The 1,128,108-nt window shown below is 33.1% G+C and overlaps 7 protein-coding genes across 23 annotated transcripts; 4 read left to right on the top strand and 3 right to left on the bottom strand.

Moving 5' to 3' along the window:
- Positions 1–6,980: 6,980 nt before the first annotated feature.
- tank (EI24 domain-containing protein tank) lies at positions 6,981–8,678 on the top strand. The gene has a single exon (XM_035361591.2). It carries the CDS (start codon positions 7,079–7,081, stop codon positions 7,979–7,981), a length of 903 nt encoding a protein of 300 aa, XP_035217482.1. The 5' UTR covers positions 6,981–7,078; the 3' UTR covers positions 7,982–8,678.
- Positions 8,679–34,158: 25,480 nt separating this feature from the next.
- Positions 34,159–35,216, bottom strand: Gas41 (YEATS domain-containing protein 4 Gas41). Its single transcript, XM_035361592.2, has one exon. It carries the CDS (start codon positions 35,046–35,048, stop codon positions 34,326–34,328), a length of 723 nt encoding a protein of 240 aa, XP_035217483.1. The 5' UTR covers positions 35,049–35,216; the 3' UTR covers positions 34,159–34,325.
- A 121,457-nt stretch (positions 35,217–156,673) lies between these two features.
- LOC118191457 (coiled-coil domain-containing protein AGAP005037-like) lies at positions 156,674–926,217 on the top strand. 8 transcript variants are annotated; one of them, XM_085811561.1, is made up of 34 exons: positions 156,675–156,839; positions 298,954–299,040; positions 476,457–476,510; positions 522,070–522,328; positions 562,175–562,338; positions 576,261–576,326; positions 587,720–587,755; positions 664,235–664,270; positions 682,798–682,943; positions 731,282–731,486; positions 732,877–732,918; positions 755,945–756,143; positions 759,209–759,353; positions 784,746–784,854; positions 788,222–788,320; positions 788,932–789,078; positions 795,407–795,734; positions 798,383–798,510; positions 815,175–815,228; positions 820,409–820,459; positions 824,907–824,990; positions 839,278–839,340; positions 842,338–842,394; positions 846,318–846,407; positions 848,474–848,628; positions 849,469–849,584; positions 852,417–852,547; positions 852,845–852,920; positions 861,368–861,451; positions 871,435–871,540; positions 884,920–884,969; positions 890,387–890,426; positions 906,124–906,993; positions 913,249–926,217. In XM_085811561.1, the coding sequence occupies exons 4-34, from the start codon at positions 522,072–522,074 to the stop codon at positions 913,639–913,641; spliced, it is 4,527 nt and encodes a 1,508-aa protein (XP_085667687.1). In that variant the 5' UTR covers positions 156,675–156,839; positions 298,954–299,040; positions 476,457–476,510; positions 522,070–522,071; the 3' UTR covers positions 913,642–926,217. The 8 variants fall into 8 exon arrangements, with proteins under 8 accessions (XP_085667688.1, XP_085667687.1, XP_085667685.1 ...); XM_085811559.1 differs by having other exon boundaries at positions 795,404–795,734; XM_085811560.1 differs by lacking the exon at positions 156,675–156,839 and adding an exon at positions 186,047–186,168 and having other exon boundaries at positions 795,404–795,734.
- On the top strand, positions 227,803–228,729 carry LOC118201362 (histone-lysine N-methyltransferase SETMAR-like). The gene has a single exon (XM_035373457.2). It carries the CDS (start codon positions 227,803–227,805, stop codon positions 228,727–228,729), a length of 927 nt encoding a protein of 308 aa, XP_035229348.2.
- On the bottom strand, positions 849,844–993,642 carry LOC118191423 (GDP-fucose protein O-fucosyltransferase 3-like). 6 transcript variants are annotated; one of them, XR_015039684.1, is made up of 9 exons: positions 993,406–993,642; positions 993,255–993,300; positions 980,472–980,614; positions 963,240–963,365; positions 960,013–960,290; positions 948,792–948,966; positions 943,509–944,032; positions 888,956–888,998; positions 886,537–886,618 (listed from the first exon to the last, which is right to left on the bottom strand). XR_015039684.1 is itself a non-coding variant. In XM_035362240.2 (8 exons), exons 1-7 carry the CDS (start codon positions 993,523–993,525, stop codon positions 943,517–943,519), a joined length of 1,404 nt encoding a protein of 467 aa, XP_035218131.1. In that variant the 5' UTR covers positions 993,526–993,642; the 3' UTR covers positions 849,844–852,540; positions 943,509–943,516. The 6 variants fall into 6 exon arrangements, 5 of the variants coding, with proteins under 5 accessions (XP_035218131.1, XP_035218124.1, XP_035218136.1 ...); XM_035362240.2 differs by lacking the exons at positions 886,537–886,618; positions 888,956–888,998 and adding an exon at positions 849,844–852,540; XM_035362233.2 differs by lacking the exons at positions 886,537–886,618; positions 888,956–888,998 and adding an exon at positions 941,041–941,319.
- A 5,317-nt stretch (positions 993,643–998,959) lies between these two features.
- Positions 998,960–1,037,114, top strand: LOC118191396 (RNA-binding protein 48). 5 transcript variants are annotated; one of them, XR_015039682.1, is made up of 7 exons: positions 998,960–999,142; positions 1,014,800–1,014,990; positions 1,018,658–1,018,800; positions 1,021,167–1,021,549; positions 1,022,820–1,022,875; positions 1,023,436–1,023,505; positions 1,036,744–1,037,114. XR_015039682.1 is itself a non-coding variant. In XM_035362201.2 (5 exons), exons 1-5 carry the CDS (start codon positions 999,029–999,031, stop codon positions 1,022,868–1,022,870), a joined length of 882 nt encoding a protein of 293 aa, XP_035218092.1. In that variant the 5' UTR covers positions 998,961–999,028; the 3' UTR covers positions 1,022,871–1,023,050. The 5 variants fall into 5 exon arrangements, 1 of the variants encoding a protein (XP_035218092.1); XR_015039681.1 differs by having other exon boundaries at positions 998,961–999,142; positions 1,022,820–1,022,953; XR_015039680.1 differs by having other exon boundaries at positions 998,961–999,142; positions 1,022,820–1,022,963.
- Positions 1,037,115–1,045,084: 7,970 nt separating this feature from the next.
- Positions 1,045,085–1,082,497, bottom strand: LOC118195510 (uncharacterized). The gene is made up of 2 exons (XM_035366838.2): positions 1,082,329–1,082,497; positions 1,045,085–1,047,288 (listed from the first exon to the last, which is right to left on the bottom strand). The coding sequence occupies exons 1-2, from the start codon at positions 1,082,416–1,082,418 to the stop codon at positions 1,046,407–1,046,409; spliced, it is 972 nt and encodes a 323-aa protein (XP_035222729.1). The 5' UTR covers positions 1,082,419–1,082,497; the 3' UTR covers positions 1,045,085–1,046,406.
- Positions 1,082,498–1,128,108: the final 45,611 nt, after the last annotated feature.

Here is a 1,128,108-nt window from a genome sequence, read left to right as displayed (position 1 = left end):
ATGACAAGAGTCGTAATATAATTAAAATTAAACATTAATAACATAACGTAACTTCTACAATGACAATCACAAAATAGTCATAATTTTAATGGGACGGATCTACAGTCAGTTACAAAAGTATTCGAACACCGGAACTCATTCAGAACATATACTTTTCAGGTCAGAAACAAAATGGTGGCTCATGTAATCTTGGTTAGGTGGTAAACAAACAAACTGGTTCAATCTTGGTTAGGTGTGGAAAAAACAATATGGTTACTCTAACCTATCTTGGTGAGGTGGGAAACAAAATGGTTGCTTAAACCAGTCTTGGTTCGAGAAGAGTGAAATCCCCAGTCAATCTTGGTGAGGAGAGAAAACACAAACTGGTCGCTCCAACCCGTCTTGGTTCGATTAGAGAGAAAAAACAAAATGGTTTCCCCAGTCAATCTTGGTGAGGAGCGAAACGAAATGGCTACTCGAACCCGTCTTGGTTCGAGAAGACAGAAAAAAAAACCTAGTCAATCTTGGTGAAGTGGGAAACAAAATGGTCGCTCAAATCATCTAGTTTTCAGAGGAGAGAAAACACAAAATGGTCGCCCCAGTCAATCTTGGTAAAGTGGGAAACAAAATGGCTTCTCTAATCCATCTTGGTTCGAGAAGAGTGAAAGCACAAAATGGTCTCCCCAGTCAATCTTGGTGCGGAGAGAAAACACAAAATGGTCGCTCAAACCTGTCTTGGTTCGAGAATAGAGAAAAAAAGAAACCCAGTCCATCTTGGGGAAGTGGGAAGCAAAATGGTTGCTCCAACCCAAGGTCCGTAGAAAGAACAGGTTAGCTCACTTGGAGTAAACAAACGAAAAGCCAGCGACTCGTTCGGCTGTGACGTCACTGAAGTTCGCTGTAGCATCTCCTAATAGTAGTTTCGTATTTCCTTTTCAAATATTTTCTGTTTTTCATCGGAAAGTAAAAATTCTAATATTTGGAGTTTAAACTTAACTACCTAAAATATTATTTACTATATAGAATAAGTTTTAATTACGAAAAGTTCCCTCAGTAATTTATTGTTTCACCAAAAATCTTCCAAACTTCCTTACAGAATTTCCTATTCAAGATTCAGCTGTTTATACCGTTACTCATTTTAGCTTCAACAGACTGAAAACCCACATTTCACAAGAACTGGAAAATATGTAGTGTAGTCAGAGCTTAAATTGTGCCGGCTCCGGTACCTTTCAGTTCATGGGATAAATTATAATTCTAGCCGGAGCGCATCGGAGCTCTACATAAGAAGGCTCCGGCACTTCTTTTATGTAATTAACGGAACTACAATTTCAGTAGAAATTTAATCTCAAAAATTTTATTTTTAGCAGCAATAAAATTATATTAAAAATCGCTTATTAAATGTTAATTTACCTCTTTACATTTTATTGAATTATTTTAATAAATAATAATCAATTATTAATTAATGGTTATATAATAATTAATAAATATTAATTGCTAATATTAATTAAATAATTATTTATTAATTTTATAATAATTAATTTTTAAATGATAAATGATTTTATTTATTTACTCTTGTTCCTCTTTACTAACGGCCTTTCATAGGTTTCCGGCACTTCTAATTTTAGAAATTAAGCCTTGAGTGTAGCGATATAGAAGAAATTCGAATTAAGAATATTTATTCTCTAAAGCTGTACAAACTTGTCCCTAATGTTTGGAATCTAATTTGGCTGAAATTTAAATTAATTTTATTTTGCTAAAGCCTACTTTCGGTCCAATTGTTTCTGCAGTACTTGTTTCATTTAGAAATCTTAGTTTACTTGTGGCTTTTTTTTTTTTTTCAGATGAACTCGCATGAACTTTTCCTGTAATATATGATTAATTTTAATAGATTAAAAAAAAAGAAATTGCATAAAATTATAAGTCGCTAGATTCTAAAACTTGTTTGTAATTTCTTGATGTAAAGCAGCAACAAGAAACATAAACAAATGAACTATTCAAGCTATAACTGAAAGGAAGTGTAATACTTAATCAGCAGACTCTTTAAAATCAGCAGTTGCATTATGTAATTCTATATAAAAATGGAGACTTAATTTTAATTTAAATCTTAATTCTTTGAATTTTACTTTTTAGCAAAAATAAAAAATAAAAATTTCCAAAAGTATTCAGATAGAAGATGTTAACTTTTTATATAAAAAATGAGTAAAAGATATTAAAAGAATAGTTGCATATCCTCTATTATGTTTTGTTATTAATATTGTATATTTAGAATTTTATCTCTTAGGTTTCTATATTTTTTTCACTTATGTATTGTTTAATTTATAAAAATAATAACGAAATGAAACACGTAGTCATTTTCTGGATTGTCATCCTCATTTTTTATTTCAGAGAAGTAAATACCAGATATTAATAGGTGGTGTGGTGTTTGTGATTATGGCAAAGCCTCGAGGGCTATGCGCCTGAAGGGAGAAATGCCTTCGTGGAGAACTTTCTAAGGGAAAATGGCTCGTATACACGTTACACATGGGGAAACCACGAAAACGCCCATGCAGCCAGCCCGTTCGCGGGATTCGAACCTCGGACCGAACTACCAGTGTTCAGCGACTTTACCGCTCGTCCGCTGGTGGGCAGATATTAATATGACTGAATGCTGTATGTGTTTGTTTTGGTATCAAAAAAGAAATATGTTTATATAATAACTTAAATATTACATTTCATTTAGCATATTCAGTTTAACCATTCTATGAATGAAAAAAAAATTAGAGTTATCAGTTTAGTTGTGGAAAAATATTATTCATACACAAATAAATACACTCATAAATACATTATGCAGTTTATCTTAACGTCATTTGACTGTCATCGTACTTTCTGTGAACACATGGAAAAAGGGTGAATGTTTATTTAATATGATGACCTGTGTACAATATCCCCACAGACATAATGATTACATTCGTAGATACTAGCAAAATATAATTCTGCAGGTAAATTTATATAATTAAATGCAAAAGTCAAAATTGGTACTAAATTTTAAACACTACATTCAACAAAATCTTAGTAAATATGGATCTTAATTTTATAAATGAAATTTTGTATGAAATATATCATGGTGCACTGTATAGTAATGGAATGCAAATTTTAAAACTATAATAAATAAAATATTTGCTTAAGTTATATTATTCATTCATAATACAAATCATAACAAATTATAAGTACAGATAGAAAATGAAATTTTATATTTTACAAGAATTTTAGCATATTTGTTTTTTAAACGTTTCTAAATTTTGATTGCATTTAAATGCATGCTGTGTATTACTCTGTTTTCAAATAATATGAAAGAAAAGAGCCTTATTAATTAGAAAATTAATATTGCTGAAGGAACTGCTTTACTATCTTTGCAAAATTACTGTAACTAAATTATCCAGAACTAATAGTCTTAAGTATAATAATACAACTTAATTTGCTCGCCAAATGAATTGTGGACTTCTATATTGCTTTCTGTACTCTGCGGTGTTGTTAGTCCTTCTTATTACTTATATGTACCCCGTGTATTAATGATATTATATTTCTGGCATGTACCATATTAACAGTACAATAGGCTCAAATTCTAAGTAATTGACAAGGCTCATCAGCTGAACACTGGTGGTTTGACTTCAATTCCTGGAGAAAAGGCTGGTTGCATGGCCATTTTTCCATGTGTAACACTAGTTAATGCAGTGAGCTACATACACATAATTTAAAACTATTCAAGCATATTTATATGCATCTGTCACAATTCACAACAATATTCAAAACCGTTGGCATTTAAATACACCTAATAAAATGCATAGAAGTTTCTACATATATTAATGAATAAATTAATTTAAGTAACCCGAAAATTCAAAATAAATTGCATCAAATCAAAAAACACTATAAGTTTCTATACCTATGAAATAATACATTTTGCTGATTATTTTTTATTTTGCCTGCATTATTGGTGCATAATGCAATCGCGCAGTGCGTACCAACCATTATGCTACATAAATTTAATTATATTTGAGAGGAAAAAAAAGAGAAACGAATGAGTTTCAACCATAGATATAGTAATCTATGGTTTCCACATTCGCGGACAAGCTTACATTCAGCTTGAATCAATGCAAAAATCTTTGTTGATCTGAGCAGAGAAAACTTCAATGACGTCACAGCCAATAGACAGCGAGAACGTATTTTCGTTTGTTTACCCCAAGTGAGCTAACCTGTTCTTTCTACGGACCTTGGCTCCAACCCATCTTGGTTCGAGAAGAGGAAAGCATAAAATGGTTGGTGAGTTGGGAAACAAAATGGTTGCTCTGACCCATCTTGCTTCGAGAAGAGAGAAAAAAATAAACCCAGTCAATCTTGGTGAAGTGGGAAACAAAATGGTCTTTCCAACCCATCTCGGTTAGGGAAGAGAGAAAACAAAATGTTCTATCCAACCCATTTTGGTTGCCTATTTCCAAACCCTACCCCACTTTTCGAATTTTTGACGTCATGGAAAAATGGACTAGTTTCGCCTAAGGCTATTATGAAGAGATCTATTTCTAGTAGCTCTAGGTGAAGGTGAGACTAGTCGATATTTCCGTGACGTCAAAAATTCGAAAAGTGGGGTAGGGTTTGGAAATACGCTAGTAGAAACGATCGCCTTTGCTTGTGACGTCACAAATCGGTGGAGCCAACGAGATAAATACTGTTATATGAAGTCGTTGGCTTTAAGCAAGATGGTTGAAAATATTCTGCCACGCAATTTTCTGTACAAAATAATTAAAATATCGTCGATTGCTTCTGAAACTTTTCATTGCGAAGTTAAATCAATTATAGAAAATTATAAAGATTTCACTACCTGGTTGAAATAAATACAAGCACATGTTGCATATTGTGCAAAAATATCGATGTGGAATATTACTTAATAAGTTGTAAATAAGATGAAGAAAGAAATATGTGATAAACATATGAGCCCAAATGCAATCTTTACATAAAACTATGCGTATCAGAAAAATAAAAAAGTATTTCTTAAAAAATACATAACCTAAAAAGGTACTCTAAAAATAGAGAGAAAACAAATAGCAGAGCAAAAATGCTTTTTATTGGAATTACAAACTATAGCTATTTTTTTAACGACAGTATCGCGAAGCACGATCTCCTGATGACGACAATACTCACGGTTGCCAGAACTTATCTAAACTATATATTATATTATTATTATTTTTATTAACATATTTTAATAAAAAATATTTACACCAATTATATATGTAAAAAGAAGTCAGCACATTTTATTATATGGAAAAAATATTCTATAATAATAACCAATGCAGAATTTTATTCAAAGTCAACTTTACTAACTTGCATTCGTATATTATTATATATTCAGATAACTTCTGATGGCCGCTAATGACATTTTTCTATCTTGGAGACATAGTCTTTTTATTCTTCTGTCATCAATAGATGTGGTGCACCTTTTTCGGCCTTTTCCTTCTTTGTTTTTTATTGAATTTGTCTCCTGATATCGTAAACAAAACTTTCGGACTCCAGATGTAGTCACTGAACCATAGTTGTTAAATTTTGTATTTAATAACTGATCACTCTTAAATGTACTGTCTATACAAGAAATACTCATCAAACAGCGTGAATTTATGGTATTTACAACGAGTATATTCAGTTTATTCGCATATAATTTTTAATGTTAACAACGGATATAATCAGATCATATGTATTTTGAATATTACACTTTAAAATCAAAAGAATGCAAGCACTGAAATAAGAAAACACTCGATTCATTGTAACACTTTCGGTCATTTTCAGCTGAATTAAAAACTATATATATTTGAATTCTCTTTATCTACACAATATGCCATAAACATTAATCCTAATATTAATACGTAATAAAAATCGCGAAAATGAAATGTCAGGGATTAATCCAACTCAGTAAACGAAAGCACTACGTGATTTTCTACTATAACGCCATATATTTATAACTGCGGAACAAATGCAAATTAAAACGTAAACAACATACGCTCACATGCGCGAACATGGACCTTATAAACATATATACAGTGGCGGCCAAAACTGTGGACACTTGGAAATTTTTATGTTTTTGAACTTTGTATGCTTATTGAAAATGTAACGTTTCGCAAAATGCAAACTTGTATTCTCTTCATTTTAAAGAGAATTTATTACTGAATTCAATACAAAACACAAAATTCAATTATTTGCAATACAAAAAAAGTTATATGTACTTTAATATAAATAAAAAACACAGTTATGAAGTGGTTTCTAAAGTCTAGCTTTCCTGGCCAATCATTGTTCTTGTTCTGAGAACCAATCAAATGTTAGTAACTGCCAGTAGAAGCTGACAGCATGTTTACACTTGAAACAATTCATTATTTTGCTTTGTTCTGTAGAAGGAGGACCTGTTTTTCATACACTGCAATTACAAGTAGGAATTTTTGTAAAAAATTTTTAATATTTAGTCAAGAAGCAATGACATGAAATAAAAGAGTAGATTGGACACCTAGAAAGAGATGTAATATTATTGTGTTACGAGAAAGTGGTCTTTCCTATCTGAAATTGCAAGACAGGTGGGTGGTTCAGGGACTACATCTGGTGTCCGAAAGTTTTGTTTACGATATCAGGAGACAAATTCAATAAAAAACAAAGAAGGAAAAGGCCGAAAAAGGTGCACCACATCTATTGATGACAGAAGAATAAAAAGACTATGTCTCCAAGATAGAAAAATGTCATCAGCGGCCATCAGAAGTGATCTGAATGATGCTGGTGTTTCTGTCAGTTCAAGATCAATCAGGAGAAGATTAACAGATGTTGCACTGAGAGGTAGAATCCAACGAAAAAAGCCTTATCTGAATTTTCAGCAACGGGAAAAAAAAAAAAAAAAAAAAAAACTACTGTGGGCAAAGGAACACATTAATTGGTTAGATGATACTCCGTGGTCGTTAGACAAGACTCATCCTCACTTCATTTCAATTCATATCATGCGTAATTCTTTCCTGTCTTCTGTCCTACTTGCTGTAGTAGAGTGTGGAATAATGCATAAGTTTTTTAGTTGTGTATGTTAGCAATAAAATTCTGAATTATGGAGGCCGCTAAGACTATTATATTTTTAATGTTACGTGGTGTGAAAGATTCTATGTGTAATATTGTAATAGCTTTCTGGAATTTGCGAAAGGGTAGTAAAAATTATTCAACAAAATCTGTTGCAAAGCAGACGAGAGAGGACAAAAGTGGCAATGTTTTGGATATTTTAATGCAGTGTGTTATGTTTGGTGTTTTATTTTGTGCTGCGAATTGGTTATTTGAATATTGCATTCTTAATTTCTCTGGCCGATATTTTGGACTGTTTTTAGATATGGATGAAATTAAAGCGCTATGGTGGTTACCAAAACTTATGTACTTAATGTTCTTCATATGTTGGATTGTGCCGTTATTTTTTATTAGCAGACTATTAAATTATTCTTGGTATCAAGAAATTGCAGATTTAACGTATGAAGATACTCGAATGAAAAAAGAAACCCCTTTTAGCTTTACGTATTCTGTGAGTGATCAAGCGTTAAGTGCTTTCGTTCAACTTTTATTTTTCACACAAGCGTACGTTGTGTACTTGTTACCCATACCTAAAGTACTTCAGTATTTTATATCAAATTTACACATGTCACTTTTATATTCCTTGTATGCTTTTGAATACAAATGGGTACATATGAGATGGCCTCTTAAAAAGCGCCTCTTCTATATTGACGCAAAGTGGCCCTACTTTATAGGGTATGGATTGCCTTTAGCTCTAGTGTCATCATGTGCAAGTTCATATCTTAACAGTGTATGCATATTTTCTGCTTTGTTTCCTATCTATGTTGTAAGCAGTGCTATTACATTTGACAGTGAAGTGCAGAATTACAGTCAGCCTCTTCGGTCATTTACCGTTGTGCATAGGGTAGCAAACGCAGTTTCTGCATTCATCGCAGGACGTGTACATAAAGAATAGATAGCCATATATTTGTATGTTGTATTTAAATTGTCAAGTTTCTCATTATGTATTTTATTACTACATTTTAGCCTAATACGAAAACTCCGGACTGGATTTTTTTTGCCGTTTTTTCTAACTTCTAACTTTAAATTTGTTATTGAAAAAAAATGAAAGTGAAACATTTTTTGAATGTTTTTACATTTGTTTGAAAAGCTATTTTTTTTTTCTGTGAATGTCATGATATAAATTTTAGTAACTATAATTAACTGTATCTTTTTGAGTTGATTTAAAATTCTTCTATATGAAAACAATTCTGTACGCATTGCCATATTTCTATCTGATTACATGTAAATTATAAAATTGCATTCATAATATATATGCTATAAACTTTATTTTTAAAGTTCAGCTTATCACTGTCATCAATGTGTAATCTGATATATTGCAGTATGCACGATCTTAGTTAATAACCTCAGTAATTAAGAACATTTTGTAATAATTAAATATTTAAGCATACTAGAAGTGTTAAATAAACTAGGTTCCTTCATCCTAACTGCAGTACTTTATGAATTACTTTAAAGAAAAACCTTCAAAATTGTGGAAAACCTGTCATATCCTGTAGAAGTTGACTGTTTGTGAAGTATATAATATTATGTAAACATTTATGTGACTATTAACAGTCAAGTAACATGCAATAAAGTATCTGAATTTCTATAAATTTGTCTTTTATGATATAAGCAAAAGTGTAATATTAGTTCTCGCTGTCATTATTTCGAGAAGCAAGTAACTGATATAAAATCTATATTAAACAATTATTTCATTCTCTCATAAAGTGTTCTAGCTTCTACAGTCCTAAAAAAATTGTTTTAACATACTTCGGGTTGGATCCTAGCAGATCCCACACTCTTGGCACCAATGATTTTGGTTATGGCACATATCGATGTGTACATAGACAAAGTCAAGGTAGTGTACGATGCCAAGTTTGTGTAATTCTCTGATGTTTTTTTAAGTGAAAATAGGTCGATGTGTACATGGATACTGAGTTTGTGCAATTCTTTGACTTGTTTGTTATTTTCAAGTTGGCAATTTTGAGAAATGTGCGAAGCAGTGTGCACTTTCCGAGATTTTTTGCCAAGGGTGTGGGCTCTCCTAGTATTTTATCCATATTTTGAAGTAATACGGTGCAAAGTCTGAAATCCCGGGATCCAATATTTGAACCACCATCCAAAAAATGAGTAAATAAACTGATGTAAAAGAATCTAAGCATGAAGAATATTGATTAAAATACCTGCTTCCTTAATGATATGAACCTTGTGTGGGGTAAATGTGATTTTTCTCAACTAACTGATATTCCTGCATGTTGCATTGAAACATAAGTTAGGAACAGTTTCATTGGCACTTTGGCCAATGAAAGGAACCTTGTATTGATGTTAGCCAGGGTCACACTTTCAGGCTTTGAACGGTTGTGGGGGATTATAATTTTCTCTCTGACCTAAACAATAAAGGATATCCTAATGTTGCTTTGTATAAATATCTTACTAGATTTAAATAGATGATCTAAAATTTAGAATTGTTAAAACCCCAGCAGTTCCTAATCTTGGAGTTGTATATAGTATCGGGTCAGTCCATAAATTTTTGCACATTTTTTTGCTAAATTTTTAAATATAAAAAAACACAAATTAACAATTTAATCAATTATATATTTTCCTCCATTATCTACAATGTCTTGCCATCTTACAGGCAGCTTATTTATGCCATTGCTGTACAAAGACTGGTTTTGATATGAAAAACTTGAAAGTTCATTGTGTACATCCTGTTTAAAATTTAATTTTTGGAAGCACTTCCGCAGAGGATCCGTTAAATGTAAACATCGTCAAAATTGGCGATAACAGTTCAAAGTTGGTAACCCGGCGAATTCGGTGGTCGTAGGTAGCAACCTGATTCTTCAAACGCTTAGACAACGAATCTGTTCTCGTATGTTCTGTGCGTGCTCCGTTTTGCCGCTGGCTGGTGGTGCATCACTACCGGATGAGCAGGTGAAATTGCGGTGGAGGGGGGGGCTTATTGATAATTGGTAACACGCCTGTTTAGAGTAGTATGACTGTGTTCTTAATAATTAAAAGACTAAACACTCAGAACCATAGGGTACCCGAGCCCTAAAACATGATTAACGTGGTCCGCAATAATATAAGGTTTTAACTAAAGTTTTTATTTTTATTACTCTTATTTTTATCTAAAATAATAGGAATTACATCACTTTTCATGCTTAAAAATTTGACATATTTTTAATGTATCTTAGCAATTACCTTTCAGAAGATGCTAGGTGTTTATATATGATAGATGATTAGAATGAAATAAAGAAGTAATAATGAATAAAAAAAAGTATTATTGGTTCTCTGAGATGAGATTTAAAAAAAAAAAAAAAAAAAAAATTAGATTTTTTATTGGTCATCAAAGTTAGTAAACCACTGCTTTGAGTAATTAATCAAAGTTTGACTTTTGAAAGATAACAAAATGTATAATGTTCTTATAGTTTTATTTACAATGCTACTCTAAAGGATTTGAATATTATTGAAGATTCTTGGCAATGTCCAGTTTATTGTGAAAAAGACAGTTGTTTCAAAATAAAATATTTTAAGCTATCAGCAAGTAAATTCAAAAAATAACTTTGAAAATTGCTTGCATAAAATGGAAATTTGAAATGTATCATTCTGTAATGAATCCATTAATCAATTATATGTACAGTAGCACTTAACATATGAAACACAATTTTGGGAATATTGACAAGCAAAGCACTTAATGAAAAAGACACTTTTAAATGTACTAAAATATTAGTATCTGTTATGAACAACAGAGAATATATGTAATGAATAATACCATGACCAAATACCTATATAAACAAAACAAAATTAAGTATTCTCATCCTCCACACTTGAAAAAGTAATCCTGCTGTGCAACATTTAATGAATTTCTGATTGCATGATATTGCAAGCATTTTTTTAGATTTTTCCTACTAGTGCTTAAGACCATTGAATACTGGTAGTTTGATGTGTGTTCATATCATGGTTAAAGGGCTGGCTGCATGGTTGATTTTTCTAGTTTTCCTCATATGTAATGCAAATACAAGCCAGTTTCCCTTAGAATGTTCATAAAGGCATCCTTCTTCAGGTTAACAGCTGGTATGCTTTGCCATATTCAAATAACCTAAACTTTCCTTCAGATTATACATTGAAAGGTTATATCTGTAGTAAGCAGGACAATGATCATTCAGCTTCTATCCACGTGGAAGGAGTATATTTAAAACATGTCAGAACCATGGGATTCATAACAAAATCGACCATTAATCTTGAACATTTTATCAACTGTGCCATTTTTCTTACGTTATGGGTTTCACTAACAAGATATTCATACTTTTGTTCAAGTTCACAAGCAGTTCAGCAATACAGTTGCTGGATACTGGTAGTTTGACCCTAGTTTGAATCTTCAGTACTCAAAAGTACTTCAGTACTTGGGCCATCACACTGTCATGGCTCCTAAAGCTATTACTGCTTGGCATAATACAGTCAAAAGTCGTTAATTCGGACACCCATAATCCGGAATGATCTATAATCCGGACCTCAAAGCTACAAACTTTCTGCGCATGCGTCGCGTTTACGCATGCGCACAGGCGTTTATGAGAGCGCGTAAGACTCTTACGGCTGCGAATATGTTTCTGCGCATGCGCGTTTAATGTGTAACGAAGTAATAGGCTAAGCTAAAGTTATCTAATTCAGTTAATGTTGCAGATTGCGTTGTTCCTTAATCTTCGAATTGGATCCGGCTTATTATTTTTTGCAGACTGTTAGAGCAATTTTATAAAAGTAAGCTTGAACTTTTGATTATGTCAAATTGAATTTCCGATATATATTTACTACAAAGCGAAAGTATGTTTTGAAATCCGAAATCTGTTTATCAATTTCACGCTGCTCTGCGGCAGAGGGGGGGGGGGGCAGAAACGTCATTATTAAATTATGATAGATTAGAAAGATTATGTCAAATAGAATTTTTGATATATATTTACTAATATGTAATTTGTATCTACAAAGCGAAAGTATGTTTTGAAATCCGAAATCTGTTTATCAATTTCACGCCGCGGATTGGAAGTTGATCTGTCAGCACTATCCTTATCTTCAGGGCAGATGTTTTTATTTTATTTGGTTTATAATTCCGTACTAAGTGTAGTATTTCATCTCCGTCTTTGATATGATTTAAATCAAGTTCCTCGTCATTATAATTCGCTTCCGATAGTGAAGTAAGTGACCCAGAGGTTATTGAAAACGAAAACATTTCGATTGACAAATTAGTCGGTATTCTCAACACAGCAATTATAGGACTTGGACAGCGGAACTTTGTAACTAAACAAGAAATTATGTCTGTTTAATAGAATTAAAGAGAAAGTATTATCACATGAAACAAAGCAACTTACATTGAAGGAAATGTTTAATAAAGTAAACAAATAAATATTAAGCTTTTTCTTTTTGTAAATTTTGATACCCTTTAGTTCATAATTGTTCTTTATTTCATAAATTACGGTTTCATATTTTTAATTTTGTAATTTCTGCATGCCATCTTACCAGATTTAAACTGATGATCTATAATCCGGAAAAATCGATAATCCGGAATCGCCGAAGTCCCGACGAGTCCGGATTAACGACTTTTGACTGTATAAGCAAAGCATTTACGACTCATTTATGATACAACATTCTGAGAAGTGTTTCATCTGCCTTTCTCATACACCTGAATGCATCATTCAGAAGAAAATGATGTTGCTGCGTTTAATTTCGTCAGGCCTGATGAAAGGTCTAGAATGCTGCAAGTGCTGGTTTTTTCCCACATCTGTTTTAAGGAGAAATAATTTCAGCGATATCCTGGAACTAGAATTATCCTAGTTTACATATGAATTTGTCAACAGCATATGCTATTTCCTAAAAATTAATGAAAATATTGCTTTTTTCATTCTCATTTTAGATATTCTAAAATGCAGTAATGTATACAGCTTTGATTTATGTCCATTTTAAGGTAAATTTGCTGATCATTTCTTATAAATTTCCAAACATCTTTTTAGAGATGGACTTTCTTCTTTCCAAAGTGAAATGTGTGTCAATACAATTTATTTCAAATGACTATGGCATGACATCTAGTCTTCACTTTGGCATTCATGTTTGTTTCATTATTTTACGGAGACATTGCTATTTATTTTTAAGTGTTTTTAATGTGTTATTGAAAATATTTGTAATATACGCATTTACAAAACTTTGCACTGACCAGAGATATAAAGTTAGTCTTCAGTTAAGACTTGTTTAGGATTGTGTAAAGTTGAACAATTACTTTGTTTATATAAGTTGAATAGGAGACTGTTGTTTTATGATTTTTTTTTTTTGTAATGTTGGATAGTTTCCACAGGCTTTGGGAATTTTCTTCATTTGATTATCTCTATGTAGTTGAATAGAAAAATATTTTGAAATTATCAAAATAAATAAGTTATCTGTTTTGGAGATTAATTTTGATAACCAGCATTTTGTAACAGCATCATGTTCTTAGCATATGCTAAGAATATCGTCAAAAAAAGTCAACCAACGTGCGCAGATCAGTGATAAATTTTACTACTTTTTGTTATTCCCATGTATATGTAGTTATATAATGATTTGAACAACTGTAATTTTGGAACACTGAGAAACAACTGCTTCAAGTGATTGTTAGACTGTAACTAAATTACTTCAAGTTGCAAATGTGGTCTCACGGCTTCATAGTTTATATTGCAAGGCATGCTGAAAATTTCTAGTTACATTTGAATTGCATTGAAATCTGTGTTTAAACTCAAAATCAGACTCAAAATGCAGGTTTCTTTTTCAGGCTATCTTCATAACTATTGCATTTTGACATTTAAATTGTTCATATGACAAAGAAATGTGAAAAATGCTAAGTTGAAAACCATGCTGTATCAATATAAATTATATCCTGTGACTAATCACTTACTAGTCCTGTGAAAATTTGCAAATATGACTCTGATTTTTTGTGATTGCTTTCTAAATTAATTGATGCTATATATTTTAAAATTTCACACTTTACAGAACAATGAGTTAATCAGTTGCCAAACTTCTCGAAAACACATCTTGCACTAAGCCATCTTACTTTTGTTTTGTGTAATACAGCACATGCAAGTATTCAGATTTTAAGGACTTAAGTAAATCTCGTAATTCCCTGTGGGTACATCAACAAGATTGAATACTATTCCCAAGCCTCATGGTTACATCAAGCACAGATTTAATGTTCAATGGAAATTTAAACAGACCACTTGAAAATAGTTAAAATTTCCACGTTCAAAAAAAAAAAAAAAAAAAAAAAAAAAAGATTACCTTTCTTCATTTCGTTACATTATCAGTAATTCTCGCTTTCTGGGGAATTTTCAGCGGGAGATCTAAATCTTGTTATACTTATCTGTGTTCATGATGTAACAAAGTCGATGAGCACAGTATACATGTCAATGAAGTGAGATAACAGATATCTATGTGAACTCATGTTATGCACAAATCACGTGATATTCCTTTACGTTTTATTTATACAAATACAGTATACATTGTATAGCCAAAACAAAAATGAATGTATATTTACAATATACATTATGTATTGCATAGTAAAATCCTAAATATATTTTGATAATTTTCTGAATAGAATAATATATATCTGTATAGAAGCTTTAAACAGGTAGCTGTTCACTGGCCATAGTTTGTCCATCCTTGAACTCAACTTTCGGATTTGATAGAGTGAGATTGTGACTACATTTTCAGTAACTTATTTGATAAAATTATGATTTGAAAATTCAAAATAGATTTAAAATCAGAAGATGAATTTAAAAGAAATACTGTGCCTAAATATATTATTAATAATAATTAATGAGCCCACCAGCGGCTGAGCGGTAAAAGATGCTGAACACTGGTAGTTCGATCCTGGGTTCAAGTCCCGGCGAACGGGCTGGCTGCATGTGCGTTTTCGTGATTTCCCCATGTGTAACGTGGATACGAGCCAGTTTCCCTTAAAAAGACCTCTACAGGGCATCCCTCCCTTTCCGTGGAGTGCCTAAGGGCGGAGCACGTAATAAGAAAAAAATAAAAATAATTAATAACAAAAAATTAAGTAATCATATAATAAATATATGCAATATTACACTTACATGATAATTTATACAAAACTATTCCTACATGATTTTTCAATGAAATTTTTTTCTTATTCATTGATCACTCAGCATAGCTCTCCAATAACAATAACCGAACTCAGGTTAGGGTTTGAGGGTTAGTTAAGGAATATTTTGAGTTTAAAATTGCTGGTGGCATGTATCCGTTTGGTTTGGTGTATTTTAATTATGTCAAAGCATGCAAAAAATATCTGCGTAAGAGAAGGTGTGCCTTTGAGGAGAACTTTATAAGGGATTTTTGGCTTTGCATTCCTGTAACATATTGAAGCACTGTGAAAACACCCATGCAATTAGCTGTCTTTTTTTAGATTAGGACCTAAATCAAACTACCAGAATTCAGTCACAGAACATCAGTTGGAAAGTAATGAATCATAGTATGCTTGTTAGAGTTACATGCAAAAAAGTTAAATTCTGCCCTTACTGTTTCTGAGGTTAGCATGATTGTTAATAAAAATAGTGGATATGTTAGTTTTTATTTTATGACACATGCACACACTTATTTATGCATGCATAAGTAAGTCAGAGCAGAATATAATTTATTCCTATACAAACTTTATTTTTTACCTAGTCAAACAGTTGCAATAGTTTATATTTCAATGAAAACATTGTTTATTTCATTTATGTGATGAGAAGTTATTTTCACTCATACTTTGGAAAGCATTTTGAAATTATGTAATGAAGGTACAAGTAGTAAAAGTGCCTTTTTGTTTTTCTTGTGTTTTGACAATTTCCCAAGAAACTGCACTGTTAAAAACAGGAATAATATTTTCTAATTTTATATTCTTAAAGCATATTTAAAGAAAGATATGAATTTCACTAAGTTATTTTTCAACAAATTGATAACTTTGCCATGAAAGACTCATTATTTGCTGTGATCTGCAAATATGATCTGGTTCTGTTTTAAATGGAGAAGACATGTATGTATCACCAAAATAGCTAATGAACAGTCAATTACGATCAACGCATTTCGCGGAAATTCGTTAACAGGCTGTTTTTTTATTACAAACAGGAAATGGCATACTGCAAGACAGAGGGAATATGGAGTTAGGGGATCTATGGGAACATAATATCCAGTCCTTTCATTGCTATTAACGATTTTCAGTTTACGGTTTGTATTACGATTAACCTTTTTAAATATCTTGTAACGTAACTGTACACCGCTAAACTCATGGCCGATTAGCCGTTGACGAGCTTGGCGAGTAAATACGCTTCGCCGCCAACGGATCCTCTCCGGAAGAAAACCCTAATTTTTTTCCCAGTAAAAAATTTTATAAGGCACAAAATAAGTGAAAATCACTTGGGGGCAATATCTGGGGAGTAAGCAGGATGTGGCAAAAGCTCCCAATTAAATTCACTAATTTTTTGCAGCATTGTTTGAGCCGTATGCAGTCTAGCGTTATCATGATGATACAACACTTTCTTGATATTCACCAATCGTGGCCGGATTTTGATCAATTCTGAGTTTAGACGGCAAAGTTGTTCACTATAAACTTCTGAATTAATTGTTTGATTTGCTTCTAACAGTTCAAAACGTCCTGAACGGGGTTCATCATCAATGCTGCTTTTTCCAACTAAACTTATGAACTTAAAATAAATTTTGTGTTTCAATAAATGGATTAAATATGAATTTATTTAACAAAGGGAGCTTAACACCTTTTGAACGGGATTTTTTTAAAAAAAGTTTATTTTTAAGAATATAGTTTGTTTTTCTTTGATGTTTGGACACGTTAAACTTTCATCCTTGCGACTGCTTTTACAAAAAGAATTTTGGAAAATTGATAATATATTGTATTTTTTAATTTTTTTTTTTTTAATGAAGCTTCTGAGTACACTTCTCACATCTCACATCTTTAAAAATGTGATTTTGGCAACAATTTTCCTGTCTTATTGTTGTTGATAGATTTTTGATGAAATTGCATCATTTTGAATAGTTTTATTCTTTTAAAAATATGGGTTTGGCAACAATTTTTCATTGTATTTCTTATGTCACTGTTTTTAAGAGATTGTCATATTTCATCATCATTTATATATATATAATACATTTTTATTGATTTGTTTTTGATAAAGTTTTTCTGCAGAGTAAAATTCTGCATGGAATTTTATGTTTTTTGAGTTGCTTTTATGTTATTTTTTGCTTATTTCACTGTTTGTAGGTTACTGAAAAGTTTTGCATGATTTTTTTTTTTTTCAACGGAAAGTTGGTTAATTTTTTTATTAAGGTAATTAATATTTGTATTAAGGGATATAGCTTATTTCATTGTAATTTTTTCCTCTTGAAAATATAAAATATCATTAATTATACTTTTCTTTTAAGAATTTTTTTTTTTTTTTGGTATTCTTTTATTTTATTTATTACTCATTTCACTGTTTTTAAGATGTTCAAAAGTTTTGAGTGATTTTTTTTAGGAAACAAAGTTCTTAACCTCCATTATACCATTTAAGTTCTTAAGATTTTGCAAAGGGAAGTTGGTTAATTTATTTATTAGGATAACTAATATTTGTATTAAGAGATATTGCTTATTTCATTGTAATTTTGTTATACGTAATAACTTTTTTTTTTATGAAGTAGTTCTGCAGAGTAAAATTCTACGCAGTTTTTAAATTTAACATTTGGTGTTCCCTTCAGCCATTTTTCCAGTACATTTAAAAGCTAGGTGAAGGCTGGCAGCGAAGCTGCTAGTATCACTATAAAAAGAACTAAATAGCAAAATTTCTTATTTAACTGTTCACAAACTTTCAGATCATTTTCAAATAAGGCATATATTCTGAAAGTTAGATTATAATATTTAAATTTTTCATAAAAAGAAACAACTTTCTGTGAATTTTTTACTTTTCATAGTAATGTAATCCATAAAAAGGTAAATGAATCTGGTATGATGAAAGTAATTCTTTGTTGTATGTTCTACTGTGCACAAATCATTGACATACAATCATATTTCCAGAAATTAAATCAGTTAGTATTTTATTTAATTCAATAGTACACTATATTATGTTGGAGTTTGAAACTTATTAACCATTCTTTATTATTTAAGTTAACAATATGTATCAGATGTGCAAGCTCATTTGCTTTAGCTTTTATAATAGGTCTGCTGAACAGTTGGTTTCTTTGCTCATCTAAACTTTAACCTTTTGTGCATAATTATAGAGTTTGGTCTAAATTTTATGGCTGCTGTTCTCATAAATTTTGTCTTAGAAAGTTTTTCTATACTCCGTGATTCCAAGGCAAAATCTTGGTTTCAGAGATTTTAAGTATTATGAGGTAATCTTTAGTTGTTATTTCTGATTTAGATCAGCTATATTGTACTTTTGCTTCAAAGGTTGATGTTTTCATATTTCCCATGTTGAGTCTTATTTTACAAAGCATTGCTATAATGGAACTATCTGGGATAATTTTCTTAGAAAAAGTTTTAATTGCACAAAATGGACTTAAGATCATAGTTAGATAAATTACAGAAACACACATTTATGACTTGATAAGTACTTTTATGGAAAGGACTTTTGTTTTGGAACAACATGTGAACAACATTATGAGAATTCTGCTTGCATACCTAGGTTACCATGTATATTTGCAGGTGCTAGAAGCTGTGGTTTTGATAATTAAGGTGTTAAGGAAAAGCTGTGGTTGTCTTCGAATTCTGTGTTGCACTACTAAATAAGGCAGGTTTGCAGAGAGATCGGTAATAAATTAGACAGCACTATTTATTTTGATCAAGCTTGTAGTATGCACGAATCATTATTGATGAAAATGAGTGGATAGTAATGCCACATATTTTAAAAGCTTTCAAAAACAGACATACCCACTTCCTCCTTAAAAAAAAAAAAAAAAAAAAAAAAAAAAAAAAATCTGGGTGCTGTTTAGATTACTTGAAGTTATAAAAAGAAGTCTATGTTAATAAAATTTAATATTGCTTCATAATTTGAATTGATAAAGATTCAGTGTATCAGTTGTAGTAATTTAATGTAAAAATTTTCAACCTTTGTATGTTTTATATATAGTGTGATCTGTTGGTATTTTAAATTTTAACCTTGTAAAATTTTTACTTTGCTGATATTTATTCTTGAATATATATTTTCATGTGTAAACTATACATCTGAAGGCCAAGTAGGGAATTGTGGTTTACTAAATGTATGACAAAATGCCAACAAGTTTAAGTATTTATTGGCAAATTTTGTTGATTAAATGCAGCTGTTATATAACAAATCTATGATGTTCAATACAGTTAATTACATATATTTATTCTTTGATATATTTTTAGTGCTAATACTCAACTGGTATTTTTTGTACAAAAATGATTTAAGGAGCATGCTAAAATAAGTTTTGTATTTCTGATTCTGTTAATATTAATATAAATTTAAAAAGTAAATTAATTTTTGAAAAATATTATATGTTGAAATATGATTTTTATACTTATCTAGTGTTCCATTAGGGCATTTTCAACAAACTTTTTATTAGACACTGAAGTTTCTTTTTATGAGAATAATTGAAAATATTTGCATGTTTTTATGCTTGGGAAAATTATCATTTAAAAAAAAATTATAATATTTCTGTTTAAGTAACTTTATTAGGAAACAAGTTTAAAAAAAAAATTTTTTTTTTTTGGGGGGGGGGAGTTATTGCAATTGCCTTTTTATGTTGTCGTCTCAGATGTGGTCAAGAAGGGGAGCATGATATTAATTAAGGGGGGAGTAAACGGGTGTGCTAGAAACGGGTTTTTAGTTTTTGAATATCGACATCTCAGGAAATAAATTAAAAAATTTCTTGTGTAATATTTTTCCTCTTCATTTCACAGAGAGCTTAGACCAGAGGTGTTTTCAGTAAAAACTAGAATGAAGCTACATAGAGAGCTCTCATTTGCTCTTTACTGTAAGTCAGTAGTTTACAAAATGTGTACATGGATGTTAGGGTGTTTCATTTTTCAAAAGATGAGAATTTCATATGACTTGGCTTATGCACCGAATCTCAGTGATGTAAAAGCTGTATATCCCAAATTTCAAGAAGATTGGATAGTATTTAGATGTTGCACACATTGATCACTATTATCTCAAACTGGTGAAATTTCTAATATTGAACCGCTTTGTACTAATGGGCTTCTCATGTATTAAAAAATTTCCGTATCTTCAGCTACCATTTAGCGAGCTTGGATGATCAACAGAAGTAAAATGGCAAAGAAAATCCTCCTTTTGGCCATTGGGATAGTAAACTGTTGCTCTCAGTTGCCCATTGGAGTGTTAAAACAGACACTCCAATGACAGACATAGCTGCAATTCTAGTGACTAGTAAAGATTTTGAGCATTTATTTGGCATACTTGTTGCCCTGAAAGGAACTGGTGAGCAGATGGTTGAAACAGTTCTTCGGGAAATGTACCAAATTGGGGTATGTATGTCTTTTGATAATACAGGACTGATCCAAGGGGCATGTACCAGAATTGAAAGGGAATTTGGATGAACATTATTCTGGTTGGCTTGCCGTCATCACACACATGAACTAATACTGAAAGGCATGTTGTGGCATACCATCAAATGGTCCTGACATCCATATTTTTCAGAAGTTCCAAAGTCTGTGGTCTTAGCTTGATAAGAAGTCATGTATGAGAGTGCTGGATGAAGTCCTGTTCATGTTGTTTTAGAAGAAGAATGACTGAAAATGGTTAACTACATCCAAAATATCCCAAAAGATGGAAATCTTCCAAAAGAAGACTAAACAGTTATTACAACTCTCATTCGTGTACCTAGAAGGTTGGTCTTAAAACAACTTAAATTTCAGGATCCCAGAGGGGTCTGCATCAAGCAAGGTGGATGGACGGTAAAGGCAATATATGCACTTAAAATTGTTTTCTTCACTAAACAGTTGAATATTCCTCATTTTCGACAACCGACATTTATCGGAATCCCCCATAAATACTCCTAACTTCTGCCAGCCAATTTTTTAAGTTTCAAAGTATGACTTCTTCATTTACACTGGCCTGGGCCGCATCTACACAATCTTCCTGCAGTCCCTTATCAAGGTATTCCTGCGAAGCACTGTATGTTATGTCTTCCCTAACCGGGATTATTTGAGGTGCCTGTAATAGCGGGATATAATTCCTGCTGAAACAGGCATATCAAAAGTATCAAAGTATCATTTCTTCTAGTTCCTGTTTTCTTGGCTCCTGGGTGTGCAGTTTCCAGCCCCTATTGGAAGACGTTTTGCGATGTGTGCAATCCGGTGATAAGTTCCGTGGTTCCAGTCTACAAGATGACTTTTCTCAAAAGAAGCTACAATGGGAGTGACTGCCGTGGGCGGCATCCATGTTCTTCATGAAGGCAGCATTTAACATAAGTTAGCGGCAATGTTTTTCTAATCTGTGATTCTTCGTGTTTAACTACAGTGAGCGGCGTTAGGCCAGTTTTAAGTGCTCTCAAGGATTTAATTTAATTTTCAGGTGCGTTCTTGACCATTAAGCATGGACTTATTGATAGTGTAGCTAATTTCATTAAAGCCGCATAATTTCTGTTTAGGATATGTTTTTTCACGTATTGAATGCCAGTATTTTGGAGATCAGGTAAAATATTATTTAATATATGAAATTCTTTTGATAATGATTGTTATATTATAATTTCTAAGTTTCTGATATTGTTTAAATTTATTCATTATGTTTTTATTTATATATATTGTTAATAAATTAGTTAAGTTTAAAACCTTTTTATTGTCTTTAATATCTGCACAGCACATAACCTTAGGGAGCTTCTATTGCTACTGCTGCTAAATGTTTAATTTTACAACTTTAAACTTTGCTTTTGCATCAAGAATTTCTGATTCTGGAGCTGCCAAAGGATCTACAAAGTGAAAGCATGTTTCGATCTACCGCTTCCGATAGTGAAGAAAGTGACGGAGAGTTTATTGAAAATGAAAAAATTTCGATTGACAAGTTAGTCGGTATTCTCGACACAGCAATTACAGGATCTGAACAAGAAATTATATCTGTTTATAGAGTTAAAGAGAAAGAAGTACAGTCAAAAGTCGTTAATCCGGACTCGTCGGGACTTCGGCGATTCCGGATTATAGATCATCAGTTTAAATCTCGTAAGATGGCATGCAGAAATTCTAAAATTAAGAATATGAAACCTTAATTTATGAAATAAAGAACAATTCTAATCTAAAGGGTATCAAAATTTACAAAAAAAAAAAAAAAAAAAAAAAAAGCTTAATATTTGTTTACTTTATTAAACATTTCTTTCAATGTAAGTTGTTTTAAGTTGCTTCGTTTTATGTGATAATACTTTCTCTTTAATTCTATAAACAGACACAATTTCTTGTTCAGTTACAAAGTTCTGCTGTTCAAGTCCCGTTAATTGTTGGGCCGAGAATACCGACTAGCTTGTCAATCAAAATTTTTTCGTTTTCACTAACCTCTCTGTCACATTCTTCATGTCTTTATCCATGTTCTGCAGCAATTCCACTTTTTGTTTGATGGACATCGAAACATACTTTCATTTTGTATGATCTTTTGGGAGCTCCAGAATCGGAAATTCTATTTGACATAATCGAAAGTTCAAGTTTACTTTTATAAAATTGCTTTTACTGTCTGCAAAAAAAAAAAAAAAAAAATAATAATAAGCCGGATCCAATTCGAAGATTAAGGAACAACGCAATCATCAACATTAACTGAAATAGATAATTAGATAATTTTAGATTATACTGTCCATTATACATAAAACGCGCACGCGAAAACGTATTCTGCACTTGCACACACGCATATGCGAAGTGGTAAAAGGTCTTACGCGCACGTGTAAACGCCTATGCGCATGTGTCAACGCGGCGCATAAAGTTTTTAGCTTTGAGGTCCGAATTAACGACTTTTGACTGTATTAGCACAAAAATGAAGCAACTTAAACAACATTTACTGAAAGAAATGTTTAATAAAGTAAACAAATAAATTTTAAGCTTTTTTTTTTTTTTTTTTTTGTAAATTTTGATACCTTTTAGATCATAATTGCTCTTTATTTCATAAATTGTAGTATCATATTTTTAATTATATAATTTCTGCATGCGATCTTACCAGATTTAAATTGATGATCTATAATCTGGAATCGCTGAAGTCCCGACGAGTCCGGATTAAAGATTTTGTACTGTATAACTTTAAATCACCAAGACTCGGTGAGTTGATGGCTTTTCAAGGATGGAAAGGCATGCATCAGAAGTTAGAATCAGTTTTTGAGGATTACTTGTAACTAAAATAACATTTTACAGAATCAAAAGAATTGCTGAAATTAATGTTCAGTTTGAAAAATAGAAGTGCACCAGACCATGAGCAATAAAAGCTGCTGAATACTGGTAGTTCAGTCTGGGTTTTGAGTCTCAGCAAACATGCTGGCTGAATAAGCCTTTTTGTGGTTTTCCCCATGCATACTGTGAATATGAGCCAGTTTCCTGTACAAATTCATCTACAGGGCACCATTTTGCCATGTAGTACCTGGTGGTGAACCACATAATAAAACAAAAAGTGTACCAGAACCTTTCTTATTTAGGATTACGATTTATCCCCAAAACTGAGGACCAATACAATTTAAGCTGTGATTTTTTTTTATCTGCACATAAATAATGAAGATGCCAGAGAAATATTTAGAGTTAAAAAAAAAATTCTTTTAAAACTTTGTCTGCTGTATCATAGTAAAGAATTTGAATTTAACATCTGAGAAAACTTATCAACAGAGATCAACCCTGAAAAAAATATTTTGTAAAATTCATTTTTAAACAAGTGGCAGTAGCAATAACAGTTCGTGGAACATTTCCTTTAACATTTATATAGAAATTATTCTAAGATAATACATATCAAAGTTTTTATTATTGTATTTCTTGAAATAAAGAAAGGTTAATATGTAACATAATCTGACAGAGAACATTATGTATTTCTCACAGCAGTCATCTCCCAAGATGACCACCGCAGAAAGTGATTTGTATTTCTGAAAAAGTAATTAAAAATAATTGTTTTACAGTTTGAAACTTCTGACTGCAGACTTACTCTTGAAATAAGAGTTTACTATTACAGTTTTTTTAAGAATTAAAAATATAAGATATTTCTACAAAACTGTTTTTTCTTAAATAAAAATATTATGTAATGTTATCAGATCATAAACTTTAATATAACAGCTGCTATGTGAAAGTTAATTCCAGTTCTAAAAGTTTAATTTTTATTTTTAAGCACTAGAAGTGCTATTAGTGTCGAAAGCACTTTTTCTCTGAATGACTGAAAAGCAATAAGTGCAGTTCTGAAAAATAGTTCTCCAATTTATTCTGATTGTTTGAAATAAAAATGCATTCAAATCATGAGATGCATAATTAAAAATATTAAAATTTTTAAGAAGTGATGCAGGCTTTGGCTCATTAAAATGATTATGTACTTTCTTTTTTATGTTTTTATGATAACTTTTAGGCAGATGGCTGCTTGAATGGCTAGTTTTCAAATACAGTACAAAGTCCATAATCCGGACCTCAAAGCAACAAACTTACCCATGCATGCTTCCAATAGTGAAGAAAGTGACAGAGAAATTACTGAAAACGAAAAAGTTTCGATTGACAAGTTAGTCGGTATTCTCGACACGGCAACTACAGTACTTGAACGGTGGAACTTTGTAACTCAACAAGAAATTATGTCTGTTTATAGATTAAAGAGAAAGTATTAGTACAAAAAACGAAGCAACTTAAACAACTTACATTGAAAGAAATGTTTAATAAACAAATAAATATTAAGCTTTTTTTTTGTAAATTTTGATACCCTTTAGATCATAATTGCTCTTTATTTCATAAATTATGGTTTCATATTTTTAATTGTATAATTCCTGCATGCCATCTTACCAGATTTAAATTGATGATCTATAATCCGGAATCGCATGGCAACCACTAACACTATTGGGAATTTTAAAGATACGTTCTTTTTAATTATGATTTTGCTATTATGTGGAATAAGTTTGAAGAAAGTGTTGCTTAATAATAAACTAAAACAAAACAAAAAATAAAATGTTTTAACATATTGCATAAAAAACTTTACAAATCCTCTGGTGTGACATTAAAATCTGGATTCTTTTAGATTTACGTTTTTCCTTCAGCATTTTATATAGAAAATGGTGTAAAGAGAAAAATGTCAAAATATAAAAATACAGGTATATATCACCATTAAAATAAAACGGAAAGAAACTGTATAGAGAGGTCCTTATGATTTGTGAGCAAAATTGTGACAGAATTTTATTTATCATCTTTTAAATTTTATTTTAAAAAAAAGAGGATGGTGCCCACACACAAAAGAAATAGAGTTAAAACTTTTCCATTTGATGCACGTAGATTTTTATATAGCTTATTAGACATAATTTGATAGGGTGCTTCCATGCTTGTAACAGGATTTAATTTCTAAAATCTGAAGTAAAGGAGCCCTATGGAAGGCCATCAGGGAGAATGGAAAAAATAAATTAATAAAATAACCAGGCCCTGATGAATTATTAAATAAATAAATCAAAATTCAATAAATTATAAAGATGTAAATAAAAATTTATTTATATCTTTATAATTTATCTTGACTGGACCACAAGTATGAATACTGCTCACTTGTGGTCCAGTCGTAAACACAAAGGGGGGGATGACAGTGACACTAGAGAAAGGCAACACTGTGCACTTCAGATATGTGGGAAAATGTCAGGGTAATTTAAACATTTAACTTCTTTTCATTTACTTTTATAAAGAGGAAAATTTAATTATTTGCATGACTGCAATTTTATACTTGAAATTGTATTATTGAAAGATAAACTATCAAGTCAAAAAAAATATTGAAAGATAAACTATCAAATTAAAAAAAAAAAAAAAAAAAAAGCATAAAAAGTCAAATGCATTTTTTTTGTTTGTTTTTTTTTTTTGTTAAGGGCATAGTGGTAAAAAGACATATTTGTTATATCTGATTCTGTACTGTAAATATTTTTTTGCATTTTGAATGCTATTTTATATGAATATGAAGTATCTGAGAAATACTTTTAAATAAAGTTAATTTTTATTGACATGTTCCATCTGATACACCCTCTTTTTAGAATTCAACAGAAGTTGATTAGCAGTTTTTGAAATTTATAGTATGTTTACATTGTACACATATACATTTCTCATACTTGTCACTTGCAATGTTAAACATCTCTAGAAAAAAATCAATGTGGGAATCCAGAAAATGATTTTAAACGATGCTAAGTTCAACCACCTCATCCACCACCATGAGCGCAAACACACATGTGCCATTTGGACCAAATTATTCTCAAAATAGGGTGGAAAGATGGGGATTTTCTTTCTCTCGAGCATATAAATTCTTTCTTTCCGGAGGTCTTCATGTGACCTTTGATATCACAGCAAGTAATAACACCACTTCTATGAGTCTGTGTTTTGGCAGAATGCCAGCCAAGGTTGCATTTGAGATGGTCAACTATACTAAGCATTGTTGTGTCATAGTGTTTCAAAACAATCCCATTGTTTAAAGGCAAATTAACATTATGCTCATATCCTGCACCAAAAATAAAAGTTGTGAGTAAAAATTAAGGAGGTTGGCTGATCAGATGCCTTAATTAAAAAGTAATTACAGAAAATGTTAATGTTTAATACTATCATGTGGATGAAACACTTATTCAATATTTAGTTAAGTGTATGGCAAACATGTATTCAGCACTTATTAAGGTAAGAAAGGTTAATAAAAAATATGAGTTATATCTTCTTTCTTCCAACAGTAAAACCATCTTAAGAGATTATCGAATTTAATCTTCAAATTAGCTCAGTTTTTGTTCTAGTAAGGAATAAACTATTATAATGTGACAGAATAAAAGAAATCAAATGAATTATTTAGTGATATTTGGGAAAATTTTATTAATAATAATATAGAATTTGAATGAGATTTCAACACGGGATGTTATCATTTATTGGCAAGAATAGATACTGATAGTTAATAAGCTGACAATCAGTTTGTTCTAATATTTACTAAGAAAGATAAATAAGATATCCAACGCTAGCCTTCGATAAAAGTATATGTGCGAATTCATTTATTCAGGACTCAAATAAGCCTTAAGAATATGCAAAAATTTAAAGTACAATAAATAACTAAATTAATACAATTCAGGCTTAAATGCTTCAGTTTGTGATAGAAGCAAGACAAAATTTAGCGGAAAACAATCTCATGATAATAGCCAATAATGTATAGTGGACGTTAAGCTAGGCTTAAATTATAATTAACTGATTTCAAGAAGTTTCAGTTAATACAGCAGATTGCCTTGTTCCTTAACTTTCTGATTAGAACCAGCTTATTATTTTTTGCAAGCTGTTATTATTACAGCAGTTTTATGAAAACTAAAGTTTGAACTTTCAATTATGTCTAAAAGAATTTCTAATTTTGGAGCTGCAAAATGATTTACAAAGTGAAAGCATGTTTTGATGTCCATTAAACAAAGTGGAATTGCTACAGAAAAACGGATAAAGGTATAGCCGTCTCAAAATTATGCGAGGAGTATGGCATTGGAAAGTAACTGTATATGACATTAGAAAACAGAAAAAGAATTTTTTTTTTTTTTTTTTTTTGTGATTGCAACACTGCACTCGCAATGAATAAGAGAAAAATTATTCGTTATGCTAGAAGTGAGTAACATGACAAAGCAATGATTGAATGGGTCAGACAACATCTCAGCGAGGGCGTGCCATTAACGGATATGGTGGTAATGGCTCAAGCCAAAATATTTCATGAAGAAATGAACTTCAAAACTGAGTGCACATATTCGGCAGGTTAGTTAACTAAATTAAAAAATTGCCATGGCATAAGGCAATTAAAAATTTCAGGTGAAAGATGCTGAACTATTTGCAGATGAATTCATTGAACCCATTAATAGTGAAAAGTTAACGCTGATGAAACTGGTCTTTTCTGCCAATCTGTACCGTGAAATACCTTGGCAACCTCTACAGAAAAGGCTCCAACTGTTGTCAAAGATTCCAAAGCGGCACTAACAATTTTAGCATGCAGGAATGCATAAGTGTAAACTTTTTGAATTGGAAAAAATATACATATACAAACTCGAGCATTTAAAGGAGTAAAGAATTTCCCCATCATGTATCGTGAAAATAAAACAGCATGATTTACCTGATGATGCAAAAATTTTCCTGACTGTAGATAACTGTTCGCCTGATATTTCACTTAAAATTTCAGTCAAAGATAATGTATCCATATTATTCTTTCATCCAAATTGTACATCCACCAATCAGTCTATGGATATCGTAATAGTGCACATGCTGAAATGCAAATATAAAGTAATGTTTATAAAATCTATGCTAAATTTCTTGAATAATGGCAAGACTGCTCAAGAATTTTTGAAACATTTTAGCATAAAAGCTGCTATGTGGAGCATCTCAAGATCATGGGAGGATGTGTCCATGCTTGGCATAATTTAAGGCCAGCTACTATATTTCATGGTGAGGATGATGAAGATTATAGTCGCTAATTTGAAGGGTTTGGATATCGCAAATCAAAGGTGAAATTTTCATTTAATGGATTTTGTAAAGAAATGTGGAGAAGCAGTTATAAATGAAAATGATATAACAGAAATTTTTCATTGTGATGACAATGCCATAATCATCAATCAATTAATGGACAGCAAAATCTACTAAAGTATGGTTTTAGATCCAGAAAATACTGCTATCGATAGTGAAGAAAGTGACAGAGAGGTTATTGAAAACGAAAAAATTTCGATTGATAAGATAGTCAGAATTTTCGATACAGCACTTGAACAAAATGGAATTTCATAACTGAACACAAAATTATGTGTGTCTATAGAATTGAAGAGAAAGTATTAGCACAAAAATATAAGCAACTTTAACAACTTACACTGAAAGAAATGTTTAATAAAGTAAACAGATAAATATTAAGCCTTTTTTTTTTGTAAATTTTGACACCCTTTAGATCATAAATGCTTCATTACTTCATGAATCACGATGTCATATTTTTAATTTTTACATGCCATCTTGCTAGATTTAAACTGATGATCTAATCTCTGGTAAAATCCCAAATCTAGAATCGCCCAAGTCTCGGATTTTATACTGTATATATAATGTTTAACAAGGGCAATGCTGAATTTGTGCAATTCATTATTTTTTAAAGCAAAAAAACAGATTGCTGGGAAGAACTGTTATTCTCCCGACAAACACAGTAAGCTTTCATTAAAAAAAAATTGCAGAAATGCATAAAGTTGGCATCAACTACAGGTTTTTCTGACATGATATAAATAGGCTTCAATATTAGGTGACTGGTACCCTATTAGCAGAAAAGCACCCCATTCTGTTTATGTAACAATTTTTATACGGATTTTTGCTAACAACATAACCTAATTATATTATAATGGAAAAGCTTTAGTATGCAATCATTTGAACCAAATAAAAAAAGGTAGGTTAGCGTATACTTAAGTGTGCCGCTTGGATTATTGATAAGTTGTTTCATTTATGATAGACTGAAGGGAAAAGACTTGTAAGGGCTTGTTTATATTAGGCCAAATTTATGCAAAGGGCCAGTATACAGATTATAGTTCAGATAATTTTAGGAAGTTTTTGGATGCTGTTAAGGAATTTTGTGTGCCACAAACCGAAGACACGGAAATTTCTAAATAAGGTAAGTGGATATTTCCTTTGTGTAGTGCTTAAATGCTGTAATATGAATTTCCTTTTTTTTTTTTTTTTTTTGTCATTTCATTGTTTGGTATTCAAAATGTAGTTTATCGAGATTATATATTTTTTGTTTGACTCTAGCATAGACTTGGCTGCTCCTTTGACTTTAAGTGAAAATAGATTGACGTGTACATGGACAAAGTCAAGGGAGTGCACAATGGCAAGTTTGTGCAATTCTCTGATGTTATTTTAAGTGAAAATAGGTCGATGTGTACATGGATACTGAGTTTGTGCAATTCTTTGACGTTATTTTGGCTTGTGTAGTGGCGATTTTTGCACAAAAAATCACCGCTACACAAAGCCAAACTAACAAATTAAAGAATTGCACAAACTTGGTTCCATGTACTGCCAATAATCGCCAATGGACACCTGTAAATATATTTTTACCAGAAGGTACAGATCTTGAGTTTCATAGGGGGAGAGAATGACTTTATAATAATTATTCGAGAAATAAACATAAATTTCAAAATAATTACCATACAAAAAACAATTTTATTTTATATTTATTTTATTTTTATATTCATTTTTATTTTATAAATCAGTTTTTATAATTATGGTTAAAACCTAACAGGGTTTTTCCTGTTAATTTTGCATTTATTATGAAAACATTTTGAAAGATAATTTGCAACTTTTTGCTTCAGTGACATCAAAAACTAACATTATGTCTGGAATTCATCCTTAAATGCTTTCTGCAATACAAAATAACAGTAACCTGATAATGTTGAATAGTTTATATTTATCAGAATCTGTTTAGTTCATTTATGTGTTGTTTAAAAAAAATTATTTTCCATTTTCTTACTTAATACTACCGAAAATTCTTTGTCTTTTCACATACTGGTGATGAATGTACTTTCTCTCTCTAACTAAATTTGCTTTTATCGGTTTCAACAATTTTACCTCATTCACCAAGCTGCACACATTTCGCTTTCCATACAGTTCCCCGAGAACTCTTAAATACAGTCTTTGCAATCAACTCATGATACATGAACTAAAACTATACTTTTTAATAATAATACAGGAAGGAATTTTTAATAATATGTCACAAGTTAAAAGTAAGATTTTTGCACATCTTAGCTTACTGTTGCAGATCAAAGATATTACATGCACAGATACTGAAGCACAGCATATCATGTTTCTTGACTTTATATACAATATTTATCAATAATGTCATAAAAGATAAAAATTTTTCTAGAATCATGTTCCTGTAGCAAAATTTGTAAAAGCATTACTTCATTTAAAAGGGCATATCCTAATATAAAATCCATCAGCAGGCTTTTCTTTGCATATACAGTGGCTCCCAAAAGTGTTCGTAAACTTATGATTTTCATTGAAATAGGGCTCTACCCATTAATTAAAAGTAAACTTTCTGAATGAGATTGTAATAATAAGTTCTATAATCTATTCATAACAAAATTACATGAAATGTTTTTAAAATATAGCAAAACTTTAATTTTAGGAATTAATAATGAAAAAATGAAAACATTTTGTCTCGCAAAAGTCTTCATACACTCAAATATTTTTGGATAAAATCAAAATTAGAATTATCATTCGCCACTTTTTTAAATTTTTGCATTGTGGTGTCATTTAAAAAAATCGTTTGCTTTAATTTTTTATTGTTTACTTCATAATATTCTATTTATTATTGAAAAATGCAATGGTAAAGAAATTACAAACAGCATTCGAAAACTGATAATGTTTCACGATAGCAGTGGTAAATCAATTCGAAATATCGCTAAATTAGTTAATTTACTCCATTCTACAGTGCAGTACGTGATAAAATGTTTTAAAGAAAATCGGATTGAAAACAAGGTAAGAAAAGTTCGACCGATAAAGTTAACTAAATGTGATAAGAGATTTATTATTAGAAAATTTGTGAAAAACCCACGTTTGAGTGCTGTAAAAGTTTCTGCAGAATTTAATGCAAAATTTTTTCTTCAATTTCACTTGAAACTGTTTGATGAGTTCTCGGAGAAGCTGGATTACATAGCCTTTCTGCTCGTAATAAATTTTTTGTTAGCGAGAAAAACAGAAAGCTTAGGCTTTCATTCGCAAAATCAATGATAAATACACCCGAAACGTACTGGAATAATGTCCTATTTGCTGACGAAAGCAAATTTAACATTTTTGATTCGGATGGTAGAATAACTGTATGGGGAAGAAAAAATGAGGAACTTCATTCTAAGAACTTAGTTGGAACAGTTAAGCATGGCGGAGGTGTTCTTGTGTGTGTGTGTGTGGGGGGGTGCATGGCAAGATTAGGACTAGGTAATTTGGTATTTATTGATGACGTAATGAATCATTCTCTTTATTTAAATGTTTTAAGAGACAATTTAAAATTATCAGCCCAAAATTTGGGTATCGGAAACAACTGTATTTTTAATCATGATAACGATCCTAAGCATATGACTCCCAACTTTTGCCTGCGGTGTCTCTATAATTGCCACAGGTTTTTAAAATACCACCACAGTTGCCAGATTTAAACCCCATAGAACACATTTGGAAAGAATTGGAGGTTAAAGTACGAAAACACGACATCAGACATCAAAACGAAAAGCGAACTCAAAACAGTCAGGATGGAAGAATGGATGAACATTGATACAGAAAGTAAAAAAAAAAAAAAAAAAAAAAAAAAAACTAGTAAAATCTATTCCCAGACATTTAAAAGCTGTTGTGGATGCTAAAGGATATCCTACTAATATTAATTTAACAAAAAATGAAAATATTTACTAATATGCCAAGATTTTTTTGAAGTGTACGAAGACTTTTGTAAGATAAAATGTTGGTCATTTTTTGATTATTAATTTCTTAAAAATAAAGTTTCGCTATTTTTTAAAAATATTTCATGTTATTTTGTTAGGAACAGATTACAGATCTTATTGTTAAAATCTCATTCACAATGTTTACTTTTAATTAATGGATGGATAGAGCCCTATTTCAATGAAAATCATAAGTGTACGAACATTTTTGGTAGCCACTGTGTATATATATATATATATATATATATGTGTGTGTGTGTGTGTGTGTGTAAGATATAACAAAATACATGGCTGCTTTAAAAATAATTGGCTACCTCAAAATTAACTATTCTAGATTTGGCGCTCTTCCCCTAAATTCTGTTTTCCCAAATTCGAGATATTTCCATGTTATATTTCATAGCTTGGAAAAGGTAACTACAACTAAAATTAACCAATCATAGCTTTTCTCAACAATTGCATTTATTTTGGTATAAATACCATTTGTGAGTTAATTACATAATTCTTTTCCTAGCTCCTGCCACACTATCAACTCTTTTGCCTGCCTGCTGACAGTGTGTTGCTCAGCCTCTACTAGCTATTCGCCATTATTTAAAATGTAACTGCATATCTAAATTTATGAAGCATATTTAGTATCAGTCTTCTATCAGTTCTGAAGATATGTGCTATGAAATTCGTCATCCAAAAATATATTATGTTTAACTATCAAGCTGGTCGTACTTCTTCCAAAATTCCTTTGGGTCATTCCACTACATAGCAATTTCCAATAATCTATGCAGCAGTATTTTCGTATATGACTAGAACATGAATTGTTTTTACCTCATACCAAAAGTAAAATATTACACACACACACACACATATATATATATATAAACAGTCTCTTTGAGTTTCCAATTGATCAAACATTATGTTGTATCTGTAGCAATTTCAAATTATTTAAAATACACTGATATTTTTTAACAAAATACTTAAATTTAGCATAATATATAGCACAATAACTAATTAAATGATCACTTATTCAAATGTACTAATATAAATCCATATTCAATAATATAATTACACAATTGTAAAATAATAATGGAAACCTATATTCATTATCCAGTTAAAGTCAGGAAATCAGGAAACATTTGCAATGCAAACTGGGGTGGGAGGTAGGAATCAAATTAATGAAACCAAAAAAATGACTGTATGTCAAAGCTTTATCTTTTAATTTTCAGTGCGATTATAAAGCACATTCAGCCTATTGGAATTATATGCACAAAATTATAAATCAGTTCAACACAGATCCTACAACGAGCACATATGCACATTCCATCAAACTGAAACAACTGGCTCTGAATGCTAGGCATACAAGGTCAACCAAAAATTAACCAAAGGACTTTTTAATGCTGAAAAAATATATCATTTAAGAACAAGTTTTATTATAAATTTATGACTGTGGGTAAGCTCCATAGAAATGTACCTGAAAAAATATCAAAATATACTATGAATGAAATACATAGTATACTGTACCAGTCAAATTATATGATGGATTTATTTGATACAAAAACATAATAAAAGTATGTTACAAATTGAAAATTACTGTCCTGATAACATACTATAAAATATAAAGCAAATACATAAACTAAAAAACAAGATTACATAATGGAACACGATATGCCTATTAATATAAGACTAAAAAATCAACTTGAAACTTGCGATTTAAGCTTTGCGATATTTTCTTTTGTATCAGCAAGTCTAGCTTTCAATTCTGCAATTTCCTGTTTAACTTTCTTCTTAGCATTTAAGATTTTTTGCAAATCTTGAATTTTTTTCTCTTCATAATCGGTTTTATGCTGAGGAAAACTAGATGTACACAACTTTGGGTGTGACAGAAGTCTGTGCATTTTCACAGTTGGATCCATGAATACCAGTTCATCGTAAGACTCCGAATTTACAGGCACAGTTCCCATTTTCACATTTCCATCTTTTTCTCTGTCAAACAACTTTAAAAAATGATAGATAGTAACGGGTCTTTCGTTACTATCTTGAAAGAATATTTTTATCACGATTTCAAACTCACCCCATCCCGTTTCTGTGATAGAATATGGAGGAGCATGAAACACTCGATTTGGGTCCGAGTAACTTTCGTGTAATTTGAAATGTACTCGCTTTACATATACAGACATATCATCGTTATCATAAGGTTTCAGGTAAACAGTCCACTGATGTGTATGACCGTCATCTTCTCTCTTTTTGCCCAGATACCATGCTACATTTCCGTACACTATAGGTTTTACTACTTGCACTCCTTTCAAACGGCCACCGGCTTCAGCACCCGCAGCCTGTTTGCTACTTGGTCCTCCAATTTTACCAGTAGGATTTCGAGGTTGGACAGCATTAGAAATTATCTGCTTTGGTTCCATTAATGCGTATTTATTTTCAGCAAATCAAAATAGCATATTATAAAACACAGAGCAAATGATTTCCATACCCCATATAACTCTCACTAGTTAACAGGTAATTCCACAAAACATACGCGACGTTAAATACAGACTTAATCTTTCTTTTTCCTCATGACAACAGGGTCAGCGCTAAATCTCCGAACGCGCAGGGAGATCACGTGATCACCGCTTCATGCGTAAGCCGACGTCACAACGAAGCTCCGCCCAGCATCAATAACTTCGTTCGATCAAGGTTCTGTAATATTAAACGAGCGTCCGATGTAAACATGGTTCGCAACTTTGATTCGGAAATCTGAAATAAGTCTTTGTGGATATCTGTGAATATGTATGTTTGAACGATTTCGAGCATTATACAAATGGGTGCTACTTTGGTAGACGGTTGCACGGATTTTGGCGATATTCTGGCGATATTTTTTTGGCGATTGATACGACTTATGGTAAACCCATTGCTGGAAAAGTTATTTATGGTAACCGATACTTTGCTGTCATTTTATTTAAAAAATAATGCGTTTTATTATGCATAAATTCCGTGTTTTAAATATTATTTATGACTTCAAAATAATAAAAATGAATTTAATTTTGCATTTTTATTTGAAATAAAAATTTTATTGTTTATGATATTTTATGGAATTTTTTGTTGTGAATGATGTAATGAATGATGTCACATTATTTTAAAAGTAATTGGTTTTAATATCTATAAATTTAATCTAATGTTTTAAACATTACTTATGGCTATTAAATATTAAAATACAATTTAATTTTGTAATTTTTTAAATATGATTTTATTATGAATGATTATTTAAATAATTTTAATTCTATGCGTGATGTAATCAGCTCCCTGATTGGTTACTGAATATTTGTGCATTTCCGCGCCATTTTAAAATTTTATTATTCATCTCTTCAAATTCCTCAGATTTCAAAACGAATGGATGTCTCCGTTTCGAAGATAAATGTTGGTATTGGTAATTACCAAGAGTTATTGGTATCGGCATAAAAAAATTGCCGTTTGAGACTTTATTTTGGACAACCTGGATTTCCTACTCAAAGATTTATTTATTGTTACAAGGTTCAGAAGAAATTTATTAAAAATTTTTTGAGGAAACCTTGCTAATTGTTTCTTCAATGAAGTGCGAGAGATGGGGATAACAGATGAAAATTTTTTTTTGTACTTATCAATATACTTAAGGTAAAATGCTTAAAAAAAATGTAAGTACATATTTTTCTTTTACTTTATTATTGTATACTTAAATTTTTATTAAAAAATTAATACACTTTTTTCAAAAATTCCTGAGATATTTATTGCCACATATGTTTTAATGTTAAATAATTATATCCTATAAAACATATTTTAAAGGATTTGAATTTAAGTAATTGAAAAATTTAATTCTTTTAAACGTTGGTTAATGTTTTTAATTCAATATTCAATTAAAGTAATATTTTATTCCAATTAAATGTTGGCGCAATGTTTTTATAGCGGTGTTTTTATTCTATTATATGAAAGTAATAATTTAAACTTACTTTAGCATTTTATACACTTAGTAAATCTCTTTATTTACATTTGCCAGCCATCGTAAAAAAACAACGTTTTCAACAAAAAATTAATCCATTATTTTTAACGATATTTATTTTTTTAAAGTTTCGAATACTTTACTATGCGTGAAATACGTAAAAACAGCATTTTTCAAGATGGCTGACGACTGTAAAAACCGCGCCAATGTAAATCGCCAAAAATCCGTGCAACCGTCTACCAAAGTAGTACCTACAAATGAATGGCTTAGTTATGTTTCTCCGTATAAGAAAGCGAAAGAATAAATAGTGATCATTTTTTAGATTGGTCTTATATAGAAAATGTAGTGCACGAAAAAAAACTTCAGTAAGATATTCTAGTATCAGATATTTTTAATCTTATTTTTACATGATACGATTGCTTTGTCAAGTTCACTGATTAAGCTAAACTTAGCAAAATAGGCAAATTTAGTCTATAAATTTCTCTTTCAAAGAATATTAAGAATAAAACTGGGATTATGGTAACCTCACAGTAAGATTAATAATTTAATTCACAATGGAACTGTATTTGAATAAAAAAATATATATATAAGCAGTTATCTGTTATTTTGTAACCAGACCTTAAAAATAGATTCTAAGTTTTTGAAAATGCCAATCAACTGCATTTCCATATATTTGCTATTTTTTCTCATGTCACATCATTCATCATCATGGGCAAACTTGTGAATAAAATTTATATAGTTGCTACTAAAACATCTGCGTGTTTTATTGGATTTATGATGCTTGCATAATAACAGATATTTGTCATGTCACCATTCATACTTGTGGATAAATATCCAACTCTCATATAACAGTTTATAATTATATCAACACAACTAGAAACTGAATTTCTTTGCTCCAGGCAAACTGGAATTTGTGTTTCCTCGCTTTCAAAATCAATTTAGTTTTATCCAAAATCTAGGCTCCAATTTTTTTTTACCTAATTTTAAATAATTTCCTTGCCAATTCAATTAAAAAAAAAAAAAAGTAGACAGTTTCTATTCTCTGACTTCGCAAATCCAACAGATACATAAATCAGAAATAAAAAAAAAAAAAAAAAAAGACAGTTTTTTATTGCAAGCTGAAATTAGGTGCATTTGAGTAAAAATTTTATATGATGCAATTAAAATATAAAATGAGAAAAATTTCAGGCACATATCTTGTAATACTATTTCTATCATTATCATATTTTTCAAACAAGAAGCTCACATGTGTTAAAAAAATTCTGCACAATGTTCCTATTAAAAGGTTTATGCTCATTTTTTCTCCAATAAGTATGTTTTTAAAATGTTTGTGTACTTTTATCATGCATTATAAGTGAAACTGAAAAAAATTAATAAATATCAGATTTTATATGTGGCACTCAACACACTTTTGTTCTGCAGTGTTGCCTCTGCTATAATTTTATGAAACACTGCATTTCTAAATATTCAAAAAAAAATTAATATCAATTGTATAGGCTAAATGCAGATTCTGCCAAATTGGGAAATAATTGGTAGCAATGTTAGGAATGCGTGTTTTTCTACATATATCAACCATTCAACTTACTTTCTTTGTTTTCAGCATTCATCTTTACTACCTATATTTCTGTCACTGAACTTGATTTAGTATTAAACTATTATTTTAATTCTCAGATATGCATGCGTACATGGAATTAGTTTTATTAGTTAAAAAGATTATTAGTAAGTAAGATACTTGCAATGGTATATTGCTAAAAATATATAAGCATGCAGGAAAAGGATAGTTTTAAAGGACATAAATTATATCTTAATAGACAAATAAACATAATCCAACAAACCAATCAATAATATAATTTGCTATTTCAGAATTTTCAGCATACATTTTCTTACCTTTTTTTTCAATTTTTCAAAGCTACAAAACAGAAAATAAATCCATGACTGTTTCAAAATTTAAATACTCAATAAATAAAAGTGTGGAGAACAAAATATGATTTTAATAATGAATATTTATTAGGAATAATGTTTAACATTTATAAGAACTGTTCAAATAAACTATCACTAACAGCAACACATGCATCGCAACCACAATGAAGTTATGATGTTGGGAGGCCCCCAACTTGTTAGCAACAGTACTAGTGACTGCTATGAACTGGAAATTACACAAACTCTTAAGAAGGGTTTAACTCCCTTTTTATTTCATTTTAGAAATCAAAGTTGCGTTCACTTGACGCTCACAAACTACGCCGACCCGGTGGTTGAACAAAATAGACAAAAATGCAAGTAAAAATAAATGACAGGATGAATAAATGACGAAGTCACTACCTACGAGGCTCTATAATCGCTTAACCACGTTCTAAGATACAGCTGAGATTCAGCAAACGTTCTGATTAAGCATTTGAAAGATTCAACGAAGTGTCGAAATAGGCACACAGGCCGAAACGCGCGGTTCTTAAACTTTCTATCAAGCAACCTTCACGCTCGTGATTCAAGAAGCACACTTACAATCTCGTTTCCCTTCTATTTAAACTCAACTTACTTCTGCTAAAATTTGAATACTCTGCGCGTTCTACTACGATTTACATACTCTGTCATTGGCAATTCTTGGGGAAAGTAAAGGCTTGACAGGAAAGATAGATTAAAATAAATGTTAGTTAAAATAAATATAAACCCTACATTTGCCGCTGCCAGAATTTGGAAAACTTGGAAGCAGGTCCTAGAAACGACCTGTTGAAAAAGTTTCCACATTCTGATCTAAAACTCAAGAGCCCCGTTTACATAAAACAAACTGTTTCTTCAAAAATTACAATAATTTCTGTAGATGCATAAAATTACCACATCTTCTTACAGGATTCTTTCTGGTCTTCAGCAATCAATCTTTTCTCTTCCTTCCAGCATCTGGAAGGAATAAGTATCAGTATCTTCTAAATACATTATGATTTACACTTTCTTAACACTGGATAAAGTTTCGTTTTCGATCCTTTTATTTTCCTTAATTAACTGCTTAATTCACATTCATTCAAGTATTCAAACATGAATTTAACTTTACCCTGTTTCTCCACCATGTGTGGTGTCAAACGGGAATATTCGTGTTTTTGTATTACAACACTTTCCCTAACCACAATGATTTGTTAGAATTCCGAAACCAAATATTACACACCTTAATCGACATACTGAAACTCGATGAGCTATGTTTAACATTCTTAAAATTCAAGTGTAGGTGGAGAATCCTACAAAACACATTCATTCTAAATTCCCCGTCATTCATCTTTAGACATGCAGGCTTTCGCTCTAAAGCATGATTTTATCTACAGTTTAATACTTAAATTTGAATTCATTTCTTTCGAGCATTTACTTTTAGCATCTAAAATTTTATGCTTCTAGACTAAATTCTACTTTTACATAACTTTCAAGTATTTACTTATATTTACAAAATTCTAATACATATGATTTTTACAATTTACCATAAAATGAATAAGATAAAAATAAAATTTTACTTCACGCTTTCTTCGCCAAGCTGGCGGCACTGAAACTAAATTCTTCATTAATACAAGAATACGAAGTTATTTTACTTTCGGCCAAATTTTGCCTTTAACATAATAGAATTAGTCTTTCGACCAACAGGAACTGCTTGCTCTTAGATTTTACACTTACAGAAAATAATACTTTTGCCTTAGCTAAATAAAGTAAAACAAAACTAAGTCTCAACCGAGACAAACTGACCTCCGTCAAAACATAGAACTTCGTATTTACGCATAACATTTCAGAACAAAAGAAAAAAAAAATTATAAGATATTTTAACTTATCTTTGACTTTTCGATGCTTGGAACTCCGACATCCTCTTCTCGCAAAATTGATCCCAAGTTATAGAATTCATGGACGTCAATCTCCGCTTTGGGGTTCTTCTAGTTTCCTCCATGGTGACTTTTCCTTTTAGCCCTCTGTACGCCGGCCTCTTAGGGTGGTAGTCTTCGGGTTCCTGTCTTTTCCGTTTTGACCCTGGACGGCTGGTCTTGGCGGCTTCCGGTCTGGAATCTTGCTTGAATTTCTTCTGTTGGTGGCAATCTTTTCGTTCCTCCTTCTGTCTTTTTCTTCTCGTGAACGGCTGCCTTGTTTGCTCCTGACTATCTGGCCCTGGAAGTGGTTTCCTCGACGCAGAATTTCTATTGTGGAAAGTTGAATCTGGTATTTTCCTATTTACCAAAGATTCTTTACGCGGCGGCGTTGATTTCCTGCATTTCTTGAATGCTGGAGTCTGACCATTTTCCTTCCTTCTTTTCGGGACCCTAGAATGACTTTTAGAAGGGCTAGGTTCCTCTTTTGTTCTCTGCTTCTTGAGTTGTGGAGCGGGTGGCGTTAATTCTGGAAATTGCACTTCTTTTGCGCTTGAGTCCTGCAAGAAACTTTTAAGGATTTCAAAATCATTTTCATTATAATATTTTTTTCGCCTGGTCGGGACTTGTTTTACAGATTTCCCCTCTCTCGTTCTTAAGGTACAATACGATTCTCTTGATTTCCTGTATTACATAGGGGGCCTTCAAATTTTGGAGCCAATTTTGCAGCGAAATTATCTGGGGCACTTGATAAAGAAAATTTTCGCTTTAAAACTTTATCCCCTACTTTAAAATCTGCTTCACGTCGTTTTCTATCATAGTAAAGTTTCTGTCCATTTCTTGCCGTATCCGAACTTTTAATCGCCTGATCAATGAGTTTCTGTATATCTTTTTGTTTGAATTCTTCCTCTCTTTGTTGCACAAAGAATAATTTATCTAGCCCTCTGAGCGTTATGACCGGGTTTAGGCGGTCAAGACGGCCTACCTCGAAAGCGTTACGGACGCTTCTAGGCGGTCACTGGAAAAGTGTTCGAAAGCGTTACTGACGGTTCTAGGCGGTCAGTGGTGAAGACCTCGAAAGCGTTATGACCGCCTTAAAGCGGCCGTGCAGATGTCTCCTGCCCCCCTTATTTCTGGAACCCCGGAGATCTCTAAATGACAGTTCTCAGTAGGAAGCAAAGAGGGTTGCTCTTTTTCGTTTTAGACCGATATGTTTAATCGCCAAGAAAACGCTTGAACATGTAGTGGTTTATAAACAACAAACAAACGTGGACATTCTTCGCGAAATAAAAAAGTAGCATGTAAGCATGTTTTTTCAATACTCTCTTTAAACAGATAACATTTTCATAAAATATCCTTTAGTTTTTAAATTGAATGTTCAGAAATATGCGAAATGCTCGTGAATTCAATTAAAAAATAGCATTAGGAAATATTTAAACAAATTTACTTATGGATATATAGATACATAATTAAAATCGACAAGTTATAAGTTTTAATTATTCGAGCGAAGCGAATAGCGCATTTAATTACTGCATTTAATTTAATACTGCATTTAATATGAATTATATATAATTACATGTAAAGAATAACATAATTAAGCAATAATTCAAATGAAAATTAGCCGGGCAGAGGTTGACTTACCAGAGTAGTAATTTATAATAAGCCATCATCAGTATTTTTTAATAAGCGTATTTTGAACTGGTTTATGAAGCATAATCTAATTTGATAGTAAAAATAATAATGGCTAATTATTTATTCATTTTGGAACAATATTCGTAACTTATACTGGTTTGATGAAGTTCTGTTCAAATTCATTTCAAATATTAAAAATCTTTTTATGTACACTGATTTCAATGCGATTTTTATTAGAAAAAATTCAATTACTTTGATTTTCTTACATAATTGTAATTACATTGTTCAACGCAAAATAACGACAAGCAGAAAGGCAAAGGTGTGTTAAAATTTCTGTATTTTGCTATATAAATTATTAAAATAACCAACCTACAGCCTAACCGAAATATAACCCGCAACTTTTCTAAAAGTAACAAATTTCAGTTAAAAAAAACCGCAGTAAATAAATAAAAGGAAATACTATTAAGAGAAGAAGCACGAAAGTTTATTTTTTTACATTTACTTACTTTAATTTTAGTCCAAAGGGACAATTTGCCCTGAAGGACTTTTAATTTCGCTTTGGCATTTTTCATTGAAAACTATAAACGGCGAATCACTTTTCAAATAGTTGCCCCTAAATATTATCGCTCTGTATTATACTTAAAGAAATTAAATATTGAAGAATCTGCATGAATGTACGCATATTTCTCGCAATGTGATAAAACAACGGTACCTAGAGCTATCAAAATTTAAATAACGTAATCTTCCATACAATATGGGCATGTGGAAGCTCTATTTGAATTTGAAATTTGCTTTATTATCGATTTCATATTTTATAACACTTCAACGAATTTTTTTAAAAAACTGTACGATTTCAAAGCGAGTAATGTCAACAACGTACAAAAAAAATCCTATCTCCAGCGCGAGAGACTCTAAGATACGGTCATTTTAAAATAATTTTGAGATATTGCTGTTGAACTGAACTTTATGGTTTGAGTATGTAGAACATGATATTTAATGAGGTAACACACAAAACGTTAAAAATTCTCCTTTGGACGTAGTTTAAAATCTGAAACCTTTCATATTTTTATTTATTAGTCCAAAGGGACGTATTAGTATTTAAAACAATAGTCCGCGAGAGACTATTGTTTTAAATACTAATACAGTTTTCGTTTTTGCGATTTTGCGTTGAATCACTAGAAACGGCGAATCACTTTTCAGACTGTTGCTACCAAATCTTATTAGTCCCGCATTACATTTGAAGTAATTAAATAATGAAAATCTGAGTAAATGTATGTATATTTCTCTCATTGTGATAAAAAAAAGGTTTGAAAAAGGCCACCCAAGTTTGAATGACGTAATCCTCCTACGAATATGGGCATGTGGAAGACCAAATTTGAAATTTGGAATTTGTTTTATTATCTATTTCATATTTCGTGAAACTTTAGCGAATTTTTGAGTAACAAACTCAAAGATTTCAAAGCAAGCAATAGCAACACTCTACGGGGGTGGAAACCTTTTTATCTCCAGCGCGCGGAATTGTGTACCGGAAATTCTAAATATATGCTCATTTTAAAATTAATTATTGACATTGCTATTGAACTGAATTTTATGGTGTAAGTGCAAAGAACATGATATTTAATAAATAAAGGTAGCACACAAAACGTTAAAGAAATGTCCTTTTGGACGTATTTTTTTTTATTTTTTTATTTTATTTTTTTTATTTTTATTTATTTATTTTTTTTGAATATGTGTTGTTGGCGAATGATGCTGTAGTCGTGTATAATCTGAATATATAATAATTATTTGTGCGATTTTTTATTTGAAATGCATAGAATTCTCTAAAATAGTAGCATTCTTAGATTGAATATTGTCTAAGCAGGTGCAATGATATTTTAACTTCATTACCATATCAAATACAGTTTCTTTTTAATTTAAAAACTTCGGTCTGAAGCACCTTTTTGAATCATACTATGAGTTTTAATAAAATTTATAGTAGTCCGAATTTTTAAAAGTATTTAGAATTATTGAAATAAAAAAAAGCTAACCTTTTTAGAATTTCTTTATCAAAGTATTACATCTTAAACCAGCAAGACTTGATTAGTAAAATCTGGGAAAGAATCTATGATTGTTTAGTAAGAAGTAAAAAAATAGTACTCTAGGTCTAAGCAGTAAAAAAAGCTTGTCCCTCTATAGAAAATTGTCACGTATGTTAGAAAAGATTTTGCAAGACATTAATATTTTAGCTCAAACATGATTTTCTTAAAATTTAGTCTCTTGTTTTGGAGATGGTGTTCAAGCATTTTACCATAATTTTATTTTCACATGTGCGGAATTTTTATATTTTTTATTGATCGCTGTATTTTTAACTTCCATAGCATAAATTAAAGAAATACACATAGCAACTTCAGCCATAAACAGATGACTAAAAAGAAATTTGTTTTGACATATTATGTGAAAGACTAAATAAATATTAAATGCTTTTGAATTTATGTTACATGACAGTAATTAGAAAACAATAACTGTAGATGCGCAAAAAACCTGTACTTATAACCTTCTGCATTTTTAAAGAAAGTACAAAATAGTTCAGAATAACAGATGGCTTTCAGATTATTCAGTAATGTCATCGTAAGTATATTCTCTTCACGTTTCGGAAGAGCTGCAGTAGTTCAGATTTGTCGTAAAAGACTAATTACACCCCTGGGGATTGGCGTACTTACGGATCGGAAAAACAAGCTTTGAAACATACTCATACAAAAGTCCTGCCTTTATTTCGACAGATAAATGACAGATGTGATATTTGAACACATGCTTTCAATCAGTTGTTTCCTTCTAACAAAGCGTCTTGCGCGGCTAGCAGGATCCTAGCAAGGTCTTGTAATAGTCTCTCGTTTCAAATATGCTGTGTTCGAACTCAGACTCAAAGACAGGCATTTAAAGATTTTATTAATGTTTTCTTTTACATTCGGCGATTCAATATTTATTAAAAAAATAAACACATAAATAAACTTGCATAGCAGATCAAAATTATGTTGCTGTGGAAATGTTTCATCAACAGTTATTAGTAGTTATAACAGCATAACTAAATAAGCCCATTTCGAAATATGGATGATATTGCATTCATTATTTTTAATCTGAAACAATATCATGTTGTTATTACTAGATAAAATGGCTTAAAATAAGCTGACACATTATAAGAAAATTTTTTTAAATGAAAATTGGATTCACTTTCTTTCACATAATTTATGACCAGTTCTTCCAAAATATTTTAAAGCTTACTTTACTACATAATAGAAATGTCTCCACGTTCGTTGTTTTTAGTTAGTTAGCAATTTTAATTGGGGCTGTTATATAAGAAGGCTATTTATCGTTGTTGTTGGTTACAGTACTTATTTTATTATATAATGCAAATTTTGATCAATTGGTTAATTTTATAATGTATAGAGGAACTTAAAAAAGAACAAAAGTAATTTCCACCGTTATAATATGTCCTTTCCCAATAAAAACATAGTTAACTAAGTAGTATACTACAATATATTAATTAATTTACTAACCAAATAGCAAAAACATTTCAAATTCGAAATCCATCTTTTTACTAAGTACTTTTTGCAAAGTAACAAAAATTCTAATCCCTTTGCTGTTTAAATTGAAGATAAACAAAAAATGTTGTTTTTTTCCCCCATGAAATGCTTATTTTATGTTATTTGATAAAAACTAGGAAGTGCAAAATCAAAATCCTGGCGAAATACATATACTTATGAATGAACACAGCACACAAACATTTCTTCACCCTAAGCCCGAACACAAATAATATTTTAAACAGCTTAAAATGAATCCACTTTCAAAGTATTTAATTTGTGATAGATAATGACAGCTGAAACCATTTTCCAATATTACAAGATAAAATGAGGTTATTTCTCAGATAGTTTCCCAAATAAACTCACAAAATAAAGAACGCTTTTTTAAATTTTTAATTTGCAATATATTGGATGCTTTATTGAAGAATTTGCAATAATATCATTCTGATTTTCATTTTATCCAAGATTGCCATTATTTTTCCCTGATGAGCAACTTGCTAATTATTAGTCCAATGTAGAGTCCTCCTTCTGTTTTCTCATAAAATCGCCTTTGTAAATTTAGAGTTTAATTTAGCAAAATGTTTTCCACCTAAGTGGTAAAATGTCTTCGTAAAGGATTCGCTAAAGAAATCTGCCTTGTATTTATGTTAAATTTTGGGATATTTTCAAAAACACACGCTGCCGATTGTTATTTTTAATAGGTGAACAAAAGAAATATTTTTTAAGAAAAAATATAACTTAACTGCAGCGCTGTATCTTATTCCTAGATAGCGAAGCTTGATTACAAACTCAATTTTTAAAATACATTTAATTATCTTTATGCTTTAAAAAATGCCTTGACTGGTAATTGTAAATGCCTAAATCACTTGTTTTTTAAAACTAAGTGATCCATTCTAAGTTGAATAATTACAAATAGCATAATGTGAACGATTAATGAAACTAGAACCGCCAGTTTATTCTTATGTAATTAATAAAATTTTCATTGTTTCAGCATCCTAGTATCTTTCTTCTTCCATACTAAAGCTCACATTTAAGCTTTTAAAAATAATCATATTTCTTTCAATTACCATCCCTCAGTGGAAACTGATGAATAATAGTTTTCATGCATAACAAAGGTGTTTACTGGGTATTTGGATAGAAAAAAAAGTTCTAAAAAAATGTGAGTTGTTAATATATTTTTGGATAACATCCTGAGTGGAATTCATTAATAATAATAAAGCCATGAAACAGGTAAACTCAAAACGTCCTTGGAAGGATCAAAATCATGATCGATTCAGTTATTTAAATAACGCAAAGCTGCGAGGGCTACCTGCCTATGAGGAAGGATGCCTTCGTGGAGGACATTCTGAGAGAAACTAGCATATTATACAGGGGGAAAACCACAAGAACCAAGCCGGTCAGTTCGCTTGTGATCGAACCCAAAACAGGTCGAACTGCCAGTATTCAGAGGTGTATCTTAACCACTGATGAGGCTTGGATCACAATCATGAATCTTCAAACTTATTCATCTAGACGTGCTGTCAATTTACCTTACAAGGGCACCAAAGAAAAAAAAAAAAAAAAAAAAAAAAGATCATTCCTTATATTCTCCTCCCTTAAGGACCGGGATCCGGGATTCGAACCACAGATCTTCCAATTTTACTAGCTGGATCTGCTACAACTTGCACCACCACAGGACGCAAGGTAAACCAGTAAGTCTTTATAAATGTACTAGCACGACAGCATTAATTATATGAATTGTTGAGCATTTTAACTTCGAAAATTAGACAGAATAGTATTTGAAAATGAATATTATGTTCAATTATTTTTAAGCTTGTTTGTAAACTGATCGTTGCCTTTCCAATTCAAAAAAATTTCGAATCATATCTAGATGCTAGATATATCATTAAAACATTTACTTGATTTGGCCACCCACTTAACTTACACGTTGACCATTTATATAGAGCACTACCAATTGGCACATTCGCATCTCTTTTCTGTTTCGCATCTCTTTCTCGGAAACAAATCTAACTCTGTAGTAGATTAATGTATAGGTAGCAGACATTCTGTCACTGTCAGCCGAGCGGTAAAGTCGCTAAATAGTCGCAGAATACCGAGTTCTGACTTAAGTTCGATTCTAGGAGAACGCGCTGGCTGCATGGGCGTTTTCATAGTTTTCCGCATATATAACATATATACGAGCAGTTTTTTTAAAATGTCCTGGGGCCCACCAGCGGCCGAGCGGTAAAGTCGCTGAACAACACTGGTAGTTCGGTCCGAGGTTCGAATCCCGCGGACGAGCAGGCTGCATGGCTGTTTTCGTGGTTTTCACCATGTGTAACGTGTATACGAGCCAGTTTCCCTTAGAAAGTCCTCCACGTAGCCGTCCCTCCCCTTAGGCAGATAGCTCTCGAGGCTTTGCCGTAATTAAATAACCTAACCTTTAAAAAGTCCTCCACGAAGAGACCCTCCTCTTAGGCAGACAGCTCTAGTATGCTTTGATGTAGTCAAATAAGCCAAAACATTCTGTTGGCGAAAAAGCAAGATTGCATTTATCGTGAATAATTTCTAATGCAAAAGTTATACTTGTTACTAAGGAAAGAATTTATTTTTGTGTAAAATTCAGATTGCCTGAATGTTAACAATTCTCAGAAACGAAACACAAATAACAAGAAACTAAATAAATATTCATAATTAATTAGGGCCCACCAGCGGCCGAGGGGTAAAGTCGCTGAACACTGGTAGTTCGGTCCGAGGTTCGAATCCCGCGAACGGGATGGCTGCATGGGCGTTTTCGTGGTTTTCCCCATGTGTAACGTGTATACGAGCCAGTTTCCCTTAGAAAGTCCTCCACGAAGGCATCCCTCCTCTTAGGCAGATAGCCCTAGTGTGCTTTGCCATAATTAAATACACCATATACACCATAATTAATTAGGATATATAAACGATGTAATCATTAAGCATATTTTTAGTAAGAAAGAATATTTTGTAATAAATAAATGAAAAATATATTTAATATTAAAGAATTTTCTATATATCTCTACAAAGTATAAAAATTACAAATATTTTTCAAGGTGCATGTGTATATGTACCTGATAAAAAGATTTACATTGTTTATTATTCTAGCGATATTTTTAACCAGATTTCCGTGAGGCATTTTCCGGAGATTTTTTTCACCGATATACATTTTCAGGATATTTTCTTGGCATTCGTTTTACTCAAGTGGTTAGATTAAAGTGTTATTTTGTATGCTGTGAAACCTAACTAGAATTTATTTTCATTCCATAGTTGCTTCACATAAATTTTCGATTTCATGTAATATTCAGTTTCATAATGGCATTTTGAGATTTACTATACTTTTCAGTTTTTTTTAATTAAATGTCGTCTACAACTACTTTCAATAAAATACTGATATATAATAGGGAAATATAACATACACGCGCACTCATGCTCACAAACATACATCACCATATGTATACACAGTGTTTTGTATGTGTGTTTATTGTATATATGTATATAGTTTACATACAAAACCGTTTTAATAATTCCTACGAAAAATGGGATAAATTTTCACGAAATAAAATGCTTGCGCTTTCTATAGTTTAACATAGCTGAAGATTTTAAAGTCTGAATTTAAATAATGATATTGTGTTTATATGTACTGTAATTACTGATGAAAGGATGTTTCTGAATTTAAAGCCAGGGTAGCTTAAATTACTAACAGACGGTAAATACACAACTTGAAATCAAAGTCTTTGAAAGAAGCAATAAATTTAAAATTTACTGCAGTTCCATTTCTCGTCATAGTTAACAAAATGAAAGAACTGAGAAAGATAGATAGCGGATGCTTTTTTGTCCTTGCACAAAGGTAATGGTCTCCCATACAAAGTAGAAAAGGTACAAAGGTGGTAAGCTTTTAGTTCAGTACCCCCTGGAGGTATATTTACGTTGAAGTCAAGTTGGAGATTCCGCTATTAGGTGCTTTCTTTGAAAAGGGTAATATCTTTTTCAGCACATAACCAGAAATAAGAGTTTATGTTTTCATTACTTAGTCTTCAAAACTGTATAATTTGGAGCATCTGCTCGGAAAACTGTTAACTTATTTTTCATCAGTCATGAAAAGAATACACACCTGCGTAAATGTCTTGGAGAAATAATATCGTTAACAATTTTGCTACAAAGAATTTTTTTTTTTTTTTGGTTTCTATTAACATCTCGATAATGCACGTAGTATATAAATACTTGCATTGTAACTCTTATATAGTTAATTACAAGGAAATTGCATTGTAACTCGAAAATACATTTATTTTCTCAAGAAGCTCCTTTGACCAAGCTATATTGGCCCACCAGCGGCCGAGCGGTAAAGTCGCTGAACACTGGTAGTTCGGTCTGAGGTTCGAATCTCGCGAACGAGCTGGCTGCATGGGTGTTTTCGTGGTTTTCCCCATGTGTAACGTGTATACGAGCCAGTTTCCCTTAGAAAGTCCTCCACGAAGGCATCCCTCCTCTTAGGCAGATAGCCCTCGAGGCTTTGCCATATTCACATACACACATTGACCAAGCTATTTACTTGTTTTCTACCCCCAAAGTGATTTTAATCTATAAAAGCCGAACTGCCTGATCTCATTCATCGGCCACTTCATCTATTCTGCTGTTGTGTTATCTGCTGCTGCTACTATTTCGTGCTGTTTTGAAAAGAAGCATATATGGCTAGTGAATCTGAAGAAGAAAGTTTATTATCTAGCTCAGAAAGCGAGTTTTTATCTTCATCTGAAACTGAAAGTGATTCAGATGAAGAACAATTAAGCAAAGTGCGGGATTGGTGCAAGATAGACACTTCTAAAATTGCATTGTAACTTACAAGGAAATTGCATTGTAACTCGAAAATACATTTATTTTCTCAAGAAGCTCCTTTGACCAAGCTATTTACTTGTTTTCTACCCCCAAAGTGATTTTAATCTATAAAAGCCGAACTGCCTGATCTCATTCATCGGCCACTTCATCTATTCTGCTGTTGTGTTATCTGCTGCTGCTACTATTTCGTGCTGTTTTGAAAAGAAGCATATATGGCTAGTGAATCTGAAGAAGAAAGTTTATTATCTAGCTCAGAAAGCGAGTTTTTATCTTCATCTGAAACTGAAAGTGATTCAGATGAAGAACAATTAAGCAAAGTGCGGGATTGGTGCAAGATAGACACTTCTAAAACTCAACCTGTTCCTCCTAAATTTCCATTCAGCGCTTGCCCAGGTTTAAAAATGACCATAAAGGATGCGAATGATCCTTTACAATTCCTCCTTTTCTTTATCTATGACGAAGTTGTAAACATTGTAGTTGAAGAAACTAATAGATATGCCTCCCAGTATTTGGCCGCAACTATATTAAGTCCACGAGCAAGAACACGCGCATGGACTGAAACAAATCCAAGTGAAATAAAAGTGTTTTTTGCATTGCTGTTATTGCAAGGAATTATGCAGAAGCCAGTGAAGAAATGGTTTTGGACTCAAAGACCAATAATAAGCACTCCATCTATAGGCAAAATAATGACAGAGAGGCAATACAGTCTCCTTATGTAGTTCTTAAATTTTGAAAATAACGAAACTTTCGACAAAAGTGTACATCCTCAGCCTAAACTGAAAAAAAAAAAAAAAAAAAAAAAAAAAAAAAAAAAAAAAATATATATATATATATATACCTTTTCTGAAAGGCTGCGACAAAAATTCAAAAACGCATATATCCCTGACAGGGATATAGCTATAGATGAATCTCTGCTGGGTTATAAAGGCCGCCTAGGTTGGAAACAATATATAGCGACTAAAAGAGCTAGATTCGGAATTAAAATATTCCAATTATGCGAATCGTCAAGTGGATATATTTGGAATTTCGTACTTTATACGGGTAAAGGTATTAAATTTGATCTGCAATACGAACAATTTGGAGTTGCAACGAAAAGCGCAATGACGTTGATACATGATTTACTAAACAAAGGCTATAGCTTAACGCTAGACAACTTTTATACTTCACTTGAACTTTCGGAATTACTTATCGCGGGAAAAACAGATATATGTGGCACTTTGCGTGCAAATAGGAAAAGTCTTCCTCAAGAACTGAAATCAGAAAGATTGAAGAAGGGCGAAATTATGGCCTTTCAGAAAGGCAAAATATGCATTCTGAAATGGCAAGAGAAAAAACGTATTTCATTTTTAATTACCTACCATGGTACAGATTTCGAAACTCTTTCGAAAAATGATTAACTCATACGAAAACCTACTGCTATAATTGACTATAATAAAAAAATGGGAGGAGTGGATAAAGCTGACCAGTGTCTAGCGTATTATCTAGTCATAAGGAACCAACAACTAAAGTATTATAAAAAGATTTTTCGGAATCTCTTAGATCAAGCCGTATGGAATGCTTTCGTCATTTATACGAAGTGTGGAGGCCTGAACAGGCATCTTGAATTTAGACTGAGACTGATAGAGAGATTAATTGAAGAGCATTTAACACAGTTATCGCACCCAAATGACGCATCACAGTATGGTAGCATCGTACGTTTAACTGGAAGACATTTTCCTTCTGTTATTCCTCATACTGGTGCTACTCGAAACAATCCTTCGCGTAGATGTGTTGTGTGCAATAAACAAAGAAATGATAAAGGAAAAAGAATTAGACGCGAAACCAGATACTGGTGCGAAGAATGTAATGTAGGACTATGTGTTCACCCATGTTTTAAAACATATCACATTGTTCAGGACTTCTAAATTATGGTATGTTTCTTCATTACTTTTACTTTTAAAGTGAAAATGCTATTATATTTTAAATTCATCTTATCATTTTCATTACCATAACTCAGATATTTAGATAAAGAACTTTGCCTTTTTAGAAAATCTTTAAAAAAATTTTGGTTAGATGTATGCGAATTCAGTGAAAAGAAGAACTTTTAATTGGTGGTGAAACCCTGTCATTAAGTATCAAATCTGAGTGTAAAATATTTTAATTTTGAATGTATGTATTAATTATATCGTAAATTTAAAGATTATTGTAGAATATTGTCAAGCGTTAAATTTTCAAGAAATATGAGTCAAAGCTACGTACAACAGTAAGAACTTATGCTTTTGCTAGTTAAAGAATAACTATTTATTTTCCCATTTTATTTTTAATTCACAATATATTTCATATCATTGTATTCATTGAATGTACTTAGTTTGCCTTAGATTTTGCTGAAGTGTATTTTTGTTCCCTGTATAATTTTTTACTTCATTTTAAATTTATTTTTAGTGTCATCATTAAAAATATTTTATTCTTTGTCTTTGATATTTACGTTATAAAAATATTAAATTAATTTTTGCATTATATTTTAGAAATGCTTTGCATTTTCATTTTAATTGAAAGTCATTTCACCATATTTACAATTGTAATCTAATGAAACATAAGAAAACTTTTCATTATATTAAGCAAAATCTGCCTATGTATGATACTTAATATTTTTAGTGACTCAAAGAGATATAATACTTAAATAATAACTGTATCGTGTTAGAGCTCTATTCCTGGTAAAGCGGAATGGCTACATTAAGTATTTCGCGGTATTTTTTACATTTAACACGTATTTAACGAATTGTAATCCGAAAAATCTGCATGAATGGAATTTTGTACTAATTAGAAGCCAGAACTACTATATTTGACTGCTACTAAAATGCTTCAGAATTTGTTTTTCATTTGTTTTTCATTTGTTGGAACTTAAAAGGAAAGGTAGCAGCCTAAGTAACAATTGTTTTGCACATTCGTAAACATTCTTTGAATTATGATTTTGAGGTTTTGTTAAATAACAAATATTAGCGTATTAATTCTTCGCTTGCATTTCCTTGAAAATACATTTCTAAATCAATGAAAAAAGGCAACTAAATTAATAAGCTGAGTTTTTTTAAAGCTTTAATGTTATTCTTTATTAACAAGTTTGATATCGTAACAAACCTTGAACCGAAGAGGAGGCTTATACAAATAGCAATTAGAGCTAGAAGCATTACTTATATATATGTTAGATGCAGAAAGTTGCTCAAATCTCGAGGTAAGCTAAAAGGATAAATTAATGAAGGATGGTGTAAAAATTTGAGGTAAGTTTCCAAATCAGTTGGGTTGGATTAGATCCGTAAATTACGGAATAACACATTAAGATTATGAGAAGGACTTCTTTCAAAGAGGGCGTTCTAAAGAGAACTTACTTAGGTTACTTATGAGAAAATAATCATAACCTTTTCATATGGGCTCTACATTTTATTTTTTTAAATACTGAAGCCATTTAGTCAACTATTCAGTCAACAAGGAATAGAAAAGGAATCGACATAAAAGTATATTAAAAAAGACATATATTTTCTAATTAGCCTTTGATTAATTCAGAGCGAAGTGTCAGATTTTGTTTAAGAAGGGGCTAACCAAGTTAAAGATTCAATCTTTGACATGTTTTTATGTGTAAAGTAGCATAGATATATACTAAATTTTTAAGCATGTATTTACACAATCTTGTATGTTGCAAAATATATTTTGTGAATATCCATAATCAGTATGTTAAATATAACATATTAAAATAAATTAGTATTTTAGATAATTAGATTACATTTATTGATTAGTAAGGAAGCGAAACAATTTTCTAAATTATCGATATAGATAAAACCGAAAATTGAAAATAAATTAATCACGAATCCAAGGCAGCAAACAATACACAGTGCTAGTGTATTTTTTAGAAACGAATTCTTTTTTTCTTTAAAAAACAAGCCGTATATTCACAAATCCATCGATATTTTCTTAAACATTTACGTATTAACGTTTGTAGCATTCTTCGTTGTGATTAAGTTCATTTGAATAAAATCGGGTATGACGTTTCAAACTGTCTTTAGATCAGACCATAATTTATATTATTTCTGAAAACGTAAAAGGACTTGTGAACAGAAGAAATATTTCAAATGAACTAACAAGGATTTAACAGTTTTAAATCATTATTGTTATTTTAACATAAATATTCACATACAAATAAATGACCCTTGAATTTTTTCTGTGTTAAGGTAAATATTTTTCTACGCTATGTAATTATTAGATTTGTCTCTGCTATATTAAAAACACTTTTTTGGAAACAAATGGGGGGGGGCATTTTGTTATGATTTCCAATTTTTTTCTGTTTATTGGAGTTGCATGAATGAGTTGAATTTTAAAGGAGTAACCTTTAAAATGAGTTTATTGGAGTTGAATGAATGAGTTGAATTTTAAAGGAGTAACCTGATCTTTTAAAAAAGACATAATTGTCTGTAATGTAAAAGTTTTTAATTCGGAGGTAAAATAATGTACAAATGAGAGAAGTAGAATCGACGCTCTTTACTTTTGTGCACTTTTCAGTAAAAAATATAAACAAAGGTGAGATGGACAGTGCAGTGTGCGTAGAAGTTGCAAATGAGTTACCAAAAATAGTTTAAATCAGCTTCCCAGGTTCTTGTATAAAAATTGTTAGGTTTTTCACATACGATTAGTATACTAAAATATGCTCACCTTCGAATTAATTTAACTAAATCGAAAGGATAAAAATTTCTCCATTCACCACCAGGACAATGTCATCGTTAATCCCTCCTTTTAGCATGTTGAACAACAGTGTGAAATTACAATATCCGCGTCATCGAATTCTTCAATAAAAATAAGAAAATGAAAAAATCAGAGCCCTGAAATTCTTCTTAACCCTATTGCATAGCATGCACTACAAATAAATTACATACCTAACATAATGTTGGTAAACGAAGAAAAAGAGAAATATTTAGTTCAGTTATTATACTTGTTCAGTTATTATACTGTGTTCTTTAGTCCTGCGCTACGCTCAGCTGTAATATTTAATCATTGAAATAAACTGCTATACGACCTAATTCGACGAACCTTTTTATTTTGTTTCAAAAACAAGGCTTTGAAATGTATGATACCACTGTTTTTCGTTACAACTCTACAAATCGGAAGCCAAATGCTTTGCTATCCTAATAATATGTTTCATATAAACTTTACAAATTAGTTCAAATACCTCTAATTTATTGTAGAAGACGGCTTTTAAAGAGATGTATTCTTGCACATCTGTTTATCAGCAAAGCCGAATCAGTTGCTAGAGGTCACGTGTGTTCAAAATTTCAGACGCTAGTGCCATAATTTCCATAATCTTTTAGTTTTCTGCATAAAAACCATACTTAATACTCAGTCCTTCAGTATTTAAAATAAAGATAGATGTATGTGATATAAATGATAGTAGAAGTCTTTTAACTTTCCCACTACTGTCACTTTATCAGATTTTGTTTCGTGGGTAAGATTAAAAGCACGATTTTACTACATAATATATATGAAGGTAACTGAAAAAATAAATGGTAAATACTGTAATAAATGAACCTATGTGTACGTGAAAGAAAGAGCAAAAAACAAAAACAATGTTGCTTTGAAAAAGATTAAACTTTGTTGTCGCAGATGAAATTCGAAATAACACTCGAAATATTTTCTCTGCGTAAGCCTTAACGTTTAATATATATATGATTATTACAAAATGATAATCCTTTAGGGCCTTCCTTTAATCGATAAAAAATAAATGACAGTTTTAATATATTTTTATTTAATTTTTAAAAATTTTTACATATTATTTACAATTAAAAGAAATCAATGCGCAGAAAAAAAAATTCTGAAAGGTTTAAATTTAATTTTAAATTACGTCCAAAAGGCTTTTTTTTTTTTTTTTTTTTTTTTTTAGTCCAAAGGGGCTTTGTCCCTGAAGGACTATTGTTTCCGTTTTGCGATTTTGCGTCGTCTCATAAACGTCGGTTCACTTTTCAAACTGTTGCCACAAAATTTTAGAGTCCTGCATTATATTTGAAGAAATTAAATAATGAAAAATCTGCATAAATGATTGTCTATTTCTCGCATTGTGATAAAACAATGGTACATAGAGCCATCGAATTTTGAATGACGAAATCCTACTGCGAATATGGGCATCTGAAATCCCAAATTTGGAATTTGTTTTATTATAGATTTTATATTTTGTAAAACTTTAACGAATTTTTGATTTACAAACTCAATGCTTTAAAAGCGAGAAATGGCAACGTTATATAGAAAAAAAATACTTTTATCTGCAGCTCGCGAGACTGTGTATATCGGAAATTCTAAAGATATGCTTAATTTAACATTATTTTGCGATATTGCTCTTGAACTGAATTTTATGGTTTAAGTGCAGAGAACATGATATTTAATAAATAAAGGTAACACTCAAAACGTTAAAAAAACGCCCCTTTGGACGTAATTTAAAATCTGAAACATTTCAGATTTTTTATTTATTTATTTATTTATTTATTTATTTATTTATTTTCTTTTTTTTAACGTTTTGTGTTTACTTTTATTTATTTACCTTCGTTAACGTTTTGTGTTCACCTTTATTTATTAAATATTATGTTGTACGTACTCAAACTATAAAATTTAGTTCAACAGCAATATCTCAAATTACATATCTTTAGAATTTCCGATACAGAGCCTCGCGCTGGAGATAACTTTTTTTCCCCGTACAGTGTTGCTATTGCTCGCTTTGAAATCGTTTCGTTTTTTTAATCAAAAATTTGTTGAAGGGTTACAAAATCTGAAATCGATAATAAAATAAATTTCAAATTCAAATTAGGGCTTCCACGTGCCCATATTCTATGGAAAATTATGTTATTCAAATTTGGGTGGCTCTAGGTACCGTTGTTTTATCACAATGCGAGAAACATACGTACATTTATTGAGATTTAAATATAATACATTTATTGAGATTTAAATATAAGATATCTTTAAATATAAGACAGGGCGATAATACATGGTGGCAACGATTTCAAAAGTGATTCAGCCTTTTAGCAAAATGCCAAAACGAAATTAATAGTCCTTCAGAGCCAACCTGCACTTTTGGACTTAAAAAAAAAAAACGACCGAATGGATGTAAAATGCACAATTTAAGGGAAATTTCCTTGCGTGACAAGGTATTCCAGATTACCTCAGCTTAAAGGTAATAATTTTATCAGATTTTAAATAATGAGAAAAGGGAATTTAGACTCACAGGTATATGACATACCGATGAGACAAATAATATGTACGTATGTCCGATCTGTAACATAACTGCTGTAGGGAAATATTAAGTTGCATTATACATAAAGTTTTGCTTAATTTAATAACATATATAGTGAGACATCAGATAAATAAACAGCTGATGAGCAATATATCGAACAACTAAGTAGTGAAGAAAATCACGTCATATCATATGCTCCTTTTTTTAGAAGGCGGCTGAAAAACCGGCAAAAATATTTTGTAATTATGTTATTACATTAAAATTGCATAATTGAAACGGCGATAACCGAAGAATCGAATTATCGCAGTTAATTTTATATACAGTTTTAATTTAGCTGTATTAAAATTTTTAATACTTATAAATTTCATTACATTATAAGGTATTTCTCCCGCCTTCGTGGTGTGGTGGTCTGCACGCTCAGCGCGTAATTGAGAGGTCCGGGGTTCGATTCCCGGCAAAGGCGTTGCATATTTTTCATCACTCCTGCTTTCCAAAAATTACCCAATTTCTCTACAGTGGCGCCCGAACTAAAACGGTGTTGGATGACGATTCTCCTCCCCCTGGATTTGGCGACCTAAAAACCCAGTTGCCAAATCCCACCTTCTTGGTATGCCTTTCTGGTGTGGTAGTCTGCACGCTCAGCGCATAATTGAAAGGTCCATGGTTCGCTTCCCGGCATTGCTTATTTTTCATTTTTTCTGCTTCCAAAATACCTAACGTCTCTACAACGTAAATAAATAACAAAAATTGTGTTTATGATTTCTCATTCATGAATAAGTTTTTTGATAAAATTATTCAAGCTAATTTGTTTGTTTTAAGTGCATTCTGCACTCTGATTTATCCCAGTTTGGAAAGTGTGTCTAGAAGCAAAATATTGTTTGCATTTTACTCTCCTTCGAAAAAAGTTTCAACACTTCAAATGTATTTACTGCCTTTTTTTATGTCATACTTTCTCTGTGTATGTATATCGTACTTCCTCAGAACGATATATGTATATAGAGGACTGTCATACTTCCTCAGTCCTACTTTTACATCGCACTTTATCGGAAGCTCATTTGATTTAACTGAAAGCGAGGAAAAATACTCAGGTTATCTGCTTAAAGAGCGTAATGCTTTCGTGAAGGATTCTGTAAGAAAACCTACCTCACATTTGTACTCCCTATGGAGAAATCCACAAATGCAGCCAGGTGACATAATTCTGGCCCAGGTCGAAAACTCAAATTCTTTGGGCTTATCCAATCGGCCATCAGAAGGCCCAGTTTTATAGATAATTACTTGAATCAAGTCATTGAGAATTTAATAATTTGTTGTTACATAGTATCTTCTAAATAACTTGAAGATGACATAGATTTAAAATTCTAACATAGTGCAGCGGTAATATCTCTGAACACTAGTACTTCGAGCCAGTGTCTAGTTCTGGCGAACAGGCTGACTCCATAGAGGCTTTCATGGTTTTCCTTATGTGTTAACGTCAGTGCCAGCTAGTTTTCCTTAAGCAGTTCTCCACGAAAGCATGCCTTCATTAGACAGATAATACTTACGAATACTTGTTTTGCCGCAATCAAATAAATAAAACTAAACCTAAAACACTTATGTTTTTTTGCTACCTTTTAAAGGACGTTTTACACACAACATCCTCCTGTAACAGCAATGAGATAATTTTACTTGATCGCATATTTCATATTGATATATTTTACCCGTTCCAATATTCAAAAGGATAATTATAACACTATTTTGGCTGATTATAGAGTTAGAAATAGATTATAGAACAGATGGACATAGATGATAGAAATCGATCTTTACACAGAGCTTGTATCATTGTTACATTGTGGTTGAACTGACTGCTTATATTATATACAGGTAGATAACATAAATTTAAGCATACCAAATTTATGAGTAAAAATATTACTTTAGAATGAATATTACACAAATATTTTCCAGAAAAACAATTTAAGGTGGAAATATTGTGCGATATGCATTCTAAAACAATATTTTCCTCCTTAAATTGTCTTTCTGAAAACCGTAACTGGTTTTATATGTAATATTTTATAAAAGGATTTAAAGAAAATTTAATCAGTTATTCTTTAAAATTTCAACTTTCCTTGAAAAGAAAATGTATTTAATGTGTTTCTTCTCAAGGTATGCTATTTAGATTATTTCTTGACTTCTGTAGAATATTTACAAACAAATAAAGCTGATACATTTGAGATCTTTTGATATTCAAACCATATATTTATTTATTTTGAAACATCTTAAAAAATCTGATGCGGACACCTTATGACTTCCTTGTACGACAAATAAATGAAACGCAATTTTTGCTAAACTTCATTTAAACCTATTTCGTTTGAAAAGGAGATATGATCTTCCATTTCAAAATGCCCCTTTGGCACTGCCGAAAGCAATAAAAAAGGGAGGTGCACAATTAGATGTTATACAGAAGCCCCATACAGAAACTTTCAACATTCTACGGTTAACCGTTTTTGAGTTATGCGATATACATGCATACATACGTACAGACATACGTCGCGCTAAAACTAGTCATAAGTCCTAAATATAAAATTTCATCATTTTATGTTAAGTTATGCGACATACGTACGTGTAAACGTCATGATGAAACTATTCAAAATGGAAATTTCCTTTGAAATATGAAAATCGAAATGTTTCGCGATTACAATACTTTATTTATTTCTCACAAGTCAAAACGGTGTCATAAATAACTAACTACTAATAAATTTATGATGCAATCTAAAGAATTATTTAAATCTAACACTTTAAACTGAAATAAACTTATAATATTTGAAAATTAAATATAAACATAATACTAAAAAAGGTTGCGAATAATTTGTATTCGAAAAATTGGAACACGAGAGAAAAAAAATCTCACAAATTACCTTTGTATATTAAAAAGTATTTCCTCAGAAAATAAGGATAAAAAAATGCAAGATTAATTTTTCACCATTATCGAAGCAATTCCTTAAAGAAACTGAAAATTTAAATCATTTTACGTAGTTTCTCTTACTGATGTATATTGACTAACTTTCTGTATTCGGCACACATCTTGATTTAAGGTACGAGTAATATATAGCATATGTGTTAGTGTGCAAATTATAAAGTAGCCAAATAGGAGATAAAATACTATTTTAGCAACCAGTCTCGTGACGAAGATACCATAGGGAGAAAAACTAATTTCACTCGCTAAATTCAACGGAGGGGAGAATTAGCTTAATTATATCCACATGGTAAGGGGGGCCCGCTTTTGAAGCAGTTTGAGTATAAATGCTTGCCGCTTTTGCGACAGTCCTGGTAAGAAAACACGATTATTTTTACGTCGTTTCCTGAAAAAACCCGTAACCCTCGGGGGGCTAGTGGCGTAATTAACTTCCGTTCTAAAAATAATTCTGCTGGAGGTTTTCCCGTAGTATCATGATTTGCTGTTCTTAAAGCATAAGCTAACTCATTTATGTAGTCATCCCAGCGCTCGTGATGTGTGCTAACATAACTTCGAATTATTTTTGCAATATTTTTATTAACTCTTTCTGCGATGTTTGCCTGTGGTCTATACGAAACCATTTTGATATGGCGTATGCCAAGTCCAGTGCAAATGTTTTCAAATATTTGACTAACGAATTGTTTACCGTTATCGCTAATGACTTTTATCGGTGCACCGTATTTTAAAATGTATCTGTGTAAGAATGCATCTGCGACTGTTTTGGCTGACGCGCGTTTAAGTGGAACAATTTCTGTCCATTTTGAAAAATGAACTACAATTACTAAAAGAAAACGATTTTTATTTAACTCACTCTGGGGGAAAGGACCAAGAAGATCTATGCCTAAAATTTCATTCGGAAATGTAGCGCGAATGCTATTTAAGTACCCGGCCGCGCTGTAATTAATATCATTTATTAACTGACATAAATTGCAGGACCTGACATACGCAGTTACTATTTTGTATAATTGCGGGAAATATACCGCCTCGCGTACCCTTTTTATAGTTTTTCTGACCTAAATGACCCGCTGTTTTCGCGTCGTGTAATTCCTTCAAAATGCTTAATCGAAGCGAGGCTGGGATGAGTGGTCTATATTCGAAGTTTTCGTTTGTTGCTTTCGTATAAAACAATAAATTATCTATTATTTCGTAGTTTTCTGCTCTACTTCTTATCGCATCGATATCTGTGTGTTCAAAGCTTTCGGGGTCTTTCAAATACGCATAGATACTTCCAAATTAAAGATCAGCTTTCAATTCAGCAATAATTGTTTCTCTAGAATCTAAAATTTTTGAAGTCAACACAGCGCATTTGAGTTCATTGCCTTCATCGTCCAGTTTTATTCGAGATAGTGCGTCAGCAACATCGTTTTCCTTACCCGGTTTATATTTAATTATTAGGTTATACTCTTGAAGTTTTAAAGCCCATCTTATTAACCAGGGCGTTAGGTTTTTCCCCGAGTTAATGATGAGTTAATCTACCAACAGCCGCATGATCCGAAAAGACTGTTACTGGCGCTTTCCCGAAATGAACTCGAAATTTGTGTATAGCCATTAATACGGCTAATGTTTCTCTCTCTGTAGCTGTATAATTCCTTTGTGTAGAGTTTAAAATTTCACTAAAAAGGCCAAAGGATGGCCATTCTGCATGAGAACCGCACCTACGACATAGTCCGACGCATCTGCTGCAATTTCCAGGTTTTCGTCCCCTTCCGGGAATTTCAAAACAAGGGCATTGATGAGTGCTTCTTTTAACCTTTCAAATGCAGTATTTGCTTCCTGCTGTCCACGATAAAAAGAACATAAAAAGAACATAACCCAAGGAAAGAAGAAAGTTTCTTGGCGGTGTTGGGAGGTAGGAAATTCTTGATGGCTTTTATTTTTGAATCCTGAGTTTCTATACCCTTTTGCGAAATTTTATACCCCAGATATTTAAGTTCTTTATTCGCGAACTTGCAGTTTGATGCGTTAATTGTAAGACCGGCCTCTTTTAATAATTTAGAAACCTCTTCCAAGTCTTTAATGTGTTGTTCCAACGTACTACTCGTTACAATTATATCATCTAGATAGATTAAAGTCGATTTTCCTAGGACAGGCTTTAGAACAATGTCCATAGCTCTCTGGAATGTTGACGGGGCCCCACACAACCCAAAGGGTATGCGTAAAAATGCATAAGTGCCCGATTTTGTGATAAACGCGGTTTTATGTATGTCTTCGTGTCTCATAGCTATTTGATAGTAGCCAGACGTCAAGTCCAACGTAGTCATGTATCTCGTAGACTTAATCTTTCTAATAATTTCCTCTATAACCGGCAAAGGGTAAACCGGGAATTTAGTAATACTATTAAGCTTTCTGTAATCGATAGCAAACCTCCAAGCACTTTTATCCGAAGGAGGGAAATCATTCTTTTTCCTACATAGTGCGACTGGACTCGCGTACTCACTATTTATGGGCGTTATTATCTGGTTGTGCAGCATTTCCTGAATGTGTTCTTCAATTATTTGTTCTTTCTGTTTATCATACCGGTAAGGTTTAGACCTACAGGGTTTGTCGGCAGTTAATTGTATATCATGCGTAACAATTTGACAATTATCAGGCCGTTCTGAAAACAAGTTCGAAAAAGTACTCACCACTTGCTGGATGGCTTGGCTTTCATGGTCATTCAAATGGCTAAGGTTGCGGTTGTTTCACTGGCTCCACCACCCTCCGATCCATTTCCAGCATAATCGAAATTTCCTGAAAATTCAGTTTGGCCTTCGCGGCCTTTAAAAACTCCATGCCTAAAATGACTGGACTCTGCAAATTTTTGACCACAAAAATTAATACTTTGAGGCTTTCATCTTTTACCTGTATTTGTAATGAAAATTTCTCAATGCATTGACAGGTTTTTCCTTGCGTAGCTATAATTTCTGTGTTTTTATTTTTAAATAATTGTAACCTATTAAAATTCTTCTTGAAAAATGTATCACTCCTAAAATTACCTTCTGCCCCTGTATCGATGAGTGCTTCTACTGGTACATCGCCAACCAGGACTTGTATAATCGGTAATTGTGAGTTCTTTACCACGACCATATTTAGGTATCTTCTTGAGGGTTTTTTCGAAACTTCCAGGGCCTGGACCCTCGCTTTTACAGTCCCCTCAACTCGTTTAAAGCTTTCCTTTCAACTTCAGTCTTCTAGGTACGCGGACGGTTGTTTTCAAATTTCCTTTTTGGGCCTTGACCTTCGAGCTTCGATGAGTTGGCTTGATAGCTCTTTCCCCCATAAGAGCGATTTGTGTTTCCGGTCTGTTGATTTGAGGATTGCCTTCGGAGACGTTGAGAATACGATGCCCCTCTAGCTTTTTCCGCTATTCTGCGATTTTGGAACTTGACCTTCAACTCGAAGAGTTTCTGGAAGGTGCTTGGGTTTCGGATTTCGAAGTAATCTTGGACAGCAGGTAGCAATCTTGGTAAGATTATTTCAATTATCTCCGTGTCAGGTTTCTTTCCATACAGCATATCCGTCAGCTTAACTTTTCGCAGAATAAAGTCCGTCAACTCTTCTATATTTCGTTGATAAAAACTATATAGCTCGGCTTCTAGCTTTGCTCGGTCTTTCACTATGGGGAAGGCCTTAAATAATGATCTTTTGAAATTTTCAAAGGTATATGTTTGGCCTCCGAATTCTCCTAATAAAAATTTCCCTATAATCTTCCACCACAGTCCTGTCTTCTTAGTGCAGATGTGGCAATGGTAACGTTTTGTCTTTCAGGCACAGGGTATAGCTGGAAATGATTTTCGAGGCCTTCTAAAAATATCGCCACCGAATTTTTTCCGTCGAAATTGACGTTTGATTTGATCGATGCTCTCATCGTTTGGACCAGGTATCCAAATCCTTCTAATTGGTTCGCCATTTCTTGTTGTTGGAATTGTACAGGAGCTTCCCTCCAGTTTTCGACCATTTCAGTTCGTAAAGTGTTCGGGCGCCAATATGATGTTGGGAGGCCTCAACTTGTCAGCAACAGTAGTAGTGACTGCTATGAACTGGAAATTACACAAACTCTTAAGAAGGGTTTAACTCCCTTTTTATTTAACTTTAGAAATCACAGTTGCGTTCACTTGACGCTCACAAACTACGCCGACCCGGCGGTTGAACAAAATAGACAAAAATGCAACTAAAAATAAATGACAGGATGAATAAATAACGAAGTCACTACCTACGAGGCTCTATAATCGTAACTAACTTAACCGTGTTCTAAGATACAGCTGAGATTCAGCAAACGTTTTGATTAAGCATTTGAAAGAATCAACGAAGTGTCGAAATAGGCACACAGGCCGAAACGCGCGGTTCTTAAACTTTCTACCAAGCAACCTTCACGCTCGGGATTCAAGAAGCACACTTACAATCTCGTTTCCCTTCTATTTAAACTCAACTTACTTCTGCTAAAATTTGAATACTCTGCGCGTTCTACTACGATTTACATACTCTGTCATTGGCAATTCTTGGGGAAAGTAAAGGCTTGACAGGAAAGATAGCTTAAAACAAATGTTAGTTAAAATAAATATAAACCCTACAAGGTAACTGGCATATACTTTGAAAGATGGCCGTCATGTACTTCTACAGCAATGGTGCTAATTTGTTGCTAAGGTCGGACTAGGGTTTTAAAAATTTATAGTAAACTATCCCAAATTCTTCAAAAACGTGCCTTGTGGTACATAAAAAATTTCTTCAAATTTTGTACATGCCAAACAGATCCCCTTTTGTGATCTAGTTTTGCCTAGCCTGTATCAGATAATATAACAAAACAGTTTGCATCATACAGGCAATCAATCTCTTCAAAATTTGTTGCACTATGCTGAATTATCTTCTCTGTAAATACTTCTGTTTGATAGTTCATAACGTAGAGTAAACTTGGAAAGATTTATGCACTGCTAAGTAACTTTTGCTGTATTTAATATTACTATTACATTAGTGTTTAGAGAGTATAAACTCTGAAGGGAAATATGATACCTCGTGTTTTAAAGAAATTATTCTGTACTTTGCTATTAACGCAATTGGTACAGTCTATAAACAAGCTATTCTTTTTTCTAAAATTACAATTTTAAGTTTTTAAATTATTGAATATAGAACTGTTTAGATCATAATTATACTTACAAATTAAAATTGCATTATTTAGATTATAACAAAGGACTGAACAGCTATTTGCCTAAGAGGAAGAATGCCTTTGTGGAATACTTTTTATAAGATAAGTTCCTCGCTTCCATGTTACACATGGAAAAAACTACAAAACCCTCATACAGTCAATCCATTTGCTGGGATTTGAAACTGGGTTGAACTAACAACACTCCTCAGTTTTACCAATTGCCTGTTGTGAGCCATTTCCGTCGCAGGAAAATATTGTTAATACACATTAAATATGGGTCCCACCAGTCACTGAGAAGTTATGACCACTGAACACTGGTAGTTCAACCCAAGTTTGAACACACTCAAATGATCTAGCTGCATGGTTGTTTTTCTCCATGTGTAACATGAATATGAGCTAGTTTCCCTTAGAAAGTTCTCCACAAAGGTATCCCTGTCCTTAGGCATGTAGCCCTTGTGTACTTGTGCCATATTAAAATAACCTAACCTTAAATTTGAATGCAGTTTTCACAGTTATGGTAAATCAGACATTTTAAGGTATTTTTTAAAAATTTCTTGAACTATAGAGAAAATTACTCATTATCTGTAATATGTGTTATTAATCGTTTCGCATTCCTAGACATCAATATACCCTGTAAGGTCATTATACCTTTAACTGTAATAACTCATTTGCATCATTGGAAAGAAACATTATATCTATTGCAACGATTCATCCACTACCACTTGTTTTTCTATATTCTCCTTTTTCTATATAACACACATATACGTCTAAGTTTTTGTGCTTTTGTTCTCACCATATACACAGTCATCTGTTTTCAGGTAAGGAAACATCTGAGAATATTATAAACTTGCTATTAAAATTCTAAAAACAAAAAGAAGAAAGAGGTGCATGATGTCTTTAAAGCAAGCCACATTACGGTCTACGCATGCAGAATGCTAAATATGAGATTTTGCCGAAAACAATCAAAACTGCACTATGCTGTCCACCACTAGGCTAAAACATTAAAATTCCCACTGGAGGGATCATAATCTGTAGTCATGCTACTGAAAAACCATCTGGGAAAATGCTATACATAAGCCTGTGTTGAACAATAAATATTTTTGGTGACATCATGAGTTTCCAAGTAAATGCTTCTTGGTGACATGGTGCGTTGCTTCATCAATATATTCTCATGGCTTATGGGTGGAGGTGTACGAAAAAAAAATCAACTGGCAAAATATTAGGTACTGTTCTATTATCGGGACCGGATTAACAAATGTATGCATGTACACATATATGCGTATGTGTTACACATACATTTGTACTTACATATATGAACACATACATCCATATATACATGCATATATATCTACATTTCTAAATTAGGTCCTGATAAAGGAACAGTGCCAAATATTATACAGAAATAGATAAATTATGTATTTAATAGACAATACAGTGGCTATTACAATAACGCCCTTATCAACCAGTTAAATATCCTTTACATACTTCAACACAGCTTCTTTCTGCTCAAACTTTTATAGATTTAGAAATTTCCTGTGAGGAGACATCAGTAAATTTTCAAGTCCAAGTGTAATGTAGAGTTTTATGAAATTAACTAAACATACGTAATACAGAGTAATGACACATTTCTATACTTTAAAAAGAAATTAAAAGACATTCATAATTGGAGGACATCAAAATCAAAACATACTGATATGGCAATGAAATGAAGTGAAATATAAACAGAACCTTAGCTTTAAAAATGTTACGATACTTCTTTAGTATTGCAGCTTCCATTTTTTTTTTAAACATCAAGCTGGCATCAGAATTATTGCCAACTTCATGTCTCATGTACACTTTGTTACTACCCTGCTTCCTCACTTCCTTTTAATATGGCATAAAAAGCATTCCAAGGTCTAAAAAATTTTTGCTATATTAACTCTGCAAAGTGAGATTCATGATGATAGTGAAAAGTGCCTCTTCAATTTTTATTCCACCACTTAGTGAAGCTCCAGTCTTTCTATATTTTATATATGAACAGCTGTTGTTAGATCAAGAAAACGAAATTTATTGTCCGCAGAAAAATATCTGTAAGCTGATATTTACCAGTTCTTGTCTTTTATATTCTCACCAGAAGTTTGAATAAATTGTCACTCCCTCTTGTAGACGGTCGACAACTTTTGGCATGAGTGTGGATGGCTCTCTATTCAGAAATTGAGCGAGAAAGAATGTTTCAGTTTTTTGGCATAACTTGTCATTTATACAGCATTATGAAAGAATCATGCCAGTTTTGGTTTTTTGCTGTATGAACAGATTTTCTGCTATGTTCAAAATTTTTTCAGGGTCACCTACTGCGCCGCCACACTCAGTCAGATTGACTACTGCGCCGCCACACTCAGAGGGACAAATTCTCATCGCCAGGTAGAATTAAGGAAATTCAGGAAATCGGGACAAATATAAAGAACATAGAAAACTTTCAGCAATAATTTTATCTCGGATTTTCGTAGATTTTGTTAGTCAAAATAAATAATCCATTAATTAATCCAATTACGCAGATTACTGATTTGATTTACGTCGATAAGGCGGAGAAAAAAGTAATATTACAGAACTTTGAGCTTTTGACGAACGTGACCTTTGACCTTCAATACCGGCTCGACAACTACTTCGCGCACGCGCAAAAAGGTGTTTAAGGCTGGACCAGTTTCGACATCAGATACCAAGGAGGTTAGAATAGAAGGAGGGAAGGTTCAACTCAAACGGTGAAGCTTAGCGGCCATGTTACTGTTATCGCTGTGACTTGTGCAAGGAAGTCTGTAATTGTAACATTTTTTTTCCCTTTTCTTTTTGAAGCATATCAGCTTATATTGCATATGGAGGCACAAATAGATTTTTGAAAAATATTCCTGGGATTACTGTTCACTCGTAAGTATTGATTTTCTTTTTTTTTATGTAATTTCATAAATATGTTAAAAAAATGTCACAATGACATGTTGTTTTCTTTCCAGATGTGACAAAAAAAGACTTCGAAACATGTTAAATACATTTTAATGTTTTTGCTTACAGCTGGTATCTTCGTTCCTTAACATACAATGATATATGCTAGGATTTAAACTGTATAATTTGAACGCTTAGATAATTCGTTTTATAATTTTCATGAAAAGTAAGAAATCAATTGTTACTATTTTTATGAATTGTAAAGGTGTTAAATAAAGCAACGCTTTTCTTTATGTATTAATTATTATTCATTCTTAAGTTTTGTAAACTGCTACGAATATAATTTTTGCATTTGATCAAGATAAACTGTTCTGTTAAAATGTTTTTGCATAAGCTTACAAATTTCTGGGAAGTATAGCGATAAACATAAGTAAAATAGTTACACAACTGAACATGTGGAAAAGATATATCCAAAAATTTATATAGGTATATTTCTGTAATTCAGCTTAATTCAAGGTAATTTCTTTGAGGTTCATAAATATGAAACGCGCATAAACTGAAATCATTGAATTCACATAAATCTGTTTTATTTCATTAATATTTATTTTCTTGTTGATATAAGGTTGTTGGTTGTGAAAAGAATCTATTTAAAACTTTCATTTAAAAAAAAAAAAAAAAAGCAACATGTTACCATTTTTTTAGGTAATTATCTGCTATTAATTTCAGGTAAAAATGATTCTTTAATAAATTATAATAATATTGCGAATAAATCAGAAATATCACTTCTTAAAGAAAAAATTGAAAGTATACCCGAGAAGTAGCTAATAAAACCTAAAAAAATTCTTGAAATTATGCAGAAACATAATTTTTAAAAGCTTTAATGTTATGCACATGCATTTAGATTTCGAAATATTTCTTAATGATTTTCTGTACTTAGTAAATTACAGATATCATCTTTATAACTTTAAAACAAAAAACTAACAATAGCGAAGCATTTCATTCTAAATGTAACATATTTTTACTGAAAAATTCATGCATAGAACAACTTACAAACACGTAGGTTTCACTACCGTATTGCAATGTTTTGAAGTAACAAACGTGGAAGCCGCTTGTTCCGTAGAGTTTCATTCCCCGATACTGGAGGAAACTGCGAACCCTCCCTCCTTCTATTCTAACCTCCTTGTCAGATACAGAGTTATTTCGCGCATGCTCAAAATGATATTAAGGTTGGATAGATGCCTATGTTTCCTTCTGTGGTCTGAGAGAGCCACCTCTGCTCTGGCGAAGCTTCTGTTCTTAACATATATTTTCTGTGATAAAACAGCATGAGAATATTCATAACATATTTTTAACCTTAGAAAACATATAAATTGTTTGTCCGGTAGTTTATTCGGAGCACCAATATTAACAAAAACTATTGTTGCGTGCGTACGGGGTAGTGATAAATTGAATGCACAAGTCCGATGAAAAGTGAATAAAATTTATTCTTATCACAATAAATAAAACAAAATGCTGAAATTTCCTCAGAGATATTCGTACAATATCGCAATATCTCACAGCAGTTATATTTTAAACTACTAAAACGTTAAATAGAACTCAATCAAAAAAAAAAAAAAAAAAAAAAAAAAAAAAAAAAAAAAAAACGTTGAGAAAACTAATCCGATCTCACCGTGAATTCGCTACAATCAATAAGAACTAAGTAAAAACTGAACTGAGATGTTTTCCTTCCGCTTTTGTAAGCTTTTTTTATCAGCACGAGAACATTCTGGTACTTTCTCGATTTTTCTGGATAACAAAAGAGTGCAATTACGAGATATCTAATTATTAAAATGTTAAATGCGCGTGCTTCTGTATTTTAATATTTCGGGCGTACTCTTCAAATAAATACAACCCCTGGACAGAAAGCCAAATTTACAACTAAGGAATAAATGCAAAAATAAACATTACATTACAATAAAAACACAAACAATACTTGCAATAAGTAAAACTTTAAACAAATCAAATTCTATCAAATACTAAATGCAAATTTAGAAAGAAAAAGGAGCATGGTCTTATATTATTTACAATTATATACACTACATACTATGGCCATAGTAAGGTGTTAACTTGCCGTAATGTCGAACTTTAGGTTTAGAGTTCGATGACTTACGGATCCGAACCACGACGTCGGTCAGTCTGTTTACGGTTGTGTACGGACCATCCTAAGGAGACTATAATTTCAGATAAAGTCCTTCCCGTCGAGTCGGATTCCACAACCACAACTTGTCTACTTCGTTGAACTGATGTCCAGTAGCTCTCGTGTCGTATCGTGTCTTCATCTCCTCCGTCGCCAAGTTAATTCGCTCTCGTGCAAAATTATGCATCACTTCAAACCGGCCTGGAGATCTTGAATGCATTCCTCAGGCGATGAAGGCGCATCCGGAGGGCGACCAAACAAGAGATCACAAGGCAGACGAAGATCACGACCAAAGAGCATCTGGGGTGGAGAATAGCCGGTAGTCTAGTGTTTCTCTTCCACCCTAGTATGATTTCGGCAGCTTTCTGAGCAGGGTCTTTCAGACAAGACTTCGGCTTTTGCAGGTGAGGATACCTTCTGATGATGGATAGTGGTGTTCTCTGATGCTGAAAGCAGTTTGTTGTTTTGGAAGTCCAAGGAAAAATTGTATTTCCTTAAAAAGTGCAATTCGAGTATGCAGGGATCTGTAATATCTGCCACATATGCCATGTACGCGGCACTTCCAAACTTGATGTTCACGTTTAACTTCCCAATTATGTCGATTTCATCACCAGACGTAGTCTGAAGCGTAACACAGGATGGCGTCCAAATGAGTTTATCTCTAAATTCTTGAGCCAAATCTTTCTGACTGACGGTAACATTAGCTCCTGTGTCAATAATCATAGTGGAAGGATCTCCATCGATATGCCCATTGAGGGATAATCCATTGCTGTTGCCACTCACTGCAGAAATCTTGAGAGCTTTAAATCGGGGGTTTTCACTATAGTTCAAACTCCGCTCCGCGATATAATTAATTTCTTCCCTGTGTCGTTGCTAAGGAATGGTCTTATTTTCCGTGCTCTGGGGTGTTGTGAAGTTATTTTGCGCGTGGTCTTCAGCTCCGCAGTTCCAGCACTTTGGTTTCTTGTCACTCCTTTTCTGTCTCATGGCATTTAATTGTTTGTTTTATTCGTCTGTCTTATTTTCCGTGCTCTGAGGTGTTCTGCAGTTCCTTCGTATGTGGCCTTCCACACTTTAGAACTGATTTCTTTTCATTTCTCTTCCGTCTCAAGGCACTGACTGGCCTTGTCAAATCATCCGTTTTATTTTACTTGATTTGGGATGTTCTGCAATTCCGTCGTATGTGACCTTCATTACCATATTTCCAACACTTTAGAGCCAGCTTGTTCTCACTCCTACTTCCCATCAAAATTAAAATTAAAGCATTAAATTGTCTGGATAACTGTCATCTAAACGAGCCATCAATTGTTCCACTGGCTCGTGAACTCACGACTGGGTAGCGATTTCTACGAGTAGCTTGCTGGGCTGCCTCAAATTTCATGGCGTACACTGGAGCACTTTTTACGTCCTTAACATCCGCCATTCGTAGAGCTTTCTGGATTTCAGGATCCCGGATGCCGTCGATAAAGTATTGCAGGGACAGGATTTCCCTCGTTTCTCTCGGACACTTCGTAAAGGCAAGGTGAGACCAACGAGATAATATACTGGTAGAGAGCTTATTGCAACCTTCAACCGGTTCCAACATTAGTGTCACGTGACTGCTGCGTGAATTCCGAAAGTCCGGAAATACTTTACATTGCTTTCTATGGGACGAAAGACTGCTGCTCTGCTTGGTCACATAAAATTTAAGTAAAAATGGTTATTCGCTGCAGCGCCTATGGATGTAAAGAAAGTTTCGTGAAAGGAGGACCTGTAACCTTTCATAGGTAAGTTAAAACTGCATGATTTATTATTTTATTTTCAGTATTTCTGTCGTTTTACTATCTCTGTTGAATTGGTTGGAAATTTTCAGCCATATTGTACAAGAAAATTGCCGCTGTATATGACATTTTCAGCATCTATTATTAGCATCAAAATGTATTAAATACTGTGACACTATTTACTGGATTCATCCTTTACAAATAATTGAATTTTATATGTTTTTCCCGTGTATTCCGTTGAAATAGAAAGCTGCGCCAATTGGCGTTAACTTTTTTTCGCCAAGTCGTACGCGTTTTGATTTCATAAACAATTACTGCTTGCGATAAAAAAAGAAAAATGCTGTTATTAGCATTAAATTATTGAGAAAAGATTGTGCGATATGTTTACTTTGTTAAAAAAAAAAAAAGCTGAAGATCTTGATTCATGCAACATTGAACATAAACAGTTAAACAGCATTATTTTAAGGGACAATAATATTTTAAGTTTTATTCAAGTCCTGTATTTTTAAAAATAAAAGCATGTATTTTTAATTTGTAGTTTGTATTTTATTTACATTGTTTTATGTATTCATTTTTTAAAAGTAAATATCCCATTCTTTATATATCTATAAAGATTTCAATGGTTCGACAAGCTAATTTTTTAAAAATATATACCATCTCCAAAAATAATAATAATAAATAAAAAAAGTTTGATAAGTCAAATTTTTCATATCAGAGCCATATATAGGGTGCAACAAACAACGGTGCAAATAATTTAAAGCGATTATTAAAAATATAGATAAAATATTCAGGAAAAAAGAGGTTATTATTATTGTATTTCATATTATATTGCATTATTGTATTTCATAAAGTTATTCATGTAGTATATAACAATAACAAGTTTCTATATTTTGGCCAAATTGTGTGTTTTTGTTTTAAAAAGCTCATTACTTATTCACATATCAAAAATAAGAAATTTGGAATATACTTGACTACCATTTTGAGTAGGTGATTTTTAGTACTTGTTCTTGATATACTTTAGAATAAATAATTTTAATAAATAAAATAAAGCATTAATCCACTTAAAATAAAAATAGGTACTTTTCCGTTTTGCCGGCGCAAGCGATAAAGTCGCCAATAATGGTACAACCGATGCCAAACAGAATATTCTCGCTGGTAACCTTTTACGCCTCATTTTCAAAACAAGTCGCAGCTTTTTCTGATTGTTTCTTTCAATACTGGCATATAATTACATAGAATTTTTATCAGATAGTTCAGTTTTATGTCTAAGGCCATTTCGGTAGTTAACTCAATTAGGATGCAATCACAGCGCTTACCCGAAGCCGAAAATATAGAAAAGGTAAAGTCAAGGTCATTAGAATTCACGAATTCTAATGAGAATGCATTAGCGAAGTAAAGCACTGCGGTTTTAAATTTCTGAGTAAGCTATTCGTACGAATTGAAATATTTCTTGCATTTAAACTTGTGTTCCAAATTAAGATTTAACTTGAAATTAATGTAGATAATTACAAAGAGCATTAGATTTTTGTAGAGTAGTTTACGTGAGCTGAGATCGCTTGGTGTCACGTGATATGAACCCTCGAATCAGGATGTTGAACCATGAAAGCATAGTAAATTCTTAAATTAATGCCTTTTTACAAATTTATTGTCTTTATTTATTGGCTTTTTATAAAATTTTAAGCGATATTAAAATGTTTATGCCTTCAAAAAAAGAATTCTTAGAACTAACACTTTTTTTAATATTTTTCATGTGTATACTGTATGTTGTCGCCAATAAGGTCTGCTTGGCGAGATTTGCGCCGGCGAAACGGAAAAGTACCTAAAAATATACTACTTTGTATGAACACCAAACTTTTAAAATATGAGCAGGACATGCTTTTCAATCGAAAAGCTTTATTTCTTCATCAGATGCAAGTTGGATCCTTTGCAGCTGGTGAAGAGCGAAAACTTTTTATTCAAAACGTGCGTTCTGCTCACGTTTAAAAGATTAGTGTTCATGATAAGTAGTATATTTTTGTTTTACTTAATTTTTGAGTGTTTATTTGTAATTAAGCCACTTACTTTATAGTAAATACTATATTTAAATGCACATTTTCATAATGTGTTTATTTAATTGGGATACAGGAATAAAATAGAATATGTATTGTCATGTTTGAATTTATAATTCAGAAAGAAAATTTTATTTTGAAAATGTACATTTTACAGCTGATCTGCAAAATATGAAATCTTACCAAATTTAATGTACAGTTAAGGCAGTAGCTTCCTAGTTTGCATGAAATTATTTTCTGGACATTGCTGAATTTATAAGCACTTTAATATGCAAGTAACTGAATAAAATGGGCATAATCAATTACTTAATAAAGATCTTTTTAAAAATAAAAAATTCTTTACTATCCTACATTTCCATAATGCAAGTACTATTGCTAACACCGAGAGGTCAAAAGTAAATGAAATTCTTCCAAAAACTATTTCTGACTTTAAATTAATTAAAATTATGTTTACTTAAATATATGAAAGTAAAATATTTTTCTTTAATATTTTACTTTCATATATTTAAGTAAACATAATTTTAATTAATTAATTCAGTATAATTTATCTTTTTGTATCATAAACTATATTAAGTTTGGACAGTAATAGTTTATAGTTCCAGCTGAAAGTCAACAGTCTGTAAGTATATACATGTAATACAATGTGATTTTCTTTGTCTCTTTAGGATGCAATGCATTAAAATTAAACGAGATTTTTTTACCTTCTCAAATATTATAACAGTAGTGCAATTAATTTTTTAACGTTATTCAAATTAAAGTTTCCATCTCATTTTTTATTATTTATTTTAGATTTTCTTCCTAAAATTATTTAACCTAAACATCTTAAACAATGGTGCAAATAATTTAAAGCGATTATTAAAAATATAGATAAAATATTCAGGAAAAAAGGGGTTAAGTTATATCTAAATATAATTGTAAAAAATCGAACAACCTAATTCGAGGTCGTTGTCTGCTGACTGCTAGGAGGCGGAAATAAAAAGCACTACTTGCCATATCAAAAGCGGGCCAAACTGGCGATGAACAGTCTAAGCTATCACTCCCCAAGAGCGCCAAGAGCATTAGTCACGTGGTATATGTTGGAGACATCCTAGCAGACGAATTCTCTGTGGGTGAGCCGTCTACCTGTTATAAGAAGTCGTTGGGTGAGACAGCCTTTCAACATCCGTGGTGAGCTCCTGGAGTGTTTCCATGGGGTTCTCTTGTCAGGATTTTAATTGAAGCCTGCTGCAATCTTTTAAACATTTCTCGCGAAAGCGCAGCTCCAAAGCGCCGAATAGAGTTTCGAAGTCAAGTCTCTAATTTCTGGAAACGTTTGAAGGATATCTGCTGCGTCTGCTCTCAGAGAAGCGGTGAGATGACAGGCCCTAGCTTGAGCATCCCATCCCTTCGCTTCCGACACTATTGAAAATTGCGTCTAATAAACTTATCTAGAGGTCTTCCTATCATTCGTAGATAGCTTCAGTGAGGGACGAGCAAGGATGGGTAAGAATTTAAAACCATCGGAAATGCTCCCTGCAATTTCCTTGGCAACTGCAGAAACCCTGTCTTCAATTTGTTGTTTTATTTGGTGTTAGACGGTAGAAACTCTTTCTTGAACTCGTTCCTCCACAGCAGGAACTCTGCCTTCTATTTGTTCTTTGACAGAAGCAACTCTTTCTTCGATTCTTCCAACATTACTTTCATCCGAGTCTATTCTACCTTCCATAGCCTTAAATTTGTTTTCTATTATGCAGGTGCTTTCCTTTTTTATTGCCTATTGGCCCATTTTCATTTCATCTTTAACAGCTTCCACCTTATCTTGAACGGCTTTTATTTATATTTTTACAGAAACTTGGCCGGCTTACATGTCTTCTTTAACGGATTCTTTGCGGTGTCTCATCTCTTATTTAACTGAGTTAAAGGCTTCTTCTATCTTTTCTTGAAATGCAGCAAATGCAGTCATCAGTTGCCTGAATTGTTCTTCCATCGCTCTTGTAACTGGCATTCAATACCTCCCTTCTGACACCAAAATTTGTTGCATGCGTACGGGTTAGTGATGAATTGAATGCACAAGTCCGATGAAAAGTGAATAAAATTTATTCTTATCACAACAAATAAACCAAAATGCTGAAATTTCCTCAGAGATATTCGTACAATATCGTAATATATCACAGTAGTTATATTTTAAACTACTAAAACGTTGAATAGAACTCAATTAAAAAAAACTTTGAGAAAGCTAATCCGATCTCACCGCGAATTCGATGCAATCAATAAGAACTAAGTAAATAACTGAATTGAGATGTTTTCCTCCCGCTTTTATAAGCTGTTCAATCAGCACGAGAACATTCTGGTATTTTCTCTATTTTTCTGGATAACAAGAGAGTTCAGTTACGAAATATTCTATTTATTAAAATGTTAAATGCGCGTGATCCTGTCTTCTAATGTTTCCGGCGCAGCTTTCTCTTCAAATAAGTTTCGTGCTGCATTATACGGGAATATAAAACAATTTTAATTACAAATTCTACTAAAAATAGCAAAATAAATACGAAAACCGTAACACTATGAATTAAAGTATATTAAACACTAGTAAATCATAAAAGAGTATTATTAAATGGTATTAAAGGGGCATAACCTGGAATTATTTGGATTTATTAATTTAAAGACACCCTCAAGGAAAGTTGAAAATGATGTCTCAAATCGTAAATTTTGAAATAAATTTCTCGTTCAATTTTTTTCATACGGAAATTATTTTGATAATGTGTACAAAAGTTTCCTAAACATAAGTGTAAGAATCGGGCCACCCAACGAAAAGTTAGATTTCGTGTTTCATGATTTTTTTTAAATTTAGAAATATTAAAACTTTAAAGTTTACTTCATTTAAAGCATTTCTAATACAAAAAAGGTATACATCTACAACCGACGGGTGCGAAACTCAAGGCCGGGTAAGGACTTTTATGGACATGAGGCATTTAAGTTTACATTTAATATTCATCTGTAATTTAAAATCAAGACATTTGTTAGTAATTAAAAGCATAAATAGATAAAATAATGAGTTTTTTTGAGTCCAAATATGTTGCACCAAAAGATTTAAATAAAGCAAAAGATATAGAATTGTCCTTTTTTTTTTCGCAATGTATATACATTAATGTGTTTTTAATTAATAAATCTGCTTTAATTACCATTATCGTAGAACTGAAATATTTTGAAGGCAGAAATTAAAGCTATCTTGCAATTAAATTATACTTTGCAGTTTTAATATTGTTTAATACTGAAACGAGTAAAACACTGAAACACAATTCTAGGGATCATAAAAATAACAGTTTATTAAAATTTATATTATTAATACAGTGATTTAATTAATATATTTATTTATATTTTATACGAGTTGTACGAGTGATGGGATACATTTAAAAGTTTAGCTAAATTTCCTACCTGGCAGACTCTGAGACGAATATATTAGCAAAGAAGAATTCTGGGATTTTAAGGGCCAGGTGAAGTGATATGACTGCATTGTCTAGTGATCTTCATTTAATCAATTGCATTCTGTAGCTGTATGATAACGGTTTAAATATAATATTAATAAATGACCATGCATTTGAAGTTCAAGTTGTCATCAACAGATGGCGCCATGCAATAGAATGAATTTCGGCTCCGAAAATCAAAAGGGTGTGAACATACCGATACAGTTCATATACGGAGATAGGGATGAGTTCATATGGGAACCTGTGATACAAATTATGCAATAGTTACGGTGAGTGGAGGATTTTTGTAAAGGGAACCAAATTTTTAGGGCGCCTCTCGTTCTGAGAATATTTTCGTCCAAAAATATGTTTGCTTAAAAAAAAAAAAAAAATAAATAAAACTTGTTGGAGCCTGTAGAACGCGGGACCCTTGTGATTGCGGCTTAAACATCTGGCTGCATCTTCGCAAATGGATCTATGCTGTGTACGTACATTATTATAATTATCTACATAGCTGAGTCAGTGGAATGCAAATGGTTAAGGTTATTTATGAGAATTTATAGAAGCCCGATTTGTTTATTTGAACCAAGTTTTACTGCGTTTTCCCAGAAATTGGGTTTCTTTGCAAATCGAAGGGTTGTGGAAATTTACACCGGCTAGTCGACAGGCGCCAATCTGGCAACCACATTTACTAGCTTTCTCTTTCTATGACACATTCTTGTTATCTCACAATATTTCAAACTGGTTTTCGTTATTATTATAATGAAACTAAACTAAAAAAAACAATAGATTATAAGTGTTTAATCAATGCCTGATAATGCATTAATTTATTTCTCTGAAATTGTCCTATTCTTCTTTGCTCCCGAAGAAGAGATTCCCTTGTCTAACTGCCCTCTAAATGGTTAAAGGTTTCCTCAGAATCTGCGCCAATCTAAAGATCCTTTTTGCCTAATTTAAAATTTTACATTGGCATATTTCTCTGTCAATTAGACTGCGTTTATTGATCAAATCTGCAAGACTAATACTTAACTTTCTCTAGATCAGCTTTCTCAAACTTTTCTCCGGTAAGGATTATTTTTATAAATTAGAATGTTCTGCGGACCACCTTACTCTTATCTCCTTTGAAAGCAATCTTTTATGTAGCATATGTTACTACTTGTATACTTATATTTTAAAAATGCAAATAATTAAAATTTACTTAATTTTACATATATTGGTATAATCAATTAAGTTAACACACAATAAGTTACATTTAATTTTAATAATTCAAAATATTAAATATTAAGTTTGGATAATCTTTATCTTACTAACTAAATAGTAAATATACGTTGTTACTCACTTTGATGACATGGCAGAGCCTGCCGATTCTTGGGCGGTTGTTCCATGCTTGGATATATGCTGGTAAGCTTAAGTCTGAAATCTGCGCGCACATTAAGTCAGTTTTGGTTCTTTTTTTTTTATTTGAGTTAGGGATGAAAACCTTTTCATACGCAGAAACGCAAAAGCAAATTGAATTATAATTTTAAAGCAACATTCACTACATTTGGTTTTTATTGGTAATGAGGCCAAGAAATAACCGCACATTTTGCTTCGAACTTTGTTTAAGGCCCAGTATCACGAGTTCAATTTAAAATTCTCTTTTATTCGATGATAGTTCCACTTTTCCAAAATCCCAATGGAAAGGATCATGAACCCATTAAAATTCTTTATATTTATCACTTTGAAAATAAGTTTCAAACTGTGACATCAAAATTTCGAAACGCGAACATATATGCCATTCATAATTCTTTTTTAATAACGACATATTTTTTCTACTAAAAATAAATTGAGCTTAGAAGTAGTGAAACTTTCTCTGTGTTATTCAAGCAAACCACAAACCACGTTTTCTACTGATCACTTTTAATTCCTCATGGCAGTTAGAACAACTGAAAAACTGCCTCTTAGATAAAGATTTAGTTACCGTATAATTCCGGCGCATAACGCGCTGGAGCACCTATAACTACAATCTATTTTTTTTTTTTAACTTTTAGGTATATTCGCCATATACACAACACTTTTCTATACGAAGCACCTGAACGATACATATACAATGTTCTTATCTTTTGAAGTCATTCATTCAGAGATTTTCCACAGGCTTTCTAACAACGGTATACTGAAATGACAAGCGGTAAGGGGAACAATATGTGCGTGGGGGGGGGGGTGGAGGTAAATGCTTGAAGGAGAAAATAACTATGCAAAGAAGATGGGTTGTATTCATTGTAAACGTGAACAAGAATGTTATTCTAGAGTTTCAAGAAGTAATAAATACGGCTCCTTTACACAGTAGTAGCCCTTTTAGTAGTTAATATGGCTCCTATCAAACGAAACAAACACAGTGTTGGTTTCAAATGCATTGTGCTGCAGCAAGGATGTTTAGCGTCGGTGAAAGCTCCAAATGTTAGTGGAAGAAAAATGTGTGTGTGTGTGATTATGGCAAAGCCTCGAGGACTATCTGCCTAAAGGGAGGAATGCCTTCGTGGAGGACTTTCTAAGGGAAACTGGCTCGTATACACGTTACACATGGGGAAAACCACGAAAACGCCCATGCAGCCAGCCCGTTCGCGGGGTTCGAACCTCGGACCGAACTACCAGAGGGAAGAAAAATGAAATAGCAATAATTAATATATTATAATAAATGCGTTTTGCGAATAGGAGTAACGAAATTGCCTTTTCTAGAAAAAAATGTTGCGAATTGGATCTTAGAAAATCGCCAGAATGAATTAATTGTAACAGAAAACAGTGTGCATTTATTTGCTTTGAAGTGGGCAAAAAAGAACGCAAATGAAAAGGGAAAACTTAAAACAACTTTGAGCTAGAGTAGATTTATGACACGGAATAATTTAGTTCTACGAAAAAAAGTTTCGAAAAGGCTTCAAAAGATTTGGACAACAAATTGGTAAGTTTCCAGAAGTATGTTATTGACGCGCGAAATAAAAAAAAATATTTACTGTCACATATTGGAAATATGGATGGAACTCTAGTAATGTTTGACATGATAGGAAATTAAACAATTGATGTGAAAGGAACAAAAACTGTTCAAATAAAACAACAGATTTCGAAAACTTTCGTCTCAACGTAAAGCTTTCCTGCTTAGCGGACATTTCAAAACTAAAACCCATGTTTTTTTTAAAAGAATAATAATGCCAAAAGGTAATTTCTCAAATGGCGTTTTCGTTCATGTTCACCAGAAAAGAGTGATGTATGAAAATGGTATGAAATTGTGAGTAAGAAATGTGTGGCAAACGCGTCCTATTGCCTTTGAGAATGCAGAAGTTGAGAAGTTTGAGAAGTCCTTTAGTTTGGGATATGTTCAGATCCCACCTAACAGATAATACAAAGAAATTGGTGAAAGAGTTTAACAGGCGGATTAGCACCATTAGTTAAGATTAGTGATTTAGATGCGTGTATCGATAAAACATTCAAAGAAAATTTGAAACGACAGTGAAATACCTAGATGTTAGAAGATGAAAAAGCATTTACAAGAGGCAAATGCGTCTTGCCAGTCTAAAAACAGAGTGGATAATGAAAGCATGGCATGAAATTAACCTGACATAATTCAAAAGTCATTAAAAATGTAGTCTGTCTAACAATCTAGATGGAACGGATGATGATTGTTTATTTACGGATCAGAGAAACAGTGATGGTGAGGACGAAACAGAATTCGATGATGTACCTGAAGATATAAGGGAAGACGAATATGACGAACTTTTCATGTTATCCGATACGACAAATTTTAAGTTCATAAGGTATGTCATTTCTTTTAAATAAACAGCATTTAGGTACATGGTAGAAATCTTAATTTTTGTATGCTCATCATTTCCTTATTTATAAACCTACTATTTTTATATGCAGCATATAACGCGCATCCGTAAATCATCGCATCGGATCTTATTTTTTGTATTCCAAAAACGTATTATAAGCCGGAATATACGGTAATTTAGTTTTCAGAATCAAATGAGTTTTGGACTCAGTAAATTTTGATTAAGATATACCAGCGCAATTAGCTACATGTTATCAGCAAGAAATAATGTAAAATGTTAATTTCGGTTACAAATAAACAGACATTCTCCCAAATCTAGGAGGACGGCCTAGCTTTGAGGAGAATTTGCGGTTCACAGACCACGGTTTAAGAAATGCTACTCTGATAAAATCGTTTGCCTCACGATTCAAAAATTCCATATCCTGTCTTTTTCAGAATATTACAATAGCTGTATTTCATTTATATGATATTGGAATTGTCCATTCATGCCATACTTCGCGTTTTTGCATTAATACTACATTGAAAGCTCGAAAGAGCAATCTGTCAATTAAAAACAAAATCCTTCTCTATACTTCCATAATAAGACCTGTCTTTATGTATGCATGTACAATCTGGGGTACTGCTGCAAAAACTCATGTGAAAAAACTTCAATCTTTTCAAAGTAAAACCTTACGTATGGCCCTAAACGCAGCTTGGTACGTCCGTACAGATGTGATTCATTCGGACCTTAATATTAAACCAGTTGATTACCTTATCAAAAAACATAGTCAAAATTTATTCCTCAAAATTGAACAGATTGATAACCGAGCACTTCAGCAGATGCCAGCCTATGATCCTACTATTCGCAGCTCACAGAAGAGACCAAGAGCCGTGATTGGCCGAGAGTTCGGCATCTACCCTCCATCTAAAAGGGCAAGACACGCCCTCTCAACATCAGTTCCAGCTCCCGCGCCATGAAGGAAGGAAGTCTCTTCAGCGAGCTGCCATATAATTGCTTATTACCATCTCTACCTGCAACCAAGATCTTCAAGCAAAGTTATCAATCTGTTTGCATAGAGTCACATCTCCCGCAGATTTTTTAAAATCTGCCTATGAATATTTTCAACGCGTTCATATTTATTATTTGCACTATCCTACACAAGCCACATGCCAATGAGCCTATTAATCTTAAAATCTTTCCTCTCCGCTTTCTGCTTTAGTGTTGTATTGTGTATTAAAAAATTTATAAAAACCAAAAAAAGTATAAAATATAAAATATTAAAAAATTATAAAACCTAAAAAATTTTTATTAAATATTTTGATTCTTAAGTTTTTATTATCTCATCTCTATCCCTAAACTTTCTTGAGCCAGTGGCTCCCTCTAGTGTGCATCAGGTAATTCACTTATGCAAAATTTTTTCTCATTTCTGCTCGCTTTTAGTAACTCTGATGAGGAGGTAAATGGTTTTGAACCATAGGAACTCCGTAATTTTAAAATCATTGGCATTGGCATACTACATTGAAGTTTAATCGTAAAATTGTTTCCAAATGTTTCACAGAGGAGGCGAATTGTGAGTCTTTCAAAAAAATAAAGAAAAGGTAGAAAAGCATATAACGTGACACCAAACTAATATGAAATGCCATGACAAAAGCCATATCAAATGGCATGACAGGTCGAAAGCTAGGCCTCTTGCGTCAGGCAAAGGAGACATTCTTGAAGGAATTGAAAGCATTTCGTCGATGTTACAATGGGAACAGAAGCAACTTTCTTATAGTTTTACGAAGAGCATATAAATTACAGCTATTACACGCAAATTAGTAAACGGGCAAAAAAAGAAAAACCGTCAAGCATAGTTTTACCTCGGAAGGGGATGGAACGCCAAGGGGAATATTCGAAGAAGGAATATACTTCTACAATTCTTCTGAACATCCACATTTTAACCATCAGAAAACCAAACATTTTAGATAACTCGAATTTTCCTCATTTAATTTATTTTGAAGAAAAAAATTAAAAAATCAAGATTTAAATATATGATATTATTTAGTTATCAGATATTTGAATCTTCTTGTGTATCACTCTACCTCGTTACTTCCCATCAAAAAGAAGGCTTTAATCAACAGTCGGATTAATAATAATAACAGTCAGAAGAAAGATTGATAGTTACACTAATTAAGAATTCATTTCAGCTGATTACTGAACAAATTGATAATTATACTACTTAAAAAGTGATTCTACTCTTTAAAATTTTGATTGATAGGATATAATATGAGTTCAAACTTTGCATAGAATGAACTGGTCATTACTTTCTGAAAGATTCTATAGAAAATCGTACTAGAAGTAATATTACTGTATTCCGTATTTCAAAAAAGTTATTTATTCGAGTTAATATTCTATTTACTTAGACAAAGACTTTCATATCTATGCATACATTTTATATTTTTACTATAAATCAGCAGCTCCTGAATCATATGATGTAAAAGTCTGTAGGGTCAAAAAGTCACAAATAAGCTTTTAGATCTATTTGAGAACAAAATAATACAGAAATAGTTTTGAAACATTTACGCAGTTTTAAAGATAAATTTTCAATGAAAAACAAAAACAAAAAATAATTCAGGACCTTGTAAAATTTAAAAACGATTTTTATATTCAGCGCATTTTTATATTGCAGTAATAATTGATCCAATATAACATTGAGGATAATAATATATATACGACTGTTTGTATTCAAAGCGATAAATAATTAGAAACTGAATTTTTCTTTCCCTGAGACTAAATTAAACTGTTAAAAATTGTTATTAATAATTCTCTTCTAACTTTATTACTCGACAACCTCACATAAAACTCTTACGCCATTACATGTCGATTTACGTAAATTACACTATATCTGAAATGTAAAATCTGTGGTACAGGAAGAAATGTACAACTCCTAACGACAATAAGAACAATCTTTAGTAGATTTATGTTCAGCAATAAAAAAAAAAAAAAAAAAAAAAAAAAAAAAAACCAATAAGTTACTATTTAAGTTTCAAAAAGAATTAAAGCGTAATATTCATCCCCTTTTGTTTGGGCGTATGATAAAGGACAAAACTTGCTGTTGAAGTCTTTATCAAAAGCATTTAACTGGAGAAAAACAGAAAATTGTTGTGACGTTTCAATTAAGGGGCTTCTATTAAAAAAGGGCTTGAAAAGACAGACAAACCTGATTTCAAAAATTCAAATAATATCTCATCAGAGGCTTTTAGACTGTTGTGATTTTTTACACATCGGGGAGTTAAATTTAAGAGACGTCAAAAATTCTAAATTGTATTATTTTAACATTATTAGAATAATTTTCCGATCACTATATTAAAAAATTTCTGTGGTCTCTTACCAATTCGTAAAAGCAATCAAAATAAAATCTATATCAAAATAAAGTTTATCAATCACATTTTCAAATCTGTTGCTACATTTCTTGAAAATGTAATGAAAGAAGCAAATTCTAAAACAATATAACTGCTATTTCATCTGTACAAAGTCCTCTGAAATGTCATCAATATTCATTTGTAGTTTTGGTCTGCTAAAAAAGGGAGCTTGCTAAACGCAAATCTAAAACACTAGATGTAGGGCCGTTTCCTAGGCCATTGGCTGCTCGCGTACTTGCCGGCCCTAAAATTAAAAAAAGTGCTCAATGTTTAATAAAATTTTTACTTCATACTTAATCTCCACAAATTAAAAAAATATGATGTGTACACCACACGACTTCTTTGTACGGAATATTAAATAATACGCAATTTTTCTTACATTTAATTTAAATTTATAGGATTGAAGTAAATTTACTTCGTCGATAGCGCATAAACAACAATAGAATAACTGCACTCTTTAAAATTCACTATATATATATATATATATTTTTTACCATAGCGACACTCTGGCGTTAGGTTGGTTCACTTAACAGCGTTATATTTCGTTTATATTACAACTCAAAATTCACAAAATTTATATTATTTGGTGAATTATCTAATCTTTGCCCCCATGTGCTATTCAAATACTATAATAAATCTAGAACGATGTATAAAAAATTAACCCCCCGAGCGTTACGGGTTTTTTCAGGAAACGACGTAAAAATAATCGTGTTTTCTTACCAGGTCTGTCGCAAAAGCGGCAAGCATTTTTACTCAAACTGCTTCAAAAGCGGGCCCCCCTTACCATGTGGATATAATTAAGATAATTCTCCTCTCCGTTGAATTTAGGGAGTGAAATTAGTTTTTCTCCCTATGGTATCTTCGTCACGAGACTGGTTGCTAAAATAGTATTTCATCTCCTATTTGGCTACTTTATAATTTGCACACTAACACATATACTGTATATTACTCGTACCTTAAATCAAGATATGTGCCGAATACAGAAAGTTAGTCAATATACATCAGTAAAAGAAACTACGTAAAATGCTTTAAATTTCCAGTTTCTTTAAGGAATTGCTTCGATAATGGTTAAAAATTAATCTTGCATTTTTTTATCCTTATTTTCTGAGGAAATACTTTTTAATATACAAAGGGAATTTGTGAGAATTTTTTTCTCTCGTGTTCCAATTTTTCGAATACAAATTATTCGCAACCTTTTTTAGTATTATGTTTATATTTAATTTTCAAATATTATAAGTTTATTTCAGTTTAAAGTGTTAGATTTAAATAATTCTTTAGATTGCATCATAAATTTATTAGTAGTTAGTTATTTATGACACCGTTTTGACTTGTGAGAAATAAATAAAGTATTGTAATCGCGAAACATTTCGATTTTCATATTTCAAAGGAAATTTCCATTTTGATTAATTCCATCATGACGTTTACACGTACGTATGTCGCATAACTTAACATAAAATGTTGAAATTTTATATTTGGAACTTATGACTAGTTTTAGCGCGACGTATGTCCGTACGTATGTATGCATGTATATCGCATAACTCAACAGCAGAATAGATGAAGTGGCTGATGAATGAGATCAGGCAGTTCGGCTTTTATAGAGTAAAATCACTTTAGGGGTAGAAAACAAGTAAACAGCTTGGACAAAGGAGCTTCTTGAGAAAATAAATGTATTTTAGAGTTACAATGCAATTTCCTTGTAATTAGCTATATATGAGTTACAATGCAAGTATTTATATACTACGTGCATTATCGAGATGTTAATAGAAACCAAACAAAACAAAAAAATTCTTTGTAGCAAAATTGTTAACTATATTATTTCTCCAAGACATTTACGCATGTGTGTATTCTTTTCATGAATGATGAAAAATATGTTAACAGTTTTTCGAGCAGATGCTCCAAATTATACAGCTTTGAAGATTAAGTAATGAAAACATAAACTCTTATTTCTGGTTATGTGCTGAAAAAGATATTACCCTTTTCAAAGAAAACACCTAATAGCGGAATCTCCAAGTTGACTTCAACGTAAATATACCTCCAGGGGCTACTGAACTAAAAGCTTACCACCTTTGTACATTTTCTACTTTATATGGGAGACCATTACCTTTGTGCAAGGACAAAAAAGCATCCGCTATCTATCTTTCTCAGTTCTTTCATTTTGTTAACTATGACGAGAAATGGAGCTGCCGTAAATTCTAAATTTATTGCTTCTTCCAAAGACTCTGATTTCAAGTTGTGTATTTGCCGTCTGTTAGTAATTTAAGCTACCCTGGCTTCAGAAACATCCTTTCATCAGTAATTACAGTACATATAAACACAATATCACTATTTAAATTCAGAGTTTAAAAACTTCATTTATGTTAAACTATGGAAAGCGCAATATATATATATATATATATATATACATATATATAAATTTAAGCAGTTTATTTCGTGAAAATTTATCACATTTTTCGTAGGAATTATTAAAACTGTTTTGCATGTAAACTATATATATATATATATATGTATGTAAACAGACATACAAAACACTCTGTATACATATGGTGATGTATGTTTGTGAGCATGTGTGCGCGTGTATGTTATATTTCCCTATTATATATCATAGCAGTATTTTATTGAAAGTAGTTGTAGACAACATTTAATAAAAAAAAAAACTGAAAAGTATAGTAAATCTGAAAATGATAGTGCAATTATGAAACTGAATATTACATGAAATCGAAAATTTATGTGAAGCAACTATGGAATGAAAATAAATTCTATTTAGGTTTCACAGCATACAAAATAACACTTTAATCTAACCACTTGAGTAAAACGAATGCCAAGAAAATATCCTGAAAATGTATATCGGGAAAAAAAAAATCTCCGGAAAAGGCCTCACGGAAAATATGCACCTGGTTAAAAATATCGCTAGAATAATAAACAATGTAAATATTTTTATCAGGTATATATACAGATGCACCTTGAAAAATATTTGTAATTTTTATACTTTGTAGAGATATATAGAGGATTCTTTAGTATTAAATATATTTTTTCATTTATTTATTACAAAATATTCTTTCTTACTAAAAATATGCTTAATGATTACATCGTTTATATATCCTAAAAAATTATGAATATTTTTTTAGTTTTTTGTTATTTGTGTTTCGTTTCTGAGAATTATTAAAATTCAAGCAATCTGAATTTTACACAAAAATAAATTCTTTCCTTAGTGACAAATATAACTTTTGCATTAGAAATTATTCATGATAAATGCAATCTTGCTTTTTCACCAACAGAATGTTTGGGCTTATTTGACTACATCAAAGCATACTAGAGCTATCTGCCTAAGAGGAGGGTCTCTTCGTGGAGGACTTTTTAAAGGTTAGGTTATTTAATTACGGCAAAGCCTCGAGGGCTATCTGCCTAAGGGGAGGGATGGCTTCGTGGAGGATACTCTAAGGGAAATTGGCTCGTATACATGTTACACATGGTGAAAACCACGAAAACACCCATGCAGCCCGCCCGTTCGCGGGATTCGAACCTCGGACCGAACTACCAGTGTTCAGCGACTTTACCGCTAGGCCGCTGGTGGGCCCCAGGAATTTTTAAAGAAACTGCTCGTATATATGTTACATATGCGGAAAACTATGAAAACGCCCATGCAGCCAGCCCGTTCTCTTAGAATCGAACTTAAGTCAGAACTCGGTATTCTGCGACTATTCAGCGACTTTACCGCTCGGCTGACAGTGACAGAATGTCTACTACCTATACATTAATCTACTACATAGGTAGATTTGTTTCCGAGAAAGAGATGCGAAACAGAAAAGATATGCGAATCATATCCATCTCACTGAGATGAATATGATCATTTTCAATGTGCCATTTGGTAGTGCTCTATTTAAATGGTCAACGTATAAGTTAAGTGGGTGGCCAAATACCAGACAAGACATTTTTTAAAGCATAAAGATAATTAAATGTATTTTAAAAATTGAGTTTGTAATCAAGCTTCGCTATCTAGGAATAAGATATAGCTTGCAGTTAAGTTATATTCTTTCTTAAAAAAATATTTCTTTTGCTCACCTATTAAAAATAACAATCAGCAGCGTGTGTTTTTGAAAATATCCCTAAATGCAACATAAATACAAGGCAGATTTCTTTAGGGAATCCTTTACGAAGACATTTTACCACTTAGGTGAAAAACGTTTTGCTAAATTAAACTCTAAATTTACAAAGGCGATTTTATGAGAAAACAGAAGGAGGACTCTACATTGGACTAATAATTAGCAAGTTGCTCATCAGTGAAACATGATGGCAATCTTGTATAAAATGAAAATCAGAACGATATTATTGCAAATTCTTCAATAAAGCATCTAACGTTTTGCAAATTAAAAATTTAAAAAAGCGTTCTTTATTTTGTGAGTTTATTTGTGAAACTATTTGAGAAATAACCTCATTTTATCTTGTAATATTGGAAAATATTTTCAGTTGTCATTATCTATCACAAATTAAATACTTTGAAAGTGGATTCATTTTAAGCTGTTTAAAATATTATTTGTCTTCGGGCTTAGGGTGAAGAAATGTTTGTGTGCTGTGTTCATTCATAAGTATATGTATTTCGCCAGGATTTTGATTTTGCACTTCCTAGTTTTTATCAAATAACATAAAATAAGCATTTCATGGGGGAAAAAAACAACATTTTTTGTTTATCTTTAATTTAAACAGCAAAGGGATTAGAATTTTTGTTACTTTGCAAAAAGTACTTAGTAAAAAGATGGATTTCGAATTTGAAATGTTTTTGCTATTTGGTTAGTAAATTAATTAATATATTGTAGTATACTACTTAGTTAACTATGTTTTTATTGGGAAAGGACATATTATAACGGTGGAAATTACTTTTGTTCTTTTTTAAGTTCCTCTATACATTATAAAATTAACCAATTGATAAAAATTCGCATTATACAATAAAATAAGTACTATAACACAACAACAACGATAAATAGCCTTCTTATATAACAGCCCCAATTAAAATTACTAACTAAAAACAACGAACGTGGAGACATTTCTATTATGTAGTAAAGTAAGCTTTAAAATATTTTGGAAGAACTGGTCAGAAATTATGTGAAAGAAAGTGAATCCAATTTTCATTTAAAAAAATTTTCTTATAATGTGTGAGCTTATTTTAAGCCATTTTACCTAGTAATAACAACTTGATATTGTTTCAGATTAAAAATAATGAATGCAATATCATCCATATTTCTAAATGGGCTTATTTAGTTATGCTGTTATAACTACTAATAACTGTTGATGAAACATTTCCACAGCAACATAATTTTGATCTGCTATGCAAGTTTATTTATGTGTTTATTTTTTAAACAAATATTGAATCGTCGAATGTAAAAAAAAGCATTAATAAAATCTTTAAATGCTCGTCTTTGAATTTGAGTTCAAATACAGCGTATTTAAAACGAGAGACTATTACAAGACTTTGCTAGGATTCTGCTAGCCGCCCAAGACGCTTTGTTAGAAAGAAACAACTGATTGAAAGCATGTGTTCAAATTATCACATCTGTCATTTATCTGTCGAAATAAAGGCAGGACTTTTGTATGAGTATGTTTCAAAGCTTGTTTTTCCGATCCGTAAGTACGCCAATCCCCAGGGGTGTAATTACTCTTTTACGACAAATCTGAACTACTGTAGTTCTTCCGAAACGGGAAGAGAATATACTTACGATGACATTACTGAATGATCCCAAAGCCATCTGCTATTCTGAACTATTTTGTACTTTCTTTAAAAATACAGAAGGTTATAAGTACAGTTTTTTTGCACATCTACAGTTATTGTTTTCTAATTACTGTCATGTCACATAATTGCAAAAGCATTTAATATTTATTTAGTCTTTCGCATAATATTTCAAAACAAATTTCTCTTAAGTCATCTGTTTATGGCTGAAGTTTCTATGTGTATTTCTTTAATTTATGCTATGGAAGTTAAAAATACAGCGATCAATAAAAAATATAAAAATTCTGCAGATGTGAAAATAAAATTATGGTAAAATGCTTGAACACCATCTCCAAAAGAAGAGACTAAATTTTAAAAAAATCATGTTTGAGCTAAAATATTAATGTCTTGAAAAATCTTTCTAACATACGTGACAATTTTCGATAGAGGGACAAGCTTTTTTTTACTGCCTAGACCTAGAGTACTTTTTTTTTTTTACTTCTTACTAAACAATCATAGATCCTTTCCCAGATTTTACTAATCAGGTCTTGCTGGCCTAAGATGTAATACTATGATAAAGAAATTCTGAAAAGTTTAGCTTTTTTTATTTCAGTAATTCTGAATACTTATAAAAATTCGGACTACTGCAAATTTTAGTAAAACTCATCCTATGATTCAAAAAGGTGCTTCAGACCGCTGACGGAGTTCTTAAATTAAAAAGAAACTGTATTTGATATGGTAATGAAGTTAAAATATCATTTCACCTGCTTAGACAATATTCAATCTAAGAATGCTACTATTTTAGAGAATTATATGCATTTCAAATAAAAAATAGCACAAATAATTATTATATATTCAAATTATACACTACTACTGCATCATTCGCAAACAACATACATTCAAAAAACAATTAAAAATTTAAAAAAAAAAATCTTACAGGTTTCAGATTTTAAATTACGTCCAAAATGACATTTCTTTAACGTCTTGTGTGGTACCTTTATTTATTAAATATCATGTTCTTTGCACTTACACCATAAAATTCAGTTCAATAGCAATGTCGATAATTAGTTTTAAAATGAGCATATATTTAGAATTTCCGTTACACAATTCCGCGCGCTGGATATAAAAAGGTTTCCACCCCCGTAGAGTGTTGCTATTGCTTGCTTTGAAATCGTTGAGTTTGTTACTCAAAAATTCGTTAAAGTTTCACAAAATATGAAATAGATAATATCAAATTTGATCTTCCACATGCCCATATTCGTAGTAGGATTACGTCATTCAGACTTGGATGGCCTTTTTTCAAACCTTTTTTTTATCACAATGCCAGAAATATACACACATTTACGCAGATTTTCATTATTTACTTACTTCAAATGTAATGCGGGACTCTAACATTTGGTGGCAACAGTCTGAAAAGTGATTCGCCGTTTACAGTGATTCAACGCAAAATCGCGAAAACGAAAACAGTATTAGTATTTAAAACAATAGTCTCTCAAGGACTATTGTTTTAAATACTAATACGCCCCTTTGGACTAATAAATAAAAATATGAAAGGTTTCAGATTTTAGACTACATCCAAAGGAGCGTTTTTAACGTTTTGTGTGTTACCTCATTAAATATCATGTTCTACGTACTCAAACCACAAAGTTCAGTTCAACAGCAATATCTCAAAATTATTTTAAAATGAGCGTATCTTAGAGTCTCTCGCGCTGGAGATAAAAATGGAATTTTTTTCGTACGATGTTGACATTACTCGCTTTGAAATCGTTTAGTTTTTTAATCAAAAATTCGTTGAAGTGTTATAAAATATGAAATCGATAATAAAACAAATTTCAAATTCAAATTAGGGCTTCCATTTTTGAAATTTTGATAGCTCTAGGTACCGTTGTTTTATTACAATGCGAGAAACATACGTACAGTCATGCAGATTCTTCATTATTTAATTTCTTTAAGTATAATACAGAGCGATAAAATTTAGTGGCAACAACTTGAAAAGTGATCCGCCGTTTATAGTTTTCAATGAAAAATGCCAAAGCGAAATTAAAAGTCCTTCAGGGCAAATTGTCCCTTTGGACTAAAAATAAAGTAAGCAAACATAAAAAAGTAAATTTTCGTGCTTCTTTTCTTAATAGTATTTCGTTTTATTTATTTACTGCGGTTTTTTTTAACTGAAATTTGTTACTTTTATAAAAGTGGCGGGTTATATTTCGGACATTCAGTTGTTAGGCTGTAGGTTGGTTATTTTAATAATTTATATAGCAAAAACAGAAATTTTAACACACCTTTGCCTTTCTGCTTGTAGTTATTTTGCGTTGAACAATGTAATCATAATTATGTAAGAAAATCAAACTCATTGAATTTTTTTCTAATAAAAATCGCATTGAAATCAGTGTACATAAAAAGATTTTTAATATTTGAAATGAATTTGAACAGAACTTCATCAAACCAGTATAAGTTACGAATATTGTTCCATAATGAATAAATAATTAGCCATTATTATTTTTACTATCAAATTAGATTATGCTTCATAAACCAGTTCAAAATACGCTTATTAAAAAATACTGATGATGGCTTATTATAAATTACTACTCTGGTAAGTCAACCTCTGCCCGGCTAATTTTCATTTGAATTATTGCTTAATTATGTTATTCTTTACATGTAATTATATATAATTCATATTAAATGCAGTATTAAATTAAATGCAGTAATTAAATGCGCTATTCGCTTCGCTCGAATAATTAAAACTTATAACTTGTCGATTTTAATTATGTATCTATATATCCATAAGTAAATTTGTTTAAATATTTCCTAATGCTATTTTTTAATTGAATTCACGAGCATTTCGCATATTTCTGAACATTCAATTTAAAAACTAAAGGATATTTTATGAAAATGTTATCTGTTTAAAGAGAGTATTGAAAAAACATGCTTACATGCTACTTTTTTATTTCGCGAAGAATGTCCACGTTTGTTTGTTGTTTATAAACCACTACATGTTCAAGCGTTTTCTTGGCGATTAAACATATCGGTCTAAAACGAAAAAGAGCAACCCTCTTTGCTTCCTACTGAGAACTGTCATTTAGAGATCTCCGGGGTTCCAGAAATAAGGGGGGCAGGAGACATCTGCACGGCCGCTTTAAGGCGGTCATAACGCTTTCGAGGTCTTCACCACTGACCGCCTAGAACCGTCAGTAACGCTTTCGAACACTTTTCCAGTGACCGCCTAGAAGCGTCCGTAACGCTTTCGAGGTAGGCCGTCTTGACCGCCTAAACCCGGTCATAACGCTCAGAGGGCTAGATAAATTATTCTTTGTGCAACAAAGAGAGGAAGAATTCAAACAAAAAGATATACAGAAACTCATTGATCAGGCGATTAAAAGTTCGGATACGGCAAGAAATGGACAGAAACTTTACTATGATAGAAAACGACGTGAAGCAGATTTTAAAGTAGGGGATAAAGTTTTAAAGCGAAAATTTTCTTTATCAAGTGCCCCAGATAATTTCGCTGCAAAATTGGCTCCAAAATTTGAAGGCCCCCTATGTAATACAGGAAATCAAGAGAATCGTATTGTACCTTAAGAACGAGAGAGGGGAAATCTGTAAAACAAGTCCCGACCAGGCGAAAAAAATATTATAATGAAAATGATTTTGAAATCCTTAAAAGTTTCTTGCAGGACTCAAGCGCAAAAGAAGTGCAATTTCCAGAATTAACGCCACCCGCTCCACAACTCAAGAAGCAGAGAACAAAAGAGGAACCTAGCCCTTCTACAAGTCATTCTAGGGTCCCGAAAAGAAGGAAGGAAAATGGTCAGACTCCAGCATTCAAGAAATGCAGGAAATCAACGCCGCCGCGTAAAGAATCTTTGGTAAATAGGAAAATACCAGATTCAACTTTCCACAATAGAAATTCTGCGTCGAGGAAACCACTTCCAGGGCCAGATAGTCAGGAGCAAACAAGGCAGCCGTTCACGAGAAGAAAAAGACAGAAGGAGGAACGAAAAGATTGCCACCAACAGAAGAAATTCAAGCAAGATTCCAGACCGGAAGCCGCCAAGACCAGCCGTCCAGGGTCAAAACGGAAAAGACAGGAACCCGAAGACTACCACCCTAAGAGGCCGGCGTACAGAGGGCTAAAAGGAAAAGTCACCATGGAGGAAACTAGAAGAACCCCAAAGCGGAGATTGACGTCCATGAATTCTATAACTTGGGATCAATTTTGCGAGAAGAGGATGTCGGAGTTCCAAGCATCGAAAAGTCAAAGATAAGTTAAAATATCTTATAATTTTTTTTTTCTTTTGTTCTGAAATGTTATGCGTAAATACGAAGTTCTATGTTTTGACGGAGGTCAGTTTGTCTCGGTTGAGACAATCAATGTACATATAAAGATTTGGAATATTTGAAATGAATTTGAACAGAACTTCATCAAACCAGTATAAGCGACGAATATTGTTCCAAAATGAATAAATAATTCGCCATTATTATATTTACTATCAAATTAGATTATGCTTCATAAACCTGTTCAAAATACGCTTATTATAAATTACTGTTGATGGCTAATTTTTATTTGAATTATTGCTTAATTATGTTATTCTTTACATGTAATTATATAACTCATATTGAATGCAGTATTAAATTAAATGCAGTAATTAAATGCGCTATTCGTTCGCTCGAATAATTAAAACTTATAACTTGTCGGTTTTAATTATGTATCTATATATCCATAAGTAAATTTGTTTAAATATTTCCTAATGCTATTTTTTAATTGAATTCACGAGCATTTCGCATATTTCTGAACAATCAATTTAAAAACTAAAGGATATTTTATGAAAATGTTATCTGTTTAAAGAGAGTATTGAAGAAACATGCTTACATGCTACTTTTTTATTTCGCGAAGAATGTCCACGTTTGTTTGTTGTTTATAAACCACTACATGTTCAAGCGTTTTCTTGGCGATTAAACATATCGGTCTAAAACGAAAAAGAGCAACCCTCTTTGCCTCCTACTGAGAACTGTCATTTAGAGATCTCCGGGGTTCCAGAAATAAGGGGGGCAGGAGACATCTGCACGGCCGCTTTAAGGCGGTCATAACGCTTTCGAGGTCTTCACCACTGACCGCCTAGAACCGTCAGTAACGCTTTCGAACACTTTTCCAGTGACCGCCTAGAAGCGTCCGTAACGCTTTCGAGGTAGGCCGTCTTGACCGCCTAAACCCGGTCATAACGCTCAGAGGGTTAAGCAAACAAAACAAAAAACAAAACAAAAAAAAACAAAAAAACAAAAAAAGTTTTTCACAGACGATTTAGTATTTCTCATTCAAATAACTCAGTTCTCACTTCACGACAAGGTAAAAATACATAAAATCTCAAAATATCTATATTAAAAATTACGAAGTAAATCTTAAACACTATTTCCTCGAATAAATTCCAGAATGGATTAAGCATGATTTAATTCGCAATAATAAAAGATGTTATCTTTGTTGTTGCGAAGCTTAGTCTCTCTACGTAGGCAACAAATCCGTTATTCTGCCAAATTTCAAATGTAAATAAACATGGCCGCCATCTCAAAAATAATTTGGCATAGCCGCACTTAAACAACTTTTAAATTGTTGATAGCTCTATAAAAATACTGCATGCAGATTTACTAAAGGCATACGAACCTTAACCGGAAGATAAGAACAACATAATCCAATCATTTTTAAAGCAAAAAATGCGCAATTTACAAACATATATGAGTAAAGAAACTGAAATCACTGAGCCTGGTAACAGAATGGATATATATCTAAATATATTTATATACGTTTGTTGCGGCCGATTGCAACCAAAATACGAGGTGCACATCTGCATATTATAGCAGTACTATATACAAAATTTCAACGTGCTGAGTCTACTAGTTTTTTAGTTATGCGAGATACGTACGTATGTACGTACTTACAGGCGCCACGAAAAATTCTCTTCAGGATTCATTTTAAAGCAGTTTTATAATTTTTTTTGGAAGAAAAGAGTCTTTTCTCTGTTTTTACTTACGATGTCACGCAAAAACATCGTTAAATTGCATTTGATGGCGGTCAAAATAGATATTTTTGTTGAAATATGCTGCCTGAAACGTTTCGCGATTACAATATTTCCTTTTTACTTTGTACAAGGATGTAAAAAATGCCAAATGATTAATAAAATTTTATTTCATACTCACTTAGTACTTACATATGAAAAATCGTACAAATTGTAAAAAAAAAGTACATCGAAACCAACGAAATAGTAAATTTTGATTTGAAAAGAAAGATTAAAAATTACAAATTATGAATAGTTTGTTTTTATTTTTCATAATTCCTATTTTTTTACAAACATGAAATTAACAAGTCAAAAACAACAGATTATCTAAATTAAACGACTCTGAAGTAAACAGTAAACATATAAAATTTTTATTGTTAGTTTAAGATAGATGGGTAATTTAGTACAATTTTGATGGCGTTACAGTAATTGTAATTACTTCCGAAAATGCCGCGCTTTTAGGTTTTTAATAGACATAGGGTTTTTAATATAGTAGGGAAACTGGAAACTGTGAAACATTATTGTCAATCTAATCAAATCAGAAGTCACTGTTCTTTAATTACAAACTTATACTTAAAGATACTTACATTTTTGTTGCAACGTTCTTATCTTTTGCAGGATTCATTGTTCAGCGTGTCATGAAAATGTGTAAAATTCGAAAACGTAAAACAATAATTATTTAGTAAAAGTCAAAGTCAATAATAAAGTTTATTAACGCTATGACTATGTCCTTAAGCACTATTACTACTGCCACTACTAGTCTATATATCTATTAATTCACATTTATCTCACGGTATTTATCGCAGACTTATGTCTTTATCTATTTCACTCTGTAGATATTTATTTCCGCCGGATGCCTGGATAAGAATTATGCACACTACTGAGCACTAAATATAAACAACTTAACTGAAATGGGCAAACTATACCTGTGGCAGTAGTGAATTTTCCCGCCCCTCTCGAATCATTCCCGTCTTCCTCGAACTCCATCTCCGCTGTTCGTCGACGCTGTAGCGTCATGCTAGAATCTGGCCAATACTACTAACAATCAGCCGAAAATAGCCTTATATTATTAATAGGTAGATGTATTTTAGAGTATGTTAAGCTTTACGCCAATCTAAATTATAATAGTGTTAGTGAATTTAAAATGTTTAGGCGTGGTATTGCGAGAGTCCGGCTGCCCCTGATTTTGGTCGCCTGCGTACTTTTACGCGCAGCACCCCCCGCTGGGAACGACTCTGACCTAGATGGGCGTGGAGAAAGGTGTACAAAATACCGCTCTCGAATGTAAGAAATGTCTTTTTACTTTAGAAATTAAAATGTAGTACACTACGAATATCAAATATATCCATCTTGTTCGGTTACACCAGTTCCATTACATTTCAATGATATTTCTCATCTGTGAGTTTATTCTTTTAGAAAGGGAACTCTCTTAACGTAGCCCTAAAAGGCTGAATGGAAAAAAGAAGCAGTTGATGAAAGCTGGGAAACATATCACTGATAACTCTAAGAAATCTTCTTCAGTTAATTTGGAAATTAGTAAATTCGTAGTTCAGAGAAGGGACAATAAAGTAAAATATTTAAGCTACAACAAGGTTTGTTTCAATATTAATTATAATTTAAAAAATTTCATTTTAAAAATGTGTGAATGTGAATATTTTGTAACTATTTATAGCACAGTTGTGAAATAAATTACGAGTTTTTAAATGTATGTTTAATTAATATTTAATGACATATCAAGAAAAACGGAGCTTATTCTGCACAAATAATTCTTTAGATTTGAGCATATCTTGCCTAAGATCTTGTTGAGTTTCAAAAATTTATATAAAACTTCGTTAGATGAAAATTTGCAGAGCTTTCAAGAAAAATAATCTAATTCTAAGATGAATATATCAGCTCAGGTAAGGTCTCGTAGTATATCGGTTTTTTTATACCCAGACTTGGCCATTTATAAATCAATTAATTCAACATAGCGCAAGACATTATATAATCACTGCAATTTGGATTTAAATTATTCATATTATTGCTCAAAAAACTATCAAAGTAATGGAAAACACTTATAAACTTCTCAATAATTATAATGCTGTAAGTATATGTCTCTAAGACTTTGAGAAGCATTCCATAAGATATATATTGGTGAAGATAAGATATATCATAAGATATATCTTTGCCGGAAAACGAACCGCCGACCTCTGGATTACGCGCCCAGAGTGCAGACCACCACATCACGAAGGCATGCTAGGAAGGCGGGAGAAATACCTAATAATATGATATGAAAAATATCTGTAAAATTCCGAATGTACTAATAAATATAATTGACAGTTTTTACAGCAAATGCAAATGCATCGTCCGTAATTAAACTTAATACTTACTTATTTAACGCGAGGAGTACGTCATTAAGAATGCTGTAGGGCTGTTTTAGGACTTTATCTTTTAAATCTGTTTATAGATAATATGTTCTTTCAAATTGCTTTAGGGAAATTTCTGCTGACAATATCGCTTTGTTTTCGAGATCCATAAATCCTGCTAGAGAATTCAAGACACTTCAAGAGGCGATAGTTACAATGAAAAATGTTGTCCAAATTGGTACTTCAACACGAAGAAAAACAAGTATTTGCCTATTCTTTTCGGAAACGAGAAAGCGTGAAAGTGTGTTGATGTGAAACTTACAGTCTTCGATAAGCGCATAAAATTTGTATGACAGAAAAACATTCTGGAGTAATTATCGATAAAAATCTCAATTTTAGGCACGATATTTTATACAATAAATTAAAAAAAAGCAACCTTTATGAGTCACACTGCATTTCTTGCATTTCTAGAAGGAAGGTAGGACATGTCTATCGACTTCATGCTATAGTGTCTCCATGCTATAGTCACTTAATCATTTTTACATATTTGTCTCCATCTGTGCATATAGAGGGGGACAGGCAGTTATTAAAAATAAGACTTTTAGTAGAAAACTTGCTACATTCCAAAATACATTTTTAAGTGTTATGAGAAATTCTCCTTATCAGGAATGCTGTTATACATCATGACCTGAAAATTTAACATATCAGTGCTTATTTCCACTGGCGCGAAAAGTTCAAAAAGTAGCTACAAAATCATAAAGGATGTTTTAAGTTAATTCTGTTGAGTGAAATCCAATGAAAGATAGTTGGTTAGTAACTCAAGGTCAACGTTATTACGCAGCAAAATGAAATTCATCTTCACTACACAGAAATAGGCAAAATTTACGCCTATTCTTTCGGTACACGTAGAAAGAAGTGCAAGGGGTTCTTCAAATTCTAATTTCAAGGATTAGACAAGTAGATGCATAAAATGTTTCGTATATGGAAAACGCTTTGAGAAGTCATCTGATAGATTAAGAGAAACGGTGTGCGATTGGGAGAATGGAAGAAGACCATACACTGAAACAGGTCAGTAAAAACCTAAGAGTTGCCAAAACCTTCATGCCAAGAATCTGGGAAAAGGTCTAATCAGTAATCAGTAATGTATGCAGAACCAGCAATGACAGAAATTTGAATCGCAGGACCCTTCTTTGGCAGTAATTGCCAAAAGAAATTACGTTAGCTCATATTGTAAAGGAGTCCACTGAAGCTGCAATAACTCGACTATCATGAGTGACAAGCTGCACAAAAAAGGGCTCTATACAAGGAAACTCATGATTTGCGTTCGACTAACTCAGGCTTCGAAATATGAATAGTTCAGAGATCATCGTGATTGGAGTAGCCCGGACCAAAACCGAGAAATTCTAACCGATAAAATTAGTCTTTGTTTGGAGAGTGATTCCAGACGTGTTGCAATCTAGTGGGAGTAAAACGCACTCAATAAGTCTGAAAACATTCCTGAAAATCATAGATACGAATGGAGCGGAATCAAAGCATGGGAAGGCGTTATTTTGAAATGTTGCACTGATCTACACATTTTTACCAGTGTTACAACTCTTCTGAAGTATACATAGGTGAGTTTATGAGTTTTTTAAACCTTATCTCAAGCTGTTTAGGGCTGCAATCGGTTCTTCTTTTAATTGATGATAATGCTCTTCCCTCTTGTGCTACACCAGTGATCGATTATCTTGAGAACAGAGGAGTGCAGTAGATTGAGAGGCCCGCCTATTTTCTAGATTTAAATCCGATAGAACATGTACAGGATGCAGTTAGACATCGATAGGCATCACTGCAGCTCCACCTAGCTCTCTTCAGGAGTTTTAGGGAGTTATTGATCTTGAATTCACTTTGTTATTTCAAAAACTTATGGTTAACCTAATACACAGAACGCAAAATTGCCGCAAAGCTTGCACTTCGGTTAGAGGTGACTACACGCCTTATCAATGTTTCTGTATTTCTCTAAAAAGTTGTAACGACAACTTTATCATACGTTCTATCAACTTCAAATGTTCTTATTTAAATGAATTTTTTTGCAGAAATAGGCAATTGTACATTTTGAAAATATGTCAGGCATGGCAAAATAAAAAATCTTGTGGAAATTAAATGTTTCTATCTGCAGAATTATTCAAGTAACATGAATATTTATAGGTGTCCTTTTAATTTTTTTCCCTCCAGCGTATTATACTATTGAATCGAATCTCTTTGAAACCACAGAAGAATCATACTTCAAAGAAATATAAGAGACATTAAGTTATTTCGAGTACGTGGAACAGCCTAAAGAAAATATTCTATAAGTGGTAATTTACTCATTATTATATAATGTATAGATACATTCTGGTATTAATACACTAATCGTAAGCTCAATGGGTATTATCCTACATGATATATTTATTTGAAATTAGGGCAGGTGTTCGGTTAAGAGAAAAGGCAGCTTTACTGTTGTATCCCTGATACTAAAGATCTGTACCTTACGTGACAGTAATAATGCCTATAGGAATTATTGAATTCTGTTGCCCAAGAGGAAACAAATATTTTACAGGTTTTTGTTTCCTTTTTTAATCTTGAACTTATTGATTTTATTTCCATTTTCTGGTTATCACTTGTAATAATTGTTTTCTCCAGTAATATAATTATCGTAAATTTGAGCGCGTTGCGAGTTACATATATATATATATATATATATTATATATATATACTCGATTTAAATGGAAAATTATGCCATATTTTGGCAGATAGAGCTGAGACTCATTTTGCATTTGAAAAAGAACATAAAAACTTAATGTTCCGTATGTCTGCTTAGTAAGTGAAGATATATACGTATTGTCAGTGATCTTCCAGCAAAATAATAGGCCTGAGGTATGGAATTTTTCAGAATAAACTTATCTTCAGTAATAAATGCCGTCATTTGAAGGAGAAAGCGTAGGGACCAAAAACTAAAAATTTCTACTTCTAATGATGATGAGCTTCAGAAGCGTTCTGATGATGATGAAAGTTTCAAGAAGATACTGAGCGTTAGTTTATTTGGGAACGCAAAGTTTAGCTAAACTAGCGTCAGCTTGTAGGATTATTATTATTTTAATTAAGTTCTTATTACAATTTAGACCTTTACTATAGCTCATTTTTACCATTTCTTCACCAGAATGTAGTGCTAGTTAGAGACTATTCAAGTCCGAGGTTTTGGATATTAAGGCACGTTGCTAGGTTCGCCAGCTCTGACATGGTAATTCTTTGCTTTACTTTATTGCTGCTGACATTTAAATTGATACGTCAGTGAGAAGTTTTGAGCCATCTTAGCATTTAATCAATTGAGTACAGTCTTTGAGCATTAGACTTAAATTAATTAAAATCAATTAAATTAAAATTAATTAAAAATTAAATTAAATTAAAATTAATTAAATTAATTAAAATTAAAATTACTTTTGAAATTAACTGCTATTTTAACTTACATCGCCACAAGTGATGGCTGATCTTGTCAGACACGAGACGTGCACTTACTATTATAATTATTTGTATAATTATTAATATAATAATAATTTGTATAACTTGTATAATTATTAATATAATAATAACTTGTATAACTTGTATAATTATTAATATTATAATTATACAAGTTCTGTTTTAATAAAAAGATGTTTTAAACTTTTCAAGACATTGTTGTTACTTCAGACCAGCGATAATTCGCTCTACATTTATTATGAGTTTGATACTAGGTTTTGTTACAAAAGAAAGTCTAAAGGTAACATTTTATCCAATAAAGAGTTACCAAAAATTTTAAACATTTCTGGCAAATGAGATATTAGATCACTAATCTGGTTTCATTCTCAGCACAAGTCTTAGAATACTAGAAATTTCTAATAACAGGGTTTAAATGATTATTATGCTATTTAATCTAAGCTTACATTGTAATTTCATTTAATGTAAACATGGAATAACCTTCGTAGACAGCTGAACAAATTTTCATCCCGTTTTAAGCTGATAACAGCAAAAGTATGAAAGGAGCTAAAATATTAATTGATACTTTAGTTGAAACAAAGAAAATTAGCAAAATTCAACTTCTTCAGCTTGCGGTCAGAAAATACAGGAGCAGCTCAATTATGTATTTACAAATTAAGTATTAAAGACGAAGAATCTGACTTCTATGCTTCTGCTTACGTAGCTGAAAGTGAAAACTTTAACTCGTCAATAATTAGCATAACATTCCAGCAGGAAGAATTAGAATCATGGCATTCCGGGATTAAGTTGCCAAAGTTTTGCCTTTAAACATAGATTAAAATTATTTGAAAGAGGGACGTGCCTACGCTGAACTTAAAATTAGGGGAAAAAAGCTACTCTAGAATGTCATCGATTTTAAATAAAACTTTATAGATTTCGAGGACGAGCTAATGTCCTTTCCTTCAGATGCAAAAATATTGTTACTTCTAAAGAAGAGAGACTTATGCTTCATTGCCCACTAAACTGAAAGAATTTTATTCAAAATCTACGCGGCTGTTCTTTTGTCTAATTTTAGATATAGCAGTTTTAAACATTTCAAATTTATGGAATTACAATTTATTATTGATTCTTGATATATATTAAAGTAAGTTATATATTCATAAAAATAGAAAAAATATACAAAATTTTATCTGATGCGATAAAGAAACGTACGCTTAATTATACCAGACATTTTGACGAATAAATTTGAACAATTAAAAAATTTCAACTTGTTAAGGTTTTTCACAATAATCATCTAACTTAACAATGGATTCAATTTTGGAAAACTCTTACTACTAATATTTGCTTTATAAATTAAAATCCTATTATTTAAAGAGAAAAATGAGGAATGCAGCATTAAAAGATATTCTATTTTAATAAAGAAGAAATATATTATTTGCTTAACTATTCTTTCACCTCTCTTCTCTCCATCGGCATTGGAATTATTTCCTTTTTATCGTTGTTATGAAGTTCTCATATGTATCTTTGGGCAAAATAAGATGATTAGAAAATCTTATGGAGACTTTAATAAGCTAATTATGCAACTTATTTAATTTAATAATATTCATTTAGTTCTTTCGTTATTATTCTGCACTGAGATTTTGAAAGTTCAGTTTTAAGGATTCTAAAAGCTTTTAAGGATTTTTTTATATATTTTGAAATTTTTGGATTCTAAAGATTTAAGAAAGGATTAAATGTAAAGGACGTTGCAGTGCTTTTAAAATTAAATAAAATAAATGTTTCAGACACAACCAGACTTCTTATATTATTTTGAAATGCAAATTATGACATTATGTTTTGAATAAAACATCATTTAGTGTCCAACCTCGACTTCGTGCACGTAAGAAAAATCGATGAACTCAATTTTCCATGACTGAATGCAATAATTCTAGCCTAATGTCACGAATGAAATATTCGATGTTTATTCTTAAGGCTAGAAGGGTGTACACTTTATTCGCATCGAAATTACCTAATTTCGCGAAAATATTTTTGCAACACATCGAAAGTGCCATTAGCAATGTGTTACATGTGACACCGTCTTGTTCTCCAAATCAATTTGATCTGTTCTTCAAATGTGACCACAGAAATGTCAGTGGTATCGCTTACTAGTCACTGAAACTACATCTTTTACCTCGTTTTGGGGGTAAAAGAAAAGGAGGAGAAAAAATGGTCTGATGATGCCACTATGCCATAAACCACACTATGGAATGACATTTGTCTAGTGCCTCTCTCATGGATTGTTTTCACACCAAACTCAACACTTTTGTTCGTTAAGTTAGATAATCAAACAGAAATGAACATTACCTGAGAAGACCTTTTTGGCCCAAAATTAACGTTCTTGAAGTGTGTATTTAGCCATCATGAATTGTCACAGCATACGAAACACAAATAATAATTAGTGACAGTGACAACATTTTAAATATGATTGCCATTACGTTTTAAAATCATATCATCCTTATTCAAATACTCTTTATAAGAAAATGACATTAAGGGTAACAGTTTTAAATATACTATGTGACACTGTGAAAAATATTAACATTTTACATAGAAATAAAAATAAATAAACTGTACTATTTGGATACTATGTGCCAATACGAACAAGAAATATTTATTATTAGATTAAAGAAATAAAAAAACAAGCTGTATTTTTTCATTAGCTAGTTGTCAAATGGGAAATGTATTAGCTGATTTTAAACTTGATTTTATGTAATGTAGGCGAATGAGAATTTCTCCACCACCAATTTCTCATTTACATAACAAAAGTATTCTGTGATTTAGGATGCATATTTAAAGAGCTAAACATATTGGCTTTTTAAGTAATAATCAATATGTAAATAATTTTTGTAACTATCTAGAGTCATTAGGTTTATCGAAGCAGGATACATGAAAGGTGTGAAATTTCCTCATCGAGAATCGAACTCTGGACCTCCAGATTGCTAACCGGATGCCATTTGCAGAAAAGGAATCAGGAACCATGAAATGATTAGAAACAAGAAATATGAGAAATGAGCAATGTCCTTGCGAGATTCGAACTACAGACCTCCCTTTTGCTAATCGGACGTGCTCCCAATTATACTTCGAAGAAAACCGGTAACGAAGAAGAAAATTCCCTTACATTCCTCGAGTTTAAAGGGTGACTGGGGAGACAGAAACTCAACCGCCAATCCTGGTAATCACGATTTATCGTCCATCATATTTTAGTTCGGGCGCCAAAGAGGATGCATGAAAAATCAACAAAATGCCCTCCCCAGGATTCGAATTCCGAACCTCCCGATTCCTAGCCGAAGGTGTTTTGAACTACACCACGAAGGTACACTGCAAGTTGGAAAAATATCTTACATTTTGACTTAAGGAGGTATTTTACCTTACCCCACTTAAAGGGGGGCTAGGGAGGCCAAAACCCAATCGCCAAATCATGATAGTGATGAATTCGGGAATCATGATAGCTCGGGCCCGACTGTAAAATCTATTAAGTCTTTTTTCATGAAAATTCAACGATGTCTTTGCTGGGATCTTCCAACTGCTAACCGGACGTATTTAACATACACCAACACATGCCGTAAGAAGAGAGAAAAGTCCTTACATTCTCCTCTACCTAAAGGGCTTCTGGAGAAGCGAGGACCCGATCGCCAAAATAAAATTTTCGCTGATTACACTTATAGCACAAATTATTTGAACACACGACACAACCTGCAACGAAACTTGTTAGAGGTACATGCGAGTTCGTGATTCGGCCCGTGCTTCTATAGCCAGTGCTGCCAGATGCAAGAAAATAAAATTTGTTCCATATGATGATCTCTGATTTAAGCTAAATTCATAGGCGGTTTTTAGCTTAGTCGTCTTACAGGATAGATATAAACATAAAATTTTGATGAGAATATATATGTCGTCTTATCTGCGGTACATGGGCCAGAAAACTCAGCCGCATTAAGTGGAACTAACTGCTTTGTAAAACGCATTGAGTTTTTGCATTTCTGATGGTTTCTACTTCAACGTCTTTACGAAATCTTCTTCAAGTCTGAAGAAAAGTCAAGGAAATCTATGCAGAAATCCCATCGTGAAACATATTAAAAAATTTTCGCACCTTTTTTACAATAACTCGAGATTGAAGCTGCAGCTGTTAACGGTGTTTGGGAATGACTCAGCTGACTAGATTTTGCTAAATTATTGGTAACAGATATTAATGTTAACACCCTCAGTTTAAAACTTCCGGCTAATCATCTTCCGTACGTCGACTTCTTTATAATTAATGGAAACTAGACTGGAACAATGAAATTACAGGCAGAAGAGCTTTCCAGTTCATGCGAAACGTTGGTGTAATTGTCAAAAGTGGCATCCTACAACTCACATAGTTCTTCATTGGGCATGGATCTTTTATGAGCCGCCTAAATCGATTTCTGTTCATAGAAAGTGATCTTTGCATATGTGGTGAGAGACTGACGACCCGGCCGCTATGTATTTGATTGCCTATTTTCCACCAGTTACCATCTACAAAAGCCAACATCAGAGAGTTGTTATGCATGGGCAGCTAACTCACCAAAATAGGCGTGCAATATTCTCAATAAGGCCTGTACTTCCTATGTTCTCACTATTACAAGGAGACAAAACTTGTGATAATCATTCAATACCGCTGGCCATATTCTAATGTGTTATAACTGGTATAACATCATGTAACACTTTTAGATGTCATCATTCAACATCTTTTTTTAGTTCGGACGCCACTGTAGAGACACTAGGTTATTTCGAAGCAAGAGAGATGAAGCAGTGCCCTCACTGGAACTCGAACCGCGGACCTCTCGAATTTGACTCGAGCGTGCTGACCACTGCACTACGAAGGCATGCTAAGAAGGCGGAGGAAAATACCTTATAACTGTACGGAAAAAAAAAACTATTTTTATTTCCCGCGCGCGAGACTGTATATTGGAAATTCTAAAGAGATGCTCTTTTTAATTTACTTTGTGATATTGCTGTTAAATTGAATTTTATTGTTTAAGTGCGAAGAACATAATATTTAATAAATAAAGGTAACACACAAAAGGTTAAATAAGTCCCCTTTAGAATAATATAAAATCTGAAAACTTTCAGAATTTTTTTTTTTTTTAACTCATGAGCAGTGTTTTAGAAAGGAAAAATTAAATGATACACGCCAAGCGCACTGAAGAAAAACTGCTATTCGAGAAAGAATATTTAAAAAGAAGCTATTAATTTGCTTAGGCTTAAAAAGTAATTTTGTTTCTCCACACAATTAATATAAACATACTGAGATCATTCGAAACTTTGGATTCTAACCTAAGAAATCGTTAAACAGTTTTCCTCAAACGTTGGAATAACTACGCAATTTCAGTAGTATTTGAATAATCAGTCTCTCTCATGATAGCCTTGACTAACAGAATATTTCAGAGTGGTATCCAATGGAATCTGCCAGAATTTTTTAGTAATCAGAACACTGCGCATGATTGAAAATTCTCAAAACTATATCTCGAATCATCCCGATAATTTTGGGCATAGATAATAAAGTTCAGGCGCATCATTGAAAATTCTCGAAACTACGTCTTGAATCGTTACCATAATTCTGGACTTAAATAACCTATTGCTAATAAATTTAGTAGTTCATGCCAGGCTATATAAACGCTTCGTCGAGCACATATTCCGTCTGTCTACCAGCCGAACTCTTCAATTTTGTTCTTCCGGCTGTTTAATTTTGAGCTGTTTTTCAAGTATACAGTAAATCAAAATTAATGTTACGGAAAGAAAACATACCTATCACTACTAATTGGAATTTATTTCGCATATGCAGATGTAACATGAATGCGTAGCTTTTCATGTTTCTTTGAACATGTACAGATGTCCGATGTGGAGGCCTTTTGTAACACGGTAAACGTTTAGTTTAGTTCCTTAAGCTCTTGACAAATAGACGCATGGATCCACCATTTTCTAACTCTTGGACCCATAAAGGCGGTCGAATAACTTACCGTCTCGTCTAGAATTTCTAAGTAAAATAACTCATAAGAAAGTTTAAAATAAATTATTGTTAACCTAACGGTTACATAGAACAACTCTCCAGCGCGTCACTTAACCTGTGTACAGAAAATAAGTCTCAAATGGAATTTGAAATGAAGTCTGTAGGCAGAGGATGCTTTAGAAAATAAAAGATCAGACTTGAAAAATAAGCGTTTAACGAAAGCAAAAATTTCCATTATTGCCTAAAATATGTAGTGATAAAGTAGTGGATCATTGTACAACTTTTCGTTTGGTAACTTAGCTTTCATAAAAGACATGCCAGACGAACATCGAAAATTAGAAGATAAAAAATATCAACAGATCAAAAGAAGTGTAATGCTGTCATCAGAGCCAAGGCAACGGGTGCAGCTGCAGAGAGACAGTAATAAGGGGTGGAAAATTTTAGATATGCAGGGCAGTAAAATGCCTACAGGCGACTCTAACCTAGTGCCTTTAATCTAGTGAAACAAAATGTGTCTAATCTGGGAGGTTGAAAGGAGGTAATCAAAAGAGAAATAAAAAAATTCGAGGAGATATCACAAACTAAAGCCGGTTGTACCAATATCAATATGCCGGTTTTGACAGAAACTTCGGAGAAGAGACACGCTTGTATTCTGTTGATCCCTCATTTCTTGATGCAACGTTACTGAAATGAAGATTTGATGATTAAGGTGAAGATATTGTCTGGAATAACAATATCTGATATAATAGGAATTAAACATTTTGAATAAAATTTAAATCGTTGTCAAACCAGTGATTCCTCCAAATATTTCAGCACGCACAACCATTGGTGAAATAAATTATGATCTCTGCTTAGGATTACCAAGGAATTATTACGAAAGATAGAGTTTTATGTAGGAAAAGTGTTCATTAAACATATTATTGTGAATGGTTGTGAAATCTGTAAAGCAACTGCATAAAAATGCCTGACTTGCCTAGGGATGGGAAATTAATTTTGAAGGAGTTCCGCAGAACAGAGATAAGATACCATTCAACGAATAATAAATCTTCCGGGTGGATCACAACTGTTGTGAACAATTGGATCACACAGGAATGTAAGCAGATACCGCCTGAAGTAAATTTGAGAGAAAAAAATATTAGAAAGAATAATTAAATACTAAAAATATTAGCACGGCGTTTTAGATTAACTTCGTATTAGTGTATTCCGATGGCCGTTACTTGCTCAAAAAGTAGCATTATCGGGATAGTAATTACCAGAAATAGAATTATTTGTAATATTACGTATTTGTTACTCTGACGATAAGTCAGCAATGGGCAGTTTGAAATCTATCAAATTTTTACATATATAATACTAGAAATTAAATTAACGATTAATAAAGAAACGTAACACTGCTGCATGATTTCTATTTAAAATTCCATTTGTATTAAAACATTAAACATTTATCCAAAAGTAGCATTTCAGATGGCAAAGGATTGCAAGTAGCTCGCGGGCCGCAGTTAATGTGTCGGAGAGCCGCCTTCCATAAAGTCGAATCACACATGTCGTGATTCGACTTTATGGAAGTTTCTGGAAAATTCCACTTTTAGAGTTTCGCAAATGCGTTTTCTCAGAACTTTCAGAAAGTTTCTAATTAGCAAGAAATTATCAAATGTTACCAACTTAATGATACAAGTTATTGCCAAAGACAGTCAGGAAAGTTTTGCCTATGTCTTATTTTCTAACTGAGGTATTTTTACAGCTGAAACATAGTTGCATTCAGAATCACAAGAACTACATTTTGCACTAAAAGTAAATATTTTTATACAAAAAATATGGTCACAAATTCAGTTATACGCAAAAGATTCCTAAAATGTTTATATGAAGTAGAACAATAAAAAAAAATCCAACAAAGCAACACTAAATGCTATAACAATAATAAAATCAAATGGATTCAAATGTTTGCAGAAATTTATAACATTGTATTTTTACAACATTGTATTCTTTCCACCTCTATAATTCAAAATAAGAATCTTAACTATGGGTGGGAACAAACACACACCTAACAAAAGAAATAATAAATACTCTGAAAGCCTAGAAGCTATTATTAACAGCAAATACAGTAAAGAAAGGAAAGGGAAAAATGTCAATTGCTGGCAATAAATTTTTTCTGCTTGATAATATTGATATACAGAATTTTCAGGACTTCTTAATCCTTTTTTCTTAGTATGCAAAATTAAACAATAGCTTAAAAAGTGTTGTCCATTTGTTTTCTCCTACCACCCATCACGATGCATGAGATTTCTAATTACGTTTTTTTCCTCTTAAGCTTTCATAATTTATTTTAAAACTGTTCTCTTTAGAAAGTTGCAGCATTTTAAGTTGAGCATGATAACGTAATGGTCTAATATCTTACAATTACTGTCCAGCACCGCAGGGCCTTCAGATATTAATAGCCTGTAATATGTGATACATATATTAGCACGATAAATCGATAGGCAGGTAGAATTTACAGCATTATTTTTTCTAATCACACATATTTCGGAGAATACTTGATTAGCTGTTAATAATACGTTTCGGACGATGCATTAAGTTTGAGTTAAGAACTAAATAACTCAAGTTAAATAACTTAGAAGAGAAACACCCCGAAGTAAAATTTAAATATAGGGAAAAACTGAATACCACCTGAACTTGGTGTAAATTTCGAAAAGCTTTACCGATTTCGAGGGCAATGAGATATACGTAGGTCTCTCTTCTTTAAGAACAGAAATATCTATTTCAAAAGCGAAAAGCCAGAGATTCTTCTTCTTCTTCTTAAAAAAAAAAAAAAAAAAAAAAAAAAAAAATCTGAAATGTTTCAGATTTTAAATTACGTCCAAAGGCGCGTTTTTTAACATTTTGTGTGTTACCTTTCTTTATTAAATATCATGTTAAGATCCAGTGCAACAGCAATATCGCAAAATAGTTTTAAAACGAGCATATCTTTAGAATTTCCGATACAGAGACTCACGCGCTGGAGATAAAAATGTTTTTTCTGCACAACGTTGCCATTGCTCGCTTTGAAATCCTTGAGTTTGTTAATCAAAAATTCGTCAAAGTTTTAAAAAGTAGGAAATCGATCATAAAACAAATTTCAAATTTCAAATTTGGTCTTCCACATGCTCATATTCGTTGGAGGATTACGTTATTCAAAATTCGATGACTCTATGTACCGTTGTTTTATCACAATACGAGAAATATACATACATTTATGCAGATTTTTCATTATTTAATTTCTTCAAATATAATGCAGGACTCTAACATTTTGTGGCAACAGTTTGAAAAGTGAACCGACGCAAAATGCCAAAACGAAACTAATAGTCCTTCGGGATTCAAATCCCTTTGGACTAAAAAAAAAAAAAAAAGAACAAACTTGTTCCTAACGAAAACTTGAAATCAATAAAGTTTTGTTCAGAATTTACAAAATAAGATAGCCTATTGGCCTACTTCTAAACTGAAGCTAAAGTTTATGATATGTAGGCTTAACAAATGAATGGTATATTGGACGTAATTAAATAGTAAGATAATTCGTAGTTAAATAGTAGGTAAATACGTAATTAATAGTAGCTAAATACACAATTAAATAGTATGATGCGTAATTAAATAATAGGATAAGTAGTAAGACGTAATTGAATAGTAGGATAGATATATATATATTATCTATCTTACTATTCGGGAGAGATAATTTTTATATTTTTTGACATTAAAATAGTATTTACTGTACTTACGTTCTGTGAATCGTCTTGTTAATTTTATGAAAATCTATCTCCATACACACAGAACATTCAGTAACAATACATTTTAATTCGAAATCAGTCCTGCATGGCATGCAGATTTTAAGTTTGACTTTTGCCTAAATTCTTTATGCTATTTATGGATGGCATTTTGTTTTCAAAAATAATAATATGGATTGAAAGACTACATTTGGAAAACATGCACTGCAGCGTAAGCAACACACACACACACACACACACACACACAAAAAAAAAAAAAAAAAAAAAAAAAAAAAAAAAAAAAAGAAAAGATATTCCATCTATACCGTTTTTGAATGCAAACGGATGAAAAAGTCAGAAACGCCTAAGCGACTTCTCAGTTTCCGGTTGCCATTCGGTGTCGTTTATTTGTTCCTTTAAATTAATCTTTTTTATGTGTTCTCTGTAATTCTTTCAATGTCCTCAGGAGTAAAAAATTCTTGCTTTTAAGTAAATATTTATCTTTCCTGTTATTCACTTTTGGGTAGCTTCTTTTTTAAAAATATTATCGTTTTTATAAAGCAGTTTTAAATCCCCAAAATGTAATATTTAAAGGAGTATTTCATGATGTGATTCAGGCGTACAAAATTGATGCATGAGAAAATTTAATGCAAATTTATTTAGTAAAGTGCTCCCCCTGCTGGAACTTCCCTGCTGAAAGCTGAACGGAAATTTGTTAATAAATGAAACACAAACACAGAAATAAGAAAAGTAGAAGCTGGGACTTACATTTTGTTTTTGTTTTAAAATGCAGAAATCTTAATGGAATTTCAAAACAACGACGGTAATGTAATGCTAATTATATCTAATGAAATACACTTTGTGTCGTAATTTAGAATGAAAGAATGCAAAAAGTATTCAAAGAGAAAAAGCTGACATCTTCAAGGATATGTAAGTAACGTTAATTAAAATGTTTTTTTCCATAGTTCAACGTTTGATTTTCATTTTCATTTATTTATTCATAATGTAATGCTAAAAATAGTTTGACGGTAGAAATGTGTGTGGCAGAGTCTTCTAAATTTTTTGACAATTGCATTAAGTTATGCTACCAGAGCATTGCTAATCGGCTCAACCTCAAATATTTCCTTTCAACACAAAACATATCCTTAATTTATCTTTCAAATCGTAAATGTAATGCTTAAAAAAACCTAACGATTCAAAAGTACTCAATTTATTTCTTAATTTTTTATATTACAATAATTTGTATAATTAACGTAATTAATAATATATTTAATTAATATGATTAGTATTATATCCATTAATAATTTTACGAACATTTACATTATTATTGTATTTAAAGAAATTCTTGTACTACATATTAACACTCTCCAGCACAGAAAATTCTCCTTGTTAACATGAAAGAAAACAGCAAGGTATAGACCAGTGATTCCTAAAGTGGGACTTCGAGAAGAGTTTCAAAATAAAGCAAAAAAGGCCTTGTTAAATAATTTATTTTAGTAACATAAATAAAAATATAACGAATATAACAAACAAAATACTGATCAAATCCGTTTAATTAAACATCTAACAATTTAAATATAAAAATACTAATGTCTATTGAGAATAAATAAAGTATTAATAAATTTGAACACATAAAATAGAAGAATTAAGTCAAATATTTTAACGGAACTTGTGTGTTTGTTTTTTCGAAAACAACACCCCACATTTGGACTCCGTATTTGAACACACATAATTATATAGCATACGATTTTTTAACTTATAAGGTATTTCTTCCACTTTCCTAGCGTGCCTTCTTGGTGTAGTGGTTCTGCACGCTGGGCCGGTATTCCCGAGATCCGTGGTTCGATTCCCGGCGAAGGCGGTTGCTATTTTTCATCTTTCCTACTTCCAAAAAATATACCTAATGTCTCTACAAACTTTTGTTTTGATGGTAGATTTATACGAGAAGCTTAACTCTCACAAATATGATGTTACAAATAGAATCAGCTATTTGGCAGCTTCAGTTGTCAACTGAAGGTATTCCTGGATTCTTTTGGTCCAAAACTGGGGCGTTTTCTGGAAACAGATATCCAGTTTCAACCATACCATCACTTGATAATTCAGAAAGTTTTTTTTTTCATTGGAGATCTGAAAAGTGTGTAATGCCCTCATCAGAATTCGAACCCTAGACCTCTCGAATACGAGTGGAGTACGCTTCCAATTATATCACAAAGACATGCGGAAAGAACGGAGAAAATACCTTATGACATATTTAATCTCAACATGCTTTCAGTATCCATCTCCAACTGTCGTAAGTAGTGTTTCGAGTTTTTTTGGGGAAATAGCCACAAAGCTGTTGTTCGAAACTGAGCAAACTAACTTGCATATATGCATAAAGGTGTTAAAACTTTGTAAAATATACTATAATTGGATCTATCTTCCATAAGTACTTAAACACACTGGAATGAATCAAACTGCTTTTTGCCAACTGAAGTTGACCATACATAAATTTTTCTTATAAATCTCTTAATTTTATATGCCGCTGTTCAAAATATTTAAGTTGTAACACCTGCTGTGGTTATAGATCAACGGAATAACAATAAAGCATTACTTTTGTTCTGTGAGATGAATTAGCCCCACCAGAATATCTAACCAGCAAGCAAACAGACCAAGAACTAAAACATTTCAAATGTACTCTACCTCACCACTTGTGAGTGATTAAGTTAAAATATATAGGTTATACATAGCCACGAACCAACGTGGACCCGATTTCGACATACGCTGTTTTTTCCCTGTTTCTGTCAACTCAACAATTATAATTTAACCTGCTCAGATATTACCAGTTTTACCTAGACACCAGCATGCGTCCTGACTAATGCTCCGTGATGTGGTTGTACGGTTTTGCAGGGCTGACCTGCAAATCCGTATCTGTCCTCTCGGACGTTATTCATGAGAGAGCGTTGAGATCATGCATGCCGTTCAGTATGACCCTCAGCAAACTACTGATTACATGTTTGCATGACAGTGGTTGGATGTCGACCAGTGCGACGGGCGATATCACGGAACGATAATCCACACTCTCGATAGGCAACGATCCTGCCTCTATTGAATTCCGTCACTTGCTGGTAAGCATTTCTTCTTATTATTCGAGCATAACACGATATTCTGAGCAAACTCCGATCTTACAAAGCGCTTTCCCAATGAGAAATCCACTACACAACTTTTTTTTTTTTTTTTTTTTTTTTTTTTTTTTAATGCAGTGCTTTAAATGTCGTTTTTTTCCTCCTGCGTTGTCTAAATGCGCTGAAATACTAATCATTTGCATATTCAAACCTCTTCTTCCTTTCATTTGATTCTGATAACCCTCAGATCATTCCTTCCTGGTGTAGCAATTTTAATGGTTAGCAGTGTATTAATGAAAGGGTCTAATATTTCTTTCCTCGTTTAGAGATGCCAAAATGACAATCGATGTTGTTTCAGAGTCTGTGAAAGTTTAATGAACTGCCAGATAGTTGCAGAGTCTGTGAAAGTTTAATGAACTGCCAGATAGTTGCAGAGATTTTCTTGATTGGTAAAAGTGCATCGTTATTAGTGTGATAAATAACTGTACATATAACTGTATATTAATACAAAGGATTAATGACTGTGCGAAATTATAATTTAAAGAACGTATCGTGGCAATTATTAAATCTGTTAGTTGAGACGAGGACCTGTGATGTAGTAAGTGAAGTTCTTTATTATTTTCTTGCACGACTACTAAAGAAAGTACTATAATATAATCGCGAAAAATTTCGTTTATCATATTTTAACGAAAATATCCATTTTGACTGCTCTCGCGGACATCTAAATGATGTTTTTGCGTGAAATTTTTATGCACTAACAGAATAAAGATCCCCTTTTTTCCAAAATGGATTAAAAATGGATTCAGAAGAGATTTTGTTTTTTGTGACGTCTGTACGTATGAATGTACGCATTCGCATAACTCAAAAACGAGCAGCCTTAGGACGTTCAAATTTTGTACATTGGACAGCTATAACATGTAGTTGTGCGCCTCCCTTTTTCTTTCGATCAATCGATTTGAGCAATCGCACCAAAAGTATATATATATATATATATATATATATATATGCACCCAATCTTGTTACTCTGCTCGATGAGCTCAGTTTTCTTTCACTCTTATACGCTGGTAGATGTGCATTTTTTGCTTTAAAAGAGATTTATTATTTTGTTTTTACGTTCCGGTTAAGGTTTTTATGCTTTTAATTAATCTGCTTTCAATAGTTGTCGAATTATCAACACTTTAAAAATTGTTTAAGTGCAACTAAGCCTAACGGAGCAGCGATTTGTTTTCACTTGAAACTTAGCAGAATAATGAATTAAGTCATTGTCTGCATCTTCAGCGCCTTTTTGCCGAGTGGAACCAAGAGTAAACTTTCAATTTTGCGTACCGAAAAATCTGCCTTTTTGCCCGCTGGAGTAATTGCTTATTTTTGCATAGAAACTCTAATTTTAATTTTAAAATCTGCGTTTTTTTTTAAAACTGTTTTAACTGTATTTGATATTTCAAGTTTTTTTATATTTTAAAATTTTTATTGAAGATGTTTCGATTTTTTATGTATTTGTGCCTTTCCTCGAAGTGAGAACTAACTGAATTGATTGAATGAGAAATATATCTCTAACGAAATTCGAGGAAATAAGTTTAAATGAAATGCACCAAAAATGTGTATAATTTAATAGGCCGCACAAGGAAATCATGTGATGTCCGCATCAGATTTTTTAATAGATTCCAAGGTTAAAATCTTTACTGTTGGAATCGAGCTATTTTGGTTGACGACTAGAGTGTATTTTACTGCTTTAAATACTTGAATAATGAATCGAATCTACTCCTAAAGTAGAATAATATTTGTTATTTTAAATTGTACAACACGTGGTTCTAATAAATCTTTAAGTTTTATATCTTGTCTGTATTAGTAACAATTAAGACGTCTGTTTAGTTAAAAAAACATTTATTAGTATTTGCGTATCATAGCTGCGAATTAGTATTCCAAAATTGTAAAGGATTAATAAATTTTGGGAGAAATACAATAAAAAGTATTACATATTAAACTAAAGCACTCTTACTTTGCATTTTTACTGGCACATTAATATTATTTAGGGATAATCACGGAGATATTTATTTATAAGTTTACTTTAGAAAGGATTTTTATCCCAAGTACTTGAAACTGCATAACATGCCAGTAATATCTTTTTAGTATTATTCAGAATTTCATTAATTGTGTTAGAAGAGGTAATTATATTCATCAGCAGAAGAAAGTGTTCTGCCAGAATCTATCTTTTTAATTTCTAGACAAACGACTTATTGAATTAAGAGCCGCTCGACACTTCAAAATTTCTTGTAAAATATTATTACATATTTAGAAAGTAACTTGCAACAACAAGATAAAATGCTTGCTATTATGGGAAAATTCCTTCTCTTATAAAATACTTCAAATTTAATTAATTATTGACGTGACCATTTCCCTAGAAACGTCACATCGATGACGTAGGAGATTAGCCAAATATGCTTTGAATACCATTGGGGATATTTTCGATCGAATTACGTTAATTTGATTTAAGAGCAAACAAGCGAATGACATTAGTAAAGTTTTACAGAATTTGGACTTTTAGTTAGATTACAGGAATAATTTAACTGGCAGGGAATAATAACTTTTTTTTTTTTTTTTGAAAAAGATAACGTACTTAAATCAATGTTCCTCAAACAAACTTCCCCGTAGTTTAGAATTTAGAGAAAACCTATTTAAAAATTTCATGAATAGTAGAAAATGTACGTTTAAATGATGCAAATTTGTCTGAAAATGACATTACACTTATTTCACTTTTCAGTTTTGCTTATTGAAATAAGCAAAACTTATTCTTTCATTTAAACTGTTCTTTCATTTAAACTGAGAGTAAGGTTACAAATTTCCAAAACTGAAATTAAACGATACACATTGAAAAAAAAAAAAAAAAAAAAAAAAAAGAGAGAGAGAGAGAAGGGACGAGAGACAGTTCTGTAGAGACTGTTCTGTCTCATTTTAAAGGGTGTCCCAAAATTATTAACGCAAGATTTGAATTTGCCACTGTCCGTGCAGTAAAGTTTTCGCAACCCTATTAAAAAACCATTTGACAGCTGATAGTTTAGGGTTAGTAAAAAAGAAACATTACACGATAATACAAAGTGTTTTCATTGAAAGTCTGGCGGCCACAGTTCGTAAATTTCGATGAAGCCCATTTTCACCTTGATGGCTTTGTTAATCGTCAATACTACTGCACTTTGGGGTTCAGAGAACCCACATGTGATTGTCGAAAAACAAATGTAATGACTTGTTAAATGTCACTGTTGGGTACGTATTTTGGGCTAGAGGCATCATTGGACCATAAAGCTAGTCAAGTAATGAAGTTACTGGTGCTCGATATAGTGACACGATAACACAGTTCTTTCTGCCTGAATTGGATGATATTGATGTGGACGATATGCGGTTTCAACAAGACGGTGCCACATGCCATATTGCCCGTGAAACAATTCAATTACTGCATGAGACAATTCCTGGCTGTATACTCTCTCGTTTCGGTGATGAAAATCGGTCCTCTAGATCGTGTGATTTAACATCATTAGATTTCTGCTTATAGGGTTATTTGAAGACAAAGGATTATGCCAACAGGCCGACAAACACGTGTGCACTGAAGGATAAAATTGAACGCTGCATCAACGAAATTCAGCCATATTTATGCGAAATTTATATGGGAAATTTCGACAAAAGTGTGAGTACGTGACAGCAAGCTGTTGAGGCCATTTGCCTGTGTGTTATTCCATACATAACCCTATCCTGTGTATTCTACGATTCAATAAAAATATCAATTTAAAGAAAAAAACTGTGTTTTTTATTTAATTCAAATCTTGCGTTAATTTTGGGACACCTTTTATTAGGCCGATTGACGAAATTTGATTTGCGTTTTTCATGTCTCGAAAGTGCGACTTAGGATACAAATTATATTTATATATAGCACTGTTCCAACATAGATATGCTGACACAAAATCGGACGTTTTCTGAAATAACATAAACAAATTTTTCCGTATTTCAAATGTACGACTCAAATTATGCATAAGTGCTAAGTTTTTTAAAAATCGCACGAGTAGTTTTTAAAATAGTAGCTCTCAAAATTTTAGCTCCTGTATGCTTAGCTCCTAATTAATTGAATCTGGTATACATTTATCAGTACCTCTTTTTTATTAAACTTACTTGATTCCTTCCTTCACAGTTCGAAAGTTAGTCTCAATCCAAATAAATTCACAGCGATTTTCTGATTTGTTTTAAAAAATTTTTAGTTCTTGGTAATTTTTCAACAAAAAATGTTTGAATTATAACCTATCAAAATTTTACCGTCATCTTAATGTAGAAGAATTTCTAGGTACACCTGCAAAAGATTAGAGTTTTTTATTCAAAATTTTCAAACATACACATACATTTATATATTGACGCTTTTTGAAATTTGATATATTTGCTATAAGCGATAATAATGCCAAATGTGCTTTACGCATTAAATTAATCGCATAAATTTATTAAAATTATCTGAAAGAATGAACAATGCACACGTTCGTGCAGAGTTAAAAAAAAACAAAAGAAAATAGGTTACTACAAATTACGAATTCCGCCAAGTGAATTATTATTAGCGCAAACTAAAAAAAGTATTCCACAATAAATTTTTAAATCTCTCGTATGTTTCTCACCAGATTGTGCAAAATTTAATATTTGGGCACAAACTGAGTCGTAGAATCGAAATATGGAAAAAAATTGGTGTGTCATTTCGGAAAAGTCCGATTTTGTGTAAAAATACCTATATTAGAACAATGCTGTGTATAAATCTAATATATATCTTAAGTTGGGCTTTGGAGACATGAAAAACGCAAGTTAAATTTCGTTAACTGATCCAGTAGAACGGGAGATATAGAACTGTCGCATTTTGTTTTGTGCAAGATATAAGTCTGAGTTATTTGCACATGATTTGTAAGATTATTATGTCACAGGCTGAATGGTCATTTATTAATTAATGTAAATCTAAGAGCATTGTAGTAGAAGAAAGTCATGCCTAAATCAATCTACCTAACTTCGAAATTGTTTTCAGATAAGTTTTCCAGATCAGGTATTTAACTTATTTTTCGTTTACGAAAGTTACAACACGTTGGTTACTTTTTATTATAATTTAAGGAAGCTTTCACATACTTCTTTTTATTATTTAATGAAGCTTTGACTCTTTCTTAATGAATTATTGTTACATGCAAAAACGGATAAATTAGAACGGTTTCAAAATTTTTCAAATTAAAATAATTCGATTTAAAGTTTATTACTTCTTTAAATCGAATTATTTAAAGTTTATTACTTCTTCAGCTTCGAGTTACTGAAAATCCTAATATATTAAGACTATCTGAGATTCTAGTCTATACTGAGTTGATTTGATTAAAATCAAGCTTACTCTAGAGAAAATTGAAATTCCTGTAAATAATTCACAGTAGCTGCTAATTAGCATTCGCAACATAATGCATGAAGAATACTCTATTGAGCCAACGCATGGAGATTAAGGACTAAATTAATTTCGCTCCGAAATGGTTCAAAACTCCGCTACGAAACAGATTAATGTCTTCTTTCTCTATTTCCTTCTTCATTTGTGATATGTCATGCATTTAACATAGGTAAGGCGTTTGAGTAAGTAGGTAAGGCGTTCAGTTTTATTAAAGAATCATAAATTAGAATAACTATGAAATCTTTATTTAACAAGTTAGAGAGTTCGTTTAACTTGGATAGAAAACATTTATAAAAGAAGGTAACATGCTGAAAAGAATGAAGCACAAACACAATGCAAGTATAAAATCTTTTTAAGACGTCTGCATCTGAAAAGACATAGGTAGAATCCTCTCTCGCCAATGTATCATTCGGCGCTCATTTGTTTTTGACGTTGCCGAGTTTCAATAGGCAAAAGTTACACTAATTTATTCTAATCATTTACATACTCCCGAAGTGAGCGTGGGCAATAGTTGTGTGTTGCGATTTATCTCACTTGTCTGACAGCACCATCAGATCAAGCCCACGAAATTCATCGTGGCAAGAAGTGCAAGATTGCGCCTGTCGTTGGCAAGAAAGAGCCTTGAGCACCATACAAATGGCAATAAGACTTTGCTCAGTTCCGCCCTCCTAGTTTTGATGGAAAGCTCTCCGGGGGGGACGAATCCGAGGGTCTCGCATCCATCTTACCCTACCACCAAGTTATCACGAGGACTTTAGGCTCGCCGCATATTTAGAGTGCTCCCGATACTGCGCAAACACTATACATTTATAAACATACATGCCTTCTCCGGTAATCGAGCCCGGGCCCTTCAGTATGGCAGTCGGAGTCATTAACCATTATCCCAAGTGGACGGCGTGTAAGTAAAAAGTAAGAGTAGATAGGAAAGAAAAACAAAAATTTCAACTTTACAGTGGTATAATAAACCCTGAAAAATAAATTTGCTCTTTTCGTTCATTAAATGAAAGCAAAAAATATTGGTGGAATTTCTTCGATTTCCTTTTTATAATTTTTTAATACTTTTTAAGTCATTTTTAGTCCAAAAGGGCTTTATCCCTGAAGGACTATTGTTTTCGTATTGCGATTTTACGTTAAATCACTATAAATGTCTGTTTCACTTTTCAAACTTTTGACACCGAATGTTACCGAGTCCTGCATTATATTTGAAGAAATTAAATAATGAAAAATCTGTATGTATATTTCTCGCATTTTGTTAAAACAACGGTACATAAAGCCATCGATTTTTGAATGACGTAATCCTCCTACGAATATGTGTGTGTGGAAGACAAAATTTGAAATTTGGAATTTGTTTTTTTCATCAATTTCATATTTTGTAAAACTTTAACGAATTTTTGAGTAACAAACTCTATGATTTAAAAGCGAGCAGTGGCAACACTCTACGGGGGGAAAAAACCTTTTTATCTCCAGCGCGCGGAACTGTGTATCGGAAATTCTAAAGATAGGCTCATTTTAGAATTATTTTGTGACATTGCTATTGAACTGAATTTTATGGTTTAAGTGCAAAGAACATGATATTTAATAAATTAAGGTAACACACAAAACGTTAAAAAAACGCCCCTTTGGACGTAATTTAAAACCTGAACTTTTCAGATTATTTTTTTGATATTCATTAATCTCAATAATTAAAGGTTGTAGATTCATTAAATTTGTTGGAACAAAAAATGTAAAAAATGTGCAATGTTTTTGCGGTAAATTCGAATTCCAGACTTCTCGATTGCTACCCTTACCACCTAAAGGGCGATTGGGGAGAAGAGATCTCAATCGCTAAATACCCTAGTGTCGATGAATTATCATCCACCACATTTTAGTTCAAGCACCACTGTAGAAGTGTACAAGCGAAACCACTGTAGAAGCGAAAGGCCTTTGCCGAGATTCGAACTCTGGATCTCCCAACTGCTAGCTGAACGTGCTTTTAGTTACATCACGAAGGTACGCGGAAAGAAGGGAGAAAATACCTTACAAGGTAGCCTCTGTTTTACTTTTCTGTAATATAACTTAATTTTTGAGAACTGATTGTTCCTGGAACGGCAATCTCTCAATTATGATCAAGTTTGAACGAACTGCTTAAATTCTATTCAGGAAATTAGTCTCTTGAAACATTTAATCACAAAAAAACACGTTCTTTATTGCTTTCTACTAAGGATTTTGGCTGTAAAATTCTAACTGCATAGGAAAGAGTTTTAGCTTTGTGAATGTAAGAAGAGATACTATTTTATTAAAATAATATCGAAATTGTGTATTATATATTTCTTAGTAAGTGTTTATGATTTCAGGAAGTAACAATTTCACGCCTAAATTAGTTGCCATACGAAAAAAAATCTAGCCAAGATTTCATGGTTACCATGCAAGACAAAATATCTCCAAATTTGGCGGCCCGGTGCGTCTGCCACATCTGTAGTTTGAGTATCAGTAGTTCATAGGAAATGGCCAGTGGAATCATGACTGCAGTTTAAGAAATTAATCAAACAAAATATGTTTTTAGGATATGATTATTTAGATCGAGAGGCAACTTTTAGAGAAAGAAAATAGAGAACATTTAAAACTTCATACAGGACTTCCAGACAAAATATTTGTCAGTCAGTATTTTTTATTGTAGGACTTTCAAGGAGACAAAGTTAGCTTCAATATATTTTTACTCTGGAAGGGAGGTTCGCCTTCCTTCCCTATGCTGTGCGTCATAGTTTCTGTGCATGACAAGCACAGAAAAAATTCGAATGAAAAATAATTCCAATGAAAAGTATATTTTTCGATGTTTTGTTACTTCGACTGCTGTCATCCGATGATACAGAGCTTCACTTAAGGAGTGGTCTAAATTTTAATTTATTTGAATATCAAATTTTGAGCTTGCACATTACTTGTACAAATCGTAATTTGAAACAAATATGTTTCTCGATCGATGCATAAAAAGATATCTAATCAGCTATCACATTGTTGTGTTGTTTTTGTGATTTATCTCATTTGTCTGGCACTAACATCAAAACAAGCCCACGAAATTCATGGCGGCAAGATGATCAAATATTGCTCCTGTCGTTGGCAAGAGCCTTGAGCACATTACAGGTGACTGTACGACTTTGCTCAGTTCCGCCCCCAGTTTTGATGGAAAGCACCCCGGAGAGGGGACGGAACCGAGGGTCTCTCCTCTCTCCTCTACCACTAAGCTGTCGGGAGGACTTTCAGCTCGCCGTATATTTAGAGTGACCCCCCCATGCTGCACAGACACTATACATTTACAAGCATCCATGCCTTCTCCGGGAATCGTACCCCGGTCTTTCCGTACTGCAAACAGTGTCGTTAACCACGATCCCGGTTAGGCGGCCAGCTATCACATTTGAAACTTATCATGAACAGCTGTAACTAGCAAGCTTTACTCAGGTCTTTTAAAGCCTGAGTAAATATTGTTTGTCAAATTATGTTATTCACAATTCATGTGCTCTTTGGTTGTGGAGTATATGCTAGTTCTTTAAATTTAAAATCTCAAAGTCCAAATTTCCAATTACCATGCCTAACTTTCATGCCAATGCTTTTTACATTTTCTCTTCAAGACATAGTTTTCTTCCTAAATAATTTTTCTTTTTCTAATTGCACGAAGCACCTAGTGCACAAGGCACAATAGTCTTTATAACAAAAACTTTCATTTTCTTATGACTATCGTTCAATTTAGCACATCTGATCCACCACCCGGGCCTTGGCTGTGGTGTGCTCATAGTGGTTTCTTCCTTCCGCGGGATGATATTATCCTGTTCGTTGTCTTACAGGACAGCTTAGGTCAGGAGCCGTCTCGTTGGGTAGAGCTAGAGCTAGAGCTGCCTGCTACAGGTAAAAGGGCCAACTTTGGCAAGCCTGAGAGTAATATTTTAAAGCCTGATTTTTAGTAACTTGAGGATCATAAAGATAAATATGAATTCCAATACTGATAATAATAATTTTATTGGTGCATAAGTTCTTCGCCTTGTTGTCAGTTGCAAACAAAACCAAAAGACATACATGACTCCGTCAAGCTTTTGCGCCTGCCAATATATCGATCATATTAACAGTAGCATAACGAACTGTTTTATATCCTGTTGTTGTTAGATTAGATGTAAACTCTTAGAAAAAAAAAAAAGAGTCAAAAATCTCATTTCCACTTATTTAGGTTTCTTATCTATCATAAATTGTAAACTTTGTAACAAAAATTGTAAAATTTGTAATATAAATTGTAAACCACAAATTTTAGATAGCTTGATAGCGAATGATCGTTAAGTTATCGATATAATCTTAAGATGGTTTAAACAACTTTTTTATTAAATCAGAACTTGAACATAAATGCACGACTCGTGCTTTGCAAGTGGTTGACTGGATAGCCAACCAATTGTGGCGAGGCAGCGAATTTAATGTGAAGTCACTTGTGGCGACGTGAAGTTCAAATTTAAAATAACCTAATAGTAAAAGATTACAAAATTCATTTTAACTCGAAGTTGGCTCATAAAGCTAACCGTCGTAGATATTCAAATATCGGCAGTTTTAATGCAAGGCCGAAGATTGCACATCTTTGCAAATCTTATCTGAGCTAACAGCAATCTAGTAACGTGAACTCGAGACTCCCGAAGTCTTCTTTTATGTAGTAACTTGTTTTCCCACTTACATTCAGGTAAGGAAGCGGAAACGAGAAAGATAGGAAAGATCTAAAACATAAAACAACCGGTTAGTAAAATATAACAGTAATACTTTTATAGAGTTTAACCCTTTCCGGCACGCTACCTTTTAAAATTGGAGTTTTTATTAAAAAAAAAAAAAAAAAAAAAAAAAAAAAGGTAGGCCGTTTAATTAGGCCTAGAGGAGTACACAAGTAAAATTTTGTGAAGATAGCACTTATCGTTTTAATTATGTGGGTGTGCCCATTTGGGCACACTGATTGAATAGAGCTTCGAAAAGAGTGCTGAAACGAGCATTGTTGTCGATGAGATGATCAATGAGGTGCAGAGAAACAAAGAATACAGACTCTCAGTTGTCCTATATTATCGGTGAGCCCGTTCTGGGCACACCTAGGGGTCGCCGTTTGATTTTAGAAAAGATTTCAAGGTAAAAATTTAAAACTAATATAGAATAAGGAGTTTAGCATACATAAAAATAACATAAAAATTTATTTTTAAACAATTCCTTTTATAACCTAAAAAAGTTTGGAAGATTTCTTTGAAAAATGAGGGTCTTAAAAAATAAATATGGCTAAAATATATGGAGTGGTTTGTGTTGAGCTGCCCTTTACTATAAATAAAGAAGGTTCAGAGTAACCTATAGTAACTTATAAATCCTTTTTCATTCAATTTTTCTGTGCGTACAGAAGGAAATTTTTAGGCGTGTCCAGATCGAACACACTGTGCCGCAAAGGGTTAATATATTTTGCAGTGATACGCACAAACTAAACTCTTACTACAACTGGGTAGCGACTTATCGTTAAATCTTGGATAAAATATTACGAACACCAACGAAAGGTGTAAAAGACCCTTTCATTGAACTCAGAACGTAGAACAGAAGGCATTCCTGGTGCTTACAAGCACAGCCAACATTTATGGTTATAAATCAAAATAACAGCTTCAAATTTTAAACTTAGTAGAAATTAACCAAATGGCTGCGCAGATATATTTAACGCCAATGTTGGCCCTATTATCTACAGCAGCAGATAAAGCACTATCGGGAGAACAACTAACGCCGTAGACCGGAGCGTTTACTGTAAGATAGCAAACTAGTAACGTGGCCTTCAGTAGGCAAAACACGCTTTATCTAAGCAATCTAAAGCCTTCTACTAAATGTTGTCTCTTCCTACCTCATCTACATTCTGGTTGGCACACTGAAACGAGGAGTGATAGTAAAGATCCAAAACATAAACTGGTTATAGAAAAATAATAGTAACCTCCTTACACTTTACACACTCATTATAAAAGCATGACATCAGGTAATTCCGTCATACACAGCAGAGTTCCAAAGACTATAAAGTCACTGCGTAAAATTCAGCTAGATTTGAAAGAGTTTTTTCCTCTATATTTCAGACTTCTCTCGAGAACAAGTTAGAAATTCGAGATGCTTGATGGCGTCTGGCGTTTTAAACCATTGAGTATTCACGTGCAAAATTTCCAGTCGATCTTCTAAATGATATTCTTATGAAAATAAGAATTTATTTAAGTCAGACAATAAAAATGCAAATATTAGTTTGAAAATATTTATTCAAGATCAATAATTAAAAGCAACGTAGTATAATTTTGTATGTATCTCAGGTTATTAGAACTATATTGAGTAGTAAAAACTAATTTAAACAGATTTAGCAAGGAACAAATTATCATCCTTGTTTAATTTAGAGTTATCTTGTCTATTAATCTCGATCAATCCTCTCATCCAAATTTTCCGTACTCGGACCATCGATCTTTGGAAAGCATTAATGAAGATTCCTCCTAATTAAGTTTTAATTAAAGCACCTTTGCAATTAATCGGATTCGATGATTTGGGATTTAGGAGAAGGATTATCAACATTTTCTAAACTCCTTATACTTACGAAAGTTTGGACATTTACTTCCTAATGAAATATTTTTTAATTACGTTGCATAACTGAATTAACATAAAAGTTTTTCCGCAGTTCTTAAAGTTTATTTCAATAAATAAATAAATAATGGAAATTAAAATTTTACTTTTTATTTACCAAATGTTTTTCATTAGAAATATTTACAAAACTTTATTTACGTAATCACTCGTTTTAATTATAACCTCAATAAAACTGTTTTTTCAAAAAGTTATTTTACTGAAAAAAATATGTCGTTATTTATTGTTTTTCGTCATGTATTAGACTCCTCTTTCAGGCATGTGTACGTGCTCCCAAACAAACACAGAATTAAATAAATATAAAATTGATTTTTCATGCTCTTTTCGCGAGGAAAAATCTAATAGTCTTAGAAGTAGCGCTCGAACTAAAATTTGATGGATCACAGAATTCAAGTTCCGATTCGTTCCCACTTGCATTTTGTCGACTGGGAAATGACACGAAATTCAGTCGTCCATTAAAATAAAGAGAATGCAATATCACTCGACTATCACGAAAATTAGGGCTGCGAAGTTAGAGGCCTAAAACCCTTATTTTTTGATTAAAATACAACAACTGTTCAAAATCATCAAAGAAATATGTTTAAAACACTTGTCGTCTCAATGCATTTTATAATTACCTCATTTTCACGAAGCGAATAATTACATCTAGAAGCGAAAGCTTCTTTGTTCGCTGCGCCAAAGAACGTGAATGTAAAGAAGGAAAGCTTGAATAAAAATAATGCAAACCAGTTTAACTAATGCACCGCTACACCGAGGAGACAAATTCTCGTCGCCAAATCGTCAGATGTAGAAGAAATTGAGAAATACTGTACAAAAATAAAAAACTTACAGGATTCGTTCTTTGACGAAACTTTTCACGTTAGTTTAAACTCGAATTTTCGTAGATTTTTTTTTACTCAAAACAAATAATCCATTAATTAATCTATTTGGAGGATTACTGATTTGATACGTCGATACGGCCGGGAAAAAAATTATATCACGGAACTTTAAACTCTTGGCAAACATGATTTTCGACCTTCGACACCGGCTTGACAACTCTTTCGGGAATGCGCAAAAAGGTATTAAGGATGTATCTGCTTCGGCATCGATTCGACAGCTATTTCGCGCAGGCGCAGTAATGTATTAAGACTGGATGGATAGCCCCTGGAAAGAGGAGTACTTTTCCCTCTGCAGTCTTACTGAGCCACCCTGGCTTGGGCGAAGCTTTCGTTCTTAACGTATATATCATTTGGCTGCGTGTTCCTCTTTTATATTCACGTACATTGGAATGTACAATGGTCAAACTAAAAATAACTGGTTAGAATAAACTAAAACCTTACAGTACAACCAATACTTTCTGTAATACTTTGTGTCTGGGTTTTCTGTGTGAGAAAAGATTATAAGGTATTATAAATGCAAAATGTATGAACACAAAGTATTAAATTTTGTTCCCACATTTTGCTATATGATTTTGCCAATACTTTTTTGACCTGCAAATTTACGTTTTTGTTGTACATTTTGTGTAAAAGGCATATTAAAATGAAAGTTTCATTAGATTTGTGTGTTTATTACCTCCAGTGTTCGTTATGAGCAGCTAAAATGATGTCATCTAGAAACATGTAAGTATATTTGTATATTTAAAAAGTTCTGGTTTATGGTAATTGAGAATAAAATTATATTCTATTATATAACGAAGGGGAAAAGGTTACGGATGGCATTTGAATAGTTGGTATTCATAAGAATACTGCTAATCTGTAGAAAAATTTTATTTTGATGTTTAATAAAATTGTGAAAAGGCACATTTAAAATAAAGAGTTCCATTTAAAGAAATAATTTATCTTTGATGGCGGGAAATAGGTTCTAGAGCTCAATTATTGTAAAGTTGATTAAGTGGAAATGGGGTGTATAAATTACTGACATCATAGCATCGTAGATTAATTGTTTGTTACTGGTTTTAATAACTTTATGATTACTGTTGATAATTCAGTTGTTATGATATTCAATATTAGTTTGCTTCTGGACCACAGTACATGAAAATTTTGATAAAATTAATATCGATCTCTTTTTTGTAATTATTCATCCCATTAGCTATGAATTTGACTGGATTCTTATGAAAATTTGGAAGTGCATATAAACTGGAGAATTTATTATAGTGAGGTTTATTGGTAATTAAAAAGTTTCTGTGAAATGCTTAAAATCGATTAATAATTTTTCTTACTTTTAGAGACCTGCTAAGTAATCTTATTATTTGGTTCATTGCTTACAATTTCTTGATAGAATGTTTTACAAATAATACTAAAACTATTATTTGCAAAACATTCTATCATTTATACACCCCATTTTTGCCTTCGCCAAATTGGTTTTTTTAGCTCTTCTGTATATTTTCTAAGATTCTTGTTAAAATTGATGCTATTTATATTATTCAATTGAAGCTTATTAATAGTATTTTAATGTCATTGCAAATATGATGTTTCGATTCTTCAAAGGAGTTGAGTGGATAGTTGTATTTGTAGCTAGTGGTAAAAATAAATTGATCAAGGTGTGTTTAATCTTATAAGACAAACATTTATACTCATTATACTTAAATTGTAAGATAATAAGATTAATATAAGATAATTAAGATAATATAATAATTATTAATATACTTAAATTAAATATATTATAAGATAATATAATAATTATTAATATAATTAAATTAAATATATTATAAGATAATATAATATACACTCTTTTGGGGGGGAAAAAAAAAACCGAAGCACCATGAAGGAAGTGGTTGTTTTTGATGAAATTGAATATGTGCATAGCTCATACACAGATAATAAAATGATTAAAAAATCAAGGTCACTGTACCTGTTCACGGCTCACAATCACCCATTGAGTGTTCAAATTAGTAGTTGGTCGAACCGCCCCTGGCGGCAATGCATGCTTGAAATTCGTCGGGGCAAGGAGTGGTAGAGGTTCCTAATGCCATCCTGCGACACATTCTGCCAGGCATTCATCAGTTGTCGCTCCAGATCAGCGATATTTTGTGGTGCCCGAATTTGGCGGCCTACCATGTTCCAGACATGCTCGATTGGTGAAAGGTGTGGAGGTTCGTGCAACCGCACGAAGACAGTCCAGAGATAGGCGAGCGGTATGTGGCCTGGCAATATCTCATCGGAAAATGGCCCCCAGGATGACGTGCCATGAAGGATAATGCAACCGGCCGCAGGATGGTATCAACATATCGTTGAGCTGTTAAAGATGTACGTAGGATGACTAAAGATGACCTGCTGTCATAAGAAATAGTGCCCCACACCATCACACCAGGGGTTATTAGCTGTATGCTTTTGTAAAACAAAGGCTGATTGGAACTGCTGGCTCCTTCCTCTCCAGAAACGAACACGGTGGTCATCTGCTTCAAGAGTGAAGCGGAATTCATCGCTGAACACTATACGATGCCAGTCTGATGGCAGCCATGATGATCGGCTGCGACACCACTCCAGACAATTCCTTCGATGTTGTGGGGTCAAAGGCAAAGGTGGCCTTTAGGCCTCTGTGAGCATAACCCCGCCTCAGGGACAAGCACCATGAGATGGTGAACAGTACCAAGGCAGGTATAGAGGAGGCTGTAGTTCGTTGAATAGTCTAGAATGATAATGTTGGGGCGGCTCGGGCCTGGCGAACAATCATCCTATCATGCATCGCATTTGTGCTCCTTGGCCTTCCAGAGCCTTCATTTCGTCGGCAATTTCCTTGTAGCAACCGTGCTGCCAACATCTTTGCACAGCAGTGTCTGTACGCTGCAGGTGGCGGCTATTGCTCGATATGACCACCCAGCTTCAGGCAACCCTACAATGCGACCGCGTTCGAAGTCGTTTAGTTGTCTGTAAGGTATTCGATATCGTCGTAATGGCATCTTTAGTTGCTTCTTTAGGGAATTACAATGGTAGCAAACAAAAAAGATAAATTTTTCGGCTGTATTCTTGGTTTATACTTTGCGAATTGCGCACAAAAATGCGAGCTATGATAGCAATTCCTGTTCATTTGCCTTGAAATTTTGATCATTTGCATGTTCGATCAAAATGTTTTTGCATACCAAAGTTCGTCACGATCGCAAAAGTCCTTCTTGGTGTTTCGAATTTTTTGTAAAAGAGTGTATTTAATAATACTAAAATAATATTATAATTAATATTATTGTTTCTAATAATGTTTTACTTACTTTTAATAATTTTTACGTTACAACCGCCTGACGAACGACGCAACGAAAGATGGAAATTCCTTTTTCTGTTTCCCATTTTTTGTTTTAACAGTTTTTGGACTTTTCATGCAATTTACTACTGTGCTTCTTGTTTTTCATTTCTAGATATGGTTTGTTCCGCATTGAATGTGGGATGGATTTTAAACATGTTAATTTAATATACTATTTTAATTTATCTTGCAATATATCTATATATATAATTGATCCTTTTTTATTTTCGGTTACCCTCTACGAAGTGAACAGCACGACCTACTTTAAAATAAATCTTATTAAAAGCTAATTCTTAGAAGACTGATATAAAACTATGGAAAAAATACTTAGTAGAACTTTTAAATTCTGATGGAATTCATATTAAAAACCTAAAAGTACTAATTTACACATATCAAAAGAAATTTATTTATTGTTGAACTCATGAACGAAAGCCGATTGATCGAAAATAAAAAAATAATAAATGCTTTTTGGCTTATTTACTACACTTGTGTACTTACTACAAATATATAATTATATGTATAATATATCAAGCAAGGTAGTAATTACAATATTGAAAAACCAATTTGGTCTAGAAAACATCTTGCACAATATGCTGCAAAATAAGTAAAATAGAAATTGTAGTAAGCTCGCCTAAAAGTTACCAGGAGCTGTTGCTCCAAAAAGTTCAACACGTTTTAAAAAATTAATACATATGAAAATCAAACCATTAAACATAAGACACTTTGTCTAAATTAAAAAATTTTTGTAGCGAAAAAGTTTCAATTGTCTGTTTCGGCGAAACGCGTAATAGGGTTAGCTTGATTCGACGTTCAAACAAATTAAATTTCCCTTGAAAAGCCAGTTTGGAAGTCGAGTTAGGCTAATTTACCATTTTCCGCTTACTTTTTTTTATCTGATTCTGTTTTTTAATGTTTTACATGTTTAATGGTTTGAGATTTTCATATGTATTAATTTTTTAAAACGTGTTGAACTTTTTGGAGCAACAGGTCCTGGTAACTTTTAGGCGAGCTTACTACAATTTCTAATTATATGTATACATATTTATTTATTTCATTGCGTCAACCCGTTGAAGAGATGCAGGAAAAGACGTAAATTTCTTTTCCCATTTTTGGTTTTAGCATGTTTTACGACTTTTTGCTGATGTAAATGATTACCCATTTTAATTTATTTGGCATTATATGCAAATACATATATAAATCATGGCCGAATTTCATTTCATTCATTGTTGACCTAATTTTATGAAGTCAGCGTAAGTAAAAGGCACAGTAATGGCGCCTGTAATTGAATCTATTACATTTGGAAGAGATCATTACATTTGGAAGGATCAGGGTGCATCTAGTTCTCAGAAACGAAGCAGAATGGGAAATATGTCGTATTTCAAAATGGAGGCCTGGTTCAAAAGGAGAAAATTTTTGTTTACGATTTCCTCATTGGCTATTAAAAGCTTCGATACTGGTTGTTTGGATTTTAGGTAACAAATTAACTGCGTCACTACCGTTATCCAATGGATGGAAAGGGGAAACATGTAAATTAAATTAGAAATTTAAGAGGCTGTTGTAAATTAAAGTATATATATACACACACAAACACACTGTAAAATAAAATAAAAATAAAAAGTACATTTAAATTCATCACATATTCAATTCGGAATAAATTACATGCAAAACCAGATGCACAGTGAGTGATAAACTGAAAAAAATAGGGAAGCAAAACATGCCAAAATTAAAAATGAAAAATGAACTTTACATCTTTTGCTGCATCATTATCAGAGGCTTGATGCAACGAAAGAAGCAAATAAAAAAGCCTGTATCTGAACAGACAGAAATTAAGTTTAAAATTTAAATATAGTCTTGATTAAAAAAAATGAAAGTAATCTGTGTCTTTATATGTCCAACGCCTAAATGTAAAATTCCAACGGTCCAACGCCTAAAATTCTAATAATTGCAAAATTATAGCATCAAAAACCCAGATTAATTCAAAAATAAACTACAAAATAACAGACAAATTTATAAATTTATTTTGAGGAGATTGAGATTAAAAAATTGCAAAAATAATATTCCAATACTTGAAAACAAAATCATATGCAATTTTTCAATCCAATAATTGAAAAACAATATGCAAATTTGAAAGCATACAAGCCCAGGTTAAAAACAAGCAATAAAGCTTAAAAGTCTAATGGAAATTTTACAATTTTAGTGGATTGAGTCTAAAAACATGTAAAACAGAAATAATCCAATATATGAAAAAAATAAATGAAATAACTGAAAATTAGATATAAAAATTATATAATAAAAAATAAGAATAGAGAAGAAAGTTCTTAAAATTTTTAACGCAAGAGCAATAAAAGTTTTGAAATTAAAAAGAAATATGTATCACTTTCATACTAGCAAAGCCAGAATGTATTAAATAATGAATTTAGAGAACTACGAATTTAAGCTGATTAAACTCAATAAGAATAATTATTAAAACCTTCTATTGTAACATAAAATATGGAGTAGTAAAATAATTAATTTGAAGAACATTCGAGTTTCCTGTATTAGTAATCTTAAGAAAACAGCAGTTTTAGAACGAGTGAAGAATTATTTCGCTTCAGTTCAACGAATGGAATAAGTTCTAGGGTTTAGTTCAACAAACTAAAATTTTCTTAATTAAACTAAATTCTGTGTCTTAATTAAACTAAAATTTATTGTAAAAGTCTTCTCAGTTTGATTAGGTTTTGAACTGCTTTTTACCTTGAATATATATATAATCATAAAAATAGCAGATTATATACATACGCACACATAAATAAATAATAAAACAGTTGGAAAATTGAGATCAAAACCAAAGCCTAATTATGTGCTGCAAGCTACAACAATTCAGTAACAATATTTATTAAACACTTCAAATCGAAGGAAATTCAAATCATATTGAAATTAGTAGTCAAATAGTCATTTTGGAATACTGAAATTGTAACAAAATCCCAGTACACAGATGCGTACAAACAAGCATGCATATTTAGAAAATGTATTCTATATACGAATACATGTGAGGTTATGTGCAACACACACTCAAAATATGGATACATACTTAGCAAAATTTCCTCTGTGTTGTAATTTATAAAGAGAGAAAAGTAAATAAATCATTTAGTAAAGTATCTTTTATGCTGTGCTCAATAACTTTTAACGTCGATAACGTAAATGTACTAGGGAAAAAATATAATATCAGTTCAAGAGATGTATCTTTCCAAATGAGGAAAAAGAACAAGAAACATTACCAGCATATAATACAGACAAATTGCAAAGCTAGTGTTCCCATCCTCAATAAATATGGTTTTGACAATCATTATATCAGGGACTGAAGCCTAATGTTCAAGCCTATGCCTCACCAAGAAGTTTAACAGCAACACTGGAAGAAGAGCAAGAAAAATACAAGAGCCAAAGTATTTTCTGTAAGCCCAGAAATAATTTCTAATACAAGACCGAAGATAAAGTCATTAATCTTCTTTTGTAGAAGCAGCAGAAATTTCAAAGAAAGGAGTTTTATCTGATAGAGGAGTCTTGAGAAATGCCGTCGAGCAGAAATATCGTAAACTATTTTCAAAACATAAAAGGGCTAAATTTGAACACGCTGTAACAAAAAAACTGTCAAGGAAGAAATGAAGAAAGAGGTTTACAAAATTTCCGTTATATTGAGAAGTGTTGCTTAAAAAATGTGTTTATATTTCGTCAGATCAGCTTTACATAAAAGAAATGATATCCTTTCTAACAAATTTAGATACACTTTAGATTTATATTCAGGTTGTTTAAGATAATCTGATAAGGTATTTTCTTCCTTCCTTCCGCATGCCTTTCTGGTGTAATGGAAGCTCCTGATTTCTTTTTAGTCACTTCATATTTTCACAAGCATCGAATATCAACAGATTACCGAACGGATAGAGCATAGACCTACAGATCCTGCTGGTAGGTCTTGGAGGGAATTTCAGAGGTACATATTAGTGGCTAGGATGAATATAGCTAGGTTCTAATAGGCAGTGCCAGAGATGAGAGAGGAATGATGAGTCGTCTATTTAAAATGTAATAACAATAATCCAAGTGCCAGGAAAAATGCAGATTTAGTTTCAAAACGTCGTAATAATGTAGTTAAGTTCACGAAAACAGAATAAGTTGAAAATATCAGTACTACTGAGTATCGAACTGACGATCTGCGGATCTGTAGGTCTATGCTCTATCCGTTCGGTACTCTGTTGATGTTCGACGCTTGTGAAAATATGAAGTGACTAAAAAGAAATCAGGAGCTTCCATTACACCAGAAAGGCATGCGGAAGGAAGGAAGAAAATACCTTATCAGATTAACTTAAACAACCTGAATATAAATCTAAAGTGTATCTAAATTTGTTAGAAAGGATATCATTTCTTTTATGTAAAGCTGATCTGACGAAATATAAACACATTTTTTAAGCAACACTTCTCAATATAACGGAAATTTTGTAAACCTCTTTCTACATTTCTTCCTTGACAGTTTGTTTGTTACAGGGTGTTCAAATTTAGCCCTTTTATGTTTTGAAAATAATTTACGATATTTCTGCTCGACGGCATTTCTCAAGACTCTTCTATCAGATAAAACTCCTTTCTTTGAAATTTCTGCTGCTTCTACAGAAGAAGATTAATGACTTTATCTTCGGTTATGTATTAGAAATTATTTCTGGGCTTACAGAAAATACTTTGGCTCTTGTATTTTTCTTGCTCTTCTTCCAGTGTTGCTGTTAAACTTCTTGGTGAGGCATAGGCTTGAACATTAGGCTTCAGTCCCTGATATAATGATTGTCAAAACCATATTTATTGAGGATGGGAACACTAGCTTTGTAATTTGTCTGTATTATATGCTGGTAATGTTTCTTGTTCTTTTTCCTCATTTGGAAAGATACATCTCTTGAACTGATATTATATATTTTCCCTAGTTCATTTACGTTATCGACGTTAAAAGTCATTGATCACAGCATAAAAGATACTTTACTAAATGATTTATTTACTTTTCTCTCTTTATAAATTACAACACAGAGGAAATTTTGCTAAGTATGTATCCGTATTTTGAGTGTGTGTTGCACATAACCTCATATGTATTCGTATATAGAATACATTTTCTAAATATGCATGCTTGTTTGTACGCATCTGTGTACTGGGATTTTGTTACAATTTCAGTATTCCAAAATGACTATTTGACTACTAATTTCAATATGATTTGAATTTGCTTCGATTTGAAGTGTTTAATAAATATTGTTACTGAATTGTTGTAGCTTGCAGCACATAATTAGGCTTTGGTTTTGATCTGAATTTTCCCACTGTTTTATTATTTATTTATGTGTGCGTATGTACACTGAAGTGACAAAAGTCATGGGATATACAGATGGCAGTAGTATCGCGTAGAAAATGTATAAATGCCAAGTGCTTTGGCAGGGCCTTTCATTCGTGTTCAAGTTATTCATGTGAAGAGGCTTTGACGTGATTATGGCCGCACGACGAGAATTAACATACTGTAACGTCGTCAGCTACTTTCCCACGGGCTCCCACGAAATCTGGGAAAAGGAGACTTCAAATGGGCGCCAGATGACCACCCTGATGACACTTACAAATTCTTGAGGTCGAACGTGACCCCCAACAAAGTGCGGAAAGCATATTGTTTTTACGAAAGGAGAAAACTTTCATACAAGTTCTCACGGGTTGTGGAGTGTCCATTGTGTGTATGCGATAGACTGTCGCCAACTGCCTGTTTCTCGAAATAATTTAGATAGACCTCCCAAAAAGACGTTCTGAATTTTCCCACGGAAAATTTCATTTTCTCAAGCTGTCAAGACAGTATCTGAGAACAATCAGCGCCTGCTAACCAATGGAGAGATGCTCCGAAGAAGACGTTTAGCGAATCACTGCAGCAGACGCACAAGACACGCCCAGAAAACCTGGACATAAAAACAGTGAGTGAAAATAATTAGAGAGTTTTTTTTAGTCTGAAGTATACGCAGTCGTTGCGTAGAGAAGAGAGAGCCTTTCTCTTGTATTTTACGGCTCTTCCCGAGTCGCTAGTAAGCTTTAGAGAGCCCCTTTCTCTCTTGTGTATTTTACGGCTCGTCCCGAGTCGCTACTAAGCTCTGTCAAGAGCGGAAAAAGAAACCCTCAAAGAAGCGTAGCCGGACTTTTTCTCCGCTACCTCTGTTTGAACTCAAGTGATTATCGTTTCCTATTGGAAATGGACTACTTTGCTAAGCAAACTACTTTGTTATGATAAGCAGTTGAACTTACCTTAAAATTCAATTTGTGAAATTTAACACTTACCTTATTTTTAATTACGCTACCAATAAAAATTGCTACAGCTAAAATCGCTACAGCTAGAAGGTATGTGTTAATTGGTGGCAGCGGTGGGATCGTAAAAACCCAATAGACAAACAAAGACGTGATCGTTTTGGAGAAGCGTCCCGGTTCTTATCTTCATTCAGAATCAGCCGATTCTAGCACTGGAAAAGAATTCTTTCGCAGTAAAGTTTGGAGATTTTAACCAGCAGCTGAAAAGGGATCATCGATGAGAAGCGTTCGTGAAGAATCAACTACTACAAAGACTAGTTCCGGAAGTGCCTGGGAAAGAGTGTGAAGTAAAATTCTCCCTCGGGTGTAAAGACAAGACACAAGAAGTCCAGACAAGAGTGAAGTGTTGTGAATTCGCGTTTGGTGTTTACCACCCTCTGTGCAGTGAAAGTGCTTTTGGTGTTTAGTGAAAGAAGAATCGCCCAGTCGACTATTGTTCAATTGGTTTCCTTCTTCGGTCATTGAATCGCGTGCGCAAATAGAAAAGAAAGGAAAGAAGAGCTGTTATTTTTTTTGTCTGCAATGGGTAAGTTGATATGGCATTATCTTTTTAAAGAGGCATTTTAATGGAGTTTGTCTTTTGTGTATCGAAATTATATGTTTAAATGGTTACTCGTAAATGTTTTGTTTTTGATGAGTAGAGAATTTTATAATAGTATTTTCAACCTTTAGAAAGCACGCATCAGTTGTAAATTGAGTCAATAAGTATTGCTCTTTGTGACTAATATTCTTTTGCCAATAAGTATTTAGCAAATTTTTTTATATACTGCATTAAGTATGGTTATGTGTTAAGCTGCAACAGATTATTTAAGAAATGCTTAATTTACTTTAATTTTTTTATGTTGCTAATGGTACGTATTTTATGTCATACATACCATAAATTGCATTGCTATGTTGTTTTACTGTAGTATTTCTGGATAGTGTGAAACTTTCAGAGTAGACAAACTGGTACCTTTAGTTTTATTTTATTGTATCACTTTAAAATTTTGTCACTGGCAAAATGTCATATCTTGGCAAGGGTAGAAAGCAAGACCTCATAAATCTGTCTGTAGAATTAGGTCTAGAAGTTCCCCCAAATGCAAAAATACAAGATCTTAAAAACCTCATTGTACAGAGCCCTCAGTATGACGAAAAATTCGTCGAGGCAACACTAGAGTCGATTATCGAAGCGCGAATCGAACAGCATAGACTCGAAGAAGCCGAAGAGCGTAAACTTGAAAGGGAAAGGGAGAGATAATTTGAATTAGAACGTCTAAGGTTGACAAACGCCAATAATGGCAGAGAAAATTCTCAAAATAATATTCCGAGATCTATGAGAGATTTGCAAAATTTAGTGCAGAGATATAATCCCGAATCATCGGATATTTCGCTTTACTTAGCGAGGTTTGAGCGTCAGGCTCGCAAAGCGAAGGTAGAGGAAGGAGACTGGGTGTCACATTTGATGGCTCTATTGCCAATGGACATTGTTTCTATTATTCTACGAGAGCCGGAACAGGAGCTAGATAATTACTCCTACGTAAAGAAAATTCTTTTGCAGCGGTTTAAGTTGAACCCAGAGGCGTTCCGCGTCAAATTTGTTCAACACCAGCGTCGTGCGGGTAGTTTATATAAAGACTTTGCCTTTGAGTTAAAAAACTATCTAGATGAATGGTTAAACGGAGTAGACGTACGAGATTTCGATGCGCTAAAAGACTTAATGTTGACGGATCAAATTAAACGTCGAGTAAACAGCGAAATTCGCGAACACTTCGTGGATGAGTGGCCGAGTATAATATCTTCTGCCGAACTAGTGAAGAAATTAGATGAATATGAAGCAGTACGAAAGTCCGTAAAAAAACCAACAGGTTTTACTAAAAATACCGAACAGGATTCAAATATTAAAGAAGAATTTTCAGATCGAGTACGTCGCCATGATAATGTTTCGAAAGAAAAAACTGCGGAGAAATGGAAGTCAAGTGTTTTCGAAAAACGGAGAATACCTAGATGTTATGAATGTAATTCAGATAGTCATCTCCGACCTCAGTGTCCTCGGTTAAAAAGACAAGAGGCCGCTGAAGCTGTAAACAAACTAGGCACTTCAGAATCTCCAGATACATGGCTAGCTCCCTATATGAGTATAGCAAGAGTAAATAATCGAGAAATGCCTGTACTCCGAGATACTGGCTCCACTATCGATCTGATCGGATGGGACCAAGTAACACATCAGATGCTTCTAGGAGAGACAGTGTGGGTTAAGCAGCCGCTAGATTTACATCCCTGGTGTTTACCCTTGGCTCGAATTGAATTAGAGGGAGAGGACTTTGGGAAAGTCATTACTAAAGCCGAAGTGGTTAGCTCCGACCTGAATCAAGAATATTATCTGCTGGGAAATCGAACAGCCCGGTTGATAGAACAGAATAAAATGCAGCCCCATAAAATCAATGCTGTTATGACTCGCAGTCAAACGAAAGCTTGCAGCAGGAAAGAAAATTCCCCTAGCCAAGGTCCAGAGAACAACGAAGTTGAGCGCCCCGCGGGGCGAATGAATGACGAGGAGGAGGGTGAAATTTTCCCCGTCCAGTCAGCTAACGTCCGAGGCAAAGAAAGGGTGAAGTGTCCTCACCGTTCGGAGAACAGGTCAAGAAATGGACAAATCAAGATAACAAAAGCGGTCATTAACCCACGAAGTGCATGGACTTCTTTAGATTTACGAAGAAAGCGAAACATTTCTAAGAAAAAAACGCTGGTCCGTCAGGACGAATTTTTGTCTGGAATCCCGGAAGAAAGAACTCGGAAAGAAATAAGTGCAGGAAGACCCCCGGAGCGTTTCCATTCACGATGTGCTGTTCGGAAATCTGAAACTGAACATCGAAATCGAACAGATCACTGGCAAAGTAGTTTTTAAGATAGAAACACAAAATATTTAGCCGTAAGTGGGAAACCCACAGACATAATGAAAGCTCATAGGTGCGAAAACGCACCAAATAAATTGAGATTTTATCTGAATTAGGTACCAAATAGGAGCCGACAACTTGTTTTGAGTACAATAATTTTTTGTTTGTTTTGTTTATTGTAGTACTTTGTATTTGTATATTGAGTGTTGATCCTTTTAGAATTACTTAGGATTTATTGTGTTCCTTAGCTTTATAGTACAGTTGCAGCCTTGCAACTTTGAGGTAGTTTACCGCCCAGGCAAATTGAATAAAAATGCTGATGGGCTGAGTCGTTTCGAATCGGGCGAAACATAGAGTGTAAAGAGGTGATCATGCCAGTTTCTTATCTGAATAAGTATTTTGTATACAGTCAAAGTGTAATATAAGAATATATCATCAGTCATTTTGTCCCTTTGTTAAGAATATTTGTGATGTGTATGTGTATATATATATGTGTGTGATTCTGATTTTAAATATTCCATTAATTCTCGCCTCTAAAGTTAATGCCTTATTGACTTATATGTGAACTTTTCAATAGTGACATTACTAGTACTGTTATTAATCAATATAGCTGTGTTCCTGTAAAGGTGTGTTTGAAAGTGTTATCGAGAGAACAGTTTATTTCGGGTCATTTTTTAAGTTAGTGAAATGATGAGGAGAACTTTCCTCTTCGTTTCAACTCGAGAAAAGTTCTTCCGAAGGGGGAAGGAATCTATAGCTGTAACGTCGTCAGCTACTTTCCCACGGGCTCCCACGAAATCTGGGAAAAGGAGACTTCAAATGGGCGCCAGATGACCACCCTGATGACACTTACAAATTCTTGAGGTCGAACGTGACCCCCAACAAAGTGCGGAAAACATATTGTTTTTACGAAAGGAGAAAACTTTCATACAAGTTCTCACGGGTTGTGGAGTGTCCATTGTGTGTATGCGATAGACTGTCGCCAACTGCCTGTTTCTCGAAATAATTTAGATAGACCTCCCAAAAAGACGTTCTGAATTTTCCCACGGAAAATTTCAGTTTCTCAGGCTGTCAAGACAGTATCTGAGAACAATCAGCGCCTGCTAACCAATGGAGAGATGCTCCGAAGAAGACGTTTAGCGAATCACTGCAGCAGACGCACAAGACACGCCCAGAAAACCTGGACATAAAAACAGTGAGTGAAAATAATTAGAGAGTTTTTTTTAGTCTGAAGTATACGCAGTCGTTGCGTAGAGAAGAGAGAGCCTTTCTCTTGTATTTTACGGCTCTTCCCGAGTCGCTAGTAAGCTTTAGAGAGCCCCTTTCTCTCTTGTGTATTTTACGGCTCGTCCCGAGTCGCTACTAAGCTCTGTCAAGAGCGGAAAAAGAAACCCTCAAAGAAGCGTAGCCGGACTTTTTCTCCGCTACCTCTGTTTGAACTCAAGTGATTATCGTTTCCTATTGGAAATGGACTACTTTGCTAAGCAAACTACTTTGTTATGATACGCAGTTGAACTTACCTTAAAATTCAATTTGTGAAATTTAACACTTACCTTATTTTTAATTACGCTACCAATAAAAATTGCTACAGCTAAAATCGCTACAATACTTTGAACGCGGAATGTTAGTTGGAGCTAGACGCATGGGTCATTCCATTTTGGATATCGTTAGGGAATTCAACATTCCGAGATCCACAGTGTCAAGAGTGTGCCAAGAGTATCTAATTTCAGGGATAACATCCCACCATGGACAGCGCAGTGGCCGACCACCTGCACTTAACGACCGAGACCAGCGACGTCTGCGTAGAGTTATCAATGTTCACAGACAAGCAACACTGCGTCAAATAACCGCAGAAATCAATGTGGGACGTACGAGAGACGTGTCCGATAGGACAGTGCGGCGAAATTTGTCTTCCTTGGGCTATGCCAGCAGAAGACCGACTCGAGTGCCTTTACTGACTGCAGCGACACTCGTGGGCTCGTGAACATATCGGTTGGTCCCTAAACGAATGGAAAACCGTGGCTTGGTCAGATGAGTCACGATTTCAGTTGGTAAGAGCTGATGGTAGGGTTCGAGTGTGGCGCAGACCCCACGAAGCCATGGACCCAAGTTGTCAACAAGGCACTGTTCAAGCTCGTGGTGGTTCCATAATGGTCTGGGCTGTTTTTACATGGCATGGACTCGTTCCTCTGGTGCAACTGAACCGATCATTGACTGGAAATGGATACCTTCAGCCACTTGGAGATCACTTACAGCCATTCATGGACTTCACGTACTCAAACAACGATGGGATTTTTATGGATGACAATGCGCCATGTCACCGGGCCACAATTGTTCGCGATTGGTTAGAAGAACATTCTGGACAATTCCAGCGGATAATCTGGCCACCTAGATCGCCCGACATGAATCCCATCGAACATTTATGGGACATCATCGAGAGGTCAAAACCCTGCACCCTCAATACTTTCACAATTATGGATGTCTATAGAGGCATCATGGCTCAATATTCCTGCAGGGGACTTCCAACGACTTGTTGAGTCCATGCCACGTCGAGTTGCTGCACTTCGCTGGGCAAAAGGAGGACCGACAAAATATTAGGAGGTATCCCGTGACTTTTGTCACTTCAGTGTATATAATCTGCTATTTTCGCTGAACACTGGTAGTTCGGTCCGAGGTTCGAATCCCGTGAACGGGCTGGCTGCATGGGCGTTTTCGTGGTTTTCCCCATGTGTAACGTGTATACGAGCCAGATTCCCTTAGAAAGTCTTCCATTAAGGCATCACTCCCCTTAGGCAGATAGCCCTAGTGTGCTTTGCCATAATTAAATAAACTAAGCCAAACCTCCAGTTTGGATCTTTCGCTATTTTGGTTTTTGCTTCGCCATGCCACGTAGTTGCTGGATTCCCTCATTTTCAGAAGTTAATTTCTTTGCTCCTGATGAAAAGGGACCTGCACTTGTTTGCCGTGGAAATCGATAGAGTCTTGACTAAAATTTACGCTAAACAAAAGATTGTTGGTTTACTACTTTTATTCCAATATTTATTAACTGACGACTGCATAAAAGAAGACAAAAACTTCCCGGTAGTATAAAGATATCATATTTAAACTGGACATAATACTTTCTTTCTAAGTGCACTCTCTGCCGAGTTATTAACTCGCAACTACTTTCAAATAACTTCTCTTGGAAACGATGCTCATCTTCCAGAATTTTCTTATTTGAGAATTACTTGCAAGCCAATGTCAATATCCTAGCGGAAGTGCTCGCCGTTGATAATTATCAACTTCCATAGAAAAGAGACTATGACTAGTACGTAGCCTAATAGTTTAGAAAATAATCTCATCAGACAAGCGTATTGTTTTATGCAGATGTTATGAAAAAAAAACATAAAAAATGACGGATATACGAATGGAATTAACATTTCCACGCTAGGCCTTAAAAATGAAATAGAATATTAACTGTCCAGTAAGAAAATAATATTTGTTCCAATTTTGCTCGCTTTTAGCATTTCTAAAGAGAAGATTCTTCGGGAGTTTACTGTACTAGTCTTCAAGAGAATCTGTACTAATTTAGATTTCTTTAAGTGGAGACTATATTAGTTTAAACTGGAAATCTCTTGGAGATTATTTATTTAAGCTTGGAGTAGGATGGTGTTTTCTCAGGGAAGATTCTTGCTGCCCTCAATCGCCTATACTGTCTTTGAAGAGATTTCCAAAACCTTTTCAGGAGCAATAACTATTTTCATATAGTAAGCAATAACACCACAAGAAAGAAATATCCCTTTTAATCTAACACTTTTTTGAATGATGTTCACTGCTTAATATCGAGATATTTTATTTAATTTGAAGAATTTTGCCCAGCCTATTGATTTTTATAGCAAATAAATAAATTTTTAATTTAAAAATAAATTAAAAATAAATAAATTTTTAATAAGCTGCAAAAAATCCCGTCTTATCAAATACCAAATAAAGCAAAAATTAGCATAAGTTTGATAAATTAAGTTAACAGTTAATTAAGAAATTGGTGTAAGTTTAATAAAACGTGCATTGTTAGTTCAAATCAAACAGAAATTTTTGCAGTTGTTAGTGTGAAATTCTGAAGAAGAAATTTCTACTTGATTTTTGAAATTGTACTACTGTACGTTTTACCTACTTCTGTTGCTATTTTTTGTTTCCTGTAAAAAGTTAAGTTTCTGTTGCTATGCGATAAGTAAAATGGCTTTGGGAATTTCTGTAAACTGTACTGTACAGAAAATTTTTCACCGGATTTATATATTTGCATAAAATCTGCAATTATTTACATATTTGCATAAAATAGTTTTTGCGTTTATTTCTCAAGTGATGAAAACCGATATAGCAAGCAAAGATTTTAATAAACAGTATAGCCTGAATAAGGATCTTTCTAGAAGAAGGTAATTGGTTTTCGTTTGACAGTTTATGTACAAACAGTTCACGTACGAAAATGAATTCATTTAGAATGACAATGGTTCCTCGGTTAACTCAGTATTTGTATTCAAAAATCAGATATGTTGTGATACGATGAAAAGCCCCAACAAGCTTACAGAAAAACTCTTCTAGCAAAAGTAAATAAAAAATAATAAAGTTCATACTATTCTTTTCGAAATATTAGAATCCTCAGTTGCATCTAAGATTATATTTGTAGAATTCTTTAACTAATGAGTCATTCACTAGACAATTTAGGTACTTAAAAATGTCCTCAGTTTTCAACTAATTAAAGGTAATTAGACAAACCAAACTCAAGAGTAGTACGCTGGTCTTCAGCAATAATCAGAGAGTAATCTAACAGGCAATGAAAATTTAAGCCTACTCCCTTGTGTTTGTGCAAGTTACCAAATTAATCCTGTAGCTAGAAGAAAAACAAATTCAGTAGATGGATAAATCCGATCCGACATCGCTAGGGAAATCATACTCTTCGGCAAAAATACGAAAAACTTGATTAGAGCAGTTAGGTTCGGTGGCTGCATCTTTCTCGAACGTTTCAAGTAGTCCTTTTTTTAAATATAAGTACTCGGATACAGCTTGAAATAATTAGTGTTCTTAATAGCAGCTGCAAGTAAATAATGATTTAAAATATTTCAGCTTTAGATAAACTTCATATTTCATAGAAAAAGGAAATTTATTCATTTTAAAGTTTTTCTTAAATTGACAGATTTTAATCGTTTTACTTGCATAGTAGAATTTCAAATATTTGAATTAATTGCGACCACGGTCTCGCTGAAAATTTGAAAGATCGGGATGACTGTACTATAAACAAACATTAGTAACTTTTATTTTAATTAATACACTTTCTTTTTTGTTAATAATTTTCTGTAATTTCTATTTTCCCGTTAGATTCAGCGGATGAAAATTAGATGGAATTTAATTAGCAAGCAAAAATGTTATTTAGAGAAAAGTTTTGGCAACGAACCAGGGAAGCAACTTTATTTCGTGAGAAGCCCTTCTCTTGCTCAATCTGGTTTTAATGAGTGTTTCTTGTAATTGCTAGCACATGTGCTTAGAAGTTGCGGATAACTGCAACTGAGTTTTTTTTATTTATTATACATTTTTATGTAACTCTTAGATATTTAGCATTTGTATTTCCAAATAATGTTGCAAATAGTGTTGAATAAGGTTTGTTAAACTTTAGATGTACTTACCAGATGTACTTACTAAATAAATTTAAGTTTATAACTTCTGTGGGGTCAATTAACTTTGAACTCCTTGTCCTAAACATATAAGATAAGGAAGTTATGTGCAGTAGTTGGCAGGTTATCCACAGAGATTATGTGCAGTGTTTGCAAGTTGTCACATGATATTGTTGAAATACAAATATGCAAAATAAGACTCAAGGGTAAAATCTAACAGAAACAGCTTTAAAAACAGCTTGAGGATGTTGCAACTAAAATGAAACTAATTTTTGAGACTTCTCTTCAACTTACAACAGTAACCGCTTGCAGGTGAGCTGTGTTGAAAAGGTGATTACAACAAATCTTAAGGAGATCTACAGCTCCCTTAGGATCGAAATGGGAAATTAGCTATTTAACACTTACAGAAATACGCCAATCTACCTTGCCAGCACTTCCATAGCAAACGGCAGTCTCATGAAACAAGTTCCAGTCAACCGACAGTTAACTTTCCACTATAAATTGAAATTCTACCGTTAGTATTGTGCCTAGACAAGATACATGGGATAGAAATTAACACAAACTAATTGTTAGCAGGCTTTAAATCATTATTAACACTAGCTTTACCTTTTATCTCTTTTCTTACAATTCTAGATTTTTTGCTAAGTGCGAAGACGATAATTAATCTGAAACACAGGAAAGTTAAACGAAGAGGAGTTTTAGGCCCTCATGCCGTAATCACATAAACCAAATCAACCTCTACGGGCGCTTCCTTTCTCTAATCAACCAGCATTAATTCTTTATAAGCTATAGTAATAGAACTTCTGCTTCATACCTCTTTAATAATTTAAACAGCTTTCAATCATTAAAAAAATACTCTCTAAAACCGATAAACAGAATTGAATCTCCTCTCGATTAAATTATAAGTAAGTGGTAAAAATTTTAGTGTGACAAGTTTTCATTGACTTAATAAACACACACACACACACACAAAAAAAAAAAAAAACTCCTTACATTTTTATGATAAAATAATTACAAAGTAATTTGAGTACTGTTCTGTTATCGGGACCGGATTCAGAAATGTGTGTGTATACACACACATACCTATGTACACTGCGAAAAAAAAAGGGGGTCAGTTCTATATCTCCCGTTCTACTGGGCCGATTGACGAAATTCAAATTCCGTTTTTCATATCTCGGAAGCGCGACTTAGGATATATATTAGATTTGTATATGGCTATGTTCTAATACAGGTATTTTGACACAAAATCGGACTTTTTCTGAAATAACATGCCAATTTTTTCCATATTTCGATTCTACGACTCAAATTATGCCTAAATTTTAAATTTTGTAAAATTTGGTGCAACATTTACAGCGAAATTCAAAAATTTATCTTGGCGTATTTTTTTAAGTTTGCGCCAAGAATAATTCACTTGGCGAACTTTTAATTTATGGCAACCTATTTTCCTTTTCCTTTTTACATTGTGCACGAGGGGGGGGGAAGTCACATCGTTCCTACTTTGAAATAATTTTTAACGAAGTACGTAAACCACATTAGATGTTATTATCGCTTTCAACAAATATGCCAAATTTCAAAACGCTCCAATATATAAATTCACATATATCTTCAGAAATTTTGAATAAAAAGCTCTAATTTTTTGCATGTACACTTAGAAATACATCTACTTTAAGATGATGGTAAAGATTTTATAGATTATAATTCAAAATGTTTCTCGAAAAATTTATAAAAATTATTTAAAAATACAAATTTTAAAAATAAATCATAAAAAAATGGGCGAATTTAATTTGGAATGAACCTAAATTTCGAACTATGAAAACGAAATCAAGTAAGTGTAATAAAAAAGAGATATTAATAAATGCATACAAAATTGAATTAACATTGAGGAGCTAAAATGTTGAGAGGTAGTTTATTAAAAACTATTCTTGGGATTTTTACAAAACACGGTAGTTGGGCATACGTAGGCAGTCGTAGAATCGTAATATGAGGGAAAAAAAATCGGCATGTTATTTCAGAAGAAGTCCGATTTTATGTCAAAATACCTATGATAGAAAAATGCTATATATAAATCTAATACATATCCTAAGGCGCGCTTTTGAGACATGAAAAATGCAACTTGAATTTCGTCAATCGGCTTAGTATAGAACGGGAGACATAAAACTGTTCCTTTTTTTCGCAGTGTACATACATATACTTATGCATACATGTACACATATCCATACATACAATACATACATATGTATATATTTCCTGGAATCCGGTCCCAGTCCCATAATTTGGGTATCTTGATAGAAATTTCTCGATTTCTGGGAGTTTAAGACTGCTGTATACGCGGTAGAGTTTCATAAGTCTTTCCTAGATAAAAATTAATATTTTTTAAAACCCCTGAAACTCTAACGACATATTTCAGTGCAGTTTATAATGATCTTAGTTTTATTTAAAATGTCTGGTTGAAAAAGAGTTATACTTTTCTAGAAATAATTTTCTGCCTCTTTCTTCTACTGTGATTTTAGTGCTTTTAAAATATTCTGCATGCAACTTTCATTTTACCGTTAAAAACTCCTTAATATTATAATAAATTTTCCTCTAGAGGGTTTTACTTAAACTTTTTAAGATTCTCTTGACTAGTGTTTAATTGCTTCATAAATTACATTATGAAGTACGCGTAATATTATTTCTTTGTTTTAAACTTTGTTCAACTTATCTCTTGCACCCTATTTTATCCCTTGTTATTTTATTTGAAGTTATCGTTGGTGCATAAGTTAATTAATGTAAATTAAGTGTCTGACGTATGCATTTTAGTTTCAAAATCTTTTAGCGGGCAAGCCCGCCAGATGAGTGGGCTGCGACCAAAGCGAAATTTATAGGTTCTATTTACACCTGAAAAGAAAATGCATAAAAATATTTTCATTCTTTCCAAGCAACAAACAATTTGTAAATAAGTTTCTTGTTGCTAAAATAGGAAAGAAAAACTTCGGACACTTCAGGTTAATACGTATACATGAGAAGTCACGGCTTAAATTTAATATAATATAACTATAATTTTTCTCAATATCAATAAAATAATTAACATGGCAATAATATATCGTGTCAGTTATCCTAACCTGGAACAAAAAATTTGCTAACAGCAGCTATTTATTTAAAATGCGGATATTAACGAAATATTTTCCGCATGCAATGGCGTCACATACAATCGCGTGCTTTCTTCAACGTCAGGATAGACCTTATATAATAATAATATATTTAATATATACTTAATTGCTTCATAAATTACGCGTAATATTATTTCTTGTTTTAATACTCTCTTCAACTTATCTCTTGCACCATATTTTATCCCTTCCGTTATTTTATTTGAAGTTATGGTTGGTTCATAAGCTAATTAACCCGCTCAAGAGGATGGGATTATAAGCATTCAAATGCCGCTGGATATATATTTGTAAATATTCTAACTTCAAATTCTTTTTGAGGTTATTTTTAAGCCCGATGGCCCACCACTTACATCCCTTATAAAGGTTCGAGTAATACACCAGACTTGTTGTGTATATCATCTGACATTTGAGCTGTCACTGAAAGGAGGGTTCAAGTTCAGGATACAGGCAAGTCGTGGCCTTTGTTAATGTCCGCCACCCAGGAGGCCAATTTAAGTCAGTGTAAAGAAATCATGGAATTTTCAAAAAGCCAATTGGGTCAATTTTGAAGAAATGATTGATAGAGAAACTCTGGGAAACAAATTCTGATTATTCACTTCCTCCGGAAAAACTAGTTTATAATTTAACAAAGACTTTTTTTTTTTTTTTTTTTTTTTGTGCAAAGGCATGCATACCACGCGGGACGCGGCAGAGTCTATAAGTGCTTCTGGTCCACTAAACTGAAGAAACAGAAAGAGAAACGGGACCGATTCAGAAGAAAAGCTGAGCTCACTAAAAGGCAGTGTGATTTTGTTGCATGGCAAAAGCAGGTTAACTTGGTAAAAGAAGTTGTATTAAAGGCCAAACGTAAAAAACTTTGAACATTGTATTTCACATATTGATTATAAAAAAGGATAGCTTAAAAAGTTTTAAGTTTATTTCTAACATCCAAAATCGTTAACCCTCGTGTAGGAAGAATACAAATTTCGTTGGAAATAAATTACTATCTTCGAATAAGGCCATTGAAAACGCTTTTGGACAGTTCTAATTCCAGTTCAAGCGCAATAGAAAATATTCAAAAGAAATGTCAAGGAAGATTAATGTTGAATGGAAAAGGTTAATCAAAATGCAGAATACTGCGGAAGAACTTAATTGGGAGGCTATCTTTGATTCGCCCTTCAGTGCACAAGAACTGGAACTCGCACTTACACGTGTTAAAATAAAGAAATCTTCTGATGTGAATTACATCCATTTGGACCGTGAGGCAAGGAAAACAGTATTGAATGTATTTAATCTAGCATGGTAGTCAGGTCAGATTCCGGCATGTTCGAGAAGAGCTACTATTATTCCAGTCCTAAAGAAAAATAAGAACTCCGTGCAGCTGAACTGCTATAGGCCCATTTTACTCACGAGTATTCTTGCAAAAACTGTGGAAAAACTTGTGGTTAACCGTTTGAACTGGTATCTTGAGGAATGTTGTCTTTTAGATATAGAATAGGCTAGTTTTCGAAGAAATAGGTCCAGAGGACATGTGAGCTAAAGTTTAAAGATTCCTTCCACAAATATTAACTTACAAACTGGACTTCCTCAGGTAGCAATTGGTAGCTGCATCTTGTTTAGTATATGTATCAATGATCTAGTTTCTTCTCATAAATCAACATATGGCATTAACTGCTTGCTGTTTGCTGACTATTTGATAATTTGAGCCAAGGCTTCAAAACATGGGGCAAAAAATCTTTATTGAAAGCCGAGTAAATAAGGCCCTACAGGTTCTTTCGAATTGTTGTGAAGAAAATATGACTGTAAATTTGGAAAAGACAGCTTCCCAACTGTTTTCCCTAAACCATGGAAGTTTCTGCCAGAGTCAACGTACCAAGATATTTTGATTACCAAAACAGACAACTTTGCTTATCTGGTAGTGACTTTTGATAATAAATTAAATTGGAAGCTTCATGTTGAGTAGCTTACCGAAAGTATTTCAAATAGACTTAGCATTCTTAAGCGTCTAGCAGGACGTATCTTGGGGTGTACTCGGTCTACTCTTAACATTACATTTAATACTTTTATCCTGACTAATGACATATTGTTGAGAAGCTCTCATAACTGCCCCACAATCGATGGTTTATAAACTTAATGTGATGCAAAACCTAGCTCTTCGCTTGATTACAGGAGCTGTGATTACACACCTATCGATGCGATGTTATTGTTGGCAGGAAATAAACACTTCCGACATATGTTGAAAATGAGGGTCTTGGTTTTGTATTTTGTTGAAAATGAGGGTCTTGATGGAGGACCCCTACTGAAAGAACTACGTAGGAAATTAAAAATTCAATATGGATTTTTTTCAAAAATGTCCTGGACATTAAGAAAAATCTTGGCATTCCAAGTAATATACAACCAGGAACACTTTAGAGGCGATTAATGTCGAAGTAAGGCTAGACCTAGTAGAAACCATCCATAGAAAGAGAAATGTTGCACCAAGTGTTTCGAAATGTCTCGCTTTGGAGACCATTGCGACTTCTACTCAGTGGCTGCACATGTTTACTGATGATTCTCAGTTTGACTGTCATTTTAAAGTTGGGGAGTGTTTCGAATCTTTTTCTTTTTACGCCCTTGCAAGATACATTGTTATCATCTTCGATGGTAAAGTAGTAGTCATCTGAATAACCATAAAGCAATTACTAGCTGTTCATTGGGGGGGGGGAAGTTTGACAAGGCAGTAATTTTTTCTGATTCTAATGCAGCCATCCAATCAATTAGCTCTGTTAAACACCTATTAACACCTGAAATTTTGCAATGTCAAGAATTCCTGAGAACTCTCACTTTAAAGGGAAACAAATCATTCTTCCGTGGGTGTCTGACCATTGTGGCCTTTGGGGCAATGGACAAGCGGACTTCCTTGCAAAAAGAGATGCCAGCTTACTATAAGCACTCTAATAGAGCTATTTCTTATAGGAAGATTAAACTGTTCCTAAAACTTTTATTTATATCAAATATCTTACGAGATCTTCAGACTTGTAAGCCTTAACCCTTTCCGGCACGCTACCTTTTAAAGTTGGAGTTTTGATAAAAAAAAAGTAGGCAGTTTAATTAGGTCTAGAGGAGTACACAAGTAAAATTTTGTGAAAATAGCACTTATCGTTTGATTCTGTGGTGCGTCCAAAGTGGGCACACTGATTGAATAGAGCTTCGAAAAGAGTATTGTTGTCAATGAACTAAACGATTAGATGCGGAGAAACAAAGAATACAGACTCTCAGTTGTCCTAGATTATCGGTGAGCCCGGTCTGGGTACACCTAGGGTTCGCCGTTTGATTTTAGGCAAGATTTCAAGGTAAAAATTTAAAACTAATATAGAATAAGGAGATTAGCATACAGCCAAAAAATAACATATAAATTTCTTTTCAAACAATTCCTTTTATACCCTAAAAAAATCTGGAAGATTTCTTTGAAAAATGAGGGTCTTAAAAAACTAAACATGGCTAAAATATATGGACTGGTTTGTGTTGAGCTGGTATCTACTATAAATAAAGAAGGTTCAGAGTAACCTATAGTAACCTATAAATCCTTTTTCATTTAATTTTTCTGTGCGTACAGAAGGAAATTTTTAGATGTGTCCAGACCGGACACAGTGCGCCGCAAAGGGTTAAAAAGTTAGAGAATGTTAAGTCTTTCTCTTATTCCCCGATAGTCTAAGACTCAATGCAATTGCGGCTTTCCGTCTCTCTATACGAAATGGTTGCCTTGGCGCCCATCAGCACCGCCATAGGCATTTCAAGAGATCCTATTTGCCCACTTTCTGAAGAAGGCACGAGCGGGGACCAGCTGCTTCAATGTGGGGCTCTTCGTGGTCTTACAGAACAGTCGAGAGTACTCCTTAAGCAATGACTTCGGTCTTTTTGGTCTTAGTTCTATTCTTTTTAACCCCTGTTTATAAGGTTTTAGTTCTTTGTAACTTTTTGGCCTAGCCGTTGGAAATTAAAAAAAATGTTTGTCAGTGCTATTTTTATTTCACATTTTGTAAAACTTACATATTTTTTATTAGCAAACTCTATGATTTGAAAGCGAACAGTGGCAACACTTTTTGAAGTAAAGCAGATTTTTATCTCCAGCTCGCGAGATTGTTATCGCTCAGAAATAATTAGAGCGAAAATTAGTGTTTTCAGAATTTTTAATTAATATCTCGGCTGATTAAAATCGTACGAAGATGAGAAGGGTCAAAATGGCTTTCTATGAATTTTTAAAATCCGGAAATACCTTTCTTGAAACTCAACTCTCCGCCGTTCCGGAGAAGATGATGTCGCAAACAAACAAACAGACTGACGCGCATAGATTTAGGAGCATAGATTTAAGATACATATGACGCTATGACATTTGTTTTAGTAGTTTTATTTAACATTTCTTAGTTGAGTAACGTGTAAGAAAAAGTATTCTTTTTAAACACTTAAAGAAATATCTTCAAGGTGTTTATTATTTTCTGTTTATTGCGTTGACGTCTTGATAAAATATTTACATGAAATGTTGTAAATACTCCTTAATGCATAAAGTGTGTGTGTGTGTGTTTGTGAGTATGGCAAAGCCTCGAGGGCTATCTGCCTAAGAGGAGGGATGCCTTCGTGGAGGACTTTCTAAGGGAAACTGGCTCGTATACACGTTAATGCATAAAGTACTTGGTGAAAAAATACACAGCTACGCCTTGAATAATTATCTTTTCTTTCTTCAATAAGTGCGCAATCTTCCCGTGGTGATAATTTATTGCAAAATAATATCAGAGGAAGTTTCTCCTTATTATTTTCCATCATGCTTTCGACAGCTTAATTTGAAAATTTTTTATTCTTAAATTAGTATGATAATTGTAATTTTTTAGCATAACACTTCTTCAGGCGTTATACTGGAATCTAAAGAAGATAGAAAGTTTTTAAAAGTAACGATTTTTACGATTAAAAAAAAACCTTTTTTTTTTAAACTTTTGAATAAAAGTCATCAGAATGTTAGACCATAATTTGAAATTTCCAGATTGCAATTTAATTTTTAATTTTTATTTGAAGATGCTTTTAAAAAGGGCAAAATTGCCTCTGTTATGTTCAAGTTGAAGGTCGAAATTAGGTTGAAATTCATCGCTGAATCTGTGACGTCTGTGAATGAATCTATATATGGTACTGATAATTATGTATAATGTTGTAAATGGTACAGAAGTTTTAAGAATAACTGAGATATTCGTGATGAAAACTGCTAGGAAAGAAAGTCTGGAGAAACTGATTATTTCATCTAAATTAGATGAGAATTTAGCCCAGTAATAAGAATGTGAAAGCACATAAAAGCTATTGGCTTCTAGAGTCATTATGTTAGTTTGAAGAAGACATGAAAAATGAGCAAGGCGCTAGCCGGGACTAGAAACTGGACTTCTTGAATACACCTTTCATCCACCACCTTTTAGTTCGGGCGACACTGTAGAGTCATTAAGTTATTTTGAAGAAGACATGAAAAATGAGCAATGCCCTCGCCTTGATTCGAACCTGTGTCTCTCGAATACGCGCCGAGTGGGCTACCGTTACACCACGAAGGCATGCAGAGAGGAGAGAGAAAGTACCTTATAGGCTCATTATGGCAAATATTTTAGTCTGAAATACAACAAAAAAAGTGAAACAAAAAGTGTATGCCTTAAAACTTTTTTTTTTATTCCCATTTTTATTTTTATTTTGTTTACCTTAATTAAAAAGCAGGCCTTATATTGGGCTTTTGAATTTAACACACGTTTTTTCAAATGCTTATTTTGTTTTTCTGAAGTAATGAAAGAGTATTTCAATAATTCGAAAAGTAAATTTTTGAATTTTTTAGAATTATTACCTTAGATTTTTGTACAATTATTATATTTAGTCATTTTCATTTCTGTGATGTTTTTTCCTCTTTTAAAAATGTTAGCAATTTTCCTTTCAAGACGACCTCTTAGAAAAGTGTTGCAATTAACTTTTGCGAATCTTTTATATTTTGCAATTAAAACTTTTCAGGTTTTTTAGTAAATAAAGACTTACGTTTCTTCTGAATTTTTCGCAAACATTAATTAGTTTTTCACACGAAAGTTTCAAATGTTTTCTTCAATTTTACACTCATAATTGTAATTAGACTTCATATAATTTTGTTAATCTTCCTTTCAATGATTATCGCAAATACGTACCAGACAAAAGGATCTAAAAACTTATCGCATGAAGGTACCTTATCTCATCCTCTTTGATTTTTAAGTTAAAAGAAAACGTAGCTTTATCTCCAGGTGCATTACTTGGTTTATATATTTCTATTTTGTGATGAATATCTTTGAAATATAAAGTTTTTGCGAATGAGCGTTTAATGAGTGAGGTCTTGATTTTTATGAAACACGTTATAAAATGCAGGGTTGTGTTATATAGGAATCTATATCGTGTTTCTAAAAGCATTTTTCTTAGATAAAATAATCTTTTGTCGCACCTACTCACATGCCTTACCTCATTTTGGTTATTTTTAGAAATTTTTATCTCACTTTTTACTTGTTCGTGCCTACGTGTTCGATCTTCTACTTCAAAAATTCTCAACACTTGTTTTTTCTCGAATCTTCAACAGTTTGAAGCTATTCTCCAAATCACCACATTGCGTTTTCGAATGGAAGCGTGCGGGGGCGCGCGTGCGCCCCCGCTCCGGCCGGGCTGCGCGGTCTGGACTGCGCGCCGTCCAAGCAGCCCCTGGAAAACGATGGGCGGTTCGGTTGCGCTCCAGAACCGAGTCTCCTGTTCTTCGCTGCGTGAGAAAACAAGAGGACTCTATTGCGCTCGGGGGAGATTAGGGGTTGTGCTGCGTGAGAGGGCAGTCATGCCCGGATTCTTACAATAAATCGTCCCGTCTCAGCTCGCACGGATGACCCAAGGTGAGTTCACACTCCTTTACCCCGTTTCCATTGCTATATCCCGCTTTTAGTGGCCGTATACCTACACATTAAATGCTCCTTCCGGGTGTAAGGGTGAGGTGAGGGGTGTGCACCGCTAAAGACTTGGGGAATGCTGCTTCATTCACTAGCGGTTTACTTCAGTTGTAGATCTCATTATAACAAGCAGCGTTATAATTTGCAGAACGTAAGACAAGATTTGTGAAAGCTCAATTTTCTAAATATCGATGTCTTTCTTTTTTTCAACTTTCAGCCTGCAGTGAGATCATGAAAAGATTAAGACACGAGGCTGTCAGAATTAAGGATTTGATTATTTCTGTTAAAATTGAGAGATTTCTTGAAATAAATAATTGCGGATCAGTAAAACTAACCACGAATAAATAATCTTAACCCAAATTTGTTCAGAATTTGTAACAGGATTAATTTCTCTCCCTCCTCTCTCTAGAAAAAGGGAGATTTCATTTGATCATTCAAAACTCTAAAACTGGAAACTTTAATAGAAATTCATTAAATATTAAACATAATAAATTTTAAATTACTCAAATACCATTTTGTCAGTTGCATACAAAAGTGTTTTTATAAAATGTAATAAAAGCAAACAAAAGAATTATAGATTTTGTCTCCTTCAAGTATTATGATTCTCCCGTTATTTTTAATTAAGAGCTTTAACTTACTTATACCCAGTTATAAACTGAGTTGTTTTGAAACTTTATAAATATAGATTTTGAAAATTCTCATTCCGAAAATTATACTTCAAAAAATTATTTTCTTCTTCTTTTTCAGTTTTCTGTATGTGTAATATTTATTAACCACACAAATTGAAATAAGCACAAGCAAGAAAATTTCTTACTACAATACTGTTAATCTCACATATAACATGGACATTAGGCTATGGAGGAATTGTCGCGTTATATCAATCGCATTATGAGAAACTCAGTTTTTGTACATATTATAAATATTGCGAAATGTAATAATTACTGTCATTCTGTCTTTTGTTGACAGCATGTTCTGGATATTGAATTGTATAAGAACTTCGTTACATAAATGTTATTTCTGTTTTTAATGCAAACACAAGCATGGCTGTTTTATTATAAAACGTTCTCTAGAAAGGTATCATTCTGACATCAGGTAGTTTCCGAATATTTTACGGTAATAGATTAGCAGCTTATTTCACCTTTTCATAATCTTTCTTATTCTGCTTAGAAAATAATGACAATTTTAAAATTTGAAGGAATTTTAATTTTAAAGGAACTGCTTAAATTTTCTACCAGAATAAATTTAGGTTGCAAGAGTTGTGAGAAATTTTCATTTGTAGATGTGAATGAAATTGTATTGTTTTCGAGTATGGGTCATTCTTCACAAAATGCAAAATATTTACAAAAGAAAAAAAGTAATCAAATTTAATGATTTAAAACTTTTCCATATTAAATCTTATTAACTATAGATATGATACTATTTAAGATTACTTTATAGCTGTCTGGATTAAATTATTACTTAAAAAGAATCTAGTGCAGGATTAAGTGGTCCGACGACATACCTATTTAGGCCATTTATTTATAAACTTGCAATAATTAACTCAGTATATTTTCAACATATTATTAGAGTTTCTGAATAATGTATTTTTAACATTCAGTAATGCAGTATTTAATAAATTATACTGCATGCAGAGATCATATTTGTCAGCTAATTGAGAGGCTGTTCGCACATTTTTTAGACAAGTTTCATTGCAATTATAGAAATATTTTACATAAAGTGTTTTGTTTTAAAATATGTTCTATTTGATAACCCTTATTCTTCACTATCTTCCCACACAGTATTTTCCAAGGCAATTTAAAGCCTTTTGTAGTATCGGAAGATGTATTTTATCCCATTGTTCATGGACAGCTTTCTAAAGTCTAAGCAGGTTGCAAGTCGACGTTTCGACAACTGGCTTTTTAAAAGTCCAGAAGCGCAGAGATACATTGGTGATAAACCAGGAGTAGCAATGATATTGTGAGTAAAGGCTGTAGCTTGATACCCGTTTCTTATTCCATTTTTTCCAGGAAATTAGCAGTAGATTTTGACGTATCGCTGCTTGCTTTTTCGTGATGCAGTTCTGCTGATTGATCACACTGTATGTAAAGAGAAGGTATTTTATGTTTGCAAACTGAGTATAAAATAAAGTTGATCTTAACATATTTTCTCCATTCCCTTTATTTTTAATTTGCCGGCATATGAAAAAATCCCAGAGACAATCATAAATCCCATTGAAAAATTTTCTTTAAATTCCATGAACCACGTGTTAAGATTTTTTTCTCCCCTTTGAAGATAATAAATGGTCTCTTTTTATTGCAGTCGTTTACATACATCCAAGATTCGTCTATTGTGACAACATTTTTCCCATTTTTATCCAGAAAAATGATTCTTATAAAGAATTCTGCAGCGCCTTCTGCGTTCGGCGACATGTCGTGGAAAAAGACGATGCACATTATGTTTTTTCGTCTTTTTAAGATACAAATCAGCACCACTAACTCTGTTGACAGTTGACAGTGAGCATTTTAATGATTTTGCAACTGTCCTTTGACTTGGCAGATTTTCTTTTAGCATAAAAGATGTTATTTTTGCAACATTACAAACATTCCGTTTTTTCCCTTGCATATGTATTTGGAATAATTTTTCCACTTGAAGGTAAATTTTAACGTTTTTCCTTTTTGTTGTTGACAACATTACTTATTGTAGCTTTAGATATCGAGAAACCATGGCTTTCACAATGCTTTTTAATAACGAGATGCGACTAATTTTCTTCGGAAAGAACACAAGCATAGCCTTCCATCTACCGCATCTTTAAAAGCGGCGTTTTGCACGAAAACAAACTGTCAAGTAGCAGAGGATAACTTATACTTTCAAAAATACAGTTGCCGTTAAAAAACAAAATTTTCCAAGTTGAAGGTTTTTTTCCCCACTAAAGCAAAATCGTCTAAATAATGGGCGAACAAGCTCTGTATTACGCATACTCAAACAAGTGTTAATACCTTTCTGTGTTAGCATTAAATTAATTTAAAAATAATATTTAAGAAATCTATAAATGCCTTTATGTTACCTTTATGTTACCTTTATTATGTTACCTTTATTAAGCATCATGTATATTACATAATAACTAGGTATTGAATAATATAGGAAAAATAACTTTACTTAAATAAGTTTCTGTAATATAACTGAAAAAAAAGCATTTGGCCCCACAAGTGTCATAGAAACAAAATATGAATGATAAATACTATTTAAGAATGTCTTAAGAGCATCACAATCACTAGACATTAATAGTAGAATATTACTTTATTTTAATGATTATTATTAAAATGAAAACTGGAACTGGATATGATATTCCTAGTTCTAAAAAATATCTATAGGGAAAATTTGCTAATTCAATAAACTTATGTTAATATTTTAAAACTAATTATTGCTGAAAATTTGTGTAATATTAAAAACAATCGTGGTTAAGAGGAATGCACGAGTATTTAAAATAGTTAACGATCCATTTGATAAAGTATAATATAGTAGGGTTTCTCAAGGAATACTTTTTAAAATTATTTAAATTTATAAGGATTTAATAAATAAAATGGTCTCAAATACCTATATTTACGATGTGCATCATGTCTATTGTTTGATGGCTTATATGTGTGAGAATTAGATGAACCTGCTGCCAACAGGAAATGATGATTTGCTTATTGCTAATTGCTAATTAATAAAATATGACACTTTATAATTATAGACGTAAGGAATTGTTCGCAGCCAATACTTTAGGTCAATAATTAACAGCAGCTATTACGCTAGTCTCGTCAAATTTTCCTTTAACCTTTGATGTGATAGTATGACTTTACAGTGACGGTTACCGAGCATACAATAATATACAATAATATTAGGCTGTTGTAGTGGGTTTTAATTAAGACTGAAGATACACAGATTTTTTTAAGAAACCTGTTTAAATTAAAGTATCAATTGATTGTTGGCAGCAGGTGGCAAACTCATTTATACCATAAAATTAGTGTTGCTGGAAGTGATGAAGTTCTTCGTTACTTGATAAATTGATATGTCGTTAGCAAACCATTTCTTGGACAACAAGTGACAAAAGGGCCCAAAAAATGGTAACTGTTTGGGAAATGTTAGAAGTGAGGAGGAAACCACAATTTCTTATTCCAGATTGTTGATTTGCTGTATGATTGACTCTGCCGTATATGGTCGGTCATTATCTTAAGGCAAGAGATTCCATGTCTGTTCACAAATGGTCGTTGCTTAAGATTAACGCAGATTTTAACGCATTTAGCGTATTGGTACAGTACTGAACTGAGTTTATTATTTCGTGTCATGCAGAAAATTTGCAATGAATACATCAGCAAATCAGTATACAGTAAATAACATCTTTTATGGACGCGCAAATGCTTTTAGTATCCTTCCTGAAGCCCTTTCCGCTCCTTATAGTTGCGACGAACGTGTACGATTGCCGTAGAATATTCAAGTCTAATTCCCAGTCACGTCACAATTCCTTGCAGAAACCTTTCTTCTTTATTTCTTTTTAAGGAAAAAAAAAAAAAAAAAGCTCATTTCCAAACATCACAAATTGCTTTCATCAGTAAGTTCATGAGTCACCCATTTGTCCGGGTTTCTTTCTTTCCTTGCTATTGCTAAGAGCCATGAAACAGTTGAAACGCTTATATTTAGTATCTGGGAATCTCTCGTATAATCTATCGTGGATCGAATTTGATTAAATCCGTTAATCCTTTCGACTCTATAGAGGGAGATCCGTGATCGCAGAGTTCGTTTTTATAGTTTCAAAACTCCTGAGCGAAGTTTAATAAAACAACAGAGAATGGATCTATTATTAGATTTTCCTCCGTAGAATGATACTATTTTTTTAATGTAACATCTGCAAAATTTCTCAGTTTGAATTCATAAAATTAAATCAGCCTTAATTAACTGAATTCCATGACTGACATGATGCCACTAATATTCAATGTTTAATGCTCGTTGGACTGAAACAAATACTACATTTTCGTTATGTGTCACACTGTCACAGGTCATGCAATAATGGCATAAATCTCAGGGTTTGCTTTCTACCGCAATCAATAGAAATTGGGCGTTATGCAACGACTATTTCATTTGCAACAGCCTAATATATTATTTTTGATTCACTTAATAAAAATTAAATCATATAATATTTATTATTCTCACTACTGCTATAGCTCAATCTTTCAACTGACGAATAGAATTATTCTACATGTTATTAAATAATTATTAACTACTAATCACGGGCATGATGTACGATCTTAAAACTACATTTATTTCGTTAAATGAATCGAAATTGCCACAGGCACTAATTTTATTCAGGTATTTAAAATTGCCTAATGGATTTGATATCTGAAAAAATGAAAAGTAAATTTAGCTAAGAAATCTTGTTTTATATTAAAGCGCTCATGAAACAACGTGATTTGAAGTTGTGACAGTTCCACATACATATATAATCTCACAGTCTGTGAACAAAATAGTATTTTTTCAAATTACTTCGCCGTTTTTACTAATTATAAGAAGTAATTATGAGCATATTAAAATATTTTCCTCAGAATTAGAAATATATACAATTTCTCTTTGAAAGAAAATGACTACCGTGAAATAGTTTTTAATGGTATTGAGAGAATGATTCTTATAGCTACTTTCAAGACTTATATTCGATTCTTCACGATAGTATCTATGCAACGATTGTTTATTTAGTAGCGAATTTGACTTTAAATATATTTAGAACATTTTTAGCAGTGACATCTTAATCTGCTCTAGCATTTTCCCTTTGTATTTTAAAATCAGCAGTTTACATCACATCGAAAATCGAAGATAAAAGCTGATTTAGCTAAATCCTTTTATTCCATTTTGAAATGAATAAATTTAAGCAATATATTTGCAAAACCATTTTACTTTTATCTCTTAATTATATTGTCTTCTAACTCGATTTAATGAAGTTGCTTGTTATCTCTTTGATGTAAAGGAAAAACCCACGATGTTTTCAAGTCACATTTACGTCCTTCTTAGAATGTAAAAACAGTAGGGATTTCAGCACATAGGATTTTTTGAAACAGAACAACAAGATTTAGTTTATACATCTTTGATATACGTATACTACGTTACATCTTGACACAGTCTGGCGACTTTTTACAGAAAAAAAACGTAAAAGTTACTTATCAGGTACAAGTAGGTGGTTTTCGCGCCTTTTATTTAGAAAGATTCCCAAACTACCGATATTTACCGTAAGTCGATAGACATTATCAACATATGAAAAGAAAACATACTTTAGCAATTTAAAATACAATTTTAAGTTTTATATGAAAAGTACGTGATACATTAAAAAAATCAAACACATTTTGCTAGTAATATTTCTGTAATTTTAATTATGCTGTTCTTTTCTGGAAGTACACAGCGATCTGTTTTCGCTTAAAAAAATCAGAGAACTCGGCTTCGTGAAATAATCGGCAACAGCGGTTATCGGCGAGACGCATTTCTTCGTTGTTTCCTGTAGAACATTTTGAGCACAATTCTGTATTTCTTCAGAAATCGTACCTGAATTCCTTCCACTGCTGGAAAATTCCACAAGCTCATATTTTCAAACTAAGTTGAAGGCGAAAAATACGATTTGCTTATAAAAAAAACGTTTGAACTTGGAGTACAACAAAAAGAATACGTACAAAAATGGCGGTGTTGTTTGACTGAAGGATGATCGCCGCTTTTTAGGATAGCACAGACTGTCGTTTCACCATCGGGGAATAGCTGATATAATTTGCACTTTGTAATCGATTACGAAGTCTCGATGCTTCATATAAGTTTTATGCGGAATTGTGGTAAGGTTGTATATAGAAAATCTTGCAAAAATGAAAATGGCCTACCTTCATATTTAATTTTTTTCCTGTTATATACAAGACTTGACGTAATTGCGAATAAATTTCTATGATACAGTCAGTCGTTTCCACTAGTCGAATTAATCCATCGTGAGACCTTTATGAAAGTCTTAATAAAATAGAAACTGGCTCATATTGCTGATACAATTATCAAAAATATTGATATGCCTAGTTTAGTTGTTAATAAAAAAAACAGCAATTGGGCATTTGTGCATGTAATGAGTTTGAAAAGTTAATGAAAATTAATATATGTCTGTACTGTTGTCTAAGTAGAAATAATGCATGATTATGTAGCAGGTATTAGAATCTAGTGATTGTATATGTGTGATTTAAAATAATAATTACCTTTGGTAGAGCACACGACGAAAAGAATCATTAAATTTTATTTATTTGAAAATTCTGCTGCTTTTCTTCAATTTGCACAAGAGTTACGAACCTTAGATGATGTAAAGCATGATATAAAAGCCGTAATTGAGAACGATAATTTTGTTCCCGAAATTACTCCATATTTGAAACGTTTTGCAAGAAATGTACAACAGGTACGAGAAAGAGTCGAATTGCATCAAGATAAACAGAAACGTTATGCTGACAGAAAACGAAGAGAAACACCGAAATTCGTTCCTGGAGATAAAGTTTGGGTCACCCTCCACACAATCAGCAAAGGTCCACTGAAGAAAACTGCTAAATTCATGCCGAAGAGAGATGGTCCTTATGTGATAGTGACTACAAGATCTCCAACCACTTATGATATTACCGATCCTCATGAACCAGACAAAATTCTCGGCAAGTATCATGTTTCAGCCTTGAATCCATATCAAGATCAAAATAAGTTTCAGAACTCAGCTCGTGTAACCCCAGTGGTTCCCTTAAAGAAAAGAGGACGCCCGAAACGTGTAATACCACCCGAATCTGCACCTGTTGCACAAGATGCTGGTGATGCTAAATCTACTGCTAGTCAAACTGGAGCCCATTCATCTGATTCTCCGCCCGCTGCACAAAGTAGACAAATGTCAGTTCCTGACTTCTTGCTGAGACATCTACGAAGTCAGAGGGGTAGGATGTAACAGAACTATTTAAGTGTAATTGAACTATTTTATTCAACGCCATGAACTCATGAACTGTAACCGAACTATTTTATTTAAACGCCATCTCGTGGCGATATGAAAAAAACGTCAGTCGACCTCCAGCCACCATGATGATAGCTTACTATGTTATGTTATTCTCAATGTTTGATGTTCCATTTGGTATATGTTTCATTTTTATGTATATTTCTTTTGCTTGTAACCGTTCCTGTGTGCTCTGTTAATAAATCCTTTTAAAGCTAGCCGGAATTAGTGTCTATTGAGGAACGGCTACATCACAGTAGTCGATAAACAACGTCCGCTTTCTTCTTATCGATGATACAAGTCTGTCTATCGATGGTGAAGGGCAGTCTGTGCCATACGAAAATGCGGCAAATCTGAAGGGAAGGATTGTTGTGAGCAGCCGCAAGAATAATTATGTGAACGGTTGCCAGAGTTTGGCCGATTCTGAAAATTTGGAGAATTCTACTAAATGGCTGCATATGATTGCGTTAATAAATAAGTACCGTTTTCTGTTTCTATCATGTTTCATGATTGCAAAGGTGACGAGTTATAAATTTGTCCATCTTCTAAACAGAAACGGCTACTGTCTAGTAAAGTTAATTGTAATATTACTTTAAAGTTTATTGTTCACATTAAACGCGTGTTTTGTCCTCTTTTTGTTTCAATCGAAAATATTTTTAGTAAATAACTAAGATTATTATTAATACGATATCTGTTTTTCTTTAATGTTAGTAGCTAGTTTAAACCGACTCCTAAAAACATGGTTCTCGAAAAAATATTTGGCTCTGAAATCTTGTACTGCTAATCATCGGCCCTTTTGACTAATGAGTTTGCCGACCACTGCGTTAGATCAATTGATTAAGGCATGGGCTATCTGCTTGTTGGGAGGGATACTTTCATGGAGAACTTCCTAAGAGAATTTGGCTCATATAAGTATTATATTTGGAGAAAACCACCAAAATTCTCATTTTCCGCCCGTGTTTACCGGAGTTTGAATCGGGTCGAATTACCACTGCTCAACGACTGATTTTCTAACGACTGATGCGCTTTGTCATAGTCTAATAAAATTCGGGCTAATTTGCTTTAGCGTTTAGAGTAAAGAGTCATTAGTTCTGTTTTAAATAAAGCATTAATTTTTCGTAGCGTTTCTTCTAGTCGTTTACCTGAAGCAAATCTATGCAAATATTAATATTGTCTAATGACAAAATTAGTATTTTCCGAATAACGTTTCTTTAGTTTAATAAAATGTCAATATCTTGGTCAGATTTAGAATTGCCATCATGGCTTTTCATGCTATAAGCAAAGAATTTAACTTTATATCACGAAACTATTTATTTCTTGACTAAAAATTCCTTATAAAGACTCTCTTGAAATCTCATTGGTGTTTTGGAGCTCGTATTACAGTTTGAAATATATATAGAAGGTGAACTGAGTAATTTGGAGAAGTATTTCTTTATTGCATTCCACGGGGTACAAATAAATACATTCTGTTGTAGGATATTTTTCCTAATACGTTTCTCGGCGAACAAAAGCATGCGTTTGAAACAAAGATGTATTTACTTGAACTTCTTGAAATACTTGATACCCGGCTTATTGATTAAATATACTTATGAAACTTTATTTCGCGAAGTAACCAAAGAAGTTACGACAATGGAAACTTTTTAAAGGTGTTTGTTTGCGGAAGTAATAATATAAAGTGTTTGTGACCAATTTACAGCAATATGGTTTGCGGACAATTTTACATGAGGCCTTTTTATTGGTTAAGACGAAACATCTACCATATTACGCAAGTTAAGTCAAGTCATTTTTCAAGTCATTACCATATTACGCAAGTTCAGTAAAGTCAAGTCGTTTTTGTTTCAAAAGAATAAGAAAAAAACTGCTTAAAGTAGGAAACGTTTTTCTGTTCTGTGGAACAGTTTTAAATACGTTTATTAATATCATTAACTATTTAAGTTTGCATTTGCTTCCTTTTTTCAAAGTTAGCTACGTGCGGCAGGAAAAAAAGAGAGGGATTTTACAATATCAGAATAATAAGCTTTACAAAACTTTTAGATGGTCAACATGAGAAAGTCAGAAATAAAAACCATTAAGAACAAAATTAATTAAGCTTGAATTGGATCGAATTATTTCTATTACGGAAATAAAAAAAATTCCATAGCTAATTAAGCACATTAGGACCAACTAACTAAGGAAGGGACACTTTCAGTCTAACTTCCTTCGGGAAATTGGATCTGTTCATATTACACATAACCGAATTTGGTTACTTAAAGAATACTAATTACTGGTTTGAAATCAATGGAGAATAGTTGCAGAGGAGCCATACTAGAATTGCAGTGAACAGATTTGCTGCAAAGATATTTTCGTGGTTTACTTTATGCAATACAAAGCCTGTTCGCACATTTTTTAGATGACTTTCATTATAATTTCAGAAATATTTTATATAAACTTTTTGTGTTTTAAATAACCCTTATTATTCACTACCTTTATGCACCGTAATTTCTAAGATAATAAAGCTTTTTTTAGCATCGAAAGAGGTATTTTATCCCATTGCTATCTAAACAGCTTTCTAAAGTCTAAGGAGGTTATAGGTCGTTGTTTGGACAACCCGCAGTCCAAAACCGTAAAAATACATTGTTGACGGATCAAGAGATTTATTAGGGATGTGAGAGAAGGGTTATGGCCTTAATACCTGTTTCTCGTTTCATTTGTTTCATGAAATTAACAGATTTTGACGTGTCTCTGCTTGCTTTGTCTTGATACAGTTCTGCTGATTGGTCACACTGTGTATAAAGAGAAGATATTTCATATTTGAGAATTCAGTACAAAATATATTTTTAATAGTATGTGGGGTTGATCTTAATATTTTTCTCCACTATCTTCATTTTTAATTTGCCGTTATATGAAAAACCAGCAACAATCATAAATACATTTGAAAAACATTCTTTAGATTCTTTGAAAAGTGTTTTTAAGGTTTTTTTCTTCTCTTTGATGATAATAAATGGATCTCTTTTCATTGCAGTCATTTAAATATATTTAAGATTCATCTGTTGCGACAACATTTTTCCACTTCTATTCGAATATGTGTTTCGCATAGAGAATTCTGCAGCGCTTTCTGCTTTCCGTTATATGTTTTGGAGAAAGACGATGAACATTATGATTTTTTTTATTCTTTTTTAAGATTCAAATCCGCATTAATCACTTTGTTTAGAGTTAACACTGAGCATCTTAAGGCTGTTACAACCGTCCATTGAATTGGGGGATTTTCTTTTAACTTAAAGATCTTATTTTTGTAACATTGGAAAACATTCCGTTTTTTCCTTGAATACGTATTTGGAACAATTTCACCACTTCAAGCTAAATTTTGATGTTTTTTCCTTTGGCGTTGATAACATTACGTATCGGAGATTTAGATATCGAAAATCCATGGCTTTCACAACTTTTTTAATAACTAGACATGAATACTTTGGAAAGAACACAAACATAGCCTTCCATCCATTGCTTCTTTAAAAGCTGCATTTTGTATGAAAACAAAACTGTCAAGTAGCAGAGGATAATTTGTACTTTCAAAAATATAGTTGCAGTTAAAAAACAAAATTCCAGTCTGAAGATTTTGTTTACATCGTAGCAAAATCTTCCAAAAATGGGCGAGCAGCCTATGCATAGACCGAGTTCATTGTTTGCTTAAAGCATTGACTGCATACTGGTCACTGTGATTATTTCCTGTGTGTTATTAAGCCCGAAACAATTTCTCTTAGAAAGTCCTTCACGGAAATTATCACCGAAACCAAAGAATGAGCTAGTAATGTTTCCTTACGAAATTACTGACCTGTTCCTCATAATATTTTGCGCAGTGTTTTGGACGAGAAGTAGAACAACTTGGGAAAATATGAATAGCGCTTTTATAGGAAGCGCTTTAAAAATAGTTACAAAATCAAATCCTCTCTTTTATAGTCGATTGATACATCATTATGTATTTAGAGGAGAAATTCATTTAATTAAATAAATTTCTTGAAATACTAAAAGACATATTTATTAAAAAACAGAATGTTTCTTTGATGCATTAGATTATAAAGTGGTTAAAACGGACAGTGTTAAAACGATTTTACTGTATTCGATTACTGACTTATTTGCAAAAATTCATTCTGTAAATAACGAGAAAAAACACTTATGTGTTTTATGTGTTGTTGTAAGTGTTTTTTCTTCTATTTTAACTAAGATGTGCACTTTTAGTATTTTTTATCAAGTTTTCCTACTAGTTCAAGAAAAAGGTATAGTTTATTTTAGTTATAAAAGTTTTACAAACTAAAAGTTCTAAAAGAATTCTGTAAAAATCTAAGATTCTCTGAATAATAATAACAACAAAAGGGGACTGAGAGAGAAAGGAAAAAAAATTCTTATACGTTTGAAGAACAACACGTTTCTGTCTTCGTCGCAGTGTAGAAACTTGTTTCGCATAGATATTTTGAATTTCCTATGTTCAAAAAGAAGGACTTATGTATGAGGGCATTTGTATTCTGCTAAAATAAACAGTACAGTAGGATATTTTGTCTATTTTTCTCCCCTCTGAATATAATTCAAAGCAATGTATCTTTTCTAAAGTCTGTTCAAATTTTTTATTCTGCTTTCAACAGTTTTGATTTATTTCTTCAGATTAACGAAACTAAATATATTGATGAAAATTACTGAAAATGTTTCTTTATATTAGTTTTGTATCACTTCGAACACTTATAAATTTCATGCTGTTCTGAATTCGTGTACGCTTCATTGTATTTTATGTTGTAAGTTCGCCTATTGTATATATACGTGTATTATTATTTTACTGTGCTATACTGTAAGAAATCTGTACATATAGCTATAAGTTAATTCTAAATGCATCAAATAAAATCAAACACATTGCTTCTCGAAATCTTCCATACTTGACGATAATTTGGTGATAATATGGTAGCATTTAAAAAGTATGGCCAAGTTCGGTTAATCCCCTTTTTATGGTTTGGAAATCCTAGGAGCTATGGCTAGGGCAAGAGTATAAAAGGAAAGTAATAGAAATATCCTTCTGTTGTGAACAAATTCGGAAGTGTAAGAATATTAGTCTATAGCAAATCAATATAAAACGAAGTGGCTTAAAAATCAGAGTTTTGATCTTAAGCTTGTTATTTTAATGCAGCTGCATTAAAATAACAACCTTAAGACCAAAATTCTGACGACGTGCGACGTATCGTAGTTTAAATGCTAATTTTCGAATGATTTTATATTTTGAACTCTTCTATATTCTAAAACTGAATTTACGAAATTTGTTGATGCTTATCAACAAATATTTGGCTACAATTTCAGCGATGGTGTAATATACTGTCCTTAAGTTTTGGAAAATAAATTATATTCAGCTCAATTTTCTAAATGAGCTAAGTATGATCATAGCTAAGCTTAATGATCAGGATTCATCAGGGATCGAATTTTTTTTTATTATTGGATTGCTCGTTTATTCAGGAAATTAAAGGCGAATTTGTGAGAAGCAGAATCTTCTTGAATGCTAGTGAACGTAAGTGAAAGCTGAGTGTACAGAATATGCAAGGATTTTAAATTTATAAATTTCCTGCGGCTATACCTGAAGTAAAAATGTGCAGTAACAAAAGAATAAACTGTAGTTTCTAAATAAGATGTCTCCTCTCCTCCAGAAAAGCAATCCTCGATTATTTAAGTGAAAATATCAGAAAATATTAATTAGTTACAACGAAAAGCAACTGACACCATTGCTGTTACAGTTACTGACAAGAAAAATCTGCGTGCTTAATAAATTTTAGAAAAAATGAGTTTTTTTCATGAATTCATGATCTTGAATATAGCTATAAGCTAGTTCGGTGCTTTTCCGTTTTGCCGGCGCAAATCTCACCAAGCAGACTTTATTGGTCACAACACACAGTATGCACATAAAAAAGTTGACAGATGTTAGTTCTAAGGGTTTTTTGTTTTGAAAGGTATAAACATTTTAATGTCGTTTAAAATTTTGTAAAAAGCCAATAAATAAAGACAATGAATTTGTAAAAAGACATTAATTCAAGAATTTGCTATGCTTTCATGGTACAACATCCTGATTCGCAGGTTCATATTACGTGACTCCAAATAATCTCATCTCAAGTAAATTACGCTACAAAAATTTAATTCTCTCAGTAATTATCTACATTAATTTCAAGTTAAATCTTAATTATCATTAGAATTGATGAATTTAACCCTTGACTTTGCCTTTTATGTATTTTCTCCATCGGGTGAGCAGTGTGATTGCATCCTAATTGACTTAATTATCGCCCGCGAATGACTTTAGGGCGTAAAAGTGAACTTATCTGAGTAAAAATTCTATGTAACTGTATGCCAGTATTGAAACGTCCGAGGTTCGAATCCCGCGAACGGGCTGGCTGCATGAGCTTTTTTGTGGTTTTCCCCATGTGTAACGTGTATACGTGTCAGTTTCCCTTAGAAAGTCCTCCACGAAGGCATGCCTCCCCTTAGGCAGATAGCCCTAGTGTGCTTTGCCATAATTAACCAAACCAAACCAAAGCCAGTATTGAAACAAACAATCAATCTGATAAAAATGGCTGCGACTTGTTTTGAAAATGAGGAGTAAAAGGTTACCAGCGAGGATATTCCGTTGTACCATTATTGGCAACTTTATCGCCTGCACCGGCAAAACGGAAAAATAGGGCTAGTTCTAAATGCATCAAATGAAATCGAAATTCATGAATTATATTATGAATTCATGAAATTATCATGAATTCATAACAGAATTGATGAATTTTTTCATCTAAACATAAACGAGTGTAGAACCAGCTACTGAACGCCGTTGATTCGCAAATGAAATTTTTTAAAACATAACGATTATTTGGTTATTCAAGGCTAGTAGCCATTTCGCTGAATTTCAAAATGCCGTTTCCCGAGTTTTCAGATGATCGGTTATCGGAATGAAAGTGCAAAATAATATAAGATTCCTAATTTATATGCCTTCGGTCAAGTATGAATTTTATTATTATATATTTCACTAACGCGTTTGTTTTCAGTTTGTGTTTACTGAGTTTTTTTCGCTAAATGTTTGTTTACATATGGATCGATGTTTTACAGTATCTCCTGCAAGAAGATGTAATGCTAAATTAGACAAAGAACATTAAAGCATGAGAAATATGACCAGAATCTGTCGAAACTATCTTATTGTAGAGAGATACTTTTGCTCATTTTAGGTTAAAGATATAGCTTTCATGTGATAATCAATGAGCTGATTACGAACTATATAGGGTGGGGCTTTAGAATTCCTTAAATTAATTTCATGAGGTTGTGTTCTAAAATGAAGTTTGCTTTTATCTGTTTGCTTTGTTCATTCACATTTTCGAGAAATGTGATTTTATTATCTCTTATTCCAGGGAAAATAACGTAATCAAAAGCTTTATGACTACAAGAGAGAATTTTCTGTTCTAAACAAGAACTTTGATAAGACACTTTGGTGAGATATTGCTTCTTTAGTGGAGAATTAATTATTGATTATTTCCTCGACCCATTTTCTCATATCAGACGAAAAGCTGTTAAATAGATTGTTATTATGTTTTCTCGCTTTATGTTGCCAATCGCTTTTTATTTCGAATAATACTATAAAATAAATATTATTGCTGTTCGAGCTTTCGTAAATTTCATTTTGTTGTTTTCATCATAACCGTATAACCTTTCTTTGAAACTATATTCCTTGCTTCCTATTGCATTTTAATTCCTTAAAACTTAATTTTTTTAAATTGTAATTATGCGCTGAGTAATACACAATTGTAATTGGTTATTTTTTGTCTTTGTTTTACAGAAAGAAATACCAATAAGAAAGAAATATAGACAAATAAAAGCACAGTTGAAATTTGTCTAATTAATGAAGTAATTAGTAATAAATTTATTATTGGGTTTTAAATTTAACCAAGTGAACACGTGTTTGATATTGCGAAACATCTGTAGTAATTAAAATCGATCGCTTGAATGGCTTTCTCGTGCTCACAACGTATTAAACATTCGAAAGTCTGTGTGGAGTTTTCAATGATTTTCTAAAAATTATTAAGGAAACTAATGCCATCTCTTCTGAGTATTAAATATTTGATGTAATTAAAAATATAGCTAGTCGAATGGATGAAATTTGTAATTCCCCAATCTCTACAGACAAATTATTCGCACTCTTTAATATTTTCAAAGAGTTGTTTGCTGGAAACCCTTTTAGTAATCGTAGGAATAATGAATTCCCAATAAGCGATTTCGTAGTGTCCTTCTGCCATTCTTTCGTAGTTATGCATAGATGTTTATTTTAGTGATTTATTATTGTTGCTCATTTTTTAAAATGCACCTATATTTTAGTTAAAGTGCCTTACTGAGATTTGTATTGCCGCTGTGTTTTGCCTGTTTTCTTCGCTTTTACCTGTTCAGCTACAGTTCAATACTATTCTGGCTAGCTCGGCAGTTTTTCTATTTTCCGGAAGATTACTTAGAGCTGCAGAAATTATTAATTTTAAAAAAATGTTTCATACTTTGCAACATTCACATTGCTGATACATTTGTTAGTGACATATTCCAAAGTACCTAATTTCTCGATGGCTGTAGGTCTTAGTGATTAAGTAATCCACTTTTTCACCCCTCGCAGAAACTTAAAACATATTAAACTTTGGGTTTCTAGATTAAGTTTGAATTTAAAAATCAAACGATTTTGTGGCGAAGTGTATAACACAGGACGTCATGAACATCTTCAATTAATTTTATAATGTTATATTGATCAAATTTATCAACTGATCATATTACAAATTAAATGTATAATTTATTATATCAGTTAAAAAAATTAAAACAATAAAAACTGGTATTATTTAGAAGTCAAACAATACATCCAACTTCAGTACTACGGTTTAAAGTAAACCTTCATCGGTTTGCCTTCCACCACAATTCAAATCATGTCCTCCGACTAAACAAAATTTAGCTTCATTTTATTCCTATGTTTTCCGTGTTCTTCAAGTTTGCTCTTCCAAACTATCCCTTGATGAAGAACTACATTATTTAAAAGCAATAGCTATTGACAGGGGCTTTTCACCCAACATTATTAATGAAGCAGTTAAAAAATTCTGATCTCAATACACCAAAAGGCACACTCTTGTTTTAGCAGATTATAAAAATTCTGTTGTCATTCTCTTCTTTCCATCAATTAGGTATAAAGTTGCACGTATTTTGCAGAAATTTAACTTTCGGGTCTTCTCCCATCAATAAAATTCCGAGTTACATACTCAAGGACCCCATTCCGGATATGAATTCCTGGCGTATTTACAGGATTCCTTGCCAGTGTGGTTTAATTTACATTGGCCAAATCAAGAGAGCCTTAAAATTTCGCGTTAAGGAACATGAGGAATATGTTAGAAAAAAGAAAACACAGAAGTCTTCTGTTGCCGAACATTGTTGGTCCGAAAATCCCACATTCAATTTTTCTGCTGCCAAAATTATTCAAAAAACATCTTCCATTGGTGAACTGGATTTTCCAGAGGCATTTCACATTCAAAAAAAAAAATCTTTCTGTTCTAGTTTACGACCCTAATTCTAATCCATCTTTGCCTTCAGCCTTTAAAGAAATTATGTTTTAGTTCAGGTTTCATCAACAGATGGCGCCAGTAGCTTAACTTCTGTTCAGGCTTTCTTATCTTATCTAATCATTATATCTTATCTCGCTCATTTGGGCTCTTGCAGCTGAAGATAATGGTTCTCTAAAACCATCGAAACTAGTCCTGTGAAAATTTGAAAATATAACGCTGACTTTTGTTGTTTTACTTCTAAATTAATTATTGTATTTTAATATTCAGAAGTCAGTTTACTTGTTTTAAATAAATTTCTTTTTTGAGTAGTATAGTTATAATTTGAAAGGTACATTAAATATCTTACGTCTCATCAAGAGGCAGTATACTGGAAAATAACTGTTTGTTAGATCGTGTGATAGCTACATTCGATAGTTTAAGTCTTTAATAATAGCAACAGTAGCCAGGTCATTTAGATTAGTGGTCTCAAACTGTATGCAAGCCGAATGCACGACATGAAAGCAGTTGACGGATTGAGAAGTTTTTTAATAAAATGAAATGCGAGTAAGTTTACAGTTAGAAATAAATTTGAAAATTTAATTTGCGTAGAGAATGGTTTAACTTTTTTATATTCAAAATATTTCAAATAAATTTTTACATTTCAAAATTATTCAATTTCATAATTTAAATTTATTGGAATAACATTAATTTCACTTTCTGTCATGTTTTACTCTATGTTAACTTCTTATTTCACAAATTTTTATTTTATTCCTTCTCTATCTGGCTGAAATTCAGCTAAATTTTTTTTCTGTTTTGTTTAGATACACAACAGAAAATATTTATCAAAACTTACTAAATACTTATCAAAATACGTATTTCAAAAGGGGTAACGTTTATCTCACTAAATATTTATCAAAACGAGTATAAACAATAATAAAAAATAACTCAAGGGGAAAAAAAGGTACTTTTCCGTTTTGCCGGCGCAAACGATAAAGTCGCCAATTATGGTACAACTGATGCCAAAAGGAATGTCTTCGCTGGTAACCTTTTACGCTTCATTTTCAAAACAAGTCGTAGCCATTTCTTATCAGATTGTTTCTTTCAATACTGGCATATAATTACATAGAAATTTTACAAAAGATAGTTAAATTTTATACCCTAAGACCATTTCCGATAATTAAGTCAATTAGGATGCAATCAGACCGCTCGCCCAAAGGCGAAAATATAGGAAAGGCAAAATTAAGAGTTCATCAATTTAATGAGAATTCATCAATTTAATGAGAATGCACTAGCGAAGTAAAGCACTGCGGTTTTGCATAATTTCTGAGTAACCTATTCGTACGAATTCAAATAATTCTTGCATTTAAACTTGTACTTCAAATAAAGATTTAACTTGAAATTAATGCAGATAATTACCGAGAGAATTATATTTTGTAGCGTAGTTTACGTGAGATGAGATCACTTTGGGTCACGTGATACGAACCGGCGAATCAGGATCATGAACCATGAAAGCATAGTAAATTCTTAAATTTGTCTTTACAAATTTGTGTTTTTATTGCCTTTTTACAAACTTTTAAGTCGTATTAATATGTTTATGCCTTCAAAATAAAAAATTTTAGTTCTAAGAATATTTTATGTGTATACTGTATGCTGTAAGTCTGCTTGGCGAGATTTGCGCCGGCGAAACGGAAAAGTACCAAAAAAAAAAAAAAAAAAAAAAAAAAATTAAAGTTTGTTTTTATTTTTAGTCTGAAACCTAAATGGTGGTACCTGCAAGAAATTTTTGATGGTTACACTTCATAATTCAAACGTACTGATAGCTAAATACTAAATTTTTAGATTGACATTTATTTCAAAGAATTCTAATATGTTGAATTTAACCGCCATATAACTTCCTTAAAAACATTATGAAAACTTTGCAAGAGGAACAAAACTTAAGAATGAGTAACGACAGCATTTTTACTACAACACATAAAAAATACATATGTCTGCATGTTATAAACTTCTTTATTTTGTACTACAACTTGGCACTTGATGATATTTTGGGCTTATCAGGACCGAGCTGTAAAGTCGTTGAATACTAGTAGTTCGATCCGAAAATCCAATCCCGGCGATTAGGCTGGCGTTTCCGTGGGTTTTCCCGATGTGTGACATGTATGCGAGCCAAATTCTCTTGGAAAATCCTCCACGAAAGCATCCTTCCCTTTAGACAAATAGCCCTCGAGTGCTTTGTCGTAATCAAATAAACCAAACCAAACCAACTTCATGTTGTTTCGATTTTCATGTATTTTATAGCCCTGGAAAAATTAACTAAACACTCGAAAATTTACTTTATCTCGGATTATCAATGCTTTATTTCTGTCCTTGTATGCTAATGTTTGATTCACTGAGCATTTATATATAACATTGTTTTTTTTTATTTCACTGAGCATTTATTGATTCTTGATTGCACTTCTCGATTTCGCTGAGCATTTATATATGATATTGTGTTATTTTTTTTATTGTGCATTATCTTCTGTTAAATATTTAAACTAAAATAAAATTTCTTAACTTGTAAACTGACATAAAAGTTAGTGGATTGCCAACTTCTCTAACAATGATTAGTAAGTCAAATGATATTTTTGAAGGTTTCTAATTTTCATTCATCGATTATTAATTTGTGAAATTTTGCTACTTGTAAAAAGTCTTTTGAGTATTTAAATCAAAGTCCTATAAAACAGTAACCAAAATGAAAAAATTATTAAACTCTCATTTCTGTACAATATTAGAGAATTTATAATTTTTAATAACGGGCAGTACTTCTTGGTCTGGTAACTATTCAAGCTATAATATTTTCATAAAAGGTGAATTTATTGGAATAATAGAAAGGAAATATTACGCTATACAATTAAAGAATTTTGTACATGTGGAGACTAATCTTGCCATTCCCTGATTAGCATTTTGCTACCTCCGCATTAATTATCCACGCAATTTAAGAAACTGTCTCGTTTCAGAAGTATTAACAATCCTTTTTTCACTGAACTTATTTTTCGAATTATAACAGTACATTGCATACCAATGTAAAAAAAGTGTATTTTTCAAAAGAAATATACTTACGCCTCAGCAATTGTTTTGTGTACTTACATATTAACGCAACCACTTTGGCTCAATTTACCAATTTTTTACAGATGAAAAGGTAAAGGTTGCGTATTGAGGGCAAAGTGGTAGTTTTCGCTTTCCCAAGCTATCAATATTTATCGTAACTCAGTAAACATTATCAATATATGAAAATAAAACATACTTTAGAAATTTTAAATATTATTGAATAAGGATTAAATGATACATTAAAAAATAAAACACTTACATGCTTCTTCAAAATCTTTCTGCAATTTTTTTTGCACTATTCTTCTTCCGAAATACACAGCGATCTGTTTTCGCTTAAAAAAAATCATAGAACCGCGAAGAATCGGCTTCCTGCAACACTCAACAACAGCGGCTATCTAGGAAATTTATTTCCTAGTTGTTTCCTTTAGAAAATTTTGAGCAATATTCAGCATTCCTTCAGAAATTAATTTTACAGCACTTTGCTCCAGTGTCGGCAAATTCTACAAACTCATACTTGAAAACCAAGTTGAAGGCAAAAAATATTATGATTTTTTCATAGAAACCGCTGAAACTCGGAGTGCAACAGAAAGAACGCATACGAAAATGGCGGCGTTGCTTGACTGAAGGATTGTTACGAGCATGGTTGCCGGAAGAATAGTTATAAAATGGTTGCTAGAGTATGGCACATTTTGAAAATTTGGAGACTTCCATAACGGAGGTTACGTTAATACGGATGTATCGTTTTTTTATTTTTTAAATATCATTTCTAATTGTATAATTCATGGATACTTAAGTATTATTCTGCCGACCGCGGAACTGTCGCCAAGCAGCGGGATTTAGCGCCAGTTCAGGATAAATGTGATCTAAGAACACGCTCATATCATCTGCGTTTTCGTCTGATGTAAAATCGATTGATTCCCGATAAGCCATGTTGTGTTTTTACGATTAAGCATTTAAATTAACTGTTATATTTTCCCCCTGAATCTTTTGCTTAAATTCTTAGACTTCCATTCTGCAGAACAGAAAGTAGTATATTATTTCCGAAGTTATGGGATCTTAACCATTAAAAGAAGTTCCCACCAGCTGCCGAGTGGTAAAGTCTCTGTACACTGGTAGTTCGGTTAGAGATTCGAATTCCGCAATGGGCGTTTTCGTGGTTTTCCTCATGTGTAACGTATACACCAGCCATTTTCCTGTAGAAAGTCCTCCACGAAGGCACCCCTCCCCTTAGGCAAATAGCGCTCGAGGCTTTGCGGTAATAGCATAAACCAAAACGCTCAAAAGAAGTGTGTTTTAATGGATACGATACGGTCAGCTGAATATGGTCAACAAAACAAGAAAAGGTTGGAACTATTTATCAGCGGGAAGTTCGAGCCTGTGAAAACCCAGTCAGAAAATAAAGAAGCTTCCGTTTATCGTTTCAATTACTTTTGGCTTTAAATAGTCATTGCCGCCGGGAATCAATTAAAAAAAAGTTCATTACAGTTGCTGATGGTAATTAAATCGGCTTCAACGTTAAGAAAAGATTCAGGATGAAAACTGCTCTTCTTTACGTTATTTTATTCATCATTAAAAAGCTATCCAAATTTTACTGTTGCTTTTTTAATTTGATGTTTTATAGCTAAGAAATTATTTATTTTTCAATTTTATTTGAAATTATTATTTCTTCTAATTCTTATTTATTATTTATAAATTATTATTCTTATTTCATTAGAATGATTATGCTATTTCACATTTTCATTTAAATAATTTGGTATTATTTAGAATATTTTAATTTAACGCTAGTGAGACATTTTGAGCTTAAGTCCGAAGAATTTAAGATTCCAAAACTATTAATAAACTCACTAATACACCAAACCAACAGGCTGGATTTAGCTGGTTTTGTTGGGATATCTTCCCAAAAGAAATTAACTGTGAGAAATAAGACTAAAGCAAGTAAAATGAAATTAAATATGTATAAAGTGACACATCCAAAATTAAAAGCACATAACTAAATAGAATCACCTTTAATGTTTTATTGCGCTTATAAAGATTAAATTCAGATTACGTTGTCAGTCATAGAAGGGTACAAATATTATCCCGTCGACTGTCAAAGTTGGCTACCATGCAGATGGTGGTGATGTCAAATTTGCGCCAATCGTTCCTACAGAAATTTTAAGGAATTAATCTGTATTTAGTAAACAATCTGTATTTGAACCGCTCCATTCCTATGCCTCGTGGAAAGCTTTTCGTCAATTTCTACAATTTTACTATACCCTCCTCATCGAAATTCTGCTTAGAACGCTATGAGCACAAAGTTCATGCAAGTAATTGTTCCAATTTATTAACTGCTTTTTGGTCATATTCAGCTGATGGTATAGTATCTACATTTTTTATGGTAGAATTCCAAATTTGGAAATAACTCACCGCTTGCTTTACTGTAAAAGAAGAAGTCCCAAATTTTAATTATCTTTTTTAGAACTGCAAGGGAAAAACACAGAACTGACAGTTAATAGTATTTACATGTTATCGCAACCACCTTAGTAGAAATCGCCAAATTTTCAGAATGTGTCAAACTCTGTCAACTATGCGCATAACCAACCATTCTTCAGCAATATTACAGTCACAGTCCTTCACACACAATCCTTTAGTCACACAATCTTTCAGTCATCACAATCCTTCAGTCAAGCAACGTCGCCAATTTCTGATGTGTGCTTTTGGTTGTATTCCAAGTTCGAATTTTTAAACAAATCGTCATATATTTTGCCCTTAACTTAATTTTAAAATCTTTCTAAAGGGAACAACGAGGAGGCGCATTTGTTGCCGAGGCTTCCACGTTGCCGAGTCTCTGCAGACTCGGTTGTTCATCAGATGCTCTGATGTTTTTTAAGCGAAAACAGATCTCTGTGTATTTGAGAATAGTGAAAAAAATACAGAAATTCTTGGAGACAAATTTAAGCGTTTTATTCTTTTAATGCATTAAGCTATCCTTATTTAATAATTAAAAGTTGCATTTAATCTGCTAAGATATATTTTCTTTCTTAATAATGTATATTTAGTGACTTACAGTGGATATGGATAGCCTGAGAATCTTTTCGAAAAACATTCTTGTGAACCACCATCTTTCACCTGATAACTTTTGCCTTTTCATCTGTAAAAATTCGCCAAATTTCTCCAAGCTGGTTGAGTTAATACGTAAGAACCTCAAAATAGCATACCTTAAAAACACGTAATATTTGTACATTATTAAAAATTTCGGAATCAGTTCAAAATCAGGATTAGCTTGTAACTTTTAAAACCTGTTTTTAAAACTTTATAAGATTTAGGATCTGTTTTCAGAACCATATGGGACTAATAAGACTATAATAAGTTCGAATTAAGGTACTTATGTATCTGGCCAGTTTGCTTCACCTGACGCAGGTCAGCGATTTTTACGGTTAAAAAAACAACAATTACGTCTTATTGTAAAATATTTTATGTTAGATACATACATATTACTACATATATAGTCTAAGTTTCAGTTCAGTACTGTCCTGTTATCAGGACCGGGATCAGAAATGTATGTGTGTATGCATGCATGTGTTCATATATACATGCATATATGTAAGTACAAATGCATGTCTGTGTATACATATAATGGATGTACAAACAAACACACGTTCATACATTTCTGAATCTGGTCTCGATGACAGAACCCTAAGTTCCTATATACTTATATCCAAAATGAAATCAGTAAAGCTAGTTACAAACGGGTTTTTGTTGTGGTGGAAATTTCGTAGCAATCGCTTTGAGAAAGAATTCGAAGCATTGTTCGTTTAGCGATTTTATGACAAAATAATGTATTTATGCGGAAATGTCACCTATCTTTCTTCTATTTTAGGAAACTCCTACGAGCATAAATTTTAAAATCGAGTTTAAGACAGAAAATAATCATAATTTTTCTACAAAAACCGTTGGAACTTGCAATGCAACAAAAAGAACGCATACGAAAATAGCGATATTGGAAACTGAAAAAATGTTTCAAGAGCATGATTTCCTGAATAATTGTTATGCGCTTGGTTATGAGAATTGAGTGCATTCTAAAGCTTTAGCGATTTCTACTAAGGTGTGTGATAATACGTAGTACCCTATTTTGTTAATAAGAAAGATCAACTGACAGAATGAGGATTGATTTTACTGGCCAGAAGAACTATACTGATATGAAATTGTTAAAGAGCTGGAAGTTTACTTTGCTTTAATTCTTCTCTACAGAGAAGGGGAATCATAAACTATGCAATAATCTAATTTGAATATTTTAAATGTAGCTAACAAAAATACTTTATAATGAAAATAAGAATTATGATTCCATTTCAATTGCTAAATAACTAATAACGCTAAAGTACTCTTGAATATTGATTTTTACGTTATTGATGCCTTAGAGGTGAAAGTTGCTTAAGGACTTAAAAACAGAAGAGAACATTCAAGATATTGCGAAAAGTTTGAGATAAGCTGGCACATATTGCTTTATATCTAGCTGTTGATTCATCTTTGGATCCCAATATTTTCGTAAAGAGGGGCTTAAGGATAAATAAACCGTTGAGAGTAAGAAGGTCTTGCCATTCTGCAAAACCATGCATTTGTAAATTGTTGGAATTTAGATGGAACGAACAGCTGTTTACTAGTATCTTTTCTAAGAGCTGTAAAAGCATTTCAGATTTAAAAATAGCAGATGAATCTCATCCAAATGTATTTGTTAAATTTAAACTGGCCGTTGAGCAATTATGTAGCAAATCGTCTACACCGTACTGGCATCCTAACAATCCGAACTCTTCTTTGTGTGGAGAAGATGAAGAAATAAACAAAAGTTACATTATGAGATGCTTGGCATTGCGTGATGTTTCCAAGGTTGTGGGACAGCGGAGCACTAAAAGCCTGATCAAATATTGACTTTTTCTTTTTTTGCGTTTCGTGTATTCTTAATTGTAAAATGTTACTTTTTTCTCTTGCCATTGGAAATAAATCAACTAAAACAACTACCTCAGGTATTTCAGTCATTAATTAACTTGTTTCAGCTTTCATTTCTAATATACAGTTAGTCACAAAAGTCTGCGTACAGACTAAAATTAAAAAAACACTTAAAGCATAGAAAAATGTATTTTAATCATTGCATTTTTTTCTTCTATTAGCTAATATTGTAAGCTTAAATAAAAAGTAAATAATATCAGTGTAATACTTTTTACATTTTTTCAAAAATATATTTTGTCGAAAGAACTAAGAAATTCCTTCCAATAAATCTGCGTACACTTTCAAAAAAAAAAAAAAAAAAAAAAAAAAAGCAAAATATAAGTTTTTTACGTCTGGGCATTGACTGAACTAGTTTTTCAGTGTCATCCGACGTAAATTTCGCCCATTCGTCCTGCAATTTACTAATTAGCTCATTTAACGACGTAATATTGTGTGTTTCGAATTCGTTTTTCCAATTTTGCCCATAAATGTTCGATTGGATTGAGGTCTGGTGACTGTGGAGGAGTACGCAACTGTATTGGAGTGTGATAGAGGAGATATTCCTTCACAATGTTAGCTGTATGTTTCGGGTCGTTGTCTTCTTGGAAAATAAAGGTATTAGAAAGCTTTAAATTTCGGACACTGATTTTTCTTCAGAATATCCAGGTAAACATACTTATCCATGACTTTATCAATAATGTGAAAATTTTCAACTCCTTTCGATGACATACACCCCCATACTATCACACCGCCAGCTCCCTGTTTGACAGTTGGATTTAAATTTCTCAGATTCAGTTCTGTTCTTGGTTTTCTCCATACAATAGGGTGGCCATTAACTTTAAATATTGTAAATTTACTTTCATGTGACCAAATTATATTGTTCCAGAAGTCCTGCGAAGAGTTTGAATGTGTTTTGGCAAAAGCAATTCTTTTCTTTCTATTTGTCTCGGAAATGTATGGCTTAGACCTAGGTTTGCGTCCATGATAATCGGCCTTTCGCAGCACTTTTCGTTAAGTTTCAGGAGAAATTTCCTTGCTAGTTAAAAAAATTTCTTTTGCAATGCTTGCAACAGAAAAGTTAGGATTTTGTTTAATTCGTAAAAGAGTTTTTCTTTCTTCTCTCTGCGTTAGCTTCTTCGGTCTCCCACATCTTGGTTTTACAGCAAGACTACCAGTGTCGAGATAGTTTTGAATAACTCTTTGCACACTAGAAAATGGTTTTCCAATGGTTTTATCAATATAACGAAGAGTTTTACCTTCATCTCTCAATTTGATAATTAGTTGTCTCGTAACTAAAGGAATTTCTTTATTGGTTGTCATTTTCGTCAAAGAAAATAGAAATAACAACTTCCAAGCAACGTGAAATTCGCTTCGGAAGTCAATGACCTTGAAAGTGTAACCTTCTCTGCATTCTCAAGTTTGAAGTTTAAAAGTTAGATCCGCCTCCTTCGCGTTGTACGCAAACTTTATTAGCTTTGATTTCTGGCCACTTATCTTTTAAAAATTAGTGTGCATAAATTATTAGATATGAAAATATTACAGTTAAATAATTTCAAAGTCTCTTTTTGAAACTAAATATTTAAAAAATAAAACTTTAAGAAACTACCCTTTTTGCACTTGATCAGGAATTGATCAAGAAGTTAAGGAAGATTATCAAGTTAAAGAAGATCCTGATCAAGAAAAGAAATTGCATGTTGACTTAAAAAACAAAGTTAATGTATGCAATGCTTATAACCATAATCATTAGAGATATCAAATCTAGTGGTGCTAAAATCTTAAGTGTGGAGCTTATTTGCTTAAATTTGCTATTTTTACTGCTGAAATCGTTTTGGGGCTATTTTCAGTAATGAACTTCCTTTTTTTTTGACAGTATTGTGTTACGTTATTAGTTATTATACCAACACCGTTTATCGACAGACTGTTGGGCATACTTATTTGTTTTGCGAATGCCTTCTTTTTGTTTTCTCGAAGAGAAGAGAAAACTCGGAAAAGTAACGATGAAAACACCATTAACTGTAATGAACACAACATTAATGCCGAAAAGAAGGTACATAATATAGGTTTCCTTAATTCATATACTGATATTAACGAATTTAATGATGATTCCTTTGATGTGGATATAGACAGTGACACCGATCTCCTCGAAGTTTCTAACGAAGCTTTTGATAATAATCTTCTTAATTTGAATATTGATAGTGACATTGACCTCATCGACCTTTTTGCCAGAGATTTCGATAATAATCCCAGTGATGTACACAATATCAGTGATGAAAATCAATTTAATTACCTCCATCATGAAATAGAAAAGGATTTTAATTTTCCAAAACTTGATAACTCAGGTAATCAAACAGGCATGAGTAGCAGTATAACCATCTTGAATCAGGAAGAACTCAGTTTGAATGCCTCTATTAAATCATTGGATGCTGAATGCATTGTATCGCATAACGATCTTGGAGCACAAGGGGACATCGATTTTGGTAATCTCATTAACACAAATAATGAACCAGAAATGAATGGCAAAGTGTATCAAGTAGACAGAATAGAACTGAAGCCAGTTCAAGATTTTCAGGAACGCCTCGTCGATATCGTCATTGATACCGTCGCTGTTATCTACGTTGATAACGAGTATACTCAACATCCATCATCGGATCCTAGCAGGCGTTTCAGACTTTCAAACCTAAGAAAAAATATTACTGAAATATTTTTGCTTTAAAAAATTAAAAATAAACATAACAGTTTAAAGCATCATTTCAAGATCTGAGATAAGTTCACATAATTTCAGTTTATATTCGTCATAAATTTGTTCGCCATGACACCAATTTCATTGACTGACTTAAAATTTCACATTAACTTTCAATGTGCAATTTAAAGTCAAAGAAGATCCTGATCAAGAAGTTAAGGAAGATCTTTTGGTGTTCTTCGTATTAAAGAATTGGTTTAAAGGTAATTGATCAGGAATTGCTTATATATATTAAACGAATGTACGCGTATATGGCTTGTTTAGAGAACCTGAAGATTACATCATGGTAAAAGAGATCATGCTCTAATGAGAGTTACAGATTAGACAAATTTTACATTAAATTGATTTTACATTAAATTCTGACTATACCTTATGTGAGGTTCTGTTACACTGCGCATATAAACAACCTCGTCAGAATATGTATTTGTTCTGTTGTACTGGCTTGACAGAGTTGTTTGCTTACAAAATATTTTGCTTAAAGTTTTCAAGGGAGTATTATACGCATTATTCTATTTTTGGATGAAGAGCAACGTCACTTTTCAGAGAATGCTAATAAAAATCTCCCACCATCCAAGAATAAGTAAGGCTGCTTTATCTGATCAAAACAGAGCTAAATAATAAAAGCTTTTTGTTTTCTGAATAAACAGAGTCGACAAAGGTATAGAGGTATTTTACATCAAATTCTTTTCTTCTGAGAAATTTCGAAGCATCGGCATTTTCTGAGAAGGGGAAGGAAAAGGCTAAACATCCGGAGATCTCATTTTTGTGGAAGCTTTTTTCACTGTGACCGCCGTTTCTTTCCTCCCCCCCCCCATATCGATCGCAGCATTCGTTTATAGCGAGTGGGCGTTATTTCTACTTATCTCGTGGAGTAAACAGCTTCGTTCAGAGATTCCTGTGGAATGTGGAGGCAGAACTGTTGCCCTTCTTGCTGGTTTCAGGTGCGCCCCTTGGCGGCTATAATGCAAAGTATGTAGTCTGCCTAATCTATTCATCTGTTGTTCGTCGCCAAAATGGAAGAACGTTTGCATCGGTCTCTGATATATCGGCATTCTTCACGTTTATAACGTTAGTTAACCATAACTATGACTGTAAAAGGAACTTTAATTTTGCGATTTTTCGCTTTTGCCGATATGTTTCGTATTCATGTGAATTAGAAAAGCTTTTAGCTGGTTAATTGAATGAATATTTAGAAAATTCTTCCTCATGTTAGAAATAATCTAGCATCTAGGTACGTTGCTGAAACCATGGATAGGATGATCATGCTCGTTTCTCGAGAAATTGTCGAAAGTAGTTTTTATAATGTTCTACCAATAAAAAACTGCATTAATTTTAATAATATACCATAATTTAATTCGGTTTGCAATAATTAAAATTCCTTTTAGAGAAACGTTTAAAATGAATTTGTAATTCTGAGAATATAAATTGATCAATGCAATTTCCAATAAATAACTGGATACAAAATAATGATAGAACTGGAAAATTAATTATTATAAAAATTGGAATTAAAAGAAATTTTTAAGTGATTTAATACCATTTCGTCTCTGATTTGTAGACATACTGTATTGTCATTAAGGGAATTTATATTTAGTGTTTTATTGCACTCCATTGTAAATATTTTTAAAATAATCATACATAATGTACTCTGAAACTGAAAACAATAACACGGAATATTTCATATATTTGCCTTTTTCTTATAAGTAAAATGACGTAGCACTGTTAGAAAAGATTAAATCAGTAACATTAAATACTATATACTATATTAAGTTCAAATTGGAGATATTTTTACTTTGCTAGCTAATTTTTTATTTTCCTGTTTCAATCTGCCTTCTTTCCGTTAACTCTCACAGATAAATTAACAATTGAATAAAAGAAGTTAGGTGCAGATTAAATGAATGAGGTTGATTTGAGTGATTGATAGACTGACAACTGCGACATTTGTGCCTGAATACGAATAAGTATCTCGTTCCTATTTTGTTATTGAAGTGATCTTTTGACAGCATATTAAAATTAACATTTGTAGTTAATTCATATTGGACGTGAAAACTTGTACTCGCCGCAGTTAAGTCAATTTAAATTTACCCACTAAAGGGTCATCCAGCCCTAAATTAGAAGTAATCGTTTTGGAAGTAAAGTAAAGTGAGAATCAGGGCTACTCCAGCAGGTACTTAGCTATATACTGAAAGTATATAACTATTTCTAGTATTTTATCGAAAGCCGAGAAATTTCCTGTTTAAATATTTATTCACAGCAACATTCAACTTAATTTTTAAATCGTAACAAACTCGGGTTAACTAGTAATAAACTCAGGTTAAAAATAAATTTAAGGAGCTATGTTCTACCATTCTTGTTTATTTAAAATTTGGTTTAATATTTACATTGAAAATTCGTCTTTTATTTTACTTAAAAAGTTTAAAATTTTCCACTCATTTCATATCAGAGTATATATTAAAAGAACGCTAACTTTGTTCTTTTTTTTCTGCAAGGCTCTATGTAAATATCCAAATTTATTTAAATTCCTGTTTATTTCATGTTTCTTTGAAGTACTTAGGGCCCACCAGCGGCCGAGCGGTAAACACTGGAAGTTCGGTCCGAGGTTTGAATCCCGAGAACGGGCTGGCTGCATGGGCGTTTTCGTGGTTTTCCCCATGTGTAACGTGTATACGAGCCAGTTTTCCTTAGAAAGTCCTCCACGATGGCATCCCTCCCTTTAGGCAGATAGCCCTTGTGTGCTTTGCCATAACTGAATAATCCACTAATCCTTTGAAGTACTTATATTTTCACTTAAAAATATGCTTAAATTCGACAGGCAAGTGTGATAAAAGTGCTGTTCTGTGGGCCCCATAGTTAAATATAGTAAAATTTATGCTCACTATAAAAAAATAATGTGCTTTGACTTCTGTGTGATAAAATTGATCTAGATATTTAATTTTAAAATTTGACATCTTTTTTCGGTTTGCTTTGAGAGGTCGGCTTAGATAAATTAAAGTAAATAATTTGAGGTTGAATTTTTTTCCCACTTAAAATGCCCAGTTAAGCTCTGAGGAAGGTTTTAAGCCTTTAACAATCATGTAACGTTTTTCGGAAAGATATGATGTCACTTACTTCATTGTTATCTTGAGTGGATTTCTTTCTTTTGATTATTGATTCTTTCCTGCATTTTTATAACAATACACGCATTCTATGTGACTTCAAGATACAGATTTCTTTTTCCTCTGCAAGGAACGAATATATTATTGCTAGCAGTAAATGAAATGAATATATGGAAAGAACTTCAAAGCTGAATACATTTGCATAACAGAATATAAAACAGTGCTGAAATGAATGGAATTTAGAGATAAAGTAAAATACTTATCTAGATTCTGTTATTTTCCTTCCATTCTGAGCGATTTACGGCATATTTTATAAAAGATTTAAAACTGGCTTATATTTAACTTTGAAAAGAAAAGTTACAACTGCTGTAAACTAATATAATCTAAGGTTAAAATTTTTAATGGAATTTTTTGCACATAATTTCAAAGGAAACATTTAAAAAATAAAATATTTCCCTATTTACAGCAATTTAACAAAAAAGTCTCATAAAACTCGGAGATATAAGAATACCGTATGATTAATACCTGCTGAATGGGGAGGGGGCTGATGAAATTGAAAGCTGCAAAGAAGTATGTGACTGAAAGAAATTTAACAGAAAAATTCACAAAGTAGGTAATAGCAGAATAATGGGTCTGAAAGCAGATTGATACTGAATGTTACAGCTAAAATTGAAGGAAACATGATAGCATAGATTAAAGGCAGTAGAATTAAGCCAATGATAGTAATTCCGGTACTTTTCCGTTTTGCCGGCGCAAACGATAAAGTCGCCAATAATGGTACAGCTAATGCCAAAGGGAGTAGCTTCGCTGGTAACCTTTTACACTTCATTTTCAAAACAAGTCGCAGCCATTTCTTACCAGATTGAATACTGGCATACAACTGCATAGAATATTTACAAAGATAATCAAATTTTATGCCCTAAGAGCATTCGCGGTAATTAAGTCAATTAGGATGCAATTACACCACTCACCCGAAGGCGAAAATATAGAAATGCAAAATCAAGTGTTAAATTTATCAATTCTAATGAGAATGCACTAGCGAAGTAAAGCACTACGGTTTTATATAATTTCTCAGTAAGCTATTCGTACGAATTGAAATAATTCTTGCATTTAAACTTGTATTCAAAATTAAGATTTAACTTCAAATTAATGTAGATAATTACTGAGAGAATTATATTTTTGTATCGTAGTTCAAGTGAGATGAGATCACTTGGGGTCACGTTATACGAACCGGCGAATCAGGATGTTGAACCATGATAGCATAGTAAATTCTTAATGTCTTTTTACAAATTTATTGTCTTTATTTATTGGCATTTTACAAAATTATAAACCATATTAAAATGTTTATGCCTTCAAAAATAAAGAATTCTTAGAACTAACATTTGTTAACATTTTTTATGTGTATACTGTATGTTGTCGCCGACAAAGTCAGATTGGCGAGACTTGCGCCGGCGAAACGGAAAAGTACCGTAATTCCTCATAATTTAATACAAAACTGGTGAAACATAAAACGTTTTTTTTCTTGTTTTGTTATGTAATCTTTATAACAATTAAATTTTCAATTCTACTATCAAATTAAAAGAGAAGAATACAAGATATATGTTAACGATTTCCGAAATCCATTTTTTCCAAAATGAAAAACTGAACAGCTTTTTATCAGTTAGGTAGTGAAAATATATTACATATTTTTTGAGAAAATCTGGAGGGATATCTTTTCACTTCACTGTGTCAGCGAATGCTTTAAAGGATCATCTGAATTCGAGGCTTTCTAGAAGAGTGGCATTTGTCGCTGCGGGCAAATAAATCCTCGACATTCGAAAAAGCGAATTTTTAAGAATTCGAGAATTTTCGATCTTAGCAAAATGATTTAAAGTAAGGTAGCGTTAATGGAATTTCCTTTTGAACTAACACCGTTAAGTATCAACCAACTTGATAGAAATCGCGTTTAACTTCGCTTTTATACTTTTTTCTCAAAAGCATTTCCTAGAATTTCTATTTCTTCATTCATTTCTAGTGGGATAAGAATTTATTCTTAGCAATACAAGTACAAATATATTTTTAAAATGCTTAAAATTTCTCCCGTTTTCTCAATGAAGAGTTCAGGATTTCTTGAAATCTTTTTGGATGTCTGGAAGTAAATAACACCGTAAAGTAAATATTATTAATTAATAATAATAAATTATTTATTATTATTAATAATAATAATAAATAATAATCATTTGCTTTCATAATATCATTTTAAAGCTTTTTCTTTTATATTAATTGAAAGATCAATATGTTAATTAATAGTTTCAGTAATATGATTTTAAATCGGAATCATGTCTTTAAAAAAATGGCAAAATTATAATTGTTCAAGCATTTTTATAACTTCATTATGCCAGAGAGTGCAAGGTCAGCAAGAAATAAACTTCCCACTTCAGAGGGTTCTAGAATGCGTTCTAATGGCCCAAGTGAGATAAAATTTGACCTACAGATAATTCAAATAATGCGTTTGAAATCTATTAAATAAAAGATTTTATTACAAATTCCGCAGATAAGTAGCGCTATAACACAATTGGTGTTTATTTGCATATATTGAAAATGCAAATTATCATTTGCGTTGCACCTCATGCCTATTAGTATTATTCTTTGGGTAAAAAGAAGGCGGATTCTGCATGAACGTTATCAATTTCTCTGCCCATAAGGCCTACGTCGCAAGAAAACGCGCTTCTGGTTCTACCAGAACCAGCAGAACTGTGCAGAAAAAAATTCCCTAATAGAAAAAAATATAAATATAAATAAAAGAATTCCCTAATATAAAGCAGATACGAAGAGCTCCTATGTCTCCATGTGCCCTACGCAACATGGTAAAGGGACGTGAAACAAGTGGACAACGTGACATTCTTCCAGGTAGAGGAAGAAATCAAATTTAGTCTTACCGTCGAAAATGTGGTCACTGCTGTCGCTGAAGCCAGCAGTCAATCGTCGGATGGTAGTGCGAATGTGCCTGTTGTTTTTCGTGCATTGAATATGCCGTACTCCACTGTACGAAAAATGTTCGGTGGATTTTGAGTTTGAATATCTACAAAATCAAGCCTGTACACTTACTGCAGGAAATGATTTCAGAGGTTCGTAAAACGTTTTTACTTCAGTTTCTTACTAGAATGGTGGTTGATGTCACTTGGCCATGGAATATTCTGTGGATTGACGAAGCGCACACCATTGGACCTATTTCTTTGAAGAGAACTGCAAATGGAATTCAAACCTGTTCCGTCATAGGAAAACAGTATCGTGATATGCTGAGGTATTTTGTAATCTCACAACTTCAAAGCGTGGATGACTTCGAAACATTATTTTGATGCCAGATGGCGCACATTGATTGTGGCGTTTCTATAGAACAATATCTACCGTGAAAGGCCAGCATCTGTACCAGATCTGAAGGACAGCATTCGGAGCAATCTTCTTGATATTCCGGCAGACACACTCCGGTAAGCTGCAGAAAATATGGTTCTGCGATTAGAGCATATTGTTGAACATGAAGGGGGACATGTTGAGCAGTTATTATGCTATTTTTTATATTATTTAACATTTATAGAACATGGTAACTTTTTGTGTATTAAAGTGCCACCTACCGGTGGATTTTTGTACTAATTTTTTATTTGATATATATGAAGCGTATTATTTGAATTATCTGCAGTTCAAATTCTATCTCATTTGGACCAATAGAACGCATTCTAGGGCCATCTGAAGTGGGAATCGTACTTCTTGCTAACCTTGTATTTCAAAATTATTTTAAAAGAAAAGGAATAACGATATTTTTGAGTGCATCAATCGAAATGAGAATTCGAAACTTTGATTGGAAAAAGTGAGTCAAAATCGGATCTGGCAACACTGGTAACTGTAGTTTAAGTGCAAGACAGCAAATTGTCACATAAAACAAGCATTAAAGAAAGATGCCTTAAGTTAAGATGCCCATTTTAGTGATACTGGGTGTCCTAAAATAGACTGAGGATTTTCAAAAACTTATAACTGGGAAAGGGCTAAGGTTAAAAAAATAATTCTTGTGGCAAATTCATGTGACAAGCCATAAATGTTTTGTTCAGTGTAAAACTAAAGTTAAGCGAAATGGAATGAGATTTCTGCTCTAATCAGAACAGTTATTTTTAGTAGGAATTTGTAATATTAGTAACCGAAAGCTAATTACTGGGAACAATTGTAGTAGCGTATTGTGTATTTCGGTAAAATGTGTATTAAAACTTTTCATGGCAACATTTTTCTAAAACTGAAAAGTATTTCTGTGAATGTAAATAAACACTTTCTAAATCAGATTCTAAAAGGTTCGCGAGATTCCAAGTAGTTGCCAAGCCACGTGTTCTGATTTCGTTTAAAAAAGCAATTTCTAGTTATTTCGTAAAGTTTTGATTTATTTTCTACGTGAGACTTTTTTTATGCGGTTAATAGGGACCGCATAAAAAAATACTTTTTAATTGTGCTGCGAAAACTATATTTTAAAGCTACTCGTGAAATTTTGTACAATTTTTTTTTATGCTTTTTCTTTTACGCGGTCTTTATCCACCGCACAAAATCCGGTTCGAATGTATACGTTTGGTGAGGCCAATTGCAAGGAAAAAGGGATGCACGCAAGTAAATGTTATAGCAGTCCTCATATACACAATTTCAATCTTCTACCACGGCTACTGGTTTTTGAGTTATGCGCGGTACATTCATACATACAGTGGCACAAACAATTGAGGATACACCTTACTTTTACTTGATAAATCCAACTTTCAATCGAAATAACACATTAACTAGAAGTGCAAACGTACTTTTATCCTTAGACATAACAAAAGGTTTAATTAACAGTAAAAATAAAGAAAAATCAACGACAAAATTTCTAAAATAAAAATTTTCAGAGGCATTTCAAATAAACATTGTTTGAGCGACTGTACGTACGTGCGGACCTACGAATAGATGTCACAAAAACATCTCTTCAGAATCCATTTAAAATCCATGTTACAATCCGTTTTGGGAAAAAGAGACTTTTATTCTGTCCGTATATGCTGATGGTCACTCAAAAATATCATATTGAACATCAGAGATAGTCATATTTTCTCAGGCTATCGCGTTCACAAAGGACTGAAACCATTTGCTAATTTGGGGTATGTTAGGTTGATGGCGTTGCAACATGCCAACAGCTGGGAAAAGCATAACTAAATAACATGTATTAATTGGGACATTGAATAATTTTTTTGCGGGGGGGGGGAGGGCAATCACCAAATGGTTTAAATTCCGCATTGGTTTCGGAAGAGTTACAACACATTTTAGTTCCTTGTATGAAGTAAACGCAGTATTGTAATCGCGAAAAATTTCGGAACGAAAATATCCCTTTTAACCACTTTCGAATCCACTTGAATGATGTTTTTGAGTGACCCATATACGGACAGAATAAAAGTCTCTTTTTCCCAAAACGGATTGTAACATGGATTTTAAATGGATTCTGAAGAGATGTTTTTGTGACATCTATTCGTAGTTCCGCACGTACGTACAGTCGCTCAAACAATGTTTATTTGAAATGCCTCTGAAAATTTTTATTTTAGAAATTTTGTCGTTGATTTTTCTTTATTTTTACTGTTAATTAAACCTTTTGTTATGTCTAAGGATAAAAGTACGTTTGCACTTCTAGTTAATGTGTTATTTCGATTGAAAGTTGGATTTATCAAGTAAAAGTAAGGTGTATCCTCAATTGTTTGTGCCACTGTATGTATGAATGTACCGCGCATAACTCAAAAACCAGTAGCCGTGGTAGAAGATTGAAATTCTGTATATGAGGACCGCTATAACATTTACTTGCGTGCATCCCTTTTTCCTTGCAATTGGCCACACCAAACGTATACATTCGAACCGGATTTTGTGCGGTGGATAAAGACCGCGTAAAAGAAAAAGCATAAAAAAAAATCGTACAAAATTTCACGAGTAGCTTTAAAATATAGTTTTCGCAGCACAATTAAAAAGTATTTTTTTATGCGGTCCCTATTAACCGCATAAAAATTGTCTCACGTAGAAAATAAATCAAAACTTTACGAAATAACTAGAAATTGCTTTTTTAAACGAAATCAGAACACGTGGCTTGGCAACTACTTGGAATCTCGCGAACCTTTTAGAATCTGATTTAGAAAATACACATGGGAACATTTTTAAATATTTTATTTACATATGCACTTATTATACACATACAAAACTTCAAAACGCATAGCCATTATCCTTCGTGGTCTGACAATGCGGGAATTTTCTTGTGGTAAACTGGTTAACATCGCTTTCGTCACATGAAGATACTACCTCGCACTCGTTTATAGTTGATGTTTTCCAGTTAACATGTAGTCGGTGATCAGTTAGCATGTGGTCGGTGTAGTTTTTCCGACGACTGCTGTTTCACTAGACGCTTGTATATGTCTCGGTAACCTTGTGGTCCGGTGCTTGCTAGGCCTTCAAACCGGACCCTCTTTCCAATAGTATGTCTCGGAAGCGAGATATACAAAATTGAAGCTCTTTTTAGAATTTTGAAGTTCTTTCAGAATTGGCATTCATTGCAAGACATTCTAATTTATGGCAAAGATGGAATCCTGCATAGATTTTATCTGCTGTCATATAATCGTATAATTATGTTCTAATTTGATTGAAAGTTTCATATAAAAAAACGCACCAAAAATTGAAAAAATAAAAAATCCCACAAAAAAAGACCGCACAGAAACAGGTTTGAGTGTATATATATAATACATTCACATTCCCACTGTGTTACCCAACTCAGTGAACTAAGCTTTTTATTCTTATATATTGGTAAACTGTGTATGTTTTTCTTTAAATGTGACTGAATAATATTTATTTATGCCTGTAGTTAATCTGCATGGAGAAGTTGCAGAATTATCAATATTTTTAAAAGTGACACTAGGTTTAACGAAGCCACCAATTCTTTAAAGTTCAGACTTTTATTACAGTAGTGAATTATGTCAGTGCACCAACTTCCGTATCTTTTTGCCCACTGGACCAAAATTTACCTTTCAGTTTTTTTCACCGAAAATTTTGTCTTCTTACCCGCTGACAAAATTGCTTGTTTTTGGTAAAAAACACTAATTTTAATAATTTGTTTTAAACTGTATATGGTGTTTTAGGTTTTTCTGTATTTTACAAATTTAATGAAGAGGTTTCAAGTTTTATGTATTTTTGCCTTGTCGAGAGGCGAGAACTAATTGATTGAATGAAAAATATATGTTTTAATGAAATTTGAAGAAATAAGTTAAAATGAGCTGCAGCAAAAAATGTGTATAATTTAATAAACCGTACAAGGAAGTCATGTTGGTGTTCGCATCGAATATTTTATGATGCATTTTATTCCTGATAGCGCAAATCAAGCAAGTTAAATCAGACAACTCCACGTGCCTAATTTAGTGTACTGTCCGCTTTCAAAAACAATAACAGCTATATTGGTTTTAAGGATTCCATGTTGTAAAATCATAAATTATTTATTACAGCAATGTAATCTATCATAAGAGCGATGCTTTTCAAACAGGGATTTCCAATCGTTTTGTGCTTCACAGGCACATTCCAGAGTACTGGTGGGGCGGCAGGCAAATTTATATTTTCAAAATGAATTTATGTGTTGATATAGTTAACCACTTGCGCTACGACTAAACTTCACGGTTTCGGTGCCGTGCGCTACAATATAACAAGCGGTAAAGTTTCTCAGTGTCTCATTTAGGACCCTTCGCGTCTGCGAGTGCAATCCAAAGCTTTAACTCGAGAAATAAACAATCTCGTCGTTAGGCGACGTGTGCACCACCGTTATTTTCATTTTGCGATAAATGCCTATCGACGTGGTGTTCATGTCGCTCGCGGTTTGAGACAAAAGCATCTCGAGTGTGTGGCACGTCTTTTTAGGGCAAGTGGTTAAAATTATACATAACATACAAAAAAATATTGCAAAAATATAATGTAAAAATATAACGTCAGTGTGATATTTGGCATTGCATTTTATCGAGCAGCACGTAATTAGGAGAGTGTCATAGTATTCCTGCTCGTAAAGCTATTATAATGATGTTCATATGTAAGTCGAGATCTGTACTTTGATTTTGTGTTATTCAACGTTGAAAATAATAATTCACACAATGCTGTGACCCCCCCGAAAAAAAAAGAAGATTTTCTCTTGTCTGATGCTTTCTCAGGAATGGAAATTTGTTTCTGTCAGCTATATTGCAGAAATTTTAATCTGATACACTGGAATTAAGGCCAATGGCATTTTGCAGATCCAAAATTTCTAGCTCCAGTTCCTCAGTTTTTACTTGAATAAATTGGGAAATGCATGCAGCTATTTCCGTTACATTTACTTGGCAAGTTAAAAAATTGATGAAAACGGTGACCGTTGGCTGCATAATATTAAACTATTCAAATCGTTTTTCAAACTGGTTCTGAAGTGATTGAAATTTGTAAACAAATGAAAACAAGTCAATTTAAGCTTCACCTATCATTTTGCTTCATATTTAGGAAATGCACAAACGGCCTAACGTCTTACCTAAACGACCTAACCTAAACGTCTTAACAGAATCATTAAACCTAAATTTTACCTTTTCTCTGCAGCTTCAAGTTAAAATAATTCAATTTCTTAGTTATGTTTGTGAGGAAATCTAAATCCACCAGCCAGCATCACAAATTAGTTAGGCAAAATTTTGATTTTGGGTACTGAAATATATATATATATTATTTCTTCAATCATGTTTACTAAACTTACAGAAACTTTGCCTTTACTGAACCAACGTACTTCAGTATGGAGAATGTTATGTTGCGAAATTTAATTATGATAATGTTTCTTTTAAGTTATCTTTATTCTAGTATTTTTATTTGTACTCATGTATATTTCAATCCGGTAAAAAGAGTATTCTTAAATTGTTAAAGCCTTATTTAGCTGGTAGTTCTTGTGTGAAACTGTAGCGTAACAAAGACAGGAGACGGTTGCGAGGAGACACCTGTTTCATGGCCTTTTACTAACAGTGAAACAGTTAGGGTGTTCTGTTGTTGCTTTTCTTCGCTGGTGGCCTTTTTACTGATAGCGATGAAACACAAATCGTAAATAGTCTTTCTCATTTCTCACTTGCTTTCGCTTTGTTATATTTGCATGTTTCTTTCACTAAGCTTAGGTAAATGGATTTCTTATGGCTAGTTTCCGCTTGTTAGCTGGGGGGTTTAGTTCCCACGTTTTTCGCAGAGTACAGATGGTCAAGTCTGCAGTTTCAGGATTGTCTTGATTTGATTCGTCGTGGGGGTGTAATTTTCTCTGTTAAAGATAAAGTAACATTCTGGGATTGGTGAGATTTAATTTGCTGTTTTTTTTGTAAGCCTTTGAAATTTTTTGAGGCGGAGAGACCGAGTTTACTTCAGTGTTTGCACCATGTTAGAAGTCATTCGGATTCGGATTCTGAAAAAGAAGGAGAAGCAGAAAGCTGTGGCCGGGCTCTCCCTTCAGGAACGAGCCCCGGCTGTTTATTTAGATTTCGGAGCGGAGTCCGATATGGAGTGATTTCAGTTACAGCATTTTAAGTCTTGTAAGGGTGCGCGGGGCCTTTAGCATTGCGGCGGGCTTCGGCCCAAGCGGGTCGGGATTGCGTTGACTAGGCTACTAGAAGAGCATTTTCTTCTGAAAGATATAAAATAAAGTGAGTACTTTATCGACAACTTTTAGCACTGATTACTTCCGGTATCCTCTTCTTTATTCTTTTAGAATTCGCTGCTGTTATGAACGCAGCGTCGAAGGCGAATTATGTTAAAATGCGTGAGGAGTATCCGGTGCTGTGCGGGTTTCGACAACGGTTTTTCAGAGGTCAAAGGAAAATATGAAAGAAGAGGTTTGGATTACTAAGGCTCACTTATCTACAAGTTATGTTGACTACCTCCCGCAGCAGAGTTGTGAATTCACGAAAAGGAAAGAGATTTCCTCATTGAGTAGAAAGATTGTATGTTTCAGAAGAAATCTAAGAGATGAATTCACGAAAAAGGAAAGTGTGTGTGTGTGTGATTATGGCAAAGCCTCGAGGGCTATCTGCCTAAGGGGAGGGATGCCTTCGTGGAGGACTTTCTAAGGGAAACGGGCTCGTATACACGTTACACATGGGGAAAACCACGAAAACGCCCATGCAGCCAGCCCGTTCGCGGGATTCGAACCTCGGACTGAACTACCAGTGTTCAGCGACTTTACCGCTCGGCCACTGGTGGGCCGAAAAAGGAAAGAAGCTTTTCTCTGTGAGTAGACGGATTGTATGTTTCGGAAGAAATCTAAGAGATGAATCCACGAAAAGGAAAGAGACTTTTCTCTGTGAGTCGAAAGATTGTAATGTTCCTAAGAAATCTAAGAGATGAAATTCAGGAAAGGAAAGAGACGTTTTCCTGTGACTAGAAGAATTGTATGTTTAGGAAGAAATCTAAGAGATGAATTCACGAAAAGGAAAGATACTTTTCTCTGTGCGTAGAAGGATTATATGTTCCGGAAAATCTGTGAGTGATTTTTTTAAAATTTATTTTGAATTACCGTAATGATTATTCTTAATAACCAGGCTAGAGTTGTCAGTTTAATGTTTGCTGAAGTTTGAATATGATATCTTAGGGTTAAATTTGCTTAAAAATTAATTAATCGTTACACTGAAAATTTCATTATTCTTAAAGGAAATTACCTTGATTAATACTTTATGTCAAAAATAAAATGAGTAAAATATAAGTGTTACATTTATGATACTGTAAGATTTGAAAATGTTAACTTAATTAATGTAATCTGTAATATGGTGTGATATTCTGTGTTATTTTGTACAGTATTATTATGGTAGGGAACTGAACAGTTTACCCAGTTAACTTATGTTATATTATTCTAGAAATTAATAAATGTGTTTGTTTAAAATTTAATTGCATTTGTGTTTTTATCTTTTGTGTGTATTTTTTGTTTGAGTGCTCTGTCAAGTCACTTCATTTGTTTGAGCCGGGAGGCTTTTTAAGAAACATGGAGCTTTATTAAATTTGGGTTATTGTTTTTTCCTAGTGGGCTTCACAACGCGCCCAATCGTACTAACCTATTACCACTATACGATTGTTCTTGTATGATGAATATTTATTTTGAGTGTTTGTTCGGCATCATAAGTCAGTAGAGTTGAGTCGAAGTTAAAAGTTTAAAACCCCTAAATTTTAGATATTCAACAAGAATGAAATGAAGTTCTTCAGAATTTTCTAATAGAACCTTAAAAACACGGTGTTCCAAAGGAGATGCTGGAATAAAGTTTACTATTTTTGAAAGTATTTTTTTGATGTATCCGAAGGGGAATATGCTGCCACACAAAGCTCTGTAATGGATGTCACAGAGATATAACATAAAGTTTGGAAATGCTTTATCCGTCTTGCAGAGGGCAATAACTCCATAAGCATTATCAAGTGTTATTGGTGTCTCATCAGTGGTTATCGAGGATTTTGTGCAGCAGCAATTTTCTCGACTTTGCATATGCTGTAAATATGTTGTAAGCATCTTTACTGCTTGCTGTTTTTTCGTAGATAATATCAGTAAATCTTGTTTTAAAGTTACTAAATGCCATTCGCACTATAACTGCTGATATATTGTAGACTAGTCAAATTGTAATAAGAACTAGTAACAAATTTCCAACAGAGACTTTAAGTGAGTTTGCATAAATTTTGAAATAGCATGTAGTCTTCATGTGACGACGTTATCTAACAATCACAAGTCTTATAATGCTAACATAATCTTACATTGTTAGAAAGTCCCTCAAACAAGCAATCGGCCCTAGTTAAAAATGTGTCTTTCAGCAATTCACCTGGAAAAGAGATTTTTATTGTTTATGAGCAGGTGAGAAACTCTGAAAGAAGCAAAAGTCTCATTTTTACATTTTACCACAATGAAAACTCGCTATTGGACAAGCAGGTTTATTTCAGATGATTTAGTTTCTTATTTCTTGCATCAGATTTTGTGCCTTGTAGGGACATTAGGATTTTTTTAGAAGCAGGCAAGATAAAAATGAGCAATCGCCTTCGCCGGGAATCGAACCACGGACCTCTGTTATTTCAATAACGTAAATTACTTTTTAGTCTTCCCCTTTGAATACAACGTTCGATGAAAGGCTGAATTTTGTTAGTTATTAATGTTAAAAAGTATTTGAGACGCAATTTGATCGCGTATCCTTGAATTGATTTAATAATTAGATATATGTGATGCTATATATAAAAATTAGAGACAGAATGGTTAAAGATATTAATTTATTTACTAAGGAAAGTGTTACCAGTTACTAGAACAGCATCCGCTTTTAATCACATTTGAAACAGGAAAATCTGCAATTAAATATCGTTCACGATGTAATAACAATCTCCATATTATTCCTTCAGGTATATTTAATGAGCGAAAGCAGAAACAGCAACCACATGCAAGGAATGCTTTTACGTGATTGGAAAACACAGAATTGAAATTCTGCCCAGCCGAAACAAAGCGTTAATGAATACTCGAACAAGGCGAGATCGTTATTTGGCAGACTGCCAACAACATGCATGCCCAGGTGAACACAACGCGCTTGTGGATCTCAGAGATACTACCTTACCTACACTTGTTATTGTGCGTCAACGTATGGCATCGGGATTGTGATATCAAAACCGTTACGAAAGGAAGTAAAATGATTGTTTTAGTTCCTTGAGGAGACGAAAGAAGAGACTTCGATTTTCCCAGCCTAAGCATCAGTTGCTGATCGCAGAACCAGCAAACTGCAGAAAGCGATTTAAAATAAAACCTCCCTATTCAAGTTTTCCAAAGGTTTTGATAGGAAACGGAAGTCGATGTACTTTCTTTTTTAAACTCTGTAGTTCGTTCCATTCCCAAAACTCTTTTCGAGGACTAGAAAGGAGTTTTTTTTTTTCATTTCTCCAGGAAAGTGCCTTTCCCTTCCTTTTTTTTTAAGCACATACTTTAGAAAACTTATTTCTGAAGCAAAGGATTCATATCCTTTTCTAATTATTCTATAGACAAAGTTAAGTTGTCATTGAAAAATTGAAAATAATCATTGAAAAGAGAAGCTATCATTGAAAGAAAAAGCTATAATGTGTGAGAGCATCCACAAGATATTTATTAAATAATTAGAGCAAGATATTTATTAAATGTGTGAGAGCAAGATATTTATTAAATAATTATAAGAAATGTTTTACTTATAATAAATCATTAAAAGAATAATTAATCCGTATTTCATTCCTATTTTCGAGTACCCTAACATATGATGATTATGAGCAGAAAAAAATCTTTTTTATAACATTTTTATTAAGTAAAACAAACAATAGTATTTCAAAACATAGAACATATTATTGTCTGCCCTCTGCGAGAAGAGATTTGGCCACGGCTACATCACGTGGATGCTTTCACATTAATAGCTCCGACGATACTTGTACCAGTTGAAGTTATGTTTTATGTTGTATCTGTTAGTCTCTATTCAGAGTGCCTCTGACATGACTGATTTTACTTTTATCGTCATTTTAGGAATCTTTACATCATAACAACAGGAAAACAGAGTGCTAAAAGCACGCTAGTCTTGGTATTCAGCGGGAGTTGGAGTTTATGCTGTATGATAGGGATGGCCAACGCACAGTCCGTGGGTCCGTCCGGTTGAATTTTACGTTCTACGGCGAAATTCACTAAATTTATAAATCTGATATCTTCTGTTAACACAGCAAAAATTAAGGAATCTATTCTTACTCTTTTGAATAGAAACAACATGGACTGTCATTGCTGCACGTTGGAGTTCTGACGTCACGGCTTCTGGTTGGTCGAAAAAGCAATAACAACAAATTTGGAGCGATCACGCGACGGTCACGTTTAACCACGTTTAACTCGTATATTCGGCATTTGGAAGTACTGATGTGTTTTCCATATTACGGACTCTATTTTTATTTTTGAATGCCTACGGAATTGAGAGATTACATGGAAGTCGAGGCCTTTTAAAGGTCGATTATTTCACGTCGAAGCTAGATCTATGATCTACGCGCCTGGTGTAGACAGAGACATTGCTCAATGTTTTCAGTATAGTTAAGTTTTCAGTATGAGTACAAAGGAAAGAAGAATTGTTGATGAAAACAGACAATACAATGGACAATTTCATGGGAAATATAGTTTTATAGTTCAAAACTCCAAATCTGTCGAGAAACTCACTGCATTTTAATTATACAATATGAAAAGACATCACGAAACAAAACATAATGATATATGATATTTGAGAACGATATAAAAGAATCGAAACTAACTGAATTTATCTATAATAAAAGGAAGAAAAAAGTCAAAGTTTGGCTTCAAGGAGAAAATGCCTCAAAATACATATCCAAGGAAAAAACAGAATGTTTCGAATGTTGCAAAGGTAAGAACTTAAATGTTAAAGAAAATCTTCGAAGTGAAAGGACACTTGCAAAGTTATAAAAATGCTCAGGGTCACCTGTAAACAATGTGATTAATGCTGATTTGAATCATAAAAAGGCAAATATAATGGGCATCGATATTCTCCACATCATATCGCCGAAGGTAGAACGCGCTGCATAATTCTCTATGAAGAACAATAATTTGGATAAAAATTGAAAAATGTTGTCACAGTAGATGAATCTTGGGTATATTTAAATTACCGCAATAAAAAGAGATCCGTTTAGCATCATCAAAGAGAAGAAAAAAATGTTTTAGAACATGGTTCAAAGAATCTAAAGAAAGTTTTTCGAACGGATTTATAATTGTTGCTTGTTTCCGATATAACGACAGATAAAAATTAAAGAGAGTACAGAAAACTGTTAATCTCAACTCTATGTATTATCAAACACATATACCTAATTTTCAAATATGAAATACATTTCTTTACCCACAGTGCCATATTTTTGCACTTTTGGACTTTTAAAATGCGAATTGTGCAGACGTCGATCTACAATCTTTGGACTTTGGAAAGCTGTTCAAGAGGAATGGGATAAAATACCTCTTCTGCTACTACAAAACCCTTTATTGTCTTGGAAATTATGGTGCAGAAAAATAGTGAAGAATAAGGGTTATCATATAGACATTTAAAATATAAAATGTTTGGTAAAATATTTCTGTAGATGCAATGAAAATCGTCTAAAAAATGAGCGAACATCCTCTGTACTAATAAAGAAATTAAAATAAAATAAGCATTAAAACTGATGACTTAAATATAATCCTCAACAAAATTTGTGCTCTCAAACATTATCGACGAATCATATTATTTTAGGAAAACAGGAGACTACATTCGTTCACATGCACATTAACATCGACAGATTAAGAAACTTTTAAAAAGAATTTTATGTTGAATATAGTGATGTATGAATGTATGTTGAATATAGTATTTCAATCATGTCAGGTGGTTAAGTCATGTCAGGTGGGAAATTTTTACAATGAATTTTTGAATTAAGCTAAGAAATCGATTTGTTTATGAATGAGAAGAAAACGCCAGGGTCAGAGTTAAGTAATGATGAGTGACTTTTGGATTTTTAGTTGAAATATCATAAAAATTTAATCAGTAAAATAGTATATCTTACATATATATATATATAGACAGGGAAAAATAATTATAGGGATAAATTAGTAATGACGAGTAATTAAGAATTGATTAGTGAAGAATAGAGTAATTATGAGTGGTTGTTGAATTTAAGCTTTTTAGTCAAAATGTGGAATTAGCATGTGATGTATATATATATATATATATATAGAAAGAGAGAGAGAAAGAGATAAAAAAAATAATTGTAGGAATGACTAGGTTATAGAAATAGATTTTGTGGAAGCATAATTTAATAACATATGCTTTTAATCAGATAAAAATCCTTTCAGAAGAAATTGTTGTTATTTGAATCGCAGTTAAAAAATAACAGCGTTCAGCACTTTCCATTATTGAAAGAATTTTGAATTTGGAACATGACAATAGTACCAAAAATGCTGAAATATAAGAGTACTTATAACTGCTCTTCACAGTCGATTATCCAATTTAGGCAAACACAATGGAGTATTTGAAATATTCAGCTCCCGTACAGACTGAAAGAAAGTTTCCGAATGGAACTAACTGATTTACAGTGCAATGTCGAACTGAAACTCATTTTTCAAACATCAGAAACAAAAACTGATTTTTTATAGCACTTAATAGCAAAAGAAAAAAATAATTTGAGATATCTGGCACAAAAAGGAGTAGTGCTTTTGTATCAAATTGTGTCTGCGTTTATAATTTTAATTGCAACATTATTACTTTATATTTTTTGCTAAATTTCTTTTCCCTGTTTAGATATAATTATTTTTATTTTACTCCGTATATACATATGTGTGTATATAAGTGATAAGACTCTGCCATTATTGTGATAAGACTTCTGCATTATTGTAATAAGATGACTTGGTGAAAGAAAGTTGCAACGGATTGATGATGGTGCTCTGCATTATAATTTGAAGAAATTTTACTGCGTAGAGAGAAAGATGACACTAGAAAGACGACTTGGCAGTAAATTCCCCGCATAATTTTATTCCTTGATAATGCACATAATCGCCGTGGATGCGCTATGCGCCCCACAATTTTATACAGCTTACATCTTAAACAATGGACGAAATTACAAAAGTAAAACTTTGCGTGGCTAGCGGAAAGGCGACAAAAGCGTCTAGAAGCAGAAGGGAAGAGAAAGAAGGGGGAGTCTTAGATCTTATCTTTACAGCTGGCATTAACTACAAAGAGTTCTAACCAGTATCCTGAAAATTATAACATTTAAACATTTGCTTGGTTTAAAAAAAAATCAAAGATTTACTTTTAGTACATCGTCGCACGAGGCGAAAGTTCAAAATTAGAGTTCATGAGTACGCTGGCGTGGAGGTAGTCAGAGGAGAAGTCATGTGATCTTGATAAGGCATCTGGTTGGTCGACATCGAAATCAGCAAAGTTCCTTAAAAGTTCTTTATTTAACGATAAAAACACTTAATATGTAATTAATTTAAGTATTTTCTTCCTATATAGTCCATAGCGATGGTTGCGAAGCAATTAACCTTTTATACCGAATCCCATTTTAGATCACAGACATGACAGATTAATGTCCAGATGTTGGGTTCAGATTTCATCGATAAGTGCGCAATACGGTCTTTTTATAGATGACGGATCTTTTTTAGTCAGGAAAATTATTTCTCTGTTATTTTTAGAATAAAGGTGGGAGTTGAAGGGCTATTATTAATTTATTATTGAAAAGATAGATATTTTATATTTTACACACACACACACACATATGTATATACATACAATTCGGCTCGCAGAGATAAAATGAATTTAGAAAGCTCAAAGTCTTTTGAGTTGGATGGGCCTGCTCTGTAACAATGGAATATGTATTTACTTAATTACAATTCTGGACAGGTTTTCTGCGTCTCTCGCGGCAATGAAATGAACTCTACTTAAAATAGTTTGTTTGTGAAGAACTCTACTTCTCAACCGACGAGGTCAGATCTCTTCTTGTGAACGGACGATACTAAAGCAGTCAACATTACTACGTATATCATAACTTGAAAATTAATTAACAAAAAATTATGTATTTCTTATTGTCTAAAAAATATTATCACACATTACCATTGACATACAATCAATACCAGTCTCGAAATGATAAAGAATGTCCAGGAAAATATCAACAGCCACGTAGTAAAAAAATTAACGAAAGCAGGAACGAAGCAGGAAAAACAACGCCATAATCCTTCACATTTTAGCCGCAATACATCTCTTTAGAATCAGTGCAATGATAGTCACATTCTACTAATTGAAATGGCATTTACAGAGTTGAAAGAAACGATGTCGGCTTTCATTAAATATCTTCAGCATTATGAAAAAAGATTAAAAGGGACCTTATCAGCTGTAAATTAAACAGAGGGAACAAGACTATTACTGAACAATGAAACGGTGCATGGTCATAAAGAAAACAACGATTGCTTTTTGTCGAATATTCTAATAACATATTCCAGACTTACAGATTCAGGGAGTGCTGGTTGCACCCGACACAAATTTTCGGATAAATTGCTTCAGACTATTCTTTTTAGTATAGACAGTGGCAGTATATACTTGCAGCTCAAGTCAGTGGTAAAAATTCCTGTATTACCACAAACATTCTTCAGCACTATAACTGAAATCTTCTCTTCTATACCGAACACAGCAAAACAAGCCATATACAGTCACATGACCTTCTTATTACGCATTATGAGTTTGCAAAACATTTTCTGTTAACATATAATACGCCTTGATCGGTAGAGTGGTTATCAACACTGACTGCCTTACCGATGGGCCCCGGTTCGAATCCCAGAAAAAGCCTGGCTATTTGCGAATGTATTGTGTGCGCGGCATGAGATAACACAAAACACGAGTCGAAAGTGCTATCGAGTTGTAAAGGAAAAGGTGTGGCAGACCCTCGGGCAATCCACCCGAGTGTTCCACATCAAAACTGGGATGAAACTGCACAGTTTGTACTGCACTGTACCTGTATGATCAATATTGAATTCCACTCGTTTGTATCTGGTTACTGTAACTGTAACACTTAATAGTATTTACAATGATCCTTACAATCCTTTTACAGATATATATACGTATTTTCATTGAATAATGAACACAATCAAGCGGACCATGTAATAAAAGCCCAGAGACTGGTGTTAAAAATTTCAAACAGTTTCCTTTATCGTAGCTTTTGGTATGGTGACAGAAAATTCAATCGCTACAGCCGACATGTCGCTTAAGCTAAGAGAAGAGAAAGAAGAACGGAAATTATTCTACTGATGACAGACTAATAATAATAATGTTGCTCTATTTCTCATCAAAGAGATATAGTACCGATTTATTGATACTGGTTTAGTGTATAAAATTTCGATTCAATTACCATTATTAAAAACTTTAACTTTTACCATTATTTAAATGTATTCGTCATTTGCCTTACGTGAGAATGTTACGATAAGGGTTAATTAATTCACTTCAAAAAGATTTATCACATGCATTTCACTATAATTTTTAGTTTGGTTATTTCCCTTTTAAGCTTGATTACATTTATTTTCCCAAAAGAAACAGTCTACAATTTTGGAACTTTTCACAAAGTACTTATGTAGCTCTTCTCAGTATGCCAGACCACAATCAGTAGTTGCCATTTCAAACTATTAAGAACTTTATGCACAATGCAATGCAAAGTGCAAATCGGACGGAAATCTCACAATACTCCGAACTTAACTCTGATCTAAAAACTGAAAACTGGTTCTCATATCTTATGTAGTTTCTACCGGCGTCCAGTACCTTCGATTTTTTAGAAATTGCTAGACCGCATATACAGTTACAATTACAGATAAGGACGAATACAGTTACACTTATACATGAATTTGACCAATTAGAATTATACAAGCACCGGATCGAAGTGTCCCCAAATGGTTGTCAAATTTGGCGCCAAAAGTCGCCAAATTGGAGAGATAGCCATTTACCTTAATGCTAACTGGGCTTACCCCTGTAATACTATTTTTGTGGCTGAGCGTCACATTTTGAGGCATTTCATGTTACATTATACAAGAGATAATACAATTTCGCATAATATTTCACTAAAATTATTTAAATTTATACAAAATTCGTAGCAATATATATATATATATATATATATATATATATCTTATTTTCGGAAAAGTGTTCTATTGCTTGTAGATTCAAGGTTTGTGAGATTGTAAAGGTTTTTCCAAGAGATATTCAGATTGATTCAAATCAAGAATATACTTTTAACATGATCAGATATCAATTTATTTCCTTTTTCCTCCACCGAAGCGAATTTCTAGATAAAAAAGCTCTGTTGACGTACTTGTTGGAATGATTGAGTAAATATAAACTTAAATATTTTTTGTGCATTTGTAAAATCCATATTTTTGTAATTAAATGTCCATAAATATACATTATTTTATCATCTTATAACTCTTCTAGTATAATTATTTTCATGGTAGTGAATTTATAAAATTTCTATTTGCTTTTGAATAGAGTAAATATTGAAATATTTGTTCATTTCTACGTTGTCATTAATACTGGTAAAGATTTAATAAATTTTAAATCAAACTTTCGAATTAATTTCAAATTAAAATTTTGTACTTTTATAAGAAATGTGCTTTTGCAAAATTGCGATACGTTCTGACGTGTACGAGATTTATTTCCTGGCGGAACTTTTTTTATCATTTCCAGTAACCAGTAAGAGAAATTGTAATTAGGCTTAAAAAGTCAATTTTTCTTATATATAAAACCCTTGTAAAATAGGAAGAAAATTATCATTTGAAAGATCTGAATATATATAGAAGGGATACAGAATTTTCTATTCGCCTTTTCTCCGCAGTCAAATGCAAAGGAATTAAGTATATAGAAACTAACTTGATGTTTATGGTTTAGCTTTTGAGATGAATTTGGAATAATTAATTGTTTAAAATTTCATTTAGCTATTGCCCGTCGTTTCGGGTCAAGTTGTCTATAGCATGTTCCAGCTATAACATTGACAACAATATCAAATAATTCATATAAGTAATGAGATCTATGGCGGACGTGTGATTATATCTGCTTAGATATCGTAGCAAAAACTGGTGTCCCCGATATTCGTCATCTGTCTTGCTTCTGAGTGGATTGCTTGATTTTCAGTTACGGTAAAAGACCTAGCATCATATTTCAGTTTTGAAAGGAATGTATTGTTTAGATATTGGATGATAAAGCAAAATCAGATTAGATTCTTTTGTTAACGTTTCCAACGTGCCGTTTTTATTATCGCTAGAAAAGAAAGCAACAAACCCCATGCTGTGTTATCTCATCAGGTAACCTCCTTTTACTCGGATCAATAGGTAGTTAAATTTATTAGAAAGTTAGCTTTAGCTCCAAAGGTCCCTTTATTAGCTTTTGCAATTGCAGATGGAAATTGAAATTCTCGATGGCGCGCGGCAGCTTTAATTGAGTTTTAAAATTTCTCAGTACGTTAAGTCTCGATTTCCAATATAGTCTAAGCATATAGTTTGTAAATCAGCTGCTTGTCTATTCTGAAACGCGGCTCGATTTACATTAACTACTAGGAAACAGAAAATGGACTTTTCAGTTTTGAATGAATAAATGAAATTTGTAATCAGTCAAATTTTCTTCTGTATGCTGCAAGATGTTTTATTCATTCGGGATTTCTAGGTTTGTATTTCTGTTTACCCGTTTACAGGGAAGTTTGTATTGCAATGTCTGATATGTTTAGCTAACATAAAATGTTCTCAACGTTGAGGACGGTTTGTTGAATTATCACCAAGACCTTTAAAGTACTAAAAAGTCAGGAGAAGAGTGTAAAGAACCCTTTATTAGCTCAAATACAATTTACAGTCGGTACCAACTCCTACTTGTTTACAAAAGCCAAAGATTTATTTCGAAAGGTAATGAATAAATTAAAAATTAATGAAGTTATAACGTCTGGTATGCTTGACATCATAAAATGTATTCGACGTTGAAGGCTGTTTGGTGAGTAATCATCAAGTCCTCAAAGTACTACAAAGTCAGGAGAAGGGTATAAATGTTTATGAATCAGGAGAAGGGTTTATGAATTCAAATAAAGTTCACAGGTGGCACCAACTATGCTTACAAAGATCCAAAACTTTTGGCTTAACTCAAAAGCTAATGGATAACTTAAAAGCAATGAAGTTGAAGTAAAGTCTAACGGCTCCACAGGTTGACTATCGAGAACTGGCTCTCACTCGAAAGTCAGCGTCAACAATCCTAATGGCAAGAATAGTTCAATGCCACAGAAGCGTAATAGCTAGAGAATCGACAGTTAGCAAAGTGGAGTTCAAGCAGGCAGAACACGCTTTGATTTGACCTCCCAAAATTGTTTCTTAAGTAACAACTTCTTTCTACATCATTTGGATACGCGTGCTAATCAATTTGCATTATGGCAAGAAAAGTATGAGTTGAATGCAAGAGCGATAGAAAAGTTGATTGGACCTAAAACAACTATTAAGTAAGTTAAATAAACCACCACAGTATATTTCGGAAATATATTTTCTTGCCGAAAATAAACTTCTGAAAACATATTTTGAGATTATATCTTAAAATAAACCTCTGTAGAGTATTCTTTATAAAAAAATTCTGTATAATCTCTCTCTATTAATAGTATGTCTTCAGAATATGTTTTTCTGAAATATGTTCTGAGGACATATTATTACTCTGAAAACATTTCGATCAGATTTTGTGTTCCTTACGATATCACAAGCGAAAATGATTTGCATTCTAATCTCCTGATTATAAGTTGTGCTATACGCATAAATGCATATCATGCTGTCCATCATATTTAACTTAAAATTAAATTATCAGTTTAAATCGTTTGATTGAGGATGTTTTGTCCCAAACATTAAAAATCTAATATAATCCTAGCTGCATTCTCACTAACAAGTAAGGTATTTAGAAGAAACTCAGGCAATTTTCAAAGTCATGCTAATATTGTTGAATTTTACAATGTATGTATAGAGTGAGTAGTAATAATTGTAGTAAGTTTTTGTAACAATTGTATGTACTACTTCGTATTGCTGAGTTATGTTTCTTTAATTAAGCGCTCAATCTGCATTTCACTTTTAAATAAATGTATGAGTTGGATTTCATAATTAGAGTATTGCCTTAGACGAGGGATGAGCAAACGCTTTTGGTCGCGGGCCAAAAATCGAAAAAGGTTTGGCGGGCCAAGAGAAATTTTTCTAAAATTTTAAAAACAATATACAAGTATTGTAATTTAAATATGTTAAGGAGATGAATGAAATTGCGATTTCATTTTTAAAAGTTCCTTATATTGAGGTTCGAAACGTACTGATTATAAAGAACGAGGCTAAATGATAATCTGTTAGTCTACGTCTGAAATAATTTTGAGGTTCATAGTCGAAAACACTTATTCACATATATGAGATGAAGCAAACATATCATAGATTTCCTGGGAGTGATATATTAAATTTGGGAAACTTAACTTTCGATAATGAATTGTAAAATCTAACTTTGGTATATTTAGAAACAACTACTTGAGATGATTGTTAGATTGCAACTCAATTAATTTAAGTTGCAAATCTAACCTCACTGCTTCACAATTTACGTCAAAAGGCATGGTAAAAATATACAGTTAATTTTGAATGGCACTAAGATCTTGAATTCTGCGTTCGAACTCAAAATGTTTAGGTTAATAAAGCTTATGAAGATTTTTTGAAATCTTCATAATTCTTAAGCTTCTCTTCATTTACTGAGAGCATTGAATTTAACCTCGGGAAATGAGACAAGTCGTTCTTAATTAGCTGCCCAGCAAACACATTAAGTTTTAGTTTAAAAGCTTTAAAATGGACCCAGTTATCGTCGATAAATTTATTTTTCCCTTGCATCTTGATATTCAAGTTGCTCATATGACAAAGAAGATGTGTGAAAATTGCAAAGCCCGAAAGCCATACTGTATCTTTTAACATTTTGCTCTCCGCAGAACACAGTTTCTCATGGAAGAAAGACGCAATGTCGTCTTTCAGCTGCCAAACTCGCTCGGAAACACATCCTGCACGAACGGACTGAAGAAAATCTTGAACTTGCCCACGAGATCGAATAGTAACCCGTGCTTGATGCAGCTTCACGACTGACACAGATTCAATGACTTACACAGAGCTTCTTGATGTATAACACAATGTAGAAAAACAACATTGTTCCCAGGATAGTTTTGTTTAAAGAGTCTGAGAAATCCAGATTTTTTTCCTGTTATATTAGTGAGGATGTGTGTAGTCTTTATTAAAATATAACATTTCTATTCTATTAATTTCTTTAAATTAAAGAGAATTTAGTCTGCCAACAAGAGGTCCTCGTAGAATTATATTTTATCAGTATGAATATATATTTTATCAGCAGGTATCAGCGGAATTCCTAAATATTTTCAACGAAATCCTAGGACTTTGTAGAATTTCGATTGAGAAACCCTTGCTACAAGTCGCATCAAGAATGCTGTTAGATTTAATTGACTTCTGCTCTGACAACTGCAGTAGTTCTTCAAATTCTTTTGACGCAACTACTTGCCAGCGACTAAATTAACAAGAAAGAAATCTTTCCATCTTTTCCTTAAAATTTTTCCTCTTTAGGAGTAGAATAAATAACGTTTTTTAAATGTCATTCTGGAGCTAATTCACTTTGGTTTTGAATTCCTTGTGCATGTAAAGTGACTTTAAAAGAAGCGTTAAAATAAGTAATTTGTTCAAATCTTTCAAAACTACAATGGAATCTGAGTAATCTTATTTTTGAACAAACACAATATGTACTTAAATTACTTATGCATTTATCGTAGAGAATTAATTTAGTTAAGGACGCCATAAAATTCTAATTTTATTTGTTCCGTAAGTAAGATAGATTCTTCACTCTGTACGTTGTTCTCAAGCTTTACTTGGAAGATCTCCCGCCGTTACGTATTTTCATTTGCATAGTCCGAACGATTTAATAACTGAATAAGGAGAGTGCACATTTTTACTTTAATTTTACTTGCTGTAATTATTATTAAGAGTAACAAAATTTGAAATTCAATTAAATTTCTTAAAGACACTTTAAAATGACTCATTGCAAATAATTCGTTCAAAATAATGATGTATTTGTGCGTTTGTTTGTTCGTGTTATTAACTTCTGATAAATTATACTAAATGTTTTGCCACATTTGATCGAATAAAATTGAATATAGGTGAAATATTGGATGGAACTTAAAATTTTACGACCATTTGATTAGAAAGACAAAAATCATTAAAAATTACGTGCCGTTGTTGATGATATAATGAGAGGGAATTAGTTTATTTTTCTATCGAAATTTTTTATATGGGTTCCATATCGCATCAGCCTGAAAAATGTATGAGTATGAATCGTAATTTTTGCAGCTTTATTAGAGAAGGATTACAGCGGTATCGTTCTCTCTATTGTTAGATGCATTACTCTCAATGTAACTTAACTTGCATCGGGTACTTCCGGTAGTCAGTACTATTAAAGCGATGTCTCCATAAAGAAATAAAACGAATTTACCGTTTCTTAATCTACCACAGTAATATAACTTTCGTTCATATAACAATTACCTTTGTGCAATAGACAAATAATTAGCAGTAACATAGAAACAATCAGCAACATTGCCTTAAGGCTATAACGATGAAGACAGCTTCTCGGCAAAGCACTACAGTACAGCTCCCGACTCGGTCAATCGCTCTCAAGCTAATCTCCGAACTGAAGACACTAATTTCGCTCCGTACAGGCAGGGTATATATAGCTTTAACCTACCTTCGAGGATATTCCCGAGAAAACCACTAAAAATGCGTTCTAGAACGTTTTCGCTCCCTCTTTGACATACCGCTAACTTGTCTAAATATATCGTCAAATAGGCGATTTCACGTCAAATCTGGTAATTCTGCCACTTTTTGACGACCCTAAGCTTACCTACTTTGGTGGGAAGCTATCTCATTGCATAGCCACTGGGCATTTGCAACATTATGTAATATTAGGAACAATAAATCAAATCCAGAGGGCAAAATTTTCTAATTTTAATAATCAGTGCAAGACTAGGAAATTAAGATTTCTCTTTTCTTATTTTTTCTTTCTTGTGAGAGAAATCAGGTAACCATCAAACGCTACCAAAGCAAATTAAGCAGCAATACTTTTAACATAAAAAAATTCAAACCACTCAGACGAATTCGCATTGCATAGCTTTGTTATCGCTGCGGAGATTTATATTATTCCTCATTTATTCTTCGACTGTTAATCTAAATATTACTACTACGGATGCTCAATAAATCTATACCTAGCTAAGAATACTAATCTTACTCCGAAAGTGTAACTGAATTTGCACCGCCATCAAACGGATCAATAAAGTGCAATTATTATCCTTCGCCTCTGATAATTCCGTTTTCGAGGATTCGTAACGAACTTTGAATGTTGTTGTTCTTTTGGATGTATTATTGTTCTAATAATAAGATTCTTTCGCATTCGGAAGCTCTAAACAAATGTCTGATTCCATAAAATGTTTGGCATTGATAGGTTTGGCATAAATGAACCACTTACTGTTGCTTCAATTGAAGGTATTGCGTTGTTAGCATGAAAATAAAAAGTAGTAATGTGAAACAACTTTGTTGAGAATTTTAGATTATTTTTTAATTTATATGAATTTAACCGTTAGATACCGACGTTAATACTAAAAAACTGTCATTATCTAACAAGTGCTTTTCTAAATTTAGTAAAATATGCGGTGTGTATATAAACCGTAAGTAAATATGCGGCCAAAAATTATTACTGCACAAATATGCCGCCGTACTATTATATGTTATGAGAATTAATGTAAATGAAAAACGAAGTATGCCTACCAATAACTGATGCATTCAAAATTCAATCCTGTAAAATGTGTTTTAAAAATGTCTGTTTTAAGGTTATTTTGAGTTAATTAACCAGTTATTATGATTTCAATCATTACTTCATCTTTCCGTAGTCCTCACTAAGGACGCAAATTAGGCGTTAGGTACATAGAGTGTCTCAAAGAGTTGTTGCCAAACTTAAACATGCTGGTCTGTCATATATGGCAAACACAACTTACATACGAGCTTGTGTCCGAAACTGCGTGTTGCGAGCGCTAGAGGACAATGTTGGCAGGCTTATAGAGAGTTGGACTTGGGATCATTTCAGTTGAGGATGTTGCAGGAGAAGGATGAATCGGTTTACTAACTAAGATCTTTATGGACATTTTACGGAAAGAGTGTTGCCGGATCTGGTGGTTGACGTTCCAGGAGCTACACGCCACAACATTTGATTTTAGCATGATAGAGCGCCTGCACATTTTAGCAGCACTGTGCATGAATACCTGGATAGGACACCTCTTGATCGCTGGTTTGGTAGAGGTCGCATGCCCATCGCGATCCTCCTACCCGACTTCCCTGGATTTCGAGCTGTGCGGATACACGAAGTCCAGAGTGTATGAGACAACAGTAACATCGGACATGGATCTCGTTGTCAGAATCGTGGAAACGGCGGCTCGTGTCCGTGACACACCTACCCAATTTGAACGGGTCCGTGAATCCTAGTGTCGACGTTATGAAGCATGCACTGTGGCAAATGGAAGGAATTTTGAACATGTTCTGTGATTTAACCATGTTCTTTAATAAAGGTCATATTAACACCTCTTTCGACTTCCTTTTTACTTCCTTGTACGAAGTAAAAAGGAAGTATTGTAATCGCGAAAAGTTTCAGGCGGCATATTTCAACGAAAATATCAATTTTGACCGCTTTCGAATGCAATTTAACGATGTATTTGCGTGATATCTGTACGTAAGGACAGAATAAAAGACTCTTTTCCTCCAAAAAATTATAAAACTGCTTTAAAATGAATTCTGAAGAGAATTTTTCGTGGGGTATGTATGAACGTATGTACGTACGTACGTACGTACGTATCTCGCATAACTGAAAAACGAGTAGCCTCAGAACATTGAAATTTTGTATATAGGACTGCTATAACATGTAGATGTGCACCTCGTATTTTGTGAGCAATCGGCAGCAACAAACGTATATAAATAGATTTATATATATCCACTCTGTTACCCGGTTCAGTGATTCTCAGTTTCTTTACTCTTATATGTTTGTAAATTGCACATTTTTTGCTTTAAAAATGATTTAATTATGTTGTTCTTATCTTCCGGTTAAAGTTTTTATGCCTTTAGTAAATCTGTATGCAATATTTTTAGAATTATCAACAATTTTAAAGTTGTTTAAGTGCCGCTAAGCCTAATAATTTTTTTTTATGGCGGCCATTGCTTGTTTACATTTGAACAGCAGAGTAGTGGATTTGTTGCCAGTCTAGAGAAACGTAGCTTCGCAACAACAAAGATAGCGCCTTCATTTATTATTGCGAATTAAATCATGCTTAATCCTTTCTGGAATTTTTTCGAAGAAATAAGTGTTTAAGATTTACTTCGTAATTTTTAATACAGATATTTTGAGTTTTTATGTATTTTTGCCTTGTCGCGAAGTGAGAACTGAATTAATTGAATGAGAAATACTAAATCGTCTGTGAAAAACTGTTTCTTTTTTTGTTTTGTTTGCTTAATTTCTTTTATATTTATATCTTTCAAGCTTTATTATAGTATTTGAATAGAACATGTGCAACGATTAGATAATTCTTTAAATGATATAAATTTTGTGCATTCTGAGTTATAATATGAACGAAATATAATACTGTTAAGTGAACCTAGCGCCAGAGTGTCGCTATGTTAAACAAATAAAGTGAATTTTAAGGAATACATTTATTCTATTGTGGTTTATGCGCTGTCGGCGAAGTAGGTTTAATTCAATCCAATAAGTTTAAACGAAATGCAAGAAAAAATGCGTATAATTTAATATTCCGTACAAGGAAGTCGTGTTGTACACATCAGAGTTTTGTTTTCACCTGTACGCTTGCGAACATTGTCTTCTAGCGGTCGCCACTCAAATTTTTTAACATAGTTTGGAAACAATCTTTTGAGACACACTATATAAATCCAGGGTTTGAATGTTTCAGAGTTAGAGCTTCTGGCAACCTTGCATTGCAATTACTTGCTACAGCCACTTCAACTAAATTTATTATGGCTTTAGCCGACAATTAAAGTACTCGCCGTTAATTTCATTGAGCCAGCTTAGTAGGTAGTTTATTTTGAATGAAGTCTTAGTCTACATTACATAAATTTGAATTTAATTTCGTCTTATGCTACTTTAAATACCTTCAACTAGAGATGGTTCACCTATAGCACTCGTAATGCCTTCTGTTAATTTAAATACGAGTTAAAAAGGTTATTTTAATCTTTTTTCAAGCCTTTGTTTTTGCTTTAGATTAAAACCATAACTCTCATTTCAGTGTAACAGGGACCAAAAGATTTTGATTTGAACATTTATACAAGATTCAGTTTTCTTCAGTTTTATCATTTTTGTCCGAAGTAAAAGTTATTCTGCACAGATATGTTGTTATAAATATAAAAAGAAGGCGATATTTTAAATTAGAATGTCTAGAAAAAATTCTCTTAAGTAGAAAACGTAAATATTAAACGAGGGGGTATAAAACAGTTGTATAATGAGGACTAAAATTATTGTCATTAATGAAAATTAATAAATGTAAACAAAAAACAAAAGCCTAAAGGATGTATTTCTCATTAATTGAAAAGCAAATGAATTTGAAAGATGAATTCGTTTCTTCATTTTTAGCATATGGGAGAGATGGTTGTAAATAAAATAGAGCTGTTGCCAATTCCTGTAGCATAAAATATGTTTTTAACTTCCAAACTACAACGCTCATCGGTGTAAAAAATAAGCTATTAAAAACATATACTTTTTAATATCATTTTCTCGTGTTTCAATTGTGACAAGATTTTTTTGGGAGCGTTTGATGTGTGTATTAAGACTTCGAAGCTAAAACATAAACACAACAACAGTTACATTAAAGGCACGGAGATTGTTTATTTAGTTAAGGCAAAACATGCGATAGCTATCTGCCAAGGGAGGATAGCTGTCGTGAAAGACATTTAAGGTCAAACTGCTCGCATTTACGTTGCACCAGGTGGAGAGCACAAAAAGGTAGCAAACCCTTTCTTTGGATTAGATTTCGGCCCAAACAATCAGTGCTCAGCGAGCTTATCTGTTGTTCCTGCTGCTAATGTTCACTTGTCTGACCAATAGCCAGCCCAAGCCACGGAAGTTCTCGTGGTAAGGAGAAAAAAGTTTACGCCTGTCGTTGGCAACAGCCTTGAGCACCTAACAGATGACAATGAGATTTAGCTCAGTTCCGCCCCAGTTTTCATGGAGAGCCCCCGGGGGGACGGGTCCGAGGGTCTCTCATCCCTCTTTCCCTACCACCACCAACTCGAGAGTATTTTCGGCTAGCCGCATGTTTAAAGTGTTTATTGTTTTATGCGATTTTCCCCTGGCAAAATTCACCTTTATCCGGTCATGAGATTATTTATTCATTTGGTATGTATTAAATTATGATTTTAAATATTTTGCTACCTTACTCTCCTTAATAAAGTAAATATCATCTTAATTAAAGGAAGTTTTCGAAAACAGAGAGTAAAATAAGTAATTTTAAAAATTTAGCTAATATAAGCCGTTTAACAACAGGTTTTCATGCGTAGATCCGAAATGCCGTGCCATGCAGAGATTAAATACAGGAAAACGGATAATAAAATGCCTGAAATATTATGGCACGCGTATGGTGATGGATAACACTTAGTCAGGCTTCAATGCTTCTATGAAGACATCTCAAAGGCAATAATACACGAATGATCGAGAAAACATGCTCTAGAATGCTATATATTATGACTGCTAATTTATCAAGCAAAGCAGTAATAATTTATCAAGCAAAGCAGTAATAACAATTTTTGAAAAACCAATTTTGGTCAAGAAAACATCTTGCGCAATATGCTGCAAAATAAGTAAAAAATAAAAATTGTAGAAAGCTCGCCTAAAAGTTACCAAGAGCTGCTGCTCCAAAAGGTTAAAGACGTTTTCAAAAATTAATACACATGAAAAGCAAATCATTAGACATGTAAAACATAAATACAATAAAATTAAATAACAGAAAAAGTTAAAAAGTAAGCGGAAAATGGTAAATTAGCTCAATTCGACATCCAAACAGGCTTTTCAAGGGAAATTTCATTTATTTGAACGTCGAATCAAGCTAACCCCATTACGCGTTTCGCCGAAACAGACAATTGAAACTTTTTCGCTAAAAAATTTTTTGACAAAGTGTCTTGGAAATTTTAATAGTCTCAATTCTCTGTTCCAATTTCCCGACGCGTTCGCTCAGAAAGACACATTAAGGTGTTAAAATATGTTAATCAAAATCAAACTTTCTAAATCTAGTCTAAAATTAAAATCAAAACGAAAATAAATAGCGATGAGCTATTAGTCCTAAAAATACAAATACATTCGGGCTGGGCCTGCAAGCTTAAAGATTAACAATTTAATTTTTAAAAATTGTAGATTTTATAAAACTGTAAGAAAACCTGTAGTTAATAATCAATATAAAATAAAATTGAGAAAAGAACAACTCAGTGGGTCTTGCTAAGACCAAGAAAAAGTTGTAACAAAAGAAACAAAAAACTGACCTTTGGCGATGTAAAGCTGTCCCTCTGCAAACATGCAGAAAAATGGCTGCTAACTTCAAGCGTCTTATTTTTGGATGACGTAGGTAGGGGGGAGCGAAGAGTTGTGGGCGTTTAGCCAATGCGAAGTGATTTTCGTTATCTGTAACTCGTCTCCTATTATCGGAGGGGGCCGGAAACCTCGGGAACCGTGTGAAGAGCTCAAAAAATGGCGCTTGGTTTGGAGAAGGATGGAAAAAATTTTTTCGAAGTGAAAATGGCAAATCAGCTAAAACTATAAAAACTTGGCCATTAAAGCATGAGAAGAAGGAAAAAACAGTAATTTGTTAAAAAAGTCGTAATTCTTCAAGCTAGCGGACGATCAAGCTACTATGAAAAATGAAAAAAGCCCGATTTGTTAATAAAAGCAGAAAAGTTGGCCACTAAAGAAATTTAAATTTAAAAATATGTACATAATAGTATTTAAGATTAAAGTGCCAAAATTTTTTGGAGGAAAGAGAATGAATAAACAAGACTGGCATTAACCTTACCTAATTATAGATTTTTTGAGTTACATAATGATTTTTTATACCTAAAGCTACGGACGGTTTAAGAAGGATGACTAATTCAGAGAATCTATTGTAAAAATGTACAGAAAATTCTTGTTTATTCATTCTCTTTCCTCCAAAAAATTTTGGCACTTTAATCTTAAATACTATTATGTACATATTATTAAATTTAAATTTCTTTAGTGGCCAATTTTTCTGCTTTTATTAACAAATCGGACTTTTTTCATTTTTCATAGTAGCTTGATCGCCCGCTAGCTTGAAGAATTACGACTTTTTTTTAACAAATTACTGTTTTTTCCTTTTTCTCATGCTTTAATGGCCAAGTTTTTATAGTTTTAGCTGATTTGCCATTTTCACTTCGAAAAAATTTTTTCCAACCTTCTCCAAACCAAGCGCCATTTTTTGAGCTCTTCACACGGTTCCCGAGGTTTCCGGCCCCCTCCGATAATAGGAGACGAGTTACAGATAACGAAAATCACTTCGCATTGGCTAAACGCCCACAACTCTTCGCCCCCCCTACCTACGTCATCCAAAAATAAGACGCTTGAAGTTAGCAGCCATTTTTCTGCATGTTTGCAGAGGGACAGCTTTACATCGCCAAAGGTCAGTTTTTCGTTTCTTTTGTTACAACTTTTTCTTGGTCTTAGCAAGACCCACTGAGTTGTTCTTTTCTCAATTTTATTTTATATTGATTATTAACTACAGGTTTTCTTACAGTTTTATAAAATCTACAATTTTTAAAAATTAAATTGTTAATCTTTAAGCTTGCAGGCCCAGCCCGAATGTATTTGTATTTTTAGGACTAATAGCTCATCGCTATTTATTTTCGTTTTCATTTTAATTTTAGACTAGATTTAGAAAGTTTGATTTTGATTAACATATTTTAACACCTTAATGTGTCTTTCTGAGCGAACGCGTCGGGAAATTGGAACAGAGAATTGAGACTATTAAAATTTCCAAGACACTTTGTCAAAACATTTTTTAGCGAAAAAGTTTCAATTGTCTGTTTCGGCGAAACGCGTAATGGGGTTAGCTTGATTCGACGTTCAAATAAATGAAATTTCCCTTGAAAAGCCTGTTTGGATGTCGAATTGGGCTAATTTACCATTTTCCGCTTACTTTTTAACTTTTTCTGTTATTTAATTTTATTGTATTTATGTTTTACATGTCTAATGATTTGCTTTTCATGTGTATTAATTTTTGAAAACGTCTTTAACCTTTTAGAGCAGCAGCTCTTGGTAACTTTTAGGCGAGCTTTCTACAATTTTTATTTTTTATGACTGCTAATGTTACAATTTGCAAGTGAGCAGACAGTGTATGATACTCATTTCTTAAGCATTTTAAAGTCTATTTGCTGGAAGCCATGAAAAGGTAAATACTCAGCTTATTCAGTCGTTCTTATTTTTAAATAATTTCCGTTTACATGTTGAGGCATTGGTTGACATCAGTGAGACAACAGTAGAATGAATTTCATATAAGCGTCAAGATATTTGTGGAATTCTCAACTCTAAGAAGATAACTATTGGAAAGAGTTTCTCTTCTCAGGTGAGAAAGTGAAAAGGGCTAAAAGACAGCTGTAGTGCTAAAAGAAATTTCAAAAAAGATCTATTATTTTTAATGTTATAAAATGCTGTAAAACGTTACTCAGTCTAAAACTTAGTTTGAACAGTAAATAAACACAGGGCTAGTATTATCATCCGATTTTAAATGAGAGAACTAATCTCTTAATTTTTCAGTCAGCGTACGTCGTTGGCATAAATGATATCTCTTTGACCAAACTTAAGTTTTATCTTTCCCAAAAGATGAGTCTAAATACTGTTGAGCGATCTTACGTATTCCACTATGTGCATATATGAGGTATAATTTCCACTACTTGCGGAGATTGGCCATACTTTCCTTTTGAAACAGCGAGGGTCTTCTTTAATGGAATTCCTGCCAAAAACAAAATTTTGTGATTTATGAAACAAAATTTTGTGATTTATGAAACAAAATTTTGTGATTTATGAAACAAAATTTTGTGATTTATGAAACAAAATTTTGTGATTTATGAAAACTAAGCTTAATAGATATAATACCTCCCGGAGGTAGACGTAGAAAATTCTGCAAAGCTACTGCCTAGGATCTGTACCTAGGCAGTCTCGGCCACGGGGGTATAAAATTTATGAACTTGGTGGTTCTGAAGGCCCTGAGAAAGGACACTTATTGGCCAGCCTCGGGGTCTTGCATGTTCTGAGCGGTGTGGAACCGTAGCCGGGGGGGGTGATCCCCCGGTTTGCTGGGTAACGACCTACTGCGACGGGCTCGCCCATGCGACTGGCAGGTAGCAAATCAAACGACCAGTGCTGCCTGGAGATTTCTTCAGGTGGTGCGCCGATGCTCTGGAGGGGTAATAGTAGAGGTTGAACCTCTAAGACGTGCCTCAAACGGGTAGTGGACCTGTAATGTGATTAAGTTCACGAGGCAAGAAATGCCTAAAATTATGTTATGTTATATTAATAGATATATAGTTCTTGTAAGCTCAATTAGTTATAATTTACTTCAGATAAAATTCTAACTGATTTATTTTGACGTCTTACTTCTGGTGCATATTTTTATTAGAGTGCCACATTACTAGATTAATGTTTTGAGGCTCAGTTTTCTTTTACAGCACATTTCCTTTGTGGATATAAACTGATGAAAATGTCTGTTATTCTCGTCTCTCGGAGAAAAATTCAAATTTAGAGTTTGAAAAATTAAGCTTAACTAGTTGCTAAAATTAGCCTCTCACTTCCTTATAATTTTTCAGAATCTCACTAATTAGTTGTCTGTAATTTTCTAAGCTATGGTTTTGCTTACTTTTATTTACCTAAGAAGTTATTTATTATGTTGTTAAAAGTTTTCCATGCTTCGGCAAATTCAGTCTTATTTACTATGCCTTTGTAATCAAGATCACCTCGTTTCTCTAATTTGAAGAACCAACAGAAGATACCCTCCTTAATTATAGGTGAATTTTGTTATTAGAAAACAACAAATTTCTCCATTTCTATCTTTTGCCTTCACATATATTTTCGTTTTACCGTGTTTAATGTGAAGAAATGTGAACAAATATACGTTTCGAGGATTCCATAGTGATTGGGAATAGTTTTAATTCCAATCTATAATGACTCTCTTTCATGGATCAGCACTTTTAATATAGTGTTTACCTTTGTTACTGTTGTACCCCTTACATTTAAAGCAACATATTGTGTGTCCAAGTTGTATTTCGAAGAATATAGCTGTTATAAGGTATGTTATAAGGTATTTTCAGAGCTTGCATTCGTGATGTAACGGTAGCACACTCGATGCATATCCGACAGGTTCCAGGTTCGACTCCCGGAGAGGGCATTCCTCGTTTTCACGTCTTCAGCATAAAATAACCTAATGACTCTACTCAGGAGCCCGAACTAAAAGTTGATGAAAGATAATTTGTCACCACCAGGATTTGGTGATTGCATCCCTTAATCCCCAGTCGTCCTTTAAAAGGGGGTATTTCTCCTCCTTCCAACATGCTTTGTGATGTAACAGTAGCACACTCGGAGCGTATTCGAGAGGTACAGGCTCGACTCCCAGCGAGGGCATTGTCCATTTTTCACGTCTTCTGTATAACCTAATGACTGTACAATGTTAGGTCATAGACATGGCATTAATATTTCATGTTAATTTACACTACTGAGAAAAAATTTCAGATTTTTATATTCTTATCCGCACTAGTATTGCTGGAATTTCGCTCGACGTGTCCGGCACATGACGATAAAAATTCCTGACAAGTCGGTCAATTCCTGACAAATTCCTGACGATAAAAATTCCTGACAATTCATTAAGGTGGTAAAAAGCGGGTGACCATGCCTCACAGAGCCGTAGGAAAACCAGAATACGAGATAAGCTAGATTCAGGAGCAATGGGGTACACTGTAGTGTATGTATGTGTTGAAGCATAGAAAACAAAGACAAATTAGGACAAATAATACAAGACATAATTTAAAGATTACACTAAGAATAACATATCTAAATACGAAGCTGTATACAATAGGTGACACAGTATGCAATATAAAATAAAATACAAGTTATAATAAATACGACAAATTGCATATTTTTATATGTGAAAGATAAGCAAGTAAATAATCATTTCCTTTACGATACAAGACTGCTCTTAAGATCCATTTCAAAGGATTTGTAAACAGCCCTAATCTGTTAGGTTTGTATTAATATTCCAAAAATTTACGTAATGTGGCTACTTTATTTTAATATGCAAAATAATTTTCGGTAAACAAATATTTTACAGCAAGCTCTTGTAGTCTCTGATGAAACCCCGATATTTTTATGCATTTACAAAGAGACTCCGTCTCTTCAGTCTTGCCGCTAACGCTTCAGCTTGTCATTTTGATAAATTAATCTCAGTAATAACATTTTCTAAATCAGATTGACAGGAGGCAATTTACAGCGTAATTGAGAACGAAGCCAAACTTATAAGGCATTTCCTCCGCTTTCTTAGCATGCCTTCGTGGCGTAATGGCGCGTATTCGACAGGTTCGAGGTTCGAGTCTCGGCGAGGGCATTGCTTATTTTTCATGACTCTTGCTTAAAAAAAATCCTAATGTCTCTACAAACTGACCTTGATATATTTTTACATTTCTAACAGAAATCGAAGACAGTGCGGCAAAAAATGACAAAATGAGTAATAATCTCTTAAAAGTTCTGCAAAAAAATGATATCAATAAGACTTAAAAAATAAAGACTTTCAAGGAAGCATACAAAGAACCAAAGGCAGTAAGTAAAACAATTATCATATGGAGATACATTTACTATAGTCATAGTGAAAATAACAATTTGAAGAAATGAGGCTCTGCTTGGCATGTAACACGCTGGTAACATACCAAGAAAGTAATGAGCTCTTGGTGTTTGGAAATTAGAGAGAAATAGCTGGCAGTTTATGCTGTTGCTTTATCCATGAATTTCGTGGAAGAATGGTTGCCAGAGCCTGAAGTAGATTAGACTTCTACTTTCGCTCCCGTTTTAAGGAAGAGCACCCCTGGGGGTAGTCCCAGGGTCTCCCACCCTGTCCCCTTCCAAACCACACGAGAGGACTTTCTGCTCGCCATGTATTTAGAGTGCCTCATGCCGCAAAGACACTATACATTTACAAACATCCATACCTTCTCCGGGATTCGAAGCTGGGCTCTTCGATACCGCAGTTAGCTTCCCTAACCACTATACCGTCTGGGCGGCGGCGTTTTTGTACCTAATTTTATCAATACCATTTCTAATTCATGGTTTCACGTAAAGATCTATTTTATAATAGTATCAAAATATTCTTGCCAAATAATATTGCAGCTTAAAAAACAAATTTGCTAACATCGTCATAGCAAAAACTGAGGACAATTACATTCCTACTGACAAAAGAACTTTCATTTTAAAAAAGAAATTTTTTGAAAGCTTGAAAACGTACCAATTGCCAAAATTATTGAAAAAGTTTTGATGGTAACAAAGAATAATCAGTTAAAAGCACAAAAATTTTAAAGTTAATTATATTACTTAGTTTTTCAATTTTTTTTTTGCATAACTTTTGTTTGGTAAAATAGTTGTACTGCCTCTAATTATCATATCTGAAATCACAAAATTAATTTTTTAACTAAAATTATTAACAGGCTTGTACTAAAATTTATCCATATTCTTTCTTTTATGTAGCTCATCGATGAGTAAAATTTTTAAATATTCTTGCAGCTAGGTGTTTGATTCCGCATTTTGAAAATAGAAATAAACATGATAAAACAACGCAAAAGATTTCAGTTTTCCCTTTTTATTCTTTTTTAAAAATCCGAAATATTTAATTTTTTTCATAACAAAGGCACAAAGGAGTTTAAGTTAATTTCATTTTCTTTTTACTTCCAGGAACTTTCTGGTAAATTATTTTATATTTTTTTAGAAGATGGGAACTGTCCAATTTATATTTTCCGGATGATGTTTTACTGTCTCAAAATTTCAAATTTAAACACAGTAGCAAGTTAAAAATAAATTCTCTTAATTTTTTAAAGGATTAAAATGAGTTCCCTCGGAAACCTAAGCTTAAATTTTGTTTTTATCAACATAAGAAAAAAATAGCAGAATAGGATATTATTTTATGTACGATTTAATTTAACGCAAGCTTAGTGTATACTTCATTGATTAGAGTATTGGGAGAAAAAATATTGAAAAGAGGATGAAAGTGTTCATTAAAGTTAATTCAGCATCATTAAAAAACGGGGAAAGCAGCTTGAAGAGGCATAAGTAAAATATCACTTGATTTTAATTAAAATTCTCTAAAAACTGGAGAACCATGAGGCGTGTTAAATATCTTTTCGTAAATCTCAAATAATTCAATAATAAAAATATTTCATAAGTAAAAAATAATTACTTATTTTCTAATTTGTCACAAACTGAAAATTAATAAATTTAGCGAATACCATTGAACAATAAATAATCAACTTTTTTTTTTTTGTGCCTCTGCACCAACTACCGAAACTTAAAATATTTTTCATGCTGATTTGAGTTCTAATTACTAAATTTTTCTATCAAGCATTATTTTCGAGAACTTCTTTTATTTTTTACAAAAAGTATCGTTATTTTATATGCATATATTATTTTAATTAACGATAATTATCATAGAATAAAATTGCGGTAAACTTCATTTTATCTCTGGCCCACTTTTTGTAAAAAGTTCAATTATGTGTTTCATTTTTATATATAATGCGTTTTCATTGTACATTTATCCAGATCGAAATATTATTCATACTTGTCACTTACAGTCCGCACAGAAAAATCAAAACAAAGATTCAGAATATAAATCTAGAGTGATACCTCACACACCTGTGTTTTATAGCTTTTTAGAAATTCACTGATTAGTTCTTGATTATATCTTGCATATCATTTATCTAAGAAATCGGTCTTAATGCTTTTAAAGAACTTCGATGTATCATATTCAGCGTTATTCTGCATACCTTCAATTTCAGAATTACTCACCTATTCTCTATATTCAAAATCGATTAAAGATACCCTCCTTAATATTGGCTTCAATAAATTTAGCAAATTTCGTTTTTTAGAAAGTGAAAAGCCTTCTTTTCTACCCTGATTGCAGGTACAGGGAAAAGTATAGGGGACACCTGGGCTGTACCATAGATCAACTGGTATGCTTTCCATGCTCGCTAACCCTAAAAATATTGCAATCTTTATAAGCGTTCACAAAGAAAATGTTGAGTTTCTCCGAGGAGATGAGCACCTGAAGCTTTCCAAACGACCTAGAGTTTACATGTTACGGTACATCACGCAGTCACACCGTGCAACCCGCATCCAATATTTGTTAAAAATAATGATTAAGGACATAATGTGATTATAACACAGGTACAATGCAACTTGAAATTCACAGATCAAATTGAGAACATTTGCTTTGATGTAACAGAACTAAAAGATAAACATAATGAGAAAAATATAATAAGTACTAGGTAACACAATGTTGTAATGAAAGGCACGTCCAGAAAGTAAGTTCCGTTTCAATTTATCTCCGCTGCAGCTCTGCGATCGCAGTTCCGCACATGCGCAGTAGACGCTCTGTATCAAGGAGAAGAAACGCGCGCCATATGGAGATCGCTGTCAGTCACGTACGCTTTGTTGTGCTTGTTTACAATGTCGGTGTTGATTGAAAATCCCGCCGCTTGTGAAATCAGATCTGTGATTCGTTTTCTGAATGCGAGGAAAGTGAAACCTAGTGAAATTTATCGGCAAATTTGCGATGTTTACGGACCAAAAGCGATGAGTGATTCAATGGTGAGAAGATGGGTCCGAAGTTCAATGACGAACGTAGTGATGTGCACGATGAAGAACAAAGTGGGCGTCCATCTTTGGTTACAGAAGAACTGGTTCACGCGATTGATGACAAGATCCATGAAAACCGAAGGTTTACAATTAGTGCTCTCGCTATGGAATTTCCCCAGATTTCACGATCACTAATGCATGAAATTGTTACCGAAAAACTGAAATTTCGTAAACTTTGCTCACGTTGGGTACCAAAGATTCTTACTGAGCAACACAAAACAAAACGGATGGGTAATGCACTTCAGTTTTTGACCCGTTATGCTGAAAGCGGCGAAGAATTTCTGACACAGATAGTCACAGGAGATGAAACTTGGGTTTCTTACGACACCCCTGAAAATAAGCGGCAATCAATGGAATGGAGGCACACTTCATCCCCAGCAAAGGTTAAGCCGAAGCAAATCTTGACACCTCGAAAAATGATGTGCACAGTGTTCTGGGACTGGAAAGGCATCTTACTCATTGATTTCTTACCGCGTGGTCAAACAATCAAAGCAGATGCTTATTGCGAGACACTTCGGAAATTGCGCCGCGTAATACAGAATAAGCGCCGAGGATTGCTGTCAAAAGGTGTTGTTTTTCTTCACGACAACGCACGACCACTCACTGCAAATGTGACGAAAAACCTTCTACAGGGATTTGGCTGGGACGTGTTTGACCATCCTCCGGACAGCCCTGACCTCGCTCCTAGCGACTTTCATCTATTCTTACATCTTAAGTCATTACTTGGCGGTCAGCACTTCAACAATGACGACGAGCTGAAAGAAACTGTTTCCAACTGGTTGAAGACACAGGCGGCAAATTTCTATGAAGAAGGTATACAAAAACTTGTGCCACGCTATGACAAATGCCTGAAAATATATCGGCAGTTATGTGGAAAAGTAGTTTAAGAGTTGTTGAATTTTGTGCAATAAATAACTTTTCTGTAGCTGTACACAATTTACTTTTATTACCAAACGGAACTTACTTTCTGGACGTACATTGTACTAAATAAGTGTTTATAGAGTCAGATCGTTTGAGAATAATATTAAAAAACACTGTGAGTAAGAATCTGAAACTAAAGAAAGAAAAAATATACAATATTTCTTCAGGGGTCATAATGTTTTGCAACGCAGAGAGAGAGGGTAAGGGAACATTCGATTGTTGCAGTGGCTGTGCTCTTTCCAAAGGTTGAGAGTCGCCCATTCCCAACAGTATATAAAAAAATCTTTAGCCTTAGTAAAACAACCTTTATCTTTTGTTAATATTTCCTGCGAATTAATTTTTAGTTATAGTATCTTCACAATTTGTGTCCATTTTATCTTAATAGAAAGGAATGATAAATAAACTTGGGCGTGATTTTAAAAGCTTACAGAGTCTCTCTCTCTCTTAGTTAACATAAACTGAATGTAAACTCTAAAGACCTAAGCCACTTCGCACTATGTCTTGGAAATTATAACTGAGACTTGGAAAAGTTGTAAAAGACCCTTTTATTAACTCATAATTTAACAGAAGGCACCGCTTGCGTTTAAAGAAACAGGCAGCATTTATGGCTTAAATCAAAAGGTAAAGAATTTAACTAGACTAAGTAAATTATAATAAGTCCAAAGGCTACACAAACAGAAAACGCTTAAGTTGCTCAGACCTAATATCGGTGATTGTCAGATTTTTCCAGTCGAGATTTGTGAAGGTGTTTGGATGATTTAAACCTCAATATTCCTGTTGAAAATGCTAATATGCTTGTAGATCAGCTGGAGGTTTTGGGAATACCTTATAATTTAATACTGGGTGAAAAATAGAAAAAAAAGACACCCTAGATATTATTCTAAAATCAAATGCCATGTCACTATTGGATAATAACTATCCTGAACCAGAATGGATGCGTGTAATTACAGATGATTCTACAGTGAATAATGCAGCTAGCGCAGGTGTATATTGTAAACTGTTTTCACACTATGCCCCAATGGGGCAACAGTTTTCAAACTTTAATGCAGTTCATGCTGTTTTTTTGACTGTGTCTAATTTGAAATCTAGAACTGAGTTTCTTACAAAGGCCTTCATTCTTGTTGATCCTAAGACGGTCACTCTGGGCCTCCTCTTGCGTCAAAAATAAAATGAGATCTCAGGGAACTAAATAGGAACGGTAAAACAGTTTAATTTCCGTAGATACCATCCCACGTAGATATTGATGGTAATGAAAAAGCATATCTCTTGGCAAACAGAGGTATGGAGTTATTTATTGAACAGAGTTCCATTCCTTTGGTTTCCCCTAAAAGAAGTATTCGAGAGAATCTTATGTTTGCTTACAATACAGAACTATCAATTAAATCGAAGGGTAAACTCTGGGATAATATCAGATTTGACTGGAATGAGTTCAGTCGCAGACCACTGGGTAATTTCAGACTGTGTACAGAGCACAACTGCTTAGCCGAACATTTCAGAAAAAAAAAAAAAAAAAAAAAAAAAAAAAAAAAAAAAAAAGAAATACTTACTGATGGCCAATACCTTGTTGTACGCTCATGTCCATAAATTAAGGATAATTCGGAGTCATGTGGAAATCGAACTCTAAAATAAATATATCACCTGTAAAATCACAACACACATCTTCAAGAATTATATGCAAATTTCAGGAAGTAACCAGATTACACTGATGGTACGTCACAATGATGAGAGTGTAAGAGAGTGATATAAAAGAAATACAGACAAAGAAGTAAATTTGTTTGCAGGCGCTTTATAAGCATTTCAGTGCAATAACCGAATAGTTATGACACAAAGGATGCATTTGGATGATTTTTTACGTGGTAGAATTATCGGCCGTCTGAAATGTGGGCGTACCCAACTGGAAGTATCAGACGAACTTGGAATTGCCCAAAGTGTCATCTCCAGGCTTTGGCAACGATTCCAAGATGATGGTAATGTGAGTAGCAGTTACAGCACAGGTCGCCCCAGAGTTTCAACGCCGAATGAGGACCGGTATTTGGCAGTTACTGCCAAAAGAAACAGGCGGAGCACAGCCTCAGACCTGTCTCGTCAACTCTCTTCAGCCACTGGTACGACAATTTCAAGACAGACCGTGTACAGACGCTTAGGGCAGATTGTTCTATATGCTCGTAGACCTGTCAGATGCGTTCCACTTACTGCAACTCACTGTCGCCTGCGGTTAGCCTGGAGTAGAGAGCATGCATTGTGGACACCGCAACAGTGGGCTTATGTGATGTTTTCCGAGAGTCCAGGTTCAGCTTACAGTCTGATTCTCGCCGGACTTTCACATGGAGAGCTCCAGGTACCCGTTACCTCCAGGTACCTGTTACCACCAAGAAAACATCATTGAGCGACACCGTTACGGTGGTGCAGGAGTGCTCATTTGGGGTGGAATTATTTTGGGTTCCAGAACTGACCTGCATGTTCAAATTGGAACCATGACAAGCGAAATCTATTGGGACGTCATTCTGGAACAACATGTACGTTTGTTTAGGGGCGCCATGGCGCACGATTTGTGTTTATGGATGACAACGCCCGTCCTCACCGTGCAAACATCGTAAGCGAATACCTTCAATCGGAGGATATCACCCGTATGGACTGGCCAGCATTTTCACCAGACTTGAATCCAGTAGAGCACGTGTGGGATATGCTTGGCCGACAAGTTGCAGCCCGTCAACCTTCTCCTACATGTCTACCGGAACTTCGGAGAGCATTGCTTTTTGAGTAGTGTAATATCCCCCAAGATCAGATCCATAATTTGATACTCAGCATGCCTAGGCGTAGTACGGACTGTATTGCATCGTCTGGGAGACATATAGTGTATTAAAAATCATACCAACCATGTAATATTGATTTTTTGTAAATAGGTTTTTTTTTTTGTAATTTGCTCCAGGGAGAAAAAATCGCTAATTTTTTTTAATAATATCAAACATATAGCATTTGTTTTTGCTCTTTACCTTTTGTTTAATAAATAAGCTTTACAAATAAGTCAAATTTGTTTTGCTTCTAACTCTTTCTTTGCCTGATTTTGCATTATCCTTAATTTATGGACATGAGTGTAGACAGACTCTACGAATAAGCAACGCTTGCTCATCTGTCCGGACCTTGACCCAAAGTTACAGCATAGTGGTGATGTTCTCCAGCTGTATTAGATAGCCAGAGACACGGATCTTATGACCTGAGCACATGGTTGTTTCACCTCTAATTACTGAGGATTTTTTAAGATTTTAATTGTGACATTTTTATATTCTTACTTTTTGGCATTGCAAAGACTTGAATTTTAGTGCTGTAATTTTTAAGCGTTTTTAATATTTTCGTGATGTAATTTTGTATTGAATGTTTTTGTTTTTTGGCGAGTGACCTGATGTAAATGAATTGATTCCCCCCCCCCAAAAAAAAGACATAAGCCTGAAAAACCTAATGGTGAGAATAATGCAACACCGCAGATACACTGCTTTCAAGAGAATGAACTAGAAACGTGATTTCAGTAGGCAGAATAGGCTCAGATTCTACTCTTTAAGATCTTTCTTTAAATACTGTCTATTTCTATATCAATTGAATACGGCCGAACTAGAAATTACCATTCTGGCAGGCAAACGGAAAGCGAGAACGACTGTAAAGATTACTAACATAAAATAATTAGTTAAAGGATAAATGATTACTCTACAAGTTTCAATGAACAGCACTGAAATGCATATGCAACGAGCAGCAATCTGGAAACCTCCATCAGATTATAAGGTATTTCTCTCACTTTCCTACCGTGCCTTCGTGGTGTAGTGGTCAGCACACTGAGCCGGTATTTCAGAGCTCCGTGGTTCGATTCTCGGCGAAGGCGTTTGCTATGGGTCATCTTTCCTGCTTTAAAAAAAAAAAAAAATCCTAATGTCTCTACAGTGGCGCCCAAACTAAAAGGGTTGTGGATGATGACTCTCCACACCCAGGATTTGGCGATTGGGTCTCCTAAATTCCTCAGTCGCCCTTTAAAAGGGGGAGTAGATAAGGTATTTCTCCCGCCTTCCTAGCGTGCCTTCGTGATGTAGTGGTTCTGCACGTTGTGCCGGTATTCCAGATGTTGCGTTTCGATTCCCGGCGAAGGCGTTTCCTAACTTTTCATCTCTCCGGCTTTTCCAAAAATACCTGATGTCTCTAGAAGATAATAGCTATTCTTGTGCAGAAGTCTACATACTGAATTCAAGGAGTAAATAAAAAATCATTCATATAAATGTTAAATATTTAAATCGTTCTTTAAAACTGTTTATTAAAAGTTACTCAGCCGAAATATATAAATAAATACAGTATTAAATTGTTTACTTAGACTGTTTCAATACTTACTAATTGTGACTTCAAGTTCTAGAAAGAATTTTCATTTTAAATCATTGAAATCCTTGTTTCATTCAGAATTATTAATTACGAACCTGTTTTCATTAAATCTTTGTATTATTTCTAGTTTGTTCCTTTGAACAATTTATTCACAATTTACTCTGCCAATATTTTTATTTACCTTAAGTAAATGTAACCGCACACACTTGGTTAAGAAACAGTTCGCACCCAACAAATCATTAATTTGAACAAATATTTACTAAATTTCATAAGTTTAAATACCTATTTAGATAAAGATTGCATTTTCTTTGCCTCAGCGACATCCATTGTAAATTTCTGTAAAGCTAGAGGAAACAATACACGCATTTAGAAGCATGGAATGTATTGGAACAAAATAAGCATATTCGTTAAAACAACCAAACAAAAAAGTTTAAAAAACAAAACACGAAAATGCAGAAAATCGTTTCGTAGAACGTAGATTCATCTAATTAACGGAATTCCTACGTAACATATCATAGCTATTATTTATTAACCCAGAGGGCGTTAACCCAGGAGGGCTACTAATTTCTTTTTGGCATTTTGCGTCGAAAACTTAAAAAGTCTGAATCACTTTTCAAACTGTTGCCACCAAATGTTAGAGCTCTGCATTATATTCAAAAAAATTAAATAATGAAGAATATGCTTGAATTCATGTATGTTTCTAGCACTGTGAAAAAAAAAAAAACGGTACTTAGAGACATCAAATTTTGAATAAAGTAGTCCTGCACTCGAACATGGCATCTGCAAGCTCAAATTTGGAATTTGTTTTTATTATCTATTTCACATTCTGTAAATCTTTAACGAATTTTTGATTAACAAACTCAACGATTTCAAAGCGAGCAATGGCAACACCTAACGGAGGGGGGGGAATTGTGATATTGCTGATATTTTGTGATATTGCTGTTGAATTGAATTTTAAGTGCGAAGAACATAATATTTAATAAATTAAAGTAACACGCAAAACGTTAAAAAAACGCCCCTTTGGGAGTAATATAGAATCTGAAAGCTTTCAGATTTTTTTAAATTAATCGTTATTTTTCAAGAAGAATTTATGTAAAAAAGTCTTTATAAAAGCATTTTCCTTCTTTCGAAACTATTCATTTTTAGAATATATGATATGCATGTGAAAATATGATATTTGTATCTTGAAAGTAGTTTTTGGTTTTGGTTAAATACTGTTAATAATCAATTTATTATTGATTTATATTTGTCAGGTGGACAATTTATATTTGACAAAATGACATTTAAAATATTAAAGCTAGACCTTAATTATTTCTATCCGAAACAGTGCAAAAGAAATGCATGCTTTTTAAAGAAAATCAACTGTAAGAAAAAAACTACTAAGCGAAAGAAGGATTTGACATTTTTTTCTCTAATTAAACGAGCTGAAGTATCATCTGAGATAAAAACTCCTTCTAAAATGAAGGATTTACTTAATGTGAATAAATCGCATCGGATAAATTCCAGCATATAACCATGGACTTTGTGTGAACTGATATCGATTTTGCTTTACTTCCCTTTCATTAATAAAATCAGTATTAGGCTCGGATAGTCGCTTTTGCTTCGAAAAATAAATTCCTTTTTTTTTTGGCTTAACTTCGGCAGTCATTTTAAATGCTTACGAAACGTTTGAAGCTGAAATTAAACTCTTTCTCTTTTATACCCATTAATTTGTTCCTTTTCTGTGAAGCACGCGCTCCGGAATTCGAAACTTCTGATGTTGCCATTTTAATTAAAGAAATAAAAATTCGACAGAAGTAAAAATAGTCTTGCAGCATTGACGTCAGACACTCGTGACGTTCGGAAAATCGTTTCATGGAAGAAAGAGGTAACGAAAAGGTTTTGTTCTAGCATTTGATTATAGTTTTTCTCTCTTTTGAATGACACATTCTCTCTCTTGGAAATGACGTCATAGAATTCGATTTTGTTTTACAAAGGGGAAATCCAATGAAATTCTTTCATTTTAAATTTTTCGAGAACAATCTATTATGAAATACAGGTTGAGTTGTGTTTGTTAACAAAGTTTCCTACAACGTTTCATTAGACTATAACCAAAGGCACAGAATGCATTGTAGAAAATTTCCATAGAAATGACAAAAAATGGTACCATTTAGAAATGCAAAAAATTACTTTTAAGGCCCTTGGATTCTTACGTTCAATTATGAAAAAGTGATTTCTATATAACTTTTCATGTATTTGTGTTAGGATATCTGAGGAAAAAATGATAAATAAATTTCAGTATCATTATATTTAGTATAACAAATAAACTTGCTTTAGAAAGTAAATAAAATTTAAAATATGGATTCTTCAGTTCAAAGTAATTTTTTGTATTAGAAACATATTCATTCATTTTTCGTTCCAAATTACAATGATCAGAAAAGCTGAAATTCTAAATCTTTTATTCAATGAAATTCAATTTATTTATTCATAACGCTCTTTTTTGCCTCTTTTGCTTATCGGGTTAAAGTGATTTAATTCATAAACCGTTGACTTTTTTTAACTCTAATTTTGTATATCTTTTGTATGACCTTATTTTAAGAAAAACTGCAACTAGACCTATTTGAAAGTCTGTTTAGCGACTTCTCGTTAAGAGTAGAAGATGATTACAACAGAGGAAGGGTGTAGAAGATACTTTTATTGAATTCAATTATTTACAAATTAATTTATGTTAATTTATAAATAATTGAATTCAATAAAATTATTAATTTATGTTCTATATTCTTGTAGAGTATAACCTATTTACAGCAACATGATCAGAATAGATCGTCACCGGTGCCTAGCCGAAATACATTCTAAATTTTTGCACCGCTAAAACGTTTCAACGTTTCCCTCTCTGTGGCTGTGTAATTACGCTGCGTTTGGTTAAGAGTTTTATTAAAATAGGCGACAGGCTGACTACTCTGCATCAAAACAGCGCCTACAGCGTAATCTAACGTATCAGCTGATATTTCAGGATTTTCAACCATTTCAGGAAATTTTAATACTGGTGCTTGTATTAAGGCAGACTTTAGCTTCTTAAACACCGCAGCTGACGAAGAAAACCTTGCTTTTTTCTTTTCAACTTTACCAACGGTTCTGCTATCTGTCCAAAGTCCTTTATAAATATTCGATAGTAAGAACACATGCACCAAAATAAGTCTTATTTCTTCTCTGTGTTTGGTTGCTTGTAGTTTTTTATTGCAATTATTTTAGAATCTTCAGTTTGTATGCCCCTTTGGAAAATTTTGTAGCTTATGCATCTAAGCTCTTTTGTTGCGAATTTACCTTTGATTGCAAGTTAATTTGTGTCCCTGCCGCTCTGAGGAATTTAATGCCTAAAATAACTGGGAATTGTAAATTTTTAACGACGAAAAAAACTGCTTTTTGGGTTTCATTTTAACTTGAACATTTAAGGTAGCTTTTCCTAGTTCACTGTTTGACTTGTGAGGTAAAAGTTTTTTTATTTTCTACGATAAACAATCGATATCTTTTAAAATTTTTATGAAAAACGCTCTCAGAAAGGAATCTTTTTTGCGCCCCTGTATCTAACAGGTCCTCTACTGGCACATTATTTAGTAAAACCTGGATGACTGGCATGGCCAAATTGTAAAGTTATTAGGTTATTTTGAAACAGGAGACGTAAAAAATGTGCAATGCCCTTGCCGGGTTTCGAACCTGGACCTCTAGAGTAGGCGCCTTGTGTGCCATCGTTACACCACGAAAGCATGCAGAAAGGGAGAAGATGCTTCAAAAAATTTTTATGACCACTGCAATTAATCGTATTGTAGAGGGAGTTTTATCTTATGACTTACTTTGGCTATTGGCAAAACCTTTCCTTTTATTTCTTGAGTCTTTCTCGCCGTTGATTCTTTGCCTGTTTTTCAGTATTGGCGTAAAAAACTGTCCTTTCGATCTACTGTACGCGTACTTTCGGCCGCCCTCCGGCTTTCAAATTTGACCGCCAGTTCAAACAGAAGGTTTCAAACAGCTCAAACAATAAAGTTTGAATTTGCGGTAATAGTAGGGGCAAAACAATCTGAATCATTTCGTTAGAATGTGAGTCACAGTTCTGTAAGTTCATTTTTTCGGTTCTTCCAATTTAAAGCCTGATTATTAGGCTAGTAATGTGTAAAATTATAACAAAATCCACGAATCACTCATATGATAAAAAATCAAAAATATCTTTACTACAGAAATTGTTTAATAAATAAATCATGGTATTATATGTCTTGCCTCAAATATACTAAGTGTATATTATTTTTCTGTCTATAAATTCCTCTTGCGAGGTGCACGTAGATTGTCTAATTTCAAGTCTGCTGAGGAATTCGTCTAATGAACTGCTGATAGTGTATCTTCTCACACATACCACAACCCGTTTAATCTTTCATTTCAATCATGCTATATCTATAACTTTCTTACCTTAGAGTAATCTTTCACCTTGGTAATACTTCATCCAACTTGAAAGTCATAAATGATTGCACAGATTCCAGTTTGCAGAATGTTTGCAATTCAAGGACATAGGAAAACAATTAAGACAGTTGTTATTTAATGAAACCATATTGTTAGTGAACGCTGTTCAATATAATCGTGTATACAATATATAATCGTGTTTGACAGTATATTAACTGCACAACAGCATACAGGTAGAAAGCCTTTAATTCCTCACTCTAGAATGGGACAATAAACTCAAGATAAAATGAAAAAGCTGGAACTGCATTTTCATTCAAAAATAAATAAATATAAACTGCTAAACAGATCAAAATAATCCCAGACAGATTCACCTAAATTAAAGAAACGGATTTTCAATAGCATATTTGAATCTTCATTCATTGAGACATTTTATAAAAATTCCTTTCACCTCAATAATGCAAAGAGCTCTTGGACATGGTCTTGTCCGTATATTTAATCCTGGAGTTATAAACGGCAGTGTGGTGATGAAGCTAAGCAAGCAACTCCGTGCCTATGTAGCTTTTCGTATCCCTCTGTATTTCACAAATTTTATCTTGCGATAGTTAATGTAAAAATTTTGTTTTGCAAAGAAGTCTGTCAATCCGCTACCTAATCTGGCATATGTAGTAATCTGGCACGCCTATATGTGATATGAATGCTATATGAAGAAGCTACGAGCGTGCCATTCGGAAACATTCAGAAGCATTCGGCATTTATTTAGAGCCATTATGATTATGGCTGACTATTATGTATCAAAATTCCGTTAAAATATACCGTATTGCTAGTTCTACGGATAAGAACTTGAAACTACTAAATTCAACACAAAACATTTCCACGAGAAATCTGCTATTCTGCTATCTGAAAACAAAATTTGCTGAAGCGATTAAGAAAGGAAAAGCGGGATCGAAAAAACCGCAATGTTATGAAGTGTGTAGATTGACGAGGGAGAAGATTTGATTAACATTACTTGAAACCCTAAAATATATGTATGAATTTTAGATACATCTATGGCGATATCATTTAACACACTTATGAAACATTAAATGCATTTTTACCGAAACCATTTGATGCGCGCGTACGGGTTCGTAGTAGATTGAATGCATACAGAACCGATGATAGATTGATAAAATTTATTTTATTCATAGAAACACTTCAAACTTCTGGAACTTTCCACAAAATGCTCGTACTGCTGTTCACAGTATCACAGAGAACAATCAGTAATTGCACTTCAAAGTACTAGGAATGATAAACACAACGGAATGCAAAGAACTTCTAAAAGACAAGGCTCTCACGTATATCCCAATATTCCAAAGTCACTCTGAACTAACAACTGAGAAACCGATCATCTCTCCGGTCTTATATTATTCCTCCCTCTGTTGTGTAGAGAATTTGTCTGATAGCGTTATAAAAACTAGGTGAATGATTTTCTGATTTATGGAAATCTTAATTTTATTTGATTTTGAATTATTTATTTTAATGCTTTAATTTTGGGGAAAAACAGATGCTTCTGGGAATATATTTAGTTTAAAAGAATATTATTTATTTTTCTTTTATTTGCAATTTTTGTACAAGCTTTGATTCATTGTGAAAAGAAGCAGGGAAAGGGAGGCAATTTTGCTAAGTCATGATTTCGAGCGCTTTGTCCTTTAGAATGTTCTAGAAGAAATTTCATTGTGCAGTTGACCTTAGGACAGGAAGTACGTGACAGAAGGGTCAGAGGTTGCCACTTGACTTTCGATGTAAGTCATTCAGGTTTTGGCGATTGAGGGTCCGGTTGTTGGCTAAGTGAAGAAGGGCGCGCATGCGCGATCACCCTTATTTCCGCATTCAGGGGTTGAAAACGCAAATTTTGCCAAAATTAAGGGGGCGATAATTGAAGCCATAGTGGGAGCCCACGTTTGTGGAGGAGAGGAAGAAAAATCGAGTTTTAACCACTTTTCGTGCGAGACTTGGCGAGACTTGCTTGCGGAGCTTACTTTGGACGTCACTCTTGAAACTCGCTCTGAGGTTGAGTTTTCGAAACGATGGAATTTACGAAGAGAGATGCTCCCCGGCCGCGTTTTGACTAACAGGCGAGAGACTTTACTCACTTACTCTTCTCACTCTTGTAATCACTTACTGGGTGGACTTGCTTACTTTTGGGCCGAGATTGTAACTTCGAGCTTGCTCTTGGGATGAGCGAGTGAAGGCGAGCTGTAATTGCCTAGAGAGACGTTTCCGGCCGGGAGCTGCAAACATGCTTCCCTGCCGCGTTCTGGTTAAAAGGCGAAATTGAACCCGGGCGAGTGACTTAAGACTTTCAAGACCAGGCGGACAGCCGTGCTGGGCAGCAGTGCTCCTGTTTCTGTTTTCCAGAGTTAAAATAGCTTCGTCGTTATGAAAACCAGTTACCTGCGTGTGTGTTTCGCCAACAGTGCCAGGACAGGACGATGTCCTCTGAAACTTCCATTTGTGACCGTAAAAATCAGCGCCGCCGACGTCAACGCTTATTAGGATACGAGTCCTCCACTTCAAGACGTCCTTACAAGATTAAGTTCTATTTTTTTGTGTTTGAACTTTAAGTAAGGTTTCAACAACTTCCTTGGAATGTAAAAACAACGTCGAATCTTAAATTAATTCTCAGGCTTTCAATTGTTTCCCTTTCCCCTTCTAAATTACCGAGACAAACCTTAAGGTTTTTATATGAATTAGGATGTAATAATTTAAGTTGTTTGTGTAATCTTCCTTAGAACAGATGTGAATTGCAAATAATATGTTTTCCTTAACCTCTTAGAAATTATAGAACGGGTACCCGTTAAATTAAAAGAGTCATGTAATAGATTTGCAAATCATGAATTTAAATGTAACAAAAAAGTAAATGACAAATTGAAGAATTCACCTGTGTCTAAAATAAGTAAGTTGAAACTAACAAAAATAAGAAGTTTGACTCCCTGATTAGGATAAGATTAATTTTTAATTGTGAGGAATTTGAATAAATTGGTATTTAATCTGGAAACCTATTACTTATGTTTTCTTTATATCCTTATGTGTTTTTCTTATATATATATATATATATATATTGATTTTACATGTTATTTATTCGATCCTCTCACGGCGCGGTCCCGTATGTATTTTCACAACGCAATGCATTAAAAATTCACTTATACGATCACTAAAAGTGTGGTATTTAGAAAAATCTTAAGAGTTTAGTTTTCTCAGTTGATATTTAGTTAGTTGCGGTTTCACCTGTCTGTTTCTGCATTAGTTTCCTCCCTAAGAGGAAGTTGTAACACAGCATTGGTGCCCATGATTTTTCGGCAAAGTAAAGAAACAGAACATTGGTGCAGTAGCTATTTAACACCTCCGGTCCCAGAGATATCTCTAGTAGCTTCTGCTTCTCGAAAGACTGACAGACAAAGTAGACAGATGTCTTGTTTTGCACCAGTTAAGTCTTTCTGAACCGATGGGCGAAAAATTAAGCTTAGGTACGAAGGAAAGGTATATAGAAAGAAGACAGTTTCGTATTTCAGAGGAGAGTAAAAAGGAACTTCGTATATTTCATACGAGTTCGAAAGGCCAGGACGAAAAGATGGGACAAAATAAAATTAAAATAAATGGCCAAAATGTAATAGAGGAAAAAAGGCCTATAGAGAGGAAATGAAAAGAAGTAGAAAATATCTTAGAAAAATACGATTGTGTCCATGAGTGTAGACAAAAGTGGAGGAAAATGTATTCATAAGCAAGGAAAAAATAATAGTGTCTCCCAGGTGTATGTGGTGAGTGTGTATGGTAAAGCTGATTAGATGTGATGAGGCGAGAGAAAAAAAGATTTAGGGGTCCAGTTAATATAACTGTTTAAGTTCTTGTTAAGAAGCAAACTTTAGCTAAGTAAGTTAAAAAAAAGTAAGTCCTAACATGGAAAACAAGGCTATGTGTTTGCCTTTATCCTGAGACCTAACTACAAAAGATCTCAGAGATAGCATCACAAAAAAGTACATATTTTTTAAAACTAAAATAACATAAACTATTACCGTTCCCAACAGATTCATGTATATTTCAGAAAACAGTATTTGACGAAATCATAAATCCATACACAGTGCGAGAGAACATCAGCAACAATAAATAAATAAATAAATAAATTTTAGAGTTTATTTTTTTTATATTAATTTGTTAATTAAATATAATATTTATTTATTAATTTAACCATTGTAATTTATTATAGTACTAGTTTAACAAATTCAGGCACACTGTATTTATATTTACTCATTATTCTAAGTTTGAGAACTGAAAAAAGGTTGTGGATCGTATTACTGGAAGGCATATGAAGGCCGGATACAGTTACATTTATTCAGCTGAGATATCTTTTACAATTATATAGGGACCGGACCAGAATGTCGCCAAATGCTAGCCAAGTTGGGTAACTATTGGCAATTTCTCGCCAAGTTTAAAGTGAAAAATTAGTCGCGAACATCGTTGCCAGTTTGGCGATATAGTTACTTACTGAATGTTAAATAGACTTGCTCTTATATTCTTATTTATTCCAGCAGAGCATCGTTTCTTTCAAGCTTTTTATGCTGTATCATACAGGAAAATACAAAATACCAATAAAATTGTCTATGTGCAAAATTCGTAACACATTAAATACATTTATGAAATTTTCAGATTTAATAAACACAAAGTAACTGAGAACTAATGAATCTTTATATTGAACTCAATATTGAGAAGGGTACTATTCAGTTTCGAGGGCCGTAAAAAATCGCCAAACTATTGTTGATGCCAATGCTGCCAAAAATAATTGCGCCAACCCTAATAATAATTGCGGCAAGAAAGTATAGTATAATAGTAAACAACTATCTAAGATTGATGTTTAATTTAGATGAAAGGGTTAATTTCATATAATACTTTTTTATTATTATAATTTATATGAAAAAAGCTAAACATGGCTGAATGGAAGCATAAGAGTAAATAACTATTTCAGATCATTATTATAATTTATATAAAAATTGCTAAACATAACTGAATGGATGCCTGCATCGCTATTTCGCTACCGACTTATCACTAAAGCATAATTTCATCTCGTTGGTTGTTCAAACGTAATTTTCTATAAAGAATGATGCCTTTTCTTTGAAAATATTCAGAATAGGAATTCAGAAGTGCAGAATCGCTCACTTATTTGTTTGCCGCTCTTTACAAGGGTAAAAACAATTGGATTTTTGTCAATTTTATTTTACTTTTTAAATGAAAATGGGTCGACGTGTGCATAGATAAAGGAGGTGCGCAGTGCCATTTTTGTGCAATTCTGAAACCTTTTTTTTAAGTGAAAATAGGTCGATGTGCACATGGATACCGAGCATGTACAATTCTTAAAAACGCGTCAAGCAGTGAGTGATTCTGCACTTTACCCAAAATTCTATTGTCGAGTTTTCGTCATGGGCAACTCTCAAATTGTTAAATCCATAGCATATCAAAAAAGGATTTAAAATCAAAAAAGGATTTAAAATTTAAACTAGTATTTGAATGGCGTCTTAAGAAATATAGAACTATATAAACTTACACAATCTGAAACCAGCGCGTACGCTAGATTTGGCGCTTTGCGCATACATTTTCGCTGCAATTTTTTTACGGCCCTCAAAACAAAAGAGTACCTTGAGAAGAAAGTAAACATTTGAACTGTGGAGTCTTCATGCAACAATAGTTTATTAGGTTCTAATATTAAACTATGCACATTTTAATTGTTAGTATACTTTCAGTCATTAAATGCATTGATAGAGTCACCTTATGGAGATCTTTATTTAAAAACCTTGCATTCGTACAACAGATTAAACTGCGTCTGCAAAATTGTTTTTGCGGCATTATCTTGATAAGTGTGATAATCTAGCATAGATAATAACATGTCAAAATCTCAAAGTCTCCCGATTATCGAACTTTTACGGTGATCGTTGCTAGTTGTTCGTTTTGTTAAATTACTCCGATTTCCTAATGTGGTGAGTATAGAAAGGAGTAAGCATTACCAAAGACTTCTAAATCGCTGATAACGACAGCAGTGGGTAATTAATAAAGAGGTCAGAACGTTAGGGGTTTTAGATAGCGAATTATTATAATTACCATCTAATTACTAGTTATCTCCTTAATAAAGGTACCAGAACTTCACAAATTTTACGTGCTGATCCTTAATTAACCTTAATACTGTTCACTATCATCAGACTTAATCCTTTAATATACTCTAAGTAAAGTGCAAACATGAGTCAAGGAGTTGCGTAACCCATACTCGCCAGATTTTCATTACGCTAGTAGCACATCTATTTAATTTAATAAATTATTACTAAGAGTTTCGCTATTCAAGAGAAATTGAATGTTTCAATGAGAAAAATTGGAATTATTTTAGATTTTTAAATACTTATTTAATCTGCAATTCATCTGGGAAAATAGTGTTCTTCAACGGTCAAAGTAAAGTTACACTTGTGCTTTGCAAGCTATTATATTTAAATTAAGAATCTGTAGATAGAATAATGTAACTGGGAAGAACATCGCTCCTCTCTGTTAATTATAGCTAGAAATTTAGTAATTTTTTTCTTTTTCTTTCTGGTTATTTGTGACTAAAAATAAAATCCTGAAGTTGCTAACAATGGCGGAAATTAATTTCAAACTTTAATCTAAACTGATCATCCGGCAGAGAAATTAAGTTAAATAAAGCCGAGCCAAAAAGCAAACTGCTGACTACAGAATACTTTTTATTTTTCATTCAAATAATAAATACAGCGTTTATAAGTATGGAGGTTAGAACAGATGAAGTAAGCATGACGTTACAAAAGTGAAGCCAGGAAAATGCCATGTAAATTTTCGAAGCAACTGCTGAAGCTTTTCAAACGTTGCTGAATGAATTTCCGTTTTACGGCAGGAATATCGAAGAAAGTTATCCCGGATTATCGGCTGTTTTGAAATACTGGGCAGGATGATCAGACGTTTACTGTAACTTTGTTTCTCTCGAGAAAGGTAAAAACCAAGAAATCGTAAAAAAAAAAAAAAAAAAAAAAAAAAAAAAAAAAAAATGATTCAAATGACTTGAAACTGCTTCAAACTCAAACCGTCACAATTTTTCAGTGCTTTTTTAGTTTTTTATTCTAGTTTTTTCATTTCAGTAGCTGTCTTAACAGTAAAATTATTAACATTTTCTAAGTTTCATGAAGTAAAAAATAAAGTCTGCCCCTGGCATCTGTGTCCAAGCATCCAAATAAGCGCAATAAATTACTTTTCACGCCGTTAACAAAAGAATAAAGTGCATTTTGCTCTGTGTTATATTGAATAAAATGAAATTCGACTTCCGATTCAAACTTTGTTTTTATTTGCCAATTGCAGAATTCTTGCAGAAGAAACTTCCAAAATAATTATGATACATGTTTTTGTGTATTATCTTACTTGTTTGACAGTAACATCAAAACAAGACCACCAAATTCTTCGTGGGAGGGAGTGCAAGACTGCGACTGTCGTTGGCAAGAGCCTTGAGTACCATACATGTGACAATATGACTTTGCTCAGTCCCTCCCCTAGTCTTGAAGGAGATCACCCCACGGGAACGGGTTCGAGAATCTGTCACTCCCTCTTACCCTACCATCAACTTCTCGAGAGGACTTTCGGCTCGCCGCATATTTAGAGAGCCCCCATGCCGCATAGACACTATACATTTACAAACATTTACGCCTTTTCTGGGATTAGAACCCGGGCCCTTTGATACAGCGATCAGGGTCGCTAACCATTATATCGGTTCTGCGGTATTATTATACATATACCTAATGATGTGTCACTTTAGTCATTTATTTTGATATACTATTAATTAACTTATTTTTACTTTTTATTTTGCAGCAGTGATATTTGTTCATTTAAATATTCAATAATATTAATATATATAATATAAATTTATTTAAATGAACAAATAAAATATGCAATATTTTATTTGTTCATTTAAATAAATTTATATTATATATATAATAGTAAAACAGTGATATTTGTTCATTTAAATATTCACAGCATGAAAATATGCAGCAAATTTAAATATGCAGCAAAACGAAATTGAATTTAATTGCTTACAATATTATAAATAAATTTCTCGAGAAATAGCGAAGTAAAATTACTCTTCTTATGAAATGAAAGTCGAGAATGGACTGTATTGCCACCAATTAAGAAATTACTTTAGTATTTACTTCTTAAAAATACTAATTTTTGAGGAAAATGCGAAATGGTTTTTTGTTTGAAAGAAATGTGCCTCAGTTAATTACACGCTAGTGTATATAACGACCCATCATGTATTTTCTTCGCCTGTATCATGATTGATTGATCACTAGATATTAAAAGGTCACATTTTTTAGCGGATTATAACTACACTTTTTTAAAGCTTCTTCCACTTGGTAATTTTAATTTATCATTCTCATAGCGTCATCGCAGTACACCGAAACACTTGCCTCTCTAAAGAGTTGCTAGAATGCCATTAGGAACTTAGACAAACCAAAACAATCGATTAAAATGAAAAAATAATTATTTAAAGGATTGTAGCAAATTAGCCGGAAAAATAGTAATGAAGAAAAGGGAAAAAAATTCTTCCGCCATTAAAATCCAATACTTCTCTTTAGAACTTCGGCAATTACACTAATTAAAATAATGAGTCAACTTAGAGTGTTTCGTTTTTTACTGAAGCTATTTTTCGATGTATCCTATTTCATAAATTAATTCACTTCCTTTGACAGGAAATAAATCGACATTTTTTTTAATTCGTGTAATTTACTGTTAAATATTTTACAACTGTTTGTGTTTTGGATTTTTTAATAAATTTTAGGATAAATTTCGAAAAACGTATAATTGTAAAATATGGAGATAAAACTCTTTTAATGACGTTGATTGCAATGAAAATGTTTACATTATTTAGAACTTCTGAATGCAACTAAGGATAAAAGTTTATTTAAATTGTTCATTCAAAATTTATAAATAGTTTATAAAAATGATTACTTAGATTTCTAAATATATCAACAGAGAAAACATAAGAATATCCTTCATTCTTTTATTTACTCATCGTTCAAATTCAGGACTATATAACGGTTCATTATTACATGGCTTTATTGAGCTCTTTTGTTTGTTACTGTATTTATTTGGGTGAAATCTTAATTAATTTTTTAAATTTCTGATACTCTTCAGCCCAACCGATAATCTTGAAATTTTTTGCAAAACATGTGTCAAATATTATGTATACGTACTTGATACTATGATAATAATGTCAGACTTGGTTTCGCAGACTTAGGTTTAAAAGGTATACATTTACAAACACAGAATATCGAATCTACAGAATATTGATTCAGAACAGAATCTACACAATATCATTCTGAATCTACAGAATATCATTCTATAGATTCTGTTTTGGTTGTTTCACATAAAACTCTGCTTAACGACCGAATTAATTAGCACATATTTTCAGGGTTTGTGTTAGCGAATAAATTAAAAAAACGAAATCCAAATGAATTTATTACATCACTTAAAATGCAACTACCAATGTTTGGCGGTTTTCCAAAAATCGTTACGATTTTTTAGCTATCATATTTTTATTAAAATGTTTTAAATTAAGGAATTAGTACTTCATTGATAGCAAATGCATAACTTTAAACGATAATGAGATCGATTTTCTAAATCAAATACAAATTTAAATGAAATGAATATAGCATTAAGTTATCAGAAAGATGTAAAAAATCTGATGTGGATACCACATGACTTCTTTATGCGACCTATTAAATTATACTAATTTTTTGCTGCATTTAATTTAAACTTATCTTATCGAATTTCATTAGAGATGTATTTCTCATTCAATTAATTCAGTTCTAACTGCGAAAAAAAAACAAAAATGCATAAAAACTAAAAACATCTTCATTAAATATTGTAAAGTAAGGAAAAACCTAAAACACCAAATACAGTCAAAAGGTTTAAATTCTTTTTTATTGCAATTAAAAGAGTTTTCTAGGCAATTATTAGAGTTTCTACGCAAAAACAATTAATTCGACCAGCGTGCAAGAAGAGAGCTCTTTCGATGCAGAAATTGAAAATTTAGTGGCCAAACTGATTTAATTCACTGTTCTACTGAGAGTTTTAAAATGTAAACAAATGGCAGCTTCGTTAGACTTCGTAGCGCTTAAATAGTACTTAAACAACTTTTAAAGTTTTGATAATTCCACAACTGTTGCATGCAAAATAACTAAAGACAAATAAACCTTAACCAGAACTTAAGAACTAATTCAATCACTTTTAAAGCAAAAAATGCACAATGTACTAACATATAAGAATAAAAAAAGCTGATCACAACCAGCCAGATAACAGTGTGTATATATATATATTACATCCAAGTTACTTTGAAACACAATATTCGGAATTAAACTTCCTACATATAGATTCCCTCTTTTTTGATACTTCTACTAAAATTATATTAGGAGATAATATAATCAATATTTCTTTAGTAAATATACATATACACACGCATACATATACTTTTGGTGCGGCCGATTGATACCAAAATGAAAGGTACGTAATCGCATGTTATAGAAGTCCCGTATACAAAATTTCATCGTTGTGGGGCTACTCATTTTTGAGCTATGCGAGATACACTATGTACAGATGTCATGAAAAATTCTCTTATGAATCTATTTTAAATCCATTTTACAATTCGTTTTGGGGAGAAAAGTCCTTTATTCTGTCCGTGAGTACAGATGTCACGAAAAACCATCGTTCAAATGGATTCGAGAGCGGTCAAAATGGACATTTTCTTTGAAATATGATACCCCCAATTTTTGCAGTTACAATACTTCCTTTACTTCGTACAGGGAAGTAAAACGATTAAGCTGTTCCTATTTCGCTCCTACTCTGATCAATATAAATAATTTTTTAAGGCCAAGGACATTCTTTCTTTTTTATTTTCCTATTCGCAAACTAAAACGTATGACATGAAAAATTATAAATAATAGTCTCTATCCTCTTTAAATTACACGTTTTCAATTAAATATATCAAAATGTGAAACGTTCTTGTTTAGATAGTAGTATTATTTGACGCTATTAAGAGAAGCATGGGGCCTCGTTTTCAAGGAACGATAGAAGTCATGTGATGGAAATGATATACAGGAATGATTACATTCATTTGGTTTATATTTTTCTTTGAAAATATTGATTTAATATCAGCACAACAATTTTTTCACTCCCACGTGTCTAAGAATATTATTATACTTGATTTTTTTATTTTAATATATTTATCTCAGGCTGTAATTTCGTTTATTTTATTGATTTGATTTTAATTCGAAATGCTGCAAATTTTGCTAACTGAGAAGAAAATACGTTTATTCCCCTTTATAAATATGAAATGTATTTTATTTAGACTTTTTTATTCGATAGATATGATGGAATATAGATACAGTATTCTTTTATTCATTAGATAACGGTAGAATATAGATATGGTATTTTTTTATTTGATAGGTGGTGTGGTGTATTTAATTATGGTAAAGCACACTAGGGATATCTGCGTAAAGGGAGGGATACCTTTGTGGAGGACCTTCTAAGGGAAACTGGCTCGTATACACGTTACACATGGGGAAAACCGCGAAAACACCCATGCAGCCAGCTCGTTCTAGGGATTCGAACCTCGAACCGAAATACCAGTGTTCGGCGACTTTACCGCTCGGCCGCTGGTGGGCTCTTTTATTTGACGGATATGGTATTCTTTTATTCGATAGATATAGTTATGGTAGGAGGTTTATTAGCAATCTTGCTTACGGTGAAAAGAAATAAAATGATTTTCAAGGAGTGCCGCACAAAAGAATAAATTATTTCTAATTTTTGTGGAAAATATAAACATAAATTTTTGGTGGTAACTTCTGTATTTATGAAGACTAATTTAAGATGTGTGTTGGAGAAAATGGGGTATGATATGTATGTAATAATAATATGTTAATATTTATGATTACTTTAGGATGATAAATTCGGAATATTTCAACAGTGTAGATGGATGTACATTTAAATGATCTCCGTCAAGAGCTTCGCCAGATTTAACAGTAACAGATTAAATGTAATGTCCTGCACATAAGGAATTCAAAATGCTGTTTCGATTATACGTTTATGTCGTTAAATGTGAAGCTTAAAAGGCTATAAACATAACTGTAAACAATATTCATGTTCATGCGAAGCAATAAGCCAATTTTTATGTTGTGTGTTTCTGCATTATAAAACAAAAAAGCATTCAGGTATACACGTATAAGGATGAAGTTCTGTGATAAATGATAATCATAAAAAATAAGTTAATACAAAAATTCTGAAAGGTTTTAAATTTTAACGGTCGCAGAAGGATTTGTTAAGGTTTTTCACGCTCTCGTTGCTCTCGTCTACCAGTGTGCTATTGCACTCACTTATGATAACCTTCTTTTTTTATTTTTTGTCTTAGCTTTATTAAGCATCGTTTCCTTCGCACTTACGCCATATACAATTCAACAGAAAAATTACAAAAATTTTAACAGCATTTAAATTTAAAAAATATATATATATTTAGGATTTCGGATGTAATGTTAAGTGTTGCCATGTATTTTTCTTTTTTTTTTTTTTTCAGTTCAGTTTCCTTAGTTAGGAGGCTTATAAAGGCTTTTTAAGTCTTTTTAATATCAACGTTTGGTGCATTAACTTTACTAATTGAATATCCCGTTTTTCGTACTTATGGCTCATAGAATTCAATTCAACGACAAAATCACAAAACATATAAAAACAGTTTATCTTTAGAAATTCCTATAGACAGACTGCCGCGCTGAGATACAAATGTGTCATTCTCACGGTGTTGCCACTGATCGGTTTCAAATTTTATAATGAAAAATTAATTAAACTAATGAAAAATAAATTAAAGATTTACAAAATAAATAATAAAAAATATATCACATCATTCTAGAAAACACTAAATATTTTTAAACAGATAGCTCATGAATTAACTTCCTTTTTACTTCCTTTTACGGAATAAAGGAATTTTGTATTTGAGAAACATTTCAAGTATCATATTTCAACAAAAATAATCATTTTGACCGCTCTCGAATCTATTTAAACGATGTTTTTGCGTGACAACTATACTTACGGACAGAATAAAGGACTCTTTGTTTTCCCGAAAAGGATTGTAAAATAGATTTAAAACGGATTCAGAAGAGATGTTCTTCAACAAACGAATGTATCTTGCACAAATCAAAAACAAGTAGCCATAGAGCGCTGAAACTTAGTATATGGAACTGCAATAACATGTAGTTGCGCACCTTTTTCGTTGCAATTGGCCGCGCTAATATATATCTGTTGTTTTACGTTTTCCCGTATTTTACAGTTTTTAATGAAGATGTTTTGAGTTTTTATGTATTTATGCCTTACCGAGGAGTTAGAACTGAATTATCAGGAGTTAATTCAGTTGAACTGGAGTTAGAACTGAATGAGAAATATATCTCTGAGGTAATGCAAGGAAGTCATGGGGTGTCCACATCAGATTTTTACTTGAAGTAAACTAAAACTGATAAGTAAAATAAGTAGCATTCCATATAAACAGATTTTTGACAAGCATGAAAAACGTGAGATTTTTGATTGTAATCAAAATGAATTGATCATGAAAAAACTGAGATTTTTGATTATGTGAAAGATTTGCTTTTAATGGTTGATGGCGTGATATCAAGATATTTTTCATTAAATATTTTATTCGTTTATTTTATAATCTTTGTGCTCATAGCTTAATTTTTTCTTTTACTAGTCAATGAATTGTATGTTCAAGTGCTACTACTAAAAATAAAAAAAGTTCTCTTTTTAATTGTAATTTATTGAAAACATTAAAAAAAAATAAGGAATCTAGATGTAAAGATCGTGACTTGTAAAGATCATGACTTGTAGAGACCGTGACTTGTAAAGATCATGACTTGTAAAGATCGTGACTTAAAGAGAACGTGAAATATAAATAATAGGACAAGAACTTGCATTTTACGGTGTGGCAACAAGAAGAGGATTCGGAAGATTTTTATATATTTTGTTTAGAGAGTTTAAGATTTTGAATATTTTTTAATAGTTGGAAGAGTTTTAACTGTAGTAGTTAAGAGTTTAAAATTTTGATAGTTAAGAGCTGCAGTATTTATTTATTTATTTTTTTTTGTTCTGTTTTAAAATTCAAATAAAAGTATTTTGTTCATTCTGAAAATTTAGCTTTGTTCTTCCTACAAGATACAATATCCATTATATTGAAATAAGGAAAGGAATTTTACTGGCGCAGCCGGTAGGATCGGGGTTTCCCCGCATATAATTACGAACCAAAATAACTCAGGTGAGAGCTCAATTTACCTTGTAAACGTAAAATAATTAATAAAGATTATGAAAAGTTAATTATTGTTTCCGTCATGGAATTTTAGTTTATTTACTTGTCAAAGTAATGAATACGCCAGTGTTCAAATGTATTTTCGTTTGACTCGCCAGAGTAGGTCAACAACTCATTAAGTATTGATTCCACTGATTGATTTTCGTGCCGAATAAAATTAAATTCATTGTAAATTATATTTAAATAAAAAAAAAAAGTTTTTTTTTTTTTTTTTTTTTTTTTTTTTTTTTTTTTTTTTTTTATAAAACTAAGAGTCTATTGGCTGAATAAAATCGAGACATGGCTTTTATGGGACGTGGGAAAAAAGAGGATTTGCTGGCTTTAGCTGCTGAATTGGAAATTCAAGTAGATCCAAGTATGAAAATCGTGGCGATAAAAAATGAAATAATTCAAAGTGATACATATGATGAAGCATTTGCTAAAGAAGTGTTTTTAACGATTATTGAAGAGAGGAAAAGAAAAGAAGAGGAACAGCGAAGAAAGGAGAAAGAAGAGATTGAGGAACAGCGAAAAAAGGAGAAAGAAGAGCTTGAGGCACAGCGAAGGAAAGAAGAGATTGAGGAACAACGAAGGAAAGAAGAATTAGAAGCACAGCAGAAAAGAGAGCAAATGGAGTTTGAATTGAGGAAACTCGAAATTGAATCTCGTGTTCGATTAACACTAACTCCACCAACAAATGAAAATGGACATCATAATTTTGATTTAATTAAGCTTATTCCCAAATTCAATTTAAGACACGATGAGATTTTGATTCATTTATCCTTATTTGAAAGACAAGCTAAAAGGACAAAGATTGATCCTAAAGATTGGGTTTCATGTTTATTGACTTTAATGCCATCTGAAATCATTCAATTAATTGGTAGGGAATCTGAAGAAAATTTTGAAGATTATGAGTACATTAAGGCCATTTTATTGAAGAGATTTAAATTAAATCCTGAAAGCTTTAGAAAACAATTTGTGATGCACCAAAAGAGCGCTAAAAATCATGGAGAGATTTTTGCTACGAAATTACAAGTTATTTTGAAGAATGGATCAATGGTCTTGAAATCACAAATTTTGCCGCGTTAAAAGACTTGATTATTACTGACCAAATTAAGAAAAGAGTACCCTATGAAGTAAGAGACCATCTTCTTGACGCCTGAGCGAAGTTCGTTTCTCCAACCAAATTAGCTGATAAACTTGACGAATATGACAGTGTTCGTAATATCTCAAAACGGATTGGTGGTAATCCATCAGCAGACAGAACTAATAAAAAATGGCAACCTCATTCTCCACTTCCAGAAAGAGCTTTCAGAAATAAATCGCTGTACGCTGAAAACACGCCAAGAGTGTATCCATCCCGTAAGAGTGACGAACCACAAAAGCCTAGTTTCAAACTAAATTGCTATAATTGTGGGAAAGAAGGTCATACATCTAAGTTATGTACCAAAAATTGGATCCCAAGAAGTGCTTCTGCAACAGCACAAAACAACTTAATACAAACACAAGCACCCCTTGCAGAAAAAGAAAAACTAGAAGTGCTAACTGCCAAGATCTCTATTCCTGTCTCAAAATCAGTGGACGTGTCTAGAAACATAGATGAATTAAAACTTGTCAAAGTTAAATGTGAAGATATTATTCTAAATGGAATCGTAGACACGGGAGCACAAATTTCAATAGTCCGTGAGAAATTGGTTGACAACATACCTTGCGAAGGAGAAAGTAAAATAGAGATATTTTCTGCTTTTGGTGAAAACGAAATTACTCCACTAAAGATTTTCCAGATGAAAATTGACGATGATTTTCACGGTAGAGTGTCCATTACGTGTGCTGTTTCAAAAAAGCTAGTTACCGACTTGCTATTGAGTTCTTCAGCTTATGAAATACTCTGTGGAAATATCGAACTGTGGAACTGTGATCGTCATTGGGATGCATCCTCCTTAGAGTATAAAGAGACAGATGATAAACCCTCACCAGTTGAAGACAATACTACAAATTTGGCTGTTGTTAATCAGATTTCCCAAGAAAACATAGAGTCTCTGAAAACAACGAACAGAGTAAGACTAGAATTCAAGACACATCAAGAACAAGACGAAACTCTGAAAAAATGCTTTGAATGGGCAAATAAAAATAAAAATTCATATACTTTCGATGATGGCATATTACTTCATTCCGAATATATCTGTGGTGAAAACATTAAGCAAGTTGTGTTACCTTTAGAAAAAAGAAGGGAAGTCCTAAGAATGGCACATGAAATCCCTCTTGCCGGCCACCTCAGTGAGAAAAAGACAATTCAACGAATCAAGTACTCATTCTTTTGGCCTACTATTAAGCAAGATGTTAAAAAATTCTGTGAAAGTTGTAAAGAATGCCAATTGAGGAGAACAGTTACGTACAAAGATCGAATCCCAATTCAACCTATTGTTAGACCGGAAACACCCTTTGAAGTATGGAGCGTGGATTGTATCGGGCCATTAGAACCTCCATCCAGGAGAGGTCATCGGTTTGTGATATGTGCAGTTGACCTATGTACCAGATGGGCAGAAGCCACCCCCGTCAAAGACATAAGTGCGAAAACAACATGCAACGTTTTGATGAGGCTTTTTACTCAAACTGGATTTCCAAAAGTGATTTGTTCCGACCAGGGAACTAATTTCACAGCCAAACTCACCCGAGCCTTTGAAAACTTACTTGGTGTGTCTCCACGATTCTCCACTCCAGGACACCCCCAGAGTATGGGTGCTGTCGAGCGTTGGAATAGAACCTTAAAAGAGATGATGAACAAAAATATCCTAGAACATGGCAGAAACTGGGATTTGAATCTTCCCTATCTCCTGTTTGCCTACAGAGAAGTGCCACATAGCACCACTGGTTTGTCTCCCTTCCAGATGGTATATGGAAGAATACCACCAGGACCATTATCTTTGCTGAAAGAGATATGGACAGGTGAACGTAGCATTCCAGTTACAGCTTCCCGTTCAATTGAAAATTATCTACAAGACCTTTTGGAAAAATTAAGAAAAGCTCATGACATTGCATCAGCAAATTCCAAAATATCTCAAGAAGAGTACACTTCAAGATACAATTTACGTTCTCAAGAAAAGACTTTCAATGTTGGGGACAAAGTCCTCGTGTTAATGCCATCATCATCACATAAATTGCTCAACACGTGGCAAGGACCAGCTACCGTGATCAAACTTACCAGGCCACACTCTGCCAAAATCGAAATGGAAAACGGAAGTATTAGAGAACTCCATATAAATAAGTTAAGGCCTTATATTGCTCGTGTAGATCACGTTGGTATCATTTTTGACCAAGATGAAGAGTTTGGAGATATCCACTATGCACCAGCAGATCTTATGAATAAATCTGCTGATGATATCTGGACCCATTTACAAAATTTGAAAGGCGACTTAAAATATTACCAACGGGAAGGACTATTTAAAGTACTAAAATCTTATGTAGATGTTTTCAGTAGCAAACCTGGTCAAGCCAATGTTGATGGTCATGACATCAAGGTTTCAGATGAATGTAATCCAAAAGGATTGAGGCCCTACCGTGTTCCTGTTTCACTTCAAGAGGAAGTCGATCGTCAAGTTAAAGAACTGTTAGAATGGGATCTTATAGAACCCAGTAACAGTGACTGGGCACATCCTATAGTATGTGTTGCAAAAAAGAATGGCGGCGTTAGACTGTGCATAGACTTCAGGCTTTTAAATAGCTTCACAATTCCGGACACCTATCCGATGAAGATTGCTAAAGATTTACTATTCGAAATAGGGAAAGCCAAATTCATAACAGTTCTCGATTTAACCAAGGGATATTGGCAAATTCCTATGAAAGAAGAAGCTAAACCCTACACAGCATTTATCACTCATTCCGGCCATTACCAATGGAAAGTTCTCCCTTTCGGTTCGAAAAATGTTGGAAGTACCTTCCAAAAATCGATGGATAAGGTGCTTGCAAACCATAAGAACTACTGCCGTTCATATATTGATGATGTGGCAATATTTTCTGAAACTTGGGATGGCCACCTCTATCACATCGACCAAGTGTTTCAGACACTGAGAAACGCAGGTCTAACCGCAAATCTAGAAAAGTGTGATTTCGGAAAGAGTCACGTGAAGTTTCTAGGACATGTAATAGGTTCTGGCACTCACTCTCCAGATCCGGAGAAGGTAGAAGTAATCAGAAATATGTCTAAGCCTACCACTAAAAAAAAAGTCAGAAGTCTTTTAGGGCTAGCAAGCTACTATAAGGATTATATCCCAAAATTTTTCTGAGATTGTTTTACCTCTAACAAACCTTACAAAGAAGAGTGTTCCAAATAATATTCCATGGGACTCTGAAAAAGAAGCAGCTTTCAACAAACTTAAAGAAGAGTTGATTAAAATGCCATCTCTGCATACTCCGGACATCAGCAAGCCCTTTCAACTCTATACGGATGCATCTGCTTTCGCAATTGGAGCGTGTTTAGCTCAAAACGATGAACATGATGTGATACTTCTTTGGCGAAATGAAGCAACTCCAATGATGGAACACAGCAATAACTTTTATTTAACACTAAAAAAATGGCGACATACAAACAAGAAGAGAAAACATATTCTATAAACTTATTTAAAAAAATAATTACTTGCTTCGTGCGAGAAAATGCATGCAGCTCTCGAGCCTGCATTTCAATATTGCCAGTAATCTGTACATTATTTATTATTCATCTATTTCAAATGCACGAGAGATTAATAACGATATTAAAGCTGTTACAACCTCTCCCCCAACGGAGAGACTTTTTCCGAAGGGAAAAGTTCTGTAAAATTTGACAGTTTAATAAGCTCGGCTTGCTCATTTGCTTAAAGAGAAAAGGTAACTTCTCTCATAAGTTTCCAAATTTCAGGTCAAAAATTTAAAGTTTTAAACAAACACTTTTACACCACATTTAAAAAGAAAAAAAAATGGAGGACATTCAAATACGTCAGTTGAGCATACATTAAATAATAAAATAAATTCTGAACGTGGTTACATACACTAAGAGTTATTACATAATTTTACTCAGAACATCTACGTTCTTGTGCAAAGATTCTTTGCGATGAATGACCTTAAAATTATAAGGTTGTAATGAGAGTGCCCAGCGCATCAATCTAGAGTTACATTTGGCGTTGGATTGTAGCCAGACCAAAGGATTATGATCAGTTTGAATCAAGAATTCTTGCTAACCATCCAGATAAAAATGCAGTTTCTTGATAGCGTAGATGATAGCAGCGCACTCCTTTTCAGTAGTACAATAATTCTTTTCAAACTTAGTAAATTTTTTGCTTATATACATGATAGGATGTTCACGTTGTTCATCATCTAATTGGCATAGTACTATACCCATGCCATTGTCTGAGGCATCGGTTTGTATAATAAACCTTTTATCAAAGTCGGGAGCATACAGAATTGGTTTCTTGCATAGTAACTCTTTTAAATTTTTAAAAGCTTTGTCACTTATTTCAGACCATTGTATATTTCCTTTTTTGTTACCCCCTTCAAAGAGTCCGTGAGGGGTGAAGCAATTTCCGAAAATCTCGGTATGTACTGGCGATAATACCCTACCAGTCCTAAGAAAGCACGTACTTCTGTTTTGGTTTTAGGTGTAGGATACTCCTTTACAGCCAGGATCTTTACTTCATCCGGGGTTAGTTGTCCTTGTCCCACAACATGGCCTAGGTATCTCACTTGATCTTGTGCAAATTTACATTTTGATGGTTTTAGTCGTAAATTTGCCTTCTGTATTCTCTCTAGAACAGAAGTTAAGTTTTTAAGGTGCTCTTCCCAGTTTTCTGAGTAAATGGCAATGTCATCCAGGTATGGTACAGCGAAACCTTCGCATCCAGCCAGGACTTTAGTCATAACTTTGCTAAAAATATATGGGGCATTTTTTAATCCAAAGGGTAAACGTAGAGGCCTGAAACGTCCAAAACTAGTTACAAATGTTGCATATCTTTGGGCTCTTTCTGTTAATGGAATTTGCCAGTAGCCTCTAGATAAATCTAATAGGGTAATATATTTTGCTTTTGCTACAGTTTCGATACGTTCTTCAATATTAGGCAAAGGATAGTATTCAGTTTTAGTAACAGCATTGAGTTTACAATGATCAATACAAGGCCGAGGATCCTTTGATGAAGATTCTATCAAAATCATGGGAGATGTATAGTCCGATTCTCCCGGCTCTATAATTTTAAGATCGAGCATTTTGTGGATTTCCTTTTTAAGAATTTCAGTGTGTCGGGGTGACAGTCTGTATGGCTTTATTTGTATTGGTTTGTTATTTAATAGCTCAATATCGTGACAAACTAAGTTTGTTAGTCCAGGATTATTTGAAAAACAACTAGAATATTTCCATAAAATCTTTCGTAAATCTTCTATTTGCTCGGATTTCAACCTTTTCTCGAGTTCATTCTCCTCTATGATGTCCGAAAAATTTACTTGGATTGAAAGGTAAACGAGGAATGTCCATTTCTAAGTCTCCTTCCACTTCAGTTATCATATTAATCATTTTTGGTCTTTTGTAATATGGTTTAAGCATGTTAATGTGATATACTTGATTTGGCTCATTTTGTTCCTCGAAACTTACAATATAATTGGTTTCTGAAATTTTCTGCTCTATTTTTCCAGGTCCTTTCCACTGTACTTCTACTTTATTTTGACGATTCGTTGATAAAACAAGAACTAAATCTCCTCTAGCAAATTCTCTTTTCACTGCGTTTCGATCGTACCATGTTTTCCTCCGTTGTTGAGCTTCTTTCATGTTTTCCACGGCAAGTTCTTGGCATTTCTTCGTTCGATTAATAAGTTCGAAAACGTAACTGACAACATTATTACTTTCTTCAATTGGTTCTAGCCACTGCTCATAAAGTAAAGTGACTGGCGTTCGTAGGTTTTTGCCATGAACTAATTCTGCTGGTGTAAAACCAGTGCTTTCGTGTGTGACTGTTCTGAGAGCAAAAAGAACTGATGGTAGATAATTCTCCCAATCCGAAGTCGCTCCTATACATACGACTCTTAACACCCTTTTTAGCGTTCTATGGAATCGCTCAACGGGATTACTCTGCGGATGATACACAGAGCTTATTACATGTTTAATGCCGAAACGCTCCAAAAATTCCTCTGTCAAAGCACTGACGAAAGAGGTCCCCTGATCTGTTTGGATCACTTTTGGGAAACCCATACGCCCTGTCAACAACGATGGTCAACCATCGAACGAGAAGCATTTTGTGTCATCGAAGCCTTGAAAAAATTTGACACATGGATTTTCGGTGCCAAAGTGCAGATTGAGTCTGATCACAATCCCCTCACCTACTTGACCCAAAGCGCCCCTCATGGTGCTAAACTGTCTCGTTGGGCCTTAGCGTTACAACCGGTTCTGCGCATGTCAGCGGCCATATTGGTTGTGGTTTTGTGTGCTCCGTTAAAAGTGCTAAAATCTTGGTAATTATACCACTTGTGTTTGTGAAAATGTGATTCTTCCATGGATTACTAGTTCCGGTTGCGATATTTGTGGTGTTTCTCTGCGAAGAAGGGAAATCTCCGAGGATAGGAAGACTTTTAGAATTGTTGCTGTCCGCCGCCCTCATTTGCATATCCTGAGTAAGCGTTGTCTCTCAAGGTTTTTATATACTGTGCTAATAACTTTTGAGTATAAAATAGGATTTTATATCTGTTTCTCTACCTATTTTTTGAAAATTGTGATTTTGGTACATGTATGAAAAATGTTATATGCATTTGTAATTCTGAGTAAGCGTTAGGCTTAGTGTGGCGGATGTATGTTGACACCGCGAATTTGGTGCACCATCCCCAAGTCTTTCTGCCCGTCGAGAGGGGGATGTCGAAACTCTTTGACGCACCGAAATTGAAGTCTTTCTGCCCGTTGGTCTATTTGTTTAATTTCCGTCAGATAATTTAAATTTCTGCTTAAAATATTATTTTGGAACCATTTAAAACACAAAGTGAGATGGTTCGTCCAAAAAATAAAGAGCCTAAGGGGCAACGCCCCGACAATGAGACGCAGTCGGCCAGTGCTCCAATAATAGATAAGACACAGAAACAGAGCAGTACACGACAGCTAGACGTTGATATAACTTTGGTTGATGCCAGTACAGAGTATCAAGAGGCTTCAGAGTGCTATACTAATCTAATTGGATATTTAAATAGAGACGACATTTCCACAAAAGCAAACAAAAAGATACGAGGTTTCTTTGACCATATGTTAAGAATAGTCTCGAGGCAGAGTTACAAAATTGCCAATTTGGAAGGAGAAATTGAACAAACTAAGAATATAGAGACATGCATCCAAGGAATAGTCGCCACTCAAAAGCTGTCTTTTGTAGAAGTTGCACGATCTCGACGGCCATCCAGAAGTAGTTCTAGATCTAGACGATCACAATCAAGATCACGGCAAGAGACAGAGCATGTATTACTAGTCTATCCTAAGACTGAGGGTAGTACATCCGACGAGGTAAAGGAGAAGCTGGTGAAGTACATAGATCCAGGAAAACTCAAAGTAGGCGTCAAGAATATAAAGAGAGTCAACAAAGGAGGGCTCCTAGTAGAAGTTACGAAAAAGGAAGAACTGGCAATACTTGAAGAGGCCATAAATGAAAATCGGAAGCTGAAGGACGTAGTAGAGACGAAACATCCACAAAAAAGAAACCCCAGAATAATAGTCTACAATGTCAACGAGAACATTAATAAAGACGAGATAGTAAACTTCATTAAAATACAGAACACCGACCTAGCAGAAAGTGAAATAGAGATTCTGTTCGCCATGAAGGCCCGCTTTGGACAGCACTGGGTTCTATCTATAGACCCAGTAGCTTTCAAGATCCTTATGAAAACGAAGAAGTTGAACATACAATGGTCAAGATATAACGTAAGGGAGTTTATAAAGGTTTCGCAATGTGTCAAATGCCTTGGGTATAACCACCCAGCGAAATATTGCAAGGAAGATAAAGTCTGTGCCGGATGCGGCTCCACACACCACGAGAAGACCAATTGTGACCAAAAAACAGTCAGCTGTGTCAACTGCACAAAGGTGAATAAACGATATAATACAGGCCTCGATGCCCAACATGATAGCCGAGATAAGAAATGCCCATGCTACCTAAAAGAGCTCGAAAGATTAAAACAACGAACAAATTATGGATAGTATCCAAATAATCCAGATTAATCTTAAGCACTCCAGGAGTGCAACAGAAAACTTAAAGATAAATTTTGAACAAAACGACAAACTCAAAGTAGCATGTATCCAGGAACCGTACACAGTACAGAACAAACTGTACGGATTCCCCACAAAATATAGGAAGTTCTACTCTCGAACAGACGCAATAACTGCAGTGATTATAGCGGACTCAAATCTCCCAGTTCTGGAACTTTTCAGCTCTCCGGAGATTATAGCGCTTGCAATAGGCAGTGACTCAAGATTTATACTAATCACGGTATACTGTCCTCCATCGCGAGATATTGCACCAATCCTGACAACCCTAGAAAGGTTTATGCTGGACAATAACAACATGACTACAATAATTACCGGAGATTTCAATGCCAAAAGTCCCCTATGGGGCTCACATAATACGGACACACGAGGCCTCAAAGTATGCGAATTCATTGCCAGCACTAGACTATCGATAGTCAATGAAATAGGGGATACGCCAACCTTCGCAGGAGTAAGTGGTAACAGCTGGATTGACCTCACACTTATCATAAGTAGAGACAGAATCCGGATCGATAATTGGAAGGTAACGGACGAAGCAAACAATAGCGATCATAATAATATCTATTTTGACGTCTCCAGCATTCATTACCCAACATGGAGAAGATCGAAAATCAATGTACGACATACCGACTGGCTAAGTTTCAAAAGGTATGTCTCAAAATCTTTAGCAGACCCTAGAAATATGACAACTATCGAAGAAATCGATAAATATGTAAGAGAAGTTACCACTAGTCTTCACGAGATCTATCAAAGAACAGTTCTCTCACATAACTCGAAACCAAGATCGCGCACCTGTCCATGGTGGACAAAAGATCTCACTATTCTCAGGAAAAAGGTCAGAGCAACAAGGAAAAGATTCCAAAAAACAACTGGAGAGGAAAGGACCCATAACAGGCTTCTTTACCAGAGGGTACGTGCACAGTACCGGCAAAAGATGTATAAAGAAAAGAAAAAAGCATGGGACATGACATGGAACAAAATCACTGTTAGCTCTCCGTTCGGAACATACTTCGATCTAGCTAAAGGGAAGAGCATGGATCCATTACAGATAGGTTCAGTTCAAAAAGAAGATGGCATAATGACGAGCACAATTGAGGATACAATTAGAGAAATCATGAGGTTCCATTTTCCAGAAAACGACCCCAACGAGGACTCTACATACCATGCAGATATTCGTTCCCAATCAACCGAGATTCCAAACTCGGAAGACGATCAGCCGTTCACACTCGAAGAAATGCAACGTACGATAACTCAACACGCCGAGGTAAAGCTCCTGGGCTGGATGGCCTCACGATTGAAACCATTGAAGAGCTTAGGCTCGCGGACGACAAACAAATTCTAGAACTCTTTAACAAGTGCCTTGAATTAGGTTATTTTCCAAAGGAATGGAAAAACGCAGAGCTAGTATTGTTCCAGAAAGAGGGAAAATCAAAGTCCATGCCCAGTTCTTACAGACCTATCTGCTTACTCTCAGCGTGGGGCAAGGTCCTTGACAAGATGCTTACGCAGAGATTAACGTATTACCTGGTCAAAAACAAACTACTAAACCCCGCCCAATTCGGGTTTACTAAAGGGCGGAGCACCACCGATGCCCTCAATCGTGTTCAAGACGTCATCTTAAATAACAGACAAAATAACCTCCATACGTGTATAATATCGCTTGACGTAGCTTCCGCATTCAATAAACTATGGTGGCCAGCGCTCAAAACAAAACTAAAAGACCTGCGATGTCCAAAGAATCTTTACCAACTGATCGCAAGCTACCTCACAGAACGTCAAGTGACCTACAAAAGAGACGGCTTAAATATCACGATGAATTACCACAAAGGAGCCCCACAGGGGTCTAATATCGGACCCATCTTGTGGAACATAATTGCAGACTCAGCGCTGAACATCAACTTTGGAGACAATGCCAAGATACAAGCTTACGCCGACGATATTATACTCATAATAGACGGAGGCAATAGGACAACAATAGAGCGTAAAGCAGACGCAGCACTCAAATTGCTTGCAAAATGGAGTCAAGATAACAAACTGTGTTTCAGTATTGAAAAGACACAGATGATAGTCTTTCCAAAAAGTTCAAAAATAGACGCGAATCCACCACGCATAAAGTGGGAAGGGCATCCACTGCGACGCCAGAATACCATTAAATACCTCGGATTCACGCTTGATAAGAAGCTCACGTGGGTATCACATCTTACGGAAGTCCGAGATAAGACGCATCGAATCATCAATAAACTAAACAGGATAATCACAGACAAGTGGAGCCAAAAGGGGCGCCTGTTAAAACATCTATACCTTAATGCAACTGAACGCATGATCCTCTACGGCTGCCCAGTCTGGATGAATGGCACAGCAAGAATATGTCAAAAACTACATCAAATACAGCGAGTAATCCTGTTAAAAATCACCAGTGCGTATAGCACCACATCAACCGCAGCACTTCAGGTCTTAGCTGGCACGCTCCCACTCGACCTAAAAGCAGAATTAGAAAGATCAATCTATCGACTTCTACATTACAAAGAGGACCTTCACACTAAAAAAGATTTACATCTATCATATGCCAGCATAGAAAGCTTCCAAGATTCCCCTAACTTACACCCAGGTATCTACCCATCCTTTCCTGGTGCAAATCGCCACCCTCAGGACAACAAAGAGAGATTTTTTCTGACGGTTCAAAAATTTCAGGACGAGTAGGGGCAGCGTTCACGGCCTTTTCGAACAATGAAGAAATTTATCAAGCACAATTCCGTCTAAGCGATCATGCTTCAGTCTTCCAAGCCGAGTCCCTAGCACTCAAAGAAGCAGCACTATGGTTAGGTACACAACCAGCAGCTCACACTTCATTCTTCACAGATAGCATGAGCGTTCTGAATGCGCTGAATTCCTTTCCTCCAAAACATCCGCACACGGCAGCACTTAGAGAGATCTTCTTGACGTTAGGCTCTTCCATACCTTTAAAGATCAACTGGATAGAAGGACATACCGGGCAGAAAGGCAACGAACGAGCGGATGAACTAGCTAAGACTGCAGCTCTCAAACCAGAAATTGACAAGGAAGTTCCGCTTTCCGCAGAAGTTGCAAAAAGGCTCCTCAAGACAGCATTTCAAGAGACATGGTCATCACGATGGCAGGAAGAAGAGACAGGAAGATTTACTTACAACATCTTCCCAATACCTTCTCTCAAGAGGCTGAAATGTAACCGACTCTTCCTCCAAGCCTGTACCAACCACGGGAAATTCCAAGCGTATTACAGACGTTTCCTCAGACGGGACGTCAACTGTTCTTGCGGTTTTCGCGGGGAAGACGCGGACGCACTTCATTACCTGCTCTCCTGCCCTCTGACAGAGCACCTTCGACAGCAGTTCTTTCCTTCCGACTACATCACATATCCTGTGAATAGACTGTTCACGGACTATTACTGCAACAAGGGCATTTTAGAGATAATGAAGCAAGTGAATGAAAATAATTATATCCAAGAAACTACAGATTAAAGTAAAATGTAGAAAGGCGGCCTAACCGTCAGATTGCTAGCAATGAATAGGATAACTTCCTAACCCTGTAGTGCCATTAACTCAGTTTGGCGGAACAGGTTAAGTAAAGTGACCATATCTTAGCGTTACAACGGTATAACATGACTGTGACATACCGCAAAGGAAGTTCACATGGGAATGCTGATGCTTTGTCAAGGTTAGCTGTTAACTCTTTCTCTCTCAATGAACTCTGAGCAACATTGTCTCTACGGTGACGAATGTGCTTCTTGTGGGAGGACTTGTAAAGATCGTGACTTGTAAAGATCATGACTTGTAGAGACCGTAACTTGTAAAGATAATGACTTGTAAAGATCGTGACTTAAAGAGAACGTGAAATATAAATAATAGGACAAGAACTTGCATTTTACGGTGTTTCAACAAGAAGAGGATTCGGAAGATTTTTATATATTTTGTTTAGAGAGTTTAAGATTTTGAGTATTTTTTAATAGTTGGAAGAGTTTTAACTGTAGTAGTTAAGAGTTTAAAATTTTGATAGTTAAGAGCTGCAGTATTTATTTTTTTTTTTGGTTCTGTTTTCAAATTCAAATAAAAGTATTTTGTTCATTCTGAAAATTTAGCTTTGTTCTTCCTACAAGATTCAATATCCATTATATTGAAATAAAGAAAGGATTTTTACTCTAGAATTACTTAAAAATTGTACTTAAGTAAAACCCAAACGAGACACGTCTACTAGAGTAGTTTTGCACCAGATATCATATTTTGCAGATTATTGCACTATTCTTAATTTTACACCAGTCGTATAGTATAATACTGCATAATTTTTAATTGGTTACTGGAAACTGGAATTAATTTGTTGAATTTATTGTTTTAAATTGAGAGGAAAGGCTTAGATCTCAGAGAATACAATACCAGAGTATAGCAAAAATAAAATATGAAGAAGAGATGCTGTTCCAGTTTATTCATGCCTTCATTTTATCTACTACGGTAATGTACATAATGCTCTTATAAATATAATTTCATTAGATTTCATATTTTATTTGTAGAAATCTGACAAAGTAATTTTAATTAATTTTTGCTCAAACTGTAATTACCCCATGTACAACATAAATTGCTTTGTTTAAATGTTTTTATTTAAAAATAGTAGTTTAAAATATTTTAATAACATTTCTTTTTATTATTCAAACTATTTTCTTTAATTATTGAAAATTTGTCTAATTGGTTAGTTTTATAGCGATATAGGGAAAAATATGAAATGTAATGAAAATAGCATGGTGAAAGACAGGATTTTGTCCAATCTCCTAAAGAAGCAAAATGCGGTGCTTTTAAATAACTTTGAAGCGATAAACCATGAATATACTTTGTTTTGTAAATAGTATTGGCGATGGTTACGTAAATAATTTTAACATTTAAACTGCGAAAGATAAACATAGAATCTCAATAAAAATATTCAGTTTGAGAGCTTTAACCTCCACGTCCAGGTGCAATATGTATGAAATACTCTGTTTTCTTACGAGCAATAAGGTCAAATTTCTATATTTTCATGAAAGTGAAAAATTCTAGAACTCGGAAGATTTTTTTTTAGTTTGGAGATATATGTTGTTTGTTATTTTTCTTAATTTCTTTACGTTAACTTACAGATTTGAATTTAGCAAAATGTTTAAGCGAATTTCTGAATTATGGAACTGTGAATTGATTTTAATGTTTTGATGTTTTGCTACTGAAAACGATAAAATCGCTAGGAGAAAGGATTTTAAAGAAAATTGAACCCTAATTTATTTTGTCAGATAAAGAGAACATCATTTTTCATTTTAGTATTCAGAATTCATTATTTAACAATTGCACATGTAAAATTTATACTTAGCAATAAAAACTGAATTGAAGAAAACATCTTTTGAAAAAAAAATCAAGTCTTCAGTGTAGAGCGTAAATGAAATTCCGCATCCTTTGATATGATATTGCTTAAAATTAAACCATTAACATTACAAAATTTTGTATCCTTTTAAAAATAAGTCTTTATAATTCATGTATTTCCTTTTAAGAGTTTTACACTATAGTTTATTTTCTGAGCAAAATAGACTTAATTAAATGCATTTTATATTTTAAAACTGCGTAGGTTTTAACTCACAATTAATTTATTAAAAACTGAAGCTATAAAATCCTTAGGGAAGAATTTCAGAGCATTGTTTTCTATATTTCAGTTACACAGTGCACACATTTATATTTTTCATTTAAAAACATTTAAATAGTTAAATTAAAATGGTAAAGGAACAAAACACTGCTTTACTGTTTCAAGCACAGGTTTTTAATAAGAATTGTGTTATTAATTGTCTTCTTTGATATTTTCATTAAAATGTTAGAAATAAAAACATCCTTAATGCTTTCTAATTGCTTTAATTAACAGGCAGATAGTAGAGTCGTTCTTATTTGTCGATTATAATATAATCTAATATAATATATATTTATGCAAATCGATTTAAGTCCTTAACGGAAAAACGCAAATTTATTGACATGAAGAGACTGAAAATATGTTTCTGACAAAGGAAATTTAAGCTAAAAACAACTTGCTGTACCTTATTTTTTTATTCGACTGAAGAATAATTTAAAAATTCCTTTTTAATCTCACTAAAACGGTTTTCTCATTTTGTGACGGATGTAAGCCAATTACGTTCTGAAGACATTTTAGTTTTTTCAACTTTTCGCCACTTTTTAAAAGAAAAAAATTAATGGCGTTCGTTTTAAAATTCTCATTTGTTTCAAACTTCGTTTATCATTCAAATAACAAAAATGGCATTTCGTTTAACTGAGCATTTTAAACCGTGATTTGATATGAAAAATTACGTCATCAAAAGCAGAAAATACTTCACCCTCCTAAAATTGCTAGCATGTTTTGTCATCTTCTTTAGAAACAGAAGTAGCCTGATTTTGATTCAACTTTTTTACCGTCTTATCTACTAATATTTCAACGAAATTGATTGCATATAAGGAAGAAATAAGTTAGTTACGCTTGGGTGTTTTTTAAAAAAATTTATAAAACTTTTCTCACCCTTTATTCAAAAATGAAATATCAGACTAGGCTAGAATATCCAATTTCCTGAAATGATAAATCATAAACTGTTATGTTATTTATCAACAGACCACTTGAGATATTTAAAATTAAGGATGTTAGCTTCTCTTCTCGCATTATGGGATTTACATTATGAACTTAGAACACTAAAGTACTTATTTTACTTTTGGCTTAACATTTGAAAGATACTTTGAAATTTTAGCAAAATTTTTAATAATGGGATCTTTGTCGATTCTGTTCTTTTTTATTTAGATTTATCGCCGATGAGATTTCTTTAATAAATATTTTGTGGAACTCTATCTTAAGTATCATCACAGTACAAACGCATTAAAAATTATCGAGTCATGTATGATCGGTAAGAGTACATTATAACCACCTAAGTGACAACGAGTAATGATTTCCTTGGCTGAAATAAAATGAAGAGTGGAAAATACAGAATACTGTGTATAGCATAATATTCAGGTTAATATACTTAAGTGCTGTATAGCTACATTTTACGTTTACAGTATTAGAATTCTGACGGTTTATGTGGTGTGATATCATGAGAACGATACAGAAATAAACAGAAAATACTACTTTTGCAATGCACGGTATTATATATACAGGCTGAATGTTTAAAAAATGGGCATTATATTTTCTATCAAAGTACTGCCAAAACAAAAAAAGGAATCGGTCCAAGCGGCATCAAGTTAATTTTTTTCAGGTTAATTTTGCTTTAGAAAGAGAGCACTGAAAGCTCTTCAGCTGTTATATTACATTTTGTTAATGGCCGTTATTCTTAGCACATGTATTTTGATTTATTAACCATTTGTAACTATTCCATGATATTAATTTATTAATATTATATTTCGTGATATTTAATTTAATAAATTAAAATTTTTTTGTTTGACCTCGATAAACAACAAATACTCAATCAACAGACATGAGCGCTTAACTATAGATTGACTGTGAGTCCTGGCTTAACTATGAAAACCGTGGAAACAATCCAAAGTATAGGGTTATTTATAATTGAGTAATTTAAGAATTATCCCAAATAAACTATACAACCGATACCAAATTTTATTACACCGAAATAAACTCATTAAATTATTTTCACATATTTTACAAGTGCTTGGTGTATTCATCTTTTCTAATGCGACAAAGATGGAAAGATTCACTTGGGAAGATGGCTTGAGACACGGTCAAAAGAAAATTGTTATTATTACACATTTCTGTAAACTCACATGCGGAGATTATCATCGAGACCATCTGTGAGATTGTAGCAATCGAAATTTATTATTAAAGCATAAACGATTTGCGAGAATGTTTGTCAAAAAATTAGATGGAACGCACAGGATGAAGCGATTATGTGTGCTTGCTATGACCAACATAACTTTGGAATTTAATACCATGTGACTTTTCTTTCTGTGGAATTATCAATAATCTATATGCGCGGTTATCTCGAGTCTGAAAAATAACAGCAGGAAGTAATTCGAACCACTGATCTTCTAAACGAATGACGAACCTGTTACCAGTAACACCAGCAAAGCACACGCGGGAAGAAGGCGATAATTCTTTACGAGGTATCGAATTAGAATATGTCGAAATAGATTACTGGTTTATTCGTACTGCTTTAGGTATCAAATTTACTAAAAAGAAATATAATTTTATACTTTTCTGGGTGTATAATATCAAAACAAAAGCCAACTCTATTTTCTAATGTATTAATAAACCTGTATTTCATGATAATATTATTAAATATTTGTGTTTTATATACACAATAGAAGGGGATAATTTTTAGAAAAACACATTTAATATTCTCCATAAGTCACATGCACAGCTCATGAACGCCGCCTGACTTTTGATATAAAATTTAAAGCGAAGAAAGTATTAAGAAAATTCAATATTTTGTATTGAGTTTATTAATTATGTCATACACAAAATCGTCGTCTTATGACTCACAAGAAAAGTGCAATTCATAATATTCATCCTAAAATGCCTCAATTCTTTTCATGGAGTTTTTTCAATTCAGAAAAATTATATTTTACTAATTATTTTAATAATTGGGAACGACCTTTCATCAAGAGAATAATAATCTTCCACAGCTGGAAATAATAATTGACATTTACTTCAAATGGCGCCTGTTGCTTTTCTCCTTACTCATTAATTACCCTAGAACAGAATCTTAGAAGAGTAAGCCATAATGTCACATTTTTTTAAGATTTGAACTCAATTTCTAGCCAAAGTTAATGTTTACAGTTCTTTTTATTTGAGTCAATGATAAAACAATGGCGTAAGTAGAGCAATGGACTGGCAAAGCTTTCTTTTATTGTCTCATTCTTCTAAATAAAGGTGATTTCTTAAGGTTCATTCAATGCCCGGTGAAGGTTAGAGCACCCTTTTTCAGAATCCCTCGGCTTTAGAAAAGGGGATTCAGAACTAATGAGAGAGATGTGTGGAGCTGCTTTGGATATGGAAGAGCTAATGATCCTGCCGGATCGATACAGGGGACAAAAGCAACTGGTTGGCCGTATGCCGCTTATTGTAAGGCAACGGATAGCTGAAACTATTTATTTAAGTACCTCCCTTTGTTTGCTGACGAGTTTGGAATTTTGGATGCGGAAATGATGACTGAACATCGAGGGGTGGAGATTATTTGAGGAGATGAATGTGCTAGGGGTGGGGTTAGGTACGAGTCAGCGACATCCTTTTCAGAGAATGCCGTCAAAGGAATGATGTAATGTTTTAATTTTGTAAAATGCAGAACCAATGCTATAATTCTGGCACAACTTTTCCGAAAATTGATGTTTGGTGGAAAAGATTTATAAGACAGAACTTCGACTGGAATATTAAAATGATTTAAAACCTAAAGCTTCACACGTATTTCTAATTATTCTGATTTATCGATTAAGCTGGGTTTTATGCTTGAAATTAATAATTGAAACAGTGGCCATAGTAATAGGGAGGACAAAAGCTGTCGTGGTAAGAAAGTTAGGAACTAAACTACTTAAATAACATACGTAATAATACTATTAAACTACTAGCATTATTACACATATTTCTAAGTTTGTGGAAACTCCCATTTAACCTGGCGATAAAAATATATTTTGCCGTTCTATGCGCACTTATATATATCACATTGCGTTTGTATATGCATTGCAATGCGGTTAATGGGCGGCAAACAAAACCTAGCTTTAATCTGGGAATAGCAGTCGGTATAATCTACTTATTTCTAACTTATAGGCACAAGAGTTGCTAATCAGCAGTTTAAGTATTCATTTCTCTCGTTTAAAATTTGTATCTCGTCGAATCCTGTCATATCCAATGACAAAATTAATACCGCTAATAAAAATTATAACACAAAGACATCTGATATGGATACCACATGCCTTCCTTGTACGGCCTATTCATTACACACATTTTAGCTGCATTTCATTTAAACTTATTTCCTCGAATTTCATTAGAGATGTATTTCTCATTCAATTAATTCAGTTGTCACTTCGCGGAAAGGCAAAAATACATAAAACTCAAAACATATTCATTAAAAATAGGAAAATACAGAAAAACACAAAACTCTAAATACATTTAGAACAGATAACAAAATTTTTAACAATTGTATTTACAGTTTCTAAGCAAAAACAAGCATTTCGGCTAGCGGACAACAATGTATATATTTTAGCTCATTTAAATCCTTAACCGGAATATAATTCAATCACTTTTAAAGCAAAAAATGCACTTTTTACCAACATATAAGACTACAAGACTGAGCTCACCGAGGCTGGTACAAAAGTGTGTGTGTGTATATATGTATTTACTTTTGGTAAGGCCGATTGCAACCAAAAAGGAAGGTGCATAATTACATGATTCAGCAGTCCAATATACAAAATTTCAAGGTTCTGAAGCTACTCATTTTGAGTTACGCGAGATACAAACGTACGTACGCATAGACGTCACGAAAAATATCTTTTCTGAATCCATTTTTCAATCCGTTTTGGGAAAAAGAAGCCTTTATTATGCCCGTACGTAGAGATGTCACACAAAAATATCGTTTAAATGGATTCGAGAGTGGTCAAAATGGATATTTTCGTTTTAAATACGATACCCTATATTTTTTATGATTACTATACTTCTTTTACTTAATCCAAGGAAGTAAAGAATATTGTAAAGTAAAGGAACGAAAATCAGTTGAATGATATGAGAAGGAAAACTATCACACTGCACTGTTTCAATAATTGTAAAAGATAAATCAAGTAATGGAGACAGTTACGGGGCAGTTAATATGCTGTGAATAATTTTAATGAAAAGAAAGGTTAGTTTATGCGATGGAGAATATTTTATTCATGTGTGTTTTCTTAAATACTTTTTGTATTAACAAAATGTATATATTTACTCAGTTACTTATAAATGTTTATGTAAATTTATACATCCTAAAAGTGTTCAATTAAATAGAAATCTAATGTATGAAAATATTACAACACAAATCAAAGAAATCGAGGAGAAAGGATTTCTCAGCTAATAATAGAACTGATTTACGAACAGAAATGTTGGAAAGCAACTCGTTGCAAGTCAAGGACAGCCTGTAGTTATATTAATTAAATATGAATATAAATAATATCACTAGTAAATTAATATTTTACGCTATTAAAGCATTATTATCCTTTACATTCTAACTTAATGCTCTTAAAAGATATATTGGATAAACTGAGGGAAAATCATCAAATAGACAACAGTGTAAATAAATAGTTTACAGATGTCAATAAATAGGTTAAAAGTATCAATAAATATTTCACAAAGGTTAATAAATAGGTTACAAGTGCCAATTAGTAGTTAAGTGTCAATAAATAGGTTACAATGATAATGTTGCTACCTGCTGTAAATAGTAAAAATAAAACCATGAGTAGTTTAAAAAAGTGCCACTAAATAACTTCATACTGAATTAGTAAAGCCACAGGAGGCCCACAAGTCATCCTGAGTTCACATATAAACCCCGATGTTATCGTGATAGAAAATTATCCTGTGACTTAGCAGACCTGCATATTTTCGGCAAATTGATGAAAAATGGTCAGAAAATGCAATATTATATCATGGTATGGTGCAACAGTCACAGCCATTGGAAGTGGATGGTTATTTTGATTAAGACAAAAGAGGAAAGGAATACCTTTATGAGGACATTCTAAGGGGATATCGGTTCTTATCCACGTTACAGAAGGCAAAAAACAAAATGCCTGCGTAGTCAGCTCGTTCAACTGAAATCAAACCCATGTCAAACTACTAGCGTTTCAAGTCTTTTACCGCTTGGCCGCTTGTGGGCGCCTTCTGGAAGAGAACTTTACAGCTCTAAAAACGCGTGACATCCTATTGCTACTCAAAGATCTGTAACATTGTTCATTGAGTCCGTTCAATGTATGATAATGTTGCTACTTCTTGATATTATTTGAAACTACTCACGGTAATTTTACTATTCCACAGCATTCTGAAAACTATTCAATGACCTGTTCGCTTTCATAATGATAGACTAGTATGTTTGCAATATAAAATGCAAAATTTCACCCCTTTACAGGGAGAGGAGGGCGAACTGAAATGGTATTTTTTTTTTTTTTTTTTTTTTTTTTTTTTACATAACAAAATACAGATGTATTCTGCTTTATTAAAGTTTGCTTTAAGACATTCCACTTATATGACAGAATTCAACTGGTATCTTTTTCGGTTTATAAAAGAAATACAATGAAGATTTTTGCTTTCGCGAAGAAAGGTGAAAAGGGAATATATCATTTAATATTTATTTTATACAATGTTTAAAAAGGCGTATGATTTAGTTTTGAAATAATTTATTAGACTCTTTTGCAGAACGTTTCGACGACATACGAATAATCTTACAATAGGAAAAATGTGTTATTCTGAACAGTCAAGCCTTACATCCAGCATTTCCCGTTGAATTATTAAAAAAAGATAACGCACGAATCATGAAAAAACTGAGTTCACAATATTAGTTCTGGTAGGCATGAAAACAGCAGAAACAGTGATCTCTTGACTATAAGAGGATTTACCTTCCTCTCTTTGTTGTAACTGAATGCTTTGATCTGCCATAATCTGCAGGGAACATATCTGAATACCTTGATAAGCTTCAGGCGAAACTTCGACGATTCAGCATAATACATTATCTACTATATAGGATTTTCATGTCTTTTTGGGTCAAGGTGAAACTATACTACATTTTACTATTTTTTTTCATTAAAACTTTCTATATGTCCTACTATATCTTTCGAAATTATTTTAAATTTTGAAAAACGCTTGGAGTTATTAAATGGACGTTTTTAAAGAGTTAGAAGAGCTCAAAGTCTTTTCTTAAGCATAATAAATGCCCAGTAAGACTTCTATAAGACGGGTAATAATGACTCCACACCATTATTATTATTATTATTATTATTATTATTATTATTATTATTATTCCATTATTAATATCATTATTAGTATTAGCCCAAAAGGTATTAGTCCAGAAGAGCTATTAATTTCGTTTTGTCATTTTGTGTTGAAAACATTAAATGTCGCTTCACTTTTCAAATTGTTGCCACCAAATATTATCGCCTTGTGTTATATTTAAAGAAATTAAATAATGAAGAATCTGCATAAATAAATGTATGTTTTTCGCATTGTGATAAAAGAACGGTACCTAGAGCCCTCCAATTTTGAATAACGTAATCTTGCACCGAATATGGGCATCTGGAAGCTCTAATTTGGAATTTGAAATTTGTTGTATTATCGATTTCATATTTTGTAACACTTCAACGAATTTTTGATTAACAAATTCAACGATTTCAAAGTGAGCAATGGCAAAACTGCACGGGAAAAAAAAAAAAAAAAAAAAAAAATATATATATATATATATATATATATATATATCTCCACTGCACGAAACTGTGTATCGGAAATTCTAAAGATATGCTAATTTAAAAATTATTTTGCGATATTGCTGTTAAATTAAATTTTATTATTATTATGGAAATGATCATTTTATTAAATACATAAAAACTTTTTGTAACAGTCTAATTGGATGCAATTAAATTAGAATCATGCTTATCAGGTGACACTTCATCTGTTACAGAAACAACAAGTTTATATTAGGAAGTGTTAAATGTAAAAAAGTTGAATTTCATAGGGATGCATAATGATGGGCTACTATAATGCTGGAATGCTATCTAGAAATGCAACTTCACGAAAGATTGCTGTTCTGTATGTTTATGATCACAATAAATTATCCAGTTCTTTCGCATCTGCAACCACAGTCGTTTGCTTTTCTTTAGTGAAAGAGCTTTTTAAAAAGAAGTTGCTTCAAATTTCTTATCTTCTATCCGAAAGCAAATCTGTTACCATAAACTTGATCTGATCGAAAGAGTATAGAACTGGCAGTGCTTTATTGTTGTTAACCCTTAGCGGTACAGTATGTCCTGTCTGAACACACCTAAAAATTTCCTTCTGTACGCACAGAAAAATTGAATGAAAAAGGATTCGTAGGTTACTATAGGTTACTCTGAATCTTCTTTATTTATAGTAGATGGCAGCTCAACACAAACCAGTCCGTATATTTTAGCCATGTTAAGTTTTTTAAGACCCTCATGTTTCAAAGAAATCTTCCAGATTTTTTTAGGGTATAAAAAGGAATTGTTGGAAAAGAAATTTCTATGTGTTTTTTTTTTGGTTGTATGCTAATCTCCTTATTCTGTATTAGTTTTAAATTTTTACCTTGAAATCTTGCCTAAAATCAAACGGCGAACTCTAGGTGTGCTCAGACCGGATTCACCGATAATCTAGGACAACGAGAGTCTGTATTCTTTGTTTCTCCGCATCTCATCGGTCAGTTCATTGACAAAAATGTTCGTTTCAGCACTCTTTTCGAAGTTCTATTCAATCAGTGTGCCCACTTTGGGCACACCCACATAATTAAAAGATAAGTGCTATCTTCACGAAATTTTACTTGTGTACTTCTATAGGTCTAATTAGACTGCCTACCTTTTTTTTTTTTATCAAAACTTCGACTTTAAAAGGTAGTGTGCCGGAAAGGGTTAAGCTTTTAATACAAGTGACAGCGTGATGAATATTTCATTAACTAATAATCCATTTGCAGCTAAGCGTTTAGGATGGCCAAATCTAAACATATATCCAAATCCCCCCCAAAAATCAACAGATTACAACTGTTCCTTCCAGACGATGTTTCAACCATAAATGGCTGCTTTAATAATAAAAACCAAATATTAGAGAATAAAGAGAGCAGCAAGTTATTAAAATTTAAATAATTTTTAAGAGTTAATATATAGTATTTACTGAAAGCGGTAAATATCGATAAAAAACTAAATTCATGTAAGTAAAATGCTTTCATTAAAATTAAATTATAAATATAAAATGAATATTTTACCTTCGATCAAATTCAGATTATTTCAATTTCACGTTCCCATGCGTAACAGAACATTGTTTCGCTTTTACTAAAAGAAAAGAGTACTGCAGAAACATATAATCCGTGTAACATGTTTTAAAGCATAATTTGCTCTTGGGATGCTATACAAAGTTTCTGTTACCAAGGAATTCCGCATTTTTCGACTTTATTAAATTAACGTAACTAAAAACATTTCCAACATCCGCATTTCACCTTTAGGAAAAAGAATTTTGAACGGTGAATTCAATTGATTTACTGAAATGTTTGCTCGGAATTAGTTAAAGTACATAAACTTGCCAAACATTGCGAAATGAAACGAACGCAAGAAGAAAACAGAAATATTAAGAAATTCAGTCATGAAAAAATTGATTTAAGAAAAAATATTTTAAAGATCAACATAGGTTATTTCTTTAGATTCAAAGGCCTGTTTTTAAGAAAATGATATGTCAATTAGCGAGTTATGCCAATGAAGAAATTTAAGAGGTAGAACTTACCAAAAAAAAAAAAAAAGTAAAAAAGGGACAGTTCTGTATCTTCCGTTCTTCTAGGCCGTTTGAAAAAATTAACTTGCATTTTTCAGGTCTCGAAAGCGCAACTTAAAATATGTATTAGATTTATATATAGCAATGTTCTAATATAATTATTTTTTCATAAAATCGGACTTTTTATGAAATTACATACCCATTTCTTTCTATAATTCGATTCCACGACTTAAATTATGCCCAAATGCCAAGTTTTGTAAAATTCGCACGAGTATTTTTAAAAATATTAGCTACCTAAAGTTTAGCTCCACAATAGTAATTGAATTTGATATACATTTATTAAGTTTTCTTTTTCTATTAAACTTAATTGATCGCTTCTTTCACATTCGGAAATTTAAATTCAATTCAAATAAAATTCGCAGCTATTTTAAGATTTATTTTATTAATTTGTATTTTTTAACGATTTTTATAAATTTTTCGAAAGTATTTTTGAATTGTAACCTATAACGTTTTACCATCACCTTAAAGTAGATGCATTTATAGCCATACCTGCAAACATTTAGATTTTCTTATTGAAAATTCCCCAAGGTATACGTAAATTTATTGAAATGCGTTTTGAAATTTGGCATATTTGTCATAAGCGATACTAACACCAAATGTGTTTCATGTACTTTATTAAAATTATTGGAAAGAATGAACAATGCGCCTTTTTTCAACTCGTGCACAATGAAAGGGAAAGTAAAATAGGTTACCATAAATTAAGAATCTAGCCAAGGGAATGTTTCTTGGCGTAAACTGAAAAAAGTGCGTCAAGATAAATTTTTGAATTTCTAGGTAAGTTTCTCATCGATCCTTTTCTTTAAAATGTTGATAAAAATAAACAATATATTGAAGGCTATATTTTTGCTCTATCCGAAGAGAAATATTCAATTATTAAAAAAACAGACGTGAAAGCTTGGTTTTAATATTTCTACATGTAAAATAAGTGGCATAATTAATATGAAAAGAAAGAAAACGTTTACATCTGATTGGGAAAAAGGCAAAAAATCCATACCTAATAAAGGTACGTACAGCTGTTATTAAACCTAAAGTCGCATCTGATGTGTCAAAGGAAAATCCAGCCGGCCAAAGAGCTATTGCAAAATCTTTAAATATATCTGTAGGAAATGTAAATAAAATTATAATATAAAATCTGATTTAAAGCTAACTAAAAAAATTAATCGCCTAACGCCGAAACATATTTTTCAGCATAAGAACGATTTACTACCGAAGAAGAGGACTTAATATGTTGGTTCAGAAGAAAACAAGGAAAGTTTTTCTAAAGCTTTTATTGTTATTACTAGATTCTCTTATAAATGAAAACTTTAAATAAGGAAACTAGAAAAAATTAATTCAGATTACTATCAGAAATAAGTTTTAACACATATTTTTAAAGAAGAAATTTCAGCTCTTTATTCAAACAAACTTCACCGTCTTAAGTTCCATCAGGATAAGGCCATACCTCTAAATGTACTGCCCTATTTTTTGAAAAATTTGAGAAATGAAATCGGAATTGGAGCTATTCCCTTTAAATGCATCCCAATCAAGTCACCTGATTTGTCACCTGATTTGTCTGATGACTGTGTGCATCTGAACTTTTAAAACAAGCTCTTTATAAGCGACAGCGAAAGAGGAGTGAAATAAAATCAACCTTGATGTTTTAAGAAAATGACTTTTATCTTGGAAATCAAGAGGTAATATGATAGCTCAACAAAAAAGCTATTGGAATGAACATATTAAAAAATAAAATTCTAAGGTTTGTTTATAAATAAATCTTTTCAAAATCATTACAAAAATGTGTGAACACCGTCTGTATAGCAGCATATACTGGCGTAATTGTAATTAAAAATCTACATAATAAAATACTTTAAGAAACTTAATTATACACTGTGTTGACTGCATTATCATACATCGTTAATTAACGTTATAAGGTATTTCTCCCACCTTCGTATTGTAGTGGTTCTGCATGCTGGGCCGGTATTCCTGAGGTCCTTGGTTCTATTTACGGCGAAGAGAATTACTCATTTTTCATCTTGCCTGCTTCCAAAAAATACCTAATGTCTCTACAACGTATGCATAAACATTTTTAGTTGCTTACTGACTTTTGGACAACCTTGCGTTGACTAGAATATACTGATAGTATGTAAAACGAAATAGAACTTCTGCAGCACATAAGTAATTACTAGGCATTATAAAAAATCTTTAGCCGTGCCTTAATTACATTAAAACAAAAAATGTTACTAATGCAATTGGCTGTCTTAGTATCGTATTAAGAAGCCCGTACTCTTTGAAAGTAATGCAATAACGCAATATTTTAGGTGCAATCAAATGCACTATACTAATTGTTCAGTAACATCTGATGCGCTAATTGTTAAATAGATTAACCTTTCGGTTTTACAATAGTTTTAACACATAAATTAATAAGTCGTAAAATTAGGCAAAATAATTTATAGTTGGTACATGTACTGAAGTAAATTCTCTCTGGGAAACAGCAAAAATCTAAAAGTGAGAAGTAATAAATTTGATTGTGTTTACATTCATGTACAGGCTAATATATACTGATGGGTGTCTGAATTTATCCATAAGCAATAATGTGCAACGTTATTATGAATCGAATACATTGTAAGGTATCTTCTCCATCCTTTCCGCATGAACCCGCATGTAATGTAACTGGAAGCATACTCAACGCCCATTCGAGAAGTCCAGGGTTCGATTTCCAACGAGGGTATTGCACATTTTTCAAGTCCCCTGCTCCAAAATAATCCTAATGACTCTACAGTGGTTCCCGAACTAAAAAGGGTGGTGGATGATGATCTTCCACCCTTCACTTTTATGGATGATGATCTTGACCACTTCAACTTTATGGATGATGATCTTCACGAACAGGATTTGACAATTGGGTCCCATAACCCACATTCGCCTTTTAAAAGAGGGAGTATGTAAGGTATTTTCTCTCTCCTTTCCGCGTCCCTTCGTGGTGTAATTGGAAGCATACTTGACGCATATTCAAGAGGTCCAGGGTTCAAGTCTCAGCGAGGGCATTGCGCATTTTTCAAGTTTCGCACATCAAAAAATCTAATGACTGTACAGATTAACGCTTATGAGTTGTTATTAATGCAAGAAGTGATTTTCTCATGTTAACAAGAAGTATGAGACAAGTGACTGTTTATCTGTATTTGAGCAATATATCTTGTAACTTATAAGGTATTTCCTCTCTCCTTTCCACATGCCTTCGTGGCGTAATTGGAAGCATACTCGACGTGTGTTCGAAAGGTTCAGGGCTCGAGGGAAAAGGCACTGCCCATTTTGCACATTGCTTCAAAATAACCTATAACATTATGTCACATTTGTCACGTTAATATTTCGTGTTCAAGGAATTTTAAGTAATAGTAACTTTACTAATTCTTCATGGCTTTCGATATAGAAACATTATACCTATTTATATAGTTTACAGTCAAATGAGAGTTACTCATGCAAGAAAGAAGATCTTTACTAAATGAAAATAATGCAAGGAGGAATTTTGACTAATTCTTGAATTATGGCAGAAAGAACAATAAAGCCACGATGATTTTATGGTTCTTTCTTCGATAAATGTCACCAAAATGGGAAACTTAAAATGATAAATGGCAGAAACAGATATCCACTTGATTCTTTCATTTTTCGTAAGAATGAAATGTAATATTATCATGGCTTTATGGTTCTATATTATAGTTCCGCGATCCTTTTCAAAAATAAAATTGTGAATTTGAATTATTGGTACAGGTAGCTCAAATTGCTGAAAAACGTTTTTGGTATGCAAGTAAAATAACTGTCGCATTGTCTTTCTTCAGTGTTATGAATTCGCTTTGTTTATTCTTGATTTCATCGCAAGTTTTTGGATTCGAATCTCAAAGGACAAAATGGAAAATTATTTTAATGTCCTTTTACTTTCATTTCATTATTCATTTAAAACTAAGTGCTCTTTAAACTCTGAATGACTGGTATATGAAATTTAGATTGATTAACAACATACGCAGGAGTTATGCGTATGTTTTTAAGTTTGATATTATTATCACATTCACGAGTGATTGATAATAATACCAAATTTGTGTGTGATAGAAGCATGTGATAATAATATAAAAAAATATTGTTCTTAGTTTATCTGAATATATAAAGAAGAAGGCATATATGCTAATATGCAGAAGAAATCTACAAAAGGCAATTGAAGGTAAACAAGAAACAGTTATTTTTATGTAGTAGAATTTATGAGGAAATATGATTATTAAAATATCATATTTTTGATAGTCTTTTCCATTAAAAATGTTATAAAGCAAAACCTTTAAACAAAGTAAATATTTTAAATAAAGTAATCACTATTCTCAAACGATTAATGTAAGGGAAGTTTTAACCTAACTTTATTTTTATTAGAAAATATCATTAAATATTTCATTATAATTAAAATATATAGTCAAAATTGAGCTTTAAATTGGAGTTATGTTTTTTAAGAAAGCAATACATATATAGAGTTTGACTTTCTTTGGGAACATAAGTTAGCATCAAACGCCTAACAGAAATTAAGCGAATTATTGCTCTGTCTTAAATAAACTACAGAGTCTTGGAAAGCTTAAAATAAGCTTTTTATTAAAATCAGAACTTGAACATAAAACGCATTTATCGTGTAAGAAGATCAAACATCACTTGTGGCGATGTTTGATCTAACTAACTAAAGTAACAATCAAATTCGAATAAAAACGTATCCTAATAGTCAAAGACTACACAATTTGATTTAAAACTAAGTTTGCTCAGAATTTCTCACTGGCGTGCAACTTAAATGGTGGAAGCTATGAAACAAGGCCGTATAATTTCAATCTTATTAGAACTGGCGAAACCTAGTAATGTAGTCCACATTACTACGCCACACACCTGCCTTACATTCCAGAACACTCGACTTAAATAATCTCTAAGTGAATTTGAATTCTGCTGAGAAAAGAAATGAGAAGCGATAGTAAAGGCTGAAATTATAAGTAACTGGTTAATCAAAGTGATGATAATTCTACATTTGTTACGAAGAAGCCCATATATATCTTTTTCTTTTAAGAGAAAATGATATTTTCCCTTCAACAGTTACTTATTTTAAAAGTTCAGCGTCAGATTTTAGGCCACATGATTAGTATGTGGTTAACGGAGCCATCTTCAATAATAATGATCCCGAGTCGAATAGGATCTAGGTTAGGGGTAAGATGTAATATTTTTTTGTAGTAGACTGCTGTTTATTTGCAGTCGCTAAGCTTTTCTTCTATTCTTCATCCTGCGCAAAGTTCTTTGTCGCAGGTCGAAGAAGTTCTATGTGTTCGGCCATCCCATAGCGGATGCCTCATCGGCAAGTGCTTGACCATGTAAAGAGAAGCGGGGAAGTTGATCAAATCCTGTTACATCCACTGCATTATCGTTTACATTGAAAGTATGTCTGAATGCCATAATATTGCTCTTGAAATAAGATTATATTGCACAAACTGCACTGAAATTCACTCCACAAACAGCGAAGTGCTCTTAGTTTTATTAATAAAGACCTGATAGACATATCTATATTAGAAATATAAATTTTAACGATACAGTTGGTAAGTTTACTCCACGGATAAATTAGCAACGATCTCAGAAAGCAATCGTATATCTTGTAAGGTATTCTTCTGACCACGTGTCTTCCTAATACGATTGGAATCACGTCGTCTTGCAGTTGGGAGGTTTGGAATTTGAAACAAAGCGAGAGCACTGCACATTTTTATGTTTTCTTCTTCGACAAACTTAAATAATTATATAACCTTACTAACTGTTGTGCAAATATTTAAAAACAAAATTAGAAAATAAACAGCTAATAACCACTTAAAAAATTCGAAAGAAAGCCAAGACTATGCGGAAACAGCCGTCAAGACGGGAAAGTGGTCAATGACTCTAACTGATGTACCGAAAGGCACGGGTTGGAATTCCAGAAGAAGGCGTGGATGTATTTGTGTGCCTTTCGTACTTTCGTAGGCAACGGTGGCTCATCTATTACGCGCCTCCATAGTAAAGTGACCACGGCCCAGCCAGTGTAGAGGTTAATGATCTTGACTGTTATAGCGATGAGACTGGGTTCGAATCTCGGAGAAGACATGGTTGTAGCTGTCTGTTTCTTCATAGAAGGCAACGTTGGCCAGCTATTAGGTACTTCCATATTGAAATGGCCACCACTTCCTGTTCTTGTAGTGGCGCAAGACTAATGACGAAAGTACCCGACCATTAAAAAAATAATAAAGTGACCACTCGGCTTTCAGCTTCAGTAGTGGTCAACATCTGTGGACGGCTTGGGCCAGCCATTTGGATGAAAAAGTATGGAGATGAAAATAAAGATTGAAATTCTTTTGACGAAGCTAGTATTTTATTCAAAGAGTTTAAAGAAAGTTTGAAGATTTGTCTCTTAGTATTGTACTTTACAAAGGTTTGTAATATATGAAAAATTGAATTAATACCGCTGATTTTATCGACGAACTCTTCAAGAAACGTTTTGAGCATATTATTTTCTCTAAAATGTGAACGCTAATAAAGCTTTATCTAAATCTTTTATATAATACTAGCTAGTCTTTTCTGTAGACTACACCATTCTTTATAAACTATTAAAATATACTTCTGATTTTTTTATACAGTTTCGTCTTTTAATACAGGATGCATTCCATTCCATACCTTTGGATACTATCATTTCTTTCCACGGCTGAAGCGAAATCCATCCGCATTGTTCGATGGATATGTTTTCTCTCCAGACAGGTCAACGGACAATAATTCGAAATACATTTTTTTAATAAGATATTTTTATTGTTTGAACAATGATTTTATATGGAAAAGCTTAGATAATTCATAAATGTCATTCGATTGTATACAGCATCATTTTGACCGCCTATGGAAGGCAATCCTTTTATTGAAGGGAATTTTGCTTTGTTTGTGGACTCTGTTCCGTGCTCAAACGATTGCATTTGTTGGTAGCAGGTCACTAAATAACAACTCTATTACGGCATATCTCGGTTACCTTGTAATATGTTGTCTTATGTGGAGAATTATATCATAATGTTATATTTAGACATAAATTATCCAGTACAAATGCATCGAATGTGTGAAAATTTATATTTTTCATGTTTCGGAGATCTTTTGATCGTTAAGAAGTTAAAAATAAGAAATATTTAGTACAACAGCAATAATGTCATGGATATATACATATATTTTGTTGATATAAACATTGTTAACATGTTATTACATGAATTTTGACATGTATGATTTATAAAAAATATACAAGTATCTTGAAGTCTTGAATAATGTCTGAAATTTATGAATTAAATTTTAAAAATTAATTTTTTTTATGTAAATCTCTGAAAATTTTACCGAAAAGTTCTATTTTAGTTAATACTAAAATGTGATTTTTTTTTGGAAGTTTTACGACAAAGCGAAGAAAATATTCGGTTTCATGCTCTAAAATTACTCTAAAGATATTCTACAATAACTTGATAAATGATTGTAAAGTTCCTGCTTGATAAAATGGCAATAAAAACTTTTCATTTCGTTCGATAAATTAAGTACACGCATGTTGAAAGTAGTTGCATCCACTCATGTTTCCAACAGTACTATTGCTTCCTCTTGTCACGTGTCCACTTTGAAAAATAACACACTTCAATCATATTGTTGCGCTTTTTTATAGAGGAATATGGGCTTTATTCGTTTCTGTCTTTTCCTCTTTTGGTAATGGAACATGGTATAATCGCCTACAGAAAGCAGCACGCGCTATTTTTACGGCAGAAACCCTCTTTTCGACGCACTGTTGCCACCTTAACGCACATTGCAGAAATAATGATGCGGATGGAGGCTTGGAAGAGTACAACGGCATTCATTCTAGAATGGAATTTGTTCGAAATCTTTTGGAATAGCAGGTTCTTGATTCGGAGAGGAGGAATACATAGAAAATGAGCAGGAGAAGAATTTTTCTTCTCTGCTTGTAACAGGAAGAAATATACTTGTATTCTCGCAAGAAAAGAGCTAATTTTGCTTTAAGACTAGTCTTCGTTTTTACTGAGCTGTAAAAAGAAAATAAAACTTTCCTCGGAAGACTTTCTTCTTCATTTTTTTGGAGCTCAAAAATTCGTTCCTCGTATAGTCATTCTAGATAACTTAATCAAATAAGGTCTTGCACTTGTGAAATATTTCTCTGGGAGATCGGAAACTGCCAAAAACGATCATATCATAATTCTGGTATAAAATAATATTAGGTAGTTAAATTGTCAATTCGTCCAAAAATAGTGTACAACAGTGCAATATAGCGACGTATCGACGGGTAATATGGTTGAAGCTTAACGACGGATAACAGTGAACTCTACTATGATACATAATATTTACGTAACATACACGATAGTTGCGTAACATACATAAAAGCAGTTAAGTTCTAGAGTGATTAAGTTTATTTAGAAGCAACAAACATGTTCTTTCCAGGATTCGAATTCCGGACTTACCGGTTGCTAGCTGGTCTTGCTTTCCAACTAGACTACGAAGGTTTGCGATAAGGAAGAGTGAAGTTTCTTACATTCTCTCACGCTTAAGTAGTGGCTGGAGGAAAGAGGACCTAATTCCAAATACAGATTATGACGAGCCACATTTGAGTTGAGGCGCTACTTGTAGAATCGTTACGTTTATTTCGAAGCAGGAAACATGAAAAATCATGCCCTTTCCTGGATTCCAACTGCGGACCTCTTGATTACTAGCCAGATATGCTTTCCAATTACATCACGAAGGCACCCATTAAGGCAGGAGAAAATTTGTTAGAATGCTAAATGATAAATTATATACTGTAAAACATTACCAATCTCAAATAAGAATTAATAAAGAATACTTTTGTAATGCGCTACTGTTCTGTTAAGTTGCGACTTATCTGACGGTAACATCAGAAAAAGCCCACGAAATTCATCGTGGTAAGGAGAGAAAGATTGCGTCTGTCGTTAGCTACAGCCTTGAGCACCATACAGGAGACAGTACGACTTCGCTCAGTTTCTCCCCAATTTTGATGGAGAGCGCCCGGGGAACGGGTCCGATGGTTTCCCACTCGCTCTGCCCTTGCCACCAACCTCTCGAGAGGACATTCGGCTCGTCGTAATTAGAGTGCCCTCATGCCGCAAAGACACTATACATTTACAAATATTCATACCTTCTCCGGGATTCGAAACCGAACCCTTCGGTATGGCACTAGGCTCCCGTAGCCTCTATAACATCTGGGCGGCACAACACGCTATTTTACATATATATATACTACATATACTGCACTACAATATTATATGTACTACATTACAGACTATACTATATATTAACTAAAATAATATAAGATGCACTGTTAACTGCAGTACAACTTTTATTTTTTCTCTTGTACGTATGAAAAGTTAGGGATTCTGATACTTTAGCCTAAAAAAGGGAGGAATGAGAAATGAAGCAGTGGAGTTTCTATACTGAACAGTAGTACCTTCCTCTTGATGAGCAATACCTACCAGGACTTATCTATATTACGTGAAAACACAGACCTAACATTATATACATAATGGAGGTAACAGGTATGCAGAGAATTGTGATATGTAAGCAATGTACATACGGGGGCATTTCGAAAACTATTAGCTGTAGGTAAAAACCCGCATAGATTCAACAAATTTTTTATTTACATGTCGAAGGTACAGCTGTCCTATATTTTTAGCATAGTTACCATGTACATTTAAGTACTTGTCTTAATGTTTTACCAACTTACCAAACCCTTTGTTTGCTCTGGACAGCTTTTTTTCAGTTTTCAATAAGTGTTACAGTACACTTCAGAACTGATTATCGTACCAGGTTCCATGAAATCGACTAGCAAGATTCCATTAGCATCCCAAAACACGGCGACCACCTTTACTTTCACTCACGCTCTGCACCTTCACTCATAATGCTTAGGACGTATACGACGCACAGTTCATGATGAATGTCTGCAGCTGATAGTGTTTTTGCTCAAAGAAATATTATTACTCCTCTTAGTTCGTATTTGCCGAAATTTTCAATAGTATCGCACATTTTGCGACGTTATAACGACACACGCGTGGCAGTACGATACTGCTGAACAGCAGTCTACACCAGAATAGCAGGAAACTTGCTGAATCACAGTTTGCTTGATGAAACAATGATTGCGCTCAGCTCAATACTACTAGCGCCACGCGCATATTCACAAAGCCTACAGACAGTTTCGCTACGGAAACATCTGCTTGGTGGTCATATTTGGAATGGCGAGTTATCGCCCTGTAAGCGTGGTAATTAACGCTAAAGCAAACGGAAACAGCGTTTATTTCATTCAATATTTTTTTAGTTTATGAATGAAAGCTTAGAGGAATTGTGTGGAATATATCTTAAATAACGTACTGATCTTATTAATAGTTTATTTGTATTTGAATTTAAACTTTTAAAAGCACGTAATTGTTTTACAAGAAAAGGTGTTTATATGGAGACAGCATATGCACTTTTTCGTTATTTCACTTAGGAAGAGTCTATTGTGTAAATTTTCATAGAGCATTAATTTATACAAATAAAGGAATATTAAAAAAATTAACCAAATGAAAACATTCAGTAAACATTTAAGGGTGTCGGATACCTATTCTTTTTATGAGTAAGTATAACTGAAATTATATTTTATTCCATTATGTGCTATTTCTATTGAAACGCTTTTCGGGATCTTGGATCGTAATTTTGCTTACTGGTACCTACTACAAAGAGTACAAACCAGTGAATAAAAATAAGAAAAATTAACATTAACAAAAATAGAGAAAATAAAGGCGTTTAATTTTTAACACCGTACCCGAAGGCGAAAAGACAAATAATGACAAAGTCATTCAATAAAGTTAAAATAAAAATAAATCCGTATAGAGCAGAGTTTATGAAAGCTACGAGCGAGGATAGAACCGGCGACCTAGAAGCCTGAGAATTATTCCCGCGCTCGTTACCACTTTCTTTTCTTTTCACCATCGACGGAACAGCTGGCCCACTGGGTTAGGTGCTTTTCAGCCTGTTGGATACCGTCGATGGAATTTTAAAAATACATGAATAAATATAAATAAAGAGCTTAGTACTGTGTTCTCCAGGGATTGGCCACGAAACGAGGAACATTGAAGTGAAGACCAGAACATGGAAAGAAGGTGCATGGTGGAGACTGCTGAGACTAAGCGGAACACATTTCACTATTATCGTACATGTTAGGCATACAGTTATATTAAGGATGTGCTATAAAAAATCAGGTACAGATGTAAAGATGACCAAATACATTACAAATTGTGGAATACATTAAATGAGTTCTGGATTAGTCATAATATTAAATATAATTAAAAACAGCAAAACAAACAAACAAACAAAAACACAAGACATTAAGTAAATCAATATATGTACAGATCAGGGTGCTGACGGCATGGTGTCCAAGGAAAGAAGTCACTCCAGATTGTCAGCAATGCTTTTAGCAATGGTAGTGCAGTCTCTAATGCGGCTGAGCGCATATTTATTCTTAATTGTGTTCTTGAACCATGCTGGCATATTGATTGCAGTTGGTCTTTTCAAATGTGAATTTTCCCGTGTGCGAGCAGTCAAACAGATAGTGATCTGGGTCACCAGTACTGCCACAAATACATTGGTCACTCTCTCGTAGGCGAAATCTGTGAAGATAGGACATATATGGGCCATGCCCTGTCAAATACTGTGTGAGGTGCGAAGAAATGCTGTTTAAATTGTGGTTAACTTTTGGTTGGAAATCATACAGTCTTCTGCCTGTGGTGCTTGTCTCCCAGTAGTTTTGCCACTGCTTCATTAGTTCACATTTGAGAGTAGTTTTCAGATACGAGTGCGGAAGGGGCACACCAATGCTACTCACGTGGGGTTCATTGGCTGCGCCCTTCGCAATCATATCCGCTGCTTCATTTCCTTTAATCCCCGTATGGGCTGGAACCCATTGTAGCTGGGGCCTCAGACTTGCAGGAATTGAAATTAATAGTTTTTGTATGTCTCTGACAATGGGATGTCTACTGCGGCCGCCTTGGATGGCCTGCAAGCTTGACATTGAGTCTATGTAAATTACTTTATACCTGCTATTGTTAGCAGTAAAGTCCAGAGCTGCCTTTAGGGCTGTAAGTTCTGCCTGAAACACCGATGAAGGGACCTGGGATGAAGCTTCTTAGCCCAGGAACGGATTATGTGGTCACCCTCCATTGCACACCAGGCACTGCCAGTCCCGAGTTCTCCTTTGGAGCCATCAGTATATACGGCTAAGGATTGTAATGTACTTGGAGGATTACAGTTTGCTTCTATATCGAAGTCTGCAGGATGGCAAGGAGAGTGGGCAATGTGATTCTCGTAGTCCGAGAATACATAGGTCTTACTCCAAATAGTAACGTCTTGTTTTAGTCTGATCACTCTCACCACAACACTCTCGCTTTGTACTACCAAGTGCTCTGTACGCTCGTTACCACTTTCTTTCTTTCCACCGACAGCGAGGCAGCCGGTCCACTGGGTAGTTAGCATATCGGCCAGGTAGCCCCGCTGACGGAAATAACTTGAACAAAAGACACACTTATAAATACATATTGTGCTCAAGACGACTGCTGGGGGCAGTGCAAACAAATGCTGGACGAAGACGACAGCGCATGATGGAAGAAGGGTGAATTGCGGGCGTGAAGAACAATTCCAGTTACATATTTACAGAGTAATGGATAGGTGGTTACAAATACTAAAAGTAATAAGAAGTAAAATACTAGAAGTAAAACAATGCATAAAATAAAAAAAAGGCAAAACAGTGGAAACAATACATAAAATAAGGCAAAATACATAGTTCAAGGTTCATAATTCAAGGTTTACAGTTCAAGAAGATAAATATATACAGGGAATAAGAAAAGCCGAATAAGCTAACTTAAGATAAAATTAATTCGCTACAGGTACAGAGCATACAGGGGCTGTGCTGGTGACGAGGATGGTGGCTGAGAATTACTCCAGCCTGTCTGAGATTATGCGTGCAATGTTTATGCAATCGCATATGCGTTTCAATGCATTGCGATTTTTTGAAGTAGCTTCGGCCCATGCATGGATGTGGTTTGCTACTGGTTGCCTAAGATGATATTTAGCGGTCTCTCTGCAAGCGAACAGATAGTGGTCCGGATCTCCTACCATCCCGCATGAGCAATGCTCGTTTTCGCGTCGTCTGAAGCGATGCAGGTAAGTCATGAAGGGACCATGTCCTGTTAGATACTGAGTGAAGTGAGACGAGCCAGATTTTAGAAGCCGGCAGACTTTTGGAAAAAATCTGTAAACTCTTCTGCCGGTGGTTTCTGTCTCCCACAGACGTTGCCAACGTTTGAGTAATTCTCTCTCGAGCTCAGCTTTTAAGAACGAACCCGGGAGAGGCACGTCAAGTGTGCAAACGTGGGGGTCAGTTGCTGCTCTTTTGGCTATTGCATCTGCAATTTCATTACCCAGTATTCCAGTGTGGGCAGGTACCCACTGGAGTTCAGGCCTATAGTATTTAGGTGTTCTTAGTAAGAGTTTTTGTATGGCCCTGACGAGTGGATTTTTACTACATTTGCCTTGGATTGCCTGGAGGCTAGAGGCTGAGTCTGAATATATACTGGAATAGTTATTTTCCAGTGCGTAGACAAGTGCAGCTTTTAATGCAATCAGTTCAGCCTGAAAAACTGAGTTGTGGTGCTTAAGCTTTCTTTCCCAGGTCTTTAAGATCTGGTTCCCAAGTAGAACACAGTATCCGCTACCGGTGCCACATTCTCCTTTGGAACCATCGGTGTAGATTGCAGTGGCGTTGAACCACGTTGGTGACCTGCAGTTAATCGAGATATTGAATTCGGCCGGGTGGCAAGGTGGCTCGGGAATGCTTTGCTCATAGTCAGTGTAAACATAAGTCCTATCCCATAAACTTATTGTCTCTTTGAGTCGGAGCACTCGCACTATTGCACTCTCGCGCTGAGCTAAGAGATGCAGAGGCGGTAGTCCTGAAATCACGTTTAGAGCATTAGTGGGCGAGGTTTTATATCCTCGGGTAATGCTCAGGAGGAATGGTCTTTGTGCTGAGCGTAGCAGATTCTCCATTTTAGTAGTGATCGTTATGCCCCACATGGAGGCTCCATGTAGTGCAATAAGTTCAGCAACTACAGAGTACCACGTCTTAAGCATCCTCGAAGAAACTCCCCATGTTGGTGCTGCTGTTGGAGCATGTAATGAAATATCCTGTGAAGTCGTGCCTTGACCTCCTTTAAATGTGGCATCCAAGTCAATGTGTCGTCAATTATAACTCCAAGGTACCTCAAGTTTCTGACTATTTGAATATTTTTCCCATGAAGGTTGATGCACGGGGTTCTTCGATGGCGCTTACCTGGACAGATAAGCATACCTTGGGTTTTTGAGTTGGCAATAGTTAACTTATGGTCATTGGCCCATTTGGCCATCTTGTCCATTGCTTGTTGTGCCCTAGTCTCATATGCGTTGCGGCTGTGCCCTTTGGTTACCAGCAAAAAGTCATCGGCATAAGCCAGTATTTCCGTGTGAGGATCTGTGTTAAAGAGGGTCAGCGCTGTGTCCGCTACAAGATTCCAGAGCAGTGGACCCAGACAGGATCCTTGAGGACAGCCTCTATTGATGGAACGTGAGTGTACTCCTGCGTCCGTAGTGGCTTGTAAGCGGCGATCACTTAGGTAGCTGTAAATAAGGTCAAAGAGAATCTTAGGGCTACCCATGTCCTGTAATCTCTTCAGTACATCAGGCCACCACAATGAGTCGAAAGCGCCCTGTATATCCACAGAGATAATGAGACTATGTTGGTTATTTATTCTGTTATTTGCTATTAATTTTCGTAGGTGCTGCAGCGCGTGATCCACCGATCTGCCAGGCATGAAGCCGTATTGTTTGTCATTTATGCTTTGTCCAGACAGGATATAGTGTTTAAGTCTTTGAAGGAAGACTCTTTCTAGTACTTTACCCAAGGCAGGAAGAAGGCAAATAGGCCGGTAAGACGTTGGTACATTAGGGTCTTTTTTCGCTTTGAGGAAGAGCACCACCTCACCAAGTTTCGTGCCGGCTGGGAAATATCTGTTGCGCCAACATGCAGTGATGTAGGCATGCAGTAACTCCGGATGCATACTGTTAATGGCTTGCAGAATGCCATTATCTATCCCATCAGGACCTGGTGCTTTATTGGTGTTTAACGCTTTAACAATGTCGCTTATTTCTTAGGCGTTAGGCAGTGGTTCAAAATCTGTTTTCTTGGTATTGTAATATTGCTCAACGCTGGCTCTGATATTTCTTTGTGCGGGATTATCTGTGTCTGCGTTATCAGGTCTAAAGATATTGTCCAGAATGTGCGCAACTACTTCTGTGCTAGTTGCTGCTCCGTGGCTTATTGTGGCAGTAAGATTAGTAGGTGTAAACATCTTGTCATGTGCAATACGGAAGACAGTTCCGAACTTATTCGCAGTGTTGGTACAGTACTCTTTCCAGGATGAAAACTTCGCTTTTGCAATCTGTCTTTTATAAGCAGCTCTATGCTTTCGAAAAATTAGCGAGTGTGTCTCTCTTTCTAAGGGATCCTTGCATGCTTGCATTTTGCGCCTTAGGGCACGGACTTTGCTGCGTTCAGCAGTCAGCGTGGTGCTCCACCAAGGAGTGCATTTCGGGGCTGCGTAATGTTTCCTTTTCAAGACTTTTTCGCACACTGAGAGCAGTGTTTGCATAAGATCTTCATGCTCGTTACCACTGGGCTGCGGTTTCTCTGGTGGATTATGCTCACTTTTTGGTACAGGACGCTTAGATACAAATTGTAAAGGCGATGAACCAAAAGTCGCCAAGCACTAGATTCTGTAACCCTACCTCTTTTAACTAATCGGAGCAAACAGCGGAAGAAACGGTCTGTAGGCTTTGTGAATAAGCGCGCCACGCCAAAACGGGCGTTAGTTTCCAAATTGCCCCTGTAAATGCGGGAAAGTTTATATCATAAATATGTACACTGAAGTATATGACACTGTACAATAATTTGTAGCTTACTTTATGTTTCTGTTGTTTATTGCGAACCCAATGAAACGGCTTCTTAAAATATAAGCGTTTTTTTGCAGAATGTTTACTTCTATTCAATTAGCTAAACGACTCGTAAAGCATGCAATAAAATATGCTCGTTACCTGTCATTCGGCTGATTTTTTGTCAGAGGATTTGAATCACAATACTCCGTGAATTATAATACTCCATAATACACAAGGGGAAAGACAAGGGATACTTAGAATGACTACACATATTTACAACTCTAGAAAAATACATCATGTTTGTTTAAAATTCCGATCTTCTTTTAACGTTGTGTCGCATTTCATCCATCTAGTCCGCTGCTGGCTGTTCCTTCATTATTTACAGAGTTATTCCGAATTTTGCGTTGCCATATTCATTTTTAAGTTCAAACAAATGTTTTTGTGGAAATTCTACCGCTTATAAAGTCTAACGTGACGTTCGTAATAACTGTTTTACAGAATGGCCCATGCAAACCGCACCCGAAAATAAAAAGTTGTTTATGTGGGTTGCTCCGTCTGTACAGGCATTGTTAGAAATGTTGACGGTCAAGGTCGAGGAACAGATTGGCCTGATGAATCATATTCAGTGCGATTTGCTGTAACTCTCCGAGTTGAATGTTGGTGATGGCACTTCGTATATTCTGGTGCTTCAAGAGTTAATGAATTTTTGTGGTATACCTTGCTCTTCAGTATATCCTACAAATAAAAATAGCAACTTAATAAATTAGATGAACGTGGAGGCCGTAGATCCTTTCTTCGAGACTTCTGTGTGATGTGAAAACTGAGCGTACTACTTTGAAAGAGGCATGTGCTGTGAATGCTATCACGACGTCCTGCAAGCGAATTCACTAACGCTTTTTGGTTTCGCCTTTGCCATATCTGGTTCTGTTAATCTTGGGCTACCTTATGAAAAGATCGCGGATGACCCACAGCATAATCCTACCTCTCTTTTGCAGTGAATCACAAACATGCATCTGTCATAATAGTCGTAAATATGGCCCTTTTCAGTTTTAATTTTGATATACAGAATCTGTGTTTAAAATAGATCCACATTTAATATATTCCGCAAGTTAGAATTTTAGCAACGGAAAGGCCAAATTTATAACCATTATGTGCGCAGTTGTGTGTGCTAATTAAAGCATACTTCCATTCCAACCATCTTGATGCGTCTGATAGATAGTACTTTCTATAACAGGCAGGTCCAAAGAACTTTCTTTAACAGAAGAACCAATCGGTTATGAGTTATTCAGTTATAGCAAAGCACACGATGGCTATCTGCCTAAAGGGAGGGATGCTTTTGTGGAGGACGTTCTAAAGAGAACTGGCTCGTATACACCACAGAAGAACCAAAGAACAAAGAAGATTGCCTGGCATATAATGTCTTCTAGAATATGTTTATTTCGCATACAATGTCTTTAAAATTCCTTTATTATTATTGCCGTAAATGGGAAGTTTAGATTTTTTGCTGACATGATCATGAAATAATTAGGATTTCGAAATAGTTATTTTTATGCTATTATAAAATTTCATAAATCAATGCAATGAAAACTGATTTTATGATATACTGGACTGCAGGACAGACTGTATGAGAATATGTGGTGAACTAGATGAGTAACCGTGTATTTTCTCATTTATCTGGATTTATCAAACCGGTGCATCAATTTTTCAAGTAATTTATGGATTTCAAACCTATTGTTAATGTGCTCACGATTGAATAGCTTGAAAAATCATAACACTCTTCGCATATTTTCTGCTTGAGAAGAACAAAAACTTTTTTCTCACATTTCTTCATTTATTAAACTTGAGAATATTTATTTTCTTCTCTGCTTATGTGACTGTAAATCCGACGACAGGTTTCATTTGCTGTCTGGTGGCGCCAGAAAAATTCGAACAAGGTTGACCTAGATTTATCGTTTGATGTTCAGAAGGGCGATCACGTTTTTCAGCGTCTGATTTTCTTGGTGACAGTCAGGGAAACAAGTCAGGCGAGATACATGTCTGACAGGAGTTTCGTCAGCCTTTTCGTTTTCTCTTTTTACCATTCCCTCTGATGCAGAGATTAGGTTATTCCAAATGTTTAATGTTATATATATACGTTAATGTAAAACGCAAATATGCGCTTAATATAAACAAGGACATCTAACTAATAATGCGTGTACCAATAATGCATACATGTTAGAAATAAAAGCATTAGAAATTTTGTTTTTGTGTGCTTATAATATAAAATTAAATTGGAAAGAAATGAAAACATATGCAGTTTTATTATTTTATACTTTCATTTAAGTAATTTTAAAAATGAAAACTCCCGACTTTAGGATAATGGTTTCCCTTTCCTTTGTTTCAAGAGAATTAATTATTATTCATTTAAACAAGTTTTTTCAAAACTGGTGATAGAAAATTTTGAAGGTACTTTTGTCTACTTTTCGCGTCTTGTTTTATTAATTTATCCTATATCCTTTTCTAAGTTTCGCTATTAGGGTAATTGCCATGAAGAACGCTTGGAAAATTGTCAGTTTTCAGAGATGTTACCATTCAGTTTGGTATATTTTTATAATACTTTTTAGCTTTTCAGATCAGCACTACATATTCTACGCGGTTAAAAACAATATACATATTTTTTAATAATTTCTTCGATTTCGTCCGTACTTGTTTTTAGTAATATCTCATAAATAGTTAATTTATATTACGTCCGATTCACGTGGTTTACAAGATAGTTAATTACTCTTTTTTATAAATCTTTACTTCGTTATTGTGTGTAATGAAGACATTTAAACTGATCATTTATATATAATAATAATTTGCAGCAGCTTAGCAAGCGTACCAATAAAAGAGTCCAGTCATCGTCCCAGTCTTAATACGTATAACTAATAACAATTTCAGTAATCAGAAATTACTGATGCCTTAAGTGTAGTAAGTGTCATATGTCTTTTTTTGTGCATTGTTGTTTCGCAAATGAGGTTCGATCTCTCCTCTTCGTTTTGTTTCCTGTTAACATTTCCCCCCTTTTCCCCTTTCCATCTTTCTGCTGAATGACGCGAAGAAGAGATGAGAGTTCTAGTCTTTATAAAAGTGGCAAACAGAAGAGAGAACTCTTTCATTTAGGAGATGACCTCATCCACTGTGTACGTAATCCTATCTTTCACGTAATAATGGCAGAAAAAAATTTAAACACTCATTCAATCGAATCAGATTCAAATTCGAATCAGATTCAAATAAGTAATTACTTAAAAACTTATAATAATGGCAATCTAGATTACCAGAAGCTGGCTCCTGGTTTCGGTAGCGCAGAGGTTATGGAGTATGTTGGCTGGAAAGGTCTGGGAATCTAATTTCTCAGTCGAAACCCAGTTGCAGTTTAAATCATGAGGTAAAATTATCATTTTAATAATTTGAACCTGAATGTGTGGGATTTATTACCTTAAAATATTCATGAAGCCTTCAAATATAATACACGAAATTCAGTCAGAATATATCAATTCAAGGGAGCCTTCAAGCAGGATACAAGAAAATTTACAGCCTTAATCATAACTGAAATTATAAAATAAAAAAAAAATTAATTTTAACTAGCATTAATTTTATAAAAATATCTGATGTTGAAATCAAATGACTACCTTGCATGACCTATTATACACATTTTTTTTTGTTGCAGTTCATTTAAACTTTCCTCGAATTATTGTAACTTAATTAATCAATCCCTCAAGGCAATTTGAAAATGACATCAAAAGTTTCAAATTTTTTATTTGAGTTTCCGGTCAATTTTTGTCATGCGGTAGAAAACTTTTTATAATTTTATTTTTTCGTAACGAATATAAAAATTCCGAAATATAAGTATGCGAACCAGGAGATCTCATTAAAAGTGAGATTTCGATATTTAATAAAAATAATTTTTTTTAAAATTTCACATTGACAAACATTCATATTTTCGTCATTTGAAACATTTATATAATTCGAAGTATATGATTACGGCAAACGGTAGTGAAAACAAAAATGTTCGGAAAGGAGTATTAAGCCGGGTAAGAGGCGGAAATTGAACTCCACACTTCATTAAAACATCTACGCCGCCATTCCAGACAAGACATTTATTCCTACTCACTATACATATATTATGATACAGAAAAACTAGCAAGATTATACAGCGCCCTCTTACGGCGGACAAAGGATGGCGTAACAATATATATATATCTGTAGTTTGGTCTACTGATTACAATAAAAAAAAGGAGGTGCACAACTATATGTTATAGCAGTTCCATATACAAAATTCTAACGTTCTGCAGCTAATCGTTTTTGAGTTATGCGATATACATACATAAGTACAGATATCAAGAAAGAAATCCATTTTACAATCCGTTTTCGAAAGTATAGTCCTTTATTGACCATACGTTCAGATATCACGCAAAAAATTCATCCACATAGATTCGGAAACGGTCAAAGTGGATATTTGTACTGAAAAATATGATACTCGAAATTTTTCGTGACTACAATGCTTCATTTATTCGTACGAGGAAGTAAAAACTATACTGGCCTGAAAGTGTTACGTAAAAAGTCAGGTCCTTATTCAAACAGCGAATGTATTCTATGCTAAGAACATGTAAAATTTTATTCAAAAAGTGAAAAAAAAAAAAAAAAAAAAAAAACGGAAATTATGTGACATCACATGTAAACAAAAACTAAGATAAAAAAAATCAGGCTATAAAAGATTAGGATTTTGGAAAAGTGGATAAAATTAATAGATTTTAGTCAAATGGAAACCTTCAACCTATTATCAATGCGGGAAAGACAACATTACAAGAAATATTGCGAATACTTCAAGAAATAACGTTACACTCCCGCTAATATTATCTAAACACGTCTTCAGTTGGTGAAACAGATTTTCGTGAAAACTTCCAAATCTGGTTAACGATATTAATTCCAATCCGATTTTCTTTAAAGTTTTTAAAATCCTAATCTCATAGTTTTTTTTTTTTAGTTTCCTAATCTCTCAGTTTTTTAATTATTTTTTTTTAATTCTTTTAATTTTTTCTTTGCCCGACGAAAGGCAAAATGTTTTTCAGCTTCATTTGATCTGTTTCAACGAATTCTTATTTGCTCACAGTGTAGTTTATTTTTAGCTGTTTATTTCGAGAGAAACCAATTCGAAGTCGATAGAATTTTTCTATAACATTAAAGCCAATTTGGGATTTAAGAGTCATTGTGAAGATTAATTCGCTTAAATTTATTAAGGCTGATTTGCTTCATTTAGATATTAATAAAAGGTTAATTAACCTAGTTTTAAGTCTGATATGGCATACATCTCTTCCAGTTAGAATGCAAAATGTAAAAAATATATATAAAAAAAAGTATGAAATTTTTATGTTACGCCCAGATGGGCATTTTTTCATTTACGGAGAAAAACACGTTTCGAGATCAATTGGGTTAACGCCATACTGTGCTAAAAATGTTTAAAAACAACATATCTTTAGAATTTCCGATAGACAATCTAGCGCGCTGGAGTTAGAAATGTTGCCACTACTCGCTTTGAAATTGTTGAGTTTTTTAATCTAAAATCGTTTTACAAAATATAAAATAAAACAAACTCGAAACTCCGAATTCGGGCTTGCAGGTGCCCAAGCTCGGATGGAGTATTTTTATAAATTTGGTGACTCTAGGGACCGTTGGTTTTTCACAGTGCGAGAAACATGCGTACATTCATGTAGATTCTTCATTATTTAGTTTTTTTTAAATTTCATAAAGGGCAATAATATTTCGTGGCAACAATTTGAAAAGTGATTTAAACATTTAAAGTGATTCGACGCAAAATGCCGTTTTGAGACCTAATAGCACTTGTGGGGTAACATCCATTTGGGCTAATAATTAGCTAATTAGCTTTCTTTTCAGCGAATTTCTGAAATGAATTTTAAAATAAAAATATATAATAGTACTTACGTATGTAAGAAAATTGTGCAATAATTTAATTGAGTATATCGTAATGCGAGGATAGCACAAAAATGTAAAAACTGTATTTTCTATGTTCTTTGATCTCGAATGAAGATTATAAATGCTTAATTGGAAATCATTATTATTTCTTGAATTTGTGTGTTGAATGTTTACTGCTATTTGAAATGCATAGAATTGTATAAGCATCTGTTGAAATTTTCACTTTCCATAAATTCATATTGTCTCCTGCAAGTTCTTAAATATTTTCCCTTTTCTTTCCAGTTTTAAGAAGGACTTTTTTTAAAAGCTTCGTAACTTCGATATGGCATTCGTAGGAAAATGGGAAACTGTGTAATGATAAAAATGCCGGTAAGTTGTTAATTTAACTCTTATAAATATATATAAATATAAATTTAGAATCTTGATAAATTTTGTAAAGAAGTTAGTTTGTGCATTTCAGATATTCGTGCATTACATTATTTCTCGTGCAGGCTTAACTGAAAAAAAATAATAAAAAAACCTAATCTTCTTCTAATCGCTAAATCTTCAGATTATTACTGGTTATAAACACCTGCGACTGAGATATGATGGTCATGATGAAATGATCCGCTAAAGCTGTAACATTGTCAGGCAAAACGTCTGGAGCAGAATAAAACAGTTAATTTTTTAAACATATCAGGGGTGACTGTTTAATAAACTGTAAACCTATATATAATATCACAATGAAATAAAAAAATCTGAAAACTTTTAGATTTTATATTACGCCCAAAGGGCGTTTTCTTTCCCTTTTGCTTATTAAATATCATGTTTTTCGAATTTAAACCATAAAATTGAATTCAATAACATTGCCGTTGCTCGTTTTGAAATGGTTAAATTTCCTAATTAAAAATTCGTTAACGTTTTACAAAATATGAAATATATAATAAAACGAATTCCAGCTTCCACATTTGGGCTTCCAGATGTGCATATTCGAGTGAAGGTGGTGTATTCAATTATGGCAAAGCACACTAGGGCTATCTGCCTAAGGGGAGGGATGCCTTTCGTGGAGGACTTTCTAAGGGAAACTGGCTCGTATACACGTTACACATGGGGAAAACCACGAAAACGCCCATGCAGCCAGCCCGTTCGCGGGATTCGAACCTCGGACCGAACTACCAGTGTTCAGCGACTTTACCGCTCGGCCGCTGGTGGGCCCTCGAGTGAAGGATTACGCTATTTAAAATTTGATGTCTGTAGTTACCATTGTTTTGTCGCAATGCGAGAAACATACATATATTCATGCAGATTCTGCATTATTTAATTTCTTTAAGTATAATGCAGGATTCTAACATTTGGTGGCAACAATTTGAAAAGTGAAAAGCTGTTTATAGTGAACCATCGCAGAGTGCCAAAAAAAAAAAATTAATAGCCCCTTTGGGCTAATTATTGTTGTATGAGAATAACGAAAACGTAACATTAGCCTTTGGAAGTGTAAGAAGGAACGCACACGCATTCTTATTTGTATTATTAATTTGATTTTTGAAAAGCTGCTAAATTTGTCAGTCAGTTATGCTCGTTAATACTAAGAGTAATATTATCTTTGATGACTGAGTTTTTAACAAAACCAAAGCATAACACCAACAAATATTCATGAAAGCTTGGTTGCCGTCTATGGTAAGACAGCATTCCAAAAGATGGACTGCCATCTTTAGAGAAGGAAAACCTTCAGTCGAAACTGATCCCAGATCAAACTATACTATGGATGTGGCCTCTGAAGGAATAAGGGATAATACTGAAGAGTATGTGAAGAAAAATAGACGAGTGACAGTTTCTTAGATTGCTACGGAAAGGGGCAAAAGTGTTGGATCAATAGAATAAATCCTGCAAAGAAAGCTGGGGATTTCTAAGGTCTACGCCAGATGGGTACCAAATATACCGACGGCAGAAATGAAGAAACGTTGAATAGAATGTTCTCGAGATTTGCTTTCCACCGTAAACACCAATAAAAGGATTTATTCAGGGCTACTGTAAGGAGATCAAACAGCACTTTCTACAAAAAAAAAAAAAAAAAAAAAAAAACGGGGGGACGGTAGAGAAATACAGATGAATTCCTCGATCCCACATTCTAAAAATCCTAATATTTGACAGGAAGATTTTTAGCCTTCTATTTTTTAGGCTGAAGAGTGCAGATCTGTTCATTGATTATATGTTGTATAATACCCACATTAAGTGATGTTTATTATGCCAACTTAATTTTTTGCTAATATAATACTAGTAATATCGCACTCATGGATTGTCTCATTATGGCTCTTATAGTTCTCAGCTATGAATGGGAATAATTTTACCAAGATCAACATGACAACATTTAATTAGTAATGCAACAACCTTGAGTTCGGCTTTTATTCAATCAAGAACTCAATCCAGGGAAAAAAGGTACAGTTCTTCTTCGTCAAGAGCAAAGAAATCTGCAAGACTGGAAAGCAATGAGCACAACGGTCGTATTTATGCTCCACAGTTAAAGGGAACTAGAAGGTTGTGCCATCTATCAGTAAAAATAGTAACGAAATTAAAAACTTAAGTTAACGTTATCAAATTTGCTAATAGAATTAAGTTAATAGAATTAGGAAGGACAGGATTCGAATTAAAGTTATTAACTAAACAAGGTAAATCTTTGTGTATGTGAAACGATTGATTGAGTTCTTGACTAAACCTACACCCAGCTCAAGGTTGTTGCGTAACTAATTTGATGTTTCATTTGACGTTTTTCTCATCTGTTTTCATGATAACATTTGTTACCTGATTTACCTTGGTGCAATTATGCTAAGGGACTTATGATTAAAAGCTCAAACTCGATGTTTCAGATAACATTATTGTTTTCTTCCTTTTAGCAGTTAGATGATATTCAACTTACGAAGCGATTAATGGTAAAAGAAATTTCTTAACGATCCTTCAAATGCTCGCTAAAGAACTTACTCATTTTTAGGAGATTCTAATTTGATAACGTTATATGCCACTCCCCATCTTCAGCATAGATAATTTGGAAATATTTTAAATTAGACGCTGAAGGCTCTAGAAGCTTGTGGATTTGTTTAAGGAAAAGACTATTCCTCATTTCATTTAAATGGACGATTACACTCTTCCTCGCGCGGCTTAGCTCCTCAATGATTTTTTTTTGTGTAGATTTTGGTAATCATTGGGTGAAGAAGAGTTGCTTTATCTCTGAACTCGAATGTTACTGAGAGCGATTTCATATACAAGTTTGTCATAAATGGCTTTGCACGATAAGCATATGCTACCCCGATGATTCTGCTGTTCAGAAGGCTCAATGGTTGATTAGATAGCTTTATCTCTGTGCTATGTAGTAATCTGGTTTCAGGAAAGGTTAAATAATACTTATGTTTATTTGAGTGTCATGAAAGGAATGCGAATCATTTTGTCGTATATTTGGCAGGCAAGATAGATAAAAAAAAGAGATTATGAACAAAGTAGTCTTTCATTTTTTAAAGTCTGTAGTGTAAGAAAGAAATATTATTGTCACTGTTCCTTTGGGAGTCGTGGTGGTTCAGTGCAAAGATAAGGAAGTTACTTTGAAGGAAAATGCTTCCTTACGTGTGATTGTCGAAATTTTTAGAAGTTAGAAATATAGAAAAAAAATTCATTGTAAAAGATTAGAAATAAGCGGTAGCTTTGAAAAAAAAGTGTCCTTAACTCTTTGAAGACCAAAACGCCCAAACGACCCATCATTCAAACGACCACAGCCGCCCGAAACGGCCGAAATTTCGATGTTCTTTTCTTCCATCCCCCTAAAGTATGCAAGAGCAGGTGCAGTTTCCCCAAATGCATTGTATCAGTTTATTGCAGGAAGAAGGAATTTTTAGAAAAGGAATTTTTAAACCTAAATAAAGATAAGAAACCATAAAAGGAATTTTTATGGTTTCTTATCTTTATTTAGGAAGTAGAAAGTATTCTTTTATCTTTAGGAAGTAGAAAGGATGCCAATTAAAATCTTCACACTTCTTTGTGCGTTAATAGATGGGGAGGAGGGGAAACTACTGTGAATCTAGAAAGGCATTTCGAGCGATTCAGTATTTCAAGCATACAGGTTAGCCAAAGCTTCATTTTCCAAAGAGTTAATTAAGCGTGGTGTTATTTTACTGTTAAATTGCTTTGGACTGATAAAAATAAAATGTAGGCAGACTATCTACTAGGCTTATTATTTCAATAGTCGTTTCATCTGTTGCATTAGATCTCATGCTGTGCGAAAAAGAGTAAAAAAATACGTTAGTGTTTTTCTCGGAGGCAAAGAGGAATTATATAGAATGAAGAAAGAATTATATAGATATGAAGAATTATATAGGAAAAGGTGTGGTAGCAAAGAGAGCAAAAAGAAAGAAAAGAGGAAGATAAGTGAGATGTTCTGAGAGAGTTCTGATGAAATGAAGAAGAAACGACAAAAAAAAAAGGACAGGGTGAATGTGTTAGAGAGATACAGAGTGCTGTTAGGAATGGAATTCAATTTGCGGGATGAGAAAGATTGATTGCGCAGTGACTTTGTTTTGATATTGATGTTTAGAAAGAGACTGCTAAGGATCAACTGAATTAAATAGTTATTTTGTATGCTCGAAACTGCTGGTTAGTGCACGAGGATGCAAAAGAGCGGAATATGCAAATTCCAGCCTTAGGAGATTTACAGAATCGCATCTGACTGTAATGATGGTGCGACTGTCCGTGTGCTGTATTCCTATCTACAAGTACTGCGTGCGACGTAATACCGTTTATATTACCCATTGAATGATGATTAACAGAAACTCTGTTCAAAAATGTTATTTAATGAGTGAAGGGAAAAGCCATGAAACTGACAGTTCCAGATTTAGAAGATTATAAGCCCGACCTTCTATTGTGATGTCTGGGCGGTGATCTGTGTGTAATATTCCTGTGCACGGCATCTCTTTCTGGAATTGTTTCCTGAGATATTTTAAGATGCTCCTTTTGTGCGGGACTACTCTCTTATAGCTTCCGGAACTGAGAAACTTTGGTGTGCCTTGAATTAGGAAATCCGCTGGTTAATGCGATGTATTTGTGTGCTGCTAATCTGGAATATTAATCAGTAGGATTGCGAACTTAAAGCTGAGAATTTTACCCATAACTCTACGCAGCCCGTTCATGTCTGTCCACATAAGTATTCTTTACATGTAGTAACGAAGGTATAATATTTAGGAAGAACTCTAATTCTAGCTAGGTCAATTTCTTTTTATATGTCTATGTAAGGAACTGAGAGTAAATTTTTCATCATTTGTATGTGATATTTAAGACTTAATTTATTTCCAATGATTTTTTATCATGTTAGATATAAATATATATTTTATGCAAAACCTAAGAAAAAAATAAAAATAGATGTTTGTGATGCATATGTTGATTATCTGTCTATGCTGATCTGTCTTATGTTGATTATCTGTCTACTATAGTTCAGCTTTAAGAATTCTTAATTCGTGTTATCATATCTACCTGAGTTTTAGTGATTGTGGTTGTACAGAGATAGGTTAAAATTGTGAGAATTCAAAATTCTGTTTATCAATTCAGATGTTACATGCTTACATTTTTCATCTACCATACCACAGCTTATAGAAATCAAAATTACTCTATCAATTCGAATCGTGATACTTTAATATGATTAATAAATTAATATTTTTTCAACACAACATCCGGATATATAACCTATCGAGGATGATCCTTTACACTACTCAGTCATTAACAGCTGACTTTCCTGAGGAGTGCATCTGAGTTTGTTAAGTAGTGTATGAAAACGAAAGGTTTTTAGTTATGAAATTTCTAATTTTAGATTTAAGAATATCAGTATGTGCATTCGAATGCTTTGTATAATTTATATCCGTAATTGAATTTTATTGTAAGTTTATTTCTGCTGGATCATTCAAGCATTTCCTAAAAGTGCTTATAGGAATTTATCAGGTTAAAACAGCTGTAATGAAAACACTAGGTCTGGTAAAGGATGAACATCGAAGTATCAGCTATCTCTTTTCCATAGATTTTTAAGATAAGAACGTGTCTAGTTTTAGCTTAGGCAGTGTAATTACGAGCAATAAACCGTATCTAAGATGATACACAGATGCACTGGTGAAATATTACTTTGAAACCAACTCTACAGAGCGCTAAATGTTTCATCCATATCATCATCTTCCACTTCTGCAACCAAGTGATATACAGTACAAAGCCCGTGATCCGAACTCATTGGGACTTTGGCGATTCTGGATTTGGAATTTTTCCGGATATTAGATCACCAGGATATTAAATTTACGGATATTAAATCCAGTAAGATGACATGTAGAAATTATAAAATAAAAAATATGAAATAATGGTTTATGAACTATTGATCTTATGAAATAATGAAATATTATTTGCATCTTATGATCTTATCTAATTTGTATTATGAATCTTACTATTTATAATATCTATCTTATCTGATCTAATTATATTGATCTTATGAAATAATGAAATATTGATCTTGAGGGAATCAAAATTTACAAAAGAAAAAAGCTCAATTTTTATTTGTTTGTTTCATTAAAAATTTCTTTCAATGTAAGTTGTTTATGTTGATTCGTTTTTTTGTGTGCTAATACTTTCTCTTTAATTCTATAAACAGACCAAATTTTTTGTTCAGGCCTGTAAATTCCATCGTTCAAGGCCTGTAACTGCAATGTTAAGAAACAATCGAAATTTACTCGTTCTCAACAATATTTATTTCACTTTATTCACTATCAGTAGCCATAGTTTCTGAATTTCGCCGTCCGTTGGTTGATTGATGAGTAGGCTATTGTCATTGCAATAAAACATCTTCTGAAAATCTTCAAAAAAGCGGCTGTCATCATAAAGCTTAGTTAGTGTCCGATATACACTATTGGCGATATATATCATGAGATTGGTGACTAAAGACATGTTGTCCTGCTAAATTGTTTCTTCTTCTATCTCATGCTGATGATTTAAGCAGGGGTCTAACAATTTTGTTATACATATGCCTATTTCCCATACATGCTTAAAGTTATCTAAGTCTTGAATAAATAAATTCCCTCATATACTTAAGTCCGCATGTATGTCCTTATTTAGGACAGGCGCCAGACATTTTGTAGCCCGGTCTCTGTGTGTCGGTAATTCTGCTGCCAAGCGCCTTCCTAAATTGTAAAAATTTGTCGCCGCTAAATTTTTTATCCCAATTACTTGCACAATATCTTAATTTTGCTGCTCGATGCTTCTCTAAATTCCAATAATTTTACCTCGCGTAAGTTCTGCTGTCCAGTGCTGTCGCACGAGCTCTGGAGTCAACCCTGGAATGATCTGAATAAAAAATCAGATATAATTCAAAGAGGAGAAAGTGTAATCTTTTGGCGTTAGAGTATCATTTACAAAAACTACCTTTTGCATATGGAAAGAATTTTTCGCTAAATTTCTCCTCGTCAACACGGTCAACACTTCGTAGCGCAGTTAGCTGAAGTCTGCAATCATTGCCAAGCATAATGTCAGCATAAAATTTTACCATGATCATTGCCATTCAGTTACTAATATTTTAAATAAAAAATTGTTTAGACATCGTTGCTTGAGTCATTTATCAAACTGCCACGTGTTGGTAGTTATACGGTGATGAAAGCTATAACGTTGCGCGCCTACAACTTGCACGCAACCAAGGGTGACTGTGAAAGCTTGTATAAACCACAGAGTCTTGTAAAGGGTTTAAGTCCCTTTTTATTCAACGTAATGAATTACAATTGCGTTCTCTTGACGCTTACAAACGGTGCCAACTCGGCAGTCAAAATAAAAATAAGAACCTGAAAAGAAAGTAAAGACAATATTCTAACTACGAGGCTCTCTAAAATAACTAACTCACCGCGTTTTACAAAAGCCGCAGCTAATTCAGCAGACTTGAAGCTCACTGGAACAATTGCAACTACTTCCCGCCAAGCACATAGGCCGCAACGCGGGGTTCTTCAATTCTCGATTTCTACCTCCGCGCTCGCTAAGTAAGAATAACTCTCTCACCGAACTCGTTTCCTTCTATTTAAATCATACTACTTCCGCTGATAATTTGAATCCTTGCGCGTTCTACTAAATTTTACATACTCTGGCATTGGCAGTTCCAGGGGAAAGTAAGGCTTGACAGGAAAGATTGTTTAAACTTAAAATAAATATAAACCCTACATTTGCCGCTGCCAGAATTTGGAAAACTTGGAAGCAGGTCCTACAAACGACCTGTTGTAAGTTTCTCTAATTCTGAACTAACTCTCGAGAACCTCGTTTACACAAAAAAAAATTCTTATGTAACAAATTGTATACTAAATTTCTGTGGATACTTATAACTCTCTCTTCTTACAGCAACTTTTCCTTGACTTCATCAATCAATCTTGTTCTTTTCCTTCCAGCATCTGGAAGGAATAAGTATCAGTATCTTTCTAAATACATTATAATTTACACTTTCTTGACACAATAAATTTTTGTTTTTAAACGATTCGTTTTCCTTAGTTATTGCTTAATTCACATTCATTCAATTTTTCAAGCATTAATTTAACTTTACCCTGGCTCTCCACCATGTGTGGTGTCAAACGGGAATATTCGTGTTTTAGTCTAACAACACTTCCCCTAACCACCATGATTTGTTAGAATTCAACAACCAACTAGACACACCTTACTCGACATTCTACAACTCAATGAGCTACTTTAATATTCTTAAAATTCAAATGTAGGTGGAGAACCCTACAAAACACATTCATTCTAGCTTCCCCCTCATTCATCTTTAAACATGCAGGCTTTCGCTCTAAAGCATGACTTTACAGTTTAATACTTAAATTTTGACTTCATTGCTTTTAAGCATTCACTTTTAGCATCTACAATTTTATGCTTCTAGACTAAATTCTACTTTTACATAACATGCAAGTATTTACATACATTTACAAAAGTTTAATACATATGCTTTTTACAATTTACCATAAAATGAATAAGAGAAAATAAATTTTTACTTTACTCATTCTTCGCCAAGCTGGCGGCACTGAAAGTAAAATTCTTATTAATACAAGAATACGAAGTTATTTTTATCTCCGGCCAAATTTTGGTTTTAACATAACAGAATTAGTCTTTCGACCAACAGAAAATGCTTGTTTTTAGCTTTTACACTTAAAGAAAATAATACTTTTGCTTTAGCTAAATAAAGTAAAACAAAACTAAGTCTCAACCGAGACATATTGACTTTCGTCAAAACATAGAACTTCGTACTTATGCATAACATTTCGGAACAAAAGAGAAAAAAAAAATTATAGAAGGTTTTAACTTATCTTTGAGTTTTCGATGCTTGAAACTCCGTCATCCGTTTTTGACGAAATTGATCCCAAGTTAGAGGTGTCATGGATGTCAATCTTCTCCTTATTGATCTCCGAGTGTCGTCCCCGTTGCTCTTTCTTTTGTGTCCTCTACATGCTGGCCTCTTGACGGAGTAATCGTCTGGTTGTTGGCCTTTGCGTTTCTGCCTGGGACGGCTGGTCTTGACGTCCTCCAGTCTGGAGTCCTTGAATTTCTTCTGTTCCTCGTACTTCTGTGCCTCCTGTTGGCGTTTCAGTTTCCGGAACGGCGGCCTTGCTGGCACCTGACTCTGTGGCCGTGTGCGCGTTCTCCTTGATGTGTAATTTCTCCTGCCATCTTTTGTAGGTGGTGTTTTCGTCTTTACCACGGTTTCTTTACCCGGTTCATCTGTATTTTTGTTTTTCTTAAACGCCGGAGTTTGAAACTCATTTTTTCTTTTTGATACCGACGTCCGGGTTGTAGAAGTGCTAGGTCTCTCTTCAGTTCTCCGTTTCTTGGGTGGTGGAATAGTTGTTGCAGTCTCTGGCCCTTCTATTTCGTTTAGACTTGAGTCCTGCAAGAAACTTTTAAGGATTTCAAAATCATTTGGATTATAGTATTTTTTCACCTGGTCGGGACTTGCTTTACAGATTTCCCCTCTCTCGTTTTTAAGATATAAGACTACTCCTTTGATTTCCTGAATTACATAGGGGCCTTCAAACTTTGGAGCTAGCTTTGCCATAAAATTGTCTGGGGCACTTGATAAAGAAAATTTCCGTTTCAATACTTTATCCCCAACTTTAAAATCTGCTTCACGGCGTTTTCTATCATAATAAATTTTCTGTCTGTTTCTTGCCGTATCCGAGGTTTTAAGTGCCTGATCAATTAGCTTTTGCACGTCCTTTTGTCTAAATTCCTGCTCTCTTTGTTGCACAAAGAATAATTTATCTAAAGGCGTAATTAACTTTCTGCCTAAAAATAATTCTGCTGGAGTTTTTCCTGTAGTATCATGATGTGCCGTTCTTAAAGCATAAGCTAATTCATTTATGTAGCCATCCCAGCGCTTGTGATGTGTGCTAACGTAACTGCGAATTATTTTTACAATGTTTTTATTAACTCTTTCTGCTATGTTAGCCTGTGGTCTATACGGAACCATTTTGATATGGCGTATATCAAGTCCATTGCATATGTTTTCAAATATTTGACTAATGAATTGTTTTCCGTTATGGCTAATGACTTTTATCGGTGCACCGTATTTTAAAATGTATCTGTGTAAGAATGCATCTGCGACTGTTCTGGCTGACGCGCGTTTAAGTGGAACAATTTCTATCCATTTTGAAAAATGATCTACTATTACTAAAAGAAAACGATTTTTATTTAACTCGCTCTGGGGGAAGGGACCAAGGAGATCTATGCCTAAAATTTCATTCGGAAATGTAGCGCGAATGCTATTTAAGTACCCGGCCGGGCTGTAATTAATATCATTTATTAACTGACATTGATTGCAGGACCTGACATACGCCGTTACTATTTTGTATAATTGCGGGAAATATACCGCCTCGCGTACCCTTTTTATAGTCTTTCTGACCCCGAGGTGGCCCGCTGTTTTTTCTTCGTGCAACTCCTTCAAAATGCTTAATCGAAGCGAGGCTGGGATGACTGGCTTATACTCAAGATTTTCGTTTGTTGTTTTCGTATAGAATAATAAATTATCTATTATTTCATAGTTTTTTGCTCTATTTCTTATCGCATCGATATCTGTATGCTCAAAGCTTTCGGGGTCTTTCAAATAAGCATAGATATTTCCAAATTCAGGATCAGCTTTCAGTTCAGTAATAACCGTATCTCTAGAATCTAAAATTTTTGAAGTCAACACAGCGCATTTAAGTTCATTACCTTCATCGTCCAGTTTTATACGAGAAAGTGCGTCAGCTACATTGTTTTCCTTACCCGGTTTATATTTTATTGTGATATTATATTCTTGGAGTTTTAAAGCCCATCTTATTAACCTGGGCGTTAGGTTTTTTCCCGAGTAAAGTCTACCAACAGCCGCATGATCCGAAAAGACTGTTACTGGCGATTTGCCGAAATAAACTCGAAATTTGTGTACAGCCATTAATACGGCTAATGTTTCTCTTTCTGTAGCTGTATAATTCCTTTGTGTTTGATTCAATGTTTTACTAAAAAATGCCAGCGGATGGTTATTTTGCATAAGAACCGCACCCACCGCATAGTCTGATGCATCTGCCGCAATTTCCAGGTTTTCGTCCCCCTCAGGGAATTTTAAAACAGGGGCATTAATAAGCGCTTCTTTTAATCTTTCAAAAGCTGTGTTCGCTTCCGCTGTCCACGTAAATTTACTCTTTTTTCTTTTGATTACTAAGAGTGGTTCAACAATATTTATGAAAGATCGATAGTAAGAACATAGTCCAAGGAAAGACGAAAGTTTCTTGGCGGTGTTGGGCGGTGGGAAATTCTTAATAGCTTTTATTTTTGAATCTTGCGTTTCTATACCCTTTTGCGAAATTTTATAACCGAGATATTTAAGTTCTTTAGTTGCGAACTTGCATTTTGAGGCGTTAATTGTAAGACCGGCCTCTTTTAATAATTTAAAAACTTGTTCGAGGTCATTAATGTGTTGTTCCAACGTACTACTCGTTATAATTATATCATCTAGATAAATTAAAGTTGATTTTCCTAGGACAGGCTTTAGAACAATGTCCATAGCTCTCTGGAATGTTGATGGGGCCCCACACAACCCAAAAGGCATGCGTAAAAATGCATAAGTGCCCGATTTTGTTATAAACGCGGTTTTATGTATATCTTCGGGTCTCATAGCTATTTGATAGTAGCCAGACGTTAAGTCCAAAGTAGACATATATCTCGTCGATTTGATCTGTCTAATGATCTCGTCTATAACCGGCAAAGGGTAAACTGGAAATTTAGTTATGCTATTTAGTTTTCTATAATCGATAGCAAACCTCCAAGCCCTTTTATCCGAAGGAGGAAACTCGTTCTTTTTCCTACATAGTACGACTGGACTCGCGTATTCACTATTTATGGGCGTTATTATTTTATTCTTTAACATCTCCTGAATATGTTCTTCGATGATTAAGTCTTTTTGTTTATCATAGCGATACGGTTTAGTCATACAAGGTTTTTCGGCATTTAATTGAATCTTGTGAGTCACGATCTGACAGTTTCCCGGTTTTTCTGAAAACAAATGAGAAAAATTACTCACCACTTGCTGTATTGCTTTACTTTCCTGGTCATTCAAATGGCTAAGGTCCAATTCAGGTGTCTCCGCAGGTTCCACCACCCTCTGGTCCATCTCCAGCACCACGGAACTATCTTGAAAATTTAATTTGGCCCTCGCGGCCCTTAAAAAGTCCATACCTAAAATAAGAGTGTGTTGGAGGTGTTTCACCACAAAAATTAATACTTTGAGATTTTCCTCTTTTATCTGTAAGTTTAATGATACTTTGCCGATGCAGTGACATGTTTTTCCTTGCGCCGCTATAATTTCCGTATTTCTGGTTTTGAATAGTCGTATCCTATAAAAATTCTTTTTGAAGAATTTTTCACTCATGAAATTTCCTTCTGCCCCTGTATCGATGAGGGCTTCTACTGGTACATCGCCAACCAGGACTTGTATAATTGGTAGCTGTGAGGTTTTTACGATGACTGTATTTAGATGTCTATTTGAGGGTTTTTCTAAAACTTCCGGGGTCTTGACCCTCCCTTTCACAGGCCCCTCTAGTCGTTTAAAGCTTTCCTTTCAATCTGTGTCTTCTGGGTACGCGGATGCTTATTTTCAAATTTTCTTTTTGGGCCTTGACCTTCGAGTTTCGATGCGTTAGCTTGATAGTTCTTTCCCCCATATGAGCGATTTCCATTTCTGGTTTCCTCCTTCCTTCTGGTACTTTGAGAATATGTTTCCCCTCTCGCTCTTTCCGCTATTCTGCGATTTTGAAATTTCACCGCCAATTCGAAAAGTTCCTGCAATGTGGTTGGGTTTCTAATTTCAAAGTAGTCTTGGACAGCGGGTAACAATCTTGGTAATATTATTTCAATTATCTCCGCATTGGGTTTTTTCCCATGCAACATATCCGTTAGCTTGATTTTTCGTAAAATAAAGTCCGTCAATTGTGCTGTATCCCGTTGCTAGAAACTATATAGCTCGGCTTCCAGCCGTGCGCGATCTTTCACTATGGGGAAGGCCTTTACTAACGATTTTTTGAAATTTTCAAATGTATACGTCGGGCTTCCAAATTCACCTACTAGAAATTTTCCTATATTTTTCCACCATAGCGCGGCCTGTCCTCTTAGTGCTGATGTGGCGATGGCGACTTTTCGTCTTTCAGGTACAGGGTAGAGCTGAAAGTGGTTTTGTATACCTTCTAAAAATACGGACACCGAATTTTTTCCGTCGAAATAGACGTTTGGCTTGATTGATGCTCTCAAAGTCTGGACCAGGTATCCAAATCCTTCTAACTGAGTTGTCATTTCTTGGTGTTGTCCAGCGGCTTCCATCCAATTTTCGGCCATTTCAGTTCGATAAGTGTTCGGGCGCCAATATAACGTTGCGCGCCTACAACTTGCACGCAACCAAGGGTGACTGTGAAAGCTTGTATAAACCACAGAGTCTTGTAAAGGGTTTAAGTCCCTTTTTATTCAACGTAATGAATTACAATTGCGTTCTCTTGACGCTTACAAACGGTGCCAACTCGGCAGTCAAAATAAAAATAAGAACCTGAAAAGAAAGTAAAGACAATATTCTAACTACGAGGCTCTCTAAAATAACTAACTCACCGCGTTTTACAAAAGCCGCAGCTAATTCAGCAGACTTGAAGCTCACTGGAACAATTGCAACTACTTCCCGCCAAGCACATAGGCCGCAACGCGGGGTTCTTCAATTCTCGATTTCTACCTCCGCGCTCGCTAAGTAAGAATAACTCTCTCACCGAACTCGTTTCCTTCTATTTAAATCATACTACTTCCGCTGATAATTTGAATGCTTGCGCGTTCTACTCAAATTTACATATTCTGGCATTGGCAGTTCCAGGGGAAAGTAAGGCTTGACAGGAAAGATAGTTTAAACTTAAAATAAATGTTAGTTAAAATAAATATAAACCATACAAAGCAAAAAATAATAAATAATGATTCTTCGGGTTGTCATCAGTTATTAAGTTATTCAGTTGGTGTAAAATCAACTTCGATGTAGAATGTTTCATTTTGAGATGTATGTCAAGCAAAAAGGCAGCTACGAACCAAACTGTTGATCATACATATTTATGTTACTGAATGATAATTTCTTTAGTATGGAGGTAGTTATTTATGGCCAAAGTGAAATTAAGAATCGGGATTCTCCACATGTTTTATCATTAAAAATATATCAAATGCGCATATGTGAAGGATACAAAAAAAGTGTTGCTGGTGGTTTGGAGGTCCGGGTACTGAATGTCCAAATTTTGATCTTTTACTGACTTCGTGATATAATTGCAAATATAATAAAAATATGCCTGTTGTCTTACGCATATCACCAATAAAAGGATGAAATTAAGGCTTAACTTAATTTTTTTTCGAAAGAATTTTATAAATGTTGAAAATCGAACTTTATGCTTTGTAATATATATTACTGATGAAGACAGAAGAAAACAAATGGTTGTTGCGTTGTGCATAATATATGATACATACGGAATTTAAACGTGTAATATTTACTACAAAGGAAATGTGGATAATGTAAATAATTGAAAAAAATTATACTGAGGTGCATTGCATTTCGACACTTTTTTTAACCTTCTGAATTTTCTGACTGAACAGTACTGTAATGCGTCATGGAGAAATAATAGAATAAATCTGCTATCGTTAACTCTCTCTGTTTAGAATTTTCAATGAAGATTTAAAACTTTGCAGCCTCACCGACGTTTTCTCATTATTCAGCAACACTAGTATTTCACGTGCTTATTTAACTATTTCGGTTGTATAACAACTCTCATTACGTGTGGGATAAGGAAAGTGATTCGAGCAATTCTAGGGGGTCGAGTGCAGGCAGATAGACGATCGATGATCACACTCGTTTGACCCACTTCGACGCATTCCGGGCAGTTGTGTTGCCGAATGTCGGAAGACGTTGGCGGGCCAGCCGAGATTTTCTGCCCCTGACACGATCGATGTATCTTTCTGGGTTTATGGAGTGCGGGGTATTTTCTCCGGTTGTATGACAGGAGAAATTGGAGGAAACAGAAGTTGACTTTCTGTCTATGGAAAAAGGATAGCAAGTAGAGTACAAAATAATGATTAAATCTCATCTGTCATTTTTTTAAATTGCACCTTCTTGACTCCTTTAGAAAAGTGTATTAAAGAATGAGTTTCAGTTGTTAAAATACAGAATAAAAAAGTAAATTAGAGTAAAAAAGTCTGTATCCAACTGTAGTCTAAAAATGCTTGTTTAGTTATTTCGGAATGACGAAGATATTGTATGACAAACTATCAGCACGAAACAAAACTGTCTGTGTAAAATAAAAAAGGAAAAGTAAAATGTATAAGATACCAGTCGTGAGATCAGTTGATGTTAAAGCATTTAATAACCTAGGTTCTTTATTTCTAATGGGTTTACCAGCGGCTGAGCGGTAAGTCACTGAACACTGGTAGATCGTTCCGAGGCTTGAATTCCAGCAAGCGGGCTGGCTGCGTGGGCGTTTTCGTGGTTTTCTTCATGTGTAACGTGTATACGAGCCCCTTTCCCTTAGAAAGTCCTATACGAAGGTGTCTCTTTCCTAAGGCAGATGGCCTTCGAGTGCTTTGCGAGTTAGTAATTAAATAAATCGAAAAAACCCGAATCTTTATTTCTAAAAATATTTATTCTTTCTTTACCTAAAATTTCTTATCTTTGATTTAATTTACGTAAGCACATGAATTAATTTTAAAATTAAACTACTTGAATTCTGAGGTAAATAATTAATGGTATTTATTTTTATGTGCATTATAATATGGGTTATTTCTGTTTCCTATTCTGTTTAACTGTCTTCGAATTAATCGCTATTTTAAGTAAATCGTGGATTTCGTTCCCGGGGGCATCCCAATAAAACGTCGGGTTGATTCTCTTTCGGTATACTCTCTTATGCACATATTAATTACACTGCATACTGTTAAAATAATCTAAGTAAAAGTAACAATATCTAATCCAAAAATAGCAGTACTTGAATCATATTAAATTGCACCAACAGCAAGAGTTTTTGCCCAACAAAAATTTTATTGTTCGCAGGACTGAGACATTATTTTCATAGAAAATTCTTAAAATTACATTCCAGTTTTATATGAATTTAACATTCAAAATTCACTAAAGACTTTAGATTTCCAACAATTGACAAAAATCAACAAAATTGTAAAAGGGCGCGATATTTATGAGCAATAACTGTTGCTAAAAAGGTGTTTATATTAGTACACAAATTCTTCTAAATAATTACTGCATGTAAATGTTTCGGAAAGTTTGTACGGAGCTTCTGTAGGGTGCTTTAATAGATCAGTAACATTACGGGACAGTTTTAAATGTATCACCGTATGATAAAGTTCTGGTGCATCTTTTGCTTTTTTCTATCCTCTCCTGTTACTTCTTAGCTTACATCCTCACAGTTGGTGATTTATATATAACGCAAGTCGTGTCATTTATTTGCTACCGAACAAAGAAATAGAGGAATTTATCTGCCAGCTAGATTCAGAACATGTGCCATGTTTTCTGTTTCAGGTTCTAGAGATCTCGTTTTATAGTCAACAGTTTTGTTCTCAAAGTTTTTTGTTTAACTTCCATCGCGTTTAAGAAGAAAACATAACAATTTAGTATATCTTTCTTTTTGTTTCAGAAGCATGTACATGCTGAAATCTTCCGCAAATTCTCTCTGATACAACTGTGATAAAATTAATTTGAACAACATCAGAAACAAATGATTTTAATGGAACATACGTTTATAATACCGAATAGCATACTTAATATGAAATCAGTTTTCGTTTGATTTTTCCTCGTGTTTTGCCATTCGCTTCATCAGTTATTAAAGTATCTCCTACAACTAATCATTAATAAAACAAACTTAGATGATGCTGGTAATTAAGGTATTTATTGACATTCTGTCTTTTGTTTTTATCTTTCCTTTCAAGCCTCTTGACAGGGTTGTAATTACGTGAAATTTCTGGCCATTCAAAGATACGTATCTCATGCCCCGGAAAAGCACTCCCAACTTCCTTGGATTTGTGGCACAGTGAAAACTCTTGTTGTAAAATTTTATTTCCATCCGGCCATAAATTTATCAAAATTTAAAATATTTCTCATCTGCATAGTTTAAAAATATTTTCCCAAATTCATCTTACCTTTTGATGCGTAAAACAGATCCTTTAGAATTGACTTAAAATGATCACAGAGCGTTAAATATATGTATTTTTAATAAATATCCATAAGCCTTGAAGTCTGATAGATGTGTTTTGGTGAAAATCCTGCTTAAATTTTAAATAACTGGCTTACGAAGCGCAGACTCCAACACTGAACAATGAAGCGAAATTTATTAGAAAAGAGAGAGCTTCTCATCTTTAAATTTCTACGCCAAATACTCGTTTGGCCAAATCAATTGAATTTTTTTCGTGAGTCAGTTTTATCAGTATGTTTGCAAAATTTTAAAAATGTTATTAATATTATTTTAGAAGTGTTTCTCTGAGTTTTATACGTCTGTTGATTTAATGAAAAAATCTTACACCTCTTTCTTAAGGTATCAAATATTCCTGAGGAAACTAAAAGAATAACAATTAGAAACACGACACAAGGTGCAGGAAATTTGCAGTTATGAATGCTTGCAGTTGCTGAAAAAGAGTAAAGTAAATAGTATTGCCATTCTCGAGAAACAGAATTTGCTTTAAAAAAGGTTTTTGTTCTTATAAATTTGTATTTTGTAGTTTGTACTAAATGATGATAAGCCTTTTTTATTCACAAATAAACAAATTTGATGTGTACACCACATGACTTCCTTGTACGGAATATTAAATTATACGCATTGTTTTCTTGAATTTTATTAAAATTGATTGGATTCAATAAAATCTACTTCGTCGACAGCGCATACACCACAATAGAATAAATGCACTCTTTGAAATTCACTATATTTGTTTACTATAATGACACTCTGAATGCACAAAATTTATATCATTTGAAGAACTATCTTATCGTTGCCACATGTTCTATTCAAATACTATAATAAATCTAGAACGATGTATGAAAGAAATTAAGAAAACAAAACAGAAAAGAAACAGTTTTTCACAGACGATTTAGTATTTCTCATTCAATTAATTCAGTTCTCACTTCGCGACAAGGCAAAAATACATAAAAACTCAAAATATCTGTATTAAAAATTACGAAGTAAATCTTAAACACTTATTTCCTCGAAAAAATTCCAGAAAGGATTAAGCATGATTTAATTCGCAATAATAAATGAAGGCGTTATTTTTGTTGTTGCGAAGCTTAGTCTCTCCAGATTGGCAACAAATCTACAATTCTGCTGTTTCAAATGTAAACAAATATGTCCGCCATGTTATATAAAACTTAACCGCACTTAAACAGCTTTTAAATTGTTGATAATTGTACAAATATTGCTTCCGGAATTACGAAAGGCATAAAAACTTTAACCGGAAGATAAGAACAACATAATTCAATCCTTTTTAAAGCAAAAAATGTACAATTTACAAACATATAAGAGTAAAGAAACTGAGATCACTGAGCCGGGTAACAGAGTGGATATATAAATATATTTATATACGTTTGGTGAGGCCGATTGCAACCAAAATACGAGGTGCACATCTACATGTTATAGTAGTCCTATATACAAAATTTCAACGTTCTGAGGCTACTCGTTTTCGAGTTATGCGAGATACGTACGTACTCACGTACGTACATACGTTCGTACAGACGCCACGAAAAATTCTCTTCAGAATTAATTTTAAAGCAGTTTTATAATTTTTTTGGAGGAAACGACTCTTTTATTCTGTCCTTACGTACAGATATCACTCAAAAACATCGTTAAATTGCATTCGATAGAGGTCAAAATGGATATTTTCGTTCAAATATGCTGCCTGAAACGTTTCGCGATTACAATACTTCCTTTTTACTTCGTACAAGGAAGTAAAAAGAACGATGATTTCAGAAGAGAAGTGGTTTAAAGTTTGCTGAATGCTGAGATTTCGATCTGTGTTCGAAATTGGCTACCGGGATGGATACATGGCTTGTTTTCTTGACTTTTCCAAATATACAGCGATTACTAACCAGTTTCCTTTAGAAAGTCATCTACGAAGGCATCCCACTCTTAAGCAGACAAACCTCGTGTGCTTTGTCATACTAGAATAACATGACGTTTTTAGAAGAAATGATAGGAAATCATTGTTCGTGTTCTTTGAGTTATATAACAAAAAGTAATGTTAAAAGTTTAAATTGTCAATAATCTACAACAAACGAATCAATTTACTGTGAAAGTTAAGAAACTAAATCCTTTTTTCTATATCTGTTCCTGTGTGGAGACTTGTCAGTGTTCTACTTCCTAACACCCTTTTCTAATTTAATCTGGACTCAGAGTTTAATTTATTCTCTAGTAATGAAAATAAATGTAAAACGAAGACAAAGTTTTACTGTCTAAAAAAAAAAAACAACTCGAAGCTTGTTAAAATACTGAATTCATAAAATAAATGTTTGTTATACTATGACACTTTTAATATGGTTTTCGGCTGAATATTTAAACGTAGCTGAAATATTAAGAATTGTTAAAGAAAATTTCAGCAGTTTCATCGTTATCATAAATAAATCACATGATTAATCACATGTAATATCACGTGATCTGTACTGTGCGATTTGAACAAATGCTATCTAATATTCGGCAATAGGCAATTTAAATTGATGAGCATGAAAATCCTTGAAAGCCTACGCATTATTAACTTAAGTTTTTTCATTTCGGCTATTGCCATTAATTTCTGAAAACTGCGGAAAGGAAACTTTAGTAATCGAATTTATTTTAAAGTAGAACTGTGAACTTTCATATTAAAAAACAATTTATATGATAAAAAGTAAATAATCACTGAAAAAGTAAGATAACAAGTGAGAACATAAAATAACCACAGATTAATATTTTGCTAGCCAATGAATTCAAGCAGATTCTAGGGACGTAATATAACGTCCAACATGACTTCAAAGAGCAGATGTTTAACAAAGATATGAACGTAGAGAGCAGAAACTCCTCTAATGAATTAAATTTACTCATTATGAAGATTTAAGGCATCATAGGTAATGAAATTAGTGCTTATAATGAGCAAATTCTGCTCGTCTCTTGGTGCATATTAAAAGCTAGTCGACTGTACGTGTAGTAATATATTTCAAAAGGAATTATGAATATTCTCGTGAATGAAATGTTCAGATAATATGGTACGAAAATTTTGATCTTTACTGAAATTAAAATCTTACATTAATTTCACACTGCAAGGAATTAGTAGCAATAGCTTTAGTATCCATGAAGAGGCCGGAAAACAATCCTCCATCGAAGAATAAAAATTAGCATAAATCAGAACAATTTAGGAAAATATTCAGTAATTTTCAAAATGCACTCCATAAATCAAGAACCGGGAGATATTTTAAAACAGAACTTGTAAACATCCTGCAAAAGTAGTTAGCACTGATATACAGTAAAACACCTTTGAGATTCATCTAAAGGGATTTTAGTACCATTTCTCCTTTAATTATGTTAAATTAAATCATTGCAGCCTAGGTGCATGATTCTTAATAGTCCTTACTTACATTTAACTATTTGTTAATATTTTTGTGTAACAACTAATAGCTAGCTGCTTTTTAGCCCTTTATTTGATGGACTTAGTAGCTTACTCCTATTTATTTCCACTATTTATACTCTTTAGTTCTTTTTCAGTTCTTTTTCTATTGTTTAACGGGCAATTCTTCAGTTCTTTTTCTATTGTTTAACGGGCAATGGCTGATGGTTTTATATAAGTTTTGGTTTCAAATTTCTTTTTTAATTTTTGTAACAATTTTATGCACATCCACTACTATTGGCCATTGCTGGTAAAGAAATTTTTCCATATTTTAAAGTTTTAAAATTTTTTAATATTACTTAAAATTTACGAATTTGTAAACTGGAATTAATTTAGACTTCAAATTGTAATTCTTTTACTTTATTAACTTTCTTAAATTAATTTGAAATATAAGAATTTCAGAAGGAGTATACCCCTTTAATTATATATATATATATACTCTTTTAGAAAAAAAAAATCGAAGCTCCAAGAAGGACTTTTGCGATCTTGACGAAATTTGGTATGCAAACACATCTTGATCGAACATGCAAATGATCAAAGTTTCAAGGAAATGAACAGGAATTGCGATCATAATGCGCATTTCTAGTGCGCAATTCGCAAAGTATAAAATCAGCAGCAGAGGCGGAAAATTCATCTTTTTTTGTTGCTGCCATTGTAATTCCGTAAAGAAGCAACTAAGGATGCCATTACGACGATATCGAAGACCTTACACACAACTAAACGTCTTCGAACGTGGTCGCATTGTAGCGTTGCGTGAAGCTGGGTGGTCATACCGAGCAATAGGCCGTCACCTGCAGCGACACTGCTGTACAAAGATGTTGGCAGTATAGTCGCTACAAGGAAATTGCCGGCGAAATGAAGGCTCTGGAAGGCAAAGGAGCAGAAATGCGAGGCAAGATAGGATGACTGTTTGCCAGGCTCGAACCGCCTCAGCGGAATCATATTCGACTATTCAACGCACTACCAGCCACGTCCATGCCTCCCGTGGTACCGTCCACCATCTCCTGGCGGTTTTCTGAGGCGGGGTTACGCTCACAGAGTTGCCTTTGACCCTATAACATCGGCGGGGTCATCTGGAGTGGTGTTGCAGCCGATCATCATGGCCATGATCATGCAGCCGATCATCATGGCTGCCATCAGACTGGCATCCTATAGTGTTCAGCAATGAATCCCGCTTCACTCTTGAAGCAGATGACCATCGTGTTCGTGTCTGGAGAGGATGGAGCCAGCGGTCTCAATCAATCTTTGTTTTACAAAGGCATACAGCCATAATACTTGGTGTGACGGTGTGGAGCGCTATTTCTTATGACAGCAAGTCACCTTTAGTCATCCTCCGTATATCTTCAACAGCTCAAGGATATGTTGATAACATCCGGCGGCCGGTTGCATTACCGTCCATGGCACGTCGGCCATTTTCCAACAAGTTAATGCCAGGCCACATGCCGCTCGCATATCTCTGGACTGTCTCCGTGAGGTTGATACTTTTCCTTGGTCAGCAAGGCACCAGACCTTTCACCAATCGAGTATGTCTGGGACATGGTAGGCCGCCAGATTCGGGCACCATAAAATATTGCAGATCTGGAGCGACAACTGATAAATGCTTGGCAGAATGTGTCGCAAGATGACATTAGGAACCTCTTAAAGCACCTTGCCTCGACGAATTCAAGCATGCATTGCCACCAGGGGCGGTTCGACCAACTACTAATTTGAACATTGAATGGGTGATTGTGAGCCGTGAATAGGTACCTTGATTTTTTAATCATTTTAGCATCTGTGTATGAGCTGTACACATATTCATTTTCATCAAAAACAACCACTTTCATCATAGTGCTTCGATTTCTTTGCAAAAGAGTGTGTATGTATATATATATATACATGTGCGTGTGTGTATTTTATATATATATATATATGTCACATTACATGCCTTTAGGACGAAACGTTCCAAGTAATAGTAACAAGAAGTCAATATGTGACTACCAAAATATTGCATAACTTTTGAGGAAAACTAAGCATCTCATAAGGGTACTTTAAATGTGCAGCAACTTCTGTATAGCAACTTCCAGATTTCTAAAATATTAATAAAACTCATGTGATATTAACAAGAACGATTCCAAGTGATATTGGGCTCACTAGCAGCTGAGCGGTAAAGTCGCTGAACGCTGGTAACTGTTTCTGAGATTAGAATCACGCGAACGGGCTGGCTGCATGGGCGTTTCCATGGTTTTTCCTGCAGGAAGGCATCTCTCGCCTTAGGAAGATAGCCCTTGAGACTCTGCTGTAATCTCATAAACCAAACCCAAACCAAGTGATACTAGAAAGACCTGTAAAGTAACGCAGCAAACTTACTTACATTTTCTTATTAGGAATTAAAAAAAGTTTAGCAAAGTCAATATCACGGACTTACATTTTTATGGAAACTTTATAAAAATTTCAGGAACACAAATTTGCAGATTTTGGATAATTTGCCGCTTGTAGCTAATTTGTTGCAAATGTTGTCGAAATATCGAAATCTGTAATTTCAGGTGTTGCAGTGTCTATTAAGTCGGCTATATGGTTAAAATACTATATCGTATGTGGTAAAAATGGTATAATGCACGAATGGTAAAATTCAAACTTGGATGGACATTGCTTTTATAGACTTACTTATTCTATAAAAACCAACAAAAATTTGAGGTACTTACAGGGGTTGGACAAAAATATGGAAACACCTTTAAAAAAACATGTTTCTTTGCTTAATATGGTGTAGGAAACCCGTTGGCATCCAAAAAAAGCTTGCAGTCTTCTCGGAATGGATAAATACAGCTCCTGTATGTTTGCCAAGGGAATATTATACCATTCTTCCTGCAAAACGGTGGCAAGTTCAGATAACGATGTTGGCGGTGGATAACGAGAACGCACTTTCCGTTCCAATGTAGACCACAAAGGTTCGATAATATTGAGGTCTGGTGACTATGGTGGCCAGGGGAGATGGGACAACTCATCCTCGTGCTCAGAAAACCAGTCCTGGACAATGTGAGCTGTGTGAACAGGGGCTTTGCCGTCTTGAAAGACACCATCGCCATCGGGGAACAAAGTTTGTACCATGGGATGAACTTGATCGGTCAAAATGTTCACTTAAGTCTTGGCAGTCATGTGCCCTGACACAGTTATCATGGGGCTAGCAGAGAACCACGATATGGCTGCCCAAACCATAACAGAACCCCCGCCATATTTCACTCTTGGCAACAAGCAGTCTGTATTATAGGCTTGAGATGGCGTTCTCCAGACGTAAACTCGGCCAGAAGTGGGAAACAATGTGAAAGAAGACTCGTCAGACCATATTACTCGCTTCCACTGCTCTATAGTCCAGGCTTTATGACTTAAACACCACCTTTTCCTGTTACGGGCATTAGCATCACTGATGAGTGGCTTCTCAATTGCAGCACGGCCAGCAATTCCCTGTTTATGAAGCTCCCTTCTAATTGTTTTGGTACTCACAGGGTTCGGTAACACAACATTCATTTCAGCAGTAACTTTTGCAGCTGTGGTCTTCTTATTTTTCGTCACAATTGCCCTTAATGATCGTCTGTACCGATCACTCAGGACACACTTCCGTCCGCGCTGTGATTTAGCAGATGGATGTTTTTCCGCTTTTCAAATATGCGGAATAAATCTTCGATACAGTACCTCTTGAAACACTAAACACCTCGGCTACCTTGCTTACGGAAGCACCTACCATACGTGCTCCAACAATTTGCTCACGTTCGAAGTCTGTTAACTCTGACATAATGCAATGACAACCTCACATAACAGTACTCCGACAACAACTGAACTGTTTAGCACATTTACGAAGTTGTATAGGTGGCGTCAGTAGTCAAAAATGCCAGCGCCACCTACATATTTAATTAAAATCAATCTTTCTTTTCAAACATGCATTTCACAAGGTGTTTCCATATTTTTGCGCGTAACTTGCATAACTTGCGCGTAATTACTTTACAAAGTATCATTTAAGTTTCTAACTAGTTATTTTATATTAATTTACTTTTCTATCAGCCTCGTTTTCATTTCCATACCAGAATGTAAATTTATAGCTCGCGCGATAATCAAATTAGGTAGGAGGAAGAAAGCATTTAAAGGAACGTTTAATCGGAGCGTGTTCTTGCTTGAAAGCCACGTTGCTAACTTTGATTCTCTAGCGATCTGTATTCTGCGACGTTGAGTTATTCTCGCCATTAGGATTGTTTACGCGTACTTTAGTAGTTTTAGTTCATCCATTATCTTTGATTTAAAGGCAAAGCTATTGGCTTCTGTATAAACTTTATTTGGATTAAAAAGAGGTCTTTTACACACTTTCCCAAATGTCTGAGGTAATTACAAGACATAGTGAAAAGTCACCAGTTGTCTTTAAATTTTCTGATCTAATTGCATTCTGCCTAAGAAGGCCAGATCATATAACTTGTGTGTAGTGTTTGGCTAGACTAAACTTTCATTTGAAATCCTATTTTTTGAACTACGCCATAAATGTTCGTAAGCAAAAGAAGTGACTTCTGTTAACTTATTTGTTTTTCTTAATCAAAGGCTCTTTTACACCCTTCCTACGCTCTGTGTTTGTTTATTGGACATAGCGGTAAGTCTCTTGGCTCCATTTCAGAGTCTCGACTTATTGTATACTTCCCAAAAGAGTGAGGCTGTATAGGTTAACTACACAAGAACTTCCTAAAGGACGCTGGCTCTTGGATCTAGGACTAACTTCAGCTTAATTTCAAAATAATGTAGCGAAACGATAACATAAATTATTATCCAGATATGTAGCTGAGTAATTAACAGGTTTTTTTAACAATAAAGTATAAGTATTTAAAAATATTTATGACTGAATAAAGAGAAAAGAAATAGAAGGTGATCTTGAATAACATTTAGGTGATATTCCTTCACATACTTTCATGTCAATAAAGCCGAAATGTGTGGCTTACGTGAAGTTTCTCGATAACAAGCTCAGTGAATTAATTAATAAATAATAAACAGCTTTTCTGTTTGCAAGTTGTGCACTTAAGTAACCACAAAATAACTACTTCTCGAAAGATCTTAAATTCACTGAAACTTTAAGAATACTTTACAATTATGAATATAAGCCTTTGAATCTTTTATTATAAGCGTAGAGAATTAATTGTAAACGATTAAAAGTACGGGACACATAATAATACCTCATGGATATTCATGGCAAACATAGCAAAGCTGTCAGGCGAGAAATGGGAAATGATAGAAGCTTCGAGGGATGCTTAATCCTTTCAATCTTGTGACTGTTTAATAAATTATGACACGGGATGGTGCTTACCACAGGTTGATTTCTTTTATTTCCTTCGTATATAACTCAGATGATAAGCAGTCATATAATTTTAAAATTAAAATTATTGAATAAAATGAGTTTTTGAAGATCACTGAAGCCAGTTGTCTGATATAAAGTGAATCTGAATACTGAATAAGTCACAAATTTTGTCAGTTTGATTCTTGAAATATTTTCTAATTCATTCCAAATCGTACATATCAGTTAATTTCAACACTTTTGTAACTTTGAGTCAGTATTAAATTTAAACATAAATTTTTAATAGAAAATATGAATGTTTCAAAGCAATGTTTCTCTGTTTTCATTCGATGATGAATATTAAATTATAAATATATCGGATCCGCTTTTGACTTTAATTCAGAACCTCGTTTCCATGGGAAAAGATACTGTAAAGTACTGAAGCTAATAACCCAACTTTGATAATTTCTCCTTGATTGGGATATCTGGTGCCCACGAATCTTTTTTATGAGTGTCAGTTTAGGAATGCGATGTGGTTGGGCATTTCTGTTTAAATTTTTTTTCTATTTCGAGAGGAACAACCACTACTAATTTTCAACAGGTCTCTTTGTTTTCGAAAAGTGAATGAAATGGTGCAGTACGAATTAAAAGACACCTCGTGTCATATATTACTGTTTAGTTCAATGGTTCTTAAAATTTCGCAAAGCGTTTAGCTAGGAGTTAATTTTTGGTGCTCTGTGAAATGTTTTAGAGTATTTTGTTACATAAAATTAGACAAATGTATTTAGTATTATGAATATCCGATGCATAGTATCAAGAATTATCAATGAATGTTCGAAAGATTCCGCAAATATTCATTACGGAATTGCTTTCATGCCCAGTTTGGGCTTTATTAAAGAAAATTGTGGCGATATTATGATTTTTGATGCTGAGAGACGTGAAAAATGAGCAATGCCTTCGCCGGGACTCGAACCTCTGACCTTTCACTGTGCGAAGAGTGTGCTGGCCATTACAGTACGAAGGTATGCTAAGAAGGCGAGAGAAATACCAGCTTTCCTTACATATTGTACATTAATACACATCTACTATGAACCCATTAGAGCTACACATAGGACAACCGATGTTCGTTCTAAGATATCATACTAATTGTAGCAATTACTTCGCGTTTCGCATATACCTGATATGAGATAAAATGTCGTTTTAAAGATTGGATTAAGATGTTACAAATTTTGAAAAGTGCTACTCTAGCTCATTGCCCATTCTGATGTAGATTGAAGATGGTGAGCTTATTGCAGTAATTATTAAATTAATTTTCATTGAGACTCTGTATGATTCCAGTTCCAAATACGTTTATCCATTAATTCAACAATGATATTTTCAATATAGGGTATTTTTTTACCAATAAAAAAAGTCTGAAATTAAGTGTGTAATTTTTATATTTACTTTTGTTGAATAAAATATTAATATGTAATTTTGATGAAAAATAAGTGTATAATAAGAAAGAAATCCAAAATTAAGAACTTATTCTCTAGAGAATGTTAAACTAAAACATATTTCAACCTTAAAATTAAAATGTTGAAATAGCTCGCAATGAATAAAAATTTTGGAAGTCTTTAATGGATTTGTTTAAAGTAGATGAAAATTAAAATTATTCCAGTATTACAAATTTAACTTATCCAGAGTAAATGAAATACGCAGGGCTTTCAATCATATGATTCAATTAAGCCTATGTATCGGAATGTTACTGAAAGCAAAAATGCTTTTCAGAAAAGGTTAGGCTTCTTTAGGGAAGGGAAAAAAAGCACACTTTCCTTACTCTTTGGTGAAAGTGAATATTTGATCAGCTGAGTAGTGAAAAAATGGTATCGCAATTAAGGATAAAAAGAAGATTAAAAATTTAATGGTGTTTCTTGTCAAAAGCTCTTTTTTTGTAGGAGTGTAGCACATTTTTTATAATTTATTTATTATTTAAAAAAGAATTTTTTTATTACGAATGACAATCGCAGTAGTTTTTAATACAAGAATTCCCTGTTGTCTAGTAAATAATTTATTTATAGATCATTGAATATATAGTTAATTAATTCTTTATTGATTAATGGAACAAAAACATTCATGTACACTAAATAATGGAGGAATCTTTTACGCATTAATGTATATGGTTGTATAAGGTGCGTTTGTTTTATGTGATTACGGCAAAGCCTCGAAGGCTATCTGCCTGAGTAGAGGGATGCCTTCGTGGAGGATTTTATAAAGGAAACTTGCTCGTATTCACGTTACACACGGGGAAAACCGCGAAAACGCTAATGCAGCCAACCCATTCGCGGGATTCGAACTTCAGATCAAACTGCCAGTGTTCAGCTACTTTACCGCTCGGCCGCTGGTGAAAGGTGCGAGAATTAGGCGAATTTAAGCGATTATGCTGTTAAGCCCCTTTCTTATCCCCCCAAAAAAACAATTTTACCAAAAGAAGTTAAGCATACAGTTAGATCTTTGCATGCAGAATCAAAATTATTTTAGCATTATAAGATTGACTCAAATCAGAACTTAATAAAAAAATCAGTAAAAATAGAAAAATATGTGCACAGATTTTCGCCGTACAAGATAAAGATGCGAGTAAAAAATATAAAAACATTGTATTGTGCCGAGATGAATAATATATTGAGTTAAACCATCTTTTATTAAATTAAAATTATGATACAAACATTCATAACTTTTCATTTGCTTACATTAAATATGATATGATAAATAATATGATACATTATTAATATGCTACACATTATTATTATACATTATTAATATTGTTATTATAATTATGATAGATTATTAAAAATGAATTCACAAATTCCTAAGAATTACGTTTATATTTGGGAAAAATGGAAAGACATTGCTGCAGATGTTCCTAATGTCAAAAGTCGAGTAAAGAATGGAAATCTAATATTATTTCCCTCGGAAACTATTTTGACGTCCCATAAAGCCCTTTCTGCCTCTTTTATTTTCTTATTCCTTGTTTTATTCTTTGTTTTATCAAAAATGTTTAGTTGTAAGAACTGATCATCGTATCTCTTTTAAAGTCTTTTGGTAATTGTTGAAAAAATATACGAGTGATTAATACTCTCTTGTAAAATTATTTAATAAAAATGCATCTAACATCAATGTTAAAACAGGAAGATTTTTGAGTTTCAGAACGAAAAATTAATACTAATCTTTTTTTGCATATAAGAAAATTACCATAAAAATAAAACAGATGACTAAATCCAGTTATGTTGATGGACAAAGCTTGAGGAAGCAATTATCTCTAAGTAACAACTCATACGTATTGTTTGAAATATAATATTTAAAATATAAACAATGCGAACTTTCTTTTAAGCCAAGTAGTGACAATAAATATATCAGATATACCAGCTTACGAAAAATGATTAACAATTTCAAACGGAGAAGCAAAACGAAATGCAGTGAACTTTGTTGTCTTTTTCGTAACTCCTTCAAGGTGCAGCGCAAAACTCGTATCATCTATATTCGGTTTACCTACATTTAGCTAGCTCACTTATGAACTTCACTGATGGCAAATGAAATGGCCGCCCCAAGAAGAAATCTGTTTAGAGGAATGAAATGTAAGCAAATTACTTGTCTAGGTAACATTAGATTAATGTTTGAAGGTCACAGGTTAAAGTATGCGTAAGAAGATCCATTTCAAACTCTAATAATACCTGCACACACTGCGATCTGAATGGAATTACGCCCCGATGTGAATTTTTCTTTTGTATTTCGAGAGGAACATATCCCAGTTAAATGCAGCTTTGGCTAAATGGACTCTCTTTTCTACAATAAATATGTTTTAGTGAAACGATAACTGTGGAAACTTAAACTTCGACTCACATTCAGGACCTCCTTTCTGCTTAAAGGGTATTTTACTTCGACCCGTTGACGTAAAACCCGTTGACACATCATACTACACACGCGCATTAAATTGTGCTGTACAAGTTCCGTATGTCATTTTGTAAGATGGAGTTCCCTGCCTATGGCACTTGGAAATTGAAACCAGCAAAGGTGAGTGTTGGTTGTGGATGAAACTGCTTTTGTCGTCCGATCATATCTTATACGTGCTCGAAGATCGGGCAATCTCGCAGGGCAAGGCAACATGTCGATACTCTGAAGAAAACTTTGGAAGATAGCTGCGGTATAGGGATGGGCCTTATCCTGTTGAAAAATGACCTCTGGTATCTGCTAAAGAATGGCAGTACAGTAAGTGCAGTCACCAGTGTGTCGTACAATTATGTGGCCAAGGTGTGTGGGATAACGACGAGAGTGCTCCTCTTGTTATATAGGGAATTGCCCCGCATACATACGGCGAATACGGTGGCTTTCTCTTTAAATGGTGGAACGTATGGGGCGAACCCAAGCTTTCTTGAGATATTATCTTTTCTTAATCACTACTGATAACTAGCAAACACAGTGGATATACCCCTGCCAAGTCTTTCTGCAATATCACGAAATGAAAATCCACCTTTTCACCCGGCTTCATTCAAACTCGGTAAGCTGCTGATATTGCCTTCTTTGTCTCATTAAAGGCTCGAATTCTTGACTCGAATCTCGCTCACGATACCTAATCAGGACGACAAATAAAGCCTACATTGCATAATAATTAATTATTGCATTAACATTAGAAAGCAATGGTTTTGTTGACTTAAACTTTGCACTAAATTAGCATACATCTAAAAGGGGTATTTGGCCGCCCAGATGGTATAGTGGTTAGGGGAGCCTGACTGCGATACGCAACAGCCAGGGTTCGAATCCCGGAGAAGGCATGAATGTAAAATTGTCTACCTTTCATAGGAAATAGCGGTAGCCACCTATTTAGGTGCCTTTCACAATAAAATGGCCACCGCGTTATGGATTAGTGGCCAATGCCGTTGTAGGCAAGTCCCCGCCATTGGGAAAAAATGGTTATTTCGGTTTACTTGCAGTTTAAGAAAAATATATAAAAAGATATTTCATTCATTTTCATTTCATTAATTTCCCATTTCAAACCGTTAAATACCTATTTTAATATGTCAGCTTCTTTTGAATGGATTAATTTTGCACCATTTTGCGGCGAAATGCTTACATTTTGTGGATAAGAATCTGCAGAGTTCATTTAAAGTTTTCGAGACGATGTACATTGCAATTGAAGCCTAGAAAATAAGAGTTCATCAAATATCATATAAATTTATCGTACAAATTATTTATATTAAACAGTTAAAGAAAAACATCTTCTAACATTTATAGAATTAAGAAAAACAACGAAGTTATCGCATGTTTAAAACAAAACGGAAACACTTTAAGTAGTTCGATTCTTTATGTACAGCTTGCTGTTGCTATAGACGTAAAAGCTTCGTTGCATTCCTGATTTCTATTAAGTTTCTTAAAGGGGAGGAAAGTAGAAATATTATAAGCTTAAGTAATCTGGTTTAGCTAATATAAAATTTCTTCTCGCTTTTAAGAAATTATAAACAAAATAAAATATTAAAGGAATTACGAAAATAATTACCATTTCAGCCATTTTTAATTACTTGGTTTTCTAGATTTTTTATAGTGTCTAACATATTTTTGTCTAACATAGTTAATAAAACTGCTGTTAATTAATAGAAATAACTGTTTAACTACAATAGTCATTTAAAATTTGCATTTCATACTCAGATGAAGCTTTGCAGCAGCAAACATCAATAAAATGCATTAATTACGGTTTGTAAATTTAAGAATTTAGTATTTTCATTCGGGTTATTTGACAAAACGGGTATGTCTGAAAACCAAGAGAAAAGACTTGTATTTACATACGTGTTTGGTGCAACAGAGAAAGCATTAATCTTGATAGCATACAAATTTTCTTAAAGAAAGCCTTTAAAGTATAAACAAATCGCTTCTTTTAATATATTTATAATAATTTGCTTTAAGAGTGTTTTCTGATAATTATCCTGAGCCACCACACGTATATGCGTACTAATTTTTTTTCTACCTGAATTTCACCAAATTAATTTTCTAGATTCGTTTCTACTGCTCACGATGGAAATGAAACTTAAATATCTGAGAAATTTGTATAATTTGTGGTAAGAGATATTAAAACTATACTAAGATACTATAGTTAGAATATTTAGTATGTAAAACAGCAAGAAAAATAAAAATTGTAGAAACTTTCTTTAAGAAACATATTTACGGATATGTTTTCTTATATCTAACAGAACATTAAAAGTATATTTACAGTTATTTAAAAATTATATTTTCATCAAGATTAATGATCTCAAATTTCTCATTTGTTAAAATAGTGCTTGTTTATTAAATATTCACAGTTAAAAACGTATGCATGCATCTTTCTAAGCTTAATCTAAAACTAGAAAAACATATTAAGTTCCATTGCAGTTATTACCTCGTCCAATAATGTGTTTCTTTCATTACCATTACTTTGTCTTTAAGTACAAAAAATGCTATTTGTTTGAGGGAAGCTGCAGTTATGAAGAGAAAAAGGAGAAAAATATGCGGGCACAAAAAAAAAAAAAAAAAAAAAAAAAAAAAAAAAAAAAAACGAGTTAAAATATAAAGAGAGAGAGAGCGAATAAAGGAATAAAAGAAGAAAACCACTTGCAATTTGATAATTTAGATTTCATTTTCTATCGTCTAAGAGAAGAAAATAAAGAAACCTAAAAAATTATTAAATAATCGAAACATTAAAGGGCGTAAAAAATCATACAAATATTAGCTTTTCTTCTTAAACAATAAGGATATTTACTGTTGTCTCGGTTATAAAATTTTATCTTCATTGCTGAAGTGAAAACAAATTTCCTTCTTAAAATTTTCGCCCCTTTCTCTGTAATTCGATTTTGAGCGAAAAGAGCATAAGCACAAAAATATTGATGCATTAAAAATATTTGCCATCGTTTGAAGCAAATTAGAAAAGGACATATCTTGTTGTGACGAAAGTTTTCCGTCAAAATATATTCTTAATAAAGTTCGAAAAAAAAATATGAAATCTTTAGTGCGGCTAGTAATCAACTTCCAAATCTATGATCTTCTACCAACGTTTTGGTAGTTTTTCAAAGCCTTCGGCCCAGAAATTTGGTGACCCATGAGTCCAAAAACAGATGAACCTCATTTTAGACGCGGAATGGAAGATAGCACAAGGAACATGTCGCTGCAGGTGTGAAAAAAGGTTACATGTCCGAAGGAGCGGTTTCGAGGCGGTTTGGTGTCCTTTTAGTCGCGAGGGGAAATCCACAGCTTAATTTACACGCGACATTTTGAAAGAATAAGTTTAAAAGTAGGTATTTCTCACTTCAAATAATAAATTATTGCAGAAGTATTTATTCTAAGATATTTGGTTTAAAAATTTCTTTATCGATATAGTTCTAAAAAGTGTAAACCTTCTCTGTGTGATATAGATTCAATAATTCGTAAGCAAATATTCATTCCTGGTTGTAGTGGAACATATTTAGCATCTGTCTGTTTATTATTATATATTTCTGTTTATTATCTTCAGATCTGTTTATTTTACTTAAAAGGCAAACCAAAAATATGGAGTAGTTCCTCCGGTATAGCTTCATTACAGTGTTCTGAAGGATTATTTAGATCATAGGGACAAAAATGATTAGATTAATATGAAAATATTAACTAATAACTTAGGTAGGAGGATCTTTAATTTGTGTTTTCTAAAATTTTCTCATGTACCCTCTTCGTATTCAAATAAGCCTAAATTTTTCATAAGTTTTTTTTCGTTGATAATGAAGTATGGAATATGCAAGAAATACTTTTTCCTTTTAAAATTAAGAATGAAATTTTAGTTAGTTTTACGTAGAGAAAAAAGCAATCTAGCTTAAAATTCTTCCTTAAGGTTAATATCTTTCTTTGTTTTTCATAAAATTTTAAAATCTAATAAGGCAAATTTAATAAGTTTCTGTTAACTTGCTTAAACCAAAATAAAGTTTAATTTTCCTGCAAGAATTCTTAAGTAAAAGTAATTTCTTTTGGTCATACTTCTTCTTCTACTTGAATGATCTCAACGAAACTTCCTTAGAAGTTAGTTAAGTCGCTAGATTCATCTAGGAATTTCATATATGACGTCATATTACTTTCTGATTAAACAACTATAAAGCAGCTTTATCTGTTTCAGTTTACTAAAAGATAATTAATTAATTTTTAATTCAATAGATTATTAAAAACAAGAGAATTAGTTTTAAACTCAATTTTAATTGTTTTAAAAGTTCTGAAAACTGGCAGTGTGTTAAAAAATTATAGTTTGATGATAAGTGCGTGTTGTGCTTACTTGGAAACTAATAACATTATGAAAGCTCTGTTTAACTAAATAAAAATTCCAGAATCGAAAATCCTTTAACTAATCAAACAATTAACGTAGTAACCCTCTGTCAATATATTAGCTATGAATGATTTTCCCAGTGACAGTAATGAAGTTGAAGTCGGCTCTTCTTGGTTTGATTGTTTGGAGTTGTCTTTCCTTTCCCTAGTAGATGCAATACCAATTTACGCTCTAGGTAGTACATCCTGGTCAGTAGAGGTTTGTTTTATACGTATATAATGAACATCTTAGAGAGTGTCTGAGCTTCAGCTATGATTCTAAGTGAGGACTGTCCTCCCTCTATGAGTATATGTGTGTGTAGGATGTAATGTTCAACTACGAGTATTTAGTACTTTGATTCAGAGTAAGGACTCTTCTTATGGGTACAATTCCAATAAGAAGCATATTACAGAAGCTTGTAAGGATCTTAAGTTTTACTAACGTTTATTTTATTTTAAATCTTTACTATCACTTCTTATTTTCTACTTCCGGCCAGAATTATAAGCGTGAAGGAGTTTATGCAAAGTTGTCTGGCGAACGCCAAGTATTTAAGTGTGGCCTTTTTGCCAAGCAGGAGAGAGGAAGCCGTGAGTTCGAAGCAGGCCGCTTACCTTAGAAGTTACGCAGTTGCTACTTTGCCTTCCAGGCCAGAGGTTTTAATCCTCTTGATAAATTAAACGTATTGTAGTGTTCACAGTCTCTGTGCTACATACGCTTTCTGTTATTATAAGGCCAATCTTATTCTAAAGTTAAATTAGAGTTTAGTTTTATTTTGATATCTTTTAAGTTAGACCCCGAGTGGAGGGTCATTGTATTCCGAAGTACGGAAGTCATTGTATATAAAGAAAAAATAAAGGGTTTTGTATACCCTTCGTCTGTATCCTGTCTACTTACTACAATTAGTGAACATAGCTTTAGTAAGCTGTCTGTTCTAGTCAGGTCATTGAATGTTTCCGAAGAAGGTTAGAAGAAACATTGAACCTGATAGTGGCGCCCGACGAAGAATAACCATGGCCGAGTTTCAAGAAGAACCTGTGCTGCCTGCAGAAACAGCTCAGAATCCAGAAATGCCAGCTGCCGCCCTGGAAGGATTTGGGTATATTGTCCAGACCATGCGCGCTTCGATGAAACCAGAAGCAACGTTTAATGGACACTCACAGGTAACCAGTTTTTTGGAAAAATTGGATGACCACTTCATGCTCTACCCCGTGCACGAGTTTCAAAAAGTTACCTTAGCTACCAGCGCTTTGAGGGGCCAAGCGCTTAACTGGTTCAAATGTATCGGCAGAAGTCTCTTGGGTCAAGCAGGAAGTCCCACCTATACCTACGAAAATTTCAAGACTGCCCTACTAAAAGCCTTCCCTGTTGTAAGGGATCGTGCGAAATTAGAAACAGAACTTTTCAGTATATATCAACAAAGAATGGAAAACATCTCCAGGTTTATTTTAAGAAAAATTCACGTTTTCAAGCTCTTGTATGGAAACCGTCCGGATCCTGAAATAATTCAAGTGATTTTGCCGAGGTTACTACCCCAAGTGCAAGACTTTATTGAATTGAGAAATCCGACAACACTGGAAAAATTATTTGAGCTAGCAATCCAGTTTGAAAGTAGAAGAACGGCGGACGTCGAAAGAAGACGCCAATATCAACAGCGAAACCAATTTGGTACGCCAAGACTACAGCAAACTCAAGCACATGGCTACGGAGAAAAAGCGAATCAGTGGGCAAGGAAACCCGAGCATTCAAAAACAGCCGGCGAACGTCGACAGTTCAATAGCAACCCAGGCAAAAAGTCTCAAGGCCAGTGGAGAAAGAAGGAAAGCACCGAAAGGAAAAATAATTTAAACTAAAACGGATTTCTGCTGACGAGAGGGTGCGGAAATCCGAAGGCCACGAAAACCCCTCTTCCTACAAGTTAAATACAGTAATGGTGAAAAATTTAACTCTTCCGAAGATTGAAGTCTTGGTAAATAATATCCCGGCCACCGCACTCCTGGATACCGGCGCGCAGTGTTCCTGTGTGGCAGAAGTCTTTTTTAGAAAGTATTTTCGCAAATACCGCATATATAATGCGGATAATACAACAGTATTAGCGGCGCAAGGAGAACAATGTAAGTGCGTAGGTAAAGTACCTTTGTACATCCGTATCAAGGACGAACAAGTAAAGGTGATGTTTTTTATAGTAAAGAATTTGCAAGCACACTTAATACTAGGAATAGACTTTCTTTCAGACGCACAAGCTACACTGGATTTTAATGATGCGTCTCTTAAGCTGACGATGAAACCAGTGCGTGTAGAAAAGGTTGAACCGCCAAGGGTAAATCTCGACCACCTGCCTAATGACGAGCAAGATAGAATCCGACAAGTGGTAAGTGAATTTGCTTCCTTATTTAGTGATATTCCAGGATTTACCCAGGTTACTAACCATAGTATTGACACCGGAGATGCATTGCCGGTTCGTCAAAAACCATACCGGTATGATAAGAATAAGGAAAAAATTATAGAATGGCATATTACCGATATGCTACGTAAAAAGATCGTAACGCCTATCTCAAGTAGTTATGCTAGTCCGGTGGTTTTATGTAAGAAAAATAATGATTATCCTTTGGAGCATCCAAAAAGGTGGAGATTCGCTATTGATTGCCGTAAATTAAATTCCATAACGAAATATCCGGTATATCCCTTACCGATTATAGAAGAAATTTTAAGGAACATAAAATCAACCAAATTTATGACAACTTTAGACTTAACGAATGGTTATTTTCAAATAGGGATCAGGCCTGAGGACGTGCCTAAGACTGCTTTTATAACCAAGTCTGGCACTTATGCATTTTTGCGAATGCCGTTTGGCCTTTCAGGCGCCCCAGCAACATTTCAGCGATGCATGGACATTGTGTTAAGACCTGTTCTCGGAAAGTCCACATTTATCTATTTAGACGATATCATTATTACTAGTGATAATCTCGACCAACATGTACAGGATTTAAGACAGGTGTTTTCTTTATTAAATGAGGCCGGTCTAAAAGTTAATGTCGAAAAGTGCAAATTTGCAGCCCCTGAATTAAAATATTTAGGTTACAAAATATCGCAAAAAGGGATCGAGACAGATGAATCAAAAATAATCGCTGTACAAAAGTATCGGACTCCAAACACGGCAAAGAAGCTCTCTTCTTTTCTAGGACTTTGTTCATATTATAGGTCCTTTATAAAAGATTTTGCGGCTATCGCTGAGCCATTGTTAAAATTAAAAAGGAAAAAGGCAAGATTCTCGTGGACGGCCGAAGCCAATAGTGCTTTCGAAAAATTAAAACAAGCATTAACGCAAGCCCCTGTGTTGAAATTTCCTGAAAAGGATGAAAATTTAGAAATTTCAGCGGATGCTTCGGATTATGCGGTAGGAGCGGTACTTTCGCAAAATCAGCAGCCAGTAGCATTTTTTAGCCGAACTTTAAATCAAACACAAAGAAACTATTCCGCGACCGAGAGAGAGGCACTTGCAGTTCTGTTAGCAGTGCAAAAGTTCCGAGTCTATTTTGGAAAGGCGCCGATAACAGTATATTCTGATCATGCGGCGGTAACTAGATTGTACTCTGGAAAAAATTTATCCCCAAGGTTAATAAGATGGGCACTCAAGCTGCAAGAATATAATCTGGTAATCAAGCATACCCCCGGAAAGGAAAATATCGTAGCAGATGCCCTGTCACGAATTAAATTAGACGAACAGGGTAATACCGTAAAAGTTGCAATGCTGACAGCGTGTACAATAAATTCCCGAGAAACTGTAATAACCGAACTGGGTAAGGATCCTGAGTTTGGAAGTATTTATGAGTATTTGAAGGATCCTGAAAATTTTAGCCACCAAGATATTGTGGCGATAAGAAATAGGGCGGCCCATTACGAACTAATAGATGGTCTATTATTTTATACAAAAACTACGAATTCCAACAACGAATTTCGACCTGTTATCCCAGCTAGTCTTAGATTAAATATCCTGCAAGAGCTCCATGACAGCCCTTTAGCTTCTCATGCTGGTATTCGAAAAACTACTCAACGCGTACGCGAGACAGTCTACTTTCCTGAACTGCAAAAGTTAACAAGGGCGTATGTCCAGTCCTGCTCAACATGTCAAGCCGTTAATTATATTAATTTCCGCCCGGCCGGGTTTCTAAATAGTATTAAATCCGAATTTCCAAATGAAATAATCGGCATCGATTTACTAGGCCCTTTCCCAAAAAGCCAGTTAAACAAAAGTCGCTATCTCCTTGTTATAGTTGATCATTTTAGTAAATGGACCGAAATTGTTCCCTTAAAACGAGCCTCCGCGAAATTAGTTACCGATTCTATTTTAAATAAATATATTTTAAAATACGGGGCGCCCCTAAAAGTTATATCGGATAATGGTCGTCAATTTGTAAGTAATATATTTGAAGACATGTGCCAAAAACTGGGCATACGTCATTTAAAAATGGTCCCGTATCGGCCGCAATCAAATATAGCGGAACGGGTCAACAGAAATATAGTGAAAATTATCCGTAGTTATGTTAAAAATTTTCATAAAAGCTGGGATAACTATGTCAATGAATTTGCTTTCGCCCTTAGGACCGCAAAACATGATACAACGGGCAAAACTCCTGCTGAGTTATTTCTAGGCAGAAAGGTTATAACACCGTTAGATAAACTATTTTACGTGCAACAAAGAGCCCCAGAATTTAAAATGGGTGATATAGAAAAACTAATAAAAGAAGCAAAAAAGAATACGGAAGTAGCACAAAGAAAACAAAAATTGTATTATGACTTGAAACGACGGGGAGTAACTTATAAAGTAGGGGATGAAGTACTAAAAATTAAGCATTCACTTTCTTCAGCACCAGAAGATAAAACTGCCAAATTTTTTCCACGCTTTGAAGGACCATATGTTATAGAAAAAATAACTCACGCTGTTGTAGTGTTAAAGGCAAGAAATGGAGAAACCTGTTCCGCAAACATTGACCAGATAAAACCATTCTATGACCGTAATAAAATGCAAATCTTTTCAGATCTTTTGCAGGATCCGGTACGGCAGACACCGCAGGTACAAGTTCCAGAGGTGGGAAAACGACAAGTACAAGGGCAAGCCAATGAGAGACAGAAGCAAGTGAAAAGAAAATTGCCCCGCGGAAAAATTGAAGGTACAAAGAAAAAGAAGCCGTTCCACCGTCCAAAAAACAGAGTTCACGAACACCCCCAGAATGAAGAAGGGAGAAGGACGACGTATGTGGAAAAGACCGGGAGAAAGGACGGCAACTATAACCCGGCTGTGAAACGGAAGATTGATTCATCCGACAGAACTCTCCGCAGCAAAAGTCGCCGAACTGCGGAAGGGCCATCAGCGGCGGAGGAAAAAGTACAAGAAAAATTTGAACGGCCAACAACGAGGTCCAAGCAGGATCACGACAGAAGTTTCCCGGTTCCACCAAGACCAGCTGCCTTCAAACGGCCAAGACCACAAGCAGAGGACAGAAGGAAGATGTTCAAGGGTGGCCGTAGTGGTGAAAAACGGAAGCTTCCAGAGGAAAGCACTGAAGGGCGAGCCCGTACAAGAAGGAGGATCAACCAAGCTACGGTCTGCAGCACCTTTAAAGATTGGGCCCAGAAAAGGATGTCTGAATATTACAAAGATAAGTAAAATTTTATGTTACTTTACAAACTTAAGTTAATCTTTCATTCTTACTGCAAGTGGCAGATTTCAAGAAGTTTTACCTCATGCGAGGTCTACCTTTATCGCCAAAAGGGCGAGAAATGAGTTGTGACCGATTTTCTTATTATGTTTTTCAATTACTCGCGCGTAAAACTAAAGTTGATGTATAATAGCGTTGTATAAAGACTTAAATATTGTAAAAAGTTATTGTATAAATTTTATTTAAAACATTCTAACAAGAAAGACGTTTTAGTCTGAAAGACTTTTTGAAATGTAGTATTATTTCAATGTAGAAAGAATTGGCACTTGCTTTGAAAAGAATAGAAGTTAACAATGTACTATTAATGTATGTTTTCAAATGTGTAAAATTAACGGCATCTTGATATGTTCTTGTATACATGTGAACTGTTATTTTGAATGTTTAGAAATACCGTGATATGGTAAAAGTGAAAGTAATGTTAAAAATTTGTTATTCGTGTGACTGTAAAGATTAAATCAGGGTGAATATGTGTTAAAGGTTGAATGATGTAGTTAGGCTCTCTGACGCTACACTTTAGAGTTAGCCACTTTCAGAATAGTACCTCAGGGTCTAGAGTTGAAATTAGGGTGTGTTAAGAGGTCTCGTATGTTGAATTTCAACACGTTAGTGTTTTGATTGTAGGAGGAAGTGTTGAACACATAGACAGAAACACATTCGTGTTTGGTGTTTTTACAACACATGTCAGAGAGCACGGGGAGAGATAATTAAAATAGTCATGAATGAAATAAGAATGTTAAGAAAAGTATATTCTATATGTTATTTGCAATGTCATTCTGTAACATTTCATTAAACTAGTTTTCCTTCCAGATCTCTGGAAGGAACCAGAATTGAATAAAGCTCCTGTTTTGATGCAGTACAGATGAAAAAGAAAAAAGATTGTTGTATATTCCGGGAGCTGCTATTGTAACAAATTTCTTTCTTTTAAAATTTTCTAGTTTCTAGCTAAGTTACGATTGTAAAAGTTTGGCCTCGCGTTAGTTTCTAGAGCTAAAAGTTTTCAACAAGGTCGTTTTAGACCTCAGTTTCAAACTAATTAACTCTGGCGGGAAGTATGTAAGGATCTTAAGTTTTACTAACGTTTATTTTATTTTAAATCTTTACTATCACTTCTTATTTTCTACTTCCGGCCAGAATTATAAGCGTGAAGGAGTTTATGCAAAGTTGTCTGGCGAACGCCAAGTATTTAAGTGTGGCCTTTTTGCCAAGCAGGAGAGAGGAAGCCGTGAGTTCGAAGCAGGCCGCTTACCTTAGAAGTTACGCAGTTGCTACTTTGCCTTCCAGGCCAGAGGTTTTAATCCTCTTGATAAATTAAACGTATTGTAGTGTTCACAGTCTCTGTGCTACATACGCTTTCTGTTATTATAAGGCCAATCTTATTCTAAAGTTAAATTAGAGTTTAGTTTTATTTTGATATCTTTTAAGTTAGACCCCGAGTGGAGGGTCATTGTATTCCGAAGTACGGAAGTCATTGTATATAAAGAAAAAATAAAGGGTTTTGTATACCCTTCGTCTGTATCCTGTCTACTTACTACAATTAGTGAACATAGCTTTAGTAAGCTCTCTGTTCTAGTCAGGTCATTGAATGTTTCCGAAGAAGGTTAGAAGAAACATTGAACCTGATAAGCTGATATGAAGCTTTTTATAATTCTCCTTGCAGATGGATTTAATGTTGAGCATTATTACTTTGAACTTTACAAAATGATCTGAAAAAGTACATCCTTCACATTCCGCAATCTCACTGGAATAAAACTTGAGCCAGCCAATCGGGATAATGGTTAGCGACGCTGAGTGTCGTACCGGAGGGACCGTGCTCGAATCCCAGAGAAGGAATAGATGTTTGAAAATGTATAGTGTCTGTGCAGCATGGGGGTCTTTTCAAGAAGTTGCTGGTAGGGGAAGAGACTCTTCGACCTATCCCCCCGGGGTGCTTTTCATCAAAACTGGGTGAGGAACTGAGCAAAGTCGTACTGTCACCTGTAATGCTCAAGGCTGTTACCAACAGCAGGTACAATTTTGCATTTTTTGAATTTCGTGAGCTTGTTCTGATGTTACTGCCAGACAAGTGAGATAAGTTACAACAACATAAGGCTTGATTCAAACAAAAGCAAGATCGTGATGGAGTCTATCCTAAATCGGACTCATACCAGCTCCAATCACAACAGATTTTCTGAATTTTTTTCTGTTTCTTAATTACGTAAAACAACAACATAATACATTACATTAGGTGCTACATCGTCCGAGTTTTAACTGAGTTTTCTTCGTGTTAGGGCGAACACTCTACTAAAATTAATAAATATTTACTCAAGATTTCTACTTTTAAGTGCTATTTATATTTCATAGTTGCTATTTTGAACTGTAGAGAGTGGATTTACTGCATTCTGTCTTTAAAATTATTTGCGCTGTTTGTAGACGAATAATAATTTATGTAGCTATTGTAGAGACTTTAGGTTATTTGGAAGCAGGAAAGATGAAAAATATGCAACGCCTTCGCCGGGAATCGAACCATGGACCTCTGGAATACGTGCCCAGGGTTCAGACCACTACATCCCGAAGGCACACCAAGAAAGTGGGAGAAATACCTTATACTATCACTAGTATTCTGTATTCTCCAATCAAAGTTTTCAATTTAAAACTCGCGACAAATACATCATAATATACAGGTACAACCCACGACAAGTACAGAAAATCTTCCCAAACTATTGAAAGATTCCGCTTAAACTCTAAAATATTTCTATAAAGTGAGCCTATATCTTCTACCTCTCGAATATTTATGACGTTATATTAAAAACAGAGATTCAGCTGAACCATTCCGAAAGATACATAAATCACAAACCAACAGGGACTCGCATACTTCCGGAAGAAAAGGACGAAGAAAACCATTAGCAGTGCTTTCCTACAGAGCCAATGTATGCGGTCTACATATTTATGCCGTGCTTGGTAACCTGTGGTATTTCTGGAGAAAATTCGAGGGCCGACGAAAATAGCATCGTACCTCTCTTCTTCTATAAAATAATGAAGCCTCCATTTGCAAAGTGTTGTTCAGAATTCGGGACACGTTTCCGAAGTTCCCAGCTATTCATGCCTCCACTATGAGATTCGAGTTTTCATCTATAATATTTTATGAAACCTCTTTTCAAAATATAGGGGTTAAGAAAAGAAGTTTCTGAGTTTTCGGGCAAGTGCTGTTTTTTTTAAGTTAAAGTAAAATTATTTTGATTTAAAAAATAGGTTTTCATTAACGACTTATTGAATAGTAAAAGGAACTTGCTAAGAAATGTAGATTTGTAGATGACCAAAAGGATTAAAGTTACAAAATTTCTAAAGGCTTCACTTTGTTTTGCTTGGAAGTTTGCAGTTTCTTCCATTTTTAAACGTAAACAGTTTGCCTTAAGAAATACTCCACGAAAGCAGCTTTCTCAAGACAAAATGCATTCACATGCTTTGCTGTAAGCAATTTCTTGTAAAGATTTTAAAAACGTCTTGGTATTACAATGCTATAACATTCTTGGTTACGTGCAGAATCTTGCGTAAAAGATGAAGAAAAAAGTAAATACCTTCCATCGGAAAAATACAGCGTTACCTTTATTAGAAAAGCTTTACCATTAAATGAGCTAGATTTATTACAAAGAGTTACCTTTATTAACATTTAAACGTTTACCTTTATCGAAAAATAGATTAACACATTAGTTTACGAGCTACAATATACCTCAATTTTTTACTAGAAAAGTTCTTTGTTGCTAATGATGAGCTCCTATCAGCAAATACAAGCAAAACAGCTGTAAATTAATTTAATATTGTTACGAAATTTTGTATATATGTAAATAATATTAGCGAAATTCTATTTTAAACTGTAGTAGCTTTCGTATAATGTAACATGAAAATCTCAAGAGTCTGAGCCTTTGTCAGAAAAACAAGATTACATATGCAAATCTATTTCACATAGAAATAAATGGCTCTCTCGGCAAATTTGGCGAGAAATTGCGAAAACTCGCCAAACTTGTCGACCATTTGGGGACATTTCGGTACGGTCCCTGTACAACTAATTGTTATTGTAATTTAATAACTGTAATTGAGCCCTATATGTAACTGTAACCGCGTACGCCCTTTATAACTTCAAGTAATTTCTTTATAACTTCCAGTAATTTCGAGAAACAGCAGTTACTAGAGATTTCTCGGTGGTCGGAAGAAAACTCTATAAGACCGGAGAGAGCATCAGCTCTCTGTTTTCTTAGTTCAGGAAACCTTAATTCCTTACTTCAGGAAACTGAGAGCTGAGTATTGGTGAGTTCACACGGATATATCTCAATACGGAGCTACGTTCTTTAGATGCGTTTTGCATTGCATTGTGCTTAACATTCTTAGTAGTTTGAAGTCTAACTACTGACTGTACTCTGTGATACTGTGAAGAGCGATACGAGTAGTTTTGTAGAAAGATGCAGAACTGTAAAGTATTACTTTTGGCACAATGCGTTTTATTTAGCTATCATCGTTTTTGTGTGCATTCAGTCTGTTACGAACCCGTACCCCCCCGTAATAATAAAACAAAATTTGTCTGTGTGGATGATGTATTTGTATCGCATATTGCAGAGACGGATACACCTACAACAGTGGTCTTCGAAAGTGTTCTGCGGAACCCAGAGGTTCCACGCGTTAAACCACGGGGTTCCAGGCTTAAAAAAAGTCGAAAAAGAAATTATAAAGCACTCACACTAGTTTATTAGTAACTAAATATACATTCAATTATCTTTGAAAATTAATCAGAAGCTCCGTATGTGGGCTGCTGGCGTTCTAATTGAAGCAAGCATATCTTTTTAAAAACTGAATTTACATATTGTTACGTAATTCCTTTTCTTCTGACACCAGTTGTTACGTTATTTTCTTCCTTCAGGTTCGTACGGGGTTTGTAGATTTGGAGTGAATAACCACGACACTTGATGAAGTATCGAAACACACTTTATTTAGTCAATATTATTCAGGACAGCCCCAATAACACTTTTTACAGTCGTCGAAGATCTACTATAAACACGCTGGAACAATCAGCGACACAGCCTTCAAACTGTCAGGCAATAACGGTGGAGACAGCTTCCTGCAAAGCACCAGAGTACAGCATCCGACTCTACTCGGTCGTTCTCGGAACTCCACGTACTCTCGAGACTCTCCACGCTACAACTCGCGATGTACTGGACGACACACGAGCACAGCTCCAGACTCTTCGGTTCAATCGTTCCCGGAGCTCAACACACTATCTCGACGATGCACTAACCGCGATACACTAAGAGACTCCTTCGGTGCACTCGACGACCTACTCGGCACTCGTTGCCCGGCTGTCAACTCGATCGACTCCGCACGGCTCGCTAGACGAGGCACACTCTCTGACACACACTCGATACTAACTATCTCGGCATCCTAGATGAGGCACTCTGACTCGCCCTTTCGACGGGGCACACACACAGTGACTGAGGACCAGCAGAGTTTATATAGCTTTCGGCTTGTGTTCGAGAATATTCTGGGCTAACCGGTAAGAATTCGTTCCAGAAGGTTCTCCATCCGTCCATGGTATATCGCCAATTTTGTCGCCAAATGTGACAACTCTGCCTTCCCTTGCCATTTTATGGCAACCCTAAAACTGCTTTGCGGGGAAGCCATCTTACCGCGCCTGTACATTTCGTAACAATATTATAAGAACTGAAGAAAAATATAATGCGCTGATTTTAAAACTTAACACGTGGTCAGAATATGTAAAAGAGAATGACGTGCAATGCTTTGAAAAACTAAACAGTTTTCTGTTTCAAAATGAATTGAATTTAGACAGCAATGTCAAAAGTTATATATTGGAACACTTATTTTAATTCAAGAAAACTGTAAGAGAACATTTCCTAGAAAAAGGGGAAGTATGACTGTAAAAAAAATCCATTCGAGTACTGTGATAAAAAGGTTTACTATAAGAGAAAATGGACCAACGTATCTACATATCAACAGATTGACAACAACAAAACTGACAACAAACTGACAACGAAAACAAAATATTTTCAAATAATTAAATTGAAGAATATGAAATGTACATGCAACACATTGAATCTAATTTAAATATTATTTTTAATACATTTTTCTAAGGGTAGGATGGGGGTTCTCCGAAAAAATCTTACAGTTCTAAGGGTTCCGCGAGTCAACAAAGTTTGATGACTAAGGACGTAGAGCTATGAAGTTTAGCACATCTGTTGTTACAGACGATGAAGATTTACACTTAAAAGCGATATGAGGTTTCTTAATTTAACGTTAAAATAATTTTTTATCAGTTTTCCCACATGTACTTTGGCTTAATGAATTAATAATCGCAGAATTTAATTTTTTGGGCAATACGCAGAGCGGATTTTTTTTTTAAGTGACGTTTGCATCGAATCCCTTAATTTAACTTACGATTTCTAAAAGATGTTTCGATTTTTTGAGTTTTAACTTTATAAGTTTCGAATTCTTGCATCAAAAATTATAAGTCTAAAACCATCTCAAAATTTGTATAGATTATAACATAAACCTCTTCATTCTCTTGTAAGATATTTTATGTTAATTAACGAATTATTATAATTTTAATATTTACTATAAATTCTTCTTTCTGTATTCTTTAGAAGAATCGAAATTAGCTTTGGGTATATTTAAGCTGAGGGTTTTAAATCTTTAGTAGACAGGTGACAAGTGCCTGAGAGCGGAGACATCTGGCGGCTACCAAAGGTTAGCAGGAATTGTCTTCACCTTCCCGTCAAGAATATATTACAGCAAAAATAATTTTGACACGGCCAGACAAGGGTAAGAGTTCATAAATTATACATTATAGATGATTATCTTTTCTAGTACATAATGAACAGTTTGGTCTTACAGAAGTTAAGCGTGTTTTGTAACTAAACATACCATTTTAAAGCATAACTTATAAAATTACAGAAATTAAACTAAAATTATTATCAAATTTAAATTGTGATGAGTAAGCACATAAATTATGCATTAACAATCGCTAAAATTTATAATGAAAGTAATATGAAATAAGTGCTGAGATTAAGTAAAAATTCATTTCAAAGTTTCACTGCAAACGAGTCACTCACTTATACATTTATAAGAAAAAATATACCTAAATGTTTAAAGTTATGTTTAAAGCGCACATGTTATAATTATTATAAACTAAAGTAAAATTTTAATTGTAATATTTAATAGTTAAATGTCTATGTCAGTTCTTAGAATTTGATGTAAGGTTTTTTGAATAGATTTTTGGCATTTGTTCTGTTGTAATTATCCCTTCTTAATTTTATTGGCGTCTGCATCTGTTAGAAAATCCTTTAGTATAAAGGGCTTCTGATAATCGCATGTGCTGATAGTAATTATCGCGTCCTCTGTTTCAAATGAATATTTCGGCTTTGGTATTTTCACTAGCCGATGCTTTAAACTTGCGTGCCTGTTAAATCCTTTGAAGCAGCTTATTTCCCTTATGCTATCTTATCTGTAGTCTTAAGCTACGTATCAACATTTGAATTTAATTGCCTGTTAGTGCTTAATTTAAATAGCTACGAGTAGTGGTTTTGTCTGTGGCGCAAGCTGTGCCTTTACATTCAAATTAGATTAAAATAATGTAAATAAAATTGAAAGCTGTTAATTTTTATATTACATCCAAAGGGGAGTTCTTTCACTTACACACACATACAAGTTTCGAGAGCATTTGAGATCATACTACTTTGAACTAAACTTATTTAAAACAGCATATCTTTAGAATTTCTGACAGAAAGTCTCCGACGCTGGAGATAAAATTTTTTTTTTTTTTTCCGTACAGTGTTGCTACTACTTGCTTTGAAATTGCTAAGGTTTTTAATAAAAAATTCGTTAAAGTTTAAAAAATAGGAAATAGATAATAAAACAAATTTGAAATTCAGAATTCGGACTTCCAGGTTCCAAATTTGGGTGGAAGAGTACGTTATTCAAAATTTGACGGCTAAAATTTGATATCGGATGAAAACGGATATCTTTGGTTACGCCATATTTATTGCTGAAATGCATAGTAATTTTTCCCTATTTTATTTAACTCGACCTCATTGAGTATTTTTTGGTTGGTAAGATTATAAGGTATTTCTTCCGCTTTACTAGCGTGCCTTCGTGGTGTAGTGGTTCTGCCCGCAGGGCAGGTATTCCAGAGGTCCGTGGTTCGATTCCCGACGAAGGCGTTTGCTAATTTTTCATTTCTCCGGCTTTTCCAATTAACCTAATGTCTCTACATTGGCACCCGATCTAAAAGGGTGTTGGATGAGGATTTTCCACACCTAGGATTTGGCGACTGGGTCCCCTAAAAACACCAGTCGCCCTTTAAAAAGGGGAGTATATAAGGTATTTCTCTCGCTTTCCTAGCGTGCCTTCGTGATGTAGTGGTTCTGCACGCTGGGACCATATTCCAGAGGTCCGTAATTCGATTCCTGGCGAATTTTTCATCTCTCCACCTTCCAGAAAATCTTAATGTCTTTACAAGATCAAATTTCAAAATTATTTTTGACCTACTTCTATAAAGCAAATCCATTAGGGAATTTTGTATACATGCGTATTTGAGAATATAATTCAATATTGTACTGAAATTGCTTTTAAAATTTATTGCTTTTAAAATTCATTATATCATTCATTATTTATTATTCTTTAAACAACAAAATAATCATCACATAAGTTTTTTCTTCGCAGGATAAGTTATAAAATAAACCTTTGTACGTATTTTCGAATTTGATTTACAGAATTTTGGCAATATTTCAGAAAGCATTTCATTTTTAAAATTGTTTTGTTACTAAAAATGCGGATTTTTAAATCAGAGAAGTTATTTCTTCAATGTTATTTTTGCCAAGCCTTAAGTAACTATTGGATTTATAAATCAAGCAGAAATTTAGATTAATTTAATTTTGCACCAAGCTATGAAAATTTTAATTCAATTTTCAACAACATATTCTTGCGGAAAGATATTTTCATCTGTAACAGCAGTTAAAACTCGGGACAGGTCTCGGGTTGAAATAAACGTGTCTCTTCGTCTTGCAATGATATCTTCTTCGATATCACTAGAACCAAAAATCCACAAACTGATTTGAAGCAGACAGGAATAAATACCACACTAAAAATGTCTAATATGTAAATAAACCCAAATTTTTCATTTTTTAAAATAATTACTCTGAAACTTTGTTACCTTTAATGGCTGCATTTCACATTAATAAAATAAAAATTTTCTGATTATTATTGTAAAAATGTATTTACTTTTTTTAAAAAATTCATATTAATGGTCCACCAAATAGGAATTATACATTTTAGTGGTCCATGAAGTTCTAAAGGTTGGCGACCGCTGCTTTAGAGCACATTCTGGGAATGTTTCGAAAAGTACCGATGTTGTGCGTTGAAATCTACAGGCTAAGAACATGATTGTAACACCCATTGCCTTAACACATTGTATAGAGCGCATCTTATAAAACGTGCTGGGAACGTCTTGAAAAGTAGAAGTGTAGTACGTTTAGATGTACGTTTTACAGCACAGTTGTTACATGCACAGCTTTAATACGTGGTATAGAACATACTTTGTTGCACATACTGGAAGCCTTTCTAAAAGTAGTAATGTTATACGTAGATATGTATGTGCCAAAACACGCCCGACTTTAACGCATACTGTAGAACGGACTTTATTGCACATTTTGGAAACGTTTCGAAAAATACCCAAGTTGTAGGTTTAGATATACGTTCTATGAGCACGGTTTTAAGGCGCACCATTTTAGCACGCGTTGTAGAACGTTCTAAACTAATGGCACGCTTTCTGAACGTTCCGATGCTACTTCTGCCGGTAAAAAATGCCGGCATTTGCAGAGGAAAGAGCAACGAAAACACAAGAGAAGAGTTAAAAAGAAATCATTGGAATTATACTTTTTCAACGTGCCCACCTTTGCAGACGATAATGCATTTCACGTAGGAATTGTTGACAGCAATGGGGAACGTAACATCGCAGGAGTAATCTGTATAACTTCACGTTTCATGGTTGCTGTAGCTGTATTTAATTATGGCAAAGCACACTAGGGCTATCTGCCTAAGGGGAGGGATGCCTTCGTGGAGGACTTTCTAAGGGAAACTGGCTCGTATACACGTTACACATGGGGAAAACCACGAAAACGCCCATGCAGCCAGCCCGTTCGCAGGATTCGAACCTCGGACCGAACTACCAGTGTTCAGCGACTTTACCGCTCGGCCGCTGGTGGCCTCACGTTTCATGGCCTCTTTCAGTTCTTATCGTAGATTTGATATACACGCCTTATATTTCAGTTAACTACAGAATTAGAAATCCATTGAAGTGAGGTAGGGGGATCGCGGTGGCCACGGGAAAGCTATGGGAGATGACTCTACCTTGAAACACTTTGCACACTGAAAACTAGTTAATTCCAATAAAGATTTTTTTCCTCTCATCTTTTGTGTTGTTGTTAGTCTTTTACAATGCTCTTTGCAAATGTTTTGCGCCTGCAATATTCGTTGTACATGTATCGTTCCAACGCCATTTACGATTTTTCAGTGCGCTGATGAATTTGTGCAAGAAAAAAGTGGGTGCTGTCATTTGCAAATTACGAATTGTTTTCACTGTAATCGTAACCGTGAGTGCTCTGTTTTTTAAATCCTCACAATCTCGAGCGCATACCTTCAGATAATAATATCTGAAATATCATTTTAGCGGATAGACCGCTGCAGGTTCTTATATCGTGGAAGTTCCTTATGACCATCCTGTATAATAGGACGCTTTTTAGTGTAAATTCCTTTTTCGTGACTACTTTCATGAACTTTTCCAATGCTTTTTGTTATCTACTATGCTTGGAAATAATTTCCTCTTTTTCCTTTGCGGAAAATCGAAAATAGTAAATATTTTTTAAAACTACGTCATATATTGCTCATTTTCTAAAAGAATAATATTTTGATTGCTTGTGTTCATCACCTGAATGTAACGCTTTGGCGAAAGAAAGTAGACTACTATTTCGAAATGTTTGTTCTTATTCATTTAAAACAAATATTTAAAATTAGTTGGGTGAATATAAAATAGGGATTTGAAAATGATTTTCAACTTTTGTAAGATTTTCGAAGGCTACGATATTTCATTCTAACACTGCTATTTGTATTCAACATTCAATACGAATTTAGCTTTCCCCTAAAATCCATCGTTGTTAATTTAGACATTTTCAGTTACCTTATCGAAATCATTCATCAAAAGTTAAGACAGAATAATTCTCAAACTCATTTTAGTAGGTGAAAGTTTTATCGTAATAAATTATTAATGCATTGTACATGTTCGAGTAAACAGTCGCAATTAATTTATGGTACTCAGATTAGATGCAATTAATTTGACTAACATAAGCACGCAAGGCGGAAAAACGTTAGAAACGTAATTCTTATCAAGACAGCTTATTACATGTTAAAGCCATTTTCGTAGCGTAATAAATAAATATTAATTTAAGATTATTCTGTAAATCTTAAATTAGTATATATAAGGTTAGAAGCCTGTGTTTTTGGTTACAAATATGGCGAAAATACATGTTTAGATATACGATGCTTGAAACGCCTAACAACGTCTTTTCAAATTATTTACGCTTTTATGTTGGGTTGCATTACCTTATTTTATCACGCAATCCTTACGACCGGGTAATTTTTGCCATTGCACGAGACAGAACATCCTTATCTTCCACATTGGCTGGCAAACAATCACCTTCCAAATTGTATTATCTATGTAAAATTATACCACTTAAAAATGAGCAGTTTAAATGAAAAATGAACAGTTTAAAAACGAAAAATGAGCAGTTTAAATGAAAAATGAACAGTTTAAAAACGAAAAATGAGCAGTTTAAAATCAATAGACGAATCACATAAAAATATTATTTTAAATGTAATGAAATATATAATTAATGTAATTTAAAATGCTTTTATTTTATAATACATTTGATTAATAATTATGGAAATTTTCAACATTATTGTCAGCATCCTGGAATAGCCACATTTTTTTGTCCGCTTAGATAGTAAAAAGGAACTTAACAGAAATAACCTACAAATGGAAAGAAAAATATATTTAATTTTTATAGAAATGTCAAAAAATATACGTAAAAATAAATATAAATATTTTTGCATCTTACAATATCTGATCAGGTTGTTATCATTTATATCTTATATGTTCTGAAAAGTAATCTTTTTAAAATTTTTATAACGTAAATTCTGCAGGGTATAGATTAATCCTAATGATAATAGTATCTCAACTTACTGCCGGCACAGTGTGACAGTTAGTGGTTAAACATCGACAAATTTTTGCTCGAATTTTAACCAATGCAATAAAATTAGTGATTGTAGTATGTGAATGGAGAGCTGACTTATGAAATATCGGTTTAATGGATAGCAGAAGACCATGGGTAATACAAGGATGAATTTAAAATTACTAGACCAGCTTCGTAGAGTGTTAAAAAATGACAGCACGGAGTTACGCTCTTAGCTGTAGCGACGTTTGTTTTTATAAGTCAGTGTGTCAAGAGATATAGCTGTGGTAACGTTGGAAGTAGTTTTAGTTAGTTATAATTGTATTTTTCAGTTCTTCACTTTATGAGGGTGTGCCTAACATCATGAGCAGAAAGACATGAAAACAATTGAGCGAACATGAAATTTTGTGTTTAAGTAGCTATGATGGCCACAGAAATATTCCAAATACATCGGTAAGTTTACGGTAATAACACAACGAATCGTACGCAATGCTTCTAGTAGCAAAGACGCTTCAAAGGCGGAGAGATATCTCTTGGGATCGACGAGAGATCTGGATGACTTTCCACAAACATCACACTCAAAAATGTGGAACGATTTCGGGAACATAAGCATGTGGACCGTCAGCGTATGATGAGCGACACTGTAAATATCGTTGTCATAACATATGGATGAACACAGACAATGTTAATAGTGGAACTGAATACACGACTATCACTGCCAGGTTTGATGTTACCAGCTAATACCTGAACAGATGGAACATCCCTTTGCAGTGTGCTAAGATCTCCTTAGGCATGCAGTCGCTAATCTATACTTAACATCAAGGATAATCGCCGGTGGCTAAACGTTCGCTGGTGGATTCGACTAAACAAATAATCCCAAGCCGTATTTCAACGGTGGCAGGAACGCTGAAATTGGTGCCTTGTTGCATAATGTTACTTTTTCGAAGTAGTGGAATCTCGGATAATGATACCCTCACTTTACGAACAAATTATTTTTAAAAGAAATGTCTCGGATGACAAACAGCGTCTTGCGTTATGAGACTTGAGCCGGCAGCATCTGATTTTCTTTTTGGTCTTTTTTTTATCTTTTTTAAGGTAAACTTTGCCACATAATTAACACCTGAGAATTTTTAGAAAGATAATATTTTTCGTTTCTTAGCTCTCATTAACGAAGCCGTGCATTAACGAAGTCACTTACGGGACCATGAATTCGATCTGGAAGAGATTTTCAGCAGATTAGCTTGCAGGCAGAGAAATTAAGCTGTTTGACATTCAGGGTATTTTTTGTTATTTATGATATTGAATCTGTAGGTAGAATTATGAGCTAGGAAAGTCATATTCGAAGACGTGCAGAAGACGCTAGGGAACCATAATATGAGTTCAATAAGAAATAACTACAACGTCTTCAGAAGCAGTAACAAAAGGAGACTGTGGAAAAAGTGTATTTGGAAGAAGAAGGAAAGAAATTATCTTATTATATTTTATAAGATATATACTTATATTTTATAAAGTCTCGTGGTCTTTGGTAGCATCAGTGTACGAAACTTCTATCATTTCTCTGACTGGGAAAATGTGCTCTAATTGGGGTTAAATGCAGAATTTTCACATATTGATATCTCCCTGCAAGCAGTAGCAAACTAAAGCATAAGCAGTTTCAATGACAATGCCACGTCTCACTTTAGAGACATTTTAAAATTGAAACAATAATAAATCACATTGGACAAATTTTGACCGAATGGGGGTCCCCTGATCTCAAACAGAGCCGAGTGGAACTTGCAGACATAGAAAAAATAAAATAAGATGCTCCTAAAGACCTCATGATTTTATGGAAGGAAAATTTACATATCAGCAATAACATCTTTCTCATCATTTTGCACTTATGTGGTCCATTATCTTTCGTACAACTACATCAAAATAAAATAATTTTTTGTCTATTTTATCAGATTAATATTAATTAATAATTTATATTTTTTATGTATTTCCTGATTTCCATCGGTTTGGGGTTATGAATTATACTGCCGTTAAAATACAAAGTACTGCCGTTAAAATTTACATAAGCGGCTCTGTGTGGTTCACGAACCAATTAACTCATCTTACATTAATTTCTATGGGAAAAGCTTTTTCGGGTTAAGAACATTTCTGCTGACGGAGGAACTAATTAAGATCGTCAGCAGAGGTTTTACTGTAGAGGTAAATAATTCAGTTTGGGTTTTAGCAAAGGTAATCCAGGAAGGTCTTACAGACCACCCTTATGATACACCCTTACAGACTCTCCTGTACTTCTTTAATTTTAAAATCGAGATGAAATCTATGGTGCTTACTTAGAAATGGCCTTAATGAAGGTCCACACCAAACTACAGCGTGAAGCGGATTCCAGCACAACGGAAAGCGTAGGACTACACCTGTCTAACTGTCCAATATGACGCCAAAGTACTGGTGTCACCGTCTTCCGTTACCTATTACCTACCACGAATGATATTTCAGATACTACAAGCAATAATACATATGGAATATCTCGTTGCAAACTGGCATGGGATATGTAAGGAAATTAATTTTTTTAATCAATAATATAATGAAATAATAAATAAATAAAAAAAAAGAATACATATTATCCATAATAATGAATATAGTCTTTACTGACAACTTTTTCCCTGCAGAAACTTCTGAAAACAAATCAAAACTTGCTTCTGATTAATAAGAAAGTAGTAGTTTGACAAAACAATTTACATTGAACAGATTCGGTTTAAAATTTTAAAAAAATCAATGAATGATTGCAATTGTATAATACGCTTTAAAGATTTTACTCCCCAAAATAGAAATTTCAAACAAAAATAAATTTTCTATGCCGGTTAAAGAAAGTAAGTTAGAAAAGGAAGTCCGCGAGGCATTTATAATTACTACAGTTCAAAGATAGTTACTTGGAAATCAAAGGTTAAGATTTAGTTCCCAGTTAAGTATGCAATTACAACAACAAAACCAGAGGCCAGGGGTCATTTCGCATTATTATGCAGGCCCTTTACTTTCGAATTAGTCTTTACTTAATTAGTCTTCCCTTACCAATCGTTATTCTCGCTCCAAAACTTTCAAGTAACGCTCAGAGCGTTACTTGAAAGTTCTTTAATGATCAGAGAAATTACCATTTGCGGGCTTTGATCTTTTTAAACTTTTTTCTTTAGCATATAACTTCACTACATTATTTATAATTGCATTAATTGAGAAGTGAATAATCAAAAAAACATTATATAGACTTAATAACGTACATTCCATTTAATCACCTTTCAAATCGAAGTGAATGCAAAAAAAAAAAAAAAAAAAAAAAAAAGTATTATTTCGCTAATAATTAGCTTTTTCAGTTTTCTCTTTTACCTTTTCCTCCAAAGTTCGCTTCTGAAGCCATACATGAATACATGAATTTGTAGAGTCATTAGGCTATTTTGAAACAGAAAACTTGAAAAATGATCAATGCCTTAGCCAGGACTGGAACCTTACCTCTTGAAATACGCGCTTTATGCGATTCCTTTACACCACGAAGGCATGCAGAAATAAGAAAGAAAATGCCTTATAAATTACGTTGATTTATGTATGATTTAATGTGATTAACTGTATGAAGTACATGGTTTTATATTTACGTTCACTTTATAGTTGAATGCCGGGGGGGATTAAATCTTAAACTAAGTAACTAGAAGTACCTGCTTAGCTAAAACATTTTCAGGTATACAATCGAAATCTATGTACAAAGAACAGGTTACAATTTCATTTTAATAACATATTTTTTTATCTTTTTAAATTTCTTTAAAACTTTTTGAAATTTGTATGGTACCTTTGAAATATTAGATTCTAATTTGAAGTTCAGTGGCTACAATTTGATTTTTAAAAATTTTTTAATTTGGTATGGTTATTTATAACTGTGATTTGTAATTTAATTTAGTTGCCTGAAACGATGATTTACTAAGATACAAGGAGTAAAAAAAAGGTCATCAGGGAAAACTGCCATTTTCTTAAAAATTTCTTCTTAGAAATCCGAGGAATGCCAGCTGCTTTCTTAGCCCTCTTTTGAAAATTTCGAATCTCATCCTGTGAGGCTAAGCCACAGCTGCTTACGTAACTCCGGTGAATATTTGAAATCAGACAATTAACTTCTATAAACAGTTTATAACAATAAGTAGTAATCACATACAAAAACACTGAAGCAACATTGACATTTTGAATCACTATTTCGTGCAGATTAAGTAAATTCTCAGCTATTTCATATTTCGATATGATGAAGCGTATTGTTATTGATAAGAATGTTTCCATATAAATTTAATCAAGTCTGTTTTTAATTAGCAATATAGTATGACATTTATTGCAGTTAACTAAAACGCGTCCAGTATTTAGTTTCCATTACAAAAATTACGTCCAGTATTTAGTTTCCAAACTCTATGAGAAACACTAAAAGTTACCATTTTAAAAGATTTTAATACACATATATTAAGAGAGAAGATGCATATATGGAAAATAAAGGAGCGCTTGAGAATCAGGAATTTCTTGAATCTTTACACCTCACTTCTGTGTAAATACCTTTCACCTCAGTTCACAACTTCTAAGTTCACAACTTAGTTTCTACATCATGGTACCTGAAATTAACGTAGATTTCGTAATGTGGGTTTATAGTATTGAGAAAAGCACATGCATTACAGAAATCAGATCTCAAAACATTTAAGCCTGTTACCATAGATCATGCAGTCGAATCTCACAGAATTAATATTATTGTGTGAATGAATATTTAGGTAGTAAAAGCTAAAATATATAAGACGTAGGATTTAATGATACTTCCATTATATTACTGATTAAAAAAAAGAAAGCAAAAAGCTATTTGCGTATTTCTATTTAGCAAAAAGCGGTGAATATGGTATTGGGCATTATTTCCCAAATGGTGTTTAAGACTAAAACCATTAACGTCTTCTGAAACCGGTTATAAACTTTATTTCTGTCTCTCCATTCCAAGTTTTGTGTGTCACTAAATTAACCATTTTTACAGAAAATTCAGGAATAAATCTTTAGCATGTATCATGTAAATGCTTAATTTTGTTATGTAGAGAAATTATCTGATAGCGTTATAAAAATTAGGTGAATGATTTTATGATTTATGGAAATCTTAATTTTTATTTGATTATGAATTATTTATTTTAAGGCTTTAATTCTGGGGAAAAACAGATGCTTCTGGAAATATTATTTAGTTTAAATGAAATATTATTTATTTTCTTTTATTTGCAAATCTTGTACAAACTTTTATTCATTGTGAAAGAAGCAGGGAAAGGGAGGCAATTTTTGCCAAATCATGATTTCGCGCGCTTTGTCCTTTAGAATGTTCGAGAAAGAATTTTCATTGTTAGTTGACCTTAAGAGAGGAAAGTACGTGACAGAAAGGTCAAAGGTTGCTACTTGTCTTTCAATGTAAGTCATTCAGGTTTTTGGCGATTGAGGGTCCGGTTGTTGGCTAAGTGAAGAAAGGCGCGCATGCGCGATCACCCTTATTTCCGCATTCTGGAGTTGAAAACGAAGATTTTGCCATAATTAAGGGGGCGATAAGTGAAGCCATAGTAGGAGCCCGCGGTTGTGAAGGAGACGAAGGAAATTCGAGTTGGATTCACTTTTTGGCTGACTCTCTGACTGACTCGCTGATTTTCGGGCTTGCTGGACTTACGGGCTTGCTGGACAAAATGTAAGTACGAAGAAAAATGTTTTCCCGGCGGGGAGCGGCAAATATGCTCCCTGGCCGCGTTTTGGTTAAGAGGCGAGACACACTTACTCTTGACTGACTCACTCTTGGACTCGCTGATTTTTGGGCTGGCTGGACTAGTGGACGTTGCTCTTGAAAACTGGCTTGAAGGAGATAAATGTAATTGACTACGAGAGATGTTTTCCGGCGGGGAGCGGCAAATATGCTCCCCGGCCGCGTTTTGGGTTAAGAAGCGACTCTCTTACGCACTCACTCTTGGATTCGCTGACTTTCGGGTTTGCTGGACTTGTGGACGTTGCTCTTGAAAACTGGCTTGAAGGAAATTCGAGTTGGATTCTCTCTCTTACTGACTGGCGGGTGGAACTTACTTGGAACGTTACTCGTGAAGCTTGCTCTTGGGATGAGTAAGAACAGGCGAGCCGTAATTGCCTAGAAAAAACGTTTCTGACCTGAGGCGGAAAACCCTCTTCCTTGCGGCGTGCTGGTAAAGAGGCGAAATTTGAACGAGTTACCTGCGTGTTGACATAGGACTTTCAGGACCAAGCGGATAGCCGTCCTGGGCAGCAGTGCTCCTGTTTCTGTTCTACAGTGGTGAAGTGGAGTCTACATTTTTAGAACCAGTGTCAAGATGAGCCCGGCCGACATCAACGCTTGATAAGATAAGAGTCCTCCACTTCAAGATGTCCCCTCAAGATAAGTGTGAAGTTCCTTCCCCTGATGAAAGACGAAGAACGAAAGTGACTTACCCCGGAAAAACCGGTCGAGGCAGGCTGGTGGGGGGAAGAAAGACTGGACGGAGAGGGCACTGGGAGTTGGACCGGCGAGCATGCCGTGTGAGAACGTAGAGAAAGGAAATATGTTTTAATTTCTTTTGCGCGCCTTGTATATATATATTGTATATAGTTTATTTTACAGTTTATTCGTTGTATGGTATATCTATAGTGCAGTTTGTGTAATAAATTAGTGAAGAAAATGTCAAAGCGGACAAGTGTTATTTTCCCACTATGGTAAGTTTACACAGAAGAACCCACCTCGTGTTTGAACGAGCGCGAGGCATGACAAATGGCGCAGTCGACAGGATAGTGGGAAAAAAGAAATCACCAAAAATACGAAGGAAGTAAGATCGTAAAAAGTGATTTGAGTGAACGTGGTTTAAATGAAGGAAATAATTCACGAAAGCAAGGAAGATGACAAAAGATGGTCATGAAAGACGGAAAGTGGCGCGCGTAAGCCTACACGTGCAAATAAACGAAAGGGTGTATGAAACCTCGTCGATGGTAAAAGTGATCATCAGTATTACCGTGGTGATATTATTAAGTGAAGTGTTATGCAGCGCGATGAGGAAATTGTACAGAATTGAGCACAACTCGTCATTTTCTACTATCGGGATCAAAGGTAAGTCCCTCTTAATTTCTTGGGAAGCACAATATATAAATGAAGAGAGCTCCCTCCCTATAATTACTATAGTAACGGAGAAAATTCAAATTGTGTTAATGTCGGTTAATAATATGATGAGAATGCCAGGCGGTAAAGCCAGTAGACACTTAGAAAGTATATTTTATATGAAAATAAGGAATTATGATTAATTTTGTTATTAAGGAGATAATGTATGCTAAATGAATGTTAAAATAGTTCAAAAATATGTCAGCAGTAATTTCGAAACATTTAATTGTGTGCTCATGTTACTAATTAAGGTAGAAATTATCTATTTTTGTTGTTGCCGTGTTTTGGCAAAATGTTTTAGTCATTAAAGTTAATAGGTTGATTAAAAATTAATTAGTTTAATGATTTGAGAACAATAAGTAAATGTTTGTTTTATTTCCAGAATATGTAAGGTATTACGGCGTAAGGCCAAAGTATTCAGAACTATTTTTTTGTACTAATTCAAAAGCTAATATAATTTTTGGTATTTATGTGTTAACAATATATGGTGAAATATATGTAAATAGTAATATATGTTAATAGTAATATGAGAAAGGTATTCATGATTGTGTTCACTAATGATAATGTTTGCTAAATGAATAATGGTAGTATTCAGTAGTAGTGAAATATGTATGTTTGCCTGTAAAATTAAGTGTTATTTATGTGTTGTATGGGTAAAGCTGTAAAAAGAAATACCAGAAGTTAATATGGGTCTTAAAAGGAGAAATAGGGTGTCAGAAGAATCTGATGAAATTATTAAGAACATGCAGGTTCAAATTAAGTTAAAGGAAATGGAGCTGCAGCTAGAAAGGTGTAAGTTAGAGGCAGATGCGGCTAAAGACCGATTAAAAGAGATGGAATTTCGGGAAAGACAATTAGAGAGAGAACACGAGATAAAAATTAAAGAATTAGAAATTCAGAGTAGGAAAATAGATAAAGGAGGAAATAAATCGGGCTCAGAGGATGAAGAGGTTTCAGATGCTGAGAGCAAGGGAAATGATTTCTTGAAACATTTAAAAATAATGAAAGGAGTTATGATTGACCCGCCATCTAAAGCTGAGGAATGGCCGTTCTTTTTCCATCATGCGGAAATGATGTTTAATCTCTATAGAATTCCTGAAGAACATACGGGGAAAATTATTTTGCAGAGTTTAAAAACTAAAGTTAAAAGTTTGATTTCAACTCTGGGTGAAAGAGATTTGGATAATTATATTAAGATTAAAGATACAGTATTAAAAGAATTCCAGATTACCCCATTGCAACATAAAAAGAATTTAGAAAAATGTGTAAAAAGATATGAGGAAACGTATACTCAGCACATAGCGAGGGTTGAGGCAGCACTTGATTTCTACTTAGAATCCAGAAAAGTTAAGACTTTTGATAAATTAAGAGAACTGTTGATTGTCGATCAAGTAAAAGATCAATTACCCGCAAATGTTAAGGCGCATATACTGTTAAAAGAGGTAGAAAACTGGTTATCTCCGTCAGAGCTTGCAAATGATTTGGATAATTACGTTGCAGCAATGCCTAGAAATTACAATACGAGTGCTTAGGAAGTAAATAAAGTGGGACCAAAACAGGAACCGATAAGACAAGGGGAAAAATTAGGACGACCAAATAAGAGTAAGGGGAATTTCAGTTCTGATTACAGGGTTGATAAGGAGAAGTACAAAGGGGTAAAAACTTTAGAACCTCAAGGAATGATGCAGGCAAATAAGAAAGTTCTAAAATGTTTTCAGTGTCAGGGTGAAGGACACATAAAGCGTTTTTGTCCAGCGATAAACCTGATAGCGAAACCCAAGAGAGGAAGCGAAAAAGAGGATACGGACGAGGTGGAAGCAAAGGGATTAAATAAAATATGCGTAGGGTTGAAGTTAGCTAACTATGCAGAAGAAATTCCGTTAACTAGGGCAAGTGGGGAATTACCTAGGATAGAACTGCAGATAGGCAACGCTAGATTCAAAGGAGTGATTGATAGCGGAGCAGAAGTTACTGTAATCCGGAAATCGGTAGTTCCGCAGAAATATTTGGAGTCTGGAGGGAAGATATGGTTACAACCCGCCGTGGGACCCCAGGTAGAAGCCCAATTAGTTACAGTACCTATCAGTATCTGGTCAGGAGAAGAGGAGGTACAGCCTTATGTAAACGTTCATGCAGCAGTAGTGCATAATTTGAACGAGGAGGCGCTGGTGACACCTCGAGATTTTAGACTTCTCAGGGAACAAGGAAATATTTATTGGGGAGAAGATAAGGAAGAAAAACTAGTATTGGGAGTTGGTCAGGTATCGAGTAGCTTGGACGGAAAGGAATCGACAGAAAAAGCCAGTCACGAGGTCGAAGGTGAAACGGAAATAGCTCGTACTACACCGTTGGTAAGGAGTAAAGATGAGGGGGAAGTAGAAGTGGGAGGCAGTGAGCAAGTGTCAGCTGATAACACACCCTTATCGCAAACTCAACAAGTATTCAGAAGCAAGCGGAATGTATTTCGCTGAAAAGCGCGTTCATGGATGCACGTAATAACAAGAATGGGTATTGGCTGGAGTCAGGAATTTTGTACCATACGAGAAGTGTCAATGGGCAGCGATGTAGTCAGTTAGTTGTTCCTCAAAGCCGCAGGAAAGAAATTGTGAAGTTGGCTCACGAAAGCTTACAAGGGGGGCACTTCGCAGCAAAGAAGACGGCGGAAAGGATTAAAATGTCGTTTTGGTGGGAAGGATTGTCAAAGGAGGTGCGGAAGTGGTGTGAAGCTTGCAAGGAATGCCAGCTACGAAGGAAAGTTTAAGTGAAGGATAGGGCTCCAATTACAGTAGTAGGGAGGCCAGAACTTCCATTTCAAGTGGTTAATGCGGACGTTTTAGGGCCGATTGAGCCGAAATCTTCAAGAGGGCACCAGTATGTGTTATGTGTTGTTGATCAACATAGCAGATGGCCGGAGGCAATTCCACTAAAGGCGATAACAGCGAAAGCTACATGTGACGCTTTCATTGATATTTTCATGCGAACAGGAGTTCCGAGAATGATAGCCATGGATAACGGAACAAACTTTAAGGCTAAGCTAACACAAGAATTTTTAACTAGGTTAGGGGCCTCGCCAAAATTTTCTACGCCAGGGTATCCGCAGTCAAACGGGCTAGTGGAAAGATGGATAGGAACAATGAAGTCAATGTTGCATCACGCGATAAATACTCAAGGAAGAAACTGGGATAAGCAGTTACCATATTTGTTATGGGCTTATAGGGAGATACCGAATTCAACTACCGGAGTCTCACCATTTTTGCTGATGTATGGTCGGGGGCCAGTGGGGCCACTGGCGATACTTAAATCAAGTTGGGTAGATGAGACGGTATTACCACAAGGAGTTGGGGAATCAGTTACTGAATATTTAATTTCTCTTCGAAATAGGTTAACTGAGCTCACGAGAAAATCTATACCTAATGATATACCTTGGGGGTCTGAAGCCGAGAAGGCATTCAAAGAATTAAAGGATGCTTTGTGCACGGCATCGTCTTTATATACGCCGGATATACGAAAACCTTTTGAAATTAACACAGACGCCTCACTAATAGGTATTGGAGCGTGTTTACTTCAACGAGATGAGTATGGGAAAGCTAGACCGATAACATTTGCTAGCCAGAAATTAACTAGCGCTCAGTCTAAATGGAGCACTATAGAAAGAGAGGCGTATGCAATTATTTGGGCTCTCGACAAGTTCGAAACTTGGACATACGGAAATAAAATTTTGTTGCATACAGACCATAACCCATTAAAGTACTTAACCGAAGGGATACCCCGGAATGCTAGATTACAGAGATGGGCATTAGCTCTATCCCGCTTCCAAGTCACTGTAATGCATAAACCAGGAGCTAAAAACTCCGATGCAGACGCATTGTCGAGGATCCCTCACGAATGTATAAGTGACCAATAATCTGAACTAAATTGGAAAAAAAAAAGAGAAACTAATGTTGGTATCATATATTTTTTTGGGTGTGTTTGTTTATTATTGTAACACTAGAAAGGATAATGTTCAATGCTAGTATGGCAAAAAGTATATAGATATTGTAATTTTCATTTACTATTTTTTTTGTATTATTGTGGTTACTCTAGAAAAGATTGTGTTATTAGGGTATATTAGTAAACGAATTATTCCTTACAGAAGTGTCAGTGAGTTGATATTGCAATGTTTTGTTTGTATCGCTATAGAAATTTGGACATGTGCAGTTTTTATGTTTATGTGTTTTAAGTGTTTATTTATTTTTTTTTTTTATTTTTTTTTATCTTAGTGTTTATAACTGTAGCATGACCCTTTTTTTTTGCTCTCTGATTTTACTGTGATTCCTTGTGCTGTGTCCCGGAAAAGAGGGACTACCTGGTAAGTGCCAAAATAATATGGGTTTCAAATTTTTCGACTCAGTCGTAAATATTTACAAACCAGAGGGGAGGTGTGAAGTTACTTCCCCTGATGAAAGACGAAGAACGGAAGTGACTTACCCCGGAAAAACCGGTCGAGGCAGGCTGGTGGGGGAAGAAAGACTGGACGGAGAGGGCACTGGGAGTTGGACCGGCGAGCATGCCGTGTGAGAACGTAGAGAAAGGAAATATGTTTTAATTTCTTTTGCGCGCCTTGTATATATATATTGTATATAGTTTATTTTACAGTTTATTCGTTGTATGGTATATCTATAGTGCAGTTTGTGTAATAAATTAGTGAAGAAAATGTCAAAGCGGACAAGTGTTATTTTCCCACTATGGTAAGTTTACACAGAAGAACCCACCTCGTGTTTGAACGAGCGCGAGGCATGACAATAAGTTTTATATTTTTTGGTGTGTTTGAATTTTAGGCAAGTTTTTAAAAAACCTCCTTAGCAGTAAAAACAACGTCGAATCTAAAATTTAACTCTCAGGCCATAAATTGTTTCCCTTTCCTTTCTTTTAAAATTACCAGACAAACCTTAAGTTTTTTTATGAATTTAAATGAAAAGACTCTCAGATGAGGTTAAGATTTTTCATATTGTGATGTAATTGAATAAACTGATATTTAATCTGGAAAACTATTACAGTATGTTTTCTTTATATATTTAATATGAACTTTTCCTTTATATCTTGTATATGTTTATGTTTTCGATCCTCTCACGGCGCGGTCCGGGGTGCATTTTTTTTCACAACGCAAAAATGCTGTACACGTTTCACTATACGATCACTAAAAGCTTGTTAGTTGACAAATTCTTAAGAGTTTAGTTTTCCTCCCTAAGAGGAAGTAGAAACCTTTTCACGGCAAGTAGTTTCATATTTAACATTTAACATATAGGAATTTCAGATATAACATGGTACCCTGAAGTAAAGCTATTTAACCTTGAAGACGAAATTCTTCTTCATAACATTGGTGCCGTGACCTCTGCTTAGTGAAGGATCGAATCAGTAACTGATTTTGTGAATTTATTTATTTCGTATAACTTACTGTTTTAAGAAGGTGTTAAATTTTAGGTGCTAGGATTAATTAGAGTTTTTGATTTGTGTTTGCTTATTTGTTAATACGAGAGTGATAAAGTTTGAAAATGTGTGTGAATTTCAGGAATTTTGGACTTTAACGTTAGGCAAACAGAATTGAACTTTAAAATTTTCGACGTACTGATTTATGATACAAGATGGAAAATGAATTATTTCACGATAATACTATGCTATTTGTATATCCTTGTAACAAGTTTCGAGTGCTTGTCTTTAAAAACTGGACTCATTTTTTGAGCACTTCTAAGAGAAAGAGATTAAAGACTCTAATTATTTTACTGAATGAGACAAGCCATAGCTATGGGTAGCTAGAAATTTTTTTTGTGTTTTTGCTACTTACTTAACCTAGAATCTTGTGAAATGTGTAATTGTGAGGGGTAACGTTAGAGAAATTTTGATTTTTTTGAATTAATTGAATAATATTTTGTGAAATGTATGTAATGTTTTCATGATTATCTAGTTTACCAAGTATCTTATTATTTTTTTGATTACATTGTTTTGATATGATTCCAGTATATTGTGTAATGTGTTAGTAATTTAATTTAGTATGGAGCAATGAATTTTATAAGTTCTGAAGGCATAATGATACAAATGAATGAGTAAAAAATTGTAGATTGTTTTTTTTATTGAAAAATTCTGTTTTAAAGTTAACATGGGTTAGATTTGGATTTTTGCCTGAGATCAGCAATAGTGATGTTTGGTTATTTAATTTTTTTTTTTGGATTGTATTCTTCAGCTTGAGTGAAGTTCTAATTAGTTTAATGAGTCAGAGTAATTGAGATTAGTTATCTTCTGAGTTTTAAGTTGGTGAAGAGTTGTCATGTGAGAATTGTTTAAACAGTAGAAATTGAGTTAGTCTTGTGTATTGTAGAAAGTGAATTTTAATGAGAATTTTGGTGACAACGGGAATTGGTCTTATGAAATTTTTGAAATAAGTTTGAGAAGATTAGTTACTTTTGCTCTGTACTCATGTGTGGGAATTTTCTGTTGATTACAAGTAGTTTGTCTTGAATTTGCTAGTGAATCGTAATAGAATTGATTTGAGTTATTGAATTTCTTTCTTGGTTGGACTTGTTGCTGAATTTGGGGTTAATTCTTGTTTTGGCTTGAGTTTTGTATTTGAATTGGTAGTATCAAGATAGTTGTATCAGGTTTTTGTTTTGTTTTTGGTGGTTACTGCCAAGGTCCGTAAAATGTAAGTTCTCTGATGTTTAGTTTCTGTGGAAAAATTGAGATTTCTGTGGTCATAGGAAAATGGTAGAATTTGAGTTATGGATTTGATTGTGTGATTTTTAGGGATTTTTGAGTTACGAGTTATGAGTATTTTTTTTTTTAGTTTAGCACTTTTGAGAACTTTGCATTTGTTGCTTGCAGTTAGGTCTTGCGTGAAGTTGTAATGTCCTGAAAGCTCGTTTTCTTGTAAATACATGCACTTCATGGTGGCACTTGACCTCTTACACCGGGGGAGAAACAGGAACTTGTTATCTGAGAAAACTATTGTTGTATCTTTTTCATTGTGTTGGTTCAGGATTGTAACGTTTCAGTCAGCGCACTTTTCTTTCCGAGATAGGAGATCTTATGTTCTTTTTCAACGTGTCTGGGGGTTTGTTTGATACGTAAAGTTTGAGTCTGTCATTCATAATACAGCGCTTTTCTCAGCTTACATGGACGCGGTAAAGAGTTACTTTGTTTCTTTTGTTTGGTTGGAGGTGTTGCTGATGGCTGCTACTTAGGTTACTATACAACGTTTTGAAAAAGTCTGATGCAGAATAGATCTCAGTTTTTGCCTAAAATTGGGGGGGGGGGGTTGTTTTGAACACTTTGTTGATTTGTGATATTTTATTTAGTGTTCTAGTAATGTGCTTCAGTCCAGCTTTGATTGATTTCTTTGACTAGTTGAAATTTTTTTTGTGGACCTAATGGATTTTTAGAATTACTGAATTTTTTTTTGGTGTTGTCTTACTAAGGGGACTTAAGTTTGGTGTTGTTACTCACTGGTGTTTACCTTGAGGTTTGAAAAATTTTTTAGCGACACTTCACTCTTGCTGGTTGATTTTTTTTGGCTTGATTTGAATTACAGTGAAATATTTTTTTGACTTGATATGGTTTAACATAATGACTATTTGTGTATTTGTTTAGGTATTGCAGTATAAAATTTCTTTTTTTAAGTATCACTGATCTCATTGCTCATTTGAATTATGTACGAAATTTTTACAGTTTAATTGTATTTTCATTTTATGTGTATATGTGTATCTTGGTAGCATTTGTAAATTTTTGGCCAACCGTTATTTTCTATATGCTTTGGGTTGTATTAGTATTATTTTTGTGTGTGTATTGGATAAAATTCTAATTGGTATTTGCACAGCGTATTCGTTATGTTCATTCTCGGAATTGATTTTGGTTGAACTGAATTTTTGGACAATCACGTTTTCTTTTTTTTCTGATTTTTTGTGTGGGGTATTTTCGGCTGGTTCCGAGGTTCCTTGTGTTGTAACGTTCTTTTCTTTTCTAATGCTTGGCCCTGATCAGGCCGCTTCTTGTTCTTAGACGTGATTGTTTGGGATTCATTCCTGGAAGTTATTCAATTTCGTAGTACTTAGGGGTCTTTACTCCTTATTTGAATACGTTCATGTGAGATATTTTATCTGGAATTGTTTGAATTATTAGTGTGTTATTTTTTCAGGAATGTATTTTATGTATCTGCGGCGCGTTAATTATCTTATTTTTATTTATTTCATTTTTTTGGTGTGAACAATTGAATTAGATTATTTCTTTCTTCGGGTGTGAGTATCCGAACACATTCAGTGGCTTATCTATCGTAAGGGAAAAATTGACAGATAAAGTCTTCTTCAGCTTTGAAAGATTGATTGTTCTTCCTTGGTCGAAGGTGAGACGTAGGAGGATGAAATCTGGTTTCTTTTGGGGTCAAGTTCCTCTACTAAGGAGTATTGTGTTGCTGAGTTCACATTCCGGGGTTGGTTGCTTTCATTTTCTCGCGTTGAAGGCTGCAGGGGGGAGTTGCTAACACAATGATTTCTAACTACAGGGTTTTCCCTCGATTGCATTGACAACTCCGTACTCATTTAATGTACTCCATGATTGTGCTCAGCAGAAATTGTCACAATAGTAGAATGTGTTCGACCTCAGGTGAAATTGTTTACATTAATGGACTAAAAGAAAGAAAAAAAAAAGAGAGAATGAATAGATAAATAAATGTTCAGAAATGTGGCCACACAGAGACTGCAACACTAATGTGATGCAATGAACTGAAAAAAAAAAAAAAAAAGAGAAATTCCTTTTGTCATTATTGATTGATCTTAGACATATTTTGTTTGTGATTAACGCCTTATTTTTATTTTTATTTTTGTATGTGTTCTGAGTATTTCTAGGTTTAATTAAGTGATTTAATTGATGTTCTTGATTAATTGTTTTTGACGATGTTCCTTGAGTATTTTAATTAGTAATTGCTTTGATTAATCTTGTTGTTTTACTTGCACATTTTGGACTTGAAATTTAATGTGTCAGTAACGTCACTGTTACCAAGGAGTCGTGTGAAATATTGTTACAGTATGTTATCCTTTAGCCTTATTGCACAGTATGAGTCATGGTATTTCAAGAAGTGTCTGTCTGCTAAATTTTGGTAAACCAAAATTTAATTCCTTAGGGGAAAGGAATGTTATGTAGAGAAATTATCTGATAGCGTTATAAAAATTAGGTGAATGATTTTATGATTTATGGAAATCTTAATTTTTATTTGATTATGAATTATTTATTTTAAGGCTTTAATTTTGGGGAAAAACAGATGCTTCTGGAAATATTATTTAGTTTAAATGAATATTATTTATTTTCTTTTATTTGCAAATCTTGTACAAACTTTTATTCATTGTGAAAGAAGCAGGGAAAGGGAGGCAATTTTTGCCAAATCATGATTTCGCCCGCTTTGTCCTTTAGAATGTTCGAGAAAGAATTTTCATTGTTAGTTGACCTTAAGAGAGGAAAGTACGTAACAGAAAGGTCAAAGGTTGCTACTTGTCTTTCAATGTAAGTCATTCAGGTGTTTGGCGATTGAGGGTCCGGTTGTTGGCTAAGTGAAGAAAGGCGCGCATGCGCGATCACCCTTATTTCCGCATTCTGGAGTTGAAAACGAAGATTTTGCCATAATTAAGGGGGCGATAAGTGAAGCCATAGTGGGAGCCAGCGGTTGTGAAGGAGACGAAGGAAATTCGAGTTGGATTCACTTTTTGGCTTACTCTCTGACTGACTCGCTGATTTTCGGGCTTGCTGGACAAAATGTAAGTACGAAGAAAAATGTTTTCCCGGCGGGGAGCGGCAAATATGCTCCCTGGCCGCGTTTTGGTTAAGAGGCGAGACACACTTACTCTTGACTGACTCACTCTTGGACTCGCTGATTTTTGGGCTGGCTGGACTAGTGGACGTTGCTCTTGAAAACTGGCTTGAAGGAGATAAATGTAATTGACTACGAGAGATGTTTTCCGGCGGGCAGCGGCAAATATGCTCCCCGGCCGCGTTTTGGGTTAAGAAGCGACTCTCTTACGCACTCACTCTTGGATTCGCTGACTTTCGGGTTTGCTGGACTTGTGGACGTTGCTCTTGAAAACTGGCTTGAAGGAAATTCGAGTTGGATTCTCTCTCTTACTGACTGGCGGGTGGAACTTACTTGGGACGTTACTCGTGAAGCTTGCTCTTGGGATGAGTAAGAACAGGCGAGCCGTAATTGCCTAGAAAAAACGTTTTTGACCTGAGGCGGAAAACCCTCTTCCTTGCGGCGTGCTGGTAAAGAGGCGAAATTTGAACGAGTTACCTGCGTGTTGACATAGGACTTTCAGGACCAAGCGGATAGCCGTCCTGGGCAGCAGTGCTCCTGTTTCTGTTCTACAGTGGTGAAGTGGAGTCTACATTTTTAGAACCAGTGTCAAGATGAGCCCGGCCGACATCAACGCTTGATAAGATAAGAGTCCTCCACTTCAAGATGTCCCCTCAAGATAAGTTTTATTTTTTTTGGTGTGTTTGAACTTTAGGCAAGTTTTTAAAAAACCTCCTTAGCAGTAAAAACAACGTCGAATCTAAAATTTAACTCTCAGGCCATAAATTGTTTCCCTTTCCTTTCTTTTAAAATTACCAGACAAACCTTAAGTTTTTTTTATGAATTTAAATGAAAAGACTCTCAGATGAGGTTAAGATTTTTCATATTGTGATGTAATTGAATAAACTGATATTTAATCTGGAAAACTATTACAGTATGTTTTCTTTATATATTTAATATGAACTTTTCCTTTATATCTTGTATATGTTTATGTTTTCGATCCTCTCACGGCGCGGTCCCGGGGTGCATTTTTTTTCACAACGCAAAAATGCTGTACACGTTTCACTATACGATCACTAAAAGCTTGTTAGTTGACAAATTCTTAAGAGTTTAGTTTTCCTCCCTAAGAGGAAGTAGAAACCTTTTCACGGCAAGTAGTTTCATATTTAACATATAGGAATTTCAGATATAACATGGTACCCTGAAGTAAAGCTATTTAACCTTGAAGACGAAACTCTTCTTCATAACAATTTATTTTTCTTTTCGATCTGCTGTTGTTCTGGCATACCTGAAAAGTACACACTATTCAGAATAGAAGTTAACTTGTAATTAGCCTTGACTATACACGAATTATAAGGCTAACCAATCAGCCTTTTACAGTTAAACTCTGCTATAATCAAAAGACGAATTATATTTTAAATAAGGAAAACAATGATACACTTTCTAGATGGCGCACGTAGATATCCAGGACTCATCGCTTCAGTTATCGAAAACTGTTATTACTTCTGGAAAAAGTGTTTCTTCTTAAGCAGTATTTTTTGCAAAGTAAGCGATGAGGGTTATAAGATCTGTTCTTCTTAAGAAGTATGCAATTAGATCAGAACCCTAATGAAGACAGCTAGTGATTTTTTGCTGTGTCTTATAAATACCACAGAGACAGGAAAATGGTGTAAAGGACGCCTTTAGTGATCCAAATAAAGTTTAACAGACGGCACCACGTCGTGCTTATAGAAAACAACGCTTTTGGCATAAATCATATATAATGGATGAACTAAAATTAATGAAATCTGAGTATAGCCTAGCGGCTTCATAATGTAACTAGCGCGCAATCTAGCTCTGACTGAAGTCGGCGTAAACAAGCCTAATGGGAAAAATAACTCAACGCCCAGTGCAGGATTTACGTATAAGCTACACAAGCTATAGCTTAAGTGCCCCACTTTCTTAGAGGTTCCCCCGAAAATCATATTTGGCATTGATATATATTATCTGCACTTTTATAAAGGGCCCCGTATCTCAAATAGCTTAGGGCTTTATCAAGTCTAAATCCGCCCCTGTCAGCGCCGCAGAATTCTGATCAACAGAATCAAAGTTAGCAACATGGCCTTCAAATAGGCAAAACACTCTCTGATTTCACCCTACAAAACCTTACTTTAAATATTTCCTTTATTCTACCTAATTTGAATGTCATACGAGCTGGAAATTTACATTCTGACAGCGAAATGAAACACGTCTTGATAGGAAAGTAACTTAAAATAACTGGTTAGAAAATTAAAATGAGACCTTATAGGGTATTTTCAGTTAAAAAGTAAAAAAAAAAAAAAAAAAAAAAAAAAAAAAAAAAAAAAAAAAAAAAAAAAAAATTAAAAAAAAATCTTGCACGTGTATCAAAATATTGTTTGCACTGTACGTAATTAATAGAAAGGAATTCAACTGCATATTTGAACGATGTGAATAGATTGTGATTGGTCTACTGATGGACAATTTTTCGGCATTCGTCTACTGTTCCATTTTTAGGTTCTCACGTTTTGTGTTCTAAGTTTTATATTCTGATATTTTATGTGCTGTGTAATAAGTGTTATATATTTAATCCAGATAATGTGTTTTTGATAAAATAAAAGTGAGATTAAGAAAAAGAAATTTGTCTCCGCAAGTCTCATGCGTGTGGGTTATTGGGTAAGTGAAATATTTAATTTTTCTTGTTACTAGGGTTTATTAGCAATGTACTACCAGTAAGAATTCAAGCCAGTAAACATTGGGCACATGTCAATTAATTAAGGTTTTTTAGATATATATTTAATTAATTAGATTGTCATATTACAACACCTCCTAGTAGTGTACATCACTACACCACTCGAAATAATGAGTGCGAAAATTGGTGTTTTAGGAATTTTTAATTAATATCTCGGCTGATTCGAAATGGTTTTCTACAAAATTTTAGAATGGAGAATAATGTATTTAATATTTGGCAATGCTATTTTTATTTCATTGTAAAACTTATAAATTTTTTATTATCAAACTCTGCGATTTGATAGCGAGCAGTGGCAAACACTTTCGAAACAAAGCAGATTTTCATCTTCAGCTTGCGACACTGTTGCCACTCGGAAAAATGAGGCGAAAATTATCGTTTTACCGAGGGTGTAATTAATATCTCTGATTTTAGATACTTGTTTTTGAAACAAACGGGACGTCAACCTTTTCCAGGACCCAGAAAATAATTGTAAAAAGTTTGGCGACGATAGCTATGATAGTGACTAGCGAACAAATAAACATACTTTCCTCTTTATATATATAGAAAATCACAATTAACGTTAAATTATAGATTCTTTAACGATAGTGAATTGGAATGTAATTAATCTATTTTTGAATTTACCTTTAAAAATTAAAATTCATACATTTAAAAGCAACACTCACAAATTACATTCATGTTGATAAATAAGGAATCTGCCGTAGGGAGGTATGCCTTATTAGGCTGCGGGAAACGTAGGCTAAGAAGATGAATACATGATACCAAGGCAAAATGATGTGAAATCAGAAGTTTATGTCTACGTACCCTACGAAGTTACAGAACAAAAGAAAACACGAAAAGTCTAGCTTGATAACTCCAACATACTGTTAGTAGAACGATTTAATAAAATGTATGATTGAATTGATGCTGACACGTTGTTAAACATATTGAAAAGTTCTTAGACATGTTGTTCACAAGGCTATACAGCAAACTATTAGACAATGAATCCCATTTTCAACAAAATTTTTCTGAGAATTTTTTTTTTAAAGTTTTACGAAATGAACGAAGGTAGATATTCTAGCTTGGCGGCATAGGCCGTTCTTTCATTAAATAATAGAACTGAAAATCAGAAAGCAAGGTGGCCAGCACAGACTTTTATTGTCAGATTTCTGGAACTACTAAACAAAGCAATGTCTACCAAAATTTGTATTGTTAGCAGTTAAGTAAAACCAGGGGCGAAGTTCATAGCTAAAATACCAAAAGTTCTGATGCAAGACGACACGTTCATAAATCTCAGTTGCTGCGAAACAGGTGTCAAACAGATATGCCCGCTATCTTAAAACAATACTGCACTTTAAATAAGAATCCTTTCATAATTATATGAATCATACGAATTTTCATAATTTTAAAAGTGGATTGGATTATAACTCATTTTCGAGTCTTACTAGATACACTTGCACTAGAATAAATCTTTCGGTTGAAATCTTTAGTCGGTTTAAGGAAAATTACACAAATGTTATCATCGTAAGAGGAGTTATGTCTTCGTAGAAGATATTAAAGAAAACTAACTCATATTCATATTACGCGTGAAAAAGAACTATGAAAACTCATATGCAACCGGCCCGTTCGCCAGAAACAGAACCCATATCGAACTACCTGTGCCCTTACTGCTCGGCTGCTTGTGGGTTAACTCAAAAGAAGCTTGTAAATCAATAAACTAGTGAAATGCAAGTTTTAAGCAAGGTCTAAACATATAGATCGAAGTGCTCTACAGTGTTACCGTGTCATTCGGCTAAAAAAACGCATACAGCAGATTCGATTTGCATATTCGATCTCATGTGGCAACAACTGAAAAGCCGTTTGTCTGAGCATGCCGATCTCTGAGGCTGATAACAGTTCTCTAGCATTGTTGTGTCCGATTTGTTGGTCTCTATTTATAATCACATACTTATTTTATCATGTGGTTGTCACACGCATTTAACTTTGACCATATGCCTTTCAAACAGTTTTCTTAGTTTATAACATCATTGGTAGTTTAGAGCAGCGGTCGTCAACCTTTAGAACTTCACAGAACACTACATATATAATTTTATATTTGGCGGACCACTAATATGAATTAAAAAAACCCCTGAAATCCGACTTTAAAAACAACATATTAATACGCAAAAACAATATTTAACTTTCCATAACATAATTTTCGAAATATATGGCGTTCAGCAGCATGCTTTTATGGAAATTTAGGCTACATCCCTGATTATGAGTAAGAATTAAAACACTATTAACATCTCAGTGATACACACGTTTCGTTAACATTGAAAAATTATATTAAAAGTGCAAAATCTTACTTTCTTGTACAGAAAGCTTCACACTTCCATATCACAGAAAAGGAACTTCACGAAAAGCAAGAAGAAACCGGGAAATGCAAAGCAATATCAATAAACTGACAGTGTTATGTCGCCAATTTTTAATTATTGTAAACATAATAATCATCTCTTACTCAGCAATGGCGCCATCGATCAACAGTTAGACAAAACAAAAACGGAAACCTCGAGTGATGGAATTCTAAACAAGAATGCAAATAGTTCTCAAAAAATCCATCAACTTGCCAATTGACACGAAGAAAAAGTGTGTTATTAATGACTACAATATGGATACTAATGTTAACGAAACAGAAAATCAGGATGACATAAATAATCAGACGATAACTAATAATGACCGCACTGAAAGTAATACACAAAATTCAGAGACTAATACGCAAAGAAAACTCCCACCACTTATTCTTAAGGAAAATGTCATGACTTGGGGAAATATCAAGAAAATATTTCACACCAAAAAATTCTCATTTATCGGACAAAATCTGAGGAATGATGGCATAAAGGTCATTGCTGGAGATGCTGAAAGTTATAGGGGCATGGTTAAAGTGCTCAAAGAGCTCAAAGTTGAGCATCACTCCTACATACTGCCTCAAGATAAAAATTTAAAAGTGGTCATAAATGGACTTACTACTACTTCTGATATTGAGGAAATTAAAACTGAATTAGAGGGACTGAACTACAAAATTATTGAAATTAAACAAATGTCACGACGACGAGGGAGGGGAAGTAGTCCCACTCCCATTATTTCTTCTTACCTTACCAAAAACTGATGATTCGAAACGAATCTATAATGAATATAAACTCTGCGATATGAAAATCAAAGTGGTGGAGTATAGAGGCAGACAGGGGCCCATACAGTGTTTTCGCTGTCAGGGCTTCAATCATACCCAAGCCGGATGCAACTATGCACCGAAATGTGTCCGATGCGGCGGAGGCCATTCAATTAAAGAATGCCCTGACAGAAAAAACCATGATAAGCCCCTAGTCTGTGCGAACTGCGGGGGACCTCACACATCCAGTTTTAAGGGTTGTGAAAAGTATCCCAAGAACAATAATAGCACAAATAACAATGTCAAAAACAAAACATTCTCAAACCGTATCATAGAAGGAAAAAGTTACGCACAAGCCATATCATCAGGACTGTATTCAGAAACTATTAATGAAGCAAAAACAGTTTTTGCTAATCTAGCGGAGCTAGTAAAAATCATTAAAGGCGCTGGCTTTTTACAATTAACTCAACAAACAAATCAGACTATTCAAACCAATCCAGAAACTACCAAAACACAGACTTTAGATAATGGGTCAATACAGAAATAGTCGGGCCCCTATTCAGTTCATGACCTGGAACGCACACAGCGTCCAGAACAAAATTACGGAGCTTCATAACTTTTTACTTGTGTATGATATTGACGTTGCACTCATCACAGAAACGTTTGCGACTCCCTGCTACAATTTGAACATCGCAAACTATAGATGTTATAGATGTGACAGACTAAGCCATAGAGGTGGTGGGGCCGCGATTTTTGTGAAAAACACCCTGCAATCTTGCCTCATCAGCGAAGATCGTGATAATGGATATGAAGCAGTTACTGCCTCAGTTTTACTCCCATTTTATGGAGTTGTCTATTTTATTGCAATTTATAATCCACCGAACAATGTATTGGATATTGACAAATTCACTGAACTTCTCCCAAATAATAAACAAATCATCCTGGCTGGAGATCTGAATTCAAAACATACTGAATGGGGCTGCCGAAGAACCAACAATAATGGCGAAGTCCTAATTGAGTTTATCAATAACTATCCTATCTATTTCTACGCACCTTCAGTTTATACGTACCTCCCAGAAAACCCTAGAAGAGGAGATATTTTAGACATTGTGCTTACAAATACTGACATTCCAATGTACTTGGATGTTAAAGTTGAACTTACCTCCGATCACGTGCCGGTTATCGCTATTTTGGGCACTAACAAATGCGAAGAAAATAAATTTAAAAACATCACTGACTGGCAGCATTATTACACACAACTGTTAGAAAACCCTCCAATTATTAGCTCACTCAAGAATAAAGAGGATATTGATAATGCAATCGAAATTCTCAACAATAGTATCCTTAGTGCATACAACACTGCTACCAAAAAAATTCCTATTGATAAAGACAATTTCCGTTTACCCAGAGAAATTAGAGATATGATTAAACAGAGAAACCGTTTGAGAAAAAGGTGGCATATCTCTTGGAACCCAGGGGTTAAGAAAGAACTTAATAGACTTAATAATATTATCAGTTGCAAGATTCGGAAACATCGGGATGAGGTCAGGAATAATAAAATTGAGAGCTTTAATGAAGCTGGCAATGATTTCTGGTCTTTTGCAAAAAACCTTAGGCGCAAGCCCCCTTGCAATAAACCAATTTATTGTAATAACAGAATTGCACTTACTCATAAAGAAAAAGCCGCCATTATGGCAGAGCACTTAGAACAACAGTTTGTACCGAATCAAGATCCCTGTGACCCTCTTTTCTCATCTTACATTCAGCAATTTATCAAAGACTGGCTCGACGGACCAAGGGCCAAAAATCGCACTAAATATACATCTCCGACAGAGGTTAGAAACATTATCAGAAACCTGAAAAACCGGAAAGCACCTGGCTATGATGAAATTACGAATGTTGCAATTAAAAATATGCCACTTAATACTGTCACACGATATGTCAGCATTCTCAATGCCTGCCTAGAAAATAACTACTTTCCCGAAAAATGGAAAAAGGCTAAAGTCATTCTTCTACCAAAGCCGGGAAAAGATGCCACCAAACCGGAAGGATACCGTCCGATAAGTCTACTCCCAGGACTTGGTAAGATTTTCGAACGGGTCATTTATAAAAGAATTGAACCGCATATGGATAAGCTCCCAATGGAACAATTTGGCTTCCGTAAAAATCTCTCAACGACAAAACAACTTGTTCGTCTGTGTGAATTTATTGGATCCGCTTTATTTAGACATCAAAGTGTCGCCTTACTCATGCTAGACGTGGCGAAAGCTTTCGACCGCGTCTGGCATGAGGGGCTCATTTTCAAGCTCATCACTCTTGATTTCAGTAGAGACCTCATCTTACTTATTAACTCTTTCATACGAAACCGCAAATTCTTTGTAAACTTTGGATATGAACACTCTGAGACCAAATATCTGAAAGCCGGGGTAGCTCAAGGATCTATTCTTGGCCCAATTTTGTATCTCTTTTATGTTTATGATTTACCCAATAGTTCTGATCTCAATACGTACCTCGGATGTTATGCAGATGACACCGCCCTTGCCGTGAAGTCACATAATCAAGATCACGCACTGATAAAACTTCAAGAAAAAATTCCAGCCATAGAAGAATGGTGCACTAAATGGAGAATTGCGATTAACGGACAAAAATCCCAATTGATTATCATCGGCAAGAAACATTCCAGAATCCCTTTGGACAAAAAAATTAATATCTTTAATGAAGAAGTGCCACTTGTTAAAAAGGCTACTTATCTTGGTATAGTTTTGAATCACAGATTTACCTGGAAAGACCATATTCACAGTATTAAATGGAAGACCTCCTATACTATCAATAATCTCCTCCCTCTAATAGGGAAAAACTCTAGACTTGATCTCAAAAGGAAACGACACATCTATACTGCAATTATCAGACTAATTTTCTGTTACGCATCACCTGCCTGGACGACCTACACTCAAAGTGACATGAAAAAACTCCAAATCACGCAAAACAAACTTCTCAGAATAATTACTAATGCGCACTTTTACGTTTCAAATGAGACCTTACATAGAGACCTACATATTGACAGAGTTGAAGAGTTTCTTCATAAAATTAATAGAAAATTCTTTGAAAAAGCAAAAAATTGTCCTCATATGAAACACTTCAAAGTATTTGATTATCAGATTTTTGCAGAAGACGCACGTATTCGACCGCTTGCGGCCTTCACCGCTCGAGATTCGAACTTTCCTACATAACTTTATCACGAGTGCAACGTCGCTGTATATATGTATATAGACTTTTGCCGTATTTTATTTTACTCTTTTCCTTTTTTTTTTGTATGTATTTTTCATTATAATAAATTGTATATGCTTCAGCTTTTTTGTATTACCTTATTATGACATGTACTTATCATGAACAACAGAACAAGTCTGATTTTCACCCTGTTTTGCCTCTCCTGGTTCTGAGCTTCGTCTGTGTGTTTTATTAGACTTGTGATGTCATGCTGTCACCCCCTCTTCGCACTACTGATGCCTCCTTTCAATTGTCATTGCTTCCTACCGTCATGCGCCCTTTGGGCCTAAGTATCATGAGCCGGAAACATTGCGTAAAAACAGCAATATGCCGGCAATATCGATAATGATGATGATGATGATACGATTGTTTCAAAAGGAAAGAGAATTCCTGTTCGCTCTATTATTGATAGTAGTATATCTATGGATGCCAACTCTCACTTTCAGATATCTCTAGATAAAAGTCAATAAATTCATTGAAAAATTTCGCTAAAAGTTGTAGCTAAAATTAAAAATCAGTATAATCCATAATAGGTTTTGTTATTCGTCATTTTTTAAAGTGAATCTTCATAAAAGTATAAATAATGTCTCAATTTTTTCTGCGGACCATCAAACGGTTTTCACGGATAACCGGTTGGCGACCACTGGTGTAGAGCGTCAATACTGAAAAAGTCTATTTGAATCAGTGACATCCCTCCATCGTTTACTAAAACATTCAGTGACTTGCCATTAAAATGAATAGGTTTTGACATGTTCAGATGTAATCGTTTTATAATTACCTCGTAAATATAAGTATAAATATATATATATATTTCCGTTTTCTATGATATTTCAGAGTTCTGAGTATGTGAAAGAATGCACTTTCAAACAACATTTTATTCTGAACGGAAATAAATGCTTTACTTTTTACATGCTCAGAACTATCTTAATTTGCATCAAATTTTTCACAAGTATTCGTTAATTACACTGGAAAGCAGTTTTAAGGTAATTCTATTTTATTTGGTTCACGATTACAAAAATTAAACTCAAAATTTATTGCATTATTAATATTAAAGTCAGGCATTATTTGTTTTCTGTTTATAGAGCTTCTTTCTGAAATGATTTCTCAAGTACGAGAAAATTTTCAACTTGTGAGGCATCTTATGAATCAAAAATTATAGTCACTCTATAATTAATTCCCTATTTGTTTCATTCAAAGCACTTTTTATTTTAATAGTTTATTATGTTAAATATTGCTGCTCATTTTGATTTCCATGTACCTGACTTTCAATGAAAATTTCTGAAAGGGATACAAAAGGAGGGTTTATCAATAGTATTTAAAACTTGCAGCTACATTATTATAAAATGTAAGAATATAATTGTTTTAATACTTATCAAAATGTTTTTGACCAGTGATTCCAACAATACATATTCTAAAAATTCTGCTTTACTGCTTCCTTAAGTAAGCATCTCATTGCGCTTTATAGCACCGTTTAAAATACTGTTTTCCAATATGAATAAGTCTTGCTTAAATAGCTTTATTATTATAATTAACACTAATAATATTTCTCAGCCGTAACATTGCAGATTCTTCCAGTATTCTTTTCAGAGGTGCTACGTATTGTTAATCTCTGACATATATGCATACTGGCATATACCTTAACTTGTATTGTGTCAATGTCGTGGATAAGTGCTGTTTACTGGCCGTTAATCAAATGGCGTCGAAATATGAATGATTTTTTCGTTTTTGTAATAAATATAATAAATTCAACTACTTGCAGTTTATGCAAATCAAATTGTAAACATAAAGTAAATAACCATACATAAGCATCTAATAGTAATCAGGATAACCTAGTTCAATTAAAATAAATATTAAAACAATTGTACGTAAGCTACATTCTAGGAACCACATTTTATGGATGACAGCTCAAAACCGTGTTGCTAACGCAGGGAAACGAATAGATGTAAATTGATTACGACAGACATGAAAGTGAACAAGTGCTATGCGACTTTTAAGGAAATCGACTGTTCAAACAATATAAAAAAACATTACGCACTTGACAGAAATCCTTAAATATTAACTGAAATCAAAACCAGGAATAGCGTTCGTTTTGAAAGAAAATCAAAGCGAATTTGTTTGAAAAAACGAGAATCTATCACACACCGAACGAAGCTTAAAAAATTCGTAGAAGAGATTTGATCTGGAAAGCGATTCCCAAAGACGCTTTCTTTGTGTACGATTTTTTCATAGATTCCGTGATCCTTCTGAACGATCGAATCAAAATAAAAGGGAAAGAAATTCACTGAGGATATCTCGAATATATAGGTGAAGAGAAAAAAAGCCGATTTTTTAATGTTCTTATGGCTTGTTTTTAATACGGTACACAAGCTAGAAAGCTGGAAAAAAAAAAAAAAAAAAAAAAAAAGAAAAAAAAAAAAGAAATAGTAAAACTAACGTACTTTCAACATTCAAATCTCAGTTTTCTTGTATCCAAAAACTGTTTCTCTTTCAAGTTTAATCTCAGTCTTGAATGTAATTAAAATGGTCTCTGTGTTATACAGTATCTCATGTAATTAACCAGTTATTGTTATTTCCGTCTCTACTGTTATTTGTCCTTTCCGTATTTCTTAACAGAGTGCAAATTACTGTGATGATTATCTTTGGAGACGCTGATTCAGAACAAGAATAAATGGGAAAGAGATAAAAAATACTAAATAACAACAAAAGAAAATTGAAAGAATTCAGATTTTAAGGGTCATCCAGAAAGGTTTGTTAAGGTTTTTTTTAAGCTCACGCAGAGCTCGCAGTCAGTCAGTCAGTCTGCTGTTGCACTCACACTCGCTAACACATTCCTTTTTGTCTTTTTAACTTTACTTATTAAGCATCATTTCCTTCGCACTTACGCCATATACAGTTCTACAGCAAAATTTAAAAAAAGCAGCATAGCAGCCTATATTAAAAATCTGATGTGTACACCACATGACTTCCTTGTATGGAATATTAAATTATACGCAATTTTTCCTGCATTTTATTTAAACTTATTTCCTAGAATTTCGTTACAGATATATTTCTTACTCAATTAATTCAGTTCACACTTCGCAGCAAGAAAAAATAAATAAATAAATAAATAAATAAAATAAAAAGAAAAAAACTGAAAGGTTTCAGATTTTAAATTACGTCTAAAAGGCCTTTTTGTAACGTTTTGTGTGTTACCTTCGTTTATTAAATATCATGTTCTTTGCACTTAAACCATAAAATTCAGTTCAATAGCAATGTCGCAAAATAATTTTAAAATGAGCCTATCTCTAGAATTTCCGGTACACAGTTCCGCGCGCTGGAGATGAAAAGGTTTTTTTCCCCTGCAGAGTGTTGCTATCGCTCGCTTTTAAATTGTTGAGTTTGTTACTCAAAAATTCGTTAAAGTTTTACAAAATATGAAATCGATAATAAAACAAAGTTCAAATTTTAAACTTGGTCTTCCACATGCCCATATTCGTAGGAGGATTACGCTATTCAAAATTAGATTGCTCTATGTACCGTTATTTTATCACAAGGCAAGAAATATGCATACATTTATGCAGGTTTTTCATTATTTAATTTCTTCAAATACAATGCAGGACTTTTAACATTTGGTGGCAACAGTTGGAAAAGTGAAACGGACATTTATAGCGATTCAACGCAAAATCGCAAAACGAAAGCAATAGTCCTTCAGGGACAAGGCCCCTTTGGATTTAAAAAAAAAAGTATCTTTATTAAAACTTGAAAGATCTAGAAAGTCATAAAGCAACAAATACAGTTACAAGAATTTAAAAAAATTACAATTCAAATTACAGTTTCTACTCAGAAACAAGGAATTCGGCCAGCAGGCAACAAGGCAGATTTTTCGGTGCGCAAAACTAAACTTTTCCTTTTGGTCCCACTCGGCAAAAAGATACTAAGGGTGCAGAAAGACTTAATTCACTATTCTGCTAAGTTTCAAATGTAAACAAATACGGCTGCTATGGTAAAAAAAAATAAGCTTAGACGCATTTAAACAACTTTTAAGTTGTTGATAATTCTACAATTGTTTCATGCAGATTAACTAAAGGCATAGAAACCTTAACTGGAAGATAAGCATAACATTTTTCAATCATTTTTAAAGCAAAAAAATGCACTATTTATCAACATATAAGAATAAAAAAAGTGAGCTCAATGAGCCGAGTAACAAAGTGGGTGTATATATATATATGTAAGAATAATAAAGAATATGTAAAAGATTAAATTAGCAGCGTAAATTAATTTCCCTTCTATATTCTAAAAATAGCAACCTCTATCATTTAGAGAAAAATGTATGTCATATGACTCTTACGTAATTATGATGATGTAAATGAAACTAAAACTCAATCAGCCAATAGTAATTTTACAGCAATATTAACTGTCCAATCAAAATGCTTTGAAAACCACAACTAACTCAGTTTGACTTGAGATTTCATCCTGAACATTAAGCACTTGCTTTCCACGCTTTGGCCTGGCTGTCTGCTGTTTGTCTGCTGCAAGATAAGCGTGGAAAAGTTATCATAAAAAATGTAAGCCCTTTGGAACAGCCACATGTATTACACACACACACATACACATATATATATGTATATATGTATATATACTTTTGGTGCTGCCGATTGCAACTAAAATAAAAAATTGCACAACTACATGTTATAGCAGTCCTATATACAAAATTTCGACGCTCTAAGGCTGCTTATTTTTTAGTTTTGCGAAATACATACATACGTACGTACAGACGCCACGAAAAAAAAACTCTTTTGAATCCATTTTAAATGAGTTTTATAATTCGTTTGTGGAAAAAGAGTCCTTTATTCTGTTTTTAACAACAGATGTCGTGCAAAAATATCGTTAAATCGCATTCAATACCGGTCAAAATGGATACTTTCGATGAAATATGATATTTCGTTGAAATATGAAACTTTTACTTGAAAAATAAAGCACCTACAGATAACCGCAGGAAGATAACATCGCAGATATGTGTTTTCAGGCTTTAAAAATTGTAAATGTTTATCTATATAATGATTTATGACGGCAAGAAAGAATGAGGAAAATTTTTATCTCCATATTTCATTTTTTGAATTAAAGTACTTTTTATTAAAACAGCAAAAACGAAACTTAGTTATTCAAAAACTGAAAATTCGTAGGTAATTAATGTTAAGCATAGCAGTTAACAGAATTCAAAATTTGAGTACCTAATTTTTAAAGGTCATCATGTAATTCATCTCTTTTGTAAAGTGGTTGTGGTGGTTTTTCAGGAAAAATACAGTAAACAAAAATTAGAAAAGTGCATGAGGTTACCTTAAAATTGTTTAACTAATTATCAAATTGTAAAATGATTTTTTTTCGCATTCAACAAGTTTGCTTCTTGATTTTTTAGAAAAAAAAATATTAATTAATCCAAAAATATGATTATAATATGAAATATAAATATAAAGATATTCCTTCTCCCTCCTGACATTTGCAGATCGTTTGCGAATATATATTTACAACTGTTAAAGCCAGAAAAACACATGTCTAACAATGTTATCTTCAAGCGATGATTTGTAAGTGCTTTATTGCTTATCACTATATTACCTACGACGGTACAAAGCATGGACCTTATAAGAAATAGACTAACCCAAACGGGTTTTCTCCCTTGTCTGAGGCGTTCCCGGCTGTCACCTTGATCACATCCGGAGGAGTAGGGACGACTTGCAGAAATTTAACATTGATTGCCTATTGCAGCGTGTATAACTGTCAAAAAAAAGCTAGTTGTAGCGCCTCATTTCACAAATTAGAATTTCTACATATTTTCATTTTTGAAATTGAGATTGGTTTTTAAAAACTTAGCATATTTATCAAGCATAATTAGCGTTCCAAATAATTATAAAGCTATTGCATGATTTCAGGGCTGGATATTTTTTTAGCTTTTCCTATGCTGTAAGGAAATTTGTAAATACTTCTTTTAGAAAATAATATTTTAAATCTGAACTAATAGAAAATTTCAAACAAGCAATTTTCTCTTGCAATTTTTATGCTTTTTATTGGTAATAATAAATAAAAATAAAATAAGTAAAAAATACTAAAATATTTAAAACGAATTTTTGAAAGTTTTGCTTAAAATTCTAAATTGCGGTCCTTTTTTTAAATTATAGATGAGTATTATAGCACAATTTCTATAAAGAAATTTTATTCGAATCATATTTCATAATAAAATAGTGATAAACACTTTTGACTCCTTAATTTTTATACACTTAATTCTAATATTAAAATTGTATTTAACCGTAATAATTAATTTTGCTTGTATTTTATAGTGATTATTTTTTAACTTTATTTTTAGTTCTGTGTAAGATTTTTTTTATTTACTGTTAATTTACTTTATTAGCTCGAAACGGCATTTTGCGCTGTTTCACTATAAATAAATGTCCGTGTCTCTTTGCAAATTGTTGTTACCAAATATTACCGCCCTGTATTATATTTAAAGAAATTAAATAATGAAGAATCTGCATGAATAGATATATGTTTCTCGCACTGTGACAAAACCGACGGAATCTAGAGCCATCAAATTTTGAATAATGTAATCCTCACCCGAGCATGGGCAATTGGATGGTCGAGTTTCGAATTTGTTTTAATCTATTTCATATTTTGTAAAACTTTAACGAATTTTTTATTAACAAACTCAACGAGTTCAAAGCGAGCAATGGTAACACTGTACGGAAAATAACATTTTTATCTCCAGTGCGGAAATTCTAAAGATATGCTGTTTTCAAATGTATGTGGTTTACGGGCGAAGAACATGATATTCAATAATTATAGGTACCACAAAATTTTATGCTCCGAATTTTATAAATTACTAAAATAAATAATCCACTTTAATGTTAATAATTTAATGATCATATAATCAACTAAATAATCGTTTTATAATGTTACTACAGTTTTGAAAATCACTGCCTGAAAATGTTCATTAAATTAAAAAAAATATATATCAAATCTTGTTTAATTTTACCTGATTTATTTCAAAGCATCTCGTACTATCAATATAATTTAATTTTAATTTATTTTTACGCAAAATGAATTTCGTAAATTTTGTGCTTAGAGTTTTTACCGTTTTACAAAAGTGAAAATGTACAAGAATTAATTAAGCCTGAAAAAAAAAAAAAAAAAAAAAAAAAATGCGCGAAATGCAGTAAAAAGTGCTTTAATGAGATATATTAAATCCTTTTTGGAAAAATCTGTGGCTTTCATAATCTCATCACTATACAACGTATCACATTTAATAATTAAAAAGCGTTATGTGATACAAACGCCATAGGTTTCAGTGTTAAAGTAAACCAGATCGTCCCTACTCTTTCTTGCCGACATGTTGGTGACGCGCGCCCCGCCCACTGGGTTAGTCTATTTCTTATAAGGTCCATGGTACAAAGTCGTGGACGCAGTCCGACCCACCTGTCAATCGAATGATTGTCTTCATGGTCATAAGACCACGCCCACTCCAAACCACAAACAAGGACATCCAGCGACCCAAACCCCCAAACGACACACCAAATTCCGGAGAACCTACGACGGTGTTTTTAAACATGTTTTTGAACCGCTTTAATTTCGACAACGATCTTTTTTATATGGAGCTGTTTTCTTCTTGCTTTCTTTTCTTCCTCGATGTTCTGAACGATTGTTTCTCGTCCTCGATGTTTTTGCTGCAAAGCCTTGGCGGAACCAATCACTGAAAAGTTCACCATGAGTAAAAACTATATTTACCTAAAACCATGCAGCAACAGAGAACCTATTTCCTTAACCTTAATTATAACCTTAACCTATAACCTTAATGTTTGAGCATTTGTAAAGTTTACCTAATTATCAAACATTTCGTAGGCTACGATAATTACAAAATGAAATGTGATATAAGTTTACGAAAAATTAAATCAGTTGATAAGAAATACAGAATTTTAACCGGTAATGTACAGGACAAATAGATACTTGACAAAATCTTTTAGCATACAGTAGTTTTTAATCACGTCTTTAATTTATTATTTAAAGTTGATGCTGATGAAGTAAGAATTGCATATCGTATGAAATAAAGTATGTTACGAGTGCTTTTTGAGGCTTTGTCAAAGTTAATTAGTCTTTCACTGGCGTTGAAAATATCTAATCACCTAGTGCAGATATAAATTTTCAAGCTTTAGTAGCTCGCTGTAATATATTATTTATAATCTTCCTCTTTATTCACAGTATTTAATAATGCTTAAGTAACACATTGAAATAATTCTTCTTTAATTAACAGTATTTAATAATGCTTAAGTAACACATTGAAATAATTCTTCTTTAATTAACAGTATTTAATAATGCTTAAGTAACACATTGAAATAATTCTTCTTTAATTAACAGTATTTAATAATGCTTAAGTAACACATTGAAATAATTCTTCTTTAATTAACAGTATTTAATAATGCTTAAGTAACACATTGAAATAATTCTTCTTTAATTAGTATGGTTTTCAAGCTGAGTAACCACGGAATCACTTACTCTGATTAAGAGATGGTTGTGATAAAGAAGCTACAATAATTCTAGACATTAATTGTTATTTTCCATAATTCTTGCGCAGTTTCAGAATTTCTCTTTGGAAAGAATTCAGAAGCTGATTCTAAATTGTAATTTCTCTTCAACCAAATGAGGCCTTGCATTTATTGGAAAACTGGACCACATGATTTCGTGAGCATTGAACAATACACTTTTGAAGTGGTAAGCAATTTACATGTGCAAGTTCAATGTTCCTAGCAGTTTCTACGTCATTTGGCAAGTAGCCAATCGCTAAAAAGAAAGTCATTACGAGGAATGACGTCAACGAAGCCGCCTTCATTGCAAATTACGTCAGCTTGTTGGCGGAGGGAAATACATGCGTCATTACATGGCCACTTAAGAAAGTCGTTTTAAAAAGTTTTATTAGTTCAGATCTTAAATGACATTTTTAAATATACCCGAAAATGTATTCGCGCGTTTTATCTCCAAAAGAATAGTTTCTAAGTGGTAAATACTGTCTGTGGGAAAGGTCTGCGCAATTTAGGTTTTCTCATCTGCATTCTGCTTTAAGTATAACTGAATTTCTAATGTTGCAAATCAAAATTGTCAAAATAAGTAGTTAACGATTCCAGAATAATGTAAATTTTTTTTTGTCTACGTTATAGTTGCAACAGAATTCGAACTAAATACGTTTATTAAATTACACTGATTCTTGTATATTTTCGACACGCATTAACGAATGTAAATGAGTTTTGAAATATTTTTAAACACCTGCATGTGCTGCAAGAATTAGTTACGTCTTTAAATTAATTTATTTAGTTTCGTTTTCGTTAGTCATAAGAGTTGCACCTTAACTGCTTGCATGTGATTTTCTGTAATTAAACAGAAATAATTATGCTTCAATAAAGAAAGGAATAAGTATATATGAAAATACCAAATAATTAATAACTTCATCGAATTATCCAATTCATTCATTTGCAAATAAAGGTGTTTTGCCTTCGCGGGGCACTTTTGTTTTACGTAAAATTTAGGCGGAAAACTTCTTAAGCTTTTGAATTCACTTTCCTACAGAATTTTAATTTCAATAGTTACTGTACATTTTAGGTAATGACCTTAATTTTCACTGTCACTTTAATACTCTTACAGTTATGTATTTAGAACTTGAGCAGTTGGGCAAAATTTGCTTTCGAAGAAATGTAACTGTGCTATTTGCTCCTTAAAATTAAGTTTATATCTAAATAAGTAAAGTAAAATGTTTAGGAAAAATTTCTAAATTCTACGCAAAAGTTTTACAAAAAATTTGTGGGGTTCCCTTTTATTCCCTTTGTTATCTAACAGCTAAATGTGTAGGAACCTCGTGAACAGTTAAGCGAATAATCGCTTTAGTTCAGGAACAGAGTCGTAAACTGAAGAATGGTTAATTATCCTTTATTTCTCAAAATAAGAATTTAACATTCGGCTCCTTTCTCAGAGCGTTCATCAAAGCCTTCACTTGGACTTGAATTCAAAGTAATCAGAAATAAAACTTAACTAATGCTTAACCAAAAAGATATAGCCGAAGCTATCTAATTTCTACGGCCGAGCGTATTAACAGCTTAGAGAGAGACGTAGCCAAAAGGCGAACTCGCGCTAGTCAGAAACTCTGAGGCTCTCTCTCGAAGTCAGGGGAACTTAAGTCCCACTCTTACTCATTTGCATTCAACGGAATTCTAAAAACACATTCTGGTAGAAAATTGTAAGCTGAAATTAGGAAGGACAGGAAAGTAACTTTAACTAAAATTAACTGTTAGAAACTTAGGATAAACCTTACAGATTAAATAATGGAATAATCAGTATCATACATTATGCATATATTAGCAAAGTTATTTTCCCATTGCGTCTCTTAGCTTCCCAAGCTGTTCTGGCTCCTATGTCGGTTCTAGCTAAAAGTTGGATGCAAAATATCCGCAAAACTTCGATAATTCTGAAAATGTTTTATTAACATATGCCAAACCTTGCACTTTCTCGGTATACTCACCCATCATATCCTTTTGCTAATTTATTGAAAGGCATAGAATACCATTAACACGTCCAATTTCATTGATACTCCACACCTATCGCCTTAACGACAAACAATTCCCTGCCTAGTGTAATGTTGTAATGAATTCCGCTCAGTGGCTGTTTGATTTTAGACAAGAGATCATAGTCAACAGACTCATAACTGGCAAATATGGCGAAAATTCCAATATCTCTCATACCACCTGTGACAGCCCTCGTATTATGACACAGAGCAATGTTTTGGTGGATGATACGATTGGTCGCGTGAGACATCATCTGCGTCAGCATTCAGCAGAGAACGACAACTCTTGTTGGGACGAATCACGTTCTCTTCTATGATAATGCAGGGTTTCGTAATACGAGAGCTGTCACGGATTACCTGCGACAATGGCAATGGGATGTACTGGAACACGGTGATTAAAAAAGGGGAAATTTTGAAAATTATGTAATTTCATGAAAATAAATTGTTTAAAAAATTATTCATTTCATTTCATAATAAAAATAATGAAATTTTAGAATATATTCAGAACAATTTTATTTTAAGATCACATCTTGCAAGTGAGCTCCTTCTCTACACAAATATTCCTGCAGTCTCTTCGTTACATTGCTTATGGTTTGACGTAAAATTTCAACTTGAATTTTGGCAATTGCTTCTCGGACTTTGGCTCAGATTTCTCGTATTTCTGCAAAGATGCTGAGTGATGACGGATTGACCGTATAACAGCACCTCGAATAGCTTGGATATTATCTGGTCTACAAACGTTCGCACGGCCTCGGTAAAGAGATAAATAGCTGATATACAGATTCTGCTGGTTACATTGTAGAGACATTAGGTATTTTTTGGAAGCAGGCAAGATGAAAAATAAGCAATTGCCTTCGCCGGGAATCGACCCATGGACCTTTGGAATACCGGCTCAGCGTGCAGAAGCACTACACCACGAAGGCACGCTAGTAAGGCAGGAGAAATACCTAATAACATAATTAAATTACATATACATTACATAGCTTACGAAACATTAAATAATATAAATAGCTTTACATTGAAACATAATTAATTAACATTAATTAAGCCTACATAAGTGTAACAGAACACTTAAACATTGTTCATTGTATACTATTGATGAAAACATAATAACATATGAGTTTCAGTACATAGTCTGAACTTGTAAATTTGGTTATATCTTGCTGCTAGTAAGGATAGCTCAGTGAATGTGGATTAAGGAGGCTGGCAAGCATCTTCACCCATCGCAGCAGTGATGTCCAAGACAGCAAATTTTGTTGATAATAGCTCAATTTTTTACAACGAGGATATGATATGCTTTCATGTTGTTTCATGGAAGTTAACGAATGCGTTAATTCCGTTAAAGTGCAGTTGTAGACGTAGGTGTCGTGGCTACTTTCTTGACCAAAAACTCAGTGTTTGAAATAGTATGCCTCTTGTAGTGCAAGTGAAATAAGCTTTTACCAGTGATGAAGCGAGTAATCTGCGGGACACCAATATGCTGCGTGGTTGAAACTTTTGAGACGAAAGAATATGCACGCCTTTCTGTGTAACTGTTATTCCGTTTTTGTTGCCATTGCTGTGACGCTTCATGGTAGAGGAAAGATTACGCCTGTGAGGAGGGTGCTGAATGTTTTCCTGCTCAAATGTTCGCCGCTTTCTCTGGTGAGCCGATTTGCTGCTTCGTTACCTTCGAGATTTTAGTTCGTTTTTACCCACACTAATTTTCTATTTTTGTGACTGTGGTTGTTGAGAAGCATTTATATTTCAGCTATGAGGGGGAGGTGTGCTTGTGATTACTGCTAGGTAGAAATGGTGACATGCTGTCAATACATATTAGTCGCGCAGCCGGTATATTGGTTAGTGTTGCTGATGGGTCCTGTTCCAAATCCCGAAGAAGGCAGGGATATTAGTAAGCGTATTGTGTCTATGCGGCAAGGAGGCTGTCAAAATACACAGCGAGCCAAAAGTCCTTTCGAGTGGATAGAGTGAGAGGATGAGAAGATGTAGAGGAAGCGAATTGTTAGAGGAAGAAAGAAGGGTGACCCTTGGACCGTCCCGGGGGGTGTTCTAGCTCAGACCTGAGGTGGTTCTGCAAAGTTACTGTGATGGTACTATACCTGTACAACCTACAGTGAAATCCTCGTATCCCGCCCAATGATACCTCTACCTCTGAATACCATAGTATAATATTGGTGCTGTTTTTTATTGCTACGTGTTTGATGGCTTTACTGATTACTTAAGCTTCCGCTTGGAAGATACTATTGCATGATGGAGGTGATCTTTCCATACGTGGGCTACGCTGTGGCTCTTGTACCAGACATGCGCTGAACACTCCTTCATCTGATTTTGATCCATCAGTAAAGATTATATTTCCTCCTTGGGAATGACCTTCTCAGTTTTCTCCAATGAATTGAAATTTTCGTCTGGTGGGTCTGGGTGACTTTTGCTTGTTGTGCATATTGAGTTGTTAATTTAGTTTTTGAAGGGACAGTTAAAACAACTGCGTACATAAAAAGTACACATATGAGGGTAAATTTGTAAATTAATACCATTTTTGCTAACCAGGAAGTAGATAAAGGAAACCTTCTTAAGTTTACAAGAAACATGGTGAAATATGTTGACAAATACATTCAATAGGAGGTCCGCCAATTCCATTCCATGATCTAGACAGTTTATGTCCCATAAATATGTACTGTTTACTGTTTTCAAATAGAGTCCATTTTGAAATTTAACAATGTGTATAAAGAATCTATAAAGTGTAGCCAAAGTGCGTACAAGGAAAAAAAAAGGGGGGGGGAGGAACTTCTGTATCAGATCTCTAGAAACGAGGCTTAAAAGCATTAGTAGTCCAACAATATTTTACATTAAACTTACCATTAAAAAAATTAGTTGCGTATTTTCAACCAGAACATTAACCCTAAAAAAAGCTGCCTGTTAACTATCATCTTTCCGCTCTTTATTTTCAAACAATGGGAGATAAATGAGAAGCGACATTTGTTGCCATCTCAGTGTCTGTTTTCTCTCTTTCCTCAGCAAAATGCGTGCCAGAAATTTTTGTTCAAGAAGAAGTGGAAGCGCGCCAGAATCATTGTTTGAAACGGGAACAGGGTGAAGGTTAGGTAATAAGTCTCCTTCCGGGGGATTTTTTTGAAGTTCACCTTCCAAATTAATCAGTTTTCTTATGTATTCGTACTCCCAACTAAATGTTTGATCCGTACTATTAAGCATTGAAATAACTTAGGAATGGTCAACAGCCTTCTTTTTTTTTTGAGAAAAATGAAACTATTTTTGACAAAATAATTGGTTTTGAATTTAATATTACAAAAAAGAAGCTTTAAATTCAATTTCTAAGTGTTGTCCTTAATAGAAATAAAATTCATCATTTTGTCTTTAAACCTCAGGTTAGATTTAAATAAATGTGGATTTCTTTAATGAGATATACATCCTTTAGATTAAAATAGAGGATACTTAATTTTTAATTTTATGAATGGAAATAAAGTTCCAAAGGTAACTTTATTTCCATTCATAAAGGTAAGTTCCAAAGGTAAGTTTTATCTCTAAAATGCCATTTTCAAGTGGCAAATTTTATAGAATACATCTACCATACGACTGGAGTGAATCATTGATATATGCTTGTGCATGATCGTTCCTCATTCATAATATCTGTTAAGTCCAAGGTTACATTTGTAAATTACTGGTTGTATCGCATCCTTATGTCTTAATGCTTTAACATGATCGTTGCCTTTTAATATGAACAAATTAAGACTAGAAAGTGTGCATAGAATGAATTGCTTCCAATTAAGGAAGACGTCTCTCTGCATAGAAAATTTTCATTTGAAACCATTACCAAAGAAAGATTTGGCAGTTCTAATATCTTGCATATATCATGTATTAATTTAGACACAATAACACGCCGAATAAATGCTAATTCAGAAGACAAACAACAAAAATCAGCGTTATATTTACAAAATTTTCACAGGACTAGTTTCGATGGTTTTACCGAACCACCATCCTCAGCTGCAAAACCACAAATGAACAAGATAGAAAAAAATGATTAGATAAGATAAGACAGCCTGGACAAGAATAAGCAAGTGGCGCCATGTGTTGGTGAAACCAGAACTAAAACATAATTTTTTTAAAGGCCGAAGGCAAATTTGGATTGGAATTAGGATCGTTAACTAGAACAGAAAGATTTTTATGAATGTGAAATGCCTCTAGAAAATCCAGTTCTCCAATGGAAGATGTTTTTTGAATAATTTTGGCAGCAGAAAAATTGAAAGTGTGATTTTCGGACCAACAATGTTGCGCAACATAAGACTTCTGTGTTTCCTTTTTTCTAACATATGCCTCATGTTCCATTTCGCGTCAAGGATGCGGTTTCACTATTTTGTGCCGTTTTTCCTTAGGACAGGATTGCAACTTTTGGGCATCGATAGCTAAACATTGACGCTAAACAAGGAGAAGGAAGGCGCATTCAAATAATAGAACTACTTTTATTCGCTTCAAAAGAATGATTGGAATGTCATTTAACAATACCCAAAAGCAATAAGCCATGCACTAACGTGATGGGGGAAAGCATCAGGTAGAAAATAATTCAGGAGTTCGGGCGACCTGCCGACATTTGAATGCTTCGGCGTTTTGGGTGACTTCAATGCGAGTTAAAATCCGACGTAATATTTGGCCAGAGCAAAACGTCGGATCATAACAGCCAGAACTGAAATCTACTATGATTCTCATGATATTACGCAGAGTCTTAAAAAGTGTTTTCATAGAAATTCGTTTTATTATTTGAAATATGAAATATCTTTAGAGTTCTATAGGATATTGTGAAATATGTAACACGATCTCAATGAAGAAAAACAGCGAAAAACTATTTAATAATTATTTTTAAGGCTGGATTTCTGAATTATTAAACTTTAAATCTTTATCCAGTTACATTTGAATAAACAACAATAGTTTAATTTCATAGATTAAATCAGAAAAGATTTTAATAATACATTGTACAATTAATTTATCAAATTCATTGCATTCCTAAATTTTTCTCGTCTAAGTGATAATAACAATGGTCTGTGATAATTTATGCAATACTTACAAAAGAAATAAAAAGTGTTGCTATTTCTATAGAAGAAACTCTAGTAATTCATAAAGCTTCATAACCTGATATTAGAAACATCTGGCTTTGCATTTCTCAAAACATTTCACATTTGTTTACATTGCTTTAGAACACGATCATCCATTCAGTGAGACAATGTTGCCATTCTACAATACTAAAAACTTTCATTTATCACCTATGTTCCATGTCAAATTAAAACTTCAGTTTGATTTGAAATTTCTTATTATATTATAATTCGAATCCGAAAAATTCCGAAATTGTTTAAAGTACTGTTTCAAATCACGATCTCAACCAAAAGCGTACGTTAATCTTCTTCCATTCTATTTATAATTAAAACATCATTTACGTTTCCCGATGGAAAAATGTTTTTCTTTTTCTTTCTTCTATTTCAGATATGCACTGGAAATAGGGCTACCATTTAATTTCGCTTTACGAACTTGAAACTCGCAGATTTCATTTTCTGATCATTGCCATCAGATGACCTAAAAGTAAAACGAAACAAAATGAATTAAAAAAGTAAAATCTTTCTTCAAATTTCCACGTGTAGAATTCTGCAACCATGATATGACATTTCGAGCAGAACCATTACAATACTAAATTCAGTTTTATTATCATCACTTGAGAGATGAATAAAATAAAACCTTTTTACTTCCTTGTACGAAGTAAAAAGGAAGTATTGTAATCGCGAAAAGTTTCAGGCAGCATATTTCAACAAAAATATCCATTTTGACCGGCTATCGAATGCAATTTAACCATGTTTTTGCGTGACATCTGTACGCAAGGATAGAGTAAAAGGCTTTTTTTCTCTAAAAAATTATGAAACTGCTTTTTAAAATGAATTTCTTAAGAGAATTTTTCGTGGTGTCTGTACTTATGTATGTATCTTGCATAACTCAAAAACAAGTAGCCTCAGAACTTTGAAATTTTATATATAGGACTGCTATAACATGTAGATCTGCACCTCGTATTTCAGTTGCAATCGGCCGCACCAAACATATATAAATATATATATATATATATATATCCACTCTGTTACCCGGCTCAATCATCTCAGTTTCTTTACTCTTATACGTTTGTAAATTGTGCATTTTTAGTTCTTATCTTCTGGTTAAGATTTTTATGCTTTTAGGAAATCTGCAAGCAATATTTGTAGAATTATCAACAATTTAAAAGCTGTTTAAGTGCGGTTAAGCCTAATTTTTAAATAACATGGCGGACATGTTTATTTACATTTGAAACAGCAGAATAGTAGATTTGTTGCCAATCTAGAGAGACTAAGCTAAGCTTCGCAACAACAAAGATAACGCCTTCATTTATTATTGCGAATTAAATCATGCTTAATCCTTTCAGGATTTTTTTTCGAGGAAATAAGTGTTTAAGGTTTACTTCGTAATTTTTAATATAGATATTTTGAGTTTTTATGTATTTTTCACTTGTCACGAATTGAGAATTGAATGAAAAATACTGAATCGTCTGTAAAAAACTGTTTCGTTTTTGTTTTCTTAATTTCTATACATTGTTCTAGATTTATTATAGTATTTTAATAGAACACGTGGCAACGATTAGATAATTCATCAAATGATATAAATTTTGTGCATTCTGAGTTATAATATGAACGAAATATAACGCTGTTAAGTGAACCTAGCGCCAGAGTGTTGCTATGGTAAACAAATATAGTTAATTTTAAAGAGTGCATTTATTCTATTGTTGCTTATGCGCTATCGACAAAGTAGATTTAATTCAATCCAATAAGTTTAAATAAAATGCAAGAAAAATTGCGTATAATTTAATATTCCGTACAAGGAAGTCATGTGGTGTACACATCAGATTTTTTTTTATTTCGTTTAAAGTAACTTCTGCAAGCTATAAATAGAATTTCCATGAAGCAATTTCCTGCTAGTAACACAGCTACAGTATTGTTGTTTGTCTTGTCCATATTATATGGAACAGTGGTTGCCAGAGCCAACTCCAAAGAGAGGTTGTACTTCTGTCTTCCACCTCCAATTTTGAGAGCACCCCGGGTATGGGATCCGGGAATCTCCCACTCCTTACCTCTGCCACCAATCCACACGAGGGGACTTTCGTCTCGCCGCATATTTATAGTGTCGTCATGCCGCATCGACACTATGCATTTACAAACATCCATGTCTTACCCGGGATTCGAGCCCGGGCTCTTCGGTACCGTAGTAGGCTCCTTAACGCATTCAAGGTAAGCACAGCACATGTTGAGAATGACAAGACCAATATCTGTGTAAGCCAGACCAATATCTGTAATAAGAGACAAATATCTGTGTGTTACGCAACTGTTTTTCTCCGTCGACGGCTTTGGATTTGCGTAATCCGTGTCATCCAAAATGGGTTCATGGCTCACGTATGACACACGTGTCGTAGAATCATCAATGGGCTAGAATATAAACTATTTTTCAAAATGGTAATCGGCATTTATATTTTTAATGGATTATTTATAAAAGACGTTGGCTCTCACTGGAATTCGAATCTCAGACTTTACACTCTGGATGCTTAGATTATAATTATTCATTAAGATAGTGATGTTAGATGGATCAATGGATTGTGGCAGATATTGATGTTGGCATATTTTAAGCTACGCGTTAACTAAAACGGCAAAAAATATATTAAATTTTATGAGAAAACGTGCGTATGGGTTCGTACGCAGTGAAATGGCAAAATATGGAACAGAGGAACTTGTGCAGAATGTATAGTACCGCTATGTCCTTCTCTGGTCAGAACTACCAGTATGTATGTAAAGTGACAGATATACGTGAAAGTTTTTTAGAGCTGTACCTTTAACTAAATTCAGAAAAAATCGAACTTAAAGCCATACTAAAACTGAGTAATACGTATTGGCTTTTTATTGAGAATGTTACTCAAAAATTCGGAAAAAAAAGTGCGATTTCATTCTCTATCTTTAACAAACAAGATAGCATCGAGAAAGCTAAATCAATTTCCTCAAAAACTTCCTTAATTAAAATATAGTTCCTATTCTTTACATTACTCATAAAATAATAAATTTTAGACTCTCGAAACAACACATATCTTCTTCCTTTTTCCATTTTATCAGTAGATGCTAAAATGAAAATGGTTGCAGAATTTTTGTGAAATTAAAATATTCTATAAATGCTGCAATTATATAATAAATCCAGCTAATAATGGTTAGTTTTCAGGTATAGAAAATTTTTATTTAATGGTGAGAGTGGAAGTCATTTTAATGGGTTTAGATTAAACTGAAATTGTAGCAAGAGACGAAAAACATGTTAAAATGAAATGTAAATCCTCATTATAAGTAAAACTTTTTAACGAACCAGAAATTTGCTAGCTACATACGCGTCATTTTAGTGAAAAATTGCTGAACTTGTAGAGACATTAGGTATATTTTGGAAGCAAACAGAATGAAAAATGAGCAATCGCCCCAATCGCCCCTTTACATACATACTGGTAATGGAATCGAACCACGGACCTCTGGAATACCGGCCCAGCGTGCAGAACCACTACACCACGAAGGCACGCTAGGAAGGCGGGAGAAATACCTTATATACTTCCCCTTTTAAAGGGCGACTGAGTTTTAGGGAACCCAATCGCCAAATCCTGGGTGAGGAAAATCATCATCCAACATCCTTTTAGTTCGGGCGCCACTGTAGAGATATTAGGTATATTTTGGAAGCAGGCAAGATGAAAAATGAGCAATCGTCTTCGCGGGAATCGAACCACGGTCTTATGGAATATCGGCCCAGCGTGCAGACCACCACACCACGAAGGCACGCTAGGAAGCCGGAGAAATACCTTATAAACTACGTACCTTTATTCCACAAACATATATTTCTTCTGTATGTAATTCTATCTTAAATTACAAACTTATCTGAGGCTTTCAAATACCATTAACAGCTTTCTACAGTACTTTTATTACTTTCTTTCTGTAGCGCGAGTAGTTAGAAGCGTTAAAAATTTATTAGAAATTCTGTTGTGTTAAAGCAAAAGTTCGACCCATTTTTTTAAATAATGAAGAAGAGGCAATAAAAGAAATCTTACAGTACATATGCATTTACGTTATTGTCCTCGTTTAGAATGATATTTATACTATCGGCATGCAACAGATTAATCTGTAGTTGACAATAATCCTTTATTTTTGAACTAAAAAATATTTAATGATGTTTTCGTGTTTTATGCATCATCCGGTGTTGAAAGGCAAAAGAATTGTGTAATGTTTGGAAATAGCACATGAAACTATTGAAAGCGGTTGACAGTCCAAAAAGAAGCGAAGTCCGAGGTAAGGTGAAACCGCTAAAGTCGCATAGCTTTTCCTAGTGATTTAAGCAGCATGAGTTTTGGATTTTTCATGCTGAAAGATAAAGCTTTTAAGATTCATAATTGTTGGCACTTACGTATAAGTTTCTGTCTCAGTTTGTGCAACTACTTATACAACATGTTAGTATTAATAATTTGGTTGAGTAAGAGATAATCGCAATGGATTATTCCCAACATTTTCCACCATATACTTAACAAATCGTTTTCGAGATGCAATCCAATTTTTGACGAAAGTGGAGCAAGTTCTGTTATGCAACACACAGTCCTTCGAGATTTGTCATAACGGTCCATCTACTTAACGACACACAATTCTTCGAGATTTTATTACATTAAAATATTTGTTTCCCATCACCACTCCTCATAATGATAAAATAAAATTAAAAAATGATTCGTTTCTGGAAAAAGAAAACAAATAAAAAAAGGTTCTGTTTTTCAAATGTAGTTGCTTTTCAGAGAGCTGATGTGGAAATTCACTGATCCAACTTTATGAGCTGCCCACATATGTGCATTCTTCTTTAAGCTGTTATTCTGAGCACGAATAGCGATTCTGCGATTTGCACTGTAGTTGTAAAGCAAACATTTGATATGGCTTGGTTCAGAGTCTGCTCAAACCCGCTGATAGACATCCATAATGTGGTTGAGCGAATTCCCGAAACCAGCCTCGACCTGTACTGTCGGCAAACGCATTCACACGGTATCATTGGAAGTAAAAATATACTTCTAACTCCATGCCTTACACACTCGAGCATGTCTGCATGCTGGAGTGGCAGAACTGCCTCTATCTTTCTCGCACAACAAATAATGCCTGCTGAGCACTTTATGTTTTGTCATTTTAAAGTGCTTGAAATCGTTTTAACAAATGATTTACTCTGCCATTATATATGCTGTCAGAGTACACGTTTTATTGGCTGAAAGTTCCAACCATCACAACGTTATGTACGACGTAAAGGTCCACTTATAATTTGAATATCGAAAACAATTAGACGAACATTTAAATCAACCCAATATTTTGGAACTAACTGTTGTTATTCGTTACAGAACATGTTATTCGTTACATATTTCTTGTTGTGCTGATGATAATCAATCTTACGTTAACGGGGGGGGGTTGTTATTGCTCATATACGTACTGGAGTACGCAATATTACATAACATATACGTTTTTTAACAGATTAACGCTATACATATTGCCCAAAAAGTATTTGATTAGTTATGCTAGTAAGTATAATATTATCAAAACTTGATGCAGTCACTAAGCATCAAAATGTTAGAAAGCAAATAATGTTTAAAATGGGTAAAAAATTTATTTGATTTTAAAAACTGCAGGGTTATTATTGAAATTAATCTGTCATTATGGTTTGAATATATACTTTAAATTCTCGTTGTATCTGCTTTTTAAGATAGAGAGTGCTTCTGGCCTGCGCGTACACTACGTTTAGTTCTTGCCAGTTCTAGTTGTAGTTATTTGGCTTTGAGTTATATCGTTGCCGACACCTTGATTTTGACGTTCAGGTTAGAATTGCTGAGCGAGCTTTGAGTATAGTATTTAAATTGTAGAGTCTTTGATTACTGGTCCATGCTTGAGCTTGAATTTGACTGTTCTGTTTAGTTACATTACCACGAGCTATGGCTGGTAGCACAAGAGCGTGCATTTATGTTTTAAATCCTGTTTGAATAAAATGGTGTTTAAAACTTAATAAAATGGTGTAGTTATTTTCTCACATAGCGATAACTCGCTTCACATCTGTAGGCGATTTCGGACTCATTACCGGTTTCAGATCAAGTAAAACCTTATAAAATAAGTAATTTTTGAATATTTTAGAATAATTTGGTTAAGTAAGAGATAATCGCAATGGATTATTCCCAACATTTTCCACCATATACTTAACAAATCGTTTTCGAGATGCAATCCAATTTTTGACGAAAGTGGAGCAAGTTCTGTTATGCAACACACAGTCCTTCGAGATTTGTCATAACGGTCCATCTACTTAACGACACACAATTCTTCGAGATTTTATTACATTAAAATATTTGTTTCTCATCACCACTCCTCATAATGATAAAATAAAATTAAAAAATGATTCGTAATGATGAATTCGTAAAAAATGATGAAATAGAAGATCGTATATCAGAAGAACTGGAATTTTGAGAGACTGCACAGATGATCTTGTTAATTGTTATATGTACTGAAACATGTGCGTTTTACCTTATTATTTGTTACCGAAATGTCTGCGATTCCACATAATTTCCGTTTTGTAACTTCCTTACGTCGATAATGATGCAAGGGGATAGGATGTTACGAACTGATTGGACATTCGAGCTGATATGTATGTTATGTGAATCAGATATCCGGTCAATAATGAAAAGAGAAATATACTCGAGTAATTAATGTCATAAAGGGAAGACGAGTAGCTACATTGCTGTAGCAGATGGTGTGAACAGTAAAGGTGTTAAATAAAATTTCTCTTTACAAATCAAGAAGCATTATTCAGCTTTAAACAAGCGACTGCTTTTCATTTTAATGGATTTTTACAGTTCTCCAAACATCCGAATTAAATGAGACCACACTCAAGCAGATATTCCAAAAATTGGAATAAATGGATTGTCTTTCTACTTTTGGCAAATTACACATTTACTCTAAGGCATATAAGAGATTTATTTATTTATTATATTTTATTTCTACAAAATTCAAAGATATTTTTATTTCCGTAAAAAAGTATAAATATCATTTGTTACACAAAATTAAAGAATATACTACTTTTTTCGCTGCCTAAACGCACAAGCCACTTTTACTTCCACAGCTCGTAAAACTCACTATTTGCACTGCACTAAAATAAAGAAGCTATTTTTTTTACGTACATGAAAAAGTCTTATGATCATTCTGCTTTGGAAAGAAGAAAATATTGTTCTTTCATGGGCCACTGGCAAGTACAAACCTAACAACGATTTCTAAAACTGACTTATATATGAAACGATACAGATAATTCATGAGATTTAATGTCGATAACAAATATCAGATAATTTCTTAATTTTAAACCTCATATGTTGTAATATAATTAATGTCACTGATGTCATCTTTGTTCTGCTCATAATGTAGATTGTATCTTTGTGTTGTTTTGAATATTGTGTATAATACCTTTTATATGCATTTATGTTAAAAAGCTTTGTTATATTTATATTAATAGTGCAATACTCATGATTGTGTATAATGAGACTAATTCAATATTAGATCATGATTTCGGCTTGTTTTAAGTTTCGGGTATCATATTTCTGCAGAAATATCCCTTTTGACCGTTCCCGAATCCATTTTGACAATTTGTTTCGACTGCACGTACGGACAGCATAAAGGACTATTTTTTACAAAACGGATGATAAAATGGATTCAAAAGAGATTTTGTTTGCGTGACGTCTATTTATCTAGTATAACTCAAAAACGATTAATCAGAACGTTGAAAATTTGCCAATGGGATTGCTATAACAGCCAGTTGTGCACCTCCCTTTATTAGTGCAAACCTGACTTGTCAGACTCAGAATCTCAGGTGGGCGAAATAGTCATTGATGTACAATAGTTCGTGCTACAAGAACAAAATAAATTATAATCAGCCCAGAAGAGCAATTTGCCCTGAAGGGCTATTAATTTCGCTTTGGCATTTTGCCCAGAAGGGCTACTAATTTCGTTTTGGCATTTCGCCCAGAAGGACTATTAATTTCGTTTTGGCAATTTGCCCAGAAGGGCTATTAATTTCTTTTTGGCAATTAGCGTTTATTCACTATAAAGGGCTTTTCACTTTTCATATTGTTACCACCAAATATTATCGTTCTGTTCTATTTTTAAGGATATTAAATAAAGGAGAATGTGCGTGAATGCAGGTATGTTTCTCACACTGTGAAGAAACAGCGGTAACTACAGACATCAAATTTTGAATGACGTAGTCGTCCACTCGGAATACGGGCATCTGGAAGCCTAAATCTGGAGTTTGATCTATTATATATTTCATATTTTGCAAAACTTCAAATTTTTGATTAACAAACTCAACGATTTCAAGGCGAGCAATTTCAACACTGTACGAAAAAGGAAACATTTTAATCTCCAGCGCGCCAGACTGTGCGTTGGAAATTCTAAAGATATGTTCATTTTAAAATTATTTTATGATATTGCTGTTGATTCGAATTTTATGGTTTAAGTGCAAAGAACATAATATTTAATAAATAAAGGTAACAAACAAAACGTTAAAAAAACGCCCGTTTAGGAGTAATATAAAATCTGGAAACCTTCAGAATTTTGTTTTATAAAAAATATTACAGTTTCATATGTTATTTAACTAAAATTACTTTGTTATATTCTTAAGCTGACCTGACAGCCGCATAAAAATATGTACACGGCCCATAAGCTGTTAGCTTGCCATGTTTAAAGTAAGAGAAGCAGGCAAATTAAAATAATAATAATAGTAATAAAAAACGTTTTTTCTTCTTTACTAAGATTTAATTGTTTACGTATTAACAAAATGATCGCTACAGTGTTGCTATTAATAATTAACAAAATTATCGCTAAAGCTAAATTTTTTAAACAGAAAATTAAAAATAAGTCAGAAACAAGTTAATTTTACTTTACTTAAAAAGAAAAACAAACTTATGAAACGATACAGGAAATGAATACAATGAAATGATACAGAATGTTAACATCCTATTCGTAGGCATGATATAGTAAATTCCTGAAAAAATATTATATACATCAGTTTAGTTACTCTAGACTTAGGATTCTAAAAACAAAAGCGAAGAAGAGACAACAGAAAAATTGCATTGCAGCTTAGCGCAAAACGACAAAAACTTACGGTAATATTATACTTCCTAGAAGCTCCTCTAGGGTAACCGTAGGGAACTGACGTATTACCAGCGCCAGAAAGAATTAAGATGTCTAGTATATGATGGATTGCTATATGTTACAAGATTTAATGCTATTAATATATATACGATGAAATAAATTTCATAAAAGCAGTTCCATCACTGATATCTGGGCCTGATTATATTTTCGTAATTCAAATGTTGATACAACATTTTCTTGTCACTTATTCATATGTGTAATAATTAATATATTATTAATATATTAATATATATTATTAATATATTAATAGAATGAATAAAACCGAAAAGTTTTTCAAAACAATAACTATTTATTAGAATAATATAATATTGCTATTTATAATATTGCAACAATTATAAAACTCCTGTATACTTTTGAATTGCTTTAATTGGAATATCAGAAAAGTTGTTGGCGCTTTTTATAAAGGAAGTATTATAATTGTGCAATATTTCGAGTATCCTATTTTTACGGAAATATCAATTTTGACATTTTTTTTCCGTCTGCACTTACGGACAGAATAAAGGACTAATTTTACAAAACGGATTATACAATGGATTCAAATGGATTCAGAAGCGATTTTGTTTTCTTGACGTCTATACATACGTACATACGTACGTATATATCTAGCATAAGTCAAAAACGATTAGCCATAGAACGTTGAAAATTTGTCTCTATGGGATTTCTAAAACATATAATTGTGCACCTCCCTTTTTTATTCCTATCAGTAGTAGCAATATATATATGTAAGTTAAAAATATGTATGCAAACTTCTAAATTTAATTCACTATAATCTCTTTAATTTTTTATTTCCTTTGGAAACTTCATCGCTCTGTCCTAAAAATAGCGCTAAAAAAGTCTAAACAGCGTCATTTAAATTAATCATGCTATCTTTCGTAACCCTTAATGCAGATGCCTCTTGACCAATCACCAAATTGTAAACCAAAACTAAGACTGAAACTTTTGGCTCCCTCCCTTTTCTCTATGAAGTGATGCGTCACTTTTGCTTGTGCTTTCCTGTTGGCCAGACGTCTTTCTGCAATCATGTGTGGGCTTCTATGGCAATAATATCAAAATTGTAAATGTTCTTTAATAGGTACGAGTAGAGTGCCAAGTGAATTCTGGCCACAAAATGGGAATTTAAATAAATAAAAGGAATTTAATCAGGCACGACTGCTTCTTCAAAAATGGATGGACGCTCTAAGCATCAAGTATCTACGCAATTAGTATATCCATGCATCTATGTCTCAGTGTTCTTATTTCAGTGCCTCCAAAAGTGTTCTATCATTACAATCTTCGGCCAGTTCTAATTATGAAAAATTCTACACGAGTTTGTTAAGCTCACAGTGAATCATGGGAAAAGTCCTGTTTCATGGGAAATTTTAATGCAAGTTTGTACCGCATTCACGCTCAAATCATTCATGCCGTGTCATCTAACCACAATATCATTATATATATATATATATATATATATATATATATATAATATATAAAACTTGAAACAAAACTACTAACAAAATTATCAAATGTAATTAGAATGGTCCTTTATATTCTAATTCTAATTGCAGACATCTCTTCTTCAAGGCTCTATATTGCATCATGTTACATCACGCTTTCCCTGCAGTAACCGCAATGCGAAATCTTTTGCCCAGTCGTGGTTCAAGATTAAAACAAAGACTTAACAAGCTTATAAATAGCGCCGCGACTAACTCCGCATGTTCTACACACGAAATGTAAATACGTATTTAAAACTGCGAGGTGCATTTATTCTACCACTTAAGAAAATATGATCATTACAGAAGTATTTTAAATGCGAAAATATTCATGTTTTGGCAATGTCAAATTAAAAAAAAAATAATTTTGGGCAAATAACGAAATCTAACTAATGCAGACTCCAGGTTGCTATATATTTGGGAATGTTTTACAGTCGTTATGAAAAAATAAAAGTATAACAAGTTTGATTTCTTTACGATAAAAATTGATCAGGGGATTTAATTTCAATATTTGCAATTTTTGATGTCATTTTCAATTTGTTATAGCGATCGGTTCATTAAATTAGAATAATTCCAGACAATAAGTTTAAATGAAGTGCTGTAAAGTGTGTGTATAATTTAACAGGCACTCAAACGAAAACATATGGTGCCCACATCAGATTTTTTATTGTTTGTATTTTGTTCAAGTGTCTTTCTGACTTCTAAGAACAGAATACTTATCATGGTATTTTATTGTATTTCAGTTTCTTAATATTTCACATTTTGTTAAAAAAATTTTATAAATAGTTTGCTATAAAAGTTTAAATTTGCTTTCTTGGCAGAAATAAAAATATGCATTTTACTTATCTCTACATATAATAAAACAAAGAGTTTGTCTGTGTGTGTGTGTGTGTCTTTCGTTCGCGTTGCGCGTAAGCTAATAGACCGACGGCTACGAAATTTGGTACATAGGTGCATCTAGATAAAAGCCAGTGCACCTCGAAGCGATTTTTTCGAAATTCGAATTAGAATTTTTTTATGTTTTGTGACGAAATCGCGTCATTTTGAGACATAATGGGCTATAGGAAAGCGAGATTTTACTCTACACGCTCCATTTTTACATCGTCATGAAACGTAGGCACTGAGCTATTTTACGAACTTAAAATAAATTTCGTGTTTCAATAAATTGATTAAATACGAATTTATTTAACAAAGGGAGCTTAACACCTTTTCAACGGGATTTTTTCTAAAAAGGTTTATTTTTAAAAATGTACAGTTTATTTTTCTTTGATTTTTGGACACGTTAAACTTTCATCCTTGCGACTGCTTTTGCAAAAAGAATTTTGGAAAAAGGATAATATTTTGTATTTTTTAAAATTTTTTTAAATGAAGCTCCCGAGTACACTTTTCACACCTCACATCTTTAGAAGTGTGATTTTGGCAACAATTTTTCTTTCTTATTGTTGTTGATAGATTTTTGATGAAATCGCATCATTTTGAATAGTTTCATTCTTTTAGAAATATGGGTTTGGCAACAATTTTTCATCGTATTTCTTATGTCACTGTTTTTAAGAGATTGGCATATTTCATTGTCATTTTTTATATATATAATGCATTTTTATTAATTTTTTTTTGATAAAGTTGTTCGGCAGAGAATTCTACGCGGAAGGTTTTGTTTTTTGAGTTTCTTTCATGTTATTTTTTGCTTATTTCACTATTTCTAAGATATTGAAAAGTTTTGTATGATTTTTTTTCTTCAACGGAAAGTTGGTTAAATTTTTTATTAGGATAATTAGTATTTGTATTAAGGGATATAGCTTATTTCATTGTAATTTTTTTCTCTTGAAAATATAAGATAAAATATCATTAATTATACTTTGCTTTGCAGAATTTTTTGTTTTTTGTGTTCTTTTATGTTATTTATTGCTCATTTCACTGTCTTTAAGATATTAAAAAGTTTTGAGTGATTTTTTTAGGAAACAAAGTTCTTAACCTCTTTTATACCATTTGAGTTCTTAAGATTTTGCAAAGGGAAGTTGGTTATTTTATTTATTAGGATAATTAATATTTGTATTAAGAGATATTGCTTATTTAATTGTAATTTTGTTATTTGTAATAACTTTTTTTATGAAGTTGTTCTGCAGAATAAATTTCTACGCAGTTTTTAAATTTAACGTTTGGTGTTCCCTTCAGCCATTTCTCCGGTACATTTAAAAGCCAGACGAAGGCTGGCAGCGAAGCTGCTAGTATTTATAATAAATATCATAAGAGAAAGGCAAAACCATGATGACGATTTTTAACAAATAAAAGATCCTGATTTTACAAACCGCTTAGCCTTTTTAGTTTCATTTACCTTCATACCTCATTCCATTCTTGCTTGCTACACTCCAGAAAAATAAGAGTAAATGCAAATTAAGGATTAAATAGAGTTGGAAAGAGGGTGAGAGTGTAGCTAAATTGGATCAGAGACGGACATTTAACTTTTAGAGAGCTCCCTAATTAACGTAGATTCCGTAATTTAGAATGTCTATAAGTCATACTAAATTACGGAACTGAAATTTGTTAGAGTAATTTAATTTCGTGATTTTGTTTTTGTAGAAATTAAGCGCGAAAATAGTAGTTTATCATTCCCTATTATCATTTTTAGTTTAATGCTTCCTAGTGTAAAAAAGAGTTATATGGAAATTCGGACATCATACATTGACTGAAAATTGCAGTACTTTTCTGTTTAACTCTACTTTGCATAATTAAGAGTTCTGAAGTAAATTTAAATCGTCCAATTTATAATCTCGGGTATTCATTTAAAATGTTGGTAGTATAAGTATTTTCTCTTTCCTTTCTGCATGTCTTCGTGGTGTAATGGTAGCACACTCGGTGCGTAATCGAGAGATCCAGTTTCGAATCTCGGTGAGGACATAGAACATTTTCCCCCATTTCCAACTTAAAATAACCTAATGTCTTTACAGTATATTAAGCTGGAATTTTGCTAAAGCAATTAAAATGAAGAAGCTTAATAATATCAGATGAAGGACTCATCAAAGCAGCAGTTCTTTATTTCTGTCTCCCGGTTTTCTAACATATGTTTGAATGGTGAAAATTCGAATTCTGTTATTATATATGTATTTATGAAAATATCCGTTTACTGTATTTATTTATTACATTTCATAAATATGCATTACTTATACATATATTGATAAACAAATGAGTACTACGCTTAGCAGATATAAATAAATTAAGGTTTCTCTTCATTCCGCTGCACAAACATGATGTTAAAATTTAACATTTTGAAGCTGTTTTACTTGTTTATTTGTTCTGTAACATTTTCAGCTTCTTAAATGTTACGTTTTCAGCTATGATTTAAACAACACCATAGTTCTTTATCGGGAGTTTATAGTTTGAGTTTTCTACCGGCAATTTCCTCATGAAAACGAGAATTCCTCCACTGGTTGAAAACTTATGCGCAGTATCTACTAGAAAAATGTTTTTCATTTAAAAATAAACAGAGTGTTTAAGCGCAGCGGTTTCAAACTTCCATGAGAAATAGAGGACACCTAGACGACGGAAAATCACGTAGAAATGCATGCTCAAGTAGAATGCACGTAAAAGTGGTCGGAAATGCTTCCCTGGCGTGATAGTAACTACTCAAAACACAAGATGGGAAAGATACGGATAGGGTGAGAATTCATGTTTATTATGCTTAGTAAAGCTAAAATGCTAAGACGGCTTTGGCTGGCGTACGAGATAGATGGCGTTACGTACACCAAAATGTATCCTCAACATTGTATCGGCAGGTGTAATCCGGGGCATTGGCTAGCAAGATCGCCAGACGTTTCTTACATTAATATCTTCCTCTGGGAGGGTATGTCAAGACACTGGTGTACGAAACCCCGTTAATAGTGCTGAGGAACTGATTGCACACATCGTGACAATGCGTAGTATAATTCGAAGGTTCCCAAATTCTAAAAAATTTACATCTTTATTTTACAGTTTATTTATTTTCTTTTATATGCGTAATATAAATCGATAAGATTACTAAGTTACAATAAAAGTCAGTCAAAAGTATCCTTCCGCTAAAGATGCTATCTGCTGGATTGTGTATATTTCTCGATATTTTGTTAAAAATGATGACTTTGCATGAATCATGCATAGTTATATATGGTGATGTTCCGCAAATCTTTTAAATTCTAACTTTCTTCTAACATTTCTTGAAACTGACAAACCTCATCTATCATTTAGCCATCTCTTCATCGAGAACCTTGCCCTTGGAATAGCACAGAGGACGACTAATATTACCTTCAGAAAAGGGGGACCAACAAATACAAACATCAGTGCCTCCTTCTGCATTTGAACCTGGGCCTTATAAAATTACAAAAATTACAACTGACTCCACTTAACTCCGCTAAGAAGGCAGTTGCGAGAATAAAGCACTCATATAAAATTAATATATATATTGTTGCGTGCCCTCGGGTTAGTAATAGATTGAATGCACACAGGTCCGATAATAAGTACAATTTATAATAATAATACAATTTATTTTATACATACAATTTATACAATTAATTTAATACAATTTATTTTATCAGAATAAACACTTCAAAGTTCTTGAATTTTCCTGCAGAAATACTCGTACAGAAGTTCACAGTATCACAGAGTACAATCAATAGTTACACTACAAACTACCAAGAAGGTTAAACACAACATAATGTAAAGCGCATCTAAAGAGAAAGCTAATCCGGAGATATCTCCGATCTCACGCTAAACTAACAACTCGCAGCGATAACAACTAGCTAAGCAACTCAGAGCAGATGCTGTCTCTGGCCTTAAATAGTTTCCAACCGGCCACCGAGATATTTCTAGTAATTTCTGCTTCTAGAAATTACTGGAAAGCAATATGAGGGTGGATATCATAGCTAACATAGTGGGCAATTACATTCATTCAATTTCAATACATATTATGATGATACAAGGACCCGTCCAAAATGTCGCCAAATTTAGCCATTTTTGGCGATTTCTCGCCAATATTATCTTGGCGTTATCTCGCCAAATTACCGAAATACCCATTTACTCAAAGTTAAAGGTACGTTTCCCTGTATTCTTACTTTTTCGGCACAGCTTGTTCTTAAAATTTGTTTCACGTTATATTACACAGAAAAATGCAACAATTTTACATAGAACTGCACCCAAGTCATATATCTATGTGTAAAATTCTTAATATTATTAAGCGATCAAAGACTTACTAGATAAATGGAAGCGATTATCTTTCATTTAATCATTACTATGCAAATATTTCCTTACTAGAATAACTTTTTTCGCTATACTCGCACTCATTAAAAAAACCTTAAAATCGTTTTATGGCTTTATTTTCATTACTAGTTGAGTAAAGTGATTCCACTATCGAGAAAACAATTAAATTCTGCATTTCTTAGATTAAATGCAGACGCTAATAAATCGACAAAACAAGTGCCTGCCATTAGGATCGTTAAATTTAACTGTATCATAATGAAACAATCCATATTTTATCTCTGCATCATATTTATTTTTAGTCTTTTGGAAATCTGTACTCAATAAAACATAATATGCGATTTTATTGGAACTACTTTAGCTTCAGCAAGCAACAATTTATGTAAAACTGAAAATTTCTCAAATGCACAGGCAATTAATTCACTTGAAGGGAACACACTTTTATGGATCGATCTCTGATAAATTTTTATCCAACAATGGTAGCAGATTGGTGTTCGTTGCGATTACAGGTGATATTAATTCTGCACTATTGAAGTAAATTTTGCTCTTAAGAGTATTTAATTTCGAAATAGAAGAATACCTAAGCATGCTTACTATTTTAAACAATTAACAGAACATTTCCTAGTATTCAAGATTCAAGATTTCTAGTCTTTTAGTTAAATATTTGCGAAGCAATAATACGTATTTTATCTTCTTAAATATTTATTTGAAGTTCATTTTAAATTACAGCAGTCATAAAAGTTCTCCAACTGCAATAATAATTCTTAGTGACAGAATTATTTATGTCATCATAAAGTATTCTTTCTCGAGATTTGAATTTCTCTAATGTAGTAAACAATTTATTTTTTATTTTCTGATGCATTTTTGTGATAGCTTATTAGAAGTTTTAGAAACAGGTGTTATGGCATAAGGACAACGAATGAGAATGAAAGTGAAATATTGTATTTCCTATTAGAACAAGAAATACGACTCTTGTTTGAAGCGTACGAATTCTTTAACTTAATTTGTATCATGAAACGGAACATAGCTAATTTTATTTCAATAATCGTTTTGTAAAATTTGTTTTGACTTTTGATTTTGTTTCCATCTTTGAAAAATTTATTTGCTTATCATTTTAAGTAACTGGGCTGTCTCGTAAGTTCTGGCGTTGTTTGAGTGAAAATGTTGTGTGAAAAATAATATGATTTGGCAACGTATTTAATGTAGTTCGACAAAGACTTATGACTAAAAATACTGAGTTTAGTATTCTTATGGTGATATACTTTTTGTTCTTTTCAAGTCATTGAAATGGAGTGTTAAGTCATCAAAAAAAGAGATTTTTCGACACGTTCAGCTTTTTGCGTTTAATCGAGGTGCCAAAGCACAGACGCTGCTCGACAGATTTGTGAAGTGTAAGGTGAGAAAGCGATGTCTCTTAGGACAGCTCAAAATTAGTTTAAGCGTTTCAAAGACGACAATTTCGACTTCAAAGACATGCATCGCACTGGCCGCTCTATTCAACTCGATGAGGAGCGACTGAATCAGCTTATTCATGAAGATCCACGCCAGGCAACGAGGGAATCGACAAAGATAATGGAACGCTTTCACAGTACCATAAACCTTCACTCGATGGAAAAGGATCAAAAGTTGTGTGCATGGATTCCGCATGCTTTGAACGACAGCAACAAAAATCAACGAGCTACGATCTCCGCCGGTTTGCTTTCCCGTCATCAGTCAACTCATGGACAAAAGCGCCGATCCTCTACTGAATTGTTATCGGAGACGGAAAATGAAGCCTGAATGTCATTTTGAAGCAGCGCAAAGAATGGCTTAGCCCCTACAAACGGACGACACCTTGAGCAAAGCAAGATCTTCACCCGCGCCCTACGATGTTGTGCGTATGGTGGGAATGGGACAGCGTAGTTCACTGTGAATTTGCTTGAGAGGAACCAAACAGTGAATGCAGAACTTTATGTCCAATAAATGCAACGACTCAACAAGGCTTTCCAGCAAAAACGATTTGGTCGACTAAACAACGTTCTTCTGAAATACGACTTGATCGACGACTTTGCGTTCTTCTGCAATACAACAACGCCCGCTCTCACATTGCCAATATGACCAAGGAAGCCATTCAAACGCTTGGCTGGGAAGTGCTGTTTACATTTTTCATATTCTTCCGACTTAACGTCTTCGGATTTCCATTTATTTCCGATCCCTCTCCATTGCATAGCGCGGCATTTCGTTCAACAATAACGTGGAAGTGAAGGCTTGGCTGGATGATTTCTTCGAGTCGAAACCAGACCGTTTCGATCGTCGAGGCATTGAGCAGTTTGTTGCTCGTTTGCAAGATTGATTTGTTATTACGTTTTGTTTATTTTTGAGGAAGCCTACACTTATATCATCAGTATCATTTATTATGTATTCTAAATGGTTTTCTTAAAATACACCGTGATTTCAAAATTATTCATCTGATTTTAAATACCTTCGGACCTTTTGTCGTGCTTTTGAAGTCACAGATTCATCATGCACAGTGGTATAGCAACAAGAGGAAAACTATAGTTCCTGCTATTCTGTGCTGCATTTAGTTTCCGATAATTACAAGATAATGTCCGAGAAGACATTCGAGTGTGTTCCATATTCGTTCTAGTCTTTCCTTTGTTACCTATTCTGCATTAGTAAGAATATGTTTTTTGAACGTATCCAAGATTATAGTTAATAATGTGTTAAATGCATACATTAAAACAGGGGTCGGCAATGTTTTGGGAAGGAAAGGTCAAATCTCAGAGAAAGGCCATGTTATTTAATATAATATAAATATATTTTTGGAGGTTTAAAGGGAAACAAGATCAATGCAGTTTTATTTAAACATAAACATATGCGACAAAAAATTCAAATTTCTTGCCACTAACTAGAAAATGTTACAGCGAGCAAATTATTTAATGAGACACTTGCTTCTGCCTATTGAGCGATAGCTTCTCCACATCAGAGGAAATGTTTATCGATGACAAGAAAAAATACATCATCCAGATGGTTGTCACTGAACCTTGTTTTTAATCGACTTTCAGTACAATTAATATTTGACAAAAGCTGTTCATAAGCATATGTACTTCCAAACAGTTATGTAATCAGTTTGTCATTAGTTAAGATGGTTTTATATTTTCCACTATGTATTTTTTGTAGAAGACAGTAGTCGATTCGAAATGAAATTTTGATTTCAAAGATTCGTCAATTATCTCCACTTGCTTTGTGAACCCTTAATATCGCTCACCAAAAATATCTGGTATTATAACTCTCTTATGGTTTTGGAGATCTACACAGGTTTCGTACTTGCGGTCGTTCTCATATCTGCCCATACTCAATTAAAAGAATAGAACAACTACAAATGTCTATTTTTACAGTATCAAAAATAAAATGTTATGAAGATAGTAAATATACAGTAAAATATTTGTATACTTATTTTTCTGAGAGAAAATCAAAATATTCACTCTTTTTTATGCATTATTAAATGACAATGTTCCCTTAACATAAACCTTAATATTAATACAAAGCTAAATTATAATTTTAATTTCATATGCCTACCTATATTGCAGACATTTTTAATTATTAAAATTATTAGGTATTTTCTCCCTCCTTTCTCATGAATTCGTGGTGTAATTGGAAGCATACTAGTCGCGTATTCGAGATGTCCAGGGTTCGAGTCCCGGTGAGGGGATTGCACATTTTTCACGTCTCCTGTTAAAAAAAATCTAACGGCTCTATAAAATATATTATTAAATTGATTTATGTGATTACGGCAAAGCCTCGAGGGCTATCTACGTAAGGGAAGGTATGCCTCTGTGGAGGATTTTCTGATCCTCCACTCGTATTCGTATACCCGTTACACAAGGGAAAGATCACGAAAACGTCCATGCAGCCAGCCCGTTCGCGAGATTCGAATCTAGGACCAAACTACCAGTGTTCAGCGACTTTACCGCTCGGCCGCCTGTGGACCATATACTATTAGAACAGAAATGAGAAATATAAAGGTTTACTGACTTTAAATGAGTAAAATGTGACCACTTTACCTGTAACTTAACGTATTAGGTTTCTAAGATAGGAAAAACTAATATTTGCGACTTGAAAAAATATGAAAGACATGTTAATTGAGCAATGAAAATAATAATAAAAAAGAAAGCAATTTTATCTCATTGCGGAAGTGTAGAAAAACATTTTAAAGAAAAACACTATATTTACTTGATTATTACACAATGTTGTTTTTTTTTTTTTTTTTTTTTTTTTTTTTTTTAAGTGCCTTCTGTAAACCATATGTATTTTAGGAAAGCATATTAGCTTCTGAAAATATATTTAATATATTTTATTACTTACACATATTTGTTCAAAATCACCAGATTTTTCACCGTCTTAATTTCGGCATTAAAAGTATTACTACAGTTGTTGCCTCAAGATACGGCATTCAACCATGGTAGCAATTTAATTTAATTATTTTAATAGAATTAATAGAGTTATTGAAATAATTTTATAGAAGAAAGTTTTAAAATTTAGGCGAAATTGATTGATATCAAAATGTTGATTTGATATCAAAATTGCATATTTTTCGAGAGAGAGGTTGTATGTTTCCCGAGAGTACAAGGTTTTTCAACAAAAAATGCTCATCTTGAAAGAGGAGAAAACTCTGAGCCTGTCTCCTCCGAAACGCATACAAAGTGCTGACCATTGATAAAATCAATATCAAGTTGCAAGTAACTTTTGACTCATTTTACGTATGCTACTAAAGTGCTTCTCTTTTTCATATGTTTTCAAAATCTTCACATTATGTTAGGCTCAATTCAATGATCTGCAAGCCCTTTCCCTTCTTTTAAAGGAGCCCACCAGTGGCCGAGCGGTAAAGTCGCCGAACACTGGTACTTCGGTTCGAGGTTCGAATCCCTAGAACGAGCTGGCTGCATGGGCGTTTTCGTGGTTTTCCCCATGTGTAACGTGTATACGAGCCAGTTTCCCTTAGAAAGTCCTCCACGAAAGGCATCCCTCCTCTTAGGCAGACAGCCCTAGTGTGCTTTGCCATAATTAAATACACCACCACCACCCTTCTTTTAAAGTACCTTAAAAGTTGCCGCTTTATCTCATAAGTAAATCCATCGCACATTGAAATCGACATAATATATTACATGTTTCTTAATTTACTATTGTGCTTAATTATAGCGAAGCCATTTGATCATAATTGTTATGGCACAATAAAATACTGATGCAGCTGAGTGTAGCAAAAATACGTACTATCGCAATGAAACAATTGTTACAACAATAAATGCTCATTATCAATGAAACTAACTATTTTTGTCTCTGACGAACTGGATTACAGACGAATGAATTAACAGAGGATTATCTATTTGGAAGCCATTCATATTAATGGCGAGTAGAATTGATATGGAAACTCATCGCACATCACTGGGTAACAGATTAAAGGCAGAAATCCACCAACTGTAGGTGATGCAGCAGCAGATTTGATAAAGGATCCATTTGTGGGTGATAGAGCAAGTGATTGGATTAGTTAGAGTTACTGAATATGAACGATAGGAAAATCATATATGAAGGCTAGCATTAAATGTGTGCGTCTATTTGTGCTTAGTGACAGGTCAATTTCTCTTGATAAGAGAACATTTATGATTTGATTAGAAAACTGTAATGTTTTTGATTAACTTGCATAAACTCAAAAGTCTCGATGAGACTGATAGAAATGCAAAGACTCTAGGTAATACTGTAGATTTAGCAAGTTAGTTCTGAAATTCCTTTTGCAATTTGCTATTAACCTATCTTAAATTAAGTCATGTATCACTATTAAAATGTAAGTTTGCTTCAGATTTTTATTTCTTAAAGGAAAAATGATATGTATTTCTCGTTAATTCTTGAGAAATTCATTTATAATATTACACATAATTAATTTAATTTCGTTGCAGTTGAATATTTATGTAATCAAGGATCTGTATCTTACTACTTTCTTGTAATTTAATAATATTTCAATATCTATTTATATAAAAGAATAAACTTTATAAATTATTATAAAAGAATGCTTTATAAATTATTACAATAAAAGAATTTCATTTGCATTCTGTAGTTACTTAAATGAAAACAATGGTTTTAATTACACAATATTTAGTTTTAATTACCGATAGTATTAAGTAGTAAAAATTTGGGTTTTACTAAAAGCTAATAATTAACATAAATAAAAAAGGATAGTTTGAAAAGGTCCAAAATTTCTTATATTTAACTGACTTAAAGTTTAAATAAAATCTTTTTGAGTTTTATTTAATTTACATAACAACTATTTTATGTCTGAAATCTTTACTGTCACCTCTCTCTTTCCGTTTTCCAGCCAGAATGAAAATTAGCTCGCGTGTAGGTTTGAGACTGCTAAGCCAGTGCGCGTTCTACATTTGAAGGCCACGTTACTAATTTTTGCTATTCTCGATAGGAGTTCTTGTTTTCCGAGTTGTTACTTGCCGATTGTTAAAATTCACGCCAATGAAATCCGAGCCAACTTCGCGATTAAATTAATCTGTGTAGCCTTTCTCTATTAGCTATTTAAATTTAGCTTTACATTTCAGTTTCTGGCTATAAGTGCTGACGACTGTTCTAAGCACCAGGAGGGCCTTCTATTCATCTTCCTGAGTTTAAAATGAAAGGTCTTCGAAAGTTTCCGTGCTTACTCTCTTAGACTAAGTAATAAGTCGCTTAAAAGTCTCCAAAGGTTAAATCACATTTTACATTAAAAAACGATAGACCTTATAACTTTTTCAAAAGTAAACTAATATAAAAAATTAACAATATATTAATCTATGATGCTATCTATGATTTCTATGAAAATACTTTTATTAGATTCAGTAGTGCTTGAAATTTATGTTCTAGAAATAAAATCATCCGCAACTACAAAAATGCGTTAATTTTATGAGTGTAAATTATACTTACTCACCGACAATGCTAACGTTTGCAAATTTCCCTTCTTGCGCTTCTAAATGCTTAAGTTTGGAAATGTCGGTCAGATATATATTGTTATTGCCTTACTGAATGCTTCTTAATAGATATATTCTACTACGGTCAAGTTTAACTAATAAGCAAAAGATAATTTTCCGCTGTTATACTGAATTGTTTAACACCGTCTTTTCTGTTTTCAGTATAAATATATTGTTGCATGCGTACGGGTTCGTTATGAAATGAATGCACAAGTCCGATGAAAAATGAACAAAAAAAATTTATTATTATCACAACAAAAATGCTTAAATTTTCTCAAATTATCATGCAGTATTACAATATCTCACAGTAGTTATCTTTTAACTACTCAAATGTCCAATAGAACGCAATTAAAAACAGCTAAAGAACGCTAATCCGCGAATTCGCTACAATCAACAAGAGCAGTTTTCTAAACAACAACAAACTAAGCAGCAACTACAAACTGAGATGTTTTCCTCCTTTTATAAGATTTTAAAATCACGCGCTAGAATTTTCCAGTACTTTCTCGAAATCAAAAAGAGATATTTATTTATTTAATGCACGCGCTCTTGTAATTTCAATTTTACGGCTTAGCTTTCTTTTAATATTCGTCACGCGCTGCACTGCGCGAGAAATAAAATCATTTAATTTGTAATTGAACTAACATTAGCTTTTTAAATACCAAATTCGTAACACTGCCCCCTTCCCAAGGACTGCACGTCCCGGGCAGTACAATCCCTGGACAGGAAGCTAAACTTACAACTGTGGCATAAATGCATTAATAAGCATTACATTACAATAATAAACAACATGAACAATAAATGCAATACTTAAAACAAATCAAATACACATTTAAAAACAAAATGGACCATGGTCTTATACTATTTACAATTATTTACATTATGTACTATGGCCATAGTAATGAGCTAACCTGTCGTAAGAGTTCGAAGACTCACGGATCCGAACCATGACGTCATTTAGCCTGTTTAGGATTGTGTGCGAACCATCCCAAGGTGACTGTAAATCAGGCCTGACTCCTTTTCGTCGAATCGGGTTCCACAACCACACCTTGTCTCCTTCGTTGGATCTATGTCCAGCAGCTCTCGTGTTGTATCTGGTCTTTACTTTCTCCGTCGCCAAGTTCACTCGCTTTCGTGCGGAACGGTGCATCACTTCAAAACGGGCCTTGACATCTTGGATGTGTTCCTCAGGCGATGAAGGCGCATCCGTACGGCGATGAAACAGGCGGTCACAAGGCAGACGAAGGTCTCGACCGAAGAGCATCTGAGATGGAGAATAGCTGGTAGTCTGGTGTTTCTTTTCGACCCTAGCATGATTTCGGCTGTTTCTCGAGCTGGTTCTTTCGGACAAAGCGTCGGCATTTCCAGGTGAGGATCCCTTCTTAGGATGGATAGTCATGTCTTTAGATCCTGAAAGCAGTTTGTTGTTTTTCAAGTCTAAGGAAAAATTGTATTTCCTTAAAAAGTCCAATCCGAGTATGCATGGATCTGTAATATCCGCCACATATGCCGTGTGATGGTAGGCGGCACTTCCAAACGTGATGTTTACGTTTAACTTCCCAGTTATGTCGATCTTGTCACCAGACGCAGTCTGAAGGGTAACACAGGATGGCGTCCAAATAAGTTTATCTTTAAATTGTTCAGCTAAATCTTTCCTAATGATGGTAACATTAGCTCCTGTGTCAATGATCATACTGCAAGGAACTCCATCGATATTCCCATTGATGGACAGTCCGTTATTGTTGCCACTCACTGTATAAATTTTAAGAGCTTTAAAACAAGGTTTTTCACTATCTGGCAACCTCCGTTCCTCGATATGGTCACTAATTTGTTTACTGCGTTGTTGCTGGGAAATGGTCTTATTTTCCGTACCTCGGGGTGTTCTGCAGTTTCTTCGTATGTGGCCTTCAACTCCGCAGTTCCAGCACTTTAGAATTAGTTTCTTTTCACTTCTGTTCCGTCTCAAGCCACTGACTTGTCTGGTAAAATCATCTGCTTTATATTCCGTACCCTGGGGTGTTCTGCAATTCCGTCTTAGGTGACCTTCACTACCACATCTCCAACACCTTAGAGCCACTTTCTTCTCCCTCCTACTCCGTATCAAAGCGTCGACTTGTCTGGCTAAATCATCTAAACTAGCCATCAGTTGATCCACTGGCTCATGGACTCGCACAGCTCTAACTGGGTAGCGATCTCTACTAGTTGCTTGCTGGGCTGCCTCGAACTTCATGGCGTACAACAGAGCGCTTTTCATGTCCTTTACATCTGCCATTCGAAGAGCTTTCTGTATTTCAGGATCTCGGATGCCGTCGATGAAATATTGCAGCGACAGGATTTCTCTTGTTTCTGTCGGGCAGTTCGAAAAGGCGAGGTGGGACAGCCTTTCAACATCCGTGGCGAGCTCCTGAAGTGTTTCGGTAGGCTTCTGTTGACGAGATTTTAATTGGAGCCTGCTGTAGTCTTTTAAACACTTCTCCCCAAAGCGCAACTCCAAGGCGCCGGACAGAGCTTCGAAATCTAACCTTTTGTTTTCGGGAAGAGTCTGAAGGATATCCGCTGCGTCGGCTCTTAGAGAAGCGGTGAGATGACAGGCCTTAGCTTGGGAATCCCATCCATTCGCATCCGCCACGATAGAAAATTGTGTCTTATACACCTGCCAGGAGGTCTTCCCATCATATGTGGATAGCTTCAGAGATGGACGAGCAGGCATCGGCAATAATTTAAAATCATCACTCTTGCTCCCTGCCGTCACTACGAATTTCTTTATAGTATCGCTTTGGCAACTGCAGAAACTCTCTCATCAATTTGTTGTTCGATTTGGTGTTGGACGGCACAAACTCTTCCTTCAATTCGTTCCTCCACAGCAGAAACTCTCCCTTCTATATGTTCTTTTACAGAAGAAACTCTTTCTTCTATTTCTTCTTTCACCGAAGAAACTCTTTCTTCAATATGATCTTTTACGGAAGAAACTTTTTCTTCAATATGGCCAACTTTATTTTCAACTGCGTCAATTCTGCCTTCCATAGCTTCAAATTTATTTTCTATTATGCAAGTAATTTCTCTTTTCATTTCTTCTTGACCAGCTTGAACGGCTTTCATTTCGTCCTTAACGGATTCCTGGCCCAATTTCATTTCTTCCTTAACGGATTCCTGGCCCAATTTCATTTCTTCCTTAACGGATTCCTCGCCCAATTTCATTTCCTCTTTAATTTCTTCTTTAAATGAGGCAAAGGCTGATATTAACTGCCTTAATTGCTCTTCCATCGCTCTTGTTATTGGCATTCAAACCCCACTCCTGACACCAAAAATTGTTGCGTGCGTACGGGTTCGTTATGAAATGAATGCACAAGACCGATGAAAAATGAACAAAAAAAATTTATTATTATCACAACAAAAATGCTTAAATTTTCTCAAATTATCATGCAGTATTACAATATCTCACAGTAGTTATCTTTTAACTACTCAAATGTCCAATAGAACGCAATTAAAAACAGCTAAAGAACGCTAATCCGCGAATTCGCTACAATCAACAAGAGCAGTTTTCTAAACAACAACAAACTAAGCAGCAACTACAAACTGAGATGTTTTCCTCCTTTTATAAGATTTTAAAATCACGCGCTAGAATTTTCCAGTACTTTCTCGAAATCAAAAAGAGATATTTATTTATTTAATGCACGCGCTCTTGTAATTTCAATTTTACGGCTTAGCTTTCTTTTAATATTCGTCACGCGCTGCACTGCGCGAGAAATAAAATCATTTAATTTGTAATTGAACTAACATTAGCTTTTTAAATACCAAATTCGTAACACTGCCCCCTTCCCAAGGACTGCACGTCCCGGGCAGTACAATCCCTGGACAGGAAGCTAAACTTACAACTGTGGCATAAATGCATTAATAAGCATTACATTACAATAATAAACAACATGAACAATAAATGCAATACTTAAAACAAATCAAATACACATTTAAAAACAAAATGGACCATGGTCTTATACTATTTACAATTATTTACATTATGTACTATGGCCATAGTAATGAGCTAACCTGTCGTAAGAGTTCGAAGACTCACGGATCCGAACCATGACGTCATTTAGCCTGTTTAGGATTGTGTGCGAACCATCCCAAGGTGACTGTAAATCAGGCCTGACTCCTTTTCGTCGAATCGGGTTCCACAACCACACCTTGTCTCCTTCGTTGGATCTATGTCCAGCAGCTCTCGTGTTGTATCTGGTCTTTACTTTCTCCGTCGCCAAGTTCACTCGCTTTCGTGCGGAACGGTGCATCACTTCAAAACGGGCCTTGACATCTTGGATGTGTTCCTCAGGCGATGAAGGCGCATCCGTACGGCGATGAAACAGGCGGTCACAAGGCAGACGAAGGTCTCGACCGAAGAGCATCTGAGATGGAGAATAGCTGGTAGTCTGGTGTTTCTTTTCGACCCTAGCATGATTTCGGCTGTTTCTCGAGCTGGTTCTTTCGGACAAAGCGTCGGCATTTCCAGGTGAGGATCCCTTCTTAGGATGGATAGTCATGTCTTTAGATCCTGAAAGCAGTTTGTTGTTTTTCAAGTCTAAGGAAAAATTGTATTTCCTTAAAAAGTCCAATCCGAGTATGCATGGATCTGTAATATCCGCCACATATGCCGTGTGATGGTAGGCGGCACTTCCAAACGTGATGTTTACGTTTAACTTCCCAGTTATGTCGATCTTGTCACCAGACGCAGTCTGAAGGGTAACACAGGATGGCGTCCAAATAAGTTTATCTTTAAATTGTTCAGCTAAATCTTTCCTAATGATGGTAACATTAGCTCCTGTGTCAATGATCATACTGCAAGGAACTCCATCGATATTCCCATTGATGGACAGTCCGTTATTGTTGCCACTCACTGTATAAATTTTAAGAGCTTTAAAACAAGGTTTTTCACTATCTGGCAACCTCCGTTCCTCGATATGGTCACTAATTTGTTTACTGCGTTGTTGCTGGGAAATGGTCTTATTTTCCGTACCTCGGGGTGTTCTGCAGTTTCTTCGTATGTGGCCTTCAACTCCGCAGTTCCAGCACTTTAGAATTAGTTTCTTTTCACTTCTGTTCCGTCTCAAGCCACTGACTTGTCTGGTAAAATCATCTGCTTTATATTCCGTACCCTGGGGTGTTCTGCAATTCCGTCTTAGGTGACCTTCACTACCACATCTCCAACACCTTAGAGCCACTTTCTTCTCCCTCCTACTCCGTATCAAAGCGTCGACTTGTCTGGCTAAATCATCTAAACTAGCCATCAGTTGATCCACTGGCTCATGGACTCGCACAGCTCTAACTGGGTAGCGATCTCTACTAGTTGCTTGCTGGGCTGCCTCGAACTTCATGGCGTACAACAGAGCGCTTTTCATGTCCTTTACATCTGCCATTCGAAGAGCTTTCTGTATTTCAGGATCTCGGATGCCGTCGATGAAATATTGCAGCGACAGGATTTCTCTTGTTTCTGTCGGGCAGTTCGAAAAGGCGAGGTGGGACAGCCTTTCAACATCCGTGGCGAGCTCCTGAAGTGTTTCGGTAGGCTTCTGTTGACGAGATTTTAATTGGAGCCTGCTGTAGTCTTTTAAACACTTCTCCCCAAAGCGCAACTCCAAGGCGCCGGACAGAGCTTCGAAATCTAACCTTTTGTTTTCGGGAAGAGTCTGAAGGATATCCGCTGCGTCGGCTCTTAGAGAAGCGGTGAGATGACAGGCCTTAGCTTGGGAATCCCATCCATTCGCATCCGCCACGATAGAAAATTGTGTCTTATACACCTGCCAGGAGGTCTTCCCATCATATGTGGATAGCTTCAGAGATGGACGAGCAGGCATCGGCAATAATTTAAAATCATCACTCTTGCTCCCTGCCGTCACTACGAATTTCTTTATAGTATCGCTTTGGCAACTGCAGAAACTCTCTCATCAATTTGTTGTTCGATTTGGTGTTGGACGGCACAAACTCTTCCTTCAATTCGTTCCTCCACAGCAGAAACTCTCCCTTCTATATGTTCTTTTACAGAAGAAACTCTTTCTTCTATTTCTTCTTTCACCGAAGAAACTCTTTCTTCAATATGATCTTTTACGGAAGAAACTTTTTCTTCAATATGGCCAACTTTATTTTCAACTGCGTCAATTCTGCCTTCCATAGCTTCAAATTTATTTTCTATTATGCAAGTAATTTCTCTTTTCATTTCTTCTTGACCAGCTTGAACGGCTTTCATTTCGTCCTTAACGGATTCCTGGCCCAATTTCATTTCTTCCTTAACGGATTCCTGGCCCAATTTCATTTCTTCCTTAACGGATTCCTGGCCCAATTTCATTTCCTCTTTAATTTCTTCTTTAAATGAGGCAAAGGCTGATATTAACTGCCTTAATTGCTCTTCCATCGCTCTTGTTATTGGCATTCAAACCCCACTCCTGACACCAAAAATTGTTGCGTGCGTACGGGTTCGTTATGAAATGAATGCACAAGACCGATGAAAAATGAACAAAAAAAATTTATTATTATCACAACAAAAATGCTTAGCTTTCTTTTAATATTCGTCACGCGCTGCACTGCGCGAGAAATAAAATCATTTAATTTGTAATTGAACTAACATTAGCTTTTTAAATACCAAATTCGTAACAATATATAAAACATGTTTCAGCTTCATGATTCTTGTTGTTTTGGATTAGTCTTTAATAGAAGTTGCGTAACATTAAATAATTTACAACTGATTACAAATGGTTTCTTGTATTGTTACTAAATCTATTCAGTAAAAAATATAACATAAAGCATCATTAATGATTGATTACTAAAAGGTTTCATTCAATAAAAAGACCATGATTAATAGTTCGCGTTTGAATGAAAAGTAGAATTTCGATACTTTTTAGCAGAAATTCTGCTATAGCTGATAGTAGTAATGGGATTTTTATGCAGCCATGAAAGCTTTTTCTCGCGCAATTTTAATAAAACTTCCCTCATAATAATAAGAAATTGGGGACATTTTGCAAATTGAAAAATGACATTACCTAAAGCATATAAAGCCATCGGTAAATATTTCCCGATTCTCCTGAACCTGCGTAAAAAATGTTGCATTGCTTCTGTTGTTGTGGTGATGACCAATCTCGCCTGCCTGAAATCAGAGCAAGCCCACGAAATTCATCTTGTCAAGGAGTCAAGATTGCGCCTGTCGTTGGCAAGGCCTTAAACACCATATAGGTGAACGTATGACTTCGCTGAGTTTCGTTCCCAAGTCCTCTGAGTTTCACACCTCTTTCCCTACCACGAACCTCTTAAGGGATGCCCCCATCCCGCACAGACTCTATAAATTTACAAATATTCATGTCTTCTTCGAGATTTGAATCCGGGCCTTCCGCTACAGCAGTAAAAGTAACTAACTACTCTGCTGGTGGCTGCATTGCTTCTTTATTCTATTACTTTTAAATAATAGCCATACGCTTTTAATAACATATAAAATTACTGGAAGCTTACAATTTAACTTACAATTTTGAAGCGATTTAGCTGAAACGATATCAGTACAAAATGTATACTTGATAAAATTTCTAATTGAGTAACCACGTGTTTTCTCCAGCATAATTTCTTATATTTTTTAATCTATTCGCTTTTGTGCTTTTCTGTGCAGTGTATGAAGGTTTCTTATTTTCAAAATTTGGAACTATTACGTTTTATATATTAATCAAAATGAATATTGGTGAATCTAATCTAGTTGTAGTCGCTAGCATTTTATCTCGCAGAATTATTTCTGAGCTATACTTAAGGTATTTCTCCCTCCTTCTTAGCATGCCTTCGTAGTATAATGGTCTGTACGCTGGGCGCGTATTCCAGAGGTTCAGGGTTCGAGTCCCGGCGAAGGCGTTGCTCATTTCTCATCTCTCCTGTTTCTAAATAACCTAATGCTCTATACAGGCGCACGAACTAAAAGGGTGGTGGATGATGACTCTCCACACGCAGGATTTGGTGATTGGGTCACTTATAAACCCCAGTCACCCATTAGAAGAGGGAGTATATGAGGTATTTCTCCCTCCTTCTTAGCATGCCATCGTAGTGTAGTGGTCTGCACGCTGGGCATGTATTCTAGAGGTCCATGGTTCAATTCCTGGCGAGTGCGTTGCTCATTTTTCACTTCTCCTGCCTTTAAAAATAACCTAATGCTCTACATAGTGTCTTTGTTTCATTGAATTATACGTTTTAAGTAATGTAATTGTATAAAGAAATGAAAAAAAAAAAAAAAAAAAAAAAAAAAAAAGAACGATTGTGCTCCGTGCGCACCATTACTGAAACATATATATTACACCTAGAATTTACTAGTATCTCTGCGACAATATGCTGAGCGAGTTTAATCTGTTACTGAAGTAGAATCCAAAATGAAATCACTAGTATTTAATTTTTCCTACCATGAACTCAGATGATGGATGTTACTATATGACAAAAAATGGGAATCCTTTGGAAGGAAAATGTTTTATGTTGCTGTTAATTTGATGAGAGAAATGTCTTGCACTTAATCATGATGCGTTCTTAAAAGCTCTATAAATGCGAATGGTTAAAAAATGGTACTTTTAAAAGATCTGTTTTTCACTTAAAACAAGCAGTCTAATCGTTTGCAAGCACCCATGCTTAATTTAAATCACAGAGAATGATGAACATTGTTTTATAATATCTATATGTGTTCTAGTTGATGAGTGAAGCTTTACATCTTTATTTCAATGTTTAATATTATTCTTGGAGCTTATCACGAACACACGTCAGCGGTCTGCCGTGTGGGAATGTATGATCTTCAAAATTCAGCTTCTCTGTTCCGTGCCTCTCGAAGTGTTACAGGCACGAACATTTCGGAAGTCATACCTAGCTATGTGATAATAGCGTTTCTCTTCATTTAGAGTCATACACTGAATTTCTGAAAACCGGCTGGGTATGAAAACGTTGCACGGCAAGAGTACGTGCAAATCTAAACTTCTCACCCCCCTCTCATAATGTAAAGTACGAAGTGAGAACAATAGAAATTAGAGGAGATTGAGAAACAGGACGATCTCAATGCACTTAATCAAATTGACGACTAATTATCTTTAGGATGCTAAATATTCGCTAAAAAATAAGCTAAAAAATTCATCATAATTCTTGAAAAATTCACTGTTGCCTTTTTCGAAACAGAGGCAGGGATAATCGATGTGCTTGATGAATATGTTTATAAGGTATTTCTCCCGCCTTCTTGGCGTGCCTTCGGGGTGTAGTGGTTCTGCACGTTGGGCTGGTATTCCAGAGGTCCGTGGTTCGATTCCTGGCCAAGGCGTTGCTAATTTTTCAATCACTCCTGCTTTAAAAAAATCCTAATGTCACTACAAGTGGGGCCTGAACTAAAAGGGTGTTGGATGATGATTCTCCTCATCCGGAATTTGGCGCCATTGGGTTCCCTAAAAAGCCCAGTCTCCCTATAAAAGGGAGAGTATATAAGGTATTTCTCCCCCTTTCCTAGCGTGCCTTCGTAGTGTAGTGGTTCTGCACGCTGGGCGTTATTCCAGAGGTCCGTGGTTCGATTCCGGCGAACGCGATTGCTCATTGTTCTTCTTGCATGCTTCCAAAAAATACCTAATGCCTCTACATGCTGACTATCTTGCTACAAGAATACAAGGGAGGAAAACCCTTTATTCCCACCATATCTAAAGGATGATTGAGGGTAGAAGATTCCCTCCTTTCCGATCAACCGATTTAAGTTGACGACTAACTTTCGTCAAATATGTTTAGTTCGGATGTAGACGAAGAGAAGCATTATATTTGAGAAAGAACACTGAAACAATAAATTTTAAAATGTCTCTTTCTCCTGAGTCGAATACGATGTGCTAAATTGATGCATGAACATACAGTTTTCCATCACAAGAACAAGTAAAAAGTTAGCCTTTAGTATTTTAGATTCTTTGAATATCGTCTAGAAAGAGAAAAGGTTCCTGTAATAAACCTTTAACTAAGGCAAATGGGCTTAATTTGCTTTGTGATTCTTAATTAACGACCTATATGGATCTATTTGCCCGTTTCCTAAAACTAGATGATGCAAACTGATTGTTTTTCTAAAGAAATTTTGATTTCTGTAAACTTTAATATCAGAATTACTATATTAGATTACCTTTGAACCGTAATAAAGTTTAATTATATTTTAGCAACCTGAACTTAAATAGCCATTATGATAATATATTGAATTACACTATATTACTTAGATGAAGACAGAGGGCACAAGGGCTAACTGCCTAAAAAGGAGATTGCTTGTGGAGGATTTTTTTTGAACCGTCCCCCGGGATTTAAACGCAGATCAAACTATCAATGTTTAGACTATTACCATTTGGCTACCTGGTGGACCAGCCATTAAGAGCAAGCCGTTTGAAATGAATTACTGTTAAACTTCTTTAAATATGCTTCGGAAATTTACAAATAATTTTTTCTTAACGCACAGTTTATGACCACATTCTGAAACATCTACACATACGATAAAGAAATCTTGTAAAGATATTTTCATTTTATTTAAGATATTATAAAACACGATAGATCAATTTATGCTACTTGAATGATACAAAAGCTTTTCATTTTCTTGCTCAATCAAAATTTACTACTTGGGAAAGAATCATTACAATTGTAGATTGAATAGGGAACTGATACTGAAGTTCCTAGTCGTTTTTATCTCATAACGATTGAAAAAGAATCTGTTTTCATTTAGATTTGAAGAAACCCATTTGCGTATCTCTTTCCATAAATTAATGGCAAAGGAAACTCTAAGGAAATTAGTTCCCTTTACGTAGTAAAATTCTCTTCTGTGCGGAGCCCTTGAAGATAATGCACTTTACTTGTCTCTTATAGCTGCTTTTGTTCAATACGAGACATGCTAAATCACGTTAATGGTTTTTGCCTTTCTCAGAAACATTGTATAAGCCCCAATAAATGCCGAAATTCCCTAGTTTACCAGTTTCCGTGCACGTGCATGTGAAAAGAACGTATTCTTTCATTTAAGAGGTCTTATGCGTTCGTGTAAAATAAGGGAAAAATAAGTGCATAGCAGTTTTACAGAAAATGTACTTTAAATATTTCTTTTCAAATGTTTTATTTTTAAGGTTAAAACTGTTTGAAAAATATTGAGCAGAAGAACTATTTTTTTGGGAGAATGAAATACGTATTTTTCCGAAAGGCATTCGTAGGTATGAAGAATGCTGTTACAAATATCCTAGCGTGATTATATAGTTTAGTAAAGTATGTTGCTCAAAGAAATTTCAGTTTAGAATTTTGCACGTTAATTTTGCTAGATACTTGAAGAAAAGAAGCATTGTTTTAAAGAAAGAAGTATAAAGCGTTTGAAAAATGCAAGCGTTGGCCATTTTTTAAAAATACGGAATGATAATAAAATATAAATGAGGACGTATGAGTCTTCTTTTAATACATGCGTTGTTTGCATGCTGGTAGAAAATGTTTCAAGTTTCGTTTCCTTATATTGGAATTTCAAGTAATGCAATGAATTTTCCAAAGGGATTTACTGGAATATTTAGATAAAGTTTAAAAAAGATTATTTAGACGTAATAGAAGGAGATAACATGGCTGATGCTTATTTCATATAAGTGAAGCCTGGATGTAAAGAAGGGCACAAGTATTTTGGATTAGAAGTTGCTGATGCAAAAGAGTTCTCCGATTTTAAATGCTGCAGTCTCACTTTTAAGGTATTTCACAGCTCCTAGTATATAAAAATTAAAAAAATATGCAGTCACCTAATTTTGTGATTTTTATTTGCATTTTCTTTCAGTTTATGTGTAAAATAACGTCAAGACTAAAACTGTATATCATTTTAGTAGCCTATTATTATGAGTATTATAGATCACATTGAGGCTATGTACAAAATGTATCCTACTATATAATACATGTACGTCATCTCTTAAAAATACTTTTCTTTAGAGTTTTCATTATGAGATTTTCTTGTTTTTCCTTCGTAGTTTTTTGAAATCATCTCAGATTAAAATGCCAAGAAATGTGGAGTTCAATATACAGAAATAGTATCAGGATGACATTAGTTAGATCACAAATCGCCAGCGGTCCTTGATGCCGTTTTTATATCCCTAAGGGGACTTAGGATGCCCATACAATTTTATACATTTAAGTTTCTCAAAATAATTTTCGGGACTTCTTTAATACAGGCAGTAAAAAGTGGTGTGGCTTTAATGCAAGTATAGTAGACTCCTCTATAAGTAGCTGCAGATTAACTGGGTCTTCTCTAAAATAAGTTCAATTTATACGCGGCGGAAACGTAAATAAAATGTTATCGCAACCGTGAGAATAAAGCACACATTCTATGGAAAATATAGAAGGGATAAGATTCGAATACAGTGATAAAATAGCACAGTAGAACTCCAATTAATCCAAATCACTTGGGACCGGACCCCATTCGGATAATCGAATTTTTTCCGAAGATAAGGTCTACGTATACTTTAATTAATTACTGCATGTTGAAAATGGGATAAATAAGTATTATTTTTAAAAAAAAAGAGATTTTAGTTAATTAAAATGAAAAGGCAACACTTTTACCTGCACGTTATTTACCGTACTTACAAGTACTGAACGTCATTGCTTGCTGAATATCTCGGTCAAAGTAAGCTGTTTGACTGTCCTCCTCCGTTTTCCGGATGCCAAGTCTCGTATCCGCTCAATTATGAGATGTTGCATGTGGTCACACTCGGGCTGACGCTCCATCCACTTCAACGCAATTTCAAGGCTGGCAAACGCTTCACTAGCTGATAGTCCTGTGTCTGCTTCAACTTCGGCATTAAGCTCATCTTCTTCCTCTACACTTTCAATAAGTTCTATCATCATTTAGAATTTCAAACCTAGAGTCTGACGAATCGCACACTATCTAGCATAGCGTGCCTAGACAGAATCATTATTTTGCAAAGCGCAAGTACTTTTCCGTCTTAATTATTTTCTTAAATTCTGAAAGCGATTCGGGTAGTCGGAGTTCGGATAATTGGAGCTGTACTGTGCTTCGAAAAATACGGACCAAAATTCGGCAAATAAAAAAATAATTAAAAGTTCCGAAAAATGGTAAAATTACTGATTTTTAAGAAATAAACACGTACATTATGCATGGAAATTGATACTTTGGGTTATCCGTTTGCCTGTATTTTTCAAGTACCCATATTCTGTTCCACCGGCATTAGTTCGGATAATTGAGAGTATATTGCATAGATAGAAAATTAACGTACGTATTTTGGCACAAAATTGGACTTTTATGATATAACATGCCAGTTTTTAATCCATATCTCGATTCTACTCTTCAAATCATGCCAAAGGGCGTTTTTTTGGAAAACTTTGCTGCAGGTTTTTAAAAAAGTTCGCAGTCAAAATTTTAACTCCGCGCAGTGGTAATTGAATTCGGCATATATTAAATAATATCGACTTTTAAATTAAATTTATTTAATTTCTTCTTTCATGATTCGATAAGTTTAATACAAATAAAATTCTTGTATTGTTTCTGATTTTTTCAAAATTTGTTCTCTTAAATATGTTTTATAAATTTTAGAAAAATGTTTTGAATTTTAACTTATAAACTTCTGCCACCATCTTAAAGTTCCATTAATATTGAAAATGTTCGAGGTACTAAGAAGATAATATATTCATTTTTTAAATTTGTATTTAATTATTTATCTGCATAAAAATTGGCCTTTTTATGTTATACTCTTCAACTCTTGCGATTTAAAAAGTGAAAAATTCGCAATTATACAGAAATTTGGATAATATTTTAATAAAATAAAGGTAGAATCATAAAATATCGTAAAACGATGCCACAGTGAAAACGGTGAAAAATTGGTTGTCTGCATAGCATTCTAAATTATTATACAGTCAAAAGTCGTTAATCCGGACTCGTCGGGACTTCGGCGATTCCGGATTATAGATCATCACTTTAAATCTCGTAAGATGGCATGCAGAAATTCTAAAATTAAAAATATGTAACCGTAATTTATGAAATAAAGAACAATGATGATCTAAAGGGTATCAAAATTTACAAAAAAAAAAAAAAAAAAAAAAAAGCTTAATATTTATTTGTTTACTTTATTAAACATTTCTTTCAATGTAAGTTGTTTAAGTTGCTTCGTTTTTTATGTGATAATACTTTCTCTTTAATTCTATAAACAGACATAATTTCTTGTTCAGTTACAAAGTTCCGCTGTTCAAGTCCCGTAATTGCTGTGCCGAGAATACCGACTAACTTGTCAATCGAAATTTTTTCGTTTTCACTAACCTCTCTGTCACCTTCTTCATGTCTTTATCCATTTTTTGCAGCAATTCCACTTTTTGTTTGATGGATATCGAAACGTACTTTCGTTTTGTAGATCCTTTGGGAGCTCCAGCATCGGAAATTCTATTTGACATAATCGAAAGTTCATGTTTACTTTTATAAAATTGCTTTTACAGTCTGAAAAAAGTAATAAGCCGTATCCAGTTCAAAGATTAAGGAACAACGCAATCATCAACATTAACTGAAATAGATAATTAGATAATTTTAGCTCATACCGTCCGTTATACATTAAACGCTCACCCGAAAATGTATTCTGCACTTGCGCACACGCATATGCGCAGTCGTAAAAGTCTTACGGGCACGCGTAGACGCCTATGCGCATGTGTCAACGCGGCGCATGCGCAGAAAGTTTTTAGCTTTGAGGTCCGGATTATAGATCGTTCCGGATTATGGGTGTCCGAATTAACGACTTTTGACTATATAGGTCATATACCTTTCTCATTTACATATCTTTTCTGAACGGCCCGTTAAAAGACGTATTGACCATACTTTATGGTACTTTCAATGCAGAATGCAGTTTTCGAAGATTGTAACGAATACTGAAATACAAAGTATTAATTAGAAAGAAATGCAATTCAAGTAAATAAAACTAAAATTTAAAAAAATCTGAAAGTTTCAGATTTTATATTATGCCCAAAGGGACGTTGCTTTTATTTACCAACATATACACGTTTCGAGAACATCTGGGCTAATGTTCGTTTGCGCTAAAAATATTTAAAAACAGCTTATCTTATTTCCGATATACAGTCTCACGCGGTGGAGATAAAAATGTTTTATATTGTACAATGTTGCCAATACTTGCTTTGAAATCATTGAGTCTGATAATCAAAAATTCGTTAAAATTTTATAAAATTTAACGTACACAATAAAATTTTTAAAAACAGCATATTTTAGAATTTCCGATAGATTACCTCGCGTGCTGAAGATTTTCCTTACAGTGTTGCCACTGCTCGCTTTGAAATTTTTGAGTTTTTACTCTTTACACAATAAAACAAATTCGAAATTAAAAATTCGGGCTTTCAGGTATCCATATCCGTGTGGAGGACTAAGTTATTCAAAATTTGATAGCTCTAAGAACCATGGTTTTTTTCACAGTTCTAAAAATGCATAAATTCATGCAAATTCTTAATTATTTAATGTCTTTAAATATAATACAGGGCGATAATGTTTGGTGGAAACAGTTTGAAAAGTGATTCACTCTTTAATAGTGATTCAACGCCAAATCCCGTTTGGAGGCTATTAGGCTTTCTAGGCTAACGCTCCTTTGAGCTCAAAGCATTTATATGAATAGACATGTTTAAAGTAAGCAAATAAATAATATTTATAATAAAAAGCATATAAAATAAAATATTTCCAAGAAATAAGAAACGAGACATTATTTTCGCACGTTCAGAATGAAAGGGAAAACTAAAAGGTTAAAGTAAACAGAGATTTTCGCCTAGCGAATCATTATTGTCGGAAAGTGAAAAATATGCGTCAAACAATATTTGGAATTACTCAGTAATTTTCTCAGACAGTTTTGCAAAACTTGGTTTTTCTTCATAATTTGAGCAGCAAAAGCGAAATATGAAAAACACTGACATGTCAGTTGGAAAAAAATCAAAATACATATGTAGAACAATGCTATACGTAAATATAGAAGATATCCTAAGTCATGCTTTCGAGACATGAAAAACGCAAGTTAAATTTCTCCATCGGCCGAGTAGAACAGGAAATATAGAACCACGCCTTTTTTATTTATAATTTTTGAGTTGGTGGACTTAAGCTAAAATATATCAAAATTGTTAAAAATTCATGAAAATATATTGCGAAATCATAATATTGAAAATCCTAAACTATAAAATAAAATCCTCCTTTTTTGTCTGTGTGGGGAAGAGAATGGTCTTATTTTGAATGTTGACTTTTTGCAAAACCAAATTAACCTTTTCTTCGAATAAAATACTTAAAAATACATCCAAATTGTCAATAGTATTTTTTATGAAGTATTCCGTTTTCCTGTGTTTTGTTAACTGTTGTCAAATTAACTATGATTTCAGGCTAACAGTGGCTGTCGTCTTCGCTATAACTTTCTTTAATCGGGAAGATATGCACATCTAAAATTAGCAAAACAACGAACAAATGGCTTTCATTGCTAAAATAGACGATTTTTAAGAAAAACCTAGTAGGGTTTTTCTTATTTTGCATAACAAATTTATTTTAAGTTTTCCTGTTCTCAACTTCTCAACTTCCCCTCACTTCTCTCGCCACGATGTAAATTTAAAGTTAAATGAAGTGCTATTTAAACGTGTGATTATCTCAGTTTGTTCAGAGCGTGTTTCGCTAGCCTAGCGCACGTTTCGTTGTTATTTCGCGGTCACGCTAGTAAAGCTCTTGGCCTTATCAGTATCACGCCGGTTAGATTCTGTGAGTCCATCTCTTAGGAGTAATTTTTGAAGTGCGTTTTTGCACTCGCTTATTTTTTCAGAATTGATTTATATTATAGTCTACGTTTAGCTGCCGCCGCAAGTGAACGGTGTTTTTGTAACGCACGAAGTCCGTGCTTTCTGTTAAATTAGTTTTGATTCAATAAAGGGTTATTTTGACCCTTCTTCTGTGCTGGTATTTAATTTACGCCTGTGCAAGAATTTGCCAGGTTCATTGTAGGATCCAAGTTAGTGTATGTGGGAAAGTAGAGATAGATATTACAACCTGAGCACAATTAAGATTTCCTTTGCAATAATCATTCAGGATATTTTTAAGTACTTATCACACACAAACTATTAGCCGAAGGAAGAATGACTGGAAACGCATCGAACTTTGCATATGGATAGATAATTAAAGCGAATTATTTACTTTTCAAGGATTACAAAGGCAAGACATTTAGACATACATTAATAGAGTAGTAGTGTGGCCTCAGTTTGGGCAATATGTTCTTCAACACGTCTTTACAAGGAATCAGTGAATGTTTGAGTCACGTGCTGTTATGCTGTACAGGAAAACGTTGACTGACGTCCAGTCATATCTCACGAATGCTGGATTGGAGAGAAATTGAGAATGACTTGAGACGAGAAATGAGAATCATTTGAAATGAGATGAGATTGATTGAATTGAATTCCTTAAAGCGCGATCCTTGCGAATGCGAATACTTTGTAACTAGTTGCATGCATGCATTATTTCAGGATGAACCGAGTAGAGTATGTCGGGTGTTATCTTGTTGATATAATGACGTTTCAGATGCTCTGAAGGTAGAATAGGAAATAGGACTGCAGTAATTAACATATTGGCGTTCAGTTAATGTGCCTCTAATGACCACTAATAATACTCACAACTGAGATGCTGCTGTTAATGGTACTGGCCACCCAAGCCACTGTTTTATACTGACTGTCGAAAATAGTATTATGTGTTACTTGAAAACAGTAGAATCATCCGTTAGACGCACACTTGCCTCTTCATCCTCACACACCAATTAACATTTGCGAAGCAGATGTGAGATTCGTACTAAGAATTACATTGTCCCATTCGACACTTCACAATTCCAAGACGTCACTGCCGCAAGTATTCACGATAATGGTTTGCTGTTAATGGGAGCCTTCATAAAGGAAATTGGACACCAAACTTCGTGAAACTCTTCCCGGTTGTAGTTAATATGGGAGCACTCAAAATACTGTTAGGCTGAAATTCCTCTTAAGAGGCTGTAGCAGGAAAGAGAGCTAGGAGACTCTCAGAACTGTCTTTCAAAATGTTCTCCTTCAAAACTGGAATGAAACGTTTCCTCTCTCACAAGTATAATTTGATCACCATGTAAAGTTTAACTCTCTTGGATATTATTCTATGTTAAAATCTATGCAGACGTTAAGAGATTTATCGCTTAGTACAAGGTACCACAGGAAATTGAGAAGGGTGTAAAAGACCCTTTATTTAAAACTAAGCAAGTTGAACAGAAGCCACTTCTGGTGACTACAGCTCCGCCAACATTTATGGCGAGAAACTTAAAAGCAGTAAGTCAAATATTAAAGGTTAAATTTAAATAAACTAACAGCCGAAAGTTACACATAGCAAATAAACGCGAAGCTGGCTCAGAACTTTATCGACGTGGATTTCAATTATCGGGAATTATAATGCAAGGCCGAAAACAGGAATTCTAATTTAGAATGGAAAACTTAGTAACGTGACCACGAGTGGGAGAGCATGCTCTGTCTTAACAATCTCAAACCCTAACTTAAATACACACGAAATAATTTGCATTCTGGAGGAAACCGGAAAAAGACAAGTGACAATACAGATTCAAAACGTAAAATAATTGGTTATTCAAAATAAAGGAATCTCACAACCTCGTGCGGTACACATTTGTGATGAGACTGTTAACTGGCCGTTGTATTCTACTATTCCCAACAAAGGCTTTAACAGCAAAGTGTCCGACCGCTGGAGAAAATATTAAATCATTTCATCAATCCCCTCTCAGAAAAAGGTGCAGTCTTTAGAAATTCTGCTTACTCCTCTGTAATTCTCATTTAACAAGCATGACAGCAAAACACAACGTGATTGTAGTCTCAACATGATTTTGAAGTTTTATTTTATATTCTTATTCATTTGTATGTTTCTGTAACCAAATGGTCAGCTACATTTTCGTTTGGTCTTTTACTTTTGAATAAGAGTAAATGAGATAATTTTGCAAGATGATTAACTTTATATTTTAAATTAATGTTTAATTATTAATTATCATCCTTTTTGTTTGATTATTTGCGAATTCCTATGACATAAAATAAGACTAATAAAAGATAATCTGTGTTTGTTGTTAACGATCAAAATACTGTATTAGATAGGACAGAAAAAAAATATTTTTCCAGAGTTCTTAAAATATAGTACCTAATAATGTACTAAAGCTCTCGGGCTCGTAAACAAACATCTACTACTGCATTTTTATGCAGTTTTATAACATGTATCTCTATGATTAAAATAAAAATGTTAAATGTGCAATCCATGAAGACACCTGAGGAGCGATAAAATAATGTACTATCTCCTTTTTCTTAGAACTATTTCTCTTAGGAAGATCATTTACCAAGACTGATGAAGTGATTATTAGTACACATTCTTTTTGTGTGTTTGGTAGCTATGTGTTAAAGCCTCAAATTCATTGCAATCACTTTAGCTTTAATAAAATGTCACGAGAGGGATTCTAGGAGAAGTAAGAAACGCAATTAGATCGAGAAAAAAGCAACAAGATCAAAGTGAAAAAGACAAGGCGACATCGGCATTTCTTTTTTTTTTTTCTTTTTTTTAATCGAAAATTTACAAGGCTGAGTTGATTTTATTAATCTTAGAATCTCGTTCAATCAGAACTGCAACGTTCTACTAGTTATATTTTAGAAATTATGAGTTTTGGCAAGAAAAGAATATTCAAAGAAATCATTTACCATTACTTTTCTTTGGTAGTATCTGAAAGATCTGATACCAATAGTATAATACCAATTCGTAAAACAAATATTATCCGGCGAATTTGGAAGCAGTTACTAACTCTCAGGGCGTAATATCTTTCATTTATGTTCCGAATTTTGTTATAGTATTTTGAAAATTTTAATAGCCTTTTGCTTGTCAGTGTAACTAATGAAGACATTTGGGAAAAATGTGTTCTTAACATTTTTAATTTTTCAATGTCAGCAAGATTTAGCAATGTTTTTACGATTGCATGATTAATCTCTACATGTAATAAAAGTAAGAGTCTGTCTGTGTATGTGTGTGCGTCTTTCGTTCGTGCTGCGCGTAAGCTAATAGACTCAGGGCTACGAAATTTGGGGCCAGTGCACCTCGAAGCGACATTTTAAAAATTCGAATCAGATTTCTTTTATTTTATCTTTTTTGATGAAATCGCATCATTTTCAATAGTTTCATTCTTTTAGAAATGTGGTTTTGGAAACAGTTTTTCATTCATTGCTTTGCATACTGTACTGGACTGCTGACTGTTTTCTCTTGAAAATATGAGATTTTTTGCTTATTTCATTGTAATGTTCTTATATATTATGTTTTAGTTATATATAATTTTAATTATATAAAAAGTTTTATATTTTGGTTTTTAGGAATTAGGAAACAAAGTTCTTAACTTCCTTTATACCATTTGAATTCTTAAAATTTTGCAACGGGAAGTTGGTTAATCTATTTATTGGGATAATTAATATTTGTGTTAAGGGATATTGCTTATTTCATTGTAATTTTTTTATATATGATACATTTTTATTGAAATTTCTCTTTTTTCCTTTTTTGCTTGTTTTTTTAAAAAAGTTCTTCTGCAGAGTAGGTCTGTGCAGTTTTTAAATTTAATGTTTGGTGTTCCTTTTAGGCCTTTTCTGGTAGTAAATTTTTTAAGACGAAGACTGGCCACATAGCGTCTAGTAACATATATCGTTAACGTATTAGGCAAAAATGCTGCATATTTTATTTATAAAAATAAACTTGCAGTCAAGCTGATAGTCGAAATCTAAAAATTAAGAAGATATTTTATACCAGGGATTCTCAACTAGGGAGAGGATGAGATAATCCTTTTAATCAGGTTTAGTTTATTGGTATCAGTATTTTCTATACTTTCTATCGTTTAATTTATAAAACACATTAAAAAATCTAAATTTAAATAAATGTATATGTAGGTTTCGAGTTTTAGAAAGGAAAGTATTGTAATGGTCTAAGTGATGAATGAGAAAAAAGGCTGAGATCACTATTTTAGACTTTAATTCTAAACTAAATCTTCATTCAATGGTAATGAGGTAAAGTTATTTAAAGATCAAAAGTCCAAACATTAGAAATTAAGAAACTTTGGACAAGAGGTAATAAAGCGGGAAAAAAATGAAATTTTATAGAAATATATAATTTCAAGGAAAACTGCAGTTGACTAAGCAATGGAAGAAATTTCCGCCTCATCAACTGGAAAAGAGTGATTCTGAAAATGAGAGAATAGATTTGAAGGTGAATTTACAGATGTTTCGTCATATAATTAATCAGGAAAAATAAAAGGAAAACATGGCGCCTATATCATATATAATGGGATTATGAGGTAAAGGAGAAAATGTTCTGGGGTAACATATGATGAAAAAAGCGAAAGGTAGTTTGCAATGTGTCCGAAAACATTTAATCAAATTTTGTAGCATTTTTATTAACGGAAAAATACTCTAATCAGTGTAGCAATTAGCGTTGCTGGCTTCAGTATCATTCAGCTCGGGTATGAATTTCAGAGAAGGCTTAAACGTTTACATGTGGATAGTGTCTGTGCGACATTGAGGCGCTTAAAGTGCTTGCTAGCTGAAAGTCCTCTCTACAGATTTTGTTTTGTGGTAGGGGAAGAGTTTGGCAGACTTTCCGATCCGTCCTCCAGGATATTTTCCATCAAAATTAGTTCAACGTTGTCCGTGATGAAATGACTAAATAATGAAACAAGAACTTATCGGGTATTGTTCATTCTCCAATGCATTAAGTTGCAAATGTCTGGTCATTTGAAACAACAGAAAATGTTCAAAATTCTGAAGATAAAAAAAAAAAAAAAAAAAAAAAAATTATAAGAAAGAAAGACTTTCAAAAGGGAAACTAACTCGTGTTTACGTTACTCACGAAAAAAAGCACGAAAACGCCCACGCAACCGCAGATACTTGATCTCATGTCAAGTTCTCCTGTCTCATGTTGCTCAACGGTTTTACCGCTTGGCTGTTGTTACGTGAACTTTACTGGCACTGTAATTCGATTCAATTCACTAACGGTGGTCGACTAAAACCTGTTACTGTTTAAATAGGTCTTCGCAGCACATCATTTATGGTATGCATTCAATCCGTATTCAGCGTATTTATTATCATGTAAAGTATGGTGCTGAAATGACTGCAATGGTACACACCTTTCTATAGTAAGATATATCAGTTCAGAAATTTCTTGTATTCTGGACATAATTTTCAAAGATATTCCTAACATATATTTCAAAGATTAAATTTCTCTAATTTCCTTCAGTTCAGAGCAAATGTTTTACAGTTATTAATTTATAGATGACTAGCTTAACATGCATCCTTTTTCGGAAAAACCTGAGAGTTTAAAGATGCAAAACCTTCTCAGTCAGTGCTGAGAATGCCTAGAAATACTCTGCACTAAGTCTAGGCTGTATGGGAACTATTCTAGTCCCATCGATTTTAGAAACTGCTGCCAAAGCTACAGCAGCAACATGATGCCGGGCATTGTTCTTGACAAAATCCTTTTTCTCATCGCATGAAATGAGTTTCTAGTATGTGCATAATAATCACCGTCAAATTTTTCTTTCGGGTTGGCGACATTGACATCCGTAACCATAATTGGATGCCTTGTCAGAATATGCATTGATGGTATGTGTAATCTTACTGTCTTTAAAATACCTGCAGTATTGAAATATGGAGCCATGGCCAATAGGATTACCATCATATGTATGTCGTGGCACTTTATATGCTTCAATAACACTATTCCCTGTTTTTAAACTAAATTCTGTCTCACCTGTGCCGTATTTTATTAGAAACCTCTTTACCATCGACCACCCATCACTTTAAAAACATCTTATTCTTGTTGTGAATAAATACTGAAAGCCATGGTTGTCAGTTACAAGTCAAGGCATGTTGATCTGGAATATTTAGAATTCTTAATACAGAGGTTTCATGCTTTACATCAGGAAAAGGGAGTAGAAAAAAATCTTGAAAATTTTCAGTTTGTACATTTGGTTAAGTGATATACTATATTCAATATTTAGAAACTATCCAATAGAATATTCTCAAATTTCAAGCCGCAAGGATTGAAATTAACAAGTAATTTTTTCAGTCAATCTAACTTATCTCTACTATTTATGATCTAAGTTGTTGTTTTAGACGATCTGCAACTGTTCTTGGTTCAGAAATCGCATGGATTAAATGATTAAATATGACATGGTTAAAAGGATGAGATAATTACATTTTTTTAGAAAACGTGCTTGCAACTCTCTGATTCTTTTTTATGATTATTAAGGATCATAAATATTAGTGCGAGCTTCGATAGATCTAGCAACTTTAGAATAGATTTGATGAATATCATTTAATCTTCGAGAGCATTTTAAATACGAATAAATATTAAGAGAAACGTCTAATAATTAGGATTAGCTCACTCTTTTAATATCATATTGACAAATACACTCAATTATTTTTAATTTAGTGTTCTAATTGCTAATTAATTTATTTATTACGTTCTTTTTCCATAGTTAATCATACTTTAACCATTGGTGCCGAGCGAAATCAGTTGATTGTTTGATTCATTAGCTTATTCGGAAGTTTATAAAATATATAAGAAATTAAACTTTTTTACAACTCAAGCTTTGTTTAACTTTGCTTTATTTAAATCACATACTTCTAAAGCTCATTTATTGATAAGTGGATTATATACGAATTAAACATACATTCCTAAAATATTTTTTAAAGCATTAAAGAAATGTGTTTAGGTAAGATACTGTCTCAGTGTATAAAAGACTTTGTAAAGTCATTAAAATACTGCTTCTTGCTTAAGCCATTTTAATTTAAAGTTATTTTCAATTAGAAACCTTTCCAGCTTTAATTTTAATATACTGAGGGTGAATAACTTTTGATGATAAAAAATATTTATGTATTTAAATCATCCAAGCATCAGTAAGAAATGAACGTTTATACGTCTTTTAAACATTTCTGTTTCTTGAGGTAAGCATACAAAAATTAAGTCCTATTGCTTAATGTTACTTAATACAAATTTTGTAAAGATATTTTTAAAATAAAATATTCGATTACAACAATCCGCAGCATATTGTCTCCAAATAATGAATTAACAAATTTCTTTAATTACTCGTTAAATTATTATGGCAAATTTTTAATATGTTTTGAAAAACAAAAATCTAAACCTCGAGTTATTTTAAGAATGCTGTTTTTACCATTTTAACTTTTAACTTCTTATAGAACACCATAACACTCATTCAAAATATCGGATGTAATCATCACATGAGTTCCTTGTACAACCTTTTAAATTATATATATCGTTTGCTGCACTTCATTTAAATTTATTTCCTCGAACTAGAGATATATTTCTAAGTCAATCAATTCAGTTCTCACTTCGTGGCAAGGCATAAAAAACATACATAGCCAAGACAGCCCTGGTTTCGTGGCATACATAAAAACTCAAACAATTAAAAATTGCAAAACGCGTAAAAACCTAAAACACCAGATACAGTTTAAAACAGTTCAAAAAACAATTGTTATAATTAAAATTAGAGTTTCTGCGCAAAAACAAGCAATTCGGCAATTCGATCAGCGGGCGGGAAGAAGAAATTTTCTGTGCACAAAATTGGAAGTTAACTTTTGGTCACCACTGGAAAAAAAAAAAAAAAAAAAGACACTGAATTTGGTGCACCAGCTGACTTAATTCACTAATCTACGAAGAGCTTCAAATGTAAACAAATGCGGCTTAGCAGCACTTTTAAATTGTTGATAATTCTACAGCTATTGCACGCGGATTAACTAAAGGCATTGAATTATGCTTCCGTTAGGGATTTTATAACCTTAACCAAAACAAATCAATGACTTTTAAAGCAAAAAATGCAAAATTTACCGACATATAAGAATAAAAAAACTGAGCTCACCGCACCGGGTAACAGAATATGTTTAATGCGGCCGACTGCAACAAAAAATTTGCACAACTAGCATATTATTGCAGTTTCAACGTTCTACGGCTAGTCGTTTTTGAGTTATCCAAGATACATACTTATCTACGTACGCACAGACATCATGAAAAACTCTTCTGAACCCCATTTCAAATCCATTTTACAATCCGTTTTGGGAAAAAGATTCCGCTATTCTGTTCGTACGCACAAATTTCAGGCAAAAGCATCATTCTAATGGATTCAAGTGCGGTCAAAATGGATATTTTTGTTGAAATATAATACCCGAAATTTTTTGGTTAAAATATTTACTTTATTTCGCACAAGGAAGTAAAAAAATGAAGAAAATCTCATTTATGTTTTGAAAAGTCTTACAGAAATTTTAATATCATTCAACAATACTTCTTTCAAAGTAAAACGCATTAACTTATTTTACTATACCGTTTATATGAAAGAAAGTTTATTCATAATTCTGGAACAACTGACTGCGAATCTCCAAACGTTTTTTGAATGAGAAAACGTTTACTTGCCCATGTTTCTAATACCTCTTAGTTCAGATGGCATAGGGAGTCGGTGTATATGTTTTAAGTATGTACACCAGTGTATTATACCTTATAATTTAAATATCGTATCTCGGTTGAATACACATTTTCATTTAGTTACTATATTCAGAAAGGCAGAAAAGACGTTTTCATTTAGTTTCTATGCTCAGAAAGCCATACTGCTAATCATTTCTTTCCTGCTTCATTAATATCGTAAATAATGCGTAATCCTCTTCTTTTGGTTTATGGAATTAACTTTTTGCTAATTATAATTTTCGCATTATTATTAATAGCTGTACTCTTAGATCTAAGTACCCTTAGGATGAATTCAATCAGCGGAGCAGCAATCGTGATTTAAACTACAAGCTTATGCTTGTCAGCCGTGTTGTAAAACGAACCACTGCAAAAGCAACTTTTTTCTCTAATTTAAAGGTTTTAGTCCTCTCATCCTTAATGATTAGAAATAGTTAGTTAAAAAATCACAAATAGTCACAGAAAGTAATGCGAAAACGTTTGTTAATGTTTTTTTCCCGGTTCGAGAATTCTTTCAGAGTAAACTATTTTTTGCTTCGACGGAAGAAAATTAATATATATCTAGAAACAACTAGCATTTGCATTATACTAGTGCGGTATTACCAGCTGGGGAGCATATTATTCCTTAACCTACATATATTATGACTTCACCTTCAAATAATTAACCATACTTAGACAATGACAATATCGGGTATTGATGGAATGGATAAAACCCAGTTATTTGCTTGTTTTTCAAAACAGCACTTGACACACCGTCTTTGATAAATGCAGTAAATATGGCTCACCATCAGTGTGATATTCTCGAGCCTCTCTTGATGTAAGCTTAAATGATACTTCAAAACTCTCCACATCTAGCGATGAAAAGAAGCAAATTTAAAAAAAAGATTTTATCTGAGCTTCTTTTCACTTAAAAACTCAAGTGGCTTATTTTTCAAGTTCTCAGACTTCGTATAAAAATTTCTTTCTCGTATGGAAGTTTCCAGAAATTGTTCAAAAATAACTCATTATAAATAGTACATAGATGTATAATTGCTAACTTGCTTACATTATTAAAATCTTAACACAAGTATCCAAGGTAGTATATTATGCTATTCTAAGATTTATACTGATAAAAAAATGAAGCTAAGATTTAACATTTTGAACATTATTTTAATAACGTTTTGGTTATCATTATGGTAATTATTAAAGACAGCTTCAATCTTCAAATTTTGTTTTTTAAAACTCAGCAATTGCTTAATTGGATACTTATCTGCGTTCTATATATTGACAGATGTGTTAGTTGAAACTAGAAAAGAAGTGGAAAGTAGAATTCCTCTGAAAACTTACAGCTCTATTTGCAAGACATAAGTATGACAAAAACCTCTCTTCAGAAAGAAAATTTAACAGAATGAGAGTCAATCAGTAACGTCTCTCGAAAATATTTCAGTTAACACATTTACTTTGAAAATTCAGGTAAGTATGTTGCTAAGTTTATGTTAAATACTTTTAAAGTACAGGGTGTCTATAATTAAAAAGCTCTATTTTAAAGCTGACTACAAGCGAAACCAGTGATCAGAAAATTGTGTAATTTTGTGGCGGACTTAATGAAGGGATGAGAATGTCTTTCAGCGAAAACCAAATAGTTACGTGTAGCGTCACCAGGAGAGATTTACTTTGAAAAACCTGTAGTAAAAATATAAATCTTTGTCGACGTCATTCAGAAGCTATTATGAAACCTCGAAGCATTAGCGCAGACTTTGCTTTCAATATGCTTGTTGGTCACAATGACGATAAGTTTACGAGATCGCGCTTTGTTAGTAAAATTGTTTTACCACAACAGCCGGAAATTTCATAATATGTTATCTCTCCGATCCCTAGGTCTCAGTCCATAAGATCTTTGGCTTAGGGGACATTTGAAGCATCTGGTAAGTCGTGACAGTCCAAGAAATTTATTTGATCTTAAAGCCAGCATTTCACGCCACGTGCTGAACAAACTTCACAGCACACACTTCGGTCAACTCCGGAACATGCCATCTTGAGATTTCAGATGGTAGCTGAAAATGATGGTTATCATTCGAAACATGTTTTTTTGTAAAATTGTAAAACTATTGTAAAGGTGTGGCTAAATGCATAATTTAGAGGCAACCTAGAGCAGCCAAATTTTGACATTCGAATATGAACATTTCAAACCCCAAATTTTGTATTTCGAATCTGCTTTTGATTTATTTCATATTTTGTACAACTTCAATAAATTCTCGATTAGCAAACTCTGCAATTTAAAAGCTGGAAGTGGCAACACTATTCGAAATAAAACATTTTCTGTCTCAAGGGCTCAGGACTGTTACTATTCTGCAAATTGTAAAATATTGCTTTCAATCAACAAACTTGGCTATTTAAAAGCGATGTGCTGTTATTGTAAACATTTAATACATATATTAAATATTTACAATGAAATAAAATATTTTAATCTTTTATGTACCGGCGTGTTTCCATTTAGTAAAACATAATATATTTAACTTTAAATTTTAATCTTTTATAGTATTTGGATGGCCGTGGGTGAATGCCTGGCCACGGAAAGAGGGTACCTGAGCATATTAATAACTTCGTGTAATTGGATAAATAAAGTTCATACCAGACTAGAGTATATGTTTTCGATTCCTCCTTTTTTTGGAAAATTTCATCTGTTTATTATTTATCAAACTTAACCTGTTTTTTATTGAGTAAAAAAAGCAATTTAAAAAAGTAAAATCAGTTCTTACGAATATTTTTTCCACTTTTCAATCTGATTAATTCAAATAAAAATGAATTTAAATCACGAAACGTGTAATTAGAAATATTATTACTTAGTTTTATGAAAGCACATTAGTTGAAAACGTTAAAATCATTATTTACTTTTTAGGATAAATATTGTTGACGGCTGGCCTCGTAAGTGGCTAGTCGTTTAAAAACTGCAGTAATGAAACTATTCGATAATTTAAATCTCGCTACCCATCTCTCTTTTTTTAATACTTAATCAATGGAATTACTGAATCAGTATTTTTATTTGCTTTCAATCAAAAGTTTCAATTTATGGAATAGTGACATTTTACGATATATTAATTTCATCTGCACTGCCGAACTGAAGCGAATAATTGACTTGATCTTCTCCCTCTTTTTATCCTTTAGCTGTCACCTCAAGATGCGTAAAATTGAAAAATGATGCTATCTAATTAAGGCTGGCTCTCTGCCGCTAAAGGAGTGAAATGATTGCTAATTTTACATGAAAAGACAACTGCCTTTTACTATATTTATGCTGTGAAAGGGAAAGATGAAGAGTTGCTTTTGATTTAAATGTTATTAAGAATGATTTCGTGTGGACGCTTTTTCGTATTGTTTTAATGTGTATTGAATTTGACACTTTAGATCACAAATATACCATCATGTTTAGTTTCTTATCTGTTTATGTAAGGTCCACATTTATTACTTAATACCTTTATAAATGTAGTGTGGTATTATCTTTAGCAATGTCTAAAGGCAATTGTACCTCTTTTTTTTTAAATTAAACCTTTCATTTAAAGCTTGAGTAACTTCAATCTTGTAATATTTGACGAATTATCAAGGTGTTGGGTGCGAACCTATTTCTTTGTAGAGACGTTAGGTATTTTTTGAAAGCAGAAGAGATGAAAAATGAGCAACTCCTTCGCCGGGACTCGAACCACGGACATCTTGAATACGCGCCGAGTGTGTTGACCACTACACTACGAAGGCATGCTAAGAAGGCTGGAGAAATACCTTATATCTTATCAAATCTTACGAAAATACATTTTGAAACTTTGAGGTGAATAAGTTCCATTATTTTAATAACTCCATCAAATATTTTAGACTCATAAGCATTTTGCAGTATAGTTCGAAAATTTATAAGCAACAAACATTTAGAAAGATACTAATAGCAAATATTCAGTTGAGAATTCGTTTTACATAAAGCATTTTTATTTAATAAAAAGCTTAAATGTTGCTTTTGGATCCGATAGAAACAATCAGTCGTATACTTTCCTGGGCTTAACGACCGAGTGCCAAAATCGCCGAACACTAGAAACTTTTTTTAATTCGTCGTCTGATCTGTTTTAAACCTCAAACAAATGGATATAGCCCATAAAACTCTTTCTGAAGGACAATAAGTATATTATTACGACGATCTGTTTCTTCCAGCTGTTCACGTTTTACCACAGGCACCACTAGTGGCTGAGTGGTAAAATTGCTGAATACTGATAGTTCAGACCTGGATTCGAATCCAACGAATGGGCTGACTAAATGGACGTGTTCGTGGGTTTCCCCATGCGTAATGTGTTTACCAGACAGCTTCCCTTAGAAATTCGCTGGACAAAGGCCTCCCTCGAATTAGGCAGATAGCCCTAGCGTGCTTTGCCATAGTAAACCAAATTGATCCAAAACCAGATATTTTTCTTTTTGATTGCTAACGAAACCACTGTGAAGTACGCATCCGTTAAATGAAAAACGTTAACTTCACTGAAGCGCAACAACAAGGTCGATATTTTGAGTCTTAGCAGAAATATTCGAAGCCAATTACTAGTACTTTTTCTGCTCAGTCTGCGAGAATATCTCTGCTTGTATCTGAGCCGAAGTCCAGTTCTTTATCCTCTGATAATCAACCAAAGAAAGCCATTTGATGTTTCCTAGGGCACTTTTATCATGATTGCATTTAGATGTGATATGTGTCATATTAAATACGAGAGGAATGTGTGAAAGGCAGATCCTGTCACATCATTTACTTAAAATTCTAACATCCGTTATATGTACTCGCTTCCTTTAATTTATTTGCTATAAATAGGAATTATACGAGACCGCTAATCAGCTTTAATAGCTCATTAGATGAAAGCACCTTTTAGTATAGTACTTAATGATGGAAGCAGAAAGAACACGGAGCATTAGGCTCAAAGCTCAGTTGCAGACTACGTTTTCACAGTGTCAACGATATTTAATCGAAGAAATCTTTTTAAATAAACTAAAAGGTTTTAGATTTTAACTGTCATCTAAAAGGTTTTGTTAATGTGTTTTTTACGTTCTTACAGTCTACCAGTCTGTACTTGCACTCACTTCCGCTAACCCATTTTTAGTCCAAAGAGACAATTTGCACAGATGGACTATTAATTTCGTTTTGACATTTTTCGTTGATTCACTACATGCGTTGCTTCACTTTTCAAATTATTGCCACCAAATATTATCACCCTGCATTATATTTAAAGAAATTAAATAATGAAGAATCTGCATAAATATATGCATGTTTCTCGCATTGTGACAAAACAACGCTACATAGAGTCATCAAAATTTGAATAACGCTATCTTCCATAGAATATGGGCGTGTGGAAGCCCTAATTTGAATATGAAATTAGTTTTATTATCGATTTCATATTTTGTAAAACTTTAACGTATTTTTGATTAGGAAAGTCAAGGATTACAAAAACAATAGTTTCTCAGGAACAAAGCCCCTTTAGACTAAAAAACGCCACTTTGGAGGTAATTTTATATCTGAAACCTTTTAGAATTTTTTTAAAAACTTTTTTCCTTCTTTTTTTTTCTTCCTCATTTTAGTAGCTTTATTATCAAACATTGTTTTCTTCGTAACTACACCACGTAGAGTTCAACCACAAAAGCACAAAATTTTTAAAAACTGCTAGCAGTACATGGTTAAAATTTCCGATGCAATGTCAAATGTTTGCATACATATTCATACTTTTTCAGTCTTTTCACTTAGTTCATCATACCAATATTCAGTTCCTTATTAAGACGACTAACAACTTTGTTTTTGTCATTTTATTATTAACTTTTTATATGTTAATTTTATTTATTAAATACAACGTTCTTCTCACTTGCGTTACATAAACTTCAGTTCAACGGCAAAGTCACAAAATATTTCAAAACAGCATATTTTAAGATTTCCCGATAAATAATTTTTTCATACATAGTTTTATATACGCTATATTATTTCTTTTTAAAAACTACTTACTTGCTGCCAATCCGCCTAAAATAGTTATTTATTGTAAATCTAATTACACATCTCCTTATTTTCAAACTTGTTTATTTAAATCAATGACATTAAAAAGAATGCAAAATATCATAAAGAATAGTGTTTATTGCTTTTAAATCGCCTTGTTAATTCCTCGGTTATCTTCCAGATTAAATTTAGAAGTAAATTAGGCTTTCGTGAATGGCAACACGCTGGCGCTGAGACGATAAAGGTGTTTTATTTCCATCCACGGGAACACATTGCTTTTAGAGAGCCGAATTGGTTAATTAAATTTGAAAGATGTTTATTTTTCCAACCTTATATTTTTCCAAATGGCAACGCTTTCGCGCACTGGAGATAAAAATGTTTTATTTCGAACCGTCTTGCCACTGCTTGCTTTCAAGTTAATGAGGTTGTTTTACCAAATATAAACTAGTAAATAACAAAGTAAATTCTAAATTAAAAATTGAAGTTTCCAGGTGTATATATATATGTAGGTGGAGAATAACGTTAATCAAAATCTGATGACTCTAGGTAACGTCATTTATTCCCAATGCGAGGAACGTACTTACGTACATGCAGATTCTTCATTATTAGCCCAGGGATATTAGTCTTGAAACGGCATTTTGCGTTGAATCACTATAAATGGCATATCAATTTCAAATTGTTGTTATAAAAATTATTGCGCTGTATTATATTTAAAGAAATTAAATAATGAAGAATCTGCATGAAGGTATGCATGTTTCTCGCGTTGTGAAAAAACAACAGTATATAGAGCCATCAAATACTGAATAACGTATATAGTCCTCTACCGGAACATCGGCACCTAGAAGCCTGAATTCTAAAGATGTGCGGTTTTTCAATATATTTTGTGATCTTGCTGTTGAATCGAGTTCTATGTGGCGTAAGCACCGAGAATGAGATATTTACTAAATAAAGCAAACACACAAAACGTTAATAATAAAAATGTAAAAAAGTGTTTTGTGAAGCCATCTTGGTAGGAAATCTGAGAATTGATATGAGAAACTGAGAGAAGACTGAAATAAACAGAAAAATGTATGCCTGAAACTAACGCTGCATCGGGAATTGTAAACGTATACTGCTATGCTGCTTTAAAAATTTTTATAATTTTGCTGTTGAACTCTATATGGCGTAAGTTCGAAGAAAAGGATTCTTAATAATAAAGTTAAAAAGACAAAAATAAATGGGTGAGTGTATAAGCTATTTCTAACGCCTTCCTAGCATGCCTTCGTGGTGTTGTGGTCTGTACGCTGGGCGCGTATTCCAGAGGTCCGGGGCTAGATTCAATTCGAAGACGTTGCTCATTTTTCATCTTGCCTGCTTCCAAAAATACCTGATGTCTCTACGAGTGTAAAAGCAGACTGGTACACTGTAAAGCTCAACGAGAACGTAAAAGACCCTTAGAAACCTTTTCGGGCTAACGTTAAAATCTGAAAGCTTTCAGTTTTTTTTTTTTTTTTTAAATTTCTTTAAAAATAATATAGGGCAATAATATTTTGTGGCAACACTTTGCAAAGTGAAATCATCCAAAATCACGCAAATTTGAAATCACGCAAAATCCCATGTCGAGATTTATAAGAAGTTTTGGGCTATAGAAGAAAGACGAGTTTAATATTAGTTAAATAATTCTTTAATTGAATACGTGTAAACTGAAAATTTTACTAAACATAAAAAGTGAGAGTTTTGCAAATTTAAATAGCAGTATGCAAAATTGCAATGACGTTAATCAAACATATCCAGTGAACAATGGCAAATAACCATGAATGCAATGTAAATAGAAAGGAGTAGCATCTAGTTAAAAATGTAGAATGCGAGTATAATTTAATGTTCATGCACTTCAACTAGTTAGATATAATACAAATCTCTCGGAGCTTATGGTACCATTGAAGAGAGGGAGAAAAAGTGCCTGTTTACGCTCAGCTGGATTCTAATCCCACAAAAGACGTCGCACATGTTCTAGCAGAAACTAATTTAACTCTTCAGTAACGGAATTCTTGGCTAACGTCTTTAATTGTGAGTCACGTGACAACGCGGCTTGGCGGTAACTCATTCGCGAGCTTCTGTGCTCCGCGTCTGCGCTCCGGTTGCAGTTACCTGATCGTTAATCGGTCTGAGGCTTTCGAAAATTAACTGTGTTCATTAATCTTCGTCACTGGTGTGTAGGGAAGTAGATTGTTTCAGAAAGGCGAGTTCTCCGATTCATTTAGAATCAGCAGATGCGTGATGGTATATTGACGTTCGAACTGGTGCAGCTATTATTAAATTATTCTCATAAAATTCATGATTCTTTACTTGTTTATAATTAGGCTTCGAAATTAGTTTACTATATACGGCCCCTTTACCGACAAGAGATTCATTTCACGAGATCCTGATATAATAAAATACTATCCGTATTAAACGATACTTTCTTGCCTGGCACTTTGGCGAAGTTGTAGTTTTCCCTACTATTTTTAGCACACAGCTTACTTGTAGAGACATAAGGTATTCTTTTGAGAGCGGGAGAGATGAAAAATGAGCAACGCCTTCGCCGGGAATCGAACCTCGGACCTCTGGAATACGCGCCCAGCGTTCAGACCACCACACCACGAAGGCATGCTAGGAAGGCGGAAGAAATACCTTATATACTTCCCCTTTTAAAGGGCGACTGGGGTTTTTAGCGGACCAAATCACCGAATCCTGGGTGTGGAGAATCATCATCCCCACCCTTTTAGTTCGTGCGCCACTGTAGAGTCATTTGGTTACTTTTGAAACGGTAAGAAGTGAAAAATGAGCAACGCCTTCGCCGGGAATCGAACCTTGGACCTCTGGAATATGCGCCCAGCGTCCAGACCACCATACCACGAAGGCATGCTAGGAAAGCTGGAGAAATACTTTACATTCTTTTCCAATATCTTTTTCCCTTTGGATATTTCAGATTCCTTTACTCCTGCAACAATCATTGTATTACGCGCTCTGTAGGCAATGAGTGCATATGTATTAAAAATAGTTAGGTATCTGTTGCACTTGCATTTAAAAAGTATGAAAGCTTGTTACGAATTATCATAGCAGACTGGTAGCGATTAAAGACTTCATTCATTAATTAATGAATGTGACGAAATGATTCATGTATTTGTTTACGCGCTGCTTTTGGAATTGTCATATGTCAAAGCAGCAGCGTGCTATTTGGGTGTACTGTTTGCTTATTTTAGTTAAAGCTCAAAAAGGCTTAAAGAGAGGGATGCTGATGCTTCTGAGGAGAACTTTCTAAGGCAAACTGACTCGTATTCACGTTAAACGTTAAGAAATCCATGAAGACGCTCTTGCAAGTCCGCCCTTCCACGGAGATTTGAAATCTGCTCGAACTATCAATATTAAGCGTTGAAAGCGTTCTTATTCACTCGGGACTCACCTGTACTGAATATCACTATAAATAGGATTATAAAAATAAATATCACTATAAATGTTAGTTTATATATAGACCTAGAATTTTAAGCTAAGAAGTCGTAACTTGTATTTTATACTATTTTATATGCTTCTTTGGGTTTAAAAACGAAACTTATGCATATAAAACCAATAAGTATAATAAATAAAATGAAATACAACGCAAAACCAATAAAATAAATAAATTTAATGATTAGGTAACACATTTTACTCTATATCGGAAGGCGTTAGGAAGGGCGTTTTTTCAGCATTGCAGATTCAAAATAGTATTTCTACGCCGAGAACAGTAATAGAATCATATTGACTACAGTACGAAATGTTTTATTTTATTAGTATTGTTTCATTTATTAGTTTATTTTATTGCAAATGCAATTTGCGCTTAAAATACAATTTCTGTATTGATTCTCGTATGATGTACTAAGCAGAAAAGGGAAATACTTTATAGTAAAATTGGTTTATATATAATTTTCGCAATTTAAAAATGATACAAAATTATTTAATCAGGATCAAACTGTACGCATATTTTTATGCTAGTAAAAGCAAATGTAAAATAGAGCATTAATAAATATTTTTAAATATAATATATTATTTGAAATTCATTATTATTATTATTATTATTTAAGAAAACTGTAAAGGAAAATTCATTTTATTAATCATATATTAATCATGTCGTCCGACTAAACAAAAGTTAACTTCATTTCATTCCTATGTTTTCCTTGCTCTTCAAGTTTGCTCCTCCAAACTAGCCCTTGATGAAGAACTAAATTATTTAAAAGCAATAGCTATTGACAGGGAATTTTCACCCAACATTATTAATCAAGCAGTTAAAAAATTCTCATCTCAACACACTAAAAGGCAAACTCTTGTTTTAGGAGATTATAAAAATTCTGTTGTCATTCCCTTCTTTCCCTGTAAAGTTGCACATATTTTGCAGAAATTTAACTTTCGGGTTGTTCATTCTCACATCAATAAAATTCCGAGTTCTATACTCAAGGACCCCATTCCGGATATGAATTCCTGGGGTATTTATAGGATTCCTTGCCAGTGTGGTTTCATTTACATTGGCCAAACTATGAGAGCAGCCTTAAAATTTCGCGTCAAGGAACATGAGGCATATGTTAGAAAAAAGGAAACACAGAAAGCTTTTGTTGCTCAACATTGTTGGTCCGAAAATCACACTTTCAATTTTTCTGCTGCCAAAATTATTCAAAAAACATCTTCCATTGGAGAACTGGATTTTCTAGAGGCATTTCACATTCAAAAAAATCTTTCTGCTCTAGTTAACGATCCTAATTCAAATCCATCTTTGCCTTCGGCCTTTAAAGAAATTATGTTTTAGTTCTGGTTTCATCAACAGATGGCGCCACTTGCGTATTCTTGTCTAGGCTTTCTTATCTTACCTAATCATTATTTCCTATCTTGTTCATTTACGGTTTTGCAGCTGAGGGTGGTGGTTCGGTAAAACCATCGAAACTAGTCCTGTGAAAATTTGGAAAATATAACGCTGATTTTTGTCGTTTGACTTCTGAATTAGTATTTAGTCGGCGTGTTATTGTGTCTTAATTACAGTCAATATGTTAAGAAGAATAACTGTAATATTTATATAATAAGTGAGATCTTTAAGTATTGTGTTAAAATCTGTTAGGAAATTAGTTTTTTCAGTTACAGTTAAAAATTGTAGTCCACTTGCTCTTCAAAGCCATCTTCTTAATTTCCTTGGGAATGGGAGATGAGGAGACGTCATCTTCATACTTTCCCTATTCCCTACCCTCTAATCATATTGAGCACGCATGTTGGAAAGTTATGTTTATTCCATACACGATTCTCTACACAGGTAAAGATTAAACCTCACGGCTTCAATCATAAATTTTATTAACTGAATATTTAAACTGGTACGGGAAATTTAAAACCGTCAGCTATTGATTTTAGAGTGCCAATTTGGATGATGTCAGCGTGAACTCTATTTGTTTTCAACAACGTTCCAAACCTTCCGTATGTCCAGTTAGACCCAACGTCGACTGAGAGCCCTGTAAAGCTGAAAACTGGCATAGTTGGTTTCCAAATTTTCAAGAGATTAATATTGTTACGAATTTTGTACTTAGACAGATGATTTCAGTGCAGTTATATGTGAAATTGTTATATTTTTTCTAGCGCGAGACAAATTTTAAGAGAAAGCCATGCCGCAAAAGTAAGAATACAGCTGCAAGTACATTTATCATGGAGTAAATGAGTATCTCGGCAATTTGGCGAGAAATCGCCTAAAGTCGCCAAAATTTTGCAACCGTTTGGTGGCTTTTTGGTCCGGTCCCTGTATCACCGTAATAAATATTGCAACTGTAATTAACCGCTATGTTAACTGTAACCGTAATTCTACTCTCGCATTGCTTTCTACTTATTTCGAGAAGCAGAAATTCCTAGAAATATCTCGGCGGCCGGTTGAAAACTATTTAAGGTCGAAAAGAGAGGATATGCTCTCAGTTGCTTAGTTATCATTGTTGCGAATTGTAGTTCCGCATGAAATGAGATAAATCCGAGTTAGCTTTCTCTTTAGATGCGCTCTGCATTGCGTTAGTTTAACGTTCTCAGGAGCTTAAAGTGTAACTACTGTGTGATACTGTAAAGACTTGTGCGAATATTTCTGTGGAAAATTCCAGAGTTCTGAAATTTTTTTTTATAAAAATAAATTTCATTAACTTATTATCGGACTTGTGCATTCAATCTATTAGGAACTCATACGCACGCAATAATATTCTCCAACTCAATTACGATCATGAAACATTTTATCTGAGAAAGAACATAAGGTATGTCTTAACCACGCATTCCATCACTACCATTACGAACTGAAGAATAAATAAGGCTATATGTTGCCTATTCTTTCCATCCGCCTTTCCAAAAGAATTCTCTTGGGTATGTATGTGGGACCAGCACGGCTTGCGATGGCACTGTCATATCAGGATCGCGTTTACTGTTTTATGGCAATGAATCTGATTTTTAATGACCAAATGTGTTCTAGATGGAGTGTCAGCGGTTACACTCCCCGTAGAAACATGTAGTGGTTACACTTCCCGGAAGCCAGTTTTTTCGCACATCATTGTTAAGAATGCAAATGATCGATAGGATTTAATAAAGCAAATTGCTTGTTCTGATACCATAGTTCCATTTAATTTCCACTCTCTTTAATTCTACAAATCAATCTTGCTATATTTTCTATAGTTTATTTTAAGTGTATTGTTATTATGCGTCTTCAAATATGTATATGTAATAAAAAAGCACTTTGCAGTATTGATGGTGTAGAACGTGGAAGGTTGAATCCGTATCGAAGAGAGAGAATTTCAATGGCATAAAATGCTGAAATGCCGATCCAGAATTAACGGAAAACTGGCAGCCGAGGCAAATTAAATATTCATTTTATTTATTTTATTTTAGTAAACGTGTTACGGACACAAAAGACATGACATATTATTTATGCCTAATTCAAAATGTTTACATTTTTAGTAGATTTGCAATAAGAAGACAGCAGTCCAGAAGAGTAGAAAAGGAGCACGTTATGTTCAGGATGAAATTTTAATTCAGACTTAATCAGTTTTTGTTCTCAATGCATTTTGATTGGAAAAACAAATGATTAGAGTTTTGATTGGAAAAACAAATGATTAGAGTTTAATTCAGACTTAATCAGTTTTTGTTCTCAATGCATTTTGATTGGAAAAACAAATGATTAGAGTTTGAGAAAAATTGGATGATTTATTGAAGTGATAAAACTTCACAAAGTGAGAAAGTCAGTAACGCGTTTGTCCATCTCTGGCCTTTATGCAAGCAATTATTCGGTTTGTCATCGATTGATAGAGGTTGCGGATGTCCGTCTGGGGGATATCGTGCCAAATTCTGTCGAATTGGCGCGTTAGATCGTCAACATGGTTGGAGGACCCTGTCCGTAATGCTCCAAACGTGCTCAATAGGAGAGAGATACGGCGACATTGCTGGCCAAGGTAATGTTCGGCAAGCTCTAAGGCAAGCAGTAGAAACATGTGCAGTGTGGGGGCGGGCATTATCTTCTCCCTATCTTACCGTAAACTATAGGAGTTTTACATAATATTTTTTGTCGTCGATTAACCATTCGAATTATTAAACATTTGCATTATCACCAAATTTTGGAATCTCAGAACTGAAAATGTTCCATATAAATAAATAAAAAATAATAATAAACTTTACTTTGAAAGAGTAACGCACTTTCTTTCAAGAAGCAACAATGGAGACGTTTATGGTTTTTGGTTTGGTTTATTTGATTATGTCAAAGCACTCGAGAGCTAATTGCTTAAGGAGAGGGATGCCTTCGTGCAGGATTTTCTAAGGAAAACTGGCTCGTATACACGTTACACATAGGGAAAACTACGAAAACGCCCATGCATCCAGCTCGTTTGAGGGATTCGAACCTCGGACCGAACTACCAGTGTTCAGTGACTTTACCGCTCGGCCACTGGTGGGCCTAAAGAACTTTATGAGATTACTTATAGCTATCGGATGAATTGGGGGGGGGATTAGAAAAGCTAAAGTATCTTTCACATTATTTTAATTTCTACTGGGGTAATATAATTGTCCATCAAATGTTTCTTTTACCAATTTCGATATATTTCTAAATTTTGTTTGCGTAGCTGCGAGCTACATTCGTCCCATTAGATACTGTCAGCAAAATCAGAAAGATACCTAGCTAAAACTAAGATTACATCCATTAGACAGTCAATCACATTTTCAACGATTTCTAATTTTTTTTTTATTTCCTCCTAACATATTTGCATTATCTTTGGAGATGTTAGGATGAAAGTTACAACAGCCGATAAGAAAGAAAGTTAGCATGTTTAATATTGTACTAAAACTTTTGAGATATCTTTTTCCTCTTTCCAGCATGCCTTCTTGGTGTAACGGTTAGCACACTCGGCGTGTATTCGAGTCCCGGCAAGGGCATTGCCCAATTTTCACGTCTCCTGCTTTCAAAATATCCTAATAACTCTACAAACGTATTAAATGAAAACTGAAATAGTTAAACAAAGCAAAAAATAGCACAACCTAGCAATTTACACTCAAGCTAGAGAATACCGCTTTAAATACTCATATTTCATGCCTTTTCCTTAAGTATTTCTCAGGAATCAAGGATCCAAAGACATATGCATATAGTGGCTGCATAGACTTATTATACATTTTCTTGCTGCCTTAAAATAATTTAATTGGCGAAAGGGGTGTGTTTTCAGTCAATATTATCTACAGCTTGAAACTGAATTCGATTTGGAGCCCTGGTATTCATGGATCTAATGAATTTGCGGTTCGTAGAAAAGGATAGTAAAGACATTTCCATTTCTCATTTTTTCCAAAGGCGAATTGAAGTGGATGGTTTTTCTCGCCACTAACTGTCTCCACTTCGGTAAAGAAGAAACGCCGTGATATCGATGGCTGATTTTTTTCTTAAGCTGATCTCATTACTGTCCTTTCTTATTTCCTCCGGGATCATTGCGATGCTGTCTCAATTTCCAGGCAGATATTCAAGCTTATTTGTTTTTCTTCTCGTGAACTCTGACTCGGTTTGTTCAATTTACTTTTTATCTTCAGCTTTCTTTCGGTTCTACCTGGCTCTTTCAATTTGGAAGTTTAAGGAAAGTAGAAAATCAACAATGTGTTATATTTTGTTACTCTTGAAAAGAATGCTCTTTATTAAAATATATCGAATATATACATTTCCAATTTATTTAAATATCATCAGCGATGACAGTTTGATACTTATAATATAGAAATAATATTTTATTTAAATATTTAAATATAGAAAGAATACATAATATAATATATATAAATATTTAAATATAGAGATGGCAGAGTTGCTGAATGCTTCAGGGCATAGAGTCGTTTTACATTACACACAATTTAAAGGTTGAAATTGTTTCTAGGTGTTAGGTTACAGAAGAGAAATAACTACTTCATAACTGTTTTTCTTGGTAGCTGGTAAATTTTTTGTCGGTAGAGGAATTTAGTGCTAAGCAACGTGAGTTTAGAGCTTGAAACTAACACAAGAATATTTCACCTTCGTCATACTGTGTACAGAAGGCTTTACAAGAAAGGCATTTATACTAGAAAGCCAATGGCGTATATTTCATTGTCTTCACAACAAAAGAATGCTTACCTGAATTTGAGCACATTAGAAGTAGGTCTACAACAATCGTCCCCGTGTTTACATCTGGAAAAAAGCCATAAAAACGAAGTTTTCCCATGAAAGTCAGGGATTATTATCATTTTTGCGGTGCAGATGACATGGGAAAGATAATGGTCATTGAACATACTTTCTCCCATTCAGCCGGCATTTGCGTATGCTGAGAAGCTTTTACAGCGATATGTAGGTCTCTTTAGAGGCGCACATTTCTCTGAGTTTTTTTAATAAATAATATCGGGCTTTTAGTAAGAAGAAAATTGATTTAGGCAAAATCGGCAAAGGAATTTCTTGAACTTGAAGATACTAAACTAATAAATTCACCATCCAAATTTCCTTTAATTTTTGCCGTATAAGATATAAGTGACATGCTTGCACAACCAAGCTGACCCAGCAAAAGGCTTTTCTTGGAGATCATAATGCCTCGAAGACCACATTGCTAGAAGAGTGAAACTTGCCCTCCCCTAATTCTAATTAATCACTTTGTGTTTAAAATCATGATCATGTTTCAAGTTCAATCGAAACTTTTTATTTCGGATTTTTTTTAAGAATAATTTTAGGCATACTTCAATTTTAAAGAAAGCCTACCTCAAGGAAGAAACCAGTGGAGGAAGGAAATTAACTCACATGTGACGTCCTATTATCGTAAAGCATCGATATAGAAGTGGTGGCATCATTATCATCATTATTATTAAGCAATCATTATTTGGAATAGCCTCACTGCATGTACAGCAGATCTTGTGAATACACTTTGTTATTAAAGGTATTGCTGCATCAATACAATCAACAGCATTAAAAATCGACAATAAGCTTGCTTTTCGGTCAGGTGGGACTGTGCAGTCTATTAGAACTCTCTATGTAAATGAGCAAAAATTTAACATCAAAGTGCTTGATTTTTCAGTTCAAAACTGAAACTTGTGTTGGTATCCTAAAAAATAATTAATTTAAAGAAATAGTCAATTATGACTTGAAGATACATGATTTATGATGATTTCACAAGATGTAGATATATGATGATTTCATAAGAAGTTACCTTAATATTAGATATATTAAGGTACATGTTTGTGAAATTCTTATTATTAATCTTCAATATAAAGTAAGTTAAACTTATTTTCATTATTCTTTTAATTTATCTCGCCCATGTATTTCCCGATATTTAGAAATACTGCTGTATAATCTCAGAGATAAATCATAATTTATTTTTTTATGTTTATATTGACGTATTGAAGAGCAGTGCTAGTTACAGAATGACGTGATATATGTAGCTATTCTTTACCACTTTTTGTAGAAGCATCGATATAAGACAAAAAATAAACAAATAAAACTAGACCTGAAGAATAGAGAAGACAAGATGTATATTTAACTTCATTACTGGAAATGCATCAGTTACAAAGAAATATATTGTGACATATATCTAGCAAAGAAATATATTGTGACATATATCTAGCAAAGAAATATATTGTGACAAAAATAGGCAACTGTTCAGAAGTCAGAAGACTTTGATGTCATATTTTTGGGAAACAAGATGCCACTACTATCATCAAAGTTTATTTAGAAGACGTCAATGGTGCTAAGAAGACATCTCATGAACGCCGTAGGCATCTCTGTTTCCGGAACTTCTTAACTGCAACTTTCTTACTCTCTCTCTTGCTATCTGTTCTCTATGTCATTGTCCGTTTCGCTCCTAGACAGAGCTTGAACGAAGAGGAACCTGTAGTCAGGATTGAATCTAGATACATTTTCTCCGGTTTTACTGTTTCTTTATTAAGATATTCTATACTTCTTTGAAAATGTGAAGCAGAAAGTCAAGCAATTATGTGTTCTTTATTATCTCAGCGTGTAAATTTTTACTTTCTCACGGATTGATTTGTTTCATTTTCGTTTTTTTTTTTTTTTTTTTTTTTTTTTTTTTTTTTAAATTTCGTTTTTATAAGTACCTGTAAAGCTATTTTTTGCAAGTGAAACCATATCCTGCCGACATAGACATCTTTGGCCAGTTTAAGTGGCATAAGATGTTACAATAAATTATTAATTAATTACCTTAAGAGTACATTTATATATTATAAAAAATATATCGGTTGTGAGTTTGTAGACACATTAGGACATTTTCGGATGTCGGAGAGATGAAAAATTTAGCAATCGCCTTCGCCGGGAATCAAACCACGGACCTCTGAAATACCGGCTTACACCACGAAGGCACGCTAGGAAGGCGGGAGAAATACCTTAAAATTTGGAAAACAATATCATGTTTTTTAATATTGTTTAGTATTTTTAAATTGTCATTATTTACGGGATGTTTGTCAGCCCAAATAAGCTATTAGTCTCGAAACGGGATTTTGCACTGAGTCACTATAAACAGCGTATCACCTTTCAAATTATTGTCACCAAATATTATCACCCTCTATTATTTTTTAAAGAAATTAAATAATGAAAAATTTGCATAAGCGTATGAATGTCTTTCCTACATAAGAAACACGGAAGTAAGTAGATCTATCAAATTTTGAATAACGTAGACCTATACCCGAAGATGTGGACCTGGAAGTCTTTATTTCGAATTATATATTTGATATTTTGTAAAACGTTAATGCTTTTTTGGTTGAGAAACTCAACGATTTGAAAGGGAGCAAAAGACAACACTGTACGGAATGAAACAATTTTTTCGCCAGCGCACGAGACTGTATATCAGAAATTTAAAACATGGGCTGTGTGCTAAAACTGTGATATTTAATAAGCAAAGTTAACACACAAAATTTTAAAAATGAAAAGACAAAAAATATTTTTGCTAGTCATCTTACTAAGAAAACTTGATATCATCATATCTACTGAATGATGAACTGAGAAAAGAGTAAAAAGAATATAAAAATGTATGCCACAATTCAACACTGCATCAGGAATTCTGAATGGTTTTAAATGAAATAAAAATTTTGTGATTTTTCTGTTGGATTGTATATGGAGTAAGAGAGCTAAAAAGGCAAAAAAATGGCTTAGCAGGAGTGATTGCAACAACAGACTAAGGAGACTGCGAGCTCAGCGAAAGCGAAAGAAACTCTAACAAAGCATTTTGGGAGACAGTTAAAATCCAAAACTTTTACGATTTTCATTTTATAATATTTTTATGTGCAGTTTCTTCTACGCAGTGATTTTATTATTATTTGGAAACAGAATTTTGGACTTTTGGTGCTGGTAGTTATTTTGTAACATTTATATTTATTTGTAACATTTATATTAGAAGCAATTAAGAATAAATTAGTAATAAAACAAGTTTAATTTCCAACGCATTACGTAACTTAGCTGCAACATTTTTAATTCTCCTCTTTGTATATTATTTTCTGCATCGAAAATAAAATTTAATCATAACTATAAAATTCTGTAGCTACGAACAAATTGCAATCATCTGAATGCTTTGCTGATTTAAAATTTCTTTTAAAAGGTAAAGATTTTATTTTATTGAATTTGATACAGGGAATTATTTTTTATTTAGAAAGAAAAGAGAAATAGACGCATTCATAAGTCTAAAATCGTGTCCTCACAAAATAAAGATAGCAAACATTATTATATTTTTAAAGCTTAGAGATGTCAGGAGTAAAACATAATTATTTAGAAATTTTGATAGATTTGCAAGTTTGTTGTGTTAAAGTGGAATCTGGAAGATGATATTCTTTTGATTTACGTTCGAAAAATCTTTTAACATAAGAACTATGTACGATCACTCGAAAGAATTTTCATATTACGCAGAAAGATTGTTATTGACATAGAACAAAGAACAAAATTTTAATTTATGAAATATGAATGAATGTAAAATATTTTTTAATATTTTAAAGAAAGTCTTTTTTAAAACGTTTTTTTAACTTAAAATGAACAAGTGCACTTATTTTAGATTTAACAGAATCTATAAGTAGCGAATTTTAATCGATAGTAACATATATTAACTTATAGAAATCACTACTGTTTTTTTTAAAACAATGGTCTACGACTTAGAGCTAAATTATTCAAACAATAAGTTATAGGAAATTTTTTTACGGATGCTGTTACTTTGCATCAAATATTTCCTCAGCAAGATCAATAATTTTGAATATAATTATGATTACGGTTTTGAGTTTCGTTTGATGCCAAATATTTATAGTTATCGATTATGATAATAAATGTTAATACTAAATATATGAGAAATATACACATTGCAATCAGTACATTTTCTACTTTCTGGCGTTGATTAAAATGCACATTACAGACATTACGACAAAAGCAGTCTAATATGAAACAGTTTCTAAGAAGTATTGTTTACAAAAACTGAATCTTTTCATATAGAATTTATTTTTTCACTTGCTTAATAGGTTTCAAAATGTATTTTATAATTTGGAAACAGCTCTTTTGCTTCGAATTTTTCTCAATAAAGGACGTGCGCCACATACGCAGAAAATCTTCATAATTTTCATGTTGAATCTTTTCAATCAGTCTCAGTAGGTCTGCCAGCTAACAAATAGCAGCAATAAATAAAATCTTACCTCATATTCATACATATACAGAGGATGATCGTACACGTTTTAGACGATTTTTCATTGTATTTACAGAAATATTTTACCTAAAAGGTTTGTGTTTTAAATTTTCCACTTCATACTACTTATTCTTCACTATTTTCTCTACACCGTAATGCCCAAGACACTAAAGCCTTTTTTAGTACCGAAAGAGGTAGTTATCCCATTCCTATTCAACAGTAATTCAAAGTCCATGGAGAGTTGTAGATTGACGTTTGGACAATTTGCTTTTTAAAAGTCCAAAAGCCTAAAAATCTGTGAACGATATATCAGGAGATTTACTAGGGATATGGGTGAAAGGTATGGCTTTGACACACGTTTCTTGTTCCGTTTTGCTGAAGAAATTAACAGTGGATTTTGACGTGCAGCTTCTTGCTTTATCTTGATACAGTTCTACTGATTGATATAACTGTAGGTAAATAGAAGGTATCATATTTGACAATTGGGTATAAAATATGTTCCTGATTACACGTGGCTTTGACCTTAATAGTTCCCTGCACTCTCTATAGCTTTTATTTGTCGTTATATTAAATCCCATCAGCAATCATAAATCCCTTTGAAAAACATTTTTAGATTCTTCGATCCGTGTTCTGAGATAATTTTCTTCTCTTTGAGAATAATAAATGGATCTTTTTTCATTGCGGTCATTTACATATGCCCAAGATTCATCTATTGGAATAATATTTTCCATTTTTGTCCGAATAATTGTTTCCCATAGGAAATTCTGCAGCGCTTTCTGCTTTTGGCGATATGTCGTGGAGTTTTAGAGAAACGTGTTTAGTTTAAACCTTGCTATGCCTTCATTTGTGGCAACCCACTTGGGAAATTTTGTACTAAGTTTATTCTTTAGGTAAAATTTTGTCACCCTGTCTAAAACTAAAATCTGAAATAATTTAAGATGAATACTCTATATTAGGATTATCTTCCTTAAATTAGACAAAAATATATTATATTCTAATACCCATTTAAATTTTCTGAACAATATCCTAAGAGAATTAATAAAAGTAGTATTAAAAAAACATGAAGCACAGATTAATATAAATCATAAATTTATTATCCATTTCTGGTGAAAGTATGTGTTGTGTTGACTATGGTTTTGTTTGTTAAATGTTAAGATTCCTTTAATTTATTTTACAGTTTCTATTTCATATAGACGAATTCACTTGCAGTTAACACGTTTCCGTCCGAATAGCGCATTGAACTTCATTTTTGGTGAAATTCTCACAAAGAGTTTCATTTAATAATTGACAGTTATCATCAAAAAGGCTATGGACATTACGAAAAAAATAGAAAAACATAATTTAAGAAATATATATTCACAAAAGAAATAGTTTTACAAAACCTTACCTATAGAAACTTTTGACTTTGTGACTGTGAAATATTTAATTCATTCTTAAAATATAAGAGAGATAAATCTCTTTAATTAATGGTCCACTGTCCTTTAGGTTCCTTTTAAATTCACTTTCATAATTCCGTATAATCGTAAATACACACGAAATATCGCAGTGCTCCATAGATTATCAATAACTCTCAATTCTAAGTAAGAGAAAATTTTAAAGCTTTAATAAGGAGAGATAAGCTACACAGCGCTTGAGCATATTGGATGCACAAATACTGATTACGGATTAAATATTCATGTGATTTTCGTTCAAGTGCTAAAATTCTCAATTCGCTCAATGAGTATTTAATAGTATAGTTAATGTTAGCACTCACGGAATCAAACTTGGTCTGAATATTTGTTCTGTTTACTAATAGTATATTGGCTAACATCATAATAGAATTGCAACTTTGATGCAGAAATCTGAGTAAAAAATAGAATAGCGTGTTCGGTGATTAAAATATGAAACAATTTTCATGTAATACGAACGTATTGGCGGGTGCAGAAGAAGCACACTACGTGGAATCAAGTAATTATAGTAATCTTAGCAAACAAAGAAAGCAATTGAACAGTTATTTGTGCAAGGTACGAACGGTATTTAGAACACTGAAATGGTCACGACAGGATTAAAGTAACCTTATACCAAATCGATAAAGGAGCCATAGGCTGCAACGTTGTCAAATTGCCTTATATCACGTACTCGTAAATTACGGCAAGTTGCGTTTTTTTCCTTTTATAAATAGTAATCCCCTTTACGAGAACGATGATGTAAAGTTCAAAGATATTAGACTAGAAGAGAAACACGCTAATGTGACAATCAAAATCGTAAAAAACAACCTTATATTTAGCGTAGGTATAATGAAACACTCAATCGATTTCGAGGGCAGCTAAAGGTCCCTCCTCATCAGGAGAAAGAAATACATAGAAAGACGAAAATAGGAATCACAGAAACACGCGGTGCTTATCAGCACTGCACGTGGTTATAACTAGATTTTTAATCAGAGTTGCACTGGCCGCCTACTTTTCGATTGACCGTGGATTTTCTCCCGTGATTATTGATAAAGCCGTCAAAAAATTTTCAGATTCCCATCAAAGAAGACATTCCACTGTTAGAAATAATATCAATGACCTTGTCGTGCTTCCATTTTATCCTTCTGTTAGCTATAAAATTGCACGGATTCTCCAGAAATTCAATTTTCAAGTCGGTTTCTCCCCTATTAATAAAATTCACCCTTCGATTCTAAAAGATTGCGTTTCTGTCTTGAATTCTTGGGGAATTTATAGTATATCATGTCAGTGTGGTTTAAGATATATTGGCCAAACAAAAAGAGCGTTGAAGTTTCGTATCAAGGAACATGAATCTTATGTCAGAAAAGGGGAAATTAACAAGTCTTCAATAGCGTATCATAGCTGGACTTTTAACCATAATTTTGATTTTGGGTCTGCAAAAATCATCCAAAAGGCTTCTTCCATAGGCGAATTGGATTTTCTTGAGGCTTTTCACATTCACAAAGATTTGGAAAGTTTAGTTAATGATTTGAAGTCCAATCCAGTCCTTCCTAATGCCTTTAAAATTCTACTGTCTTAATTCAATTATTTTTGCCGATAGATGGCGTTACCTCCTCGCACTCGTTATTTGAAGTTCAGATTTTGAGCGTAATGTGCATTTGCCCCTCGCTCCCTATTTTAACTTCGCTAATATTTCTTTATGCTTGATCAGACAGCCTGGCTCAGTAAAAGTAGGCGGCCAGTGCAACTCTGATTAAAAATCTAGTTATAACCACGTGCAGTGCTGATAAGCACCACGTGTTTCTGTGATTCCTATTTTCGTCTTTCTATGTATTTCTTTCTCCTGATGAGGAGGGACCTTTAGCTGCCCTCGAAATCGATTGAGTGTTTCATTATACCTACGCTAAATATAAGGTTGTTTTTTACGATTTTGATTCAAAGATGTTGTTTAAAAACATATTAATTATTTTAAAATACAGTAAGTAGCCTTTAAAATCAAAGACTGTTTTTTTAATCTTTTTTGGAGCTTTGATTAACACATGTAATGATAAATTGACAAATTGTGAAAAATAATTTTATTGCATTTATGTAAGAATGAGTAGAATCCATTCACCAACATGCAGGACATTTAATTTTTAGATTGCTAGAAGACGTTGTTTCCCAATAAGTGAGTTGGAAAGTGAGAAGCACGGTCATTCTCGGGGGGACCTTACTGGAGTACAAAGCAAAAGTCACAGCGAGATGGCCAGCTATGCATTTGTATGGAAAAAGCGAGCCACTCAGCGATTTTACCTTGAATGATTTCAAAATCAATTCTTGCTCCATCATCAAATGTTTGCACGTTGGCACAAACTATTGTGTCAAACAGGATTATTCCTACTAAACATAAAATGCATAAAGAACAGAATGACGCCCACACCTCTCTGGAAAAAGATGCTCTAAGTAAAATGTAAAACAATCGAAATATAAGTTCATTTCTTTATGTGAGTTTATTCTAAAATCTTACATTCATAAGATTTCACATAACGCAAAATCGGCATATAATAAAATCGGTATTGTTTAGGATCGGCACATCATACTGTTGATATCACATAGAACCGACTAAGGATCGATACCAACACACAACCCATACCAACATGCCATGCCATACAATTATTAACCTACGCTAGATCGTCACGTATTGGGAACACCAACCTACAGTTTAAACGCTATAAGAACGATACTATGCAGAATCAACATCCGGGGAAGATTCGGCATAGCGTAGGTTGGACACCGTTATGGAATAGAGACTGTGCAAGATCGTCACCTTCATAGGCATAATCTAGCACAATTCCATAGTTATTCGAAGCTCGTCACAATCAGTACAGAAAGCATTTAATTAAATTCTTATTTTTAATGCATCCGCAGAAAATTAACAGCAACATAGGCTCGAAATCTGAGTGGACGTGTCGATCGTGTGCCGAGATTCAGTCGTGTGGATGCAGCGCCGATTCCCACCTCGAAAATCTTGTTCACAATAACCTCGTAACATTTGACAGCAACCTCGTCTAAAGAGGCATTTTGATAACAGCAAGTGCCAGCAAGAGGCTTCCTATTTTTGAACAAGTTTAATTGCTGCGGCATACAGTGATTAGGTTTTTTGAAATAAGAAACGGGAAAAATGTTCAGTGCCCGCTCCGTGATTCGAATTCCGGACCTCTCGGTTGCTAGTCGGACGTGCTTCCAGTTAGTATGAAGGCTCGTGGCAATGAGGAGGAAACCGGGTTACAACAGATAGCAATAAATTTGAACATTCATTGTCAGTAATGATTCAGTAAACATTCTCAATTCGTTTTAGTTGTAAACTGTTGTAGGTGTCTTATAAATTCAAGCAATAAGTATTATCTACTTTTATTTCTTTGGTTTCTTGAAAATATTTATAGTACCTTACAGTCGCGTTTTCAGCCACATGCTTTTATATAGAAATGATCTGTTTTTGTATCTCTAACATACTTTTAAAATAGGCCTACGAACTTAAGCACAACCCTATATTTTATATTTGTTAATTTACGGTCAGAGCCTGTAGTATGGTCATTTGGTGAACTGACTAACCAACCCTGCCGGAAATATATAATAATATATCAATACTTCAATTTTTTGTCAGCAATTTCTAGATTGTCCAACTGAAACTGACCAAAATAAAAAATATTCTTATTTCGCATTTAAGATGAAAGATGTATTTACACTTTAATGATGCATTTCTAAAAGTTACATTTTTATCGTTAATACCATTGTTAATGCGTAATCAGGAATACTTATGATTTTTTTGGTATACCGCAGAATTAAGATAAAATACAATAAAATTTTTAAAAAATCTGAAAGGCTTCAGATTTTAAATTATGTCCAAAGGAGCGCTTTTTTAACATTTTGTGTGCTACCTTTGTTTATTAAATATTATATTCTTCGCACTTAAATCATAAAATATAGTTCAGGGGCAATATCGCAAAATAATTTTAAAATGATCACTTCTTTAGAATTTCCGATGCACGCTGGAGATAAAAGTGTTCTTTCTGTACAACGTTGCCATTGCTCGATTTGAAATCCTTGAGTTTGTTAATCAAAAATTCGTTAAAGTTTTACAAAAATAGGAAATCGATAATAAAAGAAATTCCAAATTTCAAATTTGGGCTTCCAGATACCCATATTGGTGAAAGGTTGCGTTATTCAAAATTAGGTGGCTTTAGGTGCCGTAGTTTTATCACAATGCGAGAAACATACATACATTTATGCAGTTTCTTCATTATTTAATTTCTTTAAATATAATACAGGGCGATAATATTTGGTGGCAACAGTCTGAAAAGGGAAGCAACGCTTGTAGTGAATCGACGCAAAATACCAAAACGAAACTATAGTCCTTCTGGCCAAATTGCCCTTTGGACTAAAAAAATAATAGGACAATAAACAAAGAAGAATAAATGTAAATCAGAAGAGAAACACGGCAATGTGAAATCTGAAATAAGTAAACAGACAGCCTTGTATTTGGCGTAGATTTAAACTAAGTTAAATTTTTATTTTATTTTGTTTTACGTAATCTAATCTACGCCAAATGCAAGGCTGTTTCTTTATTAGTTTTAAGAATGAATGTATTTACTGAAGGTGAAAAAATAATTTAAAACGGACAGATATAACAATGATCTGAACATTAAGAAGTATTTTGACGTTAGAAATGTCCTTAGTAAAAATGTTTGGGGCAAATCTTTCCAAAATGTATGCAGTTTTCTGTTATGCTACATCATATTAGATCACTTATGTGCTTAACCATCCATTCACTTTGGAAGCTGTTGCCAGTGCAACATACTCTTTATTTATTTTTTTACTTTCTTATCTTTATATCCTTACTTGCTTCGCTGAAACGCTCACGAACATACCTTAGTTAAGCAAAGAATGTTCGATGTTTGTTACCTGCTTGAAATAAATCCTCATAAGCTCTGAAATCCCGAATCTCTCGTAGTTACAGTAGCCATTTGTGAAGAATCAACTGATCCTCAGAGACCATTTACCGAACTTCAGATTTTCATCAGCCGGCCATTTTCAGAGATCTTTTTCAACGGTCTCTTTTAAATGGGGCTTTCTTCTGGTTAAGGAAGAAAATATCTACTTTTCCACCACGAATGTAAAATTTGCGTGCGTGTGGATATCGAGTAAATGATAGAGAACTCCTGCGGTTGTGATCGATGGCTGGATGGTGACGTCAGAGTTCTCCGCCCCCATCCCGTCCATTCGCCTCAGGGCCAATGACAAGCAAACCTTTTCTCTATCTCTTCTCACCTGAGGGATTGTAGAGATGTGACAGTGGTTTACCTGCCGTGCAGAGTGATTTGTACCCTCTTTTCAGGATTGAAATTCTTTCGTTCGAAAAGATCTGAATTCAATTGATCACGTGATGTTTCTGGATAAGCTACATCTGCGTAAGTAAATACGTTACTTTGTCCGCAAATATTACCTTAATTTTCACTTAAAATAATTAATTCTATTTGTATATTAAGTTAACAGAGTGACAGGCATCTTAGAATTTCTTAAGAATTAAAAGTATATTTCAACCAGTCTCGAAGGTATCTGCCGCTAGATAAGTTTAACTGCCACTTAAATCAGATATTTAAAAATACTCTTTTCTATCTTTCAAAATCTACTCTTTGTATTATTAATTTCCACAATATTTAGGTTGTTTCAGTGCTACGAATAATAATTAGTTACTGCAATTCATGTTAATTTAGTAATTCGACAGTAGCTTGTCTCCAACGCTTTGTTCTGTATCCGTGAAATAATAATCGGCTTTCAAAGAATCCATATATTTAATTATTATAACTACATATCATTCCAAGGTTATATGTCAACTTGCAGCATAAGCAATATAAATATAATTACCACTGCGCTTTTGAATATAGAATATGTTACACCACTGTTTATTTAATCAAACTTGAATAATTGTTTCGGTGATTTTTTATTCTTTTTAGAAGACATTAATGAAATTTTCTAAAACTTAGGGAAATATTCTTTTCTCAACCTTATTCTTGATTTTTTTTATCTGATATTAAAAAAAAAAGAGTCAAAATTCTTATTACAGTTTTTTTTAAATTCTCGATGCTAATGACATGTAGAAATAAAAGAAAGAAATTTTCTATTTAAAATAAGGTATGACTCTTTATTAATTTTATTTGAAATAGAAAAAAATTCATAATTTTAGAAACTTTCGCAGCAAGTCTAACAAAATTTAATTAATAAAACTCCAAGTTTAAGCACATTCAATTTTTTTCACAGCTACAGTCAGAGGAATGTACTTTTTTATTTAAATCAATTTTTATTTTATTTTGTTTTTGTTTATTTATTTCTTTTCTTTCTTTTTCAGTCATGCCGTCTTTCAATCAGATACCAGCATCATCAAGAGAAACCTTAATTTCCTTAGAAAATCAGTAAAAAATGTTATTCAAGATGAAAGAAATTTTTTTCTCATAGTTGCATGACTGTTATTAGCCTTTAAAAATGTTTGCTTAAGTTATATGGTATTTCTCCCGCCTTTATAGCATGCCTTCGTATTGTGGTGGTCTGCACGCTGGGCGCGTATTCCATTGTTCGATTCCCGGCGAAGGCGTTTCTCATTTTTTCACTTCTCTTGCTTCCAAAAAAATTCTAATGTCTCTACAGTGGCGCCCGAAATAAAAGGGTGGTGGATGATGATTCTCCACACCTGAGATTTGGCAATTGGGTCCCCTAAAATCCCAATCACCCTTTAAAAGGGAGAGTATATAAGGTATTTCTTCCGCCTTCTAGCTTATCTTCGCAGTGTGGTGGTCTGCACACTAGGCGCGTATTCCAGCGGTCCGTGGTTCGATTCCCGGCGAAGGCGTTGCTACTTTTTTCCCTTTTTTTGCTCCCAAAAAATCCTAATATCTCTACAAAGTGATTTTAGGATTCAACTATAAAATATTTATACACTTCCTTAATTTTCGTTCTCTAGATTTTACGTAAATTTAGTATTTGGCTGCGACGTCAGTTATATGTAGATATGACTCCATTTGTAGCCGAACAGGCGGTATTGTGGTTAGGGGAGCCAATTTTCCCTAGAAAGTCCTCCACGAATGCATCTCTGCCCTTTGGCAGATACACTTCGATGCTTTTCCGTAATCACATAAACCAAACCAAACCCTTAGAAAGTCCTCCACAAAGGCACCCCTCCTCTTAGATAGATATGGAGTACTTTGCTATCATTAAATAAATGAAATGAAACGAAAGTTTTTTTAACATTTCAGAGCAAATTTTCCAAGTAAGGCAAAATTTGAGGATAAATAATGACAATAATTTAGTCTCTATCTAATTACTCATTAAATTTTTCTTCCATGCATAAAAATGAAAATTGACACTTTATGGCATTTCGACTTTGAAAATGTTTGTATCCTTAAAGAGAAAGAGCCTAGAATAGTCTTATCTCGGATTGTAGATGTCCATCGGCCAGTCTGGGTCTTCTGTTATTAATTTTCAATTGTATGCAGGTCACAGGTGAGACCGGGTTCGGACACTCGGCCGGCTTACTAGGACTATTCGGGTATCGTCTGGAATCAGTAACTGTGCAACGCGAAAACTCTTTAGCGCTCCAAAAGCACGGCGTGAGGAGCCTAGTAGAAACTTTTGTTGGGGCTGTATATTGAAATTCGAGCATTTTAAACTGATATTTAAACATTTTACACAATACAATAACTCTATACTGATGCACAGACTGCAGGTGTTACATAAATATTAGACACTAATACTTAAACATTACCGTGGTGCATTTTATGTGCACCTAGGTTTAAACACTAGGAATATATTGTTACAAAAATATTTGTTTTAAACATGCGTACGTGGTTGCATGTACATAAATATTCCACACTAATAATTAAACATATTAATCTTGGTTACAGGCCAGTACTACAATGATACATACATACATATATATATATATATGTAAATAAATAAACACTTTTAAGTTACGCTGGTGCATTTTACATATATAGTTTCTGTGGACACGTTAGTTACTTCAGAGTGCTCATGTACAGGTTTCCACCATACACACACTAAATAGTACACTAATATGCTGCACAAGAGCACTAGTACCCTACAATGAGACACTTAGGGATAAAACAGTTAGTACTAAAGACTGGACAGGAATCTGTAGTGCACTAGATGACATGACAAAGGTCCTGTCCCAAAGCCTGCAGTTTTTCAATTATGAGTTTAAATTTTCTGAGCAGTGCAGGCTGCTTAATGAAGACGCGCATGAATTGTGCATCATCAACTGGCAGCCGCATGTGCCACATCTCTGTGAGTGAACATGCTGTTATGTAATGGTCTAGGATACCAGCCTCGCCGCACACACAGAGGGTTAGATGAGACCAATTCCCTTTTAGAGAAATATTCTGAGATTCAATTGTATACAGAAAGCTGTTCAGATATAAATGTATCCTCGAACGAACAGATTATTCTTCGTGTAAAAATTCGTAACTGATTTATTTTTTGTGAAGGGCGAATAAAAGTTCATAAAATCTGTATCTACAAATCTATGAATAAGATTTATATTACATTGTAAATTAGTTAGCTCTGTTTATAGATTTTATGATGTGCCATTCACACTAGCTTTTAATGGTAATGAAAATAATGCAAACTCGGACTTCAAATAATTGAAACCTTGAAATCTTTGTAATATTGTATTTTCAATTAATTTATAATTGAAAAGTATTCACGGGCAGCATCAAATTGCTTCGCGGCCACACATGGCCTACGGGCCGCCAATTTGAGACTGCTGCTGAAATGTTAATATAAGAATTCCAACGAAAAATGAATAACACTTCAAACGTTTGGCAAGAGAAAAAATATTCAGAAACATTGTTCTAATACGCCTTTCTACATGTAATTTAATCATGATCTATTTATGTACGCTAAGCTAATATCGTTTTGTTAATGTAATTTGGAAGTGTATATTAAGCTATTATCCCTAGAAGAAGAGGCATTAAGTAAGAAATTCGATTATGATAAAATATAATCCGTAGACACGATCATTCTTAGAGAACCAACGAAGAAGAAAAATGGAAAGAATTTAAAAGCAGTTCTCGGCAAGTATTTGGAGAAGTAAGAGATTCTTAATTTGTCTCCTACGCATCCTCAGGCATAGCGAAATCTCCTTTCGACAAAATGTAAGGCTTTTGATGGATTTTTCAACTTTAATAAGGTGACTAACAAGCGATTTAAAAGCAATGCTTTGTCATTGCATTAAGCAACAAAATTTAATTCATCTTATACGAACCTTTTCACAATAAGAGGCTCTAGGAGTGCTGCTGTTCGCAGGAATCTGAGAGTAAGATCTTTAGTAATCTAGCCAAAAGATATTTGATTTATCTTTTAAATTTAATCAGTCTATTATTTGTTCACTAAGCGATTTTGATGCAATAAATGCACCTCCTAAGAATTAAAACCTTTTTTCTTCTTAATAAGGTATCTAATTTATATAAATTAAATATATTTCATTTATAATGTACTCAATCGATAAATTCTATAAATATTTGCAGCTTTGTTGGAATTAATAAAGGATAAGTATAGACCATGGCAAAAGAGAGAGCTTTTCTTTTCCATACGACCTTGGTCGCAGTTTTAACTCAGATTGTTGCCATTTGGGAAAACATAAGATCTTTAATTTATCTTTCAAATGAAATTACTATTAATTAAGAAACTGAGTGGCTGAAAAACAAGAAATGCTTTTCCTAATAACTTAAACTTTAATTTAGTTTTTAATAATTTTTCTATTGATATAAATTAAAATATTTTTGAGAAATGCCCAGCGGCTGCGCGGTGAGACAGCTTCCCAGGGTTGCCAGAAAGGGGCAGTGAAAGGAAGGTTTGCCTAATTTCACGACAAATCGCCCATTTAGCCACAAAATTCACGGCATGTCATAGACGGAGTTAGAACATTTTAGAACGCAGCCTTAGCTGTTTACTCGGGAATATTCTCGAAGGTAGGTTAAAGCTATATGTACACAGGGTGCCCACTAAAGTTCGGTACCACCAGTTTAACTGCCAAACGGCTGCAGCTATATTCATAAAATTGGTGTCTGAGTATAGTAAAGTGGCTATGAGTCTCTTGATGAGAAAATTTACAGCGCCAGCTGGTGAAAAATGGCGGAGTTAGCCTCCCCATCTCGAAAACGCTACGAAATAGGAAGAAATTGAATATGGTTGAATTAGAAAGTTGTAAAGAATCGTCGATTTTTGTGGATATGAATACTAAGAACAGAGCGCTGAAAACGCACATTCGTTTCTTCGCGAACTTCACATTCGTTTCCGAAACTGTGACGTTACGAAATTTGAACGAAAGGAGAAAAGATTATCTTTCGGATTAAAAACATGCCCGTATCGCGGCACAGTGATGTCACTTGTAATTCGTAGTGGAGAGAACTGTGGTTCAAACGCCGCGGGGTGCATACAATTGTTTACAATCGTTTCGCAAAACACATCAACTCAATGCAGCTTGAGCTTGGTGTTCGAACTTTTGCATTAGGCAAATAGTGTGTGAAACGTCACATCTGTTCACCTGAGACAACTATAAAAGAGATATTTCCTCGTGGTTGTATGTTAAAGCTCATGATCATGGATCGATCTAAAATATGATAATATCATACAAAACCATTTTACAGGTTGTGAAACGTTTAGGGGACGTAGGCTGCGTGACTAGCCGACTTCGATCCGACAGACCAGCTCAGATAGGTCGGAAAATGCAACTGGAAAATGTCTTATCCTACTGCCTCACATATCCAAACAGCAGCACAAGAGAGAGAAGTGAAAACTGTGCCCTCTTCAAAACGTCGCTTTTAGAATATCCTAAATGAATTAGGTGTACATCCATACCGACCAACACCTAATCAGACATTACTGGACGGGGATGCCGAGAGACGTTTTTCATGGTGCAACTTCGTCATGAACCAGATTGAGGTTCAGCCAACATTCTTGGCAGGTATAGTGTGGACGTTTGAGATATGCGTTTCACGGAATGAAATGTACAGAACACCCATTACTGGGCCCTGGGAAAATCCATCATATTCTGCCGATGTTTGATACCAAATACGCTTTTCAATTAATGTTTGGTGTGAAATTTATAATAACAGCCTAATCGGCTGAGTATTTTACCAGGGCACGTTAAAAGCCGTATAATATTTAGAACTTCTGCAAGACATAATACTCGATTTTGTTGAGAACCTGCCGTTTCTTCAACTCCTGAATGGATAGTTCCAATATGACGTTGCAAGTGAAGCTATACCTGATGGAGGAATTCGGAGAATGAATAATTGGGTACGGTGGTTTCGCAGAGTGTCCTCCACATTCACCTGACCTGACTCAAATGGACAATTTCTTGTGCGGATATTTTTTTGTCAAACAACAGGTGTATGCGAACCCTCCACAAAGACTGCAGGATCTTCAACGACGTATTACAGATGCTTGTGCAAACGTGTCACCCGCTACGCTACAGTGTGCAAGTTCTAACAAAGGTCTAGATGTGCATTTCAGCTGATGGTGAGAAGTGTAAAACAACGAAAATAAAGATAGCTTGTGATAACTAGTTGTTTTTTTCTTTCTAAGATCGTTTCGTCAAGTCACAGTTTCGGAAATCGCGAAAAATCAAATGCGCGTTTATAACGTTCTGTTCTTAACATTCATGTCCACGAGGTGTCTTTTTGTACTAAATCGACGATATTCTACAACTTAGTAATTCACTTTTTATTCCTAGCGCGTATCGATTTCGAGATAGAGACGCTAACTCCGCTGCTTTCCACCAGGTGGAGCTGGAAGCTATCTCATCTAGTAACGCATACCCGTTTTACTATACCTGGACACCGCTGTTACGACTATAGCCACAGCCGCTCGGCAGTTAAACTTTAGAGGCGGGACTATAGTGGACACCCTATATATCCTGTCTGTATGGGGAGAAAGTAGTATCTTGAGTTAAGAAATTAGCTTGAAAGCGATAGACCGAGTCAGGAACTGAGCTCTATTGCTTTGAAGTCAAGTTTTCACCGTTTCAGATTGAAGGCCGTGCTGCTGTATGTTTCAGCATGTTTGTAATACATTTTCGACGAGTAAACATGTCTTTGGAACCGTCCTGTGTACTAGTGCTTACTGGCCAATAAATTGTGTTTTAATTCTTCATCAAATGTTATCACCAATTACTCCAAATTCACGAACCCGTAGAACGCAACAATATGTTTAATTTATAAATTAAAATATACTTAATTTATAATATTAACAATTGATAACTTGTATTAACATTTGAAGCTTATAGCTGTAAATAAAAGATGTTTGTAGCCTTATATGCTAATATAACTGAGAGAATAATTTGTTTTCATTTTTATAATATTTTACATTTTCTTAATATTTATTCTTAAAATTTTCTGAAGTTTTTAATGACAAACTCATTATTCAGGTGTCGGCTGTAAACTAAAGTCTTCTTTTATTTGCAATATTTTTTGTATTTACATTATGTAGAAATGGGAAATAATTCTGATTGAAAATCAGATGGTTCATATGATCAGTGATTATTCTAATCCCAGAATTTACATATGTACAAACAGACAGAGAGCTGAGATGAATTTCCAGTATTCTTTTCTGATAATTGTATTGTATCAGTTACTAGATTATTTGTGCTTTGGAGAAATAATACTTACACATAAATGTAAATACTTTCAATATTTTGTTTGTATGGTATAGAAATATTTGGTCAGGGAATTCCAAATCCTCTTTCTATCATTAATTTTATATTGAACATGAGCTGTACATATTAAATACCTATGGAATGCTGGCTTTCAGTAATTTGGTTTATCCCATTTTTTTATTTATATAAAAAGTTTCAGGTTTTTTTAAACGAATATCATAAGCTTTCGTTAGAAAATATATAAAATAGAAATTCTCATTTTAATTCTTAATTTGTTAAAGTGTGAGAATCCCTTAACCAATTCCTTCATTTCTCATTGTTAATTTGCCTGTTCGTTAATGCGAATTTAACTGTTGTTCGATTATTGTTAAAAGTTAAATACAAATGAAACTTCAAAGACCTAAATTTTGGTATTGCATTTCTCCCTCACACAAAAGTATTTAATAAAATAAAATATACACTTAAATATAAATGACGCATATGCTTTTAATTACAGTTATTACCCTTCTTAACACTGCAATTCCTCTTAAATACCTTGATTTGAATAAAACACCCAGAAGAAGATTCGATTATGCGCCTAATTGTCTCAAAAGCAATTAGGAATCTATTAAAGCGAAAGAGTTATTTTATAATCGGTTTTTTTCTCATTTCAGTTGCGGTGCTGATCAGTGATTAAAGGCCCTGAACCTGAACGGAGAGCTCGAATGGTAAGTAGCTCATTGAAGTCTCAGTTTAATGGATGGTCATTATTTTCAACGCATATTTCTTACATCTTACTTACATTGTTAGGCTATCAAATTCAGTGTTCCGTAATGTTGATTATGGCTGCGTTTACGGCTCGGTTTTCAACCATGATGTGATGATATAGTGATTATGAAATGTGATGCGATTGTGGTTGGTTTGAAGGTTTGATAGAAGAAATTTACTTCCGACATACAAGAAATACCAAATCTTAATATAATAATTAGTTACAATCAACAGGATGTCGTTTTTAACTTGCTTGTACGAAGTAAAGAAAGTACTGTAATCGCGAAAATTTTTGGGTATCATATTTCAGAGAAAATATCCATTTTAATCGCTATCGAATGCAATTTAACTATGATTTTGCATGACATCTGTACGTGAGGACAGATTAAAAAACTCTTTTCCCCAAAACGGGTTGCAAAAAAGATTTCAAATGAAATCAGAAGAGATTTTTTTCGTGACGTTTGTACGTTAAAGTTTTACAAAATATGAAATACATAATAAAACAAATTTCAAATTTCAAATTTGGCTTCCACATGCCCATATTCGCAGTGGGATTACGTCATTCTAAATTCGATGGCTCTAGGTACCGTTGTTTTATCACAATGCGAGGAATATACATACATTTATGCAGATTTTTCATTATTTAATTTCTTCAAATATAATGCAGGACTCTAACATTGGGTGGGAACAGTTTGAAAAGTGAAACGGACATTTATAGTGATTCAACGCAAAATCGCAAAACGAAAACAACAGTCTATCAGGGACAAAGCCCCTTTGGACTAAAATTACGCAAACATTTAATAATAATCATAAGCATGAAGTCACAATTAAACTTAAAATTTTAAATAACTTTCAAATTCAGTTTAAAATCAAAATTAAAAATACGAGAAAATTAGTCATATCTTGAAAAATTAGGTGATAAGTAGAAAATTTCGAATCTTCTAATCTAAATTCTATATACTATGTAGAAAGTAAGACTACTTTACTCACTTTCACTATGTTAGTGATACTACTACACTCACTTTCTATATAGTATATTCTATGTACTATATAGAAAGTGAGCAAATGTGTAAAAATGTTTTATCACAAAATTGTGTAAAGCAAAATAAAATGTTTATTAAAAGTCTATGTAAAACTAAGAATTTTTAGTCAAATAAAATTTTTCTTCTACATTTGTTCGCGTATTTATCAAATTATTTTAGCAAAACCTGATACAATGTTACTAGAATTAATTTTTCAAAATTTCTTTTCCATTTTTTATGATATATATATATAAACTTTGATTGCATCAGAATAATGTATAGTAATGTGAATAAGTTAAACAACATGAGATTTTTATGTTGCTGAAAATATAATAATATGTTGACAGTAAAATATTGTTGCGTTATTTTCTTCCTTCACGTTCGTACGGGGTTTGTATGGATTTGGAGTGAATAACGACGACACTTGATGAAGTATTGAAACGCACTTTTTTTAGCCAATATTAATCAGGACAGTCAAGTTTACACAGTCGTCGAAAAAGTACAATAAACACGCTGACACGTTCAACGACACAGCCTTCACACTGTCAGGCAATAATGGTGGAGACAGCTTCACTGCAAAGCACAAGTGTAGCTCCCGACTCAGCTCGATCACTCTCGAAACTCCACGTACTCTCGAGACTCTTCACGCTACAACTCGCGATGAACACGACGACACACAGAGCACAGCTCCCGACTCTTCAGTTCAGTCCTCCTCGGAGCTCAATACGCTCTCTCGACGATGCACTAAGCGCGATGCACTAAGAGACTCCTTCGGTGCACTCGAGGACCCACTCGGCACTCGCTGGCCGGCTGTCAACTCGATCGTCTCCGCACGATGAGACACTCGCTTTCTAGACAAGACACTCGCTAGATGAGACACTCGCACTTTAGACGAGACACTCGCTAGATGAGATACTCGCACTCTAGACGAGACACACTCACTCGTCCTCTCAACGAGGTAAACTCTAACTCGCCTTCTCGACGAGGCACACACACTAACTGACTGCGGACCATCAGGGTTTATATAGTTTTCAGCTACATATTTATTTCAGCTATATATTTGTGTTCGAGAACATTCTGCGCTAAACCGGTAAGAATTCGTTTCAGAAGTTTCTCCATCCGTCCATGGTATACCGCCAATTTTGTCGCCAAATGTGGCAACCCTGCCTTCCCTTGGCATTTTATGGCAACCCTAAAACTGCTTTGCGGGGAAGCCATCTTACCACGCCTGTACATTTCGTAACAATATCCAAGAGAATTTGATGAAAATGAGGAAAAACGGTGATCTGATATATACTAAAGTGAAATAGTAAATAAAAAATGAATAACTCTTTGGTAACAGAAATTGTATATAATGCAGTGTCGTAAAATGAAAAAGGATGCATGAGACACAATCTGCATTACCAGTCATTTTTTATGTGTTTAGCTGTATCATCTAAGCTTATATTATAAAATTTAGTTACAGATATTCATTACAAGTTAAAATCTATACGCTGCTCCTCCACATAACAACGTAGGTAATTTGTTTTTATTCTTTCTTATAAGTACCATTTCGTATTATACAGTATTATACTTGTATATTCTACTTCCCATTTCACGTTTCAGTGGAACAAATGCAGCTAATATGTTTAATTTTAATTGTATGAAAAATGTACGTGGTGTTCATAAGTGATGGGTTGTAAAATGGAATTTCTTGCAAAATGAAATGCTTTTCTTTTCTATTATAACTCTTTTGAAGACTGAAACTTAAAGAAGCTGTGACGACCTAGTCAGTATAGTGGTTAGTGATACTGGCTGCCGTATCATTGGGCACAAGTTTGAATCCAGAAGAATAAGGCTTGGATATTCTAAGTGTATCGTTTCATTGAGGCATGGAAGCATATAAAATACACGGCCAGCTGAAAGTTTTCTCGAGTGGTAGAGTGGGAGGCCTTTGGAACTGCATCCTTGAAGGATTCTCTTTAAAAACTGGACGGAAATGAGCACACTTATACTGTTACCATGCACAGTACCTGTTGTACTGTGCATGCCAAGGCCTATGTACCGACAGATACTACAATCCTGAGCTTCTCGCTTTGATAAAATTCGTGGACCTCTTCTAAATGTTACTGTCAGACAAGTGAAGTAAATCTCAAAAATAAAGATGTAATTGAAGATTTGAAGTGTAGCGAATTTTGGATAGGAATACATGATTTCTGACCAAGCCGTTGAATGCAATATGTTACTTGTTGTTCAAACAAAACTTTGAACGTATGAAGCTTCGTGTTATCATAACATATCACGACAAAAATTTCTAGGCTTATTCCATGTCAAAAGAAATACCTTTGTAGTGTACTTTATGAGGCATATTTTTCTAATAATGAGCTATCTCCTACATTTGGATATTTATTAAATCTATCTAGAACGACATTGCTAATTTGAGGCAATAATGGGAGCTGGCAGTAAAAAAAGCTGCTTTAAAAATTGGGGCGCCTAAACGATTTTTAAATATTAAATTATTATTTAACTTCACATTATAATAAAAATATTATAAATCTTGAACCTTCGGAAGAGTTATACTAAATCATCTCAATAATCCCTGCACACATATTAGTCCAAGCTGAATGAAAGCTCCTAATTTCGCAGATTCGTCTAATAGTATTAAGAAAAAGATTTAAAATTTCAAGGACACGTGAATTTGATGCAGTTTAGGACGCAAATAATTTCACCAAGTATTCAGACGAGAACAAACTAAGTAATTTTATGCGAAAAGGTGGAAGCATTTGCTGATTATTTTAGAAAATATTTTTAACATGTTTTTTAAATGGAGAATCCATTTGGTTTTATATCCATTTTAAAATAGTAAAGAGTCGGTTTTATTATTGTAAAATTAGTTAATTGAATTATCATGAAGCAATTAATTCTAAATCATGAAATGTGGATACCCAAAACTTTCTGAATACAAAAGTAGATAACTTCAGTTTCTCTAGCATTATCGACTATAGTAAATAATAAATAAATGTACACTGCACTTTAGTTGAACTCGGATTTAATAAGTTGTTGATGGAAGAGGAACATTCTGCAAATATTTCAATTCAGAGATTTAAGAAGGTTGTTGACGAAAACTGAATCAAAACATTACACTTCAATAGCATTATATAAAGTTCCTGTTTATCCTTAACGATTTATTTTAATGATTGTCATTCAGTCCTGTGTAATCTTTTTGTTATTTATTTTCGTAAACAGCTTTAAAATTTTAATTTCTAGTTATTTTTCCTCCAACCATTATTTTAAAAATTAAAACGTTTTTATGTCAAAATATAAAAGTAGAACTACGTTTAAATATATTACTATTACATTAGAATCTTTATGTATAACTCTGCCCTCATATATGACACATTTCATGCTGCAATCTTTTTGCTTTTATTTTTCAATTTGAATTTCATTTCGCAATTCGTTTTATTAGCAAAGCGCCAGTTTTATATATTATTTATCCTTCATGTCAATACTATTTTCACATTTGCATGTTTTAGCTCATACACACACACATGATATATGTAGACAGAAAAACATAACTTGGTAATCTTTAACTATATTACCTCATTCAAAGCTTACAAAAGTTTCCAAATACATGTAAATGATAAAAAATAACAAACGAAGTCCCAAAAAGGAATGTTCTGATAAATTAATAATAATAATTAATAATAAAAAGTCTGGTGTGGTCATTACGTGACGTGAGACCTATTAAATTATACATAATATTTTCGCATTTCATTTAAACTTATTTCCTCGAATGTCGTTAGAGATATATTTCTCAGTTAATTAATTCAGTTCTCACTTCGCGGAAAAGCAAAAATATATAAAAATTCGGAGCATTTTCATTAAATTCATAAAATACAGAAAATTAAAAAACACCAAATACAGTTAAAAAGTATTTAAATTAAAGCTTCTACGCCATTCTCACTATTCTACTAAAGAGTTTCAAACGTAAAAAAAGGCGGCTTCGTTTAGGCTTAGCAGCACTCAAGCACTGTTGAAAATCAATGTTGAAAATTCTACAACTAGTGCATGCAAATTAACTAAAGGCATCAAAACCTTAACTGGAACACAAAAAGCAACATAATTCAATCACTTTTTAAAGCAAAAATTGCACAATTTACCAACATATAAGAATAAAACCTAAGCTCACCGAGCCAGGTAACAGAGTGAGAATATATATATACCAATCATATATATATATACCAATCATATATATATATATGATTGGTGTAGCCGATTGCAACGAAAAAGGGAGGTGCACAACTACCTCATGTACAAAACGGCAACGTTCTACGGCTACTCGTTTAGTTATGCGAGATAGATACATACGTACGTACGTACAGACGTCAAGAAGATGCCTCTTCTGAATACTTTTACTTTTCGAATCCATTTTACACTCTTTTGGCAAAATCAGTCCTTTATTCTGTCCGTACGTATAGATGTCACGCCAAAACATCGTTCAAATGGTTTCGAAAGCGATCGAAATGGACATTTTTGTTGAAATATGACACCCGAAATTTTTTGCGATTGCAATACTTCCCTGACTTCGTGCAAGGAAGTTAAAAGGAGTTAATTTTTTTTTATTTCCATACTTTGCCATTTAAAGTAGAGTTAGAAATATGGCTCCACATTTGAAGTAAATGTAATACAGTTCTGCATATTTTAGAGTTAAATGGTGAGTAGTATATTAAATGTAAGATTCCATTTTGTCATTTCAAACAAGAACCATGCTCACGAACTTATATCGTTAGCTAAGATGGCTCTGAGAATGAAATAGTAATTTACAATTTCAAAATAGAAATCTGAGATTACATCCACCATTTTGCAGCTGATCATTGTTCAAAGAGATCGTAGGGATGTGAGACTAGATTAATAGTTTTTAATAGAGCATTTTTGCTGTTGACTATTTTTTTCCAACTGCAATATTTTATTTTCTTTAGTTATGACTACTGCTACCGCACGATGCTATCAAACGCCTAGCCTTACTACTCACGTACCCTCTACTATACGAGTACATTAATCGATTACTAAACATGTGTACACATAAATGCGTGTATAAATAAATAAAGCCATTTACATTCTTCAAATGTTACAATGAAAAACTTCAGTATTTGGAGTAGTTATTGTTAAACTTATTATATGCCAAGTACAAAAGTTGTCAAAACTCCTATTCTTCGTTCCAGCTTTCCTTTTAGAGATCAAAAAGTCTTTGCCACGACTGACACAAATTTACAAATCTTAAATCTGCCACAAATTTACTTGGCTTATCATTTAAACAGTAGTCGAATTACAAAGCTCTTTATCTCGATCTGCTTTGCGAACAACATCAAAAGTCTGCCATTCTAGGTAAGGAGGAGTGGTATAGAATTATTTCCTGGCTAGGGAATTCCCATTTTCATCTCGCCTACTGCAAAGGCTTCCACCTGTCATTCGCCGAAGCGATAGTTTCGTATTTCCATTCTGTTCTTACGTGAGCGTGAAAATGAGCTTAGTACGCCTCCTAGCGGCTTCTTGGAATATTTCTCCATGCCTTTTAATCTGTCGAGTCGGCGAGTTTTCCACAGGCTGAGTTTCCTTTACCAAAGTTTTGAGCTTTAGATAGTTGTGAGGATGGAAAGATTATTCCTTGAGACTGAAAGTAATAGGAAATAGGCTGGTATTTTTAGAGTAGGATGGATTCTTGCTAGGAATTCCTTTTTCTAAAGTTTGCCAGTATACATAACACATGCATTCAGAGACCTTAATGTAGTATATCCTCTCTAACTTAACCATCCACGATTGCAGATATTCCTCACATTTTTTAAGGTAGTACTTTTAAGACCTATGGTTGCCGGCGTTGTTCATGACAATCATTTAATGTTCTTTTCAAAAATACTGGTATAAGGTATTTTTCCCGCTTTCTTGCATGTCTTTGTAGTGTAATGATCAGAACACTCGGCACGTATTCAAGAGGTCCGAGGTTCAAGTCTCAGCGAGAACATTGCTCATTTTTCATGTCTTCTGCTTCGAAATAACCTAATGTCTCTACACTAATAGCTTTCAAAAACGATCGTCTCAGGGAGATTAATTTGCGAATATGAGAGCTTCCATTATATATATAAATACTCAATGCGCTATTTTTACATAAGGAAGTATTTCATAGGAGATATGTTTATGCGCTTTCACATTTTTTTCTTAAACCAAAAGGACTATCAGCGCCAGAGGGTTAAAATAAATGAACACTGGTAGTTCGATCCGAGGTTCGAATCCTGCGAACGGACTTACTGCATAGGCGTTTTCGTAGTTTTTCGCATGTGTAACGTGTATACGAGCCAGTTTCCTTTAGAAAGTCCTCCACGAAGGAAAGTATCCCTACTCTTGGCAGATAGCCCTTGTGTGCTTTGCCATAATCAAGTAAACCAGACCTTTAAACTAAACAAACGTCAACATGAGCTCACCACAAATTTATCTGTCCGCACATATCGATATCATGGAAAAACGTCGTTTAAAGGGATTCGAGAGCGGTCAAAGTGGATATTTTCGTTGAAATATGATACCCGAAATTTTTCGCGCTTTCAGTACTTTCGCACAAGGAAATAAAAACATATTAAACATAGCTATTATTTGCATAGAACATGATTTAAACATCATGTAGCCTTTGATAGGGCTGTTGTTAGTTTTAATTCGTTAAAAAAGGTAAATGAAGAAAAGCTTAAAAAATAATGCAGTAATTTTTAAATTAATTATAATACTATTAGTAATTCAATGATTTCTGCTGTTTATCAAAAAGATACTATATGATAAAGGTACTATTTCTGATATAGGTACTTTTTTCAAAAAGGTGCTTTTTGATATTTCATTTAAAATTTCAGTGTATCACGGTTACAGTATATATTACATTTTGTATAACAACGACGGAAAAAAAGAGTTAAATCAAATCTAATAAAATTAATTTTAGCCTAATATTCCTAGAATAAATTAATTATAGTCTTGAATGCAAAATCTAGTTCTAAAGAATAGAAATCTGATAAAAGAATTAAAAATATTTCTGAAAGAGTGCAGATTTTATCTATTTTCTTAAAGGATGAAGATTAACTGAAAGGGTTCAGTTTTTTTTCAAGGTTGTTCAAGACTGCTGTTTTAAATTTTAATCTAGTTTATTTACATAAATTATTTACAGAGGCGGCCCGGGTATAATAGCAAAACATTTTACAGGATACTAGATGAATAGATATTTAGAATAACATTGGAATGTTAAATATCCTCTATATATTTGAAAAGTAGAAACTTGTACAACGTAATTTTATAAAAATATTTTGTTTCATTAGTTAGATATATCATGAGTTAAATGCATTTTAATTTAAATCAAGCAGATTGAAGTTATAAAAAAATACTATTCTTAAAAACGCCATCTCTTCCTTTCTCGGCTTAGCTTGCTGATGAATAGTAGATAAATTAAATTTTGATGTATAACTTACATTTTGTTGAATGGACACAGACTCGAATGAAAAGTGAAACAATGCGCTGTAGTAGACGACTCAAAATCGCGTTTGTGACTAACGGCCCTTTTGGACCAATAAAAATTTCAGAAACAGTACACACATTATCTAATCGGTTGTCTACTAGTCTAATCGGAATAAAGATTTGATATGTGGACTTATTAGAAATATCCACTCTGGAATAGTCTCGTAAATAATTTATTAACATAATCTCGAAATACATTTCGTAATTTTTACTTTTATATGAGAAAATACCAACACGAGGAATTTCATTCATAGATGAAATCTTTTATTAAGAGAAAATATTTTCGTTCTCGAGATTTCGGAAGCATTAGTTACACTCCGAAAATTAATAATTCAGATTAAAATGAGCATTAGTTAATAAGAAGAGTAATAAGATTCTATGCGCTGAACAACCGAAAGAAATGTCTTTATTTTGGATGGAAATGTATTATAATAGGTTGCCTATAGAAGTAAATAAAAGATTAAACAAATAAAGAAATAAAAATTTAGATTTCTGTTATTTTTAATAAATATTTTCAACTATGTTTTGAAATGATGAAAAATTTGAAAATAATGCTTGCGAATTCCTATTATAAACGCTTAAAATCCTAATAAAAATTTTTTAAAACATTATAAAAATATAATGTTTTAAAAAGCACATTGCGGCATCTGGCGCAACTGGAATACTGCATTATGGAGGAAATTAAACAATTCAGGACAGTTCAAAATAATCTGTATTTTACATTTTGTAAATACTTAATTATTTTTATCCTGACAGAATTTTATAATCTCAAAGCGGAAGTTATTTTGCTTTTCATACAACGAATTTGTGTCTGTGTTTCATTAAAGTAACTTTTGAAAATTCGATAAAGGAAATGTGAATCCCCACCTTGATGTTGTAAAGACCTTATTTTGTACAAATCAATTATTTTTATTTTAGGAATACCCTTACCTTCTGATTTCAATTTCATGTTAGAATGCACATTTGAATAACGTATATGCAAAATTTTAATGAGTTCGGAAATAGTATTTAAGTAGCAGAATTGAAGAGTTAGATACGAATAAAGCGGGTTACGCCGAAAACGAGTTTATGCCGCGTGTTTGCAAGTAGCTGTGCAGCTGAATATTTGTGCTAGCCACTTACTTTAAACTATGCTGATAATTAAACTCGGCCTTGCTGTGTTCAGCCGATAAAGCTGAATTAGACTGAAGCAGGAGCCAGTCGTGTAGTTAAAATTCAATTCATTCTCATTATACATACTATTTTGTGTTTAGGTTACTAAACCACAAGTGGTGGTTAGTTGTGAACACCCAGAGTGTTCATTTTCTGATTAGTTTAGTTAAAATAAACCTTCGTCGGCGGTCATTTTATTTCCAAGACATAGCGGGAATTTGCTATCTCGCCTTCAGTAGGGTCTACATTTTATGCTCTCAGAAAGAACACGACTCTACAATGTTTCGTTTACTGTTTCTTTAAACGAGTCCAATGATGGCGAATATCTTCCTTGCAGAAATTTCAAATTCATCAACATTCACAACAATGATCTAATATTTTGAAAGCAGTTAATAACGTTACTAGCCCATTTTAGAGCGTTTCGCAAACAGTACTGCGCACTCAAAAATGAAAAGCGGCTACAACTCAAAATCAAATGTCCGTTGAAGTTAAAAGTCCGTTAAAGTTAGAGCTGCAGTTACATAGATTCTCGATAACAAAATTGACAATAAACAAAATAAGTTTAAAAACTGTACACTTGTTTCATAACTGCAAAAGAACTTTCTTCTCAGTAGGAAAAAACAAAGGGTATAAATCTGCTAATTATGGGGATAAAAGAACAACTAAATTTGAACTTCCTAAGTTGTTTGCAAAACTGATATTTTCATTTCTTCCCATTGGTCGCCCAGACGGGAAAGTGATTAAGGACCCTTACTGTCGTACAGGGCCCGGGGTGGAATCTCGGAGAAGGCATGGCTTTAATTTGTCCTTCTTTTCATAAGAAGCAACGGTGGCCCATAGTGTCTCCATAGTAAAGAGACCACCGTTTCCGGCCACAGTAGTGCCCAACGCCTATAAACGGCTAGAGCCCGCCATTGGAAATAAAAATCCTTCTTTTTCCCGTTTTATATTCGCACCTAAGTGATATATCGAATGAAAAACTCTCAGCGTTTTCTAGCCCTTTTCTTTCACCATTGCTAGAAAATAATATCTCCCGTTCTTTCCAAAACTGAAAAAAAATAGATGTGTATATTTATATAGATTTAGATTATTTGTCAACGTGTTTTATTACAACAAAACGTGTAGAAAATGTTGATAAATACCAAAACTTGAATCACAGTGAATTTTTTATGTTCATAAACTAAAACCAAATACTTTACAGATAAATATAAGAGGCTGACAGCATTTCCACCTGAAACTGTACAATTCCCTTTTCTTTTAAAAACACTATCACAGAAGAATACTACACACGAGACGCATACAGTAAATGAAAAATTGCTAATGAGACAGGAAAAATGGGAACAAATGAGTTGAAAATGCATAAAAACCGTAGTATCCCCACCGTAAAAAATTCTTTTGAATTAATTTTTCTCCAAAATTTTATTTCAAAAATGCAAATGAATGGAATTGTCTATCATACCTGAAAATTCTCACTGAATAATCCAAGTTATATTTGGAAATACGTTGTTTCTTTAATGAAAAAAATAATTGTGAAAAGATCAAATTAATTTTGATATGCCAAAAGAATGTCTATGGATTAAAATAGAGGAAGAGAAAATAATTAAAAACCAGAATCATTGAAATAAGTTTAATTAATAATATTTCAAAAGCTACTATCATTCATTTCAAGATACCGAAGAAAATTTATCTTCGCTTAATTTTAAGCAAAGCGGCTGTTTGATATGAAGTCCAACAACATTTCTAATTAGTATTTAATCTTGCTGATATGAACTGCAATTTTAAGAAACGAAATCCTTTAAAATAAAACGTGTTGTCATAAAGTAGGAATATTTTGCTTGGTAGTATGTGTCTATTTGTTTGAAATGTTAATAAACGGTTCCTTGTTCCAATATTGTTTTCAAACAGAATGAATACATTTATTTTAATATTTAGTATTGTAACTCGTGTCTTGATCTAATTAAATCAGTTTCGTACATGTGTAATTAATTAAATAAAATCAAACGACATATTCGAAATGAGAATGTTGCCAAATTTTAAGTTTCATTCTTTGCTAAAATCTTAATTCTGCGCTTTCTACGTTTGAAATGCATACGACTCTTTGAAGCATATTTACAAAAGTGTAGTAAAATATTATCTACATTATTCTCGTATGTAGAAAGACTTTCTTTTTGGGAGTTTCCTTGTATGAAGTAAAGGAAGTATTGTAATCGCGAAACATTTAGGGTATCATATTTCAGACCGCTATCGAATCCGTTTAAATGATATTATTGCATGATATCTGTACGTAAGGACAGAATAAAGGATTCTTTTTTCCAAAATGAATTAAAAAAGAATTGAAAATGGATTAAGAAGAGATTTCTTCGTGACGTCTGTACATAAGTACGCACATATGTATGTATCTCAAATAACTCTCAAACACGAGTAGACTCAGAACGTTGAAATTTGATATATGGGGTTGCTATAACATGTAGTTGTGCACCTCCCTGTTTGTTTGCAATCGGCCGAACCAAAAGTATACATATATATATACTCTTGTCCATAAACTAAGGATAATTCAGAATCACACGGAAATCGAACTCTAAAGTAAAACTTTTACCTCTACAATTATTGCACACATCTTCAAGAATAATATGCAAATTACAGGAAGCCATCAGATGACGCCGAAAATTCGTCACAATGACGTGAATGTAAGAGAAGTGTATATAAGGTATGGTAGCAAAGGCGTAAAATTGTTTACAAGTGTTCTGTAAGCCGCTCAGTACCACAACAGAATAGTTATGATACAGAGGACATATGCGGATGATATTTATGTGGTAGAATAATCGGCTGCCTAGAATGTGGGCGTACTCAGATGGAAGTGTCAGAGGAGCTTTGAATAGCCCGAAGTGTCATCTCTAGGCTTTGGCAACAATTTTAAAATGATGGAAATATTAGTGGACGTTACAATACAGGTAACCCCCGACTTACGACCGGTATTGGCAGTAACTGCCAATAGAAGCAGATGGAGCATAGCATCAAACCTGTCTCTTCAAATGTCTTCAGCCACGGGTACGACAGTTTAAAGGCAAATCGTGTACAGACGTTTGGAACAGATTGGTCTATATGCTCGTAAACCTGTCAGATGTGTTCCGCTCACGACAACTCACTGTCACCAACGGTTAGCCTGAGGTAGAGAACATGCAATGTGGACATAGTCACAGTGGGTTTGTGTAATGTTTTCCAATGAGTTCAGGATTAGCTTGCAGTCGAATTCACGTTGGACGTTCATATGAAGAACTTCAGATATCCGCTACCACCAAGACAACATCATTGAACGATACCATTACGGTGGTGCAGGATTGGTCGTTTGGGGTGGAATTATACTGGGCTTAAGAACAGATCTTTTATTTTACTTCTGTATCTTGTCTAATTCACGTTGGACGTTCATATGAAGAACTTCAGATATCCGCTACCACCAAGACAACATCATTGAACGACACCATTACGGTGGTGCAGGATTGGTCGTTTGGGGTGGAATTATACTGGGCTCAAGAACAGATCTTTTATTTTACTTCTGTATCTTCTTTTTTATGTCATGTTCAGATCGGAACCATGACAGACCAAATTTATCGGGACCTCATTCTGGAACAACATGTGCGTTTTTTTAGGGGTGCCATGGGCGCAGAATTTGTGTTTATGGATGACAACGTCCATCCTCACCGTGCAAACACTCTAAGAAAGGCCTTGAATCTGAGGATATCACCCGTATGGAATGGCCAGATCTCACCTGATTTGAATCCGATACAGCCTGTGTGGGACAAGCTTGGACTACGAATGCAGCCCGTCAAGCACCTCCTATATTTGTACCGGAACTTTGGAGAGCATTGCTTGCTGAGTTGAGTAATCTTCCCCAAGATCAGCTCAATAATTTGATACTCAGCATGCCTAGGCCATGTAAGGACTGTATTTCATCGTCTGGGAGACTACAACGTATTAACCATCATACCAACCATGTAATGTTAAGTTTTTGTACGAGAAATATTTTTGTAATTACTCCCGAGAGCAAAAATCGTAAATTTTATAAACAGTATCATACATACACCATTTATTTTGTCCTTTGTCTTTTGTTTAATAAATGGGCTTTCTGAATAAGTCACGTTTGTTTTGTTTATGAACCTTTATTTGTCGGAGCTGGCATTGTCCTTAATTTATGGGCATGAGTGTATATATCCAATCTGTTACTCGGCTGGGTGAGCTCAGTGTTTTTTATTCTTTCTTATATGTTGATAAATTGTGCATTTCTTGCTTTAAACGTGAAAGGGGTTGAATTATATTGTTCTTATGTTCTGTTTAAGGTTTTTATTCCTTTATTTAATCGGCATGCAGTGGTTGCAGAACTATCAGCAGTTTAAACGTTGTTTAGTGCGACTAAGCCTAACGGAGCAGCCAATTGAAACTTAGCAAAGTAGTGAGAGTCTCTGCACCTTCAGTATACTTTTGCCGAGTGGGAGCAAAATTTATACTTTAAGTTTTTTTTCACCGAAAAATCTACCTGTTGTCCGAATTGTGTGTTTTTGCCTAGAAACTCCAATTTTAATTATAATTTTTTTAACTGTTGTTTTATCACTATTACCGTTGTTTTATCACAATGAGAGAAACATACGTACATTTATGCAGATTCTTCATTATGCAATTTCTTCAAATGTAATACAGGGCGATAGTATTTGGTGACAACGATTTGGAAAGTGATACGCCGTTTATAGGGTTTGGAAGCAAAATCGCAAAACGAAAACAATAGTCCTTCAGGGACAAAGCCTCTTTGGACTAAAAAATGGATGCAATTCCTAACACTCTATCTGTAATTCTAAAATATGTTGTTTTTAAATATTTTATGATTTTGTTCTTGAATTTTATGGAGCGTAAGAACGAAGAAAACAATGAGTACAGCTAGAGAGGTAAAACATTATGTTAGCGGTAGTAAGTACAACAGTATATTGGTAACCTGCAAGACATTCAAGACTCACCCAGGATGTACACCAACACCTAGAAACGATCAACCAGATGGGAAAGACATGCATTATGCAATGGATACCTGGCACATGGTGGAATTGATGGAAACGATGCAGCCAATGAACTGGTTAAACAGTTAAGCTATTTCAACGACTCAATACCCGTCACACTTTAATATGCTAAAGCCAGATATAGACTCAAAGAGAAATTTATTAAGAATGACCATCAGATATATGAGATTGATGCAATCAGAGAAATTACAAAGACCATTACTAGACTGAGAACCCGCCATTTTAGAGGAAGGGAATTTAATGAAGATGTTACCAGATCATATAGACCTTGTAGAAACTGTTCCAAAACGGAGCTTTCTCTAGAAAACATGTTCATCTGTCTGACAATTCGTGCAGCCTTTCAAAAGTTTGGGGAATTTCCTTTCCAGGGTGTATAGTGAAAAGATTGTGGAACTTCTCAAAAGCTGTGATTTCCACGTCCATTTGACTTCTCAAAGGATACGGCACCGATCAACCAATCAACATAGCGATATGTCGCTTAATATCTATCAAAAAGTCGGTCACAAGTTATAATAGTAAAATATTACTTTAAAACTAATAACGTTCACAAATTTTATGTGTAAGTTGCCATTTCACGCGAGCCGTACATAACAGAATTAATATTTCCCGTGTAACTGAAAGCACGTTGCAACTGGAAGTACAGAGGGCAAACCTAAGATCAATTCTTAAGGAAAAGCAAAATCTGTAACCATCTTTTAGACTTTCTAGGTAATATTTCCTAATTCTCACCTACCGAGTATCAAGGGATGTCAATTTATTACCAATGTAATGTTCTGATATTACGTCATTCTATATAAAAGTAGTCGAAAATTGAAACAAATGAACAAGAATTAGATTATTCCTCTCGAGTTTACGTCAGCACAATTAGAATGACTACTTAATTAACAAGACGTGAATCCTAGAATAAATATTTTTAAACTACAAGTGATTGCTTTATTCTTCAGTGAAATAAGTTACCAAATCTGTGACAAGCCAATACATTCTTCACTTTGTATTCGAAGACTTCTAAGGATTTTCTCCATATATTACCTCATACCTTCGCGGAGTAATTAGACACCACATCAGGATTACATCGGAAGGTAAGGATCTCGATTCCCGGGGAGAGCATTACTTGTTTCCCATGTTTCACAGTTCTAAAAAATCAACTGACTCTACACACTTAACGTGTGTCGATATACAATCAAAATGCATCAGATATTAAAGTTATAAGGTGTTTCTCCCGCCTTCTTAGCATGCCTTCGTGGTGTAGTGTTACAGACACGCTCGGCAAGTATTCGAGAGATCCGTTAGTTCGAGTCCCGGCGAAGGCATTCTCATTTTTCACTTCTTCTACTTTCGAAATAACCTAATGATTCTACAAAGTAATATTAGAGTATTTCTTACGTCTGTGACTCATAGTTATTATTTCATACACAAAATTTCAGTTGATGTTTAATGAGAAACTTGAAGTATGATACGTGAATCAAGGTGCTTTAAAGTTATTTGATATTTTCGTTTAATAATATGATGTATGAAGACTAATATACTTAAATATACTCCCGTGTTTTATTCCAGCAACCCACTATACTTAAATATAACAGAAAGTAAGGTGATAGATCTAATGACAAATCTTTGTTTTGCTAAAAATATTTTGAAATCTGAAAAAAAGAAGTATAAAATTTCAATAAAACATTATAAATCAATAATAAAACCGTTCGAGAAAAATCTGTCAAAAGAGAAGGTATGGAAGCGATTTTATAATGCATTTGAGCTGTAGCTATTAATCTTAAAAAGGCTTCAGGCTTTTTTTTCCAGGAGGAACAGAATACATAAGCCGAGCTACTTATAAAATTCGTCCAAACCTCGGAATATTTCTTCGAAGAAAATTGAAAGAATGAATGAATGCTTTGGTAGACCGTTTCCAGATAAAGAGGCCAGTTCATTGTAAGGAAGAATTTCTTGGGACAAAATTTGCGTCTGCATCAGTAGATACGGGATATTTCTTTTGAATGTGTATTTGATCACGTTTGCTTTGAACTAACTGCTTATCTTTATATTTATTTCTATATCATGAGAAAGGCTTTTCTTGTTCCCATTATTGCTTTTCAGATAGTCATTACATTCCATTTGATAAGAAAGGATAAGAAATACATATGCCTGCAAATCATTAGGATGATTTAACTTATGTGATATATATTTTAATTTTAGCATCATAATAATTCTTTCATCAGCAATGAAAATTTTTATAAACAGAGAATTATAGTCTTCACATTTAAGCCAAAATTTTATTTACAGTGAACCCTTTCTGAGTACGGATTTGCGGAACGAGATTTCGCATATTATGATTATTTTAATTGTTTCCGTTTAATTGGTCAAAGCTAGAATTTCATTTATACGTGTTTCAGCATTTATTCATCAACATCGAATGCTTGCTGACATCAGTTCTGGACAGAAGTTATTAACAATTAAAAAAAATTCCATCGATTGAAAATGAAGTCAACGAAGTTGTACGAATTGCAAAAGCAGTTGAAAGCGAAGTAATTTCAGATGTGGAAAGAAGAGAAGCCAACAAATTTTTATTAGGTTCAAATGACAAATTAGGAACTGGATGATCTTGTAACACCACGTTACAGTGAAAAGCAATGGCAATGAAGGAGATGATAAAGCACCTTTATCAGATAAGAAGTTAAACGTATTGTTAGAAAAGGTATAGTAACTGTCTGATTCTGTAATTTAGGTTGGCCCAAATGAAACAAGAGGAGAACACTTTATCAGAGGCATTGAAAAAGGCTTCACTGCTTATCGCGAAACTTTTAAAGAGTTATGTTAGTCATTATCTATATCAAAAATCATCAACGGTTTTTTAAAATTGACTGTAACACGTACTTATTAAGCAGTAATAAAATTCTTTTAAATTCATTTTTGTTTTTTTTCCAATACAACAATATCTAGGTTTGTTTAAATTACATGCTCTCTTAATCTGAATTATTTTTAACACAGGTTTTTCATAGGATGCTGAAGGTACTTCCTTGTTAAAGCGTTTAGGCAGCATCTAAAATTTTTATATCACAGGTTAGACCGCTCAGGTGGTATAGTGGTTATGGGAGTAGATTGCAACACCGAAGGGCCCGGATTCGAATCCCGGACAAGGCATTGATGTAAATTATCTGTTCCCTCACAGGCGGTTACATTGGTGGCCTATGAGATGCCTCTATAATAAAATGGCCACTATTTCGGGCCATAGTAGTGGCGACAGCCTAAACATGGCTAGTACCGACCATAAAAGAAATTACAAATTAGACAATTAAGTATACAAAGTTTGGTGATTAAGCATGGTGGCCGCTTTAACAGGGCAATATTGCTAAAATTAGACACCGTTGTGCTTTTTTAAACCGGAAGTACATTTTAAAGTGGGTACTGCAGGTACTTCTTTGTAAAAGAAGCCACGTATTTAGTCGTCAAAGTTAGCACAATTAATTACCCAGCCTGTAATGTGAAAATTTCAAATGTTTCCAAAGGCATTTAGCTTTTTCGGCTTTAACAAGAATACCTTCGATTCTCATGCCTTTGGGATAAAGATTGAGTCCCAAACAAAATGTTGATACCTGTGATTATAATTTCTACAGCATGGAACACCTAAACATGTTTATTTACGACTCCTTCTGACTGGCCGATGATAGCCATAGAAAGACACAAGATTCTTGATTCGGCCTTCATAACATGCTGCAAGAATAGAGCTTAGGCACGAAATATTGCCATGAGCTTTACCTCAATTACATAATCCATAAGTTATGTAATTGAGGTAAAGCACATGTTACATTCTAAGTTTTATTTTTTACAATACAGCTAAACGGGATACTTAAAATGAGTCACTTCCGATGTTACAACTTCCGATGTCTGCCCGCCAGTCCGTTATGATGGTTAGGGGACTCATCTACCACGGGTAGTGAATGCAAGTATAAATCCTTTATGTGGCTATTTTACCCTATTTGCCTTGGCCCTTGGAAGTTCAACGTCATTATACATTCTATAAACGGTACCTGTCACTGATATTGAAAAATTTAACTATTCTCCAGGTAATGTCAAGAAGATAACTAATCATTGTTTCCTTTTAAAATAACTATTGTCGCTCACATCTTCTGTAGTAAAAGAATTTGCATACTTGTAGAGCGAGTGATTTGAATGGGAAAAAAATTGAGGACTGATACGACGAAGCAATTTGAAATATTAAAAGCTTATTGAAAATAAAAATATAAAATTTACAATAACTATAAGAAGCATTTTAGCAGAAATATATAGCATCTGTTAAATAATATCGTACAAAAAGTTGAACTTGTAGAGACATTAGGTTAATTAGAAGCAAGAGAGATTGAAAAATGAGCAATCGCCTTCGCCGGGAATCGAACCACGGACCTCTGAAATACCGGCTCAGTGTGCAGACCACTACACCACGAAGACACGCTAGGAAAGCCTGAGAAATACCTTATATACGCCCCTTTTTAAAGGGCTACTGAGTTTTTTTAGGGGACCCAATCACCAAATCCTGGGTGTGAAGAGTCATCATCCACAACCCTTTTAGCTCGGGCGACACTGTAGAGACATTGGGTATTTTTGGAAGCTGGCAAGATGAAAAATAAGCAAACCCCTTCTTCGGGAACCGAACCACGGACCTCTGAAATACCGGTTCAGTGTCCTGACCACTACACCACGAAGGCACGCTAGGAAAGCGGGAGAAATGCCTTATAAACTCACTGCTAGGAAAAAAATATATTTTTTACTGTTTAATTCAAAGCAATTTAATTTAGCTAATTTATAAAACGTTATAAAGAATGAATAAGTTCTGCTGCTGTTTCAAGTCAGAAAAATTCAGGAAAGTTTTCACTGTTAAAATTAAAGCAGTAATTTTCCTTGGGGTCAATAAAAAAAAAATAATCTCTTCCAACATTTTTTTTTCTTTTGAACTATAGAAATTTTTAAAAAAGAGAAATTTTTAATTTGTGATGATTCACACACGGTTTAAAATGATGTCGACTTTTACTCCGAAGACGAAACATGTTATCATAATTAAACTTCAATCGATTTTTAAATATAGTTTAATGCTTTACTCTAATTAAAAAACACATTTCAAAGGCAACCATAATAATTTACCAATGTGTTCGCTATTTTGTTTCACTTTAATTTGTTCTCAATGCCGTCTGGAGTCGTCTGTTTCTGTTAACCTGTAATTAATAGAAGATTTTAGTAGCTGAATCTTCGTTCTCCTCAGACTCACAGAAAATATCCATTCCCTTGTTGTTGAATTGGAACTGTCACGGTGCTTTTCAGCTTCTAAAGGAGAATGTTATTGCAGTGAGAAATTCTAATTCGCTTTTCAGATTTTCCTCAGCAAATATACGATTTGAAATATTAAAAGCTTATTGAAAATTAAATGCAGAGCCAATGACAGTATTGAAAGGATCACTTGTTTGTTCAGGCCATATCACTCAATGACAGGAAGTGAAATATTTGTCGTGATTGTGCAACATATTGCGTAATAACGACTAGTAGACGCTGGAGTAAGCAGAAAGTATACATTATTAACCACAACTGTTACTCGAATTTGAGAATGTGATATTCTCTGATCAAAATCTTCATTTGGTTTTGCTAAACATTCAGTGTTATAGAAAGGAATACATAATTATATGCTATTTAGATTGTGACAAAGCATTCGAACATTTCGGCAACATAAGTATGTGCAGTTTGATGCCTTGAATTTCATTAGAAACTTTCGCTTCAAAACAATGCATAATTTTGTACTCTCTTACAAAAGGTAATACTTAAGTAAGTTTATGTAACGAACATCTTTGGTTGAATCAGAATACATATGTAACGAATATCTTCGGTTGAATTAGTGTTTCTTTTTCGTTCCTTTTACGTTAAAGGTTCTTCTATATACTATAACTTATTTTAAATGTTACGACGTGGGTAACTAGGCTGATTTTAAATTGCAGTGTACTCTGTCTAATACAGTCGTACAGACATTAGGCTATATCGAAGCAGGAGACGTGAAAAATGAGCAGTGTCCTCGCCGGGACTCGAACCTCGGACCTCTCATATAGGCGCCGAGTGTGCTGACCATTACCCAAAGAAGGCAGGAGAAATGAGTTATATACTCCCCTCCTTTTAAAAGGCTGGGGATTAGGGGACCCAATCGCCAAATCCTGGTGGTAAAGAATCATCATCCATCACCTGTTTTAGTTCGGGCACCATTGTAGGGACATTAGGCCCAAAGGGGCATTTTGCATAGAAGGGCTATTAATTTTTGTCATTTTGCGTCGTCCACTGAAAAACGAGGTTTCACTTTTCAAATTGTTGCCACCAAATGTTAGAGCCCTGCATTATATTTAAAGAAATTAAATAATGAAGAATCCGCGTGAATGTGTAAGGATCTTAAGTTTTACTAACGTTTATTTTTATTTTAAATCTTTACTATCACTTCTTATCTTCTACTTCCGGCCAGAATTATAAGCGTTAAGGTTTTTATGCAAAGTTGTCTGGCGAACGCCAAGTATTTAAGTTGTGGCTTTTTGCCAAGCGAGACAGAAGGAAGCAGTTGAGTCAAAGCAGGCCGCTTACCTTAGAAGTTACGCAGTTGCTGTTTGCCTTCCAGGCCAGAGATTTTAATCCTCTTGATAAATTTTAAAACGTATTGTAGTGTTCACAGTTCTCTGTACTACATACGCTTCCTGTTAATATAAGGACAATCTTCCACGTTTATTAATTTAAAGTTAAATTAGAGTTTAGTTTTATTTTTATACTTTTACGTTAGACCCCAAGTAGCGGGTCAGTGTATTCCGCAGTACGGAAGTTATTGTATATAGAGAAAAATAAAGGGTTTTGTATACCCTTCATGTGTATCCTGTCTACTTACCACAATTAGTGAACATAGCTTTAGTAAGCTCTCTGTTCCGAGTCAGGTCCTTGTATGTTCCCGAAGAAGGTAAGAAGGAACATTGACCCTGATAGTGGCGCCCAACGAAGAAGAATAACCATGGCCGAGTTTCAAGAAGAACCTGTGCTGCCTGCAGAAACGGCTCAGAATCCAGAAATGCCAGCTGCCGCCCTGGAAGGATTTGGTTACATCGTCCAGACCATGCGCGCTTCGATGAAACCAGAAGCAACATTTAATGGAAACTCACCGGTAACCAGTTTTTTGGAAAAATTGGATGACCACTTCATGCTCTACCCCGTGCACGAGTTTCAAAAAGTTACCCTAGCTACCAGCGCTTTGAGGGGCCAAGCGCTTAACTGGTTCAAATGTATAGGCAGAAGTCTCTTGGGTCAAGCAGGAAGTCCCACCTATACTTACGAAAATTTCAAGACTGCCCTACTAAAAGCCTTCCCTGTTGTAAGGGATCGTGCGAAATTAGAAACGGAACTTTTTAGTATATATCAACAAAGAATCGAAAACCTCTCAAGCTTTATTTTAAGAAAAATTCACGTCTTCAAACTCTTGTATGGAAACCGTCCGGATCCTGAAATAATTCAAGTGAATTTGCCGAGGTTACTGCCCCAAGTGCAAGACTTTATTGAATTAAAAAATCCGACTACACTGGAAAAGTTATTTGAGCTAGCAATCCAGTTTGAGAGTAGAAGAACGGCGGACGTCGAAAGAAGACGCCAGTATCAACAGCGAAACCAATTTGGTACGCCAAGACTACAGCAAACTCAAACACACGGCTACGGAGGCAAAGCGAATCAGTGGGCAAGGAAACCCGAGCATTCCAAAACAGCCGGCGAACGTCGACAGCTCAATAGCAACCCAGAAAAAAAGTCTCAAGGCCAGTGGAAAAAGAAGGAAAGCACGGAAAGGAAAAACAATTTAAACTAAAACGGATTTCTGCTGACGGGAGGGTACGGAAATCCGAAGGCCAAGAAAACCCCTCTTCCTACAAGTTAAATACAGTAATGGTGAAAAATCTGACTCTTCCGAAGATTGAAGTCTTGGTGAATAATATCCCAGCCACCGCACTCCTGGATACAGGCGCGCAGTGTTCCTGTGTGGCAGAAGATTTTTTTAGGAAGTATTTTCGCAAATACCGCATATATAATTCGGATAATACGACAGTGTTAGCGGCGCAAGGAGAAAAATGTAAGTGCGTAGGTAAAGTACCGTTGTATATCCGTATCAAGGACGAACAAGTAAAGGTGATGTTTTTTATAGTAAAGAATCTGCAAGCACATATAATTTTAGGAATAGATTTTCTTTCAGAAGCACAAGCTACGCTGGATTTTAATGAAGCGTCCCTTAAGCTGACAATGAAACCAGTTCGTACAGAAAACGCTGAACCGCCGATGTTAAAACTTGACCACCTCTCTAATGACGAGCAAGGAAGAATCCGACAAGTGGTAAGTGAATTTGCTTCGTTATTTAGTGATATTCCAGGATTTACTCAGGTTACTAACCATAGTATTGACACCGGAGATGCAATGCCAGTTCGTCAAAAACCATACCGGTATGATAAGAATAAAGAAAAAATTATAGAATGGCATATTGCCGATATGCTACGTAAAAAGATCATAACGCCCATCTCAAGTAGTTATGCTAGTCCGGTGGTTTTATGTAAGAAAAATAATGACTATCCTTTGACGCATCCAAAAAGATGGAGATTCGCTATTGATTACCATAAATTAAACTCCATAACTAAATATCGAGTATATCCGTTACCGATTATAGAAGAAATTCTAAGGAACATAAAATCAACCAAATTTATGACGACTTTAGACTTAACGACTGGTTATTTTCAAATAGGGGTGAGGCCTGAGGACGTGCCTAAGACTGCTTTTATAACCAAGTCTGGCACTTATGCGTTTTTGCGTATGCCGTTTGGCCTTTCAGGGGCCCCGGCAACATTTCAGCGATGCATGGACATTGTGTTAAGACCTGTTCTTGGAAAGTCCACATTTATCTATTTAGACGATATCATTATTACTAGTGATAATCTCGACCAACATGTACAGGATTTCAGACAGGTGTTTTCTTTATTAAATGAGGCCGGTCTAAAAGTTAATGTCGAAAAGTGCAAATTTGCAGCCCCTGAATTAAAATATTTAGGTTACAAAATATCTCAAATAGGGATCGAGACAGACGAATCAAAAATAATCGCTGTACAAAAGTATCCGACTCCAAACACGGCAAAGAAGCTCTCTTCTTTTCTAGGACTTTGTTCATATTATAGGTCCTTTATAAAAGATTTTGCGGCTATCGCTGAGCCATTATTAAAATTAAAAAGGAAAAAGGCAAGATTCTCGTGGACGGCCGAAGCCAATAGTGCTTTCGAAAAATTAAAACAAGTATTAACGCAAGCCCCTGTGTTGAAATTTCCTGAAAAGGATGAGAATTTAGAAATTTCAGCGGATGCTTCGGATTATGCGGTAGGAGCGGTACTTTCGCAAAATCAGCAGCCCGTGGCATTTTTTAGCCGAACTTTAAATCAAACACAAAGAAACTATTCCGCGACCGAGAGAGAGGCACTTGCAGTTCTGTTAGCAGTGCAAAAGTTCCGAGTCTATTTTGGAAAGGCGCCGATAACAGTATATTCTGATCATGCGGCGGTAACTAGCGGTCATGCGGCGGTACTCAGGGAAAAATTTATCCCCAAGGTTAATAAGATGGGCACTCAAGCTGCAAGAATATAATCTGGTAATCAAGCATACCCCTGGTAAGGAAAATATCGTAGCAGATGCCCTATCAAGAATTAAAATAGATGAACAAGGGAATACCGTAAAGGTGGCAATGCTCACAGCATGTACAATAAATTCCCGAGAAACTGTAATAACTGAACTGGGTAAGGATCCTGAGTTTGGAAGCATTTATGAGTATTTGAAGGATCCTGAAAATTTTAGCCACCAAGATATTGTGGCGATAAGAAATAGGGCGGCCCATTACGAACTAATAGATGGTCTATTATTTTATACAAAAACTACGAATTCCAACAACGAATTTCGACCTGTTATCCCAGCTAGTCTTAGATTAAATATCCTGCAGGAGCTCCATGACAGCCCTTTAGCTTCTCATGCTGGTATTCGAAAAACTATCCAACGCGTACGCGAGGCAGTCTACTTTCCTGAACTGCAAAAGTTAACAAGGGCGTATGTCCAGTCCTGCCCAACATATCAAGCAGTTAATTATATTAATTTCCGCCCGGCCGGGTTTCTAAATAGTATTAAATTCGAATTTCCAAATGAAATAATTGGCATCGATTTATTGGGCCCTTTCCCAAAAAGTCAGTTTAATAAAAGTCGCTATCTCCTTGTTATGGTTGATCATTTTAGTAAATGGACCGAAATTGTTCCCTTAAAACGAGCCTCCGCGAAATTAGTTACTGATTCTATTTTAAATAAATATATTTTAAAATACGGGGCGCCCCTAAAAGTTATATCGGATAATGGTCCTCAATTTGTAAGTAATATATTTGAAGACATGTGCCAAAAACTGGGCATACGTCATTTAAAAATGGTCCCGTATCGGCCGCAATCAAATATAGCGGAACGGGTCAATAGAAATATAGTGAAAATTATCCGTAGTTATGTTAAAAATTTTCATAAAAGCTGGGATAACTATGTCAATGAATTTGCTTTCGCCCTTAGGACCGCAAAACATGATACAACGGGCAAAACTCCTGCTGAGTTATTTCTAGGCAGAAAGATTATAACACCGTTAGATAAATTATTTTATGTGCAACAAAGAGCCCCAGAATTTAAAATGGGTGATATAGAAAAACTAATAAAAGAAGCAAAAAAGAATACGGAAGTAGCACAAATAAAACAGAAGCTCTATTATGATTTGAAACGACGGGGAGTAACTTATAAAGTAGGGGATGAAGTTTTAAAAATTAAGCATTCACTTTCTTCAGCACCAGAAGATAAAACTGCCAAATTTTTTCCACGATTTGAAGGACCATATGTTATAGAAAAAATAACTCACGCTGTAGTAGTGTTAAAAGCCAGAAATGGTGAAACCTGTTCCGCAAACATTGATCAAATCAAGCCCTACTTCGATCGTAATAAAATACAAATATTTTCAGATCTTTTGCAGGATCCGGCACGGCAGACACCGCAGGCACAAGCTCCAGAGGTGGAAAAACGACAAGTACAAGGGCAAGCCAATAAGAGGCAGGAGCAAGTGAAAAGAAAATTGCCCCGCGGAAAAACTGAAGGTAAAAAGAAAAAGAAGCCGTTCCACCGTCCAGAAAACAGAGTTCACGAACACCCCCAGAATGAAGAAGGGAGAAGGACGACGTATGTGAAGAGAACCAGGAGAAACGACGGCAACTATAACCCGGCTCTAAAACGGAAGATCTACTCATCCGACAGGACTCTCCGCAGCAAAAGTCGCCGAACTGCGAAAGGGCCATCAGCGCGGAGGAAAAAGTACAAGGAAAATTTGAACGGCCAGCAACGATGTCCAAGCAAGAACACGAAAGAAGTTTCCCGGTTCCGCCAAGACCAGCTGCCATCAAACGGCCAAGACCACAAGCAGAGGAGAAAAAGAAGGTATTCAAGGGTGGCCGAACTGGTGAAAAAAGGAAGCTTCCAGAGGAAAACACTGAAGGGCGAGCCCGTACAAGAAGGAGGATAAATCAAACTACTATCTGCAATACCTTCAAAGACTGGGCCCAGAAAAGGATGTCCGAATATCACAAAGATAAGTAAAATTTTATGTTACTTTGCAAACTTAAGTTAATCTTTCATTCTTACTGCAAGTGGCAGATTTCAAGAAGTTTTACCTCATGCGAGGTCTACCTTTATAGTCAAAAGGGCCAGAAATGAGTTGTTACCGATTTTCGTATTATGTTTTTAAATTACTCGCGCGTAAAACTAAAGTTGATGTATAATAGAGTTGTGTAAAGACTTAAATATTGAAAAAAGTTATTGTATAAATTTTATTTAAAACATTCTAGCAAGAGAGAAGTTTTAGTCTGAAAGACTTTTTGAAATGTAGTATTTCAATGTAGAAAGAATTGGCACTTGCTTTGAAAAGAATAGAAGTTAACAATGTTCTACTAATGTATGTTTTCAAATGTGTAAAATTAACGGCATGTTGATATGTTCTTATATACAATGTGAACTGTTATTTTAAATGTTAAGAAATACCGTCATATGGTAAAAGTGAATGTTAAAATTTTTTTTATTCGCGTGACTGTAAAAAGACTAAAGCATGGCGAATATGTGTTAAAGGTTGAATGATGTAGTTAGGCTCTCTGACGCTACACTTTAGAGTTATACACTTTCAGAATAGTACTTCAGGGTTTAGAGTTGAAATTAGGGTGTGTTAAGAGGTCTTGTTATGTTGAATTTTAACACGTTAGTGTTTTGATTGTAGGAGGAAGTGTGGAACACGTAGACAGAAACACATTCGTGTTTGGTGTTCTTTTACAACACATGTCAGAGAGCACGGGGAGAGATAATTAAAATAGTCATGAATGAAATAAGAATGTTAAGAGAAGTATAATTGTATATGTTACTTGCCATTTCATTGTGTAACATTTCATTAAACTAGTTTTCCTTCCAGATCTCTGGAAGGAACCAGAATTGAATAAAAGCTCCTGTTTAGATGCAGTACAGATGAAAAAAATTGTTGTATATCCTGGGAGCTGCTATTGTAAAAAAAAAAAAAAAAAAAAAAAATTTTTTTTTAAATTTCTAGTTTCTAGCGAAGTATGTTTCTAAAAGATTGGCCTCGCGTTAGATTCTAGAGCTAAAAGTTTTCAACAAGGTCGTTTTAGACCTCAGTTTCAAACTAATTAACTCTCGCGGGAAGTATGTAAGGATCTTAAGTTTTACTAACGTTTATTTTTATTTTAAATCTTTACTATCACTTCTTATTTTCTACTTCCGGCCAGAATTATAAGCGTTAAGGTTTTTATGCAAAGTTGTCTGGCGAACGCCAAGTATTTAAGTTGTGGCTTTTTGCCAAGCGAGAGAGAGGAAGCAGTGAGTCAAAGCAGGCCGCTTACCTTAGAAGTTACTTAGTTGCTGTTTGCCTTCCAGGCCAGAGGTTTTAATCCTCTTGATAACTTTTAAACGTATTGTAGTGTTCTCAGTTATCTGTACTACATACGCCTTCCTGTTAATATAAGGCCAATCTTCCACGTTTATTATTCTAAAGTTAAATTAGAGTTTAGTTTTATTTTTATACTTTTACGTTAGACCCCAAGTAGCGGGTCAGTGTATTCCGAAGTACGGAAGTTATTGTATATAGAGAAAAATAAAGGGTTTTGTATACCCTTCATGTGTATCCTGTCTACTTACCACAATTAGTGAACATAGCTTTAGTAAGCTCTCTGTTCCGAGTCAGGTCCTTGTATGTTCCCGAAGAAGGTAAGAAGGAACATTGACCCTGATAAATGTATCTATGTTTGTCGTATTGTGAAAAAACAACAGTACGTACGGACATCAAATTTTAAATAACGTAATCCTCCACTCGGGGGCATGTAGGAGCCCAAATTTGAAATTTTTAGTTTGTATAATTACCTATTTCATATTTTGTAAAAATGCGAAGTATTTTTGATTAACAAACTCAACGAATTCAAAGCGAGCAAGGGCAACACTGTACGAAAAAAAACATTTTTATCTCAAGCGCGCGAGACTGTGTATCGGAAACTCTAAAGATATGCTCGTTTTAAAATTATTTTGAGATATTGCTGTTGAACTGAATTTTACATCGCTTAAGTGCGAATAACATGATATTTAATAAATAAACGTAACACACAAAACATTAGGAAAACGTCCATTTGGACGCTATATAAAACCTGAAAGCTTTCAGATTTTTTTTCCGAATATTTTGAATTTGGATTATCTTTAAATGTGTTTTATAAATGTAAAAGAAAAAGGTGTATAAAATATTGATAAATACCAAAACTTCAATAAAATTAGTTTTTTTATAGTCATAAATTAAAATAAAATTCTTACAGGATAAATAAAATGCTGATGTCATCCCCTCCTGAAACTATGAAATTTCTTCCTTGGTTAGGAACTCTTGGTCTAAGACAACTATCTGTGATTCTCTATAATTTTGGTCTTATGTGAGGTGATAATCTCAATGAGAGGATGTTCAGAACCAATGTTTATTTACGGTGTCAGATATACTATTTATATATTCCATTTACATTTTAGTATACTATGAAAGATGCTTCTTGTAAAATTAATGGCTGTTAAATCTGTCTAGCAACAGCATTTACTTTTGCAGTCAAGTTTTAATTCCCGCTTCCTTTCCCAACATTTTATTGAAAAGAAAGCAGTTGCAATTTCCATAAACATAATGTTTCAGAAGTATTTCTCCATTTGTTTATTTATCTTCCCTTTGACATGTGTAAAAATAAATAACATAGGAAAATGTATAAAGCTTTTTTTATACCAACATCAACCTTTGCTCCTCTCTTTCCGTGTTTCCATCAGCATGAAATATTTTGAAAGCTGTTATTAATGAGAGAAGTTTCTCTCTTTTCAAAACTGTTTGTGCTGTCATAAACTTTGGATTTCATGGCATGAGCGCAACTTGATGTTTTCACAAATGCCCTATCAGCTGTTACTTATATTCTTTCTAAATATGAAGTCTTTAACTAGAACTAAGACTAGTTTACATGAAGTTACATGAAGTTGCAAAGATTCATAACATCAATGACATTTCTTCGAAAGACAGGGCCTCTATTGCAGTATTCTAAAGGTATTTGTAAGATTCTTGTTGATATGACATGTCGAATCGTAGCTCAAACTTCTCATGTAAGCAAATGGAAGGCAAAATAGGAAGTAGTAAAACATTTTTGTCTGTCTATGTTCAATTGTTTTGTTAATTTTATCTTCTTCTTCCTGATAATTTTAATAGTTATAGTTATAAGGCTAAATGCAATTAAAGGTAGTGTAAGGACTAATCAAACCTCTTGGTTGAATGATTTCCATCCCATCTGTATCTTTTATTACCAGAATACTAAGTAAGTACAACAATTTAAACTTCAAGTTGCGGAACTAAACCAATTAGCAAAATAATTTCCCTCTACTTTCGTTTGTCCCAATCATTAAATGTCGAAGTTTGAATTCAAAGCTAGATTCACTGTTCCACGATTACTAACTTAATTTTAAATCACCAAATTTTGGCGATAGCATTTAAGGCTAAATATAACGGAGAAATCTCTCTAGAGTAAGTTGAGGTTGACTATCCTGTGTCTTAAACTTAATTGCTCCTTCTATTTAAACTCACTTCGTTCACATATTCTGGTGGGGAAGAATATATTATTTCATACATATTCTGGTGGGGAAGACCAAAACGTTGAAGAGCATGGAAGATTCAATATAACAAATAATGTGTTAATAATCTAAATTTTTAGATTTACTTAATTAACTAATTTGTAAGGTTATTATACAAACCAGTTAATTATTAAATTAACTGGTTTGTAAGGTTATTATTGGTTATTTATAATTTCAGCCTTTACTATAATTCCTTCCTCTCCAGATTTTAAATGAGATTAGATAGTATTTAAACTGAGATTTTTGGATCGGAAGACAGAGCGTATTTCCGGTCTGCGTGGGCATGCTTAGTTTAGTTCCAGCTAGCTCTGATAAGTTGTAATTATTAGGCTTTACGTTATCGCTGCTGAAATTTGAATTTGATGCCCTGGCTAGAATTACTGAGACAGCTTAGCTTAAAATTTTCGTGTGAAATCTTTGACTCCTAGTCCCCGTTTTAAATTGAATTTCACTGTTAATTAGTTACATTCATGACTATCTGTGGTTGATTTATGGATATGGATATGGAGAAATGTGGTGGACACCCATTGTTTAACCATTGGCAATGTGGGTATTGTCCAGCCACACTAGATATCCAGATAAATTACACCCCACAGGACTTACAGGGAATCCTGCCAGGCGTTGCTTGCAATGCTTTGTATTTTACCAGACCGCGGACAGTACCTTTCTTCTCTCTCCAGGTCTGCTTGCATATTATGTTTTAAGTAATAGCCTTGTAATATTATTCTAGGTTGTGCTGCATAGCTCAGTGCCTATTGTGGACAGGAAGCTCATTATAATTATGATTTTTTTTCAGAGATGGATGTTCTTGGTAGCGTATCTAATAAAAAGAGTCACTTCACTCTCTGAATTCGAGACTTTTAGATGATGTTCAGCTGTAAGGGGGCATTTGAATATATAATGGTCGGGACTGCCTCTTTCTCCACTTGCACATTTATCTGAAGTTGCTAGTTTCCTTGCATAGAAGTACGTGGGAAAAGGGCCATGCCCTGATAAGAACCACGTTATTTCTCTAGTTATTAAACTGGGAGCTGTGCCTACTTTTGGGAACAACTGATAAGTCCTTCTTCCTTGTTCGGCGTTGTCCCACCAGTTCTGCCATTCAGCTTTAGATTTGTTGGTTATGATTTTTTTAAGGTGCGAGCCAAGCCATGGTACTGATAAATTTTGTGCATTTTGACCCCTAGCTGCTTCTTTGGCTAGGATGTCAGCCTTTTCGTTGCCTTTTGTCTCAGCATGTGCCTTCAGCCAAGTGACAAAGAAGTGTTGATTTTGTGATGCTGAAGTTCTTTCTGTAATCTTCTGGATTAATTTTGATCGGTGGTGCGGGTTTGCGATGGCATGCATAGCCGAAAGACTGTCTGTAAAGATATGTGCTGCTTTTAGGGAGTTTGTGATGCTGTATTTTATTGCTTCAAGGAGCGCTACTGATTCCGCTTGGAATACACTATTTTGTTGATCTAGGTGGAACTTCTGTTCTGTTGTCGAAATGGGATTTAGGGAGATTTTGATTGCTCTACCTTTACCTTCTTCTAGGCTGGAACCGTCTGTAAAGCGCTGGGGGAATTTCTTTTCGCTTACTTCTCTTTTCATGCTTAATGTAATATTATTTTTCTTTCCTGGGTGGTGTTCATATGGGTGTGCCGGTGTATCGTAATTCTCTGCTAAAAGTTCTAATGATTTGTAATGGCTCTTCTTTCGTAGTTGTAGTCCTGTTGTCTTATGGAATTCTTGTTCAGCGCGTATAAAAAGTGGACTGCTGTTAGCGATTTGGAAGAGTGCCGCATTTGATGTTGTTCTGTAGCTTCCTGTACAGTTAAGAAGGAAGGGTCACTGAATTGTATGAAGCTTTCTTTGCTTTCTTTTTGTCATTGGTTCTGCCCATATGGCTGTTCCGTAGAGAGCAATCTTCTCGATTACTGTATGGTAGATGAGTTATTGGATTGGTCCGCTCATTCCCCATCCTATTTCGTTCATTTGCTTTAGATTGTTTGCTATTTTGGAGGTTTTGCTTTTAATGTAGTCTGGATGGTCTATAAAGTTAATTTTTTTATCAATGATGACACCCAGGTATTTTAAGGAGTTAAGAATTTTTATTTTAATTCCTTCTATTTGAATCTTGGAAGTCTTGTTATCTTTTGTGAGGGTTTGTGGATAATTAAGGCAAGGTTATTTTCTTTTTTTTGAGAAATTATTAGTTTTTGTTGTTTGCAAAGAGAAATAAAGATTTCTAATGTGCTGTTTACATTTCTTTGTAACTCATCTCTGGAACTACTACTCACAACAAAAGCTAGATCGTTGATTTAGATAGTGTGGTTGATTTAGTTAACACAAGAACGTGCATTTGTGTTCTAAGTTTTATTTAAATAATAAAACTATTTAAACCTATTTAAACATTGAGGCCCGATGGCGCAGCGGCTAGCGGCATCGAGCAGCAGCTCCACAGGTCCGGTGTTCGGTTCCCGGGCTGGGCGAGGTCGACTCAGCCTTTCATCCCTTGATTTCCATCCTTTGGGTCGATAAAATGAGTACCAAGTTCGCTTGGGACTTAAACACTGGGGGTCTTGCGACCGAGCTGACCACTTGTTCCGGGCATATGCTTAGGCTCCCCAGGCCCCACGGTCAAGAAAGCAGATTTCGGGGCACTGCAGGCATTGGCCCGTCAGGGCTGTTACTCCACTGAGTTTTAGTTTTATTTAAACTTTTATCTGTAGTTAGTTTTAGACTGTCGTTTCGTAATTCGCCTAAAAAGGGTAAGGCTAGGCGGTGTAAGAGAAACTAAATTAAGATAAACCTTATAAACAGTTGCGGGTATAAGATAAAACCCTTATAAACAGTTGTGGTATCTTTTGTAGTGTATACGGCTCGTTTAAACTCACAAATGAGCCAACTTCTTTAAAAGAAAATTATTGCGCTCGTCTGTACGTCGGGTTTAGTATTAGAGAGCATCCCATTCAGATATAATTACAAGCTCAATGGTTCAGAATCATGGCGAAACCGCAGTTAAAATTTCATGCATTCCGTCTGATGGTAGCAGCTTTTAATCGTTATTTTATTCATCTAGCTACTGATGAAGGATTATCTGTAAAATTTCGAAACAATAGTATAATTGTTTGTTATATAAGAATAGTTTAATTTGTCTGCGCAGCTATCTATGCTTTTTGTAATAATGAAATTCATATAAATTAGAAATGATTTGTAGTACAACTATAAAATGAATTGAAATACTTTTGAACGTCAAATGCCATTCATAGTACTCCTATTCATAAAATATTTATTGTTCCTATGTGTTCCTGTTTATAATATTTATTGTATGTCATTCTAAAAATATTAATTTCTTATCTAAAATTTGTGTCCTTTTGCGTTTCATTAAACAATTTATAAATTTAAACTAATATATGACACGTGTACTTCAGTAGTAATGCTGTAAATACAAAATAAATCTCTATCAAAATACTAATCTAATTCCTTATCTAGACTTGATGCTTTTTGTTGTTTACGTTAAAAATAAAATTCGAAACAAATTTCATTTATAACTACAGTTGCGACATAACGTCTAGACGAATGTTGAAATGCATAGACCATATTTATTAAAAAAAACATTTGCTGTTTAGGTATTAAACGCACTCAGTTGTTTACATACATACTTAGTGAATCAAACATATAGAGAAGTTCGCAAATGAAACTGATGGCTAAATTACCAATAAATTTACTTTTTATTTCATTCATATTTAATAAATAATTTTTATGAGACGGAACCAAAAATTTTAATAAAGTAATAATCATGTCCTCTTTATTATCATTTAACTATCTTTTAATTTTACTACAAAAACTCCGTCTTCTTAATAAAACACAGTGATAGTACGGTTTAAACATGTTGAATTTGATATAGTAATATAAGTAAATTATAGTATTTGAAATACATTACAGATTACGTGAATATATCTGAAAATTAAATGTAAAAGTACGGTTACAGTAAAAAATATCGTGAACGAAAACGTCGCCGAGGAAACTATGCAAAGCGAAAACTTCGTCGTACAAAACATCATGGGAGAAAATATCATGGTACAAAACATCGTCATCGAAAATAAAGCTGTTCAGAAACGTCGTAATTTAAAAAGATCGTCGTCAAAAATATCGTGGTAAAAATAAAGCACCTATAAATCATCGCACACATGAGTTTTGCAGTCTTTCAAATGTTGTACATGCGTATTTAAATGATGATTTGTGAAAGCAAGATGGAATGAGGATTACTGCTGTCTGTTCGCTTTTTGAACTAAATAATAATTTTTTCTGAAAAATTAAGAATGAGACTGAAGTATTTAAAAACTGAAAATGTGTAGAAAACTAATGTTACATATAGCAGTTGACAGAATTTGATAATTAGGTAACCACATGGAAGTTATTCTTCTTCCTTTTCTAATCCTTTTAGACTATATTTTGTATCAAAATTACTAATAAAACGTAAGAAAAGAGATTAATTAATTAATGACCTTTAACTATATGAGCTTAAAATTCTATTAACTGCTGTAACTAGCGCTATTTTTCTATTCCTTTTTAGTTTAAGAATAGCCTTCTTAATTTTTCAGCAAAAATCTGTTAGCTAAATTCAAAATATGAAATATAAAAGTAAAAATATTCTTCATTCCTTCTTCAGCTCGAAAACAATTGTGCAAACATGCATATACACTGCGCAAAAAAAAAAAAAAAAATAAAAAAAAATAAAAAGGTGATACAGTTCTATATCTCCTGTTCTACTATGCCGATTGACAAAATTCATCTTACGTTTTTCATGTCTTTAAAGCGTGACTTATATGTATTAGTTTTATATATAGCATTATTTTGACATAGGTATTCTGACACAAAATCGGACCTTTTTCTGAAGTGACATGGCAATTTTTTTCAATGGCAATTTTCTACGACTCAAAGTATAGCAAACTGCCAAGGTTTGTAAAAATCGCACAAGTAGTTTTCAAAAAATTAGCTCTCAAAATTTTAGCTCCTCAGTGTTAATTGAATTTGATACAAATTTATTAAAACCTCTTTTTAATTAAACTTACTTGATATCTTCTTCCAGAATTCGAAATTTAGGCTTAACCCAAATACAATTCGCACATTTTTTATGATTCATTTTTAAAATTTGTATTTTTAAATGTTTTCTGTAATTATTCGAAAAAAAAATTTGTATTATAACCTATACAGTTTTTAACATGATCTTAACGTAAATATATTTCTAGCCATACCTGCAAAAAATTAGAGTTTTTATTCAAAATTTTCTAATATATACATGAATTTACATATTGGCGCGTTTTGAAATTTGGCATTCCCCCCCCCCCCAGTGATAAGAACTCCAAATGTGGTTTACGCACTTTGTTAAAATTATGTGAAAGTATGAATGATGACTTTTTTCCCGCTCGTCTATAATGAGAAAAAGGAAAGTATAATAGGTTGCTATAAATTAAGAAGTTCGCCAAGTAAACTATTCTTAGCGCAAATTGAAAAAAATACGCCAAGATAAATATTTTAATGTCTTCTTAAATTTTGCATCAAATTTTACAAAATATGATATTTAGGCATAAGTTGAGTGGTAGAATCGAAATATGGAAAAAAATTGGTATGTCATTTCAGAAAAAGTCCGATTTTGTGTCAAAATACCTATGTTAGACTAATGCTGTGTATAAATCTAATACATATCCTAAGTCGCGCTTTCGAGACATGAAATGCAATTTGAATTTCGTCAATCCGCCCATTAGAACGAGAGATATAGAACTCTCCCTCCCTTTTTTTTCGGCAATGTGTAATTTTTTAAATCCTGGTCTGCGATGTTTTCCTCATGACTTGTAGGTGCTTTATTTTTTACCGCGGTATTCTCGACGATGATCTCTTTTAAACTGCAATGTTTTTGAACAACTTTATTTTCTATGACGATGTTTTGTACCACGATTTTTAAGAACTACGATGTTTTCTCTTTGTTTTATTTTTTCTCACAATATTTTATACGGCGATATTTTCACCTTGCGTTGTTTACTCGCGCGGTCTTCTTTCACAATGTTTTTGGTGCAACATTTTCGACTGACACCAAACGTACACTGGACAAAATAAAATTGGAATGTCCGTCAATGGTGTATTGGACTATGAAAAGGTAAAATAGGAGTAGGAAGAGAAGTCTTCATTATATCTTAATACAAAATGTTAATTTTTTATTTGAATTCAAATAACAATATTTTAGCTAGAATGTTAATAAATCTTGTAAATTGTACTCACAGTTTTACTTTATTTTAATAGTAGAATATTACTAAATAGAGGATAGCCAAGAACAGTAGAAAGGTTTGATTATAAATGTAATTTTTAAGTTAAACATACAAATTAATTCAATGTTTTTTATTTTTGTTTCTATTTTTAATAGACTGGTTACTTGTCTGAATTATTTTTATTGTGGTTGAAACCTTTACTTAAAACTGGAGTTCGTATGTATACCTACATAAATGTACAGGATTTTTGCTGCACGTTTCTGAAAAGTGCATAGCTACAGAAATTTAAGGGTGTATTCTGAAAACTTTCAAAACTTCAGTATAAATATCTTTTCATAGCTCTATTGAATGCAATTTATTTTAGGGTAGAAAGATGAAATATAAAGCTTCTGAAATAAAATGAAATGAAAACATAAAATATATGTGAAAGAATGAAACATTACTCAGTTAAATTTCAAATTGCTTAAAATCAAACGATTGCGTAATATATTCAATGAGTTTGAACTCCTCTCTCCATTTAAATTCTCATAGTTTAAAAATTATGTTTAAAGAGAATTGAATAACATTTATAAAATACTTACATACTTTGACAGAGCTTAGTGAAAGTAGAAAAATAGACGAAACTATGTAATTTGTTTTGCTGTAAACATTTTACTTTAATGTATTTTGCAAACATGTACAAAATTTGCTTTGCTGTAAACATTTTACTTGAATATATTTTGCAAGCATAAGTTTGTACAAAATTAAGTTTTCAAAATATATTCAAGTAAAATTTGTACGGTGTACTAACTCTTTATAGGGAAAATACCTGTTTACACTTATGTATGGAATGTATGGAAATACCGTCAAAGCGAATGAATTTTGTTTCATTCTAGAAATCCTGAATTGTGTGCCTTAAGAGTATTTTACCTACATTAGCGTAAAGACCGAAAAACTTTTCTTTAGATATTGTTTTCACTGCTGGTTAATCACTATGACACTGTAGCATGTTTTACAGTAATAGAACCTCGAAATTCGTTCGGTTTACTTGTTTATTACACAAATGGGTGTTAGTTTAGAAGCGCTTTTAGTCTCTAAACGGGATTTTGCTTCAAATTACTTTAAATTTCCGAATCACTTTACGAATTGCTGCCACCAAAAATTATCTTCCTGTATTAAATATAAAGAAATTAAATGATGAAGAATCTACATGAATATATGAATTTGCATCTCGTATTGTGAAAAAATAACGGTACCTAGAGTCATCAAATTTTGAATAACATAATCTTCCTCTCGAACATGATCCCTGGAAGCTTGGATTTGGAATGTGGAATTTTTTTACTGTCTATTTCATAGTTCATAAAATTTTAAAGAATTTTTTGTTAAAACTCAACAATTTCAAAGCGAGTAGTGACAACATTATAGTAGTTAATAAAACATTTTTATTTCCAGCGCGCGAGACTCTTTATCGGAAATTCTAAAAATATGCTGTTTTTTAATATTTTTTGCTCAATGTGGTGTTGGCCCAAATGCTCTCGACACGTGTATGTGTCTGTAAATAATAAAACCCAGTCATTTAGTGGTAATATAAAACCTGAAAGCTTTGAGATGTTTTTAGTTTTGTTTCTCATATAAATTTAAATTCAATCATTTTCTGTATTCTGTAAATTGATTCAAAAAGTACTGTATTACTAAATAATAAATCTGGATTCATGGAGAAGAAGTTATAGCTTAAACAAATATTTTCATGATTTCTTAAAATGCCATCTGTTTTTTTCAGATCACATTTTTTTAGTGTATTCAGTAATTCATTTATGTTAAAGGGAGAGCTTCATATTAAATACTTCAAGTTTATTATGACCCATGAATTAATCGTACTTAATTTAATTAATTGTAATAGAATTGTTAAAGTAGTAAATTTCAAATCTGAAATCTACTGCAGGAATGCCTGATATATTTATTTAGGTTTTTCGCAGCAATCCAAGAAGCTTCTAGCGCTGGACGAAATGTATTACAAGACTTGTAATGAAACGAAATGTTGAAATGTTTTAAAGATTTTCTATGCACGTATACATCAAGAAAGAAAGAGTTAGCTTCAAAATAACTTGAACTAGGAGCGAATATTTATCGTTTAGGATTTACTGACAAGCTGTCGATTTGTCGTTAATGGTTTCTGCAGAAACGTGGCAGAAATACGCTTCAAACTTCTGTAAGAATTCGATGTTGTGCTTTATTGGGCAATTAGACTCTTTTTTGGCGATTAGCAGACGACATTAGCGAAACTCCTTTTTCTCAGCTGCAAGATGTTAGTCTTCCAACTATTATCGATTAACTACGTGGAATAAAACTACAAACAAAACCTGGGTTCATTTTTTTATAACCATTTGCAATAAAGGTTTAAAATTTATAAATTATTTAACAAAACATTACGTTGTAAATAAAAGGGCAGTTAATGACATATGTATAAAAGCTTTACGACATATAATATTAACTGTTTTAACATTGATTTTTAAGTAACTTATATGAATTGCTGGTCTTCGATAACTTAAAATTAGAATTACACTAATGATGTTATAAGACAGTCATTCATGCACAACAATCGCTGTCTTTGTAATAGTCTATATTAACATTAGTGAATTTACCTGCAAAAGACTGAAGGTTTAATACATAAAAGATACAGAAAACAGAATGCTGTTTAATTAAAAAATCTACGGCAGTTTCAATGGAAGACGTTCTTATTATTATAACTAATGTAATATGGAACGATTTCTATTCAGTAATTACAAAACAACAAAAATTAATTAAAATTTCTAGCTTAGGTGTAAAAGACGGATAAATTTAAATTCTTAGATAGGCGGTAATGTTTTGGAAGTACAACTGGTGTCCTATCTGTCTATGAGGGGTACATTAGCTTTGATCTTATTGCCAGCAAAAAAAAATATTGTTTTCCTTTGCTTCACTTTAACGTGACGCTCAGTGAAACTGAATCGTTAAATTAAAACTTAACATTTTTAGTTTTGAATTTCACTATACAACTAAAAGAAAAGTTTAATGACTAAAACATTTACATATAATTATTTCTTTTGATTTACCAATGTAAGAACGTTTTTATTTTTCCAAAATAAAATTATTAGTTGATGTAGTGGAACTGTCCCTTAATTCCTTTAAGTTAGAAGTCGACGAAAGAAGCTTTTAAAATTTTTCTGCAACCGAAATTATTCAAAAAATATCTTTCATAGGTGAATTTGAGGCGTTTCACTTTCATAAAAATCTTTTAGTTCTAGTTAACGATCCCAGTTTCAATCGGTCTTTAACCTCAGCTTTTAGAGAAATTATTTGATACTTGTTTTCATGGCGCCAATAGCTTACTTTCCTTCCTCTCCTTTTTATCGCCTTGTCTTATCTTTATCTTCTCTTTCTTCAACTGGACTTCAGGAGCTGAAGAAGAACGTTCTATGTTTAAATCTTCGAAACTAGTCCTGCAAATTTATGAATATAACCTGATTCCTTTTGTTTTATTTTCTACGATAATCTTTATTCGGTGTGCTATTTTAACTGAAATTAGTAACTTAAATAATATTTTTGCTCAATATCATTAAGTATAAAATTGCGATACCTTTCGTTTCAGTGCCCAAGTCAATAAAAATGAAATAAAATACATGTTTTTTTTTAAGAACAAATAGAAATGGGTGTTTTTAAAAAATAATAAAAATTCTATTTTTAATTTTTACAAAACAAAAGAAGAGAAAGAATGCTTTTTACTTAATTTTGAGTAGACGGAAATATTTTACTCCTTTAACTTGTAATCTTTGTTGAAATAAAGTATGAGCATTGAAGACTTGTAATTCTTTCACCTCAAGTACTTTTAAGTATAAATATTCTCCGCATTTTTCACGTGTCAGAATAATCTAAGGCGCCATCTGACGTGAATATTTCAAAATCTAGTGTAATTACTTTCGGAATGGGAGGAAGCAATAAGCAAAAATAAATTATTAGTTAAAACAAAAGCAATAACTAAACTGTCCACAAAATCATAAAAATCTCTCAGAGTTAATGTTGAAAAGCGTAGCAAACATTAATTACCTTGAGAGTGAAATTAAATTACAACTTGAACGTGAAGGCGAAACTAAACAATTTAAATATTTCTATTTAATTCGATAGAAGTCTTCATTACTGTTTTATTTATGTATAAAGCACTTATTTAATACATTTGGAAAAGATATTTAAAAGGAAACGTACTTACAATGCTTATAAATTCAAACTTTGCTGTTATAGCTCCGAGAATGCGTTTTGCATTTAACATATGACGCAGTGGCAAAATTAGTTATGAATTATGCGAGAATTTCAAGAATGATTCCTTTGCATAAAAGGCGAATGCCTGGTATTATTCGTTTCCTAGGCAACGTAGCAGAAACGTCCGAATTCCTTTAAGAGATTTAATCAAGTAGTTTGAAACTTAAAGAATAATAATGTTAAGACTAATTTATTCTTCTCATAAAATTTAATTTTTTTGAAAGCTTCAGTTTTATTCTAAAAATTAATTTCAGTATTTTAGTTACGATTTGATAAATGGTACTCTTCGAAGTATTGAAGTTTATTTTCTTGGAGATGAAATTTTCTCTAAACGAATATTTATCGTATTTAAATAGATTGCATGTAAATATCAGCAGCCAAATTTTCTCTGGTTCTTTTCATTTCGTACTTATTTAATGTTTTAAAAAACATGCTTATAAGAATTAATGAAAAATTACATATTAGTTAATTATTTCTTTACACTGCAATACGTTTTCTTAGTTTCTGATTTTTTTGGAGCGTTTGAGTTTAATTTCTAGTTCGAAGTGAGCAACTAAACATCGTAAGATGGAACTGGCTGAATGGAAGTTTTTGCTTTTCTACCTGTCTACGTGAATATGAGACAATTTTTTCTAGAAAATCATCTTGTAAGGATTATGTTAATTTTATTAACAGTTAAATTTTAAGTTCCTTTCCTGTCAAATTCTTAACTTCAACTTACTACTTCCGGTCAGAACGTAGTTTTGGAATTTGCTGAATATTTAATGAGAAGGAGCGGTATTTAAACCACGAAGTTACTTAGTGAGAGAGAGAGAGAATCAGAGTTTCTGAACTACGCGCGTCTGCCTTTTTGGCCGCTCTCTCTCTCAAAGCTGTTATACGCTCGGCAGTACTCAGGCCCTTACTAAGCTTCGTAGTAAAATAAGTTAAGGGACCAACTCTCATTGAACCTTGATAGCTTTGGCTATACTTAGTTAATCTTAGTTTTAGTTTAATTCTTAGTCTTTTAAGTTCAAGTCCAAAGTGCGGACTTTATTTGTTCACTCCCAGGCGGAGTTTTGTGAAATCTTATAGAAATAATAAAGGGTTATTTACCCTTCTCTCTTGTTGTTTCCTGTCTTCGAACTCTAGCGATTATTCGCTTATCAGTTCCTAGGTTCCTCACTTCCAACATTAATCTTAGAATTTCAAGTGAGGGACCTTACAATCTTCTAATGTCTTCTTAACTGTTGGATTCCTATACGTGCAATAAGAAGATTTTGCGTGCCGTCATTACTCGTTAAAGCGAACCCTCTGTCACAATATTTCTTTTGTGCTAGCGGCCACCATAAATCAAAAATTGCCAAACACATATCCAATGATAAAGCCTTATCCAAGCTTAACATACATTCAGTTAAAAGTAATGAAAATCCAGAGATTTTAAAATTTCCAAGATGGTATTCGTTTTTGCATATCTGCTAGAGTTGAGCACATCCCCTATTGTTTCATTTTAGTCGTCATCTTACGACGCCATTTTTAAAGAGTGCTGATGACATCAATATTACTCACGGGGATTAATGCGTCTTTTTTCAGTTTTGTGGTATATCTTGCAATTTCATATTACACTGTAAACATATCAAATTTAATGAAATGATGTTACCCTTTATTTTGGATAAATTCGAAATAAAACGTTATTCTTTAATTCTGAACACAAGTGTACTCACACTGTTGTTAGTTACGCCATTTTACCTTTTGTTGTTATGGTTAAAAGCTTTAGTTAGACGTTGAAATTTTTATTATAAATCAGAAGGCATTTTTAATCAAGAAATTTTTATGCATTTATAATATGCTCTTTTCATTTATTTTCCATTAGATTTGAGAAAATACTTTTCTTCCAACGGCGGGCACTAGCTGTTATAGGCTTTGGCCACTACTGAGGCCGGAATCGGTGGTCGCCTAACTAACAATACTAACTTAGACAAACTAACTAAGGCAACTAATAGGTTGGTCAATGTCTCCTCCTATGGATGGATAGACAACTTAATCCATTCCTTGTCCGGGATTTGAACCTGGGCCCTTCGGTCCGGCAGTCATAGGGGTAGGGTTGAAAGTGTAATTTTAAAACCATAATACTGTTCTGGAAATTTAGTGCACAGTCATTACTTAAACTATGAGTTATTTATTTAGTTTTATGTCAGATATTTTAATTTGGGAGACTATTAAAGCATATATATATGTATATATATCTCTTTTCTTTAATTATATGTATATATATATTCATATAGCGTTCTCACCAAAGTACAGTATTACTTCTTTAGCTGCCGAACGGATGCACCTATAGTCATAAATGGTATATCAAGGTATAGTAAAGTAGCTATGTGCTACTAGAACCGCTTAGATGGAAAATGGTGGAGATTCCTACCTTCGAAAACTGTATGAGATAGGAGGAAATGGTGAATGACAAAGTTGTGGAGTATTATCGACTTAGTACCTCGTGAACATGAATGTGAAGAACAAAACGCTTTAAATGAGCGTTTGTTTGTTTGCAATTTCCTACGCAATGACGTGATGAATCGATCTTAGAAACAACTAGTCAGCAGAAGATACCTTTATATATGATGTTCAACCTTCTCTCCATCATATGAAATGCACATTTTAAACCTTTTTAGAACATCTTATTACACATATCGTAGCATAGCGCGTGATACATTTGCAAAGCATCTGTAATACGTCACTGGAAGTCCTGCAATATTTGTGGAGCAATGATACATCTGCTATATGAGGTATTATCTCAGGTAAAAGTTCACTGGACTGAGGTCAGGTAAATGTAAAGGTCTCTCTTCGAAACCACCTTACCCGATTATTTGTTCTCCAGATTCCTCTATTCCGTCACGTTGGAACCATCTGTTCCAGTGATGAAGCAATGGAAGGTACTAAACAAAATCGAGTATTACGTCTTGCAGAAGTTCTAAATATCATGTCGTGGTTAACTGGTAAAATATTGGGCTGATTAGCCAGTTATTGCAAATTCCACATTAACTGCTAATTTAAATTCGTGTTTGATGTCGGAAGAACATAATGGATTTTTTCAGTGCCTAGTAAAGGTTTTCTTGCTTATTGTGCATTTCATCCGCGAAAACCATGCCTCATCTGTCCATTCTATACCTGCCAAGAATCTTGTCTGGACCTCTGTCTGGTTCATGATGAAGTTGCACAGTTTCATCATACGAAAAGTCTATCGGCATCCTTGACTAATAATGCCTTATGAGGTGTTGGTTGGTATAGATGAGCACCTAGTTCGATTTGAGTTTTCCAAACGCGTCTCTTCGACGAGTCACAGATTTTGGTTCTCTCTCTTGTGCTGCTCTTTCGGATATGTGAGGGCTTATGATAATATAATTTTAGCTTGTACTTTCCTCTATACCTTTGTTGGTTGCCGAATGGAAGTTGACTAGTCATGCAGCCTGTTTCTCTTAAATGTTTTATGCCTGTTGATGGTTTTGCGTGAATGCGAGCCTGCAGAAAAAAGTGCCGATACAACAGCGCTGCCGAACGTGCCTTGCGCTCATATTTAGCGTAAAGTATATTTTGGTGTATTTAATTATGGAAAAGCACACTAGGGCTATCTGCCTAAGGAGAGGGATGCCTTCGTGGAGGACTTTCTAAGGGAAACTGGCTCGTATACACGTTACACATCGGGAAAACCACGAAAACACCCATGCAGCCAGCCTGTTCGCGGGATTCTAACCTCGGACCGAACTACCAGGGTTCAGCGTCTTAACCGCTCGGCCCCTGGTGGGCCTAGCGTAAAGTATAACCATATCAAAATAATCATTTTTTGAAAAAATCTCTCCATGACCATGAACTTCAACATGTAATCTCGAGGAGATTTCTTTATTAGCTGTCTCAGGTTAACAGCTGTCACATTTCATACACTGCTTGCATAATGCAAATATTTCGCCCCCCCCTCAAGATCAAACTGAGTTGAGTTGATGCGTTTTGCTACACGATTGTACACGATCTGCATATTGTCTACTCTGTTTGTAAAGACAATCAGGATGCATCGTGTGGAGTTTAAACCACATTCCTCTCGATCGTGAATTACAAGTGATACCACTGTGCCACGATGCGGACCTGTTTTTCGTCCGAAAGATAATCCTTTCTCCGTTTATTCAAGTTTCGTGACGACACGGTTTCGGAAATCACAAAGAAACAGATGTGTGTTTTAGTGTTTTATTTTTATATCCATGACCACAAAGTGTCTATTCATGCTGAATCGATGACGCTCTACAACTTCGTAATTTATTTTTTCCTCCTATCTCGTACAGTTTTCGAGATAGGAACGCTAACTCCGCCGTTTTCCACAGGTGGCGCAGTAAGCGTTCTCATCTATAATAACACTAGAAAAATGCTACTAATACCGACTCTATTAGTGCTAGTTAAAATTATAGAACTGAAACATGACATAAAACTTCGTTCACACCTTGGTTTTAAAGTCATATATGGTTAAACCGAGTTTCGTTGCTAGGCAATTATTTGCTACATCAGAAACACTGGTTTAAGAATTTGGCTAAATGTTCTAACTTTTGAACGTTATGTTACTTGGTATAAAAGCCGACCAATCACAGCGAAGAAACATCGGTCGATGGCTTTGTTGAGGTAGCTACATGTTTACGCGTGTTCAATCTTCCATTCACTGTTTGGCTATTGTTTAAACGTTGCTAAATAGTCGTAAAGGGACTTCCCGACTTTTATGCCACAAAATTTTATGACGACAAAAAAAGACCATCGTCTCTACGAAGTAGCAACCTAAACCTATCTTGCATTAAATCCGTAGACAGGTACGTAAGCTATTTTTCTTTGGCGATTTAAGCACATATGTTACCTGAAAAGTTGTATGTAATAAAATAATGTTAAATATTTTAAGTTCGTATAGCAGCATACAGATCATGTAAAGGTACAGGCATTTAATAACCCTGTTTTTCTCTACTTTTCTAGTGATGAAGATGCCGTTTAGCATCAAACGCTTCACGATCCACAGAAGCTCGAGCCTTCCAACCAGCCATGGAGGCTCAAAGAAAGAGGATCCCACGAAAGGGACCAATAAAAAGGGCCCTGCAGAGAAGAAAGCTTCCTCGAGGCCGCGCGGCCTGCCCACCTCCCAGTCGGTGGATACAGCGGATTTACGTCGCTACAATAATCACCAGGAGGGAGGCCCGCAGGAAGAAAGAGTCCCGCCACTGCCTCCTCATGACAGGTGAGAAAGTTTCTGTATTAAGAGACTTCAAGCAGAGCAAATTATGTGCATCAAATTTCACTACCTTTTGTGCTTCTGTCAGCCTAAACTGATGTTTTAGTGGTTACAGTGCCCATCAATATTATAAACAAAACAAAAAACTGTACGAACTGTACAATTTTAACTTTTGAAAAAAAAAAGGAATGTTAACAATATTTAAATAACAGTACATGATTAGATTAGTCAGTTTTCAACTACTAAAAACATCTGTTTCAGCATACAACGAAATGCTTCCCTTATCCTCGAATACATTGTCCAGCTACGGCGTGCTACCATTTAAATCTATAACCTCTTTTCTTACTTGTCATTTCATGAATTTATGTTTCGATTTGTAAGCAGAGAGCTGCCATAGAAAATAGAAATAAGGAGCAGTAGACACATCATGTTAATGTTGAGTGGGTAGAACAATTTTGTTTCCTTTATTCTAAAAATAAAGGTGTATGTAGGTTTTTTATGCAATTCAAATGCAGTGATTGTTAAAAATATGCAACATGAAATGATATTTCATCACTACTTCGGTGCTGGCCGAATTACCGCATTTGTAAAACTTGGCGTTCTAGTAAGAAAGTCATCGACCCATTCTTTATATTATTCTGTATTGTACGGTATGTTTTATTACGCTGTATTTACCTTCTCATCTTGTTCATCTGGTTTTTTACTGTTCTTGATATTAATTATGCATTCTAGCTGAGTGGATAATAAATAAGTAATTAATTTGCTACTATATATAATCATCACTAATCCATGCACTAAATTATATACCTGAAGCGATAAATTACATACACTTTAGGGTTATTATTATTATTTTTCACTTAGATATTTTTTGTGCGGGATCTTTACTGTCACCTCTCCTTTCTGTTTCCTTACCAGAATATAAATGAAATAGAAAGAGATAGTATTTAAAGGAAATTTCTATCTATCTTAGATAAGATAGTGTTATTCTGTTTTGCATTACAGTTGCCGTTATTTGAATTGTTACTCCGGTATGAAGTTTTGAGCCAACTTCGCGTTAAATCTTTTTTATGTTGCCTTACTAAGTTTTAATCTGAAATATTTGAATTTACTATTTAAGTTACATCGTCACAAGTGATTGGCTGATTTGTAAATATGAGTCGTGCAGTTGTTTTAAAAGTTCTCATAAAAAAAGGTTTGTTTAAACCTTTTCAACTGTCTGCCGTTAACTTCAGACACAGCAATAATTCGCTCTCAGTCTGTTAGAAGTTTTCACTTAGTTTATGCTAGCAAAGCAAGTCAAAATTTATAACACTATTGCATAAACTGGAAGCTTAGAATTGGAGATGTGTTAGTTACAACAACATAGTATTATGGCGTCTTTTGTTATCTGTTTTAATCTTATCCATTAAGTTTAAAAAAGCGAAGTGTAGGACTAAAGCTTTTTTAACTAAAAGATCCCAAATTTTTAAAATTCACACTCCAACCAGTTTTTCTTGTCTGTTTTTTCAAATACAGTTCTTCCATAAATTTGAAACATTATTCGTATAACCATAGTAACACAATGCCATACTGCTCATAAAAAACTGTGTTTTCCCATCTTTTAGAAAAAAAAATTCTTTTTAACGACAATAAAACGCATCTTAAGGTGTTCTCTAGAGTATCATCGACCGTCAAACTCATAATAACTGTAACAAAGCTAGAGGTAAATTACGAATAATAAACGCGATCTAAAAAATACAGATTCTTTCACGTGAATCATCAAGAGAAAACTTCAGATCAAAGTAAACAACACGATACACTCCTCTTTCTTTTCCTTTTTTCTTTCTTCTGCGCTTCAGCTGTTTACTTTATTCACGCAGCTTTTAATTTACTTTTAGAATAATTTATTCCTAGCGAGCTTAGGAGGCTTCATTGTTTTTTCCCCCTACTTTTTGTCCAGGAAATAAGGATTTTCGTTGCTTTCTAGTTGCGATTAGATAAACAAATATCGATTTTCTGCAGAATCCTTAGTAATAAAGACATGTGGTAAAGAAATTGCATTAAGAAATGCATGAGACAAAACGTTGAGTGGCTAGATATGTGGAGAAACATTATTTCAAAAACTAAATTACTCGGTTACTTGGAACGTTGACCTCATTCGCGACATTTTGATAATGCATCTAAGACAGTTCTTCTTCAATGATGCTATTTTTTTCCCCATAATTGATACCTTTACAATGATTTGCGTTATTATCGTTGGGCTTTGGGTTAGGTTTCTAAACGTTTCTGAAATAGCAAAAATTCCTATTTAGAATTACATTATCGCATTTATGTTTTGCAATGTAGAATATGTTGCTTGTGAGAAAATTTTAGCTGTGCATCTTTTATTTTAGCACACTTAGGTGCAAAATTATGTAAACAGTCCTAAATTAAATAATGAAAGTCTCAATAAACTTGTAGAGACATTAGAATTTTTTGGAAGCAAGAGAGATTGAAAAAAAAGCAACGCCTTCGCCGGGAATCGAACCACGGAGCTCTGGAATACCAGCTCAGCATGCGAAACCACTACACCACGAAGACACGCTGGAGAAAAATACTTTATAAATCTTTCAAGATAAAAAAATATAGAAATGCATCATTTAACTATATCGCGAGCATTTTGGGGCTGATGAAATAGCATCCCAGTCTCCGTTATTTCTAGATCTCATGAACTGCTCATGAACAACATATTAGCAATTGCTGTTAGAAAGACCTTTAGGTAAAGCCCACCTCTGTGAATAGATCGTTATGATTAATAAACCTAACTCAATAGAATTGGATCCTTAAATATTCTATAAAATATACTGTAAAGACTCAAAATTTAGATATGGCATTCTTTATTCTCAAAGGTATGTTTAACTGTGAGAATATCCATGAAACTTTATTGAAAAATGATAAGAATATTTTAATTGCAGTTTTATATAGTAATTATAAAATTGACCCTATTCTCCCAGGTTTCAATTCCTAATTGTTTTGTTTTCAAGAGAATTTATTTTATATTCTTTAAGAGATCTTACATTAGACTGAATATTTTTAAAAACATAACCATAATTATAATTTTTTTATTTAATACGAGTTCTAGGATTTAAAATTTCAGAGAAGGGTTCACAGGACAAAATATATGTTTGCAGACTGTGAATGAGATCCTTCTTTAATACCACTGTGCCAAGAAGAACCGTTAATTTCGTCAGATAGTCCATGCGGCATGCTTACTTTGGAATAGGCGCATTAGGATTAGAATTAGATCAAAAGTGAATTTTATTGAACAGCAAAAACATTTTGTTCAGCGTACGTTTGGACGGTTCTCCAACAAAAACCTACGAAGTGTATGGAAAATGTATTTGTTGAACAGCAGACGAACATTTTGGTCTGGTACGCTTGGATAGTTGTCCAGTAAAAACACACGGAGTGTTAGAGTAAGTAATGTTATGGTAATTAAAAATAGGTCAATAATATTTTTAATTAATATGATTCGAATCTCCTAGAAAAGCTTCGCTGTTTTAACAGTTCCAGATAAGTCATGTAAGCCGCTTACTACAGTTACGCAAAGACAAAGAACATGGAAAGATAATCTAAATGAAATTCCGAAATTTCTCCAAGTAGGTAGACATTTTCCAAAGACCTGGGTGTAGTTTTCTTAAAATGAGATAGTTTTCTTGACTCGAGGCATGTTTGAGATAGTTTTTCATATCAAAGGTATTGTTTATTTTTAATCAAACTTTGGACTGATAAATCATCTATGCCTTATAGAATAACACTCCCATTCAGACATCGTTTCCGGTTACTATGAAAAATCAAACAAGACCACTCATACAAGGCACTTGTTATAGATATTTCATTAGGAGATGCTGAACTCTGATTGTCATGCGTATGTATTAGCTAACTACTTTTTTTATTATGTTGAAGAACAGGATTATTTTCTCATTTTGCTAATGAAAAGGATAGTGAAATTTTGCTTGAGAATACTGAATAACTATCTGTAAGCGAAAAAAGTATTTTTTTTGTTGCAAGAGAAAACAGAATGAGAGTTAAATAAACAACGTTTCTGTTTAGTCTACAGCGGAAGCTGAGTAAGATAAAGATCAGCCTCACTTCCAAGATGTAGTAAGTGCTTGAGTGAAGTTCTTGAAATAATCCACTTGACTCTCTTTCTTCTCGTAAAAGTCATGGCCATGTTTTAGAACTAAGGCTCAGATTTACAATAGAAATGGCCTTTCATTCCAAAGGAGATGCTTAATGGTTTAGTCTTTACTTTCTACTTGTCCACACAACCGATATTGATATCAAATGTTCTCTTATAGCTCTCTTTTCTCATCTTCTTCGTTCATAAGTACTGCTCGTAAATCTTAGTTTCTTTCATTTCAAGAAAGAAAGACTTTATTAAAAATTTAATTTAATGCTCTTAACGTGAAATGGATGAACAAAAAATATTACACGCAAGAAATTACACAGTTTTGCTCTTTATTGCAATAATCGAAATTGTCTTTAACCGTTCGTTGGCTGCTTGAATATTTTTGGTATTAGAAGTAAGGAAGAAAACTGATCAAGAAGTATTATTTAATGCACAAATTAAAAATTAAAGAAAAAAAGCAATGATAATGAAATATTCAAAATATAGTAATAAAAATGAAATCTGTAATAACTACGATATAAAAATAACATATAGGCAATGATACATTGTCACATATATACTGTAATAATAAAAGAAATGATATGCATAATCATACGAGGAAAAATATGTTGTATGTGTAACATACAAACATTCTTTTAGTAACGCATTATGTATAGAACAATGTAAATTTAACTTGCGTTTTTCATGTCTCGAATGCGCTAAGGATTTGTATTAGATTGATATATAACATTGTTCTAATATATAGTTATTTTGACACAAAATCGGATTTTTTCTGAAAGTCATGTACCTAGTTAATGTTACTTATATTGTACCTTCATGCCTATCGTAATTAATTTACATCTATTCGTTGCCCTGCGTTGGCAACACAATTTCGAGTTGTCGTCCTTGGAATATGGTCGCTAGAATGTATTTGACCTGTAATTGTTTTGATACTTATTTTTAATTGAACTATATTATCGGATTATTATTAGATGCTTATGTATGGATATTTAATTATTATATGTTTGCAATTTTATTTGTATAAACTGGGAGTAATGGAATTTATTAAAAAATATTTAAAAAAATCGAAACTTTTCATTCAACTTCGGCGCCATTTGAATACGGCCAATAAACAGTACTCTAATGACTTAGTGTAACATACCTAGGCCCTGACTGATTCTAATCAAAATTTCCTTAAGTGACAAGTTTTAAAATACTTTTACTACCTGGTAAAATACATTTTAATGAGCTGGAAAAATATATTTTTAAAGGAATTATCTGAAAATATTGCCAAAGCTAAGTATGCTCTTATTACGTTAGTATTAAATCTCTTTTCTAGTTTGTTTGGAAAATAAAATGAAAGTATAATTGTATAACTTTATTTTATTACTGGAAACAACCACAGGAATCATTGTACACTTTCTTAGGAAACTGTAGGTTGTATAGCTGAAATTTCCAAGATGAGGTCCGGGTTTAAATTTAAGCAAATGTATTCGATGAGTATTTACTGCAATTTAGTATTTACTGCTTTATTAAACTATGGACGAAAACATTCTCATATTCCTAACACAGGATCATAGACTTTATGGCATAATCAACGATAAAAGGAAGAGGATTCATTCTCTTCAGCGAAATGTTTGTCAAAGATATTTCAAGTGATTTTTTTTTTCAAAACCTAATTCGATATCAATAGCTCTGACATCTAGAACTCAGTTGTTTAATTCTCAGAAAAGTATTCCGCGTGTCTTCTCTAAAACCTATGTTAAACCATTTGTGGTTTAACATTTGCGGTTTTGCAGCTGAGGATGGTGGTTCGGTAAAATCATCGAAACAAGTTCTGCTGAAATTTTGAAAATATAACGCTGATTTTTGTTGTTTGACTTGGCTATTTCCCAAATTAGTATTTATTCGTTCAAATTAGTATTTCCCAAATGTATTATATGAGAAAATACTATATATTTTCCAAATTAGTATTTATTCGGCGTGTTATTGTGTCTTAATACATATATATGTTTACTTTTCGTGGGGCCGATTGCAACTATAAAGAGAGGTGCACAACTGCATATTATAGCAGTCCCATATACAAAATTTCAAAGTTCTAAAGCTACCCGTTTTTGAATTATGCGAGATAGATAAATACGTACGTACATGCACTTGTACGTACATCAAAATATGTTCTGAATCCATTTTAAGTTCCTTTTACTAACTGTTTTGGGAAAGAGTCCTTTATTTTGCCATTACGTACAGTTGTCAAGCAAAACCATCGTTCAGATGAACTGGAGAGCTGTCATAATGGATATTTTCGTTGAAATATGATATCCGAAATCTTTGCGATTACAATACAAGGAAGTGAAAATTCCGGCGACAACTCGGAGATTGAACTACGAATTATCCCAAATAACTTAATTAAACAATGAGTGTTCTAAACTGGGGCGCTTAAAATCACTTTTGTTTAAACCTGAGGTCCTCTTTTATGTTTGAATATTTTTTTTCTTTCCCTTTATGTGCAAGTACAATACCCTTTATCTTACTATCTTTGATATATAAAAATAATAAGTAATTTACAGGTTTAACGTGAAAAATATGTTAAAGACCTTATTTCACATGGAATGGCAACTGTTCTTTAAAATCATAATGTAAAGTTCCGACGTGAATGCTAATGCCCTGGTAACCTAATGTGAATGAGATATATATCTGAAAAGCTAAACGGCGTTTTTAATGTCAAAACGAAATAGCATTAATTTCGGTTGCTGTTTAAAACAGGAATAAACAATTATCTACATAGGTGATAAATTTCACAATTCGTTTTCTACAGTGAGAGATTGGGCATAGTTGTAATATATTTTTGAAAGGAATGATAATTTTTTTAAATATTCCATATGCGTTCATTTGTGCTTAGGAAATCGAAATACAAAATTGCGTTTATAAAATTTTCTAAAAATCATATTAAATTTTTCTACAAGAATATTATTTACCTGTCGGCTGCACGGTCTATAATATATCATGTAAGTTATGTCACATCTAAAATATCTTTTCTTTCATCTTTTCATTCTTCACTGGCGATTAACATTTTAATTTTTTAAAATTTGAACTTTGCAGCTACAGAGAGTAAAAAAGTATTTATGTATAGATCTTTGTATGTTGTCTCTTTTTTTTCACGTCAAGCGCAATTTTTCTGAGTAAAATTCGAATTGACTTTAACAATTCAGTACATCATTATAATATGCATTAATATGTATTATAATAATGTATTATATGAGAAAATACTATCTATTATTTAAACTTTCATTCTTATTTTTAAGCCTTTTAGTCATTAATCAGTTAATAAACACTTAACCCTGTAAAGAAGTGTTAAAAGAATTAATAGAGAATATAAATATTAATAACCTTTCATTCGCTGTATTTTCACTCTATCGCATGATAAAATCTAGGTTTAAAACATTGCTGCATTATTATTCAACCCTGGTTTATCAGCAAAACCATTATTCCTCCTTATTATATCCAAAGAAAGAAATACTCGTTTAAAATGGAAAACGCATTACGTGTTCCCCCTTATTGAAAGGTTATCGCCTCTACTTGCCTCGTTTCCGTCTTTACTGGTCATCAGGAATTTCTGCATGCTTTTCTTATGGCGCCATCTTTTGGCATTTATAGTAACTAAAGAAATGAGACCAAATACGTTTTAGAATGCTTTGCAACTTCTTTTTACATTGCGAAAAAGGTGTTTATAAAAATTTATTATTAAATTTCTGATTAGGCACCAAATGAAGCATTATTGATTATATTATTATTATCAGAACAGAAACTAGAACGAATTAAATTTTAGCACCTTTAAAATGGAAGCAAGCCCATTTACTCTTCTGTTGCAGATACAAACATGAAATAAACTACTTACAGATAATTATACAGCGACTTATATTCATTTCAATTGACTTGTTTGTGCTGTTACAAGTATGCATATTTTATTCCAGCTCTAGTAATTTACTGATTCCAATTATATATTTATGCAAGTACGTTTTCGAATTTTTCATCAACTAAATCTTTAATGTAATTTTATTTACGTGTATGCAAGCGCATAAATAGATTTAAACTTAGGGCAATCCATTTTTAAACAAACGTGAAAATGTATATCAGTGTGTAATATAAAAATATAGCAAAATTCTGTCGGAGATATGTAGAATCCTTTACTTGCATTTATTAGAATATTTTTTTTTTCAAATCTATAGATGTTCTTGATTCTTTAAATACTATATATATATATATATATATATGCCTCTGATAATATTCTTCTGCATCAACCATTATCTAACAATTGTTTAAAAGTGTTAAATTCTTAATTTTTAAATTTTCAACCAAACATACAGATTTGTTAGGCAGATCAAAATATTATTAAATCGATTTTAATTATTCACTGTCTAATGCAAAATCTAGAATTGCTAAGTGTTAATCAACCCTTGATGTCCCATTTCAGGTTTTCGAAGGTGGCAACAAAAGTCCTGCCATTTTATTTCTTTATTTCACATCATGGAATTTTTTCTTTTTCTTAATAAAATAATTATCCTTTAAAAATCATTCTTAAAATTGTCTTCAGTACGTATAAAATCAACGTACCGAACTGCGTTAACACTAAATTAATCGAATGTTTATTAGTGAGAAAAACCCTGTCAAACCCCTGTTTGTTTTAAAAGATGAAATTAAATAATAAAAATAATTCACATATTTTGAATCCTTCAAAATTTTTTGAAAGCCATATAGTAATTATGTTTGGCAGACGATAACGAAAAAAAAATCTATCCTTTACACACGGCTCGTTCTCCTCCACAAAGAACCGTGCATTTTTTCAAAAGAGTGAGTCATCAAAAATTTGTTATAGCAGCATTATTTAACAATTCTCTTGAGTCTTTGGAATATTACATCCTTAAAGTAGATTCAATGCCATTTCCTTCCTCAAATGTTCTCAGTTTTCGCTTTCGTTTTAGGTACAGGGTTCTCAAAATATCTCAAAGAAAAATGTTTCATGCTAATTATATTATGTATCACCACTATGTGACATTAATACTATATCTAAACATTGTCTGAACACCAAGATTTATGGGATGATTATTATTGTGACATTTATTTCACACATATTTCATAACCACGTGATCTCTGATCAGATTTGGGATTCAGAGTTGATCTGAATGGAAAATCTCCGTATTTATTCCACCAATACAGGACGAAATGGGAAGAATTTTAGAAACACCACATCTGAGAAAACCCGAAGTAGGGTATATTTTATCAGGTATCGATTTTACACGCTACATTTTGATACTGTTTTTCAGAATTTAGTTACACTTTTCTTTTCATGTTATCGAATTTAAATAGTAAGTGTCTAAAACGTTAATAGGCTTATAGGCGAAAACAAAAAGGAAAATAAACATCGAATTATCAGTGCATAAAAGAGCTGTATTGTTGAAAATGTTAGTATAGTAAAAAATCTTAAACATTTCTGTTGTTAATTTAAAGTTTGTTAGTTAATATAATCTCTCAAGAGTTATTACATCAAGGAAAACAAAACGACGCAGTACCCCTTAGAAGTCCTCCATGAAGACATCCCTCCCTTCTGTAGAGTGCCTTAGGGCGAAGCACGTAAATAATAATAATTATAGTAAAGGAAAGCAAAAATTTCAAAACCAGTTCTCATATACTCCGAGCCTTTTCATGGTAAAATTAAAAAATTTTACCGTTAAATTTAGAACATTTTAAGGTTCTTGATTCAGGTCAAATTTTTGAAGAAATTCTTCCAGTATCAAGTTTTTTTAAATAATGTGATATTTAAGAACTAGAAATTTGTCAGTTATTCTATAAAACTAAAACTATAACTTCCTTAATTTCTATTCGCCAATTAATTGTAATAAACGAACAGACTTTAGAATCGCGTGATCAGCGTAAAATTTTGGAAGTAAAATGATAATTTGAAGCTGAGAATGAGTGATAATTATCTGAATCGCTTTTGTTTAAAATAATATTTTGGATGTAAGAAAATAAAATAACCTGCAAGTGCTAATACTAATAGACTGCACATAAAGTCCATTATAGCTGTCGTTAGATTATGTGAGCAATATATACATATATATTTAGATTTACTGTAACACAGAAACCTGTAAAATATTGAAAGAAAATTTAGAGAAATTTGAAGAATTTCCCATATTTTTCTGTCTCGTTACTACCGTTAGATTTTATCAATATGTATTATTTTAAGGAAATAATACAACAAATATAACTAATGTAGGAAATATCAAAACAAACACTTAATGCTCTATTGAGAATTCTAATGATATGCTGCTTTTAAAAATTTTGTAATTGTTAAGTCATTGATTTGCGAATCCGAAGTTCTGTATGACCAGAGGATATACTACGATCAATTCGATATTTTCAAATCGAAGTATGAGAACGGATGCACGTAAAGTTATCATAGTTCATTTTATGGGAGACTAGAATAATAAAAATAAGTAGTGTTTATAATTAATATTGGACCACAAAGTTTATAAAAACATTAGATTTTATTTACAAAGATCAACCGGAAGTGATAATTTACTTAAAGCTCGTAGCTATCATGGCAGTAAGGTCATGTGCTGGCCACATCAGATATTTTTCATTGTGAATTTGTGTAAGAATAAAGATTATTTTTGTGAGATACTCTGCATTTTAAAATGTTCCATAAAATTTTCTCTTGTGAGCACATTCTTCCTGTCCATTTTTTACACTATGTAGGAATTCTTAATTTCAAAATCGTCAAATCATTATGAAAACCATGATTTATAAAATAAATCATTTTCAGTATCTTGTTAGATACCAAGAGGTATTAGATTAAAAACTTTTTTCTTTAAAACATTTTGATGTGCATGTGGTTATTCCTTTTACTCAAGTACGTAGAAAAAAAATGTAATATATATGTATCTATGCTTATTTCAAATTCAGAGAAATGCCTTTTTTCTGAATTGTTTCCGCAGGTGAAGATCTTCCACCTGAAACGCATTATGGTTCACAAAGACGATACTTACCATTTTTTACTATGAAATCGATTACAGATATCATTCCGAATCAAAATGCTTTCCATTTACTGTCTTATCTCAACAATATACTGAAGAAACTGTTTGAAACCAACGAAGTAAAAAAAAAGTGAATCTGTAATATTTGAAAGCGATTGTTGCGAAAAGCCTCGGGGGTTAAAATGGTCCATTTTATCTAAAAGACTTTTTTGTTTGTTCATCTTTATAATATATTTTATCGAATTTCTTCCCATTTTTTTTTATGTTTTGAAAAAAAAAGGGGGTTTTGCTGAGATATGCATATTTATTTCTCTTGCAAAAAGTCGCATTTTGGGAAGGATACAGCAAAGCAAGAAACAAAAATACAAAAAGAAACTTTATATTGAAAGTTTCAGCTTTTTCAATTGCTATATGTTAATATTTATAACAAGTTAATACATTCTGAACTATTTCTCTGTTCAGTTGATTTCTTACAAACTATCTAATCTTTGAAGATTATTAATTTCTACAAAAGACACAAATTTCGATATATTATTATGCTTAGACTTTACTTCAATTTCTACAAAAGACACAAATTTCGATATATTATTATGTTTAAACTTTACTTCAAACCGCCCAGACGGTATAGTAGTTAGGGGAGCCTAATCTGATACCAAAAGGCCCTTGTTCAAATCCCGGAGTAGGCCAGGATATTGTAAATTTATAGAGTCTTTGCGGCAAGGGGGCTCCCTAAATATATGGAGAGCCGAACGTCCTCTCATGGGGTTTGGTGGTATTGGAGGTGACCCCTGGGTGCTCTTCCTCAAACTTAGGGTGGAAGTCCAGCCTCATTGAGGCTCTGACAACCATTCTTTCATAAAGTACATGAACAAGACAACAACAACTTTACTTTATGTAAATTTTAAGTTCAGTAAGATTTTAAGAGAGGATTTTCTGATGGTTTCATTTTTCTCAAAAAACAAGGGGTTGTATAGTGCCTGAAAATGCACTCTGCTTGTTAGATAATATATAAATTCATGCATCGAGAATTATTCTCCATTTTAGCCATTACAGGTAGTATGCTTCTTATAGCAGTTACTTCGGAAATGATTTGGAAAGTGATTTCTGTAAAGTATCAGCAAACTTTCCCTTTATCCTTGAAGGGTCTTTTTAAATCCAGCCTCCTTAAAGGATTATTAATTTCATCTGCTGGCTTATAGGACTGTGTTCAGATATACCAAACTTCGTTGTACTTCGCAGATACTGGACATTTTTGCAAATGTAAATTATGTTGTAATCATTCAACAACTCATTCGATTCCAAGTCTATTTACCAATTAAATATGGAAGCTCAGTGTCACTGTGTCAGATTAGAAAATTATGACAATATTTCAAACGTTTTTATTGTTATTATCTTCAGATTAGGCCAATAAATTACTGTCATTTTTCATCTAAGTGTTTTGTGAATTTTATTATAGTTTCATATAAGTCGTTACAAAAAGCCTAGGTTATTTTCGTTTTCAAAATATTGCGATAGTGTCTTACATTCCACGCACTGAATACTATATAAACACGCTGATCATTTAATCTTGCAATATTTGCATCCTTTTATCTGAAAATATTATTTAAGAATCATAAGTGTTAAAATTCATCATTTTGTCTCAAGGTAAAGACTCACTCAGAGTAAAGAGTCACATATCTCTCATTTTGCATTAAATGCTGGAAATGATTAATCTTAGATAAAAAGTCCTTTTTAGTACTGAGATGGTCCAAACCTAATTCAGCATGCTTGGACCATGAATTTTTCGTTTAATGTTATTGTGGAGGATCTATTTTCCATCACCAATAATTCTTTCAAGAAAAGGTCGATTACATTACTTTTAAAATGCATAACACAAATATTGATTCGTTGCGTTAAGGAAATTTCTGCTGAATTTATGCGGAATACAAATATCGAGCTACTTAACGGGTTCAAGACATCGTGTGATTTTCGATTGTCGTGTGTGAAACATTTAATCCTTTTTGTAATCTCTTTCACAGTTATGTGACAATTCAATTTAATTCTGGCTTTAATTTTGTCATCATCGACTTCAGAAGGCCAGCCAGAATGTTGGTTATCTTCAAGTGAAAAGAAAATTTTTAAATCAATTCTGATACATACGATCTGTTAAGCAATCAAAACCATTAACTTCCCATATCTCTTTGCGAACATCAGCCTCTTTCTTGCCTTTAACCCTTTCCGCACGCTATCTTTTAAAGTTGGAGTTTTGATAAAAAAAAAAAAGGTAGGCAGTCTAATTAGGCCTAGAGAGTACACAAGTAAAATTTTGTGAAGATAGCACTTATCGTTTAATTCTGTGGGTGTGCCCAAAATGGGCACACTGATTGAATAGAGCTTCGAAAAGAGTGCTGAAACGAGCATTGTTGTCTGAACTGACCGATGAGATGTGAAGAAACAAAGAATATAGACTCTCAATTGTCCTCGATTATCGGTGAGCCCGGTCTGGGCACACCTAGGGTTCAAAGTTTGATTTTAGGCAAGATTTCAAGGTAAACATGTAAAACTAATATAGAATAAGGAGATTAGCATACAGCCAAAAACATAACATAGAAATTTATTTTCGAACAATTCCTTTTATAGCCTAAAAAAATCTGAAAGATTTCTTTGAAAAATGAGTGTCTTAAAAAACTAAACATGGCTAAAATATATGGACTGGTTTGTGTTGAGCTGCCATCTACTTTAAATAAAGAAAATTCAGAGTAACCTATAGTAACCTATAAATCCTTTTTCATTCAATTTTTCTGTGCGTACAGAAGGAAATTTTTAGGTGTGTCCAGAACGGACACACTGTGCCGCAAAGGGTTATGGAAATAATAAAGTAAAATATGCCGCAAATATTTATTTTTGAGCCTCATGTTAAAACTGACGGTAAACTAAGAGTTGTAAACAAACGTACATGGAATTTTGTTCTATAGAAACTTAAAAGGGTCAAATCTCATAAGAAAAAAAAAAAAAAAAAAAAAAAAAAAAAAAAAAAAAAAAAACACAAGACTGACAGGAGAATAAACTAAACAAACATAACTCTGCTTATTTGTGTTAAACCGAAATTTATTTCTTGCCAACCCAATATATGCCAATGTTGCTGCGGGGAAGAAGACTATTTTACAATGCTGGGAACGATCATAAATCAGAATTTGTATTTCTTGAGCTGAGCCACAATTAAGTGCAGAGTATTACAATCCATGAATTTTAATATCGAAACTCATAATTCGAATATAAATTGTTTGAAACTAAATGTCAGGTTAAAATATGCATCAAAGTTTTCGTTTTGAAAACTCTGGTGCATTATTATCACGATTATTATTATCGACTTTTAATGTGGAAATATTTTGCAGTAAAATTTCATACGTAGTAAAGTAACAACATGGAAAGAAATAAAATAAAGTAGACTTTCTTTTTCTGAAATAGATAGTATCCTTAACTCTCGCTGTCTTAAAACAGTTGGAAATTCATGGAATGAAGTTCCCATTTAATCACATTTGCTTATATCAGTTTTGACAGAAAATAGCGTTAAGTAATAAATATTTAAATCTAAAACATACATATTTAAATATCAACAGCACTGAAGAAATTAACAACGCCACACTTACGAATAAGGATTCTTTGAAACGCAGCTAACAGTTCTCTTTTTCATTATGAAGACTCAAAAACGTACAAGAGTTGATTCAGGTTATACATTAAAATCAGAAAGGTTCTTTTATTCCAAATAAATCCTTGAATTTTCATTGTGTTACTTGTTTATATATAAGAAATTATGGCATTCCTCTGTGCCTGCACTTGCAGTGTAAATGATTAGAATAATCAGTTAGCAAACTGAAAGATCCGTGATTTGAATTATAGCAGATGCACAGTCGAGTTTTCATATTTCATGCTTCGGAAATCCTAATGATCTTTGCAGTGACTAGAATTGTTGTTATTACTAAGCTTAATTATCTGAATAAAAACAAGTCCACGAATTATTATCGCTGTGCTGAGTACTGGACTGCATCTGTCGTTGTCCGGAACCTTGAACACCATACAGGTGAGAGTCCGACTATGCATAATTCTGCCTGAATTTGGAAGGAGGGCACCCCCAGGGACACCGAGTTTCTTCCATCATTCTTCCCTACCACAACCTCTCCAGAGAACTTTGGCTCGCAGCATACTTTGTGAGTCTCAATGCTGCACAAATATCAGTGTCTTCTTTGGGATTCGAAGCCGGGTCCTTCGTCACAGTAGTCAGCGTCGCTAATCACTTTCCTGTCTGGGCGGCCTAAAATATAGTGGATGATAATTTGCCATCACCTGGATTTCGTCACATGTGTCCCTCGCAAATATTCGCCTTTTAAAGTGGGAGAAAATGTGTAATTATCGCATTTACCTATGCTTATTTTCGTAACTTATTTGATTTAACTTATTTGAATCTCGGCAAGATCACAGTTGATTTTTTAAGTTCCTATTGTTAGGGTTTAGAAACCTAACAATATCGACAGATGAAAGGTAATGGAGAACAGGAACACCAGCACTTTTCTACGATGGCCTGAATGGTATGGTCCTACTCAAGCCACTGTATGAATCGAGCTACTTGTATGAATTATTTGACATTGTTATTGATGTTATGGCACAGACATGGTGTACTCAGTATACTAATGTAGATTGCAATGATCTTATGCATCGATGTGCAGTCTATATACCTACTCAGAGAATTCGGTCATACTAAGAGGAATGCCCATGATCTTCATTATTCTGGCTTTGATAGATTTTTCCTTTCGTGTACATTGGTCTGTACATCTGATGTTGAAACTGTAGAAGTATTCAGGGAATTGTCCATGTTATGTAAAAGGTTAGTTGCGGTGTAGACTTTTATCGATCTAGATCTAATAGTATCAACAGAATTACGGTCAAAACTTACTCACTGACATGTTACGTCATTAGCTAAGGTCTTGCTAAGGTTATAGCTGGTATTATATTATAACTGTTACGGCTGTTATTTATTATGTGTTATACCTATAAGTAATAGCTGTTATTACAGAGTCAATATTTAAAGCTTGTCGAGACATTAAGTATTTTGGAAGCAGGCAAAATGAAAAAGTAGCAACCGCCTTCGCCGGGAATCGAACCACGGTGCTCTGGAATACTGGCTCAGCATGCAAAACCAGTACACCACGAAGGCACGCTAGGAAGGGGAGAGGAATACCTTATATACTCCCCCTTTTAAAAGGCGACTGGGGTTTTTAGGAGAACCAATCGCCAAATCCTGGGTGCGAAGAATCATCATCCAACACCCTTTTATTTCAGGGCCACTTTAGAGACATTAGGTATTTTTGGAAGCAGGCAAGATCAAAAATTAGTAACGCCTTCGACGGGAATCCAACCACGGACCTCTGAAAATACGGATCCAGTTTACTGACCACCACATCCCGAAAGCATGCTAGGAAGGCGGTAGCAAGCCTTCGTGGTGTAGTGGTCTGCACGCTCAGCGCGTAATTGAGAGGTCCGCGGTTCGATTCCCGGCGAAGGCGTTGCTAACTTTTCATCTTTCTTGCCTTCAAAATGCCTAATTGTTGGTTGTGCATTAGCACTGAAGGCGTAATGAGTACGTTTCCTCAAGCACAGAATTAAAGAATCATAAGTCAAAAGATTAACTACGAAATCTTTATTTAATAAAATAGGATAATTTTGCTTAACTTAAGCATAACAAAAAGTAATAATGTTCACGGACATTAAAACTGAAGTATTGAAAAGAATAACTTACAGAGAATCATCATCAGTACTAAATATAATCAGACTTACCTATATTAGGCAATAAGAAAAATAAACAGGAACATACATTGCCATCGTACCTGAAAGAAGAAAGTACTACTGGATTAGACCTTTGGCCAGGTACAAGTAGCTAGGGTGAAAATCAAATATACTGCATTGCACACGAGCTTTACTTTCTCTCGCCAATATATACCTTGGCGCACGTTCGTTTCGTATGCCTTTCGAGTTTCATTATGCAAAATACCTAAATTTATGCTAATATTGCCCCTGTTTTGCTAATGAAACTCATACCAATTGTAGTTCATTCCTGCAAAACTGAAATTTAGCTTTAGGAATTGGTCATAATATCAGCAACCATTTGCTCTGTTGAAAGATAAGCAAGTTTTACTATTCCTTTGTTATTCAAGTCGCATATATGATGAACTTTTGTATCAATATGTTTAGTGCGTGAACTGAATTTTTCAGATTTTACAAGTCTTATAGTAGACTGATTATCTTCAAATACCTTTATCGGTAGAGTTTGGGGTAGATTGAAATCTTTTGTTAATTTTAATAGCCATAATAGTTCTTGCGTAGCTTGCGATAGTGCAACATATTCAGCTTCTGCTGAGGATAAAGAAACACAAGTTTGTTTTCTTGAAAACCATGAAATACAGTTCCTTCCTAATAAAATAACACTTCCTGATGTAGATTTTCTATCTTCAATATCTTGTCTTCAATCAACATCTGAATAAACTGTAATATTAGGTTCTTCACTCGACGAAATTTGTAAGGATAGGTTCTTTGTCGTATTTAAGTATCTAATGATTCTTTTAAAAGCATTCCAGTCCTTTTGACGTGGATTATTACACCTTCTGCTGAGTATGTGAGTTGAAGCTGTGATATCTGGTCTTGTGATAGACGATATATACAAAAGACTTCCAATAGCTTGGCGAAATTTATCATTTGAAGTTAGGAGATTTTCTTCCTTGTTTAGGTTATAATAGTTCGTTTCCGTTGGTGTGCTAGCGTGTTTCGCTTCTTCAAGTTGAAATTGCTTAACAAGTTGATTTATTTTATTTTTCTGTAATAAGAGATAACTTCCATCTTCCTTGCGATTTATTTCCATGCCTAAGAAATATTTAGCTTCACCAAGATTCGTTATCTGGTAACGTTTCTTTAAATCATTAATTGTTTGAAGAATTAGTCCTTCTTCTGTAGAACTTATTAGGATGTCATCAACATACACTATTAAATTAATTCTTTTATTACGAACCACTTTTGTGAAAAGACACGGATCTGCTTTGCTTTGACTGAACCCCAGATTCTTCAGTGTATTTTCAATTTCTGCATTCCAGCACCTAGCTGCTTGTTTGAGACCATAAATCGACTTCTGTAATTTACAAACTTTATGTCTTTCTTCCGGAACCACGAATCCTTCTGGTTGTTCCATATATATTTCTTCATTTAAGTTGCCATACAAAAAAGCGGTTTTAAACATCTAGTTGATGTACCTTGGCATTATTATACGCTGCCCATGCTAAGAAAACTCTTATCGTAGTGTATTTCACTACTGGTGAAAAAGTTTCATCATAATCACTGCCGTATTTTTGAGTAAATCCTTTGGCTACTAAGCGTGCTTTGTATTTTATATTTTTACCAGTTTCATCATATTTTGTGTTAAACACCCATTTGCTGCCTACTGCATGTTTTCCTGGTGGTAATTCTGTAAGTTTATAGGTTTCATTTTCTTTTAGAGAATGTATTTCTTCTTGCATAGCCTTGATCCAAGCTTCTTGTTCACGTTTTGGTAAGTTTAGAATTTCTTCAAAGCTTTCTGGATCTTTAATTTTAAGTAAGATTGATTCTTCGTCTTCTGCTTTATAAGAGAATCTTTCCGGTGGGACCACTTTGGTTTATCTGCTAGAAACTCTTCTTTCTACATTTTCTTCACATTTAATTAACTCTTCGGAACTTTTTGAATCTTCTGTAAAATCATCGCCAAGAGATGTTTCTTCATTATTTTCTTCATCTTCTTGCGAGTTATTGAAGTGAATTAATTCTAAATCTTCAGCATTATTTTCTGCAAGTTTGTCAGGTAAAGACGCGTTTTCTGAAAATTTAACAGTTCTACTTACTATTATTTTTCTTCCACCTACATAAATCTTGTATCCCTTACTTCGTAAATCGTATCCTACGAATATTCCTTCTTCGGCTCTGTTGTCGAATTTACGCCGTTTTTGTTTGTTCACATAATAAAACGCTGTACAGCCAAATACTCATAAGTGACTTAAGTTTGGTTTTCTACCATTCCACAATTCATATGGTGTTCTATCTGTGGCTTTAGTTGGTAACCTATTTTGAAGATATGCAGCAGTAGCTGCTGCTTCAGCCCAGAATCCTCTCGGTAATTTAGAGTTTATTAGCATAGCTTTTGTCATTTCTATTAAAGAGCGATTTTTCCTTTCTGCGACGCCGTTCTGTGCCGGACAATAAGGAACCGAAGTTTGGTGAAAAATGCCGAGTTTCTTTAAATAATTTTAAGTACTTTCGTTACAGTATTCTGTACCGTTGTCGGATATGAAAACCTTTATTTTCTTTCTAAATTTATTTGTTGTCGATGCAACATACTGTTTAAGTTTGTCGAATACTTCATCTTTTGGAGTAATAAAATAAATTTGAGTATAACGCGAATAGTCATCAATGAAAGTTACGAAATATCTTTTCCTCCTAAGCTGTTGACTTCAATTGGCCCACACACATCTGTGTGCACTAAATCCAGTGGATTTTTAGATCTAAAACTAGTTTTGGGATAAGGTGTTTTAGTTAGTTTCGCTTTTACACTAGTAGAACATTCCACACTATGAGTGCATTTGCCAAGTTTAATGCCGTCTGCCAAATCATTTTTCTCAAGTGTTTATATGGCATCTATATTTCTGTGGCCTAATCTTTGATGCCATTTTAGTATACAGTTCGTATTTGAACATGAAACATTATTAGCTAAGTATGCTTTCTCATCAATTGGGTTTACGATCAATTTATATAAACCTTGCTGAGCGTTGCCGTCGGCTACGAGTATATTGTTACGCTTTATGTAACACTTATTACTATCAAATGTAACAATGCAACCTTTATTGGTAACAGATTGAACAGAAAGTAAATTACTATCTAAACCTGGTACATACAATACATTTTCCAATTTTATTTGTGTAACCTGACCCTTTAAGTTTTGAACTTTAAAATAGCCTTCACCAATACCATAAGAATTTAATTTAGCACCATTGGCTACAGTTACTATTTGTTTATTAATGTGTGTGTGATTATGGCAAAGCCTCGAGGGCTATCTGCCTAAGGGGAGGGATGCCTTCGTGGAGGACTTTCTAAAGGGAAACTGGCTCGTATACACGTTACACATGGGGAAAACCACGAAAACGCCCATGCAGCCAGCCCATTCTCGGGATTCGAACCTCGGACCGAACTACCAGTGTTCAGCGACTTTACCGCTCGGCCGCTGGTGGGCATTTGTTTATTAGAGTCATTTAACTGAGAGAAAAAATTCTTATCACTCGTCATATGAGTTGAGGCTCCCGAGTCGATAACCCATTCTTGCGTTTGCGTGTTTTCATGTTTATTTTCCACTTTTAGAACTTGATTAAACTGAATCTGTGTATTTTCAGTTTCAATACTTTTAAGATACTTATTTTCTTTAAGTTTTGTTATGTTTTCTACACTTTGCGTATTTGCTATTTAGCATGCATTACTTTTATAATTTTGTGAATCATTTCTTACACTATTATTTACATTTGTTTTCGGGGAAGTTCTAGCGTTGCGTTTTAAATGAAAACAGTCATTTATCGTATGGTTATTTCTCTTACAATAAGTACAAAATTGTATAACATACTTTGATTTATTTTCGCTTTTACTTTTTAAAGCAACTGAATCGTACTTTTGAACTTTCTTAGTTTCCACACGTCTACAATAGTTATCTATTAGTTTGTTTTTAACATATTCTAGCGACAATTCAGCTTCCGATTTACTTTCTATTGCAGTTATTAAGGAGTTGTATGAATTTAGTAAAGAACATAGTAGTATTGCTATTAAGTCATTTTGTTTAATTTCTTCACCTATACTACGCAGCTTTTCAGCCAAATCTAGTACTCTTTTGATATGTTCCTGCATTTTAGAACTTTCATTATATTTAATGGAATATAGTTTTCTAAGAAGAAATAACTTATTTGTTAAATTTACACATTCATGGACACATTTTAACTTCTGCCAAACTTCTTTTGCAGATTTACTATGTAAAACATGGATAATTTGCGAATCCGAAATGTTTAGACATATTAAAGCTTTAGCTTTACGATCATTCTTTAACCAAATATCAGTATCAGTTTCCGGTTTTTCTTCGAATACAACATCATCTAAACCTTCTTTTATTAGAAGTTGTTTTATTTTAAATTTCCACACTGAATAATTTTCATCTGTTAATTTTTCTATACAAATTGATTCTTTTAGAATAGACATTACTACTTGTTACAATTATTCTTATAAACTTTGTAACTAGTTTTTTTTTCAACAAAGAGTTTTAACACTTTATGCCCCTGGAATCTTACAACATTACAAAATTTCAATTTCTCAGTCTCATAATCTTTTGTTGGTTGTGCATTAGCACTGAAGGCGTAATAGTACGTTTCCTCAAGCACAGAATTAAAGAATCATAAGTCAAAAGATTAACTACGAAATCTTTATTTAATAAAATAGGATAATTTTGCTTAACTTAAGCATAACAAAAAGTAATAATGTTCACGGACATTAAAACTGAAGTATTGAAAAGAATAACTTACAGAGAATCATCATCAGTACTAAATATAATCAGGCTTACCTATATTAGGCAATAAGAAAAATAAACAGGAACATACTTTGCCATCGTACCTGAAAGAGAAGAAAGTACTACTTGTACCTGGCCAAATGTCTAATCCAGTAGTATTTTCTTCTCTTTCAGGTACGATGGCAAAGTATGTTCCTGCTTATTTTTCTTATTGCCTAATATAGGTAAGCCTGATTATATTTAGTACTGATGATGATTCTCTGTAAGTTATTCTTTTCAATACTTCAGTTTTAATGTCCGTGAACATTATTACTTTTTGTTATGCTTAAGTTAAGCAAAATTATCCTATTTTATTAAATAAAGATTTCGTAGTTAATCTTTTGACTTATGATTCTTTAATTCTATGCTTGAGGAAACGTACTCATTACGCCTTCAGTGCTAATGCACAACCAACACTAATGTTTCTACAATGGCGCGCGAACTAAAAGGGTGTTGGATGAGGATTCTCCACACCCGGGATTTGGCGATTGGGTCCCCTAAAACCCCAGTCGCCCTTTAAAAGGGGAGTATAAAAGGTATTTATCCCATCTTCTTAGCAAGCTGGTGTAGTGGTCTCCACGCTCAGCGCGGTTCGATTCCCGACGAAGGCGTTGCTAATTTTTCATCTTTCTTTCTCTAAAATACCTAATGTCTCTACAACCTTATAAGCTAACCTTTGGAATTTATTTATATTGTTTGAAGATAAATTTGATATATTTTGTTTATAAAATTAATCAAATATAATTAAAAGTAAAAAACCAATCAGTTATGGTTTTTAGTTCAAAGGGGCTTTGTCCCGGTTGCAGCCGAAAACATCGCTGCAAAAACGTCGCGGACGAAAACGTCGCGGTGAAAACATCACAATGCGAAAACATCATGGTACAAAACATCGTGGAAGAAAATAAAGCAAAGATAAAACATCGCAGTTCTAAAGCATCGTGGTACAAAATATTGTGGTCGAAAAAAAGCGTTTCAAAAACTTCGCAGTTTAAAATCATCGTCGTCGAAAATATTGTGGTAAAAAATAAAGTACCTACAAACATCACATCGCATGACGATAACATCGCACACAAGATGGTTACGTATTTTTATGTGTAGTGTGCAATCAATTATTTGTATGTTGATTTCTTATGCCAAAGTCAGTTGCATAATATTTCAGTATGGGATTTTTCTTTCTTGGATTATGCCAAAGCGAATGAAATGTGAACGAATGAAAATTTGAACGATACTTTAAGAATAAACGGAAACAAAGCAAGGTATAATTTTCACTAAAACAATATCGGATTAAAAAATGGGAAAGAAAATAATTTGATCATTGACTAAGCAATTTTTATAGAGGTAACATCATGCAGTTATTTATCTTCCTTTTTCTAAGTACTTTTAGACTATATTTTTCATGAAAAATTATCAGTAAAATTTCATAAAAAAGATTAATTTATTAATGACATTTATTAATTAACTACGTGAATTTAAAAGTCTATTAAGTAAAATAGGTTGCATTAATTTTCTACTCTTTTTCAATTATTAAATGCTTAAGTTTTCTTTTTTACTTTTTCAGCAAAAATTTGTTAATTCATTCAAAAATATGAAATACAGAAGTAAAAATACTCCTCTTCCTTTCTTGAACTCCCAAATCATTATGCGAATTTGCATGTACAGCTTTTAAAACCTGAAAAATGCTTGTGTGCGATGTTATCGTCATGCGATGATTTGTAGGTATTTTATTTTTTACTATGATATTTTCGACGACGATGTTTTTAAACTGCGAAGTTTGGGATCCGCTTTATTTTCGACCACGATGTTTTCTCTTTGCTTTATTGTCTCCCACGATGTTTATACCACGACGTTTTCGCCTTGCGTTGTTTCTCCGCGATATTTTCGGCGGACACCCTTTGTCCCTGAGGGACTATTGTTTTTGTTTTGTGATTTTTCGTCGAATCACTATGAATGTCCGTTTCACTTTTCAAATTGTTGCCACTAAATATTATCGACATGTATTATATCTGAAGAAATTAAATAATGAAGGATCTGCACAACTGTATGTATGTTTCTCGCATTGTGATAAAACAATGGTACCTAGAGCCATCCAATTTTGAATGACGTAATCGTACAGTGGATATGAGCATCTGGAAGCCCAAATTTGAAATTTGAAATTTGGAATTTGTTTTATTATCGATTTGATATTTTGTAAAACTTTAACGAATTTTTTATTAATAAACTCAAGGATTTCATAGCTAGTAATGGCAAAGTCGTACAGAAAAAACATTTTTATCTCCAGCGCGTGAGACTGCGTATCGAATATTCTAAAGATATGCTTAATTTAAAATTATTTTACGATATTGCTCTTTAACCCAATTTTATTGTTTAAGTGCGAAGAACATGATATTTAATAAATGAAGGTGACACAAATGTAAGAAGAAAGTCCTTTTTGATGTAATTTATATATATATATATATATATATTTCTTTCTTTCTTTTTTTATTAACACAGAATTGTACGAAATTATTATTATTATTCTAAGACAATTCGGAAAACAAAATTTGTTATTATTCTACGAAATTACGAATAAATTTTATTTCAACACTCATTATAAATTTCACTTTCAAGAAAACTGCATCCCGGTCGAATAGTAGTTTTTTGAACGTATTTTATTTGAAACATAGTTTAATTGAAACAGGCCGAACATAACTGAGTTGAAACTGTTTTTCTCTTGAATGTAGTGTAACATAAATTTGCATATTTTTTACAACTAATGTCCTAAATACATAGAGAAGATATAGAACTTCACTTAAACGGCGCACCTGTCCACGACTTCCGAGAGAAAAGATTAATCATCGCAGCTGATGACGATAGTTGAATCCTTTCATCGATTAATCATAATACAGGAAGCATCATTTTTCCTCACTCTTTAGGTGCTCCGCTATGCGATAGCGTTATCTCATATGCTCCTGAAAGGTCACGGATTCTGAGAAGGAATCTAGTATACACAGCAGTATCTTTTTTTAGGCATTCCATCCGAAGTCAGTGAACGTATAAAACAAGCTTATTGACATAAATAGGACGGAAATACAATAGGAAATGAGTCTTGCGACGTAATGTTAATAAATGGGTAGAAATAAATGAGTTCCAATCATATAAGTTATTTAGAATCATTTAATATAAAATTAACGTTTTACTTTATATATTTGCTGGACTTAAGCAGGCTTAGGAACATATTCAAAGATGAAATAACTCTTTGATAAATAATAATAATGCCAAAATACTAGTTTGTTCTGAAAATGTTTTGAACACCACAAAACGGACTCCAGTAAAACACCATAGACACTTTAACTAGAAACTGGCTTAAATATTTAAGGTATTTTCTCCCTCCTTCCCATATGCTTTAGGGGTGTAGTTAGAAGCATACTCGACGCGTATTCTAAAGATCCAGGGTTCGAGTCCCGAAGAAGGCACTGGTCATTTTTCATGTCTTCTAGTTCAAAAAATTTTAATGACTCTACAAAAATGGCGCCCAAACGTTAGTGGACGATAATTCGTCACCACCAGATTTGAGAACTGGGTTCACTAATCACCCAGTATCCTTTAAAAAGGGGAGTATCTAATGTATTTTCTCCCACCTTTTTCCTTTTTTCTATTCATTAAGATATAACAATTGAGTTAAGAAATCGTAATTGCATTTTAATGTCTTACGAATTAAGCTATGAGAATCTCGTTGCTATTTACTGTTTTATGAATTAATCCATAAAAGAGCTGAGTGCGTTTTTGTCATTTAAGCTATGAAAGCCTGGATATTTTCAGTTTGAGTGTTTTAACAATTAAGATAGCAAAGAAGACGATTTTAATTCCTTAACATTGTCTTGTAATCAGACCAAAAATGTTCTTATCAGTTAATTAGGATTCCTTATTTTGAAATAAGGAATCCTAATTACATTCTAGAATTACAATATACAGGGTTATCCAAATTAAACTTCCCCAACTCAGAGGCCTGTGCAGAGTGTTGTATGGGTCATAATGTCATGAAATTTTAAAAACAGACACTTCCAATCATGCGCTCGAGATTTATTAAACAAACAAAAAGAAATTAATACAAGAAGTTGCCGATAGGTGGCGCTGCAGATCAACAAGACATTCTACAGATGTTCTGTATGTGTGCCGTGGTTCTCCACAACTCTTTCCATTCGCAAAGCAGTGTGTTCCACAGCGGAATGCAGTAAGTCCACATTAATTCCACGAACATGTCGAATAATTGCGTCTTTCAGATGTGCTAAGGTTGCTGGCTGTTCTCGGTAAACCCGATCCTTTAAGAATCCCCATAACCAAAAGTCGCATGGCGTGAGATCAGGCAAGCGGGGAGGCCAAGCTGTAGGGAAACAGCGGCTGATCACACGTGCATCGGTAAAAGTTGCCCGTAACCGCTGTTGAATGCCACGAAGAATATGGGGAGGTGCACCATCCTGCATAAATATCGTGTCCTGGAGGCGGCCACGTTGTTGCAGTTCAGGGATCACAAACGTTGTCAACATGTCCTGATACCGTTTTCCTGTGACGCAGCGGCTTTTGAACCCTGTTAGAGTCACCTCTTCAAAAAAAAAAAAAAAAAAAAAAAAAAAAAAAAAAAAAGGCCTAATGACGAATGTTACAGTGAAACCGCACCATACAGTATCTTTTGGAGGGTTCAAGGGCACTTGATGGATTGCGCGCGGGTTTTCACTTGCCCAAATGCGGCATTTGTGCGTATTCACTTGACCATTCAGGTGAAAATGGGCCTCATCCGTCCAAAGGATGTTCCACGGCCAAGCAGCATCGACTTTCATTCTGGCAAGGAACTGCAACGTGTTCCTGAACTAGTAATGTGCATATTGCGCAATCACGTTGCTGCAATATGCACATTACTAGTGTTACAGCGCCACCTATCGGCAACTTCTTGTATCAGGTTCAATGTTTCTTCTAACCTTCTTCGGAAACATACAATGACCTGACTAGGAACAGAGAGCTTACTAAAGCTATGTTCACTAATTGTAGTAAGTAGACAGGATACAGACGAAGGGTATACAAAACCCTTTATTTTTCTTTATATACAATGACTTCCGTACTTCGGAATACAATGACCCTCCACTCGGGGTCTAACGTAAAAGGTATAAAAAATAAAACTAAACTCTAATTTAACTTTAGAATAACACACGTGGAAGATTGGCCTTATAATAACAGGAAGCGTATGTAGCACAGAGACTGTGAACACTACAATACGTTTAATTTATTAAGAGGATTAAAACCTCTGGCCTGGAAGGCAAATAGCAACTGCGTAACTTCTAAGGTAAGCGGCCTGCTTCGAACTCACTGCTTCCTCTCTCTTTCGCTTGGCAAAAAGGCCACACTTAAATACTTGGCGTTCGCCAGACAAACTTTGCATAAAATCCTTAACGCTTATAATTCTGGCCGGAAGTAGAAAATAAGAAGTGATAGTAAAGATTTAAATAAAAATAAACGTTAGTAAAACTTAAGATCCTTACATACTTCCCGCCAGAGTTAATTAGTTTGAAACTGAGGTCTAAAACGACCTTGTTGAAAACTTTTAGCTCTAGAATATAACGCGAGGCCAACCTTTTACAATCATAACTTCGTTAGAAACTAGAAAATTTAAAAGAAAGAAATTTGTTACAATAGCAGCTCCCAGGATCTACAACAATCTTTTTTTTTTCATCTGTACTGCATCTAAACAGGAGCTTTATTCAATTCTGGTTCCTTCCAGAGATCTGGAAGGAAAACTAGTTTAATGAAATGTTACACAATGACATTGCAAATAACATATAGAATATACTTCTCTTAACATTCTTATTTCATTCATGACTATTTTAATTATCTCTCCCCTTGCTCTCTGACATGTGTTGTAAAAGAACACCAAACACGAATGTGTTTCTGTCTACGTGTGCCACACTTCCTCCTACAATCAAAACACTAACTTGTTAAAATTCAACATAACGAGACCTCTTAACACACCCTACTTTCAACTCTAACCCTGAGGTACTATTCTAAAAGTGGCTAACTCTAAAGTGTAGCGTCAGAGAGCCTAACTACATCATTCAACCTTTACCACATATTCGCCATGATTTAATCTTTACAGTCACACGAATAACAAATTTTTAACGTTACTTTCACTTTTACCATATCACGGTATTTCTTAACATTTAAAATAACAGAACACATGTATATAAGAACATATCAACATGCCGTTAATTTTACACATTTGAAAACATACATTAGTAGTACATTGTTAACTTCTATTCTTTTCAAAGCAAGTGCCAATTCTTTCTACATTGAAATAATACTACATTTCAAAAAGTCTTTCAGACTAAAACTTCTTTCTTGCTAGAATGTTTTAAATAAAATTTATACAATAACTTTTTACAATATTTAAGACTTTACACAACGCTATTATACATCAACTTTAGTTTTACGCGCGAGTAATTGAAAAACATAATAAGAAAATCGGTCACAACTCATTTCTCGGCCTTTTGGCGATAAAGGTAGACCTCGCATGAGGTAAAACTTCTTGAAATCTGCCACTTGCAGTAAGAATGAAAGATTAACTTAAGTTTGCAAAGTAACATAAAGTTTTACTTATCTTTGTAATATTCGGACATCCTTTTCTGGGCCCAGTCTTTAAAGGTACTGCAGATATTAGCCTGGTTTATCCTCCTTCTTGTACGGGCTCGCCCTTCAGTGCTTTCCTCTGGAAGCTTCCGTTTTTCACCAGTACGGCCACCCTTGAACACCTTCCTTTTCTCCTCTGCTTGTGGTCTTGGCCGTTTAAAGGCAGCTGGTCTTGGTGGAACCGGGAAACTTCTGTCGTGATCCTGCTTGGACCTCGTTGTTGGCCGTTCAAATTTTTCTTGTACTTTTTCCTCCGCCGCTGATGGCCCTTCCGCAGTTCGGCGACTTTTGCTGCGGAGAGTTCTGTCGGATGAGTCGATCCTCCGTTTTAAAGCCGGGTTATAGTTGCCGTCCTTTCTCCTGGTCCTCTTCACATACGTCGTCCTTCTCCCTTCTTCATTCTGGGGGTGTTCGTGAACTCTGTTTTCTGGACGGTGGAACGACTTCTTTTTCTTTTTACCTTCAATTTTTCCGCGGGGCAATTTTCTTTTCACTTTCTTCTGTCTCTCATTGGCTTGCCCTTGTACTTGTCGTTTTCCCACCTCTGGAACTTGTACCTGCGGTGTCTGCCGTGCCGGATCCTGCAAAAGATCTGAAAAGATTTGCATTTTATTACGATCGAAGTAGGGCTTAATTTGATCAATATTTGCGGAACAAGTTTCACCATTTCTGGCCTTTAACACTACAACAGCGTGAGTTATTTTTTCTATAACATATGGTCCTTCAAATCGTGGAAAAAATTTGGCAGTTTTATCTTCTGGTGCTGAAGAAAGTGAATGCTTAATTTTTAGTACTTCATCCCCTACTTTATAAGCTACTCCCCGTCGTTTCAGATCGTAATATAACTTCTGTTTTCTTTGTGCTACTTCCGTATTCTTTTTTGCTTCTTTTATTAGTTTTTCTATATCACCCATTTTAAATTCTGGGGCTCTTTGTTGCACATAAAATAGTTTATCTAACGGTGTTATAATCTTTCTGCCTAGAAATAACTCAGCAGGAGTTTTGCCCGTTGTATCATGTTTTGCGGTCCTAAGGGCGAAAGCAAATTCATTGACATAGTTATCCCAGCTTTTATGAAAATTTTTAACATAACTACGGATAATTTTCACTATATTTCTGTTGACCCGTTCCGCTATATTTGATTGCGGCCGATACGGGACCATTTTTAAATGACGTATGCCCAGTTTTTGGCACATGTCTTCAAATATATTACTTACAAATTGAGGACCATTATCCGATATAACTTTTAGGGGCGCCCCGTATTTTAAAATATATTTATTTAAAATAGAATCAGTAACTAATTTCGCGGAGGCTCGTTTTAAGGGAACAATTTCGGTCCATTTACTAAAATGATCAACCATAACAAGGAGATAGCGACTTTTATTTAACTGACTTTTTGGGAAAGGGCCCAATAAATCGATGCCAATTATTTCATTTGGAAATTCGGATTTAATACTATTTAGAAACCCGGCCGGGCGGAAATTAATATAATTAACGGCTTGACATGTTGGGCAGGACTGGACATACGCCCTTGTTAACTTTTGCAGTTCAGGAAAGTAGACTGCCTCGCGTACGCGTTGGATAGTTTTTCGAATACCAGCATGAGAAGCTAAAGGGCTGTCATGGAGCTCCTGCAGGATATTTAATCTAAGTTTAGCTGGGATAACAGGTCGAAATTCGTTGTTGGAATTCGTAGTTTTTGTGTAGAATAATAGACCATCTATTAGTTCGTAAGGGGCCGCCCTATTTCTTATCGCCACAATATCTTGGTGGCTAAAATTTTCAGGATCCTTCAAATACTCATAAATACTTCCAAACTCAGGATCCTTACCCAGTTCTGTTATTACAGTTTCTCGGGAATTTATTGTACACGCTGTAAGCATTGCAACTTTTACGGTATTACCCTGTTCGTCTAATTTAATTCGTGATAGGGCATCTGCTACGATATTTTCCTTTCCGGGGGTATGCTTGATTACCAGATTATATTCTTGCAGCTTGAGTGCCCATCTTATTAACCTTGGGGATAAATTTTTCCCTGAGTACAATCTAGTTACCGCCGCATGATCAGAATATACTGTTATCGGCGCCTTTCCAAAATAGACTAGGAACTTTTGCACTGCTAACAGAACTGCAAGTGCCTCTCTCTCGGTCGCGGAATAGTTTCTTTGTGTTTGATTTAAAGTTCGGCTAAAAAATGCCACGGGCTGCTGATTTTGCGAAAGTACCGCTCCTACCGCATAATCCGAAGCATCCGCTGAAATTTCTAAATATTCATCCTTTTCAGGAAATTTCAACACAGGGGCTTGCGTTAATGCTTGTTTTAATTTTTCGAAAGCACTATTGGCTTCGGCCGTCTACGAGAATCTTGCCTTTTTCCTTTTTAATTTTAACAATGGCTCAGCGATAGCCGCAAAATGTTTTATAAGGACCTATAATATGAACAAAGTCCTAGAAAAGAAGAGAGCTTCTTTCCCGTGTTTGGAGTCGGATACTTTTGTACAGCGATTATTTTTGATTCATCTGTCTCGATCCCTTTTTGCGATATTTTGTAACCTAAATATTTTAATTCAGGGGCTGCAAATTTGCACTTTTCGACATTAACTTTTAGACCGGCCTCATTTAATAAAGAAAACACCTGTCTGAAATCCTGTACATGTTGGTCGAGATTATCACTAGTAATAATGATATCGTCTAAATAGATAAATGTGTACTTTCCAAGAACAGGTCTTAACACAATGTCCATGCATCGCTGAAATGTTGCTGGGGCCCCAGAAAGGCCAAACGGCATACGCAAAAATGCATAAGTGCCAGACTTGGTTAGAAAAGCAGTCTTAGGCACATCCTCAGGCCTGACCCCTATTTGAAAATAACCATTCGTTAAGTCTAAAGTCGTCATAAATTTGGTTGATTTTATGTTCCTTAAAATTTCTTCTATGATCGGTAACGGATATACCGGATATTTCGTTATGGAATTTAATTTACGGTAATCAATAGCGAATCTCCACCTTTTTGGATGCTCCAAAGGATAATCATTATTTTTCTTACATAAAACCACCGGGCTAGCATAACTACTTGAGATGGGCGTTATGATCTTTTTACGTAGCATATCGGTAATATGCCATTCTATAATTTTTTCCTTATTCTTATCATACCGGTATGGTTTTTGACGAACCGGCAATGCATCTCCGGTGTCAATACTATGGTTAGTAACCTGAGTAAATCCTGGAATATCACTAAATAAGGAAGCAAATTGACTTACCACTTGTCGGATTCTATCTTGCTCGTCATTAGGCAGGTGGTCAAGATTTAACCTTGGCGGTTCAACCTTTTCTACACGCACTGGTTTCATTGTCAGCCTAAGGGACGCTTCATTAAAATCCAGTGTAGCTTGTGCGTCTGAAAGAAAGTCTATTCCTAGGATTAAATGTGCTTGCAAATTCTTTACTATAAAAAACATCACCTTTACTTGTTCGTCCTTGATACGGATATATAAAGGTACTTTGCCTACGCACTTACATTCTTTTCCTTGCGCCGCTAATACTGTCGTATTATCCGCATTATATATGCGGTATTTGCGAAAATACTTTCTAAAAAAGACTTCTGCCACACAGGAACACTGCGCGCCGGTATCCAGGAGTGCGGTGGCCGGGATATTATTTACCAACACTTCAATCTTCGGAAGAGTCAAATTTTTCACCATTACTGTATTTAACTTGAAGGAAGAGGGGTTTTCGTGGCCTTCGGATTTCCGCACCCTCTCGTCAGCAGAAATCCGTTTTAGTTTAAATTATTTTTCCTTTCCGTGCTTTCCTTCTTTTTCCCCTGGCCTTGAGACTTTTTTCCTGGGTTGCTATTGAACTGTCGACGTTCGCGGGCTGTTTTTGAATGCTCGGGTTTCCTTGCCCACTGATTCGCTTTTTCTCCGTAGCCGTATGCTTGAGTTTGTTGTAATCTTGGCGTACCAAATTGGTTTCGCTGTTGATATTGGCGTCTTCTTTCGACGTCCGCCGTTCTTCTACTTTCAAACTGGATTGCTAGCTCAAATAACTTTTCCAGTGTAGTGGGATTTCTTAATTCAATAAAGTCTTGCACTTGGGGTAGTAACCTCGGCAAAATCACTTGAATTATTTCAGGATCCGGACGGTTTCCATACAAGAGCTTGAAAACGTGAATTTTTCTTAAAATAAAGCTCGACAGGTTTTCGATTCTTTGTTGATATATGCTAAAAAGTTCCGTTTCTAATTTCGCACGATCCCTTACAACAGGGAAGGCTTTTAGTAGGGCAGTCTTGAAATTTTCATAAGTATAGGTGGGACTTCCTGCTTGACCCAAGAGACTTCTGCCGATACATTTGAACCAGTTAAGCGCTTGGCCCCTCAAAGTGCTGGTAGCTAAGGTAACTTTTTGAAACTCGTGCACGGGGTAGAGCATGAAGTGGTCATCCAATTTTTCCAAAAAACTGGTTACCGGTGAGTTTCCATTAAACGTTGCTTCTGGTTTCATCGAAGCGCGCATGGTCTGGACGATGTACCCAAATCCTTCCAGGGCGGCAGCTGGCATTTCTGGATTCTGAGCCGTTTCTGCAGGCAGCACAGGTTCTTCTTGAAATTCGGCCATGGTTATTCTTCGTCGGGCGCCACTATCAGGTTCAATGTTTCTTCTAACCTTCTTCGGAAACATACAATGACCTGACTAGGAACAGAGAGCTTACTAAAGCTATGTTCACTAATTGTAGTAAGTAGACAGGATACAGACGAAGGGTATACAAAACCCTTTATTTTTCTTTATATACAATGACTTCCGTACTTCGGAATACAATGACCCTCCACTCGGGGTCTAACGTAAAAGGTATAAAAAATAAAACTAAACTCTAATTTAACTTTAGAATAACACACGTGGAAGATTGGCCTTATAATAACAGGAAGCGTATGTAGCACAGAGACTGTGAACACTACAATACGTTTAATTTATTAAGAGGATTAAAACCTCTGGCCTGGAAGGCAAATAGCAACTGCGTAACTTCTAAGGTAAGCGGCCTGCTTCGAACTCACTGCTTCCTCTCTCTTTCGCTTGGCAAAAAGGCCACACTTAAATACTTGGCGTTCGCCAGACAAACTTTGCATAAAATCCTTAACGCTTATAATTCTGGCCGGAAGTAGAAAATAAGAAGTGATAGTAAAGATTTAAAATAAAATAAACGTTAGTAAAACTTAAGATCCTTACACTTGTACTAATTTTATTTGTGTAATAAATCTGGAGCGCATGATCTGAAGTGTCTGTTTTTAAAATTTCATCACATTATGACCCATACAACACTCTGCACAGGCCTCTGAGTTGGGGAAGTTTAATTTGGATAACCCTGTATATAAGTTTCTTAAAATTCAAAGTAGGTTTGTAAAATAACGCTATGAAGATTATAAATATCGCTGTTGCCAGCGATATCTCTCTCAATTTCTTAAAATTATGCAGCATGGGTACTCATATTAGTTAAATCTGAATTAAAAAATACCAGTAAACTGGAGATGCAAAAGCTTTTCCGATGTCGTAAAATTAACGAAATATTACTTTTTATTTGGTGAATCTTTAAACAAGTGGGAAAAAGTATTAATTATTGAAAATGGATGGTTAATTAATACTCGTTTTAAAAAGTTAAACGTGTTCTGTTATTTGCTGAATTTTAATGTATTTATGTAAAGAATTCCTATTAAAATTTTGTTTTAATTTTCTTGTACTTTTTAATATCAATCGTCAGCTATTAGTTGCTTGCTATTTCGTTACTTCTTATATTCAGAGGGAATCTATAGGATTTTCAAAATCTAATAGCAGAGTCGAACTAAATATTTTAAACTTTCCTTTTATAATTTTATGATAATATCATTATGATTTAAAATATTTTAAAAATTAAAAATGTTTCGAGGAAGACTGTGTTTAAAGACCTGTGTTCTAGGTTTACTTTCAGTCATTATTTAATTTTAAACGTGAAAATATCTAAGACGCTGCTGGTCAAAGCATAACTTCATTAACAACATATAATTATGATTGCTCAAGATACTTAGCATGATTTGCTAAGTATTGTTACGTGCGTATGAGTTCGCAATGGATTGAATGCGCAGAGAACGGGCGATATCATGATACAATTTATTTTCCCAAAAGAAACATTTTAGAATTCTGGAACTTTCCACAAAAGTACTGGTACAGCTTTTCTCAATATGACAGAGAACAATCATTAGTTACCGCTTTAAACTACTAAAAATGTTAAACAGAACTCAAAGCAAAGAGTGAAACTCGCACGGAGGTCTAACTCTGAACTAAAAAACTACAGACTGATAATCTCTCCACTCTTATATAGTTTTCCCCCGGCCGCCGAGAAAGCTTGGAGCTATATAGGGACTGGACCATAATGCCGCTAATGCTCGCCAAGTTTGGCGACTTTGGGCAAAATTTGGAGACAGAGATTTGTCGCCCAAACCATCGCCAGGTTGGTGATATCTCGCCAAATGGCGAGATAATCATTTGCCTCAATATTAGTAAATAAACTTGCGCCTGTAACCTTATTTTTCGGTAGTGCTTCTCTTTATCAGGCATTTCATGTTATATTGTACGAAATTCGAAACAGTGTAATAAATTAAATTTAAAACTGCTATATTTTGTTGGCAGTCAGTAATATCAACTGATTGCTATCATTTAAGCCACTAACTGTCAGTTTATTTTATGCATTAAAGTCATCTGTTTAGCTGAAATTAAATTAGCAAACATGAAACGTTAAAATGATTAAACTCAATACGGCTTAATTTAAATACTAGTCTAACCGTCTAGGCTGCCAGATGATTTTATCCTCTGTCGTTACCAGAACATAAGTAAAGAGTTGGAAAATTTTGAAGAGATGTCTTATTTAATTAGCTAATTATTGTGGTTTTGTTTAATCTCAGATTTATAGAAGATAGACAATATTTAGCTTTATTGAATGAAGAGAAATAGGATAACTTACTTAGGAAATTTTATTATGAATAAAAAAAATTTCCGGTTTAACTATGCACTCACACATATTTCATAACACGTATTTTATAAACAAATTTTAAATATGCAACTGTTTTTATAACATTGCCTGACAGAGAAAATGCACCATTGTGAAGATTTTGTTGTATAATTATGCGAAATTCAACTTCTTTGAAGTTCTACGTAATGCAAATGTACAACTACGAAAATGCACAATTTATGTAAATGATCTGAAATGCATATTTGTCACATGATGAATTACCTGGATAAAGTGGAAGGAAAAATCTGATGACTCAATAACTGGTTGGTCCATCCATCATATAGCAGCTGAAACACATCTGTATGTATCCATTGTGCAAAAGACTTGGACAAGATAGTTTGGAAAAGGGAATATGAGTAAGGTCAGGATTATTGATGCATCCAAGACAGGCCATACTTGGAGTGACACACCTACAGACGTACGGTAGTATCCCCGCCCCCGAAAGCAGGACTGTTGATATTGTGCAGAATTAGCAAGGAGCTTTTGTTGATCAAATATTAAAAAGAATCATTCCTCGACAATTCATCGAAAGCGATTTGTGGTCTGCTGCTCTTTACAAAGATTATTTTTGACACAAAGCCACTGGAACCAAAGATTGAAAAGGTCTTAAGATAGAGTTTTTGGACGATTTAATGGCACAAAGTAGAGACCAATCCCCAATCTCGCGTCTGTTTCCCCAGCGACATGGTTGTATGATCCAAAGTAGAGAACAGATCCCAGTCTCTCTTCTGTGTCCCCAGTGATATCTCCAAGTAAATATCGACGGGGGGAGAGATCCAATTGTGCTTTGACGATGTGGCTTTACGAATCAGGCCAGACAGAATGTCATCAAAGCATCAAAGGCACAATGACAGCACGCTGACATGTACGTGAAGTGCCGTTACTGTTTGCACTATCCTACTCTCAGCGGTTCCAAATACTGTTATTTAGCAAGAAAATAACCGGAAGCATGTAGCAATCATCAGCAGAGAAGCTCTGAAAGTTACCCAGATACCTCCATGGCCACCGAGTTAGCTACCGAAGAGTTTGTGGGATATGATTGGATTTATCTTTCCAGCCTCAGTCTGTGGATGGACTGTTGAGCATGACTGAAAGCGTTAAGATCATCAGTCTTTGAGGATAGGACCCATATCCTAATTTCTTCTCTAACTTAAAGAGTTACTTCTTGCATTGCCTCAAGAGTGGTCCAGATTCCTACCGATCACCTTGTGGATTCGATCGCTGTAGAGTGTAATGCTTTAAAACTAAAATCGCTTATTGTTGTATGTATTCTCAGTTTGTCTGTTAATTTTATCACATTCTACTCCTTGTATATGGTACTGCATTTTTTATCAGGCAGTCATTATCAACTATATGTCAAAGTCAGGAATATGCAATTTTTGCTGTTTTCACTTGCATCCACTTTCTGCTATATTTTACACCTACAATGTTTTACACTGTGCTAAAAAAGGAAACTGCATAAATACGTGAGATTACTTGAATAGAAGAAATATAACGCGAATTAATGAAAACTAAACAAAACTTAAATGTTGAACGATTTTGCAGGTTTAACATATCTTGCAGCCAAACATTTTGATGTTGGCTTAGATTCGTGACTTTGGCTTGGAGATGATACTTTTTAGAGCGGCTATTCTTACATTTTTTACCTGAATTAATTTTTAGTTAATTAGAAAATTCTGAGCAGTTATTTTTATACTATATAATATGTATTTAAATTACTATCGTAAAAACCAAAACACTGGAATACAGTTGTGGAACTCATTCTTTTCCATATAATTTGATTCCAAATTCATTCTATTAGTTGGGTTCTGTGCCAGAAATTCATTATCACCATCACGAATCCATTAGTAAATATTATTTACTAGTTATTTAAAAATAAAATCTGAGTACGAAAAAAAATTAACATTTAAAATGTTTTTTATGTATAAAATAAAATCTGAAAAATGAAGTTAATGCCAAAAGATGGGAAACAAGTAAAAATTACTCCACGTCTCCTTCGACGGTATTAACAGGGAAGAACAGATAAAGAATATTGCATTGAAGAACGCAAAAGCTGCAAATTCCCAAGCAGTTGGCCGTGAAATCTCGAAAAGTGCTAGAACAGCGCAATTTGGCAGAGATATTTTGTTTAATCAGCACTTTTTAAACTGCCTGGGACTGAAATTTCGTGAGCATCAAATACTTTACGAATACATACAAATGAAGAAAATGCAATCGATAGGTTATTAAAAAGCGATTCCAGTTATTCTCAGTTAATAAATGTTTACTTAACAAAGCTTTATTGTCGAGTTCATCTCGATTACCATAATTTCAGTTTCCAGTTTACATTTATAAAATATTTTTGTATTTTCTTTTACTTATATTATTAGACATAGACTCAAAATTATAATTTGATCAGAAACATGAGCTTTTTAGTAACTTGTTACCAAACATTAAATGTAAAAAAGTATCGATAAATATTGCAGCGATTTTATTAATGCATTTCAAATCATTCAGATACTTAAACATATACACTACGGCATATAAATAATTAATCGTTTTAATTAGTAAAATCTAATGTATGTAGCTAATTTGAAATATAAGAATCATATGGATAAATTGTAGAAAATACAATAACATTAAGGAACCATATAATCTATATATGTAAAGAAAAAAGTATGTGTGTTTGTTCGGTAATAACTTACTATAGTCACTACTATAGCTATCGTCACCAAACTTTCTACAATTCTTTTCTGGGTCCTGGATAAGACCGAGGTCCATTTTTTTCCAAGAAAAAGTAGCTAAAATCAGAGATATTAATTAAAAACTTGGAAAAACGATACTTTTTGCCCTCATTTTTCCGAATGGCAACAATCTCGCAAGCAGGAGATGAAATTCTGCTTTATTTTGAAAGTTGTTGTCACTGCTCGCTTTTAAATCCTAGAGGTCATAAAAAATTTGCAAGTTTTACGATGAAATAAAATAGCATTTCCAAACATTAAATACATTATTCCCTATTCCAAAAATTTGTGGAAAGCCACTTCAACTATTCCCATCTTCGCACGACTTTAAACATCCCTATTAATTAAAAACTCTGAAAGTGCTAATTTTCACACTCATTTTTCCGAGCGGCAACAGTCGCAGAGTTTATAATTAAAAAATTTTTAAGTTTTACAAAATCTATACGTATAAAGAAGAATGCCTGTTTATGTGTTTGTTTGTTTGTTCGTGTTATTGATTTCTGATCAATTATGATAAATGTTTTGCCACATTTAATCGACTAAAATTGAAATATTGGATGCAACTTGAGTCTTCACGACCAATTGATTAGAAAGACAAAAATCATTAAAAACTGATTGAAAATTGAACAAATGTCAATGTTGCAATATAATGAGAGAGAATTAGCTTATTTTTCTATCGAAATTTTTTATGTGGGTTCCATATCGCATCAGATTGAAAAATGTATGACTATGAATCGTATTTTTTGCATCGCTATTAGAGAAGGATTACAGCGGTATCGTTCTCTCTGTTGTTGTCTCTATATATATGATTATATTACAATTTTAAAAAATCTGATGTGTACACCACATGACTTCCTTGTACGGAATATTAAATTATACGCATTTTTCTTGCATTTCATTTAAACTTATTGGATTGAATTAAATCTACTTCGCCGACAGCGCATAAGCCACAATAGAATAAATGCATTCTTTAAAATTCACTATTTGCTTACCATAGCGACACTCTGGCGCTAGATTCACTTAATAGTATTATATTTCGTTCATATTATAACTCATAATGCACAGAATTTTGTATCATTTAAAGAATAGAATTATCTAATCGTTGTCACATGTTCTATTCAAATACTATAATAAATAATAAAGCTAGAATGATGTATAAAAGAATTTAAGCAAATAAAACAAAAAAGAAACAGTTTTTAACAGACGATTAAGTATTTCTCATTCAATTAATTCAGTTCTCACTTCGCGACAAGGCAAAAATACATAAAAAGTCCAAATATCTATATTAAAAATTGTGAAGTAAATCTTAAACACTTATTTCCTCGAAAAAATTCCCGAAAGGATTAAGTATGATTTAATTGGCAATAATAAATGAAGGCGTTATCTTTGTTGTTGCGAAGCTAAGTTTCTCTAGATTGGCAACAAATCCACTAGTCTACTGTTTCAAATGTAAACAATCAATGGCGGCCATAAAAAAAGGCTTAAAAAAAGAAAGAAAAAAAAACTAATTTAAGTGTACATATAATTTCATTAAAATTATTTATATATGCACAAAATTCGTAACAATATATTTGCATTTCGTAATAAATATACTTACATTAAATTTCTCTAGATTGTGCATGAATGTTTCCCTCATTCATATTTGTTATTTTTCTTAGGTCCCGGCAGTTTGATTATGACCCTCGAAAGTATGCGGGTCCCGAGGATCGTGGACCACGGTGGCGCAGTTCGGCTAAGGATAGGGGGCGGCCTCCCTTGCCGAATGAAGTGGGTCCGGATGTTCGAAGAGTCATGGTTCGTCGCAATGGAGTCCGCTTCCAAGGTAAAAATCATCTTATCCTTATGATTTATGTTCACGATTTATAATGTTTGTTGTAACTGTTTAAAGGAAAAAGTATTCACTTATAACAAGGCTAACTCACACTAGTTTTTACATTATATAATTATAATATAACCAATCAAATGATTATTTCTGAATCATTAAGATCGTGGAACAAAATCTGCACATTTTGCTTGCATCGGATTAGAATAGAACCAGATCAGTCTTTTTTATGTTTAGGTGAAAGTTGTTTAGTCAATATTATAAATCAAGAAATGTGATTCATGATATCAGTATTAATTTAAATGTAAATGTTAGAGGAGGGGAATTAGCACAAAAGTGTTTAGAGCGGCAACAGACAGACTCATGGAGAGGGAAAATAATTTATTTCATGCAGCGGCAAAACATTGCTTTTGAATCGCTGAGTTTGCTGCCTCGCAAGTAGCTGCAGACCACAAAAAGATATAAAATTGGTATAATATATCATAACATTTCTTAGTCGTAGTAACTTTTGGCAAAGCGCAGTTAAGCATGATAACCCTTTGAAACGTCGTTGACAAACACGAAGACATTGAGAAAAGTTTCTGAGTAAGCAATTCGTTTTCAATATGATAGTCAGAAGACAATCCGTGCAGCAGAACAGTTACAGAGCGCAAATGGAGCAACAGCATGCTCCACAGGTAGATTCATCATCGCAACTGAAGTGAGGCTAGTAGTCAAGCAATCACACGAGGGCAGGAAAGAAAGATGTCGATACACAGTGGAAAGCTTAGCTATTGGCTGTGAATGGAGAGAGTACCAGTAGGCTTCGAGGAAGATGAGGAGGATCGATTCAGAATATCATTTTTTAGAAAGGTTAGCCGAAAAATAGGAAGCGGGGATAGTACCACAAAAGTAATAATTAATTTAGTGCTTTGAATATCTTCCCAGGGCGTCTTTCGTTCGTAATTGAATTGTGGAATAGAAGTGTCATTGAAAGTTTTAAAACGATTTCTTGATATTTTAGCCATAAATGTTGCTGTTTTTTAACACCTAGTTCTTCCTGAATACCATTATTTCTATGAATTCCTATGAATACCGATATTCCGATAGAATGGCTCTGGAAATTAAGCTGAGAGTCATATTTTGATATCTTTGAAGGATATCCAGATTTGAGTTAGATGCAAGCCACCAGATAGGACAAGCATAGATAATAATGGCCCACAGCATAGATTTACAGATTAGTAACTTGTTATCTAATCAAGGAACAGAGTTCCTGTGAATAAAGCGGAAGAGTAAGGCTTTAAACTTCTGGAACTTAAAAATTACTTGTGTAATGTGGAATTTCTATGTTAATCTTTCATCATCGTGTTTTCATCGCTAAGATATTTTTTATCTTCTGGGTCCATGGGATACCTGTGTCGTATATATTGATGGTGATAAGGCTAATTTTACATCTGGTGAACATAACCGCTACCATCTTATCAAAACTGAATTTAATTATCTAGTAGTTAGCCTGAATTCCAGTGCATGTATGTGAATTCGTAGAACTTGAGCTACTGAACACAAACATGCATTTTGGCACATGCATTTGTATCATTGTGTCATCAATGTGCATTGCAAGAATAATGTTAGGGGAATGAGTATGTCATTCACATAAATTAGGACTAGGACAAGGTCGAAGAGAGTTCCATGTGGAGAGGTTAGTATTAATTTACCAGTGTGTGGAATATGCGTCATGAAAGCGAACGACAAAGTATCTATCACACAGATAGGATTTAAATTTGTACGTAATATAGTCTGGGAAAATAAGAGTGATTAATTTGTAGGTGATCCTTATCAGCGAAGCACGATCAAAAGCCTTTAAAGATCAAGGAAGAGACCCCAGTGGATACCTTATTTGGCAGTCCTTGTGAGATAAAATCCACAACTCTTAGCAGCTGATGCACAGTGGAATGCTTATGACGAAAGCTGAGTTGTTCTACGATAAGAATGTTTTCTTTCTTGTGGGAGCCGATCATTGTTTGAAAGATTACTGCATCAGCAGACTTGCTAAAACCCGGGAGCAGCCTGATTGGCCGGTACGAAGCAGGGTTCTCCGCAGATTCTTGGCTTCAGTACCTTCGCAGTTACTGCCGTTCCCCATGGAGTTCGGAAATTAGATATCCAAATGGAGAGAGTTTATCCGAATGCGTTCGTTGATTAAATATAAAAGACGGACTATACCAATATATCAATATATATCTTATGTTTTTCCGAATGGCGACAAGTTGCTTATAAAGTGCTGAGTTTTCTAATTAAGTTTGAAGCAAACATTTTCCGTTTGACGAGTGGTAACAGGCGGCCTTTAAATTCCAAATTTGTTGATGAAAAATTCAATAAATTCAAGCAAAGTACGAATAAAAAGAAAATTCAAAGCTTTAAATCCAGGCTCCGAAATGCACATGTTCAAGTGAAGGATTGTGTGTGTTCAAAATTTGTGGCTCTAGGTGCCGCCGTTTTCTCGCAGTGCAAGGAACATACATACATATTGTTGCATGCGAACGAGTTCGAATAAATTGAATGAACAAGTCTGATAAAAAGTCAATAAAATTTATTATCACAAGAAATAAAACAAAATGCTGAAAATTTTCCTCCCAGATATTCATGCAATATCACACAGTAGTTATATTTTAAACTACTAAAACGTTAAACAGAACTCAATTCAAAGCTCAGAGGGAGCTGATCCGATCTCACAGCGAATTCGCTGCAATCAAAAACAAAAACTTAGTAAGAATCTGTTCTGAGATGTTTTCCTACGGCTTTTATAAGCTTTTCAATCATGCACGAGAACACATAATAATGCACAGATGCACATAATAATTTTTATTTATATTATGCCAACACGTCATTATTATGAGATGCAAATTTGAATGTGCAATTTAATGTTGAAATAATTGTTTAAATCGTTCACAAAAGATTTATTTTTTAATGCAGAGTATTATTAAAAAATCTAGTAAAACTTTATCTGAAAGGACACGCTAAATTTTTTTCTCTTCTGAATGTATTTGTGTTTTTCTCATGTAAATGTTTTATGAAGAAGTACTTCCACAATGTTTGGATACTTATCTTTTGTGAAATAAGCGTGTGAATGTACTGCAATTCAAAAATATGTTGTTCATACTGATTAAACATGTTCCAGTGTGAGAACATCTTTTGAATATCTTTTTCTCTGCCCGTGGACAAGAGTGGGAATTTTTCTCTTTAGCAAGGAAACTTCGAAAAGAAATAAATGGCAGCACAGATGAATAATACTTAACTTTCTTTAAGTTGCGGGGCTGAAAATTGAGGTTGGTTGGGAAAAAGTCTCATTTCTTGCTTGTCCTTTTGTGCACAGCTAAAATCAATAACACGTAGATTAAATTTTTTTTTCTGTATTTTTTACAATCAATCTTCATTCTTATCTTTTTTGATGCGAAACGATTCTCGATACTCTTTCACTGGCATCGAAAGAACAAAAAACATTCTGCTTTTCAGGCCATGCGTGATTCATTAAGAACTGTAGTCCACTATACTATACTAATATATTCCAATATTGAGCTTTTGTAATGAAGTAACATTTCGATTGCTTGCAGCTCATTATGCATGAAATATCGATCTGATTTTAACTAATTCGAAGCATTTATCGTATTATAACTTCCCGTTTTACTTGAACTGTTACTTGACTAATTGCTTTAAGTGATTTCTTTGTTTGGCAATGGATTTTTCCAAAAGAAAAATTATGACTGTGATAGCATTGAAAACAGACTCCATGTGTTTATTTCGGTGTATACGTTACTAAAAAGCAAATTTACTGTTTTTTGTATCATCATCATGGATTCTGCCAATATGCGGATTCTACCAATACTTCCACATGAAAAGGATATTTGAAAAGGTGTTTTAAGACTCTTTCACTCAGATACCAATAGATTATTTATCTTTCAAAACTTCTGCTTAGTCGTCAAGTTTTCTACCACTTTATTCTTATGGTGGTTTACAAATCACCTGCCATATCAATGGATATAGCTAAAATCTTATGTGGAGATTGAACTGGACTATTCATTTATGACAAAGTACATTAGGAATATACGATTATGGGACAAGATTCTTTCGTGAAGTATTTTCTAAAAAAAATTGGACCATTTCTAAAGAAAACCAGGATTGCAGTAGGCAATAGCCTAGAAGAAAATTCGGATTGTAATACAAATCCAGACTTTAATCTTTTGACCACAGATGGGCTGTGAGTTAAGTGTACATACTTTTATTCTTGTTATCTGCATTAGAGATGGTCAAAACCGATCACAACAGTTTGCTTTCACTGAAATGAATGCGTTCTTTTTTGTGACTCACAGCTCACTAACAATAACCTAAATAATAAAGATCCGGAACGAGTTGCGAATCAAGAGCAGTTAGGAAGGATGGATCGAAGAGCGGAAAGAATCGAACGAACATTTTGACTGGAAACTCTCAGTGAGGTTGGAGCAAAACACGAAAAGAATAGAACGAGAAATTGAATCGGAAAATTGTCTCAATCAAATGCTAACTTGTTGAACTGATTATATTATTCAATTGTAGTTTTAAAAAGAACTTAGCATAAAATCCTAGAATAAATTTTTTTTAAAACGTTGAGAACTGATGAAAATTAAACTTATTTTTAACATGGGATGATAAATATTCTTTTCTCCCCTAAAACTGAAATCGAACTTTTCTCGCACGCTTCAAACAAGGGCTTCCTTCTTTTTTCGCCAGTCAGGCGTTCGCTTGCTTAATAAAGTAAATTCGTTCGTGAAAGTTTAGCAGATCTCCACTCCTGGCACGCTTCCAACAACAGCTCTCCGTGAACTTTAAAAGAACTACAACTCCGTTTTCTGGAGTACGTTCACTCAGTAAAGTGAATCGGTTCTTTGAAGCAGTTCCGGAGCGGATCATCCAACTCTAGTCTATACAGATGTTAAGAGGTATATAAAATATGTAGCATAAACTCTTTAATCATGTAAAGAACTGAAGGAACAAAGAGCAAGGAATACTTTGCTGTCATTCTCTGCACTAATATCAGTAAAAACTGGAATGGTGTTTTCCAATAAGTAAGCTGTTCAATTTGCATTGTTAACTTTTCATGTGGATTGTGTGCCCATTTTCTTTTCTCACTTATCTAATACTAAGTATAAAATCGAACTAAAAACATGTGCACATCTATTACATAATTGTTTTAATTTTCATGGAACAAAAGAATTTCAATCGAAAGGACAGATTTTGATTAACTTTTTAATACGTATTTTTGCAGAAACGAGAATTTGAACTTATCAGTTCATAATACTAAAATATTATTTATTTAAACTAAAACTAATATAGCAAACGTGAACTAAAATAGGTTAAAATAACACGCCGAGTAGCAATTATTGAAGATACTAAAGCAACAAGAATTAGCGCAGTTTTTAAAATTTGAAGGAGTAGTTTGAAGATTTGAATCGAACCTTTTTCTTCAGATGTAGGCGTGAAATAGTACCGATATAATCCCTGTGCTCATATGATAACAAAAAACCAGAAATTTCAAGAAAGTTCCATCAAGCAAAATAGCAAAAAGGCAAGATAGCCGTTTTTAAAGAAATTATTTAGTAGTTGTTTCAATTTCTGAATTAATAGTTGGCCTCATTAGCTATGTTTTATTTTTCTTTCAAAGAACTGTATAGAATTTTCTGGTCTATTGTTATCGCGTGAGAACAGGCTTTCCTTTTACCGTTTTCACTCCTGCAGCTAAAGAATTTTGAAAATTAAGCTGATTCTGCTGCCTTAGTATTTTCAGTAAAGTAATAAACGTAACTAAAATTTGCTTGCTTCGTGAATTACTCGAATCACTTTTCATGCCTAATTTTGAATAAAAGTTATTAAAATATGGCATTACCTTTTATGAATTAGAAAATTTAATTTTTTCATTTCTAATTAATAAATTGATCTGACAATCAAAACTACAAGATTAGGCTCTTAAATAATCTGTTTTCGTTAAGACAATTATGCTGGAATGTTTTTGCATTTTTTCCTAAAACAAACACTTTCTACAAAGCTAACTGCCCTTTTGCAATAAAAGGGTTTTTTATATTACAATTTAAAACTAAAAGTTTCTTGTATATTTTAAACTGGATAAGTAGTTATTGCGCAACTAATTAAAACGAAAAGTTGGCAACTAATTGAAACGTCGTCATATTTCATCCTTCACTTATATAACGTTATCAATTATAAGTTATTTTAAAATCTAATATCTTATTAATAATTCAATGATGGACTGGTTCCATATCTGTTATAATATTTATATTCAAGAACGCTGTGCTAATTAATTTTTTTTTCGATTTTGATATTCACATCCTACCGCAGATTTTTTTGACTTGCTAATTCCTTTAGTGTGCAAAATTAAGAAAATTTGCATATTATGTCCAATTTCTGAAAAACTAATGGGTAGATTTTAATGAAATTTGGCATAAATACACATTTTTAAGAGAAAGAGATGTATCATTCAAAAAGCATTTTATAAAGCCTCTAGTGCAGCATAGTGCTCGTAGTGCAACATCTCTCGTATCGAACTGAAAATGTGTCTAATATTAGATATGCTCCCCTTTCAGAATCAGTCACGCGCAGCGTAACGGTATATTAGACAGGAGGCAGATGAGGAGTCGCTGCGTTAGCCGATTCCACCCCTGCAGCAAGGCAGGTTTCAACTCAGGGATGGTTTTCGGAGGGGGATGGCGAGATGAAGTTGTGCTACCAAGAGCCTCCGAGACATGCTCAGTAGGATTAAGTTCAGGAGATCTGAATGAAAATGCTACGAATATCCTCATTTTCCAGGTAATCGTCGGCAGCTGAACTCTATGTGGACGAGCGTTGTCGTCTATTAACAGGTACCCAGGACACACCGCATTCTTGAAAAGTCAGATTCAAGACTCTAAGATCTCTCTGTATCACATAGCAATCAGGAAGCCTTTGTCAAACATATGCAGGGGTGTGCGGTCGTCCAACATTATGCCTACAAAAATCATTACTCCTCTATCACCGTACTGATCCTTTTCGATGATGAGGGAAGGAAGCTATCGTATTCCGGGATCTTCAGATGCAGGTACGCCTAGAATCAGTGTCCAGGTTAAATCTCGATTCATCTGTATGCTCCATTAAAGTCTGGTCTAAGGCGCGTGTTGTCTGCACAATGAGAATCAGTAAGTAATGTGCATAGCATGTGCCCTCTATAAGTGTTTATTTTTTTAGACGTGAAGATAAAGTAATGTAAATGTATCATAAGGTGAATGCAATATAAATGTAAATAGTGCCATTTAATGAACCTAATAAGTAAATGCATACGAAAGTAGTATATATGATATAAATGTCTTAAATTTGTATGTTATGTATGTGAAATGTATCTAAATGTACTTAAATTTTCAATGTAATCCGAGTTCACAAACTCTGTAAAATGTGTATCCAAATGGATCATTATGCCCTTTTTTAGATTGCAACTAATTATTGTTCAATAAGTACTGGCCCCGGGCGACAGGAAAGAAGTGAATGGATGGGCACTTTGGTAGGCTGGACTGCCATCCGGAGGAATCCGCCGTTGGGTTTGGGCGCTCGATGCGAGGCATTGGTGTGACCCCACACTCTGGTCAAACTCTAGATAAAGGTGGACGGGGAGTTATACCAATTAACCAATTAGCAGAGGGGCGGTGCCCACGTCCTCCGTCGCATGTCGAATGCACAATGATAAACGCGTTTACTTATGCGCCGTAGTGAGCTGAATGCACAGGTCGAGTCTTCCGGTAAACAGCTCTATCTCATGAAACCTTCGGACAACTGCTGGCGTGAAACTCGGCTTCCTGTGGCAGCATACAACTCACGTGAGACCTGTGAAGCTGTAGCACTTCTGCCTGCCTTAGCTGAAATTTCAAATAATGATCCTTATTCTTCGCTGCAGACCTTTATGACCTTGTCCAAGTCTTCTCGATATGGATCGAGTGTCTTGAAACAGTTTCTACAAATTACAGACCACAATGGGCGATACAAGGATTTCTGTAGCCACCTACGCTTGTGACTGGCGTGCTTTCAACTATACTCCATCTAATTCTGTCACCCGTACGTTTGTGAGTACTCATTTTACATGATACCCCTATAAAATTTCCCCTACTCTTATGAGAAACACTGCGAAAGCGGGCACACAAAAATCATCGAAAACCCTTGTTATATCTTTCCACAATCGCAGCTCCACAAACACGTACGTGCAGGCTTACGTATTTGTCTCTGAATATTTGCATAATTCTTCGGTGGCATAATTAGTTCCTTTGGTTCAATACTTCTGGTAAAAATAGACATAATTTGAAAATTCTCTTAATTTTGTGCACGACTGTATTTTGAATATATCCATTTTACAGAATTATTAATTTTAATGAACGCGCTATTTGGTTAATAAATAAGTTATAACAAAAATGTGCTACATTATTTTATTCTATTTATTTTCATAGTATCAAAGTTATTTTCCTATCAAGGTTACTCTAATGAAAATCTTCTTAAAATTAAACAAATACTGTACATAGAAACATTTATGGTATGAAATCAAAATAAATTTTACAGTTTAAATATGCCCCAAAACAGCAACATTAAAATTAATCTCTTTAATTAGTTGCTTTCATATTACTTCTGAAAACTGCAGATAAAATAATTTCTTTATTGGAAGCTAGACATTTTTAAAGAATTTAATCACGAAGTTTTTTTTAATCATATTCATAATAAATGTCATTAGTTGATGGAAATTTCTTCGAAAAGATAGCAACCACTAATCTCATTGTCGCTGGAATACTTTTAATACTTTTTTAATCTTTTCTAAGTTTTTCACGAATATTTTTTCTATTTATTTTATGAAGTTTGAAGTTTTATTTCTTTTAGAAGAATTAACGCAACGGTAACTTTTCCTCTTTTCTTCAGGTCTTCTTAATAGAGCTGTTAGCTTCACTTCAAAACAAATCTTTTCTAGTGGTAATTATCTGGCATTTTTAAGGGTCAATTAAAACATCGAAGGGAAAAGGAGTAATTTTTCTAAAGGAAAATTATTTATTAACTGAAGATTCTAAGCATGTTGGATTTTCATACACAAACCATTTTTATATTTTTTACATTGATAACAATTTATGTTGCATTTTAAATCTGATATTTTAAAGCTTTATTTATTTATCTTCATGTTAAGCTTTAATTAAAACTTTGATGCTCTCTTATTCTGTATCCACCATATTTGGCAAAGGGTAAGAAATGATAACTTCACCAGTTGCCAAGTGGTTTGGATCACAGTGAGCTAGTGGTTCGACCAGGCGAACGGACTGACAGCATGGATGATTTTCGTGGTTCTTCCCATGTACATTGGGAACACATGTCGGTTTTCCTTAAAATATGCTCTATGAAGGGGTCTTTCTCCTCAAGCAGATATCCTTTGTGTACTTAAGTAACTTAACCTATACAAAAATGCAGTATTTTACATGGTCAGTTGCGCAGATGGGCTTTGTATTTTAGGTACAGCAGTAGCAAGAGCCTATTAACAGAATTTATCGATAAAACCTTTGCCGATGCTGCTAGTACTTGCTTAGCTACATTTGAACAGTCGCGTTTTTAATTTCAGTGTCGTTGATGATTTATTGTTGGAGATTTGGGTGTTGATTTAGACTTAGCAGAGGTTATTTTGTGATTTGAATTTAGAGAAAGATTTGAATATTGGCTTGGTAGAGAACTATAAAAGCTTGTATTTATTCCTTATATTTATTTTGTGACCGCTAAGTACAAGTACTTGATTTTGCTGGAAAGTACTTATTGAGAAAGTACTGTATTTGCTGGCGTGTAAGACGTACTTGTTTACTTTGAAAATAGGTCTGAAAAACGGGGTGCATCTTATACGTCGATACTCAGTTTTTGATTACATTTATTTATGGAAATTTCCTCTATTCGGAGTTAGGCGATTTTTTTTCTTGTTTGCTTGAGGAGTGTGGGAATATTACAATTACGTACAGTTCAGTGAATGCGAATGCGTTGTCATCGACGATCACAGCTGGGTTCGTTTAAAGTTTTCAATTTTTACGAACGACTTTTAAGTGTATGAAATTTCTACTGTTCAGTTCTCTTAAATTTGTTGGCAAGCTATGGCTCAAAAATAACATCGGCATTGCTATAACATAGCATACAAGCTACGTGTGATTGCGTATGTTAAAGGACATGGAAATAGGGCTGCAGAGAAACATTTCGGGCCACCCGCAATTGAGAAAATGATAAGAGTTCGGAGGAATCAGGAAGAGGATCTAAAAAAAAAAAAAAAGGAACTCACAGTAAACATAACCTAACGAAGGCATGAACAATGGCATGAACTTGAGGTAAATCTGAATACTTGGATTTTAGACCACAGAAAAGCGATCTCTACAAAAATGATTATTCGTCAAACGAAAGCGATGGTAACTGATAGAGATATTGCTGATTTTACTGGAACAGCATCATGATGGTCAAGATTTATGAAAATAAATCAGCTATTTATGTGGACTGAAACAAAAATATGGCAAAAGCCGAATAATAAGAAAAAAATTATATATTTTGAATATGAAGCCAGCCGAATATGAAAAAAAAATTATTGAATTTCATCAATTCGTCATTAATGCAAAAAAGCGAGAAAACTTTGAACTTGCACAAACAGGAAACATGAACGAGGTCCCTCTGACTTTTGATGTACCCTCAAACAAAGCTGTAAATTCCAAAGGTACAAAATGTGTTACTGTTAAAACTTCAGGGCACGAAAAAACTAAACTATCCGGTTGTTTTATCCTGCTGTGCTGATGGGCTATTGATTTTTAAAAGGAAGACGCTACCCAAAGAAAAATTTCCTCAACGAGTGTTTGTACATGTTCACGCAAAAGGCTGGACGGATGGAGGAAGAATGCAATTATGGATAGAAAATATCAGATACGTGCTCACAGAACAGAAGATGTTAAAAATAAACTCAAAGAATTGAAAACTCAGCTGTAATTCCAGGAGGCCTATCTAGCCAGACTCAACCTTTACATGCCTGCATCAATAAACCACTTAAGGGATTTATGAAAGAGAAATGCCCAGCTAGATGCAGTCTTCTGCCTAGGCCTAGCATTTCACAAGTTTATGAATGGGTCAAAGCTTCATGGGATGTTGTGAAAACAGTGAAAGTAGTTAAACCATTTAAGAAGTGTGGCATTAGTAATGCACTAGATGGTACAGAGGACAATTTGATTTATGGAAACTCAGATGCAGATTTAGAAGAGGTTTCAAGTGACTCTTCATTTAGCTCTGGAGAAGAGTGTCTGGGTTTTGACGAAGAAGATTAAAAGTTTTTGTTTCCCAGATAGATTGGGTATTTGCAGAGGTACTATTATATTGTGTATTATGTAAAGTATTATTTTATGTATTGCATTTGTATTTATATTTAAAATACTAAATTTTCATTATAATGATCAATAATAAAGCTTTATCCTTCAAAAATGTATATATAAAAGTGTGTAGAAACATTAGGATGTTTTTGGAAGCAGGAGGTGTGAAAAATGAGCAATGCCCTCGCCGGGACTCAAACTACGGACGTCTCGCATACCCATCGAACACACTGACCACAACACCACGAAGGCATGCTAAAAAGGTGGTAGAAATGCCTTATAAGAGGTGCGTCTTATACGCCGGCAAATACGTAATTATAATTTTATTAAGTTTGTGTTTTACATTAAAGCTTATTTAAATGTCTTATTTGGGTTCAGAAGCAGGAGTTCGTTAACAATCAAGGTTAATGGTAGAAGCTGCGTAAAAGTTATAATTGAGACTGCAAAGGTGAAATAGCCTTAGATAGAGAAAATAAAAATTCAAATCATAGAAATTGTGGTTCCAAGTTTAATACATTTCAAGTTGTAGAAAGGTTCCATCAAAACATCTCTCTTTTAATCGAGATTCAGTTTTCATGGAAAAATAAATGTTTATGTTAATCTTAATGAAAGCAAACTGCATCCTGAAAATGCATTAATATTGTTATCATTATAACCCATAGTATAAATGATTACGAGTATAAAATCTGTTAACCAATATAAAATAAAAGCATGATCTTTCTCCTCCTAACCTTAATCTAAAATGCACTTGTAATTCCGAATCTCACCCCACATGGCATAGTAGCTCTTGTCCTGGAGACAGCATGGGTGTTTGTAAGCGTATAGTGTCTGCACGGCAAAAGGCCACTCAAAATTCACGGCGAGCAGAGACCCTCGAATTACCCCCCCCCCCGTGTTCTTCCTGAAAATTGGGATGGAACTGCAGAGATAGTTCGGTGGGATTATACTTTTCCTACCCCAATGGTGAAATTCTGGTGACCCGCTCGTTTCTATCTGTACTTGTAAGTCCGAATCTGCTGAATATCTCTGTCGAATGTACAGACTCGGTATGACTTCTATAACAATGGAGTAATTTTAGGTCATTATTACACCTAATTCATCTGTTTGTGTTTAAGTAATTCTTTTACTTTCAATCTCATTTTACAGTTTTCGAAATCGATTGGTTGAATACCGTGGACATGAGCCTATTTCAAATGTGTCTGATCCGTCAAGACACGTTTTCAATTAAAGTTAGGAGTCTGTGAAATATACAAATTATTTACAACAGCAGTGTTTAAATAGCCTTTTCTGGATGCAAAGGTTTCGATGCAAAGTCTAGCATGTGAGGTGTACGTTTTCCGCTCACCCACAAATATTATATAGTACTTTTATAAAAACTAAATTTCTTTATAACAGTAAAATCAACTTTTAAAACATTTTCCTAGAACATAAAATGGGACATAAGGGTGATCAAATTTTATCTTTGAAAGAGCGATGAAGAATCATAAATTACATAAAGAAGCCCAGACTTGGAGTCATTTGGTGCACAAACTGATTTGATTCACTGTTCTACTAAGAGTTTCAAATGTAAACAAATAGCGGCTTCGTTAGGCCTAGCACCACTTATACTTTTACATTGTTGATAATTCTGCAACTATTGTATGCAGATTAATAACGGCATAAAATCTTTCGAAAAGAGGAGAAAAATTCTATTCTAAGCACAAACTTGTATTATAAAAGAAATATGAGTAATTTCAAATTCTGTAAATTTCTAACAAATTTTATTAACCTTCACGACTCATTATAGAGGTTTTGTCGTTACAGAATCTATTCTAATTCGTATTTAGCAGTAAGGAAAAGTCGTTAAGGTTTTGCGATCTCTGGCGTCTCTGAAAGTATTTTAAAAACAAAAGAATACATTCGCAGTACTGAATATGATATGGGTAAATATGATGGTATGATAGTTTCTACGATGAAATTATATATACTTCATGATTAGACTTTCAATTTTTTAATTTATAAAAAATCATATAAATTAAGTACTGTGCATGGTTCTATTTTTGCTTATTATTGTAATTTTTCATTAATTTGCGAAATGAAATCTTTAAAGATACCTTTCAGCTTTTGTAGCATTATCAATATTTTCCACTTGAATTTTTTAGCCACTTATTTGTGAAAATTAATGCAGAAGATTTTTTCAAATTTTTCCATAAGATTTTCTACAATTATTTAGATTACGGAAACGTACGCGAGGGCTTTCTGACTAAAGGGAGAGATATATTTAAGGAAACTGATTCGTGTTAGAGTTAAACGTGTTGAGAATAATGAAATCTTCCATGCACATATAGCCCATTTGCCAGGATTCCAGTAAGAGTCGAACTATTAGTGTTAACAGTTTTACCGCTACTTGTGGCCGTAGCATTTATACCAATAAACTTTCACCGCATTTCATAAATCAAGTATACACCATTTGATTTTAATTTACATCTTGCCATCATTATGTCAAAAGTCAATAATGACTGCCTGAAGTGCAAACGTTTCTTATTCCAGATAATGACTGGGGAACAGAAGAAAGTCAATCTACAAGCAGTAGCAGCGGAGGTGGCACAGCAAGAGGTAAGATAACGAGAATTTTATAATATGTTTAAGACTGTTGTAAAGAGATTGCTTGAAATGTAATGTATGCGTTGACAATGTAAGCCTTGTTTAACAATTCTTTCAACTACAATGTACTTTGAAGAAAAGAATTTAGACCGAAGGTTCATTTTGGACCGAAGGGAATAATAAGTTAAGAATATCTCTTATTAATTAAAAATCTGATTTAGATACCGCACGATTTCTTTGTACAGTCTATTAAATTATACACCTTCTTGCTGCGCTTATTTCCTCGAATTTCATTAGGGATATATTTCTCTGTCACTCAATTCAATTCTCCTTTCGCGGCGTCTGGTGAGGCCAATTGAAAAAAAAAAAAAAAAAACGTGGAGCACAATTTCATGTTATAGCAGTCCAATATACAAATATTCAACGACCTGCATCTAATCATTTTTGAGTTACGTGAGATACAAACATATGTACGTACAGATATCATGAAAAAACCACTTCTGAATTCATTTTAAATCCATTATACAATTCGTTGTGGGAAAAAATAGTCCTTTTCTGTCCTTACGTACAGATGTCAGGCAAAACAAATCGTCTAATTTCAAAGGGTGGAAATAGATTTTTCGTGGAATTAGGATACCCGACATTTTATACTTGCTTTACTTTGAACAAGCAAGTAAATTTTATGCAGATTTTCAGCTATTGTGAAATGTGCAGTTTTCTCCCCGGCGTTAGAACCCTGGAACTTTCGAATACGTGTCGAGTATGCTTCCAGTTGAACCACGAAGACATGTGGAAAGGGAGGGAGAAAACACCATATAATCATTTTCACATTTCAATAACAGATATAAAAAAATATTAAGAAATATCGTTTATTGATTTTAAATTGATCGGTATTTTAAGAAACTGCAAATTTGAAAGTAAAAATTCTTATATCACGACAAATGGTGACGTTCTGAGAATTGACTAATATCCAGGTCACTCGGAAGTTAGAGACAGCGATATAACGTCTTTGGAACGGCCATATTTGTCAGATATAATGTCGTCGTTTCTGATAAATGGCCATGTAGCTCTAAAAATTGTAATTAAGGCGATATAGAAGTTTCTAATATCGGAAACAACATATACTTTTGTTTCAAAGTGAGTAAAATGTTTTAATATGTTTGTAAACAAGAAGGAAACTTGCTGGTTGGCGATTTATAAACGATTTCTTTGCATTTAGGTGACTAATATATAGCGTTAGAAACACTTTCTATTAGTTTCGAAAGCACTGCAGATGTTCATAATTACCAATTCGGTGAATTAGAAATTAAATAAAATTTAACTTCAGAAACCAAAATATTTGCATGATTATTTAATCCTTTAGCTAACATGATCACACAGGAACCGTCAAGAATTTATTTACATTTTATACATCCTATTTTTTCTCCCATCAGCTCCCGGGAGGAGGCTCCGTCTCAAAATTGGGGTGGAACTGGGCAAAACATACTGCCAACTATATGTTGTATATATAAGTTGTATATATAATACTGCCAACTATATATGTTGTATATATAACTTGTACTATATGTTGTATATATAAGAAATCTGATTTATTCGTTCTGAAGAACTCAAAAATAAAGTAAAATGAAATTAAATAAAGAAAACCTTATACGGTTTTTTACTACGTTTATTGATACGCCGAAACAATAGTACGTACATACAAAAGCTTGCATTTTCATGTCATATTTTTATTCCGTTTGCGGGGCTTAGAGAATCTGCGTAATGTCTGATGCTTTTCTCTGCTCTTCAGAAATTTTCCAATCATTATCGTTGTACAAGTCAACCAACATATTGACTTCAAACCTGTTTTTTACCGTTTTAAAACCGTTGTTCTGACATCCTGTTGCGTCTTCAAAAGACCTTTTATAGTAAATGCTGGCATTTGTCCTCTTACATATCTCTGTCTTCTTCTTTTCTAGAAAAAATACGTCTGCTGAGTTTTTTGGTGTTATTCGTTGAAGAGTTTTCGGCATTATGTCACCAGATTATTTTCATGTTTATTATGAGTTCTTCAATATCACGTTCCTCCACTTTTGATTTCCAAGTTTTAATAATTGTCATAATTTTATGTATAGTTTCAAGGATATCATTTTCCTTTCTCTGAATGCAGGGTGGACACAGCTATCGCCAAGCAGAAGTCGGCTGTCGTTGAGTGATTTCAAACCCACCTCTTGAATGAGCGCGATGGCTTCAAGAATCTCAAACATTTATTTCTGGAACTCTTTTAATGTCGTCATTGAGAAGAGCTGGCAGATCCCTCATGAAACAGCTAGCTATAGTACAATGTTTTGAAATATGCAGTAACTTTCTGATAAAAAAACAACCTTTGTTTGGGGTAGATTTTGGATAAAATTTTTATTAAGTTAGAAATTTTATTTCAAATATAATTAGTATTCGATAGAGGTTTTTTAACTGCGAAAGGGATAAATTAAACCAACAGAAGTCAGCAAATTATTGAAATTACAGAAACCTTTCAGCAAATTCTTTCGAGGTCTCTTGGGTTCTTGGTGCACTGTCCAATAGCAACAGTATTTTTAATAGCAGTTCATTGACCTAAAGTTAATCTTTGACGCTTAAGGCACATACTTTAAACAGTCATTCTTCGAAACGAATGCATTTTTTTTTTCAAAATACATATCACCGGAACTCTTTCTTTAATAATGGAATATTTTAATGCTTAAGATTCTCTGAGTTATGGATAAGAATTTGCTCAGGCTTCATTTCACGATTATGTTATCTCCCCAATATATCATCAAATGGTTTTCGATTATTATTATTTTTATTTTCGTGCATATTTTTGCGTTATTTAAAATAACGCGATAATCTTCTAAAAAAATCAGCCTTTGCTTAGGGTAGATTTGGATAAAATAACATGCTTTTATTCAAATACAATTTTAAATCGATAGAAATTCATTCAAAATCTGCGTCAAACGAAGATTGGTTTTTTTGCCTAGTTTCATATTTCATATTGGCTTGTTTCTTTTACACTTGGTCTTATAAGACCTATCTCTATTATTCCACATAAATTAAATTAAATCCTACAATGAAGCTGACGAATTCTCGCACAGGCGTGAATTAAATACCAGCACGGAAGAAGGGTGCAAAAATAACCCTTTATTAATTGAAACTAATTTAAAGAAAGGCACGGATTTCGTACGTTACAAAAACAGCGTTCTCTTGCGGCGGTAACTAAACGTAGACTATACTACAAGTCAAACCTAAAAATAAATAAAGTAAGAACGCACTTCAATTTACGCTCAAGAGATGGACTCATAGAAATCTAACCGGCGTGATACTAAAACTAATAAGGCCAAGAGGCTTACTAGCGTGACCGCGAAGTAACAACGAAAGGTGCGCTTGGCTAGCGAAACACGCTCTGAATAAACTGATATATTCACACGTTTAAATAGCCCTTCACTTAACTTTACATCCTGGCGAGAGAATGTGAGGGGAAGTTGAGAAGTTTAGAACAGGAAAACTTAAAATAAATTTGTTATGCAAAATAAGGAAAACCCTACAGTCTTTCTCTTTAAAAATGTACTTTTATTGCTTAACAGGATGAATGTTTTAAATGTAATAAACATATAGTAGTTCTTAGTAAGTTTAATTTTAGTTTGAATTTTTAAGTAATGTATCTAACTGATATAATTTTAAATTCATTTAATTTATGTTGTGACTTATCTCACGTGTTTGATAATAACGTCAGAATAAATCTACAAACATTATCGTGGCAAGCAGAGCAAGATTGCGGATGCTTTTCGGCATGGAGCTTAATTATTTTCTAAGTGACAATAAGACGTTTTCAGCTCTGTTCCATTATGAGACAGAATCTCGGGGGGTTATTTAATTTATAAAGTATGGAACAGAGAATTTAGGTACCTTACAGCAAACATTATCATAAACTATAAAAATATTTCATACGCCATACGTTACGGATATTTGTATGGAAATCCCTGGTTATATTACGTTTTGTGTTAAGAATTGAATTTCATGTTTATCTCATGTGGATGATTATTTTACAGTTGATGAATTTAGCAGACTTATTTTTAAATTACGCTTTATCACAGTCTTCTGTTTTTCTCAGGAAAGCAAAATTTCACATTCAAATTGTTTTCCTTTAATTTATTTCACTATACACGTTTTATATTTTTTTGCTTCTTAATAATTTATCGAGATTTTTGTGTTTGCTTGCTATGTGCATAAACACTTCCCTCAACAACCCAACACTTTGCTAACTAAGCATTCCTGAAGGATAGCAGAATCCATGACTCATTTAATCATTTCATAGCCGCGAACGTTGTCCAGAGTGCACCACGGGAACGACTGAGTTACGAAACATTCCATCTCATTTTTAAAGAATAACATCCGGCGAGAGGGATACAAATTTCTTGTACCTTTACCTTTGGGAAAATGCTCAGGTCGACAATATTTTAAGTGTCCCCATGGCGTAAAGACACAATGCGTTTACAAACATCCATGCCTTCTTCGGGATTCTAATCCGGACCGAAGACTCTTTATAGACACTTTGGCGTATCTATAAATGTAATAAATACTAATTAGCAAGGTTTCATTAAATACTATTTAGCGCATATTATTCCGTTCATTGATAAGAACTAACTTATTAAATGCAGAATTTGATTGGAAGCATATTCTAGGAAGCAATATACGCAAAACGTTTAACGTCAATAAAAATGGCCAGTATAATCTAACAACGAACGCCTGCCTTACTTAGACTGCTTATTCTATATGCAAGTAAAAACCATATGACTAAGGTAATAATCCCAGTGATGAAACAAACGTATTCTTTTGTCTTCAAGCAATAAAAAAAAGATAGATTGCCTTTTAAATGGAAGTCTTTATCGGCATGAGTCCTTCGAGAAAGACTGCTGGTTAGGGGGCGGCATAAACAGCTGCAGCGATCATAAAACCTACACCTCCTGAAAGACAATGACATGACCCGAATGTTCGTTTATTGTTCAGACTCGGAGAAATTGAAGCTGAAATGACACGATCGTCAGTTGCTTCTTCTTTAATTTTATCTGCTTTTCCGACTAGCTCTTTTTTGTAAGCTTTCGAGTAAGAACTTTTCCTTCACTCAACTTCTGTGTTGCTTCAACGAACTCTATGAAAACAGAAAGGAATAATGTACGCTGATATGAAGATAATATTATTTTGGTTGTGCAGAATATATTATATAAGAGATTATTATTATTTCTACATTATTATCGGTTTTTCCAAAAGCGGTTATTTTGTTTAAGATTACTTGTAGCATTTATAGTTTAGTCAAAACTACTCAAAGTTGAAAAATTTTTCGTACATCTCCCATGTGGACCCATGTGGTCCTTCATACAACTCCCCCATTTAGTTGGTACGTAAATAATATCAAAGTGGCTGTTAGTTTTAGACACATGAAATAACATGAAACCTGTAACCTGTAATCAGAGCTGTAGCTAGGGTATTCAGCGCCTGGGTACAAATGGAAATTCCGAACCCCAGTCCTGTATTACAAGAGTGGAAAAAATTTAATTTTAAAAATTCACAACATGAATTTGACGCTCCCTTGATGCTGCGCTCCGGGATAGATATCATCCCTCGCCCATCTCTCGCTACGCTTCTGACTATAATCTGAGAACTCAATTACAATGGAATATTTGAAAAGGCATTTATCATTAAAAATAGCAAAAAGAAATCTTAAAACTGTTTTAAAATTTAAGACGTGTGAAATGTTACGAAAATTAGGTGATTTTGTTTTAGGTAAGTAGAGTACAGTTTCAGAAATATCTTCTATAAATAACAAAATGTCTGCAAACAAATATAAAGGTCATCAGTTGTAAATGAAATGCACAGGGGGCTTGATATAAAGAAGTCATTCTGTTTCAGGATGGCGTTCCATTTAGTGAGTTTATTAGTTCTAGGGGATGTTTCGCGTATAACTCAATGCAGAAAACATTTTTAACCAAAGTCCAGTTCGAGGGTCTGAAATGCAGTAAACGGTTTTTTAAAGGATATTAAACACTCATTAGTATCAAAAACTCTACGAATTTACTTATTTAATAATTATAAATATATTTATGTACACAGTCTATCTACAGAGTTTCACAGTTTTCCTCTTAGTATGTAGTGCCAGTCTTCCGTTTGGAGGTAGAAGACTGAACTGTATTCATCCTTTTTTCATATCTGCTTGTGGGTTCTTCGGAAATTCGGATTTCAAGTCTAAAGTAGTTCATTACATCACAGGAATATTAATGGTTGCATCCGGCATGAACTTTCATGCCGGATGCTTACCAATCTTTCCTCCACTCTTCCTCGTCCTATTCAAGCAGAGATTTTGATTTTTCTAATACACATAAATACTAAGATTGTTCACGCACTTTTAGACGATTTTTATTGTAATTATAGAAATACTTTAACTAAAATTTTTATGCTTTAAATGTTCTGTTTGATTACTCTTATTCTTCATTGTCTTTATACTCCGAATTTCCAAGGCAAATAAAAGCTTTTGTAATATCCGAAAGGATATTTTATCACAATGCTCTCGAGCAGCTTTCCGAAATCTAAGGAGGTTGCAGGTCGTGTAAAAGCGCAAAAATACATTGGTGGTAGATCACGAGATTTAATACGGATATGAGTGAAAGATATGTCCTTGTCATCCGTTTTTTGTTTTATTTTTCCAGGAAATTAACAGCAGATTTTGGTGTATCGCTGCTTGATTTGTTTTGATGCAATTCTACTGTATTGGTGTATTTAATTATGGCAAAGCACACTAGGCCTATCTGCCTAAGGGGATGGATGCTTTCGTGGAGGACTTTCTAAGGGAAACTGGCTCGTATACACGTTACACATGGGGAAAACCACGAAAACACCCATGCAGCCAGCCCGTTCGCAGGATTCGAACCTCGGAACGAACTACCAGTGTTCAGCGACTTTACCGGCTGGTGGGCGCAATTCTACTGACTTATCCCACAGTGTGTAAAAATAAAGTATTCCATATTTGAAAATTGGATATAAAATATGTTTTTGATAATATGCGGAGTTGATCTTAACATTTCTCACAAAATATGTTTTTGATAATATGTGCAGTTGATCTTAACATTTCTCTCCATTCTCTTTATTATTAATTTGCCGTTGTAATGAAAAACGAACATCAATCATAAATCCCTTAGATAACTTTCTTTACGTTCCTTGAACGATGTTTCAAGATTTTTTTCTCCTCTTTGATGATAATAAATGGATCTTGTTTTATTGCACTCATTTAAGTATACCCAAGATTCATCGATTGTGGCAATATTTTTCCGTTTTTCTCCAGAAAAAATGATTCTCATAAAGAATTCTTCAGCGCGTTCTGCGCTCTGTGATGTGTCTTGGAGAAAGACAATGCACATTATGTTTTTTTTTTTTTTTTTTTTTTTTTTTTTTTTTTTTTTTTTTAGTCCAAAGGGGCTTTGTCCCTGAAGGACTATTGTTTTCGTTTTGCGATTTTGCGTCGGACTCATAAACGTCGGTTCACTTTTCAAACTGTTGCCACAAAATGTTAGACTCCTGCATTATATTTGAAGAAATTAAATAATGAAAAATCAGCATAAATGATTGTCTATTTCTCGCATTGTGATAAAACAATGGTACATAGAGCCATCGAATTTTGAATGACGAAATCCTACTGCGAATATGGGCATCTGAAATCCCAAATTTGGAATTTGTTTTATTATAGATTTTATATTTTGTAAAACTTTAACGAATTTTTGATTTACAAACTCAATGCTTTAAAAGCGAGAAATGGCAACGTTATATAGAAAAAAAAATACTTTTATCTCCAGCTCGCGAGACTGTGTATATTGGAAATTCTAAAGATATGCTTAATTTAACATTATTTTGCGATATTGCTCTTGAACTGAATTTTATGGTTTAAGTGCAAAGAACATGATATTTAATAAATAAAGGTAACACTCAAAACGTTAAAAAAAACGCCCCTTTGGACGTAATTTAAAATCTGAAACATTTCAGATTTTTTTTTTTTTTTTTTTTTTTTTTTTTTTTTTTTTTTTGCTTTTGAAGTGAAGATTCAAATCAGCATTAATCACTTTGTTTACAGTTTACAACGAGCCCTTTAATGACTTTGCAACTGTCCTTTGATTTGGTGGATTTTCTATTAAAATTAAATATCTTACATTTGCAACATTTGAAACAGTTAATTTTTTTTTTTTCGGATACGTATTTCGAACAATTTTATTTTTCACTTGAAGCTAAATTTTGAGGTTCCCCCCCCCTTGTTGTTGACAATATTTCCTATCGTAGCTCTTGATATCGAAAAACCACGGCTTTTACAACATTTTTTAATAACTAGATACGAAAAATTTTTTTCGAAAGAGCATAAGGATTACCTTCCATCCATTTCTTCTTTAAAAGTGACATTTTGCATGAAAATAAAATTGTCAAAATGAAGAGAATAATTTATGCTTTTAAAAATATGGTTGCATTTAAAACAAATCTAAGCAGAGTTGCTTTTTAAGACCACAGCAAAATTATGTAAAAAATGAGCGAACAACCTCTGTATTATTTACTTTCTCTTTTATTTGTTATAAATTATTGTAATAATTATAATAAATTGTTAAAATAATTATAATAATAATAAATAACACTTTTATGAATTTTATTAAATAATAATTATGTGTTTCTAAATCTATTTTTTCATCATATGTTACATTCTAATATTATAAGGTATTTCTCTCGCCTTCTCAGCAGTCCTTCGTGGTGTAGTGGTCAGCATGCTCGACGCGTATTCGAGAGGTCCGTGGTTAGAGTCCCGGCGAGGGCATTGCTTTTTTTTTTTTCATCTCTCCTACTTCGAAATAACCTAATGGCTCTACAGTATTAGTTATACATTAGTACATTTTTATATAAAAGAAGAAGAAATAATACTATTATAAATTAAAAAATCTTTTTTTCTCTTTACAGTACTTTTTTTATATTTCTCTTGATTTCACTAAGTTTGTATTGAAACATGGTATTTATATTTTACTATCACACACCTATCTTAAGAAAGCAAATATGTTTAAAACTTAGTTATATCATTTTTAGTAAGTGTTAATTCATTTTTGGTACACAGGGTAGTTTAAATTGATCAAAGCTATTTATATCTGAAGCATCATTAGTTGTTTAATTGATTACAAAAAAGCACACTTGGGTAGTTGTCCTGGAACCTCCCGTTTCCAATAGCTAAATACTTATGCTTTAAAGCACTGTCCGACAATAGCCGAAGCCATCTATTATTTAACCGTCTCTTCCCAGAGAACGTTACCCATGCATCCCAGAGAACGTTGCAACAAGCTCATGTTATTGGCCGATATTATCCTGCAAGAAGGGAAGATAAAGATTAAAGTGGTTTCACACGTTAAAACCTTTTGGGAGAATAATAGTTTCGGGAGTGCAATTTTTCTGCTTTCTCACATGATACGAAACAGCCAGCCTCCAAGGATCGTTCTAGTACTATCACATAAAAAGGACACTGCTTTTTTAACACAGAGACGAACACCAAAAACCTCCATTTAAGTTTATTAGTTCGATGCTGATAACTGATTAGATAAAAATGTATAACGTACAAAATTTTGCGAAAGGGAGAAGAAAGCGTCTTTTCTTATTGCAGTAGGTAAATTACCTGACATTGAAAATGCAGAACCAAGAAGAAGTGGTCAGAAAGTGACGAAACTCGGCAAAGATTGAGAGACAGCAACGGACAATAAGTGGTCTTTATTTCGAAATGATATGCATAATACAGAGCGAGATCAGCGTTGACTCAGTAGGTTGTAGGACCATTTTAGACGGCGATACACGAAGCAATACGTCTAGTTACAGAGTCAATGAGACTATAGATGGTGTCTTGAGGAATCACTTTCCATTCCCTGTCAATCATTTCCTACAGTTCGTCTTCTGAACGCGGCAATGGGAAGATCTGAAAGTAGTCTCCAATCACATCCCAAATGTGTTCAATTGGTGAGAGATCAGGAGCGAATAGTGGTCAGGGAAGCATCTAACTTGCAGAGTACGTTCGCTGATGCAAGCACTGTGTGGTCGGTCGTTATCCTGCTGGTAAAGGGCACTGAGCACTCCATGAAGGTAGGGGAGTGACACAAGCCGCATCAAATTATCCACGTATCGTTGGGCCATCATAGTGCTCTGGATACGAACTACACCCCATCGACGCCACGCTAGTATGCGGCGACTATCATTGGAGAAACAGAAGCGTGACTCATCTGAGAACACGACCCTATGCCATTTCGTCGTCCACATTGCTCGAACCCGGCACCATTTCAGACGTTGACGTGTATGATGTGGGGTTAATGGCAGTCTTCTGAACGGACAAGTACAGGCCACTAGCCATCAATCGTCGGCAAATGGTTTTGGTCGATATGGGAACAACTAGGGTTTCTTGAACACGCTGAAGAAATGGAGGTAGAAATGCTTGCGGGTGAACCACCGCGTGTCGGCTTGTGCTTTGATCTATCAGTGTTGACATCAGTCTGGCTGCACTGGCACGCCTCGAATTTGTCATATTTCCTTGTTTCAACCACAGTTGCCACAGCCAGTGCATCTCGGACGTGTCGAGATGTGTGTCAGCTGAGATTTGCCGTATGGACCAACCTGCCCTTCTCAGTCCTCCTTAAAATCATTGAACTTCTTAAAATCCTGTCTGCTGGAGCTGCCTCCGTCGATGACAACCTGAAATTCTCTGCTATTACACGCGTTCTCTGACACTAGAACTAATTTTCTACCATGATTTCCCTATCAGAAATAAGGGCACGAAACTGAAAATTTTTCAGGTTCCTTCCCTTATATCTTCTTCAATGTGCGCTGGGGAGCTGCGCATTTCACATCATTCGCATATCTCAGTGACGTACGTCTGCCCTGAAATTTGCATAATTTTCAGACCACTCCTTCTTTGTGTTGCGTTTTCAATATCGTGTAGTGTATTTGTTTGGTTGTGCTTTCTATGAGATCTACTGAAACTTAAAAGAAAAAACTTTGCAAAAAATTTGTAGCGTGAGAGAATTTTTTTCCCAGAAACTGTGACGTTTTATCTGCAATATACATAAAACGTTAAAGCAAAAACACTATACAGAAGACAAAAAAACACTGTTTAACTAATGTTGCAAAAAACACAACGTCAGTAGTTAATGGGTTAGAGAATAGAATGGAATTATGTCATGTAGATCTTGAAGTTGATTTTTTGAAGGTAATTTTTAAATACTTTTCAAATTGCAAGCAAAGGTGTGATCAATTAAATGTTTCAGCATCAAATTGCACAGTTTGAATGTTGATATTAAAATTTTTATTCATTTTCTTATTTACATTGATTTATCCTTTTTTTTCAGATTATTGGGATGATCCTAAGCCTCCATCTAAAGACGGTAAGCTATCTTTTAAGCATGAAAAATAATCAAACCACATTTGAAATTTTAACTGTATCATGCAAACAGAATCATGATATCAGAACACATAAATCCTATAACGGCTAATATTGAAACGTTATATACTTGCATAAATACACGAGAGGAATTCAATGACGGAATATTGCGTATTGATGCAAAATAAAATTAGTACAATAGAATTTCTTAGGAATTAATTTCTATTGTACATCATAAACCCTATTTTTATGAAGGTTTTAATTTCTGTATAAGCCTTCAAGATTTTTTATCTCATAATGAAATATTAGTCTTGAAACGGCAGTTTGTGTTCATGCACGTAAATGCGTTATATCATTTTGAAAATTGTTGCCACCAAATATTATCGCTGTGTATTTTATTAAAAGAAATTAAATAATGAAGAATCTGCATGAATGTATGTATGTTTCTAGCATTTTGAAAAAAACGACGGTACTTAGAGACATCAAATTTTCAATACCATAGCTCTTTTCTCGAATATGGGCATCTGAAAGCCAAAATTTGGAATTTGTTTCATTATCTATTTCATATTTTGTAAATCTTTAACAAATTTTTAGTTAAAGATTTCAATGTGAACAATGGCAAAACTATACGGAAAGAAAAAGCCATTTTTATCTCCAGCGCGTGCGACTGTGTATCGAAATTATAAAGATATGCTCTTTTTTAAATATGTAATATTGCTGTTGAATTGAATTTTATGGCGAGTCACCATAAGTGCCAATAAAATGGTATTTAATAAATAAAAGTAACACATAAAACATTAGAACATGCCCCTTTGGACGTAATATAAAATCTGAAAGCTTTCAAATTCTTTTTATTTTTTAGAGTAATAGTTATTATTTAATTAACCATACTAATTAGCAAATGTTGTTTAACTAACAATGATTTAAGAAAGATCGATGCAATACCAGGTATTTATATCGATGGTTTTCATCTTTTCCTTTTAATTTATTTACATTTTTATTTTTTATTATTTTTGATAATCTTTATTATTTTCTATAATTAATAAAAACTTATAAAATTTTACGCAATAAAAGTAAGCAACATGTCGACAATAAATTTCCAAATTAGTTGTAAGATTTTAAAATCAATGTTTTTATTACGATCTTCTATGCAATAAGATAAAAGGAAAATAAAAAGGAACTCAGCCACAAAGAAAGAGTGATCTAATTGCATTTCTCAGATAGAGCAGAACAGATTGCTCATGTATTATGCATAAAACCTCGGCAATCAAATATACACTTCGTAACGTCGTTTGTATTCAAAATTCGATTGGCAATGGCTAATGAGTAAGCTACACTCTAATCAAGGTTGCTGCACCATTGTGTTTGGATTGAACAAGAGACTGAGACGTACTTGGGTGGTCTAACAAAATAAATGTCAGACCAGAAATATCTTCTTTATTATCTCAACGAACTAGGGCCTTTCAGTGGGATGCGTCTGAAACATCCATTTTCTTTAAGTAGATTCTGTTAGCGTGACAAATTATATTTGTAGCTTTTCTTGAAGATTTCTTTTTAATATCCTTTATCTTTCTTTAACAAAGTCTAATTAATTAAGGGAATGGTTTAAAAAAGTAGTTAGAAAACGAGTTCTTCAATGTGAAATTTATATTATGACAAAATTTAGCCTTCCGTTGATACCATTTTGTAAATAAATCTCTGTTAATTTTGAGAGAGAAAGGTATTATGTCTCTAGTTTCCAAAGGGTGAAAATATTTCCAAGCCAAAAATACATCATTTATACAGAGTAAATGAAGAAAAAACTGAAAAGAAAAGAAAAAACAACAGAAACTAGAACTGGAAAATTAAAAATATGAGCGATATAGATTATGAGACTAAGGGCTTTTCCAAATTCAGAGGAAACATGGGTTGGATCTTAAATTATGAACTAAAATTTACAGATTGTGATTATTAGAGAAGTCAAACGACAAGAATCTTTATTTGGCGTGTTTTTTTAACCTAAATTAAAGGTTGTGGTAAATAGGAAAGATATCACAAAAGCTTTACTTACCAAATGAAGAAATCCTATTGATAATTTTAGAGGAACTAATATTAAAAGGAATAATTAAGGAATAAATAATGTTGTTCTATTATGAAAGACTGATTTAATTTCTTTTTTTTTTATTATATATAGTATTCATGTTCTTTAATTCGAAGTATAACGTTGTTTAAGTTTGTGTTATATATGATAAGTTACATTCACGAGGGATGTGATATATTAAGTCCGGCAAAATTAAAATCTGATGTAAGTTTTTTAAAATATTAACAACGATGTTCACTAAAATAAAAAACAAAATAATTTGGAAGCTGAATTTAAAGAGAATCTATGAATAAATTTCTAACTAAAAGAAGTGAAGAATAGAACGTTAACGTTGTCAAGATAGCTTTTATGAAAGATCTTTCTTTATAATATTAAGACGAAAACTTTTTAAATACCTTATCAATAAAACAAGGAAAAAAACATCAGTAGCTTTCAAATCAGTCGATAGAAAAGTCTTCATGCAACTGGTTTCTTAAGCGAGATAAGTGTGCCCAAAACAAACCGTAAGAGTGGAAAGAAGCCATTTTATTTATTAATTTTGTTCTCCAATTACAGGATTTGGCAAAGGGAGAAAGGGAAACAGTAAAAGCTTCTAGATAAATTATAGTGTTAAATGAACCTGATTGCGATTGTAAGAAACTGCGAGAAAATGAAGGAGACAGAGAGAATTATTTTCGAAAAAATATATTTAAATGTACTTAAAAAAGCCCCAAAATTATTTACCTTAAGACTTGTATTTAAATTTTAAAAAATTCTCGTATTTTGCAATAGCGGCATTTTGAAAATGAAACGACTCTGATTTAAAAAATAATAAAAAAAGTGTTAATTCCTCAATTTCAATACAAAAGACATGGAATTCTTAGTCCGTTTTCAAGACATTCTAGTTTGAAATACACTGAAACTGTATTGAGAGGATTTAATATCAATTTTAGACCTACTGAATTTCCAGGAAAAATAAAATTGAATTTATTGATAGCTTCAAATGCTTTTTGAACATTTATTTGAATTATTGGAAAGTATTATTGGAAATTAATCGAAAATTAAGACAAAACATCTAGCTAATGATGAAATCATTCCAAACGTGAAACAATAAAGCAAAAGAAAATGTCAGCTTTGAGAACATTGAAACATGAAGTCCTAATTTTTAAGAAAAATAAATGTAATTATTAATTTATTTAAATGATATGGAAGGAAATATGAAGATATAAGAGCGGTTTTAACTTGATTGATTTAATAGCAGAAATCAAAATTTTAAAAGGGTTTCGAAATGGGGACCATTAAAGGTAGAAATTTAATGAGTAGATCATTAGGGACAGTTGAATGATCATTAGGAATGAAAGCTTTCATTTACGTTGTACCCGATAAATAATGCTACGATTATTTATACACTATTCAATTTACTCAAAATTATTACAAGCATGAATTCGCCTATTAAAATGACTATATCGCAGAATACCTTTGCTCCAAGAAAAAAAGGATTCGTGTTTGTTTGACTAAAAATGCATAAACTTTTTCTTTAACACCAGACCACAATTAACATTGTTTTAACTGTAAAATGTTTATTTCAACGTAATCTTTAAGAGAAGAATATATTAAATAATACGATATAAATTCCATTCTTGAATATCTGTATGAAATACTTAAGATAATCGCTGTTAAAGCAACATGAATATGATTTATATAGGCGGTGTGGCTCTATGTCTCTCTTACCTACAAAACCATTACTCTTTCATCGGCAAATTGCTGCTAGTATATCTAAGTTAGCAAACGTATTAGCCATTTTAATATGTACTGTCTGTTTTAGAGATTCTTTGGGTCTACAAGTAGCTGGATTATGTACATTTTCTAATAATGACATGTGGCTACACAAATAGGTATAGTTAATCGCCGACAAAGCTACTTATTACCTTATGGTTATATAAACACCTAAATTTCACTACACATTTAGGTGTTCGTAATATTAAAGCTTTAATTTAGATGAATGTAATTCTGTAGCAACCTGTCCTCAAAGACACTCTTGAGTATGAATGGTAGAAGAATGCATAAATAAAGTTTATCACTTACATAGTAGAACATTCATAGTGCTTTCAGTAGCACTATTAACGTGTTAATTGCTTTAAAATAATATTTTTACTTATTCAGTCTACTAAAAATCTCGCTAACCGAAAGAAATATGAATTAGCATTATAAGAAGCAAAATGAGAAAACATCTTTAATATTTGTGTACATAATTGCAAAGACGTGTACAGTGTTTTAAAAGAGAAATTTAGAGACAATTTCCTCTTTCCGTTGGCCTTCCACTAACTGCACGATAAATAAGTATATTACTGTAAACAGTCAAGAGAGTATATATATTTCAAGCATTTCAGATCAGCTACAGCATATCTAAATTTAGACTTTCGAGCTTGAAGCTGCAGATACGAAATGCAGATATTGCTGACTAACTTAGCCTAATGGGTTCAAACAATAATCAAATGTTAGAAGATAATACTCGTACTGTATCTTTACATTCTATTTTCTATCATCTCAGCCCCTAAAAACAGAATCTCTCAGTATAAGTTTAGTCTTCGTGATTTTATTTTACATTAATTATTTGTACTTCAGATAGGCTGCAGAATTTTCAAATCATTTCTGATTTTCTATACACACTCTGCAGTAAAACCAATATATGCACCCAGAAAGAACTGAGCCGTAACTACGAAACTTGCCAATAGTGCAACTCGAAAAAAGCATTTTATTTCCGAGTAGTAATGCAAAGAATGTGAAAATCAGCAGGTGGTTGAGACTTCCTGACAGCTATACACGCCTACATATGGTTGAGCGTGAAGTCTGTTACTTTGTCAATGTCCATCTGCGGTAGATTGTGCCAAAAGTGGAGCAACTGGTCAGCGAGCTGGGACGTATTTGCACATGTCTAAATTTGCCTGCTCAACATTTCCCAAACATGTTCGATAGACGACAGGTCTGGAGAACTAGGAGGCCAGTCTAGGGCATTAACACTTCGTTACCTGCGCTGAATTTACGGGGAGTGGGAGGACAGAATATACCTTCACTGGTACATAACAAAAGTGTCCACACTCTGACCCTGATGAAAAGACTTTCTTTGTCCCTTGAAGTGACCTTCGAGGCTGCAATCGGAATCATTAGCAAAGCCATCTCATTGAAACAGGATTTCACCTATGGACTGAAAGAGGGACCATTGCATTCTAAAATCATTCATCATAGACAAAGAACCTGTATGCGACCTTATGACAACTCTCCCTTCATAGAAGAATTTTGCTAGGCTATGGAAGGGAAAATTTTAAGTACATTTCACTGCTTGCAGAACATGCTAAACTTAAGATAAAAAATTTAATTGTAACCATTTTGAAATAGAAACATACAATGCAAAAAATTTTGAATCTGCAAAATTATAATTCCAAAACGCTACAAAACCCTCTTACGACAATTATCATTATCCTCGAATAAATCTGCGTTGAACCAGGCAAGAGATAAGGAATATCAACTTCTTCCTCGATATTCTCCGTGATCTCTATAATCAGGTTCACAAACTCGGGGCGCTGATGATGCAATCAATTTGGTTTCATCAAATTCACATGATAAATGGTATCATTGTTACGCTTATCTGGAATGTCTACGGTAAAGTTGGTTTTGGAAATAACACTAGTTACTTTCCAATCTTTCCCTTTCTTATAACCTGTCACTTTGAGTAGCCTTCCCTTTACAATTCGAAACTCTTTTTCCCTTTCGCTTTCCTTTTCTTCCAGAGGGCCGCCAAACAAGACATGTTTTTTGTGCTTCCGAGAATTCTACTGGCGAAACATTGGCAAGGATAGACCTTTCTCCTGAACTGATGACTCGAACTTCAATGTACTCCTCCGTGTTACTTGTTAACTTCCCTTCTTCCGAAATCTCATTATTCACAACAATTTCACTTTCTATCTCTTCCCTATCGTTCAATCTGGAATCTAAGTCTTCCGCGCCCGCTCTTACTAAATTCCTGCGCGCATGCGCCTGACTACGAGTTTCCACAACGTTTAAGAGAACCGGTTGTATTCTAATTTCCTCTATCAGCTGTTTAGTTTTATTTCCTAACAAATAGTACTCTTTATCTAACTCCACCGGAGTAACCTCTGCCTTTGTGATGACCACACCAAAATTACCTTCAGTGGTGACTTTCGTCAAAGGTAAGCATTTACATTCTGTGTCCAAAGGCTGTTTCACCCATACAGTTTTTCCTAATAAGTAAGTATTAATTTATCTCAACTATTTAGTCACTAGTAAAATTTTTCTTGCACTATCTCAACTATAAAGACATTGTCCTTTACCTCTGGACTGATTTAAAAACTAATTTTTTTAAAACATACCGTTACAATACTTCAAACAATTTAAACAGTTGCTAGAACAGTAGAATAACAACAGTTGCTAGAACAGTTAAATTCCAATCAGCAAAAGTTTAATCACAAGAAAACTTTTAATCCCCAATAACACAGCTATATCCCAAATCAACCTAGTCTCGAATAACTGGCATAGCTCCTGCAAAATCACAAAAATGGTACTCTCCAATTTGAAGACGCATTCGATGACTCTCCTGGAACTAACTTGGATACACCTAACTCTTCCAGAAGAATTTCACTACTTTGTGGCACTAGATGGCACTTCCTTCGGCGTTCCCTTCTGACACGGGGTCACTTTCTGAAGAAACGCCACCACGCGAACTGTCCTTGCACGCAAAATTAGATCGTTCTTGTGCACAGAAGAAAGTCTCTTAAGTACACACATAAAGTCTTTTACAACATTGCGTCTTCTACAACTTCCATTCGACGATCGGGAACACTCACATAACGAGATGTACGAAAAACAACATACAATATAAGCTCATGTCCACAGGTGAGAAGTTCGTTCCTAAATTTAGTTTCAGGAATAATCCCAAAATGCTGGCACTAATTTCAATATTACTGTTGTGGTGTAGTGGCCGGAATCGCTACGCAAAACCCCGGTTGTGATACAGGGTTCAAATGAACTTCTAACACAAGTTCTAACAGTAACATGAATTTTAATAAGATAAAAACATTAACATTCACAGTGCATGGTAATGTGGGACTTTACCATGCACTGTGAATGTTAATGTTACATTCAGTTCCGTAATTTCAGATATTTGTAAACGAGAAAATACGCTGTCGCTATTAACATTATACACGAGGAGCGATAGTTCTAGCGAGCCAATATACCCATAGCTCCAGCAGAAAAGTTCTGGCTCTTCTCAGGGAAAAATCTTATATATGTCACTGTGTCGTTACCTGCGCTTAATTCCTGGGGAGTGGAGGGGCAGAAGATTCCTTCACTGGTATATAACAAAAGTGTCCATATTCTGACCCTGATGAAAAGACGTCTTTTATGTATTTGTGCATTGGAAATACTTTTTACGCTGCAACCGGAATCATTAGGAAAGGCACCTCATTGGAAAGGATTTCACCTAAGGACTGAAAGAGGGATTTGTGCGTGCAAATGGCAAAATATATATTTTTTTCAATATTTTATTAAGAAATTGAAATAAAAATCATTGTAAAATATAGTGGTGGTCTAAAATTTTTCAGTTCTTGTTTAGATGGTTCAGCCAAAATGTTGAGAACCGCTGATATAGGTGATAAGCGTGATAAGCTGAGTGATTTTTAGGCACAGAACAATGCGGATCTTTATTTAAGAATTTAAGTACTCCCTCAGTTCATGTACTTTTATACATGATAATGAATTGGCCATTTCCATCAGATTTGGAGATGTAAATATATGATTTTTGATGAAATTTGAAATATATGGAAATTTGAATTGATATGAAAAGTATATGAAATTTGGAAAGAACATTATTTGCACTCTTCATAAACTTCCTAATAAAATTCGAATTAAATGACTTATTATTTAAGTTAATATGGTGAGTAGTTAATGGATTAATGTTGTCTGATTTTCTGAAATTCTACTGAAATTAAATGTTTAGCTGACAGGAGTAATTGTTTTAAAAACGAAGGGTTTAGGAGCTAAGAGTTTGTGGAAGCTCAAGTTATATTTAAGTGAGTCCTTTCATTTATCCGATAAATGGCTTTAAAACACTATTTAATTACTCATTAGAATTTAATTATTCATTAGATATTTAATTACTCATTAGATAATCATTAGAATGAGTAGCAGATGATGATTGGAAAATTCGATTTTTGTAAATTAAAAGGTGAAACATTTTTCAGGTTGCAGATTACCAGTTCAGACTTAAGGAAACTAATGACAGACAGAAACTAGAAACATAGATTTAGGAACTATTTCACAAAATTGGCGCAGTTTATCTCGAATTTTAGGCGTGGTTATTTGTAGTAATACACAAAGAAGAAACTATGATCTGAATTTTAGTAAACATTTAAAAACAAGGATGAAAAAATTTAAATTGTTGTGAACACAAAAGTAACTGGGGAGACAATAATTTACATAAAAATTAAATTGGAGATAGAAAATTTTCATATGTTCAAAATGCAATTTATAAAAATAACTTCTTTTAAATGGTATTCTAAACAAAAACCGTATAAAATAAAATGCACTAAAAATGAAAGAAACTAACACTTTAATCGAAAAATCAAACTAAAAACAAATTTAACAAAATAGCAACAAAAAGGAAAGTGTAAAGAAGACTTTTAAAATATCCAGCTAACACCATCGTTTAATAAGTAGCAAACTAGCTTTTATAAAATGTTATTAAGCAGTTGTCGAATTTCAAACTGTGTTCAAATTCAATAATCAAAATGCCTCTTCAGCTGTAAGTAAAAATAGAAAGAAAATTTTAAAAAGATTCATAAGACAATTTTTCAAATTTATCTGTCAAAAGGAATCGCTGTATCTTACATATTTGCATCTATCCGATGAATTTCTTATACCTTGTGCTTATCAAAAACTACTGCTGTTTAAAAAAAGCAAATGACTACTGACATTCGGAAATCTTCATTACTAGAACATTTTCTGTCAGCACTTCAACTCGTGTTTCTTAACAGAATTTAACAGAGCTTGCACCGAATGAATTTGAGCTCTGTGAATAAGTTCCATTCACCAAGTTTATTCTGATTACTCATTCAAAACAAATGATCAGAGCCCACCAGCGGCCGAGCGGTAAAGTCGCTGAACACTGGTAGTTCGGTCCGAGGTTCGAATCCCGCGAACGGGCTGGCTGCATGTGTGTTTTCGTGGTTTTCCCCATGTGTAACGTGTATACGAGCCAGTTTCCCTTAGAAAGTCCTCCACGAAAGGCATCCCTCCTCTTAGGCAGATAGCCCTAGTGTGCTTTGCCGTAATTAAATACACATAAATACACACAAATGATCAGATTTTAATAATTTTGAATTTGCCATATTAATTAAGATGTTATTTTTTTGATTTGGGCATTAATTTAATTACTTCTTATAATTCAGATTTATTCTTTCACCTAATAACATGTCAGTCATAAAATAATTACTTCCTAAGTAATAGTAGCTTCCATTTATGCCAATCATCTCCCCCATAAAAACTGCATATTAATTAATTTATATTTAAGCAAGTTTTCTTAAGTAGATTAACGATCAATAAATAATTATCCTTTTTCTTTAAATTAAAATATTTCGTCTTTTTGAGTTTCCTGATCAATGAAAGCATTTAAAACGTTTTAATAATGTTTTTATTCTGTTGAAAATATAGAGAGAAAATTTCTTCTAAGCATTAAACATCTTCACATATTTTGAGCAAGTAGAATAAAAATATTCGCAAATTGAATTCTTCAATATATAAAATTTTAAGGATTTTTAAGTAATAGTAACAAGTAAATTACATCATAATTTGCCATTGTCAGCGTTGATTATCGTATGAGAGTTGCGTTATTCTAAAGAGCAGTAAAAACTGTTGAAGAAATGTAATAAGAACATGCTTGGCAAATTTGATTGCTGAACACCTTCGAAATAAACACTTATATACTCTTAAATTTATAAATATCACTGTAGGGTATTCTTACAAGAGCACACTAAAATATACCAGTTTAATTTTTCAGTTCATCCAGTCTGTACGTGACCAAGATTAGCTTTTTTATTCTATTGAGCATACAAAGTTGAAAACTACTAGTCTAAAATTCTAAGCATGACCAAACGTCTGTATTTATAATAATATATAATAAATGCAACTAAGTTATACGCAACAAATGTACGCACTGGCTAAATATACAAATTTGCACATGTTCTAGTAAGAGTCTGTCAACATTTTGTCAAGTTCATTGCTTATAGATTTTGAAAAGTCGTAAATAATCAATCCGTTTATGATTGTCTGGTGCGTTTTAATTAATAATTCAATATAATGTGTAAATGCAATAAAATATCTATTTATTTAAGTGCATATCCTGGTGGTATCTATGGATCACTTTTCCAAAGGAAATCTGATGCCTAACTGTTGCAAAATTTTCATAAATGTTGCGAAATTTAGTAAGCGCTTAACAAAAATGAAAGCAGTGCAATCAGGATATCCCAATGAAAATTGGGATGTAAATCAAGATTGGTTAGGAAACAATGAATTTAATATATATTTGAATTTCAATGAAATAGAAATAGAAAATAAATACAATAAATATAGTAATTTAAATAGTAAAAATAAATATAATAATATAAAATGTTTCGAACTTTTCTTAGTTTACTTTACGTAGTACATGGCCTTAGACTAAAGATTTTGGTAACGTTAAGAATTTATTACATACAAAGTTTCAAATTGTAATGTTCTGGTAGTGGAATACAGTGGAATAGTACAGTATAGATGACTATATTATTCCACTGTAATCTCCTGTTGCTATTTTTTACTTACCTGAAGAACACAGATCTTTTGAAAAGGCTTTTAGGTTTCAATTTCCAAATTATGAAAACATTGCTTACTCAGTGGCGTTCAAAAGCAGGGGGAAAACATTTTCAGAGAGGATTCAGCTTTTTTGAATGAAAAAAGACAAACTGCATATTAACCATCGTTATTTTATTCACGATATATTTCAAAAACTTCAAAACAATTAATAATTAAGCAGCAGCCATTATTATTAGCAATATAATGGCTGCATATTATTATGGCTGCAATATAATGGCTGTATATTATTAGCAATATAAATATTATGCAATATAATAACAATTAAGGATAAAATTTATTTTTTCGCAATATATTCCAAAACTGGTCATAAATGAAAAGCTACTATTGCGAATTTTACTGATTAAAAATTATAAGAAATATCTTAAATATTATTTGCAAACCATTCTTTAACAAAAATTAAAAACTTGCATTCATGCAGCATTTATTTCTCTTAATACATTTCTTTTCTTAAAAGAACAGTCCATTGAGTAATTAAAATTTTCACTTCAGGTTTTGTAGTTATTTTATGCAATAAAATAAAAATATGTGTTAAAAAAGGAAAAAGCTATTTTTATTAATGAATGAAGGTTGGTTAGTAAGGAAATATGGCTGCTTATAGTACTGTGAGAAAAACCTGGAGCTTTGAAGGTTTGCTATAATCGCAATAATCAAATATCATCCCTTTTTCTGATATTACTAGGTGAAGACTAACAAATATTTAACCAAAATTTAGCTAACATATGTAAATGATGTTTAAAGGAATGTTAAAAGTTCTTAATTGATGCAACTGCACTTAATGTTTAGAACACTAGCAATATATAGCTATATTTTTTCAGCATATAATAAGTTAAACAACGGAATATAATTTTTTCTCTCTATTTTTTTATTCTTAAATCAATAAGACAGCGAGAGATTTGCGGCAATTTTTTCTAATGAGGCAATAGCTTTTTTATATGTTCCTAGATTTTTACAGATAATAGACCCATGAAATGACAATATCCGTTCGTAAATATTATACTTTATTTTGTTGAGCATGTGTTAAAACTTTATTAATAAAACATGAAGAGACATCTGTGAAGAGGAGTAATAATTCCACTGTTAATGAACAGATATGAGGGTAAATAATTTAAAATGAGTATTTCTATTAACAGACAAAACTGAAACCTTTTTTTATATTAAATTATCACAAATGTCGCAATAAATTTAAAAAGATAAGAAGTCTTCCTTCTTTTAGGGAAAATTATTCCTGTTATGAGCATATCCATTCATTCATTCATTCCATTCCTTTCATTGCATTCATGAGCGTTATCATACACATTTAACGCTACTTTGTAACTATGTTTTATGTTTCAGTCCAGCTATGTTATTCTGTAAATGGCTGTTGTATTTAGGATGAAGAGATACGTGCACGTGGGCAAAATAATTTGCATCGCATGAAATTTTGGTTTCTCAAAATGTATTGAAATTTATCGGTCAAACTCAATCTAAAATGGCGAAAGTTGAAGTTCAATTTTATATGCAGTTATGGTTTCTAACTACGAAAGATAAATCTTTAACAATAACAAATATTTATTTATAAATGATTCAAAAATGGTTAAATGGTTTTCCTGTGTTTTAAAGTTCTTCAGTGTGGTCACGAGCACTGTATTCCATCCTTTACGAGTTATATATTAATTGTAGCATGCATATAGCAATGTCGTTTCTGTTGGAGATTCGAATGAAATGGTCATTTGCTTGAAGAATCTCTGGAAAAGTCGAAAATCGAATGTCTTAGTGGTTCCGTCTTCATAAGAATCAAATTATAGTAACAAGTGTTTACATTCTACGAGTATGGTAAATGGTAAAGAACATCTCTGACTTATCCAGAGGAAAAAAAGTCAACCTCAGGTTGCACTATGTTTAAACAAGTACTGTCGAGTAAAATGATGGGAGGATTTTGCAGAAAGTATTGCCACTTCTGTCAGAATCCTGATCGTAGGTTACGTTTCAGAAATGAACAGCAACACTGCATATTAACAGTCTGTTTGAGAAGTATGGTATACATTAGGATAACGTCTTCTTAGTCGTACATGAGAATCATCCAAGCCTTCACATGCTTGAAATCTGAGAGAATTTTCCTCGTATTCATCCAGAACTACACTGTGGCGACCGCGGGCCTGATTTATTGTGCGCTGTTGCTTCGTGCTTTCACTGTTCCCAACTGAGATTCGTGGCCATACTGATGCTCCAAGTTCGTGGCTCTATGGATCGAATCAGAAGCATGATGTGAGGCACCTCGGGGGCTTTAGGTATGTAACATGGGGCCGCGGAATTGGGAAAAGAATACTCTACCATTAGCGCAAAAGAGATTTTATGCGCTAGATTCAAGAATTCCGACTATTTCAAATTTTACGAGCGTTGGGTGGTAACGCGGACGCCGCAGAATATGCGGCAGACCACATAAAGATAAAAAATTCATGTGAGCGATCCCGAACAGGTCGCAGTTTTCGAACTGATCAGGTGTGAGAAGACAAACTCAACCATTGCAGATGCAATAATCTGTTCTGTTACGGCTGTACTTGACATTATAGGAATCATAACTTCACGGCCAATGTCAAACGATTTTCGCGATCTGCACTGTGTCTGTCACCAAAGCCTCTGAATTTCAGAGAGGCTGACTTTCCAAACATATTGTTGCTTCTCTGATATCGTTTCAACTATAAAGAATTATTGGACGTAAAATACAACTGAAAAATTAAGACGGTGTGATTAATTTAGTCTGTAAACTGTTTTAGACAAGACAAAAACTCAGAATGCTCAAAGACTCTAGAAAGAAACTTGCCACTAACAAGACCTTACGTATTAAGGAAAATAACTTACAATAATCATTTCTATGACTTCAGTGTTGTTATGTATTGTAGTGGAATTTCTCATAAATTTATATTAAATATATTTTTGTTCTATATGCAGTAAGCAACACGCAACCTAAACAAATCGCAAACTAGTCGGTTACCATTGCATTCCTTATACAGAGTCGCCATATCAGAGAAGCGTACCTTCATCACCCCCAATACTATTATCCAATCGGTACTTCTGTTTTGACTCCTATGGTTGGGACCATGTCTCACGCAGTCTAATGGTAAAAAAGAAAAAGCATCCCTTTACATTTCTGATGCTCCAAGTGGATTTAAGCAGTATCCTATGGTAGACATTTCTGAACTTCCAGCAACTTTTTTTGTTTCGAGAGCACGATAGCTACACAAAATCACACCACTAGCTTAATATACCTTATTCTTCTTCCACAGTACTTGCACATAGCGTTGTAATAGAGATTCCTTTGATGTATACAAGAAAATAAGAGGATACTGCACTCTGAAATGCGTTTGCGAGATGTGAAATATAACTACAATTTTATACAAAGTAGTATAGTCGAATAAGAAGTCAGCTGGGTGTATCATGACGTACATCTCGTAGTTTGTTTAAAGAAGGTTATGAGGTATTTCTTCCGCTTTTCTAGCGTACCTACGTGGTGTAGTGGTTCTGGGCCGGTATTCTAGAGGTCCATGGTTCGATTCCAGGCGAAGGCATTGCTGAATTTTCAATTCTTCTGTTTCTAAAAATATACCTAATGTCTCTACAAGGTAACTATTTCTAATAAAAAATTAGGCTTTTCCTGGTCTGTCTGTCGTCTAGAAAAATACCAGAAATGCAGTTTCACCAAACTCCTATCTCTTGAGAAATTTAAATAATTCATTTTAAGCTCTTCTACTGCTTGAACTAAGGTTTCAGGCTAAAGAATGTATCTTTTTTCACAAAAGAGGTTTGACTTCGGAATCGATCAGGGCCGTTCCTATAGAAACGGGGCTATCGCTTTTTTCGGCTTGGCTTTTCCGGATTCCCGCAGCGGTTTCATTCCGAAAAATAAAGATTTATTGCCTCGAAATTAGGCATCTTTCCTCTACTTCCAAACTTTCCTTTCTTTGCTGAAAAGACATTGTTCTAGACACTTGAAGTTGTAATCCGTCGACGGAAAAAATTATGTAACTCTAAATGTTGAATGACTGCAAGCTCGCCTCTAGAGTATTTTTGCATTCATGTTAGGGATAATTAACTGTTTTGTTGTAGTTTAGGATGCAGTATTCAGAAGAAGAAAGTAGAAAAATTTTCATCTCATCATTTAGAAAACATCTGAAATGAAAAGCATTTCTACATCGCTTTCTATGTTTTATACATTACCTTTACATGTATTTGTTACGTTTGATGAAATACGATCATGTAAATGACTTGTGTGAATCAAGAAATATGATCAAATGAAATATGACCATGTGAATAAGAACTATTTTTATGTTTTATTTAAAAACTTAGCTTTATCTGCATTCTGAAATGTTCACTTTTAAAACTTTAGCTGAATTTTCTGTTAATTACTTTTCCATGCTAACTCCTTGCATTTTAAGATGTCTGAAAATAATTAAATGTATCTGATTGATTATTGCACTATTCCTTAATTCTCAACTTACAAACTAAGAATAAACAATTTTGAATAGTATATGGAAACTCGGATCGATTTTCATTAGAATCGTCATCGATTTTAGTTAATCCAACGATATGTAGTTCTACTAATTCCACCAATAAGAAATGATTTACCACAGAAAGGAAAGAGGGGAGGCAAACTTATGCTTAAAAGACCGTTCACGTGACATGCTTAATTACTTATAGGAGAAGCATTCAGTTACACTTTTCTTTTTAAATAAGAAATTAACTATCTGGTAATTTCATGCATACCTTTGCAGCTGTGGCTGAAATTTGTAATGCTTTTATCTAATTAGCCAATACGTTCACCCACTAACATATTTATTTAAATTAATCTATAATTTTACAGCACTCGAATGCTTAAAATAAATTTTATCAAGCGGAGGACTTCTTCTGAAAAAGCATAATGTTATTTCCTTAAAAATAATTTTAACTTCGGAAATAATAAGTCTATTCATTTGGTGTATTGCGTTAATTGTTGTAGTCTAAACTTGTGATCATAAACGCACATTAATCTATTTAATTTATTAAGGGTTTAAAGTACTGTTATAAGCGTAGCTTTAAATTAAATTACCACAAATAGTTTTAGAAAATTTATTTTCAAAATTAAATTTTGAAGCTTAATTTTTAACAAAAACTAATACTCAGCAACGTACATTATCATGACACATTATTTGCTATTAAAATAATAATACTGGAGTTTACACTCATCATGTTGTTTTGTCTAAACATAAAGACATAACTACTAAAAACGCCAATGGATTTCTATTTTGTATTGAAATATTTATTCAAAATTTCATATGTTCATATGATTTATTTTCATTCTGTCTTTATACCGATTAAAATAACCAACAAACTGGATCAAACAAAATCAGCAACAAAATCTTTTTAATCTTTCACGAGGTATTTTCTTGAAACTCCATTTATACTTAATAGATTAACATTATTTTTTTTTTATTCTCTTGGTCTTTCTGTTAAGATTTTTGCCCAGGTTTAAGTATTTTGTTCGTTTTTCTCTTAAATTCTATATAGAATTTGTTAGTAAAATTATATTCATTTATTTCAAATCCACCCTGCTTTGGATTTAGTTTTTTTTTTCTGTATTGTTATTTCCATCAATGTCGCTTTAAGCGCTATAAGCATTACTATCACCCTTATTAAAATTATTTTAGAACAAATGAAAATTTAAAAAACCATATTTAGCAAAAGGATATTTGTTACCAAAGTTTCTTACTTTTGAAATAAATTTCAGTAACTCATGCGAAAAGCTACGGTGTATCTTACAGAACTACATGCGAAAAGCTACTCATGCGAAAAGCTACGGTGTATCTCACAACTGCATCCTGGGACAAATATCTGCCTGCCCATGGTACGTCGGAAATTCGCGAGGAACTGGGCATTAACCAGTTACGTGCTTATGGTACACAATTTAAACTTCTGGAAAAATAACAATGACATTATACTAATATGTAATTTTAACTACTGCTTTCCATAAATGGTTAGGGAATCTATAGCCATTCTTAATAACCTAATGCAGATACCATATTACTTATTTAACTGTTCGATGTTTATCTTTCTACATTAAGGTATCTTTCGCCTACCTATTCTGATACCATCTATTTTATGTTCTTTCCTTTTTAAAAAGCTCCCTGTACAAGTGTGTTTTTTTAAAATGAACCTGTGTTCATCTCACAAACAAATGCATAGTTACCACATAACTATGGACTAGTCAACTGTACCTATGCTTTGTTACCAGCTTTTCATTTCTTCATGCCTTGTCACGTGTCGTGCTAAACTATTGTAGTGCTTTTTTCCGACAGAGGTTACGTCCCGTATCTATGTACTCTGGTGATTACACTATTCTACCCTCTGTGAATACTTAGCATTCTGGTTTAAGTAAAAATTGACGTTAAATAGAAGGTACAGAAAGGAGTTAATGTAAAATGGCTCATACATTAAGTAACAAGATTATGGGCTTTTACTTGATGTGAAACTGATAATTAGTTCAATACCTCAACAGACGTAAAGCGAATTATTACTATGTCTGAAATAACTACAAAGCCGTGGAAAAGTTTAAATAACTTTTTTATTTAAACCGAATTTAGAACATAAACGCACTTTACTGGGCTAACAATATCAGTCACAAATCGTGGTGATGCAATTAAACAGAATAATCGGATTTAAGTTAAACTTGGAACAGTAGTCAAAAACTGCACCATTTAAATTTCACTCTAAGCTGGCTTGATAATTCTAGCCGTAACATCAAAATCAACTTGTCTTCTGAGAAGCCGAACATTACAACTATCATGCTGGCAAATGCGGAATTATTGAGGAATACTTCTAATCTTTTACCTTCATTAAAAATAAATACAACATTAAGCGGAATGAAACTTCCGGATTTAACATTCCATTTCAATCAAACGAACATGGTTTCGAAAAACAATGGTTAGAAAAGAGTCTCAAGAAATTCATTAAACATTTTCTGGACAAGAAATAAACTTCTGAAGCATTATTATTTAAAATTAATTTATCAACCAAATTTTTAAAATTAAAAAATGAAGTTAAACCACATGAATGGTTTTAGTTACCACCAAATTAAAATAAACAAATTTAATATATTGATTAATGTAATATCCTTTTCCGTCCTCTTTTATTTCGAATTTTGTCCTCCAGCTTATCTCTTTTATTGGACAATATGCATGTTTTGAGTGAAAATGTATATCTAATGCGTGTAGTCTGTTCATTTTTTATTGCAAGGTATTTTAATTCTATTATTACAATGTTTTATTTACAGCTACAAAATTATTAATTACAAATGTGTTGGTAACATGAAAAACGAAGTGTATAAAAAACGTCTGATAAGAAGTACGTAAAGGAGAATATGACTGAACACCAGGTGCTTTAGAACCTTAGAAAGTTAGAAGAAATGCATTTTAATACTGTGATATGCGCTTTAAGTAGATGATCTCACAACGTAAGTAACTTGATGTAGGTTCCATATTTCTGTATGTACTGCCACCTACGCAAATGTAAAAATCAATGATAGTCTACCTACACTTCGCGAACGGTAAAGGTCGGGCGATGTTGTCAATTTCGGAAAGAAGGGGTGTTATCTGTTGAGGAAATACCAGCTTTCCGAAGTGAAAAATAATTCAAAAGCACTACGTAAGAAATAAAAGCACAAAATACCATTTAAAGACAAAGAACATTTTTTCAATTGTTTTAACTATTATTAAAAACATTATTTACTTGATTGCAAATAAGCTAGATTTCTCCAATGAATAAAACATTTGAACTTAACACTAACGGCGGTAATAATTAGTTATTAACTATGTATCCATTATTATGACTTAAACCAATAAAGGAATCCCGTATGTTAAAAGCATGCCATATGTCATCTTCTTCATATGTGATGTTACTTTCGTAAGGATTTTGAACCTTAACCAAATATTTCCTTCCTGATGGTATAAGCACAGGAAACTACCGCCCTCCTGCGTTTCGATTCTTACTCAAAGCATCTTGCTCCTTAAATTCTTCGCTAAAATAGACTTCTTTGGCTCATTAGTATACCGCGATAAATCACAATGGGTTCCAAGTCAGAGAATGTAGTTGATAAAAGTTAATTTCGTGGAATCTATTTGTGGATAAAAGGAAATACATTTTGGATTAAATTATTTAGGAAATGTAAGAAATTTCAACGCAAATCATTAAGGAAGATTAACTTTTAAGAAAACTGAGTTGATTAGGTTTTTCTCTTTCCAAATGTAGTTTTCTTACTGTAAATCAGAGAAAAAATATATTTGCATATTCCTTACCTTATTGGTATTGAGTACACCAGCAGTGCATAGGATATTATGTTAATAACCAATTATTGTGATCTGAAACTTTGCTATAACTTTTCCTTTTCGCAGTGCTCATCAGAATGCAAATTATTTGTACAGCATTTAAGGATAGGGTTTGAGTGTTTTACAGTGAGAGCTTTGGGCACATCGGGCGCAATTTACGTCCTGTCGCCGACTATCTCAAAGTTTATTTTGCTTTGGCCATTTTTGCTGTCCTACGTTAAATATACGTCATTAATTATTTGAGCCAGCTTGAGTGGATCACGTTGCATAGGCCGCCGCAACTGCCGTGCCGAAGTTCCGGGGTTCGAATCCCAGAGAAGGCATGAATGTTTGTAAATGTATAGTGTCTATGTAGCATAGGGACCCTCAAAATATGCAGCCAGCCGAAAGTCCTCTGGAGAGATTTTGGTAAGAGATGAGGGGTGGGAATTCCTCGGATTTCCTCCCACACAGATTGCTCTCCTTCAAAATTGGAGCGGAACTGAGCATAAGTCGGTCTGCCACCTGTATGGTGCTCAAGGCTCTGGCCAATGACAGACGCAGTCTTGTACTTCTTGCCAGGATGATAATGCGTATGCTTGTTCTTATTACATCAGACAAGTGAATTAGCAACAACAACGTTGTGTATTCTTAGATTCTGATCAAAATATTATTTTTTAAATGCTAAATTATTTTTCGAAAATTCTCTTTAATTTAAAATCAAATATTTTTATTTATAAGAGAGATAGTACTAAACTAAATAACATATCTTCAGTAATTAAAAGCTGGAAATAGATGGAAACTATTTGATTTATTCTTTACTTTTTTTAAGTATTTTTAAAATCGATGCTAGACAAGGTTTGAATTTTACTACCACCTAAGATTATAATAAATACTCTTTACTTAATAAACATTGTCGACATTACTATATCAAACCTGACTTAAATAGTAGTTTATTGAATCTAAGTTCTAGAAATCGAAGAAACAAGGTAATGAACATATTAAGAAAGTATTTAAGAGAAAGACTGAAGCTTTCAATGTATGTTTGAGAAATATGAAACATGTATATATTAATATTTCATACCAACGCGAAAGGTAGCTATTTTTTAAGCATGCTTAATCAAAAGATCGTATTATAGAATTAAAATATATCCCATTTGATATATTCTTTCATTTTAATTTGTATTATTAAATGAAACTGGATTTAAATAAGGAAATTTTGTAAGGATCTTGTTACAAAAATGAGTGAAAAATAAAATTTTTGATTTAAAAAAATATCACAGCAGTGATGAAGAATCACGTATGAGGCAGCAAAACGGTTAATAGAAATTTAGACTATTTCAAATGTTAAAAATTTCTATTCGTTATTTATATGCAAGGTTCACATCATAAAACATAAGGAGTTTTCCAGAGCCTTGAAAGTTTAAAATTCGAATTTTTGTGAGTGCTTCATCTGAATTGCTTCCTTCAGCGCCCTCTGTCGCGACATCAAAATCCCCGCATTTTTTTCTACTTCCGGATCGATGCCGGACAGTTCGGCCACTAGATGGCACCACGCAGAATTTTTGATATCTTGTCACTTTCCCTACCCGTTTCCTCCAATGGGAGCGCGCATCTCCGCAACCGGACCGCAGCGTTCGACATGCGAGTTTGGATCATCGCATCCGTTGGATTCTGAGCAGAGCGGATACACACGGATGATGCCGGACCGCGCGTAAGGAGTGAGTGACCGGCGAGAGTGAGGTGGGAAGTGGACCGGCGAGCCATGGCCCGTCGCCATGTAGAATGATCTACCGCTACATGTACTACATGAAATTTGGCCAAGAAAACTCCAAAGGGAAAAGTAAGACTCTCTAAGATTTAAAAGTCTCTCTTCTACAGAGAATACCCCTTTAGGTTCGAAATGTAATCATCCAAAATCTTTAAATTTGACGAATATTTGTATGCTTAGCTTAAATAGATTTATAAAATAATACAGGAATTTTATTTAGTATAATAGCTCTTTGTTATGTAAAGAGTTAATTACTTTAAAAGGATTTATATATGCAAGTGTGGAAGATAGACATGACAACTCGTGAATTTTTCCAGATACGGTCGAATTAAATGGTACGTATTTCCATGAAGTATGACTTAAAAAAAGCATCCGAATTAAAACAAATGTAGAAAGGTAAAAATATTAAATAAATAAAGCATGAATGGTGAACGAGTAATTCGTAAAACTTTTCGGCTGGACTAATTTTGTTTCTGTTCATTTTTTATTAGATAAAAGTGCTGTACGTATGGATGGATTATCGTTGACGAGGATTTCGCTACAGCCACAGGGAATAAATCTAATTATTTCTCAATTTTTAGGTTTTTGTTCTTCGGATACGTAAAACCAAAACTGTTTCAAGTTTTCAAGTCTTACAGAACATCTAAAAAAGAGGTATTTTACCGCTGTTAAAATTTATAATGTTAAGCAAATTTTAAGAATAATTTCCCGTTCAGTTTGCAAATATTTTCGTTCCGAAATGTAATGTTACCAATAAGAATATCCATATCTTCATGACATTCCACTTGAATTTTCCTTTTATTTACATCTTTAATTCATTGTGTAAAACATCTTTATATATGTTTTACTAATATAATTGTACATATGTACTTTATAAATTCATAGCAAATTACACGTAAGTTTACCACGAACGTTTCCTTAACCTCTTTACTCTTAGTCTTCTTTGTTTTTTTATGCTAAATAAATGTAAATAAAATGCAACCAGCAACCATTTCACTGGCTTTTGTTTAACTTAAATTTAGTCTCCATAACAGATATAAAATGATCTTTAAGTTAAGAAGTAATTGAGTTTTTTAGCCAAAAGGTGCGTGTTAGCCCAGAAGGGCAATTAGTATCAAAACGGAATTTTACGTTGAATCCCTTTTCAATTTGTTGCCACCAAATATTATCGCCCTGTATTATATTTAAAGAAATTAAATAATGAAGAACCTGCATGAATGTATGCATGTTTATAGCATTGTGAAAAAACAACGGTACCTAGAGCCATCAAATTTTGAATAACGTAGTCCTTCACTCGAATATGGACATTTGGAAGCCCGAATTTTAAATTTAGAATTTATTTTATAGTGTATTTAAAATTTTGTGAAGTGTTAACAAGTTTTTGATTAACAAACTCAACGATTTAAAATCGTTCAGTTTGTTCATCAAAAACGAACAATGGCAAAACTCTACGGGAAAGAAAATGCATTTTTATTTCTAGCGCGAGACTATCTATCGGAAATTCTAAAGAAGGCTGTTTTAGATACTTTTAGCCAAAAGGAACTTTAGCCCAAATGCTCAAGAAACTTTTCATTTTCTTGAAGATGAAATCTCTTAAAATATGCTGGGAATTGTCCGTCACATGTAATAATATATATATTATTAAATGCCTTTTTCCTTTTATTAGTTTACAAAATTTGATATAACCATTATTTTTTCCAGACGATTTCCAATTTTCTTTGCATTCCACAAATATCTCCTTTTTCATAATATTTAATAACTTCCTTTTCGAATACAACGCTTCAATATCTTTCTTTCCTTGACCTTGAGCAGCTACCTTTGCCAACGTGTCCGCTCTCTCATTACCAATACCCCCAACATGGATCTTGATCCAGTGTACATTTATATTATGTATTTAAGCCAGAAATTTGAAATCATTTTTAGTTTGGTTTATTAATAAATTATCAGTGTGCATATTAGAAATTGCGTATAAAGCGGATAAAGCATCGGAATAAATATATATTTTACGTCTGTAAGTCAAGTTTTCTTTAATCCATTTTAATCCAAATAAAATTGCTATAATCTCAGCTTGAAAAACCGAATTTAAGGAATTTAACATATATTTTCGGGACTCGATCTCTGTTCCATACAAATAAATCACGCATTAACAGCCAACTCCATTATTCATTTCCGATCTGTTTATATCAATATCAATCTGACCTACATCCAAAAAGTTCCTATCAAGGCCGGATGGGTATCCATATCACAATACTTTAATCCCTCTTTAATTTTTAATTCATCAATAAAACCATTATGCAATAAAAATTTATGATAAAAGTGTCTGTATTGTATTGAGAGAAGAAGCACACCGGCAAGCATGCATGCCATCGCTGATGAAATTGTTCTAAATACTCTAGTGACTGCTAGCATCCAGCTTCTCTGCACACTGTCCAATTTTTGTCTCAACTTTATTAATTCCCCTCTCGGACTCCCCATGCACCAACACCATATATAATTATAGGAGTAATGACATTTCTAAATAAAAAACCCAGGGTGGTACACTAATGAGCAATAACATCAGATGAAAATGCATTTTTATAATATTTTAACATACCGTCAGTCCTCTTTGAAAACTTTTAAAATGTTCTATAAAGTTCAATTTATAATTAATAATGACGCCTACATATTTGATTGAATGCAAAAGCTTATTTGTTTCATTAAACTTTATTCTAAAGGGTCTAACACATTTCCCATTCCGAGGGGGGGGGAAAGGTCATATGTTTTTTCAGTATTAAGTTCAATGTACTCTTCATTACTCCAGTCCATCAACTTTCGTTCCACTTTCATAAATTATAGTCGTATGTTAACCTTGAAACACCTTTGAAAATCATATGTTGCCTAATTCAGTGTTCATGGCTCGAAACATCTTTTGTTACGGAAGGCGTTTTTTGTTTAGATAATTGTTTCGTAAACTGAATTGTTCGTAATGCAAGTTCCCATTGTGATTTTTCTAGAAGTGTGTGCATTTTTTTTTTTTTTTTTTTTTTTTTTCTGTAGAGACATTAGGTATTTTTTGGAGGTCGGAGAGATGAAAAATTAGCAATCGCCTTCGCCGGGAATCGAACCACGGACCTCTGGAATACCGGCCCAGCGTGCAGAACCACTACACCACGAAGGCATGCTAGGAAAAAAGGTGAAATATTTTATAATGTACCTAATTACGTAATTTGTGTGCGAACAGAGTAAATTTGTGATTATATTATTAACTCTGTAATAGTTAGAATTACAGTTTAAGGGCACCCCTCTCTTAATTAATACTTTCATAAAACGTTTATTTCTTTACAAGTGATTTTTTCTGGTTATTTTCACCTATTTATTTGGTTTTCTATCTTTTTTACCTGAAAGTATGTTTCAATTTGATTATTAAGTTGCCCATTTTAACTACCGTTTTCAAATATTTGTTCCTTTTCAGTCATATTTTATTATATTTAATAACCTTCAGAATTATCATTAAAATTCATTATTTAAGTTAAATAATTAAATAAGGAAGAATTATTTAATTCCTCTTATGTTTCAGTTTCTAACCCTTAATTTAAAAAGTATCTTTTAACGCATCTTCAATTGACATTTTTTATAATTTTTCTCTTATTTTATTTACAACTGTTTATATGCACCTTTGCTTGTCGTGTTTTCGCATATATTTAAATAATATGCAACTTTAAAGTTTCGTTGACAACAAGCAAAAGTTTTTCGTACTCTAAAAATACGCAGATTTGGTGTAACATCAACTTTTAAACAAAATGCTTTTTGAAAAATCTGATGTGTACACCACCTGACTTTCTTGCAGGAATATTAAATTCTACGTACTTTTTACTTATTTCATTTAAACTTATTGAATTCTACTTCGTCGATAAATACGAAGTGCACATTTACATGTTATAGCGATCCTATATACAAAATTTCAACGCTCTGAGGCTACTCGTTTTTTGAGCTATGAGAGATACATACGTATGTAAGTACATACGCACAGACACCACGAAAAAAATCTCTTCTGAATCCATTTTAAATCAGTTTTATAATGCGTTTGGGAAAAAATAGTCTTTTATTCTGTCCTTACGTACAGATGTCACGTGAAAACATCGTTAAATTGCATTTTATAGCCGTAAAAATAGATATTTTCTTTGAAATGTGATACCTGGAATTTTTCGTGATTGCAATATTTCCTTTACTTCGTACAAGGACGTAAAAATTGGGAAAAATTTGGTTGATTGTAGTAAAACTGATATTTTTCTTTGTTTAAAATTAAACCTAAAAATCAGTGCGTCAGTTACTCAACGCATTCATAATTTAGATTCTTAAATACGTCTAAATAGTGTGTGTTAAAAGGAATTGTTATAATCTCAAGAGATTTAATTTTATAAGCATGTGGTTTAGTTCTGACTTCATAATCACTGGAATCCGTTGTCAGATGCTATAGAACTAATTTCCTGGATAATTTACGTGTTCATTCCCGTTTTTTCCAAACACATGTAAACTGAAGAGACCAGGTCTGAGTAATTCTAACTGCTATAAGAATATAGACTGAAAGTATATGCTTATCAAGATCTATTTATTTACCCTATTATTTATTTATCCATTATTTACTCTATTTTACCAGAACTGCAGTTTCACACTTTCATTTGACGTTCACTAAATAAAAGCAAATTATTTTTATTTTTTAAATCTAGTATAATAAATGTAAACATGTACACAATATAGTATATAGCAGGCATAACTGGTTTAAATTTTATTTAAAATTTGGTGCAAATTCAGTAATTAATACGGTGCGTCAACTACTGTCAAATTACATGCGTTGCTCATTGATATGTTGCATGAAAAAACGTTGAATATTCTTATGGTCTCTTTGCTTTTATAGAAGCGCGATAGTAAAGATTACGTTTTTCTATAAATTAACTAAAAACTTTAAAATTAATTTCTAAATATCTTTAATTACGTAAGAATACAATTGCTGTTTCCCATCAACTGGAATCTAAGGCTCTAAGAAAGTTCCCTTCTGCGCTACATACCATTAGGAAAAATACTTGACTCGTGTTCGCACGTTGGTATAGAAAACACTTGATTGGGATCGCAAACCCTATATTCAGAAACTAGCTATTAACTAAGAGATGATTCGTGAGTCATCACTTCAGGGCATTCACAGCAATCTGTTCCAGCAATCAATCTAATTTGTTGAATTTCGGACAACCAGCGGCCGATTAAATTCGCTGGTAGTTCAATGTCTGTTCGATTCCAGGTGAACGTGTAGAGTCATTAGGTTATTTTGATGCTGGAAATATGAAAAATGAGCAATGAACTCGCCGGATCTCGAACCTGGACTTTTCTAATACGCTCCGAGTGCGCTAACCATTACACCCCGAAGGCATGCAGAAAAGAGGGAGACGCTTTTAAAGAGCAACTGGGGATTACGGGACCCAGTCGTCAAATCCTGGAGGTGGAGAATCATCATCTACCACCTGTCCCTGTTCAGACGTTATTGTAGAGTCATTAGGTTATTTTGATGCTGGAGATGTGAACAATGAGCAGTGCCCTTTCCGGGACTCGAACCTGGACCTCTCGAATTCGCGCGGGGTGTGTTAACCATTAGTTCGCTTAGATGCAAAATAAGTCAAATTCTAATCAAAAAAATTTTATATCCTACAGAAATCCAGACCTGAAGTTGTAGAAAAAGTTTGAGAATCAAAATTCTGTTAATTTGTAATCAAACGTTTCGTCTGGGTTTTGAAAAATTTGAAATTTGAAATTTTGTCAACTTTGAATTAGATTTAGGAGGTTGTGGGTAAGCTAAGGCCATAACTTGAAGTTCATAATGAGAATTCCATAAAAAATTTGAAATTCTTATCAGCTGTCGAAAGTTTAAGTTAGACCAATAATAATAAATAAATAAGATACAAAATAATTTCTCATTTTTTTTGTAAATACATTATTTTTCAGTGTGGAATCTTTCACTTTCTGTACAATGCGGATTGATTCAGCTCCCACCCCTTGCATTACACAAAGAAATAATTGCACACTGATATAGAAACTTGAAAGGGGAATGAACTGTAATTTTCTTACAGAACTCGTAGATGAAGATTTTAGAAAAACGGAAACACCGAGAATAATTTTTGGGTTAATTATTTCACTCTAAATTTTGTTTCAATATTTAATTGTAATGAAATGAAAACCTCTCTCTCAATGATTTTTTTAAATGAAATTTTTCTTAAAATGTATGTGAGTGATAAACATAACATTTTTGCATCAGTCACACATAAGTAATGCTTTAAAAAACTGAAAATTTTATCTCATGGAAAGAAAATTATTTACAGCAGTTTTGACTTTTAGAACGAAACATGCTGTTCGAAATTAATTAGTAGTGCCACTTTAATGTTTCAAATACTTACCTCTCGACAAAGTCAGTTTGAAGCATTAAGCAGGAAGGATTAATTTATTTTTCCTTTATTCTTTAATTTAAATGTTTACACCACTGTTTAAATATTTTAGCTTTCCTAACAAAATTTTTATTTCTAAATTTGACTACAAATATTTTAACTTTGAATATAAAGATGCCATAAATTGGTTCTAACACCGTTTTTCTCAAGTAGGATAATCAAACGAAAAATCATTTCTTTTTTAGTTCAAACTTACATGTATATATGTTACGGTGAAACACCGAAATCTGGAGAATGTCGACTTTCATCGGTGAATGTCAACATTCACATAGTCGCTTGGTGTATGTCCGAAATATTTTCCAAATACTCTTATTTCTGACTTACACCGGTGAATGTCTACATTCACTATGTACTAATGGTGAATGTTGAACATATAAGAATATTATATTTCCTTCTCCGTAATTCATTCGCGAAAAAACGCACTTGAGAAAAAGAACTTAAGAATATAAGAACTTAAAACACACAGTATATTCAAAATGAGAAAGGAACATAATAGAAGTTATAAACTTACCAAATTGTGTGATTCAAATCTTATTTATTGCAACAACTTAAACTATTAGGACACTTTGAATTGCACAAGAGGCCCTTGCTTTTACAACTGCATTTATTTGTGGAACACTTCCTTTTGGAATGGCGGCGTGTACATATACTCCTCTCTTTTCGACCTACACCAGAGCATATCTGTGATTGTCGACATACACCGGTGAGGGTCCGAATGTACAAGAATGTAAAGAAATATTCGATCTTTCACCGACGTATTTGGTGAATGCTGACATTCTCCGTATTTGGTGAAGTCGACATTCTCCAATTTTGGTCTTTCACGGTAACAACATATGTACATAATAGCTAACATATTTATACGTATATCTATACAATGCATATATAATATTTAATATATAATATACATATGTAATATTTTTTTAAGCATAGAAGAGGAATCAGCTTGCAGTCGTTGTGGCTTATGGTGAAGGCTTACAGATGAAGATAATAAAACATGACGAATTCACAGTCTTTATTTCCACCCATATAAAAATCATCTCATTAGATATTTATCCATTCATAATGAAATCCGATACATTTCTATGATTCAATCAAAATGAAACATGATAAATTTCTATGTACATTGGTTTTTAACAAGAAATGATGCAGGCATTTTACAGAAGCGAGGAGATATTAGCAAGGTAGAAGCTAGCAGAATAATGACGTAATTACCTCGCCAGACGTATTTATACCAGAGTAGGTGTGATTCTAGAGACAAGCTATGATTGGATAATATTAGAATAATATTATAAATATATTCGTTTTAGTTGCCTTTTCCAGTAGCGTTACATAACAAAAAATCTAGAATTTGGGAGAACAGATGAATTTAGGAGGAGAGCCCCAAATCTGTAATGTTAATTTTGAGACATTAAAGTACTTTTAAAGAAGCTATAGTATTTTGTTATATCACATGTATTTGTACACATATATATATGTGTAAGAAAAAGAATATGTAAAAGATTAAATTAGCAGCGTAAATTAATTTTCCTTCTCTATTCTAAAAATAGCAACATCTATTTGAACTGCGTCATTTCGAGATAAATCTATGTCATATGACTCTTACTTAATTCTGGTGATGTAAATTGAACTAAAACTCAAGCAGCCAATAATAATTTTACAGCAATATTAACTATCCAATCAAAATGCTTTGAGAACCAAAAACTAACTCAGTCTGACTTGAGATTTCTTTCTACGCTTTGGCCTAGTTAAACTTCAGCTTCTGTCTGCTGCTGCTTTCTTGTTACAAAATCTACCAAAAATGTAAGCCTTTTGGAACAGGTACATTTATTTAATGTTCCGACTTGTGTGTAACGTTGTGTGTAATGTTGCTCAAAATAGAACTGAAGATTTAATCTGCATTCGCCTCTAATTTCCCAGTCATTATGGATCAACACTTCTACGCCATCCATAACTCCTGTGCTCCTGAATTTATTACAACTGAATATGTAAGAAAACGAATATGTAAAATATTAAATTATCAGCGTTAATTAATTTCCCTTCTAAATATTTAAGAGATGGCTGTACACTTCGTTTTCACTGACGTTAGCACTTTTGGATTTGCAGGTACTCGATATCCATTATATAAATTTCCATTACACATGGAAGTTTGAAGAGATGGTTGGTTATTGCAGACATTTCTACTGGAATTCCAATGCACAGAACATGTATCCTGTCGACTCAGTTATAATAAATTCAGGAGCACAGGAGTTATGGATGGCGTAGAAGTGTTGATTCATAATGACTGGGAAATTAGAGGCGAATGCAGATTAAATCTTCAGTTTTATTTTCAGCAACATGTTGCGGTTACACACATTTCAGCGCATTAAATGTGTCTATTTCAAAAGGCTTATATGTTTGATAAATTTTGTAGCAAGAAAGCAACAGCAGACAGAAGCTGAAGTCTAGCTAGGCCAAAGCGCAGAAAGAAAGTGCGTAATGTCCATGATGAAATCTCAAGTCAAACTGAGTTAGTTTTTGATTCTCAAAGCATTTTAATTGGACTGCTGTAAAGTTAATACTGCTGTTAATACTGCTGTAAAATTATTATTCGCTGCCTGAGTTTTAGTTCAGTCACCAGAATTAAGTAAGAGTCATATGACGTAGATTTTTCTCGAAAAGACGCAGTGCAAATAAATGTTGCTATTTTTAGAATAGAGAAGGGAAATTAATTTACGTTGCTAATTTCATCTTTTACATATTCTTTTTCTTACATATATATCTTATATATTTATATACTACAACACACACACACACATATATATAACAACTCTTACACATAGACATACATATATATAAGATAAAAAAAATGTGTAACTGTAAATTATACTTTATTTTAAAAATATGTCTTCAAAATTAATCCGTTTATATGATGTCCGGTTATATCAGCAAATCAGATTAAAAAATTCTGATTCTAAATACCACTGGGACTAGCTGCGTATACTTTTCCCCCCGCATTGCTTGTGCTAGCAAACGTCTTCCGCAGCGCTCCTCTTTATTGAGATGTTCAATAACGTTCAATAACGTAAGTTCAATACGTTTGTCTTCAAGTATTATCCTCTTAACTGCTCAGTAAAGCCTCTCCAAGTTATGAAAAGAACTGCTGTCAGTCTATTGCAGTTGTTCCCCAGTTATCTACGCACGTACACATACACACGCACATATATCTATATCTATATATACGTACATCGTGTCCGAAAACGTCGTTACTCTGCATTTAATTTTGAAACTGTTGGTTGTAAACATATACTTCCAACTACAGAAATATTTTAAATGATGTTCTCATGTTTGTAAATTGTAAAAATATTAATTTTATATAAAATAGCGAATATAATCTTTAGCACGTTTTTCCGGTTTCTATAATTATGTCTAGGAAATTTCGTACTTATTGTAAAAAATCAAACACAAAAGTTTGATTTCGCTATGACGAAAATTAACCGATATATTTGATATTAAAATCGAGAATCATATTCAATCATAATGATAATCATATCCGAAATAATAAAATCAGAATCACAAAATCAAGGGCCGTACACAAAATAAAAAACGAAATGTTTGCATTTGTACGTACTTAAAAAAAAAGTATCGTTTAGAAAAATTTTCTGATATTAATAGATTATCTTACAAGCATTTCTATGCATATGATAGTGAAAAATATTTATCAATATATATTTTTTTCAAAATTGTTATCTCTTCGGGGCCAAAAAAATTTTCAAATTATTATAGAACAGAGTTAATGTAATCGTGTTTGAAATAAATATTCATTACCACAAAATACTGCAGCATACTTAGTTAGAGGTATCAAATGAATTAATTAGGAAACTAGACAGTTGTTTTGAAATTTTAGAATTTTCTTTCTCCGTTAAAAAACGTAACGCTTGGTATCTCTCTAGCTAAGACAATGGCAGTCTAGTTTTATTTGTTTATTTATTTATTTGTTTCTGTTGAATAGATTCATTTAAGACTTTGAACTAACCTTCTAGCTCTTCTCGCATCGAGTATTTATGCAAATGTTATTCATGTCATAATGTTATTCGTACATAAAGGCAGCTTCAAGTTCTCACAGACTGTAATAGAATTGAAAGTGTTTTGTAACTTAACGCGAAACTGCATTTGCAAAACTGAAACTCGATTAATAAATATAGAGTGTCTGGATCGGAATTTCTTTTACCTACAAACCTTCGTCTGTAACTGTTCCATTTATTGCTAAATTCTTTTAAAAAGTTATTTTTCTCGATAATTTTTTTTCTTAATAATTTACGTTTCTCTCATAAAACATTTTGAAAAACATCTGTCAAGTGGTAAGCTAAAAAGTTAATAATGAATGCTGCTTCAATTAAAAGTAAAATAACTAATGTCGAAGATGAAAACATTTGCAGGTTAAGAGCTTTAAATTCCTTCGGTTTTATAATTGGTGGTGGTTATTTAAATTGTAAAGAAATTAGGATTTTTTGGAAGCAGGAGACTTTAAAAAGGAGCCTTGTCCTCGCCGGGAATCGAACCACGGACCTCTCGAATACGCGCCAAGCGTGCAGACTACTACACCATGAAGACACGCCAAGAAGTCGGAGACTTATATACCCCCCTTTTAAAGGGAGACAGGAGATTAAGGGACCCAATAACCAAATTCCGGTGGTAGAGAATCATCATCCACCACCTTTTTTAGTTCGGGCGTCACTGCAGAGCCGTTAGGTTATTTCGAGCAGGAGAGATGAAAAAATGAGCAATGCCCTCGCCGGGACTCGAACCACGGACCTCCCAAAATCGCCGCCGAGGGTACAGATCACTACACCACGAAGGCACGCCAAGAGGGCGGGATAAATATTTTATAAAATCACTAAATCTGTTCTTGAATATCTCTGCGAAAGTTTCAGATATTAGTACCAAACTTCTGTTGAGGGTACATATTATTTTTAACAGAATTCTTCCCCCATGTATATTAATATGTTTTCTAGAACTTTATTACTCTATTTGTCTGAGAAACTTTAGAGCAATTAGAAAATGCTGTCTAATCATTATATATAGTATATGTAATAATAGCAAAGAAGAGACAGAGCACTGTTGATGCGTAATATCCAGATAGGATAGATCGTCGATCCATACTGAAGAGGAAGAATTCTGAATTACGTAGCATGCTAATCTGTTGAGTTCGTAATATCTAAGAAATTTGGCAAGCGAGGCGATTTTATTTCCAGTTGCCATTATGTGGCCACAATAACTTGGCACTCTAGTCGTGCCTATTCACAGAGCATTTACATTTTTGACTCGTATTATTGCGCATTCGATTTTGCAGGCCGTACAAAATCGAATGATCTAGAAATGACGCAATCCAGATACGTTATTACGATTTTTAGAACATACAGGGAGAATTCTTTTACCATTAGTTTAAATTATAATTTTGATTCACATATTTTTTTATTATATATATATATATATATATATATATATCCAGGTTCAATTTTGAAAGAAATTAGCCATCTTTTGCGAATATTTTAGAAGTGAATATATTCTTCGGAATACTTCTTTAATGTGTGAGGAACTGCAGAATAGTTCTTTTAATCCTTGTTTTAATGTTAAGATTAAAGTGGGAATTCCATAATTATGGTAAATTGTAATAAATTTCATAAAAAGCAGTCTTGAAGAAAAAAGTGAAGCAGTATTGCCATGTGTAATTTCCAAACTCTGAATTTGCAGCTATAGTATTAATTTGAATTTCTTTCTTTTGTTTTTTAAATCTAGGAGGAAAACATGTGCAGTTTTGGAGCACCATTTATTGTTCTCAGACCACAGACTGAGAAATGCTGTGCTAGTGTATGCATTATCTTTTCATCAAATTTTACACAGATTCTTTTATTCTCTAACGTCACTGTGCTTCGGTATCAATGTTTTTCGATTTATTTTTTTAAATTATATCCTATTTAATGTGCATCAATATGTAGGATTTAATTTACATAATCAATACAACAATCAGTTCGTGTGGTAAACTTTATGAAGAAACATTCACATTTATGATATTCACAATCTACGACTATGAACATTTTTAAATCTGAATATGGCAAAGCATACGAATGGTATTTGCCTAAGAGCTGGACGCCGTCTTGGAGGAATTTGTCTTGGAAACAGAGCATATTTATGTTCCATGGAGGAAACCACCAGAGTTAAAGTGTACGAGAACATGTACTGAAGTGGTACATTGGAGTTAAGTTCTACGGCTGTCTCGGCAGACCGATACTTATAGGTATTCTAAATATGGTATATGGTCATTCCATAAGTAATATTTCGGAAGATATTGGACAAGAATGAAAATCTTCATTACATCATCTTTATTGATCAAAGAATCTTAATTGTAAATATATCAATGATACCATGACAGTACACTATCAAAATTCCTTTTCATGAGAGAGAGACAGATTTTATTAAACCCTATCTATTGTTTCATTCTATCAAAATAAATAGCAATATTGCATGATTTACGATAAGCAAGTAACTTCCAATGGTAATAACGGAGTCAACTGTTCCCGGAAGTGCAGTAAGTCCCTTTGACTAGAATGCCACTGTACACGTAGCGTTTCCATTGGACTGCATTCGGTTGGCAGTTTGCCATATATTAATATGTTATACAATTCCTAATTGTTCTAGCATTCGCAGTCAGGTTTATAACCTAAGTTATGCATTATTAGGGCACGATAACAACTAATACTAACATAACAAATAAGTTATATATTTTATTAGATGCGTGGCTTTTGTACGTGTGGAAGCTTAAAATTTCCTTTACCTTTATAATTAAATGAATCTCCTGTTTCATAAATGTATTAGTTTACCAATCATTGCAAGTCTTAAAAATAAATAAGCAATGGATTAACAGTTCCCGTTATCTACAAAGACAGGCTTGCTAAAATACTTACCATCTATCATCAGTATGGATTACTTGAACCAGAACAACAAAGCTTGAAATGTCGAAAGGATTGGCTGTCTTTGTCTTTCAAGTCTTGATATTTTCCTCTCATGAAAATGATAGACAAAGCGGCTAAAGAAAATGCATGTCGAATTTTTTCCCTCAACACCTAACTGAATTGAAAGAAACTGTTTTAAGGCTTTAGGATATGTATTTATGACATTTTGTAAACTGCAAAAGATATTACAATTTACATAAAACATGAATCTGCTTTTTAAAGATCAAATAACATGAGGAGTAAAATATTCAGTCCTTGTAAAATTTAATTAAAGTTTCATTACGTACTTTTTAATGAGATGATACTAATTTTGGAATTTTAAATAACATAAACTGTATAGGTGAAAGTTATTTCGATGCCCTGGACATTGGCTGAAATTTTAAACGCAGTGAATTCTGTTCCCTATAGGCAGATTATTTTATTTATTTCTTTATTAGCAACAACTGTCGGACATTTTACCTTTACTTTTTACCTGAGGAACATTAGCTCTTAAATTACTTTTTTGCCGCTGCCGTGTGTTAGCTGCTGGATTCCGGTTTTACCGGACGCAAATATTGTTTTTAACTTTAACTATTGCTTTTACATTTCGTAACTGGTAGTTTTTAATTATCTTCTTTTAATTCTGAGTTATTTTCCCTGAGTTCTACCGTGGCCTTCGAGATTAGATGGCCTGGTCAGCTGCAGAATCATGTGACTTGACGTCACGTAAGGCGTCTGAACTTTCACCCTTCGCACTGCATTGTGTGGACCAAGGAGGTTAGAATACATGGAGATGGCGTCCCTGCTATTGGAGTACATAGAAAGTGAAGCAGGGGGAAGGAAATAAGCCACGCCACGTGAGGGCAAGAAAACGATTACCTCACTGTTTCAAGTTCTCAGTGTGTTTTCTGATTTTGTATGCGTAGATGTGAAAGGTCTAAAAGGCACAGAATTGTTGCAGCGAAATAATGTCTATATTTCTGACTTCATGTCCATGTAAAAGAATGTTTTAAAACGTGCATAAACAAGTAGAATAATCGAAATGTGTGTTTCAATGGCCTTCAAGAAAGAGTTTGAGTATTTTCTTTGTGTAAATTACACGAAGAAACATATATAGTTCTCATATTTACCTTTTCATAGTAATAATAAAACTGATATTCGTAATTAACTTATATGAGATGGCAAAACGATAAGTAAACAAGTGGCTAGCTCTCCATGGAAGAGAAAACAGTTTACTTTAATGTCTGATCATAATTACATTACAGGTTTTACCTTTTATGTGTTTAACTACATTTTAATTTGTGCTCAAGTAAATATATAATAACTGGATTTGATTTTTAGTCAAATTTGTTGTGTGAATTTTAAAATAACAACGTAAAATTTACATATTTCTATCATTGTTTATTCAAATTAAGTTTTTTCGAAACATAAGTAATATTTATAACATGAAAAATTTGAGAATTATATATACTTAGAAAAAGTAAATTATAATCAAGTACATAGTTAGTACATAGTTGAGTACATAGTTACTGTTCTGTGTTCACAATACTTTTAATGCTAGCATTCATTAATTACAGCATGCAATTACATAATGTAGAAATTATTGCGATTACATAAATTAGAAATTATATTAATTACATAATGGAGAAATAAAATGAAATGGCGAGAAAGGTAAAGGAAAGAGGACCTGAAGAATCTGCGATCCTTTACGACTACCAGAAACAAAATTGGGTGTGGTTAGAGCACGTCAATCTTTCTAAGCCACGACTACTAAGGGCATGCTTTCCGCCTTTTTTGGCTTCACTTGGACTGCGTGCAGGGCATCTCCATGTATTCTAACCTCCTTGGTGTGGACACTGCAAGCGAAGACTTCTTATTACGTTGATTGCGTGTATATTTTTATTATTCGTGTGTTTTTTATTGCTAAATTTAAGTAATGTTGTTAAGGATATTTTCGTTTTTAAATTGAGATTACTAGTTAACTTATTTGTTCAAGAAGAATAACGATCGACGTCTACGTAGAGCTGTCTTCATCATGCCTGCACGATGTTGCGTTCCAGCATGCAAATCCAATTACGATGGCACTAATGAATATGTATCAGTATTCAAATTTCCAAAAGATACAGTAAAACGGGATTTATGGATCAAAAAAATTCCAAGGAAAAATTTTATTTCAAGTGCTCGCAGCGTTGTGTGTGAAAAACATTTCGAAAAGATGATATTATTCGCTATGATTATTTACCAACAAACGAAGGTACTTTTATTCAGATGTGTAGAGGACATCCTAAATTAAATAACGATGCTTACCCATGCATTTTTTTCTGGTTGTCCAAAATACTTATTTGAAAGTCCAACCCCTCAGAGGATGAGCAGGAAGGAAAAAAGAGCTAAGATGGAGAAGCATATTTTTAGCGAATTTTTGAGAATGGACAAAATAGCATCATTTGAGGATTTTTCTTCTATGTTACCAAATAAATTAAATATTTCAGATACTTCAAATATTATTTTACATAAATCTGTTGCTGGTATTTATATTTTATTGCGCAGTTTCCATCCATATCCTAAAATTGAGAAAAGTATCTTTGCATCGCTTCATGTAGATATAGCAGTTTATCTAGGAAATAAAGTTGTTCCAGTTGAAAGTAAAGAAAAACCAGTAAGTTGAACAGCATTCTTTGCTGGTCAAACTTACCGGGATATATGTACAAAACATTAACATGTTTGATGTTCATGAAACTTGTTTAATGTGTGGAATTCCCTTTTCTAGCAGATTAAAAAAAATAATGAGCACCATTTCAAATATTTGTTTAAACAATTATACTAAAGTTCTTCAAAATAATATGCATACAAAAATCGATGAAAGGAAACTTAAAAAAGTCAAGAATACGTGATGAAAAGATATGAGTATGTAAATGACATTGTTTTATTTTTTAAAAATAGTGTACTAAATATGATGCAGTTCAAATATATTTTCAATAATGTATCTTTTACATTTAAATTTGTTAATCCTTTTGCTGTTTCCTTATTATTTGATAATACTTCATAATTTTTCAAAATAAATTATCAATTGCAATTAATTATTGCTTCAGTATATTAGTACAATTTGCACAGTATTTGCTAATTAGACAGAAATGATGGTTTGTTCTATGTATAGTTGTTTTGAGGTTTTCGTTGGCAAATTTATTGATTTTACGCTTTTGTGAAACATTATATGGATGGCTTTTATTTGTAAATATATTATTTATTAAGCATCTACATCTAACTAATAATGTAAATAGTATTAAATGATGTAAATATTATTATAATTATTGCTATAGATAACATATAAATATGTGAAAATTATTCGTTTTCTGTAATGTTGCAGCAAAATTGTCATTTATTTAATTTACAAAGTTTTGAGATTTAAATTTTTCTGTGGCTTTTCTGTTCATTTTATTAGATAGTAATTTAAATGAATTAAAAATACATTTGCATAATGTTTGGAAGCTCTGAAATATTTATAGTTTTAAGGAAAAATTATTTTTTATGTCTTTTAATTTGCTAAATTATATTTACTTTTGTTAGTGAATTATTTATATTTCTAAATCTTTTCATTCCTTTCATTCCTCTCCTTCTCAAACTAATTTATATGTTAATATATAACAGCCTTTTTATTTACTTACTTCAAAACTTTCTTTTTTGAGTGTATCCTAACAAATTATTACAATACAGTGTAAAAAAAAAATGCACAAGATAACCTAAAACATGGCATAGAAAATTTCGTGAATATTTCTTAAAAAATAATATTTATTAAGTTATTAATCTTAACTGCAAATGAATATACGACCTTTTATATACGTTTTCAAGTCTCTGAAAATTTAATTATTATGCATTATTAAAAACAAAACACTCTAAACATCGAACGAAACGCTCGCATTCAAATCTGAAGCAAAGAAAGTCACTGAAGGATCGGACGCCTTTCGTGACGTCACTCGCAGCTAACCAGGCCATGTTATCTCGAAGGCCACGGTTCTACCCTCGTGTTTGGGGCGCTACGACTGCCTTCAATTCATAATGCGCTATAACCTTCTTAATAGCTACACCTTACTGCCGCGGTGCTACAACACTTCCGTTAAACTTTACAACACAACAACCTGTAGACAAAAGTATAGAAAGCAAAGCGATATGTATATATCTACAGAGAGAGAGAGTTTGAATTAAAATAACACGCTAAATAATGATTATTGGAGGAGTTAAAGCAACAAGACTCAACGCAATATTCATAAATTTGCAGAACTGGTTTCGAAGGTTTAAATGTATAACTCAGCTTCTTCAGCTGCAGAAATGCAGATAACAAAAGAGAAATTGGTCCTCAAGCAATGACAAAGGAGAAATTCGAGCTACTGGCGCCATCTATTGATGAAAAATGAAAATAACTATGAAATAACATCCTTCAAAGCTGAGTGTAAAGACGGATTGGAAAACGGAACCTTAACTGCAGCTAAAATATTTTTTAAACTTTGAAACGTCCTCTAGAAAATCTAATTCGGCAATGAAAGGTATTTTTTGAATAATTTTGGCTCCAAAAGTAGAAAACATGATTTTCGGACAAACAGTGTTTTACAACAGAGGATTTAGGTATACATTTTTCCTTAACATATATCTCATGTATGCCTCATGCCAGAGTATAAGTTTTTACTTTATTCTAAATAACCAGCTTTAATTATTTGTAGCTATTCTGTTTGTGTTCTCATTTATAACGCTTAACAAGTTCTTCAGTTGAATATGTATATACGTAATTTAAGGGCATACGTCTAAGTCAATCTTATTCCTATAAATGAAGACTGAAATTGTCGTTAGTTAAATGCCACATCATTCAGTAAAAGTTAACTGGATTGCAATAATTTGTAGTCATCAGGTAAAATATTTATCACATAATGATCTAATTCAGAATTCTACAATAACTTTCAATGGATAAATAAATAATCTTTTAATATGATGCATTTATACATTAGTTTTGTAATGATGACGACAAACGGCTCATTTTGAAAACCTTGAGTTGGGCAATAAAATTCCATTATGTCTACTTAGCTTTTATTTTTTCCGATTTCATTTTGGAAGATTTTTCTGCAAAAGCGAATGTTGAAAATTTTGATTTTTAAATGAGAGATAGTTTCAACTAATATTTTTAAGGATTTGCCTATTCAGTACCCTTAGCCTCGAGAATGGGTGGACTGCGTCTATATGCAGTCCTTGCCTAAACGCAAATATCATTCATTATTAAAGAAACAAGCAGAAAACCATAATGAATTGCAATGAAATCTATTTTAAGAGTCCTTCCAAACGCGCAAAGCTATTTTGAAAGTCTCACAGGCCACGTCATATAAAAAGCATCGATAACATATATTGCATTGACTTTTTTATTATTTTTAGTACTGATAGATTATGTTGCTTGAAAATAATATAAGAAAATTAAATAGAAAATGTATTAAACAGGTTTATAAATTTCTTCGCCTTAAGTAAGTCTTTGATCTTAGGTAAGTCTTGGTCTTTTGATCAGTTTCATAGCCATCATCAAATAAAACTAAGCGCGACCTGTAATCTCGAAACGCTTGCTACTATTCTTTACTATTGGTCCGCATAATGAAATTTTGACTGATCTATTTCACTTATCTGTTGTTTGCCTGTCTTTGAAGTTACAAACAAGCACTGCGGATAACTACATTTTTTACGTAGTTTTGAAAATGTCCTGGATGTTCAGAACTAATGCTCAAAAGTGTACATAGAGGTCCAGAACAATAATCGTATAGCAACATAAGGTCACATGAGGAACCCGGACGCGATAAAAACACCGACAGAAATATTCGTGATAAAAAAGAATGACGATATTTTTGTTTGCAATGAACTTTTAAAAAGAATGAGTCAAAAAGAATCAGGATATTTTTGTTTGCAATCAACTTTTAAGAAAGGTGTTTCAAACCCAAATGTTAATAATGTTATATGTGATAGTGTTCGAATGTGTGGCCTGCAAATGCAATACATGCTTCACAACGACGATGCATCAATCGTCGAATGTGTGCAAGAATGCCGGGTGTTATCAGCAACACCACGCACTTGCAGTAATGATGCATGCCCCTAGGTCCTTGCCCAATTCCACAAAGGTTTCGTACACTAGGCTTTTCATGTAGCCCTATCCTCTAATAAATTCTCAAAAGCACTAATAAGTTCTCATTACTTGTGACCTGTTTTACGTCTTTCTGTCTTGTAGCGCTTGTAGCGTTGAGGTTGCGCATGCGACTCTATGCTCCTATATGTTTATATTATAGTGTTTCGGACCCCCTATACATTTATCAACAATAGTGCTGAAGCACTCTGTCTATTGAAAGAAAGATATTGCATGTGTTGCCTCTGTGGCATTTAATTTCAGTTATTTACTAATAAAAGGTATATTGTAAGAATTTACCTTCTGAATAATCTTGAAAGTTTAAATTCTAACCTTAATACTTCCTTTCAACTGATTAATAAATGACAACAGTTTAATGAATAATCTTAATCCTTCCTTTTAATTAACCAGCAGCCGAGCGGTAAAGTCACTGAATACTTCTAATTCTGTCCGAAGTTCGAATTCCGTGAACGGGCTGGCTGCATGGGCGCTTCCGTGGTTTTCCACATGTGTAATGTGACACGAGCCAGCTACCCTTAGAAAGTCCTACACGAAGGCAGCCCTCTCTTTAGGCAGATATCCCTCGAGGGTTTGACGTAATCACATTAACCAAACGAAACCATCAAGTGATGAATAAATAACAGAAAGCAGTTTAACGGATCAATCAGAAAGAGAAGCAAGAAGCTTTTCAAGTCGACATTTTCCTTGAAATTTGGTCTTTGATGACCATTTTCGAAGGAACATCCGAAAGGCTTAAATACGATACAGAAATTTCTGAATGTATTTAGCGATATTTTTTGTTTAATTTTATTCCAACACTTATTTGAACACTTTACTGTTATAAATTTTTATTATCTTTTAGCATAATACAATGTCATTTTATTATATCCATATAATAAAGAACAATAATTTCTACTACTTTAAACAATGTTAGTGACTTCGTAAACCATTATCCAAAAATTAACAAACTAAAAAAAATATTTCTTTTATTATTTCTTTATCACTATTAATAATTTCAGAAGTATCTCAAAGAAAAAATTATATGCAGTCGTCTTCGAGAGGAAAATAAGTCTAATCGTCCTGTTATCCACAACATTTACAAAAGAAGTGTCCAGACATGAAGTTTTAGCACTTTCGTCAAAGCATCAAAAATGGATGTTAATTTCGACGTCGAACGTAATGAGTTCCATTCCAGAAGTGTAATAGCGAGTGAGCGCTTGTTAATTACATGCCACGGACGTCAACTCACTATCTTAACCATGGCCACTGAAAATGCAGCTCCTGTAGGAACCCCTTCCTCCTAGGCACTGGCTCCAGATGAAGACAGCGCAATGACCCCTGGCGTGTGGCCAAAATTTAGGTAGAAAAAGCTATCGATCGGATACCCGCTTATCGTCGGAGGAGGCAGAAAAGGGATGTTATTCCCTCCACGAACCCCCTTCCCAACTCCTGACGACGGAATCCGACTCTTCTCCGTAACGGGGAGAAAGAGTGAGGCAGGAGAATCAATACCCCAGATTCTTCTAATGGGATGTTGACTGCGACCCAGTTTCCTCGCATGCATATTGTACACGAGACACTTATTGGTAGGTCATGGGGAGGCAACTGTTACGGGGGCTCGTTCGATTCGTAAGTTGGAAGATGCGTTGTAAATATTTAGATGCGAACAAATAAAAGTTATGCGGGAACTCTTCTTTTTTCCATACGGAAAAGCTCTTTTTCGATCTTTTTGTTGTGGCGTTCCGCCTAGCTGATAAAAGTTTTCTTTGTCCTTTTCCTTTATTGGTTTAAGTTTTTTTTTTTTTTTTTCTTTTCCATTTATTTATGGTATGGAAATATTATTGCTAATTTAAAAATTTGATGAATTCTGATATAACAAATATTTATTTCTACGTTATGAATTTAAATTTAAATACTGAGCATAGCAAACAGACTTTTTTCTCGCCATCTGACAAAACCTATTTAAAAGACTATATTTTTATTTTATATCGCGTATAATATATTTAAATAATTAATTATTTATGCTTCATAAATAACTTTTATATCTATACCTCTTTAATGTTCACTAGATATTTCTAGTTACTGCAATCTTTGGTTACTAAATCTTTGCTTTTTGATTAGCAAAATTCTGCACAAAAACCCTACAGTTTTAAAACGATTTCTGGAATTTTTTATACTTAAGACTTTTAATTTCCCTTTTTAACTAGTTTGATTTTATTAATTTCTCTCCGTGTCAAAATACTTTTTTTTTTTTTTTTTTTAAATAAGAATTACTAATATTTTGGGGATACTATTTTAATCAGATACACTAATGTGCATAAATGGGATACATAAGTCAGTAATAATCCGTTAAAGATAAACTAGGTATGTAGTGCTAATTATTATTAAATAAGATTTACTTCCTAGGTTGTAAGATAATACAGAGGATGTTTGCTCATTTTTAGACGATTCTCATTGTAATTTTCAGAAACATTTTACCTAAAAGTTTTATGTTTTAAATGTTTGATAACCTTTATTTTTTGCTATCTTTAAATACCGTAAGCTTCAAAAAATTGTAGGTCGGCGTTATGACAGCCCGCTATTTGAAGTCCAAAAGGGCAAAAATACATGGTGATGGATCAGAAAATTTAGTAAGGGTAGGAATGAAGTACATGTCCTTGATACCTGTTTCGTTTTCCTTTTTTTCCAGGAAAATAACAGTAGATTTTGCCGTATCGCTGCTTTGTATGTTTTTGATAATCTGTGGAGTTGATCTTAACACTTTTTTTCACTCTCTTTGTTTTTAATTTGTTGTTATATGAAAACCAGCAACAATCATAAATCCCTTAAAAAACTTTCTTTAGATTCCTTGAACCAAATTTTAGGATTTGTTCCTCGTCTTTGATGATAATAAATGCATCTCTTTTTATTGCAGTAGTTCAAGTACATTCAAGCTTCGTCTATTTTTACATTTTACCATTTTTGTTCGGATAAATGATTCTCATAAAATATTCTGCAGCGCGTAATGCGTTCTGCAATACGTCTTGGAGAGAGATGATGCGCATTGTGTTTTTTCACCTTTTTAAGAATAGAATCAGCATTAATCACGTTGTTTATAGTTAATAGCCCTTCTGGGCTAACTCCCATATGTGCTGAAAATTCAAGAATCGGGATTCTGTCATACATAATATATCGTTAGTAACCTTATCAAATATTAGTGAACTTTGGAGAACTCTTAAGTCTTTGTTATTTTATAAGGTATTTCTCCCGCATTCTAAGTATGCCTTCGTGGTGTAATGGCCAGCATACTTGTCACGTATTCGAGAGTTCCGAGGTTCGAATCCCGGCAAGGGACTTGCTCATTTTTCATATCTCCTGCTTCAAAAAATACCTAATGACTCTATAAGTGGCGCCCGAACTAAAAAGGGTTGTGGGTGATGATTCTTCACCACCAGCACTTGGCGACTGGCTCCCGTAATCTCTAGTCACTCTTGAAAAGGGGAGTATATAAGGTATTTCTCCCGCCTTCTTAGCATACCTTCGTGGTGTAATGGTCAGTACGCTCGATGGGCATTCGAATAGTCCGAGGTTCGAGACCCGGCAATGGCATTGCTCATCTTTCATGTCTCCTGCTTCAATAGGTGTATTTTGTAGGTGTCTTTTCCTTGAAAAGAATATTTAAAAATAATAATTTATGTCATTATATTGAGTTTATGCAGCTCTAATACATAAGGTCTCTGTAGAAAAAGATAATTTAAGATATATGTATATTTAGAAATAGCTTAAGGAACTATCCGACTATAGTTACTGATACCGAGGCGTTATTATTCATATACTCAGCGGATAGAATCCTTATTTAAGAATTAAAATTGAAAGGTTTATACGAATTCAATTTTACTTACGTTAAAACGTTTTCTAAATGTTTATTCTTCACGTGGAATTACTTAAATTTGATTAAAAAATGTTGAAAAATGTTATAAAAATGTATTATTTTTCTCCCTTTTTGAATATTTTTACTTCCTTAATTTAACAAATGTGAAAGGAAGCTTCAAATTGCATAATAAAATGATTAAGGCACAAATAGCTTCGAATCGAAATTCTCATAAAATTCTTGAAATGATTGTCATAATGATACTTGAGTTTTCTTCAGGAATTCAGGGAATTATTCATATTTTGGAATAGTAGCATATTTCAGAAGTAGTAAAAATACAGAACTAAATGCAGAAGCAAGGAATCATATTAACAACATTAGAAGCTGAGCAGGCTCTTTTTGTATTCTATTCAGCATTACTCTTAAAATAGTTGCTCACGTCATCTAAGTACTTATGAGATTTGAAACGCCTGTTTTAATTTATTTATACCGGATGTAAGATTTATTCTTAAGATTGTTTTTAGATTGCGCTAAACAATACAAATGTACATAAATTCAAATAAGCTGAATTGAAATTTATTTGGAAAAGAACTATGATTGTAGTAAAGAAAAGAATTAAACGCTTGGAAGAAGAAAAGCTATTTCAAGAAAAGTGTATAAAATCCTTTTATTGGAAATCAGTTGTTAATGATTAATCAGCATTCGAGCCAAATAAATCAATAATAAAAAACAAAATAAAATCTTAGAGCTCTCAGATTTTAAATAACGTCCAAAGGGACTTTTTTTTTTTTAACATTTTGTGTGTTACCTTTATTTATTAAATATCATGGTCTTCGCACTTAGACCATAAAATTCAGTTCAACAGCTGTATCGCAAAATAGTTTTAAATTGAGCACATCTTTTAGAATTTCTGATACAGAGTCTCTCGCGTTGGAGATAAAAATGTTTTTCCTCTACAATGTTGCCATTGCTCGCTTTGAAATCCTTGAATTTGATAATCAAAAATTCCTTAAAGTTTTACAAAATATGAAATCGATCATAAAAGAAATTACAAATTTCAAATTTGGGCTTCCACATGCCCATATTCGCAGTAGGATTACGTCATTCAAAATTCGATAGCTCTAGGTACCGTTGTTTTATCACAATGCGAAAATATACATACATTTATTCAGATTTTTCGTTATTTAATTTCTTCAAATATAAAGTAGGACTCTAACATTTGGTGGCAACAATTTGAAAAGTGGACCGACATTTATGGTGAACCAACGCAAAATGCCAAAACGAAATGAATAGTCTTACGCCGCAAATTGCCCCTTTGAACTAGAAATGTGAATAAATAATTATATAACTCAATAAATAGTTGACGTGGAAAACATTCTAAGGGAAACTAGCTTATATACACATTACACATCGGCAAAAAAACAATGCAGCCAACACGTTTGGGGGATTCGAACCTCTGACCGAACTACCAGTGTTTAGCGACCTTACCGATCGTCTGTTGATGGGCTTAGTATAACAAGAAATATGTAATTTAAATAAATAGTAGCCATAATACGACTCGTATATGCGGCAAGAAGTAAATCAATTTTTTCTCTTTCATTTTCCCTAAAAAATGATCAAAAATTTTCTCAGATAACAACAAAACACAGCCTAGCTGCCTAGCCTGGCAGTCATTAAGAAAACATAAGCTAAATTAATATTGCAATTTGTATTTTACTAAGTAGTATATACCTATAAAGGATAGCATTCTCTACTGTTACACTCAAATCTTCTAATGGTAAGAACATAAAATATACAATAACATTTTCAAAGAGTTTGTTTTTCATTTCACTTTTCAATATGTACACCGATTCAAAGCGTTTTATTAATTATTCAGAACAGTAAAATTTTATAGTACAACTTTGAATTTGAATTTGCCATCTCTATAATTATGTAATGAAGAATTTGCATGAATGTATGAATATATGTATGGTCCGTGCTCAGATGAATAACGGCGATATCTAAAGCCACTAAATTTTGCACAGATGTAGTTTTCTCCGAATGTGTGCAACTCGAAACCCGAATTTTTAATTTCGAATTTGTTTCTTATTTATTTCATATTTTATTGAAATTTAAGGAATTTTTTATTAACAAACTCAACGACGGAAAAGCAACATGTTGCCGCTAGGCGCAATGTAAGATGTTAATGTCTCAAATTTAAACAGAAAACTCAGCAGTTTAAGAAACACGTGTTGCCACTCGGCAAAGCATAAAATATTTTCTTTCAAATTTATCAACAAATTCTTCATTTTGAAAGAAAAGTGATATCATTGCTTAAAAAATAATATCTTTTTATGTTCCAAGTGTATATGCGTTGCCATTCGGCAAAGCATAAGTTATCTAATTTTCTTTTTCAAATTTAATCCGTTTCTTATTGTTTAACAAACTAAGCGATTTAAAAGTAATAAGCAAAGTTCTTAACCTCTGTTAGTATTAATTAATAGACGAAACCGTGAAATTAAATTATCTGGAATCATTAAAAATATTATACACTTTTCATTTTTATAATTTCTTTTTTTACTATTTTATGCTTCTGGTGGCGTAAGCGGATAATTCATTGTAAAAAAAGAATATTTTCAATTCATATACTTTGACCAAAATTCAATTCAACTGAAATTGAGCATCTGTTTATTTAGTAATATAATTTCAAAATTCAATCATCGTATTAACAGTTATAGTTGTACACTGTAAAATTTACGCGCAGTGATTTTATTACGTATTCTAAACATTACTAATATCTTACACGTATAATCATTTATAAACACTAGTCTCTGAGTTTTATTCATCTCAACTAACTGGAGATAAGCCTTTCCAGATAAACCACTGGGCGCTGTTTTTTCTTGTTAAAGTTAGATAAATACGTTTTACATTTCCCGCTGTGAAGCAAACGCCTTTGTTACGATTTAGATATTCATGTTGTTAAAATTAATAAACAATCTTTTAACTACATTTTGTAAATGTTAATTAAGTTTAACTGAGTTTTAGCTCTAAAAATGAACCTATAAATATAAATTGATGTCAAAAGACACCGGAGATTTAGAGATTTAGTGCTACTTTTCCATATTGTTTAGATCAAGCGGGATGTTTCTTATTGTATTGCCGAATTTTTTCAATGCTTTGATTTTAACAGATATACCTAAATATTCCTTTTCAGCTAACGAAAACTGAGCGATGTAACTCAGTATACGATGCATGCTTTACTCCGTGATGAATAACATATCTCGTATCACGAAGTTAGGTAATTTTATCACATTACATTACGAACTTAAAAGAAGAAGAGCTTCTAGAATTCATGATAAGTCAGAATATCAAACCCTTTTGGACGACTGTTAAAATGTTCAGATCTTTTAAATTATATTTTATTATCTATTATAGTATGGTTATAATAGATAATAAAATATAATTATTGATAAGGTTTTTTACGCTATCGCTGAGCTTGCAGTCTACCAGTCTGCTGTTGCAACCACTCCTACTAACCCATTTTTTTTTTTTTTTTTTTTTTTTTTTTTTCCATTTTAGCTTTATTATTATACATGATTTTCTTCGCACTTACACCATATGCAATTCAGCAGCAAAGTTAAAAATTTTTAAAAGTAGCACAGCAGTATGCTTTAGAATTCTCGATGCAGTGTTAAATGTTGGAATATATTTTCTTGTTTTTTAAAGTCATTTCTCAGTTCATCAATCAATATTCAGTTTTCTTACTGAGATGGCTTTACAAAACATCTTTTATCTTTTTATTAATAATGTTTTTTATGTTTATTTTATTTATTAAATATCGCGTTCTTGGCGCTTAAGCGAAATAAAATTCTATTCAACATGAAAATCACAAAATATTTAAAAACAGCTTATCTTTAGAATTTTCGATAGACAGTCGCACGTGCTGGAGAAAAAAAAGTTTTTTCCGAGCAGTTTTGCCATTGCTCGCTTTGAAATCATTGGCATTGTTAATCAAAATTTCATTAAAGTTTTATAAAATATCAAAAAGATAATAAAAGAAATTCGAAATTCAAAATTCGACCTTCTAACCGACCATGTTTCGGTGAAAGACTACGTTATTCAAAATTTGATGGCTCTAGGTACAGCTGTTTTTTTCACAAGGCGAGAAATATGCATACATTCATGAAGACTCTTTATTATTTAATTTCTTTAATTGTAATGCAGATCGATAATATTTAGTGGCAACACTTTTTAAAGTGATACAACGCATTTAAGTTTTTCGACGCAAAGTGCCGTTTCGAAATTTATATCCCTTTTGGACTAACGTGCCTTTTGGGCTAGAAATATTTTTATACGCTACGCTATGATTTTAATTAAGATGGATATGATAATTAATGCAGTAAAAAGGGGAAATTATCACATAGTTTACTGGGAATAAGATATTAATTAATTAATCTATAGTTTCATGTCAATTAATTCATCTATAATTTTATGTCGTGAATAATAAAAGTGTGCCTAATTAATGATATTTATTAGCTGCAATCTGAAATTTATAAGTCATTATCTTTTTTAATATTCTATTAATTAAATTTTATTGTCAAATCTATGAGTTATTATCTTTTTAATTTATCATGGACGCTCCACCGTGATATAAAACAATAGACGAATTTCATAAATAGAATTTTTAATCTATTACCTCCATTAAACTATATGATAAATAATTTTCCTTTTTAGTGCATTAATTATCAGATCCATTTTAAGTGAAATCTTATTATGTTATTGCGTGCTAATGGTTCGTATTACATTGAATGCACGCAGAACCGATTATAGCTTGATTAAATATAAGAGCACAATCACTAGTTACCACGACAAATTATTAAGAACGTTAAACATAACGCAATGCAAAGCGCATCTAAAGAACAAAACCCGTAATACTCTCAGTACTCCGAAGTCAACTCTGAACAAAACAAAACTGAGAACTGATGACCTCTCCGGCTTTATGTAGTTTTACCCTGCCCGCCGAGAAATCTCTAGTTCCTTGAATTCCTCGAAATTACTGAAAGGTATATATGGTTAACTGATGGGCCGGATACGATTACAATAGTTAAGGATCAATTACAGTTATTCCATTACATTACTAATTATAGTTAAACAGTGATTGGACCAAAATGATCCAAAACGCCAGATGATCCCCAAGCTTGGCGACTTTACGCGATATCTCGCCAAGTTTGGCGAAAGAAATAGTCGCAAAAATCATCGCAAGCTTGTAGATAATCTCGCCAGTTAGTGAGCTAGCCATTTACTCAAAGGTAAATAGATTTGCCCTTGTAATCTTATTTTTCAGACCGAACTTCGATTTTTTATACATTCCATATTAATGATATGAAAGATACTATAATTTAACATATAAATTCACTAAAATAATTTACATCTATACAAAATTCGATATAAAACCTTTTTTTAGTTGTATTTTATTGTCTGTTATTTTCATCGGTTACATATTATCAACAAAAAAAAAGTCTGATGAGGAACATCACATGGCTTCCTTGTACGCCAATTAAATTATACAAATCTTCTGCAGCACTTCTTTGTAACTTATTTTTTCGAATTATTCCAATTTAATTAATCGTTTCCTCAATGTAAGTTGAAAATGATGTCAAAAATTGAATTAATTAATTGAAATTAAATATCCCGGCCAATTTTTGTTGCGCGGGAGTCAAACTTCTAGTATTTTTATTTTTTCATAATGAGTATATAAAGGAAAGTACAGGAAAAGAAGAGATCGCATTGAAAATTAGATTTCGTTGTTTATTCAAAAGTAATTTTTTCTTAATTTGATATTGCTAAAACAAGAATATTCTTGTAATTTAGAACGTTTCTGTGATTGAAGTATATGTTTACGAGCCACGATTGCGAAAATAAAGGCCAAGTAATAGCCTTTAAGCACTGCAAGAGGGTGGGGTATTTGGCATTAGGAATTGCAATAAAGGAGAAAGGTGCACAAAGAGATACTGCAGAAGTCCATATACAAAATTTTAATGTTTTATGGCTAATCGTTTTTGAGCTATGTATACGTATGTACACATGTCACGAAATAATACATTTTGAATACATTTCACAATCAGTTTTTACACAGTCAGTCCATAATCAGTCCGTAAGTACAAACTTCACGCAAAACAATAGTCAGAGGGATTCAGGAGCGATTAAAAAGGAATATTTCCCTTGAAATCTGAAAACCGATTTTTTTTCGAGATTATAATATTTTTTTACTTCTTACAAGAAAGTAAAAAGCTTATAAAAAAAAAACGAATAGCTGTAATTTGTCATTAAGGCCGCCGCGATAGCAAACTCATAAGTAAAGTAATTTTAAATAAGAGTAATTTTAAATGTTTCAAAAGTAATTTTAAATGCTTCAAAAGTAATTTTAAATGTTTTTTAGCAGTCTGCTTCAGTTTACAGCACTTTCTTTTCCATGTGGAAAATCCCTCAATATTTTTTTAGCATTCTTATTTTAAATGAGGGCGAGAGTTGTTTAATAATTTGTTAAAATTTCAAAAATTTTATATCCGATACATTTTTAGATGCTGAAATTTTAAAATAATAAACATAAAATAGTCTAAAAAATCGAGATATTTCCAAATTCGCCAAACATTCTCAAAAGTTACAATTTTCATACAAATTTCTTTGAAAAGATTTATTTTTGTTGTATTCGATAATGCAAGAGGTAAAATTCGGATATGTTTATTTGTTGGTTAAAAGAATATGTGCTAAAAATGGATTAAATTAAAAATTCGATGTAGAATTTTGAAAATCTCACTTTTCCACATTGCATTGTCATCGACCCACACTCTGCGTTCAAAATTTAAACTCGACAGATTATCAGGAAGTAGGCTAAAAATGAATGAGAAAATTTTACTCAAAAATTTTACTCAAAAATGAATGAGAAACACTGTCAAGGAACTAAATAAAATCTTACAAAAAAAAAATCTATTTTGTATAGCAAAAATACATTAAGATTTAAAGATCAGTATTTTAAAGCATTTTCAACTTACGTACTTACATTTTACTTCATCAGCTTATCAGGTTCTGTGTTCCTCCTTACTTGCTTTGGAAACATTTACTATCCTGACTCGGAACAGGGAGCTTACTAAAGCTATGTTCAATAAATTTGGGAAGTAGACAATACACACAAGAAGGGTATACGAAACCCTTTATTTTTCTCTCTTTACAATGATTTCCGGACTTCGGAATACAGAGACCAACCACTTGTGGTCTGAACGTAGGAATATAAAAATATTAACTAAACTCTAACTAAACTAACTTTGGATTTATCAAACAAGTGCCTACTCCAAGATTGGCCGTATATTAGCAAAAAGCCGTATGTAGTACATAGAACTGCTAACACTACGATACGTTTAAAATTATCAAGAGGATTAAACCTCTGGCCTTGAAGGCAACCAGCAACCGAGTAAAACTACTATGGCAAGCGGCCTGCTTCTAATAGCTCCTTCCTCTCTCTTGCTTGGCAAAAAGCCACAACTTACGTACTTGGCGTTCGCAAGACAAATTTGCATAAATAAGTTAAAGCTTTTAATTCTGGCCGGAAGTAGAAAATAAGAAGTGACAGTCAAGATTTAAAATAAAATAAATGTTAGTAAAACTTAGGATCCTTACATACTTCCTGCCAGAGTTAATTAGTTTGAAACTGAGGTCTAAAACGACCTTGTTGAGAACTTTTAGCTCTAGAATCTAACGCGAGGCCAATCTTTTACAAACATTTCTCACTAGAAACTAGAAATTTAAAAAAAAGTCGTTTTTACATTATCAGCTCCATGGACAATTACTTTTCATCTGTACTGCATCTAAACAGGAGTTCTTAGTTGAAATCTGGTTCCTTCCAGGTTCCTTCCAGAGATCTGGAAGGAAAACTAGTTTAATGAAATGTTACACAATTAAATGGCAAGTAACATGAATACTTATATTTCTCTTAACATTCTTATTTCATTCATGACGTTATTTAATTATCTCCTCGTGCTCTCTGACATGTTTTGTAAAGGAAAACACCAAACACGAACGTGTTTATGTACAAGTGTTCAACACTACCGCCTGCAATCAAAACACTAACGTGTTAAAATTCAACATAACAAGACCTCGTAACACACCTTATATTCATCTCTAAACCCTGAGGTACTATTCTGAAAGTGGCTAACTCTGAAGTGTAGCGTCAGAGAGCCTAACTACATTCATTCAACCTTTAACACATATTCACAATAATTACAGTCACACGAATAAGTTAAAATGTTTTGGCATTACTTTCACTTTTAACATATCACAGTATTTCTTAACGTTTAAAATAACAGTTCACATTGTATATAAGAACATACTAACATGCCGTTAATTTTACGCATTTTAAAACATACATTAGTAGTACATTGTTAACTTCTATTCTTTTCCAAGCAAGTGCCAATTCATCTACATTGAAATACTACATTTCAAAAGTCTTTCAGACTAAAACTTCTTTCTTGCCAGAATCTTTTAAATAAAATTTTATACAATAACTTTTACAATATTCAAGTATTTACACATTCCTATTATACATTAATTTTAGTAATTGAAAAACATAATACCAAAATAGGTAACAACTCATTTCTCGCCTTTTTGGCGATAAAGGTAGACCTCACATGAGGTAAAACGTCTTGAATTCTGCCACTTGCAGTAAGAATGAAAGATTAACTTGAGGTTTCAAAGTAACATAAAGTTTTACTTATCTTTGTGATATTCGGATATCCTTTTTTCTGCTCAGTCCTGGAAGGTAGCGAAGATTACGGTTTGGTTTATCTTCCTTCTTGTGCGGGTTCGCCCTTCAGTTCCTTCCTCCATGAGCTTTCTTTTCCTTCCACTTTGGTCACCCTTGAAGACCTTCTTTTTAGCCTCTGCCTGTGGTCTCGGCCGTTTGATGGCAGCTGGTCTTGGCGGAACCGGGACAAATCTCTCTCGTTCCTGCTTGGATCTCGTTGCTGGCTGTTCAAATTTTCCTTGTTTCTTTGCCTCTGCAGCTGGTGTTCCTTCATCAATTCGTCGTCATCAATTCTTCATCAATGCAGCGTAGAGTCCTGTCCGATGGGTAGATCTTCCGTTTTGGAGCCGGGTTATAGTTGCCGTCATTTCTCCTGGCTCTCTTTGCCTTCGTCGTACTTCTCCCTTCTTCATTCTGGGGGTGGTCGTGCTCTCTGTTTTCTGGTCGGTGGAACGGCTTCTTTTTCTTCTTACCTTCAACTTTCCAACGGGAAAACTTTCTTTTCAATTGCTCCTGCCTCCTAATGGCTTGCCCTTGTGATTGTCGTTGTTCCACCTCTGGAGCTTGTGCCTGCAGTGCCTGCCGTGCCGGATCCTTCAAAAGATCTTTAAATATTTGCATTTTATTACGATTATAGAATAGTTTTATCTGGTCAATGTTTGCGAAGCATGTTTCACCATTCCTGGCTTTTAACACCACTACAGCCTGAGTTATTTTTTCTATGACATATGGTCCTTCAAATCGTGGAAACAATTTGGCAGTTTTATCTTCTGATGCTGAAGAAAGTGAATGCTTAATATTTAACACATCATCTCCTACTTTATAAGATACTCCCCGCCGTTTCATATCATAATAAAGTTTCTGTTTTCTCTGTGCTACATCAGTGTTCTTTTTTGCTTCTTTAATTAATTTTTCTATATCGCCCATTTTAAATTCTGGGGCTCTTTGTTGAACATAAAATAATTTATCTAACGGCGTTATAATCTTTCTGCCTAAAAATAACTCAGCAGGAGTTTTGCCCGTTGTATCATGTTTTGCGGTCCTAAGGGCGAAAGCTAATTCATTGACATAGTAATCCCAGCTTTTATGAAAATTTTTAACATAACTACGGATAATTTTCACTATATTTCTATTGACCCGTTCCGCTGTAATTGATTGCGGCCGATACGGGACCATTTTTAAATGACTTATGCCCAGTTTTTAGCACATGTCTTCAAATATATTACTTACAAATTGAGGACCATTATCCGATATAACTTTTAGGGGCGCCCCGTATTTTAAAATATATTTATTTAAAATATAATCAGTAACTAATTTCGCGGAGGCTCGTTTTAAGGGAACAATTTCGGTACACTTACTAAAATAATCAACCATAACAAGGAGATACCGACTTTTATTTAACTGACTTTTTGGGAAAGGGCCCTATAAATCGATGACAATTATTTCATTTGGAAATTCGGATTTAATGCTATTTAGAAACCCGGCCGGGCTGAAATTAATATAATTAACTGCTTGACATGTTGGGCAGGACTGGACATACGCCCTTGTTAACTTTTGCAGTTCAGGGAAATAAACTGCTTCGCGTACGCGTTGGATGGTTTTTCGAATACCAGCATGAGAAGCTAAAGGGCAGTCGTGTAACTCCTGCAGTATATTTGATCTAAGACTAGCTGGGATAACAGGTCGAAATTCGTTGTTGGAATTTGTAGTTTTTGTATAAAATAATAGACCGTCTATTAGTTCGTAATGGGCCGCCCTATTTCTTATCGCCACAATATCTTGGTGGCTAAAATTTTCAGGATCCTTTAAATACTAATAAATGTTTTTAAATTCAGGATCCTTACCCAGTTCGGTTATTACAGTTTCTCGGGAATTTATCGTACATGCTGTGAGCATTGCCACCTTTACAGTATTACCTTCTTCATCTATTTTTATTCTGGATAGGGCATCTGCTACGATATTTTCCTTTCCGGGGGTGTGCTTGATTACCAGATTATACTCTTGTAACTTGAGTGCCCATCGTATTAACCTTGGGGATAAGTTTTTCCCTGAATACAATCTAGTTACCGCCGCATGATCAGAATACACTGTTATTGGCGCCCTTCCAAAATAGACTCGGAACTTTTGCACTGCTAACAGAACTGCAAGTGCCTCTCTCTCAGTCACGGAATAATTTCTTTGTGTTTGATTTAAAGTTCGACTAAAAAATGCCACGGGCTGCTGATTTTGCGAAAGTACCGATCCTACCGCATAATCCGAAGCATCCGCTGAAATTTCTAAATTCTCATCATTTTCAGGAAATTTCAAAACAGGGGCTTGCGTTAATGCTTGCTTTAATTTTTCGAAAGCACTATTGGCTTCGGCCGTCCACGAGAATCTTGCCTTTTTCCTTTTTAATTTTAACAATGGTTCATCAATAGCTGCAATATCTTTTATAAAGGACCTATAATATGAACAAAGTCCTAGAAAAGAAGAGAGCTTCTTCGCCGTATTTGGCGGCGGATACATTTGCACAGCGATTATTTTTGATTCGTCTGTCTCGATTCCTTTCTGAGATATTTTGTAACCTAAGTATTTTAATTCAGGGGCTGCAAATTTGCACTTTTCGACATTAACTTTTAGACCGGCCTCATTTAATAAGGAAAACACCTGTCTTAAATCCTGTACATGTTGGTCCAGATTATCACTAGTAATAATGATATCGTCTAAATAGATAAATGTGGACTTTCCAAGAACAGGCCTTAGCACAATGTCCATACATCTCTGAAATGTTGCCGGTGCCCCTGAAAGGCCAAACGGCATACGCAGGAATGCATAAGTGCCAGACTGGGTTATAAAAGCAGTCTTAGGCACATCTTCCGGTCTAACCCCTATTTGAAAATAACCAGTCGTTAAGTCTAAAGTAGTCATGTATTTGGTAGAAGTTATGTTCCTTAGAATGTCTTCGATAATAGGTAACAGATATACCGGATATTTAGTCATGGAGTTTAGTTTACGATATTCAATTGCAAAACGCCACCTTTTTGGATGTTTTACCGGATAGTCATTATTTTTCTTACATAACACAACCGGGCTAGCATAACTACTTGAGATGGGCGTTATGATCTTTTTACGTAACATATCTCTAATGTGCCATTCTATAATTTTTTTCTTTATTCTTATCATATTGGTATGGTTTGTGGCGAACTGGCAGTGAATCTCCGGTGTCGATACTGTGGTTAGTAACTTGAGTAAATCCTGGAATGTCACTAAATAACGAAGCAAATTCACTTACCACTTGTCGAATTTTTTGTTGCTCTTCCTTAGGCAGGTGGTCGAGGTTTAACGTTTGTGGTTCTGTTTTTTCTTTTCGAACTGGTTTCATCGTCAGCTTAAGGGACGCTTCGTTAAAATCCAGCGTCGCTTCTGCCTCTGAAAGAAAGTCTATCCCTAAGATGACATGTGCTTGCAAATTCTTTACGATAAAAAACATAATCTTTACTTGCTCGTCGCTGATACGAACGTATAACGGTAATTTACCTATGCACATGCATCTTTCTCCCTGCGCAGCTAACACTGTCGTATTATCCGAATTATATATGCGGTACTTACGGAAATACTTCCTAAAAAAATGTTCTGCCACACAGGAACACTGCGCGCCTGTATCCAGGAGTGCGGTGGCTGGGATGTTATTCACCAACACTTCAATCTTTGGAAGAGTCAAATTTTTCACCATCACTGTATTTAACTTGAAGGAAGAGGGGTTTTCTTGGCCTTCGGATTTCCGCACCCTCCCGTCAGCAGAAATCCGTTTTAGTTTAAATCTTGTTTCTTCCTTTCCAGGCCTTCCTTCTTTTTCCGCTGGCCTTCAGACTTTTTTCCTGGCTTATTATTGAACTGTCGACGTTCGCCGGTTGTTTTTGGATACTCGGGTTTCCTTGCCCACTGATTCGCTTTGCTTCCTTAGCCGTGTTCTTGACTTTGCTGTGGTCTTGGCGCACCAAATTGGCTTCGTTGATCATACTGGCGTCTTCTTTCAATGTCCGCCGTACTTCTACTTTCAAACTGGATTGCTAACTCAAATAACTTTTCCAGTGTAGTCGGATTCCTTAATTCAATAAAGTCTTGTACTTGGGGAAGTAACCTCGGCAAAATCACTTGAATTATCTCAGGATCCGGACGGTTTCCATACAAGAGTTTGAAGACGTGAATTTTCCTTAAAACAAAGGTGGAAAGATTTTCGATTCGTTGCTGATATATGCTGAAAAGTTCCGTTTCTAATCTTGTGCGATCTCTTACGACAGGGAAGGCTTTTACTAAGGCGGTCTTAAAATTTTCGTAAGTATAGGTGGGACTTCCCACTTGACCCAAGAGGCTTCTGCCTATACATTTGAACCAATTAAGTGCTTGGCCCCTCAAAGCGCTGGTAGCTAAGGTGACTTTCTGAAACTCATGCACTGGATACAGCATGAAGTGGTCATCCAATTTTTCCAAAAAACTGGTTACCGGTGAGTTTCCATTAAATGTTGCTTCTGGTTTCATCGATGCGCGCATGGTCTGGACGATGTAACCAAATCCTTCCAGGGCGGCAGCTGGCATTTCTGGATTCTGAGCCGCTTCTGCAGGTAGCACAGGTTCTTCTTGAAACTCGGCCATGGTTATTCTTCTTCGTCGGGCGCCACTATCAGGTTCTGTGTTCCTCCTTACTTGCTTTGGGAACATTTACTATCCTGACTCGGAACAGGGAGCTTACTAAAGCTATGTTCAATAAATTTGGGAAGTAGACAATACACACAAGAAGGGTATACTAAACCCTTTATTTTTCTCTCTTTACAATGATTTCCGGACTTCGGAATACAGAGACCAACCACTTGTGGTCTGAACGTAGGAATATAAAAATATTAACTAAACTCTAACTAAACTAACTTTGGATTTATCAAACAAGTGCCTACTCCAAGATTGGCCGTATATTAGCAAAAAGCCGTATGTAGTACATAGAACTGCTAACACTACGATACGTTTAAAATTATCAAGAGGATTAAACCTCTGGCCTTGAAGGCAACCAGCAACCGAGTAAAACTACTATGGCAAGCGGCCTGCTTCTAATAGCTCCTTCCTCTCTCTTGCTTGGCAAAAAGCCACAACTTACGTACTTGGCGTTCGCAAGACAAATTTGCATAAATAAGTTAAAGCTTTTAATTCTGGCCGGAAGTAGAAAATAAGAAGTGACAGTAAAGATTTAAAATAAAATAAACGTTAGTAAAACTTAGGATCCTTACGAGCTGTTACACCAAGCAATGAATAATGTCAAAAATGTTCATATCCTTAACGACATCACAATTTTTACCACAACATGCTTCACATGAAAATTGGCATAAGGAAGCTTTTTTCTACTTAAATTTGAAACTCTGTATCATGCTTTTACCTGATTATTATCGTGTAGACTTAGTATTCGGTAAAAGAAAGTACAATGTATATGTTCTTAAGGTTCACGTCTGAAGAGTGAAAAATAGTTTGTCCATAAACAGTATTTTTTCTTTTCTCTTTAAATAATTTTGCATTGAAAGATATAAAACTATGTGATATTACGTTACGAGTCGTCCAGGGTTTTTATTTGCGTTGTTCTCTACAAAAAGGTTTTGAGATCAATATTGCTACGAATTTGGTATTTAAACAGCTAATGTTAGTTGAATTATAAATTAAATAGTTTTATTTCCCGCGCAGTGCAGCGCGTGACGAATATTAAAAGAAGGCTAAGCCGGAAAATTGAAAATACAAGAGCGCGTGCATTTAACATTTAATAAATATCTCGTTTTGATTTCGAAAAAGTACTAGAAAGTTCTCGCGCGCGATTTAAAAATCTTATCAAAGGAGGAAAACCTCTCAGTTCGTAGAGAAAACCGCGAAAGTATCAGAAAACGAAGCTCCAATGGAAATTACGACGGAAAATATCGATTTGAGCAGCTAAGTGAAGTAGAAGGTATGGAAGAAAAAGGAGGAGCCGAAAAAGAGGAAACTCCACCCCCAACAGTTTTCCAACAAAGCGAAGTTCATTGGCCTAAAATTCATGAAATCCTTATCAATACCTGCAGTGAAGAATTCGAAGCCGATATGAAAATGAAACTACTATATGTTAATTTAAAGTCAGTAGACGATTACAGAAAAGCAACTCTGGTTTTGAAGAAAAGAAATATACCATTTCATACTTTCCAGATACTCAGCGAAAAACCTATTAAGTTTGTTCTTAAGGGCCTCCCATCGACGATGAAGGAAGAACTAATCCAGGCAGATCTGGAAAGAAGGAAATTCCCGATAAGTAAAGTCAAGCAGTTTTCCAGACGAAGAGGAGACGCTATCGAGAAACTTCCGATTTTCCTGTTGGAGCTGAAGAAAACGAAGGAAGGACGTGCAATTCATGGACTCAACAATATGTTAAGTGTTAATGTCAAGATCGAGAAGTTTGCCCCGAAAAAACGCGTAATTCAATGCTATAGATGTCAAGAATATGGACATTCGCAACATCTTTTCTCAAATCCTGAGCGATGCTGCAAGTGTGGACAGCACCATAGAAGTAAAGAATGCCCTCTAAAACCTAAGTGCATCTTCTGCTCACTACCGCATGTAAGTTCATACAGGGGTTGCCCCGTGTACAAGAAGCGATATGAAGCAAAGAAGCAGCAGGCGAAGCCAACAGCTAAGATCCCTACGCCGGCAGATTTTCCGAAATTCATCGAAACAGAGGAAGACAGCAGTAAAACCCAGATGAAACCTCTCTACAGTGATAGAGTAAAGAAAAAATTGGAAAACCCACCCACAGAGTACAAGGATGTCATAAACTGGATGCAAGATCCTAAAATCAAAAAATTTCTGAACAGTATGGTTGAGCACGTTGAGAAGATCCGCGCTGCAAAAACCACGGCTGAGAAGTTTATTGCCGGGTTCAAAGCAGCCATGACACTGATGAGATTTGCTGAAAGTGAAGAGTAATCACCAGCTTAGAAGCATTTGAGGGAATTTCACTATGTTTACGATTTCTTTTCACTTTTTCAACACACAGGTTCCCCTGTTTACAGCAACAGAGCTCGGGGTCAGTACTTGGGTGGGTGACCACCCACGTGACTGGCCTCGACGTATCATCTTTCTTCAACTAGTGAAGATACATCACAGCTTGTACGGCGGCCCAGATGCTTGAACCCTCTTTCTACAAAGTCTACTTGACGAACTCAAGTGCATTAGCACATGTTCCTGCTTCACCTTTGTCGGTGCGGTGTAAATCACCTTAATTTTTAATTCTTCCCAACGCCTTAGGGCATATCTCCAACAGAGACGGTTAAAGTAGCAGAGGCTACTAAATGCCGCCTAACCATTCACTCGATTTCGATTTCAGTTCGTAGAAGTTACTTAGTTTGTTGTTGTTTAGAACACTGCTCTTGTTGACTGTAGCGAATTCGCGGATTAGCTTTCTCTAGCTGTTTTGAATTAAGTTCTTTTGAACGTTTGAGTAGTTAGAAGATAACTACTGTGAGATATTGTAAAACTGAAAGAATATCTGAGGGAATTTAACCCGCAGGAAGGCGCGTGGGGTGTATCATACCCCAACCCTACATAAAAGTGAAATATTCCTAACTTGTGAAACTGAAATTCTGTGCTGCTTTCAGTAGCTGAGTTTCTAGTTGTGGTTGACTTTCAGAACCGCTTTTTCTTTGCCTGCGTGTTTCAGAAAAAGATTTATCGGTATTTTGTTGGAACTGGGGTATGACACACCCCACGCGCCTGTCCGTGTAAGTGTTTTTCTGACTGAATATTTAGTTCAGAAATTTATTTCTAGAGTGTAACAGTAAATATTTCTACTCGCAAGTGATTTTAAAGTACTTGAGATTAAATTCTTAAAAATTTCTACCTGCATTATGGTAAAAAGATTGAGTCCCTATGAACTGGAGATGCAACGCATGCGAGATTTATTAGAAATATTTGAAAGTGATGAAGATTGCATTTAGGAAACTGAAGATGAAACTAAGAATATTTTCTACAATGTTTTGGTTTTGAAAAAGATAAAACATTAATTCCTGATGTTCCTAAAAAAGGAAAAACTGTTCTTATGCTTTATATAACGATAATTATAACATTATATAACGACCATACTATAGATGATACTATTGGAGAAAATAAAACGTTAGGAATTATATGTTTTAATAATATGACTAAAGGAGCAGTGGATATGGGGATGAAATGTCAGCCAATTATTCAATTGCCAGAATAACAAGAAGGTGGCCAATGGTAATTTTCTTTCCTGCACTGAATGTTGCTGTAATAAATGCTTGAATTATATTACATTCAACTGCTAATCCACCAACAAGAAACAGAAGTCTGTTTTTGAAGGACTTAGAATTACAATTAATGTATTGAAAAAAGATCAGAGATTAATACTTTTCCATGAAATTGACGTACTGCATGCAAAACAAAAGCAGAAGTTTCGATGAAGAATTAAAACGAATACATGAAATTAGAAACAACTAAGTATGAAAGACGTCTAAATTTTTTGCCCTCGCGACAAGGACAGAATAACGTGAATGCAATGTTTAAAATGTGAAAACATTCTGTGCCAAGAACACATGAATGTATTTCGTTCAAAGTGTGAAGAAATAAAAAAAGCATGGTGTATTAAAGATGCAGTGAAACTTAGAGGCATGATGTTTATTATTTTCATTTATCTTAATTTTAACTCTAAGATTATTTCGGAAATTAATTTTTTGAAACCCAATTATTATTCACTTATTTATAATACACGAAAACAGAAAAAAAAATTAAAACTAAATAATACTATTTTATTGTATTTTAAATATTGGGGTATGTGATACCCCACGCGCCCGTTCTAGTAACATTTCTTGGTGCGCCTTCCGCCGGGTTAAGCATTTTGTGATAATAATAAATTCTTTTGTTCATTTTTCATCGGACTTGTGCATTCATTCGTAACGAACCCGTACGCACGCAACAATATGTTCGAAGCATCGAGGTTTCTTTGCTCGCTCAATATCAAGTGGTTTTAAGAATTCTGCTGACATACTTCAACATTGCATTGCAGTTATAGATTCAAATGTTTTTCATTAATGCATTTTTTATTTTATACAAATGGTTTTATATGGAAAACTCGGGAAAATACCCCGATTTTATCTAAATTAAAAATTGCTATTCATACTCATGTTTTCATGAAAAGTTACAAATGCTTTGTGAAAGATGTGTATAACCTTTTCATCCTGTCTGTTTGCGGATTAACAGAACTAATTTCTCTGGAAATAGATTTCATTGAAAGTTTATAGCACAGCTGAAACTTTTACAGCCGAAACGTTTACTTATTAAGAAATAATATGGATTTTAAGCTTTCAAAACCGTTGTAGAACTTTTTTCTTGCAAACGTAGATAAGTAGCTGGAATACTTTTGGAACTTTTTGTAGAAAAACAGGCTAAATACTAGAAATTTTATAACTCAGGAATCCTTTTTTGGTGCTACTTTGGTACACGGTTGCACGGATTTTTGGCGATTTACTTTTACAATCATCAGCCATCTTGAAAAACGCAGTTTTTACGTTATTTACCGCATAGTAAAGTATTCGAAACTTTAAAAAAATAAATATCGTTAAAAATAATGGATTAATTTTTTTTGTTGAAAACGTTTTTTAAGATGGCAAGCAAATGTAAATAAATACATTTACTATGAGTATAAAATACTAAAGAAAGGTTAAATTATTACTTTCATATAGCACAGAAGTAGAATAAAAGTACCGCTATAAAAACATTGCGCCAACGTTTAATTGGATTAAAATATTACGTAAATTGAATATCGAATTAAAAACCATCATACCAACGTTTAAAAGAATTAAAATATTACTTAAATTAAATACTTTAAAATAAGTAAATACGATGGCTTCGTACAGTAGAGCTAAAATGACAGCAATTAGTTTATTGTCGGTAAAAAAGGAGGAATGTCTAATACTTTTCTTACCGTTACAGCGGTTATTTCTTCCAAGATGACCACAAAATCATATACGGCCGTCCTCAGAATCGGCTCTTCTAACGATCTTCAACTGTGATCTACATTTTCGCACTTCATTGAAGAAGCAATTAGCGAGGTTTCCTCCAAAAATTTTTAATAAATTTCCTCTGACCCTTGTAAGAATTTATAAATAAATCTTTGATTAGGAAAGTCAGGCTGGCCAAAATAAGGTGTTAAAGGACAATTTTTTGATTCCGATACCAATAATTCTTGCTACTTATCAATAACAACATTCCTCTTTGAAAGAGACATTTTTGAAGGAATTCGAAGATATGAATTAAATTTTAAAATGGCGCGGTAATGCACAAATTTTCAGCAACCTATCAGGGAGCTGATTACAGCTCGTTAATGCACAAATATTCTATAACCAATCAGAGAGCTGATTACATCACGCCTAGAATTAAAATTATTTAAATAATCATACGTACATAATAAAATCATTTTAAAAAAGAAATGCAAAATTAAATTGTATTTTAATATTTAACAGCCACAGATAATGTTTAAAACATTAGATTAAATTTATAGATTTTAAAACCAATTACTTTTAAAGTAAGGTGACGTCACTGATTACATCATCCACAGCATAAAATACCATAAACAATAAAATTTTTATTTCAAATAAAAATGCAAAATTCAAGTAATTTTTAATATTTAGAAGCCATAAATAATATTTAAAACACGGAATTTATGCATAATAAAACGCATTATTTTTTAAATAAAATAACAGCAAAGTATCGGTTACCATAAATAACTTATCCAGCAATGGGTTTACCATAAGTCGTATTACTCGCTAAAAGAAAAATTGCCAAAAAATCGCCAAAATCCGTGCAACCGTCTACCAAAGTAGCACCCCGTTTTTTAATTTCAAATATTTAAAATTTTTATTGGAACAGAAATTAATTAGGGAATTTCTGTTTTACTTTTCGATGCGTCAGCAGCATGGAGTTTACTAATTTTAGATGTTTCATTCCCAGTTCCTAAGACTAACTTTCCCTTGATCACGACTTTCAGTTATATCTATTTGTTCGTCTAATGCTGGCCTTTATTTTTAGTAGAAGCTGTCATGAAAATTGTTGTGAATTTGAAATAAATGTGCACTGAAATAATGTTAGTAGGAACGATTTTTTCCATTTCTTCAAAATGATATAAACCATATTATTTTGAATGAAAAAGCTTTTGCGTGACGAACCAGTATTTAAATCGCTCGTTTTTCAAATCAGTATTCAAAGATGTTTTCTTGATACTTCTTCTCTGTCCTTTCCCCCCAAAACATACGAATAAATGCTTTAGTTAAAACAATTACCACTTGTCTCGAGTATACTGTAGATCCTTCATCATTTAGTAAAGCATAGAAGAGATATTTTTTTGTTCTCATGTGAAAAGAACTGGGCATTCTTTACTTTAAATTTATGTCAGTTTAAAGAAATTATGCAACTTCTTCAATAAAGTATTGAATTGAAGAAATAATATGGATTCAGCCCTTACCTTCTTTTTTCCCAACTTTTGGTTTTTTACCAATAAGTAAGCTTTTAAAGATCCCTTTGGAACGGGTTCTTTAAATCATACATTTATTAAAGTCATGAATGTATTATTGAGCCACTGAATGATATTTTTATTAAAGCCAAACATTAAAGAAAAAAATAAAATGACAGAGTCATTTTTTAAGTATCCTTTGTTTCGAGTGTTCATTATACAGAAGTGAAATACATTAGATTCCTATATTTAAGTGTTGGTAGTAGAAAAACATCTCCGCTAAATTTTAGAGATATCCAACGTAAGAACGTTTTGCTGCCGATGGGCTAATGTATTTGTTTATTATATTTTTAAGAACTGTCTATACATGTGAGTAATTTATGTGAAATTATATTTGAAATTGTAGTATTTTGGTATAGTATTTATTATTATAAATGCTTGAAAGAGATGATGCTCTGTCGGAAAAGTACGAATACAGGGGCAAGTCTATTTAACACTGAGTAAATGGCTATCTCGCTAAATTGGCGAGATAACGCTAAGCTGGCGAAGCTTAGCGACTGCGTTTTGTTCCCAGTTTGGCGCTAAATCGCCAAAAGGCAAACTTGGTGGTCATTCACCAGAAATTTCCAGAAGTGGAAGATACTAGAGATTTCTTGTTGACCGTGTGGAAACAATATAAGATAGGAGTGAGAATCAGTTTCTCAGCTTCCCGTTCAGAGCGACTTCGGAATATTGAGATCATCGTGTGATCTTCGCCTTTTAGATACGCTTTGCACTGCATTGGGTTTAACGTTCTTAGTAGTTTGAAGTATAACTACTGAATGTGTTCTGACCAACGGCCAAGGCCTTTTGTTTCCGGAGTACCTTTGCAATTAAATGCAATTACCTCTATGTTTTTGTTAAATATAGAGGCAATTGCATTTAATTGATTTAAGTAATTAAGAGAGAACACTCGTTAAAGAAGGAGGGAAAAAAATCCATTAGAGCTAAATAGCGGAGTCCGATAAGAGGTCTGATTGTGTTCTGTGATACTGAAAAAGAGCTGTACGAGTGCTTTTGTGAAAAGTTCAAGAACTATAAAGTGTCTATTTTGATAAAAAATAAATTTTATCAAGCTATCATCGGCTCTGTGTGCATTCAATCTATTATGAACCCGTACGCACGAAACAATATTTATACTTGCAGCATTATATAACATACTGTGTTTTAAAATTTGAAACTTTAGAATAATAGTGGATAATGCTTTAGAGGTTTCTTTCCTGCCTTTATTCACGATTCTCTTGTCTTAGTTTTAGATGAATAAGATACGTAAGCTCCATGAGTGCAAAATAATAAATACGTTACCCGAAAGCAAAATTTCACGCCAAGATAACAAATGATATAAACAAATCACATACTAAATTCCAAAGTTTAACAATTATGTTTTGCGTAAGTCTTTATGCAAGACACATTTTAACATCTGCAACACATTTTTAAAATTTTTAACATTTATTTAAAATTCCAAGTCCATATAAGTTCCTGGCAACAAAACGCTCATAAGTACTCAAATATTTTAATACACGGAAAGTACTTTCCTTTACTCTGGCAATATTTTAAATAAATCAAAATTTCTGTGTCACCTGTAAAGTTAAATTATATTGCACACATTAAGTATTTTAATATATTAATAAAATAAAATACTTGATGCGTGATTAAAAACATCTCTCGCAATGCTTCCATTAGATTTCACCATAAAAAATATTATCATATTTTAAGAACATTCTGTGCCCACTTCAACAGTAGATCAAATTCATCTGAAATCATCGTCGCTTTAGAACATTTCCACTGTATTTCACAATATCTTTTTACTTCCTTCTACGAAGTAAAAGAAGTATTATAACCGTGAAAGATTTCGGGTATAATATTTCAACCAAAATATCCATTTTGACAGCTCTTGAATCCATTTGAACGATGTTTTTGCCTGACATCTATACGTACGGACGGAATAATGAACTCTTTCTTTTTTCCTGAAAGGATTGTAAAATGGGTTTAAAACGGAATCAGTAGAGACTTTTTTGCGACGCACAAACTTACGTACGTATGTATGTATCTAGTATAACTCAAAAATGAGTGGCCTCAGAACCTTGAAATTTTGTATATGGGACTGTTATAAGATGTAGTTGTGCACTTCCCTTTTTAGTTGTAATCGGTGCATCCAAAGTATACATAAACCCACTCTGTTACCCGCCTTGGTGAACTCAGGTTTGTATTCTTATATGTTTGTAAATTGTGCATTTTTTGCTTTAAAAGGATTGAATTATGTTGTTCTCATGTTCTGGTTACGATTTTTATGGCTTTAATCAATCTGCATGCAATAGCTGTAGAACTATCAACAATTTAAAATTTGTTCAAGTGCTACTAAGCCTAACGAGGCCGACTTTTCTTAACATTTGAAACTCTTAGCAGAATAGTGAATTAAGTCAGTTTCTGCACCAACTTTAGTGTGCTTTTGCCGAGTGGGATGAAAAATAAACTTTCAATTTTTTGCATCGAAAAATGCCTGCCGAATTTCTTGTTTTTGCGTACAATCTCTAATTTTAATTACAAAACAAAATTTAAACAGTTTTTAACTGAATTTGGTGTTTTATGTTTTCCTCTACTTTACAATTTTTAATGAAGATGTTTTGAGTTTTTATGTATTATTGGCCTTGACGCGAAATCAGAACCTGATTTGATTGATTGAGAAATATATCTCTGTTGAAATTCGAGGAAATAAATTTAAATGAAATTCAGCAAAAAATGCGTACAATTTAATATACGTACAAGGAAGTGGTGTGGTGTCCATATCAGATTTTTCCTCGTATGCATTTATTTTTTCATGTAATGACATTTCTATCTGCAAGTTATTGAGTACTGTTATTTGTTACTTATAAATTTATTTAATAGTTTAAATAATCCGTAAAATATTTCTTCAAAAACATTTAAGATCCATTTCTGAAGAGAAGTAACTAATGCAGAATTCATACTTCGACGAGATTTATTGAAGCAATTTCAGTTCGTAAGTCCAAAACGTCATTTCTGATACACATGACCCACAATTTAGAAAATAGTAAAAAAATAGATAAAAACGTATTCGCGGATCATTTGGCGCTATGGGCCAGATAATATTCAGCTTAGGAATAGTAACCCTAGAAATGAAATCCAGGGCTTCTACGTCCAGAAGTTCATCTCGGAGCGTCGCTTATTTCGTCTATAATTTGACATACCGCTTTCTGAGCGGCTTATTATGTAGCCCCTAATGGAGTGCTTAGGTACGCTTTCTCATTCGGCAGAAGTACCTTCAGCATTTGTCGGGCTAAATCGTAATTGCACCCGACGTTGATGGCTTCGCCCTCGCTTCTGTGCACAAGCCAGCACTGGTTCTTCTTTCGCTTCATCTGATGGCAAGCAGCCATCCTAGAAATGAGAGAGGGTGCACCTAATGGAGACTTCATCATGTAAGCCGCGAACTTACGGAGCCGTGAGATGACTCCTGATGCTGATGCTTAAGAAGAAAAAGGGAAAGTTGCAGAAATTGGGGCAAATTTTGGAGCTAAAGAAGTTTGATATGATGGTCGTTTTCTTTTTATCTAAGTATAATGAAAGAAATTTGTGATTATTTTTTAATAAATATTATTCTTAAAGTCAGTTTCTTCTTCGAAGTCTGTATTTGTTACTTTAATTTATTTTTACACGCATTACTGGGAATAAATGTGCCTCTTGAAATATTTTTAATTCACTAGTCGGACAAAAGGAGGATTCCCGTTTATTTAAACTTATAGAAGTGAACTGAACATTTAAACGAACTTACCTACGTTGACCTATCATTAAAATGAACTATCGTAACTTCAAATTTTAGGAAATTCATTTTCTAAAACTAATTGGAAAGCTCATAATGGTATTTAAATTGGTTTCAGTCTTCAGACATGATAATCAGCCTCTAAGCTTTAACGTATTTTTGCTTAAAGTAAACGTTTATGTAACCTTTCAAGACCTCAGGGACAAATAACCGTCTCGCATTTAACTTAATGTCAATCATTAAAAAACATCACAGCTACTTTGCAGGTAAAATATGATAATTAAAGTGACACTGGCTACAGTTTCTAATATTTTCTACCTTAATTATAATTTTGTTCGCTAATTAAACTCACTTAATTTGCGTTTCTGATGAAGTTGAAGAGAAGATGTACAAGTGAGGAAAAGATTCAGCATAAGAAATAACATGTTAATAAAAACAAACTTTAGAAAACATAAGAATTTGTGTATTAATAATGCAATGATGCCTAATGTTACATCCAATTTTTTTTTAGTTTCAATTTAAGAGGGAAATGATATGCAAGTATTATTTTAATTTTAAAATCGGACTAATTAGAATATAAAATAGAAGAGAAACACGCCAATGTGACAATCAAAATCGTAATAACAACCTTGTATTTCGCGTACATTTATTAAAACACTCAGTCGATTTCGAGAGCAGCTACAGGTCCCTCCTCATCAGGAGAACGAAATTACTAGAAAGCAACCTCTATAACAGCTTTTTATACCGGTAGTACCACGCGCGCCTCGCGCATGGTACTACTGAATGCTATTTCTGAGAAAGTTCCAGCGTTACTTGCTGACTAAGTAATCTTCGCTTGCATCAAAAGACAAATCTAGTTTCAAAAACCATTATCGATAATATCCAAACAAGTAGCGGCTTTTGAAAAGCAGTTCAGGGGTCTGAAAAGGCTCAGATAGCATTTTATGAAGTAGCTGAATTAGTTGCTTTAAACCTGAAACCTCCTAATTTGGCTGAAGAAATTCTATCACTTACTTGTCGTTAAATTGTAAAAAGAATGATCGATGAACTATCAAAAATTAATATTTCTAATATTTCACTTTCAAATAGCACAATTCTTTGCAGAATTGTAGACATGTCCCAAAATATTAAAGAACATTTTATTAAAACCCTTCCAGATTCAAATTTTGCTCTATAAATCGACGAAACACCTGATATTACAATAAAACACATTTAATTACATTCGTTCGACTTCGACATTAGCACTCATGAAAATGATGTAATTAATCACTTCATGTTGTCGTGAATTATCTGATTTGACAACAGAAAAGTATATCTTCGATGAAATTATGTTATATTTACAAGAAATTAAAATTTTGTTGAATTTGTGTGTTGACATTTTCACAGATGGTGCTCCGGCTACGACTGGATCTATAAAACGATTTGTAACACATGTAAGGGAATATAATGCAGATATAATTATTGCTTAATTATTGTTTTGCTTCTGAAAACACTCATGACTAAACAGTTACCATAATAATTCTGGAACAATGTGATAAAATGATTAATTATAGAAATTCAGCACTATTCAAAGTCGTCCGTGTCATGTTACGGAGTCCAAATATGAATCGTTTTTACTTCGCATGATTGTCAGGAGGGAAAGTTTTATCCAGAGTGCTTGAATTAAAGCACGAGATAAACACAATTTTTGAGCAAGATAATGATGATTTGTTGATCTGTTACATGGCAAAATATGGCTTACAAAGCTAGCTGACTTATCTAATTGTTTTGTTAATTTTAAGAACATAAATACAAGAATGCAAGAACCGATAGAAAGTATTTTAATCTCAATCAATAAAATGTTAGACCCACCAGCATTATTTGTGAGAAGTAACATTTTTGCGAGTTTCAAGATTTCAGCGTTTTAAAGTTGCTAAACACTGGTAATTCGGTCCGAGGCTCAGTTTCCGCGAACGGGGTCTGCAAGGGCGTTTTTAGGGTTTTTCCCATGTGTTGCGTGTATACGAGACAGTTTCCCTTAGAAAGTCCTCCAAGAAGGCATCTCTTCCTTCCGTGTAGTGCCTAAGGACGGAGCACGTAAATAACAATATGCAACAAAATGTTGGTAGACTAGAACTAGAAGAGAAACACGCTAATGTGACAATCAAAATCGTAAAAAAACAACCTTATATTTAGCGTAGTTATAATGAAACACTCAATCGATTTCGAGGGCAGCTAAAGGTCCCTCCTCATCAGGAGAAAGAAATACATAGAAAGAAGAAAATAGGAATCACAGAAACACGTGGTGCTTATCAGCACTGCACGTGGTTATAACTAGATTATTTGAAGTTCAGATTTTGAGCGTAATGTGCATTTGCCCCTCGCTCCCTATTTTAACTTCGCTAATATTTCTTTATACTTGATCAGACAGCCTGGCTCAGTAAAAGCAGGCGGCCAGCGCAACTCTGATTAAAAATCTAGTTATAACCACGTGCAGTGCTGATAAGCACCACGTGTTTCTGTGATTCCTATTTTCTTCTTTCTATGTATTTCTTTCTCCTGATGAGGAGGGACCTTTAGCTGCCCTCGAAATCGATTAAAATGTTGGTATTTAAAAAATTATTACTTTAAGAAAGAATGCTCAAGAATGTAGCTTAGAAACGTTTGAGTCACTTCCAAGAACTGTTACAATACAATTCATCAAATTGTGTTATAAAATCATTCAAATTGTTTCATTATTTGATAATACTAGAATAAAAAAATTAATTATTACTTTCCAAATTTAAAAATAAAGAATTTTGATTGGATTCAAAATCCATCTCTGATATACGACACATCGATGTATGATTCTGAAGGAAGAGGAAAAACTACTTTCGGAGTGCTGTAACTCAGATTTAATTTCAAAACATTCAAAACAATCAATTAATTCGTTCTCGATTAATCTTAAATACGATTAACCGATAATATCACAAAATCTATAAGTGTGTTATTTTACAAGCTTTCATATCTTTACTTGTCCGAAGTTTGATTAGTTTAAGCAGATGACGAAAACCCCGAATGTATATACAGTATATAGTTTCAAGTTCAAAAAATGAATTTCAGTACCTTTAATTATTTTTGAACAGAAAGCCCTTAAAAATTATAATTCAAAGGTCATCTAGAGGAAGGGGATCCTGTTTATAATTTGTTTAATGAATAGTTAGAAATTCATCAGATATTCAAACTTGAGCGGGGAAAGAGAGAAGTTAAAACTTAAGTTGAAGAAGGTAAAAGTCTAGAGCAAATAAAAATTTGCTGAAGAAAGAGAAACTGAAATCGATGACGGATGCAGAGAAAAACGACCTTTCGCCACACAAATGAGAAAGGCATAAAGTATTTTAAAAATAGATTCTGAATAAATAGGAGCATCTGAAAAGTTGTGCAGTATATTTTACGATGCGTAAATAGAGATAGAAGGCGTAAATACAAGCGATCTGAAAGTTGCAAGGTGTCAGAAGAATGTTTTTAACGTATTAACTGCCATGATCCCCATTTGGAGATTTTTCTTAGTAGCAGAAATTTGGTAACTTTTAATTAGGTTAGCAATTTGTTTATACATTGTAGTTTAAAACTGTCTCAAGCTGCATGAGTTGTTGATTAGTAGTTGTGAGAGAGCTGGCGAGCATTATTTGTGAGAAGTAACATTTTTGCGAGTTTCAAGATTTCAGCATTTTCAAAACTCCGGTATGTCATATTATTATGTACATCATTTCCAACTCCAATGTACTGCCGTATTCTCTAATGGTTTTAGAATATATTTACTAACTATCAATTTGAATTTTATTTTCCGGTGTCGATCCACATTTGGGGCTGATGGCAGATTTCATTTGTGTTTCAACTTGTCTCTATGTAAATATATATACACAGAAATAAAAGTAAATTGAGAGAAAGAAATTTGGCAGTTAATAGGTTAAATATTCCACATCTTACTAATATTTTTTAACTGTTAAATTGATGTTTAAAATAAGGTAAACAAATTATTTGATTTATTGGTTCACTTGTATTTCTGTTATATCTAGGATTTTTAAGTTTCTTTTCGTGATCTTTAAAAATCGTTACGTAGTTACATCTAAAATAGTTTTGCCATTTTCTGTCTGAAGTTTATGAGGTGTTTTCTCCCTCCTTTTTGCATACCTTCGTGGTGTAAAAAGTATTCCAAAGGTCCATGTTCGAGTCCGGGGAGGGCATTGCCCATTTTTCACGTCTACAGTATAAAAATAGCCTAATAAATGATCAGTGGCGCCCGAACTAAAAGTTGGTGAATGATGATTCTTTAACACCAGTATCTCATCTAAGCTACTAAAAATTTGGCATAGAACCATTACAGAAAGAGTAATAACTTATGGAGCAGCAATCTGGGGTGGCGAACTTACCTCTCATATGAAAAGATCCCTGCTCTCTATTCAGAGACAGCAGCTACTTCAAGTATGCAGGGCCTACCGTACCACGTCAACACTAGCCCTACAACAACTAGCAGGAATTCCTCCCCTAGATTTGATAGTAGAAAGGGAGGCAGCTATCGTAAGGGTTACCAGACTGGGTCAAACTTCAACACTCTGGGGTCATAGTTATCACCACTCGGACTACGAGGAGCAAAACAACTGCAATAACTTTCATCCAGCAGCTTTTAATCTCTCTGACGGTATCAGTATAAACGACCAACCAATTCAGAGGTACAGTAATAACCTTTTCACAGATGGCTCCAAAACTGAGAACGGCACGGGCAGCGCCTTCTGTAGACTAGAAAATGGAGTTGTAACATTCGAGTGGAAAAGGAAATTAGGCTTGAACAACTCGGTATACCAAGCAGAGCTTCTAGCTATCAGTGCTGCAATTAGATATGCGAACACATGTCAACAGGAGAAATTCTCCATACTCAGCGATTCTGCATCAAGTCTAACGGCTATCGCAAGTCAAAACAGCCGTAGTCCGTTGGTATACAGAATTCAGAAACAGCTTCTGACAATGCCTATTTCGCAAAGACCCACTTTAAAATGGGTTCCCGCTCACACAGGGATTCAAGGCAATGAAGCCGCTGACCTACTGGCCAAGCAGGCAGCCAACTGTACGGATATATTAGAAAGACCAACTAAACTTCCTTGGTCTCATATTAAGCGAACAACTTTGACAAGTCTGCTACAAAATTGGCAAAGTAGATGGACAGAGGCAGAGGTAGGACGAAGGACATTTCGCTTACTGCCAAAAGTTAACATGGAAATAAAGACCCACTGTGCTAGCCTAACACAGTTCTTGACAGGTCATGGACCATTTTCAGTATACCTGAACAGATTCAGACTTAGGGATACTCCTTTCTGCGAATGCGGAGAGGAAGGCGACACGGACCATTATTACTTCCATTGTGTACATACAAGAACCTGGCACTTGAAGAAACCAGCGGACTGTGCCTGGGCAATGTGGACGACTAACACACTCAAAAACAGAATAGCCCTTGATAAAATAGAGAAAATCTCAGAACACTGCCTAAGCAGAAACAACCGTGGATAATATTATAATGTTTCAAAAGTTCAGAACTTAAAGCAGATAACCAGAATAACGCTTAATGCCTTGCAGTTAACAATATGTAAAAACTGTTATTAGTTTATAATATTCAACCTTGTTACTCTGGAGTCTTTCCCGCCGTGATGGTATATAATTCCGTTTGGTTCATGTCCGTGGTCGGAAGCCATCATAGCGGTGCACTCACTCACTCACTCACTCACCCAGGGTTTGGAGATTGGGTCCCCTAAAAACCTCAGCCGACCTTTAAAAGGGGGAATATATAAGGTATTTCTCCCGCCTTCGTGGTGTAGTGGTCTGCACGCTCAGCGCGTAATTGAGAGGTCCGTGGTTCGATTCCCTGCGAAGGCTTTTTTTCATCTTGCTTGCATCCAAAAAATACCTAAACGATACAAGTCAAATGGAAAAAGAAACACATGAAATTGCTATACACAGGTTCATCTTCTTCTTGAGGCTCAAACTGAAAAAACAGACCTGTGTCTAATAACTTCGAAATTCATGCAGTGTTATTCAAAGTCTTCGTCAAACTAAGTTTGTTGCTTCCTTAATTTTCAGTATAGAATTATAAATGTAAGTACAAAGTAATAATACAATATGAAAACGCTATTAAGTTTTAAATTCCAATATAGTAATCTACCTTTTAAAAAATCAACTAGGTAATTAATGAGTATTTAAGGGAGAATTCTGATTTGGAAGAGGCGTATGAGAGATAAAACAGTTAAATCCTACACTGAGAACTATTATTCTCAAGGTTGCATTAATATAAATATTAATTAACAGATGAGTGGATAAACTCTTCTGTGCCTAAATAAATCAATTAAAATGTGAAGGTATTTTCCGTACTGTCTTACATTTTCACACGAAGACGTTTCATATTTTGGCGCTTTGTTTTACGAATCCACAGCCATTTCCGCTGGACTGAGCAATCGCAGCTGATCAGAGAGTTTTGTGATCAGGAATATCTTTAATTCTATTTGTTTTTTTATCGCCAATTACAATCATTTTATGTTCTAAGAAAGTACATTACATAAAATGAACTGTGATCTCGCATATAATTGTTTTAAATTCTTTCAGAAGTTCCGTCAGAAACTATCCTTTGTTACAATCATTGCAACTGCAAATATATTGCATAATTTATTATATACCTAGGCATTGTGTATAATATGAAGATGTATTTCATACTTGCCAGTTTGTCATTTGGCATTCTATAAAATGCATAGGCAATGTGAAAATATTTGCTGTTTTCACATATTGCCGGCCAGTTTGAAACATTTTATAAAATGACGAGGTATGCTATAGAATGCCGGATTTCATACTATGCCGATATCATATACGAAAACAAAAAAATATTAATGAATATAAGCAATAACTGCTAAATATGTTTTAGGAATGGATATTCTGGCAAAATATACTATTCTAATTACCCGCAGTGGCAGCGGCGGATCAGGTTATTCATAAATGTTATATATATATATACTTATATTATACCTATATCGTTAGATTGGTTTATGTATCATTATATATAAACCAATCAAACAATGAAAGAATATTAAAATAAATTGACTAGCTTGTTCTCTTTGTTCAGTAACATAAATCATAAAATTAGAGTAATAATGCTTCAAATTAGCCTTAGTAATATTTCAGGAAATGTAATTTAGTTGCTGAAGTGGAAGAGCAAATTAAGATGCAGTTAGCTTGATTTTGACGTTGGAAATATTTCATCAAGTCCTTTCATTTTTGGTCTAACGCTACGTTACGCTGTTATGGCATTAATCATCCGTGCACCCTAGTAGATTGCAAATTCTTAAAGTTATTTCACATCTTATAAACCTCTCAAGGCCATCCACACCGCATGCTAAACTATACATTCTCAGAGTTATTGGGAATCCACGCAGCATAATATTTTTTAGTTAGTTTTCAAATTAAAATCGCATGTTGCTCAGCAAAATGAGCCATTTAAACGAAATAGCCGTACACTTCGATTACATATTAATTTCCAATTCATGTTATGCACACAAAAAAAGACTTCTTTTAGCCTGTAATTTTTTTATCTAATTTTCGTCCAAAAAATATGTACTTAAAATATAACCGATAAAAATGTATAAAATGACGTCTAGAATTTTTGCAGACTTTTGCACTTTTAATGCAATAAGTAAAAAATATATGTTATGAAACCGTATTTTATGTGAAAATAATAATTTCTGTTCCATTTATTAATAAATTAATGCATTTTGCTTTTTAACTTTTTTCAAACAACTATTTTTATAACTTCAAGTTTCTGATGTTTTGTTTCATAAGTAGCAACTTTAAAAAGCGTATTTCTTATTTAATTTTGATCTGACGGTTTTGATTTCTTTCTTGCAGCTAGGTGGGGCAATGGGAGGCGAGCTGGAAGACCTGGTAAGATAGAACTTTTACTATTCTTTAGGTTATTTATAATTTTTGCATTCGAAAATTTTTAGCCCAAAAGAGCGTTGGCCCAGAAAGGCTATTAGCCTTGAAATGGCATTATTGCGACGGTTCACTATAAACTGCGTATCGATTTTCAAATTGTTGCCACCGAATATTATATTATATTTAAAGAAATTAAATAATGAAGAATCTGCATGAATGTAGGTACGTTTCTCGCATTGTGAAAAACCGACGGTACCTAGAGCTATCAAATTTTGAATAACGTAATCACCCACCCGAACGTGGGCACCTGGAAGACCGAACTTTAAATTTCGGATTTGTTTTATTATCAATTTTTTCTGATTAGCAAACTGAATGATTTCAAAGCGACGGGAAAATTTTTTACCATGAGCGGCGAGAGACTGTCTATCGGATATTCGAAAAATATGCCGTTTGTAATATTGCTTTGAAGTGAATTTTATGTGGCTTAAGTGCGAAGAACATAATCAGAGATTTATTCGCCATAATTCTAAAAATATGTAACCCGTCGAATCCGGAACAGCTATGAAACTCCTGCAAAGATAGTATGAGTGATGACATACTGTACAAAATCCGACAAGCTCATCGAGAACTGACCATCGAATTCAACGACGACATCGTCAATGAAGCAATCAATTCGCCTAGAAGATAAATGTTTAGCAATAAAAAATAACACTTTAGTACAACTTGGGATGCCAGCCCCACGACAAGATGCTTTCAGTGTGCTTAACTCGAAATTACAAAGGAAAAAAGCTACAACATAAACGAGCTACTTCAGTACATTGCTCACAACAAACCAGCACTCAATGACAAACAAAAAATTATTTACAACGATATCATGGACCGGATCAACAACAGCACTGGCGGAATTATTTACTTGGACGCACCGCGAAAATGTTTTTAAAAAATCTATTGCTGGTAGAAATACGTGCTAAACAACACATCGCACCCGCACTGGCATTATCTTGCATAGCCGCCACACCTTTTGGAAAGGAGGGCGAACTGCCCATTCCGCCCTACAACTATCGTTGAATATAGCCGAAGAACAATTCGCGGTACGTAAAATCTCAAGAGCATCTGGACGAGGTGAAATTCTAAAACAAGCTAAAATTATCTTTTGTGACGAATGCACAATGGCATATAAAAAATCTCTCGAAGCCATGCGCAGAACATTACAAGACTTTCGAAGAAACTCTGAAGTGGTGGGAGGAGCTCTACTCATACTCTCAGTAGATTTTCGACAACCAGTTATCCTTAAGTCAACAGCAGCAGATGAAATCAATGCATGCTTCCCAACCTTAGTCGCAATTGTACCAATCCAGAGTGGCTATTTTGGGAACTAAAAATAATATTGTTCACGATATCAACTTTAATATTCAAAAACAAAATTCCCGGTGAAGAGAGAATATGCAAATCGATTGGCACGATGATAAATGTTAAAGAAAGTGTTAACTTTCTACAGAATTTTTAAACTCTTTGCAAGTACTAGGAATGCCATTACACTGCCCTTCGACTGAATATTGGATCTCCGATGATACTACTCAGAAATCTCAACTCACCAAAACTACGTAATGGAACAAGGATGGTTGTCAAACAGCTGTCAAATAACATCATCGAAGCCAAACTTATGACTGTAAAGGACAAAGGGCACAGAGTAATTATCCCCAGAATGCCACTGATATCTACTGAACTACTATTCCAAATTAAAAGATTGCAATTTTTAATCAGATTACCCTATAGGTTTACAATTAATAAAGCGAAGGGATAAAAATTTAAAATATTGCGGCATCAACCTCAAAGACCTCAGCTTTTACTCACGGTCAGCTATATGTACATTGCTGTCGAGTAGGAAATTCGAAAAACTGGCACATATATACCCCCTGATAAAAAATCGATTAAAAAAAAAAACTATTGTAAATAGTTAGAATATGTTTTCAATAAATAAATTACCTCTTATATTAAAATTTTATCTTTTTATTAACTACCACACAATCTCATATCAACTTCCTGAGCGAAGCCGTGTGCCCCAGCCAATATTTAATAAATAAAGGTGAGACACAAAATTTTAAAAACGCCCTTTGAGTGATATATGAAATCTTAAAGCTTTCAGAGATTTTTATCACTTTTCTTATGGTAATATTGTATTTTATTGTTCTTTGAAATTTGCAAGGAAATATATCGCTATATTATATATATAATAATATTCCCATATATATAATATGGGAAAATTGCAAGGAAATATATCGCTATATTTTTAAAAGCTTTAAGTGAAACTTTTACTTTTATTTAAACAATTTTTAATAATTTATTCTTTTCATGCCTTGTAATATTACGTAATTTAAATATACATATATATATTATATATATATATATCCCTTGTAAACATATTTTTTACGTCTCCCGATTTACAAAAATACAGTCATGTCAACAGTATTTGCTATTCTTTCTTACTCAAAATAATACTGGAATATGCGAAAAATTACGAATTTAGATGTTAGAAATCCCTCGCAAAATGTGAAAAGTCTGCATTAAAGGAAATTTCAATGCTCAAAAAGATGACGCACTTACTATTATTTTCTCTCTAATACGCATGGAAAGATTCAGACTTATGTATCATTACTTCAGCAATAATTTTTAAAAATCTGAAGGTTTTCACATGTTATATTATGCCCGTTGTGTTTTCAATGTTTTGTGTGTTACCTTTATTTATTAAATACCATTTTCTTCGCACTTAAACCATAAAATTGAATTAAACAGCAACATCACAAAATATTTAAAAACAGCTTATGTTTAGAATTTCCGATACACAGCCTGCCGCGCTTGAGATAAAAATGTTTTTTTTTTCTTATAGTATTGCTATTGCTCGCTTTGAAATCGTTGAGTTTGTTAATTAAAAATTCGTTAAAGTTGTACAGGATATGAAATAGATAATAAAACAAATTCGAAATTCCAAATTTGAGTTTCCAGATGCCCATATTCAAATGGAGGACTGCGTTTTGCAAAATGTCATAATTCTATGTACCTTTGAGTTTTCACAGTGCGAGAAACATGCATACATTCATGCAGATTCTTCATTATTTAATTTCTTTAAATATAATGCAGGGCCATGATATTTAGTGGCAACAATTTGAAAAGTGATTCATACTTTTATAGTGAACCAAAGCAAAATTCCAAATCTAAATTAATGGACCTTCCGGGGAAATTGCCCCTTGGGCCTAAAAAGCAAGATATTTACTTGTTCTGTCATTGTTCTAAGCGATATACTTTATTATATAAAGTATATCGATATACTTTATTATATAAAGTATACTTTATTATATAAAGTATATCGCAAGTGTAGTATTTTTTCGCTGCTGTATCATCTCTTTAATATTAGAATTAAGAGTCAAAATTGCTTACCTTAGAACTATGATAAAGAGATAAAATGTAAGAAGTACTTATATAAAGGTATTTAATTCAGCTTCCAGTATAATTTGCATTTATTTTTAATTTAGGCTTATGGATATGGTTTTGAATAAACATTTCTTTGAGAGACGTAATACTCGAATTTTATTGATTAATTAATGAATCTTACTTAAAGTAAGAGGTATTGGTTACTTTATATTGCAGTAACTAATAAAGGCTGTAAATTTTTAATGTGAGCTATGAACTCAGAAGCAGATTTGGTATTGGTTATCATTGTATTTTGAGAATGAAGTGGTACCTTTTTTTTTTTTGGATCTTAAATCTCAAGCATCACAGTGGGAAGATATAAGAGTTAATCCAATTAGTACTACTAAAAAAACTTATTTGCCTTCTTTCCTACTTTGCATAAATAACATTTTACTTACTTTTTACGTGATTATTATATATCAAATTCTGCTATATACTCTTTGGTAAACGTTTTACGTGATTATTATATAAAAGTTTGTAATTACTACACGACTAACACTAATGTAATGTAATGTAATATATGAGTATGCTGCAACCGCCCTAACCGATAGCAATCGACCCCATGGCTAACGCAGCCCACCCAAGACAGATTAAAACAAAAATACAGTTAATAACATCAAATAAAAATTCTCAAAATTGTTCTGTGCCATTTATAAGGTTCTTCAAATGCTTTGTAAATGTAATCTCTTTCTGGCGACAATAGAATTCCTTCATGTTACCATGTTCTTCCTCAACATGTCGCAATAATACGCAGTCTTCTACGAAATGTCGTCCATTGCCTTCAGAACTACAAAAATTACAAAGATTAATAATTTTCAAATTGCAAAGGATTTGATGAACTTTGCAGGTACGCCAGGAAGCGTCCGTATCCAGTAATTATTTGATTGTAATCAAAATTACATTTCGTTCTCATATTTTTAGAAACTTCAAAGCTCAACAAATAATCTTTCTTTTTTTCCCGAAATGTTGCATTTCTCTTTCCAGCAATCACAATAGAAATCCTTCATTTCACCAATAACAGTTCCCATAGCAGCCTCTTTGGCCAGCATGTTGGCCCTTTTGTTGCCTATTACACCAATATGGTTTTTCACCCAGTTCATTTTCACTTCATGTGCTTTCTCAACTTTTACAAGGAGATCTTTTATATATGAGACCAAACATTAGTGTTATCAGCATCTGCTAGTGCTTTCAAACCAGATAGTGAGTCTCTCTATATGTATGTATTAATATATGTCTTTTACAGTCAGGTTTTCGCTAACCCATTTAAGAGCAAATAAGACAGCATCCCCAGTTCGGCTTGAAAACCTGAACTGTAAGGTCCAAATCTAATTTTGCCATAGTCTATTTCTGTGCAAAACAAGTAAACCACATATGCTGCACCAGTTTCATTGTGATAACCCGAAACGTCAGTAAATATATCCAATGCTCCTATGCAAGCATTTGGTCTCTGATATTTCCCTCATTTTCTTAATGCAGGATGTATAGCGTTTATATTAAAGACAGAAACACATGTATTGGATGCAGGTACAGATAACAGGTGTTTTATATGCTGTAAAAATCTCTGTACGTATTAAAATCAATATTTTGTAAGAACATAATTAAATTTGTCATAGTAAAAAGAATACAGTATCGAGAGGGGCGGTATAACGGCCATTAAGCAAAATATTCTTTTAAACGCCGGAAGACATGTTGTATTCTTCAAGACTAGTTTGTTTTGAAGGAGCCAGAAATCGTTGGCCTTAGCAAATCGACGGTCGCAGAAAGTTAATTCTTCTTGTTCATGCTTTCATCGAATTTGAGTTGATAGAATTTAGAAAACGAAGACCCAAGCCAATTTGAGGTCTTCAGCATTTTGGTGGTCTAAAAATGTGGACCTGTTAACTTGCGTAAGATACAGGTACTTTCTGTAGGGTCCAATATTTCCGATCTCATAAAAAAGAAAGTTCTTGTTGACAAAACCTGCCAGTGGATAATGGGTTTCATTGGAGAATTAAGTATTAATCTAGCATCTTCAGTTAGGAATTTAGTTATAGCTCTGATAAATTTTATTTTTGCTCCTTGGAGATTTCACCAGGTTAAATAGTCTGAATGTTGCAAATATAATGATTCAAATCTTATCCTTTCAAAGGATCACAAGTCAAACTTCCTTCTAAACCAACCAACATCTAAAATCAATATTGAGTCAAAGTTAATTTATTTAATGGCTAAACTAAATAAATTTGTAGAATTTTAGGCTTATTAACCACTTATCTTTTTTGTGTATAAGTACTATCACTTTTATGTTCGTTGACATGAACAGAGTGAAAATTATTTAATATCTGTAAGTGAAAATTATGGATTTTAAAACATAGATTTTGGCAGAGACCTCTATATTCTGACCGACTTAATACTAGTTTCGCCCGGCTTCTAGATTTATTTGAATCAGCTTTAGCTTGGCTAGCTATGTTTGTTCATATAAGACGAGAGGCTGAGTCAAAACTTAAAGGTGGACATGTTTTTTGTTATTGTGACTTATCTCACTTGTATAACATCAGATCAAGCCTACGAAGTTCATCGTGGCAAGGAGTGCAAGATTGCGTCTGTCGTTGGCAAGGGCCTTCAGCACCATACAGGTGGCAGTATGATTTTACTCAGTCCCTCTCCCCCCATTTTGACAGACAGCACTCGGAGGGACTGGTCCGAGGGTCTCCCACCCCTCTTCTCCTACCACCAACCTGCCGAGAGGACTTTCGGCTCGCCGCATATTTAGAACGCCCCCATGCCACACAGACACTATGAATTTACATACATCCGTGCCTTCTTCGAATTTCGAACCCGGGGTCTTCGGTGCGACAGTCAGCATCGCTAATTACTATCTCGGTTGGGAGGTATATTGTCTTGTGAACGTCATATGAAGTTTTACTTTTAGAGATCTGTTATTACTTGAGCTGCGTCAGTTTTTTAATCTGAAGAAAAAGGTTTGTTTGGAACTTGCTTAGTCTGGTTTCATTTCGAAAGAAAATTAAGACTGGCAAACTCAGAAATAAATTTTAAAATAGGTAGGTTTTTTACAAACTGTACTGTGATCAAATAGATTAGTCGTTACTTATTCACTTTATTATTGGCTGCTAAATTAAGAGTACAAATTTCTGAAGCTTTGTCAATATATTCTTTTGTATTCAAATGTGTTCTGCTTAAAGTGTCTTCTAATTTCCCTTGTTGCACCGTACCTCTATATTATATTTTTATTAGTAAATTTAACAACGTTCTTTGTGATCGCTGAGGTACTTTAAAAAAAACTTTCTTTGTTATATTTCGTAATGGTCGGTGACCAGTTTTAACTTCAATAAATTTATGTTATGTATTGATGAAATATAGAATGTCCAAAAATAATAACTAGAAGCTCCTTTTTTATCTGAACGTAATTTCTCTTATTCTTAGCTAGAATTCTAGAAGCAGCTGATTAATTTTCTTGCGGAAAAATAGCGCCTAAACCTTCAGAGCTTGCATCATTATGAACGTCGTATTTTTAATACGTGTATTTTTACAAGCAGTTCTTTAAGCTTTGGAAAAGTTTTTTTAATGTTTTCAGTTTATTTCCAAAGAATATTTTTCTGAAGTAGCTGTCTTAATGACGCACTGTCAGTAGTTAAATTAGGAAGGAATTTGGCTAAGTAATCTACTCTTCTTAAAGGTCTTTGTAAAGAAGGTGATCAGACAGTAACTCTTCTTCCCTTACATAGACAGTAACTCTTCTTGCTCTACATTCCGTATTTTTTCCTTCTTGTTAACTAGTTCTGTCGTTTGAAAATCGAGAGGGGAAAATTATGCGAGTAAATTAATTTCCGAAGAATGCGGTTACAGTAAATCAACGAACAAAGGCGAACAGAAGATCCGGATTTCGAAAGATCAAACACACCAGCAGCAAATAAGGCTTCAATAAACTGGAATGTTAATAACAGAATTAAGGTTTGATCATATGTTTGTAAAGTTTTTTACGTATACGCATACCCGCCCCGTTAGGGTAGCTTAACGAAAATTCTACACAAAAATTCCTAATTTAAATAATAAATTAAGAGAAAATAAAGTGGATGAAATGCTATCATAAAAATGTAAATAAAAATTTAATATACCGAAAAAAATAAAAATAACCAAGGGAATAGCTTTACCAATAAAATAATCCTCAAAGGAAAAACTATGTACAATAGAGAAAGTAGAAAATTATGCGACTAATTTAAAAAAATTTTCGAACCTAGCCGTAAAAAGCTAGAGAGAAAACAATATGACGAAATACGAAAATTCACATGATTAAGTTTCGTGTTACGCTTATCCTTATCGAACTTCAGACTATTTTCTCGTGCCTTCTATTATACTCTTTTAAGATATAAGTCATATTCATTTTCATCAAATCCTCATATTAAAATATCATTTATAATACTTCTAGACCATCTATTATTTGGCAGTTTTCTTTTAAAAATTTATGGATCCTAACATATACCAAATGGTTATCTTTTAAATTTGTAAGGATTATGTTAATTGTATTAACAGTTAAATTTTAATTTAAAGTTCCTTTCCTGTCAAATTCTAACTTCAACTTACTACTTCCGGCCAGAATGTAGTTTTAGAATCACTCTGAATACATAATGAGGAAGAGCGGTATTTAACCGCGATGTTCTACTTGCTGAGTTAGAGAGAATTAGAGTTTCTGATTTGCGCGCTTCTGCCTTGTTGGCTACTCTCTCTCAAAGCTGTTATTACGCTCGGCCGTACTCAGGCCCTTGATAGCTTCGCAGTCAATTAGCGTTAAGGGACCAACTCGATTAGAATCTTGATAGCTTCGGCTATATCTCTTTAGTTTAGATTAGATTTAGTTTACTTCTTAGCCTCTTAAGTTTAGATTAGATTTAGTTTACTTCTTAGCCTCTTAAGTTTAAGCCCAAGTGTTGGCTTTTATTGTATACTCCAAGACGGAGTTATGTTAAATCTTATTTGAATAATAAAGGGTTATTTACCCTTTCATCTTGTTGTTTCTTGTCACACGAACTCAAGCGATTATTCGCTTGACTGTTCTTAAGATTCTTCACGTTCAACAATAACTTAGCATTTACGAAGTTGAGGAACCCTATAAACTTTTATCTGCCCTGACGTATATTGAATTTACACAATTTACTACTTTCTTCATCAGGCTTAATTTGCCAGTATGCACTATTAGAATCTGAAACATTTTTCTTTTCTTTTTGCATTACAGTGGAAATTTCGGGTAACATAGAAAAAAAGTTAATATAGGTCATAAGATGACAAAAACAATTAACATAGGCCATAACATAGGATAATATTCTTCTACATGAAATATCTACATTCTTCTGCATTTACCTTCAAGACAACGAATTTCTAATATATGAAGAATAGGATTAACTCTTACTTTCCCGTCTTTATTATGTAAACTACTCACTACTTCGTAAATTTGAAACAATTGAAACTATGATTGCCAGCTGAAAGAAAGATTTCCGCCAAATTTCAATACCTCTAGTGAATTTAAACTTTTAATTCTAATAAGAAAACACTCACTCGACACCGTATAAAACACGAAGTGTTCATTTTTAACTATCAAAAACTGTTTATTTGTAGAGTAGAATTTTAACGTATTATATAAAATTGCTAAGCTGAGTTCTAAAGTATAGTCTTTTTTACAAGTTTTAAATTGATTGCCGTTTACAAATTGCAAGATTCTAAATTCTAAAATATTACAGTTGAATCTAACTATGAACAGAAGATGAAATTAGAAGTAGAGAAAAATAAACGAATAATTGATAAAATTCTGAACAAGATTATGAAGTCTTTTATCCGAATTTCACATTTGTAATTTGAAAACCATCGGTGTATAGTTTGATTTAAACACTGAGCTCTCTGATGTGCTCGTATGTTGAAATTTCATCTTAGAGTTATTAAACTGCAAAATGTAAGCAGTATTATTATTTGCTATCGTGAGACTTTCAATACTTAAATTTTTAGTTCCAGTTAGTATTTCTTAATACTGTAGCTTGAATAAATAAAATGTATGAATACTTCATATTTTAAATTATATTTCACATTTATTCGAATATTAAAACGATATTTTTAAGAAGTTTTTAATAATACCTTGAGCCATTAATTAGTATGTAGTAAAACAACATCACCACATTGATTAAAACAGTATTATGAATTTAATTTAAAAGGGAAAAAAGAATGATATATGATAAAATTAGCTGCGGCAAAGACTTTTTTAATTATTAAAATAAAAATGATGTTCATGATTTATTCGACATAAGGAATACAATCCCTAATTAAGAGGATTAAGAGCAAAGTTCGTGATCGATAGAATTTCTTTTGAAATGGTAAGCAAAAACGATTTTACTTCGAAGAAATATGTGACAGCTAGAAAATTGCATTCATTAAAGGAAAATTAATTTAGTTCAAGATAAGCCGATTTGGTTTCTATCTAAATGGCAAACTACTTTATTTTTCTTCCGAATTACGTCACTGTTTTGATTTCTTTCTGGAATTCGTTGAAACTTTGAATATTTCCTAACATACATTGGAACATCGGCCATCTATATTTTTTTATGTCTAAGAAATGATTCGCAATGAAATATAAAATTATTTTCTTTATCTTGAACAATTTTTCTATACCTTTCTAAAAGGATGTTTTGGGCCTTGATTTCATTTTGACTTTCTAATATATGCACAAACGGAGATAATTATTAAAGTGTTCTCGTTTATTCCAGTTATAATTTTGGCAGCATAATAGACTAGCTACACATTTTGTGGTTTCCTTTATACGAGAGATGAGCCAGTTCAAATTAAAAAGGCCCTAGTGATGGTTTCCTTCTATATTTTCGTTATGTCTCTGTAAATTTGTAGAGTTATTAGGTTATTTTCAAACAGGAGACGTGAAAAATGTGCTGTGCCTACGCCGGTCCTCGAATCCTAGACCTCTCGAATACGCGTCAAGTATGCTTCGAATTACGCCACGAAGGCTTGAAGAAAGAAGAGAGAAAATACCTGATATACTCCCTTTTTTAGAGGCGACTGTGATTAGGGGACCCACTCGTGGTGGTGACGAATTATCGTCCGCCACCATATGTAGAGTTACAGAGTTATTTTGAAGCAAGAGAAATGAAATGTGTAGTGAACTCGCTGATACTCGAACCTTGGACCTTTCAAACACACATCGAGTATGCTTACAGTTACACTACGAAGGCATGCCAAAGGAAGGGAGAAAATACCTTATAAGTTAAAAACAAAATTATCAATAATTTCAAAATACGTGTCAGTATATTCTACAGTATTTATTGTTTCTAACAGCGAATCGTTAAAATGGGCCCGCTTCTAACGACGTTTTCAAAAGAAACTTGAGATTCGGATTCAGATGTAAACATGTGTGCTTTCTCGCTAGTCCATACTAATAAGTCTTCTTTCATCTCTATCCAGTCTTTTCGTGGTAATACAATATTTACACGTCTGTCCACAAGACAGCATTCATATTCCCTAACCTCCTGCAGTTTTCTCATTGACCTTTTCTCTAACAGAGCTCTAAAAATCCCGCATTCTGATGGATATTATAATAAACGAAATAATTCGCTTATAGGTGCATGTATGTGTTCATGTATATGAATACATATCTATATATCTATATATATATATATGTAGAATATAAAATATTTAGTTTCAAAATCTTTCAAATAATAAATTAATAATAGCCTTTTAACTCCTGTTTTCATTCTAAATATCAGAGCAGTAATTTTTCTAACTAAACTCCGTGCAATTCTGAACTGCATTTATCGATGAAATCTGAACCAAACATCTGAACATTAAACTGTCATGTGATTTGAAAAGTAATCCGGTATAAAAGGTCAATTAAGTCGCAACGCTCTTCTTCTCTCTTCCTTTCTTCTGCTTCTTCGCCCTCCCGCTAGCTACGCAGAGTTTACTTTTCTAATTTCGTCCATTGTTTAAGATGTGAGCTGTACAAAATTGGGGGCAGTGCATAGGGCACCCACAGAGATGATGTGCATTATCAAGGAGTAAAATTATTTGGGAAATTTACCGTTATGTGGAATCACGTGCCATCTGTCATCTGTCTGACTGCGCAGTAAAATCTCTTTAAGTTATAATGCAGAAAACAACGTCAATCCGATGCAACTCTTTCACCAAGTCATCTTATCACATATAGTATATATAAATATATAGGGTGCTTCCAAATTCAACCAACAAATTCAGAGGGATGATAGTAGGCCTCAAGAGGATAAAAAATGCCAGAGACCATGGGGTCACAAAGAACGTTTAGGGGGCTAAAATAGCAGTAATAGACAACAAAGAGGTCAGTGAATCTGACAAGGAGGGTAGCCAAACAAATGCGAGGATTATGAGCACCGCGACAAATGCATAAACCTTTTCTTATGCAAATTTTCCAATGTCTATGTGTAAAATAATAGCAGTGATGCAGAAGAAGAAATCTTCTCTTGTGTAAATTTCCTATGCGTTGGGGTAAAATAAAATTAGTTAGCAAGTATTCATCAGTGGGTATTGCAGAACTCGGCGTTACTTCATTCGGAAGCAACAAGTCAGATTGCACGAGTGAGGAATATTCGGATATACATTTGATTTACGGCCAAGCAGGTGGCAATGAACGCCTAGAACAGAGGAGGCGTTATCCGCATCATACCACCTTCACGAACATCGATCGATGACTGAGGGAAACGGTTGCGAGATCGTTCCAAATAACGAAGCGTAATGCAGGGCAAGCTTAATTATTTGGAACGATCAGTGTGCAGTGAAACAGAAAATCGAGTGTTTCAACAGTTTGCCGTTTCCCCGTCGAACCAGCATACAATCGTTTACGTTTGAACTGAGTATTCGGAGCAAAATGGTGTGGAAGGTTTTGCGTGTAGAAAACATGCACCCCTTCCACATGCAGAAGGTCCACCTCCTAGGCGATGTCAATTAGCCCCTTCGGTTACAGTTCATGAGCTCTATACTTGGTGCCACACAGAATGATTTTCACAGATTCCCGCGACAGTTTTATTCCCAAATGAAGCCTGCCTTTTAAGAGAAGACGTGGTTACACGCACAATGCAAATAGTTGGTCCTCCGAAAATCCCCACAAAACTTTCTCGACGAAAATGAAACACAAGTTTGGTAGTAATATCTGGGCATGGATTCTCGGAGATCATCTATTGCGACCGTACCTTTTGCCCAACGCTTCGTTGGCGCAAATTGCCTTGTTTTCCTACAGCACGTCCTCCCGAATTTGATGCAGATAATACCGTCAGAATCTATGGTTCATGCTTTATAGTGCACCAGCACCATCGCGTTTGCAGTGAGTAACAACCTCGATGCTTCACATCCCGGGTGGTTTGGATTGGAAGGCCTCTACTCTTTCTCTTTTGCTTGGCCTCTACGCCCTCGGATTTCTTCAATCAATGCGTGGAAGAAAAAAAAATAATTTTGGACAATGGCAACACATTTCCTTTAAATTGTTAAGCTTGTCGATTAAATTTGAAATATTAATCTATGACGCTTAATGTTGAGCGTCATAAATCAATGTTTCAAATTCAATCATGTGGCTACACACTGCTTTTGAGAATCTGAGTTTTTTAAATAAAATTTCTTTATTAAAATGTTCGCAAAAATCATTAAATAAATAAAACGAATTCTAAATGCATAGTTTGGGTTCCGAGCTGCACATGTTCCAGGTGGAAGACTATATGTGTGTCAAAATTTGTTGGTTCTAGGTATTGTTGAAACGGCAATTTTAATTCCAGGAATAACCATACATACAAACTGTATGTATGTTTGTTATATACAAAGAGTATATAACAAGCAATATATAATATAGTATATAACAAGAGTTATATACAAAGAGTATATAACAAGCATACATACAAACAGATTCTTCAGTATTTAATAAGAGAGACGAATGTTTTTGAATTTTTATGTTTTCAAAGATTTGAGTTATAATTGCCTGTCCGACTGCACTATGGAAATCGTTGATTCTACGAATGTATGCTCGCAAGAAACATACTTTCTTAAACTTATTTATTTTAAAGTCTAGAGCTGTATTAACAGAAATAAATGTTTTCTTCTTTGTGAGAAGTTGGTTTAAAATGTCCTGTTTAATATTTTATGTAAGTTTATAACATTTAAGTTTACATGACTTTTAATTTTTATTAGAAATTATAAGACCTGTGTTATTTCGATTATCAACTTTATTCTTATCTTTAGCTTATCAACTTTAGGGCCCAGCTATTGATGTGCAAATTTTAAGAACAGCTGTATCTTTCCTGCTTACTTATTTAGGAATTGTTTAACAGATCATCAAGCTTCATAAATGTTTTCAGAGATTTCGTTGAGCGTAATAGAAGAATCGTCCGTGTTTTCCTTTAATTTTTTATTGATCGGTTCGTTTCAATATAGGTAATATATTTTAAATTGTTCTTTTGACTTTCAGATTTTTTTTCTGAATCAAAAGAGAATTGTTCGTTTTCTAACACTGACTATCCAAGCACTCTTATTTATAATTTTAATTGGATCTGCGCAGTTATTAGTTTAAGTATTCACTCTTATCATCTATTTCCACTTCCACACATTCGCTATACTTACTTCGCCATCTTTCTTTGACTCTCTGAAGTTGAACGTCATTATTAGAATGATCTTTTGATATAGCAAGATCATGTTCAGTAGTTATTTCTGAAAACGTCTTGACTAACTAGTAGCTGAAACGTACTCTAACTTTTCAACCAAATATTATTTCTTATAGACTGAGATCTGTTCCACAGTGAGTTGCTTTACTTTCCATAAACTAAATGGATGTTATTCCCTGTGGTCATTTTGTTGTATTATTTACGACTCAAATTACGCCAAACTTCCAAGTTTTGTAAAAATCGGACGATTTTCCTCAATGTCATTGAATTTGGTATATATTTATAAATCTCTCTTTTTTTATTAAACTTATTTTATTCTTCTTTTCACATTTGGAAATTCAGGCTCATTCCAAATAATATTCACCCATTTTTTAGGATTTATTTTTAAAATTTGTATTTTTAAATAATTTTTATCAATTGTTCAAAAAAGTTTTGAATTATAATCTATACGCTTTTTACCATCATCTTAGAGTAGACGTATTTCTAAGCATACCTGCAAAAAATTACAGTTTTTTATTCAAAATTTCCGAAGATATACGAGAATTTATATATTGGAGCGTTTTGAAAGTTGACATATTTGTTGAAAGCTATAAAACACAAATGGGGTTTAAACACTTTGCTAAAATTATTTGAAAATAAGAACGATGTGACTTTTTTTCCGCTAACGTACGATGTAAAAAGATAGGAAAAGAGGTGCCTTTTTTTCCGCTCCAGCTTAATGGAAATGAAAGAAAAATTGGATACCATATATTAAGAAGTACGCCAAGTGAAAGTACGCGCAAATTGAAAACATTTCGCCAAGATAAGTTTTTGAATTTCTTTGTAAATTTCGCACCAAATTTTACAAAATTTAATATCTAGGCATAATTTGAGTCGTAGAATCGAAATATGGAAAAAATCTTGTGTGTTATTTCAGAAAAAGTCCTATTTTGTGTCAAAATACTTATGCTAGAACATTGCTATATATAAATCTAATATATATCCTAAGTCGCACTTTCCAGATATAAAAAACGGAATTTGAATTTTGTCAGTCGGCCGAGTAGAATGGGAGATATAGAACGGTCCCTAAGAGAGATATACTGATGACAGCGTTTCTTGAGTATAGGAACGTTGCTGTTACTTGCAATAAAACCTTGTGACATTGTCTGGTGCAATGTGTACTCAGTTTGAATGCATATCAACAGTTATGCAATTAATTTTTTAAAAAGATGCTATAAATATTAACTTATCGAGAACTTTTTACAAATGGGCAAGACGTTATACAGTTCTGCTAATTCAATACATAATTTAGGTACTTTTCACTATTACATTATATGTTAACTATGCAGAAGTAATAAAGACAAGGTTTAGATGTAGATACAGATGTAAAGAAGATATCGTTAAAAATACTTAAAAATCATGAGGTAAGAAAAGTGTTCATAATTAGATTAATAAGAATGTACAGGATGGTTATAATTAAAGTTACCCTATTTAGACATATGTAGAGACCGTTCTCTTAGACCTATTTCCTTCAAACCTCGTCTATCTATTATATGGACCATGGGGAAAAGAAAAAGTAGTTCAAATTTCGAACACCAGGTGAGAAGGGAGAGCATGAAGAAGAAGATAAAACGCAAATGGGAAACACAAAACTTTATTTAATCACAGCATTTGTTCAATGAGCCTTCTATTTGCGTCAATCACATGTTCAAAGCGTGTGATAGCGGGTTCGTCAGTAGCGGGAAATGTTTCTCGATCAACTGATGCAACATTAAGTGTTATACAGGCTTTTAATTCAGGCATAGTTTGTATGCTTCCTCCACAGACAAGTGTGTTCAGGAATTCCCACAACCAGAAGTCTCAGGGATCCAAGTTCGAAGAACAAAGAGGCCTGGCAGTTAGAAAAGTTTTCAAAATTTCCTGATCATCTCCAATCCATCATGAAGCACTGCTTTCACTGGTCTGGGTAGTGTGAGGTGGTGCACCACTAGCATTCTCGTTCCAGAAAGGCAAGAATGACTTGCTGCTAAATAAGCTCTCAGTAACGGCCATCCCTGATGAAACACCTTCGAGGGCCTTAATGAGTATTCTCTTTATTGAAAAAAAGACTAGAAATAAATTCAGCAGGAAATTCACACCATACAATCAGGATACAGATACCGCTCATGCACAACATTAAGACTTGCAGTACCCCATATGAGACAGTTTTGAGTATTAACTGCTCCGTCTGGGGTAAAATACCTCTCCTCAGACCACAGACTGTTCCAAGGCCAAGTGTTGTCAACATTTATTACGGCTAGAAAAAAAAAAGGCTAGTAAATTCAGTATATTTGTCCACGTATGTAGGATGCAACTCCTGCAGAACTTGAAACTTGTATAGATACCACTTTACAATAGATCGTATCGCACTGGCGGTTGAGGCGGAAATAAATTACGGACACCGGAGCACTTGTCGAAGGATACTGGGAACCGAATGCTCTTATCTTTTTCAACGCCTGCCTCGAAATAGGCCCTTTTCAGGATTCTTTCAATTGTCTATAATCTAGCAGTTAAAAAGTTATTGCCATTCCGCTAAAACATCTTAATCAGTAAAACTCGAACTTTCTTCTCTAAAGGCACAGGTAAAGAATGATTTTACGGTATTGGCTACTGCCATTTTACAAAAATCCAAATTTGTATAATGTCCTTTGTACATTGCATGAAAAGCCCCATCTTTCGGTCAAAATTTGAACTATTAATTTTTATTGCAGATTTCTTCTCCCAGTGGTGCATATAACCTATATACCAATTTTCAATTAAATAAGTCTATCAAACCGAGTTCTACGTAGGTCTAAATAGGTAATTTTAATTGTAACCGCCTATATAATATAAATGTCTGTTGCCGTTATATTATGCAAATACTAATGGTAGCTACGTGTGAAAATTTGCAGATTCATTTTATTAAATTCAGTAGCTAGCGCATCGCGCAGCAACACCACAGGTCCGGGGTTCGAACCCCGGGCTGAGCAAGGTCAACTCAGTCTTTCATCCCTTGGGTCAATAAAATTAGTACAAAGTTCGCTTGGGGACTAAACACTGAGCTGACCACTTGTTCAGTGCATATACTTAGGCACCCAGGGGCCCACGGTCAAGAAAACAGATTTCGGGCACTGCAGGCCTTGGCATATTAGTTCTATTTGTGCCACTGAGTTTAGTAGTTTTCCTAAATTACTCACTAATTTTAATTAAAAATATAAGGAAGGAATGCACAGTGGCTTGATACAGTTAAAGATATAACATGGTTTTTTACTAATACAAAACATTACAGTGTGGCTGGCGGTATTAACTACTTCTCAGTCTTGTCTTTTCATGATATTGAGACGTATAAGCCTTGATGCATGATACTGCACTCCTGGGTTTGAGACTTGTGAGTTCTTGGATATCCATTAAATAATTTAAATTCACTTCACATTCCTCAAATCTCTTCAATAGTTTTATAAGCGCGTTTCTTGCCATTGCCACTTCGCAAGATATATGATGATCCAAATATTTCGAAAACGTCCAATACAAAATAAGCAACTTCCTCAGCTCGCTTTGTTTTGAAGCTCAATAATTGTTCTTCTTTGTACTCTATGCCCGATTGCAATATGAATCTCCCTATGTATTGAAAACTTCCCCTCTGTAAATGTAAATCTTAAAGGAATACAATCTTTTTTTTTTTTTTTTTTTTGATATTAAGTGATTATATTCAAAAAGCTGCTGTTGACTGGTACGGTGAGTTTTAAACATACAGAATAATTTATGTTTTCGAAATTCGGATGCTGTAATATTTATTGTAATACGTATACTCAGTGGAAAGACTCCAGATGAGCGCAAAGAATATTATTGTGATTAATCATACTTACAGATTCTAAATAATCACCTATTCGTATGATAAATTTTTACAAATAATTCATATTAATCTTTTTGTCTTATAATTATTAATATTAGCCGGCTGTTATTCGCATAAATAGATTAAATAAGTAACATCGAAACACACTCGCGCATATTTATATATTAGGCATTAAGTAAAAAGGTAGAAATATAATTTCAAGTGAAAATCTAGTACTGATGCAGCTAAGATTATAAATGCAAATTTTAATTATTAATGTCGATTCTCCCCTAGGAAACGAAGAGTAAAAACTATTTTATGAACAAACTAATTAAAAATTAATTGCTTATGAAACTAAGATTAAACTATGGTAATTAAAACTTAATACAAAGTAATAAATGTATTTGAATAAAAATTATTAAAAAATTAAATTATCGTGATTGCATTAAAAAAAGTTGACTTTTCAAGGAGAATTAGTCTTTTAATTACTTTTCAAGGAGAATTAGTATTTAGATGGATACTTTTATGAAATAAAGTTATACAATTCTGCTTTAAGTAAAATTCTATACTTCCAGCGTCGTCACGCGGCCCAGGTGATTGGTCTGAGGAAGGTGCAAACGGAAGCTCCCGACACTCTGGTAAGAAGTCACAAGGGAGGAGACACCATCAGGCCCAAGAGCCGGCTTTGCTACACGACTCGAGGCCTCCTCCAGAGATGGAAGTAAGTGTCTAATAGTAATTTTCTCTACTCTTCTGCACTTTACATCCTGTGTTTCCCCCTTCTACTGAGATCAGAAAATGTCTGTACTTTTCTTTTAAAAACAGAGTAAGTTCTGAAGCAATCCAGCCATTCATTTCGTATACTTATCACGATTGCTATACAAAGAAACAGAAACATTTTTGGAAGTTAATTAGATTCAGCTTTCTGCAATCGTTTCTTTACCTGCAAAACAAAAGTTAAAAACTGTTTTGCTAAACTTATTCTTAATATTTTTGTACTTGTTTTTAGAGTTTTTTTTTTCCTTTTACTATGGGGTGTTGAATTTCTGCGAGTTTTGACTTTTTTAAATTGTATAAATTATTCTTTGCTTTAGTAAAATAGAATATAAAATAAATAATTTTTAAATCACTGACATTCAGCATGTTACATAATATAAATGTAATTAGGCATCTATAAGCAAACTAGATAAAAATAAATAATAAAAGGAGATAAAAATACATTTTCTGTTATGTCAGAAATTGTTACTTAAAAAATTAATAACTGGAAAGAAGTAACTCGATGTACTTTATTTTGACTATTAAGAAATCGCCTCTTTCTTGGTGAGAAAGAATATTAATAAGCATTAGTTGATTATTGTATATTTAGTCCTGATTAAATGTAGAAGAGGTAAAGTAGATCTCTCAAACAGGATTTTAAATCGTTTCTTTAAATAACCATTCGCATTATACTCTTATTTATTGCTAATAGTTAATTATTTATAAATAGTCATTTCTTGAATACTGTGTTTCCCATACTGAATTCAATTCCTCATGTGCCTGATTAAACTAACCGCATAACCCCATAATAAAAGGAATGGCGGAATGACACTTGTTTCCATGTCTTAAGAAAGAAAAATACTATTCTAAAAACCCTAAAAAAGTAAATTTAACATTACAAACTTAGACTATCTTCTTCGCAATTATAAACTGTAACGAAACTTTGGATAGACTGAAGAGGAATCATCACTTAGTCTAAAGTAACAACTGAAACGTGAGAAGGGTAACAACTGAAAGACCATTTATTTAAAAATAAATAAGAATAGAAAGCACATTTTGAGCTTACAGCTCAGTCAACCACTTATGGCGAGATAACATATGTAAAGTAAATCAAATGTAAAATTTAAATTCAAGTAAATTAGTTGCCAAAGGCTACACATATTAGTTTAACGCGAAGTTAGCTTAAAACTTAATCGGCGTGGATATTTACTTTCGGCAGTTATAATGCAAGTCGAAGGCTGCAGTTCTTATCTTATCTAGAAAACTAGTAACGTGACCTCGACAGACAGAACACGCTCTGCTTACAGTCTAAAAACCTCACCTTAAATACACGTGAACGAATTTCCATTGTGTCAAGAAAATTAAATTTCCATTGTGAAAGAAAAAGTGACAGTAAAGGTCTAAAACATGAAATGTCTTGTTAATTAACATAAAGGAACAACATAGTTACTATACAATGGTTCCTCTTTATTTTTTAATAGTTTTACTTGAATGAGGAAGAGCAAAGCATTGCATGGAAGAGCAAAGCATTTGCATAACCATAAGGTAACAGATTTCCAGCTGCCGTATACCACTCTAATTTTGACCGCCAACCGTCCAGAAGGCAGGTTGTTGGATCTCAAATCGTTCTTCCTCTGCCAGCGTTCTTCCTCCCAAAAACAGTGCCAGCGAATTTCATGCACCCCTATTTCACATTCGTATTCTGATTTCAAATGCAAGCTGTACTCTAACTCAAGACCCAGTGACGTTCTAAATTCCTGCACCAAATACATAAAACTTATTTGGTTTTTCCGGAGTGAAAAGCGTTGAAATATGGAACCGTATTCTCACTGGGAATCACTAGATATCTAGGGATCGAACTTTAGATCTTTCAACTGCTAGCTGGGATGCTTAAGCAAGAGCATGCAAGAATAAATGCAGTAATTCCTTGTAAGCATCACAATGTCAGGCGATTTGCGTTTTACCACATTTCTGTTTTCAACACAGAGCATTTTCCTATACGTGCCGCTTACTGCCTCGATTGGTACAATAATTAACGACGCTGCCGTATTGTTGAGCCAGGGCTGGAGTACGGAAAGCAGGAATGTTTGTAAGTCTGTGTGAGATGGAGGCAATTAAAATACTGGCTAGCCGAAAGTCCTTTGGAGTGGTTTGTGGTAGGTTAAGAAAGATAGCAGTTCCTCAGATCCATCCCCGTGGTAATCTCCATAAAAATTGCGGCGGAGCTGCGTAGTTCGTAGAGTGGAGGTATATCTGTATGACCATTGGTGAAATTCTGGCATCCCGCCCACCACTACTTATTCATCCTTGCACCTATGTCTTTCAATCCTGATGCTATATGCTGCAATGTAAAGATATTAAGACTTTTATAATGCACATGGAGCAACAGTCAACGTGGTAAGCCTTATTTTATAAAAATTAAATTTGATATTGCTCCTGAGAATTTCTTCTTGAAAAACAGCTGTTCTGAAATATTTGGCTTATATTTAAAGTAATATTTATGCTATGTTCGCTGTCAAACGAGTTTTAGATTGAAGATATTGTGCCATATAACTTGGTTAAATCGCAGAATCAGTTATCCATAATTTTTAATTCACTGCAGTCTATGTTTCTATTCTTTCTATTTATTTTTAACGCATTTCTGGAATGCATATTAATGCCATCCAATGCTGAATAAATAACTCAAAAAGAAGTTTTTCATATTGCTGATAATTAGCTAATACTATCAGTATACTCCTAGTTAGTTTCATGAGAATGTCAGCAGTGTCAATGGTCCTGTCATCTAATTCCTTAAGTGGGTACTGAATGAAGTATTCTACTAGCCTGTTTTTCGAATTATAAGAGATATTAATGGAACTTTTGCATTCAAATAATATATACAAAAAATAATCAGATTTAATCAGTCTTTTTATTTACTTACTTAATTTAATTTTTAAATGGATTGTAATTTTATGTTAGAAGCGAAATTGTTACTTTAAAAGATGTCAACAGATGGCAGCACCATAACTCCTAATCGAAATAGTGGGATGATTTGCACAGTCAAAAACTAGAACTGTTCGCTCGTGCAAATAATATATTTGTGGAACATACAGCAAATTTACTTGCGAAACAATGTTTTCATGTAATTAGATATTATTGATTAGTGACTATAAGACAGTTCAGATCAGAATTATATTACCATCTCATAATATTTAATTGAATAGGATAAATCTATAACTGGAAATTTAGTTACAAATATTTATATTTAAGTTTACGATATTACTCGAAATAGTAACGACAACATTCATTTGCATCCTAATAACTACCTTTTGGTAGGCATGTTTTGCAGTACATTTCACGTAAACGGGGATTGGTTTTAAATTAAAAGTGACAAGTTTTATACAGGAAAAAAATAAAAAATAAAAAAAAATAAAAAAACTTGAATAGAAAATGTCCTTCTCTTAAATAGCTTAAAATCTTTTAATTTAATTTCGAATTTTTTTTACGTACCAAATATAAGATTTTACAGATTAATGATAGTAATAACAATATCATTTTAATGCCTATCTGTGGCCAGATGGATAAAACAAATGAATTCGCTGAACAAGCTGTTTACATGGCGTTTTCTTGCGTCTCTCCAAGCATGATATACCAGTCAGTTTCTCTTTGAAAATCCTCCACGAAGGCATCCTTCCTAAAGAAGTTTTCAGCTGCAGTTTTTGTCAGAATTATTTAACCATTCGATCATTATGTTGTGATATCTTTAGTTTTGGAGGTAATATTTTTTAGGTTTTTATTTAGATGACAATTTTTTACGTTCTTATTTATTCAGTTTAACAATTCAGAACTCTGCTACGTTGCGTTCCGCTTAATTCATTGAAAAATTACAGTAGATTGATAGTTACTGATCATTTGTTAATCGTAAATAAAAATAATAATTTTCTTTGATATATTAAGTTAGAATCTAAACGTAAAATTAAATTACGAGCAGGCTTTCCTGCAAAAGTTTTTCTTACGTACTCTGTGTGCATAAATATATTTTACTGCATAGAAATATCTTCTTATTGGCGATTCATAAAAGAAGTATTTAATTAAAATTATTAACTAACTTGGGGGAAAGGAAATCGTATAAAAATATTGCAAGTTATGATCGAATAGTTTCTGAATCAAATTGTTTCACAATATTCCGTACTGATGTAATTTAATCACAGTCAGTCTCATGCATTCTTTCTTTTTTTTTTTTTTTTTTTTTTTTTTTTTTGTAGCATGCAATGTATCAAATGCTCCTTTTAAATTTTAACACTTTACAAAAGGAAATAATTTCAGGTCAGTTAAAATCTAAATAAAAAAGTAATAATGAATTAAATCTCAGTATATATATATATATATAATGTTTTTATTGCTGAAAACTTAGTTTTGAAATATTGAAGAGCTAATAAATATTCTATGAAGTGAATTTAAGTTATAAATTACAATTTCTAAATTAATCTTTGCCTTCCTTTTTTAAGTTCATCGATTAATATGAAGATAAATGACTGTCGTTTTAAAATGGGAGGGGAAGCACACAGACATCAATAGCTTTTTTCCTTAGGATTGAGGATAACACATTTTATTGACCTTCAGTGAATGTCTAAAAAATTTCGAGTAAACTAGAAACGGTTTTATAAATACCGGCTGACGTACATGTGCTCGAAATATGTTGTTCTTTTATTCAAAGTGTATTATTAGCTATGTGCAAAATTTCCACACGGTTTTTAGATGAAACATAAAACCCATTTAAAATCAAACTGAATACCTATGCATTCTAATTCGCTATGACTTGTCTGATTTGACGACATCATTTTATATGACTTCTTGCCCTCTGCCTGGTAGTAGATTAATAGGACGCAGATATCAACCCTCTGAAGTCAAAAATATCTTGTAATTTTGTTTTCAAATCTTGTATATCATCAGAAGAAAGACAAAGGAATTTCGTAATGATCAATAAAGCTTTATTTCCGAAGGGAGCAACATCTGGGAATGTGCTGGATGAGGTAAAACTTTCCATCCAGAATCGATTAGGTTTGTTTGAATAATTAAAAGCAGCACAAAATTTGGAGTTAAAATGATTAACGATGACGATTTTTATATTGAAATGTGCTGGCTGCTTCTGTTTTCGGTTGCTACTGTCCAGCTATTGGTAGTATGAGTCATCATTAACGGTTAATATTAGAAAAACTCCCAATGAATTGTTTACTTCATATCTTACCCCACACTTAACAAAATCTTTTCGAAATGCATCGATCTTTTGAGGTGGCCACAGTAAGTTCTTCATTTGCGACATGCTTCTTCGACGTTTGACATTATGATAAACTGTCCTTTTCTTCTCACTCGTCTTTATGATTAATTGAATAAATTTATTGCAATAATTTAGGTTATTCAAAACATTAAACTGCAAATTTAATAAACTCATCTTAGAAATCATTATATTGATAAAGACTTGTCAATTCATTTTAGCTTTCCGCTTTTAACCATCAAAGCTAATAGAATAATTTGTTCCAAATATTACTAATTTCTAAAAGGAGAAAGTAAAAAAAGTCATGGTTTTTACCTGTAGCTACTTTTATACAGCTGACATGGATCTCTTTGCTCCAGCACTGTGATGAACGTAAAGTGTGTGTATTCGTCTTTCAAATGTCCTGCGTAACTATGGCTTTTCTCTAATTCAGGATTTCTTAAACTGTGGATCGCGACCCCCAAGGGGGTCTCGGGACCTGCAGCAGGAGGTCTCCAAAAATTTTAGCAGTTTTGATATTTCTTTAACTTATTATAATAATTTTACAATTACCAAATATTTTTGCGCATTGTATCTGAAAATAGGTAAAGAATAAGAAAATACAAACAAAGAAAAAAACGAAAACGTTTCGACGTATTCTTTTGTAGAGACATTAGGTATTTTTTGGAAAAGCCGGAAAGATAAAAAAAGGAACAATCGCCTTCGCGGGAATGGAACTAGGGACCTCTGGAATACCGGCCCAGAGTGCAGAACCACTACACCACGAAGGCAGCTAAGAAGGCGTGAGAAATACCTTATACTTTTTATAACATAAAAGTTCATTTCTCTTGCTTTGCACGTGACGCTGTCATTTCGTCTGTTACTTATTTGAAATTTTCACATTCTTCTATGTCTTAAAATTAAAAATTAAAATTAATGAACTAAAACTGCAATAGTATATTACAGTACAAGTGAAAACATTGACAGTTTCACTCACGCATGTGTCGGATTTGCGCAATACTTATGGGGTCCCACAAAATTTTTGTAAATATTATGGGGCCCTGGGGGTTTCGAAAAAATCTCAGTGATAAAAAGGGGTCGCGACTGAAAAACGTTTAAGAAACCCTGCTCTAATTCATCAATATCTGGGTGTTGGGCATTAGATATGGCATGCTCCAGGATCTATTCAGAAACCATTGACGGGCATCAGGAAGCGGGTTCATCTTTACTCCTTTTGTCTCCGTCCTTGAATTTCTGAAGCCAGTGACGACATGTGCTGTCGCCAACCAGATCCTTTCCATACATTTGGGGAATGTTTCGGCAGGATGGTGCTATTGTACTACATCTATCAACTAAAATATGTGTCTCGTACGATGTCTTATATGGTCCTTATCATCAACCATTTCCATTTTTAACCAACCTTTAGAAATCTTTTTACAAAGGATTTACTCCCACAAGCAAGTACTCTTTATATGCTGTGTGCCTAGAGGTTTTATTGACCAAAATTACCAAACATAAAAGCATCATATTCATCCTCAAAATTTGTGATTTTAAATTTCAGAAACGGGTGTAACTTTTGCCCTTGCCTAATATATATATATATAAATAATATATATATATTTTGGCATCGGGAACTTTTGAAGAATCACAAAAATCACTTGATATTTCAAATATATCTTTATTATTTGTTGCACTACACAACTGGAGGCCAATCTGCACTCCACAATTTTGATGATGGCGCATTACATTTTCAACAAAAGCAGCCAAGCAAGAGACCTCCTTCATCAAGCAAACATAGGCTAAAACAGCGATTCTCAACCGGTAGTACGCAAGAGAAATATACGTGGTACGCAAAGAAATAAAATATTTTTAACTGTTAAACCCAAAACTCTCGGGAAGAAAAAGGCCAATTGATAGAAATTTTCTATGATGGAACTGAAGATTTCAAAAATAATACACTTATTAAATTTATGTTGAACTGAAATAAAGAAATTAAAGACATTTCAAATAAAGCTATAATTTGTTTTTTCTTTTTGCACAACCTATCTATGTGAACAAGGAATTTATCCCATGTTATATTTGAAAAATCAATACAGAAAAAAATTAAAAGTGGATCCTAATTTATGGTTAAAACTAAGTGAAATAGGACAAGACATAAAGAAATTGTATTTCTCTTCAAATAGGCCCAAATTTCACACTAAATTTTAGAATTCAAGTATTACAACTTAAATTTTGATAATTAAAAGGAAAACCGATTTTTAATCTAATATTTTTATGTGTGCGTATTTAATACAAATAGCCAGCAGGTTGTGCAAATGCCAGAATATATATATTCCTTTTATACTTCTATGGAAAAATAACCATTGTAAAATGTAGTGGTGGTACTAAATAAAGTTTTTCAGTTTTTGTTTAGATGATTTGCGTTAGTCAAAATGGTGAGAAGCGCTGGGCTAAAACTTATAGGCAATGCAGAAAAAGAGAGGTAGAAAAGTGAGGCAGTAGGATTGCGACGATATTTATAGTAAACACTTTTCGTTAATCTGATTGGCTAAAACTTATAGGCAATGCAGAAGTTTCAAGATGGCATAATGCGGAATACGTTTTCAGTTATAACGCAGTTTAGAGAAAGTTATTACTAGAGGATAAAGAACCCAAATTAAAAATAAGCAATTAAGAGGCATTTTAAATTATAATCTTGATTTGCATTTTTTGTCATATATATATATGTAATTAAATTTTTAGTATACAATTAATTCTAGATTACCCGAGATAATAACGAGCACAGTTTCAACTGTTAGCTCAAAACACAGAAAGTAAAATTAACCCGTATTATATTTAATAGCAACGTACTATGTATAATTACTTCCTTGTACAAACTAAAGAAAGTATTGTAATCGCGAAAAGTTTCGGATATCATATTTCAACGAGAATAGCCATTCTGACTGCTCTCGAATCCATTTGACCGATTTTTTTGCGCAATATCTGTAAACGAACAGAATAAAGGACTATTTTGCCAAAACGGATTTTAAAATGGATTCAGAAGCAATTTTTTTGTAACGCCTGTACCTACGCATTTACGTTCGTATGAATAGATCTCACATAACTCAAAAATGATTAGCCGTAGAAGGTTGACGTTTTGTACACGGAATTGCTATAGTATGTACCTGTTCACCTCTCGTTTTCATTGCAATATTCCTCACCAAACATATATATATATTAAACTTAAAGAAATTAAAATTAAATTGGAATCAAAACAAGGCAATTGCCTAATATTATTAATAATTGCAAGGGTGGAACAAGTCTAACATTGTAGCTAAACAGAATCAAACTAATAAGAGAAATCATCATTAGAATGAATCTGAAAAATAAAAATGCAAATGGTAAAGAAATAAAAATAAAAATTAAAAATTAATCTCATGTCTGAAACCCTAATTCATCAAGGAAAAATAATTCAGAACTTTTCAGAGGTAAATGAATTAAAGTTTCAGAAAAGACGATTAATGTGTCTCGAATACGTGTTTTTTTCTTCTGAATCATTTGAGAACAAAAAGCGATAAAATTTCAATTAAATTTTCAATAAAAACTTTAAAATCGAAAGATCGGATCTCAAATGTATCCAGAATTTTCCCTACACGTATTCGATCACTTGGAAAAAAGAGAAAATGAATAAAATATTACATGATGAAAAAATGACCTCACCGAAAAACAAAATTTCTTTTATTTTTGTTTTTTGACATATTACTATGTTATTCTCTGTATATATATAATACCACCTCTTTTACCCAGCTCAGTGAACTTTGTGTTTTTATTCTTATGTGTTGGTAAACATTTCATTTTTTTGCTTTATAAGTGATTGAATTATGTTGTTTTTACATTCGGGTCAAGGTGTTTATGCATTTAGTTAATCTGAATGCAATAGCTGTACAATTATGAACAATTTAAAAGTTTCAGCGGCGACTAGGCCTAACGAGGCCCCATTTGTTTGCATTTGATACTCTTAAGAGAATAATAAATTAAGACAGTTGGTGGACCAACTTTAGTGTCTTTTTGTCCAGAGAAACCTATTAACTTTCAGTTTTGTGCATCGAAAATTTTATCTTTTTGGTCGTTGGCGGAACTGCTTATTTTTGCATATAAGCTCTGATTTAAATTGTAAAAATTGTTTTTTTAAACTACTTTCAACTGTATTAGATGGTTTATGTTTTTCTGTATTTTAAAATTTTTGATGAAGATGTTTTGAGTTTTTATGTATTTTTGCCTTGCCTTGAAGTGAGAATGAATTGACTGAATGAGAAATATATCTTAATGAAATTCAAAGAAATAAATTTAAATGAAGTGGAGCAAAAACATATGTAAAATTTAATAGGCCGTACAAAATGTCATGTGGTATCCACACAACCTTTTTCTTATGTTGAAAATAAGTTTATTTGGTTACATAAATGAGTATTGAAAATAAAAAGAACAAAGTGTAAATAACCCTAATTTTCTCAGTGTTCCTGCCCTTTTCTGTATTTTCTCTCACTTCACAACACCCTTGTGGTTTGTTTATTTATATTACTCTAGTATTTCGTTAGGAATCAATGTGAAATGATTAATTAGATTAGTGGCTGTATTTATGATTTATTTTTAGGATTCAGCAATTTTATCAGATAGTTCAACAATGTTCATATACTAGGAATTGCAAATTGTTGCACATAAGAACAGTTGCAAAGTTCTGTGGTATATCATTGCTGTAAATCCCATATATTTTTCTTTTCATTCCAGTATTATTTTTAAACAATTTGATATTGCTGATCCGGTTAATCGGTCTTCGGATAATCGGGAGCTGACTGTATTTCGAAATCGAAAATAAAGTTTTAACAATAAGTTATTATTTTTATACAATAATACTTGTAATTTAATAATAAGTGTAATTTTGATTTCTAAACTATCTTAGAACCTAGCGATCAGTAGCGGAAGTTCTGCTTTCAGAGGACAGCAAATTTTGTTCATATACTTGTTAACGCATTTTTTGTTTGGAACAGTGTTATCGCTAGATCCATTCGTTTGTTTTTACGTGCACGCAAGACTGTTGTAGCTAATTAAAAAGTTTATATCTGTAATATATTCCGAACCGAAATGATAAAATGAATGTGAAGTATTTTCGCACGTGAGTTTTGTTATGAATGATCTGTATTATTATCGATAATACAGATCATTCATAACAAAACTCGAAATGATAAAATGAATAAACCGAAATGATAAAATGAATGTGAAGTATTTTCGTAGGTGAGTTTTGTTATGAATGATCTGTATTATTAAGTTTCGCTTGTTCTACGATTTTATACTTTTATTTCGTAAGTGTGTTTGGTTTAATTTGTAATCTAGTTCATATTTCCTTCCTGGATAATGTTAAGTATCATATGTAGCGTATTATTTTAATTCTGCAATTCTTCGCTGAAAATAGTTTCTCACCTGTTCTTTTATCCTCTGAAAATACACATGATCATATACATGAAAAATAATTTTCCAAACAAAGTTTAAACATTTCCACTTGGAAACGCGCTTAGAAAAATATTTCCAAAACTTTTCGACCTCATATTACCATGGATATTCGCTTTCGCAAGTATTGCCACTACGCGAAATATAAGATGCTTACTTTTCCTTCCATAGTCCTCGCTTATAACCAGTTCCCAGAATGATGCCATTAACAGATATATGCACACATGAATGCATTTCTGAGTCCGGTCCCGATAACAGAAGTGTGCCAATTTTCATTTGAATTATAAAAATGATGCTATATTCTTTTATCTTAAAAATGATTTCAAAAAGAAGAAATTTATATCATTTGCTGTCATGATACTTATAAGTTCCTAAATTCAATTTCAATCAAAAAAGCATCCAACATTATGAAAAAACAAAACAAAATCGACTTAGACTCCCTTTTGAGGGATCAGTTTATTCAGGAATGCACATTGTCCCGTCAGTTTATAAATTCCTTGCAATTGCAATAGATCAGTGCAACAGTTTTGTTTAGTAAAGCGGATACTCGCAGGATTATAATTTTAATTCTATAAATCTCTATGTTAGTAGAGTTTGAATTCAAAATGTTACACCTCAAGCTGCAAAGTCATGAATTTTCCCAACCAGAAAATGGTTCTTTTATTATACTCTAAACTATACTTACTTTTAATAGACCAATATAAAACACAAATTAAAATAATACATGCTATTGTAATAATATTTTAGCAATATTTGTATAATATAAAAGATACTTGCATGCTTTTCTGAGCATAAGGAAGGAGTTAATCCTTAGAAATCCATTTCTTTTGTTTCTGTAAGTGTAATTCAGGAACTTGCCGAAACTATATTTTCTTCAAAATTTGTAAACTGGATGACTATTTTTTATCTACCAATATATAGAAATGGAAAGAGAGGAAAGTAAATTTAATGTTTTGCAAAGCTAAAAGTTAGCACTCATATAAATTAATTATGTGACAAACTAAAATCGGGTGCGTTATTGAGAAATGAAAATATTTTCTTGATGAAAGCATTTCCAGTTTTATTTTTATATAACATTTTTAGTATTCATTTCCTAGTCTAATGCCATTGAAAATTATGCACATATGACATCGAAATAATTTGCATAACAAGCAAGAGGCTCTTCTCAATAATTTTTTAAGATAGTCTTGGAAAATCTCCCAGAGTATTTAACTCTACTTGATAAATTTGACTTAACTTTGAGTCGTAGCAAGTAAGCAGTATCCAAGCGGGTATGTAAAGTAGAAAACTTTATTCCTTCTTTAACTTCCTGATAATAATCCTAAATCTTCCTTTTCGATAAAAATTAGATATATATCAGGGCACCTTTTGCAGGTGATCTCTCAAATTCAAATGTGACATCATAAAATTAAAAAAGAATTATCTTTACAAGCATCATTAATTTTAGTCATAAATATTAAGAACACTTTACCGCTGTTTCAAGGCTCGAAAATGGAAATTGCTGAAAATAAGACATTTCTGTCTATATGATGGATTTTTAATCAAAGAGCATATTTTTCCAAATAAATGAATGAAACATATTCATTTTAATAATTCGAATTACTTGTTTAAAATATACCTCAAATAAAAACATCTCCAATTTTAATTTCTCCATTTTTAATCAAAGAGCATATTTTTTCAAATAAATGAATGAAACATATTCATTTTAATAATTCGAATTACTTGTTTAAAATATACCTCAAATAAAAACATCTCCAAGTAAAACGGCAGCGTAACTGTAATTTAATGTAATACATCTGTTGGTCGAAACAGAAGGAAAATTTTTTTAAATGAATAATTTTTAACATTTATGATCAATATTATTTGTGCAGTTGTATTGTTTTTATTTGTGTCGCTTCAATGTAAAGAATGATTTAGTTCACTATGCTGTGTAAAGGTTACTTTCATTGACATTAGATTATTTGAATATGGAATAACACAAGAAGACTATCTGGCTAAATGAAATGATGCATTCATTAAGGACTTTCTAAAGGAAAATGTGTCATTTTCAAGTTACACACTGGAAAAGCTACGAAAATCAATCATGCAATCAGCCTTTTTTACATCGGATCGAACTCGGGTCTAACTTCTAGTATTTAGCCGTTGTAACCACTCGGCCAATGGTTAGGCCCTATTTGTTAAAATGCTTTATACGAAAGACAATTTCCCCGTTAGGAAGCAAATGAAATCTAGAATAAATTTGGTATTTTGGGGATATTTATATTAGTTAAATAAAACTGAGTTACAAAAAATGAGTAAAGCATTTAAAATCCTTTTTATACCTAAAGTTGCCTTTCTTATATCTTAATTTCATTCATTAATTCATTCTTAGAAGCTTGAAAATAAGTTCTTAAGGATTTTTATTATCCATTTCATTATGTTACTTCAGTTATTAAAATATAAACTAATGTAACTAATCTGAAAATCAATGGAAAACATAAAATGCATAATCTTAGTTCTCTTGACACCGTCGAAGAAAAAGCAGCAACAAAGGACCTATTTTCACAAACTGGATTGCAAAAGAATGCAATGAATGTGGTAGGATTAGAGAACTCCACAAGTACTTTGTTTCTTGTAAAGCCCTCTAATTCTTTTGACCTGTCTCGGGATTCCTTACTTTTTCTATGATGCATCAAAAGCTCTGCTTTTTCTCCGTGTTGTGTCATGATGCATACGTTTTCTGTTATGTACCTTTATATATATATATATATATATATATATATAATTTATTTCCTAAACAGTATTGATTAATTCATTATATTATCTCCTAAGTTTAATTAAAGTAGAATTATTTTAAAAGTGTGAATCCATACTGGTAAGTTATATTTTGAAAGATGTTTTGAAGTAATTTGAAAGCAAAATGTTAATAATGTTTTAACGGGGACTGGAGTTAAATCATCACGAAGAATAAATTTCAATTGTAAAAGGAAAAATTAAAACATGTAATCATTGTCATTGATCGGAAATTAGTTGACTTTTCAAAGGGAACAAACCAACTCCCGTTCAATGAACAATAATTGATAAAAATACGTAAATACGAAAGTGTTTCGTCTTTACTCGAGTTATAAGTAAAAGTCAAACCGGCAATTCTAGTCAGGCCAAAAATTTCCGCGAATAGAAGGAATTATGAACCAATGCTGATACTCAAAGAACTTATTCTTATGAAGCATTTTAGTCAATTCAATTTGGAGTAAAAATCAATTACTGTAGAGAAATCCTATTTAACTCGAGTAATCGTCCCCGACACTTTCATGTTTATGCATTTGCGTACTATATTATTTGTAGAAATTAAACATTGGAAATTGTCATTATGAAATCGAATTCAAAGTAAAGTTGAAATAAACATAGAAGATTATAAAAAAAAATATAAATAATGCAAACTTTGTAAAAACAAATCAAAGACAATATAAAAATAATATAAAATAATATAGAAAATAATATAAATAAGATTAGTGAATGTACATGAAGATATAAAGGCCAGAAAAGTATTAAGTAACTTACATTCTTTCTAGTGGGGGAGTTGGCAAAGTGTTCTCTTCGTGTCTGACTCAGAAGTGTAGGGTGTCCGAAAATTCTTAGCGGCAGTAGGGGCTTTGAATAATATCAGTCGGTAAGAATTGGGTGAAGTAATTTATGGTAGTGGGTGGGACTTGGAATTCTTGAGGGATGTATTTTGTGGAGTTCTTATCTGAGAGAGACCGTCTGTTAAGATTTTTTTGAAAATACTTGTGAATGAAAATTAATTAATTTCTGGCTAATTGTTGTGTCACAATGATTAAGGATTTAAGAAAGGAAAAAGGCATTTTCACTGTCCAAGAGCTAATAGACAGTCTAAAGGCATGAAATAGGTCCATTTTTTTAGTAACAGTATATGTCTGAAGACAATTAGCTTTTTACAATATATACAATTGAGTAATTACACTATATACAAATCTTCCAACTGACAGTCATCCAACTTATACCGCCTTCTCAGGTTTAGGAATAAATTATCATATCCCTATCAGTTAAATGATTTTGAGTGAGTATTTAACGCCTGCTCTTTTAAGGCAATGGTTGATAAATTGAATGGGAATTAGATTATTTTTGAGAATTTTGACGGTCTCTCTCAGATAAGAACTCCACAAAATACAACCCTCAAGAATTCCAAGTCCCACCCACTACCATAAATTACTTCACCCAAGTCTTACCGACTGATATTATTCAAAGCCCCTACTGCCGCTAAGAATTTTCGGACACCCTACACTTCTGAGTCAGACACGAAGAGAACACTTTGCCAACTCCCCCACTAGAAAGAATGAAAGTTACTTAATACCTTTTCTGGCCTTTATATCTTCATGTACATTCACTGATCTTATTTATATTATTTTCTATATTATTTTATATTATTTTTATATTGTCTTTGATTTGTTTTTACAAAGTTTGCATTATTTATATTTTTTTTATAATCTTCTATGTTTATTTCAACTTTACTTTGAATTCGATTTCATAATGACAATTTCCAATGTTTAATTTCTACAAATAATATAGTACTCAAATGCATAAACATGAAAGTGTCGAGGACGATTACTCGAGTTAAATAGGATTTCTCTACAGTAATTGATTTTTACTCCAAATTGAATTGACTAAAATGCTTCATAAGAATAAGTTCTTTGAGTATCAGCATTGGTTCATAATTCCTCCCATTCGCGGAAATTTTTGGCCTGACTAGAATTGCCGGTTTGACTTTTACTTATAACTCGAGTAAAGACGAAACACTTTCGTATTTACGTATTTTTATCAATTATTGTTCATTGAACGGGAGTTGGTTTGTTCCCCTTGAAAAGTCAACTAATTTCCGATCAATGACAATGATTACATGTTTTAATTTTTCCTTTTACAATTGAAATTTATTCTTCGTGATGATTTAACTCCAGTCCCCGTTAAAACATTATTAACATTTTGCTTTCAAATTACTTCAAAACATCTTTCAAAATATAACTTACCAGTATGGATTCACACTTTTAAAATAATTCTACTTTAATTAAACTTAGGAGATAATATAATGAATTAATCAATACTGTTTAGGAAATAAATTATTAATAACTAACTTTGCAGCAATTGCGCAAGTAATAATAACTTGTATTCGCACTAAATGATTTAAGATCATACAACATTATATATATATACTATTTATTTATTTTAAGTTCCACACTAATTAAAATCTGAACCTGCAGACCACTACACCTCGAAGGCTCGCTAACACGGCGGAAGAAATACATTATAAACTAAATAGAAATTTTTTATTAGTCCAAAAACTATGTAGAGTCATTAGGTTATTTTGAAGCAGGAGACTTGAAAAATGTGCAATGTCCTCGCCGGGACTCGAACCCTTTGCATATCGAATACGCTGCAGGCGTGCTTTCAGTTACACCATGAGGGAATGCGGAAAGGAGGGAGAAACTATTTTGTAACCAAATCAAGACTTTATTGATACAAAACTCAATGAGCCATCTATATAAAAACATAATTAAGGATTGGGTTTCTGAAGTTTTGACTTATTTTTTGATACAAAGCATCTTTTGAAATACTTAATAAATTTTCGCGTTTACATGACAGTTTTAAAATATCAAGTTTCTTGTATATCTTCGAAACTGTGATTTAAAATCAATTGTCTTTGAAGACCGTCAGGCAAAGAAGTTAGATGGAACATGAAACCTTAAAAATCTGATTTTTTCGATTCCTCGTTCGAGATGATATCATTAAATACGAGAAAAATTCAAGTTATTTGTTCTGAATACTGAACATTCTTTTTATCTCTCTGTTAATTTTATTTACTTTTGCTTTATCTGAAGCACAGGTAGGAAGACATAAATCGTCACCAAGAACATATATATTGCTGCAGCAAAATGCAGTTATATGCATATTTCTGGGAAAATGACAAAGGAGAAATTACTAACAATATTTAAACAATAATTACATGCCATAAAAACTAAACATACCCATAAAAAATAACATAACCCATAAAAACAATAATATGAATAGGTAAGTTTATAATTGAATCAATTAGTTTATTTTAAACAATTGTTGGATAACAAAATTTAGTAAAAAATCAGATATCCTACAGGAAATTCATATTCGTTTGAAATTACAATATTAATTAAAAATTTAGAAGGATAATTACCTCGTTCTAAACCTAAATTAAACACCAGTAAATAAACCTTGATTTACTAAAACTTACTCTGAGCCAACTTATTAAAAATCATATTGACCCTTTCACTTCTAACAGCAGCTGATGTTAAATCTCAAACTTTCTTTAGTAATCATGTTACGTTACAACCAGCTAAAAACGAGAAAGTTTCCCTCTGCTTTCGGTTGGCTCAACATAGGCCAATCCATTTTATGCCAAAGAAAGGGCTAAGAAGGGAAAAAACTTTAATGGTTTAGAAATGAAGGGAAAAAAGAAGGAAAAGAACTTTAATGGTTTAGAATTTTTAGAAAAATTAAAATAACTATCATAAAAATCTGTTATGTTATTTCTGCGCTTATAACATACTAGTTTTACAATACATGGCACAATTATTATTTATGTATCATATATTATGTATTTTTACGTTTAGATTTATGAAATTAAATAAAAAATTTTTACAATACAGATTCTTGGAGCAAAGTAGATGAACACTTAATACGGATGTGAGAAATGATGAGAAAGTGCTCATTCCAGTTTTCATTACTGCAAATTCCATGCTCGTTTTTTTTATATAGTTACATAACGGAGCACATAGCTTGTTCCTGTAAAACTTCATATTCAAGGAATACAGTGTTAGAAGTAAATTGCTGCAAAATGAGTAACATAAATAACATTTTCTATTTATTGCGATGGTGGGGAATTAACCTGATCAAGAGCCATCAGTAGCCGCCCAGATGGTATAGCGGTTAGGAAAGACTTAATAAATCTCTGTAGGGTGGACATCATACTGCAAGGGCTTGTTCCCGATCAGTAGTCCTCCTTAACAGTGTAAAAGTAAAAAAAGTGGTTAGGGTAGCCCGGGTTCGATCCGTGAGAAGCTGTTGGATGTAAAACTGTCTGTCCTTTCATAGGAGGTAACGGGGGACGCCTATTAGATGCCTCCACAATAAAATGGCCACCACTTCTGGCCTTAAGTAATGGCCAGTGCCGATACAGGCAAGTGCTCGCCATTTAAAAAAAAAAAAAAAAAAAAGAGCCATCAAAATCCTGAAGATTATTGTTTGATGGCCGAAATTAAAAAATTTATTTTATAGTTCCCTTTTAAAAGTTGATATATGTTATCAACCGATTGTAACTGTAACTAATGTGTCGATTATTTTTTAACAATCTGACGTGTTATTTAGTGTGAGCAAAGAAGTTTATCAAATTTCATATCAGTGATTTGACCACATCGTATCAGTTCACTTCTCGATTTCGTTTTGAATCTTCATGGGCATTTGAAGCCCATGAAGATTGGGCCATAATTAATGTACTTCCAATTACAAAATATTGTTTATAAGCTCGTTTTCTCAGATATAAAACAAGTATTTGAGAAAAACGTTTTACAAATTATATCCACTATTTTGCGTTGAACTGAGAGTTAGATCATGTCCACTGATCGTAATTATCAATTAATACGTAACTGCATTTAAACCTATGTAATTATACAACAAGCAAAGCAGCCCTTCAACATTCTACATCTCTCTGAAGTCGTGTTCAGGCGCATACTTTGGGAACTGTCGAATATTGGTTATTTGTTATATTGGTTTATTGAACAACATTCAAGATTTTCCCAAACTGTATGAAAATATCTTTGTAGTACTTTTGAAAATGTTTTTGTCTAACTTTTACCGTTATATCCTATAAGCAAATAAGAAAATATTTCATTACAGTATGGATCCAAACTGATTCAAAATAGATCAAATAATCTCTAAAATATTTACAAAGTATAGAGCGAGTTGTCGAAAATAGAATTAGAATATATTATTAAATCAAATTGAAGATATCACTTAATTTATTTGGAATCAGGATTAAGCCTCGAAAGTATCAGTCAGTATACTGTTAGATGCGTACAGGTTCGTGATGAACTGTATGCACATAGAACCGATAATAACATGAGAAAATTTATTTTTCCGAAAGAAACACTTTAGAGTTCTGGAACGTTTCACAAATGTATTCGTACACATCTTCTCAGTATGACAGAACACAATCAGTAGATACCACTTCAAACTATTGAGAACGGTGAATACAAGACTACATGAAAAGGTTCAAATGAGTAAGCTCGCAGAGTGATCTCTCAGTACTCTGAGCTAAACTGTAAACTCAACTCTGAACCAAACTGAGACCTTGACTAACTCCACCATATGTTGAATGGAGTAAAGGAAGGAAAGTTCCTTTTCCTCGATGCTCTCTCCCAATGTTATAAAGTTTTCCCTTGTGGTCGGAGAAACTCCAAGTACATTTGATTTCTCAAAATCACTAGAAGTCATTGTAGTTACAATTGCATCAGGTTCGAACCACAGTTACAAAGACCAAAATGTCACCAAGTTTGACGACTTTTGACGATCAAATTTAAAAACAAAAAAAGAAAATCTGAAAGGATTCTTTAAATTACTACCAAAGGGGCGTTTTCTTAACATTTTGTGTGTTACCTTTATTTATTAAATATCATGTTATTCGCAATTAAACCATAAAATTCAGTTCAAAAGCAATCCCTCAAAATAATTTTAAATTGAGCGTATCTTTAGAATTTCCGATACACAGCCTCACGCGCTGGAGATAAAAATGATTTTTTTCTGTGCAACGTTGCCATTGATTGCTTTGAAATCCTTCAGTTTGTTGATCAAAAATTCGTTAAAGTTTCACAAAATATGAAATTGATTCAAAAAAAAAAATTCCAAATTTCAAATTTGGGCTTCAGATGCCCATATTTACAGGTGGATTACATTATGCAAACTTTTATGGCTCTAGGTACCGTTGTTTTAACACAATGCAAGAAGCATACATACATATATGCAGATAACACAATACATACATATATGCATACATATATGCATAATACATACATATATGCAGATAACACAATGCAAGAAGCATACATACATATATGCAGATTATTCATTATTTAATTTCTTCAAATATAATACAGGACGATAATATTTGGTGGTAACCGTTTGAAAAGTGATACAGCCATTTATAGTGTTTGGACACAAAATCGCACAACGAAAATAGTAGTCCCTCAGGAACAAATCCCCTTTAAACTAAAAAGGTGTCTAACCCTGTTTCACACTTTTTATGCTACATTATACAAGTGATACTGATATTCGCATGTAAATTATTTACATATATAAAACATTTGCAGCAATGCATTAGAATTTTTTAAAAATCCAAAACTCTATTTCCCCGAATCTGTCGTTCTCCTTTCAAGGTTCAAAATAAAATTAAAATTGTTCGAAGAAAATGTATGAGATACATTTAGTATTTTATGTAAAATTAATAACTTCTTTTAATAAAAAAGTTAGGCATTTTATTTTACATGCGTAAAAAAATAATTTCTTTGTTTCATTGCTGGAAACAGAAACAAGGTTATATGTCTAGTTTTTAGAGCATATATAAATAAAATTAATTCGTAAATAATATTTAAATGAAAATAAAATAGATTGCGCACTTAGGCAAATAAAAACATTTCGTTGCTTAGTTTTGTCCGAAAACTTTTTTTCTGTTTTTTAAGAGTATAAAAATATTTTATTTGTTAACTATAACTTTAGTAGAATAAAACAAGATAAATGAAAAATGAGTTTCAAGTTGTAAATTTTAGGTTAGTACCTTAAACAAGAATATAAGAAAATCACGAGATTATAAAAGAACTGCAGTCTGATATTCAGAGTCCAGTTTAGCACTTTAAACACTTTTAACAACAACAGCAAAGATAAAAATCTGTTGCAAAAACTGGTATTTTCACTCTAATATTTCATCATAAAAAATACAAATACTTAAATTGAATCCGAAGTAATTTTTAATATAGGAAGATAGTATGAATGCTTTAGATTCAGTTTAGGTACATATGTTATCTGCAGAAGCAGTACCTGTCGAGAGGGTTAAGATCACCGGCCGACACACAATAATAAGCGTATTTCAGGAATCCTGAAACAAAGCGGGAAGACAATTGTTTCTGTAATAAAATTGTTGTTTTTCGGCACTGTGTTCTGCAATAAAATTTTATTTCTGCAAAGAAAATGGGATAATGTGATATCTGAATAGACTGAAGGCGCTTTCGAAAAATGATTTTTCGAACGCGGAGAAGATAACCACTTGATTACGTTCCTTTACAGTAAAAGGTTTTTCCAATGTGCATCATTATCAGTCCGAGAAAAAGTTAAGTTCTTTGAACTAAAAATGGATTCTTCGCTTGAGATAAGAAATTCCTCATCTTATTCCGGGCTGACTTGAAACTACGTAAAAAGGGAGTCATTATTATGTTATCTTTCAAACGCACTGTGTTAGTGCAGATGTCATTCTCGTCCTACACTTAATTAAAAAAAATTACAGGAACTAATTTTCCAATGTAATTTCGGACCTGAGGCTGCATTTTCGTTTTCCGATCCGGATTTTAAATTACCCGAGTGCTGCCAAACAGCCTCAAAATTCCCATGAAATGTGCTTATATGTTTTTAGTTAATTAATTACCTGTGTATAGTTACTTTATTTTTGCATAACTGGTAAAAAAACTGGTTTTTCTGTAGATCGTTTGTGCACGAAGCTTTCAACAATCCCTCATGTGGCAGTACTTGCTGTTTCGCCCCGACCCCGAAATCTGCGAACTATAAATACATCGAAAAAATTTCTTTTGGAATGATTAAAGAATTTGTTTTACTCCCGCTTTAATAAATTTGTATTTTTGCCTGCAGAATAATAAGAAAAAGATGACGTATCTCTCAAGGATTTTCCGAATGTCTAAATAAGCTGCGCTGCGTCTGGAGTCATACTGCATAAAAACAGAATAGTTGTTTCATTGTTATAATTTGATATTATCAGTGATGAAAGAAGGCATATGTTTCTCGTTAGAATAAAACATCAATACCCCTTCTACGAAACAAAGAGGCAAAACCATTTCTACAAAGCAAACTGCCGAAACCGGACTCTGTTACGAAGTGTCTCTTATTTTGAGGTCAGCAACGCGCTTGAATACAAAAACGTATTGCATCTATTATAACCAAATACCCCAGCACGTGTTCAGAACCACGGAACGAATCCGAAACTTTGTTACGCAACCGGTCGTATTTCCGCGCATTCCCACCTGGGTCGCTCCACAGGGGGAAAAAATAATAATAAAGAAAGTTTGTTTTCAGACTTTCTTTTTTATTTTTTTTACCCCCTCTCTTCTTTCCCTGTCCTCTCGCTTCCTTCACTCCGCGCCGAAATGTTGCGCGATGAAGTACATGGTGACGTCGTTTTTGTCCAACACGGGAACCGGCCGCCAGGTGAGCAGTTCTTTTTTTCGAATTTCGGTCATTCTTCTGATTTTAAATGATGTGTTTAGCTGCAAGTCGAGGTCAGAATAGGCCGGAAAATTTTTCTCTGCTATGAATGTCAGATTTAACTTCAAATCTGTCATTTTTTAATAGGTGTTTTTAGGGAAGGTAGTCATCAAAAGCATTACTTCATTTCAGTCGAACGGGCCCCAATCTTGGTCCTGGCACTTCTTCATTTTGACAGAAACATTGATTGTTTTCTTTCATAATTCCTTATTCCTATTTAATATGTGAATCATAATCACCGTAAAATGTTTTTTTGGATAAATCTGAAATGGGATCAGGATGCTCAGAAAATGCATTCAAAATTCAAATTTAAAATGATTTAAGATAATAAGCGTATTTCAGGAATCCTGAAAGCGGGAAGACAATTGTTTCTGTAATAAAATTGTTGTTTTTCGGCACTGTGTTCTGCAATAAAATTTTATTTCTGCAAAGAAAATGGGATAATGTGATATCTAAATAGACTGAAGACTAATGTGATATCTGAAGACTGATAATGTGATATCTGATAGCCAGGTAAAATTTTAAAGTTTATTTATCAGGGAAAAAAGGTAATTGATATTATCAAAACATATACATTTAATAGAAAATGAAGCCGACACTCGAAGAACAGTTAAACACACACATTTTTATTAATGTTTGGTACCATACTTAAAAGTAAACAATACTGAATAAAAATGCGATATAAAGCAGATGTGATATACTTAGTATGAATTGATTTATGATTTTTTATAAAGAAGCGTTCTCTTATAATATGCAGAAAGGAGAAAGGTCTGGAAACAATTCTCTATTCCCACGTCCTCAGCCTGAGGATGGAACATTTCTATTTACTAACCAGGTGCTGCACTAATTTAGTCCATCTGCTGCAGCAGTTTCAGCTGCCAAACGATTGCTTTTGAGTTGTCTTGTTTTACGATACTGTAGCTTTTAAAGATGAAATTGCTGTCATAAAAGCTAGTAAATTTGATAAGTTTTAAATTTCTTCCTTGAATATATTGTATCGAATTCCGAAACAAGTTTTGGCATTCAGAATTTTAGAATTTCTTTTTATATTGTAAAGTTCTGAAAGTTTCTCATCAGGTAGATTGAAGATTAGCTCGATATAAAAAACACTCTATACCCCTATACCGCCCAGACGGTATAGTGGTTAGGAAAGCGCACTATGTCGCCGAAGGGCCCGGACTCCCGGAATCCCAGGTTCGAATCCCGGAAAAAGTATGGATGATTGTAAATGCATTGTGTCTTTGGCGGCATGGGGGCACTCTAAAACTATGTGACAAGCCGAAAGTGCTCTCGTGTAGTTTCGTAGCAGAGGAGTTGGGTGGAAGAACCTCGCACTCCCTAGGGTGCTTTCCATCAAAATTGAGGTAAAAGTAGAAGTCCAACCTCCTTGAGGCTCTGGCAGTCATTCTTCCATGAAATACATGGACGACAACAACATCGATTCGCAAATATTCATAGTCAATTTGGTAGGGTACGAACTGCGCCAAATTTGATCGAAGATCCTCGTCCCCTTCTTTTCTAATCCACGAACTGCGCGACGTTTCCTGTCCCCTATTTCTTTCCAAGAAGATTGGGTGCTACAAAAAGTCATTTATCGCTATTAATGGGACATTCTATTGACGCTGCGAGCCTTCATTTTCGTTTATAAATATTGTAAAAATTTTGCATGCAAAACAAATATTAATTTAAAGTCTGGTGTGTGCTAAAGTAAAAATTAATTTCTTTTACACTCATTTTAAAGTTTTATGATGCTTAAAGGAATGATGGTGTTTGTGTTGGTGTATTTAATTATGGCAAAGCACACTAGGGCTAACTGCCTAAGGGGAGGGATGTCTTCGTGGAGGACTTTCTAAGGGAAACTGGCTCGTATATACGTTACACATGGTAAAGGAATGATGAGCCAGATCATTTTTATTCTCTGTAAGAATTAAAAACTTTCCAAGTTGTAGATTTTAATCGCTGATTTATATATATATATCACTTTTGAATAGTAAAATTGATAGATTAATGACATACACAAAACTGATACATAATCAACGTATCAAATATCGGATTTGTAGCTCACCTTAAATAAGTTTCTTGTCTAGATAAATATTAACAAATCTTCTTAGATAGCAGAATGGTTTTAACTTTTAAATTTACCATTTTAGGTAAACAGTTATAATTTAATTTACAAAATTCTCTTTATTAAATCTAAAATTTGGACTTCTCAAGTCGTTCTAAATTCACCCTAATATTATTGCAATATATTCCCGTATTAAGCTTTCCATTTTTAATCAATGAAGTTATTTAACTTTGTTACAAATTCCATATTTTAACACTAGAAACGTTTAAATATTTATTCTGTTTTCCACCTGATGTACTTTGGCATGCATTTAATTTCCAATACACATCTAATTAATAAATTAATAATTATGAGCGTCAGCAGAATTTTCATACTTAACAAACAAAAAAAAAAAAAAAAAAAAAAAAAATCAAACTCCCTTATATTTATATCCTGGGATTTTCAGTTCCCTTTTAATCCTCCTTTGTCACATATTGTTGCTCTGTACTCAAGTTTTCATGTATGTAGAATTCATATACTTTGTATTGTATTTATGCGAATTTATATTTAAATGATAATTTTTACAAATTCTTGCATCACAACTCTAGTTAACAGAAGATGTTTCTAACACCTTGGCAAAGCGAGGTGATGGATACCTCGGTGCAAATTATATCTAACATTTTTCCAAAAGCATAGAATTTATATGGATATCAATAAATTAAGGATTATTTCTCCATCTAATTTTCTTAACATGTTTATTCCAGAATTTTCTTTTCACACTGTAGGGCTTAACTTTATGAGTTTTCTATAATCATTCAATTTCTCTAGCCGTGGCAACTTTGCAGAACTTCTGACAAGCAGTTATATTTTTAACCACTGTTGACTATCAGTACATTATTCACTTGTTTCACAAGTGCAACTTTTATTTTATACTCAAATCTACGTAAAATAGCATTAAAACTTCAGTTATGCGGAGCTTCTGATCGATTGCTTGTTTTAGATTGAATGAAATTAAGCTTAATGTTACTCTTAATTAGCTTGTTATTAATTTAATTAAACTTTTCTAATTAATTATATGTTCAGATATATTCAAGTACATTACTCAAACTTTTGCATCCCAATTTTTAATTTTTGGTTAAAAAAATAAACTTTTATTTATTCAGAGGCCTGATTGATTATATTAATTTGCAGTATTGTTTATCTAATTCCTTTCTTCTAGATAAATTTTAGAAAAAACTTCTTAGCATAATAATTTAATTTTATACGTCAGTGTTCCAAGTGCATAGTAATGTTGTTATAATAGATTTCATGCTAAGCTTTTTTTAAATTTAACTAAATTTAATTTCTGCAAACATTTACATGATTACTTTAATTAACAAGAAATATTTTTAGCACACTTATGATATGGAATGCTTTATAATTATTTAATTTATGATATTATTATCATAAATGAAAGATGTTTGTAATGCTAATATGTATGTTTACCAATACCTTTTATTTTCTTTGTTAGCACTCGCATTTATTACTGTTATTCAAGTAATTAGCCTGCTTGTTAGATATTTTTTACTTGTTCTTGTGATATGTAATTCTGTTTATTTACTCGTATTTTTATTTTCCTCTTGGCTACAAGTGGCTTCAAAAAGTTAAATTGTAACCCTGTAGGCAGCAGGGGGAAGAAATTTTGATTGGCACAGTTGGACTGTAGCTCGACCCGGGGGGGGGATTTTCATTAACGCAGTTGGAGTACACCCGTCATTTTGTGTAATTAAACAAATATGGGAAAATTGTCGCGCAGTGAGTAACGTTCACGATGTAGTCGACAGAAAAGCCAACAGGCCAAGATTCAACTTTAATGCATGATTATATGTAGTTTGGAAATTTTATGCACAATTTAATGTTCTACAAAGGATTTTAAAATCATCATAAAATTTAATGCTAAAATATTATCATAAAAATTTACGCTTATTCTTAAAACAGTAAAACATATTTATAAAATAAATCCTCCTTTATTTTCTACACCATAGTTCATTATTAATTTTTTATTTTGTCGTTGATTTTAATTATTTCTAGCTATTATTACTTTAAATATTATTTAAGTTTTCAGTTTTCTCTTTACGAAGCTTCTATTCACTTCAAAATTACGCAAACTAATTACTGATGAGTTTGATAAAAGATGGACTTTAAATTATGTCAAACTTAGTGCGTTTATTAATTGTTGTTGAGAAATAAAATTAGGTGCATCTTGCTGCCATTTACGGTTAAACTGAGACAGCGTGAAACTCTTATACTTTCCCAGTCTTCTCATTTAGAGAATAAATTAATTTTAAAATAGAGATACGCTAAGTGGAGATAAACTTCATTAAATCTCAGTCAGAGGAAGCTTAAGATAGGGCTTATTAGAGTAGATAAATCGTGGCTTATTATAAATCACTCTTGGATTTGCAAATAAAATTAGCAATTTTCTGGCATATCAAATAGACAGCTTCAAATTACTAAAAGCTTTATTTGTAATAATAACAGTGGAATAAATTAACAATAGAAAACTGGTTTTACATTACTTAAAATAATCTCAACTAAATATTCTATATTAATTTAATTTTAATCTTCCCCAGTTTGTTATTAATTCCCTACATTAGATAAGCTAAAATCATTCTTAAGCTAAAATTATTCATATGCAACGAGCAGCAATCTGGAAACTTCCATCAGATTATAAGGTATTTCTCTCACTTTCCTACCGTGCCTTCGTGGTGTAGTGGTCAGCACACTGAGCCGGTATTTCAGAGCTCCGTGGTTCGATTCTCGGCGAAGGCGTTTGCTATGGGTCATCTTTCCTGCTTTAAAAAAAAAAAAAAAAAAAAAATCCTAATGTCTCTACAGTGGCGCCCGAACTAAAAGGGTTGTGGATGATGATTCTCCGCACACAGGATTTGGCGACTAGGTCCCCTAAAACGCTAGTCGCCCTTTAAAAAGGAGAGTATATAATGTATTTCTCCCACTTCCCTAGCGTGCCTTCGTGTTGTAACGGTAGCACGCTGGGCCGGTATTCCAGAGGTCTGTGGTTCGATTCCCGGCGAAGGCGTTGTTAATTTTTCATCTTGCCTCTTTCTAAAAAGTACCTAATGTCTCTACAACGTTCCCCACGCAACTCAGTTCAACGCTCTCTGTCTAATGATGAACAGAGTAAACCGACTCAATCCTATAAATTCGCTGATCTTAACAAAGATCACATGGAAGTTGAAAATGCTATGGAATTTATTCCCCCCTAAACTAAAACCTCATGTTCCCCCAATCGCACTTCATGACTTCTGAATTGGAGACACTAAAAGAAGAAATTGAAAGTAATAACATTACTAACTACAAAGCCAATATGAAAGGAGAAACCCTTACCATACGTGTGTACGAAGTAGATCATATAAATTTATTGCAAAATTGCTTCAAACGGGTGGCGTTCCCTTCCACAGCTTCAAATTAAACAGCAAAAAGCCTATCCAAACTGTTATTAAAAAATTACCCAAAAACACAGACCCTGACATTATTAAACAAGAGCTAATTAAAAAAGAAATCCCTGTTTTAAAAGTACGTCAACTCACTTCTGTAAGAGAAGGAAACATAGTTAAATTGCCACCTTTGCAAGTAGAGTGCAAGTGTTCCTTAGAAGTTTAAAGAATCTACAAAGTCGAAAAACTTCGTGATTTAGATGCATTCATCGCGACATACAAATCGGGGATCGTGCAGTGCTATAAATGTCAAAGATATGGCCACAAACTTTGTCACTATACAGTGTTATGCATAAAGTGTGCAAAGCAACACAAAACATACACCTGTACACAAAGAAAGAGGATCAAAAGCCTGCAACTGTGCCCTCTGTGGTGGAGATCATGTTTCTACGCATAAGGCTTGTTGTAAGCACCCTATGAACATCCTTAAAGCCATGGAATCAGCCAAAGCTAAAAAAGAAGTTTCGGAAAAAGCAAATTTTCGCCTTGCGAATTCGGAATTTCCTTCCTTACTCAATAGAAATGAACAAAATATCCGAGACACCTCTTCAGCATGGTTCAAGAAAAAAAGAACCGGAAAAAGAAAATGATATATATATTTTTTTACCTGGATAAAAATTCACATGCAAAAAGCCAAAGAATGTTTCGTTAAATTTAAAACTTCAAAGTCCATTATGGACAAACTCGAAGTTCGAATAGAGGGATTCGATTATTTTTCGAATCTCGATTTGGAATTCTAGTTTTACTAAAATTCCACAAAGCAACTTTAAAAAAATTTTCTTGCATTGAATCTTGTAGACAGCTTATTTATACATATTTTTACTATATTTAATTAAGAACTTATTTTATTTTACTCATCTTACGATTTTTTGAACTTTATTGGCAAAGATCCACGACTTAATATAACTTTCATCAAATTATTTTTATTATTTTAGTGTATTTTGTGTATACACTAAAATAATAAAAATGTTTTAGTCTATTTTACTGTATTACTATTATTTTAACTTAGTGTACTACTTTTAGTGTACTTTATAACCTTATGAACTTTCACCTTCCTATATGCGCCTGCGTGCGACGATGTACTAGTGTACATCATATATTTTCAAATCAAGCAAATGTTAATATATTATTAATATGCAATATACTGGTTAAAACTCTGTTTGTAGTTCTGTACAAGAAGTAAATAAATGATCCTCGATCTTTCAAGATGTCACATGTCTACTAAACAGCAAAGTCAAAAAGCAGCAATGATAACGTTAATTTTATGTAGTCAAATTCAACTACGTCTAGATGTCTTCCAATTATATTCAACTATGTCTGGGTAAGGCGCAAAACGCTTTCTTCCATCTTATCGCGAGCCATCGTGGTATAATTGAAAGCACTTCCATCTGGCAATCGGGAAATTCCGAGTTCGAATCTCTTCGAAAGCATTGCTGTTTTCTCATGTTTTCCAATTTGAAATAAAGATATTAGACTCTGCAAATTAATTGCTTACCATTTTATGTATAATTAATTGTTTTAATGGGCAGAAGGAGAGAGCGTAAGCAAAATAGAGGAATGACAGGAGAGAAAACTGTAACGTTTAATTAGTAAAAATATGCCACCTACGACCTTGGCATCTAAAAATCATTCTTCGTATTATATACGGGTATATAAACTTATAAGTTATTGAAAACGATGAAAGGGAATTAGTGCTAAGCTAGAGCTTTTGCCAAGTTAGAACGACTTATTTTGATGTAATTCACGAAACTATCCTACAAGAAGTTATTATATTGAATGTCTTGCCAAAAACGCGATCTTGAAAAAAGCGTCTTTCATCAACTAAAAGGTGTTCTTGAACATTGTGAAAATACAGCAAGTCTGAAAATTAACGAGTTTCATTCTAATTGTATAAAACATTTAGAGTAATTAACTGACTTGAGAAGACAAATAAATAAAAACAGTAGAAGTATTTAAAACATGTAAAAAGCTATATTACATTAAATAAAGGAATTGCCTTCCAAGTTTAAGAATCAGAAAGAAGATAAAAAGTCAAATAGAAATTCTATGAAGAATAATAAAGAAAATTATATAGAAGCTAAACACACTCAGACAAGAAGAGTTCTGACTAAAAAACTAGGAAATGCTAAATTAAGCATAGAGAATAAAAAATAATTTGAGCTCTGATGAAGATTTTCATTCAGCAAAAGAAAAAACACAAATAAAAAAGGTCTCTGATACAGTAAAATTGCCTTTTAAAATACCACGCAAAAAGAAACAGGAAAATGAATAATTTAAGGTACCAATAAAACGCACATTTCGTAGAAAGCTGCAAGAGGTGAAACAAGAGAATTCTCCAGTTCGAAAAATTGCAAATGAATTTAATTCTAAAGTACGAAATTTAGGTATGGAATTTTTTTTTGACCCCTTACTCTCTGCAGAAAAGATCTTTAGCTTCATGTTGCTTTAATGTGAATAATGAATTCTCCATGTGAGAATTAAAAGAAACATTGTATCTGATAGTTTCTGTTCTGTTTGTATTTTATTAGTTAGTTGCGTGTAGTGAATTAAAAATACGTTATTGTTCTTGAAGTTCCTTGGATTATCTTGGATACAAATTGTGCCTTGGATGCAAATAATTGGACTAGCAGAAGACTGAATATCTTCTGACAAGGAGTTGCAACAATGACAATGGCATCAACTTCACTGCAGTGTATATCTAACCAATCGGCAAAAGCAAGGCCACGCATTTCAGATGCATCAGAAGGTAATCAAACTATAGATATGGATTACACAGCAGAAGAAATGCAAGAAAAGGTTGAACTGATTAAGCTTGACTTAGCTGCTTCCTTATGCCAAAATCACAAGAAAGAGTGCAAGGAGAAAGCAGAACTGGATTAAAATACTGCAAGTATTTTTAATGAATACAGTGATGCATTTCTTAAGAAGCAAAGATTTACGGAATATCCAAACGTATCGTTTCTGCAAATTATTTACTATTATCATGATAACAAATTTGGTGCAGTTGTTGAAGAAAACTCCAAAGAGAATTTGAAAACAGAAATGGATAAACTGAAACAAGATAAAAGCACTCTTGAAGGAATTATCCATAAATAGGAAAAGACCGTGAAGAAGCTGTTCATATTTCGACATCTGAGAAGATGAAAGCTGATGATCTTAGAAAAAGTGTGGCAGCTTTTGAAGAAAAATGCAAAGAAGTAGGGAGTTTGAAAATAGAATTCGAGAAATTGAAGCAAGGTACAGCTGCCTTAGAGGAAAAATTAGAAGAAATAGAAAGGTTGAATATCTATTGCCAGAGAAGGCTTTTAGAAATAGCATTTCTAACATGCTCTCACCTTTGTAAAGTGAGAGCTTTACAAACATCAAACAAATAATATGTCCAAAAATTAAAAGTCTTAAATTGTTAAGTTGGTATTTGCTATTTTCTCCCAGCAATTTGGTCAGGATATCTTCTTTATGCTTTTGAAGCGCTTTTTGGGTTATGTAATCTTTATATTTTTTCAGTCTTTTGAGCTTAATAACTCCAACAGATACCTTAATAACTCCAACAGATAATTGCTCAGAGCAACAGAACTCCCTTGCAGTCTTTTCACTTCTATACTTTTTTGGAAGAGTAATCCTGAAGTACTTCAAAAGAGATTGTTGTTTGCACAAGGATAAGTCTTTCGCTTTTCATTTTCTACTTTTTTTAGCACAGGGATATTACAAGGCCGATTCTGAGGAGCATCATACAACCATTCTTGATCCTTCCACCATCGGGATTTTAAGAGTCGTTTGGGAAGACAACCTCTTGACAACAAATCAAAGATTCGTATTTCCTGGTACACGATTCCATTGTTTTAACTTAGTGAAGTTTTTAATTTCCTTTACTCGATTTTCAATAAAGACCGACCATGGACCAGGATTCATTACCCGGGCTAAAGCAACGATTGAATCGGCCCAAAAGTACACTCTGAGATCTTTCAGCTCATTTCTGATGAAGAAATAACGACGAGCTCCAATTAGAGTTGCCATGAGTTCAAGACGTGGAAGTATCAATGCTTTTGTTGGAGCAACTCTAGATTTTGTCATAAGAAGACTAATGTAAGCATTTCCTTCGAACTCTGTTCTTAGGAATATACAACAGGAAAACGCGACTTGACTAGCATCACAAAATACGTGCAATGTGCTAGAGGTGTTGATGATTACATGACGAGGTATCTTATACTCTTCTATGCACCTGAGTTGTTGCACCCACTTTTGAAATTCATTGCATATGTCAGTTGGTAAAATTTCATCCCATCCTAATTTTAGAGACCCCGTTTTTTGAAGAAATAATTTAGGAATTAAAGTTACAATAGAACTAAAACCGATACGACCAAATATTTTTTGAATTGAGGATAAAAGTGATCTTTTTGTCAAGGGACTGTCTACGCTTTTTATCAAAGGCACATTACATCTTAGTTCATCTGTCTAACATTACCTACCATATAAGTCCTAAAACGTTTTATACAGTTTCTTGTGATGAATTACTAACCCATCCTCTGAGATTAAATCCAGCCGAAGACATCAGCTTGGTTGCCTCTGAAATAAATGTTTCCATTTCGTTTATATCTTGAACACCCGATAAACAATTGTGTACATATAACGATCCGATAAGTCTTTTAGCCGTCTCTGCTTGATCAGCTGGAGCATTCGTCAACAAATTATTTATACATGCAACCAATAAGAAAGGGCTAGATGATACTCAGAAAACAACTCTACAATGGCGGAAAAAGGCTATTTGATTGTCTTATAAAATCTTAGTGCATCGCGGTCAAATTCATCAATTTTTATCTTCAAAAAGGCTTTCTCAATGTCAGCAGATAACCAAATGAGATATTGTCTAAAATTGAACAGAATGAGTGGTATTTCTTCGATTAAGTTAAGACTGTTTCCTAATGTATGTCTTCTCTTTCTTTTTTTATAGTCTTCAAGCAAAATACCCCTTTACCCCTTCCGGTTGTTCATTAAATAGACTGTTATGAGCTTCCAGTAAAATACGACTTCTGGTTATTTAATTTTATCTAAAACCTAATCACTCTTTATATGAATATAGAAAACTTAAATACACAAAATATAAATTTTTGGAAGTTTTACATAAGAGTTATCGTGTACGAAAAAACATTCGTCACACGCGGACACACGGACTAACAGACATTATTATAAAAATAGTAAAACTCTTGCTGTAGGAATCCTAATTTGTGCTTACTTACTGAAATCTCACTATCGAATTTTTGGTGCGAAAATATTATTTTATTTGCATATGTATATAAATCAGCGGGAGGTTTTAAAAAAAAGATTCTGTACAGGTACTTCATACATCGAAACATCTTTTAATAATTTAGCAACGCTGCTTATGTTTTAATCTATATTAATTAGATATCTTGTTAAAAATAAAACAAAGATCTAAACTATTAAGAAATGCATTTATTGCTTTTAATTCTGTCTCAATTTGTTAAGTAACTGCAGAATGATTAAATTCGAAAGCTAAATCAAACTTTTAATCCTTTGGCAAATAGAAAACTGTTTATGTGCGAAATTCCAAAGAAGATAATTTGCAGATTTTGTATTTTGCGCAATGGTAATACTTACTAAAATGGAAGGATGTATATTCATGATTAGGTAACATAACATAAAGGGACAAAAGTTTAAAAATACTAAAGTAGACGTTTGCTAAAACTCCTTTAAAGATTTGGCGTGCACTTGGTTTTTAGATAAATCGAATTACTACTTCTTAATTATTTTCATATATTTGTAAGGTTCCTTTATATTAATTAAACAGTATGTTTGGGATTTTTAATGTCACTTCCCCCTTCCGTTTTCCCGCCAAAATGCAAATTAGTTCCCGTGTATTTCGAGTTTTGGACTGGAAGACAGAGCATATCCTGCTCTTGAGGTCACGTTACTAGGATTGCTAGAAAAGATAAGATTTGTAGTTTTTCAGCCTTTCGTTATAATTGCTGGTAGTGAATATCCACGCCGGTTAAGTTTTGAGCCAACTCTACGTTAACTGATCTGTGCAGGCTTATTTAAATTAAATTTTACATTTGACTTACTATATTATCTCACCACAAGTGGTGTGGTTAATTTGTAAACACCATGTGTGCCTTCTATTCTCATTTAGTTTCAAATAAAGGGTCTTTTACGCCCTTCTGAAGTGTTAGTTATTGTAGACTTAGCGCAAATTCGCTGCCCCTCTATCCGAAAGTTTAGTTACAGTTTATGATTGCCAAGAATATTTCTTAACTTTATATATTTACTGCATAGATTATTCATCTCTTTCGTTAAAGCATAAAATAACAGTATTAATGTAGAATATGCATAAAAATGAAATCGAAAAATTGACGGTTTGTGATACTTTTTAAAATAATCTTATGCATATCGAAGTATTTGTGGTTTCAGTTTTTATGTCTCAAGTTCACATTCCCAAAAGTTTATGTTTCATGTTCTTTATGTCTCATGTATTTTTATATCACGTTTAAGACTAGAATTATGCGGTCGTAAATGACTAGACTAAATTTATAATTAGTATAGTAGCGTAGGAGATAATTATTGTAGTATCTCTTATATGAGTTATATGTGTTATATTCTTTTTATATAGTTCGCAATATTTTATCACTTATATAAAGAGATTATATAAATGTTTGGAAACGATATATTTTTCATGAAAATTTCAGCATACCGTGTAGATATTGTTACAAACATAAGATCGCTACGCATGCATTTGTAATAAGATTTTAACCACGAGCTATCTTAGTATTTGCCGAGTTATCATGTCTGATTACACCAGAGAGAACATAAACTACCCTTTAGAGGATTAGCTTCGAACGTCGCCATGGCTACCATTTCCTAAAAACAATCCAGTTTCCGGAACAAGTTAAATCGACAAGCATAAAAACACTTTCTGCTAAGAAACATCTTAGGCCTATTAGAAGGATTTACACTTGACAGTAAGGTTTAAGTAAGAGTAGCCTATCCGATTAGTAAGTATTAGTAAGCTATGTAGCTTATATCTTAACAATTAAAAAGAATTTGCACTCAGTAATACATTATGTCAACCGAATTGACAGATCTATGATTTCGAATCTTTTAGAAAAATAAGACTGAAACTGCTTGAGTAAAACGTAACTGAATATCTTTAATGTATTATTCACTGGAAATAATCGAAGATCTTAATTAGTTATCAAAAGGAAGGGAATATATCCTGTAAGTATTTCTTTCATTTTTAATACTAGAAATTGTAAAGAAATCTTCAGTTTATTTAAAAATATTAAAAATAAACATCTTATAAATGAATCTGCCACAACTGTAGCAAACAAAGCTACAAAGAAAGGAAAAGTAATTATAGCAAAGGAAAAGTAATTTCTAGACAATAAACTTCCATTTGGATTTGATTTCAACCACAGTATAATTTCAATGTATAATGAATGTCCAGTACTTATTAAAATAAATGCCAAATGACTAAACTACGCCATTCATCTTGTCATTGCCAACTGAAGTGGATAAATTCATTCGAAAAAGGCTAATGCAAGTCATAAAATGCCCTGTTGGCATTTGAATATATTTATGTGGTCAATTATATTCTTACTTACCTCCTTGCAAGTATATATATATTTAGCTATAATCAATTTTGCTCCCAGTATGTTTATTAATTATTAAATAACCCAATATTTTTCAGATTTCCACAGATTAAATTTTGAGATTATTTGTCATTCGTATTCATTCACTTACTCATTTAATCAATATTTATATGAATCATTAACAGGAATGTTCTATGACGACTAAAATATGCAGCACACTTTCGAGATTTCAGCGACTCCAGTACGAAATTTTCCATTCTTTATATTATAAGATTAATAAAAATGAGATGTAAATTGAATATATCTTTTCCATAAGCACAGAAGTGATTCTCTTCGTTTGATTTCCATTCAGAAATAAATTTCACTGAAAATCTTCATGTCTTCTATGCATTTTCTGTCGATAAAAATTATGCAACAAATTTTAATAATTTTGGTTTGTAAACACTTTTACCTTTATAAGGTATTTTCCCCTCCTTTCCGCATACCCTCGGGCTGTAATTGGAAGCATACTCGACGCGTTTTCGTAAGGTACAAGGATCGATTCCCAGCGAAGGCATTGCACATTTTTCACGTTCTTGCATCGAAATAATAACTCTACAAGTGGCGCCCCAACTAAAATAAGGTGGTGGACGATAATTCATCACCACCAGAATTTGGCGAATGGATCCCCTAATCCCTAGTCGCCCTTTTAAAAGTGGAGTTTGATTATTTTATCTTAATTATTTTCATCAGGGATTAAAAATTGGAAAAAAATACTGATTATTCCATTGAAACATTCTACCTATAACCTAAGTTACTTCAATTACAAATTTACCTTATTTCGATGAGAAAGTTTGTATAGTTCCGTAAATACGTTGATGAAAAGACATAAAAGTCGTTGCATTTAGAGAAATGCTTATATAAATGATAATTAATATGAACTATGAAACCCCAGTATGACTTTTTATGGATATAAATTTAGATATTTTCTTAAAAGTTTTTTAAAGTTTACGCTTCTTTATAAATAACTTACATGCTCTCAGATATTGTTTTTCGAAGTTATGCACTGAAGACCGTGACGATTTAAAACAATAGAGCTTTCATAGTTACGGTGACAGTGAAACATTTCGAAATTTTCGTATATCATCACTTTTTCTTTTCTTGCACCGACTGATCAGCACATTGAAAAACCATAAATGGCATTGCAACAATACACGTGCTACGAAAGCTACCGGAGTAAATCATTTGCAAAAACCAATGACAATAGAAGAAAGGATAAGGAAAAATCTTTGATTGGAGTTTTAAATTATTAACGTGCTTACCTTCGTAGACTATAACGCATTGCATGCAAGACATTGTTAATTACAATGACGAATGTAATCGCAGAAGAAATCTGTATTACTTCACGTTTTATGACATCCTTCAGTTCTGATAAATTTTCAGTATTTGATGTGTACGTTTTAGTTATTAGATAAACTCAGAACCAGAAATCCATCGGAGTAAGGTCTTTGCAGTTTGATTCTAACTAAAGTGCTATTGTAGCACTTGCCGACGAATGCGTGTTGCGGCGAGTGGAGGAGCATTTTATTGCGCCTATACAGTGTTATTAACGACATTTCGCTGTCGCAGTTCTGGAATTACGAAATTCTTTAACATTGTTGTACACTAAACACCTGCGATGGAGCACGTTTTCATACCTACGGAAGTAAACTCTTCGATGAATGTAAGGACCAAAAACGAATGTGCTTACGATGCCGCAACACACTGTCACTTTAGCTTCCTGTAAAGGTACTGATACTACATCTTGAGAATTTTCATCAGCCTAGTGAACGCAGCTCTTGAAGTTTACGCTCGCAGTTCAGAAGAAATGCGCCTCATCCATCCATAATATCCGCAGCAGTCATATGATAACTTCATATTATCTGAGGTAAAAAAATTGCAACCTCGTCACGCTCTTGCTCGTCTTTGCGTTGCAACATGTATACGTGCAGGAATTCATAAGGAAACATCTGCGGAACAGAGCGCAGAAGCTTGAAAACTGTAGTTTCCGGTACATATAAACTGTAGACAATACTTTTTGCAGTGGACCCGCAGAAATCATTTTATGCACTTCCGCAACAACTTTAGCAGGAACTTATAGTTCAGATAGCACATTCAGACACCTGACTGAAGAACTCGCGCTGCTTATTAAAGATTTTTCACAAGCAAGGCTTTGTACATGGTGTTCTGTGATTGGTGCTTCCACTGTCTATCCCGGAGAATTATGCAAAATGCCTCAATGCACTTCCTGCCTGTATTGTCATTCGTCCTTTACAATGCTTTTCTTTGCAAATATTTTACACTGGCAATTTTCGTTATACGTGACAATACCATTTGTGGTTTTTGAATACGCTGATCAATTTACGCAAGAAAAACATGCGTGTTGCCATTCGAGAATTTCAAATTGTTTTTACTGCCACCTCTCTCTCTCTCTCTCTCTATATATATATATATACGTATGTATGCCCTCTTTCTCGAAAATGTTTAACATCAAATAATAAAAATCGCATTAAAATTTCAGAATCTTTCTCTGATTTAAGGATCAAAGGTTTGATTGAATCTTAAGCAGGGTATCCGAGTTTCCCCTATGTGAGAAAGACGCAAAAGTGGAATTTTTTAGAATGTTTTCAATGTCTTTTATTCTTTTCTCCATAGAATTTAAACAAAAAATTTGAAATGGTTAGGAAAACAATTTTTTTGCCTTTTGCGTCATATTGTAAAAAATTAATTGTAAAAATTTAGATTTATTAGTTGTTATCACCAAATATGTTAATTTCCGAAATTTTATGCACATTCCTAAAATTTTATGCACATTCCTAGGAATCCTATTTTCCTCCAAATGTGTTAATTTCCAAAATTGGTACTATTCGGTTTTGAGCGCCGTGAAAAATTGCAGCGAAAATGTATGCGCAAAAGCGCCAAATCTAGCAAACGCGCCCATTTAACAGCGCGCCAAATATAGCGCACGCGTTGATTTCAGATTGCGTAAGTTTATATAGTTCTGTATTTCTTAAGACGCCATTGACATACTAGTTTAATTTTTAAATCCTTTTTTGATTTTAAATCATTTTTTGATATCCTATGGATTTAACAATTTGGGAATTGTCCATGACGAAAAGTCAGCTATAGAATTTTGGGTAAAGTGCAGAATCACCCACTGCTTGACGCATTTTTAAAAATTGCACATACTCGGTATCCATGTGCACATCGACTTATTTTCACTTTAAAAAAAAATCCCAGAATTGCACAAAAATGGCACTGCGCACACCCTTGACTTTATCTATGTACACATCGACCGATTTTCCCGTAAAAAGTAAAAAAATTGACAAAAATCCAATTGTTTTTACCCTTGTAAAAAGCGGCAAACAAATAAGTGAGCGATTCTGCACTTTACCGAGAATATTTTCAAAGAAAAGGCATCATTCATTATAGAGAATTACGTTTGAACAACCAACGAGATGAAATTATGCTTTAGCGATAAGTCGGTAGCGAAATAGCGATGCAGGCATCCATTCAGTTATGTTTAGCAATTTTTATATAAATTATAATAATGATCTGAAATAGTTATTTACTCTTACGCTTCCATTCAGTCATGTTTAGCCTTTTTCATATAAATTATAATAATAAAAAAGTATTATATGAAATTAACCTTTCATCTAAATTACAACATCAATCTTAGATAGTTATTTATTATTATACTTCGTTTCTTGCCGCAATTATTTTTGGCAGCATTGACATCAACAATAGTTTGGCGATTTTTTACGGCCCTCGAAACCGAATAGTACCCCAAAATTTTATCTACATTCCACCTTTCCTTCCATATGTTAATTTCCAAAATTTTATGCACATTCCTCTATTCGTTCCTAAGAAAATTTTATGCACATTCCTAAGAGATTCTTTTATGCGCATTAAGGGATTCTGACAAAAATAGCTGTATACATAAATATGAAATAAACATATACAAATTAAAAACAATCTAAAGTAAAAAACGAATAAATACGACAGTATAACAAAAAGAAATATTAACACTAAATTACAGCAGCAGAAAAATATTCACATAAGAAGGGAATCAAAGGTATTTAACACAAAGGAAGGTATGTTTCACATAGTATGCTGAAAACAATGATATTGGATAAGCTTCTTTCTAATTCCTCACTATCAAATGTTAAAATCTCTAATACATTCGAATATAAGTAGGCAAAAACATTAAAGTATGTAATTGGACTTTTCAAAGTTAAAGTTCCTGATCATACTGTAGAAATATTTCGAAGGTTGCAGATAATAATGATTACGTCTGTCTTCAGATTCTTTAAACTTCTTTCGTGATAAGAGTATTATATGCAGTTTGTTGCACTTTATTTACTCACATCATCAATCAAGTTGCGAAATGTATTCAAATAATATACGGAGTTTCTTTATTCTCGCATGATTTCGAAGCTTAAATTTGCATTTCCCATTTGCGTTGCCATTTGAACAAGTATACTCGTATGTTCTTTATTCGTTCTAAAGTAATATGAAACTATGCGTTTTTTTTTTCTTTACTTTATTTGCAGGTATGTGTGTTTTATATTTTAAATGCATTTGAATTGAAAGTTGGGAACAGCATATAAATATTTAAACTGATCTTTTAGTATGGAAATATGTATTCAGCGAGAAACATATTTGACACTTTTACAATCAGGTCGCCAACATATAAATTCTTAGCAATAAAATGAAAGGACTCGTCGTGTATGTTTCTTCTGTACAAAGTTTCAGAATACAATGACCAGACCAGACTATTGATTTTACTTTTCAAGCTGAAGATCTCGACTCCCTTTAAAAGTAAGATTAAAGCCACATTTTCACAAGGTAATCTATCTGACCTCTTATCCCCTATTGCTATATCACTTTTACAGGTGGAAAAACATGCAATAAAAATAACAAGGATTGCATGTGGCATTTCACAAGCCGATGGAACAGGAAGAAAAAGCAGAGCTTGCGTCCAGAGTTTTTGCAGTTATATACCGGCAAAATAATTTATTCGTGAGATATGAGGTTTAGTTTATTATGGCAGAGCACACTAGGGCTATCTTCTTCAGAGGAGGGACGCTTTTGTGGAGGATGTTCTAAGGGAAATTGGCTCGTATACACGTTACACTTGGAGAAATCCATTAAACGTGAGATATGAAGAATTTCAGACAGACACCATATATCGAATTGTTGCACATACGCCACTCCATGCCAAGTCATATATATATATATATATATTTCCCTCCAAGATATATATATATGAATCCCTCCAAGGGATGATAGCGTAGCGCTACAATTAAAGTTGCTGAGCGCATCTTAACCAGATAACAGTGGCACCAGACTCATGGGCAATAGCACCATGCATGTACGCAGTTTAATTACCTTAAATGTTAATCCCTGGTTCCATGAAGATCTCTAGCTGGCTTATCGAACTGTTCTAATACTTCAGTAAAATAATACGAGGCTCAGGAGACACCTTTTTTATTTATTTCACAAACCTAACAATTAACACTGGTGTAGTAATGCAAAGGCTACGCTGCTTGTAGGATTAACAGAACGCAAACGTTAAACTTAGGTACTTAAAATGCAAGATTTACAAAATAAAGTCCATTTATAAGTTTCAGCTCAAGCTATCAACTCACGTGAGCAAACACGGCTAGCACAGGCTGAAACCGATTCAAGGAAATGAATAATTCGTAAGCTGGGAAAATCATATCAAGATGGTCAGAAGAAAAATTATTAAAGGTTCAAGAAGATCACCAAAGTCGCTGGCCACTGGTAGTTGGTCCGAGGTTCGAATCCAGCAAACGGGCTGTCTGTATGGGCGTTTTCGTGTTTTTTTCCCTTGTGTTACGTGTATACGAGTCATTTTCCAGTAGAAAGTCCTCCACGAAGATATTCATCTCCTTAGGTAGATAGCCTTCGAGTGCTTTGCAGTAAAGCATAAACCGAAAAACTTAAGTTCAAGAACTCTGTTCTTATATACATTAATTAATTTGCATCTTGAATGAGAACCGATAAAAGTAGCTTTAGCAAAGTAATAAGATAACATAAAATCTTATATGATATACCACAAAATTTATGTCTAACACAGTACAGAATGGAATAGGCGTAAATGAAAGGATGTTACTCACCTATATTCCCCTATGGTACTTCACCTATAGTACACACTCAAGGGCCTTTTAACTCGTAGATAAATTATGCTCATTGTCTAATGTAATGTGTGTATTTGTAATGGACATGTGGCCCACTTTATACGCTCTGTTCTGGGAATTACGAACCAACTGCGAAAAGACACGTTGCACCGATTGTTTTATTCCCATGCTATGCGGTCTATTGTCGGATGGTCCAACTATCTCCCTTTGTTAGTTGCCGAATCTGGACTATTTCAAAATTTTTAAGCACTTCCTTTCTTTTGTTAATAAATTTTTCCTACGACTAAGCAGGATAAATTTTGTGTACCATTTGAAATACGATAGAGTACTTTATTGCCTCACTGCGCTCTAGAAATTAACCTTTTGGAAATCGTCGATATCTATTTTGCATTCATTGTTACTTTTCCATTAAGTTCGTTGCTTTAACGAATTATTATCATTATGATATTAAGATACGTAATGTTTCGTAACTCTTTTGAAAAATGCATTTTATTCTGTTTATTTATTTCTATTGACTGCCGATTAAGAATAGAGATTTGACAAGCTTACTTTTTTGTACTGACTTTCATTTTATTCTCGCCACACGAATCGGCGAGCATCTGCATTGAGTCACGTATTTTTCTAATAACACGTGTTTCGTTTCTTGTAACGGATGAAGCCAATATACCAAATTATCAGCACAGAGCCAACATCCATTGCCTTCCACGTTCTCTAGAATTTTTCGTCTGCCATTTATATAACCGTTGAAGGAATAGTACTAATGCATCTCCTCAGTTGTAAAATTTTCGGTGTTTATTTGAGTTCAAAAGTATTTCATTCTCACCGTAATGCACGCAATTGTTGCTCAGTAAAATTTCTACTTCATGGAACATTTTACCTTTGACTCCACTGACTGATTTTAAGGGATTCTTAATAAACATAGGGTCAAAGTAAAAAAATACACCTCTAATTTTAATCCTTTTCTAAGGCATTTTTAATTATTTGAAGGTCTGGAATAGCTTCTTGGTAATTGGAATCGAGTTTTCTAAATTCAACCAGAATAAATGCTAACATATCATTGGATTCCAAAAGATTCTTCTAGAATCAGTCTTGATTTACACAGATATCCATGATCAGTTTTTTAGTTACTGTCTGCTGCGTAATTTTAAGCATATTGGCTACGATAACGGATGCAGAGTTTGCTTTATTTTATAATAATCTATCCTTTGCGGCTGGTAACACAAAAACGTTTTTCATTCTGCTGGGGACCTGCATTCCCGGACAGAATAAAAATGTATAACAATATCTCATGTTCCAGATCTATCTTAATTATTAAGTTTTAGTGATCTTATTGTCATGTGTTTCTTGCATAGTGAAATTCATGTCTCATTGTCCTCTGTATTACTGTAATTATAATCTTCTTCATTAGAATCTGATTAATTTTTTTATGCATTTCATAAAACTTGATTTTTCTTTTCATAATATCTTACAAAAACACTTTCGGTATTCTTATCCTGAGTTAGTTTCTGCTTAAGTAAAAGAATATTTCTTTGTTAATAAAGATCTCCTTTAGAATAATATCATTTCAGATGGGAAAAAATATTACCTATTCCTCATCGAAATAACATCCATCAGAGCACATGTACTTGCTGCAGCAGCGCTCTTAATATTCCTGGAAGTATTTGCAGAATGTTTCTTTTGGTATCTATCAATACTGGCCGTCTCGTCGTTCTGAATTCTGAATAGCTTTGTCGCCGGAAAACAGCAACCTCGTAGAACCAGCTTGATAAGAGATAATAAATGCATAGGAAGGTGAGAAATTGTCTGAAAACAGAAACTCCAAAGAACCAGCTTGATAAAAGATAATAAATGCGTAGGAGAGTGGGAAGTAATCTGAAAAGAGCGACGCCGTGGAACTAGCTTGATAAAAGGTAATACTGCATAGGAGGATAAGAAATCTGGCGACTAGTTGTACCAAGGTGGTTGTGGCGTAACAAAGATCTGTTTCTACTAAGAAAGAGGAACAGGATTTCTTTGTTTAAAAGGCTTTTGCTCAAACTGTGATATCCTGTTGAATACTCGAAAGATGATTTAACTTTTTTTTCACTATGACATGATCTACGCTGTTCCAAAAGATATCACTTCATACTTAAATCATTTCTTCTGTGAAGAGTAAGCTAGTGTTATGCAGCACCTAAATTTACTTACTAAATTTTTCACGCACGCGAAATGACTTTTCCATGAACATTTTGAATAGAAAGATAAGCAGATATTTATTAGTTAATCTAGAGATAAACTTACACATTTTTTCCTTTCTTTTTTTCTTATGCATTTCGGTGTGAATTTCTTAAATATTTATTTTCTCCATTTATTTATATCTATTGTTAGCTTCTGAGATAATGTTTTTCCAGAACTATAACATCTTAGATATTTTATCTATTTTCCTAGTACAGTTTTATTTCCTTTTCAAGCAAATCAGATCTAAATTCCAAATTGTCTTAATCGCTTTAAGTATGCAGAAAGAAGTTTTTTTTTTTTTTTTTTTTTTTTTTTAATTTTAGCACCTAGAAATGACTTGCATATATTTTTATTCCTTGAACAACTGAAAATATGTTAAAATGAATAACTTTTAATTTTTTTCGGAGACGTGATTATCATGTTCGCTTAGAGTTTTTAAAAAATCATAAATTACGAACTTTATAGTAAGTTTATAGTTAAAAGTAATGTATTTAGGTTAGTGAGGTCTTGTTTTTACTGAGGTCACTATAATTACGGTGTCCAAAACTTATGTTCTACAGAATTTGCCACTTCGCGTCATGGAATAAATTAGACGAAACATTCGGTAAATTAGGGTTAGTTGTTGTGCCGGTTAATAATGAAAATGAGAAGACATCGTTGCTCACATGCACCTACTGCAACTTATACAAATTAATGAAATCCTTTGTCGAGTGCTTTATAATCTTAAAATCGCATTTTCAAGGATGGCATTAAAATTCCTCATTAGAAGACCGAGAAGCGGTTTTATCTTCCAAACGCTTTTTTATTTTCGATTCAGTTTTAGGTGTTCCTGTTTTCACCGTTTTAACATACGTAAATTTTCGGGTATGAGTATTTCATTTTGACTAATGTTGCACTAACTGTCTACTAAAGTTAACATGGAAATCAAAACCCACCGTACCGGCTTAACACAATCCTTGACAGGTCGCGGATCGTTCACAGTATACCTCAACAGATTCGGACTTAGGGATACTCCCTTCTGCGAGTGCGGAGAGGAAGGTCATAAGGACCATTATTACTTTCATTGCAATAATACAAGAATCTGGCACTTAAAGAAACCAGCAGACAGTACCTGGGAAACGACACACTCAAAAATCGAGTAGTCCTTGGTAAAATAGAAACGTGGACATCTAAATACACTCAAAAATCGAATAGTCCTTGGCAAAATAGAAAAAAATACCAAGACACTGCTTAAGCAGAAATCACGGTGAATAATATTACGTGAAATGATCAGAATTTACAACAGGCAATCAAGATAACATTTGGAGCTCACAGTTATCAAACTGAATTATCCCCAAACTGCTGGTAAGCTTATCATAGAATACTAAGGCTTTTTTTCATTCAGCAAGAAATATAAATCTGAGAGATTGTTTCAGGCACTCATAACGATTATTAATATGAACTAATTTCGGACAAGGAAGGCTTTGTAAACATAATATTCATCATTGTAAATTTAGAGATTTCTCCGCTGTGATGGTGAATAATTCCGTTTAGTTCACCTACGTGGGCGGAAGCCATCTTAGCGATGCACTCAGTCACTTACTAGCTATACTTGAATTTTTCAAATGATACTAGAAGAAACTTTAAAATTGGCACACTATTGTATTATTTTTTGCATAGGTTGCCCACATTCCGTCGAATTTCGAATATACTTGTGGAGAGGATTATTTGAAAAATTCGCTCATTTGGTAGATGCAAACTTTTGCCAATAGTATATCTTTTTCTCAAAATATTTTCTACTTTGTCATTTGTTTTTGTTCGCCTATTTCGCAATTTTACTGTTTTATTGTTTGTGCTTGTATATTTTTATAATGGTCAAACTGATTCAAAGTTTCTAGATAAGAGAATCTCACATTATCAAATGCTCCCTTTTAGCAAATTTAAATCTTTATTTTACATTATTGCAGCCTTTATGTGCATTTTGAAGTCAGTTGTATGTTAGATTTTGTTTTTATTTTACGTTTTTTTATTTCCGTTTTTGATTTACTTTTGTTGCAATACATGTCTATATGTAAATGTACTTTTTGTTTTAAACGAAAGCCTGTGGTGATTAAAGTATCTTCAATCATTTTAAAAATATTCCTTGACATATTACAATTTTAGTTTTATTATTTGCTCTGTAAATGCATTGTCATTTCTAGTGACTGAAACCTGCAACCCTTTCATAAAATGTTTCATCTCGAAGAAATTTTGCTGAAATAGAATGTTTTTTATATATCTTTTAAGTATGTAAAAAGCAGCTAATACCAAATGCATTTTAAGCTTCTTTTTTTTAATTGGGTTTTACACTTCGGCTGCTCTTTCTTTCTCTTCATTTTCGTATCTGCTTTTTTTTTTTTTTTCCCAAAGAACTTCCTAGTTCATGTGAAACATTAGCGTGTTCCGAACAAAAATAAAGCTATTTTTATTAATATTAAAAAGAAATCAAAAAACTTCTGACTTTTAAAATATTGCTTAAAATTTACTGTGCTTCTCTTTGACTTTTTTTTAAATATCTTTTTAGTAAATACTATTATTTTGCCGACTCAATTCGTTTTGTTCTAGCACATTTTCTGAAAATTCCCTCAGGGAAAAGTTTAGCTCTGGGAATTGCAATTTTATCCCCTTCTGTCCGTTCATCCACTATTCCACCCCCTGGTGGCGGCTTTTGAGAAGCACTGGCTTCGATTTTTGAGTTTTCTTTTGGCGCACTTGCACAAAGTCGCTCGAGTTCGAAGAAAAAATATAACTACTTTTCACCCTCTGGGGAAAAAGGCAGAATTTCGACCGGATGCTGTTCGATTTCGATGCTGTCGATCGAAGTCATCGATGAAGGTACATAAGGCCCTATCGATGCCTTCGCAACAGATCCTTTTCTCTTTTTATATTTTTTGTTGCCGGGATTTGGCAACAGACGGGCCGATGTGTTTTTCGCTTCGCTGCTTTCTGAAACGGGAATCAGTCGCGTTCTTCCGACAGCTGCCCCGATTGGTTTTGTTTCTTGTGACGTCTTATTGATGAATGATGTCATGCCTCGCGAGCAAGATGCTCTTTCAGACAAAATACTTTTGCTCAGAATACGTATGTATAGGGCGGGATTGAAAGGATTTTTTTTTTTTCACATCCAAAGTTCAACGATTATAGTTTGATTACAGATAAAAGTATTCCATTTCTTTTCCAAATGGAATAAACCATTGGCTAAGATTTCCAAAAACAGCGAAAAACAACTAACCTTGGCTAAGATTTCCAAAAACAGCGAAAATTCTTTGTATAAGAAAAACGCGCAATAAACAATCGTATTCCACAAACGTAACCCACAAAATGAAATATATTTGGACTAAAAAATGTCTCGCGTACGCAAATATCATCACACAGTATTAAATCGTCAAATACTGAGCTAAATTCTGTTACGGGGCGTTTAAGTGCAGAAAATGCTATGTGTATGTTAAAAGAGTGCAAATATATTTTTTAACATTATGAAACACCAAAAGACTAAGAAATCCTCCCTAACGAAATGAGAAGAGGTCTTAGCTGCAGCTTAATTTATGTAATTACGGTAAAGCCTCCAGGGCTATTTGCCTAAGGAAACGGATGCCTTCTTGAAGAACTTTCTAAAGGAAACTGGCTCGTATACATGGGGAAAACCACTAAAACGCCCATGCATCCAGCCCGTTCGCGGCATTGATTGAAGCTAATAGGAGGAATTTGCCTTAGGATATCGTCCATGATGTCAGCAATTCTGATGTAGATACACTTTGAAAGTTTCTACAAAATAATGGATTTAACAAACAAATGAAGATTGCTCTTTCTGAATCTATTTTCTCTAGTGCTTTTAATATTTGATGTATATTGACGTGCTCACTCTCCTGCACTTAAATATTTAACTCAGAAGTCTCATAGGGAAATGACTACTGATTCTTTCCAATCACGTGCCTTTGTAAACTACTTTCTGTTGCTTAAAAATATATTCTGAAATTATTTGCTTTTATTTACGATTTTAATGAAAATACTGGTGAATATAATATTCTTAGAAATTATTATGATTGATATAAACGACTATTTTGAAATATTTTAGAAACGAAGTTCGATAAGAATTGCAAATGTTACTTCCCATGGTTATGCTGTGTAAAATGCGTTTTTTCAAACCTTTTAATAAAATTGATTAGCATGCTTCTGTAAGCATGTTTGAAGTACATAATTACATACTTAAATTTTGAAAGGATGAACTTTTTTTTCGCTTTGCATTCATATTCTTTACATTTCGAGTTATATAATTATAGAACATATTATGCTAAGAAGTACTAGAGGTTAACTTGATAATTGAAATAAGTAACTGGGTAGAAAAATGCAATTGGAAATCTTAATAGTCTGGTTAACATAATAAGACAAGCATATCATTTGATCTATTTATTCAACATCGCTGTTACAATCATGTCATATTTAAGAGTTTTTTTCTCTCTTCCTTTAGAATGCGATGCAGGGGCGGCATCCTCTGTACACCCCTCCTTTGGGGCCGTACGACGAGGACCCAGGCATCATGTCAGAAGTGGAGACGTCGGCTACGGGCTTCCGAACCACAAGAGCTCCCAAGACTCCACGCATCGCCTCCTTCCCCCCACCTGCTAGCAGAGGGGGCAAGATGCCCCAACATCTCCCCGACAGGCATCTCATGGGTAAAATCATATTTTATGTTCTTTCAATATCATTACTACAGTAAACTCTTAAAGTAGCTGTTGTATCAGATACGGGATAAAATCAAATGATATTCAAGAGCTTTTTTCCCCACTTATTTTCATTCCAAAACCCTAAAAGAACTTATTCTCATCATTTAATTTTTAGTTCACACCTTTTCTTTTACATTTTAATATCTATGAAAAGGTATTGCAAGTAAATTACAGAAGTATTTCGTCTTCACGAACTAATTCATTCGTAAGGATAGTTTACAAAGTGAAGTATAATTATCAACTTGAATTTTGCATTCGAGGCAGCCTTGTCATGAAAATAGTTCACTGCGAGAAGATCACTTTATATATATTGTTACAAATAACTACTTATTCAAAACTCATCAGAACTAATACATAAAAGATAATTTAACCTAAATATACTTTTCTGCTGCATAATCAATCTTTTTATATATCCTATAGCAGGAAGATTAAGAAATTCCTTTAAAGAGATTTTTCGCGTAATTCCAAAACAGTTTGAACTTCCCAAAACAACAAGCTCGAGAACAAGGTGAGCTACATGAAATTTAGAAAACTATATTTTCGCGTTTATTTTATTAAATAGCGCAATAGGTAGATGCATATAAGGTTGAAACGAGTACTGTATATGCGTAGCGCCAGTTGAATGCAGGTGTTCAAACGGGCATACATGCGGTCGTAGACATGCCGGATATCGTTTTATAATATGAATTCCAATTAGTTGCACCTGGCCTATTAAATCCACCACGTTGGTGCTTGCTGGCTGGGGATGAGCATGGAGGCTGATGTCAAATATTGGTCCATACGCTGCCCGCATCCCCCCCAAGACCAATGCTGTTAATAATGGAATTGCCAGTGCTATTAATAATAGAAATGAGACCAGTACTGTTAATAATAGAATTATCCGTATTCTCACTATAAAATAATTATTTTCTCGAAGTCCCGTTATAGTCTCAAATAATCATTACAACCTCTTTGCTCTCATGGTCCTATTTTTATTTTCAATAAACGCAGACCACTTATCCCCAAAGGAAAAAAAAAACACTTACGAAATATTGTATGTGTATTTAAAAAAAAATTATTTTCCTATTCAATTAAATGCATATATATATTTCTTGACTTTCTGGTCTGATTACATGTCATTTTTCAAATAAAATACCGAGCATGCCACTTTAGGTTCTTTTACTAGTTTTATTTTCCTATTTTACGTATTGTTAAATCATTGTATTTTTAATTACTGAGAAGCCTATTTCTTGCAATGAAATTTCATTCGAAAGAAATCGTGAATAATATTTCGTTTTCAAAGTATGTTTTATTTAATTTTTGTATCGTTGCATTATTAAATTAGCTTTTCTAATTTCAGGTCCTGTTTCACCTCAGTTGAGGCATGAAAATCTCACTCTAGGTGAGTCTGTTATCTGAATTATAATTTATATCCCAAACGAGGGACATGATTGTTTAAAACTCTTTTTTTGCTTCAAATTTATAGAAAAACATCAGTGACTGTGTGATGTAGATCAGAATTTTCTAAAAATCTGATCACATTTTGATTGGCTTAATCCTGCTTTAAATATTTTAATAGGAATTAAAAGCGAATGCAAAATAAAGAACAATTGAATTGTTTTAAAAGGGATTGTTAAAAAATAAAAAACTGAGAATTTTTCAAGTACGTGTTTAGAGTAATTTGAAATAATTAACTGTAAGCGTTTTATATTCTAATTTTCAAGGAAAATTAAATTATTGGTAATATAAGGATGACGTGTATAGCATGATAGTCTAGCATGAAATTGATAGTATAGCATGAAATTAAAATTACAAAATCCAGTTCATTAAAGTTCAAAACAAATAAAATCATGAAAATTTATAATTTTAAAATATATCGAAGATACTCCTTCCTCCATTAATGCAACTGAGGGAGAGCAAAATTAATTAAAACTAAAAAGCCTCGTGTACCTTACAATTTTAAATCTCATGACATACCGACAGGAGTTAATTTCATTACTCGACATAACCATACAACTGCAGGCGAACTGGTATTCGATTCTGACGTATCGATCGCACTGCGAGAGAGATGCAAATGAATCTTTTCTTACGGAATAAACAAGAGTTTGGGCTTTCAGTGCAGAAGTCATAATTAATTTTAGCCGCTATGTTGATTGAAATTGTTCGCGCAAATACGTTATCTTCTTTTGTTTTGATGCTGCTGTTATTTTATCTTGCACTCGAGAGTAACTGTGTTCTTGGAGAAGGTGGTAGCTTTATTTTTAATTGTTTGATAAACACTGAACTCGCCGGTCGCGCACAATTGACGACGATGAACGCTTCGTTGCGGAAGTTAAATTTCCCAGTTTCCTGTCTATCGGCTAATTACGTTGAGGTGTTTCTTGATTTCCCAGAAGCGCTGAGGGACAATTAGAGAAACTTTTGTAGAAAAATGCTGCTTCAGCTTCGAAAGAATGACATCGAATTGGAAGCATTTATACTCCTCATTCTAAGATTTTCAGCTTTTGAAGATAATGAACAGGAAAATATTGACAAAACCTAAACTAAAAGGAAACAAAGAGATAATTTAAAAAATCGAATTAAAGAAGAACCAGTCAGCGTTCTCTTTTATCTTATTATCTTTAATATAAATAATAACGTTATGAGTGAAAGCATTTTAATAAATATGATATTATAAAACTATTTAAGAATACATTATAGTAATCTAGCAGAACTTAAAAGTTGTCGAACTTTATTTTTTCATTTGCAATTTATTTTATAAAATACTAGTTAATTATCATTAAAATGACACTATAAATCAAACACGTCATCCTTGCGTTTTTAAATTCCAGAAATATCTCTGCCCCTTGCTCATCGGTTGGCATCATAAGACTCATTGATTGTTTTAGCTTTTGTTGAGTTTTAGCTAAAATTATTTGCATGAAAATTACATTAGTGTCTTAATATTAAAAATGTTTTAGAGGTGTCTGTCCAAAATGTTTAAGTCGTTAACTTACACTACTATGCATTTATATTTGCGTGACTTGGTAAATGATACTATTACGCCGAACATAGTATATTTTTTTTTAATTTTTCCAAAATGTTTAGACGTTATGTTGTTTAAAATTCACGTGACTTACATAATGTAAAAGTTTCATTACTCAAAACATAATATTTTAGTTATTTTCGATGTGGCCTGCAGTTTTCAGAATGTTGCATTCGAAATTACGTTAATTCTTTAATTTATCCTGCGAGTTGTAATTGTGTTGTCAAATACACTAGGGGATTAAAAAGCAATAAACGCACTTTATAATAGTTTAAATTTTTATTTTACTTTTTAATAATACCCTAAGTGTCGTAATTTAAAGAAAATTTAATTTATAGTATATCCAATTCATAATTTCATGAATACTTTCAGCATTAATTTAATTGTTAGACTACGTTTCTGAAATCATACCTCACCTACTTTGGTTCAAAATCGTTTGGTTTGATAAACTGTTCTTAGAAACCATTCCTTTAGGTTAAAATATTTTTGTAAAACACCTCAAAAATGAAACATTTGCAACGTTTTAAACAGGTCAGCACTTGTGTTCTTATCAGTAATGTTAGCTAAATCAAAATCATTTTCCTTCAGGTAATTTTCAAGGAGGCTGAATGTAATTCATAAGCCATAGAAATTACCCATAAAATTTATTTCAACTTATTTCTCTTCATCTGTCCAACAATCAGTTACAAATGCCATTGAGAATATTCTCTTTTTCAGCTAAAACAAGAAGATAGCCCTTTTGTGATCTAACTTATTCAATAACGTAAACAAACAATCTAGAAAGAGACAGTAATCAAAATATGTAAGGGTTACCATATATCTTTACGAACAAAGAACAAACTGTATATCGGAAAAGATTTATTATTAGGAGTTTAATGTGTTTCACGATGAATGGCAATAATTACCTAGTGCTGAACATTGATTGCTTGAATTTGAATCGAAATTTCTCTCTGGAAGTCGACATATTAAATTAAAAACGTACGGAATCGTCTTCATTTTAAATTTTTCAGTATGTTATTAATTGTTTCGTTTTTTAAAACTCATACAAGCACAAAAACCTAAAACATTATATTCAGCTTTGAACAGTTATGAAAAATAAAATGCGACAAAATATTAAGACGTAGAACATTTTTTACTTTATCTTATAAAATAAATGATATTATAAACGTCATTTATAAATTAAATACCTGTAAAAATATTTACAAAAAATATCTGTTAGTTTTATTATAAGCTACATCAAATGCGTGAGTTATTAAATAATAAAGTGTACATTATCAAGAAGTACATACATTGCTTCTAAAATAATCAATTTGTGAAGCAAGGTGCATTTTTAACTTAAAAGATAAATGAAAGATCTTATACCGAGTGGAACGGCAACACATTTCAAAAATAGCAATTTGTCAAGCTATCTAAGTCATGGATCTTTGTAACATAACATGGTAAGAAAATTGAAAGTTATAAACGTTACCAATTTCTGTAAGTAACAAAAAAAAAATCTTTTAAAATGATAAACGTGCTGTACACTTGGTTAATAAATAAATATAAGCCTAAACTTAAAGGATCAAAAGAAATATTTCACTTTATGCTTCTCATTTCATAAATCCACAGCTCATATCACACTTTAAAGTAGTATATTTAATTTCCAATTTTGTAATCATTCGTAAAATTCTTATTACAGTACTTGTAATTTGAAAAGACTTCAAGACATTTCAGGCACAAACGTAAGAACACTGAATCTTTTCTTGGATCATACAGATATTGTGCTATCTAGAGCCTCACTTCCGTGGAACCCCAGCTCCGACTGCCCCTCCAGAATCAGGGCTACTATACAACTACTATAAATTTTAATTTCAATGCAACACTACGATAAATCGAGTCCTTCGAGATATCGGAGTCCGGTTCCTACAGTTGGCGTTTATTTATACCAAACTACTGGTTACGTACATATTGCAATACTTTAAAAATTTGCATACTTCACTAGGGCCCACTGGCGTTGAAGGGGACTTACTTGTGGAGTCTTACTTCTTCTTATTATTTTTATTTGAATTTATTTTGTATTAAAATGGATCGGTATTCAATATAAGTCAGTGCTGCTTTAATCAACACTTTTTATCTTTGTGACCAGCAGCTGAAAGAAGGAATGGGGGCCGAAACCCTAAGGAAATTCTAGTGCTTTTAAATGCTACACAAAGATCTTGAAAACGAAAGTCATTGTTGATGCCTACTACGAGCACTGGATCCAAGACACATAGTTTCAATGGGATGAGTTTCTCCACATTTATTAGGCAGTATGCTCAGAATTCACTGCGACAATCATATCATCGCTAGAGCTAAAAGAAGAGTTGAAAACAAAAATATCAAATGCGATAGGCTCGATTTCAACAGTCCAGTTCAAGCCGGTTATTTTACAATTACACTTTGTGACGTTTTACTCTGTTTTTCGGCTAATGTTGTTGTAAAACATTCCTGAATTTATGTAGAGTGCTGGAAATATATATAAATTGAATCGATTACGTAAGACTGCGAATTATTTTTGCATCTCCATATGCTCGTATAAATATGCTTCATGTGCACCTGATTAGAAGAGTACATGACATAAACAGTTGTACTAGACTATGTACTACTTAAACAATATTGTTAAGTGAATTATATACAAGCATGGCTAATTAAACTGTTTATACAGACGCATAACTAAGTTATGCTACCGCGCGTACAACTATCTACTCGAAGCAACATCTGGGACAACTTTTACAGTGCTTAATTTATGACCCACTAAATGGAAATAAAAATATAATGCATAACGCAATTTATATAGTATCTCCTATATACATTCAATACACCCTAATGTGCATATTGTTGCATTCTATGTAGTTCGTGGGTTTGGTGTAATTGATGATAACACATAATGAAGAATCAAAACACAATTTATTTGCCAGTAAGCGCTAATACACAAGACAGTTCCAAAGACACGTTACAATCGTCGAAAAACTACGAAAACACGGTGAAACAATCAGCAATACAGCCTTTAGTCTATAAGGCTATAACGGTGAAGACAGCTTCATGGCAAAGCACTAAAGCACAGCTCCCGACTCAGTCGATCGTTCTCAAGCTGATCTCTAAAATTAAAGTACTACTCTTCTTGACTACTGAACTCAAGATACTACTACTACACTACTAAATTCAAGATATTCTTTACCCTCCACGTACAAGCAGCTTATATATAGCTTTAGCCTACCTTCGAGAATATTCTCGGGAAAACCGCTAAGAATGCGTTCTAGAATGTTCTCGCTCCGTCTAGGGCATATCGCCAGTTTTGCCGTCAATTCTCGTCAAAAGGCAATTCAGCGCCAAATCTGGCAACCCTGCAATTCCCTAACCCTTCTTTTCCCGCTTTGCGGGGAAGCTATCTTACCGCAGCTGATCCTTTCTTTGGGTAATTTTATTTATATCCTGAGCTTATTTTTCAAATATCTGCTTGTTAAGATATAAAATGCTTTCTATAAAGAATAAAAGCGAAACTGTAACAGCTGCAAAGAAAAGTGCAATTTTCATGAAATTTAATGTATAAGAATTACTTATGTAAGAAATTAGACATGAATATAAACTTTCCTAGATTCTTATTGAACATCTGCAAATTTTACTGGAATGAAGGTCTTTTTGCTTAGAAACTGCAGTTTAAAAATAAAACGGTGCTCAATGCTGTTGCCAACGACAGGAGTATATTGCGCTTCTTGCCACGAAGAATTTCGTATGCTTGGGCTGATATCATTGTCAGATAAGTGAGCATAAATAACAACAACAGACAACAACAAAGATTTATTCCATGAATTAATGGTAACTGCCATTACGTTGCATTTTGAGAGATTTCATTGAAAAATAAATTTTTTATTCTTTTGACGAAAAATATCAATATGAGTCATTTTAGATTTCGTTAAATAATATTTTTATATTTTGATAAAACTTATCACAATTCTTCACTTGCTTTAATCACTTATTAAAGCAAGTGATATTATGCTCTTACCCCCATATTTAAAATAGATAAATATTTATGTAAATTTATCCAAAATGAACTTAGATAAGCGAGTGAATTATGCGAATAAATATAGCTTTTTTTATGAGCTTGCAACGGAATAATATGAAAATGTTTTCAATTGGCACATTGTTTTCAAATAGTTCTTGATTATATAATGATATGTGTTCTATTGTAATATGTAAAATAATTGAAAGATTTTGATGTATGGATTAATATTAGGGCATTCTTTTAAACTCGGCATGATTTAAAATATCTCTTAAAAATGACATTTCTTCTGCATGTTAAAACATTAATCGTACGAATTGTATATAACCTCTTTTTTTATATATATAAATTAGCAGTCTGGAAAATTATATCGATGATTTGAATATTAATTTTTGATATCATGATTTTGTAAAGTATTATATCTCTAACTAAATATTCTAGAGTTCTGATCTTCATGCAGTTATGCATCCAGTATCTTGTTACAGTAATTGGCTGGGCATTGTATAATTTAAACTGTTTTTTTTTAATAAGACATGAAACAAAAAGAAATTCGATCAGTTCAAAAAGATTGAGGGCATTCTTTCTTTCTTTTTTTCCGAAACATAATCCCGTTACATTGTTCAATAAATTTCTCAATTTTCATTTCTTTTTCTTTTATCATTATTGAAAAGATCAGTTTTCCTGCACATTATAGCTTTCAGGGTGAGTTTAGGAACTTGTAACGTTAATAAAAAAAGAGATAAGCGGGAAAAAGGAGAGGGAGATTTTAAATCTGATCAAAGTAGTTGCATTGTATATAGTGTTACATACAGGCGATTTAGAAAATTTATGTTAGTCATTCTTTTTAAGTATTTCATAACATTTAGGAATCAAATACTCTTTACCCAAACTAGCTCAGACAACTAATTGATTTATTTTAATAAACTGGTTGATGTATTTTAATGAATAAATACATAATTAATCAATATTTTAGCGTTATTATATATACGACGATATAATATTTTACAAAACTTTTATCATAGTAGGATTTTTAAACAAAATGCATAAAGAATACTTAAGGTTTTTTAGATGATAGTCATTTGCAAGTAACAATGTACACTGTTAGTGACTTATAACACAAATACCATTTCAGGCTATGTTGACAAAGCGCGAGACCCGCTGATTAACGGTTGGCTGCCATATCATTAGGTCTGGACTCGAATCTTGCAGAAGGCGTGGTGTAAATGCATAGCATCTTTATTGAATGGAGGTACTTAATGTATCATCGAGCCGAACATCCTTTCGAAAAGTTGTTGGCATGGGGAACAGGGGTAGGAGATATCTGGATCCATCCCCCCAAGGTCAAAATGGGGATGGAGCTGGAAAAGTTCGTCGTCTATAGGGTGCTCACAATCTTGGCCAATGACAGACGCAGCCCTCTGCCTCTCAGCCACGATGAATTCTTGGACTTGATTATGCATTAATTAAAATAAACTCAGTTCTAATCACAACACAAGTATTTCAGCACCTATAAAGACGCTACATTCGTACATCTTTCTATCTCTATTACTTTAAAAGAAAAGAATATATACATATTTCCATATAACTGTCCCTTTTTAAAAGATTCTGCATTTTCATTTGTATAACATGTGTAAAAGCAAACGAAAATGGTGAATAAAAGCAAGATCTTTATGAGAAATTATTTAGTTGTAGTATTTGAATTAATAGTTATTATTTTGATAAGCTGTAATTCTCGAGTTAATGTTATAATTCAGCATTAAAAATATTAATTTCCTTTCAATGGAATTCCCTTCAATGGCTTTTCATTCAATAGTAAAAATCTTCTTCCTCAAATCTAAGGCTAGTTTGGGATAATATCTGATGGATTCAATTATGTTTAATATCAATTTTACTTAAGCAGATAGTTCGAAATCTTCTAGACAGGTGCAGATTGTGTTTTGCCCTAGTGATATGCAAATTCCCTTGTTGTTATAAACGTGTGCTTGAGGGTTTATTTAAAATTTTAAATGCTGCTAATCACAATCATTAGTTTAATGGATAATAGCACTAATTTTTAATCGTATAACCTCCAGTCTAGAATAACTGCTGAATCTTTTATCTAATAGAATAATGGAACACGATACATTGTCAGCGACACATAGCATATTAACTAAGTAAATTATTAACAAGTCTAATAATAAGTAAACTAAAACTTTAGTCCAAAAAACTACTTCTGGTTTGAGAATGACTCTATTTTGGAAATTGCTCTACTCTTGCCAAGTCAAATATCGAACTTAAAATTTTTAATGTAAGAAATCAAATTTTTTTAATACACGCGCTGGGAATTGTACACCTAGCAATCAATTAACTAATACAAGTTCATTATTTACTTTTTGTTGCATCTCTTCTCTTTCTAAAGCAAGCTTCCAACTCATACAAAATGAGCAATGAGGAAGAGACATGCTTACAGCATCAACCCACTTCAATGTAAGTCAATGCAATCAATTGTTATGATCAACGCTCAATATTTATATTCGGCCTTATACATTATCTTTAATAATTTTTTTTTTCTTCTAGAATGAGCTCTGGACATACAAAATCAGAAAAGAACAATAAAGCAAATAATAAATATAACTTTTTAGAAGCTTAGGAAAACATTTAGGTCCTCCTGCGTTACTTGCTTGTTAACTCGTCACTTGCTTGATAACTTAGAATAAGTCGATTGATTGATTGATTGGACTTGTCTGGAATCGCTTACCGTTTTCATAATTATGGGAAAGTAGAAACTTTCTCAATAAAGCACCTTACCAGATGCTTGCCAGAACCAAATAGTTCACACTATCTCCCGTTGTCAAGCGACTGGTAATGAAATGGAATGAAACTTTTTTATGCAGTCATGTCCTACTCATAGCTTTCTAAGCTCTTATAGATAAGAAAACAGCATGTCTTGCTATACTTAAAGTTGACAGAATGCTACAATTTAAAGTTAATAAATTTTCTCTTTTAAGAGAAAATGCTACAGAATAAAGCATTTTCTCTTATGCATAAGAATAACAGAATGCCAAGAATAAAGCATTTTCTCTTATGCATAAGAATAACAGAATGCCAAGAATAAAGCATTTTCTCTTATGCATAATAATAACAGAATAAAGCATTTTCTCTTGTGCATGAGAATCTATAGAACAAAGCATTTTCTCTTTTCTATGAGCGAAAATGCTACAGAATAAAGCCTTTTCTCTTATTCATAAGAATAACAAAATGCTGCAGAATAAAACATTTTCTCTTATACATAAGAATAACAGAATGCTGCAAAATAAAGCATTTTCTCTTATAAAAGTAACAGAATGCTCATGCATTTTTTCTCTTACGCATAAGAATAACAGAACGCTACAGAATATTTATACATTTTCACTTATGTGTTAGAAACTACAGAATAAAGCATTTTCCCTTTTGCATAAGAGAAACTGCTGCAAATAAAAAAATAGAATATCTTGTTACATTTAAAGTTGTCTTAGTTGCTATTTAAGCACATGGGAATTTCATTGTCGGTAAAAATTCTACACACCTAATGAGATTATAAAATGTATTATGTATTCACTTAAACAATAACGCTTTTACCACAAATATTTTATGCTTTTTAAAATAGTTATTCCATCTTTCTGAACTATTATTATCCATGATATATTATTGCCTTTTCATTCTATCACCACCGTGTTTCGTATGGTTAATGATATATTATTGCTGTTTCATTTTAGCGCCACCATGTTTCATATGGTTATGTCTTGATATTACCATACTTCGCTGGTTTTAACTTTTTATTATTCTACGTAAATTTTTACGACAATATTTTTTTCTTCGGCTTTTTTTTTTTTTTTCTGTGTGTCTACATTCAACGTTGTTTCTGTCCTAGTTTTATCGCTGTGTGACTTACCTCACTTGTCTGACAGTAACATCAGAAGAAGCCTACAAAACTCATCGTGGCAAGGCGTGCAAGGTGCGCCTGTCGTTGACAAGAGCCCCATACAGGTGACAGTGCGACTTCGCTCAATTCCGCCCTAAATTTTGATAGGGCACAAGCCCAAAGAAACGGGTCCGAGGGTCTCCTAACCCTCTTTCCCTAACGCCAAGCTCTCGAGAGGACTCAGCTCGCTGCATATTTAGAGTGCCCCCATGCTTCACGGACACTATACTTTTACAAACAATCATGCCTTCTCCGGGATTTGAACCCGGGCCCTTCTGTACACCAGTAGTCTCCGCTAACCACTATACCGTCTGGACGTCAGTTTCATCGCTATATGCTTATTGCAAAATTATATGAAATATTTTTCACGACATCCCTCAAGAACTTTGAACCATCCAACAGGAAATCATTGAATTCATTTCTTGGGATTAAAATGACGAATTTTTATTACTTCTCTAAATCTGTCGATCTGAATTGCGAATGTATAAATTGCAAAACATAGGAGAACATTGCAGAAAAATGTTAGAAACGAGGAATTGAAATCAAGCGTCCAGTAGGTGACAGAAAAGAAACTAGTGAAGATGTAACATGTTTATGAAAGCTGTGATTGGCTGTAAAATTATTCAGTTACAGCCTGTGAAATTGTTTTTAATTCGTTAACTAGTAGAACGTTTTAATTTTCTCTCTTTTGTTTTATGTGATTACGGCAAAGCCTCCAGGGTTATTTACCTAAGAGGAGGGATGCCTTCGTAGAGGATTATCTAAGGGACACTAGCTTATATACACGTTACAGTTACAGATGAGGAAAACTACGAAAACGCTCATGCAGCTAGCCCGTTTGCGGGATTCTAACCGAACTACCAGTGCTTAGCGACTTTTCTGCTCAGCCACTGGTGGGCCTCAGCCCTACTGGTGGCATTTGCAACCTTCATATATTCCCTACTACCTATTTTATCGGTAGTAAAACGTGTTTTTGATAGCATGACATGACCCGCAATAGCTCAAATTATCGAATAGATTTATTAAAATTCACTATAGCAATCGCAGAAAGTTTAGATTTTTCTGCGTTCTCTATCAACACGCCGTGATGATGAGGTAGACTACAAGAGTCCTAGGAATTCGCCCATTCCAACAAAACGTCAGACTCACGTAGTTCTTAAACAGCATTAGACAGTGACTCTTTAGAGTAAATATTAGATGGCCTCTTTACTTCTACATAACATAATATAACATTAGACAGGGACCAGTACATAGTCACGAACAGCTCTTTAAACTGGTAATTTGTGGAGGATGTTTCAGAATCCACTGGGAAGGATTCAAAGTACCGCTTTGTTTAACAAAAACATAATTTGTTTAAAATAATTAATAAGAAATGTTAATTGTATTATAATCTCCTTTTTTATTTTTACGCACTTTTTTACCTTGAGACCTGATTGTGGCAATTATCACAGCATCCTAGTTTCTGTAACTCAAGTGTCGAACTTTTTAATATGTTGCAAGGAGATTCTTCTAACAATACTTTGCATAATCTTGTTTTTTCTATTTATGAAATCCATGTCTGAAAGAGTTAAGGCCTATTTATACCAGCGAAACTTTGAGCCCACGAAATATATGCCAACTTGAGAACTTCACCTAATGGGGGAAGGATTTTTTTATTTTAAAAAATTGAGTATTTCTGCTTTTATTGCAACCTAAGCAAAAATATTACTAGAAATTTCAAGATTGATACACACAGGAAACCAATTCCATTAAAAAGCAATCAAGTTCGTGAACACTTCCTGAACTCGAAGTTTAGTCAGTGTAAACGTAATCTTTAGTAGCTTAAGGGTAAAATCGCTAAATACTGATAGTTCCACCCGTATTCAAATGTCAGAGAAACGGCTGGCTGTTTGGGAGTTTCAGCATTTTACCTGCATGTAACTTAGATATGACCCATTTTCCTTTAAAATGTCTTCCACGAACTCGTCTCTCTCTCTAGACCATTATCTTCAGCCTCAGTGTAATTTTTATTCTTCTCCGGTTATTATGAGGCTAATGGTTTCTTCTACTGTTACTCTTTTCCTGAGAATTTATTGCCAATTAGTTTGCTTTATTTTTAATACATATAAACCATATTTTTACTGTAGTGCCCAGTAGAAGGCCTTTAAGTGATCCATTACTGATAATAAAGGCTAATGAATAACTGGTAACATTCATAAATGTTACTGGTTTATGCTATCAGATTGACGCGCTGCTTACTACGCAACCGAGGCTTCATCCTTTCTAATGTTACAACATTTTCCCAATTATTTCCTTAAACTGATTACCGTCTCGGTTAACAGGAGCATCGTTTCATAGAGACCTGGCTCATAGAGCTTCTACTTTATTATGAAATTTACTTTGTAACTATTTAGAGTTTGGTAATTTATAAGGTATAGTTTGAGAGAAGAGAGGACAAATGCTGAATAGTTTCTAAAAACGCATTGCTAGCCATTAAATGGTAGACGTTAGGTTAATTAATTAAGGTAAAGCACATAAGAGCACCTGCTTAAAAGGAGAGATGACTTCGTGGAGGGTGTTTTAAGGGAAAGTAACCCTTATCCATGTCACACATGAGAAAAGCCATGAAAGCTCCCAAGCAGTTAGCCTACTCATCGAGACTTTAACCCACATCGAATAATTAATTAGCTTTCAGTGATTTTAACATTTGGTTTCTGGTAGGTTAGATAAAAATAAATCTTTGCTAATCATTGCATTGTCGTAAAAACTATCAAAATCATATTTATGATGCAGATAACTTAATGGTACAAGGGGGAAACGATTATACTTAGATCATTTAACAATAATTTGAACTAAGTAGAGCGAGAGAATACACTTTAATTGCCAAAATACACACATGTATATTTCAGGTAATCTATACTCAGTTGAATGCAGCATCTATATTTCCAAAATATTTTCGAATGGCTGCAGTAAACCATTTCTTAGGGGTATTAAAGACCCACTCACTCGTTGACATCCTGTTTCTCATTAATCGTCTAACATTCAGGTACTTCTTTATTTTATCGAAAAGGGCACAGTCCGATGCTAGAAATCCTGGCACATTATCTCCTGCTTTTGTTTCTGTTGTAGAGTCATTAGGCTAATTGGAAGCAGGAGCAACCGCCTTCGCCGGGAATCGAACCCCGGACCTCTGGAATACCGGCCCAGAGTGCTACCGTTACACCACGAAGGCACGCTAGGGAAGTGGGAGAAATACCTTATATACTCTCCTTTTTAAAGGGCGACTAGGGTTTTAGGGGACCTAGTCGCCCAAATCCTGGGTGCGGAGAATCATCATCCACAACCCTTTTAGTTCGGGCGCCACTTTTAGAGTCATTACGTTTTTTGGAAGCAGAAAAGATGAAAAATATGCAACCGTCTTCGCCGGAAATCGACCCACGGACCTCTGGAATACCGGCCCAGCGTGCTACCGTTACACCACGAAGTCACGCTAGGGAAATGGGAAAAATACCTTATACTGTAAGTAAGTGACCCTTTGGAACACATATTGAACACAAATCTTACTAATTTTCAAATCTCCATGCACTAGTGTATTGTCTGGCAGTGTGCTTTACACGACGTCAAAAATAATGTTCCTATCTGTCAGTACCAAGCTGGACGCCTGCTGTACATCGATGTGCACTTTGCTACTCATCTGTCACTCCTAAATACTTTCACTACACTTTTATGCCCTACGTTTAAGTATCTAATCCAGTTAGCATCGCGCAGGAGCTTGTCAGTAATTTTTGTGAATTTGTGTTGTCCCTGTTTCCAAAGAAATGCGGAAACAGGGACAGTCTGCAACACAAATTCACAGAAACCGACTGTCACACTTAGAAAGAAATCAAAGAAACTATACAGTTCACTTTTGATTGTTTGAGAGTAAAACATTATTGCTACATATTGCACTTAAGAGAATATTTTAACCTTACTTTTTTGACTTTTAAAATTCATTATTTAATTAACCTCTTTTTTAAAGACGTATTATAGTCAAACCCTGATATAGCGAACTTCGAGGGGTCGTAAATTTGGTTCTCTATGTCCGATCTTACATGGAAAAAATCTGATGAGTGCACCACATGATTTCCTTGTACGAATATTAAATTATACGCAATCTTCCTACATTTTATTTTAACATATTGAGTTAACAGGTAACGAATTTTGAATTAAATCGACTTCGTCGATAGCACATAAACCAGAATAGAATTAAAGGCACTCATTGAAGTTCACTATATTTATTTACCATAGCGACACTTCGGCGCTAGGTTTACTTAGCAGCGTTACATCTCATTCATTTTATAATTCAGAGTGCAGAAAAATTAAATCATCTGAAGAATTACCATATGTTCTATTAAAATTCTATAATAAATCTAAAACGATATATAAAAGAAATTAAACAAATAAAAAAGAAACACTATTCTGCTAAGTTTTTGACAGGCGATTCAGCGCCGCTTACCTAATGCGCATGCGGTACTAATGAAATCAATTCTCACTTCACGGCAAGGCAAAAATACATAAAAATTCAAAATATTTCCTTTAAAAATTGAAAGATATAGAAAAACATAAAACAGTTTAAAAAATTTTACAATTAAAATTACAGTTTCTACGCAGAAACAAGCTAATAACTTACATCATGATTCCAGAACGAATTGACATAATTTAATTCGCAGGAATAAAAGAAGACATTACTTTGTTGTTGCGAAGTTTAGTTACTCTAGATTGGCAACAAATCCACTATTCTTCTAAATTTCGAATGGCAACAAATATGGCTGCCATGGTAATAAAAAATTAGGCTTAACCGCACTTCAAAAACTTTTAAATTGTTGATCCACAATTCCACAATTATTGCATGCAAGATAACTAAAGGCATAAAAACCTTAAACACACCAACATAATTCAATTATTTTTAAATCAAAAAATGCAGAATTCGGAAATATATAAGAATAAAGAAACTGATCTCACTCAGCCGAGTAACAAATTGTATACACACACACACACACACACATAGATAGATATATATCATATTAAAAGCAAAGGAAAAGACGGAACACTGTAGAATGTGTGATTAGACCCATATTGAAGAAGATTTTCATTGCGTAAAATGCTAACTTGGTAATATCTAAAGAACTTGGCAGTCGAGGCAGTTTTAATTCCATTTTTATTTGCGACTGATATTTGGTCCACAATCACTTGGCACTCTAGTCGTGCCTTTTCACAGAAGATTTACATTTTTGATATTGTTGAGATAGAAAGCAAGCCAGCGAAATTACATCTTAGCACAGTAGAGAGCAAAAGCTGAAGTGCGTAGTTGTGAAAGATGGAAGCACGGCGAAGAGAAAAGTTTTGGTTTACAAAGGCAGTTTCAGTTCCCAATTATTACGTCACTAGAGCTGCGCGGTCCATAGAGTGATCTAGAAATGACGCAATGCAGAGAAGTTATTACGATTTTAGAATAAAGAGGAAGAATTAATGTTTATAGTTTAAACTATAATTTTGATTCGTATATTTTTATTTTACATATATCTACGTATATTTATATACTTTTGATGCGGCCGATTGCAACCAAAATGGGAGGTGCACATCTACATGTTATTGCAGCCCTATATACAAACTTTCAACGTTCTGAAGTTACTTGTTTTTGAGTTATGTGATATGCATCCATACATAAGTACGTACGTACGTACAGACGCCATGAAAAAATCTCTTCAGAATTCATTTTAAATCAGTTTTATAATTTTTTGGTGGGAAAAAGCGTCCCTTATTCTGTCATTACCTACAGATGCCATGCAAAACCATCGTTAAATTGCAGTCGAAAGCGGTAAAAATGGATATTTTCGTTGAAATAATATACCCGAAATTTTTCGCGAGTACAATACTTCCTTTTTACTTCGTACAAGGAATTAAAAATGGATTATCTCACAATAGTATAAAAACTGATTGATAAATTACACAGAAAGAGTAATTAGCCTTGTCACATCTCCTAAGTGATGTGAATGCTTACTTTAATTTAAAAACCTTACTGAAAATTAATTATAATTATTAATACGTATAATTACTCACTTTTTGTTGTTTTTCAGATTCTTCATACGTTAATAATTTTATACGAAAAATTACTTATTGTAAATGTCATGGTTTAGACTCGTCCTTGCAATTACACGTTTCCATCTAAAATACGCATTTACAGTTATTAACAAACATCATCTTGAACAGAGTGCTGTCTAAAAGCTCAGTCAAAGAACTCGGATGAAATTAAAGAGCCTATTCAAGCTTTTTGTCTCTATGGATTAAGGGTTCTTTGCCTCTGTGCGTGACACATTAAAATTTCCGAAGGTATGTTTACTGTGCATTCTGGTTTTCTAAGAACTGAGTACTACATCTGCTTCGCACAGGCTTTTGCTTCGAACTCAGAGAAAGGCGGAGGTAAAAATAGGAGAACAAGTAACCTAAAGACATTTTTCGTTATTCTAATACCCTAAACAGGATGAATTTAAGATTTTGTAATTTTCAATAGAAAGGTGCAGAAATTCAAGAAAAAAGTTTCAATAAGACAAAAAAAAAAAAAACCCATCAGTTCATGATATCCTCATAGTTCGTTATATCCGATTTTCGTACATTTGGAAGTTCGCTATAGCCGTATAAAATAACATTAAATCCGTAGGAAACATGGCGTGATCCGAATGTCCGTTCATTATATACAGGGGTACGTTGTAAGTCGGATTAGCTATAGGAGAGTTTGTCTGTAGTAGTTTTCATGGTGTGGTGTGGTGTGGTGTATTTAATTATGGCAAAGCACACTAGGGCTATCTGCCTAAGGGGAGGGATGCCTTCGTGGAGGACTTTCTAAGGGAAACTGGCTCGTATACACGTTACACATGGGAAAAACCACGAAAACACCCATGCAGCTAGCCCGTTCGCGGGATTCGAACCTCGTACCGAACTACCAGTGTTCAGCGACTTTACCGCTCGGCCGCTGGTGGGCCCAGTAGTTTTCATGAAAAACATATCGTAGTAAAAGATGAGAAAAAAGAACCTACGTAAGTTTAAAATTTCATAAACTGCTATATGTAGCATTAATTTGTATCAATTTCTAGACTTTTAATGAATAAGTTCCCTTCTTGATTTTTCAATTAAAAAGTATTAGGTAATATAAAATTACGATAAAAATATTACTTAATCTTCTTTCTGATGCTAACAAATTCATTATGTGAAAATGTGTTTAAAACATTATTTAGTTAGAAAATGCATGTCTGCGACGTTATCATCATGGAGTCATTGTAGGTGATTTATTTTTTGCCATTTTTTAATGACGATGTTTAAAAACTACAAAAGTTTTCCACCGCTTTGTTTTCTGACACGGTGCTTTAGAATTGCGTTCCTTTCACGATGTTTACACGACGTCATTTTCATCTTGCATTGTTCTCTACACCAATGTTTTCATCCGCGATGTTTTCACCTGTAACCATTTAGAACTTTTCTCGAACATTTATTTGAAATCTTAAGAGAAAATGAAACGAACGAGTTCCTTTGAATACTGATGCATTCATTGCCTGTAATATTTTGCTAAAATATATATTAATTGTAATAAATTTAAAATAACTTTTAGAAATTATTAAATCTAAAAGATGGACTTTGTATGCTACTGCTTTTAGTATACATAATAGTAGTATGCTACTGTATTTATAAAACAAATTTAGATCAGGAAAAGTTTTAGAACTGTTAGTGCTTTTCACTGAGCACTTTTCCTGGAAAAACGGTAGTATTTATGGAAATTTATTTAAATTTGGAATCTGAGTCATAGAAATTTCTGATGAAAAGACTCACTTCTGTTGATTCGAAATAGAAATTAATTTACGCAATGTAATTTTTATTTTATATTTCAATTTAGCTATTCTCATATTTAAATTTTTTAAAAAACAATTACGAAATAAATTTCGATTTAATAATATTTAGACTGCTTGCGACTATGCTGTTTTTTAATCTTCAGCCAAAGTTGCTTCAAATGTTAAATGAAAATGAAAACTGCGTGCTTCTGTAAGTTTACCAAGCGACGATTATCTCTTTTTTCCCAACTTTTATTTTTATTTCATTTTGTTTTTAGTGGTTTAGGTTTAGAAAATGATGTATATTGAATTTACCGTCACTCTAAACAAAGTGGTTTAGAAAATAAAAAATTGGCGTTAAGTCACTCTGCGATAAAATTGTCGCTATTATAAGATTATATAATTATTTTTACATGGAAAAAATCTATTTTAAACGCAAGTTGATAATATTATAAAAAAAAACTCTTAAACTATGGAGAACTTCTTAAGTGTTGTTTTACACTGTATACTGTCATCACCAGTGTAAAATGTACAGTTTGATATGGATTGGTTAATAAATAGAATAAGGAGGATGCATGCCATTCATTCCTGAGAGAGGAATTTTCGGTACTTTTCCATTTCGCTGGCGCAAATCTCGCCAAGCAGACTTTGTTGGCGACAACATACAGTATACACATAAAAAATTTTAACAAATATTAATTCTAAGAATTTTTTTATTTTGAATTTTTTTCATTTTAATATCGTTTAAAATTTTGTAAAAAGCCAATAAATGAACACAATAAATTTGTAAAAAGAGATCAATTTAAGAATTTACTATGCTTTCATGGTTCAACATCCTGATTCGACGGTTCATATCACGAGACCCCAAGTAATTTCATCTCACGTAAACTGTACTGCAAAAATCTAATTATCTCAGTAATTATCTACATTAATTTCAACTTAAATCTTAGTTTGGAATACAAGTTTAAATGCAAGAATTATTTCAGTTAGTGCGAATAGCTTTTTCAGAAATCATGTAAAACTACAGTGCTTTATTTCGCTAGCGCATTCTCATTACAATTGATGAAATTAACCCTTGACTTTGCTTTTTCTGTATTTTCTCCTGCATCTGAGCCGTATGATTGTATCCTAATTGATTTAATTACCGCTAATGGCCTTAGAGCATAGAACTGAACTATCTGGTAAAAATTCTATGTAATTGTATGCCAGTATTGAAAGAAACAATCAATATGATAAGAAATAGCTGCGAATTGTTTTGAAATTTAGGCGTAAAAAGTTACCAGCAAGGATATTACGTTTGGCATCAGTTGTACCATTCCTGCGCCTAAGCCGGCAAAACGGAAAAGTACGTATTTTCTTATGTTTTTAATTTTTTCAGATTGCATTTAAGGTAATAGGCATAAGCGTTCAATCAGACGTGTATATCTTGAAAAACAGATACGACAGTTTAAGAAATATCGTTTTAACGTACTGTATCTGTCTAAATTACCCTTCAAAAAATAGAGGCTAGTCAGGTCGAGGAACCTAAGCCAGATACCTCTACTTAACATAGACATGAACGGAATAACACAGGCAGTTGTTGAGTTTGTTAAAGTTCTCTTACGATTTCGTTGAGTCGTCAGACTATTAGTCTGTTGCTGCTAACTCATTTCGTTTAGGTCACTTCTGTTAACCCATTTCGTTTTGTCCTTCTTGCTTTTTAATAAAGCATCTTTTTCTTCGCACGTACGTCGTGTCCAATTCAACAGCCAAATTACAAAAATTGTAAAAGCAGCATAAGAACATCTTTTTCTTCGCACGTACGTCGTGTCCAATTCAACAGCCAAATTACAAAAATTGTAAAAGCAGCATAAGAACATCTTTTTCTTCGCACGTACGTCGTGTCCAATTCAACAGCCAAATTACAAAAATTGTAAAAGCAGCATAAGAACATCTTTTTCTTCGCACGTACGTCGTGTCCAATTCAACAGCCAAATTACAAAAATTGTAAAAGCAGCATAAGAACATCTTTTTCTTCGCACGTACGTCGTGTCCAATTCAACAGCCAAATTACAAAAATTGTAAAAGCAGCATAGTAGCATATGTTTTGAATTCTCGATACAGCGTTAAGTACTGGCATGCATTTTTTTAAGTTTAGTCTTTACCCATTTCATCATATCAACATTCAGTTTTCTTAGTAAGGTGGCTTTAAAACCTTTTTTTGTCTTTTTATTATTAACAATTTTTAAATACTATGTTCTCGAACTTACGCCACATAAAATTCAATTCAACAGCAAAACATTTAAAAGCAGTATAGCTTTAGAATTTCCAACAAACAGTCTCGCGTCGTGGAGATAAAAGTAATTGATTCCGTACAGTGTTGCCACTGTTTTGGGTGAGTACAGTAGGGTTTGGGTAGTCTGTACAGTGTCGCTTTTAAATTGTTGAGTTTGTTAATCAAAAATTGACTAAAATTCTACAAAATGTAAAATTCGAAATTCAAAACTCGGGCTTTCAGTTTTCATGTTCGGGTGGAGAATTACGTTATTCAAAATTTATTTGTCCTAGACACCAACGCTACTTGGAAGAGCCGAGTCTTAAAGTTCATAGAGGTTTAAAATTACATGTTTTAGTAATATTTCAACATAAGACGCAAGCCTAAAAATGTCTTCTATCGTGTCGCCATTTTTATTATACTTTGTTTATCAAAGTCGATTTTCTAGCCATTCAACAAATCGAGAGCCGAAAGGAAGCGTTGTCCTTCTGCAGGAATTTCTTCAAGGAGTAAATAAATAAATACCTGTATGTTTGTGAATTTCAGTAGGTTTTCTTAGCAGTCATTCAGAAAATGGGTTATGAGTTATAGTTTTTCACGTGAAGATTACACTCAAACATGTGTTATTTTTGTGGCGCAGCCAATGTATGTACATGGGAATAAATCTTCTATTCGACCGAAGAAGTGCAGTAATCGTCTGCAGATCGTTTTAGGCCAGTAAATGGATTTTTAAAAATCTGTATTGAAACTGGCGCCACAGTTAAAGAAATGACCAGATGGTAACCTTTCTTATGTTGCAAAATAGATTAAATACATAATTTCACTGTGTATAACTTTTGCTCTGTCTAGCTTTTAAACTTTTGGCAAAAGAAACACTGTGCGTTGCATTTCAGTAGTCCTTTGTGTATCATGCAAAGATCAATCTGCTACTTTAGTTGCTGTATTATTTTAAAGTTATTCCAAACTTATCAAAATCATGAAAAACTAAATAGAAAGTAAACTTGTACGAGTAAGTTCTAATTAAATAGCCAGTTATTTTTATGTTAATTCTCCTCTGGCTTGTCTGTTTTTCTGCCGGGCTTCAGCAGAATGTAAATTAAAATGGGTTTAAATAGCGTTGCGACTAGCATTTAAAGAGATCAGTTCATTTTTTATTCTATTTTCAGAGCAAAATCAATGATGGCATAGTGCTCCTTATGTGGTGTGTTTTAGGAGTGAATTTATTAGTCTTTTAAAAGTTAGTGTGAGGTAGGTAAGAATTAGCTGACTGATACCTGAATGCCATAAAGTAGTTAGATTTGTAAGCTTTAAGTTTAATACTTTGTTTAGGACAGATTTTTCAAGTATTTGATGCTATTAATTTTCATTAATTTTGAGTTTTCGTTTGTAAAGGTCTGTATGCCATAGCAATTAATATTTAGTTGAAGTCTATGTACCAGTAATGTTTCTTCCAGCAACCTGTCATCATTAATATTTTGTTGCGATGCGCTTCGGAAATCACTACTTGGTTTGTTGAAAGTCGGTTTTCTAAATTTTTCTTATCAATGTTAGAGATTATGCGAAAGATTATGGCTCGGTTAGTAAGATACGATGAGACAGTAGTAGCAACTTTTATCTCATTAATGGATAGTTACGGCGATTTTGGAATTTAGGGATTTACGTTTCCATTGCATAGACGATGGGAGGATTATTTAATGAATCTGATCGTGATGTGTCTTCCAAATACACATCTCTAGACCATTACCGATGTCAAGGTACGTTACAACAACTGTAAACATGCCTCAAAAGTCATAGTTTGTGCTGATTTATCACCTATAGTTAAGTTATACTAAACCTTCCTTTAAGTCATTTTGTCAAAAATGTCGTCTCTTGTCTTTCATCGTGCTGACGATAAGTAAATGTGTGTTGCAATGTTTCCAGAACTACTCATTCAATTAAAATGTAGCAATTACGAAGCTTCAGCTTTGTAAATACTCAATTTACTGGTCAAAACAGATGGGGAGAAATAAAAAAAAGAGAAAGATGAATTCAATGGATATTATACTCATTACGTAACAAATGTATTTGGAAATAAGTAGTCAAAATTCTCATTTGTGCCTTTGATAATACTGCGTTCACTATCAAAGGATAATAATGCATTTATTATAAACTCCTTAATAAGAACACATATTTTCAGAAATTGAAGGAAAAAATAATATTAAAACCCTTTGACATATAATGGCGTCTAGAATGCGTCATTTATTATTTATGTTAAAGCAGATCTTGACGCATCTCAACCGTCATGAAAATATAGTCGCTTCAAAACGAGTTTGGATTATAAAGTACGAAATTTTAAAGTTATTATAGATATTTAGAGTGTTTGCTTTTACAGTGCAAAGTATTGTTTCTATAATTTTAAGCTCATCAGCTTTGAATTTTATTCGTATGTCAAAGGGTAAATGTCATATTCAAAGACAAACTCAAAGGTCATTTTTAATTGTTAAGAAATAAAAGATATAAAATGAAAATTTATACCTCACTAATCGAGAAATTCTTAAAAAAGGGGAAATATTTTAGACACTTGTCTGCTTTATTTCACGTTGTAGTTTTCACTTCAGAAAACAAACTGAAGCTTGATAAAAGCTCATAAATCTATGTAACAAAACAATTTAATTTACTTTAAATAAATAATAAACTGCTACGATTTGAAATCGTACAAATAATTATAAATTCCAAATAACTGTTTATAGTAATGCTATAATTTGACTAAAATCTAGAGCTGTATGCCTACTCCACATCATAATTTTAAAATAGCTAACCTTAGCCATTCTTATTTTGAACTTGATTTTCGCTCTCTCAATAGAGACGTTTAACATTCTCTTACACATTATCATATAGACAGAGAAACAGGGAGATTGAAATCAGATATTATTAAAAACAAAGATTTAATTAGATATTAAACTTAATCAACCATATTTACATGTTATTTACTTGTTAATTTGCATGTTTCTAGAATGAATGAAAGTAACAAAAGAGAAAAATAAAAAAACAGCTAGTTCAAAAGAGAAAAATAAAAAACAGCTAGTTAGAAAGTTAAAAATTCCTTATAAGTCAAAATTCGATATGTTCTTTAGCAATCTGAATCACTATTTTCAGTGCATAATTTTTATTGCAAAACTTAGAGGTCTTTCGAGTTTGACGAATATATCCAATTATTAAGTAATGTTTAAGTTTATTAAGATTGGAATACTACATTGGGTAAAAGAATAAATCGAAAATGATGTCTGTAGGAATTGTATTGAAATTGATGAAATTAGTTTATATGAAAATTAATAAAAACTCAATGCAATTTTGTACGTTTTGTCTCCTTTTAGGTTTGGTGTTCCTGCAGTACCGCAGCGAAACGAAGCGTGCTCTCTTGCCGAACGAAATCACGACGCTGGACACCGTAAAGGCCCTCTTCGTGCGATCCTTCCCTAAGCAGCTGACCATGGAATATTTAGATTCACCCCATATCCGCATCTACATCCATGATCCCGCCAAAGACATGTTCTATGAGCTAGAAGACCTGAGGTAGATATTTCTGTGTCTCATTCAACGTCGACGTTAACAAGCATACGCTATGCATTTCTCACTTTCTACACCTTTAAGTCAAAAATGTTAAATTGCTGAAACATATGTCTAGTTCAAAATTTAGGAAAAGTTACTCCTTAATTAAGAACAATGACTGAAATATGCTCGTTTGTGAATTTTTAATAGATATCAGTACATAAAGAATACAAAGAATTAACTAGTAAAACAGACTTCTAGAAGATTATATTCCTGAAATGCTCAATAAGAGATGCTCATGCTACTATTTGTGACGTACCTAGTGAAAACACTACAAATACGGCGTACTGTGCATATTACTTACAACACAGCTTGTCTGAAGTCCTGTGGAATAAACAGCATTACATTTCTGATCAATTCATTCTTTAATTTCTATGATAATTTTCGTTCTCATATAGTTTTTTATTGCTTTCGACCTGCAGCAAGATGAGGATGGGAAGAATTATTCCACCTTCCATGCTCTTTAGATCTTTATCTCCTTAGCTTAGATTTATTCCATAAACTCAAGAACCTCTATGAGGTTTCCATTTTCATTTGGTTTCTGGTATTAATACGTACGAATCGTTGCTCTATTCTTGACATCATCAAATCTGGAACTGTTAACAACGTTCTGAAGTTACCACATAGACAAAAAAAAAGATTCCTTTATAGACTGATGGATGGAAAAAGAGTCAGTCCAGTCTCTAGCATTCATGAAGAACACTGGAGACTATACAGAAAGACAGTGAAAGTGAATGTATTTCCTGTATTTAAGTGTATCACCGTGATCATTATTAAATTTCTAACTCCTGTATATATTTGGCTTTCATATAACTAAGTGTTCACTTAAATATAATATCAGCGTATACAAAATAATATGAATTTTAAATATATTATTCTTCGCTTAAAACATACGTAAGAATCTTCTCAGGTGTCATTAGTTGCTTAAGTCGGCGTTACTCAAATGTTTTTCAAGTGGTGACCACTTTTATAAATTAGAATGTTCTGTGGACTCCTGACTCTGGTCCCCTTCCAAATCAATAATTTAGCAGATATTACTACCAGTATACGTTATTTTTCAAAATGCAGTTAATTAGATTTCATTTACTTATATGTTGGTATTGATTAATTAAGTAAAAAGAGAAAATTTATATTTATTTCTAACCATCACCAAGACCATTATAGTTTGAATAATCTTTATCTTACTAACTTTTACTTATTTTCTCTCCGCCAACGTGGCGGCTGGTCCACTTGAAAAACGTACTTATCAACTAGTTATACCACGCTGATGGTTTTAATTTACTTTGCGTACCAAGAACATCTACCAGGAATGTCAAAAGTTAAAAATTAAATAAGTGTGTATACTCACATTATGAGTTAGATGATTCTTACTCAGCTGTTCTGTGTTTCAATGTATGCCAGTAATCGGTTGAAATCTTCATTCTGAAACCCATCTCATACAAATACGTAGGAGCAAAGTGAATTAAAATTTTAAATCACCATTTTAGAGTTCATTAAATTCTGTTTTCATCAGTAATAAGGTCTAGAAACTACCCATATCTTTGGCTTGGAACTTCATTTCAAGTCCGATGTCATTCTACAGTTCAATTCAATGTTCGCTTACATTCATTGATAGTTTGTTATTTCCAGTGCCTCTTTTTTGGAAATCTAGGAAGCATTCGAAGACCAGTTGTGGTCCACGGACCATAGATAGAAACGCTGACTTAAGTGATGCTATACATATAATGTATATTATTTCGTTAAATGTTGATCTTATATTGTAGAGCCATTAAGTTATTTAGAAGCAGGAATATTGAAAAATGAGCAGTGCCCTCGCCGGGATTCGAACCACAGACCTCTCGAATTCGCGTCGAGCGTGCTGACAACGACACTACAAATGCGGGACAAATACCTTATATACTCCCCCTTTTAAAGGGCGACTGAGGATTAAGGGCCCTGGTCTCCAAATCCTGGTGTTGAAGAATCATCATTCACCAACTTTTAGTTCGGACGCCACTGTAGAGACATTAGTTTATTTAGAAGCAGGAGATGTGAAAAATGAGTAACGCATTCGCCGAGACTCAAACCATGGACCTCTCGACATTAGTGTCGAGCGTGCTGATAAGGCGGGAGAAATACCATATAATATATGTAACTTATTTTTAATAATGTCCAAAGGTAAAGGAATTTACGACGGTTGTTCTAGCTCCGATAGTGGGATATTGTTATAAGTATAACAATATTTTTTCTGTAAAAGAATGCAAATTTCTAATCTGTAAAATATCAAACTTACTTTAATAAATTAACAAAAGAAATTCTCATGACTTTACTCAAAAATGAATCGCTTAATTATTCAAATTTAATAACGAATATTTTTAACACATACCATTAGTAACCAAAATGATAAATAATTTTCCTTTCTTATTGCTTAAAGTTGGTAAAAAAAGTTGCGAACTTCAATTGCTAACAGTCCCTGGAAAATGTCGAAATCAGTAAATTTATTCTCGAAATGATAAACGAAATTAGCGTATGAAAGTATAAAATATTTTATATTTAACTGCATATTAAATATCGAAAGCATATTGAATAGTTTCCTAAGTGGAATTACTTTTCTGCAAGGATGATATTAAATTTTGCTTTTTGTCATAGAATACTCTTTGAAATTGATTTTATAAAATATCTACTTTATTTTGAGAAATTTTGTCATTACGTACGTGTCTAGAAATAATATTTAAGGAAAACTTGTAGCTATCTTTTTTGGAATTATCTACATGAAGAATTTCTTCAGACCCATCTGATAAATTCTAAAATTAGTATTCTAAATTCTTTTTTTCTGCCAGTTATATTAGTTATTTATGACATTTTACGTTTCAGAACTATGAGATAAATAAAATTAAGAAATTTTATACTTCTGGAAGCTGTCAATGTATATATGGATAAACTTCGGATTTTGCAGTCGATTTTCAAAGAGAAACAGTGTACAAAAATGGCCAACTTGAAAAACGGTGCTTGCAAATATAATAAAAAGGTATTTTTGTGTTGTTTTACAGGGATATTCGAGATAGATCTGTGCTGCGAATTTATGAACAGGAGTCGAACGGCGAAGTGTACAGCACGTGGGAACAGGAACTGAGTTACTTCTCTGAACCTGAGTTCGACTCTGAATACCAGAATCAGCACATACACAGGGCAAAGGTCTGTATGCTATATTTTTCTTTCTTTTTTTCTTCTTTAATTACTGTTATTCAATATTATCCAAGGATCTTTGCTAATTTCCATCATAGAAGTTGTATGTCTTACAACTGAATTACCTTTAAACAAATTTTAAAAATGCTTCATGACTTACTGGATATTCAATGTCTTTCAATTAACATATTACTATAGGTCATTACAAAGTGTATGCTTTGAAATTGCCTCTAAATGCAACCCATTAATAGCTGAACATATAGAGCCATTGAATACTGGTAGTTCAAGCCGGGTGAGGTCTCGTCGAATGAGCTGGCTTAGTGATATTTTTGTGATTTTTCCCAAAGTACGATCCATTTCCCCTTAAAAAATCCCCACGAAGACCTGCCTTTCCTGAAGCATATATCCTCGTGTGTTTTTTTCTTAATCTGTTAATTAAACAACCAACCTACCAACAAGAAATCACAAGCTTAAATTTGCTTGTCATATACCTGAAGACTAAAAGATATGGAATGCTTTTGTGAGTAACTTTATAAATTTTCAAACAAAACAAAATTGCACGCTATAACGTTGCGCGCCTCCAACTTGCACGCAACCAAGAAGTGACTGTGAAAACTTGTATAAAAGATAGAGCCTTGTGAAGGGTTTAAGTCCCTTTTTATTCAACGTAATAAAATTACAATTGCGTGCTCTTGACGCTCACAGACTGTGCCAACTTGGCAGTCAAATAAAAATAATAACCTGAAAAGAAAGTAAAGATAAGATTCTAACTACGAGGCTCTCTAAAATAACTAACTCACCGCGTTTTACAATACCGCTGCTAATTCAGCAGACTTGAAGCTCACTGGAACGATTACCACTACTTCCCGCCAAGCACCTAGGCCGCAACGCGGGGTTCTTCAATTCTCGCTAACTACCTCCGCGCTCGTGCAGTAAGAATATCACACCGAACTCGTTTCCTTCTATTTAAATCAGAATACTTCCGCTGATAATTTGAATCCTTGCGCGTTCTACTAAAATTTACATATTCTGGCATTGGCAGTTCCAGGGGAAGGTAAGGCTTGACAGGAAAGATAGTTTAAACTTAAAATAAATGTTAGTTAAACTAAATATAAACCCTACATTTGCCGCTGCCAGAATTTGGAAAACTTGGAAGCAGGTCCTACAAACGACCTGTTGTAAGTTTATCTAATTCTGAACTAACTGGCGAGAACCTCGTTTACACAAAAAAATCTTATGTAACAATTATATACTAAAATTCTGTTGCTCGTTATAACTTTCTTCTTACAGCAACTTTTCCTGGACTTCATCAATCAATCTTGGTCTTTCCTTCCAGCATCTGGAAGGAATAAGTATCAGTACCTTTCTACATACATTATAATTTACACTTTCTTGACACAATAAATTTTTGTTTTTAAACGATTCGTTTTTCTTAGTTATTGCTAACTTCACATTCATTCAATTTTTCAAGCATTAATTTAACTTTACCCTGGCTCTCCACCGTGTGTGGTGTCAAACGGGAATATTCGTGTTTTAGTCTTACAACACTTCCCCTAACCACCATGATTTGTTAGAATTCAACGACCAAATAGACACACCTTACTCGACATTCTACAACTCAATGAGCTACTTTAATAGTCTTAAAAATTCAAATGTAGGTGGAGAACCCTACAAAACACATTCATTCTAACTTCCCTCTCATTCATCTTTAAACATGCAGGCTTTCGCTCTAAAGCATGACTTTACAGTTTAATACTTAAATTTTGACTTCATTGCTTTTAAGCATTCACTTTTAGCATCTACAATTTTATGCTTCTAGACTAAATTCTACTTTTACATAACCTTCGAGGATTTACGTACATTTACAAAATTTTAATACATATGCTTTTTACAATTTACCATAAAATGAATAAGAGAAAATAAATTTTTACTTTACTCATTCTTCGCCAAGCTGGTGGCACTGAAAGTAAAATTCTTATTAATACAAGAATACGAAGTTATTTTTATCTCCGGCCAAATTTTGGCTTTAACATAACAGAATTAGTCTTTCGACCAACAGAAAATGCTTGTTTTTAGCTTTTACACTTAAAGAAAATAATACTTTTGCCTTAGCTAAATAAAGTAAAACAAAACTAAGTCTCAACCGAGACATATTGACTTTCGTCAAAACATAGAACTTCGTACTTATGCATAACATTTCGGAACAAAAGAGAAAAAAATTATAGAAGGTTTTAACTTATCTTTGAGTTTTCGATGCTTGAAACTCCGTCATCCGTTTTTGGCAAAATTGATCCCAAGTTAGAGGTTTCATGGATGTCAATCTTCTCCTTATTGATCTCCGAGTGTCGTCCACGTTGCTTTTTCTTTTGCGTTCTCTACATGCTGGCCTCTCGACGGAGTAATCGTCTGGTTGTTGGACTTTCCGTTTCTGCCTGGGACGGCTGGTCTTGACGTCCTCCGGTCTGGAGTCCTTCTTGAATTTCTTCTGTTCCTCGTATTTTTGTGCCTCCTGCTCGCGTTTCAGTTTCCGGAACGGCGGCCTTGCTGGCATCTGACTCTGTGGCCGTGTGCGCGTTCTCCTTGATGTGTAATTTCTCCTGCTATCCTTTGTAGGTGGTGTTTTTCTCTTTACCACGGTTTCTTTACCCGGTGCATCTGTATTTTTGTTTTTCTTAAACGCTGGAGTTTGAAAATTATTTTTTCTTTTTGATACCGACGTCCGGGTTGTAGAAGTGCTAGGTCTCTCTTCAGTTCTCTGTTTCTTGGGTGGTGGAATAGTTGTTGTCTCTGGACCTTCTATTTCGTTTAGACTTGAGTCCTGCAAGAAACTTTTAAGGATTTCAAAATCATTTGGATTATAGTATTTTTTCACCTGGTCGGGACTTGCTTTACAGATTTCCCCTCTCTCGTTCTTAAGATATAAGACTACTCCTTTGAGTTCCTGAATTACATAGGGGCCTTCAAACTTTGGAGCTAGCTTTGCCATAAAATTGTCTGGGGCACTTGATAAAGAAAATTTCCGCTTCAATACTTTATCCCCAACTTTAAAATCTGCTTCACGGCGTTTTCTATCGTAATATAGTTTCTGCCTATTTCTTGCCATATCCGAGGTTTTAAGCGCCTGATCAATGAGCTTTTGCACATCTTTTTGTTTAAACTCCTGCTCTCTTTGTTGCACAAAGAATAATTTATCTAAAGGCGTAATTAACTTTCTGCCTAAAAATAATTCTGCTGGAGTTTTTCCCGTAGTATCATGATGTGCCGTTCTTAAAGCATAAGCTAATTCATTTATGTAGCCATCCCAGCGCTTGTGATGTGTGCTCACGTAACTGCGAATTATTTTTACTATGTTTTTATTAACTCTTTCTGCCATGTTAGCCTGTGGTCTATACGGAACCATTTTGATATGGCGTATGCCAAGTCCATTGCATATGTTTTCAAATATTTGACTAATGAATTGTTTTCCGTTATCGCTAATGACTTTTATCGGTGCACCGTATTTTAAAATGTATCTGTGTAAGAATGCATCTGCGACTGTTTTGGCTGACGCGCGTTTAAGTGGAACAATTTCTATCCATTTTGAAAAATGATCTACTATTACTAAAAGAAAACGATTTTTATTTAACTCGCTCTGGGGGAAGGGACCAAGGAGATCTATGCCTAAAATTTCATTCGGAAATGTAGCGCGAATGCTATTTAAGTACCCGGCCGGGCTGTAATTAATATCATTTATTAACTGACATTGATTGCAGGACCTGACATACGCCGTTACTATTTTGTATAATTGCGGGAAATATACCGCCTCGCGTACCCTTTTTATAGTCTTTCTGACCCCGAGGTGGCCCGCTGTTTTTTCTTCGTGCAACTCCTTCAAAATGCTTAATCGAAGCGAGGCTGGGATGACTGGCTTATACTCAAGATTTTCGTTTGTTGTTTTCGTATAGAATAATAAATTATCTATTATTTCATAGTTTTTTGCTCTATTTCTTATCGCATCGATATCTGTATGCTCAAAGCTTTCGGGGTCTTTCAAATAAGCATAGATATTTCCAAATTCAGGATCAGCTTTCAGTTCAGTAATAACCGTATCTCTAGAATCTAAAATTTTTGAAGTCAACACAGCGCATTTAAGTTCATTTCCTTCATCGTCCAGTTTTATACGAGAAAGTGCGTCAGCTACATTGTTTTCCTTACCCGGTTTATATTTTATTGTGATATTATATTCTTGGAGTTTTAAAGCCCATCTTATTAACCTGGGCGTTAGGTTTTTTCCCGAGTAAAGTCTACCAACAGCCGCATGATCCGAAAAGACTGTTACTGGCGATTTGCCGAAATAAACTCGAAATTTGTGTACAGCCATTAATACGGCTAATGTTTCTCTTTCTGTAGCTGTATAATTCCTTTGTGTCTGATTCAACGTTTTACTAAAAAATGCCAGCGGATGGTTATTTTGCATAAGAACCGCACCCACCGCATAGTCTGACGCATCTGCTGCAATTTCCAGGTTTTCGTCCCCCTCAGGGAATTTTAAAACAGGGGCATTAATAAGCGCTTCTTTTAATCTTTCAAAAGCTGTGTTAGCTTCCGCTGTCCACGTAAATTTACTCTTTTTTCTTTTGATTACTAAGAGTGGTTCAACAATATTAGCAAAATCTTTTATGAAAGATCGATAGTAAGAACATCCAAGGAAAGACGAAAGTTTCTTGGCGGTGTTGGGCGGTGGGAAATTCTTAATAGCTTTTATTTTTGAATCTTGCGTTTCTATACCCTTTTGCGAAATTTTATAACCGAGATATTTAAGTTCTTTAGTTGCGAACTTGCATTTTGAGGCGTTAATTGTAAGACCGGCCTCTTTTAATAATTTAAAAACTTGTTCGAAGTCATTAATGTGTTGTTCCAACGTACTACTCGTTATAATTATATCATCTAGATAAATTAAAGTTGATTTTCCTAGGACAGGCTTTAGAACAATGTCCATAGCTCTCTGAAATGTTGATGGGGCCCACACAACCCAAAGGGCATGCGTAAAAATGCATACGTGCCCGATTTTGTTATAAACGCGGTTTTATGTATATCTTCGGGTCTCATAGCTATTTGATAGTAGCCAGACGTTAAGTCCAAAGTAGACATATATCTTGTCGATTTGATCTGTCTAATGATCTCGTCTATAACCGGCAAAGGGTAAACTGGAAATTTAGTAATACTATTTAGTTTTCTGTAATCGATAGCAAACCTCCAAGCCCTTTTATCCGAAGGAGGAAACTCGTTCTTTTTCCTACATAGTACGACTGGACTCGCGTACTCACTATTTATGGGCGTTATTATTTTATTCTTTAACATCTCCTGAATATGTTCTTCGATGATTAGGTCTTTTTGTTTATCATAACGATACGGTTTAGTCCTACAAGATTTTTCGGCATTTAATTGAATCTTGTGAGTCACGATTTGGCAGTTTCCTGGTTTTTCTGAAAACAAATGAGAAAAATTACTCACCACTTGCTGTATTGCTTTACTTTCATGGTCATTCAGATGGCTAAGGTCCACTTCAGGTGTCTCCACAGGTTCCACCACCCTCTGGTCCATCTCCAACACCACGGAACTATCTTGAAAATTTAATTTGGCCCTCGCGGCCCTTAAAAAGTCCATACCTAAAATAAGAGAGTGTTGTAGGTCTTTCACCACAAAAATTAATACTTTGAGATTTTCCTCTTTTACCTGTAAGTTTAATGATAATTTCCCGATGCAGTGACATGTTTTTCCTTGCGCCGCTATAATTTCCGTATTTTTGGTTTTAAATAGTCGTATCCTATAAAAATTCTTTTTGAAGAACTTTTCACTCATGAAATTTCCTTCTGCTCCTGTACCGATGAGGGCTTCTACTGGTACATCGCCAACCAGGACTTGTATAATTGGTAGCTGTGAGTTTTTTACGATGACTGTATTTAAATGTCTATTTGAGGGTTTTTCTAAAATTTCCGGGGTCTGGACCCTCCCTTTCACAGGCCCCTCTAGTCGTTTAAAGCTTTCCTTTCAATCTGTGTCTTCTGGGTACGCGGATGCTTATTTCCAAATTTTCTTTTTGGGCCTTGACCTTCAAGTTTCGATGCGTTCAAGTTTCGATGCGATTTCCCCTCTCGCTCTTTCCGCTATTCTGCGATTTTGAAACTTCACCGCCAATTCGAAAAGTTCCTGCAATGTGCTTGGGTTTCTAATTTCAAAGTAGTCTTGGACAGCGGGTAACAATCTTGGTAATATTATTTCAATTATCTCCGCATCGGGTTTTTTTCCATACAGCATATCCGTTAGCTTGATTTTTCGTAAAATAAAGTCCGTCAATTGTGCTGTATCCCGTTGATAGAAACTATATAGTTCGGCTTCCAGCCGTGCGCGATCTTTCACTATGGGGAAGGCCTTTACTAACGATTTTTTGAAATTTTCAAATGTATACGTCGGGCTTCCAAATTCACCTAGAAGAAATTTGCATATATTTTTCCACCATAGCGCGGCCTGTCCTCTTAGTGCTGATGTAGCGATGGCAACTTTTTGTCTTTCAGGCACAGGGTAGAGCTGAAAGTGGTTTTCTAGACCTTCTAAAAATACCGCCACCGAATTTTTTCCGTCGAAATAGACGTTTGGCTTGATTGATGCTCTCAAAGTCTGGACCAGGTATCCAAATCCTTCTAACTGCGTTGTCATTTCTTGGTGTTGTCCAGCGGCTTCCATCCAATTTTCGGCCATTTCAGTTCGATAATTGTTCGGGCGCCAATATAACGTTGCGCGCCTCCAACTTGCACGCAACCAAGAGGTGACTGTGAAAACTTGTATAAAAGATAGAGCCTTGTGAAGGGTTTAAGTCCCTTTTTATTCAACGTAATAAAATTACAATTGCGTGCTCTTGACGCTCACAGACTGTGCCAACTTGGCAGTCAAATAAAAATAATAACCTGAAAAGAAAGTAAAGATAAGATTCTAACTACGAGGCTCTCTAAAATAACTAACTCACCACGTTTTACAATACCGCTGCTAATTCAGCAGACTTGAAGCTCACTGGAACAATTACCACTACTTCCCGCCAAGCACCTAGGCCGCAACGCGGGGTTCTTCAATTCTCGCTAACTACCTCCGCGCTCGTGCAGTAAGAATATCACACCGAACTCGTTTCCTTCTATTTAAATCAGAATACTTCCGCTGATAATTTGAATCCTTGCGCGTTCTACTAAAATTTACATATTCTGGCATTGGCAGTTCCATGGGAAAGTAAGGCTTGACAGGAAAGATAGTTTAAACTTAAAATAAATGTTAGTTAAACTAAATATAAACCCTACAACGCAAACAAATGCACCCAATAGTGTCTAGAAGCTGTGGGACTACTTATATCTACCTAAAGTTTTTCTTCCTGATGTTTGAAACCTGTAAAGTAGAGACTTCTGGACTACTCTTGGTGGCTATCCTAACCACAGAGTCGAATTATATTGCGCTGATTCTGAATGGCATAATAATAGTTACTTCAGCTTCAATAAAATTTAGTTGAACTGCTTGTTAAAATCGTGGCTTCCTGAATTAGAAAACTGTTTGATTATCTGGCGGCCTTTAACAACATCTTGCTATCCAGTTCTTTATTTCCTTTATATTGTATTCTTCTGTATTCAGTCCATTGTTTAAATACTGTATAACCTACAAAAGGTTATCTGTCTCTGTAAACCTATACACAGTCTTACATATTGCTTGCAATCCACCGTTGATATGCATACATTGTATATCCGATTGTAAGTTTGGAATGAATCCTCATAAGTCGCATCTTGTCAAATCAGTTGACGTAAGAATTCTATGTGATGCAATCTGCCATGATACTGTAGAGTTTATGTAGATACTTAAATAGTTTAATTTATATATTTGAAAAAAACGCTCGAAGGTTTTCGTCAATATTACTTGTTATTATTATAGCTTGTCTTATTACTTTTGCCAACTTTTCAGCATTATGCATTACATTATTGTAAATAAAGTTCAATCGATATTTTTAAGGGATATATTTTATCTTTCATTATTTTTTCTAAACCGAATATTCTAGTATGAAAAATGATATAAATGACTTAATGAGAAGTCATTGATTGAAAAATAATCGTTAACTGTTATTAGAAAGAAAAAGTTAAAGTGTTCTTGAACGTCTGTGATAAATAAAAGTATTTCCACAAAAATGTAGATTATTATGCTTCTTGAAAATTTGAAAATTCTTCATCGTTCAGAAGGTCTGAATAAGAAAATGCTTAGAATGAAAATGCAGCTATTATTCATAACGCATAAGAAAATTTTAATACAGTGTCTCACAAAAATGATTGGGCACTTTTGGCTTTTAAAAATAATGTAAAAATTAAAGGTATTAATCTGAAATTATTAAGTGTGGTTTGAAGTAAGTGTTTATCAAGTCTTCTTTTTACAAAAAATATTTTTTCTAAACATAGCATCTTATCACTAGACTGTGTGTGTGTGTGTGATTATGGCAAAGCCTCAAGGGCTATCTGCCTAAGAGGAGGGATGCCTTCGTGGAGGACTTTATAAGGGAAACTGGCTCGTATACACGTTACACATGGGGAAAACCACGAAAACACCCATGCAGCCAGCCCGTTCGCGGGATTCGAACCTCAGATCGAACTACCAGTGTTCAGCGACTTTACCGCTCGGCCGCTGGTGGGCCTACATCATTCTTAACTTGAACGGAAATGAAATTTCTTACAACGAACATATTACTGTGAATGTAAAGATCTAGCTGTTCTTTAATATTCTTTATGTACTCAAAATACTTCCCGAGTATCTAAAGTTAAACACAATCGCGTACATATTGCAAGAAATAGACTATAAATTTATAAAAATCATTTCTTTAAAATAACAATAAAAATTAACAACGTAAGATGAACAAAGAAGTATAGGATCGAAATAATAAAAAATTGACTTGAATCCATGTCAAAAAATTCAAACATATTTTCAAAAACTAGTAATAGTGAGCGAAAACTTTTAAAAATATTTAGGAATATCTGATTTGCTTTTATTTGGCAAACTAAGGGCGCTGTCACTTTTGCGACATTAATTTTCCACCCTAAAAGTGAAACTGTTGATCACTCTTATGAGACACTGGAAATGGCTTTGAAATGCTTGAGTACTGAAATCTGTTAAAGAAAACTGCGTTTCCTCTATAAGTTAAAATAAAATGCTTGAATATTGAGAAGTAAATCGAATATTTTATCTTCACATAACCGTAACAGCAATAAAAGTGCAAACAACGATAAACGACATAACCATGATAACAATAGACTGAATTTACTCATCTAAATGTGAAAGAAAAATTAAGCAACTTTTTCGCTACGTTTTGTTTCCTTAAAATAAATTTTCAGCGCAGACCTTTTGGAATAAAGAATGTTTTTTATTTTCATACACAATCACGTCAATGAGTAAATTAATAAAAGAATTTCTAAGATCATTATTACACATTCAATTATGGAATAGTAATATGCTCGCTGCTTAGGAATACGTTCGCAATGTACAATCTTATTTAGTTTTAAAATGTAAATGACGCAGTAATGAATGTTTACTGCGATTTATAATTATAAACTAAAAGATTTCATTTCTCACATTGATGTAAATCAGCACCTTTATTCAAAATACTATTTAAACAAAAAAATTAATAAACGAACTTATACGCTTAATTTGTGTCCTGGCCCTTAGTACATTCGATATGACAACACTGGAACGAGGAAAAAACGTTCAATTGAAAGCCCGAAAGGTTATCTGTTCACCTTGACGTGAACAAATGGAAAACTTTGTTTTTCATATTTTAATTCTTATTGGTAAATCTAGTCATCTCTACCTTCCATTCATATGTCCATTTACCAGCGCCCCGTGTTCTTTTAGCTGTATCGTAACTAGACAAAATTCTGAAAACTAAAGACTTGTCAAAATGCTGTTCAAATAACCGTGTAATAAAATCATTAGAGTGAAAACAGGGGTTTCATCCGGTCTCTGCGTCTTTCATTTGCAGTTGCAGTAACCTAATGTTTCAAAGCTTCATATTATTTCTATAAGACAGAATTCCAGACTAGGACTGAAAGATTAACAATTTACTGCAAAACTAAATTATATGAGAAACTATACGAGGGTTGCTATATATATTTCTGGCCTAAAAATAAAACAAAACAAATGTTTATTGTTTTTCGAAACATTCTCCATAAAGATCAATACACTTTTCCATGCGTTTGAATCAATTTTCATAGAACTTTTCCAACTCCGATTGAGATAACTCCAAAACATGCGTTTTGAATGCATCAACCGCGTCTTCGGATGTCGCAAATAGCTGACCACGTAATTTATTTTGATGTGCGGGAATGAAAAAAGTCATTGGGTACCAAATCAGGGCTGTATGGCGGATGACCCATCAATTCGCTATTTTAGCGCGTCAAAAATTCCTTTGTTTGAGCTCATATTGTCGTGAGGAAGAATCATTCGACTCTTCTTCTGCTTTTCTTGAATTTCTCCGATGACTTCTAGCAAACAAATGATCGTGCACCATTCAGAATCGACCGTTTTGTGTTGCTCTAATGCTGCTATCGCCACGTGACCAGCAATACTAAATAAAAAGGCAATGACCAGCAATACTAAATAAATACATCGAAGTAAATGTTTATTTACTTCGATGTATTTATTTAGTATTGTATCGAAGTAAATAAACATTTACTTCGATAACCATTTACTTCGACGTATAGTAAATAACCATTTACTTCGATAACCATTTACTTCGATGTATAGTAAATAACCATTTACTTCGATGTGCCTCTTCCGCGAACAACTTCTGTTGGATTTGGCTCGGCTTGAAAGACCCATACAGTCGACTGCTGTTTTGTTTCTGGCTCATCTGAATAGATCCATGATTTGCCACCTGTGTCGATGTTATACACAGCCTTTGATGCAACTTCGATGTATTTTTGCAAAACGTTCTTCCACCAATCGACGTGAGTCGTCTTTTGAGGGTTTGTCAGATTATACGGGATCCAACGAGAACAAATCTTTTTTACGGTCCATATAATATGTATCTTATTGATGCGTGTCATACTAATGCCCAAAGATGCCTCAATCTCACGGTATGTCATATAACAATATTGCTTTATCAGTTCATGAACAGCATCGATATTTTCTGCCACAACAACCGATTTTGGACGACCTTCACGGAATTCGTCCTGGAGCGAACGTCGAGCACGAATGAATTAGCTGTACCAGTTTTTTGTTATAACCGCTGCTATAAGTTACATTAATTTTCTATGCTTAAGTTTCCATTTTACATTTTCAGAAAATATTTATTAGTTAATAAAAATATGAAAGTAAAATTTATCCTTCTTTTCATCTTGCCCTCACAAATCATTTTACGAATATCCATTTACAAATAATAAAGGATAAAAAACGCATGTCTGCGATGTTATCATCATGCGATGATTTATAGGTACTTTATTTTTTACCACGATATTTTCGACGACGATGTTTTTAAACTGCGAAATTTTTAAACCGCTTTGTTTTCGACAACAATATTTTGTACCATGATGTTTTTAAACTGCGAAATTTTTTAACCGCTTTATTTTCGACGACGATATTTTGTACCACGATGTTTTAGAACTGCGATGTTTTCTCTTTGCTTTATTTTCTCCCACGATGTTTTGCTCCACGACGTTTTCGCGTTGCCTTGTTTTCTCCGCGACGTTTTCGTCCGCGATGCTTTCGGCTGTAACCATATGTGTGACTGGTACGAGGCAACATTGCGAAAGGAAAGAGACAGAAATATGAAAAATAAATAAATAAATTTAGTTTTAATAAATAAATAAGGAAAACAAAAGAAAACGACGAACAATCTAAAACACACGTTAAGATCATCTAGTTATTTTTCTAAAATCAACAAAATTACAATATATATATATATATATATATATATATATATTGTAATTTTGTTGATTTTAGATTTTGTTGATATATATATATATATATATATATATTTTTTAAACAACACATGTTCAAATTAAAAGTGACTTTATACATTATATAAACTCATTTAAATGAGTTTATTACAATTAAAATTACTATTTACTCATAAAAATAAAATAATAAAATTAAAATCCCCAACGTGACACTATTGTTAATAACATTAATTCTTTAGCAAAATTGATCTCCATCTTTGTGTCCTTAAAATTACTTATGTGATCTTAATTTACTCCTAATTACGTAATTACTCAAGTTCTCAATATTACGTTCTGCAATGACTTCAGCATTACCGTTCATAGAAAGGCTCTCTTGTAAGTGAAATAGTATTTTTAAACGCACTGGGAAACGTCCAGGAACAATCTATATCGTTAAAACATGGTCTATTCTTTTTTATTTTATTATGATCGGAGTAATTTTTTTTTTCTTATCATATGCATTTCATCTTTCTCTCCAACATTCAAACCAATAATCTTTCGTTTTTGTAATTGCAGTTCTTTTGAATGCCTGAACATCGTTCATCTTCTCTGCGTTGCTCAATTCCTTGACCAGTATTTCGATCCTCTCCTTTCGTAATTCCCTTTCAATCAATTCAACGAAACTTTATGATACCATGGTTGTTTATGGCTGCAAGCGGCAGAAAAAAAACCAAACAATTTATGACTATATATATATATATATGGTATGTGTATATATATATATATATATATATATATATACAAGGGTGTCCCGTAAATGTTACGACAAACTTCTGAGAGAGGTCGGGCACATCATAAGGATTCAGAATTGGATAGGAACCCATGCCCGTAAATGTCAGGGGTAAGTGGTAGCAGAGGTAGAAGATGGGAAAGAAACAAAAGTGATTAATTTGAAACATTTATTGGGCATGAATACATATGTTACAACATAGCTTAAATGTTACAACAGATGCTCAAAGTTTGCACCATCAAACATAAGACATGCCTGATACCGACGGACCATTTATTGCAAGACATGCTCAAATGCCCCGGGAGTTTCTTTAATTGTAGCAGCTGTGCAGGGGAGTCTTACCATGAAATCCATTTCAGACACAACAGGATCGTGATACACGACACTTTTGATGTCTTCCCACAAAAAGAAATCAAGGCTCGATCCATCCGGTGAGCGTGGGGCCATTGAACTAGTCCACCACGCCCAATCCATCGATGCGGGAATGATATGTTCAAATCGCTACGAACATCCGGTCTAAAATGAGTCTACTTCTTAATTACCCGTAGTCTCAAAAATTTTGATGCAGACATGCAAACAAATTGTTGTATGGTTGATGTCTGTGGGAGAAACGTTCCCGATAAATGCGTGCAGCGGTTTGTCGGTTACCCTCAGCTATTCCATACACTAAGTGCATATTTGCAAGCTGCCGTTTCGTATAGCGTTCCATACTCTTCGTATGGTACCCTGCCGCTCGACTGAGGCAATCCTCACTTTCCACTAGCACTATGCTGTACAGAACCACCTGGTGGCGAACGATGACGTTTCTGGGCGTGGGTTCCTATGCAGTTCTTAATCCTTATGATGTGCCCTACCTCCCTCAGAAGTTTGTCTCAACATTTACGGGACACCCTGCATATATGAAACAATAGCAAGGAAAAGACAGAGCACTGTTGATGCGTAATGCCCAGATAAGATAGATCATCGATGCATACTGAAGAGGAAGAATTCTGATTGCATAGTATGCTAATATGTTGAGTTCGTAATATCTAAAAAACTTGGCAGTCGAGGCAGTTTGAATACCATTTTTATTTACATTTGACTTTTGTGGCCACAATCACTTGGCGCTCTAGGCGTGCCTATTCACAGAACATTTACATTTTTGATATTATTGCGATAGCAAACAAGATAGCGAAATTACATCCTATCAGAAAAGAGAGCGAAGCTGAAGTGCGTAGTTATACAAGATGGAAGCACACGAAGAGAAAAGTTTTAGTTCGAGTTAAAAAGTTTGTTTCCAATTATTACGTCATCAGCGCTGCGCAGGCCATGCAGAAAGGAATGATCTAGAAGTGACGCAATTCAGAGACGTTATAACAATTTTTAGACAGAGAGGGAGAATTAAACTTTTACCGTTACTTTAAATTATAATTTTAATTCACATATTGTTTATCTTACATATATATATATATATCTATGTTACGTAACATTTTAATGCAAATACCTCTTGTCCAATCAAATTAATTGTAAACCAAAACTTTTCTGAATCCCACCCTTCTTCCTCTGAAGTACTATGACACTCTTCCCTTTTCCGCACAAGCTCTGCTGCTGGCAAGATGCTTTTCATCCGTGCTGCTGCCTCTTACTTGCTTAAGATGACGTCGTTCTTCAAAATGGAATTTAATTGTATTCAAATATAAATAGAAAACATCTTGTCTGAAAAAGGATGATTTGATATACGTAAAAAATAGATTTGTGATTCTTCAAGATCCGTTGTGTTAAAGGCGTCATTATGCTTTCCCACTAAGCCACCTTCAAGCCACTGCGGTCTTCTCAGTCTCATTTTAAAATCATGACATATGTATGTAAGAAAAATAAAGAATACGAAAAAGATTAAATGAGCAGCTTAAAAGTGAATTTCCTTTCTGTATTCTAAAAATAGCAACCTCTATTTGCACTGCGTCATTTCGAATGTAAATTGAACTAAAACTCAAGCAGCCAATAATAATTTTACAGCAATATTAACTGTCCAATCAAAATGCTTTGAAAACCAAAACTAACTCAGTCTGACTTAAGATTTCATCCTGAACATTACGCACTTGCTTTCCATGCTTTGGCCTGACCGCGCTGCAGTCTGTCTGCTCTTTCTTACTGCAAATTTATCTAAAATGTAAATTCTCTTGGAATAGGCACAATTAATCTGCCAACTTGATTGTCGCCGCAACATGTTTGCTAAAATAAAAAATCTGCCTTCGCCCCCAATTTCCTTCTGCTTTTGCGTAATTAAATCTCCATAGAGAACTGATATTTTTTCTTAATAAACAGTAAAAATGTAACCCTGTGATATGAAAAAATGTAATTTAATGATATTAGAAATTTGAATTCTAAAAATTTTGTAAAGTACATAAAGAATTCTTACATTTTTAATTATTTTTAGGGAAGGCTATTAAGATAATTTTTTATATTTTTGAAATTTTGTTGAAAATTTTGAATACGAATTTTATAATTATTCTAAAAATGAAGTAGATATAAAAAATAAGTGAAATTAGTACAGATAAGTAATATGAAATTATGGTAAATGCATGTTAAAATTTATGGGTGATTGTATGTTAAATATGAATTATGATGAGGGTGTACTGGTTCCTAAAACAGAGGCCTCTAATTACCCTGTACAGTTGTTCCTTTTACCCTCTTCATATAACATAATGTTGGAGGTTCTCATTTTATGAGTGTATGTAATTTTTTATATTAGACTTTTTTTATTGTGGGATGTATTAGTACAGTTCTCAAAGGTTAGTTACCTTATGCAAGGAACGGAGGTCTTTTCAAGGCCTCCGTTCCTTGCCTAGAAACCCTGGGGCAACAGTGCAGAAAACACACTGGTTAGCTTAAGGGGATAGCCCTATTGATGGATATGTTTGTTTAGAAGTATTGTCAAGCCTTCCAGTTTGGTAAAATCAGGAATTGTAAATGAAAAGATAATAACGGGGAAACCATAATTTCTGAAACTGTTACTCTTATTGTATTTATGGTGTTAAAATGTAATTTCTCAGTATGGAAATTAGTATCATAAATATTTATGTGCATTTACATTTAATTATAAATAATGATTATGTAAAAGATTTATTTTGTGATATTCTGTGATAACAAGAACCTTCCCTGAAAATTATGGTTATGTGAACTCTCAAACAAAAAGACTTTTGGACTGAAATGCTGAGAAATTCAGTAGGATTCTAAAACTTAAAATTTATTTTTAAAAAATTGATATTTATAAATTATACTTTACAGGATCAAAATTTTATGTGTGTGTGTTGGATTATGGCAAAGCCTTGAGGGCTATCTGCCTAAGAGAAGGGATGCCTTCGTGGAGGACTTTCTAAAGGAAACTGGCTCGTATACACGTTACACATGGGGAAAACCACGAAAACGCTCATGCAGCCAGCCCGTTTGCGGGATTCGAACCTCAGACCGAACTACCAGTGTTCAGCGACTTTACCGCTCAGCCGCTGGTGGGCCCCAAAATTTTATGATTTATGTTTTTTTCATTTGTTAGTGCTTTAACACTTTTTCTATAAAGAGGCTTCTCTGTCGGTACACCTTTTTCTTCTTGAAGCGGAGAAATATGTAAGAAAAATAAAGAATACGTAAAATATTAAATGAGCAGCTTAAAAGTGAATTTGTCTTCTGTATTCTGGAATGTTTTAGAACATCTAGTCAGAGCCAGCTGCAAAGTCTCTGAATGGTAGTTAATTTTTCCTGATTTGCTGCAGGTTCGCCGACTTGGAACTCCAAGGCTCTACACCATACACAAAAATAAGCAGAACTACATCTTCTATTATTACCAGAAGCATCAAACACTGCAGATTAGTTCAATGGATTATATGAACTTTTAATCTCTTACTCCGCAGGAGTTTCGATCCCCTTTTGGCGGTATTTATCGCTTAAAATTTTTCATTAGCCTAATGTTTTATGGACTCCTTCAAATGTAATATATTAATGATATATATATAATCAAACAAACGAACGATTTCGATATCAAACTAAATATTATTATGTTAGTTTGTCGTTTGAAACGTCATTGTAATATTACAAATTAACGTTGACTAAAAAATGGATGTGGAAAGTTGATGAATATGAAGCTTTTTATAAATCTGGGGAAAACCTAATTTCTGCAGTTTGAAGGTTTTATAGTCTGAAAAAGTTTTTCATATAATATTAGGAAATAAAATATTAAATAAATGACCAAGAGGGCAACGATAATTTGCAAAAGATGAACTCCTTTATTAACGTAATTTAAATAGTGTTATAAGTAGTAGAATAGTGTTATGATAGTAGGCTTCAAGTTTTAATGTTTAATTTTTCCTTCTTAACCATAATGATTCCTTGGGTATAAATTTCCATCTGTTAAGTTAAAATTTTATCTAGTCAATGTTCTATTTTAAAATGACATTTAATTTAAAAATCAATCGATATCTTGACTCATATGAAAACAATGATCGATATTTAAATTATTACGCATACTTAAATTGTAACTTAATAGTTTTGCAAAAGTCTGTGTTGTACAAATATTTGTGTGAAATTCATGGAAACTTCAAAATGCCATAAAATCTGTGCCTGAAATTTGTGCAAATATTTTTGTCAATTTCTGGTTGGAGGGAAATGATTTGCTGCAGATAGTTTCGGTGAGAATTATCTGTAGCACTGGAAGTGAAACACTAAATGAAGTCTAAAAATATAAAACCTCAAAATACAGTGGTGTGTGAAATGATGGTTACAGCCGAAAACATCGCGGCAAAAACATCGCGGACGAAAACGTCTAGGAGAAAACAACGCAAGGCGAAAACGTTGTACTACAAATCATCGTGGGAGAAAACATCGCAAAGATAAAACATCGCAGTTCTAAAACATCGTGGTACAAAACATCGCCGTCGAAAATAAAGCGGTTCAAAAACTTCGCTGTTTAAAAACATCGTCGTCGAAAATATCGTGATAAAAAATTAAGTATCTACAAATCATCGCATCACGATAACATCGCAGGCATGCTTTTTTCAGGCTTTAGAAAATATAAATGGATATTCCCATAATGATTTGTGAACGCAAGATAGAAAGAAGGATAATTTTTACTTTCATATTTTTATTAACTAATAAATTATTGCTGAGAAAATAAGAAGGAAACTTAAACATAGAAAATTAATGCAACTTATAGCACTTAATAAATTTTAAAGCGACATAGTTAACTAACAAAGCCCATTAATAAATCATTTTTTATAAAGTTTCTACTGGTAATTTTTCATGAAAAGTATAATCTATAAGTTGCATTTAATTTTCTATGCTTAAGTTTCCTTCTTACTTTTTCAGCAAAAATTTATTAGTTAATAAAAAATTGTGAAAGTAAAAATTATCCTTCTTTACATCTTGCGCTCACAAATCATTATGGGAATATCCATTTAGAATTATTAAAACCTGAAAAAGCATGTCTACGATGTTATCGTAATGCGATGATTTGTAGATACTTTATTTTTTACCACGATATTTTCGACGACGATATTTTTAACCTGCGAAATTTTCGAACCGCTTTATTTTTGACGTCGATATTTTGTGCCACGATGTTTTAGAACTGCGATGTTTTCTCTTTGCAATGTTTTTTCCCACGATGTTTTGTAGCACGACGTTTTCGTCTTGCGTTGTTTTCTCCGCGACATTTTCGTCCGTGATGTTTTTGCCGCGATGTTATCGGCGGACACCGAAATGATGATATGCATTTGCTGACCATACATCATCTGTTCTGAAATGAAAATTCTTTCTGAACATTTTTAATTTTTCAGAATTCTGGTATAAGAAAAAATTTATGTTTCGCGTTTTGAATGAAGGGAAGGGAAAACCTAAATATTTAACAAGCTATATAAATAATGTGTCTGGGAAATTTCACATAATCTATTTAAACATCATACTTGAAAATTTATACCAGCGTTTAAAACAGAACAGTTGGCAGAATTTAGTTTCGTAAAATTTTGTATTAAAACGTGAAAAAAAGTATTACATGAGGAATATATTTATGCAAACTTTTTTCCTTTTATTGTGCAATATGTTTCTACTTCTAATTTTTTCCGCTTGCAAGTATGCAATTTGGACGAACGATGCGTGACCAGCAGTGCAACGAAAAACAAGATCCAGCGAACTTCGAAATACACAATCACCTATACACGCATATCCACAATCCTTGGAAAACTCTTTTACATTGTCTTTCGTGGAACAGAATCACCAAAGAAAAAGACTGGAGTATCCGGGGTTTGTTATTTTTTTACATTTATTTCTTTCCATGGACGCGCAGCGAACGTCGCAGTGAAAGAAGGCGCCGTCGTTTTTATGTGCTTGTATTTCGCTTGTACAGGTACAGACGAGATACAGAAAGATAGCAAGTGCAATTTTAACGGAAGCATGTTATTGTTTCGGAATTACTTCACGTCTCTTTGTGAGTGGTGGATAGTGGTGTCTCTCGAGTATAAAAGTTAGGGAGTCACTTTACGTGAATGCAAAAGCAGTTTTGTATATAAAATTTGTACCAATATTTTTGTAATAATTGTGATCGTTATGTTTTTGTCCAAAGATAACTATCTTGTAAAATTTGAATAAATCAATATATATGCATGTACTTCTATTTTATGAAATTCATAAAATATATTTGGCCCCCTTTTTAAATCGAACAGAGCTCGAATTTTGTATCTTTCGACAGCTGACAAATGTTTACATGATAACTAAATTCTTTTGTTCTGACTTCGTCTTAGTCACAGCGGGCTGGATTACTTTATGTATTTACAACTTTTAAATTATGGATCTGGGGGGGGATGAAAAACTTTTCTTCAAAATACTGAAGTTTCTATATTTTTATTACTTAAACGTGGGACTCTCTTATAAAGTATTTACTCCCTCCTTCCAGGTGTGACGGTGAAACTCGAACCTAGACCTCTCGAATACGCGCCGAGTGGTCCCAGGTTCGATTCTCCAGGTTCGAGTCTCAGGGAGGGCCAGGTTCAGGTTCCAGGTTCGAGTCTCTGTGAGGGCATTGCTCATTTTTTAGGTCTCCTGCTTCAAAATAACCTAATAACTCTATAGTCTTAATAGCTGAATGACTACGATTTCCACCAATGATACTATCAGTCTCTTCTTGTTTCAGTATTTCAGTCTTTTCTTATTTATTCTTTCTGTATATGTTACAAATATATTTGTACATGGTAATCGAGGTTTTTCTGAACCAAAAACGGTAAAGCCGTTTCGGATAGCACGTTTTTCAATTAAAATAGGGGAAATATTTTCAGTAATGGATAGTATAAATAAATATACATGGCGATTTTAAGCAAATTACAAAATATTTATATATCAATAACGTTTAAAATTACAATACTAGTTTCAGCATTTTCCTTGCAGCGATTTTTATAACTGGTATATTTTCTTTGCAGCGATTTTTATAACTGCAGCTGTTTTTTTATAACTGGTATGCATGTAAGTCATTTCCTGAATAGGTACTCTTCTATTATCGGGACGGGAATCAGAAATGTATGTATGCATGTGCGTATGGATGTATGCGTGTATATACATATGTATGTGTGTGTATACCCATAGACATATACGAACATACATATTTACATACATATGTGCATTCATGCATACATTTCTGAATCCGCTCCTACTAACAGAAGAGTACCATTTATTTTTGCATATAATATAACTAGCGAATACAGCAATAAAACAAAAACTGATTGATAAAATTCTGGAGAAAATTACTGGAGAATATGTTATGCCACACTGAAATATATCAGCTCAAAGATTCAACAGTAATTCGCATTCAGTTTATTTAAATAAGTAGGAATAACCATTAAAATGTTTGTGCTTCGTAATGTGAATCTAAAAATGAATAAAAGTAATCTATTATAGCAATACACAGTTTATGTGATTGAAACTAGAAATCTGATATCTGAAATCAAAGCGGTATTCATTTGAATGCGCGCAATTTTTGAATGACGAACCTTTTTATTCAACGAAGTTCTGGTGAAACCGTCTAATTATGCCTATCTTTAATGAAATTAAGATGAAGGTATTCAATGGATTTCGTGAAAAGCAATTCAATAAAAGTATTTCCAAACATTTTAATCCTTTCAAACACGTTTTATGTACTAGAATCGATGATATTTACTTCAGATATGGTTTCTAAGATAGAGGGCAACCGAAAAATGCATAACTCAAATGCATGGCTCATAATAATAGTTGATGATTCACTTACTTTTCTTTCATATTAAGTTCAAATGATTTAAAATTAATGGAGTTTTAAGGTAAGTTAAGGTTTAAGGTTGCAGAAACAATCGGTTATTTCGAGGCAGAAGACATGAAAAATGAGCAATGCCCTCGCCGGGACTCGAACCTGGAACCTCTCGAATACGCGCCGAACGTGCTGACCATTACACCTCGAAAGCATGCTAAGAAGGCGGGAGAAATACCTTATAAGGTCGTTGATTCTAAAATGCAACTGAATAAATGGCAGTTTACGACAGAATTTCAAGCAGATTCATCTGAATCACTTACCATTGCTGAAGTCAGAATTAAATTTAAAGCAGGTGGATATATTTATAATACCCACAGCAGTGTTCTGGAAGACCATCGTCGTTAACGAACTCCATAAGACCAGAAACATTGATGGAAAAAAATTGCCAGAATGGAAGAAACTTTTTAAAGTAAGCAGATGTTGAAATATTGATTTCAGTGAAGATAATCCGGAAAGAGACACGAAAGAGACAAGAAAATATTTCATTCAGAAGTCAAACAACAAAAATCAACGTTATATTTACAAAAAATTCACAATTGAAAATTTTGTAAATATAACGCTGAGTTTTGTTGTTTGACTTCTGAATTAGTATTTATTCGGCGTGTTATTGTGTCTTAAGAAAATATTTGTTTTATCAGGTATTTTCTGCTTCCTTTCCGCATGCCTTCGTTGTGTAATTGGAAGCATACTCGACGCGTATTGGGTAGATCCAAGGTTCGAGTCTCGGTGAGAGAAATGCACATTTCATTTTTCATGTCTCCTACTTCAAAAACAAAAAATAACACTACGGTGGCGCTCGAACTAAAAACGGTGGGGTACAATAATTCGTCGCAACCAGGGTTTGGCAATTGGTTCCCCTAATCCTTAGTCGCCCTTTAAAAATTCCCATTTTTAAAGGGCGACTAAGTTAAGGTTTAAGGTTGCAGAGACAATCGGTTATTTCGAGGCAGAAGACATGAAAAATGAGCAATGCCCTCGCCGGGACTCGAACCTAGAACCTAGAAACTAATGTATGTAAGGTCATTTTCTCCCTCCTTACCGCATACATTCGTGCTGTAATTAGAAGTATAGTCCATGCGCATTCGAGGAGAGGTCCAGGGTTCGAGTCCCAGTCAGGAACTGCACATTTTTTCCCTTCGCTTCAAGAAACACCTAGTGTCTCTATAGATTTCCGTAGATTATTTTACGTTTTGAAATTAAAGCATTTGTTAGTGAACATTTGAGGAATTATTTTGTAGGAATATGGTGTGTGAACTGCTCAGCAAATCTCATAATATGCGACAGGAGCGATATTCTCACTTTCGCTAGAGTACGGAGGAACTCCTGGGTAGATTTAACCCTATTTCGAAGTGCAAGTACCATTACAAAATTCGCAGGTCACCGACGGAGAAAACGGCAGCCACCACAATAACATCATTTACGAGATCACTAATTTTCCATGCGAAAGAAAAGGCGAGGGCTAAAATATCAATAACAGATACTGATTAGTTAAGCTACAAACATGGAAACTGTTCAAATGTATGCAGATAATATCAATCTAATCACTCAAAAGAATATAGATAGCCACATTCGAAAAACAACCGAAGAGCTGCAATGACTCTACAACAACAATACTAAAAAGAGAACTACACAGAGAAGCCACCAACCGCCCATGGTGGACTAGTGAGTTCGCTGAAATGGGACACAGAGTCACAGCACTAAGAAAACTCTGGCAGAAAACAACATGAGAAGAGAGAAAGTGTTCCAGATTGCGTTACAAAATATAACGTAAAAGGAAAAAGCCTTGGTCCATTACAGTTAAGCACTGTGACCAAAGCAGACGGCACTACCACAAACTCGGTAGAGGACATAATTAAAGAAATTATTGACTACTCGGTAAAGGACATAATTAAAGAATCACCACTTTCCACAAGATGACCCTTCTAAAGACACGAAATAGCAAATAACCCTGCGGACCTACTCAAGCACACCACCATACACAGAAAATGACGCCCCTTCTCCCATCCAGATTTAAGAAGTCTAATACTTACAAAGAAACCAGGCTCCACGTATAGATAACCGAACCATAGATGTCGCAGAAGAGTTAAGAATAGTAAATAGTGATAACATGGGTGACACTTTTCAACACATGCTTAGATCTGTTTTCCAGAAACATGAAAAGCGGAACTGGTCCTTTCCCACAAAGAGGGAAAGGACAAAATACGCCCACGTTCATATAAGCCGATCTGCCTCTTCTCAGCAGGAGGCAAGGTCTTAGACGAAGGCCTTAGACCTCGAGACTCATCCACTTCCTAGAAAGTAAACAGCTTCTCAGCGTGGCCCAGTATGGGTTTAACACAGGAAAGTGCACGGTAGATGCATCAGTCTCATGTAACTAATTGGTACTCTTGGTTTAAATTGCAACAACAGTATTCAAATATTAATAAGTTAAAGAAATTAATAGTAATGATTAATAGGAACATTGTTTATGGTCTTCTGTAAATCTAACTTAATTCCGCTATCTTACAGTAAGATGCATTCAGAAGTTTTTAGAATTAAATCTCTACGTCCTATATAGCTATTTAGGAAGTTATTTGTGAAATTGGCCTTGTTTCCTCATGTATCTCTTTTTTTTTAAGATTTAGTAATTGCCGTCTGACCTGCCACCCACCCCGATTGTAGTGGAGCGGGTAGTAGATAGCTTCCGGAGGCAGAGGCTTTAATCTGTGTAAGGCAGTTTGCTAGATTGCAAGGCAACGTAGCCCCTGTTCTCTGGCGTATAACAATAATAGTAGTAGGTGTTTTAGACAGTGTCCAAAAGACTTGATAACAGAAGCAAATGATTAGAAACGTGCACAATATTTCTTGATATAGCGTCAGCCTTCAATCAACTATGCTGGCTCGCTCTCAAAGCCAGACTGATGGACTTCAAATGTCCAAGGAATTTTTTCAACATCATAAACAGCTACCTGGAGAAACGGAAAATAACTTCTAAAAAAGACGCAAACCACATAACAAAAGATATAAAAGGTGCCTCACAACAGCGCCAATACTCTGAAATGTCATAGCTGACGCTGCCCTCAGGACAGACTTCTAGGATGAAGCCTTAATCCGGGCTTACACCGATGATTTTATACCAATAATAAATTATGGTAACCGCACTATTATAGAACGAAAGGAGACTAAAGCACTAGAAAAACTGACGATATCGAGTGATAAATGCAAATTAAAGTTTAGTATAACAAAAACACAAGTTATACATATTATGTTTCCCAAAGGGCACAAGATCTAAGCCAACCTCTCCCCGCATCAGATTGCAAGGAGTGCCCCTGAGACAGGATACTATCAAATACCTAGGTTTCATCTTGGGTGAAAAAGCTAACAGCTATTTAGCCAGCGTTCGGGAAAGAACCAAGAGCATAGTCAATAAGCTAAATAGAATAGTTGACCATAAATGGGACCTAAAAGGTAAACTATTCAGAGCTTTACTTGCGAGCTATTGAGCTCATAATACTTTATGGTTATTCAGTTTGGATGACTAACACCGTCAGAGTATACCAGAAATTAAAACAAATTAAACTCATTGCTCTAATCAAAATAACCCCGGCCTACAGAACAACCTCTAAGGCCACGTTACAAGTATATGCAAGGTACTCTCCCTGTAGACATCAAAGCCCAGATAGGAAAAACACTATACCGTCTCTTCCACTATGCGGAAGATGCCATGCATAATGGTCACATCACGTCGTGTGACCCATGGTCGCGTGAGTCAAACGTTCACGTTATGTATATAGTGTAAATCCTGTAACCAAATACTAAGAAAAAGATTTACAAATCTAACTCGTTGTATGTTGTGACTCGTTGTATTTTTTGTAAACTCTATTGAATGAAGTCCAAAACGAGCAAAAAAAGATATTGAATAGCGACCTAACTGCCAGAATTATTACTAGTAGAACGACTATTCCACAAAATTAACAAATTATTCTGGCAGTGCTGAAAATAGTTCACATACTACTATGGTAATTAAATTTCACTTTTAATTTTTAGTATAAAAATTATTTCTTTATTAACGGCAACAATTTTTTTATATTTTAATTTGGAACTTTTGACGAGATTAAAAACATGTGATAGTAGCAGTATAAAACCGCAAACTGGAATTAACTGTAAATAACTTTAAGGTATTAGACTAAAATATGATACATCAAACTGCCGTACGAGAAAATGTATTTCCCATTTCATAAAGTCTCTATCGAATTAGCTATGTATTGATCTATTAAAAATCACTTTTTTTTATTGATAAATTACATATTAATCGTACTGAGGCAAAATTTATGTTCTTATTTTTACTTGTACTGTTCTTGTAATTGATGCCATTTTATTAAAATTTAGTTTTTTTATTTATTTCTCAGGGGGGAGTCGGTTATTATGGAGCCGGACTCAATGCCTTCTGCCCCCTAGCAACACAAACGCTACCCCCCGGCCCATATTCACCACCGGATCGGCCTAAACCACCAATTGGTAAGTTAAAATTTTCACGTAAAATAGTTTTATTCTGATACGCTTAAGTCAATTAAACTGTATCACCCAAGTTCTTTCCGTAAGTGCTGAAATTCCTCTTTTTTATAAATTATTTAATTAGCCATTTATACCCTTTATTATGAAGTAGGAATACAAAGGATGCGTTCAAATGTTATTAGAAATACTTGCAAATTATCTGTTTCTTGGTTAACATTAATGCTATAAGTTTTTAATAAAAAATTATTTCTGTGTGTTATTAATTAATTCAGAGTGTTATTAAAAAAATTATTTCAGTATTTCTTAAAGTTAAATATAATGTATACCAGTGATAATGACGTGATTACTTAGGATTCATAATTAAATAACTGTTCTGTTTTTCAGATATTGATGGGGTTTAGTGTATCATCTTATTTGCTTAGTTCTACTTTCATTCAATATGTAAAGAGAGCAAAGCATTCTTTTCTAAAACCTAACATAATAAGTGATTCAGCGATTGTTTGTTCTTTTGAATGCTAGTCTGAAGTTTGCTGTTTTAAAAGTATTAGAAATCAATGCATTTTTTTCAAGCAGAACTTTCCTGCATTTATTTTGTCATCAAGTTGATGAAGGATAATTGGACTGCATCCTCAAGGTACCTTATATATTCTTATTCGCTTCCTTCTTTCCACCTTTTGATTAGCATTACGAGTAGCGACAAACTGCTCAACGAAATTTCTTAGCTGTCAGTTCATTAAAAACAGGAAAATCGGTATCCGTTTTGCTCGTGGTCACCACTCAATTTGTGGAGATATAACAGCTGATTGCTTAGATAAAAGTGCTTTAAATTTACACATCGACATTAGATAAGCATTCCGAAGAGTTATTTGAAATCTGTTTATTATAAGAATTTATTATAAGAAGCTTTCATCTAAGTCGAATGAAGAATATATTTCATCTTGTAATGCTGCTCACATCAAAAAATCTTTCCTTCCGTTTATGACCATACGTTTGGCCGCATTAGGTTGTTGCGCCATTTAATCACACCATCCATCCATCCTTTCCTTCTGTTAACCATAGACTACCTTCCACGTCTTTGTTTTTTGCAAATTTTAAAGTATCTCAGTTTTTAATCAAAATCGCAATAGCAACCTTGTATTTCGCGTACATTTATTAAAATACTCAATGAATTTCGAGGGCAGCTACAGATCCCTCCTCATCAGGAGAACGAAATTACTAACGAAATTACTAGAATGTAATTCGTTCTTTCTAGTAATTTCGTTCTTCTGATGAGGAGGGACCTGTAGCTGCCCTCTAAATCGACTGAGTGTTTTAATAAATGTACACGAAATACAAAGTTGTTATTGGGATTTTGATTATCACATTGGCGTGTTTCTCTTCTATTCTATCTCAGTGTTTATCTAGTCATTGTAGATTACTAAGTTAACCTGTTTCTTTTAAATTTAAGATAAAGTTTTCTATGTCATTGTTCGGTGAAAGTACCTCAAGAAGTGGAATATTTAAATTTTTCCTGCCCCGCTTTTGATGGCCCTATATAATACCTGAAGAACGATTTAAAAATGTTAGGTGTGATTTGGCCAGAGAACTTATCTGTTTTTGTGAAATCTATACTGCTGCTCTGCATTTATATTTGTTTTATTAATTGATATAATGTTTAATGTTTTAATTAGCTTACTTTCATAAGCCCCGTGTTGTACATTTAAAGTGCATGAGGAGTTTGTATTTGGTAAACAAATTATTGTCTATCATAATTTTCAACACTAGTTTAAAATAGTATTTTGCAACAGAGTGCCGTCTGTGCAAGACATGAACGAGACAAAACGCAATCATTAAGATCAGAATTATTCAACTCCAGTCACTCAGTATTCAAATCACGCCTAACTGTCTTCATTAACTTATTTCGTATTTCTTGAACAAGAGGGTGTAATAAAAACGACGCAGGGTAGGAAAGTGAACTGAAGAAATGAAATTTTAGTATTAAATATGGTAATTTTAAACTATCTGAAAAACTTTAAAGCAGGTAAAGAGGACTGAATAGGCAGATTTTGTAATAACATGACTATGTGGAAATGTTAAGCGGAGGTGAAAGAGAACGAACTGGTAAATGAAAAAGGACCGTCGGCGTAAATCATCATTGCCAGTGTGTATATCGAACGGTATTCATCACCACACGAATGTAGAGCTAGCCGATATGAATTATATGAATTTTGTCTGTGATTTTCGAACGGAAATGTGGTAGCAACTCGAAGAATGTACAGAGAAGGATTCCTGAGTAGACAGCTACAGAATCGGGAAGTATTTGAACATATTAATTGAGAATTATACAACACCGAATCTTTCACGTATTTCTGTTGAAGGTCCCACTTTCAAGCACCTATTTTAAAACGCTGAATGATTAAAATAGTTGTTTCTTCTGACTTTACCTTTCTTTCTTGCTTACCTTTCGTTCATAACTTCCCTATGTGCCAGCACTTGCATGCGCCCTCTCCGCATACGCATGCCAATACAAAATCTGCATATTTCAGTCCTCTGTACATTTTTGCCAGGTACTTTAGAATCATTCTTTACAAAGACAAATTTAAAAAAATAAAATGCCTTTTGAAAAGTCCTTCTAAAATGCATTTCACTCGTGTATCTTTTATCCTCACAAGTTTAACTATTTTCCGTAAGCAAAATATTAAAGTTAGAATTGTAGAATTGCATGCTTTACTACTTCAGCTGGCAATTCTGAACTTCAATGTCATTAGAAAATATTTTTCGAAATTTTTAAACACAAACTCAGTGTCTCAAAAGTCATTTTGCTGTTATAAATTTAAATACACGAAAAAAAAAAAAAAAAGAAAATTTGCTGTTCAGTAATCCTTAACTATCACTGCAACATGTTTCTTTCGTACATCCTTATTAAAAGAAAATAAGAAATAAACATGCTGATAACTTAAATTTCAAAAAAGATTTAAAGCTTTCTCTTTAATTTATGTTTTAATTACTAGAATGCAAAATTTGCATTTGCTTGTTGAGACCACAGATTTTTCTTTTCTATTCTTTTGATAATTTTTTCACGGTTTTTAATATTAGTCATTGATTACATATTACATCTCCTGCAATATGCCTAAAATATTTTCTTTATTCTTAGCAATATTTAAGAATATTTTTTATCTATTCAATTTCTATTCAGGGAGCGACTTTCAGTGAGTTTTTTTATATTTTCAGTGAAGACTTATGAAGCTTATTAACAAGTATCTAAGGCTACTTTTCATTTTATTTAACAATGTAATGCATTTTTTAACAATACTTGTCTAAGTTTTTTTTTATTTTATTTTATAAAACAATGCATTTGTTTGTACTTAACGATGTATATTTCTCTTGCTAGCCTATGCTCAAACACTACCTTGGGGAACGCATTTAACATATGCCCCATCAGGTCCTCCTAGCCCAGAGCGGCGTCCTAAGGAAATTTTGATACCTCCAGGTACAGCTTGATTTGATTTTTCTTCCTATTTTTTTTTAAGATTTGTCGAGGAATTAAATAATAAAAACTATTCCATTGAAAATTATTAATTTAAATATATTATTGTATGTGAAGAATTGCTCTGTAAGAAATATATTTATTAAATATCTAAATTATTCTCAATAACTTCAATAACGTATATTTGTATTTTTACATGTTTTTACAATTAGTATTAATATATTTAATTAATTAACACATTTCTATTCAATTATAAAGTAATAAAAGGAAAATATCCTTGAGAATTATCTAGGTTAGCAGCATTATGAAAGCATCAGTTGCCCAGCCACCAGCTTCATCAATTTTTGTAAATTATTATTCGCCCCATCACGGATAATACTACCACTATTCTACAGTGTTCATTAATTGGTACAAAAGTAATTTTGTCTTAAACAATATAATGCAAAACATTTTCAAGTAGCTTCTGGCAATTAACTTAAAATTCAATTAACTTAAAAAATCCTGTTTCGTCTCAAATGCTCCCCAACAAATACAATAATGGATATGTATTTTACAATCCTTTATAGTTTTCTTTCCAATCATTTTACTTTGTAAGATCAGAATTTTCCTTTTAGGTGTGTGTCCCCCGCCGAAGCCTCAACGTTCTTTTCAGCAAGGAGGTACTTTACCTTTAGCGAAAGGAATTCGCTGTACTCCCCCGCCCCCAACGGGACCTCCGCCTTCAATCCCGTCCCCCCGGTCCGTCATGCCCAGACCTATAGGTGAGTATGTAACATTCTTATTCGAGAACTTTTTCATGAATTCTATCATTGTCCAAGATCTCCTCTGTGTAAACTCCACTCAGTAGGTTTATTGGCATCCATTCATCTATAAATTCCTGTGACTAAATCTTCCTTACAAAGGATATTGTACCAGGCATAGAATAGTGACGCAAAGTTTATTTTCTCATTGCAGTGTGTAGAAAAAAAACTTTCCTGTGTAAAAAAGAGTCTCATTTTGAAAGCAAGCTCTATTTACCTCCTTTTGATACCTTGGCTATAGAAAACTTTATTCTGTTTGCTTTATACCATGGACAGAGGAATTCTGCGCGTTGTCCTCTTAAGCTTACATAGCATCAAGAGTTTCATATAACTGGGATATTTCATCTTTGTAGTGGATGTTACTTGAATTTTTTGTATAATTATTACTTCAGGACTTCAAAAACATGGGATGGGTAAAACATAACTTTCATTAATGCAAGCAAAACAAAGTATTTAACCTCCTTGAAAGACACGACTGTGTAGCCTTGAATAAGATTATCTGTATGCGCTATTGCTTGTGTACCTCTACTTTTCCAGTAGAAAATATTTACACTTATTTGCACATTTACTATATTTAAGCTTGGCAGCTACTTCTTAGAATTAATGGAATTGTAAGAATTGATTTAAGTTGTTCGTTCTCATTGTCGTGTCGAAGTTAGAGTGAGTGGGACAGTTACCTGAGGATAAAAATGTGAAAGGCCTAAAATTTAAATATTATAAAGAAATGTACATATAATGGTAAAATGCGAAAGTACATTAGAAATATTATCTATTCCAAGGTTACCCTTACCTATTGGCATGACTCGGGATGTTAATATCATTATATAAATGCATCAGATTTCATTTTATACCGAGGAGCTGAAAGGTCTTCAACATCACTTGCCAGACAGATTGGAGCTATTTACTGAAATGCTGTCAATTACACTTCTTAAAAAACGCTGTTTGGCTCCTTAAAGTGCGTAATCGAGATGTGATTAAAGTGTTTAATTATATTCCTTCCGAGTTATTTTCCTGCATACTATATACGTAGATGGTAAAAGAAAAAGAAAAATCATTCTTTTTCTAAGCTAAGATTTCTAACTGTTAGTGGTTCTGATGAACTTTAAAAAAAATGGGGGTGTCTGAAATGCGGCTATGGTCATGGACCCTTACAAAGCTGTAAGCCTTAAATGAATAACATTTCCTAGCTCACGTAGTCCGAAATGCTAGAAGTTCTCCTATAACTTTCTCAATGAGGACAATGCAAATGGCATTGAAAAATAAATAAAAATAATTAATTTATGCAGAAAGTTGAACAACTATTAGACAGAAGACGTGATTAATACTGTTGCTAAGGAAGGATAAATGAAACGAAGCATGTGATATCCAAATATAAGGTATCAGCTTAAAGCCATTATAAAATTTTTCGCTTTGTTCTGCTAACATTTGTTAATATAAAACTTTGCTATCTTTACTTATTTAATTACAGCATCGCATTTTACAAGGATACATAACACACGTTTTTTAAAACATAACACAGTATAATTTGCCTGTCTACAATAAAAGGAATAAATTCATTTGGAAAAGCTTAAAATTATAAGCACTTTTTAAAAGAATTGTATTTTTTATTATAGGAAATGAAAACTATTACTATTAATTTCAAATAGTCTTGTAACAGTATATCTCGAATTACAAATAAATGTGTAACAAAATAAATACCATTTTAATTCAATCATTGGTGACAGCTTCTGTAAAATAAATTAATTATATTTATAAATAATTGTCAAAAATATATAGCATAGCTACTGAAATTCTGTATGTCACACAAAATTTTAAAACGCATTACACTTCAGACATCTTGCTCCAGTAAGAGCTAATCAGTTATAGGGTTTCAACCTCTTCTCTTAAGTTATGTGTGTGGAACCTCGAGAACTGGTAAGCGAATAATTGCTTTACCTCAGGAAACGAAAACGTAAACTCAAGAAGGGTTAATTACCCTTTATTTCTCAAAATAAGTTCTTACAGACGGCTCCTGCCTTAGAGTGTACAGATAAGCCTCCATTTGGGCTTGAACTCAAGAGTACAAAGAAATCAAACTTAACTAATGCTTAACTAAAAACGATTTAGCCGAAGCTGTGAAAATTCTAAAGGAGTTGGTCCTAAATGTTAACTAAACGACGAAGCTAATAAGGGCCTGAAATGCGACCGAGCGTAATAATAGCTTACAAAGTGTGCAGCTAAAAGGTAAACGTGCTAGTCAGATTCTCCGGCTCAGCCCACCAGCAGCCGAGCGGTAAAAGCCGCTGAACACTGGTAGTTCGGTTCGGGGTTCGAATCCCGGCGAATGGGCTGGCTGTATTCGTGGTTTTCTGCATGTGTAACGTGGATACGAGCCAGTTTCCCTTAAAAAGACCTCCACGGGGCATCCCTCTCTTTCCGTGTAGTGCCTAAGTGCGGAGCACGTAATAAGTAAAAAAAAAAAAAAAAGATTCTCTGGCTCTCGAGCGAAGTTAGTGGAACTTCGACTTAGTACCGCTCTTCCTTCATTTGCATTAACCGCGATTTTAACACACTCGGTCGGGCAGTAAATTGTATGCTGAAATTAGAAGGGACAGGAAATTAGCATTAACTAAAGATAGCTGTTAAAAACTTAGGATAAACCTTACACAGTTTTTATAAAGTTAAATGATTATGAAATAATAAAAAATGCAAGCAGAAAAACCTGGTAGTTTTCCAGAGACTACCGGAACGAAGCATTGTTTTTCCTCCTTCTGTATTGTCTTTTTGAATCAGTAAAATCTGTAGAAAGGAAATAGATACATTTTTAATTAAAATTATCAAAAACTTTTCAAATATAATTTAAAACGCAGCTATTTATGCATCTGACATGAATTTTATGCTAATTTGCGTTTTGCGACATTAATTTATTTTCTTAAACGCCGCTCTTTATTTTTGTGTCTTATTCTTGTGAATGTCACAAATAATTATGAATGTCTGATGTGGACACCATATGACTTTCTTGTACAGCCAATTAAATTATGCGCATTTCTTCCTGCATTTCATTTAAACTTATTTTCTGGAATATCATCAGACATAAATTTCTGGAATTTCATTAGACATTTACTCAATTCAGTTCTCACTTCGCGGCAAGGCAAAAATATATAAAAACTCAAAACATCTTCATTAAAAAATTGGAAAATACAGAAAACCTAAACCACCAAGTATAATTAAAAACAGTTAAAAAAATTTTGCAATTAAAATTAGAGTTTGTACGCAAAAATAAGCAATTCAGCCAACGAGCAGAAAAGTAAAAGTTTTAGTGCACAAAATTAAATATTTGCTTTTGGTCCCACTAGGCAGAAAACCACTTAGAATGATGCACCAGCTGACTTAATTCACTATACTACTAAGAGCATCACATATAAACAAACAGTTGCCCCATTAGGCCTAACGACACTTCAACTTTTAAGCTATTGATAATTCTAAAATTATTGCATGCAAATTAACTAAACCTTAACCGGAACATAAGAATAGCATAACTCAATTATTTTAGAGAAAAAGATGCCCAAGTTACCAACATATCAGAATAAAAAACTAAGCTCACCGAGACGGGTATCTGGATGGATATTTATATACTCGTATATATACAATTATAAGTAAGGTTGTAATATACATATATATGTTTGGTGCCTTCTATCGCAGCAAAAAAAAAAGAAGTGCACAACTAGATGTCATAGCAGTCACATATAAAACGTTTCAGTATTCTATGGCTAATCATTTTTCTGTTATGCGAAATACATGCATAGGTACTCACGTAGGTACAGATGTCACGAAAAATATGTCTTCTAAATTTATTTTAAATCCATTTTACAACCCGTAAGAGAGTCCTTTGTGGAAAGAAAAGAGTCCGTTATTCTTTCCGTACGTACACATGTCACGAAAATTCTGTTTTAAGACACAAATTCTTCAAAATATATAAAAAGGGGCGTAGAAAACGTATAATATTAATTATACTAATAGTAAAATTATTTATAAAAAATATAGTCATTGGTGTAATTTTAATACAGTATTTTTAAACCTTCATAACTACGAATCATTTCCAGATAACAGATCCTGATAATTGAAATATATATGTTACCGTGAAAGACCGAAATTGGAGAATGTCGACTTTCACCGGAGAATGTCAACATTCACCAAATACGTCGGTGAAAGATGGAATATTTCTTTACATTCTTGTACATTCGGACCCTCACCGGTGTATGTCGACAATCACAGATATGCTCTGGTGTAGGTCGAAAAGAGAGGAGTATATGTACACGCCGCCATTCCAAAAGGAAGTGTTCCACAAATAAATGCAGTTGTAAAAGCAAGGGCCTCTTGTTCAATTGAAAGTGTCATAATAGTTTAAGTTGTTGCAATAAATAAGATTTGAATCACATAATTTGGTAAGTTTATAACTTCTATTATTTTCCTTTCTCATTTTGAATGTACTGTGTGTTTAAAGTTCTTATATTCTTAAATTCTTATTCTGAGTCTCAAGTGCGTTTTTTCGCGAATGCATTACGGAGAAGGAAATATAATATTCTTATGTGTTCAACATTTACCACTAGTACATGGTGAATGGCGACAGTCACCGGTGTAAGTCAGAAATAAGAGTATTTGGAAATACACCAAGCGGACATACACCAAGCGACTATGTGAATGTTGACATTCACCGGTGAAAGTCGACATTCTCCAGATTTCGGTGTTTCACCGTAACATATATATTTCATGAAAACATATGCGATATATTGTATGTTATGGCTGTCTCTTATCTCGAAAATCGAAATTTCACTGTTAAAACATTTCTAGAGAAAATTTTGTAGTCTTGTCGTGTATATCACCATATTACAATTTTGGGATTTAATTTGAATGTATAAAATGTATGGAAAATCCATGCATTTTTACAAATATATCAAATGAATTTTAAATATATAGTTTTTTAAATTATTATTATTTTAGTAAATATTACAAAAACGTATATTAATTTAGAAATGTTTTCAGAAATTTTACTAGTTTTTAAATAATTATTTCTCAAGTCCAATGCATGATAGATAATCAAGATAATTACTTTGGCAAACCTTTAACAATTACGATAGTTATTTTAGCGGGATACTCTATATCAAGAGAAAAAGTAATTAAAAGGGAGTAAAACTCGCAAACCTATTTCGTTATACCAGTCTTACAATAAATTACACAAGCAGTGCTTTAAGCACTGTATTGCCAACATGTGTTTTATGTCAAAAATGAAATAATTTAAAATACATTAATAATTAGAGCTAATTAAAAAAATCTCATTTTTAATTTATTAAATTTTTTTCACAAAAAGAAACCAGTCCTCATGCGATTTAAGTTGCTGTTTCGAAATTATTTGATTTAATTGAAATAAACATCAGACTCTAAGGCATACTATGTTTCAGAAAAATGTTACGAACTATAAAGAGAATAGAGCTTATTTCGCAAGTGTTCGGCCACTTTTTTTCTTAAATTTATCCTTTAATCTTATAAAATGGAAGCACAATAGAAGCAGTGATGCGGAAATAACTACCCCACCTGCCCCATAAATCCACATTATGAATTTTCATAGGTTTTAAAACATTATTAAAAGCGTTCTTCTTTTTGTTTAAAACAAAAAACCGCGAAACCAAAATAGTTTTGACTACAACTTTTATTTTATAAACCTAAGCTTCCCTTTCTTACACATCTTATAATGACATAGATTATTCCTTTTTTGCAGCAAAAAATTAGCAGTTGTAATTTCATGACGAAGAAATATGTACGCTATAGCTCATCTTAGCAGCTTCAAGTCAAAAAAGATACATAAATAAACGTTTTTCCAATATTTCGAAGTAATTTGGAGGGAGAAATAGGCGTTTTAAAGTTTATTCCAATTGACTTCCCTATCTAATTTAAGTAAATTTTTCACTAATTTGGTTGAAAGATGGGGTTGTCAAAAATTCATTGACAAAAGATTTACGCCCCCGTGTTAGATGAGTTTTCATCAAGTTTTCATAGAAGTATTTGAGCTACATTAAGCGAGACATGTTGCAGCATTTCAAAGAATATAGCGCAGAAGATATAAGGAAGATTGTTAGCTTTGAAGTAAAAGATATACTCTTTTGTAATAAAAATAATAATTAATTTTTTTATGTATTCATGGTTGCACACTGCTTTTCTGTAGTTAAGTTTGCAAAATAATAAGTCACAAATAGTAAAATGCCATTCACAATATTCTCTGATTTAAAATTGGTATTTCGTTCTTTTTCAGCAGTAGATTCCCGTGTGCCCCCGTATCCCCGCTTCACTGCCGAGCGACGTCACGAGCCTCAGGGGGGTTACCGCCCTCCCCCTGAGCGCCCATATTCTGCAGGAGCAGTGCCCATCTACACAGTATCTCCTGAGCGACACTATGAGCCAACGTACCGGAAGAGTTACGAAGGTGGCTACCTTTCATCACCTGAGAGACGCTACGAGCCCGCGAGGGCTTTCGCTGCTGCTGCCCCGGTGTCGCCCTACGAGGAGCCCTACTATGGGGGGACAGAGAGGATCTACGGAACGAGATCGGGTTCGGTTACGCCGGTCGTGGACGAGGAGGCGAGGTTAGTACCTGGGAACATTATACGACTATCTAATTGATAATTACAACTTAAATACTCATAACATCTATACTTATACGTTATAAGTATCGAGCTCATTATAAGGCTATAGGGCAATTATATTGCTGAGAGGGTCGGGCTGTGCCCTTATTCCACCTATACGAATACTAAACTTTTACTCTTGAATGCTTTGCTCCTCATTCTAAGTCAAATAAAATTAAGTTTGTTGTTAAAATGTTTACACGCATTTATTTATTTATTAGTGTATTATGTACTTATAAAGAGAGTGGACAGCATATTTTTAAGAAACTTTTAATGTAATTTTGATTAATATGTATGACGTTTCAGTAATAAAACCAAGGTTTGCGATTTAATTTGAAGGCATGATTAGATAAAAAATAATTTCATAATTGCGACATTTATAGATAAAAATTAATTTTGTAGTTTAAACAGAAATGTGCTGTTTTTTTAGGCAGTCAAATCACGATTTCATTATTTAATTATGTCGAATAAAAATTTTTATTTTTTCCTTATTTTATTTCAATTTTTATTCCTTATTTTATTTCAAGGTGCAAATGTATATATTTCTATTTATTTACTTTCGGAGCAAGTACTTTCCTTAATTGTCCTTATGTAAAGTACCTATGACATAGTGATCTGCTTTAAATATTATTTCAAGATACATTTTTCTGAGGATAGAATATGGTTTTCCAAGAAAACCTTATACAGTAGATTCTAAGCGTAGTAGTTCTAAAGGTTCCATAATTACACAAAGTTTGAAGTCCACTGCTATAATGTGTTTATTGTTTGACATACAGCAAATGCAAACTTCTGATAAGCCTAAGTAGCAGCAAAATGTATCCAAGAACTTTAGGATATGTTATAATTTTACAAAATAAGAATACTGTAATTATTTTTCTCGTAACTCAATTTTTGCACGTGTGTCCGAATCTCCTTTCAAACTGCAGCCATTAAATGTTATCTCAATGCACTATTTTTTAAAAAAAATCAATAATGAAGTATTTCGATTTATGTATGTATATTCCTTGCACTGTGGGGAAACAAAGTCACCTACACGGGATCTTCCACCTAAACATAAGCACCTCGCAGCTCGAATTTGCAATTTTTTTCTTATTTATTTTATTCTTTATATAAATTTAACGAATTTTTTGTTTAACCAGCTCAGCGATTTGAAAGCGAGACGTCGGAACATTGTTCGAAATGAAAGATTTGTATCTCCAGCACGCGAGACTTTTGAGATTCAGCGAAATGTTTAAGATTTTAACACTGATTGATATTAAATGCATAGTTCTGAGGGCTTATTGCTGATAAAGTATTTACCCACAACATAAATGTAAGATATTTATCTTTCAATTTAAATCCACAAATTCGACTATTTGAAAGCAATGTGTTGCCACAACCTCAATACTTGTTATCTCCATGTATCAGCGTGTTGCCATTCAGTAAAGTGTAAAATAGTTATCTTTCAAATTTAATCTTTCTGTTACTAAGTAGCTAATCAAATGATTGAAAAGCAGTAATCGTAGTTCTTGATTCATTCTTATGATTAACTATTTTAGGCTGCTGCCGCGGCTACCTTTAAAAAAATTATATAACGAATATAAAAAATATGTTTGGCAATCATTCCTCCAAAACTCCATCGAGAATTTTACAAATATGCTGTTTTCAAATGTTTTGTGATTTTGCTTTTAAGTTTTATGTGGAGTAAGTGAGAAGATAGCAGTGCTTTATAATAAAGCTAAAACGACAAAAACACTCTGTTAGTAGGAGTGAGTCTAAGAGCATAACTGGTAACTTGCAATGCTCAGCGAGGGTATTTAAAAAAACCTTAACAAATCCACTAATGCAATGCTCAAATGTGAATCCTTTCCGATTTTTTTAAGATTTTTATCTTGCCGATTTTATTATAAAAAACAATTTAAGACAATTGCTTTTAATAATAAAATCGGGTTAAAGAGTTTAGATCATTATGAAAGAGTAATAAAAGCACTGCGATGATATTTATCTCAGAATTCGAATATGAAAGGAAAAAAGTGTATAGTTGATATTTTAGGCCAAGATTTAATATTTGGAAATCTTAAAATAGGTAACAAATTAGTTTTTCAAAATATTTTAGAAACAGAAGAATTCAAATAATGAATAGTTTAGTTTTCTAAATTATTCGAACTGTAGTTTGAACTGTTATTATTGTTCCCATTTGTGCTATTACGCTGTTTACCTTAATTTATTGTTAGGACTTCTATGAAGTGAAAAAATTAAGTTCGATGACTTATTTAATGGTTTCTTTTGCGTAACCACAGAAAGGTCTATCAATTTTTTGTAATAAACAATAATGAAAGAGTGTAAAGTACGAATATAACAATAATGAAAGAGTGTAAAGTAGGAATATAGCAATAATGAAAGAGTGTAAAAATTACGAAATAGCAAGTATTCCAACAACACCAAAATAACGGAAAACAATTAAATTTTTCAGAATACAAAAATTTTTTGATTTTCTTTGCTTTGGAACGGATTTGTAAAACATTACCAAAGAAAAAACAATTGAAATTGATCCATAGGTATTTACAATAGCACTTAGAAATTGATCACATTTTGAGTGTGATAATCTTTAACAATGTTTTCTTTCTCAGGCTTCGGGTGGAACACATGGAGCGCCAACTCGCTAGCTTGACAGGACTCGTCCAGAAGGCGTTGCGGCAGCCCCCTGCATCTCAGCAGATTCCGACGAGAGATGTTACAAAAGAGAGAGGTCAGGGGGGTAAGTAGTCAAGATCATCATTGTTATTGCTTTTATCCTTCTGTGGTATTTTAGGTTAAATAAGTTCCTGTTTTAAGTATGCACCAATGAAAGGCCAACACAGAGAATTTAAAAATAAATTTGTCAAAAATTCTGTTTATGTGTTCAAGCCGCCAGCTTAAAATTCGCCATTTGCTTTTATGTATTAACTAGCCAATAGCGTCGCCAGTCATATACGCGTCCAATCGCCTAAAAAAAAAGGAAAAAAAGTATAATGATTTTAATTATAAGGTATTTTTCTCGTCTTCTTGGCATACCTTCATGGTGTGGTGGTCTGCACGCTGGGCGCGTATTCCAGAGTTCCGCGGATCGATTCCCGGCGAAGGCGTTGCTAATTTTTTATCTTGCCTGCTCCCAAAAAAATGCTAATGTCTCTACGTAACAAACCCTCTAATGCAATTTTATGAGTCCAATTTAATAATAATTAAAATCAGGTTGCGTTTGTTGCTTTTAAATCGCTTGTTTCATCAGTTAACAATAGAATAAATTTGAAAGAAAAATTAAACATTATCTTGCGCTTTACTGAATAATAATACATTGCTATGTGAAAGAAGTGGCAACACAGTCTATTTATTCGCTGGGTTTTTCTATTAAATTCCTACTATTAGCTCACACTCTCCCTATATCTTGTTTAAATTTTCAACCGTTAATAAAATACTGTTTATTCATTCACTTAAGGACTCCAAAGCCAAGTTTCCAAATTCAACCAGCAGAGGAGACAACCTCGTCAACACTCAAGGAGCAACGCAAGGATAAGGTTCCTATCTCAAAGCTACCTGTCCACATCAACAAGACTGTATCCACACGTAAGGGTGTATATGAAGTATTCTGCGACTCAGACGAAGATGTCGGCATACTGGAAAAAGAACTACAAAAAGCCACCATCCCGGCCGAGGTCAAGAGACCTGAAAAACGACTACCAAGATGCGTCGTGCACAATGTCCCCACCAACATGCAGCCAGAGGACATCATTAGTGAAATCAGTGCCGTCACCAATGCTCCAGGCAACCACTTCAAGGCACTCTATCGCCTCAAGGAACGACGAGGCGATAGAGTTAATGGGTATTTGAATGCCAAAAGGCAGGATTTGCAGCAGCAATCAAGGCACGAAGACTACTTGGGATGGGCTGCCCACACCATTACCGAATATCGCGGCATCACCAGATGCTACAGGTATCAGAGATTGGTCCACACACCGGCCAAGTGCAAAAGCCCAATGCAGTACTGCGCCTACTGTGGTGAAGAACACGGTACTCGAGAATGCCGGGCAGAACTCTTGTATCAACAGTGGTGATGCAATCCATCGCATCGGTGCCAGACGGGATCATAAGCACCCCGCCTACCACAGAGACTGTCCAGAATTTTAACTGGCAGTGTAGATATACCAGGGTTCAGTCCAATATTAGCATGGGCACCACCGCACTTCGTGAGGAGCCAGCAAGCAGCAATATAAGACCACAGATGCCTAAAAGCATAATGAATGAAGTCAGGCTACAAGAGTACATACCAAACAGTTGTATGCAGATAAACTTGCAACGGGCACATGCAGCAAGCGCCCATGCCGCAGCATACGCTATCGAGAACAAAATAGACATCATGTTTATCCAGGAACCGTACACTAAACAAGTAAAAGTGGTAGAGTTCTCCCTCACGTGGGGTTTCTTTCAGAAAGAGGATAGGGAACTCCCTCCACGTACTGCCATCATCAACTGCAATCCGGCGTGGTCGCTCAGTGTCATCAGCCAAGAGAGAGGTCACGTCGCAGTGCTCCTGGAGACGCATGAACTGCATTTAGTTCGGTAGAACCAACAACGACCTTCATGGCATCCTTCCTCAGAGACTATGGCAAGGTCAATATCATCTTTACAGATTTTAATGCCCACAATGTGTGCTGGGGCTATGCGGATACGGAGCCCAAGGGCAGACACCTGGAAGAGTTCTTCTCGGCACATAACCTGGTTCTCCATAATTCCGCAGATGCTCCACCCACATTTGATAGAGTACACGCAAAAGGCTGGCCAGACTTAACATTATCCGCCCCTAGTATTGCCCCCATGTTACAGGACTGGGAAATAATAGAGAGAATAAGTCTGTCCGATCACAATTATGTGACATTCAAAATTTCGCACCGGACAACTACTTCTATTATAAGAAGGTATAACCTGCCCGCCAATAAGCTGAAGCGATTCCTCCAGCGCTGTCAACACCATCTAGGCGAGTTGCCCCCAGGATAGAGCTAGCAGCGACACAAGCAGAGCTCGAAGAACTTACTGAAAAAGTCGTCAAGGTAATACAAGAAGCCTGCGAACCAATTCTGGTGGTCAGAACCACCGAAAAGCCGAAAGGTCTGAGCTGGTGGACAAGCGACCTTAAAGTACAGCAAAAAAAGTGCCGTGCACTGCGATGCCGGCTTAAGTGAGATCGCCAAAGGAACGACAGCGCTGACTCAACTCTCTTGACAGCTTTCCAGCGAGAAAGGGCCCATTATAAAAGGATGGTCCTACAGGCAAAGCTCACCTCTTGGAGGGCTTTCTGCACAGAAAACACAGCTCTCTTTGGCATACACTACAAGCTGGCGACCGGGAAGATGTATGCACCTACTAAGTTTCATCTCCTCCATGCAGTGACAGAAGATGAAAGCCCCAAGGTCAGCACACTGAATGCGATATTAGATGCAGTGTTCCCGCAGGATGATATGACAGGAGATACAGCTGAGCATCAACAAGAAAGGATTACGGCAACCAATACTTCCGTCCCAAATGACAAGGATATCCCAGCACAGGATTTGATACAAATACTACGCTGCCTTCCCAAGAGAAAAGCTCCGGAGCCGGATGGAGTAAATTATAACATCGTCAAGACCGCCTTAAATGCAAACATTGAATTCTTCATTTCACTCCTGAGCAGGCTTTATAACACGGGTACATTCCCGCGGTGGTTCAAAGTAGGGCAATCGGTGTTCTTTCTAAAGAAAAGTAGAGACCCAGACTCGTACTGACACATCTGCCTATTGTTTGCGTTGGGGAAGATGTACGAAAAAATCATTATGAATCGGCTGAGGCATTACTTGCACCTCACCAATTACTTGAGCCCTAACCAGTATGGCTTCAGAACCGGTTCATCAACAGTTCACGCACTGGCAGAAGTCAAATATAATTTAATTAAATTTATAAAAATCAAGGAAATGGTTATAACACGGAGTTTATCAGCCTCGATCTAAAAAGCGCCTTCGTAACGTTGTGGTGGCCAGCCACACTAAATGCGCTGGCAGAAGCTAAATGCCCATCGAACATGTACAGAACAATCCAGCACTACCTGTCAGACCGAAACGTCGGAGGTATACTCCAGAGTCCACAACGGAGGTATACTCCAGAGGAGACAGTCCCGCGGAAGCCCACAAGGCTCATGCGCGGGCCCCCACCTCTGTAACATAACTTTCAACAATATTCTCTCTGCGCAGTGGCCAGAGCATACAAGAGTTATAGCTTATGCGGGCAACGCGGCCTTTATAGTAAAAGGTCGCACGAGAGAGGAACTACAAGCGAACAGAAATCAGACCTGCTCACTGTTCAGCGAAAAATGCCAGAAGATAATAATAGCGGAAAGCAAGTCACAAATTCTGCTTTTCCCCAAAAAAAGGAGGATGACTGGTTAGACAGCCTCGCATTACCATCAATGGCCAGCGAATAAAAATAGTTAAGCAATTAAAATATCTGGGTCTACTGTTTGATAACAAATTGAAGTGGATCCCATATGTAATTGTAAAAACGTACCGCGACCATTGCCAAGAACATGCGGTTAATGTAGGGTCACATTTGGGGCCTCAATCCGCATATTCATAAGATCATCTATCAGACAGTTGCAGAAAAGATTGTAACGTATGCGGCGGCTGTATGAACCCAGCCGATGCAATAATAAAAACACTGCTAAAAACACTGCAAGTATACAAAGGCAATTTATGTTAAACATCACGAGGGCCTACCGCACGACAGCAACTAGCGCACTGAACATTTTAGCAGGTCTCGTTCCCCTTCACATCAGCGCCAAAAGGGAGGCAGTCCTGCAACAAGTTAAGCAACTGCGGCAACCAGCCACTTTATATGAAGAAACTTACTGGCCCAGAGACTATGAAATTCCAGCAATCCACTTGAGTTCCACCCAGCACAGCAGAGCGTAGGAGTATGAATCAACCTCAAGGGGCGATCTGAAGATATGAACAGGCCCAATACCCGTATTTTTACTGATGGGTCAAAAATGAATGACAACGACGGATATGCGTACGTAATGTTTCAATACGCACTTGGTGCGCTATATCACGGGCCATGAGCCTTTCCCGGAGTACTTTGCCACGCATGGCGACAGACACAGATCAGTGCAGTTGTGGCTACCTGGGTACTCCGGGGCATTATGTCATAACCTGCCCACTTACCAGCGAACTGCACATACGTATTCCAACTGTCAATACACAGGTATTCTGTAAATTCATGATTAAGCAGAAGCACCTGTGTCGACGACAGATCATTAAAATCATGAATTTGCTTGCCAGACACGGCACTGACCTTTGTGCAGTCGAATAATTAGTGCAAGGCCTGCATGTCATTTGAGAAATATCTCCTCGGATAACGCAAATATAGCGCTGAACAAGCAAACTCTACCAATAGTAAGTCAATCATGCCAACTAAACCCCGTATGTGTGCATGTACTGTATATCCTACGCGTACCGCAACTTCTCAGCAGTACTAATCAAAATTCAAGCAATGTAAATAACTTAAGCACCAGTATATAAAATAGTTCATGTACATCAGCAAGTATGTGGGAACATCTCCACTAATTCAACAGTGAATATCAATATGGATGACGTGTCAGACAAAGAAAGTACACAGCTGGCTTCAGGCTCTGTCTAGACCTGAATTCCAAGTGTAACGCGATCCAATGGCCATCCACCTTAACTGGCTGCACAACCTAGCTGCTTTAAATACGTGTATTTAAAAGTAAATGTCGCATCGGATGTACTAAACAGTCAAAGGACAGTATCTTAGAATATGTATGCAAAGCATATGTACAGTACATTCCTGCGAATAACGCAGTGACATAGCAAGATGCGCCTATGAACATTAGAAATGTATACTTACATGCCCCGGCATGTCAGACATTCTAAGCTCATTCGCATAACTGCCAGAGCAATTATATTGCTCAATATGTATCAAAAATCTTATGTTACATTGAACATAATAAAAACACTGCTAAATCCGCACACAGTACAAATTGTAAATGTAACACCACGTAACGCAAGTGTAACGTCATCTCTGAATAGTAATGTAAAGTCATATGTAACGTTGTATAGAATTACGTAACATAATATAGAATATACTATCAGGTTCAATGTTTCTTCTTACCTTCTTCGGAAACATACAATGACCTGACTAGAACAGAGAGCTTACTAAAGCTATGTTCACTAATTGTAGTAAGTAGACAGGATACAGACGAAGGGTATACAAAACCCTTTATTTTTCTTTATATACAATGACTTCCGTACTTCGGAATACAATGACCCTCCACTCGGGGTCTAACGTAAAAGATATCAAAATAAAACTAAACTCTAATTTAACTTTAGAATAAGATTGGCCTTATAATAACAGGAAGCGTATGTAGCACAGAGACTGTGAACACTACAATACGTTTAATTTATCAAGAGGATTAAAACCTCTGGCCTGGAAGGCAAATAGCAACTGCGTAACTTCTAAGGTAAGCGGCCTGCTTCGAACTCACTGCTTCCTCTCTTCTGCTTGGCAAAAAGGCCACACTTAAATACTTGGCGTTCGCCAGACAACTTTGCATAAACTCCTTCACGCTTATAATTCTGGCCGGAAGTAGAAAATAAGAAGTGATAGTAAAGATTTAAAATAAAAGAAACGTTAGTAAAACTTAAGATCCTTACATACTTCCCGCCAGAGTTAATTTGTTTGAAACTGAGGTCCAAAACGACCTTGTTGAAAACTTTTAACTCTAAAAACTAACGCGAGGCCAACCTTTTACAATCATAACTTAGCTAGAAACTAGAAAATTTAAAAGAAAGAAATTTGTTACAATAGCAGCTCCCGGGATATACAACAATCTTTTTTTTCTTTTTCGTCTGTATTGCATCTAAACAGGAGCTTTATTCAATTCTGGTTCCTTCCAGAGATCTGGAAGGAAAACTAGTTTAATGAAATGTTACAGAATGACATTGCAAATAACATATAGAATATACTTTTCTTAACATTCTTATTTCATTCATGACTATTTTAATTATCTCTCCCCGTGCTCTCTGACATGTGTTGTAAAAGAACACCAACCACGAATGTGTTTCTGTCTACGTGTGCCACACTTCCTCCTACAATCAAAACACTAACGTGTTAAAATTCAACATACGAGACCTCTTAACACACCCTAATTTCAACTCTAGACCCTGAGGTACTATTCTGAAAGTGGCTAACTCTAAAGTTTAGCGTCAGAGAGCCTAACTACATCATTCAACCTTTAACATATATTCGTCATGATTTAATCTTTACAGTCACACGAATAACAAATTTTTAACATTACTTTCACTTTTACCATATCACGGTATTTCTTAACATTCAAAATAACAGTTCACATGTATACAAGAACATATCAAAGCAAGTGCCAATTCTTTCTACATTGAAATAATACTACATTTCAAAAAGTCTTTCAGACTAAAACTTCTTTCTTGCTAGAATGTTTTAAATAAAATTTATACAATAACTTTTTACAATATTTAAGTCTTTACACAACGCTATTATACATCAACTTTAGTTTTACGCGCGAGTAATTGAAAAACATAATAAGAAAATCGGTCACAACTCATTTCTCGCCCTTTTGGCGATAAAGGTAGACCTCGCATGAGGTAAAACTTCTTGAAATCTGCCACTTGCAGTAAGAATGAAAGATTAACTTAAGTTTGTAAAGTAACATAAAATTTTACTTATCTTTGTAATATTCAGACATCCTTTTCTGGGCCCAGTCTTTAAAGGTATAGCTGATAGTAGCTTGGTTGATCCTCCTTCTTGTACGGGCTCGCCCTTCAGTGCTTTCCTCTGGAAGCTTCCGTTTTTCACCACTACGGCCACCCTTGAACATCTTCCTTCTGTCCTCTGCTTGTGGTCTTGGCCGTTTGAAGGCAGCTGGTCTTGGTGGAACCGGGAAACTTCTGTCGTGATCCTGCTTGGACCTCGTTGTTGGCCGTTCAAATTTTTCTTGTACTTTTTCCTCCGCCGCTGATGGCCCTTCCGCAGTTCGGCGACTTTTGCTGCGGAGAGTTCTGTCGGATGAGTCAATCTTCCGTTTCACAGCCGGGTTATAGTTGCCGTCCTTTCTCCTGGTCCTTTCCACATACGTCGTCCTTCTCCCTTCTTCATTCTGGGGATATTCGTGAACTCTGTTTTCTGGACGGTGGAACGGCTTCTTTTTCTTTTTACCTTCAGTTTTTCCGCGGGGCAATTTTCTTTTCACTTGCTTCTGTCTCTCATTGGCTTGCCCTTGTACTTGTCGTTTTCCCACCTCTGGAACTTGTACCTGCGGTGTCTGCCGTACCGGATCCTGCAAAAGATCTGAAAAGATTTTCATTTTATTACGATCGAAGTAGGGTTTAATTTGATCCATATTTGCGGAACAGGTTTCACCATTTCTTGCCTTTAACACTACAACAGCGTGAGTTATTTTTTCTAAAACATATGGTCCTTCAAAGCGTGGAAAAAATTTGGCAGTTTTATCTTCTGGTGCTGAAGAAAGTGAATGCTTAATTTTTAAAACTTCATCCCCTACTTTGTAAGTTACTCCCCGTCGTTTCAGATCATAGTATAACTTCTGTTTTCTTTGTGCTACTTCCGTATTCTTTTTTGCTTCTTTTATTAGTTTTTCTATATCACCCATTTTAAATTCTGGGGCTCTTTGTTGCACATAAAATAGTTTATCTAACGGTGTTATAACCTTTCTGCTTAGAAATAACTCAGCAGGAGTTTTGCCCGTTGTATCATGTTTTGCGGTCCTAAGGGCGAAAGCAAATTCATTGACATAGTTATCCCAGCTTTTATGAAAATTTTTAACATAACTACGGATAATTTTCACTATATTTCTGTTGACCCGTTCCGCTATATTTGATTGCGGCCGATACGGGACCATTTTTAAATGACGTATGCCCAGTTTTTGACACATGTCTTCAAATATATTACTTACAAATTGAGGACCATTATCCGATATAACTTTTAGGGGCACCCCGTATTTTAAAATATATTTATTTAAAATAGAATCAGTAACTAATTTCGCGGAGGCTCGTTTTAAGGGAACAATTTCGGTCCATTTACTAAAATGATCAACCATAACAAGGAGATAGCGATTTTTATTTAACTGACTTTTTGGGAAAGGGCCCAATAAATCGATGCCGATTATTTCATTTGGAAATTCGGATTTAATACTATTTAGAAACCCGGCCGGGCGGAAATTAATATAATTAACGGCTTGACATATTGGGCAGGACTGGACATACGCCCTTGTTAACTTTTGCAGTTCAGGAAAGTAGACTGCCTCGCGTACGCGTTGGATAGTTTTTCGAATACCAGCATGAGAAGCTAAAGGGCTGTCATGGAGCTCTTGCAGGATATTTAATCTAAGACTAGCTGGGATAACACGTCGAAATTCGTTGTTGGAATTCGTAGTTTTTGTGTAGAATAATAGACCATCTATTAGTTCGTAATGGGCCGCCCTATTTCTTATCGCCACAATATCTTGGTGGCTAAAATTTTCAGGATCCTTCAAATACTCATAAATACTTCCAAACTCAGGATCCTTACCCAGTTCGGTTATTACAGTTTCTCGGGAATTTATTGTACACGCTGTCAGCATTGCAACTTTTACGGTATTACTCTGTTCGTCTAATTTAATTCGTGATAGGGCATCTGCTACGATATTTTCCTTTCCGGGGGTATGCTTGATTACCAGATTATATTCTTGCAGCTTGAGTGCCCATCTTATTAACCTTGGGGATAAATTTTTCCCTGAGTACAATCTAATTACCGCCGCATGATCAGAATATACTGTTATCGGCGCCTTTCCAAAATAGACTCGGAACTTTTGCACTGCTAACAGAACTGCAAGTGCCTCTCTCTCGGTCGCGGAATAGTTTCTTTGTGTTTGATTTAAAGTTCGGCTAAAAAATGCCACGGGCTGCTGATTTTGCGAAAGTACCGCTCCTACCGCATAATCCGAAGCATCCGCTGAAATTTCTAAATTTTCATCCTTTTCAGGAAATTTCAACACAGGGGCTTGCGTTAATGCTTGTTTTAATTTTTCGAAAGCACTATTGGCTTCGGCAGTCCACGAGAATCTTGCCTTTTTCCTTTTTAATTTTAACAATGGCTCAGCGATAGCCGCAAAATCTTTTATAAAGGACCTATAATATGAACAAAGTCCTAGAAAAGAAGAGAGCTTCTTTGCCGTGTTTGGAGTCGGATACTTTTGTACAGCGATTATTTTTGATTCATCTGTCTCGATCCCTTTTTGCGATATTTTGTAACCTAAATATTTTAATTCAGGGGCTGCAAATTTGCACTTTTCGACATTAACTTTTAGACCGGCCTCATTTAATAAAGAAAACACCTGTCTTAAATCCTGTATATGTTGGTCGAGATTACCACTAGTAATAATGATATCATCTAAATAGATAAATGTGGACTTTCCAAGAACAGGTCTTAACACAATGTCCATGCATCGCTGAAATGTTGCTGGGGCGCCTGAAAGCCCAAACGGCATTCGCAAAAATGCATAAGTGCCAGACTTGGTTATAAAAGCAGTCTTAGGCACGTCCTCAGGCCTAACCCCTATTTGAAAATAACCATTCGTTAAGTCTAAAGTCGTCATAAATTTGGTTGATTTTATGTTCCTTAAAATTTCTTCTATGATCGGTAACGGATATACCGGATATTTCGTTATGGAATTTAATTTACGGTAATCAATAGCGAATCTCCACCTTTTTGGATGCTCCAAAGGATAATCATTATTTTTCTTACATAAAACCACCGGACTAGCATAACTACTTGAGATAGGCGTTATGATCTTTTTACGTAGCATATCGGTAATATGCCATTCTATAATTTTTTCCTTATTCTTATCATACCGGTATGGTTTTTGACGAACCGGCAATGCATCTCCGGTGTCAATACTATGGTTAGAAACCTGAGTAAATCCTGGAATATCACTAAATAAGGAAGCAAATTCACTTACCACTTGTCGGATTCTATCTTGCTCGTCATTAGGCAGGTGGTCAAGATTTAACCTTGGCGGTTCAACCTTTTCTACACGCACTGGTTTCATCGTCAGCTTAAGGGACGCTGCATTAAAATCCAGTGTAGCTTGTGCGTCTGAAAGAAAGTCTATTCCTAGGATTAAATTTGCTTGCAAATTCTTTACTATAAAAAACATCACCTTTACTTGTTCGTCCTTGATACGGATGTACAAAGGTACTTTACCTACGCACTTACATTGTTCTCCTTGCGCCGCTAATACTGTTGTATTATCCGCATTATATATGCGGTATTTGCGAAAATACTTTCTAAAAAAGACTTCTGCCACACAGGAACACTGCGCGCCGGTATCCAGGAGTGCGGTGGCCGGGATATTATTTACCAAGACTTCAATCTTCGGAAGAGTTAAATTTTTCACCATTACTGTATTTAACTTGTAGGAAGAGGGGTTTTCGTGGCCTTCGGATTTCCGCACCCTCTCGTCAGCAGAAATCCGTTTTAGTTTAAATTATTTTTCCTTTCGGTGCTTTCCTTCTTTCTCCACTGGCCTTGAGACTTTTTTCCTGGGTTGCTATTGAACTGTCGACGTTCGCCGGCTGTTTTTGAATGCTCGGGTTTCCTTGCCGACTGATTCGCTTTTTCTCCGTAGCCATGTGCTTGAGTTTGCTGTAGTCTTGGCGTACCAAATTGGTTTCGCTGTTGATATTGGCGTCTTCTTTCGACGTCCGCCGTTCTTCTACTTTCAAACTGCATTGCTAGCTCAAATAACTTTTCCAGTGTAGTCGGATTTCGTAATTCAATAAAGTCTTGCACTTGGGGTAGTAACCTCGGCAAAATCACTTGAATTATTTCAGGATCCGGACGGTTTCCATACAAGAGCTTGAAAACGTGAATTTTTCTTAATATAAAGCTCGAGAGGTTTTCCATTCTTTGTTGATATATACTGAAAAGTTCTGTTTCTAATTTCGCACGATCCCTTACAACAGGGAAGGCTTTTAGTAGGGCAGTCTTGAAATTTTCGTAAGTATAGGTGGGACTTCCTGCTTGACCCAAGAGACTTCTGCCGATACATTTGAACCAGTTAAGCGCTTGGCCCCTCAAAGCGCTGGTAGCTAAGGTAACTTTTTGAAACTCGTGCACGGGGTAGAGCATGAAGTGGTCATCCAATTTTTCCAAAAAACTGGTTACCTGTGAGTTTCCATTAAACGTTGCTCCTGGTTTCATCGAAGCGCGCATGGTCTGGACGATGTACCCAAATCCTTCCAGGGCGGCAGCTGGCATTTCTGGATTCTGAGCCGTTTCTGCAGGCAGCACAGGTTCTTCCTGAAACTCGGCCATGGTTATTCTTCGTCGGGCGCCACTATCAGGTTCAATGTTTCTTCTTACCTTCTTCGGAAACATACAATGACCTGACTAGAACAGAGAGCTTACTAAAGCTATGTTCACTAATTGTAGTAAGTAGACAGGATACAGACGAAGGGTATACAAAACCTTTATTTTTCTTTATATACAATGACTTCCGTACTTCGGAATACAATGACCCTCCACTCGGGGTCTAACGTAAAAGATATCAAAATAAAACTAAACTCTAATTTAACTTTAGAATAAGATTGGCCTTATAATAACAGGAAGCGTATGTAGCACAGAGACTGTGAACACTACAATACGTTTAATTTATCAAGAGGATTAAAACCTCTGGCCTGGAAGGCAAATAACAACTGCGTAACTTCTAAGGTAAGCGGCCTGCTTCGAACTCACTGCTTCCTCTCTTCTGCTTGGCAAAAAGGCCACACTTAAATACTTGGCGTTCGCCAGACAACTTTGCATAAACTCCTTCACGCTTATAATTCTGGCCGGAAGTAGAAAATAAGAAGTGATAGTAAAGATTTAAAATAAAATAAACGTTAGTAAAACTTAAGATCCTTACAATACTTACAGTACCGCACTATATGCAAACACTGTCATAAATCTATGTGTCTGTATAAAACTCTCGCAGGTACAGTAGGACGTAGGACCTCAGATGTAGCTGCCTTGAACACCTATAATGTCTATATATCAGGTTTGCCTGTACGCCATCCTAAAGCTCAATCACATAACAGCAAGAGCAGATATAGTGTTATAAATACATTCTATATGCAATGTTACTCCTGACAATGTATTTACAGAGTTGAATCTGCATAATGTAAATTGTAAATGTAATGTCAATAATGGTAATGTAATAAATACCCCTATTATCTCATATCTCATATATAATGTCAATGCCGTATCGCATATATAAGACATACAATATCATAATTATGTAAATATGTATATGCACAGCACTATTTATACGTGCATTGCAGTAATTTAGTTGCAACCGCCTTCTGCACACATGTAATGTATATGTACAAGCTCTGCATGAAAGCTCTTCCAAGCTCACTCGCGTAATTACAGGAGTAATTATTATGTTCTATACATAGCTATATGCAATGTCACTTCCTACAGAGTAAATGCAATGTTGAATATGCGTAATGTAATTGTAAATGTAATGTCAATTAATGTTAAGTATAATTCCTTAATTGCCTCATAAACTGTAATATTAATGTCTTTTGTATCGTATAATATACACTTCTCTTCTTTTCTATTGTACACTCTCACTTCTTTTCTATTTAGGTTTTCTTTACTGACACTTTAGTTTTTTAAACTTTTATATAAGGTACGAATATAACTTTTCAGATATTTAAATTTAAATATTAAGAGGGTTGCAAATATATTTTTTGGAAAAGTACTTTAAATATATGATTGCTTGATTTATTAAAACTAAAAGGAAAGATGCTTGCTTCCAATAATCATTTGCTGTTCATTTTCTGATGATATAAGTACGGTGTCTTACAAAAGCGAAGAACGCTTTAGTTTAGGTATTACTATTAGCTCTTAAAACATTCTTTCAACTTCTCAGTATGGATTCAAATACATCATTTATGATTTCTGGTCGTATTTTTCTTCACTATTCTTGTGTTACTAATTCAACTGAAACTTTAAAAAATATTTTTTTACGAATTTTATTTTCCTGTTCTTGGCAAATTCATCAGAGTTTAAATCTGGGTACTGAAGATTTGTTTAGAATATTCAAGGTATGTAAGCCCAGTTTACATTATAAGAGCTGGTTTGCATTATCCAATCTAATATAGTAGATTCTAATATAGAGAGAGTTCGGATTATGTAAACACTCACTTTAGATTATTAATAAGGAAGTCAAGATGATTCATTAAACAACGTTCAAGAGTCGCACATTCATAGTTAAAGGCATAAGATCATCGTCTTGGCAGATTATAAAAGTATTTTGTTCATTAAGTTTTCGCATTAAGAAATTCAAATTTTATTCCAAAATATCAATATGTTATTTTTCATTATGCTATCATGAATTTAAGATTACATTTTGAACAACTGCTATGTCCATCGGTTTCTTAGTGGATAAAACCAATGAATACTAATAATTCAACCCATACTTGAAGCCTAGCAAACAGACTAACAAGCAAGTATTCCTAAAATGTCCTCTAGGAAGACATCTCCTCCTTGAGTAACTAGTCTGTGTAGTCGTTTCCATCTTACAAATAAAAAACGTACAATCAAAAGAGTAGCAACAACATTCACATTAGAAGTCTTTCTATTCCATGTTCTGTTGCTGAAATTAACTTCAGTTTTTAAAATTCTTCCTCTAATTTGCTCCGTTACAATTTTAATCAAAAAGGTTTAATGGAGCTCACCAGTGGCCGAGAGGTGAAAGCCGCTGAACACTGGCAGTTCGGTCCAGGCTTCGAATCCCGACGAACGAGCTGGCTGCATGAACGTTTTCGTGTTTTTCCGTATGAGCCAGACCTTCACGGGGCATCCTTCCCTTTCCGTGTACTGCCTAAGGGCGGAGCACGTAATAAGTAAAAGTGAAAAAGAAGGTTTAATGAGCTTCAGGCATCAAATATTATCGTATTCTATTACGAATGATTCTTATTTTTGATAACTTTGAGAATTTCATTATTTTGAGAAAGAAAGCTGAAGCTTCCCGTTCTTCGCTTAACGTAGAATGTTTTCTTTGCGTCTGTTCTTTATACTCAGCAGATCAGATTGCTATTTTATTAAAAGCTTCTGAACTGAAAAATGCCCCATATTATCTGAATAATGATTGCATGTGACTAAACTTCAAATATTTATTTGCACTCTTTTTCTCAAAATTATTCTTACTCTTTCCGTAATGACAATCAGTATAACGTTACAGTTTCTCTTGATGCGGAAAACAATTTTACCAGAAACACGGTATTTCTTCTATACTTACATGAAAATATATATATATATATATGTGATGTACCAGCTTTTGTCAGGAATAAATAGATTGTTGAAGAATCATCAATGTAGTCGTAGCTTAAATAATCAGACGATAAGTTTTAAAAAACAGGATCCATTTATTATATTTCAGGAGAAAATAGCAGTTACAAAATCAGATATCCGGAATAAATAAAAAGAATTACTAATCACTTTTTATATGAAGTTTACTGCATCGTGACATTAAAGAAAAAGCCCCGATATTCCTTTTGCGAGTTTTTTATAGCCTCTGGAAAGGCGGAGCTTCCAAGAAATGACGTCAGCCTCGTCAGCCAATCCAGTTCGCTTGAAAATCTCCAGAACATTCTAAAACTGTACGTGTAGAAAAGGCGGGAAAAACAACTTGACTACGAGGCTGTGGATTTAATTCCACGTACGTTCAAATAAGAGAACTTCGCAATTAAAAATGAAAAGAACATACAGTTAGAATTTTAATTGTATTGACTATGGAATTTTATTATTACAAATATATATACTGGAGAGTGCAACACAGAAAAATCAATAGACATTTTAAGAGCTAGAAAATAAAATGAAAGGTATTTGTTTCCCCTTTTTTTTACAGAGTTGGTTGTTTTATTAAATTTCATTTTGATAATTGATATAGTATCCAATGACAGTGAAAATTTTAAAATTGGAAACCATCATCAAAATTGTTTAAAAAAAGATTGATCTCCTAAACATAATCGTATCACCTAATATTTAGTTTATTAATAAGGGTTATCTCCTAAGAAATTACTATAATCCGACAACTTTTAACGACATAATAATATTTATTCTTTTAAAATTAATATAAAAAATTAGAAAAAGTATTTTTGCAAATGTATATTACAATCATTGTGAAATACATCTCAAACATATTTTCTTTTTAAAAAAAAAAAAGAAGAACTAACATGAATTTTTAAATTCAAAGTATAAATCACATAAGGCTTTGAATTTCGCACTTAAACTGAATAAAATTAAATAAAATTTCGTTTTAAATATGAATACTTTTCAGAAGAATCTTGATCTATTAGAACTTCAAATTGAACTAGTCTGTGTAAGTATTGTTTGCTCAGAGAGATTGGTGATTAATAATTGGAATAATATGCTTTCTAATTTTTGAAATCATATGCAATCAGTTGTTAAAACTGGAGTCCTAAAAATGCATGATGATGTGGTTTTGGGAGAAAAGATGAAACCCGGATCACGTTTGCGTTATGGCCGAGAAGACTGTTGCTTAGACGACGACTGATGAAAACTCACAACTGGATTACTGGTTAAAGCATTATTTTTATTTAATACAGAAACAATAATTTGGAAATATAGCTCTGGTTAAAATTGACACAACACTAGGGGTGTTATATACGCCCCACCGTTACAATATGCTTACTTTACATTTTAGACAATTAGAAGAAAGTAAAGAAAGAAATGTGGTCTCGCAGTGCAGAGAGATTGCAAGGAAAGTGTGACGTAACATGCGGCAGAGTTGCGCAGCGATGCGTATCCTTTGAAGCGGGGATGCGCTTTATTAAAATTAGTGAGTCTGAAGATCTATTGATAGTTGATTCCAATTAATTTTAATAATTTTGTTTCATATTGTATGTTTTATATACATATATAATTTTCTTAAGTATTTCTTCTAAGATCTGGTTCACCGGGTAGAAGTTTCATAAAATTAATAACAATGATCACTTAGATGATAAATTCGGAAATTTTAAATTCAGTCATTTTTCTTAAAGTCTGAGCTCTAAGCAAATCATATACAAAGTTGTAGTACGTTTTAACTTCTGAAATTTTTGTCCAGGAGGAGACACACTGTTAACAGTTTCCGTAAAATTTATACCCATCACAACTCTCTTAAACTTACTCATTTTCCCTCTGTATTTTAATTGCCAAATTTACTGAAACATATTGTATTGTTATGTTAAATTTATGTATTTATAATGTGTAACAGAAATTTAAACTATATTTAATGACTTTTTATTGCATTTACAGAAGGTTACTCAGAAGCACGTTCGTCAAAATCTTCCTCCTGCACTTCTCTAGCAGGTAAATGAATCCTATGCAATAACTTATTTTTCCTATCATAAAGTTGACTCAAAACTAGCTGTACAATTTTATTGATACATCATATAATGAACCATTTTTATATTAAAGGAATATTTTTTTTTTCAGTATAGAATTTAAACATATACATTTTATTTATTTTTAACATAAAAATTGCACCTGAATTTAAAAAAAATTAAACCAGTTTCTTTTTTTTTTCACATTTAAAAGAGCTTTTAAATAAACTGAATTTTAAGCAATTTAATTTCGAAATTCAAAGCTTTATGTGATTTATTCCTTTGAATTTCAAAGACATTCATGTTAATTCTTTATTTAAAGGGCATATACATTTCATAATTACCGTAATATTTGTTTCCAAAAGCACTTTTTCTAATTTTCTGATCAGCGGCTCCGAAAATGTTCTTATACCTTAAGAAATTGTAGAAAAGGCATTGTAGCCCGAAATTAAATTCGGATATAAAGTATTTTTTCATATTATTTCCATGTGATTTTGAATAAAACCAAACCTTTTTTTTTTATACTGACTTATTTTCTTTTTCTAAAACTGAAAATGTAAAAAGGCTTAAATAAAACACGCGTTCGTACACTAAAATAGTTTCGTAAAATTTCATAAAAAAAATTACCGCCTGCCACTTTCTTTTATTTTTATATTTTGATGACATTTTAAAAATCGTTTGCCTTTATTCTTTCCTTGCTTACTTCGTTAACGTTTTCCAAAAGTTAAGTACGGAGAGGAAAATGCTAATTTCCGGAAGCCAATCAGAATTGAAAGGATGCAGTTCGCTGCAGAGGTAGATGGAAGTATGCAAACAGGTAACAGCTATTGCGCTTTCATGTCAAGAAATATGCAAAAAAGGCAGTCTTATAAGAAGCCAGCTTTATGAAGGGTTACAGAAGTTGATTGTAAGTGCTGATAGAAGATTTTTAAAGCATTCGTACAATTTGTTTTAAAGACATACGTATTCCTATGACTTCCAGAAGACGAATGGAAGATTCTGAGCGCTGGCGTGCTGTGGGGCGTATTGAAGCAGGACAGTCGATCACACATTTTGCTCTTTTCTTCGGCGTTCATCATTCTCTAATTTCACGTTTATGGAAACAATTCCAAACCACACAGACAGTTGTCCGAAGGCCCGTAGCCGGTCGCCCAAGGGTTACAACCCCCGCGGAAGACCGATATATTGCTATTGTAGTCAAGCGGAATCGCAGAGCGATCTCCACACGTGTGACATCGGTGGTTACAGCGTCCATTGGTAAGGCGATATCTGCAGCAACTGTACGCCAAAGATTACATGTGTGTGGACTGTACGCCCGGATACCTCGAGTTTGTGTTCCTCTTTCCGTCCAATCAAGAGGGGCACGATTACAATGGTGCCAGGAACATGTCAGTTGGAATGTGTCTGACTGGGGCAATGTCATGTTTACTGATGAGTCAAGATTTGCTCTGGAGCCAGATGACAAGCGTATAAAGATATGGCGTGAACAACGAACACGCAATAAGTCCCAAAACATCACCGAACATCACGCATTCCGAGGCGAAAGCATTATAGTGTGGACAAGGATTTCATTAAGATACCGCACCGACCTGCACATCTTTAAACGGGGTTCTTCGACGGCTGTCCAGTATCGAGATGAAGTTCTAGAACCCATTGTGAGATTGTACGCTGCAGCAGTTGGCCTTAATTTTGTTTTAATGGACGATAACGCACGTCCCCATAGAGCTGACATCGTCGATGACTACCTGGAGAGTGAAGGGATTGCGCGTAGGGCGTGGCCAGTATATTCGCCCGACCTTAATCCCATTGAAAATCTTTGGGATGCTCTCGGCCGTGTTGTATCTTCACATTTCCCATCTCCAGCCACTCTTATTGAGCTGGAAACTGCTCTCCAAGAAGAATGGCGATTGCTTAATTCTACGGTGGTTGACCACCTAATTGAAAGCATGGTCACAAGGTGTAAACTTTGTATACATATGAGGGGGGAGATCACATACCCTATTAATGACCTTTTTTTTTTTTCATTTTTATAATGTTTATTTTCACTTTATACATAATTCTGTTTAAGTCTCCAATATGTCATTATCTGATAACTTACAAAAATTTAATATTGTTTTCATTTCTGTATATAATTATTGATTTTTTTTATGCATAAGTATATGTGCTACTTTCCTGCCGAATTTTGTGTCAATCAAAGCAGTATTTGTTGATTTTTTTTTTTTTTTTTTTTTTTTTTTTTTTTCATTTTTACATCTTCGTGCTTAACTTTTGGAAGTGAGTGTATTTTATTTAGTATTTAAAAATGGTTCGCCGTCTTAAGGGGAAAACTTATAGCATTTGAAAATTGACCAGTTTTCCGATATCGTAGTTAATTAAATTAAGTAAATTTATCCCATCCTGCGATGTAATATGCGATGAAACGATTTGAAGAAGGAAATCGGATCGAAAATAAAGTAAGAAGAGGTCGTCCGACAAAGTTAAAGCAACGTGATCAGAGATTTATAGTTAGAAAAGTTTTGTAAAATCTATGTTTGACTTTGTGAGGTAAATTTTCTGCTACTTTTTGAATATTCATTTAAAAAAAAAAAAAAAAAAAAAGTTTTTCTATGTTCATAAAATAACTAATGTAGTTTTAATAAGAGAAATTTAGAAATATTATTAAAACATTCTAATTTTCAAATAGTAATTTTTAGTAATGAATAAATTTTAATTTAAATGAATATTTGATTAAAACTTGCACGAACACTTCTGGGAACCACTATATTCATTTTCAGTGAATAAAAATTATTATGAAGTTACACAAAAGTAACAATTAGAGGTAATTTGCTATAACGAAGTGTGAAGTAATATTTATTATTTTATGCGTAAAGAACAATCATAATCATGCGTTTTATTATCTAAAAACGTTAAGCAAAATATGTGTTAATATTTATATTATATTTTTAAAATATTATTTTAACATTTATTATCTCAAAAATATCAATTACAAAAACTTGTCATTTTTACTTCCTTGTACGAAGTAAAGTAAATATTGTAATCACGAAAAATTCCGGTTTTTATGTTTCAACGAAAATATTCATTTTGACCGCTAACAATATTATTATAACAATATTAACAATATTATTAACATAAATTATACGCATGTAAAAAATGCGTATAATTTAATATTCCGTACAAGGAAGTCATGTGGTGTGCACATCATATTTTTTATATGATATGTTTTTGCGTGGCATCTGTACGTAAGGACAAAATAAAGGACTCTTTTTCCCCAAGTGAATTATAAAAATGATTTAAAATGGATTCAGAAGAGATTTTTTTCGTGGCGTCTGTACGTAGGTACGTATCTCGCATAACTCAAAAACAGTAGACTCAGACCATTGAAATTTTGTATGTGGGACTGCTATATCATATAGATGTGAACCTCCCTTTTTGGTTCCAATCGGTCGTACCAAAGCACATATACATATATATATATATATACCCACTAAGTTACGAGGCTCCGTGAGCTCAGTTTTTATCATTCTTATATGTTGGTAAATTACACATTTTTTTCTTTAAAATTGATTGAATTATGTTGTTCTTATCTTCCAGTTAAGGTTTTATGCCTTTAGTTAATCTGCATGCAATAGCTATAGAATTATGAACAATTTAAAAGTTGTTTAAGTGCGGCTGAGGCTATTTATTTTCTATAGCAATCATATTTGTTTACATTTGAAACTTAGCAGAATAGTGAATTCAGTTTCTGCACCTTCAGTGTCTTTTTGCGGAGTGGGGCCAAAATTAAACTTTCATTTTTTTGCAACGAAAAATCTCCCTTGTTCCCTGCTGATCGAATTGCTTCTTTCTGCATAGAAACTCTAATTTTAATTGTAATTTTTGTTTGTTTGATTGTTTTAACTGTATTTGATATTTTTTCTGTATCTTTTATTTTTTTAATGAGAATATTTTGAGATTTTTTATGTATTTTGCCTTGCCGCGAAGTGAGAACTGAATTAATTGAGTGAATTAATTACGAGTAACACAATACACATTAGGTAAGCGGCGCTGAATCGTCTGTGGAAAACTATTTCTTTCTTATTTGTTTTATTTTTTTATACATCGTTTTAGATTTATGATAGTATTTGAATAGAACATGTGGCAAGGATTAGATAATTCTTCATATGATATAATTTTTGTGCATTCTGAGTTACGAATGACACGTAACGTTGTTAAGTAAACCTAGCGCCAGAGTCTCGATATGGTAAACAAATATAGCGAAATTATAGTGCATTTATTCTATTGTGTTCTATGCGTTGTCGACGAAGTAGATTTAATTCAATTCAATAAGTTTAAATGCAGTGCAGAAAAAATGCGTATAATTTAATATTCCGTACAAGGAAGTCATGTGGTGTGCACATCATATTTTTTATATTTAATGTTAGTAACGTATATAACACCTACAGTATTTCATGCCATGAAAGATAATGTTCATGTAGTTGATATAACAGTAAAAATAAGCTTAAGTAGTAATACACTGTAAATATATTTTATTATTCCTTTCGGTTTTCTTGATGGAATTTTTCTTCCTCCAGCATCTTTTCTTGTAAAAATGCAGAATATATATATTAATAATAGATTGTTTAAATCATCACAACAAAAGGCTATTAGTGAATAAGTTTGTAGGTTAGATCGTTTGTAGTAGGATCAAAAGCTGTGCTCAAATATTCGACTGCACGAAGTGTCCCTTCTGCTGTTCAAAGTGTAAAGAGCTGCTCTAAAGTCTTTCACTAATACAAATGTATCAGTCACGTCAGAGGGAACAGTGATGTCTTAAAATTACTCTAAAATCCTACACTTTTATCTCCACGTTAACTTTCAGGTAACAAAGGATTTAAAATGATTGTAAATTTTTACGTTTGGGTAATGAAGATATTAATGTTTTTAAAGCATTTAATAAATGTGAACAATATTTAATGTATTTATAACACTGAATGTCTGTCACTACATACTATTGGTTAGTGAACATTTGTCTTTTTTATATGAAGTTATAGAGATATATATTAATTAATTTTTACTGTTTTATATATGAATTTATGACTTGATTTTTACAATGTTTTTCGTTGTAATATTTTCAGTTCTTGTGCATATTAAGTAGCGTTTATTTTATATGACTAATTTTTGTTTCAGACGAAAATCAAGATCTTCAACCGGAGCAACATTCTAAATATGCCTTTAAAGGTGAGAAATTACTTTTTTAATGCTCTACCTTCACGAAATTTAAAACTTTCTATCATATTTTATGTCTGTTTATGTTGAGCGCACTGAAATAATTTATTAGTAAGAATTAGCTTAGACTGATATTATATTAGTGCTCTATTTACGCAAATTTATAATCCGTTAATGTGGATTTCTAGTTTTTTAGCAAATTAATTTTTCCATGTCATACTTTTTATTTTCATTGTATTATTAACAATAATTAAATAATAAAAGTATACATATTGTTAAGATTTTCTTTCTTCTGACATCAGTTGTTGCGTTATTTTCTTCCTTCACGTTCGTACGGGGTTTGTGTGGATTTGGAGTGAAAAAACGACGACACTTGATGAAGTATCGAAACACACTTTATTTGCCAGTATTGTCAGGACAGCTCCAAAACACGTTTTACAGTCGTCGATGAATTACTATAAACACGCTGACACGATCAGCGACACGGCCTTCAGGTTATCAGGCTATCACGGTGGAGACAGCTTCATTGCAAAGCACCAGAGTACAGCTCCTGACTCTGCTTGGTCGTTCTCGGAAATCCACGTAGTCTCGAGACTCTCCACGCTACAACTCGCGATGCACTCGACGGCACACGAGCACAGCTCCCGACTCTTGGTTCAGTCGTTCCCGGAGCTCAACACGCTCTCTCGACGATGCACTAACCGCGATACACTAAAAGACTCCTTCGGTGCACTCGACGACCCACTCGGCACTCGTTGCCCGGCTGTCAACTCGATCGACTCCGCACGGCTCGCTAGACGAGGCACACTCTCTGAGACACACTAACTGACTGCGGACCAGCAGGGTTTATATAGCTTTCGGCTTGTGTTCGAAAATAATCTGGGCTAAACCGGTAAGAACTCGTTCTAGAAGGTTCTCCATCCGTCCATGGTATATCGCCAATTATGTCGCCAAATGTGGCAACCCTGCCTTTCCTTGCCATTTTATGGCAACCCTAAAACTGCTTTGCGGGGAAGCCATCTCACCGCGCCTTTACATTTCGTAACAATATATTAAGTAACGCTTTGCGAAACTAAACTTTAGTAAAATGAACTAATAACTAAGGGAAAGACAAACTTCGAAAAGAACTGTGAGTAAACAAAGATACTTAAATGTAAATTTTGAATTTTAATGTTAAGGAAATGATAATTTTGTGTGATATAAATTTGGAGCAGTTACCATAGTAGACGAGATACATCGAAGACTTTTCCCTGTTTTATGCAGCATATGAAGGAATGTAACTAATGTATAAATTGCAGAACCAATTTGTATGCAGAACAATTATTTGTAGCAAATGCTTGAAATATTTGTATGTTCAAATGTATGTTTGAAAGTATCAAGCATATAAAAAACGAAATACTGGATTTGCTTACATATACCTATGTAGAGCAAATGTGGTTATTTAAGCTAAAAGATGGTGTTAAATAATGAGAGTTGTCCTCATTGAAAGCCGTTCTGACAGTTGTAAAAAAGTGTAAACACAAAAACGAAGTTAACGAAATACGAAAACGTGCGAAAAAGAAGTAAAATAGGTAATAAAATGGAGTTTTGTTTTCCAATGCAAGGTAAAATGGAATATTTATAAAGAAAATGTAAAATTGGATTAAACTAATATTAAATAATAATATTCTATTATTAGTGTTTGTTTCAGCATTTACACTTTTGCATTTTCATTACAAATATTTCATTTTGCGTTATATTTGAAAAAAACTTTCCGTTTTGTTATGCTTTCTATAATTTATTTTTTATGTTTTTTTATTTTTGTTGCTTTCTGTTTTTGTGTTTATTCTTTCTTATTATTATCAAAGTATATATGGATGATGGAAGTTCAAGTGATTAAATACTTCCTTCTAATTTAAACAAGCAAGCTTAAATCTTTATGAATATATGTATGTATATCTTTCATGTAATAATGTATAAAAATATGCATACAATTTTTGTTATTTTTAAATAACAACTTACAATGGAAAATAACTGTGAGTTATAATAATGTATAGATTAATAGATAGAATACGTTATTTTTAAAATAACACCTAAAAGTGAATAAACTAAATTAAAAATTTGCTGTAGTTGTTGACAAAAATTACTTTAAGGAATGATTTTGGGATTATGCATTTGAATTCAAAATGCAATTGAATTATTTTTAAAGCCAAGTACATTAATATAAAGTAAGTTACATAATAAATCATGTATTTTTAATTTGGAAAATTTCTTTATAAAAAGTTATTACCTTCGCGCATAAAAAATTTTAAGATGGCTAGACAGATGAATATGTAAGTACTTAAAGGTCAGCAAGAAAATATATTCAGAGATTCATTTCTTTAATATCTTCAAATTGCATGTGGTCTGAATATCTTCAGAGTATATCTGGCTCATACTTAGAACTATAAAACAATGTGAAATTGCATAAACTCCTAAATATCAGCATTACTTTAAAAAAGAAAGAACTGGAAAGGAGGTTTCACGTATTTTATTGTATATAATGTTGTCTTTGTAACATTTTATAAATATCATTTTAGTTATATTTCTAACGGCTCACTAGCGACCGAGTGGTAACGTCGCTGAACACTGGTAGTTCGGTCTTGGGTTTAACGCTTTATGGGAGTTTTCCTGGCTTTCCCTCACGTGTAACTAGTATACGAACCAGTTTTCCTTAGATAGTCCGTCACGAAAACATCTCTCCCTTTTGGCAGATAGCCCACTAGTGCTTTTTCATGATTAAATAAACTAAACGATTGTTTTAACGTGTAATCAATCGTTTTTCTTTCATGTGATCAGCCCCCATAGCCACTTCTTCTCCCATTGCTCGTAAAGGTACAGAAAAGGTTCCAGTGGCTGTTAAATTATCACTTTCCATAATGGACAGTACTGGGACTTGAAATAATCTAATATCGTTCGAGTACTATGCAAAGATCAACAACTGTCTGAAAATAACTGAAAATTCTTCAAGAGATGCCAGGATTAATTCTAAAACATTTGCTCATTCAGACTTTAATTCTGGTTCCACTCAAAACTTTAGACATTGTAGAATTTTCGATAAAATTCGGCCGGTTTTAAACGTGTTAAAAAATACATTGCAATTATTCAATGGAATGTTTGAAAGAATAAACTACGGGATTTTTAACAGGATCCAAGACATAGTACGTACTTCATCCCATTGAAAAGTATTGTAAAATAGAAGTAATAATCTGTATACAAAGTTGTCATTGTTGTATAATACTCAATATAAACTAGGTTTAAGTGTGTTTTAACCTGTATTTAATTACTATCAAGTGTTATGAAGAACATTGTAATCTCTTGCTTCAATTTTATTTGTAAAATAATTTTTAGGTTTTGTCATTTTTCTTTTAAGAAGCTATTTATTTTCATTCCTTAAGCAAAATTATTTGCTTTTTAAGCAGTAGCGACCCACTGAAATGTCATTAGTGTTCTGTTTTTGAAATTTTTGAAAAGAATTTTGAGACTTTTTGTGCATTTTGATTATTTTTTGAATAATTTTTGTTTGTTCCTTTCCATAGCAACAAGACACTCACATAAAAAATTATCTTTTTTCACAAAATCTTATTTAAAAGCAAAACACGTCTACCTGAAATCAGAGCAAGTCCTAAAAAGTTAAACTTTGCATATTAATAAATTTTTACTTGGTATGTTTCATCGAAAATCCAAACCTTCTTTAATTTTAATTTGCAGGGGCGTATTACTAAACTTGCAGATTGGGTAGTGCCTTATGCAGAATGAGCAGCTGCATAAGATGATTTATATCTTTAAGAGATAAAGGCAATCATGAATTTTCCAAAATTTTAAACTTATAAAATTAAATTTAAATTATTTAAAATATGTCTCTAGATGAGCTAATTGATAATATCTTCATATTAAAATAATAAATGTCTGAATTATTTGCACGTAGTTTTTAACAAAATACATTTTAAACTTTGTATGAAGCGATAGTATTTGTTGTTATAATAGCATTTACAGATCATGTTTATCATAAATTGTATCTATATAGGAGTATAAGGACATATATTTGCTATCTTTTCTATGGAAATAAAATTTTAAATACCAGTCTAATCTGAACAGGGAAGTTGTTACAATGTAAACAGAACAAGCAGTATTTAAAACGTTAATTTTTTGGAATTTTTAAAGTTTAGAAAGGAACAATTATTAGTGAAATCACTACACTGTTTGAAGAACATGACTTCGTATTAAATTATAATTAATGGAGTTCCTGTCAAATTTAATTTTAAAAATCTCTTGCGTATTCATTAAAACTTATTGTAACTGCTTCAGCGTTTTCAATTGATTTGTATCGAAAGGGCAAAAATTCTTAATATGTTTAGGGGCACCAAAATTCTAAATACGCCCCTGCTAACTTGTCAAGTGTTTTTCTGGAGACTAATTGTGTGCCCGTCCTGCCCTGTAGAGGAAAAGTCTGTGTCGTTTTCGGATGAAACCACCACCGTCAGCTCACCCGTCCATCAGAAGCAGCACTCCCCTCAACACGCAGGTGAACATTCTATCTATCCCTCTATTTTTCCTCTCTGTCTTTGCCTTCTGTTCCCTCAGTCTCTGTCCTTCTGTGTTGCTCTTCTTTATTTCTTTGCTAGCACTTTGAACAAGTTTTTGTTTATTTTTTTCTCTTTCAAAGTGCTTAATGCTGTAAAACGATGCATTCCATCACATGCAGTGACATACTTTTAAATAGCACAACAAATTTCAGTTATTTGCTTAGAAATTGTAACATTAAGAAAACTACTAAGATGATATTATATACGACATATTATTTCGTGACGTAATAGTATATTTATTTGCGATATTAAAATGAATAACTAAAATTCTCATATTTTTTTCTGCGTGACTTAAGGAATAAATGAATTAAGTTTAGTTAGGTAATCAAATTTAACTTTTAAATCAAATATATTTATTTAGAGTATATATGAACATTGATGCATAAGGCAATAGTGAAGTTATAGAAAATACTGGGATTAATGATTTCTAATACCGTTGAAATTTCAAATTTAGAAAAAATGTTTTTTATTTTAGGAACGTATCTCATTCATCAAATTAGTGAAACATAACCCACTTTTCGAAGCCTTTTGCTTAGGTTCTTCGTTACAATTGAACTTCGTAATACAAAATGAACAATTAAAAATTTTAATATTTAAGTCATGGATTTGCTGCTTAAATTCTAAAAAATGTTCAGTTGCCTGAAAATCTTTAATTTTAGATTAGACATTTTACGAAATCTTTTATACACTTCCCTCAGTCAACTGATATTGTAAAAAATCCTTTGCCCTGTTAGAGTTTTATAATTTTACAGTGCTATTATTTGTACCTTGAATATTAAATACCTCTTTCTTAAAAACTCTGACAATTTGAGGAATGTTCATAAAAGCATAGAACATTAATATCCCTAAATATCTATCATTAAAAAATTTTAAAACACCATTCAACATTTGTAATAGAAAAATCAAACTGTCTGTTTTTTAGTGTAAATTTCGTATTCTTTATTCATATATGTATCATCAAATAATATATTTTGTTGAGGATATTAATAATAATTTCATCACTAAAGTAGCTTTTAAATCAAAACATATTCTGCATATAATAACATTTCAACTATTTTTTTAAATTTATCTTTATATTTCATTTGTAATAAATGTATCGATAAATAAAGAGAAGATCTATATTTATTAATTTCGGTACATAAATGCTGTTTCTTACCTGATATTGTAATGTTCGTAATTAATAATGATTATTTTCCAAATGCGCGCAATAAATCAGCAATAATACTGCATACTGCAAATAGTTGAAAATATTAAATTAAATTATATCATATTATACATCTGTATAACATTAGAATTTATTTAAGTATTCTATTTAATTTTAGAAATAAAAGGTTAAAATTTTATATACCACTATAAATCTTTAATTATATAATTAAAAATTAATTAAAGAAATAATTCATTAATTAAATAATTAATTATTTTTCTTTAATTCTTTAAATATTTAATTAATAAATAATTAAAGAAATTAATTATTGATTAAAGAAATTATGAATTAAGAATTATGAAATTATGAAAATCATGAATTTCGAAAATTTCAGGATGTAGACGTGTGTTTCTGAAATTACAAATTGCAAAACTTTGCCACTCGCCGTCTGAAAAATTGAATTAAACTTGTTCTTATTTAAAGGAAAATTATTTTTCTTTGTGGAAATATTAAGCAGATTATTTAAATGTATATCATTTTCTCACTGCAGTTTCTAAAATATTAATTAATAAAATTACCAAGCTATGAGCAACATATATACCGTTTAAACTAGCTTCACATGATCAAAACCTGAAATAACAATTTGATTAGCAATATAAATTCAATTTGTTAATTTAAAAAATTTATCTTTTATTTTGAAAAATCAATGTAGAATTATTTTGCGATTTACATAAATGCAAAGAGAATATGAGGATATGAGTTTTAATAAAGTGGAATTTAAACTGCTATTTAAAATAATGGTTGGCAAAATTACAAATGTAAAATTGCTTTACAGATCAAGTAAATAAATGCAGTATGGTAAAAATGGAAAATTATGATAGCAGTAAAGCACTATTTATAATTCATAAAGTAATGGGTTTACACAAGCCAATACTTCTGGCTTAATTTAAATAAGTAATGTTGAGCTAAAAAGTCTCAAAGTCACGGTAACAACGTGGCCTCAAGTAAGCAGAACACATTGTAAAAAATAACTTGCGAAACCTTCGCTTAATCTGATAAACACTCAATCTGAACAAACACTCACTGTCTCAATTACATTCTGGCATGAAAAGCATAGGTGAAAAGAGACTAACAGAAAAGTACTTTAACTCAAATCTTAGTCAAAAATAAATGCATAAATTCTCAGAAATAAATCTTCCATTCTATCACATAGCATTCATTTACTTCTTTTACTTATATTCAAACAATTCATTTTTTTAATTTGCAAAATAAATATCCCTAAATATCATAAATAAATTTACAGTCCATCACCACTTGACATTTGTAACAGAAAAATTAAAGTATCTAATTCAGAAACCAATAACAATACGATATCATTCCTTAAACGTATCCATAAAGCCTGAACGTTGTTCATCTCACTTTCAAATTGCCTATTTATGCTTATTTTAAGATAATGAAAAGTTACTCCATTAAAATGAATGCAATTATTTAAATACCTTCACTTATCTTACAACAAATCCACATATTATTTATTGTTAATTGATCTGAATTAGCGACAAAATAAAAATTCATTGTAGAACTCTGAAATTATAATGATTTTCTAATTAAATAGAAAATGCTGAAATAATTAAATACGAATTTTCCACACATGCTTCAAATATGAATTTTAGAATATTCAAAATTTATTATTTAAATATGAATTTAATTATTACTTTCAATTAAAATTGGAATTTCTTAATACCGGGGATATGAGTAATTAAAATTTCTAAAAAACTGAAGTATAATTACATTATGAAGCGAGCACATTTTTAAATCTAGTGAATTTCTGAATTTTTCTGCAAAATACCTAATTTTATTCTGCTGCATGTGTTTTTTCTTTCTTTTTTTATTTTGCATGTATATTAATTTAGAATTTTTGCAGGTTGGTTTAAGAGTTGTCATTGGTTAAAGTGCTCTTTTACACAAATTGGTTAAAAAAACGTTTTAAAGGCAATTAATTTAAAAACTTTTTTTACACAAAATATTTTCTATTTTTATTGCAATCACGTTGCTCTGAAATTTAATGAATCAAATTTTCAATCAAAATCATTATAAACTACTGGTGTTATAAACATTTTGACGTCTAACCTTAAAATTTAGATATTTTGAATTTCGATGTTTTCTAAATTTAATGAATGATTAATTATTCAGATTTTTTCAATATCAAATTTTGAAATCGAATCTGCTATATCGACAGTGAAAATATTTTTTGCTTTTGTGTCTAGTTTTTGCTGAATACATTTTTGTGAATTTTGATCTGCTTTTTGTGACTTTGGTGGCTGATCCCTTGTTCCTCTGTGTATGTTTTGCTATTTATAAATTTTAAGCAGATGTAAACGTATCAAACTTAATTCACTTGCAGACTATTTCTATTTCCTTTTTCAGATTTATTTTATAATATTTTATAAATTTTAGATTTGTTTGAGATATTAAAGCTGTCCTGGAATAACATTCAAATGTATTTACTGAAATAAATCTTGGATAACGTTAGTCTTAAGGAAATTATAAGATTTTGTTTGAATTACAGTAGTTTTTCACAATTATGTACTAAACGATTGATTTTTATTTTTAAATTCAAGATATAAGTGTATCGTGAATATTTATGCTGGATTTCGGAAGAGAAATAATTTACTCTCTTATTTTGCGTAGTGAATTACATGGTAACTAATTTTAATTTTACATCTTAAAGTGTAAAGTTTTCTGCCGACATTCCAACTACGGATCTTACAATTGCCAGCTAAACGTGTTACGCAGAGGAAGGCGGTAATTTTAATATAAACGTGTGGCAAATCTTTAAATCACAAGAGAGCATTTTCCATCCAATCGTATTGTAAGACCAAATAATTCTAGAATGAAAATATTTCCTCATGTACACTAGGAGACCGTTTTAATGTAAACTTAAAGACAATCTTAAACCAAAAATCAAAAATTGGATAAAATATAAACTCATAGTACCTCAATATTTTGTAACAATAATGAAACCACAGGAGGTGGTTAAAGAACGGTTATAAATGTCAGTTATTAACTTGGGTAATTAAGAGACCACTGTACTAATCTTAGTTGGAAGTTAAAACTGATTCGCAATTATTCTTGCATTGGACCGAGACATCATTGCCATAATTTTGATTTAAGCTATTTTAAACATAAAAATCAGCAAAAAGTTTTAATTTTTTGCTTTTTGTGATTCCAGCTATTTTTGATTTTTTCAATTAAACGTATTGTTATTGAAAAACTTTTAATATTAAACTAATATTTGATTCGATAATTTGTACAAGAAAATGAATTCTATGAATTTTAAAAACGCTAGGTTCTCTTTATAGGTGATAAATAAATTAGCTAAAATCATACGAGGTATCCAAATTTGGTGTGGCTACATTTAAATGGAAATTGAAAATAACCTAATAGAAATAAAAAAATTTTCAAGCAAATAATTTTATTCCTTCCTCAAAAAATTATTTTGCTTTTAATTTATATATATGAATATATATTTTTTTAAATGGTTATCTGCAAGTATGTAAAATAATGTAATAAAACTTTCTACCTATGCCTTGGGAAGTTAAAATTTGAGTTTTGTTAAATTTTTCGTATTCAAAAGTTAAATATGAATAACTAAAACTTCTAATTAAATATTTTGTTATCAATTAACTTCATTATTTTTATACATTTTTGAAGAAAGGAAAGAGCTAATTATAGCAAAATGTCGGTATTGAATTATTTTTACTTGTATTTTTGTAATGTTTTATTGTGCATATATATTTTGGATCTTGAGAGAAATTTATAGACTATTTATTATAGTAAACCATTTATCAAATAAAATAGAGTATAAATTTACTAAAATAAACTATTTATATTGTTTCACATGTAGTGCACTTAAAGCACCACTAAGATAACGGATGTAGAAGGCTTCTTAATGTGCATTATAGATTATTTTCGTGAAGGAGTTATTTTTGTGTGTGATTTTTCACAATATAATTCTGTAACTATTTAAGACAGTCTCTAAAAGTGGGTATAAATTAGAATATCTTCAATACAGATAATCTAGTTTAATAGTTTTTGCTTAAGGAAACAGTTTCGCTGACAATATGTTATTTTCCTTCTTCTTTGCTCAATAAATGACCCTAAATCTCCCCTGCTTTTAGAGTGAAAGAATCAATGTGACTGCGTAGCGCAACTAGTTCTAAGAAAAGAAGATCTCTCGCTTGTTTGCGAAATGCTCTGAGCCTTTTCATCTGAAACCATCATTTACTCATTTCTAAAAGAATATTAAAACATTTTCTCTTAATATACTTTTCAATTTTAAGTTCATGCCATCAATTCTTGAGTAATATAAAACTTTAGATTACTTGAAATAAAGTTTAATCTAATTTTTTAAAAACTTAGGAGGAGTCTACTTTAAATTTTCGATAGATTTTAGCGGGATCTTTACCTTTACAGAGTAAATATATAAACTTCTTTGTATATCTCTTACATATAATAAATAAAAGAGTCTGTGTGTCTTTTGTTCGTCCTGAGCGTAAGCTAATACACCCAGAGCTACGAAATTTGGTATATAGGTGCATCTGGACAAGATCCAGTGCACCTCGAAGCGATTTTTTTCAAAATTTGAATCAGATTTTTTTTTATTTTATCTTTTCGATTTTATAGCATTATTTGAATAGTTTCATTCTTTTAGAAATGTGGTTTTGGCAACAGTTTTTTCAATTGTATACTGAACTGCTGGCTGTTGAAAATCACTGTTGCCACTTGAAAAAAGGAGGGCGATAATTCTGTGCAGTTTTTAAATGTAATGTTTCTCTTGGATACAGTACGTTTGTTGAGAGAAGGCAAGAGGAAGTTGGTTAGTTTATTTATTACGATAATGAATATTTGTATTAAGGGATATTGCTTATTTCATTACAATTGTGTTGTATGTAATACATTTTTTTAATTTGTGTTTTTTAGTCCAAAGGCGCTTAGTAGTTTTCAGGACTTCAAGGAAAGTCCCTGAAAGACTATTGTTTTCGTTTGCGATTTTGCGTTGGTTCACTATAGATGTCCATTTCACTTTTCAAACTGTTGCCACCAAATGTTAGAATCCTGCATTATATTTTAAGAAATTAAATAATGAACAATCTGCATAAATGTATGTATATTTCTTGCATTGTGATAAAACAACAGTACATAGAGCCATCGAATTTTGAATGACGTAATCCTACTGCGAATATGGGCATGTGGAAGCACAAATTTGAAATTTAGAATTTGTTTTATTATCGATTTTATATTTTAGATGCTAGTTAATATATATACTCAAGAAATTGATCATAATGCAATAGCAGTATTTCTATCTATCTTAAGCCATTTGCTCTAGACAAAAGGAAAATTATCCAAATAAGAGCGGGAAACTCTTTTAATATTTGTTTTCAAAGTCTTTGTCTTATGCATGATGTGAAAAGGACTAATGTCATCACGTGACCTTTAAAAACGCAAACTGTCATAAATGTTCAGTTAAAATTTGTCACTTAGCCTTCGATTTAATTGCACAGTATTAAGAAAAATGGCTTCCTACAGAAAAACTAATTCAGAAATTTATTTTCTCCAAATAAATTTTATTTGCATTAGCCATAAACTATTCCTTGCGGATATGCAAATATTTTTAGAAAAATATTATCTTTGTTCTTATTTTTTCAGTCTTGCATAATAAATAATCTTGCAATAGAAAAGCCAAGGTTCAAGTAAAGTTATTTTAATTATATTTCAAATAGTATGCGTCGTTGATTTCTAGGACTGAAGCTGAACAATCCATGTAGACTTAAAAATTTACATTAAATTCTGATTCCAGTTTTATTTGATATATTCTGTTTTACTTAGTGTGTCAGAAAACTGAATTATTTATTCGATAAACTCTGTTTCAATGATAACAATTTTAAAAGCAAAACTGATATTGTTAAACGTATTAAATAATCTATAATAAATAATCTGGCTTGGAGTTTTATGCAAGCAGATTCTTAATTTAAAATATAATTTCCAAGTAGAAATAATAAAGTTTCAGAGTAACTCCGATTTTTAAGATGAGACTTCAAGTTTAAGAATACATGAGAAAAATTAAGAAACAATTAAATCTCAAATTTTAGAACAAATGAAGTTGTCTATATAGTTTGGAATTACAGTTATTTATTAATTTAATTTTTATATAGTATAGGCAGAAATGGGAGACATAATAAGAAGCAGGCGCTGAATTTACCAATCAAAATTAATAAAATGCAATCAGAGCACCGTTACATTATTTCCTTATTTTTTGCAGCCACATTCGGCTAGACACAGTTGTTTACCACAATGCGAAGAAAATACATGATACAAGCAAATTCTTCATTTTATTTCATTTGATTTAATACGGGACGATAATATTTGGTGGCAGCAATTTGAAAGTGATACAGCCATTTATGGTGGAAGACGCAAAATTCCTTTCTGAGACTAATAACCCGTTTGGACTAACCTCCTTTTGGGCTAAAACTATTTTGTTAAATTGAAATTTTCGGCGGAATGTTTGACGAGATTTCATTTAATTTATCACTGCCCGCAACACTTCACCACGTAAATTCTGTAAAATAAGAGTTCCAAGTACTGTCTCGCAGAGCCTCTATTCTTATTTCGCCATTTCAAGGATGCGCAGATTCTGTCTATGGTGTGAGTATAAACCCCATGTTTCGGGATCGAGGACGCTATAGCGATGGTTTAAATTCAAATGTAGCAACAGCAGTCGGTAAGAACCAGAATTTGGCATGGTGCCTATGTGTTGCTGTACTTGGCTTCATCAATCCTATAACCGATAAGTACTCACGAGATTTATTTACGAAGAAAGGCCGAATGCTTAACGTAAGTTTTAATATTTTTAATGTTTAAATCTGTATAATATTTAACTGTATTAATATTTTTTATATTTACACTTTTTAATTGTAAACTCTTCTTTGAAATTTCAGACTGCAATATGATATTGTCAGGCTATATATCTGTCCCATATTACAAGTGCCTTTTTATACGAACAACCTTTTACGGGGTTAAGGATCTTTATTCTTTAGAGGCTATGCGATATTTTCCCTTTTGCAGTATTTTTTAACTGTTCTAGAAGAAAATAACACAGAGTAATGAATTTACTTTCAAATTTGAAATATTGTCTGGTGAAGAAAATAATGCAATAACTGGTAAAGAAAAATAACACAATTCCTATGCTCCTGCTCTAACTTATCATTCTGGTCCGAGAAGATGCGAAACATCTTGAATATGCAATAATTCGCATCGTGATGTTAGATTTTAATTGTTATTGATATAGTCTGCATTTATAATTTCAATCAAAATTTCCATCTGACCATGAAATGCATATGTTCATATCATCATATTACTCAAATGTTGTACTTAGTGAGAGGTGCGTTCAGAAAATGATTCCTCCACTGAATCATCGGAACGGTATACACTGAATTTTAATTCGTTTAAAATTAAAATCGCACTTACTGAATATCTCGAATGCGTTACTCGTTTGCTTATTAATCCTACTTTGTTCTTGTTCTTTTTAAGTGCTGGGTTCTTTCTTCAGTAAAAGGATCCAACTTTACACAGTTATTTTTGTATTAAAAGAGGTCCAAAGTAATTGTTGTTTTCTCTTTCCATGGATTATTCCAACTCTGCAGATGAAGAAAAGTATTTCCGAATACAGTCTTTTTAAGGGTCTATCCCAAATGTTTATATCCATGCTCTGATACTTCATTTCCGTATGAAAACATGGTCAGTTTCGATAAATAAGAATTCTTGTCGTATAATAGCAGAGCACACATCAAATAGCCTTATTAAGTTAAATTCTCAGGTTAGAATACTAACTGTACGTTTCACCTTCCGTAATTTCTCGGAATGAATCATGATAAATGGAAAATTTTTAGACTAGTTTGCAGAGAATGATGCAATTAATTAAGAGCATTTTTGGTACTTATATTGCGTTTAATTAGTAATTGATATTTTCAAAATTATAGACTTTTCTAATTTGCAACATAATGTAGGAACCGTTTTAAAATATGTTTAAGGGCACCTAAAATTAATTATTAGTAGTATAAAAGCAATAAACTACTACATTATTTTATTGTCTTTCAGAGAAGGTTTATTTTTGATTTCGTCTCATTTCTAATGCATGTGTCTCATTTCTAAGGCAATATTTCTGCCTCAATGCATTTCTAATACACTGAGGCAGAAATTTGGAATTTTCATTAAAAATTAGCAATAATAATTGTTTGATCTCTGGTATTTCCAAACACTTTTTAAATTCAATACTTAAAGGATTAGATTAACACAAGAAATGCAAACTTAATTATAATGTGAAACATCGTTAAAACCTGGATGGGTAGGATGCAACTGATTATACATAAAACTAATATGTTCAATCAACAGTACAGAAGCATCCAGTGACAAAATAAAAGTCTGGAACGCTTACAAATATAGATTTGAAGAGAAAATATGTTTATTGAATAAGAAGCCACTAACAGAATATAGATGAAGTTAGCTTTAGCTGAAAATCAGATCTATCGTACTGCGATAAAGTAGATTAGAATTGCCAGCTTTTACTCAAAAGATTTTCGTTACGATCCTTTTTTGGAAAGGAACTCATATATATATATATATATATATATATATTATACTTATTATTATTATTATTATATGATGATTAAATTTATGTCAGTTAGTAATAGCCATTTAAAATTTCTATAAACTGTACTGTTCGTCGTTTTCAAGGCTATTGTACATTGAAAGCTCATACCAGCACAAATGCCTCAACAGTGAACATAAATGGTCCTCTCACTGGTATGCCAAGAATTTGGCAATTAAATAATGCATCATCTAAAAAAAGAAACAAAATACAGATAGTAACTTCTGGAATATAGCATAAATAGGCGATAATAAGGCAGTATGTATTTACACCACTGTGGACGTTTTGTTGAAGACTCTCATTAGAAGACATCTGACAAACTTCATAATGATTTGTTGTTGTTTTCGTGACTTATCTCACGTGTCTGATAGTAACATCAAAACAAGCCCACGAAATTCATTGTAGCAAGGAGTGCAAGATTGTACCGACGACTATGCTCAGTTCCACCTCCAATTTTGATGGAGAGCACCCCGGGCGGATGGGTCCGAAGGTTTCCCACCCCTCTTCCCCTACCATCAGCCTGTCTAAGGTCTTTCAGCTCGCCGCATATTTAGAGTGCTACCATGCCACGCAGACGCTATACATTTACAAACATCCATGCTTTCTCCAGGACATGATTTTATGAAAAAAGAAAAAAAATCAAACTTCTAAATTTTTAAAAAATTTTGTTTGAAAATATTTATTGAAAAAAAAATATCATCTAAATCTGAAATAAAGACTTGAAAAACAATAAAGGAATATTTCATTATTTCTGTATATTTTTAATGCAAATTTCAGGAATATCATTTAAGGTTTTGATATTTAAACTGGATAACACCGTAAAGCGCAAGTTGATTTTCGACTTTCACTATCCTACCTTATACCTATTTTTTATCATACTTTTAACATCCTATTTTAAATAAATTCAAGATCGAAGAACTGTTTCTTATGATGTAATTTTTATATAATCCTAGAGTGTAGAAGAATTCTTTTCTAGATGAAAACAAGTCTAAAATACACTACAAACATGAAGCGCTCGCGCGTGTCTTTAAAAGCGCTAGTACGTGGTATTGTTTTCATAAATTCAAATGCCTAACTAATTGTGTATTATTTAGGTTAAAATAACACGTCGAACAACGATTAACTTAGAAGTCAAACAACGAAAATCAGCGTTGTACTTGCAAAATTTCCAAGACTAGTTTCGATGGTTTTACTACCGGATCATGTGCCTTAGTTGCCAAAGCGCAAATGAACGAGATAAGATATTGTGATAAGATAAGAATGGATGGACAGGAGTTAAGCCACTGGTGCCATATACTGATGAAACAAGAAAACTAAAAACATAATTTCCTTAAAAGCTGATGGTAAGATGGATTAGAATTACGGTCGTTAACTAGAACAGAAAGGTTTTTAATGTGAAAAGCCTCTAGAAAATTTAATTCACCAATGAAAGATATTTTTTGGATAATTTTGGCTGCAGAAAAATCAAAAGTGTGATTTTCGGACCAACAATGCTGGCAACAAAGGACTTCTGTGTTTTCGTTTTCCTAACATATGCCTGATGATCTTTAACGCAAAATTTTAATACTCTCTTAGTTTGACCAATATAAATTAAACCGCATTGGCAAGAAATCCTGTAAATACCCAAGGAATTTATATCCAGAATGGGGTCCTTAAGTATGGAACTGGAAATTTTATCGATAGGAGGATAAATGACCCAAAAATTAAATTTGTGCAAAATACGTGCAATTTTATAATACCTTATTCTGTCGTGTATAATCCACACTTTTTTATAAGAATGCAGTTAAAAATCTAAAGTACGACTTAATACAAGGGAAAGATTAGAAGTAGGTACATACAAACAAGTGGTAACACAGCAGCGCGAAATTTAACAGTTGAGTACAAAATCTATTGCTATTGGGTGAATTTTGCTGGACAAGTTTAGTTATGGTTGTAGATATTGGTGCTAATATCGATAGTAATACTAATATCTTGAAGGTTACTACTCTAGTGGTGATAGTGAACATAGGCTGCTAAACATCAAAACAGGTTCCTTTTTTTTACCTACAATAAAAATTTTGTTTCAGTGCGTGGTATTTTCATTTTAGCTGCTTTCACGCCTCCAAAACGAAAGAAATAATATAGATAGTAGAGAGGTTATCCACAGCTTATCCTGGAGAATTTTTTTTAATTAAGGGTAAAAGTTAAGGGTGCGTCTTATGCATTCTTAAATTCGGTAATTTAAAATCCTCCCCTTTTCCCACCTATTCCCTCTATAAATCAAAATTTTAATTTCCAAGTTTAAGAAACAAAATTCCTGCAAATACAAAATTGTGATTAATTAATTTCTTATGTAATTTGCAGTATTTTTGCAAATGTGCATCTAGTACCCAACATTTCGAAGAACAATGCTAGAGTCACTGTTTTTGAAATATCTGAATTTCGGTTCTCTTTATAATAGAGTGCTTTTCATATATAATACTGAAAAACAAATTTTCGTGTTGCTTTTAATCAATTTATGCATTTCATTAAACTTAATCAGCCTACACTTAAGCTAAAATGAATTAATTTTCAATTAAAATTACACATTTTGCTATTCACTGTTTCCCTCTTCGAAAGTTAAAGTATAGAGATATAGAATAAATGTAGAATATTATAAGTTGATAGAGTTATTAGGATTTTTATAGGAGCCAGTAACGTAAAAATTCAGCTATACCCTTGTCGGGGTTAGAACCACGGATCTTCCGTTTGTTACAAGGACGTACTACCAGTTACATTACTAGAGTAAGCGCAGGGAAGAGCGATCATTCCTCATATTCCTTCCCAATTTAAAAGCAATTGAGGTCTGAACTGCGAGAATTTAAGTGGTGATAAATTATCGTCCACCACATATTACTCGGGTGCGCTGTACAGCTATTAGTTTTTCTTTCTGGAACAGAGAGTATAAAAAATCAGGAATGCTATAGCCGGAACTCGAACCACATATGCTCCGTTTGCTAGTTGCACCTGCTACCAGTTACATCACGAGATCAAGCTCAAACTATAATTCCTTATAGGTTTAATAGAATACAACAGAATGGTTACAAAATAGGCCTCCTCATGCAAAGAAAGAAGCTGTAATTTAGCTGAAGTTAATGATTTTAAATGAAAATAAGTATTTTTATTCAAACGAGAAATAGAGAAGAAAGTCTTAACACTTCTATAACTTTCTTATACACTTCTATATTCTTAACGTTTTGAGTATAACAGCTGGAGCTATTTTCAGAAAATGGGTAGCAAATTTATGCTTCTATGTCTTTATTTGCTTTAAAATGTTGTTTATCGCAGTTATAGTAATTAAATAAGGAATTTCCTTCTCACTTTTTGTTATTGAGAAAAATAAAAATTAGTCAAATTTGTCCAGAAACACCAACCAGTGGTTAACATGAGAAATTTTTGCAAAGTATCTGATTTAATACGTAAGAGGTACCAGACTGATTTCTCAATTTCGTAACTTATCTGACTTTGGAGTACCGTAAAATTAAATTAAATAATAATAACTCAATTTTTCAATTTAATTTTTATATCTTGCTAAAACATTGCTAGCGCAACCAACTAGTATTGCTTTTAAATTTACTGCATTTGTTGTGTCAGCTGCATTCTGTAAGAAAAGACGTTTCAATTAATTTGATATACAGATACGCAAACATGTTTAACATAGTGAGGTTATAGTTATAGCTTTCCTCTTCTAATTTTGCTAACTGAAAAACACTAAATTTAAAAGCATATTATTAAAAAGTTTAAATAAGTTTTAAATGAAGATAATTTGTAGAAAGATGGAGATTATGGGAGTAGTTTAATATTTGAGCATAGCCTTGCTTGTATGGCTTGGAACTGCTTGTTTTTATAGCAATATAAGGAATTTTAGTGTTATCACTATAATTCATTATAGTGTTATAATGACGTATAGTGTTATGATGAATTATAGCGCTATATTATGTCATAAATAATATAAAATTAGCAACTCTGTATGTTTACATTTTATGAATAAGTGTTGCTTAGTAATGATTCGAAAATAAAAGAAACTATTTGGTACTGTAAAATTTTAAATAATAATATACTTTTTTATTTACATAGGAAATTACTCCTCTTAAATGTTGAGCACGCTATACAGAGTGTTTGGAAAATATTTTACGACACTCTAATAATTTTTTCTCACCTTTTCAATAACAAAAATTATAATCCCTTTCCATTTGTATATGGTTTCAAATTAAGACTTTCAAATAACGGTGTGCTAATATAATTCAGTGATGTTTTGCAAAGAAAGAATCGTAAATACAATGCCGAAGCCTCCTAATTCCGTTGTCTTCTTATTTTCTTTTTTGAACTAACGTATGTAAGCCATAAGTTCTTTTTTTAGCCGAAAGACCCGTGAAACCAGCCATCAAGTCCTCCTTATCCCTTCGCAGCCAGCATTCCTCAGGTAAAACCTTTCCTTTATTATGATACGAAATAATTTAAATCCTTATTCACATAAAAAAAAACCTTTATGAACTGTTCGCAAACACAGCAAAATAATGACGAAAACTTATGTGATCTTTATTATCATGCTGCTTAAGCATAAATGCTCTTCCTATGTATTTTCGAGCATTTGCGACAAATTCTGAAATTGCTTATTTGGAATAAAGGGAAAGCACTTTTCTAAACAATTTCTTGAAATATTGAAACTATATGGTTGAAAACAATTAGGTAAATTTCTTCCTGTTAGAAACAATAGCATCTAACAATATTCATTGGACGTGAGACAACCTACCTTTGTAGTGTCCTGTAATAGTCCTGCATTCTTTAGGTTTCGGTAGACCTTTAATAATGGCAAAAACAGAAACTTTTTCTCAACATTTTCTTGTATAGCGGCTATATAATCTAACTAAGCAGTATGTATTTTCAGAAAACGGTTATTATATCATTAGAGAGTTCAAGTTTGCAACAGAACTTGATATTTTTATTATTAGCTCATTAAAACTGAGAAGAAACGCATTTTATCAAAATATTTTAGGAGTAATATATAACTACTATGTAAACCATTTTTAACGAATTGTAAACGCAGCGCCAAGTATGCTACTTCAGTTACAACTGGTTTTCTTTCCTATTATAATTAGAGAGTCTTTCCTTTCTGTGTCGTCATTGTCTTCTGTTGCTTTAATAGCTATTATCTTTTCATCGCTATTTCACTCCCATTGCTCCAGTATTATTCATCTTCCATGGATAACCAGTCTCCCAAGTCTTTTGCTATCAGCAAGTTGTGTTCATTTCTGTAGTAGCCATCTTTCTCTGCTTTCTGTCCGCCTTTCACGTTTTGGGTAGCCATCCTATTTTCATCACTGTAATATGCCTTTCGCTGTTAGCAATTTCTTTTGGTTTTAGTTGTTCTTTCTCTCTAGTGGTACACAGGCATGCTACACTTTTAACCCACCTCAAGTAAGATAAACTATATCTGTTTAACATATTTCTCTGCAACAGGTTATGCATAAAAAATATAAATTCCTAAAATAAAGGACTATTCTTTTATATCTGCCTAACTTAAAATCCGTATATGTGTTTCAATCAGATGTTGTGATATAGATACTTGATATTCTGATTGTGCTAACATAAAATAGCTTCAAAAGAAGTCGTGCACTATTCATCTGCTTAAAATTTTACAATCTGATTTTTAACTGAACATTATTATTCTGTTTATAATGTAGTATGTGTAAATGTGTAAATTCGGTTTATCCAGCTGTTCTCTAAGCAGTTTGCAGTTTGGTCCAAACAAGAAATGTGCTCATAAAAGTATACCATGAGTGCAGTTTGCGTATGGGAATTTCCTTTTTTAACACATTTTTATAAATTTACACGCTGCATGAGTTTCTCAATATAATTTTCTTTTCATTTTCGTTTAAATTTGTTAATTGTTATAATATGCATTTCTGTACATTTTGTAATGTGCACCACAATTTTGCGTTTAGTTTCAAACTAATCTGGAAGAGCATTGATTTATATAATTAACTTTTCTCGTATTAAAATGTCGTTAATGTATTTCATTTGTTTTTAATTGCTTCATCTTTTATTTTTAATCATCTGTGTTCTAGATCTTCAGCTTCTGTTAAATATTATTATTTGCCTACTTAAGTAACAGTTCATATAAACAGGAAATGTTTAGTCAATGGCCAATATAAAACATTTTTGCTCATGAAACATTAAATTGGAAACAAATAAATTTTGATTTAAATAGGAATAACTTAATACGACAACTACCTAGTAATTTATCTCAATTTACGTTAACTTTCATCGTTTTGAATTGAGTAATAAAACATAAATGATGAAAAACTAATGTTTACTTTTGTACTTAAAAGTTTAATGAAAATAGAATCCGTCTGATTTCAATAAATAATTTAAATTTCATTATAACAATTACAAATTTCTTAATTTTGCTCTATCTTTTTCGTCAATACATAATTTTAATAGCATATGTCTTGTCATGGTTCTGCATGTAATTATGCCTTTTTTTTCTTTCTGTTAAGAAGAAAAGTTATTTAATACTTTTTAAACTTCTCTAATTTCTTTTCTTCTCACATTTAAAACAAATGACCGCCCACCTCATTAAAAATTTTTTATATTGAATATAAAATAATTTGTTATATTGAATATAACAAACACTCTATATATATCATCTTCGATACAATAATGGTAGAAACATTATTAGAAATTATGTTTACGATGTCTACTGAGAATATCTTCATTCACAGAAGCAATTTGAAATTGTACTGAAAACTGCTTTTTCAGAACAATACCATTTAATAAGCTAAGAAAAGTGCAAGGTCGTTTAGATTACAGATAACTTTTCATATTCTCATGAAAGGACGCTGAAAAACAGTTTTTTTCCTATCATTCTGTTTGCTCATGCTTGTGTCTAAAAACTTTGATGATGTGTGTCGTTATTTAATTAATGTATTATCTACCAATGAAATCCATCTTTATGGAATTGTTAGTTGCTGTAACATGTGGATAAGGGAATAAAAATATATAGGGTCAGCGATATCAGTCATATGAATAGGGTCAGCGATATAAGTCATGCAAATGCTGAATGATACGAATTTCATACATTGTTGTGAATAAAGGGAATGCTTTTTTCTAAACACGACTACGTATTTCAGTCACAGACTGAACATAATTGTTAATTGAATATTTATGAGCCCATGTCTCAAAGTTTACAAGCGCAGTACACACAAATTTCAGTACGCACACTTCACTCTGAAAATCTTAACCAGTTTGTTACTACTAAAGTTCAAAAGACTGTAGTCATGTTTTTTCTTTGAATTTTTTCCTAAGTTTAGATAATAACATTTTGGATATCTGTTAAAGAATGCATTCAAAATATTTTTTTATTTCTTTTCAAATGTATTCTTTTTTTTTTTTTTTTTTTTTTTTTTTTTTTTTTTAGATGTGGATTCTGTTCCCACTCAGCTACACCCTCCTACAGTAAAAGTCACAAATGCAGGTATTTTCTCTACTTTTGTCTTTTATCATCTTGCTATTTGAAAATATAATTATAAATACGAAATGTAATGAATTTTGTGGCGGAAATAAAAATGACTCATAAAGTACATTTTGTTACCCAACGCTAATCATAGAACTGTTTTCTCTTTTCTATGCTGTTTCTTGTGAAACCGTGTGAAAACTGAATTAAAAGTTTAATGTTTCGCACATTGGCAACACTCGCCAAATCTCTTAATAGTATAGAATAATGGGGGTAAGAGTCCAAAACGTTTGGAAAGATTGCATTGAAGATGCTGTGTAAGGATTATGTTAATTTTATTAACAGTTACATTTTGAGTTAAAGTTCCTTTCCTGTCGATTCTTAACTTCAACTTACTACTTCCGGCCAGAACGTAGTTTTGGGATCATGTCTGAATACATAATGAGGAAAAGCGGTATTTAACCGCGAAGTTCTACTTGCTGTGTTAGAGAGAATCAGAGTTTCTGATTTGCGCGCGGCTGCCTTGTTGGCTACTCTCTCTCAAAGCTGTTATTACTCTCGGCCGTACTCAGGCCCTTGATAGCTTAGCAGTCAATTAGCGTTACGGGACCAACTCGGTTAGAATCTTGATAGCTTCGGCTATATCTATTTAGTTTAGATTAGTTTTAGTTTATTTCTTAGCCTCTTAAGTTTAAACGCAAGTGTCGGCTCCAAGATGGAGTTCTGTTAAATCTTATTTGAATAATAAAGGGTTATTTACCCTTCCATCTTGTTGTTTCTTGTCACACGAACTTAAGCTATTATTCGCTTAGCAGTTTTTAAAATTCTTCACGTTCAACTGTAAATTATCATTTACAAAGTGAGGAATCCTACAGCTGTTAAATCAAAATCTGAAAATGCACTGGAACATAAATAAAATTTAGAAGACTGTTTCGTATCCGGGCTTTCTTCTTCAGCGATATTATAGCACCAAGTAATGAATATTATTAATTTATTAAAAAGAATAAAATAAGCGTAAATACTCTTATTCTATTCAATTTCAGAAACTGGATGTCCTAAAATAAATTGTATCCTAAATGATTTTGAGTAATACAATAAATACTTTTAGTAATAACAATAGCAAAAATGGGAAATATTTCATCATGCAATTACAGAGTCGCAAGTACATAATAGAAATATTTGTAAAATGTTACACTTGGACGAATCATGTACTTTCTGTAATAAACTTACTCTTTAGTAAGCTTTAATAGTTTAAATCGTCAAGTTTTAATAAAAGTGTTGTATCACAAAATTTTTAAATATTAAGTATGCAAAAGATAGTCTTTTTTAACATGCCAAAAGTATTAAGATTATAAACATATCGACAGCGTGACACAAAAAATGATTTTACATTTTAAAGGAATCTTACAAGTAGAAAAATTCTTACATATGATACCTCTTTAGTTTGTAGATATAGCACAGTACAGTGAGCATGCATATTGCTAATAAACTATAATTACATGTCTTCTCAACTATAGTTAAATAATATATTAATTATGATTTTAACATTCTTTATTTTACGTCATACTTATTTGTTTTGTTCTTCTTTAATCCAAAACCTTGCCTAATGTTTAATTAATGATTATACTTTATATAAAACAATATAAACTTTATGTACATGTGGGAATGAATATGATAATAGCAAAATATTTTTGTAACGTTTAATATTGATTCCTTATTCAAAGCGAATCGATCAAAATGATAATATTGTACAGACAGATCGTAAGTAGCAATGCTATTCTAGTAATACTAATTTATGCTATTCTATTAATTATAATTCTATTTATGGTTAATTTGGGCAATTTTATTAATTTCAACTATCTGCTGTAAATAAAGGAGTGACTCAAAATTAAATGTTAGCGAAATTTAATTTTCTTAAATTGTTCAGTTATTATTGTCTTTTTGCCATTCATTAAAAACAATTTTATGTACATTAGCAAAAGATATTAATTTCAAATTGAAATTTAATAGTTACTTCACTTTTTTTCTTATGTACACTCCTATGTTCAAAAAGTTTCCGAAAAATTTTTATAGAACAGTTACATTATCCGAAACGTAAAAAATGTATTATTAATCTACTATTTTAAAGTAATATCCATCTGAGTATACACACTCGCTCTAATGTTCCTGATATTCCTGAAAGCATTGGTACAATTCCTCTTTCACTCTTTCAGCTTCTGTCATAGCTTTTCCATTGCATTATTATGGTTCACTTGAATTACCTGAAAATTTTAATCCAGAAGAACCATTCTGACAAGAAGAACAGTCTAACGAATAAAGTGATATGATAGGCGGGAAAATGCGATCACTTTTTGTTCAAAGATATCCAAGCTTCCTCATACAAATACCCTTTGCTTAAGCTGAGTCATCCTGTGAAATGGTCAAATACGCCTTCAATGCTGTTTACACATCAGCGAGAATTCTCATTTTTCAATAGAAAGTACATCCTCTTTTTAATTATCACAAGTTTTATGCATGTAACATTACTTTTCTATGAAAAGAGGGTATTAATAAATACAGTCAAAAGTCGTTAATTCGGACACTCATAATCCGGAATGATCTATAATCCGGACCTCAAAGCTAAAAACTTTCTGCGCAGGCGCCGCGTTGACACATGCGCATAGGCGTTTACCCGTGCGCGTACGACCTTTTACGACTGCGCATATGCGTGTGCACAAGCACAGAATACGTTTTTGCGTGCGCGTTTTATGTATAACGGACGGTATAAGCTAAAATTATCTAATTATCTATTTCAGTTAATGTTGATGATTGCGTTGTTCATTAATCTTCGAATTGGATCCTACTTATTATTTTTTGCAGACTGTAAGAACAATATTATAAAAGTAAACTTGAACTTTCGATTATGTCAAATAGAATTTCCGATTCTGGAGCTCCCAAAGGATCGTGCAAAACGAAAGTATGTTTCGATGTCCATCAAACAAAAAGTGGAATTGTTGCAAAAAATGGATAAAGACATGAAGAATGTGACAGAGAGGTTAATGAAAACGAAAAAATTTCGATTGAAAAGTTATTCGGTATTCTCGGCACAGCAATTAACGGGACTTGAACAGCGGAACTTTGTAACTGAACAAGAAATTATGTCTGTTTATAGAATTAAAGAGAAAGTATTATCACATAAAACGAAGCAACTTAAACAACTTACATTGAAAGAAATGTTTAATAAAGTAAACAAATAAATATTAAGCTCTTTTTTTTTTTGTAAATTTTGATACCCTTTAGATCATAACTGTTCTTTATTTCATAAATTACGGTTTCATATTTTTAATTTTAGAATTTCTGCATGCCATCTTACGAGATTTAAACTGATGATCTATAATTCGGAAAAATCGATAATCCGGAATCGCCGAAGTCCCGACGAGTCCGGATTAACGACTTTTGACTGTATTAGATAACAGCCAAATGTTCCTCGTTAAACATCAGAATGCAAGAAATATCAATCTTACATTTCAATTTTGTAATTTTGGAAGATTAAAAATTTTAAATACGTTCAAACAATTTTTCTCCATATTATAATGGAAACTTTCAGTTAAGTTTGAATAAACTTACTGACATGCATTTCATTTTAATTCAGAAAAGGAAATGGTAACTGCTAGAATTGAGATATTTTTGTATTTTTCATTCATTAAAGTCTCAATTATAAAAGTTATTATTTATGCTCAAACGTTTCTCTTAAAGCTTCTGCACCGGATGTGAAAAATAATTTATTTTCTTCTGTTAGAAAAATTTTAATTCGACCCAGTAAAATTCCTTAGAATGTAAAGGTAACAAGCGAAGTTATATAAATAAAAAATAACAAGTTAATATTATAACCGATAAATTATTGTTTTTAAATATTTTGACGTTCAAAATGTTCATTATTTTTTAATTTCTTCTTTTCCTTACAGATCGCGAACCCCGGTCGAAACCTGCCCCACCCCCAAAACCGAGTTCCCTCTCCGAGAGACAACATTCGGTTTCACCCCCTACTAAAGGTAGTGCGTATTTATTCGTTTTATACATTGAATGTTCTTTGTTAAATTTAAATCCTTGATTCAATAACCACTTTGGCCAGTTTGATAATTTGTTTCCTTTCCTTTTTACTTGTTCAGCCTGTGCCAAATCGAATATGCTTCTTGATGATTTTTAAAGCCTGTATTTAACGAGAGGATAAATAATTTTTCATAATTTTCTAAATTTAATTATTATTATATTTTCCAAAAATACTTATGGTACTTTTCCATTAAAGTCATACCATACATTTTTGCATCAAGCTGCCGTATTTTGGCTTATTTCTCTCTCCACGCTTCGGCTCGATACTAGATTAAAGGGAACGCTCGGGAATAGCAACAAGGAAACATTCTCTAAGTAAGCAAAATCTACCAAGAACCCACAGCGAGAGAAAAACACGACCTATGTTACTTTTTATCTTTGTTTAATAAGCTTTTATAAGTTTCTCCAGTTTTGTAACATCCATCGATTTAACATTAGAACGATATAACAACGAATTGACACATATCTCTGTTATGTTATTATTGCAGTCAGCAAGCATTGTGTTGTAATCCGTTTGAAACAAGTTTTTGTTGCGGAAGTCCCAATATATATTAACTTTTGATACCATAAGTAAATGAATCATATGGTAGTAACACAACGAATAACGTGATCCATTGTATTCAGAACATCGTTTTCTTCCCTTCATGAAAGAAAATCGCATCTCGATTGTGTTTTAAACATTTTTTGTATGTCTGTATGTATGCGATGAATATCTCTTTCTTGAAGAAACAAGATAACCACTTACTCATAGCGTAGAAAATCTCAAGTCGTGAAATCTACTGCATTTTAAAAGAATTAATTTATTAGATGAAAAACGTCATTTGAAAATTATGTAACTGCAGTTATCGCCAAGGAAGATATAAAACCCAATTGGCGATAACTGGCGCCCAGCAAATATGCCATATAAATAACGTGCCAAGTGGTATGGTTTTAACAGAAAAGTACGATACTTTCATGCTTGCTTTTTTTATCCTGGTGCATCCCTTCTTCAATGAGATCAGCTTTTTCTAATATGTTAAAAGATTTCAATTTATTTTAAAAAAGGGCTGTTTGAAGCTATCAGACTGAACATTTAAAACAATACTTCTTACAATTTAAGCATTACTTAAAACTTCCTCGAAATCTTTCTAAAAATGAGTAAACACTCTCTGTAGCATGAAATAATAAATAGAAATAATATGTTTCTTCGTTATTACAGCAACAGGTCGTAGGTCATCGAAAGAAAATTATTGGAATAGGCGAAGAACCAAATTTGTCTAGTAAGATTCAGCCATATGGGCTTAGATTTGCACGTGCTCATGTTCGCTCTCCCTTTTCTTACCAATATACCGTTTTGTATGGCACAAGAGAAATGAGTGATTTTCTACAAAATAGAAACTTAATTTTAAAATAGGCATGTTTTTATATGACTCTTAGTAAACGTTTAGTCTTTTTGTAGTAAACTTTACTCTCCTAGTCTGTTTTCCTTTTGATCCTGTTACTATGAAACGTAGATTTTAGCATAATATATGAGTTAAACGAAAATCTCTGGCCGAAATTCCTATACACCGTATTTCATTTTGCTTGGTATCCTGAAAAGGTACACAGAGGGAGAATGCTTCAATATTTGTGAAGAAGCCAGTCGATAGTCATACAGCTAGAAATGGAATTTTTGTGTGTAAGGTAACTTAAACTAAGTACCATGATATAGAAAATGTCTTGGAAGATTAGTTCTTAGGTTAAAAAATAGCTAAAACTTTAATTTCATATGCGTTATATTTTGAGTATTTATTAAGTTTCTCGGGAAATAATTCAGTGTGCATTAGTTCTTACTCTTGTTGTTACATTTGTCTGCTGGAACTGAATATTTTGGTTGAATAAAGTTTCTTATGAAAATTAAGATGATAATAGAGCGCAATATAAATGCAACTGAGATGCTATTTTCAGTTAAAATAACTGATTTTCAATTAAGGAAAAATAAGAATAATTTGTAAAACATCCTTCGCCAGTGTTCAGTCTCTTTGTTCCCTAGAGTTCCGGGTAAGCGCAGAGATGTACAGTCAGCTGAAGCATCTGAGGAAACAGACGAAGGACCTGAGGCTGGAGGTGCGAAACCTGAGGAGGATTGCGCAGTCGCAGGCCATCACTGCCAAGGAAACCGTTCGAGAAACCTGCCTTAAAATCAAGGTAGAAAACTGAATCTATCAAAAGAAATGCGTTACATATTTTATTACTTAAAAATTATTACTTTTAGTCATATGAATACACCCAAATATGCTGAGACTGTAACATGAGTTATCAGATAACTATTGTCATTTCATAGAAGTTCTCAAAATTGCTTTTAAATACTCGTTATCTTTAATAAAATCTTTAATTTTTAAGATGAGTCCAGTTATTGCGGAAATACTATGAAGTCTGAGAAAGATTCTATTTTTATTTTTGAGAAGATACCATTTCTTAATTTAAGTATGAAATTTCATGGTTTTTTTTTCTGTTTAAATATCAAAAGTCTGTTAAGAATTATCTATTCTTAAACTTGAAAGCGAATCTATTTCGACTTAAAATAGCTACAATCTTCATTGTTTTCCTAATTCTATTGGATAGTCCTGATTGATTCTCTAATTAGTGAGATCTGGCTAGGAACCTGAAAGGTGCAGGTTCTCATACGGCCAAGAGGCGACCATTTTTTATTTCACATTTGAATTAATGTAGATAAATAAAATTATGGCTAAAGGAAAAGCGTTAAAGAAATCAATTCTGAACTTTCTATTAGCTTCAGACAATTAACAGGGAAAATAACGGCACAAGCAAATTTAAAATACATTTTAGCTTAAAAAGTCTAAATTTGTACGGGAAAGCTGGTTTGTAGACTCCAACGCTACCAACTGTAGATATTAATTATAAATAGAATTATGAAACTTTATTTTAAATCCATAAAATAGGCATAGCTTTAGTTCTTTTTCTCTATGTTTGTTTAGCGATGGTTTAACTAGTATGTAAAACTTCTACTTGCTGAACTCTTTGTAGACTATGTTGGCTGCTGCGCAGATGGGAGAGGAGCACGTGTGCGCAGAAAGACTCAAGGTGTCTAAGGAGGAAGAACTTTATCGCCAAGATGTCAATCATCTAGAAAAAGACCTGTTGTAAGTGCTCATGTTCAAAGTACTTTTATCCAATAACCGAGGATAAAGGTTTTAAGATACTATTTTCAATTTTTGGTTCAGCCTTTGCAAAATAATTATTCCTAGTTATTGAAACAGCAGCAAACTGAGTCATTATGTAGAGCTGCAAATTATGTTTAATAATATCATTCCTAGTAAAGAATATAAAACTTTAAAAACTTAATCTTAATATATTTTAATAAAAATAAGGCAAACAAGAAAAAATGCTCATTAGATCCACTTTTTTTATATTTTTAAAATTATTCTTTACTGTGTCATACATCACTGGTCAATAAAATTGAAACAGAGTTTTTAAGTGTAAAGATAATTAATCGTTTGGCGGTTTATATCTTCTTACTTATAGTGAAAAATCATATATTCCATTCATTACAAAGCCAAACCAGACAACGGTAGATGCTTTAAAATAATGAAGACTTTATAAATAAATGCTGAATGATTACATACTTCAGCTTGTAATATGTTGCATTAGAAATATTCTTCATTAATTACCAGACTACTACAAATGATTATAAACAACATCAGTTGCATATATTATAAATTAATGCGTTTTAGATTTTATTTATTAAATGCATTTTTTAAAATTATACATAAAAAAGTATAAATTATTAAAAAGTTAAATAGCTTTTGAATTTTTAAATTATTAAACAACGCACTTATATGAAAAACAAATAAAAATGTTAAATCTCGTCAAATGGCAATATTCTAGAAAGCAGGTACTTCCCAGTCTACATGAAAGATAAACATCTTACGTCTCTAACAATGGCAATACTTGCTAAATCGTGCGAATTATAAGTGGCCCGATATAATAACGTAAGAACCCAAAATATTTGAAAAATTTCCTAAACACATTTCTATTGTAAAACACTCCATTGCAGGTGCTTTCCTGTAAGGGAAAATATTCCTCATTCAGTTCATTTCATACTTAGTGTTTATGCGTATGCATATGCACAGAATCCATATGCACAGAATGGATTAGGGCTGTTTTAAAGGGATGAGCAAGAAAGCTTAGGGCCGTTATATAAGCATGCAAGTCACAATCACCACATAAGCATGCATGGCACATAAACATGTATGCTTATGTGACACTCGAAACGGTTTTCATTGGCATGCTGAGTGAACTGAAATGCAATGATTATGATCTCATAAAAATTGAATTTTTAATTAAATGCAGCATATATTTTTAATTAAATATCTTTTTTAAATATTATATATTTCTTTATTCCTTCAAAAGCAAGTTGCTAGCAATAGAGATTAGTGATATGAGCAGTAAAACTTGGAAATTTAGAAAAATTAAAAGTTATTTGCACCTAAACAAATATTTGAAATTTGTTGTTTGAAGAAAGCTGCGTTTTTTCTGCTTTCGCCTCTTTGATCAATTTATGTATGCGAAGAAATTTTCTCACATATTAAAAGCTACTTTTAATCTAGAGAGAAATTGTTTAAAACCTGTGCACTCAGAACTCTGTGTGAAATTGAAAATGGCCAATACCTTATATTGAAGAATTATTTAAGGCAAAGCAGGGGAAAAGTGCTCCATTTATTTATGAATGATTTAGATCAATAAAATCCAATGATAACGCGTATTAAAATGATAATGGCGTGTTTTACAAATCTAATTGATTTATTTAATTGTACATTTCCCAGATTATTGAACCTTTATAATAAAACTCGCAGAAAAATGTGTTTAGAAGTTAAATTTTGCGAAATATAGCTTCTGTATTTGCTCTTATTTGTATCAAAATGCTTAATAATCACACAAAAAGTGGAATAGTTATTTGATCTATTGGTAACATGACCAGAGTTGATTAATACAGTAATATTACCCTGTGTATATTGATTATTTTGTCGTAACACGTAAATGCGGGCTGCTATGCTATATAATGTTAATGTAATAAAAATGTAATGCTATTGACATTTGAGTAATTATTATTTTCATTAACATTGTTTTCCTATCAATCGAATGTAGCAGTCAAATTTTTCCAAGATATAAATAACACTCTTAACGGATGAAGCAGAAGTGTTTTCAAGTGCGTTTAATTTTAAACTGAAGAGCTTTTAGCAACCACTGTCAACTGTTTCGGAAGGATTCTATTTAAACCAGGTCTCTTATTTTTACGCAAAATATTTCTTAAAAGTTCTTAACATTTTTTAGGAAACTTAAAGTATTCCTATCTTTAATTTTAAAAAATCTACTGCTAATTAGTTTGCATACTGAAAATACTGATGCTATTTCTTTATTCTTTATTCATTATTTACAATTCCACAATCTTTTTTTTTTTCCCTTACTGTTTAACATTCCTAAAATTCATCAGCAATGAAGTACTTTGAAATGTACTGAAGATAAACCTTAAATGCTAAATCCATATAAATTATTATCCCTTTATTTACGAATAGCTTTTAATAATAATAACGAATTAGGAAATAGCTTTTAATAAATCACACAAGTTCTTACGTTTTAATCATTTTCATATTATTAATAATGCTACGCACTTGTGCGTTCACTTTAAAATAACGTTTCAAAATTGCAAAAATGTCATTGCGCGTCATTAGTTCTGATATAAGAAATAATAAATAAACTGAAAAATGACTAGTTTACATCAATATAAAAGTAGACTTGGCTACAATACTAGGAACGTTTTCCATCGTGGCAGATTTTTCAGACCTGCAATGGAGTGCAACTTCTTTACTGCTGTAAACGCTTACAATTTTTTTACGACATTTGTAATCTGTTTAGGTTATCCTCTGATATAGAAATTGTGTGTAGATGCTGAAATATATACGTATGTCCTGCAGAGAGCTAGAAAGCCAGGTGGAGGAGCTGAGGGGGAATGTCATTAACCGGAAGTGTCGCGTCAACCTCAGCGATGTGGAAGGAATGGCACTCGTCCTCAGCAGGGCAAGCAAAGCTGTAGCTGAACTGAAAGGTAAAGCAATACATTTCAAATATTTCATTCAAATTTTAAATCATAGTCTTGCACTTATGAATGAAATAACTAAATTAACTGATGCAGCGTTTTTCAATAATTTTGCTTTGTTACGTCATTAATATCTGAATCTCAAAGAACATTTCATTTAAAAAATTTCATATGATTATCATGGATTCTATAACATTTGATATAACATCTATGTTATCAAATTCTGATTAATCTACATTAATGAAAGCATTAGGCTGGAAATGGCTGGAAACCATCTTTCAGTCTAATAGTATGTCATATTTTCAGCGCGGTTCCCTGCATTACAAGAGAGCCTTAAGACCATCATGGCAGTAGAAATGGAGGTCGTTGTTCGAGAAGAGAAGTAAGATAATTGCAATATTAAAATCATTTTTATTTACACGACTAAGAACTGAAGATATTTCATTTCTTGTAAGCGTAAAGCAATATACGTATACTTTGCTACTCAAAATATAAATCAAAAATATATTATAGATTTATATCACTTTGATTACGAATACTGCTTTATTTTGAATGAAATCTGTAAAAAAAAAAACGTTTGCATAGACCAAGTTATACCAGACTAAGAAAAAATTAATTGCAAGGAAAGAACTGGAATCGTATTATTCAGAGTAATAGCTAAATCTTCCTTTGCCTTTCAAGTAGATAGTCAAAGATCAAACTATGCCATGAAATTTCCTAAATTTATTTTAAATTATAAACATTTTTCTTAATTAAAAATTCTCTTAGATGAGAGCCACAGTATATTATAAATAAGAACCTGAGGTAGAGCTAAAAAAGGTTTTGGTGCAGTAAGAAAAGGTCTGTTAATTTCAGAACATTAACAGAAAGTAAATCGCCAGTTAAAATCTGTAACGCCATACGTAAAACCTTAATCAATATTAATGTTCTTAACAATGTACAACTCACAACATAATTTAGCGCTTGATTCTCATTATAAATCTCGTGTAGTATTAATATAGTTTACTTTATGTTATTGTGATAAATGGCGTAATCTCAATTCTGCAAAACTATATGTTAGAATTGTAGCTAAACAAGGATTCTATTGTTCTTAAAGTATTAAATTTCGAAGTACACGACACTGTAGAGACGTTAGGTTATTTCGAAGCAGGAGACATGGAAAATGTGCAATGCCTCGCCGGGACTCGAACCTCGGACCTCTCGAATACTCGCGATACTAAAAAGGCGGGAAAAATACCTTATATACTCCCCCTTTTAGGACTGGGAATTAGGAGACTCAATCACCAAATCCTGGTGGTGGAGAATCAGTATCCGCCAACTTTTTTAATTCGGGCGCCACTGTAGTGACATTAGATTAACTTGAAGTAGAAAGAAGTGAAAAATGAGCAGTGCCCTCGCCGGGACTCGAACCACGGACCCCTCGAATACGCGCTGAGTGTGTTGACCATTACACCACGAAGGTATGCTAAGAAGACTTATCTTTTAATGGGCGACTGAGGATTAGGGGACCCGTTCGCCAACTCCTGGTGGTGAAGAATCATCAATCACCACCCCTTTTAGTTCGGGGGCCACTGTAGAGACATTAGATTTATCTTTGAAGCAGGAGAGATGAAAATGTGCAATGCCCTCACCGGGTCTCGAACCTCCGACGTCTCGAATATGCGCCGAGCATGTTGATCATTACACCGTGAAGGCATGCTAAGAAGGCAGGAGAAGTACCCTACTGCATTACTGAAGATTTCCTGATTAATTAAATTGCGTGTGTAAGAATTGATAGAGTCATAATATGTATACTGTAAGCGTTTGTACTATTTTAATAATTTGTCTCAAATGTAAATTCTGAAGATGGTAGATAATTCAAATAGATTATAATTCTAAATTTAACGCAACCAACTCTAACATTTTTCTCTTCAAAAGCATTTGTAAGGTTTTTTAATAATAGGTTTTCCTTTGATTTTATTTCAGAAGAAAAGTAAGGGTATTTTTAGATTCGTGATACGGTTTTTCTTCCCTTGTAATTTTTAATACTTGGAAAACGAATTTTAGGAAGGATAATCATTTTCTATTTTAACTACCTTTCAGAACTTAATAATAAATGAATATCTGATCACTTTAGGTGACTTGATACTATTTTGTTCCTAATAGTAGAAAAGCATGCCGTCTTGAAATTTCTCAGTTACATTTTATACTAATGTTGTTAGAGAGTTGTAAGAACATTTGAGTTCGCCTAATTTAAGAATCTGAGCTAAACGGCGCAGATAAATACACATACCAGTACTTGTCTATACAACATAACATTAATTATTTGTTCTGCATCTTCAGACACAGCAATTTCCAGAAATTCTAAAACATCTTTTGTATCGGTTATAGTGCCGGCGTCAGAACCGGTGCAACTGGTGCACCGCACAGTGCTACAAACGTTTTAGAATTTTGGGAAGCACCGGGCAGCAGAATTTAGAACTCGCAGGGATTGCATTGCGTGACAAAATATCTCGATTATAGTTACACATCTCCAAGTATTACAGCAATTCTACAAATATTTTCGTCTCGAAATCTGTGCCTGATATGAATAAGATTTCTCAGTTCGTTAAGATTAATTTAAAGCACACGAATACCTAGCTATCACCACTTGGTATACTTGCCAATAATATGAAATTGTTTCAGTCACATTACATAACTGTCAACTCTCCTGGTTGTGCATTACATCTTCCAGTCTTCCAATAGATCACCTAATCTTCCATTTTTATGCCCCAAATTTAACCTTTATTAAGGAAAATGTTTCCCAACAATCAGTGAAATTTATTTAATTAATAAAACTTAATTGTGCAAATTCCATTCCCCACCTCTAGTGATTTTAAACACAATTTTTCTTATTAATTATTTAAATGCAATTTTTTCTTACTATATCTTATTGGTCTTTTTATAATTAATTTTATTAATTAAATTATTTTGAATCTGTGTTATCTTATTCTATTAACTTTTACATGAATATTCAAGCATTGTTTAATATGCTAATATGTACACTGCGGAAAAAAATGAGACAATTCTATATCTTCCGTTCTACTGGGCCGATTGACGAAATTCAAATTACGTTTTTCATGTCTAGAAAGTGCGACTTAGGATATGCATATATTAGATTTATATATAGCATTGTTCTAATATAAGTATTTTGACACAAAATCGGATTTTCTCTAAAATGGCATGCCAAATTTTTTCCATATTTTAATTCTACGACTCAAATTATGCCTAGATATTGAATATTTTAATTTTTGGTGAGAGATTTAAGGAGAAATTAAAAAATTTATCTTGGCGTATTTTTATTAGTTTACGCCAAGAAAACTTGGCGAACTTATTAATTTATAGCAGCCTATTTTTCTTTCCTTTTTTTCATTGCACAGGAGCAGTAAAAAGTCATCCTTCATACTTTCAAATAATTTTAAGAAAGTGCGTAAATCACATTTGGCGTTATTATCGCTTATAACAAATATGCCAAATTTCAAAACGTGCCAATACGTAAATTTACTTATATCTCAGGAAATTTTGAATAAAAAACTCTAATTTTTTAGTGATGCTTAGAAATACATCTACATTAAGATGAGGGTAAAACTTTTACAGATTACAATTCAAAATGGTTTTCGAAAAATTTATAAAAATTATTTTAAAATACAAATTTTAATTGGAATGAACCTAAATTTCAAAATATGAAAGGAAATGAAATAAGTTTAATAAAAAAAAGATATTAATAAATATATGCCAAATTCAATTAACATGGAGGAGCTAAAATTTTGAGAGCTAATTTTTTAAGAATTACTTGTGTGATTTTTACAAAACTTGGCAGTTGCATGATTTGAGTCGTAGAATGGAAATATGGAAAAAAGTTGGTATGTCATTTCAAGTCCGATTTTGTGTCAAAATACCTATGTTAAAACAGTGCTAAATATAAATCTAATACATATCCTAAGGCGCGGTTTCCAGGCATAAAAAACGCAAGTTGAATTTTGTCAATCGGCCCGTTAGAACAGGAGATATAGAACTGTCCCATTCTTTTTCGCAGTGATCGTTGAATTTTATTTTACTTTAATTCAGGGTACATTATTAAATTCATCTACACACCTGCTATGTAGATTAATTATTATTTTTATTTTGGCAGTATTTAAAAATATTTTGATAAATAAAAGCTTTCCTTCCCTACTCGGATTTTCTCAGTATGAAAACGTAAGAAAATTACAAAATGAAATTATCCAAAGAACATAAAATTTAGCATAAGTAATTAAATGCTAATATATTTTACATCAGAAATGTATTACAATTACTCCAGTAACCTGAAGCATTATAAAGTGAATTTAAGTCAGTCTTGAATTCCTTTAAAATAGAGCGCAGCGTGAAAACCTTCCTATTTTTCCTGGTTTTCTGGCAGAAATCTCCGGATTTTTCAGATTTCAAGGTTGGTGACTATGATATTCATATCAACGCAGTATTTGCCCATAATTTCTATGAGACATTTTAAATTTAATTAAATAATCAATATTAATATTTGATTTATTTGCCCCTGGAATCGCATTGCCATTTGAGAATACAACTACTAAATACTAGCAAAACTGTAAAATTTGCAGCGTTGCTAGTATTGCAAAAATTTAACTCCGAATATCTGTGAAAAAGAGCAAGCAGCATTAAAGCGCTTTATATTAAATTATAAGAATAGTGAACATGACAGTGCAGCCAAAAGCTAAACACACAGATTTCCTTTAAGGATATTCATCAGGAAACTGGAATTTGAAAGAGGAAAGACATTTCAGCTGTTTAAAATGCATTCCCTAGTTTTAAAAATCTAAATGTTGGAAGGAAACATACTTTCTGAAAATTTCCAAAGCATTTCGTCTTTTGTAATTTATAAATATATTAATAATATTAAAATAATGATTCTGTCTAAGCCATTTGCTTTAAATTATTCATCTTCAGGCTATAAATGCTGTTACAATCAGAATGTTATGATGCTAGTAAAAGAAATTATTTTCTTATCATAACGATGTATGCAGAATTTTATTTTTTAATGTTTCGTTACTTACATTATTTTAGACGCTATGCACACAACTGTGTTTGCATTCTTTATTCTTAGACCAACATTAAAAATCAGCGTCTATTGTTTCTACAACTTTTAGAAAATTTGGAATATAGAATGTGGAAACGATAATTCTGTCCGAAAGTCGCCTTTTAACGATTTTTAATATTCTAATATTGCTTCATAATGTTTAGCAGTGAAAGACTTCAATACTTTCGCTCCTGGAATCAAATATTCTTTCAATAAAATTTTCCAGAAAATTTCATTTTGAGTTTCTCTGGAATATTTTGTCTAATGATTGTTTCATCTCAATTAATATGCACTTTTTGCTGTTAGGTTGTCCTGGAAAACAATGTAGAGTCATTAGGATTTTTTGAAGCAGGAGATTATGAAAATTAAGCAGTGTCTTTTTCGGGACTCGAACCCTGGACCTTTCGAAAACGCGTTGAGTGTGATACCGTTACACCACGAAGGCATACAGGAAGAGGAAGGAGAAAATCCCTTATATACTCCCCCTTTTAAAGGGTGACGGGATTACAGGACCCAATCGCCAAATCGTGGTGGTGAAGAATCATCATCCACCACCGTCCCTTGTTTAGACGCCACTGTAGAGTCATTAGGATTTTTTAAAGGAGGCGATCATGAAAATTAAGCAGTGTCCTCTCCGGGACTCGAACCCTTGACCTCTCGAATACTCGCCGAGTGTACTACCGTTACACCACTAAGGCATACAAAAAGAAGGGAGAAAATACTTTATAACAAGAAATGAAATTTGTTTTAAACTGACGATTTGTACTTAATTATAAAATAATAATTAACTTTGAAAGTCGTTTAAATTTCATTTTTATTATATAAATGAAGGTTCATTAAATGATCAACTTCATTTATAGGCGCAATATTGCGAATGAAAACTTAACTATCACAATGTGGTAAAAGGTTTTTTGGCAGTTTCATCTATGCAGGATCACAGGAAGTAGTTCTGCATGTTATTTGTAAAGATTATATCGATATTTATTTAAAACTTATAATTCATACATATAGACCTAATAAATAAAATTTAAATGTTTATGTACCTTTAGTTGTACTTTTATTATCCATGTGCAAATAATTCTGTCTAAAAATGTCATTTCCAACATTTTCTAATGTTTGGCATTATTTGGCAAAATTCATCAGTGAAAGGCTTTAACATTTTCACTCCTAAAATCAAAAGTTCTTATATCAGGTTTCTCAAAAAATTATCTTTTCGATTTTCTATAGAATATTTTGTCTAATGGAAATTTCTAACTCCCAAAAGCGCAGACTGTGAAAAATATAAATTATATGAATATAATTCAGTATTTCAGACGGAGACCACTGTTATTTACTTTGCTTTAAAATGGATAAAATGCTTTCTAAAAATCAGGAGCACGATCAATATATAAACCGACAATTTATCAACAATTTATCAATTTATCAACAGGCATGCTCTTCTCCGTACCAGACAAATGAACTTAATATTAAATATAAAAACCATTATTTTGAATTCCTGGCAGGCATAATTAGACTGCTGGCCACGGTAAATGCAACACCCTGAAGGAAGCATGCAAATAACATGAAATTTACAACATGCATTAGCGGAAGTTAAATATGCAAATGATTGAAATTTCAGCGCAGACGCACATCATGCGCGCCTGTGGTGCCACTTCAAAGCGCTATTTAAAGCTTGGAGTTTTCGACGATTTCAAGTTCGGCAATTGTGTTTTTCTTGTGGTTTTTTTCAAAAAACGATCAATTATGCCTCCTAGTAAACAGCGGTCGTGGTTTAGTAATATCCGAGTTCGACAGAGGAAAGATAGTGGCCTCCTGAGAGTGTGGATTATCATTCAGGGAAATCGATACTCATTTTGGACGAAACCAAACAACTATAATGCGGATATGTGATTGTTGGATGCAGGAGGGTACGACGGACCGACGTGCTCGATCGCATCCACCTCAGTGCACCAGTTCCCGTGATGACAGGAACATTGAGCGCATGGCAGTGACGGATCGCTCAGTCACATCACAAACCATAGCACAGCACATTCAGTCTGTAACGCATCATCCAGCGTCTGCGCTTACCTTTCGACGCCGTTTACAGCAGAGTGGTCTGCCCGCAAGGCGTCCATTGCTTCGTCTACCCTTGACGCAGAACCACAGACGTTTCCGCCGCCAATGGTGCAATGAAAGAATTTGGACGGCAGAATGGAATGAAATTGTCTTTACTGACGAGTCACGCTTCTGTCTGCAACACCACGATGGACGGATTCGAGTCTAGAGACACCGTGAAGAGAGGATGCTTAACAGCTGCGTTATGCACCGCCACACTGGTCCTGCACTGGGTATTATGGTATGAGGTGGTATTGGATATCACTTTCGCACTCCTCTAATTGCCGGTACTTTAAACAGCCAGCGCTACATATGCGAGGTGTTGGAGCCAGTTGTCCTTCCTTACCTTCAGAGCTTGCCCGCAGCCATATTTCAACAGGATAATGCGCGATCACACGTGTCCCGCATTGTCCAAGGGTTGTTCGTCAATCGCCAGATTGAATTGCTTCCCTAGCCGGCTCACTCTCCAGATCTTTCGCCGATAGAAAACATGTGGTTCATGGTTGCTGAACGATTGACACAGATTACATTTCAAGCTGCCACACCAGATCAACTTTGGCAACGTGTGGAAGCTGCTTGGTCTGCTGTACCCCAAGAACACATCCAAAGTCTCTTTGAATCAATGCCGAGGCGTGTGGAATCGGTAATCTCCAACAATGGCGGCTACTCTGGCTACTGATTCTGGAAGGAACCACACAGAAGTCTATAAATTTAATCATTTGATACTTGGTCAACTAAATGCTATCTACTAAATAAATTTTGTTTTGATATCTCTTGTCTTTCTTGGTGTTGCAATTTGGGTGGCCAGCAGTGTAATTTAAACTGAGTAAAAGCACATTCAGGTTTTATTGGAAATGAGAGGGCGGACAGATCGGCCAAAGAGGCACTGATATCACTGACGCACAAAATGACACTGAAATCATTGAGCTACAGGAGTGTAAGAGGAAGGCCGTGACCTTTATGAAGAATTACATTTGCAAATTATGGAAAGAAAAATGGGAAATATCCAACAAAAATGGAAGCAGTATGAGATTGGTAACAATCAAAAAAGAACAAACATACAATGACATAGATTTAAATGAAATTTTAATGGGCCATGAGGCCATTTTCTACGTAATTTAAAAGATTTAATCTTCTAATCTCGATAACTGCAAAGAAATAGGAGATACTAAACACTTCGTAGAGACCTGCTCACGTTTAAAAGATAAAATGAAATATTTTATTATAAATGAAACTTTTAACGTGGAACGGATTTTATAAAATTTTTACATGGCAAGAAAAGTATCAAGAAAAATTATGAAGTAATATCAATAATAATCCAATCAAATGTAGGAATTCTACTTTAATGTATGGGCTGTATTTGTACCTATAACTCGGAAAACCTAATTAAGCCATAGGGCCACTTGTGGTTAAATGGGTGGGCTGTTGGTTTCAAATAAACAAAACCGAGAAGCAGGAAGAATATTTCTGCCTATAACCCACTTTATTAGAAATTTTATTACTTAAATCTAACATTTCGCACTACTCTTTGTTTAAAACTAATAATTAAAATATATCGACCTAATAAACATACTTAAATTGTCTATTTCTGTTATCTGTTATTCAATGATGTGCAGTTAGCCTGCGTAACTAATTTTCGATTTTAGATTCCTCAAGGATGAACCTGAGAGGTTAGAGAACGCATTACGAAGGTGCAAGAAATTGACAGGAACGCTAGTCACACTCAAGAGGTAAATTTTTATATCTTACCTTATTTCCATCCCTGTGAAATTGAAAATTTCTTATTTGCAATACAAAAACAAACATTAAATGGACTTCGTTGGACATTATTAAAATAAATTGTTAAAGCTTAGATAATTAAGGATGCATATAATTTCTTGACCCAATTAAGAATGTGAAAAAAAACTTTTATCTTTTATATCCTATTTTGTTTCGAATTTAAATAAATTATTTCAAATCAAACAAAAATAAATGAGAAGCAATAGTTAGCTCTAATTTCTATATAAACTGTCACTAATAAGTGTTCTAATTTCTGTGTAAGATAGAAAGTTCTGAAATGAAAATTTGATTTGTCGTCTTTAGAAGAATACAAGCATGAGAAATTATTAAAATAAAAGTTCAAAGCTGGGAAAAATATGCACAACCAGCCCCACCCCCCTCCCCCCCCAAAAAATGTTAAGTGTTTGAGAATAAGTTAATAGTGAGAACTTATATTTTAATTAAAAAAAAGAAAATGTGTTTAAATATGAAAGCTGTAAAAAAGTCCAATTCACTAGTTACAGAAGTTGAAATTATTTTGAATAAAATATATTTAGAAGATTGTCAATGAATCTAAAATAATAGGCTAAAGAGAATTTATTAAATTCTTCGTTTCGAATATGAATTTTTAGATGTAAATTAGACATGAAACTTTTAAGTTTCCCTAATTTTACCATTTTATAGTATATTATAAACTGCTATAAATTCTTCAAGAATTGAAATGGTTGAATTCCTAAAAGAATTGAAATTGCTATAAATTCAAGAACTTTAATGCGGCCTTTAAAAGGCTGAACTCTAATTAGACCATTTATAATGAAGAAACGTGCAATTTTATAACTAGTAGCCCGAAGGAAGGAAATTTACAGCTAACTGTAGCGATCGTTTATGAGAGAAATGTTTTTAAACTCTAAAAGAAATTTTTATATCACGAAAGATAATTATTATTTGAATTTATTTTATTTACAGGTTTCTTTAATTTCTTTTCATGATAGTCATTCAACTTCTACCGACAACAGACAGGAATTTTCATAGTCGGTGTTTCAGGCAGGAATTTGCTCAGTTAGGGATCCTGCCAATGGAGTTTTCATTCCTTTCCTCTATATTCCCTTATCTTAAATTGTTAATATAAAATTTAGATTTATTTCCCAGTCGACCTGCGTTTTATACAGAATGATCATATTGCTATTCCGCATAGCTGCTTTGGTATCCTGTCTGAATCATGCATGCGTTTCATCCTTCTGATTCCTGTCTAAGAAGAAAAATCTTCATTCTAATTATCTTCAATGTATTATCAGGAAGTAATCTAATAAATCAGGAAGTAATCTAAGTCAAACAAGATATTCTGCTTTATAGATTTATCACCGATAATTTCGTTAATCAGAGTTGTAATGATATATGCTATTTATCAAGGTTTCATGTTAATACTTTTAAAACTAGATAAAACACTGAGTTCTTTGGGTAAAAGGTTCAGATAGTTTCCAAAAAAAAGCTTTGACTATGTTTTCAAGCTGATACAATGTTTCTAACGAAGTCTATTCAAACATACGGTAAGCTTCTCCTTGCATGAAAGTATTTAGTAAGATAGATTATGTGATTTTAACTAGAATACAAGGATTAGGGCAGGCTAAGAAGCAGAATTATTTCCAAATTTTCTAACAAACTCTCATTAAAAAAACAGTAATGTTTGATTAAATTTGAAAACCCGGCAGTAATTTCATTTTAGTCGAGTCTCTTTCAATGAGATATTTGATTAGGTTACATAAACAACAGAAATCATATTATTTACTCAAACTGGTAATAATCACTCATAATGAAAGATGAATGGAAATAAGCTGTACTTGGTGTTTAAGAGCTAATCCTGATGGGACTGTATTTCTTGTAATCGGTCTGTTAGTCTTCTGAACAGATTTTATGTGCAAACTGTTTAATTTTCTTATGCTTCAAGTGTATCTAAAAAACGCTTTTAAACGCATTTTTGTTAATATTACAATTAAAACTCTATGAAGTTTAATTTAATATTGGGTCAATAAATTAAATGCATCTTTTGCTATAACGTATCTAAGAAAACTTGATCATTTACTTAGAATTTCAATTAAGATCAGTATTTTTAGGTTTGAGAACAGAGATACTAATGTTACGTTTTACAAAATTTAATACATATTTGAGTTAATTAGATGAATTTTAAGTTTGCTATGGTTAAAGATATAAGAACAGCCCTTCTATAAAATATCTCACAGATTTTTTCTATATTTTTCTATAGCTAGTTTCCAGAAATAGTATCAACATGCATTTTAATTAATTTTATGCAATTAAAAAATTTTATTTTTTCCGTATCTTTACATATTGAAGTATTTTCATATTTTTTGTAAACTTTTTTATTAATAGGTATAAAGTCTTCTGACTTTCAAAATATAGACTTCAAAACCTCAAAACATTTTTTAAATCAAGTATAATTCAGAATTAATAACACAGTTGAAAATTTCAAAATTTAATCTCAAGTAAATGCAATATTTTGATTTATAGTCTCAAATTCTTATTATTTAGTGTATATACATAATTTAAATAAAAACGCGTAAATGAAATTTACGTATGAAGTTAGGTCGTGAATGGACCGAAATTAAACTTAAATCAAAATAAATCATATTTTTACATTTCATTACAATGAAATTAACATTATTAACATCTTGAGTAAATCTACAAAACATTTTAGATTTCATTAAAATATATTTCTGTCTAATTCCGCCTTAGCCCTGGAGTCATTCATGCGAATCTATAGTTCCAATATTTTGACGTGAACTTAGCTATCACTAACACGGCCAGTAATTTGGCGCCATATTCATCTTAACAATCTGTTTCATCAAGTTCGTCGAATTTTAAAGATTTTTTTAATTGTAGCAAACTTTTCTAGCATTTTAAAAATGCCATTTATAAAACAAAACTTTTAATGTATTTAATTACTTTAGTGCTTTATAAAACTGTTAAATTTGCTTGGATGCATTATGCAGTGTAAAATTTGAATCAATTCATCAACAAGAGAAAGGTATGTCATTGAAATACAATGAAAACTACCATGGAAAAAAAGAAGTATAGGGTATTGGGCAAAATAATGGAACCCTCAAATTAGTTATGAATATTGAATGCATCATTGCTAGCAATCGAACACTGAAGTTCCTGCTATAATAGATGCATATAACGACTGCACACGAATGAAATATTTTTTACCGTTTCCCTCTCGTAATATCTCTTCCAACACTATTACCAGTACAGGTAGAGGAAAAGGTACTGTTTCCTGTCACTTAAAATGTTTCAATAAAGGTTTCGCAGTACTGCAAAAGATATCCTTATAGCTATTTTACTTCACACTTATGCTCATTAAATCTGTTTAAGACGCATTTTGGTCTTAATAAATTTTAGATGCATTCTAGAGTTTTTTTCCATGGATAAGCTTTAGCCTCTTGAAAACGGAAGAACGCATCAAAGAATGTTATTTGTATTACTGAATGTACGGTGTATATATCTCACCACCTTGAATTGAGAAATAATAATGCTGCTGTTCTTTTCGACATACGTAAATGCTTTCTTTGATGAGAAACAAATAGAACAACGAATCATTAAACCAAAATGTAAGCTCTCAATTGTGAAAATTTCAGTTTTGATGTTCTCATTATTCTCGATTTATGTTTTGTAATGCTCCCTTGATTATCTGATTTATGAAGTTCTTGATGGAATTAATCCTGGAATAATATATTCTTGAATGGCATTTAATTCGGTTATTATTTAATTTATTTGCTCAGCCATATTCTTATGATTTTGATGTCGAACTCATTTATTGCTCGGACTGTTCTATTTGATAATTCGCAGTTTCATCGGCACCACCTTTTAAGTTAAAAATCTACGCCTGTTCATTTTTGATTGGTAGTGCTATTCCTATAGACTGTTTTTTGCATTGTATTTGTGATTTCGTATGTTGTTGAACAGATGCTATTCCTATAGACTGTTTTTTGCATTGTATTTGTGATTTCGTATGTTTTTGAACAGATACTCATGCATGAGCACGCTAGTAACCACGCCATTTTGATAATTATCAAACTCTGATGTTTTTCCAGCTCCTTTTCTGTCTGTAACATATTCATTGGATATCTGAAATTCTTACTTTTCTCTTACGCATATTTCAGAGAGTTTCACAAAAGCGAAAAATTTTTGTGAGCTCTAGTTTACTGCTGTTACTCTATCAGGTGTTCCATTATTTTGCTCACAGAAATTATTTTACTCACAGAAATTATTCGTGAAATATAAATTACTTACTTTAAATTCTTATTAAATTATTTTCAATATAAATATCCTGTTATATGTTTACATAGTCAAACAGTCTCGATTTACTCAATAATTAAAACAATTTCCGTTTATTAAGTGAGCAAATTCTTTAATCAAACGAGCTCACTTAATGACAGGAAACATTCTTCGGATAGATGAGTTATGTAAGTATTTTTTTAAAAAATAATACCCTTACTGTATAAGTATAAATCGTGCGTAGGAAATAAAAAGAGTTAATGTATATTTAAGTGACTTCATGAATATTTTATTGACTGAAAATTCATCAGTTCTAACACTTTACCACAAATTTTCTTTGTTTTTTTTATTTTTTTATTCCTTGATTTAACTTCATTTAAGAAACGATAAAACATATTTCTTCCTCCTCTGAAATTTCAAAAGCTGGAATCAAATTTATGTAATTAGAAATTATATTCAGTCAAAATTTCTTGAAAAATCTGAAGGATGATAATTAAATAAAATGACTTTAAACTGCCATTTCTTTTAAATTTATTTTCCTTCTTAATTCCATGTTTCATGTTGTTTTAGTTTATGTTATAACTGCATTGTTCCTATTGCATGGGTGTTTGTCGTTTCCCTCCTTTAGCTGCTTTATGTGTCCTTTTAATATCTGTAATAAATAATGTTTGTGTGAAGATTTGTACAACCATTAATAAAATCCTTTCCGAATGAGAATCAAGGAAAGAAGCAGAAATTCCGGTACCTACAATACTTCTGGGCAGAATAGTACTTATTCTGCAATGTACTAAAATTCACTGCTATTAAACTTTTTCTCCTTTTTGAATTTTTGAATTTTTTCATAATGTTTGTTTTTGTAAATAAGGTGCTTTTTGCAAGTTTTTTTGAGAAGTTATCGAATATAATAAGATTAATTTGATATTTAAACTAGAAATTTCGGCATCAGGACTTGAAAGCAGCTTTTGAAATTGTAAACTAATGAAAAAAACATGCATTCTTTGTATAAATATTCCATGAAAATTTTCGTTGTTTGGTCCTTTAAATCGATTCTTTGAAAAAAAACAAATAATAAACTTTCATAGAAAAAATTGTTATAAAAAAATAAAAATTGTTATTACGACTGCGTCTTTTTTATGAAGTTTTCAATATTTTCGTTTATAGCAAATACTTTAATGTATTGTAAAACAGCGTTAAAATTATAGTATTCAATACTTGGAAATTATAATGCAGTTATTTAAATGCATGTAAACATTAAATATTTATTACATGTACTTGAAAAATATTTAAACACCTTTGCTTTCCACAGAATTTATTTTCGTGAGTAATAACTAAAAGTTCTCTTAAGCATGTTATAATTTAATGAGTGGCTGATTTTATTTAAAGTTTGTACAGAAATATATTGTTTAAATATCACTAAAATATTTTTCCTAGACATTTTTAATTACTAAAAACTGTTCTAACTGTCTATTAACTTAAATGAACTTCAATTTTCAATTAAATTTCTTATTATTCCTTTGTCCTATCAGTATCAATCATTTCAAAATCACAGTTTTTTACCTTTTTCAGTTCTTGTGTTAAACTTCAAATGTAATTTTATTACATTCCTCTCTCTTTAAAAATGATGCAGAAATATAATGACTTCAAATAATAAATGGTTGGAAGGGAAAATGTTTTTCCACTGCTTCTTCAATTATGATTAAGGAAAAATTTATTTATTTCCAAAACAAAAACTTAATACGAAGCTTCAAGGTAGGTTTGAAACTTTGCACATTTATACTTCACTTTATTCATGTTTAGCATTATAATTTAAGATCAATTTTATTTATACAAGTTTAAAAAATAGCTTCTTTTCCTGGTGAAAATTTTCAAGGCATTAGTCGGTTTCTATTTTTACATGCATTAAATTCCCTACTGTCGCTTTTTCATATTTTAAGTGAATTGATAATAATCCTGGAACAGTGGCGTAACTTTAAACTGAATTTCTTGCACCCGTGATGGAGAAGAAACATTTTACATGCATATGACCCATAAATCATTTTACAAATCTGTTTTCAAGTGTCTTACAAATAAAATTTTTAAAAGGAATATTGATTTTAAACGATTATAGAAACTTGTTAGTAAATATTTTAGTACATTCTTCAGGCAAATTGTAAGTAGAAGAGGAAGCAAATAGGAGTTCAATTAAAGGCCTTTACTGTACGAAATACTTGAATCCAACATCCTATCAAAATAAATATATATTTCTGTTAAACATATGCACTTTTCTTCGTAAAAGCAAAATACAAGGTCGAATGTCTAACTTAAATTGGATAATTTCCAAACATTCGCTTTTACACTTAACCTATACGTCTTTAAATTTGCTTCGATACCAGTCTCAAAGGAAAACATTAACCAAATATTAACTCACATTTAGATTAAAATTATAAAAGAGTATGATAAAAAACAGCAATATATAATATTTGCAACATTTTAAAACATTTTTAACAAGAGACAACATTGAAAGAATCGTAGCTACAGTTTCTTATCGCTTGTTAAATATTAAATCTATGCAATATTTTATATGATGGTCTTATGTTAAGGCTTACATCACTTTTACAATATATTTTATTATGATATATATAATCGATTATGTTATAGCTTAGAGAGATTTATTATTTATGTAAAATGCAATCTAACTGGCAAGAAACATTTATTCAGATTTGAAACATTAATATATATGCAGTATGGTCATAAGAAAAATTTCCCCGATATATGAACTCTTATGGATGTTTCTGCTCAACCAGTCAAAATGAAATTTCAAATATTGTTATTTGAAGTTAAATTTCTCTGAATTTGACTTTATTTTCAGATATTGTTATTTGAAGTTTTATGCCGGCGTTTATTCAAAATTTCTGGCGTAAAACATTTGAAAAAAAGAGCATTGTAAAGGACCAATGACAACACACGAGAGAAGGGGGAAAATTTTTTTTATTGGAATTACAAGTTTTCAGTGTGTACAGCGTTTTAAAATAGAATCACCTCCCGTAAGTTTGCAGTTTTGTGGTCACCGCGATCCTCCCTACCTCACTCCGATGGATTTCTTGTTCCGAGATTATCTGAAATATAAGGTGCATAGAACAGATTTGTCATAATTGAAAGATGCCATAAAATATGAAGTTATACAAGTTCCTTCTGCAATGTTACCTTCGTCGTTGTTGTCAACAATCTCCCGCGTGTAATACGTTATTCTTTGAATAAAAGTTTATTTCCCTCTCCTCTCTTATATTGTCACAGGTCTTTTACAATGCTGTTCTTTGCAAATGCTTTAAGCCGGCAATTTTCGTCTTACGTGTATCGTTACAACGCCATTTATGATTTTTCATTGCGCCGATCAATTTAAACAGAAAAAACATGAGTGCTTTTATTCGAAAATATCGAATTTTTTTATTTTAACCGTAATCGCGAGAACTATATTGTTTTAAATTATATCGAGCGCATACCTTCAAATAACAACAGCTGAAATTACATTTCGATTGGCTGAATGGAAGCGGCTAGGGGTTCATATATCATGGAAGTTTTTTTTTTTTTTTAATGACCACCTTGTATTTCGTGTTTATTGTTTAAAGGCCTAACAGTCACTGAATCAATTTATATAATATATAGTAAATGTTTTCATTATTATCTTGCTTCCAGTAAAATCAATTATTCATCTTTCATAAAAAATAATTCTTTTCTGTCACTTTTTGAAAAGTAATTCCAAGTTCTCAATTCATAATACCTGTAATTAAAATTCTTGCAATATAAAAAGATTTTTATCTTTTATCCTCTTCATTTAATAGATCTACAGTACTTCAGTTAGTCAAAAAGTTTTTAATGTAAAGCATTTTGTTAGTTTTCGTAAATATCTTATCAAAATGGCTTCTATATCGGCTGTGATATAAAAGTCATTTTGGATTACTCTTTTTCAGGGTATGGAAAATATTTTATTCATTTAAATTAAAATAATAACACTGCTTTCATTTGAAAATCAATTAAAATATTCTTATGTTATTCAATAATAAATATAGCGTTATAATTTAAACTCGGAAAAAGTCTGTACAGTAATGCAGTTTTTAAAATAAACTGCTGAAGAAATGCGCTGAAATATCAACAGTAACCCAGATTTTTGTATAACGATCGAATTAACCAATTTTATTTTTAAATAAAAAGAATCTGTGTAAGAGATTTACAGATCTAATAACCAATTAAGATACCTAATTTGAAATTTTATTTAAACCCTTGCGAATCTCTGCCAAAAGTCTTCATCGTTTATTAAGCATATTACAGATTTCAATAGCTAAATTTTGATTCTGCATGTTCTGTAAGAAATCTAACTATCTAAAAATGTTTTTAAATGCATATGTGGCCTATATTTTCTGTTTTAAAAATGATCGCTTCATTAAATAATCATTTATTCCAATTGCTTCAGGATATAGCCCAATCTTGAATCCATTATTGTTTTAAGAAAAATTTTTAAAAATAGTTACGTTTTTAAATCTCTTAGCAATATGAATAAAAAAAATTATTAAAAATAAGTTCTTTATAAATTAATTTGCGCCAAAGCACTGCATACCCTTTTTCCTTTGCAGATTTGACTTAAACGACGAATAAAATGCATAAGAAATATATATTTTTCTGTGAATTTCTCAAAAATATTTTCGAAAACTCCTTATTGCTTTAGAGTTACATGTTATATAGAGTTACATCTTATAATACTTCCTTATTTTTTTAATTTAAATCAATCTTAGTTGCCAGTTAAATTCTATAGATTAAATTAAATTGGTAAAAAATACAAAAAGCTTGAAAATAACCGTGCGTGCAAATTTACAGAACTTCATTCAGAATTCTGAATGATAAACATAATAAAATGATTTTAGTTTTTAAAATGTAGACTACAGTTAGTTCGCTCAAATTGAAATTGTTTCTTGCAGTGAGGCTCTCAAAATAAACGTTTGAAATTAGAGTATTAAGCTAATATGAGTTAACTGTATATTTAAATTTACAATTTTAACTCCCTGAAGGTTAATTTTCGAAAATATTTTTCTTCTTATTATAAATTACCTTGTACAACAGCTACATTTTAGATTCTGTGGTTGACTTTTCTGTTATTTATTTAGCATTAGTTATAATTTTTTTATCTATTCCAAAGAAATGCAGATTTGAAATATACCTTATTCATATGTAAATTACAAAATATACATAACATACAACCTCCCGGAAACCATAATTAGTGTCATTGCAGTAAAAATATGATTATGTCTAAAATCACCTTCAAGATCACACATGTATATTTAAATCACAAATTTCAGGCTTGATTCCATCTTATTCGGCATATTTTCAAAGTCTTTGTTATCTCCAAAATACTTTTATGGAAATAAAGTTTATTTATGATTCTCAGATATGTTAAAAGATGTTTGAAATTAGAAAAATTCCCCTTAAACTGGTAAAAATACAACTTTAAAGGTTATTGTTATGGAGAATAATTATATACCAACATATACTTCCAGAATTAAAAGCTTTGATAGGAATTCTTACGAAAATTACAAGTTTGATTGTACATCGGGTTATGCTTATGAATTCCCTACCGTTACGCCACTGTCGTGTGAAAGTGTGTGTGCTTGTCAGTTATACAGCGTGGTCGTTGCAGACTGGCTTCGGTGCAGGAGCAGAGACACACCGTAGGACATCATCTGCCAGAAAAGTCACATTCGGCCGACGGACCCCACTCTGACGGAGAAATGCATTCCACAAAAGTTAGTATCCACCAACCTAAGATTCTCAGTTCTTTCTCTGTCTTTCTTTCTACTTTTTTCATTCATTCTTTTAAATTGCATAAACGTGAGGTTTCACAAAGTTTGGATCTTTACTTGCACTTTTTGTCATTTATCTGATAACTTGATTGTAGTTTATTTAATAACTAATATTCGATGTTATGTGAATTATTTTAGCGTTAGCATTAGCATACGACGTCATTCCAACTAAGAAATGCTATTATTAACATTTTTGAAAGATCATCATGAAAGATTTGACTAATCATTTACTTGAATTTTGGGTTAACAATCATTTTATTATTAAGAATTAACGCTTGAAATATGTTTAAATCCTCAGAATAAACTTCAACGATATTACAAATGCTATATTTAAAATGCACAAAGTTGTTCTACTGCAATCCAAAATTTTATTATTAACAGAAATTTTATAACTTTTATTACAGCTTTCAAAAATTCTCCCAAAACAGCAGTCTCTTCGAAATATATTACAGTTATTCAGTAAATCTACCCTCTGAAGAAAATTCTAACAGTTAAGCCATCTTCATTTCAAATCCCTTTAATTTTAATAAATGTTCCATAAGAAATAAAGGTTTTGTAAAAATCTTTTTATACTCAGCATTACTGGCACTTTTTTGTTTCAAACAATTATGTTTTATAAGTATTCTGCTGACATAACTGGATATTTGAATTATCCGTTTGACTCAAAATGGCAATTTTTTGTAATTCTTTGCATGATATTAACTACATATTTTTTATAACAGCTTTTTTAATGTTTTAAACTTTTCAATTTTTAAAGTAGGGACTTTAAATTAATTTATGTGACAATCTTCAAAACGATTAAATTGTTGAAGTATAGATTTTTCAAAATCAAATTCTATTTCGATTAATGAACACGCATTAATTTTTTAAGATAAATTTCATCTTTTCAGAATAATATTGTTACTAAGCCTTGAAATATTTCTCACTGTTGCAAGCGAGATGTACAAAATACGATTAGTATTTTTTTGTTTCCTTTTTTTAAATATTAAAATTTCTGTACCATATATTTCGTTTTTCAAGCAACTCTATAAACTTATTATAATTTTTTTAATAATTTTTAAACTTATTTAAAACTTACTAAATTTAATGTATTTTAAACTTATTAAACTTTTAAACAGATTTTTAAATTCTGAAAAGTTATCAAATTTAATTTTGAAGGTAACTTTTAAAGGTTCTATGGATATAATTCTACGAATTTCTGAACGCAAAAATATGTAACTTTTAGGAGAATTTGATTTTTTTTTTTTTTAATTATGTGCATTACTGAATCAATTAACACCTTCTTCTTCAATCAATCAATTCCCACTTTAAAAGGGATTACGTAGCTTTCTGATGTAAGAAATGTTTTATAATAATTTTTTTAAGAACTTTTTTTGAAATATTTAGGTAAAAAATCGCATATGACAAAATAACTAGTTGTTCTTTTAAACTTACATTCCAAAGTAGTTTCAAATATCAACTTGGCAGTTTCACCCTTCCTTATTAGTATTAATTATTCACAGCATATGAACTACGTACCTCTGATACGGAAGACAGACACACCAGGCGAAGAACCTCCATCCCAGGTCCTCATTATACGGGATCCATTCAGAGTTTGAAATATCCAACGCCTGTGGGACCTCGTTCTCGCAGGCGCAACCCCCGCAGTCCCCGCCCGGCTTTTACGAAGCATTGGGCAGAACGATACGTTGCTAGTTTAATACGCTGTCACCTTGCCTCCGGGCACCACTCCATCGGCAAAACCACATTGTAGAAAGGTGCTCTGTCCGCTTTGTCAGCCCCCGCCACGAGAACTGAATGGGGTCAAACCCCGAGAACTCAGTCGACAAATGTACCATGTAGCTCCACCACAGCCGAAGGAACAGACACGACAGTACCAGTACGGTCCCTGCCAAGCCTGAACCAACCTGAGTACAATACTCGGGCTCTAGTCCTGTGAAGTCAAATTATATACCCCCGTGTTTGAGAATGCCTAGGTACAGATCCTAACCAGTACTTCCCAGGCATTCGCCTGAGTCAACCCCCGGGGGGGATACGGAAGACAGAAAAGGATCATGCAGCCTTTCAGACCGATATCGTCTAACCGATTCTTACCTGTCACGTAACTATAAAACTATTAAGCCATATTCGCATTTCGTTATTACTCCTTTTTATTTAGTTAGTTATTTATACATACCTTTGCCTTTTCATGAGTGGCTGAACTTACATGAGGTAGAAATGCTAAAGATGAAAAGTGCAGAACAGATAATTGAACATAAAATTAAACATACCTCACATACATAATTAATTTTTGAATCAAACATTTTATCTTCAGTCGAACTTTATTCTTGATTTTCTGCTAATGGCACAGTACGATTAATTTAAGCCTTACGGAGCTGGAAACATGAGAAATCAACTGTACTCTTGTCAGGATTCGGACAAGACCAAATCCAAGTGACGATTTACAGCATTTTTAATTCAGGTGCCTTCATCTAGAACCACTTACACTCCGATAGCACGTTTTAGGTAATGCGATATTTCCTTATAGCAAATCATCACCGAATATTCAGCTCAATACTTTTCGTAAATATTTGCTTTCAATTTATACAGTGTTCGTAAAGAAAGTTTGAGAATGCATAAATGAATGAATAATTTCAAACCACTGAACTTGTTTTGCTAATTGCAAACACTTCTGGATATTGAAGTATCCTGACTGTAATTTCTTTTCATTCAGAAAACTTCCAGAAAAGCTAGTGTATTTATTTCAACCAATGCAGGAAATATTTTAGAACCTAGCGTATGAAATATTTTTATTTAAATATAATAGTTGAGTAAGTATAGTAGGGTTGAATTCTTTCCATTTTCCTGACCTTTATTTTTCCGTTATATAAAAATCATCAACAATCATATATCTATTTAAGATTTTTTTAATTCTTGAAATTAATCTCTAAGCCCTTATTTCATTTCTGTTGTGTCCCTCTTTTTCCGTAATAAATCATTTTTATAGCAAATGTTTGATCGATCGTTTTTAATACAGTTATTTAAATATATATACATACTTACACACACCATCGCACACATAAATATATATACAAGGTGAGACACAAGAAAATGAGACTGTGTAGCTTGAAAAAAGAGTTGGCAACAACTGCTTTGGTGACTTCATCCCACATGTCTCTGTCCATGCGGCCAGTTTTGACTTAACCGATCACATCAAGTGGGGGTACTGCGTCATTGAATGAGCATGTGCAACTGCGTTCTGCCGGAAAAAAATGTCTAATGTAAAAACCGAACAGCGAATCAACATCACGTTTCTTGTGAAACTTAAGAAATTATCTACGGAAACATTTCAAATGTTAACTGAGGCTTATGGAGCTGAAACTTTGTCTTGTGCAGGTTGTTTGAACGGCATAAGCGGTTTTCAGGATTTAGGGACAAAGCACGCATATCAAAATCAAAATTCTCAAGACAATGTTAACTGTCTTCTTCGACATTAATGGAATTGTAATGATTGATTGGGTTCTCATTGGTCAGATTGTTAATCAACACTACTACACTGAAGTACTAAAAAGACTTCGTGAAAAAATTAGGGGGAAAAAGCCACAGTTGTGGAGTGATGGATGGACCAGGACAAAGCACCCGCTCACATGGCCCTATCTATCAAGCAGTTTCTGACCAGCAAAAACATTACTGTGATGGGGCATCCTCCTTATTCACCTGTTTTGGCTCCATGCGACTTTTTTTTATTTCCTAAAGTTAAATCTTGTTTGAAGGGAAGCCATTTTACCTCAGTTGAAGAGATTCAGGTAAAAAAGGAGAATCTCCTGAAGAGCCTTCCAAAAACCTCGTTCCAGAACTATTACCAGCAATGGCAATACCGAATGCAGAAGTGTGTGAATGTTGAAGGGAACTACTTTGAAGATGATAATGTCACGGAGAACTGATTCTGTAAGTACAATAATTTATTGGACCGGACTCGTTTTTTTTTTTTTTTTTTTTTTTGTGCCACACCTCGTATATATATCTAGCTAAATGATTTTGATAAAAAATCGAAAATAAATGTTATAAAAGTTTTGCCTTCAGCCACATACTTACACGTAAGACAATGCTCATCATATTTTTAACAGCTTAATTTTTTTATTATTTTACATGTTATTGACACATAACTATTTAAAAACAATGCGATTGCTTTGTGAATCGATGGATTTTCTTTTTGGTTTTACATTTGAAATAGATGTAAAAAAGCATACTTTCTTTGGAGAGAAGCCAATGGGTTTTCCTTCTACCATGAATCATACGAATTACCTCTTTATTGTGATTAATTTAATTTCTATATGCAAAATAATTCATTTTTTATAGTAAAAAGTTTTTCCTGTATTATAAATATTTATTTATTACTTAGAAATATTTTCACATAATCTTTCAAGTATAGAATAAAAATGCTTCTCTTCGGGAAAAGAAAAAGCATGGCCTTCAGCTCGAAACACGTATACACGTGCCCTTTTTAAAGCAGACAATTAATTACACTAAAACATGTTTTATTTTTTTAATTAAAAGTTGTTTCCAGCTTTTCTTTCGGAACAGATTAGTTCTCTTTATATCTTTCATCAGAATCGCTTTAAATATGTATAACCGCCAATGTATATACATAAAATGTAACAAATGTATGCGTTAAATTTAAATTTCAATTTTTCTTCATTCCTTCATTAATATGCATTTTTGGTGTTAAGTTGTTCTGAAAAAAAGCGAATAATTGCAATTTGCTTGAAACCGACAATATGTACTTAATTATAAAATAATAATGAACTTTAAAAAAATATTTCTGTATGTAATGTTTTGTGAAATGCAATTAACAGGAATAAATGTTTTTTATATTAATCAGAAAATTTTAGAGTAAATTCTCAGAATTTCAAAAAAAAAATTCTAAAACATTTAGAGTATAATCATTTCCCGTGCATGTTAATCAGCAAGATCAATAATAGCAATGTTACTTCGCATTTGCTAATCACGTTTGCTGCACGTTTACTCCTTAATTATTTTGGACAGATATGAGCATACGTAACATAATAACATAAATTTTACGTTGACTCGTACATTTTTTTAACATTTTTAAGATTTTCAGAAAATTTTACGTATTTAATAGTTTTAAAGATTCCTTTAAAAACGTTTTAAGTACGAAATCCTAAAAATTAAAAAAAATTATTGTTATAATATTATAGGGTACAGCTTAAACCATTTTTATGAAACCTTCTCAGTCTTAAAATTTTCTTAATAAATTGTTTCCTTCAACGGTAATTCAAGCTAAATAAACTCAATAAAATTTCTTGTATAAACACAATCCTCACTCTTTTAAAATACAGCATATGATGAAATATATTTTGGAAGTAGTATTTGGATAAAGCAAATACTCACTCTTTACTCAATATTATCAATAATTATTAGCATCATTAATAGTAATATATTTGAAAAGTATATTGATATAAGAGGGACATAATTTTTTTTTTCATTTTAAAAATTTTTCCTTATTACTCTATTACGAAATAAAATTTTATTGCGAATTATAAATAAGTTAGGACATTTCTTTAAAATTTTCATTTTAAAACAAGTATTTTAATCCTTTCGGTACTCGGTTATTTAATATAGGCTTTTTCTGTGGAAGCCCACTTTCTCAAAATAAGTGCATCATGTGTTAGTTAAATTCTCGCACATACTGAATGGCTGATTATGAACACATCTAAAGATTGGTAGCTCATAACAAAAGATTTTTTGGGAAGCCATACGTATGTTTAGAGTCCATAATGAATGTATTTTTAGAAGTATGGGTACTTAGCGCTGAAAATGTTAAACTCAAATTGCGAAAGATGTTTTGCTTTCACAAAGTAGCATGGCCTCAATAGGAGTAAAAAGAACAAATTTTCAACTATTATAGACATATATAAAAACTGCAGTTATTATAGCAATCCAATATAGTCTATATTTTAACAAAGGAATTAGATGAAATTCACCCAAATGTGATCGATATAACGCATACTGAATAAATATTGAATTTTTAGAGCCTATTCTGATGTTTGTTATTTTGTGCCCATCTTTGACTGAATTTAAAATTCTGTAGAATTATGTAGCCTAAACGAAGGGAAATTCTGACTAGATCAATACTATTGCCACTACTGCCTTCATGTATAATTCATTAATTATTTCATTAAATTATAATTTCATTAAATTATAATTTATATTATAACTTCATTAAATTATAATTTATTAATAATTACAATAATTAAAATTTCCTTGATCATTACTGGATCCTAGGTTTAATAATAATATGTGGCAGAAATCAGACAGGATATTCACGGGATTATTAAGAGTGGCAATTTAAAAAACAAGTATTTTTCCAATACAGATTTAAGGAGCAACTTAATTCATACCACTGTTTATAAAAATACTGATGCATCTGTGTATATGCACACAAAAAGTGAATTCTGTAATTCTGTGCAGCTTCATGTAATAACGAAAGTATTTCTTCCTTTTTTTTATTCCTTAACTGAACTATTGCTAAAGATCCAAACAAATGGTTATGAAACCTCACCCAGTATTGATATTGCGGATATTTGGGAAAATCTTTTCATTAAGTTTAAAAAAAATTTTTCCACTTTTTTATTTTAAGCCATGCAACAGAGATTTTTCTTATTGAATTCTAATTTTTTTTCAGTCACAATAATTTTCAAACAGAAACATTTATGGCTGTACTCTTGATTCTTAAATTTAAATCTGAAAAATTAAGGCTATTGTTAAGCGATTTCGGTTTAATACATAAAAGAGTTGATTTTGTTATTGTATAAAGTTCTTACACTAAATATGTTTCATTAGAGGAAATGCTAAGAATGATATAGATATTTTGTCTGAATCCTTTAAAACATATTGAAATTTATATTTAAGCAAGTTAAAGTTTAAGAATTTTTTAATGCTTTATAAATATCAGTCTTTAAATTTTTATGTAAATTTGCGAATAAATGTAATTCAAAAATACCTCAATTTCGAAATATGTTTGACTTTTCTTAATATATGTTACATCAATCTGAAACTAAGAAAAATCTCTGCTATATCAGAAACATTTTATTTCTTTATGTTAACTTTCTCTCGTTCACTTAATATTTTTATTCTCCTCTGTCCCAGAAGTAAAATCCATCCATTGTCTAAGAACTTCAATATACCCTTTTCCCTTGACCTTACAGCATGTTTTGAATCATTGTGTCTCTCTTAACCAACCTGTTTCTCAATGTCCGGAATGTTCGAAACATTCCCCTTCCACCCAGCATTTTGATTAGAACGTCCTAAACTTATTTAAGTTTTTAAAGCATCACGTTTGAAGCCTTTTATTAAAAGTGCTGGTTTCCTGCGACTGATGTTTGTCTACGTCTGCCGAATGATCGCATCTTTTTTATTATTTAGCAAAAATTCTTGACAAAATTTTATGAGCTCAAAATGGTCATGCATGGTCATTTACATTCACAAAATATTCAATTTTCCAGTGTTTGAAATTATACATAAAGATTAATGAATTGTATCAATTCTGGAAGTAAATTTGTGAAAAATAATTTCACTTATGTATTGCTGTTTAAGAATTTAATTTTCTTTGAATTCAATATTTTTGAAAAGTAAGTTATCTGCATTAGACTTAAACCTCAATATAAAACCTTCCAGGTTTTAGTTAATGTCAATTTGTAAAGCCACTGAGGAAAATCAGAAATTCATAAGGAAATAAAATGTTGTACTACAGTTTGCATTTAAATGAGCAATCAAAATCATACTAATAGAATTTTGAAGCAACTAAAACGTAATATGCAAATAATGTAATTATTTATAAAATTCTACTTATCAGGAAGAGAAAAATCTTTAGCTTTTTTAGTGAGAAATCTTAACAACAGTGAAAATCTGTAATAAAAGAAATTAACATAATAATAGTGAAAACACATTTATCATATTTTGAAAAAGTAGAATGCGTTATTTTTCTCACTTATTTTATTTGGGTGATCCATTTTCTGTCCATTCCTAACAAAAAACAAAATGTCCATTGAGTTTATTCTTTACGTCTTTTCACTTTAATTTTAAAAGGAGCTCTAAAATCATTTTTGTAAGTTTCAGCCCATTGCCACAAAAAGAGTTAAAGGCAAATTTTCAAAAACAAAGTAACCTATTTAACACTGTTTTAACGTGTTTCCCGACTCTAACGTGTTTCCCGACATATTTTTTACCATAAAGCATTGAGTAAATCGAAAACGCACAAAAACAAATTTCAAATTCAGAAAAAAAAAATGTGTATTTAAAAATCATTTGTGACATAATGAAAGGTTTTGGAAAAAACCGATAATTATTTTAAACTTCACCTGAATTTTTATAATTTATATATTCCACATATACCTGATTAATAGTCACTTAATTCAAATTTAGAAATTAAATATAAAACAAAACAATTTTTGTTTTCAAGAATAGTATTTTAAGAAATAAAATTTAAATATCAATTTCATTGCATTTTAAACAAATTATTTAAAATAAAATTCTCTAAAACGCTGGCAAAAGCGTCATTACTTAATTTTTCACTCTGACAACAGCACCGTTACTTAATTTTCAAACATATTTTCCTAAGTACTGCGATATTTCTTGGGAATAAAAAGACGTTTTTTCTTGCACCCGCAACCAATCCAAAGTTACGCATCACATGAAAAGTACGTCAAGAGATTTCTCAAATGAACCGACTGGTTACAAAGGGAAAGAAAGAATCCAGGTATAAGCAATGTTATAGATTCGTAAGTGTGACAGTTACAGTGAGAAGATCAAGAATCGCAAAGCTGTTCTCTGAGGAGAATAGGTCTGTGAAAAAAGGTCTAAATGCGTAGTTCTTTGGTAGAACTATAATCGAAGCATTAGAAGTAATTTACTTTGTGAAAGTTTACAGAGTTATCGCGGAAATTTGAAAGAATTATTTGCACATACATGTCTTTATGCAGTCCAGAGTTTCTCAAAAACCAAGGAATATCTGTGAAGGAGCGAAGTATCTTGTTTTGACAAGTTTAGTTTTTTAATATGTTTAGCTGAAGTAACGCACTAAGCTGAAGATACGTCGAAAGAATGGGTCGAATCAGTGAAAAACAAGTTTTCCGTCTCACGTCCAGTGGAAAAGTTTTGCCTAGGAGTAGTTTCAGCCGTATGATGATACCTACTTATTTTGCCAATAGTCAGCTTTGATGTGTTGAATCCATATGAGGATGTAGCTGAACTTTACACCTAGATAGGACTTTGGGAGTTGTTTTCACCAAAAGAGGTAAGGACTCGGCTGGCATGTTTCTTTTTGTTAACGCAGTAGTGGAAACGGGCCTTTACGCTTGATGAGAAGGAGTTTTGATTTACAGGCATTGAAATTGACGCGCAACTTAATGCATTTCAGTGATTTCACGTTTCTCTTACATCCTCCTCATAGCAGGTAACCAGACAGTTATTGTGTCTTTGAATGCTAGAACATTGGGCATGCAATAAATAGATAATGGATCCGAGTACCATACCTTGCCAGACCCCTACCTGAATGGTAATAGTTTTTAGGAGACATCTCCCATACCTGAGAAAATCGTATTTCTGAGGAAAACGATTAGGAGAAGGATGACTTCAAACTTAAGACCTATCTGAATGAGCTTCTCATACCAGACGTTGTCCATTGCTGAAAGGTCTAATACATGCGTTTACTTTTTGGGTAAGATAAGGCTTTGCTGCGGTATTTAAAATTTTAAATATCTGTTTCATAAAGTATAAAATGATATACATAAAATTAAATTATAGTTTTGAAAAGGATATAATGTGATTCCCGCAATAGTGAACTGATATAATTAAATATTGATATTCTGATTTAGATGTTTCGTAACTATCTCTTGAGTATGAAAAGTTAACTTTATTATATAATACATTCACATCTATGTTTGTGTGAAGATTGAAGATCATTTTAAGACTCTTTTCCTAATTAGGAATAGCTTCATTTTTTTTCAAAAATTCTTCTCCATTTGCGCAAAATTTTTATATAGAAATGATGACGAAAAAAATATAAAATAAATAACACAGCAATAACGAGGAAAAAATAACTAAAGACAAATATTTTTTACATTACTTAATGTAAAAATTAATTTTATTGTAGAATGTATAACAGATATTTCAAAATTTACTATGATTCAGACTAAATGATGAGGAATTTCTTTTATAAGAACTGGAAATTTGTAAGTTAAATATTATAACTTTTATCCTTATAAAAATTACAGTTGTAAATACTTTCAGTTCTTTCTAATTTTAATGGAACACTTTGCATCTCAAAAGAAAAGAACAATATCTTTCTATGTATACAATACGGTATTATGAAACTGATTAAGTAATGAATAAAGTATTCAAAAACATCCGAAATAATGCAAAATGAATATTTCTCAATCTTAATAAAATTATTGAAAAATTACCTGCTTTAATCCTTAATTTTAAGCAGAAAATCTAATTAATAAATACATTAAACATTCGCACAGTTTAAAAAATGAAATTCAAAAATCCGCCGTATTGAAATCTAAATTGTAATATTTTTTCAGTTTAATAATTTTCAATTTAAATTTTTTTTAATTTGAAAGCATACAAACTTCCCGTGCGCCACAGATGTACAACTCGGGGCTTACAGAAGTAATTTAACTAAAGCGTTAAAAGTTGCTTGCATAAATAAAACAAACAAAAGCAGAGAACAGCAGTCTGAATTTCACAAAAACAGATAAGTTCACTTGCCAAGTCACTCCGAACATTTTCAAATCGTTCTGCAAGCATAATCTAGGGCCATCAAATATAGGGCATGAGAAAATCAAATGTTTCACAACCTGAGGTACTCTTTTTAAACATTCACATAAATTGTTTGATCTTAGATTAAAACGAAACAGGTAACTTGCAAATTTACGGTGACCAGATAAAAACTGAGAAACTTTAAAATTAATAGAGAGGAAAAACTCGGAATGCAGTCTATGGTAAAACAGAAGGAAACAACTTTTTGGTGGCCTCAGCATTACAAGATGAAATATATTCCTCATTCCCCTTAGCTAAAAGCTTCTTATAATGAAAGGATTTCCAATAGCTCTTTGGAATGCTAATGTTGATATCAATAGGTAAATTTAAGGCATCTTTAGGTAAGAATTCAGCTCTTTCATTTCCATAGAAATTGTGATGAGCACGTACATAAGCAAAGCAGATATCAATTCCTCTACTTCTAAACGAACTGACTGTTAATAGGGTTTCGATAACTAATTTGTCGCAGCTGGTAATACTGTTCAAAAGGTGAAGAGAAGAAAGAGAGTCAAAACAAATAAGATACCTTGAGGATGCTGTCCCATTATCCTTGATCCATCTGACGGCAAGGTAAATACACATATGTTCTGCTTGAAAAACTGTGCATTCATTCCGTATACGGTGTCTAAAATGACAAGCATCGGAATGGCCTTCAAAATGAACAAATGCAAGGCCAACCTTGTTGTTCATCGTGCTGCCATCTGTAAAGAAAACCATATGAAAACTCATTTCAGCAGTCTCTTCGCAGAAATTTATGGGCTCTAAAGTAGCTGGATGAGGAAGATCAGGGAAGGGGACAATTCCATTTATGCAGTCTTCCAAAGTATCAGTTGTCCGAAATGACCCGAAAAAATGATGATGCGCATACTTTGTGGAGGATTACGTTATTCAAAATTGGATGGCTCTAGGTACCGTTGATTTATCACAATGCCAGAAACATAAATAAATTTATGCAGATTTTTCATTATTTAATTTCTTTAAATATAATACAGGGCTGTAATATTTGGTGGCAACAGTTTGAAAAGTGAATCAACGCAAAATCCCAAAACGAAATCAATAGCCCTTTGGGCTAATAATATTTTATTACCTTTGAAGGCATAACTTTTAATATTATAAATATAGCATTTAGCTTTTAAGTCTCAATTTAGATAAAAATTTATATTTAAAATTTTATTAATAAATTAAGACATTAAAGCTATCCAAAGTCGAAATGGTAAGTTTAAACTATGATAAACGAAATATGTATTCAGTGATGGCTGCTGTAATAATAAACTTGCGTTTAAACTATTTCGACTTAATTCTAAAATCCCATTTCCAGTTTGTTTCTAATTATAATTTTAATAAAGTCTTATTTTTGATTTACTAATAAACCTTAATTGTTCCAAAACGGTAATCTTAATCAAGTTTGACTGTAAAGTTTAAATAAAATTTAAACTTAGCAGACTCGCTATAATAGTTAAATTAAAAGAATCCCAAGAAATGTAGCGATGAATTCAAATAAATCTCTAACGAATAAATGAATGTATTAGATGTAGTTCAAATCATAAAGTTATTTTAAAGTCATTTTTTATATCAAGAACGTTTTGCTTTCGGAATTCTTATAGGCTTTTTTTAAAAGGATAACCACAGAATATTGAAACCAATTTCAAAGAATAAAAGTGCTAATTTTCAAATAAGACAAATTAAAAATGAATATGTTCATGATTTTAATAAATAATCAATTATTTCACAAATTAAGAACAGCGATCAACCGAATAAATATTTGCGCTTAGAATTTTTGTCGAAAATATGTATGAAACGGCAAATATTTCTATGTGTTTACTCCTTATGTTTCACTTTAAAAGAAATCTTGTAATAATTAGGTTCTTAGACTGCTTTATGTACGACTAATGAGTATAGTAGTAAAGTTTTTCATTTTAAGCTGCTCATAACTTAAGTAAAGTCGTCCTTTATTCTACTGCATTTAATTTAATTTCAGACAATGAGTATTGCTCATATTTTGTTCGGATATTGTTTTATTTAATTATCTTCTAAATTTATTGAATTTCTTAGTCTCCTTTTAATTGCGCACATGAAATCTTTCATAGGGAATCAATTTATAAATTTATTAATGCTAATTTTTAATAGAACAGCGTTTCTTAGGTAAACATGTTTCTCTGACAGTAGCCCCCTACATAATCGGTTCGACGTAGACCCGTCGCACGTGTCGCTTCAGGACAAAATTTTCCCGCTTTCCTATTTCCCGACCATACCTGGCCCCCTTCCTTAAAAACAGAGTGAATGTTTTGAAAAAAAAAAAAAAGAAAGAAAGATATAAGGAAAAAAGAAAGAAAATAGAATTTTTTGAGACATTTTGCGCGATTAAAAATTATAGTAGTTTTTTTTGGAAAGCCATTTTTTGTCTTTTTTGATTGGCTGGACTGCAGCCAAAGAAACAATGCAATAGTGACTCACTTTTTGCTTTTTTGTTTTTTTCTTCGACTTTTTCGACGCCGTAGTCAAGCCGACAGGGCTGGAAGCGGAGTTCTAACTTCAAAGAGAAGATAGAGTAATTATATCAAGAACTTGATTTTGATTCTTTTAATTTTTTTTTTTTTTTTTGCCTTTTTTAAAAGTACTAATTCGCCACTCTTTTTTGCATCCAAGCCTTTCGTTATCCGCCTCGTCAAACGCTCATACCCCACTTTCAACAATTGCTTGCTGTTTTATTGCATGGCATCCCAAATGTTGTGAGTCTTTGCCCAAACTGTGGTTCGCGAACCACTAACTTAACAGTAAAACTCCAGATATCTTGATACATTTTGAGAGAACTCTTTGGGTACATTTAATTTTAATTTGAATGCTAAATTCTTGTAACATAGATGGCAACAGGAAATTTATGTATGGTGATCACCGAGGTATTAGAATTTTGAGTCCACATTCTAATACCTAAATATTTTAACAACTTAACTGTTTTGTCGAATATGTCATTAGGTATGTAAAATATCGATATATTAACATTTCAAACCGACAGGCTTGAAATTAAATTAATTTTTACAAATTTAAATTTCAAAATTACAAAATTGTTACAAATTAAATTTTTGTTTCCCTTTCATACATACTGAAATCAGTTAGTTCTATATGATATTTAAATTTGGTGATCACGCTGTATTCAGTAAGCAAAACCGTAATCAATAAATAAATTACAGCTTTTTTATTAGAGTAAATTATAACTTCTCTCTTAATTTAATAAGAAAACGTTATTTGATTAATAATTTATTTACATCCTGTGTGCAGTCTGTATTGGTCAACAGTGTGTAAGATTCTCTTGTAAAAATATTTATCCAAAGATATGATATAAAACTTGTGAAAACACTTTGCAACATAACTGATTAATATAAATATGAAATGTGTTTAAACTCTGTGTGAGTTCAAAGTATGCAATCCATTTGCTGGCGAAGTGGAAAATTAATGGTAGATAAAATCTATTAAATACAATTTCCCAGTAATGTGCAAATTTATTTTTTTCTGAGAGAACAATATTTGACTTGATCGATTGCATGTTGCTTTTACTAACAAATTGACACCTAAATTAATCACTGGATCAAGAAATGTCCTTCACAACGTTGATTAAAAAAAATAAAAACGATTTATCATAAATATTTCATAAAGAATTTTGTTCAATTTATAAACAAAATATTTTCCTTTCTTTATATTTTTAAAAAAGTAAGTAAAAATATCCTGCGATACGTGATTCAGTTGGAACATAGATACCAAAATTAAACAACAATTTATAGATCAATTAGATTTTATTAAAAATAAACAATGAGTTTCTGTGACCATTACTCAGGGTACTTCGTTTAAAACTGCCTTGTGATTTCTTTTGCTAAAACCTTTATAACTAACAGTTTGAGCTCTCTCTATACTTCCGAAAATATGACAGTTGTCATTATTTAAAATTCTGTTATCGTATTTCACATGATGACTTAATTTAATTAAATCTGTTTTTGAGAGACATCGATAAAAATTTATCATAATAATGATAATAATAACAATCACGGTAACTGTAATAAGATAACTAGAGAAGAATATATAGCATTTTTTTCCTGTTGTAATGAAGGATTAAAGAACACAAAAAACTACTTAGTGAAATGAAATCCCTGGAAGTCTTTGATGTAATTCGAGACGTAATAAATTCTTTAAACCCAAATATATCACCTAGAACAAAAAACTATAAATACAACAAAATAATACAACTTTCTTTAGTAAATTTCGATATTCAAAAGTATAAATACATGAATAAATTTAAAAGCATATTTCATTTAAAAAATGCTTTTGGGGAAATATATTTATTTGACATATTAAAAAATCTTTGTTTAGGCTTAAATTTAATATATTTCATGAAACATTAAGCTGATATCATTCCCTAATTTCCTTAATTGTTTCAAACCGGATTTTCTCAAGTAATAATGTCCTACATGATTTTGTGTTAAAAGTCTCTGCGTTTATTTTATTCACCTAAAAAATGAATATATTAGTATTCATTGTACCTGTAAACTTTTATGTAGTCTATTTCTTCTTTTAACTTGAAACTTTTACTTACGATTAAAGAATAAATTACTATTATCTTTTCTTGATAATTAGGTTATTTTTTCAACACATCATATTGCATGTTAATATTTAAAGGAGTTTAAATATTTAATTAAGTTAAATATTTAAAGTTTTCAGATCATTGTTTTGAGCACTGCTGTAGTAAACAACAAACTAATAATAAATTATTTGTCCCTACATTGCATTATTACTCTAGTTTTGATCTTATGTATTCGCGAACAATTTACAGCAGATGCTCGTCAGAAACAAAAATATAATTAGCTGCTTCGCCTTTGAAAAATGTATGATGTTTTCACAGAACTTTCCATCCTTTTCCTTTGCATTCTTAGGAATGTAGATAATTGTAACTTTGCGGGATTTTTTTTTCAAAACAAATATAAATAAATAAATAAATCTAAAAATATCTTGAATAATTTAAATAATTTAATTTATTCTATAATATTTTGCATCATAGATACGTACTCTAACATCTTTAATTCATTTTGCATTGTTAAGATTTATAATCGATATTCTTGATTCAGTTATTAATTTGAGCCATATTACTCAATAAACCTATAACTAACACTGCATTAAATCTAAATCATATCATAAATTAATGTAATAATCCAAGGTTTCAAGCTAAATCAACAACTGATACTAATCAGCTGATAGCTAAATCAACAACTGATAGCTAAATCAACAAAATTTCCAACCTCGTATATGGCAGTAATTTTAATTAAGTTGCTGGATGAGTCAGATAATAAGAAATCCATGTGTATATAAAATTCTTTCTGATGCCATTTTATTTTTGTTTCACTCTATTCTAAGTTCTTTTTAAAGAAGATTGACAGAACTATCACTTTACAATAACATCATTTTTATTGCCTTTTAAATAAAATTATTTTCTGAGGAATTATATGAAAATTACATATACATGAACAAATTTAAGCAATAACAGAATGTGTTATAATTAAAGAAAGAAATATATACATAACTGTGTGAAATATTTTGCCATAGTAAACACTTTTTCTTGTATTATTATGTAAGAATTACTACTGAAAATGCAATATGCGTAAAATTTACCTTTTTTTTAATTGTTGTTGTTGTTTTTCCTGTTGCCATATTGACGAAATATTTCGCAAGTAAAATTACACGCTTTTGTAATGCTATTCGCCGATCACTGTTGGGCAAAGCCTTGATCGCAAAATGCACTGGTAAAAGACTTTTTATGCAAGCATGTTTCTTTCTTTTTTCTTCACGCGGCTTTTTATCTTGCACCTTATGTTTCGCGCTGCACAAGCTTGGGCTTGCGGTGGTTACTTTGACATATCTAATTATCATGACTTATATCCACTTAATGATGGATTAGTTAATTGTTCCATAAACGTTTACGAGACTAATCATACTGTTTTAATAGTTATTTCAAAATCTTTATGCCTAATATAAGCATCGAGATTATTTTTTCCTTCAGATCATCCTCTCATTACAGGTAACGATTAGACCCAGAAATACAGATATTTATTGAAGATTTTCATGACAAAGTTATGTTCTAGTTGCAAATTAAAGGGCGTTTATTTTTCATAAAAATTTTTCGATTAGAAAATACTACAAACGACAATTCTTAAGAAATGTCTTCTTAGCTTTTAAAATATGTATACAAATTTTTAAACAACTTATGGTACTGTCTGTTCACGAGATGTTTCTGATTTGCATCATTTCAAAAGCCTTTAGAGTTACTAATCTCCTATTACTTACTGTTATTTCGCTGTGCATTGATGTAACAGTTTAATCTCTGCTATATAATTTCAAACTTGTTTTACAAAGCATATAAAAATGTATTTTTTAAGAAAGAAAACAAAATGTGTACTTTGGTTTCGAAACAAACTAAAAAATGCATAATCTAGTTGGATTAATTCGTAAATAGGAAACATTTAACACAACAAAACAAATGATGAGATAAATTACCTGATTTCTGTACACATTTCTTTAAAACGATGCCTGAAGAAACCTAAGATGTTTAAATACAAAAGAATTTACACTGATACTCTGTTTCCCAAACATAAAATGTATTATTACAGAATGATAACTTGGATAATGAAGTAAATTTTGAACAGAAATATTATTATCTTAATATAAGCTGAAACAGGCAAAGCTTAGGTAAAATCAAGTTACAAACATATTTTCTCTAAGTTCTGCAATGCATAGTAACTACTAAAATTAATGTTTTTCACTTCCATTGCCTTACTCCACGATTACAAGACAATAACTGTTTCTAGTTTATAGTTTAGACTGTCTCGAGTATTAATACTCTGCACTTTGTCTAATACTTTAGACATTATTTAAAATAATTTGGCTTAATTTTGCAGACCAAATTTGATGAAGTTTACATTTTTAATGAGGTTCATTTGAAAATGAGTTCTACGATTTAAATCAATCAATTTTCTAAGCTTAATCTGATGTTTTTATTAAGACTATTAATTATTATTTTGATTAATTTATTAAAGACTTTATTATTTATCATAGTATTAATTAATACTTTAATTATTTTATTAAAGACATTATTATTTATTAGATTATTAATTATTACTTTAATTAATTTATTTTATTTGCATGCTTTTTTAAGTACTACAGTTTGAGAGCATAATTTTAATTTGAAAATTATTAACAGGAAAAGTCGAGCTGTTTAATATTTTACTTTGATTGCATAAATATTCGTAATTGCTGAATAATCTAGAAAATACTAACAGAACTTCAGCGATGTGTAGGAAAAGTAAAAAATAGTATATAAAGCTATTGTTGCTATCAATAAAGATTACCTTTTTTACAGTCTTCTACATAATAATGCACAAATTTCTTTTGTTGAAATTATATCAAATCTAATACTCTGCAGAAATACATTTTAGTTGCATTCATTGCCACAAATTCTGTATTTTAGGAAAAAAACATTAGATATTCCGCTTTATCTTATCATTTATTTATGCATTTTAATTATAGGTCAATGCTATATTTTTTTAAAAATTGAATTCATTATCTAGAAGAAGAAATTTGTATGAATTTTTCTTTAGAAATTATCATAAATGTTTCATTAATTAATTAGCATTCTCTTTTTTAAGCAATGGTTAGACATTCTGTATACTATTAATATAATCTTAATTAATATAATCGACTATGGTAAAACAATGTCATTTTTGCAAGTAATAGTAAAAGATATTGTCAGGGTAACCACCGACTTGCAACCGAGCTATGTTTGATTTAAGCTCAAAAGCATGCACGTTCTGTTGTTCTCTATGATTAGTAGTAAAATTGAATCAATAATGATTTTTTGCCTTTCATTGACTGAAGTTTTGAGAACAAATTTTTGAGCGGGATTTTTTTACTTTTTTTGCCCCCATGCAGCATGTGGAGAGGTTATTCAACCCTCGGATGGGCTGACCAGGTTGGTTCTCAACACTCCTCTTCTAGTCCGATGGAGTACCTGGGAAACCACATGGATACAGTCACATACTACTAAAATAAAGCCGGAAAAATAAATGTCTTCTAGGAATATCTAGAAATTGCGAGAAACTGGTTTCGGAATGAAGATTTATATACGAAACGGCACAAGTTGTTAAAAAATGTTGTGATTAATAAATACTTTTTTAAATGCGTAATAAATGTTAGGTAAATCATTCCTAGACTAATACCATTCGAAAGAATTTATCATTAACGCTCCAATAAAGAAGATTCGTTTTATGAATTATTGAAATGTAAACTTGCTATTTAGTTCACTGTAAGTCCGCAGCAAATACTCGTGTCACTGATAATTTGATAGATTTAAGTTCATCTTACCATAAAACATTACAAATATAATACAAAATTATATTTTACAAGTGGATATTTAATATATTATATAATTATAAATTATAAACAAATTACATTTTACAAATGGAATAATGATAAAACATTTATACTTCATAAATGGATTTTTTATATACTATATAATTATAAATTATATTTTACAAATGTAATAAAAATAAATTATATTTTACAAATAAATTATAATAAATTACATTTTACAAATGAAAATTTTAGCTACTTATTTTTCGTCAGAGTAATAACTTCCCCTTGAAATATTTTGTTATAACTGTTATTTCGACGTTTTATAAATACAGATTTGCTTTTAAAAATATAAAATATAAAAAACTGAATATTTAGCTCTCTTGAATCAGGGATAAAAATCGTTATATTTTTTTAGTATAAAAAATTTATCACTGCTTTTTTGCTTCCGTAAAATTTGTTTTCTGTTCTTATCCACTTGAAAAAGCTATTTACTTGAGTAAATTGTTAATAATTAATAAAGAAAGGGGTTAATAAGCATTTTTTACCTTGTTACCTTATTCATATTCTTTTGCCTCTAGCGTGCAATGTGTATATACTTGTCGCATTAACTTACAACGACAAAAGAAATACGCAAATAATAAAATTGTTTATATTTCTGATGAACAGTAGGCGTAAATCAATGTAAAAATACGAAAATCTCATCATATATTTCAGATTCTGTGTTAAGTGAACTTAAAACTCAATTTACTTTAATTTAAAAGGCCAATATTAATGTCAAATATCTCTTCTGTCACTGATGAATAATGTCAAAGAAAAATTAAATATCAACACATAGACCTCAAAACTGTTATAAAAATAATGCACAACCTTAAACACAATAATAATAATACACATTAACTAATTCGTAATTCAGCCAAATTTTGGCTGATCTTAGAAAGAATACTTAGTCTTAGAATAACACAAAGGTCATTATTAAAGAAAAATACAAATCATATGTAGAATTTAAAACTATATAAAACTATTAATGTGTTATGTTTCCTCTTGATTTCTCTTAAGAGGCCACTGTTTATTTTTTTCCATACTGTAGTGTAATCACAATTTCAGATACGATGTCATGTCCTTTTGTAAATTTACTATCATCATTTCGGTCTACCTAAAAAAATCGTGAGCGGGTTTTTTTTCTCCCCCTCCATCTTGTGCCGTTTTTCATCATCTTAACTTTTATTCAAATCGCATATGAAAATATTTTCTGTGAAATGTATTAAAGTGGTTTCTTTTGTGCTCTGTCAGTTATTTACCTAAATAAACTGTCCCCTTCAGTATTTAAATATTACATCATTCCAAATAAATAGATCAATGATAATGTTTATAAGTTTCTTATGCCCCTTAGGCTATGAAGAAAAAGTTTAATGCTGTAGGGCAAGTGGAATTAATGAAAAATTCTTTTGCATATTGTATTGTTTAGTATTATTGATTTAATATATTATGCAGTCATTTAAGCCTATGAACCCCTCATTTACTAAATTAGCACATTTTATTAGTTTATAATCTAACAGTTACCATTTTGTGATTAGATTGTGTGTATTATAAGCCTATGTAAATGGAAAGTAATTAAACGCCATATGATGCACTGAGAGCGATCCTAAACAAGATTATTGCAAATAATTTAACTGTATTTAGAAATTAAAAAGAGGGGTAAATATATAATTCAAATTCAGCATCTAAAATGCAATTTTGTAGAGTTTCATCTTACATTCAAGAATGCGTTTCTTCAGCTGAGCGAATCATGCCATATTTTTCGATACAGAATACATTCAAATTAAAAAATTAATTTGAACTATTTCGTTCCTGGTTCTTTATTTTCTGTTACTGGATTAAGCTCGTTGCATGGATACTTTCGAGATGTTTCTAATGTCAAACATTAATACCGAGGTGCTTCTCTTTAGGAATTTTTCTACAAGAACATCCCTTCCAAGATTGATAGCTCTGAAACCAGTGTAATTTTGTTTAAATTAAAGAAACATTCTAATTCAGTTCATTACAAATTCATTCTTCATATACTTTAGTTCATTACGAATACGATTTCAAAAATACTATTTTCAGATATTTATATTTATAATATTAGCATATCGTTCATTTCATTAAATAATGAAAGTAAACATCTCATTAAATAATGAAATTAAACATTAAACAATTGAAATGAAACATTTCGTTAAAAATCTTTATGTTTTTAAACAAACTATACGTAGTAGCTTCCCACACCCATCAAACACAGGCCTATTGTCACTTAATTATTACTAACAAGTATATTTTACAATAAATTTAATTGGTCTTTTGAACTAATTTCAAATTTACTAAGATAATAGCTCTTTCATAAAAGCATAATAGCTATTTCATAATAGCTCTTTCATAAAAATTTATCAATTGGACAACTTAATAAGTATAATTATTTAAGAAGCACTGTACAGGTTTTTATTTCAAATGTATTTAATTTTAATAAATTTTATTTTTATTTCAATTTATAACTTCCACCTCCGACGTTTTTTCTTTTTTTAGATGTTACAGTTGTAACTAAAGGTCTGTTTAGCAGAAATAACACAAACAAAAATACTTCTTAATCCTAAAAGTTTCACTATCTACTTTAAAAACCAAACTAAATTTCTTGGTATTTGTGGGCTACTTATTGGTGTCTAAGATAAAACTGATTTCCAACCGCTATTTTCTTGTCTAGTCTAAAACGTTTTCAAAAGAGTGCTGTACGATCATACATAATTTTAAGTATTGATCCCCCATAAATATCTCGCAGAGCACCTTTAAAAATACACTTCATTTTTTTCTCCAATCTTTCTTTTTAATTTTATAGTTTTCAGTTATAAGTATCAATAAAAGAAATGGTTATAACATGCGTATCAAAACAAATAAGAATTCGATACACACCAAATGATTCGTTGTATTTTCTCTTGTCCGTAATCAAATATGAGAGCATTCTAATATGCTAATTTTATGAGTTTTATTTCACAATCTTAATTTCGATCCATGTAATGTTTCTCTTTCGTTTCCATGTAAGTAATTTGATATCATACATGATTACCTATATGACTAAATATAAATTCACTCACATTTTAAAATAAACATATGAGAGCAAAAATTAAGTAATTAAATATTATATATAATTATTTACATGAAAAATATAAATTTTTTAATATTTCAAAACAAATATATGAAAAAAAGTTCTATACTTCCAATAATATTCATTTAGAGATTGCTAAATGATCTTACCCATATGGCATTTTATTATCATTACTTTTGTCACTTGATATGATAAAAATGAGAGGATATAATGGACTGTACATTAAAATTTTCTAAATTGGATTTGTTGTAATTTAATAATTATAACACTTACTAAAATATTTCTTAATAATTTTATTGAATTTCTTTGTAGTGTGATGTAGCCGTTCCTCAATAGACACTAATGCCGGCTAGCTTTAAAAGGATTTATTAACAGAGCACACAGGAACGGTTACAAACAAAAGAAATATACATAAAAATGAAACATATACCAAATGGAACATCAAACATTGAGAATAACATAACATAGTAAGCTATCATCATGGCGGCTGGAGGTTGACTGACGTTTTTTCATATCGCCACGAGATGGCGTTTAAATAAAATAGTTCGGTTACAGTTCGTGACATGAATAAAATAGTTCAATTACACTTAAATAGGTCTGTTACATCCTCCCCCTCTGACTTCGTAGACGTCTCGGCAAGAAGTCAGGAACTGACTTTTGTCTACTTTGTGCAGCGGGCGGAGAATCAGATGAATGGGCTCCAGTTTGACAAGCAGGAAATTTAGCGTCACCTGCACCTAGTGCAACAGGTGCAGATTCGGGTGGTATTACACGTTTCGGGCGTCCTCTTTTCTTTAAGGGAACCACTGGAGTTACACGAGCTGAGTTTTGAAACTTATTTCGATCTTGATATGGATTCAAGGCTGAAACATGATACTTGCCGAGAATTTTGTCTGGTTCATGAGGATCGGTAATATCATAAGTGGTTGGAAATCTTGTAGTCACTATCACATAAGGACCATCTCTCTTCGGCATGAATTTAGCAGTTTTCTTCAGTGGACCTTTGCTGATTGTGTGGAGGGTGACCCAAACTTTATCTCCAGGAACGAATTTCGGTGTTTCTCTTCGTTTTCTGTCAGCATAACGTTTCTGTTTATCTTGATGCAATTCGACTCTTTCTCGTACCTGTTGTACATTTCTTGCAAAACGTTTCAAATATGGAGTAATTTCGGGAACAAAATTATCGTTCTCAATTACGGCTTTTATATCATGCTTTACATCATCTAAGGTTCGTAACTCTTGTGCAAATTGAAGAAAAGCAGCAGAATGTCCAGTTGAATCACATTTGGATGTATTCAAAGCAAACCTTATTAATGGCAGTTTATCCTTCTATGACTGATGGTCGTTACCAACAAGTATTGCTAAACGTGGTTTCAGATCTCTATTCTTCATTTCAACTGGGTTAGATTGTGGGTGATAGACAGGAGTAAGACTTTGATCAATGTTCAAGATATAGCATAGTTGTTGCATAACAGCACTAGTAAACTGGGTACCATTATCACTTATTATTTTCCTGGGTAACCCAAATCGAAGGGCGACTTCCTCCAAAAGAATAGTGGCACATTCTCTGGCCGTGGCTTCCTTTAAAGCAAATAGTTCTGTCCACTTCGTAGCACAGTCCTGCACAATAAAAATCCATTTTTCACCAGACGGTGTTTCAGGAAGGGGACCGAAAAGATTAATTGACAAGGTCTCAAAACGTTGAGCATAGACTGGAGTTTGAAGTAAACCAGATGGCTTTTGATTAGTGGCTTTATAACGACAGCATTCGAGACAGCTTTTGACATATTCTGCTATATCCTTTCTCATTCCAACCCAGTAGTATCTTTTTGCTATTCGATAAAATGTTCCTTCAGATCCATAGTGACCGGCCGTTGGCGAATCATGATATTCTTTCAAGATATCTGCTTTTCTTTTTTGAGGTATAACTAGTTGAGTTTCTTCCTCTTCTGAATCAGGGGAATATCGGTACAAAACTCCTCTGTTCATAACGTAGCCTCTTCCAGTCCAAGTTGCACAGTCTGCTTCTTTCTCTGGACTCTCAAAAGTTTCGATGATCTTCCGAAGATCATCATCTTCTAGCTGTGATTGTCTTAATTCTGCAGGGCTAATAGTGGGGATTTCGACAGAGACAGCACATACTTGACAAGAATCTGTACTTGAGTGTTCACAAATAGGACGAGACAATAGATCAGCAATAAAGTTCAATCGTCCAGGAATGTAATTGATAGTCAGATTGTAGGATTGGATTTGTAAGGCCCATCTTGCGAGCCTACCAGTTGGTGACTTTAAAGACATCAGCCATTTCAATGGTTGGTGGTCAGAGGTGATTGTGATAGACTGGCTTTCAACATATCCTCTAAATTTGTTGAGTGCCCATACTACTGCTAAGGCTTCTTTTTCTATGGTGGAATAGTTTCGTTCTGATGCAGTCAGCAAGCGGCTGGCATATTCTATAGGGTGTTCTTCATTTTTCTCCCCTTGTAGCAACACTGCTCCAATGGCTACATTGCTAGCATCTGTGCGAATGATAAAAGGCTTCGTTCCATCAGCTTGCTTAAGAATCGGCGGATTAATTAATTTGGATTTCAGCTCTTGGAAAGCATTTTCTTGTTGTGCTTCCCACTTCCACAGCGCTTTCTTCTTTGTTAAATCCGTTAACGGTTTGGCTATTTGAGAAAAATTTGGAATATATCGACGATACCAGGAACACGTTTGTACGAACGATTGCACTTGCTTAACAGTTTTCGGCGATGGCATGTCTGCAATGGCAGCAGTCTTATGTGGATCAACAGCTATACCATGCTTAGTAATGTAATGCCCTAAATATTTCACTTTTTCACAACAGAAGTGGCACTTCTCACGATTAGCATTGAGCTTGAATAACGATAGACGTTGGAAAACTTGTTCTAAGTCAGAAAGGTGCTTTTCGAAGCTAGATGACAGCACGATGATATCATCTAAATATGCCAAAGCAAACACATTATTAAGTCCAGAACGGAACCTATCTATCAATCTAGAAAAAGTGGCAGGAGCATTTCTCAATCCGAAGGGCATTCGGGTAAATTTATATGTACCAAAAGGGCAAACAAAAGCAGTCTTATTTTGATCTTCTTCAGCTACTCTCACCTGATGATAACCGGATCTCAAATCAATAGTTGACATATAAGGTGTCGGTTTTGCTTCACTCAACAAATCATCTATACGTGGCAAAGGATAAGTGTCTGGAACGGTTTGAGCATTTAGGTTACGATAATCAATGCATAACCGTACTTTTCCATTTGCCTTGGGAATCAGAACCACAGGAGAGGCATAGGGGCTTTCACATTCTTTTATGATACCTTGTTTTAGAAGGGAATCAAGTTCCTTTTTCAACAGTTCTTTCTTACTTGGGCTAATCCGATATGGAGGGACTGAAACAGGGGGGCTGTTTCTTGTGTTAATATAATGTTCAATGAATGGAGTGGCTTCTCCCCCTACTTTGAAGACAGTGTGATATTTGTTAAGCAATGTATCAGTTGCAAGCCGTTGGGCTGTAGTTAATTGTTGTCCTTCGTTTTCTCGTAGTTGGCAGTTGTTTACAACAACTGGGCTTTCTTCCAGTACTTGGGATTGATGAGGTTTCACGAAGCTATATTTTCTTCGAGGTTCATCAGAAAAATTCCACTTATTTTCAGCAAGATTTAAAACAATTTTAGCTTTTTGAAGAAAGTCAATTCCTAACAGAGTCGAGCTATTTTTGGCATCAGGCAATACAAGGAGCGGAGTTTTGAACTCTCTGCCTTCGAGAATAATTTGTTCGGTGCGAAGTACCTCTTTTTCAGATACCAAACCATCAGCGAAAGACACCTCTAGTGTTGTCTTTTCAAATACTGCATCTTGTTTTTGCAGAATATGATAGAGGGATTCACTTGCAATTGAGTGACTAGCACCAGTGTCGGCAAAAGCTGTACCGGAAACACCACCAAAACTAATTGGAAATACAGCAGTCCGAGTGGAAGATAAACAGGATCGGATTTGGATAGTGCCAAAATTTGATGAATTTGAAGTCTTTGGGGGGTTACAGTCTGGACATTTAGACTTGATAAAACCAGTTTTTCCGCACCCATAGCATGTTAAAGGAGGTCGCTTTTCCTCTGTTTGTTGCTGAACACGATTTGAAAAGGTTTTATGAGTTCCCTGTATGTCACTTGTTCGATTTTCTACTTTGTGTTTGGATGGATTAGTCGGTTTGTAAGAATAGATCCGCCTGCCAGGAAGTTCAGTTTTATAGTTCGTATTTTTAACACGTACAGCTTCATAATCATCCAATTTCTGTACTAATTCAGATGAACTCTTTATTTTTCCCCAAGTATCAATAAAATGCTCCTTAACGTCACTACTGACTCTTCTTTTAAGCTGATCCGTCAGGACCAAGTCTTTGAGTGATTCAAAGTCTGTAACATCGAGACTATGGAGCCACTCTTCGAGATAATTGTTTAATTCGTAAGTAAAATCTTTCCATAAAGACCCAGGGTGTTTTTGGTGTGTAGTAAGTTTAATTCGAAATGATTCAGCATTTAATTTGAATTTTTGTAGCAGAATCTTCTTGATGTAAGAATAATCTTCTAATTTGTCTTTTGGTTCTCTTAAAATAATTTGCGAAATGTCTATAGGCAGAAGAGGTAGGAGATGAGTGATGTAATCTATTTGTTTTATATTAACTTTCTCACATTGTCTTTCAAAAATTTGCAGGTAGGTTGCAATGTCAGAAGTTCCTGCAAATTTAGGGATTAGGTGTTGAATATTTGTTTCAGATGCTGCATTTGAAGCAAAGGCGGCATAGTTAGGGTTTGAGTTAGCAGCTGCCAGGTTTATTTTTAAACGTTCCAATTCTAATAAAAGTTCTTGTTCTTTTCTTTGACGTGTCTCCAGATCGTTGCTTTCACGTTGTTTTTGTTGTCTAGTTTCGATTAAAGTTTCCAGAAGATTCCTGGTAAAAGCCTCATCATAAGTGTCAGAACTGACAATAAGATCTTTAAGATCTATTACTCGCATAGTGTCGTTTACAGTGAAACCCAGTTCTGCAGCGAGAGTTTTTAAATCCTCTTTTCGTGCTTTGGCAAGGTAAGCCATAATTATATGAGAGGTCAGGGGGGAGGGAAAAGATGAAGTTGAATTTGTTGCTATTTCGATTTTATTCACAATACAGTATTTTAGAATTAATAATTATACCTTTAAGTAAAATGTATATACCCCTATTAAACAGCATGTATGAATGTAAACAATGTTACTCGTACATTTATATACCACAATTAAACAGTATTTATAAATGTAAACAATAATAATCACAAAGTTTATTATTTCGGAGTCGTAAAAATATCATAAAATGCCCTCATAAATTCAACTTGTATCAAGAAAATAACATATAATAAATTGCTCAAAAATTGTTTACTACTTAGCAAAACATACAAAAACATAGATAAATGTCTTACCATAAGCTTTTATATTTAAGCTGAATTCTTCGAAATCTTAATCCTAACAAAATATTAAGCTGATTAAGCAACACACAGTTAACTCTTTTACTTTATTTAAATAGTCATTCGATTTTATTCATAATTATTTTCTTTCGCTTCAAGAAATATTTTTTAAGACATGCATTCATTAAAGGAAAACAATCGTATTTTCTTAAAGTATTATACTATAATCATTTTCTCAAAATGTTCGTCGAAAGATAAATCAACAAGTACAATATTTTATTTTATGTAGAATAAAACATTTAATAAGGAACAACAGCACTCAAAGGAAATAAAAATAATAAAAGATTTGACGTAAACACATCATAAATCATCGCTAGTCTAAACATTTCCGCGGGGGGGGGGGGAAACATCTGCTGCTGTATGCAGAAGCGAAACTAATAAATTCTAATGAACAACGTCCATGAATATATTCAAAATTTAACATCAAAACATGTATTCAGTGAAACAATATTATCTACAAATTAATTTAATATGCGCATTAACATTTTAAAATAACGCGCATTAACATTTTAAAATAACAAATTACAATTCAAGAAATAACGTTTGGTTAACAGAAAGCCGTTTGCTTTCGTTTAGTACTCTTATGTAGTCTCAATAAATGAGATTTCAGTAAAGAATTTATATTTGCTTTAAGAAGCAGCTTATAATAAACAATCAGTTTAAAAGAACTTTAAACTCAGATTAAACGATAATGTAAACGAAACTTATCTTTTCCGTTGAAATTGTCCAGTTGATGATTCGATGTGCTAGCAACACGGTATGACAATTTTAATTCCAGAATTGGTTTCCAGAATATTTGACCAGTAGTCCACACCTGAAAAGAAACTGAGCCGATCTCCAGCAACTAAAAGTTAAATTCGGGAGTAAGAGCTTGTTAAAGCCAAACAGAAATTCTAAACATTTTGTTGCGCCATTTTGGATTCAAATTTAGTTAGGCGCCAATGTGATGTAGCCGTTCCTCAATAGACACTAATGCCGGCTAGCTTTAAAAGGATTTATTAACAGAGCACACAGGAACGGTTACAAACAAAAGAAATATACATAAAAATGAAACATATACCAAATGGAACATCAAACATTGAGAATAACATAACATAGTAAGCTATCATCATGGCGGCTGGAGGTTGACTGACGTTTTTTCATATCGCCACGAGATGGCGTTTAAATAAAATAGTTCGGTTACAGTTCGTGACATGAATAAAATAGTTCAATTACACTTAAATAGGTCTGTTACAGTAGAGTATTTAATTATTCCTTCATAATAGCTAACAACATAAAAAAAATTATGTAATCTTACTGTATACAAAAATTTGAGAAATGCGTTTAAAATTCTCAATATAAGTAATTTCAGTATAAGTATTTCAAAATGAAAACATATCTAAAAGGTACAAGCTTTATATGATGCATTTCTAGCACACACCCGTATATTCCTTAAAGGAGCGGGTCGTGCTTTCCTAAATAAGCGACTGTAGTACTGAATATCTGACTGAATAAATTGTAGTACTGAATATCTCACTGAATAAACTGTAGTACTGAATAAAACACTCGAACTTAATTACATCTTTTTTATTGAACCTTAGTTTAAAGCTCAACATTTATTTTAACTTTAATTTAAAGCTCAACATTTTCCAATTACTCACAGAGAAGTTACATAGAGTTTAATATAGAAAAAAGATATTTTCCTTTTATTTTAAAATACGTTAAAATCTAGGATCTGTATTTTGTTCAAAGCAATGAAACTAAAATTTGAAGTAATCGATGTTATACTACATGGGTGGCCAACCTGCGGCTCGCGAGCCGCATACGGCTCTTTGAAGGATTATTTGTGGCTCTCGATAAATATACCGAGTTCCCTTTTCATTTTTGTGTTATTATATTTTAAAAGATTATTATCGTTCTGTATGTGTTTCAAAATGTCTTTTAAATTACTGACAACAAATATGAAAGACTAAGTGCAACGTTGTAACAAATTTCATTTCCGTTCAAGTTAAGAATGATGTAGGCCCACCAGCGGCCGAGCGGTAAAGTCGCTGAACACTGGTAGTTCGATCCGAGGTTTAAATCCCGCGAACAGGCTGGCTGCATGGGTGTTTTTGTGGTTTTCCCCATGTGTAACGTGTATACGAGCCAGTTTCCCTTAGAAAGTCCTCCACGAAGGCATCCCTCCTCTTAGGCAGATAGCCCTCGAGGCTCTGCCATAATCACACGTATACACACTAAGAATGACGTAACTCATCGAAAACTGCGCAAACGAACATAAACAGTGGCGTAACAGTTCCGTTCATCGGATTTTCTTCCCCTTCGACTGCCTCGTGAATTATGAGACGTGAATTTATTTGTAGTATGTAACACGTGCTTTTATTGTTTTAATAACACAAAATTTGTATTTTTCTAAATTTCTTTATTTATTTCCATTTCTTTTAAAAATATGACGATAGAGAACGAAAATTAAAAAAAAGAAAATACAAGCAAGAAAATAGAAGTTTTAATACTGATTGGGAGGAGAATTTCTTTTTTATTGACAATAACGGAAAATCATTATGTGTTATTTGTAATTCTACGGTCGAAATTTATAAAGCTAGCAATTGACTTCGACATTATGAAACCAATCATCCTCAGGTTTCTAATTAGTATCCAGCAAATTCCAAATTAAGATCAGATAAACTTGCTTCTTTAAAATCAAATTTAAATACACAACAGTCAGTTTTGATTACCTTTAACATTCAAGCTAATCATGTGGCTGAAGCCAGTTTTGTTATTGCCTGGAATATTGCTCGTGCAAAACGCCCGCATGGAGAGGGAGAGTTTATTTAAAAAAAACTTGGAAGATGTACTTAAAGTTTTAAATCCAAATAATACAGCACTGCACAAAGTTGTTTCGCAAATTCCCATCTCGAGACACACAACCAAACGACGCATAACTGCAATTAATACATCTCTTGAATATAATTTTTAAATGATTTGAAGAACTGTATTACATTCAGCTTATGAATCGACAGATATCACAGATCTTCCTCAACTGGCAGTTTTCATACGTTTTGTTTCACCTGACTTCGTTGTTAAAGAAGAATTATTAGATTCAGTAGCACTTCAAGAGTCACCCCGCGGTGTCGGTACTAAAAATGAATTAAATTCCATAATGTAAACTTTTGTAGTGCCTCTTAATAAACTCGTTAGCATTGCAACTGATGGAGCTCCAATGCTGGGTAAAAAAAAAAATCGGTCTTATTGGGCTTTTAAGAGATGATCCTCAAATTCCACAATTCATGCCGATTCACTGCATAATTCACCGAGAACATCTCGTTACAAAATATTTAAAATATCCTGACGTTATGAAAACAGGGTTACATATTGTAAACTACATTCGCATCAATGCAAAAAATCATCGACAAATCAACAAGTACCTTGAAGAATTAAAGGACGAACTTCCAAATAACATTAATTTCTTTTCCATTGTTAGATGGTTATCAAGATAGAACGTATTAAATCGATTTGTATATTTGTTTAATGCGATAACTGTATTTCTAAAAGAAAAGGAAATAACCTGTTCAGAATTAAGCAATGGCGAGTGGTTACAAGACTTAATGTTTTTGACTTACGTCATGGAACATTTGCAAACACTGAATTTACAATTGCAGGGAAAAGATAAAATAATATCTGAATTCTCACAGTGTATATTCAGTTTTCAAACTAAATTATAACTTTTTCAAAAGGACATTAAAAATAAAACATTTTGTCATTTTCCTCGAATTAAAAAAGTTTGTTCCTATATTAAAGAAGAAAAACTCAACGAGTATGTAAAAAAGCTAGAAGGAATATTAACGGAATTCCAAAATAGATTTCAAGACTTGAAATATTTTAAATCGTCTCTTGATTTTTTTTCTGAATCCATTTGAAGTTAACATAATTCAAGGTGAGTTTTCCATTTCCAATATAGTTATGATCCGAAAAGCATCTGGAGAATTAAAATTAATAGACATGCAAGAAGATCAAGCTCTACAATTAAAATATAAGTCGACTCCGATTACTGAATTTTGGAAATTTGTACCAGAATCAAAGTATGCCGAATTAAAAAAGTCTGCCTGTCGAATTATTTCAATATTCGGAACAACGTACATATATGAATCATTTTATTCCACTTTAAAATTCGTGAAATCCAAAAACTGATCAGTATTAACTAACCAGCATCTCAAAGAATTACTGAGAAGTGCTGTCACCAATTATTCACCAAATTTAAAAAAATTATCAAGAAAAGTAAAACAAATGTGTTTAATTTATAATATTTTAAATTCAGTACACATATTTTATACTTTTATTTATATGTTTTCAATAATACATATCTTTTAAATACGTATTCAATTGCGGCTCGCGAAAAATTTCAAATTTTGAAAAACGGCTCGTACTATCAAGGAACTTGGCCACCCCTTTTATACTAAATACATTTCAATAATTTTAATAGGATTTAGTTTTAACAGCCAGATTTACAGTAGAATTTCCTATATTTAAATTAACTGAGACCATATACCATCTAGAGGATTAGATTACTTTTCCTGTGAGGCAAATATGCATATATTGCAATGCATAGTGAAAGAATTTTATCGCTGATGTATAAAATATATTTTACTATATTTTTGTATTATTAAATTAATAAATCAGTTGAAAACACGTGAATAAAATAAAGAGAATTTAAATTTTGCTTAAAAATAAGTTATTCAGATAATTACCGTCTCCCATATCTGGAGTTCTACTGCACTCGAAGTCAACGGCTGAATCTGTTACATCAGTGAATTTTGAAACGAACTTTTTTAATGCAATTTTATTCAAATATAACTGAAATTACGGAGTTTTTAAAGAATTTTGTAACATAAAGTTTAATTGTAAAGCCTACCAGGTTGCATGGTAACCTAAATATTAACATAAAAGCAGGGAATGTCGTAATGCAAATAAAATGCTAAAACTGTTTTAACTCATTCAAAATATAAAGCAATTTACTGCAGCTCCTAAAAGAGAAATATACAAATATACAATACTGTGAGCCCTCTTGCGAGTAAACTTCTTTCATAAGAATTAATATATTTTTTGAAGGAAATGGAGATTATTGAACAAAAAAAAATCAAGTAAATTAAATCCCAAAATTCTGATTTTGTTTTACAATTTTTGCATGAAGCAATGGCAAAATACTTAGAAACTTTAATTTAGCATAAGTTTCATGGCTCAAATTTTCGTTAACTATCAGTAAAACAAAATAATACTAACACATAAAAAAGACAAAAATTAAAACTTTCAATCTGCGGTTTTCAATGTAAATTTAATGTCATATGATATCTTCATGTTGTCCTCTAAGTCATATGAAAATTATACATGAAATTCTGGAGAATAGATGCTTATTGAGAGATATGGCAAACTACCATAAATAAAAGATCACTGCTATGAAACATGAGACGTTACACGCCATCTAAGGATCTAAGATATGCTATGTTAAAATTTAAGAAATTCAAATTCAAGTCATAAACAATGACCACTACCATAAATAAAAGATCACTGCTATGAAACATGAGACGTTACACGCCATCTAAGGATCTAAGGTATGCTATGTTAAAATTTAAGAAATTCAAATTCAAGTCATAAACAATGAATAAAAGCTGGGAACTGATCCGTCATAGCAAATGATAAAATATTTATCTTTCAGTAATGATGACACCATAGCACTTATGACATTTTTAAGGGAAATGTGCATTTTTAATTATGTGTTATATGGGAGACATTTTTGTAGCGATAACAGTACCCTTTGTACATAGTAAACTATCATCAGAACCAAACATTTACTATGATAATTAAATATTTAAATCTTTTGCAATAAAATAAGTTTCAATTTTATAACAGATCTGCAAAATGTTGTTTAGTCGATGCAAAGGTAACCTATGTGTACTAGAAAAACTAAACACAATTTTATATTTCATTAATATTAGATTTTAGCTCCGAGGTGGAGAAATGGGCGGAAAAGGGATGAATTTGTTGCTTTATAACAAAACTGATATTTGCAAACTTTCCATACTGATTTAGAAAAATAAAATATAAAAATATTCTTCGAAAGAACCTGGCTGCGAAAACAGAATCAGACTGCGAAAACGGAATTCAGTGAAATTACGTATTGGACTTTTAAATACATTCTAAATTGCCATTGCTTTTGCGTTTCTCCTAGCTTGCGCTTTTCTCCATTTCCTTAAATTCCATAAATTCTCAGCAAATAAGGAAAAAATTAACACCCCAAAGAGACTATGAAGAATTTTTTATATTACTTTTAATTTTTCACTGCAGTTATACGATGAATGGATTTAAAAATTAATTTCATTTAAACAAAAACTTATTTTTTGAAATAAAGCTATATTAACAAAATGAAAGATTGTTGAAAGATTCGCAATTCAGTTGCATAAGAGTTTTAAGTACCCGTGCTTTTCAGGTAAAAGAACCAGGTTCATCTAGATAGTTTCAATTTATTCCGTAGACTCAAATCGAATCGTTTGATTAATTTTGACATAGCTGAGCTCATCGAATTGTAGCAGCTGAAGAGAGACAAAACTCAGATAAATATCATATGGACGCATTCAGTGCATCATGCAGCGTTGGCAATGTCCTCGATTTAATTATTTCTTATCCTCGTGCAGCCGCGGGGAAGGGTGACGTCCTCCTTGAATCCTTTGCAGAGCCACAGCCTGGATGGAGGCACGCACACAGTGATCCATGTACCACCTGATGGACACACCAAACAGCAGACGGCGCTGGACGCCCTGCTGAGCGAATTGCAAACCTTTAACCTGCCAGCCGAGCAGAAGACGACACAGCGAGACAACATACCGGGTTTACTTGGGCCGCAGAGGCGGCTACCCTCCTATCCTAGTGCGGACTCCCCAGTCCGTTCCCCCATACACGGCATGCCCCAGGCGCGCTCTCCCACTGCTCTTGACCCGGGCGCAAAGACCTTACAGGTTACTCCTGTCACTAAAAGCCTGTCACCGACGCCTCAAGAGAGAAGGCCCTCACCGACTTCACAGCTGGCTGTGAAGAGCGCCCCGGAAGCAGTGGCCAAGAAAGTACCCCCTCCACCTCCGCCCCGTACAACCAGCCGTTCCCCCGTCACATCGCCTACCGAGACGGCGACAACGACAAAGCCTACGCCCTTGCGCTCCGCCCTTGCAACGCGCAGTGCTCCTCCTCAGCGCAGCAGCTCTGTTCCCACGCCTAGGGGTTCATCACACCCTACTCTTAGACAGACAGCTTCAACGCGAGCATCATCTCGTGAACGTCCTGATCCCCCTTCTGCCGCATCTTCTTCCTCAGCGCCGTCTGCTTCCAAGGAAGTCATCGTACGAACCTCAGCACTTACTGATGAACCACCACCCAGAGACCAACTCTCCAGCAACAGCAGCAGCAGTGAGAGCGTCAACTCGCAGGAAGGACTCCAAATGGCATTGCAAGCTGCGAAAGCCGAGCAAAGAAAGGTTTCACAGCAACTCAGAAACGAGCTGCAGGATGAGGTAAGTTTTAAATTAAATTAGATTTTCTGAATCAAATATTTTAATTTTTTACAAGTGCAAGAGTCATGTCAGCAAAATAGCACAGACAATAATATCTAGTATTCAACATTTTTTGGTATACTACCACTAACTGAGCATTGAGATAAGCTTTTTTAAAGTGGAGTCTTCTAATGAAAGCAATGCTTTAATGAGCTTGAAAATTACCAGAGGTTTATAGAAATCGTATCTTACTTAAAAAGAGACGAACACATGTTAATATCATTATCTAATTAGATTAAAATGTCTTCATTTCTTTTTTCCCTAACTCAGTTTCAAATATTTACTGAACTGCTCCCCCTAGTAAAAGTTCACTGCATTTTCAGTAACAGTTACTTGCTTTTAACAGATTACTCGAAAGTATTCACATTGTTGCAATTCGCTTTACAGGGTTAAAAGCATATTTTAAGTCCGGATCCTATAAACAGTTTTCTCTGAGCAGAGAGACAGTTGCATTAGTTTTTCTCCAGACCACAATACGATATTATGAAAGCGCAGCTATAGCGTGAATGAGCCTTTTGTGCTGAGAGGCGTGTTTATCAACCCTACATTTTGGTTATAACTGTTGTTGGTGAGATGAGTTCGGAACGCTAAAAGGCATATGTTGGAATCCTGATGAGTTAAAAAGAGTACGAACAATCCCTGATGCTTTAAGATCTGAAGGAAGGGAGTAGAGCTTCACAAGAACAGTTAAATAACTACAATTATAACCAACTTATTGCAAAACGCCATGCGCAATATTCATAATAAGTTACTGCATTGACGCCATCTCTCTATGAGCATTGGAAGTGCCATCATTTTCGTGGCTGGTATCAAACTGTGGGCCTTCTGGTTTGTTAGTAATTACTTTAAGGACTGGAATAAAAGAATGCTCCAATAATTCGGATTCTAAATGCGCCATGATTTTTTTCCAATAAAATGAAATCGCTAAGGTTTAAACTTTGAAATAAAATGGGAAAAATTAAAATAATATTAACGGTTATAATTGGAAGAGAAAAACACCAAAATAAAAATTAAAATTAAGCAAACATAATTTGGCATAGATTTTAAATTTTTATTCGCTTTTGACTGCGTCTGGCATCCAGGGCTAATCTATAAGCTAATTCATCTCGGTATCCCCAGAAATCTGATACTCATTATCAAGTCCTTCCTTGAAAATAGAACTTGCACCGTTAGAGTTGGAAATGCAACTTCATGTATGAAAAATATTTACGCAGGTATTCCTCAAGGGTCAATTTTAGGCCCGCTTTTTTACATCATCTATGCCAACGATTTCCCATGCTTTTCAGAGGATACAAATGTTCTCGCAGCCAGCTACGCTGATGATACAGCGATAGCCACCAAGTCTCTAAACCCAGAGTATGCCTTGTCAAGAATTCAGGCCAAAATCGCTGTTATTGAGGGGTGGTGCAGTCGCTGGAAAACACCCATTCAGCCAGAAAAGTCCAAGATTCTACTCATTCGAAATCGCAGACAGAGGAAACGGGTCAGAACTGAGGTTAAACGTTTTGGCAAAATCATCCCTACAGTTGATAAAGCTAATTACCTGGGAGTTACCCTTAACAAGAACTACAATTGGAAGGATCATATGCTTAGAGTAAGCGGAAAAGCACACGGAATCATTTTCAGGCTTTTCCCTCTCCTAAAGAATGAAAACCTCACCCTCAGACTGAAAAAGAGGATTTATGAAACTGTAATTCGACCCATTCTCACGTATGCTTCCCCAGCCTGGGCAAACTACAAAGCAAACGAAATTAGCAAACTCCAAGTGCTTCAAAATAAGGTGCTAAGAATCATCACAAAAGCTCCTTACTATGTTCGGAATAAGACCCTCCACTCGGACTTGAAAATAGATACTATTCAGGACTACCTCAGCAGAATAAACAACAACTTTTTTAATAATATTATCAATGTGAATCCCGCTAATTTTACGGACATTCTTATCTACGAAATCCTGGCTGAAGACAAAAACCTCCGCCCATTCGCCGCCCATCTCTTGAGTTCAGAATTCTGAGTTCCAGTTTTCTGGTTTTCAAGCAGCATCAATCGGGGTCAGTTTCTGGGAGGGTGACCTCCCACGTGACTGGTTCCGACGACTACAGTTAGTATTCGGGCTATCCTACACAGGTCATCCGAAGCTTCTATGTCCGGCCCCTGCTTGGCGGATTCCATCCAAGATGTAGCAGTACAGGAGCAAAGTGCTTCTTTTTCTCTTTCTCTCTCTCCAGCACACTTCTACCTCCAAGAGAGAAAATTTCTTTCAGGTTTCTACTCTGCCAGGCCCCACATGGGATCACATCAGGAACTGGCAAGAGCAGGATTTTAATTTCCTGCTGAAAGTCAGTATAACCGCAAAGTTCCAAAGTTCCAAATTTTTATTCACAATCTACGCCAACATAAAGATGCTTTTTTTCTTAATAGAAATTTAAATTTGCTTAATAGAAATCAACAGATGACAAAGCAACCAATATATTATGCTTTCTCTGTTTGGAAACAAAAAAAGAATAGCATCAACTAATCCACTTTGATTTTATTTTTCATAGATGACCAAATGCTAATAAAGTAAATTATTATTTCGTCAGTTCTGAAAAGTAAAAATCAAGCTTAGGTAGGTTTCAACACATAATAGTTCAGCACTTATTTATGCACCAACAAATTGAGTTCAGCATTTATTAAAATTAAGATAATTCAGTTTATTTTTCTTTGAATTTACTTTCTCTTCTGGAAATAAGTATTATACTGCTTTGAATGCCTAAAAGACTCTGTTTAAAATATTGTATTATAAATTTCTTTAAAATGACCTTTTGCTGCTAATCCCACTCGAGCGGCGGCTTAAAGAAATTAGGAGTTCAAGAGACTTTATACATTAACAACTGACATAAAACTGAAAGAATAATAAATTCTTACATCTACTAAGCACAATACTTATTTTAGCTATAAAGACAGAGATGGAAAAAACTGTGCATTCGTCCGATTGCAATTTTCTGCTTCCGGAGAATGCATACTGTTCTGTCCTTAAAATGAGAAATGAGGTTTTATCAGTTTATTCATATTCAAGTATTACAGCCCAAATTAACTTTCACCCATTCTTCTATCTCAAGCATTAAGCTATCCAGTTGTGTGTTACGGGTTCTCAGAAATCTTCATAACTACGCCAAACAAACATGAGGAAATCGAAATTTTATTGAAGTACACTGTTGGCCATCAAAATTGCAACACCGTGAAGAAAAGTAAATACAAAAAAGATATTTATTGTACGTAAACCGTATGGCATGAAGACAAAATGATTAAATTTATCGAGGGTTACTATTGGCTTAATGTTTACAATGGGAAGATTTTTTAAACTACTTAAATTGGAAGACTGTAAAATAAGTTTTTCGAATTTAACTGCAAGGGTGTTTTTTCGACGGTTAATTGTATTCTCAGTTCTAGACCTTAAGTAGTTCAAAAAATCTTCCCATTGTAAACATTAAACCAACAGTTAATATTTCTAGTATTACTTTATCAGAAGAACAACAGCGAATTCTAAAATATAATTTTAACTTCTCACAAACTTCAAACCCTCGATTCCAAAGATTTTGGCTCCTATCGAAAAAGCTTTCAAGTTCAGTAAAGTTTCTGATCCACAGAAAGAAATGATTAGTCATCTTATCGCTCATAATGTGAAATTCAATAACAAGCCTTTGAAACAAATCTAAACGCGAGAAAAAGAGCTGCAATGCGCGAAATTCATTCTAACTCGGATATTATCATTTCAAAAGCTGACAAAGGTGGCCAGATAGTCGTCATGGATTAAACCACTTACACAGATGGGCGTCACTAAACTCTTAAACAAAGGACCATATAATCCGATCCCTAAAGATCCTTCACCTTCGGACCTGTCAAAAATAAAAGCTGCGATCAAATCTTCACAAATCCTTTCAAGCAACTTAAAACAGTCGCTTATCCCATCTGTTGTGAATTGTGCCAGATTTTATGCTCTTCCCAAAATTCATAAAAGTGGTATTCCTTTCCGCCCTATTGTATAAAATTTACGCACTGCCGTCGTATCCGTTAGCTAAATATTTAGTTTCTAGATTTTCAACTCTATTAGATAGTAACATTTACACCATAAAAATTTCAATAGAGTTTGTAAAAAAAAAGTTAAAAACATTTCTCCTGAAAATTTACTCATGGTTTCTTTTGTTGTAAAATCGTTATTCACCAATGTTCAGGGGAGGGTACATTACGATGTCTAGAAACCAGACTTCGCGAATTTCATTTCTCTTGCATCGAGATTGATGAGCTAACTTCCCTCACTCAACTCTGTTTGAAACAAACGCATTTTGTTTTCCAAAATAAATATTACAAGAAAACTGAGGGATTAGCCATGGAAGCTCCCTCAGTACCATCCTGGCTGATATCTACATGCATTATTATGAATCAAAATTGTTTGAAACTTTAAACTTTTCGGCATGGTTCCGCTACGTAGACGATACTTTTACTCTTTGAAGGTAATAAAGATGATTTAAATAAAGTTCTTTCAACAATGAATTCCATTCATCCTGCTATTCAGTTCACCTCTGAACTTGAGACTTGCAATTCTCTTCCGTTTCTCGACATTTTGGTCACACGTAACAAATCCAACTTCAGTACTTCGATTTACCGTAAACCTTCATCAGTTTGCCTTCCACCACGCTTCAAATCATGTCATCCGACTAAACGAAAGTTAGCTTCATTTTATTATTGACAGGGGCTTTTCACACAACATTATTAATCACGCAGTTGAAAATTCTCATCTCAACACACCAAAAGGCACACTCTTGTTTTAGGAGATTATACATCAATTAGCTATAAAATTACACGCATTTTACAGAAATGTAACTTTCGGGTCGTTTATTCTTCCATCAATAAAATTCCGAGTTCCATACTCAATGTCCCCATTCCGGATTTGAATTCCTGAGGTATTTACAGGATTCCTTGCCAGTGTGGTTTAATTTACATTGGTCAAACTAAGAGAGCCTTAAAATTTCGCGTTGAGGAAAATGAGGCATATGTTAGAAAAACGGAAACACAGAGGTCTTCTGTTGTCCAGCATTGTTGGCCCAAAAATCCCACTTTCAATTTTTCTGCAGCCAAAATTATTCAAAAAACATCTTCCATTGGTGAAACGGATTTTCTAGAGGCATTTCACATTCAAAAAAATCTTTCTGTTGTAGTTAACGACCCTAATTCCAATCCATCTTTGCCTTCAGCCTTTAAAGAAATTATGTTTTAGTTCAGGTTTCATCAACAGATGACGCCAGTAGCTTGACAGTTGTCCGTTCTTTCTTATGTTTTCTCATCTAATCACTATATCTTATCTCGTTCATTTGCGCTTTTGCAGCTGAGGATGATGGTTCGGTAAAACCATCGAAACTAGTCCTGTGAAAATTTAAAAATATAACGCTGATTTTTGTTGTTTGACTTCTAAATTAGTACTTGTTCGGCGTGTAATGGTATCATAATCATTCACAATGTCTAAAGTAAAAAAGCAGTCACCAGGCGAGGCGCTTTCTAAGAAAAGTGTCGCAGACACTGAACTAAGACTTGTGGCTCCAACGAAGCCCACATTTATACTTTTTCTCAAAAGGCAGGATAAACACTTGTGCAAGTTTCAAGAAAAATCTCTCTTAGGACTTCGAAAATGCTTATCTGATCATTTCCAGAATGATGCCAAGATAACGAAATATTTAACGACAAACTTGTCGCTAGAACTAATAGGAGGGGTTTCTGCCCATATGTGTTACTTTAACTGAACTTTTCTTACAATTCAAATATCAGTCGATTCGAAATTAGAAAACAATAATACAAGATAATGAATGGCCAAAATTCCGATTACACAAAAATACACAACAAATTTTTTATGTGAATTGCAGCATATAAATAAATGAAAACAATACGTAACACTGCAAAAATGCATAAAACTTAAATTTCAAGCAAATAAAATATAAAGGTCTACAAACTTTACAACAATATTAATTGCGGCGTTCAGAGAAAAAGTATATAAAATAGTTACAGTACATTTAAAATTGTTTTGGAATGAATAAATTAATTGAAAGTTAGTATCTTCCTATCATATTATTGAAAATACTTGGAAACATATTATTTCATAAGGAACTTTAATCACACATAATTTTTTAAAAATTCAGTAATAGTTTTTGGTAAACAGATGTTATGTTTTGTTTCTTTAATGTTTAGGTCTTCGCTTCCACGTCTCAGAAGAAGACTTCTCAGGGCCCTAAGAACAGACAAGAGCTTTTAGAAGCGAGGCACCAAGAGTTGTTAAGAAAGCAGAAACAACTCCAAGAACAGTACACGCGCTTGCAGCAGATCCAAAGAGGCCAAGTTTTTGCCCGCTTTGGTGCAAAAACTGGTGACCTCAAGAAGACTGGCAGTGAGTCCAACATCTTGTCCAAGGCAGGACTTTTATCACTGGCAGCCGCATCCGGATCCATGCAACACCTCGCCGTCACGGGTTCAGTCTCGAATCCTATTCCCGGAGTCAAGACATCACCTTCCTCTTCTCCAAGTCCCGGTAAAGGGGGTGCTCAGAGCCCCGCGAACAAAATCTTTGAAACAGATATTCTTTAAAATAAATTTTGACTTTGTGTACGGCCCATGTAGGAAAATTGAACAAAATATCCGCATTTACGCCGGCTGTGCCCATTATCTACACCTTTTCTAAAAGATTATCGGACAGGTTCAGCAAATGAACGTAAATTTTATCGGAGATAGTTTTCACCGTTAAGTCGTTCCTGTTACTGTAATCAATATTATGACAGGATTTTGGAGCCGGGAGGGAGTTTCCGGTCATTCACCCAACGCCGTGGTTTGAAGTTTCGGAAGCGGTCAAATAATATAGGTAGAGGCTTTAAGTTTTTAAAGCATTTGCTTCTCATATTCAGTTTAATATTTTAGAAATGTTTCAATATTATTTGTTTAGAATTATATGCCTGAATGTCATTATCCCACCGCTTAATAAGTACAGAACTGAAGTTTGTGGTTGGTTTTTCGATATTTATATAAAACAATGATGATTTAGTTTTTTGGAGAAGATCATAGATCTATGATATCTTAGAGAAAATGAAAATATATGTATATTTATATATATATATAAGCTGGATACTTTTAAAGAATGTTTATGGAACTTTTGATATCCCTAACGAGCATCGAAAAACTCTTAGGGAACATGATATGTGTTACAATGACAGAACTGCTTCTGACAGCAAATTTCTATTCTGCGAATATTTCATATAACGCCCTAATGGAATGATGTGAAATAGACAACAAATATGCCTCCGAACAAAATCCTGTTCTTTGTTGTGTTTCAAGAATCGAAATCTAGTCTTTGAAGCATTATCGACTGTTGGTGTTTTGAAAAATGTATATGGCGCGTCTTTTGGCGAGAACTTTCTACAAAGCATTGTTAATTTCAAACCTCTTTTAGAGCGGAACGCTATAAATAAGTCCGCGATTTTTTTTTTTTTCCCCCCTTGGTAGTTTGCAGCTCTGACCACGTGACTCCCGCTTCCCGATCTAATTCTCTCACGGTGCTAATCCCGAACACTGTACATGTCCCGACAGGAAAACGGGAACTGTTTTTATACTCGACGCGTGTGAAGTTCGTTTCTGTTTTCTTTTTTAGAAGAAAAAAACCAAGAAAGTCGATTCTGTCCGACGATCATTTTGATTCCGCCGGCGAAACGACGAGAAAGATCTTTGTAGGAGCGACATTTCCAATTTTTGTAGCTAGTTGGTTCTCTGGTACGAAAGGTCTAGAGAATTTTTATACCTAGAATAAACAAAGTAATCGACGCGAGTCTTTTCTAGCGATATTACCCGCTTCTCAGCCAGGAATGATCCATTGTTTCAGTTTTCGCTCCGTGAAATGTCGACAAATGCAGAAGCTGCTCATGCGTGTTACCCGAAAATCTACTGAAATCCTCTATCACAAAATCTGATAGATTAATTAAAATAACTGTTATATTTTCCTTATAATATTTTTAGAAATTCTTTTCCTTCAATTGCTTCCCAAACAACTATTGTAATAAGTTACAAAGCGGTCGGTTGGAAAGGTTCTTGAATTGTGTTTACTGAATATTTTAAATTTACATCTCTTTTGTTCAGATATACTTAATTTAATAAAAAAATTATATCTTCATAAGAACGATATAAAAAATTTTTACTTCTGCTAATAGTGTGTAATATTAAACATCAGTTTAAATTTTATTAACTTGTTAAAATCATTTTTTCATTGCTACTAAATTGAACACAATAAAGTACTTAAATTAGTTCAATAACTCTAAGTGATCGTTGATGAAGTTTTAATTTACCACTCTCTAACCCCCTAAATGCTGAGAAACTTTTACATTTAAATAAAATCTAATAAAACTTTGAGTTTAACAATTTATGAAAGATCAGTAGCAATTCTAAAACACGGGGTTATTCCTAAATCCGCGAAAATATTTTTTAAATCCTTAATAGATAAACTTGGCAAACAGCTCCAATTTTTACTACAATCAAATAGAAGTAAACTCATTACGTTTCTCTTACTTATTTAGCAAAAGCTTAATAAGTTCAGCTTCGCTGAAACAACAAACATCTACGCATCACTGGGAGAATTTTTTATACATGCTGTTTCATTGTACCGTTTAATAAGAAGAATGATGATTACCGCTTTTAACAAAACAGTTGTTTGGCTAAGTGCCACAGAAACCATTATTGAGATTTTTTGCGAGGATATCTTGTCAAAATTTGCTACAAAAATAGGTATGAGATCTTAATTAAAATTTACCGCTGAGTTGGATATGACGCCGCGCAGGATTAGGGAACGAAGCATTAATGCAGCTCTAACATGGTTTTCGGATTTATTCCAAGGGGCATTTTACTTGTGAAGGTTCGTCAAAGACACCATACTTCCTTTTCTCCTCCTCTCCGGGTCATCATAAAAGTATCACTGAGTTTGTGGCTCTAAGTCTGTCTTGGTTTCTTTGGTTATGGCAAAGCACATGATGGATATCTGCTTAAGAGGAGGAATGCCTTCTTACAGGACTTTTTTAAACAAATCAGATAGCATCCAAGTTACACATGGCGAAAAACGCGTAAACACACTTGCAGCCAGAAATTCGAACTTCGGTCGAACTACCAGTGCTCAGTGACTTTACCGCTCGGCCGTTATTGGGCGGTTTATGGCTCTAATTGTTCGTGATAAACCGCATTTGTGTTGGATGAAGCGAATTATCTTATTGATGTCCCTATTGTGTCAACAAAGATGGACATTTTTAAAATATGTATTCAGCATTTATAAATTCTGTAAAAAAAAAAAAAAAAAAAGACTTGCAAGTTTACTTTTATTCCATTTTAATCGAATTTGATAAAGATTGAGTAATTTATTTATTATAAATATCTAAAATATTTCATGAATTTATGAATAACTCTGTATTTTAAACCCTTCATCAAAATATTTTTTAATTATAATTAAATAAAATTTCACGTGATTATGCGAAAGTCCATTTCTATAAATATTTTAGAAAATGTGTGTACGCTGTGCGATGATTGACTACTTCTACCCCACCTCCTGGTGAAATTCATCTATATGAAATCAAAAGCTATGATTTATTTATTAAACTTATTAATTACCTGATATTAGATGCATTCTTTTTAACTAGAACATTACATTAAATGAAGAGAAAGCTAATTAAGCTTCGGTGGTGTGGTGTATTTAATTATGGCAAAGCACACAAGGGCTATCTGCCTAAGGGGAGGGATGCCTTCGTGGAGGACTTTCTAAGGGAAACTGGCTCGTATACACGTTACACATGGAGAAAACCACGAAAACACCCATGCGGCCAGCCCGTTCGCGAAATTACGCTTCGGAAAGTGTCATTTAAGTAATTGTTTCATTTATTCAGTGTCACTTTCTCCAATGCTGAAATTAAAAATTTCAGGCTTCCAATTGTTACTGTAATTTGATTAGATTTTAGAATTACGTAAGGTTTTCCTGCAAAAACTTTAATATATGAGTTAGTTCCTACTCAGTCCCAGAGTTCTGTGATTTCATGAATAAATCAGATAGAAGCACAAATAGCTACAAGTAGTAACTTTATTAATATCTTATTAGCAGTTGCAATGCATTAGCTAGCATAAGCGTATGTTAATATCAGAAGAAAAAAAAATAACAATAAGCAATGAAATATATTTACAAGAAGTCGAAAAATGTTTTGAAATTTTATATCCAAATGCTTAATTTATTATATTAGAAATGCATTAACTCTTAATATAAACATTAAAAACGTGAACTCAGGAAACATATTCCATTAGTCACAGTTTTTTAGAGTCTTATTTAAAAATATTCATAATGTGCAGAAAATAAAGAGAAGCAAAAATTACGAAAACATTTATTTTGTTAAACGACATTAAATAAGGAGAGGTTCGGTGGTTATCTGAATACTAGAAATGAGTAAGCATTGCTTCTTGAAATCAAAGTGTCGTGTTTGAAAATCTTAAATGCTTCGCTAAAAGTGTTTTTAACTTAATAAAATGAAATAGGATAGCATAAGTTGTGACTAAATTATGATTTGAAAATAGGCACAGAAGTATTACAAACGGCATTTCAAATGTTAGTTCATTAATTAATTAATGAAAATTTATTCGAAATTTCTTTATGACGTCTCTATTTGATTGATCAGAATTAGAGGATAATTACATCTTCTTAACTATTCACAAGAAAGATCTTCCAAGTTTAAACTCCAAACTGGTTTTATAACACTATAGCTAATTCTGGACATTCAAAAAGAACGATTCCAGTTAAAATTAGTCCCAATATATAGGTAAACATAATTCAGAAGCATGAATTTCAAGTTTGTGATTGCCAAATGCAAAATTTTTGACATTAAATGGCAGTATTATGAAATTTTGGAAAATCATTCATCTCCAAATGTATAACAGCACTGCATCACCAAAAGTAGCTAAAACTGCGTATTTTAGTTGACAATTTATATCGATTTTGCATGTAATTTTTAGCATTGTGTGCTTCTAAATAAGCAAGATCATTTGCAAATTTTTGTACTCCTTATGCATTGATTTAATTTATAATATTCTAGTCAATACAAATAACTTTATTGTTTATCTAAATCACTTCCTCGATCTACACTTTAATATGAGGTCATCGAATTTCTTACATTTTACTTAGGTTAGAGATTGTAATTACTTACGTCATATTTTGTAAAAAGCAAACTATTGATACAGTTGTTTGGTTCATCAAATTGCAGTTTCTTAAAATTCTCAACCTGATAATTTCATTCAGTACAATATTATACATTATATATATAATAGTGTTACTATTTTTATCACTCCTTCACTGTATTTTTATCTGTATATTACAATAATACATAATCAGCGTATTAATTATCGTATGAAACCTATACCATTTGCACAGCGTTAATTTGCTGAATTTTTGCCATATTTTTCAACCCTTAAATATCTGTCTTGCTTAATTTTAACGTTATTAAATTAAATCGTGTTTAATACACATTATATTATACGAAAGCTGTTCGCACATTTTTCAGACAATTTTCATTGCATTTACATAAATGTTTTACCTAAAATTTTTGTGTTTTAAAAGTGATATTTGATAACCCTTATTCTTCACTATCTTTCTACCCTGTAATTTCAATATAATAAAGCCTTTTGCAGTATCGGAAGCGGTATTTTATACCATTTCTCTTGAATAGCTTTCCAAAGTCCAAGGAAGGTCGACGTTTGGATAATCCATTTTTTAAAAGTCCAAAAGCGCAAAGACCCATGAAGTAATTATCAGGAGATTTAATCGGGATATGAGTGAAGGGATTTATGACCTTCATACCCGTTTTTTGCTCCATTTTTTCCAGGAAATTACAGTGGATTTTGACGTGTGGTTGCTTGCTTTGTCTTAATGCAGTTCTACTGATTGATGGCACTGTGGGTAAACAGGAGGTATTTCATACTTTAAAACTGGATATAAAATATGTTCTAATAACAAACGGAATTGATCTCAGCATTTCTATACCGTTATATGAAAAACCAGAAACAATCCTATTCCTTTGAAAAACATTCTTTAGAATTTTTTAGCCATTTTTAAGAATTTTTTTTTTTTCCTCTTTGTTGATAGTCATTTAAATACATCCAAGTTTCATCTGTTGTGGCAACATTTTTTCCATTTTAATCCAGATAAATGTTTCTCATAAAGAATTCTGCAGCGCGTTCTGCGTTCGGAGATATGTCGCGCTGAAAGACGATGCACATTATGTTTTTTCGCCTTTTTGAGATTCAAATAGACATTACTTACTTTGTTTCTAGTTGACGTTGAGCATTTTAATGATTTTGTTTTGACTTGGGAGATTTTCTTTCAGCATTACCTTTGCAACATTCTTTTTTTTTTAATATATATATGTTTGGAACAACTTTTCTCCTCGAAGCCAAACCCTCGACTTTTTTCTCTTTCTTGTTGACAGTATTACTTATCTTAGCTTTATATATAAAAAATCCATGGCTTTCACGTTATTTTTTAATAACTAGATACGAATAATTTCGTTAGAAAAAAGCACAAATAATAGCCTTCCATCCATTGCTTCTTTAAATGTGCTATTTTGTCTGAAAACAAAACTGTCCTGTAGCAAACAATAATTTATACTTTTAAAAATATAACGCAGTTAAAAAAACATATATTTGCAGTTAAAAAGACGATTTCCAAGCAGTTGATCGTTTATTTAATAGCAAAGAAAAATCGTCTAAAACGTGTCTGAACAGCGAATGTATATAAATAAAAATGTAAAGTGGACTTACTAGGTCAAATCCTGAGCAAATTTTCGTTTAATTTTGATATTTATTACACCTTTTGCTTTCTACAATTCGTACAACCGTTATTAAGTTTTAAAAATTTAAAAATCTGTAATTAATATTTCACTTTAAAAATTTCCCACTCTATTAGTATTTTCTTATTATTTCCTAGCAGATAGCCAAATCTTATTGCGTTTTAAAATTCTTAACACACACGTTACGAATGCAAATTAAGATTCTGCAAGCATCTTATTAGTTTATTCTTTTACAATTGTGTTCTGAGAATCGATCATTTGGGAGCTCGAAAAATAGGATTTTGAAATTCGGGGCAATTGCCAAATGGCACTGCGTCGTCAAATATCGTTACAATTTATATATTTTTATTTGCTTACCAGCAACAATTTAGCTAATTTTTTTATTATTATACATTTTAAAATGAGAAAATCGTACGCATTTTTTTTTTTTTTTTTTTTTTTTTTTCAAAAATATTGAAAATTCAAAGTTGGCACACTCCTTTGCAGCATATATTCAATGTTCGAAACTTCCATCAAAAGCAGATGCAAATTCTAAGATATTTAGTTTATCTTCTTCAACCGATTACTTCGCAAGTGACAGTTTTACGTTTTATTGTGGTCAGTTATGTAGCATTAAAAATGTATATATCTCTAAGGCAAGCGATAAACAATTGTCAGTTCTTGGAGATGATGTTTATCGTCATGACGAATGCCAAAAATTCTGTGTTTTCTACGGTTAGTATTTTCTAATAAAAATGTTTCAAATTAATAATTTAAAAATATTGCTTCTTCCTGCATTTGTCGACGAAGATGTTCGGCGAAGAGGGTCACAATCAATAATAAAGTCGCGTCCAGAAGTCAAGTCGAGGTCCTTGTTTCATGTCAAGACCTCTACGCCGATTAGCTAAACGGAGCGTCGTGTATATTGATAATTCTAACGTTTAGAAATTTACCTTCTGCTGCCGCGCTAGATGTTATTGTACAGAAAAACTCCCTCTACTAATATGTTGTCTGTAAAAGGATTTTAGCCCTCTTGTTTATAAGTAGACATTTGTTCGATGCTTCGACTGCTGCTGTAACAGAAGATCCGTCTAGGTGATCTCTGTTGAAGGCTCAATGAAATTAGATTATGATTTCTTACTAGTCAGAAAAACAAACTTTTATGAACAAACTCAAAATTTCTATACACACGCAATGTTATTGGTTGCATTTCATTGAAATTTTAATGTGAAGCTACGCCGAACTCTGCTCTGCCTAAGTTGTTCTAATTAGTTCCTTGAAATGCACGTAAAGAAAGGTTGTGTTAATATTATGATTTTCTGGGATGCATAGTAGAAGAAATTCGCTCATTAAATTATTTTTAATGGAATTTTGAGAACGACTAATCGTGAGCATATATACAGTCTGATCGAAAGTAATTACATATCTGTTTATAAAAATCTAACATCATTAATATTCATTGAAGTTCAATGCTCAAATCACAGTTCCTTATTTAAAAAATACGTGTCATAAAATTTTATTTTTATTAATACTTACTGTTATCTTTTATTCGATTTTCTACGGCCTATCTCAGATTCATAAACTGTTTTAGAGTTATGTTTCCTTTTCAGTGAGAGAAATGCCTTTAATTCACTCGTAGTTATTAACTTCTGTCAGGTGCATTTCAAATTATTTTGAAAGTTTGTCAAAATATATTTAAATTCATACGATTCCTTCAAGATATTTGAAACAAATCTTTTTCAAGATATTTGAAATAAAATATCAACATTCAGTTATCCACTTTAAATTTTTAAGTTATCACAATGAAATGCAAATAATTTTGAATTTAAGCGTACTATTATTTCTATACTAAATTTAAAAGTCTTAAATTTGAGTTAAAAAGAAATGATGTTATATTTTTCTGCAAATCTAATAGAAAATTAATTGAAAATTGTATATATAACTGAAATTTTAATACGTCCGGCAGGGCATCTGGTCAATCATTATTTATAAAATTCCATCTGGTCAATCGTCTGGGCGTCTGGTCAATCATTATTTATAAAATTCCATCTTTCGACTTTTTTATTACAGATATTACTTAAATTTCAATATTTTAAAAGAAAAGAACTTTCGAGAACGATTTAAACCGAATAGGGCATCAGTGTTCGGCGTTGCGAATGATGTTCTTATGGAATAAAATCGTAGTAATTTTTATGGATATTCATTTCTGATAAATATTGTTGTCAATGTTTTTGTGGTGTTCTGAATAACAATTACTTTTTTCAATGTTCAAAAGAAAAAGGCGCTTACATATCTGATTGAAAATGTTGAACAAAAATATATATTTATCGAGTTTTCACTTGTTAATAAATAAGATTACATGTTATATTATATCAACTGAAAGTCTATTCGAAATTCTATTCCAGCATACAAAACATGTTTACTAATGTATTTTGTTCAAAACATTCATATGTTGATGCATATAAATGTATATTAGTTGATTAATAATGCTCATGAATTGGTCATGTATAATTGCTCGTGACAATGATATGATTATCTGGTAAAGAAACCTTCAAATTACAAATTTCAAACAGCCTAAAATATTATTTAAATCTAAAAAATATTTTTAAATGAATCTGAATGAGGTATTTTTCAGAAATTATTATTAAAAATGTGCATTTCATTTCTATACATATATATAACTATAATTTGAAATAGAAAAAGTATGGAGGCTTCATCTCTTAGAACGTTCATCTTAAAATGGCAGCTCAAATACTGAATATACTGATATTGCTTAATAATGACAACATAGAAAGTGTCTAAAGAAAAACTATGCACAAATTTTTATGGAGAATTTAGAATTAATTTGTTAAGAATTCACTTTTGAATTTACTCATGTTTAATAGTAATAGTATTGTTACTAGAATTTTCAATAACATTTTCATATTTGTAGAAGTTTAGTGTCAATCAAAAATATTTCATCACTTCAAAAATGTACGAGAGAAAAGATATAAGTTTCAATATTCGTGTAATCAAATTATCTACGACTTACAGAAAAGTTTTTTCTCGCCTGTTGGTCTAATTGCAAATGAAAGTATAAGAGCAATTGAAATTATAACTGGAAAAAAAGAGAACGGAAGTCTTGTGCTTTATGTGTATATATACACAGAAGCCTAAACAGCAGCCGCAGAAGCCTTAGCTTCCACACTGGTCCTTCAAGTCAAATATACTTATATCTTAATGTTGTGTTTTAAAATATGCTTGAAACTTTTATATACAATGCAGCTATACGGTAGCCACTTCAGAAGTAATCTTAAATAGTTTAATCCTGTTTACCTTCTTCTGCAACAGATAATCAGTAAGCATTATTCCTCTAAAGGTCTCATTGTTTAACAGCGTCATTGTTATTATCTCTTTATCAGTACATCAAAAGCTAATAAACAGTTGTAGTTTTGGGAGTTATTTTTTTTAATTACAAAATAAATGTACCTGAAGTATACAAAAAATTCGTGTGTATCTTACAAAATTATCCATGTCTTAATATTTTAAATTCAATTTAATAATGTTAAATTTTAATAACTGTAATTCAAAAATTTTCAATATACCTTTAAAATAAAAAGAAAGGATTTTTGCAATGGTGGAATCCACTTTCCTTCCTGATTTTAGGAGTCTACTAAAAACTTTAATGTAAATAAATAGAATTCCTGTTTTTCTATTAATTATAAGGAAAAATGAAACAAATCTTCATTAACACATTAGAGTTAAAAAATTAGTTAAAAAATAGTTAAAAATTAAATTAAAAATAATTTATATTAATTTTAAAAATTTTAATTAGTTAAAAATTAATTTTGAAAAAAAGTTTTAAAAAAATATTTTCCTGTTTTATTTTCTAGGTCATTTGTTCACTCCAGACAAAGTGACTCAAAATATAGAAAAATCGATTTTCTTATATTAATGGCTAAAAGTTAATTTATTTAATATTTCACGTTTCTTAGGATAAAACTGTAAAAAGAGAAGAAGAAAGCTGAATTATATGTAAATCCTTGTTCATGAAGTGAATTCTCACACTAATTCATATTAATAACTTTCTTTATAATGGCATTTACAATTTTAAGAAGTAACTGCTTTGTTTTTGTACACAACTTATAAGGTATATGGAAGAAATTTTCATCTAAATATAGTAACACTGGAGGAATATGTGACAGAGAATCGTAAATATTCTTAATTTTAAAAATTTTTTTAACTATTTTTTCATAAGATTTTATTTAAAAGCTAATTTTAAAAATGCAATACCAATATTATGACGGAATGATTTGTTTTTCCGTTGTATAAATTAAAACGTTACGGATATTTTGGTATACATTTGATATTTAAGCAACATTTTATATTTTGGATTACTAAATAAAATTTTCGTTTATTAAATTAAAAATGAATAAACTGAATTTACTTATTGTGTAAATTTCCTTATTGTGATACACATTTAATAAATTCATTTCTATAAATAAATTTAAAATGAATATTAATTTTTAAAGCAAATTAAATATTCAATTGTGTTCTGATTGACTGTCAAAACTTTTGAAGCAATTTTATGAACAATCACATAAAAATATAGCTTTACATTACTAGAAAATATCTAAATTAAAAAAAAACTACATTATCAATAGAAAGAATGATTTATAGTTAAGTTTTCAGTTATAAAATATTTGGAAGAACTGGAATATCTTTTTGTGAATAAAACAGGTACGGAAGAAATTATTAATGAAATGAATAATAAGATTTTTCTTTTCTCAGATACTTCGTTCTTGATTGATTAAATGATAAATCCAGTGCTAGGAAAATCTTAAAGCTTTGAAAAACTGAGATAGCTTCAATGTCGTTGAAGAAACAACACGGAAATCTTGGATAGAACAGGTGTAATTTCAGTTATAAATCGGAAATTCTAAAGTCAAAAGTACTGTAAAAAATATTAAAATATCGAATGTCCAATGACAGAAGCTACGTTAAAAATCACACAGTAAAAATGCAAACCCATTTATTAAATTCAAGAACAATTTTATAAACTCTCCAACGGAGTGCTAATAGGCATTCGGCTTCCTTAAGATAATCCTACAAAAGATTAGATTTCCTACAAAAAAGAAAGCTAGGAAACGTCCTATCAGCTTTTGCCATTTGCACCAAACCAAAATATCGAAATATTTCGAAAATGCGGCTATATTCTGCTGAATCCTGCACCATGTGTCATCAAATTGTCAGTGAGTTCCAAACCTCTCAACTTTACTTCCATAACGGTTATTAGCATCAACTTTTACGTACTTAATCGCTTATAAGCCAGTTATATACGCAATATTTCTTTGCTTAAAACATATCAGAACAATCATATATATAAATATAAAACAAAAGGTATGTAAACTTATATATTCACAGCAATATATAAGAACAGAAAAAATATTTACAAAATTATAAAAAATTAGAATAATAAGTTTATGGCAATGAAAAATAAATATACTGAAAATGTGTAGCAATGCAAAAGAAATAAAATTTAGTATTTACATCAGTTTATAAAATAAATATTTATAAACAGTGTTATAAATCTGTTAAAGTATAATTTCTTGGAAAAATTATTTTTCTAATATAGCGAAATTTATACTTCATACATCAGTTTTTTAAATAATGAAATAATAAATTGTGGAATTATTTTATATTAGAAAATTCCAGTTTTATAATTTAATATCATAAGATACAAAATATTCTATGTTCACCAACTGCAATGAGGATCATTTCTATGCTTTAATACCACGCAAATAGCATTCATGATAATACATAGAAAAGGATCATTGTGGATGCAACGGCTTTGAGCGAAGTAGGAAAAAATGCAATTTCCCGTTTGTTTAATCTTTTGTCATTACTAACTGCCTACTAAGCCTAATACAAAAATAAGATGCACATTTAAGAAATCATTATCACCGTTATATAAAAAGGACTCAATATAATTTCTTACTAATACAGTCCTTAAATAAAGATGTAAGAATCCTTCAGCCTTACTTTATTTATCATAAACTTAATGGTTTTATTAAAATCTACTGTAATACTATCGTATTTTTATGATGAGAAATTATAATTATAAAGATATTCAATTTTATTATTTTCATTGATTCTGTAAATACATTTTTTAAAAAAGATATTGTTGTAAATTAGAAACTTTATTTGCATTTTAGCGATTGTTAAGTCTAGGTATCTGTGACATAAATATGTACGATTATGTGCATATTTATAAAAAAAAGTTACAAGCTCATTTAAAAAAGGTAACGTGTAAAATTTCTTTTCAGAATCAAAATATAAAGTTACGATTTTATTTCTACATTTGTTTTCTATTTTTTTTAAACGATTAGAGCCCTTCATCGTAAAAGCATTTTTTTTAATACATTGAAACCTCTCACAGCGACCACCTGTTAAGAACATAATTAAATAATGGCATTTAACATAAATATAAAATTATTCTCTAAGGTAGAACAATAAATTCGTATGGATGGGCGTCTTAGGGCGGTTTCACTGTATCTTATTATTCTTGTTTATGTGTAGATTTTTGTTAATTTCTAATCCTATAAAGAATTATGTGTATCAATCAAAACAGACATGTCACCTAAATAATGCCACATTTTTTCTGCTGTTACCTTAAGCAGTGACAAAATTCTGCTGAATTTTTTTTTTTCTCTTCCTATCTAAGTTATTTGATTGCAATTTTTAAGGAACAAAAAATTTGTCCCTGCATATTTACACTGAACCACTAATGATTCCAGATTCTGAATACAACTTTTATGAAACAACAAATTCATTCTGATTTAATCTGAATCTTCAATTTATAATTTTTCTACCAAAACAACACCAATCTAAATAGGTAGGAAGTTTGGGGATTCTACTTTCTGAAGAAGAGATGAGTCAACAGCAATTATCAAGGTAGATTTTCCTTTGTATTAAAATAATGTTTACATTTCTGATTTGGAATTTCCTGATTTCTTGTAAAAGGCCATAATTCTTACCGCAGTTAACTATTCAATTAAGAAACTTTGATAGCATTATTAATAAATACACATCAGCAGAAGCATAACTACTATTGCGAATGCTGTGAAGGAAAACTATACACAATATCGATCATTCATATCAGTTTGTAGCAATACGAGTTTAAAATATTGAATACTTTTTTTAATTTATGATGGTTTTCAAATGACTCACTCAAAGAAAATATATCACACGTAGTAACTATTTCTAATATTTCTTGTTTATTGAACTTTTAATTACAAATTAATTTCATACGATGTATACTCAACAAACGTTAGACATTCAGCTTCAAACGAAGTTATTTTAAGTAGAAAATATGTAAAAGTCGACGAAATATTCAATTACATTGCACTAAAGAAATGTTTTCAATGAATTCATATTTTTACGTCAGTTCTTATATAAAAAATGAATAATATAGTTAAGTGAACATTATAATAATCATATAGCGTTTTTGTGCACTTTACATTTTAATGGTAACGAGAAAATTTTGAACTATTAATTTCATTATAAGCATAACATAAAATTGAACACTTTTTTAGAAAAATAATGCGTTTAATATATACTATGCTACAAATATGGATGAATGCTTCCTATATATATTTTCTGGGGACATCTTATATATATATAATCTCATATCACATTCTTTTTATATTTATAATGTGCTACTTTCTTAAGGAAAACAAAAATTCATATTTTCGAATTATTGTTAATATTATTTTAGATTATCGCCTGATATTTCTTCGGTCTACTTTTTAATTAGCATGTTTGAATGAAAAATGCTTCTCAATCAACAAAATAATTCTTTTTTACAATTTTGAGATTATCTTACACTTTTTCGCTTATCATTTTAAAATTTCTTTTATAAAACTGAGATGGGAAGAAGCAAATAGCGCCTTTACCATTTACATTTATATAAAAGCTTAGCGATACTTAGCACATATTAAACACAAAATGTTCTTAGTCTCACTTAAGCGATCCTATCTGAACACCTGAAAGCGCTAAGGCGTCAGATGACAGTGCTGAAGAAAAATCAAAAATTCCAATTTGTTTTCGAAAGTTCGTATTCAAAGCGCTAAATTAGATATCCACAACTTGCTGCATCATAATGATCTACGTCTCGGTTCAAATAAGAAATTTTACTCTGCACACACTTATATTTACATTCAGAAATGCCAGTCGCAAACGATTGTTAGATACTTTAAGTTTATTATTATACACTGCCCGACATAGAAAACGCAACACCATGAAGATTCAGCAATATAAAAATATAAATTTCGGGAAATACGTAGCGGAACAAGTCATGCAGATGATATAAGATGCAAGTTGGTCACATGATTATAACGCGAGATAAAAGGGAAAAGAAACGACAGAAGATACGAATTTTGAATGAAAAGAAAGATGCGTAGACGATGACACCATAGGCAGTTCCGGCAAACGGACGATTTTACGAGAGCCTGAAATTGTAGGTTTACGAACGGCTGATTGGTCTTACCTTCGTATCGCTGCTGAAACGCACGTAGATGTATCCACTATGCATAGAATTTGGTCTAGATGAATCGTTGATGGAAATAGTGGCGAAACACCAGAATATCTATCTAGACGTACTGCAGAATCCATAGATCGGCGCATACGAACAGAAGTGGTGCCGGCCCTCAATCGACTATTATCGATATTTTGCTGAATGTGCAGAGAACTTTGCAGAGACTTTTCTTAAAAGACATCTTGTATCTAAGCATTCCAGTTTAAAGGATAAATCTGAAGAATATTTTAAGAGGAAATTATCGGAGTTCAAAAATAGCAAACAAGTAATGAAAGGTTTTTGTTACTTTAAGTGAAAAAAACTTTGGAAGCTAGTTACCTAGTAAGCCTAAGAATTGCCACTGATATTTTTGGAAAGTTAAATGAACTGAATTTAGGATTACAAGGACAAAGTGAAAAAAACTTTGGAAGCTAGTTACCTAGTAAGCCTAAGAATTGCCACTGATATTTTTGGAAAGTTAAATGAACTGAATTTAGGATTACAAGGACAAAGTGAAAAAACTTTGGAAGCTAGTTACCTAGTAAGCCTAAGAATTGCCATTGATATTTTTGGAAAGTTAAATGAATTTAATTTAGGATTACAAGGACAAATTGTTAAAATGTGTTTACCTAAATGCAATGATAAAAAAAACTCGAGCTAATCATATAAGGTATTTCTCCCACTTCCCTAGCGTGCCTTCGTGGTGTAACGGTAGCACGCTGGGCCGGTACTCCAGAAGTCCGTCGTTCGATTCCCGGCGAAGGCGGTTGCTAATTTTTCATCTTTTCTGCCTCTAAAAAAATTCCAATGACTCTACAGTGGCGCCCGAACTAAAAGGGTTGTGGATGATGATTCTCCGCACACAGGATTTGGCGACTAGGTACCCTAAAACGCTAGTCGCCCTTTAAAAAGGGGAGTATATAAGGTATTTCTCCCACTTCCCTAGCGTGCCTTCGTGGTGTAACGGTAGCACGCTGGGCCGGTATTCCAGAGGTCTGTGGTTCGATTCCTGGCGAAGGCGGTTGCTAATTTTTCATCTTTTCTGCTTCCAATTAACCTAATGACTCTACAATCAAAGCATTGGATAATAATATTTTAAGCTTTTTCAACCTTTTAAAAAGTTTTCTAACCGAAAATAATTTGAAAATAAAGGAATCCTTCATCAGACATAAAACTCTTTTTCACTGATAAATAATTTCAACATGTATTTTCCCAAGGATTATGAAAAAGTAAATTAGATTCGAAATCCATTTTGTTCAAATGTACCTGAAATTTTATCTCATGAAGGGGGGGGGAATGTTAGAAATTTTCTGTGATCGAAATCTAACAGAAGATATATTAAAAAAAAAAAAAAAAAAAAATTTCATAACTTCAGGCTGAACCGAAAAAAAGGATTTAACGGCATTTCAAATAAAGTTATTAAATTTTTATTGCCTTTTTGTTTTGTGCGAACAAGGATTTTTTTTCCCATGTTATATTTGAAAAATAAATGCAAGATGAAATTAAAAGTGGATCCGAACTTGTGGTTAAAACTAAGCGAAAATAATACCAGACATAAAGAAACTGATCTCTCTTAAACAGGCCCAAATTTCACACTAAATTTTAGGATTAAAATATTATAACTTAAAATTTGATAATTAAAATGGTAACCAATTTTTAGTTCAATATTTTTTATGTGTGCAATATGCCAATAGATTGTGCAATTGACAAAAAAAAATTTTAAATATTTCTATTCAGGATTTTAGTAAATTGGTAAATTTTAAAATATCAGGATGTGAGATTGCCATTTTTGTCAGAGATGATCATACATCCAGTTTGACTTTACTATTTTGAGATAATCAATTGATAAAAATGGCAAGACAATTTATACAGAATAATGCTTCTGAACAAACTGATTTTAATCACTGTTCAATGAACAAGTTTCATTCCTGTCAATACCCTTCAGTCTTGATCAACAATGTGGATATCAGAGTTCGTGGTTATTCTCAGATCAAGATCTTGAATTACTTTTTTGGAGCCTAAGAATATTTCCTTCAATAGCGCTTGCATATGCCGGAGATGCATAACATACACTGGTGTGCAAAAATTAAGGATGAGACGGTTTTTTCAATATAACTTTGTACAAAAGCTCTCCAAATCAACACATTTAATACCGTAATATCCCCAATACGTAAGGACATGAGTAATGTAAGCAACACTTACTAAAAGAGAAATCAAGGGGATAAAAAGAAGCTTTATTGAAAAAGTAGCACGGAGCGCAATGCGACTGAAGGCAGAAACATCCCTGTGATGGGTGTCCAGCAAGAAACATCCGGTCTTTAATAGGGGATATGATCTCCCCTGACTGCTAGGCAGGTTTCACAGCGTCTGCCCATGCTGAGAATGAGGGTGTCAATGAGTTGTTGAGACATTGCTGCCCATTCGTCTTGCAGCGCCAATCGAAGCTCCGGAATCGTTTACGAGGCGCCAAGAGTCTGCCTAGAAAATTCCATACATGCTCGATGGGATTGAGATCCGGAGAACATGCCAGCCAATCCATACGTTCAATATCCTCACTCTCTAAGAGCTGTTCGGGGGCTACTGTGCGATGACATGGTGCATTATCGTCCATGAAAAGGAACTGCAGACCCATAGCGCCTGTAAAAAGACGCACATATGGAAGAAGAATCTCATTACAATAACGGGTCCCGTTGACTGAACCTGTGTCGAAGATGTGAAGGTCTGTAAGACTACCAAGGATGATGCCTCTCCAAACGAGAACACTGCCACCTCCATACCTGTCCCTTTCAATGATGTTCGAGGGATGATTGCGGCTTCCCCGCTCTCTCCAGATGAGTATGCGATGAGAATCGCTACTCAGACTGAATCTGCTCTCATCTGTAAAGAGTACTTGTCCCCATTCATTGTCTCTCCAATTCCGGTGTTCCTGGCACCACAGAGAACGCCTTCTCCGATGGGCAGGCGTTAGAGGTACGCACCGTACAGGGCGTCGTGCAAACAGACCAGCATCGTGCAGTCTTCTGGCCACGGTAAAACGCGATATCGGTCGTCCAGTCGCCTGTGTCGTGTGTCTAGCGATTTCTCTCGCTGTCTGCCGCCTGTTTCTTCTGGCCTGTAAGGCAATATACCGGTCATCTGCGGGTGTGGTTCCTCGTGGACGACCACTATTAAACCCCCGGGTAGCTGTTCCTGTAGTTTGAAATTGTCTCCAAAGTCGTGAAACGATGCTTTGAGCAATTCCGAACTCTGCAGCCACACTTGTCACACTGCGGCCTTCCTCCAACTTCCCAAAGATTCGACCTCGGGTAAAAGCATCCAGATGTCGTCTAACAGATTGATTATTCGCCATTTCTCGCTGAGGCAGCAACTCGGTGTGATTTTAACTGCTATACGGCGTGCAATATCTTTGCCAGAAATACTGATCTTACACCGACAACATGCTTTATACTACTCAGATACTCCCCCATTACGTCTACCTGCATATCTGCGCATGTGCTACCGTACATCACCTTACTTAATCTCGTGATTGGTCTTTTTGTCCGCTCTGCCTCTTCGTTCAGCTGTTATGCAAATTTTTCGACTTCGTCCTTAATTTTTGCACACCAGTGTATAATAAGCCTGATAATACCTAGCTAAATACAGTATTTTCGGTTTAGATTAAATGTGAGCTTTTACCTAGAAGCGCGACAATGACAAAATTGGGTTCTATATTGCATATGTGATATACATGTCTACATAAGTCTCTGTTTGATAATAAACCTTCAGACAGGTCATCTTTGTGACTCTATGGATAATTTCATTGAACAACTGACTGATTGGTGACTGTGACCAGAATTTTGTTCTGCCTGATTACCAGTAATAGCAACTTAATTCCATTGACACAAATTATCCATTTGATGCATCATTCTTCGATCTTAAATACCTTATTTTGAAGTTTCTGCGTTGCATATTCTGTTTTGACAGACTTGAGTATAGTAGTCGAATCACTTCAAAATAAAGTCTTAAATATCTTATAAATTTTTATACTGCACATTATGGTTTGAATGACTCCTATTAGTAATATGTTGTTCTAATAGTAGCATTCCTACCTATTACATTATTTGTGTATTGCTGTGATGTAACTGCTCAGAGCAACATGTTAACAATGAATAACATGAAGCCCAGACTAAGCACTGAGGCACACCAGTCTTGATGCTGCGATACGTAGAGGAGACATTCACATATTTAACGATAAATTTTATCTTTTTTTAATGAACAGAATCAATTCTCGATTAAAGTTCATTTTCATTAGTTTGCAAATGAGCCCCTTACCACCAAGCCTGATAGAATGCTTCTGCTCTGTCTAGCATAAGGAATGCAACCATTTCACAAATTTAATTTAAGTACTAACATCAGCCTTTACTTCCCTCCCTCTAAAAATGATTGCACTGAAATACCAAAAAAATTCTCATGTTTTTATAATACAAATTAGTGAATTCGAAGTTTAAAAAGATTTACAGGATTTACTACATTAAAATACAAAGTAAGATTTCATAAATTAAATTTCACGTTAAGCAAATAATAAAATAACAAATTTCCAGAAATTTAATAAAAGCATCAACGTTATTACTTTCAATTAACAAACGCAACTTTTATAAATAAATGAAGAAGTATTTCCTAACAATATCAATAAAAAATAATAAAAATAATCAATATTGAATATAAAATAATAGGAATGAAAGCAAAAGCTAATTTAATTGAAAACTATTTGATAAATTATCAAACAATTAATTCTAATTCAGAAGTCAAACAACAAAAATCAGCGTTATATTTACAAAATTTTCACAGGACTAATTTCGATGGTTTTACCGAACCACCATCTTCAGATGCAAAACCGCAAAATGAACGGTAAAACCATCGAAATTAGTCCTGTGAAAATTTTGTAAATATAATGCTGATTTTTGTTGTTTGACTTCTGAATTAGTATTTATTCGGCGTGTCATTGTGTCTTAAACAATTAATTCTCAAAGCAAATAAAATTATTTCATATGAACATACCAGTATGAAAAAATACAGAAGATTTTTCTAAAAATAAAAATGAACTAAAAAAATGGATTTTCTGGATATTTCTTATTACATGTGCGTATGAAATTTTCCTATTATGCACCATTAACAATCATGCATATATATTTTTACATACTAAATTCTTTATAAATGCTTTTACATATAATGTATATTGTTATTTTTTACTGCACAATTTGATGAGATTTTAAAAATATGCTTCATTTAAAACTTGTAATTATAACTTTCATTTACATTAATGTAATCAAGTGAAATTAGAATAATGTTTTTTGTCATACCTCAGAGACTGGCTTTTCCTAACACGATTTGCAATAATTGTAATTTTTCTTTTAGATGAATTAAGCCAAGTTTTCATTCTAGGTATACTTTAAAGTTAAATGAAAATTGCCATTAGAAGGGCTAAATAATGAAAGGCAGAGATATATGCAAGTAATTTATTGTGCCAAAAGAGGCACCATCTGTCTGCTCGATATATTTTCATGAAAGATTTCTTAATGAAAATTGCCTAGTATCTACTTCGAAGCCCATTTTCTTGTAAGAAGAAAATGACACATTAAAGTCTAAAAGAAGCTACAAAAAAAGGCATTTAAAGCCTAATATGAATTTTCATACCAATATACAAGTCAAATTAAACTTAATTGTGACAATAAACAGTTTATATTATTTTACTGCGCATCAGTAAACTGCATCCAAGAAACTACCTTCTTCCAAGAAACTAACTTCCAAGAACCAAGAAACTAGACTTGCTTCTTTTAAAAACCAGTCATTTATGTTCCATGTGTGATGAAGCTTTTTTTTTTTTTTTTTAATGCTTCAACTTTTCACCTAGCTTCAATAAGCAGCAATGAGGCATTTTTTAATGGTTCAACTATACCTTCTATACCTGAATTAATAATGAAGTAAGCTCACTAGAAAGTTAACAAATAATAAATGTACAACGTTTGCCATTTCCTGATACGAAGTAATGAACTGTAGTCATTAAAAATTAATCAGAATTTTCAAAAACAGACTAAAAAATAGATGTTACCCACAGTAAAAGAGATTTTAATATTCCTGCGTTGGAAATGAAAGAAAAATGCAAAAGCTGATTATAGCACACAAAAGCGTGGTTTGTAAATCAGCATATCTATCAATTTCATCACAAGTGTTTCTCACTCGTTAACAGAATGATTCTAATATTAAAATCACAATTCATTATTATGCGTAATTGGAATATTAAAGTTTAAATCCCATTTTATTACTACTTTTTTTTTCCTTCATTAAATAGTTACTTTCACAAACATTCTAATTCTAACTGTTCGATCTGATAAAACTGAGATCATAAAAATAATTAAACATAGATCTAAATAAAATACAATACAATATATTTTCCACTAGAATACCAGGATAAAATTTTACACATTTATTGTAAATCTATGTAAAAATAACTGGGCTTGCTGGATCATCTTATCAAAATATGAAAAATGAAAACTGCATTCTAATTTCTTGGAAGCCAATTTATTTGACTGCCTTAATAGCTTTTATTTACTTCAAAACTAAGATATTCACTATAATAAAAATGAAAATCAAAAGTATAAATTATAAATAAAATTCATATTTATACCCTTATTTTGTATTCTAACATACTGTTATGCTACTCAACCCTCCCTTCCCCCCCAACACAATTTTAATATTATAATCAAGACGAATATGAAGTCATAATACATATTTCACAAGAAAAACCTTCAAAAAAATGTACATAATTTATAAAACCAATAATTCTTGACTAGAATAAATAAATCAATGTACTGCATTGAATAATTAAAATGCATAATTAAAATTGATGGAAGTTTTAAAATATGTATCAAGTGAATTAAGAAAGTTGCATAAAATAACATCATGATACATATTTAAATAAAAAATACACAACAGACATGATCGTAAAATATAAAAAACTGACTTCATACTGGAATTAAATTCAATAAAAAAAAGGTGAGAGATGTTTCAAGGCGAAAAATATAATATTTCCTCTTTATCAATAACAATTATTGCACATGCGGCATATAAAGTCAAAAAGTTGCAAGTAACACAAACACCATCTATTGAAGATAAAAAAGGAAAATAACAAATTTCTAAACAGGATGCAAGCTGAAACTGATGAATAATGAGAACTAGACTTAGATTCCTTTATTAAATCAGACAAATTTGAAAGAACTAGAAGATTCGAGAGAAGTAACAGTTTTAAATATTTTTCGTTAGCTCTTTTATTAAAATTATTTTCAAAAAAGATAATTACAGAAGAATTACTGAATGAACTGTTAAGAGACAATTAGCAACAAAAGTTTTAAACTTAATATTTATAATCAGACTCAAACAGAAAGATAGGAAGACCTAAAAAAATCCCATTTAAAGCATAATCATTACTACTCCAGTTACTGCTTCTAACAGTTTTGATATTTTTAGCTTTTTGTTAGTTTGCTTGGCAATATTTTGTACCACCATGGAGCAGTCCAGACTTTGGATTTGGAATGTTGTTACAGTTGCTTATTAGTCTTATTTACTAAGTATACACCTTTCTCTAAAAAATATTAATGAAAGGTTAGTTATAGTTTACCCAAAATTAGGATCAATAATGCTGTTGGTTGGATTAATTAATTGCCTTTTGTAGCTGATGCTTGATGCCAGTGTCTAAGGCAAAACAAATTCCAACCTTGATACTATATGCTTATTAAAGGTATTCGATTATTTTTCATCACCTGATTATTAAGGGGTATGCTGTTTGTCTTATTTTAATTTTTACTTTAAAAGTTCTCAATTATATACATAATACACACACACATATATATATATCAAAGATTGAATTAATTAATTGAAATTCATTGAAATCGAAATAAATTTCCTAATACTTGCACAATAGCTGCAAAGTACTATAATAATAATTTATTTACTAAAGTAATATTGAGTATATTATCTCCTAATATAAAATTAGTACAATGTATCTGAATGAAGTAACCCAGAAGCATTGAAATTTAATCCTGAAAATAACATTTTTGAAAGGGACTTGAATTTTAACCATGAAAAATAGAAATGGAAACTTTTAAAATGAAAATTAATAAACTAAGTAATTATCATCATTCATCGGAAATAGGTTGACTTTTCAAGGGGAACAAAGCAACCCTTGTTCAATTAACAATAATTAATAAATGCGAAGGTATTTCATCTTTGACTCAAGTAAGAAGTATGATGCCAAACTGACAGTTTAAGCCAAACTTGTGAGTTTTAATCCAATTAGTAAAATTAAAATGAAAGGCTAAAAAAAGAATTCATTAAGAATGTAGCAGTTCCGTTAAGTTAATGAATTTTTTAGAAATCTTGAGATATTATTGCCAAACTGAGTAGTAGTAAAAACATTTCTTTGCTAGATTAAGTAGTAATATTTTTTTTTCTCTCTTTTACTTCAGTTAAATGTTCTCTGTCGCTTTCATGCATGTTAATTCAAAGCTATCTTTATCTTTTCAAAGCTTTTATAATAAACAGAATTTAATCTTTGCCATATTTATGAAATATAATTCAAAGTAATCGTTATAAACATAATAAACAATGCAAAATTAATGAAATAGAAGTTGAAAAATAATATATACAAATTTAAATGCACATAATATAGATAAAAGACCAGAATATGAATTAACTAACTTATATTCTTTCTAGTGGGAGGACGGTGAAGTGTTCACGTCTGTTTTCTTACTCAGAAGAAGTTTGGTATGCGATCCGAGATGTAGAGAGCAGCAGTGTGGACCCTTTGAATTATTACAGTCGGTAGTCTTCGAGAAGCTATTTTCGGAATGCGGGAGGGAAGTGGTTTTGGAACTCTTTTGCGAGTGTACATGTATCTGTTGAAATTTTGACTTTATACTGACTAGTGAAAGGAAATTAATTCATTTCTGGCTAATCTTCATTCAGATACATTCTACTAACTTTATATTAGGAGATAATATACTCAATATTACTTTAGTGTATATATATATATATATATATATATATATACAGTTCAATTTTGACATGGCAACAAAAAAAAAAAAGGAAAAGCCATACATTCATGCAAACTGGCAAATGTATATGCAACTAAGATTTGTAAGAATTTTTAAGCACCTAGTTTCAATCAGAGTCATGATGAAGAAGCTTAAATGATTTAAAAACCGTACTAAATGTAATTTTTTTCCTGCTACAGCAGACTTCAGAAATCAAATTAAGTTTTATGGTTTGGTAATACAATGCTTCAAATTCATTAATATGTCACTTATCATCATCTATCATAAACAGGAAGAAACAGAATCCTTGAATCTGAATTCAAAGATTCTGTTTCAAGGACAAAGGAATATTGGTGTATCACTATGATTATATGTTTAAATTGAAATATTTAGCACTGTTCAGTGTTACACATCCCAGTGACTTCAAGAATAAAGATGAACTCAGATCAGAGCAGTTGGTAGCTAAAGGCAAACTGCTGATAACGTGTATTATCATATAAAAAGACCGGCACAAACTGGTTCTTTCTCAATTATGAGTGAAGTTGAATATCATATACGTACTAAACTAAGGAAGTTCAACAGTGCCTACACAAATGAACAGAAAGCACAACACTGAGCTATAAGCCAATAACTAACCACACCTGTTTCAGTGATCCCAAGCTTCCACTATCTAATAAGGCTATCATAGTATGCATTCATATGGCAACAGAGGCTAGACTGGAGAACTATTTCTTAAGTGACAAGTCTTGTGTGTCTTGTTTATGTCTTGGAAACTGTAATTATCAGAGATTAGATAGAAACCATGTGGCTTATGCTATTAACAAGTCTTCACAGGAGATTGTTATATTAATCCCCCTGGAATAATTGTTCAGGGTGGCATAATGTATGGAAGACTTCTCTGATCTTTTCTCCTAATACAGTGACAGCTCAATGAAGTTGATTTGCTTATGGAGCTAATGGCATGGGCATTCCTATAAGACATCTCAAGAAGGAACCAAGGAGGATAAGCAGACCAATCAATGGGACGACTTCGCTCGATTAAATGTTGTCCAAATGTCGCATTTAAATGTTCCTGAACATCAAAACTGAAATGGGTGGGGCTCTATTATGCTGAAACTATATATTTTGGCACAACAACTGAAGCATCTGTTGGTCACCCAACAGTTCAGGCAAGAATTCCTCCTGACAAATCTTACAACACTATCTGTCCAAGTGAAAAGCCAGGAGTGCCTCTGTAACTGTTAAAATAAATTTATAATGGTGTTTTGCATACTGACCTTTATACATAAAATCGCCTTTCTGTCTTCAAAAATGTTATTTCGAAAATATTATTCCCCTTCAAAAATATTATTTCCTGAAATGTAGTACATATTTCAAGAAATTCAGCATACACTAAACTGTTTTCTAAGCTTTTTTCTTATATTATTAGCATTTTATTTCTGTAATTAATTTATGATTTTCTTAATCCAACATCAATAAACCAATGCATTTCACTTCAGTATTTTTCTTAAACAGACTAGTCTTGGTGAGGATTAATTTGTTATGCAAATCAACAATCATTATCCCTGACTATGACCTTCTCTAAAACGACAGTCTCCAGACAAAATCAAAATCATATGGAACAATGGATGGTCATATTACAGAGAAATTTGCTACATACACACACATGCATACATATACAATATATATCTATAAATATACATACAGATGGAGGACAAAATAATGCGAACAACTGTGAAAAAACATGACGTATTTCACATCTGCAGTACAGCCGCGCCACCTGCAACAGAAGTCTGCCACCTAGTGAGCGTGAAGAGGAAGGTATCAGTCTCTCAACAGCAGCCATCTGTGTTGTATGCTTCGATCGAAATGTCTGTGAGAAGTTGAAATGTCAGACCTGTCAGAGTTCCAAAGAGGAAGGATAGTTGGAGCACGTTTAAGTGGAGCATCGGTTACGGAAACAGCAAACCTTCTGAGGTGTGCAAGGAGTACGGTATCAGTCGTTATTACAGCCTACACAAAAGAGGGTAAGACGGCGTCTTCAAAGCACAACAATGGCCAAAAGTCAAAGCTGGCTGATAGGGATAGACGGGTCTTGAAATGCATAGTAGCCCGAAGCACAAGCAATCGTTATCCGAGATAACATCCAAAATGAATAGTCATCTCCAGGATACCCGTTTCAACAAAAACTGTCAAAAGGAAACATCATGTTGCGAACATTTATGGCAGAGTGGCAATTCATAAATCCTTGGTGACAGCAACTAACGCTTTCAAGCGACACCAATGGTGCAGAGATCACAAAGGCTGGCCCCCCACAGCAGTGTCAACAGGTAATATGGTCAGATGAATCGTCATTCACCCGATTTCAGATGACCGGACGTGTTTATGTCTGGAGAACGCCCATAGGAACTTTTCCTCCTGACTGCCTCTTGTCAACTGTGAAGCATGAGGATGGCGCCATTATGGTATGGGGTGCAATATCTTGGCACGGTCTTGGGCCACTTGTTATTCTGCATGGGAGGATCACATCCAATCACTATCTAAGCATTCTAGGGGATCGTGTCTATCCTTTTGTCCAGACTGTATTCTCTGGGAAGCGACCGCTTTTTCAAAATGACAATGCCCCTATCCACACTGCTAGGTGTATTCAAGAATGGTTTGAAGAGCATGACGATGCAACTGAACATCTCGCTTGGATCCCTCAGTCTCCGGACTTGAATATTATTGAACATTTATGGGCATATTTGGAGTCCAAACTTTGTTCCCGATTTTCAACTCCATCCGGAGTTTCGGAATTAGAGACCGCTCTGTAGGAGGAATGGCTTAATATTCCTTTAAATATTGTCCATGACCTTTATGCATCTATCCCACATTGCATTCAATCTGTACTTCAGTCAAAGGGTAGTCAAACCCCTACTTATAAATTTTTTTTTATTATTTCACAGATGTTCCTTTTATTTTGTCCTCCATCTGTATATATATCTATAAAATATAAAAAATATGATGGCTTTGCGCTCCGCAAACAGGTAACCTCTAATTAACGTTCCGCAATTTCAGAATACCCCCCTAGACCAGTACTTTTGAGAACATTCTGGCATTTTATGTAACTGCTACTATAAATGAAGAGTTTGCGCCATTTTTCATCACATTGCTTTTCTCCTCCTGCCACTTAAGACCTTAGTTGCCGCTCTTCCCGTCTGTCTTTCTTTGTTTGAATAGTATGATGCAGTAAATTTAAAGTTAATCCTATTTAGTCTAAATTACTATCACGTATGTAATTTTGGAGAATCTAAAAAATAAGTGATTTGCCATTTGAATTGAATAAACATGTGGAATCAAAACAGCTAACTTATTCTGTGTCATCATTTCATGCCAAGCTTCACGTGAGTGCCCAACTGCCAAAATATGACATATATATATATATATATACATATAATGCAAATCAACTCTCTTTGTATTCACATATAAATTGAGCTGAAAAACCTTAGTATTCAGATAAATAAAGCTGCAGGAAGCAGGATTAATGAATGTCTAGAGATGAATTAAAAAAGCTTTTATTCATTTATTGAAATAATTTTTATATAAAAAAAGTATATCATACATATAGAGAATACTGGTTGCTTATTTTGGAACCAAATCAAGAAAATGAAAATTTTCTTCAATTATTTAATATAGTCCCATATTAACAAAAAACATAATACTAGTTTAGATCTTTGTTATGCAAATATGGATCAGTTTGCAAAATAGTGATTTGAGATTTCTGTCACCTCCTAGAAATGATGATTCACCTCCAGTTTTTAACCATGAATATAATAGCCTATATATATAAAGGCATGGTATATAAACAATAGATCAATGAATATATAAAAATCAATATAAAGCATAAAGACCATGCACCAAATCATTGAAATGACTCCAAATATTTTATTGATATCCTTCAACAGTAATCAATTCAGTAAAGCACAAGAATTAACTTTTGCAGTATACAGAGGTTGTTTACACATTTTTTTGAATGATTTGATAAAAAAATTTTAAAAAATAAATGTTTTGGATTAAAAATTTCTAGCAACAGCTTATTAATTGGAATCAGAAATAATATCTGCTACTCTTAAATTTATTCTTCTGTCAAAATAGAGCATGTACACAAACTGTGGATTTAAAGATATGGTTTTGCACTTCCCAAAGAGAAAAATTCCTATTCCATAATTAAAAAATGTTGTGAAATGCACAGCATTAAAATAAACTACCCCCATAACACAAGACATCCTCAGGATATCCTATTTAAGTCGCAATGTCCCGGGAAACAGTTAGGATATCCTCAGGATGTTGATTCTCAGATATCCTGAGGACATTCTATTCAAGTCTCAATATCCCGGGAAATATGAAGATCTCAGAATGTTAATTTTCAGATAACCTGAGGACTTCGTAAATCAACATTTTAAGGTTGCCCTGTTCAAGTCGTAATGTCCCGGGATATATGAAGATTTCCTGAGGATGTTGTTTCTCGATATCTTCAGTACTTACTTTTTATGGAAGCTGATATTTGAAAATATTAAAGTAAAGTAACCTTGTACCACACGCAAGTCATATTATAAGAATCGAAATATTACTCTATGGATTACTATTCACGTGCAAAAATAAGCAATATTTTTAATTGGAAAGAGAAAAACTGCCATTACTTCTACACAGAAAGATTCGAAACAAATACCTGAGAAAGGTATATACAATTTCTAATGTTAAGTTAAATTATTGGTAACAAGAGAAAATATGTCCATGGAAAAATCAGTTACATAGTCTTTAAACATATCTGTAGCAACAATAAATAAAATAATAAACCAAGATTTGCAGCTTAAAAAACATAACATTCACCAGATTTTACTGAGGCAGGTGGCTCAACACAGAACAATTTGTAGAACTCTGTATGAAACCTATTTAGCAGGAGATTAAGTGGAAATGCATTGTGACCCTTGATGAAGCAAGGGTTTACCTAAATGATTGAAAAAAAGGTCTATTTATTATCAAAAAATGAAGTGAAAAAGTGTACAAACTTGGTCCCATCAATGCAAAGAAAGTTTCAGTAAGGGGTTTATGACTATCACATGATTCTCTAACGATGGGAAATTAAAAATAAGAAGAGTGAGAAGAAACATTATAATCAACTCAAAATAATATCAAGAAAAAATTTTGTGTCTGATTATTTACAGAAGAGATTCAATTTCTTTATCTAAGTGACTTTTAATAAGTTTGAAAAAAATGAAAACTGATACAGGTATTGCATATATATATTTTTTTCAATGTATTCCTGTGAAGTCACCTGATCTTTCACATATGGACTATTGAGCTTTTGGTTTCTTGAAAAGAGCTCTTTCTAGATCAAACTCACCACAACTGATGGAACCTGGGTGTAAAATGCCCTTCTGTAATGGAAATCACAATGCAGACTTATAATCTACAAAAAGCGCTATCAGATCGAACATTTAAAAAAGTACTCTTTACATTTCAAACATTAATTAAATAGCCATAAAATCCTTCTAAAAATGTGCAAACACTCTCTGTAATTTGCAACTAGGGACTAATCAGAAATAAGCGATGGAACAATGAAAAATTTTATTTTCTCAATACTTTTATGCTGAATTATGCACGTTATTGTTTTTTCGATACTTTTATGCTGCAAATGACGAAAGTTCTATATTTAAAGCTTTAAAACTAGTCTCAATGTTATGAATATTATACTGATTCTTGTTAACTTCGCTCCTCCAATAAGTATATAAGTAATTCAGTCTTCGTGAAAATTGAATTACTTATATAGTCTCTCAGAGACCGTCATTATATTTCAATTAGAAATGGTCACATTTCAGTACATATTTGGAAAACACTGACTTGTAAGGTAAAACAATAAATCCTAATATACTTAAAAAACTAATATACTTAAAAAAACAATAACATGATTGACTTGAAATAAAAATAGATATATTAACTTTAGAACACATCTGGAGTAAAACTTACATAAAAATTCATTCTTCCTGAAGAGCACTATTTTCTAATAAATTGATAACTTCTTGATAAAAGTCAGTAGAAGAGAAATTCATACCCCTACTCATGAGGTTCTGTAATGCGGTTGCTTCATACTTTGCTTTATTATGTAGTTCAAGCCACCAGCTTTGAGAGTCAGGCTTCAATGTAAAAGGTGAGACAGGTTCAGGACAGCCATAATGATTCAGATTAGCTTGATATTTTAATGGCATGTTTCCTTTCAGAGCTCTTCTGTGGTTGTGTGCCACTCTTTTGCAAACCATACATTCAAAGCACTCAATGAAATTTCTTTTAGTGTGATCATTATTGATTCCCCATTCTCTATTTGAAAGAGCTTCAATTAGTCTTTGATTGGAAATTTTGCCTAGAATCTTATGCTCTAAATACCGTTCATAAGCTTCATCATCAGTCTGCAGCCTCAATAAATGCTCAGCTAGCTGTTTCGGACTTGCAAAATTCTTAGTTAAAATAGCAGAGTCAGGGTTTGGAAGCCAATCCTAGATTTTAAAGAAGAAATTTAAAAACTATTTTAAAACACATTTTAAAATTATTTAGAATTTTTAACATTTATATTCTGCACCTTTCAATTAGGAATACACGTTATGATTAAAATAACAGTACATAGAAAGGAAAATAGTCAATTTAATCTTTCTATCTCGCTTAGGTTTGGTTTGGTTTGTTTTGCAGTCGAGCAAGGTTAATTGCAATTAATGTGGGGCTTGATGCCCTCTCGGCTTATGATTGTAATTTTGAGGAACCGTGGATTTTATCAGACAGCGGCAGTGCACTACAATATCTTGGTGGCTGGTTGTCCGCATGCGATGAAACCAGCATATCTATTCTTCTCAAACTCAGGAAGATCTCTCAGACTCATGACGTCCACCTCCAATGGATTCCATCACATGTTAATATTAGTGGTAACGAGGTCTCTGATAGACTGGCAAAAGAAGGCAGTGAAAATGAAACGGTCATTGGCTCCTCACTTATTTACCAAGAACTTTACTCAAATGAAAGATCTTAATATAATATGCTGTATGCACCAATGGTACACAGGAACATCCCCTGGCTTCTCTACTGGAAATCAAATGTGACTGTGGCTCCCAGACTGCTCTGGCTGAACTAAAAAGTGGCCTTTGATAGTCACAGAAAAATCCACCCCGCTTGTAAAAAATGCTGTCACTATCCAGCTTCACCAGATCACATACTGAGTTGCATCGAACTTTCTAAGGAGCACTTAACATCCGATCCCCTCATTGTTAGTGATTTTTTGACGGTCAACAACCTTCTGGAGCTCATCTGACATATGTCAGATCTTTCGAGGATAAGCAACAACAACTTGAGGGCTATCTGCCTAAAGGAAGGGATGCTTTCATGGATAACTTTCAAAGGTTAATTAGCTCATACACATGTTACACATGGGCAAAACACCCATGCTGCCAGTCAATTCGCCAGGATTCAAACTACGGACCAAACTACCAGTATTCAGTAATTTTACCACTCAGCTGCTGGTGGGCCTATCTAGTTTAGGAAGCTATTCCTAGCTAAATATTAATTTAGGACTGATTTTTCAACTAACCATAAGTAACTAAAATTACTAATAATTCATGTTTAAGAAAAATAGTTTACATTTTTTTAATTTATTAAGTATAATATTTTCATTTCTTCAAATCAAAAAATGATATATTTTTTATTATAATTCAATTTAAAATGCATGCTTTCCTTTCTCCCTTCACAATGACATATTTTCAGAGAACCATATAACTGATAGAAATATACATTTTTATTGTAAATAAAGATACACTTATACAGTAAAAAATTTATAGAAAATGCTTGTAGATCATTCTATTTGAAAGGTAAAAATTTATAACTGAGTCACTTTTAAAGTAACACTCACCAGAGCTTGCTCACCTAATCCAGCAATTTTGATATTCCTGCAAGGGCTCTTGGTAGCAATCTCAGATTAGCTGTTATACCATTTTGGATAGTTTGAATTGCCTAAAATGTTGATTTCAGAAAATCTTCTTGAAGGCGAGTCAGAAAATGGATAATTAAATATATCCAAATCCCAGTGATCGAGTTGTGAAAAAATCTATTTCTAATCAAAGAAATCTTAGCCTTTTTTAATTAAATGCCCTTGATTCAAAAAGCAGTACTGTAACCAAAGGTCAAAAAAGGCTTTAGCTCTACTTGCTTTATGGTACAAATTATGCTGTCCCGGATGATGTAACTTTATACATTTTGCCTACGGAATGCACAATAATATACTCTAACAGGTAAATTTAATTAATGCAAACTTCATACACATGACTTTTCAAGAAACCTTTTGATGAGATGCATATAATAATATATACAACACCAAAATAACAGTGACAAAGTTATCTAATTTATTTTCAATAATTACAAATAGAAATAATTACATATCATATTTTTAAACAAAAGTGTGTTCTACAATATATTTACACTTTCACATTACTTGAAATAATATGTCACCTTTTGAGTTGCTTTCTCATAATGCTTACGAGCAGCAAAGTCACATCACCATTCATTAAGCAGTGGATAGAGAAATCCTCTCCTGTGTAACAAAGCTTTTACAGTTTCCTATTTTTACATATAATTGTCTGATTGAGATCATTTGTTTTTATTACAAATATATATTTATCTCTAAAGAATAAAACCATGAAAAATTTGTTTTAAAAGTGCAATGAAATCTCTTACAAAAGACACTTCTGAAAGTGATTAACATTTCTGAGAATATAATTAAATATCGGCATTTACCAAATATATTTTTTATTTGTAAATAAGAGTAAATATTAGATAAATATAATATTTTATAGATATGTAAAAAAGTTTACTTAATGGTTATAAAATGAAGTTTTTTTTTTTTTTTTTTTTTTTTTTTTTTCCCTTCCAATTACCACTTGAGAAACTGAGGAGACCTTGTTAATTTAATTCTCAATTAATTTTGAAGTTTATTCAATTAAATTAATATAATACATATAATTTAAGAGTTACACATAGAATGATAATTTTTGTTTCTTCTGACAAAATTTCAATCAAAAGCTTTTTATATTTGAATTGTAATTCGTCTTATCTACACATTTATAATTTTTGATAGAAATTTGATTTATGTATAATAGGCAAGTATCTTAAGCATGTTAAACATAAACACTAACAAATTTGATGTTTCATTTTAATACTTAAATTTAAGGAAGTCTTTAAAACTAAAGCACATCATTTTAAACTAAACACAAAAACTAGGAAACACAATTTCATTTGAATCTAACATGAAAAAAAAAAAAAAAAAAAAAAAAAAAAAAAAAAAAAGGGAATTCTTCAAAACATTTTCAAGGTATAGAAAGGAAACAAATGCTTAGTAAAGACAATAATGAGTAAAATTTCTTTCTGAAGTTAAATGAGATTGCACTGAAGGCTTTCATCAGATAAGAATCCTAAATATTCACAAATATATCAAACCAATGAAAATATATATGAATTAAACAGTTGGATTATAAATATGATTATCACCTATAAGTACATCAAGCTAATCTATGATGTCAATGAGAAGGACAAGTTTAAAGATATTCTGCAGCAGCATCATAATGCTTTATAAGTATTAACATATTTCGTACAAAGAGCTAGAAATTCCAAGTCAACAAGACCAAAGTATTAGAAGAGCTGGTTACATAACAGCATGCATACATATTAAACAGGCTTTAGAAGGCTCAAATAAACTAGCAGCATAGAGGATTATTTGACCTGCTGCTAAACATAAGATGCTCTAAGAGTTTCATTGTCCATCATACAAAGATGAATGGCACCATCATTCAACATTCACTTCACATCTGTACGCAAAACATATCTGAGTATTAAGCAAAAGACATTTAATGCTATGGCAGCTAATATAGGTCCACTAAGTGAAGCCAGTTATGTTATTTTTGCAGTGGTATCATGAACAAGAAAGCTGAGTACTATAGAGCAAAACAATAACATCTTAGCAACAGATCCAAGTTTTCTTTAGGGTACATGACAACAATCATGTTTGAATATGGAGGCCTGATGCTAGAAGCTTCAGCTTCATCTTTGCTGAAGAAGGATACACAGCCCCAAATGCTGGTGTGATGATCTAAGGAGCCATCACATAAGAAAGTCAATATTCCTAACCGGCATATATAACGGTACTAAAACTCAGTGATTTGTGAAGGACATTTTGAGCCCATACACGTTGCATTTTAAGGTCGAGATTCCAATGAACATTTTTAGCAAGGTAATTTTTACCCACCCATAGCAAGGAATTGCTAAGAATGCCTCTGCCAAGTTGAGAGACTTCTTTGATCAGCTCAATCACCAGATTATTGCCAATCAAGCATTTATGGAAGCAGGTGAGACAACCCATTTTGGCAGTTTTTGAGTAAGCTGGATCCAGAGCAATATCTATGTACAAATATGCTGAAAAATACTACACATGACCTATATGTCTCCATGCTCAAAATATTTCATATCTTGTATCTATGCCATAGCTCAAAAGAGCACTACAGCCTTCTCTGAACAGTACAATTTTATCGATAAACATTTCCTTCTATTCTAACATCACAAGCATTTACATATATCAACATTACATTCAGACATATACAGTTTTATTTGATTATAACAATTTCTTCTTTATGTGCTCTTCCAGAGTGGAAGGACTGTGAGTGAAAGAATCTAGAAAACTGAAAACTAGTGCAAGAAGTACAGCTAGGATGACTGAAAGTTTATCGAGAAGAAAATATGAAGAGCATAACTATATGTAAGATTTTATGTGTTAATTACATGGGCATTTAACATAGTTACATAAGGATTTGATAATATTAACACCTAAATTAATTTTTATCTGGACCATAGTTGTAAGGTAATGCAGTATATTGAACAATTAAAAAAAGTCTTTTTCTTCAGAATTACAAATATTTGAAATTTGGTTGTCATATCATGTTAAAGTTAATATTGTAAAATGTTTCTAAAAGTTCAATAGTAAGTGAGAAGGAATAGTATATACAGGAATCTCTGTTGGATGAACTAGAATGTTCTTTGAAGAAAAGTCTAGGTGCATTAGGCATTCCACACATTAAGTGAACTTGTTATTTTTTATTTTACAACATATGCATGTCTATGGAGTAAATTTAAGTTACACATCATAATTTTTTATGCATTCTCAAAAATGAACCTAATTTTTTTTTTAAATAATAAAAATTACACAGGGAAAAAAGTGCATATTCTTACCTCTACAGCAGGTGAACCATAATAAATAGGGACAGATCCTATAACAAGTGGACGCCAAAGTTTTTCTGTTATGTAATCTCTACAAACTGCATTTTCAAAGGCTAAATTAAATTTGTATTGAGAAAGAGTAAACCAAAATGCATCAGAGTTCATGCCACTCATTGCATCAGAAAGCCTAAAAAATTCAGAGAATGAAAAGAAGCTACAAAGAAACATTCAGAAATTGAATAAAAAGTTTTCAATTTCAAGTCACCTTATAAAGTAATTTAAATGGCATGAAATTCATAATATGAAAGCCTTAGTGACATTATCTGCATTATCATCATTAAAGGGAAACTTTCATGAGCTGAAATATCACAGTTCATGGATTAACATCAATTTCAATCATATTCAGTTTTTTTTTTTATTTCAATAAAGGTACTCATATATTAATGCCACCACTTCGGCACTATATGGTATTCTCATATAGAAGGGAAAAAATTATTTATAATTGCAAAAAATTATTTATGGCTTGCATACATATTTTTTCATTTTATTTAGGTATGCATCTAAAAAATCAATTAATAAACCTAGTTGCAAGCAGTTTTTATTTCTTCCAATCTGACGGAAATTTCTTAGTAATCGCTTTAATCTTATGGAAATTTCTTAGTAATCGCTTTAAAAATATATCTAAATCAATTCCTTTAGCAATTCTGGAACAAAATACTGTTTTCTTGCAAAACAATTAATGTAGTTTCATGGAAATTTCTTAGTAATCGCTTTAAAAATATATCTAAATCAATTCCTTTAGCAATTCTGGAAGAAAATACTGTTTTCTTGCAAACAATTTAATGCAGTTTCTTCCCCTGCCGGAAAATCCCACAAGCACATATTTTTAAATTTATAAGACAAAAAATATCAGAATTTCTCTACAAAAACTGCTGGAACTTAAAATACTAAAAAGAAATCACACAAAGTTAGCAACAGGCTTATTATAGCCGAAGAATAGTTACATGCATTGTTGCAGAATTTGGCACATTCTGAAAAAGTTGGCATCTTTTACTAAAGTGGTTGCACTAATACACAAAAGCCCTAATTAGTTTACACATTTACTTAGAAATAACATTCAATAACACAGGGTAATGCATGAAAAATGGGTTGTCTGGCTGTATAAGCCTTCCGTATCACAATTCTTTGAAGATAATACATCTCGCTCATCATCTGCACATGGTTTTCGTACCCTAGTCTCCAAGGTTTTTATGTTGATAATGGGATAGTTAAGTATAGTTACAGTAATGATGCAAATGAGCTGCATCTGTCTGTGCATGCATGCAGATGAGTTTTCAATGTGCCCTCTGTAGATTGCTACTTATGCAAGAGATTTACAGTCACTAAAAAAATCTCAGAATATTAAAATTTTTAATTACATTATAAAGAGAAACTTACTCATTAATCACTATACTTAAAAAAGATTGCTAGCAAATAAAAGAAAAATCAACTTTTAGCCCAAATGACATTAACTGGGTTGTTTAATGAACTCAGCGTAATAATGGAAGACAGGCATCATCTTATTCCTGCAAGTCTGTTCAGAACCGCAGAAGAATTTCCTAAAGCATACAACTCTGTTTCATCGCATTGGATATGATAGTTTCATGACTACAGTCAAAAGTCGTTAATCCGGACTCATCGGGACTTCGGCGATTCCGGATTATCGATTTTTCCGGATTATAGATCATCAGTTTAAATCTGGTAAGATGGCATGCAGAAATTATAAAATTAAAAATATGAAACCGTAATTTATGAAATAAAGAACAATTACGATCTAAAGGGCATCAAAATTTACAAAAAAAAGCTTAATATTTATTTTACTTTATTAAACATTTCTTTCAATGTTAGTTGTTTAAGTTGCTTCGTTTTTTATGTGATAATACTTTCTCTTTAATTCTATAAACAGACATAATTTCTTGTTCCGTTACAAAGTTCCGCTGTTCAAGTCCTATAATTGCTGTGTCTACCAACTAATTTGTCAATCGAAATTTTTTCGTTTTCAATAACCTCTGTCACTTTCTTCGCTATTCGGAAGCGAATTATAATGACGAGGAATTTGATTTAAATCATATCAAAGACGGAGTACATCGAGATGAAATACTACATTTAGTAAGGAATTATAAACCAAATACAGTCAAAAGTCGTTAATCCGGACTCGTCGGGACTTCGGCGATTCCGGATTATCGATTTTTCCGGATTATAGATCATCAGTTTAAATCTGGTTAAATGGCATGCAGAAATTATAAAAGTAAAAATATGAAACCGTAATTTACGAAATAAAGAACAATTATGATCTAAAGGGTATCAAAATTTACAAAAAAAAAAAGCTTAATATTTATTTGTTTACTTTATTAAACATTTCTTTCAATGTAAGTTGTTTCAGTTGCTTCGTTTTTTTTTTTTTTTTTTTTTTTTTTTTTTTGGATAATACATTCTCTTTAATTCTATAAACAGACATAATTTCTTGTTCAGTTACGAAGTTCTGCTGTTCAAGTCCTATAATTGCTGTGTCGAGAATAACGACTAATTTGTCAATCGAAATTTTTTCGTTTTCAATAACCTATGTCACTTTCTTCGCTATCGGAAGCGAATTATAATGACGAGGCATTTGATTTAAATCATATCAAAGACGGAGTACATGGAGATGAAATACTACATTGAGTAAGCAATTATAAGCCAAATAAAATAAAAACATCTGCTCTTAAGATAAGGATAGTGCTGACAAATCAACTTCCAATTCATTACACGCCGCCGCAGCGTTAAAGATAAACAAAGTTTAGATAAACAAACGTTTAAGTTTAGATAAACAAAGAATATGCCTTTATCCATTTTTTGTTTAATGGACTCCAAAAGATACTTTCGCTTTGTATATCCTTTACATATTAGTAAATATATGTTGGAAATTCTATTTGACATAATCGAAAGTTCAAGCTTACTTTTATAAAATTGCTCTAACAGTCTTCAAAAAATAATAATCCGGATCCAACTCGAACATTAAGGAACAACGCAATCTGCAACATTAAATGAAATAGATAATTAGATAATTTTAGCTTAGCTTATCCCGTCCGTTATACATTAAACGCGCATTCGTAAACGTATTTTGCGCACGCGCACACGCAAATTCGCAGCGGTAAAGGTCTTATGCGCATGCGTCAACGCTACGCATGCGCAGAAAGTTTGTAGCTTTGAGGTCCGGATTATAGATCATTCCGGATTATGGGTGTCCGAATTAACGACTTTTGACTGTAAAATAAAAACATCTGCCCTGAAGATAAGGATAGTGTTGACAGATCAACTTCCAATTCATTGCGCGCTGCGGTGTTAAAGATAAACAAAGTTTAGATAAACAAAGGATATGCCTTTATCCATTTATTGCAGCAATTCCACTTTTTGTTCAATGGACTTCGAAACATACTTTCGATTTGTATATCCTTTACATATTAGTAAATATATATCAGAAATTTTATTTGACATAATCGAAAGTTCAAGCTTACTTTTATAAAATTGCTCTAACAGTCTGCAAAAAATAATAAGCCGCATCCAATTCGAAGATTAAGGAACAACGCAATCTGCAACATTAACTGAAATAGATAATTAGATAATTTTAGCTTAGCTTATACCGTCCGTTATACATTAAACGTGCACTCGTAAATGTATTTTGCACATGCGCACAAGCATATTTGCAGCCGTAAAGGTCTTACATTCTGCGCGACGCATGCGCAGAAAGTTTGTAGCTTTGAAGTCCGGATTATAGATCATTCTGGATTATGGGTGTCCGAATTAACGACTTTTGACTGTATATATCACTTTCTTGGAAACGGAAAAAACAAGCAGTTTTGCACATAAGAAAAATATGAAAATGTCAGCATATTTCTGGAATGTATATAAAGAACTCAAATGTATAGCATGAAACACTGTCTTGTTGAAAGAAACTATCACACATATACACATATGTTATATGTGCACATATGTTTGGTGCATGAATTCATACGATTAGCAATGATTGATGATCAGATACTGGTATGAATCAGGGTTTCTCAAATTTCTTCTTCATGAGCCAGTAAAAATGTTTATAGCTTAATGGTAAATTAAACAAATTCTAATACTTAAGTATTTCTCCTTTATTGTGACAATAACAAAAATACATACAAAAATGTAAGTCAATTAAAAAGTTTTAATGTGGAATGTGATGCTGCTTCTCATTAACTAGAACTTTCATCTCTACAGAAAAAAGATGACAATTTTACTCTTAAATCTCATTGAAATATCTAACTAATTTTTTTTTTTTCTCCCAGTATCGAGAAAGCTGTTTCACGTTTGTAAGTTGTAATGAGAAGCATTAAAAACTTAACTGCCTTTTGTAGCAAAAACTGATACTTGATGACAGCACAACTAAACTTGCCAAAACTATCAATGGTGTTCTGTCAAAGCTGTCTTATTAAGTGCTGTGACACAAAACAGTTCAATTATGGATGGAATATCCAAATCCAATAATTCCTTTTCTGATTATGTATTAATTCTGAAAGGGTTTCTTATCTATGATTGGTCCTACGAATTGAAGAAAAATATTCTTTGAGATTTGTCTGTAATTCTATCAGATGTTCACTGATAGCAAATGAAATTTCCATTGGGCATGGAACTGATATTGTATTATCTTTGCTCTTTTGTTAGCTTCATAAAAGCATTATGATTTCCTCCTTTTACAAGAAGGGTCCACAAACTGAGTTTTTTCATTGTAGCTTCCATCTTTTCTTGCCCTTTAAATACAGTTACCTTGGAATGAAAAATTTATTTTTAAAATAAGAAAATGTCACAAATGTAAAACAACTTCATCAACTCATTAACATCACTAATACAATGTTTAAATTTGAATATGCCATCTTTAGCTGTTGGTTTAAAAGCTTTAAATAAAAATTTATCTAATTTCTCAAAGTCTTGTTTACATATTGCACTTAATAACCAAGAATTCTAAGAAAGATGTTATATAAAATTTATAAATTTTATAAACTGCTATGCAGGAGTGCTATTTTGCAAGCTGCTATGCAGGAGAGTATAAAAACTCCTGCATAGCAGTTTGCATAAGGAATAGCATATTTTTTTTAATGGCCGAGGCTTCTCAGCATATGCTGCAACGTAATCATACACATTCAAGGACACTTGCCATTGCCATGAGCACCATTGCTGTCCTATCTTACACATTTTTTCCAGTTAATATCAATGATGTAAAAATATGAATGATGTAAAAATATCAACCAAGTTAAAAATTTATTGTGCTGCCATACTTCAGTCAAGCCTTATCAAGTTTTGGTAGTGCCGCAGATAACATTAAACTAGGAACTAAACAAAGAAATAAATTAATAAGTTTCAGTGTCACGGGCCATCTATGAAGACATTAAATAACTAAAACATCATATAATGATAAATTATAATATAGTTTCATGTTACTGTAATATGTAAGGTTAGTGATTTTGGTAATTTTTATCTGCAACGTGGCATTTTGCTTTCGTGACACGGTGCCAGGTCTCAACCTGGCATTCTGGAAATGCTGGTATTAAAATGATCTTTTCAGACAGCACTAAAATTCCAGATCATATAACAAAACCATCCTAAGTATGCAAACACTGCCAACAATAACCTGAGTTTCATAATCTAGATTACAATTACTAAGCTACCTAAGATACTGAGGCTATACTAAGGCTACCTGAGATAAGTTTGTTGGTCAAAATGTTTAGGGAAACAATTCATGTTTAGGGAAACAATTCTGAAATTTTGAAAGAACAGTATAGTAAATTTAGTTTTTAATTATTATTAAGAAAATCAGAGATACTAGAGAAATAAAAATAAATGTTTATTTCAATTTTTATATCATACATATAAAAGAAACCTTTTTCAGTTTTTCATGTTACAAAACATCATGCATAAAACTAACTAAATTAAATAAAAAATAAAAGAAGTAAAATAGTTTAGTTTTTAATAACTTCAATATCTTCCTTTTTACAGGTAGAAATGAGATCATGAAATAGCAAATAAAATTTACTTTTTTGCTATATCTCCATTGTAGCAAAATTTTATAATACAGATAATCTCCATATCATGAAAAAATTATGTTCTGAACAACCATTTGTACCATGAATTTATTCATAGAATGTTACTAGATTTGCTACATGTATCTTTTAACAATAAGAGTTGGAAATATTATTAAATGGATAATTAAAAATATTAAAACAAATAAAAAATACATTTTTAATTTTAATACAATGTATTATAAATTAAAGTAATTATAAATAAATAAAGAATCTTTACTAAGCTGTATGTAACTTGGACTACTATCTTTAAGGAATGTGAACGAGGTGAGGATAGATGGGCTAACAACACCGATTTCTGAAGTTTTTTTCTTAAGTATATAAAGCTTGTCTGAACAGGTTTTTTTTTTTTTTTCTTTCTTCATAAATAAGATGCAGTATGACACTGTGCACACTCATTTGTTTATTTTCATTTCGATTCTGAACATATTCCACTCTATGAGAATAAATCTGAAATTGTGGAAGTTCATAAAGCAAAAGTTTGTAAAGTCAGGATGTCTTTATTAACTTTTTATGATCAATAAAAATGGTACACTTATTGTACAGTTAGCACTTAAAATGTTACACTGAGCAAAAATTTTATATTTACTTAACAGTTTCAACAAGAAGATAAAATAGAAAAGTACTAAGAAAAATAACACTTTAATAAACAGACACTAAATTACTTCTTTACTTCTGTTCACAGAACACAAACACTAACAGAAATGCATTATGCATACATTTCATTGGCAATGCAAGCCAGCTGGTGTCATGCTGCATTACTAAATTTAATACAAGCACAATTTAAATTAATTTGTTTTATATCTTCTCTTTAAATTTCTTTTAAGAGTTCTTTTAAATTGTGTTAAATACATACAAAAGCAAACAATGTTTTATTGTTATGTAACCCGAGTTTCAAGATTTTTTAAGGAACACCATAGTTCCAAAGAGTACTGTTGGGGAAAACTGTACGACATAATAAAATGATTCACATTACAGCCTTCTACTCAAAATATATTTAGAGAAAAAAAAAAAAAAAAACTTTTAAATACATTCTTCTACCATTTACTAATGAAGTGAGCATAATTTGACATGGAATAAATGTAAAGATAGCATACAAATTATTCAAGATCCCACCAGCATTTTAATATTTTTTTTTATAAAAAATTAAAATTTTTATCTTTATAAATAACACCGTTCTTTTGCTGTCGCATAACAAAAAGTTTTCAGGCTCTTGTTGTCTTTCTATGTGGTTTCAGGCTATCTCTCGGTAATTTATTTTTTACATATTCTTCCTTCTCGAATTTTATCATGTCATTAGGACCTATACAAATACAGTACAAAATCTAAAATCTGGACATCCAATATCCGGAATGATCTAAAATCCGGACCTCAAAACCACCAACAAGGTTTTTCTCGTAGGCTTTACGCATGTGCATTTGATTACCTTGATTACAAAATACCTTATTATTGAAAAAACAAACATTTTAGCATAAATATGTACAATCAGTAATTTGGCTCTGTTGTTGCATATCTGCTTGGCACACATTTCAAACCGAAACATTCCACACAGATACATCGTTATCTGACGCCAACCTGGCGAATCGTTATTTATTATACTTTCCTTTCCTCACCGCATGTTTATCAATACATGACAACAAGATAACTTGAGTAATGACTCATGTAGCGATGCCTAAACATTTTTTTATGTTAGTAATTGAATAATAAAGTAGTATGGTAACCTTTTATGTTGACATTACGCTTGGCGATGTTTACAGATTTAAGTTAGATGTGCTAAAAAGTGTTGACGAGGAAAAATTTAACAAAATTTTCTTTCCATATGCTAAAAATAGAGTTTGTTGATGATACTCACAGACCCAAAGATTATATTTAGAGCTATTTGAATTAAGAATAACTGAATTTTTATTCACATAAACCCAGAACCAGCGCCAGGGCTCATATGGCCACACCAGGCCGAGAATTTATGACCCACAGAGACTGCATTCAGGCCATAAGATATCTAGCTTAAGTATATGTGGAAATTTATTTATTCAAAACTCTGGTAAGCCTTAAGCATGTGCAAGAAATAGACAAAAGTATAATAAATAAGTAAACTAATACAATTCAGGCTTAATTGTCTCAGTGCACGATAGAAGCAAGTGTTATGAAATGTCCAGGTGCGGGTAAGATAGCTTCCCTGCAAAGCAGGTTTAGGGTTGCCAGAAAATAACAAGGCTATGCAGGGTTGCCACATTTGGTGAGAAATCGCCTGTTTGACGACAAAATTGGCAATGTGCCATAGACAGATGGAGAACCTTCTGGAACGAATTCTTCCCGGTTTAGCCCAGAATGTTCTTGAACACAAGCCAAAAGCTATGTAAACCCTGCTGGTATGTGGAAAGTCAGTTATTGACAGTCCAGAGAGTTAGTTAGTCTGTGCGGACTCGATCGAGTTGACAGTCTGTCAGTGAGTGCGGAGTTGGTCGTCATCAAGTGCACCGAAAGTCTCTTAGTGTATCGCAGTTAGTGCATCGTCGAGAGAGTGTGTTGAGCTCTGAGAATGACTGAACTGAGGAGCTGTACTCCGAGTTGTATCGTCAAGTGCATCGCGAGTTGTAGTGTGGAGAGTCTTGAGAGTACGTGGTGTTCCAAGAACAACCGTGCAGAGTCGGGTGCTGTACTCTGGTACTTTGCTGTGAAGCTGTCTTCACCATTATAGCCTGATTGCCTGAAGGCTGTGTTGCTGATTGCTACAGCATGTCTATAGTAGTTCTTCGAGAACTGTAAAAATGAGATTTTAGAGCTGTCCTGAGAACACTGGCCAATAAAGTGTGTTTAGATACTTCATCGAGTGCTGTTGTCCTTATTAACTCTAAATCTATGAACCTGTATGAACGTAAAGGAAGAAAATAACATAACATAAGATAAAATTTAACATAACAACTTGTCATTAGTCGCCAAGCTCATGATGCATAGCCAAATATGTATAGTGAACGACAACTAAATTTGATGATGATAGCTGCAAGTTTTAAAAGTTTTCAGATATTGCAAAAAGAAAGGTGAAATTTTCCAATTAACAGATTTTGTAAAGAAATGTGGTGAAGTGGTAATAAATAAAGATGATATAAAAGAAGGTTTTCATTGTGATGGCAATGCTTCTCAATCATCAATAAATTAATGAATGGTGAAATCTGCAGTATGGTTCTAGATCCAGAAAATATCACTACTGATAGTGAAGAAAGTGACAGAGAAGTTACTAAAAACGAAAAAATTTCAATTCACAAGTTAGTTGGAATTTTCGACACAGCAGTTACAGGACTTCAACAATATAACTAAACAAGAGATTATGCCAGTCTACAGAATTAAAGAGAAAGTATTAGCAAAAAAAAATAAATAAATAAAGCAACTTAAGTAACTTACATTGAAAGAAATGTTTAATAAGGTAAACAAATAAATATTAATCTTTTTTGTAAATTTTGATACCCTTTAGATCATAAATACTTCATTATTTCATAAATCACGATTTCACATTTTTAATTTTATATTTTCTACATGCCATCTTACTTATAGATTGCCATCTTAATTATAGATTTAAATTGTTGATCTAATATCCGGAAAAATCCCAAATCCAGAATCGCCGAAGTCCCGACGAGTCCGGATTTCAGACTTCGTCGGAAGTCATTTCAGACTTCGTCCAGATTTCCTTGTAAGAAAATTTGTACTGTACAAATTTTCTTACAAGGATTGCAACAATATTTTAATCCAAAAACCAGTGTCAGATGAAATGCTCAGATATTACAGAAAGAGTAACTTCTGAAGTAATATTCCTCTTGACATAACATAATTTTACAAGGCATATAAATAATTTGCAACTAGAATATATCATCAATGAAGCTACATTTTTTTTAGAAAATTCTTTAGATCACCAATCAATGACTCACAAAATTTCTAATGTTGTCATTAGCTGTTGGAAGTTAGTAGCTAATATTATGATGGAAAGTAAAATCAGCAGCCCATTTTATTTGAAAAAAACATATCCATTCAGAATGGAACTTAGAACTATCTAAAAGAACAATGTCTATAAATGTAAATAAATAATTATCCATATCTAATGAAGTGTACAAGCTAACTGAATGTGCAGTATGCATTATTTATGCTCCTGATATTGAATGGTTATACCAATAATTACTACTTAGGTTTACACAGACTAATCAAGGACTATGTTAAATTACATCCAATAATTGGAAAATATGGCAATGTCAAAAGTTTATTTATGTTCTATTATATAAAACAATATTTGTTACCCATGTACCATGTTCCAACCTAGAATAATCTCTAACAATTAAGCTTTTACAAAACAGGGGGTTGCAAAATATTTTATAAAATTGAAAGAGGTCACTGATGAAAAATGGATACTTTCTGATTATCTAAATTCCCACCAAAAAGTTTCAAACTCATTGCCAACTTTGCAGAGCATTTGCGAATTCATAGGCAACTAATTTTTCGCCAAGCTAGTGCGCAAAAGGCAACAGCCATTTTCAAATTTGCAACACACTAAGAATTCAATACAACAAAATCAATAAATAAAACTTGAAAAGCAAAAAAACATCACTAATAAAACACATTTCTAAAAAATCCTTTTTTTTTTTTTTTTTTTTTTTTTTGTGCGGTTGTTCTTCCCATGTATACAGCAATCTGTTTTCACTTAAAAAAATCAATGAATTGCATAAACATGGCATCTGTGCAATTCAGTATTATGCAAAGGCCAAAACAGACATGCTTACCACATAACTATTTCAGTGACACATTGCTTTATTTCACAAATACTTTTTTGCAACATTTCTGCTGAAGTGCAGATAATCAGAAAGTACCAAAAAATGTTACGAAAATCATGCTTTCACTCACTTATTTTTTAAACTTTTGTAAATGTAATTATTATTACTCAAGTCAAACCCAGTTTTTATCTCATTAAAAGTGCCATAAACTTTCCACTGATTTATTTACCTTCATTTCAGCTTCTGAAGAGCTTGCGCTTAAATATCAAAGTTTTATGAGCTAAATATCAAAATTTGAGAAAACTTATCCTGGGAAGTCGCATGATAGAAGAAACAGCAAATATAGAAATAACTTACTCAGGTGGCAACTCCTTATTATGTAAACATTTTCCATAAGAATCAACAGGGATATGCTTAGAAAGTTCTTCCACGTAGGAATCCCGTTCCGAAGGTGTATTGCAGTCTGACTGTACATAGACAACAGGAGCTAATTCTTTACCTTTTGCATTTTTAACAGAAGTAGGCACAAAAAATTTCTTTGACTTTAAAGACTCCACACTTTCTAAATACTGCAAGGTGAGTGGAAGATCTGATTCCCTACGAAAAGTTGCAGTGTGGTTGAACAATTTCATCACCTACAAGAGAACTGCATGACTAATGGTTCAATTGCACATATCTAATAAAATTAAGATGCTAACTATTCATACTTTTACCAAAAGAGCTATGCATATTGTATTAAATATAATATCATACATTATAAATTGCTTTAACAGAATCTTCAATAAATATTTTACAGTGTTAAATTGTAATATTTCATGATGATGACATATATTAATGCCCCCAAATAAACAAAAGATGCAAACCTGGGTAATTTTCCTTCCATAGCAAATTATTTTCAATGCAAAAAAAACTGTAAGCATTATTTTTGTATGTTCTTTCAAGGTTCTTCATCAAAAGAGTGTATACAGCTATAAATTATTACACATCCATTATATTTTTTAATTTAGAACATTTCTTCATATAAGCCGTTTCTGAATTATACATAATTTGAAACAAAGCTTTTTATTTAAATATGTCACTGCTTAATAAAGAATTTTCATAATATTTCATATGGTTAATGCACTTTAATTAATAAAAAAACTAGAGATCCTTTACGCTGCTACTGCAGCTATTATCATTCAGAAAAAGGTTTTCCTCTTAACTCTGATAAATTACTCTTACTCTGATAAATTACTGCATGAATCAACTTTTATTCTTTCTGTAACAAAGTAAAGATAATAATAATATATAATAATTAGTTAATATATAATAATTGAATGAATATAATTTTCATGCTATTAAAACTCCAACATTTCCCAAACATGTTCAGTGAATTAAAGTATTGACTATGCTCTAGGCTAGTAAAGCTCCTCCAACTGAAAGTTTTCAGATGAAGCTAATATCTTACTTGAACCGCTATCAAATCTATTAGCTACCTTCAACTGTGCATCAACAGAAAAATTTAGGAATTTTTGCTGCTGGTAAATCTGATTGCCTGGCTTATGCAAAGGCCTCCAGAAGTACAATCTGTCCTTTCACTTCTTGTGCGAGACAGAACTGTTCAGTGAAACTTTTTCACCAGCATAAAATATCCTGGGTATGTACCACAAAACATCGCAGAATGCAAATGTTTTGGTTTGAAACTTTTCATTTAAACCAATACTCGGAGAAACTTGTTTCTTGGAAAATTGTCCTATAGCATCACATATGGCTAGATGTGAGAACCCTATTAATCAACACAAGAGTTTTCATGCAATTTTCTCCATTTTCAAGGGAAGGGAACACTAAGAAAATATTTCCAGAATCTGAGGGAATGATGCTGTTATCAAAAATATCTGGGTATATTAAGAATTTAGTGATTAAAATTGAGTAACAAAGACCAAAATATCAAAAGCAACTCAGCTCCAGACGACTGTGTTATTATACTCCAAATTTCACTCTCAATGCATCACACACACACACCCAACAAAGCCATTTGAAAAGCATTTCTGTTAAAATTTCAAACTATACAGCCATGACTAACTGCTCCAAAGAATCTTCTACAGATATATAGTCCAATGATGCTATTGATTACACTGTTCCAAACAATGACAAGTATTAGCAAGTGTGACCAATAACTTCCAAGTAGCAGATGACATAACAGTCAAATGCAATCAGCTTCCAATGAACCTACTTTGGCTCTCTCTTCTGGTGAGATACATGTCATTTGTAGCAGATTATAAAGCTGTCTGATAATTTTATTTACAACACATTTGAGACTTTGCTTGAACTAATTTACTAACTTATAAGACCTATTAGATCAAATACTGGATCTTTACAATAATACATAAATTGTTATATGACTACCACTTCATGACAATGTCACTATAAAAATAGTCATGTCGAGAGCATTCAAATACACAGAATGACCCACTTGCAATACAAATTCTGACAACTCATTTATTCAGTCTCTTCATTAACTATTGTAAAAGCAGAAGATGTCCAAGTGTTGATTTATTTGCAATTACCTTTTATAGCATTAATCATATGCATCTCATGTGAGCAAATCCGCTTGAAACAAAACAAATGTCAAATAATTTTAGCTACATTACATGTTAATCATATGCATCTCATGTGAGCAAATCCGCTTGAAACAAAACAAATGTCAAATAATTTTAGCTACATTACATGTAAGAAAAAGCTCAAATAATATTTTATTTCTCATACAAAACTATAAAATGTTTTAGGGAGCTACAAATAGAAATTTTAAAAACCAAACAGAACATGAAGAAGTCAAAGTTTACTTTACAGTCTAGTTTTAACAGACAAAAGAATGTAATATATATAACTGCTAAAATAATTTGATAAAGAAACTCTATTTAATATGATGGCAGAAATTTTTATAATGATCTAAATATTCATCAAAATCACTTTTTATATTAAAGTTTCTCTTTAACTATTTATAAAACATTTAAAAAAAGCAAAACAAAGCCTATATAAAAATGAATACTTTTTAATCTTCCTTTCCTTCACATTTTGCCTTATAGTGCCTCAGCACATTAGCTATCATTTATTGAATTTTATGCTTCTTTAAAGATCTGAATTGAAGTTGATAAGTTTTTACATATAGTAAACATTTAACATGTGAAATATTTTTTAAACTTTTGTAAATTCTTTTCACTATTAACAATATATTCTAAGGTAATTTGACACCATCATACTCATATACTTGCTGTTGATTGATGTGTCCAAAGATCAATGTCAGCCAGCTATTTGTGATTTTAGCTAAGTAATTACTTGGCTATTAAAGCCTCATTTGCATCTTCTGGTGGAAATTTTATACAAAAAAATATTACAAAACTGTTGGTTTTTTCTTCTTCTTTTAGCAAAGACTCATTTAGACAAAAGCATTGTAAAATATTCCTTGGAAAAGGCATGTAAATTTCATCTCAAAATCAATAAAAATATGTTGCATTAATAAACCATATTTAATCCAAACCTATGCTAAGTAAGTGATGGTAGTAATATATCCTGGCATGCAACATATTCATTAATTAACTATTCACCTTTTCCACAGAAAACAAGAAATTATTCTTTGGTGATTCTTCATGTAATAAAGCCCAGTCGTGATATGGCTTCCGAGGAAGAGGAAGATCAGTTGGTTTAAAATCACTTCCATAAAAAAGAAAACCCTGCAATAAATAGCCTTTTCACTTAAAAAGAAAAAATATATATAGAATAAAAAACAGACAATGAAAATAAAATTTAAAATTGCATAAAAAATAAAAAATGTTAATATGAAACACTATATTTGCTAAAATTTAGAAAATGACAAGAATTATTAGTTGATACAGAATGCCCCATACAGAAGACAACCCAGCAATGAACCTTCCATAAAATATTGTTGCATACATCTGTAAATATTTAAATCCTTTTTTATTGCATTACTGTAGTATTATGTATTTATTTATTTAGTTATTTATATATTTGTTGCTTTTAGGATTTGCTTGTTTTGCATATTCTATGCTTGGTTCTTATATTAATTACCATTTTCTCAATTCATCAATGCTTAAGTTGTAAAAATAGCTCAAGCAGAATGTGAGATATGAGCAAATACATTTCTCATAGATCTTTCCAAAGACTGCAGATGGTGGTGGTGGTTGTGGATTTTTTAGGGCATAACAGAAATATTATATATGTGCTCCAGATCTTTGTTAAATCTTTCCAAACACAAATTTAAAACCTCAGTAGATTTACAAAATCAAATGAGGTAATAAAACTATAAAAGCTGAGATGAAATATAAATAAAATTCAGATGATTTCAGAAGTCAAATAAGAATAACATCAATAAATAAGAGAAACATTAAAATGCACAGTACCAAAATACCAAGGAACAACTTCAAAGTTAAATCAAATTGAATAATGAAGACCTGTCTCTTTCAGGTAAGTTGCTAAAATGCTTCACTTAAAGACTGTCAAGATATGAGCACTCAATTAAAAAATGATGATCAAGCCTTACAGTTACAGCATTACAGTTGTTCACTCTTGGCTTTTAAAAGATGATTATAAGTAAATTGAGAAAGCACCTAACCCAGTGGGCCAGCTGTTCCATCAATGGTGAAAAGAAAAGAAAAAAGTGACCAATTCTAAGACGAGTTAAAATTACTTCCTCCCACCAGTTCCTAGTAGCCTCCTAATATCCTATTTTATGCTTGGTGCTTCACAACTTATTATTTAGCAGAATTAACATCCCATAGTTGCGGCCACTTGTTCAAGACCTTTTGCTTGATGACCTTTTGATATTACTATAAGGAAAAAGTCGATTAAAAATATGAAGTGCAGACTTTCTGTCATATTTGCCAGCTCGCCCCCTTTTGAACTGACATGATAAGGTATCCAGCAGTAAAGGATTTAATATCAATGACTATATTCAATATTTAAACTAAAAAGTATTACATTAAGTACAGAACTTTGGGACACACCCTCTTTTTGACAAACCCATGTGATAGCTCAGAGTCAATTATTATCTGGATAGTCCTCGCCATAAAAAAAATCTGGATAAATATTGGCAGACTGCCACGCAAACCATAGGGGTGAAGATCACTTAGAATGTCATACCACCATACCCTGTCATAAGCTTTTTCCTTGCCAAAGAAGAGAGAAACTAGATGGTTTCTTTCATAAAGGCTTTACAAATGGTGGTTTCCAAAAACAGCATGTAATAGATGTTTCTTCCTTCGTGAAAACCCTCTCTGATGAGTTGAGATGACATTGTCCCCCCCTTCCAAGTAGCAGACTAGGCAGAAGTTTACCATTTTTTCAAATAATCTGCGAAGACAGCTTGTAAGTGTGACAGGTTGATAGTTTAAGAGACTCTTTGGGTCTTTCTCTGTCTTAACAATGGAAGTGACTCAGCTTTCTTCCATGAACTGAGAAAAATATGCTCCTTTCATGCTTGGCTATACAGAGACAGAAGGGCAACCAATGAGTTAACAATTCTTAAGCATTTCATAACTGATGCCATAACTGACATCAATATTAACTTGAACTGTAACAGCTTGGAGACAAGCAGAGAGATGAAGGATGCTTGACAAATAGTGAAGTCTGGTAGTAAGTAAGTAGACCTACACTGCCACTGACATGGTCAGTAAAAACCTTATTCCTCCTATCAAAACAATACTTCTGAAACTTAACCTGTTGGTTGGGTTTCAAAATTGCTTCTTGTGCTGCAAAGCAGAAAGGATGTTTGCCAGTTAACTCTTTTATTAGCAAGATTCTTGTTTAATCTACGATAGTTCCACAAAAACAGAATAGCCATTATGAAAGTTTGCTTTCTTTGTGCTGCTTTTTTTGTTTTCTCTGGGGTAAAAGATATTTAGGGATATTCATTTCCAGTTCTATTTCCACTTCTGAGTCCATGTCATCTGAGCATATAACTACCTAAAGAGCTTGTGCTCATGACAGTAGATTTGTTTTCCAACTGTTTTGCATCTGTTTGCATATTTTTCTGGGTTGCAGGCTGTTAAGTGCCATACATTATTGCAATAATTTTTAGAATGGTAGTGCTGAGGTCCCCCCTAGTATGCAGACTAAGGTTTAGGTGCTGACAGTTTTAAAACAGCAGCAAAGAATATATTTTGGCACAGTAGAACATCACAACTTATGAATAGAACAGCATATATTAGGCATAAATGTAGTCAAGCAAAAGTTTTTCACCAATTCACAAAGTTGGCAATGAGTTGGAAACTTTTCAAGGGGGAAGGTAAATAATTTGAAAGTACCTGTTATATACACACCAGTTCAAATGCATTTGCATACATATTTGTGTATTAACCTTTTCATACACAAAATAAATAACAGAGCCAATGCATATATGTCATTTTATTTTACTTAGCCTAAGGAATTGATATATAGTTTCAACTCAATACTAAGTATTTAATATTTTTATGGTTTGATGAAAGTAAACATTGGCTCTTAATTTCAGCTGACAATTGCCAGATTCTATATGATTCAGTCAGTCAGTAACTAACAGTTCTTTCTGGTTTCATTCTCAAAATTAACAGGCTACACTTGAGTTCTTCATTGTTGATGAAATCCATTCGTTGTTAACATCAAAAATGTTTCTGAAAAAATGAGCTGTTTCTTTGAGAGCTTAAAAAAAATTCTTGGACTGCAGTTATAGACTAGATACTGAAATATATAAAAATAAATATACACTTATTTTGTGAAAAAATACATTTTTATCTTTATATTACACCAAAAGTATTCACCACATAAAAAAATTAGAAACCATGTACTGCAGATACATCCTTAGAATACAAAAAAGGCATCAGTCACATCAAAAAATTATATGTGATGTACTGCTCATACATATTTAGAACACACAAAAAAGTATTAATTACATTAAAAACTTAGATACCATGTACTGTACATAATCCTTAGAATACATAAAAAGTATTAGTAAAAAAATTAGATGCCATGTACTGTTCATATTCTTAGAACAGATACACAAAAAAAATTATATGCCATGCATACATTCTTAAAATTCACACACACACACACACACAAAAAAAAAAAAAAAAAAAAAAACCTGACAGGATGGTGCTGTACATATATTTTTATAATACACAAAAAGAATTAGTCACATGAAAAAAATTAGATGTCTTGTATTACACACACATCCTTAGAATACACAAAAAGAATTAATCATCTCAAAAATTAACACCCCATGGAGTAGCTGTCAATATTACTTACAATACGGCCATATACTGGATGAGTTGATTCCATGAGCTATTTTTACAAACAATTTACATCTTATGTAACTCTAAAAGACAAGTCACATACAATTTAGAAATTAAATCAAAATGCTATATATTGCATTTCATGCCATCATTAAATTAAAAAAGGGGAAGGGAATTGATTTCTAGTAAAACTGAAGCAGCCTAAAAGAAAAAAATAAAGCAAATTTCAACCATCAATGAAGATAAAAATGAATATAAAACATTAAATAAATAAATTAAATACCTGCTTGTTCAAGTGGGGGAGGAAGAGAAAAAAGTAGCAGTTAGCAATAAATAAATATTAAGAAAGCTTTTCTATATTTTCACAGTATTAAACGATGCAGCAATTTGCAAATGGAAAAGAAGAAAAAGTAAAAACAATGCACAATAAGCAATACATAAAATCTATACCTATCCAATAAACAAAATATAAAGTGTATACCTATTCAATAAGCAAAACATAAGATATACACAGTCTCATAAAATCTATAGCCTTGTTCTTAAAAACAAAGTCTTATATTATAGTCTTATTCTTGAAAACAAAGTTTTAGACATACCTCTAAAAGTATGAAAAACAATATAAGATTGATAAACATTATAAAGAAAGCATAAAGATTGCTAATTGTAAAAAATGTTAATTTTGGCCACAAATAAATATATATATTTAGGTTAACTATATTTTTTCAAGCGTGTCCATATTTAAATTCAGTTGATTATCGTGGTGCACAACCTTTGGCCTCTTGCGAGTACATTTCGGCCTATCGCGAGCACATTTCCAAAACATCACCATTTATGTTAAACAGATTTCCAGTCTTATGTGATACGTCTGAAATATTAATTTTCGCAAATGGGTTTGAGATGAATAATAATATTGGTTGAACTTTATGGAAATCAGAGAAGCGGAGTTCAAAATTTAGTGCATTTAGGTTTTCCGAGTATTTCTCTGTTTCAGTTGCCTTGTGGTTATTAATATGGTTTGGTAAATTCTGAAAATGGATGAAATTGTTTTCTTCCATCTGATTTATCCACAAATTTAACTTTATCTGAAAAGCAGTTATAGTCCCAGTCAATTGAAAAAAAGCATTTTACTGTTCCCTGGAGATTTTCATTCAGTTTGTTCAGTTTAGCTGTTCTGCCCATGAGAAAATACAGATCGGATAACCAATTATTATCATCCAATTCTATATAACTTTCATTTCTGGATTCCAAAAACTGCTTTATTGGCGAAAGAAGTTCTACAAATCGTTGAAATACTTTTCCCCTGCTGAGCCATCTAACATCGGAATGAAGCAATAATGTTCCATGTTCGCTATCATCAGTCAGCAATCAATTATTTTATAAAGTCTTGTAAGATATCTCTTATGATTATAAATGCTTACTGTATTTTAACAATTAAGAAATATAAATGAATGGTTATTTTTTAAATATTTTTTGTTCATAATAGTACCTAATCGGGCTGATGAGCACATACAAAACGATTGGCAGCACAAGGTTGGGCACCGCTGTGATAAAATAATCACAGTGAAGCATAACAAATGATTTTAAAAAAATGACATATTTAACTATTTTTAACTTTTTGCCTTTCACTACATCAGTGGTACTATATATCAGTAATGATTCAATTTAACTGAAAGCTCTGTTCAGAATGCTATCAGTATAAACTTCCCACAGGTAATTGCTCTAATCTATTAATGTTTTGTTAACCATATTCAGCCAACCATATCATACTCATTAATGCATACTTTTTTAGCTCAAAAGGACTATTAGTCTCAAACCAGCATTTTGTGTCGAATCACTTCAAATGTCTGAATCACTCATATTTTGTAATAATTTAATGAATTTTTTCTTAAAAACTCAACAATTTCAAAGCAGTGGCAGTACTGTAAGGATTAAAACATTTTTATCACCACTGTGTGAAAATGTCTATTCGAAATTCTAAAGCTATGCTGTTTTTAAATATTTTTAGCCCAATGGTGGCACTAGCCCAAATGTTCTTGAAACATGGATACGTCTATAAATGAAAAAAAAATGCCCATTTAGGCATAATTATGAAATCTGAAAGCTTTCAGATTTACATATATATATATATATATATTAGGATCCCATAACATTGAAAATAATCCACTGCTTCCTATTCTGTAGATAGCAGGTCCCAAATTTTAAGCATTTGTTTTTTCAGTATGGAAGAAACTACATAGCAATATTAATTAATTTATATTTTTGTTCATAAAAACAAAATGTAGTTTACAGAAAATCAGTCAGAGTTACAAACAAAAATGCAGATATTATGAGCATGTTATTAAGTCATGCTTATCCATAAGTGGCAATAAATCACATTGCTTGGTGGCAGTTTCTTGGTCGATTGGATAACTTGTAAGTACCAATTATATTCCCATGCCACTCACTTTCCTTTATAAGTCTTTATAAGGCTATTGTAGTAAAATTTTTGGTGTTTTTTTTTTTTTAGCCCAAAGGGGCTATTTATTTCATTTTGGCATTTTGCATAAATTCACTATAAACGGCGTTTCACTTTTCAAACTGTTGCCACCAAATATTAGAGCTCTGCATTACATTTAAAGAAATTAAATAGTGAAGAATCTGCATAAATGTGTGTATGTTTCTCGCATTGTAAGAACCAACGGTATTTAAAGACATCAAATTTTGAATAACGTACTCCTCCTTCCTCTCGAATATGGGCATCTGGAAGCCCAAATTTGGAGTTTGTTTTATTATCAATTGGCCAAAATATAAAATCTGAAAGGTTTCAGTTTTTTTTTTTTTTTTTTTTTTTTTCTTCTGATGATCTGCATTCTTTTCAAAAAAAATACTCATAAGGCAACACACTATGTTGCAACCCACAATGCTGCCAAAATGTAATTATATGGCAAACAGCCATATGCACACAAAGTCATCCAAATTTGATGGATGAGAAAAGCCATCAAATTTGGATGGCCACATTAAATATTTGTTTTTTATTGAGAATTTTTTTTTCCTTGCAACGGATTGTACTAGGACTGTGAATTTTGCTGGCTGATGAAAAAGAAGGCATTCAACTTCTTTAGAAATATGGCATTTTCCCAACAAAAGAGAATGCAAAAATTTGCATTTCCTGAAGTTGTACTTCGTAAATGATAAAATTTTATGGCAATGCAATGATGTTTATTTAGCCAAAAAAAAAAAAAAAAGACTGCTGTGTACATGGGTAGAACAACAGTGGATGAAATGCCAAGTTTGGACAGTGGATGATATCAAATTTTGGAAGTCACTCATTTTTTCTTAAGCAATATGCACTTGGGGAGAACAGTGCAGAAAAGTTGAATATGAATTTCTCCAAAAAAGTGTGTTATTAAGGATATTTCTTGACTTTTAAGTTTACTGATTGCTCTTTTACTGAGTTCTTGAAAATTGAGGTTGCTTTTCATGTATCCGTTTGGCAAAAAATTAGTGGTCAACTGGAAGAAGGGTGTACATAAGAGAGTACCAATTTTTCTTAATAAAGAAAAATTTGAAATTGTGCCACTTTAAATAGAATCAGCTACAGCAGTGGGATTAACAAAAAGTTAAAAGTGGAGGAATAAAAGACAACGTAAATATAAAAATAAAAACACAACAGATGAAGGATAGAAGTAAAAATGTAGTGTGTTTGCATTTCAGATTTTTTTTTTTTTTTTTTTTTTTCCTATAGTCCACTCAGAAGGACTAATGTTTTTGTTTTGCAATTTACCTTGAATCACTATAAATGCCCGTTTCACTTTTCAAACTGTTGCCACCAAACGTTAGAGACCTGCATTATTTGAAGAAACTAAATAATGAAAAATCTGCATAAATGTGTGTATATTTCTTGCATTGTGATAAAACAATGGTACATAGAGCCATTGAATTATGTATTCCATAATCCTACTACCAATATGGGCATGTGGAAGCCCAAATTTGAAATTTGGAATTTGTTTTTTTTATCAATTTCATATTTTGTAAAATGTTAACAAATTTTCGATTAACAAACTCAATGATTTCAAAGCAAGCAAATGGCAACATTGTACAGAAAAAACATTTTTATCTAAAGTGTGCGAGACCCTATGTTGGAAATTCTAAAGATGTGCTCGATTTAAAACTATTTTGCGATATTGCTTTTGAACTGAATTTTATGATTTAAGTGCAAAGAATGTGATATTTAATAAATCAAGGTAACAGACAAAATGTTAAAAAATGCCCCTTTGAACGTAATTTAAAATCTAAAACATTTTATATTTATTTATATTTTTAGTCCAATGGGGCTTTGTCCCTGAATGACTATTGTTTTCGTTTTGCGATTTTGCATTGGTTCGCTATAAATGTCTGTTTCACTTTTCAAACTGTTACCACCAAATGTTAGAAACCTGCATTATATTTGAAGAAATTAAATAACAAAAAATCTACATAAATGTATCTATATTTCTCACATTGTGATAAAACAACGGTACATAGAGCTATCAAATTTTGAATGGCGTAATCCTACTGTGAATATGGGCATGTGGATGCCCAAATTTGAAAATTGTAATTTGTTTTATTATCTATTTCATATTTTGTAAAACTTTAACAAATTTGTGATTCACAAACTCAAGGATTTCAAAGTGAGCAATGGCAACACTCTACTGGGGGGGGAAGAAACCTTTTTATCTCCAGTGCGCGGAACTGTGTATCGGAAATTCTAAAGATATTGTTTTGGCCTCCTCGGCGATTGCGGTGATTTGTGCCCAGAGAGCGCACCGCATAAAAAGTTAGTTGCGTTACAGAACGTAAGGGAAGCGGACACGCCAAAATGTCGGGCATATTACCGCTAACTGAGGTAATTGCATCGTATCTGTCAGGTGGCAGAAAACTAGTATGATGTATCAATTCACATCCAGGTGGCAGAATATGTCTATCATGTACATGCCAGGAGGCATAACGCTTGTAAACATGCCAGGTGGCATACGACTTGTAAATAAATTGTAAATAAATGTACAGTAAAATATCTTGGTGCAATAGATCAAGGAACACGCATCAACAACCTTCTTGATCATTTGGATACGTACTTTTTTTTTTTTTTTTTTTTGGTGACACCGGACTTGATTTGTGGAGATGAAGAATGGACGAAGAAAATTAGTGAGTTCATGACTGAAAAGCCAGGATTTAACGCGAAGAAATTCGAGGTAGGCCCTTTTTCATTTTTCCAGTTTTGAATAGAATTGTTGAATAAAAATCTTGGTGATTATTATAGTTGATAGAATCTAATGGTAAAATGGAGGCGATGAATAAGGCAAAGAAGTAGCGTATGGTGACGCGTAGCTTAACTACTAAGTTGATGAGTAAAATAGATTCTGCAATGTTAGAAGAGGGTGAAACCACGGATGAGAAATTAAAAGAATTACTCGAAATGTTACTTGAAAAATCGCAGTTGTTGAAACAATACGATTCTGAGATTGAAAAACTTATAATTACGGAACAGGAGTTGGAAACGGAAGTAATTTCCGCGCAGGAATATCAGGAAAGAATTATAAGTTTTAAATGTAAAATTCAGGAAAAATTAAGAAAAAACGCATGTAAAGTTGAAACTAGAAATTCTAGTGAGGAAACTATATCTCCGAAGTTGAAAACTTGTGAAGTTAATACTTTAAAATTGCCAAAATTAACGATTACAAAATATTAACGGTGATCCTTGTTCTTGGCTTGAATTCTGGAATCAGTTTAGTAATTCCATTCACCAAAATGAAAGTCTCAGTTTGGTTGACAAGTTTTGTTATTTAAAATCGCTTTTGGGAGGCTTAGCTTTAAATGCTATTAGTGGATTAACATTTACTAGTGAAAACTATACGGTGGCTGTTGATATACTAAAAAACCATTTCGGCAGAGATGACCTGCTAATTAATGCGCATATGAATAAATTGTTGAGTTTAGAACCTGTAAAATATCCTGGAAATACGGCTTATTTGAGGAAGCTTTATGACGATATAGAAAAACAAATAAGGAATTTAAATTCTTTAAATGTTACTAGTGGTTCTTATGGACATTTATTATCCCCTATTTTGTTAAAGTTAATACCCGAGAATTTAACTCTAGAATTCACTAGGAAAAGAAGTGATAAACAAAATTTTGATGTTAATGAACTACTAGCGTTCTTGAAAACGGAAGTGGAATGTAGGGAAACATCAATGATGTTAGCGCGTTCTAAGAATTTTGATGTAAATGAAACATCAATATGAAACAAAAGTTCCCATCAAGGTTATCAAAATAAATCTTACATGCATTCTAAAAGAAATGATTACAGTACAAATAAGCAAGGTGCTTCGGTATTAACTAGTCAAAGTGAAACTCCCTCTAAATACTTTCAAAAATCACATTTTAATCCAAGTCGAAAGTTCTCTACCCCGCCTAAGAAAGAGAATCAAAATGTCTGCATATTTTGTTTATCTGCTTGTCATATGAATCATGATTGCGCACTTGATTTAAAGGCTCGCCGAAAGGCATTAATGGATTGAGGTTTATGTTTCATTTGCTTTTCGAAAGGGCATCCAAGGCGTTTCTGTGCTCATAAAGATGAAAAATGCAGACTGTGCAATGTCCAAGGTTTACATAATTCGTTAATATGTGACGCCGCATCGAAAGGTTTAGAGACGGATACTTCCAATCAGACAAAACAAACGCCAATCCCTGAAGCTTCTCTTTCGCTCTTATGTAATGAAAATAAAAACAAAATTAAACTACTGACTTCCGTTCTTTTACAGACGCTTTCGGCAACAGTTAGGTGTAAAGGGGGGAATGAAAAGGTATTATGTTGTATGCTAGATTCAGGGTCAACAAAGTCATTCATCTTACGAGAAGTGGTTGATTCACTGGGGTTGAAAATTATTAATAAAGAAGCGCTTATTATTTTCACATTTGGATGCAAAGATGCAAAAGAGCACTTGTATGATATCGTAGAAATCGTATTGCAAAATGTAAGACATCCCAGTAAAAAGATAAAAATTAACGCAATAGTCATTGATTCTATAACACTAGGGCAAGTAAAAGTTCCTTCTCGGTGGATACGAAAGATGGCGTTTGAGAAGGGAATAGAATTAGCAGATGCTGGTATGAGTGACGAAATTCAAGTATTAATAGGTTCGGATTATATTTGGGAAATTTTAGAACGAAACGTGAAGATTTGTAAAAAATTAGTCGCAACAGAAAGCACTTTCGGTTTTGTGATTCAAGGCAAGGACGAAGGATCAAATTGTAAGGACACAAGAGTTAATCATATAACCGTTGTAAATGAGGACTTAGATTATGAAAGAGTTAAAAAATTATGGGAATTAGAAGCAATTGGGATAAGTTTGGATAAAGAAATATCTCTAACAGATAAAGAAATTTTAGAGTCATTTGAACGAAATACAACTTACAAGAATAAAAGGTATGAAACTCGATTATTGTGGAAAGAGGGTGTTGAAGGTTTAAATAACAATTATGAAATCGCGAAACAGCATTTACAATTTTTAAATAATAAGTTTAAAAAAAATAGCGAGCTATATTTAAAATATAATGAGATAATTAATGAACACTTGAGAGATGGTATAGTGGAACGGGTAGATACGTATTTAAATAGTAGTTTGAAAACGGGGTATTACATGCCTCATCACGCGGTAGTGCGCGAGCAGAAGGATTCTACAAAGGTTCGAATAGTTTTTGACGCTTCTTCTAAAAGTAAGGGAAATTTATCACATGATTGTTTGGAAAGTGGACCTAATTTAAATCCTGATTTGCTAAAGATTATCATTAAATTCAGGGTACATTCAACTGCGTTTTGTGCCGACATTCAGTGTTCATTTTTAGAGGTAGGCTTAGCTAAAGAAGATAGGGATTTTTTAAGGTTTTTGTGGATATATGAAGAAGGATCAAATCTCAATGACAGTAATCCCAAATTACAAGTTCTCCAACACAATAGAGTTCCTTTCGGGGTCAAGTGCTCACCTTATTTATTAACAGCCACAGTAAGACTGCATTTAAAAAAGTATGAAGATGCCTACAAAGAGGCATGCAGTATGTTAAAAGAGCTTTACGTAGATGATTTAATTTCTGGGACAGTTAATGTAGCAAAGGCCTTACATTTAAGCAAGGACACGATTTTCATTCTTAGTGAGGCCAGTATGAATTTACGTAGATGGGTTTCAAACTCACCTGAGCTGAATGAACTATGGAAACTTAATGGAATTGACTCTCGTGAAACATCTGAAGACTCTTTGGTACCGTTGGTACCGTTGAAAGTTTTAGGTCTTATCTGGGACAATGTCAATGATAATTTGAAAATAGATGTATCTCAGTTTGAGAAGTTACAAAATCTCAAAGTAACTAAACGCATCATTTTAGCAGCATGTGGTATGCTCTTTGATCCCTTAGGAATTATGAATCCATTTACTGTTCGAATTAAACTCTTAATGCAAACTATGTGGGAAAAGGGTATTCAATGGGACAAAAATGTTCCCTTTGATACAGAATTCATATTTCAGGAATGGTTAAAGGAAGTTGAAAAAATAAAGTTTTTCGAAATTCCAAGACAGTACTTCAGTGATATGTGTTGGAAGTTTATAGAAGTTCACATATTTTCTGATGCCAGTCCCAAGTGTTATGGTGCCGTAGCATATTTTAGATTTAAGAAGAAAAATAAATGTAAAACAAGTTTCATAGTGTCGAAATCCCGTTTGGCTCCATTAAAAAGGGTAACACTCCCTAGGCTTGAACTTTTGGGAACATTAATTTCTGCAAGATTAGGTTCGTATTTGCAATCAATATTTCCGCAGTTGGATAAGGGAAATATATTTTACTGGACTTATTCCCAAATTTGCATTCACTGGATCAAGGGATCTGCCAACGAGTGGGAACAATTTGTTAGAAATCGTGTGGTAGAAATCAAGGAGAAAACAATTTTAAACAACTGGTTCTTTTGCAGTGGGAAGACAAACCCTGCTGATAAACTTACGAGGGGGATGGATGCTGAAGCTCTAATTAATGATAGTGATTGGTTTTCTGGGCCACCCTGGCTTTCAGAAGTAGATATTTGACATCACATAAACGAAATGAATACCAAAGCTGACTTGCAAAATGTTAGTGAAGAACGTAAATGTGTTACTTTGAAAACACTTGTGGAATCTACAGAACCGTTACTAAATCTTGAACTGTACGGAAATTTAACCAAAGTACTGGGAATAATGGCTTATGTTCTGCGCTTCGTGAACAACTGTAAATCCGCTCGTGAAAAGCAATCTGGTGTGCTTACCGCCTATGAGTTATGGAAGGCTTCAGAATTTATTATAAGAAATATTCAACTTAATGAATTTTCAGAAGAAATTAAGGCTTTAAAGACAGAACAACCGATTAAAACTAAAAGCAAAATCATTTCACTTAATCCATTTCTAGATGAAAACAAAATTTTAAGAGTAGGAGGTAGATTAAGAAACGCATAAATTACCAAAGAAAGTAAACATCCCATTATATTGCCAAATAATAATCACTTCACAAAATTAATAATACAGCATTATCACGAAAAACATTTACACAGAGGGTTGCATTTAATGTTATCCGCAATAAGACAGAAATACTGGATAATAAGTGCAAAGAATGAAATTAAAAAATGCATTTGGAAATGCATAAAATGTTGCAGAGTACGAGCAGTAACATCTATTCAATTAATGGGAGAACTACCTGCAAGTAGAGTGATTCCAAGTAGAACCTTTTCAAAGGTTGGCGTTGATTATGCCGGCCCATTTTCTGTGAAAATGAAAAGGGGAAGAGGTATAAGACCAATTAAATGTTATATCTGTATTTTCGTTTGTTTAGCTACAAAGGCTATCCATTTAGAGATTGCTAGCAACTTATCAAGTGAAGCATTCCTAGCTGCTCTAAAACGATTTGCTTCGAGGAGAGGAAAACCTCAAGAAATAAGAAGTGATTGTGGAACTAATTTTATAGGTTCAAATAAAATCCTCAAGGAAGCAGTTTCATCTGCCCAGTCAACCTCAGAATTTCAAAGGTGGTTAGCAAATGAAAACATAAGGTGGATATTCAACCCGCCAGCTGCTCCACATCATGGTGGTATATGGGAGGCAGCTGTTAGATCTATGAAGCTGCATCTAAAGAAATGTGTTGGAACTCAAATTTTGACTTATGAAGAGTCACAAATTGAAGCATGCTTAAATTCGAGGCCAATAACACTGGTCTCCAGTGATCCCAATGATTTGACAGCTTTGACTCCTGGACACTTTATTATAGGGACTTCTTTAACAGTTGTTCCGGAACAAGATTTAACCGAAGTACGAGTGTCTCCATTGCAAAGATGGCAACTAACACAGCAGATGTTCCAAGAGTTTTGGAAGTGGTGGTCTAAAGAGTACCTGTGCCAACTACAGCAGTGTAGCAAATGGAGACAGCCTAGCAGAAATATTCGTCTAAATGACTTGGTTATCATTAAAGAAGATAATATGCCTTCATTACGTTGGAAACTCGGGCGAGTAATAGAAGTGTTTCCTGGAAGAGACAATAATGTCCGAGTGGTTAGACTAAAAACTGTGCACAGGGACATTAAACGTCCTATTACCAAACTGTGTCTTTTACCAGTTGAAGAACATTAACTTAAGTGTTTGTTTCATATTGAATATATTTTATTATTATTTTCATTTCTTATTGTACTAATAATTTTATTTGTTTGTTCTAGTTTAACCCTCATAGTTAACGTTTCAATATAGTAAGATATAAGATGTTTTGCTAGAAGATTGGTAAGTGTAACATGTAATTTTATACTTTTTGAAGGTTTTTGTATGTTTTCAGTTTCTATATTTTTCATTTACTTGTTTGCATATATTGAAGATTGTATTAAGATGAATGTAATTCATCGGGGGGGAGGATGTTTTGGCCTCCTCGGTGATTGCGGTGATTTGTGCCCAGAGGGCACACCGCACAAAAAGTTAGTTGCGTTACAGAACGTAAGGGAAGCGGACACGCCAAAATGTCGGGCGTATTACCGCTAATTGAGGTAATTGCATCGTATCTGTCAGGTGGCAGAAAACTAGTATGATGTATCAATTCACATGCCAGGTGGCAGAATATGTCTATCATGTACATGCCAGGAGGCATAACACTTGTAAACATGCCAGGTGGCATACGACTTGTAAATAAATTGTAAATAAATGTACAGTAAAATATCTTGGTGCAATAGATCAAGGAACACGCATCAACAACCTTCTGATCATTTGGATACGTACAGATATGCTTATTTTAAAATTATTTTGTGACATTGCTATTGAACTGAGTTTTATGGTTTAAGTGCAAAGAATATGATATTTAATAAATAAAGGTAACACAGAAAACGTTAAAAAAACGCCCCTTTGGAGATAATTTAAAATCTAAAACCTTTCAGATTTATTTATTTATTTATTTATTTTTATTATTTATTTTAAACTTTTTTTTTTTTTTTTTTTTTAATTTTCTATTTATTTTATTTATTCTTTTTTCAGTATTCTCACATACAGTAAAAGCTTGTCTATCCAGAATGCTCGGGAAATGCTGAATTCTTGATATATGTAAATTTCTGGATAGTTGAGCACAAACAAAAACCAAATTCACAATGGAAGTCATGTGAATAGAAAAAGAAATTTCTGGTCAAAAGCCTACATTTAAAATTATGTAAGATTTTTAAAAAAAATCCTTATTCTGTACATAGAATCTGACGTATTTCATCAGCCTTCAACATAAAAATTAAAGCACCTTATCAGATTAAGGAAATGCTGTCAATCCTGAGAGTTGGTGGAGATGCTACCAAATATACACCAATCATTTTGGTAAAATTTAAAGGAAAAAGATATATTTTTATTTAATTAGAATCATAAGACTCAAATCAATGGATACAGCATGTAAAAAAAAAACTTAAATCGTGTATCATAAATTTTCATGTTGCATTGTCATTTTCAAATAAAGTCATATATCATCTCCATTGAAACACATTTTTCTTGACGTCAGGACCCTGTAACTTTGAAAATACTCTATGTTGTTTCATAAAAGGAAGATTGTAAATTGTAACCATTTTTCAAATTACGTGAGTTAAAATATATTAACTAACTTACATCTTCTTTACAAAAATTAAATTGGCTTATCAATAACTAATCTAGTTTACATAAACTAAGGAGAGGATCTTATGATTATGTTGTGACATTATGCTTTTACATCATTGGGGCTAAATCACACCATTTGGCTATAGTTTTTGTTTGCCAAAAATCATTGACAGTAAAGTATGTTCAACACCAATTTTTTTAAATAATTGCAAGACTTTTGCCCAAAATGCATTTAATAGATTTGAAAAGGCTTGTTACTCCAGTGATCTCCTCTTCGCTAACTACACTGCCGAACATAGTAATCGTGATAGACAAACTAAAAGCCTATTGTGAACACTGAAATCTCTCATATGCCCCTGTGCTGTAACAAAGAACGTCTACTGGGAGTTCACATTAGTTCTTAGACAGAAACCTCCCACTTTTCTTTCTATGAGGTATATCCTATTCCAAGCATAAATTCTTAAAATGCCAAGATAAATACAATGATAGGAGGAAATATGTTTCCTGAAAGAAAGCTGTGTAATTCTATTCACATTTTAGTTATTCAATGGGATTTTGAAAATCTATATGTGCCTTTGATGGCCTAATACATCTCCCATTTGCTTAATTTTTTGGAAGGGATGTTAAAAAAAAAATGGGATGTTACTCTAATAAATATATAAAAAATCTAAACGGTTTTAGATTTTAAATTATGTCCAAAGGGGCATTTTTTTAACATTTTGTGTGTTACCTTTATTAAATATAATGTTCTTTGCATTTAAACCATAAAATTCAGTTCAAGAGCAATATTGCAAAATAATTTTAAACTGAGCATATCTTTAGAATTTCCGATACACACTCTCACTTGCTGGAGATAAAAATATGTACAACATATATGATTTCTCTGTACAACGTTGCCATTGCTCGCTTGGAAATCCTTGAGTTTGGTAGTCAAAAATTCGATAAAGTTTTACAAAATATTAAATTGATAATGAAATAAATTTCAAATTTGGGCTTCCAGATGCCCATATTCGCAGGTGGATTACATTATGCAAAATTTTATAGCCCTAGGTACCGTTGTTTTAACACAATGCGAGAAACATACATACATTTATGCGAGTTCTTCATTATTTAATTTCTTTAAATATAATACAGGGCGATGATATTTGGTGGCAACAATTTGAAAAGTGAAAGAATGCTTGCAGTGAATCAATGCAAAATGCCAAAATGAAATTAATAGTCCTCCTGGACAAATTGCCCCTTTGGACTAAAACTTTTCTGGTTAGTTGGATGCCAGATAGTCAGGCTTTTACTGTATACTTATGTCGCAAATAAAAGGTTGTTATTCTCATAAACAAGTTTTATGACTGATTTAATTTTCTTGGGAGCCTTGAAGATAGTTATATAGCAATAAAATATTTTATAATTAAAACGAAAGCTTTACCTTTGTCAGAGGATCTGAAAAATACTTTTTTTCATCTGTGAAAAAACAAATGTCATTCCCACATTGTTTATAAGCACCATTTTCACCAGTAAATGGAGTCCACCAAATTAATATTGGATGTTCTTTGCTATCTTTGGGAATGCCTAATAAGGATAAAAATATATAATTTACTGAATAGTACACAGCACAGAAGATTGTTAATATGAAATTCAGATTTACACAGGTTCCAAATTTAGATTGCCATTTCACACAATTATGCACTTAAAAACATAAGGTAATGATCTTTCAAAATGAAAATTCTATAAATGAATTTTTACCTAGTTTTGAATGCTGAATATCAATTGTAAAAGCAGATGTAGTCAAACATCAGTTTAACAAATGCAAATTTAATGAATATCTTCTATCATAAGTTAAGCAAAATAATTCGATTTACAAATTTTTTATTCTGTTTTACCATACTGTGAAAAAATCCAAATTTTTCTTAATAATTTTTCCTGAGAAGGGTACTAATTTAATAGGATCTGAACTAATTTAATAGAATCTTTAAACTCTATATGCCCTTGTTCACATATAAAATTTGGAATTATTCTTTTTTCACACATTGGGATACCACAGATATTGAATGGTAGCTGTAAAGATACTTTTTAATGATATAATGGTATTTCATGGATGTATAAATTTACATATTAAATATCAACTAATGTTAATTTTATACACTTATAAGATCTAATGTAATGATAATAAAGGAAGTAGTGGATCTTGTATTGAGTGTAAAAGAAAACTACAATAAATCCCATTCTTAGATACTCTTTTTGGCTTACAGAGTTCAAAAAAAAATTTTTAATAAGCTAAGAAAGATAAGAGAATTTTTAACACTTTTCAAAAAATTAATAAAGAAATTTGGACAGAAATAAACACAAACTTAAATATCAGTTTTCTAACTACATTTCATTACAGTAAAAACTTGATTATCTAGAAAGCTAAGGAAACACTGATTGCCAGACAATTGAATGAAAATTCTCGATAGCTGAGAGTATAAAAACTGCAATTTATGAAAAAAAAAATCGGAAAAAAATAGAAAAAGATATTTTTAGCCTAGAATTATAAAAAAAAAAGTTATCTTGTCTTATTTGTTATAAATTTAAATATCAAAAGCCTAGTAAGATTTTGAAAAAAAAAAAAAAAAAAAAAAAAAAAAAACGCATTGCAAACATAAAAACATGTGTATTTTATAGGCCTTAAATATATAAAACATATTCAAATATGAAATCGGAAATTGTTTTTTGTTTATTAAAATAATCAAGAGATAAAAGTTACGGACACAGCAGATAAAAAATTTAAATCACTTGTCGCAATTTTGTCCATTGCATCTCCACTGTTTATCCATTTTCAAACAGAGTTGCCTATTGTGCCCATTAATATACACTTTTTTTGATGCCAGAATCCTGTAACTTTGAAAATATACCAATGCATACTCTTTCACAGAAGGCAGGTTCCAAATGTTGTCCCCCTTTTTCTTCCCAAAATGCAAGGGAAAAACTAGCAAATAGCAGCTGATTTATATCCTTCTATACATCCCAGTTTCTTTAATGAATGGGGTGGGAATTCAAAACATAGATAGATCCTTATTTACAAAAATTGAACTGGTTTATTGGGAATTAATTGGGTTATACAAAACAAAGATGAATATCTTATGACTGAGTGGTGATGTCATGCTTATCCATCTCTGAGAATAAATCACACTGTTTGGTGTCCTGTATGTCCTCTATGACTTTGGCAGTCTCATTTTGGGGGGACAGGGAGTTTTTAAAATACTGGGGTTACTTTAGCTTTCCAGTTAGTTGAATGCCAGATAATCAAGCTTCATTTTTAAAATCCCCTTATGTCATTTTACTTATACTATAATAATTTTCATTCATATATATATTCATATTCGTTTTTTATACAGACGAGAGCACATAATTGTGATGCTTCATTGCAAGTTTATGCATCTACTTTAGAGTCTGCTGATTTAACGAATAATCTCAAGTGAATAAATTTTATTGCCTGCCTCATAACCAATCTGTTGGGCGCTTGTCATCTAATGGAACAATATGCTAAAGAGCGTACAATACAATGTTAAAGAAGCAATGCCCTCCAAAATTTAGATTCCTGTTGAACTGATACAACATAGAGTTTATGTAACATTACAGGCTAATGTTTAGTGTACAGTACCCCTTGATTTTTGTCTAAAAAAATTGCCAAGCAGTGTTGGTTGTTTGTCGAATCTGCAAGCCCGCATTGCAAAATAGGTTTTTGGGTAACCCTAATGTTGATAATGTTGGCAAAACTAGCCATGGGGAAAATTTTGATTTTTTTTTTTTTTTTTTTTCAGTTTTTTTCATTAAAAAGGGGTTATTTCTGTGAATATTGCCAAATGTGTTGTGATAAATTTAGATTTTGGCTATTTTTTGTAACAGTAACCCTTTCGTAAGGATCCAGGTTTGGTTTTCAGTTGCTGTGTTTGCTTGCATGTGCATGGTATGGTCTTGGATTTTGAATTGGCTATTATTTTGCTGTGAGTAACAGCATTTGAGTATGTCTGAGGTGGGTAAGAGATGAATATTAATTAACAGCATGAATGACCAAAATTGAATTGCTTACCTAGAGGATGGAGGAGATGGTAGTGGGAAGCCTAAACACATGCATGCGAAGAAAAGGTATATTAAAAAATTGATGTTTCGTTCATTTATTCGTCTCTGTGTGCTAATTTTTGTTAAAAGATTTGTCATTTAATGTTTTTATGTTAGAAAACATGTATTTTTGGTTATTTATTCCTCTCTGTTTGTGTATTTTTGATTATTTGTTCGTCTCTGTGTGTTAAGGCAGCTACGAATTTTTTTCTGGTTACCATGATAGTCTTTGTTTTAGCTTCCTGATTTTGTTTACATGAAAATAGATCAATGTGTACATGGACAAAGTTAAGGAAGTGTGCAATGCCTAATTTGTGCAATTCTCCAATTTTTTTAAGTGAAAATAAGTTGATGTGTACATGGACACTGAGTTTATGCAAGTCTTTGGCTTCTTATTTTGGTTTTGTGCAGCAGTCATCTTGAAATTGTCGCTGATCCTTCCTGGTGCTGATCTTGGCATCAAAAAAGAAACGATTCGCCAAGGGGTACTGTGCAGTAAATTTTTACCGACATCACATGTATTCAAAAGAAGAAATAGTCTCGAATATAGTCGTCTCATTTTTTAAATTTATGCCTGCTAGGTGATTCCTTTGTTTGAATATGTTTATCAATTACTGCTATTTTACTTAGCCATTTCAGAAGCAAAAGCTCGACTATACGGAAAGTTTGGGAAATGCTCAATTCTAGATATTTAAAAATTCTGGACAGTTGAGCATAAAACAAAACGGAATTCAGCATATAATGTACAAAAAAATGGAATTCAATGCAGAAAAGATGGAAAAGTTGAGTCAATAAAAAAATGAAATCTAAAAACTGGAGTGTAAAAGAAATTGGAAAATGGAATGCCAAATGAATAAGAAAAATTTTCCACTCTAAAATTACGAAAACAAATAAAAATTTGTTACCAACTTAGGTATCAAAAGTCTACATTAAAATTATATAAGATTTTGAAAAAAAAAATTAATTTCAGACAGAAAAGCCAATGTATTTTGTAGGCCATTTGAAACATGTATGTGCTTTCTCTTTCTTGCTTTTATCATAACAAAGAAAATATTCACGTTTGGGGAATTAAACATCAATATTCTTAAAATAATAAAACTAAAAATTAATAGTGCAATGCATGTTTAATTACACAAAAATACACTGAACGTGCCAGCTTTCAGAAATGGTCTATCTGCTTCCTCAGCTAGCTGAGTTCAAACGAATAATGATCTCGCATTTGTCTCCTTTCAAAATAACTGCATAATATATTCTCCTTTTTCTTCCCCTTCAGTTTCTTATAAAGCTGTCGTACTTTTATAGAATGGATATCCAAATACATGGGATAACGCAGGATAGTTCTCCACTGCAACTTGATTTTGCAAAAATTTCAGTCACTTTTATTTTAAAGACACTTTTTCAGCTTGATCCCATTCAACAGTAGAATGTGGATGCTCAATAAAATACTTGACTAATATATTGTTTGTATAAATATTGTTTGTATCGATGCAAATATTATTAGAGTTTATATAAATCTTTTTCCTCCTCAACAATTCTTGTTATTAACTTCCAGGATGTAGATTTAATATTTTGTGCAGAAGTGAGCAAAATCACACTTTGATGGGATAAGATCAGACCCATTCACTCTCTGAACTGAGTCACCTTTTTAAAACTCATTACTAACTAGCAATAACCTTAATGAACAAGACTAGGAACATGAAGTGAATCAAGAGCAATGTGAAAGGATGGAGCGAAAAAACAAAAAGATTGGACGAAATGACTGTATTGAACTGCTAATTCCGTAAATTGTTTCTTTCCTTTCTGAAACCACCTTTTCACATAAAACTAACAAGAAAAATTTGAAATAAAAAAATTTTCAAAACGTTGGGAAAACTCACATTTTGCATGGAATGATAAAAATTCCTTGTTGTCCTAAAACAGAAATCAAACTTTAGCATGCTTCCAACAAGAATTCTCGAAGGAGTTAATGCTCCCTCTAGTCAAATAACCATATGCTAAGTAGAAAGAGAGTAAACTGCCCATCTCTGATACTGAGAAACATTACTTATTCCTGTTATCCATTGATCTACTTTTGAACGTAGCATAAGTGAATCTATTTTGTGGACATTAGATTTGTCTAATTAATTTCCAAACAGATAGAGATGGTATTACTGCGAATTTATATCCATATTTGTTTAATACTGAAGTGATAAGGAAAATATTACAGCAATAGCACAATATTGCAATAAATTTATTTGGTTAATCAGCAGCAGCTTTACTTTTTTAATTACTTCTAGTAATTTGTCAGATGATCTTAAAGTTGAATTATTGTAAAAACTCCATGAAGTATCTATTATTTCTTGGAATTTGCAGGATGTATTCACATTCCTTTTCATGTAATTCAGGCACACTGCACATTTTATATAGAAAGCAACTGTTTTGTAAGGGTAAAATGGAAAAGAATCAAAAGGAATAATCACAAGCTAGATAGTAAGTTTGTAATATGAAATTCATTTTTGCTTCTTGTAAGCATGTTTAGACATCAGATGTTGTTATTTAATTTTTTTCTTTTTTTAATTAAACAAAAATAGTAAATCTTAGACAAGCAGGTCAATAAATCAGATGCTGATGTTCATTTTTTAAAGTAAGCAAAAAAGTCAATTTTTGTTTAGAGCAGATTTTAAATAAAAATATTGATTTCAAAAGCAATTAGATACAGATTCTTCTGCAGGAATAAATTTTTAAAAAAAATGGGAGAAGCAACAACCATTTTTATATCAAAAGCAATGGGCAGATGAAAGCAGAATAAGGCACCACCTGAAAAGGAAAGTAATAAATAAATGAAAAAAACTAAGATATTAGAATTCTAAAAGCATTAGGAAAGACTTTAATTAATGTTATTAATTAAAGATAAATTTTGAAGAATGTAAGAAGCTCGAAGAAAATCCACTTCACCATCTGAAAATGCTTTAATAACCATAATTTTTGCAGAACCAAAGTTAAAATTATAATTAATTGTCCATTTATGATTATTAAATTAGTACAGACAAATGTGGCTAAAAGTACATTTGGTGAGCAATGTGCACTATTACTATGCACTCTATCCATATTTAGACATTTTGTAGGTGAAAGACAAACTGAATCCTGAATTTTGATTTTATTTACCATTTCAAAGATATCTGATTGTTCATATATTCCTCCAAAATCTGGCAACACACAGACTACCAATTTTTTCCCAAACTAATATAAAAAAGGCAACAACCATTTTGAAAACAGCAGGGCACTAGAATTCTACAAAAGAGGAATAAAAATAAGTATATAAATATGTTGTAAGAAAAAAATAATTTTTCATGAAAACAATAAAAAAATGTAATTATTGTGTGATTTTTATTAAATTTATCATGACAAAAAAAAGGGCCAAACAAAGTTAATAATGTTGGTTAGCCTATATTTTAAAGTGCCCCTTGGATTATCACCAAGTTGTTTCATTTGTGGTAACCTGAGTAGTTGAATGCTATGGAAACCCTATTATGACGTGATTGTGGTGAATTTGACTGATGCAAAAATATTTGTAAGGGCTTATTTACATGTTGGATGTTGGTTAAAAAGTAGGTTGCTTGCTTTGTGCTTTTCACAGTAAAATGGCTGTATGTGATAAGATTAATTTGAAGTTTCTGAACAACTTGGAATGAAAGAGAAAGCATTAATTGATTGGTGCATATATGAAGGTTTACTTAGAAGCCATTATAAGTGTCCTGTTTGTACCAAGGAAATGTGTATGGTTGAACATAAAGATCATTCAGATGGCTTTGAATGGGTTTGTCACAAGGAAGGTTCAAACGCTCACCATATAAAGCATTTCATTAAAAAGAGAACATGGTTTGAGGAAAGTTTTTGGATGTAGTTAAGGAATTTCGTGTGCCACAGACTGAAGACACAGAAATTTCTAAATAAGGTAAGTGGATATTTCCTTTGTGTCACTGGTAAATGTGATAAGATGCTTTTCCTTTTTTTATGTTATTTCATTGTTGCATTTGAAATGTAGTTTATTGAGATTATATATTTTTTGTTTGGCTCTAGTGTAGAACTGGGTGCTCCTTTGATTTTTAAGTGAAAATAGATCAATGTGTACATGGACAAAGTCAAGTTAGTGAGCAATGCCAAGTTTTGTGCAATTCTGCGATGTTTTTTAAAGTGAAAATAGATCGATGTGTACATGGATACCGAGTTTGTGCAATTCTTTGATTGGTTCTGTGTAGCGGATTTGATTGGTTCTGTGTAGCGGGATGTAGAATTTTGGTTCTGTGTAGCGGCCATCTTGAAATTGTGCCTTGCTGGTGCCGATCTAGTCATCAAAAAAGAATCGCTGAAAAAACAATGGGGCACCCAATTGTCAACTTTTACCTTTTGTTTTAATTAGGTTTTATTGCATTATGTTTTGGACACCATTTTACTGGGGAGGGCATTGGATGTAAACAGGAAAGGCACAGAAAGATCGCCAATTTTCGCCAAGGAGCAGCCTGAAACATATTTTTACCATAATGTCAACCAAAATAAACTATAAAAAAGCTAGTTTTTTTTTATTTAATTCAGAGAAGCTAATATGACCTGATACTTTGATACTTAGCATTAGGCCAGTGTCAGCATGAATTTCATTATACAGTCAAAAGTCGTTAATCCGGACTCGTCGGGACTTCGGCGATTCCGGATTATCGATTTTTCCGGATTATAGATCATCAGTTTAAATCTGGTAAGATGGCATGCAGAAATTACAAAATTAAAAATATGAAACCGTAATTTATGAAATAAAGAACAATTATGATCTAAAGGGTATCAAAATTTACAAAAAGAAAAAGCTTAATATTTATTTGTTTACTTTATTAAGCATTTCTTTCAATGTAAGTTGCTTCGTTTCATGTGATAATACTTTCTCTTTAATTCTATTAAACAGACATAATTTCTTGTTTAGTTACAAAGTTCCGCTGTTCAAGTCCTATAATTGCTGTGTCGAGAATACCGACTAATTTGTCAATCGAAATGTTTTCATTTTCAATAACCTCTGGGTCACTTTCTTCACTATCGGAAGCGAATCATAATGACGAGGAACTTGATTTAAATCATATCAAAGACGGAGTACATCGAGATGAAATACTACATTTAGTAAGGAATTATAAGCCAAATAAAATATAAAACACCTGCCCTGAAGATAAGGATAGTGCTGACAGATCAACTTCCAATCCGCGGCGTGAAATTGATAAACAGATTTCGGATTTCAAAACATACTTTCGCTTTGTAGATACAAATTACATATTAGTAAATATATATCGGAAATTCTATTTGACATAATCGAAAGTTCAAGCTTACTTTTATGAAATTGCTCTAACAGTCTGCAAAAAATAATAAGCCGGATCCAATTCGAAGATTAAGGAACAACGCAATCTGCAACATTAACTGAATTTTTAGCTTAGCTTATACCTCCGTTACACATTAAACGCACACATATTCGCAGACGAACACATATTCGCAGACGTTACACATATTCGCAGACGTAAAGGTCTTGCGTGCACTCTTAAACGCCTGTGCGCATGCGTGAACGCGACGCATGCGCAGAAAGTTTGTACCTTTGAGGTCCGGATTATGGGTGTCCGAATTAACGACTTTTGACTGTACTACTACTAGCACCTCAGGTGACCCCGGCAAGGGGATATCTCTCATGGTAAACCTACACAAATACCACAAAAGAATTGCATACGTGTAGAAATGTGTTTATGGCTAAAACGGTGACTAAAAAACAACTGGTTGAAGTCTGTGAATACATTGCAAGTTAAAATACATAAAATTAACACTCTTGTACAAACACAAAAATTAAATATCACGATCAAACATTTTCTAAAACAAATATTTCTGAAAAAGGCAAAAATTAGATAGAATCACCAGAGATAATTTTAGACAGGTTTCATTGTACCCCATGCAATACCAACCTAGTAAGTTTCTAAGTCACAAAACTCTGTGTGGTTTGGAGTAGCTTCATAACGTACATAATGATATGGCAGAAAAGTATAATTATTGATAAAGTAATTCATTGATCAAGTGTATTTTACATGCACAGCCACAATATGCCATGCTATAATAAACTCGGTTAGTTGAGAAAACTACACCAAATCAATGAAAGCTGGTATATTTCAGTATTTTAGGATTTCTTTATCAATAATTTATCAACAAGTTTTCCTGTGAGATACTTTTCCATACTTAAATAAATTTAGAAAAGTGAGTGTATTCTACATAACCATGCCAAATGAAGGGTTAATAATCCCAAAAATTTTATCACTGCATAAAAGTAATCTATTTTTTAGAAATTGTTAAGTATCAAAGTTCCGGATTTTTTAAGCTAATATGAAGAAAATTAAATTTAAAGGTATTCACAAAAGTTAAATCTGTATAAAATTCAATATTTTATAAATGGATTCGGTACAACTCTGATATACGGCCTAATTTCACCAAATGTGGCGATATGTGTTCTGTGCTGGTTTTTGGCGCGATTGCGTGTTGTATGGCAACCCTGTTGACGTTGAAAAATCTTTCGCTGGTTCCCGTCATGCTTAGTGTCTGAGAAGCTAGGGGGAAAAGATATAATGGTGAAAGTTGTTGAATTGAAGTTCGGCAAAAGGAAATATCGTTGTGGCCATCCTGTTGAGGGGCAATGGGTATTTGGAGGTGTGGAAAGAGGGTATGGGAGATTATTTTTAGTGGATGTGCATGATAGAAGTAGGGATTTGTGATTATTTATGAATGAATAATCACAATTTATATAGTATGAATTTTCTGGATAGTGTGTCAGGCTGTCATATAAATATGATAGTGATTACGTGGCGCCATGTTAAAGGCAGTATGAAATTGGTATTTCTGCTGTTCAAAAAAGCATTAATGGTAAGTGCATTTTATTTTATTCTTGTTCTTATTTTGTAGAATGTTATGTTCATTGTTTTTTTAGTATGAATTTCTGTCGTTATTGTTTTTTTTAATTGTTTGAAATTTATTTTAGTTATTTTGTTGATTAGGGCGTACCGTCTAAATTGTGCAATTCGTAGATGTTTTTTAAAGTTGAAACAGAACACTGTGTACATGGTATTCTTTGAAATTTATTGTTGTTATGTTAATTTATTAAAGCGAGGTGTGCGTAGTTCGCAGATTCGTTCATTGCCTAGATTGTGCCATTCGTAGATGTGTTTTTAAGTTAAAACATATCACTGTGTACATGGACTCTTGTCAAATAATTTTGGTTAGAAACTTCACGGGTTTGCTATCTAAATTTTTTGTTTTTGTTTCGGATTTTTAGCTTAAATTGTGTGTTCAAAACATGGTTTTTGCATTCGCGAAAACCATGTTTTTGGAGACATTTTAGGTTTAAAGTTCAAAATGTAGACAAAAAATTTAGATAGCAATATGGCAGCATGGAGTTTCTCGCCAAAAACATTTGGTGAGAAATTTGGCGACTTGAGGGTGCATATCAGAGTACTTCCATGGATTCTAAGCTTTATGTTTTATCAAATTAATTTGACCAATACATACACAGCTTTACAAGAGCTTCTGCTTTTAATTCTTTAATTACCAGAGTATCATTTTTAAATTTATATTTATGCAAAATTCAATCTTATAATAACATTTCTTTTACATAAAAACTATACTTTTCTAGGAAGCATGACTTAAGTTTCTCTTTTTTAGGGAGTAAAAGTAAATAAACATTTAAGAGGAAAATTTCTAATCTAATTTTTCTAATTTTTGATTAAAATCTGCAACTTGACATAAACTTGTATGTTTGTTGTGTGCAATATACATAATAAAAAAAATTGATATTTTCTATTAAAAAATATTTATTTGCACACACATAAACTTTAAAAAAAAAAATGGAAAAAGAAAAAGGAAGGTGAATCAAAATGAATGAAAATTAAGATAACATAATGTGAATTGGTAACATTAAATATTTTTAGATATAACAGTGTGAAATCTGCTAACCTTTGCATAATTGTTAATGGATCCTCACATAAAAAAAACGCTTTAACAGAATGAGATCACTGTAAAACATTTTACTACGAGTTTTAATGTAGTAAAATTTTTCCTCCTTGGACACAAAGATCCGAGCTATTCATCTTCGAATGTCTTTAAAACGTCAACTGGTTGATCTTTACATTATGGTAACTTGGCGATTTTTTGGCGACCAACTCTCCTACAGCAACCCTCTATTTTTTTCCCCCGCCGCCATTTTGTCTTCACGAAGTAAAGACATGTTTCTTTTCTTTTTATCTACTGAACACTTCTTCCAACATAGCCGAATTACACTTACGCTAGAAATTTTATCAAACAAAACTGCTTAATCATGACAAATATTCACTGCAAAATTGGGAACAAGTGCACAATACCATACTCCTTACGCGTTTTTCAAAATAACACATACACATAAACCATGTACACGCCGACTTATTTTTACTTAAAAAAACATCCCAGAATTGCACAAAAATGGCATTGCTCACACTCTTCACTATATCCATGTACACTGCTTTTTTCTCATAAATTAGAAAAATTTCACGAAAATACATGACAACTTTCTCAATCTTTAAACCCGGTAAAAAGAACATATATGAAATTACCTGATCGCGAAAAAGTATTTACCCTTTCCAAATATGAACATTTCCACATATAAATAAATAAAATATCCAAAAACTTTTACCTCTAAATCATCTATTACATTATACACGTCACCAACGAATTCATACCGCAAGCATTACAAATACTTAGTATCAAATATTTTAATTATTTCCATGCACGTTTACTTCAACTTAAACGTGTACCAAATTCCTACAAACATAAAATTCACAAAATAACTATCATTTAATTAAAATATCACTAAACCATGTACACGTCGACTTATTTTTACTTAAAAAAACATCCCAGAATTGCACAAAAATGGCATTGCGCACACTCTTCACTATATCCATGTACACTGCTTTTTTCTCATAAATTAGAAAAACTTCACGAAAATACATGACAATTTTCTCAATCTTTAAACCCGGTAAAAAGAACATATATGAAATTACCTAATAACGAAAAAGTATATACCCTTTCCAAATATGAACATTTCCACGTATAAAATAGATAAAATATCCAAAAACTTTTACCTCTAAATTATTTATTATATTATACATGTCACCAACGAATTCATACCGCAAACATTCCAAATACTTAGTGTCAAATATTTTAATTATTTCCATGCACGTTTACTTCAACTAAAACGTATACCAAATTCCTACAAACATAAAATTCACAAAATAACTATCATTTAATTAAAATATAATTAAATTCAAAAACACTACTTAAAATATAAATGAGCACATACATTAAATTAATACATACATAAATACCCATTTCGAATTCACTTTAGTTACGGCCATGGGATCCAAAAATTCACGAACACTGTTTCACACAACACAGAATAAAGCCAAATACAAAATTTCCAGATTTTTTCCCGATTTCCCCCCTTTTCCAATTAAAGAACCGTAATTCGTCCATTAATATCACATGACATATCCCATGATCTCTCATTTCCCTCACACAAAATAATGCGTACTCGGAACTGAGTACTGCTCACATTATTACCAAAGTCCCAGGTTGTAACCTTTATCGCCTCCAAAATGTCGCCAAACTACCAGTTACCATATTGTAAAGATCAACCCGTCAACCTTTCACGTTTTTTTTTTTTTTTTCTTTCAAAATAATTATTAAACACTGACTTCAGGGTTTAATCCTAGTATCCGGTGCACACGGGATTTGGCGACTTTATGATGAGCAATAAAAACGGGACATATACGATGAGTAGTAAACGGGTCATTCAAAGAATATATATAGTTATACATAGTATATACTTAATATATAGTGTATAGTATATACATAGACGTTGTTTGGGTATGTATATAGTGTATAGTACATAGACGTTGTTTGGGTCATTTTTGGTGTTGGCGATAATTTTCAAAATCACGCCTAGGCTGCACCGTATACTAGGATTTTACCGAGTTCAGATTATGTTGGATATGTCAATGCAAATATTCAAATTTTAAAACATTACAAAAAGATTAACAACCTTTAACAATATTGTAAATGATAGCATCCTCTTCATTTCCATCCAGCTACATTAAAAATAAAAGTATAAACATACAAAATATTAATAAAATCATGAACTTTTATATGCATTTACTTAAATATTATAAAAGCATTGTTCAGTGGTTACAAACCGAATTTAACAAAACTATTAACAAATAAAAAAATATCACAACTCCGACAATGAGTATTGCTACTTGAGAACGAAAGCTTCGACGCTTCGAAAGAAATGATTTAATTTTTCTTAATCCCATTGCTTAATTTCAAGCGATATAATAAAAAATTGCAGTCGCAATTTCATCATGAACTGACAAGTGCCTAAAACTAAACAAAACCGCTTCTAAACTTGTAAACAAATAAAAGTGTTGCCAATCCTCAAAGACCCTATCCTGTTTTGCGGGATTGGCAATAGGTTTAGTTGTTTCACATGAAAGCCTGTAAATAAATTTGAGCTTTGTTTTTAGTAACAGAAGTATAACAAAAAGAAATTTCGTATCCATATAGTTGATATATCGATATATAGTTGACATATATGTTAGCCGATAGTATAAAATTGGAGCAAAGTTCGTAGAACAGCATAGGTGGCAACAATTTGGCTGTGAGTGACATTTTATTATGCCAATCGTAATAAATATAAAAGAAGTACGTCACCGGGAGGCAAGTCTTATTTACCATAATAAGCTTTTTTTCTACCATTTGGCATCAAGAATCGGACATCGCTGGTGGTTCTGGAGGCATCAACCAGTAGAAGTTTTAACCTCTAGTTGGCTTTGTGCTCTGAGGTCTTTGGCTCGAAATAAAAAAATAAGCGCATTTGCGCAACTTAGATTAGTATGCTACTTACTTGTCAATTTAGATTAGTAAGTTAAACAAACATGAAAATATTATTTGCTATACAGAAAATGCAAAATAAATTTGCAACATAATAAACATAGATGAAGTAGATTATACTTCAAGAAACTGTATTCATGCAATGAGGACTTAAAAATTATTTGCGAAGTATATAAATGCGCCAACACTAGAATAATAAAATGCGTTGAGAGTAATAATATGGGTTAAAGTAAGGTACAAACAAAGTCCTATTCCCCCTTTGTCGGGAGCAAAGTCCATTTCTTTGCAAGTTATATGAAAGTTGAATACATAATAAATGAAAATGCGAAATGATGTAGCGAATTTAAAACAAAGTCTTAATGCTTTGTCAGTTCAATCTCAGTCTTTAGTCTGAAATCCGATGAGATTTAGTAACTAGAGCAGGGATAAAAACGAGGTTATTGCACTTTTGGCCTGCGTTGGCGAAGGGTTATGATGAATAGAACGAGGACGCTTGAAAGGATGCAGAGTTGTAGGATCACAGTTTGCGAGTTGGGTGATATGATGATTTTCTGAATTTTGTACTCTTATAAAGCAGTTATGGGCGGACATCAATATATAATCTTGGACATGAGAAATTTTTAAATCCTGATGTATCTGTTGATTTCTGACAAACCACAGTGAATCTGTTAGGCTTCTAAGGATTTTATTTTGGAGGATGATGATCTTGCGACGATAATATTTCGACACGGTGGCACGTTGCTGCATAGAAAAATATTGGCCGAATTAGTGTAAGTTCTCTTAATATTGAGATTCAATTTTGATTTTTGCCCGATTAAACTGTAGATCGACATGAAGGTGGCGTTGGCTTTGTTTAAAGCATATGCCACATGATCCTTAAATGCTCATCATCGTAATTGTTAATCTAGAATGACTCCTAGATATTTTGTTGAACTAACAACTGGAAGTAGGGAGTTATCTATTGTAATGTTAATATAAACTGGCTGATATTTATGATACCTTCTAAATAGGACGATATTGCTCTTGCTGGTGCTTATTTTGAATTTCCATATTTTACATCAGCGATTTATGAAGTTAATTCCATAATGTAAATTTTCAATGGCATGTTGTGGTTTGCATGAACATGACAAAATAATGGCATCGTCAGCATATTTGGCTGTTTGACACAAAAGGGATTCTGGGAGATCGTTTATATATAAATTAAAAAAACGTCGGTGCAAGTACCGATCCTTGAGCGACTCCAGCTTTGAGATATTTTCTTTTTGACAATTCTTGTCCTAGCCTGGCGTGAAAAGTTCGATTTTTTATATGTAAACTGATTAATCTGATAATTCCTTGAGGAATTCTTAATGAAATCATTTTGTAAATTAAACAGGTATGTCAGATCCGATCAAGAGCTTTTTCTATATTCAAAAAGCAGGCTGCTATGCTTGATTATTTAGTAAAGTTTTCTCATATGTCCGTGTCTAAAGCCCAACTGGTTGTTTCTGATGATATTATTTTTCGAAATATAATCGTTGAGTTGTACTTGGATAACTCTTTCGAAGATCTTAATTTTCATTTCGTTTACCAAAGAAAGTTCAATGCATTTTGAAGGAATTTGTTACTCTCTCTTTACCAGCAAACATCTTTATCAAAATAATAGTTCATAGTTTTTAAAAGTGGCTGGATAATTTACTGTAAAATAGCACCTGAGTATTGCCAAGGTTCACCTTGTTATACTTGTCACAGGTAGCATGTCCTTAATGAGAGCTCGTTAAGAGAAGAGATTCATATTCAGAAACTGAAAGAAGAGAATCACAAATATTCCCACCAGTTAACCCACTCAGTCGCCAAAAATACCAGAGTTGACAAGTCCTTATCAGCTCGATCGTTGATGGACCATTGAAAACGAACTACCTGTATCAAAGCCCTTCAAAATACTTTAACGTATTGTTAAAATCTATTACTGTGATCTAAATTTAAGGATAAGTGAATTTTATACATACTTAAATTTAAAACTAGATGAAAATTTAAAATTTGAGACACAATCATGAAAACTTGCAGTTTCTTGTGCTGCGAAATCCGGTTGTTTCTTGTTGTTTTCGGTTGTTTTGGGGGTTGTTGTGAGATCCGATCACTGTGTTTCTTTATTCTTTAAGCAATATATGTTTTAGATATCATTTGGATAACAGTCTTAATGCAAAGAATTCTTGATGAAACCGATTTTCAAATTCCTAAAATTCTAATTTATTTCTCTCCTTGACTAACATGAATGTTATATCCAAGTGAATTACTTTTAGATTCGGAAATTTATGAAATGTTTGTTCTGAATTTTCGGAATCTACTGAAGTACAGAGAGGGTTACAGCGATTAGTATTACCTTTTTGGTTATATGACATTCATCTTTAAATTATACGAGAACAGATTGTCAGCACTTAAAGTTCGCAGATCATTTTCAGAAAAAGTAAGCCAGTTGCTTTGCTCATATCAGCGCTATTTTTGATTTAAAACTTTGATACTAAAGGGCGCTTGTTCCGTTATGTTACTGTATCTATTATATTTACTATATTTTATTGACTATACCTATTTATAATATATCTGTTAGACATATAGATATTACATTATTTATACTATTCTTCGTTTTCGACTGGTGTTGTTACATGTTTTGTAGGGTATTTTAATGAGTGGCAGCACTGTTTGGTGAAGTTGAATGCAATTTTGAGCAAAGCCAAGGTTCTTTAATATACTAAGGTTAGGCCAGGAACGGAAAAAGTTGGTTGCTGGTAGTGACGTCACCCGGGAGACAAGACGCATCGGCCGACGCGTCTGCTACATGATTTTGGTAATGGAAAAAATGTAAACTAAAGCAAAATGATCATTTTATATGTGGTAGATACACCAGAAATACCGGGTATATACTTTCCGATTAAGTATTTTGTTAAAGAAAATGTTTATTTTATGCACAGAATTCGTACGAATGCTGAAAATAATTGTAAACATTAAATTCTTTTCGTAAAGGAAAGCATTAGAAAATGAAAAACGATATTTAAGTTAATTAAGGGAAATAAATATTGTAAAACAAGGTATTTTTCAATATTTTTTCGTAGTATTGTTTGCACTAAATAAATCTTGTTGAACAGAACACATGATGGCATAACTGCTAAGACCATGGTAAAAACATAATCAAAAAGTATTATTCTATTTATTTTCATTGCTCATGCACTTTTTTTAACACAAATGAACTTTGACATTCCATGAGAAATATATGATCGTGATTTTAAGTTTACATATCTAAAGCAAAAATATATATAAAAAGATTTGACTTAACAAATTCATATTTAAATACCATAAAATTCTACAAATTTCTTAATATCCGTCATTATACTTTTAAATAGTATACTTATCACATTCTTTTTAAAGCGAAAAGTCACTTCATACTGATTCACTTCAGATTTTAGCAGAAGTGCATATATTTTCAATATAATCTAAAAGTACTCTTATAATCCCTTACACTCCCAAGATTTCTATATAACATTTATCCTGACGTGATTATTTGCTATAGTAAATAATCTTCGATATTGGCATCCTATTCTTCCTTCCATACATTAAAAATGGAACAATTAAAATACATTTTCTTACACATATACGCACAATAATAATAATAATAAACTTGCCCTACATCTTAGTTTTGGCCCACCAGCGGCTGAGCGGTAAAGTCGCTGAACACTGGTAGTTCGGTTCGAATCCCGCGAACGGACTGGCTGCATGGGCGTTTTCGTGGTTTTCCTCATGTGTAACGTGTATACGAGCCAGTTTCCCTGAGAAAGTCCTCCACGAAGGCATCACACCTATTGCGCAGATAGCCCTAGTGTGCTTTGCCATAATTAAATACACCACCACATCTTAATTTCAATTCAGCCTGTACACAAATTAAATATTTTTAATTACTAATGTATTTTTATCAGGTTGTTTCTTAAAATACTTTTGTTATACTCGAAGTATGTGTTCAATATTGAATTATTTTTCTTTCTCTTATAATTAAAAACAAGTTATATGAAATCAAAATTAAAACATATGCAGCAGTTAAATAACACTGAACAGAATATCTTACTTACACTTTCGCTATTTTTTCGCTAGCATTATACACAGATTTGTTTTCCTTCAGATTCAAGCATGTGTAAGTTATATCAATTAAATTACATCACACATACCTGTATGCATCAGTTAAATAACACTGAAGGAAATATGTCACTCACTCATTCGATGTTTGCATCATAGTGTGGTCGAGAAATTGTTCTTTCCTCACGGTGAGGCATGTATCAGTTTACTTAGTTCGCAAAGCTTAACCCAGACGCTGCTTCAATACATAGAATTACGTTTGGGATGTAAAGAAAGTAACCAAAACATGTGAATGAAGTTGGATACTCGAATTTATTAACTAATCATTCAGGTACTCAGTATTGGTAAACATGACACTGAGTTTAAATATCTCACTACGATGTCTCATACACAAAATGAAGATTATGATAAAAAATTATTTAAAATGAGAAATTTTTCAATTTAAAGGTAAAATAGCAGTAAAATGAAAAATAAATGTAAAATTACATCACAGTTATGCATGAAAACTACATAAATTCATTAAAAAAATAGTTATTTTATCTGGTTGTAAAGAGTGTTTTCCGCCAAGAAACGTATTAACGTGTATAATTCTGACACAACGCTATAGCACAATTTGACACTTCCGCCTAGGTATAATAGCAAATTAACAACACAAATCAAATCAAACTGTTGATGCAACGAAAGTAAACAAACGCCAAGAACTAACGCTGTCACCCACATGACGTCATGCGTATGTGGCATAACTTTCTCCCTGCACTGCGCATCGCTCTTGGGCCCCCCCTGATATACCTTGCACCTACTCGGACATATTGAACTAAACTCAAAATGGAATCGGGCGAACTCTTTACTTCAATATCAGTGTACTCTCATCATTTGAAACAAAATGTATGTGGAACACGAGCGAAATATCGCGAGGGTCGTAAAGATACCGCCGTGAAAGTATGTCACATTATCTATAGCTCAAAACTTAAGTCAGGAATATGTAACAAAAAAGGGTAATTGGCTAGTGGAATAAATCTGATTGTGAAACCAAAATACAAGCATTTATTGACTTGCCTTAAAATTTCTTTGCATGGAAACAATAGTGAATTAAAATAATGATTGCTCACATTTTATGTGTGATGTGATATCGTTTAGTTCTGCTGCTATATTATAATCGCGGGAAAATTTTATAGTTAGAACTAAATTAATTCGTTTTATTCTTCATATCATACACTTAATGTGTAGCTGAGCTACTGTATCTTGAGTGTTGCCGAAGGCTAAAGGGATCTCAAATATTAACTAAAATATTGCGTATAAAATACAGCCATATGTCGTGTATGCTTATTCGTTACTGCATTATTGTTAATGTATTGGCTATTACTGTTAATTTTACTCGGGAGTTTTCTTATGTTTAAATAGAAGTCTTTTTAAAATTTAAATGAATATAAGTCGTATTTTTCTGAATATTAGTTTACAATTATTCATTTATGAAGTATGTGTTATATTTTGGCTGATTTGGGGTATAAGAAAGTGTGATAAAGTACCCTCTAAATGCAATAGCATAATCTCAGAGTTTAAATTAATTTATGCTGAATAACAGCACTCTGAAATGTAATTTTATAATACAACATATGGTTTCTTTCTTAGTGCTTGTTTTATTTATTACAAACTCATGAAGGCACATAGACAGATTTTGTTTTTAGAATGAAGATTAAGCTAAAATTGGGCAATATTTCATACCTGCATGCAGAGCCTGACTAAGGCAGGGGCATATGGGGAAGTTGCTCCGAACCCCCAAATCAAATAGATAGTTTATTTTACCTTACCTTTTTTAATGAACTTTTAAAATCAAAATATCAGTCAAACTTTCAGATATGCTATATTCTTTTAAGGATGGACATAAAACTGTTAGAAAATCTATAAAATTGACAGATTGATATTTTGTCTGACCATTAGAGGGGGTGACTATATAGCTATTTTAGGTAGAAGTCAATTTTCTTGTTATATGTCTATAGGGAGGTCAAAATTTAAGTACCTCCATAAAGTTCGGTTCTTCATTACTGAAGTAGTGAAACGGAGGGCCCCCCAAAGAAGTTTTTTCCTTGGGTCCCAATTAGGCTTAGTCGGGCCCTGCCTGCATGCTAACTAAACATATTGAAGAACCCAGTGCTGAATTAAGTTGTATTCAAAATCTAAGGAAATGTACCCAACTTTAATATGTAAAATATGCCTTAGGTCAGATATTCTTAATGAGAAGAAAAAATCTAAAGGTTAATCTGTGGAATATGGTAACTTCGTGATTTTTTGGCGAAAATTTGGCAACCAACCCTGCTACTAACTAAACATATTGAAGAACCCAGTGCTGAATTAAGTTGTATTCAAAATCTAAGGAAATGTACCCAACTTTAATATGTAAAATATGCCTTAGGTCAGGTATTCTTAATGAGAAGAAAAAATCTAAAGGTTAATCTGTGGAATATGGTAACTTCGTGATTTTTTGGCGAAAATTTGGCAACCAACCACTAGCGTCTACATCCCAAAACGGCAGCCTATGAGAGAGGCGATTCTATTATTTTCATCGGGGAGTAGGGGTGTTAGAATGGTTTTCTGAGGAATGCAACGGCAGTAGACTATATGTTTGCTTACATTTGGAAGCTCAAAAAATTGCTAAACTGGATTGTCTTAGTTTCTACGGTTACTTACAGGGAAATATTAGGCAGTTTTTTCGGTTTGCTGATAGAGGGCAAGTAGAAAATTTACCTTTATAATCCGCTTTTATCTATTTAAACTTCAGAAGATTTAAGATGAAGAGAATATATTTAACACAACAGAACGCAATCTTAAGACTTGTAAATCTTTTAAAAGACAGCAAATTTTTAAACATTACTGTAAAAAATATCTTCTCTTTTAATTATAATAAATAATGAGATAATGCATGGATGAGTTGTTAATTATATGATAACTATGCATTTATAAAAAGTTTTTAGTGATGAACTATAAGTAATATTTTTAATTATCGATGTATTGTTTTTTTAAAAGATTTACAAGTCTTAAGCTTGGTTCTGTTGTGTTAAATATATTCACTTCATCTTAAATCTTCTGAAGTTTAAATAGATAAACGCGGATTTATAAAGGTAAATTATCTATTTGCCATCTATCAGCAAACCAAAAAAACTGCCTAATATTTCCCTGAAATTAACCGCAGAAACTAAGGCAATCCACCTTTGCAATTTTCTGAACTTCCTAATGTAAGCAAACATCGCGCACTGCCGCTGGCGTTCCTCAGAAAACCATTCTAAATTCCCTACTCCCCGATGAAAATAATAGAATCGCCTCGCTCATAGGCTGCCGTTTTGGGATGTAGATGCTAGTGCAACCAACCCTGCTACAGCAACCTGCTAGTTTTTGTTTGGACGCCGTTTTGTTGTCACGAAGTAAAAGCATGTTTTTTTTTTTTTTTTTTTTTTATACGCAACATTTTTTTCCAACAATCTGCTAGCCGAATTACACTTATATTAGAACTTTTATGGAACAAAAATGTTTAATCATGACAAAGATTAGCTGCGAAATTGGAAAAAAGTGCAGAATCGCAAACTGCTTGCCGCGTTTTTAAGAATTGCACATACACGGTATCATCCATGTGCACGTCGACCTATTTTCACTTAAAAAAGATCCCAGAATTGCACAAAAATGGCATCGTGCACAGTCTTGACTTTATCCATGTACACTACTAAAGTCCTAGCTAGTAACTTTTATCGCCTTACCAAAATGTCGCCAAACTACCTGTTACCATATTCCAAAGATTAGCCAATCTAAATTTAAATAAGTGTATATGTGTTTTTGAAGTTTTGGAATGGAGGGAGAGAGAATGATTGTCTAGTAATGGTGAAAGGTATGTGTGGAGCAAAGAGGGTTGAGAACAACTGCCTTAATCATATTTTAACACAGGTGAGATTAAAGAATTCTGAAATATGCTTTGGTAATACTAATACTGAATATTGCTTATAATCGTAGGAGATAGATCAGTGAATTGCGCTGGAGCCCGGCTCCAGTGCTTCTCAAATTTTAAGATAAATTACAACTTTAGCCGGAGCGCACGACAGCTCTAAATAAGATGAGCTTCGATACTTCTTTTTATAAAACTGAACCACAGTTTACAGGGAACAAAATTTAGAATTCCTAACGTTTTAGTTTAACAATAAGCAGACCTTGCAATACTCTATTTCCCTAGAAATACGAACTCGTGAGAAGTTCAAGTAAAGTCTCCTCACTCACATGCCGAAACCTTTCCCTTTAACTTTCTGAAGCCGGCTGGTACAGCAGTTGTACCAGGAGAATGACATTCTCAGACACCGGCATTGGTACAACTGTCGTACCATCCATGCCCTCCCCATTTTAGACAATCCCCTGTCTGTAGATCTCTGGGTGGGCCATTGTCGCTGCTCAGAGTAGCCGCTGGCTATGCATTATTTCCCTCTTCTTATCAGTTTGGCTACATTTTGTCAAAAACCGCAGGTTTCGTCTCGCGCCAATATACTTGAAAATCAAATAGAGGCCATCTCTTTCTCAATCTGTCTCATAATTTGAATGCTAATTTTTTTAGTACTGACTTTTGCTATGATTAAAACGTCAGCGATTTTGCACGCTCTTTAAGCTTACCATATTTAATGTTTTTTAATCATAACAAATAAGAATAGATTAATATTTTAGATTTAATGCCCTTCTAGAAAATAGATAAAACCGCTTTTATCGTTTACTTCCTTTTCATACTTATGAATAATACGATTTTATTTTGACATTTTTTTGTGGAGTGCATAAAACCCTTAAGAATTGTTAACTCTTTCAAAGTGCTTCTATTATGTAGGCACTTTTGTCCGATTTATCAGGAGATAAATAAGAGGCAGTTGTATGCATAATAGTTTTTGTGATTTTCATTCATTCAGTGATTGCTTTCAATGATTTTCATTGATTGTAAATTAAATAAAATCAATTTATCTTTATACCCTCTTTTAGGATGACATCTGCCAAAAAGTATTTAAATATCAGTAAAGCTCAAGTTACTTCTAAGTTGAATCAAAACATCAGTTACATTGTATAAAATTTCGGCCAGTTTAATTTGCTGAAATTCTTATACTCCTCAAGAGATAAAGGGAATTCAGACAAGTTAATAAAAAAATATCTTTAAAAAAGGTTGTTATTTTGTCTGTAATAAGGTGTATGTCAACTTACTATTAAATGTATGAAAATTAGGATTGGATTACGGAAAAGCACGTGAACGCTATCTGCTTAAGGGGATGGATGCTTTCGTGTAAACCTTTTTAAGAGAAAATTGGGTTGATCTTTACAATATGGTAACTGGTAGTTTGGCGACATTTTGGAGGCGATAAAGGTTACTACCTGGGACTTTGGTAATAATGTGAGCAGTACTCAGTTCCGATTACGCATTATTTTGTGTGAGGGAAATGAGAGATCATGGGATATGTCATGTGATATTAATGGACGAATTACGGTTCTTTAATCGGAAAAGGGGGGAAATCGGGAAAAAATCTGGAAGTTTTGTATTTGGCTTTATTCTGTGTTGTGTGAAACAGTGTTCGTGAATTTTTGGATCCCATGGCCGTAACTAAAGTGAATTCGAAATGGGTATTTATGTATGTATTAATTTAATGTATGTGCTCATTTATATTTTAAGTAGTGTTTTTGAATTTAATTATATTTTAATTAAATGATAGTTATTTTGTGAATTTTATGTTTGTAGGAATTTGGTACACGTTTAAGTTGAAGTAAACGTGCATGGAAATAATTTAAATATTTGATACAAAGTATTTGTAATGCTTGCGGTATGAATTCGTTGGTGACGTGTATAATGTAATAGATGATTTAGAGGTAAAAGTTTTTGGATATTTTATTTATTTTATATGTGGAAATGTTCATATTTGGAAAGGGTAAATACTTTTTCGCGATCAGGTAATTTCATATATGTTCTTTTTACCGGGTTTAAAGATTGAGAAAATTGTCATGTATTTTCGTGAAATTTTTCTAATTTATGAGAAAAAAGCAGTGTACATGGATATAGTGAAGAGTGTGCGCAATGCCATTTTTGTGCAATTCTGGGATGTTTTTTTAAGTAAAAATAAGTCGACGTGTACATGGTTTAGTGATATTTTAATTAAATGATAGTTATTTTGTGAATTTTATGTTTGTAGGAATTTGGTACACGTTTAAGTTGAAGTAAACGTGCATGGAAATAATTTAAATTTTTGATACTAAGTATTTGTAATGCTTGCGGTATGAATTCGTTGGTGACGTGTATAATGTAATAGATGATTTAGAGGTTTTTGGATATTTTATTTATTTTATATGTGGAAATGTTCATATTTGGAAAGGGTAAATACTTTTTCGCGATCAGGTAATTTCATATATGTTCTTTTTACCGGGTTTAAAGATTGAGAAAATTGTCATGTATTTTCGTGAAATTTTTCTAATTTATGAGAAAAAAGCAGTGTACATGGATATAGTGAAGAGTGTGAGCAATGCCATTTTTGTGCAATTCTGGAATGTTTTTTTAAGTAAAAATAAGTCGGCGTGTACATGGTTTATGTGTATGTGTTATTTTGAAAAACGCGTAAGGAGTATGGTATTGTGCACTTTTTCCCAATTTTGCAGTGAATATTTGTCATGATTAAGCAGTTTTGTTAGATAAAATTTCTAGCATAAGTGTAATTCAGCTAGTAGATTGTTGGAAGAAGTGTTCAGTAGATAAAAAGAAAAGAAACATGTCTTTACTTCATGAAGACAAAATGGCGGCGGGAAAAAAAAATAGAGGGTTGCTGTAGGAGAGTTGGTTGCCAAATTTTCGCCAAAAAAACGCCAAGTTACCATAATGTAAAGATCAACCGAAAATTGCTCGCATTTACATTCCTGGTGGAAAACTCCACATGTAATCAACCCGTTTTTCGGGTTTGATTGGATTAATTTTGTTCGCATACTGAATTACATCAAAGCACACAACAATTACCTGTATAAGGGGAGTTATGCCTTCGCGGAGGACTTTGTAAGAGAAGCTGGCTTGCATTTACGTTACACAAAAACCGTGAATCCAACTATTTAGCCGGGATTCAAACCCAATCGAGCTACAAGTGTTCCCTACAGTTTTGAGAGCTACAATTTTGCCCCCTCTTTGACATTTTCCACCTTTACCGCTCTACTGAAGAGCCTGTAAAAATATTGATAAAGGAAAAGTATTGAAATAACCAGTTTAATTTACTAAACTATATTTCTGAATTGACAGTACATAAATTATGTACATGAGGGGGATTATTTGTGAATAAATAAACTGTATTGCACTTTTCTCCACTATTTCATATTACAATGGAATTATTGCATTTCAAAGTTATTTCTCATGAATTAATTTTCCTCTGTTCATGATTTTTGATATTTTCAAAGAGAAAATTCCACACTTTAAATAAAAAAATACACGAGAAGATACTTTATGCAAAATTTGGCGTAAACGGTTTTCTTAATTTTGCTTTGAAAATATTCCAGGGTAATCGTTTTCATTACTGGAAAAAATATGAAAAACAGATTTACTACATTGTGTCAACACCCAGTATGTCCTTATTCTTTTGAAAACGTGAAAGATTACCTTTCTAAAATAAATTAGAAAACATATTATGTGCAAATAGAATATTTGTTGAAAATGAAATAGACTTCAACCTTTGGATATAACGATGGTTTTAGACAAAATTTCTACCTATGAAAAGAAATTGACATATAATTAATTCTTCATGAACATTTAAAATTCTCAAAGTTCTTTTGATGATTGCATTGTATAGGTCACGGACTTTTTTCTCTGCTAACATAAACAAAAGCCAATTTTACAAAGAAAAATTCTCGTTAAAGATATACCTTCTTTGCCTGATAGTCCAATGTAATATTTGTTAAAGTTAAATGATTAAACGCAACCAATGTATCTCGGATTTTGATTTTCATATTATAATAACAAAATTATCGAAAAAAGCAGATTTAAATCTCTGTTATTGTTATGTTAAGCTTTATTATTGCTGTAAGTTGATCTCAAAATCTAATTTTATTGAATCTCATTCTAATCATCTAATGGTAATAAATATTATTATTATTATTTCATTAAATTAGTCATTACGATTATTTTATTAATGAAAATATGTTATTAAAAATCGCATTCCAGCCTGCAGACTTACAAATCTAGTCCGTATTTACTATATTTTGTTAAATTTTGTTCTCGCTTTCTAATTTCTAATACAAAAATACGCGAATATAAATGAAGAGTGAAAACAAAGTTAAAAAATTCACAAATTATTTACGAGATTGATTAGAAATAGTGAATGAAATATAAACATTGCATACATTTTGTTCAAAATAAATTGTGCACTGGATATGCATCCAGTACTGCATATTTATTTATGCACTATTTATTTAGAACTTCATTTAAATGAAAGCAAAATAATCATCGAAAAAATTGCAAATATAGCAATCCCACTACTATGGGACATAAGCATCTGACAAACGTAAATTTTACTTCATCCATGGAGGGGGACTAACGACTTTTCTCATTAGGAAAATGTCAAAGAGGGGGCAAAACTGTTTCGGATCACGCTGGTCTGAAGGCTATATTATGAGAATTTCGGCCCGGTTTTAGAAGGTTAAGAAAAGCAATAAATTTGGGGGAGTTTGTCTTACAGTTAATTATCCTTGCAGGAAGGAAAATTTGTGTTCTTAAATGTGCATTAAGTGACAGCGAGTACAATAAGATTGAAATACTGAGATAAACTGCCCAAGCACGTCCTATACATGGTCTTCTTACAGTATCCACTATTGGGGGGAGGAAGCGTAACCAGCAACTTTACACTTAGGAGTCGGATTCAGGACTCATTTACCCCTGACAACCATCTGCTTGATGGCTATAATTATATCAACAGAGAACTGGGGTCAAAGAGAACGTTCTCTCTCACCAAGATTCCCCTCATTTTTTGTTTCCACCCACTCATACCCTCATTCTGTTTCGCCCTGGAATTTTCATCAGGTATTCTAAGTATATTTAATTTTTGTGATGATAAAAGAATTAGAAAAGATGATAAATTATAATTAATTATATAATAATTATTGATTAAATAACAATTTATAAACTTTAATTAAATAGCTACTAATTAATTTGATAATAATTAACTATTTAATTTTAAAATTATTAATGAGTTTAATAGTCATTTTATTTATTTATTTACTCTTGTTCCTCTCTGCTGACAGTCTTCCGTAGGGCTCCGGCACTTCTAATATTAGAAATTAAGCCCTGAGATAGATGTACATCTGTGCATCATATATTAAACAGGAAGTTCAGTTTTTGATTGTCATTAACCTCACAGAGAATAAGAAAAGTGCCAAATCTCTGGAAGGAGTAAAGATATGTTTATTGTAGACTAAAAATTTATTTATTTTTGCTACGGAAAATGTTTGCTTTTTGAAGGGAGATTCCATATTTTTCTCTTTCAAAACCAATAGAATTTTTCTCTTAACCATTATGAATTGATGGTTAATTTTTGTTTAGCTTTATAGAACTTTTGGTCAAATGTGTGTTTCATATTAAATTGGTTTATTTTTATTTCCATTTCTAGATCCTTGATATCCCATAGAATTTTATACTGTGTAGTGTCTATATTTTTATGCAACTAGTGTGATTATAAACACAGAAGAAAAGAGAGATTTTACTGTTAAAATTATTAATCTTAACTGGCATTAGTTTAATAGGTAAACTGTATGTTATAGGAAAATGTGATACAGTCAAAAGTCGTTAATTCGGACACCCATAATCCGGACCTCAAAGCTACAAACTTTCTGCGCATGCGTCGCGTTGACGCATAGGCGTTTACGTGTGCACGTAAGACCTTTACGGCTGCGAATATGCGCGTGCGCATAAAACGTTTACGCATGCGAGTTTAATGTATAACGGACGGTATAAGCTAAGCTAAAATTATCTAATTCAGTTAATGTTGCAGATTGCGTTGTTCCTTAATCTTCAAATTGGATCTGGCTTATTATTTTTTGCAGACTGTTAGAGCAATTTTATAAAACTAAGTCTGAACTTTTGATTATATCAAATAGAATTTCTGATATATATTTGCTAATGTATAAAGGATCTAAAGTGAAAGTATGTTTCGAAATCCGAAATCTGTTTATCAATTTCACGCTGCTCGGCGGGGGGAACGCTGCGGCGCGCAATGAATTGGAAGTTGATCTGTCAGCACTATCCTTATCTTCAGAGCAGATGTTTTTATTTTATTTGGCTTATAATTCCTTACTAAATGTAGTATTTCATCTTGATGTACTCTGTCTTTGATATGATTTAAAACAAGTTCCTCGTCATTATAATTCGCTTTCGATTGTGAAGAAAGTGACAGAGAGGTTAGTGAAAACAAAAAAATTTCGATTGACAAATTAGTCGGTATTCTTGACACAGCAATTATAGGACTTGAATAGCGGAACTTTGTAACTAAACAAGAAATTATGTCTGTTTAATAGAATTAAAGAGAAAGTATTATCATATGAAACGAAGCAACTTAAACAACTTGCATTGAAAGAAATGTTTAATAAAGAATACAAATAAATATTAAGCTTTTTCCTTCTGTAAATTTTGATACCCTTTATATCATAATTGTTCTTTATTTCATAAATTGTGGTTTCATATTTTTAATTTTGTAATTTCTGCATGCCATCTTGCCAGATTTAAACTGATGATCTATAATCCGGAATTGCTGAAGTCCCGACGAGTCCGGATTAATGACTTTTGACTGTAATAGTCTTTGGTTCAAGAAGCCATTTAAAAAATCTTATGAATAAATAAACATATTATATATATTCCAAATGAATTTGGCATAACATGGACCTTGATTTGGAGAGAATGCAATAATTTGATCGGACCTCTAAGATTGCCCATCATCATTTGGATAGGGATAGAAGTTATATCCTTATCATAAGGTAAATGTTCATTTGCTGTGAGTTTTATTTATTTGCATGTGCTTTTGATACTTTTTTTTTAGTACAGCTGTTTATGCTTGTTTATTTCTGAATGCTGTGAAACCTGGTTCATAATTTAATTTGTTTCTGAACGCCATTTGTCAAACTGATTGTTTATAAACCAAAACTAATTTCCTAGTAGAAATTAATAAAGAATGGATTAATTTTGTTCATGGATTGAAAATGGTTGCTTATTTAAACCTTAGAGCAGTTCTTTTTGTACATAGTTTTTTTTTTAATAATTCAAATACAATGGAAGTCATTAAATGCAAAACAAGATTTACAAATACAGTATACAGATGAAGTGGACGAAAATGTTAAGTAAATTGTTATGCAGATAAAACAGACAAAAACATAATTTTACATGTATGTACAAAGGTTAAAAGATGACATAACGGAAAATGATGAGGAAGATGCTACTATTTGTTGATAAATTCCCTTCCAAAAAAAAAGTCAGTAGGTAATTATCTTTCAGGGCTAAAGGGCTAGTTTATCAGCTTCTCGCGGCTGAAACCGAAAGAAGAGACTGATGACGTAGTTGGGTTCGCTTGCTCAGTTCTGCTGTTCAGTTTCTTAAGCAGTTGCTTGAGAGTCGAAACGCTTTGAAGAATAGTTTAATAACCAATATGAGCCGAGATTTTAGCTCATGAAATTGCAATATACACATGCATCTATTTATGAACTAGTAATGTGTTTACGTCATACTAAATTAAACTCTAATATGCGTAAAACGTAAGTAAAACATGCATAAACATAACTAATTTTTTAATTAACACATATGCGTAAACATAACTAATTTTTTAGGTCGAGTATACCCTAAATATAGTAACTCTTTTTCGTAATCATATTTTTAAATATATGTAAATAGTAACCCACCGATAACACGTAAATTTCTACATTTACAAAGAATTCTTTTTGCGTTAAAATATCAGTTAGTCTCAAATGAGAATACATGCTAAAGACTTTACACATCTATCTGATTAAAAATTACTTAATGCTAATAATAGATTTCATAACACATTAAAACGAAACAAATTTCACTTCTTTCATTTTTGATTATCAATTAACGTTGATAATGAGAAGTAGAATTTTGTAAGCTTTTGCAATGACTATTATGAAAGCATAATTATGGAACATCAGCATTATTATTTAATGTCAATTTCTCAAAAAATAATTTAAATATTTTTAAGTAGTATTTATATATTTTGTAATAATAGCATATATTCTTACATTTTAAAAGTATATGCTCTGATACTAATTTATGTTTATGCAGAATTTCATGGTTTATTTTATATAGTAAAATTTAGCAGTCTAAATTAGTATATAATAATATATAATATTTTATATAGTAGTCCAAATAATTAGCTGAAACGTGCATAAATTAGGTCACAAATTAAGTGAATAATAAACCAAGTAATGATTCAAATTATTATTTTTGGTAGAAATAATATGAATCAACTTACATGATTTTGTTTTCCTATATAGTTTGGTTCGATAATCCTCTGTTAGTTTTCATCCATTTATTTGCTTTCTGGTCAGCTTTTCTTGCCGATACACAGGTTGCATTCCTATTCAAGTGCCGAACCCTTATAAATGTTCGTAAACGGCAAAATAAACAAATTGCACTCTTATTCACGGAGGGAAAACGTTTCTCAAGTTCAGAAATAAGATTCTGAATTACACCTCTACCTTTTCAGAAAGAACTGCCATGAAAAGAACGGAAAACATTTTCTATTTTCATCATCGTTTCCATCCAAACTGGTGATGGTACAGTTAATTCTCCTTTAGATAATAAAAATATCCAATTTGAGTCATTAGGAATATCTACGAATTTTTTTGATATTTCACCCAAAGTAAGATGCAATATAACCTGCCACATAAGTGAGCGATTCTTGTTCATATGCAGATATATCTCTCATTGAATCATAAATTTCGGTTTCCCAAGGAAGTGACGTACATTCATCATAGATGTCTTTGTAATTAATTAAATAATCTTCGTATAAGGAAGACTCAAACATTTGTGTTTTTTCATTTGAAGAAAAAGCTGTTTCTAACAGCTCTTTTGTCAAATATGCTTCAACTTTCTTCACATCTTCACAGTCAATTTAGACAATTTGTTTTCCAATAGCAACCTTTTCAGGCGAATTATTACGTCTGGTGGAGACGGATGGTCATCAAAACACCCTAGACCCCGTATCTGGCTAAACAAGCTTTCTAATACATCTTGAGTCAGTCTTAAAATATCTTAAAATATATTTCACATTTATAGATTTTATGTCATCAAATAAACCGAAAAGCGAATTTATCGATATAATAATACTTTTCTGGAAATTGTCTTCTTTCCGCATACTCTGAGATCAAAAATCGTTTGCTTGATTGCATTTAATTTTTCTTTTTGTACTTCATAATAGCTTTCAAGGCAGAAAACAGCTTTTAAAGGCTTATTGCTAGGAGTAATGGTACACTACAATTCATAATGTCAAAAAATACCATCAACTACTGAAAACAAATTACTTGTTGCAGCATTACCAGTCAAATGCATAATTGCGTTAGCCGTTGTGGAGGAAAATAATGCTTTTGCTGATGCTACTTTCTGTCTCTCGTTTCCTTTTACAGATAAAAATTGAGGTTTCAGTTTATAGCACAGTTTAATTTCTCTGATATTTTTATTAGTACTTCATATATAACGTCTTTGTTTATAATTGTACCATTTCCGAGAATAAAACCTTTATCAAGAAAATGGTTTCTCAAAAGCTTTATGCAATGTGGCATATCAGCGAAAACCCATATTTTGGTACTGAACTTGGGAATGTAAAAGAAAGATTTAACTGTTGAAATTTGTAATTCTTTCCAAAGGGTCTGACTACCTCCCATGTCAGATACACTTGCTTTGACTCGAAGCCCAGACGATACAAGTGCAAACAAAATGGAAGACAGAAGATTTTCCTTCATTTGATGATCAAAATCAAAATAAATGGTCTGTTTCCATTGCAAAATGAGTCCTCGAACCAATACAAATTGAGTCTTTTTAAAAGGACCTAATATCTGATCTAAGTTTGAATCATAACAGAATCTTGAATCTATATGAATTTCATCGAAACTTAATACGCATAATCTTTCTTCGTCAGTTGCATTTTGGCAAATTTTTTTATCAATAACAGTACATAATTTAAAATGCCAGGAATGCAATTGAACCTTGAGCACCATCTTTTCAGTGTACTTGCACTTGAAAGCGGAATACCCATTTTTTCTTTCTAGAAGTCATATGACTTTAAGGATAATGACCTGATTGCTATGCTTTTTGAAATGTCGTCTGGAGACCATTTAATTCGCTTATTTTTCATTAATGCATTTATTTTTGAGTTTCGGTAAATATGTTTTGAACATATGTTTTCATTTTTCTTAGTTTTTCATTTTATTGATTCACTTTTTAAATTTCTTTCCTCAATTTCTGAACTTTTTCTAATACTGTTAGTTTTCTGTTCCTTTTAAATCTTTTTCTATGCTGGAAGATAGCTTTTAAATGCTGCTTTCTCTCAGTCTGTAAAATGGTTTTGTGATTAAATTATTCACGTTTTTCTGGAGGTTGGAACAGTTGCAACATTGCTGAGTAATATTTTCAGTGAGCTTCTCATAGCTATTATTGTTATAGTTTTGAAATTCCAGGCATGCCTTTTTAGAACTTAAATTCTTTCTTTCAAATGCACTTTGTAAATTTTTTCTTTTTTGTTGGCTTTGCTGCCTTGGTTTATTCTGATAAATAACCAAGTCAGGAATACAAACAGTTGGAATAGCAGTTGACTTCAGTAACTTTTTTGTCAGCAATCCCAGAAACCTATTGTTCATATCATCCTCATAATCAGATTCAGTGAAGTGATTGCTGCATGTTCGAGCACTCTTTGTGTTGACAATATTCGCTCTTCGACAACTATGCAACCATTGTTTTGTTAACTGAATATTTTTGTACGAAAATCTATGAAATACCACGTTAGTTTCTTTCGTATTATGATATATATTACTACAGGTAGCAACGGCACACAATATCATTTTTTCAATGATTTCTCATTACAAGAACTTTCTAAATACAAAATCCCTTTAAAAGTATCATCAGTTATAACTTTCAAGTAAAAAAAAAATAAAATAATAAGTAAAATAAAAAAAAAAAAAAAATAAAAAACCACCTCTTTCTCTGAAACTAACAGGGCTAAAGAAAGAGAATCTAAGAACTAAAGATTCAATCTTTCGCACTTGATGCTCTGGTCAGTCGACGACGGGACGAACCCAGTGACGTCACATAACATTGGGTATGCTCCCCAAGAGGGTTCGTGTCGGCATCGTTATTCTCAAACAGATGACCCAGCCCTTCTCTTTCTTTAGCCCTGATTATCTTTAGGAAACATGTTTTGTCTTTTCTTTGTCTTCAAGAACAAAGTAAATTCTTCAAGAACAAAGAACACTCTTTGCGAGTAGAACTCGCAAAGCCTTTGTGTCACTAAAAATTTATCCAGTGTGGTGTGTATTTATCATATAATCTGGTATATAACACATATTTTTAATAAAAATAATAGGATCGAAATTTAGGGTGCACATTGTATGCCAGATAGAAAAATGATGTAAAAATATATTTAGGGGTACCCCTCGACAATTTTTTGGCGACATTCCTGTTTATGTCCAACATACACGCCAGTAAAATGGCTTCCAAAACATAATGCAATAAAACATAATTAAAACAAAAAGTATATAAAACTGCATTTTAAATCAACAAAGAAATAACATAAGAATGGGAACATAAGTTATCTAATCTATGCAATACAAAAAGGAAATATCAACTTACCTTATTTAAAAATTTGTTTCTTTGGTATGTGATCCAAACTAGAATCTGTATATTGCCGTCGCCAGCATAAATCTGCAGAATTAAAAAAGAAAAATATCCTCTGTACTGCCAGATTGTCGATGGCATTTCTTTCGAAAATCCTCTGTACAGATTCAAATGGATCTTTTGCCACACCCACCATATAGCCCCAATTTCGACTTTTCGGACTTTTACTTTTTTCACACCTGCAGACACATCTGTCTGATTCTGTCTTCCATTTTGCGTAAGACGTCTGAAATGAGGTTGATCTGTTTTTGGACTTGCAGCCACCAAGTTTCTGGGCCGAAAGCTTTGAAAAACTACGAAAATGTTGGCAGTAAATCGTACATTTAGGTGGTAATTACTACCCAGAGTAAAGGTACTTCTTTCATGTTTTGTTAAACTTTCGTTACAACCAGATATATGCAATATTGTATTATCCAGCCTTTCATGATTTTTTAATGGTAATTTTAATCAGTTTCTTGTTTTTCTCTTAAAAAAGAGACTCGTAAGTATATCTAAAAATATTAACTTAGCCGGTATTGAATTAAAAAAAAAGTACTGGAAAATCTGAGTATAGCATCTCAGTAAAGGAAATAAAGCAGGGCAAAAAAAAAAAAAAAAAAAAAAAAAAAAATACTTACCTTCTTATGTCTATTTGTATTAAGAATTCATTATTTCTTTTTCAAACTTAGTTTTTTCTTTATTTTTTTCAGGTTTACACAGTTAATCAGGAATCAATATATCTTTTAATTACCAATGTTCCTGCATTAGGAGGTGCTGAAGAATTACGTGCTCTTTGTGATCAGTATGGTATTATTGATGATTTTAAACCACTTGATGATTATCCATGTGAAGAGTTTACTGAAGTTTATTTAGCTAAGTACAAATCTTTTCCATCTGCAAGGTAAACTTGGCTTATTGTTATGAAATTGAGAATAATTTTATACATGGTAATCATGTTTACTTAGTCTTCAACATTAGTATGAGATCAGAGCTGTTTACTGTACCTTCAGTTGTTATTTGTGTTAGATTAAGTAGTCAATTTTTCCAATTTTCTTCCCTTAACAGTTCCTATCCAGTTTTTCAAGACTAAAGAAATTACCATTGTACTTGTACTGCCTTGAGATGGTCAGATTATTGGTTTATTGAAAAAAGTGCTTGATGTTGAAGAAATATTTTTGTAACTTTTCTGGATCTATTGATTCTTTGTTGCATTAAATGAGCATTTATTTCTGTTAATAGTCTAATAGTTTTGAATATAGGTCCAATATTTAATGTTTCCAATGCATTTGAGCATCAACATCCACTGTCGTTAAGAGCATTTCTACAAGTTTTGATTGTCAGATTGACTTAAAAATTTCACATGAGGATGTTCAAAAGTCCCTTCAGTAATTTTCATGCTTAATGACACAATACGGTATTTTCATATTTTATCCTTGTCACTCTACTCGAGCATCATCACCCCTCAAAGCAATGTAGCTGATGCTGTCTGATAATCGAAACCTATGTGTTTGTACTTGGAGCTGATCTTGCTTCTGTAGAGAAGTAACCAATTTTTGGAATTATAAGATAAGCATTTTTTATACTTTCTGATTATCCCCTCAACCCTCCTGCTTCTGTACAAAAGTAACCAATTTTTGGAATTTCTAAAAAAAAAAAAAAAAAAAAAAAAAAAAACTTTTTGATTATTTTTCCAACCCAGTTAAGGCAATTAATGTTTCACCCATCTGAGGCACAAAGGACAATAACCATTTTAAAAAATGCAGAACAGTAAGAATTACATAGAACAGCGAGCAATTAACAAAATTAAAAATATAAGAAACATCCACAATAAAACATTTACCTTTTCCCCCCTACACTTAACCCCACATATGCAGCGATTTGTTTTAGCTTAAAAAAAGTCAGAGAATTGCTGAATTTGGCATTATGCACAGCACTTCGCACATTGTTTTTTCACGTACTCAGCAATCTGTTTTCACTTCAAGAATATCAGAATAGCCCAAATTTGGCATTGCACACACTAATGTTTTCCCATGTACACATAAATGCGTTTTTGCTTGAAAACCTCAGAGAGAATTGTTCAGAATGTGGCATCAACATACAAATTCAATTGTTTACAAAGTGCAACTTTGTGGCTATAAATATTTTGCATTCTGCACTGCTAGGCAAAATACCATATTTTGGAAATGCTGGTGCATTTCAGAGCTGTTGATTCAGTTCTTTAAAATCCCAGCCAAGACCATTTATACTCCTCAGCCATGGAGATGAAAAAAACTGAGTGGTCAAAATACAGAAACAGTTCCATATGGCGATTCAGTTATCAGAGATTATTGAGACAGGAATATAAGATGTCGTTATGATTAATGGGAGTGGATGTGTGGTGCACAATCACTTATTTTTTTCCTGTTTACTAAAATATATTGTTTACGAGCCTTGACTATTAATAAGAATTTCAAGGTTTAAATTATGTAGCTTAACAAGAAATTTTGCTTCCATCTGTATTCAAGAGATAGATAGTCAAATGCAGCATGTGCAGAAGAGGAAGCAAAAAGAAGAGAGGGCATTAACTAATAATCATATTTTAATATATTTATATATATTTATTTTCATATGCTTTTTTGTACTTCCTTGTACGACTCACAAAACTAAAAAATTTAATTGCTAATCAATTGAAATATCGTGTAGCGAGGTATAAGAACACATGGCAAGATATCGAGGTTGGTTAGGGTTTCATCTTGGGTGCCGCTATAATAAGGATGCTTTCTTTATGTGCTTTTCTTTTACTCTTTTCCTTAGAAACACTATACATTAAATATTTACCCCTCTCAATTTTCAGGAGATAAAATTATAGAAAAAGAGAGTGAAACTGTGTTAATAACTATAATTGTTCCTTTCAAGTTATTTGAAAACTATAACCATTAAACACCTTTTTGATTTTAATGGATCAAAGGTTGTATTCCTTGTAATATAAATTAAAATAACTTTTTTATTGATTTACTTCAGTTGTGCTAGAATAATGATTTAAGCAGTAAAAAACATTTTTTTGTAGTTCATATTTAACATGATGAATTATCTTGCTCAGTAAAAAACATTATTTTGTAGTTCATATTTAACATGATGAATTATCTTGCTGAGAAGTAGCAGTATATCATATGTATTTTCTGCAGACATCAAAAACAGTCTTGTTGGTGTTAGTTTTTTATTTCTTATTTAATATCTAAGCTAATTTTTTCAAAAAAAAAAAAAAAAAAAAAAAAAAAAAAGATATACATAAGTTTAAACAATGTCAAATGTTTACTAGATTTTACAACTAATTTTAATTTTAATATCATTTGATCAAGAAAAATGTATGTTTCGAGAGAAATTTTATAGAAGCGAAAACTATATTATTCTGCATAAGTATTGTTTCTAGTACAGGAGAAGTCCAGTAATCCGCAAAGCTTGAGACCAGAGGTTGTACGGATTTTAGGATTTTGCGGATTTCAGGACAGAAAAGATAAAGCATAATATTCGGACTAAATGTGCAGAATAAATAAGGCGTATTAGATACATTTAATTAAATTATTATATACATTATTGCAATAATTTATTATATGCATTAAATTATTATTACATATGTAAGATGATTATATTATTCATTGTATTATATGTACACAGCATCGAGGTTTGCCGATTTTGCCTCATACAAAGATTTCCGGTTTCGGATTCCGGTGTTAGAATCACTGTTGCTGTAAAATTTCAACAGCTCTTCTTTATTTTTCCGTATATCATACACAATCGTGTCGCAATTCCATACCTTTCTGCTATAAATCGAGGAGTAGCACCTACCTCCATCTTTTGCAGAATATGCACGTTTTGCATTACCGTCAATGCAACGTGTTTACGTTTTTCAACATTGCAAGCAGTAAAATCACAAGTGCATTTCTTATCTGTCATTGTATTAAAAAGAGCTGAAATTTAAAATATTCTTAATATATCCACAAAATATCAGAATAAAAAAAGGCAGCACTAAACAATCTCGTAAAATAACAAAGCTCAGAAAATACAACAACTTCGTGAACTTTAATGAAGAGTTAAGTGAATCGTGTGCTTTTTTACCTCGATGCAAAGATTAGAGGCAAAAAAAACTTTTATCTTATTTTTTTATGTCAATAATTTGGTATTTCCGTATTGACTCATTATTATTTGGAAATTATGACGTCATTATTCGGTAAGTATTTTTTCATCGATATTTCGTACTCAATGTTGCGGTTTCTGGAACTTATAAACTGAATGTTTATATTTTCGGAGGCAACACAGATTTCATGTTGGCGGATTTTTCAGTATTTGACTGTAATAATTTTGTGTAATTAATATTATTAAAGACAAATGTGAATCTTCATAAATTGCTGAGCAATAAAACTCAAAAGGCTGCAGTAAAATCTTTTAATGATAATTTTGAGTATAGTAATTGATAAATTATTATACCTGGTTCTAAAATGTGTTCTCTTAGAATTTATTGCTGATACCATATGTCATAAAACTTATTAAAAATAATGCTGTGATTCTAAATTGTACAATGTTTTTATTAGATTAGCGAAAAAGCATTTGGATGATCACTCATTTTTAGGTGGATTACTACATGTATGTTACGCTCCAGAGTTTGAAACTGTATCAGAAACAAGACTGAAATTGCAAGAACGCCGGAAATATATAGCCTGGAAAACTAAGACAGGCAAGATTTTTTTATTCAGTTCATTTAAGGTGGATTATTATTATTATTATCATTTATATGAATATATTTTTTGTGCTTAACTGTTTATCTGAATGACAAATTGTTTCTATTAAGAGTTTCTGACAGTAAATTATTAAGTTATTTAGATTGGAAAATAACAAATTGACAGACCTAAACTGTAATCATAAAATCATCCTGAAGAACATTATTATGTGTGAACATTTTAATGCTAGTTATAACAATAGATTATGTTCTTTTGAAGTTTTGTGATGTTAAAAAAATTTGAACCATCAAAGTTAATACAATATATGTCAAATATATTTATGAATTATGTTTCTTATGTGCACTGGATTTTCCATCATTGTAATCCTGTATAAATAGCCCACAGAACCGTGTAAGCTAGTGTGTGTTATTGAGTGCAAAACTTGAGACTTTAGTCTCAAGTTTTTACAGGAGAATTGGACTTTACAGAAGAAAATTTGGTATGATTATGTTCATCATAAGAATTTAAGATTGATTTTATGTTTTATTAGATGGAAAATTTGAAGTAATGAAAGGAATTAATCTTTTAATTTGTTTATGAATAAGTTATATATTTCGGTGTACTTTTGTGTTATAGCAGCCTTGACGAGAAAAAGGAATTTGCACATTTCAGCTTTGCCAAGAAACGGACACTTGCCAATATACACAAGCAATTCATTCAATGTCTGTACTATGTAGCTGAGTACATCCTGATTTTCCACTCTTGCGACTTCAACATTTGATAGAGTAGCCATATTTTCGAGGCTACGCACTTTTATAGCCAGAGCATGCATGCTGATACCACAAATGTTTTAGAGTACATACAGATTCACACGCTTTGTATTTAATTGAACTAAAAACGCAAATATCAATTGTATAGAATTCTGCCTGATTAAATGTTTATGTTTGCTATTATTTATGAACGAAACTGTTCCTTTGATCCATAACAATAGCCAACTTGTAATTTTTCATCAGTTCACAAAATTTTCAATTAGTTAACAACTTTTCATGGCCACAGTTTATTTAATATACATATTTGAATAAGTTCAATATATATTTTTATTTATTACCTTATTTAGTACAGTTTTGTGAGCAATATATTTAAATATGCAACATACAGAAGCATACCAAAAATTCATTCTAAACAGATACTTTCTGGTGCCTTTGATCCATAACAATAGCCAACTTGTAATTTTTCATCAGTTCACAAAATTTTCAATGAGTTAACAACTTTTCATGGCCACAGTTTATTTAATATACATATTTGAATAAGTTCAATATATATTTTTATTTATTACCTTGTTTAGTACAGTTTTGTGAGCAATATATTTAAATACGCAACATACAGAAGCATACCAAAAATTCATTCTAAACAGATACTTTCTGGTGCCTCCAATTCAGTAGTTGCTGTTAATAATGCATCAAATACATTATTGTGCCTGAAATGAAGCCTGAACATAAACTCTTGTTGGCAGAAATATAGTTTTTGTCTGTGTAATGACATTCATTTGAGAACAAAAATGCCTGTGTATTTTTCCATGGAAATACTGCATCTTTCTGAAAAATATACGATTGCCATTACTTGGGTAGAAGTTATTGCATTGAAAAACTCACTTTCTGAGAGTTAATGATTGCATTATAAAATCTTCTTAGTTTAATATTTTATATTTAATATACTGTCATTATGCTTAGGGGGAAAATAATAGTTTGAAAAAAATGATTTTAGTGCATTTATTAGTTAAGACTAATTATTTTGTAAGTATTTTTATGTTAATGTTTCTATAGCAGGCTTTTGTTTTTAAAAATCTAGGAATGGAAATGATAATGTTTAAGGAGAAGCAGGTGTGGCTTACAGGTAGTTTTTCTCCTGGCTAAATGATATTCCTGCATGTCACTTTCAAATGCATGCTGTCTAAGGAGTCATATCATGGCCAATGAAAATGCATTGATTGGCTGTTGCGTTAAAAACTCAGTTATAAGAACTGAATTAAAAAGATGGAAATGGATTAATAAAAAAAAATTCCTTTTAAACTTAGCTTATTTATTAATTATTTACTCTAAACTTGAAAGAAAATTTAATGGAAAACAAGAATATCTCTTTAAAGCAATGTATTCATTTATATTTTGTTGTACCTTATATCAGATGTTGAAAATGAAGTCTTTTTTAATATATTTATAAGATATCGTTTCATAAAGCAAATAGTAATATAATTTTATGACTTGTAGATAGATTGATCTAAAAAATATTGAATGAACAAAAATGAATGTGTGACTTCAAATATATATATTTATATGATGAATATTTTAATGCATACAATTGTTATGTAATTTGACTCTTCTTTTAGTAGGAAGGCAAGGGCAATCATCAGCATCTCAGCCTATGACAAACAGGAATCAAAATACCAAAAAAATTGCTGGAAAACAGACAGGGTCAGGACCATGTAACAATATAGAACCAGTTACGTATATTTGGGCTGGAAAAGAATATACTGTGTTTCCACAGTGCACTCAGAACAAGGAGAAGATGCAGGATATTGTAGGTCAAAAATTGGAGAGTCCATCTGGCTTGTTTGTACCACGCCAGTTGAAAGACAAATTAACTGGTGAACAAAATATTATTAACATTAATAATACTACAAATCAGGCAACACAATCATTTTCTTTGCCGTATGTGGATGATTCATCATATTTAAATACTGTGTCTCATGTAAGAGAAAAGATTTCAAATGTAAGTATGACAAGATATTATTTCATTAATAAAAATCTGGCATAATATTTAAATTATTTTATTTTAACAATTAGAAATTACTGTTTTATGAAACTATAAATATTTTTAAATTTGCTGTTTTTCCCAAATCATCATGTAGTTCTCAGATTTATGTTGAATAAACTAATGCTAGTTTAACATATATGCTTACTAACTGTAATGATTTACAGATCTTTTGATTAAAATTAAACCAAATGAGCAGCTATTTTAATTATCTTGTTATGACCTATTTTATCTGATCAAGAAATATGTTGTATATATTATATAAAAATATTTTGCTCTAATATTTTGTAGAAAGCAAAAATTAAGTTAGGTATTGTACAAATGTAGCCAGATTTTGCTGCATAAATATTTCTTGAGTATATCTACAAAGTTTTAGCACTCAGAAATTTAAATTAAAGTTATCTGTTTTATATTTTGTGTTTGTATAGTTCTCTTTGATGTAATTGTATGGATCCAAGTTAGTTTATTTATTTTATTTTTAAAAGTGAAAATCTGTACACAGATATCTGCTTATTCATTAAACAACATAAAGTGAATTATTTAAAAAAGGGGGAAGAAGAAGAAATTGCTTTTATTTATAACGCAACTATACCATTGCTTTTATTTATACATATACTAATACTCATCAACAACTATTTATACTTCAAGCAGTATGGTTAGCTGTAGTAATTATCTACAGCTAACCACATTACTTGAGATATAAATAGTTGTACTAATTATTTTTTCTCTTATTAGAAAACTGCATTTTTCAGAAATACTTTTTCAGTGCAATATGTTTTGTAATTGAAAGAGATTTGTATAGATATCTGAGGAAAAGGTAGTTATGTGACAGTTTGATTTATATGAACTATTTTAAATTGTTCTAAATATCAGAAATGCATCAAATTTAAATTTAATAGCAGCGAACTACTAGAGTGTTTATCATTATCCACTCAGAAAACTTTCCTCACATTAAATCTGCTTCTAAACAGCCAAATGTTTTTTAAAATGTAAATAAAATGTTGCATGTGAAACAAAAATTCAGTTTCTAACTTTGTTGCATTAGTAGAAATACTGGATATTTATGATGAGTGTACACATGTAAATATTATTATTATGGTAGGGGTAAATGTTAAAAATCCTTGGGTTTGGGGTTTTTCTTCAGAACAGCAAATTGTATATTCTCATTATTTATTGAAATTCTTTTATTTGAATTTGTAATATTTTATTTGCATTTTCTTATCTTTAGGTTTCTGTCCCTAATGTGAGGGTCAGCTTGAAAAGGAAGAGAAGACTTTGACAGTGGTAGATTTCTTAATCATAAGATGAACAATGCGTCCAAATTGTTATTTTAACAAAGATTTTGTATATGTGCTTTGTACAGTTATGTAATGTATGTTATCTAAGTTTCTTAATCATAAGGTGAACAATGTATCTCCAGTAATTTTTTCTTAAGCAATTAAAAACTTTTTTAAATGTATGCTTATTGTGTATATTTTATTTTAACCTATTCTGTTCAGTATGTATATGAATTATTTATTTATTACTGTGTGATGTTTATTATTTCAAAAATGTGTTTAATAAATAGTTAACATACATTTTATGAATTAGTTGTGTTTTTTCTTGTATGAATAATTTAATCTTTCAATTTTATGTTGAAATATGTTTAAAAGTAGATTATGGTAGTTTTACTATTTTAGCTAGACTAGTTTTAAATAGTTTGTTCATAAGCATATATATGGTAGCATTATTTTAAGTATTTATTTTAATATTTGTAATTTTTATACATATATTGTTGCAAATGAATTTTTGCCATCTTTTTTATTTTAGCACCTGTTTTTAGATTAAATATTTTACATTCGTAGATCCATTTCATGTTCTTGGTGTGAGCAAGGTTATTGAAAATATTTCAAGCATTGCCATGACAGAATACAAGTAAGGCTTTTTGAAAAAATCATGTAATTATGCATATTTAAATTTTATGTAATCTAAACTCATGAAGTATAATATTAGACTGTATTTATAATAGAATTCTGTAGTTATTGATAAAAGTCCCAAACATGTGAAATCAACCAGCAGCTGAAAATAATACAAATCCTTGGAAACATGCCATTTTATAAAAAAAAAACAAAATAGTTCACATTCCATATTCCATCATATTATGTGTGTGTGAATAACATGAAATATTATTGACAGTTACTTCTCCTTTCCAAAATTAGTGAAATTTTTTGTAAGTTGAAATAATGTAAAATTGAGAAGAAAATATCATTAACTTTGTATGAAAGAAATTAGTATCACAGGCTGCAAAATTAACTAACTAAATTGAGACAAACAGACTTAAAAATCTACAGCTGAACTTTCAAATGCTTTCGAATTGCACAGCGAGTGTATCAGTTCGAAATCCATGTATTTTGATGCATCCAAAATTTAAGTTTGCTATTGAAAGCATCCGTACTGTAACAAACAGCAAATGAATATACATTATAGATATTTATATGTATCATCTGTTGCATTCCTACAATAAAGAAAAATAGCTGGGTGGGCTGTGTTAACCATGAGGCTGCTTATTTTTGGCTAGTAGAGTTGTGGCACCCTTGTTTATTACATTATATTACATCAGAGTTTCTTAAATTGGGGTTGCGGGACCTGCAGCAGGGGTTCCAAAAATTTTAGCAGTTTTGATATTTCTTTAACTTATTATAATTTTACAATTACCAAATACTTTTACAAAATGTATCTGGAAATAAAGATAAGACAATTCAGGCAAAAATTAAAAAAAAAAAAAAAAGAAAAGAAAAGAAAAGAAAACGCCTCAATGCATTCTTCTTATAATATAAACATTCATTTTATTTGCTTTTCACATGACGCTATCATTTCGTCTGTTACTTATTTAAAATTTTCACATTGTTCTATGTCTTAAAATTAGAAATTAAAGTTAATAACCTAAAACTGCAATAGTGTATTACAATACAATAGTATATTAGAATAGCAGTATATTACAATACTAAAGTACAAAGTCTTTAATCCGGACATCCATAATCCGAAATGATCTATAATTCAGACCTCAAAGCTACAAACCTTCTGCGCATGCACATATGCGCTTATGCATGCGCATAATATCTTTAGGCATGCGCATTTAATGTATAACGGATGGTATAAGCTAGGCTAAGATTATCTAATTATCTATTCCAGTTAATGTTCCAGATTGCTTTGTCCCTTAATCTTTTAATTGGATTCAGTTTATTATTTTTTGCAGACTGTTAGAGCAATTTTATAAAAAGTAAGCTTGAACTTTCGATTATGTCAAAAAGAGTTTCCGATTCTGGAGCTGCCAAAGGATCTACAAAGCGAAAGCATGTTTCGATGTCCATCAAACAAAAAGTGGAATTGCTGCAAAAAATGGATAAATGCATGAAGAAAGTGACAGAGAGGCTAGTGAAAATGAAAAAATTTCGATTGACAAGTTAGTCGGTATTCTCGGCACAGCAATTACAGGACTTGAACAGTGGAACTTTGTAACTGAACAAGAAATTATGTTTGTTTATAGAATTAAAGAGAAAGTATTAGCACAATTTGGGGTTTGATTAAAGGCTCTAGACACCCAGTTTAGAAAAATAAATTCTTTAATTAATCAAAATATGTACATGGCAATAAATAACAGGAATCTCAGCAATGAGTAAAACGCATACATGAACTTGTAAAAACAGAAGGCAAAAGTTCTCTTTTGCAGTCGCGCAGAGATGATATTCTTATCGTGCATGCGCGAAAAGGAAAACTCGAAGCACCGAAGAAATGTGTTTGGGACAACATAAAATGAACCAACTTAAAACAACTTGCATTGAAAGAAATGTTTAATAAAGTAAAAAAATAAATATTAAGCTTTTTTTTTTTTTTTTTTTTTTTTTTTTTTGTAAATTTTTATACCCCTTTATATCATAATTGCTCTTTATTTCATAAATTACGGTTTTATATTTTTAATTTTATAATTTCTGCATGCCATCTTACCAAATTTAAATTGATGATCTATAATCCAGAAAAACCCCTAATCCGGAACCGCCGAAGTCCCGATGAGTCCGGAAGACTTTGTTCTGTATATTATAGTACAAGTAATATAGTATATTACATTTACAAATTGACAGTTTCACTCACACATGTATCACTCACGTGCAATGATTAAGGGGTCCCACAAAATTTTCGTAAATATAAGGGTCCTGAAGTCGTGAAGAAATGTTGTGTTGAAAAGGGTTGCGACTGAAAAAAAGTTTCAGAAGCACTGCATTACATAAAAGGAAAATTAAGAAAACAATTTTCTGAGAGAGAGAATCATGAGAAAATGCTTCTTATACATATATACTTATATTATATTCATTGATGCCATAAATTAAATTTATTTGTCTATAGGATGAATTGTGGATAGCACCTACATTAATGTTGTCTTATAAGCCATAAAACTTTGTAAATATTATACAGTTAAAAGTCTTTAATCTGGAATCGTCGGGACTTCGGTGATTCCGGATTATAGAACATCAGTTTAAATCTGGTAAGATGGCATGCAGAAATTATAAAATTAAAAATATGAAACCGTAATTTATGAAGTAAAGAGCAATTGTAATCCAAAGGGTATCAAAATTTACCAAAAAAAAAAGCTTAATATTTATTTGTTTACTTTATTAAAAATTTCTTTCAACGTGCGCATGCATAAAGCATACTTTACGCATAGTCGAAATTAGAAAATTGCAACCAGAAAACTATTTGATGTGTATTCTTGATATTTATAATGACGAGGAATTTGATTTAAATCATATCAAAGACGGAGTACATCGAGATGAAATACTACATTTAGTAAGGAATTATAAGCTGAATAAAATAAAAACATCTGTCCTGAAGATAAGGATAGTGCTGACAGATCAACTTCTAGTTCATTGAGTGCCGCAACGTCCCCCCGCCCCCGCAGAGCAGCGTGAAATTGATAAACAGATTTCGGAATGGTTAGATAAACAAAGGATATGCCTTTATCTATTTTTTGCAGCAATTCCACTTTTTGTGTGATGGACATTGAAACATGCTTTTGCTTTGTAGATCCTTTGGCATTTCCAGAATCAGAAATTCTTTTTAACATAATCGAAAGTTCAAGCTTACTTTTATAAAATTGCTCTAACAGTCTGCAAAAAATAATACGCTGAATCCAATTAGAAGATTAAGGAACAATGCAATCCATAACATTAACTGAAATAGATAATTTTAGCTTAGCTTATGCCGTCCGTTATACATTAAATGCGCATGCGTAAAGGTATTACACGCATGCGCAGAAAGTTTGTAGCTTTGAGGTCCGGATTATAGATCATTCCGGATTATGGACGTCCGGATTAAAGACTTTTGACTGCATATACTTAATATTAAGCATGAAAAAGGAAATTTTTGAAAAATCTGCAATATGTTAAGCAATTAGATTCCCCCTCCCAGATAGCACAACTTTTCTTCCTTTTTTTTTTAGAACAATGTTAGCATTACTAAACATATATCCCATATGCAAATTATTATGTTTTTTAAGGTTTGTAATAAATAATACTAAACTTGGTTTAATGCAAACCAATAACTGCAGAAAATCATGCTTTAATAAATTGTTCAGATGACAAGCATGATATGACTATTTTAACTGGATGCTTTAGTATAGCCAACTTTATCTTTTAGCAGCAGAAGGTGGGTGCCTAATTATTTCAGTAGCATAACACAACATAATATTGTTAAGTTTTGGATTTATTTTTATTTGTTTACATTTTAGTCCCTGTCATCTATTCATGAGATCACCATGTTAATCTAAGTGCGTTGGCATATTTTAACGATTTACATAAAATTTATATTATTTATGGCAACAAATAATAAAATAGATTGGTATTGATATAATATTTATGTACTAATTTTAGTGATGCACCTAATTTTTGAAAGCTTATATATATACACCTTGTGTGTGACATATCACATGCACAAGGTATCCAAAGACGTTCATGCCATTGGGAGCAAGAAGTGAAATTCAAAAGGCAGGGGTTGGGATGACATCAGATGTTGACAATCCTGTCACCCGTCAGTTAGTGCAAACATATGAGACACTTCAGTTGTGTCAAAAGCAGTTCTGTAGGAATTACAATCCTGAAGTGAACATGTCAATGTCAAAGAATGTTTTACATCATGTTTACTTTATGAGCTCAAATTGGGCTGTGATGCTGCAGAAATTGCTTGAAAAGTATGCTCAGCATTTGAAGAGGCATCAGTGAGTAAGTGCACAGACGAAAAGAGGTTCAGTCGATTTGTATCTGGAGTTCTTGAGATGGGCATTCATCTACTGTTAACAAAGCCCTCCTGAAGGAGAACATTGAACAGAATCCACCTTGAATGTGCAAGGAAGTTTGATTGCATCTGTAGAACCTTAGCAAGATATGGAAGCTGATTAAATGGGTTCTTCACTTTTTGACTTGGGAAACAAAACTCGGCAGCTCGCCATATATTTTTCATTGCTGTAACACTACAAGAAAGCCCCAATCGTGGACCAAATTTTGACAAGAATTTGGTGAGAAATGAACGTTATACTGTAACTGCAAATGAAAACATCATTGGCTGTTCCCTAGTTCTATGCATTTGACCCCAAATAAAAACTCATCAACAGAAGGTATTGCTCTGTCTTTGGTGAGCCAATACTGGCATTGTGCACTTTGAATCGCTAGAGAGTGGCAAAATCATCTCAGCTGAGGTGTACTTATTCCAGTTGCAAAGAGTTTCAGCTGCATTGTGTCCAAAGCAGGCAGTTGTAGCCAACAGGAAAGGGGTGATTATTCTTCAAGGCAGTGCCAGACCTCATATAAAGCAAAAGTGACCAAGAAGATGATCAACACACTTGATTAAGAAGTTGTACGTCATTCTCCTTACTCCCTGGGGAAGGAACACCAGCAGCCGAGTCGTAAAATCACTGAACGATGGTAGTTCCAACTTGGCTTTGAAGCCAGGTGAACGAGCTGGTTGCATTGGCATTCTCGTGGTTTTTCCCAATGTGTAACAAACATATATACAAGCTGGTTTCCCTTAGAAAGTCCTCCATGAAGTCATCCCTCTCCTTAGACAGGTAGCCCTAGTGTGCTTTACCGTAATAAACTAAAGCAAGCAAAAACAAACCAAACCTTACTCTCTGGACATCGCTCCATCCGACTTTAATTGTTTTTGGCCATGGGCTTGGAACAGCAGTTTCGAACCTGAGATGCCACACATGCCATAGGACAGTTTTTGGCTCTAGGGATAAATGGGGATTTATAAACTTGTAACTTGTTGGGAACATACAATTGAAGTTGAAAGAGATTATATTGCTAAGTTAAATGTGTTTGCATGAAATTACTGTGTCATTATTTTTCATTGTATTTATTGCAAAAAATCTACAGAGGGTTAATAAAAGCAGAAATACTAAAACAACCAGTATACACTGGTGTGCAAAAATTAAGGACGAAGTCGAAAAATTAGCATATCAGCTGAACGAAGAGGCAGAGCGAACAGAAAGAACAATCAGGAGATTAAGTAAGGTGATGTACGGTAGCACATGCGCAGGTATGCAGGTAGACGTAATGGGGGAGTGTCTGAGTAGTATAAAGCATGTTGTCGGTGTAAGATCAGTATTTCTGGCAAAGAGATTGCATGCCGTATAGCAGTTAAAATCACACCGAGTTGCTGCCTCAGCGAGAAATGGCGAATAATCAATCTGTTAGATGACATCTGGATGCTTTTACCCGAGGTCGAATCATTGGGAAGTTGGAGGAAGGCCGCAGTGTGACAAGTGTAGCTGCAGAGTTCGGAATTGCTCACAACATCGTTTCACGACTTTGGAGACAATTTCAAACTACAGGAACAGCTATCCGGGGGTTTAGTAGTGGTCATCCACGAGGAACCACACCTGCAGATGACCGGTATATTGCCTTACAGGCCAGAAGAAACAGGCGGCAGACAGCGAAAGAAATCGCTCGACACAGGCGACTGGTCGACCGATATCGCGTTTTACCGTGGCCAGAAGACTGCACGGTGGTGGTCTGTTTGCACGATGTCCTGTATGGTGTGTACATATAAAGCCTGCCCATCGGAGAAGGCGTTCTCTGTGGTGCCGGAAACACTGGAATTGGAGAGCAATGAATGGGGACAAGTACTCTTTACAGATGAGAGCAGATTCAGTCTGAGTAGCGATTCTCATCGCATACTCATCTGGAGAGAGCTGGGAAGCCGCAATCATCCCTCGAACATCATTGAAAGGGACAGGTATGGAGGTGGCGGTGTTCTCGTTTGGGGAGGCATCATGCTTGGTAGTCGTACAGACCTTCACATCTTCGATGCAGGTTCAGTCAACGGGACCCGTTATTGTAACAAGATTCTTCTTCCATATGTGCATCTTTTTAGAGGCATTATGGGTCCGCAGTTCCTTTTCATGGACGCAAATGCACCATGTCATCGCACAGTAGCTGCCAAACAGCTCTTAGAGAGTAAGGATATTGAACATATGGATTGGCCGGCACGATCTGCGGATCTCAATCCCATCGAGCATGTATGGGATTTTCTAGGCAGACGCTTGGCAGCTCATACCTTACCACCAGTAACGATTCCGGAGCTTCGTTTGGCGCTGCAAGACGAATGGGCAGCAATGTTTCAATAACTCATTGACACCCTCATTCTCAGCATGGGCAGACGCTGTGAAACCTGCCTAGCAGTCAGTGGAGATCATATCCCCTATTAAAGACCGGATGTTTCTTGCTGGACACCCATCACAGGGATGTTTCGGCCTTCAGTCACATTGTGCTGCATGCTACTTTTTCAATAAAGCTCCTTTTTATCCCTCTGATCCCTCTTTTAGTAAGTGTTGCTTACATTACTCATGTCCTTACGTATTGGGGATCTTACGGTATTAAATGTGTTAATTTGGAAAGCTTTTGTACAAAGTTATATTGAAAAAACCGTCTCGTCCTTAACTTTTGCACACCAGTGTAGCTTCACTTTACAGTATCATCAAGGTATGTAAGTAAGATTTGGTTAGTCAATGCTGTGCTTTGATTCTGATGCTATATGCTGATTTATCAAAAGTTGTGTTGGTGGATGGTTTTAAAAGACTTGCAAATGTTTTGTACCATCCTTCGTTAAGGAAGAAAGGAAAAGATTGTATATTAGACTATTATTTGCTAATGTTTGAAAAAGACAGGAGATCTGTCAGAAGCATCATTTATCAATGAATAGAATAAAAATTAACCCATTATTACTTATCACTGTTTCAATCAATGAAGGCATTATTATTTAAGCTTTCAGTAGCTCTTTGTCTTTATTGTAAAGATGGACGCTACTTGTGTACTATGGCAGGTGTAAACTGGACAGTATGCTTAATTGCTATGTCCAGAGGTTAACCTTTGGATGCATACATGTGGCTCTGAAGTAAAATTCAGAAGGAAAATACACCTATTATGGTTTCATTTATAAAAAAATTTAAAGAACTTTTTTCACATAATGCTGATTGCATTTGTTTTATAGGTTATACAAAACTTTTTAATGCTAAGATGCATGAAGTTCGTCGTTATGGATGAGAAAGTGAATATGAACAAAGTAAATAGAGGAAATATAGGGGATAGCTGAGTACATGGTCAAGGAGGCAGTCAAAGTGACTAATAAGTGAGCGTACAAGCAATATCTTTCAGGCAAGACAGTGTTGATAGGAGCAAAATGTGAAAATCAAAATTTAAGAGCAACATTGTTCTTTGGTACGTCTGAGTTTGTAATTTCTGTAGCTGCATAAATGTGGAGTCCATTTTGCTTTGATGTTTTTTCTATCTAGTATTCTCTTTTGCTGGTGCATCCAGAATTGCATTAATTTTTTCGTCTAACTTTACTACAAGTTATAAGGTATTGTTAAAATATGTTAAATAAAATATATTGTGTAAGGTGCTATATGCTATTCAGTATGTCTACCTCTCAAAAAAGTATTAAACATACGAGTCAAATTTGGAAAGGCACTTCAGAGTAAAACATATCCAGTAATAAAAGTGCCAGTAATAACAGAATCCTATTAATTACACTAGCAATGGGCAATGGGTGAAACTTGAACAGAGTAATTGAAGATGATGAGAAATTAAGTTTTGTATTTAATTTTTCGAGATATTCTACCAGTAACATGAATATTGCAGACTTCATAGTGAATCAGAAAATTCTTGAGAGAGGAAAACCTTTCACTGATAATGAACATATAAAATTCTGATATTTAACACCAGAGGTGCTATTAGTCTCATTTCTCACTTTTTTGTATGTATCATTTTTCAAATCTGTTGCCACTCAGCAAAGCAGAAGTTATTTGTCTTTCAAATTTAGTAAAAGAACTCATTTGTTTAAAAAAAAATGTGGTGCTACTGCCCTGTGTAAAATATTTTTATCTTCTGTGCGAAAGTTTGTTGCCATGTGTCAAAGCTTAAGATATTTAATTTTTCTTTTAAATGCAATTTAAAATTTTCTTTTAATGCAATACTTTTAAATTTGTCTGTTATTTATTAACAGGCTAAGAAATTTAAAAGCAATAAATACAGGTTTTTATCTCTGTCATTTATTACTATTTAGACCTTTGAAAATTATACTAGCTGGATTTGTTAAAAGCATTATCAGGGTTTGTACGGTCCTTAAAAGTCCTGAAATTTTTTTAAATCGATTTTTGGTCCTTAAAAGTCCTTAATTTTGGCCAAAACCAGTAGAAGGTCCTTAATTTTAATCATCTGAAATTTCTGTCTGTTTTTACGACTGCCATTTTGAGTGTGAATTAGCAATTTGGAGGAATACTTTTGGCGATACACTGACGTATTTCTATTTCTAATATAAATGATGGGATACTCGAGTTTCTAAACAAGAAGTGAAACATAAGCATTTTGAAATTTATTTTTTTCTAATAAAGAGCTCATAAACAACTTTTCACTTTTGGGATTATGAATTCTTTTATTAAATGGTTCTAAATTTGACGACTTGTCAACATTTTGCCGATTTTAAGATCAATATTGGAATTATATTAAAAAAAAACATTAAAATAAAACATATTTATTTTTCGCTGTCGTATTATAAAGTTTCATTTTCTCAACTTATTATACAATATTTTGAATCTGAAAAATAAACAAAGTATAATGCTATAAAGCATAATTTACGAAAGAGTTCTTAATAAAAGCAAAATTAGCTATGTAAATAATTAAAAATGTCTTCTTTTTAATTTGTTCATAGTAAGCGTTTTCCCATGTAATTGCAGATTATTAAATTCTCAGAATATGTATCAGTTTTCTCTATAAAATTAATTTTACACTTTTTCCTTCCTTTTTTTTTTCTAAAATATTTCTGGCTTTTTGCTGTTAGAGAATTGGTTGGGATAATTTTTCTTTAATATTTTTGACATTGCAGCATGGAAAGTTTAGAAGGATTTGAAGGCAATTTTTATAGATCCATGATTCTAGAAGATTCGAGAAATATGTGACAAAATGAAAAATGTCTCCATGGTATCAACATGTAATGGATGTATTTTACAGAAAGTTTGCAATGAATCTTACTTTTTGGAGAACGTCTGGAAGAACAATGAAAACATAATATTTAAATGTTTTTACTTCTGATATTAGAATCTTAACATGTTTATCTTCCCTTTATTTTCTCTACTTTTCACTAGACACAAGCATGGAAAATATCAAAAATGCTTCTAATCACTTGGGCAGGTATTAGAAAGAAATTTTTTTATTAATAAAGAAATTGAAAACTTACAATTTAAAAGTTATGTCTAAATGCATCGTACACAGAGCTGGTGCTAGGCATTTTCCCACCTGGTGCAATCTCTGTGGATCCTAAATTCTGCTTCCAACGCCTGCTCTAAATTCTAAAAGTTTTGCCGTTTCTAGATTTTGTTGTTCTGTGTGTCACTAAATTCTAAAAATTCTGCCACACCACCTCTATAACTGGCCTTTACCATATATATTTCATATTTCTTCTGAATGTTCAGGTTACTAAAGAAATAAAATTAGCCACTTTTTCTATACATTCTAAATGCATTTAGTGTTTTCTAGAATAACAAAAATCCTTAGTTCAATCTGAAAATTCTAAAATTAAAAGGAAACATGTTGAATTAAAAAACGGAATACATAAAGAAAATTATTTTTCAAACATATGTGGAGTTATTATTATGTAAATTACTCAATTGTTTATGATTTCAGATTTTACTATAACTTCCCATTTCTCTTTCCTCATATGATAGAGTTACTGAGTCAGATTATATTAAAATTAAATTGCATAATCTTTGACCACTAGTCCACATTTTTAGTTTGAATTTTACTGTTCTTGTTTAATTATGTCACTGTGAGCTATAATTGACTTTGTTAGCATCAGCCTTTATGTTCTAAGTTCTTTTAAATAAGAGGCATATTTGAACCTTTGTCTGATATTGTAGTTACTTTCAGACACAGTGATAATTTGCTTCACGTCTATCAGGGGGCTTGAGACTATTTACCTTGTACCAGATCAAGTAAACCCTCATAGGTAAATTGTGTGGAGAGATTGACAACTTAGGAGATAAAGCTTGCAGAAACTGGCAAAAACATTGGTTTGCATATTGAGACAAATTTCTAATTATTTTTAGAAAAGATGCTGAAAGAGAAGGAAATCAATATAAACTAGCCAAAATGTTTGCAAAGGCTTGTAGAGACATTAGGTATTTTTGAAAGCAGGAAAGATAAAAAATTAACAACGCCTTCGCCGGGAATCGAATCGCGGATCTCTGGAATACGGGCTCAGTGTGCAAACCACTACACCACGAAGGCTCGCCAAGAAGGTGGGAGAAATACCTTATATACTCCCCTTTAGGGGACCCAATCGCCAAATCCTGGATGTGGAGAACCATCATCCAACACCCTTTTAGTTCGAGCACCACTGTAGAGACATTAGGTGTTTTTGAAAGCCGGAAAGATGAAAAATTAATGCCTTCGCCAGGAATCAAACTGCGGACTTCAGGAAAACCGGCTCAGTGTGCAAACCACTACACCCCATAGGCTCGGGAGAAATACCTTATAGGCTTCAAATTAAAATGACGGAAAAATATTTTGTTGAGTGTTGTTGTTACAAAACATAAATGTTTTGTAGCTTTTAATGTGTAATTACCCTAATATTGTTTAAGAATCAATGTCATAAATTACATGCATTTTAAACTGCAAAATTTTATTAGAATTTGATTTTTAATAGGGCTTTTTTTTAACAAATATTGTTAAAAAATAAAATTTAATAGTGGCCATGTAAATCCATAATGACTAAGGTTACCTAATTACCTAATTTAATTATTTTTAACTAACTATTTACCCTTGAAAATTATCTCTACATATTAAAGTGAGTTATTGCCTTTCATTAATACTGTGGTCACAAGATAAAACACAAAAATTTAAAAATTTAAGTAAAAATTATTCTTTGCATCTACCGAGACTTAGAATAATATACACAACTTATCACCTCTGGTGCTTTAATGGCTTATTAGAATCTTAAAGTATATTAACTGGGTTACAACCCCTGGAACTCTACACAAAGCTATGACATTAACTGCATTAAGCTGAGCCTGACTAACTTTCAATACTTGCCAACCATGCCTACATCAGGCCTTTGAGATTTGTTCCAATCAGCAGAGGGACAACATTCAGTCTTTTGTTATGAATCATGCTGATTATGATTTTACTTCTCATCTTAACTTATGCCGTTTGACATAAAATCTCCCTGCTATTTACTAAACCTCTAGACTGACCAAGTATGTGACAAAATTAGACATTAAATAATAAATAAATAAATAAATAATAATAATAAAATAATTTTTAAAAAATCAACATAAAGCTAACTATTAGTAAAACGTAGATGTCACTTATCTTTTTTCAAATATGTCCAACTATTATAAGTGTAAAATATTTAATGCTACTTGATAAATTGCATGAGGTTTATTTTATTCTCAAACTTATTAATAATTATGTTAGTTAATTCATGTTTAGTAATAATGCATACTACTTTAGGGATCTATTTATTTTTAGGATGGTATTACAAAAGTGAAATTCAGGCATAGAATAATATTTTAAATTGAATTTATTCAGTTCCCATTTGCTCATAGGGCCTTAATTTTTTTCATTTATGGTCCTTAAAAGTACTTAATTTCCATGTGCAGAAATGTGTATGAACCTTGATTATATACATATTGTCTGTTTTTAAAGTTACAATTTTTAGGAGCTGCCTACACTAGTGGCTAATATTTAAAACGTGAGATAAACAACAAAAATGATTCAACATAAAAGCTAGGTTTGAGACTATCCTTTCGGGCAAAAAGTATATAGTGACATTTAAATTGTATCAAGATTCTAAAGATATGCTGTGTTTTAAAATTTGAGTTTACCATTGAATTTTATGTGCCTTAAGTGCAAAAAAAAAAAAAAAAAAAAAATTATATTTGATAATAACGTTAAAAAGATTAAGTTGTGTAAGCAGGTGACAGTATAAGAGCAAATAAAGAAACTGAGCTGAGTGAGAGCATTAAAAAAAAAAAAAACTTTAATAAATCCTCTGGTGCAATTTTAAAAATCTGAATTCTCTTCCTCCTATTTTAAATAATTTTGTTATTGCATATGAAGAATTTTTTTTAGATTTCAAAAACAAAGCAGAGATTTTCAATAAAATTAAACTGTTATCTATCAAAACAGTAGGAGCTTTGAATGTGATCAACAAGTTGAAGATGTTAAGTGAAGCTTCATACAGATTTTGTGTGTCTTTTTTGTCTTGTTACTGAAATAGAAGTAAAGAATGAAAAATATATGATATCATTACAAGTAGAGTACTAACATTTTGTTGGTATCCAAAAAATTGTGATCCAAAACATCTTTCAGATCTATCTTTCTAAAATTAGGTGTATTTTCAGTCATTGCACAAAGTATGCTGAACATTTTTCCACTCTTGCTCAAAAGTGTTTAATTTTATAATATTTTTGTAATATTGAAAGTGATTTTTATCTTTTTTCTTTTTATCAAAAACTGCTATTTTTATTCCTGCCATAACAATAAAAAAATTTTTAGACAGAAAGTTCTTTATTTTTTTGAATAAAAATATGTCAGAAGAATATTAATTAGATACTTTTTTTATAGTTGTAGGTTTTGCAAATTTGTTTCTGTGAGCCAGAGAGCTCTCACAATTCATGAAAATATACATTTTCGTGAACGTTCATTCAAATGTCCACATTGCCCCATGATCTTCAGAGAAAGACATCATTTGACAAGCCATCTCTATACTCATGATTCTGCTCGTCATTTCAAGTGTCTCACTTGTGGCAGGACATTCCGACATAGCAGCAGTCTGGCTAGGCATAAAAGATCCCATCGACCTTTATATTAGAGTTAGAATTATTGCAGTGTTTTGGAAAAAGCTTCAAGTTTTAAATGTTTTAACAAAGTTATATTCTCTTAAAAAGTGTATATTGTCATGTAAAAGTTACAAAATAAATATATATTTTTTTATTCATATGTTTATTTCTGTAAAGAGTCACATGTATTGTAGAGAAGTATGTTCTCAAATTGTATTGAAAATTGCCTTAGAATCTTTATTCTGCCAGTTTACAACAATATTTTCACTGATAAACTTGAAAAAAACGTGCATCTTAAAATTTGCCCGTTATTTTGTCACATGCATGATGACATTCACAAATTTGTGGGAGTAAATATAGCACAGTTTGCTTCTTTTTAAGTTATAAATCTGGAAAATATTTTAAATTAGAATTTTAATGTTGTCTAATTGAAGTCTGATGATCCCTATGTTATGGATTGTTGTCACTCCACTTGTGTAACTTATTGAGTTATTACATTTAATGATGTACGAGGCTAGAAGAAACTTTTTTTTGAGAAGCATTCTTCTCCATCTTCTACCATTGATGGATTCCTAGCTGAAATATGTTTTGTTGGAATCTGTGCCCCACCTAGCTACACAGGACTTCTTGAAACTCAACTAAAAATGTTGTCCATGAAGCTTTGTTCCTCTTACAATTACTTGAAAGAACTGGTTTTCTCTCCAAGTCAAACAATCAGACATCCCCAAAACAAAAATTCTCAGAAATACTTCTTTCAATGTGCTTTTGAGGGTAGTTTGTAGATTTGATATTGGTTTTATAAATCTTATGGCAGTATTCTCCTTCTCCATTTGCTTTTCTGAACTCGGATATTGAATTAAAAAATATTGGGCTAGGACTGTATAGGAAGAAAATTCTCAACCTGGAAGGAAAAGAGTGCTAGAACATGTGATACTGAAGCTGCTATCAGACATGGGTATCTTCAAATGCAAATTAATTTCTTGGAATCATTGCCTCTGTAATATGTCATTGGTTACCTTACATTAAGACCAGTTCTTTCTGATTTACATGAGACAGAGGTGCAGGCAAAATATTTCCTCAAGCTGTATAATATGTCTTGAATACACCCGCAACACATTGTTAAGGGCAAATATTTTGGCTAAAATCTTCCTGTTCAAAATATTGCTGGGAGAAGCTTCTTTCTTGTAAAAGTTTCTTATTGAATTGCTATGTGTGCTAACGACCTTGCTAAGACTTATGGAAGCACATAAAAAACATATTTAGGCAGCTGGATAATTTCTTCAGATCATCAGCATTAGCAAAAGAATGGATACATATAGTAGGTTTTTTTTTTTAAATTATGTTGTCTTAAAAAGCTAAACTAAAGTTATATTGCTTAGCTTAGCATTTTAAAGTTATATTGCTAAAATTTACAAATCAAATTTGTTAATAAATATGTTTTTTATGTAATATTTTAAAAATAAAATAAAAATAAGAAATTTAAAAAAAATGTGAGAAACATAGTTATGCTTCGCATTATTTTTTGATTTTGATAAAATTACCCTTCCCCCACCCCCACATACCCCTTGAAAAATTACAGGATTGAGGGAAAGAGGATGACTGCTTTTATAGACTAATTACAGAAATGAGTCTTGATTCTTATCCTGTTTTACCAGAATTTTTACTATGCAAATGATGGTGATTCTGCTTGACCTCACTAAACATCAAAATTTGACCTAAAAATATAATAATTTTTTTATTGAAAATGTTGCAATTTGAGTAAAAATTACAAATCTATAGTTTGAGAATTGTCAAACAATTAAAATTTTCTGAAAAGTGGACTGTATAATAATTTGAAAAAGACAAAAGTATGTAATTTGCTGAAGTGTATGGATATGCTATATTAACAGTGCAGCATATGCTTGCTTGAATTTTTGCATGTGATTCTTTGCTGAAGCAGAATAAAGAATTTTCTTTTTTGAAATGACTCATTACTGGAGAATATGCTGTAAAAGTAGAAGAAAAAGATTATGGAATAAGTAAAGGAACCTCCTTTAAGTAACATCGAGAGAGAAGCTGTATTCCAAAAAGTAATTCTTTGTGCATGGTGGGACAACAAAAGAATTGTATATTATAAATTGTTACCATAAATTGGACAATAAATTCAGAAAAATACTGTTTGCTAATGTCAGTTTTAAAAGCAGGAATCATAGCAGTGCACCTAGATCTGACCAATCATCGATGTGTTGTCTTCCATTATAGCAATGCACATCCCTACATTTTGATGAATTACCATCATCAAAGTAAACATATGGAGTATGGCTGGGATGTTTTATTCTCCCCCCCCCAAAATATTCATCAAATCTTGTCATTTTGGCTTTTCATTTCTTCAGGTCACTTCAAAATTCTTTTCACTTTGTTTTAGACTGTCAAACAACATTCTTATAACTTCTTTATGAATGAAGGTTTTTTTTTTTTTTTTTTTCCTTTTGCTGTATAGATGGCAAAAAGTGGTGCTTATGCAATTCATTGAAATTTTCTACTGTTTTTGTACTTCATTATTTGTATCTATCATAAAAAACTGCAAAACTTATTGGTGATCCAAATATGATTACCCAAGTCCTAGCCTCCCTCCCCACATGTGAAAAAAAAATTTCATATGCATTGTGGAATGATCAAAAACTTTCCTTCAGAAAACCTAAAACAAAATTGTGTGCAGATAATATATAAAGGGAAGGGGATGTGTGGGATAACAGCAGTGACAGCAGCTAATGTTATGGTATGTGGGAGTTGTTTTTACACTTCTGAACTGATGTGCTGTGAAATAACTGGAAGTTTGCTGTAAAAAATTTAACCATGAAGTCCTGAATATAGTTAAGATAAAATAACATGGCAAAACATTGAAACTAGGTTATTACCATCGAAACTAGTCCTGTGAAAATTTGCAAATATAACGCTGATTTTTGTTGTTTGGATTCTAAATTAATCCTGAATGTAGGGTGACATTTGAGAGGACTATGCTGAAGGTGACGAGTGAATATTTTCAAATGAATAAAATTTCATGTTAAAATTGTATAAATTTATCTACTGATGCCGTGGCTGCGGCTTAGCATCCGAAGCTCTGTATGAAAATCTTGATTTCAAATAACACACAATTTTATTTGTAGAAAAGCTTTTATGTCAAATAGCTTACCTCTAAAATTAAAGTCCACCTAATGATATTATAAAAATAGTGGATGTGATTAAGAATCATCAGACCAGTCCATACTGAAGTTGAGAGGGAGAGTTTTGTTCAGAGTTAAGGAGAGGAAAGAAGAAACATGTATTTACTTAGCATTCAGCTGAGTTGGACGACAAATTGTAAAAAATGGCTTCCTTAGCTGACGTATGTGAATGCACCAAATAAGTTTTGAAAATGTGAGGAACACTTGTGAATATATTATTTACACTAGTAAAATTTATGGTTTAAAAATAAAATCAATTTTGCAAAGATGTGATTAAAATGTTTCCTTTGTAATGCTTTGTGAGTTTTCATGTGTTTGTTGTTTGAATCCTTGTGGAGGAACACCTATGCATATTTGATAGAAAAATTCTTCAGTAACTTAAATTAACGAAGACAAAGAAAATCAAATTTTAAATTAACGAAGGCAAAGAAAATCAAATTTGAAAATTTATTTGCATCTTTGTTAGATCACATGACATTTGATTTATGTGGAAGGAACAGATAAATGATTTGACTTAAAAAAAGTGGCCGTACCCTCAGTGTTCAAGTTAAGCATGTTGCATTGTCTAAGTTATGGGTAACTACAAAAACAAATTTTCCACTGAGTGGAGTGGTTTTCGCTTACTCAGAAAGCTATACGCGTCTTTTATCATTTTCTTCAATATGCATGTATGGACAAAGTTTCTTTTGTATGCTTATTATCAAGAATTTAATAAAGGTCATCACGGAAAAGTCCTGATCATGATTTGGCCTGGTTTTATGGTCTTTTGACCATAGATTCAGATTTTAAAATATTTGGGTTTACTTAAATAAGCCCAAGTTTGTCATTGAAGTATGTAATAACTATGGCAAAAAATTGCAGGAGGTTATATATTAATATTTAAAATTGTTTTATTATTAGCATATTTATATAGAGTCAACAATTCTTTTGTATATAATTAATTTTACTTCTGTATTTTCACTTCGTGATTTTATAAAATAAGTGGGCTAAAAAATTTAATCACAGTTTCATTCAGTCAAAACTGATAATTTAGTTCATAGATAGGATACAAGAAATACACTGCTCGACATTGAAAATGCAACACCAAGAATGATTGGTCAGAAATTTATGCAAATTTTAGAGTAGACGCACGTCACTGAGTTATGCGAATGATGTGAAATGCACAGCTCTCCGACGCACGTGAAGTAAGATATAAGGGAAGGAACAGGCAGATTGGGCAATATTCGTGTTGTTATTTCTGCCAGACGAATTATTGAAAAAAGTTGGTTTTTGTCCCGGAGGATACGTGTAATAGGAGAGATTGCCAGGTCGCCGTCAACGAAGGCATTTCCAGCAGATAGATGATTTTACGAGGGGTATGGGGATCGGACTGAGAAGGGTGGGTTGGTCCTTATGTCAAATTGCAGCTGATACCCATGTGGATGCGAGCACGGTGCATCGGCTATGGCAAACATGGTTGGAAGAAGGAGGGGTGCAGGTGCAGACAGAGTGACGTCAGCACGCGTGGATCGATGCATCCGCCGACAAGCTGTGGCGGGCGACAAGTCACTTGTACCGCGATTCTGCAACATGTGCAAGATACCCTGGATGTTCCCATGTTGACCAGAACCATTTCCTGTCGATTGGCTGAACATGGCCTGCACTCACGGCGTCCGTTAAGAAGACTGCGCCATTGACTCCACAGCATAGACGCCAACGTTTAGAATGGTGACGGACTGGAGTGATGTGGATGACAGAATGGCAAAACTTCGTGTTCTCAGATGAGTCACGCTTCTGTTTATCCAGTGACAGTCGCCGCATATGTGTGTGTCGTCAATGTGGCGACAGATCTAATCCGGCAGTAACTGTGGAACGCCTCACCGTGCGACAGTGTGGTTTGGAGCGCTATTGCCTACGATTCCAGGTCACTTCTAGTTCATATTCAGGGTACTATGACGGCCCAACGATACTTGGATAACATACTGCGGCCGTTGGCAATCCCCTACCTTCAGGGGCTGCTTAATGCAATTTTTCAGCAGATAACACAGTGCTCGCATCTGCCAACATGCTCTGCAAGGTATACAGATACTTCCCTGGCCATCGTATTCTCCTGACCTGTCACCAATCGAACATGTGTGGGATGTGATTGGACGCCATTTGCAGACTCTGCCCCTGTCTCGTTCAGAATACGAACTGTAGCAAATGGTTGAAAGGGAATGGAGAGCCATCCCTCAGGACACCATCCACACTCTTATTGACTCTATGCCTAGACGTGTTTCTTCGTGCATCGCTGTCTGCGGTGGTCCTACATCCTATTGAGCCAACGCCGTTCTCGCTCTGTATTCTGACTATCATTTTGAAATAAAGATCACTTATTGCTGCTTGCTGTATTTCTCTTTTTTCCAAATTTCATCACTTTCTGATGACCAATAGTGATGACAGGGACAGTGAATAAGGAGTGCTAAGCACACATGTTTCACTGTCACAGAAACATGTTCCTTTTGATTGAAAATTTAAATTAATAATAATAATAATGTATGGTAAGTACTGTTTTTAGCTTAACTGCTTTCACACCTGCAAAATGGAAAAATATTATATACAGGCTATCTGTTAGTTATCTTCAAGATTTTTTTTTTAAATTAGGCATATTTATAATATCGCATTTCTCCTAAGAGAAATTATATATAAAAATTGAAGAAGGTTTTATGTAGTATATAAATGTGCATGTGTATGTTTATAGTATAGAGAGTATTACAGTACAATGCAGAAATATTCCATACTGCTTTGCACAGAAAGATATGTGCCAACTAAGTATTGGTCTTTCAAAAAAAATATCTCTAGACAATTTCGTTATTTTTCTTTTTTACCTTCTTCCGTTGCCTCTTGGCTTATAAGAAGGGCAAATAAAAGAGCATTCTGTTGAACCAGTAAAACTTTGTGTTGAGCTGAAAAAGCCATGACACAAAATAACGAAAACGAGCAGAGCGAGCGCGAGAAATCAGTTGAGCTAGAAAACAGCGCGCGAAAGGTGTAGGCACATCCACGCATGCGTAAATTTAGCTTCTCTCATTGGCCACAGCTTAGACCCCCGCCTCCCAGGTGTGAACGGATGTCCCGTATTTTATGCCCTTATGACTATGCCTCTAAGCGCTTTACGCCCACGTCTGAACGCAGCTTTAAAATACTAAAAACTGAAAGTCCTGTCAAGTTGAGGGAAGAGAGACCTTCTGATCAGTCTCTCATCAAAATTGAGGCAGAGTTGCCTTCTTTGCGCTTTGGGACCATATCTGTACGACTAGTGGTCAAGTTCTGATTTTGAAAGACAGATACGTCGCCTTACACCTATCTTCTTCCTAATGTATTAGCTTAGTGTCCTGTGAGGTAAGTGAAATTTTATTGCACAAATTTGCATACATTCATATGAAAGAGATATTTTCGTGAAATTGCTACAACAATGCACATTTTACGTCTTTTTTGGGTTCCTATCCCCTTAAAAAAAAAAAAAAAAAAAAAAAAAAAAAAAATGCTAAAAAACAGTCTTCAGGAGGAGTGATATAAAAAGGCAATATGGCGTTGGTTCATTATGATTCTGCTTGTTCACTCCAGATTTGATTCGAAGCTACAGATCGTGCTAACTCTAACATTTATAGGTCTTTAATATCTTATAATTGATGAGCATATTTTTATCTAACCAATAATTCTCCATCTTAATCATTTCAGCATAATAACTATACTTACCTAAACATTCATCCCAATGGTATACAAAATATTTTTATCTGCACAGAAGTCGGTGCCGAGCACGCGAAGCTACGTCATGATGGTTTGCTGAACTTCATGTCGATTCTGAATCATCTGCTAGTCGAGTGGCTCTTCAGTGGTCCAATGGGACGAAGCATTTCTAATTGCTCTGTCCCGATTGTAAGGAAAAAGCACCACCAATACCACCCACTAGTAGTAGTGTAGTAGTTATATACACTATTGGGTAAACTGGTGGCTTGGCACTGCCATTTAGCAATAAACGCCTGTTCGTAGCAATGCAGATAGTTTTCAACGAATTGCTTCTCGCAGCTGTTTCTAAGGAACATAATTGACCTCTCTTGGCTTGGAGGAAATCAGCAAGAAGATCCCTTATAATCCCCCCCCCAAAAAAAAACTCACATTATAATCTTTGCTGATAGAGTTGCTTTTCTTTGCAAAATGAATTTCTTGGAAGATATCGATGTGTGTTTAAGTGTATATACATTTCATTGCCTGTAACAATACACTTCAGATATTGCTTCAATTCCTGACGATACTGCGTAAGAGAGAATCCGACCCAGTGGCTTTGTGATCTGTGAATTACTCAGCACCCTTGTGTAATTCTGTATTCAGTATTCACGAACGTGCTTGGTCACCCATATAACCGTTTATCTTCTTGTATTCTTGGATGCCTATCCTACAATTATCGATCGCCTACAAATTACACCTGTTTCCGTGAAGCAACATTTATAATCTTTCTTTTCAAGCTGGCAATGAATTTGAAATGAATTCTGCGGCTGGTATTTTATGCATTTTTAATAACTGACCATGTTTCAGTAAGCGACAACATAAGACGCTATCCGGTGACTATGCGCCACGCTAGTTATCAATTATTGCGGTCTCGCATAAAATTATGATGCCACAGAGAATAATAAACCCATATGAAATCTTATTATAGACACTTATTAGATTTTTCGGCATGAGAAATATGAAAAATCAACCCAATCCTTGTCGAGATTCAAAGCATGAATCTTCCACTGTGTTAGATGGGCGTACTAACTTGCATTCCGAGAGCACGCACAGAATGCGATAGCTCTTTACATTGTTACGATATTTACTGAGCTGCTCTTCATAAATCATCTAGTCAATGGATAACTTTAAAGTAGTTTTTTTTTGGGGGGGGAGGGTTTAAAAAAAGTACATAAATGTTTTGTTTATATATTTATTTAAAAAACATATATACAAAATGCTCATGGAACAAACCCTTTTAAAGGCAGTAGAATATCACACAAAAATGAACAGTATGCAGGTTTTTAAATATGCATATTACATTCTTCTCATGTACTGAGAACTGAAAGATGAAATCAGACCAGGGTCTCTGATGTACATTTGCAAGAAAATGGGACCAATATCAACGTAAATGTTCTTTCAAAAGTTACAATTCATTTAAACTCATGTTTAAAATAGGACTGTGACTAACGTCAACAAAACCATATGTTTAGAAAGAGAGTATTCTCATTCAAAAGGCAATAAGTATATAAATATGAAATTTAAATGTCACCCTGCTTGAAGATATACATTGCAATGGTTTCATTATTTGATTATAAATTATAACTATAGAAAAATATGAAAAACTGAACAATTATGCTATATTAATCTAGTATAACAATATGATGTTACATGTTATTATTATATCATTAGTCTAATCCATAAAACCATAAAGTACATGTATGTCTTAACCATTTAAAATATAATTTAATTTGCAGGAAAATTATATATTCGTTATCTTCTAGTGACACTATTCCGTCTTCTAATTCTACCTTTTATTGCACATAGTTAATTTTATCGATTTTTTAGTATTAATTGTTTTATAATATTGTTCCAATATTCTTCGCGAGATTTTAAATATGAACTTCATTTCAGCTATTTTTGAAGACTATTTTTTAATGCAGTTCAACAATATTGAATGTGTATGTAACTTTTACAAATGAATTAATACACAAAACTGAAAATTCTCTTTTCTGCTCTTTGCATATGATTTCTTCATGTCTTTATATAAAAATTGTATAATTTTATCAATGAAATTGAATTTAAACTTGCTGATGAAAAATATGATAGTCTTGTACACCTAAGGATTTCATTCGTAAATAAAATGACTGTTATTTTAGAATGCTTATTTTACGTTCAAGAATGCTGTTGCATACGTGTTCGAAAATTTAATCTTGCCTTGCGTATGGCTTATTTTAAAGTCTTTTAATAGCTGTTCTCTGGGAATTAAATAATATGTGCCTGCACAGATAAAACTTTTCAACTTACAGCTCTCCTGGAGCGTATGTTAGTCTCTTGCACTGTATAGTCTGGGGAAAACGAATTACATACATTATGTGCAAATTGTAAATTCTTTCGACCCAAGAGAAATATATTTTTTTCTTTTTCCCATTATAAAAATCACACCTTTCATCCGGGAGATGAAAAAATAATGCGGCATAGTAAAATTGCTTTCATGTAAAGAACGAAAAGGGGAGCAATCATCGTTTAATGATCCAAACTTGTCGACCTCCGTTTTCATCATATGCAGTTGTTATCTTGTATTTTTTTAATTTTGATGATGATCCTGATGTTGAGAGGAGATCAGATTTCTTATCATCTGTGTAGTAACTTCCTTTAGATTTATTTTTAGAGACAATAACGAACACTTCTGGATTGCCAGCAGAATTGTTAGATAGGTCAGCTGATGAATCTTGTGAGTAATCTGCATGAACTGGAGGAGACAGTAACACTTTCTGTGCAGACTGTTGCAGAGTGTCGCTGAAGATTTCTGACGGGCTGCTTGATGATGTTACGTCCGGATCCTCAATGACCAAGACAGAGGGGTAGTTATGATGTTCCTGCTGCTGCTGTGGTATGTCCAAAAGCTGACGAACAACACTGTCAGCTATATTCAGTGATTCTACAGAACTTGGTCTACGATTTTTGGAGGGAATACGGACAGCTTTAATCTGCAGATCTGATGGCAAAGGTCTATAATGATGATGATGATCATTTATCAAAGCTGAGAGAACTAAAGATGATGGTGCAGACGAAAGAGGTGGGACTAGAGATACTGTTGAAGGTGGCAGAAGTCGCGCATGGTGTGAGGGATATGGCCGATAGGGATGCATGCCGTATACCGTTGATGTCCTGGAGGGTGCTGGCATTGGTTGATACATTCCTGGGGGAGGTGGTAAATATTTCACATGGTGTCTCTGAGCCGCAGCTTTCATGGGATCATGCCTCATTAAATTCATTATTGGTTTAAATGGATTCAGTGAGAATTTAGATGTGCTAACTCTGGGACGTGGTACTTTGAGTCGATTTATCTGCCCTTCCGCTGTTGCCCATATGCAGATTAGTAGAAACAAAGTCAAAATCTGGAAAAGGAAAATATATATATGTATATATATATGTTTAAAATTAAAGGAAATTAGTAGAAAAGCAGTTTTTTAACTTAATCAATTAAGAATGTAATTATTATTTATTTTATAATTCTGCTTCTCAAGATTAAAATAAATTATTAAAATATTTTTAAAAGAGTAAATAAAAATCTGCATATATTAAATATGAATCAAATTTAAATAATAGAAATTCATTTTGATAATGCGCTTGTTTCTGTAGTTGACTGATTATTGTGCGGTTGAAACTCAAAAACAAAGATGCAGACTAAAGAATCGATTTAATTTTTATTAAGATTCCATCTTAGGCGTCAATTTCAGCAGAAAACGTTAATTGCATTTTGCAGAACAAGCGTTGTGTTTTCAGCAGGATGATAAAGCCATATTACTATTCTGTTTTTAAAGGAATATATATTCTTGTAAAATAACGATTGCATCATTTTTATATGGAAATAAAATGAGCTTTTTCTTTCAAAATTAAAGTCAAAGAAAGAAGGAATTGTGCTAATTATTAAAATCCTGAATTATAGGCATGTTGACTGAAAATCATATTTAAACGTAAAAATAGATTATAGAAATATTATGCTATGATTGTAAATGCATATTACTCCGAAAATGTTTCATACATCGAAATGATTCAGGTGTAAAATACGGAGAAGTAATGCTAATTTTGGTGGATGTGTGGTAATGATTTGACACTTACAAGGACAGGGTCGTAGGAAATGGACAATTAGAAGCCTCCATCTTATTTAGCCCTGTCGGAAATTTTATATTTCAGGCACGGCTATCATAACACGAAGCACCCCCTTCTCTTGAATATGCCAGAAATGTTGGGTATATCAAAAAGGACTTTTAATCTCCAGCTTTGCTAAAGCAAAAGACTGCAGCAGGTATCCCATCTGCAAGTGTATAATTTAGTGAATTTGGCACGAGATCCCTAGCACTTATTTCTAAATCTGCCATGTGCCAAACACGGCAGTGTCACAAATTACTGTAATAGAACGAAACTATTAATCACTTCATAGCATTTAAACATTTGAACTATTTCGATATGCTTACACTATATGTTTTAAATTCCCGGCATTCCTTTTCGCTGATACTGTAGTGGAAAATGGAAAAAAGAGGGAGGGGGGTAAAGTTTGAATTTTTCATTAGGAATAATTAAAAAAATAACAAAAGCTATTTCAGGAATTTATTTTCTGTTCTCTCATACTTCTTAATGATAATTATGATTGAGGATTAAAAGCTTAAATTTGCGCTGTCTGGACTTCGTGTTCTTATCTTTTCGTATTCACCAAAGAAAGTGTGAGCCGAATGTTATTCATATCAGCCTTATTTTCATCCTTAGATCACGAAATACCTTGAGGTATAAGTCCGTGAAATACGTAAATAAAAACAGAGAACCCGATTTAAGCTAGTATTGCTCGTAGAAAGAGACTTGAATGGGATCTCAACCTGGATGATCAGCGTTGCGCGTTTGCTAAGCGGTGCTTCCTATCGAGGTCGTCGCTCGCCCGTTACTAATGCATGTTGCTGTCTTTTTCTCGCTTATTTCTCCCAAGCGAAGACGAGAGCGAACTTGTAAAAACGGATATTGTGGTGAAGAAGTATTTACTTAGATTATAAACATGAATATGTGCTTACAAATCTAAGCCACTGCCTTCAGGTGCAATAAAGCTAATCATGCGTCATCCTAATAAATTACTAAACATAAACACTTGCAATCCCTTCCTCCAAATCTACCAGAAGGATATCCGTCTTTTAATTTCAGTCCATCATTTCGAAATTCTTAACAAATAAAAAAGCTTCTTTAAAAAGTAATTGAATTCAACTACGAGAAAATTCCTTTATATGCAAAATGCTATTTCAGTTTGTTTCTCAGATTTTCGTCAAATCTAAGATGATCCCAAAATCAGCGATACATCTGAAAAATCAGTCGCAAAAAAAGTATATTTATATCTAAATCTATATCTATCTACCTATATATATATATATATATATATATATATATATATATATAATGCATATATAAGGACATTGTTTTAGTGATTAAAAGAAAATCTGTAATAGCATTTATAAACTTCGATGTGAACCTCCTGTTGCTTGAAGCACATCGAAACAGGTACTGAATTTATATTCAAATCCGCCCCCAAATAGTCCAGTTTCTTGAACTGTTTCAGTTTTGACCTCTGAAATATTTAACACTTGCAGTAGTTGTACTTTTTCTTTCACATAAATCTTACAAAATGGAATGTAATATCTGGCAAATGTAGTAACTAAAAGAATAGACCATCCTGATCAATTCATTTATTGATGGGGTGTTTCTTATTTAGACACTCTTGTATAAATTTCTCTCAAATGAAGGTATGTTCAATATTGTTCTTAATAACATTTGGTAAAAAAGAGGAATTCTGAGAATGGGAACATTTTTTTACTCATATTTAAGTAAAACAACTTTTGAGACCCCAAATTTCGGTAAAACGTCCCCCCCCCCCAATAAGAAATGCCTGATTAGGCTTCAGAAATAAAGATATGAGCAGTCAACCAATTAGGTCTTTGTACCTAAGGTTTTATTTCCTTCCGGGACTTGTTCCAAATTTCCAGAAATATTTGCTATTTATCTTTGCACAGTTAAAAATTAGACATTATGACAAACAAAAAAGAAAATTACTATCAATTAAAATTTAAAAAAAAAATATTATTTCCGTATTTACAGTTAAAATAAATTTATGAAACAATAATGCAAAATACTTCAGGCAAGTTCATTCAAGTAATAAAAAGTTAATTTATGGCATGTTAATTAATACCGGGATGTGTTTGGAATGCGGGGAAATTTCCCGCGAACTGTAAAACAATAAAATAATTTCTTTTTCAGGGATAAAGCAGCAGTATAGTGGTAGCAATGGTGGTTACTGTATCGTTGGACCTAGGTTGAATCCCGGAGAAGGCAGGGATGTTTTTCAGAGTTTAGTGTCTGTACGGCATGGGGGCACTTTAAATATTGGCGAGTCAAAAGTTCTTTCGAGTGGTTTGTGTGTATAGGAAGAAGGGTGGGAGACTCTTTGGGTGTTCTCCATAAAAACTGTATCAAAGTTGTATAGTGTGACTATGCATGTCAAGCACCAGTGGGACTATACATGTCAACAGTGCAGTGGGACTATACATGTCAACAGTGCAGTGGGACTATACATGTCAACCACCGGTGAAATTTTAGTCCCTCCCTATTTCTTCCTGTTCTTATAATAAAAGTTTCTAATTGTAGCAATGTCTGTAAGTTTTGTGTAATTGTGTCTTGTTTATATTTTGTCATAATTAATTGTTTTAATATGTCAGGTCTTTCAGATCTCTGGGCCTTCACGTTGATCTTAAAATGAAGAGACCGTTTTATGTTACAGATTATAATTACTTTAACACTCGAGAAGAGTTATAAATTACGTTATTACGCTAAGGAATAGAATAAAAATATATGAAGCATAGTAAGTGGAAAAAATAAATTCCCAACTTTGTTAATATGACATGTTTAGCTTAAAGCTTTTTTCAGAGATTTCTCCATACTCACTCTATCTCCATGCTTTTCAGATAAATACCTAAGCTTCAACTGATGATGCACGAAAGAAAGCTTGTGACTTTATGCGCAAGACACTTAAGTGACACTTTATGCATAAGGATTGCTATAATCGTTCAATTTCTAAATCACTATATATGTAGTAAAATGCACAAAAAAAAAAAAAAAAAGAACTAAGCAGGAAAGTGAATAAGTAACATTCGACTGTAAAAAGGAATTCAGAATTCTATTTTATCTTCTTTCTTTTGCTAGGAAGCAATCTAATGAAAAAGGCCCGGTGGCGTTGTGGCTAGCACATCACAGGTCCGAGATTTGATCCCCGGGGCTGGGCCAGGTTAACTCAGCCTTTCTTTCCTTGAATGGGTCGATAAAATGAGTATCAAGTTCGCTTGCGGACTAAACACAGGGGTTCTACGACAAGCTGACCTCCCATCCAGGGTAGATGCTCATGCACCCGGAGCCTACGGTTAAGAAAGCAAATTAAAGGGCACTGCAGGCCATGGCTCACTAAAGGCTGTTGCGCCACTGAGTTTAGTTTAATGTAAATAAAATATATATAGCCTGCTTTTACTGACAGTAACTGGTTTACTTTAACAGTGATCTTACTTTCCGTATATTTATTAAACGTCTCAGTTTTGTATGCCATTCTTTTCTCTGAACAGAGTATTTAAAATCATTGTATCTCTAAGAGGTGTAATTTCGGCTAGAGCACACTGAGAAAATTTCTGTCATTTCTTTGCTGCAAGTTTAATCAAGATATCAAACATAAATTCTGTTATTCATTGCAATTGTTCTTTTAATATTAAACAAGACTGACGTTGAAACTATATATTGAATACACGTATTAATTTAGAAGTCAAACAACAAAAATCAGCGTTATATTTGCAAATTTTCATAAGACTAGTTTCTATGGTTTTACCGAACCGTCATCCTCAGCTGCAAAAGCGCAAATAAACGAGATAAGATATAGCGATTAGATAATATTGGAATGGCTGTACAGAAGTCAAGATACTGGCGCCATCTATTGATGAAACGAGAACTAAAACAAAATTTCCTTAAAGGCTGAAGGCAAAGATGGATTGAAATTAGTGTCGTTAACAAGAACAGAAAGATTTTTTGAATGTGAAACGCCTCTAGAAAATCTAATTCACCAATGGAAGATGTTTTTTGAATAATTTTGGCTGCAGAAGAATTGAAAGTGTGATTTTCGGGCCAACAATACTGGGCAACAAAGGACTTCTGTGTTACCTTTTTTTCTAACATATGTCTTATGTTCCTTAATGCGAAATTTTAAGGCTCTCTTAGTTTGACCAACGTATTTAAACACACTGGCAAGGAATTCCTGTAAATACCTCAGGAATTCATATCCAAAAAGGGGTCCTTGAGTATGGAACTCGGAATTTTATTGGTGGGAGAAAAAACGACCCGAAAGTTAAATTTCTGTAACATACGTGCAGTTTTATAGCTAATTGAAGGAAAGAAAGGAAAGACAACAGAATTCTTGTAATCTCTTAAAACAAGAGTGTGCCTTTTGGTGTGTTGAGATGATAATTTTTAAACGCTTTATTAATAATGTTGGGTGAAAAGCCCCTGCCATTAGCTACTGCTTTTAAATAATTTAGCTCTTCATCAAGAGACAGTTTGGAGGAGCAAACTTTGAAGTGCACGGAAAGCAAAAGAATAAAATGAAGGTAAATATTGTCAATTTTATTCAATAATTTGATTTGTATTTGTTATTTGTTATTCAATAATTAATTATTGAATACACGCTCCATTTTTTTTCCTGGGAACAACAAAAACTTGGTTTTACTGTTAAAAATCTGAGCTAAGTAATGAAGAAAAATGCAAGATATAACAAATGTAAGCATCTGAACGAGAATTGGATCTGTTTAACGTGATCAGAAGGTGTGTAGATTGAGATGATATTATGTTTGACTAACTTGGTATGGCATAAATGTTGCAACAGAACAGTAGAAAGTATGGCGGAAAAGGCGATTTATTGCAAAATCCCAATTTATCGTTATTTTTGTCACAGATTTTAATAATCAAATGTTATTGATGAAAAGCTTAATATACCGAATCAATATTTACACATTTTTATTTAACAATTTTAGTACTCGATTTTATGTTTCTAAAGCAAAAATCCATACATTATTTTTAATAGGTTTCCAAAATATATGAATTAAGAATATACTCCATTGTTTTAATTAAAAATATATTTTGTCCACTTCATGAAGCTAGTGGTTTGATAAAATGTAATGTTATTAAATGTTCTTCAAAATATTTATCTTTCATTTACTGTCAGTATCATATCTTAGTACTGTTAATTTACTCTGCTAATCTTTCCATCTGTTACATTTTTTCATTTAATTTATATATATCTGTTTCAATTAAAGCAGTTTTATTATTTATTTATTTTTCTCTAATTTATTTTAACTAATTAATTTTCTTAACATTTTACTTATTTTAAATTGGTTATTATTTATCGATTTATTTATTATTATTTTAAACATATTTGTTTCCCGACAGGTATTTATAGAGATCTAGCAGTTTTAATTGTTAAAAATAAGCCCCGATTTTTCCCATTGGACGAGAGCTTATTAATGCTTTGCTATTAATTAATGAGCCGTCGATAACTTTCAAATTATCCATTCTTGGCAAATTAAATGAAATGCAATGTTGGCAATGACATTTCGACTGAATTATTCGCAAAGACGCTCTCAAAGAAATAATTATAATAATTGTTTTAAAGCAAAAACTGATATTACGCATATAAACGTAATTTCAAATGTATTTTCTCCATTCAGTGAAGGGTGATTTGACCAACTGATGTGCCTATTGTTAATTGCATTTGGCTGTTCAAACCAAATCTTTGTCTTGTTCAGTAGACAAAACTTTGATGTCCGCTAATTCTTTTCGATATCTCTAAATTATTCTAAATTATATTAGACATCAAAATACCCTGCATTCATCTATTTTGTCAAATTGCACTGGGACAATATACTGCCGTTCGTAAATAAAAGCTTTCTTTCATGCATCATTTCAAACCTAGGACCTGAAAAACATCCCATCGAGGGAGGTGGATCAAGTGTAGACGGAAAAAATTGCACAGACTCTTGACTCACACAGATGGATGAGCACGTAATATTATATATTACTGCTGGTCTATTGCGCAAACAGCAATTCTACATCTCTGATGAAAATTGAGCCTGTAAGCGCTTGACGTTGAAGATTCCATGATATGTGGGTGAGCATATTAAATTACAACTCACTTCTAATTTCTCCGGTTTGATAATTTTCAGTGGTGCACAATCTATTTCACTAAATCTTTTAAAAAAAGTTATTACAATGATATTATTGCATCTGAGAACACGAAATCTTTAATTTCCCTGATAATCAACTAAAATTATCGTAAATATTTAGAAATTGAAATGCTCTTTCATATTAGCATTCTTGCGCATTCTTTTCTGTTGCTGAGATGTTTAAATCTTAGAAAACTCTGCAAATGTGTTAATAAAATTTAAAGTAAGATATAGGATTCATAATATATTCTTCATTCTTATTCGTTTTTTAACGAAACTTAAAGTTTATAGTAATAAAGGGCATTAGCAATAAAGTTGTATTAATGATATGAATTATACTGCTTAGCCGATAGCTGTTGTATCTGAAAGCATATTTGGACCTCGGCCTCATAAATTTGTGATGCGAATAGATATGGAAAAAAGTTTCTGTGATCATTTTTATGAAAGTTATAATGTATTTTCTCCCTCCTTTCCTCATGCCATCGTGGTGTAACTGGAAGCACACTGGACGTGTTCGCGAGGTCCGGAGTTCGAATCCTAGCAAGGGCATTGCGGATTTCTTTAGTTTCCTGATATTTAAAAAATAAATAAATAAAATAAATTAATATGAAAAAAAATACCCCGCTCTAAATGGCTCTACAAGTGGCGCGCGAACTAAAAGGTGGTGGACGATAATTCTTCACCGCCAGGATTTGAGGATTTGGTATCTTAATCTCCGGTTTTCGCCATTTAAAAAAGAAACGTATATTCTCCCTCCATTCCTCATGCCTTTGTGATGTAACTGGTAATGCGCTTGACCTATATTCGGGAAGTCCGGAGTTCGAATCCCGGCAAAGGCACAGCATATTTTTCATGTTCCCCACATCGATATAACTTAAGACTCTACAAAGTTTTAATGCTAGAATTAATAAATTCTGATGTATTATAAATGATGGAATGATATGAGAAAGCTAAATTTTTCAAGCGCTTATTTCTGCTGAGTTCCCCCCTCCATCACGTTACTCATTTATCTATACTTTTGATAATATCGTAATGTGAATATGAATGAGAAATATCTGATGAACATTTGATTATTCATATGCTAAGGAACAAATTCATATGCTAAGGAAGTTCTGCGAAAGTTATAATTAATAATGTAGTAAAAATTGAGATAAGTAAAATATTAACATCGTCAGTACGGATAGATTTAATAAATATGATTTGTTGTAATTTCTGAATCAGACCGTAATTTCTTCTAATTTTCACTCTATTACCCTTTTGCAAACATGGTACCTGAAGTTTAAAATATACAATCGAGATATTTCACAACATTTCAAGTACTGAAATGTAACACGTATAACACAATAAATGCGCAGTGTAACACAATAAATGCGTGCTCAAAGATAAAATAATATTGCGCAAAATTACTTAGTTAATTTAACATATATTTAAAGCGTATAGACCCCTCTTAACGGGGGAGGTGTAAGTTTCAGTAAGGTCCAGCGCTAAACAAAACAGCTTTAAACGAGATGGTTTTAATACATGAATAATGTGGATAAGTGAAAAAATAGAAGAGAAAACAATAAAATTTATCATTTTGTAACATTTGTAGTGTTTTATTTTATTAATTAGAGACTTAATTATCGCTAACATAACTTTTTGAGGAAGGTTCTTCTTCATTAGACTTTTTTTTTTTTTTTTTTTTTTTTTTTGTGAAGAAGCATCTTAGCTTCGTTTGCCCTTTCCTTTTCTCGTTTAGTACTTAATTAGTTATTGAGCAAGATATCGCATCAATGATACTTCTTTTTGCCTTTAAATTTCTATTAAAATTTAAATCATTTTGTAAAAAACTGATCTATTATTTTCATTATAGTATCTAAATATTTTTTAGAAAATCCGCTGATTGCTTTTGCTCCTCATGTTCAGAAAAGCACTTGTTGCCCGACTAATTTTTTAAGATCGTCGTTGCAAAGACTTTCACCACTTGTAACTTGCAATAATTCTTCAGTATCCTGGTATTTGTATTATCCAATCTTGTTTCATTAGTTAGTTTGACAATTTTGGGGATAACAGCAATCAATTCTCATGTGTCAACATCCTTTCGTACCTCCGGCCATGTATTCTTCCACACTTCTTTCAAACTTTTCTCAGTCACCTCTTTCCAGAAAAGATTGATATTGTCACCACTATCCATGATAATGTGATACTGTAGCTTTCCCAAGCCGCCCAGACGATATAGTGGTTAGTGACACTCACTGCCGTAGTGAAAGGCCTGGGTTCGAATTCCGGAGAAGGCATGTATGTTTGTAAGCTTATAGTGTCTGTGCGGTGAGGAGGCATTTAAAATACACGGTGAACCGAAAGTTCTCTGGAGTAGTTGATGGTAAGGAAAGAGAGGTGGGACACCCTTGTACTATCAAAAATTTATTTGTATTATCAAAAATTTTTATAGTGATTAAAGATTTCATATTCGATTCCCAAATTATGGATAAAGGTGATTTTTGAAACTCCCTTCAATGCTCCTTTGAAATGATAAATAAGCAGTAGTTTTAATTTAATGTCTCCTTTAGCGTTACCCTCCAGTAGAAGTGTTAAACGATCTTTCACAGTTTTAAATCCTAAACCAACTTAACTTAGCAGTACCGATACCGCATATGATTTCGGGGAATCCCAATACTACTGTGTAATACTGAAGTAACGTTAAGCGGGGTTTTATTGTATGTTTTACAAGTAGATATATAGATAATGAGAGATTTAAAAGAAATTGAAAAGGTAGATTGTTATTGTAGCCTGTAAATAATAGAAACATAACGATTAAATAGTATTAAAATATCAAGTGTTCATTCAAAACCCATAAACCGCTAAGCATTCCAACAAACGATATGAGAAAATATTTTGAATGTATTAATCTTTTTAATAATTAAACGATCATAATCTAAACGTTTTTCCATTTGACACTTTACTACAGTCAAAGTTTTCCTTATCTTTTGTTAAAATATTTAACAGTTTATGCATTTTAATTAAACTTTGGGGATTTTAGCTCAAAGGCTAAACCTGCGAATGGGATTAAGCAGATCTTATCCTTAATTGCACAATAACAACAATCTACATTGCAATTTCTTTTCTCTTGTCATTTTTCCGTTGATTATAACAGATTTTAGCAGAACTAGGATTTGATTAATTATTCTCGTTACTAACAGTTTCTTCACATGTAATATAATAATAATTATATATGTATACACACATGTATGTATATTTTATTCATATATAAATAATAATCTGGAATACTGAAGTCATGCAGATGCATACTTCTTAACGATGATAACCAATAAATAAAGACGTGGTTGCAGTGATGACTGATTTTCATATTACTTTATTCTCGTTGACAAAGATTTTTAAGACCAATTTTAGAAGATTTGCAGGCTTACGAAAGCAAACTACTAACTTTAGTTTTGCAATAACACCTTTATTCTTCATTTTAATTTGGGTGCTTACCCTTTCTGTCCTAAAAAAGTAACTATTTATAACCCATCAGTCTAAACTGCGTCATTGTAAAATTAATGCGCACCGCAATGCAGACACCTTCCATCCAATCTCTGAATAGGATTTCTATTAAAAACCAAAGTGGTGTTTTTTTTTTTATTTATTTATTTATTTTATTATTATTTTTTAATAATAATTTCTAACATTTTTCTTCTGAATGCGCACTTTTTCACTTGCCTCCGTCAAAGTAACACGTCGCATCTCTCTTTTAACTATCATCCATTATGTTTAAATGTACTAAGCTTAGAAAATTGTGGGATGCATACTGGATCCATAATGATGTGAATCAGATATTGCGTTTAAAGAACTGTGCTATCCAATAATAAAATTATGCTGACGTTACGACTATGTCTGTCTGCAACTGCCATCATTCTACCTATCCAATAAACCTCACCAGTCTATTAAATATATATGCGAGTATATATATATATATATAAACATAAGAAGAAACTGTTCCCTCTCTCTTTCTCGATATACATATGCATAAATTTAAGTTTGTTTACATAAGCTAAAGGAAGTATTTAATAACTACAGTTTTCCTCATCCCGAGTCTGTATGAGAGAAACTGACATTATTAAATACTTTCTTTTGTTTGATATAAAAAAAAAAAAAAACTTGAAAAAAATGTTCACTATTTTATTTTATTGCAACTTTATGAGTGTTTTGAAATTAGTTATTAATTAAAATTCGCCTTTTGCGTTTTGTTTTCCTGCAACATATATATTGCAGTTGTAAATACAATTGTGTTAAAAAATATTTTATTACATAGTACTTCACTCAACTTACCTCCTTTCCCCTCGGAAAAAAAAAAAAAAAAAAAAAAAAAAAAAAAAAAAAAAAACCCACAATAACTGCATTTTTTAAGTAAATACATCTATGACAAAACGTATTTCCTTTAGGGATTTTTTTCAAGTGTCTCAATATTTTATTTCAAGTGTCTCAATATTTAAGGTTTCAATAATTACAAATTGCAGTAAAAACCAGAAAAGAAAGCTTCTAAGGATGCATGTAAATAAATGTATGTATGAATATATGTCTTAGCAGAAGCTGAATGTGTTCACCTTCTGCTTCTGATGTTCATGCCTGGATTCGTAACAAGTTCCCCATCGAGGAAAGTGCTGTTGTTTAAATGTATATTTCCAACGAAGCAAATCGTTTTTCTGAACCGAAAAGTCAATGAGTTTGATCTTTCGAAGCTGTTTTAGTTGGGATCATATCTTGCGAACTGAAATGGAGCATGCTGAAGGTGAATGTTAAAAATGTAGAGCAGGTTTAGAGGTTTTAATAAATATGTTAAGGTTTCATACTCAGTGACTTCAGCGCTTTCTACCATCAACAAGAAACAATACGCTATCTAGTTAATGTTCATTGTTTCAAAGGAAGATGCTTGATTTCTTTCTTAATGAAGCATATACATTCTTTACAAATAACAGGACAAAATATTGTGTAAACAGATTTAAAAATTTTTATTATAGGATTAAGTTTCCCTAAAAGAGTATTTCTTTTGGATTCTTATATATAAAATACTTTCGTATTATTTATTTTTCTACTTGGTTTAAAAAAAAATAGTTCTGTAACAGATATTCAAAACAATAACACTTATTTAAGCATAGATATGCAACATTCCATTGCAATCCAATATCCAAAATAAAAAATAAAAATAAAAAATTAAATTAAATTAAAAAAAACCTGAAAGCTTATAGATTTTATATCATATTCAAAAGGGCGTTTTTTTCATTTACGCATATATGCACATTTCAAGAATATTTGGGCTAAAAATATTTAAAAACAGTATATCTTTAGAGTTTCCCATAGACAGTCTTAGACATTATCTTAGACATCGCATAGACGTTAGAGATAAAAATATTTTATTCCATACGTGTGTTTCTGCTGCTCGCTTTGAAATCGTTGAGTTTCTTAATAAAAAAATCTTTAAAGTTTAAATACAATATGGAGTAGATCGTAAATAACAATATGGAGTAGATCGTAAAACAAATTTTAAATTCAAGATTCGGGCTTCCAGGTGACCACATTCGGATGGAGGACTACGTTATTCAAAAATGGATGACTCTAGGTATCGTTGTTTTTCACAGTGCGTGAAACAAAAATACATTTATGGAGATTCTTCATTATTTAATTTCTTCAAATACAATACAGGGCGATAATATTTGGTGGCAACGATTTCAAAAGTGATACAGCCTTTTAAGGTTTCCAACGCAAAATCGCAAAACGAAAACAATAGTCCTTCAGGGACCCCCTTTGGACTAAAAAACATTTTTATCTCCAACGCACAAGACTCTGTATCGGAAATTCTAAAGATATCCTCATTTTAAAATTATTTTGCGATATTGCTCTTGAACTGAATTTTACAGTTTAAGTGCAAAAAACATGGTATTTAACAAATAAAGGAACACACAAAACATTAAATAAAACGCCTCTTTGAGGGTAATATAAAATCTGAAAGCCTTCAGATTTTTTTTTAAATCTATATTGTCTACATCACGAAATATATACTTTCTGTTTCCCGATTTGAATGCAATTTTCAGTTTTTATGGAACACTTAAAACAAACGTTTGATTTATTATAGATGCAGTTCTCTTAAGTGTAATAGTGAAATTGAAATCCCAGTTTCAGTAATAATAGTAATTTAAAAAATCTCTGGTTCTTTTCACAACGTTTTACAAAGCCAGAGGAAAAACGTTTTGCAATTTTAATATTTTCTTTTCTTCAAACATATCAGACATTTAAAAAGAATAAATACTACCTTAAAGGTTTAACAACTAACATAAAAAGAAAAGAAATTCGACTCTTTCTGATAAAGAACATACAGAGCTTTCAGATTTGGGTTTTTAAAAATTATTCGAATTTATTATAAAATACATGAATATGTTACAAGCAATGTTGCAGAAATAAAATGTGCATTAGCTTGATCCACAACTTCTGTTACTTGTATTTTCTTATTCTTGCTTACTTTTACTTATTTCTGTGTTCTTACTCTTCCTCTTATTCTTAAATATTAACTTATTAGTAGGCCGAATTATTCTTAAATATTCTACTTATTAGTAGGTCGAACAGTTAAATGTTACTTTACTTTTCTTCCCATAATGTGAAGGAAGATTATTTCGAGCAAAAACCTTTCCGCATCAAACGTTTCCCCCCCTTTTCTTTTGGAGGAAGATGAATATTTTTTCAGTTTTTAGTTCAAAATATTTCTCTGTGTATTCAACTCATTTACTGCTGAAAATTCGCATTAACTGTATCTAGCGCTTCATGTTTTTCTGTATTTTACAATTTTTAATGAAGATGTTTTGAGTTTTTATGTACTTTTGCCTTGCCACAAGGTGAGAACTGAGTTAATTGAATGAGAAATATATGAGCAATAAAATTCGAGGAAATAAGTTTAAATGAAATGCAGCAAAAATGTGTATAATTTAATAGTCATGTCGTAACCACATCAGATATTTTAATTCGTTTTTAGAGACAAAGATACAAATTTAACAAATACTTTAACCGCAGATAACCAAACATATTTCCAAAATAACGATTCTGTCGATTATATAGACGAAAATTAAGTTCCTTTTTTATTCTTCTAATATATGTAAGAAAGTTTCTGATGCAAGTATACCTAAATATTAAACATTTTGAGCATATTAATGGAAAACAAGTGAACTCGATAACCTCTCTTTCTCAATAATCAGCAAAACATTTCAACAAAATTAATTACTAATCCAAGTAAAACTGACCACACACCAGTAAAGTCCACCTTAATGGGATTCTGCGTTTCTGCTCCAATAAATATCCATCTAATTGCTACTATCTTCGTAGTTTAAGTATAGTTCTGACACGCGGTTCCATCCCCTTTTTGTTCTGTGCCTAATTTCGGAAATGATGGAAAATTTTATTCTTCGGGTGGCTGGTTACCTCTTTGGACATCCGTGAAGGAAAAATATTTATCGTCACGCATTTTTTTTTATAATAGGAAAAGAAAACAGAGGATAAAAAAAATTACGAGAGACTGTATGTTACATTTTTCCCAAATTGTCTTTGCCTTTAGTTGCGTAGAATTAGTTCCTATGACGTTTAAATATTGTGTACACAACTGATCAATTTTTTATTTGACAGATGCCATTGAAGAATCTCTCCACTATAATCTGGTAAAGATACACCCAAATTTGACAATTTATAATTGAAAACGGTAAAAGAAAGTGCAGCACCTTGATATTTGTTTGAAAATCAACAACTTCAGTCGATTTTAATTTTTTCTTTTTATTTTCATAATATCGCTTGTTGCCTTCTTGCCTTCTACGTTCTTTCTTAAATGTTCTTTCAATAACTCTCTTTACTTTTTCTGCTTCTCTCTTACCCTGTATTCTTAGAGTAGCTTTATTTTTCGATATTTTTTATTTATTTTTGTACAAACAAAAATGTACGTCGCTTCCATAACTGCTGCCGTCGACTCCAGCATAGAACTCTACGGTGTTATAATATAACACGTGCGCGCGCACTTGCGATGTCATCAAAATGCCGTGTAATTTGTGTAACGTTGAGACTCTACTGTGGCTCAACAACAATTCTAATTTTCAAAGTTTTGTTTTTGTTTTGTAATGGTCTCCTTTAACTATTTTATAAGACGTAAAAGAAAACTATTTGGTGTTTTGGGGTTATTGAAATATAAGCGTTCTACTAAGACATGCTTTGCGTCTTAAATATTTTTGTCCCTGAGACCGTCACTGAGGAGCGCACTCTTACGTTAAAATTTAGATTGAAGTGAAGTTTCTAAGATGAATTAACGCATCTCAATATTTTATATTTCGAGATCATTTACTGATCTCATTGAATGCACACTAAAGAAACAAAACACAATTATAATAATAATTTTAAAAAACAAGAAAATGTGTCTAAATTAATAACATAAATAAACATTCTAACTCATTTAAGTTCAGAATAATTCGCAAATTTTTTATTGGATTAGCAGAATTTAGTTTCATAATCGCTGTAAATTATTTTTTATACAGTTCTTCAATTTTTATTTACTATTTGTTAATTAATTAAAATTTACAATATCTTTAAGATAATTAAATCTGTATTTGTCGCCACTGTTTACCTGCAGGAAAAGGCCTAAATTAGGCTTAAACTTTTAAAGACTTCATAAATATAATGCTGTTGAAAAAACAGTTTGCAAGAACATTGCATTTACAAACTTGGTGAATTTGCATAATTTTTATTTTTATTGTTTAGAAAATTTTCAAACCGTTTTTCGTCAAATATTTTTTAAATCGAATTCGAACTTGTTGAATCAAATTCAAAAATTCGAATTTTTGTCAAAACTTCAATTAATAAAATAAAATGACAAAGAATAAAAATCAAATGCATTTCGAGAAAGACACAGATAGCTTCTTAAACTATTCTGCCCCAGCAGGGTTTAGTTGTCGCAAACAAATAATTCAACCGACATTTAGTCTCGTATATTAAAGGGTAAAAAGCTAAAAACTGTAAAAGAAAGGAGGAAATCATACTAAGGGATGTAAATACTGTTGGGTAGTAACTGAAATCATCAACTAAAACTGTTAACTTCAGCTAATATTTGCATTATTAATGATAGAGTATAAAATGCCAGATATTTTTAGATTTAAATCGTATTTTTTAAAATATGAAATGAAGGAAAATATTACCTGTAACGAAATAAAATAACTAGTTTTAAATATCGATAAATTTTTTATTGTTGATTTAGTAGTTTCAAAACTGCTTTCATTGGTTAAAAAAATCTAAAAGCTTTCAGATTTTATATCACGTCTAAAGATGTGTTTTTTTTTATTTTTTGTGTGTTACCTTTATTTATTAAATACCATGTTCTTTGTGCTTAAACCATAAACTTCAATTCAGCAGCAATATCACAAAATATTTAAAAAGAGCATATCTTTAGAATTTCCAACACACAGTCTCACGCGCTGGAGACAAAAATGATTTTTTTTTGTTTTGTTTTGTACACGTTGCCATTGCTCGCTTTGAAATCGTTGCGTTTGTTAATCATAAATTCGTTAAAGTTTTACGATATATGAAATAGATAATAAAACAAATTCCAAATTTGGGCTTCCAGGTGCCCATATTTGAGTGGAGGACTGCATTATTCAAAATTTGATATAGCCAGGTACTGTTGTTTTTCATAATTCGAGAAAAATGCATACATTCATGGAGATACTTCATTGTTTTATTTCTTTAAATATAATGCAGGGCTTTAATATGTGGTGGCAACTATTTGATAAGTGAAACGTCGTTTATAGTGAACCAATGCAAAATGCCAAAACGAAATTAATAGCCCTTCTAGGCAAGTTGCTCCTTTTGGGCTAAGGAAGCGGTTTTCAGCCTACAAAATTTAATTAATCACTAAAAGCTTTTTCAAATTCTGTTTAATAAAATTCACATTAATACAACCTATAACAAACATTAACGCATTAGAGATTTGTCCCAAGCTATGGTCGAAAAGATTTTACTTAATAACTAACTGCTACCGTACAATCAGTTCGAGAAGTCAATCATGCTTCAAAATATGAAGAAAAAATACACGAAATGATGAGCTGTGGATGATAAAAGCATAAAATAAAAAAAATATGAAACAAATGGAACATTAAGTCATTACAAAGGGCATTAAAATGGTTATAAAGCGTGTAACCCAAATTTAGTTTCCTTGGATTATGACAGACGAACTCGATCAGTACAAAGCTGTCTAATGGTGATAGGAAATCAGATTTTTTGGTACTACAGTTTTTATGGCCATGTACACTTTTTTCCTAATTTCAAACAATAGGATTAACAGAAGGAGATATAACAGAAGGAGATCACAATAACACATCTTCCAAGATAAAAGAAAATCTAAAATTATGTTTGAAAATTGCAAAGTATTATGCAGAAGCAATGAATTTTTTTCAAATTCATCTTGAAGATAGTTTCAAATAATAAAAGTGCAGTAAGAAATATTCAGAACTCTTGGTGCGAAAATTAGTACTGGCTCGGTGGTTAAAACATCATTTTTATTTTTTACAGGAAGAATTATTCAGAAATCCATCTTTGTTTAAAACTACGAGTGCTAAACTCGCCCTACAATATCGATATACATTTTAGACAGTTTTACATTTAGACATTAAAGAAGACGAAATGGAGACGTGATTTACTCAAGCACAGGTAGGGAAGAAAAAGCAATGCGTACTCGTTTCGATCCTATTTATAGTCTTTGTGTTAATCCTGAACAGCGATGGGGCTAAAGATGCCATAGTGCAGAGAAATTTGAGGGGACAAAAATGACGTAATAGGCAATAGAGTGACGCAAAATGGTGCAAATCGTACCTTTGAAGCGGGGAATTTGACGGTCTGTTGCCAATTGATTCCAATTAAGTTAAATAATTTTGTTTCATATTTTATATTTTACTTATTCCCCCTTTCAAAGAGAAGAAGGCTTGGCGAGAGAAAGCCTTTTGAGAAGAAAGCAGTAGTGTTAGCAAAGGAAGAAAATTTTGGGGAAAATTTACAATATTTATAATTTCATTGAGAAAGTAAATGAAGCGCATCAGGGGCATGGCGTTTAGGTTTTCACTAGGCCCCAAAATTTTTGTATTTGTGTATGAAAATTTTTCAAAATCCTTCCCTGAACAAATATGATTATGTAGATTCAAAAAACACGAAGACTTTTGGACAGAAATTTTAATAGGACTCTAAATTATTTTCAAAGTTTATATTTTGCAGTTAATCAAATAATTATTTTGGTAAAAATTTTATGATTTGTATTTTTCAAAATTATATTTTTCTTCCTTTGCTACAGCTTTAACGCGTTTTCTCTAAAAAGGCTTCTCTGTCACCAAGTCTTCTTCCACTTTGATGAGAAAGGCGATACGCAAGCTAAAAATATGTAAATGTAAATTATAATTTAAATTAGCAATAGCTTCTTAATGCTTAGTTTTCATCTGGATATTTTTCATGTGTATTCTTAAATGTAGTAATACCTTTCTCTACACTGCGTGATTTCGAGACTAATACATTTCATATGGCTCTTATATAATGCAGCCGATGTAAATGAAACTAAAATTCAAACATGCAATAATAATTTTACAACACTACCAATTATCCAATCAAATGCATTGAAAACCGAAACTATCTCATTAAGATTTCCGTTTGAACTCATTTGATTTCTGCACTTCTTACTGCAAAGCTATCAAAAATTTAAATATTTTTGGAAAGGCACGAATAGTGTGCGAATTTGTTTTGCGGCCGCAAAATGTTTACCGAATAATGAATGTTTAATGTGCCTCGGCTGCCAAGTTTGCTCTTCATTATGGTTACACATTTCAGCATTCTACGCTATCAACTGTTCCTATAACACCATTACTTCTAAATTTGCTTTTATTGCACATACAAGTTTTTTAACTTTTAGAAATAGAATTCGGATAAAATTTCTTATATCTTTTGTCAAGCATCGAAAGTGAGCAATGCTTCTGAGGCACAATAACATAAAAAAATAATTAATAAAATTTAATGAAAATCACAGATAAACAGTGAAAATGGCAAGAGAGAATTCTTTTCAATATCTAATTTAGTAAATTATTTCTATTTAATAATTTTAAAATAGAAGTGATAATTGTCCTTTTGTATTCAGTTGCTGTCAAAAGGAAATATTTATTCCAAAATATGAATGGAGGACAAAATGTTCATTTAATTTCTCAAAAATAATTTGGTTTGGTTTACTTAATTATGGCAAACCACACCAGGGATATCTCCCTAGTGATGATTATGGGGCAGATTGATGATTGAATAATTAATGTGATTCAGATTGATGATTGTGTGGAAAATGTAGGATGAGTAAATTTTGAAAAGGAAAAAGTATGATACCTAAATTATTTACTTGTAATCAAACGGAATTATACATTTACATGCCTCAAGTGAAATTTCTTTGGAAAGCGAATACACTTTGAACAGCGTTTTGTTCAGAAATAAGGATGAGATTCAAGAAGAATTAAAGCGAATATTTCTTTCGAGCGTCCTAAATTTACTTTCGGTTTGATGGGTATTATATAATTTGATTCAGTTTATTTGATTACAGAAAAGTACACGAGGTCTATCTGCCTAAGAGAAAAGATGTTTTCGTGGTGGACCTTCTAAGGGAAACAGGCTCCTATACACATTACTCATGGGGAAAATCACAAATCTAGCCCGTTTGCCATGATTCGAGCTCGAGATGGTCTAAAAGAGTTTAGCAACTTTACCACTCGGCTGCTGGTAGTTAAATGGGTGTTATAATATATTTCTTATTAATTCCAAATTTCTGTAACTTTCTGTTTGGTTTTATTTCATAAAATCAAGACAAAGGTTAGAATAAATTTCAGCTAAGTGACAAATTAATGAGTTTATTAAGATACTGATTTATTGTCTAAATCAGTAACTATATAACGTTTGAAAAGCTATAAGTTCAAAATGTTTTTAATTTTCTTCAAGTACAAGTCTGAAAACATTTTTGAGCGACAAGTGCGGACACCTCTTAAGATGGGATGAGTTACACCCTGATAACTAAGATTCTCTGTGTTTACAGAGGAATATATTGTGACTTAGTCTGCTGAAATATACTGATCGAAATTTTAACGACTGGAAAATCTGGATTTTCTCGTTTTGAGGTGATTTTAGAATTTCTTGATATTCACAGCTTTATTTCAAAAGTATAATTTTAATTATGTAACACAAATTAAATTTAAATGAATATTTTTTTCTTTATTTTGTTTATTAGAAATAACAAAAATGAATCCACTGTCACACACAATAACTTGATTGAAATTGTTTTGCAAACATTGAATTCTGTATTGGACTTATTACTATTACAGTCAGAAAAATTGTTTCATCCGCTCTTATTCAACCAGAAAACACTTTCACAAGTTCTTTAAATACTGAAAACTTCAGATGCTTCTGTCTAAGCTAAATCAATTTGATAATTTTAGAAAAATATTTGTAACATTTGGTGACATACATAAATTAACATTTTGTGCCTTAATTCACTATTTATAAAAACATGATTTTTTTCTTTAAAAATTTGAATTAGTATAATATATATATATATAACTTCTTAAAAGTTTTGAAAACTCATGACATCTTTGAAAGTATGAAACGAAATTGAATGAAACGAAATTTCATTTCATACTTTTCCCTCTCATTAATCAAACTTTTGGCTAAAATTGTTAAAAATGTATGCTGTTAAGAATTTTAAAATGAAACTTGTTAAACACATACAATTTTTAGGAACAACTATTACATCACAGATGAAAACGTTTCTACAATTTAATAGCAAATTAACTTTTCTCATCGTATTTTTAGTTGACTAATTTTTTGTATTTTAAAATTTTTAATATATTTTTAACTTTCCATTAACGCTATAAATACAGTGTATAACAAGTAATATATTTTTTTAAAAGTCAATTCCTACTTTAAAGACTAGAGTTAGAAAATAATTAAAATAATAATTTAATTTAATTAAAATAATATTTTTTTAACATCAAGAGTCTTCTACTAGAAGTCAAAAATGCATTTGAACTTGAATGGATGAATAAAAAGTATTTTGTTAACGATTGAAAATCTGAATAAGATATAGGAAGAGTGTGAGCTAATAGTAGGAATTTAAAAAAAAAAAAGTTTCCTTCCATAATATGGTTTTTAGCGTGGTAGGTTTTAGTCTCTTCTGTTTTCTCGACAATCACTGGAAAATTGGAAGCATGTACACTTTTGTGAGATTCATTAAAGTTTTTGTGTAATTTAAATGTTAATAAAACCCTTTCTAAATAAATATCTAACTCATCCGAGATAATTTTTTAATTTCTTTTCTTTTCATTTAATATTAGTATTTGGGAAAATAAAGGCATATCTTTATTTTGCAATTAAAATTTTAATTATATAACGCGTTATTTTTTATATTTAGAACACATAATACCTCCAATTGTAATGGTCCGAATCATAAAAATAATATCAAGAAAATTGCAACATGATTATATAATCAAAATCGTAAAAACAATCTTATATATTATTGTGTTGTATATTGTATTGTATATTGAAACAATCGATTTCGAGGGCAGCTAAAGGTCCCTCCTCATCAGAAGAAAGAAATACATAGTAAGAAGAAAAATAAAGGGGAAGGAGTCTCAGAAACACGTGGTCCTTATCAGCACTGCACGTGGTTATAACCGGAATTTTAATCAGAGTTACACTGGCCGCCTACTTTTACTGAGCCAGGCTATCTGATCAAACATGTAACACAAAGGACAAGAAAAATTAGCGTAAGTATATTGAAAATTAATTTAAAATGAATTCTGAAGAGAAATTTTCGTGGCGTTTGTGCGTACGTACGTTTGTACGTATCTCGCATAACTCAAAAACGAGTAGCCTCAGAACGTTGAAAATTTGTATATAGGATTGCTATAGCATGTAGATGGGCACCTCGTATTTTGGTTGCAATCGGCCGTACCAAAAGAATATGAATATTATATCCACTCTGTTACTCGGCTCAGTAATTTCATTTTCTTTATTGTTATATGTTTGTAAATTGTGCACTTTTTGCTTTAAAAGTGATTGAATTTAGTTGTTCTTATCTTCTGTTTTAAGTTTTTATGCATTTAGTAAATATGTATGTAATACTTTTAGAATTATTAATAATTTAAAAGTTGTTTAAGTGCCGCTAAGCCTAATTTTTTTTGCAATGGCGGCAATGTTTGTTTACATTTGAAACAGCAGAATAGTAGATTTGTTGCCAATCTAGAGAAAGTAAGCTTCAAAAAAACAAAGATAATGCCTTATTTTATTATTGTGAATTAAATCATGCTTAACCTCTAGTTGATCATCCCGCGATTTCTACGGGCAACTCAAATGTAGCAAAATTTGCTTATCCCGCGATTTCCGCGGGCATATGTTTCTCTTTCTTTATTGAGGAGCGCATCCCGTTTTTTCCCCGTTTAACCATTGAAATAAATTATATACAGTATTACGCGTTTATTTTACGTTTTGGCCAACAGATATCGTTAGTTGTCCACTAAATTGCGGCATTTGAAGGCACGTGGAGTTAGCCCTCAAACTTCACTTTTTGCCGCTTTTTTCTCACAAAAATGGCTGCTAGAAAACTTTCAAAGATATTCTTGATTATTTAATTAAATTATTTAATTATTAATTAGATTAATAATTAAATTTATTATTAATTAGATTTATTGAATATAGTGCAAAAACTGTGAAGTTGGACTTTGCCTTGAACCTTGTTTTGAACTCTATCATACTAAACTGCATTTCAAAGGTATTTTTCCCTCAGCTCTTTATATTTTCTTAAATTTTACATTTTACTTTTTTATATTATGCAATAAATAGAAATTAGCTGTAATTCGATTGAAATTTATTTTAAAAAAGATTTTTTTGGGTGATAACATCTGAAATTGGATTTTCTGGCAACTTAGTTTCTCATGATAAAAATCTACATAAAAAATATTTTCTAGAAAGAAAAAGTGCATTTTTCAGTTCTCCAATATATATAGATTTAAAACATGTAAAAAAAAATACACAGTTTTGGAAACGATTTCGGTCCACAAATTGAGCAGTCAGAAGGTTAATCCGTTCTGGAATTTATTCGAGGAAATAAGTATTTAAGATTTACTTCATAATTTTCAATACAGATATTTTGAGTTTTATGTATTTTTGCCTTGTCGCAAAGTGAATATTGAATCGTCTGTGAAAAACTGTTTCTTTTTCTTTCTTTCTTTCTTTCTTTCTTTTTTTTTTTTGTTTGCTTAATTTCTTTTATACATCGTTTTAGATTTATTATAGTATTTGAATAGAATTTGTGGCAACGATTAGGTAATTCTTATGATGATATAAATTTTGTGCATTCTGAGTTAAAAAATGAATGAAATGTAACGTTAATGCAAGAAAAAGTGCGTATAATTTAATATTCCGTACAAGGAAGTCATGAGGTGTACACATCAGATTTTTTATTTAAATCGAACTAAAAATAGTTTGTGCATTTAGACTAAAATGCATTCCGTTCTTTAATTTTATTGAACGAAAAATGTTTCATTTTGTTTCATGGAAATAAAATATGTCACTTTTCATCACTGTCGCAGTGGGAAACATGGGCTAAACTAAAATATAACATACATAGCCGATAAAACATCAACAGACTGAGACTCAATTTGTCCGATATTTTGAGTTCTATAGTACCTCAAAATTATCTCTCTTCTTCCTTTTCCCCTTCGGAATTCTTTTTTTTATTTAATTAAGCTTACAATATTAAGCTGATATTAAAATTCTTGAACTTTAAGTTCCAGTTCAATGATTAAGGAACGTCCTTGTTGAAAATAGCCTTGCTTTGCTCCTAATCTTACAGCGGAATTTAGAAGAGCTATCGAAATCTTCTTTCGACCTCATTTTCATTTATTAGAACGTTCTTGATATTTTAAATCCTTGATATTCATGATAATTTATCAAACAGTAAAAGTCAAGGTACAATGAGAATGAGTAGAAAGAATTTTTGGTTGGTAACTAAATGCTGCTGCTATGGTTTTCTTGTCGTTAAAATCGCAACAAAGATTTAGAAATTATTTTCCTGAAATACAGATATTCAGAATCAAGCGATGCTGACAAATATAGATTTCGCTCACAGAAAATTTAACGCATAATTTTATGTGATATTTCAGCTATGAAGCATATGTGTACGATGCTATTGAATTCTGTATCCGGGTTACAGAGGCTGTTCGCACATTTTTAAGTCGATTTTCATTGTAATTACTGAAATAATTTACCTAAAATTTTTATGTTATGAATGTTTTGTTTGATAACTCTTATTCTTTCGGAAGAGATATTTTATCCCAATGCTCTCGAAAAGTTTTCCAAAGTCTGAAGAGACTTTTGGACAACTCGCCTTTTGAAAATCCAAAAGTGCAAAAATACACTGACGATAAATTAGAAGATTTAATAGGTAAGAGCATGGACTTGATACCACTTTCTTGTTCCATATTTTACAGAATATTAAGAGTAGATTTTGACGTATCGCTGCTTTGTCTTGAAGCAATTCTATTGATTCATCACATTGTGTGTGTAACAAAAGGCATTTCATATTTGAAAACTGAGTATAAAATATGTTTTTGATAATATGTTAAATTGATCTTAACATTTTTCTTCACTCTATTTATTTTTAACACGACGTTATATGAATAACCAGCAACAATCATAAATCTCTTAGAAAATCTTCCTTTAGATTCCTTGAAGGCATGTTTTAAGATTTTTTCCTCCTCTTTGGTGATAATAAATGGATCTCTTTTATTGCACTCATTTAAGTACATCTGAGAGATTCATCTATTGTGACAACATTTTTCCATTTTTGTACGGATAAATTTTTCTCGTAAAGAATTCTACAGCGCGTTCTGCGTTCGCCGATATGTCGCGAAAAAAGATGATACACATTATATTTTTTTACCTTTTTAAGATTTTTAAGATTATGTTAATCACTTTGTTTACAGTTGGCATTGAGCATTTTAATGATTTTTCAACTGTCCTTTGAGTTAACGGATTTTCTTTTAACATTTCTTTGAAACATTAGAAACATTCCGTTTTTTCCTTGGAGACGTATTTTGAACCATTTTCCCATTTGAAGCTAAATTTTGACGCGTTTTACTTCCTTGTACGAAGTAAAAAGAAAGTATTGTAATCGCTAAAAGTTTCAGGCGTCATATTTCAACGAAAATATCCCTTTTGACCGCTATCGAATGCAATTTAACGATATTTTTGCGTAACATCTGTACGTAAGGACAGAATAAAAGAATCCATTCTGGAATTTATTCGAGGAAATAAGTGTTTAAGATTTACTTTGTAATTTTTAATATAGATATTTTCATTTTTATGTATTTTTGCCTTGTCGGGAAGTGAGAACTGAATTAATTGAATGAAAAACAGTTTCTTTTTTGTTTTGTTTTCTTAATTTCTTTTATACATTCTTTTAGATTTATTATAGTATTTGAATAGAACATGTGGAAACAATTAGATAATTCTTCAAATGATATACATTTTGTGCATTCTGAGTTATAATATGAACGAAATATAACGCTGTTAAATGAGCCTGGCGACAGAGTGTCGCTATGGTAAACAAATATAGTGAATTTTAAAGAGTGCATTTATTCTATTGTGCTTTATGCACTATCGACGAAGTAAATTTAATTCAATCCAATGAAGTTTAAATGAAATGCAAGAAAAAACGTATATAATTTAATATTTCGTACAAGGAAGTCATGTGGTGTACACATCAGATTTTTTCCTTTGTCGTTGGCAACATTACCTATTGTAGCTTTAGACATCGAAAAACCATGCCTTTCACAACGTTTTTAAACAACTAGATACGAATAATTTTCTTCGGAAAGAACACAAACATAGTCTTTCATCCATTACTTCTTTAAAAACGACATTTTGTATGGAAACAAAACTGTCAAGTAGTAGACGATAATTTATACTTTAAAAAATGTAGTTAGAACTGAAAAAAAGTCCAAGCAGAAGATGTTTTTTACAGCAAAGCAAAATCTTCTACTGTACTGACACTGCAACCTATTGGTATATTTAAATATTAGGGAAGTATGTGTTATTTTTGTAAGTTAAACACAGATACAACGGATAAATTTGAAGTGTACAAAGGTTAAATATAAAGACAGCACATACATTATGCATATTTAAATATGATGTAAGGAAGATAATTTTATTTTTCAGTTTATGATATTTAGTTTCTATAAAACCTGTACGCTTAGGGAAATGTTTGTATCTGTAATTCCATATACTTTTTAAAAAATTTATGCAGTACTTTCATCTTAAAGAATAAAACTTCCTGACGTACAAGAAAAAACAAGAGTGCACCCAAAGGTTGATGAAATGTAATCGGCTTCAGCAATGTCGTATAAGACAAAACCTCTTTACGTGGAGAGGATTCGACGTAAGATCTCCAATTTGCTTAGTCCATTTTCAGAAAAACACTTATGGCAAAACTATGACTCAAAACGTAAACGAAGAACAGTAGATCAATATATTGCAGTAAGTAACTGCTTTTGACATTAATGTTTCCAAGCTGTGTATTTGATAAACATTGCAAACCAGTCTTTTTTCGGACATATACGTACATCTAAACTAATTCTATAATTTTTTAAACGTGTCTACTGTACCACTATACCTTATCACATTATTTGACTTGACAACAAAAAGTTAAAAAACTTAAATAATTTTAACAACTAGTTTAATTTTGCTTGCCTTATAAAAAAAAATGCGGCTAACTGCAGGTCGGATATCCAGAATCAAAAACACTGAAGTTCTAATCTGTATCATATAGCACAAAGTTATAACATGGATTGGTTTCATAAATTTTATCAAATCTGTTTTAGAGGCATTTATTATTTGTTAACATTTCAAAATTGGTAATTTTCCTGTATATGATAAAATTCTTTCTCAGTAATTTTCGAATAAAGATCATTCTTAATTTCTTTGCATTATGCCTTAGCAATGAAGCTCACTCTACGTTAATTTAGAATGGGTAATATGTGCATAAATCCAAAGATATGAGTGTAGCGCTTCTCGTGATGGCAGCTTTGACATAACACAGGTTTTTATAGTTTACGTAAATGACGCATGAATGATCGAGATGCTGAATATCGTTCTATAGTGTCCAGATTTGATTTTCTATGCAACCATGCGATGGTAAAACCCGATTGATATCAAACGCGAAGAATCTATAAAGCAGCTTAAATAAATAAATAAGATTTATATATATAAAGAGAATCGTAAAGCTGTTGACGTACAAAAGAAATGAAAAAGACAAAGAATGAGCCGAATGACTTATAGGATTTCTTAAGAAAATTTTGTTATGAAGGAAGCAAGAAATGCCATTTTGATATAAGTTAGAGCCTGAAGAACAGTTTTTTTTACATAAAAATGTTTTGCAGTATACTTTCATTTTGTTAAGGAACTAAAGCGAAAGTGAACGATAGATTAGACAGTTCATCGCAATACAGTTTTAGCGAAATCTTTCGAATATATGCTTGTGATATTACTTGTTATTTGATTCAGTTGGCAGTTTTGTTACCTGGTTATTTTAACTAGTATAATGATAGTTTGAGAAATAAACAAATAATAATTTGAATTGTAAAATTTAAAGCAGTATAACAACTTCTGACTAGCAGGTATTCCTCTTTTAGGTTTCCAATATTTCTTACTAAAATATTATGTTGTAGCTATCGAATTAACAAGATCACGGATCGGAATGTTTAGAATTTTAAAAAGCAAATACAAAAAATGGGAATATGTTTTAATAAAATAGCATAAATAATCGAATAAAATAATAAAAGTGAAAGATAGTTATGCCTAGCTTTAACTTTAAAATAAGAAAACATCTAATCTTAGATTAGAATTGATTTTCAAAACGATACATTTCAAGAGCCTATTTGACATGGAATTCTTTTCCTTGTAAGGATTATGTTAATTTTATTAACAGTCAAATTTGGAGTTCCTTTCCTGACAAATTCTTAATTTAAACTTATTACTTCCGGCCAGAACGTAGTTTTAGAATAATTCTGAATACATAATGAGGAAGAGCGGTATTTAACCGAGAAGTTCTACTTGCTGAGTGAGAGAGAATCAAAGTTTCTGATTTGCGCGCGTCTGCCTTTTGGTTACTCTCTCTTAAAGCTGTTATTACGCTCGGCCGTACTCAGGCCCTTGATAGCTTCACAGTCATCTCGTGTTTAAAGGGCCAACTGCATTAAAACTTGATAGCTTCGGCTATATCTATTTTTTGTTTAAAATTAGTTTTAGTTTATTTCTTAGTCTCTTAAGTTCAAATCCAAGTGTCGGCTTTGATTGTACACTCCAAGACGGAGTTCTATTAAATCTTATTGGAATAATAAAGGGTTAGTTACCCTTCCATCTTGTTGTTTCTTGTCACACGAACTTAGCGATTATTCGCTTAGCAGTTCTTAAGATTCTTCACTTTCTACAGTAACTGAGAAATACACAAATGAGAATCCCACATTCTCAATAAGCAAAAGAAGTCAGTACTATATCTGATCAATTTTTCGAATGTACATTTTTATAAAAACATCATCAATCATTTTAGTTATTTGAATATTGGATTTTATCTAATTTTAAGTAACAAATTAAATTTCACCTCAGTTTTTTTCAGAGCACACATTAGCAAAATTTTTAGTATTGTTTCGAAAATATTAGCAAATTTTCCAAATGAAAGTCTAGCCTTTTATTTACTTTCGTCCGTATCAGTTTTAGACTGAAAGTTTTTTTTAAGCTCAGCTATATAACTCATTTGAAATATTTTCTGAGTAAAGTTTGAGCATTTATGCCCTTCATACATGTGCGGAGTATGCGGACATTTAAAATTCTACATCCAATAGCCTTTTTTTATGATGTTGGAGAAATGGCTGGTTGTTTATGATGTTGGGAAAAAGATTAAGACTCTAGGCTAAACTTTTTGAGATGTTTTCGAAGAAACACCAGACAGTAAATTTCAATTCCTTGGTGATTTTTGATAATTTAATTGCTGCCATAATTATTATTGACGATAGAAACATGATAAAGAATTCGTAGATTCAGGAGACAGCTTCATATTGTAGCATTAACAGTCTACATTTTTTAAAATTCCGCAAAAAAATTGAATAAGAGTATAACTATAAAAGAAATATCAGTTTTTATTATTTTTAATTAAATAAGTATACTTTGATCAGTAGTCTCAAACTGGTGATTCGCGAGTTACATACGGACCTCAAAGCAGTTTTTTGAGACTTCAAAGACATTTCAATTATGGTGTTGCAAAGATTTCAAAATTTTAGTTATTTGAAAGTCTGAATTTATATTATTTTCCATTAAAAATTACACATTTCCATTAAAAATGACCACGCATAACGCACCAGAAGATCTATAAATGGAGCTAATTAATTTACAATGTGTTATAACTCTCATTCAAATATCTGAAGATCAGATTTTATCAACGTTTAATTCGTGCATGTCAAAAAGTAACTTAGCTAAGTGACGAAATTTTACACTAAGAATAATCGCTTTTTTTGGGAAAACATTTATACGTGAGCCGCCTAGGCGGTGAAGTGGCTAGTGACTATGAGTACCGTACTGAAGGGCCCGGGTTCGAATCCCGGAGAAAGCATAGATGTATGGCCTTCATACCTAGCTTTCCTTTCATAGGAGGCAACAATGGTCCACCTAGATTAGGTGCATCCATAGTAAAGTGGCCACCGCTTCCGGCCTAAATAGTGGGCAACGCCTATAATAGCTAGTGCCCGCCGTTGGAAAAAAAATAAGTGAACAGCTTTTCTTCACAGTTGAAAACTAATAACAAATACTTATCGATCAAGAAATAGATTGATCGATAAGTATCTACGATTTGTGATGAAGATAGTTTCTATTAGTTTCTCTCCAAGGCTATAAGAATCGAAACGCTATCAAGTGTGAAGCTCCATCAAGGAATAGAGAAGTTTTTAATTATTTACATTATTTATATGTAAATATTTATAAACTTAAATTAAAGTTGTGGAAAAAAGTATGTATTTTTATTTATGTTTTGAAGAAAAATTTTATAAATAAGAGTACTATTTATTCTTAGGTTCTTCCCCCCCACTCGGTAAATTTTCTCTAAAAACTTAAAAATAGTTTTCATAATTTGTTTATTTTATGTTTAAATTAAGTAAGTTACTTAAGGATTAATTAAACGCCTTAGAATCATTTGAAAGAAATGTTAGTTTAAGAATTTAATACTTAACTCTCAGTATGTTTGAAGTACAAAGTGTAACCAACAAAATTGTCTTACAGATATCAAACTTTAGATTCCAGATAGAAAATAAAAATAAATCTAAATTTTTTCCTCTGCGATATTGTTTGTTACTATTGTTTACGTATATTTTAATAAAGATTTAGTAAGAAAAAACTAAAATTTATATAAAATAATTTTTATTTTGTTAATAAAATTTTCATTAAAAAAAAAAAAAAAAAAAAAAAAAAAAAGTTGTACCGTTAGCTGTTTTCAGACAGTGCAATCAAGTACCACCAATCTATAGGGGAGAGTTTGAGACCACTGCTCTTCATTACATATTCCTATTCAAATTTGATAAGAATATCAACTTTTAAAAATGAATAAATATATAAGAAGATTTAGGTCTAAAGAATTTTATGAAACAAAACAGCATGTATTTCACAAGTATCTTTAGCTCTAAACTTTCTAATCCATATAACTTATGAAGCAAAATATGCATGATTTTTATGTAATAAAATAATTAGTAATTCTTTCTTTTGTCATAGACTATCTTCCCAAAGGTACGACAGAGGACAAAATCTATATGGTATTCTATGTTATCACAGAAAACGTCTTAACAATTTTCTTGACAACGCACTGCCATTAGTACTTCTTACGAAACATTCAGTTCTATTCTTAACTCAAATCGGCTCATGATGTTTTCTAAGGGATCCTGATAAAGACATTGCCTGTCACAATATATTAGCATTAAGTCAGGTGTTTTTTTCCTAAACTGTTAAAAAAGGTCTGAAATTGGACAGAATTAAAAATTTCCTGCGATTTTGAATTCTACATTTGTAACGTTGTTTGGGAAATCATATACAGGAGGATAATTAATACTGAGAATTCGTAAAATTGGTGATATATAATGTATTGGATCATTTAAATTATGGCAGATCACGCGAGAGTTGAATGTCTCAGGAATGCCTTTTGACGGAAATTGGCTGGTATCCATGTTACACATGAAGACTCTACCCAAATTCTCATACAGTCGCTATTTTCCAGTATTTAAACTCGAGTCAAACTACTGATGTTCAACGTCTTTGCTACTCATCCCCGACAGATTGGTTGTACTTGATGAAGAATAATTTCAAAATTTTTCCAACCAAATTCAAACTGTTATGTCCAAACCGTAATTATGTTCAGAGGAAGATCAGACTGCATTTATAGGTGGACACCCAACCGTCATAGTGATTAATGATGCTGACTGCGTACCGATGGGCCGGGGTTCGCATCCCTGAGAAGGTATAAATGCTTGTAAGCGTAAGTTTGTGCGGCAAGCGAGAACTGAAAATACCCATTTTTAGTAGTAATTTTACAGATTAAACTGAACGTTTGTAGTAGGCCACTCTAAATATGGTTTATGTAGAATAATTATGTCAGCTTTAAAACATCGTGCAGGTAGTAAATAGTCAGTATTCGGTGTCAGCTTGTTAAGAGTAGCCTGATGACAGTTTATACATCCGAAATACAATAGATAAAGGTAAACATTCTTTCCAGTTTATACACTTATAGAAGTTACTCAGTGACACTTAATGCAGTTTTTGATCTTAGTGATATTTTCCAGGTTTTACCGTGTTCCATAGGTTTTAAAGACATTAGGTTATTTCGAAGCAAGTATGATGAAAAATGAGCAATGCTCTCGCTGGGACGTGATTCACGGACCTCTCGAATCGCGTCGAGCGTGCTGACCACTACACTAAGAAGGCATGCTAAGAAGGCGGGAGAAATACCTTAGAGGGTTTCTTTGATAACTTTAATCATATTCGTGTTTAGTTAAATTTTGTATGAAGTGAGAAAGCGAACCAAAAAAAAAAATAAATAAATAAACCTTTAGGTGGTTTTATCCACGTTAAAACAATATTTACAACAAAAAAAAAAAAAAGTTTTCGCTAGATATTTCACTAGAATTAGTATAATAAAGTTTGGTTGAAAGATTCGCTAGATATGGTTGAAAACTAATCAAATACAGTACTGTTTTCCTGTTGAAATCAAAAGTCATTTTGATTTAATGTAATCAATGGGTAGCTTTTAAATTTACTTAAGGAAATTCTAAATATTGTGGTAAAGAGTGAAAGTACTTAATTAAAATAAGGTACACTAAGTTACGTGCTATTTTTTCGCTATTTCAATCTTCCAAGTACATACAAGAAATCACAACTCTAGTTTCAAAAAAGGAATATTATTCTAACATATTCCATATTTCATTATCCTCAGGTATTTAGAACTAGCAAAACATGTGGCAGCACTCTAAGAATACATGAGGTATAACTCTAAGGCACCTGCTGTTAAGATTTACTTTATGATTTCAATGATCCTCTGCAAATGATATGCAGTTTGCTTACTATCTAAACGTTTAGCTTCATATTTTTGCTGAGCGTATGCTAAGAAAGTATTTTCATATCTTTAGACGCTTTTTCTCTTACTAGCATAAATGATCAAAACCTCAAATTTGGAATTAATTAAAATTAGCTCTGTTAAAAATAAAATAAAATTATAATTGCAATACATTAAATAAATATATTTATTATACAGCGTTGTTTCTAACTAGATATGCACTATTTACATCAGTGTTTGAAATGTGTATGTGTAAATCTAATTCGACATCCAACCGTTTTCTGTAGTTGAATAGCAGTTCGAAGTATTAGCTTTCATTCTAATGAATCACCAAATGCAAAAATTCACAGAAAATAACAAACCAAACTTTATTATACTAATAACTTCACTAATTAAAGAATTACATATATGACTTGACGCAAAAGGCGCATTAAAAAAAGGAGAAAATTTCGGCATTTTACATTTTAAGATGAGAAACATTATATCCCAAGAAATCTGTAAACCACAAAACAATGTGAGAATAAATAATGAAACTTTTTCCTTTTCCTTTCTTTCTTTCTTTTCTTTTTTTTTTTTTAGTCCAAAGGGATTTGAATCCCGAAGGACTATTAGTTTCGTTTTGGCATTTTGCGTCGGACGAATAAATGTCGGTTCACTTTTCAAACTGTTGCCACAAAATGTTAGAGTCCTGCATTATATTTGAAGAAATTAAATAATGAAAAATCTGCATAAATGTATGTATATTTCTCGTATTGTGATAAAACAACGGTACATAGAGTCATCGAATTTTGAATAACGTAATCCTCCAACGAATATGAGCATGTGGAAGACCAAATTTGAAATTTGAAATTTGTTTTATGATCGATTTCCTATTTTTTAAAACTTTGACGAATTTTTGATTAACAAACTCAAGGATTTCAAAGCGAGCAATGGCAACGTTGTGCAGAAAAAACATTTTTATCTCCAGCGCGTGAGTCTCTGTATCGGAAATTCTAAAGATATGCTCGTTTTAAAACTATTTTGAGATATTGCTGTTGCACTGGATCTTATGGTTTAAGTGCGAGGAACATGATATTTAATAAAGAAAGGTAACACACAAAATGTTAAAAAACGCCCCTTTGGACGTAATTTAAAATCTGAAACATTTAAGACTTTTTTTTTCCTCTTTTTCTTCTTCTTTTTTTTTTTTTTTTTTTTTTGTTGGACAGAATCCTACAGATTAATTTCGTTTCGTAACTTAAGAACTTTTATGTAATTCGATTTTATATAATTGCTTTTATTTGATTTTTTTCTCGAAAATAATTTAGCTTTGGCTGAGAATTGTGACAATATGTTTTTTTAATCTATAAATATATTATTTAGCGAAGTTTTGATATAACTGATAATATAATAGACAGATTTAAAAAACGAAATCTCCAAATTTTCACATTTCTACAAAAGCTTTATATTAAAGTTATATTTTGGAAAATTAATAATTAGGGAAAATCTCATTATTTTAAAATATAATGTGAAACACTGCATTATTTTATAAGCAACTTTTGAATGAACTCGACTGAAATGAGAATAATTTTACAGATGAGAATTTTTATGAGGTTTTTACTTCCCCAAAGTACTGAATACATTTCTCTAGCCTAGTAAGATGAGCCTTTATTTAATCAAAAGTAATATTATATGAAATTTATTATACTTAATTATTTTATTAACACTTCGGAAAATATTATGCAGTATTCTGCTACACTAAAATATTGGTGCATAAATTTATTCATTTTTACATATATTTTATGTTTATATAAAATTTCTCTGTATAACAATGCATAAAAGGTTTTAGCGAGGGAAGACATATCCATTAATATTTACAGTTCTCAAACAAAATTGTATTTCTAAACGAAAATTTTTTAAGAAACGTTAGTTTAGAAAATAGTGTACTAATTTTTTAGAAAACTCACGAATTCTCTAGACGTTTCGGACTTTTGATCAGCCAACAGTTAACCATTTTTGGCTCTTTATTGAGGGAATATGTTTCGATAAAAGTGCTTTAATCTTTAAGCCAAATATAGAGTTCCTCTTATAATGCATTTTGAACTTTTGCTTTTAAAAATATACTTAGCTAGTAAACTTAAAGAAAAGTACTTAGCATGACTTAAAAAAATAATTAATATGGTATCCTTATATAATCTTTAATTATAAAATAATTTCATTTAATTGATATATATTACTTAAATTTTATTTAGATATTTTAAAAATTAAAAATTCCTATCCCTGTGCTTGACATTAAATATTTCGCAATGATATTTTAATAAGTTACAAACTGTTCTGAATTCACAAAGTGATAATCAGTAAATTGAACGTTAATTTCATTTAAAAGATGGATCGTGGTTTGATGGAACTTTTTCAATTTCAGTAAAACAGATTCTTGCCATATTATTCTATTATCCAACAGGTAGGTCGCTTACCTGTGAGTCTGCCATCAGACGCATCCAAAAAAACCCCGAGCTCCGTCTGTTGCGAGGAGTGACAAAAAACGCGTCCTTGGTGAATCCCATGAGCACAATTCGTCCTCGGCCTTGCAGAAGTTGGCTTTTATTTTTGGAAGGCTTTTCAACCGTCGACAGAGACCTCTGGGGTGGAGAAGAGAACTAGGCCTTCACTCATCCGAAACACCAGCCCGCAAAGACACAAAACGCATGGTTTGTTGGTAGCGACCCAATTCCATACAGATGGCGGATCTTCTGCCGAAAACACCGTGTTTATGAAAGATTTACTGAAAATTCGATGTTTCAATTTGGCAGAAGAAATTCACATTTTAATTTATAAAACTCAAAAGTTAGGAGAATCCACTGCTTGTCAAAAAGTGTTTGTCGAGCTTGGACATCTAGTTTAAAAAATAGTCAATAGAGACTCTCAGGTTTATATGCATAACTGAAGGAATACACGCTTCATTAAAATTGGGTGAAATTCAATTTAATGAGAATATTCGAGATGGTATTTTGCATGTATTTCGTTATGATTAAATCCTTATAAATAATACTACATTAGAAATATATTTAAATATAATTATTCAGTTTTTCACCTCATAATGCATGTACTCGAGAAGAAAGTGCTAGATTACATGGGAGAAAAAAAGCTTCATATAATTCAATAGTACAAAGTATTGCAGAAATACTTTGAACTGCCCAATGAAGAGATTAAGACGTATATTAACACAAGCACTAAATAGCACAAGCGCAAAAGTAATATGAAAAGAGTAAGACACATGACAAATTGGAGTTCACAGAATGTGATTGAAGCGTAGACAGAAGTAGAATGATAGGGACTGCCCATGACACAAAAGGTGAACTAAAACGGACTAAATGTAAAGCAACAGGAATGGACAATATAAAATAAAACATAATTAATATTTTATTCAGTACATTATAATATAAATATAATAAAATTTGTATGAATTCTTTACAAAAATATAGCTTATGGATTTATTCTGTCCATTATTTCTTTATCTTATTTATTCTGAAGCTTTAAAATCTGTATTCTTAAGTGTTAAAATCAGCTTAAATTCTGAAGTATTTAATATTTAGTATATTATTCTAGACTTAAAATAGGCCAAAACAGCAAATTTATTTTGTCATATATTTTAAATTAAACTCTACCGATTTCGAGGGCGTTCGAGAGCATTTCATAGGCTCTTTCTTCTTCAAGAGCAAAAAATTTCTGCCGAATATTTTTTCTCCTAAAGAAGAGGGACATGCGTCTGATCGCCCTCGAGTTTTATCTAGAGATAGAGTTTTATTTAAAATTTGCCAAAAAATAATGTTGTTACTTTGCTTATAAAAATTAAACATTGGAAATTGTCATTGTGAAATCGAATTCAAAGTAAAGTTGAAATAAACATAGAAGATTACAAAATAAGATAAATAATGCAAACTTTGTAAAAACATATCAAAGACGATATAAAAATAATATAAAAAATAATATATAATAAGAACAGTGAATGTGCATGAAGATATAAAGGCCAGAAAAGGTATTAAGTAACTTACATTCTTTCTAGTGGGGGTGAGTTGGCAAAGTGTTCTCTTCGTGTCTGACTCATAAGTGTAGGGTGTCCGAAAATTCTTAGCGGCAGTGGGGGCTTTGAATAATATCAGTCGGTAAGACTTGGGTGAAGTATATATATACAATAAAGGTATAAGAAGTTAAAACCAGAACTTTTCCCATAGAAATAAAACATGCATGCTACTATATGTTCCATTATAAAAAATGTGAGAATGCTGCGCAATTTAATAATGAAGCTAAAAGCAAATTTTTAGCAGTTTTGAAACCTTATATCAAATGACACTGTACAGAAAATAGAGAATCAACTCAACCACAAATTGAACATTTTTAATATAATGAAAGTGGAATATTTAGAAAGGATTGAGGCACTAAAATGTTATAATAGTTCAAACTTCAAGGAGTCTTTATAGTGAAATTTTTCCCAAAGAGAAGTAGTAAAAAGGAAAAATCCTAGCATTAACTCTTGTTACTTTTAAACGCCTTTTGACAACTTATTAATAATAATTTATTAAATAAATGTATGTGTGCAGCTAAACGACCGAGCACTTGCCGATCATACATTCGCCAAGAAACATGGCCGAGGACTCCAAAGAGAGGCCGATGATATACGCTCAGGGAGAGGTTAATGTGGAAATAACAAGTCCTTACACAGAAAGTTAAATCTACAATCGCGGCTTCAAACTGACAGCTAACCTCCGTTCAGAAAATACCATCTGAAGAGTTCATTGAATGAATGTAATATTTTCATTAATTAGGATATTTAACAATATATAAAAATATATAAAACAATTTATGTACACACAACATTTTTATAAAGTATAAATAATATTTCCAAGCTACCTCTCACAACAAATACAGATCTCTTTTTAGCCATTTTCAGTTTTCAGCCATTTTCAGTTCGCGTAGTAATAGCCTTATTTTTATATAAACTTCTAATTTTGCATCTAGCTGACCTCAGCTAGAGAAATTTGTTTCTTCTGCAATTTCTTCTGCTAAACGTGTATGTATGTTTTCTTGATGCATTTAACAAAATGCGGGATCTCTTTTGAATCTTGCTGTCGAATTCTGAAATTGTTTAAGGGTTACTTCAAAATTATTTCGAAATTAAGTAGAACTATGCATTCAAGTAGTTATTTTCAAACTTCATAAAATTTAGAAATTCTATAAACATTGCATATATTTTCAGATACGGTTTTCATGCCTATCGCACTTTATTTTCAAAACTTTTAAAACTGAGTTTTAACTTCATAATTAGTATTTGAAAAAACAGTTTTTATCAGCATCATGATTGAATTCTGCACAATTTTTGGATCTAATTCACACTAATTAACTGATCCAAGAGCTTACGTGGATTTCTCAAATTCTTAGACAATCTATGTATCTTATTAATTATTAGTTTCTAAATTGATCAGATTAAGTTTTGCATCTCAAATTATGCTAAAGTTTATTAAAATTTTTAAACATTTTGGATCGGGAAACATTAAAAACTCACTGAGCTTTCTTTGAATTTCGAGTTATGGATTTTCTTGACGAACGTGCTAAACACTAACACCAAAAAAGCACGCAGAGAAGGTGAAAATATCTATAACTTTAAAGTTTCTATTCGCTAAACGTGCTAATTTTCAAACCAATTTTTCTTTTTCTGTTGTTGCCGATAGAGCGTCTCTACAAATTCGATCTCAAAAACCTCAACAATCAATTGCCTATTTCTGAAAGTTCACAAACCATTATTTAACCATTTTTTAACCATTTTTAAAACCATTTTTTTCCTTAACTGATTGATCAGATACGAATGAAATAATATTGTTACGTATGTACGGTGTCATGATGGATTGATGCGTACAGAACCGATGATAGATTGATAAAATTTATTTCCCCCCCCCCAAAAAAAAACATTTTACAGTTCTGGAGCTTTTACAAAAGTAACCATTCAGCTCTTCTCTGTATGAGAGAGTACGAACAGTAGCTACCACTTCAAACTACTAAGATCGTTAAACACAAAACAATATACAAAGTCTCATTGTATAAACCTGAAGAGCTCATTGATTTTTCAATACTCTCAGTACTGTAAGCTAAACTCTGACTCTGTAAACTAAACTCCGATCTTGTAGAGTTCTTTCCCGCCACCGAAAAGTTTGCAGTGCCTTCGATATTTTGAGATTGCCAGAAGGTATACGCAGTTACAGTTACATAGAGACGGACACAGTGACAGTTGCATAGAAATCGGACGAAAATGTCACCAAATAGTCGCCAGATTTATCGACTTTTGGCTATTATTCTCCAAATTTGGCGATCAAAATTAGTTGCGAAAACCAGTCCCAGCTTAACGCTATGTCGCCAATAGCTATTTACCTCAATGTTAAATGGACCTGCCCCTGTAACCTTATTTTTTCGACGAGGCTTTTATTCTTGAAACCTTTTCATGCAATAATAAAATAATAATTTCAGTAAATAGAATACAGCAAATCAAATACTAAATCAATAAATAAATTTATATACACATGGAACGATGGTCTTGGCATAATATTTACACTATGGTCATAATAAGGGGCTAGCCTATCGTAATGAACGATTTTAGACTCAAAATTCTTAATGGATCCGAAATACGATATCGCTTAGCCTGTTTGTTACTGTATAAGGACCATCCCAGGCTAAATGTAATTTAGGAGAAAGTCCTTTCCGTCCAATAGGATTCCATAACCACACATTATCACGTTCGTTGAATCGATGTCCTGTAGCTGTCTTGCAGTATCGGGTCTTCATCTTTTCCATCGCTTCTCATGCAAAACTGTGAAACGCTTCAAACCGTACGTGGAGATCTTTAATGTATTACTTAGGCGATGAAGGCGTATCCGGAAGGCGACCAAACAAGAGATCACAAGGCAGACGAAAATCACAACCAAAGAGCATCTGAGATGGGAATAACCGGTAGTCTCGTAGACAGCACTGCGATAAGCGAGTAAAAACAGAGGCAACTTCTCTGTCTTGTAACCCAGTTCTGTTTGTTTTTGAAAACCACTAATGAGAGGTTATTCAAGATGGTTCTATTAAACATCTCTACCATGCCGTCTGACTAGAGATGTAAAGGTGTCGTTTGGGTTTTGTCAATGTCGAGTAGCTTGCAAAGTTCTTTAATTACAGCCGATGCAAAATTTCTTTCTTGATCGGAATGTAACTGAAGAGACTAATCGAACTTGGAAATCCAGTGCTGTATGCCTCTGCTACTGTGACAGCCTCTTGATCAGGAATAGGATATGCTTCTGGCCACTTGAGGAAGTAATCTATGACAACGAGGATGTATTTGTTGCCATTATCAGTTTGTGGCATAGATCCCAGGAAGCCAAAGGCGATACGTTCAAAAGGCGCACCTACATAACATAACGTTGCACCTTCCCTCGGCTGCCTTTCCCTTCTTCAGTCCTTTCCCTCTCGCACAGGCATCACAAGATTGACACTATTTTTGCTTTAGTCCAGCAGAAACGCTCTCTAACTCGATGCAACGTTTTTCATTATTCCGAAGTGGACTTCTGTTGGTGGTTTTCCCCATGTGTAACGTGTATATGAGTCAGTTTACCTTAGAAAGTCCTCCACGAAGGCATCCCTCCCCTTAGGCAGATAGCCCTAGTGTGCTTTGCCATAATTAAATACACCACACCACACCTGTTGAACTGCTATGTGTTATAGTTCCTTTAGGACGTCTGAGATCCTGAATCTAAGAGGTATCACCTGTAATCAAAATACTTTTCCATCATCCGATACGAACTTTCTGTACAAGACGCCGTTTATTTCTCAGAAGATCCAAAACTGCTTCGTCATAAGACTATAAATCGAAATGTCTTACCAGAAAAGTTTCCTATTTGAAGACTCTATAACTATGGGATTAATTTCATTGCCTTCTAACTCGCCTTTCCTGACGTCTTTGTCACTTCATGGGGCTGCGTGTGACGATACTGAATTTGAAACTTGACCAGATTAAGCAGCTCGTATTTCGTTTCGAACCTGGAACAATATCGGCAGTTTTCAGAGCAGGGTCTTCTGGACAGGGCATCCGCGTTTCCGTGTGATGATACTTTCCAATGACGGATAGTGATGTCATATCCATGGAGTCTCTGTATCCATCCGGCTATTTAGCCTTCGGGAGTTTTGGAAATTTAACAGCCAGGTCAACGATGCCATAAAGGTAGTGGTGGAAATGTTTGACGGCTTTAACATCACACGTTCGTGATGCTTATTTTTGGAGAAGAAATAACACCGACACTTTCATTCCTCGTACTGGTGTCAAGAATAAATCGATTTGTAGAGCTTAGGATTATCGCAGATGTTATAGCTTTCTTCAGTTTATGAAATGCATTCTCACATTCCTTTGTTCAAAAGAACATTTGTTTATTCTCTGACAGGTTGTGAAGGGATTTTGAGATGGATGAACGCACAGATCTCCTAGAGTAGGTGCAAAGCCCCAGGAAACTTCTCTGTTGTTGGACATTTTCAAGGCCTCTCCAATCTTTAACTGCCATTTTTTCTGGATACATACACGCACCTTTGACAGAGATGACATGCCTGAGGTAAATCGCTTTTTGTCTGAACAATTTACATTTGATAGATGTTATCTCTAGATAGGCTTTCGTCAATTCCTGAAGTACCTTCTTAATATTTTCTAAATGCTTTTGAAAACTTTTCCCAACGATGAATTTTCCGACGATGATGCATAATTTTAATATATTTTAGTTTCTGCCTTTCCTGTGTAAGTATCAACAATAAATTAAAAAAATAATTATATTGAAATTTTATACTTTCAATATCGTTTTATATGCAGTTGTGAATATTTCGAGCTAGACTCATTCCTAAAAGTTCTTACCTCTTTTTGGTTGTAACTTCAGTTAAAAAGTTGAAAGTCAGTTTTGACCTGCCTTTTCATTACTCCCAGGTCAGTAGCCCCCAGTCAGTAGAACTTTTTATATCAGATATTTTAAGAATTCTAATAATATGGCGGGTTAAAATATTAGCTAATTGTCCTATTAAATCATCAAATTTTATCAATCGCGCTCATTTCTCAAACGTAACGCGCTCAAACGTAATTCTAAAACGTATTCTAATCTGGCATCTGTAATAAATTTCTCATTTAGACTTTCGATGACACGTAGAGAAGTTATAAAAATAGCGCTAATTGATTTATTTGAACTTTATCCATTATCTATGCCGCAATTAGATTATTGGCTAAAATCCTGCTATTTCTTTAGTTTTGCTGAAATGTGGAACAGACGCAGGCAGGGCTTTTAAATGCAAAAGGTTCGTACTAAATAAATTTGTGTGGTAGTTTAGAATTAAAAGAAATTCCTCTAGCTTAAACAACTAACAAGCTACTCTTTATACGTAAAAATTAGTTTAATATCATTAATGAGGACAGTTTTCAAATATTTTTGCAGATGAAGAAAATGGGGAAAATAAAGCGTGACACCGAAAGTAGATGAATTATTGCTAATCATATGACATTTCAACTCTTTTCGAATCTTAATACTCGAATTCATAAAGACTGTTAAAGATGTAATTGCGATTTAAAGAACAGTTTTACAGGTTATTTCAATATCAATATTTCATTTACTTATATTCCTTAAATGTCCCTAAGCAAATATGAGGAAAAGAAATGAAATCCTAATTATGATCATAATTTAATGTAAAATATTCATTATTTCTTAATCACATCAAATTTTTAAAATTCGAGATTTGTTAAGTGTATTCTTTATCTTTTTCTTTAAAGTTGTATTTGATATTTCCATAACCGTAGGTCCTGAACGCAATTAAAATGAATTAAAAACACCGCAGACTATGAATAATCTTTTAGATATGTGCTTTAGATTTCAATACTTTCAAATTCCTTTTAAATAAAATTTCTTAGTGTTTACATGCATTTAATTTAATGGTTCCTGGAAATTAATATTTATTACATTAATTTCCAGGAAAAAAATTATTATAACCGTCTTCTGTTATTCACATTTTTCAGTTATCGCTGCAATTTTGGCTGAATACTAGCCCCTTCCCAAAAATGATCGGTTATTTGGTCGAGAGTAATTCTTTGGAAATAGCTGAACCTGTCGGTCTTTTTAGCCATCCCTTTTTTTATCCCCGAAAAAGTTGCCTTCTGTGCATCACAAAGAACAAGTTGCACGCACAGAACCAAGCCTTATGCGGTGGGGAGGGAGCGAACGCCCATCCGTGTTTTCAGCTAGCAGTCTGCCTTTACTAACTACTGTAACGCTTTACGACGATCTTTGGGCTAATATTAGTCCACAAATTTTTCAGTGGGTTACGGATTACATAAAAGTCAACAAATAATTATAACTTTTATAGTAAAAACGTATGAGAAGATTTTATTAAAATAATTTAATTTTTGTTGCATGAAAGAAAGAACAAGCCATCAGCTATATAGAACCTATGTTTAGTTATAAACATTGCATTAAAAATATGAGTAATTACAGATTAAAAACCTGCTGAATTATGTTCAGTAGATTTTGAACTCACGTAGAATTTTTTACATGGTCGTCATTTAAACTAAGTATCATAAAGAATATTTTTATAATTATTGCCCCCCCGAATAAGGCTCATTTAAACTGTCCAGATGCCATCTTTTTATTTTTACATTGTGATCATCACTTGTGTTGTTACTATTCTAGTATCTTCTTTTTCTAGCATTTTGTCCACTGTACAAATTTTTCTAGATTCTGTATTTTAGTTTCAGAATCATATCACTGTCATAATTCGAATTACTGTCTGATTTATTTAGAGGTTCTAAAATTTCCTTTCATGTCTAATTTTATATTCAATAAATACATTCTTTATCGGTATTGAAATAAAAACAAACTATTAAAAAAGTACAAGAAGAAAGAAATAGAATATTTGCATTTTTGTAAAATAAATTACAAAAAACAATTAAGTTAATTTTGGATTAGGTGTGCCTTAAAATTAAATACATAAATTTGCTTCTGTTTTTATTAATCTAAAATTAAAACGAAATTGTTTTTCGTACTTTGTTCCTTTGCGACTAGATAAATTAAAACATTATTTTTTATCGACGTAAAAGTAATAAAATCAGTTACGTGGCATATGATTTTTGTTTCCCTTATTGCGGGTACTAGCCTTTTAGTATACGATAGAAATTTAATTATCTACTAAAAATTAAAAACACATGAGTAAATTAATCATAAACTTAATTTTATTCAGCTTAAAAAGAAAAGTAAACAAGCAATAGAAATTATTTAATTGCATGTTTATTGCATAATTATGTATAAATGTCCGGTTAATTAAAAAAAAAAAGAGGAAGATAGGAAAAAAAAAAAAAAAAAAAAAAAAAAAGCTCTTTTTGCCTTGTGTTTGTGATTTTTGTTTTCATTTTCCTTACAAACGGCCGGATTATTTTCTAACTGCTGTTTTTGAAACTTGTCAGTGCTAAGCGCTGTCAAAAACATGAATCAATTCGACAAATAACCTCAAAATCGTAAACAAATCATTTTCCACAGGCTGCCTTTTCAAGTGAATTCCTCCTTCGTCACCCTTAAACGGATACATTAGACTTCAGAGTAAGAAGTTAGACAGCAGCTATAAGAAATTCCTCGAGAATCCGCAAACTTCGAAGACTGAAAGTTAGCTGCCCGAGGCGCCGCCTTACTCCACTGACCCTCATCCCCCTCGACCCGGCAAAGCGTGACGAACGCTCACTCGATGAGCTTCCCTTTTACGAACTCTTGAGCGTCTCATTAACACCTATCACTCCGGGTGTGAAGGCGGTCATGCTCAGAAAACGAGAGTACGAACGGCTATCGAGATTTATCTTCTTTTTCCATCTTGATTTCTTTCTTCTTTTGTCTATGATATGTTACTTTTCCAAAAACGCGCAGAATTTATCATTTTATTTTTCGCTTGTTTAAACTTGACAACTTCTACTATTCTAAGAAAAATATCCAACAAAATTGTTTAAATATGTATTAATTAATTTAGGCAATTATATGATACTTTATGGAGATAAAAATAAGTCTTTATTTATTTATTTTGCTCCAAAGGGGCAATTTGCCCAGAAAGGCTATTAATTTCGTTTGGTATTTTGAGTTGGTTCACTATGAACGGCGTTTCACGTTTCAAATTGTTGCCACCAAATATTAGAGACCTGCATTATATTTAAAGAAAATAAATAATAAAGAATCTGCATGAATGTATGTATGTTTCTCGCACTGTGAAAAAACAACGGTACCTAGAGACATCCAATTTTGAATAACGCAGTCCTCCACTCGAATATGGGCATCTGGAAGCCCAAATTTGGAACTTGTTTTATTATCTATTTCATATTTTTCAAAACTTTAACGAATTTTTGATCAAGAAACTCAGCGATTTCAAAGCTAGCAATGGCAGCACTGTACTAGAAACAAAATTTTATCTCCAGCGCACCAGACTGTGTATCTGAAACTGTAAAGATATGCTCTTTTTAAATTATTTTGTGATATTGATGTTGAATTTAATTTATGGTTTAAGTGCGAAGAACATGATATTTAATAAACAATAGTAATACACAAAACGTCGAACAAACGCCCCTTTGGGCGTATTATAAAATCTGAAAGCTCTGAGATTTTTTTATTATATTTTAAAATATGAAAATAAAAAACAAATCATTAGAAATTTTGTGTAATATGCAGTGCTTGCTTAATTAGCAACTTTAATTCATAATTAGAAACAATGCTAGGCATTTTTATACTCTACATATGAGAGAAAAACTTAGAGAAACGGGAGACCAAGTTCAAAACTAATCACAAGTCATAAATAAGGGAGAGAAAAATATTTGTTACACTAGATGAATAATTTTTAATAATAAGAAAAATAAAATATTATTAAAATACATTTAAAACTTTGCTTCAAAAATGCCAAGCCATTCGTCCCATTTGGTCATTTCATAAATGCTTTTGATATGCTCATTCTGTTTTTCTTACATCATACTGAGCACGTCTTTCTTTTTTTTCACATAATTCTCTGAAGTTAATTGTGCTCTTAAACTGATTTGAAGCATTCAAAATATGTCCCATCTGATCGGTGATAACTGTTTAGACAGCATTTGTCTTACCTTAATAATTCTTCGCTCTCTATTCGCTTTTCTGCTATCATGCCTCCTAGTTTGAAACAAAAAGGCCTGTAGTCAGAATTTCATTTGATAATTTGCAAAAATTGTGGAAATGGGTATCTCGTTTCGCTTCGCTTCACTTCGTCTCAAAACTAGATTTTAAATAAGAGGTTTATTGAAATTACAGAACATGGTAAATAAACGGCGTAATCTTGCTAAATTATATACAAATAGTACGTTAAATATCTACTAAGTGTTAATTTGTATTGATAATAATAAGGGCTCACACTGAGACTAAATTCATTAAACAGCATGACAATTTTATCAGCAATTAAATATTACAATTTTATTCTATAAATGGCTTGGAAAGTAAGTCAAAATGACCTTACACTACTGAACAAAGAGATAACTGTAAATTTGACCGCTTTCGCTGGATTATGTTTCATCGCTTTTTAAATGACCGCCCCACCAACGGCCGAGCAGTTAAGACCACTGAATATTGGTGTTTCGATCCGAGTTTGAGTCCAGAGAAACACGCTGGCTGCATGGTTGTTTTTGCGGCTTTTTCCAAGTGTAACGTGAATGTGAGCTGATTTCTGTTAAAATGTCCTCTACGAAGACATCCTTTCCCTTAGGAAGTGAGTTTTGCGATATTCAAATAATCTATCCTAGCTTAACCTAGCCACTCTAAAATAACAAATGTGGAGTACCCTATCGTAACCTGCTGCTTCGTTCTGTGCCTAATTAATAATCCTCTTCTTCAGACCATAAAAATATGTTTTTCATAACTTCGGCAAATAGATGAAAAATGCCCATAATTTTTTCAACTTTGGAAAACCACATTAAGTGGTTACGCAAATATATAATAGGCTTCAAGAGTAATAAGAATTTATACAAACAGATAACAAATGTTTCAGTTATTTAAAATTATGGTAACAAATAATAAAACAATCACAACAATGGGCTTGAATATCTTGAAGAAATTCAGTTTTGCATTTTAATGTATGCTATTTAAGAGTTTTTTTTTTTTATGAGGTCCGGTTAGTAGGAGATTGTCTGCTGCGTCAAGTGACTATAAAGGGGGATGAGAATCTTATTTCTTTAAAGTAAAACAGAAACTGCCCTTACTTATGCGTTATTCTTCTTACACTCAAACCATTATTTATACTATTCTTGCGTACTTTGTTAGCTTGCTTGAGTTATCAATAAAGACGCTTTTATATTTTCTATTATCTTTGAAAATTATTTGTTAAAAAGAGCATTTACGTGTTTCGGGTAAAACTCAATACATTCCTTTCAGAGCTTACTCTTGTTATAGTGAAAGGGGCCAAGCGCTTCTACGTTGGCTGCTTTTCAAAAAGTCGTCAGAATCATTTAATTCTAATAAGAGACTAAAATTCATTTATTTACTTTTATTAGAATAAACTCCTCGATGTTTTCGTTATCACTTACCATTTCCTGTCCTCCCACTCCTCTCTTTCGTTATCCTCTACGAGCTCTTTTTAACCTTTCGTCAAGCAAATTTTTAGGATTGACTCTCCATATGCCAGGACGATAACTGAGTCAATCATACAATCCCAAGGAGTTGAGGAGACTTTTACTGTACGAATACAATATAATTTTTAAATAAAATCTTTTATTATAGCACAACGATATAATTTACGAATTTTACTATTGCACTAAGATACAATTTTAACTTTTAAATAGATCTAAATTTACTGTACTGTACCATATCGACTATTTAGAGGTTGATCCCAAGCAACCCAATGCCTGCTCACCGATGATCAACAGCCTAAACGGACACTGTTGACCAATAAACGTGAAAGGCATCAGCGTGCATCGATTTAATTTTAGTTTTAAAATTCGTCTAAATGAGCTGCATTGCTCCGCAGAAGTATCCCCCTGACTTATGAACAGTGACCATCAATGGTCGGTGATCAAATATTTGACGGCATTTAACTTTGTCGACTTTGTTTAAAAATTAGATAATTTCATCATTTTCAGCTCCACGAATCATATGGGTAAAACCTCATTAATAACACGCATCGTTGCTTTGAAAGCCATCAAGACGGGGAATTTTTCCCCCGTGTTTTGCATTTCTTCTTCATTAATATCAGACTACGAATCTTCAGTGTTAGCATTTCTGAGTTTCACTTCTGTCACAGCATCTTCGTCACTTGCAGCATTGTTATTATATGTTTGGAATAGGATTAGAATTATTTAGATCATGGGGAAACATTTGAAGGCTGTCTCCCTAAGGGGATAGAAAACTTTTGAAGGTAAATTGTCTCGCATTCACATTACGCATTAGGAAAATCACGAAAATTGCACACAGACATCACGTTTGGACCCAGGTCGAACTGCGAGTGTTCAGCTGTTTTTTTTTTACCGCTGGTGTTATATGTTTGGAAAGTTTCATGCCATATTCTAAAAATGGCGAAATGTGGCTTCCCCTTTCGCCAATTTACAACAGAAAAAATCTTTATTTTCATCTTCCTTCTCTTCAGAACCGTTGTTAGATCAGCATGCAACAAAAATTTCCAGATGTAGGATTTTGTAAATAGTGGCTAATGTTTCCCTTTTGTCCATTGCAACCAGAAGGAAAACATTTCATTTTATAACTTTGCTGTATTTCTCACAAAATGAGTTGTTTTCTGTAATGACACATCAAGGTCTTAATCACTCCTAATCGCACAGATTGAGCAACAGGAAAACATTTTTAATTCAGTGTAAGTTTTCGATATCAGTGTGTGCATTAGAGCTGTCAGTCAAGAGAAGATTCTTTGAATCCTTCTCTTTTTTGAGCCGAAAGCTCTTCATCCCACTTTTGTAGCTGTTGAGATATTTTTAATCGCATTCTTACTGGTTAAAATGAAGTATAGCTTTCTGTCACTTCCGATACATACATTAGCTTTCAGTCAGGTTAGAATTATTTTGAAACTTAATCCCATTCTTTATGGTTATTTTTGATTGGTTATTTATTGTGTCTTGTTTATGATTTGTTAAACCATGATCTGTTGTAAAGTTATATATATGACCTCTGTAAACGTTTTCGCACTACTTATCTCTGCTTGCTTATATTTCTTTGCATGTAACTCTGCATATCTCAGTAATAAATATTTGTTTTGCGAACCACGGTATTTTCTGTGTTTAACAGTAGCTCTTTTCTTAAACGTTTACGATGTCATCTATGTCTTGATATTGGTTTTATAAAAGAGAATAAAATGTGTAGCATATTTTAAGCATCTTGGCTTTTGAAGCGTGTTAATCACTAGCAGATTATGACTTTAAATTTCTTCTGTATTGTCGCTCGCAAAATATGACATTCCATTTACCATCCATTTGGAGATAAATCAAGCCATCTTCATCAGCGTTGAAAAAAATCGTTCTCATTACACTGACGAGATAATCATTGCGAACACTTTTTCCTTTCTGGGCATAATATGCTGAAACACTCCTTTATGTTTTGAGAATTTTCTTCAAGAAATGCTGTTACGCCGTTGAACCTGATCAACTAGTTATTCGAGGGCAAGAAAGCAGTCTTTTCATATCATTTGGTAAATTCATTGTTTTGACTGATGCAGTTGTTCAGATACTTGAAGACTGAATTCGATATGAATGGTGGAGGATTTCAACAAGGTTCTGTCAATGTTTTCGTTTCATCCATTTGTTTTAGATAAGGAGAAATTACCGTGTCTTGGTTTTTCCACATTGTATCCGTACAAAAACCCCAAACCTTGCAAACTAAATTCTGTTTCCGTAGAAACTGTCAGGTCGCATTGTAGTCTGACAGTAGTGACATTGTAGTCACTGGTCCACTTGTCTAACTTCTGAGTGAGAATCGTACGTGTAGTAAGTTCTGGTGGGAACTACACAGAAGAAGGGTTAAAAGTACCCTTTATTAATCTCATTAAAATTTACAATGCGTCAACTCGACGCTAACACACTATGCCTCCCTTAGGCGGTAACTGAAATCGTAGAACTAAACTAAAAATTCAAAGATATGCACAAGCAGTAAAAAAAAAACTACCCTTTATTAATCTCATTAAAATTTACAATGTGTCAACTCGACGCTAACACACTATTCCTCCCTTAAGCGGTAACTGAAATCGTAGAACTAAACTAAAAATTCAAAAATATGCACAAGTAGTAGAACTAAGTTACAAGGCTCAGATATTCCTGTTTCTTAAACCCGCGTCGAAACTGGTGGCAGCAAAGTAAATGCTGTTATGACAAGTAAACCAACAATAACTACGAAGGTAGAAGCTCACGCTGCAGAGGTGACGGCAATAGCCTAACTCTTCCTTTTAAAGGGCGAATGGGGATAAGGGAACCCAGTCGCCAAATCCCGGTGGTGGAGAATCATCATCCACCATCTTTTTTAGTTCGTGCGCCACTATAGAGCTATTAGGTTTTTTTGAAGCAGGAGCTTGAAGAAATGAGCAATGCCCTCGCCGGAACTCGAACCACAGACCTCTTGAATACGCGTCGAGCGTGTTGATCACTACACCAAGAAGGCATGTTAAGAAGGCGAGAGAAATACCTTACATACTCCCCTTTTTTAAAGGACGACTGGGATTCAGAGGACCTAGTCGCCAAATCCTGGTGGTGGAGAATCATTATCCACCCCCTTTTTTATTTCGGGCACCACTGTAGAGATATTAGGTTATTTCGAAACAGGAAAGATGAAAAATGAGGAATGCTCTCACCGGGACTCGAACCACGGACCTCTCGAATACGCGTCGAGCGTGCTGACCACTACACCACGAAGGCATGCTAAGAAGGCGGGAGAAATACCTTATAACATACATCCCCGTCTTAGTAAAGCAATTGTGCTTCAGAAGAATGTAAACAAATCTTTTTATTTTAACTTTAAGCTTAATGAAATGAATCTCTGCTGCTTACGAGATTTAAGCTAATGCAAAATGTAAATTAATTAATACTTGAATTCAGAAAGGTAAGTCCTATCATATTTGGCTTAGACTACATATACGCGAGGTGCACGGCCAGCAAAAGACTAATTCCGGTTTAAGTAATTCTAACAGAAAAGGAAGGAAAATATCAGGAAGGACAGCATCGCTGCCAGAAGCTCACTCTCTAACTTCCAAGAACTCTGTTCTTATACATTCGCTAACTAATTTGCATCCTGGTTGGATGTTGGTAAAAACAAAAGCGAGGATATAGATAAAATAATAGGGTAATGGGTTAATTAACTAAAATCATACACACCAACTGTAGACTTATATAAATTGTATTCATTTGCAGATAACAACTTGACTTCATAAATTCTGCATTTTTCTAAGCATACTTAGTCTAGTTTTAATATAGTTCCCCTTACATATGCAGCTTGCCATATGCATGATTTTTTGGTACGACAAATTTTCATCACTGAAGGTGAAAAGCGTAAAAGATCATCACTGGAGATGAAAAGATCTAAAGTAAAAGAATTTTCTATCATTTGGAATGTTGGAAAAGAAATTCATAACCATCCTATCATTCTCAGAAAGAAAGCATTTCTGCTTCTTATTCTATGTCGTATCTGCCAAAAATTAGTTATTAAATCAGACTCAAGCATGTTTTGTTTAGAATGTAAGGAAAAAGTGGAAGGGGAAGATAAAAAACAGGTCAGTAAGTTACGGTGGGTAATTATGATTATCGGAATAACTTTTTTTTTATTAAGTGTAGTAATGTGCAAAAGTTCTATAAAAAAGTACGGAAAAGTTCAAAACGTTTTCAGGTAAAGATATCGTTATTCGATTTTCATATATTTATTTTCATTGAAACTCATAACTAACATTTCATATGAACAGGACCACAGATTTTGTTCGCTAGATGCCAAGTTTCTTTTGCCGGTTTTGCTATAATAGGATTATTGTAATTATTACTAGAAGCTGGTTACTATTAATTCCATACAAAATTACAAAAAATGGGAACTTTTTGTGATGATTCTCTTGTATAGACTGGGACGCTAACTGCATAAAGATAAGCAACGTAAACTTTGTGGCCTTGGAAACACCACACCTTATAAGTAATTTCTCTTTTAAAATTCCAGTTCATGATGAAGCTGCCGTATATTTCATAAAAACTTCTTAAAAATTTGTCAGAGATGAAATTTTCATAAAATGTTCACAAATTTGTGATTTGTATTACAAGTATTCACATATATATTTTGTAACATTTTGCTAACAGGGTTTATATTATAAAGCAAATCAAGCCATAAGTAAAGGAGATCATTTACAACAACAAAATAAATTTTTTAACTCAGACTGAATTATTTGTTTTGAATCTTGTTTCTGCATACACAATATATTACAATAAATTTCACGCACTGATACCTAAATTTTACCAAAATTGTGTAACGCTGTTGAACAATCAGCATTTATTCAAAGCGGAAAAAGGTGAAAAAACTAGCTACACTATCGCCGGGATTCGAATTATGAATCTTTTGACTACTAGTTGAACTTTTGACTACAACGGAAGAACAAGGCCTTGGCACAGGAATCGTGACGTTACTAGTAGTGGGTAGAGAAAGAAATCCTTGAGGGATATCTGCCTAAGGGGACGGATGCCTTCTTTCAGGACTTTCTAAGGCAAACTGGCTGGTATACGAAACGCCCATGCACCCATTGCGAAAACCACGAAAACGCCCATGCAGCCATTTCGTTCGTCGGGATTCGAACCTCTGACCGAACTACTAGTATTCAGCTACTTTACTACTAAATTTTATATTTTAATTTTATAAAAAAACTAACTAAAATTTTATATTTTAATTAATATGTCAACATATTTCATTGGAGATTTAATTAAATACTTTTGCATTAACTATGTAAGTTATTTGTTAGCATATGGTTAATTTCATATTTGATTGATTTCAAAATATGATAGAAGTTTAATAATATCAAACATGAAATAAGGTGTAATTTTTGGATTATCGAGAGCTACGCAATTTTTTAAAATACAAGAATCAGAGGTTCGATTATAGTATCTTTCTCAATTAAAAATTTATAAAGGGTGAAAAAATGACATTAAAAAAAAAAAAAAAAAAAAAAAAAAAAAAAAAAGATCTTAAGATACTTTCGAATGTTTTGAAATTCTGCCGGTGACCATTTCTTGTACATAAAATCCAATTTGGGAGATGAAAATAAATAAACTTTTGGAGCTTTTGGTAATTATCTGTGCTATTTGGTGAACAACAAGTATAAACCATTTTTCAGCAGATTATTGGTAATCACTAAATAAAATACTTGTTAGTCTTAAATTACAATCAAGTGGTCCTACGAGGTAAGTTTTTTATGCCTGCTAATTGTCCTGTTAACGTCACTCGCGGTAGAAAGAAAGCCTTGTTCTTTCAGTGGTAACGTCTGGACTTTACATCACGAAGGCACGACACGAGTTGATCTTAATACGGCCTTATGGCTATACACTGGTGTGCAAAAATTAAGGACGAAGTCGAAAAATTAGCATATCAGCTGAACGAAGAGGCAGAGCGGACAGAAAGACCAATCAGGAGATTAAGTAAGGTGATGTACGGTAGCACATGCGCAGATATGCAGGTAGACGTAATGGGGGAGTGTCTGAGTAGTATAAAGCATGTTGTCGGTGTAAGATCAGTATTTCTGGCAAAGAGATTGCACGCCGTATAGCAGTTAAAATCACACCGAGTTGCTGCCTCAGCGAGAAATGGCGAATAATCAATCTGTTAGACGACATCTGGATGCTTTTACCCGAGGTCGAATCATTGGGAAGTTGGAGGAAGGCCGCAGTGTGACAAGTGTGGCTGCAGAGTTTGGAATTGCTCACAGCATTATTTCACGACTTTGGAGACAATTTCAAACTACATGAACAGCTATCCGGTTGTTTAGTAGTGGTCGTCCACGAGGAACCACACCCGCAGATGACCGGTATATTGCCTTACAGGCCAGAAGAAACAGGCGGCAGACAGCGGGAGAAATCGCTAAACACACGACACAGGCGACTGGACGACCGATATCGCGTTTTACCGTGGCCAGAAGACTGCACGGTGGTGGTCTGTTTGCACGATGCCCTGTACGGTGTGTACCTCTAAAGCCTGCCCATCGGAGAAGGCGTTCTCTGTGGTGCCGGGAAGCATATTTCACAAGTACACATCAGCGTAGCCACTGAGGGAGGGGTTTCGAAAATGGACCAATGAGCTGCTATTGCTCTTGTGACGCTAAATCTTCGTGCATGTGAGCATATGTTGTTTACGTTATAATTTGCATTCGTTTTGCAGTTATAAATATATGGCGTAACAGTGGAAAATCTCGTAGTGCTTACATTTTCTGAGTTTGATTAATCGCTGACATTTCACTTTCGCGATTTTTTTCACGCATAATATTAGGATTGATGTTCACGGCACATTATGTGGATTAAGAAAATTCAAGTGTATATATTTTTTTTTAGTTCACTTTGAATAAAAATTCTGCATTGGTTATTATTATAGAACATCTTTTTCATATAGACTGCAATAAAAAAGTGCTGACTTCTATTTACATGTATAATTGGTGTAAATATTTTGCTCATACGCATAGTCTTATGTAAAGATTGCATTTGGGCTCAGATATTTATCACATATTTCTTTCTTCATCTTATTTACCCCTTATTAAGCAATATTTCACATCGATATTTTTGCGAAGTATCCAACATGTATTTGTATTTATTTCAACCAGGTAGTGAAATCTTCATAATTGCCTATATTTGATCTAACTTCGCAATGAAAAGTTTCAGAAGTAATCGACGATACTTTAATTATTTTCCGACCATCTTGCTTAAATACTAAAGCACGCAAAGGTCATGTGACATGACAGAAATATTACTGGATTCTCATTGGTCCATCCTAGAAGCCACTCCCTCGGTGGCTACACAGATGTGCACTTGTGAAATATGCTGCCGGGAACACCGGAATAGGAGAGACAATGAATGGGGACGAATACTCTTTACAGATGAGAGCAGATTCAGTCTGAGTAGCGCTTCTCATCGCATACTCATCTGGAGAGAGCGGGGAAGCCGCAATCATCCCTCGAACATCATTGAAAGGGACAGTTATGGAGGTGGCGGTGTTCTCGTTTGGGGAGGCATCATGCTTGGTAGTCGTACAGACCTTCACATCTTCGACGCAGGTTCAGTCAACGGGACCAGTTATTGTAACGAGATTCTTCTTCCATATGTGCGTCTTTTTAGAGGCGCTATGGGTCCGCAGTTCCTTTTCATGGATGACAATGCACCATGTCATCGCACAGTAGCTGCCGAACAGATCTTAGAGAGTGAGGATATTGAATATATGGATTGGCCGGCACGATCTCCGGATCTCAATCCCATCGAGCATATATGGGATTTTCTAGGCAGACGCTTGGCAGCTCGTACCTTACCACCAGTAACAATTCCGGAGCTTCGATTGGCGCTTAAATCTTTTAAGCTTAAAATCTTTTTAAGACTTCTGCATCAAAATGTAGGTAGAATCCTTTCTCGCCAATGTATCATTTGGCGCTCGTTTGTGTTTTGACGCTGTTGAGCTTCATTATGCAAAAACGGCACCAATCTTTTTAATACCCATCGGTTTTTGTAACACAACAGAAACGTTTTGCAAATTTATAGCATTAACAAGCATCTTTGCAATTAACGTTTTTAAACTTTGCATATTCTACTTAAGGTATTCTTTCGACTTTGATTATATTGAACTGTTGGATTGCAGTATATAATCAAGATTTTTTTTAAATATAGTATTCGTTAATAATCCGCCATGAAATGAAATTCATTTATACTCATTTCATACGAATTTCCCATTTTAGTTGCTTTTCTTTTGAGTACAGAAATATGGCTTTTTTAACATGAAAAGTTCAAAGCATTAAACTGATCATGACATACATTTTCAAAACTAGATACCAATATATAGTTAGTCACAAAAGTCTGCGTACAGACTAAATTTTAAATTAAAAAAACACTTAAAGCATAGAAAAATGTATTTTAATCATTGCATTTTTTTCTTCTATTAGCTAAAACTGTAAGCTTAAATAAAAAGTAAATACTATCAGTGTAATACTTTTTACATTTTTTCAAAAATATATTTTGTCAAAAAAACTCAGAAAATCCCTCCAATAAGTCTGCGTACACTTAAAAAAAAAAAAAAAAAAAAAAAAAAAAAAAAAAAAAAAAAAAGCAAAATATAAGTTTTTTTACATTACTTCAATACTTTGTAGGATATCCTTTATTCTTCAAAACAGCTTGCAGACGTCTGGGCATTGACTGAACTAGTTTTTCAGTGTCATCCGACGTAATTTTCGCCCATTCTTCCTGCAATTTACTGATTAGCTTATTTCGCGACGTAATATTGTGTTTTCGAATTCGTTTCTCCAATTTTTCCCACAAATGTTCGATTGGATTGAGGTCTGGTGACTGTGGAGGAGTACGCAACTGTCTTGGAGTGTGATACAGGAGATATTCCTTCACAATTTTAGCTGTATGTTTCGGGTCTTTGTCTTGTTGGAAAATAAAGGTATTTGAAAGGTTTAAATTTCGAGCACTGTCTCGTAGATTTTTCTTCAGAATATCCAGATAAGCATACTTATCCATGACTTTATCAATAATGTGAAAATTTCCAACTCCTTTCGACGACATACACCCCCATACCGTCAACTCCATGTTTGACAGTTGGATTTAAATTTCTCAGATTCAGTTCTGTTCCTGGTTTTCTCCATGCAATAGGGTGGCCATTAACTTTAAATATTGTAAATTTACTTTCATCTGACCAAATTACATTGTTCCAGAAGTCCTGCGAAGAGTTTAAATGTGTTTTGGCAAAAGCAATTCTTTTCTTTCTATTTGTCTCGGAAATGCATGGCATAGACCTAGGTTTGCGACCATGATAATGGGACTTTCGAAGCACTTTTCGTACAGTTTCAGGAGAAATTTCCTTGTTGCTAGTTAAAAAAATGTCTTTTGCAATGCTTGCAGCAGAAAGTTTAGGATTTTGTTTAATTCGTAAAAGAATTTTTCTTTCTTCTCTGTGCGTTAGCTTCTTCGGTCTCCCACATCTTGGTTTTACAGCAAGACTACCAGTGTCGAGATAGTTTTGAATAACTCTTTGCACACTAGAAAATGGTTTTCCAATGGTTTTATCAATATAACGAAGAGTTTTACCTTCATCTCTCAATTTGATAATTAGTTGTCTCGTAACTAAAGGAATTTCTTTATTGGTTGTCATTGTTGTCAAAGAAAAATAGAAATAGCAACTTCCAATCAACGTGAAATTTGCTTCGGAGGTCAATGACCTTGAAAGTGTAACCTTCTTTGCATTCTCAAATTTGAAGTTTAAAAGTTAGATAAGAAATCCCCCGCCTCCTTCGCGTTGTACGCAAACTTTATTGGCCTTGATTTCTGGCCACTTATCTTTTAAAAATTAGTGCGCATAAATTATTAAATATGAAAATATTACAGTTAAATAATTTCAAAGTCCCTTATTGAAACTAAATATTTAAAAAATAAAACTTTAAGAAACTACCCTTTTCGCACCTTAAAATTTGGATTTGATATTACTTTTCTTGATGTACGCAGACTTTATTGATTAACTGTATGTCTAAAGACTCTTTTCAGCAAGTTATTTCTCCATGATAATACCAATAATGTAGCTAATGTCTTTCGGCAGCAAATACCCAACCTATTCATAAGGTAGTGGTACAGAACCAGAATTATGCACCCATTCGTGAGCTGAGTGCATTTGAACTGGAATCTATTGAGAGGTAATTCAAACGTTACTAATTGTGTATACATATAAATAATTTTACAGAAATTATATGCGAATTGTAGTATCTTTTATATGATGTAAAACTAAATGCCTCAAAAGATGAAGCTCTGTCAGAAAAATAAGTTTACAAGGGCATGCCTATTACTATGGCATAGATATAAATGGTTACATCGCAAAATTGGCGAGATACCGCCAATCTGACAATGGCAATTAACTTTTGTCGCCAAATTTGGCGAAAAATCGCCCGAAGTCCCCAAACTTGGCGACATTTGGGTCCAATCACTGTATAACTGTAATTGATACTGTAATTGATTTTATACGTAACTGTAATCGTATCCGGTTCTTATGTGTAGCTTTAAGCAATGCCTTCCAGTAATTTTGAGAAATGGAAAATATTAGAGATTTTTCGGCAGGTGATGGAAAACTATGTAAAACCTCATAGAACATCAGCTTTCAGTTTTTAGTTCAGAGTTAGATAGATCTCCGAGCGAGCATCACTCTTTACATGCGCTTTATATGGCATTTAGTTTAACGTACTTATTAGTTTGAAATGATAATTATGAATTGTGCTCTGTCGGGCTGAGAAGAGTTGTATAAATACTGTTGTAGAAAGTTCTAAAACTGTAAAATGTTTCTTTCGTGAAAATAAATTTATCAACTATGATTGGTTCTGCCTGCATTCAATCCATTACGAACTAGTACTCATGCAAAAATAATATTACAATTATAACAGAAATTAGAAAGTAATAGTAAAACCTGCTGAAACTAGCGGATTTCTTTGATGTTAATAAAAAAATTATATGTTCGTGAAGTTTTAGTAAACACAGAGTTTACAAAAATAACCTGCAACTTCTTGCCACAATGAAATTACTATCCTACAAAGTCAAGGAGGAAAAACCCTGTCACATATGAACTATTCGACCTAAGATGAAACTATACCAGGGTGATCCACGGAATTACAGCTTACTTAATAAGCAAGGAAAAAAAACAGTAGCCGACCTGAGAGATAATGATAAACTACCATATGCATAATTGAAAACGATACTATTTTAAAAATAATTTTTTTGTGAAACATTCTTTTCCGGTGTGTTAGGTATTGATAGATAGATATGCGTCAAATGTTTTCAAGGTCAATGTTTTGCAAAATGAAATCAATCAACGATAATTGAGATAATATGGCACGTAAGTTGGATAAATTGCATACGCAGCAACCCATGTTTTAAGATAAGACAGCTTTTTTTTTTCGGAGTGTCGATATATTTTTGCTGAAAAAATGTCTTGGGAATGCCAGATAGCCACATCGTAGTTTTATCACTTCTTTTTTTTTTTTTTTCAAATTTATTTGACGCAGACGGAAGCAAAGCCGAAGTCTCCTTCTAAACTGTAATTTAATTGAAAGAAAATTTAAAATCTCTTTTTTACATTAGAAACAGTTTATACATTTGAAGGCATTACTATTGTTTTTCACTAACCAGTTATTTTCTGTTTTGGATCTTTACTGTTACTTCCTGTTTCCGTTTCCATACCAGAATGCAAATGAAGAAGAATGAGATAGTATTTAAAAGAAGGTTTCGAGTTTAATTTAGAGCGTGTTTTTTCTCTCGAGGCCACGTTAGTAGGTTAGTTAGATAAGACTGTATTACTTGGCTTTAATGCAAATTAGAATAACACAGTCTTATATGAGTAATCTTATAGTTGCAGATATTTAAACGCCAGTAAGAAGTTTTGAGGCAGCTTCGCGTTAATTTGGACTACTAGCTTATTGAATTTAAATTTGAGCCAGCATGAACTAGTAGCTTATTGAATTTAAATTTTGAAATATTTGAGCTTATTTAAATTTGGATATCTTTTTCAGTTATCCCTCAAGTGGCTGGTGGAGTTTGTAAGCTAGATTCGTGTATTTATGTTCTAAGTTCTGATTTAATATAAAAGGTTTGTTTTAAAAGCTTCGTAAGACTTTGTAGTTCTATCTAGAAATAGCGATAATTCGCTTCTGTTAGGAAATTGATAGTAATTAATGCTACCAAAAGAAGTCAGACTTCATGCATTTTCCTTTTAAATCAAAGAAATCCCGGAAGTGTGATTTGTTAAACAATAAATTTTAAATAAAGACACGCAGTGTGATTAAAACTTAAATCCTAGTCATTAACAAATATCATAACGAGAAATTGAAGCTATATGTTATTTTCAGCGATGTTTAAAAATGATGACTAAGAAAGCATGTAAGAAATTATTGAAATCTCTCGAATAGGCTGTCTTTATGTAATAAGTAATCAATAAACCAGCTAACAAACTGGAAAATCCGGGGTCGAATGTAAGTGAGGGTATGGGTGATTTTTCACGTCTTTTCCTGCAATGAAAGCTTAATAGTCTCTACAAGAGTTGCAATTAAGGATAATAAAATCCTTTTCGAATTAAAAAAAAAACATAATGGGAAAAAATATCCTTAGTCAGAACAATATTTTGTTATCAGAATAGTCCAATGAGAATACTTAATGGACTCTTTCTTCAGAAACTTCAAAGAGAAAATACACATAAAATATACCAAAAAGGTTCCAAGAGTTTGTTGTTTCAGGTCCTTAACAGAATGAAAAACAAATAAACTTTTATATTCTGAAATTTAATCTCGAAGAAATATGCTATTATGCCTACGATTCAGTTTCATCTTCTGTGTAAAATGAGCACATTAATAGCTGAGAGATAAAAACAGAATGAAAAACAAATAAACTTTTATATTCTGAAATTTAATCTCGAAGAAATATGCTATTATGCCTACGATTCAGTTTCATCTTCTGTGTAAAATGAGCACATTAATAGCTGAGAGATAAAAACAGAATGAAAAACAAATAAACTTTTATATTCTGAAATTTAATCTCGAAGAAATATGCTATTATGCCTACGATTCAGTTTCATCTTCTGTGTAAAATGAGCACATTAATAGCTGAGAGATAAAAACCACTGAATGTTGGTAGTTCAATCCACGTTCAAAAGCTGGCAAATGGGCTTGCCCTAAAACAGTTTTCGGAGATCTTTCTATGTTTAGTCTGAATAAGGTCCAGTTTCTTTAAAAACGTACTCCACGAAAGCATCCTGCTCTTTATCTCGATAGCTTTAGTAACCTTTGCCTAATATTTTCAGGATTTATTCCATAATTTTTAAGGCTTCTTACATAAGTTTAATTAGTTTTGTTTAAATTTGAGTTCTCCTAGATAGGAAGACAATAATATAATAGTTTATTTAAAACTATTGAATATTATAATGTTCTAATAATTTGTTTATGCTGCATTTTAATTTGAGGTAATGTTGAGAGTTTTGGCGTTGTGTGAAACTTGGTTCCTTACTAAAAAGTAGCATGCGTGCTGTAAGTTAAGTAAGCATAAACTTTGATGGGTGCTTTCCTTGAGCTTAACAAAAACGATGAACAAGATATGTCAACATGCGAAGAAAAAACATAATATGAAGAAGATTGAAAGATGGATAACGTGTGATTAACATGACTGATATGTCCACAGGCACTTGGCTACAACAATTCCATACGATACTTCATATACATGCTGTTTAGGACATTAGATTCCTGTTTTCATTAGAATCTTCGACAGCTCCTTTCCATGTCAGGATTCCATAGATCAGATCACCGCACCAGGCTGAAGGGAATCACAGCTGCTGGTCAAGTCGATAACCAGGATGGCGGGAAAACGCACAATCTTCTCCCTCTCCCTCTCTCTCTCACACACACACACAAACCCTCTTGGCTTCTAATTCGCAGGACTTAAGCGTTGAACTTTACGATCTTCAATGCTGCGCAGCCACATGGAAAGAATGCAAATTTCGCAACTGTTTCAAACTGCTGAATATTACAATGATGTAATAGTTTTTTAAAACTGTCGAACATTACAGAGAAGTAATAGTTTGTTTAAAACTATGGCATTATTGTAATTATTTAAAATGAAATTTTCTGTCAATTAGAGGTGAATTTCGAAACGCTGTAATGTTTCTGGTCCTGAAGCACAACATATTGTCAAAAGTCAAGAAGGAACAGAGTGTGAGTACTAAAATATGTTATAAATTAGGATTACTTGCTGTAATAAGTTGACGGTGACGTCACTTCAGACATCTGAAACGTTTTCAGTCACTTAAATGATTCGAATACTTAAAAAGAATACAATGCTAAACAAATTGCAAGACGCTGGTGCTAGATTTGGTTTAAAGACCGAGTTTATGAAATCTCTCACCAATTCATGATCTAATCGATATGAATCAGCAAGACTGTTTGAGAATTTTAGAAAACAATTACATGTGTTTTTTGGATATTGCTGAATCATCTTTGAAAACTGAAAGTTGATTTTTGCAGTCTTCTCAAAAGATAAAAAATTGCAACATTATACACATATTATCATAACTTAAAGGCTCCAAATTTCTTGAAAAATTTTGTAACTGACGTCAAAACGTAGCAGTTCCAACATTAAGTATGTGCTAAAATTCAACTAAGGTCCTCCATTTCCAAAACTGGGCTTCATGTTCCATAGAGATGCTCTTCTTGCACATTAATTCAATTAGAAACAGTCATAAAATTGCTTTTGAATTCTGTCAAAAGATTTTGAAACATTTGGGAGGGAGATTTCATACGTTCGCCCACAGCATCAAGAACAATATGCTATGTGATTTTTCATGATAATGCACCTTGTTATCACTCAATGATTCTTCATATTTTGATTGCCTAGGGAATTTTTCTACTACATCATCCTTTTTATATAACAGATTTGCCTTTCCCGAATTATTTATTTCTCAAACTAAAGCTAAAAGGGCGTGTTTTGATTATGACATGGACAGACTGACAATTTTTAATTAATTTTTTTTATACTTTTCTAAGAATAACAACTGAAAGAGCTTCATAACTTTGTAAGCGAGCATAAGCAAGTGTTTTTTTATGGCAATTGATAAGCAATATATTTTGAAACACGTGATCTAAATAATCTGATTATTTGCTGACAAGTGACTGAAATGTCATAAAACTCTAAAAAAATATTTTGTTTCGGTTGTTAAGACGAAGAAGCAGGCGTAAACTGTCATTTAAGAAAACAAATAAGAATCTAAAAGTGAAAGAGATTGCGAAAGCAAATGTAGACACAACTCGATAGCTAAAGTTATCACAAAGGCAATCTTCATTTATTTTATACCAGCTAGAAAACGCATTTATATTTGATATATTGCTGATAACTATAACTTCTACTATCATCAACTTAGAACGTATTACGTTTTCAAGCAAATGATCAAAAATCCTAGACTATATAAAACGCTAATTACTTATGAAAAATTTTTATTTTACATATTTTAGATTAAAGCATTATTTAGCAAAATAGTAAATTAAATGTTTTTGAAATAAAATCAGAAGTTTACGGGATTTTTGGGAGGGACTGAAATTTTTCTTTGCTGTAAAGTTCTTAACAAAAATCTACTCAAAATTTTTATCGAATATTATATAAAAAAATTTGACAGAAGATTTTGTAATTTTAGGTTTTACATTGAAACATTGCGTCCATGTTTGGGTCGAGGTTACACTGTTATCAGTGATAATGATATAATGTTTGAATACACTATTAACAATTTACTTCTTGTGCACTTACATCAAAAATATTTTTTAAATGAAGTTCACTAATCGCATAAGCTTTCAACGATTAAGTAAGTCTCTACACTTTTAAATTTTTAAAAATATTCGTTCATCATTTGTTAGTGAATTGGATTAGAAAAAGTTGTTAAAATCCGTTTAATGAAATAAATGAAGACCTTTACAATTAATAAAATTTCAAATTCTCTTAATTAGAACAAAAGCTAAATTGCATCTAATATTTCAGGGTGCGTAAATAGCAACATAGTTAAAATGATTCGCAGCTATCTAAAGGACGGTTAACATGATATACGAGGAAGACTCTTGAATTATTTCCTGGAAGAAAATTAATTACACCCTTAGATAAACTGTTTTTATTCAACAGAGGTTTGCGGAATTTTAGATATCAGACAACCAGAAACTAGTAAGACGAAGCAGTAGAAATTCTGGTATGGCGCCGGAAAGCAAACATTTTTAAAAATTCCCTTTCATGCGCCCCAGAAGGCAAAGTGGAGAGGTTTTCCCATAAGTTAGAAAGTCCATTTGTGATTAAGCTAGTAAAAGAAACTATAGTGTGTCTGAGTCTATAGTGGCTAAATTGTCAAGCGAGTGTTAATCAGATAAAGCACTAATATGAGTGCGCTTACATACTTTTTATATGAGCGCGCTTATATACTTTTAAGAGATGTTTTGCAGGAATCACCTAGAATGAGCAATGAAGGGCCATCTGGAAGTAAGATGGAATTACCATCAACATCGGGAATAAAAAGTCCGCCAAAAAAGAGAAAGGAGACCAGAAGTGGTGAAAGGGACAAGCAAAGACTAAAAGCGCCGTGTCAAAAGAAAGCATGGCGACAGAAAAGGAAATGTTCCAGAAGGAAAGAAAAGGCACAAAGTTCCAGCAGATACAACGACCAACCGAGTGATCAACAACGCCTGATATAATTCAACGAACGGGGTACAGGTGCTGAAAAAGGGTTGCAGCGACGGGAAGAAGTACAAATTACTAACACAGAATTCACGCTACAAACGGCCGATAGAAAACGCATCATTACAGTGGAGGAAATTTCTAAAGAACAAGAAGAGGTTTCCAACAGCCCATAATAGACAGCCCAGTTGAAGCCCTAGGAAAACTAAAGGAGATTTACTACGACGGATCCAGGAGTAAGGAAGCGGCCAAAATTTCCCCAGCCCCAGAAGAAGTTCGCACTTATACGGGAAAGAACCCAAAAGATTAAAATTATAGTTCTCGCGAAAGGAGATCAATGGCCTCGCCGAAAAGTTACGACTTCAACACACTACAGCTTATCCCTATTGAAATTTATTTGCTTTAAGTATTCAGTTTCAGTTTGCATCTAAGTGCAACAGTTGCTGGCCATGTGGAGTTTTCCCTCCTGCACTGACATTTAAGGTTTTTATACAGCAAGAAACGTTTTAATATAATTATGCATTTATCCGAATGATTTCGAATTTATAGTACAAGCATAATACTGACAGCGTGTTTCTGCCTCTTGCCGCCGCTCCTTAGTTCCTGCCAGCTCTGATAAGTTTGTAATTATTCGGTATTGCCCTATTGCTGCCGACATACGAATCTATTACGCCGGTGAGAGTTTTGGGCCAGCTTAGTTTAAAATCTTATTGTATAGTCTTTGACTACTAGACTACATTTTAAATTTGGAAATGACTATTTCTTTAGTTGCATCGCCACAAGTTAGGTTTGATTCTGCTATAAAAAATGCGTTTATGTTCAAAGTTTTGTTTTAAATAACAAGGTTTTCTAAACCTTTTAAAGTCTGTGTACTTACTTTAGACACAGCGATAATTCGCCTTATGTCTGTTAGGAGTTTGGAACTAGTTTATACTCTCAAAGCAAGCCAAACTCTATAAGTGTTAATGCCAATTTTAAACTAAAATGTAATTTTACAACTATCATATACTTTTGAACTTTAATAGTAAATTAATAATTTGTCTTATAAGCTTCTCTGTAAAGCTATGAATAAATATTTTATGTTACTAAAATTATTTAATTTTTATGTGACTAAAATGAAAATTCTGTTCTTTTCAATTAAAAGGCTACTGCTTATGATTATAACCTAAGAGGTTTCAATTGTTTCTATAATCAAAATCCTGGAAAAAGAAAAGAGTTAATTATAAAGAAATTATATCTTTCGAGATTTCATCCTTTCCTCATTTTATTTTAAACAAGGTAACAGTTATTCTCCCATGACATAAGCCTTTGTCCTTATTTTAAAATATTTTCCTCCGAAGATGGATTATAAAATAAATTCCTAGTGGTTTTTAATTTATCAGACTGATTCTAATAGGATCTTACAACTAATCGGATTGTAAGGAATTAATAGCTAAATAAATAGAAAGAAGGTAAGACATTAAATGCAGTAGGAAGAATTTCTATTTGGAAATACAGTTTATTTTATTTGTAAGCTTGTGTATTAATAATTATGATGAATAAAGAATGTCAAGAATATTATCTTTCGGAATATAATGTCTAATCATCTATAATATTGTTGCATAATGAAATACTCTTTATTTCAATCCAAATTTTTTCATTATTTGGAAAAATTTGTTAGATGTTTTTCTCTAACTTTTAAGTCATTACCGAAGAAATAAATATATTTCAATTCATTAAAGCCAGTAAGATTTGATTTCTTTTTCAGATAAATGATTTCCCTTATCATCCCAAACACACCTAAATTTGCATATCGATTACAACAGAACTAGGCATTTGTTGACCGTTTCGACCACCATAACATTAGTTATTCTGATAGGATTACTCACTCTCTAACAAAGTTGGTAAACTTCAAATGTTTTCAAGCGGCGGATCGTATCCATACAGTTATAGAACGGAAATAATAGAAAAAGTTAAATTGGAATCTTAAAATCTTCATACTGCAATTTATTGGCATGTTTGAAGAGTTTAACGTTACAGATAAAAAATAAATAAGGAAAACCTGGAAGGTTTCCAGATTTTAACGGTCACCCAAAAGGCTTTGTTAAGGTATTTTACGCTCTCGCTGAGCTCGCAGTCTACCATTCTGCTATTACACTGACACCTAATAACCCATTTTTTTTTGTCTTTTTAACTTTATTAACAAGCAAAATTTTCTTCGCAGTTACGCCATATGCAACAACAGCAGAATTACAAAAATTTTAAAAGCAGCATAGCAGTAATCAGCTGCACCAATCGTATATATATATATATATATATATAAAATAAAAATTGTAGAAAGCTCGCCTAAAAGTTACCAAGAGCTGCCGCTCCAAAAGGTTAAAGACGTTTTCAAAAATCAATACACATGAAAAGCAAATCATTAGACATGTAAAACATAAATACAATAAAATTAAATAACAGAAAAAGTTAAAAAGTAAGCGGAAAATGGTAAATTAGCCCAATTCGATATCCAAACAGGCTTTTCAAGGGAAATTTCATTGTTTGAACGTCGAATCAAGCTAACCCCATTACGCGTTTCGCCGAAACAGACAATTGAAACTTTTACGCTAAAAAATTTTTTGACAAAGTGTCTTGGAAATTTTAATAGTCTCAATTCTCTGTTCCAATTTCCCGACGCGTCCGCTTAGAAAGACACATTAAGGTGTTAAAATATGTAAATCAGAATCAAACTTTCTAAATCTAGTCTAAAATTAAAATCAAAACGAAAATAAATAGCGATGAGCTATTAGTCCTAAAAATACAAATACATTCGGGCTGGGCCTGCAAGCTTAAAGATTAACAATTTAATTTTTAAATTGTAGATTTTATAAAACTGTAAGAAAACCTGTAGTTAATAATCAATATAAAATTTAAAAAAAAAATTTGAGAAAAGAACAACTCAGTGGGTCTTGCTAAGACCAAGAAAAAGTTGTAACAAAAGAAACAAAAAACTGACCTTGGCGATGTAAAGCTGTCCCTCTGAAAACATGTAGTAAAATGGCTGCTAACTTTAAGCGCCTTATTTTTGGATGACGTAGGTAGGGGGGAGCGAAGAGTTGTGGGCGTTTAGCCAATGCGAAGTGATTTTCGTTATCTGTAACTCGTCTCCTATTATCGGATGGGGCCGGAAACCTCGTGAATCGTGTGAAGAGCTCAAAAAATGGCGCTTGGCTTGTAGAAGGATGGAAAAAATTTTTCGAAGTGAAAATGGCAAATTCAGCTAAAACTATAAAAACTTGGCCATTAAAGCATGAGAAAAAGGAAAAAACAGTAATATGTTAAAAAAGTCGTAATTCTTCAAGCTAGCGGGCGATCAAGCTACTATGAAAAATGAAAAAAGCCCGATTTGTTAATAAAAGCAGTAAAATTGGCCACTAAAGAAATTTAAATTTAAAAATATGTACATAATAGTATTTAAGATTAAAGTGCCAAAATTTTTTTGGAGGAAAGAGAATGAATAAACAAGAATTATCTGTACATTTTTACAATAGATTCCCTGAGTTAGTCATCCTTCTTAAACCGTCCGTAGCTTTAGGTATAAAAAATCATTATCTAACTCAAAAAATCTATAATTAGGTAAGGTTAATGCCAGCTTTGGTCAGGGAATTTTTAATTATTTTATGTGGTATTTGGTTACTTTTTAAAATAGTTACGAAGTATAGTATTTCTTCTTGTAAGTGATCCGCAGTATTGCAAATTCTTTTCATTCTAAGTAGCTGTGAATAAATTGTGTTGATTATTACTCTTTTGGAAATATTTGAATTCCAGTTAGTGAGTTTAAGTGTGGAAAAATTAAATTCTCTTCTTTTATCGTAAACTTTAATAAAACGGTAATCAATAATATGTAAATCAAGGTAGACTATATCATGCTGTTCTGTATTGGTTTTATTAAGTTTTAAGCAAGCAGGTTAGATATTAGCGTTTTCTATTTTGTTGTAGTTATTAAATGCTATGACATCATCAATATATCTATAGATGTGTTGGAAAAAGAGACTTTCTTCCGTTCTGAGTGAACGTACATAGGTTAGTTCTTTAGTGAACAGGAATAATTCACAAACTGAAGTTGAAAAATTCCCGCCCATAGGTATTCCCTGTACTTGTTTATAGATGTAATTGTCAAACTGAATAAAATTATTGAAGAGAACGCTGGTAAGGAATAGCTGCCATTTTTCGTTGCTGAGAATGGTAGAAATTTGTGGAAATAAATCTGGAAGAGCAAGTAAACTTGTAAAAATTTCTTCGAGTGGTAGAGATGTATAAAGGTTTTCAAAGTCGTAGCATTGGATATGTTCTATTTGAAGGGAATTCAGAGTTTTAATAACTTGTTCATTACTAGAGATCATCCAGTTGCAATGCAAACCTTTAAAATCATAGTTATTGATTAGTTCACGAATCATACGAAGTTTTTGCGCAAAGAGATAATCTATTTCTTTGAGATAACTTTTAGTACTATTAGCTATGAACCTGAATTTAATTGGAGACTTATGAAATTTCGGTAAGGCATAGAGATTTGCAAACCTGTTGTTATATTTCTGGGGTTGTATTTTAAGTCTTTTATGTAGTGCTTTAAATTTATTTAGAAGAATCTGAGTACTGGAAGTTATTTTTTGGTAAGTGCAAGTGTTATTTAACTCTTTATGCAGAAGGTTGTAGTAGAAGTGTTGTCAAAGAATACTAAAATTGTTGCTTGCTTTGTCAATCTTCGTGATGATAAAGTTATGTTGCAATTTTTGAATGAGATCCTCCAGGTGTATTTTATTGTGTAAAGAGTTGAAATTAGGCGCCTTGAAAAGCAAACATTGAAATTCTTTTATAAGTGCAGCTTTCCATTCAAGAAAAGTTGTAGTGGGTAAATTGGATCTTGTACTAGCAATAATAATAAATTTATCTAGATCATTATTGAATTGTTTGAGGCAGACGTGTCTATTAAGACTGAAAGTAGGACGAAACTTGGTGCCTAGTTGCATAAGGTTACGTAATTCAGTATTTTCTACAATATTAAGATCTCCTGTGACTATATGTTGGTGGAAAGGATCGACATATTTTTTGTAGACAGGCATTTGGCAGTAACAAGTGCTATTATCTTTTATAACGTGGTGGTTTATAACTTGTTGACCCAAGGTTTTTTCAAATTTAAAACAGGGTTTAATCTGGACTGGTTGGTTAGGAAGCAAGTGCTGATATTTTTTGAAAATGCTAGGAATTTTGAACTTATCGTAAGAAGGGTGTTTGAACTGAATAGTACAAAAAAGTTTTTTGCGAAAGAAACTACTGTTTTTTAGTTTAAAATTGCAGAAGTCTAAAATAAGATCCTTGACTATTTTGGAGCATTGAGACGGTTGATTTACTGTTTTAATCAGATTCCATAAGGTAGTATTCTTAAAGGTATGAAGAAGTTTTATGGCATTTTTAACGAAGTCTTGATGTCCAAGGTAGGAATTAAGATTATGAATAATTAATTTCAGATCTTGTGTCGAAAAAAATTTTTTGTTTTTAGCATCACCTCCTCTATTTCCTCTGTTAGTAGTAGTGCTAAAAAATCTGAATTGTCCATATATAGAAATCTCGTGCTGCCTATTAGTGGTATTACTGAGATATGCATTCAGTCCGTAAGGATAAAGTGACTTATTTTGAAGTATGTAAATCGACTCCTTAAACAGTCGAAGTTTGGTGTTAGGAACAATATCAAGCACGTTAATTTCTATGTGATCAAAATATATATTCCCACTCTGTTACCTGTCTCGGTGAGCTTAGTTTTTTTTTTCATAATTATATGCCTGTAAATTGGAAATTTTTGGTTTAAAAGTAATTGAATTATGTCGTTTTTATGTTTTAGATAAGAAATTTACACCTTTAGTTGAACTGCATGCAATTATTGTAGAATTATGAATAATTTAAAACATTAGGTGGCTAGTTCAGTCTAACGTAACGCCATTTGTTTGAATTTGAAACTCGGTAGAATAGTGAATTAAACCAGTTTCTGAACCTTCAGTGTCTCTTTGACGAGTGGCACCAAAAGGAAACTTTCAGTTTTGTGCACCGAAAAGTCTGCCTTCTTGCCTGCTGGCCGAATTGTTTGTTTTTGAGTAGAAACTCTAAATTTTAATCGTAATTTTTTTCTAACTGTTTTAACTGTATTTGGTGTTTCATGATTTTCTGTGTTTTACAACTTTTAATGAAGTTGTTTTGAGTTTTTATGTATGTTTTCTTTGTACTGAAGTGAGAAATGAATTAATTGAATGAGAAATATACACTCTTTTGAAAAAAATTGAAGCACCATGAAGGAAGTGGTTGATTTTGATGAAATTTAATATGTGTATAGCTAATACACAGATAATAAAATCATTAAGTAATCAAGGTCATAGTATCTGTTCACGGTTCACAATCACCCATTGAGCGTTCAAATTAGTAATTGGTCGAACCCTCTGGCTGCAATGCATGCTTGAATTCGTCGAGGCAAGGAGTGATAGAGGTTCTTAATGTCATCCTCTGACACATTCTGCCAGGCATTCATCAGTTGTCGCTCCAGAGCTGCGATATTTTGCGGTGCCCTAATCTGGCGGCCTACCATGCCCCAGGCATGCTTGATTGGGGAAAAGTCTGGAGACCTTGCTGGCCAAACAACAGTATCAGCCGCACGCAGTCCAGAGATATGCGAGCGGTACGTGGCCTGGTATTATCTTGTTGGAAAATGGCCCCAAGATGACGTGCCATGAAGGGTAATGCAACCAGCCGCAGGATGGTATCAACATATCTTTGAGCTGTTAAAGATGTACGGAGGATGACTAAAGATGACCTGTTATCATAAAAAATAGCGCCTTTGGTACTCGAATTAAAACAAAGGCTGATTAAGACCGCTGGCCCCTTCCTCTCCTGACACGAACACGGTGGTTATCTGCTTCAAGAGTGAAGCAGGATTCATCGCTGAATACTATACGATGCCAGTGTGATGGCAGCCAGGATGATCGGCTGCGACACCACTCCAGATCACTCCGCCGATGTTGTGGGTTCAAAGGCAAACATCTTAAAGGCTTTTGTGAGCTTAACTTCACCTCAGACAAGCGCCGTGAGATGGTGGAGGGTACCATGGGAGGTACAGACGTGGCTGTAGTGATACCATTGGGTCGGTTCGAGTCTGGCGAACAATCATCCCATCTTGCTTCGCATTTGTGTTCCTTGGCCTTCCAGAGCCTTCATTTCGTCGGCAATTTTCTTGCAGCAACCATTGCTGCCAACATCTTTGCACAACAATGTCTGCAGGCTGCAGGTGACGGCATATCGCTCGGTATGACCACTCAACTTCACGCAACCCTACAATGCGACTGCGTTCAAAGTCGTTTAGTTGTCTAAGGTCTTCGGTATCATTGTAATGGCATCTTTAGTTGCTTCTTTACGGAATTACAATGGCAGCAACAAAAAAAGATAAAATTTTCACCTCTGTTACCGGTTTTATACTTCATAATTTGCACACTAGAAATGCGCGCTATGATCGCAATTCCTGTTCATTTGCCAAGAAACTTTGATCATTTGCATGTTCGAACAAGGTGGTTTTGCATACCAAATTTCGTCACGATCGCAAAATTCCTTCTTGGTGCTTCGATTTTTCTTTTTGCAAAAGAGTGTATCTAATGAAATTCGAGGAAATGAATATAAGTGAAATGCAGTGAAAAAGGTGTATAATTTAGTGGGCCATACGTGGAAGTCTTGTGGGGTCAAAATCAGATTTTTTTATAGAATTTTCTCCTTCCTTACAGCATGCTTTAGGCGTAATGCAACCACGCCCGGCTAGCGGTCGGGAGGTCCTACAAGTGGCTCCCGAAATATGAAAGGGACAATAATTCATATCTACCTGAGTTTCCCCGTCCTCCCCAATCAACCTTTAAGAGGATAAGAATAAGTGGCACCTGAACTAAAATGCAGTGAACCATAATTTGTCCCCTCATGGATTTGATGACCGAGTCCTCCTCTTCCCCAGTCACTCATTAAATAGGGAAGAACAAGACGTACTCGAATTAAAATACGATGGACTTCGCAGAGCGAAGAGTCGAAGAACAGGCCGTCGCCACCTACCTTCCAGGACAGTACTGACTGCTCCTTCCGGCACCAGGAACCAGATCCATGTATTTTCCGTCCCCAGAGTCGTTACTGTCATAGCATAATACTACGCCAGTATATAAAACCCCAGGGAAATTAAACCAGAGTAGAATTTAAGAAATTTTTCTTTCCAGGCGTACCTTAGTGATGTAATTGGAAGCTCCTCCAACTAGCAATTGGAAGTTTCGGAATTTGAATCTCGACAAAAGCATTGCTTATTTTTCGTGCTTTCTGCTCTAAAATAAACCTTATGTATGAACAGCTTAAAGCGATTAATTACACCATTAATTAATGAGCGCTAAAGGAAACCTCAAGCATCGAATACAAGAGCAGTAGAAATGTTTATGATTAATTCATAATTTGGCCTAAATTTGAAAAACAAATATGAGTTATATTAGAAATAAAATCAGAGTTACTAGAAATCACCTGCTTACATTTATTTAGATTATATGGAATAAGCTACTTTTCTACAGTAAGAAACAAGCAAAAATATTTAAAGAATGTTTGACGTTTTCGTCTTGTCATGCAATTTGTGATCATTTTAAAACGATTGTCGTAAACTTCTTTCCATATTTGGATCCACATTCCATAATCTTTCTTTCCTAACCAAAAACTTTCTTTAGGTACTCAGAGTGAGTTTGCTAGTTTGAGTCAATTACAGTTAGTATTTTAATCATAACATACGCTTTGTGTCTGCCCTCCTTATCGTCCTCTTCTTCACATAATTATGATCTCCTAGTGAAGAGTAACATTTTCTTTTAACCGTTTTGAATGAAAAAAAAATAAAGGTCTTGAACCTTCATTATCTAGTTGGGCAAGTCTTTCCTAATCTATACGTGCTGACATCTGATGAGTATTCTGATCTCTAACGAGGCTTCTACGTTAAGTGTGTTTTCCTGTTATCCGCGTTTGAGGATTTTGCTAAAAAGATGTGGGGAACGATTCCCATTGTCGGAGATAACACTGTACAAATAAATAAATAAATAATAAATAAATTTAAAAAAAGCTAAAGAAAATGATTTCAGCCTCATTTGAAAAAGGTTCTACATATCCAATAATTTCGAATTAAAAAAATTTGACCTATCAAGGAAATTTAATTCTTAATGGAATTCGTCTATGGGGAAGGATTCAGTTCGAATTATTGAAGTTTGAGCAATCGAAGTTGTGTAAAATGTTTAATCATTTACTATAACACAGTACTAATTCGCAGTGTATTGCTTTGGCTATGAAAATGTAAGATATTTGAGTTTAAAACTTACAGACTTGCAACAGTGTGTACTATAAGGTCATACAGAAGATTCAAAACATCAAATTAAATGTTATATTTAAAGAAATTTTATTTTAGTTGATTTTTAAATTATAAAATGGTATGTTTTATTTAATTCAGGATAATGAAGTGCTATTTATTTTGTATCATTTTCGGATTTTTTTATTGTAAAAATTTATTTTTTATACGTGGTATTATTTAGTTTAATTCTTTGTTTTTTTGCTGGAGAAAAAGCTTGAAATTAGCTTTTTACACTCTTAACCAATTCGATGTTTTTAAAATGTTTTTTCGCTTACATATTTGAAATCGCAATAGAACGTGTTACATGGATTGTTTCAAAATTTTGCATTAATAAATTTTTCTTTATCGTTGAATTTTTCTCATAACGTCTTGCTGAACGCTTAAACAACCCACATAAGAATTTTAATCCTTAATAGATTAGATAGACCAAAAAATAATCTTTCAGATGCTGGTTTTCGGAATTTCTAATTAGTTTTCCTAATGTCGGCACTATTTGAAAAATCGCTAAATTTCTTTTTCTCTGTCATGTAATTGCTAAAGGTGGTAGATTTTTTATTTAATTTTCCTTTTTAGTTTCAATTTCACTTTAAACGACGATGATATCGTATTTCTAAATTAAACAGAAATTTAAATGACCTGAATGTAATCTTTCCCCAGATCAGAAGTATTTTCTAATTATCATAAATTCTTGGCTGCAGGCTATTGAATCTTATTGGGCTGGAGTTCCCTTATATGAATTATATTAGAACATTAACAGAATTCCAAGAAGCAATAGAAATGATAATATAGAAGTAATTTATAATAATAAGAAGAGTAGCTATGTTTCATTCATTTAAATTTCTCTTTGACAATTTTTGATTTATTACTGGCAATTTGATATTATTATTGTATATACGTTATCAAAATTTTATTTTGGGTTACGTATGGCCAAGAATAGTATAGCTTAAACATTACTTTTCACTTCTTAGTGCATTTATTTAAAACCATGAAAATTAAAATAGTTTATTATAGATGCTTTATGAAATGTATTTGTTAGAAATTTGATTAGCTTAGTTATTAAAACCATATCTAATTTATGCTACAGTTATACCCTATTTGGGAAAAATCTAAAAGTAACAAGAATTTTCCCTAAAAGTAGTATGAATATTTATTTACCTTATGCAGTTACTTTCGTTTTTGATCTCAACCTCTAAAATACATGTTGTAACTTTTTATTTACATTTCTCATGCGTAATTGTACTACAGCGATAAAAATTCCAATTTCATTAAAATGCATTTGATAATAAATACTTTAAATTGTACTTTGACAATAAATGCAATGAAACAACTTTACGTTATTGTTAAGTTATATTTTTCATATAAATCCAATTATTTTTAAGTTTTTTAAATTCGACGTAAGAAAATTCTCAAATGCTTTAATGAAACGAAATTTGTGCTATTTTACTTCGACTTTCCGAAGTCTGTATGTCAACATCCGGATGATATTCGATGAAAAGATAAGAAAAAGAGTACAAAAAATTATTCAGGAAAAACAAACAGTTCACATGTGTAACCACGAGACCCAAAAAACAAAAGATTAGAAAACAAACGGACATGTTGATAGTTTAAGGAGATTTTGCAATCATAATCACTTTTGTAAAAGCTTATTATGATAAAATTATCAAGTGAATATCATTTCATCTTTCATAACAGTAATCTGAAGTTAGGAATCAAAAACAGACTAGATCTTCTCTCGTCTTGTGCAATAGCACTGCATACTTGAGAAAAGTGCTGGGAAAAAAAAAAAAAAAAAAAAAAACTCGTTTTTAGAGTTAAAGGGGAATGTTTCTCAACTCTTTTGATTTCTTTTATAAACACCAATATCATTTTCCGCTAAAAGGAGGCTGTAGAAAATTAGATATTGTTTTCATTACCCCCCCCCCAAAAAAAAAGAATATTCAAAAGATTTTTGAAAAGTTAACCAGCTATATTTCCTTAAATTTCGATCTAATCGTTTACTAAAATTTCATAGTTTCGCAAAATGAAGTGTCGACGCTGAGGGTGAAAAATTTCCGTAATAATAAAATACAGCATTTTAGAAAAGGTACGCCGCTTCAATATTTTAAATATAAAATTTTACAAACTTTCTTGTTTATATTTCATAGAGGTATCCAAGAAGGAATTAGGATTTTTTTAGTTCTCATTCTCAATTAAGATTCACTATTTGTTGAAAAAATATAGTAAAAGTTTACAAAATAAAATTATTAATATTATACATTAACAACTGATAATTAAAAGTTCCATGCAAGACAAAGATGCATTCGTTATTTAAGTCAGAGCTAGCTCCACAAAAGCAATAATTACTCATATCTCTGCGGATTTTTTCACGGGTATGTGGAATTGAGTTTAATTAAGTTATTAATACATTACGAAAATTTCATGACCTGGAAATTTCACAGGGGCCATATAAAAAGTTAGATGTTATATTTATAAAGCCCTCCCACAATAAATGTTCAAATTGTTTTCATAAAATTCTGTATCTTATAACAAACTACGTAATTGGAAGTACATATCTAAGAACAATATTTAAGGAACTAAAGATTTTAATCACTTTTTTCGAACACACTGTATATTCGTTAACCTCGTAATACTTATCATACGAAAAACAGAAATTAATTAAAACTGGATTTTGTTAGGTGAAATCATGCAATATGCAATACTGATAAAAAAAAGTTTGTAATTAAAAACAGTTGTATTTTTCTTCATGATTATTAAAATGTCTATTAATAGAAATCGATCATTTTAAAGCTTTCCAAATTTAAATTCCCGTAAAAGTAACTATTTTAATAATCCCTGAGTGTAGGTAGGGATTATTAGGTAGGGAATATTTCTTTATTTATTAATAATACACGGTTTGGTAGTTTAGTAGCATTTGTGCATAAATCTAAAAGCAGGGATACTTTTTCAAATGGAACACTCATTGCTAATGTGTAATAGTAGTAGTAGTTTGTTTAATGTAGCGGCAGTTCCGCACAAAATCATATTTTATTGATTACTTTTCAATAAACTGGACTTAAGTTATTAATAACAAATCACTATTAATTATTATTTCACTATTAATTATTATATACTATAAACAAATCACTATTCAAAATTATTAGCTATTCTAAACAAACAAAAATACAAAATTATAAATTATTAGACTGTCCAAATATAAATTTTAACAAAATGTTTATATTATGCATTAATGTATAAAAATGAGAAAAGGAGTCAGGCATATTTCAGATGTCAAAATATCTCCTTGCCCTCTGAAAAACAAAAGTCATTGTAAAATTCCTGTGTTTTAATCTACAGCTAAATTTGAGGAACCTTAAGAACAGGTAAGCGATTGCTTAGTTCAGAGAGATAGAACTGTAAACATACGAAGGATTAATTACCCTTTATTATTCAAAATAAAGTTAACAGGACTCCTTCTTGGAGTTACAATGAGGCCTCCATTTGGGCTTGAACTCAGGAAACTAAGAAATAAAACTTAACTAAAAAGATATAGCCGAAGCTATCAAGATTCTAATAGATTTGGTCCCTTAATATTAACTAACGGTGAAGCTATCAAGGGCCTAAAGTACGGCCGAGCGTAATAATAGCTTAAGAGAGAGAGAAGCCTAAAAAGGTGAACGCGCGCTAGTCAGAATCTCTGGCTCTCTAACGATGTCAGTAGAACTTCAAAATACTTCTTCGCATTTACATTCAAACGCGATTCTGAAAATACGTTCTGGCCGGAAGTTGTAAGCTGAAATTCAGGAAGATAGGAAAGTAACTCAAAATTAACTGTTAGAAAATTAAGATAAACCTTACAACATTTTGAAACTCAATATCTTTATAACTAGTTTATGAGTGTGAAACATTTTATATTTATTTCGATATCCTTAATAATACATTTTCGTTACCTTTCTTTTATATTCTAAATATTAAAAATATTAAAATAAAATACCTTATTTATTATCCACTTAATATTGTTATACGTACTACGCCTAGTATTATATACTATAAACAAATCACTATTTGTTACTTGTTGCTCATAACTGGTTACATATGCTAGAAAATTTCATGGAACTGCTATTTGCGCAAGTGTCGCATCAACGAATTTTGTATTAGCAGTGAGTAACTACAGCAGTAAGATTGTTAATGAGCAGTGAGTAACTGTATCATATATAGGTTAAAACATGATTTTTGTACTTAATTCGATACCTAATCTGTACTATTTCGATACGTAAGGTCTAATTTAGATCGCATTTATATTAAAATGATCAAATATTTTCAAAGCCAATAGGAACAAAGTAACTTCGGCGACTTTAAGGAAAAAGACAGACAGAAATGAAAAATGTTAACATATTTAGTTGGGTTATTTCAGTTGTTCGTACATTGCACTAAAACGTCAAAAGGTAACACTTCTGTATAAAAATCCTTCCCACCAAACTAATGTGTTATTTCGATAATTTCTACCTATGTAACCCTCCCACTGACCTGCAAATTTTCGTATAACGTATCAAAATCTAGATCATCAACAGCATGTTTTGACTGATTGCAAAGCAGGTATAAATGCACATATACGATGTACCATTTGTTACAGCACACCGGGGTACGACGATGCCAAGTCTACGTTTTTTCTAAGTTTAAAGGAAATTGTGCACAATCTGGCAATACAGGAATGATGTCGTTATTACGTAAAGACATGGTGCCCGGTTTGAAAAACGTCCTCAATGAATCCTTAGTAGAGCAGAAGAAAATGTACTTACTTCTTCTGCGCATAAAAATAGGGCTAATAAAATTTTTTAAATAAATCCTTAAATAGAGAAAGAAATGATTTCTTTATTTGAGACGGATATTCGCGCGTAAAAGTGAAGCAAAGTCTAAAGAAGGACTGTTCGTTGGGCCGCAAATACGAGAACTTTTAAAGACAAAAATTTTGAAACTACACTTTCGAGAAACAATAGGACGTGGACAACAAGAAATCAGAGATCTATAAAAATCTAGTTGAAGAACTTATCCAGTCTTACAAACGTTAGGTTTCAACAAATCACTTAAGCTGCAATTTTTTCCCTCTCATTTAGAATTCTTCCCTAACAATTTGGGTGCCGTTTCAGATAAACAAGATGAAAAGTTTCACTTGCAAATTGTTCAAATGTGGAAGACCTGTAGTGGAAAATGGACCCCAACTATATTAGCGGACTACTGTAAGACCTTCAAACATGAAACCGATCCCGGGCGAATACAAGCAAAAAAAGACAAAAAGATAATTTATTTTCTTGTATTACACGTTTTCGTATATAAAATGAAATATATTTTGTAAAAAGTGATTTTTTTTAATCTTTGAATTCACTAGACTGCTTATGGTTTGAATTTTCACATAGTATTTTATAGTCTCCTTCCCTTCTCTGAAAAACCTATGGGTGATCATATTAACCGAGCTCATATTTGAATTCAGCACATTGCAGTAGACACAAAAAATCCAAAAAAATATCAGGGAGCTACATAAAATTTCAAAATGTAGAACAGTGTAGTTACTCATTCTAAAAAATGTAGTTTTTGTGAGGAGGTGAATATGACTATCAACGATCAAAGAATAAAACTATTGGTGATCAGAGAATATGACTATTCATGGTGCTTAATACTGATGTTTATTTTATGCTTTAATTTTTGGTTATGTTCTTGTTGATATTGCTCTTTTTTGAGGTGTAAAGAAGATGATCACCGTAAAGATGTTTTATTGCATTTATTGTTGCAATACACGCTGTTACTAAATTAGCTGCCATTGAAAACTATCAAAATAATAATAGAAAGTACATTTTATTCTTAAGTAACTCACTTTAATAGAATAACAATGCGAAATTATAATATCAATAAAAGATATAATGCTGTGGAAAATGGAATTTTTTTAAACTTCTTGTTTTGCCAGGACATTATTTCCTACAAAAATGAAAATATGTTTCTGAACAAAACTCCTTAATGATTTAAATTTTTATCTCTATTTATTCTAAGGCGTAGATAAGCTTTCTTACCAATATTATCCCCGAAACACATGTGACGCCAAAGTATTGGCATTTAATAATATGGCATTTAATAATATGACATACCCCAGCTTATCTGAAGGTTTAGCACTAGAGCTCAGGAAAGACGAAAAAACGAGAAAAGAGAAGAATACTGAGGAAAAATAAAAGTTTATCTGAGTACGTTTTAAAAACACTGTGTGTCCTTGATAAAAATGTTAAAAGAATGAAAATGATAACATTTTTGCAAAAAGTATTTAAAATTTCAAGAGCATTTTTCTTTCTATTGTTCTCTGTTCCTGAAGATAATTTTGTCAAATACCAATCAGATTAGAGCCATCATGTGATATCATCATGCCTGGGCTTCCAAAAGATCCTACAAGCACTTTTTTGTTTTTACGTTTTTCGTGTTTGCATTCAAGGAATTGTTTCTGGCTTACTTTCTCTGCATTTATAAAGCAAGAATAAATAGTTTCAATTCAATTACGATATTATATCAAAATCAAAGTTTCTTCATATCAAAAATATTATATGGGCAAAAATCATATCATATGGGGAAAAAAGTCTTTTATCCTGTCCTTACGTACAGATTTCATGCAAAAACATCATTCAATTGCATTCGATAGCGGTGAAAATGGATATTTGCGTTGAAATATGATGCTTGAAACTTTTCGCGATTACGATACTTCCTTTTTACTTCGTACGAGGAAGTAAAAAAGAATGTAAACTCTCTCAATTTGTGACAGACGGTTGGGTGGCCTTTGACATTATTATAATCTTTACTAAGTAATTCGATTTGGAATCAGATTTACTCTAAGTACTTTGAGTTATCTGGGTGATTTTCATTTCTCATCATTTCAGCTACAAACTGAAGTGTTCTAGCTCCCTTGAGTTAGTAGATAAATAAGGTAGATGATTCTTTATACAAATGCCACAGTTACGCTCTTTGATTCCCTCAGTTTTACGGATTCTGTTAATAAGGCTCATAATTACGATTTCATACTTCATTACTTCATTTCCATATGTCTGGAATAAACAGACGAAATTTGTGGAATGAGCCGATGAAAAATACATAGGAAAGGGAATTAAACAGGTTAACATATTGTAGAGTTATTTGGTTATTTTGAAACTGGAGATGTGAGAAATGTGCAATGCCCTCCCCGGGACTCGAACCTGGGAACCTGGACCTTTCGAATACGCGCCGAGTGTGCTATCGTTACACTACAAAGCCATGCAGAAAGGAGGGAGAAAATACCTTAGATACTCCCCCATTGAAAAGGCGACTGGAGATTAGAGGACCCAAACGCCAAATCTTGGTGGTGAAGAATCATCATCCATCACCTTTTAGTTCGGGAGCCATTGCAGAGTC

Source organism: Stegodyphus dumicola, chromosome 2, assembly GCF_044657685.1.
Source record: "Stegodyphus dumicola isolate Sdum_Otavi_A_Nest chromosome 2, ASM4465768v1".
NCBI lineage: Eukaryota > Metazoa > Arthropoda > Arachnida > Araneae > Eresidae > Stegodyphus > Stegodyphus dumicola.
This window is presented reverse-complemented; position numbering and strand designations above follow the sequence as displayed.

Coding starts and splice junctions, on each gene's coding strand:
- tank (XM_035361591.2), top strand. CDS start 7,079: ATGGAGGCCGCTAAGACTATTATATTTTTAATGTTACGTGGTGTGAAA.
- Gas41 (XM_035361592.2), bottom strand. CDS start 35,048: ATGGAACCAAAGCAGATAATTTCTAATGCTGTCCAACCTCGAAATCCT.
- LOC118201362 (XM_035373457.2), top strand. CDS start 227,803: ATGGGTCCGAAGTTCAATGACGAACGTAGTGATGTGCACGATGAAGAA.
- LOC118191457 (XM_085811559.1), top strand. CDS start 522,072: ATGAAGATGCCGTTTAGCATCAAACGCTTCACGATCCACAGAAGCTCG. Junction 788,321..788,931: donor GGAAATTTTGATACCTCCAG/GTACAGCTTGAT, acceptor TTTTCCTTTTAG/GTGTGTGTCCCCCGCCGAAG. Junction 871,541..884,919: donor GAGAAATGCATTCCACAAAA/GTTAGTATCCAC, acceptor TCGACGCCGTAG/TCAAGCCGACAGGGCTGGAA.
- LOC118191423 (XM_035362240.2), bottom strand. CDS start 993,525: ATGGGATTAAGAAAAATTAAATCATTTCTTTCGAAGCGTCGAAGCTTT. Junction 993,301..993,405: donor TAATAGTTTTGTTAAATTCG/GTTTGTAACCAC, acceptor TTTTTAATGTAG/CTGGATGGAAATGAAGAGGA. Junction 960,291..963,239: donor TCTTGTTTTCTGTGGAAAAG/GTGAATAGTTAA, acceptor GTTCTCTTGTAG/GTGATGAAATTGTTCAACCA.
- LOC118191396 (XM_035362201.2), top strand. CDS start 999,029: ATGGAATCGGGCGAACTCTTTACTTCAATATCAGTGTACTCTCATCAT. Junction 999,143..1,014,799: donor GTAAAGATACCGCCGTGAAA/GTATGTCACATT, acceptor TATTTTTTTCAG/GTTTACACAGTTAATCAGGA. Junction 1,021,550..1,022,819: donor TAAGAGAAAAGATTTCAAAT/GTAAGTATGACA, acceptor TCTTATCTTTAG/GTTTCTGTCCCTAATGTGAG.
- LOC118195510 (XM_035366838.2), bottom strand. CDS start 1,082,418: ATGGGATTCACCAAGGACGCGTTTTTTGTCACTCCTCGCAACAGACGG. Junction 1,047,289..1,082,328: donor GTCTGATGGCAGACTCACAG/GTAAGCGACCTA, acceptor TTCCTTTTCCAG/ATTTTGACTTTGTTTCTACT.